The 1153433-nt window shown below is 38.0% G+C and overlaps 3 protein-coding genes and 2 non-coding genes across 6 annotated transcripts; 3 read left to right on the forward strand and 2 right to left on the reverse strand.

The window, feature by feature from the left end:
• Positions 1-6047: 6047 nt before the first annotated feature.
• On the reverse strand, positions 6048-176432 carry COL19A1 (collagen type XIX alpha 1 chain). The gene is made up of 46 exons (XM_070954645.1): positions 176342-176432; positions 161799-161873; positions 161266-161365; positions 128693-128816; positions 127294-127569; positions 121392-121472; positions 120338-120463; positions 118302-118355; positions 106159-106212; positions 103606-103659; positions 99069-99113; positions 92709-92762; positions 91733-91768; positions 83023-83076; positions 75554-75607; positions 61001-61045; positions 60790-60825; positions 59369-59422; positions 57160-57204; positions 50210-50263; positions 49194-49283; positions 47768-47812; positions 47594-47671; positions 46291-46326; positions 46141-46194; positions 45997-46050; positions 43904-43945; positions 37444-37497; positions 36511-36564; positions 34493-34546; positions 32567-32620; positions 31324-31359; positions 30510-30560; positions 30165-30200; positions 27008-27034; positions 26175-26228; positions 23764-23808; positions 22422-22466; positions 22268-22330; positions 19448-19483; positions 19310-19354; positions 17587-17757; positions 16970-17036; positions 15180-15308; positions 6276-6353; positions 6048-6184 (listed from the first exon to the last, which is right to left on the reverse strand). The coding sequence occupies exons 1-46, from the start codon at positions 176430-176432 to the stop codon at positions 6048-6050; spliced, it is 3147 nt and encodes a 1048-aa protein (XP_070810746.1).
• Positions 176433-249228: 72796 nt separating this feature from the next.
• On the forward strand, positions 249229-315557 carry LMBRD1 (LMBR1 domain containing 1). Of its 2 annotated transcripts, XM_070954658.1 has the most exons (16): positions 249229-249337; positions 251051-251227; positions 257604-257664; positions 262412-262509; positions 265388-265455; positions 270750-270838; positions 273982-274055; positions 283069-283194; positions 283751-283903; positions 286786-286850; positions 289149-289251; positions 290224-290328; positions 292512-292661; positions 302017-302095; positions 314035-314126; positions 314285-315557. In XM_070954658.1, the coding sequence occupies exons 1-16, from the start codon at positions 249272-249274 to the stop codon at positions 314402-314404; spliced, it is 1626 nt and encodes a 541-aa protein (XP_070810759.1). In that variant the 5' UTR covers positions 249229-249271; the 3' UTR covers positions 314405-315557. The 2 variants fall into 2 exon arrangements, with proteins under 2 accessions (XP_070810759.1, XP_070810769.1); XM_070954668.1 differs by lacking the exons at positions 249229-249337; positions 262412-262509 and having other exon boundaries at positions 251150-251227.
• On the forward strand, positions 313270-313401 carry LOC139309148 (small Cajal body-specific RNA 15). Its single transcript, XR_011599806.1, has one exon. It is a non-coding gene; the product is annotated as a small Cajal body-specific RNA 15 (non-coding RNA).
• A 73328-nt stretch (positions 315558-388885) lies between the features above and the next one.
• Positions 388886-876725, reverse strand: ADGRB3 (adhesion G protein-coupled receptor B3). Its single transcript, XM_070954680.1, has 30 exons — positions 875972-876725; positions 730347-730457; positions 722179-722340; positions 714555-714719; positions 710393-710557; positions 704374-704538; positions 691466-691567; positions 690871-690977; positions 677273-677467; positions 665025-665093; positions 662829-662937; positions 639217-639363; positions 637409-637484; positions 631436-631538; positions 624832-624875; positions 535571-535697; positions 533904-534007; positions 530327-530429; positions 446733-446883; positions 445150-445219; positions 441759-441825; positions 437868-437953; positions 432962-433060; positions 432439-432610; positions 424418-424513; positions 419529-419568; positions 415799-416442; positions 401274-401309; positions 393113-393217; positions 388886-389322 (listed from the first exon to the last, which is right to left on the reverse strand). The coding sequence occupies exons 1-30, from the start codon at positions 876723-876725 to the stop codon at positions 389131-389133; spliced, it is 4566 nt and encodes a 1521-aa protein (XP_070810781.1). The 3' UTR covers positions 388886-389130.
• Positions 876726-1030112: 153387 nt separating this feature from the next.
• LOC139309200 (U6 spliceosomal RNA) lies at positions 1030113-1030219 on the forward strand. The gene has a single exon (XR_011599847.1). It is a non-coding gene; the product is annotated as a U6 spliceosomal RNA (small nuclear RNA).
• The last annotated feature ends 123214 nt before the right edge of the window (positions 1030220-1153433 follow it).

The raw sequence follows: 1153433 nt of genomic DNA on the forward strand, positions 1-1153433 counted from the left end.
AAAATATCAATTTCCTATGTATTAAAGTGTATGAATTATAAATTGGTGCTGCAATTCAATACTCACATATTTACCTAGGAGTAAATCTGTGGAATTCAATGAATGTTCCTTCTGAGTCAAGATGTTTAAGATTGTGTTATAAATTTGTTAGTAATATTTATGGAGCGAAGTACTCTGATTGCACTGCTATATACACTATTACTCACAAATGCTAATCTATTAAATAATTTGCATAGGATCTGGACAGCATATAAAAAGAAACACAATCTTAAACCTGTGGTTCCATCAGTAAATTTTTATTTTAAACATAGCAGTAACATAAATAAACAACAGAAGAAACTGAAAAGAGAAATTGTTGAATGAAATTTAACACTATAAACCAAGTGGAAATACAAATTCTATCAAAACTTTGAAATTGAATTTTATAAAATTCTGAACCAACTACAAATTAAATGTGGCTGATTTAAAAAATAAATAAATAACCACAAGTTCACTATTATAAATGCATACACACACACACACACACACAAATCTTTCAGGTTCAATTCAATGCCATTCAAAATTAAGACCAAAGCAGATAAGATACCATATGCAAACAAGTGAAGTTTTCACTTGTCGATTTGAAGAAAACAAAAATAGAGATGTAAGGACAATAATAAGGCAATATTATTCAGTAATGAAAAGGCAACAATAAAATATGCCTTCATCAATTGCTATGAGCACATGAGATAAATAAATATTTACATAGAAAAGTTCAGAAAATAATTTAAAAGCATCTGTATTTTATAAAAGAAAACAGCAACAATGAACCAAGATCATAATCTAACAGTAAAGTAAGCCTGCTTAAACTCAAAAGATCAGAGAACTAAGCACCTTTAATTGTTAGACTGTGACATTCATTTTGGTTCCTGTAAAGTTTGTACATCCATTTGGTCTATTTTATTTACCATCTTTCCTTACAGTTTTAAAATTCACTCAAAAACATTTGCAGTTGAAAGCTTACAACCATCATCATAATGACCTGTGTTTTCTTAATGGTTATCAGAGGTATGAAAAACCTGTGCTGTGTCAAACACATTTGCATGGGGTAATAAGGTAAAGATAAAGGTTCCCCTCACACATATATGCTTCCCGACTCTAGGGGGTGGTGCTCATCTCCGTTTCAAAGCTGAAGAGCCAGTGCTGTCCTAAGACATCTCCGTGGTCATGTGGCCGGCATGAGTAAATGCCAAAGGTGCACAGAACGCTGTTACCTTCCCACCAAAGGTGGTCCCTATTTTTCTACTTGCATTTTTTGCATGCTTTAGAACTGCTAGGTTGGCAGAAGCTGGGACAAGTAACGGGAGCTCACCCGGTTACATGGCACTAAGGATTCAAACCGCTGAACTTCTGACCTTTCGATCAACAAGCTCAGCATCTTAGCCACTGAGCCACTGCATCCCCTATGGGATAATAAAGTGTAAACTAAATTAAAGACAAGAAAAGGCAACACCCAGGTTTATATTAGCTAAAACCAAATTGACTTTTTATATAAAAATATTGATATTAAAATTTAACATCTGAGATAGATAGCATAAAGCTTCCACATCGATACCAAGGCATTTTCATTTATGTAAAGATTGAAATACATACTACTCCCATAAAGAAATGTGGAACAAAATGGGGATCCCCAGAAACCCAGTAAGGATTCTGCCCCATTTACACACGCAGATGTGGAAGGGGCAAGATTGTGTCCAAGCCTTTGTTACCCTATTATGTACAAGCTATGTTAAATAAATGGTGATTATATTCAAACTATTCTGGGGTGGAAAAAAATACAGAATGAGGATTATCCAGCCAAAGATAAGCATTATCAAATCCCTTTGATTCAAAGGGGAGATATAAGCATCTGCTTAAGTTATCTCCTGCTGAAAACAATGAGGCTTAAAGAAAAAAAAAACAAATATAACCTTGCCTGAATTGTTCCCTTATTTATACATTAATTCTAAGACCAAAAAAAGAAAAGAAAAACAATGATAAATATATTATCTTGTAAAGACAAAAAAAAAAAAGAAACTTGAACAAGTTTATTTATTATTTAGTGCACAGTTTCCTATTATATATGCATTTATATAATTCAAACTCTATTAAATCATATTCATAAGTTAAAAAGAAAGAGTGCTCCATGCTACAAAATTTTAGTAATTGGCTAAGAGACAGAAAAAGTGTTGGGGGATAAAGAAGAAAAGCAGCTTTTGTGTATCCCGAGAGATATCAGTACAAGATACCATAGGGTAAACTGAGGCATTTTCAATAAAGTTTGCCCTCATTATTCCAGATTCAAGGGCATACTGTGTACCAGTGTAATAGTAATCCTTTCTTTCTGGAAATGGGGGAGGGGAGAGGGAGGGGGAGGGGGAGGGAGGGAGGGAGGGAGGGAGAGAGAGAGAGAGAGAGGGAGAGAGAGAGTGGGAGGGAGAGAATGAATCTGAAAACAGACTCCTAAACTGAGTGTAGTTTTGCTGGAGTCCATTCTTAAATTGAATGTCCCAATTTCCATGCTTACAATTTACTAAGTGGTTGTGTGCTTTGATTCTATCTGCAGAAATAGATTAGCTGTGGATGCTCCAATGCAAGACCTCTATCACTCAGTCACTTAGTCTTATTCACAGACCTTAGATCCAAAGACATCCACTAGTTTTCCAATGGTTCTTGCAGTCTGTTTAAAAGGGTGCATAAATACAAAAATATACTTTTTTTTTTCCTCCACAGAGGTTTGATTTGTAGCATTCTATTTGAATACATCCTCTGTATTTCAATTTATGGTTTCAGTATCACTTAACAGTTTCAGAAATGATTGACTCTATTGATAGAGAAAGAAAATATTTTACTTAAAAAGTAGTTATTAAAGCTGCCTGTTGTGTGGCACACAAAGAATAAAAATATGCACGCCTCAAAATATCATGAACCACAGTTAAAATAGGCTGCTCAGACTAATACCTAAATTATTTTTTAAAATATTAGAATAAACTTTACTATTTAAAAACCATGTGAAAGGCACTAGAAAAACAAAATAGGTTATTTGGGTTTAAAGAGCAATACACTCTTCAAAATGTTAAAACGAACTAAAATTTGACATATATACACACACAAATGTAGATTTTAAGGATAAGAATAGAAATCTTGGTGTGCTGCAATTCATGAACATTTTTAAGCAATCTTTGAGTTTGGCCTGTTTCTTGCACAAAGTTACATAATAGCTTTAAGAGTTGATGATGGAAAGTCATATTGCCAAAATTTCTCAGGAAGGAAACCAAGAGGAAAAAACTTACATTTATCTCAATCACGTAATAAAACCCTGAACAAATGATTTTTCTAATAAATATAATTACCAAACACAGGCAAATAAAAATAAAAGCAATATGAATTGAACATATTTTCCCCAAAATATATAAATATTTTGTTTTTCTGATCAATTCAAGTATTATACTTTTACTTTTATGTAAAATGCTAAATAATTTATCATTTATATTTCACTCAGTGAAAAGTCAAAATATACACAAAGCATCATATTATATATAATCTCGGCTACTCTATATATTTCCAAAATGTGACATTTTACAGAATCTTGCCAAAATATAGCACTTATAGTTATTCTCATAGCAAAGTCTAAATAAAATAAATTTTAAATTAAAAAAAATTGAAAATCTGAATTAAATTGGGGATCACTAGAAAAGTTTAAATAAAACAAGATTAAAATCTCAAAACAAAATCCTGCCAGACATCATAGCTATCCGGCAGTCCATCTTGCAATACTGAAACATAGATGTCCTTTTGCTTCATCAAAACAGGACAATGATGCAACTTCAGAACAAATTTAGAACAAATTATATCACTATCTACTCTACTACAGCTGTAGCTGCCATCAAATTGCCCAGTATGGTTCTCAGCTACTATATGTTGTTTACATGAGATATAAAAGATTTCCCACCAACAAGGAACTACACTTCGATTGAGCCTTACTATTTCTACCTAGGCACTTTCCTTTTTTAAAAAAAATAGCTTTCATATAGATAAATCTATTCGTGAAAGAGCTAAAAAGTGCAGTTAATTTGTTAAAATAGGAATTAAACCAGGGGACAGTCGTCGTTTTCATTAGTCCTAGATGCCAATGCTATTCATTATCTAATGCTACTATATATCTCTGCCAAACAGTTTTATTTCACTTTATACAATCATTTTCTCCTCAAGATAAATGAAATGGGAATCTGCTTCAATCCCTGAATTTTTCAGGTAAAGGTTGTGTGTACCTTTAGGTACCTTTTCAGGTAAAGGTTGTGTGTGCCAACTAGCCTATCTTATATCAATATATATAAGATAAGTGGGATTGCTGATGTTTGACTGCTCTTCTCCTTCCCCGTCCAACAAAAACAAGGAGTCCAACAAATATCGCTGATCAAGATGTAAGATGATAGATACTTCTTTCCAAACTACAGCTACTTGCAGAAATTCTCTGTCGAGTCTGTCAGAATTTTACCCGAGCTAAAGCCCTGATCGTCTTACAATAAACCTTGAAAATTCATTACATTTGTACAATCTTCTATAATCTTTTGTTCTCTAGGTGTATAGTACTGAACAATACTCTATTGTCTACAAAAAGCAGGACACTTGCATGTTGGCTAGAGGCCACAAAACATCCTGAGAAAGAATTTGTAGATGATAAGAAAAATGGCCTTGGTAGAAATATGCAAGAACCATAACTTAAGGAAAGGGGGCTGAAACATTTTTTTTTTTAAAGTTCTGGAAAACAAGATATTTAACAGTGGATTAAGCAGACACCTCCCTGATTTGGTGGGGGTGGGGGGGAAGGGAAGATAGAGCTGAACCAGACCCAAAGATTCTGTTGCTGTAACTAACTTCAACAAAAACTGCTTCTATTTTTTTAAATCCCTTTTAAAAAAATTTATAAAGTTATATAAAAAACAAAGTGAGATTACTTCCAGTCTTCTTGTGCCACTGATTTCCTGGTCTAGTCTACCAAGTGGGGCTGACAGGACTATAGACTATAGATACTGTGATTGGATTTACACAGTATTATAATTGATATAATCATCCTGTAGTAGAGCTGACTTGCAAATGTATATTTTAACTAGGACAAGTTATTACCAGCAATCCTGCTGAAAACTAAATTAGCTTCTAATAATCAGACTCTTTTTCACATATGCAAGGAAAACCCTACAAGCAGTTCCTTATAGGAAGGAAAATTCCAAAAAAACCATGCTTACAACTCGCTTCTATAATGTGAGTATATAACTTAAGCCATAGTTTACTTAGGTGCTGTCTGCATTTACAACATTTTCCCCTGAGTAACAACTAATGGGAGAGAGACTCAGAAGTTAAGAATGCTAGATCTTCTCTGCAATACCTAGACTAGAGCATTGCTAGACTTACGAGTTTTCTGTATCACTTTGCTACTGCCTTTTAGTTGTTCCAAATTTGCAGCCCGAATAGGGTAATATTACTCAAAAGTCTTTTAGGTCATTCAGAAATGTAGACACCATTAAAAAAAGCCTTGCAGATCTTACCATATTGCATTATGGTGACAGAAGCAAGGAAAATGCCAGTCACTACTTAGATTTTTTAACCAAACTTTAAGAAAAACTTCAAAATTCCACCATATTATAAACTATATTTGTCATTGAATAGATGGAACTGCAAAATCCAGCAAAAGAAAACTAAATATGGCTTCTGTGTTAAAGGTAAAAGTAAGAAACTCATTAAAAAAACAACTCATAAATTAAAAAACCATTAAGAAGTCAACAGGCCATCATGATACACATTTTGCTAAAGAAAAATACAGTAAAAGTATAAACATATGGAATGAACTCAAGAAAACAACATCTCAGTTGTTTAATCTGGACATGGTTCCACTGAGATGCTCTGTAAAATATACATAGACAGAAATTCACCAATAGTTTAAAACTTAAATTTCAAAATTTGATAGGGGGATGGGGGGAAGAAGTGAGGAAAAGATAACTGAGGAATTTAAATGTATCCAAAATATGTGTTCATTTCCCAGTTGTTCGGGATTGACTTTGAGAAACTTTGTAATAGCAATCTTCTGGATTGCATCTTCCTGCAGGGCCAGGTAGTCCCTGTACACCTGGTTCTCCTGGAGCTCCATGTGGGCCTTGTATACCAATAACTAAACAAACAAACAAGAAACTGCAATTAGCCTTGTTAATTTTAGTCAGGGATCCAGCAGTATTATCAAGAATAGGAGGAATTGTATTTACCTGAAGGACCAGGTGGGCCCGGATCACCTGGAAGGCCAATTCCAGGCTCACCTCTTTCACCTTTTTGTCCTCTGTAGCCTAGAGAAGATAAATACAAACGGAATAAGAGTGCCCTGAAATGACACTGTTAAAGTTTTGTTAGACTCTTTCCTCAAAGAACATTTTAATTTATTTTCCCATGCAGGAAATTTAAGCAATATTGTACATACTTCCTATACATAGAAAATTCCCAATGGAGAAGAGCAGAGGTTGATATAAAAGGTGATGGCTAGGTATATTTAACCATTTACTGGCATTAATTTTGCCTAATTTGGACTAAAGTGGATTTGAAGACAGGAAGGTGTAGTGAAAGGGAAAACAATGGATTCTTTTTGTTAGTACTTGAAAATAAGTTTAATGGGGAATTGGCAGAGAAGTGAACAACTTTGCGGTAAGTTTAGGATATCATTAAAAGTGCTGAGCACAGGGCGTATTACGATATGACTTGCAACCTGAGATTTCAGCAGCAATGAACTGCCAAAACAAGTACAGGGTAAAATATAGCTTTTGTTTAAACACAGGAAATTTAGGTTCAAGTATCTGTGCTTGGTTTACCAAGGAACGGATAATTACAGAATGATGTAACCATTGCATGCTTTATATGTGAAGGTTGCTGAAAAATTCAAGGTTATTCGGGTATTGTATTGAGTTTGTTCACATACTGCATTAAGTTCACAATATACCATAAAAACATGATGGCTTAGCACAATATAAGAACCTAACCACAGCATGGGCATGGGGATCTGAATTTAAGTTTGCACTAGTATAGAGTCTACCTATATCAGCTTTCCTTGTTCAGCCACCTTTCTGACATAATTTATGTCCACACTGGGTGAAAATTCTGGGAGTGACAATCCCAGCACATCTGGACTGTGCTAAATTGGAAAAGGCTGCTCTACATGATCAGTGGACTATATGGAAAATAGTGAAACATATGGAAATTATTAAAAATAAGAACAGGTGGGGAAGCCGCTTCTTTGAGATATAAATAGCATTTTTTTTCCTTGGGAATATTAGAATTCCATTTTGATAGACATGGAGAACGTTCATAAAGATCCAGTAGGCCTGGGTGGATCTGTGGCCTTCAAAATAGTTGTTTCTGAGGAAAACAAAAAGGCCCTCCTGCTGGTTCCCTAAGACTGAAGTCCAGTTTTGAAGTTATATGAATAGATTTCCCCTTATGAAGTTGTATAAGCAATTCTGGAAAAAAAAAGTTTCAGATGTCTTCAGTGAAATCAAGAGAAAGCTTATAGACAATTGTGCATCTTTATATTCATCCATGTTATAAAACTCTAATCAGATATTTGAAAGAGCTATAATTTGAGACACAAAGTGATTTTGTGAAAAAGCAGGACGTTAAAACAAATTCCATCTTCTACTGCCAGAAAATGGGAAGGCTAATCAATGGTTCTGAAAAACTGTCAGGCATCAAAGGCATCCTCTTCTTGATGGACAAAAGGTTTAAGGGACATTAAGGGAATTAAAGGATGAAGATAGATACAGCAGATAGCTGAGAGAAACCAATTTTGAATTGCTTATTTCCAAATGCAGGGTCAGTTCACATTGTTTAGTCACACAATTTTAGATGGGTTGTCACAACGATACTAAGGAGGAAATATATTGAAATAAATGATAACATGGGTCAGAAATACATATTTGAATGCATAAGCTGTGGATTTGAAAATGCTGAGGTCTGTTTTTACTACTTCTGATTCCTGATTCTGTTTCTGACACTGAAAAAGGTTCAAACTGAAAATTACTTTGAATATAAAGTGTGTGTGTGTGTGTGTGTGTGTGTGTGTGTGTACCCCAAAGGGCTTAATTTAGGAGTGATTTAACTCTTTGTTCACTGTTGTTCAAAGTGATGATCCTGATCAAACAGCATGACCACAATTTGAAAGGAGACAAAGATGTATGTCTCCTTCCAATACATTTCTCTGCTTGCTTCTGAATAAGGAAAACAAATGTCTTTAGCAATACATTCAGAAAACACAGTTTGACTCTAATCGGGAAGCAGCATCCATGTAGGTACAATAGCATGCTGGATACTGACCAATAGAAGCCAGCTGACCCACCTACCCTTCGGCAGAACAGCCATGGTTTGCTTTATCAGTTGATTGAGTAAACAACATATATTTGAATTCATAATCATGCAAAGACATAAATCATGATTCACAAAAGATATAGTTCACAGATTTGCTAAACCAAAACTAAAGAAGCCATATCATGGCTTAGAGGTGCTAGGTGAATCCAGCCTGTGGCTCAAGAAAATGAAGAATTGCATCAGAAACCTGTAGCTGAATGTTTTCTCAGCAAAATGAATGCATGCATGCACGCCAGTGCTAACATGGGATTAATGTTCTAGTGTTGTCAGATGAAGGAAATTAGAACAATACAATTATGGTTAAATGTGATTTCAATTACTGTTACCTCAACAAAACAAACATGTCAGCAAGCATGCACACTGTTTAGAAAATGACATATATTAAAAAACAAACTGACAGTGAAATGTAATATCTTCATAAATTAAAAAGTAATAAGAATCGTTATCTTCATTTATTATCTGGGAAACTATTTTCCTGTTGAATAGAACTCCTAATGTCCTCCAATTACCATGATTAATTTAATAAACACTTTAATCGGAAAGGTACACAATTTATTTTAATCACTACACTTTCTAGCAAGAGCGTCTGTTACGTTTGTTGTTTGTTATATTACCTTCCTTTATTTTACAATAAAAAACATTGCTTCAAACTAACCCTACTGAGCTGTAAGAGGCATCTTCAGGAAGGATGAAAAAAAGTCTAGATTTTGGCTATGGTCTTGTGATTGAAATTCTGCTTCGCTTTTTTTACAAAGGTGAGGTTTTGATTGTGCAGCCATATCTGCCATCTTGATTATTTGGCCACTCTTCTGCCCATGGGCACACCTGGTGCTATACATTTAAAAAGTTTTTTTCCCTTAGATATCCTCATAGTATCCATTACTTGGATATCTACCTTATATGTGTCATGGCTAAATAAAACAAATAAATAAAACAATAATGTGGAACCATAGGTAAACAAGAAATAAGGCAACCCAAAACATCTCCTGACATGAATATAAAAGTCAATTCACAATTTATGACTATGAACTCTAAAAAACAATGATCAGTTACATCCAAATTACATAAAATAGTTTTACATTGTTGAGCAATAACAAAACATTTATGAAACATTTCATCAACAATTTTTAAATTTTAGCTTTATTTTACAGAGTCAAAACAATAAGAAAAACACTTAAATATTGTAAGAGAATCCAAATATTCAAGAGCAATCCAAAACAAATATCTGTCATTAATACAGCAGTTTTAAATATGAGGTATATTTTAATAATTATTAAACTTTCAGAGTTTAACTTCACAGTCTACCTGAGTGACATTTTAAATTTATTGTGAAAACTATGGTGTTATTATAAGGTTTTATTATTTATTATAAGGTGAAAAAGGTATAACTCTAAAATTCTCACAATTAATGTATGATGAAACATAGATAAGTTATTACAGCATATATTTGGCTTGTTAATTATGATTTATTGTAAAGATACAGTAGTAATAATGCAGTAATCAACCACATTGTTAGCTCTGGTAGCATTTGGGAAGTTTAGAGGATAATGCAAAACCTGTTTAGATGAGCAGTACTTCTTTGGATGAGTAGAAGTCCAAGAAGAGACAAACATAGGCTGGAATACTTGAAAAAAAGGAATGCTGACAACAAGACATTGTATCTTTCTCCAATCAATGAATTTTAGGCTGCACATCTGAGTCTTCAGTCCTACTGATAACAAAAGTCCTGCTTCTTTGTAAGATCAGAATCTAGGCTTTCCATTTAGAAGACTTAAAAGGTGCAGAGTTCCTTATTCACCTATAGGTGGGTCAGCAATCTTTTCAGATGCCAGCACTGTGGCACAACTTTGAGTGATGTTGGAGATAAAAGATTTTCCAAGCTTTGTCTATCTTGCAAGATTCTGGACATTAAAATATTATATTTTGGGATGAGTTAGTACCATCTAGGAGGGCTGCAGAGGTTATGGTGCCTATATACTGTACTATAAACCTCTTAACTAGACAAGAAACATTAAAATTTCTAGAAATTTCTAGAAGACCTTCTAATGCTAGGTGTAGGAATTAAAAAGGTCATTAAAAAGACACTTCTCTCTTTGATGTATGCCTGTCTTTTCCTTCTAAATAGAAAAGTTGGCATGTTTTGTCTTTCACTCAAAATCTGCCTTAGCATATATAACATTTTTTTGTGTATATTTTTTATTGAATTGGAAACCTATAGTACATTATAGTTCTCCACACTTGAGAAAATATTCCTCTTGCCCTCCAGTCTGATGACAGGACAATAGATTAAAACTATGAAAATCATTTCTGGGTTATTTATCACTGAACAGGCTATGTTTCTACAGTCCATTGCTCTGCCTTCTACTTAACTTAATAATCGGACAAGATCAAGGTACTTTCTACTGAGAAAATTTCATGTTTGGGATTCAGGTTTCAGAATATCTTTTGAAGAATTTTTCTTTATCTTACAAATGTGGAGATCTTTGAGGAATATTATATATCATATCAGTGCATGGAACTAGTTAAGAACAAGGTTGTTAAAAAAAAAGTCAGCCACTGAGACATGTTTTAGAAATCCATTCAGTTATCTTCTGCATTGAAAAAAAACTTCTGTAGTAATTTTACCCATTATTTTCATTTCAACAAAAGCACATATAAAGTGTCTATGGGTAGTCCTCTGTGACAAATGCAATTGGCTATGGAATTTCCATTGCTAAGGAGTGCAGTAAAATGTGATGCCACATGATAGTGTTGCCTAGCAATAGCAATTCTGGTATTCCTGGTTGACACCAATAAGCAAATTACTGTGAGTTGTTAAGCGAGGATCTGGTCGCCATTTGCGACCTTCCCCATTCACTTTGCTTGCCAGAAGCCAGCAAAGAAGGTTGCAAATGGCTGACTTTGGGATACTTTGATGGATGGAACTTCAAGGACTGGCTGTAAGTACCACACATTCAGCATTGTTGGAAGTCTGAATGGTTACTGAATGAGTGGCTGTTAAATAAGGACCACTTGGACTTGTGAGGAAAATTCTTTATATTTTCTCTACTTGCTCAGTTATATAAAAAACAGGGTCGATGCAATTATAGACTGCCACATGGTTATTATTTTTTTCCAAACAATTCAGGAATTTCAGCTTTAAAATTTATACTTCTTAACTAGACTATTATTTAGTTTTGCAAAACACTTTTTATTCAATGTCTCACTTAATAACTGAAGTTGTACTTTAATGTATCTTAGTGGTTGGTGGCTTGTGTATTGTGGGATAGAGATATCCTGCTTGAATACTGAAGCTAATAAGCAAGAAAATGTTGGGCATACTACAATTTCTGTTTTGGGAAATTAATATTTCCCAATTCTTTCTAGCCTTACCTTCCATACCGACTCCATTGCTCAAATGGTATAACTGAAAATAAGCAATACAACTATAATCCCAAGTGATTTAATTTATTATTCTCATCACATGAGGGAATTCATTCATTCATTTCATTCTTTCTTTCTTTCTCTTTCTTTCTTTCTTTCTTTCTTTCTTTCTTTCTTTCTTTCATTCATTCATTCATTCATTCATTCATTCAGTTTCTATACCTCTCGTCTTACCTAAAAGACTCTTATTAAGAGATGCCCTGAAACATCCTACTGCTCAGCAAATTAGTGACCAAAACTGTTTTATTACTAATTTTAACCTTAAACCAATTGAGGCTTAAGACTTTCCTGTACAATTCAGTGACACTGGTCACCTCCCATCCCTGAGACAGAAACAAAGTCATTCTAATGTGAAATTTACCCCACTTGCAGATCCAGTTTCTGCCTCTATTTTGCATACTCTGAGTCACCACCAAATGGTGCTGTTTCAATTGTACGAGATAAGCAACCAGTCACTTCCTTGGCTTTCCTGCCCTCCATCTTAAGCACATCACTAGCTGGTGGGAAAAGCATCCATCAATCATGCCACTGTTGCAGGAATAGGAAGGGTGATTTCAGGATTCTTTCTATCTTCTCTAGCTTCTTCCTGAGATTTTTCTCCAACTCCCCATTGTACTCTAACAAACCAAAAAGTCATGCATGCTGAGCTGCAAATACCACTTAGATTCAAGATTTCTCCCCCTTCCTTTTCCTTACACAGATAGTTCTCAACTTATAACCGTTTGTTTATCCCAAAGGTGCTTTTTTCAAAAGGCAACTGGACTTTGTTTTTCCTTGAAGGCGTTTAGTTTTTCATCCAAGAAGCTTCTTCAATTCTGAGTTAGAACTGAAGAAGCTTCTTGGATGACAAGCGAAACGTCTTCAAGAAAAAACAAAGTCCAGTTGCCTTTTGAAAAAAGCACCTTTGGGACAACTATGACCAGGATGACCCAGAATCCCCATCAACATTTAACTATTTGGTTAGGGACTGTTCAAAGTTACAGTGGCATTGAAAAAAGTGAGTTATGACTGATTCTCATGCTCATGACCATTGTAGAATTCTCATGGTCATATGATCAAAATTTGGATGCTTGGCAACCAGCATATATTTACAAAGGTTGCCTTGTCCTGAGGTCATGTGATCACCATTTGCCAACTTCCCAGCCAGCTTCTGAAAAGCAAAGTCAATGGGGGAAGCTGGATTCTCTTAACGACAGTGATCTACTTAACAACTTCAGTGATTTGCTTAACAGCCATGGCAAAAAAAGGTCATAAAATCAGGCACAACTCACTTAATAATCACCTTGCTTATCAAGAGAAATTCTGATCCCAATTGTGGTTGTTAAGTTGCAGACTACCTGTATAGACAATATATGTGCAAAAAATGTTCCATATTCTGTTGAGAAGCTATTGGAAAACATATTATACTCATTCAGCCTTGTGAAAAGAGTTGAAGCAATTTCAAAATTGCCAGCCTACTGCTACTGCAAATTTCTGATTGGCCAGAATTGGAATTTACTGGCTTCCAATCACTTTCAATATTCTGTGGAAAATCTAAAAAATGACAACCTCATCTCCCATGTTATGAACTACGGGAAGATGTGTCGAACTCTTTGTAACCATCTGGAATTTGGCAGCTCAAATTGGGTAGTCCTACAGTCGTAACCTTGAGTATCCGAAATGGGAGAGGTGAGCGGAGAAAAATTAGTTGGAAGGTACAGAACATCTCATGAGGTAGTGGAGGATGGATAGCGGGATTAGTGAGTAATAATCTGGTAAATTGGTGCTTTGTAAGAGGTTGTGTGACCTGCAACTACCATCTGGTAAATGGGAATGCCCCTCAGCAGCCATTTTGGAATAGTGTCCATTTAAATGCTCAATATTCCTAATATGCCATTTAGCCCCAAAGGCTGAGGACTCTTGTAGAAGAGTGAATGCAGTATTATGCATTTAAAGAAAGGAACATTGATGGTAGATGTATTTCTCTGAGAAGCAAATCTTACAAGCCAGATCTTTTTGGAAGTAAACGAACCTGACTTAACTGAATTTTCAACTGCAGCATTAGCTCTGAATTACTGAAATGTTTACTATGTGGGGGTACCTAGATATAATTCAAAGTACACATTTTGTTCAACATTTTAAAGCATGGCTGATTTAGGGTTGGTGCATTGGGGTAATAAGCTATACTCAGCGATATTCTGCGATAATCTCTTTATAACTATAACACTGTAAGCAGCTTTTATTATTTCTGTTAGAAACATTGTTTCTAGTCCTTCACATGCCAGTGGGAAATCATTCACATTATATCTTGGCTTGCTGGTTTTCGTTTTTTTTTCTTCTTCAAACATCTTTAGCTATTCACTCTGTGCATCCTAGTTAAACAATCTCAGCAATAGAGATATTCAAGTCGATTATTTACAAGAATTTGCATATTTCGTTGAGGAGCAAGCCATATTCTGAAAAAGCTCTAGTTCTCTGTAACAATGCTTGATCTTTTCATTCTGGTTCTTCTCATTCTGAGCTCTTTCTCAGTTTCTAAGCCATTATTCTTCTCCTTACAGCTTTGTGTTCCGCCCTTCTTCAGCTTTGCTTTCATGTTCTTCATTCCAGTCTGACTTGCTCTGACTCCAGAGCAGACCAAACTAACAAAAAATAATAATTAAAAACTACCTATACTTATAAAGGATTTATATCTACTATCCCAAACATAGTTTTACAATGTGAACTCTAAATATCTTGTTTGTACATCTAAAATGGCAATATAGTCTGTTTTCACTGATTCACTGAAACTAATGAAACATAATACCGAATAACTATAAACATTCCTTTCCCCTCAGTTAATCAATATGCCGCTTTACAGAATTTCTTGCTAAATTTTCTTTAGATACTGCACAAATGTAATTACAAGAATATATGTATGTAGTTAAATTTACTGGAAAAGTAATAAATTGTAACATTTACAGTTTTTCATTTTGGCCCACTTTAATTTGTATATATTTTATAACACATTGGATCCCTAAGATCAGAAACTCAAATAGCTGATTTTGGGAAAATCCTCATATTATTAATATTCAGGTACTAATTATCCTGTTAAAATAATTGTAGATTGATAAAAAGAGTATATCAGTAGCCTGATGTGATCAGTTATTAAGATTATGTGCTATTTAGAAGTGTTTAATATGCAACAAAACAGACTCCTAAACAAATGTTAATATATTGATCTAGTCTAGAAAATGCTAGTATAGATTTAAAAGTTAATTGTTAGAAAGCTACTACCTGTATAGTTTTACTCAGCTCTGAAGATGTTTGAATACTTTAAAAACAAAATATGCATATAGGAATGAGATTGAAAGCCCTACCTGGTGGTCCAGGTTCCCCAGGTGGCCCAGGTAATCCATCTTTTCCTGGAAGACCTGGCTTCCCATGAGTTTGGGAAGCTAGCATAGCAGCAGGCAACTTCAGTTGAGACACAAACTGAGTCATCCTCTCTTCATTTATTAAAAAAGCAACAAGGATAATAAAATAGCATTAAATGTCTTTTCAATACTTGGAAAAATATTTTTATCTATAACTACAATATTACAGTTTATAATTTTTCAAATTATAAGTGGTCATTAAAGTGATCATTTCTTTTTTTCACTTCTCCCTTTCTTCCTAGCCTGCTTTCTGATTTTTCCTGACCTGTGTATTTGAGTTTGGCAATATGTTACCTTTTTAATGTGTTTAATTGCCATGGGTGAAGGACCAACGACAGAAGCTTTATTATTTATAATTTTTAGCCTTTTAAGTAGGCTATTGTTGGGTGGTGATGAAGTCTCCTTGGTCTGAAACTAACTTCTAGAAGCATGAAAGGAAATAGATAAAACTATGTAATTCCAAGGGAGTCTTGTGCACTTCTCCCATATCCCCATTCAGCTTTCTGCCTCATCACTTATTTGACCTCTAAGCTTGTGTGCTTTAATAAAATGATGGGGGAAGTTGGCTAGGATATGAGAAATGCACACAGTCTCTCTCTGCAATTAGCCTAGTCTGAACTGAAACCTATTCCTGTGTCAGATATAGATGGAACAAAACTGGGCCCTGTTATCTTTCAAAATCTTTGGTATGTGGGAATCGTGTGTGCAATAGATATGATTGCATTTTTTAATCATAACATTTGATACAAAATGATGCATGGAAGATATGTATGTTAACTAGCATCATCTCTTCCTAGAAAACAATCATGTATCTTAGTATTCTTTAATTCAAATAACAAAAAGGAATCATTCTTTAGGAAACCTCTGTGAGTGCCTAAGAGTAGGATTATTTTGTTTCATTTTGTTTATTCTGTTATTTTTCTTTGTCTCAGTCAGCAAAGAGAAAAAAAAATGCTGAGAAAAGTTACAGATTGCACAGGCTAGTTACCCCCTGCATAATATTGATTGAAGAGCAGACTGGTATCAAAGACTTGGTGAGGAAGCTGGCAATATAGGTTACTTTTCCTCCACCTTATTAAGTTTGTGTAGTCCAGAAACTGACACTGAATATCCCCTCTATTTCTATGTAGTTTGAACTGCCTCTGGTTTGCATAATTTCACTTTAGAAGAGGAAAGAGAAGAAAGTCATAAGTGGGTCTTCTTTTATTTGATTTTATTGCTTCACTTGACCCTGAGGGTTTTGCACATCAAGAACACTCTAATGTGTTGCATTGTGCAGAGTTGCACAATATTTGGAAAACCAAGATTAAAACAGACCACCATGAGCTTAAAAATCTCAATTTTTACTGTTCATCCAGCACTGCAAGAAAATGTTTTTCAATTAACTTTTCCCTAGATACAATTCATCATATTTTGGAGGATGTAGGATGGATATATAAAGGTGCTATAGGTTTCATTGCTATCTGCCTTCTAACAGGTGAGTATCCTTTGTGATTCCAGTACACATTCAACAAGTAGATTGTTAGTTAAAGATATTTTGAATGTCAAACCATTATTTGTGATAGGTGACTTGGAAGGAACCTGCCTGTCTTAAGCATTTTAAATGTATTTGTATAAATGATGAAATTGTTCAGTGAAATTGTTTCAAATGTTACATATCCAATAGATCTATAATGCACGATTGGAAGCAAGTATTTACAATGAAGATGTGAATACATTTGCCATTTCCTTACCTTCAAAAACTCTAAGAACCTCCTGTCTGACATATTTTTTCATTTCCTCAAATGAAATTGAATCAGCCTGAAGAAATAAAAAAATGAAAGAGATTAAGAATAGACGGCTTGGGCTACAAAATCATCAAAACAAATAAAATTGTCTTCCTGTTTCTATTAAGAGCTCTGCAACAATAAAAGTTACAAATAGAATTCATGTAATGAAAACCTGCTAGCATCATAACCATAACCACCCATCACCATATAAGCAATACTACTGCCTAGAAATACTTGTTTCTCAATGATTCTTTCAGAGTTTTATTTTGAATTAAAAAAAAAAGAAAAGATAGCCAAATCCAAACCAATAGACTGCATGCAGACTTGAAGGCCCAGAACTCCTTCCAACTGCAATTTCTGAATATAAAAATTGGATTTTCTTCTGGTGTAGAAAACATATACAAGCTGTTGTTTAATCTTTAAAATAGGCTTAGAATAGAAACCCATTTCATTATATTTCCTCCTGTTGTGTCCTTCCCATTAAATAATGCAAATTTGCCCACTGTAGCTTTACCCTCTCCAAAATGTTAGGTGTAGCACATAGCCAATGAAGGTTGACCACTCCCTGCCCTTCACCTTACCGGTATTCCTGGAATTCCTGGAACACCTGGAGGGCCCTTTTGACCTGGAGGTCCTGAATTGCCTTTTTGCCCTGCAGATCCAGTAGGTCCTAGAGGCCCTTGGTCTCCTGGTAAGCCAGGTTTCCCCCTTTCACCTTGTGGGCCCCTGTCTCCCGGTATACCTTGATCACCCTGTTGAAACAAAAAAAAGAATGCCGGGTCAAATATTTTGCTTGAGCTTTCATTTATCTTAAATCTCTTGAAAATGAAAATATTAAAGACAATTAGAGGGGAGCAGTTCTTTGTATTTCCAGCCAAAAACATGCCTTAGAGCTTTGCAAGGTGCTTACATAGCACCTTCTGCATCTTCCTAAACATACTTTTTTCCCCTTATGATTGCACAGCCACACTATTTTGGGAAAAGAAGAGTAACCAGCTGTGTGGGCATCCCTGCATGTTTTGAGGCATATTTTTTTTTTTTGCCTTCAAATTCAAAGCACTTTACAGTCCTTCTAAATAATATTTCTTTACACTACAGAATAACATTCTGTTAAAGAACCACATAGAGAAGACCAAGAAAACTGGAACCCATGAACAAAACAACCAGAAAATCCCATAAAGTTCTACTTCCTTATCAGCTGTAATATTTTAGCACTGCAAAAGAAAGAAAATATAAGAATATAGAAGACTGAAGGACATGATGCAAAGAAAGGAAAATCCATAGGAATTTCTATTCTTCTAACTACAGATTTTTTTAAATACACCAAATGTTTAAAAGAGATCTTTCTTATTTAGTTTATCTTCTGAATTTTAGATAAAATAGGATGGGGAATACAGCAAAAAAACCCACAAAACTGCTTTCCTCTTTTATGCAAAGAAGTTTCTCTTGACAACGCCCTTGATGTCTTTATCATAAGGGCTGTAAAGACAATGTTGTCTACAATCCAAAATAAAATGAAATAAGTCTTAGGTGTAATATTAATTATATAAAGTGATCCATCACTCAAATAACTATATAAACCAGCCTTCTCCAAGCTCATGACCACCAAATATACTAGAATTACAAAAATATCAAAAAATATCAAAAATATCCTGTAAACTTTGTATAAAATATACAAAAGAATGAAGGCTATTGCTTAACGCATTGTAAGCCGCCCTGAGTCTCCGGAGAAGGGCGGCATATAAATCAAATTAAAAAAAAAAATATGCTTGCTGCAAATTTTGGGAGCTGAATTCCCAATCCATTTGGAGGACAATGCTTTGACTTTTTGTTTCCTTCTTAGCTTTTTAAACTGCCTTTTTGAATGGTGTATAAGCAGTAAGCTGAAATGAACAGGATGACACTTAATAGGAACAAATATGGGAGCAAATATATGTTGGGGAAGATCTGGTTTGGCAGTAATATATGTGAAAAGGATAGATCACCAGTTGTATTGCAGCTGCTAAAAATCTAATACTATTTGGGGATGCCTTAATAGGAGTATGGTGTTCAGAGCATGGGAAGTAATCGACTCTAAGTCAGACCCCACTTAAAATACTGCATTTAGTTCAGGTCGCAAACTTGGAATGAATTCATTAAGACTTCTAAATAATCTGCCATTTTAATATGTTTGATTTCCACTGTATTAATATTCATTGCAAGCTATAATACTTGAGTTTATATGCATTTATATTTTACAAGTATGCATGTAAATTGCAAATAATAAATTGGATAAATAGTATGACAATTGGCAAAGTAACTTACGCGTTCTCCTTTGGGGCCTCTATCACCAGGTTTACCCATTAAACCCTACAAAAATGGAAAGTATTGCTAAAATATATATTCTTGCTCACAAAGGCCAAAAGCACAATTATATTCTGCATACATAAATAGTTTTCTTACCTGAGGACCAGGCAATCCATCTTTCCCACTTAAACCCTAAGGAAAAAAAACATAATGAGCCTCATATTACCAAATGTATGAATTTTGCTATCTATATCTTAAGACAGAACAGAATATAAGCATAAAGCCCTCAGGATGCAAAATCTCAACTGATAAAGTGATTGAAGACAGTTGGCAGCTGCCCCAAGTCCTACTCATTCAGGTTCCAAAGGGCTCAAGGCATTCTTCAATCAAATAACCACAAAGTGGGTGTTGGACTTAGAGTAGCATTTAATGCCTACAAATTATCAGTAAAACTAACTTCTAAAATAATATAAAATTACTCATTACTATATAGCTAGCTAGGTCAGAGTATGCACTTTTATTATTGCGAGATCAGTTTCCTTTACAGGTATGTTTAATTGCTGAGGAGGGTTTTCCCTCCTAAATAAATGGAAAATCCCAGCAAATTTTAGTGGTTTCATTTTGGGGACTTGCAGAGGAGGAGGAAACAATAATTTTGGTAGAGTAGCTTTGCAGGGACTTCATAATAATAATTAATTATAATTATGAAATTATAATTATTGAAAGAGGCAGTGGTGAGGCCTCTCCTCAAGAAGCCTTCCCTGGACCCGGCAGTATTGGCTAACTATCATCCGGTCTCCAACCTTCGCTTTGCGAAGGTTGTTGAGAGTGTGGTTGCGCGACAGCTCCCCCAGTACCTGGATGAAACGACGTATCTGGATCCGTTCCAGTCGGGCTTCAGGCCTGGGTACAGCACAGAAACGGCATTGGTCGCGTTGGTTGATGATATCTGGAGGGCTCGGGACAGGTCCTGGTCCTGTCCTGGTCCTATTAGACCTCTCAGCGGCTTTTGATACCATCGACCATGGTATCATGCTGCACCGGTTGGAAGAGTTAGGGGTGGGGGGCACTGTATTATGGTGGTTCTCCTCCTTTCTCTCCGACCGGTTGCAGTCTGTGTTGACAGGGGGGCAGAGGTCGACCCCGAGGCCCCTCATATGTGGGGTGCCACAAGGGTCAGTCCTCTCACCCCTTTTGTTCAACATTTATGTAAAGCCGCTGGGCGAGATCATCCGTGGTTTTGGGGTGAAGTACCATCAGTACGCTGATGACACCCAGCTGTACATCTCCACCCCGGACCACCCCAACGATGCCCTTGAAGTGATGTCCCGGTGTCTGGAGGCCGTGCGGATCTGGATGGGGAGGAATAGGCTCAGGCTCAACCCATCCAAGACCGAGTGGCTGTGGTTTCCGACATCCCGATATAGTCAGTTGATGCCATCGCTGACTATTGGGGGCGAATCGCTGGCCCCCACGGAGAGGGCTCGCAACTTGGGTGTCCTCCTGGATTCACGGCTGTCTTTAGAAGAGCACTTGACGGCCGTGACCGGGAGGATTTTTCATCAGGTTCGCCTGATTCGCCAGTTGTGTCCCTTTATGGATCGGGACTCCCTACACACAGTCACTCATGCCCTCATCACTTCCCGCCTGGACTACTGCAACGCTCTCTACATGGGGCTCCCCTTGAGGAGCACCCGGAGGCTCCAACTGGCGCAGAGTGCGGCCGCGCGGGTGGTTATGGGAGCGACATGGCGCTCCCGTGTGACACCTCTCCTGCGCGAGCTGCACTGGCTCCCAGTGGTCTTCCGGGTGCACTTCAAGGTTCTGGTTACCACCTTTAGAGCGCTCCATGGCTTAGAACCTGGTTATTTACGGGACCGCCTACTACCACAAGCAGTCTCCCACTGGCTGGTACACTCTCATAGGCACTCCTCTGGGTGCCGTCAGCTAAACAATGTCGACTGGCGGCCCCCAGGGGGAGGGCCTTCTCTGTGTGGGCACCCACTATCTGGAACGAGCTCCCCCCAGAGATACGGAGGATCCCGGATCTACACACTTTCCGCCGTGCTCTTAAGATTCTCCTATTCCAGCAAGCTGGCCTGGCCTAATTTTCTCCCCTGTTTTAAAATTCTTTTACATTGAAATTTTAATTTGTTTTAAATTTTGGGATTTTTAATTGTTTTGGGCTAAATTATTTAATCTGGTTTTAATTATATCTTTTAACTTTTGTATTTATATATTTTATTTTGTGCCTGTTCACCACCCTGAGTCCTTCGGGAGTAGGGCGGTATATAAATCTAATAAAAGAAAGAAAGAAAGAATTAATCAGATTATGGCATAAATTGTTTATTGTGGTCCCAGGGGTTATTGACACACTGGGTCAGTGGTGGGTTTCAATTTTTTTTACTACCGGTTCTGTGGGCATGGCTTGGTGGGTGTGGCTTGGCTTGGTAGGCGTGGCTTGGTAGGCATGGCAGGGGAAGGATACTGTAAAATCTCCATTCCTTCCCCAATCCAGGGGAAGGTTACTATAAAATCCCCATTTCCTCCTGATCAGCTGGGAATTGGGAGGCAGAGAATAGATGGGGGTGAGGTCAGTCAGAATTTTTACTACCGGTTCTCTGAACTACTCAATATTTTCGCTACCAGTTCTCCAGAACTGGTCAGAACCTGTTGAAACCCACCTCTGCACTGGGTGCCATAGCAAAATATCTTGGATGGCACCTAGAAAAACTGTGCATTAACAAAATTTCCATTTGTCTGATAATGCTGATACATTATAACATCCTAGATTCTTGGGAAGAACTTGATGCATCTAAAGACCAGCACTGGTTAAAGAACTGGCAGCTGTGACTTCACATGATTGTGAACAGATAACAATAACAATCCAATAATTGGCCATTAATTAATTAGTTGGATGAAGAAAAAACGAATCCCTGTCTTAGGTCATACCAGAATCCCTTTTCAATTACTCACGGGTATTCCCGATGGCCCTTCTGGCCCTGGGAAGCCAACATCTCCAACAGGCCCTCTTTCACCCTAAAGGAAAAATAAAGAGTCTTTTATATTAACTGAAAGCAATTAGAATACTAATACTATTATGGGAGTGCTGAAACCTAAGTGCTCTTACAGGTTCTCCAGGGATTCCTGGTGGCCCTGGAGTGCCATGCCTTCCCTGTAAAAATAAATACATAGAAAATCACTTTAAAAAAAATCAATTATTTAGTCTGCTCTGTAATTATAGCTGTTTTAACGTATATTAGGTTACACTATATTACACTGATATTTCCTGAGCAATGAATTCTTCCTTAATTATAAAAGCTTTTGGTTCCATTCTTATATATACTAAAACTATACTAATTTAGGCTATTCACACTAAATTCAATGACACTTACTTCTGAACAGTAAAGCATCTTTTTCTAAAAATTATTAGAAATATCTTGAGATTGTTAAATCCTCTTAGGATACAAATTGACCCTCAAACACTTTTCAGAGGGCATAAATTAAATGAAGCTTTAGTTATAAAAATATATCATAAAAAGAAGAGTCATGACTTAGGGGTTGCATGTTCTTCAACCCCAACATCCCAAAAGAAAGACAAATCCTGAAGCAAAACTGTCACATTTCTGTTTTCTATTCCCCCACACTTAAATCAAAGTGAGAATCAGAGCAGAAAATCCCCGGAAAGTGAATTCTTCCTATTCTTATCCTTACATGTGTATAAACTGGATGAAAATGTATAAAGACTTTGTTATCACTCTTTCAAATGATAACATCACATTAATAGATGCCCCCCACAGCCTCTCAACAAACCAGGAGGTTGATCTATAGCCCAGCCCATCTGAATGTACCCATTGCAGTAATACTATAAAATGGATTACAGATAGAACAAAGAAAAAAATAGAGATCAGATATTTATTCATTCATTCATTCATTCATTCATTCATTCATTCATTCATATCTGTTTTTTCAGATTTGTTAATTCTGAATATAGGTGTGGGCTTGTTTTTTCATTGTCTTATTATTTGTTTTAATTTCTAACATAAAATAAATAAGGAATGATTTTCCTTAAAATGTTGATTTGCTAACTACAGAAAATTTCCTCCAAAATTGAATGCTCAACACATTCTAAATATGAATGGAGATCATTTGTAAGAAGAAAAAGTTAAGGTTAGCTATCAGCAGTGCAAATTGTTTGGGTATAGTCTACTTCCAGATTCTTTTGAAGATTCATAGTAAGAAGGCAAGTAATGTAGGAGGTATTTTATAGTAAGAAATGAGCATATAAGAAAAGATTAATGATTAGGTATGACAATATTGATTCTGAACATCCAGAAGAGTATTTGGCTACAATTTCCCAGTTTGTACACATTGTTATGTAATGCGTGTCTAGCAGACTACCCTTATTCCAGTTATTGTGATTACTATTCACTTCCACAAAATGGAAACATCATTGTTAAGAGTATACTTACAGGTATTCCTGGAACTCCTGGAGGTCCCACTGATCCCTGGTCACCCTAAAAAAGACATACTACATTGCAGTATTTCCAAAGTATATCTCTTGAGAAAATCCAATGTCTGCTAAGAAGGCTTAATGAATTCACTCAGCATTTGAGGAAACAATTCTTCTCATACATTGCATGATCTCTTATTTATATGGGAAACATCTCTTATTTATATTATCTGAAACAGCCTTCATCCTATTAAAATAAAAAGAATCTATTTGGATTTTTCCTTTGCTTCTGTCTCCTGAAATGATCATAAACAATCACAGACATCCAGTTACTTCTGTTGAGCATTAATGATTGTCATCAGTTCTTGTTTCTGGCATAAATTCTAGAGAACAGCTTAGAGAAGGAGGCAAATTCCATACATTACTCAGGAAATGACACTTTACCTTAAATTATCAAAAAAATCTTCAAGACAATGAACTTTTTACATGCAACCTTATGTAAACTGTATGTACCCTGTTTTCCCCAAAATAAGACATCCCCTGATAATAAGCCCAATCAGGTTTTTGAGTGCATGGCAATAAGGCCAAGCGCTTATTTCAGGGATCAAAAAAATATAAGACAGGGTTTTATTTTCGGGGAAACACGGTATGTATGTCACAATTATTTTGCCATATTCAATAGGAAAACAAAGAAATGAAGTTTTCTGAGTGGTGGACTAACAGTATTGGAGGACTGGGAAAACAGGGTAGCTTATAGCCAGGGATAATGACTGTGATTGTGATAACAGTAACAACATGAGAATATTCAAAATCTTTTACCATACAGTTAATTCTGTTATAATCTCTTTTTTGCCATTTATTAACCTCGCTGCATGAATAGCACATTCTCTTTTCCTATATTTTTATTTCTACTACAATTAAGGCAATCTCAATTTCTTGCCAACTTGGTGTTTAGAGAACATAATAGAGGAGCCTATTGAAATGAAGTCAGTTGAATGTAAATTATTCCTGGAATATACCCATTAAGAGTTCACTACAATAGTAATAGAACTTCTACTGTCCTGGCCACTCCTGCCAAATGCACTATAATTATATAATGTAGAGTATATAATACTCTAATAAACCAATTATCTGATTTGTTTCTCACATTCATCTCATATAGATATAGGCTTGTAGCTACAGGCAAAGTGACAACTTACGTGAATATGAGTGTCCTTTATAATACTTATCAGCTTTTCCTAATCTGATATACTGGTTTCTGAAAAGAATGCTCTGGAAGAGCAAATACCCCCATGTATAATTCAAACAGACCACAATGAAGAATCTACCAATTACAATCTCAAGACAGTCAGAGGACAGCAAGGTAGAACATGGTCACTAAGGTTAGGAGAAGACACAATAGCAGCTTTCATTCTTTTCTTTTTTCCTTTCCTTTCCTTTCCTTCTTTCCTTTCCTTTCCTTTCCTTTCCTTTCCTTTCCTTTCCTTTCCTTTCCTTTCCTTTCCTTTCCTTTCCTTTCCTTTCCTTTCCTTTCCTTTCCTTTCCTTTCCTTTCCTTTCCTTCCCTTCCCTTCCCTTCCCTTCCCTTCCCTTCCCTTCCCTTCCCTTCTCCTCTCCTCTCCTCTCCTCTCCTCTCCTCTCCTCTTCTCTTCTTTTCTTTTCTTCTGTTTTCTTTTTTGCCAGGGAAGGAACCATTCTAAATCAAAGCTATTTAATAGCAGGTAGAAAAGAATCTAACAAGTTGCTCAATAACAATCGCAGACAATATGGAAAGATAATTTGGAAAGATTAGGAAAGCAAAATTTATACAGGTTGAATCTGCATCTTGTAATAGATGGATAAGCAATCATATGCTTTGTCTTGGTGTGTTGTACTGTATGATCTTAGCTATGGTGGTTTAGAAACCAAGGTTTATGTTTAGTGCTTTATGAATCCAGCCAATATTTTTCATTAAAAATGGATAACTAAGCCATGACTTAATGCTATATGTAAAACCAAGTATAGTCTTTTCTTCCCCCACTCTAAATTTTATCTGAATTTACAGTACATTCCATTTGGATTCACAGGCCATAGTTGCCAGCCTGGTGCAAAGCAGGTTGCCCAAAAATAATAGCAGTTATTGTCCAAGAATCATCAGCCAATATTTTTGTTGTTGCATAGCAAGTTTTTCTTCTACCTTCAATTTATTCTGTGAAAATGCCCTAGCTAGCACAAACAGCAACATCCAATGTGCTTGGTGCTGTCATAACACTAAGGTGATATCTATTTGCTTAAAATACTCAGTTTTGCTGTAAACTTGTAATTATTTTGTTCTAAATGGAGGATTTCCTATACGATTTAAATATGTAAAGGAGAATTGGAAAAGAATGATTATTGTCAGTAGGTAAATGCAATCAATTTTCCACATGTAATTTTGTGATTAAAATGCTACCTTTTCTCCTGGTAGTCCTTCTAACCCTGGTAGTCCCATTGGGCCCGCTTCACCCTTGGAAAAAAACAAAAAGACAATCATTTCTGATTTCAACACTCTAAGTAAATAAAGCCAGATGTATTTCACAAGCTGCTACTTGGCAATGACCATTTTTGCCCTGCTGAGCATTTTAATGACTTGAAACTAAAAAGTGTTTTCAGATTCAAGATTGTTTTCTGTGTGATGTCTGGCTATACAGTATTTAGGTTACACAGGGGCATAACACTTGTGTTTACATTCTCTTGCACAAGTAATGACTAATGGCCATTTTAGTGTATTTTAAAAGGATCTGAGCCTAGTACTAAATTGGTTTCCATCATCACATCTGATAAGACTTCATTCCATTAAATTGAATTGATTTTAATTGGGTTGTTTTAAATTGTGGCCAAAAATATTTAATTATTTTTTAAACTGTTTTTAAATTTTGTATGTTCTGTTTTATTCTGGCTGTTCACGGCCCTGAGTCCTGCTGGAGAAGGGCGGTATACAAATTAAAAAAACAAATAAATAAATAAATTCCATAATTCAACTATATGTGCATAAAGTGGTTCCTTTTATAAGTAAACCAAATGGTCAATGTTGGCTTCTAGTTCTGAAACTGGACAAAATGAATTCCACAAATCTCCTCTCCATCTTGACATTATATTCTCCAGGGCCATTTGCTTTCTTTCCCCTACTGAGATTAACTATCCAGAGGGATAGAAGAAGGTAAATGGAAACTGGAAATGGAAACTAATGGCCAAACACATCAGGGTACATTTTACAAATAAGGACTCATTTTACCCATTACATACCATGGCTCCAGTCTCCCCCTTTGGGCCCTGTAAGACAATAGGACACAGTACATCATTTATTTATGAGACTGATACCATGAGATTGATCCAATGATTTTATGGTCTTTTATCAGAATCAAGAATCTTCCACTATTGAATGAATTAGCCCATAAAATGTGATTATTTGCTTTTTCCATAAATGTTCTGAGTCTAGGGAAAAAATGGTATTTGAAAAATAATCTGGAGAATGCCTTTATTTTCCATTTGCTATGATACTTTTATTCCTCAATATTTGCCATGAATTATTTTGCAAGAAATAGATCATTACAGCAGATTATTTATTTGTTTTTTTATCATGTTTCTTAACCTCCCACCTCCCTCAAAGATAATTTATCATTTATCCAGAAATAATAAATGAATTCATGTTGATTCTGCTCTATAAATAAAACTCATGCATCCACTGATTGATGGATTGAGCAAGAAACCCTGTATATATATCTATTATTTTTAATAATGACACTTTAACGTAACTATCATATAAAACAAAAATAGATCTTTGCATCTTTATAAAATAAAATGTTTTCTTTGGAAATAAACAATAACCAATTTTAAAAGCTCATTTTAAAATGGAAAGAATGAGGTTGTAGAAATTTGGGCAAAAATTTGGTACTTCAAATGGAATCAAGATTCCAAACTTTTGATATAAATTTCTGTAGTCATTTTCCACATTGATCTAAAATTCAGGGAGGGAATCTGACAGGGAGGGAGGTAATCTTGTTTTAAAAGAATTATCAGAAAAGATATCTATGAATTACTCCTTCTGGGTACTAACAAGTCTGTTTAGCAATGAATAGGCTCCATCTCCAGATAAAAATTTGTATATCATAGCTACATCTGAGAAATCATTTTTAAAATATAATTTCAGAGAAAAAATAAGATACAATTCTTTTTATGTTATTGCTCTCAATAAATTATTTTAAAAGGGAAACATGTTTACATTTGCATATTTCATTTAATATTTCTACCATTCAACTTTCCTAATAAATGACTTTAATATATTGAAGAATACTATGTCAGTTTGCAGTGAAGTATCGAGTGTTCAATTTCTCAAAAATATTAGTTAAATAGCCTAGCTGCACTTTGAAATCACTGATAATAAACTTATATGCCTTTCCTTAGTTAAATATTGATAAAAGCCATTTTTCACTTCAAAAGCATGTGTCAAAATATTTCCCAAAGCAGCCACTCATAGTAAACAATAAGAAAAGCAACTCTTGAGAATAATATTTTCTTGACAGGCCTGGCTTTTATAAAGATCCTAATATTTTTTATTCTTTGTAGAAACATCTCCACTGCCGTACTCAACTATTCTTATCAAATGCTTGCTTATGAAACATTTATTTATGTCATCAAAAAATCTAAATTATTTTATTAAAAATGCATCTTTATTGCTATTCATCATCTGATCTATCTAAATGAAAAATTATGTGTTTATCTTTTCAATTAATTGATCTCATATATATATGTAATTTGTTGGAAAACAATGTCATTAAAGAAATACTTGGAAACTGTTTGCAATCATCTCAGTATGTATCAGAAATTACATTTTCTCCTATAATTGTGTCAATTTTTTACAGGTTGATAAGAAATAAGAGGTGATTCTAGAGGGATATTTTAAAACCAGATTCCAATTTGATTTTTCATTTCATTCCTTTTCTTTTTTTTAGTGATAAAAGTCTGGAGATTTGTTAGTTAAGTTATCACAACTTCTTTTCAGAAGTCATTTTAATTTGTTACAGTTTTTATTTTTAATTGACAGCTTTTTCTGACAAATAATACACTAAAGACTTTCTTCTCTAGAAACTCTTGGGAAATCAAAAGATGCTTAACTTCCATTATACTTTTTGATCTAGACTTATTTTTGTCAGCATTTTAGCATTTTGTTTACCACAAACACACCCTTCTCCATTTTTAGTCAAAACTCTAAAACCACTCTTTAGCTGAGGATAGACCAGAACCTGGCTCTTCCAGTGTGAATTCATCATCTTGAACACAAAACCGCACTGGACTCACACAGGCCTGCACATGCAATACCAGAATGCTGTCATGGAATCAGGACAACTGCCATCCAGTGAGGTTCATTGTGTAGGATTGCACTATTTAATAATATGCTATTTTAATGTTTAAACTCTTTTGATTTTTTTAAAAAGAAACTGAACATGAATTTTATTTCTAATTGTAAACTGCATAGACCAAGATTATGATACTCATTGGACTTGACAGGCTTACCATCTCTAACTATGCTGGTTATAATTTTATATTTTTAAACCTTTTTTTTCTTCCATGGAAAAAAGCCAAAAATCACAATGTTTTTTTAGAAATTTATAATGTCACATTGAAAAATACATCGAAAGACACCAACATGAAGTGGAATCTAGGTACTAGTGAATATTAGTATTATGCAAAATGCTATTCTTCTTCTTATCAGTCCTGTTTCTGGATATAAACAAGAAAGTGTTGTAACTTCTACAAAATTGGATGTACCCGGAGGCTCCAGCTGGTCCAGAACGCGGCCGCGCGGGGGATTATGGGGGCGACGAGGCGCTCCCATGTGACACCTCTCCTGCGCGAGCTGCACTGGCTCCCGGTGGTCTTCCGGGTGCGCTTCAAGGTGTTGGTGACCACCTTTAAAGCGCTCCATGGCTTAGGGCCGGGGTACTTACGAGACCGCCTTCTGCCACCAATAGCCTCCCACCGGCCAGTACGCTCACACAGAGTGGGCCTCCTCAGGGTGCCGTCTGCCAGACAATGTCGGCTGGCGACTCCCAGGGGGAGAGCCTTCTCTGTGGTGGGGCCCACCCTCTGGAACAACCTCCCCCCAGAGATACGTACAATAACAGACCTCCGGATTTTTCGTCGGGCCCTGAAAACCCATTTATTTCAACTAGCTGGGCTGGCTTGAGTTAAATTTTAAATTGATTTTAAATTGGGTTGTTTTAATTTACAGCCAAAATATTTAATTATTTTAAACTGTTTTTAAATTTTGTATGTTCTGTTTTTTACTTTGGCTGTTCACCGCCCTGAGTCCTATTTGGAGAACGGCGCTATAGAAATAGGAACAAACAAACAAATAAATAAATAAATAAATAATATCAAACTATAATAATGCCATACTTACAGGAGGCCCAGGGGGACCAGCATAACTAGAACTTCCCTGCAAAGGAAAAAAGATTTCACATTAAATTAAAATTTAAGTCTTGTAAAGTGACTTATAGTTAACTTAGTGCCATTGGTCTTATTTTTTTAAATTGATCTTTTGTGGATTAAGAGACTTCTGTTTTATGTTATGGAATACTATATGTTTCAGATGTAAAAGGTGTAGATAGTTCTTAGAAGATCTGCATTGATTTTTTAAAAAATGTAAATTATTAAAACTGATTGTTTCCCCATTTTGCTATTTTTAATCAATAAAAACAGGATATACATTCAACAAACAAAAAATGTTTTCCATGCTACAAAATACCTGTAGTTTATATAAGCTGCTCATGCCACTACTTTCACTATATGACATACCCTAAAGAAAAAATAAAAACAATATATTAATTAGAAACCTTAAAACTCAGAATAAGTCCCGATGCCTTCTAAGATATCAGCACTACATATACTTTATCTGAGGCAACAATATGAAAACAGAAATTCTCCTAAACCAAAAAGCAGACTTGGGGAAATTCTGGATCTGCAAGATCAACCTGTAAGTTCCCCCCTGTTCCTAGGCCACCTTCCTCCAATTGTCTGTTTTCTCCAGGGCAGAGTATGAGGGATGATAGGAGGCAGAATGACTCTGCCTTGCACTTAGATGGCCTTCCACTTGACCATGCAAAAAGCAAAGTCTTGAAGCAGTGTAAGATTGATATCTCCCCTGCCAAAGCCTTTTTTCTATGTAGTATCAGATTGGAAAATATAAACCAAATATTATCATTGAATAATATTTCTCCATTTGTTGCTTCATAGAAAAAAGGTCTCCATGAAGAATGAGAGGGGAGAACTTCCCTGCTTTGACTCCATGGATTATCTTTCTCCAGGAAAATATTGTTTCCTCTTACAGAAACAGACCATGTTAAAGCCAGGCACTTTTCTAGGAATAAAGGGACTGACAACATTTGACCTACTGAAGCTGTTAGGAAATTAATTCTAATCCCGGATTATGTTCAGTTCTTCCCTGATACAGACCTTTCCTGATGATGTATTGCCCTAATTTTGGGAATCTATTCCATCAAAATCATACTATGAAATATTTTAGGACTTCAGCCACTTTTAAGAGAATTCAAATTACTTACAGGTGGTCCAGGCTTCCCAGGAGCACCCTCATTTCCCTAAACCAAAAAAAGAATAACACTCTGAAAAGACCTGTTCCAGAGAGAACAGTAAGAGTTTACAGAATATATATAGATAATACTTGCATTTAAAATGTGTAGTACAAAGTAAATAATATTTAGAATTGCTAGTGCTTTTTCACATTAAAATGTTTTTAAATGCTACCTCTTATCTCAGTGGTAATTCCAAAAGTTCTCTGCACTTCAGCTTAATGACTAAGTAATATTCTAATCTAACCATGGGGACAATTACCATGCAATTTAAAAACTTAATTCTATTCTTTTACTTGCAGTTTTTAAAATCTATTCAGAAGAAAATGACCAAAACAACGTTCTTGATGTGTGTGCTGTAACTACTTCACTGTGGGACACAGAATTTGGCAGATAGATTATTAAAGTTAATAAAGTTGAGAAAAATGGAGATATTTTATTGAAGATAAAAATATTTTTCTAAATAACTGCCACCAGTTCCCTGTGACAAATTGTCTCCACAATGTAAAAAACCTTATGACAAATTGTCTCTGCAATATATAAATTCAGAATATAAAAAGAAAGTGCATTGCTCTATCTTAAAAGATGGCATTGATGGTGATTAATCTGTACTATCAAACAAATTGTTGTAGCAGAAGGCACTCATTCTCAAATGAAGAACATTAAACCACAGATGGGTTATGAGAGTGTCGAGAATACTGTTGACATTGAAGCTCTCAGAACACTTCAAAACCAAGTTTTTTTTTAATGAACTCATCTATTCTTAGTACACTTCAAAGAAATTATTTAAACATGTTTAAGAAGTCGGTTTTGGGGTTTACATGTTGATAAATGACCATATTTAGAGTCATAAACTTTCAGCAAAAAGATGAGATCAGAAGTGCTACAATTTCTGCTCTCAGGAACAATCAATGTTTGGGCCCATATTTATTGAGCATCAAGTACAAAGAACTTTTGGAATTACCACTGAGATAAGAGATAGCATTTTAAAATATTTCTATGTGAGAGAGCTCTAATAAATCTAGTTATTACTTTCTTTGTATTGCTATACAAACTATGCAAACCACAAATCTTTGAATTTCTATAAAATGAAAGATTCAATCTCAATAATGTTAAAGAGTGCACCTGGAATTTTTTATTTAACTAAGAAGAAATTAAGTAGAAACAATAAAAATGCTTTTAGAGGGGTATGTGTGTACTGTGAAGAGTAGCAGACCTTCTCGCCTTTTGTTCCTGGTGAACCAGGATGTCCAGGTCTTCCTATGGTGCCCTGTAAAATAAAGAAATTACATAAAACAAAAGAATTCAATGTCATCTCATTCAGGGTTTGAAAGCTCTGCTTTTGGAAACTAGTCTTAAAACAAATGATTTTTGTGCAATTATTTATTTAAACATGTATTTTATTTCATCTGACATGTCAGATATAAACCAAAAACAACATTGTAGAAAAACTCATTTTTCAAGTAAACCTTTTATCTGAAGGAAAGCAAATCCTAACATTATATTAACATCATCAGCACCCGATCTAGGAGTTACAGGGCAGGGGTGAAATCCAGCAGGTTCTGACAGGTTCTGGAGAACCAGTAGCAGAAATTTTGAGTAGTTTGGAGAACCAAAAAATGTCACCTCTGGCTGGCCCCAGATTGGGGTCGGAATGGAAATTTTGCAATATCCTTCCCCCAGGAGAGGGGAGGGAATGGAGATTTTGCAGTATCCTTTCCCTGGAGTGGGGTGAGAATGGAGATTTTGCAGTATCCTTCCCCTGCCATGCCCACCAAGCCATGCCTACCAAGCCACACCACACCACGCCCACCAAGCCACGCCCACAGAACAAGTAGTAAAAATAAATGGATTTCACCACTGTCACAGGGCAACATGTTCCTCAGTATTGGTGTTATTTTTGAGAAGGTCCTATTCAGTCTATGCTACACTGTTACATTATGGGTAGAACACAAAAAAAAATCCTCTCCACCTGATCTGGGGATATGTCTGCTAAGCAGAAAATAGCCCTTCAAGTAATTTTTCCTAAACAAATGTGCAAATAAGTGCAAGTGTTACAGAATAAGCGAAATGTCACCCAAGGATCAGCATGTGCAAACATTTTTGCTACTACTCAGAACTTCCTGAAGTTTCCAAAGTTTCTTCAAGATGATCCTTACTGCACTTCTTAATATAACTAAAGCACACTTTATCCTTATACTTGAGGCAAAGTACTGTACTGCTTCTTATTGATGCTTTATATCTTTGACATATTTTTAAAATAGAATGGCTGAAAGTTGTTTTTCTGATGTCATTCCTTTTCTTTTCCCCAGCTTTGACAAATTATTTGCAATGATTCTATTTTAAAATAATGCATTTTTTAAAAAATATAACAATGCATCGATGGCATTTAGCACCAGAGAGATAGTCAAAAATAGTGGGACTTCTAATCTATGTTGGAAGTATAAACACAAAGAAGGGTGTTTATTATTTTACCAGGTATCTAAGTTAGCTTGAGAGGCTTTAAAAGAGGACTTTCATACTCCTTACTTAATCAATTAACTCTTCTCAGATACAATACCCCAAAGTGACTGTGGTACTCAATGAGTTTTATATGTACAAACAACTGTAGTGGGTAGAGAATAATATAGAGTATTACATATACCTTTTGTAGATAATGCATTACATATATCTTAGTGTAAGATTGACAATTCTACTAAAAGAGAATTAGGGATATGATCACCATTTTATTGCAGTTACTGCAAAGCTTTCCCACATTATTTTCTCCAAAGTTATTGTATTATTTGTTTAAATTTCAATACTGTTAACATGTTTAGGAATTATTAGATGTTCTTTTTATATTACAAAATAACATGGAAATCCTTTGCCCATATCTTCTTTTGAGATGTTATTAAAATTGTTACAGCCACTCTACACTCTTAGGACTTCCTACTGATCTCCACTGAAGTACTAATCAGATCTGACCCTGCTTAGCAGGGAATCAACTAAGATATTTCCTTTTGCTATAACCTATCAAGTACCATTATTTGCACTCAATTTAGCAAATCATCTTTTCAAGTCATATTAAGAAGAACATTGAGCGGCAGCTGTCAAGTTATTAGGCTACAATATTGCATTGGCAAATATAAAAGTAAATACTTACAGAAGATCCTGGTGGTCCTACCACACCAGGTACCCCTGGAATTCCTTGAAGGCCCTGAAATAAATCAAAATATGTGAATGGGAATATGTGAACTATGCTTGTGTGTATTTGATATTTGTTTAAATCATTGCCAAGAATCTTTACCTAAATTTATAGAAAATGCAGTTATATAGCAGTAAACATTTTCTATACACAATTAGTTCAGATAAGTCAAACATTATGCTAATTGGTAAGAAGGTTCCTAAATACATAGGGAAAAAAAGCAAGTACTGATTCAAGTATACAATAAAACTGAATATACAATAGAAGTTAGAGAATATTGAAGTAACATTTAAAAAAAACTGGAAACAGAACATGTTTCTTGATACCATACTTTAATTCTACTTTTCTGCCTAGGAAAAGAACCCATTTCTAGTACATGTATACTCTCTCAAAATTCTCCTGTGAACCAGAAACATTTTCAGACAGGCTTAAAGTACAACCCTGCTTTGCTGATTTTGAAACTATTTCGTTCAGATACAATCTGCTGCCCTGGATGCAGGATTAATTTAGCCACTTGCCGTGCAATAGAATGTGAGAACCACTCAAGAGTGCTAGATTGCCTAAGAAGCTTATCAACTGTGCAGCAGTTTGACTCTTGCTCAGTAACCAAATAAGTCTGAGTGGCACCCTACCGATCTAATAAAAAGATTTGCACTCACTCCGGAGCCTCTTAAAAATCTAATTGCCAATTATAAACCAGCCCTTTTATTTGGATTTGCCTTTTGCTCATGGGTTCTGAAGAGTGAATTATTGTTAAGAAGCGCTTGACGTCAGGTATCTGGATTTTCTGCTATTGCTGCTTCTTTTGCTGCATTGTAAAGGAATCTTTAAAGATATTGCAAGTCACCCAAATAAATAAATAAATAAATAAATAAATAAAATTGCTTGCTTGTGGTGAATTTGGAATAATTCTGCCTATTTTATTGAACAGGTTTCCGATTTAGGCTTCTGCTATATTATTGGTGCTATATTATACAATGCCATATTGCTATCTTATTTTTTTATTTTAACCTTTGCTAATAGACATGAGAACATAAGGCATTCATAGTTGTATACAGATGGAGTTGTATTTAAGCCTCTGCCTATTTTTTTTTTTTAAATCAATAAACACAATGTTTCCCCAAATCAAATGTATTCTGATAAGCTATATGTCAAGGTATACATGATTAGTCCTTGTATGCAGACCCAGATTGTTGGGGGCAATATGTTGACTCTGTAAACTGCTTAGGGAGGGCTGTAAAAGAACTGTGAAGCGGTATATAAGTCTAAATGCTATTGCTATTGCTATTCAGCTACTAAGTGGAGACATGGCCAATTACACAATGTTGCAACATCCACTATCTATGGTATGTTTTCTCTTTTATAGACAGAGGAGAAACAGGTGGCAAACAGGTAGGGAAAAAAAGAGGAAGAAAAGGAAAGAAAGAAAGGGAGAGAATGAAATGAAGAGAAAGACAGGCTGATGGAATAAAGGCAGAAAAAAATGGAAAGAGATTTATGGAGAAGAAAAAAAGTAAGGGATGTTTTATTCAACTGAAAGCAAGAAATAACCTTTCATTTAAATTTCCTAATTTAAAAATATTTCTGGGGGGAAAAACTCCCTCTCATTAAAAATCCCTTTATCCCAAAGATCCTTGGTCATGTGGGAATCCATGAACTGGCAGTCATATTTTTTTAGGCAGAGGAGACTTTTTGCCTTCAGTAATATGAATAAGGAAAATCATTTTTTTGCAGGAGGTGGGGGAAGCATGAAGTAAATTCACTTAGTGAGGAATGAATGGTGGAGAAATGCCTTCTCTATGCCAAAAATATCTTGCTTTCTAGGGCTATAGTGAGAGGGTTAATAGATGTGGCAGTGACAGTAGCGAGGCTTGTTAAATCAAATGCCTGAAAGCCTAGAATGAAGACTTGGAAGATGACAAGGGTAACGCTAATAGGAAAACTATTCTTGTTACAGCAGGAGTAGATCTTCATACCTCATCGCCTTTCTCTCCCAGAAGACCAGGAAATCCACGTTCTCCTTTGCTCCCCTTGGGACAAAGAAAATAGACATTGCCTCGTTAATAAAACACATTTATTAGTTTCAAGTAATGGATGCCAAAATAGCATAGCAGAGAAGGTAACATGCTCCTTGTTCCTTAACTCTAACAACTGCATCATCAGTGATGGCTTAAACGCATATAAACATTTACATTTTGTAATCCAATGCATACTTGGAGTTGAATCCTACTAAATTCAAGAGAACTGTTTAATTTTCATTGAATTGCAGTATTGATGCCGAATGACAGAGTAAGGAGAGATCACTCTGTATATATGAATCAGCTCGTAAAAAATGTTCAAGATAATTTTGTACAGGAATTCTCCTTGGTACTTCATTGTTCCCACATTTTATGTAAAGTGCAACATTAATTAGGAAGTAAATTCAAAAAAATCATTTGTCCATGATAAATCAAGGGACCAGACTGAGGGGTCTAATCATATGAAAATGAGTCCAACAGTAAGCTAGTAGGACTACCACTAATGCAATTCAGAGGACTCGTGTAGCTCAGACATTGTTATTTTGAAATCAGATCAAAGTGTAAAATCTGTGAACTAGCAAAGTCTATTGTCTTGACCAGATTCATTTTCTTATAATGTTTCCTTTATAAATTCTGCTCCTGTGCAGCCATCTCTTTAATTAAAAGTTTCTATGCCATTTCCAGAAGACCTGACCAACTAGGACTGGTCACTTATTCTGAGGGGGACAGTGCAGGAATGCACATGTCTTTTAATCTGCCAAAATGTTGATTATTTCTGGTAGTGATAACAATGTATTTACAACTTAAAAAAGCAACAACCTTGCATGTATAATTAAATAAAACCCACAAATTATCAAACTTCATTTTAAAAAGCTCACATGAGGAACTCACCTTTGACCCTTCTCTTCCTGGGATTCCTGGGGGACCTCTTGGACCAGGATCTCCCTTAATGGCACAAAGACAATGGTAGAGGGATTTTTTTTTTTTTTTAAAGTAGCCTTGGGGAATGTATTCACACAGGACATAATACTGGATATACTTCCTGACTTCAATATCTTGCCTATGATAAGTCTGCAATATTGCATTTTCTCCTCTGAGAAAAATATTCTGATCAAAATATCAAAAGCCTTGGTGACTACCTTCTAATATAAATCTTGACAATGTGAAATAGAGCTTAAGGGAGTGTTGCCTTATTTTGGATTTTTGTTTATGAAGTGATAAATAGAAGAATATTTCAGGGTGTGTAGATTTAATAGCTGTAAACTGATGGAAGGTTGTAAGCAGAGGCAACTGTAAGCTGATGCAATGGGAATGAGGCAACAGTGTTACTGCCACTTTAAGAAGCTGGGTAAAAAGCTGTATATATAAGGGAAGCCATTAGAAGGCGTCTCTCTTCTCCTCATGTTTTCTCTTCTGTATCTCATTGCCCTCCTTGTGTCAGTAGCTGTATAAGGTATTTACCATGTATAAGTCTGTATATATTTAGCAGTAGATAAAACCACTGTTAACTATCTAAAGGGTCTGTGTGCTGTGTTTTGTTCCTGGGTTTATCTAATAATATTAGTCACGCTGCCTAAACTCTGACAGGTTATAGGCCCAGTCCAGAGAGAAAACCATAGTAATTAGTGAGCCTAGAGAAAAGAGAATCCCAGTGTGAGCTTGCACCAGAGTAGGTGGTTTAAATCGTGGTTAGCAGGCAGCATAGCCTCCGTTGGTCTAATGGGAAGAGGTTTCCTGGTGTCTCAGCTGAATGAGACTAATTACCTCTCCTGGAATGTGAAGATGGAATAGCATTAAATGTTAAATTTAAGAACTATTTGTAAACAGGGCCTTCATTACTCAGGGAGCTTCTGTAAAAGTTGCTAAAACAAAACTTTAGATAACAAGACTTTGAAAATGCATGGATGTTATACATGCGGAAAAAAGCATTAGTCATTTTATATGTGTGTAAAAGAAATATGATGTTTCAGTTTGGGGTAGTGGTTAAGGCATCAGGCTAGAAACTGAGAGAATGCGAGGCACAAAGACAGCTAGGTGACTTTGGGCCAGTCACTTTCTCTCAGTCCTAGGAAGGAGGCAATTGCAAAACGCTTCTGAAAAACCTTGCCAAGAAAACTGCAGGGTCAATAAGAATTGGCCATGATTGAATGAAAGGGGAAAAAAAAGAAACAAAGTCATCCTCCAAACAGAAGAGGCACTAAAAACCACAGGTCTTAGATCGTGGACGCAAGAAAGGACAGGACATGCAGTAAACTCCAACACTTTTATTACCTCCGAAAATCGCAATGGCAATCTTAGCCGCGGCAGCTCCTTTTATAGCTAGGAGCTGTCCGCGGCTTCAGCCACTGACGGTCCTATGAATTTCCCGCTCTAGTCCCTGATTGGTCCGTTCAAATCTGCCATTCAATACTCAACACCCCTCCCCTCTAGTTAGCATAACCAATCCTGGAGTCCCTAGGCAATGTAGTCACGCAGGTAGGCGGGTCGTTTCGATTCGCGACTTGACCTGTGCAGTTCAGTCGTTTCGGAGTTCTTGGAGTGAGAGGTTGAGTTCCGTGGCTCTGCTGGCTCCGCCTCTGGAACTCTCTAGAACTTGCCTGCCGGAGTGGAATTATTTTCTTGGGTGTTACTCCCTTCCTCCCCTGGATGACATGGTGGATTATCGCTGACGGTCTGCTCCTTCTCCTAGACTTCAGGTAAGTGTCCACTGCCTCTGCTTGGGTTTGAGTCTCTTCTCATGGTGTTTGGTGCTTGTGCCTGTGGTAGGGAGTGGTTTCTGTCTGGTGGGCCGAGTTCATTCCTTGTCATTCTGCCCCTGAGCTGATCGATGTGACGTTTCCACTGTCATCCGTCCTTGGTCTGCAATCTGTATGACAATGGTCCTGTTATTTGTGTTATTTCTCCCGGTATCCAGAGGGGGTTGCCGCTGAAATTTTTTGCGTAGACTTTGTCCCCCACCTGGAATTTGCGGATCTTGCTCGTGGAGTCCATGGGTTTTTCAGAGCTGTATTGAGGGTGCAATCTGTCTAATGGGGATTGCAGCTTTCTTCCCATCAGCAATTCTGCTGGGCTTCAGTGGGTGGATGCGCTCGGCGTGATGTGCTGGATCGTGAGCAGCTTGTCTATCTTAGCTTGCATGTCCCCTGGCCCCAGCTGCGGCAATGTTTCTTTGGTCGTCCTCACCATTCGTTCGGCAAGCCCATTAGTCGACGGCTTCCCCAGTGCTGATAATGCGTGTCGGACTCCCTGGTTTGCTAGGAACATTTCGAATGCGTTGGCGGTAAATTGAGGCCCATTATCCAATACCAACAAGTCTGGCAACCCGTGTGTTGCAAATAGCCTTCTCAATGTTCGGATGACGGTTTCCGTGGTTGTTGAAGGCATCAGGAATACTTTTAACCATTTTGAAAATGCGTCCACTACGATAAGGAACGTGTTGCCCTAACATGGCCCTGCAAAGTCTATGTGTAGCCTTGCCCAGGGTGTTCTTGGGTTCTCCCAATCATTTGTAGATGCAGTGTGTGGTGCCGGTTGTGATTCTTGGCAGGGTGTGCATTGTTGCTACCCAGGCCTCTATTTCTTTATCCATCCTGGGCCACCATACATAACTTCTCGCCAACGCTTTCATCTTCACTATTCCCGGGTGCCCCTCATGTAATAAGTTCAGAATGTCCTGCCTCTGTCCCTCCACAAAATGCACCCCTTTAGTTCCGGTTTGTCTGGATTTGAATGGTTGAAATTCTGTGTCCACGTTTGCTTCCGGCCAGCCCTTCCAGACCCAATTCAAAACGCGCGCTAGGGTTTTGTCTTTCGCGGTGGGTCTCACAATGTCTGCAGTGGAGATTTGAGCACTTTCCATAGTTTCAATGAGGAGTGTGGTTGATACTGGGGCTGGATCTTCTTCTATTTTCGGGAGCGGGTATCTGCTGAGGGCGTCAGCGTGGCCTATTGTTTTGCCAGCCTTGTATTTCAGCTGGTAGTCGTAGGCTGTTAAAAACTCTATCCAGCGAAGCATTCTTGGCGATAGAATGGGGGGAGTTGGTTTGTCTCCGGCGATGATGCCCAGTAATGGTTTATGGTCGGTGATGAGTTCGAATCTCCGGCCGTACAAATACTCGTGAAATCTTTTTATTCCGGCTACTGCAGCTAATTCCTCTTTATCTAGCTGGCTGTAGTTCCTCTCTGGCTTGGACAACATTCTGGAGTAAAATGCTATGGGGGCCTCTCTTCCGTTTGGCATGCAATGGCTCAGTACAGCTCCGATGCCGAAAGGTGATGCGTCGCACGTCAAACGGATTTGCAGCGTTCCGCTGTACTGAACTAACACCCTGTCCGATGTTAATAGTTTTTTTATTTCTCCGAATGCCGTTTCTTCCTTCTTCCCCCACTTCCATTCCGTTGTCTTATCCAGTAGCTGATGGAGCGGTTCAGCAGTTGTGGCTTTCTGTGGTAGGAAGATATTATAAAAGTTCAGTAATCCTAAGAAAGCTTGCAGTTCTGTTTTGTTTTTTGGTGTGGGTGCCTCTTTAATTGCCCTCAGCTTTCTAGGCATGGGTCTTATTCCTGATTCATCAATTAAGTACCCCAGGAATTCTACTAGCTTTTCTGCCAGGTTGCATTTATTCTTTTTTACTTTGAGACCCACTTCTCAGAATCTAGATAGTACTTCTCTGAGGCGTTGCTTCAACTGGTCTAAATTCCTTGCTGAGATGAGCACGTCATCAAAATATGGGACAACTTCCTCAATCCCTTGTAGTAATCATTCCATCAGGCTTTGGAACAATCCTGGGGCTACACTGACTCCAAATTGTGATCGCTTGCACTTGAAAGCACCCCTGTGCGTTACGATTGTTTGGGCTTCAGCTGTGGTATCGTCTACAGGGAGCTGCTGATATGCCTGTGCTAGATCTAGTTTAGCGAATATTTTTCTGCGGCCCAATGAGTGAAGCAGATATTGCACCATTGGTACTGGGTAAGTGCTCTGTTGCAGGGCCTTATTCATGGTACTTGTGTAGTCACCACAGATGCGCACCGACCCATCTGGCTTAACTGGGGTGATGATGGGTGTTTCCCACTTCGCATGCTCTGTAGGTTCTAATACTCCTTGAGCAACTAGCTTGTCTATTTGCTCATCTATTTTGGGCCTTAGAGCAATTTTAATTTACGGCCAAAATATTTAATTATTTTAAACTGCTTTTAAATTTTGTATGTATTGTTTTTTACTTTGGCTGTTCACCGCCCTGAGTCCTATTTGGAGAAGGGCGGTATAGAAATAAGAACAAACAAACAAACAAACAAACAAACAAACAAACAAACAAATAAATAAATAAATAAATGGGACCCTCCTGGGTTTAATCCGGACAGGGGCAACTTGGGGGTCTAGGTTAAAGGATATTGGGGACCCTGTGTACTTGCCTAATTCGCCATTGAATACTTCCGTGAATTCTGCCATCAGCTCTTCTTCCCAGCCACAGTTGTTGATGTGGTCGATGCCTGTGACTGCCAGTCCTAACGGCTCGAACCACTCCAGACCCAATAGGCTAGGTCTGTCCCTGTCCACGATAGTTAGGGTTAACTTTGCCTTGAAGGTTTTGTATGCAACGTTGAATCTTCCTGTGCCAACTACTGGGATTCGGTTCCCTTGGTAGTCTACGAGAGTCAGCCTTTGCTGCTTGAGTGCGCTGGGTTTGATGACTGGAACCAGCTGTTGTATTGTTCTCCAGGAGACCATGGATAGGCAGGACCCCGAGTCGACTTCCATTTTGCAGGGTCTCCCCTCAATGAGTACGGTCGCTGCCATTGTGTTGGTCTTTCCCGCGCTTGCATGACCCACTAATAATGTTTGGTGGGTCTCGCCTCGTTCTGATCCGGAGTCCTCACTTCTGCGACTTCTTCCAAATGGTTGCTTTTTTCCATTTGGCTTGAATGATCAGTTAGTTGGCAGTGAGCTTGGCGGGTGGTTCGGGCAGCTTCTTCGGGCTGCTGGTTGAGATGCCCTGCAGGCTCTTGCTATCCGGTCGCACCGTTGGCATATGGCATTCCAGAATCTGCACTCTGCCCTGGGATGATTTCCCTCGCAGCCTGCGCACCGGAATTCTATCTTCCCCTTTCCTCGCGGCTTGCCTCTCTGGTCTGTTTGTAGGTGGTAGACCTCATCCTCCTCTTCTTCCTCTGATTTTGTTTCCACGTCCTCGTAGAGGACCCCAGATTCCTCTTTCCCTTGTTCTCTTTGTTCACTTTTTTCATGGCTGCTGCGGATTTCTGGGATGCCTCGGATGCTGTGGCTTCTTCCAGTGCCTCCTTGAAGGTTATTTGGGGTTTGGCTAGCAGTCTGCTTTGCAATGTAATGTCTTTTAGTCCCAATACTAGCCGGTCTCTCATAGCCTCTTCTAAGTTTAAATAATCGCAGGCTGCGGCTATCTCCCTCAAGGTTGCGACAAATTCACTTATTGACTCACTGTCCCTCTGGTCCCTCTGGTAAAACTCATGTCTCCTTACCAGGGAAGAAGCTTGGGGAGCGTAGTGCACCTTGAGGATGTTTTGTAGATCCGTCCAGGACACCGTTCTCAATTCTGTGGAGGCTGCGAGCACTTTTGCCATTTTAAGCACTGCGGCCCACAGTGTATAAGGAATATGGCTCTCTTCCTCTGCTCTGACAGGCTTAAGAGGTCATTCCCTTCCATGTACATATAGAATCTTTCCATGTAAGATTCCCAGTCTTCTCCAGCCGGGTTGAATGGTGTGGGTGGGCTGATTGAAGGCATAGTGGTAGCCGATGATCTGATCGATTCTCGTGACCATTGATCGGGATGGCTGGTGATTGCTGTGGAGGTTCAGTGCTTCGTTCTCTGTCCTAGAATCCCACCTTCGTCGCCAGTGTTAGATCATGAGCGCAAGAAAGGACAGGACACGCAGTAAACTCCAACACTTTTATTAGCGCCGTAAATCGCAATGGCAATCCTAGCCACGGCAGCTCCTTTTATAGCTAGGAGCTGTCCGCGGCTTCAGCCACTGATGGTCCTATTAATTTCCCACTCTAGTCCCTGATTGGTCTGTTCAAATCTGCCATTCAATACTCAACACCAGGCACATGAAACTCTTTACCCTAAATAAGAAACTCTGGGTGCACTTATCATTCATGGTTAATAAAAATTGTGGATGGTGAATTATGAATAATGAGGGCCATTGATGTAGATCTTCCATGGCCTTTAATCATCGTGCCATCTACTGTATATGACTAGGAAACCAGTGCATGCCAAAGACTGATAAGACTAAAAAGGATCCAAAATACCAAGACTACAAAAATGTTTTTTTAAAAAATGGTATGGAGTGGCTACAAAAAGGCAATTACCTTTAATAAAGTACTTATATCACCAAGGAGAGGAAGAGCAACCTGTAATTAAACATACTGTTAGATTGGTGCTTACATGAACCCAAAACACATTATTTTTTTCTTTACTGCATTTGTTTATTCCATCTGTTCAGATAAACAGTGTATGATACTTCCAAGGACAGTTTACTTGTATTAAAATGTAGCACTGCTTTTAAAGTTAATAAGGTATGCAGTTTGTCCCTATTTTTGACATTGGGAGAGATGATCAAAAATTGCATAATGGTAGAATAGTTCAATGTCATGTAGAAATGTATAGTATACAGGGGGGAGAATAGAAGGGCGTTAAAGTATGATAACATATGATTTGGATTTGGATTTCACCTTGGGGAAGTCATGGGAGGAGGGGAGGGTTAGGGAGGGTTAGGGAAGGAAAGGGGGGGGGAATGGGAAAATTTGTATTTGTAAAACTTTTCCAATAAAAAAAAAATTGCATAATGCAATCTGAATTTAACCTGGTGTTATATACATTGTTGTAAGATTTTATTGTTATTTAAATGTATTTTTTTTAATGCTGCTTTTCAGAACTCTGTTGTTGATTTTATGGGCCAAACTGAATAACTTAGAAGTATTTAGGAAAGTAATTCAGTTGCTAGATAATGCTCTTCATAATTAGCTAGAACCATTACATTAGAGTTGGAGTGGTAAAACAGCAGTGTCCCCAAGGAGGCTGGCTTTCAATCATCCACTAAATTCTTATAAAACCTAAAAAATTGTGCCCAAGGGAAAAAAGAAGAAAGAAAAAGAGAAATGAAGGCTAGTTGCTAAGCTCTAGTCTTTGCAATTTGACCTGGATGATTGAGAATCTTTGTAGACTGAAGCCTTATGAATGATGGGATACATAATTCAGTAGGGATGCCTATATTTATTTGTTTTGAAATTTGTTTGAGGGATTGTTGGCCATTCTTGTTTTTCCTTATATTCTCCTTTTCAATTTTTATATCTAAAGGTTTGGCTTTTTTAGTCTAATAAGTGATCCTCTTATTAAAACTATTCCCATGGGCAAGACCACACGGTTACACAGCTTCCCTTTATGCTTCCAACTTGTGAAGCCCAGCATTGCTACTTTTCTTTCTGTTTTATCAGGATTGAGCCTGTGGGACAAGTCCTTGGTGGAAGGAAATAACCTTGCAATTGGACTATCTTAGCAGGAGGCAGTTTATGATAATTAATTTTTTAATAGAGGAAACCTTAGAAGAGATACCTGCAAGGGAGACTTTACATTAGATAACATCCTCAAAAAACTAGGGGTTGCAGAGAGGGTGAGGAAAAAATTTAGTCTGAAATTCTTCAGTTTTTTCAATTTCTCTTTCTAACCCAAACCTGAATTATTCCAAACCCCTCACAGTTCTTTGGGAGGGTTTGAGACAAGGAATTTGACATTCTGCATAGCACTAATTCTTGCAGTTGTTCATATAATATATCCAGGAGACTTTTAAAAGTCAAGTTATGGGGGTTACCTCAGTTTATATCTTTTCTAGCAATGTAGGGATCATTTAAGGAATTGATTCTAAGATAATTTCAACTCTTCAAATGTAAATAATTGATATATATATATATATATATATATATATATATATATATATATATATATTTACAACCACAATTGAGCCCAACTTTCTGCTGCTAAGTGAGACAGTTATTAAGTTAATTTTGCCCCATTTTATGTTCTTTTTTGCCAGTTGTTAAGTGAATCACTGTAGTTATTAAGTTAGTAATGCAGTTGTTAAGTCAATCTGGCTTCCCCATTGACTTTTCTTATCAGAAAGTTACAAAAAGTGATCACAGTTTTGGGACATGGGACATTGCAACTGCAACGGTCATAAAATGAGTCAGTTGCCAAGCAGCTGAATTTTGATCATGTGACCATGGGGTTGTTGCAATGGTTGGAAATGTGAAAAATGGTTATAGGTCACTTTTTTTCAGTGCCATTTTAACTTTGAACAGTCACTAAATGAACTGTTGCAACTAAAGGGCTATCTGTATTCAAATTTTAGTGATTTTAGATAAATTTGCCTTCAGTGTAAGAGAGTCGAATTAGTTTATATACATACTGGGTCACCTGGAGGGCCTGGGATTCCTGGCTTTCCATCTCGACCTGGAATACCCTAAATGTACATAAAAACAGGCAGCGGTTGTTGTTGTTGTATTGCTTTTGTTCAAGAAGATATTACTACCATATATTTATTAGCACTTACATCAAGGCCAGGAGTTCCAGGAGTTCCAGGTAATCCAGGAGGCCCTCTTGGTCCCTGTGGAAGGAACATTTGGAGCATCAGGTATCAAGGAAGACTTACACAATAAGCACAATAAAAGTATTGACCCAGATTTCTTATGAAATAACTTACTTGGAATCCTGGTGTCCCAGGAGGCCCTTTAAGACCCTGAAAAACAAAGCAATGAGTGAATACAATCATTATCATCATCATCATCTTCATTGTCAAAAAAAAGGGGGTTATTATTACTATTGAAAACTCGCTCAAGTAAAAAACCCACCCAGGATATCAAAGAGATAGAGCTGGACCTCATGTCTGGTTATTCATCAGCACAAATGTATCACTTGAGGCTAAGATTCTTCTTCTTAGCCAGATCTGTTGATTTCAGCAGAATATAATATTGGAAATCATGATAGGAAGCTGCTTTCACCAGTCAGATCATTGTTGAGCCTAGTTTAGTACCATCCATCCAGATTGATAGTTGCCCTCAGGGATCTTAGTATGGAGTTTTTCTTGCTCTGCTTAGAGATTCTGCAAATCTTTGCATGAGGCACTCTACTCTGAAGACATGGTTCTTTGTAAGTAGGGGAGGAGTAAATTTTTTAAACATCCATCCATCCACATCCATCCATCTATACATTCCTTTCATATGTCATTCCTATTAACATTTTACTGTTGAGTAAAGCTTCTCAAGATATTGGTCAAAGCCCTCTGTGGGGTTATTAGCAATTTAGAGGATGAATGATTAAACTCCACAGGCAAAGCAGGAGAGCTATCAAAATACCTATAGCTCAGGCCATCTGTCAAAACCCTCTGCTAGCAGTTTTTAAAATTATTATTTACTTAGCTATTATTTATTTATGAGGGAAGGTTACAGAAATTCATCTTTTCTTTTAGGTGGTTCTGGAATTTAAGAACCTTTGCTGAAGAGAGCAGTTTACTATCTGATTTAAGACTTAAATGCAAATGTAAAATATACAAAACATGGCATTCATAACTGTATAAAATAACAGAGAATTTCCCTCCCAAAACTATTCCTTTTCAAATGACATGCTTAGGAGAATAATATGACCCAAAGGCATCTTTATCCCTAAGTAGATATGTGCAGACCTGTGCTTCTGGCTTAGTTGCACCCTGGGAAGAGACAGGAACAATTGCCTTTCTAGGCAGCAATGTATAATTCCTTTCTCTCCATTCCCTTGACAGTCACAAAACCCAAACAGCAACAATTTTATTTAGCCATTCTATTCAGACATGCTAGCAAGTGTAGTAAGACCCATTTTATCATTTCTTTACAGAGGAAAAGAAAAATATACACATGAAATCATATATTACAGGTAGAGTTGCCATCCGTGTTGCATCTATCAAGCAATTACAGAATGACATCCATGTTAATAATAGGGTGAAAGGAGCACAAAACAAAATGTATACTTACAGGTAGTCCTGGGGTTCCATTCCCTGCTGACCCTATCTCTCCTGGAGGACCTTGCACTCCAGGGAGCCCTCTTTCTCCCTAATAAAAGAACAAGCCTTTGTTTTTTAAAAAATCTTTGAATCAAAGCATGACTCCAAACAAATAAAATACAGGATCAGAATAGGCTTTCCCTACCTTAGGCCCTCGTGGACCTATTGTCCCAGGAATGCCAGCTAATCCCTAAAATAGGGGAGAAAAAGATGAAGAGAGAAAGCTTTGCATATTAGGGCAGAATGAGATCACACAAGCAATTCTGGATGTCCCAAGAAGGGTGAATGAAAATTTTTTGCTTCATGAATTTTATTGGTACCAGTTTACTTTTGGGTCCAATTTAAGGAGTTGGTTGTGACCTATAAATCCCTACATGACATAGGGCCAGGCTACTTATGGGAATCGTCTTTTTTCCAATACATCAACCCATCCATCTGGCAGAGAAGGTATGTTACAGATGCTGTCAATTAAATAACTTCAACTGGTGGGGTGTAGGAAGAGAGCTTTCTCTGCCCTTGCCTCTACCATATGGAATATTCACCCCCCGGAACTGAGACATGTCCCCAACTCTTGTGGCCTTCCAGAAAGGAGTTAAAACACGGCTCTGCAGCCTCATTTGGGGAGCTTAGGGGAACACATAGCTGTGGGGTTGGTTGGTGCCCTGAGAGCCCTCCTGTACCTTTTGAACTAGTTTGTAACAGATCTTAATCATCCTTGCCTTTTAAATTCTGAATTTTCTAATTTAAGTTTTATATGCTGTTTTTATATTTTAACACTTATTGTACACTGTTCACAGACCCTCCCCGGAGAAGATGGGCAGTTCAAAAATGTGAAACAAACAAATAAAATATATGTTTGTGTAATTAGGAAATAATAAGAATTCTTAAATTGACAGGAAAAAAATCAATTTAAGACCCAGATGTCCTATTGTGCAAAACCAAATAAGATATCTTATAATGATAATTATTCACTTCTGTTTTAGTTTCACAATAATTGATGAGATAATTATTTATGAGAAGTAACAAAGGGAATTATGGTGGGGGAAGACTAGAAATGTGTAGAACTGAATAACTTACAAAATGGAGTTATCTGCAGCTGTTTGCCCCAGAGAGATGTTTTCAAAAAGCTCATTACTTATGGCTCTGAGTTACACAAGCATATCTTTGAAAATACTCAGTGCTAGGTAAAAGAACAATGGATATTGTGTTTATGGAAATTCTCAATCATCCAGGTTGAGGTTATCCCAAAGGTGCTTTGGGACATCAAAAGGCAATGCATGAAATGTTGTATGGACATGGTGGAAGAAAGGATGATTTTCAAGAATAGAAAGGTAGGAAGAGATATAATAAATAGTGTTGGTAAAAACTAGTTTTAGCTAGGTTTTCTTTTTCTTATGTCATACTTTAGAATTTTTTGACATATTATTTCTTTTTCCTTTCTGTACTCTACATAACATTGCTTGCCCTGAATGAAATAGTATATGCAATGCTGGTAATTCCACTTGTGGTTGGAATTTTTCTTCTGTTAACCTCATAGTCTTTTCTGCAATAGAATACTTAATGGTACTTACTGGTTTTCCTGGAAGACTTAATCCTGGAGGCCCTGTGTCACCTTTAGAACCTGGAGGCCCAGGTGGGCCTATGATTCCACCAGAGTCTCCCTATGTAATATAGATGAAAACAATTTGATAGGAAGTTACAAGAGCCAGATTAATGTATCATATTTAAATTAACTGAATTATTTTATCTCCACATTCTTCCTGTGTTGTCAAACCACTTGCCAATATAGGTAGCCACTTTTTTTAGCTATATTCTCAAGTAGCCTTAGTCAATTAATTTTTATATCATCCTTGTTGTTGGACCTAAACTAGTGGGATTGCTTGTATTAGCAATATTTTTTTTTTAAAAAAAATCCATTCCAACCAGAAACTCTCCAAAAACAAAAGAACAAATCTTTGCTGGAGACGCCTAATGTTGCAATTGTTTTCTGGCTGCTTTTTGGCAAAGGGGGAGGGGAGATGACCATCAGAGGTGGTATTCAGCAGGTTCTGACCAGTTCTGGAGAACCGGTAGCGGACATTTTGATTAGTTTGGAGAACCAGTAAATACCACCTCTGACTGGCCCCACCCCCATCTATTCTCTGCCTCCCAAGTCCCAGCTGATCGGTAGGAAATGGGGATTTTACAGTAACCTTCCCCTGCAGTGGGGAGGGAATGGAGATTTTACAGTAAACTTCCCCTGGAGTGGGGTGGGAATGGAGATTTTACAGTATCCTTCCTCTGCCACGCCCACCAAACCACGCCCACAGAACTGTTAGTAAAAAACATATGGAGAACTGAATGAAGTCAGATATTACTTTTGCTCTCTTCAGTTGATAGGTATTAACTAACCCAAAATTTATCATTCAATTTGAAACATTGCCTCAGTTTAAAAATATTCATTGCAGTCATTTTTTTTTACAACAAATAAGATAGCAAAATATAGAATATTGAACCTATCTGAGGTGGACAAAATAAAACCCATACAGTAACTGCAACAGATACATTGAAAATACATGCAATTATTTGATATTGGTTTAAAAATTACCTTTTCTCCTTTAATCCCTGGTTTTCCAGGTATTCCATGTTCTCCTGGTAAGCCCTAGTAAATTAAAAAGAAAAGTATATTTTCTTGGACTTTATAGGTAATTATCTATTAAAAGAGGAGTAATTCTGGAAAAAATACTTCTAATATATAGTGGACTTCACTAAAATTTTCCTTTCTTGGAATGACAGGCACAATTCAAAGTATACACATTCTATTTAAAACACTTATGCTCTATAAAACAATGGAACAAGAAGAATTATGTCCATTATCCCCATTGTTATTTATTTTAACACTAGAAGTCTTGTTGAACATAATACGGGACTCGAGCACCTTGAAAGGAATAGTGATAAGGCAAGAGGATTACAGAATAAGGGCATTTGCAGATGATCTGGTAGTTACCCTAACACAGCCGATGGAATCATTAATCCAGATGAAAGACATTATAGAACAATATGGTATAGTATCAGGATTTAGATTGAATCAGAAAAAAACTAAGATGATAGTTAAAAACATGACACAAGATCGAAAACAGGAACTTGAAAGCAAGGCAGGTTTTGAGATAGTACCAAAGGTCAAATATCTAGGAGTTCAAGTTGCAGAATCAAATATGAAACTGTTCCAAAATAATTATGAGGTGTTGTGGCGAGATGTACAGAAAGATATGGAGACCTGGAAAAAACTGCAGCTGTCTTTACTTGGAAGAATAGCAGCAGTTAAGATGAATATTTTGCCAAGATTTCTTTTTCTGTTTCAAATGATTCTGGTGCTTAAAAGTGATAAACAACTGAGAGAATGGCAAAAAGGACTGAATAAGTTTGTCTGGAATGAGAAAAAGCCAAGAGTTAAACTGAAAATTATGCAAGATGTTCCAGAAAGGGGAGGCCCTAAACTTCCAAACCTACAATTGTATTATGAAGCAGCAGCCTTGACGCATGCAAGTGATTGGTTTGGAAGGAAAAAGACTGGAATATTGAATATAGAAAGTTTTGATCTTGAATTTGGATGGCATGCTTACTTATTTTATGAGAACAAAGTGGATAAAGTATTTAAAAGCCACATACTTAGAGACTCTTTGATGAGAGTTTGGAAGAAGCACCGACTCAAGTGGGATTACAAAATACCGTTATGGCTGGATCTTGGTCATATCATGTAGAATACAAATATAATGTCACTCGGGGGGGGGGGGGGGTTTATATAAAGAAGTTCTTTTTGCAGATGCGGGCAGATGGCAACTGAAGACATTAGGAATGCTGTTGGAAGAAGGGATTAATTTAACTTGGTTACAGTACAATCAACTCCAATTGAGATGGAAAGAGGACCAAAAAACTGGTATAATGATGCATGAGGAAGAATTGGTTAGACATATAAAAGAGAAAGGTCCAATGCATATTAAAAGGGTATATAATGTTTTGCTAGAAAGGGATTCAGAAACTGAATTGGTTAAAGATTGCATGATAAAGTGGGCACAAAATTTTGCAGAACCAGTGATGTTGGAAACATGGGAAAAAATATGGGTCCAGAATGTTAAATTTACACAGTCGCAGAATTTGAGGGAAAATTTTTATAAAATGTTTTATAGATGGCATTTAGATCCTAAAAAATTGTCGTGTATGTACCCCAATGTTCAACCAAAATGCTGGAGATGTGATTGTCTAGATGCTACATATTATCATGTGTGGTGGATTTGCAAGAAAGTGAAGGCTTTTTGGATAAAAATTTGGTGGGTCATGCAGAATGTTTTGAAGAAAAAAATTCAGTTTTCTCCACAATTGTTTTTACTGGGTATAGTTAAGGGTTTTACATTGGGTGAAACAAAGTTGATATTGTATATGATAACTGCAGCGAGATTACTGATAGGTCAATATTGGAAAAATGAAGCTATGCCTACTATTGATGAATGGACTTTGAAGATGGCCAGCTTTGCAGAGATGGCGAAGATTTCAGCATACTTAAAAGATTGCTCACAAGAGGCTTATGTATGGAAGTGGAAAAAGTGGATAGATTATGTGCAGAATAAATATCAAACTAGGAAATATCAGATAGTTTTTAACTGAGAGTATTATATAGAGATAGAATATTTGAATTTGGTAAAGATGTGAAAAATATAGAGGGGGTGGAGGGGTTCAAGTTTTATAAAAAGGGGATTTTGATTTGGATTATATTCTGTGGAAGTCCGGGGGGAGGGGTGGGTTGGGGGGGCTAGGGAGGGTTAGGGAGGTTAGGGAGGGTTGGGGGGGCGGAAACTGGGGAGAAAATGTAATTGTAAAACTTTTTCAATAAAAAAAAGAAGAATTATGTTTATTTGTGGCTTAGGAAAATGGAAGATTAGCAAGACTGGTTTCCATACATTTATATATTATGCAGCAAGGCAAATATATTTGTCTAGAGTACAGTATTTAAAGAGAAAAAGAATTGACTAAAAGATTGAAACCTGAGACAAGTAAACCATTAACTAATATTTAAGGTATTTTCAGTAATTTTATCTTCTTTTTTCTTTATTTTTTGTATTTTTAAACAACAAATAGTGGAAATTTTGGCACTAAGCTCAAAAATTTAAATTCTTACTTATATTGTTAAAATAATATAATATACTTAAATGTAATTTCTAATCAAAAATATACTGAGTGCTAACTTTACAATCTTGGTAATTCCTTATTATCATATTATAGAAAATTAATATTTTTCTTATTGTTTTCTTTTTGTTTGTTCACTCTTTCTTTTAAAAATGATTAGTACATTTAAAACAGATATAGGGTAAAACATAAGCACTAAATTATCTTTCCTTTTTTATAGATGGTGCTAGATATTACTAAGGCAAATGAATTGTTTAAGAAATTGTAATCTGATCTTGGTCTTATTAAACATGATCATAAAATCAGATTTTGTTTATCTGACATAAATTTGTTTTTTAATTTGCTTTCAAAGCATGAGACAAATTTTTTAACCTTATGTATTTAAAGGCTTTAATGAAGGAAGCAGACATAATTGCATGGCAAAAAGTTTTCCAAGACAACTTTGTCTCAACCACATTGACTTTATTACCTATCCTTATTTTCTTTTTATCTCTGTCCTTAAATAAAGGAACATAAAACATGAAATAAATTAGAATATATCTGAACAAATAGTCCATTTATTAGAGTTCTATTTAGATTTATATTATGTGTGTAAATACTCTAAAATAAATTCTAAAGAAGACAAGCAGAAAACTAAATAGCTTTGATGCTTTACAATTAATTTTATTAAAAGAAAGTAAAGTGTGTCATCTTTATACATTTTTTTAAAAAAATCATTTTATTTGATTTATATACCGCCCTACTCCCGAAGGACTCAGGGCGGTGAACAGGCACAAGATAAAACACATAGAATAAAAAATTTAAGAGCAGAAGTAAAATCAAATTAAATCAATTTAGCCCAAGACAAATTTAAAACCCCAGGTTAAGAACAAATTAAAAATTTACATTAAAATTTACATTAAAAAGAGAATGGGAGAGGTTAGGCCAGACCAGCCTGGTGAAATAAAAAGGTCTTGAGAGCGCGGCGGAAGGTGCGTAGATCCAGGATCCTCCGTATCTCCGGGGGGAGCGCGTTCCAGATAGTAGGTGCCCCCACAGAGAAGGCTCTCCCCCTGGGGGGCGCCAGCTGACATTGTTTGGCCAACGGCACCCAGAGGAGTCCCTCTCTGTGAGAGCGTACCGGCTGGTGGGAGGCCGTTTGCGGCAGCAGGCGGTCCCGTAAATAACCAGGCCCTAAGCCATGGAGCGCTCTAAAGGTGGTAACTAAAACCTTGTAGTGCACCCGGAAGACCACCGGAAGCCAGTGCAGCTCGCGCAGGAGAGGTGTTACATGGGAGCGCCACATCGCTCCCATAACCACCCGTGCGGCCGCACTCTGCGCCAGTTGGAGCATCCGGGTGCTCCTCAAGGGGAACCCCATGTAGAGAGCGTTGTAGTAGTCCAGGAGGGAAGTGACAAGGGCATGAGTGACCGTGTTTAAGGAGTCCCGATCCAGAAAGGGACGCAACTGGCGAATCAGGTGGACCTGATGGAAAATCCTCCCAATTACGGCCATCAAGTGCTCTTCTAAAGACAGCCGTGAGGACGCCCAAGTTGCGAGCCCTCTCCTTGGGGGCCAGCGATTTGCCCCCAATAGTCAGCGATGGCGTCAACTGACTATATCGGGACATCGGAAACCACAGCCACTCGGTCTTGGATGGGTTGAGCCTGAGCCTGTTCCTCCCCATCCAGATCCGCATGGCCTCCAGACACCGGGACATCACTTCAAGGGCATCGTTGGGGTGGTCCGGGGTGGAGATGTACAGCTGGGTGTCATCAGCATACTGATGGTACTTCACCCCAAAACTATGGATGATCTCACCCAGCGGCTTTACATAAATGTTGAACAGAAGGGGCGAGAGGACCGACCCTTGTGGCACTCCACATATGAGGCGCCTCGGGATCGACCTCTGCCCCCCTGCCAACACAGACTGCGACCGGTCGGAGAGAAAGGAGGAGAACCACCGCAACATGGTGCCTCCCACCCCCAACTCTTCCAACCGGTGCAGCATGATACCATGGTTGATGGTATCAAAAGCCGCTGAGAGATCTAATAGGACCAGGACAGAGGAGCAACCCCTGTCCCGAGCCCTCCAGAGATCATCAACCAACGCGACCAATGCCATTTCCATGCTGTAACCAGGCCTGAAGCCCGACTGGAACGGATCCAGGTACGCCGTTTCATCCAGGTACTGGGGGAGCTGTCTCGCAACCACACTCTCAACAACCTTCGCCACAAAGCGAAGGTTGGAGACCGGACGATAATTAGACAACACTGCCAGGTCCAGGGAAGGCTTCTTGAGAAGAGACCTCACCACCGCCTCTTTCAAGGCGGTGGGGAAGTCACCCTCACCCAATGAAGCACTTATAATCCCCTGGAGCCAGCCTCGCGTCACCTCCCGGGAAGCCAGCACTAACCAGGAGGGACACGGGTCCAACAAACATGTGGTCATGTTCAGTCTACCCAGAATCCTGTCCACATCATCAGGAGTCACAGGATCAAACTCATCCCAGATAACATTCTCAAGACCTGAACCTACCCAGTCAGAGTCCAGATCTTCCCGAATCTGAGTGATTTTGTCATGCTTTTGTCTGTTTGTCTGTCTGTCTGTCTGTCTATCTTTTATCTGTCTAATCACTGGAAATAGCAAAATGTGTCGTATGAATTTACCAGAGAAAAAGGAATTATTTCCACTATAGCAAAAACACTTTTATTTCATTTCTGTGTAAGGTGAAACTCACAGACTTTGATTTTTTGTTGATCAAGGAAGTCATTTATATATGCATAGAAATGTTAAAGAAACTAGTTTTGAATTACTATGTTCTGCTCATCATATAGATGAGAAAAAAAAATCTATGTTTCATCCTCTTACATTGAACTATGTGTACCTCACTGTTTTTAAAATTTGTAATAAGTAAACAAGTGTGGTAACATTTCACTTGCCTAAAATTTCTGAATGAATTTCATGAGTATCTGAATTCAACTTTTCTTGGCAGCTACAACCTTATAATCCATTTCTACTGATGGTGAATTAGGAAGTCTAAAAACAAAATGTCTTCCTGAGGTTGAATGCTCTTGGAACTGTAGCTAACATAAATAATGGTGAGACAATTGAGAAGACAGTTATGGCCTTTGGACCCAATTCAAAGGTTGTAACACCTGAGAAGTACCTTAATTAAACGAGTAATGCTTAATTATTCTGAGGCTGAGCTGTGACCGATGTGAATCTTAAATGCGAACTTCATGTAAATATACATGGAAGCACAAATGTATATAAGGAAATAGAGTAGGAATGTGATTCAAGAAAATGAAAGAAAGTCTCTGGCCTTGGAAATGAATGCAACAAAATGGAGCAGGAAAAGGGCTAGATAAAATCATGAGAACAGGTCTAAAGGCCAGATGAACGCAAGATTGAATTTGGCATGTCCATGCTGAATCCAATATCAAAAGAAAGATGCAGGTACATGAATTCAAGGATAGTTATACAATTCAAATAAATAAGACAGAGAGATCAAAAGCTTGAGTGTGGGAAGTGAAAAATCTGGGGGAAAAAGTGAAAAAACATCTTAGCAATGTGACTGCACAGAAAGAACTGAATATTTCAAAGTTATGTATTTAAGAAGCACTATTTCATTTAGCAGATAATGTGTAAAGGGAAAAAATCATGATAAGCGATATCAGAAATATAGAAGTAGGACATTTCAGAATTTGTCTACTGTTCCTGCCAGAAGTAAGAATTGGCGTCATGGCTTATGTTACTGGAGTAGTGAATAGGTAGTAGATGAAAGGAAGTTGACCTGAAAACCAGATAAGTGTTTGCATATACTTGGAGTTATATAAAATCAGTTTTAATTAATCACTAATAGATAGGCATATTGGTTTCCCCATCTGCCAGGCAACAAACTGGGGATCTTAGCAACATTCAAGCCTCTAGCTGCATTCTTCTGAAAAAAATGTTTTTTGAACCAAAGTGCTAATAAAAATATGCCAATCTATATTTATTCTGTAAACTGTTAAAATAATGATTAAGGCTGACCTTCTTAGTAACAGTACAAAGACGCAGAAATAGAATGGCATATTCGTAACTACCCAAAGGTACAGCTATAAAGCTACTGAGGCCTTCTATGGTAGCAATTTTACAGGATCACCTAGCCATTATTGTGGTGATATAAATACTGCCTGCCTTAGTGATTTATTACCACACTTGATGGGATGAGTGAAAGTGTGAAAGCATAAATTGTTATCATGGAGCACCTCAGTATGCCTGGTTCTAAATCTTTGCACATTGATTACTTCTTTCATATACCTTGTAAAAGGAGATCACCAACAGTTTAATATTATTATTTCATTGGTTAATATTTTACTTGAATAATTCTTATGAGCAGTATGATACTTGCCATTTCTCCTGAAGATCCTCTGGGGCCAGGTGGTCCTGGAAATCCCTAAAACATTATGATAAGTATGAAATTTTTAGAAAAGGGAGAGAAAGATAAATAACCCTCCATATATTTATACTATTCTTTTTAATAAAGGGTTATATTTGAAGAAAATACATGAAAATGCTAGCCTCTGAGTAACAGATATAAAATTCTTTACTGTTTAAAGATACAAAAATCAATACACTGAAATTGGCACAAAAATAGTCTAATATTTTGATTTTGCTAATGTCTACATGCAAAAGGGAAAAACACTGTTCTAATTAGAAGACTACCTGATTTCCAGAAGCCACACCACTGCATGCAACAGAAAATGTAATACAGGTAAGTCCTCATTTAGTGAGTGCCTTGTTTAGCAATGATTCAGTTACTATAGTAATTAAAAAGTAACTTCGTAATCAATCCTTGCATTATGATTTTCACAAATCTGTTAAAGAAAGGAACACTCAAGTGAAATCGTAGAATCATGACGTTTCACTTAGCAATGGCTTTGCTTAATGAGTTGCTGGTCACTAAACAAGAACTATCTAGAGCAGAAGTGTCAAACTTGCATTGTCACGGCGTCATCATGGGAAGTATTGTGACTCCCCCCACTTTGCTAAACCAGGCATGGGCGTGGCCAGCGCGTGATACAACCAGCCTGCGGGCTGCGAGTTTGACAGCCCTGTTCAAGACTTAGGTGTTCCTCTATGTCTGAATTCAAGGATCCTTTTGTCAATTGCTGAGTCAAAAAACGAAACTAAATCTCCAGACTGATCTTGGATTAGTTGGGAGATTTCTTTTCAATTTTTAAGAAACATGGGAAATAGGAAGTGATGCTATTTATCCAGTACAGGTAGTCCGCGACATATGACCACAATTGAGCCCAGAATCTATATTGCTAAGGGAGAAATGTGTTTTGCCCTATTTTATGACTTTCCTTACCACATTACTGCAGTTGTTAAATTAATAACCCAGTTGTTAAGTGAATCTGCCTTCCCCATTGATTTTGCTTGTCAGAAGGTCCCAAAAGGTGATCACATGACTCTGGGACACTGTAACCATCATAATTATGAGTCAGTTGCCAAGCTTCTGAATTTTGATCACATGACCATGGGGATGCTATAACAGTCGTAACTCTGAAAAATCGTCATAGGTCACTTTTTTCAGGGCTGCTATAACTCCAAATGGTCATTAAATGAACTGTTGTAAATAGAGGACTACCTGTATTAATTTTCAGAAGCTGTCCTCACACTTCTCCACTTCATGAGAAAAAATGGGTATTAAACAAAAAAGGCTTTTCAGCTGTAGTGTCATTCTTATAAAATGTCCATGGCATGGAGCCATTCCTTCCTCTGAAATTGATGCCTCTCTTCATGTAATCTAGTCATCTCTAATAATATTGCTGACATTGATTTTATTATTTCAACCTGATGTCTTATTTTTCGTGCATCTTTATAAACCTATTTCAGTTTTATTTTAATTGGTGGGTTTTCTGTTGACTACCTGTTACTATGTATGCAAACTGAAGGTTAAAATACACATTATTCTATAAATAGAATGAAATAAAATGCATGTTCTTTATTTTGGGAAGAAGTAGCATTCTAAACTTTAGTTTGGGGTGGAAAATCTGTGGGCCTCCAGATGTTGCTGAAATACATGGCATTATTGGATGGGGTATTTGGTTACTGTAGTTTAGCAGAGCACTTCTCTTGATAAACTTTGAGGACTTCTGGAGGAGTTACGACAATTTAAAAGATTGTAGGAGAATAAAGTTGTCACTATCTTTAAAAAGTCGAATGAGGAAAGCTTGGAAAATATAGGTATCTATATTGAACAACGATCTCAAAGAAATTTCCAACTGTACAATTGTATAAACATATGTTCAATTACAATCAGGTTGGATTTTAAAACTGTTATGGAAGATCATTATGAAATTTTATACATTTTCTATATTATTTCAACTATTATCAGATTTAACTTTCAAAATGCTAGTAGGAATACTATGAACATTTATATATTTTAAATATATTTTGGCATTTCATACAGGTGTAGTTAGGAAACATACAGAGACAGAAACATACAAGAGTTTAATTCATTCAGAGGACAACAGAACTGGCTATCAATGGTGTTCCCATTACTGGATTGTAAGAGAAATTCGTACACTGTTCATTAAATATAATTTACATACCGGAGGTCCTGGATTTCCAATAGACCCTGGAAGACCAGGCTCCCCTACTTCGCCCTAAAACAACATTTTAAGAAAGATAAGTTATATATCTTTAGAGATGAAACTGTAGAGTTGGTAAGTATATATACTAATGACACACTACATTATGTTTCTAATGTCTATAGATCAAGTGAAATCCCTTGCAAGCCAAGTAGTTTAACTCCAGAACCTGTTGGTATAATTTCTTTGCAAAATGTTCCCAATGATGATATACTAGTAGATGACTTCTATTTATATACAGCATTTATCCACTTATTGTAAAAGTGGCCCTTGTGATCCATGGCTTTGCATAAATGTAGATGACAAATCAAGATCAAGACAAACTTATTATCTACGGTAAAGATTTTTGTATATCTCTAGTTTTTGGTTTGTAGTTCTGATTATAAGACAACTTTTGAAGTGTTTTCTATTCGGATGTGCAAATGTTACATGTGTACTTTTGTCATGTGAACTTGCTATCTAAAAGTGGTATCATCACTTAGTCATTATAGTTTCCATATGGCTAAAATTTAACCTTAGCATTTGAGAACTGCTAGAAGCATAGGGAACATGCCCCAGAATAAGGATAAAGCTGACTTTGTATAAAAAAAAACACCACTTAGGGGGGGCCAAAAGCCCTACTAAGCAGGTATATACAAAAGTATGAAGGCTATTACTTAACGCATTGTAAGCCTCCCTGAGAAGGGCGGCATATAAATTGAACCAATAAATAAATAAATAAATAATATTGGATATAATTCATCACTTTCACCGGAAGTAACCATGATCAATGAGTATCATCAGTTCATCAATAATGAAGAAAAGAATCCTTGAGCATTTGCTCAGATCAGTAATTAAGGTACTGTCATCCCTTCACAAATACTTCTGGAGCAAATAAATGCTTTGATCTGTAAATCTGGCAAGATGAAATTAATTTATATTACATGATAATTGAATTACATATAGTAGTGGCAACAAATTCAACTGCCAAATCTGTCAGATGTTCACAACTGGATGTAGCTTTTCCATAAGGCCTATACATTTAAAATCCAAGGCACAGAGTTCCAAAGATGAAAACAATATAATTTCAGAAATATTTGCATAATGGGAATCTAAGCATAGATCCTTATGCAAATGTTTCATCTGAAAAAAAAAAGATATGAAAGAATGCAAGTGCAAACATAGGTAGGTCATGAACTGATTTCTCCAAGTTATGGATCTCTTCCAGAGATAATTGTCCAAACTAGATTACCTTCTATCTTCCTATAACTGCAATTACTTGGGTATGACGATAACACACAAACTTCACATTTTATCTACAAAGAAATTCTAAATGTATTGTTAAGTATTAGAAATACTCACAGGTTCCTGTAAACATAAAGGGAATTTTGAGCTGTACTTACTGAATCCCCCTTTTCTCCTTTTTCAGAATATTCTCCCTGTGACAGAGTACAAGTTAAACTCAATATTTATTAGGACACTTTCACTCAAATCCAGATTTGCTCTCTGTTTCTAAAGGTTTTGGCAAGAATGAAAGCCACTTTTAATTTCCAGAAATCCCATATAAAAAATAAGCTAAACAATCATAACTATCAATAGCAATTGATTACTTACTTTTTCTCCTTTTGCACCTTTTAATCCCTTTTCATCTCGAGGACTCTTTCCCAAAAAAGAAAATAAAGATCAATTCTTTCCAATTTGTTAACAAATTAGAGATCAATTTCCCAAAATCTTCCTCTTCATAATGGTTATCCAATATTCCTTTCATGAGCAATTTACACTATATAATTGCAATATAAATACTGAGGAATCATATTTAGAATAGCAATATATGCATCTCTGCATTTCCGAATGAATGTAGCTGGCATATTTCAAATTACTTCAAATTGAAAAAGTGTTTTAAAAGTCAAGGGTAACATGCCAACAGAGTTCAGTATTGCTTAGTCTCGAAATAAAAATGTATATATGTAAGTAAGTTGTGTAGGAAGGGAAGGGTTGTATGAATAATATATTGGTTCAAAATGTGGTGCCCTGGATTGTGTAACCTACTTTGGCAGAATAACTTCTATATTGACTGCTGATTATCTTTCTTTGTTCAATTCAAACTGGTAATGTTTTTCTATAAGGTACTACAACTATAACTCACTCCTACTTACTTTGGGACTGTCTTGTTTGACTAGAAGCCACCTATCCTGTGTGATCATTCGATAGGGGTTTTTTCAGGATCCTCACCCTATGGGAAATCAAGGAGATCAGGGACCAGAGGCAAACCATCTTTGTGGTGTCACTGACACTATGGAAGAGCTTAGCTTCTCATTCATTTTTGGCATTTGGAAAAATGAACAATCTTATCCTGATTAATAGGCATTTATGAGTTAATGATGATGATAATAATGGTGCCTTTTGTCTGAATTTAAATACTGTTCAGTGTTGTAGCTGTGACAGTTGTATGAGAGATTAAAAGAGGCTGAGGTTTTTGTGTTGTTATATAGTCTATATACTCCTTGCAACTGGGTAGCATACAAATTCATGTAATAAAAATTATGAATATATATATATGTGTGTGTGTATGTATATGTGTGTATAAATAACATAACATAATAACATAACATAACATATTGGCAATTGATTTTAAAGTATGACCTTCATTTAATCTTTCTTCCTGGCATTTTTGCTTTGAGAAGTCTGGTTCTGTATGTATCTGTGTTTTGTGCATATGTGCACTCTCTCCCCCATGTACACAATATATACATGGTTTTCATGCACATATTTGTTAGATTTTTTAAAAAAATCTCCCGAATTGATTTCAGTTAAAACTGATACCTTTAATTGACATGCTAGGTAAACCAGATTACAGTATAAACTATTTTTAAGAATATTAATAACAGTTTTCCTATCTGATCTTCCTATGAATAATAATCATGTGGGTGTAACAGTTTTAAAATTCAAATTTTAAAATAAAATTATTTGTTTCAATGATTTGTTAGTATAAATAAATTTATGGATATTAACAGAGCAAATTGTTCTCAATTAATACTATACTGTTTTTAGCTTAATTTATTCATCTCCGGTCTTGAAAATTTGGGTGACTGTTGCAACCTGAAACCCTGGTTCCAGCAAGTCTAAGTACTTAAAACTGAAGTTTAGACTGGTAAATCATCTTCCTAAATACTAAACTTAGCGCTTCTTTTCTGGAAAGCTGTTTGCTTGAGAATAAATCATTAAATATTTTGCATTGGACAGCTGAAGGAAGGAGTGTATTTGTACACTACATGAGGGTTAAAAGATGATTAATTTCTTGAAGGTGAAACAGCTGGCTCCCATGTTTTGCCAGAAGCTATTAACTGGGAAACATGATAAGGCATAGGAATTTGAAAGGTCTTACAATTGTAAGAAACATGAATCTGGCAGACAGATACATATCATATCCTGAGGACCTCAACTTGGGTTCATGTCACCTGCCACAAACTTAATCTTAAATAGGAATTAAGAGGCTACTAAAATATGCAAAATATACCAAGAATGATTGCAAGAAGTAAGTTATACATAATGAAGAAAAAAATGCTTGGATATAATTAATTTTCTAGGCATAAAAGATTAAGAAATATAAAGCAGCTCTTCAAAAAACTGAAACATGGCAGTTCAATCTATTGCGCAGTTGGTATAAAATACAGCAAAAACTATTGACTTGTATCTACCTACCAACCCAGAAATATAGTGATCTTTGGCAAATTTGTTTGTACACAGCTGATCATAAACTGTTTTTCCACAGACTGAGGAAATGAGCTCATTCATACAAATATATGATAAAATAACTCAATTTTATTTAATACATTTTTTAAAAAAATCTAAGGTCAGTATATTAGTATAATTAGTAAAGCACCATTACTAACAGTGGTGAAAATAGAAAGAGGCAGAAAATTAGAATTTGCCAAAAAGGAATGATGAAAGTACTAGAAAAATAATGAAACAAAGATTGGAAAATTATAGCTATCAAAGTTTATTACAGTTTTGATAGTACTGAATGGATCAGAGGAGCAGAATGGTTAAAATTGCAGTGATTTTAAGAGAAAGATGGAAAAATGCAAAGGGAATAGATAGCTTATTTTGGAATACCCCCTGTCCATATCAAAGGAAGTATCATTCTGCTTGTTACCCATCCTTAGATATTCATGCAGGATATAGTTTATTATTTAGAAACAAGACTTTTGGTCACAAATTTAAGATAGAATAGTCACCTTAGTTTAATAAAATTTTAAGTAATGAGTTACCAAGAATTGTTCTGAGTCAATGATATAAAATCCAAACTGGCAAGCTATTGTTATGGATTTTGTTGCCAAACATTGATAACAAAACTGAATTTGTAATAAGTAAAAATAAAAAGCTTTAGAACTCCAATTAATTTGAGATAATAATACAAAGATGAGTTAGAGGAAAAAGATAAGAAAGTGAAACTGCCAAAGTGTGTAGAACTAGTGGCCCGTGAGCCGAATGTGTCACGTGTTGGCCATGCCCACCCCTGTTTTAGCGAAGGGGAAAAAAGTCACAAAATGTCATGTGACAATAATGTGATGCTGTGAGTTTCACACCCCTGGTGTAGAGTATTTAATTAAGTTTGTCTAAAATGTTCCCGAAAAATTTTAGCACAATGCTCTGGGGTCTCAAATTTACAAGTGAGTGAGTGAGTGAGTGAGTGAGTGAGTGAGTGAGTGAGTGAGCGAGCGAGCGAGCGAGCGAGCAAGCAAGCAAGCAAGCAAGCAAGCAAGCAAGCAAGCAAATTAGCAGGCTAGCTGCTAGATTTAATCTGCAATACTTAACAACATAAACAACTGATCCTCATACAATTCTAGATTCTGAGATAAGGTCAACAACTTTAATATAATCTTTGAATATACTCACTCCTTATTGAATGACCAACTCTAGTTCAACAACCAGGATGTTACACAAAATGGTTGCTAAGTGAACGTATGGGCAAGAGAGAGGGACAGAGGCTGGGAAGATCATTGGTTGGTGCCATCTCATTTAAAGTTTTTACATGCAGCTGCCAGCATTACTCCCACTCCAACATGCATTTTTGTCAGGTGCCTGAAATATGGTCATAAATGTACACAGTGATTGAAATTTATTTTTAATTACTAACACATTTGTGAATGGTCACTAATTGAAATTGTCACTAAATGAGGAATGGGTATATTCACAGCTTTGGAGAACTGAGTTCACAGTATAGCTGAAAAGTTGAATGCATTTGTATGACTTTTACTACAGAATGAAAGATGTTATAAAGCTTCCATGGAAGAGCTTTATTAAAGTGCCAAAGAAAGAATATAGAGGCAGAACGGATTTTTTTTCATAGAAATATGAAAAGATCATATGATCTTTTTTCATTAAAAGCAAGAGAGGTGGTTAAACATGGTGAAAGACAATCCTTTGGTTCTGGAACATGAGAAACAGACTCAGAATCAAGCAAACCCAAGACAATGATTAAAGATGTGTCACATAGTTTATTTAGGTAGGCAAATGAATAGTAAAAGTTTGAATTCACTATGGCAGTAACACATGTTAACCCAAGAGATGACAAGAGAGCTTGTTTTTAAGAAAATCAAAAGGCTGCCAGCTGTTTCAATGAATTAAAGCTAGGTGATTAAACATTACAAAAGCCCTATTTCTGAAAGTCTAATTTAGCTATGCAGATTAAAAGTCATATCCAAACGATGTAACCTGTTCACTTATTTTGTGTTAAAAATACAAAATAATAATTAGATCATGTTTTCCATCAATATTCTAATTTGACCATTTAAAAGGAAATCTTGTGAATTGTCAGGATGAAACAAAATGGTAGTCAGAAAGAAATGAATATTTCATCTGTAATTCCCAATTTTCTCATATTGCAGCAGAACATCTAATTTAATTATCAAAGATGAGCAAATTTCTGACTTGTATAATCTACTGTATAATTATATCTGCTAATATTCCCCCTATTTCTTATTTCTACCTGTATTCTAGCTTCTAGTCAGGCCACCATTACTAATCCTAGTGTTAATACATGTGTTTATATTAAGACATAGTCCTTCATTATTTGGTTATTCAAAGTTTCAGTATGCAATTCTAGTACCAATCATCCTATTATTTAACCATACCTAATAGTACAATCTTTCAACCTCCAATCTTTCCATCTAACTATATAAAGTTTATATAAAGGTGTGTATTCTTATTTCTATCTCTATTCTAGTTTTTAATCAGGCCATCATTATATTAGAAAAAAAGAAAAAAATAACCATTCCTTTCTATCCATCATCTTGTGCCCATTTTAATACTTCAATTCTCATTTGTTTTTTAGCTTGCCTCCCATACTCCTCTCTTGGATCTTTATCAGCATCTGTGACTTCACCATTCAATCTGAATATTTCTCCCATCTCTATCCTCCTAAACTGCCAGGTCTCCGGAGTGTCCACCCAAGCCCCTATCTCCCTTTCAAAAGTGACTTCCATGTTATCCAATTCCATTTTTAAATCTCTTAAGGTATCTTCCCCTTGGTTATTTCATCATTCATAATTATCTTTATCATCGTCTCCTTCTCACCTTCTTGCTTTATTTGTTGGTTTGTCTGTTCTATCTTTTCCTCCATTCTTTCTGCTGTCTCCTCTCTTTCCTGGACTCTTTGATCTTCATTCATTATTAGTTGTAGGATTATTTTCTATTATCCCATTTATGCTTTGCAATAGGTTCTTTATCTCTCTGTGATTCTTTGTCATAGTATCCCTAATGCTTTGAAACATCAACACCATTTCTTTTGAAATCTCACTTATTTCCCCCTGGTGGAGCATCTTGTCTTATTTTAGTAAATCCCGCTCTTACTCAATAGTCCAAAAACAATATATTCAAGTCCAATGTTGCTCCTCAGAAAGTTCAATAATCATAGTTCTTTACATATCAGGATTATTAATCAGTTCCATTTAAGTAGTCTAGGCAGCTTTCCACAAATCAAAAATCACTTTACTTAAGAGACTTCCTTATTCTCACAATAGAGTCTCGAATAATCATAAAGTAGATACAGTAGTTATAGAACAGTAAGTATCACCACAGACCTCCAGATGAATGTTGTTTATTTTTCTTATCAGGAATTTCCCAGGCTTGCGTGGGTATGGTATATTTTCCATTCACCAGTAGATGGCAGCCTCAGCTTAGGTTTCAGCATTGTTTCAAGTCTGATAAATTGATTAATCCAATTTTAATTCAATTTATGGAAACAAAGTTGGCTATTCAAGTAGATAGTTCCAGCATTTTATAATGCCTTTCCAAAACAACGCCTATCCAGTTTAAAAATCCAATTTTCTATGTTTTAAAAGGTCTTTAGCTTTTCTCCCCTTAGTTCCTTTCTTTCAGGTTCTAGGATTTTTCTCTCTATGGTTGTTTGCCGTTTTAAGAAATAGTTCTAAAAGTCTCTTTTCCTGGATTTTCCTCTTTTTTTTCTTTTAAAGTTAGGGTCTAAATAAAAAAGAAATCTTCTCACCCTGCTCCACTCACTGTTGCCCCAGTTTCATGGCAACCATAATGGCTGCCTCTTCTCCTTGTCGTGGATGAGAGGGAAGAAGCCCTGAGTCGAATGGAAGAGTTGTTGCTCTCCATGACCTGCAGGGCACCCCTCTTTTCTTCACCACCCATACAGGGTGGCTTTAGCTCCTTTCAGAACCCTCCAATGGGGACAACTCAGTGCGGGAGTGCGGAGACCTGCTCCTCATGTCCGATCTTGCTGCGACATCAGCTGGAAGTCCCCAAAGATCTATCTTAATAGACCCAAATATATATCCTGTCCACCCTTGGTTTCAGTCACAAAGAAAGACACAAAATAGATGCTCTTTGAAATGCAGGAATGCAATTAATATATCCATGTTAAAGCCTGTTCCTTCTAGTTTCTGCAAAACTTTCATCACATGGATGTTTTCAAATCCATGTTAATCATACTGTGGACTTGGATAAGGTCACTAAAGTGCCAGAATATAAACTGTGTGTATGCAAAAGGTATTGTAGTTATATTCTCAAACATGACTTATTATTTAGAGACAAAACCACTTAACTCATTGGACCTTCCTTCTAACCGACTATTAAAAAATCTAAAGAGAGTGAATTAGACTAAATGCATTTTGTAGCTTCGCTGAATTGATTCAGAGCAGCAGGTTTACTTAATTTTCTATGTTCCTTTTGCCAATGAATTGTTACAGTTGTATATAATCAAACATATTACTACATTAGTTCACCTTCATCTCTATATGCAAGCTAAAAGTCAAAATAATTATCACAAACAACAACAAATAAATTAAGATAGATCTGATTTCAGAAAATAGGATAAAACCTACTTAAAACATATCTAGCTAAACCAAACCTTGTCAGGGAAGGTAGGTGGTATAAAAATTTAATTAATAAATAAATAACTTAATAAATAAAAGGTGTCAATTCAGTCAATTTTAATTAAAAGGGTTAGTATTGATATGAAAACATTAATAAAACAGATTAATTTGCATTTGTATTAAATATGTGAGAGTCAGTAATTATCTTCCAAAGAATTAAATCAGCTAACACTCCCTCTGATAAAACAGGAAAGGAAACCACATATATTTGTACAAATATATAAATATCTAAATGGAGGAATCATTATTTTTAACCAATGAATAGAACTAAAGGTTTGATGAAACAAGACGATTATTAACAATGTTATGAAATGTGTTAAGAGAAGATGACATTTAGGCTGCTGGAAGAACTTTTTCATAATATGGGCCCACCATGGAGAAGGCCTACTAACTTGTCCAAAGTCCAAAAATAGCCCAGAAGAAATGACTCTCAGTAGACTTTCCTGAAACAACCAGACTAAAAAATGAATATTACTCTAGAATAGTTTCTTAAGTAATTGTTTCTATCAATCTTCTTAACCAGTTTTTTTTACTTCAATTTCTTTTTGAAATGCAAATCATTAAGCCCAAAACTAAGTATAATATTGCACAATTAGGAAGATGTTACAGTATGTGATATCTTTGACTTCAGGGCAAGGATCTATTTTTAGTGAGAGCTCCATTATATTTGCATTAAAGGTTGCATAGAACATTTACAACATCTTGAGTTGGAAATACAGTTTTGACTCTTATTGACATGATTTTTTTTTTTCTGGGAGGAAGGGAGGAATGGACTATTAGTTATTTTCAAGCACTCTGAAAGAATTAGAATCTCTCACATCAATTAATCAATGGCTAAAAAACTTAAAGAATGTTTCTTATGAACTTAAATTAAAACAAATTCAACAAAATATTTTTGTTCACATTAACTGGATATTCCAATGAATATTTTAAAAAAGCTGGCTGTAAATGTTATTAAACTTATTCATACAATATAGGTTTGGTGTCCTGTTGTCCTATTTTAATTAGTTAATACCTTTTAGAAAGACCACTGTGGTTTAAAAATGTGAATGTGCATGTGAATTATATATTGAAAACTCAACACTTATCTTGTGATTTATGGTATCTCAAACAGAAAGGCAGGGAAAAAAGAGATAATTCTTCAGTATTGGAAAGACAGGCATAAACCTAGATTTACAATCTTGATTACTGATATATGTTTGCTTTTTTATTTATAAATCATATACATCTATGAATGTAATGAAAAGAGAGATCAATATTATTTTGTGTGGTTAAGATTTAAATGATCTGCATAAAAGATACCTGAATTATTTCTTATAAGCAACATAATTTATCTTCATTCTTTTTGCTGTTTTTTTTAGCGTTTTTCTTTTTTCCTACTTTTTGTACATTAAGATAACAGCATCTAAAAGAGCTCAATAATTACTCAGATATATGTATTTTGAATTAGTACCACTAACTACATTTAAAAAATTACTAGATATTATTAATTTATTATAACATCTGAAAATACACTAGCACTGCTGGAATAAATGGGTTTTGCGCCTGTTTATGAAAAATCGGATCTACATGATGTGCATGTCTATTAAAAAAATCAGATCCATATTTCTAGAGGTAGAAGACACCAGGAAATACTTTCTTGCATACAGCAATAAAATACAAATAGTATTATATCTCTCAAAATAATTTATGTCAGAATCAATAGACAAAATATTTATTAAAAATTAAAACCTTCAACATGCAGAATATTATTTTGGGAAAAAAGGGAGAATAACATCTTTAAGTTGAACTATATTTTCAAACTTGTTGATAAAAAACATTTATATATATTAGCACAACTTAGTGCTCCACACTCTCAAAGTAAATTGGTCCATCTACTTTAAACTGTTTTCACTAACAGTCACTCAAATGATGGGTTGAAGCTAGGCCATTATATATTACAAGATGCTCTGTTATTCAGGAGTGGTCTACACCTTCAAGTGCTAATATGGCTAATACAGCTCATGAAATGTACTTAATGACACCAATTGGGACCTGAAATTCCATTGACATAGTTCTAAGTCAGAAAAAAAACCCATATGGTCATGCCATTTAGTGATAGCAATTGTTGCAGTCCCAGTTGCTGTCATTAAGTGAGGACTAGGCAGGTTGTTAAGCAAGGTCCTCATGTACAGTGGTGGGTTGCCCCCAGTTTGGACCGGTTCGGAAGAACCGGTAGTAAACCTGGCAGGAGGCTCTGCCCACTGACCTGGACATCATCATAGGTGATCTGTGCATGCGCAGAAGAGCGTGGGCACAGGCGCAATGCAAACCAGTAGTAAAGGTAAGTAGAACCCACCCCTGCTCATGTAGCTGTGACTTGCAACTCCCTGCCAGTTTCCCCACTGACTTTGCTTGTTAGAAGCCCACTAGGAAGGTTACAAATGGCAACTATGGGACCTTAGGGACTCTGCGCCAGCCTTAAGTATGAGAACCAGTTGATCACTCGTTGTACAATTAAAGGGTATTATAATAATGCTTCCTTTGAGTGGAACTCAGTATTTAATGACTTCAATTTTATTTCCATGTCCAGATTAGCTCTTGTGTTTTTAATACCTTTGAAACCATATTAATTCTATAACGATATAGCAAAGATTTGCTATTCTTTTTTTCCAGAATGTTTTTGACTTCCCGGTCCAATGTATAACTCTGATACTTTCTAATGGACTCTATTCAAGGGCTGTAATTTCTGGTCTAGAAAAAGAATCCTGCATTTTTGTTTTGTTTTGTGGAATTATCCAGTAGCCTCCCAGCCTTACTCAACTTTTTGAAATCAGCCACCTAGTTTGATTTAAATAGTATATATTTAATATATATTTATGCCCAATTAATCAGAATTAGAGGCACCCAGATCAAGAATTCTACATAGCGGCTTTCCCAATAAATATTATCTATATACATTAGATTGTGTTCAAGTGAGTGATTATATGAATAACACCAGCACATCATTTTTTTTTATTTCTATGGAATGGAGATGAAAGAATTGTTAATTCAAAATTAGTTAAAAATAAGGATTAGTTAAAATTAGTTAAAAACATCCAGTTTTTCGTCAGCTAGCTAATCAGAGGCAATGCTATCGTGATATACTTTGCTACAAATTGCAGATCTCAAAATCTAGATATTTTATTGCTATAGTATTTGAATAGTAGCATGTCGTATGTCTGAAAAAAATATTGAATAAAGCCAAATTTGGTTTAATATGTACTGCAGAGGCTTTAGAATTAAAATGCCAAAGATATTGAAATATAATTTTGAACCTCAATCTTTCTGATTCTTGTTTAGCACTGTAGCCATGTACTGGTTTATTGTATAAATATATAGAAAAACATAGTTACATTATAAAGTGATTTTCAATCATTATCTAAATCATTATTTTAAAAAGAGATACCAAACCAAAATTGAATTGTGTCTCTTTTACTGAGAATGCATATACAGTGAAAAAAATCCCCCCTTGATAAAAACTTGGCAAATTTGTTAAAATAATTAATTACTATAATAACATTTATTCTTTCTTATTTGTGAGATGACTGATGAAGTTCTAAAATAACTTGATAGTCTGTTAATATTAATTTAGCCTTTTAAATTGTCAATGGGTTTTAGTTTGAATGTTTTAAATTTTGGGCCAAAGTCATATAATTCTTTTAAAAATTTTAAATTTTGTATTGGTATGTGTTTTAGTTCTGGCTGTGCACCGCCCTGAGTCCACTAGGAGAAGGGCGGGATACAAATTGAATAAAATAAAATAAAAATAATAATAATAATGAAGAATTTTCAGCACTACATAAGAGTTTGAAGGAGTAAAAATCACTAGAGGGAGCTGCTGTTCCATTCAAAATGAGCTTCTTCAATAGTTTTTCAGCTTAAATGACCCACACATTGAATAGAATAAATTCACAACAATATAATAAAGGGACTAGCTCTAAAACAATATAAGTGACACTAAAATAGATTCCCAAAATGTTGTGCTAGAAAGAAAATAACAAATTATGGTCATAATTTCTCATTCTTATAGGCATTTGAAGAAAAGCATAAAAGTAAACGGGGGAAGTAGTACGGTTTTGAACAAAAACAATTATATTGTTTATTCCTTCTGTGGAACCTAAACTTAGTCCAGTGAGAATTAGAGAACTCTTACAGAATGGTGGATTAAGCAAAGTCACCGGGTCTGCTTATTAAATTATCAGTTTGCTCTCAGCTTGTTAAGAGGGCTAGAAATTAAGTACTTTCCCCCCCCAAATGATGAAATGGTTATAAAACAACTCAGCATTTGTCAGAGCCAGAGTTCTGGGCTCTGAATTTCAATGGGAACAGAATAAGAGTAAACGATGCTCTGGCTTTACTACAAAACATGTCAGACAAACTTCAACATCAGGTAGCTTTCTGATAGCAATAGCAATAGCACTTAGACTTATATACACTTTACACTGCTTTACAGCCCTCTCTAAGCGGTTTACAGAGTCAGCATATTTCCCCCAACAATCTGGGCCCTCATTTTACTGACTTCGGAAGGATGGAAGGCTGAATCAACCTCGAGCCTGGTGAGATTTGAACTGCCAAACTGCAGGCAGTCAGCAGTCAACAGAAGTAGCCTGCAGTAATGCACTCTAACCACCGCGCCACCGTGATGCTGTGAAATTGATGTTTGTTCTGCTATCTATTGTTCTACACAGTCACCTCTGAAACCATGAATTAATTTAGTGCTTGATGAAAATTTCCCATCCTAGTTGGATAATTATGAGGAATAATTACTCCCATAGCCCTAGGTACATCAACCTATACCGAGCTCAGTAAAACGTATTTTTTACTTCCCTTGTAACAACTTACCACCCACCGCTAGCACCTATTCACTGAAGCCTGTGATTGCAGATGGATCTTCCTACTCTGTCAGGAACCAGAAAAGTCTGTTTTTGAAGTGGGAGATAAACATAATGGCAGCTGGGGCAGAGAAACCTTATATGAAATATATTTGTTCACCTTACTTAAAGCTATATCTATCATAATACGTCTTCCATCAAAACAACTATTTATTTAAAACATGTATATTGTATGTAATTATTAATCAGGTTGATGGTACTCAGCTTTTTCAAGATCAGCTCAAGTGGGCTAGGTGTTACCAATTTTTATTCTAGATTGTTCCATCCTGCCTGTGAAATGCTTTATTGCCATGATATAAATGAATACTGTATATTGGCCATACAATCACTGTCACATTGGGTAGGGACACACAATAGGGCAAACAAGAAGCCTATTAGCATCTTCTTTTTCTGCTTTCCTTGTATTTTAATAAAGCCATGTATCAGGATGGAATAGCTCTATTCTTGGAGTGAGAAAACTGTCTCCAATTATTTTCCTGCTTTAATATAAACATATTCACAATCCAATGTTTAAAAAAACAATCAGAAGACAAAGGCAGCATCCATTGTATGGCTTGATACTTAGCTCTGTAAAACCTACTCATGACAGTTTCAACCAAAACCCCATTTAATGCTAAATGCAAATGCCATGTTTACAATGTTCTTAACACACAAAGAAGTCTGGTTACTTCATATATTCCAGTTGTAAAAATTACAGTACAATAAGATAGGCTGCTAGTTAGTTCAAGTTCAAAACACTCCAGAAAGTTTAAGAGGGGTATCTTGTATAAGAAACCTCAGTGGAAGACTATTCTTGTATTTTTAGCTTGAATTTCTATAGATCTAACATTACCATAATTCAACAAAAATATATTGGGTTCTATTGGACACTTCTGTGACGTTAGAATAGGTGACACCTGGCTCAATTGTAGTAACCACAAGAGGGATCTTGGAGTCCTAGTGAACTATTACTTAAATATGAGCCATACAGATACAGATTAACAGAGTTGGAAGGGACCTTGTGGGTCATCTAGTCCAACCCTCTACCCAGTAGACCCTACACCATTTGTGATAGATGGCAGTCCAGTCTCTTCTTGAAAGCTTCCAGTGATGAAGCTTCCACAACTCCTGAAGGCAAGCTGTTCCATTGGTTGATTGTTCTCACTGTCAGAAAATTTCTCCTTATTTCCAGGTTGAATCTCTCCTTGTTCAGTTTCCATCCATTATTCCTTGTCTGGCCTTTGGCTTGACCCCCTCCTCTCTGTGGCAGCCCTTCAAATATTGGAACACTGCTATCATGTCTCCCCTGGTCCTTCTCTTCACTAGACTAGCTATGCCCAGTTCCTGCAACTGTTCATCGTATGTTTTAGCCTCCAGTCCCTAATCATATTGGTTGCTCTTCTCTGCACTCTTTCTAGAGCCTCAACATCTTTTTATAGTGTGGTGACCAAAACTGGATGCAATACCCTAGGTGTGGTCCTACTAAGGCTTTATAGACTGGTATTGATCTTGATTGTATCCCTCTGTTAATGAAACTTAGGATTGCTTTGGCTTTTTTTGCCAGCAGTGTACTGCAGCTGCTAAAAAAGCCAACACAATCCTAGGCTGCATTAACAGAGGGATAGAATCAAGGTCATGTGAAGTGTTAATAACACTTTATAATGCTTTGGTAAGACCATACTTGGAATACTACATCCAGTTTTGGTCATCTTGGTCAAAAGATGTTGAGATTCTAGAAAGAGTCCAAAGAAGAGCAACAAAGATGGTAAGGGTACTGGAGGCTAAAGCATATAAAGAATGGTTGCAGGAATTGGGTATGTCTAGTATAATGAAAAGAAGGACTAGGGGTGACATGATAGTAGTGTTCCAATATTTGAGAGGCTGCAGCAAAGAAGAGGGAGTCAAGCTATTCTCCAAAGCACCTGAAGGCAGAACAAAAAGCAATGGAAAGAAACTAATCAAGGAGAGAAGCAACTAAAACTAAGGAGAAATTTCCTGACAGGTAGAACAATTGATCAGTGGAATGACTTGCCCGAAAAAGCTGTCGGTGCTCCAGCACTGGAAGTTTTTAAGAAGAGATTGGACAACCATTTGTCTGAAATGGTTTTGGGTTTCCTGCTTGAGCGGGCTGGACTAGAGCAGGGCCCCCAACCTCAGGCCACAAAATGGACCATCCCATGGCCTGCCAGGAATCAGGCTGCGCAAGCGAGCGAAGCCCCATCCGTGCATACGCAGGATTCAGTCTGCAAAAAAACCATTTCTATGGAACCAGTACCTGGGACCCAAAAGGATGGGGGATTGCTGCACTAGAAGACCTCCAAAGTCCCTTCCAATTCTGTTATTCTGTTTTAAGAAGAAATGAGTAGGTTCAGTTAATTTCCCGGAGATGAGGCATTCATAATCCAGCATTGATTCATATGATAAATTCATGTGCTGTAAGAAATCTGTTTTGGACAGAAGCATCATTTGCTTGACCATTTTTGAAATCGGGATCGCAAGTACTGTACCTGTTTATTACTACGTAGGAGACACACACTATCATGAACTATTTTTTCTTAAGAACAACAATAAGAATGATGTTCAGAACACTCCTCTATCACAATTTCATTTCATTAATGAATAATATGCCCCAATCTGATAAGGATTCTTCATTCTGAAGGTTTTTCATTTTCAATACAACTATGTCAAACACAACTGTTACATTCTTATCCTATTTTTTTCCTATCACACTTATATCCCACACCTCTCTATATGCCTTATCTTTGTTTCTCTGTAGAGAAAGAAAAAGAATTGTTCACACAACCTCCTCAGGGTATCTGGTATAGATTGTGGCCTAAGCTGAATTTGATGCTATCCTTGTGGATACTCACAGGTGGCCCTGGTGGTCCTGCTTTTCCAGGGAGTCCTGGTTTGCCTCGTCGTCCCTGGATAAACAAAGACATATAAGAGCAAGAATTATTGGGGCAAAGAATTATTTATTTGTTTAAAGAACATGGTTTTGAAAAATATAAAGTCTTTAAGGCAGAACTATCAAGGAAATTTTCCAGAACAACCATTCTAAGAACATTACTAGAAATGTATGGCTTCCCTGCATCCTACACTACACTTTTCTTCTGTAGAAGCAGATTTGAACAAACTGGCTTAGTGCCTTGCACAAATTATTCTGGATAGAATGTTTCAATTTATATGAAAAAAAATCATTTTAAAAAATTGATGTTAAAAACATCATTTTAAAAAATTGTTCCAAATAAAGTTGAGCTTTCAAGCTTTCAGAATTGATTAAAGTCAATATTGAATTCTGGGGGAAAAAATCAGAAAGCTTTACTTTTAATCCTTTCAATGGAAATTCCTAGCAAGGACCTATTTATAGTTTTCCCAGTCTATATCAAAACTCTTTGAAGGCACAATTGTGTACTATATATTTAAAAATTGATACAGCAGTAACAGTGACAGTTGAAAAATTTTCCTGAACCAAAGCTGGAAGCCCCAAAGAATTGGCTATAAAGCAGAAATGATAAATGTCATGAACAATGAAGTAGCTTTAATTATTTTAAGATTTTTTCCCCAAAACAAAAAAGGTTTGCTTCATCAAAAATTTTAATTAGCACTTGTTTTGCAAGTTATGGATCATAGATAAAAGCATTTTCATGTGATATCTATCAAAATACAGCAAACTCAGATGAATTACCATAAAGGAACAGACAGGATTGGCAGTGGAAGAATTACAGTACACTTACCATCCTAAATCTTAAAAATAGGCTGTGCATTAGAGATTTACAGATATCCTGCCTCCATTTTCTCGGCTGATTTTCAATTCTGCTGTAACTGAACTGAATTATGCACTTCTTACTTATTGATCTCCATTATTCAAATCATCTGTCACTGTCAGAGATTCCCTGTCAACTAATCTGGACTTCATAAATTGAGCAGTTCTATGGGTCCAAGATCAGGAAACAGTGGATGACAATGTTTCAGAAGCCATGTGTCTCCTAACATTTTTCATGTGTTTCACATATAGCATCCATATTTAGGTCAATGTGCTTTTTGTTAACCTAACTTTAGCTATAGCTTTTGATGATTTTGGTTTGATGACTTCCACATGCACATTTGTATTTTAGGAGTAAAAATATGTGAGATATGTAAACATTTTTCATCCAGATGTTTATTGCATCCCTTAACTCTAAACACACTGAGTACAACTTCTTATAAAATAGGGTTGTATTATCAATATTAATGTAGTCCTTTGGGGTATTCAAGATGCACAGAATGTCACAACACATATTTGTAAAAAGTATTTGGCTGAAAAGTATTTACTGTGGTTTTTTTTTTTTTTTTACATTGCTTAATATTTCTCTATAATGTAAAAAGCTTCATGTGTCACAGTGTACATGCAATATTAAATTCAGGTGAGTCTTTCAGAGAAAAATGCTTTGCTATATCACTAAAGTGAAGGGATATGCTCTTGTAGGCGGTAGAGTTCCATAGATACTGAGAAAGGTAACCTTTATTCCCATCATCATTAAAGGGAATAGAAAAGCTCTTGCAAGCAATGGAATCTATTGGTATGCATGATCAGCGCTTCTAAATCAGAAGTTTTATTATATGAACCTTGGTTTCCCATCAAAGTTATTAACTAAATGCACCATTTAAAGTACAGAATGAAATGTAAGATTTCCATTCAAAGCAATTTGGATTTGTTAAAAATTTAGAAACTGATGAAAAATCAGATTCTGTTGATTACCTTTCCAGTTCCTGACTGCTTAACATTTTAAGTAAGTACAAAATAAAGAAATATTAAGCACATAGTAGGATTTGACCTGGCATGGACAAATGTAGGTACAGAATGAAGAACTGAATTCTCTGTAACTTATATTTGTAAAAAAGTTTGCTAGTATAATTTACAGAGCATAACATTTTTTTCAGATTGTTTCTATACCAATTACTGTCAGTGCCATTGTCCATTATAGATCCATTGTGGACTTCAATTCCCAGAATTCCTCAGCCAGCCATGCTGGTTGGGGAATTCTGGGACTTCAAATTCATATGTCTTAAAGTTGCCAAATTTGGAGACCTTGATTTATATGAGTACAGCCTGTTCATCACATTTGTCTAACTTTTTATAACTCGTAGAATATAAAAGTAAATCCATTAGTAGTTGATCATACATAGTACATTCACTAGACATTTTGTGAGAACTATCATCAAAAGAATTTGGTATGCATGTCTTGTTCCTTATTAAATAATAAATGGTTGGAAAAATACAAAACCAAATGTAAGGTTTCTCACAAGCCTTGTTCCCTGCATATCAAATACTCTAGCATTATGTTCAGATCACCACTCTAAGTAGAATGCTTAGTCCTCCATTCTTATAAGATTTGTGCTACAGGAAAAATCGATCCACTGAGCTCTATTAATAACAAGAAATGTGAAGGTATTTCTTATTTAGGAGCAACAGAAAGTGCTAGCAGTCCAAGATATTCTCGTGAAGTGATTACATCTCATTTATTTATTTATTTATTTATTTATTTATTTATTTATTTATTTATTTATTTATTTATTTATTTATTTATTTTTATATGCCCCACTTCTCCAGAGACTCAGGGCGGCTTACAATGCGTTAAGCAATAGCCTTCATACTTTTGTATATTTATACAAAGTCAGCTTATTGCCCCCACAATCTGGGTCCTCATTTCACCTACCTTTGAAGGGATGGAAGGCTGAGTCAACCTTGAACCTGGTGAGATTTGAACTTGCAGTAAGTGCAGGCAGCTGGATGTTAAATGCTGCCTTGGTAGGAGGCATTAGCCTCCTACGCCACTCAGGCTCCTTTCTACTTACAGATTATTTGTAACAAAGAAAACAGTGAGGAAAAAAAAGGGAGGGTTGTAAGCTGCAGGTTACTCCTGCAATAATCAGTAAATAAAGGATGATTGAATAATGATAGTATTATCTAGAAATTCCCCAGGTGAAAAAGGTATGGATGGGAAAGCAAAGGCACCAGAGCAGGGCTGTCAAACTCCTGGTCCACAGGCCAGATGTGTCACACACTGGCCATATCCATGCCCAGTTTAGCGAAGGGGATAAAAGTTACGCGATGCCACCGTGACAACGTGAGTTTGACACCTCTGTACTAGAGCATCAAAAACCTCATGCTAGATGGATATTTCTTCTTTGCTATTTTGCTATGTTGAGGATTTGAAAATGGACTGAAACGCTAGTTAATTGGGATAATGAATCATAGGGTCCACGGTAGTTGGGTGGCAAATAATAAAATAAAAATTATATTGTTGTTGTTCAGTCACTAAGATGTGTCTGACTCTTTGCGATCCATGAAATATAGCACACGAGGCCCTCCTGTCCTCCACTGTCTTCCAGAGTTTGGCCAAATTCATATTCATTATGTCAATTACGTCCCCTTCTCCTTTTGCCTTCAATCTTTCCCAACATCAGGGTTCAATGAGTCCTCTGTTCACCAGCAGTCTGCTGGTGGCTCAGCAGACTAAAAAGCATTGTGATTAACACCAGCTGTCTGCAATTACTGTAAATTCGAATCTCACCAGGCTCAAGGTTGACTCAGCCTTCCATCCTTTCTAAGGTAGGTGAAATGAGGACCCAGTTGTGGGGGCAATAAGCTGACTTTGTATAAATATACAAAAGTATGAAGGCTATTGCTTAACACATTGTAAGCTGCCCTGAGTCTCTGGAGAAGGGCGGCATATAAATCAAATTAAAAAGAAAAATTAGGTGGCCAAAATATTTGATCTTCAATTTCATTATCTGTCCTTTCAAAGAACAGATAAGTTTGATTTCCTTTCAGATAGACTGATTTGATTTCCTTGTAATCCAAGGGACTCTCAAGAGTCTTCTCCAACACCACAGTTCAAAAGCATAAGGTGATATTAACATTTTTCAATATCTGCCATAACATTCAATGTTTGCATCGAGATGGTATGTGTGCCTTCCTGAATTCAATTTCTTTTCCATTTATTTCTGCTGTTTTTTTAATAGTAAAATGTTTACATATCGGCAATCTGAAGCTCCATGTGATTTCAGTATGTGCAGTTTCTATATTGAAGTGGAAAATACTCTGTTCTGATTTCTTAGGGTTCTTGTTCCTCTAGAAATGTGTCCTGGGTGTTTTTTTAACCCATGAAAGTCAAGCCAAAGCTTCTCTTTAAAACCATTAAATTTGTGAGATGTGTCTAGTTTGGCTCTTTGAGAAGGAGGAGGAGGAGGAGGAGATGCTAAAGGGAATCAAAACTTTTCCTTTTGGAATTGAGAATGCTCTTGGAAAGCTGTGCTTTATTCACAGAGCCTTGGGACCATGAGTTTTTGTTTTTTTTTGCTTTCACCATGAAGCCAGCCAGCTCTAATGCTCCAGGTCTACCCGGGAGCATGGGAAAAGGGGAATTTTAAGATGCCGTTGCTGAGCAGCTGCCTTTAGCATTTTTCTTCATCTTTGTAAAGGGACAGGCTGGGTGGCCTTGTGGAAGCTAGAAAATGATGAAGATCAGCAGGTGTGGTAGAGTGCAGGGCAGCAAGGGCAATTGCGATGGAGGTTGCTAGGCATTCAGTACTTTATGGGGTGGGGGTGCTTTGTGCTGTGGTGGGCTCTTGGATCTCCCAGGAATTTGGAACTTCCTGTGGGGCAGCTCCTTTGTACTCTGCTGTGGAGGCTTCCCAGGTATTCAGCCCTTTGTGTGAGAAGGTGCAGCTGCTTTGTCTTATGGTATTGAAACTTCCACTGCATTTAAGGGCATAATGGTGGGGTACATAAGCAAGTGGGGGACAGTCATAAGTGCAGGTGGTTGCCAAGCTCCCAGACTTGTATGACATGACTGCAGCAGGGCTGTGACAACCATAACTTCAGGCACAATTTAAAAGTCCCTTTGTACAGTACCATTGTAACTTTCAATGTTCACTACACATATCTTCCCAAATATGACTGGCTTATCATAGGTATCATTGCATCACAATATATACTCAAGCAGTCTAATAAACATTGTGGTGGTGGACATGTGGTAGCACTAAGCAACCATTAGATTCATTTAATAATTGATTCTTGGAAGGATTTGGGGACAGGAGGATTTTTTTTTTTACAAGGAGAGTCCTTTTCATTAACAAAGACCTATTAAATGGATCCAGAAAAGTTCCTCATTTTTCATCAGTACATGTACTAACATCTCTGCTTGATTTCGTCTAGGGTATTGCAAGCTTCATTTCAGCTGTGTCTAAATGAATCTGAATGGAGATAATGCGATTTGAAAGTTCACTGCAATGAAAGTTTCACATGCTTAGAGTTCAGATAAAAGAAATGCTCTTTCATGTGGTTTCCACTAAAACTGCAATTGTTCCATTACTTCTCTAAATCGGTTTCCATGTTCATTTTACTTAGAGTAATTTTAAATGGGGAGACGGGGGGATTCATGGAAATGGCCAAGCAAAATGAAGAATGCTTCAAATAACATCCTGGCTCCACCCTGAAATCCCTGAAAGCTAATTAGGCTTGAAACTACTAACATGTGTATTAATAATCCACATGCAACAATAGAAAGGAGAATATAAGCTATTTCAAAATATCTTGCCAAAAGGTATTATTACTCAGTGTTGCCTCACTTCTGTGCACTGGTTTGCTATTGTTCGCCTACACAAGACTCTCTGAAAAGGCAAAAAATTATGTAGAATTAAATTGTAGCTTCTTGGTATATTCCACATTCTTAGGCAAGGACTGTTACTCTGGCTGGGGATGTAAGAACACTGTGGTTATAAAGCTGGTTTAATTATATATGACCAAGGATAAGACATCTACCTCATGCCAAGGCCTAGCAAAAGACCGTGGGGAAATTGGAGAGCCATTTGACTGGGACTTTACTCTTAAGTATGCTAATTTATTTTACTTAAAAATACTCAAGTTGCATCTTTATTTTCATCTGTCATAATTTTTAAAATTTTTATTGTGAATAAGGGCCTCCAAAGTCTGAATCATTCTACCTTTTCAAATGTAATATTTAAATATATGCCCACTCTTCAAGTAAAAAGCAAATACTAAAACTGTAAACAGCAAGACAGTGTTATTTCTTCTTCCCTTCAGGAGTTTTAATTAGAAGTTGCAGTATTATTTAAACAGAATCTAATCTCTTTATGAATCTGGTGCAGAATGGAAGATGATTACTTTCTTTAACACTATTTTTTTCTCTTCCAAAGTGATAATAATAGTGAAACTGACTTTGGTAAATTCAATTCCCAGGGAAATATTGCTGCTAATATTCATATATGCAAAGTAGTAAGAACAGCAAGCTGAATACTTTTTCAAATCAAATCAAAGACTAAGCATTTAAATGCCTCCTAAGAAAAGATTCCTTATTTTAAACTTCTTGCTAAACTTTAACACATTAGGAAGAACATTTCAGAAAATAATGTTTGACTATTTTTCCTGTTGGCACTGCATTGACCTTTAAATTTGCTTTCATTAAAAATAAATCTTCCCCTTAGCTAGAAACACCAAATTATGTAAACTTTAAACAATGCTTCAGGTGTTTCACATGACAATTATAATATATTTAAAAGGTCCAATCCAAACATATTTTTCATGTTACCAGTTTCATATGTTTCAGTTACCAGCAATTATTGCATACTTTTGCAATATTTTCCTAGGCCACTTTAGCATTACATAGTTTGAACAGCTACTTGCTGATTTATGTTTTTTTAAAAAATACAACCCATTGACTGAGAGAAGTCAATGGGTTGTGCGTGCTTTGAAGGTTACCTGGAAAAAATGCTTTGGGGCCCGTGTAAGTCTGAGGAAAAAGGTGCTATTACTTTAAAAGTTGTATTAATATTGATAAGTGGATTCATTAAAGCAACATCATCGCTTTTTCAGGCTTGCCCAGAAGCCTCAACCGTGTTGAGCCACTTTAAAGAAGAGGGATTCAACCTATTCTCCAAAGCACCTGAAGGCAAGACAAGAAGCAATGGTTGGAAACTAATCAAGGAGGGAAGCAACCCAGAACTAAGTCGAAATTTCCTGACAGTTAGACAATTTCCTGACAGGTGAAATTTCCTGACAGTTAGACAATTAATCAGTGAAACGGCTTTCTTTACAGTTGCGGGTGCTCCGTCACTGTAAGTTTTTAAGAAGAGATTGTCTGAAATTGTATAGGGTCTCTTACTTGAGCATGGGCTTGAACTATGAGGTCCCTTCCAACTTTGTTATTTTGTTATTCTGCAGAGTGCTGTATGTGTTTGTGTTTGAGGTCCAAAGGTTTTTCTAATAAATCAGTTTTGAAGCACAGACAGCATGATAAATTAGTATCTGCCAGTTGCTGCCATATTTACTTACCCGCTGACCTTCTTTTCCAGGTGGGCCTTGAGGACCTTCTATTCCTGGCATACTCTGTAAATACAGACAGTTTTCAAATGTTACTTCCCTCATTAATATAGCTAAAAGTAGCTCTCATATTCCTAAAATAGTAAGCAAACCTTCATAATTAAAGTTTAATTTCAAGAAGTATTCATACAGGTTCTTATGACTCTGGCAAGCAAATGCTAAAGAACATAGAAAGATCACACTTTAATTTGAAAGATGGTTCACAGCTGTAGATTTGAGCAGTTCTTGCTTGATATTTTTTAAATAAATGCTACAGGTTAAGTTTTGAACTGGATAGACTTGATGAAAGAATGTGTGTCTGTTTTATGAATAAATGGTGGCCTCAATATCGGAGGGTTATTTTGTATATTAATTTTTGCACATGGACATTTCTATATACTCTCCACTATGCTGAATGATGAGAGGGCAGTCTTGACTATCCTGATGCCTCAACATGATTGTAACTTTCATCATCTTCAGTCAGCATGACCACTGATCCAGAAACTAGCATGCTTGCTGAGATACACAAAAGCAGAATACAGATAAAAATGATGAAGAAATTGTCTGGAAAGCAGGTTACCTTTATACTTGGGAAAGCATTTGAAAAGATTTCAGGCTTTGTTAACAGGTATTTCAATCCTAAAAAGGAAACTGCAGTCACAGAAAAAGGGAAGGAATGCTATAGCAAACCAAATTCAAATTCAGATTTATTTATTGCAACCTCAGGGCCATATACAAACAAGATATTGAATAAAATAAATATTGAATAAAATATTGAATAAAATAAAATATTCATACACACACACACACACATATACATAAATGTATGTTAAGAGACAGATGTGTGTAAAAGGAAACCAATAAGTATAATAATGGAATCTAAAAATAATGAATATAACTACTAAAATAAAATAGAATAAAATGCTATTTTAAGAAGTTCCAATTCTAAATAATGGTACAGCATATCATAGAAATGATAGCACAGAACTGAGCAATTTAAGAGATTATTTTCAAGTCATTGTCTCAGAGTAGTAGCATTAAATAGAAATCACACTCCCCATTTAAAAATTTCTTTCAGACAGGATATATATAAACAGAAGAATGGGGATCTGTAAGATAGGGTGAATTCCCTCCAAATTTCTGGGATAAAATAAACGTTAGGACAAGTCTATATAATAGGGAAATGCAGAAGAGATATTAAATCAAAAACTGTAATTATAGGAAAAACTGGAAATCAAGACTTCTATAGACAAGGACACAAGAACTATAGAAACCTATACTCTCAATTAGGAGAGCAAAAGCATCATTGTGTGCCTATCTGCCTGTGTAGAAATAAAAGTGTGTGTATAATTTAGACATGATCTTTGTAAGATGGTTCACCTATAGCAGTGATGGCGAACCTTTTCAGCACTGAGTGGCCAAACTGGAATACATGAGCGTATGCGTACACACGCACCAGAGCGCCAAAAACCCAAAGACCAGCTGGCTGGTGCGCATGCGCATGCCGGAAACCAGAAGAGCAGCTGGTGATGGCACACGTCCCACAGAGAGGGCTCTGCGTGCCACCTCTGGCACCCGTACCATAGGTTCGCCATCACAGACCTATAATTTGGCTTCAGTCATTTTCAGTTTTTACCTCGCAATATTTATGAGAGAATATGATCTTTGGGATGAAGAGGTAACTTGGTCTCATAGCACTACATGTTGCCGTGGGTAATTTCAAATCAGTAACTTGAGAAATCTCTAGCTGATTTTAATTAAATTCCATTACTTTGGATGACATGGCTTTGAGTTCATGTCTTTATTTGACTTTGTTTTCAAACTTTAGATCGATACAAAAAAATGCATGACCCAATTTTTCCTTTCTTAAATCAACTTAGTAAGCTACGTGACATATATTTATGAAGCCAACAAAAACGTGACAAGGGAATCTTTTTATTCATAACTACAGAGCTGTTTTCTGTCTTATTCATAGATACATAATCAAACCATTTTTTTTAAAAAAATATTTCTCTACAGCCAAGTAAGTTTTGCATATTTTAAAGTAAAAAAAATTGAGGCCAACTTCAGATGATTTATCACTCATACCAAACAAGGCCAGTTCCTTTATCCCTAGAACAACATTTCTCTTTTATCCAAAAGAGAGGTGTGAATTAGTCCCTAAAAAAGTAGATTCTGGTGGAGATAATAGAATGGAGCATTTAAATAAAATGCATAGGTCATACATGATAACTTTCTTACATTAGCATATCTCAAATTCTCAGCTTGGCTAACTTGATCTCTTAATTTCAGCTTGGCTTGATTTCAAACTGTACTCATACACTCAGTAATGAAAGTGATAGAAAATTGAAATGAGCTTAAAAGATGCTACAAAAATAAAACTGCCAGATGACCTGTCTTAGCTGTATAGTATAGCTAGATTCAATTAATATTGTAAATATTTTAATAAAGATTATTTACTTCATAGAGTTCCTTCTCTCAATTTTATATTTTTCCCTCCCTGACTTACATGCTTAAGAACATTCTTTATGCTTAGTTCATTAACCATAAGCTAGCTACATTATGAAGACATGTAATATGAAATCACAGAATTTAAACTGTCCTCTGGGGTCACACGCTTCCTATCTTCCTATCTCAGATTTGGCTAAGGGGAAACTGACAGTGTCTGCTTCTTTTTTATATCGCTAGAAGTTTAGCCTATTGCCCAAACTGTATGGCACAAAAACTGCAATTCACAATGTCCATTCTTTCCATGTGCTGTTTCTCTAGCTATTGTCTACTTATCTACTCACCCACCATCTCCTTCTTTCCTTCTACACATTCCACCATCTCTCCCCCTGCCAAATTTCCAGATTTCCACATTCATCCCTGCTGAGTTCAATATAGCTGGCCTCATTCACAAATTCCTACTCCATCTTCAGATTCTCTGAATAGCTGCCCCACATTTTTTTTCTCACAATCATAACAATCCTTCACAATCTAGCCACTGGTCTCGCAGAATATTACTGGGCATTTTGGAGCTGCTATTGGGATTCTGTCTCCCTATCTCAGTGTTGTTTTCTGGCTTATCAATGCCAAATATTCCCAAACATGCTAATATTTTGTGTAAATATATTAGATTGTTGAGAGCTCTAAAGAGATTATGGCCAATCTCCACTTCTTAAATTCTCTGGTCATGATAATTAAGCTACTCAATCATTTCAAATTGTGAAATGGGTGGCAAATAAATTTTATAATAATAATTTAAAATGTTAAAAATGACCCAGGACAACAAAATGTTAAGGCTGAAGACTGTATGAATTTAAGACAAGTTTGAAGACTTTACTACTGAGTCTGACTCCTACTGCGACCAGCCAGAAACAGAAGCAACAACTATTTTGAAAGGCAATCATCTGCTGCCTGTGAATTTTGGGAATCAGCTTCAAAGGGGTGAGAGAACTGAATATTTACCAGATTACAACACCCTTCTGAAGATATGCAAAGCAATTTCCATCTGAGTAATTTCCATCTGAGATAACAGTGAATTTCCTATCTGTAATGGTATATTAGAATGAGCTTGGGAGACAGGAGGAAGACATTTATCTAGACAATAGTCCAATAAATGATTGAGTATGAAGGAAGAGAGGTGGAGAAAGCATCTCAGAAGGGACACTCCCTAGTTTTTAGCAGAGCAAAAGTACGGGGTGAGAAGTACTTTTAAATTTGCCAGATTCTCTTAATGTAACCTTACAAATACGATAGCATTAGTACTCAGGGGAAAAGTATCTTATTTAATAAAATAATTATGTTATAATTTGGTAATAAAAGCAACAGACAAACTTTTCTAGATTTCAGCGAATCAATTACTTTATCTTTTAAGCCATGTTCTACTCTTAAAACCCACATTCATATTAGCGGTGCCCTCCCTTATTTACAAAATTTTGTACTCTATCCAGGTGATGTATATCTTAGCAAATAGGAACATGTTATCTGGGCTTGAAGTTAAGCAGGGTCAGGTCTAGTTAGTATTTGAATGGCAGACCTCAAGGGAATACCATTGGCTAGACTTGTGGTAAAAGAACAGTCTGGAAAAGGTACTACTAAACCAGTTACTGTTACCAAGAAAATTCCATGAATCAGTCCATAAAGTCACCGGTAACTGAGTCTGATTAGATTAAGAATTTATTTGTAAATGATCCATTTTCCTTTGTTTCTTTGATCTTTTTCTTCTTTCCAAAAAATCCTTTCAGAAAGGAAAGTCAAGAAAACTGCATAATATGTTTTAATTACTAAATTAGGAAGCACTTGTCTGGAAACACATTACTTTATGTATAATGTAAAGTAATTCTATTTTTTTTTAAAAAAATTGTAAATATACTTAAGAAAAAGAAGGGAGGGAGGGAAGGTGGGTGGAAATTAGATAAGTTTTATAAAACAGAAAAAATGAGGAAAGTTTACTCTTATGCTATAAATTAAATTATAAATTAGAACAAAATATAATCATAAATTAAATAACCACATATCTCTATGGCCCTTTAAAAACTATTAATAGAGTTAAATCAGAGATTACAAAAAACAGGAATAAGAATTATTAGTCAAAATACTGAAGAAATAACAAGAATGTCTAACTAATCTGAAAAAAATTCCATCATTTTAACTTTATGAAAACCAGACAGAATCTGGTGTTTTAAGACCTTATTATAAGAGAAGGTAAACCTGAGATGTGGTAAAAGTCTATGTACAGAATTACAGTCCATAATCCGATATAGCACCTTGTTAAAAATGTAAGAAGATTTATGGCCTACTTTTAAAATTTTAACAAGATTTGATGTAAAGCATTACTTGAATTAACTATAAGCCATTTCATCTGTGAAAATTTAGGGAGTTTACTTAAATTAATATTCAAATAAATGTGATTACATCATAACCATTTTTGAAGCCTGATAAGTGAATAAACCATTCAGACTTTTTTCTTAGAGAAAAAAAAATGTTTAAATTTAATATTATGCAAGATACATTCAATGAGATTAGGTATTATGAGATAAGGTATTATTATTATTATTATTATTATTATTATTATTATTATTATTATTATTATTTATTGGTTAATCTTTAGTGAGATTCACAGCCTTTGAGGCTGGTTAATAGCTCAGCAGCTCGAGTCCTAACCAAGGACCTAGGAACTGTTAAGGTATCGTCGGAGGATGTAAGCTGTTCCGAGTAAGGTGGTTTTTTGTAGAGTCAAAATGTTCAAGTCCGGCAAATTTAGAATTTCTAAATAGCAGGGTAGCCCTTTGGGTATTGCTCCGAGGGCTCCAATTACAATCGGGACAACACACGATTTCTTTTTCCACAGTCGCTCAACTTCAATTTGTAAGTCCCGGTACTTTGTGATTTTTTCTTGCTGCTTATCTTCAATTCGTGCATCATCAGGTATTGCAATGTCAATGAACCATACTTTTTTCTTTTCAACTATTGTTATGTCAGGTGTGTTGTGGACCAAGTGCCTGTCAGTCTGAATCCTAAAGTCCCACAAGATCTTGAGTTTCTCATTCTCTAAAACTTTCTCAACCTGATGTTCCCAGTGGTTTTTGCTGTACTCAAATCCAAACTTCTGGCACAATTTCCAGTGAATGATTTTAGCAACACGGTCATGGCGTTGTAGGTAGTCAGTTTGTGAAATTTTGCTGCACCCACTGATCAGGTGGTCAACTGTCTCTTCTTTTTCATTGCAGAGGTGGCATTTGCTGTTGGTGGTAACATGTTGAATTTTTGCCTTCATACAGTTTGTGGCTAGGGCTTGTTCTTGAGCTGCCAAAATAAAGCTTTCTGTTTCTTTTTTCAGTACTCCTGATCTTAACCAGTTCCAAGTTAGTTTCTGGTCAGCTTTGCATTATTATTATTATTATTATTATTATTATTATTATTATTATTATTATTATTATTATTATTATTATGTGCACTAAGGATATATACTCAATTTATGTTCAACCGTAGAAAGTACAAAACTCATACAAAGGATAAACAGAGAACATAATGAAGAATATTACTTCAATAACATCTAGAGAATTATAAATCCCTTTCTCTAGATTAGACTTTGATTCTTTTCAATCTTTCTAAGCTTTTGGTGCACTGCTTTGCATTAGATCCAATCCTTCCTTTTGGGATGCATCTAGAAATGATGCTGGGAAACTACCGTCCAACCCTACTTTGTTAAGCTATGGTGTTCCACGGGACTTTATTTTGTTTCTATGTTGGTTTACATTACAAAGTTGACCTTTGGGACTGAAGAAAAACCTATTTGGCATGGGTTTGAGTTCCTTCATATAGAGCAGATTTCTTGATCCATAGTGGTTACTGGATTCACAGATGATAGTTGTGGCAAAGGGTGTCTTTGTACAACTATGTCTAGTGAGACAATTGGACCCTTCATGAGCTGGTGAGATATATCAGTTGTTATCTATCGCTTGATCATATTCCATCTAAACCATCGTAAATGCTTTACATGTGTCTGACTCTAAAAAATGTCTAGAAATTGCAGTTGGTGCAAAATGAAGAGGCTAAATTGCTGATGGATAATATAATGCCTGTAGTGAAAGATAATATAATGCCTGTAGTGCCTACTAGTTGCCGTTGTCTACCAGACATAATTTAAGACAAGGTATGGCCTTTCATTCTAAGAACCTGCCCTACTCAGATCAGTAGAAGCAGCACTTTAGAAGAGGCCCTTTTTGCCAGAAACTCATCTATCTGGACCGTCTCTCTCTGATCGCAGATATGGAATATAAAAGATCAACAAATTGCCATTGATCCATGTTATTGTACTATCAGTGATAGGAAGAGGTGTTTGTGATATTCTAGGGCCACATGTGTTAAAATAATTAGGATGCATTTAGATAATCTGCACTTGGCTAGAAGGGTAGGACTAGAGATATCATATACTGCTTGATATCAGGCAACAAAAATATCTTGGGCTAGTTGTGTCTTGAAACTGCATAATGCCACTTGTTAATTGTATTTAATATGTAGCAGTAACCACAGGGCATGTCTTGGTCTGAATGACTAACTTCTTCATTCTGTTTGCTTTGTACCAAATGTGTTATCTGATGCTTCATTTAACCAGGTCTCAAGGAATATGGAACCAGTATTTCAAGTATCTGTTTAGTAAGCACATTTAGGTGCTTTTGCTTGTGACAGACTTAACCCTTGGCTTCTGCTTAAGAATTTGGTGCCATCTGGATGAGTATTTTATAACTCCCCAAAGGGATAGGCCTACAGGAACGTAAAAATGGATGCTCATTTTCCTGGAGAACTAAAAGCTGTGGATCAAATGTCAAGAGGAATAGTTTTCATATACTTTATGAGAGAGATCACCATACCACCTTCCTTCACCTGTCACTCTTGTGACATGACATCCACAGGCTTAAGCTCTGGATACCAGAAAGGAGAGAGAAGCTTAGCCAACTGTGTCATTTCAGAGAAAAGCCCCTTACTCCTTCTGCCAATTCAGCACCTTGACAAAACTGTGAAGATAAAGCTGTCATCCCTGAAGTTCAGTCATTGCATTGCTCTTGCAGGATGTGAAAACAACATCAACTATTTTAGTCCATTATGTTATTTTATTAGTATTATGTTATTTTAATATTAGAGAAACAATCTGCGTTATGTGGGAAATTAATGTTTAAAGTCAAGATGTTATGCATATTAAGTAAGGAATTATACAATCTTACAGCCATGTTCATGTGTCTCTATGATTTTTTTTAGGGCAATTCCAAATACTTTTCTTAGAAAAAAAATGTCCATTGAGACCTTTTTCAATATTTCTCCATGCCCAAATAAAGAATAGACAAAGCCAACTCTTATCACATTTCCAGGACCATTAGTTAAAGTTTAATTGACTTATTAGGATTGCTAAGTGACAATAAAAACAAAGTTTTCTCCCTAACTGCCCAAAATGTAATAGTCACTTCTTATTGGACCTAAGTTTTCAAAACTATGACTTAATGGAGGCAGGTTTCAAGCCCAGTGTTTGAGAAGCAATTCGGGAGTGAATGTAGGTTCCAATAACTAAAATGAAACTTAAATAAGGATATTGCCAGACATCTGATAGCCCTTTGCAATTAGGCTACGATTGAGCAAGGACTGCTAGACTCCAATGTCAGTTTTCCATCTCATATTACATCTGTCATACCCCCAATAATTTTTCTCTACTCCAAAAGCACTGAGAGATACATTTGGCTGCTTAGGGGAAATGCAGCATAGGGGATTGATTTTCTAGATCTTTGCAGGAGTGTCCATTCTCCATGTGACTAATTTTAACGCCATCGGGAAAATGATCATCTACTTCCGCTAAACAAAAGGCAATCCAGTGTCCTTTTGAACACATTACTGCATATGAAAAATGATAAACAGAGTGACATATTCTTTTTACCTTGTTTTGCAAGGCTTTGCATGAACCTATGTCACACAGTGAGATAGTCAGAATATTTTTGAAGAGAATGAAAGTAGACTGTGTTCAGCTGAAAAAAAAATCTAATATTCCTCTCACAAATTGTATAGGTTGCTAAATGTACATTTTGTGCAACTGAGGAAGTATGAATTTACCTAATTTAGATAGGTAAATTATCAATGGAAAAAAATCACCATCATATATACAAGCCAACATTTGGAAGATTCCTTCATTGTTTTCAAATTAAGTACTTACTGCAAGGGCAGCAGGTCCTGGAGGTCCCATATCACCCTATAATATTAGGAGGGAAGCAAAAAGTAACAATTGTATTAGTGCAATTTTTCAAAATGCCACTTCACTTAAAATACTTAACATCTATGGTCCACTCAGCTTCATTTGAACTACTTAATTCAATACATATAGTCCCTATTCAATTTATTTTAGAGAAATATGATGAGAAAATTAAATTGCTGAACAACTCAAGGTCAGCAACCATCGTCTGAGGGAGATTCAGGCTTATCCCTGGGTAGCTCATTTTTCATGATATTTTGGTTAAAAATTCAAGGGTTGGCTTATCTGCAGATAGGTTTATACATGAGTATATGTGATAAGTCTGTTCAGTCCCTTTTCTGCATTAATTTCTGTAACTGTTTCTAAAACGTCTGTCATGAAACTTGGTTTGCATGTCTTCTACAACATTTTTGTACACTTTTTCATCACATCCTTCTATCTGAAGGTATTTCCCCCTAATTTGTACATTTTTTTGCAAGTAAATTTCATAATGCTTTATTGAACCCACTTGGTAAACTGTATGTTTTATACATTGTGTGTGTGTTTGTGTCAGACTACATTTGTAAATTCAGAGAAGTGAGTCTGTCATCAAGGAACAATGCCTCTGCTCAAGGGTACTGCTGGGATACCCCCAAACAAACAAACAAACAAACAAACACCCCGGATGGAGATGAGGGGAGGGGAAGAAGTAGTTGCAGAAGAGCAAAAGAGACAGTTATCCTGCTTAGGTTAAACTCAGCAAATAACATTTTCCAAGGAGTTGTTAATATTCAGACTCATATTCAATGGCATCTACACTAGAGCACTGGATGCAGCCCCTTAGTATTTCTTCTTTGTTCTTTTATTGTCAGCAATTTCTCCTCTTCTTTTCATTACTCAGGTCTTTAATTTTCAGCTATCAATTCAATATATGTGTTCGCATGTGGACATATCTGCATACCTTTTCTCCCTTTGCACCAGTTATTCCACAATCACCAACATCACCTTTTAAGCCCTATGGAAGAAGGAAAAAAAGATAAGAAACCATGTTTAATATGTATTAAATTCTGTAAGTAAGAAGTATAGTGGTTAAGCTCCTAGACTAGAAATTGGGAGACCGTGAGTTCTAGTTTTGCCTTAGGCATGAAGTCAACTAAATTATCTTTGGACAATCCCTCTCTCAGCCCAAAGGAGAAGCAAGGACAAGCCACTTCCAAAAAGTTTAGTTCAGGCAGTTGCCAGGAGTCAACAGTGATGTGAAGGTGCATGCGCACGCGCGCGCGCGCACACACACACACACACACACACACACACACACACACACACACACACAGCCTTTTTCAAATCAATCTCAACTCTTTTTGGCATCATGGATATGTTTTCTTGGCAACAGAGTGGTTTGCTGAAACAAACATTCAGTTCTTAAAAGTAGACTCATTAAATTTGTCATCCATCTAAAGGTTTCCCTAAAATTATTACTTGGTTTTCATGACAAATTTAATTGAGAAAAAATTGATGTTAAGATGATAAGCAACATCTCTCCCACTGCAGGCCAGGAACTTTGAATCAGAAAGTATTCAAACTACTCATAATTGGACAACTTCACTTTTTACAAAAAATAATTAATTCACCATTTAGAAGAAATAGTTACAGTACATTAGCATTTAAGTAGCCATTTCAAATTAAATGATGGATTTTGATAAACTTGATTTCACATTTATAAACAATCAAAGAGTTAAATCTAAAGCAATATTTGTTCTGTCTGAAGAAGACAGACAAGGCAAAGAGAAATGAGTAGGGGAAAAAAATCTGCCTTAATGCCCATGCTTGAATAGCATAAATACAAATTACTCTATTCAGATTTCTGAATGGATTCAGATTTCCAACTTTTTTGTGGACTATAAACAAAAATGGTTATGAGATTTCAGAAAGCAAATGGAATATGTATATAAACATACATATTTATCATGTTATTCCCTTTCAGGATGTGCAGTGTTAGGCAGTGGGCATGAAAGAAGTAAAGAAATAAAAGAAAGTAGTTGAAACTACTTAATACCAGCACCATTCATATAGTTCTCCATACTTTTCTATCTTTGCAAAACATCCTTGCTTTCTCCACATCCTTATGCTTCTTTGTTTTTTACATAGATCATTTCTCTCATTCTGAGGTTCACATCAATTTCATTCCATCACTATTCTTGGACTGCTTCTTTCTCTCAACCTATTCATATTTTCTTCATAGATTTGTTAAGCAATTCATTTGGTATGATTAATTCAATGTTTGTACCCAATCCACATTTACTCCACTCCCATTCCTTCTTGACATGATTTCTTCTTCTTTTACTATACTTCTTTAAAAATATTCCCACCCCATTCATTTTATTTTTGTTTCTTTTGTGTTTCTCCTTACATAAAATCGACTCTCACTTCTATATACACAAATAGACAAAAGTATGCCATTATGCACAGCCAGTTTTACTTCTCTGAACATATTCCTTCTTTGCAAGAAACTATCTACTACCTTTCTACCTACATTTCCTCATCTCAAAATTTCTCCATTCATTCAGAGTATATGACAAACAGTGCTAAATAATCATGGGGGGGGGGGGCAGTCAGCATTGCTTTCGAAGTGCTTAGTATTGTATTGTATTGTATTGTATTGTATTGTATTGTATTGTATTGTATTGTATTGTATTTTTTTACTTCACTTCACTTCACAAATGTATTTATATCCTGCCTTTATTATTTTTACAAATAACTCAAGGCAGTGATCATATCCAATACATCTTCCTCCTATTTTTTCCACAATAAGAACCCTGTGAGTTGAGTTGAGAGAGTGTGACTAGCCCAAGATTATCCAACTGGCTTTCATGGCTAAAGTGGGATTAGAATTCACAATCTCCCACTTTCTAGCCTGGTGCTTTAACCACTAGACCAAGCATTTTATGTAGTTTTTTCTGGGATTACATTTTTTTGGTCTGTGGACATAACAACTTAATGAAAATTCTTTATCTTTAGAACTAGAAAGCAGTTATTTCTTCATTAGGATTTTATGTACAATCATCTTTTACCTTGTGATTATTCACAAAGAAATTAAATAAAACATACATATGCATAGGACCTGGGTATTTGCGGGACCGCCTTCTGCCACCGATAGCCTCCCACTGACCAGTACGCTCCCACAGAGAGGGACTCCTCAGGGTGCCATCAGCCAGGCAATGTCGGCTGGCGACCCCCAGGGGGAGGGCCTTCTCTGTGGCAGCTCCTGCCCTCTGGAACGATTTGCCCCCAGAGATAAGAAGGATATCGGATCTCCGGGTCTTTCACCGTGCCCTGAAAACTTTTCTTTTCCATCAAGCAGGGCTGGTGTGACCCTCCCCCTTTTTAGTTTTTTTTAGCTTTTTAGCTTTTAATCTGTCAATGGGTTTTCGAATTGTTTTAAATTTCGGCCAAAGTATGAAATTCTTTTAATAATTTTAAATTTTGTATTGGTATGTGTTTTAGTTCTGGCTGTGCACCGCCCTGAGTCCACTAGGAGAAGGGCGGTATACAAATTGAATAAAATAAAATAAAATAAATAAATATCAATTTACATTCCTTCCAGCTATGCCATCTATTCCCTTTCCCCCTTTTTCACCCTAAAAGGAAAGCAAGCAAACAAACAAACACCAATTAACATATGTGCTTAGAGAAAATATCTTTCTGTGTAATTCCAGTTTCCCCCCTTTGTCAACATTTTATACAACCCACTAAGTACCAGTTTATGAAAAGGGCAAATTTATAAAACACCAATAGTAGTGATTTCTAAATATTTCAGACTGATGTACCACAAATGTGGAATCCTAGCTTTCATTTTGAACCACCCCATGACTTGTATGTGGGAAAAATCAAAGGAAAATGAGAACAATATGCTAGGGAAAGAAAGAAAATAATTGGGGGGAAAAAATCAGAGAACAACGAAAGAAGAACCGTTAGAAGCTCTATGTGTCCAATAAATATTGTGCATTTTCCTTCCTTTGTTTCATTAATTCTTCAAATAAATCCAGCCTCTCCTTTACTTTTTCTATATATAATTCATAGTTTAAAGATCAAAGTGAAACATCTTTCCATAATTTATTATTGAATTCCTATATTGTTGTGTAGTAAGAAATAACATAAACAATACAGCTTTCTCACAAAAGATTTCTTTTTCCTTCCTATTTCCTATGCTGTACAAGTCACCCCATTTATTAATCACACCAAGAATATGCACTTTTACATTCAATTCTCATATTTCATATCACTTGTAATGCTGGTCTAAGCCACTGAGTCTTCCCAAAGTCTACAAACAGGGAGAAAAAAACACCCGCTGACAACCTGATTATGACTAACAGATGGACTACTTGTCACTTCCAGGACTAAATTCTATTATAAAATTAGCATTTTCAAGATTATCAATTTACAGGTCTGTATTAATTGGAACCACATTACTGTAATACTCAGTATTTCTGTCCAGATGTTTAAATTACTGAGCCGAAGACACAAGCCTTTCAGCTTTTGTTATGGTTTATAGACAGAACTCCAATATGTAGGCATTCCAGCTTGGAGGATTCTTTGGATGGAATTCATGCAATTTGGAAACATGTTCTCCCATTAATAAAATAGAAGTAAACCTTGAAAATAAAATATTAAGATGGACAGTGTTTTCTTTCCGCTTTATATAAGCAAAATACCAGGGAATGGGCAGACATACAGGTCTTTGAAAGTGGATGATACAATCAGTCTCCTAGAGAAAACAAGTTGAAGATGTTCTTATAGGTTCACACCGTAGGGTCAATATTTAATCTTATCTATACTTTGATTTTTTATTTGATTTTTCTCTAGCTGGAAAAGATTGAGACAGAAGAGAACTAGCTCATTCCCTTTTCTTTTTATAGGTAGTGAACAGCCAATTTTTTTTCTGTCAGCAGATGACAAATGGAATTACTTTCGTAGAATGCATTTTTAAGACATCTGTACTTTCTGGTGCTTTAGTAGAGTGATGCTATTTTTTTTTTCTTAAAAGAGGCCAGCATGTACCATGCAGTCAGGGATTACAACCATGTCAACTAGGCGGTAGACTAGAAAGTGCATTCAGTTCAGTTCTAACTTCATAGCTTCAATTTCATTTCATAACAGATTTACTACTACTCTGCCTCTCAGTTCATATTCTTCACTTGAATATTTGTTACATTTTTATCTCAAGCTTGGTCAGGGTGGGGTTGGGGAGCAGTTTTCTCCCAGTGGGAGGAAAGCACATCTTCAGGAATGTGTGGGTGAGTTCTTAGATGTGTAACAACATCTAAGTCCAGTGGTTAGAGAGATAATAAAATACACTGAGGAAATGGCCTTATAGGCAGGTAAATAGTGTTATTCCAAACATTTGTTGAAAGTGCCATAAAGACTGCTGTAAGCATAATTTATTCATCTTTTATTGTCATTTTCCCCCAAAGAAGTAAATTCTTGCAGTTATTTAATGTACTTGCAGTTAGCTAATGTACTGGACTTTTTAAACATTAAAGTCCTATGTTGACACAACTAATAACATTAGGGTTTGTTTCCAAATAAACATGAAATAAGCTTAGCCTATGCTTTTTTCAAACAGAAGTAAAATCTTTTTAATCATTCCTTTTGATTTAAACTGAAACCCCCATAGGCATTTCTGAGAGCAAAGGAGTTTACTATATGCTAGTTTTCTTTCTCTATTTTCTTTCAATTTTTATTTTCTCAAAATTTATGGATCCTGTTATTCAGGAGTGGAAAATCAATAACTCTGCTTTAAGAGTATTGTGCAGGAAGTCATGTTCTTTGCTAGAAGTACAATCATGAATTTCATATAGATTGAATTATTTCTCCAGAATATTTATTTTCCACATCACTCTTATATTCTAGCATTTTAAAATCCATTTTCAGTTCCACAACATCTTTTTCCATTTCACTTTATAATCTAACATTTTAAAAACTCCAAATCCACAATCAGATCAGTCTTTATTTTATCCAATAAAATCTATTGTTCTTCTATATCCTTTGCTATTGTATCACACAAACTTGTAAGTAACTTTTGAGTAAAATTGTTCCCAAGCAGCCTTAATTTCTTTTATAGTTAAATAGTATTGCTCCATTGTATTAATGGGTCTGCTCTCCTTTAAAAATAATCCTTTGTTCTCTCTGCTTCCCTGTAATCAGACTTCAAAGTTTCCTCTTATCATCTGCTTATTTTCCAATCAAAAAAACTTTCCCACAGGAGGATTTTTTTCAGTATCAAATATTTTATATATTGTTTTAGAAATTTTAAACACCCTATAGGAAATATTTTTTTCAAATCCATCCATCCCCTTAATTTTCCTAAATCAACATTCCAGATCCAATTTTGCTGTTTTCCAAACTTTAATATTTTTCTTGTTAAATTTACTTAGAGATTCTAATGGTGGAAGAAAACTCTCCCAGTGTAATGCAGTTTATCTTTTAGAAGGTTCTTAACCCAAAAAAGTCAATAATAAGCAACTTCCTAAAGTAACTAAATGTCAGAAGAGGTTTGGGGCAGTTTGGGAACTTAGTCATGAAGGTGATTCAGACCACAGCCAGACATTATTCTTCTACATAACTAACCTGGTAGGCATTTTCTGAAAGTGAAATAGGGTGGGGATAGGGCAAGGACAGATATAACATCATGAAAGACAGAAAAATGTTAAAATTGTTTTTCAGGGATAGTCTCAAAATAAAGTTAAGAATTGTGTCTCAAAACCCTGGAGCAATGTTTCTCAACTCGGCAACTTGAAAAGTGTGGACTCCAACCCCCAGAATTCCTCAATCAACATGAGGCATGATCTGTATGCATGAGAATATACAATGAACAAGAGAATTAAGCATATGAACAAATAAATGGAATAGAAGAAAAAGCAGACAAAAGCCTAAATAAATAATTTCCTATCTCGTTAATTTAAAAAAAAAAATTCTCGAAGCTGGCCTGAAAGTGAAAAACAATCCATAATTGTTTGAAAAGAGTTACTTGGCTAGTTGCTATATATCCAATTACTATTAGCAAACTCATAACATATGTCTTTTTTGGTAAATCTTAAAATAAAATATGATTGGCTCCCACAACCCAATGAAAATATCAATTATTGCATTTTTAAGCAGTCTTATTATTAGTCACCATATGCCTTGTAATTAAAGTATGTGTCATTCACTCACTCAGGGCTGGAATTTGTATACAAAATAACAAGAGATGGATATCAAATAAAGTTGAAAATTATTACACAACATCAAGCAAAATCAATTTGCAAAAGTCAATATAATTTACCTTTTCTCCCACTTCACCTTTGTTTCCTTTCAAGCCATGTTCACCCTACATTTGAGAGAAATATAAAAAGTCATTATTGTTTTTAAGTTGCTATACAGTATTTAACTGAAAATTCTGCTTAAATATTGTTTTTAAACAATGACCAAATATACTTTTAATTCACAACAAAAGAGATAGACTTCTTTCTATCTCTTATTTTTATCATCTTCATCTGGAAAAATGCTACAATTATACACTTTTTGCATCATTAAAACAGAACATTTCAAAACATAATCACTTTGAACAGAAAAAAAAAATCAGTTTCACAGAAAATTCCCACTATATTTTGACAATAGAAAGTTTTCCCTTAGTAGATTGATTTGTACTTAGCATTTTTCAACATGCAACAAAAATTGTATTATATCTTCAGAACTTCCTACAACATTATATTTTGAGAGAGTCCTTACCAACATATATTTTACTGAGGTACCTGTTGGTGCTAATAATCTTTAGGAGTTCACCACTGCACTGAACATATTATTTTTGTTTTATCAAAATAATTTCATACAAATGGAAAGTATAAAAACATGATTGAACATGATTGATCACTGTTGTGGTATTCATACTGACAACACTATTGCAATAGATAAACATTAAATGCCATTTCTATCAGCATATATTTTATAAGTAACAGAATAGCTGAGTTTTTGGATTTCTACTTTATGCTTGAAATTTGGTAAAGTGTGCATCCAAGTTCTGTTTTCTATAAAAAGCATTCATTATTCCAGATAAAAGAACTGCTTTTCTAAGAACTAATGGCTTACAAAATGAAAGCTGCAGCTAACTGATAAAAGTTAAATAATTATTTAAAAAATTAGTAAGCATTCAATAAAAATGCATACATGTTGTGTAAAGTTTCTTTGAACAACCATTGGTAAAATTATTAATTCTATGAAAACACACATGTTATTTTTAGATCAGCTTTCTACAATTGTTGGGTTATAAATTCTCAACTTTCTAGTAAGAATGTTGGCAATATTGGAATTCTGGAAGTCAAGGTTCAATGTACTGGAAAGCAGCAGACTTGCAAAGAGAATAGCAAAGACTGCTAGCAAAAACTGAGCCTTGGTAGTACAGTGGTTTAATGCACCCTGTTATTAACACAGCTGCCTGCAATTTCTGCAGGTTCGAATCTTACCAGGCTCAAGGTTGACTCAGCCTTCCATCCTTTCTAAGGTAGGTTAAATGAGGACCCAGTTTGTGGGGACAATAAGCTGACTTTGTATAAATATACAAAAGTATGAAGGCTATTGCTTAACGCATTGTAAGCCGCCCTGAGTCTCCGGAGAAGGGCGGCATATAAATCAAATTTAAAAAAAAAAGTTATTTTTATACTCTTCCTCTAACAGATTTATTATAGTAAAAATAAATACTGGGAAAACAAGGATGATTTCCAATGGAAGATTATTCTATTGGGCACTTATATTCTAGGAATAAGATGTAGAAATATCCAAACCAGAAATATACCTTCTAAATTGAAAGAGCTTCTATACTACAGTCCAATAGCATTTCACTATTTTCTTTCTCACTAATTTTTCAGCAGAAAAAGAGAGAAAAGGAGTTATGGAAAAACATACAAGGATTCTCAATGGAAGATGGCAGAACTGTGTCCTCTGTAAAATTCTGTGAGAGAGGCAGAGAGATTTTACAATAAAAATCTCACCTGGAAGGCTATGCTGTCTTACTGATGTTATCACAACAAATAGAAACCTTTCTTTCTCTGGGATCTTAAGATGGATATTTTAACTTGAATGTATACAACTTCTACAAATAACAGAATGAAAAGTTATCTCTTATTGACATTTGGACTACTGTAACTTGTTCATTAATATAAATAATTGCACAATAATTATAAACTTTTACTTGACAAAGCAGCAATATTAAATATGCTTTTACTTTTACAACCGTATTTAAAAGATCAGAGTCAAACAATTAATGCCATATTTTCTATAGAATATGTAATTGGATTACTTATGAGCTTATTTATCTATTTATGATACCTAATCTTTCCATTAAGGAGAGAAGGATGATATAAATGATAGATTTGATAAGATAAAATAAGATAAATAAAAATCTTATTTTACTATTACTATGAATTTTTAATTAGCCTGAAACACAGGGACTTTAGTAAGACAACTGAACAGATTTAATGGCCAATTTCTACTCTGCTTACTCATTTTCTATGTGCTACATAAAAATGTGAAGGAAATGGAAGGAAGAAATAAGAATGGAATCTCTAAAGGCTATAAATTGTCTCCACAGGAACAGTACCTATTGCTTAATGCATTGTAAGCCGCCCTGAGTCTCTGGAGAAGGGCGGCATATAAATCAAATTAAAAAAAAAAAGTACCTTTCCTGATAGCTACATCAATGAGTAGTATTAACACAGCTTGCTCCTATATTATAGCAGATGATGCTATTTAAATAATTTTTTTCCAAATTTTTTTAATAAAACTGTGATATTGAAGATGGTAAAGATTTTGTTCATTGTGGATTATAATAAATCAGGTATTGCCTGATTTATTAAACTTTAATGCTAAAATTTGGCCATTAATATTGGCATGAAATTACAAATTATTGATCCTGTAAAAACTACTTTCATATAGTCAGTGCCAGGCTTGGCTAGTATTAGATTACCAAAAGTCATCTGAGATATACATTCATATAAACTAGAATTGGCAGAGGTGGCTGGAGTTAGAAGAGCCTTTCAGTTTGATGCCATGCAAATTGCTATAGAACATTTTGGCCAAATATGGATTTCCTCCTTTTTTTAATTGGATTAGAATGTGATATTCTAATTGGATTAGAATTTGATATTCTAAACCTTCAGCCAAAGTTAGTAGAAATTAAACGATTGGAACTCATCCAGGATACAATTTATCTTATGTTATATTTAATTTGAATTTGGACCTTTGGTTTATCTTAGCAGGCAATCAGAATAGATTTTGAGCAAAAAATTAGTGGGAATTGAATCACACTTTTTATTACATAGTAACAATGTTACACTATCAAAAATCTGTCTCTCTTTCACATCCAAATAAATCAAGTGATGAGGGTAGATTGTGCACCATCACTTGCATGTTTATTGGAGAGAAGCCTTATCCAGAATATTGATTTCAAAAAGCATTTATGGAACAGGTCACCAATAAATTTTATTCTCTGTTCATAGATAAATTTGTAGCAGTTGAATTTGGCTAGCTACATTTCTGGCATTTAACCAGCAAAAATATAACTATAAAAATCTGCCTGCTATCTGCTTGAAATACACCCCACGTTTGTGCACTTGAAACTATTTTACACCCCATTGCTGGATATAGGTTTCAGTGCTCTCCCCAAAATATAGCATCACAGCAAAATTGAGGACAAAAGCTGCTCTTTTGCCCTGCAGCCTAAAGTGAAAGAAGGGAAGTTCTGGATATTAGAGAACATTTGTTATGTTAAATGTTTGTTCTTCCTTAAGTCCTGTCATGCTGCCTCACTGCAGTGGAGATAGGTGTTCCTGGAAAGGATTACGAAGAACACTGAGCATGGCAACTCCCAGCACAGTTACTCAATATGTGAAGTTCATCCCAGTTGCTCAGTTAAACCAAGCATGCACCTGTATCAGAGGGCAGTGATGGTGAATGAGGATGATCACTTTAGTGACAAAAAACCCCCGATGCCAAAGCATTATTTCATAATGCACGGGAGAAGAGATTAGTAAATCACTCCTGAATTTAACCAAGAAAAGCACATGGGTGGACAGGTATTGGTTCATGATGTAGTACTGAATGATGGGCCCTCTAGCTACAGAGTTGGAATCATGCAGGCAGAGGCTTTTTCTATGATAGTTTATGGAAACAAAATCTGGATTTGGCAGAGTGGAATGGAAGTGATGAGGCTTTTGAACTTTAGTATTGGAAAATATTCCTGAGAATATGATAGACAACCAAGAAAAGAAATAAATCAACTTACAGTTCTCACTTGAAGCACAAATGTTTTTCCCCAGCAATTTTGATTTTCCTTTTTTTAATGATTGTGACATTGTTTTAATTACTGACTGTATGCTGCCCAGAGGCATATTCAATGAAATGGGTAGCCACATAAGTTTGTAGAATGAATGAATGAATGAGCTCATCTTATCATATTTTGGACACATTATGTGAAGAACTCTTGAGGACTGATATTGCTGGGGGAAATAGATGGAAAGGAAAAAAGAGAACAACTAAAAGAAAGGTGAATGGACTTGATTATGTTGTGATGGATGCACTGTTGGACAATCTAAAGTCAGGAAGGAATAGATCATTCTAAAGAAGATTTATCTGTGAGTTACTATGAGTTGACACCAACCTGGTGGTACATAATTATAAAAATCATGAATGTATTTGTATTTTCTTCTTAGTATTTGATAATGTTAAATAGCATATATTTCCTATATAAAAACTTGTGGTAAAAAGGAAAGATGTCTTCTATTCTGACAGCCAAACGCAAACTATGGACCCAAAGGTTATATATGTACCTTTTCACCAGAAGTACCAGGAACACCAGGAACACCAATTAAACCATTTTCTCCCTAAAACAAATTGTAAACTGCATCAACTCTTATTTGTTGGTCATTAAAAGAAGTCTTACATTATGAATAAATACAATAACTGTCACAATAACAAAATGTTACAATTTCTTATTATTATTATGGACTATTAATATTTTTAACTAAGAAAACTGTCATGCTAAGTAAGGTTAATTATCTTCATATTTGCCAAATATATAAAATATTTTATCTATTTATGACAGAATTTGGCCTGTTTTTCAAGACAAGCAATTCTGAATAAGAATTTGATAACTAATACATAATGTAGCATCTGTAACATTCAGTATTTGAATTACTCAGCTTGCATTTCAGGACATTTAACAATGTTTGTCCACTAAGTGAATCACATGTAGAGATGTTGAAAATACAGTGCAGGGCTTGTCATGTGACTTTACAGGTGTCCTGATGAGGATGCCTTCCATTTTTAATTCTCTGGTGTTTTTCCACTGCTTATACTGTCATTTTTCTTACTACAGTATATCTCTTATGGAAGATAAAACAGAATACTTCACAATAACTAGCACTAGCTGCTATTCATAACCCCCTCCTATCTTAACAACTGAGATTTATTTATTTCTATACTCTTCTTTAGGAAACAAAGCCATATGGTGAGGATTAGGAGTTAAACTTCTTCCTGCAGCCTTCCCTGTCCTTTACTTTCCAGCAGAATATCAAAGACACAAGGTACATGGTACCTCCAGGACAGAGAAGAAACATGAACTTCTATCACTATTTGAAGCTTGGAGAATAGTGTAAACATCATAAACCAAATATCATAAATATTGAAACATCAAATAAATGATTTAAATCTTTTGCACACTGTGATGTTTGAAACTGTTTAGAACCACTATCTGTCTAACTTGGGAATAATTTCATATAAAAGAATGATTTACTTCTTGAAGATCAGATGAAGATGCACTCACTGAATTCTAAACAACTTTCATAGGCTTCCATTATTAGGCCAACTGACATCTCATCTAGGATGAAAAAAATCCTCAATTCTGTAGCAATGCATAGAGCAGACTTTTGTAACCTGGATATTTTCCTGTTGTGTGGACTTCAGCTCCTAGATTTTTTAACTCCAGCTGCTTGGAGAGTTCTAGGAATTGATGTCTACATATCAGACAGTTGGAAAGGCTGATATGAACTGCTAATATTGATTCTGAAAGGGAAAATGTTTATCAATTTAAAATTAAAACAGTGACCAGGTCTAACAGAAATCATAAATAAATTGATTTTTCCATCCATAATATTTTTATTCATTGCACCAGTACTGTTTTTCTTGAAAATGAAATGATAGAAATGACTAGAATGCAATTTTGCAATATAACTAAGACGTGGTTATATGAATTTTTTTAGAACTGGCTTGTAGCATTGTTGCGACTGCAGTTACTAGTCACACATAATAAATGTGCTTGTTTGCTGATGATCATACTTGGAAGATTTAAAACTGCCTACTTAAAAATCACTCCAAAACTACTAGACATTTTTCCTGATACCATCAGACCTTTCTAAAAGTAGTGAGGAAAAAAAAGGAGACATATGGCTGGAGAGTGTGTTGCTTGTTATTGATTGATTTAGATTTGTAGGCCACCTAATCAGAAAATTCTAGGCAGCATATATAAATACTTTTCAAAAACATATAAAACATACAGAGAAGTGCAGGATATTGGGTAAGGGTGGGAGATAGGTAATACACTCAAATACCAATCATCCATCCTCTACCAGTCAGGATCACAAATCACTTGGCTTCTGGTCTGCTTGAAAAGCCAGTTTTTAAGAACTTTTCTAAAGGATGGCAAGGTTGGAGTCCAACAAACTTTTGGGAGGATAATATTCTAAAAGGCAGGAGCAATAACAGAGTAGTAATGGCTCTGCATTCTTCAAGGCAGCATTAATTAATTAATGGGAAGTGGAAAATACCCATTCTGTCAGATTTGATTGGCTGGGCAGATCATTTCATAAACAACCTGGCTCTGAACCCTATAGACATAATAGCTGACAATCACCATCTTGAATTGCAGTAGGACATCCATTGACAATCAGTGCAACACAGAGAACAAGAGGTCTTAGATCAAAACATCAAGATGCACCATAACTGCTTGTGAAGCCAAGTTCTGGGGTAGTTTCTGAGTGGTCTTCCAGGGCATTGCATAACAAGAATCCAGATAAAAGGTGACTATGAATGGGATTTTCCAGCCCCACAAAATTATTTTCCAATAATGGAAATATTATATAATTGATACTATTCAAATATTAAACGTAAGCTACATTAACATCTGCCCTGCATTCCCTGTCCAGCCTATTTTTAAAAATATTCAAAATTGTAGAGCCCGTTTGTTTACAGATTGATTGTTCCAAAACTGTACAAATATTCCTTACATTTAAATAAAATCTAAGTAGCTGTAACTTATATTCATTGCTTTTGGTCCTAGTGGTTTTGAAAATAGTCCAAGAGCTTCTTTAAAGTAGGAATCCTACCTTTGTTCCAGGTAAACCAGGAATGCCATTTTCTCCTTTAGCTCCTTCTTCACCCTATATAAATTAAATGTATTTAGGTAAATCCCATTGCTCCAGTTGTAAAATATTTAATAAACAATTTAGCTCTCCAAATGTGGTTCTTCTCCTTGATCCTGGATTGTTATTGATAATAACAATACTACAAGGACAAGAACACAATGAATAATCTGTAATTTTGTATAGTGACTTGAAAAGTGTTATAACTCTGAGAATGTAGATATGCCTTTTCTACTAAATGATATTTTCTAAAGTCATATTTTGTGGAATGTTTTGCAAATTCATAAAACTTAGATTCTGCTCAGTGGAAAAGCTGAGATTTCAATGCACTAACATCTGTTTAGGTAGGTGTCAATTGCTGTAAGACATTTCAGGCAGAGGTTGACCTCCTGATTAACCTTATTCCTTACAATGTCCGGTGACCTCCAATAGAGAAGTCAGAACTGCCTCCTGAGTAAGAAATTTGGAGAATTGATAATCCAATAAGGATGTGTTTCTCTCTTGGTTGTCAGCTAGCAATCAAGAAATGAAGGTGAAATATTAAGAAGGGAAGGTCTTCAGATTTTTCCAAGACTCTTCAGTCTGTCCTGACTGGTTCTTCAATTTTCCATGAAAGGTAGGGGTTCATCAGGAGATGTGTTCAGCTAAGATCTTTTGGACTAGGAGAGCCTCAAAGTCAAAGACTCTATGGTGCTATGTTATACTATTCTTTCTATACTATAGCCATATTTTTCTAACTATGATTTACTTCTTTTCAAAATTTCAAAATTCTGGTTCTAATTCCAATTGGGTCATACTGCAACTTTTATAAAAAAAAATTGCGTCAAAAATGGAAAATAACAGGAAATGTGGGCCAGTTATTTATTTTGGTACTGGAATCAAGATGACTGTATGATCATCCAAGTCTGCTCTTGATTTGCTGTGTAGTAAATTACCAGATAAGTACCTTACCTGTTGTTTGTTCTGGACATGGCTCAACATTTTATACAAATACATTAACTAATTTGTTTCCATTAACAATATGATTAATTGCAGTTTGTCCAGATTCGACAAACGGAGCAAGTGCTGTTAATCATAAATGAAAGCAAACATTTCCTACCTCAATACTGAAATGGAGGAAAAAAGAAGGACATAAGCACAATAGTAAGGATGGTCTGTTTTTTTTATCATGCTAAACTTTAATTTAGGTTTACATCCAAACCAGTGAAATGATTCAAGCATTTCCACAGGAACTTCAGAAAAGACAATTTTTCCTTAATAAATACATCTTTTCATAAATATATTTAAAAGGTAAAGGTTCCCCCGCACTTGTGTGCTAGTCATTTCCGGCTCTAGGGGCAGTGCTCATCTCCATTTCTAAACCGAAGAGCCAGTGCTGTCCAAAGAAGTCTCCATGGTCATGACTAAACACCGAAGGTCACAGAGCTTCCCACCAAAGTGCTTCCCACCAAAGTGGTCCCTATTTTTCTACTTGCATTTTTTACGAGCTTTGGAACTGCTAGGTTGGCAGAAACTGGGACACATGATGGAAGCTCACTCCATTATGGGGCGCTAGGGATTTGAACCACTGAACTGCCAACCTTCTGATCGACAAGCTCAGCGTCTTAACCACTGAGCCACTGCGTCCTCTATACATTTAGGGAATTATTACATTTAGGCCAAATCTAATCTTAACATTTTATAATTCATTAGAAACCAATGTAGCACTTAACTTTTCAGTTAATATTTCTTATTCTGCCATATGCTTCTGTAAGAAAAGTTATTCTTTTAGCATCTGCACTAATAAAGGGATATTTAAAACATTAGCTGTAATACTTTTTTCTACCAGCACTAGCAGTAACAAATTAAATGAGTAAAATCCACAGTCCATGAAAATAAAGACAGAATCTGCAACAAAATCTGAGATAAGCATTTTTTTTTTTTTTTTTGCAAATTTGGAGTTTGGGGCATATTTCCAATCCTTACTATTCCTAAAAGTATGAGCAGGCTATAATTAGTAGAAAGCAATTAGCCAAAGGACAAAGTTCATATTATTTTTAAAAAGGCATTTCTGCAAGTCACTATGTCTTTTATGTACAGTAAATTGCTTCCATAGACAATATCCTGCAGCTTTTATACCTGCCTTCTTAAATCACACTTTTCATTCACAGAAATTCAAAGACCTGCACCTGTAAAATCCAGCTGGCAGCCCTTACTTCTTGGCATGTGAGCAGGGGGTTGAGCAAATCAAGTCACACATGCTGCACTCGCTCCAGAAATTCAAATCCAATGAATCAAAGTAATGATGTTTAGTGCTTTCCATTGAATGGTTTAAATGTAAGCATGTTCAGTTCACTCAGTCTCATCAGCAGGAAAACATTTAAATGATTGTATGCTATTAGCAAGCACTACAGTATTTAAGAAAAAGAGTAACATGGGCAGAAATGACTTGTGTCAGCTTTTTTGCTACCCACAGAATCCGTCTTACATTATGTTCTACTTCCTGTATTGTTTCCAGATATTTTAGCCAGGCTACAAGCCTGTTTGATATCAGTATTGGTACATTCTGGCATCTTCTGAATTTATGTACAACTTTCTGTCTGATACTCATATTTAAAAAATTAGGTTGATTATTGTAATAACCAAAATGATACTAAATATGCACTCAGTTGTTTCATAACTATAATAAATAAATAAACTTTGGCCATTAAATGGCTAGTAAATAAAGGAAAAACCAAAAACCAAAAATGAAGTAATTCATTCTATCTTGCAACTGTGATACTTAAAAGATCAAATTTAACCAGGCATTCAGCTCACCAGCACCTGATCTACGGTAGGATACTAACATTGCCAAAAGGTAGTTTTGTGCCATATTGGTTATTTTCATTATTATTTCATTTTATTACTTCCACCTCATCCTTTTTTGACAGTTATTAATATTGTAGCTTTCATAAATCACAATACAAAGTACAGTAGTTTCCTAAACTTTAAAAATGGTAAAGTACAGCTCTGAATAAAGTGATAGGCTTTATGCTGTATAGTATACCAGCATAGCCAGCAGCCCATTCAGACTTTAAATTAAAAAGTACAAAGTATTTAGAAATGATAAAGCTTGAGTAATGCAATAAAATATGTGCTATTTTTTATTGATCATTGGCATTTTTCAGTCTGCAAATGAATGAAGCTATCAAATTATTTTAAATGAACCAAAGTTAAAAGGGAATATTAAAGTAATAATGGCACCTTAATTGAGTGAAATGTATGCAAGAGTAAAGTGAGGCCCATTGGGTTATGGGATACACACATATCATTTCATGTATATGTTGATTCAATCTGAGTGGGCCGTGAGTAACAGGAATCTTGAGCTAATGGTAGGTAACTTAATGAAAAGACTGAAATGATATGCAAACATTATGAAAAAGGCAAATGGTACATTCAAGGTCAATAAATCGTCTTTAAACAAATCTGCCTACTACACTTGGAATGTTATTTATTTATTTCAATGTATATGACTGTCCATCTCAAATTCATAATGCTGGGCAGTTAATACCTGCTTCAATACTTTAATCGCTATGCTTTTTTTTGACTTGCCTCCCATATTCCTCTCTTGGATCTTTATCTCTATCTGCATCTACTTCTTGGCTGTTCAATCTAGATATTTCTCCCACCTCTATCCTCTTCCCTTGCCTAGCTTCCAAAATTTCTACCCAGGCCCCTATCTCCCTTTCAAGAGTATCTTCCTGTATCTCCAATTCTCTTTTCAACTCTCTTAATATGTTTTACCCCTCATTTAATTCACCAGTCACTGTTATTTTCATTGTTATCTCCTTCTTGTCTTCTTCTTTTTTTCTCTGGTTCTCCACCTCAATCTTTTTCTCCATTTCTTCTGTTGGCTCGTCCCTTTCCTGGGCGTCTTGGTCTTTATTCATCATCCCACATATAATGTTTTCCATTTTTTCCGTAATCTCTTTAAATTCTTTCTTCATGATGTCCTTTGTGTTTTGAAAAAGTAATGCCATCCCCTTCTTCCTTATAAGTTCCACTCATTTCTTCCTTATAAAGCATCTTATTTTGTTTTAAACAATTCAACTTTTGTCCAGCAGTCCAATAACAATTTATTCAGTCCTTAAATTACCCTTCAAGGAGTGCACTAATCACAGCTTTTTATATCTCATAGGTATACAATCAGTTCCATTTAAATAGTCCTAGAGTTTATCAAATGCCTCTTTGTGTCCCCTTTACAGGTTCAATCTTCTAGCATAACATTCAGGGGTCCTTTTAATTAAACAGCTTCCTTATTTTCATATTTTAGTCTCCAGTAGTCATGGAGTAGTTAGGAATAATCCAGTAAATATTTTCACAGTCCTTCATATAGGTATTCCCAGACTTGTAATTTTTCCTTTCGTCAGTAGATGGCACTCTCAACTTAAATTTCAGTATTGCCAATAGTCAATCATCATTTTAATTATAAATCCATTATAAAAGCAGAATAAGTTTTGTAAGTAAATGATTCCAGCATTTTAAAATGCCTTCCCAGTACCACATCTTCCTAGTTTAAGATTCCAATTTTCTGTATATTTCAAAATTTATTATTTTTCTCTCTTGCACCTTTCACTTCCGGTCTGGTATTTTCTCAGAATGCTTAAATGCTGCTTAACAAATAATTCTGAACAAATAGTTCTAAATTATTCCTTGGCATTAAGTTTAAGGCAAAAAAGAATCCTCTCCCCCAGTTCCAGTCACTGTTCATCTACTTCACTCCAGCATCAGTCTTAATTGTTCCTCAGTTGTCCCAGCTTTGTGGCAGCCATCTTTAGGCTTCCTAGTCTCCTGTCCGTGGCTGAGAGGGAAAAGAAACCCTGGGTCAGATAGGAGAGCTGCAACTCTTCACAACCTCACAGGGCACCCCTCTTTGCTTCACTGCCCCTACAAGGCAGCTTTGGCTCCTCTCTGAACCCACAAACAGGGAGATATCAGCACTGGGAACTCGGAGACCAGTTCCCTGTGTCTGATATCGCCAAGACGTCGACCAGAAGTCTATAAGGTCTATTTTTGTAACTTCTTGCAACATATAACAAAGGAGTGACTTTAGAGTTGTTTCTAAACAGTTTAAATCAGTGGGTCTCAACCTTCCTAATGCCGCGACCCTTTAATACAGTTCCTCATGTTGTGGTGACCCCCAACCATAAAATTATTCCTAAAACCATTGAAAATATGGATGGTTTTAGGCGACACCTGTGAAAGGGTCATTCAACCCCCAAAGGGGTCCCGACCCACAGGTTGAGAACCACTGGTTTAAATGTTAAGCCTATGTGAAACTGATTTAAATAAACCTTTTGAAACTATTTGAAAGTTCCTCTTTTATAGAAAAAAAAACCCGTTTTGTTTACATTTCAATGCAAAATAAGATTTTGAAGGTTGATAGCACTTGATTGCTACTTTAAAGGGAATCTTTGATTTCTGGGCTTGTGAAATAACTGGAAGTTTTTTTATTGGAAAAAAATTGTCACCAAAGATGAATATACTCCTTTGAAGACCCACAAAACAGACTTTAACGTGGAGTTGAATTATTATTTAAAAATAAAAAAGATATACAAATAATGTACCTAAAGAGCAATGTGGTCTGTTCTTTTAAACTGTCATATGGGAGTTTTATTGGAGTTCCTTTATGGAAAGTACAAATGCACCTGGATAAAGTTGATAAGAATGTCAAGAGAAGAAGCAAGGACACTAGATGAAAACAGGAAAGAAAATTTTAACCATGGGATTTAAGAAGGGGTGAAATGCTCCCGGTTCGGACCGGATCACCCGATCTGGTAGCGATGGCGGTGGGTGGTTCAGAGAACCGGTAGCAAAAATCACTGCGCCCCCCCCATGCCCAGCTGAGCCACGCGATCATCAGAGGCTGTTTTTTTTTACTTTTAAAAGCATTTTTTCTACAACCTCTTCAGCCGAAAAAATGCTTTTAAAAGTAAAAAAAAAAAAAAGCCTCTGTTGATCGTGTGACTCAGCTGGGATCGTCAGAGGCTTTTCAAAGCATTTTTTTTCTGTAACCTCTTCAGCCAAAGAGGCTGTAGAAAAAAAATGCCTGTAAAAGCCTCTGGCGACCCCAGCTGAGTTGCCTGATCGTCAGAAGCTTCTAAAAGCATTTTTTTCTGCAACCTCTTAAGGTTGTAGAAAAAATGCTTTTAAAAGTAAAAAAAAAAAAGTTGGTCATGCCCACCCAGTCAGATACCCCCCCCCCCCCCAATCCATGCCCACAGAACCGGTAGTAACAAATTTTAGATTTCACCCCTGGATTTAAGGATGCCTGGGAGATAGAAGGGAAAAATAAATATGGCATTGGTTTATTTGACCATGGTTAAATGAGTTGCTTAATTCATTATATAAACTCACTTTGAAATGTAAAAGATTATGAAAGCTAAGTTTAGTCCTTGACATTTAACAGAATTATTACTAAACATTTTTTTAAAAATCCTTTATAGAGTTCCTTTCTAGCTTTCCTTTTCCAGAACGGTGATTGTGATTTCCATAGCTTTGTTCTCTGTAGAGCAGAGAGAAAAAATATAGGACCTTAAACTCATTTTTAGTTTTTCCTCCCATGCAGTTCTAGACACAAACAACTTTTTTTTGCTGAATTCCAGACAACCTCAAGTTAGGGATTAAATATGTTGCATGGATCATTGGGCACAGTTTATTATTCTTGATCAGTGAAAGGTCATTTTAGGCAGTGTGATCCCCAATGGCATAATTGAAAAAGGAGAATGGAAGGTGTTACTGAAATTTGATACATAGAAAATGCTGATGATATTGTGGTATTATAACAGTATTTTGAATACCTGCTAAAGCACCTCCTTACTTCGATTTATATTTAGCACAATCAAGGCAGATTTGTTTTGAATATATTTCTCACAATTTCTACTTTCCCTAGAAGGTTACCTTCGCAACAAAAATTGGATTTAAATTGATCACAGCATTACAAATGGAATGTTGAGAAAGGAAATATCTTGGGTTTTTATGGTATCTTACTATAAGCCTACAAAAATTGAGCTGAAAGTGAGAATAGAATAGAATAACAGAGTTGGAAGGGACTTTAGAGGTCTTCTAATCTGTTTAGGCAGGAAACTCTACACCACTTCAGACAAATGGTTATCTAATATCTTCTTTAAAACTTCCAGTATTGTCACCCTTAGTTCTTTTCATAAGATTAGACATACCTAGTTCCAGCAACCGTTCTTCATATGTTTTATCCTCGAGTCCCCTAATCATCTTTGTTGCTCTTCTCTGCACACTTTCTAGAGTCTCAACATCTTTTTTACATCGTGGTGACCAAAATTGGATGCAGTATTCCAAGTGTGGCTTTACCAAGGCATTATAAAGTAGTATTAACACTTCACATGATTTTGATTCTATCCCTCTGTTTATGCAGCCAAGAACTGTGTTGGCTTTTTTGTCAGCTGCTGCACACTGCTGGATCATATTTAAATGGTTGTCCACTAGGACTCCAAGATCCCTCTCACAGTTATTACTATTTGGCAAGGTACCATATATACTGTACCTGTGCATTTTGTTTTCTTGCCTAAATGTAGAACCTTACTTTTTTCACTGTTGAATTTCATTTTGTTAGATAGTGCATAATTTTCAAGTCTGTCAAGATTCTTCTGTATCTTAAACCTATTTCCAGAGTGTTGGCTATTTCTGCTAGCTTGGTGTCATCTGCAAATTTGATGAGTTCCCCATCTATCTCCTCATCCAAATCATTGATGAATATGTTGAAGAGTACTGAGCATAAAATGAGCCCTGGGGTATCCCACTGCATACCTCCCCCCACGTAGCTGCAGTTCCATTGAGGACTACATGTTGAGTGTGGTTGGTCAGCCAGTTATGAATCCATCTGGTGGTGATGCTGTCTAACCCACATTTTTCTACTTTATCTAGTAGTAGGTTATGGTCTATTTTATCAAATGCCTTACTGAAGTCCAAGTAAATTATACTGACAGCATTCCTCCGGTCTACTAGTTTTGTCACTTTGTCAAAGAATGCAATAAGATTAGTCTGGCATGATCTGTTTTTGACAAACCCATGTTGGCTTTTGGTTATTACTTTGTTTTCTTCTTGGTGTTCACTGATTCGTTCTGTGGTGGGTTTCAAAATTTTTTTACTACTGGTTCTGTGGGTGTGGCTTGGTGGGCATGGCATGGCTTGGTAGGTGTGGCTTCGTGGGCGTGACAGGGGAAGGATACTGCAAGATCCCCATTCCCTCCCCACCCCACTAACCTGTTCTGGGAAGGAATCAAACTCCCCACTCTTCATTTTCTCAAATAAAATATTACTCATAAGAAAAGGCTCCTAGAAAAGCAAGGAAAAATCAAGCTACTAACAAAGGAACCTGCCTGAGGCTCATTCCATATTCTTGCCAGCTGCATAAAGGAAACTTTGTAAGAAGAAAACAGCTACCGGTGCTTAGAGATAATAGAAAGTGGAGGCCGGAAGTTCCACTTTACAAGCAGGCAGAAAGCTCATTCAAGACAGGATATTTCACAATGGAAATTGCCCAAACCTTTTTAGAAACACAAAGCCCATGTTGCCCAAACCCCAAAACTTCAAAAACATAGAACCATATAAAAATCCCTCCTCTTATCTAGTTTGTTGTTCAGCTGACCCAGAAACGAACTGCTGAATGTGACTTCACTTCTGCAAGTAAAAACCTCCTTCCAGCAGCTGCTTCTTGTCAATTTAAAGCGATGGTATCTTGTTTTTTCCCCTCTTCTTTATCAAGTGATCTACCTATTGAAAAGCGAACCCTGATTTTTTCCTTCTAGCCGAGCAGCTGAGAGACTGGGAGGCAGCAAATAGATTGGGGGCAGGGCCAAGCAGAGGTAGTATTTACCGGTTCTCCAAACTACTCAAAATTTCCACTACCGGTTCGCAAGAACCAGTCAGAACTAGCTGAAACCCACCCCTGGATTCGTTGCTTCATTATCTTTTCCAGAATCTTCCCTGGTATTGAAGTTGCATATAATTGTGTCAATAGTTCAATATTTTTTTTAAATGAAAGCCACAAAAATATGTTCATATTTAATGGAGTGATGGGGGGGGGGGAAGAACCCAATATTCTTAGTTGTATTGACAGCCTAAGCATTGGTTTATCAGATATCAAACAAGCAACAAGGCAGACATTGATACCAGTAGGAAATAAAAATAAGAATGAAAAGGTTTTGAAAACACGTGTTTTCCTACTGATAGACTGTAATTCATGACCACCAATTGTTTTGATTGTCAAAGTATTCTTTGTGAGGAAGATGGGTGGTTTGTGAGGGAGATGGGTGGTTCTTAAGTTTGATATGTAAATAAATAAAAACAAATAAAATGTTAATTTAAACTCCAACTATTATTACTCATTTTGTAGATTTTTTTCTTATTTATTTTATTGGTTTTTTAAAAATTAATTCATTTTAATTGAATTACAGTTAAAGAATTTTCATAGCATTGACCGACTCCACGGCTTAATTGCCATACAGTACTTAAAGGTTGTTCTAGGTGATATTATAGAAAAATGTTTGGTTATTTAAATATGATTTCAAACTTTAAAAAATTGAAATACTATTTGTACTGCAACATCCTTAACAGATATGTTGTTGGCTGATTAAAAAGTGTTAAAATAATACTACCAAGAAGTAAAAAGGCCAAGGCTTACGCAGAAATAGGGCAACTTGTTTTGTACCAGAGAAGGGAATGCCAAATATTTGAAAGCTTTCAGAAATAGCAAAACGCTAATCAAAGTCAATGAGGATTGGAAATTGCCTGTTGACAGTCCTCCATGAGGTATGTTACGGAACTCTTTTTTTTTGGAGGGTTGTTCTGTCCAAACACTTTGGCAGTTTCAAACTAGGAATTGTAAGAATGGAGAGTAGGGCTTTTGAAGTGGTCTTCAATAAGGAGCATTGGGATAACATCTAAACATGATACTGTGGCTTTTGTTATGAGGAGAGATATTGCCTTTTTTCTTAACTCATGTATAGTTCTGCTTGAGTGTGGAGAGAGAGAGAGAGAGAGAGAGAGTTATACTAATAGACTATGCAAATATATGTAGACTTTATGCAAATATATTAAAATAAATATATTTTTGCAGGGTGGGAGATATACTGTATAAGTAATTACCACAGATTAATGTATCTGAGCTCAATTGGCACTACATGCAAATAACATACTTCCATTCAACTGATTTTTTTAAATTGTGGTTTTAGAATCAGTGGTTGTTTTGTTTTTAGCCGAATAGTACTTAGCAATTTTTAAAAACTTTATAGAACATGAATCTGACAATTATTTAGAATTAAATTCAAACATGAGATAACAGATTCTGAATTATGATGGCATAGCCAAATTGGAACAATATAAAGTAAGAGTCAACTAGAAGTAGCCCTTGACTTACAACAGTTTGTTTAATGACCATTTGAAGTTACAACAAAACTTATGACTTATGACTGTTTTTCACATTTATGACTGTTGCAGCATCCCCACAGTCACATGATCAAAATTCAGACTCTTGACAACTGATTCATATTTATAACAGTTGCAGTTTCCCAGAATCATGTTTTGCAACTTGCTGACAAGCAAAACCAATGGAGAAGTCAGATACATTTAACAATCACGTTACTAAGTTAACAACCGCAATGATTCATTAAACAACTGTGGAAATGGGGCAAAATTAACTTAACAACAAAAATTTGAGCTCAGTTGTGGTCATAAGTAGAGGGCTACCTGTATTAGCATTCTCAGAAAAATATCACAAAGATACTTAAAATATATTCAGGGAGTGAAAGTAAATATATTCCAGAGAGCTTGTATGGTTTAGTAGTTAAAGTGTTGCATTAGGAACCTAAGTTCTAGTCCTCCCTTTGGCATGAAAGTCAGCTGGCTGAGTTTAGGTAATCACTTCTTTTCATCCTTTAATTAACAAACTCTGAAACAAACCAACTGAAGTATCTATTAAAAATTACAGGTGGTCCTTATTCAGTGACTGTTTGAAGTTACAGCAGCATTGAACCAGGGTCCTTGTAATTATAGCTGTTGCAGCATCCCACAGTCACGTGATTGTCATTTGCTATTTCACTGCTGGCTTCCTACAAGCAAAGTCAATAGGGAAACCATCAGGAACTAACAAATGACGCTCACATGCCCAATGACCATATGGGATAACAAAAGCTACTGGAATTGCTTGAACTGCTGTCATCAGTGGTCATGTGACGTTTTTCAACCGTATAGTTTAGCAACAGAGTTTCCAGTCCCACTGACCACTATTAAATGAACGCTATCGGTTAATATCATTTATTGATAACTTTAATTCAAGAACTTAATAACCAGAATCCAAAAGAATCAGTCTGTAACAAATTATAGGAACATCATATACTAAGGGTGGGAAATGAACACTCTAAAGAAAGCTGAGTGGGCACAGAGAATTTTGAATTTTGGAATAGAGAAAATGGAAAAAATATATGAAGGTCTGATTGAATAGAGAGGATTTGGCAGGGAAAGTTGCTGTTGAAAAATTCTACCTTCTGTTGTTGTTTCACTTGCTATTATTTATTTCCCAACTGTTAATAACAAATTAAAATATGCCTAAGATTCTAACAGAATGGACATCTGCTTACTACAAACTGAAAAAATTACACTTGCCAGTCAGTTAAATAACACTGCATTGAAAGTTAAATTAGAATGTTTTTATTTAAATACACATACACGCTACATTCCTATGTATCTCATTTTGAAGGCATAAAAAAAAAAAATCAAAGCCAGAAACCATGTGGTTAAAAAAGAAAAATCACACCCAGCTTCAAACCAAACAACATTCTTAGAGGATTCTTGCCTGTAAACTGAAATTGCTAAAAACAAAGACAAACAAACAAAAAACCTAATTAAAAAAACTCTTTTTGCTTAAAAAGAGTTACTTAAATAATATTAAGGTCAGTGGCAAGCAAATCTGTCTGGACAGAATTTATCTCCATTGGGACATTATACCAAAAAAAGTTCTCTTCTTAACAAATATGGACATGTAATGTTTTTCCAGTTTCTGAAAAACCAACTGCCCAAACAAAAAGACAGTAGAAATGTTGCCGGTAAAATCTTACCTTTTCTCCTTTCTGGCCTGGCAAACCAGCTACGCCTGGCAATCCTGCTTCTCCCTGTTGAGAATAAAGCTAGGGTATTTATTCTAGAATCCTATGTTTGGGGGGGGGGAAGTAAACAATGCCCTATAAGTAATGACCTTACAGGGTAAGCATAAAGTGTAATTGTATAATATGCCAGAGCTCCATCTAATGGTAGTATTACTGATAGAAAAGGGAAGTACTTTGAGTGATACCTGCAACTGCTACAACAAACCCTATTCTGACTTTGCACTTGTTGCTCAAAGTGTTCAAGAGTTCTAAACTGATGTTTCTGATTGGAATAATATTGGATGATATTAGAAAAACCATTTTCTCTAATGCAGGGAGAAACAGTCTTATACCTTTATCTCCCTGGAGTCAGGAATAAGTGGCTCTGCAAATGCTGCTGAATTACAACTTGCGCTATCCTTCATTTGTAGCTACAATTGTGTGGACTGATAGAGATTATAGTTCAGCAAACTGAGCTGATTATTGTCATCCTTGGTGCACACAACCATACATATGTACAAATATACCCAACATTATGAATTCAACTTTTCTACTTTTTTTTTTATTTTAAAATTAAAATTGCCAGGCTAACAGATATATATTCTGACATAAGAATACTTTAATGAGACAGAAAAAATGAAAATAAGATATATTCTAGTGCAAAATATCTACTGCAGCTTTATGTCTTCTATATTTGTGAAAATTATATGCAAATATCATTATTTTAATTGACAATGCTTTATGAAAATTGCATGGTTCAAGAGCTTAAATGATACTCTTCTAGTAAGGACAGATGCGATTTCTGTGCAATGCATTTGTTATTGATTCGCAAGTGACTGCTGTCACACTGATATACAGACCTGTCCTTGCTCCCTGCTTCTAATGTACTTGAAATGTTTATGGGAAATGCTGCTGTCCAGTGTCCTCATATTGTTTTGTTCATTGTTTTAATGTAGAGGTTGCAACAATTGACCTGGGCTATTAAATGACCCATATTCTTCCATGTTGGTCAGGATACTTAGCCACTAGCTCAAGTTACGGATGGCCCTGCTAATGTTTTGAAGAATGGGTTCATAAATTAACATTTCTATAAACAATCATTCATGCTGTTTGGATATTTCATCATTGCAACATAACTTGCAGAAATATTTTTCTAATCAATTTGAAATGACTGTTATCATCCTTTATTATAGTAGATTTGTAAACTGTTAACTTCCTAGTTGGTGTCATCCTTGTCAAAGGTAAAATCTATGAGTTTTTATAATAAAAAAATTCACAGAAAATACGACTTCAGATAACCTTGTACTATTTTAACTCACACTTTCATTCTCTTTGCAATATTATGCCTCTATAACAGAATAACAGAGTTGGAAGGGATCTTGGAGGTCTTCTAGTCAAACCCTCTGTTCAAGCAGGAGACCGTATATCATTTTGGACAAATGGCTGTCCAATTTTTTCTTAAATTGTTGTTGGAGCACCCACAACTTCTGAAGGTAAGCCATTCCACTGATTAATAGTTCTCCCTGCCAGGAAATTTCTTCTTAGTTCTAGGTTGAATCTCTCCTTGATAAGTTTTCATCTGTTGCTTCTTGTCCTGCCCTCAGGTACTTTGGAGAATAGGTTGTCCCCCTCTTCTTTGTGACAGCCCCTCAAGATTGCTATCATATTACCCCTCGTTCTCCTCTTGCCTCTCATATGCAGAAATCAATTTCTAGAAAAGCTTTTCTCTAACCATATCAAATTATAATTATAATTTCTAGACAACATGGCCATTGATCATGAAGACTTCAGATTATAAGAATTGTGGCCTGACACATCTACTGTAGATGATATAAGGCTGTAATAAAACAAAATGCTGTGCAGCTTTCTTTAATATTCAGTAGCGTATAAAAAAGAACAACAGTACAAAAGTCCAAATAAAAGGTTAAATCTGGTCAAAGAACTATACATTTAAGAATATAGATTCTTATATCTTTATATATAAAGATTATAATAAAAGAGGATTATACCTTATTTTGAGAGCAAAAACATTTTTCTTCAGGATTTTTTTCCATTATTGGAAGAGCTTGTATTTTACCAATGTTACCAACTGATGGTGATGCTGCTGTAGTTTTCAAGCTTTCATCCAAAGGATGCTGAAAGTATGAATACATATTATCTGGACTGAAGTTTAATTCATTAAGATTAAATTATACTATCTATAGCATCTTCTGCATCTTCAGAGACTACATTTCCATGGTTAATTTTTTTTTTAAAAAAACTTGTGTTGACAAGTTCAGCAATCTGAATTGAAAATCTGGCAATCATAATGTAATGGAATTACAGTAAATGCTGTTATTATTATTTTAAATAGGTGTTAGTTTATATTTACTTAATCCATAGGTAGAGTGCACTATGCTACAAGCAAAATGCTTAGAACATATACTGTACTGATAAAGCCTCTGAAACAACAGCAGCTCCAGTGACACTGATGTTCTTCTGTTACAGTGATTTGAACCTGTTATTCTTATTATTTGAATGGTAGATAAATTTCAAGATTTTTTTACTAGAGTTTAGGAAGAAGTGCCATTATTATTCCTCAAGATTTTTAAAATACATTTCTTTTTGCTTGTATTTTTATGTCTAATGTATTTATTTTTTAAATAGATGTTTCACTGTGCACAAGTTCCCAGAACATTAAAGGTCTGGGTAGAACATAGATTTTATTTTTTAACGAATAAAGATTGCCTCATCAAAATAAAGAAAAAAAAATCCTTCAAATGATATTTTCCCCCTCTCTTGTTCAATCATCCCCGTTTTTCAGAAACTACCCTGAGAAGTCCCTGCAGTTTTTTTGGCAAGATTTTTCAGACATGGTTTGCCGTTGCTCCTTCCTAGGGCTGAGAGAAAGTAACTAAACCAAGGTCACTAGCTGAAAACGGGATTAGGTTTTCCAGTTTCTATCATGATGCCTTAAATTCACCAAACTTGCTTTCTTCAAATGATAGGCCATACTAATAATGCCATGCAATTTTGTTACATTTTTTTACAAAAAAATAATACATTTTTATTTTCCAAACTTACCACATGCTCAGATAATTCACAACAGTTCTCCTGAGAAGCAAAGCTTGGATCGCAGTATAAGATCATGCGGCCAAGTTCAATCTATTTAATAAACATGATGATGCTTATCAGTTGAGACGTAACAACACTGAAGCCTCTGTAGCGGAAATCCATCACATTGTTAAATAATTTGACCCCACTGAAATGATGCGTTTAAATATCTCTAGTAGAGTTTGGGATTTTGGCCATGAACTTTGAAAAAACAAAGACATTTTAAAATACTCCATTTGCATTTATTATGTTAGTTATCTGAGCAATACACAGATTCTAGTCCAATCATACCAACTCTAATTTGAACCCAACATAGCATTTCTGTATATCTCGTTATAAAAGGAGCTGGATTTATGACAACAGTTACTGCAGTTTGATGCATTCCTTTGGTCAGCTCTCTGGCCATTTGAAGGCTTTATTTTTACAGATGGAAATTACCTCTCTCCAAACTACTCTACTTAAAGTCAATAAAACTAGAGTTTTATACAAATTCTACTAGCTATGTTATTAATTTATCACTATAAATAATCCTAGGAATAATAAATTAAAACTTGAGTCACAACCCTGCTTTTGGTGGTTGAGGCAATGTCACTGAAGCCAAATAGTGTGGCCTCATGAGATAGCACTATTGCTTATTGCTTTCTTGGCGTGAATAGTCCCACCTAGGAAATACAGCAACTGGTCTTGCTGTTTTTGATAGAAGACCAGTTGAAATCATTGAGCTACAACTATAGAAGCACTGCAGGAAGCAGGACAATAGCAAGGGACAATATTCTTGGAACTTTCGTAAAACTCTATTTGTTAAATTGGGGACTTAGACAAATCTCAGGCCATTTCTCCCTCTCTCTTTCCACATACATCTCCAGAATTAACTGAATAGTGCCACAGAGTTACAAGTTTATTTTAAAATATCTATTTTCTTTGGAAACCTAAAAAATCTTTGAAAAAAACACTCTCTATTAAACTCTCTTTACACCGCTTCTTCCAATTGGTTTTGTTTGTAATTTAGCAAAGCAAGTCTGGTTTACTATATAGATTTGTAGAATCCTCCCATTCACTCCATGACTCTGGTTGGCTGAATTGATTTAATTTTCCTTTCAATGATGCCATCTCATAGACCACTACAATGGGCTACATAGCACTGTTATGAAAAGGACCAACATGAATTGACAGGGACCTTATCATGTTGTCCAACACTTTGCTTACTAACATACTTTATTAAACTATCCCCAACAGATAGCTGCCTAGCCTGTTGGAAGATCTCCTGCAAGCAAAGTGCGCTATTATTCTAACTAGAATAGAACACCACTATTCTAACTATGGTCTTACCATAAGGAAATTTCTCTCAATATTTAGACTGATATTCCTCCTTTAATTTCATCTATCTGGTCCTTGTTCTGCCTTTGGTTTCACTATTTAAATAAGGCTGCTTTCTTTTGTATGAGTCAGCCCTTTGGATAAATATAAATTGGTGTTACATCTTTACCCTTAGTCCTCTCTTTTGAAAGCAAACATACTCATCTCTTTCAATGTACCTTTCAAAGACCCTTTATTATTGTTGTGGTTTTCTTCTATTTGTCTATGGAGATTCTCAGTCATCCAGGTCACAGTTGTCCCAAAGGTGCTTTCTCAAAAGGCAAGTGGGCTTTCTTGTTTTTCTTTGAAGACATTTGCTTCTCATTCAAGAGCTGAAGAAATTTCTTGGATGAGAACCGAAACATCTTGAAAGAAAAACAAGAAAATCCAGTTGCCTCTTGAAAAAGAACCTTTGGGTTCTCCTATATTTCTCTTCTGGCCTCTCCATGTTCCTTTCAAAGTGCAGTGACCAGTACTGGACACAATATGCCAGGTGTGGATGAGCCACCACAGAACACAATGAAATCCTGTGATCTAGATGTACAGTCTTATTTTTGCTAAAGAAGCCTAAGATGTTTTAGTTACTTTCCTGTGTTTGTCTACTAATCCACTAGTCTCCTAGATTTTTTTTTTACATGTCACTAAACCAGGCTGCTCTATTTGTCTTTTCCTACCTACAGTTTCTAATCTGTCTGTCTGTCTGTCTGTCCGTCCATCCATTCATCCATCTATCTACCCATTTAATAGAAGCACTGTTTTAAATCGGAAAACTGAAAAAAGAAAATACCTAACATGCTCTTAATAATATATTAATTTGAATATATTTTAGTCTAGGCCTGTGATGGTGAACCTATGGCATATGTGCCAGAGGTGGCACAGAGCCCCCTCTCTGAAGGCATGCAAGCCGTTGCCCCAGTTCAGTTCTGCTGCACATGCATGCGCACCTCCCGCCAGCCAGCTGGCCTTCAGGTTTCTGACGCACATATGGGGGCGCATAGGGATGTGCATGCATGCGCAGGGAGGCAGGGTGTATGCAGGATGTATGCAGGGGGTCACACGTGCATGCGTGGGAATGTGGGGTGCGTGTGGGGGGGTATGGGCAGGGGTGGGGACATGAACGGGGGTGCATTGCATTTTGGGGGTGCACACGTGTGTGTGTACACTTTGGGCACTCAGTCTGGAAAAGGTTAGCCATCACTGGTCTAGGCTTTATACAGAACCATCTGCACAATACAAGAAAGCTTGAACTTTCTATACCTAAAACTGACCTGGGGGATGGGGTGGAAAGATAATATTTTTAAATTGCTTTCCTTCTAAGAAATAAAGTACTTTTTCCAAGAGAGGTTTTTTCCATACATACTATACCCTATATACTATGTGCATGCTGTAGCAGACTCTTTGTATGCTAACTGTTCTGTGAGACATTTATTTAATCTCTGGAAAAAGAAACCAGATGGAAGAATCTACGATGACCTTTGGAAAAAAAGAAAAGGATTAAGAAATGAAGGAAATGTGACAAAAAACAGAGGCAATGGGCAAGAAGGGTACAATGATGAAAAATGAGGAAAGGATAAATAAATAAATAGGAACATGTTATATTTTTCTTCTCTGTACTCCTACTGTGAAAATTAACTGAATGGACAATATTGGAAAGGTTCATAAGTTGGTTATCAAGTTATAAAAAGAAAAATATTAAATCACTTATCATACATGAAACAATTGAAGTGCTGTAGCTATTTTCTTGTGAAGAAAACACAATTTCCTTAAACATAACTAACAATTTATATGGAAAGCACTTTTATCTATCTCACAGTCACATTAAAAACTTCAGACCACATCAATTAAATCTTTCAGCTTTCTCGTAACATTTTTCTTTATATGTCATATATATTATGTTGTAAAACTATCAGTAGGATTATTTCACATTTATTTTGGACAGTTTTTGTTTGATAACATTGCTTTATAAATTAACTGAAATAATAATATATATAATGGAATAGAGGTTCCATTATATATGATGTTTTAATATTAGATGCCATTTTGTTCAAAGTTTATGAATTTAATATTACCGTTGTTGAACAAGGTTCTAGTCATCATTAATTGATTAAAAAGGTGCCATATTCTTCCAAAGGCCACATCCTTCTGGGAAAAAATATTCAGGCTTTGATGCTGAATAAAACCAAAAGGGTTTACCCATGTAACTACTCAACATTGCTCCAGCAGTAGAATACTCTGGAGGAAAGCTGTTGATTCTTTTGGAGTGATCATAGATTGGAAGAAGGCACAGCTGTTTGGTTAGATTGCAGCAGATGATCCATCTGGAGAAGTGCTGAATAGAAAACCATGGCCTTTAGAATGACCTCGGAAAAAACAAAGTCTCAGAAGAATGCCATATGGTCCAGATAAAAAGCAAGAACATGATGGATAACCAATAAAAGCAGAGATGTTTCAATGCAGCTGAGGAATTAGGACAAAAAGTAAGAAATATTATATCCTAATTCAAGTAAAAAAAAAAATTAGGAAGTTGGACAATAAAAACATTTTGTCTCTAAAAAAATGGATAGTCTTTTCATAAGACACATGGTTCTTCAGCCTGATTAATTGAAGTCATGGCCACTAAAAGCTACTTTTTAAGATAAAAAAAGATAAGTAGGGGAATAGCCATAGGTCCAAAGGGTTTTGATCTTAATTCAGGGAGAATACAGTAGAATATCTTCCTTATTCTAGAAATGGAAGGGAAGCTGGAAGACAGAGATATGTAAGTTCTTTCTTTATCAGTAGGCTGAAAAAAAGAGAAACATCTTTCCTATAAGAAAAATAAAGTAGAGATGGCAATATGATAATCTCTTTAAAATTGAGGAGACAGACAAAATGTCATATATATTACTTTAAGGGATTGAACTGTTACCTGTGAGGAAAGTCCAGAAAATATGTTTTATTTGATTGCATTGGAAGCCCTAATAGTATAGCCTTTATTGTCATTGTATATCATGTATACAACAAAATTGGTTATGAAAAATTAGGAGCTAATGACAAGTTTATAATTCAATATACTTCATTCCAGAGAAATTGCAGAACTAAACTAAACTCTCCAAGTTGGAAAGCAGAGGGAATCGGGCTATGTGGAAACCTGACCCTGATAAATGGAGAGTGGATTGAGGCAGTTCCAAAGGTGGAGATTCTCATGATGTGTGAGGCAAGCCACAATTGTCAAGGTTATCAAAGTGTAACAAAAAAACAGTTGGTCAAGTTCTTTTTGATCTTTTCTAAAACATAAGATGTAACATAAAAATAAACGAACATAAAAATAAGGTCTCTAAGTAAAAAAAAAAAAAGAAGAAGAAGAAGGTATCACAAAAGATTAGAAAAAAATTAATGGTTTTCTGCTGACATCAGGATTGTTTTATGTATTTGCTTATAAACAAGATATGGAATAAAAAGTTATCTGTTTAACCTTATGGTAGTGGTGATGAAAATGTATTAAATGTGTTTATACTTGTGATGAAGGTTGAAAGCCACTTCTTTATATATTTCCTTTTTTCCTTTTTCCTGTGTTTTTTATTCTTCCTTCTCTTTCTCTAAGTTTAGATTGCATTAGTTTTTACCGTAAATAAAATTCTTAATAAAATTATATTAAAAAGAAAATTTCTAAAATTATTTTACTTTTAGTACATTATAGAATGTGTATTAAAACCGATGTGTTTCCTTAAATGTGCCACTGTATCCTCTTTACTGTAACTTAATTCCTACTATATAAGTAGTTTTCAGAATACTTTAAGTTAAACCTGAGGTTGCATTTGATATTTGCAACACAGAAGAGATAACACTCTAGAAATATTTGCTGCTTTTAGGATTCAGACTTCATTTCTAAGGATCTCAGGGCATCAAAATTGCAAAATGTCTGCTTTCTAAACATATATAAAATAGATATGTCTGGATTCAGATATGATATTCTATAGATGCAAGGCTCCTTTCATTCAATGATGTACCGGTAATTATTTTTTCTGGAGAAGCTTCTACTTGAAGAAGAGATGAGGCAATTTTGGTTTATTCCCACTTCTCTCCTTCAGTCTCAATGTCTCCAATTATTTTTGAAGGGTTCCAAGCTTTAGAAAAATGTTTTAGGGAGCAGGAAATTATAGGAACAGGAAAAAATAAGAGATAATTATTTTCCCTTCCTTTTCCAGCAATGTGTCTCATCAACAAAACTGATTTAATTCATAAGCAGAAATAATTCAAGTTTTTCCAGCTCACCAATTTGATGTCATTTATTCGTTCATTCATTCATTCATTCATTCATTCATTCATTCATTCATTCTCTATCTGTCTATCTATCTATCTATCTATCTATCTATCTATCTATCTATCTTCTACCTACCTACCTACCTATCATTTACCCACTTAAAAATTCAGAACAATAAACAAAAATAACATAACAATAAAACCCACAACTTCCTTTTCCATTAAAGCAGCATAAAACCACTTAATTCATTAAAACATGGACATGAACACTTACATCTACAGGTTTACCGTCTAAATAATGAGTAGCAATGAGAATCTTTCCTTGAATGTCAGGACTAGCTTTTTCTTCAGTCATCCTTTGTTCAACTAAGCTGCAGTCCACATAAAGAGAAATCTTCTTTGATTGTACACTGATACCAAGCTTATGCCATTGACGATCAAAGATAGGATAGATTTTGCGGCTTTTAAAGACATAGTGCAGGGAGTTCCGCTGGGTGGATTGCATGACATACTCTATAGCTTTTTTTAAACCATCAACTGAGATGTAAACCTAAACAAAAATATATACACACACAAATTTCAGTGCTTTCAAAATGAAATAAACTGCAAGACAGTGAAGAAGAGAATAAAATCATAGAAGTCAATACATGCTCGTAATGTTTGAAATCACAGGTCACATTCTCTCAGATAGTGAAGCTTTCTCACCTCCTCCTCCTTCCTGATGCAGCCGCTCAGCCCTCTAAAAGCTCCCCAGAAGAGCAGGGGACTCTACAGTAGCAATAGCAATAGCACTTAGATTTATATAATGCCCCATAGTCCTTTACAGCACTCTCTGTGTGATTTACAATATCAGCATATTGCCCCCAACAATCTGGGTCCTCATTTTAACAAATTCAGAAGAATGGAAGACTGAGTCAATTTTGAGCCCTGTCAGGATTGAACTCCAGGCTGTGGGTAGAGTTTGCCTACAATACTGCATTCTAACCATTGTACCACCAGGGCTCCAGTAAGAAATGGGGTGGAATGGGATGTACTAAACTATTAAAAACTTTAAAAAAAATCAATTGGTGGAAGTCCAAACTTTCCCTGACACATCTGGATGCATCTTTTACTTGTTTAAGCTTTCTGAATCTGTCTCTTGCATATTTATCCATGCAACCTTGTTATTAAGCATCAAACCCCAACCTTTCATTTTTATTGTGTTTTTTTTAATTTGTTATATTCTACAGGTTTCAATATTCTTCAAACTAAAAGACAAAATGTTAACATAGAATAGAATAGAATAACAGAGTTGGAAGGGACCTTGCGAGGTGTTTTAGTCCAATTCCCTGCTCAGGCAGGAAACCCTATACCATTTCAGACAAATGGTTGTCTAATCTCTTCTTAAAAGCCTCCAGTGTTGGAGCATCCACAACTTTTGGAGGCACGTTGTTCCACTTCCCAATACATACCATCCCACGACTCCATTACTCATATGTAAATCATCCTCTAATTGCTATTTGAAAAATGACTACTGTTGTATCCAAGCCACATCAATAGTTGCACAATCTGGGGGGGACTATCTAGCAATTCATAAAGTTGTAGGTATCATTTTATTGGAGATGGGAATAGGAAACAAGTGAACAAACACAAATAAAGAAATAACAATATCAAATAACTCAATTTGTTCTAACCTGTGGCAAATTATGCTGATCTAAAATCTGCAGTAAATACCAGCGTTCTCTTTTGCTGTTTCTTCTGACACGGAATGTGGCTGTTAAGAAGTATTCCTCTGGGAACCCATTTGGAAACAATTGCCTAAAAGTTGGGGTGGAGGTGGAAGAAATTATCTTATTAGACCAACTCTGATAATTTTTATAAAACATGGGAGCAAACAGATGTTGAAGTATACAGAAACTAATTTGGGGTTCATAGGTACTTAAGTAACTCTATTGTATTCAAAAGGCTGTTCCATCTCTTGAGGTTACTATCGTCATAATTGTTCAGGTCTAATGCTACCCACAAAACCACACCCTGTTGGAAATCTATTTTTCATCATCTTTATTACGTTTCAAACATATGTTGCTATTAAAATTACAATTAAAAATGAACTCATTCCCAACTTTTTGCCAGAAAAAAACTTCCATCATGAAAGTCAGGAAAACCACTGTCACAGGAAAAAGTAATCCTTCTAAAGCTAACTGAAAATTTACTGCACACTATGTACTATACACATCCCCCATTTGCACTGTTGCACTGTTGCTACAGAATCTTATAGAAAGTATGTGAAAAAAATACCACTATATTTCAGGCTTCATTATTTAAGTTTTAAATCAGACAACATGTTTTAAGCTACATTTTGCTCAACCATGACTTGTTGGCTAACCCAAAACTGGATAGTTTCACAGAACTCACTAAATCTCAACAAACCAATCATATTTTGGTCTAGTATTGAATGGTTAACACGGAAACAAAACATTTCATTTTGATAATTATAGCACACACATTTATTTTTTTTACAAACAAGTTATTTTTAAAACATGCTATTGTGTTTCTCACCAATGAAAGGCAACCTGGCAATGGCACAAATTCAGATCAAGCTTTTATATGTTAAACCTCTACATAGAATAGAATAACAGACTTGGAAGGGACCTTGGAGGTGTTCTAGTCCAACCCCCTGCTTAGGCAGGAAACCCTACACCACTTCAGACAAATGGTTATCCAACATCATCTTAAAAACTTCCAGTGTTGGGGCATTCACAACTTCTGGAGGCAAGTTGTTCCATTGATTAATTGTTCTAACTGTCAGGAAATTTCTCCTTAGTTCTAAATTGCTTCTCTCCCTGATTAATTTCCACCCTTGCTTCTTGTTCTACCCTCAGGTGCTTTGGAGAATAGCTTGACTCTCTCTTCTTTGTGGCAGCCTTTGAGATATTGGAACATTGCTATCATATCTCCCCTAGTCCTTCTTTTCATTAAACTAGACATACCCAGTTCCTGCAACCATTCTTCATAAGTTTTAGCCTCCAGTCCCCTAATCATCTTTGTTGCTATTCTCTGCACTCTTTCTAGAGTCTCAACATCTTTTTTATATTGTGGCGACCAAAACTGAATGCAGTATTCCAAGTATGGTCTTATGAAGGCATTATAAAGTGGTATTAACACTTCACGTGATCTTGATTCTATCCCTCGTGTTTATGTAGCCTAAAACTGTTTTGGCTTTTTTGTCAGCTGCTGCACACTGCTGGATCATATTTAAATGGTTGTCCACTAGGACTCCAAGATCCCTCTCACAGTTACTACTATTGAGCAAGGTATCAATATACTGTACCTGTGCATTTTGTTTTTCTTGCCTAAATGTAGAACCTTACTTTTTTCACCATTTAATTTCATTTTGTTAGATAGCGCCCAATGTTCAAGTCTGTCAAGATCCTTCTGTATCTTAAGCCTATCTTCTGGAGTGTTGGCTATTCTTGCCAGTTTGGTGTCATCTGCAAATTTGATGAGTTCCCCATCTATCCCCTCATCCAAATCATTGATGAAGATGTTGAAGAGCACTGGGCCTAAAACAAGCCCTGGAGTACCTCACTGCATACCTCCCTACATGTTGAGTGCCGTTGGCCAGCCAGTTACGAATCCATCTGGTGGTGATGCTGTCTAACCTACTTTATCTAGTAGTAGGTTATGGTCTACTTTATAAAATACCTTACTGAAGTCCAAGTAAATTATATCGACAGTATTCCTCAGGTCCACTAATTTTGTCACTTTGTCAAAGAATGCAGTCTGGCATTCTTTCTAGTCTGGCATGATCTGTTTTAATAACCAAAAGCTATGTTGGCTTTTGGTTATTACTTTGTTTTCTTCTAGGTGTTCACTGATTCGTTGCTTGATTATCTTTTCCAGAATCTTCCCTGGTACTGAGGTCAGGTTGATAGGTCTGCAGTTTCTTGGATCTATTTTTTTCCCTTTTTTGAAGATGGGAACTACATTTTTTTTTCAGTCAGCTCTTTTTCAGTCCTCTGGCAGTTCCCTGGTGCTCCAGGATCTTTGAAAAATATAATTCAGTGGTTCTGAGATCTCGTCTGCCAGTTTCTTCAGAAACTTGCTGTGTAATCCATCTAGTCTGGTGATTTGAACTCGTCTAGGGTAGACAGGTGTTCACTTACCATTTTCTTCCCTGTTTGGACTGTTTTTTCCCTTTGTATAAAGACAGATGCAAAAAACTAGTTAAGTAGTTCTGCTTTCTCCCTGTTTATCACTTTCTTGCCACTTTCTCCCAGCAATGGACCAATTGTTTCCTTGACTTTTTTCTTGTTTTTAACATACAGGTGAAACTCGAAAAATTAGAATATTGTGCAAAAGTTCATTTATTTCAGTAATGCAACTTAAAAGGTGAAACTAATATATGAGATAGACTCATTACATGCAAAGCGAGATAGTTCAAGCCTTGATTTGTCATAATTTTGATGATTATGGCTTACAGCTCATGAAAACCCCAAATTCACAATCTCAGAAAATTAGAATATTACATGAAATCAATAAAACAAGGATTGTACATAGAACAATATCGGACCTCTGAAAAGTGTAAGCATGCATATTTACTCAGTACTTGGTTTGGGCCCCTTTTGCATCATTTACTGCCTCAATGCGGCATAGCATGGATGCTATCAGCCTGTGGCACTGCTGAGGTGTTATGGATGCTTCAATAGCGGCCTTCAGCTCTTCTGCATTGTTCGGTCTCATGTCTCTCATCTTTCTCTTGGCAATGCCCCATAGATTCTCTATGGGGTTCAGGTCAGGCGAGTTTGCTGGCCAATCAAGCACAGTAATCCCATGGTCATTGAACCAGGTTTTGGTACTTTTGGCAGTGTGGGCAGGTGCCAAGTCCTGCTGGAAAATGAAGTCAGCATCCCCATAAAGCTCATCTGTGAAAGGAAGCATGAAGTGCTCCAAAATCTCCTGGTAGACGGCTGCGTTGACCCTGGACTTAATGAAGCACAGTGGACCATCACCAGCAGATGACATGGTTCCCCAAATCAACACAGACTGTGGAAACTTCACACTGGACTTCAAGCATCTTGCAGTGTGTGCCTCTCCATTTTTCCTCCAGACTCTGGGTCCTTGGTTTCCAAATGAGATGCAAAAGTTGCTCTCATCAGAAAAGAAGACTTTGGACCACTGAGCAACAGACCAGTTCTCTTTTTCTTTAGCCCAGGTAAGACGCTTCTGACATTGTTTGTTGTTCAGGAGCGGCTTGACAAGAGGAATACGACATTTGAAGCCCATGTCCAGGATCCGTCAGTGTGTGGTGGCTCTTGATGCACTGATTCCAGCCTCAGTCCACTCCTTGTGAAAGTCCCCAACACTTTTGAATGGCCTTTTCCTGACAATCCTCTCCAGGCTGCGGTCATCCCTGCTGCTTGTGCACCTTTTTCTTCCACACTTTTCCCTTCCACATAACTTTCTATTAATGTGCTTTGATACAGCACTTTGGGAACATCCAACTTCTTTTGCAATTACCTTTTGAGGCTTTCCCTCCTTATGGAGGGTGTCAATGATGGTTTTCTGCACACCTGTCAGGTCAGCAGTCTTTCCCATGATTGTGATTCCTACTGAACCAGACTGAGAGACCATTTAAAGGCTCAGGAACCCTTTGCAGGTGTTATAGCTTAATTAGCTGATCAGAGTGGGACACTTTGAGCCTAGAATATTGAACCTTTTCACAATATTCTAATTTTTTGAGATTGTGAATTTGGGGTTTTCATGAGCTGTAAGGCATAATCATCAAAAGTATAACAAATCAAGGCTTGAACTATCTCGCTTTGCATGTAATGAGTCTATCTCATATATTAGTTTCACCTTTTAAGTTGTATTACTGAAATAAATGAACTTTTGCACGATATTCTAATTTTTCGAGTTTCACCTGTATTGGAAGAAGCTTTTTTTTTTTTGTTATTTTTTACTTTTGTCACAAGCCTTTGTTTGTTGTGAGCCATAGCTTTCCTCATTTCATCTTTGCAGGCTCAGGCTATTTGCTGATATTCTGTCTTAGTTATATGCCCCTCTTTCAGGGGTGAAATCCTACCAGTTCGGACCACTTCGGGCGAACTGCTAGGGATTATGAGCATCAGTTCGCCGAACCAGTAGTAATTAGCTCTCCTTGGCCCCACCCACACCCAACTGGTCACTGCTCACCTCTTCCGGCTGCTTGATGTTCCACAGAATTCAATGTTAAATGCAGCACAGAGAATGCTAACTTTTCTCTCTCCATTCAGAATGGAGCTGCTGCAGCCTGTCCCTTTTAAGGTAGTCCCCAGGAGGGAGAGGGATGGGGGGGGGGAAGCAGCTGGAATAGAGCCGTTTTTGTGAAAGGCAGGAAAATGGGGAAGCGGATTTCCTGCCTGTCATCCATTCCTCAATCTCAGCACAGACTGAGAGAAGGATGGTAGGCAGGAATAGTCCCCTCCTCATTTTCCTGCCAATCATGACAAAGAATGGCTGGGAGGGGAGGGGCCAGTGAGGAGCCCCTCGATGTGAGTGATGTTGAGTTGGCCATGCCCACCCAGTCACATGACCTCCCCCCAAGAAGCCATGCCCACAGAACCGGTAGGGGAATTTTTAAAATTTGAACCCTACCCTCTTTCCACTTTTTATACTTGTCCTTTTTGCCATTCAATTTGTCAGAGTTCTTTATGGAGTCATGCTGGTTTCTTTTGAGAGCTGTTATTTTTCTTCTTCATTGGTATTGTGCTAGACTGGGCTTTTATAATCTCACTTTTCAAAATTTCCCAAGCTTCTTGAATTGTTTTCTCCTTGAGGATTCTCATCCATGGAATCCTTCCCAAGCTCTATCTAAGTTTATTGAAATTAGCTCTCTTAAAGTCCAAGACACTAGTTTGATTTTGTTCTACTACTTGTGCTTGCATAATGTTGAATTCCAACATTGCATAATTACTTGCCCCCAAGGTTTCTGTAGCTTCAACACCTTCTATCATTTCATGTTGATTCTATTCAGACATACATTTGGGTACAAGGCATGAACTTCCTTTCATATAATCAGGAATTTTAGATGCCCAGAGAGATTAAAAGTAGATCCCTATACTTTTAGGCACTGATCTATAAATACTGATCTTATACCTATAAACTGATCTGAATTGGAGAAATGGAGAATCATGCATAGGGCCAAATTGATAGTGTTTGAGTAGACATATATATGTATATTGGGAAAATGGGAAAACACCACCAGATAAAAGAGGGAGAAATTCTTCCATGTCTGTAGTTTTATGAAAGTTCTGCGTAAGTAAGACATCCATTTTATGACTCTTCCATTAGGATTTTCAATGTACTGTTTGCATTAAGATGGCTAGTCCAGAAGTGCTGAAATTATGCCTGATCTCTGTGTTTAGAGGATTGCTCATGAAATGGTTACTGAAAGCCAAAAACAGGAAGCTCAAATACTCAGTCATGTTTGCTGGCAGCAGTTCCTGTCTGTTGCTTCTTCACCACACCCTACACTGAGGGGTTCTTGTCTTTCATGGGATAAATAATTGGGCAAGGTGCCCATTCATGCAGCACATTTTCCAGAAGATATTCCTGATCAGCCTGGTGCCTGGGCACAAGACTTACATACGACTCTCAAGTGCAATCTGATAGGCAGTTTTTCATTGGCTTTCTGCCTAAACATGAATTTCACCCCAGGTGATCTCTGAATACAAACCAAAAAGCCTCTTATAGCCTCTAATTCAAGTTAAGAAATACATTAGCAGCTAGTCAGATCAATAAGTTACACATACAAGTTAATCATAATTTCTGAGAAAGGCCACACTTTTTTTATGTCATGGCACCTAACTACTATTTAGAAATAAATGCAGATGAACAGAGGGGAACAACATTAATAGACAAGTCTTTAAACACTTCCTTCTCACACTGCTCAAATATGTATCACCATACTTGTATTCATATAAGGAACAACAACAAAAGTTAGTATCTGAAGTAATAAATTCAGGTTGATCATGTGAACAAACCAACTGGACAAACAGAGCTGGATTCAAATATGTAAACAGAATAACAAAATAACAAAATAATAGCGTTGGAAGGAACCTTGGAGGTCTTCTAGTCCAACCCCCTTGCTCAAGAAGGAGACCCTATACAATTTGAGACAAGTGGCTGTCCAGTCTCTTCTTAAAAGCCTCCAGTGATGGCGTATCCACAACTTCTGAACGCAAGCTGTTCCACTAGTCAATTGTTCATTGTTAGGAAAAATCTCCTTAGTTCTAGGTTGCTCCTCTCCTTGATTAGTTTCCATCCACTGTTTCTTGTCCTGCCCTCAGGTACTTTGGAAAATAGCTTGACTCCCTCTTTTTTGTGGCAGCTCCTCAAATATTGGAACACTGATCTAATGTCATCCCTAGTCCTTCTTTTCACTAGATTAGACAAACTCAATTCCTGCAACCATTCTTCATATGTTTTAGCCTCCATCCCCTAATCATTTTTATTGCTCTTTTCTACACTCTTTCCAGAGTCTCAACATCTTTTTTATAATATGGTGACCAAATCTGGATACAGTATACTAAATGTGGACTTACTAAGGCTTTATAAAGCAGTACTAATACCATGTGAATATGCCTCCCCCAACTCAAAGAGTTTTTCTTCAGTCCACAAAAAGATCACTAATCTTGTAGAGATCCAGCTAGAAAAACAAGAGGTTATCCCCACAGATCCCTCTTTACTTGCAGCAACCAGAATTTATTTTATTTATTTATTTGCACATATTTATATGCCGCCCTTCTCCCAAAGGACTCAGGGCGGCGAACACAAGCAAAAACATACAATAAAAAACCGAATTAAAACCAGTTAAAATCAAATAATAATAAATAATAATACCCAAGAATCTGAATCAGCCCATTTGTTGAAATAGTCAAGTCTTCAGGCCCCGACGGAAGCAACGGAGATCAGGCACCGTCCGGAGCTCGGTGGGTAACTCATTCCAGAGGGTAGGGGCGCCCACAGAGAACGCCCTACCCCTGGACATCGCCAGACGACATTGTCTGGTCGACGGTATCCTGAGGAGAGCTGCCCTGTGAGAGCAGACAGGACGGTGGGAGGCAGGCAGGAGATGGTCCTGCAGGTACCCTGGACCTAAGACATGGAGGGCTTTATAGGTAAGTACCAGCACTTTGAAGCGGATCTGGAGGACCACTGGTAACCAGTGCAGCTCACGCAGGAGAGGTGTTACACGGGAGTAACAAGGAGCTCCGATAACAACCCGCGCGGCTGCATTCTGGACCAGCTGGAGCCTCCGGGTGCAACTCAAGGGCAGCCCCATGTAGAGGGAATTGCAACAATCCAAGCGGGAAGAATGCCTTCGTGGATGTTCTGGAGAACTTCTTAACCTTCAGAAGGAGAATGTCAAGGGATGTAGAAGAAAGATGGGTCCCTATCAGTTCTGCCAATGAAAATGTCCTGGAGCAGAATTCTACACAAGAAAAATCCAATGTGCCCTTTGTAATCCTTGACAGGGCATTCGGATTTTGATGTAATTTTAATAAACAGTTTAAAATCAATTTGATTTTAATAGAGCGAACCTAATTTTAGCCAATATAATTGTAAAGACAAAATACAGTTACTGTATGACTGCAAAAATTGGGGGAAAACAAAGGTTATCACGACAAGGGGCTGAGAAAAACTGGCCTAACACTTAATGATGATGAACTTGTATTAAATGTTATGAGAGAATAGTCTGTTGTGCTTATTCTAGTTACCAGGGAATAAAACATTTCAAAAAGTTCAAAACAAAAATTTGAAGTGGTTTTACATTTCCTCATTTTAATTTTCTGGCACTAGAAATAATTATACCCCATCTTTTACCCAAGGCAGGATACATAATGTTCCTGTCTTCTATTTTCCCCACAACAGCCTTGTGAGGCGGATTGAGCAAAGTGTCTGGGCCAGTCACCCAGCTGGCTTTCCTGACTAAGGGAGGATTCAAATCCTCAGTCAGTTGATTTTTAATCCAGCACCTCTCCACCATGCAAAATTGGCTCTTTTAATATTCTGGAACTTTCCTCAAGAAGTTTAATCTTCTGTGGTGGCCATGAAGCTGAAGAAGGGTAGTATATTTATATCATACCCAATTGTTACTCCCAGGCTTAATGAGGTAAGCCTGAACCCTATGTACTGGGTTTTTTGTTTGTTTGTTTTTTTTATAATGATTTTTTAAAATGTATTGTGAGCCGCCCTGAGTCTTCGGAGAGGAGCAGCATATAAATTGAATTAATTAATGGGTTTGCTGATCACGTACCTGGCTCCCTGCCACGTGGCAGCAGCCCTGCCCGAGCTACTCAACGTCATCGCCGCGGTGGCGGTTGATACCCCCAGGCTTATGGTCATGGGGGATTTCAACCTACCGTGCGTGGGCGAGGCGTCTGAGGTGGCTCGGGAGTTCATGGCTTCCATGACAGCTATGGACCTGACCCAGTTAATTCATGGCCCTACTCATACGGGGGGAAACACACTGGATCTGGTTTTTGTCTCTGGACAGTGGTTGAGTGATCTCGAGATAGGGGATATAGTCACCGAGCCCTTGTCATGGTCTGATCACTCTCTCCTTCGTCTCGACCTTCGAACCGCTACACCCCGCCGCAGGGAGGCGGAGCCGGTAAGATGGTTCTGCCCCAGGCGCCTGATGGAACCTGATAGGTTCCAGATGGAGCTTGGGCCATTCCCTGAGGCTCTGGCACACGCCCCGACTGGAGACCTAGTGGCCGCCTGGGATAGGGCGGCCGCTGGAGCTCTGGACCGGGTCGTGCCTTTGCGGCATCTGACCCGGCGCTGATCTCATTTAGCTCCTTGGTTTACCGAGGAGCTGAGGGAGTTGAAGCGCCAGAAAAGACGCCTAGAGAGTAGTTGGAGGGCCAGCCGTTCTGAATCTGACCGGACACTGGTAAGATCTCATATTAGGAATTACCTAGTGGCAATAAAAGCAGCGAAAGGTAGCTATTTTGCTGCTCTTATTGTGTCATCAGATAATTGCCCGGCCGCCCTCTTTAGGGTGACTCGCTCCCTGCTCCACCAGGAAGTGCGGGAGGACCCCTTGGAGGGTAGAGCCGAGGATTTTGTTCAATATCTGTATGACAAAGTCACTCAGATTCGGGAAGATCTGGACTCCGACTGGGTAGTCTCAGGGGGAGGGACTGGGGCAGGTCTTGAGAATGTTATCTGGGATGAGTTTGATCCTGTGACCCCTGAGGACATGGACAGGATTCTGGGTAGACTGAACGCGACCACTTGTTTATTGGACTCGTGTCCCTGGTTAGTGCTGGCTTCTCGGGAGGTGACACGAGGCTGGTTCCAGGGGATTATAAATGCTTTGTTGGGTGAGGGTGTCTTTCCTGCCGCCTTGAAAGAGGCGGTGGTGAGGCCTCTCCTCAAGAAGCCTTCCCTGGACCTGGCAATGTTGGTAAATTATCGTCCGGTCTCCAACCTTCGTTTTGTGGCGAAGGTTGTTGAGAGTGTGGTCGCGAAACAGCTCCCCCAGCACCTGGATGAAACGACGTATCTGGATCCGTTCCAGTCGGGCTTCAGGCCCGGGTACAGCACGGAAACGGCATTGGTCGCGTTGGTTGATGATCTCTGGAGGGCTCGGGAGAGGGGGTGCTCCTCTGTCCTGGTCCTGTTAGATCTCTCAGCGGCTTTTGATACCATCAACCATGGTATCATGCTGCACCGGTTGGAAGAGTTAGGGGTGGGAGGCACTGTGTTGCGGTGGTTCTCCTCCTTTCTCTCTGACCAGTCGCAGTCTGTGTTGACAGGGGGACAGAGGTCGACCCCGAGGCCCCTCATATGTGGGGTGCCGCAAGGGTCGGTCCTCTCGCCTCTCCTGTTCAACATTTATGTGAAGCCGCTGGGTGAGATCATCTGTGGTTTCAGGGTGGAGTACCATCAGTACGCTGACGACACCCAGCTGTACATCTCCACCCCGGATCACCCCAACGATGCCCTTGAAGTGATGTCCCGGTGTCTGGAGGCCGTACGGATCTGGATGGGGAGGAACAGGCTCAGGCTCAACCCATCCAAGACCGAGTGGCTGTGGTTTCCGACGTCCCGATATAGTCAGTTGACGCCATCTCTGACTATTGGGGGCGAATCACTGGCCCCCACGGAGAGGGCTCGCAACTTGGGCGTCCTCCTGGATTCACGGCTGTCTTTAGAAGAACACTTGACGGCCGTGACCGGGAGGATTTTTTATCAGGTTCGCCTGATTCGCCAGTTGCGTCCCTTTCTGGACCGGGACTCATTATGCACGGTCACTCATGCCCTCGTCACCTCCCGCCTGGACTATTGTAATGCTCTCTACATGGGGCTCCCCTTGAGGAGCACCCGGAGGCTCCAACTGGCGCAGAGTGCGGCCGCGCGGGTGGTAATGGGAGCGTCATGGCGCTCCCATGTGACACCTCTCCTGCGCGAGCTGCACTGGCTCCTGGTGGTCTTCCGGGTGCGCTTCAAGGTTTTGGTTACCACCTTTAAAGCGCTCCATGGCTTAGGACCTGGTTATCTACGGGACCACCTACTACCACCAATAGCCTCCCACTGGCCAGTACGCTCTCATAGAGAGGGACTCCTCCGGGTGCTGTCAGCCAAACAATGTCGGCTGGCGACCCCTAGGGGGAGAGCCTTCTCTGTGGGGGCACCAACCATCTGGAATGAGCTCCCCCCAGAGATACGGAGGATCCTGGATCTGCGTACCTTCCGCCGCGCTGTGAAGACTTTTTTATTCCATCAAGCAGGCTTGGCCTAATCTCCTCCCTCTTTTAATATGTAAATTTTAATCTGTTTTTAAATTATTGGGGTGTTTTAATTTGTCTGGGCCAGAATGATTTAATTTGATTTTAACTGGTTTTTAAATTTTTTGTATTTATGTATTTTATTGTTTGGCTGTTCACCGCCCTGAGTCCTTCGGGAGTAGGGCGGTATATAAATCAAATAAACTAACTAAACTAAAACTAAATATATTCTCTTAATTGAAAAAAATATTCCTATTTACCTCAGCTGCAGGAAACTCTCTTTCTACTTTCTGCAAATACTTATATAATCTCCCTGTTCAGAACGCTCATTGCTCTACTAATGTTTTTATTTTTTTACAATTTGTTTTTGTCTTGAATTTGGCAAGCTTTTATCAAATATTGACAGAATGATCTTCAGGGCCATATCACTGGAATCAGCCTGATCACTTTGATCCTTCCTTCCTTCCTTCCTTCCTTCCTTCCTTCCTTCCTTCCTTCCTTCCTTCCTTCCTTCCTCCCCCCCCCCATCCATCACACCAGTGGTGGGTTTCAAACATTTTTACTACCAGTTCTGTGGTCATGGCTTGGTGGGCGTGGTGAGGCTTGGTGGGCATGACTTGGTGGGCATGGCAGGGGAAGGATACTGTAAAATCTCCATTCCCTCTCCAATCCAGGGTAATGTTACTGCAAAATCCCCATTTCCTCCCTATCAGCTAGGATTTAGGAGGCAGAGAATAGATGGGGGCGGGGCCAGTCAGAATTTTTACTACTGGTTCGCCAAACTATTCAAAATTTCCACTACCGGTTCTCCAGAACTGGTCAGAACCTGCTGAAACCCACTTCTGCATCACACCTACAAGGTGACTCTGGGCAGCTTGCCAGGAAAAGCAGTTAGCTGGGTTCCATTTTGGGGAGGTGGCAAAGCCAAGGCCTGAAGATATATTTCTGTCAGTGGTCTGAGCCTCTAAAATGGCCGCCTGCATTTGGCCCCAATGCTGATCGCCTTCCAGAAACTTCTTAAAATTCAGCTTTTCCAGAGAGCGTTGAGGGCCGACACCAGATGCCTCCCGGAGTTTAGGTTTGTCTATTTTGGTTGTCAATTTTTTATGATTTACATTTTCACTGCTAGTGTTGTTTTTCTTTTACGTTATGCGACACTGAGAGAATCTATGTACAGTGGTAATGGGGCCTAAATGTGTCAGCCCTTCAAAGTAGACCAGAGGAAAAATAGAATAGTTTTACTTCAGATTTTTGAACCGCCCATCTCCCTCAAAAAGGGACTTTACAGGTAGTCCTCGCCTTACAACAGTTTGTTTAGTGACCGTTCATAGTTACATCACTGAAGAAAGTGACTTATGGCCGTTTTCACACTTATGACCATTGCAGCATCCCCATAGTCATGTGATCAAAAATCAGACAATTGGCAGCTGACTCACATTTATGATGACTGCAGTGTTTTGTGACTTTCTGACAAGCAAAGCAAAGTCAATAATGAGTAAACCAGATTCACTTAACAACCGTGTGACTAACTTAACAACTGCAAGGATTCACTTAACAATTATGTCAAAAAAAAGTCATAAAATGGGGCAAAACTCGCTTAGCAACATACATTTTGGGCTCAGTTGTGGTCATAAATCAAGGACTACCTGTATTTTCTAATCATTACTTTCTAGATAGGCTGCAGTGACAGATTGCAGGTCTCTGCCTTTTATATCCCAGGGAGTTGGAATATCTGAATCTCTCTGGTCTCACTAGAATTAACATCTGATTTTTCTTCCCCTTGCAAAAGTTGTAAATCATACTGAAATCTCAATAAGGAATGCTCCAAAGCCCTTTTCCTTGCTAGCAGGCGCGATTTTCCATTGTTAGGACTGTAAGCTTGCTAAATGTACATATTTATGGCCCTAACCCTCAGAGCAAAGGAAAAGCTACAGTCAGAATATATCCTAACAGCACAAATATCTGCCTGTTTCAATCTCAGGTATGCAGGATAGTATCTGAAGTGTTCCACAAACCAGAAGCCTGAAGAAATCCTCCATCTTTGGATGACTTAATAATGTACGTTAAGATTGTGATGAGGGGCACTACTAGCAAACGGGGCAAATTAAGCTAGGTCTACATTTAAATTTAGTATCATTACAGTGTTTGTCTCAGTCACATGGTACAAGAACGGAATGCAAGACATGTTGAGAAAAAAATATATATTAGCAAAACACATTCTTAGTGGCTCCCCATCCTGTACTAGAAAAACCTATAAGCCTTGGGTTGAATATGGAAGAAACAGAACAGAGAAGCTGTTAGTAAACAAGTGTAAACCTGTTATATTTTTTATTTTTTATGCTTAATTTAGAACCCAGCTGAACAAGGATGTTCCCTCACAGCTGATTTTGGGTTTCCCAGTTGTTTTTTTCTACCTACTTATTAGCAATGTATGTTGCTGACAGTACATAACAAATGTTAATTTGGAATTTGATAATCACCTGCTTTTACTTAACAAAACTTATTTTCTGGAAGACTGCAGATTTTTCTATTTGTCTTGTTTTTGAGAGCATGAGGCAGATAAAATCAGTGCTCACCTAGCTGATTGTAATTTTATTGACGCAATTCACAATAATAATAGAAAATCACGCTGCAGTTCTGTCTTGAGGATGCTTTGATATACCTTGCTTTGGTTATTCTGACATATCCTTAGAAAATAACGGTTTATATATCAAAAGTTGCTATGACCAATAATCCTTTTTATGCAGTAATTTTCTCTGAGTTGGTCATGGTAAAAATGCCAGTTTTGCAATTAATTATTCCTTACCTGCTGCAGTTAAGCATTCACTTTTTGTCTTAGAAGATCAAATATGAAGCATGTCCTCTGAGACAATTGTAAATGACTTATGTAACTTGACACCAATCATTTGGCTGGAAACTTACTTTTCCTTTGACATATACGCTTTCTTTAGAGACCAAACCGATAATCTACACTATTGGAATCTTTGGCACACAGCAGCTATGCTACAAATTACACACACACACACACACACACACACACACACACACACACACACACACAGCGAGAGAGAGAGAGGGGGGGAGGGAGGGAGGGAGGGAGAGAGAGAGAGAGTAGTTGTTTTGGGAAAATGTGATAAATCAAAAAATTGATTTTTGGTCCTAGGCAATCACTTGTTTTAGAACAACTATGCATTAAACTTTAAAACAGAACAGCAGATGCTGAGTAAGCACCGCAATGTCATTGGTACTTAAAAAAAGCAGATTCTAGGTTGTTTTATAGACGTATTTTAATTTTGTCTCAAAATTTATTGATTTCTTAAGATAGATTTATAAGTCCTCACAGATTACTCATGGACATACTTTTTGTACTAGTCTAAAATTTTAATAAACTGACTGTGACTGAATCCAGTATATTTCTCTTAGGTGTAGTATCAGATTTGTCATCTGTGTACAGGTACCAATAAGAGACAGCACATTCTTTGCTTTAAGCTGAAGCAATTTCAGTTTTCATTATTGAAGCTGCCTGGGATAGCCTCAGAGCTGCTGGGATATGAATATTACATAGAGATAAATGATGCTAATTGTTTTTTGTAAATGCAATACCAACGTTGTAGACTTTGGTTTTAATGCCACCAGAGAAACAATTCTTTAGAATTAAAATCGGTGGCCTAAGTCCATGGACATTAAAACAGTGCACTGAATGTTTCATTTTTATAGGTTTAATATGTTTTGTAAATTGTTTTAACTTCTGATTGAAGCCACCCAGAGTTGGTTATAAGATAGGTAGTTATAGAGATGTTTTAAATAAATAGAGAATAAACAGAGAATATGGCTGGAAGAGGGAAGAACTAGTAGCTCAATGAAGACATGTTCACGGAAATATAGCAAACAGTAGATTACTCTGGCCAGCTTCGGTATCGGGGGTACAGAAAGCACTACACTTTATAGCCACAGTTACTTGAGTTAATAGGTAAGCGAAGTAGGTCCCATGTGAAGGCATGGTACAAATTAAAACAGGCTTCCAATGCTAATTACCTTCCTTTTAGCTTTCCCTAAGTGTTCCAGGCTTTCATGCCTGGCTCTCAATCAACCCAGCAGAGTCATAATTGAAATATAGGCAGACTGAGTGGCAGGACTATTTTTGAGAAGTGGTAGGAAGAAGTACCCCTATCAAATTTAGTAAGGCAATCTTTATTTACCTTTCAGATTTTGCTTTATAAAGCACTGGTGGAAAAAAGCTGCTATTTTTAAATGTTATGAACACTAATTCACCCATGCTGAATGAGACCAAATTAGAGGTTGTGATTAACTTCCGTATTTACATGTATCAATGAGGCCTCTAGGTTGCTGAATGTCTTCCAGGAAAAGAAAGCTGATCCAAGTTACATTTCCTGAGAGTGAAGTGAGAGATGTTTGGCGTTAATGGAAAGACATTTTGTCTTCCAGCTGACACCTACCATCACCTGTCATCTTGCAAATAATTTAACGATCAGTGATTATGAAGCTGCTAGTATGAAAAACCTTTGTTGTAGGATGTGAGATGGTGCATTTAATGCCACGTTAAATCAGAATTTCAGTGGGTTTTGCTTGTTGTATAATCTCTAGCCTCCAACCAAGAAAGGTTACTCAAGGAATGCCAGAGCTCTAAAGCCTCCCAATAATCATTCTTTTGCTAATTTTGTCAGTAGCTTTTATAATAGAAATTTGGAATAAAAATTTGCAAACAAATTGTAAGGTTTAAGGGTTTAAAAAAACAGTTAAAAGGGTTAAAAAAAGAGAGCAGTGAGCAATTAGCAAGCTGCAGCTGCAACTTTTTATCACCGCAGAACACTTCAATGCTTATTCAGTAAGAATCAGGATTAGCGGTTACTCAAAATAAAGTTAGAATCTGGAGAAATCATCATGCAGCTGGTTTAAACACCACTTGATTCATTTTTGTATACTTTAATATTATAATTAACAACTTGATGATCCTTTTATATTGTGTTTTATCAGAATTATCAAGCCACATAATGATTGTATATTTAAGCTGGTGGACAGAATTAGATGAATCATGATATTTCTCCAGATTCAAATTGGTAACAAATGAAAAAAAAAGTATTGGAAATTAATTTATAAGGAGTCACATTATACTGTATATAAAAGAAATGTACTGCTATCCAGTATTGTTCAAAGTTTTTATTTAAGAATTTATGTTTAAAAGTGAAAGGAATTTTAGGAGCACTTGCATATGGAAAAAAATGATTCTGTATTTCTGTGATTGTGTTCTGATTTTGTAATAGTGATTTCAAACTCTAGCAGCTATACTGGATGTTTTAAAATTCAGTGAAGCTCAAATACTGTTTTCTGATTATTTTCAACATTCCATCTTGCTGGTCAAGAAGGCTTTTTTTAATCCTAAATACTAACATACTAAAAATTAAAATAAGGTATGAACTACACTAGTTTAGTCTTTTGAATCTGAAATTGCTTTTTACGTTTCTCTAGTAACTTCAGTCTATAGCTTCTGAATTTCAGTCCAGTTATAGATCCTTCTGCAATGGTTCTAATGGATTTAACTTGCAAGCATAAATCCAGATTTAAACAATTTGAAGAGTTCAAATGTGTGAAACTTCTACCCTCCCTTCCAATGAAACACAGTGAGGGAATCAGATTTCATGCATGCTACTATCCTCCAGAGAGAATGAATTAAATACTTCCTGTCTGATCTAAGAAGCTGATTTGGAAGCCTTTGCACCCACATCTAAAGTTAGGAAACATAAGACAAGGCAAATGAGGAGCAAAAAGACAATACTATTGCTGCTTCCAGTTGCTAGTGTCAAATTTCTTGGAATATATTGTTGATCTGACACCATAAAATAAATATATTTAGTCAATTGCATTCAGACAGGAAGCATGCCAATACATTAAACATCCACTATCTTTTAGCCTTGGAAATAATATTGAATGTAACATTTTAATGAAAAGAAAATTATATTTAAATTAACAGATTAACTCATGAGCAAAGTGAAACATTGTAAAAGATTAATTGGGGAGCGGGAATGATAATTATACATGAATACCAATATACATATATGAACATACATGATTGCAGTGATTTACACCATTTATGTTGTAAATTATATTTATTTGTGTGAAAATCTATAAAGTTACCTGTAAAGGATTATATTTGAAATGGTATGTGGGAGTGACCTTGAGAGACAAGGCAAAGAAATGCAACCAAGGAAACCATCAGATAAAAGGCAGCTCAGCTCACAGCAGAGATGTGGATGGGGGAATGATAAGTATTTAGTTTCGTGCTGAAAATATTGCAAATTCATAAAGACCTTAGATACAAGGTGAGTATTTATCATGGCTACAGTAATTACTAATGTATTGTAATGTGTTGCATTAAACAAAAGGGTTGAATCCATCTCCAGTTAGCACAGTCTGAGAATGGAAAACAAAAAGCAAGCAGGATGGTATTTGTACTTCATGAATATTATTATACAATCATTGCTCTAATTTCAAGAGATCCAAGAATTAAAATTGTAATGATGTATATATTAAAATTGTTAAAAATAATACATTTTATTAATAAATAAACATTTATTTATTTATTAACATAATTAATTATATGCTTTATATATGATTAATCATGACCTTACAAGCCTCAGACTGTATGATAAACAGCTAAATGCAAATGCTGCCAATGAGAATGATTTCCAAACCCTTACAAAAAGCTTTGAATGATGTTTGAGAATGGAAAGACAAAAGGTAACATGAACAAAGGATCCATCTTCTCTCTATATAACTAGTTAGTAGAACTATTAAAGAAGAGGTAGTGTTTACTGCCAGCTGTCCAATAATTAGCATATGAATCCTGATTTGACTTAGGACAGCTGTTTCTGTGTCTTTGCCTAATATGATTCAGATAGAAAAAATATGTTGGAAACATGAATAATGTGTAAATGGCTATTAATAGGCTTTTAGTTGAATCAGTGTTTTTAATTTTGGTTTATTTTTCAAATATGTAAAGTTATATTGAGTCATGACTTATTTTCTCAAAAATTAACAGCCTGAATCACAAGATATTTTTGTTAAATGCTCATAATCAGACTGCATAATACCAGTTAAGGAATAAAAAAAGTCATTTATAGGGGATCCATTTAGTAAGATAATAATTTAGTCCAGTTATCAAAAACACATTGTTGAATTAGATTTGTACTATGTCATGAAAGATGAGATTGAGAGCCATGTTGAGCTGATTTAGTGGAATTTTAGTGAACAAGGCAGCTGAGGTGGCTGCATTCCTAACAGAGTGAGCCCTGATGACTCCCAAGGTAGTAGTAGAATGGAATGGGACAATTCGCCAGGGCTAAATCGTCACGGCTAACTTGCCATGGGTAACTCACCACAGCCAATTCAACACAGACAACTCACTGCAGGACAATTCGCCACAGGCCAATTTAATAATTCAATATAATTATTTAAAATAATTTAAAAATATTTTAACTTTTTTCATTCATATTTTATTTTGTCCCTCTTCTGGCATCCTTTCTTTAATTTATTCCACCATTTCTTTGATATTACTGTAACTATTGTCCTTTGGCAAGTTGTCCCACAGTGAGTTGGCCATGGCATGTTGTCCTGCAGCAAATTGGCTATGATGAGTTGTCCTAGTCCCGTAGTAGAATGGGTTTTGTAGCAGTGGGCCATGTAAGACACCATGATCTAGAAAAGATTTCCTGGAAAGAAGCAAAAATTATCCCAGTCTTGTTGGTTGTCTTCAAGTAAAGTTTCATGTTTGGGGGGATAGCCACTTTGTGATATCTCATAAATTGAGAGGGAACTTCATGTAGACAAAATGTTGTTAGACCTAGAGTTTGTGCATTTGTGAATTAATTTTGGATATGAATGTAGAGCCTGTAGCTAAATTACAGTTTGAGAAGATCACATAATTTCTTCCTGGCCAATATGACTGCCAATTTTGACCCCATATCTGGTTATAGCAACAAAAATCCCAAAGATGCTTTTTCAAGAGGCAACTGGACTTTCTGAGCTGAAGAAGCTTCTTGGATGAGAAGCAAAACATCTTCAAAGAAAAATCAGAAAGTCCAGTTGCCTCTTGAAAAAGTACCTCTGGAACAAACATGACCTGAATGACTGAGAATCTCCATAGTCATATAGCAAGAGTTCTTCCCAGATAAAAATGTCTGCTAAAAATACAGGTGACACACCATGTCTTTGGGATCAATAGAGGTCCCAAAATGGAATTCTATGAATAGGAGATGGCTTCAAGAAAGTAATTTCAAGCAGGAATCTCCATGGAGGATTCATGGACAGCTGCCTTTGTTTGGAGTACCAGGGCTTTGGGGCCAGTTGGAAGCCATCTTCAAGAGTCTGATCAGGAAATTCCTACAACAGTCCAAACAGACTGAGAGAAATCCAAACATTGTCCTTTAAGAAGTGACCTCTGCTGTTTTATAAGCAGCTATTGAAACAGGGGTGGGTTCTACTTACCTTTACTACCGGTTCACAACGGGGCTTGCTCGCTAGCTCTTCTGCTTATGTGCAGAAGCTTCTGCATATGCGCAGAAGCATTTTGATGATGTCGGGTCAGTGGACGGAGCCTCCCGCTGGTTTTACTACCGGTTCTATAGAACCAGTGAGAACCGGGGGCAACCCACCACTGTATTGAAGACAGTCCTTAGGGGAAATGATATGGAAAACTGCTTGGGCAGTCCTCACGCTTCCTGCTAAAGCCATTCCTTAGAACTGTGCTCCAACAGTAGTGTTTGAAAACTCTCTATATGGCCAAGGAGAGTGAAGGAACCATCTGAGGCCATGGTAGTTCACCAGGGGAAAATAGGTACAAGAAAGACAGAAAAAATAGAGAAGAATGGAGAAACAAAAGTAATGGATAAGGTTTAGCTTAGTGATCCTATAGTCAGCTGCTCTCTAGAGCAGTGGTCACCAACTGGTGGTCCATGGACCACTGAGGTCTGCGAGAAAATTTTGGTGGTCCGCAGAAAAATTATTTGCATTTTTTATATTGCACTAAATCAGGGGTCCTCAAATGATGGCTCCTAGGCCAGATACGTGCAATGAACATTTGTGTTGCTGCAGAGAGTCTTCCCCTTTGGGGTTTTCTTGTGTGGGTCAGAGGGGGCCAGAAATTCTGACTTGGGGTCTGCTTCAGCCTCCTGGTGTGGGGCTTTGGGTGAAGGCTGGAGGGAAGTGCCGCTGGTGGCAAAGAGCTGGAGGACCTCGTTCCAGTGGGACTGCATCAAGGCCTGGAACTGGTTGACCATCTCAGCTCATTGAGCCTCCAGACACCTGCCTTGCACTCCCGCAGGTCTTTTCTCTGTTTGGAAAGCCTATGCTCGTAGTCCTCAGTGAGGTGCTTCTGCTAAGCCTCCTTCTCAGTCAGATCCAATTTGAACTGAGCCAGCTGTTTTGCCAACTCTTTCTCATGGTGGCTGCTTAGTTCCAACAACTGCTTCTTGTTGGGGCCCTAAGGAGCCTGGGCGGGCAGGTGAGGAGTGGCTGGGAGGGGAGGGGTGAGTAGAGGCCGGCGAGGCACCCCTTGACATGAGTGACATCAAGTTGGCCACGCCCACCCAGTCACATGACCACCTAGCCATGCCCACCCAGCTGGTCATTAGGCAGATCATATTAGTGGTCCACGGGATTTTAAATTATGAATTTAGTGGTACCTGATGTCCGAAAGGCTGGGGACCTCTGCTCTAGAGTGAGTAGAGCTGAAGCAGTTGCTGGGAAGATGTAGCCTTAAGATTATAGCAGGACATTGTTTGGTCCTGATTGCCAGAGTTGTGGAAGGAACTACCCAACCAAGGATACAGAAAAAAATCTTACTCAGAGTTCCATGTAGGGATCCTAGCCCATGTTGCTTGATGAACAGTTTACATATGTTCAATAGAAAAACAGCTTTAATCCTGTCTTTTAGGGAGACAAACACTTAAAACATATATTTTAAGCAAAGACCATGTGAGAGAGAGAGTAACCAGGTTGAGTATAAAAAAAATAATCACATGTCTGTCATTTAGTTGAAAAAATAGTAAGAAGGGAATTTGCTTTCCTTTAAAGTACAGTAAATGTGAGAGGCAGAATTAGACTTGGGGGAATTGCTGCTTGAGGTAAGAAGGTATTATCACAGTGGGAGGCAGCACTTGATTCCCTACAAGCCAACTTAATCTTTTGAAAATATAAAGAGCTTATGTTTTCTAGCCAACCTTTATCTATGTTGAATCATTTGCCTCATAGCAAATATGTGAAGTGCTGGCTAATAGTAACAACTCAATTACACAATGTAGAATGCAGAAGATTACCAACCAACTAAACTTTTCAGCATCATGTATATACATCAATTTGTTTAGTTATATTTGGAAGTTTAATATTACAGGTACGAATCAACTACTGCAGTAGCTAAGCAGACTTGAAGCTGTCTCAGCCACACCATCCCTTGAGGTTGGATGGTCATCTGGAAACTACAACTAGTACAAAATGCTAGATTGTTGAATGTGATAATTTACCCCCAACATATTATATCTGTTCTGAGGGCACTGAATTCGCTACCAGTTTGCAACCAAGTGAAATTCAAGGTAACCTTTCTGATTTAGGATCTTGATTTCTTAATTTTTATTTATTTATTATTTATTTGATTTGATTTGAGGTACCCCGCATATGAGGGGCCTCGGGGTCGACCTCTGTCCCCCTGTCAACACAGACTGTGACCGGTCAGAGAGAAAGGAGGAGAATCACTACAACACAGTGCCTCCCACCCCTAACTCTTCCAACCGGTGTAGCATGATACCATGGTCGATGGTATCAAAAACCGCTGAGAGATCTAACAGGACCAGGACAGAGGAGCACCCCCTGTCCCGAGCCCTCCAGAGAACATCTACCAACACGACCAATGCTGTTTCTGTGCTGTACCGGGCGGCCGGGCGGCCTGAAGCCCGACTGGAATGGATCCAGTTACGTCGTTTCATCCAGGTGCTGGGGGAGCTGTTGTGCAACCACACTCTCAACAACCTTCGCCACAAAGCGAAGGTTGGAGACCGGACGATAGTTTACCAACATTGCCCGGTCCAGGGAAGGCTTCTTGAGGAGAGGCCTCACCACCGCCTCTTTCAAGGTGGCGGGAAAGTCACCCTCACCCAAGGAAGCATTTATAATCCCCTGGAGCCAGCCTCGTGTCACTTCCTGGGAAGCCAGCACTAACCAGGAAGGACACAGGTCCAATAAACAAGTGGTCGCGTTCAGTCTGCCCAGAATCCTGTCCACGTCCTCAGGGTCACAGGATCAAACTCATCCCAGATAACATTCTCAATACCTGCCCCAGTCTCTCCCCCTGAGACTACCCAGTCGGAGTCCAAATCTTCCCGAATCTGAGTGATTTTGTCATACAGATACTGAACAAATCCTCGGCTCTACCCTCCAAGGGGTCCTCCCGTGCTTCCTGGTGGAGCAGGGAGCGAGTCACACTAAAGAGGGCGGCCGGGCGGTTATCTGATGATGCAATAAGAGCAGCAAAATAGCTACCTTTCGCTGCTTTTATCGCCACTAGGTAATTCCTAATATGGGATCTTACTAGTGTCCGGTCAGATTCAGAAAGACTGGCCCTCCAACTACCCTCTAGGCATCTTTTCCGGCGCTTCAACTCCCTCAGCTCCTCGGTAAACCAAGGAGCTAAATGAGATTGGTGCCGGGTCAGAGGCCGCAAAGGCACGACCCGATCCAGAGCTCCAGCGGCTGCCCTATCCCAGGCGGCCACTAGGTCTCCAGTCGAGGCGTGTGCCAGAGCCTCAGGAAACAGCCCAAGCTCCATCTGGAATCTGTCAGGTTCCATCAGGCGCCTGGGGCAGAACCATCTTAACGGCTCCACCTCCCTTCGGCGGGGTGCAGTGGTTCGAAGGTCGAGATGAAGGAGAGAGTGATCTGACCATGACAAGGGTTCGGTAACTATATCCCCTATCTCAAGATCCCTCAACCACTGTCCAGAGACAAAAACCAGATCCAGCGTGTTTCCCCCCGTGTGGGTAGGGCCATGAATTAACTGGGTCAGGTCCATAGCTGTCATGGAAGCCATGAACTCCTGAGCCACCTCAGACATCTCACCCACAGACGGCAGGTTGAAATCCCCCATGACCATAAGCCTAGGGGTATCAACCGCCACCACGGCGATGACGTTGAGTAGCTCGGGCAGGGCTGTTGCCACGTGGCAGGGAGACAGGTACGTGATCAGCAAACCCATCTGAACCCCATGAGCCTATTTCACAAAAAGGGATTCACAGCCGGCCGTCTGAGGAACGGTGGCCTCCCTCGGTCTCAGACCTTCTTTAATAATAACCGCTACCCCCCCCGCCCCGCCCCTGTGACCTCGGCTGATGGAATGCTTGGAAACCTGACAGGCACATTTCAACGAGTTTTGCCCCAAAACTTTGTGCTATCAGCTAAATAACAGCCATGCCCTCTTGAAAGTGCCACATCTGCCAAGGTTCATTAACAGTTAATCTGAGGAAAAGCATTCTTCATACAAGTGACCCACCTGTGCAGTTCCCTCCTTACTTATGGTTGTTGCAAAGGTGGTTTCAGCAGGTTCTGATCAGTTCTGGAGAACCGGTAGCAGAAATTTTGAGTAGTTCGGAGAACTGGTAGTAAAATTCTGACTGGCCCCGCCCCCATCTATTCTCTGCCTCCCAAGTCCCAGATGATTGGGAGGAAATGGGGATTTTGCAGTAACCTTCCCCTGGAGTGGGGTGGGAATGGAGATTTTACAGTACCCTTCCCCTAGAGTGGGGTGGGAATGGAAATTTTACAGTATCCTTCCCCTGGAGTGGGGTGGGAATGGAGATTTTACAGTATCCTTCCTCTGCCACGCCTACCAAGCCATGCCCACCAAGCCCATGCCATGCCCACCAAGCCACACCCACAGAACCAGTAGTAAAAAAAATTGAAACCCATCAAAATTTTTAGTATTTGGCATCAATGTAAAACAAATCTTCTCCCACAAGCCTTTTGTTAAGCTACTACGTGCCTTTCTAGTCATGTTAGCTACTGTTCTTTTCAATTAATTTAATGTAAATTGTCATTTGAGGATCAAGCTTTTCTTTGACGATATGTGATAAAATGTGTAAATATATTTCAATTGCCTACTCTCTCATTTCTTTTTTCTTCATTGCTTTGATTCTTCCTTTTTTAAAACTTAGGGGCAAAAAATAGGTTCCATTGAACACTGTTCAGAGTTGAATCTACAATAGCAGAATCCATTTACTTTTGTTCCATTTTTTTAAACGTAAGATTTTTTTTAAAAATCCTATTGTTTTTTGTCTTCTAAAAAAAATATTGCCATTATTTAAGCAAGAGCAGATTAAACTTTCATCCAACATTATACCAATGGAGGCAGAGATACTATTCATCACTCTGCTAAACAAATAATTCCCTCAACACTGTCAAACTAGTTACTAAGTCTGCATTATTATTACTCTTCTCATTGTTCCTATCACCCATCTCCTCCAACTTATGACTTTAACCTTGTTGCTGGTATCCTTAAGATTTCTTTTGACGGTTTCCCTATGATTATCATTAAGTGTTGTACCTTATGATTCTTGATGAATGTATCTTTTCTTTTATGTACACCAAGAGCGTATGCACCAAGACAAATTCTTTGTGTGTCCACTTGGCCAATAAAGAATTCTATTCTATTGGTATTAAGAAATATATGCTAAATTTCATTGCCTATAGACTAAGAAAACACCAGTGTCTATGGTCGGAAATTTGACCTTTGAATGGCATGCCAAGAGCTACTCTAAAAAGGAAACAAACAAGCCACAACCCCTCATTAATTCATATTTAAATTTAATGATTGAACACCCCACATTATGTACCTGCATTCTGGATGTTAGGGTAAGAAAACACCAACCTTTCTGCTTATTATGGGTTAAATTTATTAAGATAGCAATAGTCTGTCTGCTATTGTAGCTATTGAAGCAAGCAAATTTGTTTGTGATGACTCAGTTTCTGTTGCCTGTATGTGCACATGTGAATAATAATTTAATTTGCAGGTTTGCACAGAGATCCATGATGTAATTTAATTGACATATACACTCACCAGACTAAACATGCATTATGTGCAGATTTAATTTGTTATGGAAAACTGAGGGAGAAAATTGAAATCTGAAAAATAGGAAGCAATCCGTATAAGTACTTAAAATCATTTTGAAATGTCTTTCTCAAAAGCAAAATGAAAGCAAAAATTTAGTACAGACAGATAGGTGGAATTGGAAATCTCTGATAAACAAGTACCTGTAACCCATGAATTTGCAAAATATTTGTAATTCCTTAATGCTGGTGTTATGAAATATGCCTAGGTATCAAGATTTTTAACAAACTGCATCAGATTGTGCAATGAGTACTCTAAAAACCTAATCATATGAGACTGTAAGATTCCGAGTCCATAAAAGATTCAGGAGCTATTTAAGAGTGCAACATGTGACTAATAGGTATAAAAACAGAAATCTCTCACCAATTGCATAGCATTCTAAATTTTCCTATTAGAATACTTCACTGCTTCCAATTATTTATTTTAAAAGTTAACAAACAGTAATATTTTTAAATGCTGGGTCTGATAGCCACTTTAATGTTTAATTTAATGAAAATAAACAAGATGGCACAAATATTTCCATACATATTCAGAACTCATTGCTCTTCTAGCCTTAGGCCTTAATCTATTCATGACATTAGCAATGTGATTAGCAATCAAATTATTTTAAAATAAAGTGGCTAAGAACATTGGGGAAAGAACTTAAGCCTTTGTTCCCAGCAAAATCACTGCCCCACATCTGAGATTAGCTGTAGGGGAAATCAATTTCAATCTTTTTTCACTAAATGCCAAGTATCATAAAGTAGGGGGTTTTCTTTCAGCTTGCTCATAGGAAAGGAAGCCCCAAAATCTCTTTTGCTAATTAATTGCTAATTATATCACTACATTAATATTATGTATAGTTTAACTGTAAATCTTCACTTGGGAGAGTAGATCAGACATTCTTAATTTAACTGCGGAAGAGAGATGGGAACTTAACTGATCACCTTTCAAGTGTGACAAACACTTGATGACAGAATGAAAACAATTTCAAGCAGCAAATCACAGGCCAAAAGCTTTACTAAATGGCCAGATTTTAATGAATTATTTAAGTGTAGGAGTACTTTTGCTAGTACAAGTTCCATGATGATGTGTTGGAGAATTCACAACTTCTGGAGGCAAGCTGTTCCACTGGTTAATTGTTCTGTCAGGAAATTTCTTCTTAGTTCTAAATTGCTTCTCTCCTTAATTAGTTTCAATCCATTGCTTCTAGTCCTGCCCTCAGGTGCTTTGGAGAATAGCTTGACTCCCACTTCTTTGTGGCAACCCCTGAGATATTGGAACACTGCTATCATGTCACCCCAGTCCTTCTTTTCATTAAATTAGACATATTCAATTCCAGCAACCGTTCTTTATAAGTTTTAGCCTCCAGTCCCCTAATCATCTTTGTTGCTCTTCTCTGCACTCTTTCTAAAGCAGGGCTCAGTGGTGGGTTGCCCCCGGTTTGGACCGGTTCGCAAGAACTGGTAGTAAAACCAGCAGGAGGCTCCGCCCAATGACCCAGACGTCATCAAAGTTGATCTGCGGGCGCAATGCGAACCACTAGTAAAGGTAAGTAGAACCCACCCCTGGCAGGTCTTCACACTCATCACAGCATCGTCACGTGATGTATCGGAACTTTTTCCCCCTTTTGTCCCCTTTGCTAAACCAGACAGGGACGTGGCTAGCATGTAATGCATACAGCCTGTGGGCCGCAAGTTTGACACCCCTGTTCTAGAGTCGCAACATCTTTTTTACATCATGGTAACCAAAACTGGATGTAGTATTCCAAGTGCGGCCTTACTAAGGCATTGTAAAGTGGTATTAACACTTCACGTGATCTTTTACCCCAGGATGATCTATCCTCAAATACAGTGGTGTATTTATAGCCACTATAATCACTACAGCTGGTTGTCTTCCTTTTCCTTCCACATTTGCCAATATTATAGATTTTTTATTTAAGAGAGTTTCCCAAAGGTTTCCAAAATATGATAATTTGAGTCTGATCATTTCTGTCTTGATTGAGAACTGTCTTAATTTGCTCCATGATCCATTATGTTTGTTTTCTTGGCTATGCATGGTATTGTCAGAAGTGTTGCCAAAAGGAAAACCATGGCCTGCATAATTCTTCTTTTTATACACATAAACATGTTGTATATCAGTGATGGCTAACCTTTTTACCATCACATGCCAAAGGCGTGGGGAGCGTGGGGGGTTGTGGGCACATGTGCCCACACCCATAATTCTATGCGCCCCACCCCCGCACATACGTGTGCAACCCCCCCCCCCACGCTTCCCTCGCTTTTGGCACGTGATGGCATGGTGGGCCCACATGCCCATTTTTTGCTCTCCCCAGGCTCCAGAGGCTTTCTAGGAGCCTGGGGAGGGTGAAAATGGTCTTCCACATGCCCCTGGAGGCCCTCTGGAGGCAAACGGGCCATTTCCAGCCTCCAGAGGGCCTCCGGGGGGGGGAGGCCATTTTCGCCCTCTCCAGGCTCCTAGAAAGGCTCTGGAGCATGGGGAGAGCAGAAAATGGGCCTTCTAGTCCCACCAGAAGTTGGCAAACAGGACATTTCTGGCTTCTGGAGGGCCTCCGGGGGGGTGGGGAAGGCCGTTTTCACTCTCCCCAGGCTCCTAGAAAGACTCTGGAGCCTGGGGAGAGCAAGAAACGGGCCTTCCCCACTCCCCTGAGGCCCTCCGGAGGCAGGAAACAGCCTGTTTCCCTACTTCCGGTGGGCCCAGAAGGCCCGAAAATCAGCTGGCCAGCACGCGCATGCGCGGCAGAGCTGAGCTCGAATGCCCACCAATATGGCTCCACATGCCACCTGTGGCACATGTGCCATAGGTTCGCTATCACGGTTGTATATCATAAAACCTGTATATAGTTTCTAACCCTTTACTGCTATTTTACCAAATGCTAGTCTATAACAGATTTCTTGACTGCTAGTTCCTTTATTGTTGATAGTAAAACCTACAAGGTAGACACTATCTACTGCTTCACTGTATCTTCACTGTAAATTTTTGAAACTTTACAGAAAAATCTGATTTTTCCCATTTAAGTTGGTATACTATGCTTCATAATCTAGAAGGCTAAATAAATCCCATCAATTAAAAAAGGTACTTTTTTTTTGACAACTAGAGTTGAAAAGACACTGCAGATATAGAGCTGGGACTCAAGATAGGTCCCTTTGAAATGGACTAATTGAAGGGCATCTCTGGACATCCTAAATTAATTTACTCTGGGTATGAGGTCATTCAGATTGTCTTATATTGCTAAATCAATGGAAAAATAATGCAGGGACCAAGGAAATGCAGAATAGTGATTTAAGTTCCCAATTATATGTGATGGGACTCAGGAAAAGTGCTTCTGCTCAATTCTGAAGTGATTTCTCCTTCCCCTCAGTTTTTCCAGTAATAGTCTATTGTAAGTAGTATAGTAGCCTGCCTACTTAGTACAGTCTTTTATTGTTTGTGTAGAATTGGGAGTGGGTTTATAGGGGCATCATCCTCTATTTCTATCAACTGCATTGTACATCTAAATCTGAATCCGTTGTATTGTTTAAGGAAGAGGTTTTACATAACTATATATTTTAGTTTCCAGGTAGAAATAAATCCCAATGTCCTAGGGCCTCATAAATGAGTTTAAAATTAAAGCCATACATGAATTCCTATCGAATTCACTTACAGAACAATATGCAATTGTTCTGTTAAAATTCAATAGTTATTTGCATTCTAGCATCTCAGAAGAAAATGATGTACTGTATATATATAAAAATGTAGGTCCTCTTTTTTTATTCATATTTACTGGTTTTATGCAGAGTAACTGCAAATTGAAGACCGCTTTTGGATTTTAATTTCAGTGTAATGAACATAGTTTAAATTGCTATTAATCTGTACAATGTGGGAATGGGAAATCATAGTGCTGACAAAAGAAATGGTGAAAATTCCTTCTCAACACCACTTGACAGAAAGCATCCAAACGATTATATAAATGCAAACGTTAACATTAAGGAGAGTCACGTCTGTTAGAATATGTGTTAAAACTCTTCTATGCAAATGATCCTCCTCCTGAAAAATATGTACTTTCAGAAATATTTTAAATGGAGTACATAATAAAATATTTTACAATATTAATACAATATTTTATGTCAGAATATGTGTCTTCCACAAGTCTTTAGTTTCTTATTATTTTGAATTTGGACTGCCAAATTTATACCAGTAGTATCTACATGCTAGATACTATAATTATGCTACTTGTAATTATACAACTATTTGTATAATTAGTAGTAGTATAGTATTGAAATTAGTAGTAATAAAATATTACTTATTAAACCCAAAACATATATCAATGCTAGAATCGTTACTGCCTTCCCTATAGTGACTATTATTTGTAAAAGTTAAAGAATGAGAGATAACAAAGTGGTTCATCCAAGTATGAGACTAGGGTACTGACAAAGCAATTTTCTGTGTTGGATGCTCAAATTATGTCTATTTCTTCCTCTCCTAAAATATGCTGCAAAGCTTTCTTCAGTCTGGATGATTCTCATTTGAAACACACTGAGGGGAACACAACCCAGTGAAGAGTAGAAATTCAAACAAACAATCTAATTTATCTGAATATTATTAGCAATAGAAACAATAGGATATATCCCAAATCATGTATCTCTGCAAATGCAAAGATATATTCCTCTAAATAGATTAATCTGAGGCGTTGAATAGATTCATATATCAAATTAAACCATAAGATATTAGTTATTAGGTTTTGGCTTAGTGCGTTCCACATATCCAGCAAACTATAATTTATTCAAAAGCCATGGTTAAACAAGACAATGTGCAAACATGACAGTATGAGACATTTCTACTCATAGAGGAGGAAAACAAATCTTTACTATTTATATCATGCTACGATTTCATTCTCTGTGTCATTCTGGAGAAATTGCGTAAGTCTTGGGAGAAGAGACCAATGTGCCTAACAGAATAAAAACTGATGAAGTCCAATAGACACTATCTGTACCCAGACATACAAAAAGAGACTCTCCTTACAAAAAAGAAGAAGAAGAAGAAGAAGAAGAAGAAGAAGAAGAAGAAGAAGAAGAAGAAGAAGAAGAAGAAGAAGAAGAAGAAGAAGAAGAAGAAGAAGAAGAAGAAGCAGCAACAACTGGAAAAGCACTGAACTGTTTCATTCTAGCTCAGAATTTTTTTTGATAATCTCATTATTGTATCAGAAATAGCCTAAATCAACCTTTAGTGTTGGAAGGCACATCAAAAGTTACAAATCACGGCATTACTTATGTAACTCCCAGTTTTCTCAGCCAGCTGTAGGCTCTGATTCTCCATCTTACATTAATACAGAGGGACTGTCAGCCATCAGAAAAAAAAATTGGGGGACTATAATTCACCTTGTTTGACTGTAAGATACCTAGAGTTGCCTTGGCAAGATGGGCGGCATAATAATTTAATAATAAATAAAATTTTTAAAAAGTAATTTGGAGATGGAGAAATCTTTAAACCATCATACAAGTGGAGTTCTACTTAGTGTTCTCTAGAACTAGTTCTTTGCTTATGCCATCAATTCTATGCTTATGCAATCACAGTAACACACAATGAAGGTATCAGAAATAGCATCGCCTGTTTTTAAAAAATCCACAATCCATCACTTCCTGCCTTATTGTGGGAAAGAATAACTTTTTACAGAAACATCAATAGTTGTAAGTCCCCACTGAAAAATAAAATGGCATCGCACAACAGAATAAGCCTAGCATAGTTTACAGTCACTCATACTATAGCTGAATGAGTGAAATGTAAGGGGATATTTGCCAAGCTACTTGACACTTTCAAGTCAGCTTAATCAGATACCCTTTCATTTCCTGTAGTAGAGAGACCAGTATTATGCTACTCACTATATACCAGAATCTTTTTACATATTCTAAGAGAAGAGATGAACTCTCAAAGTGTGTCATTAGGTTGCACTTCTGTGTCTTTTAAAATCATATAATTTGTGAAGGAAAAGGAGGACCCCCAAAAAGCAATATGCTATAATTCAGCAAGCAAGATAATATTCTCATTGCAGAACTATAAATTCCTAAATGTTTCTTTATAAGCTCACCTTATTAACTGTGTGGTAGAAGTTTATAAGTATACAGAAACATACAAATTTGAAGCTTTCTTCTTCAAAAGCACTGTACACAGATGATGGATTTAAAAATGGTTTAGGGATATAAGTTAATGCACTGTGTGCAGACTGATGTCAATTTCCTTTTAAATTGTCCTTTCATCAAAAGCCACAAATCATATTTTTTGTTTAGGAACATTTATAGAGTAATCAGATCTTTGAGGAGGAAAGAGAACAAATAAACAATAAAAGCTGCAGAGCAGTTGGTGTTGGGTATGCACACATGCTAAACTGTTGGCTTTATCATGTTCATTTATTCATTTGTGAAGTTGTTCATAAAGAATGGAGAAAAATCAAGCAGCTTTACACATTTTTTTCTTTTTGTAAATGTTCTTTTTTCCAATTTATATTGAGTGAGTGTTGGGGAACAATATATACAAACTACAATTTCACTAGCAGCAGAGGAGAAAAGGTAAAATAAGCTGATAGCCACCATGGAAAGTTCTATTCATATGAAAGAATAATCTGTTCAGCTATATGATCTTCTCTCTAGTTTTTTTTAAATAAACATATTAAAGTTTTCCAAGACCTATATTAAAATTGAAATTGAATTAGACTATTTCACACAGCATATAAAAGCTTTTTATTTCACTATTTGTGAACAAAACTGAAAGAACTGTCACACATGACTATCCATAGTTTACAAACAAATAGCTATTTTGGAATTTGCCTGGCTGAAATTCCAACTAAAAACTGCAGAAAAAGCAATTAATCATTGCAGGAGAATGGAAATTCAAGTTGCAGAAAGCATGGAATAAAGAAACTCAAGGAAAAGTAACAATGAATATGAAAAAGAGAATTATGGAAGAATATAAAAGAACATTTCAGGATCATAGTTATCAATGGCATACCTAGAATGTTTGAAGCAGATCATATTTTAATACCCCCCCACCCTTTCCGTTGCTTCTGTGCCATGCCACCCACAGCCAAACAGCTGATTGGAATGCTGGCAGCAGTGATTTGGCTGCACACCACCAACTCTCCAAATACCTCCTCATTATCCACATTACCAGGCACTGCACCGCCTTATTGTCAGCACCTGTGGCAGACGGTTTCTACTAACCCATCCTTTATTTATATACTTTATTTATTTAAGCCGCCTATCTTCTAACCAACTCTGGATAGCTTTCAATCACCCTTGATATTGCCACTGGTAGTTATCCAAGAATAGGGTATTTGATTACTTACTGAGAATCTTTGATAAGAGGTGCATTCCCCAGTTTAAAACATGGTTTTTCAACTCCACATGAAGTCTGCCTCAAAGAGAAGCTTTCTGCTAAATCAAAACCTGAAAGATGTAATCAAGCTGTATCATCAACTGCCCGCTTAATATAATTTATCAAAACAGAGAAAATGGTTGATATAGGCTATCTGAAATCTTGACCACAACAATATCCAAATCTCAGTTTTCATTGTTAATAGTATACTCGTAGGAAATTCTCCTAGTAGTTGACTTGGCAACCTCTGGGGAATGTACTTGTCATTTCCTTTTGCATATGAATGAGCTTGAAATGCTGCTTTCATTCTTTCATAGTAATTAAAGCGAAGATGAATTAAAAATAAGAAAGTTGATTCTAAACTTATTTGCAACACTCCAGATAAAATGTTCTCCTTTCATTAAAACACATTTTCAAAGATTAAAGGCAAAATTTATTATTAAAATCAAGGTATGCATTGTAATAATGTTGGATAGTATCTTATTTAATATAAAGAAAACTTACCTGGAACCCTTAAGTTTTCTTTGCATAGATGGGTGAAGTGATGTCCTTCTGCTTTCAATATTGGACACTCAGTAGCTAAGAAAAAAGAATATAAAATATTCTAAACTTTAAAAGAAAACTGAAACAGTAGATTCCACTGTCTGCTGCAAAAAGCCTTGGTAGTACAGTGGTCTAAGGCACCCTGTTATTAAGCTGGTTATTAAGACCAGCTGCCTGCAATTACTGCAGGTTCGAATCTCGCCAAGGCTCAAGGTTGACTCAGCCTTCCATCCTTTCTAAGGTAGGTAAATTGAGGACCCAGTTGTGGGGACAATAAGCTGACTTTGTATAAATATACAAAAGAATGAAGGCTATTGCTTAGCGCATTGTAAGCCACCCTGAGTCTCCGGAGAAGGGCGGCATATAAATCAAATAAAAAAAAAAAAATCTAACTTTAATATAAGAAATTATCAGTGGTGTGCAAACTGAAGATACTTGGACTTCCAACCAGCTTCAACAGCTTCTCCAACAATCCTTGTAATTTCTTTGCAGTTGGTATGGTGTATAGAAAAATTTCAAAATAAGCATTAAATGTCCAACTAAATAACAGCATTGAGCCAATTGTGACTGATCTTGAAAAAGCTGAATCAGATCTACAAGTAGTCCTCAGCTATGACTACAATGGAACCTAGATTTTTGGTCATAAATCACTGTGATTTTAAATTGAGGCACCAAGTGACCAGACTCAATTTTACAACCATTTTTATGATGTGATAAAGTCAATTACCACAGTCATTAAGCAAACTACGTGGTCATTAAATGAACCCAGCATATACAATGGGCACTTTTTTCCATTTTCTGCCAGAAAATGGCAAAAAACTCACAAAATTGTGGATACATGCCTGTGGGTTGCTGCAACCAATTGTAATTGCGATCTGGTTCCCAAGCACCCAAAATATAATCACATGTCCCCAGATGTATGTGTTTGTGTCTGAGGCAACATTTCTGCCATCCAAATCTGTAATCTGTACTCACTGCAGCCCACTAAAACAAAAATAAGTGAAGCTCTGATTGCCCATTCCAAAACATTATTAAAGTGCAAGCTTGCTATTTTTTTTTAAATACTAGTAATATCAACATAGAATATGTGGCACTTTACACTGCCCTGAAGTGTTTATTCTACAGCATTTGAAGCTGAAGAGCATGATGATGAAAGAAGTAAATGAGATTCAATTTATATAATTCATTTTAATATACACTTGAAAAAAGCCTGATTTAGGGGAAAGATGGAAAGGGTCTCAAAATGGCGGACGCCATTTCTACGGTTTCATTATCTCGGAGGGCATTATCAGTACTCAGCCTTACCATTTGGCCTTTCTTCCGCCCCTAGGGTCTTTACCAAAATTATGGCGGCTCTTGTCGCCTACATCCGATCTTTCCCCATTAGAATTCAATTTTATTTAGATGATATTCTTATCCAATCCTTCTCCATCCATGAGGCACACCGAGATTTGTTTACCACCATCCATGTGCTACAGAGTCACGTTTTTTCCATAAATTGGGGCAAAAGTCACCTATCTCCCTCCACCAACCTCCAACACTTGGGAGCAGTCATTGATACTGTAGCCTCTACAGTTTTGCTCTTGCTGGACCGCCAATCTAGTCTGTGCTCCCTTGCTCAACGATGCGTCACGAACCATTCTTCCTCAGTCCTAGAGCTTTCCCGCCTCCTAGGCAAGATGGTCTCAACCTTTGGCATTGTCCCTTGGTCTCGCCTCCACAGCAGGGACTTGCAATGGTTCCTCCTACCCCATCAGAAGGCTCATTGCAGCAGGGACCTGCTCAGGGTGCCCTACCCCCTGAGGTGATCGCCTCCCTCCAGCGATCTGGACCTCTTCAGCGATCTCAATGGCCAGCCCCTTCCGAGACCCAACGCAACTGCTGCTCACCATGGACGCCAGCCTCTCGGGCTGGGGGGGGGGCTCATTTAGAACATCATCTAGTGCAAGGTCAGTGGTCGCCCGCGGAGCAACGGCTCAATATCAACCTCTTGGAGTTGAGGGCCATTTGCCTAGCTCTACTCCATTTCCAAGATAGAGTAGAGGCCCACGACATTCTTGTCCTCACGGACAACGTGATGGCTAAAGCCCACATCAACAAGATGGGGGGCACCCATTCGAGGGACCTCGTGCGGGAAGCTTTACTCCTCGGTTTCTGGGCCAAAGCTCATCTCAGATCTTCATGCAGACCATATTTCGGGAGTGGAGAACTCACAGGCGGATGCTCTCAGTCGCCATCAATTGGACCACGCAGAATGGAGCCTTCCTGCCCATCTTTTCCTAGAAATAACATCACGCTTCGGCCGTCCCTCAGTAGACCTCTTTGCATCAGCCACCAACCATCAGGTGCCGAGGTATTTTTCCAGATCCCGGGATCCCAGGGCGGAGGCCAGCGACGCTCTCCGCAGTCCTTGGCTTTTGGGACTCCTATATGCTTTCCCTCCCTTTCCCTTAATTTCCAGGGTCCTCAGGAAGTTCCTAGAGGAGAAGGCCAAACTCATTCTCTTGGCTCCTCGTGGCCCAGGAGGCATTGGTACGTGGACTTGGTGTCCCTTTCTGTGGCGAGGCCCTGGAACATCCCCGACAATCTGATCGCTCTCATGCAGGGGGTTCTGAGTCACCTGGATCCCACTTGGTACCATTTGACCGCCTGGAGATTGACCAGCGCCTCCTAATGGCGGCTCATGTTCCAGCTCAGGTCATTTCAACCATCCAAGCTTCTCGTCGAGCATCTACTAATCGTATCTACAATGCTACCTGGGTCTCTTTTGTGTCCTGGTGCCAAAGGTCAGCGGTACAGCCCCTGTCAGCTTCTATCATGCGCATCTTGCGATTTCTCCAGGATGGTTTCAATTCAAGATTGGCTTCCAACACCCTTCACTGCCAAGTGGCCACCATTTCCTCGGTCTTGAATTGTGGCTCTTCCACGACGATCTCCAAGCATTCCATCATCTGCCACTTCCTGCATGGTGCCTCTACGGCCTTCTACTGTTCACTGTTTCCCAACATGGGATCTCAACAAGGTTCTTTCAGCCCTGATGTCCTCTCCCTTTGAACCTCTTCGCCTTGTGTCATTTTGTTTCCTTTCCTTTAAAGTGGCCTTCCTAATCGCCATCACCTCAGCTTGCCACATTTCGGAGCTGGCTGTCCTGTCGACACGCCACAACCTGTGCATTTTCCATTCAGACAGGGTCGTTCTCCGGTTGGACCCTACCTTCGTCCCAAAGGTTAATTCTCTCTTCCACCACGCTCAGGAGCTGGTCCTCCCTAACTTTTGTCTCAATCCGGTTCACTGTTTGGAATGCTCCTGGCATACTCTAGACGTACGATGAGACCTCAAAATCTACATCAACCCCATCTCCTCCTTCCGTAAGACGGAAGCCTTTCATTCCAACCAACATCTATCAGCGTTAAGGCCACGGGGCCTATGCTGGGCAGATGGATCAGGGCCACTATCACCATGGCTTATCAACGACAGTCGTTGTCAGTTCCCCACAACATTATTGCACACTCCACCAGAAGCGTGGCTACTTCGGCTGCCTGGTCTACCCAGGCCTCGTTAGAGGAAGTTTGTAGGGCTGCCACCTGGACCAGCCTAATGCCGTTTATCCATCACTACAAGATGGACTCCTTTGCCTTGGCAGATGCGGCCTTTGGACGTCGAGTTCTCCAGGCCGTCCACACTGTCTAGGGAAGCAGGGCCTGGTTTTCTTCCCTCCCTGTGGACATTCAGCTTTGGTATGTCCCATGCCTGACTGCCATTTCCTTCCGAGGTGGAGAATGGACATTGGTCTTACCTGATACATCCTTTCTCTATAAGGAGGAAACGGAAGTCAGCCCCACCCTTCTCAGGAGGCCCTGCCTATTGGAGGGGTGGGTGGATTTTTAATTATCTCTCATTGCAGGAAGACACGTCAATCTGCGTCAGCGCCCTCGCCGAAACACTGAAGAAGGCCAAGAGGGCAGAGCAATTAAATTAGCAGACTCAGTTCTATGCAGTACAGACGGAGTTAACCCATGGCTGACTGCCGTTTCCTCCTCATAGAGAAAGGACGTATCAGGTAAGACCAACGTCCATTTGCTTTGAACATACCCTCACAGATACACATGGCTTAATAAAAAGATAGATAAAATACCATACTTTATTACACAGGAGAAAAGTAAGATGATTCTTACACTGGCAAAGGGATTGGGAAAAATTCCAGAAGCCCTGCTCTGGATGCTTTGCCTACCTTGTTTCTTCTACCAGCCAACAACTAAATTGTGTACCTCCTAAGGTCACAATATTCAACAAACATTGGGAGATTTTTGGCTCCTATTGACTGTGTTTTTGATTGCTATTTTTTATAAATTTACAAAAATCCTTTTCTGCATAATTTTAAATTGCCTAAGCACACAGAAACCAACAGCAATAATAATGTAATGTGATTCAATTATCTCTAATTAAAGGAAGCATGCAGAATGCTTTGTAACCCCAAATAATTAAGGGTTGAATTACAGTTGTACAAATAACTTCAGTGGATAGAAATGACTGTATTTATCTGAAAAGAAGACAACTTTGAATTAAAGTGTCATCCTTGGAAAATTAGGGGGAAAACCCTAATCTTTTATTTTAGGATAATAATTGATTCCTCCCATTTTAAATATAAATCATTTAGAACCAAAACTTTGGGTTTTTTCAGGTAAATGCAGTAAATAATATTATAACTTCTATGTTGAAATCACAAGAACTAAAACCTATTGAATTTGGAGTGGATTGTAATCAATATTTAAAGTAATATTCAATTTACTTTATTATGCTTTTACTAAAATAAGATAAACTACATATTTAAAAAAAAATGATACATGCTACATTTATGTAAGAGGAATAAATCTTATAATTGCATTATCAAGGCCAGGACCAACTATTATTTATCAGGAAGAGTACAAGGTTTGTCATAATGCTGAATTAATATTACAGTGGTATTTTGGTATTCAACTGCTTTGAAACTCATTGAATTTGGTACTCAATACCTTTTGACACAGTACATTTTGTTTCGGTACTCATCATTTGTTTGGTGCTCAACACGCAAGTTAGAACTTGGCTGCCTTGTGATTCACTACATTATTCCTTATGGGAAAAATTTGTTTGATACTCATTGCACCTCCCAGAACTGATTAATGATGAGTATTAAGGTACCACTGTATAATAAAACAGCAATACAGTTTTATTATTATAGGGATTGATGTAAACATAATTCCAATATAATCAACACTTGGAATTTTCAAACACAATTTGTTTAATAATTAAGTGCAATATAATATACAACTTGATTTCCAAAATCATACTGTAATAAAAATGTCATTGCCCATGGTCCAATATTATTAACAACCATGCGCTCCAAACTTAGGCAATGGCACCTGGAAAATTGTCCTAATTTTTTAAGGACTTAGATTTTAATCTTGTACTTATTTAAGAGAAAAAGTACCATTAAACAGTCTGATTTGTTCAAATATGCACAAATATATACAATCTTTTACTTTCAATTTCCCTGTTAAGTTTCATGTCACAGTTCATCACTAAACCTAATTTCTCTGCCCCAGCCTTTCTCATCTGGGGATCCATAAGAGATCATAATTGAAAATAAAACACCACCTTTATTTTTTTAATTCTACCTGCCACACACTGGCTGCCATCCTGTCAGATTCCAACCTGACTTTCCCTAACCTATTAATTTCTCAGAGTTTTTTCTCTATGATAATTTTTTAAAATACTGAGATGTTATTAAATGTGGGGGCTCAAGTCAAATTAAAGCAAGATGCAGAATGTCACTATTTGTCATTATAAAACCTATATATGTACAGAATTTGAAAAATAAAAGAATTGCTAAATAAATATAACACGTTCACATCAAATGGTTTACAGAAACATGTACAGAGGGATGTTGCAGAAAAAATAAGAAATTAGCTAGTGTACTATTTGCCATTTCTATTCTATTGCTGTTGTGTTCACAGAAGGGTTATGGATGCAATAACCAAAAGCCATTACCTCTGCAACTATCCATGTTCATTACTCACCAAACAGTTTCCAATGGCTCTGTAAAGTTCTGCCTTTTTGATAAAGACAGGGCTATAATTAAATTTGTGTCTGTTCATATCCTTTGCTCTCTGCTTTTGCCTGCCTTGCATTCAGTTTGTCAGTTAACAGTTTTTAATATTTGATGTTTAATAAATCAACAAAGCAATGTTTTTGCCAGCTATACTGAGTGACATGTGTGCTTGCTCTGATCTGGGCACAGGGACTGACTGGGAGGGTACTGAGAACAAACTGGAATAACTAAACTGATAGTTTTCCAACGCAAATGGCATAGACCAGAAATGTTCTACTACTGCAATACTAATTAAAGCAGTGACCATGTGTTAATTATTAGAGTTCAGCTCTAGCCTTCTCATGTAGTGGTGACTAAATCTGTGCTGAATTTAAAATGGGAAGTTCCTAACAGCAAGGGATTTCCAAACAAGCATTGGGTTAAAAAGAAAAGACAAACTGGTGGTCTGGGAATGCTTTTAAGAAATACAAAATACTCAGAATTAAAAATTGCATGGACTATTTACATGGAGCATTACATTTACATGTAGTTTAAAATTACATGAGCTATTTTAAATGCTCCAGTTCATTATTTATTGTTGCATTTATATGAACTGAATGTTTTCTCTCTGTAGTGCGGGTAATTCTATTCACTTTATTTAAATATATACAAGAGCATCTTATAACAATAATATCACACTAGATCTGAAATCTACATTGGTGAGGACAGGAGACCTCTAGGTGGCACCTTACTTCATTCTCTTCTAATAATATTGCCTAGCAGCGTCCTCCCCATTTAGGATCTAACCATATTGGTCACAGATACCAACTTGCCTGCAGCAGGAGATAAAACAAAGCACACCTGAATTCACCTGTCTCACCCAGAGAGAACAAGAAGTGGCATATGAGATTGTTGGCATTCCATTCATTAAATTCAGTCTTACAAGCAAATTATTTAAACTTAAAATTGACAGGCTATTCAGTTATATTTATGTAGCAATCAATACTGACTGTGAACCATAAATAGGGTATGAGTTGCAACTGAAAGTCCTGAGAACATTAACTTTTCAACGACATTCAGTGTGTAGTATAAGTCAATGTCTTCCCAAACCCCCTGAGTAATTCCAAATGTAAATGGTAGCAGAGTCATGAATAATCCTAATGAATTAACTTGAGGAATGATTCATTGGTGCTATTTTAAGAATGCCAATAGTTTTCAATAATTCAGGGAAATTAAAATAATATAGTATTGTGCCATTTTATCTATATATTGCAAAAAATATTATAATGAGTCAAAATATTACAGTATGGGATATTTTTAAATAAGCAACATTCCTTTTTGCCTGTTGTCTATATTAACAGTCCATTTATTTCTTCATGTCTGTCTTCTTTTTTTTTTTGTCCAGGATGGTCAGGTTTTAAATTTCGCATGTATGAGAGGGAGTTTTGACAGTTGCAGCTTGCCATTTAAAGTAAGTAGCTGTATCTGCTATACTTCTATCATTTTATTTTTATCTTGCAAACTTCTATGCTGTTTCAATCTTAAGACTCTGGATGGTTTACAAATAAAAATAGAACCATAAAACTCTAAAACACAGAAGCAATAATCAAAATTAAAAAATATATACAATAAGTAGACAGAACCAGTGATGGATCTTCAGGGCAAGGGATCAAAATCTACAGAATCTACAGATTTGTGGATTTTCACAAATCATGCAGATTTTGAACCCATTGAGAACTCCAATGCAGAACTAGTAGAACATAGCAGTAGAGCCTCCAGCTCCACCATAAATTACCCAAAAGCCCAGTGAAAGGATTGTTTTCACTTTCCATCCAGAATGCTAGCAGGAAGGAAGCCATCATTACTTTGGAAAGCACACTTGCTATCAAGTAAAAAGAGTGTTTTCTGGTCCCTGCTCTTTTAGTTTCATGGAAACTGGATTAGAAATATTCAGCATGCATTCACAAACAACAGATTCTATAAATCGTAGAACATGTAGCTCGAAAGGCAATCAGGGCTCCCACAAAATACTTTATAGATAATAATCAATATTCTGAACAGTAGGAATCTACAAGCAAACAGGACAGTAACATCAAAAGAAGTGTTACTCTGCTTAAACAATTAATAGATTTCACACATAAGCTGCTACATTTTATAATAAACAGGTTTTGGGATAACCTTTCAAAGCAGCCCAAGTAGAGCATGTTGCAGTCCTAATACACATTAAAATTCACACCTATACAATTTTCATCTACATCTCATATATTACTTATATGAGCAATACCATGTAGCAGAAACCCAGGACATACTTCCTTCAATATTGTCAACTTTTAATTTGTAAAGCCTGAATCAAATTAATCATTGCAGAATGAAATGTATTGATGTGAGAAAAATTGTTGTACATATATTGATTCAGAGAAAGTGTATCATAAAGAGAATAATATGCAATGTTTTGAATGAATGTGGAGAAGGTTGGTTGCTGCATGCAATAAAAGTGGTATATCTTGGAATACATGTGTATAAATGTGTGAGGACAAATGAAATGCTTAACCAATGGCACAACATGGAGCAGAGAACAAAATGGGAATGTATGATGTTCCCTTGATTTTTTAACATATTTATGATAAATACATAAGGAATGCCGATTGTAATATATGTTTATTGGAATGTGACTGTACATATTTTTTGATGGTTGATTCCATGTTTTTGGCTGAGATGTTAAATGATTTTCAGTGACTGTAAGATTCAACAAGGAATATAGGTCTATATCAAATGCCAAGGTGGATGAGTTTAATGGAAAATGGAGTAAACAACTTGCTGGTCATCATATAATTGGAGAAAACCTAGATCAAAAAAATGGGTTAGTAAACATGAGAATGTTTACTAAATGTGAGGCAATGCAGACATTTTAAGATGTGCAAATGCTGGTGGACCGATAGTAGTTAGAATGTGCTGTAGTGTGTGAGGAATGCTGCAATAAGTGAAAATGGCTGAGCATTTGTTCCTGCCTGTTTCATGGAATGAGAGGTGAATATGCTAGGTGAAAAATAAAAGGAAGTTGAATACAGTGGGAATGTGATATTTAAATGTGTATGTTAAAAGGTAAAAACAATGGTAAATAAATGTGAATTGGATACAAATGTGATTCATCAATACATAAAAGTGGTTTGTATTAGAGAATGAATAAAGTTTGAACTACAAAATAAATATATGAAGGACGAATGAATGGAAAGAAAGAAAGAGAAAGGAAGCCAAGAAATCTGTAGATGAGTGGAGTTAATGAGATCTTAAAAAGAAGAGAGCTGAAAAGTTTAAAGAGTAAAAGGCAACATAAGAATCTATGTATGGAGATTATGGAAGCAAGGAGGGTTTGCCAAAGAAAGAAATATGGAGTTAAGTAATAGTGCTGATATAAACAAGGTGCACCCAAATATAACCCAGGTTATATTTTCCTATGCTGACTCTGTAAACCACTTAGAGAGGGTTGTAAAGCACTGTGAAGCCATATATAAGTCTAAGTGCTATTGCTATTGCTATTGCTATTATGCCTTTAATTTCTTTCTTTCATTGTTTTTTTTCTGCAGTTTGTGTAAGGTGACTTATCCTGAAAGGAAATAATTTGTATCTTTATATGCATGTAACCAATTATAGTTAACCAAGGCTAATAACACCATTTGCAAATGGTTACTTAGATGTAGTCCTGTTATTTTCAGCGAGAATTACTCCTGTGTGAATATGCATTTGACTCTTTGTATATGTGCCATAATAAATACTAAGTTTGATTTATGATACTGTTTTGAGGGCATATATAAACCAATTTTCTTAAGACTTAGACTTTTAAAATGACTTATGATAATTACTAAGCAGCTATGCAATCTTTTTAACAATCTACAAAGTAACCTCCAATCCATTGGGTCATCATTTGAGACAAACTGTACTTCCTTACCTAAACAGGTAGGTTAAGAATGAGCACGGGCAGGCAAAAAAGCAATGGGACCAGGAGTGTCTTCTGACTTCCCCATTGACTTTCCTAGTAGAAAGCTGGCAGGGAGCTTTGGAAAGGACAATCACATGTGGCAGCCTGGTGGCACTAAATGGGTCACAACTTTGCCAAATTTCAATCCCACAGGAGTCATAGATCCCAAATTTTGGACATATTCCATAAATTAGCACAGTTGAAGTACTTCAGTTCAAAAATTGTTGCCCTATGAGACACTATCCAACTGAAGGTTGCAAACAATGAGACATGGGAGTGTCAATAGTATATAGATTATAAGAAAGTTAGGATATATGATAATCTTTGTGAATTCAAAATAAATGATTAAATCTAAATTTAAACACAGGGATTAAAATAATTGCAAGAAGCATGTAAGCTGTTGATAACATGAACCTCAATACGGTAGGCCAATCCTTTCTTTTAGTTTTGTTATACTTTATTTTTAGCAGTAATCACTTTTCCCAAATAAGTAGTTGCTATACCAGTGGTTCTGCATCAGTGAAAATAAAGGGAAAATTGCTGTGAGCCAAAAAGCTATTAGCATACCCTAAAAGAAGCTACTGCAAGCCTCATCTGCTATTTCACAATAGCTTCCTTTTTTCCTGCCATGCCGTTTCCTTAATTAATACAATATTAGCTAATTAAATGAAACCATTGCCCAGACTCATCCAGGATACTAAGTAGGAGAGGAACCTTCCTCTTTTATTCATAATAGTACACACATGTTATCTCTCCCATTTTTTTACACAAGTAATTGCCACCATATTCAAAATCCCATTTTAATAATCAAGGTTAATTGGGATCTGTCTCTGAAGGTCCATGTGTTCTTAGAGTCATTTCAACGTGCTTTAGCCACCGTAAGCTATTTGTAAGTATCTCAATCCAAACCAATCTTAGACCCCTAACATACAAAACTTTGCTAAAACAGATCATCTAAGCTTGGAGGGAGCAGTGGGGAAGGGTTAACAGTAGTAAGAAGAAAACAAATCCAAGGCTGAGCATGGCTTAGAAAGTTGAGGCATAAAACTTGGTTAGAAATTTCACAGTCCTTTGAGATGCACACCTCAACCTTTTCTTTTTATATTCATGACTTTGACTTTGCTCACTGTTTTATGCTGAACTAAGGAAAATGCTTTTCCATGCAGCATCCCCTGATGTCTGTCTCTAAAATGTTCAGAAGTAAGACATATGTTACAAAGAATTGTAGAAACTCAAGGATGTCAGTTTTATTTTTATTTTTAATATACTTTATTAAGCTTTTATTACATTAAAAACATAAACAATTATTTCACTCAACAACAGCTATTTGTGGTGTTTTTCTTGTGACGATAATTCATGCATTATTTAGACAAATTAAATTGTGCATATTTACATTCTTATTTTATCTATTACTTATACTTAATAACTATCTATCTTTAATCTATCCCCGTTCTATCCAGTTATGCCACTGTTCCCAAGCATTGTAAAATATCGATGCCTCTTTATCTTTTAGACTTAGCATTAATTTGTCCATTTCTGTGCAATTCATGACCTTTTGTATAACCAGTTTCTCTGCAGGTGTGTATGGCTGTTTCCAACATTGAGCATAGGCAATCCTGGCAGCGGTTGCTAAAAATTAAAGATTGGCTACAGGAAATTACTAATGAACAGTCAGTTTTATTTTAATTGTAAGACTTTTTTTTCCTGGTAAATGGTGACTTTTACCAATGGCAAAATCTCATTTTCTAATGCATGTTTTTGGGGTGGTATTTTCAATTGTATATTCAGCTTTTCAATTAAAGATAAAGTTTGTAATCTCACACCTTCAGCAGGCAAGAAAAGGATAAGGGATATCCAATAGTTTACCTTTCCTTTTTTCAGGAACTGACATCAGCAAGTCTTAGGAAGTCTTTGCTGTCTTAATAGTTTGAGAAAGAATCTGAACTGCAAGATTTGCTAACCCACAGTTCTTACTGTGCTTCAGCACATTATTGATCATCTAATACTGATTGATATTCCACAACTCCCTGATGAACAATCCTCAGGTGGGCTCTTGGTGATCTTAAATTAGTATTTTGATATTTTAGATTTGTATTTTGAATAGGTATAGTATACCGTATTTTTCAGAGTATAAGACACACCTTTCCCCCCCAAAAAAGAGGGTGAAAATCTGGGTGTGTTTTATACTCTGAATGTAGCCCCGCCCAGGCTCCCAAACGGAGATTTCAGAGGCTGACAGAAGCCTCTGAAAGAAGCTTCAGAAAAAAAGCCTCAGGAAGGCTTTTATCTAAAATAATATGGCAAGCAACAAAAGAAGAATCAGTAAACGTTCTAACCAAACTATGCCAACAAATCTGGGGAATGACACAATAACCAAGAGATTGGAAGAGGTTAATCTACATACCAATACTAAAGAAAGGGGATTGAATAGAGTACAGATAGTCTTTCAGAAGAAAAGCCTCTGAAAGAAGCTTAAAAAAAAAAAGCCTCCAAACAGGGCTTCAGAAAAAAAGCCTTTTTTTCTGAAGCTCTGTTTCGGAGGCTTTCAGAGGCAGAAAAAAAGTTTTTTTCTGAAACAGAGTTTCAGAAGTTTGAGGCAGAAAAAAAAAGCAAGGCACAGAGCTCACAACTAACAAATCTGTTGCTAAAATTCACCACTGGGAACAGCTGATTGGGGGTATTCCAGGAGGCCGATCTACCCACCAATCAGCTTTTTTCTTATTTTCCTCCCCAAAAACTAAGGTGCGTCTTATATTCCGATGCGTTTTATATTCCAAAAAATACAGTATATAATATAAAGTCAGTAGCATTTAATTTCTATTCTCAAAAACTCATAATAAGTAAATTCATGATAACCTTTCCACTGACTTCTATTAAACCAATCAATATTGTATAACCTGTTATAGTAATAGCAATAGCACTTACACTTATATACTACTCCACATTGCTTTTACAACACTCTCTGGGCAGTTTACAATGTCAGCATATTGTGCCCAACAATCTGGGTCCTCCTCATTTTATTGATTTTGGAAGGATAGAAGGCTGAGTCAACTTTGAGCCAGTCAGGATCAAACTGCTGACAATGAGCAGAGTTAGCCTGCAGTACTGCTAACCCTAACCCTAACCCTAACCCTAACCCTAACCCTAACCCTAACCCTAACCCTAACCCTAACCATTGTGCCACCACACATAAGTGATATTCCACAGCATATTCCACCTTACACTATAATGATCCCTAGAAACTCTAAAGGGTTTTTTAAAGAGGCCAATACCTTTTTTATTTACATAGTTTATTTCTTTACTGGTACTTTTAGGCAACCCAGTAACAGAACCTGTGGTGGGACGAATGGTAAGTGGCTCAAAATACTGTATGGAGGAGGAGAGATGAAGGAGAGATGTATAAAGGCAGTCCTTTTAGAATAAATATCAAATCTTTATTACCATTATAGACCAGTATAAGGAGGGTGAGATACAAAAAAATTAAAAAGCATAAAAGTATATTAAAGTCTAATTTTTTTAAAAGCTAAAATATTGAAAGCATATAAAAACAAAAGACAAAAAAGAACATAAAGGGAGGATAGGAATATTAAATGGATATAGGGAAACACGAAAGTTAGTACAGTACATGGCAAACTAAATTTATCACAGTACAGAGCACTTTCAAATAATGAACTATAAGTTAAAAGGGAATAAAAAAAAAAGAAATAGCAAAGTGTGGAATGAATTCTACTTGTCTTGCATTTTTAAACATTCAAATATTTTCTTTTTCATTTTAGATAGCTTATAATTTCCAGGGCATTATTTATCCCAATTGTCAGACACATAGGAGCATTCTGCTTCTGGGGAAAATTTTAAGAATTGCACAATTGCTTCTTTCAAGGTCAGCCTTCACTTCAGCTGAATTTACTTTCATGTAAGTGAATTATCACAGCTAAAAGATATATTGGTCCTATTAAAACCAATTGGTTTGATAGTATGTAGTAAATGCTGTTCTGATTGTGGCACAGAGTATGTACAACTAATGGAAGAAGACTCACTTATGAGTCTGCTCAGTTTCCAAGCCCAGGATTGGGTTCTTTTTGGAATTGTAACTTAAGAAAATGAGGAAGTATCAATAACAGCACAACATAACTGTAAATGAGGATATGCACGTTCTAAATGTAGGCTCCTGTGAGTGATGGAAATATTGCTGGTGGATATCTTAGGTGAAAATATATTTCAATGTAATTACATATTCCCTAGATCAGAAATACTGTTTAGCTCACAAAACTCCACCTAACTCTTAAACATATTTGTCACAGTTTAAGTAAACTATAATTCTCCACATAGTATAGCTACATTAGGACTTGAGGGTTTACATAAACATACTCTGTATTTTCCATATAATTGTAACTATCCAACAGGATAAATATCCCAACAAACTTTCTGAATCCCATTAAAAGAAGGAAAATAAGGAAATACCTGGCTTGTCAGTGACTATGGTAGAATGAGACATAGGAAAGAAGAGAACTGCAAACCAAAGCCATCCTATGCAAGATCCAATAGCCTTCATCTCCTCTTGGACACATGTGAACAAATGACCAGAAATCTGAAAAGAAAACCAAACATGATTACAGACTCTCTAACCATGCATATCTGGACATCTGTTATGGATACATAGCTGAATCATATACAACATCAACGGTATAATTATGAATAGCCAAAGGGTTAGGAGTTTCCCTACTTTTTGAGTTATTATCTCATAGCTACTGGTTTTAGGAAGAGAGGAAAGATGATTGGACTAAAATGGGGAACAAATAAGAAGTGTGGATTTTTCAGCTATCTTTTCTGCTGCATGGCCTGCCCAAATGAAATTAATGAGGCAGACAGTGCTGACCATGATTTCAGCTTGATAGTCTATTATTAAATGGAGCATGGTAAAAAGAATAGCTTACTTGGTAACATCCATTCAACCAAACAAGTAAAATTAGTGCCGAATGTTTTCTTTTTTCTTTTCTTTTTTCTTTTTATAAATTAGGTGTTATTAAATTTTTCTAAAGCTAAAGATGTTTTTCTAAAAAAACATCTCAATCAAGGAACTTCTTCCTGTACCCACCCATCTTCATAATTTAAGATACACTGTAGTGAGTGATATAAAACCAGAATAATTATGAACAATCGGAATAAGCTTTTCACACGCACATTTATACAGGCTTTACTCATAAACACATCCAGCAACATATCCTAGAGAAAGAAAAGGTGTGTGTGAGCAATTACAAGATAGAATTCCCTGCTATGTACTAATTATCATAAAGATCTAAAAATGGAGATGAAATGTTTGTATATTAGCCAAGAACATCTTGATGATCAAAAATGTATCTTTTTTCTTAATTGCTAGAGCTAATCCTCAATCATTTTTCTGTGTGTGGAGGAATGGACAATCTCCAGTTTTTGAAAATTATGTTTTTGACTGTAACAGCTGTTCAGAAATCATTTGTTCTCAGCTTTGTAATTACATTATTTAGTTTTTGTTCATAAGGCTACTTTATTTTACTTTCTGGAAGAATTTTTTTAAATTTAGGTATGGAGTTATCAAATGAATATTATCAATGTTTTACATTTTTGTTACATTTTATCTGTTATAATTATAGAGTATTTTGTTAAGTTTGCTTATTGAAGTAACTCATGTCTGATAGCAGTACAGCTGAAATTAGCCTGCACTTTTTTACAGCATTATAAAATATTGTTAAATGGAAACAAAGAAGAATCTATTTTAAACAATCTCTATCATCAGGGTGCCAGTAACACTACAGAAAAAGCAATAATATAGTCATTGAATTTTACAGAGGGAATGATCTTTCTCGATTACTTTTAAAAGACTGATGAGTAATAAGTTTCAGACAGCTGCACAAAGATTACATATTTTGGTCAATAAGCCATTAAATTATTAGAAACAGCAGTTTTACATTTTTATTTCAGAGTTTTTGCCTTTGTTATTTAAATTTAAGCAGAATGCACTCACTATAGTAGAATGCTGAGCTAGTCATCATATTAGACTGGAATGTAGCTCTCCTATATTTAGATTTAAAGGGGTAAAAGAGGAGTAGCACAAACTTTTATTTTTCAAATTCAACAAAATTTAAAATTTGAAAATATTTTACAAATCATATTTGTTCTCTACACATAATTGTGACTTTTGAGAGTGTTATAATGAATAAAAAAACAACCCTGGTAATTAATATATATATATGTTTTTCTTTCTTTTTCGTAGGTTTTATGTGTATGTCTCTTTAGCCAGGTTCTACCTACGTAAACCAAGATGTTGTGCAGCCCTAGTTCAGTGAACTGCCTATATATATATCGCACATTTATACCTATGAATTAAAAGAAATAAATATTTGACCTCTACAGGGAGGAGTCATAAAATATGGGTGTGTCTGGCTGAAGAGGTCCAAGAAGGCCGAAATAGTGCTATCCCAGTCTCCCATAAGTCTCAGAAGAAACAACATAAAATGTCTGTCAGGCCTGAAAGCGATGAATAGAGATTTCATCCCACCATGGCCATTTTAACATCTTTCAACATAGGAAAAAACCCTGATTGCAAAAATATCGCACATTTATACCTATGAATTAAAAGAAATAAATATTTGACCTCTACAGGGAGGAGTCATAAAATATGGGTGTGTCTGGCTGAAGAGGTCCAAGAAGGCCGAAATAGTGCTATCCCAGTCTCCCATAAGTCTCAGAAGAAACAACATAAAATGTCTGTCAGGCCTGAAAGCGATGAATAGAGATTTCATCCCACCATGGCCATTTTAACATCTTTCAACATAGGAAAAAACCCTGATTGCAAAAATATCGCATATATATATATATATATATATATATATATATATATATATATATATATATATACACGTTTTCTCAGGTTTTCGCGGGTGTTTGTATGTAGGTCTTTGGTTATTCAGGTCTTCTCCCACGTAGAATTGGAAGTGTCTTGGCGACGTTTTGACGAAGTCTCATTCGTCATCTTCAGGCTGGTGTTCTCGGCTTCGTGCTTCCAGGAGCAATGTGAGATCTCAGCTGTCTCTTCCTTTTAACTGCTAGTGGGGGTGTGAGCTGATTGGGTGGGGACTTGGCTGTGTTCTGATTGGGTGGAGGTGTGTTCTGATTGGTTAGGGGCTTGGCTGTGCTCTGATTGGATGGGGGGTTGGTTGTGCTCTGATTGGCTGGGGGTGTGTTCTGTTTGGGTGGGGGCTTGGTTGTGCTCATCTTAGTCTGAGTTGCAGGGGGATTTGAGCTGGTGAGTTGCGTTGTTGTTGTTTGGCTTTGTGTTTCTGGCCGTGCGAGCTCTTCATGGTGGGTGTCAGTCTGCTTCATGTATGGATTGGAGGGGTTTAAAGTGGCTAATGATGCAGCTGCGGTCTGGCTTCTGGTCCTTGGTCGTGGCTCATTATCAGTGTGGGTTTGAGTCTGCTTTCTGCGTGGATGTGTGGTGGTGACATCCTGTGTGGCTCTCGTGAGTGTGGGTCTGGTGTCATTTGTCATGTTAGGGACTCGTTTGTCAATAAGGGCGGGTTTCCAAATGGCTGGTAGGCGGGAGGTATCGTCTCATTTGTTCATGCTGTGTGGGCGTTTTTCTATCTCGATGGCTTCTCTGATTATTCTGTTGTTAAAGTGTTCAGTTTTGGCGATAGTTCTGGTCTTTTTAAAGTCAATATCATGTCCTGTGGCTTTAAGGTGTTGGACCAGGGAAGAAGTTGGCTCCTCTTTTCTGACTGAGTTCTTGTGTTCTTCTATGCGTGCACTTATTTGTCTGTTGGTTTGTCCGATGTATGTAGTGGGGCAGGCGGTGCATGGGATTTCATATACTCCTTGATTTTCTAACTCAATTTTGTCTTTGGGGTTCCTTAGGATGGTGGATATTTTTCGGTTTGTGCAGAATGCTGTCTTGATGTTATGTTTGTGGAGGATTTTGCTTATTCTGTCTGTGGTGCTCTCGGCTCGATGGCGAGCTCCGGCAGGACTCGACAGGTGCCTTTTATGTATGGGAAGAGGGCTTTGCCGTTTTCTTGTTCTCTGTCTTGGATTTTAGTGGGGGTTTCTTTTTGGATTAGGTTGGTGATCTTATTTCTTTCGAATCCATTGGATGTTAGTACGTTAGTAAGAGTGTGTAGTTCGGTTTTTAGGTGTTGTTCGTCAGCTAAGCGTTTTGTTCTGGAAATGAGTGTCTTGGCTACAGAGTTGATCTGGGCAGGGTGGTGGTGTGAGAGTGCGTGCAGATAGCGGTTTGTGTGTGTTTTCTTCTGGTAGATGGTGTGTCCTAGGGAGCCATTGGATTTTCTGTAGACTAAGACATCCAGAAAGGGAAGTTGGTTGTTCACTTCTGTTTCCATGGTGAACTGTATTTTGGTGTGTAGGCTGTTGAGGTGTGTGAGGAAGTTGTCCAGTTTTTCTTTCCCATGTGGCCAGATTATGAAGGTGTCGTCCACATATCTGAGCCAGAGTTTGGGTTTGTGATCAGATTTTTCTAGAGCTTGGGTTTCAAAGTATTCCATATAGAGGTTGGCAATGACAGGTGAGAGGGGTGATCCCATGGGTGCTCCTTCTGTTTGTTTGTATTTCTGTCCATTATAGATGAAGTATGTGTTGGATAGGCAGTGGTTGGTCAGATCTAAGATGTGCTTGGGGGGGTTATATTTGTTTTGGATAACTGTCAAGGCTTCTTTGATTGGTACTTGGGTGAAGAGGGATATGACATCAAAGCTCACGAGTAGGTCACTGGGCTGTAAGTTTTGTTGCTTTATGATGTCTATGAACTGGAATGAGTTTTTTACATATGAGGTGATGGATTCTGCATAGGGCTGTAGTTGTTTGGCGAGAAATTTGGCTAGGTTTTGTAGAGGTGAGCCTATGGAGCTGACTATGGGTCTAAGTGGGGTTCCTTCTTTGTGTATCTTGGGGAGACCATAAAGCTTAGGGCATCTGGATGATTTCTCTCTGGGTATGATTCTTTGCTGAATCTCTTCACTGATGGGGGAGGCTTTTATTTTGGATCTGGTGGTTTTTTCCAGGTAGGTGGTGGGGTCTGTGTTTAGGGGTTTGTATATGGAGTCTTGGAGTAGGTTGGTTAATTTGGCCACAAACACGAAGCCAAACAACAACAACGCAGCTCACCAGCTCAAATCCCCCTGCAACTCAGACTAAGCTGAGCACAACCAAGCCCCCACCCAAACAGAACACACCCCCAGCCAATCAGAGCACAACCAACCCCCTATCCAATCAGAGCACAGCCAAGCCCCTAACCAATCAGAACACACCTCCACCCAATCAGCTCACACCCCCACTAGCAGTTAAAAGGAAGAGACAGCTGCGATCTCACATTGCTCCTGGAAGCACGAAGCCGAGAACACCAGCCTGAAGATGACGAATGAGACTTCGTCGAAACGTCGCCAAGACACTTCCAATTTTACGTGGGAGAAGACCCGAATAACCAAAGACATATATATATATATATATATATATATATATATATATATATATATATATATATATTCATTCATTCATTCATTCATTTTATCTTTATGAAGGCAGGATTAATCTGATAATGAAAAACAATTAGCAACAGTAATTCAGAACAGAATACATTTGCTTTAATTTTGGAAACCACATAAACAAAAATTAAAAGCAGTGAAATCCAGAAAAATATCTTTTGTTTAATTTCCAGAGGAATAAACAGAGTTCTATCTATCTTTTTCAATTTATGGGTGCACAACTCACAACAAAATCAGACTCATCTATGTTTGAGAGGCTTGCACACCCCTTAATTTAAGGTGGCCCAGGCCTTGTTTTACAATCTTTTACTTGAATGGCTGCCAAAAGATGGTCTAGACTAGTGCTGATAATATTACTTAGTTTGGAATGAAATGTCTGTAAGAAAACAACCAAAGTTAGAGAGCACCATTTCAACCTTAAACTACAAATATTCTCCTTTATTGTCTTTTGTGTTGGGCATCCTCTTTTGGAGGTGACAAACCATTTTCTCCCTCTCTGGCAATGAAACACATTCATATCTGCCCAGACATCTGTGTATATCATATGCAGACTGGTGTTTCTACTAATCTGAAACTGATTCTCTCTCTTCATTCCTACCACAATTCATCTGCTTACAAGGTTTGCACAGGGAATCATCTGGAGGAAGCTAGCAACATTATTCTTCCCCAAGCTCCTGAAGGGTCTGATTGGAAGTTCTCATCCTCCAAAAAATACCATCCTTCTCCATGCCACAGCACAGTTAATTTATTCATTGCATTCTGATTCTTTATGCCCCAGTAAACTTCATTGTTTCTTTGAGTTTGTGCAAGCTTCTGCTCATGTTATCAGTGAAAGTATCTAGACCCTCAGTGTTTTGTCAGCCGCTTTTTCCATTGCCTACAATTTTTCTATGGAACAGGATCTTTCCCAATGATTCTTATTATTGTATTATGAGTCCAGAGTATGTTAGCTTTTGCTTCATTATTTGAGTATGCATTCAGTTTTATTTCATCTCATACTGAATTATATGTTGTTCTTGGAACCCACAGCATTATCAATATTTTTTTCCAACACCGCATGTCAAAAGAATCAGTGTTTCTTCAACTTTCTGATGGTCCATTTATGGGAAAAACCATAGTGATCAGGGCTGTCAAACTCCTGGCCCATGGGCCGGATGCGTCATGTGCTGCCAAGCCCACGCCCGGTTTAGCAAAGGGGGGAAAGTCCCGATATATCATGTGTGGCTGCCATGACAACATGAGTTTGCACCTCTGATAGTGATGATGGCTACCTCTTGCTTAATAAACAGATTTAGAAGCTTAATACACATCTATGAGAAACAGATGTTCTTTGCTGTGTAGCTACAGAATCCAATTAATCCAGCCTTTTTTCTGCAGATAATTCTTGGTTGTTTTAAATTTAGGGGAAGAACTCAGAAAGAACTCAGAAAGAACTCAGAAAGAACTCAGAAAGAACTAAGAAAGAAAGAAAGAAAGAAAGAAAGAAAGAAAGAAAGAAAGAAAGAGAAAGTAAGTTAGAAAAAGGAAAAGCATTCTTCCATTCCAAATGAAACAGAAACTCTTTGCTTCCAGGGGAAAAAAAAAATTACTTCTGTAGAAATAGATAAATATGTTCTAGCTAGCATTTGCCTTAGACTCTTTCTTTCTGCCAAGTCTCATAGTCCAATGTGTTTATCAGCCTTTTATTCATACTCCACACTCTGCATGAAGATATAGTAACATTTTCAGAATCTTCTTGGAGTCTGTGTATTAACCTGGAATACCTTCCTGGAGTTTACTACAGAAATTCTTGATGTGTAGCAAACCACTAACTTTGTGTAGTCTGCTGTGAGCATTTATGTTTTTTTTAAGCAGGTAGCATTTATTTCTTCCAAGACTGAATGTTTGTTATTTTGGAAACATTTTTTTCAAAGTTTATATTTTCTTTTTTTTAAATAAAGTTTGATTTTGTTTATTTCCTATGGGATCAGCTAATCTTCCACAGGGAAAATGAAAGGCAGTAATTTCTAGCCATGCATAGCCAGGATTTTACACTACTGACCTTATTTCAATTTCTTTGCATTTTTTAGAGTTAATCATTAGAAAGTGGGCACTGATTGTGAAAATTCTCTCTCTTTTGAATACTGGTTTTATGGGAAGTGTACCATGTAAGGTTCCCTCTGAAAAGTAATTGTTGGCAATGGGAAAAAAAATAATTTTTTAAATAGATTATTCAATTGTTGCTAATTGAAATATGGTGGGATGATTTGGTTGAAGCTGCATAGCTGAGAAATAAGAATATTTAATCCAGCCTCATCTTTCATTCTTGATCAAAACTCTCTTTGGAATTTTTCCTTGGAAAGGCAAACAGCAGTTGAGAATAGAACATTGCCAAAATTGCTAATGCTGATGAATGCAGCATTACTACCATAAGACCCATTTCTATTTTTTAAAAAAGCTACTGGAAATTCATTCTTCATGCTTAATATAGCAAGTCTTGAAAATTAGTGCCTATATGAATCTCCAGATTTTAGTTTCCTGTACTATTTTGCATCATATCCACCAGTTTAGGTGTGAGACAAGATGTTTTAAGTCTTCCCTGAATCTGGATCTATGCATGAGAATATTAATATTTATTAATTAGGTGTATGTATGTTGTATTTCCTCTAGAAGTTCAAGATGATGTTCGTGGCATGTCCTTCTTCAATTTTCTTCTATACAATCCTGTGAGGTAGGCTGGATTGGCCCAAAGCCATCCAAGGAGTGCCCATGACTAAGGAGAGGGTTGGTTTTTTTTTGGTTTACTGATACTGGCAGGTCTGAAAAGAATGTTAAATGCATTGAGAAGGCGGAGTTCTATACAAACACCTGCCCTTAGATGTTCCAATGTTCTTTGCAGAACTGAAGGAGAAGAAAACAGGAGATTGGTTTCCACTTAATTCATAAGAAGCATCTCAATCACAATTATGATAAATGTCTCATAGTTTTCCGGGAAAAATTGTCTGCCAAGAGGTTCTTGTTTTAACTGTTTAAAAACAATGAGAATCGTGTTTAATGCATTTTGGTTACACTTTTTTTCCTTGTGCGCCGCTTTATTATTTTTTCTAGCCCAAAACACTTTTACATGTAATAATACAATATTTATACCACAACACAATGAAATTCAATGTTGCAGGAATAACTGAGTGAGAAGTGTAGGCTTAAATTCTTCACTGACCCTAGGGCAAAAGAATCTTGTACAGAACTCCACAAATCTATTAGCCTATGGCCATTTTGACACTTAAACTTCTAAGTGAAAGACATTAGATGAGTCAATACTCATGAGACATTAGATGAGTCAATTAGATGGGCTCAATTGTATGACCACAATTGAACCCAAAATTTCTGTTGCTAAGTGAAACATTTGTTAAGTCAATTTTACCCCATTTTATGAACTTTTTTGCCACAGTTGTTAAGTGAATCACTGCAGTTGTTAAGTTAGTAACATGGTTGGTAAATGAATCTGGTTCCCTCATTGACATCGCTTGACAGAAGGTTACAAAAGGTGATTACATGACTCCAGGACACTGCAACTGTCATAAATATGAGTCAGTTGCCAAGTGGCTGAGTTTTGATCACATGACCATGGGGATGTTGCAATGATTGTTAAGCGTGAAAATGGCCAGTACTATTGTAACTTTGAATGGTCACTAAATGAAGTGTTGTAACTCGAGGACTACCTGCATGGTGGAGAGCCTAGAACAGGTATCACTTAATCTGTGCAAGTGCAAAATGTATTTGCTGGTGACTCTCAAATGAGAGGAAAGCAACTCGATGTAGGCAAAGAGCTCTCCTTTAGCAAAGTTGTCACAATCATTTTTAAGCATTATAACTGCATATTCAGCAGCAACAACAACAACAAAGGCAGCAGAAAAGCAATCACCATGTCTGCAACCTGTTGAATTTCTACTTTAGGAGGTGTTGATCTGTTAAAAACAGGGAAACTTTCACAGAGGAAAAAAGAGTTGGTGATATTAGTTAGTCAATATAACTACTTGCCATGTGTCAGGGTGAAGATCAAGCATAAAAGACAGAATCTAGTGCTATTTGAATGAACTCCTATTTTACATCCATTCCCTTACCTGAGCAAGAATGTTCCGGAACATTCCCTTGACATGGGAATATGTTCCCTTTCCCTTGACATGGATCCCCTTACCAAGCTCCAGTAGTCAAGCTAGTGTTTCGTCTTCTGCCTTTTGCCTTCCTCTCTGAAAGCTCAGGCACCCATGACCAAAGTTGGATTGGAAAAATGGTCCATCGCCCAGCCTCTTGCTCTAGGATTGGCACCTCTCTTGCAGCTGTGTAGAGGTGGGGGAGGGCGCTGCCTATGTGCCTGACTACTTCCCCAAAGTCCCCAGGGAGGTCACACTCAGAAGACTAATAAGGAGATATAAGCAAGCTAGCAGCAGCCAATCCCAGATTGAATCATTTTAGATTGCTTGTGCAAGTGCTTATTTCCCTCGCGCCCTCAACTCATTTCTTGCAATTTAGTTGATCTGTGGAGTTTGGCTGGTCCATCTTCCCATTTAGGCCTGGCTGATACAGGTAGCAGATTAATATAGTAAGGAGGTTGCACAATATTGTGGGGACAGGACACGATGCTATATGGCCCTGATTCAAATGGCAAGGGGAAAGTCATGCATTTTAAAGGTCTTCCATGATTAAAATATTTATTTACAAACCATCAAGAGGATTCCAAAAAGGCAAGTTTCAACTCGCATGTATCACCTTACCACAGCTTTTACTATCTCATTTCATCAGAGGTATTCTGATCAGGCCTTAAACCTTGAAGTAACTCAGTAAAAATCTGCCACTGACGCTTTAGTAGCTGGTACAGTTATCATGCCGTCTTATTCTGATCTTTTTAAAAGCAGGCAGGTATAGAAACTTTTTGGGGAGGGGTTGATACCAGTGCTCATCAAGACAGGAATGTTTTTACCTCTTTAATAAGTACAATATATCTTGTCTTTAGTATTCTTAGAGTCACAAAGTACAGACGCTAAAAAGAAGCCAGCGTGTCTTCTTGTGGCTACTTCCTTACTACCAAAGTGTACAAAGACCTTGATGTTTCTATTTTAAGCCATTCACATCCTGATTAATACCACCCAACATCTTTTCTATTGGGAAACTGCATGCTTTCATCACAGTTCTCGTAAATCCACAATGTGAACATGTGGCCAATTCAGGACAATTCAGAACATGAGGACAATTTCAATTACACTCATATGTCAGAAAAGTGTGAACTCTGGGCTAATTTCAGCCACAGGCTAAGACAGTGGAGCAATTTTACAAGGAACCAATACAAATATGTAGGATAATTCACAGGTTTCTTTCTAGGCATCATGGGAAGCAGACAAAGCACAGCTTCAGGTCTTCATCAACATATGCTATTCTTAGGTAAACTCAGAAGAACTCATCCTTGAAAGAATTCTTTAATATTGAGGCAAAAAACAACTTGCTATAGCTTCTGCCTCAGGAGGCCCTCTCCAAAGCTATGATTAAAATAGTAAGGGTGACTCTATGACTGCAGAAAAGAGCTAGGAGAAAAGAGAAAACTGCTTTCATGGACTTTGTACATTTTTAAAAATAGGTTTGTCCTCTATGAGTGGTAAACCAAGCATGCCATGGAATAGCTGAAGTAGGACTCTTATACCTGACCAAGAGGAGATACGCATCAGACCTACACTTATTGTGGTGTGAGTTGTAGGATGAGAATGACTGGATTATCTTTTCAGCATAGCAAAGTGAAATGAACAGTGGAAGTATAGTAAGGTTGTACTCTGAAATCTGCAAACGTCTTTACATTTTGTTCTTTAGTAATAACAAAGAGAAAAGAAGCACAATCCAAATAAAGGGTAGCCTACTCAGAGCCTTCAGATTAGAATGGGTCATTTAAAATTCTTCCCCTTCATAGGAATGGTACTCTCTAACCTTTGCTGAAAGCAATGCCCTAGATACATTTGTGATTATGTATAACAGCAACACAACACAGCAGAATAGTAAAGACTTCAGAAATAGCATCAGTAAGGAAAGATACAATTTTGACTCAGAATAAAATCACAAGAGAAATGGAATGACTCCTTTAACTGAATACTAGAAATTCATTTACAAATAATGATGCACTTTACCCTCTTTGCTTAGCCTCAGAGAGATCGCTTTTCTTGATCCCAAATCTTCAAAATAGCACAGGAGACCGAGAGAGTTTGACCCAGTAAAAATGCAGAAACATTGTAGTTTCTCATGGGAAACACAACCCGTTAAAATTCCAGCATTCCTTTAAGCTATACCTTTATTCCACTAAGTGTCCTACCTACACAATACACATTTCAATATTGTGGTCCAGCTATGAAAAAGAGCAACAGCCACCTCAACACATATATACACACTTAAGAGCTGTTTACTTTAACATTCTAGAAAGTGAACGAAAACTCTCCATAGAATCCATTCTCGCTCTACCAGTTTGTATACATTAAGCCTTAGTTTTCAACTGTGTCCTGTGTTCTCAGAAACGGCAACGCATTTTCAATCAAGGTTCTTGTGCAAACAAACGCCTGTTCTGCCATCGCAAAACTCGGCAAGCTGCATGACATAATCAGCATCAAAGAAGCAATCTATCTATCAGCAGGCAATATATCACAAAATTCACCGAGAGCTCACTTAAATGCTGACAAAACTCAACAGCAGAGCAGACAGTACTGTGGGCTAGGCTTGGCATAAATCAGCTGGTCATAAAGAAGAGGCTCTTACCTTCAATTTTTATTTATTAAGTTTCCCCCAGAAGCAGAGCCAAGGCCAGTACAGAGCTGCTGAGGAGTTGCTGGAGTCTCTAAAGAAAGGGAGAAGGGGGATGCATCTCTGTCCTTATTAGTCTCACACAATGTGACCCTCCCACTCAGCGGAGACTGAGAATCTAACTGTATGACAGGGCAGCCCTGAACTCCGGCACCAGTTTCTATAAAAGCCTATGCTAATAGCTTGCAAATCTGGTAATAATATTAAAAGAGTTAGGTTTGTGTCACAAACAGCCCTGCCTGGGTATGACTCCTGCCTGAAAGAAAGGGTGTCTGGTTTCACCACGCTGCCTCTGATGTCCCACACTTGATCCGGGCACAACAGCAGGGGAGTCTTCCCCCTCATGTTAAATGTAGCCACATCTTATCAGTTTGTCAGACTTGGTCATACCTTGCACATCAACTGACCAGAGGCAAGCTGCCCTTACTTACGGCACTGATGCGACAGAGAAGCGGGGATGGCTGCTATCTGATTTGCTTTTGGGGAAGCTCATCATTGCAAGGCAGAGAGTTCGTACCCTGCAACATCGCTGACAGGAAGAAAACGGTGTGCTCCCTGTTAATTCCCCCTTGCATGTAGTATGCTAAAGTGTGCTTCCAGAGAATTCTCCTGACAATTTCTAGAATTGCCTTTTCTCATTTAACTAAAAAGATAAAAGGAGAGTGAGAAAAATGAATTGATTGTAACACATACCTAAGGAGAAGGACAGGGTCTCAGCAGATATAATATATAACCATATATGGAATATTTCCCTTAAAAATTCTCCACTTCACTTTTACAATCTTGGCTATTTTATTTCCTGCTGCCCACAAACGTCAGTTATCCTGAGTTACTGATTTTTGTGTGTATGTTTCATTCAGGGCAGAATTACATAATGTAAGTTGCACTACATATATACCTGTGTAATTCGGAACAATTATCTTGTTTTCCTAATATTTATTTGTTTTTGAGTGCTCAGAGACTTTTGCCTACATTAGTTTGTATTCCTTACAATGGCCCCTAGGGCAATGAGGCTGAGAGAGAGGGACTTAGGGATTCATAGCGGAAGGAGTACTTCACAGCTCAGTTGCTTAACCATGACACTCTCTGAATTCTTATGGGCATAATATCTTACTCACAGCTAAAGAAGGAATAAGACCAAACTAGACATGCTGTAAGAACACCATGTGCAAAGAGTTTATATACAGGTAGTCCTCGACTTACGACCACAACTGAGCCCAAAGACAGTTGTTAACTGAGTTTTGCCCTATTTTATGACCTTGTTAAGTGAATCACTGCAGTTATTAAGTTAGTAACATGGTTGTTAAATGAATCTGACTTCCCCGTTGACTTTGCTTGTCAGAAGGTTTTTTTAAAAAGTCACATGACCCTGCGAAACTGCAACCGTCATAAATATGAGTCAGTTGCCAAGAATCTGAATTTTGATCACATGACCATGCGGTATGGAATGTGGCAATGGTCATTAAGTGTGAAAAAGTTGTAAGTCACTTTTTTCAGTGCTATTGTAACTTTGAACTGTCACTAAACGAATCATTGTAAGTCAAAGTCTACCTGTACTTCTGTGTATGTGTATGTACTCCTGACATATATGAAATGGTTTGACTAGGAAGAGGATTCTATTTATATAAACTGTAAACCGCCTTGAGTCTTCAGAAAAAGACGGCATACAAGTTGAACAAATAAATAAAAATAGAATGCAAAGAAAAGAATCAGCTAAGTAGAATGGGAGAACTTCACCCGGAACAGGACCTGAGGATGTCATGGCCCTATATTCTTGTATCTCTGGTTTCTTTCTTTTGTTTTGTTTTCAAGAACTGGCTAGCGGGGTATACAAAAATACCCTTTTTTGCTTGAGATTCTAGCTTTCCCAATCAGATGCTTACTTGCTAATGTAAAATACAGACTAAATTGATGGAACATTGATAAAATCAAAATTAAGCTGAGTTCATTAGGACTGTGATCACGACAGAAGTAGTCTGCCACGAGCACTTCCTGAGACGTTTTTACAATTTCCCAGTGTAATCTACAAACTGGAATTCTTGAATGTCTTCCCACTCTTATTAACCAGGGTCAATCTGGTTTAGTTTCTGAGATCCGCTCAGATGGACTATACGTTGCCACCTGAAGATTTTATTGATTTTTATGTATATTCATTGTTTTTAACAGTCACTTGGTCGACTGTCGTTGTGAGCCACCCTGAGTCCTTGGAGATAGGGCGGCATACAAATTTTATAAAATAAAATAAATATAAATAAATAAATATATGACCCAGAGGTGGGTTTCAGCAGGTTCTGACCAGTTCTGGAGAACTGGTAGCAGAAATTTTGAGTAGTTCGGAGAACTGGTAGTAAAAATTCTGACTGGCCCCACCCCCATCTATTCTCTGCCTCCCGATTCCGTGTTGATCAGGAGGAAATGGGGATTTTGCAGTAACCTTCTCCTGGAGTGGGGTGGGAATGGAGATTTTACAGTATCCTTACCCTGCCACACCCACCAAGCCACACCTACCAAGCCATGCCACACCCATCAAGCCACACCCACAGAACTGGTAGTAAAAAAAAATTGAAACCCACCACTGATATGACCCCCTTATTATTTTTAGTTTGCTCAGAAAGACAGAGTATTTTGGATGAAAGTTTACTGTCAAAATAATAGAACATTCAAACTTACAGGAACATGTGGTCTTTTAGCCTTTTCTTTAAAAATGATTTCAACCTAATGGCTGTTATGGCACACTTTAGAATGGGATTGAAATTGTCCCTAAAAATAGTAACAAAGTATTATTTCCAGCCTGTAAAGACAAAAAAAAAGTTTAAAATATAAATTGCTTAATCGTGTCTCTCTCTAAATCTTGTATGTTCCCTACCAAAAAGAACAGTGAAAACCTCTCACATGCAAGATAAGTAAAGCAATTAAAACAAGAGAATGTAATAACCATGATTATGTGATTTCAAAAATACTAAAATGAAATAGGTACAGATAAATGAACGGAATGAGTTCATGTAGCACTAAATTATAAAACATATCAAATCAATCTTTCAATCTTGACCACCACAGACATATCTAGTTTGACAATAACACCGTAACATTCAGAATATGTGCAAGTAAGATGTTATCCAGTAAATTTGGAGATACAAGAGTAAAGGTTTTTTTTAAATGTCAAGCCAATTTAAAAAGTGTGACCAAAAAGCCTTGAAGATTTATTGAAACTACTTTTACAGGTTAGCAATTAGAGGTACTGAATCTAGATTTATAAATGAAGAGTCATAATTTGTAGCTTGCATAAGAGTTATTTTGGCACGTAAACCATGGTTTAAGACAGAGTGAGCAACTTTCTGGTAGCAGGAGACTGATCTTAACATTTGGGGGGCAGGGACAAGGGAGAAAGCTGATGTTCCATATGAACAGATTTTTCTGATTTAGAAGAGAGATTTGTGTTGCAGGGGTATTCTTTGATCCTCCCCCAACTATATCAAATCTACTTTAAGACTTCCACTACACAATTTTCATGACCTGGCCTATTCTTAGTTAAATGTATTTAAGAGATGAGAGGGAATCTCCCCACCTTCCTCTCCAAAATGTAGTTTAGGTAGAAGTGAGAAGATTTAATCTCATGCATTTTTTAATAAATCTACTTTTTACTTCATAGACACTTCTGGAGGCCCCTAGGATGGCATATGTAACATCACTGTTATGTCAGCTGCATTGGTTGCCAGTTTGCTTCCAGCTCCAATTCAAGGTGTTAGTTTTTGCATTTAAAGCACTTCATGGCTTAAGCCAGTTGTCTGAGGCACCATCTTGCTCCAATGGGATTGGCTTGGCCCATCCTGTTTGCACTGGCAGAAGAGGTGTTCCTCAAACTCCATCAGCTAACAAATTTTGCATAGCAAGGTTAATGAGAAGAGCCTTCTCTGTGAATGCCCCACCCTGTGGAACAACTAGCCTTCTGAGGTGACATCTGCTTCCACCCTTCTGGTTGTCCCAAAGGTGCTTTTTCCAAAAGACAACTGGACTTCCTTGGTTTTTTTTTCCTTTGAGAATGTTTTGCTTCTCATCCAAGAAGCTTCTTCAGTTCAATTGTCAGAACTGTAGAAGCTTCTTGAATGAAAATCAAAATGTTTTCAAAGAAAAAACTAAGAAAGTCCAGATACCTTTTGGAAAAAGCACCTTTGGGACAACCATGATCTGGATGATTGAGAATCTCCATAAACATCTACCCTTCTGGCCTTCTGCAGGAGCCTTAAAACATGGCTCTGTTGATTAGCTTTGGAGTTAGCAATGAGACTGTGCTATGCTGGAGCTGGAATACAAAGACTTTTGAGATACAAAAGTCCACCACCAATACTGTCTGTTCTCTTGGTTTTAACCTTTTGTTATTAATCTTATTTTTACTGCTTTTAATGTGTTTACACCTATTATTTTATACTACTATAAGTTGCCCAGAGTCATTCACGACAGTGAAATGGGCAGCATATAAATTTAATAAACAAATATCACCAATAGCTGAGTTAAGCTCATGCTCTGCCTCCAAGATGACTCTTAAGTATTTTATTCTTATTTTTAATGAGATATTCAGCAGCTAAATTGCTCAGTATTCTTTCAGCAACCTGAATACATCCTCTGACAAGAATTACTGCTGAATTCAAATCAACAGCAGTTGGCTGCTGGTAAACATGGATCAGAGAGGATGTTACATTTTCAGCTATTTGCTTCTCAAATGTCTTTGTAGCATGTTAAATTGTAAATAAAGATTTTCACTTAAGAAGCAGGTAGTAATAGCACTTAGATTTATATACCAGTCCATAGTGCTTTACTGAGCTGTGTACAAAGTCAGCAAATTGCCCCCAACATAACTGAAAACATTTTAAAAAGAAAGAAAAAAGATATTATATCTCAGATGGAGGAAATGACAGAAGGGCTAAAAATATCACCTAGCTGAAATATCATAACAGGATCAAATGGACATCAACATTTAGAGCAAAAGCCCAAGAAGACAAATATAGGGAGAGATTTATCCCCAATTTTTCATCATGAGAACCAGCTGTGCATGGGTCTGATTGGCTAGCATTTCTGAGGTTGCCAATACATTGTTACCCCCAGTCATCAAAGCAGAATTTTAATCAAAAGAACATTTAGATCACAATAACAAAAAGGGTAGCTTAATGGTTTTAAAAATGCAAGCATTGGAAAAACAAAAACAATGGTTGAGCAAAGCCTGAATTTGTTTCAGTTAGGAGACAAGAAGAAGTCCTCAAATTACTGTTTTGTTTTGTTTTTTACTTTATGACTGACTTAAACCCTTATTCTTTGCAAAAATTAAACCAAAAATATTGGAACAGTAATCATACATTGTTCAGGCAGTGGTTCTGAACTTCAGAGCAGAGGTATTTTTTAGTCTGATGACTGTATACAGTGATGGTAATATACCCACCCATACCTTGCCTTGCATTCTCAATGTAGCTAGCTTTGCTGAAAAAGAAAAATTAACACAGCTGGGCCCCTCCCAGTCTACCTATCTTACAACTATTCCTAATTTTCTAGAAGAATCTGTTTCTGCTAGTCCCAGGGATCGTGCAGCCTTTCAGTGGAAAAATCGTAGCACTTAATGCAACTCAGTCATTACTAGTTGATATATTTTCAAGTAATTAAAACCAGACCAAAGGTGATGATCAGTAAGCTGGTTCAGAACAGGTAGTGTGTTGTGAGACACCTTTCACACTTTTCCTTTATTGGCTTTCACAGCCTTAGTTACCAGAAATTTTTCATAAACCAGCTAGGGCTGCCCAGGTAGGAGTGATCATCTCCACACTGCCCTAATCCCTCCCTCCTTTTTCTTTCTCATCTCAGTTATGATTCTGTTAGAGGGGAGAAGTTTACATTCAATGAAGAAAGAAATAGGGATAGAAAAAGGGAAGACTATACTAAAATTGACTAGTCAAGGGGAAAGGAAGACAACTGATGAAATATTTGAGTACCATACCATTCCTGCAGCAGCAATGGTGACGTGAGCGCAAGAAAGAACCCACTGCCCACTGCCAGGAGACAAAGGTGTTAATGTTTAGGCATCCCATTCCCCTCTGTTAACAATCCAAAGACTGATGGTCAGGAACAAAAAAATCCTGGCATTTGCTAAAAATGAGCATGTGGTGCCAATGGTGATCTAGGCACACCAGCAAATCACCCCTACTGTCAAATTGGATATGCTGTGGCCCAAAGGAACCATGATATGGTAGCACTTCAAGTTCACACATCACTATCCATTCAATGCTGTCTGATATCATGGCAAGATAAGGATTAAGGAAGAGAAACACTCCAGAGGGAATGCTAAAGGTAGCATCAAAGGTTTGTGCAGCACATGCATGACTATATTTACATACAGGCGTAATTGCAGGCAGAAGTCTGATCTGCTGCTTAGATGTGCATGTATAATCTATACATGCTCTGGTTTCTTTTGAAGCTAGTGTTCAAGATGACTTTATATATGCAATGTTGTCTTCAAAAGTGCTCCAAAGGCTTTATAGTCAACAGGATAAAACAACAGAGTGCACAAGCACAGCTAAACTCAGCAAGCTATCACTGATATAAATTAGATATCACTTCCCCCCAGCAGTACTATGCTGATTGCTTGTTTTGATTTGGTTGCTTCTTGGAGTTTTTGACTTGGGTGTTATTATTCATGTTCATTCTCTTATATTCTGTGTAATTCATTCCCTTGTGTCTTCTGCTTCATAAACTTTAGATTATACCGTATTTTAAAAATGCAAAAGAACCCCCTAGCCTTAGGAAGGTATAATCTGCACACACCTTTGATTTTTCTTGCTCTTGAGATTCAGGATATTTATTTATTGAATTTGTATCCCACCTTTATTATTTTTACAAATATCTCAAGATGGTGAACATATCTGACACACTTTTCGCCTCCTATTTTCCCCACAACAACTCTGTGAGATGTATTGGGCTGAGAGAGAGTGACTTACTTATGTGTGAGCGTGGCATATCAAAATGAATTCTGAAATTCTGCAGTCCACAGGACAAAGAGCTTACACAATTACACTCTAATTTCAGCAATCTATTATCAGCAGTGTTGTTTTTTTCCCTCTAAACTTCTCTGCTGATGGTTTATATTGGCTTGGAGTCTTTCATTCGATTGTTCCCTTTATTTGTGGAAGAGAGTATTTTTAAAAATGTGTTGTCTTTGCTGATGGGGGGGTGGTACTTGCATGCTATTACTGTTGGTTTTATTTTTACGCCATACATTTGGAAAGATTTGGTCTTTCTAAATAGATGATGGAGTGCAATTCAGAAGCATATACACCCTTTGGACCCAGAGCAGTTTTGGTTTTCAAGGGATCAATTTTAAATTTATGAAACTGTACAAGCACAAAGATCTGTGTTATATATAGATGAAGCCCATGCCACTTTATGCAATCTTTGGTTTGCTCCTTGTCCCCTTTATTTTTAGTTGCTGAAATCAACCAAAGAATATATACTTCACTCCTGAACCAGTTTTTCTTGGGAATACTGACCAGCTTATGTATTTTATTGTTTATTAGTCTTCATTCTCTTGAAAGCTCCCAGGAGTGGCCAAGGATGGTTGATTAGTCTGTTTCCTGTTGAGACCAAGCTGTCAATTTCTTTTGGGCCACGCCCCCGTCCTCCTCCTCTCTGCTCCAGTTTCAGCTTGGTCTTAGCCTGAAGAGATGTTTCAAGTGATTCCTGGCCATTCCTAGGAATTTCAGACAGTGAGATCGTGAGGGGGACAAATTGAGCAGCGGAGCCAAGGAAAGTGTGCATGGCCCCACCTTGCCTCGCCGGAGTGAGAAGGAGTCCCTGCCTAGTCTTGGCTAGGTACACTCAGTGGCTGAAGACCTCAGGAGAGATAGAATCCCTGCCCAGTGGTAACTGGGCATATTCAAAAGCCACAGCCTCACTAGAGGCTTGTTTACTTGGAGTCCCTGCCTTGTTGCAGCTAGGCACACTCATATTTGCCCTGCTAGCCTGGTAAGGCTTCAACTCCCTGCCTAGTCTCAGCTAGGCTTCCTATTTGCATTGGGCTTGCAGGAGATTGAAAGCAGTTGCAGTAAGGGTTGCATTATTCAAATTGCAAAATGGAGGGAAGAGCTCATAGAGCCAAGAAACAACCCTCCTGTAGTGCTTCGCTGGAAAAAAGAAACAGCCCCCATTAAGGAGGCCTCTTCCCAATCTGGGGCCCAGGGGAAGCAGAAGCATTCTAAGGCTTCTGAAAAAAATGCCAGCAGAAGGCATAAAGCTCTGGAGAGATAAATTTGCAGAACTGAGAAGGAACAGTCTCAGCAGGCCATTAATAGGGCTGCAGGAGAAAGTTCCGGCCCTTTCTCTCCTGAGCTGTTGATGACTCAACAGCCTGTAATTACCCAGGCTTGGTCACCAGAGGGAGCAAGCGAACATTTTTTTAACTTGTCTCACCATACTGATAATGTCATGGTCTCAGATTCTACTTTCTGCTCGGCAACAGCTGCTGCAGCGCAGCCTTCCTCTTCCAGAAAGGAGGTTTCTGCAACATTTACACCAACTGCTGCAGGTTTGCGGTAAGGTGAGCACTGCATTTCGGAATTACCTGCTGAGCTTAAACTATTAATAGTACAGACAGTCTCTCAGTCCATAGAGGATAAATTGCAAAATATCCCCAGGCCTGTAGCCCCTCCAGTGGAACTTTCTACCAGTCTACCCCAAGGTCGTGCACTTAACAAGGGACCAGTCCTATTGGCAGGAGTCCCAATCACCCGATGAATCTTCTGATGGAGAGGATTCACTGATGCAAGAAAGGAGTCAAGGAGAGGCAGAATTATTGGAGGATGAGGGGTTAACCCCCGATGTGCCAGCCTTCTCCGGCCTTTTCCCTCCTGCAATCTTCAAATCAATTTTGCATAAGGCACAAGTGACTGCAGGGATGAGATTTGATCCCACTCTAGTCTCAAAGGATCCCAAGAGCCCTAGTGACCATCTCTTTTCTCAGCCAGCTATTGTACAGGAAGATGTTCCTGTCCCATAATTATTTATAGATGTGGTGCAGCAACAATGGGAACAGCCAGGGTTGCTCCTGACTCCAAGCGGCCTTGACCATTGCTTTTACAATCTGGCATCAGAATTGGAGAACCAACTACAATTGCCCAAGGTAGATGCTCCAGTGGCATCACTTGTCTCACCCGCACTAGTCTCTGGCGACATAGCGGAAGGGCTTAAGCCAGACGATAAAAAAGTAGAATTGACATTGCGCAAGGTGCACCAATCTTCAGCCTAGGTGATAAAGGCCACATCAGCAGCCTCATTTTTTAATTGCACATCACTGCTGTGGTTACAGCAGATGAAGCAGAGGGTTCCACACAACAAGACCAGGCTCCACCAGGACCTGAATAAGCTGATTGTTGCCAGGCAATTCTCCATGGATGCAACCTTATCCACAGCTAAGTATGCTTTTAGATCCCTAGCCTCCTCCATAACATCGAGGAGGATGCTTTGGTTCTGCAATTGGCAAGTTTGGATGCCAAGTTCAAATGGCGACTGACCTCATCCTTTTATAGAGCGGGAACCCTCTTTGGGGAGGCTCTGGAACCGGTTCTCAAAGAAAATGAGGACAAGTGAAAGGTCCTTCCATCATCCTTTAAGAAAGATGATCAATCACCACACCATTCTATTGCAGGCCTTCGTATCGGCCTGATTCGAGTCGTTCTTTTCAACAACAATGCTTTTTCCCCAGAGAGCAGAGCGTCAACTGGATAGGGCAGGGTTTCGCAACCAGCCCGGGCAGAACCTCCAGAGCAAGCGGCCCTTTTGAGGGGCAGGAGGTCGCGCCTTTCGTAGACCAAGATGACTACATAACCAAAGCCCCCATAGGAGGCCGATTGGCACTCTTTCACCCCAATGGGAGATGATTACAAGTGACCTCTGGGTCCTCAATACGGTGAGGCTTGGCCTCAGTTTGGACGTTCTCTCCATTCCTCCGAACCACTTTGTTTGCTGCCCCATATCAAGAAGCAGCGAAAGGGAAGGCCTCTTGGACACTGCCATCCAGCATCTGCTGGAGATTCAAGCAATCAAGGTGGTTCCAGAGATCCTAAAGGGACAGGGGTTTTACTCCACCCTTTTCATGGTTCCAAAGTCTTTGGGTGGTGGTGGTGGTGGTGGTGGAGAGCAATTTTAAACCTAAAGAAATTAAATTTGTATCTGGTCAGCAAAAAGTTCAAATGAACTCCCTCACCTCCATCCTAGAGGGAGTTCAGGAGGGTGACTTCCTGGCATCTATAGACCTTCCAGAGGCCATGTGCCAATCCTCCCAGCACATTGTCAATATCTACGCTTCTGCTTCAAACAGACTCATTACCAATACAGGGCATTGCCCTTCAGACTAGCACGGGGGCCCGAGCCTTCACCAAGGTAACCTGGTCAATACCAATTTGTCTACAATGCTACTTAGACGATATTCTTGTGCAAGTGTCCTCCTTCGATGAGGCCATGGAGGCACTGCAGACAACAATCCCCATTTTATGACAGCATGGATTCTCCATCAACCTCCCAAAGAGTCATCTAGTTCCAGCCATGAGGCTCTTGCATTTGGGAATGGAGATCGACACCAGGCTGGGACAGGTTTTCCTCTCCCAGGACCGCAAGGACAATCTGACTTCCCTGATCTGGCAGGTAAGATCAGAACGATGGGTGCAAGTTGCCCTACTAGCTCGGCTGTTGGGGATGTTCATGTCATGCATTTCAGTAGTACCCTGGGCACGACTGCATGCCAGGACCCTTCACTGGTTCCTGCTCCCATACCAACGGTCAGGCAGCAGCAACTCATGCACCAAGGTACTGTAAGTGTTCCCCCAGACGTGTTGCACTCCCTCCACTGGTGGATGTCTCCAGCGCTGGACTAGGGCTGCCTCTTCAAGGAGCCTAGCTGCATCACAATTACACCAGATGCCAGCCTCTTTGGTTGGGGGGCCCATCTTCAAGGCCACATAGCTCAGGGCTGTTGGACTCCAGCGGATCTGACCCATAACATCAATTGGCTGGAGCTTCGGGTGGCACACCTTGCCCTTCGCTCCTTCAGGAACATGCTCCAGCATCAACACTTCCTAATACTCACCGACAACATGACGGCCAAGGCTCACATAAACCGTCAGGGAGGCACCCACTCCAAGGGCCTCATGGCGAGGCACAGCACTTGGGGAGGTGGGCAGAGAAGCACTTGCTCTCCCTCAAAGCGAAGCACATTGTGGGGACCGCAAACACACAGACAGACTGCCTCAGCAGGTCCACAATAGACAATGCGGAATGGAGACTGCATCCCAATCGTTTCCAGCAGTTGACCGTGAGATTCAGTCAGCCAGTGGTGGACCTGTTCGCCTCCCCGCAAAATGCTCAGCTACCTCACTATTTCACCAGATTCCTGTCACAGGGGGTGGAGGGGACCAACGCCCTATGCAGGGGACTACTCTATGCCTTTCCACCTCTTCCCCTCATTCAGGGACTCATATGGAAGGTAATACTAGAGCGGGCGGAAGTCCTACTTGTGGCCCCCCACTAGCCCAGACGCCTGTGGTTTGCGGACCTAATGGGACTTTCAGTTTCACGGCCCTGGAGACTTCCTCAGGAGAGGATCTCCCTCAGCCAGGGGGTCTTGCACCATCCTGAGCCTCAGTGGCTCAACTTGACCATCTGGCACTTGAGAGGAGACTTCTGAGGATGGACAAGTTCTCCTCCAAGGTCATTAGGACCATTCAAGCTTCCCGCAGACCATCTATGAATCGTATTTATGATTTAACATTGGCAGCCTTTACCAATTGGTGTACAGTGAGAACCCTTGACCCCATCTCAGCATCAGTGCCCCATGTCCTCAACTTTTTACAAGATGGTCTGGACAGGGGTCTGTCCCACAACACCCTCCATCGACAGGTAGCAGCACTGTCCATGGTCTTGAGGTGTGGGAATAGGACATCCCTGGCTCACCATCCAGTTCTTAGACAATTCCTCAAAGGGGCGGTTAACCTCAAACCACCGGTAGTCCATAGACACCCCACATGGGACTTATCTAAAGTACTACAGGCCCTGACATTAGCACCCTTCGAACTCTTGAGGACTGTGAGCTTAAGGTTCCTGACCTTTAAAGTCACATTTTTTTGTGGCTATCACATCAGCCAGACACATTTCAGAACTGGCAGCTCTTTCTGGCCAGGAGGATTTGTGTGTATTCCATCCTAACAGGGTAGTCCTCCAGATTGATCCCTCCTTCATTCCCAAGGTGACCTCCTGGTTCCATAGGGCTCAGGAGGTCATCTTGCCAGACTTCTGCCCAGGACCTACCCATGCCCTGGAGTGAAGATGGCATACCTTGGGTGTTAGGAGGGTCCTCAAAATTTATCTCAAGAGGACATCTTACACTCGGAGGACTGAGAAACTATGTATGTCATTCCACCCCTCATCTACAGGTGCCAAGATGACCCATAAACCATAGGCCATTGGCTGCGGGCTTGCATAGTGATGGCCTACCAGGTTCAGGCCTTACCAACACCTCGGGGGGTGACGGCCCATTCCATCCACAGTGCTGCCACCTCTGCGGCGTGGGCAACGCAGGCCTCCATTGAGGACATCTGCAGAGCCGCCACATGGGCTTCCCCTTCACCCTTTATTTGCCATTATAAGATTGATGTGTATGCCTCAGCTGAAGCGTCTTTTGGTGTTACAACGAGTACATGGGGATGCCACAGGTACTGGCCAAGTGGTTTCCCATCCATGACATTGGGTAGTTTTTGGTAAGTCCCATCCTTAGCCACTCCTGGGAGCTTTCAGGAGAATGGGCGTTGGTCCTACCTGACACGCCCTTTCTCTGAGTAGTCCCAAGAGTGGCCAAGCCCCACCCTACAAACCACTTGGCCGATGGTCCAGGAATTAATGCTTGCCTTGTTTGAGTTGTCTTTGCAGCTACATCCTCGCTGAAACTGGGGCAGAGAGGAGGAGGATGGGGGCATGGCACAAAAGAAATTGACAGTTTGGTCTCAACAGGAAACAGACAAATCAACCCTCCTTGGCCACTCCTGGGACTACTCAGAGAAGGGATGTGTCAGGTAGGACCAACACCCATTTCAAAACATTTCCCCAATTTTCACAAAGAAAAAATGTGATTGTGGTATAACTAAGAAAACCAAAAGGCCAGTCTAAGGTTACCATTATCTGTCCCCAAAGTAAATCTCCAAAACAAGGGCTACCTGATCAGAGCTGCAAAAACTAGTTAGCAATACCTCCAGAATGCAATATTGAAGTGGGTTACTTTTTTTCATTAGGTGATTTCTGCATGGATCAGGAGCCTTCATATCTGCTGCCTTTCTAATGCCAGAATCTTTGAGAATAAATGTATGGAAAAATGAGACTTGCAAATTTTGTATCCGATATGGATGACCTTGAATGGGAGATGACATACTCTGCTCAGTTTAGAATTGAGTCAGGTCTCATGCATTTCATCTGAATCAAATGCCTAGATGAAGTATCCCAGATAAAACCCACAATAGTATACAAATAAAAACTATAATATAACAGGAATAAACTATGCCATTTACACAGTGGTGAAATTCAGCCAGTTCTATCCGGCTCGGGCAAATCAGTAGCGCCGGTAGTGGGAGGCTCCACTGACCAGCCTGGACGTCATCATGTCCTGTTTCTGACCCTCTGCGCATGCGCAGAAGGTTCTGCGTATGCCTGGAGGAGGTGTGCGAACTCACATTTGCAAACCGGTAGTGAAGGTAAATGAATTTCACCCCTGCATTACATCATAAAGTACACAATCTACAATATAAAAATAGGAACTATTAAAATACCATTCAAATAAGTATTAAAAAAATTCCTTTCGAGATCTAAAGGAAAGTTTAAAAGTCCTTCTTTCAATGTGATCTTTTTGAGTCATTCCCCGCAGGTGTTTTGAAATTTCTCTGCATATTGCAACAATTGCTGAGCACATTGTAAGCCGCCCTGAGTCTTCGGAGAAGGGCGGCATATAAATCAAATTAAAAAAAAAAAATATTTCTCTTCTAGTCAAATCCAAGTGCAGCACTATTTGACTTCCATTAGCCCTTCCCCTTATGCCTACTGGAGGAGGAGATGGAGTGTCCTAATGCCACTTGAATAACAGGGGGAAAAGATCTTTTCTGCCAGGCTGTCCTATCCATCCATCAAGAAATTATTTCCTGGCTCGATCACATTGCCTTATAGAATGTATTTAATTTACAGGATTTGTACAACATGCTGAACCTTGTGTTTAAACAGAATGTTTCATTAAAGGAGGCTAGATAATTTAGAGAGAAAAGAAGAAAAAAGAGGGTTAGGGTTAGGGTTTTATTTCTTTAAAGCATTTTACCATGTTTTCCTCTAAAAAGATCTCAGGATAAGAAAAAAAAACGTGATCCAACCATCAATTACAAAGCTACAGGTGATCCTCTATTCACAATTTGTAATTTCAGTCATAAGTCATAACAGTCATAAAGGTCACCACGTATCCTTGCTGGATTTTATTACCCTTTTCATGGCAGTCATTAAATGGACCTATTGTTCCCTCTGGGGTGTTTTGTTTTGTTTTTTTGCCGAAAATCAGAAGTAAATGCTGCAAATAGCTGTAAATGCAGGATGGTTGCCAAACATCCAAAATGTGGTCACACAACTGCAGATGGGAGGAGGCAGACATCAAAACTTTGAATCCAGGCTGTAATTGAAATTATGACAGACCCTTTCCTTAACTTCAAACAATTGCTAAGCGAATCATTGTAAATCAAGGATTACCTGTATGTACTTTTTACAAGGCATGCCCACATGGTAATGTTCTCTCTCAAGCTACCCAACAGAATGGCTGTTGTAGATCATTATAGAATGATGAGTCTCATGAATGAGTGCTAATAGAATAAATCTGCCCCACTTCCCCCAAGTGCAGGTCCATCTTGATTTTTGTCAACTCTACTCTTTATGTCCACTGAAGGAGGAGGCTGAGGGTCTTAAACTTGAACAGCAAGAGAAGGGAGCTCTTCTTACAAACAGATTGTAAGTTTATTTAAAGCCACTTATATCCTACTAATTCTCCAATGTATTCCAATCAGGTTGTAGCACATAAATATTTAACTTTTAAAACACCTCTTATAAGGAGATAAGTAGGTTATAAGCAGGTTAAAAGATGATAAACAGGGCTAAACAATAGTGCCTGAAGCTATTAATGTGTTTGGAGTCACCTTGTTTGCTGCCTGCCAACCTTACTATGTAGTTTCATTTTAGAGTCTCTTAATTAAAAATAAATTAAATGGAAAGCTAGCATATTGAAATGCAAAGTGCACACCTCAACATTATTTTGAATAATGCTGCTATGGTCCCATAGGCTTCTTAGGAAATAAATGAAACTAGTACCTGCAACCCAGTATTTTGTTCAGAAGTGTTTCTACCTCATGGGGAATAAAAGATTAAGAAAATTGAGATAGTATTCACATTGCTACAACTAGGAGGGTGGTAAATTTGCCTTAAATAATTTTTTTAATTGACTACACCACTATTTTATAGGCAGGTAGATTGGTTCCATAGTAGCTATTTTCTGAAAACACCAAAAATTCCAGAAATGTAAAAAATGAACGATTTCCAGAGTTTGCCATAGCCACCCATAGAGCCATTTCTATATAAGAAAACATTCTTGCATGCTAAGGGCCAGAGGTTGACCTTAAGTGCATAGTGTCCATCAAATATGAATGGAATGTACCATAAGCATATTTAATATATTTTATGCAAATGATTGTATGGGTCTCACAACACAGTAAGATATGCTGTTTTGCTGTCCTTGCTGTGATATACCATTGCTTTCTTCCTAGGACTCAGAGAGACTGACTGGTCTAAAGTCATCTAGCAGGCTTCATGTCTAATAGAACGAATAGAATTCACAGTGTCATGGTTTCTAGCCTGGTGCATTTAACCACTACTCATTTAACCACTACTGTACCCAAACTATTTCTCACCATATCCATAGCAGAATAGTATTAGAAAGAAAATGCTAATCATGGTAATGGCCAAGGCTCAATTTTTGTATCTCCAAAGCTACAATTTTGCCAAACGTTATAAGGGAAACATTGTACTCGAAGTGGTGGCTGAGAAAATGGCCTTGAGGGACAGGAGGAAGCGCCACTACAAAGACAATAGTTAGATAAAAGAAACTTGAATGCAGAACAGAACTGTAACCTGAAAAAGCATCTCAGATAAAATCCTCCCGAGTTCTTACAAAGATAAGTGGGAGAGTGCATTTAGACTTGCAAGATGTCATTAAGAGTTGAGGTGGACTCAAAGGAGCCTTGACTTTATAAGTGATATTTTTAGAAACTCCAGATGTCTGCTATTTGGGTTACAGCAAATCATAAATAATCTTATATAATAAACAAAATTTGAGGAACAGAGAAGAAGAGAAATGATGCCATGCATATTTGTTAATCAAGCCATTGAACTGTGAATTGAAACAACTGTCCCAAACCAGGAATCTGGGTTCTCCTGGACAAGAAGAATGTTTTTCTGTTTAGGTTAGACCTTACTTAAGGGGTAGTCAACTGCTGTAACATCAAACCACATATACTTGGCTTAGTTTATAGTTCATTGTGACATGGGAACCCAGAAAAATCAAGTTAACTTAGAAAACCATGGTTCAATTAAATATGGGTACACTTGTTATGCAAATATAATCATAGCCTTTCATGTGCATTCTTGTGTGTATGTTTTTGCTTACTCATCAGGCATGACTTGTATCTTTATCCTTTGGTCTTGACAGCTGCTTTGTTCTTGGCTCTAACATCTGGAATCTAGCTTGGTTTTGACTCCTGTTTGCTTCCTGGCTTAACTCCCCACTTTTAATTCCCAGCATCTGACTCACATTTGATGACTGCTTACAGCCAACTCGATTGAAAGGGGAAAAATGAATTAAACACCAATTTCCAGTCTATATTCCAGAACATCTCCACAACTTATAGTGGTGACATTTACTGTTTTCTGTGTAATGTAAGATAACGCTGTCTTTTAGAGCCTAAATTAGGTAAAACTCATCATGACATGTGATTACTTCTGATTGCTCTTCAAAGAGAGAGAGAGGGAGGGAGGGAGGGAGGGAGGGAGGGAGGGAGGGAGAGAGAGAGAGAGAAAAAAAGAAAGAAAGAAAGAAAGAAAGAAAGAAAGAAAGAAAGAAGAAAGAAAGAAAGAAAGAAAGAAAGAAAGAAAGAAAGAAAGAAAGAAAGAAAGAAAGAAAGAAAGAAAGAAAGAAAGAAATCTCTGCAGGAAATTACAATGAAAAGGAACTATATAAAGTAAACTTCTTATTACTTAAAATCTCTTTTTATTTCTTACACACCTAAAACATGAAAATATAAATACTATATAAGTAATCCTCAATTTACAATCAAAACTGGACCCAGAATCTCAGTCGTTGAACAAAGAGATTAAGCAAAATGTAACATAACCAGTTGAGGTTGTTGTGGTTGTTAAACAACTACATGGGTCATTAAATGGATGACTGGAAGAAGGGCCTCTCAGCCTTAGTGTTCATCTATATGTTTTAAGAAAAAGAACTACAACAGTTTATCTAACATGGTTTGAGAACCAATTTGGTTAATAGGTAATCTCCTTTAGCAACTGATTCAGACAAACAACCATATGCTGTTAAACAGTGATGGAAAAATATCTTTGTGACTAATATCTGCATCTACAATGTTCACAGTCTCTCTCAGTCATGTGTTCACCATTATATCCAGTTAGTATGTGTTGTCCAGTGCCTGACTCTTTTTCCCACACCACAGAATGGAGAGATTGCCTAAACAAACTTATCTGTCAACTTCCCAGTGTAGAGGCTCAAGACTGATGGTGAATTTTACCCATCCCACCCCCAAGCTCACCCTGGCCATCTGCTACAGTTATTCTACAATGTCATGAAAAAGGGGATATGTGTTTTACTTAAGACAGGGAAAATATTAGCATATAATAATATAAAAAAAGAGCCGCGGTGGCACAGTGATTAGAGTGCAGTACTGCAGGTTACTTCTGCTAATCACAGGCTGCCAGCAGTTTGGCAGATTGAATCTCACCAGGCTCAAGATTGACTCAGCCTTCCATCCTTCCGAGATGGGTAAAATGAGGATCCAGATTGTTGGGGGCAATATGCTGACTCTGTAAAACCGCTTAGAGGGGATGTAAAGCTCTGTGAAGTGGTATATAAGTCTAAGTGCTATTGCTATTGTGAAATGTAATAATAATATGTTTTAGTAATGGAGGTTGATTATACATGGCTTAAAAATGAATATTTTCATAATCAATAAAATAATTTTAAACAAAAACTAAAATACAACACCAAATAAAAATAATAAAATCCACACTTTTACTGTTGAGTACATGTGTTAATTATAGCATTGTTACTTATTAACTATGGTAATCATCTTGGAATAATTCTGCTGGTAGGAATGCAGAAACTAATTATCTTTTTGCAAGAATTATTCATCCATCGATGGTGTAGCAATTGAAAGGCACAAGGGAAAATAGTTGCTCAAAAAAAGTTCTAAAGGATGTTCCAACAAGTTTGTCAATTCTGTATCATGTTCTCAGAAGTAAAAGAAAGACAATTTAAATATTTACAAAAGTTTCTCTGAGAATCTGTTAAAATGTGAACAGAGAAAGAAAAGGGGAAGGGAGAAAATCACTTTGTATCTCTGCATTTCACATCAACAAGACTGCAAAGTATAATCACAGAGATACATCCATATAATCTAACTCTAAGGTTCTGACTGATGTCCTCCAATCAAAATCCTAACCAACAAAACAAACTTGCTTTGCTTTTTAAAATCAGACAAGGTTGATTAGATGCTGTTGCCTGGTAATTCACTTTCGAAATGGATCCATTAAGTAGATAAAATATAACACGGAACTTGCAAATAAATTCATTTTTATGAACAGGCAATCAAGATAGATCAGTATTAAATATAATAGCTTAATTTTAAATTAAAATGCACAGGACTGGACCATAAAAATGCTATGCTGAATAATCACTATATTTTCATTTTAAAGGTTTGTAACTTTAATAGTCTTCCATCAACGAAATTAGGGAGCATGGACTTCCTCTATTTTGTGCTAACAACTACTCAGTGAAGCAGATGAGGCTGAGTAAGAGACATTCTTCAGGTTATGGCCAAATGATTTTTGACGACCAGAAATGGATTTGAACTCACTGACGATGGAGTTGATGATAATATTTACTGATTTGGCTTGTTTAAAATGATTTATTAATATATCTGGATAGGATATTTTTGAAAGGTAGCCCTTCAGAATACAGTCATGATTATTGTAGCATGCAAATTTAGATTCTTTTGTCCCAAACCATAAAGGGATAGATTGCATGGAAACGACATTAGTAGTTAAGTCTGAAGTGTTTGTCACTGGAAGCAGTCCTTTATATATGGTATCTTTCTGGAATGGCTCTGTGGCTAGGGATTTTGTTGTCCTGGTCCACTTCCTTTCCCTGAGACCATTATCAATCAGTATCAATTGGGAACAATAGATTCAACCCTTGCCTCTGCTTTATGGGGACTTCAAGGGTCAGTATTATCTCCACACCTGTTTGACCTGTTTTACATGATGGCACTGGGGAAGATCATCCGTCACCAAGGGGTGATATATCATCAGTATACTGATACTGATGATAGCCAGTTGTACATTTCTGCCCATAATGATTTAAGCAAATGCCACAACCACCTTCTCTTGGTGCCTGGAAACAGTTGAGGTCTGGATAGGGAGCAATAGGGTGAAACTGAACCCAAGCAAGATGGAGTGACTTTGGGCTCAGAGTCCCTTGGTTCTTGGAAAATTATTGGTATCTCTGGTAGTGGATGGGATTGAACTGCCCCAAACAGATCTCATGTGTAATCTGGGATTCTTCTGGACTTGTGACTCCTGCTCAAGAAGGATGGCAATTGTGGCCAGAAGAGTCTTTGCACAATTTTGAATTGTGTGCCAGTTACAACTATTCCAAGATGAACATGCTTTTCTCACAGTTACCTATGTCCTGGTCACCTCCCATTTGGACTACTGTGATGTGCATTACATTGTGCTGCCCTATAAGAGTATCTGGAAACTTCAGTTGGTTCAAAATACAGCAACACAAACAGTTTTATACAAGCCTAGATTTGTGAATGTGTTATCTCTTTTGTGAGAGCTGCATTAGTTCCCGATCTGTTTCCAGGTGCAATTCAACGTGCTGGTTATCACATTTAAAGCCCTAAATTATTTGGGACCAAGTTATTTGAAGCACACCTCCCCAATTACATCTACCAAGCCCACCTAGATGGGAAGGCAGTGCATGTTGCAGGTCCCATCCATTAGGGAGGTACACCTGATGGGAGCAAGAAAAAGGGTTGTCAGTGATGACTCACTCCTTATGGAATATCATTCCCTGGAGATAAAATTGGTCCACATATTTGTTATATAATTGTTACTTTTCTGGAAGGTCCTGAAAATGTGATTCTGTCACAGGGTCTGGTTGCCCCATGTTGATACAGAGTTGAACAAGTGGCTAGTGTGATTGTATCTCTTGCCATCAAGAAGATGGGGTGAAATGGGGTATGGGTTTTATGCAGTGGTGAAATTCAAATTTTTTTACTACCGGTTCTGTGGCCATGGCTTGGTGGGCGTGGTGTGGCTTGGCGGGCGTGGCTTGGTAGGTGAAGGATACTACAAAATCTCCATTTCCACCCCACTCCAGGGGAAAGATACTGTAAAATCTCCATTCCCACTCCACTCCAGGAGAAGTATACTGCAAAATCACATTCCCACCCCACTCTGGGACCAGCCAGAGGTGGTATTTGCTGGTTCTCCGAACTACTCAAAATTTCTGCTACCGGTTCTCCAGAACCTGCTGGATTTCACCCCTGGTTTTATGCTGTGGATTTTTAATATTGTAAGCTGCCCAGAGTCACCATGTATGAGTTGGGCAGCCATATAAATTTGTTTAATAAATAATTTATGCCTAGATCAAGAAATACATCTAATAAGACAGAGATAAGTTGGGCTGAATTGGGGGAAGCAATGGCTGAGGGAAGGGTCTTCCAATAGTAAATGCATTTTTAAAAGTAAGAAAGAACTGAGAGGTTATTTAATCTATGCTTTGAAAACTTTCTTTTTCTGATTTCTGCAAAAAATAGTTTTTTCCCTTTCCTGCTGGTTCTTTTATTGTTTGATCAATTAGCAATTCTAACTGAATATAATTAATGGTTGTCTTCATACAATGTGCTAAGCTAAGCAAATCTATTTTGTAAAGCATGCTTTGTGGCTGAAAACCAGACAACATTGATTTATTCAGAGAACTGTGATTATATAAATCTTGATTTAGTATGACGTGTTAAGCCAGCCATTGTATAACATCAGGATGCTTTTGAGTGTCAATTATGGTCAGAGATAAAAAATATTATTTTAAACCCAAGGATAGTTTACTTATTTTTTAATTGTATCTGTTCCTTAGAATATCTTATGTGTTTATCTGCCAGTTTCAATCAGTATCTTTCTATTTTTCTATGTTCAGTAGAAAGACAACAACAACAACAAAAGTTCATAGAAGACAATTCCCATCTTTTTTCCCAATAACTTTTGAACATCAGTTGAAATTCATATAAAGTACTGAACTTTAATCCACATGTAAGTTGACAAAAAAACTCAAAAAGGTCTCTTTCATGCAACATTTAAAACCGGTATTTGGTTTTTTGCTTACAAGTTAGAAGTAGCTAGTCATTGTTGACTGGAAACTGTAATATATTGTTAAGGTAATGATTTAATAGCTGGACAGCTGCTGTAAGGCTGTAATACTGAAATGATGCAATGAGAATGAGTTAGCAGGCTTATTTAACTGTTATCACTTTAAATATATAAATATAAATAAATAAATAACTTTATTGTCATTGTACGTGTATACACTGTATACCCATAGAACGAAATTCACTTAACACCCAAAGACCAGGTCCAACACACATAACAATCCCCAAACATACTCCACCCACAATTCCCCACCCCTAAACCATCCAAACATCCACACAACAGACCAAGTAATACTGTCTAACAGTTCACTGATGGTGGCCCTTTAGTTCATTATTGAGTGCAATTATAGCTCTGGGATAAAAACTATTCAGAAAACATGTGATCCGAGTTTTAATTGTTCTGTATCTTCTGCCAGAAGACAACAGCCCAAAAAGATTGTAAGAAGGATAGGAAGAGTCTCTGAGAATGTTATGCAACTTTTAAGAGGCTGTATATATAAGAGATGCCCTGTGAGGGTGTCCTCTCTCTCCGTGTGTGCTTCCGTGCTGTAGTTGATGATTGATTGCCTGACTTTGCCTAGTACGTGTATAATAATAATAATAATAATAATAATAATAATAATAATAATAATAATAATAATAATAAAAAATATAATATAAAATAATATAAAATAATAAATAAAATATAAAAAACCACCTTACTCGGAACAGCTTACATCCTCCGACGATACCTTAACAGTTCCTAGGTCCTTGGTTAGGACTCGAGCTGCTGAGCTATTAATCAGCCTCAAAGGCTGTGAATCTCACTAAAGATTAACCAATAAATAATAATTTTATTTCTATACCGCCCTTCTCCCGAAGGACTCAGGGCGGTGTACAGCCTATTTAAAAACACATACAAAACAGCAATTAAAATTTAAAATAATTAAATAAATTGGCTCAGATTTAAAACCCCAAAAAATTTAAATACCCCAATTTAAAACTATTATGTTGATAGTCCGGCCTGGCGGAACAACAGGGTCTTCAGTGCGCAGCTAAACACCTGGAGGTCGGAGATCTTACGTATTTCCGGGGGCAGTTCGTTCCACAGGGCTGGGGCTCCCACAGAGAAGGCCCTCCCCCTGGATGTCGCCAGCCGACATAACTTGGCCGATGGCACCCGGAGACCCTCTCTGTGGGAGCGAACTGGTCGGTGGGAGGCTATTGGTGGCAGAAGACGGTCTCGGAGGTATCCAGGTCCTATGCCATGGAGCGCTTTAAAGGTGGTAACCAACACCTTGAATCGCACCTGGAAGACCACCGGGAGCCAGTGCAGCTCGCGCAGGAGGGGTGTCACATGGGCACAACGAGTTGCGCCCATAACCACCCGCGCGGCCGCATTCTGGACCAGTTGGAGCCTCTTAGTACTCTTCAAGGGGAGCCCCATGTAGAGAGCATTACTTCCAACCGGGAAGTAACAAGGGCATGAGTGACCGTGCGCAGGGTGTCCCGATCCAGAAAGGGCTGCAACTGGCGAATCAGGCGAACCTGATAAAAGGCCCCCCTGGCCACGGCCGTCATATGCTCTTCCAAAGACAGCCGCACGTCCAGGAGGACACCCAGATTGTGAGCCCTCTCCGTTGGGGGCAAAGATTCACCCCCAATAGTCAGCGATGGCACCTGCTGACTATATCGGGGCGCCAGAAGCCACAGCCACTCGGTCTTGGAGGGGTTGAGTCTGAGCCTGTTCCTCCCCATCCAGACCCGCACGGCCTCCAGGCAGCGAGACATCACATCAAGGGCATCGTTGGGGTGGTCTGGGGTGGAGATGTACAGCTGAGTATCATCAGCGTACAGATGGCACTTCACCCCAAAACCACGGATGATCTCACCCAGCGGTTTCACATAAATGTTGAACAGGAGGGGTGAGAGGACCGACCCTTGCGGCACTCCCCATGCGAGACGCCTCAAGGTCGACCTCTGTCTCCCTGCCAACACGAACTGCGAGCGGTCGGAGAGGAAGGAGAACCACCGCAAAACGGTGCCCCCTATTCCTAACCCCCTCAATCGCTGCAGCATGATACCATGGTTGATGGTATCAAAAGCCGCTGAGAGATCTAATAGGACTAGGACAGAGGAGCAACCCCTGTCCCGAGCCCTCCAGAGATCATCCACCAATGCGACCAATGCCGTTTCTGTGCTGTACCCCTGCCTGAAGCCCGACTGGTATGGGTCTAGATAGATAGCTTCATCCAGGTGCCGGGGCAGTTGTCGTGCCACCACGCTCTCAACAACCTTCGCCACAAAATGAAGGTTGGAGACTGGACGATAGTTGGCTAATTCAGCCGGGTCCAGGGAAGGCTTCTTGAGGAGGGGCCTCACTACTGCCTCTTTCAAGGCGGCAGGAAAGACACCCTCACTCAGAGAAGCACCTATAATTCCCTGGAGCCAGCCTCGTGTAACCTCCCGGGAGGCCAGTACCAACCAGGAGGGACACGGGTCCAATAAACACATGGTGGCACTAATCTTACCCAGAACCCTGTCCACATCCTCGGGAGTCACAGGATCAAACTCCTCCCAGATAACATTCTCAAGACCTGCCCTGGTCTCCTCCCGTGGACTCATCTAATCGGAGTCCAAGCCATCCCGAATCCGAGCGACTTTATCGTGCAGGAATTGCACAAAATCCTCAGCACGACCCTGCAAGGGATCTTCCCGCACTCCCCCCCGAAGAAGGGAGTGGGTCACCCTAAACAGGGCGGCTAGGCGGTTCTCTGCAGATGCGATAAGAGCGGAAAAATGGTTAGATTTTGCCGCTTTTATCGCCACTAGGTAGGTCTTGATATAAGACCTCACCTGTGTCAGGTCGGAATCGGATTGACTAGTCCTCCAAATGCTCTCTAGGCGTCTTTTCCAACGCTTCATCTCTCTCAGCTCCTCAGAGAACCAAGGAGCTAATTGAGATCGGCATCGGGTCAGAGGCCGCAAAGGCACGACGTGGTCCAAAGCTCCAGCGGCCGCCCTTTCCCAGGCGGCCACCAGCTCTTCAGTTGAGTCGTGTGTTAGAGTCTCAGGAAACGGCCCAAGCTCCGTCAGGAACCTTTCGGGATCCATCAGGCGCCTGGGATGGAACCATCTGGTCGGTTCCATCTCCCTGCGGTGGGGGCAGGCAGTAGGAAAGTCTAATTGAAGGAGTGAATGATCTGTCCATGACAAGGGTTTAATATCTAGGTCCCCTCTACCAAGATCATTCAACCACTGACCAGAGATAAAAATCAAGTCCAGAGTGTGTCCCGCTATGTGAGTGGGGCCTTGAACTAACTGGGTCCAAGGCCGTCATGGAAGCCATGAACTCCCGAGCCACCTCTGACGCCTCACCCGCAGATGGGAGGTTGAAATCCCCCATGACAATAAGTCTGGGGGTATCGACCGCCACCCTGGCAATGACGTCGAGTAGCTCGGGCTGGGTCGCTGCCACATGGCAGGGAGCCAGGTACGTAGTCAGCAAACCCATCTGCACCTCACAGCCCCACTTCACACAAAGGGACTCACATCCAGCTATCTGAGGAACAGTGGTCTCCCTCGGACAGAGACTCTCCCTAATGATCACCACCACTCCCCCACCCCTCCCCTGGGCCCTTGGCTGATGAAATGCACGGAAACCTGGCGGGTACATCTCAACGAGGGGGACCCCCCCCTTGGCCCAACCAGGTCTCCATAATACCTGCCAGGTCTGTACCCCCCTCCAAAATAAGATCACAGATGAGGGGGGCTTTATTAACCACCGACCTGGCATTACATAACATCAGCCGCGGACCCTGGGCCTGAGGCTCTACACAGCCCAGGACACGAGTCACGCATTGGGGGCTGGAGTGCGCAATCGCTCGGAGACAGCGCGTGCGCACCCCCGACACTTGATATGACCCCCTGCGCCCGTCATACCTGCCCCTCCCACTCATTATTTCAATTACACAGCCCTTTCTATTGTCCCCCTGCCCCCCGGTTAAATTTCCTTTTGTGACCCCTCTGCTGCAGCTAATCGACCCATCATCCCGCGCAGTCGCTATCTGGATCCCCTCAGGTCCACTTTTACAACCCCCACCTGCCCTCCCGGGTCCCCTTAAAATTTTCCTTAAAAATTTAGCTAAAAAACCCCTCAACCCCCTCTTTGCTGCATGCCATCTCTCAGGGTCCCAAAGCCCGTCATCAAGATATGTATATATTCCTTGTAGATAAACTATTATTTGAAAGACAAACCTCTGTTTACTGTAGTTTGCTCCTGGGTTGTCTCAAAATAGTCACACTGTGGGCACTCTGACATATATAGTTTAGCATACTGTGTTAATCAGTTCAGTAATTATGGTTAAGCTAATCATAGCTTAATGTGATATGTGAACCCATCTCATTCTGGTCACTTTTCCATGAAGTTGCTGGCGGGAAAAAGACCTATCAGGATGATTTTTTTAAAAAAATAAATTTTATTAAGTTTTCCAAGTTAAAATCAACATAAGACAAAAACATTGATTATACATAAAAACAAAAACCATACATTCCCCTCCCTCCCTCCCCCATTCATAACACTAAACATACAGACATGTCTATCCCAGCAGATAATATTCCTGCCCTCATTAATAAATAATTATGCCCACAACACAGAATAAAGTAAATAATCCTCAAATATGGTTTTCATACAATTATCTTTCAATCTAGATAAGTATATCTCTCTTCATATTGACTTAGGCCCTCACTTCATCTCAATCCTTTTATTTAACCACTGATACCAATTGTCCCAACTTTGAAAAAATTCAGAATCCTCTTTTTCTTTCAACCTATACATCATTCTGTCCGCTTCTGCACACTCTAATACTTTATTTATAATTTGGGCACTAGCTGGTATCTCTTTTTCTTTCCACTGTTGGGTGAACACTATTCTAGCTGCGACTAAAATATGTAGAGTGAGATACCATTTTTTCTTACTCAGCCCCTCTGGGCGAATACCTAGTAAATATATCTCAGGTTTCCATTGGAGGTCCACATTAGTAATTTCCTTAATCCAATTCCTAATCCTTCTCCAATACCTCTTTGCCATTATACAAGTCCACCATTGATGGAAATACGTACCTCTGGTTTTCCCACATTTCCAACATAACTCTGATGCACCCGGAAACATTTTAGCAATTCTTGCTGGTGGGAAATGCCACCTATACAACATTTTATATGCATTTTCCTTGAAAGATGTTGCCGTAGTCATTTTAATATATTCCCCCCATATTTGTTGCCATTTTTCTAAAGGAATCAAGAACCCAAAATTCCTCCCCAGGCAATCATAGTGTCTTTTACAACCTCCTCTCCTGTCATTCGCTCAAGCAATTGTGCATACATTTTGGTTATGTATTTATGGTCCTCTCCCATTAATATTTTATCAAAACTCTGTTCCATCATATGTATCCCGTAATTATCTCTATCCTTCCTGTAACGAGATTGAACTGTAGCATAGGTCCACCAATCTAGCCTAATTCCTTTATCAGCCAAATCTTCCCTAGATCTTAATATCCCTTGGGCATCCACAGGCTCTTTATATCTATAAATATTATCCTGTTTAAGAGTTGTTGGATATATCGTCGCTTCTGTTGCTGAGAACCAGGTTGGGATCTTGGTATAAAATTTTCCTCTAATTATGTCCCAGGTTTCCAGCAATATTCACCTTAAATAATGTCTCTTAAAATACTTAATACTGTTGAGCTTTCTCTCTCCATAACAGTGCGTGCCAACCGTGTTGTAGGTCGTGTCCTTCTAAATCTAATAAAGACCTCCTCTATCAGGATGAATTTATTCATATAATGCCATTTTTGGAAGTCATTATAGCTCCTGATTTCCAATATGAGTTGAACTGTAACTCATCACTTAAAAGTCACATCTCTTAAGTTTCCAACTTCAGAAGTTCAGTTAAACTTCGGTATTTCCAATGGGAGCCACTATGAAATAATACCATATTTTTTTGGGTATAAGACACTCCGGACTATAAGACACACCTATCTTTTTTGGGGAGGAAAACAAGAAAAAAAATCTGTCTCTGTCTCCCAGCAATTTGCCTCCTTGCATCAAACAGCAAACAGCCTGCTTTAGTTTCATTTTCAGCACAGCCTGATTAGCACAAGAAAAAAAAAATCTGCCTCCCAGCAATTTGCCTCCTTGCAGCAAGCAGGCAATGGCAATCCCTGCAGCCTGAAACCACTGAGGGTCGGGAGGCTGATCCAACCGACTTGGATCCAATCAGCTGCTTGTGCTAATCAGGCTGTGGTGAAGCTGAAACAGGCTGTTTGCTGCTTGCTGCAAGGAGGCAGAGGCCAAAGGGTGGGGGCTGGCGGGTGGGCAGAGATACATTCGGTGTATAAGACGTACCCAAATTTTCACCTTGTTTTAGGGGGGGAAGTGCATCTTATATTCTGAAAAATATGGCAATTACATTCTGCATAAACTTGCAACTTACCTTTCATCCTTTATAAGAGAAAAATTAGTCTAATTAACAAATTGTATATTATTCATGACATGTAAGATTATACATCTCACTTATACATGCATAATATATATACATAAAGTATTTAAAACATGCATCTTAGAACAGATAATAATTGTAAAACTGGATATATAATACAATTATTTGGGTCATTTGGAGAAAGGAAGAATCATTTCCAGTGGTATTCTTGGCCTTTATTACATAGGAGTTAAAATTTCTACAGGCAAGAAAATCTGAGTTCACTTACTGTAAATTGACCTACTGGCCTACACCCACAGCAGATCAATGCCACAAGTAAGGTTGTTTATATAGCTATTTTGAGGAGCTCAGGAACTAGTATATTAATATACTGTAACATACGCATGTATCGTATGTCAACATTGAGATGAATCTGCTTATTTTCCATATGATTACACAGTAACTTTCTTCAAGTCTGGCTTTATATGAAGATATTTGATCTAGTTTATATGTGACTTTAATTCAAAGTCACATATAAATTAAATGCAATTCAGCTTTGAATCATTCCCTGTAAAATAAATTCAGTATTATTTGGTGACTTGAAACCGAAATAATTCATTTATTAGGCTCTTCCTTTGCTTGAACTTAGGTAGTCTTCTCACCCATATCCAAAATAATTGTACAACAGCAGACTTCAAGTCTCTGTGAGTAAGATGGGTGGTATCCAAATTTGACAAATAAATAAAGGAATAAACCTTGAGGTTTGCAGAATGGGAAAAAATTAACATAAACACACAGACACGCAAAAAAAAAAAAAAAACCCAACCTCTTCCCCACCAAAATATTTTGGGAAATGAAAAATGTAACAGATCCCAATTTTTTTTTTTCCTCTGGCAACTCTGACATTTGCAAAAATGAAATCCCAAGACAGTTTGTTATCCCTGATGGTGTTTTGCTGATGTGCAATAATGAGTCTCAGAGTGGCTGAAGAGATGGCTGTATCATTTGTGTCATGGGAATAGGAGCAGTGTTATGGTTGAAATTACCTATGGATGGAGAGGATGTTTTCACACATTGTCTTGTCATACTGTGATTTTTTTAAAATCAGATTAGTGCATTGTGTGAATCCAGCCAAATGTGATTTCTTCAAATACAGCAGAACATGCTGTAAAAGCCTATTATATGAACACTATAGTCTGTGTAGCAATAACCCTACACTGTTGACCATTATTAAATCTAAAACTTTGATCAAGAGAGCTAACTAGGAATTAGTTGCAGTAATGTCAATAGGTTTTTTTTTATGTAGTCTTCCTAGGATCTACTTATAAAGTCCTCAATATGTTGTTGCATCACATTCTCACATTGTTTTATGTTTATGTGAATGGTCAAAACACTAGTAAAAACAGCAAATAAATGAGCCCTCTACTGGGCAAAATATAAAATACTTCTGCACACACTGTTAGATTTATAATAAAGAATAATCCATATTTCAGGAAGCAGCTTCTCTGTTACTATTACTTTTAAGGTTAATTTGCATTTTCCTGAGCGCTGCTCCCATCATCCATAGCTGGGTTTGTTCCTCAGATCTTGACAACAACTGAGTGAGAGCTGAATTCCATTCTGTGGCTTAGCCACACCCCCAATCCCATGAGACCCCAGTCTTCACTCAGTTGCTGACAAGAACTGTAGTGGTTTTCTGAGCTCTGAGATATTTTCTAGGTTTTCCTCTCCTTTTTTCTTTAAATTCGTTTAGGCTTTGTGTTATTTTTGATAACTTTTTTCTTCGGTGGAGTCAGGAAGATCTCTGTTACGGCGCGAAGGGCGTGCTAGAGGCTCCTGGCCGCCCGCGCGTCAGCTCTCTGCTCCTTCAGCTACCGCTGGTCTCCTTTCCCTTCGGAGCTGGGTCTTTCTATTTCTGGCAGCCACCCGTTGAAGGACCCTCGGGCCTTCATTAGGGGATTTTCTTACATCGCCTATTTCATCTGATCGGCTAGTTGAAGTTCCGCATTCATGGCGGACTCTCCCCTCTCCTCTGATTTGGAGCTTGAGCCGAGCCTGCCTCGCAAGCATGTCAGCAGCTCCAAAAAGGCTTCCGGGCAGTGGTCGGATCACTCCAGCCGCAAGTCCCATAAAGCGAAGGTGACACCGGCCCTAGACAAAGACGCGTTAAGGCAACATGAGGCCCTGGAGCGTCAATGCGCCAAAGCACAGAAGGCAGCAGCATCTACCCTGGGCTTGGACACCGTCCCTGTGCAGTCCGTCTGCCCTACATCAGAGGCTGCCGACTGTAGACCTCTTCCTGTGGTTCCGCCGGTCAAAGAACCTGCTACCTCCAGACACCCATTGTTTCTATCTAAGGGAGTGTCAGTTTCATTGCCCAATGTGTCGGAGGTTGGCTCCCTCACCTCACAACGCCTCCGCGCTCCAGAGGGGTCACTGCCTGTCCCTCAACTGGATCTACAGGCTGTGTTTTCTTCGTCCTTCTCTTCTCTGCTTGCAGCTGGGTTACAGCAGGCTGCACAGATTCCTCTTCAAGCCCTGGCCGGACAAGAGTCGCATGTGCAGTCGTCTCATCTGCCAGCTTCCCACGGGCAAGCGGATTCGTCTGAGGATTCAGATTACGCTGAGGACCACCAGGAGGATCTGGAATTCTCGGAAGACGAGGGCCTCTTACCTGACTCCCCGTCCTTTATGGGGTTGTTCCGCCCTGCCTTATTCAAATCACTCCTTCATAAAGCTCATTTGGTGACCAATATGGGGGTACCAGGTGAAGCATCGCAGGCATCGGTGGGGCCCCACGATGCCCTTTTCAAAGTATCAAAGCCAGATAAGGACTTCATTCCCTGCCCTCAGCTTTTCTCTGATGTGATACAGACTCCCTGGAGCCAGCCTGGCTCCTTGACTACACTCAGCAGCCAGGATAAGAAGCTCTACTGTTCTGCCCCCGAACTAGAGGACCTTCTGGTGCTCCCTTCGGTGGATCAACCTGTTGCTGCTCTGGCTTCCACATCGGTGATCTCCATGGATTCGTTGGATGGCCTCAAGGCAGAGGACAAACGGGCAGAATTGGCCTTACATAAACCGCACCAAGCGGTTGCTTGGGCGATTAGAACAGCAACAGCCACGTCCTTTTTCAATTGGGCGTCCCTCATCTGGCTGAGACAACTGCAAGAGAGGCTTCCTCCTGATGATACCAGGCTGCATCAGGACATAAACAAAATCGTGGCAGCCACCGAATACTCTGCAGATGCCTCTTTGAACTCTGTCAAATTCGCCTCTAGGGCGCTTGCATCCACTGTCACATCCAGGAAGCTGTTCTGGCTTCGCCATTGGAGGGCGAAATGGAAGTTGGCTGCGGCACCGTATAAGGCGCCTTCCCTGTTTGGTGCAGCTTTAGATCCAGCCCTCATTGAGGATAAGAGGAAGGTGCTTCCATCTTCGTACCGTCGCCCGGACCGCCAATACGCTCCATATTCGCAACGGCAGCCCTTTCAGCCCAGCTCAGGACCCAGCAGGTCCTCTTCGCAGCGATCCATGTTTCAGGGAGGTGACCGTTATCACGATAGGCGCCAGTTCCAGGACCGTGGCAGAAACCAACAGGCTGCCAAGAGGCATTTCCGGGGCTCCGGATACAAGCCAGCCCGGAGGGGCAAGTGACTCTTGGACTCTGGGTCCCATCGGGGGGGAGACTCCGTCTTTTCCACCAGCAGTGGGCCCGGTCGACTTCGGACTCGTGGGTGCAGCGCACTATCTCGTTGGGTCTCTCCCTTGAGTTCACTGGACCACCTCCCAGTTGGTTTCTCAGCTGCCCGGTCCCTGCTTCCCCAGAACTCAATCGCCTCATGGAGACGGAGATTTCCCATCTGTTAGAAATCAGGGCCATTGCATGGGTTCCTCTGAACCAGCACCGGACCAGTTTCTATTCGGTACTCTTTCTCGTGCCCAAGACCTCGGGGGGCTGGAGGGGCATCCTGAACTTGAAACACCTGAATCTGTCAGTTCGTTACCGCAGATTCAAGATGCACTCCCTTCATTCGATACTGGCAGGCGTGAGGCGAGGAGATCTACTTCAGTCGGTCGACCTTTGGGAGGCTTACTTACATGTCCCGATCCATCCCGATCACCGGAGGTTCCTGCGGCTCGAGTTTGCGAGTCAGCACTTTCAGTATTGTGCGATGCCCTTCAGGCTCTCGTCAGCGCCCCGCACCTTTACCAAACTGGTGGCGATGGTCGCAGCGACACTTCGGCCCCTTGCAGTCTGAGTTCTATCTTACCTCGACGACATCTTGGTTCTCTCGTCATCTCCGCACCAAGCGACCAGGGACATGGACCTTGTTCGGCAAGCCTTCCAGGCTCACGGCTTCACGATCAACTTTGAGAAAAGCCACCTGATTCCATCCGCCTACCTCCTTCACTTGGGGGCGGTAATAGACTCGGTCAGGGGCCAGGTGTTTTTGTCTCCGGACAGGGTACAGAGCATTGTCGAGTTGATTCATCTGGTCCTGGCACGGGAGAGGGTCCCCCTGTCGCATCTCTCGTGTCTACTTAGGAAGATGGTGTCGTGCTACAACATTGTTCCGTGGGCACGCAGACACTCCCGCTCTCTTCAGTGATTCTTGCTCCCCTTCCAACGTGCGGGCAGATCCAACTTGACCCAAGAGGTATTCCTACTTCCCCAAGTCCACATTTCTCTTCGTTGGTGGACTTCTCCGTCTCTCCTCAAGGGGTGCGATTTCATGGAACTGAACCGGGAAGGGGGGCACACGGTCACGGGTCTTGATGTTCAAAGCAGAAGTGTTGTTCAGTTGGGCAGAGCAGCATCTCCGTTCGATAAAAGCGGATCACATCTTGGGAACAGCCAATGTATGAACAGACTGGCTCAGTCGCGAGACGATAGATCCAGCAGAATGGCAGCTCCATCCCCTTCTGTTTCAGGAGATCATCTCTCATTTCGAGACTCCGGTGATAGATCTGTTTGCGACCCAAGCCAATGCTCAGCTTCCACGCTTTGTTTCCCGTTACCCGACTCCTTTGGCGGAGGATCACGATGCCCTTCGATGCCGTTGGCCCAGTGGCCTTCTGTATGCGTTCCCTCCAATACCGCTCCTGCCCCATCTCGTTCGGAAGTTGCTGGCCAAGAAGGCAGACCTGCTTCTAGTTGCGCCCAACTGGCCTCGACGGCCATGGTATGCCGATCTCGTCGCATTGTCCATATCTGACCCATGGGTTATTCCACCTCACCAAGTATCCCTTTGCCAAGGGGCCGTTTGTCATCCAGAGCCTCAGTAGCTCCAGTTGGCCGTCTGGCATTTGAACGGGTCATCCTGAAGAAGGACAATTTTTCCGAGGGCGTCATCGGTACCATCCAGGCAGCTAGACGCTCTTCTACTTCTCGAATCTACGAAGCTTCGTGGAAAGCATACTGCCTCTGGTGCTCTGGTCACCATGTTGACCCCACTTCCGTGACAGTTCACGATATCCTTGAATTTCTCCATGCTGGTCTTGTCTAAAGTCTAGCCCCTGCAACGTTGCGGCGTCAGACGGCGGCCCTGTCTAGTCTACGATGATTATGTGTGCACCTTACCGCTCCCTCTCTCAACATCCGCGCATCCGGGACTTTCTGCATGGCGCCAAAAATCTGCGCCCAACAGTGGTGCACCATTATCCATAGTGGGATCTGCCCCTGGTTTTGCGAGCCCTGACGTCCTCCCCCTTCAAACCGATGGGGTTGATTGCACTCAAGTACCTCTCCTTGAAGGCCTCCTTCAAGGCTTTCCTCCTGGCTGTCACCTCTGCCAGGAGGGTTTCGGAACTTGCTGCTCTGTCAGTTCGGGAGGACCTTTGCATCTTCAGGGATAGCACGGTGGTTTTGCGCATGGACCCGTCCTTCACCCCTAAGGTGAATTCCCTCTTTCACCGGGCCCAGGAGATCATTCTTCCGGACTTTTGCCCATCACCAAAAGACCACTGGGAGAAACGCTGGCACACTCTTGATGTGCGTCGCGCCCTCTGTCACTACATCAAACGGACCGCTAGCTTTCGCAAGACTGAGGCTCTCCTCGTCTCTTTCAATCCGGTTTCGATGGGCCTGAAGATATCGTCTTCCACGGTGGGTAGGTGGATCAAGGCCTGTATTGCCTTAGCATACGATTTGAACTCCAGGCCACTCCCTGGCAGAATTTTGCCGCACTCCACACATAGTGCGGCCACCACTGCGGCCTGGGCGACTCAGGCATCAGTTGAGGACATTTGCCGGGCAGTGATCTAGTCATCATTGATGCCGTTCATTCAGCACTACAAGATAGACTCGTACACCTCGGCGGAGGCCTCGTTTAGCCGATGAGTTCTACAGAGTGTTTTTATAGACAGGGATGCTGGGGGCAGTCAGCCTCCCACCCTTGTGGTTTAAGCTTGGGTATATCCCAGCTGTGGATGGTGGGAGCAGCGCTCAGGAAAACGGATGTTGGCTTACCTGAACGTCCATTTTCTGGGCGCTGCGACCACCATCCATCCCCTCCCCTTTTGGATCTGGCTTCCTGCCCTGTTTTTCCGTTTGGAGGCTGTGTTGTTGTTAATGACTTTACCGTTGATGTTTCCATTGAATTGCAGGCTTGCCACGCCTTCGTGTCAGATTGGGGCCTCATGGGATTGGGGGCGAGGCTAAGACACAGAGAGGAATTCAGCTCTCACTCAGTTGTTGTCAAGATCTGAGGAACAAACCCAGCTATGGATGGTGGTCACAGCGCCCAGAAAATGGACGTTCAGGTAAGCCAATGTCCGTTCTAGTGCAACCAACAAATCTACACAGCTGTTACAAGTAAAGAGACCGAACTCAAGAAAAATGAAAACTTTATAAATTGGCAGTGTAGAAGAGCACAGTGAGACAGGATTCATTTTTCAGACTGAGAAATAGAGCTAATATGGAAATCTTATTTTTACTTCTGGCTTACACTGGCCCTTTGCATTCACCTGGCTTCTCAGTGTTATGAATATGTGTTCTGTTGGGTTTCAGATGGTACGACCTGCAGTTCTCTATATTTCAGTGGTTGCTATTGCCGAGCCACTGCTCTTATGTTCTGACACTGATTTCTGTTAAAAGCAATTTAACTGCAAGATTGTTTTCATTATATCAGTATTTGTATTATCACTGCATTTCTCAGGGATGTTCAAATATATCTTCCCTCAGAGTTCATAAAAATCTAAAGTTCAGTATGCAGGTCAGATTGTTCCCATGGATATAATAAACTGAAAGATAACACAATAATTTCTCCCAAGAAATCACCTTCAGGTCTGTAACCAGTTATTTTCTGTGAATGAGGATTAGGTCCAAGATGGCAGATTCCCTTGTTCTTTCTTCCACTTCTAACAATGAAATTATCAACAAGACAGGACAAGACAAGTCGGATGTCGGATTCTTGGTAGAGTTAAATTCCCAGCAGCTGTGAAGACAATTGTAATCCATTATCCCTTTGTGTGTCTCTTTGAAACATTAATATATACATATGCATATACAAACAGATTCCTTGTAGATACTTTTTGCTTGCACTCTCCAAGCAAAGAAGAATCTCCACCAAAGTACAGGTAACTTTTTTGGCAGATGTTTTGTCTTATGCTCCTCAGTGTGTTGGTTGAGAGGTGGAGACATGAATGCAGGAAGACCAGAGGGTGGACAGTGTGGCATGGTCCAAGTGCAAGAAGACTAGGGAAACTTATCAGAGTGACCTGCAGCTGTCCCTGCCAGCTTCCTCATTGACTTTGCTTGTAGGAAGTCAGCAGGGAAGATCACAAAAGGTAATCATATTATAAATGCAAGCCAGTTGCCAAGCACCTGTGAACACATGACTAAGGGAGCACTGCAATAGTTGGAACTTCAAGGACTGGTTGTAAGTGCCACGCATTCAGCATCATCACAAGTTTGAACAGTCATTAAGTGAGTGATGAGTAAATGAGGACTATTTGCAGTTAACTCCTGTAATCCCAAGAAGAATTAGAACTGCATACTAGACTTCAGAAGAGCATATTTTGATGAATTCCAAGGGAATGAGAAGAGTCCATGAAGAGTGTAAAACCCACTGAAAGATATCAAACTGCATTGCACCAAATTCCTGTAAAAAGGAAAAAAATTGAAGAACTTTAAAAACACAAGTATGAATACCTGCAGAACTTTACTACTATAAATAAAAGAGGATTATGCATAAGAAATAGAAAGTGGGACATATAATCAAATAATACAAAATGTTTTCCAAAAACTAGGAATTGTGTCAGAAAAGCTAAAGCTCAAAATAACTCGAGGCTTGTAAAACACTCAAAAACAGCAAAAAAAAAATCCCTCTGTTTGAAATAAAAGGAAAACCAACAAGAATGTATGTTTATTGTGAGAAAACAAATCAGTAATGAATTATTGGGAGGAGGCAGGACTTCTTATCTTCTATTTGCATGTCTTTTTTCAAAACAGAAACGGTCATCATTATGTCAGTGTAGCTAAGGTTAGGCAAGAAGAATATCCACAATTAATTGGGTTACATTCTAAGAAATTGAAAGAACTAGTGCAAATTTATCCAAGAACAACTTTGTGTAAGTTTTGAGAATTCTTGCAAGTCCCAGAAAATTGGAAGAGTGTATCTGTTATCCCCCTTTTCAAAAAGGAGAAGGGTAGGAAATTATAGACATATATCTTAAAATCTAAATTGGACAAGATTTTGAAACAGATTCTCAAACAGCAAGTCTGTGATCACATTGCATTTAACAGGGATAGGCAGGTAGGTAGGTAGGTAGGTAGATGATAGGTAGATAGGTAGATAAATAAATCATGCCAGACTAACTTTACCTTATTCTTCGAGTCACTTATCATTATTTGATAGAGTTTAGTAGATCAAAAGAACGCTGTACATATAGTGTGACTGGATCTCATGAAGCCTTCAACAAAAAACTTCGTAACATTCTTAACATGGGCTTGATGATACAATTGTTAGTAGGGCAATTGCACCCAAAGAGTGTTCATTCCCTTCAATTCATTGGAGCCTTAGAGGGAATCATTGAGTGGCATGCTACATTGGTCTTCCCTAAGCCAAATGGCATTTAATGTTTTTAATCAATGACTTAGATAAGGGTGTTAAGGAAATACACGTAGCTTGCAGATGACATAAAACTGGGAGAAATGGCTATTATTTTAGATGAAAGAAAAAGGATTCAAAAAAGTTTGAACAGTGGGCTGAAATTAATACGATGGTGTTTAACAAGGAAATATGTAAAGTTCTAGCTGGGTAAGAGAAATTTAAGGAGCAACTACAGGACAGAGGAAACCTAGCTTGGCAGCAGAATATATCAGAAATGTATCTGTATTCTTGTCAGTCACAAATTAAACATGAGCCAGCAATGGAATGCAGCTGCTGAAAAAAAAAAAAAAAGCAAATGCTACCTTGGGATACATTAGCAGAAACACAAAATCCAGATCATGAGAAGTAATTTGTTCCATTTTCCTCTGCCTTGCTCAGACCTCATTTAGAATACTGCAACCAATTTGTGACACAATTTTAAAAAGAAAGAATTCAGAGGATGGTTTTCAAGATGAAGAGAGGCCTTGAAACTAAGAGACGTCTGTGGGGAGATGGTAGTACCTTTTTAAATATCTAAAAGGTTGTCACTTAGAAGAGGAACTGCAAATATTCTTATGAAAGACCAACAGAGGTGGGGCCATTCTGATCTCCAAGGGAAGAATATTCCAAAGAGCAAGGACTCCTGCAGAAAAGACCTGTCTTTTAGTCCCTCTCAACTACTACTTTTTGGGTGATGGCATCTATAGCATGTCCAATCTGGTAGATTGAATTGGATGGGTAGAGACTCTGGTAACCTAGTGCCAAGTCATGCAGGGCTTTAAAAGTAACAACATGGTAAAACTACTGTTGCTTTATAATTTTCCTCACATAACTCTGAAATTTAGTAACATAAAGATTTACTTTAATGGGAGATAGAGGAATCATCTATTTTTAAAGTATACTTTACAGACATCATTTAGTACAACCAAAAGTACGGGTATTTTATTGGTGTTGTTTTATTTTTATTCTTAAAGCTGCAATCTTCCAAAAGGTTGAAAGTCAGGTCTAAGGTGACTAATAAACCCAGTATTTTCTTTGTCAAGATTAGAAAAACTAGACAAATTCTTGGTTACAGAAATTCTTGGTGCATGGCAGGAAAAAATTAAACACAGAAGTTAGATATAGTATTAAAGTTTTAATCCTTCAATGAATCAATACATAATTTATTTTAATTGGGATAACCTTTTAAAACTAAATTAATAAGCAAAACATTTAATCACAAAAATGTTTCTGAATATGTTCTTAGAAGCACAAAGGTCTATAAATATGCTTGATATAAACAAACAGTAGAGCTATTCCATTAGCTGATAACGGGTTTGCTATTAGAGTCTGAATTCCCCAAAGAATAGAAAGAACATAGGAAGAAATAATTACAAATGTTCATGGATTATGTCTTTTGTGTTTATAGTTTTATTAAACCAGTTTCATTCATTAACATTTAAAAAATGAAAATATACATTATTTTTATTTATTGGAAAAATAGGGTCTGTTGGGAAGTTTTGAGGAAGCTGTGTAAATTTTTCAGTTCTTTGTGGTATGTGGTAACGTTTGGTTTCAGAAAATGCATAATTAATTAGCACAAATGACATCAAGGGGACTATTTTCTCCTGGCCATTTAATCATTATAAATTAATGATGAGAAACGCAAAGTTGCCACAATGATTGTGCATAAAAATAACTATAGTTACTTATTTTTAATAGAAAGAATACATAGAAATATATGCATTATGCAGAATATCAATTTGCTTTTAAAGGAAGGTTTACTACTGAATCCCAAATTTCTATTTTTTAAAGAAACTCGTTCCTTTCCATTGCAGATATGACCTACTAATTTTCTCTTATAACATGCCATTCAATATCAACTCCAAATATATATTTCTTAATCTAGGCAAAACCTATTTGGAAAAAAATATGCACATTCAAACCACATGCCTTTTTGCAGTGAAAGCAGAATAAGTGTACAACCCATTATACAAGTGTACAATCCTGTATCTCTCCACTATACCTATATAATACATCTGCTAAGTGAACCACAATGATTACCATTTGGCTTCCAGCAATTCAACCAGCAATTGAAGGTGCTGATAAAGCTTTACAGGGCAGAGGTCAGGGCTACCAATCTTCCATAATACTTTCATTCTCACAGGACTGGCTTCGTTCAGGCCCCAGCAATTAAGCAATGTCATTTTCTGGAAACCAGGAAGTAGAACCTCTCCATTTCCGCATTTGCCCTTTGGAAATAAATGGTCCCGGAGACACACACATTCCCCACTCTGCTCATCTTTAAGCATTCCATAAAGTTCAGGCTTTCTCCCCTTATTTTGAGTTAAAATAAATGAGTGGGGCCCCACGAGTTGAGGAATATGGATAGTTCCTTTTGTTCCCTTGAATGGTCACTGTTTTATGGATGTCTGTTGTAGGAACTGTTGCTTTTAAATTTGGGGTATTGGCAGGTTGGGAATGTAGAGGTTTGAAGAGCTATCAAGCATGCTGAAAGACGGGAACACTAAGAGAAGTGGAGCAAGTTCAGTGGTCACCGAAAGCTTATTTTTTAATAAATAAATAATTGTTCATTGTGCAAGAACAGAGGTTTCCGAAAAAAAGCTAGTAGTAGTCGGCCTTGAATTCTGAAGAGGAGCATTCCAATGCTGCCTTTTTTTCTTACAAGTTTTTCTTTTTCTTCCTGTTACGGGTTTTTATTTTCTATTTCATCTTTAGCTCTCCCATGTCATGGGTTACACCCATTTACTTGAGAATAAAATGTTGCTTTAAAGCTGTGGTGGTGCAGTGGTAAGAATGCAGAACTGCAGGCTCAACCTTGACTCAGCCTTCCATCCTTCCGAGGTTGGTAAAAGGAGGACCCGGATTATTGGGGGCAATATGCTGACTCTATAAACCCTTAGAGAGGGCTATAAAACAGTGAGAAGCAATATATAAGTCTAAATGCTATTGCTATTGCTATTTTATTTCCAAATAAGATTGCAGACCAAGTGAGGAAAATAAGGGAACAAGTTCTTGTTTTACTATTATTTGGATTGTTATAGACAATTTCTATGATATCTGAACATCATTATAATAAGATATTGGAAAATTCTAGATTCTGGGATATATATATAAACTTCAGGCTTGTCTTGACTGACAGTGAAAACTGTATCTACTAGATACCTGATAAGGCAGTCCTCCATTAGATCAGCAAAAAATCTGTGCAATCTGTTTTCAATCCCTATATTTCATTTGTCTTTATCTATCAAATGGTTGTCCTTGCTATTCTGTTACAACTCCATGTTTTGTTCTGAATACAGAAAGTTGCATTCAATTCCTACCTGTAATTAAATAGACTAAGAAACATGGTTTGAACTTTAGACCTCCTAATGCATATCCAAGTATCTCTGGACCTATTGTGGTGTCTTTAATTCATAGACTATTATTTTTTCCTGCTTAGACAGACAGATACAGATGATGGCACTGAATTTGAAATATATTTGAAATTGTTTTTGTAGTTATTTGGAATAAATAGCTTCATGTCACTCGCACAGGAATTTCCTGTTGGGGTTTTTTATTTAATTAGCAAAGCAAAGTATTCCCATTACTCAGGCAGCTGTTTTTGAATTTCATGAAAGAGTAGGAAACTTGCATATTTCTTATTATTGTGTTGTTTTTGCTTTTGCAGGAGAAGTGAACGTTGGTAGGATTTTATGCCTCTGGTGACAAAATAATTGGATACAGCTTGCAAACTATATACATTGACATAGGGTAAAGGGAACATGTCTCATCTTTCATCTTTTGGCTCCCTCTTGGACCTGACAATTTCTCCCCCTGTTGAATTGTAAAATGGATGGAGAGGAAGAAGAAGAGGAGGCCTCACAGTTTACCATTTTTCTCTATTATTTTTACTAAAGGACAAGTGGCAGGATGCTGTTCTTTCTCTTGGTTAGGCAATCAGGGCAAAGTGGTAGAACTTTTATAAAGCCAACTAGTTTTTTAAAAAAATCAGAACTAGAGAGATAAAGAGAACTGCTTGTATGTGAATTTGTTAAAAAGCCTTGCACTATTCCTCTGGTGAATATGTAAAGAGAATGGCCCTGTAGGGTGGGAATGGAGGGGAAGTTCCTGCCACAGTGCTTGGTAGTTGATCGGAATGGGAGAGTTTGCCTGCAGTAAAATGAAGCAAAACAGGCAAACTAGACAGCTCCACTTGAACAAGTCAGAAAAGATTATTTTTGATGCATAGCAGGAAAAGGCAAGGAGAGTTTTCCTTTCTAGTGGGCTGTTCAGGCCATCTTAATCCAGCCATAGCAAGATAGAAACAACATGATCAACTGAAAAGGAGAATGCAAATGAGTAAGGTATTATTAGAATGTGGAAATGCATCTTCAAAACAAGAATTTTAAAAAGGATAATAAATAACTATGGAAGATAAATGCAGTGATATTTTGGCTCTCAAAAAAAACAAAACAAAAAAACCCTTAGCTCTTCAGGTTTCATCATTGGTCACAAGATGCAAAGGAAATGATATCTTCTTCCCATAACTCAGATACTTTGCTGGAAAGAATAGTACTAGTCAGTTGCAAAAGAGAGAACATAATTTAGCTCCACTTGAAAAGTATCCTGTACTCAAAATAAATAAATAACAAACAAAGGACAAAAGTAGTTAAAATTATTTTTAAAAATTCCAGGTAGATAAGTATCATATTGATTGTTTTGTATTTTTGGAGTCTACATTAAACAAATATATTGGGAGATAACTTCCTGCAGCCTTCAGATTTGTATCACGGGGAAAGAAATTCCAGCAGTGCTTTAAAATTATTATAGTGCTTTGTCATTTCTATTAGAATGTTTAAGTAGAAACTGTTCTTAAACACCTAAAATAGAAACTACAGGTTAAAAATACTCTAAAATATAAGTATAATCCTCTGAACACTACAATTGATTCAGGGAAGTTTGTATTCAAGTAATCCATGCATGGAATCAAGTTAGCAATTTTTTGTATAGGTTCTAATATTTCATCATATCTTCCCCTTTCCACTTTTTGCTATGTGTCGGTCTGGTATTACTCTTCTATTTCTTTGAGTCTGCCAGAGACAAGCACAAAAACTCACAAAGAAGTTAAAAGAAATAAAAGAACAGATGTGTGGGTGGGTGCCTATTGTGCTCTGCAAGCAGAGTTTCTCACTATAGACTGAATGTGCCAGATTGATTGGATTTTGTGTTCCAACTGAAAAAGAGAAATTCCCACACATTAATTCCTTCTTTCTGTTAAAAAAAGTAATTTTATAAACTGTGATAAAGTACAGATTGTTACATTTATGTCATAATTGAATATAGTATTATTACGTTTATGTCATAATTGAACATAGTATTATGAGCCACGCTGGCGCAGTGGTTAGAATGCAGTACTATAGGCTGACTGCCAGCTGACTGCAATCTGGCAGTTCAAATATCACCAGGCTCAAGATTGTCTCAGCCTTCCATCCTTACAAGGTGGGTACCCGTTTTGTCCCCCGTCCTCACACAGACAAATGCAATATCAAACATGCCTGCCAATAATTTATTGTATAAACAGACCAGAATTCCTGGCAGAAGAGCATTTTGGCAGCTAAGTGTAAAACACCTGCCCAGTCCAATTAGTACTCTCAAAAAGCAGGAGAGGCCTTATCTGCAGTCCGTTTCCAGAGCGACAAATTATCCACAAGAGTTTAGTCCCAAATATATCTGAGCCGAAGTGCAGGATTCACGATGTAACTCTTTAGAGTTTAAGTGTTTGTCCGTCACAAAGCCTGCCGAGCAATCACGCCCCCTTTTATCCCTTGTGGGGTGTGGCTCAGTGACTCAGCTCAATCCCTGGCCCTCCCACGCCTCTTCCTTTGCTGCGCACGCTTCTCCCTCCGGCGCTGCCTGGGATCAAGCCAGGATTCATCATTATCACTCTCTATCAATGGGTGCTCCGAAATGCCTTCCTCCTGGCCCATCCCAGGCTGTTCCTCCTGGCCTTTGGATGGAACCTGAGGCATTGCCAGAGAGGAGGGTCCTGGAGAGGGAGGCCTTGTCAGTTCCTCCCCCTCACCTTCTGAGTCCTCTTCCTCCATGAGGACAGGCTTGGGAGTCGGAGTCACAACAGTGGGTAGAATGAGGACCCAAATTATTGAGACCAATATGCTGACTCTATAAACCGCTTAGAGAGAGCTGTAAAGAACTATAAAGCCATATATAAGTCTATATGCTATTGCTAGTATTGTCACAGAAAAGTGGAGGTTTGCAAAGGAAACAAGTTTGGGTTTAGGACAACATGGTATTGCACAATGCTATTGTGTGTATCTGCCTATCTACTTAGCTAATCACCTATCACATGCAACTTCCATTTTTTACCTAAATTCTATATGCTGCTGAGTAAATCTTAACTTTTAGAAGATACCAATCTTAGCACCCTCCCACCAGCTCAGAAGAGCAAAGTAGGCAATTGTTCTCCACGGGCAACTAAATCCTCAGTATTTCTTTGAAATAAATTATGTCATTAACTTCAACACAATTAATTTCACATTATTGTCTAATTTGTGTTAAGCAATACATAGAGTATATTATGAAATGGTGGGAGAAGAGGCTGGAAAAGAATTTGAACATAGTGGCAGATTTTGATGCTCCTCCTCCACCTCCTCCTTCCATCAAACTGCAGTAGAGATATACCTTGCATCAGGAGGCCAGTGCAGTCAGGCTGCCTGGAGTAGGGGCAGTGGCCCAATACTAGGAATCATCTTGGTCCTCCCCAAGAAGAGTCACACTTGAAAGAGAAGGGAGACTAGACAAGAGCACCTCAGTCCTGGTCAGGTCATCTTGGACATTGCTCAAAATCAGTCTAGGACAATTACAGGATCCACTGCAGGAAGTGCAATGGGCACTGAAGGAAAATTTCAGCCCCAAGAGTGAATTCTGGTAGTAAGCCAGCTTTGGAAGCATATGCCTACTTTACAACTGCACATCTGGATCCCACCAGAACACACACTCTTTCTGCTTGGACAAGCTGACGAGATTTGTCCAGGCACAGTGGGAGCCCTGTTTGACCAAGAAACAGTTTTATGAATGGAACTGTAATTCACACAAATTCATTTACACAGACCCTATCCTGAGAAATAAATACATAACCTTCCTTAGCAGACCCTCCATTTACCGTACATCTTAAATATAAAGGGCATAAAGTACATAAAGCTTTAACAGGGCAAAAGAATAATCATGAGTCACACATGCAGTCTTACTTAGCAAAGCAACTGTTCACACTTGAAGTGCTAAAGGAACAGACTGAAGCACTGCGGTGAACAGCTCTCAATCTAACAAAATGCAGATGTGCTTCTGCAGCAAAATGCATCATGAACACAGTTCAAAGCAAACTCAGGAAACAGAATCACCTATGCTTATCAGATCAAGCAGCATAGTCTTCCTGCATATTACACTCTAAGGTCCACACATGAGAATGAGATGCACAAGTATAATCAATACAAAACCCAAAAATCCAGAAAAGCAATCAAATCAAAGGAAATTGTCAACATGAAAATTCTAGGGAAATAAAGATAACTAAACTGCACTGATGAAGGCCTGCTGAATTTTTGGTAGATATGTGTCCTCTGTGCAAGTTTTTTTATATGTGCATTTGTTGAGGATGCAATGGTTTGGGAGATCCATTGTATTAAGAGAAAATGTATTTTTTCAAGTAACTTGATACCAAGATACTGTATATAGGTTACTGTTAAAAAAATATAAATTTTGATCTGCAGCAAATCAGCATCAAGTGCAATTCTTTCAACAATAGTTACTCTGGTACCCTATACTGTGTCTGCTGCTAGACTGTGCATTAGCCCCATCTAGAGTGCTTAACAGTAATAAAATTATGAGTTATGATGTATGGATCACAGTAGCTAAGTTATTCTTGGCAGTATTGGAGATAAATCAGCTTTGGAAACAACTGCCACGAAAATGAATAATTTCCACAGAAATCCTTCATCCCTTTCTCAATAAACACATGAGATTAGCCTAGACTGTTTAAATCTCAAAACCAGTTCTAAACCCAGTGTGAGATGAATGTAGAAAACCAGTTTCTTCAAAGATTGCTTGGAATTCCATTCCCACAAATATCTTTTCTTAGAAGGCTACAGCTGAAAAGTACAATTAGATTATAATTATTCATCTTTTTAGTCCAGTACAGATTTTTTTTTTTCAGGAGAGGCCACTCAACTGTATCTTTAAGGATGACCAACACTGTTCTCTCAGACAGCAACATGTTCGTTATAGTCTGGACTGAACCAATCCATCAGCCATGATGCATATGATTTAAGACAAGAAGTTCACAGCATTAAAGCTATAAACTCATTGTCTGTATTCCCAGGCCACAATAGAGGGCTACAAAACTGAGAGGGATAGCAAATTGAACGCTCCATTCGAACGCACATGAAATCTGGTAACCAACTCAGCATGAAAGCAAGAGATTTAACCTCCAAAATGCTTAGGAAATTTATCATATAATACTATAAGTTCCTGTAACTCAGCCTCCAAAGTTGAATTATACCATACAGTTCTATTGAGGATACAATGGAGAAAGTAAAATGAGCCTTTATTGCAAGCTGCATTGCTGTGTAATATCTATAGGTAGAAGTTGCAGAGTATATTTGGTCATTTTCAGGGCAATTGTCTACTATAAGTACTGTTGTCATTGTCCAGCCTGTTTTGTCATTATTCTGAACTGGAGCCTGCCACAGAATCAATTCTGTTGGTATTCTTAGGGTGTGGGTTATTAAACAGCCTTATATGTTCCAGAAATTCTAAATGAATAACCAAACAGTGCATTAGCTATTATTTGAGAATAATGGTATCAAGGCAACCAAATAATAAAGTCAACAAATTATGAAAATGTAAATAAAAAGAATATTAAAAGTCAGAGAAGAAGCTGTGATAATCTATGCAAAAATAGTATTTTATTCACTTCAGAGGGTAGCACAGTGATTTTGAAGAGAAAGGCAAGGGAGAATAACATACTGGACTCAATTAAATAAAGAAAATTCAGAAAATGGCAGGGGAAATTGGGGAAGATTAAAGAGGTTTTCATTGTATAGTGTTCAGATATAGAAGAAAGCAGAATGAGAAGCATAGAGACTTTTCCTGTAACAAGAAAATCAGAAATTGGGAAGCTTCCTGCCACAACAAAGAGGGAAAGATGCTTATAAGATATATCCAGTTGCCTCAAGAAAAAGCACCTCCATAGAATCTAGAATCATAGAAGAGGTTTTGCTTCTCATCTAAGAAGCTTCTTCAGCTCTAGCTGGATGATGGGGAATGGAAGGATTTACTGTATACTCCTTGCAGACAGTTGGTCATTTGTATTCTTTTTAGAGAGTCATTGAGGCCACCTGGAGGTTTATCTGTGTCATCAGGGTCACCCGAGTAGTGGAAATATTGAGCCTTCTTGGAACTGTTGAAAGGACCGTGTTGTAGACTGGAGATAGATGATGTTGTATCCTTCCCCCTCTGTTGAGAGAGAGCTATTCAATTTTGACATAGCTTCTTGGATGATGAGAAGTGAAATGTCTTCAAAGAAAAACCAGAAAGTCCAGTTGCCTTTTGAAAAAAGCACCTTTGGGACAACCATGACCTGGATGACTGAGAATCTCCATAGATATAATCTATTCTAGGAAAATGGGGAGAAACAAAGGTGAACACCACTAACAAAAAAGGATCAGAAAGAGACAAAACTATGAAACTGGAATTTAATTAATTCTCCTCCTCATCCAGCAAAAGATGCCTAAAAGTTGATGACCCTAAAAATATTTTTAAAAAAACTCCTTGCGCTTCTCAAAGAAGCTTAAAGCAAGAACTAGCGAGTCTATTTGATTCTATTGTTGCAATTAACAATATGAGTTAATGGACCTGCTATAGTTTTACCAAGAACTAGCAATCAACCATGCAAATAAGGAGTTAAAGAGGGATGTTTGTTCAATCTTAGTTTGGAAAGGCCATGCTTGGATACCTTTAATAATATTTTTATTTTTTCTATTAGCACTGTTATGTCAATTATGGATTGCAACTATTAAGAGTACCCCATTTTTCTTCAAACTGGTATGCCTGACTCCTTGGGCATAATGATACCAGTTTTGACTGAAAGATGGAGTTGAGTTGATGCTTGAGATCAATGTGGATTGAATGCAGCATCTAGCTTGCAGAAATCTGAACTGAATTGCCGTGTGCAACTTAGAAGGGGAGACGCAAATAACTCTACTGTGTACTAAGGTGCCAGGTTGGAGAAAGATCACTAAGAAGTGATCTTGTCAGTAGTTCATCTCATCTCTCCAACCAATGCCAGAACAGGATTTCCACAAAGGAGTCCCCAAGAATTTCCACAAAATTTGCTGGAAATCACCAGATTTCAGAAGTCTCCAAAGCAGTTAATATTAACTGATTCATGATCCCATTAGAGAAGAATCTCACAAAGAAATGACCTGACCATGACAATTCAGCCACTTAACACCTCCTATCTTCAGATTATCTTTTTTTGTCCAGGTCCGAATCTTAATTGAGGGTATGTTTTCTCACAGTAAGCAGTTTACAGTAGTTATGTTTTTTTCCCCACTAAATCATTCTGACTGCTGCATTGTAGAAGGACTGAGGAGACTGGTAAAAGTAGAGACAAAAGCAGAAAGGATATAAAGTACCATGGAAGTTTTTTTTACACAAAACGGGTCTTCAGCTCCCCCTCCCCCCAAAAAACCATGAATAGCTAGAAATATGATAGAGGCATATGAAATCATAAAAGCTTTTGAAAACAGCAGAGAACAGCTGCTCACTAGTCTACACAAATATAGAAGAGAGCATCTGATGGAATTAATAAGCAAACAAAATTAATGATAGTATGTATGTGAGTGAAATACATGCAAAAACATGTCAATCTGATACAAAAGAAACTATACATCTGAACATGGCAATGATTAACAATATAGAAATATAAATATGAAAAGCTCACTATAAATTGTCTCTGGCAATAAAAATAAAACCTCAAATAGACAGTATATGATGTCAGAAATCCATTCCCTGAAAACACAAGAGAACATCTGGTGTTCTTTCTTATCAAGAGTTCTATAACAACCATATACTGATTTTGTTTAGTAAGAATGGCTGGAATATGGAGGCCATCAAATATATCTTTTGATCTTTTGAGTCCTGAGGTCCAGAATTCCTGATTTTACTTAGCTGTACCTTTCCAAAATATGAAAATCAATAATAAAAAATATGATAATGATGGGTTGTGGGTGAAGATGCCACAAGAAAGAAAAAAAATATTCTCGGCTTCTCCTCCAGCCTTTTTCTTCCAATGTGGACGATGTGCTGCAATTCGGGGCTTACTTCTTTGTCCACCACCCCTTTTTATTGACTTGTACCACAAAACAAGGTAGAAGAGCACAGCCAATTTAATCTTCCCATTGTATTCAGGGGCGGGTTCCAAATTCCATCGCTACCGGTTTGCTCGTGCATGCTCGCACGCTTCTGTGCATGAGCAGAAGCGTCCGGGCGGGTGGAGCCTCCCGCCGCTGCCACTACCGGTTCACCTGATCCGGTGCGGACCGGTAGCAACCCCCCACTGATTGTATTATAGAGAGGCCCTTCTCAAATCAATGGGCAATGCCTTTTAATGCAGACCAAAAATAACCCTGTTAAAGGTAGAAGAGAGCAGAGGCAGCACTTTTTCTTTCAATACAATAGAGAACCTGGAAACAATTAGCTACCATCTCTTTTATGGGTTGCATCCCAAAATTTGAGGAAAAGCAGACTGATACCTTGTACTCTGAAAATCAGAGAATTATGAGATGACTTTTATGAAGTAAAAAACCAAACCAAAACCAATAAATCCCACTTACCTACTGTTGATAATATGTTGCAAACTTAATTGCTGTGTTATATTTGGCACTGTCACATATTTTTGTAGCCCTGAATTGGTCTGGAAGTAGATGTGAGAGAGTTGCTTCTAGAATGCTCTTTTTTTAAATTTTAAAATTCCCTTTTGTTTTGCTTTTTAATTTTTTAAGAAATTCTTTAGATACGTACTATATAGTTCTTCTTTATTTTTGCTTTACTTGCATGTCTTAATCAATAACATTTTTTTTTAAATTTAACAGTTTTAATTTTTTAGATTATAGCCTTTTCAATAACAATGTTTTGAAATTATTTTGTTATTGGAGGCATAGTGAAATTAACACTTTTATTTTTTACTTTTGCACAAAGAAAATGGATTTAGAATCTAAAGACTTAGTGTTCAGAAAGACAAACCTATGATTTCAAAAAAAATGATGATTATAGGTCAGCGATGGATGTGCGCAATGAATTATGAAATCAATTTATGCATCTTGTATGTTTGTTTCTTCTCTTTAAACCTTTTTTTCCCTTTTATAATTTTGTATATTTTTCTTTGTTTTTTGCATACAGTTAATAATATTTTTTTAAAAAACCAGTTCAGGCTATCATTGGTCATCCAGACTTCCCTAATTTAGTGTGAATTGGTCAGCATTTTTATTGTGAGGTCTCACCACAATGAACAGGTATTACATTCTGCCCCACAAACTAGTTATTAACACAAGACTAGGTTCTTGCATAAACCTACCCTTGCAATTAAGGTTCAATGTGTTGTGTGAATTAAATAATGACATCATTGTTTAGTGCTCAGTACACACATGCTCCCTAAATGTAATAGATTTTCTGTCATTCTGATAATCAAAAAGTCTCTGCTGCACAGAAAAATAGTAAGAAAATAATCACAATATTAATGGTCATGCAACAAATTGTAGTATGTATACCAACAGCTCAAGCAGAAAGTAAAGGGCTATTGCTGAATTCAATTAAAATACTGTGTTTGTCTTGAAATATTTTTTCAAGAGAAATTAGGCAAGTACAGTATGGTGGAACAAGGGCAAGAATCTCTTCAATTCTGCTCACTCACCTTTACTCCACTTTTTCAGTTTAAATTGTGGATATTTCTCCAGACATGTCCCTGCTTTCTTCAGTGGCACTAATTTTTCTATGGTATTTTTCTTGTTAGAAAGATCTTCCAATTCCACCAAACGCATCAACAGGATTTTCTACTTACATTTTTCCAGTGGTGAAATTCAAATTTTTTTACTACCGGTTCTGTGGGTGTGGCTTGGTGGACGTGCCTTGGTGGGCATGGCAGGGGAAGGATACTGCAAAATCTCCATTCCCTCCCCACTCCAGGGGAAGGATACTGCAAAATCTCCATTCCCTCCCCACTCCAGGGGAAGGATACTGCAAAATCCCCATTGCCTCCACACTCCTGGGGGAAAGATATTGCAAAATCTCCATTCCTGCCTCACTCTGGGGCCAACCAGAGGTGGTATTTGCCGATTCTCCAAACTACTCAAAATTTCCGCTACTGGTTGTCCAGAACCTGTCAGAACCTGCTGAATTTCACCCCTGCATTTTTCCCAATATTGAAAAACAGATACAACTTTGAGTAACATTCATTCAGCCAATCAGTTTGCTTTGCTTTTCCTTTGTGAGATCGTGCTTCATAATAGTGCTGACAGGTAGATGAGCTCACAAAGGAGTAGTAAATAAAACTTTTTGGTGGGCTGAATGAAAGCTATTCACTCAGAGATTTGTCTATGTCTGTGTGTGCTGAGTGTACTGCTCTTTACTCATTGAGGATTGGTAGCTTAGATGTGGTTTGTTTTTATTTAATTGCATTTACATAATTAGTTTAGTTTACAGTATTTATTTATATTATTTAATATCACACTTGTTTGTTTAGTTTATTAACACTTTATCATATTTAAGATATTTAGTTTACATTATCTTAGCTTAGTTTAGCTAAATTTAGGACACTGAATTAATGATGGAGACGTTCCTATACTATTCTGTTCCTAACATACTTTGTTTGAGGTAACTTTTATTTATTTATTTACTTGTCAACTTGCATGTGTAACTCTAGGTTTAGTTTAGCATTCAAAGTGGTAACATGACATAAATATTAATAATGAAATAAAACAGGAATCAAGGAGTGTAGGGACAAGCAAAAATTGCTTTAGAAAATTTTTTAGAATAACTTTTGAACCTGAATATTTTAAAACTATCTGTACATTTTCTTTCAGGCCCTTTCTTGATGAATTGTGTTAATATCTTCAATTTAAACATATCTACAGAACAGCCTTCCAGAAAGGCTGGGAAACAAGTCTGCGGCCTTGCTTGGGGCACACAGAGAGGTATGTACTACACAGTTGTGGGACTGGTTGGAGCTCTCAAATCCCTTTTCCTAATTAATTTATAACATTGCATGCCTCTTTTAAATTTTCTATATGGCGCTCATGTTTTTAATATTGCATTTGTACAATACCTAAAGTCCCTCTGTGAGGGAGATGGGCAGTTCTTAAATATGATAAATAAACAAATGTGTGTTCTAGTTTCCCGGTTTGCTAAACTGCATTGGCCATTACTCCTGGTTAAGCACCCAGAAGACACTAAATAGTGAATATTGTTGTTCCATATATCCCGTGTCCCTTTTTAGCATTGGAGAAGATTCAGGGTGACATTATCCCTACTTCAATTCATCAGGTGGATAGCCAAAGTAGTGGGGGAAGGGAGAGGGCCACCCCCATCCCTTCTTATTGTTTTTGGCTGTGACAGATGGAGACAACTGCTGCAATGTATGGATGCTGCCCCACCCACCATATACCTGCTCCCATGACAATTAACCCATTTATTTACATTATTGAATGCTCTCTCTGCACAAACAAAGCACCTGAAAAGAAAAAGCAACTTTCAGAAAGGCAGAATCTTAGTCCCTAACAGTTGACTATGGACCTCCAAAACTACTCCCACCAACACTGACAGGACAAGACATTAGAATATATGCCCCACTCCTTACTAGCACTGATGATGTTACCTAATCTGGGTAATGCAAGAAAACAACAAAGTTCAGAGAGCACTAAGGACCACTCATTTCAATCCTGAGCTACAAATTTTCTCCTCTATTGTCCAAATTATTGTCTTTTCTGCTTAAGCTTGCTTCTAATGTGACTTCAGCAGCAGTGAGGATGTACATGAACAAATAGGATTGGGAGTGATTGTAAGGCCACGTTTCTCATGATGTATCTTTTGTAAACTGGGCTGCTTGTGCAAAATTCATATTTCCTCAGAAATACAGGACAGAAGCAGGATGTGTGCTAGTTCTCCTTGTTTGGTTATACAGGTATAGCCTGTTATGTTCAAATCTGAGACATTTTGTTCAATATAAATGAGGTGTCATGTTGATTTTTAGTCAGTTTGATCTATAAATATGGCAAAGCAAGAAAGCAAAGATGACCAAGTCTTTGAAAACCTAATCCCAGGACATTGATCCCTTAACATGTGGACCCCACCATTTTCATTTGATGCAGCAGTGAAAATCGAAAATATATTCTAAGTTTACTTCTTGCAGTACTATTTTTAATCTATTATGTAGAGATTTAGAAACAATATTCTTAAAAAAATATGGATTCAATCTGACACATTGTGTAGTCAATAGAAATCTGCTACCCTGTTTCCCCTCAAATAAGACATCCCCTGATAATAAGCCCAATTGGGCTTTTGAGCGCATGGCAATAAGGCCAAGTGCTTATTTCAAGGCTCAAAAAAATAAAAGATAGGGTCTTATTTTCGGGAAAACACAGTATTTTTCTCTCAGGCCAACTTCAACAGAGATATGTCCCCCCATAAATGAAAAAAGAAATAAAGTCCCAAGCAATTTTTAGTTCCTATCGTATCAGTCTGATTTAACTTTACAGAAAACAATCTAGTATGTTCTGTTAGCTGCAGAGGCAGAGCAGGTAAAAACAAACCCTTTTTACTAATGTATATCCAAGCGGGGGTTTTGTTGACCTGTGCTATGATTATTTCCAAGCAGCAACATTTCCAGAAATTTATACATATATTTAGAATCCAAATAAAATTTTAATACAGTTCCTTCCAGATCACAGTTTTGAGGTATCATAGAAGAATTATATGGATTATATCAGAGGTGGGTTTCAGCAGGTTCTGACCAGTTCTGGAGAACCAGTAGCAGAAATTTTGAGTAGTTCAGAAAACCGGTAGTAAAAATTCTAACTGGCCTCACCCCCATCTATCCTCTGCCTCCCAAGTCCCAGCTGATCGGGAGGAATTGGGGATTTTGCAGTATCCTTTCCCTGGAGTGGGGTGGGAATGGAGATTTTACAGTATCCTTCCCCTGCCACACCTACCAAAACATGCCCACCAAGCCATGCCACGCCCACCAAACCACACCCACAGAACTGGTAGTAAAAAATTTTGAAACCTACCACTGGATTATATGCAAGGCTAATATTGTTTTTAAAGGTTTATTTAGAGCTACAGATTCCTTACAGATATTTAGAAGTAGAGGAAGGACAGCAAAATAATTATTCTCAGCAGCTTTATCTGTAATCAGCCTGTTTAAGGATTGCAGCTATTCACCATACTTTGTCTCACCTACAAGTATTAACATTTTGCTTAGAGGAGGCATATATAAATTCCATTGAAAACTAGTAAATGAAGATGCTACAATGTAAGATTGATAATCGATTGATGTAGTTACCTTCCTTTCAAAATGTGGCTTATGGTCCAAGCATTTTGCCAGAAGTACTGCAAATGGTCAGAATGTAGCCAAATATGATATGATTCAGCCAGTATAGATTGTATCCACACTATGATTTATAATGCTTAGTAAATTCGCCTCTCCAGTTGGTTTGTCCTCAGGTGTTCAAAATGTTTCTTTTGGCAGATCTGTCTCCAGAAATACAGACATCAACAAAGAGACCAAAACAACTATTTTGTTTGTCTGAGAACCTGTAGCAGGATACAAAGGCAATCCTCCCTCGACACCACACCTGACCCTTCCTATTTAATGACCAGTCTTAAATTTCAGGGTTGTTGGTGGGTTAATATGTAAAGTTTTTTGTGAATATTGTTTAATAGCACAAGTGTTTTTCCATGGAAATACGGGAAAAAAGTGGATGGAAGAAGTAAGAAAGAAGTAAGAAATGAGGCAAGAAAAGAAGCTGGCAGAAAAAGATGCCACCATAAGAGTTTAAGTAATTTGTTTCCTTACAATCTTTTAAGCTCCTCTTTTTGCCTGCTTATTTACATATATTCTATGACTGATGTATGCATCATGTAATTTCTGCATCTTAATTGGAAGAGGAAAATGACCTCACCCAGTGAAAATTGCATGCTTTAATAAAGAAAACAAGGCACTGAAGAACAAACTGAAAGAATATCCCGAAGCAAAGGTACTGTATAAATAAAGAGGCGTGATTAAATTTGTGATTAAGTTAATGGATCGAGGAAATGATGTGGATTTACAGTAGTATACTTAGAGTTCAATAAGGTATTTGACAAAGTAGACCATAGCCTGTATCTTCATAATATAGAACAATGTTGGATAAACAGTACCACCACCAGATGGATTTGCAATAGGTTGATCAATCACAGTCAGCATGCAGCCCTCAATGAAACTACATCTAACTGGAGAGAAGTAATTCACTCTTGGGCCCAGTTCTCTTCAACATCTTCATCAATGAGCTAGATCAGGGGTGTCAAATTCACATCATCACGGCAGTGTCAGGTGACGTATCGGGACTTTTTCCCCCTTTGCTAAACCAGAATGAATACTATAAGTATCTTACATGATAGTAAGAAATTAGAACAACCTCTGTAAGGTTCTACATTTAGGCAAGAAAAACAAAATGCAAATGTACAGTATATGTGGTACCTTGCCCAATAGTAGTAATTGTGAGAGGGATCTTGGAGTCCTAGTGGACAACCATTTAAATATGATCCAGCAATGTGCAGCAGCTGCCAAAAAAGCCAACACAGTTCTAGGCTGCATAAACAGAGGGATAGAATCAAAATCACATGAAGTGATAATACTACTTTATAATGCCTTGGTAAGGCCACACTTGGAATACTGCATTCAGTTTTGATCGCCACAATGTAAAAAAGATGTTGAGACTCTAGAAAGAGTGCAGAGAAGAGCAACAAAGATGATTAGGGGACTGGAGACTAAAACATATGAAGAATGGTGTATGTCTAGTTTAAGGAAAAGAAGTACCAGGGGTGACATGATAGCAGTGTTTCAATATCTCAGGGGCTGCCACAAAGAAGAGGAAGTCAAGCTATTCTCCAAAGCACCTGAGGGCAGGACAAGAAGCAATGGGCTTCAATGGATTAAAGTATGAGGATTTTTTAAAATTTCTTTGCCATTTTAAAATAGTGATTTATTTCGGCATAAGTAGGCCTCATCAGTCATGAGATCAGATTTGCATGTACATGCAAAGATTTTTCCTTGCCGTTTGGGGGACTGGAGGAAAATCTACTGGACTGATAGCTATATTGTATGTTAATGGAAATCTAGTTTCAGAAAGCTTTAAAAATCAAATCAAAGTGTACCACTGAAGTTGATATTTAAAGTCCAATATGATATCTATTGAATTAAATGGGAAAACTTTCAAAACTGTTGCTAAATTACGACTTCATGTTTGAGTGTTTCATGGTTAACTTACATTTTTGTTGGATATCTGCCTTTCTGCTACAACAGCGAAATCTTCCGTGTTCGAGAGGAGAGACAAAGACAAGATCAATTGGATACTATGGATGTTCTCACGGTTTCCAGATATAGTTATTCAAAAATGTTTAGCCAAATATAGACAAAGATGAGATGCCATATTTATTGAACAAATGTGAAATCATACTATGAGGCAGTTGTTATGTAACAGATTTACATAGGAATCATGTAAAAAAAATAAGAAAAAAAATTCTCTCTGAATTTTTCCATGCGTTTTCCTGAGATTTTCAAATTCTGCAGAATTCTATACCAGAGATGCAGAGCTAATGACATCCCATAATTGGGCTAAATAAGAGTTTTTAGACAGAATGCACTCTCTTGCAGCATTAGAAATAGAATTTAGATGGCTTCAGTGGTGGGATTCAGCCGATTCAGGCCGGTTCGGGTGAACTGGTAGTTAAATTGCTGGCTGGCTCCACCCCTACCTGCCCCACTCCTTCCAGGAGTCCCCATGCTCCCCATTTTGGCTCCCAAAAGGCAGGGAGGCCTCCTAGGCCCAAAATGGGGAGCAGGGGTGTGTGTCGCGTCCCCCCGCAGTCTGTTTTTGCTCCCAGGAGGCTTCAGGGAGGCCTCCTAGGCCCAATACTGGGTGTGTGTGTGGGGGGGTGCGGTGCAACTCCCCACGGCCTGTTTTCGCTCCCAGGAGGCTTCAGGGAGGCCTCCTTGGCCCAAAACACCCATGACCCATTTTTGCTCCCAGGAGGGTGCAGGTGGGTGAGTGCCAGCCATGGCCATGGCCACGCCCACCCAGCCAGTCATTACAGCAGAGAACCGGTTTTTAAATTATTTGAATCCCACCACTGGATGCCTTGTCTTGATATGCTAGGCTGAATTGTTCCAAAGATAAATGTGATGAAAAATCTTGCTAATTTCTGCCGAGAAGTTACTCATCAGCTTAAATTATTGTCTCTTTCAAATTGGCTAGTTTTGACAAAAATGCTGTTTGATATATAATTTATACATGGTTTCTCTTCAAATACAGGATTGTAGTAACGTGATTCTATTCTAACTTACTTGCTTTTAATCTATTTCAGTGAATTATATCTCAACTTCAAAGACACCTGTACTCATTTTGGGGACTTTTTAACAATATACTGCAAGGAGATGAAATTGAAGAGTGATTAACATCTGGCAAAACCAGGAAAGTATATCAGGAAGGCCTACTGAGATACACTAAGCTAGTATAATATGAAAGTGTACTGATGCATACAAAGTCAGTAAGCTAACTCTAATAAAAACATTATCTTGACTTAAAATGTATTTTGGTATATATTCCTGCCTTCTATTTTCCCCATAACAGGTCAGTGGATTGGGGTGAGAAAGTGATCCTGTCATGACCATGACCAAAGTCACTCTGCCATAAATTACATGATAACAAAAAGGAGACAAAGCTTTTGCAACTAGGATCTTGACATTTTTTGTTACCTTAGGCTGCAAAATTCCATTGGAGCAGATCTTTACTTTGGATCAAAGCCTTCTTCCTTGAATCCTCTCCTAGAAAAAGTATACCCCCCGTCCCTTTTGCTGAAAACACAATGCTCACATCTTAAAGGATAAAACTGACATAAACCTGTTGTCAGGTCAGACAGAATTAAGGTTATGACAATTTTGAACATCTGCTTCCCAATCTCAAGGCTGTGAAAAAAACAAATATTCATTGATTTGCAAAACAGCAGGAAATGTATTAGAATTGAAATCCTAGAAAATCTGCCCATCTCTCTGATCTTTTTAATTTTTGTGAACTGCAGTAGGCAGAAATTCTGTTCGCACATGTGTACAGGTTTGCATATGTGTACCTCGTTTAGTGACTGACTCGTTTAGCAATCTTTCATGGTTATGACGCTGATGGAAATGTAGCTTTGTGGCCAATCCTTACATTTCCGACCTTTATAGATCTGTAAAACAAGAAAAGCTAAAGTAAGATCATAAGCCCAGTGGAAATTTCATTTAGTGACTGCTTTGTTTAACAACTGAGTTCCCGGTCACAATTGTAGTTGATAAACAAGGTCACCTGTATATAGCTTTATCCTTGTCTGCAATAGAGAAACTAATTCAGAAAAGTTGTGTCAGCCAGCCTTCTTCCAGGTTTGCTTCTGCCACAATGTGGATTTAGTGTCTGGAAAGCTGAGATTTACAGCTGTTCTTTGTGAGGCCTGCCAACTGCCATCTTTTTCTCACTCATGAGAAGTAGTTAATATTCAATATTTGAAACTCTAAAAAACTATTTATTAATATAGGAATATGGATGAGGCAGAATTTTAAAAGATTATAAATAGCATTAGTAAGAAGTGGAAAAATTCATACCTTGTAATTTTCTCAAGATCCTGGCTTGCTTGGCATGGTGTAGTATGGTATGGCTTTGTTTGTCCCCTACTAACTGCTTCCTAACTTTTGCATGTCAATAATACTTTCGGTTCTATTTCTCCCTGTCTCTGTTCACCTTTCCTAGCAGTCTCCTACTGGTTTACCAGTTTCCCTCAGCTTTGGGCTTTCTTATATTTGATTTTCCTGGGTAGATGACACAATTTTGAATTCAGAAATCTTTGAATTCAGAGATTCTATTTTATCTGATCCACCCATCCAGCATTCTGCTTGCACTGTGCTAAAGACAACCTTATCCATTCCTCTAATTCTCACAATAATCACATAAGAGAGACATGCCTAGAAAAATCATTGAACTCACATAGCATAAGATACAGGAAACAAAAGTTTGTCACATAGTGTGTGCTAACTCATAAACCATAGTTTGGAAACCAGAGTGGCTAGATACTCTAAATAATAATGGAGAGGATTTTTTATTTCAATTTACCATGCTGCGTAAAGGCAATTTTGATTGGTCGATGCATGCCTGATTTTCATATTTTCATATAAAATGAATGATGAATGTGTCACTTGCAATCAAGTGCATGTCAGGCTGTAAAGATGACAGATGATAGACAGATATAGAACTTAAGTATATGTGAGAACAATTGGTATTCAGCTGCAAAATTAATGTGATTGATAAAAATCATTTCTAAAATTAAAAATGTACTATAAGTAGTTAACTGCATTTCAGTTCTCTGTTCCAGACAAGTGAAATCCTTGGTTTCCAAACTCAACTGCAATTTTCTCATAGATGACAATGTTTCCTGTTTCTAAGGTCAAGGCAGAACTCCTCTTGTACCTCCTACTTCTCCCAAAGATCTATGTGGCCCCCAGCCACATTTTTGTCTCTATTATGTTGATGAAGACTCTCAATCATCCAGGAAAAGGTGTCTTAACGCTTTAATCTGAACTAATTTTTTTATTGTTAATTTGAGATGTTTGCTGCCCATTCAAGCAGCTTCATCAGTCAGAATAAGCTAATTAGGCAGTTGGAATGTACTAACTCTTGTTACACCAACTTCAGGTCCCAAAATATGTTGCAATGTGTTGATAGATTTTGTCTGAATTATTAGCTTTTAAGCTAATTAACAATGAATCAATTCTTTAAAGAAAACTCTGGGGGTAGTTTCCACCAGAGAGGGAACAGAAAGGAATACTGGCCATGAGAGAAATCCTTGAGCATCAACTTGAGAGGTTGACCGAACAATGAAGTACAAGAACAAGGGGAAAGACAAGAGAAGGAAAAAAAAAAAAAAAGCAAAATAGTGGGAAGATGGGCAGCACTATACTGTAGAGTGGCAGCCATCCTGCTTTTGAATGGTTGAATAGCTTCTGCAATTGGCCAAAATAGCTGACTACAGAAATAAAAAATTGGCCCAGAAAAAAAGTTATTAATGCAGATAAGTGTTCTCGGCCATAGGTATGTAGGAACAAAATAGGACGGGACAAAATTATCAGGCTTGGGATCTAGGACACATAACACCATATGCTTCATTGTCCACCCAGTGTGTCCTGAGTACCCTGTCACAGAACACACCATCTCCAGCATGGGCACCTCAATCTCCTCAGTGTGACGGAGCTGAACCAAGAAGCAATTTACATAAAGTGGCACAGACAAGTGCCTCTGGAAACAGGATGACAAGACTTTTAACAGATTTGCCCACAGAGGATAGCAGTGTTAGAAGACAGTCCTTAGAAGCCAAGATGCTGGACTTAATAGCAGGTTGGTGCATCTTTTAATACTGCTGTGCTGTCAGGTGATTTAGTTTCTTTCTGATTCACTCTAGCAGGAATGGCATGCTACCTACCCATCTTTCAACTCTGTACTTGTAACACTGTGCATATTTACGTGAAGGTGCATATACACACATACGATAACTGAGGCCAGTGATCAGTATTTCAGGAATTGCATTGGAAAGATATCCTGTGGGCATCCTTTCCCAGGAGGATCTGTACAGATAGTCCTTGACTTACAACTGTTCATTTAGTGACCATTCAAAGTTATAATGGGAGCTGAACAAAATGATTTATGACTGTTTTTTAATACTTATGACCTTTGTAGCATTCTCCAGTCACATGATCAAAATTCAGATGCTTAGCAACTGACTCATATTTATGGCGGTTGCAGTGTCTTGGAGTCATGTGATGCCCTTTTGCAACCTTCTGACAAGCAAAGTCAATGGGGGAGCCAGATTCACTTAACAACTGTTACCAACTTAACAGCTGCTGTGATTCACTTAACAACTGTGGTCAAAAAGATGGTAAAATGGGGCAAAGCTCACTTAAACAAAGGTTTCACTTAGCAACAGAACTTGGGCTCAATTGTGGTCGTAAATCGAGGAATACCTATACTCCGACCTTAAATCACGAGCCGTTTGCAATGCCTCCTCCCCCTCCACGAGACTAAATCACGCAGATTTTCCACACCCGAAAGCCTTAGCGCAGCTGACGTATAGGAACCTCGCGGAGCTCGCTTTCCCTCATTGGCTGCTGCTTTATGACATCAGCCAATTGAAACATTCCAAATGCCGTCGGGGCGGTCCGGCGAAAGCGTGGCTTGGAGGTTCCTACAGCAACGGCCTCACCCCCCCCCCCCACCATCCCGCCCGCTCAATTAGCTCCTCCCCTTTCGGCGACGTCTCCGTCGTTGCTGCTCTTCGCGTTTGTGCTGTTGCCGGAAGTGAAGATGGTGGCCTTCACCGCCGAGACGGATCTGGTGACGGGATGGTGTCTCTTCGGCCTTGCTTTACTGGTAGGAGGAATAAAGCAGGACTTCGGCTTTCCGTTTATTTTCCTCCCTGTCTCGTTTCTCTCCTCGCCGCTGACGAAGCTTCTTCCCGCTCTCGGCGCCTCTGGGGAGAAATAGTTTCCGGGGAGGCGGTTGAGTTCACGTTCGGCACCGGCCCGGGGCTTCCTCTCTGGGAGCGAGGCTGCTCTTGCCCAGTCAGGTTTCCTCCTCGGGCAAACTTAGCTGAGACTGAAGCCGTAGCGGTCAAGGTTGTATTGGAAAGTGCGTGTGTTGCGGCAGGAGTTCAACCGGTGCAGCGGTCAGAAGACTCACCGCCTTTGTCGTGGGTGAGCGGGGCGAGCTGCGCAGACCCGAAGCCGACTCGTGTCCCCCCCCCCACACACACTTAGAAAAACGTAATATAAAGTACACAACTTGAGTCAGGCTTCTCTAGCCCTGAACACCTCATTAAATCAGTTAGGGTTATTTTGGTTATGCCCTCCAGAAGTGACCAAGCCTGAAGCAGCCTTGAAAAATCAAAAGCCTCTACTGCTTCTAAAGCAACGCGCATTGTATGAAATTGCAAATCAGTGACACTAGGCCAGTATTTGAGGTATGAAATCATATGTTTCTGTAATATCCCAAGTTTGTGTAGGCTAAGCCAGCATTCAATACATTTTGTTTTACCAAAAAGATTAATCATCTGAACTTCAGGTCAGTAATAGATACAGTCAGGATATTTTTAAAGAAAACGCAGCTAGGAAGTGCTGCTTCTCTTTCTCCTGATTTAATACCTGTAATTCCATTACCTCCATCGTGGACGTTTTGGGACAGTTTTCCTGGTCAGACAGTAGAGGACCATACATGCCTGGGAAAAATCTGCACATAACCATGGTTTGTTAAATATAATTACCAGAAACTACGTAATTTCTTAATATGTTGCATGAAACGGTTTATTTAGTAAACTAATATGCTGCAGCAAACAGTTTAGTGAAAGTTTCCTCTGATGTACTAATTAATAACATTGAACTTTTTATTTTCTTTGTATTTGATTACATTCTCATCCATAGTTAATTGAAAAAAGTAACATTTACTTCAGTTGGAATTTGTCTCCTGCTAGCTTCATTGGCACATCTGTGCGCTTTTTGTAACAAAATTACAGAATTGACCATTGCTGCCTTCCTCTTTTAGTTTTTTAATCTTCCTAGTCTACAGCCCTGGGCTTTTGAGCATCTTCCCTTCAAATACTATTCTCAACCAATCTCATTGTTTATATGTTGTGCACTGACAAGATTTGAAAAAAGAAAAAAAAACTATTCAGGCCTTAACTTTTTAAGATCAGGTCAAGAATTCCTTTGTACTACAAGAGTAGATGCTCTATCATATTGTTGTTATATCAGACATATATCAACATTTTAGAAAAGGAAATATGATGGTACATGTAAAGCAATTAATGTATTATGTTACACTAATGATAATTGACTAAACAGAAGTCAAGTGCGTGAAGAGATGAGGATGCGATCTGCTTCAGAGATGTGACTATTGATAGGTTGAAACTGCACTTCAATAATATTTATGTAATTTTTCTAACATGTAAAGTTAAAATAAATAAGAGAATAAATTTCTCCAAATAAGCATATTTTGAAAGATAGCAAAGTTATTTCAGTATGTATATAAAGAATAAAATTAATGCTGAAATTATTATTTTGTTATAATTATTTGTCTTTTTTTTTTTAGGTCATTTTGGTGTTTTGCTGGGTTTATGTCCGCAAGTACCAGAGTAGGCGTGAAAGTGAAGTAATTTCCACCATAACATCTATTTTTGCTTTGGCAATTGCACTTATTACATCAGCTCTCCTTCCTGTGGATATTTTTCTAGTTTCTTATGTGAAGAACCAGAATGGAACTTTTAAGGTATTTATTCATCCCCCACTTTCAATAATTTTTATAACAAATCTTGTTCCTCTGTTTTTGTTGTTGTTTCTGTTTTGTTTGGGAAAGTAAAAAAGTATTTGAATTGTTTTAAACACTAGAAAGCAAATGCAGTAAGACTGATTTAATTACGAATGATATTGACATGTTTATATTGTAATAATTAGATTGCTGCGTGTTTCTTTTAAAAAAAAACTGAAACATTTGTTCTATTTTAAATCTGATTTTTGTTAAAGCTTTTGATCTGAATGTTTGCCTAGAGTTAAAAGGCAGGATAGAAGCTGGATGAGTGAAGTATATAAGACTACTAAACAAACACTTAGAAAGCCTGGTTTCATTCTGGCAAAGTTGCACTTCGTTTACTTGAGAGATATAAATTAATTTGGTACAATTTATATTAAAAGAAGACTAATCAGAATAGACAGTTCCTGATACCAGGTGCATAATGTTGGCTATAACCTAGTTTTCTAGAAAAATATTTTCAAACATGCTGGTTCCATCTTTTTGTTTTATTCCTGCCATTAAGATTGTAATATTGATTTTTAAATTAAGTGATCAATACTGGTAGCAGAAAAGAGAGATATTTTTAGTGTTAACTCTAGTGGAAGGCATCTGATACCAGATTAAAACCTGGTTTTCTAGAACAATATTTTGAAAAATATTGGTTCTGCATATAATCGCAGGAATAAAACAAAACTTACATTATAATACAGTGACATAAAACCAAAAAGAATACATGAAAGAATACAACTAATTCTTATGGGTGAAAGTTTACTGATTTCTTACAGGGACAACACACACATAATTATTTTTAAACATGTTTTGGAAAATATAATAATTACTGAACAAGTTTTTCTGATGAATTAACTTCATCCCCAAGGACTTAAAGATTCTTAAAATTTGGACCCATTGATTTTCCGAGATTTCCAATATATTATTTTATACATCATATATATAACCATTATTAACCTTCATACACACTTCAGTAGATTAATGGGAAATCTTAAACCTGAGTACTTGGGTGAATAGCTATAACTGAGGATTCTAAATTTTGAGTGGCCTAATGGCTAGCTAGGGAATTTTAAGAACAGTAAATCTTTGATTTAACAGACCTCAAATTACTGGGCTTCAGATGCCACAAACTATACATGTTATGCATGCTTCTGCATATCCATAACATCCTGTTCAGATGATTAAGGATGTGTAAAATAGGCATGCATATTCAGATACAGTATAATGGACATTCTAGTTTAACCATCACCATTTCCCTTTATTAGTTTGTTAAAGCTTTATTTATGTTTTCAAAATACAATACAGTACTGCCCTCCCAATGAGAGGAAAGGGGTGGGTTTCAAGGGGAAAAAAAGTTGGATTTTTTTTGTTCTTGTTCGTTTGGGCTGGGAATTAGATAAATAACTAGCTGAAAAACAATATACTAGACTCACTGGTTATGAAGATATTGACCTAGAAAACCCTAAGGAACAGGAGTAGTAAAATTAAATTGGCAGGAAAAAAGATTTAGTCAAATGAGGTTTGAGCTGTTGTTGTTTACCCCTGTTGGTGCTGTATGCTGGACTTCGTGCAGTTCTCTATCTGAACGACTCCTCTGCTTGCTCAGATAGTTTATTGATTACTGAATGCTGATTTTGAAATGGAGTTCTCAGCATCTTACAGATTCTTATAGATAAATATGAACAAATGTAATTTATTTTATTTTATTTTATTTGTATACCGCCCTACTCCCGAAGGACTCAGGGCGGTGAACAGCCATAGAATAAAACATATAAATACAAAATTTAAAATAGAGTAAAACGAATTAAATAATTTGGCTGAAAATTTAAAACCCCAATAATTTAAAACCAAATTTAAAATTTCCATTTAAAAAGGGGAAAAACTTAATGAGTAATGTTCTTACTCATTTGTTTAATTGGATTCTTTGTATTGAGTTTTAGGACTTGTATGGAGAACTGATCAATTTTAGGTCACATGTACGTAACATTGAAAAATAAGTGTTCACAAACTTTTAAGCACTACTGTAAGGGGGAAATTGGATTCTGCAATTAAAATCTTCTGAGGAAAGAGATTTGATGAACTGCTCCAGTTAGATTCTGGAGTAGGATGGAGCATCTCCCCTTTCAAGAACAGGTGGTTGCCTGTAATTATTTTTCTCTTGGTACTCTTTCATTTGGGGAATAGGCACAGATACTGTCAGGGAATTGTGCAGCAGGTGTCCAAACGAAGTCAGAGACACTGACTTGTAGTTTTATATAAATAGCAATAGCATTTAGACTTATATACTGCTTCACAGTGCTTTACAGCCGTCTCTAAGCGGTTTACAGAGTCAGCATATTGCCCCCAATGATCTGGGTCCTCATTTTACCAACCTCAGAAGGATGGAAGGCTGAGTCAACCTTGAGCCTGGTGAGATTCGAACTGCCAAATTGCAGGCAGCTGGCAGTCAGCAGAAGTAGCCTGCAGTACTACATTCTAACCACGGCTCTTAATATAAAATAAGTAAAATAAATATATTTTACATACACCGAACAAGCTAGTCAGGCAAACAGTATCATCAGGTAAATCATAGAGCACACAGGGCACAGAAGAAAAAGGTGGGGAAAAAAGGAAAACTTCCCCGCCACATCCACAGCAACCAATCACAGCACAGATTGCCTCATGCAGGAGCCAGAACTCTTCAACCAATCAGCTATAACTGTGTTCTGGCTCACTGTACAACCCCCACTTCTCCAACTACTAAATTTAAATATCTTAATAGATACCCTGGAATTCAAGAAAAGGGAGTATGAAAGTAGATGGTTCAAATTCTGGCAGCTGTGTATGTATTGCAGTAAGAATTATGCAACATGCTTCTACTTGGGCATAAAGCATCCTTTGCTTTATTAGTCCTCAAACACCCCTAAATCTCCTTATGAGTGTTTATTTTATCTCTGGAGGAGATTTGGGAGAAGTGTAGAAGAAGAATTTGATTGGCTTGCAGTCTTTAGTGAAATAGCCTTCACAATCGCTACCAAATGAAAATTTTAGATGGTCTTGAAAGGCAGTTTCATGCATAATACATTGCAGTAATGCAGTTAGGATGTTATGTTGTTGTTAATAATTGTGGCTAAATTATCCCTGTTCTGGAAAGGCTGTAGCCGGTAATCAGCAATGTCAGCAAAAGGTCTCTCTGCCACTGAAACTACTTGGACTTGAGTGACAAAGCAAAAGCTAAGGTCCCAAAATTATCAGAGGAAGTGCAGTCTCTTCCTAAATAGATTGAATGCTATTTTTCAAAACTGTATTTGACCCAGGTTCAGCCTATTTTACTATTTTCTTTATAGCTTTTCTCTTTCAGATCTTTAATTCTATTTTTTCTCCAGTTTAATTACTTTTTTATATTCTTCTAAATCTACATCATTCCCATACTAGATTTTGTACGTCCTCTTTCTATATTGTGCAATTCACTATAATTGAAGTTGGGGTTTAGCCTCACAATATAGATTGGTATGACTGGCCCTAATAGATCAATGGTGGACATATGAGTTCCTTTTTAAAACAAATCTGTGTTCGCCCACCAGGGGTGGGTTTTACTTACCTTTACTACCGGTTCGCAATGGGAGTGCGTGCGCTTCTGCGCATGCACAGATTGTCAATTATGATGTTCGGGTGGGTGGGCAGAGCCTCCCGCTGCTTTTACTACCGGTTCTAAAGAACTGGACAGAACCAGGAGCAACCCATCACTGTCTCCCACCCTCTTCCAAACTAAACATAAATGTTTACCAGATATACTATGAAAAAGTGGAGTGGTGGGAAAGAAGGTTATTTGTTGTTCAGAGAGTGTTCAATTTAACTTTTGTGCTTTATAGCAGCAATTCTTGGTACAACCTTTTGTACAACCTTTTTGTATCATAGACTCCTTTGATGGTCTGGTGAAACATAAGGGCATCTTTGCAGAAAAATATATTAAGCACATAAGATACATAGAGTTGAACTATATTACAAAAGAAAGCAGTTGTGCTTAAGCAGGCCATTAAAATATTTTTAAAATCACAAATGTTTGTTATATCAATTTTTCTTTATTCTTTAAATCAATAACAATTCACTTTTAGGGCATTATAACTTTAGATGCTTTGGGAAGATTTATTGAAAGTTTTTTAAAATACTTTTTTAAAAAAATATTAAATCTACTTTAGGGAGAGAAATGTCATCTAGAGTTTCATACAAGCGAGATCTTGTAGTCTTTTTCTAAGTGTGCGTAGCTTGAGAAAAGAAGTATTGAGATGCTGCTGTCTGTATTCTGCAATGCAAATTCTTGCTTTTACTCATCAAGTTGATATGATTTGCATTGGTTGTTAATAAGGGCAACCTGAGTACAATATATTGTTTTTGGTGACATTGTTATTAATAACAATTAATTAGGAAAGTAACTTTTAGCATTAAAAATCATAAAATGTACCCAACATCTTAGTATCTGAATGCTAACCATATCCAGTACGATTTACCTAACAGCCAAGTGCTTCAGAGTTATAGAAAAGATGTTTACCATGTCTTGCAGGTGATCATAGAAAACAATTTGCAATAGTTCAATACATTATTTAGTTATATTTGGGGTTTAGAATCAGAACTATGACAGCTGACAAGTGACTTAGAGATCCGTTGCCAATGCTTGGTGAAGGCAGTACAGAATTTCCTTCAGAATAATACTGTATTGCAGGAAATTCTCATCTAGATTTTTAACCCCCACACAAGTGAAAAGGCTGTCTGTTTTCCTGAATATTTCACAGAGCCTTGTGGATGTATTCAAGTCACTTGGGACCTCTATTTGCTGCAATAGAAAGTGTCATTCTCAGAATTTGTACTCTTAACATTGTCAGTGTAAATGAAAGTAACATTTGAACTTTTTTCCAAATGTGATCTGCTCTTGAGATTTAGGGCTATATGTCAGAACCTGCTGTCTGCAGGCTTTCTAAAATATAAGAAAATACAAGACATTCTGTGATTCCATAGTGATTAATCACAATAACATAAGGATGGGGCAGATTTTTTATATAGAAGCATAATTCTATAAATTCATGTGTCAAGTTTCGAGGTCATCTCAAATAAAATGCATTTCAAACAAAATCTTTGAAGAAAAAACTCCTATTTATTGAGCACGACATCCTAACCTGACTCCAAACGAAGCCAACACTGACTTCCAGCCCCAAAACCCTCCCTTTCCGTTACCCGCTCCCCTGCACTCATTGGCCATCTTCCAAGTCATTCTACCCCTAATCTACTCCAGCTCAAAGGAATTCCCCCCTCCCATCTCATCTCCTCGGAAACATTATCTCCAGGGAAAATAAGTAGGTGAAAAGTCAGCCGTCCCTTTCCAGACGTCTTCGCTTCTCCTTCTTATGTCAGCACTAGAGTAAATGCAGGTTGAAGTGCTGACATCATGGTTGTTACAGAAAGATCTTTTATTCAATCTAGATTATTTTTTATTTTAGGTATTTGTATTCTATAACTTTATGCATCTGTATCCTATTTATTTTTGTGTATCTGTTTGTTTTAATTGATGAAGCTGTCAGTGTTCTGTCTGAGTGTCTTGAAGGTTTTCAGATCTGGATGAGAAGTTACAGGTTTAGGTTCTGTCAACGAGTAACGGGGGTATTTGTCTCCCTAGATCTGGGGACTTTTCATCTTTAGTTTTGGATAGGGTTCAAGAGATTGGAGTTCTCCCAAGGCCTGGTACTAGGGTGAGGGTTGAGTCTCTGTCAGTTTTTTTGTTATGTTGTATAGTTTCCAGACGTACATGGTTCTTTTTTGCTCTGTTTTAAAGGGTGTTATTTTTCTTACTTTTAATTGTAAACTGCCCAGAGTTGTTCGGAACTAGGGAGCATCTAAATTTAATAAAATAACATTAAAATATATAAAATATATAAAATAACATTAAAATATATCACCTACCTATTTATATTAAGATATAATATATCTTAATTAAGATATATTAATAGTGGCTACAAATAATCAAATAGAATAAATATTACCCTGTTTTCCCCAAAATAAAACATCCCCTGATAATAAGCCCAATTGGGCTTTTGAGCGCATGGCAATAAGGCCAAACACTTATTTCAGGGTTCAAAAAAATATAAGACAGGGTCTTATTTTCAGGAAAACATGTTATAGATTTCTTTATATGAAGAATTCTTGAATATTACTTTTAAATGGGCTTCAATATTATTTGTAAAGGTAATTAATTATATATAATTAGACTATATGTTTGCACAGTTGCAGAGATTGATCTTTTTAAAAAATTAACTGGACATTAAAATAGCTGCTTATGTACTCTGACAGTGTTTTCTTCTTCTGTGAACATTTGTAGGACTGGGCTGATGCCAATGTTACAAGACAAATTGAAGACACTGTATTATATGCATATTACAGTAAGTATTGCAAATATTCCTCTATACTGAATTTTTTCATAAACTTAAGAGTAAGGATGGAAAGCTTAGCAATTTCCAGAATCTAGTTAGATTTATTACATAATATTTCTGTGGTGCCATAGTCCAAAGTATTTCTTAACTGATCTCATGGTTATTTCTTTCATCTGATATATACAATTTCAAAAGTTTTATGCTAGTTTTAACATTTAGGATGATGTCCCAAGATTCTGTGACAGTCACTGTATCACATTCCCTGTCCTTTTTTTCATATGTTCTTAGAGAAACATTGTTAATCTTTCAACTATTTTTTTTTTTAAAATCTGCATGCCTACGAAGTTATTTATATAGGAAGGCATGTCTGTTTGGCAAAATGTTCAGTTTTCCATGACAACAAATCATATGTACTTGTAAAAGCATATTTTACCTTTTATTTTTCATTAAATTTATATGCCGCCCACTTGGTGTCAAGCAACTGTGCCACTTATATCATCATAAAAGCAAAAGTACAAAATATTTTAAATATGGTAACATTAAATATTAAAAAGAACAAAGATTTAAAAAGTTAGAAACCTGAATACAGCAGGGTGGAGAAAAGATTTTCTTCCTAATCCACTAACCACTTCCACCATGGAATGCCTCCTTCAAGGCCCCATGTCAACATGTTAGGACAACAAGAGCCATTCATTGCTTTATCTTACCCAACCCAGGAGTATTTATTTCTTGTCTTTATTATTTTTACAAATAACTCAAGCTGGCAAACATCCAACACACTTTCCTCCTCCTATTTTCCCCACAACAATCCTGTGAGGTGAGTTGGGCTGACAGTGATTGGCCCAAAGACATTGAGGTAGCAGAGTGATTACAGAAACCTAAGTAAGGTCTGACTTAACCAGTACTTAGGCAAGATACTATCAAGAAATTCCAAAATGCAAAGACTGCAGACTAGGAAGTTGAAAGACATTCCAGAAGAAGATACAGTGGTAATCCAATCCTGTATTGTTGCAAAAAAATCCACCACGAAGCACGTAGATAGTTATCAAGAGTGGAACTCGACTCAATTGTCCTTATATCTTGTATTTGGATGCAATATATATTTGTCATAAATATGTCTGAGTGTGTTTGATTTATTAAATTAATTGATATATTGACTATTTTTCATTATATAAAAATGCAGCATCTATACATGGTAGCATCAATTGTACCAAGAATATCACTGACATTCAATATGATCGATCAGGATAGTTTGGTTAATAAAATAAACAAGCGGTAAGAAGTCTACATCGAGAGCTTTAGCTTCACTTTGAGAGAGTATTAATTATTGTAATAGTGATCTTAAAAAAAGGATCTTCAATATGTTTGCCCATCTCCTATACTGATAATTATATGTTTACAAATTTTAATCACCATAGTGCAAAATCTGGCACTGTTATACTTGATAAATGGTTTCCTGTCTTAAGAAAATCAATAGGATTTTTTTTTTTTTTTTGGCACATAAAACATGTCAGTAAAGAGAGGATAAAGGTTTGTCAGCTGCTTTGGTAATAGAAACAGTATAAAGGCATAGGTATGATAGTTTCTAAGGTACTTGTGTGACAAGTTCTTTCCTGCACAGGAACCTGGTAAATCTTCATTTAGAACTAAGGAAGACACGATGGAATCTTGTATTTAATAAGAAACAACATATTTCAAAAGTAAATGTTCTCCTTTGTTTTCACAATAATATCTATTTAAGTGTTAGCCTTCTAGTCATTATTGACTCCTAGGGACTGCCTGGACATGTTCCTGCAATTTTCTTGATAGGAATGTTTGCCTTTGCCTTCTTCTTAGGGCTGAGAGTGTGTGACTGGCCCAAGGTCATCCAGTTGGCTTTGTGTCTTAAGCTGGACTAGAACCCAGGTTCTCCTGATTTCTAACTTAGTGCTGACACTGCTACACTAAACTGTCTCTTTGTCTGTCATGGATTACACTTTTATTTGAATCATTGGGATTTTGAAATTATGAAAGAAGAAATACATATTAAGTGGCTGAAACCACTCATGAAAGTTATAAATATTTTCTGTTTTGGAAGAATTGTATTTAGTGCAGTATATAAAACCATGGAAGTTTGACAGAGTATAGGTTTGGTGCTGTTGCATAAACCAGCCTCCAGATGGTGATAATGATTTAACTCTACACAAAATGTCCCTGATTTTTGTTATTCTAAGTAAATCAGATTAATGAGGTACATCTCCATTACTCATTCTATGTTGAACTAAACCATGATTTAATAAAACAGGTATCAAAATAGTTTAATAGCACAATCAAATGTTAATCAGAACTAATGATTGGATTAACTTGGGGCTACATTTTATGGTTTTAAAAAAATCCAGTGTGTCAAGCCATTTCTGATACAGTTTATTGCAGTTAGACGACTGTGAACAGTTTCCTCCTGTGCTTCTGCAATCTCCAAACAAAGAGTCCTAATGTTTAGATTATTCTGAAAGATTCCCACTATTTTCTCTATATTGATATATTTGTCAGCTTTTATATTTTTTGCATCATCTTTAGTTTATGGTTTTCTGTGACTTGTTTTACATATCTAAAAACGTTGGCAAGTCATTTGCAAGTGTAGGTGTGACAGTGTATGTTAAAAAAAACGTGTTGTTCATCTTGTCCAAAGTTGAATGTGTTTGATTGGACATATAGTGCAAGTTTCTTCCGATCTAAGACTAGATGGCAGCAGTGAAAAAGGGCTCTTTCCCAGATGCTGAAGAATCTTTGATATTGTTAATCTTGAGAAAAAATATTTTAACTATTTTATGCAGTGGGGAAATCTAGAGTTATAGCAACTTGCAAATTACACAATTTGATTTTCATTTAAAATAAGTCCTTCTGAAAATGGGCTCTCCATTTTCTAAGGCAAGGATTCTTTATGGGCTATTAAGCTATTAACTCTGCTGGAGTTCAAAGAATATGTGGAAACAGTGGTACACACTTTCAACATTAACCTGTCTGAGAAATGTCTGCTCCTTATTCTAAAATGAATATTTTGACCATCCATTTTTAGCTTTAGTGGAGATTGTGGATGGCAGAGCTTCCAAAGATTCAATGTAGAATGGTGAGACCATGTTTTTACAGCTTAAGTTGCTATTTTTACTGTAAATTCAGCAACTTCTTAATAAAGTGAGTACCAATAAATAAGAAAGGCAGATGTCTTTCATAGAATTTCATAATTTGTCTAAATCCAGATAAAGGATTCAGAATTCAGTAAGGTTGACAAGGTAAATTTAATGGAGTTAGAATTAAATTTGATCACTAGTATAAAAGCCATGAAGAAACTGTGGTAAGCATGAGTGATTTTTTTTTTTTTGTGAATTCTAACTAAAAACAAGTGGGATGATTTCCTAAACAGCTTATTATTTTACTGAGCATTTGATTGAGGAGTTGGAGAAAAGAAAGAATATATTTCACTATCTAGGTTCCATATATATTCAGAATGGACTTGCACCTTATTCAAACCACAATGTAGCTGTTAATTTTTGACTTATTTATTTAAATTCAATCATTATAGTTTGTTAATCATGATTATGATTTTAACATGACATATGAATTCATCTATTGTGACTTATTGAACAAATTGTAATTAAAATAAACAATAACTGTGCATATGAACCAAGACTTGTATGTATTCTTTGTGAGCCTTCAAAGGCTTAACAAAGTTATATAAAAATATTCTGTCAGTTAAGTAACATCTTTCTTTGAGTGGCAGCTGAATCTAATTAATTAAATCTCATTTTATCAAGACAGCTTGACAGTGTGCTTTATATGAAACAAGTATCAATTTTAAAGAATCTTTAACAGATAAACCAAAATAACTGTAGATGAATACATGCTTTGTTCCATCTCTGGATGTACTCATGAGTTGGTGTGTAATTATATAGAGATTTTTTTCACTTACAAATATTTTTGTTAAATTATATATTCATTACAACATTTGAATCCCATCTGAATCCAAGATTTCCTGACAGCTCATATATAAGAAACACTATAAAACTATCAGGTATAAATTCAAGTCTTTATAAACATGAAAACAATGAAACCCATTAAAAATTATATTGAGTATAGGATATAGAAGGTTGGAAGATACCTTGGAGGTCTTCAGTCACCTCCTCAAGCAGGAATCCCTATACCATTTCAGAAAATGATTGTCCAGTCTCTTTTTGAAAGCCTCCAGTGATGGAGCACCCACAACTTCTGAAGGCAAGCTATTCCATTGGTTGATTGCTCTAATCATTAGGAATTTTCTCCTTAGTTCTAGGTTGCTTCTCTCCTTGGTTAGTTTCCATCCATTGTTTCTTGTCCTGCCTTTTTGTGCATTGAGAAATAGTTTGATCCTGTCTTTGTAGGAGTAACATTCTTTGACCCTCTCATTTGATCCTCTCATCTTTAAAATTAGCAACATTCAAAACTCAATTATGGTTGTAAATGGAAGACTACTTGCGCTTATGAAAGTGTTTCCATTCCTGTACTTTATAGAAGAAGTCTTTGTTCTTTGGACAATTTGTGAAGCTTGCATATATTAATGATTTTACAAAAGTGCATTATTTTAGTAGTTTGTACATTGAAGTTAGAGAGACCTACTTCAACAGGATTCTACTTTGCTTGGTATCCCTGCTTTATTCCATTGTAGTAAACATGAATTTAAAGTACTCATTTTGTGAATTATTTTGTTTCAGAATGTCCCTGTTGTCTCATTCTTTCATTCTAGCCCTTTACTCCATCATATTATTCTGTGTATTTTTATGGATCCCATTTGTCTACTTCTACTATGAAGAGAAAGATGAAGATGATGGCAACACATGTTCGGTAAAATGCTTATACTGCTGTCAATTGCTTGGTTGAATATGTAGGGTGAATAAGAAGGGTTTGATTGTTAAAATCCAATTTAAAAAAAGGGGTTGATTTCCTCACTCCAGTGGTAGTTGAAACATTAAAAATTTTATCATGGTGAAAGGAAATAATGTTCTCTTACATAGAGTCAAGCTGGGTTTAACCTGTGGGTCCTTCTCCCTCTGAATATCCTTATGGGAGCACAGTTTAGTTCAGTATAATCTGCTTTGACAAGCAATAGCTCTTCGGGAGAAAAGGGGGTGTAGAATCATACTGGGGCTTTTGCTTTTACTTATCCTTTTAACTGTAATGTCAGGATTATCTGATTCTTTCTCTATGCAAAGCATATGCTATATCGCTGAGGTACATTTTCTTGCCTCTTGCCCACAGCTGTAGGCTTCTTAAATCTGTTCAGAAAATTAAATGAAAATAAAATGCTTCTAAATGTGACATTAATGATCAAAATTGGAAAAAATGCTGGCGTTTGAGCCAGGTTTCATAAGTCATTATCACAGAGTGAAATACATTATGTTTAAAAATGCTCATATATTTATATATTACTAGAATTAACATCATAGCTTTATTACTATATGATACTTATAGCCTCTTAGAATAATTGCTCCTTTTTTCTGTTTGGCAAATGTGCCTGTTAAGGCAGAATTGGAGACAAACTTTACAGTAAACCTTAATCTTAACTAATAAGGGAAGAAGTTTTAATTAAAGCTGAATATTCATTAAGTGGAGAATGAATTCAAGCTACACTTGTACATGAAAATCTGCCCTACTAATTACAGTGAATAACTAATATTTTCTAGACTGAATTTTCAAATAACTTGCTTTGCTTGGGACAAAGTTTGCTTTTGCCTAAAATTTGGAAAAAAAATAACATCCAGCAGATTTTAATCTATTAAATTAAGATCTGTTAAATTGAGGGTTCAATTTATAGCAAACTACTTAACATTTGTCTACTATCACAATTATCAACCCCCCCCTTTTTTTTTTTAATAAATAGAAGCTGTTGCCACTACATTGTGGTTTGATTTTGTTCTTCTTTAGAAATTAGATTTGAAAGCATTTTATTAGTGTGAATGTAAAATAAATGAAAATAATTCCTGGCATTAAATGTTACTTTCCAACCTGACAACAGTAGCCAAGAAAGGGAACCAGAATTTCCCTGCTGATCTAGTGGATTGAAACATTATTTTAAAATAAAAATTGTGCAGAGACTGAACCAAAGAATGAGGCTTAATAGACCTTGAAATAAAATAGATTTTCCATGTAGACAAAAAATATTGAGGCATCTATTGTGAAAACTTATATTTTTCCAATAGAAAGATCAGGGCATTCCATAGAGGACAGATCCTTCCTACATACTCAAGTGATAGGGCTATAAAAATTCTGACATTCTTCCTATGCAAAGAGATGGATACTTTTCTAGTTCTACCGTCAACCAGTGTGCACACCCAACACTTGTCTAGCTTTTCAAAGGCCAGGAGTCCATCCATTTGTCCATCCATCCAACCATTTATTAAATGTATATGCCACCCATTTTGCCATCAGGTGACTGGGGGCTTACAAGAAGATAAAAACCACAAAATAAAACATTAAAATGATAAGTATTAACATTAAAATGAACAAGGAAGGAAGGAAGGAACCAATATACAATGTGGTGGAGCTGGAGTCATCGCTTAATGTACTAACCACCTTGAGTATGAAATGCCACCATCAGAATCCAGGCCAGTTGGCAGAGGCAGGCTTTGAGGTCCTTCCGGGCAGATCTCACTACAAGGGACACAATGTTCCAGAGTGTGGGAGCAATGGCAGAAAAGATTCCTTGATCAACAGTGTCCGCAGCATATCCCTTCTGCTACTGCAAGTGTGGTGGGCCAATCTCATTGGGAGCAACAAAATCCTTTCTTCTTTCTACTCTCTTTAATTTCCTTTTAGACCTCTCTGATAGATGGGGCCAACTTGTGGCTGGTCCCCAATAGCATAACATACAACCTCATCTTCCTGCCATATTCTAGGTATTGGCTGCTGATATCCAAAACACAGAAAGCCATCTGATTTTCCTATGAGAAGAATCACATCACGGAAATAGCTGTGGTATATGTCCTTAAAGAATGTCATCATTTCCCTGTAGGAAAATGATACGTTAGGCTTACTGTGAAAGGTTTTTATGTAGACATGGTGGACTTAACCATGCTTTTTCTATAACAGAGAACCTATCCAAGCTTTAACAGTAAAAGGGAAAATATATGGGAGACCATATCAATATTGGCTACCATTTATACATAATTTGTTCTTCTGTTCTCTTTCTCAAACATTTGTTCTTTGATCCTTTTTCCTTGATCATCTTTCTGAAAACAGCTATCTCTTCCTATAGGAAAAATGTCAGAACTTTTCTAGTAATAATTCCAGAATTTAAGTGAACAAAAATATCCATTATAGAGTATCCTAGGTCCTCTGGAAAAAGTAACTTCATAATATGTCTGTGTTCTGTTTAATGGAAAGTATTCAGAAATTTACTTGACTAATGAATTCTCCTCCATCAATATATTATAGATGTCTGTGGTTTTACAAAATATTTTAGATTCCTGATTCAGATTTAAAAGAGGCCTTAATTTTAATGCGAAAATGGCAGAGATTGCATAGGAAGAAAATTGGGGGCATTTGATAGAGTTAATAAATCAGGTTTAATGAATATTGGATATTTTTCTGTTGAATAGGGTATGGAATGTTATAATCATTGTATAAAATTGACTATGATATATTAAAGAAAATTCTTTAAAAATCATAATTAGCACTAATTGTTACTATTTCTTCATATTGGTTTCTTATTTTATTTTTACAGCAGGTTAAAACTGCAGTCAAGTATACACTAGGATTCCTTCTGGTTTGTTCAGTTCTTCTAATGATTGGGTAAGCACTATGCATATATATATATCTACGCACATAAATATGCATAGATTATAATAGTATGGTTTATTTAACTGCCCTTTTAGTTTCCAAGATAGTTTATATAAGCATCAGCAAGTAGTAATTCTTCAATCCTATTGACAATGTCTTGCATACATAAATACAAATTAAATGATTCTTATTTGAGACTACAAAAGAATGGCAAACACAATGAAAATTGGTATGTTCTCAGTCCCGGCGTTTTTGATGCTTGATGGATTCATACCTCTCATTTTTAAAGTGAAATAAATACTGTAAAAAGTTGGAAATAAAATACAATTTTGGAGGAAGTTTGGAGTTGTGTTATGATGGTGTGGTACAGTTGAACCTTTATACTGTTCTCCAAGAGAAAAGTACTATGTCCTTGAAATAGAACTGAAGGAAAATCTTGAATTCTTCAAGAACTTTTACTGCTTCATAGTTTTTTTTATCAGTGTTTGAAATATACCACATCTTGAATATAGCTGACACTGTTTTTAATCCATTGTTGTTTTAGGTGGTTATTCAGTTTTCACTGAGCTGTTGTATTAGATTTATATGCCTGCTCCTAAGAGTTGAGGAACTCTTCAAAGTAGAGTAATGTATGGCTTGATATAAAGCGAATTAATTTGAATTGGGTATTCATGCTAATGATTTTTTTTTCAGTAACATAAAGTGATCATTAGATTTTTATTTTTGCCCTGGCCAACTATTTAGGAGTTATGTGAAGGTAACATTCTTTATTAAAATGTAAAAGAAGGACAGTTTATCTCCTGTACAGCCTAAAATATGCATATAATTTTTGTGGATTCTAAAATAATAAATCATGTATGAGACTTGAAAGATTATTGTATGAAGCTGCAATCTTTTGCCCAGATTAATTAAATACAGTGCATGCCCCACACAAATGTCACTGTCTCCAATCTCTTCTCTAATATGTATCTTGAATTTGATGAATATTTATTGCTAGCTTGATCTCTACAATCCCTCGTTATTTGACTTTTTAGCTGAGAAAGTTGATATTTAGATAATAAAAATTAAAAGGTAATACATTTTTGCTTGATAAATTTAATGTTTTTTTAAATTTTGAGTTCTATGAGAAACTAATAATTTTGATTAAAGTAGTATACTACAGTAGTTTCATGAAAAGGGTGAGAGATCAACATTTCTCTCTGCCACTAAAAAGTTAGCTTTTAGAAATTGAAGGTTTGAAATTGTTCTATTATTTTTTTAAGATTTAGAAAGGTTACATATGAGCTGTGCTGTGAATCCATTCGAATACTGACAATGATTATAAAACAGTGTCTTCATATTCTTATTAAGGTTATTGTCACATGCTTAGGATATAAGGAAATTCAAATGAGCATAAAGATTTATGCAAGCATAATCTATGTACAAGAATCTGGCCAATGACCATTAGAGAAATGTGCAGGAGATAAGAGAGAGATTCAAGGTGGGCTGGACTAGATCTTTTGCGGGCATGAAGGGACTTATGACATGTTTGACCCTTCCCTCGGGCTCAGCCTGGTCATCTACTACAATTATACATTGAACAAAATTTCTTCTAAAGCAATTATTTAAATTCCCTATAAATGGAATGTTATAGAAATCTATTTTTGTTTTCCATTTGTAACCTTTCTTTCTCAACATTACTTCTGTCTCCTTTCCCCTAAATAACTTGAAGTTGCATTTAGCTGCACAGTCTCTTTTAAATGACAGTACCGGGAATTTTATTTCTAGATGGAAATTCACTATTTTTTACAGGCCTAATTTACTAATTTAAAATAAAATGTAATCTTAAAAGAAATAAGATAAATGGTTTATTGCCATTTTCTTAAAGTGTTTGTTACTTCTCATAATGGTTTACTTCTCCTTAAGCCTGCATACACTGCTACTCAATCATTGGTATAGCATTGTCACTATTACTGCATATTTTCAAGAAATCATATATTGCTGTGTTGAATAGATTGCCCTTTTGCTGTAAAACATTAACTTGAGTCCAATATTATTGGATTTTTATTATTTTATTTTTATTAAAGTGGGGTAGAATGAAGCTCTTATTTTATTATAAACTGTGTGTATATGTTGAAGACACCACTAAAATAGTTCTTTTCAATGTGGTACAAATGCATACCTATTTTTTTGACATAAAATGCCTGCATTATAATGTAGCATATCACTTTTCATTTTCTAATTTTTAAAAGATAGTTGCCTCCAGAAATTTGGGGAAGAAGGTTAAAGACAATTTCTAGTCAACAGTTCCAAGATATACTATAAAAAAAGTAGCAATAAAATGTGTGATATTATTTGCTAAAATTTATTTAATCTCAATACTACTCCAGGTTTATTTTTCATCCTTACTGGAAAAAGCTTGTGTGTGTGTGTGTGTGTGTGTGTGTGTGTGTGTGAATATAAACAGATAGCATCAAAATAAAAAGAAAATAGTCTCCAGTCTCCGTCCAGTCTCCAACCTTCGCTTCGTTGCGAAGGTTGTTGAGAGTGTGGTAGCGCGACAGCTTCCTCAGTACTTGGATGAATCGGCTTATCTAGATCCGTTCCAGTCGGGCTTCAGGCCTGGATACAGCACGGAAACGGCATTGGTCGCATTGGTAGATGATCTCTGGAGGGCCCGGGACAGGGGTTGCTCCTCTATCCTGGTCCTATTAGACCTCTCAGCAGCTTTTGATACCATCGACCATGGTATCATGCTGCACCGGTTGGAAGAGTTAGGGGTGGGGGGCACCGTGTTGCGGTGGTTCTCCTCCTTTCTCTCTGATCGGTCGCAGTCTGTGTTGACGGGGGCAGAGGTCGACCCCGAGGCCCCTTGTATGTGGGGTGCCGCAGGGGTCGGTTCTCTCACCCCTTCTGTTCAACATTTATGTGAAGCCGCTGGGTGAGATCATCCATGGTTTTGGGTGAAGTATCATCAGTATGCTGATGATACTCAGCTATACATCTCCACCCCGGACCACCCCAATGATGCCCTTAAAGTGATGTCCCAGTGCCTGGAGGCTGTACGCATCTGGATGGGGAGGAACAGACTCAGGCTCAACCCATCCAAGACCGAGTGGCTGTGGTTTCCGATGTCCCGATATAGTCAATTGGTGCCATCACTGACTATTGAGGATGAGTCATTGCCCCCCACGGAGAGGGTTCGCAACTTAGGCGTCCTCTTGGACTCACGGCTGTCTTTAGAAGAACACTTGATGGCTGTGGCCGGGAGGTCTTTTTATCAGGTTCGCCTGATTCGCCAGTTGCGTCCCTTTCTGGATCGGGACTCGTTAAAAACGGTCACTCATGCCCTCGTCACTTCACGCCTGGACTACTGTAATGCTCTCTACATGGGGCTCCCCTTGAGGAGCACCCGGAGGCTCCAGCTGGTCCAGAATGCGGCCGCGCGGGTAGTTAATTTTTAATTATTGTTGTGTCTTGTGTTTTAAACTGGCTGTACACCGCCCTGAGTCCTTCGGGAGAAGGGCGGTATAGAAATAAAATTATTATTATTATTATTATTATGGGAGCAGCATGGCGCTCCCATGTGGCTCCCCTCCTGCGCGAGCTGCACTGGCTCCCTGTGGTCTTCCGGGTGCGCTTCAAGGTCTTAGTTACCACCTTTAGAGCGCTCCATGGCTTAGGACCGGGGTACTTACGAGACCGCCTTCTGCCACCAATAGCCTCTCACCGCCCAGTATGCTCCCATAGAGAGGGGCTTCTCAGGGTGCCATCAGCCAAACAATGTCGACTGGCGGCCCCCAGGGGGAGAGCCTTTTCTGTGAGGGCACCCACCATCTGGAACGAGCTCCCCCCAGAGATACAGAAGATTCCGGATCTGCGCACTTTCCGCCGTGCCCTCAAAACATTCCTGTTTCAGCAGGCCGGCCTGGCCTAACTTTCCCTTTATATTGCTTTTTGATTTTATTTTAAACTGGGATGTCTTGAATTATCTAGGACCAGAATGTTTAGTATATTTTAATTGGTTTTTTTTATTATTAACGTTTGTATTACATGTATTTTTATCGTTCGCTGTTCACCGCCCTGAGTCCCTTAGGAATAGGGCGGTATATAAATTTAATAAATAAATAAATAAATAAATAAATAAATAATAAACTAGATGAAATATATTTATTAATTTAAATATTTTAACAAGCCTGGATGACTGAGAATCTCCATAAACAAGCACACACTTATGATTCTTCCCCAATAACCGTTTGATTTGTCGTCTTGTGAGACTGATTAATCACTAATTGTTTGTGAGAATAATGGAGAACACCCCAATTAAAATTTCTTATTTACTGTTGATCCTTTATCGACATTTGGGTTACTTAAAAGGTATGGAGAAGTAGCAATAGCACTTAGCAATAGCACTTAGTGCTATTGCTTTACAGCTCTCTCTAAGTAGTTTATAGAGTCAGCCTATTGCCCCCAACAATCTGGGTCCCGATTTTACCGACCTGGGAAGGATGGAAGGCTGAGTCAACCTCGAGCTGGTGAGACTCGAACTGCCAAACTGCTGGCAGCCAGCAATCAGCAGAAGTAGCCTGCAGTACTTCATTCTAACCACTGCACCACTGCGGCTAACATTCTTACGTGACCCTTGGAGTTTTCTGTGGAAACAAATGCAGTACACATTAGTAAATTTTGAATGAAGACATGCTTAAAGTTATTTTAGAAGCAAATAGTTGTGAGTTCATTTCTCTTTTGCATACTTTTGAATTTAGCATATGTTCATGTTAGGCATGCTTACCAAAATAAAGCGCTTACACATTCTGTATTTGGCTGGTTGTCTCAGCATATGGCAGTGCCTGATTGATCTTATCTAGGTACATAAGCTAAGGAGTGTCAAGCTTGATCAGCATTTAAAAGGGAAGAGTCCAGACATGGAGATCTATAGGCTAGACTAGAGAGTTGAAAAGCATACCAGAAGGTGGCAGTGATAAGCCATTTCTGTGTTATTGCTAAGAAAACCACACAAGCCGGTCCATCAAATCTGTAGGAGTTAAGCTTCACTTGGAACAGTTAGTTTGCCTGCTTTCTTTTCTTGCTTTCTTTATTTTCTTTGAATTTCTGATTTATCACAAAAATCACATGACCCATCCCAAGCTAAAGATAATGCATTAATTTTTTAAAAACATGTTTAAAATCAGAAAATAAATAGCATATGAAGCAAAGAAGTTAGCTATTGGGTTTTTTTTTTAGTCAGGTGCAGTTGCTACAGCATGCCAGTATTATTAGAATAATCAAACAGATTGATTTTATACGTTTCATTTATCCTATTACAGAGCTTTTGTTCCACTGGATATTCCTAGCAAGAAAAATTCAACGGAGTGGGAGAAAATACAACTTTTGTTTGAAGAACTTGGAAGTAGCCGTAAGATGTTTTTTTTCTTGTAAATCAGTTGAATAATTTTGTATTTTCTCACTCTAAATTCCATTGGATTGGGGCAACTTGCATTTCAATGTGTGTAAATTAATGAACTGCTAATCATGGGATAATCTGGGTATTATAGAACTATTACATTAGGTGTAGTTTCAGTATTAAAGACCTAGATACCATTTACCTTTTACTATAGGGTAGTAAAAGGTAGTGGTTGCGCGACAGCTTCCCCAGTACCTGGATGAAACGATGTATCTGGATCCGTTCCAGTCAGGTTTCAGGCCTGGGTACAGCATGGAAACGGCATTGGTCGCGTTGGTTGATGATCTCTGGAGGGCTCGGGACAGGGGTTGCTCCTCTGTCCTGGTCCTGTTAGTTTTCTCAGCGGCTTTTGATACCATCGACCATGGTATCATGCTGCACCGGTTAGAAGAGTTGGGGGTGGGAGGCACGTACTACGGTGGTTCTCCTCCTTGCTCTCCGACCGGTCGCAGTCTGTGTTGACAGGGGAGCAGAGGTCGATCCCGAGGCCCCTCATATGTGGGGTGTCACAAGGATCGGTCCTCTCGCCCCTTTTGTTCAACATTTATGTAAAGCCACTGGGCGTGGTTTCGGGGTGAAATACCACCAGTACACTGATGACACCCAGCTGTACATCTCCACCCCGGACCACCCCAACGATGCCCTTGAAGTGATGTCCCGGTGTCTGGAGGCCGTACGGATCTGGATGGGGAGAAACAGGCTCCGGCTCAACCCATCCAAGATCGAGTGGCTGTGGTTTCCGACGTCCCGATATAGTCAGCTGGTGCCATCGCTGACTATTGGAGGCGAATCATTGGCCCCCACGGAAAGGGCTCGCAAGTTGGGCATCCTCCTGGATTCACGGCTGTCTTTAGAAGAGCGCTTGACGGCCGTGACCGAGAGGATTTTTCATCAGGTTCGCCTGATTCGCCAGTTGCGTCCCTTTCTAGATAGGGACTCCCTACACACGGTCACTTATGCCCTCGTCACCTCCCGTCTGGACTATTGTAACGCTCTCTACATGGGGCTCCCCTTGAGGAGCACTCGGAGGCTCCAACTGGCGCAGAGTGCGGTTGCGCGGGTGGTTATGGGAGCGACGTGGCGTTCCCATGTAACACCTCTCCTGCGCGAGCTGCACTGGTCCCGGTGGTCTTCCGGGTGCGCTTCAAGGTTTTGGTTATCATCTTTAGAGCGCTCCATGGCTTAGGACCTGGCTTAGGACCTGGTTATTTACGGGACCGCCTGCTACCACCAACAGCCTCCCACCGACCAGTACACTCCCATAGAGAGGGGCTCCTCTGGGTGCCGTCGGCCAAACAATGTTGACTGGCGGCCCCTAGGGGGAGACTTTCTCTGTGGGGGCACCTATGATATGGAACGAGCTCTCCCCGGAGATACGGAGGATCCCGGATCTGCGCACCTTCCGTCATGCGCTCAAGATTTTCTTATTTCATCAAGTTGGCCTGGCCTAAATCTTTTCCCCTTTTAAATGTAAATTTTAATTTGCTTTTAAATTATTGGGTATTTTAAATTTGTCTCAGCCAAATTATTTAATTTGTTTTTATTCTATTTTAAATTTTTGTATTTATGTGTTTTATTCTGTGGCTGTTCACCGCCCTGAGTCCTTCGGGAGTAGGGCGGTATATAAATCCAATAAAAACAACAAACAAAAACAACAAAAAAAATATGCAAAGAAATTGTGTTTATGGTAGTTGATTCTGAGTCTTTTGAGGAACTAATATAAATAATATTTATTTATTAAATTTATTTATTTATTGAATTTATATTGCCGCCTATTCCCCCATGGCGACTCAAGGCAGCTTACATAATTTAAAACCACATTAAAAAACAATAAAACTAGTAAAAGAATCAAATAAATTAATATAATAAAATCATCCCCCACCTCCCACTCTAGCGACAGCAGATCGCACGAGCCATTTAATGGGCTCCATTGAGGAGTGAAATTCACTTACCTTCGCTATTGATTCGCAAATGTGAACGCTCACTCCTCCGTGCATGCGCAGAGCCTTTTGCACATGTGCAGAGGGTCAAAAATGGGATGTGATGACGTCCGGGCAGGTGGGCGGATGCTCCCGCCTCTGGCACTATTGGTTCGCCTGAGCTGGATACAACCGGCTGAATTTCACCACTGGCTCCATCCCACTCTGGGTTCCCTAGGCCCGCTGGCAGAACCAGGTCTTCAGCACCTTCCAGAAGAATATTAGAATGAGGGGCATTCTAATCTCTGGGGGAGTGATGATCCAGAGAGAGGGAGCCACCACGGAGAAGGCCCTTCTTCTGGATCCCACCAGGTGTATCTCCCTCAGGGATGGGACTTGCAGCATGGAGAGCTCTAATATGGAGAGCTCTAAAGTTTCGTATAAGGAGCTAATTTAAGAATGCCAGTATTAGGCTCTGTTTTATTTTCATTGCTGAATGTATAACATTCGAACAGAGAGAGCTGGAGATATCATGCAATGATCACGGAGCTGGACTAATTAATGTCCTTGATACCCTCAGATTGTATGGTTCATTTAAAGTACCCTATTTTTTTCTTTGAGGTTGTAGTCCTTCCAGGCAGCCTACTCCCAGTGAAGAAACAATGGATATATTTGAGTGATAAAATTTAGAAATCTTATTGGAAAAAGTACAAACACACTCCAGGATTAACAGAAGTGTTGAATATATGGGCCAATGCTCATAGGAGTTTAAGCCAAAAGTATTATTAGTGACATCATTATTTCTTAAGTTAACAGAGTAATAGAGGATTAGTGACCTTCACAGTTTTGTAGCATTCTAACTCAGCATTACCTAGTATAGCCGCAGATCAAGGATGATGGGTTTTGTAGTCCGGCAAGGCCTGGATAGTCACCAGTTCCTCACTGCTTGAATTAAAGGTTTAAATCAATGCCAACATCAATTTTTAACAAAACGTCAGGTGTTGGGGGAGCGGTTGGTAAATGACTACTGAGATTTGATATTCTATTTTGCCTTTAACAATTATTTACACTACCAATTGTTGATACTTCATTGTTCTCTGTAATACTGGATTGCATTCAATTGATTCTGTTTGGTTGTATACATTTTAGTGAACCATTCTATTTTTTTCCTTGCAGATGGTTTAGCTGCCCTCTCCTTCTCCATAAGTTCTTTGACCCTTATTGGAATGGTGGCAACTATTACCTATACGGTGATCAACTTATTTTTGGTCTTATCTCTGTTGAAGGCTGGCTTCATTTTTCAACATTTTGAACTCTGCCCCTTGTTAATTCAGACTCAAATCCAGTGTTGTTGAGGTTAAGGCATAACAAGTGATTTAAGCTGCAACTGTATAATATTTCCCTAAACTTATTTTGCAATTTCTCAATTTTAGGTTAACAAATAAAGTGAGGTTTAATTGGATGATGTAATTTATTCTTTAAAAGAGAAGATCGAGAATAAGAATGATGCATTTTTAGCTCTTTGGATGTTATTCAACTATTTTTCCCATAACATTTACGCTTTCTGGTGTATATCATATTTTTTGGAGTATAAAACACACTCTCCCCCCCTAAAAGAGGGTGAAAATTTGGGTGTGTCTTATACACCGAATGTAGCCCTGCCCACCTGCTGGCCCCCACCCTTTGGCCTCTGTCTCCCAGCAATTTGCCTCCTTGCAGCAAACAGCCGGTTTCAGTTTCAGCTTCAGCACAGCCTAATTAGCACAAGCAGTTGATTGTCGGTTGGATCGGCCTTGACTATCAGCTGTTTCAGGCTGCAGGGATTGCCATTACTTATTGCCGCCTCCACATCCCATTTCCGGCATCCTCTCGCCCATTTTTGGCCTCTGCGCGAATCAGCTGCTTGTGCTAATCAGGCTGTGCTAAAGCTGAAGCTGAAACTGAAATGGACTGTTTGCTGCAAGGAGGCAAATTGCTGGGAGGCAGAGGCAGATTTTTTTTCTTGTGCTAATCAGGCTGTGCTAAAAATGAAACTGAAACAGGCTGTTTGCTGCAAGGAGGCAAATTGCTGGAAGGCAGAGGCAGATTTTTTTTCTTGTTTTCCTCCCCAAAAAAGGTAGGTGTGTCTTATAGTCTGGAGCATCTTATATCCAAAAAATATGGGTACTTTAAGAATCAAAGATAACATTGAAGAGCCATGGATTTCACACTGCTTCTTGACTCCTATTTATTTTTCTTTATTATTTTTATAATAATTCGAGGCAATGAACATACCTAATGCTCCACCCTTCTTCTGTTTTCCCCACAACAACAACAACCCTGTGAGGTGTGTTAAGCTGAGAGAGAGTGACACCGGCCCAAAGTCACCCAGCTAGCTTTCAGACCTGAAGCGGGACTAGAACTGATAGTCACACAGTTTAACCACTAAACCAAATTCTGTCTCAGGGCTCCAATATGTCTTTAGCAGAGTTAAATATTTTTTTCCTTTTAAAACTCTATTCAGGACTTATAACAATGACAGCTTTTAGTATATAAGCAGAAGCTGTGCAACAAAATTTTCTTACCTACTATCAGGGGGCCAAATTTGTTTAGAAAGTCCTTAATCTGTACAGCAGAGTTTAAGGGTGTGGGGAAGGCTCCAGTGGGGCGAGAAAAGCAGTTACATCATCAGGAAGATTATGCTCATTATGCAAAGGACAATATTATTTAAGGACAGGGAATCCACATGACTGATGCATTGTTGAACCAAATTTTAATATGAAAGTAGTTTGCAATGTTTAAATATCAAACAGTTACTTTTAAAGTTTTAGATAGTAAGGCAGTCCTTGATTTACGAAAGTTCACCCAATAACAGTTCAAATTAACAACAGCTTCTACAAAATTCAATTATGACCTGAATTTGTTGCTATTCTCAGGGTCACATGATCGTAATTGGGCACTGCAACTGGCTCACATTTACAACCAGTTGTAGTGTCCCTCAGTCACATGATCACAATTTGTGATGGGTTTTGCTGGTTTCCAGCAAAAAATGGCAAAAAACAAAAAAATGCCATTGTTTAACGTGGATTTGCTCTTATAACCAATGCAAAAAAGGTCATAAAATCAGATCTGGTTATGTAATGATTTACAACCACAATGTCTTATGGCAGAATTTGGTCCCAGATGTGGTCGTAGGTTTAGGACTACCCGTATGGATTTGTCTAAAAGTATTCATAAATATAGTTAATAGTTGTTTTGAAATGATTATATACTACTATTGCATGTTTTCAAAATTTAGTATCCAGGGAGAGAGAAGGATATTAAAATGAATAGTGTAATTGTGATATATTATCCTGACTTCACAGTACAGTCAGAAAATATTTGTTGCCATTCTAAGTCACTGTGTTAAAGAGGAGGATATGGAGTTGGATTGCTGCTTCGATATATCTTAGCATTGAACTTCTCAGCATGTTGGCTAAAATATTTTCCTAGTTTAAAAGCTTTTGCCTTAAGTCCTCATTTAATGATCACAACTGGGACTAACAACTTGGTTATTAAGTGAAGCGATTGCTAAGGGAAGCCCCACCTGTCCTTATGAGCTTAATTCAATTGTCCTTTGCTATATAGGGCTGTAATAAATGCAAGGATAAAGTTACTTTTTCGTCACAGTTGTAACTGCAAACAGTTTCTAAACAAGGCAATCGCTAAAGGAGGACTTTCTGTAATAGGACATAAAAAGATCATATCCTTTGCCCTTATTGTGGGGTGTCCCACACTGTAAATGGGTAGCATAGTTTTATTTCCCTGGGCACCTGGAGTCCTAGTTATTTTCCTTTGGAATTTATTTGATACATTGTTGTTTTTAGAATCAGGAAATATATGTAAACTGCAGGAGAAGAATGGAATGAAAAGATTTATATGTTTATTTAGTTAGCTAGCTGGAACGGCTCTGGCCTTGAGAATGGGAAAGTGATGAGTGAACTGTTAAGAGTGACTTTCAGAAAAGATTATTCAGTCCTGAGAAGATGAAAGCATAAGAAATAAATTTCAAAGTAACCCCATCTTGATTTTGGTTGGTACAAGATAAGGCAGACAAAACCTCGGAGAGGCTTTCAAGATTCTATCTTGCTATAATAAACAGCAGTCTGAGAATCCCCACTGTCTCTGTTTCTTGATCTTGCTTGCCTCAAAGAATTCACAGCATACATATACAAATTAACAGCATGGATATTGTTAAAAGATCAACCATACAAAGGTACAAATAGTGCTCACTTGATGACTGGTCTCTTAACCATTGTTTGAAGTTACGATGGACTTAAAAAAAGCTACTTATGATCAATCTTCAAAGTTACATCTGTTGCACCCACCCACCCATCCCATGATCATGTGATTGCATTTTAGGCGCTTGGCAACTGGTTCGCGTTTTGACCAGCTGCAGTGTCCCGCAGTCACATGACCATGATTTGCTACCTTTTTGTCATTTTCTGGCAGAAAACAGCAAAGAACACACACTGGATATGCGGGATTTGCTTATTGAGCATCTGATTCACTTTATAACATCAGAAAAAAAGATTGTAAAATTGAGTCTGGTCACAGAGTGATCTGCTTAACAACTGCAACTTGCGTCCAAAATTCCTGGCTCAGTTGTGGTCGTAAATCAAGGACTATTTGTAGAATAAGAATGATCATATAAGAAAAGCAAAAAAGAGAGATGCTTGTAATCACTCTGTGCCCAAAAGCCTCCAAAATTTAATAGTTTGAGGGCTTTCCCAAATTAAGTGAGAGCTAATTGCATCTGCAGGAGTATTCCATAAGATCGTCTAATTCAAACTTTCATTTCTCATTGGAAAGGGTGATTTTCATAGCTTCTAAAGTCTAATGGGCTATAATACTGAATACAGTAGAAACAAAGCCTTATTGTTGTTATTATTTATACAGTGCCCAACTCCCAGCAACTTTGGGCAGTTTACACATTATTTAATAATTTTTTCCCATTATTCTTCATGAAAGTTGCTATCATTCTGTTTCAGGACTTGAAAATTACTAAGATTTTAGTTTTATGGGTTATCTTTATTGATAATATAATTGTTTATCCATTTAAAAGCTTAATCCTCTTTCTATTAAGTACTAAAAATATTTGAGATTTGTAACTTTGAGTAAAACCTGTCAGTGCATTTACAAAAAACTGACAAATTAATTCTGACAAAAAAATCTCCAAATTAAATGTAACTTGAGTTTTATTTTATGAAGAGCGGTGGTGGCGCAGTGGTTAGAACGCAGTACTGCAGGCTAACTCACTCCAGGAGTTCAAGGTTCAAGGTTGACTCAGCCTTTCATCCTTCCGAGGTCTGTAAAATGAGGACCCAGATTGTTGGGGGCAATATGCTGACTCTCTAAACTGCTTAGAGAGGGCTGTAAAGAACCATAGAACGGTATATAAGTGCTATTGCTATTCACAAAAGCTGTATCTATTCCATTTATTACCCACTAGTGGATATTTCTAGTAGCAAGCTTATTTCAAGTATGGTGGTGTCTCTTAGGAGCCCTTTTTAGTCGTCTTATTTGTACCTACAAAAGGCAAGGCACAGGCAGAACAAGAGTCAAGGCTGAGTTTTTTTCCAAAGCCAGGGGAGTGTATACCAAAGCAAACAATAAACAGACAATCTCCCCCAGCTTCTGCTTAAGTCAACCCATGCCAGGTGTTCCTTGTGAAGAAGTGCAGGGTCACCTTCTCCTGAGCAGCTTTGCAGATCTCCTTTGAGTTTGCCTCCACTCTACTCTGTGCCCTTAGATTGAATGGGGGAGGTAGCTGTTCTTCATCAGAGAGGATCTGCTGCCTTTCAGTACCACTGCCTATCTGCAGCTGATCTTCCCGCATGTCTGTCTGGTCAACCACCTCCCACAAGGGTCCCGGGACAGCATCATCCTCAGTTCCTGACCTCTCTAAACATTCCAAGGGATATGTGCTATCCTCATCGGATGGTCCCGGTTCCTATTCCTCCTCTTCCAAACCAGGATCCAATGGGGCCATGACACTGGGCTATAGAAATGGACTCTGAGCTGGGGTCCAGAAAACAGTATGGTGGGAATAGAATATCTTCTAAGGAAACATGCTAACTGTGTATTCCAGAGATGCTTTTAAATTACCTCATTCTTATTTCAAATAAATCGAAAGTTTCTGCAAAGCATTGAGTAAATAGTTACACTAGTGGCTCTTCACGGACGCCCTTTAAACACGTTTTGTGGCCATGGATTATGGCCAAGGACTCCCAAGACTTCAGATTTAAATCATAATATTTATTCAAGCCTTCACAGACTACCTGTGATAACATCGTGGACCCCCACAGGTCTGCAGACCCCCAGATTGAGAACCACTAGTTATAGTATTGTGTATTCCAAAATATTTATAAATTGGATTGTGCTTATTTTAAGGGTTTTTTCTGTTAATATACGTTTAAGGTTTGTTTATTTGTTCTAGGTTTAGGTTTTTTTAGTAACTGCTGCAGGCTTCCCTTCCCCAGTTCTGTTTTTCACTAAGGTGGTGTTTTAGATATCCTTTCTTCTTTGTTTCTGGTGTTTTCTTATAATTTAATTATTAGGCTTTCTGGGCATTTGTCACTTAATCCCAGTCACTTCTGCAGTTTCTATCTTTATCTCTAAATAATCACTTCCTGTGTTTTTATTTTAGAAATGTTACCTCATCTCATGTCTATTTTTATTATATTTTATTGGTGCACCGACTGGCTTGCAGAATTGCTGATAGTTCTCTTTCTTCAATGTTTGTTAATTTCATTAAAGGGTTATCGTCTCTTGGTACTTTTGCCTCCAAAAGCTTTCATTGTGTTAATATGATATTGCATCTTCTGTGTGATAGTGCTTTGGCTGTGGAACAAACTCTCTAAAGAGGATTGCCTGACACTCTGATTACGGAGCTTAACTGCCAAATCAAAATTACATTATTTTCTGAGGCTTTTTGTGAATATTGCTGTTGTGTGCTGTGATTGCTGTTTTTAATCTTCTCTTTTTATTTTGAGGGGCAATATTTTTGTACTACAAGAGATACTTTCAATAATAAGTGTTTGTGTGGGAGAGAGAGAGGGAGAGAGGGAGGGAGATCTAAGATACCTTAGAAGGTATTCTTTACTTACAAGAATCATTAGTACTAGAAGATGAAGTTAGATCAGCACTCCAGTTATTACCAAGTTGAAGACTATAGGAACTGATGGAATACCCATTGAAATATGACAAGCAACAGAGAAGAATCACTCAAGGTTCTAACTAAACTATGCCAGCAAATCTGTCTGAAGAATGACATAGTAGCCAACCAATTGGAATAAGTCAATCTACAGACCAGTATCAAAGGAGATGTAATAAAGTGTGCCAACCATTATACAGTATCCTTAATTTCACATGCTAGCAAAATTATGTTTAGGATTATCCAGCACAGTTTAGAGCCCTATATTGAAAATGGATGTCAGGTGCTCAAGCTGTGTTTAGAAAAGGCTAAGGAACATGAGACATTATTCCCAATGCATGCTGGATAATTGAAAAGCCAAAGAATACCAAAAAGTAGTCAATATATGCTTCACCAATTTTAGAAAATTGGTGTGTCGTGGATTGTGTCATGGAATCATAGAGCTGGAAAGGGCCTTATAGGTCTTCTGGTTAAACCCCTGCTCAAAGCAGGAAACCTTATACCATTCTAGACAAATGATTGCCTAATCTTTTCTTGAAAATCTCCAGTGATGGAATACCCACAATTCTGGGAAACAAGCTGATCCATTGATTAAATGTTCTCATTGTCAGCAATTCCTCTTTAGTTCCAGGTTGGAGTTTATACCCATTGCTTCTTGTCATGCTCTCATGGGCAATGGAGAATAAATCAAGCCCTTCTTTCCTGTGAGAGCCCTTCATGTATTGGAAGATGGCTATCATGTTACCCTGAGCCTTTTCTTTGTTAGATTAAATATACATAGTTCCCTTAGCAGTTCATCATGCGATTTAGCCTCCAACCCTTATCATCTTTGTTACTCTTCTCTGCATTTTTTCTAGAGCCTCAGCATCTTTTTTGTATTGTGACCAGAACTGCAGAATAGAATGGTACTATCACTTCCCGTGATCTTGATGTTGTCCCTCTGTTGATGCAACCTAGGACTGCATTAGCCTTTTTGATAGCTGCAGCACACTGTTGACTCATACCTAAGTCATGATCCATTAGGACACCTAAGTCCCTCTGACAGGCACTACTATTGAGCCAAGTACTGCCTATTCTGTACCTGTGGATTTGGTTTTTTTCCTGCCTAAATGCGAGATCTTTCTTATCTCACTGCTGAACTGCACCTTTCTTATCTCACTACTGAACTGCATGGCAACCAATACTCCAAGTTGTCAAGATCATTCTGAATCTTGAGTGTATCTTCCAAAGTGTAAACAGTTCTCCCCAGCTTGGTGTCAAATTTACAAATTTGATGAGTGCCCCTTCAATCCCTTTGGGTCATTTATGAAGATGTTGAAGAGCACTAGGCTCAATGCAGTACCTTGAGCACTACACTCTGAGTATGGTTGGTCAGCCAACTGCAAATCCATCTGGTGGTGGTACTGTCTATCCCACACTGTTCTATCTTACCAAGAAGTAGGCTGTGGTCTACTTTATCAAATGCCTTATTGAAGTATACTATGTCCACAGCACTTGCTTGATCCACTGATTTAGTCACATTCTCAAAGAAGGCAGTAAGATTTATTTGGCATGACTTACTTCTAACAAACCCATGCAAGTTTCTAGTTACCACCTTGTTCATTTCTAAGTGCTCACAAATCCACTGCTTGATTATCTTTTCCAGCATATTCCCAGGTATTGATGTCAAGATGATTTGTCTGTAGTTTCCGCAATCCACTTTCCCCCTTTTTTGAAGATTGGAACCACATCAGCTCTTTTCCAATTCCCTGGCAGTTTCTCTGTGCTCCAGGAGCTCTGAAAGATTTCATTCAGTGGTTCTGAGAGCACATCTACCAGCTCCTTCAGTACCCTGGGATGTAAATCATCCAGTCCCAGAGATTTGAACTCACCCAAAGTTGATCTGAGTTCTGTTACCAATTCCTTGTCTATTTTTGGTCTGCGTTCCTGTTCTGTCTCCCACAGTACTGCTTTTGATAGGTTGAACTATTTTTCCTTTTGATGGGCTGATGACCTTCCTTGGATAGTGAAAACGTGAAGGATAGACTAGCACTCAGTAGAGCATGCATGAAGACCTTGGAAAAGATATTCAGCCCTGATCTATCTGTATCTACAAAGATGAAAAATGTGCAAGCCATGATATTTCCTGTGACACTCTATCTAAGCAAAAGTTGGATTTTAAAGAAGCAAGATAGGAAGTGTATTGATGCTTTCGAACTTTGGTGTTAGAGAAGACTTCTGAGAATACCATAGACAGTCAAGAAAACAGAGCAATGGATCACTAAATAAATCAACCCAGAATTCTTATTCAAGGCATACATGATTAGGCTCAAATAATCTGGCACATTATGTGAAGACTCAGCTCTCTGGAAAAGTCTCTAATTTTGTGGAAGATGGAAAGAAAGAGGAAAAAAAAGACAACCAGCAGCAAAATGAATGGACTCAATTACAGTGATGATGAGTGCACCTTTGGGAGACCTGAAAGAAGAGGTTAGAGATAGTTCATCTTGGACAAAATCTGTACATGTGATTGTTAGGAGTTGAAGATGACTTGATGACATATAATCAATAAAGATGAAGGTCCGAGGATTATTTTCAAACTTTATTATTTCTTTTCAGATTTGGTAACGTGTGCAGTAAGAACCTGGTATTATATTTTTTTACTTTGTTTCCTTGAATCTTAGGTATAGATTAGTTACAGTTGGGTTCACCTGTGTTTATAGGAACTTTGTTGCTATATTCCATCTTTCATTGGTCTTTAAAGAAACAAGCATGCAATCATAATTAGTGCACAGAAATTCGAAAGAATTGTATTATTGTAGACCATTTAATTTTCTCTCTTCTTATTAGGATTATTTATTTTTTTTACATAACCAAGTTGTTACCAGTATTTTGGGTGAATTCTGTATCCTGTACTTTACTCTTCTTCCTGGTAAAGAGAGATGAGTTCAGAAACTGTCTTTATGCTTTGTGAGTATTTGGTACAAAATGATCATAAAAGAATATGACTGAACATTTTGATAGTAGAACTAAAATATTGATTTTGATCTAATTATGATGATCATTTAGAAACGTTGGTTCAGTTAATGCTCTGTTTCATTTTTTTCCAGGCTTATGGTATGTCTGCTTTGCCTCTAAACCTTATAAAAGGCACAAGAAATGCCAGTTACGAACGCTTGGAAAACACTGAAGATATTGAAGATGTTGAGCAAAATATTCAAAGAATTAAAGCAAAGGTTTGCTGCTACTTTGAAACATTAACTTTTAGGACTTTAGTTCCATGCTTTTTCTAAGATCATTTAACTTTCATTATTAGTTTGGACTTTGGACACCTAAAAAATGCAATGTATGTTAAAGTAGAATTTTATTTCATTATTTCAAAATACAATATGTATTCATTCATTTCATTTGCATTCATTCACAATTTTAGTAGCTCAATAAAGTATCTAATTTGCTGATAACTTCAATAACTATTAAAATTTACTACTCTAGTATATATGGTTCTTTGTATTACTAATTTGTATTCTGCTTATTCCACAAGTTTTTGTTTGTTTAAATGAAGTTTGTATTAAAAGAGATAAAACTCTCAGATTTTGGCATATTTATTTATAGTACTTTTAAATTGGAAAGCCCATCCCTTTAGAAACGAGTTCTTAGTTTTTTAAAAGATTTTTTAAAAATAAATGAAATGAAATTAGAACTAATTTTTCACAAGTAATGATTGGAATTAAACAAAAAGATTGTAATACTAATATACAAATGTGCACTTTTTCTTACGATTCTCCTTACTAGTGCAGAGATGGTCGGCCTTTACCAATTCGAGACAGGCAAATGCTGCAACAACTTGAAGACAAACTAAGAAGCCTTCGCAAAAGAGGATGGCGTCTGGAATATGTTGAGAAAAGCTGCTGGACAAAATTCTGTGGTGCCATGAGACCCCTAAAAGTAAAAACCCTCATTTGTATTATAAGAAAACTTTCTGTTTGTACCAAAAGATATTGCTGTCCTACCAATATCTCATAAAATGTTCATGTTATTTTAGACAGACTCGAGTCAGAAGATCAGAATGGTTTTACTGGTTCCACAACCTGAGAGAAAGCAGAACATTGTTTTTGAGGTTTTTTTGTTTTTTAAACTATTGCTTAGACCTCATGCCCAAACATACTTTGAGTGTGATGTGTCAGCAAGCAATATATTTTTCTACTAAAATGAATCATCAAAATGTTTTGAAAGAAAACTGAGTGTAAAAATAAATGGCTATGCCAAGAATGTAATAATGGTTTGAAAATCCTGCTGGGGAGTTCAGCCCCTTAGGTTTAATCCCAGCTACCATATTTCATAAATGTGAATACTGACTGTTCTGTAAAACATAAATGTTTACATAAACAACTGCAAAAGACATTGGATGCTAGCTGGGCATCTGTGAGAAAGCTGGGCTGGAATGCTTTGCCTCACTCTGAACTGCTGCTTCGAAGCAAGAAGGGAGCCTTGTTCCTTCATGCAAATCCATTCATTGAAATGTTTTGCATAGCCCTGATATAATTCTTTAGAAGACAGATCTAGAGATAGCATCTGCTAATTCAAATTTAGGCAACTGTGTCAAATTTGCAAAATTACAAAAAAAAAACACACAAAAAAAACAACCCAACAACACCCAACTCCTCATTTTTGTAAAATATTCACTTTTTTAAATATAAGGAAATAGAATGAAGTTTGGTGAATTATTATAAGCTAAATTAGGATGTTCAATAATTGTAGTATTTTATAATGAAAAAAGGTCATGCAAAAAAGCATATTGTGTGGAGGAATTCTTTTGAGCTGGCTAAATCAGTACATATACAATATATATAGATAATTTTTTGCTATATTTCCATGTGTAATTTTTAAAATATATCATGGTTCAGAACTGTAGCTATAATCGAGATATGGAGAATGGGATAATTATAATACAGTGTCTTAAATGAGAGCATGCATCAGTTCGATTCTTCTCTTGTTTATTGATTTACTTGGAACTATGGCTCCCATTAAATATGCTGGGAGTAGAGTCTCATAGGGTCACATTCTGTGGTGTAGTGCCATAGGGTCACATTCTATTTAGCAAGCGCACAGACTAACTTTGAAATTGGAGAGAGATTTATGGTTTAAGTTACTATTACAATTGGACAAATAATGGATCAATGTAAAATGGGTAGACAGGAGAAATGTGTGAACAGATTTGCAGGATGAACAAATAACCAACAAATTCAATTTAGTGTTAGAAAACCATCAGGGTATGAATGTGGAAAAAGAAAAGATACCAAGAGAATGAGAAACAAAAAGCTAAAGCACTGGGGATTTTACATTTCCATAAAAAGAATTGCATCCAAATGATGCTGAAAATACACCATTACTTCGTAATAGGCATGTTAGATAGCAAAGTTCACTCTCATATTGGGACTAAATTTCCACCAAAAAAGTCTTATCGTGTCATAAAAATAATTTCTTTGTAGTGTAAGATATAAAGATATGATTTCTTTGTAGTGAAAGTTATATGTAGCTTATAAAGATTACTTCGCAATATGTAGATCAAATGTACATCTTTCCAAAACTTGGAAACTTGTTTAGCACTCAATCAAGTATTTGTAAATAACGGTGCAATGATGTACTAATAGCTAACTAGCGGCAATCTTACAGCTCCAACAGGTTTAATGTAAACAAAGTACAGTATTTAAGTAGGCTTTATATTGTTGTGAACAATGAGAATCCTAAAATTGAGTCTACTTTTAAATAAAAAATTCTAAAACTCAAGCAGGATCATAGTACAGAATAATACATTATTCCAAATTATTTAAATTTATATAATTCTCTCTTGCAGCATATACAAACACATTAAGATTCCAGCCTTGCACTGACTTCTGATCTTACTGCTTTAATTATTTAAAGAAGACTTCCTTTTCTAAAAAAATGAACTCAGTTTGCTAGGCAGCAGTTATGTCTAAAATATTTTTTCTCACTTGTGAAAATGGCACCGCATATGAACATGTATTTATGTGCTTTATCTGTTGTCTAAGACTTTATGGACTAGATGGTTTACACATGCTAGAGTAATCAATAAATATACATAAATATGTGCTTTAGTTGTTTTCTCCACTTTTTAGAAAGAGTTAAACCAGGGGTGTCAAACTCAAGGCCTGGGGGCCGGATCCGGCCCATGGGGTGCTTAGATCTGGCCCATGGGACCATCCAACAATCACAATGGACTAGCCCGTGGTGTCTCTGCCAGCAAAAATGGAGCTCGCGAGCCCGTTTTCACTGGCAGAGTGTTCAGGCCACCACAGGCGCCCCCGACATGAGTGACGTCAAACTGGCCATACACACCCTGGCCCCCCAAGGTCAACCACAACCCTGATGCGTCCCTCAATGAAATCAAGTTTGACAGCCCTGATTTAAACATACATTCTCATTTGAGCAGATCTTTCCCTAAATAATGAGCTGTACAAATTAATTTGTCCTATATTTGGACAAAATTCTTTTTCGGAAAATGAATTGAGGAATTCAGGTTAACTTATGCAACTTGATTTCCAACTGCGGTCTTGAATCTCTATAAAGGTAATGTTTCTAGTTTTCTTGTTCTGTTTTGCATGAGCAAATATGTGTTGCAGAATTCAGAGTAGCTTCTGCTGTTATTAGCAGAGGCTTTGGAAATACTGTAGATGCTGCATTTTTAATTATGAGGAAAAATGTCCCGCTAACAAATTTCTCATATTTATCTCATTAACTAATAGCAGAACAAACTATGTATTATTGAGAATGTGCTAAACTGTTTTTCAAACTTACTTGTGTTTTAGGTTGTATGGGGAATATTTTTTATACTTGTGGCCCTGCTGTTCACTATTTCTCTCTTCCTGTCGAAGTAAGTATATAACATGTGCTTTTCATTTTAAAATGTATCTGCTGAAAATCATTCAGGCAGACTTGGGCCAATAATTGATATGAATGTCCTTATTAGGTATTCACCAGAAACCTGTGAGCTTGAAAGTGAACAGAACATGGGCCATTCTCTTGTTTAGCACAGAAGACTGAAAATACCTTTGGATGTTTATTTGAATGTAAATCATCTGTTTGCATAGCAAAAGATGAATTGATTGCAAGGCTGTACTATTCAAATTTAAGCAAACAATTCTTCAGACCTTTCTGCCTGAGCATGTGAATATTGCAGAAAGTAAAGTGGTTGACCAGTGTGCTCAGCATATTTTAATATTCTCTCAAATCCTTATACATTCCAGTAAACACATGAAGAAAAAGCTTAATGTCCTACCTTGGTGCAAGCTTCTTGAAATACTGAAAGTATTTCTTCCAGATAAGATTCTCTCACACTGCTTTAACAAGATTTCATGAGATGAAAGGGATAGGGATACAGAAATCTCAGCAAATAACTATTTTCAATTTAGAACCAATTTATCTCCCAATATATTATGATGGAGACTTTCTTAGTTTCTTTTTAATGGCTTTCTGATGAACTGCTGGGGAAGTAGCTTTCACAGATAATGGAAAAGTATTCAGATAGCTATTTAGAAACCATATCCTTATCGCTCTGTGAACTGATATTTACAATTATTTTGTTGCTTTTACAACAAACACTATATGGCTTAAACACAGGCCTTGATAGAGATAATATAATCACCATTATTTCTTCATTTGTTGTTGAATATTTGTTGTAGCTCCTATTTAAATCATGGGAATGACACATTCTCATTCTGGACTATTCTGTTTTGGTGGTGTTTTGCCAATTTCTGAAACTAAATGCTGTAGACCATAAATGGCTTGAAATACTCTGGGTTGACCCATCCCCTGCTTCATTTAGAGACATTTCAAACTACTAGAAAATTTATTCTGGATATAGCTGAACAACCCTGAAAAGCTATAGCCAGAAAGAGATTATGAATTGACTGGAGAGAGGTTGGAATACTGTGAAATTCTGTGGAACATTCCATTTTCAAATCTGAATCTTTTGCATAAAAGCCATTTAGGTACAAAACGAGCTGAGTGTCTTTGGGGTCACTCACTCTTACCCTTTAGGGAGAAGGCAAGGACAAAATAATCTTGCCAGGAAAACTGCCTGGACTTCTCCATTTAGTTGTCAGGAGTTGACATTGACTTGAAGACATACTTACAAACAAGTTTGTACGTCCCTATTTCATATATATTAATATGAAAGGATGAGATGAAACTTGAGCAACCTAAAACAAAGGAAGAAACAAAGTCTGTATATGTCTCTCCTGGCTCTAGTGTTTTTAGAGGATTATTCCTGAATTATTGGCACTGTGAACATGCATAAATATATGGATTTTGTTTCAACATGTCCATTTTCATTTTTACATTTTTCTTATGTGGATCTTTCTGGAGTTCCTTTTCAAGTCTCTTATATTCATCCTTTAATATTATAAAATACATGGATTTTAAAAAACAGATTTCTGTGACAAAATGTGCAAAAATATATAGGATGTTAGTGGAGGAGTGTGAATTGTAATACATAATATTTTGAGAGTAGAACAGAGGCTATTAAAAAAGGCATATAATACATAGAATTTAAAAATAAAACCCCAGATATATTTCTGGTTTTGCAAAAGGTTTCCATAAAATTCTGCACTCACAGGGAATTCATTTTATTGCCATTACAGCAGATATGTGTAGTAAGTGGTGATGTTTCATTACCCTACTTAGTAACATCATCAATTCAGGAGTTTTGGAGAGAGGATTTTGGTTGGCAGGGAATCGGCACTTTTCCACAACTCCTGTACAATGATATTTCCTAGTGGGGTAATGAAATGTTATTAACAATTCCAAAATCAAGCCTGGAGAACTTCAACAATACAGCAGTTCATAGTAATGTAAACATGAGGATAATTATCAGATTAATGTCTACTTCATGAGTCTCCTGAATTTTCTATAATAAAATGGTACATTTTCTGAATATATAAGTTGGTTAGAAGATACATACAAGTATCAATCCTGATCTGTGCACAATTTAAAATAGAAAATGCTATGTTCCTAATCATTATCACTATAAAATGTTATAAGATAATTTCTAAAATGTTGATGTCAATGGATATCTTTATTTTTAAGTACTTTATACAGAAAATGTACTGAAAATGTAAATTTTTTAATTAAAAAATCAAGCAATAACAATTTATGCCTTAAATTCTTACAGTTTGGATAAAGCACTTCATTCTACTGGTATAAATTCTGGATTTATAATCCTGGGAACTAATTTGACTAACCCATTGAATATGCTGTTGCCTATTCTACAGACAGTAAGTAAAACCTCACTTCTACTGAATGTTAAGGACTTAAATGCTAATAAAATAAAAGAGTTTTAAAAATAAGCAAATGAAATATTAAATAATGTATATTAATAATATACATGAAATAGTACCGTGTTTCCCTGAAAATAAGACCCTATCTTATATTTTTTTGAACCCTGAAATAAGTGCTTGGCCTTATTGTCGGGCACTTAAAAGCCCGATTGGGCTTATTATCAGGGGATGTCTTATTTTGGGGGAAACAGAGTATGTACATTTTTGACAATGATTGATAGAAAATGAAAACTCTGATTCCAATAAATAACAGTTATCTTTTGAAAACTACTCAAACTATTATTGGTGGAGAATATCACAAATTAAATATAATAAACTAAATTGTTCTAACTGGATTGCATCTTGCCAGTATGGAGGGTTTTTTTATCATGCAAATAGCTTTCAATCTATTTGTGACCTGAAATTAGGTTGCTGTTTATCCATATTTTGGAGCAGGGAATCTCTTGATCCTATAGCATTCACTAAGGGGGGCTGTTAATGCTATCTTTCCATAAACTGAGTATTGAGCACAGAAGAGTTTTTGGAGGACACTTGACCTCTGACTGTTTAATAACCCATTTAAGTTTATTAATTATTTTGATATTAATATTGTCAAAATTTGGATAAAATACTACTTTCTGTCATTTTCTTATTGTTGAATATATTGGATTTAGTAACATTTTATTAACATTTTTAACATTTTTATATTTTATATGTTGTATTTTATATGTTGTGTTTTACCGTGGCTGTTCACCGCCCTGAGTCCTGTTGGAGAATGGCGGTATACAAATTAAATAAATAAATAAATAAAACATATTAATTTATTAATATATTATTAAGTAATTTTATTGCTTGGGTTTTCCTCAAAATTTTATAGCTGAAGAGAGAGAAATTTTCCTGATGTATAAATATAGTGCATTTATCTTCTAGGTGTTTCCCTTAGATTATATTCTTATTACCACGATCATCATGTACTTCATATTTACTTCAATGGCTGGAATTCGCAATATGGGTATATGGTTCTTCTGGATAAGGGTAAACTTTATTGTATCTTTCACTCACTTTCCAAGTAATTTAGTATGCTAGACAAATAAATAAAACATCGCAAATACATATTAGAAAATATGCAGAAAGCTTTGTTTTACATATGATATTAAAATAAATACTTATTTTGACAGCTTTTATATCAGCTCATATAAATCATTTCACTTCTCATCCAGTCAACATATGCAGGAATCATTCTGAAACTTAATGCCTTGGAATTTGTTCACAATAACTAGGTGGCAATTTTGTTATATTTAAATGCTTAATTTTAAAACATATTAGTAGTAGTAATATTTTTAAAAGTATTTTAGCATATTGTATTTCATAATATGCAATTAGTATGGATTCAGTTTTAAAGTGTATACAGGGTATTTTAACTTTTAACATTTTTAATTTTATTAAATATATGTTTTTACTTAAGCAGGGCTGCTTTGAAAATGGACGCTTGTTAGAAATTGAATGTTTATATGCCAATTTTCTTTAAAAGAAACAACTGCTTCATAGACTTATGTACTGCTTCATAATGCTTTACAGCCCTCTCTAAGCAGTTTTCTCTGTCCCTGATCTAAAAGAAATATTTCTTAGCTATTGTCATCAGTTTTGTTTTCAAGTATTTGAAAGTTTAAAACATAGATGAGATAGTACATCTTTTTTTTTTTAGTCCTAGAGCCACTCTAAATCTGTAGTTAATGTCCCCTACGGGGTACAGGAGTCTATGGATAGATTTCACGGAATCCATGAATTTGGATGAGGAAAAAAATATAAATGTATTTTCACATAAACAGGTAGTCCTCAATTTATAACCACAACTGAGCACCAAATTTCTGTTGCTAATTAAGACAGTTGTTAAGTGAATTTTGCTCCATTTTATCACCTTTCTTGCTACAGTTATTAAGTGAACCTGGCTTTCCCATTGACTTTGTTTGTCAGAAGGTCACAAAAGCTGATCACATGACCCCAGGACACTGCAATTTTCATAAGTATGAAGCATCTAAATTTGCCAAGCATCTAAATTTTGATCACATGACCATGGGGATGCTGCAGTGGTCGTAAATGTGAAAAATGGTCAGAAGTCACTTTTTCAGTGCTGTTGTAACTTTGAGCAGTCACTAAATGAATGGTTGTAAGACAAGGACTACCTGTATTACTTATATTATACATTTTATACATACAATCTATATATTTTATTTGTGCATTTAAATACATTTTTCTAGGAAAGGATCCATAGGTTTCACCAGATTCTCAATGGGGTCCATGGCATGAAAAGTTAAGGACCTCTGTTTTAAAACCAGTAACAAGATATGCATATTTCAAGAAATTGGATTATCAGTAAAACTATCTGGTGGGCTGAGTCCCATTGGAACAAATGCTTTAAAACGATGGACACTTATTTTCTAGAAGTGGTTCGTCAAACACTGAATGCTGCAGCAACAGCGTTTTGCAGAAATTGGACTGTTCTTCATTTATTTATACGATTTATAAAGCCACCTATCTCAAATAAGTGACGCTGAGCAGCTTACAAAGATTTAAAAAAACAGAAGAAAAGACTAGATGATTTTAAGTGCCTTTCAAACTATAAGCTCCACAGAAAGGATGAGTAGCATTTAGTTTAATCCCCTTGTGGAATCCACATCACCCAAGCATAAGATTTCAAGCCACATGCCAGATATTCATTTGCTGTAGTTCTCTCTCTTCTTTTCTCTTTCTTCGCTGCTTCTGTTTCCTGTCCTTGTTTGGTCCTTTGCTGTTAAGTACATGGGATAATGTGCAATGTGGAAAAGAATGGGAATATATAACACCAGGGTAGATGTACTCATAGTTTGGTTTGGCATAACCCAGTTTCCTATAGATTGGTATGTTTTAACATGATTGCATATTTAGATAAGTTAAACCAGGTCTCCAAATTTGGCAATTCTAAGACTTGTGGACTTCAACTCCCAGAATTCCTCAGCCACGTTTGCCATGTTGGAGACCCTTGAGTTAAAGCATCCATTCATCTCCAATACTTTGTTTGTATAGAATAGTAAACTCCTGTAATTCTTCAAAATTTGGAGCAGAAATTGCAAATGAAAGGATAGATAGCCTATTTAAAATACACTCTGAGAGCCTTCTTATTTTAATGTGAAAAACTAACTCATAATGTGTTAATATAAAAACGTATTTTAAAATTTTAGCTATACAAGATCAGACGGGGGAGGACACGACCTCAAGCCCTTCTCTTTCTTTGTATGATACTTCTGTTGATTGTTCTTCACACCAGCTATATGATCTACAGTTTAGCTCCTCAATATGTTATGTATGGGAGTCAAAAGTATCTAATTACGGTAAGATTTTGGAACTTTGCAGTCAGCTATCATGCATTTTGAAATAAACACTTTTTTGTGTTTAAAAACAAATGTTATGTTATGTTCTTATGTTCAACTTATGTTGAACATAAGTTCAAGTAATAAATCTAGTGTTCAATTATGTAATAATTTAAGCATTATAGTGGTAATTTCATAATACGAAGGACAGAATATAATTATTTTCTTCTTTTTCCTTTTCATTGGTTTTTTTCAATTCGATCCTTCAATATCATAGCAGTACCTAAAATTTTCCTAACACTGAGGGTGGGGTTGGTCCATATTCCACACTCCCCACCACAGGATATCAGGAGGGGTTGGGTTAGGGGATAGTGACCCGCCCTTTTGGATCATAGTTGCCCCATAGGTGTTCCCATTCTACAGGAAGGGCCCCAAAACAGTTTCATTTCAGTGGCCCTTGGGTCTGATTGCATGTATGTTTTAATGTGTTCCAAGTAGGTTTCATATAGGACTTGTACTTCTTCCTACGGAGTGTATAAGTATATTTATTTTTTGCCCAGGCCTAGCCTTAATGAATTCTTTACTTTTATTCTTGAGGGAGGGTCTTTGGATATGTATTTTATTTTATACTTTTATATTTTCGATGGGTCACAGTATTACAAAGCTTATAAATCTGTTACAAATGTCATGTTATTCAAAATAGACTTATTTTCCTAAGCATTTTCAATCATTCCTTGATGACGTGGTCATTTTTTTTCTATACTCTTTTATCTCATTCCCTTTTATCTTTTCATGTTTTCTAGCAATATCATTTTCCCCCAGATCTCATTCCTTAAGTTCCTTGGTAGGAATTTGACCTTGATAACAGATTGCAGTTATCAGTTTTTCAGCTGATGGAAAATTATCAAAACAGCTCAGATATTGTTAACAAAACTGCTTGCATTTCAAATAGTAAAGGATTTAAATGTAATTTTTCTGCCTTTTATTCAAATACAGTAGTGCTTGACTTACAGCCAAAATTTCTGTTGCTAAGTGAAACATTTGTTAAGTGAGTTTTGCCCCATTTTACGACTTTTCTTGCCACTGTTGTTAAGTGAATCACTGCAGTTGGTAAGTTAGTAATAATTGTTAACTGAAACTGGTTTACCCATTGACTTTATCTGAAGGTCGCAAAAGATCACAAAACATGACCCCCTGGATATTGCAACTGTCATAAATATGAGTAAGTTGCCAAGAATCTGAATTTTGATCAAATGACCATGAGGATGCTGCAGTGGTCATAAGTGTGGAAAATGGTCATAAGTCACTTTTTTCAGTGCTGTTGTAATTTTGAACGGTCATTAAATCAACTGCTGTAAGTTGAGGACTACCTGTATCTCTTTTTAAAGAAAAAAGCCTCATGATTTGATGCTGTGCAATGCCAGGTCCGTGGTCAATAAGGCCTCCCTCATTCACGATCTTATACAAGAGGGAGGAGCGGACCTGGCGGGTATTACAGAGACCTGGTTGGGCCCGGAGGGTGGCATCCCTCTGGTTGAAATGTGCCCACCAGGCTTCAGAGCATTCCATCAACCGAGGGCCCAGGGGAGGGGCGGGGGGGGTGGCGGTTATTATTAACGAGGATCTGGGTCCGAGAGAGACCACTGTGCCTCAGATAGCCGGATGTGAGTCCCTCCTTGTGAGGTGGGGCCGTGGGGTTCAGATGGGCTTGTTGCTTACGTATCTGGCTCCCTGCCGCGTGGCAACAGCCCTACCCGAGCTACTCGACGTGATAGCCACGGTGGCAGTAGATACACCCAGGCTTTTAGTCATGGGTGATTTCAACTTGCCATCCGTTGGTGAAACGTCCGAGGTGGCTCGGGAGTTCATGGCTTCCATGACGGCCATGGACCTGACCCAGTTAGTTCATGGCCCTACTCACAGGGGAGGTCACACTCTGGATTTGATTTTTGTCTCTGGCCAGTGGTTGAGTGGTCTTGTTATAGGGGATATAGACATGGAACCCTTGTCATGGACTGACCACTCACTCCTTCGCCTAGATCTTCAAACCGCGACCCCTCGCCGCAGGGAGGCGGACCCAATTAGATGGATCCGCCCCAGGCGCCTGATGGATCCTGATAGGTTCCAGACGGAGCTTGGGCCATTTCCTGAGGATCTAGCACATGACTCGGCCGAGGACCTGGTAGCCGCCTGGGATTGGGCGGCTGGTGGGGCCTTGGACCGAGTTGTGCCTTTGCGGCCTCTGACCCGATGCCGATCCCGTGCGGCTCCTTGGTTTACTGAGGAGCTGAGGGAAATGAAGCGCCGGAAAAGACGCCTGGAGAGCGGTTGGAGGGCCAGTCTCGCTGAATCTGATCGAACACTGGTAAGGTCACATATTAAGGCCTACCTAGTGGCGATAAAGACGGCAAAGTCTAACTACTTTTCCGCCTCTATTGCGTCATCAGGGAATCGTCCGGCCGCCCTGTTTAGGGTGACCCGCGCCCTGCTCCATCAAGGAGTGCGGGAGGATCCCTTAGAAGGCAGGGCGGAGGATTTCGGACAATACCTGTATGACAAAATCGCTCAGATCCGGGGGGATCTGGACTCTGACTGGGTAGATCAGGGCAGGGTGACGAGGAACAGTCTTGAGAATGTTATCTGGGAAGAGTTTGATGCTGTGACTCCCGTTGATGTGGACAGGATTTTGGGGAGACTTAGTGCGGCCACATGTTTACTGGACCCGTGTCCCTCCTGGTTGGTACTGGCTTCCCGGGAGGTTACACGAGGCTGGCTCCAGGGCGTCATTAATGCTTCGTTGAGTGAGGGTCACTTCCCCGCTGCCCTGAAAGAGGCGGTGGTGAGGCCTCTCCTCAAGAAGCCGTCCCTGGATCCAGCAATATTGGCCAACTATCGTCCTGTTTCCAACCTTCGCTTCATTGCGAAGGTTTTTGAGAGTGTGGTCGCACAACAGTTTCCGCAATTCCTGGAGGAAACATCCTATCTAGATCCGTCCCAGTCGGGTTTCAGGTCTGGGCACAGCACGGAAACGGCATTGGTCGCGTTGGTGGATGATCTCTGGAGGGCTCGGGACAGGGGTTATTCCTCTGTTCTGGTCCTATTAGATCTCTCAGCGGCTTTTGATACCATCGACCATGGTATCATGCTGCACCGGCTGGAAGAGTTGGGGGTGGGAGGCACTGTGTTGCGGTGGTTCTCCTCCTTTCTCTCCGACCGGTCGCAGTTTGTGTTGGCAGGGGGGCAGAGGTCGACCTCGAGGCCTCTCATCTGTGGAGTGCCGCAGGGATCGGTCCTCTCGCCCCTTCTGTTCAACATTTATGTGAAGCCGCTGGGCGAGATCATCCGTGGCTTTGGGGTGAGATACCACCAGTACGCTGATGACACCCAGCTGTACATCTCCACCCCAGGCCACCCCAATGATGCCCTTGAAGTGATGTCCCAGTGCCTGGAGGCTGTGCGGATCTGGATGGGGAGGAACAGGCTCAGGCTCAACCCTTCCAAGACTGAGTGGCTGTGGCTCCCGGCATCCCGATATAGTCAGTTGACTCCATCGCTGACTATTGGGGGCGAGTCTTTGGCCCCCACAGAAAGGGCTCGCAATCTGGGAGTCCTCCTGGATAGGCAGCTGTCTTTGGAGGAACATCTAACGGCTGTTACCAGGGGGACCTTTTATCAGGTTCGCCTGATTCGCCAGTTGCGGCCCTTTCTTGATCGGGATTCCTTGTGCACAGTCACTCACGCCCTCGTCACCTCTTGCCTTGACTACTGCAACGCTCTCTACATGGGGCTCCCCTTGAAGAGCACCCGGAGGCTCCAGCTGGTCCAGAATGCAGCAGCGCGGGTAGTGATGGGGGCAACATGGCGCTCCCATGTAACACCGCTCCTGCGCGAGCTGCACTGGCTCCCGGTGGTCTTCCGGATGCGCTTCAAGGTGTTGGTTATCACCTTTAAAGCGCTCCATGGCATAGGGCCTAGCTATCTGCGAGACCGCCTGCTGCTACCGACGACCTCCCATCGACCCGTGCGCTCCCACAGAGAGGGCCTCCTCAGGGTGCCATCAGCCAAACAATGTAGGCTGGTGGCCCCCAGGGGGAAGGCTTTCTCTGTGGGGGCTCCCACCCTCTGGAATCAGTTGCCCCCGGAGATAAGAAGAATCCATGACCTCTGTTAGGGTGTGTGTAAAAGGTATTTGTTGCTTGTGCAACGAGCAGAGCAGAAACACACAGGGAAGGAGATAAACGTCCAGCTCATGTGAGAAAAATACTTTATAGATAACAAGCAGTCTCGATGTAAGTAAAACAGTCCAAGGTCATAAACAGTAATATCAGTCCAGTAAGTATCTTCCCTTACCAAAGCAAACAGACTTTAGTAACTCTTGGTATACAATACCATATAACAGACTCAGTAAGCAACAGGATACAATCAGGTATCAATCCGGAAGAAGCAGGAAGAAACAGGAACGCTTCTCTGTGCTGCTTATTTATGCACTGTAGCCTAATTACAGGGTTCAGCAAACCCTGATTACGTGGCTCAGTTGTTTCTTAAAGAAACAGATATTGCCTGACCAACAAGTTAGGAGTACGCTGCAAGCTGAACCTAACATTCTCCCCATTGGGCAGGACAATATACACAATAGATACAGAAACAAAAATACACATCCAAATCATACATTGTACAGTGGTATCAGTTACATTTCAGATTCTTAATCCAAATCTTTCACAACAATTGGTGTGTTTAATAGCACCTTGCGCTTTGGTAAAACTATCGGCAATATTGTCCTCTGATGCGCAATATTCCAATGTAATCATGTTATCCTTAACACATTGCCGAACATTCAGATAACGTATATCAGTGTATTTAGTCCTTGTCTTTACAGCAAGATTCGTTGCCATTTTAATGGCTGCCTGGTTATCCTCATAAACCGTAATAGGATAGTCCATTTTGAATCCAATATCTTCCATCAACTGTTTATAATAAATCAGTTCAGTACATGTAAGTGATAGACAAGAAAACTCCGCTTCCATGGTAGACAAACTTATGTGTTTCTGGGGAATTGATTTCCATCCAATCAGGCAGTTATCCAACATGATTGCTATTCCAGACGTAGATTTTCTGGCAAAACTGGCATCAGCATATGCCTTTAATATCATATTGGCATTTGGTTCTAAATACATAGCAAAATGCAATGTTCTTTTAAGATACCTAAGAACACGTTTAGCAGCCTGCCAATGCCTATCAGTAGGCTCTGAACTATATTGTGCTAGTTGATTAACACTAAAAGCTATATCAGGCCGTGTCCAGTTGCTCAAATACGACAAACTGCCTATTAATGATTGATACAGTTCTTTACTGAACTGTGGACTCTGCAAACTATCCTGTTGGAATTCTTGTGCCATAGGAGTCTTGGCAGGTTTACATAATTCCATCCCATATTTTTTCAACAATTTGCAGATCTTATTAGATTGTGATATTTTAAATCCTCTAGATGTTTTCAGGATATCCAGCCCTAGATAATGCCGTATATGTCCTAGATTTCTAAGTTTAAATTTTGTTTGCAACTGACCGATAATCTCTCTGGCCTCAGCGTCAGTTCTGGTAATTATGGCAATGTCGTCTGTAAAGAGTAACAAGAATGAAACACATCCATCCTGTTCTTTTTTAAACAGACATTTATCTGCTACGCCCTCATAGAACCCAATGTTATGTAATTCCTGCACTATACATTGGTTCCACTCGTAACCTGATTGCCTTAAACCATATAGGCTTTTCTGTAGCCTCCAACACTCAGTTCTATCCTGTGTATCATAACCAGGAGGTTTCTTCATATATATTGTATGCCTCAACGGAGCGTTCAAGTAAGCTGTCTCGACATCTAAATGAGTAATAGAGCATTTATTTCTAGCTGCCCAAACAAGCATCGTTCTCAAAGTGCTCGCTCGTAGACTTGGAGCAAAAACCTCATCATAGTCTCTATCTGTCTGTGAGAACCCTTGTGCAACAAGCCGAGCTTTATGGGTTACTAGCCCATCTACACTTTTCTTTACCTTATAGACCCACCTACAGCCTATAAGTTTCTCATTTGGTGGTATTCTTACAACTTCATAGACACCAAGCCTCTTCAAAGAATCAATTTCTCTATCCATTGCCTCTTGCCAGGCTTTTTGCTCCTTTTCTGGATATAATCTTATATCATGATAACTGGATGGTTCGATATCTACTTGGCAAACCACTGTGGCTTTATAGCGATCTGGTGGATGCCGGTCCCTGGAAGATCGTCTAGGCATAACAGGACTAATATCAGGTATATTGGGTTCATCCTCCCCTAACCCTGATTCCTGTTCTTCAACCTTAATAGATGGTTTATCATCCATCTCAGATGAACTATCATCAGGAATATGGTCTACCTTAACATCAATATCTGTAAAACCATAGTCTGCTTTTTCTAACCTGTCCCAGCCTTCATGTTCTAGGAATTTAGCATTAGCGCTACACAAAACTTTTGTTGTTCCTTTTTCCCAGAACCTATAGGACCTATGGTTAGCCTCATAGCCAACAAAAATCATTTTCTTTGCTCTCTGTTGGTCCTTCCTTCTCTGACTAACTGGTATATGCACCCAGGCTGGTGCACCAAAAGTATGTATATAACTTAAATCAGGCTTCCTCCCGTGCCATAAAGTAGAAGGTATTTTTCCTGTAGAGGAGTGCACCACATTATTTAAAATATGATTGGCACATAGTATTGCTTCTCCCCACAATTTATCAGGTAAACAAGCATCAGCCAGCATAGTCCTAGTCATAGCTTGTAGGGTCTGGCCTCTTCGTTCAATATATGCATTATGTTCTGGCCGAAAAGGGGCAGAACGTTTATGCTGTATCCCAGCATCCTTCAAAAACTTAGCCAACTGATGGTTAGTAAACTCAGTTCCATTGTCAGTAACAATGCATTTCACCTTAAACCTCTGCTTCCTTTCTACAAAACGAAGCCAGTTTGTGATACATTGGAACGTATCACTTTTGGACTTCATAAGGTAGCAAAAACCATATCTGGTAAAGTGATCAACTATACTTAAAATATAGCATGCTCCCCCTAAACTGGGTTTCTTTGGCCCTATTAAGTCTAAAAAGACTACCTCCAAAGGTTTAGTTGTTTTAAACCCATTGCAGCGGTTTGCAGGTGTAACTTTACTCTTATGCTGGTTACAAGTATTACAGTTCAGGTATTTGCTGCACGCCCTTACCTTGATGCCTTTAGACTGCTTAACAGTCAAATTCAACAACCTGAAATTCAGATGACCAAGCCTTCTATGTAGTAAATGTAAGCATTCATCATGAGGCTTTACATTTCCAAATTTAGCTTTTGACTGAACTAACAGTAATGACTTATCCCTAATGACAAATAAGTCGTTTTCTAATTCTGCAGTAACTACAGTGCCTTCACATTCCAGCAAACATTTGTTGTTTTTAAAAGTTACTGTAAACCCAGAATGTAGTAATGACTTTACAGATAAAAGGTTATATTTCAAACTAGGGATATAAAGCATGGGTAAAGGGTGCTTACTAATAGAACATTGAACAAGTCCCTCCCCAGCTACAGTCACATTCCAGCCATTAGCTAATTTGACCTTTTTAGTACTTTTCTTCATGTTTAGAAACAGTTTTCTGTTTTTTGTTATTGATTGAGAGGCACCGCTATCAATCACCCACCAATCATCTCTTATATTAATAGATGAACTGGTTGCTAAATTACACCCTTTCCTGGGTTTAGCAGAGTTTCTAGCAAACACTTTCTTATTTTTACAATATTTTGCAATGTGCCCCTTAGCCCCACAAGCATAACAGCGTTTAACAATATTGTCATTCTCATATACAGCTTCCACTTTGGGTTGCTGTTGCATCCTTAACTGGTCTCGTTCTTGCCTACGTTTGGCCTCATCCAGTAACCTACCAGTTATACTGGCCAATGTTAGTTCATCTCTAGACAATACTTCTAATGATGAAACAAAAGAGTCATAACTGTCATCCAACGATGAAAGAATAATATAAACTTGCTGCAGTTCAGTAAACACAAGGTCTTTCTCATGTAGCTCCTGGAAAAGCCCTGTCATGGAGTCCAGGTGAGCCATCATGTCTCCTCCTTTCTGAAGATGTAAGCGAAATAATTTCCGTGTCAGGTAGATATGGACACCCACAGAGTCACGAACGTAGAGCTTCTTTAGCTTTGACCAACACCTCGCAGCAGACTCTTCGCCCCGGAAATGGACAAGTTGCTGGTCTCCCAGTGTCAGGCCAATGATGCATAAAGCACGCTCGTTGTCCCTGTGAAACTTCGCTATCTTTTTGGCATCTTCTTCGTCATCAGCATTCAATACAGTTATGTCCGGTGGATTATTAACCACGTCCCACAGTCCTTCTTTTCGCAAAAGTAGACAGCATTTTGTGGACCAGGTAACATAGTTTGTTCCATCCAACCGGGTTATAGTAGAATAACGTGTACCTTGCTCAAAAGCCATCATCTTGACTACTACACCCACTGCCTGCACTTCTCACTTCCACAAAAACAAATTAAAGAGCCCTGGAACGTTCTGGGCCCATAACCAATGTCAGGGTGTGTGTAAAAGGTATTTGTTGCTTGTGCAACGAGCAGAGCAGAAACACACAGGGAAGGAGATAAACGTCCAGCTCATGTGAGAAAAATACTTTATAGATAACAAGCAGTCTCGATGTAAGTAAAACAGTCCAAGGTCATAAACAGTAATATCAGTCCAGTAAGTATCTTCCCTTACCAAAGCAAACAGACTTTAGTAACTCTTGGTATACAATACCATATAACAGACTCAGTAAGCAACAGGATACAATCAGGTATCAATCCGGAAGAAGCAGGAAGAAACAGGAACGCTTCTCTGTGCTGCTTATTTATGCACTGTAGCCTAATTACAGGGTTCAGCAAACCCTGATTACGTGGCTCAGTTGTTTCTTAAAGAAACAGATATTGCCTGACCAACAAGTTAGGAGTACGCTGCAAGCTGAACCTAACAACCTCAATGCCTTCCGTCGTTCCCTGAAAACCCATCTTTTCTAGCAAGCCGGGTTGGCTTAGAAGAAATTTTTAAATTCTTTTAATTAGTTTGTGATTCTTAACTTTCGGGCCAAAATTTATATATATTTTTAAATGTTTTAATATTTGTATTCTATGTTTTTTATCTTGGCTGTACACCGCCCTGAGTCCTCAGGGAGAAGGGCGGTATATAAATTGGAAATTAAATTAAATTAAATTAAATGATGCTTCTTGTGCCAAGTAAAATGCATGATGTGTAAATGGCATTGGTATCTTACATGTACTATGAAATAACCATCAATTAATGTTTTCTTTGTGTAGAATAATAAAACATTTGAAGGACATTTGAACAATGAAACAACATACGTAGCCAAAGACTGTGATGCAGATGCACCTGAAGGTGAGATAACTTCAAGCCCAATTATAATATACAGTGAAAGATAATTGAGTTTGTAATTAATATATTTTAATGTATTGATTTTTCATGGAAGACACTAAAGCTACTCACCAATCACTATCAGAACTTGCCTTGCAACTGTCATTAATTTGATTCTTAGTCCCCAACTATGGTTGCAGTCTTGATGATATACCTCCTATCTCATAAATTTCTAAGAAATAAAAATATTGTCAAATCTGTTGGTGAACCCTGTTTCTATTTCCACAGTCTATTCTGATGTTATATGAAGGTTTTGAACCTGAGCCATCAAATTCCTTTAAATGTTGCTTGTCAAATGTATGACATTAGAAACTTGCTAATGCTTGGACATAATGTCTTTTCTAAGAAAATAGCCATCCTAAATAGATTGCATCCTAAATAGAGTTCCCTCAACAAAATTCCACATCCATATTGATTTTGCTGTTATTTTCAAAAGAGTAATAGGCTTAAAAATTATCTCTGTATTTCTGTTGCCCATTTTGCAATAACAGGTTTTTTTTTCACTCTTGAGCAGTTTTTAAACAAGCTTAACATTCAGAAGGATGTTCCTTCACAAACAGCTGTTTTTCTATTATCTTCCTCTCAAGTAGTCCAGATGCTCAAGTACTCTCCATTCATTAGGGAGGTAGGCTATTTAAAGGAAGATCATGAGTGAATGAGAAGGTATTTACCACTTCCTCTCTAGAGGTTTATGTTTGTTTGTTTGCTTGCTTGCTTGTTTGTTTGTTTCTGCAGAGAATGTCTGCTAATTACTTGTGTATAATTTCCAGAAGGCTGTTGGGAAAGATGTGTCAGTCTTTTTTTTTTTTTGCCTTTTTTTTGTGTGACTATAGTCTTAGGGATGTTTATTTTCTGTCAGTAGAACTACTTCTAAGTAATGTGTTAATGACTAGACTAACTTGTATTTTGAAGTAAAGATGAGCATTTGGCCACTAACTAGATAATTTATTACTTTCCCCATCAGCTTTTGGGAAGAAAAAAAGTGCTGAGATGGAGGACTTTTTAATAATGAAACTGACACACTAATTCATTTGTAATAAATTGTTGTGGCTGTAACTCCTTGTTCAGCGAGAATGTTCTCTTAAATACGTTCATTGTTCTATAGTGCAGTATATTTTAGCAGTCCAATTTACTTTCTAATTTACATCCTGCTTCCAGTTCTTATGGTTTATATACCGGTATATATTGATTATGAGATTATACTGACAGAAGAGTATTAGAAATAAGAGCATTGTTGATGTGATTGTACATGAATTCTAGTTTCATTGGTAATATTAAAAAGAGGTTGTTATGGCAACTACATTTCTCAAAATATTGCTTCAAATAGAAGAGTAACCTGGCTGAATTAGATCTAAGCGTTTCTATCCCAGCATCCTCTTTCCCACAGTGCTTAACTTGATGCTTGCAGAAATAACTATCTTCCTGTATTTTTCAGCAAATGGTACATTTGAGCATTATGCCACAGATACCTGGAGGTGTTGTTCAGTGATTACAGCTACTCTTTATTTGTATAATGTTCTTTATAGAAACTTACAAGGAACTTGGGTTGTGAGCCATCACGATATCTTGTGGTAATTAAAACTATGTAATTTACTATGTAGGAGAAAAATGCTTTATTTTGAAGGCCCATCACAGAATGACATCACTTTCTTATATTTTAAGAAGGAAATTAATTCCCTGTCTCGCACCATGTATAAATGTGCAAAATACTCTTTTTATTGTGATAATAAGTTTAAAATAATCTGCAAAAAAGAAAATGGTTTTAAACTAGAAAGTTAGCAAGTTGTGAAGCTAACCTCTAGCCCTCAGGGCTACATTTATCTTCAGAAGTTAGTCTGGGTCTTCCCTGTCCTCCAGAGGAACTGTTAGTAAATAGAAAAGGGGGGAATCGGTTCAGAGAAAAAAGACATATTAATTAGGATAATAAAATGTATCCAAAATGTTATAACTATCAAGAATTGGCAAGAAAAGGAATCTCAAGGTTGTGGGTATATATTATAAATGAAAATGTCAGAGGTCTCAAAAGAGTGGTAGTTTTATAAATCAATAAAGTAAACATCTACTGCAGTTGTAAAAGAGGGGAAATCTATTATAAACATAGTAAGGAACAAATTTAAAAATAAATATCACTTCTATAATAATTTTTATTCGGATGTTTAAGGCCATATTTAAATATTAGTATGTTTATCCTTATTTGTCACTTTATACAGTTATTTTCTAAAATTAGAAAGTGGCATTATTTGCACTTTTATAACATAATAATTTTGAACTTACCACAGAAATAGCCATTTTCAATTTTGGAAAAAAAAAACTGCTAATAATGGTTCAGAAGAAAATAATATCACTGTGTTCATAGAACACAAAATTTCTAGTGGAATTTATAGATGGAAGCAATTCTGCCCTGATATAACTTTAGATTCACTTTATGTTGCTGCATTATAAAAGCACATATCTAATTTTGGGTGAATGCCACATAAAAATTACTGTAGGATCATTTCCCTCTTATATCTAAAGCAAGCTATGCTTTAGATATTTATACCTATTAGCATACACTATCTACCTCTTTTTTATTGAAAAAAATGCAGTAACTTGTCTTTTGGCTTCATTTACCTGTTAAATTTTGAAAAAGCTGCAAACGTACTGTTTAAATGTAGGTCAATCCCATGGAGTTCTTCTATTTTCAGCATGGCTTAGCTTTAATTGTGTCCTTTAAGGGCACATTATATTTCTTTAATTATATGTTGTCTTAGATTTTCAGGCACAAGAGAATTGTTAGAAAGTGTACATGAGCTGAGACAATTTTCCCATTCATTGTAGTCTTCATAATGAAGGACAGATCAAGAAGAAATTGATAGTTGTGAAAAGAACTGTCCTTGGGGCCAATGGAGGACAAAATCTTATCTCATCCACCAATATCAACCCAAAGTTTACCAAGCCAGTTTCTCTCAGTAGTTTTAACAGGCAGGCAGTTTTAATAGTAGACATTTTAAATGGATCATAGCCTGGTCTCATTTCTGAACGTGCATGCACCATTTTTATCCAATAGAAGGTGGCAGTTATTTCCTCAAATAATTATCTGGGATTTCAAGTGATAGTTTTAATTTCGCTGGTAAAAATGAAGACAAAGAAACAAAAAATCTGGTGCAAAATGTAGATTCCTTTAAATATTAATGCTGCTTGGACAAGCTGATTATCAGATGAATTTAGTATTTTACCCTTAAACAGGACTTCTTTATTCTCCTTCCTTCCATGCCCAGGTACCTTTTCCTCTTCTCTCAGGTCTATCCAAATTTGTTCTTTCCCTTTCTGTCTTGGAAAGACCAAATGGGTCCAAAAATTGGCTATAATTTGTTTTGTCAGATTACTGTAGAGAGCCATCTGTAGGTCTGTTCATTTTCTTTAATTCAGATAAGCAGCTGGAGGGGGTTGCGTATGGCATGGTATATGCTGCTTTGATTTTCTTGTGTGTTATTTCTTGTCACATAGAGCATAGTAGTTGGCACAGGATAATAAAACTCCTTCATTGCAGAATTAGATCTCAATTTACATTTTGGGCTTTTTCCTACATGTTTTATTTATTTATATGCCACCCTTTTCAGCTTTGAAAGGAGCCTCCAAGGTAGTTTACAAATTTGAAATGTAGTGACAGCCCATTTAAGTTATCTTGAGGGATAGTCTGTATAAATCTGCTTAGTTACTTTAACTAGCAGCATAATCCCCTTAATAGTGCCTCCACTGATGTTCCCACAATGCATTGCTTAAGGAGAGGTGTGTGAGTCCCATTAAGAAATGTATTTTTATATCTCTTTTGTCAAGCTGTAAATTGTTAAGTATTTTAATAGTTAACCTAGTGTGTTGACTTTACAGTCAAATTTAAAAAATTATATTATCTAGTGTATATAATATATCTTGAATGCTTATATAAGCGGAGAGGTAAGTGCTACATTTAATAATAAATAGGAACAGCAAATACAACTCTACATGGAAAAAAAAGTAAAGCAAACTAAAGGGTTTTTGAAATAGAAATATTTGAAAGAGGTCATCTAAATTATTGGAAAAGAGGATTTCACATGGTGTAACTTAATAGTATGAACTAGTTCAATATTTAATCTCAGGCATATCTGGACAATTCTATAGCAAATATTCTTAATTTTTGTTTTTATGAGTATGCTGTGAGGTTTTTTTTTTAATAAAGAGGAAATTTTTGTTTGGACTAGAGGCATTTCCATGTTTGATGTGAGGTCAATTGGCATAAGATATAATTACTGACCTTGGGAAATAGAGTAATGAAGTCTTATAGATGGATGAATTAGAAGCTGATGCCCTTAACGAGTGAAATATATATACAGTGGTAACTTGGTACTCATTCTTAATTGGTTTGATAAGTACCAAAAACAACAAGTTCCAAATAAAATTTTCCCATAAGGAATAATAGTGAGTCCAAAAGCAGCTGACACCGACAAGTTGTAGCTTATGCATTGAATACCAAACAAACACTGAATACCTGGAAAAAATGTTCATGTCAAACTGTGTTGAATACCAAATTCAATGAGTTTCAAAGCAGTTGAGTACCAAGGTACCACTGTATTTTGTTGTAAATATTTGCAACTATAAATAACTTTATTTTTAATTATATAACTGGCCATTTGTTCTTTGAAACATTTCCAGAGAAAGGATTTGGTTGAATACTTAAGAATACCCATTTTTTAAAAATGTCCTTGGATCACTCAAAGGCATTCTATAATTATTACAGGTTGTCCTCATTTAATGTCCATTTGTTCAGCTGTTGATTGTTCGAAGTTACAGTGGCACTAAACGAGGGGTACTTATGTCAGGTTCTTGTAATTGTAGCTGTCGCAGAGTTCCTGCAGTCACATGATCGTGATTCAGGCAACTGGTTCACAATTATAACACTGCAGTGTCCCACATATGATCGTCATTTGCAACCTTCACTCCCAGCTTCCAAGAAGCAAAGTCAATAGGGAAGCTGGCAAAGGATCACAAATGGTTTATCACATGATAGGAGGATACTGGAACTGGGCAGGATTCGCCTAATAACAGCTACTAGAATGGCTGTTGTAATTCAATGGAATCACATGATGTTGCACCTTACAACCTGGCTGCTTAGTAATGGAGTGCTCCATTCAAATTACCATTGATAAGTGAGGACTACCTATACCATATTAATTACTTAATGTTATTTGGTACATAGAAATTCAGATAATACGTTGTGAAATATAAAAATACATTGATATATCTTCATATACTCCATGTTAGTTGGTTTGAAGTTATTACAGTGGTGGGATTCAAATAATTTAACAACCGGTTCTCTGCCCTAATGACTGGTTGGGTAGGCATCGCCAGGTGGTCATGTGACGGTGGGCGTGGCCAACTTGGTGTAACTCATCACACCCAGCCCCACCTCCTGGCCACTCACCTCAAAGGCAAAAGTAGGATTCAGCTGGTTCAGGCTAATCTCACCACTGGCTGGCCCCACCCATTTTTCGGCCCGTTTTGAAGTCCACAAGTCTTAAAGTTGCCAAGGATATCCCTGAGCTAGATGTTCTGATAGATCAGTGTTTTTCAAATTTGGCAACTTTTAAGATGTGTAGACTTCAACTTCCAGAATGCTGTCCGGGCAATTCTGGAAGTCCACACATTTTAGGATTGCAAGTTTGAAAAACCCTGTCAAAAATGGACAATTTTTTAGGGATCTGTCCTTTGGTCTCCTTTTTTTAAAAAAAAACATATTACAGATTATCCTGAGCAGTTTATCTATGAAGGAAGACTCTAATAGAAGCATGCTTTATGCATAAAAATATAGAAAGGCATTTAAGGATCACTATTCTCCCCACCTTCATAGACCATAATTTATGAGAAGTTTGCATTGATCTCAACAGAAGTTTTCCTCGGCTTTGCTTTGCCTGAATATGCATGCTCTGTCATTGAGCTGTGATCATTCTAGCCCTAAAAATAGACACAAAGTTCTCCAAATCATAAAACTGTCCTCCTCTGTCTTTATTTATATTCTGGAATAGTCAGATAATGAGGAAAAGCTGAGCAGGAAAAATACATGGACAGACATTATTATTGATCTGATTTATCCTAGAACTGTTATCATTGGAAAAAAGGGTGGTTTACACTGATACTTAAGATTCCTTCCCTACCCCACCCCATAACTGATGTACGGATATGAGGGAAAGGTCCAAGTGGATGGAGGAATTTTTGACCCTCTTTCAACCTTATTTTCTCAGAATTGGTTCTAAAATTGGACATAAATTTTATTACTACAGAAATTGTAATTGGAGCAAAGAAGGAAGCAGGGGACTTTAGGAAGACAACATTATGGCAATTCAAGTTTTTGATGAAATTTTCTTGCTTTCCTTATTTTCATATCTTGGCTTTAAATCAACCCAAAGACATTACATTTGTTCAAAATAATCTATATATGGGGTATGGGAATTTATGTCAAATTTTTTTTACAAAGTTTTGCTATAATCCAGGTTAGTAGTGCGATTTTATACTATTTCATATGGTTGTCTAATAATCCAAATTCAGAAGGGGGAATATCTTTGGGGTGAAGGCTCACATTGTGTTTGCCAAAATGTTTAAAAGATTTGTGCAGTGGGGCAGGAAAAAGTACAATGGATTGAGAAGTCTGAAGTGTGTGCCCACACAAGCTTCAAATTCCTTTTCCCCTTTCAAATCCAGATTGTTGTACAGCTTCAAGAGAGGTAATTGAAGATTTGAAATCTTCATTTTTCGGCCTGTTTTTCAGGCTGTTTTTTGGGCCGTTTTGGAGGTTCAGTAGTAGTAAATAAATAAAGAGGGAAATTGTACCTTGTTGAGGTTTTTGACTCAATTACCCTCTCTATTTATTTACTACTACTGAACATCCAGAACGGGCCAAAAAACAGGCCAAAAACACCCGAAAAAGGGCTGAAAAAGGGCCTGAAGGGCGGGGCCAGTTCGCCAAACTGGGCAGAATTTTAACAACTGGTTCACCCGAACCAGTCTGAACCGGCTGAATCCCACCTCTGGGTTATTATTAAAGAAAAAATAAAATCATCTATAACTATTATTTGTGTTAATGGTATTTCTGCAGTACATTTACAGCATGCCTCATCACTGAAGTAAAGGAACCAAAAACATATTTGATACAATAGTTTCATGACTTTGGATCAATGTAAGAACTTCCTGTCTTTAAGAATAGTCTTACAAATATCAGCACCTAGCCATCCTTGTTGGGGTTTAAGCAGGATCCAAATTACCTAGAGGTTAACTCCCGTGGGGGATTCAATATTTTTCCCAAGTGATTCCTGAAAGATGTTTGGTACTGAAATTGTTTTGATTTTAAAAGGTTTCCAAAAACAAGGTACATAGCAGCATTCACTTGTGATTCGTTGTAGTTTCATCCCTCGATTTAAAAGAAAATAGTACATAAATAATTAGCCTCTTGAATGTGTTACTTAACTTTAGATTCATTGAGATTATTTTTAAACAAACCTTGCTTGATAAACTATTAATGGCTCTCCAGCTTTTTCTTTGGATCTTGCTGAGATTGCTAATCAAATCCAAGATAGGTTTTCGCTTTCCCCAGATCCACCTTGTCTGGGAAACATCTGCACTTTACTTACTCATTTGAGATATTCTCTTGAGAAATCTGTCATAGAATCTTTTAATACTTTTTTTGCCCTGTCTATGCTGTATATAATCTCTAGCATGTGTTAAAGCCAATTACATGTTTTTTTTAAAATACATCTATCTTGGTGTGAATAAGGAACAGAAGACCTTAGATTATTTTTGTCAAGCTTTACAGGACACACTCCCATTGCATCAGTACTGTGGGTGCGCTATATTCCCATGGCAACAGTTTCTTGCTCCTCTTTTGGCTCTTCATTGTTTAAGTGAAGGTGAAAGATAATCAAGCTGAATTTCTTCTTGGCTAATTGGTAGAAAAAGAAAAAAAATTCTGAAATGGTATTGTACTATGACAGATTTCTTTCTAAAACATGTTGGGTTCTGATCAACATAAGTGTTTAATGTTGTCAGCAACTTAATGTATAAGCTACTTGGTCGTGGGAGTGGATGCTGTAGTTGTTTGTTCTATGGAGGTGGCTTGCAGGTCTGGCAGACAACACAGAAAAGTGAAACAGGCCAGAGAGAAGCAGTTATCAAACTGGAGCCATAGAAGAATGGGTCCAGAAGAGAGCAGCAAAGATTAAGAACCTGAGAGTAAATCTTTGGGAAGTGTTGTTGAGTATGTTTAGCCTGTGGGGATACATAATAGCTTGTCTTCAAGTATCTGAAGTGCTGTCATGTGCAGAAGTGTTCAGAGTTGTTTCAGAAGACAGAGTAAGAAACAATGGCTTTAAATTACAAGGCAGTAGATATTGTTGAAAATCAGAAAATATTCCTATTCGACAAAGGAGCAAATTGCTTTAGGAGTAGCAGTTTGTCCTTCAGCAGAAGTGTTTAAACAGAATTTGAAAGCCATCTGGTGGAGATGCCATGATGGAGATTCTTGCACTGGACAAGGTGTTGGATTTGATGACCTCCAGAGGACTTTCCCACTCTTGCTTTCTTTGATTCTATGAATCACAGCAAGATGTGCAAGACGGAATGGTCACAGGCTAAATTAAAGGAAGTTTCTCTTTCATCTGGCATACGTGTACTGATTTCTATTGTTTTTTTTTAAAAAAGCTTATTTTTATTTCCTGGATGGTACTTGAAAACATAGTTGAGAATTTCTGTGTAATCCATAGAAATCATAAGAGAAGTACATTCCAATTCTCCAATGCAAAACTCTGTTGGTGATCTTAACGCAGTCGTTCTCTCTCAACCTTAGAGCTAATTTGGATTTCTGGGTTATGTTTGTCATTTAACAGAGCATATCGAAGGTTCAGTAGGGTCATGCTTTCTTGCTTTTGTTATGTGCACTCATAACAACACCAATCATCTCCAAAGCAATTTGCTCGTGATTTGCCTTGTTGATACTAAGGCAAACTTTTTTTTCTTTTCCCAGATAGATGATGTATTTTAGAGCATTAAAAAATCAGTTAGTGTTTGCTTGAAAAAAAGGGTACTGAATAAAATAATTCTCATTTAGTGACCACAGTTATAACCAGCAACTTGGTTGCTAAGTGAAGCAATTGCTAAGTGTAATTATGATTGTGCTTATAATCTTAAATTCAACTTTCCTTTGCTTTACAAGTAGTTATCATCTTACAATCATTCTTCAGTGACCATTCGAAGTTAACAATAGCACTGAAAAAAAAGATCTACAACTGGTCCTTGCACTTATAACAATCACAGCATCCCCACCATCACATAATCAGAACTGAGGCACTTAACAACTGGCATGTATTTACAACATTTGAGGTGTCCTGGGGTCATTTGACCACCATTTACCAACCTTCCCAGCCAGTTTCTGATAAGCCAAAGTGAATGGGGGAAGTTGGATTTACTTAATTCTGGTCCCCGTTGTGGCTGCAAGTTGAGAACTACCTGTATAGACCTTTGAAGTTTGTTACTGCAAGAATTGGTTGTAAAGTTATTTTTTCATTACTGTCGTAACTGCAAACACTCGCTAAACAAGGCAGTTGCTAAATGAGGACTGGCTGTACCTGGACTGATCAGCAAGATGCTGTGGAAAAAGCTAAGGCTGCAGCAACTCATTTGTTTTGAGTGGACATTAATTCAGTGAAGATAGTATTAAGGAATAATATGAAAAGATTGTTAACATAATCAGGGGGTTAGACTAGTTGATATCTAAGATATGTTCCAACTCGGTGATTTTATGGAAATAGACTTTAGATGATGCATGTGACTTAATCCAGCATTAATTATGGAGATCTGTATTATGTGGACAGGATTTTGGGGAGACTTAGTGCGGCCACATGTTTACTGGACCCGTGTCCCTCCTGGTTGGTACTGGCTTCCCGGGAGGTTACACGAGGCTGGCTCCAGGGCGTCATTAATGCTTCGTTGAGTGAGGGTCACTTCCCCGCTGCCCTGAAAGAGGCGGCTGGAAGAGTTGGGGGTGGGAGGCACTGTGTTGCGGTGGTTCTCCTCCTTTCTCTCCGACCGGTCGCAGTTTGTGTTGGCAGGGGGGCAGAGGTCGACCTCGAGGCCTCTCATCTGTGGAGTGCCGCAGGGATCGGTCCTCTCGCCCCTTCTGTTCAACATTTATGTGAAGCCGCTGGGCGAGATCATCCGTGGCTTTGGGGTGAAATACCATCAGTACGCTGATGACACCCAGCTGTACATCTCCACCCCAGGCCACCCCAACGATGCCCTTGAAGTGATGTCCCAGTGCCTGGAGGCTGTGCGGATCTGGATGGGGAGGAACAGGCTCAAGCTCAACTCTTCCAAGACTGAATGGCTGTGGCTCCCGGCATCCCGATATAGTCAGTTGACTCCATCACTGACTATTGGGGGCGAGTCTTTGGCCCCCACTGAAAGGGCTCGCAATCTGGGAGTCCTCCTGGATAGGCAGCTGTCTTTGGAGGAACATCTGACGGCTGTTACCAGGGGGACCTTTTATCAGGTTTGCCTGATTCGCCAGTTGCGGCCCTTTCTCGATCGGGATTCCTTGTGCACAGTCACTCAACCCTCTGACAAGAATTGAACTCACAGACCCCAAACCCCACTCCAGAGGTGGTGGAAATCATGTAAAAACTTAAATGCAGGGGCATAATATAATGCAACACATGTATTTATCTGAGATCTTAAGTAAATTTGGATTGTGTGTGTGTATGTATGTATGTATATACATATACACAATTATACAATAAGAAAATTGATATACACAATTATACATACATGTATACACATACATACACACACATCCAAATTGTGTACACACACATATACACACCATTCTGATAGATTCTGTATATCTCTTCCTGCCACACTGTTAAGCACCAGGGCCTGGATAGCTCCTACAGCTAATGCACTGCATATGGTAATGTAAAGTTCAGTAGTCTGTAAGTTCAGTTCCCAGTAGAGGGAATTATAAATTATAAAATTGTATCTTAACTATTAAACTTGTATGATAGATCTGTGTGTTTGAGAACAAATGTATATTTGTGTCCTTATTACTCACTTAGCATGTATAAACTACATTCTAAATTCTTCTGGAGGACTAAGAAAGTAGGGTCAGTGAAGTCAGTTGATTCTACTGATACTATCCTCCTAAATGAAATGGCAGAAGAACAAGGCCTTGCTTGTAGGATGTGGCTAAGCCTTACTGCAATTTGCCAACAATGTCTATTTTTTTCCTTAACACGCACATACGTACACATTCTTCTGAGAATAAAATAATTGTCTATTGTGACGTGCTTTAGTCTGAATCTAGCTTGCTCCACCACTAAAAGACTTTTCCCCTATTTCTCTGTCTTCTATTTTGCTCAAAAAATGTTTTGTATACATTTTAGCCAGAATTTCAGTAAGGCTCCTCACTCAGTCTATAATATTTTTAATCACCTTTGCCTCCCTTTTTATATATGAGGATTATAATGGTGATTTCTTATCTGACTGGGATGCAACCTGTTTTATTTATATGAGACAACAGCTCTGCTAATAATGGGACCCACCAATCAATGTGTGTCTTGAAGATATCAGGCAATTAAAAAAATCTTCTCCAGGTGCCTTATTAAATTTCAGAGATTGAATAATAAATTTGATTTCTGAATGACAAATTATCATGTGTATTTGTGTTTATGAATCCTTTCTCATCCATTCAGATTGAAAAATGAACAATATTTTGTAAGTGTATATATTGGCAGTAATTTCAGTTGTAAAGAGAATCCGTATATATCTGGAAGAATCATGACCCTTTTAAACTCATTTCCTAATATTTAAGAGCTATTCTTAGCTGCTTCTCTTTTTTTCCCCTCCAGATCAATGCACTGTTACTCGGACATATCTGTTTCTACACAAATTTTGGTTCTTCAGTGCTGTATATTACTTTGGCAATTGGGCTTTTATTGGAGTAAGTAATCTTATTTAAAGATTATTATAAATACAATTTAATGTTCTAGGATAACTATACTTACAGTATGTGCATCGGGGCAACATTTCCTTGTATATAAATCTGTTGCATCCTTCATCTAACCTCCAGTAATACAGTGTGTTGATGTAAATTCACAGGTTTTCTTGATTGGATTAATTGTGTCATGCTGCAAAGGAAAAAAATCAGTCATTGAAGGTGAAGTGGATGAAGATGATTCAGATATAAGTGATGATGAGCCATCGCTCTATTATGGCTGACAGCCTGCAGTCCTGAAGGTTAAAGCTTGCAATGTAAAACTGTGAAAATGCCACTTTTGGTTTTGACTTTATTCTTGGAAAAGTTCACTTTTGCCAATATCGAAGGGAGAAGTATTATAAACCAGGATTTGGAATTTCTGCAAATCTGACTGGCTTATAGTTAAATTCATTTGTACATAGGCACAAGAGCTAATTTTATGAAGGAAAAATTAAAGAGAACTATTTTTTGAGTATATAGCTACGAAGTTGTGATGTCATTTAAATGCCGAAAATAATTTTGTAATTAAGTTTGTTTTTGTTAGCCTTGAATTTTAAATTTATTAATGATTTTTGTTTCTTTAGACTTGACAAATCATAATAAACTGACAAATGTATCATACATCTCATGGAAATCTAAAGTTACCAGTGCTTGTTAATATGAAACTAATACCTAAATCACACCTGTTGGTATATGAAGTGATACTTAAAGACAATAGAACTATTATCTGGTCATTAGAGAGAATCCCTGCCATATCAAATGTGAATGCAGTATTATATTCAATAGTTGCAGATGGGGTGCGACTATTATATTCAGTAAAATAGTGAAAGAAATATGTATTCCATTCTCAAGTATTGTTTATTCAGTTTAGTATCTGCCCACATATACTATTTTCAGCCCAGTTGGATAGAGAGCAATAGATCTGGGCAGATCAACAATATAGAATATGCCATGAGCTTTCTAATTCAAAATAACAATGTAAAGAAAGATACTTTTTTCTATATTTTCATACAATTTGTGAGCTTTAATTTCTTCATGGTTTAAACTAAATCCAATATGTACACTTTTAAAAGACATTAAATATTAATCACCTTGCTTGGTTACGGTTTGCTGTTCACTGTCTTGACATAATACAAATATGCTGAACCCTGTTTTAAATACTGAAACAACTATTCAGTATAATTTTGCTTAATTATAATTGATGAAGGGCACAAATGTTTAAAAATCATGCTATTTTGTTTCTTATTTTGTAAAATAAATTAATCAGGATCCTAAATGCATACTATTCTGAAGTATTCTTGTAACTCAAAATCTATTATTTAATCTTAGTCTTTACTGTTCTTAGATTTCTCATACCTTATAATTACATATAAAGAAAATGAGTTTTTGAGTGTATTTTCTGCAGCAACTTCATTGCGCCTTCAAAATATAATATGGAATAATATTTTAGACTTACTATTATTTTTTGATGTTTAAGCTAGCGTTTCTTGCAGGGTTTCCCATGACAGAAATCATGAGAGAAATGATGTCAAAAGAGAGACAAAAAAGGCTTGGTTTAACATGTTTGCTGGAAAAGGCAGGGGGAAGAAAAGAGAAGAATCCTTTTGCTTCATTATGATTTCTTTCTTAAGGAGTTTTCTCCCCCCAGGGGTATACCCAAACATTGTTTTTGTTCCCAACTTCAGAACATGAGTCCCCTTCAAAATAGCAAGAAGGATAAAATAATGTCTTGACTTCACAATTTAATGTAACCTGTGATGTAATGCCCCCCCCCAATATGCACAGTGTACAAATACACACATATGCACACCAAAACTCAGCAAAACAGCTCAGACTATCAGCATAATGCTAGTAATGGCCTTTGCATTTCCAGCTGACAAACTCAGCGGTTAAAAATGTTGAGCTTGTCAGCTGGAAAGCTGACAGCCCCGTTCGAGACCCAAGTGGTGCGCAATGGGGTGAACTCCCATTCCTTCTCCAGCTCCTGCCCACCTAGCAGTTTGAAAGCATACAAATGAGAGTAGATAAGCCTGGTGCCACTTTGGTGGGAAGGTAACAGCGTTCCATGAACCTTGGGTTATAGTCAGTTGACCAAATGACCACAGAAATGTCTTTGGACAACATCGGCTTTCTCGGCCAAGAATCGGAAATGAGCACTGCCCCCAGTTGGACACAACTGGACAGGAGAAACCTTTATCTTTATTAAAACTTAGAATCTCAGCTCACATTGACGACAACAGTACATGCAGCAGGATAGTCCATGAATACTCTTGCATACTACTTTACGTTTATTGTCCTTGTATATTCTTAATTTGCCCTTTTCAGGCAACCTCCCTTTAAAAAGGAACACGATATGAAATACTTGTCCAGGTCCAGAGCCAAATGAAATAGATTCAGTAAAAACCTAGACCAAAAAAGGCTTCTGTTTCATGACCTTAAAGACAAAAGGAAGCAGCTGATGCATGGCTAATAGCATTTACCTAAAACTGGTTCAATTCCATATAAGACAGAAAGATCAGAACTCTGTCTCTGCGATTGCTCCCTGGAATTTACTCAATGCACTTAAAGAATCTTAATTTGAATCTCATTAGAGGTTTAAAATGACAAATGTATCTTTTCTTTTATGTACACTGAAAGCGGACAAATTCCTTGTGTGTCCAATCACACTTGGCCAATAAAGAATTCAATTCTGTTCTGTTCTGTTCTGTTCTGTTCTGTTCTATTCTATTCTATTCTATTCTATTCTATTCTATTCTATTCTATTCTATTCTATTCTATTCTATTCTAAGATGACTTAGATGTTTAGAATGAAACACCTAAGATTTCTCAAATTACTAAGCATGTTATGGCCATCAAAGCCATTCCAGTTCTGAAATCCAGCTAGATCAAGAGTTAATTCAATTTTATTTTCAGGCTCTGAATTTAAAACAGGTTAAAAACATTCCCTTGCACATAATTTTCAAATCTATAGGGGCAGGCACCCAGAAATAGGATATTCTAGTTTTTATTAATTTATTAGAGGATACTGCAACTGCCATAGGTTGGAGAACAGATTATAGATCTACTGTTTCAGCACCATCGTAAGTTTGAATTGCCATTGAATGAAGCAATCGGTAACAGGACTACCTGAGTCTATATCTGTAGGAAACAACAGCAAAAATTTTGCTTCCATCAGTTATGTATACAGGACCCTCTCCTTCAGTTCGGCATCATCTTGGATAGTTGCAGAAGTGCTGATAAATCTGATTACATATCTTTCAAAAATAAGACGTACTTTTGACACCCTATTTGAACTCAGAATGCACTTTCTCTTAGCACTGATGATATTATATAGTTAGGTAATGAAATGTCTGCAAGAAAACTATCAAGCTTCGAGAGCACCAAGGACCTGACAGTTCAACCTTGAGCTACAAATATTCTCTTCTATTGGCACTTTGTCCTCTCCTGGATGTGATAGGGACTTTTTAGAACTGGCATACCCACTTCTTCCAAAGGTGCCATTTCTGTGCTTGGCATTTCTACAGTTGATCCTGACCCCCATGTTAATCAATTGGAAGTTTCAAAGTGCCCCCAGTCCATTACCTTTTTTCGGAGGTCACTTTTAATGTACATTTAGTTGTCCTCTGATGCTGTGTATGTCTTGAAATTCTTTGTTCCGTGACAGTTTGAGGAATAAACTAAAGCCAGAACTTATAAACTTAACACTTAATGTCCTTGGAATTTCAAAGGGCAGAAAGTTCAGACTGGGTAATTATTCCTTAACTAGTAGCTTGGCTCCTATCTAAAGCAGATGAGCCAGGACTGTCATAGTAGCAATTTATATTTTAGACAGAGAAAGAATAAGTAATTCTCAAATAACTCTTTGACCTCTTAAAGTTGGGTTGTAAAATTAGCCATGCAGAGTTATAGACCTGTCACAACTTCTCCCATGCAGTTATTTAAAATTCCCGAATCTCAGAGGAAGATCAAGCATAATAACTAAAGAAAAGCAGATTCCAGATTAAAAATTGATTAAAACTTGTTCTTTTCTGTGCAGGTACTGAACAAATAGCTAGAGAATTGGTGATTCCAGTCTGCAGCATTCTATTTTTTTCATTTATTTGAACTTTTTAGTGCCGCACCCTCCCAAACCAGATCTTTGAAAAGTACAAAATGCCTTTCTGGCCACCGCATCAGTGCCTTAACCATTCAAGAAACAAATGGAAATGATTTCATCGTTTGCTCTGATTGAACATTTTTAAATCAAGACAGAATTTTTGTCAGTCTGATCCTGTCTTATAAGAAAATAGATGATCTAATTGGGAAAAATCAATTAGTATGGAGCTGGTATAGAGATATAAAGCCAGTTTAGTGTAGTGGTTAAAGGCAGCATGTTGTACACCAGGAGATCATAGGTTCTAATCCTGCCCTAGGCACAAAGCCAGCTGGGTGACTTGGGCCAATCGCCCTCTTTCAGCCCTATGAAGAATGCAATGGCAAGAAATCAGAGTTCAGCAAGAATTCAGATATCTTGCCAAGAAAACTGCAGAGATTAATCCAGATAGCTGCCAGGAGTCCTTACTGACTGGAAGCATGCATGCAAGCACACACACACACACACACACACACACACACACACTTTATTCAGCTTGCCATTTTTAACAAACTTCTCTGCAGATGTGACAGCCAGAACCTCTCCTGACAGGAACAAACAGCCTGAAAAACCGGTAACTTGCTTAGCTCCTAAGAGTAACATGCTGACATAATATGCAAGGCTTTCTTGATAATATTTGCATGCTCAGTAAAAATGTCACAAAAAATAGCCTGGATGTTTTGAAGACTTTATGTGTAAAGTGACTTTTTGAACTACTTTGTCCTCATAAGCAAAGCTTGCTATCTGGAGTAAGGAGATATAAAGTTAGCATTAGCCTACAATAGAGCAACTAAGCATGGTATGCCTCTTGCACAAAGACTATTTATAAATGTATAACTATTGTATGCTTCTATCGAGCATCCTTAATTTTAAGAAGCAGCCATTAATACAAGAACAACTCTGATTTCTTTAAAAACATTGGAAGAGAATTAAAACAGATTAACAGATTAACAGAGTTGAAAGGGACTTTATAGGTCATCTAATCCACCACCCCTGGCCAAGCAGGAGACCCGACACCATTTCTGACAAATGACAGTCCAATCTCTTCTTGGAAGCCTCCAGTTATGGAGGCACCAATAACTTCCGAAGGCAAGCTGTTCCATTGGTTGATTGTTCTCACTGTCAGAAAATTTCTCCTTATATCTAGGTTGAATCTCTCCTTGATCAGTTTCCATCCATTATTCCTTGTCTGGCCTTCGGGTGCCTTGGAAAATAGCTTTACCCCTTCCTCTCTGTGGCAGCCCCTCAAATATTGGAACAAATAACTGTTGAATTATTATCAGCTCTCATAGCTACTATTAGGAAAAGAAAAACCAATGACCTTTTGAATATAAATGATGAATAACAGGAAACAAAAGGGAGGGGCCTTGGTTTCATCAATTATTATGGCACAAAATCATTAATGGGACTCTTCTAATGTAGAGCAAGCATTGTGGAAGAGTTATTCAGGTAAAAACAGTGAGATTTGTCTTTCTACATTCACCAGCATACATTTTCAAGTTGCTCAAAGTCCCAAAGGTGCTTTTTTTCAAGAGGCAACTGGACTTTCTGGTTTTTCTTTTTCTTTCAAAGAAAAATCAGAAAGTCCAGTTGCCTCTTGAAAAAAAGCACCTTTGGGACAACTATGACCTGGCTGTCCTATCGCAGCACCATTGAGAGTGTCCTGACATACAGCTTTCTTGCATGGTATGGGAGCAGCTCTGTAGCGGACAAAAATGTTCTACAGAGAATCATTAAAACTGCCCAGAATATCATTGGGCTCCAGCTGCCAGCCATCTTCGAATCTCGCTGGTTGAGGAAGTTGCACAACATTCTCAGAGACTCTTCCCATCCTGCTTACAATCTTTTTGGATTGTTGCCTTCTGGCAGAAGATACAGAACAATTAAAACTCGGATCACACGTTTTCTGAATAGTTTTTATCCCAGAGCTATAATTACACTCAACAATGAACTAAAGGGCCACCATCAGTAAGCTGTTGGACAGCATTGCTTGGTCTGCTGTGTGGATGCTTGGGTGATTTAGGGGTGGGGAATTTGTGGTGGGCGGGGGGGTGTTTGGGGATTGTTATGTGTGTTGGACCTGGTCTTTGGGTGTTAAGTGAATTTCGTTGTATGGGTATACTGTGTATATACGTACAATGACAATAAAGTTATTATGACTGAAAATCTCCATAGACAAGTTGCTCAAATAAAATGTATTTTAGGTAGTGAGTGTTTTAGAATGCTGATGAAGAACTGGGTGGATTCAAAGCTATGCAGATGAGTGGGATATTGCCAGCCTCTTATTCCTCAAATAAAATGCTCTGAAGAGAAGGGAGACATCTCCTGTGGAAGGATGTGTTGGGAAACATAGGTGAAACCTCATGCCCTTTCCATTTGGGAAAGTCTTCTCAGACTTTTCCTGTAACTAAAAAAGGTGCTTTGGTTTACTGATCAGGAATGCCTTTTAACCCAACCCATAATCCCTGGGTGTTAGGAAAGAGCTACTGTCCTACCACAGCAGCACGGCAACAGGCAAAATGTTGGCAGATTAAAATGTTGGCAGTCATGCAGTCTACTTCACCTGTGCCCTTTACACAAGACAATACTGAGGAGTTAATTTTTACAGTGTTGCTTTATATACATATTTTTAAATTTAATCTTAAATTATTCTGTTTTTAATGCTTAATTTTACTGATTAAATTGTACTCCGTCCAGAGCTGCTGTCTGAGGGTGGTGGGCAGTTAAGCAGCATGAAAAATAAAATAATTAAATAAGATAAATAAAATAAACATTTTGGGGCTGTTCATGTTTTGGACCAGTTTGCAAACATCTGTGCACACTTTCTGTGTAAATTAGTTACATGGGTGACATGTTAAATATGAATGACCTGTCTGTTCATCATATTGCTCCTGCATTCTGTGATCCTTGGAGTGAAAGTGTTTGAGTTCAAATCACTATAGAAAACTGAGAGGAACAAGAAGTGACAAGGAAAGCATCAAAGTGGAATCCATTTTTAAAATAATGTGGGCAGCCGCCTTCTGCAGAATGCTGAAGTTCCTGATTTGAAACCAGAAGTAAGCCTGACATGTCAGCTGTTTCAACTCAAGACATAGATAAGGGTACTTAAATCTTGAAGAAAAATGTGGCCTTCCACATACAGCGTTCTGAGAAAGGCCTAAATATATTTCACAAATATTCATCACTTTCCTTGACTGGGTTTCAATATCTGTTGCTTTTGATCTCATATGATCATTGTCAACCATGTGATAAATGAGTTGGATTGTAAGATATGAAGCTACATCATTTAGAGCTGTATCTTTCTTACTGAGCTCATATATGCGTTTGAAAAGGAACATGGAAGAAGCATCCCAGAATGAAGATGAGCTGCCTATCACATCTGTATTCTAACCTTCATGCCAGAAATAAACAGCAATGTTCTTCAGCAGGGGTTCTCCATACTTGGAAACTTTTAGACTTGTGGACTTCAACTCCCAGAATTCCCAAACCAGCCTGGTTGGCTCAGGAATTCTGAGAGTTCAAGTCCACAAGTCTAAAAGTTTCCAAGTATGGAGAACAGGTGATCCTTGACTTACAAACAGTTCATTTACAGCACTGAAAAAAGTGATTTATTACCGTTTTTCACACATGACCATTGCAGCATCCCCGTGGTCATTTGATTAACATTCAGACTTTTGGCAACAGACATGTATTTATGAAGGTTGCACTGTCCTGGGATCATCTCTACATTGATGATCCTCTCGTGACCTTCTGACAAGCAAAGCGAATGGGGAAGCCAGATTCACTTAACCATGTTACTAACTTGACAACTGCAATGATTCACTTAACTGTGGCAAGAAAGGTCATGAAAGGGGGCAAAACTTGCTTAATAACTGTCTCACTTATCAACAGAAATTTTGGGCTCAATTGTGGCTGTAAGTCAAGAATTACCTGTATTGTAGCTTATTTATATTTATTTATTAAATTTTTGCTGTCCATCTTGCCACAAGCTGACTTCTACAAATCCCATGATAAACCCCCAAAGCCCTCATGACAATGGAATCAAAGCTCTAATGAGATGCCCTCTATGAGATCTCTATGCAATATTATAGTCCATTGAAGCCACAACAAGGCCAAAAAGTAAATTTGCTGAGAATTCAGAAAATAAGTGGTAGATGTATGTATTTAAAGCTGGAAAAAAGCCATTAATCCTTAATAGTCTTCCCCAAACTTGGTTGTGCTATCTGTATTCAGGTTATAATTTTTTTCTGATTTTAAAGAGGGATAAAGCACCTTCAGATGTCAAGTGGCCTAACAGATCAAATATTTTTAGATGTATCGTTTCTTATTTTCAGCAGCCATCAGATTCACTCTTTTCCCAGCAGCCATTCATTAGTACAAAAGAACAAGCAGATCACTTGAATTAGTTGCCTACCAGTTCTTGAAAACAAGAGAATAGTATTTCCGCATGAGATCCTGCAACTCCAGACCTCTGTTCACACAATGTCAACATTCCTTAGAAGAATGTAGAGATTATTTTTGGCTCATCCGTGGTATGGTTGAACTGCAAAACTAGTTTTGTTGGGGTAGCTTTGTTTGCCATTAAAAGTAACTCTTGTTTCACCTTCCTCAGCTTTCGGTCGTGGGAAGGAAAAGCTTGTTTTATCCATGATAATGAGTAAGTGGACAATATGATTTCATGTGATCAAGATTCAATTTCTTCTTTAAAAACAGAGTTTGTAGTTATTTGTGTCACAATACTTTTGTGTGGTGCAGAGAAGGAGAAAAAATATTACGTTTTTTTCTTCTGTTATTATTTTTTTTTTTTGCTATAAGTGCCACTCTTTCATACTTGAGGAGCAGACTGTGCATTTTGAGGCTGCATGTTCTGACCTAGGCTTCCTGAGTCAGTAAAACACACGAGTAGTCCCAAAAACCTGTTTTATTTTAACAGCTGTGAATTCATTCACAGATGAGTCCCAAATAGTTATAAAGAGTCCTTTGGGATAAGGCTGATAATCACCCACCTTTATCTCCCTTGGCACGCTGCCAAAGACCTAATTGGCAAAACCACACTGAGTCCAGAATCAAACAGAGCTTCAGACTTTAAACTGCATAGAATTAACAATGCTGCTTTCTGCAAAGGCCCACATATCTTTGATCCCCTTTTAAGTCTTATGGGAGGGGCCAATCATCTCCAAGCCTTACTCCCGAGTCGTCCCTTTTGTTTTAGCTGTTCTTGCTTTCTCGCAGCTCTGTGCATGCACACACTGGGAACAGGCTCCCCCTGTTCCTCTGCTTCGCTGAGGTCCAACTCTGGAAGCTCCGGAGGCAGCATGTACCTCCCAGATGGCCCCACCTCTGCCTCTGACGCAGAGCCCTCATCCGAGCCTTCCCCAGACTCCAGGACTGGCCCATGTTCCTCCCCAGCCTCCTCACTGTCCGACTCTGCTGCCAGCTCCGTAGGCTGCTGGCGGACCACAACACTGCAACAGGTTTTATCACTCTCCCCCTCCCCTCCATCCCTTTTCAGAGGAGCTGTCAGATCCCAAAGTTTGCTTAGTTCTTGTTGGCAGGAAAGGAGCTTAGGAGAAAGAAAGAGAGAGAGTGAAGAAAACTCCCTTTTTACAATCCTGTAGTCCTTATCTGAGGTAAAGTTGAGGTGGCTGAATGGAGCTGAGCCTTCCTGAAGCCTTCGCAGTAGATATTTTTTTTCTTTGTGCTCTAAGAGAAAAACACCTGCTGCTACCTAGGATTAAACTCTCAATTTTCCAAGTACCCTCACCACTAGGCCACCACGCTGCTTTAAAGAAAGAACCATGTGAATTTTGGAGTTGACACTCTAGTCTACTCTATAAGGAATGAAATGTCCAGCTTTTGATTCAGAGCATCCTATAAGAAGGAAGAGATCTCATATCTCTTTCTTGATCTGAGAATGTCCTTTTTTGCAGGTAGACAATGAGATTTACAGTTTTGGGGTCCTGGTATGCTCTCAGGGAAACAACAGACTGTACTCTTTAGTATGGAGCCTCAATCTAATTTTTAGTTCTGCAGCTAATAAAATAACACTGTATCTCAAAAGGGCTACCTTCTGTTACAGCTAAAGCTTTTCTGATTTGGTTGTCCCTTGCCTACTGATACAATTTAAGTGGTCTTTCTATTAATTATTTCTTTCACTGACATAGCATTTAAGTCTATGATAAACCCTTCCTTGATCCTTCAAATATTTAAAGAATTGTGACTTCTGGATTAGACTAGGTGGCTCAGTGGCTAAGACACTGAGCTTTGTCAATCAGAAAGGTCAGCAGTTCAGCGGCTCAAATCCCTGGTACAGGTCTCCTGCTCGAGCAGGAGGTTGGACGAGATGAACTCCCAGGTCCCTTCCAACTCTGTTACTCTGTTACATTACGCTTATCATTCAGGAAAGGGATCCAATTTGTATGTTTACATTAGCGGAAGCAGTGGAAAATAGCATAATTCTGTCTCTTCCATTCAATTCCTTGTCTGTGTTTATATACAGACTAGGCTAAAATGGGATTGGTAGTTCAATTTATTTACTCAATAAATATTTATTAAAGAAATTAAAATGGATTAAAGATATAAATTGATGAAACCATAAAACAGTAGAATAACAACACCACCAGAGGGAAATAAAACTTAAAATGCAAACAATCTAGCGGGTCTAATTTGTCTCAGCCTAGCATTTATTTTGACAATCCAGCTATTACAGGTAGTCCTCAATTTACAACCATTCATTTAATAACCATTCAAAGTTACAACGGCACTGTAAAAAATGACTTAGGACTGATCCTCATTCTTACGACCTTCATAGCATCCCTACAGTCAGACAATCAAAATTCAGGCACTTGGCAACCAGCAAATCTTTGCAATGGTTGCAGCATCGCAGACTCATATAATCATCATTTGCAACCTTTCCAGCCAGCTTCTGGCAAACAAAGTCAATAGGGGAAGCCAGATTCACTTAATGGCCACATGGATCACTTAACAATCGCCATGATTTGCTTAACGAATATGGCAAAAAAAGTTGTAAAATTGGGTGTAACCAGTGGAACAGCTTGCCACCAGAAGTTGTAGGGGCTTCATATACTGGAGGTTTTTAAGAAAAGATTAGACAGCCACCTATCTGAAATGTTATAGAGTCTCGTGCTTGAGCAGGGGGTTAGACTAGAAGACCCCAAGGTCCCTTCCAGCTGTATTCTGATTATCATCTGGTTTAGCAATGGAACTCCTGGTCTCAATTGTGGTCACAAGTCAAGGACCATCTGTACTTGACATGTAAAACCTAGATCCATGATAGTGAACCTATCGCACACGTGCCAGAGGTGGCACGCAGCACCCTCTCTGTGGACCCACGAACCGTCGCCCCAGTTCAGCTCCGCTGTGCATGCATATGCACCTCCTGCTGGCCAGCTGGTCTTTGGGTCTCTGCTGCACATGAATGGAGGGGTGTTTACAGGGGGCCACGCATGCATGCACAGGGCATGTGTGGGGGCCTGTGCATGCATTGCATTTGGAGGGTTCAGGCACACATGTGCGCATTCGCACACATGTGCAGGCTTGGAGCACTCAGTCTGGAAAAGGTTAGCCATCACTGACCTAGATGATTATATTAAGCTAAATGAAGCTAACCTTTTGGTGGCCAAAGGCCAAATATTAAAAATATTTAATATTTTAGACAGGGCTGAAGAATCCCAGAAGTGGAGTACACAAATTTTCATAGTGATAGGCAAAAAGATGCCTCCACTCTTCACAATAATCAAAAGAATAGGGAGTGGCACCACACAAAATCCCTAGGTGACCAAAACATGTAATGCAACAGAAGTAGCAAACAGAAAGTCCAATATTTTAAAGATGGGTCCAATGCCTACCAAAACATTGCTAAAGGCATGGTCTAGCATCCTGTCAAATGATTTGTGTATATGAGGAGGCCTATTGGGGTTTTTTTTGGGTTTGGCTGCATATTTATACAATTTCTGCATTCCTACCCTGACTGTCTCCTGAAACAAATGAAGTCCTAACAACAACCTTTCACATCTATTATTGCATAAAGTGGAAACGCTGCATTTCATGAATTTGGACATGATTAAGTTTTTCCACTGATTTCAATGTCTACCCTATTGTTGCATGCTTTCAACAACAGCATAGGATAGTCTTAACAATACTTTGTGGAAGTACAGTGTGAATTTAATCTGGCGTTTTGGAATCAACAAGGTCCAGTAGCGAAATGGGAATGGGTTTCAGGTCCTAAATTGCTGACTCTTTTCCCTTCAAAGTGAGAGTTCAACTGGCTTGCCACAAACTTTCATTTTGAAGATAAATGTGGTAACTGCTATAAAAGCACTCTCCCGGCTAAAAGAGTGAGATATATAGCAAGTGATGTTTTAATTTAGTTGCTGGTTCTGACAGTTACAAATTTCAGGATCAAAGCTAAGAAATTGCAGCTAACATACTTGTTACACAATTATTGACAAACCTGGACATAGATTGAATATATTTCAGTTGCCAGCTCTCCAGGAAATGTAGACAGCATATAAAAATATAAGAACTGCTTTATTACAACTGGTCATCTGAGGTGACATCTGTTTCAAGCCATTTCTAACCAATGCATTAGGGTCATGATGGGCTATTATGGTATATTTAGATGCAATTTCTCCAGCAAATCAGTGTATGATACCCTTGGAAATCCTGAGTGCCCTTAAGGCATCCTGAGAATCCTGAGTTTCAGTCTACATTAGGCAAGATCCCCTGAGATCAATTATTCCCCAAAATGACACATAATGTTATGTCAGTAGCATTGTAAGAAATTGGTAGCTACTATCAACTATGTGGTGCTGTACAGAGTGCAATACAGGTAGTCCACAATTGAGCCCCAACATTTCTGTTGCTAAGCAAGACAGTTGTTAAGTGAATTTTGCACCATGTCTTGCCACAGATCATAAGTGAAGCACTGCAGTTGCTAACTTAGTAATGTGGTTGCTAAATGAATATGGCTTCCCTGTTGACTTTGCTTATTAGAAGGTTGCAAAAGGTAATTAGAATAACAGAATAACAAAGTTGGAAAGGACCTTAGAGGTCTTCTAGTTCACCCCCCCACCCCCACCCCCTCAAGCAGGAAATCCTATACAATTTTAGACAAATGGTTTTCCAATCTGTTCTTAAAAACCTCCAGTGTTTTTAAGGAAGCACCCGCAACATCTGGAGATAAGTTGTTCCACTGATTGTTTTCATTATCAGGAAATTCTTCCTTAATTCTAGTTTCTTTCTTTCCTTGATTAGTTTTCATCTGTTGCTTCTTGTCTCCCTTAGATATTGGAACACTGCTGTCATGTCACCCCCAGTCCTTCTTTTCATTAAAGTAGACACTCCCAATTCCTGCAACCATTCTTCATATTTTAGTCGCCAGTTCCCTAATCATCTTTGTTGCTCTTCTCTGCACTCTTTCTAATCATCTAGACAACATTTTTTATATTGTAGTAACCAAAACTGGACGCAATCTGTTCTGACCTTGGTTTCCTGAGACACTAAACAGCACACAATTAGTCCCCAAAACCCTCTTTTTATTTCAATGGCTGTAAATTCTGTTCATTCACAGCCCGTGATGAGTCACAAATAGTTTGTAAAGAGTCCGACAGAAGTCTGCCACAGTCCTTTGGGATAAGGCTGATAAGCACCCACATTTATCTCCCTTGACATGCTGCCAAAGACCTAATTGGCAATTAGCTTTGTAAGGCCACACAGAGCACAAAGTCAAAACTGAGTTTCAGAATTTAAACCAATCAGCATGAACAAAGTTGCTTCCTGCAAAGGCTCACGTGCCTTTGCTCATCCTTTATGTTTTATGGGAGGGGCCAATCATCTCCAAGCCTTACTCCTGAGTCGCCCCTTTTGTCTTAACTATTCTTGCCTTCTGGCAACTCTGTGCATGCTCGCACTGGGAACAGGCTCCCCCTGTTCCTCTGCCTTGCTGATGTCCGACTCTAGAGACTCCGAAATCAGCACATAACTCACAGGTGGCCCTGGCCCGATCTCTGCCTCCAATGCAGAGCCCTCGCCCAAGCCTTCCCCAGACTCCTCACTGTCCGACTCTGCTGCCAGCTCCACAGGCTGCTGCCAGCTCCCCAGGCAGCAGACCACAACACAGTATTCCAAATGTAGCCCTACCAAGGCATTATAAAATAGTGCTAACACTTCACATGTTCTTGATTCTATCCCTCTAGGCAACCTAGGACTGCATTGGCTTTTTTGGCTGCTGTAGCACACTGCTGGCTCATATTTAAGTGATTGTCTACTAGGACTCCAAAATCCCTCTTGCAATTACTACTATTGAGCCAGGTACCACCTGTTCTATACCTGTGCATTTATTTTTCTTGCCTAAAAGTAGAACCTCATTTTTCTCACCATTGAATTTCAATTTGTTAGATCGGGCCCAGTGTTAACATCTGTTGAGATTCTTCTGGCTCCTGAGCCTATCTTATGATCACATGATCTCAGGACACTGCAACTGTCATAAATGCATGCCAGTTGCCAAACTTCTGAATTGTGATCACATGACCACAGGGATGTAGCAACGATCATAAGTGTGAAAAACGGCCATAAATCACCTTTTTTCAGTGTCATTGTAACTTCAAATGGTCACTTAAGAAATGGTTGAAAGTCAAGGACTACCTGTAATAGGTCACCATCATAGCAGAGAGCCTTTCAGTTAATGTCTGCCAGGCTCCAAGGTATTCTAAAGTGTACATTCCCAGCTGCCCTCTGCTGTAAGGCTCGTCTCTGGGAGATTAATACTAGGTCAATACTATCCCCACTTCTCTGCATACAGTATATATGTCTAAATAGTAGCCAGATCCCAGCTTAATTAATTCTCTCACACATTTTTACAGGATTTCGCCAAGTTTAATGAAGGCATAGAGTATGTGATAGCTCTGGTCACTAATACATTTGAAAACTTCTCCCTCATTTCTTACAACTCTCCTGGCCCATTCAGAATTTTCTTCCCTTTCACATTCGTTAATTTTTTTACAAATCACATAGGAAGTTGTCAGCAGTTTCTAGCTTCTAGCATTATTTTTAATTTGCAAAAATGCCTCTGAGTCCCACAAATGCCCTTCAAATTTTCCTAGAGAATGGTTAGTAGCTGTGGCTCATTATGTTACATGGAAATGTACTTAATATGCCCAGGGGGAAAAAAAAAGACCAACAATATGGTAAGAAGGAGAGTTAGAAGGCATTGATGGGGTTTCTTGTCAGTGGTTATATAGTAGCTGGCCATGTTTCCTCTCCTTAGCAACAATTTTATCAGAACAACCATATGATATGAAATGCCACATGCATCTCTCTTCCACCCAAAATTGCTTAGCCTTGGTCCAGTGCAGTGGTGGGATTCAGCCGGTTCGGGCCAGTAGTTAAATTGCTGAGTGGCCCCGCCCCTTCCTGCCCTGACCCTTCCAGGGGTCCCCACATGCCCCATTTTGGCTCCCAGGTAAGTGCAGGGAGGCCTCCTAGGCCCAAAACAGGGCACGGGGGGGGATGCAGCTCCCCCCCAGCCCGTTTTCGCTCCCAGGAGGCTGTAGGGAGGCCTACTAGGCCCAAAACGGGGCACAGGCAGGCAGCGTGTCTCCCACCCAGCAGCCCGTTTTTGCTCCCAGGGGAGTGCAGGAGGCCGAGTGCTGCCTGTCACACCCCTGGCCATGCCCACCATGGCCACACCCACCCAGCCGGTCATTAGGGCAGAGAACCTGTTGTTAAGTTATTTGAATCCCACCACTGGTCCAGTGTCACATTCAGAAACGGAGACCAGAGCAGAGACAGCTGAACTCCTTTCTTTGTGCATCTCTCCAGGTCCATGGAAAGAAGCAAAGAAGTTGCAATCTGCGATCTAGTGAAAGCCAACTTGTCATCCACATCTGCCATGGAGTTACTCGCCTTATGGGATACTGTGCTATAATCCAATAAAGGTTTTCTTTATATGGAAGAAGAACTCAGAAATCTGTCTCCTTGCCACCACCAATAACCTCTCCCCATCTGCTAAAATGATGCGTTTCTAATTTTGTCTGATGAAAATAATTATCATTTTTGCTTCTTGCTCCAAAAACAAAAAGAATAAGGATACAATAAATAAACTTTAATGAATAAACACCCCAAAAAATATGTGAACTGCCACAAAACCAATGAGTTATCTCCAACAATGCTTTCGAATTGCATAATATAAACATTTTTTCCCACTTATGGGTGCCAGAAATTATAATTTTCAGACTGCTGCTAATTAATGATCATGGTAAATGCCTATCCTTATGACCAAGAATATGTTTTCATTTTAGAATGAACCTTTCAACCTCAATATGGAGATGTGTATTTATCTCTATATGCAGCTGTAAATTAAAATGCTGCAAGAATGGCTCAATTCAATTTTAGAATGATAAGGTTCTTTAAGAACATATGTACAAATCCAAACTTTAGTCAATCATGTCTTTTTATATCAGAAAGCATACTTCTCCTTGGGAATGTTTTGTTATGTTTAAAATAAATCCTATTTCAATATGGCACTAAAATATATTTTCGGGAGGAGGAGGAGGAGGAGGAGGAGGAGGAGAATGTAAGCATTAGAGATGAGAGATGGCCCTTGTCTTTAATGAAATTACTTCGAAAACAAGCTAAAATGCAACTTATTTAAACAAATAAGTGGTTGGCCACTGTGAGAATAGACTTCTGCTTTATAAGGGCCTGGTGTCCAATCCAGTGGGACATTGGTTATATTTTTATGTAGTTAATCTCTGCATATACCTGAAAAAAGGGAAAGAGATAATTTCACCCCATTTTCTCTTCTTATCAATTGACCAGAGGCTATTGGTATTGCAATTGGACTGAGACAGAGCAGCCTGGGCCAATAGCCATGGCTTCCTAGTTGGAGAGGGCCATATCTAGGGATATAAATCAATTTTAGCAATTGTCATGGCCCAAAATTGCAATTTGGGAATTAGCTCTGTGTGCTGCATATGTTTCCTGACTATTAATACCATATAATCAACAAGATGCAGAGATACACAAGCTACACTGAGTAGCATGTTAAAATTCTAAGTTCCAGGCAGAATATTTAACTACAATATAGTTGCAGACAAAAGACATATAAATATATACTGGGACAATACCTCCAGTCAGGATTTCCAGACTAGAGGAGACACATCTAGACTGAATCTTAAAAATGTGTTTATCTGTTCATCAATAACCGATCCCAATACATTTTTCCACACATGATGACAGAATAGGAACTGATAAAGTGTCATGTCTCTTTGTCACACATGGTTATGTGATTATGCCATGTCAATGCTTACAATGTATTTGAAAATAATCATGGAAACAGAACTTGTTGACTAAAAAAACATGGAGCAATTCTGTTTTTCAGGCAGACAACTGCCAACATTTTATAAGAAAGGAATCTTAGATGCCATTGAGATATTCCAAAGATGGAAGTTAGTATGAAATTACTTAATGAATTACTTTTAACTGATTAAAATGATTTATTTCTTATTTATTGAATACATTTATTTATTTATGGCTGCCAGCTTACGGTGACTCTGGATGGCATATGAATTAAAAAGAACTATAAAACAGTACATATTAAAACAAACTGCTCACCAATATATCCCCAAGCTTCTTAAAGATGGGCTCATTCAACGCTTTGACCAACATCCAAAGTCTAAGGAACCTTACAAAAAGGCTAGCATAATTGGGATCATCTGAATCTTGGGAGCAAGCTGATCCATGACAAAATGCCTTGACAAAGAATAACATGGTATGGTCCTTTATTTGAAATGATCACTTAGATCTTCTAATGAATGTCCTAAGCTTTTGATAGTCTTAAAAGGCCTCTAAACAGAACAGAAGGGAGGAGAACAGGGTGGATAATGGAGGAGGATTTGCTGTTTTAGTCTTTTTGCTCAAAGAACCGGAAAACACTTCACAGTTTATCGAAAAAGGTTTCAGCCAATCAGATGGTTTCCCTGTGAGTTTATTGACATGTTTTAATTCATTTGTTTTTCTGATCGATGGGTAATGTATTGGTAGCTACCCTGAGCACATTTTCAGTAGAAGATAGGGAACAAAGATGTATCAAAGTAGCTGCAAGTATTGAACAATATTTTTTTAAAAAATAGGATTGATTTCTATTGGAGAATTAATAGAAGTTTTAACTTAAATGATACCAAAGTCAACCAAAATGTTTCTGATGCTGTGTTCTCCACACCTTGTGATTTCACATTGACATTGACATGGCAGGTGGGAGCAGGCCAAGGAAGGGGGGAAGGAGGCCAGCTGCTTCAGGCAGATTGTCATCTCAAACATGAAAATATTACAAATGAATGAATATTTGAATCTCATACGGATAAATAGAAGATTACCTTTTCCTTTTGACAACTGAAGCATTGCAGCTCCTTTTTTCAGATCTTAATCCACAGGAAGAGATGCCGCTTCCTTCCCTCCGTCCTCCTCTTTTTGGAGGCAAAATCCAGCCATGCACAAAGTGCCAATTATATCCTATAAGGCTTGTGGCCTTTTCCCAGTATGAAATGTTCACTGAAAGCATTCTTGTTAGCTTTATGCTCAGTGAACTGAGATAGCTGTTCTTGTTTACCATTAACAGAAGTTTGAAGTTGCAGGAGAAGTGGAAATGTTGCTTTTACTTGACTGGAGTTTTATGGAGACTCTCTCTCTCTCTCTCTCTTCCTCCCTCCCTCCCTCTCCTTCTCCCCCCTCTCTCTCTTCCTCTCTCCCTCTCCCTCCCTCTCGCCCCCTGTCCCTGTCCCTGTCCCTGTCCCTGTCTCTGTCTCTGTCTCTGTCTCTCTCCTGGAGGGGTGGGAAATACAGACCATGCAATTGCAAATATTGATTTTATATATATATATATATATATATATATCATTGCTTTTGCCAGATTCATATCTTGTCATTTTCTTCTTTTCATTGAGTTAGATATTTACTGGAAGATAACTATCACACATGACTTATTACAGCTGCTCTTCCAAGGAAAATAAAAAAGAATTATATCCTTTCAGTAATGACACCCTCTGTTTTATTATTTCCTCCCCCTCTTAAAGGAAAGCAAAGCTTTCCGGAGAAATATTGAAGAGGGTACTTCAGAGAGACATTTTGTAGTGACACGAAGCCTCGCACTTGCCCTTCACAGAACAGGCCTGGCTGAGTGATATTTAAACAGCTTTACCTCCATTTCTGTCTTCCACCCCAGTGCAATTACTTTTCTTTCCAAAGGACCTCTAAACAATCTTGTATCAAAGTGCTGAATGCTTTTTTCCTTCCCAAATGCCATTTTTAATCACTTTGTTTACAGTGGTTCCTAAGAGCACACTTTCCTTTCTGTATGGTTGTTCTCAAAAACAGCCATCTTCAAAAGAAAAACCATAATTTTGATTATCCTACAGGAAGATAGTTTACAATACGGAAGAGTGAGAATGCATCACAAACATACTTATTTATAATATACCAAGATTTTTTTTAAAAAATTGACACAATACTTCTATAGATGATCTATTTCAATGTATTCATATTCTCTTCTCCTTGAGGGAGATTACCAAGGGTGGTGTCAGAAAAGGAAAATTTACTCTTGGTGAAGGTCACCATAATGTTGGCTGCCATTATTTGGTTCCCCCTTAGTTGCAGTGTTGCAGTGTCCCCATATTGTCCTGGGACAGGAGCAAAATGGCTGTTGGATGGTTGAGCATCATGATTGCATAGGGTAAACAAGCTTGCTATCTGAGTTGATGGGATATCTAGAAAATAAGGGTTAGCACTATTTGTAGCCCGACTGCTGAGGGAGCAGGAATAGCAAATGAAGATAACTTGCACCAGTGGTGGGATCCTGCTGGTTTAACAACCAGTTCCGTGATTGTGTGCTTTGTGCATGCATGCACAGTTTTACTAAAACTTACCTTCCGCATTACTGCTGAGGAGTAACACAGCTGAGGTGCGGCAATCCACTCTGCCGTGCGAATCAGCTGAGAAGATATAGGTCAATAAAGTGCAGGAGCAGGCGGGGGGGGCAGCTGATTGTTGGAGTGAACTGGTTTGCTCCCAGCTGATCGTCAGAGCAACCAGTTTGCCCAAACCGGTCCAAACCGGTAGAATCCCACCCTTGGCTGGCACTAGGCAAAAAGTAGTCATTGGAGCACACTGTACATGCTGAAACACAAGGTCTCAATAGACACTCTGAGATATCAGTAGTGATCTGGATGGGCCTCCATGTGCAGTAACTCCAGATATGCAGGAGTGGGCAACCTAGTGTCAGCCAGGTATTTTGGTCTACTGCTTTCCTAACTCTTGCCACCGGTTGTGCTGGCTGAGCCTGATGGGGCAAAAATCCAACACATTTGGAGGATACTTGTATCTGCTGACTTAGTATCCTTAAGGAAGAAATCTGTGACACAACTGCAAGAGATAAAACAATATCTATTTCTTTATTTTCAACTGACGAGGCTTATCAGGACTGGGAAAATATTCAAAGGAAAATCTGCCCTGCTTAGAATACATTAACAATTTATTTTGCCTTTTATCATGCTTAGGAGCTCCTTAATTAATTAATATCCTGCCATTCTTCTGGCAGCTGGCCTCCAGACAAGTAAAAATTAATACATAGGAAATATCCCAGCTGAATCCAGAATTCCTGCAAGTGGGGTTGAATTTGTTACACATTCTTGCTGGAGGAAAACAGGAAACAAGTCTAACAATCTCCCTTCTTCTGCAGATTCTTCTGTCCCATACAAGCTTCTCTAGGGAGCTAAAAAGGTTTGGGATTTGCTGTTCTGCCCCAGCTCCAGATTTCTGAGGATATTGACACACACCAACAGTCCTTATCAAATTTATTAAGTAGCAAGAATAAACCAAAGTCCAGCAAAGGTTGGCAACCAGCCCAGAAAACAAAATACGATAAGACTTTTCCAAAAATGCTCTGATGATAATTATAAGTTGTTTCCAGCAAGAAACCACATGTGACTTAAATAGGCTAAGGGAGTGGCCAATTATTCTCAAGCCTTACTCTCGAGGAGACCTCCTCCTCCTGAGTAGCCACTCCTGCCTTTTGGCAGCCCTGCGTGCTCAAGCATTGAGAAGAGGCTCCTCCACTTCCCTCTCTCCACTTGAAGGAGCCTCTGGAAGTTCTGAAGGCCCTGGCTGAGTCTCTGCCTCTGGCACCACATCCTTTCAGCCTCCTCGCTGTCTGACGTGAGCACCGGCTGCGCAGGCTGCTGGCAAGATACCACACCAGCCTCCTTGTCGTCGGGATCAGCCACGATCTGCGCAGGCCGCTGGCGGGCCACAACATTTGCAGAAGGAAAGATAAAGTACTCCTCCCATTCCTATGACATGAAGGAAAGACACTGATGACTCTTCGATCCTTCTGCCAACTAAAGGAGATCCTTTGTCCTGGCAAAGGTCTTCTGAATCCAGTTTTTTTTTTAAAAAAAAAAAAATTGAACACCTTACTATAGAACAGTGGTATACATTCCCCTTGATCATTCAGGTCTCAGGGCAGTAATTTGAAAATTATGCTTTATGAAAATTTACCGCAAACTCCCCATTTTCCCTGCCAGTCAGATCAGGGGTGAAATCCAGCAGGTTCTGACAGATTCTGGAGAGCTGGTAATGGAAATTTTGAGTAGTTCAGAGAACCGGTAGCGGAAATGTTGAGTAGTTTGGAGAACTGGCAAATACCACCTCTGACTGGTCCCAGAGTGGGGAGGGAATGGGGATTTTGTAGTACCCTTCCCCTGGAATGGGGTGGGAATGGAGATTTTGCAGTATCCTTCCCCTGGAGTGGGGTGGGAATGGAGATTTTGCAGTATCCTTCCCCTGCTACGGCCACCAAGCCATGCCCACCAAGCAACACTACACCCACCAAGCCACGCCCACAGAACTGGTAGTAAAAAAAATTGAATTTCCCCACTGAGTCAGATGATTTGTCAGGGGCTGCAAACTGCTTGATTGAAATGTAAAACTAGCAATATCTATATTCTACTAAAACTCTGATGTCTGATTCATTGTTTTTAATCTTCAATTGGGCAAAATGGTGCCTCATAGGGCAACTATTTTGGAACCAACATACCTGAAATGGGCTAACAGGCTCATGTCCATTCTTGGCCATAGGATCTCATTGTGTCACTTTGGACCAGACATTCTCAATTCAGCCTATGCCACAGGGTGGCTGTTGTGGGAATTCTCACAGTTGTGCACTCTTGAAAGAAAGACTATAACAAAAATAAATGTGTCTTGTTTTGGTCAGATCCCTCTTCCTTCAGTAATGAAATACAAAAATAAACTATCAAGGGAAGAACAACTAAAGTTACTCAAAACTAATGCACAATTTTTCTTACACTTGAAAGAGGTCTGGATGAGAGATAGCAAAGGCAGAGCAGATTAAGACCTTGTATTTTTTCTAGCTTGGATGAACAAATCAGAAGCAGATCATCTTATTCCAGCTGTTGTAAGGCAGAATTAGCTACACTTCAAAGGCTAGAGATCAACATTCTTCCCCATTTCAGTTCTTTGGTTTCCAGAACTTCCGCTTTTCACCAACTAGAACCAAAGACTGAAGCCTGAAAATTCCTAATCCAGGAATTTGCTTTGAGTAATGGTATTGAACCGTTTGCAAAATTATTCCAAACAAAAATTCCCCTTTCTGGTAATGTTGTAATGAAATGAGTGAAGAAGAAAGAAGAGAAAAAAGATAGATAAATGTATTAATAGAAAAGCAAGAAATGTGGGAGAAATGTTATAATAAATGAAATGATAATATTACGGTAAGATATGATAAATAGTGGAGGAGTAGGAAGAAGACACAAAAGATGTACTCAGATGATACACTGAATGATTGATTATGTATTGTATGTTTGTTTGTTTATAAAATAAAAAGAACTTTTATATATATATAAAAAAATATTCCCCTTGCCCAACCTTTATTTCAGCGCTATCTCTGAGTTAAGCGCCATTTTATGGTTATTGCTACTGCGGCTGCTCTAGAGAGAGGGTCAAAACAAGCAAGATGGCAGTCATACCAGTACGTTCCAAGCCCTACCCCTTTTCTATATGTGTTACTGTTGAACACCTGCAGAAAGAGGTGGGGATTCAGTTGTGATGCTGCTATATCATTCCACCTGCTTTGATTCTCCCCTTGAAGCCACTGGGATCAGGAAAGCCTTGCTGCCAATCATCCAGAGGAGTACCAATAGATCCCATTCTTAGGCTTTTGTTCAACCCTCTTCTAAAGACAGGGCACTATATGCATGGTTTACCTACTCAATGCTTCATGTGCTGCATTCTAATATGTTCATTGTATTTTTAATATTTTTAATATTATATTTTTAAATTAAGTTGACAGTGCATGAAATAGATCGATGAAGCAATGATTCACCATTGCTTTTAAGAGGGAAAAAAAAAATAATCATCTACAAACCTCTGATCTATGTAGACAGAGGAACTTCTAAAGAATCCTGTGTTACAGATATGATTTCCTGGTCGTTTTTTAAAAAGATAATCCTTTTGAGATAAACATTCTAAGCTATTTTCTCTGTTCTGGGTTAGGTGATCCATTTGTGGGTTTATCCATTTACTCAGCTTTCTTTCCAAACAAAGAAAGGTAATTTCCCAGAGGTTTCAGAAAGAAAGAAAACATGTTTGACATGGCCTCCAGCCTATTAAAAAAAACCCTTTCCTTTATACCTAACATTAAAATTATGCTCTAGGCTGTGGTAGAACCAAAAAGGCACTGAGGAAATGTAGGTTAATGTGTTATTTGTGCACTTCAGTTGATTGAACTGACTGATGCAGTGATGTGGAAGCAATGCAGGAGAGCAACATTCTACATCTTCAGTGGAGTGGGTGGAGAAGCATTGCCAGCCCGCAATGGGAAGCAAGAGGTTGTGACTGTGACTGCACACTTAATGAGATTTACTCGATAGTGTCTTCAAGCCTGCATCCTAAGACCGTCACACGTGCCGTATAAACACTTTTATAGAACCTTATTAATATTCACGATTCAAGCCAAACTCTATATTTTCAATGCCTGCAATACTCTAATGAATTATGTGTTTTAAAACTAGTAAACAACAACAACGACAAAGAGCATTGTTACTGCTGGATCGTCTTTGAATGTTTAGGAGAGCGTTCTGCTGCACCAACAGATTGTTCTCTGAATATTACAAGTTCTCTGATCTAATCCGTCTAGATCAGTGGTGAAATCTAAAACTTGTTACTGTGGGCGTGGCTTGGTGGGGGGGGATAATGTGACTGGGTGGGCGTGGCCAATTTTTTTTACTTTTAAAACCATTTTTACATGTAAAACCATGTAAAAAAATGCTTTCTAAAGGCTCTGACGATCCCAGCTGAGTTGCCTGATCATCAGAGGGTTTTTAAAAAACCCTCTGCCAATCAGGCAACTCAGCTAGGATCGTCAGAGCTTGGATCGTCAGAGCCATTTAAAAGAAAAAACTTTTTTTCTTTTAAATGGCTCTGACGATCCAAGCTGAGTTGCCTGATCGGCAGGCAACTCAGCTGGGATCGTCAGAGCTTGGCTCGTTAGAGGCATTTAAAAGAAAAAAAGCCTCTGATGATCGCGCGGCTCAGCTGGGCATGGGGGGCGGGGGGCAGGGATTTTTGCTACCGGTTCTCCGAACTGCCCACCGACATCGCTACCTACTCGCCCGAACCGGTCCAAACCGGGAGCATTTCACCCCTGGTCTAGATGCATTTGACTAGAATACTCACCTGAAAAATGAAGGAAAACATTTTATCCCCTGGAAAAAAACTCCCCCTCCCTGCCCATCAATTTGGTTACACAGCTGGAATCAGACAAATCTTTAAGAATTATTGATGATGTTTCAAGAATGAACTGGTTCTGTTTCTTATTTATTTATTGATCACATTTTTATGCCAGAAAGAAATTTCACTAAAACAAATTCTAGAAATAATGAAAAAAATGACCCTGCATGTCTGCAGTGTAGTTAAACTTTAATCATATTGTCTTCGGTAGTCGTATCAAACCACGATGATGCCAGAATGATAACACATCTTCATGGTCACTTCATCATGCAAATATTGTACTGCCATTACTTATTTGTGTCCCAACATCCCATACAAGTATGACTTATATAGCAGTGTTTGGAATAGACTCCATAAATTCTACAAACCTTGTGGCCTATAGCTGTGGTTGGATTGCCCTCACAACTCTTGTTTTAGTGTGGAGGAGAGCCTCAAAAATCTAGAGGGATGTGGAACATTCTAGAATACATTTAACATTCTAATCAAGTTAGTATAAAGGTTAAAGACTCCAGCTAGAAACCAGGAGACTGTGAGTTCTCAGCTGTTAACTATGGGCCAGTTACTTTCTCTCAGTTCTAGGAAAGAGGCAATGACAAGCCATTTATAAAATCTTTTCCAGGAAAACTGCAGGGCTAAATCCCTCATTCCCAACAGGCTTAAGGCCAAATTTCTAAAAATTTGGAGAAATACAGGAAATTGAAATGGTGTGTGCGTGTGTGTGTGTGTTTGTGGATTCATTAATTTCATAAATACCTGCCGCCAGGTATTTTTTTTAAATAATTCTGTGTAGTGCTAGGTTTCACATTTTTTTTTTCATTATGATTGACACGTTTGAACTTTGATGTCAGAGAAGACTCCAGAGAATACTGTGGTCAGTCAAGACGCCAAAGCAATAGATCATTAAACAAATCAATCCGGAATTCTCACTCAAGATACAAATGACTAGGATCAAATCATCCTACTTCACCTTGTGATACAATAATGTCCAGAGTATTGTATGTTGGAGGATTTATTTATTTATTTATTTTGTTTGTTTTTACCTAAATTGCAAATTGCAATGCTACTATGATTGGCCATTAAAATTATTTTTTCAAAATTGATTTTGTTTACCCTGTTTCCCTCAAAATAAGACATCCCCTGATAATAAGCCCAATCGGGCTTTTGAGCACATGGCAATAAGGCCAAGCGCTTATTTCAGGGTTCAAAAAAATATGAGACAGGATCTTATTTTCAGGGAAACAAGGTAGCTACCTAAAATTGTTTTAAATTCCAGTGGGTTGGGTGGGCAAGAAAAGAAGGCATAAATTCTCTAGTTTTGTAGTCAGGAGGTGGCTGTTAAAATTACAGGTAGTCCTCGACTTATGACCACAATTCAGCCCAACATTTATTTTGGTAAGTGAGACATTTGTTAAGTGAGTTTTGCCCCATTTTGCCACCTTCCTTGCCACATTTGTTAAATGAATCACTGCAATTACTAATTTAGTAACATGATTGTTAAGTGAATCTGGCTTCCCTGTGGACTTTATTTATCAAAAAATCACAAAAGGTGATCACAGGACCCAGGGACACTGCAACTGTCATATATATGAGTCAGTTGCCAAACATCTGAATTTTGATCCCATGACCATGGGGATGCTGCAACGGTCATAAGTGTGAAAAATGGTTGCAAGTCATTTTCTTCGGTGCCGTTGTAACTTTGAACCATCACTAAATGAACTGTTGTACGTCGAGGACTCTCTCTATTTCAATATGAGGAACAACTTCCCAAATAAAATTATGGCAGCAACAACCCCCAAGCTGCTGCCCCAAAGTGGGAGGTGGAAACAGGGTGACAAAACCTGGAGGGCTTCTGGGAGAAGAGATTTTGAATCTTTGCTTTTTGCTTTGTGGGCCTCAGTCTCACTACACAAGGCAACAAACACCAGGAGACCACTTTTAAAATACAACTGACTCAGTGTGGATGAACGGGAGGATTCATTAAAGCACACCCTACATCCCACTCACCAGATGTTGTTGGCTTGCCTAAAAAAAGATTTCTACCCCAGATTTCCAGTAAGAATTTTTTTTTGTCACTTTCTGTTGGCTTGAAAGCAAGCTTGTGTTACTTAGCAGCTGCAGTTGCTTGGACTAGTCATCTTTTTTACAGAGGCCAGCAAATTGAAGAGGCATACCTCACCCCTCTTTATAGGGAACCGTAAAATCCAGGAGACACTCTGAAGGACATGACATCTACAAGGAGGATCAAAATCTGCAAATTGGTCAATGTGGCCTCACTATCAAAACCTCAGTCCTTTTGCATAGCTGCTCAGTGCCCTCTTTCAGATTTGGTTTCCCTCCTGCACAACTATTGCTCTAGATACAGTTCAGTATCAGATTTTATTAGCTGAAGCTGGTTTTGTTAGTAGAACAGGAAAATCCCATTCTTCCCACGGTAACCTTTGAATCACTCCCAGCAATGCATTTCTATTATATATATATTGGACTGTTTTTCTCTGAGGGTTTAAGGTGATACCTCCTCCTCCTCCTCCTTTTATTCTCACAGCAACTCAGTGAGATCAGTAAGTAAGTAAGTAAGCTTTTTATTGCGGTCAGAGACCAAATTAAAATACACATAGAAGGGGAGTATATTTTACAAATATAGATAGATCATGTGACCATTTACTGCCTCAGATACAATCCGTACTGTCAATACTAGTGATCCTCTGCCATAGGGGTTACCCGTCTCTTCCCTCGTTTTTTTTCAGCCACGTGAAATCAAGTGAGATCAAGAATGAAAATAACAGAATAATAGAGTTGGAAGGGACCTCGGAGGTCTTCTAGTCCAACCCCCTGCTCAGGCAGGAAACCCTATATCATTTCAGACAAATGGTTATCCTATCTCTTCTTAAAAACCTCCAGTGTTGGGCAGAGGGGTGATGTGGGCGGCGCAGCCTCATGGTCCCTGGCTGCCCCCTAGCCCGCTGGCAGCCATGGCAGTCGAGGTGCCTTCTCCCCAGGGCCCCATCCATTTTCCCCCTGACAGCCGGACAAACCTAGGCAAAAAGCCAGCGACACACACGCGTGAACCGGTGCGAACCGGCTGAATCCCACCACTGGTGTTGGGGCACCGAAAGTTGAGAAAATGTGAATGATTCAAAGTCACCCAGCCAATTCTCCTAGACCCTGATCTAGACTTCTTTGGGTTTGGCCATTGGAAACACCCCCTCCAGTTCTACTTGGAAATCCTATCAACAGAAGCTCATCACTGATTTTTTTTTTAAAAAAATACTTCTTCTAAACAAAGAATTAAAAAGTGAACACGCAATCTGTGAAGTAGCAAATATGAAAATTGGCCCATGCTTGTCAGAAATCTACTGTATCTAAATTATGAGATAAGTGTACAATTTAATAATGTTACATTTTGTTGCTCTGTGTAGGCCACAGTAGTCTGAGATGGATTCTGTACCTGTGTTGAACTGTATTCTATTCCATCATCGTCAACTTTCAGTCATGTGCCTGGCGAATTGCTTGAAATGGATTCTTGTGTAGGTTCTATAATGATAAATGTTTTTTTTTTCACCAAAGAATCCAAGAGACTTTACATGATAGACGTTGATTAGGTCATATTCTTGTAAGAAAAAGGGAATAATTTAGATTAGAATAATTTTGTCCCCATTTCTATCAATTCAGTTTGTGTAATTTTAAAGGAACTAGTTCTAGTGCAACAATCCAGAAGTCCGCGGCAAAGACTTCTGGGAATCTCCAACTTTATGCTTCCCTTCCAGATTTTTGTAGATCAAATCTGATAAATCCCGATGGAGTTGACAGAACAGACGTTGGAAGCAGATATTGGATCATTTCTGTTTTCTGAATTTTTAGCACTAGATATTATTATACCTTAATAATTATACCTGGCTTTAGATTTAGACACAAATCAATTTACAATAAACTCTATTATGCTCGACAATGTTTCCTTATTTTTTTGTTCTAAACAGAACTTTAAATATGGATAGACTGCATTCACTCTTCTGAAATTTTGTGAAATCCACCCTTCACACCCATGTTTCCCAGAGTCATGTAATGGGAAGACTGAAACTGTAGCAGCATACATTTTTACTAAAGGAAAAAGTCTCTCTGAACTGGTCAGGTTGACCCCCAAATAAAAGAGCAGAGCTTTGTAGCGTACAGCTCTCAATTGTAGGTTTTTTTGTTTAACTCAACATGATGCCCGAAATTAAAAACAGGGCATTTGGGTTGCTAGGTAAGTAAGTATGGTCTTTTAAATGTAGCACGAGGTTGCAGAGAGTGATTTTTTTTCATTGGAAAATAATAGGACTGCATCAATCCTATTCATTTAGTCATGAATCTGAAACTGCACTTAGTTTCCTGAACTAGTTGAAACTTATATCGAGAAAAGACTTTGAGGGAAAAGTTTATGACTAAAACCCACCTCAGTTAATTGCTACCCAATGAGCTGAATCCAAAGTAGCCTGCAGTCGGCTTTAATAGATGAGAAACCAGGATTAATAAATAATTTAGAAACTAGTAACAAAGGGATATATATATGTATATGTATATGTATATGTGTATGTGTATGTGTATGTGTATGTGTATGTGTATGTGTATGTGTATGTGTATGTGTATGTGTATGTGTATGTATGTATATGTATATGTATATGTATATGTGTATGTATGTATCCTGTTTCTCCGAAAATAAGACATCCCCTGATAATAAGCCCAGTCGGGCTTTTGAGTGCATGCGCTAAAATAAGCCTCCCCCTGAAAATAAGCCCTCCCTAAAATATTTAAACACAGAGCTGGAAATCAGGTAAGATGGCAAGAGGAGCCCCATCTTGCTCCATGTGCCCCAAAATAATAAGACCTCCCCAAAAATAAGGCCAAGCTCTTATTTCGGGGTTCAAAAAAATATAAGACAGGGTCTTATTTTCGGGGAAACACAGATATGTATGTATGTATGTATGTATGTATGTATGTATGTATGCATGCATGCATGTGTCTGTCTGTCTGTCTGTCTGTCTGTCTGTCTATCTATCTATCTATCTATCTATCTATCTATCTATCTATCTATAATTATTTTTGCATTTGGGATTGCGAGAAAAATGTATGGTTTGATGGGACCTCTTTATTATATATTTGCATCAGTCCAATCTATCACAATGATAACAACATGATTTGTAATCTCCTAGCTGATATCCTGAGACATTCTGTGACATCCTGGTGTCCCTGAATCAGTAGGGGTTGATTCAGGGGCACCAGGATGTCACATCGGACTGAACGAAACTGAAACCCCTACTGTCTTAATGCTGTTATGCCTGGGGATGCTTCCTTTTTAGACCAGCAAGCCCTTTCTGATGCTTACATTTTTAATTTTGAAAGCCATCATTGCTGATGATTTCTGTTGTTTGGTCTGTCTGGATTAATATTAGATATTTAGATCTGGATGTACATTGTGTGTTATTCCTATTAATTTGGGTGGTTGTCTGGAAAACAGACACAGTCTAGCAAGGCAAACTTTTGTGGAAACATTGCACTTTCTCAAAATTCCAGATGTCCTCCTAAATCCCAAAACAATGGGGATTGATTCCTGCTGGGTCGTGCATTGCAGTGCTAGGTGTGTTTCTTTCTGAGCATCTTTTCATAGCATTTTGCATAGATTCTCCATCTGAAATGAAACATTTTCAGCAGCATTTGTGTATATAATACAATGCAATATGGTACAATGCAATGCAATACAATACATCTATGTTGCATTAGTGATTTGAATTTGATGTTTTGCAGCTGCTTTATGTTTTAATTTTTTTCTATTGCTTATAATTGTTTTAATTTTATTTTAATTCTGTTTATTGCTCAGTCAGTTTTGAGATGGGTGATCATATATATATAAGTTTGATTTATATGCCGCCCTTCTCCAGAGACTCAGGGCGGCTTACAATGCGTTAAGCAATAGCCTTCATACTTTTGTATATACCTGCTTAGTAGGGCTTTTTGCCCCCCCCCCAAGCGGTGTTCTTTTTTATACAAAGTTAGCTTATTGCCCCCACAATCCGGGTTCTCATTTTACCTACCTCAAAAGGATGGAAGGCTGAGTCAACCTTGAGCCTGGTGAGAATTGAACTCGCAGTAATTGCTGGCAGCTGGCAGCTAAGTGCTGCACCACCAGGCTCTTCACCCTCTTATGTGAAGGGTGGTGTACTTCCTGCATCTGCAAAGGTTGTGGGTCTTGACTCTTCAGAATGCTTGAAGCTAGAGTCTCCTTTCAACATTTTATCATTTGTAGAACAGGATAGAGCTATTGCATTTTTCAGGGATAATGTATGGTTTTATTACTTGCAAATGAATTATATTCACTTTGTGCATAATTATGTTCTATTTTGTGTTCTGTGGTCCTAATAAATGCTGGATTCCCCTTCTCCCTATGAACCAACATGCCTTGCAGATGCGTTGCATCCTTTTACTTTCACTTACTTTCTAAAAATTATCTTAAGACAGAGCTATGACGGTACAGTGGTTAGAACGCAGTATTGCAGGCTAACTCTGCTGACTGCCAGCAGTTCGATCCTGACTGGGTCAAATTGACTCAGCCTTCCATCCTTCCAAGATCGGTAAAATGAGGACCCAGATTGTTGGGGGCAATATGCTAACTCTGTAAAACCACTTAGAGAGGGCTGTAAAGCACTGTGAAGCGATATATAAGTCTAAGTTGTATTGCTATTGCTAAAAATGATAAAAGTCAAATGAGACAAATAACTTGGTGTCCACCAAGAAAGTACCTGTGCATGTTGCTGGGCATGGGTACCGATTGCTAACCTTTGCTTCAGAACATGGCCCATATATATAGCTTAGCTCAGTGGTGGGTTTCAAATTTTTTTACTACCGGTTCTGTGGGTGTGGCTTGGTGGGCGTGGCTTGGTGGGCATGGCAGGGGAAGATTACTGCAAAATCCCCATTTCCTCCCTCATCAGCTGGGACTCGGGAGGCAGAGAATAGATAGGGGCGGGGCCAGTCAGAGGTGATATTTACTGGTTCTCCAAACTACTCAAAATTTCCGCTACCGGTTCTCCAGAACTGGTCAGAACCTGCTGAAACCCACCTCTCGCTTAGCTACAATTCAATTCTTCAGTTCCTTGAAGAACTTCCAGATTTATTTTTCTTCAGATCTTCTTCCCTTAGCCTTCACATTCTCATTAAGAATAACAGCTTATAATCGGAATAAAAATACACACATTTATATAAACCCCCATAAATGATTTGTTCTATTTAAAAACAAAATAGAAAGAGTGGGAGGGAGAGAGAAATATCTCAGGTTTACCCCAACCTCTTTTTGTTCTCTTTTCCAGAATTGGTCTGCTGCAGATCTGCTTCACTGAGCATATTCACTGTGCTTTTAATTAGAACATTAATATTCCCAATCTTGCTCTGGTTTCCCACTAACGCTGGCATTAATTCTTCTCTTTCAGTAACTTGGACAGGAAAAAAATCAGATCAAAATGAAAATCTGTATGCAAAGCATACTTACAGCCTAGATAAAGAGAAGGCGTCCTTGGTGCTCCAGATGTTGGTGAACTATAATGTCAGCATCCCTCACCACTGGCTAGACTGATTGGGCGTTCTTAGAATTGTAGTTCAGCAACATCTGGAAGCCACAGTATGTCTCCTTCTGACTTAGATAATATCTGACATATCATTTTTTCTTATACAAGTACATTATCTTACTCCCTAAGTCTTTTATTTTCTTAACAGCTGTTAACAAAAGCTGTATCACTCCACTTTCATGCTGTAATAACCAAGAGGGAGTACTGGCTTTAAGAAATGTTTTGGTGACCCAAAGGCCAGCTTTTTAAGTGGAAAATTGTAGTACATTGCTATAAAAGGTGGTGCAGTGGTTAGAATGCAGTATTGCAGGCTAATTCTGCCGACTGCCAGGAGTTCGATCCTGATCGGCTCAAGGTTGACTCAGCCTCCCATCCTTCCGAGGTGGGTAAAATGAGGACCCAGATTGTTGGGGGCAATATGCTGACCCTGTCAACCGCTTAGAGAGGGCTGTAAAAGCACTATGAAGCGGTTCATAAGTCTAAGTGCTATTGCTATTTCTGTAAAAGGACTGCACCTTATTTCTATTGCTGCTTTAGTAAATTAATTTTTTTCTAAAACTTATAGATCTTGGTGCCATGTCCAGATTGGTGCTACTCAGATGTTAGAATACAGCATTGTATTCTAACAATCCTTGGATTTTGGGGAGTTATCCAATATAGTACATTTGAAAGCACAAGGTGACAAACCCAAAATGACAACGTTCTTGTCTCCTTCCTCTTCCACTCTCTCTTCCTCTTCCTCTTCTACACCATGGCTTTCTCCACATAGAATAAAAGTTTCAGAATAACTCTTTGTGCTTAACCTGCAGAAATATATGTAGACATCAGCATCCAAAATACTGTAATCAAAGCCTCTATTAACTCTGTAACTCAGCTGGAATTAACTCCTTAAAATGTTTGAATCCTTCAGTGCAATTCTTCTTCTTCTTCTTAGAATTTTCTTCTTTGAAAAATGCTATTTTGGCTGCAACAAAAAAAAAAAAATTCTGACTCTTCTAAACAAAAAATAAAAAGGCAATTCCGCATAGATGAAGAGAGTTGCTTAGCAACTGAGATACTGCCTGTGACAATAGTTTAGGCACATCAGATCAAAGGAGGACTTTAATGTAACTTCATAAAATGGGGTAGAGTGAGCCATTAGAGCTCACCACATATTTAATTCTGGTTTTGCAACCCTTTGGGATGTGATTGGGAAAGGATCCTTCTGCTGGGTCAATGGCTGCATGCATTGGCACAGCGATCCACAGATCCACTTTTGATCCTCAAGTATCAAATTCATTATTGAACGCCAGAAGCAATATCCTTGTGGCAGGGGTGAAATGCTCCCGGTTCGGACCGTATCACCCAATCTGGTAGCAAGGGCAATGGGTGGTCTGGAGAACCGGTAGCAAAAATCCCTCCACCCCCCCATGCCCAGCCATCATCAGAGGCTTTTTTTTTTTAATTTTAAAAAGCATTTTTTCTACAACCTCTTCGGCCGAAAAAATGCTTTTAAAAGTTAAAAAAAAAGCCTCTGATGATTGCGCGGCTCAGCTGGGATCGTCAGAGGCTTTTAAAAGCATTTTTTCTACAACCTCTTCAGCCGAAGAGGTTGTAGAAAAAAATGGTTTTAAAGTAAAAAAAAAAAAAAAGTTGGCCACGCCTACTCAGTCACATTACCCATCACCACTAAGCCATGCCCACAGAACCAGTAGTAACAAATTTTACATTTCACCACTGCCCTGTGGTTATCGTTTCCTTTAGGTAGCAGTTCTATAGCTGGGCTGACTAGAGGGGAGCAAAGAAAGAGTTTTGTTATCATGTGGCTCTTGCCTAATAGTTCAGCAAGCCCTTTTTCTAAACTTACTTTTAGGAGGAAAGGGCACAGGGACAGAAGAAATTTCCTCCCAGAAGAAGCCTTTTCCCTGCACTTCAGTGGTGGTATTCAACTGGTTCTATCCAGTTTGAGCGAACCGGTAGCGTGATGTCATCATGTCCCATTTTTGACACTCTGCACATGCTCACATTTGCAAACCGGTAGTGAAGGTAAGTGTATACTACCTCTGTGGGACTTCCCCTTTTGCTGTAGTTGAGGTGTGGATCTTAAGAATTAAGAAACATAAGTCTTTCATTAAAAAAAAAAAAGTAGTAAAAACCTTGAACCGATCCACACAGCTTCCTTGCCCCAGGAAAGAAAAGAGGCAGTCTGCTTAGTTTTTGTAGAGGGCCTATCCTCACAGGGAAGCATCCTTCTTAGTGCCAGTCCTTGTGGAGCCAAGCTAAAGCTAGATCAAGGTGGAAACGATGACTTCCATGAAAAACGTGGAGAAAATTGCCTATGTGGACATTCTATAGTAGATCACAGGGAGGAGGTGAGTCAAAATGATAGTTGAGAGTGCTGGGCTCTCTGCCTGTAACTCATTTCTTTTTTGGGCTGTGATGGACAGGAGAACCCTGTTTCTGCAGCCACGTCCAACTTTTTTTTAAAAAATTAAACTCTTAGCTCAACTAGTTGTCCTAATAGGTGGCTGTTGCCATGATAGATACCCAGCTCAGGAGTACCTTTCGATTCCATGCTGTGAAACGTGCAGTAGAGAGGTGAAATTGATCAGGCTTTCTTGCTTATGGCGGTTAAGTTGCTCTAGGAAGGACACTAAGCTACTGTTCCTAAGTCCCAATTCACCTGAATCTCTTTCTGAGCAGTGTTTGATTCACCTGAGTGAGCCATGCTGGGATAATAACTCAGGGGCCTGGTTCACATAATCCAAGATATGGATGGATACATTCCAAATACTTCAGCTGGCTATCTCTTTCAATCCCTAAGCAGCACCTGAGCAATGTTTGTACTGGATAGATTCTACCTGGGTTTTACACATTTCCTTGATTCTCAATGGATGTGTTCCTTATTCTTTCGTGCCTCCTCTTCTTCTTTCCACCCAACATTGATGACCCAGGCATAATGGACAATGGTGATGTTGCTGGGCTCCAGTCAGCAATGCGTATGCCGCAGGAGTGGGTTCTACTTATCTTTACTATCGGTTTGCAACGGGATCGCACATGCACAAATTGCCGATGACAACAACCGGGCGTTGGGTGGGGCCTCCCGCCTGTTTTACTACCAGTTCTTGTGAACCGGTCCGAACTGGGGGCAACCCACCACTGGTATGGGGTAAACAAGCTGTGCTGGTTCTGAAACCAGTTACACACCAGGCATTGTGTTTATACATAGCAAAAGAACATGCATAAAGAATATGTGCAGATATTAATTCATCAAGCCACTATAAAGGTGATCCTCAACTTACCACCATTCATCTAACAACAGTCAGAAGTTCTAACGGCCTCCAAAAAAGTCACTTATGATCTAAATTCACACTTACAAATGTTGTAAACTATTGCACTGCCCTTGTAGTCACATGATAACAATTCAGGCAGTTGTAATTGTCTGACATTTATGATCTGTTGCAGTGTCTTCCAGATATGTGAACACAATTCAAAATATTTTTTTTGCCAGTTTAAAACAAAAGGCCATCAGGGAAGCTGAATTTGCTTAATGACTGCATGATTCACTTAACAACCTGGATTATTATTCAATTTACAATTGCTATAAAAATATTTGTTGACTCAAGTCTGATCACGTGGTGACTCAGTTTATGAATGCAACTACCTATAGTGTATTTCTCCTTAAATCTTTTCTATGTTGGTGCTTTGCTTAGCTATAAAATAGTCAAGTTTATATTATATGTTTTATCCTTTGTATTATAATTCAGGTTTTTGATAGTGCAGCTAAAGATGTAATTTTTCTCTCAATATAATCCATTTTTCCTGAAAATATATAACTCTGGGCTATAAACACTGACACCTGTGGTATTCTTACTATTCAAATTGGAAGACATTACTATTTTGAGGAGAAGGACTTGGGTTCAAATTTAATCCCCTCTAGTACAATCCACTGAAAGCTATGTGAATAATTCCTTTAGACTAAGTTAAATCCCATTGATTTCACTGGCTTTACTCTAAAAACAACCAGATTGTGTTACCAGTGTATATTCAAGTCTGTAAGAGATTTCATTGGTAAAAAAAAAGATTGCACTCCAAACTCTATTGTGGGAAAGACAATAAAGAGATGAAGCAAGAAAGATGAACCTTTTGTCTCTCCCCCCCACAGCAGCATTTGCTTCGAGGGATTTATTTGTAAAATAAAAATAACATTTTTATTTGCAGAAATGCAAACAAATTTGCAGCAATGAAAACGATTCTAACATGCCATCTTAGTTTAATATTGCCTCTTCTCCATTGTAAACGTTTTCTTTTCGTTGCTTCTTTTGTGTGAGTAGTTTTCTGCATCTTCGTTAGCTACTGACAATCTCAGACAGAGGGACCCTGGTTGATTTTCATTCATTTTAAGAAAGCACTTTTCTTGAGCTGTAGAAAGCTGTAATGAACTCTTCTGTGGCTCCAAGGGAGAAGGGACCGCTCATGTGTTAAAAGCAGATTTCCAAATGTTTGTAAATGAGAGCAAGAACCCCAGGAAAAAAATAGCTAAATTGCACTGGCAGAAGAGATATCAGCATCAATGCTGGAAACAATAATACAGCACATAGCCTTCTTGCTCTTCTACGGGAAAGGGAAATTTGAGCTCGGATTGCTTTGAGCAAGTGACATGTTTCAGAGAAGAAAGCACCTTGCTTTAGTGTCAAGCTGTCAAGCTGGGCACATCATTTCATGCCCACCCAGTGATTGTTTACGCTATTGCAAAACCAAACCTAAGCAAATGCCAACTTTGTGCTTGGCATTGAAATGATGCTGCCTCTCCTGATCATACTGGAATTCTATTTATAAATGTGCTCTATCCGCAAAGATTTAGATCAGGGCCCGTGGGGTTCCTAGATCTGGCCCGCGAGGCTGCCCTGGAAGTAGCAAAGGACTGGCCCATAGTGCCCCTGTCAGCAAAAACAGAGCTCGGGAGGGCTGCAGCCAGCCCTCCCGAGCTCTGTTTTTGCAGGCAGAGGGTTGCAGGATGCCATCGCAGCCAAAAATGTGGTTCAGGAGCCAGTTTTAGCTGGCAGAGCACTTGGGCCACCACAGGCACCCCCGACATGAGTGACATCGATCTGGCAATGCCTATCCCAGCCACGCCCACGCCCCCCCCCCCAAGGTCAAGCACAACTCTGATGCAGCCCTCAATGAAATTGAGCTTGAAACTCCTGATTTAGATGATCACCAAATCTTAATATACCTGCCCTTAGGATGTTATATACCCTTATTAATCTAAAGAACTTCTTAGCATACCGAGTCAGAGAAGTGATTACATTAGACCTTCATAAACCATTTTCTACAATCTTGACTTGTGCTCCTATTTCTGATTCATTTTTTTATACTTAGAATTGAAAATTCACGACCCATTCTTCTAACATTTCCTCAAAGTTGTCTCTTGGGGATTCCTTAAGAATTTGTCTGCATGACGCAACTTCCTTCTCACCCCAACCCATAAACCAGGTTGATTTACAATCTGGGTTATTTGTTCTTGAACCACCAACATTTAATTATTTTCCTGACTAATAAAACTGAACAACCCTACGTTTATTTAAAAAATAAATCTGATCGTAGCCATTGGATGTTTACTCCTCATTAAAATGTTTTGGATTTGCAGTTTAGAATTCATGGTCAATGAAGTCATGTCTCGAATATTCAATTATTTAACACAGGGAAAGAATTCTCCTGTGTCAAATAAAACTTAATGTAAGTGATTATTATATTTTTATCCTGCCTTTTTTATATTTGGTCAACTCAAATGGAATGTGAGAATGACCTTAGAAGACTAGGGCAGGTGGCAAGGAAGAGATGCTGCCAAGGAAAGATCAATTAAAAGGGGGAGGACTGAGTGATGGGCAGAGAAAGAAACTCAGAAAGAATCTGCCCTAACTTTTCAGACACTAAAAAGAGACAGTGGAAGATTTGTACTTTCAAATTCTATTACATAACTTAGATATAGCTCTCCTTCTGATTTTTCCTGTTTGGTTTACGTGGGAGTCTAACAATGTCACAAATGCCAAATCTTCCTCCTATCTTCCCAACAACAAAAATCCTGTGAGGTGGGTTATGCTGAGAGAGTTTGGTCCAAAGACTTCCAGCTAATGTTTATGCTTACAGGAGCCCTAGTACTCACAGCCTCCTGGTTTCTATGCCAGCATCTTTACTACAACATCATAGGAAAAAAAAAAAAAAACCCACCAGATTATTTTAAGTGATAGAAATGCATTATATACAAGAAGTTCTCTCCAATGCAAGAGTTCTAAACACCGAGAGATTGATATAGGCTGCTTTTTTCCACAATATACAAACCGATAGCAAACCAAACTGTGGTTTACTATATTAGCTCAATTGCTTCCATTTAGACAAACACGCACACACACACACAAATATAAACTCTGAATCATAAACTGACCGTGCTGGTTGGATTAATACCCTGTTTTCCCAAAAATAAGACATCCCCTGATAATAAGCCCAATCGGGCTTTTGAACATATGCGCTAAAATAAGCCTCCCCCCGAAAATAAGCCCTCCCTGAAAATATTTAAACGCAGAGATAGAAATCAGGTAAGACGGCAAGAGGAGTCTCATCTTGCTCCACACGGCCCAAAATAATAAGACCTCCCCGAAAATGAGGCCAAACTCTTATTTCAGGGTTCAAAAAAAATATAAGACAGGGTCTTATTTTGTGGGAAACACAGTACTATAGGCTGTGACACAAACCAGGCAATGACAGTTTAACAGCTTGTGTGAACCCAGCCTTAGTTAAAAATATGACTAATAGGCACATCTTCTATGGTGGAATTAAATATTTAGAAATGGACTCCTATGCCCTAAACATCAATGCTTATGTGGTAGAAAGAGCCCCCCACCCCAAAACAAGTTCGAACAAGGCACTCAGTTCTCAGTTCAAACAAGGCTAATGGATTCTGCCTTCTCATGTGGCTGTGCCTTCTGTAACAACTTTATGCTAGCTTGGGTGCATGATTCATATTACATGTTACTTTCTGATTTTAACCTTCAAACAACCATTAGGAAGGACCTAGAGATCAACCCAGAAGCTTATTCAAATTGTCAGTTGCTAAAACACTGATGCAGGCTTTTAGCTCTATTGAATTTCTCACAGTCAGTTACCTGAGCAATGGTTTGTAATTTAATTAATTACTCTCCAGTCTCCTTTCGCTATCTTTAATTTTATTACGTTTGCGCATTGGGTTTTTTACTTAAAAGCTCAGATACCTTTCTGAAGTAGAAGGGGGTGATTTAATTCACTTGGAATCCTTTTATGGCGAGTCTTTTGATCAGCTTTCAGCAGCAAAGGACACTTCAAGTGTTTTGTTTGTATCTTTGTAAAGGGTTTGTATCTTTCTAAACCCTTTTCCTGCATGAGGTATCTGCATCGTACATAACTTGGGCCTCGGCCAAGCTTTTTGAAAAATGTAGACCTTTCCTTTAATCCTTCCCCCACATATTTCTACTTTTTAAATCTTGACGCAGGAAAATTATTTAGTGTTATTGCTCCATTTTTGTATTAAAGAGGGTGGATGGGTGGGGGGACAATGAAAACATACAAGTTACAATGATAAAATAGTATAGCCACTAGAGGTCACTGGGATTTCACTTGGGCTTCTGCTTCTCTTGCAAAGGATTCCATGTTTGATCTCTGACATTAGAACTAAAGAACATAAAATAACAAGATTGGAAGGGACTTTGGAGGTCTTTTAGTTCAACCCTCTGCTCAAGCAGAGGACTCTATATCATTCTGGACAAATGACTATCCAATCTCTTCTTAAAAAGCCTCCAGTGATGGAGCACCCATAATTTCTGAAGGTAAACCGTTCCACTGATTAATTGTTCTCCCTGTCAGGAAATTTCTCCTTAGTTCTAGATTGGATCCTTCTTTGATAAGCTTCCATCCATTACTTCTTGTTCTGCCTTCAGGTGCTTTGAAGAATAGGTTGACCTCCTCTTCTCTGTGACAGCCTCTCAAGTATTTGAAGATCGCTATCATGTCACTTCTAGTCCTTCTCTTCATTAAACTAGACATACCTAGTTTTCTAAACCATTCATTATATGGCTTAGCTTGCAGACCTCTTATCACATTTGTTGCTTTTCTCTGTATTCTTTCTAAGGTCTCAGCATTATTATTTTTTTTGTATCATGGTGACCTGAACTGGATGCAGTACCGTGTTTCCCCGAAAATAAGACCCTGTCTTATATTTTTTTGAACCCTGAAATAAGCACTTGGTCTTATTGCCATGTGCTCAAAAGCCCGATTAGGCTTATTATCAGGGGATGTCTTATTTTGGGGGAAACAGGGTAGTCCAAGTGTAACCTCATCAATGCAATATAAAGCAGTTCTATCACTTCATGTGATCTTGATACTAACCTTCTGTTGATGCAGCCTAGGACTGCATTGGCTTTTTTGGCAGCTGCAGCATCCTGCTGGCTCATATTTAAGTGGTGGCCTATGAGGACACCTAGATTCCTCTCATAGTTACTACTGTGGAGACAATTATCACCTGTTCTATACTTGTGCATTTGGTTTTTCTTGCCTAAGTGTAGGACCTCACTTTTCTCAGAGGTACCGCTAGCAAAGTCCCCAACGTGGTTCTCCTAGACTGTCATGAGTGGATTGCACAATCACCTGTCTTGAAATGCTACAGAGGTACATTGTTTCAGGACAGTTGGATTATCATTTTCAGTGAAGAAGGGACCAAAGTCTATTTTGGAATTTCTCAACAGATCTTTCTCCCTGCTTCTAATCATTTAACATCTCTTGCGGTTGTATTTTTGAGCTTTCTTTATCATTGGAAATGACTGAGTTGTTATTTTCTTCTACGCACTTTCTGTTTCAGGGAGGACCTTGTGGCTGCCTGAATTTTCTAATCTGAAAAACTTCCATTTATTGATACTGGTGTATCTGTTTCTCTTCTAACCCTCTCAAAAAGACTGAGTGACTGGTCTTCCTTTGGGATTTCACTGGAAATCTGGGAAGCCAGGAAAATTACAAACCCAGTCATCGTACACTGAAAGCCTGGGTATTTATACATTCCCATGGTCTACTCATAACTAAGTAACTAAAAAGTAACTAATCCATGAGATCAACTGAAAACTCCTTTGAAAGAAACATGGGAATGAGAGAAAAATTATGCAAGAAAATCTTTCCATATGTAACTAATTCAGCTGCTTGTTTTAAGAGCTTGACGTTTTAATTACAGTTCTCTTCCAGAGCTTGAAAGGAGAAAGTGCAAAATAAAACCTTTACATGTGCTCTTTTCTTTACAGCAGTAATCCAGTTTGGCTGCTGTTGTCATAAAGGGGTCTCTTTCTTCCTCAGCTAACAACAAGTAATAATGTATTTGCTGCTATGTGTGAGCTATGAGATCCTTCCCCCTCTTGGCTTCTTGGGGTGGAGGATGAATTTGAGTGATGGTACATCTCTGACTAGGAGATGTGGTGGCTCAGTGGCCAAGACGCTGAGCTTGTCGATCAGAAGGTCGGCAGTTCAGCAGTTCGAATCCCTAGTGCCACGTAATGAGGTGAGCTCCTGTTACTTATCCCAGCTTCTGCCAACCTAGCAGTTCGAAAGCACATGAAAAATGCAAGTAGAAAAATAGGGACCACCTTTGGTGGGAAGATAACAGTGCTCCATGTGTCTTTGGCATTGAGTCATGCCAGTCACATGACCACAGAGACATCTTCGGACAGCGCTGGCTCTTCGGTTTAGAAATGGAGATGAGCACTGCCCCTAGAGCCAGAAATGCCTGACTAGCAGGCATATGTGGGGGAACCTTTACCTTTACAACTCTGACTGAAGGAGCAGGGGTATGCCCATGCCTGAAGAAGCCACCTTACATCCAGCCAGGTCAAAACATTTCCTCCCAGACTTTGTGACTGTCTTTTGGGGGGGCAACTATTTGGATAAGGTGAAGAGTATCCTGGATGAAGCAGATTACATGGCATGTAGATCTGTGCAGAGGATCACCTCTTGTAGATGGAGAATGGGACCTGGATCTTGAAGTGGGGACCTGGGCGGAGAGAAAACAGCTCTTTTGGCCGAAAGAGCTCAGGATCACTCAGCAGGATTTGGTACCGTTGACTCTGGTTTAATCTTTCCAGACTGGCTGTGTGGTTTATGGATTGGGACCCTGCTACAGAGGTAGGGGAAGGAATATTCCCCTACCCCAAAAGTTATAAACAGCTCCTGGCTGGTAGTATACTTGAGTCATGTTGACATTTAAAACCAAAAATATATTATTATTCTTATTTTACCAGTTCCTGTATCTGTTGATAATAAATCAGATTCATTCTGATTTGATCATTTATTCCTATTTGGGATCTACATAAAACATACATTTTCACTAAGTGTCTTCTGGCTTCAGTTTTCATCCCCTTCACCATCTTTTAACTGTGCTATGTGAACACAAGTGGATTTGTTAAATCGCATGATATATCTGACCATAAAAACTGTATCCGTGAAATTATGCTCACTTTTAAGGTGATAATAGATTCTTTCTTGGTCTGTTGCAACAACACAATTACCTCTTCAGAATTTATCCTACAGAAATTTCAAGAGTACAGCTGCATAATTACACCTCCTCTTGCTTTTGAACCAAGATAGTCATTCAGAAACTTTGTTTTGGATTTTCAGTTGTGGACATTTTGTTCTCTGAAGGCTATTGTTAAGGAAAAGATTTAAAGCTTGGGATGCACAGCTGCAGAGTGAAAGCAGTTTATTTCTTACCAGAGGGAGGGGAATAAGGTTTATCTCTCTATAACCAAGCTCTACTTAAATAACATAAAGTCCAAAAATGGTCTGTCTATTTATTTATTTTTCTATTTATCTATCTATATCTATATTTATCTCTCTCTCTCACACACACACACACAACTTTACCTATTGCTGTCATCTATTTATCCTCTCTCTCTCATCTATCTATCTATCTATCTATCTATCTATCTATCTATCTATCTATCTATCTGTCTATCTGTCTATCTATCATCTATCTATCTATCTATCTATCTATCATCTATCTATCTATCTATCTATCTATCTATCTATCTAATCTATCGTCTATCATCTATCTATCTATCATCTATCTCTATCTATCTTCTATCCCTGTTAAATGGATACAAGTGAAATGCAGAAACGCCAGCAGAGCAAAAGTGTTGATGAGATTTGGGAGGGAAACTAAAATAGTAGAGAAGGATGGGAATGCCTTCTTCCTCCAATGGCCAGGACAGTAATAGATCTGGAATGCTTGACACTCTTACAATCTTGCAAAGGTTAAGCCTATAGAAAGGTTAAATTAATGAATGCCAGCAGGGTGACATTTTCATGGTGATCAGCAGAGGAAAGTTCAATTATAAACTACATTTTCCTTATAAGGAATTGAGTGGGGAAAAATGATGTTTGCGAAAGAAAATTGGTGCAAAATCAAGATTTTTAGGAAAAGGAAAAAGAAAATATTTGTTTTGTTTAAAGTTCCTACACAGTATGTTTTCATGCTCTTGATTAGCATATGAAAATGTTCTCTGTCTTATTATTTGGTTTTGCTATTTTCCTTCATTTTCCTAAGTACTAACGAACATGTAATATTTGGGGCAATTGTTATTATACATGGCGGCTGTTTCTGCATAAATGCTGCATCTAAATCACACAACAGACTGAGACAATAGCTCCGTTCCTACAACACGCTGAACCACCTCACTCCATGATAGAAAGGATAGGCTTGGTAAAACCAACATTTTCATACTTAGAAATGTCCTCCTACCTGCCCTTAGTTATGCTGTCATATTATTCCAACTGAAGATTTGCAATTAAATGAATTGGTGGGCTTTGAATTGGTTGACTCATCAGTAATGAACAATAATTTTTACATGCATATGCACAGCAGTCATAGGCAGCTAACCATGCTACAGATAAAAACTGTAAGAAAACAACTCTTGATCATTTCTACAGGAGTGATGCTATTACAAATTACTTTACATAAGGGGGGGGGGGAGAGAGAGACAGAGAGACAGAGACAGAGAGACAGAGAGAGAGAGTCAGAGAGGAAAAGAGAGAGAGGGGGGGGGAAATTGCCAAAGTCTCAGGAATCCATTCAGTTTTGCAACTATTTCTGCCTCTACAAACACAGAGCCATATTTTTCCGCTATGAGTTTTAGCACAAAATACTGGGGAGACATGATGATGTAGGCAAATTACTAAATGCTGTGGTGATTTTTGCATGTAAAAGCATGCACCATTCCCCTATGAATGCCCCCATGAAAGACCCATGGCCTTGCTTTTAACAGAATACTAGAATGACAGAGTTGGAAGGGAACTTGGAGGTCTTCCTGCACAAGCAGAAAACTCTATACCATTTCAGGTGGTCATGAATGCAGGGTGGCCCAAATTTTGATCACATGAGCATTGGAATCCTGCAACAGCTGAAACTTCAAGGGCTAGAATAAGTCCATTTTTTTCAGCAGCATCATAACCTTGAACAGTCACTGAACGAATGGGTGTAACTCAAGGACTACCTGTACAATTGTTAATTGATAAGATACTGATCCATCTCTTTTGTAACCTCCATCTGCCAAACCAACCTATTTTCCCCTCCTTACCCTTCTCCTCTCCCCCATCAGTCCATCCACTCAGTGCATCGGATAAAGTGAGCTGCAACTCACATAAATTTATGCCTTTTAATAACATTTGTAGCTGGAAAAGGTGCTACAAGATTATTATTTTTTTGCTGCCATAAAGTAACCCAGCTCTCCGCCTACAATCATTAGTATAAGGAGCTGCTTTGACGTTTTTATATTTCAAGAGATTGTCAGAAGCTTAATTTCTGTTCAATCTCGTGTGGTTGCACCTGATGCCCTGTCAAAACCAAGAATGATTCAAGTCGTACTTATGCCCCCTTTGACAATTTCAGCGGCAGTTTGTTCCTTTATGTCTCTCAGGAAACTGTGGGAGGATGAAACTTTGATTGTTATTGCTGCACCTGAGAGTAAAAGTCCATTTCAAAAGGTTTACTAATCTATTGCTGTCGTGGACAAGGATCAGCCACACAACTTGGACAGTGGTGGCATTCAGCCAGTTCTATCAGGTTCGGGCAAACCGGTAGCGACGGCTGCGGGAGGTTCCGTCCACCCACCTGGATGTCATCATGTCCCGTTTTTGATGTTCTGCGCATGCACGGAAGGTTGTGCGCACTCACATTTGTGAACCGGTAGCGAAGGTAAGTGAATGCCACCCCTGAACTTGGACCATAGGAAGAAAGAGCTGGACGAAGAACAGGCAGGAGAGAAGCGCAAAGCAGATTCTGCATGCAGAAGAAGAAGGAGAACAGGAAACAGGGGAGATGTTGATCTCAAGATCTGGTTCAGCTGCTGCTCATTCAAATGACAGGACTCAAAAGCCATGACATGTTCTTGTCAAAAACGCCAAGGCCATAAATAAGTCAGACTTTTTCAGCAACTTGTTGAGGGCCATTTCAAGAATACACTACAGGAAAGAGTGATTATAAATAGTGCAACACAGCACCTCCCGGAGACATCCTTTCTCAAACCGTGCAGCGGGTTATATTTACTTACAGTGCCAAGAGCTAATACGAAACTATGAATATATTCTAAAGATAATTCACTTTATTAATGGCTCTTTGGAGTGATCATTCTCGTCCCTGTCTAGCTTGCTAAATACGTTGTGTTGATAAATTCTGCTTCAGTAAACGGGGGGCTCCATTTGGATTGAATGTATGCAGCCTTGAAAGGAGATGGATGCGCTCGGTTGCTGGAATTAACGTCAATTAGGAACTACTCAGATATTTGTCATTAAAGTAGCATCCACATCCTGCCCTCGGACTTCTGAACAAGCCTGTCCACATGTAACATAACCAACATCTGTATTTTCTTTTCTTTTCTTGTTTTCCCTTCCGAACTCATTCAAAACAGAGAGGTTTGTTGGGGATACTAATGAGGAGGGACACTTTTAAATGTATATATATAATTTTTGCACATTTCAACTTAAACACAGTGCATTAGAATCTCTGGTGCATTAATCCCCAAAGCAACAATGTGTGAAAAGTTATTTCAGGAGCACAAATTTCCTGACAAGGAAATGGTCAGCTAGTTTGTGTTTATATTTAAAAGTTAACCATCTCGCCCCCTTTTTTAAATTTTAGACATGCAAAAATTACAATATTGCAGGGATCGAGAAGCTGTCAAAATGGTTCAATGGGTGGGGTTACTTCTGGAGCCTTGTTATCGCTGCCTTATGTTAATTCCATCAGTAGGTTTTTTTTTTTATTGCTACTCATTCCACAGGTATTTGTGTGATGATGATTTGCATTTCATAATATCATCATAAATATAGTGCAAATATGCATAAATGAAACTGTGATGGAATGTCGTGGGCCAGAATTCCAGGAAGGAGGGAATGCATTCCAGAGGAGTGGGAGACAACTCAGCTAAGATATCATATGCAAATGAAAGAGGGTGAAGATAGCTCCTCCCGAATAGTTCCTGGAGTGTGTGCTTCATGTGGATAAAAGTCAGCTTTAGTTTGGCAAGAATCTGTCTGTAGGCAGAGAACAATAAGGACATCTGCTTGGAAGAATTGCTATGTGTCTTTCTTGGTTTGGGGGGTTTGACAAAAACTGAGAGTTCCTACTGTCCATGCTTAAGACCTTCTATTATGGAATAATAGGAAATGCCTGGATAGACATTTACAAATGTATGCTTTTTTGATGCCCATATTTATTTATTTATTATTTATTTATTATTTAAATTTTTATACCACCCTTCTCCCAAGGGACTCAATGTGGTGTACAACCAGCAATAAAACACACATATACATAAAATTTAAAAACAATTTAAAATATATTAAATAATTTGGCCCCAATGTTATTAAAAAACTAAGACAACCATTAAAATTCATGTTTAGGCCAGCCCAGCTTGTTGGAACAATAATGTCTTGAGGGCACGGCGAAAGGCGCGTAGGTCAGGGATCATCTGTATCTCCAGGGGCAATTCATTCCAGAGGGCAGGTGCCCCCACAGAGAAGGCTCTCCCCCTGGGGGTCGCCAGTCGACATTGTTTGACCGATGGCACCCTGAGGAGTCCCTCTCTGTGGGACCGTATTGGTCGGTTGGAGGCTATCGGTAGCAGAAGGCGATCTGGCTTCTGGCTTCAAATCTGCAAGAATTCCTCTATGTAGTTGCCAGGAGTCACGACTGACCTGAGGCATTGTGTGTGTGTGTGTGTCCCCTTTGGATCTTCTAACGGTGCATCAATCGTCACTATAATTTAGTCTATCCATTTTGTTAGAACCTTTACTGGTTCTTTTTCTGCTGCTTGCCATATTCCTATAGATAGATAGTACTATTGATTCCTGCAGCCTTCTGGCTTGGTATTGACCAGAATGCTGACCTAACTTCATCTTGTAGCACTAGAGGTTCTTAGTAGACAATATCTTCTAGGATATCTTGGAGGGAACTATATTGTATAAAATTTCCATATATTCCTTCAGTTTTTCTATTTTCCTCTTTTAGTGTCTTTACAGATGTTGTAATACTGCTTATACTGTCTCCTATCAGCTTTCTGAACTTTGTTTTGTTAAGTTCTTTGTCTTTGAAATCTTGAGAGTCCCATCACTGTATTGTCATTTAATTTTTTTTCTATTCATGTGGTTTTCTTGGGAGAACATCTGAGTAGTATGAAATGATGCCTTTGCTGTTGAACTTCCAGCATGGTCCTATATCTCTGTTACCCAATATAGATGCCTGCTTGCTTTATCTGGGCAGCTGGGATGATCTTCATGCCTTGGGAGACCCTGTTGGTAGTATACCTGCATTCTTCTCTCTTCCCTCCCAGAAAACAAACAAACAAACAAACCCTTCCTAACACTCACCCCATGATGAGACAACATAGAGAACTTGAATATTTATCATTTAATGTATATGGATGAGCAACAAAGAAAGACGATTGTTCATTTTTGGGGGGTGCAACAATTGTATGAGATAGATTAAACAGTGTGGAAAAGACAGAGTTGATAAAGTGAAGAACTGAGGTCAGCATTTCTTGATTCTCGGTTAATCCAGTGACCAGACAGCCTCATTGTTGATTGCGTTGTCTTGCACGCTCTTTCTTCCAGGATCTCAGGGTAGCTTCAGTGGAGAATGTCCCTTCAATTTAGCCCTGCATGAGCACACTATGGGTAGGCTTTGCTGGAAGAAAATAGTTAAATTAAAATCACTCAACATGTTTCCATGATTGAGGGTGAACTTGAACTTGGATCTCCCTTTTCATTGCCAAGCAACCTTAACTGCCATTCCACCTCTGCCTTAAATGATCAGGATTTCCCCATCAGTTGAAGTCAGAATGGTCAGGGACCAGGTACTGTACTGTAGCCCAAAATATCTGGAAGCTATCCCATGGCTTCCCTCTTATTCTGAGCCAGTAATGATTACGGATTCTGAAATTATAATAACCAAAAAAATGTTGTTTCAGAAATACCATTCAGCAAATGGAGCTGAAGGACAAGATAGGCAATGATGTGGTAGGAAAATAGCAGGTACTGACACACCTGAAGCTTTTCAGGGCCCAGTTCTTTAAACACAGGAGAATTTAGTGAGATGCGTCAAAGTCTTTCAGGGACCAAAGTTGAAACCAACCCTTTTTGCATAGATAATGACCCATCTCTTTAATTGTCTGTGGAAAAGATAGGCTGAAGGCAAAGGCAGCCATTCATCTGCTCTCAATTCATTTCAGCGCCTAGAAGAACATTAAAGTCTTCTGGCATCTCACCAGAAGGACTTCACGATCTGCTCTCATTTGCATTTGTTTAAAAAGTGCAAATTGAGGTGGAAGGTCCTTCTCCAAGTAGATTTAAAACAGCTTTTCACTGGACATTTCCTTCCTCCTGCCTCCGCCTCCACTTACATTATACCTGCAGATCTTTGTAAAAGCCCCACAAAGGACTAGGATGCATGATTGAATGCATTCTTATTCCACACCGAACAAATTGAAGTTATTTAAATAATCTGGGAGGAGAAGGGATGATAACATTTTCAAAGGTCATTCTTAGTATTGCAATGGAGATTGACGCTCATCATTCTCTCTCGGTCTTTTTGGACTTCATTGATTCAAGGACCCACTAATCAGGATATGTAACATTGCCGCCATGCAGTTCTGAAAGCAACGAATCTTGCTATAATATAGTCAGGGAAAATAAAACAGGGAAAGCAAACGTAGCATCACGCAGCTGGGGTGAAACCTAAGGATGTCCACTAAATGATGTAAAGGTTGAATGGGGCAATTCAGAATTCCCAATTCAATTGAAAGGGCATGGGAAAATACCATGAGCAAAATTCACGGAGTAAATGGGTATTAACTGCAAGATTATTATTTTTTAAATGTGGAGAACCTAGAAGCCTGGCATCCTAGAACACCATGGCTGCAAAGTGCAGCTACTAGCTCTTGGATGGGTACACCAAGGTATATCAGGCACTGCAGCCAATCAAAGCTGGGTCTGCCATTAGGTCAGAAAGAAGTGCTGGAGACCATCTACTCTAAGAGGTTTAAAAGAGCAGATTTGAAAAGAATGTGGAAAACACCTCGTCCCCTTCTTCTTCTTCTTCTTCTTCTTCTTCTTCTTCTTCTTCTTCTTCTTCTTCTTCTTCTTCTTCTTCTTCTTCTTCTTCTTCTTCTTCTTCTTCTTCTCCTCCTCCTCCTCCTCCTCTTCCTCCTCCTCCTCCTCCTCCTCCTCCTCCTCCTCCTCCTCCTTATGGGGACGACATGTCACACCCATGTAACACCTCTCCTGCATGAGCTGCACTGGCTCCCGGTGGTCTTCCAGGTGAAATTCAAGGTGTTGGTCATCACCTTTAAAGTGCTCCATGGCTTAGAACCTGGGTATATACAAAATCGCCTTCTGCCACCGATAGCCTCCCACCGGCCAATACGCTCCCACAGAGAGGGACTCCTCAGGGTGCCGTCGGCCAAACAATGTTGACTGGCGACACCCAGGGGGAGAACCTTCTCTGTGGGGGCACCTGCCCTCTGGAATGAGCTGCCCCTAGAGGTTCGTATGATTCCTGACCTGCGTCCTTCTGCCGTGCCCTTAAGACCCTGTTGTTCCAACAGGCCGGGCTGGCTTAATATGAATTTTAAATTGGGTGTTTGTTAGCTTTTAACCTTGTGGGCCAAATTTTATATATTCGTTTTAAATTGTTTTTAAATTTTGTGAGTTTATATGTGTTTTAATATGGCTGTACACCGTCCTGAGTCCTTTGGGAGAAGGGTGGTGTAGAAGTTTAATCAATTCAATTCAATTCAATTCAATTCAATTCAATTCAATTCAATTCAATTCAATTCAATTCAATTCAATTCCTCCTCCTCCTCCTCCTCCTCCACCTCCTCCTCCAATTTTACAGGCCTGCAAAGGGTTCCGATGATCCTTGGTTTGTTCTAACTGTACTTCTGCAATCACCGTATAAGCTTTTGCATACCTTAATAAGACATTCACTTACTCCTCATTACTGTTTGCCATAGCAATTTCCTATCAACTCTATCCATGGGTTGGATCTTGGCTTTATCTACGTTGGCTTTAATTCACAACTTAAACGCAGATAAATCTTAAGATTAGTGAAATTTGAAAATAAAAAAATAGAGATTATAAGGAGGAAAGGTACACCTGGGTTGAAGAAAAGAACTGGGAGATTTTTAAATACTTGGGTTTCTAGGATATTTTTTCCTCTTCTTATGTCATACCAATGCAAGATTAATGTTGGTGGTATGAAGCATCGGGATGCCATCCCTCACAGCAAACATGCATTATTCTCCCTGATTTAAAAGTTTCAGCCCCTAGTCAGCAAAAACTGGCTGCAGTGAGCCTTTGCATCAGCATCTTGCATGTAGGAAACAACCTTTGTATGCTAGCAGAAGCCCAATGTTTGTTTCTACACACAACTCTGGCATTTGGGAACTCCTTCCTTGTACTTACACTGCTCTACATCGTTCATATCCTTCTGGTGGGAACTTCCAGGGGAGCAGTTAGCTTGGGCTGCTAGTAAGAGTGGTCACTGGAGAAGAGAGGTAATAAATAATAATAATGCTCTTCTCTGTAGCAAACCTATCTTGGCCTGTCGAGATGTCTTTAGCCTCCCGGTGTTCAAAACTATTTGTTATCCTGCATCTCCCACTTCTCTTAGTGTGCTTTTGGTTCAAACTACAGCCTCTTTTTTAGACCAGCAGAAGCAAAGATTGCCTCCTACTACATAGATGAACGAAGGCTTTGTAGCCCTGAGGCTCTTCAAAGGTGGTTGCCATCAAGTCTTTCATCTGTTAAAGTCTTCACCAATAGCCAGATATGCTGTATGATAGAATAGTTGCAATAGTCAGTATCATTTTTCCCTCGGGTGTGCAAGTGGGACCATTAGGAAAATGAAATGGTGGATTTTACTTGATTGGATTGATTGATTGATTGATTGACTGATTATGTGCCATCAGGTTGCTTTTGACTCCTAGAAACCATAGTAATAAGACTTGAGTGGAGTGAAGCCTTTTTGTGGTTAAAACCCAACAGTACCCGACAGTAGAGCCGATAAGCTAATAAAATGGTGTGCCAAATTGAGTTTTATTTCATGATACTTTCCACTTGTCCAACTGGAATCAGAAAAATAATTCTAAATTATTTATTTTCTTGAGAAATAGGATCCCTGGGGGAGGTCACCTAATACTACCTCAGCCTCTTTCCTCAATATCAATATTGAGTAAAAAGGTAGGATTGCAAGCCAAAAATATAGGTGCTTGGCAGGCTAAAGGTTGGTAACAACTTTGTAAAAGAAAAAGCCCTTTTGGTTAAAAACAAGCTAAGTAACCAACTTCCAAGCAGAGATGGAAAGTTGAGAAATGGCAAAGATTTTCAGAGAGCAGGATGGAATGTATGCACCGTATCTATTTATTTTGTCTTCCATCTGAATGGAGTTCAGATGGAGTGATGCAGGTTTAAAGCACAAGAGCTTTAAAAATAAATTACTGCAAGGACATGAAAAGATAGAAAAAGCTATGTATCATCAATCACTAGACTCTGGTTACTGCAACATTACTTTGGGCCACAAGGAATTCCTTATACTATATCTCCTCGGGAGGTGAAATTTGAGGCTCATGCTGAATTAGACTCCTTAATTGGAAATAGACTATTTTCATTAGCATTATGAAGGTTGATCAAAGGATCTATTATAGAATAAATTACTTCTCTCCCTTCTGAATATCAAGCATAAAGATTTCAGTTTCACCTTCAAATATATGTACTACCAGAGTAAGATGGTAGGTAATAACCGAATCACATTCTGTCACTTTGGATTTTGTGTGTGTGTGTGTGCGTGCGTGTGTGTGTGTGCATGACTTTAAAAAAAATGAAATGTTTTCCCAGAAGTAACACATTCATCTCCACTTTCTTCTTTCCACCTTGTATGTTGAAGAAATGAAGCTACGTGGGAGGCAACAGTTCAATGAAACAAAAGATTTGGGAGGGCAGAAGAGAAGGGGGAGGAAAGTTATGAAGGTAGCAATTATATAGTTGGGTGTAGACATATGGTCATAAAAAAGAACTAGAAAAAATAATCACTCGAGTTCTTATGCAATCAGGAAACCCACCATGCCCAGAGAGCAAGGATGGACCAATATGAAGCCCATCATCTGGGAGTGCCAGGGTTGAGTTTATATCTCAATGAGCAAGTTGGCATCCTTACTTTCTTATTGCTGTATTTCCAGTGCCCTTTAAAAAAAAAAAAGCTTAGAAGTAGTTGTGACCATGCTAAAGGTAGCAGTAAAATTGCATTCACTCAGGATGTTCAATTTAGTTCCTCTGTGAAAATACTTTCGGAAGCTAGTAGGATAGTAGTCTTTACTGAGAAAAGAAGTCTCAGTGGTTGGAGATAAACAGCAGTTTCAGCAAATGTGATTTCAATGGAATCACAAAAAGGAAAGAATTACTAGCTCCTTGTTTACTGTCGCTACGTTGAAAACAGCAGCTTTCATTCCTGATGTTAAGCCCTAAAAACAGAATCAAGGGACTTACTAGGTGCTTCCCAAGTCACATAAAACTTTGATCAAAGAGTTCCCAGTTATATTATAATTGCATATATGAAAATGCCTTAGATGTTTGAACAAGTGCCTTTAGTAATGATAAAATCTTTGCCCCAGGCCCTTTGTAGCCTTCTGTTTCATATCTGGAAGTCTGACTCATACAGCACTGCGATCTCATAACCACCCATAATATACCTCTTTATAATTAAGGCTGCAAGCTTAATTGGTTAGTTAATTAACTGTGGTTTTTATTGATTAATCAAAGAGGGCCAATTTTAATTAGCACGAGCAAAGTTTTATTGGAGAGGCCCAGAGCGAGTAGCAGAACTGTTTGGTACAATTTCGCATTTTGAATTTCGGATACTACAATAATAGAATAAAAAGGATGGCTTACAAATGACCTTTATTTCTGGCAATGATTAGCAGCTTTTATTAAAGGTCCCAATTCCGTCAATATTGTCATTCTTTCATCACATGCTGCAATGGAGTCCATATTCTGTAACCTTTCTTGATGTTACTCATAATTAATATTCAGTGTTGTATTTTGATGGTTATTTGTTATTTGAATGACTGGGACCCTAAATGTAATCCAGAATCTTATGCGCATAATGCAGTTTATTTATTTATTAAATCTATATGCTACCCATCTCACAATCAAGAGACTCTGGATGGCATACAGTATCATAAATAACAATATAGACAGTTAGAAGGTTATAAATATTAAAAATTGGACATTAAAAATAAAATATTAAAATTAACAGCAAACTAGATAAAAAGGAATAATGCATAAACAGGGTGGAGGTGGGATCTTGATCTATTAGCCACTCACAATAAATTCACAGAAGATTCAGTATTATGACCAGGTCATAGTTGTTGCAGCATCTAATTGACTCTGAACATTAAAAAAAAGCTAAGCAGGGTTGCACCTGGCAAGAACTTGGATGGGAGACTTCCAGAAAAGCCGAGGGTCATAGGCTTACTTGGGAAAATGAAAGGAGAAAAAAAAAGCAATAGGACACAATGACAATTATGTATTCCAGCTAAGAAAACAACATGAATGTGTCCAGATAATCTTCACAAACCAAATTTGATTCAAGGGACTTTTAGGTTTTAGAGTAGAATGTGAATAAGGTTGAACCAACTTTTCATGCTATGCCTCTGAATTTTGTGATATGAATTAAATGCTATCTGAGCAACCTTTCTACTTTATGTAAGAATGATGATGCTTCTCTGTTTATACTTAGACACCCTAATGTAGCAACATTTTACTGCCGTTGGTGAGGGACAGGATGGGATCCAATGCATTTGTGTTTTCAGGATTGAGAAAGCTGCACATCCTTTTGCCCCTAAAGCATCTGATACTCTTATTATTGCAATGCCTTGTCTTCATTTGATTATCACAGACACCACAGTTTTAAACATCTAGTTTAATTTGTGAGTTTCTCTTTCTTTCCATATTCCCTGGTCTCTGTTTGCTCACAACATTGTGTTTGTTGGATTCTGGATAGCTTGAAAGTTTGTACCCATTTTTTATTAATTCTACCAGTATTGAATAACTGGGCTGGGATTGCTTCCCCCCCTCCCCCATCTATGAAATTTGACCAATATACTGATAACTGTAACAGTTTCTTCTATTCTGGTGTAATGGGCAGAAGCAGTGGTGAAATCCAATTTTTTTTACTACCGTTCTTTGGGCGTGGCTTGGTGGGCGTTGTGTGGTGTGGCTTGGTGGGCGTGGCTTGGTGGGCATGGCAGGGGAAGGATACTGCAAAATCTCTATTCCCACCCCGCTCTGGGGCCAGCAAAAGGTGGTATTTGCCGGTTTGTTTGTTTGTTTGTTTGTTTGTTTGTTTATTTATTTATTTATTTATTTATTTATTTATTTATTTATTTATTTATTATTGCAATTTATATGCCGCCATTCTCCCGATGAACTCAGGGCGGCTTACAAAAACAATATCCAATACAAATCACAATAAAATTAAAATCAACAACCCAATTAAAACAATTTAAAATTATAACAATGTACACCCATAACGGATCAGTTAAGTTGATGAAAAAGCCACGTCTTCAACTCATGACAGAAGGAAAGGAGGTCAGGGGCTGTCCTGAGCTCAGTGGGCAAATCATTCCAGAGGGTCGGGGCTCCCACAAAGAACGCTCTCCTCCTGGGGGCCGTCAGCCGATATTGTTTGGCTGAAGGCATCCTGAGGAGGCCCACTCTGTGAGAGCACACAGGACGGTGGGAGAGCAGCTGGAAATGGTCCTGCAAGTGATGGTTCTCTGAACTGCTCAAAATTTCCTCTACCGGTTCTCCAGAACCTGTCAGAACCTGCTGGATTTCACCCCTGGGCAGAAGGAATAAATTTGAGGGTGGGTGGAAGAACCATAACCAAGACATTGGTGAAGTAAAGGAAATTTAAGTCAGGTCAGATATGTAATTTGAGAAAGTATGTCAGATAAATAAATGGGGGGGGGGAGAAACATATTCAGATTTGCATGATTCTGCTACTCTAAAAACATTTGCATCCATAACTTTGGTTTCCTAGTCTGGTCTATCTTGAAGGGCTGATAACAGCCCTTGCAAGTCTGAACATGCTTTCTTTATCTTTGTGAGTACTAGGAAGAGTCTGAAATGCTTTCTCAAATTACATTTCTGCCCTAGACTCAAGATTTATTTTATCTATTAAGGCAACAGCTGTTCCTCAGGTTTATTCCTTCTGCCCATCACAGCTGAATACATTGGGCAACTTCAGTACATTCTCAAAACTGTACACTTGCAGAGATCATATTTACACATATAGGAAAGATGGGTATTTAGCTAAAATTATTTCTTATGGAAAGTGGCACTGCTCTCATCACAGAGAATAACACCGGAGGAGTGGGATGAAACTCTCCATTTAAGAATTCCGTGCCAAGAAAGTACGCTGAAGTTAGATAATTAAACAAGGATTGATTAATGCATAATGCCATTTCAACATTCTGTGGCACTTGTAATTAAGGCAGTTAATGATGGGCTTTTCTATAACTTCCACCCCATGGTTGACAATGAAGAGAAAATGCTTTCAGCATATAAAATTGTGGGGAACTGTTAATAGAAAGACCAACACGGAGCACAGAGATAGATAATTCTCTGTCACTGCGCTCAATTATTGTCCTTTTCAACGTACAGATGTCAAAGTATGTTGGCTTTGATTATATTTACTTATTTTGGGGGGAAATATGCTGACACTGTAAATTGCTTAGAGAGGGCTGTAAAGCACTGTGAAGCGGTATATAAGTCTAAGTGCTATTGCTATTATAACACACACACACACACACACACACAGAGCTAGGGGGAATTAGGTAAACTATGCAATATAATTGAAAAAGTGATGAAAGATTAGGCATCCAAAGTTAAAGCAATATACAGTAAGTGCACCAAACTACTTAAGGTTAATGCTCAGCATTTCAGTAATTTGGGGGATCCTGAAAAAAGTAGCAACTTTCAATGCATCATTAAAACTCTTTGCATGTGTTCTGATCCCACACAAACCATTTTATAGATGTGGGCTCTGTTCTGCCCTTTTATACAGAGGCCTAGTGACTGAGGCATAATTAGTCTGACTCTCCTTCAAATACACGAAAAGCTGTCATGTTCCTATGGGGTCAAGTATATATGCAGGTAAGTGTTATCTCTGGAGCACTTGTTCTCCTCATAAGACATAGGTGCATAACAGTGGTGGGTTGCAAAAAATTTTAATACCGGTTCTGTGGGTGTGGCTTGGAGGGCGTAGCATGGCTTGATTGGCATGGCTTGGTGGGCGTGGCAGGGGAAGGATACTGTAAAATCTCCATTCCCTCCCCACTCCAGGGGAAGGTTACTGCAAAATCCCCATTCCCTACCAATCAGCTGGGACTTGGGAGGCAGAAAATAGATGGGGGTGGGGCCATTCAGAATTTTTACTACTGGTTCTCTGAACTACTCAAAATTTCTGCTACTGGTTCTCCAGAACTGGTCAGAACCTGCTGAAACCCACCTCTGGTGCTTAACCAATACCGTAGAATATTATAAAAGATCACTGCTTTGTTGTTGAAGAAACCATAATTTGTTTCTTATTTGTCAAAATAATGATGCCTATGATCAGTTTACCTGTTCTTAGTATTTAGTGGTCAGCGGAAGGAGGTGGAACAGATTTTCACAAACAGCCCACTGAGTAATTGTCAGATTTGGCAGAACTTAATAAAATGGACTTGGCCATTTCCCCAGTGCTTCCCAGAATAGAGACAAAAGCCACAGGAAACATACTTTGTGGAGTACTCTGGCCCTTCCACAAATCACCTTGATTTAACACAGTCAAAACCATCATCTTACACAGGTCCAGATCCATCTTCTTTTCTACATTTATATGCACTTCTCTGACCGTGATCCTATCCTACATTTGTTTGCGTGTCTAAATTTAAAAAACAACCGCAGCCTAACGATAGATTTCATAGCCTATAAACTTCTGGGAATCACGTTTAATACACAAATTGTGCAGATAACACACAATTGTTGCACAATTTGAACTCCTACTAATCTGCTAGAACGATACCTAGTCTATCCACAGATTGAATTTGTAGAAAAAAATCCTGACTGGTCCTTGTCATCTCCCACACATGAATGTGTTACCTTTTGTAAGCATGTTATTTAGCAGCAGCACATAATAATGCTTTAAATTGGGGGAAATAATCAGCTGGCAAATAAGTGGTCAAGAAGACCACAAGTTATTTCAGTATTTTGAATGACATTCAAGCCACCCACATTTTGAGAAAAACAAGACAAATACACTGCTCTCATCCCCAATAGAGGCTACTAAATCATGCCATAATTATTCAATCATCATTTGAATGGCCAAATAATAATTCTTCCTCTCTCTTTTGTATTGATAACAAAGTGTTGTTTTGACACACTGCTTGGAGTCCTCCTTTGGATCAGATTACTGTGTGCTGCAAGATTGCTGAAACAAAGTTGTATGGCATTTTGAGATGGGAAATAGAAAAAAGAAAGTACCATCGGCTCTTAAACAGGTATACAGATAGTCCTCAACGTAACAAGAGTTCACTTAGTACAATGGCCCTGAAAAAAGTGACTTATGACCACGTTTCACATTTACGACCGTTGCAGCATCCCCATGGTTATGTGTAGTTACATTTGGATGCTTGACAACCAACTCACATTTATGACGGTTGCAGTGTCCCGGGGTCATGTCATCCCGTTTTGCAACCTTCTGACAAGCAAAGTCAATGTGGAAACCAGATTCAGTTAATAACTGGGTCACTAATTTAACAACTGCAGTGATTCACTTAACAAACGTGGCAAGAAAAGTTGTAAGATGGGGCAAAACTTCACAAATTCCTCACTCAGGAACAGAAATGTTGGGTTCATTGTGGTCGTAAGTTTATTTATTTATTTATTTATTTATTTATTTATTTATTTATTTATTTATTTATTGGTTCGATTTATATGCCACCCTTCTCCGGAGACTCCAGGCGGCTTACAATGCGTTAAGCAATAGCCTTCATACTTTTGTATATACCTGCTTAGTAGGGCTTTTGGCTCCCCCTAAGCAGTGTTCTTTTTTATACAAAGTCAGTTTATTGCCCCCACAATCCGGGTCCTCATTTTACCTACCTCGGAAGGATGGAAGGCTGAGTCAACCTTGAGCCTGGTGAGATTTGAACTCGCAGTAATTGCAGGCAGCTGGTAGCTAAGTGCTATTTAACAGCACTTTAGTCCGCTGCACCACCAAGGCTCTTATTGAGGATTACCTGTCCTGCAGTTAAAAAAAATATCAAGATAACTTTCAACACCTCCTCCCCCAAATCGAGTTCCAGCACTCATGAACCTGCCAACCCTCAGTCACATTCCTCATTTTTTAACCCTTTGGATACTCAATCATTGTCCGCCGTCGCTGTATGGATTGGGGAGAATGTGTTTTTAAATCTCTGTCTGCCTAAGGAATAATAAGAAGAAGCACTGCGTGTTTTTAAGAGCATTAATAAAAACCAGGATTGCATGCAAGTTGAAATGTTAGATTACTACTTCAAGGGATGACTGCCCTTTCGAAACCGAGAGGAGTGGAGTAGGAGACCTTGTCTTCCCTAAGCTGCTATGAGTAATTGCCGGATGAGTTATATTCCCTTTCGTCTCATCTCCGCTTTCAAGCTAAGCAAAACCATTTCAAGACAGCCGTGCTTAAGCATATTAGCTGAACCACGGAGAAGCTTTTTAAGTGGAGGTGATGCAGAAGAAGAGGCATTCAGCTGTAGAATTTGCTACCTCTTCAGTGAGTCTTCTGGCATGTAAGTAATTACGGTCCGATATTAGAACATAGAATCATAGGGGCAGAAGGAACCTTGAAGGTCTTCCAGTCTAACCTCCCTGCTCAAGGTAGAACACTTTAGACCAGTCTGGTCATTTTGGATACTGTGAACACTGTAGGATGACTGTAGAAAGTCTCAGTCATCCCGGTCATGGTTGTCCCAAAGGTCCCAAAAGTGTTCATCCCAATTTTTAGCTATACTATTTGGGATGAACATCCTTGGAATGGTGTGGGAGTAGGAATGGATTTCCAGAGGGCGGTGGGAATGGCAGAGTACAGGAACCATTAGCACTACTCAGGTGACCCTGAGGACACAGATAAACCTCCAAGTGTTTCAACGACCCTCTAAAAGGATGCAAATGACCAACTGTCTGCAAGGAATGTAAATCCCCACTATCCTGTCAGAGCTGAAGAAGCTTCTTCATTTTTTCATTTCATTTTATTAGATTTCTATACCGCCCTACTCCCGAAGGACTCAGGGCGGTGCACAGCCAAACAATAAAAACACATACAATACAAAATTTAAAAAATAGAATAAAATCAAATTAAATAATTTTGGCCCCGACAAATTTAAAACCCCAAACTTTTAAAACCAATTTAAAATTGAATATATAAAATACTAAAAGATATTTAAAATTTTAAAAATCTTTTATAAAAGAGGGGGAAAATTAGGCCAGGCCGGCCTGATGAAATAGTAAGGTCTTTAAGGCGCGGCGGAAGGTGCGCAGATCCGGGATCCTCCATATCTCTGGGGGGAGCTCGTTCCAGATAGTAGGTGCCCCCACAGAGAAGGCTCTCCCCTGGGGGCCGCCAGTCGGCATTGTTTGGCTGACGGCACCCGGAGGAGCCCCTCTCTATGGGAGCGTACCGGCCGGTGGGAGGCTATTGGTGGTAGTAGGCGGTCCCGCAAGTACCCGGGTCCTAAGCCATGGAATGCTTTAAATGTGGTAACCAAAACATTGAAGCGCACCCGGAAGACCACTGGGAGCCAGTGCAGCTCGTGCAGGAGGGATGTTACATGGGAACGCCATGTCGCTCCCATTACCACCCACGCGGCCGCACTCTGCGCCAGTTGGAGCCTCCGGGTGCTCCTCAAGGGGAGCCCCATGTAGAGAGCGTTGCAATAGTCCAGGCGGGAGGTGACAAGGGCATGAGTGACCGTGCGTAACGAGTCCCGATCCAGAAAGGGACGCAACTGGCGAATCAGACGAACCCGATGAAAAATCCTCCCGGTCACGGCCGTCAAGTGCTCTTCTAAAGATAGCCGTGAATCCAGGAGGATGCCCAAGTTGCGAGCCCTCTCCGTGGGGGCCAATGATTCACCCCCAATAGTCAGTGATGGCGTCAACTGACTATATCGGGACGTCGGAAACCACAGCCACTCAGTCTTGGATGGGTTGAGCCTGAGCCTGTTCCTCCCAATCCAGATCCGTACGGCCTCCAGGCACCGGGACATCACTTCAAGGGCATAGTTGGGGTGATCCGGGGTGGAGATGTACAGCTGGGTGTCGTCAGCATACTGATGGTACTCCACCCCGAAACCACGGATGATCTCGCCCAGCGGCTTCACATAAATGTTGAACAGGAGAGGCGAGAGGACCGACCCTTGTGGCACCCCACATATGAGGGGCCTTGGGGTCGACCTCTGTCCCGGTCAGAGAGGAAGGAGGAGAACCACCGCAACACAGTGCCTCCCACCCCCAACTCTTCCAACTGGTGCAGCATGATACCATGGTCGATGGTATCAAAAGCCTCTGAGAGATCTAACAGGACCAGGACAGAGGAGCACCCCCTGTCCCGAGCCCTCCAGAGATCATCAACCAACGCGACCAATGCCGTTTCCGTGCTGTACCCGGGCCTGAAGCCCGACTGGAACGGATCCAGATACGTCGTTTCATCCAGGTGCTGGGGGAGCTGTTGCACGACCACACTCTCAACAACCTTCGCAACAAAGCGAAGGTTGGAGACCGGACGATAATTTACCAACATTGCCGGGTCCAGGGAAGGCTTCTTGAGGAGAGGCCTCACCACCGCCTCTTTCAAGGCGGCGGGAAAGTCACCCTCACTCAGCGAAGCATTTATAATCCCCTGGAGCCAGCCTCGTGTCACTTCCCAGGAAGCCAGTACTAACCAGGAAGGACACGGGTCCAATAAACAAGTGGTCGCATTCAGTCTACCCAGAATCCTGTCCACGTCCTCAGGGCTCACAGGATCAATTCTTGGATGAGAAGCGAAAAGTCTTAAAGGAGAAAAAAACTAGAAAGTCCAGTTGCCTCCTGAAAAAAAGCACCTTTGGGACACTGTAGGGAGAATTAGAAAAATCATATTCTAACTAGACAGGTTGTGGAATCTGGGATTCTTCCAGATGTTCTGGAATTGTATTTTTTTGTTTTGTTTGTTTCATATGGTATATTTGAAAACTTTGTAGCCTGCTTCCAAATTAAAATGATCCCTGTTGGCTGAAGCAGCTGAAAACTATCCCAGGAACTTCAGGCGAGCCATGAGTTCTAATTCACTTTGCCCTTAGCGTGACTTGTCCTTTGTAGCTGAGGACTAGTGACTTGCACAGATGACCAGAGATTGTACTGATAAATTATTAGTTTGAACTGAACCACCTGCTTAAATTCGCAAGGAACAGTAGGATATACGTGTAGTCCTTGAATTATGGCCACAACTGAGCCCAACATTTCTGTTAGTAAGTGAGATATTTGCAAACTGAATTTTGTTGCATTTTATGATCTTTCTTGCCACAGTGGTTAAGGGAATCATTGCAGTTGTTCAATTAGTAACACGGTTGTTAAGTGAATCTGGTTTCCCTGTTGACTTTGCTTGTCAAAAGGTCGCAAAAGGGGATCACATGACCCTGGGACTCTGTAACCTTCATAAATATGACTCAGCTGTCAAGTATCCGAATGTAAATCACGTGACCATGGGGATGTTGCGATGGTTGTAAGTGTGAAAAATGGTCACAATGGCACTTTCTTTAGTACCGTTGTAACCTTAAATGGTCACTAAATGAACTGTTGTAAGCCAAGAACTACTTTTATACCGATGATATAGTAGGTTATTGTGGATCCTTTCTAAAGACCTGATCCACCAATTTTTCATTATTTAAATGCTGCTTAAATTCTCTCCGCTGAGAAAAACCCTTATCATTGTCTATATAACAGAAAACAAATACTGATATATACAATTAGTAATATATTCCATGATTTCCCCTTCCATTCTATGGAAACGTTATTTTCTACTTTATATGTACCTTGTTCCTCTTTAGGATAAGAAGAAGGAATTAATATTAGGGGTGTACAGTGTTTCAGAATGCATGGGAGCAGGAACATTGTACCTATCTAGAGTTGTGGTCGTTTTTTTTAAATTACATCTTTTCTAGCCATCAGGTGATATTAGAAGGACTTGCCATTGCTTTGAAATGGATTGTCAGTCTGTGTTTGGAAGTAAATGATGGTCTATTCACACAATGATGAACACTGTCCTTATCATACTTGCGTGATATATATGGGTATATATTAGAACAATTATTCCAGAATTATACTCTGACAGGACTTGTAATTGTTGCCAGGGTGATTGTGACAGAACCACAATGATAATTTCACAATCATGGCTTGTAAAAATTATGTAAATTGTCAATAAATAAAAGAAAAGGCCCCGGAAGTTGAGCCTTATCACACCACTATTTTCAATTGATAGACCTTTCCAAAAGCACATTTAACATTACTTGCCTTTTCTATATTTGACATGACAGCAGTCTTCAATATTTGAGGGGCTGCCACTGAGAGGAGTGGGAGGACCTATTCTCCAAAGCATCTGAGGGCAGGACAAGATATAACAGATGGAAGCTTATCAAAGACAAATCCAACCTAGAACTAAGGAGAGATTTCCTGACAGTGAGAACAATTAATCAATGGAACAGCTTGCCTCCACCAAGTTGTGGGGTGCTTCATCACTGGAGGTTTTTAAGAAAAGATTGGACAGCTATTTGTCCAGAATGGTGTAGGATTTCCTGCAGGGGATTGCATTAGAAGACCACCAAGATCCTTTCCAACCCTGTTATTCTGTAAACTCATCGTCATCAGATTGCAAACACTTTCAGGAGTTTACTTTTATTAGCTGAGTTAGTGTAAAGTGTGAACTGGAAGGCAGGGAGGATAGTCTTTTGAATTTTTTAAAATATGGAGAAACATACAGAAATGAATCATGGACATGTGGGCAGGTAGGTGGGTAGCAGGGGAGCAGAAAGAAGCAGCAGAAAGAACACAATTTTCTGAAGTAGCTGAAAATAGCCTACTTTGCTTTCTGTAAAACATCATTATCTCCCTCCCTCCCTCTCTCTCTCTCTCTCTCTCTCTCATCTATATATCATCTATCCATCAATCAATCCATCCATCCATCCATCCATCCATCCATCCATCCATCTATCATCTATCATCTATCATCTATCTATCTATCTATCTATCTATCTATCTATCTATCTATCTATCTATCATCTATTTATCATCTATCTATCTATCTATCTATCTATCTATCTATCTATCTATCCATCCATCCATCCATCCATCCATCCATCCATCCATCATCTGTCATCTATCTATCTATCTATCTATCTATCTATCTATCTATCTATCTATCTATCATCTATTTATCATCTATCTATCTATCTATCTATCTATCTATCTATCTATCTATCATCTATTTATCATCTATCCATCCATCCATCTATCATCTATCTATCTATCTATCTATCTGTCTGTCTGTCTGTCTGTCTGTCTGTCTGTCCGTCCGTCCGTCCGTCCGTCCGTCCATCCATCCATCCATCCATCCATCCATCCATCTATCATCTATCATCTATCATCTATCATCTATCATCTATCTATCTATCTATCTATCTATCTATCTATCTATCTATCATCTATCTATCTATGTATTTATCATCTATCTGTCTGTCTGTCTGTCTGTCCGTCCGTCCGTCCGTCCGTCCGTCCGTCCATCCATCCATCCATCCATCCATCCATCCATCTATCTATCTATCTATCTATCTATCTATCTATCTATCTATCTATCTATCTATCTATCTCAGTGGTGGGCTGCTGCCAGTTCAGACTGGTTCTAGCAAACTGGAGTTCCGATCATCAGCTGGCCACGCCCACCCACCCCCCCGCCCTATCCTGTCCTATATTTCCTTCTTTCTGATTCAGCTGATTCACGCAGCACAACTGATTTCCACGCCTCAGCTGTTCTACTTACTGGGGCTGCCTAAGAAGGTAAGCAGCTGAGCTTCAAATTGCTGTATTTTGAACGCTGTGCACATGCACATTAGGTGTGCGCACGTGCAAAACATGCACTCACAGAACTGGTTGTTAAACCAGTTGCAGCCCACCATCCATCCATCCATCCATCTATCATCTCTCTCTCTCTCTCTCTCTCTTTGTCTATCATCTATCTCTATCATCTATCTGTCTACCTCTGTGCAACTGTCAATTTCATTGTCAAAACAATCAAATAACATTAGGAGACTAGCATCTAATTTAGTTAGACAAACTAATAATCAATGTGCTGTGTAGTGGGATCTGCTAATTTATTTATTTAGGCTCTTTTCAGTCCCTGCCCCCCATTCGTATTGTCTCTACATGGAGAGACCCAGCAGACTTAACAGTAAGGAAGGCGGCTGAATCTATTTCTGGTACCATGGTAGCTATCTTTCCCTCAATCCAAGCTAGGATGTGCGATAGCTGATTTGACTCTAAATTTGTTTGTTTGCCTGTTTATTACCGTACATTTTTGCCCACCACAAACAAGAGACTTTGGCAAGGATTTAGCAAAATGCTAACCACAGAAAATGCAAATTTTGCTGCTGTAAAAAAAATGCTGTAAAAGTATCTCTGTGTTGACTTTCTGTCCCTCATTGCACAGACCGGGCCAAGAGATGCTCAACATTCAAGAAAATCTTACATGCTTTGGACTTTTTCCACTTACATTTTTGAAACTACTTGTGTGGTTCTTTACTCCATAACTCCAGACAATGAGCTCTTCAGAGGTCAGGGAATGTATGTATCCCTTTCTGGATAGCTTTAAACAGGGGTGGGCAATTAATTTTTCCAAGGGACCACATGAGAAACTGGGACTGTTTTGGGGAACCCCGAACCAATAGGGCTGTGAAGGTGCAGAGGCCTGCATGCATGAACGAACATATGTAAATTGGAAAAAAAAAAAAAGCAGCTCAAAACAGCTTACATCGTGTGACAATACCTCTAACACCATCAAACATCAATATCTACCTATCCCAAATCCTTTGCTTAGGAAGGATTTGATAAGTGGATAAAATGTCAAATCTAGTCTGAGTATCTCTGGCTAACTGTGCAACAAACCACATAATTCTTACTTTCACCCCACACCATTTAAAAATTTTTAATAGGCATCCTAGATAAACAGTCCAGTTGATGTTAAATTTGACTAATAGGATCAAACTCTTTAACCTCAGAAATATGCTGTTGTCTGACCCTTTTGCTGCTGACATTTCTGAACTCCTTTCCATTTAGGTAGCATTGCAGATGTTTAGCCTGGATAAATGTTTCCTCCAGAAAGAGTGGAAGAACCACAGTGAATAAAATGGTGGTCCCTGTTATTTTTCCCTTTTGAATACTAGCTAGAATAAAGGATAGTTAAGATAAATTAAAGATTTTAACAAGATGAGGCCCTGCAGACTGTAAAGCCTGATCAGTAACCTAATTAACCAGTCCTCCTACAAGGAAGTTCAATTAACAGTTCATATGTGGCCTTCAAATTAGCACAGTTATTAATGAAACATATTTCTGTCCCCAGGACATGTCAGGTATCCCTGACTGTATGACAGTGTTATTCTTCATTATCAAGTTTTCAAGGTTGGCAAATGGTGTTAGATTCTGGGTGCTTCTTTCCATTTGCTCCCGGTCTAAAGAGTAATGAAATATGACTGGGAAGCATCACCACTTATTGAGCTTCTTCATTATAAATGATACTTCGGTAGGCGTTCATTCTTTTTCCTTTTTTTATAAAAAAAGTTAATTTCCTGGACTGGGAATAGTATGATAAATATATTTTAATTGGAACATACATTTCAAAGTGTCTCCCAGATGAAGTGAAATTAGCATTTTAAGAGGGATATCTGCTATCTGTTCTTCCTCTTCACTGTTGGATCCTGTCCTGTATATCCTTTATGCTACTGGTCAAAAATCTGGTAAACAGCTGATCCTGGTAGGGAAGAGTTTGAGACACTAAATTTTGACAGCAGTCTTGGCAATTTCTTCACAAATGCTTCAGTGTTTTAGAGGGGACAATATGGCTACTGTGAAGAGGAGCTGATCTGATATTAACCTGACCGTTTATGCTCCTTTAAAACCAAATGAACGAGAAATCTTCAATTTCTTTTTGAGACAGAGAAGGATCTTTTAAATGATGGAGTAAATTAATTTTCTTATTTTTTTTCCTTGATAAATTTCTTTCCTTCTTTTGAGGGAAGTGACTAAATGCATGAGAAAATCCTATTAGAATCCAACTGCAAATTTACATCTTATAGTTAGTTTGTTGTTTTTTTTTACTATGGACATGTACAGTATTGACCATCAGGTCAAATAAAAGCTAAATAGTTGCCAAATCATGGAAAGTGATACTTCCTTTTTAGGGTTGATTATTTTGAGTATTGCATCCAGTTCCAGACATTGTACTTTTGAGAAACAGGGAGACATTCAAAGAGGGTCTGTAACAGTGGTGGGTTGCTACTGGTTTGCCCTGGATTGGGCAAACTGGTAGCGGCGGTGGCGGGAGGCTCTGCCCACCTGCCCAGACATCTCTGCACATGCGCGGAAGCATCGTGTGTGTGCGCTCACACACGTGCGCCCATGAGCAAACCGGTAGCGTCGGGATTTGAATCCCACTACTGGTCTATAAACTTAGTTTGAAAAGAGAAAACTGAGGCTAGTTAGAATAACACTCCAAATCTATCTAAAGGGAAGCCTTATTGAAGACAAATTTAGTCCTCTCTTAGTCTAGAATGCAAGCCATGGAATAATGGATTTAGGTTGGCATCTGGATGGCAGATTCTTCTTTGAACATTAGGAGAAAAAAGAACTACACTTCCTAACAATAAGAACAATTTGGTAGTAGAATCATTTACCCAGAGTGTTGACCTTTATTGGGTATGTCCAAGGAAACAAGACTGGCATCTGTGGTGGATGGTTGGCCTAAGTAGCTTCTTTGGACTCTATGATTCCCTGTTTCATTCACTTAAATATATATATATCCTAGTTTCCCAATTAAAACAATTAAATATGCATTGGGCTATTTTTTTAATGCATTATTATTTATAAATGTTTAGATCTCTTGATTAATGGAAGGTGGAATGTGGTAATATAACAGATGAAAAGAGCCTCACTACTGATTTTTATAAATCAATCTTCCTCCCACATCAGGAGTACCAAATATTTATTTTTTATTGAAAGATACAGTAAGTAAATGTTATTCACTTGTAAGGTACCCTATGTTGTAACCCAACAACAAACACAAGCATTACTGTAGCTCCTATATTCTGCTGTAGCAGAGCAGTTCTAATACACAGAAAAAGGTTCTTGAAATTCTTACTTTCCTCCATCTACCCAACACAGTCAACCTGTGGAAAACCACAATAGAGAACCGTAGCTTCATGACAAGTTATATTTCCAGACCACATTTGGACAAAAGAATGAACAGAGTGCTCTACAAATTTGCTGCGATGGAAAAAGTAGGATGTGAAGTCAAATTTCTTTGTTCTTCCCCAAATGCAAGATGTGAAACAGAAATATCTAATTTGCTTAATTATTGATATGCATGTTCTGAAAGAGCTCTTAGTCCAGTGTCAGCTGAAATCAGGCCTTGGAAACAGATTTATACTCACATAAAAATATAGAAGAAGCAGTTATAGCTTGCAGGGCTACCTTGACGAGGATGTTGAAATACCTTTGATCTTATTTAAGCATGAAGAAATCAACGTTTATTTATAACTTGCATCAACATTTATTTATAAAGCTCCTTCAACTTGCTCGACTGTTTGCAGCACCCAGTTTTAGCTATGACAATATTCATGAGATTCACAGGCAAGCTTTCAAGAGCACAAAAAATAATGAAGCGTCATGCTGAATTGTCCCTTGGATCTTTCTTATCAAAGACTGAACTTGATTTGGATAACTGCTGATGCCTTTTTGAGACACAGTGGGAAGGAAAATGCATTTTCTTCTCAGAAAATGGAAAAGAGGGATTGAATTGTCCTCAGAAAATATATCCAAAGTGTTGCTTCCAGTGCAGATTGAAATCCAATAATTTTAGGGTATATGCAAAAGATGAAGTAGGACTCTGTTGAAAGTAGGTAGACCTATGTATTTACAGAAAGAGACAGTGCTCCTGCTATTGTTGATGTCCATGAAGACTGCAGTAGAGGAAAATTTTAATAAAGAAACAGATATTTGCTTTTAACTGGAGAAAATGCCTGAGGGAAAGTATTCTTTTGTCAGCATTATTGTTTATAATGACATACATAACTCTGATGTTTCACAATGACCCCTTCATAGTTGGCTTTATTTGATTTCAACATAATGGATGAATGACCATTTTAGAAGACCAAAGACAATTCATTTCATACCAGCATTTTAAAACCACATGACTTTATAGCCCAAAAGTAGACTTGACCTTAGTGGAGTTTATTTCCATTCCCAGATAAGACTACAACCTTTAAGTTATTAATTCTTGCACTTTAAGAGTACCTATATTTGGGTAGATCCTAGCTATGTATTTTTAGAATAAGGCATTCTACAAAGCTAATTGTATAGAATTAATAGTGAGCGGAGCAGAGAAAGACTGTAATCTGTAGTCTGCAAAGACATCCTCAATATGTCTTCCAGACTAAATAAGAATAATAGCCCTGTTCTCCATAATTGCCTGGTTTACGAACAATGATAACTAACCCTGTGACAATGCCTATGCTTAAGCCAAATTGGAGGGCCAGGTGTCCAACTCAGTATTGTTTCAGAGAAGACTATAAATGTTGGCTAGCAGTTCAAACTTCAACATACATATTTTTAAAAATGTTTTCAAAGGTTGATTTGATTTTTTTAAAAAATAAATAAATCTGAGTGAAGTATAATTTTGAATATTCAAGAGAATTAATTATTTTAAAATTCTTTCTCCTCTCTTGAGGAAGGGAAGGGTAGGGAGACCTAGGAGACTGATAGTGAACAATCTCCACCAAATGCCATGACAGACAAATGTGATCAAACAGATCATGAGACAAGCATCTCCCATAAATAGGAGAGCTACAGAGGAGAAACGAAAGGGGTTCCTACTCTCTCATTTAGACAACTGACTATCAATGTACTACTGATAATCAACAATTACTGGTAAGGCTGTCCCAACCATTTTCACCAACTTCTGCTTCTAGCTTTAGAGGAACTCCAACTACTTCTGGCTACTTCCCATCTCTATAGTTTGGGATCCACATGGAAAAATCTGCTTCCGAATTTCTATGTCTCTTAGCAGCATTGGCCCAGTCCTAGCTGACTTAGAATATTGATTGATACATTGTGGTTGGTGAAGACCATATTTATCCTAAGGCTTGATGAAACTTTAGCAGATTTTTTGGAGATTGGGGATTTAGCTATTCTGAGAGATAGGGCTAACATTTCTCATATTTATTATGGTAGAATTTTCCCTTCTCCTTACATTCTTCCTAACTAGTTGTTCAAAAACATGTATAGGATCCCACCCCCCTTACCTGAGTCAACATATTACTCTTCAAGGCAACAATCTACTATATGAAAATCATACCTACATATGGATGGAAGTTAAATCTGCAACTCAATTCTTATGCCCACTATATTCAATTAGAGATCAGAATGTATAAGCCTATTTAAATTTAAAATTTTCCCAAGATGAAAAGACAATTGTTTTTCTTGTAAATGAAAAATGTTTATGAAGGTCAGTGGAGAAATTATTTCCATCTGTAGCATTAGTCTATAGGAATTGACTGGTGCCTCTCTCACAGTTTTGATTTACTTGATTTTATGTTCATATTTTGCCTGCATTTTAATTACTATGTGTGTTGTAGTGCATGAGGCCTTTGTTTGAATCATACAATAAATAAAAAAACATCAGAACATTAATTCTTCGTCATTATATACATAGAACAAGAACACCCTCAATACAGTCCTAATTTATACTAATATTTTTTAAAAAATCAAACAACTCTTTTCATGAACCTGACCATGTCCTTGAACGCAGTCAATTTATTAATTCAGCTAAACAAATAGTTGAATTTTATAATCTATGACATGCTTTTTTAAAAAAATAATATTGACTATATTACAAGTGCATTAATATATTTTAATTATTTTTCAAAGATTAGCCCAGCGAAGATTATTGAAAAAAAGGGTAGCTTGATTTGTTCTCAAGGCAGGAACTACAGCACACAGCTTTGGTGGGTTATTTTCCCCCTGGAAGGCTGCCACAATCCAATCTTACAATAAAGAATTTACAATGCCATATATTTAACAACTGAGAGTTGATAGCATAAGCGGAAGAGCACAAGCTCCGGAGATGGAATGGATAGAAACTTGGTGGGAAAATGTCAGGCTGGCTCAACTCCATAGCCCTGTAGTGATGGTGGAAACACCTACTTTTTGAAAATGGCATTAGTTACACCAATATAATGCAGATATACTAATTCACTGATAACCAAGAGCTTACACCAGGTTCTGAATGGAAGCAATAGTGTGCTCTATATAGGATGACTGCTACATCATTATGTGATCTAAAAAGTTATCGGCCCAATGATACAGACACTTTCTCAGTGATTGTCGTATCAGCTACTGTTCAATCACACAGTTCACAGGTTGTTGCAGCAGTTAAAGATCTAAACCAGAAAGGGCAGTAATCTTAGCTAGTTTGTCATAATGTACAGAATGGTGTTTCAGTTGTTAGAAATTTCTCTTAAATGGCAGAACAGGAGAAACAGTTCTGCCTTTATTCAATGCAGCTGAGCAACAGTATTTTCCTTTAATAGAATCATATTGTGGCATTTAGGTGAAGAGGCATATGCGTTTCCTTGAAAATATATTAATTTTTGCTTCAAAAGACAAATTAGGTCTTATTTTCCGGTTAGGTCTTATTTTCCGGGAAACACGGTACTAAATGCATCTGTCTGGCTGACAATTTTATCTGGGGCTTATTTTGGGGGTAGGGCTTATATTACGTGCATCTGGAAAAATCATGCTAGGGCTTATTTTCCAGTTAAGTCTTATTTTCAGGGAAATAGTGATTGCAAACCAAACCATATTTGGAGGACCACAAACTAGATTGTTTCAAAATCATACATTTGGAACCCTTGGTTTATAGGTTGTTTTGACACTCAAGAGCCAAGGTGGGTATATGAGGAGTTTAACTGTATTTATTTATTTATTTATTTATTTATTTATTTATTTATTTATTATAATATTTATTTATTTATTTATTATAATATTTATTTATTTATTTATTATAATATTTATTTATTTATTATAATATTTATATGCCGCTCTTCTCCCAAAGGACTCGGGGCGGCTCACAGGATAAAAACAACAATAAATATCCAATAAAAATCAGTAAAAACCCTCACAATTAAAATAAAACTCCTAAACAGATCAGGCAATTTGATTAAAAAGCCATGTTTTCAGGTCCTTGCGGAAGGAACGGAGGTCAGGGGCCGTCTGGAGCCCAATGGGTAGCTCGTTCCAGAGGGTCTGCGTGGCCACAGAGAATGCCCTCATTCTGGGCGCCACCAGCCAGCATTGTCTGGTCGATGGCACCCGTAGGAGGGCAATCCTATGTGCACACACCGGGCGGTGGGAGGCCGATAGGAGGTGATCCTGCAAGTACCTCGGGTGGAAGAGAAGAGATTGAGACCTTGTCCACCACGGCCAAATGAGGAATGAGCTCCCTGCTAGAGCTCATTGGGAGGAAACTTCTTGCAATAGGCCCAAGATGGCTGATTCTGAGTGAGATTTCAACAAGGACAAAGATTATTCCTTGCACTGGTGCCTCCATCCAGCTTCACTACTGTTTTTTTTACAGGAAAGTATCTGTTGTATCAAGTTTTGCTTGGACTCTCATAATGCTCAAGTACTCACTGAAAGTGAGTTGGGCGGCCATATAAATTTTCTGAAATGAACAAATAAATTGATAAAATTACAGGAGTCAGTTCCAGAATTTGAAAAGCTGTGATTGTGGTTCTCAAAGTCAAAGGCAGTCATGAGAGAAAAATCCAACCCTTCCTTGTCATTAGGTAAATAAATAGATTCCCCCCCACCCCAATCCAGGGATGCTTTAAAAGTGTGTCTGCAACCATCACAATGACAAATGCTTAAATGATACAACTAGGTGGATGATTCTGCATTTAACTAACATTTGCATTTCAAAATGTCTTTATTGTACCACGCAGGCCAGTTGGATTTCATATATTTATTTAATACTGCCTTCTTTACATATTATAAAATTTAATTCAGCATACAAAATATTGGGTAAAAATATCTTCATTCTGCTTGAGGTTGTGATTTGCTACTATCTTAGAAGATAGACAATGGCTGGTCCTTCAGATGTTCTTGGACTCCAGTTCCCATAATTCCTCATCAATGCTCACAGGGTTAGGGTGCTGGGAGCTGAAGTTAAGAACATCAGGAGCCCCACCCGTTGCCTACTGTATTTAGGTAGTGGTCAATCACACGTGGATTGCTATAGTCTCTAGTCATTCTTCTTCTAGCATAAGCATCATGCTATGTACCCCAGTCCTGAAGGAGATAATACATCTTTGTTGGCTACAGAAAAAAAGGAGAAAGTATCATAAAATGTCATTATAGTAAGATAGCAGTAAATTAAAAAAAAAACATTTTTCTAGTCTCCGTGTTCTGAAACTCGCACAGTGTTTGTCTAGAAATTTTCCTTCTGTGGCAAGATGGAAAAGGACTACGATTCACATATAATAGAATGAATGTAGCAATGCTCTGACAAGTCCAATTTACATTGTATGTTGCCTTCATAGATTAGAAAAAAAAAAAAGAACAGCTCGGCAAACCTATTATTACATTTGAGAAATCATTAGTCCCAAAGGAGTAATAACAGTACACTATTAACATTCTGAGTACATTTTTCGGCTTCAGTGTTGTTAAAAAAACATTATAAATATGCAAATTTCAGATCAACAAATCCAAAATAAAATGCACTGAAAATACTGATATGTAGACAAAAGTTTATTTACACCATACAACATTTTAAATATTTTATACACAGCTGCAGCAGGAAAAGCTATTCCGAGCTTCCCAGAGAAAACTGCAATAATAAAGATGTGAAATATATTATTCATATAAAAGTGAGATTATTACTTTATTGCATTTAAAGCAATGAAGAATGTAGCTCAACAGACATTCATTTAATGACAACAAAACTTTGCTTTCCTCTGCTTCCTCTTCTTCTTCCTCTTCTTCTTTTGCTTCTTCTTCCTTCTCCTCCTCCTCCTCTTCTTTTTTTTTTATATTATAAAGTAAAAAGTGTAGTAATGGCCAAACAGACTGTTATAAACTTTAAAAACTGCATAAATATATACATTGTGCTTCATGGTGAAGTTTTTTGAAAACTAAACCAAATGAAGCTGTTACAACATGAACCGTTGTCTGAGGTTTATCTATAAAGATTGACCTTACAAATCCATTCCACGGGTACTTACAAGACACGATGGTAAGAATTGTACACCTTGGGGCCTCCACTAGGTTGGCTAGTGGAAATCGATTGTGTGACAAGAAAACCCACTGACTTCTGGCCCAGGAAGGTGCTGATATGCCTTAGCCATGGTGTCCAAACAGGCTGGGTCAGGCTTTCCAACGTCTCTGGAACGTCAGTGCAAACAAAATGATTCTAGGATAAGCTTTGAGCCTCAGTTTATTTCACCTGTCATTAAACCTCGGTTTGAAAATCACCTTCTTGTACGTCTAAAGGCAAGTTCAGACATTTTTCCCATTCTGCTGGTCTTAGTTCTAAAGCATCTTTTGCTTCTGAATCTAATACGTTGATGGTGGTATAATGTTGGTAATCGCTTGGGGTTTTGAAACTGTCCCAGGGACTCTTGCTGCTTCCTGCTGGGTTTTCCTGTGAAAATTGGGAGATTTAGGATGAGGGGGCGGGGGGAAGAGAGAGAATGATTAAAAAGAATATAAAAGTAACATTTCCTTTTCTGTTTTAGCTTATTCAAGAAATCACATGGGGAAATCAGTCATCAGAAGATAAGCCGATTTATCTCTGTTTGGCATAAGAGAAGATATTATCGTTGAAGGGAGTCAGCCTGGCCTATATTCAGTGTCCATTCTCTCATCCCTTTCCACGGGGAGGTCACTGATACACTGGAAGGTTTGCCAAGAAAGCTGCCAAATGAATTCCCAGCACTGAGCTGAAAACTGAGCAAATTAAGAGTTCACTGACCATCCCTGGCAGCTGTATGTTCAATTGGCATTTCTTGGAAAAGGAGGCAGTCATGACAGACAAGAAGTGATTGAACGCTTCCAACCAAATGTTATGAAGTTACAGATTTCATGCTTTGCTGTGAACCGAAGTTGATAGTGGTTTCCTATGCTACAGGAAAAAGTAGCATAGCTTCCTTTCTATGGATGGTTATATGTGAAGAATTGGCTTTGGATCATAAGCTTAAGGGAAGCAAATGATGTCTATATTTTTATCACTTTGCACAAATTATCCCTTTAAGAAAATCCCAATACACATACAATCTCATGTGGGAACACATATATAAGGAGAGAGAAACTGAAATTTTCCTACTCCTTTTACACCATGGAATTTTATTTTGTCTTAATTCTTTGGAACACTTCTTTTAAATCTTTTTTTCACATATGGAAAAGGACATTTTTTCCAAACAGGACACCAGTGGCAGGGAATAGTAAGGCAACAAAGATCCCTATTGCATGCACGATGGTTCCAATATAGATGAAATGACCACCCAGTTTGACTAAAAAATGTTGCAACGTAATCTAATTTAATCATTGCTTTTTTTAAACATACAAAACCCCCTCAAGTCACTATAGTCTCGCAGGTCTTAGAGACTCCTATTTTCCTTTACAATTTTGGATACGAAGCAAAAATGCTTGCTTTGTTCATAGTACAAGCGTACCAAAGATGCATGATGATGCTAGATATTCTTGCTAGTTGCCCTAGAGTTATAAAATACAGTTTATTAAAGTCGACTCCTCCTTGATTTATGCTGCTTCTCACTGCCTGGATTGGCCTAATATAGAAGCAGGAAGATCAGGCTGATGAGTAATCCTTTAAAAAAAAATTCTACCAGAGAAATGAGTTTGCCCCCATAAGCTCTCATGGAATTTTTTTAAAAAAATCCTATATTATTTTCTGTTCAGCTTTGTATGTGCTCACACTGTGTATTACTAGATAAACTGCCCGACAGAAGAAAAGATTGACAACCTTCTTTAATGAAGGAACAGTGATGCAAAGCAGGAAAGCTCTTAATGCGGAGAAGGTCTTACGTCAGATAAAAGCAGAAATGGGCCTCTATAATCCTAAGGATTGTTTTAATTAACATGGAATCTGTTTCTAATTTACACCAAAGCTAATAAATCACTTGCTAACAATCTTTTAAGAGAGGCTCAATCTTAAACCACTGGAGTTTCATTTTAACATGGTGCTGAAGGCACTTAGCACCCTAACTCCTCTTAAATTTGCAGCCTTCTGTTCAGAATACAAAAAATGTAGATTTACTTAAAATTGTGTTTATTTCAATTGTACATTATAACAGTAAATTGCTTTATGAATGAAAATTATCAAAAAAAGTTCAATTGTTTTTGCTAATATTATATAAGAACAATACTCATCCTAACTATTAAATTGCAATAACTTATATTGGCGGTATTTTTATTTTATTTATTTTTGCATTTGATTGTCAAAGTTTTAGGCTGTCTTTATATTTGAATTTGCCAAAGTAAGAGGGACAGATCCTTAGGGCATATACAAAGAACCAGTTTCATCTGCTGTCTTCCAGAGGGCACAGACTGTGTTGACATACATTTGCTCTGCCCTCTATAGTTAATCCTAGGCCTGCCTCATTAGTGAATGAGGCATTGTGTCTGGTGTTATCCTAGTAAATGACTGTGGAGGTAGTTAAGGTGCTAAATGGGTCTCCTTGCTGGTGGGCAAAGCATCCATCAATTGTTCTCCCTAATCTTGGGAGCAGAGACAGTGCTGGAAGAAGAATGGTGAGTTTAGTCATCTGACAGAAGTTGATCTCATCTGGAGGAGTAGTCCCAGTAAACCAGAGGAGGTTTTATCGTATGACATGACATGTGATATGACACCAGTGGTGGGATTCAAGTAATTTAACAACCGGTTCTCTGCCCTAATGATTTCTTCTAACAACCAGTTTGCCAAACGGCTCAGAAAGTTAACAACCAGTTCTCCCGAAGTGATGCAAACTGGCTGAATCCCACCACTGTGTGACACCCAGAAAAATACGGCATACTTCACTTAATCCTCCAAGGAAATTAAAGGCAAACAAGGTTCAGGCAGAAGAAGAACATTATGGCTTCAATATCTAAGGGACTGGTTTGGACAAAACTCAGCAGGACTTTTTCGTGCGACTATTGATAAAAATAGGATCACCCATATGATTGCCAACGTTCGATGTCAGATATGGCACAAAAAGAAGATGGCATGTCTCATACATGGACTGGCAATATATACATTAACATTTCACTTTGATTAGTAAAACACAATGAAATATAAATATTAAAAAGATCTACGTTCAAATGCCAATGTTTAGGCCGTAACTTTCTACGCAGGGAATCCCACAGATCCCTGGCATCGTTTGTTGGCATTTATGTCTGTAGGTTGTTCATAAAAATGGCAGTTGCACTAAGTGAAGTGGAAGAAACCTCTGCTTTAGTCAGCATCTCCACTGTGCATCCTGTGTTGCTGTGCCATATTAGGATATATTGGTGTATTGTCATGCTATATTGTGGGAATTAGGAACCTGTGACAAGTATAGTGCCACATGCCACTATACCATAACCTATCATCTCTCTCTCTCTCTCTCTCCCTCCCCCCTCTCTCCCACACAATCTATCCATCATCTATATACCACATTAAATGACAAAAAGCAACGTATCACTAAAAAGTGAATAAGGGTTTTTAAAAATCTGAAAGATTTAAAAGAACTAAGAATGCCACTTCTGAGAAGATTCTATCAATGTATCTCTAAAGCAGGGATACTAAGAAAGTTTCTAAAGATGATAATGTAAAGGATGGTTGATTCTGTATGGAAGAACACTTCTATTTCAATTAATTATGACATATGGAGCTAACTACCAACTATTTGAGTTCTGCTTGGAAATTGACTGGAAGCCAACAAAATCTGTTTATTTTTGGTAAAAGTAGATGGCATATTTAAGCAACAATTTAAGATTAAAATTTAAATTTTAAGCTACCTAAAATTTCCAAACAGTTTTCAAACACCATTATATGTATAGTTCATAATGCTAGATGTCATAATTAATGCTAGATGTCACCAAAGCAAAACTATAAACATTAGAATCTAATATTCGTAGTATTATTCAAGAATTATGAATATTAGAAGAATTGTGGAAAGTGGATATTGGGATATCTCCTTTATAAAAAGTATTTATATGAGTATCTGATAAGCAATGAATTTCAACGATGTTTTCTAAATCTGCCCTTATCACTAGCAGCTGAGCTTTATGAGTAATATTCCACTTCTTGGATACTTTTATTAACTTACATTAAGTAATATACACATTTTTGAATAATTATCTTAAATTTATGGTGTTGTCCCTCATCCCAACAGTTCTAAAAAATATGGCTTTCTTACATAAGTGGAAGTTAAAATTATATATTCCATACTTACCATACTTCCTGATTTTGGTACATCTCTAAATCTGTCTAGTGTCTGAAATTTCTGATTTAATTCTTGAAACAGTTCCATGTGTCTCTTCCTCGTATGCATGACCTTCTGCAAAATGGAATATAATTGCTTAGTATTTATAATGAGCATATATTTTTTTTCAAACAACCATTATTTCCTCCAACATAACAAAGCAAATTGAATTTGGCCAAGATGTGGAAATGAAACAGGCCATGTCATATATTTGATCTGCTGTTGGAATTGGAGGGCTGTTTCTCCCTTGCACATTCTGGAATTCCTGAAAAACAGTGCTGGGTTATTTTGTGTTTCTGAAGATGCATCATCACAAGAAGCTAAGTACCACTACGAATGATCTTCTTTGCTTGACACTTAAAATTAGTTTTAAAGAAATTTTTCTGGAAGAAGGCCCATATTGAGAACTTGGAAAATCCAATAGTTGTAAATGTTCCTGATCAGCAAAATATTGTGAGACCGGTGACAAGGAGAACTATAGGTCACCCTCGACTTACAACAGTTCATTTAGTGACCATTCAAAGTTACAATGGCTCTGAAAAAAGTGACTTCTGACCATTTCTCACATTTATGACCATTGCAGCATCCCCATGGACACCTGATCAAAATTCAAATGCTTGGCAAGGTCACATGATTCCCTCTGGAGACCTTCTGACAAGCAAAGTCAACAGAGAAGCCAGATTCACTCCACGGCCGTGTACCTAACTTAAAAACTGTAGTGATCCACTTAACAATGTTGTCAAGAAAGGCCATCAATTGGGGTAAAAATCACTTAACAACTGGCTCTCTTAGCAGTCGAGCTCAATTGTGGTCGTAAGTTGAGGGCTACCTGTATATTGAACAGGGAGATTTTTAGCTAACAGCAAGGAGCAAATTTTCCATCTGTTATAACAATTCTAACACCATGGAAACCACAAAGGAAACAACTCATCCTACGAATGGATTCCTCCCACTCCTGGCCCTGGTTTCCTAGAAACAAGGCAAGGGGACAGTCTCTCCTGGCTCTCCTACAGCACTAGAGGTTCTGCTTTGAAAGAGAGGGATAGCAGAAAATCTTCATTTTGGACTTACTCTGTAAGGACAGGCAGAACAGCAATGGGATTATTCTCCAGCAATCTCTTTCTCAATAATCACTGGCAACCCCACCCCCACAAATTCTTATTACTCAGAAGTGGGATGCACACAGGGGTAAAATTCACTTAGCTTCCCTACTGGTTCGCAAATGTGTGTGCACTGTCATCTGCGCATGCACAGAGGCTTAAAATGTCACAAAAAGTGACATCATGATGTCCGCGCGGGTGGGCGGTGTCTCCCGCGGCTGCTGCTACCAGTTCACCTGAGCCAGATAGAACCGGTTGAATTTCACTCCTGGATGCACACCTATTACACCTGTATAGGGTATGGCTTACGCATCTGCATTTTGGTAAGGTCATAATCAAATTATGAGCGATGCTTCTGATTCAAATAGCAGAGGAGGAGGGTTATCAGAACAATACATTTCAGCATTATAGTCCTAAATGTTTCATGCTGAAGGAAGTGTCATATTATTTCATGATGCGGGCACGAGGACACAGGAAGCGTTTACGAACCAATTAACCTCACCAGGATTGTGAGATGCTTCTTGAAGGGCAGAATATGTAGCGGAGAAAGCTGACCTAAATTTATGGAGATCTCACTCAAGTGACCTTCTGGAGATTTGCAAAAATAGCCATTTTAAAACTTCTCAGGAGCATTCTCAGCTCTACAGATATGCATGCAGATATATGTGCATGTGCTGTTGTTTTTTAATTTCACTTTCAAAATGATTGTCTGCTAAATATACCTCGTGGTAAGAAATGGCGTTGAAAGAAACTTAGCAAAGGAGTGTAAACACAGATAATAAAATGTGGGACATGTTTTGTCATTTTATACATGCTTCTTAGAATAGAAATGTCACTTACAGCCGCGATAAAGAGGACTAAAATTATGACATCTAAGGTGGCTTCAAGCTTAAAGACATACAAGATGTGGTGATTCCATATGACAACAGTCACTTTTTTTAGAATTAAATTTTGTTTAGTTTGGGATACAATAGGCATCATTGAGAGCATCATGTATGCAATGGTGCCTGAAGGCATCATGTTGACAATCTCTGGTTTATGTGGTGATCCTTATAAGCTTTTGGTCTATTTAAAGGAGACCGACAAGGGAAAGAGTTTTGAATCAAAATACAACAGTATACAAGGAGCTTCTATCCTTAAGATATCTGTGTGCCTGGCTACCTTTAGCACAGAGGTCTTATTTGACCAGATAAGCTTACAATTTGTGATTGGGAACAAATTTGCTACTGAATATTCAGTTCTTAGTACTGCATCTCTAAGACAATTTTAAGTCTACACTTAATTTTACTGAAAAACAATTATTTAGCTACTTAATCAATTGCATTTCATAATTATTTATTATTGATTTTGAAGGAAGCTAAGTGAGTTTGTAAGTGGAGGATATATTTGGCATAAATCAAATGGATTAGGGCTACATTCATATAAACTAAACCATGGTTAAACCATGGGTTAAAATAAACGAGTAGCTTGGGTTTTCAGATTGTGAAGGGAATTGAAAATGTTTAATTGCATTAAATATATTTTAACATTACACCACTATTTCTGAGTATTTCCATATCAAAATGGTGAGAAGCTGTGTCCTCATTTGTTACCAATGGTAGTTAAATGGCAGTTCTAAAGTTTCAAGAAATGCCTCAGGTCCTGCTTTGTTCTTGATTTGTTTACCTCTAGTATATAAGTATTGGGCAAAAGTGTTAGGCAGTTGTGCAAAAAATACTATAAATTAAGAATACTTTCAGAGATAGAAGTGTTAATAGTTTATTTTTTATCAATTAACAAAATGGAAAATAAGTGAACAGAAGAGAAATCCAAATCTGAACTTGCACCTGAACACTCCTTGCCCTTTATGCTGAAGTTACTTCTTAATGACATTGGCTGTATGTTTGGGGCCATTGTCCTGCTGCATAATCAATTTAAGGCCAATCACACACCTCCCTGATGGTATGGTATGATGGACAAGTATCTTCCTGTATTTCTTCCTGTACAGCATTTTGGCACAACTGTCATTTTTGCACAGTACTGTATGTATGCTTGTAAATCATAATGGCAGAATCCCCATCATGCTAAGCCAAATTAGGCATGTTATGTTGTTGTTTAGCACTATATGTGGACTCAAATTACAAATCCAAAATATACAATACTCTCAGATCAGATAGGGTGAGGACACTCCTAGTCCCTTTCCCTAAATATTGTCACCTGACGGTAACTAGGAAGTGTGCCTTTCCTCTGGCAAACTTTGCCCTATGTATCCTTCTGTTCCCCTGAAGTTTCAGCAGGCCTCTACCCTTCTAGCCTTCTGCAAACCTTTCCCTCATGTGCTGGGATAAAATGAGGTCAGTGGTGGGTTTTTACCGGTTTGCCCCAGTTCGGGCGAACCGGTAATGGCAGCGGCGGGAGGCTTTGCCCACCCACCTGGACATCATCACGAATGCTCTGTGCATGCGTAAAAGCGCTGCCCGCGCGCTCACAGTTCCAAACTGGTAGCGAAGGTAAGTGGTACCCACTACTGGATGAGGCTGATGAGGAGGCTTAACAAGGATTTGGAAATTTAACTTCAGCGACAGGTTTTTAACATTTAGGGTTTTAATAGATTTATGTTTGGCGGTTTTTACTGATGTTGTCTTCATTGACTTAACCTGTTGTTATATTTATAATTGTTTAAATATCTCCATGGTTTATTGCATTGTAAGCTGCCTAAAGTCAACTTGAATTGTGAAATGGGCCTCATATAAATTTGGTAAAAGAAATTGTTGATTGGGAGTCTCCCAGAGTTCAATATAAGATGAACACACATGCATACATACATACATATGCATACTGTATGTATGTATATGTATAACTAGTGGTGGGATTTAAATAATTTAACAACCGGTTCTCTGCCCTAATGACCAGCTGGGTAGGCATGGCGCGGTGGTCATGTGACTGTGTGGGTGTGGCCAACTCAACGTCACTCGCGTCGATGGGCACTTCACCTTAGTTGTTACAATGTAATAAGGGTTAACCAAGGAGGCAATTTCTGTAAGCAGGGCAATAAAGATTAGGCTAGAAACAACACCAGAATGTGTCCTTCCTGCCTTCCTTACAGGATTAGCCCTGTAAAGTGGAAAAAAACAAAAGGAGATTTCTTCCAACAACCGGTTCTCCGAACTGCTTAGAAAGTTAAAAATCGGTTCTCCCAAATAGGTGCGAACTGGCTGAATCCCACCACTGTGTGTAACTGATTCTTAAAATGTCGAAAAGGCCACATTTTAAGGTTGTTCCAAGCATGACCAGATGTATTTCGGAGCGAATGGTATTCCAAAGGGCATATGCTGAGATAGAGAAGGCATCTCTCTCTCTTCCTCCCTCTTTCAAAATTCAAAATAATATACAGGGAGTTTCTTGTTTGACAAACTTGGTTATTTGGCCAATTGGTTCTTCTGCTTGACAGAGATACCTGCCTTCATGATGAGCACATGGTAGATGTGGGATTTTGACAGATACTGTATGTGAAATACATGTGATATACGTATGCTCTATATTTAAACACCAAATTCTACAGCAGCAGAAACCGGTAAAACTTGGTGAAATATCCAGACTTTGGCTGAGAAGTAGAATACGGGTGAAAGATAAAGGTGAACAGAATGTTTTTACATGTTTTCAGAAGCAGTGGTGAAATCTGCTCTCTTAGAAGAATGTCTTCAAATCAGTTGCCATAGAGAAAAATGCCAAGAAAGAGAACCACATGGAATATCTGACCTTTTAAATGGCACTGTCTGACTCATAAGGTTTACTTGATTATGTAATTTTTCCTGATATGCTCAGGGGAAAAAAAAACGTTATAATTGCTTTTTTAATACTTGATTTGGTGCTTAATGTCTCATTGTCTTTCTGTTTAGAAAGAAAATCATTTGTGAAGATTGTTAAGTGGATGCCTTCTACTTTGTTTTTCTTTGGGCACAAGAATATATTTTTACAATATATGTAAAAATAGCTTTGTAATTTTTAAATCTTTCAGGTAAAACTTTTCTCCCTCCTTTTTTAAAGATTCGAGTGCATGGATATTGAAGTACGAGTGGGAAGAAGGAGAGGGCTGTTGGATGTGTCTGATTATTATTATATAAGAACACATCAGTACTGGAAATCAGAAAACTGGACCAGCAGATGCAATAACACTTTTATTTTCCTGCTTTCCTTCTCCACTTACATCCCCAGAATGGTTTTCTTTGAACTAGCATTCCCCAGTTATGTTATGAAAACTCCCTTGGGGAGGCTAGTCTTTTAAATGCAGTCTCAAAATATTTCACTTTCTTCTGTGGTAAAGACCAGGAGGGAATCCTCACATCTCTATTTCCTAAAAAACCTTCAGAAGAATGGAGTAATTTATTTATTTCTATTTATTTATTAAATTTATATGCTCGTCAGTGACTCTAATTGTTTTCCTAGTTGTAATGTATGGCTGTGAGAACTGGACCATAAGGAAGGCTGAACACCGAAGAATTGATGCTTTCAAGTTGTGGAGAAGTTGGAGAAGACTCTTGAGAGTCCTTTGGGATGCAAGGAAATCAAGTGAGTCATTCCTAAAGGAAATCAACCCTGACTGTTCTTTGGAAGGGCATACTGAAGCTGAGGCTCAAATACTTTGGCCACCAAATGAGAAGAAAGGACTCATTGGAAAAGACCCTGATGTTGGGAAAGATGGAAGACAAAAGGAGAAGGGTACAGCATAATGTCATCAACACAGTGAATGTGAATTTGGGCAAACTCTAGGAGACAGTGGTGAACGGGAGTTTGGTCTAGTAGTTAAGGTGCCAGGCTAGATACCAGGAGACTGTGAGTTCTAGTTCTTCCTTAGGCATGAAAAATAGCTGGGTGACACTCTCTCTCTCTCAGCGTACCTCACCTCACAGGGTTGTTATGGAGAAAACTGGAGGAGGAAGGAATATTATGTACATTTGCTGCCTTTATTTAGTTATAAAAATAATAAAGGTGGGATAAAATAATCTAAAAATTAATGAACTAATTAAACATTTTACATCTGAACTATTGGTTTTGCATGCCAGAAGATGTTCACACAGAAAGGTGATCCAAGCTAGTTAAAATGTTTGATAGATTTACAGTGCATTTTTAAAAATCACCTAATAAAATGTCTTCCCTTAACTTACTTCTCATGTAAGTTTTTAATAATGCAATTATTAAAATACTATATCTTTTTAATAAAGGTGTGTTTTTTAAAAAATAATACAGTTCATTACGAGATAAATGATAATGATCAACTAAATTATTTTCTCAATTGCAGGAATATTTGTGTGTAGTATTATCGTCTATTATGTACTGCTGTCTGTTTATTCACATTAATATGAATGATTTTTCTGGTCTTAATGAGTATAAATGATGATAAAGTGGTCCTAAGAGTATGTTGAATATGCAAGCTTTCAGTTTCACATAATTAATTATACCAGATTGTTCCGGTTAGCATGAACAGGAAGTGTCAGGCACAAAAAAAGATTCCACACATTCTATATATTTAGATCAACTGAAGAAGAATACTCTGTTCTGAATAAATAAACATGCTTCTCAGTCCTAAATCTTTATCTTAAGACTAACATCTAAAGAAACCAATGGCAATTATTTTTAAGTGACAGAATGAAGTTGTTAGGTGCTAACAACTTCTTTACATTTTGCTGATCAGGTACATCAATCTTTCACAATGAGAAAGTGTGTTTAGGTCTGAAAGATTTGTTCAGCTAAGTTTCAATTCTGCATAAACTAAGCAAAATCAATCATATGCATTTAGAAACATCTAAGGTGAGGGTAAAGGTTCCTCCGCACATGCATGCTAGTCATTCTTGACTCTAAGGGGCAGTGCTCATCTCCGTTTCTAAGCTGAAGAGCCAACGCTGTCCGAAGACATCTCCGTGGTCATGTGGCTGGCATGACTAAATGCCGAAGGCACATGGAGCGCTGTTACCTTCCAAGCAAAGTGGTCCCTATTTTTCTACTTGCATTTTTTACGTGCTTACTAACTGCTAGGTTGGCAGAAGTTGGACAAGTAACGGAAGCTCACTCCGTTTCGATTCGAATTGCTGAACTGCCGACCTTCTAATCGACAAGCTCAACATCTTACCCACTGAGTTTCCCTTAGAAACTTATAGCACTACAATAATTAAAATTGACCTGAGAAATTGAAAACTCCCAAAACTTAAAAATACTAAAAGAGCAACTATATAGAACACCATAACTTAGTGACTCAATATTTAATTGGCCTATAACTGTTTGAGTTTAATAGAGGACACTTGGTTAATGAATAAGACTTTAGGTCCAATCCTAACCATTCCATGAATAATTTCATTTTAGCAATTTCAGAGAATTCTCCTCAAATATATTTGGAGATAGCAGTACTCCATGTACATGCTTCTCACAAGTGCTTCTCTTATACATAGCAACTTTCTGAAACATGGGTGCCTTTTGCATCCTTATATACCTATCATGGGTCAGTGGGAAGGGATTCAGTCTGAATTGTGAAAAATATAGAAATATATGATAATATTTGATCTTTACCCTTTTAAGCGATTGCTTGTAAATTAACTTGACTTCTAATTACATGGAAGGAAAGGAATTATTATATATTTATATTCATATGTTTAAATAGGTGGACCAATTTAAAAGTCCATGGTCCAATCCCTCCCCCAAGGATTTTGTCAATAAGATGGGAGTCCCAAATTAATATATACAAGGAGGCAATCTTTGTAGGAATAAAATGATATGAAATGGGCTAAGGAAGTAGAGTTGTGATAATATCAAAACAAAAGGAAACAAACAGAAGGGTTTTTTTAAAAAAGATCATCATCTAAAAGAATGAATAGCCTAAAAAGAAAGGTTGTACAGATTTTTAAAAAACACACACAACAGAATGTTTTCCCTTATAATTAAAAGCATTGATTATTGTTTGTAAATGCTGAATTAAAATATGTTTAAACAAATATCTCACATTCATCATACTTTGAATCAAATGCATACTGGCTGAATATAAGTAGTATAGAGACACTTACTTCAAAGTCGAGGTCAGAATAACGTGATTTTCTCCTCTGTTAAATGTTGGTTGAAAACAAAACAAACAAAATCACATATTAATTTAACTGAGCATCAATACAATAACAATGCTGCATTTGTTTTGGATAATAGTTATTTATTGACTTACTTAATGGAACTTCTATGCTATTCTAAACGAGCAGGACACTGCCCAGTTTTTGATGGAATATTTGAACTGGATATAGGTTTTTATCATATTTAAGATAGATCTACTAGGCAAGGGAACAATGATTTGCAAATCCTAAAGTGGGTCACCTCTAAATATGGTTAAAGCTCAATCTAATCCAGTATCTGGTGGAATTACTTTAATATCACTTCAACATATTACTTCATAAAACTCTAATTGCCCATTACGCTAACCAACCCCCCCCCTATTTCCTTAATATTACCATTTAAACTTGTGCAAAGGAATTAACTAGGTTTACGTGACAGTTTTTTCCCCTCAACCACCTTTTAGCCTTTATTGTCCCATTAAGATGAAGTTCTTCATAAATCTGAGTTTTTCAAATACTGAAACTTGCTTTCAGCTCATTTTAAAAGAAATAGAATATATGAGAACAATCTAAAACAGACCAGATTGTTTCATAATACCAAAACTTCCTTCTTTCCTTTCAAACTTCATCAGGAGAATGCAATAAATTACTTTCGACCTTCTGATTTTCATTTTGGTTGTTTAGCATCAGAGGTGGGCTGTTACCGGTTCACACCGGTTCTCCCGAATTGAATCTTAATTTTCTGAGCAGTTCCGAGAACTGGTTATTGGAAGAAATATTTTCCCACTTTAGAGGGCTAATCCTGCAAGGGAGGCAGGAAACATTCTGGTATGCCTGTATTTCTAGCCTAATCCTTATCTTAATTGACCTGCTGCTTCAGAAACTGGGTTAAGCTTGTTACATTATAAGCCTTATGCCTAGACTTTCCGTCTGTAGACTGAGCTTCTCCAGAGTCCCCCCCCCCCCCGGAGTTTTTTGTGGTACTTTTATTCCTGGGGCTTGACTTTCTTAAACATTGTTAAAGGGTCGTTTTTAAGCTTTTTGGAGTATACTTCCAACACGTCTGGAACAGCTATTGACACAAGGGTTGGCACAACCATAGAAAAAAATGGCTGAGAGGCGGATGCAAGCTTGGCATTCTGTCTGATTTTTTACCTTTCTGGGGGCATGTGATCTTTCCTTAAATCTGGATGATTACCTAAGGATATCTTGTGAGGTGAGTGAGACCAGCTGGTATCTTTAAATGGTACAAATGGATCTGATGATTGCTTCACCTGGGTGGGAAAGTCTGCTTTGTCAGTTCACTGAGCACAGGAGTCTCTTGTCTATGGGGATTCTTCAGTTATCCAGGTCATGGTTGTCCCAAAGGTGCTTTTTTCAAGGGGCAACTGTACTTTCCTGATTTCCAGAAAGTCCAGTTGCCTCTTGAAAAAGCACCTTTGGGACAGGAATCTTTTGCATTGCTTCAGACTGGGCAAGGCACATGATTGCTCACTGATAATATGTGGATCCTCCTTCCAATTTGTTTTAGTTTTCTCTCATGATAATATGGCATAGTAACATGGCACCAATTGTACAAAGTTAGCACCCACCTATCTCCTAGAACAGTGGTAGGCAAACTTGGCTCTTTCACACCCTGTGGACTTCAACTCCCAGAATTCCTAAGATGGCTGTCTTAGGAATTCTGGGAGTTGAAGTCCACAGGGCGTGAAAGAGCCAAGTTTGCCTACCACTGTCCTAGAAGAATGAAATATTTTGAGAAATATTAAAAAGGAAGAATATATTTCCCTGAATGAGAAATGGAAAAACATGTTTTCTTAGAGGGAAAAAGCAGCCCCCACCTTCCTTAATAACCCACAGAAGATGTTAGCACCTAAGAGATAAATAGATAGATAGCTATATTCATAGGCAAAAATTCCCCTGCAGCAAGGTTTGAACAAAGGCAGAATGGGATTAGCCCTCACTCAAGATGTTAATTTGTTAATTTGTCTCTTTAGCTTGGCATTTTGTAACCCAAATATGACCATTCACTTTCTGGAAAGCTTAAATGACCTCTCTGCTAAAGGGTTTCACTTTATGAGCAAGAGAAACTTGGCTGCTGATAGTTATCCTTGTATTTTAACTATTTTAATTCCTCAATGTGCTCTGGCAACCTGCCTGATTTGTAACTCGGGGTTGCAGATATTGAGGAAAAGGAAGGTATTCAGACCAAATGGTTTAAGTTTCCATGATGGCTGTGACTCATTGATCTTCAGTGTCTATTCCCCCATTTCTAATATAATGACTAGTATTTAGGGCAGCTTTTTGCAAGCAAAGAAGCTTTTTGTATTTTTGTACAGGTAATCCTTGATTTACAACAGTTCTTTTAGTGATCATTCAAAGTTACAAGGGCACTGAAAAAAGTGACTTATGACCGTTTTTCACACTTATGACTGTTGCAGCATCCCCATGGTCATGAGAGGGCGGGCAAGGCCAAGTGCCCCTCGACGTAAGTGACATCGAGTTGGCCATGCCCACCCAGACAGTCATTAGGGCAGAGAACCAGTTGTTAAAAAATTTGCAGCCAACCACTGTTTAGCATGCATCAAAAGAAAAGGTGAAAGATTGGCTGGAGAAAAGAAATAAGATGGCCAACAGCTAATTGAATTTGGTCTTTTAAATCTACAGTGTTGTGCGGCCATAATTGTTGCCTTGATAAGCTTTCACAGAATCAAAAATAGAAGGATGTGATCTGCTAAATGTTGCATTTTGGGCAATCGAGCACAAAGTGGTCCAATTCCATTTTGCATTTTGCCAGCAGGCTCACTTAATAACTAAAGAAACTTCATTTGTATGGCCAGAATAGGGCAATGAAATTTCATTGCCATCTGTGTAAGCTCTGTAGAGTAAAAATACACATTCAGTACTCACTTCATTCAAGTGGCAATATATTTAGATAGAGGGCATAAGTGAGATGGGCCTATGGGGAATGCCATTTTTTTTGGCACTGTGACTTAGGAAAAAAGTCTGTAAATGCATTTCAGATGGAAACCTAACACAACATGACATACATCCATTCAACTCTGCCTTAAACCAAAGATGTGCACATTTACTTTTCTTTTTTCAAAGCTGTACGCTTTGAGTCAAGACTATTCTCCAAAGGATAGGTAAGGAAAAAAACTGAAATTAATACTCAAACATCAATTGCCACAAAATTCTGGATAAATTATTTCTACAACTACTATTATTCTCAACCACCAAATAGTAGTCCAATACATCTGGAAGTCACCTGATTGGATGATGTGGCTTTTATTTGCAAAACCAAATTGGGCAGGCTTTTCCCAGACATATATTTTGTATTGCAAATAAGTTGCTAGCCCTTTGAAGTAGATCATGTCAGAAAAAAAAGAGATTACTGCACTAGGAGTCTTAGAAGGCACTGCAGGAAGGCATTGCAGTTAGACCAGGGGTGTCAAACTGGTGGTCTGCGGGCCGGATGCATCATGCGCAGACCATGCCTAGCCCAGCTCCGTGTCAGGAAAAATGTCCAAAATGTCACATGACGGCAACATGACGCCCCAAGTTTGACACCCATAAGGTAGACTATTATAATAGAATCTTGAAAATCTGTCAATTCCCTCCTCTACTTATGCCCAACAAAATCAAAGTGGTGTGATTTTGAGTTCACACTTCCTACTTTTTCCAGGACACATATTTTTTCTATAATAGTTTGTTATTTCCGTCCTCCTTTTCTGAACCAAATGCACATTCTTTCACACTTGGGGAGAAATAAATCTTGCCTAAAAGCATATAACACTCTTGTGTGTTGAGATGCACACATAAAAAGAGGGTACTGATAAGAAATGGAGGGGAGGGCGAAAGGGAAAAAAATAAATGGCCTCTGATGGAAAGATGTTGCCCTTATGAGGATTGCCAGCATCTCTTTGGTTTTTAACTACAACCAGATTAATGTCATAGGAAGTAAACAAAATTGAACCAAGCTTTAAATACTCCGTCTGTCAAAAGGACAAAGTTGCAACTCATAAAGTTGGCTTCTTTCAACAATGCATTGTTAAAATTAGTCACGAGATGGAATGCTAAACTGTAGTTGACTGACAATAGACATGAAAGTTTCTAACATCTTTGTAACTGGACCAGACAAAGGGAACTGCAGTGAAAGTATACCAAAATGAGGCCTGTTCTGGATACAATGAACTATAATTTACTGTTACATCTGAACAGAGTCAGACAAAGGGAAAATGAGTTTGGTGTAACGGTTAAGGTGCTGACCTAGAAACCAGGAGCCTATGAATTCTAGTGTTGCCTTAGGCATGAAAGCTGGCTGGGTGGATTGGGTTGGTCCTTCTCTTTCACTTCAACCCACCTCACAGGCTACTCCTCACTAGAGGAGGACAATTTACTTTCTCTCTTTCACTTAAAGTGAGACATATACACATCCTTTGTCACAAGGCTCGTGAATTATGATTTATTTGTTATTAAAATTTATTATAGAAAAAGAGAGATCTATCAATACCATTTATGGAATTGCAAGAGACTGATGTTAACTTAAGGGATCTGTTTGAAACCTTGATATCTGAAAAGTTACCTATTAAGAACAATAGGAGGAAATCAGGACAAAAGGATACAGGTTGAATGCCAGAGAGTAAAATTGGCTTTTGTGGAACAGATTAATGTGAGAATATTTAATATCTGGCTATTTGGGATAGAGTCCCAAGAGCAAATGTAATGTATTCCCAGACCCAAACAACTGGAAAAAGAGAAATTGATGATCCTTTTCCATTTCTTTAGTTACCCAGATAGTATAACTGTGATAAAATTTACATTCAGGAAACAGGTTTGGGAAGGAATCTAAAATGTGAGAAAAAGAAGACTTCAGTGCAGTTAATTTTGCATCAATTCAGCTTGGAACTATTCATAGAGCTTTCTTGGTATAATTCTAGAGCAACTTTGAACTCTGCTCACTGAAGGACAAAAATAGAAGAGCAGAGAAGGATTGTTTTCACACCCCAACCTGCATTACACTGTGGGCAGGAGAGATATGTTCCTACCCAATGACTCATGAAACTTCTTTTGGGGTGAAATGGAGGATAAATGCCTCCTGTGTGCTTTCATCTAATCAGCAACCTGATTCATGACACCAGACATTGCTCAAAATACATCAGGCAGTGGAGACCTTAATGGAAGGAATAAATACAACATTTTGGTGAAATGTTTTTTGGCAAAGCTTGCACCTGCATTTTCATTAATATAAATCTCTTTCATCCATGTTTTATAAATCAGTGAGAGATTAAAATTCATATCCAGGGACCCCATTCCAGAGTCAAAAGAGAAGTTGCTTTTCCTTCCACAAAATTAAAGCAGAGGTGAAACATTTGGTCCTTTTGGTATTCTTGAGATAGAAGAATACATAACTTCTTCTGCCTTAAATATTCTTACATATGTCTTCCTCTTTTTTGCAATCCTAGTTAAGAGGGCTGAATGCAAGATTGGCAGATGATTAATCCCTAATTTAGTAGGTGTAGAGGAGTTATTTGGTATGATTAAACATACCACACATGTAGTGGAAATGGCTGCTTCCTAATAGTTTCATTAGATCAGCCTATTATATATTTGAAATATATATGGGAGGGAATCAATGCTAAATTGTATTGCATACCAATGAGGCAGTTTCATTTAATTAGTTTTTCAAACTTTGGCAGCAATGGAAATTTTAAACCCTATATATGTTTGTTGGTATAAAGTTTCCAAACAAAGCATTTGGAGGCAAGTACATCATTTGGCCCTACAATGTAATCTTACTTTGGACCAGACATCACTTGCTGGTATGCAAATTTTTAAAAAATCAAAAGATTTTTTTCCTAAGCCTTCCTAAGGCTGATGGATTTCATTCTTATAATTCTGTGTTACTTTTAAAAAAGAATATGGGAAGTATTTTGAAAGTATAAGCTTTTAAATTCTTTTTTCTCCACTGCTTTGTACAGATAGTCCTCAATTTATGACCACAATCAAACCCAAAATTTCTGCTGCTAAGTGAAACATTTGTTAAGTGAATTTTGCCCCATTTTACGACCTTTTTTACCACAGATATTAAGTGAATCACTGCAGTTGTTAAGTTAGTAACATGGTTGTTAAGTGAATCTGGTTTCCCCATTGATTTTGCTTATCAGAAGGTTGTAGAAGCTGATCACATGGCCCCCAAGGCACTGCAACCGTCATACATATGAGTCTGTTGCCAAACATCTGAATTTTGATCACGAGACCATGGGAATGCTGCAATGGTCATAAGTGTGAACAATGGTCATAAGTCACTTTTTTCCAGTGCCGTTGTAACTTTGAACAGCCACTAAATGAACTGTTGTAAATTGAGGATTACCTGTACTTTATTCCTTTTTTTTGAAATTTAATAAAGTTTTGGAAAAAAAGAGAACAGAACTTGCTCTTAATTTTAGCTAGGAAGTATCCTGAGATAGCATGAGTTATGTGGTGGAACAGATTCTTCTTTCAGAAACATTGGATTCTCTATAGAGGGAAGTGTTCAGGCTGTCTGTCTGTCCGTCTGTTTCTCTCTCTAGAGAGAGAGAGAGGGAGAGAAGCACCTACTTTTAAACAAATGTTCTACAGATCCCCCCCCCAATTCATCTCAGTACTGAACATATTTGGTAAGCCCTGTTGCCTTGAAATAGAAAATTATTTGAAGTAAATATTCCTACTCAAAGCTCTAATGGCTTACACAGTAGTGCAATTTTCCCTGGAAAGTTATTTTGCACGTTTTGAGACAATGAGCTTTTTTCTCTCTTTCAGGATGTCTCTTGGTAAATGCCTCTTCTGAAAAAGTGCGTAGGACAGATCTATGACTGCCGCCATATTTTATGTGTCTTTTTGCTTCATTTAAACAGTGAGAGAGCAAGTGAGAGTGAGCAAGCGAGATTTATTTAATTTGGATTTCTTCTTCCCTAAGTTCCCTTCTCCTTCTGTGTCTGAATCAAAACACCTGGAATTTACTACTCTCCTTCCAGGTAAAAATAAAGTCAATATCTCTGTGGTGACTACATGTTGTTTCCCTGGGGGGGGGAAATATGAAGGTGGCTTCTCTCTCCCTTCTTCTAGGATGCTTTATTTCAATTTTCTGTCTAGTTTACAGATGTGGGATCTCCTATCGAAGGACTCACTAGGCCCACCCTGCTTAATTTTTTGAAAATCGGCCAAAATCAGCTAGTTCCTGCTATAACTTGCTAAACAAGTCCAATTGTCTAATTATACTCATTCAAAGCACTTTCCAGTTTAAAAGCATGCAAATTTGGACTGAAGAGATAGTTCTTCAAGAGGTTTCCTTCGAAACTGCAGAAATCAAGCTAAAAGATTAAAAGTCACCTCTGCAGAGAATTTTGCAACAGCAAAATGTTAATGTAATAATTTTATTTATATATATATATATATATATTGGTAAAGACACTTGAATTAGTGTGGATATGTTGGGATCAGATCAGGATATGGAAGGAATGAGATTCCCTCAATCTCAGATGGTGTCTTTCTGTTAACAACTCACAGGCTGTTGGAGTTAGCTTGGACTGGTTGAGTCAGAGTTTTTGCATCCTTTCAACGATCCAGCTTTTAAAACGTTTGAGATTCAAAACTGCAGCAGTTTCTAAAAGGGAGTGGTGAGAAATGGCTTCATTCCAGTGATGTATCCCAGCTCAAGTAGTCAAAGTTATCAATTCATTTAATTGATTATCTAACTGGGCCTTGGGAAGGAATTACCTTCACAATTCAGAAAAGAAGTGAAGATGAATGTGGTTTTGGCTTCTCTAGAAGTATCTTACAGCAGCCATAGCACTGGGCCCCCTGGGGCCCTGGACAGCTAGTAATGAGGCCCCACAAGATCATAAATTTTTAACATTATGTGATTTATATGCATTGACTATATTATATACTAGCTGGATACCCGTGCTCCGCTACGAAACTATGTGATCGGGCTTGATAAATTGACACAGCTTGAAAATTAATGAGTAGTTATGATCTGCCTCTCCTCTCCCCTTCTCTCCCTCAGGCTTGCCCCACAGAAGCCTCTCCTTTCCTATCCCACTTCTCTCCCTCAGGCTGGCCCCATTGATCCTCTCCTATCCCCTTCTCTCCCTCAGGCTTGCCTCACAGAGGCCTCTCCCATCTTATCCCTTTCAGGTGGGGAGTAGAATGTCTAAACTCCCAGCCCGCAAGCTGGATGAGTCAAGCGCACACCCAAGTGGCAGTTGGAACAGTGTTCTTTTCAGGTGGGGAGGGGAGTAGAATGTCTAACTCCTTAGCATCAAAGCGTGTTAATAATAATATAAGAAATACTAATGCTCTGATGGTCATTTCAAAAAATCCTTTCTTAGTGAGCACCTAGAAGCCAAGAGGTGCCAAATTTAAAGTTTGTAGTTTGTTACGTGCCAAATTTAAAGTTTGTAGGCTTTATGGTTCTGGATATTTCATGATGATGCATGAGTGGCATTTCGCTTTTACATATACTGTATAGATTTCTTTGTAGCCCAAGACAATTCCTCTTCACTCAGTGTAGTACAGTCAAGCCAAAAGGCTGGATAACCATACCTTAGAGGAATATATACAAAATCATCCAGCTGATTTTTGACAACTGGTATTCTGATATCTTTTTTAAAAAATAGTCTAAGGTTTCTTGTGGTATACAGTAGGCTTGAGTGATGAGAGAGTGATCAAGAAGACAAATGAATGTAAGTAGCCAGGCTTGACTAGTAAGTAGGATGGTTGTATGATCGGCTGGAATAGCTCTCTTTCCTAAATATTTATTGGCATCATTATTGCTATGCATAGCAATAAAGTCATGATCAAATTATAACCTACAGCTGATGTTCATCTTTTCCTTTGGATCCTCAAGTGGTTATACATAGGTCACTTTAGCAGTGTGCACTATGTTGTTTAGATTTATTGTTTATTGTTTATTGTTGCGTCATAATAAACGACTGTATTTCTTTTGAAGTTTGGCTCGTGGCTCATGAATTAATTAGGGCATCTTTCGGAAACTTCTCATCATGGTTATTGCATTGCAGTATTTATGCTGTATTTTTATTGTATTGCTTTATTTATGCCACTGTTATAAATAGATGTAGGTTAATAGTGGTGTTTTTTTAAATTTGTGATTCAGATCCTATTTATTACTTGTGTAAATGTGTATGCTTTGCAGTATGTTAGCCCATGCTTGCATATATTTATATTGGTTCCTAGACACACGAAGGAGTCTATAGTAGCATAATTTTTAAATTATTATTTGTAATAGTATCATGATTAATGATAGGCCTCATCGTTTATTGGTATAACTTTGTTGGGAAACATTTGGCACCGATAACAGCTTGGTATAGTTTTACTAACAGTAATATCAATTAATTAGTATTCAATCCCAGTTATTGTACGCATGTAAAGTTTTTTAAAACTTAATTTTAATTTTTAAAATTTTGAAAACAATTATACGCGCACATATCAATATAACACTTTGGAGTCTCCCAGATAAAATTTTGTTAACAGGAATGTTTTCCTAGCAGTCTGTTTCTGCCTGCAAATCTTTCACACAACCATTGCAGCATCCCCATGGTCACAAGATCAAAATTCAGACACTTGGCAACTGACTCATATTTATGGTGGTTGCAATGTCCCGGTTCCAGGGGTGAAATGCTCCCGGTTCGGACCGGATCACCCGATCCGGTAGTGATGGAGGCGGGTGGTTCGGAGAACCGGTAGCAAAAATCCCTGCCCCCCTCCCATTGCCCAGCTGAGTTGCGCAATCATCAGAGGTTCCCTTTTGTGACCTTCTGACAAGCAAAGTCAATGGGGAAGCCAGATTCAGTTAATAACCGTGTTACTAATTTAAAAACTGCAGTGATTCACTTAACAACTGTCACAACAAAGGTCATAAAATGGGGTCTGTGAAGAAGTGCTTAACACATTGTAAGCCGCCCTGAGTCTCCGGAGAAGGGCGGCATATAAATCAAATGAAAAAAAAAATAAAAATAATAAAATAAAATAAAATAAAAAGTGGGCCAGCAAGGCAAGGCAGGTGTTGGGGTGTGCGAGGCCTGGCTGCAACTGTCCGAAGGTAAGTAGTAGGGCAGCTCCATCCCCACCCTAGCTTAATTTTTACCCATGCACCTCACTCCACCCTGTGCACCCTGGAGTGGGTGGGGTCTTAATGATGGCTTTTTTGGGGGCGGGGGTTAGGGCCTATATTGGGTGCATGTGTAAAAATCAAGCTAGGGCTTATTTTCGGGATAGGTTTTATTTTCAGGGAAACATGGCAATTTTTTTTCTGCTAAACCTACATATGTCTAATTCACCAATGTACATTTGATACTTGCAGTAAAAATAAATATTCAAAGATTAGTCACTAAGAACTATTTACTCGTCGTGAATAAATAATAAATCATTTGTTTTCAATGTTCTTCTTTAAGAAGAAAATACTCTGAATGCATCCTGTAAACTCCGAATTTGTTCAGAATTGCTGCTGAAACCAGGAACTGGAATTTCTGTTTGCCTTATTATGGTTTGATAAGTAATTTCCTAGTTAAACAGTTCCCTTGATTTCCTTGGCATTCTTTCCTCACTTTTATTATGCATCTAACAATCATTGGTATTGCATTTTCAGATTTTAAAACGGATGAGTAGAGGCCGCAAATCACACCAGTGCCCTTTACTAACATGACTAATTAATTACGCAGAAGTAATGATAACATGGCAATGTAAATTATGTAAAAAGCTATCAAGATAGTTGGGGTTATGATTACAATGAACATTGAGAAACATGTCATCTGTCTAAATGCACACCCAGTGGCAACATCTAATGTGTCCTCCTTTTGACTAAGGAGGAACACGCCAAAAAACACATTTCTGCAGTTGATGTCAGGTCCAAGCAACTGAGAATGACACTTGGAGTTATTTCTGAATAGTTGCTTTCTGCCTACCAACCGAATCTTGCCAGACTAAAGCAGTTAAGTAAAATAAGTATAGATATTTATATATAGACAAGGAGAGAAGCAACCTAGAACTAAGAAGAAATTTCCTGACAGAACAATTAATCAATGGAACAACTTGCCTCCAAAAGTTGTGAATGCTCCAACACTGGAAGTTTTAAAGAAGATATTAGATAACAATTTGTCTGAAGTGGTGTAGGATTTCCTGCCTGAGCAGGGGGGTGGACTAGAAGACCTCCAAGGTCCCTTCCGACTCTGTTATTCTGTTCTATTATAAGGAAGATCTTAAACAGGGTTTTACCAAATACTCATATTTGGCACAGGATGTGGGATAATATTAGAATATATTATATGAATTGCTAGGGAGGGTCTAGCCTTGTTCTCTTCCCACCCATCAGACATTCCAAGCTCCATTGTCTCTTTGCTCTCTGTGAAAGAGCCCCTCCCTCCTGCAACTGTGAAGACTATATTCCTTCACAGAAGTGGTATATCCATCTATAATATGAATGTCAGCTCAATATGATTGTACTTAAGTCCTTAGTGTGCTACGAAATGAAATAGGTTGATATTTTTTTTAAAAAATAGAATCTGAATATTTTATTTTATTTTATATATTGGTTGGATTATATATTTAACCTTCTGGGTGGAGCAAACCGATAATATAAGAAAATAATGAATGCTAAGATCATTGAAATGTAAAGCAATTCAGAAACAGAGTTGCTTCTAGGCTCATGCTCTGCTCTCTAGATGCACTATTTCTAGTTATCAACATTGCTTTAATAGATTTGCATTCATACATAAGCAGTGGTGGGATTCAAATAATTTAACAACAGGTTCTGTGGACGTGGCTAGGTGGTCATGTGACTGGGTGGGCGTGGCTAGGTGGCATTCGGAACAGTTATTGTTCCCAATGCCAATATGTAAATGACTTAGAATGCTTAACCATCACTTAACATTTGCTGGATCCAACAAGCAGCAACATTAACAGAGAAATTATTGTCGACCTGCATAAGGAGATGCCTCATTGCTACTCTTGCGAACAAAATGAATATACATATAAGATTTCCAACATTGTCAATGATTTTAGAGACATAGTAAAGGAAGAAAAGTATTCCTAAACGCAGATGTTCTGATGGACTTGATCCTGGAAAGTCCACAGCTGGTGCTTATTCTCCTACCACTGCTTCCTGTAACTCTGCCTAGGAAAACCTTACAATGTTGTGGAAGGGCCTGTTACCCCTGCTTTAGGTTTTAACTGCTACACTAGCTCTTCTCGCCTTCTTTCAGGCATCCCATTAGATCTGGCGGCACTTTGTGCTCTCTCTCTCCTCCATTCTTCTGCTTCCTTTATATCCTTGACTTGCTTCTCTTTGCTTCTCTGCCTACAAGGACTTTCTATTTGTAGTCAGGTTTCCCAATCCCTTCCACTCTTCATTGGTACAGACCTCAACAGTCTTGACTTAATTTTGTCTTGCGTAGCCCATAACAATACTTTTTAAAAAGAAAAGTAATTTAAATCTTGAAGTCCCATTCCAAGGTAACTATCTAGTACTTGTTTGAACACTCTCTTGAAGTTAGCTGAGCTATCTTGATAGACAACTATCTAGCTAATTCTATTAGATGCTGAGCCCAATTTGCTGAAGCAGGAGAAACCTGTCTGAAAATCGCTTAGTGCTACAAAGATACCCCAATAGCCCAGTCCAAATTTCCTCAGTCATTCATTGTTTGTAAGAGGCCTCCTTGTAGACCATGAAATAAGTTTCATATACATGTTACTGGCAATGTGTGAAAAATTGACATTGTATAGAGTATCTAGGAAATCTATAGAATGTGTGATGTTTTACGCAAATGTCTGTGTTATTTTAATATGTGACATACTTTTTTTAGTATGTTTTTTTTTAGTTTAGAGGTGGGGAATTGTGGTGGGTGGGAGTGTGTTTGGGGATTATGTGTGTTGGACCTGGTCTTCGGGTGTTAAGTGAATTTCGTTGTATATGTATATTGTGTATACACATACAATGACAATAAAGTTTATTTACTTATTTATTTATTTACTTTCTCTAGGCATTGTATATAATACCTAGGCATTATGCAGAATGACAAGAACGATTTAGGCAAAGCCTGAAAAGAGAGTAATGAAAAGGATTACCCTAACCTGAACTCTAACCCTTTATTGAAAATATATATATGAAAATGAAAAAAGACATGCAAAATAAAGTACAGGACTTTTTTCTGAAAAAAAAAACAAAAAAAAAAACACAAGTGAAAAAGACCCATATTGATCTACTTGTTGCAACAAGGGAGGCTAGAATGACATTTTAGTGGGAGTATTTTATACCTTGGCATTGCCTTTTGGCATTGCTTAAGTTGCCTAGGAAGCATTTCAAAGCATTTCATACTGTGACATTCCCTTTTTGGCATTATACAGATTTCCTAGGCATTCTATAAAATGATTAATTTTACACACTGATGATAACATATATACAGAAACGTGTATTTATGATAAACATACATTAGAACCTCTCTTGACCAGTTCTATTTCTGTTTAACAAGGCCCCTTCAAAATGCTCAAGATGCATACTATGCAAAGCCAGTCAAGTTGTACAAGAGGCAAGGCCTAGCCCCTGAATCACAGAAGCCTCTTCCTGTCATTCAAGCAAAAATACAATAGTTAATTAAACAATGCACATTTTGCCTCATCACACTGACTAATAGTATGACCAGCCTAATAATAAAGAATAAATGAAAAGAAATCAAATTCTATGACATGATTTGAAGTGACTAAAGATCCAGACTCTTAGAGGTAAAAGGAAAGAATATAAAGTTGGTTTATTTGGTCAAGCTTAAAATAGATATTGTTATCTCTGGTAACCCTTAATGTCCTTTTGGTGACACCAGAACTGAAACAATAGCTTTATGGATTTGTTTATATATAGGAAAAAAGACATGGGAAGAAAATCATTTGTTATATTTGAGATAACAAACGTAATATGATACATTACTAAAATCATTTATACCTGTCATCATAAAGGGGGAAGTCATTCCTTTTGTATATTTCTTTTATTTTTCTAATAATTTTTCTGTTCTATTTTTCTATTTTTCCACCTTTTACTTTTTATCGTTTATTGTTTAGTTTGTCTTAGTTCTGTAATTAAAATATTTTATAAGATTACTGTCAAACAAGAAAAGTTCTTCATAAGCCATTAGCACAACAACTGCAGAAACATGCGTTAAGCCCAGAGTGATAGGACTAGAAGGAAGGAAGGGGAACAAATAGCCTTGCAAGGTTCTGATACTATAGCATATTTCAATACAGTATAGTTCTAATCTTTTTGTGAAGTTGGTTTCCTGGCCTACCTTGTAGGGTGTAGGGTTGACATTCCAGCAGCATGAGAAAACAGTTGCATACTGCTTGTTATTGGTGTGTGTGTGTGTATGTGTGTAGGTGAGAAAGTCATCCACATCTGTATTTGACATAACGAAAACAGGATGCATGCACTCCATTTCTACACCACTAACCTCCAAAGAACTCATTGATATGGTTGATCCAGTTTCGCTTCTTGCTAGTCCTGTGCTATCGTCCATCTCGGAAGCTATGAAATTCTTTACAGCTGTGCGAGGTTCAAAAGGCAAGTTCTGCATGTGTTCCTGGGTGGGGAGATGTTGATCTAAACTCATATTGAACTGGTCCATTACATTTGGGTTCATACTAAAATCAGGATTAACTTTGTAGTGCAAAAGCCTTTCATGAGGCAAGGTCTCCATGCCTATATTCAACTTGCTGTCATCCTTCAAAGATGCCTGTGTGTTCACTGAACCTCTGGGCATGACAATGTAGTCACTATCCATCATGCGATCCTGAGGGTGGACTACATCCATGTCTGCACCTCTCAGGTTGTCATCAGTACATAAATAGACAGTTCGCCGTAGCTCAGTGTTGTCTTTTTTAAGACACTGGTTAGCTAATTCACTCATGCTCATGGGCATATGCATGCCTCCCGATTGCTGAATGATCACTTTAGAAATTATATTCCCGGGCAATGTGGAATAGTTCATTCCTTCAGGGTTGACTGTCTTCTCATCTTCATCATCATTTAGGGAGATTCTAGATAGGGTGCCTGTTATCGTAGCTGCTCGGCACGGCCCAATATCCTTATGGAGAACTGTGAATTAAAGAGCAGGAGCACAAATTGATAAAGGCCTCCAAAATTAGAAGTTGGGCACCAGCTGAAAGAATGTCTTTAACTCATATTGGTGCTGGATCAACCTTCTTCAACTTGGCCATAGATGAGTGGAAACTACAATTCCTGAATTTTCATCCTGCTTTCAGCCTGGACAAAGGAGGGGGCCAAATTGAAGGAGGCTGAAATGTTTTAAACAAAGCAATTATGACATTATATATATCAAAGAAAAGGACAATCATTTAGGATTAAATTGTGAGACAAAGGAAAATGATTTATTTTAGGATTTACTCCATTTTCCCCCTTCCCTCTTTTCCTTTTACAGTAGCTGAAATCAAGAGTAGTCTTGATATAATAACATGTATAGTTACTGGGAGTTATACGTGGTGACAAATTATTCTATTAGGAGATGTGTGATTGCTTTTCTATTTTCAATTAAATAAAAAACTATTTGCCTTGAAGCAAGGATATAGATGAGAGGGACTAGACCATTTCAAGTCCCCTTGTAATGTAATTCTTAACGAAAATGGATAAAAATCCATTTGAGAAAATGATCATTAGATTTTTCCTAAGTGCAGATGTCAAATCGCTTCAGCCAGCCACCTTTTATTAAATCTTTCATTTAGAGGGTCAGATTTTAAATCTTTAATTTTTAACGATGAAGCCTGGTCCTATTTGCCATAAAACTGTCTTTTTCAATAGAGTGCTTCTCCCTGTACTTTTTGAGCAGTAATGTTTTGGGAAGTAGTATCACATTTCCTTTGGTTTTAAGGAATTGAAATGAATGACTCTGTTCGAAAATCTAGCTAAAAATCACAGTATCATTAAATTGCCAAGGAAGGGAGATAAAGGCATCATTATGAAGTGCAGATGTAATTAACAAGTGTTTATGTTCAAATGAAACTAGGAAAGCCATTTCAATGTAATGAAACAGTATTAATGTATTGTTTGCAGTGATATATAAGCACATTGATAGGAACAATTTACAGTTTGCCATGTAGTCACTGACACAAGAGAAACTCTTCAAGAAACCATCACTAGACTCAATTATTTTGGGTAACCTGCGTCCAATCTCTAACCTCCCCCCCCCTTTTTAGGAAAAGTTGTTGACAAAGTGATTGTGCAACAGCTTCAAAAGATTCTTGATGAAGCAGATTATCTGTACCTCTTTTGGTTAGGTTTCAGACCTGGGTGGCTTTGGGAGGCAAACAGCACTGATCATGCTTTTGGATGCTCTCTGTTGTGAGTGGGGGTAGTGCATTCATCCTTGGTCTTCTTGACCTCTTGGTAGTCTTTGATACCATTTATCATGGTATCCTTCTGGACTGGCTATGGGGATTGGCACTGCTTGGAACTGTATTGTGCTAAGTGCTGGTTCCTATCGATGTTGATAGGGAGTTCTCCTACTGTTTGGGGTGGGCACAAGGTTGAGAACTCTGCTCCTGTTTGACATCTACATGAAGCTGCTGGTTGAAGTAATTCATCATGGGGTTGTATATCTCTGCCCTTAAGTGAACTAACTGTGGCTGTCCTTTCTTGGTGTTTGGATATGGTGGAGGTCTGGATGGGGAACAACAGTTTTCAGCTCTGAATGGGTTTGGGTTTGGGTTTGGGTTTGGGGGGTTCAATTTTCCAGATCATATTATTGGTGGAGCTGGATCAGGTTGAACTTACCCCACAATTACCTCACAACTCTTGCTTAAAGAGAAGATAGCAGTTATAGCTTAGGAGGAGCCACCAGGAAGATCTCTGTACAGCCTCATGTTGCCAATTGCACCTGTTCCTGGACAATATTTCCCAGTTGATTTACTGCAGCATGGAGCTGCTCTTGAAGAGCATCCAGAAGCTTCACTGGGATAAAATGCTGCAGTGCAGATAGTTATATGTGCTCCAAGTTCTGGTGCATGTTACACCTCTGCTCCACAAGCTGCATTAGTTGCCAGTTTGCTTTCAAGCATAATTCAAGGTGTTGGTAATAAATTATAAAGCCCTAAAGGACATGGGGACATGTTATTTGCAGGACTGCTTCTCCCCTGTTACATCTACCCCCCCCCATTTTATCAGGTCCAGCATGTTACACGTCTTGTTTATAAAGAAATGCCATCTGATGGCATCCAGGATAGCCTTTTCTGCTGCAGTCCCTCCCTTTTGAATGTCATTCCTCCCATTGGCTTAGATTAGTTCCAACTTTGCTTGTCTTTCCCTAAAGGCTCTACAACATGGTTTTGCCAAATATGCCTGGGGTTTATGGTTATTGTGGTTTAGAGCTTGCCAAGTGACTATATTTGAGATTTTTCCTCGCCTGCTTTTTCTGGTTGTACTTTTGATTTTTTTAATCAGATTCTTAACTTGGTTTTAAAAGGGTTATTGTGCTTCACCAATTTTTGTATTTTGATTATTCATTATTTATTTGGTTGTTTTTAATTATGTTGAAAACAGAACCATAAATGTGAGATGGGCAATTGTACAAGTTAAATAAATAAACACATAGAAATAAAATAAATAAAAACTGAAGCTCAGATCTGGCGGATCATCTTCACTCCCTTAGATTTTACTGAAGAACCTGGTGGCCAAGTTTCTATCTTATAGAAAAAGGAACTTTCTACCCATTTACATTCAGTGCCTTGTGACTAATGAAAATTGGCATTTTATTGAGCTATACCATATTTAATCAAGCGCAGCATTAACTGAATATGGGAAAAATATACATATGTATATGTGGGAGTTATATGGGTTTATGTTTATCAATTGAACTTCTGCTCCAATTCTAAGTACTTTTCTTTCCTAATCATTTCATGCTTGCATATGCAGATGTTTTGATGTATACAGGCTCAGATGCGTTCTCAGAGAAGTTGTTTTTAAAACCTTGTAGCACCTGAGTTTTTCCAACCCGCTTTTAAAAAATGTAGGTTTTCTCATACTCAATTTATACTGTAACACTACGTTTATCAAATTTTGAGCACCTCTTTAGATTTGTAGGCACTTGTGTTGTTAAAAAGGAATCAGGTGATTCAGAAGGATAAAGCTACTTTTAATTTTCATTTCATTTGGTGTTTGGACAGCCTTACCTGACCGACAAGCAATGTCCACATCTTTTTCAAAATCTGTCTGTAACAATAAGAAATAGAAGTGAAATGAGACAACTGTTAGCAATCATTAGCTGAAGGTCAAGCTTAATGTGGAACATGACCTAGAGGTGTTACGGAGCTCTCAGACTTCATAACATGTAACACAGTGTGCATCACATCATCGTTACACAGTGTATTGAACTGTCACTCTTCCAGCCAATAATATGAAATGAAATAAGAAGCACAATGATTTATTGAGCTACAACACCATCTTGGGTAAGTAAATATTACCGAAGAACAGAAAAGTGTCTGCTCTTGTGACAAATACCAAGAAGATGCTATTGCATCCAGTTCTGACCTCAGTTATCACATTTCCTTCTAATACCTCCCTCACTAAAGCTAAACTACATATTCCTCCTGCATGACCACAGCTAAAATGAGACAACATTAAGTTAGTTTAGAACAGTATTTCTCAATCTGAAAACTGTCACTCAAATTCTCAGCCATTGTGAGAATTAAGACAAGAATGATTGAATGCTCCAGGAAAATTCCAGATTAGAAAAGACTGATCTTTAGGAAGATTAGTGTCAAAGAACTTTTTTTAAACTACTGAAACCATTGTGCAGGAATTTAAAAGTAGTGGTAAGTAGCTATTGGAAATATGGGTATTATTTTTGCTATTAATTGCAGGCTACAACCGATGCCATGTGGATAGAGTTCTATTCTTGTAATAGAAATTTACCTTGCTTTAATATGCTCCAGAGGTTTCCCCAAATCTCTAGAAATTATCTGAGGAGCATGAAGAAATATTAAGAGTGGAAGGAGAATTCTCATTGCCAGAAGTGTTTATCCCACTCATAGATGGACAGTGTTGGATACAATCTATTGTTTATTAATGATTTCTTTATTTGTAAAACTTTAACCTACTATTTATTTATTTATTTATTTATTTATTTATTTATTTATTTATTTATTTATTTATTTGTTTAAATTTCTATACCGCCCTTCTCCAATTAGGACTCAGGGCGGTGCACAGCCTAAGTAAAAACAAAGCATACAAAATTTAAAAAACAGTATTAAAATAATTAAATATTCTGGCCGTAAATTAAAACAACCCAATTTAAAATCAATTTAAAATTTAGCTCAAGCCAGCCCAGCTAGTTGAAATAAATAGGTTTTCAGGGCCCGGCGAAAAATCCGGAGGTCTGTTATTATACGTAACTCTGGGGGAAGGTTATTCCAGAGGGTGGGCGCCGTCACAGAGAAGGCTCTCCCCCTGGGGGTCGCCAGCCGACATTGTCTGGCGGACGGCACCCTGAGGAGGCCCACTCTGTGCGAGCGTACTGGCCGGTGGGAGGCTATTGGTGGCAGTAGGCGGTCTCGTAAGTACCCCGGCCCTAAGCCATGGAGCGCTTTAAAGGTGGTCACCAACACCTTGAAGCGCACCCGGAAGACCACTGGGAGCCAGTGCAGCTCGCGCAGGAGAGGTGTCACATGGGAGCGCCTCGTCGCCCCCATAATCCCCCGCGTTCTGGACCAGCTGGAGCCTCCAGGTGCACCCCAGGGGGAGCCCCATGTAGACAGCGTTGCAGTAGTCCAGGCGGGAAGTGACTAGTGCCTGAGTGACTGTGTGTAGAGAGTCCCGATCTAGAAAGGGGCGCAACTGGTGTATCAGGCGAACCTGATAAAAAGCCCCCCTGGCCACGGCCGTCAAATGATCTTCTAGAGACAGCCGTGCGTCCAGGAGGACGCCCAAGTTGCGAGCCCTCTCCGTGGGGGCGAGTGATTCACCCCCAATAGCCAGCGATGGCGTCAGCTGGCTATATCGGGACGCTGGAAGCCACAGCCACTCGGTCTTGGAGGGGTTGAGTCGGAGCCTGTTTCTCCCCATCCAGGCCCGCACGGCCTCCAGGCACTGGGACATCACTTCAAGGGCATCATTGGGGTGGCCTGGGGTGGAGATGTACAGCTGGGTGTCATCAGCGTACTGATGGAACTCCACCCCGAAGCCACGGATGATCTCACCCAGCGGCTTTACATAAATGTTGAACAGAAGGGGCGAGAGGACCGACCCTTGTGGCACCCCACAAGCAAGGTGCCTCGGGGTCGACCGCTGCCCCCCCGTCAACACAGATTGCGTTATTACTAAAACCCAAAGCAGGAATAGAACAAATTAAATTAATTTATGATGATGATTATTTTTTACAATTTTAAACCATTAAAAGATCTTCAATGCCACGTAACACATATAAATCTAACATTTGCTTATTATACATCATATATAATTACAGTACAAAATGTAGAACAGAAGTCTTCATGCATGCTTGGGTTTTGGAGGATGCTTAAATTAAAGCTTCGGTATTTGGGATATATTTATGAAACATGTAAGAAGCTTCAATCACAGAGGGATGATTCTTCACACATTCCTGGACTGACACACACAAAAAAAATCTTAACGTGATAACAACTCCATTGGATGCACTATCTGGCACTGGATGACAGAAAGCTTAGGAAATCTGCTAACTAATTCCTTATTTTACATGATGGTATTTATTCAAATTTAATATTGGGGTGTTAATTTACTCATTATTTAACCAATGTGTTCATTTTACTTAATTTTCCTATCTTCTACAACCCATTGAAAGGATGATTCCCATTTATTTCAGATGTAAGAGATGGCAAAGAAACATTTAGCACCAGTACAGAAATTCAGCAGAAGGCATGCTGTGGCTAGGACCATCATAAAAAAAGACTTTCATGTGATGATCCTTTGCAATTCTGTATTTGCGCACACAGAAGAATCACCTTTATTAAATTTTCAGATTTGATACTGATATAGTCTAATTAAATTTTTCCGACATAATAACATTTTATCCACGCATTGCATTTCACCTGCATAGCACTGCAGAAATAAATACACAAACATTTTTAAATCATGGTTTTATTAACCTCTTCAGTGCATGTTTTTTGTTTTTGTTTTTAATGAAAGGTGACTTTTTTCAGTTCTCTTTCACAGTAACTTTTCAACAGGTACTGTAGAAATAGTGAGTTTGTACTGCATGCAGTTTAGTCAATCCAATTTGCCCAATATGGAATACAGAAGAGTACTGGAGATTATAGAAAGACTCATTTGTAAACTTGTCCCTTGCAACGATTATGATACAATTTCTGAAATGCACTTTATGATCACTGCACAATATATATACCTCAGAAATACAATGCTTAACGCGTTGTAAGCCGCCCTGAGTCTCCGGAGATAAATAAAATAAAAAAAGAAAGAAAGAAAAGCTTGAGTTTAAATGAACGGTCACTTTAAAAATCACCTTGTTTTTACCCACAGAAACAGCTACATTTTAGGGAAATGGTCCTCTCTGCCTACTGATTATGTAGTTCTTGTACCATTTTTTGGAGGTAGGAAACAAGTATGGGAAAAATGTTCAATTGAACATTTGGCTAAACTGGTCAATTAGTTTGGTGTATATGAGTTGTTTCTTAACAGGCAAGATCAGGTAGTCCACTAAACAGTTTGTTTAGTGACCGTTCAAAGTTACAACAGCACTGAAAAAAGTGACTTATGACTGTTTTTCACACTTACAACTGTTGCAACCTCCCCATGGCCATGTGATCAAAATTTGGATGCTTACAATTTATGTAAGCATCCAATATTTATGATGGTTACAGTTTCCTAGGATCCTGTGATCTCCTTTGGCGGCCTTCTGACAAGCAAAGTCAATGGGGAAGCCCAATTCACTTAACAACCATGTGGCTAACTTAACATTTGCAGTGATTCACTTAACAACTGTGGCAAGTACGGCCATAAAATGGGGCAAAACTGTCTCACTTAGCAACGGAAAGTTTGGGCTCAACTGTGGTTGTAAGTCAAGGACTACCTGTACCTTAAATATAGCGGAGTATGTGGCATTTCTGTGGTAAGAATAAGCAAATCCTTTCAAGTTATATTAGGAAGTATATGGAATTATTTGTAATTTTACACACACACACACACACACACACACACACACACACACAGACCACTATAGTAATTTTAATGTGAGGGCTAGAAAGTGACCATGAAATCTTTTCTCTCACTCTCATGTACCAGTATTTATTTATTCTTTTTCATTTCAAATTATATGCCACTTTCCCCATCACAAATATATTCAACATAGCTAAAACAAAAATGTAGAACAGTTGACACCCTGTTAAGGAAATCCTGTTAAGGATGCATCTGACATAATAATTAATACAACATAAAGGGTCAGTTTGCAATATGCAGGATTATAATTTGGAGCCATTTTATAATAATAATGCAAACGAAACACACTTAGCACCTTGAATGTACTATGAATATGTTATGCGATCATTATCATCATCACCATTCATGGTCATCATCGTCATTCTTACAAATGACCTAAGGGTTTTCCCTTTGCCTCTTTTGCATGCAGGAAAATACAGTAGATTTGAAATGCATCAGAAAATGAATCATATATTTTTTTTAATATTAGATTTAGAAGGCCACCAAACTCTCCAATAGCTTTGGGTGGCTTATGTAATTAAAATAAAGCAAAAAGTTAAAAAGACAAGAAAATGAATGTCCGGAACTTATAGATTTCTCTAATGCACATCTACGTATGCATTAAGAAATAAAATAAAAGTAATTATATTATATACTGTTTTACTTTCTATTTCAATGCTGTAATTACTGAATATTTTATGATCCTGAATACGGGGCAAGGTGCGAACATTTTCCACCACAAGATGGAAACAAAGAAATAGATCAAATTCTCTTTACTGTCATCTAGTTGTCATCAAGAGTATTGCAACCAGGCATGTTAGCCCCGATGCACACTATGTCTGCAAATAGTAGTCAAGGATAAATATAAACTAACCATGATTTGAGCATGTCCATTAGGAAATGAACTTGATGAATCTGCATTGATTGGATCTTGGCAGTTTCTCAAACGACATCTAAATGCATCTTGAACCTGGCAAGATATAACAGTTATTTAATATATTTAAAAATCATAGACAAATTATTAAAGCTGTAATAAACAAATTCTTGATTCATCATTATTTTCTCATTTGGTTTCAAATGATGTTTGTAGTGACATTATGATAATTGTATGAACGCAGGAAGCAAATTAGAGCAAATATTTAAATTGGACTAGCACAGGCCTGTGAATAACTCTTCAGAAGAATGTCCCAGTGAGACTTATTCCTAGGGAAGTAGGAATTGGACTAAAGTCACAGATCTTTTGTTCAGTATGCCAAAGCTATTTTTATGACTTCCTAGATTAGAACAATAAATGCATCCAGCCTTAATGAGCATAATGGTAAAGGCCACTTAGACAATTAATGGGAAGAAATCCAGCATGTTTCTTTCCATAAATATGGAACTGCATCCTTTACCTGACAACTCTTAAGTACTAACAGTACTGCCAAAACCAACACCAATATAGAAAAACAAATACTATAGCACTGTAGTGCTTTTTTCCTTTTGAGGAAAAAAGCTACGCGAGTGATTCTATCTGAAAAAAATTATTCAGATAAATTCTAAACAATATATTGTGTCTAGGTCTGCGGTGTAACTTATAAAAATATCCCAGCTGTGTTAATTTGTGATACTCATCTGGTCAATCTATACCACAGATTATCAGGGAGCTATGGCAGTAATCTAATCCCAGTGTCTAGAGGCTGCAAGGATCTGAATGGAGAGGAACAGGTTAGGGATAAATCTTAGCATGATGTGTACTTGTGGGTTCAGAAACTGGCTAATTCTGGGACAACACCATCTTTAACAGAGGACAATATTGTGATCCCCCAGAAAGAGCAGGTGTAAAATTTGAGGGTGCTCTTGAACTCATAGCTCCTGCTAGTCTAGCAAGTCGAAACTGTGACTAAAAGATTTTCTGGGTGCAGTTGAGATGCTTCTAATTACCTTTCCATCTTATATTGCTTAGGACCTGGCTATCTGAGAGGCTGCCAGCTCTAAACAGAAGCTGTCCACCTAAGGCATCCTTGTAGAAAGTGCTTGCTGAGAGTGTCTACTCTTCATGAATTACAATGAGAGGCATTCAGAGAGGAGGAATCTCTGCCAAAGAACCCTCTTTTTATGCTGTCCTATCAGACATAAGATCTGCACCCTCACAACATTCGGGTACCGAGGGCTAAATTGGCAGAGGTACCTTGGTGGATGGTTAGTTTTAAGTTCCGAGGATATATGGTGTGATGGTTTGTGATCAGAATATTATGAATATTTAACTTATTAGCAATTATTAAATATTTCCATTTATAAAGCTATGGCTTTATTTTGTTTTATGATGCTGCTGTGAGCCACTTAAGATAATTGAACCAGTGTAAAAGCAACTACGATAATCAAAACAAATAAAGTGTCATTAAAGATGGATTTTGGTTTCCTCGCATTGTATTATTTGCCCACCGAAATTCCTTAGTTATCACATTTCCTCACTTTTTTTTTTACTCCAACAATCTAATCTCCATACTCCATGGCTTTGTTCTGGAGAATTATCTCAGTGGGGTTTATTTTTGCTAATCATGTAACAGATGGAACTACAAGCACTCCAGTTGTGTTTACATCCAAATTCCAGAATTCTCAACATCTCTGGATGAATGGCACCAGTTTGAAGAAAACTCACCAGGACTTAATCCGTCGAAAGCTAAAACATGCAGACTTGTGTCTGTTCCACTGACATTCCAGGAAAATATTCTATTTCTCTAGGCTGGACTACGGCTGAAATGGCTACTGTACAAATCTTTCCTGTCACATTTTAGTGACACACACAAGCAATGTAATTCCATCTCACATGAATTTTGGCAGTAAATTTCAGCTGTAAAATGTCATGGACTAGCAGCATCCGTTGAGATGGCAGAGCAAATTTGCTTTATTTCACTTGCAGGAACAGGATCATTTTTGAGCTGCTTATAACAATAATATATATTCAGCTACAGCCTGATGAAAGAAGGCATTATCTCTGACTAGTCAAATGTGCAGAATGATTATCAGGGCTTTTGTCCACAGCATTGTTTTCATAGACAAGCTCTCCTTCTCACCATCCATTACTAGTGGAGGGAAACAATGATTTTTATCCCCATGCTTGACTAATCTTTTGGAAAGGGGAAAGGGGAAAAAAAAGAAGAAAAGCAGAAAGGGCTCCAAAGATCCTGTATAAAAGCTGCACAAAAAAAAAAATAAAAAAAAAATGATGAGGGCTTTTTGTGGTCCGAAGACCATGCTTTAATGGCTCGTGTACAGTAATATGAATATGAATATTAATAATAATAATCAAATCCATTTTTTTTTCTGGAGAGGTGAGCTAACCAAGACTGGTCAAAGACATTCTAAGCTAATGTGGTTGCTTTTGACTGCAGTGAACAGCCCAGTAACCCCCAAACTGGAAATTAAAATGATGCTGGGGATGGAGTGAGAACATAATTTTGACTGTCTGTCTCTTTATTGGCCTTTTCCCAGATATCAGGATCAAGCCATCTGCCATACTCTGAGTTTTTATAGAAGAATGGAGCATCATCAATTCTGTCTTGAAATTTATCCCACCCACATTGAGTGAAAATGGGCTATTCCATCCTATTTGGCCCTTTTTCTGTCTCCCTTCCTCTCTCCCAAGATGACATGAAGCTGCAAGATTGTCTCAGAGTGAAAGAGAGAGGGAGGAGGGAGGGAAGAGAGAGAGAGAGACAGAGAGAGAGAGAGAGAAAGAGAGAGAGAGAGAGAGAGAGATGTGCTGAACGTGCGGATACCAGGGAAGTGGTTTCCCTGGCAACAGTAACCAATTCAAAGCTCCTCTTAAAAGTTGCATTCTCTCTTCCCATGTCCGTTTGAAAAAAAAAAGTCCATGACATTTAGATACTTAAGGTGTAAGGAGGAGGTGGCACAGTTGGATGCTAAGCATAATTAAAAAAAACAAAACAGCAGACAATAAAGAGCATCTCCCTTTATCACCAAACTTTAGGATACGTCAAGTCAAATTAGGTTTGGGGCATAGTTAGGCATTTGATTTTTCTCTTTCTTTAGCAGACATGTAACACACATGGCCACAGTTTACTCTATATGTATAACTGAAAGAAAATACGTGTGAAGTTTGGAAGTCTAAGGTCCCTCTCGTATCCAGTTAACAAGGAAAAATTCTGGAAAGTTCTTTGTTTATTGTATCAGGTAAATCAGGAATTCTGATTTTAAGAACATTCTCATTAATTTCCAAATATTCAGCCAAACTTCTGAATTGTATTGTGAATGTAAGAAATAATCACATTTAACTATAATTGCTGGTTTATCAGGTATGAACATTCACTTGCATATCATGGTTTAGTTTTGCATAGGAATATAGTCCCCTCCTCAATAAAGAAATATAATAAATTGAATAGAGCTATATAAATTGAGGATTGGTAACTATTTTTCTATTGTGTTTCCTGTCACTATCTTTCTTTCATTCATTCATTATTAAGTCTGGATAATTTTATTATTTAATTAGTGACCATGCTACCCCTTGGGCTATGTCAAGCTACTTTTTGCTAAAACCTATAGTTGCAAATAAAAATTTAAATCTAAATATATAGCTACATTTATATTATAATACTGGGTTCACTTTATATTGGATTAGGTCTTGATTGAAGCTACCTTGGGATGAATTAAATGTAAGCCCCTAATTATTTTAGATCTCCTTTTCTCATCCACATATCATTCAAATGATGGATTACCATCAACTACAGCTATCACATCAATACTGTACAACACTATTGATATATTCAACCCTGTACGAAATGTCTCTTATTTTATCTTATAATAGCAAATGGAAGAACAAGGTAGGTCTCTTTCCATAGTGGGATATAAATAAAATAGGGATGTGTGAATGTCCAGATATTATTGCATGACTCCCACTTACACAGGCAATGATGGAATTAGAGAATTGCAATACAGGAATTAATATTATATGGGCATGCAACTTCATGAAATGTAATTTTTCTCTTAGTTGGGTGTTAGGACTGCTAAGCCAATTATAGAGGGCTCTGAAGAGAAGGAAATAAATAACGGTATAAGATTTTTGGAATGGAGCTTCGGAAGGAAGACAGAACACGCAAAGAACTTCAACTAAGAGACTTTTTGAAAGCTATCAAGTGATCTCAGGGAAGGCGCCATCATATGACAGTATATGAGGGACAAGAAAGGCGAGTGATTTCCCTTGTGAACTTTAGCCAAAGGATTGAGCTGTGCAAAGTTATCACAAATGAAGCAGACATATTTCTTCTCCATATATATAGCTTCAGAAGCAAAGCACTGACATTCTTGGAGACAGCAAGGCAGAGGGTGGGCAGTCTCAATTTGACCTTGCTACCGCTAGGCTATTCTTTGCTGGAGATAAAATTTAGACTGGAAATAGATGATCAATGATGTTTTTGATGCTTTCTATGTGTTATGTTGTGGCAGTGACAGAACAAAACTGCTGTGATTTTTACTCTAAGATTTGACATTATCTATGACAAGTCATTTGATATTCAGATTTATTGTTTTGTCTGCTAGAGGCAGATTCCGTATCTCGCATGGATAAATGACAGGGATGAGATATAGAGTTCATTATCCTTTAATTTAAGTGATTGCTACTTTCCTGTCTAATACACTGCAGAAAGTCAAAATAGGGAACTCGCTGTCTAATCCTGCATCAGTTAACAGTGGTGTTCCCCACTGTTCCCCAAGGCAGCATCTTAGGTCCCAAATTTTCTTGTTCTGTATCAACGATTTATGTGATCAGCTTAAAAGCAATTGCGTCCTTTTTGCTGATGACGTAAAATTATTCAATACTACAGATAATTCTGTTGTTTTGCAAAGTGATCTCGACTTTGTGTCTGAATATTTGGCAACTTCAAATTTTGATCAATAAATGCTCTGTCTTACATATTGGTAAACATAATCAGAATGTCAAGTGTAAGCTAGGTGGCACTGAACTAGTTGATGACCCTCACTTTGTCAAGGACCTAGGTGTACTTATCTCTGACGATCTATGCTCCAAAATTCATTGTAACAGAGTTGCTAAAAAAGCATTAAGAGTTGTAAATTTAATTTTGTGCAGTTTTTTTTTCTGGAAATATTGTTTTGCTAAGTAGAGCTTATAAAATTTATGCTAGACCAATCTTAGAGTATTGTTCAACTGTTTGGAATCCCCACCATATATCTCACATCAGTACAATTGAGCGGGTTCAGAAGTATTTCATGAGAAAAGTCTTGCACTCTTCTGTACACAATAGAATTCCTTATGCTACTAGGCTTGAAATTCTCACTTTGGATAACTTAGAACTGTGTTGCTTGTGGTCAGACCTAGGTAGTGCATACAAAATTAGATGTAGTGATGTTTTACCTGTAAATGACTTTTTTTGTTTTAATCACAATAATATGTGTGCTAACAACTGCTTTAAACTCAATGTAAATTATTCTCAACTTGACTATAAAAAATATGATTTCTGTATCAGAGTTGTCAAAGTCTGGAATGCTCTATCTGATTCAGTTGTTTCAGCTAAAAATTTTCACAGTTTCAGTCACAAATTGACTTCTGTGGACCTTACATCATACTTAAGTGGTCAGTAGAGAGGGGGTATGCATATGTGCACTAATGTGCCTATCGTCCCTGTCATTGTATTTTTATTCTTTTATTCTTGTTCTCGCTTTTGTTTGACAAATTCTAATAAATAAATCCAACAATATAGGCATGTTTTAAAAAACCGAACTATCTAAGTAAAGCATTTTGGAACCGTGTACCTTTTTAGAGGGGAAAGAAGCCTAATTAAAGTCCTGTGTGCACAAAATCAGAAAGCAATACATTGGGGAAAGCAAAAACACTTCCGCACATTATGAATTATTTTCCAGATAGAAAGTTACCTAGTGCCAAAACAGATGGTGTGGTAGACTCTTTAATTCATGTATATAGAAAGGTGCATGTTAAACATGGTTAATATAAGATTAAATATGTTGGATCTTACATTTTTTTTATAGCACCCTTCCATGTGGGCAGGCAAATTGAGAAGCAGTCACTATCATCTGCTTCAGAATATTTGCGTTAAATAGTGGCAACATTCAAGAATTTTGTCAACCAGATGCTTTTCAGCTGTTCTGGACTACAACTCCCATAATCTCTGATGGCTCCCATGCTGGCTGTGGCTGACAGAAGTATAAATAGGGCAGCAACAGTTCTAAACTTATACTCACCCAATGGGGATTGGGTTTGAAACCATACATAGAAATTGAAGTTATTCATCATCCTATTCAAAATTTTGAGCCCACTTGGTTTTCTTTGATACGAATTGAAAATACAATCTTGGTAGGACCAATAGACAAATTATAGGTCTGACAAATCTATTTCCCTTTTTTAAAAAAACAAGAAATTTAAGTTTATTCATCAGACTCAAAATTAAAATGGTAGCAAATGAGATTTTTATATATTTAGAATTCAGATCCTAGGTGCTCCTGGTCATATGCTCAACCTAAGAATTAGTTTCCATCAGGTACAGTTTCTTATACCCGATGGAACCTGATTCATGCATAGGACTGCTTTTTTATAGTCTTTTTTATAATGTATAGTCTTTTTATAGATCTAATACACTGGCAGTGAAAATATTTATTGATAACTTACTGTGAGTTAGAAATACTTGAGTCTCTATTATCAGACTTCAGAAGAACTGCTAACTATCTACCAATCCATCTGCTGTTTATTGAAACCTGAGATTGCCCTACTATTTATTTCCTCAGGACAAAGAAGCCTCCATCTAATAGACAATGCACTGCCATGGCAAGCTGAAGCTGGCCCAAAGGGTTCAAGCATGAATGTAATGACCACAGCCAGTGTGGCTGCCAGAGGTATCTCGATGCCTCCTCTTTTACCACCACTATCTCTCAATGATAGACTATTGACCGTGTGGAAGACTGTTTTTTTTTCCACTCAACCACCTGCAGCCATTTGTCCCTTAATTGTCCCTTAATTCCCAGAATGAAAGGCTATAAATACAGGGCTTCTGTATGACTTGGAGATGAGGTGGGGCAGACCCCATTTTCTTGCCATTCTATCTTGTGGCTGTGTATTTTTTTTTTCTTTCTGTTTATGGAATGGTCTCTCAGTGGGCCAAGAAACAGGAAAACCCCAACTACTGTAGGAGAAGCCACACTGAATTCAAGATAGAATATGCGACTCCTTGAATTGAGAAGCAAAAAAACCCAACAACTCAGTACACTTTTCAAGATTTACTCATGAAAGCAGAAAATGTGATCTAATGTATGCATGGTCAGCTGGAAATGAACAGAGTCTCTGGAGACGGAGCTGCCTGTTCCCAGCAAAAGCTTGGAAGAGGAAAACCAACCCATTTGCAAATAATCTGCACTGCTTTCAGTGAAGACAACAACACTTCGGGCTGCAAGAGGCTGACATGTGTTAGCAGATAAACTACAGGAGGTGTCGCTTTTCTGCTATCATAGTTCTGCTATTGCTCATTGTGGATCAACACTGAGTACAACAAGAGTTTCAGTCTTGACCTCTTATGTGGGACTGAAGCCTTCATTTCAAGGATAGTTAGACTGGTTAATTCAAGTCAGATGTTTAGGAATAGCACTTATATACCGCTTCACAGTGCTTTACAGCCCTCTCTAAGCGGTTTACAGAGTCAGCATAGTGCCCCCCCCAAACAATCTGGCTCCTCATTTTACCGACCTCAGAAAGATGGAAGACTGAGTCAACCTTGAGCCAGTCAGAATCAAACTCCTGGCAGTGAGCAGCGAGTTAGCCTGCAATACTTCATTCTAACCACTGCGCCATGGCTCAGGAAGCATTTTGGGTTGTTGTAAAAATTTCATAGCGATAGAAGATTTGGAAGACAACACCAGGAAGTGGTTTCTTACCTCCCTTCGGAGAATGCAGTGAACCATGACAATGACCAACCCTTGCAATGAATCAAATACAGCAAAGAGTATCTGAAATAAAATGGACCGCTTGTCAGTCATTGCCAAAACTGCAGACATCCAAGTGAGAGCCAGGAGAGGTAGAACAACACAGGAACTCCACAGTGATGCCCTAAACAGGGGCAGAGAGGAAAGAAAACAGTGACAAGAAGATTGTAGGACTATTGAAACAACAAAAACAAGCCAATTTTAGGGAGACAGGCATATCCAAATATATAAATCTTACTTAAGGATGGCAACATTTTTTTTAATGTGAAAACCCATGGCATTATATAATTATAGAAAAGCTGACATTGTAAAATATTACCCAGTTGAATTATAGGGTGAGTTGCCATTTTTCCTTTTTTTAAACAATTAATTATATTCAATATTAGCAGTTTTAATCTTTCATCACTGTAGCATTTTTTTTCCACATGCACTGCATAAGATTTGTAACAAGAAGATGTAAATGATTAGGACTAACATGGCATTACTGGCGGTGGTGGCTGACAAAGCTGTTGTTGAAACTACTCCACACTTGGCACATTTGAGCGTCAAACCGCTATGAGGCTCACTCATCTGACTGCAAACAAACAGAACACCCACAAAAAAGAACAAAATATTGAATTTTTGGTCACTGCTGAAATTTAGTTTTTCAAATATGATGTCATGCAAGAAAAAAAAATAGCAAGTCGACTTATTCAGGATGAAACACTCTGATTGATTTTAAGCCTATATAAAAACCATACATTTAAAAAATTTACACGTCATAAACATGTTAATTCTATTGGGGAAGGGAAAGGCTTCATTTTATCTAAGGTCTAATTCTTCCATTGATAATGTTTGAAGCCTGTCCGGTCCCAATCATCATGGAAAAATGTTCTATTGATCACACTAAAGGAAACATGCATGTGGTAGGTTAAGACAAACAACAAAATAGTCCCTCTAATCAGACCTTTTGGAAGAATAAGAATTTGCTCTTAACAAAGTAATGGAGCAGATTGAGAGGGCAAAAATACATTACACATATATTTACTGAAATTGGAACATGCCCCCTGAATTAGTACAGTTCTGTCAATCTATCATGGGAATGTATGAAACAGTTTCCCCTCTTAAGTTTCCACTGAATTTAAGTCCATGCTGGTCTGAATAGAGTTTGAAATGAATGAAATTTAATGAAAGTGTTAATTCAGGCTAGAAATTTAATAAAACACAGTACACAAGCATTAAAATTAACATATATTTATACAGATACTGATACAGATTCTATATTGCAACACCTAGCAGCTGCTTCTGTCTATTTTCACTGCTTTTATGACAAATTCATTATCTGGCTATTTTCATCCTTCCATTCATCTTAATTTATTTCTATGATGGAAGGTTTTTTTAAAAAAAACAGCTAAAGTAGTTATTATTACATACTGAAGACAAAAGAAGAACATTAAAAAAAAACTTCAACTGACTTGTAAAATAGTGCACTTTCCAATCTCTTTAGTTATAGTAATTTATAGTTTTATTTTAAAGCCGTAGGATGAAAGTATATAAAAAGGTTCTTCTGAAGCAGAAGGTACAATTTTTTTTTTAAAAAAAACAATGCATCGCTTATTCTTAGAACATATCATACAAATAAAGAGAGCACACAAATGAAGTGGAAAATATTCAGATTTTCATTTGTTTTGTACACATAAACATGGTTTGGGAAATGATAATTTTTTACAATGGTAATTTTTATTTTTAGGTTTGTTTTTGTTCAAAGCTACATAAAAGCATATATAAGACAAAAAAATAAAAATTGTCTGTACAGTATATGGAACATGATATTGTAGACTAAACATTCTTGCACTGTGATGTGTTGAAAATTGATAATATCAATGTTAATAATTTCAATAATTTGATATCACTAACTCATACTTCTCAACTTACAAGCGAATGAAACCTATCTGTATACAAATTCTGTTTCTTTACAAAAAAATTCAGTGTGGTTCACAGCTTTAAAATGTGCACAAAACGAGCATGTGTGTGTGTGTGTCTTCTCCCTTAGTGAATATAACAAATTGTACATTAAAAAAAATGCAAACAAAAATAGATTCAAAAAGATTGGGATATTGTTGCATTGTTTTATTCTCTGTTGTAAACCACCTAGAGTCCCTTGGGAGTGGGGCGGCATAGAAATGTGACAAAATAAAAATAATAAATAAATAAGCAAAATATATTCATCCAGAATTTTTGAAATGTTTGCAAAATTTTCAAACTCATATACAATTTTCAAAAGAAATGTATGGCTGGGAAAATAAAAATGGGAGAAGAATTATAATGAACATTTGTTCCCATTCTTACTATTATAGACAACCCTGCTTGCTACAGGAGCATTGATCAAGGGATGCAAAAGAGGAGGTGACTGTATGGAAGCCCAAGAAGGTAGAGCTTGTCAACTTCAGAATATTTTGAAGTTTAACCATTTCCCAGTTTGATGAGAGGGAAATCCCTGTAAAATCCCTCTTCAGTAATTGAAAAATAGAACACGTGAGAATAATATAGAAATGTATTATAGCATTACCACTGTCCTGTTCTCTTTCTTATGCTGATGGTAAAATTCTGAAAGAGAGGTAAAACTCTTTCTAACCAAAAGAGATGAATGTGGAGAGTATATAGCCATGATGGCGAACCTATGGCACGTGTGTCACAGGTGGCACGAAGAGCCCTCTCTGCGGGCATGCGAGTCCTCCACCGCAGCTCAGCACCACCTCAGCTCAGCTCCACCGCACGTGCCTCCCATCAGCCAGCTGCTTTTCAGGTCTCTGCCGTGCATGCGCAGGAGGTGGGGCGCATGTAGGAGTTGTGTATGCATGTGTGGGGATTGCGCACGCATGTGCGGGGGTAATGCATGCATGTGTGTGGGAGTGGGGCAGAGGTGGGTTTCAGTAGGATCTGACCAATTCTGGAGAACCGGTAGTGAAAATTTTGAGTAGTTCGGAGAACCGGTAGTAAAAATTCTGACTGGCCCCACACCCATTTATTCTCTGCCTCCTGAATCCCAGCTGATCAGGAGGAAATGGGGATTTTGCAGTAATCTTCCCCTGGAGTGGGGAGGGAATGGAGATTTTACAGTATCCTTCCCCTGCTATGCCCACCAAGCCATGCCACACCCACCAAGCCATACCCACAGAACCGGTAGTAAAAATTTTTTGAAACCCACCACTGGAGTGTGGGGAGGTTACACAAGCATGCCTGGGGGACGGGGGAGCACAGGGGTGGGGCGCACATGGGGGGGTCATGCACACATTGCATTATGGGTGTGGGCGACTGGCCCAAAGTCACCCAGCTGGTTTTCATTGTTAAGGTAGGACTTGAATTCACAGTCTCCTACTTTTTAGTCTGGTGCCTTAACCACTAGAACAAATCTGACACTTTCCTACTTTGTAATTTGAAATCCTATATTCAGTGCATTCAGGTGGTAACTTCCATAGTTACACCTTGCAGACTTTAACATTAGGCATGTGAGTGTATTTGTGTGTCTGTTTACTTATGGAGAATAAAACCCACTTCTCCAAAACCTTGAACTACTATTCTCATTTGGAAGACCAAAATGCAAACAAATTGTAAAACAATTATCATGTGGCAGTTTTACCGTGTTTCCCCGAAAATAAGACCCTATCTTATATTTTTTTGAACCCTGAAATAAGCGCTTGGCCTTATTTTCGGGGATGTCTTATTGTTTTGGGGCATGTGGAGCAAGACGGGGCTCTTGTCGTCTTACCTGATTTCCAATTCTGTCTCCCTAACCCTAACCAGAGGAAATGGCGGGGACCGGATGCACATGCGTTTAAATATTTCCAGGGAGGGTTTATTTGGGGGGGGGGGCTTATTTTAGCACATGCACTCAAAAGCCCGATTGGGCTTATTATCAGGGGATGTCTTATTTTGGGGGAAACAGGGTATTAGAAGGCTATGAAAGACTGGCTGGATTCACAAAACTATCTTATCAGATTAATAAATATTGACTGCAGCATTGCATTAATGGACTGGTGATACTCAAAAACCTTTCAGATAGAAAAAGTCTAAAGGAAATCACAAAAATGGGACCTAGCATTATAGACTTTTATCAATTACACCAGAGAAAAATCCAAAATCCAAAAGAACAACATGCACATAGTCACACACACAAAGTTTGACATCGATTCAAATTCATCACATCTGAGCTCAGCCCAGTGGGGGGAAAAATAGGTCAACCCATTCTTCTTAATAGGAAAGGAAGGCTGCAATAACTTTCTTGTGAGAAAGCTTTTGAGTAGATATGCCAAAAAAAAAAAAAAACATTATGGGTGGAAATCTTTTTGGTATAGAAAGCCTGACTTGGGTATATTAACCACATCTTCTAGTGATTTGTGTGTAAAGAGAAGCTTTGGCTTAAATGCATAGATTCGAAATTGGTAAATGCAGGTGGGAGAGTCATTTTTCATTACTTCTTTTTGCCCCTGAAGCTTTCTGTCTATTTTGGAACAATAAAAGAATGGGAAGTGGGGTGGTGGTGGAGAAAGCAAATTGATGAAATTTCCTCACTATTATCTCATGTGAATGAAAATCTCTGAAAAACGCAGAGTCATCCTTCCACTTAAGTGCTAAGAGCACAGAATCCCACCGAGGAAGGAAGAGAAGAATGAAACAGAATGAGGGAATGTAGAAATGAGATGACTCAAATTTAGACTAATCATATTTTCCTCATTTCTCTAAGAACAAATACTGGGACTAGAACTAGCACTGATGATACCTAGTTTGGGTAATGAAACATCTGCAAGAAAACAACCAAGCTCAGAGAATACCAAGGACCCCTGAGAATAAATATAAGTTTTTATATTCATATAACAGACTTTTGAATCCCAATGTCACTTGCACCTTGGAGATGCAATATCTGCAGAAAACAAGAGACACTAATACTTAGCTTGCTTGCTTGGTAGCATGTTTAATTCTTCTTGATTCATAACCCATAAGTAATCACACAAATGGCCCAGTTCTAATACTTTTAAATCTTAGAATGCTTCCGGCATTTCTAAAAATGGATTTTCCCCCCCTACTAATCAAAATTATATAATTCTAAATACTCAACTTGTACAGAACTAAGGAAATTTTCAAAATGTGGACATTGATTCACCACCTCCTTTTTTAAAAACTTAATACAACTGTACTTGTGTTTTATTATTTTTCTTACTATTATTCAGTCACATTTCCTCAGGAAAAATAAGGTAACTGCAATTTGGAGATGAACAGAACTGGAAGTTAAATTAAGAGAAAAAGTCTCAATGTGAAATTAAATAAAAATACATGTGGTGAATCTAACAATAGATAGACAGAATTTAGTAATACATCATTGATACACTCCAACTTTTGCTTACCCTGCTCTGTGTTTGAGTTTTTTATCTAGGATTCCATCTCTGGAAACTAGTTTATTAAACACAAGGATGCCAATCACCATGTTGACCTGTTAAATATGAAACAAACAAACAAACAAAAAGGTAATAGTTGCCCCTTTAATGACACTGGATGAAATATGAACCTTAATACATTTGGTATTAATTTAAAGAAATAGGAACAGCAATTTAGATCCTATATCTCAGCATCTGTGACTCTTACAAAGTAAAGGGACTCAAGGATTGCATTCTAGAGAGAACTAGATATTCCAGAAAGATGCCATGCCCTCTAAGTCAGCCAATAAATATGATCCTTGCCTGTAGTATCCAAGATAAACCTGGATATGTATAGTCCTCAGTGGTATTCTCCTATTAGCATTTGATATAAACGGGTACACACATACTATAACACATATACAGAAATATAACTTTAAGACATGGAGCACTGTAGAATTCTGCTTATCTGTTTTGCACTGGTAGGTTCAGACTGGACAACGAACTAGAATTATAATATAATTTTATGGGAACAGGATAGGAAGGATCACAGTTCACATGTTTTACATGCAAAAAGGGGAATGCTCAGTCTTGAATATCTCCAGATTCTAGGAGCAAATGGGATAATAACATTATAATTCTACTGGGAATACAATTTTTGAATAAGATTAAATTCATTAACTCTGCAAACCTATGCACATACAAAGATTACCTGGAAAGTGAATCCTGTTTAATTCTGATTTACTTTTATTTAGACAAATACAGAATCACACTGTTAATTAGCGTTTATCTACTTAGTAAGAGTTTAGAGCATAAATGGAAAATCATAGATCCCAGGGTTTCAAGTGTTTTGCATGCCCTTGAAACCTCTCTTTCTGCAAAAGTCAAAAATTGCTGGCAGTTTCCTGTGATTTAAGGCAAGAAATACATAGAAATTGTAGGCTACATTCTAAAATAAGCTAATATACTTTAAAGAATTCATGCATGTCTCTGAACAAAGGAAAAACAATAAATTCTGGTTCCATATGTGTATCTGACATGATTCTAGCTATTTGGGTCATCAAATCACCCACTGATACTATGTGTCAGTTGCTTGCCCTAATCTAGAGGAATTATAAAGGAAAGATGGATTTATAACAACATTCTTACAATAATTAATTAGGTAAAGCAGAGTTTAGCTCAAGATCTCATCTAATCCATTTCACAGTTAATGGTGATTTGTTAAGAGAACCCTGGCTAATTGAGATATATATTACATTTAAGATGCAAGCTTGATTATCAAGGAGTTCAGAAGTCTAATTTTAATTTTTAAACCAATATAGTTTATTGAGTTACTGAGGGGTTTTTGTTTTGTTTTGTCATCATAGATCAGTAATTCTCATGAACCTTCTTCTGAGTTATATTAAGTTATTCTTCCAAAGATATATTCCAGTACATTTCCAATACATTTCAGCATATCCAAACATCACAATCAATCTGTTTTGGACTGACCATTAAATTTAATACTGTGCAGCTACGTTCTAACTGGACCTTATCTCATAAAAATTTCATTAATTCAGCTGGGATACATAAAGATCTCAATAATTTAGAAATCTAAAATCTTTGAAAATTCATGGGTGCTCATAAAGTTTACAGCTCCTGTTTTGCACAACGTTCTGAGCCAGTTGCAGGACTGAGATGCTGACACTTCACACTCCTTGCCACATTACAGTTTTATACATAGGAGACTGTGTCAATGACAAAAGTAACACCCTTATTTAAGAGTGTGATATTTTTACTTTGGCTTTACATTAAGAGTCTATCCATTTTTTTTGTTTGTATAAGCTTTTGTACAACTGTGAAAGGAAAAAAATTATTTTTAAATTTTTACTGTCTAGTGAAAATAATCTGATGACCATAATAAATGTATAATCATTGGATATCTTGATAACATCATGTAGGATTTAAAACATCAATATAGTCTATATAGTAGGATGTTTGAAATGAAGTCATGTAGTTTGAAAAAGAGAGAGAGAAAGTTAACACATTTACAGGAGTATCCTGTGTAACCCCTTCTCCTTCTAATATTTGTATGGTTCCAATCCTCTACTCACTGCCACTGATCCAATAAATAAGGTAAAATTAAAGAGGATGGTTTAAAGATCAGATAAGATGGTAGAAGACGGATGTGGAAAAATGTGCTTTTATTCTGGACATGTCCATTTTTTGTTTTAGCACACCTACTTTCCCCTTAGCACACCACAGGAAACCTCTTCCACATGCCACAAGGTCCAGCCCTATAGAATGCACAATCTGGCTTTATCATAATCTGGAACTAGATATTACCACTGATTTTAGAGGCAACTATTACTCTCAATAATAATGGGAAGGGAAGAGTCCTAATTTTGGATTTCCCTTAACATCTGTTTGGTCATTTTGAGAACCATAAACTTTATCATGATTAAGATATCTTCAATGTAGCTTCTAATATTCTACAATGTATACACATCTCTATCGAATCTAGACATACTAAATTAAGTTGTGCCAGCAGATAGGGTGTGAGAAAGAGAAGAAAGGGCAATGGATTTAGGACACAACTACAAGAATGGATTTATCTATCTATCTGTCTATCACAGCTATAAATGTGTTATTTGGCATGGCAAGTTCTTACTTTAGGTTCAAGTTGGGCTGCAAATTTAAGCCTCTCTCCTAGAGAGGAAGCCCCATTAAATCCAGTGAGAGGACTTTTGGATAAATATGCTTGAGATGATCTTGCCAAGCTAACATTCTCCTTTTGTTGCCAGCCTAACGTACATAACTGATACCCAAAGAAGTGATAGTTGGGCATCCCATTAAAAACGCTGGCTGCAGAGGGCTTGACTATTACTCTTTTCCTGCATCTCTGCCAAGAGAAGATATAACCTGAACATGGATGAGAGATGTCAAGGAAGCTCCATCTTTAGGTGGAGCCCAGTGATGGAATGTCAGCAGTACTATTTTATCAGCTAAATTCAAACAGCATTTTGACATAATCCTGAAATGACTACGGCGTAAGGTGTACTCACACAAACAGTTACTCACCATTTTGCTCTGTGTACTTGGAGATTTAAGCACATGAAAACTAGGTGATTTTGCTGAGATAGCTGTCACCTTTTCACAGACTGCTATTTGTGCTCAGACTGCTCTTTGCTCAAGAATGGCTGAAACTCTCTCTGCGCATTGAATTGCTCCATAATAAGCCTCTTATTTACAGCTGTATATACGCTAACACAACAGTGTGAAGCAAATGACTATTGTTTGAATAAATTGACCTCTGGCCTCCATTCCAGATGGAATGAGCAAACCTTGTTTGTTTGATTGAATCTGGAGGACAAGAATAGTTTAATAGATTGACTCATTATCAAGTTTTTGTGTCATGAACAAAATAAAATAGAAGTTTTTTTCACTAATTAAAAGTGCAAGGCTCCTATTTAAAAGTGGCTAGTTCAGAGTTCATCTCTCTTATTCCCATGATGACAGAGGATTATGGAATTTCTAGTCTAATAGTTTTGGGGGGCACCTGATTGAAGAAAGACGTTCTGAAAGGTATGGGCAGAAATTTATTAAGGTGGGAATGTTTGTTTTTGTAATTAAAGTCTTTGGTATAAACACAAGGTAGTTTCATAATACAAGAAATAAATCATACTTGTATTCTAAGTATTCTAATATTCTTTATAGATTTTAATCTCATACAGAAAAAATAGTACATAATCCTATTTCACAAATAAAACTGCACACATTAAATATATAAAAAGATGCAAACATTAGAAAGTATGTTACAAATGTATACAGTACATTTTTCTGTTTTTCTTTTTTCTAACTGTTCATCTATTTATGATTATTAAAAATGTCAGAAATATTTACCAGGACAACAGCAGCTGCAGGTCCAACAAAAGCATAGAGAAGTCCACCTTCAAGAGATAGCCAGCAACTGGAAATATTAAAAAAGAACTAATATAAATTAATAAGGTGTAGCATCTGTATGTTTATCCAGTGCAAAGCTTCACTGATTCCCTCTTTGCTAGATTTCAAGGTGCTTTCATCAAATATAGCAAGTATTATTTATTATATTTTCAGGCCAGCACATCTTAAAACAGTAATTTTTTAAAAAAAATAATCCATTTTCACCACTCTTTTTAGAAATACGGAATATACAGAATTTCATTTATAAGAGAGACATACACTGTAGCAAATGATAAGGTGTGGCACAGAAGAGAAAGCTTGCTGAACTGTATATAACCTAAATAAATCTCTGGTTCATAGTATAATTGTTCCAGAATTATGTTTAACATTTTTAAAATTGACTAAAGCAGCAGCAGTCAGGAATATATTCAGTCTTGGAAAAAATGCAATTCACTTACAACTTCAGTCACTTTTGAGATCAGTCTTGGGTTGTCTTGTGAATATAACCATGCAATTTCACAGAAGTAATTTCCCACTGCCTTCTTCCAGGATGTGTTTTCAATTTTCCAACTTTCTTGGTGGGCTCCTTTCCAAGTATTAACGAGATCTGCGTTCAGGTTCAACTAAGCCAGGCTAAATGCTGCCATACAGTTCATCCCAAACAACCATAGAACTTATATTGTTACAAAATACTGTTGGCATGTCTTAAGAAATCTGGGGCATTGTTTTATTTTATGTGGAATAATTATATTTGAAGAAAAAATAACCCATGTCATGGATTTGCACTCATTGTCTTTTTTTTTAATTGCCCTTATTTTTATTAAACAGTTTTTGAGGTATTAACAGTTTGAAGAAAATATTGGTTTTCTTTAAAGAAGCTTTTATAAGCATAGGATGGGCAGGTTTTTAAAAACAGCCTTTAAAATTCCTTTTCTAGTGCTAATCCTCCATATATTAAAATATCTTTTAAGGGTTTCAACTAATGAAGACTTTAAAGCAGTGTTTCTCAACTTTGGCAACTCTAAGATGTACGGACTTCAACTTCCCATGCTGGCTGGGGAATTCTGGGAGTTGAAGTCCACACAACTTAGAATTACCAAGGTTGGGAAACACTGAGGAGAATAACCACAAGGAAAAGGCAGGCCACACAAACTGATCTGGTTCCTTTTTTTTTTTTTTACCCCGCAATCCTTTCCAATCTTTCCCTTGCTCCACTGAAACAAGGATTGTATTGCTGGGAAATTGAAAGATGTAGTTCCAGTGCAAGATTCATTCACTTGTTTGGGATAATTCCCCACCTCTTTTACTGCAGTGCATTTGGAGGAGGGTACAATATTGAGGCCAAAAACAAAGGAAGAGAAAGTTCAATTGTGTTTCATTTCCAAAGAACAAGGGATACAATCTTAAGTACATTTGGTAAGTTAACAGCAAACCTATCCATGTTTGCTCAGAAAGCTCACTGCATTCGCTCAGTTGTTATCCCGGAAACGTATATCTGAAATATAAGGCTGTAGCCTTGAATTTATTCCATATAAATATTTAAATAGCTCTTTGATGATAATTTACAATTCAGAACACTTCCTGACTTAAGACACCAAGGCATTAAATTAAAGTTATTAATGTGATGAAATCAGGCTACTGAGTTCCGCAGAGCGCATGTACAACTCTTCACAAAATAAGGAGCTGTTAATCCCTTTAAACTGAATGGCCTTTAGAGAGATACTGCATCTCCCCCATACTTTAGGAACTGTCATTCTTTCATTTAGTGGATGCAAATGTAGTGAGGATCAAGTCATTTTTCATCTCTGGCAGGAGTGGATGAACTAAGGTCACTTCCCTCCATCTCTCTCTCTCTCTCTCTCTCTCTCTCTCTCTCTCTCTCTCTCTCTCTCTCTCTCTCTCTCTCTCTCTCTTTCTCTCTCTCTCTCCACCCTTCCTTCCTTCCTTCCTTCCTTCCTTCCTTCCTTCCTTCCTTTCCTTCCTTCCTTCCTCCCTCCCTCCCTCCCCTCCCTCCCTCCCTCCCTCTCTCCCTCCCTTCCTTTCGAACAAGTCAACCAACTCTGGTCCAATCTAAAAGCTCAGTATAAAACATAATCTCTAATACACCACTCAATTTCCCACAAAACCACCCCAGACAAACCCAATGTGAAAAAAGCTGTCTAAGCAGTCACTATCCAATTGCAGTACATATCAAGCACCTGTTTTAAAAGAAGTCTACTCATTGCCTTCTGGAATGCTAGGACTATATATAGTTCCCAGCCTAATTTCAAAATCATTTTAGAAAAAGTCAGTTCCAGCCTCTGATAGAAGCTGTTCCTCCCTTCTCTGTAACTTGATCCTTTGAAGAAAGGCAGAGAAAGCTGTCAGAAAGACAGTTAAAAAGAGTTGTTGTGATCCTACTTCTTGCGTTAGCTCTACCCACCCACCTAGCAGATTAGCCCTGAAGAAATGATTCAGCCATCAATTAAAAAATAAAAAAAAATTTTTTGACCAGAATTGATATAAGGTAGAGTCTTGACAAGCTTCTGATCCTTTACCAAAACCCAGAACATGAATAAATATCTAGATAAGTGCTGTTTTCATCCAAGGCTACAGAAGCTGATGTGGATGTTTATTCATCAGTGGCTTCTAATGCTTTCAGTCTTAACTTCATCTATATTTGATAGGATACTGGAATGAGTCCTCTTTCCATATTCACAATTATCTTTGCTCTGAGTGCAAAGGGACCAAAATGTTCCATTTATAGTTTTCATAACAGTCAAGCCTTTTCCCTTCCACCCCAAACCTATAAAACAACAAGACAGGAAGAAACAAATGCTACACCAGTTACACAATGATTTACTCTTGCCTTTTTTGGTCTCTCACATTAGGTTATTTGATGTTGTTCGGTTGGTTTTTGCTTTGATTGTTGTGTAAGTCTACCCATTGGGATTTGAAAATCAAGATGTAATGCTCAAAATGTAATGTCCCAACCAACAATATTTCAAGAAATCATGATTAATCAAGACAATAACTTATTATATGGTGTTGTTTCAGTGCACGTATCTTTTTCTTTATGGTTATTCAAATTGAGCTGCCAGGCAAGGACAGGAATAATGAAAGAAGCAGCTACTCATTCTATGATTTGTTGCCCATGAAGGTAAAAGCATGTCAAATTCTACAGAGAGCAGTTGACTATGTACCATTGTTTCTTCCTCCCTCAGAGAACTGGGGAACCAGGGTCTACTTTTAAAGACCCTCAGTGTCAATCCTAAATCTGGATACAGTCAAATAGCCAAATGCAGGCAATGTGATAAACAGGAATGTAGGAGCTCTCCTTGAAAATAAGATATATTATGATAGAATGACTTACTATTGAGTGGTTCCATAGCCTTTAGTCTTGGTAAAACCTATTGATATGGCCACGACCAATGCTGGTAAACCTGCAAGAAAAACTCCAGTGTTATTTCTCTGTGTACATAATGATCTACACATCTAAAGACTATCCTGCTAGACATCTCATACCCATATGGTGCCCCAAAACCTGCGGTTGGAGGTTTTCATACAATGAAACTTAGGCATACTGTTTCTCTGTTCATATCCCTTTTGTTTCTTATGTTTATTTACCATGTCCCAGAAAAAAAAACATTTCCACCATTTTTTTCTAAGACCATATTGCTCTTGTTTCTGAAAAAGAAAAAAGTGAGCAAAAAAGCCCTAAAATGGGATTCTGAACTATTTCCTAATAAGATATTTTAAATAATATATAAAGAAGAGTATTCAGTATTATGAGTCAGGTGATAGAAAGACTTCGGTATACAGCTAATTTATTGCATCGGGTCATTACAATGCCTATCTATACCCAGAAGACAAGCAACTACATCTTGGGAGACTATGCGATCGATTCTGAAGAAGTGGTTTTTGGAAGTCATGACAATACAAGGGCAGCCTTTCTCAGCTATTACTTAAATAATTAAAATGTCTGGAAACCTTACAGAGCTAGTAATTATTCTCAGCTCATTGATTTGTTCCCTATTTGGTTCCTATCTGTACTCTATTCTGGTGTGCAAATGGTGTTACCTGGGCCAGAAACCTCTTTCTTTGAGCTGTTTGGTTGCCTTAATGTCCATACGGTTTTTGGCTTTCAGGACATAGTTATAATGGGTAAATAATTTCACCACTGTAAGATAAATAAGGTTGGATAAGGTTACCAGGGGTGGGCTAAAAGAACTGAATGCAATGCATTCAAATTGACTCTACCTCTTTGCTGCTATATAATTTTAATCTGGATTTTTGCATCCCTCATCTGGTAGCTCTAAGAATAAGTGACCTCCAACTACAGTTTTACTGTGGCTATGACTAGAATTTCTACAGAAGGGGTTACTCATGAGAATCACAGTGCTTATTGCTTTTCATGCTTGGATGAGAAAAGCATGCTTTATGATATAAATTATATGGAAAGAATATTTTCACCAGCAATAACTCAAGTATATCCTTCACCTACCATTAACTTGTCAACTACTCCTGTTATCCTATCCTGCATTGTGACCAATCCCATCAGTAAATCACCAAAGCATTTGATATAGTATATAACAAAGATACAGCATAAAAATGGATTGATATTAATCACAGGCACAGTTATGCTTTGAAAAGTCTATATATTACCATCTTTACAGAAAATCTTCTAAAGATGTTAAGTTATAGTATGATAAACTACTACTTTAGTAAACTATGGAAAATTCATTACCAGCTAGACCTGGAAGCAAATCAATGGAATTAAATAATATGCTTGCTTGCTATTCTATCAATATACCAGTATTGATATTCAGTATAGGAACAGTACAATCTCCTTCTACCTGCCAAGATTCTTGAAACAAGCATTCATATTCCAAAGGTTATTCATGCAAAAACACTAAGCTGAAAAAGAAAAATCTCAGCTGAATAACAGGAGCTCACCCCATCCAAGGCATAAAAAGCGTTTCCTTATGAGCCGTGTCCTAATTTTTCCAGTGACAGCCATGTATGACTGCCACGCTTCGGTCAAAACCCAACAAAAGGAAGCTAAGAAGAAGAAATGTAAAAATGCAGTGGTCGTGGTACAAATGTTCTGTAGACAAAGAAAAAAGAATTGTAGTGAAGGCTCAGAAAGAATAATTAAAAGTTACATTCCATTAGTCTGGCTTCTGCTTTCTTTAAACCAGAGATAGATAACACATAATACTGAAGGTATTTTCATACAGATCTATAGCCAAAATACTGTATGTGTTTTGGCCTATAGTAGCCATACTCTTACGGTAGGAAAATGAAAATGCAGCAGTTGTTAATGAAGGAACAAAATTAACATGTTTTTAATTCTGATATTTTTCAAATGGGGACTTGGAGAAAGTGATGGAGTGAGAAGAGGATCTCTAAAACTTTAAAAATGGAATATTATGCATAGTCCCAGATTGAATTTCATGGGATAATAAGTTGCCAAATTCCTTCCCCCTGAAACATCATGTCTTAATAAGTGAAAATTGCAAGCAGTGAGAGTTTAGATGGTGGAAGGCCTTAGAAATTTCCCCTCAAAATGGAATGAGGTGCGAGTTAGTTCTGGTAGCAGTGGAATAGATAAGGCACCTGTCAACTGGCTCACGTTTGTCTGGGAACAATAGCACACAACTTTCGTGCCCACTTTTTGACAAATAGTATCCACATTTTGGGTCTGTGTCAGCCAATTAACTTATAGTTATTAGTGTTGACATGATTTTCTGATTGTAACCCTTTAAGGCTCGTAGCCTTAGAACAAATCCCTGCCCTCACTGTGAAATCAAAGTCATAAGTGCCCTTTTTTCTGCAGCTATTAAGACACATGCGACTTCTGCGTTAATTGGAATGCACTCCAGGTTCAACAAATCCTGAATTCCCTGGGACATCAAGACTATCTGCCTGTCTGTCTGTCTTCCCCCTATGTGGAAGAAGTCAATCTCAGATTGAAACGCCCCAATTCCAAGATCCAGGCCCAGGGAAAGAGAGCACATTGCCAACTATCCATCTGGAGCACAAACTTGCAGTGTCACATGACGTTTCACAACTTTTTCCCCTTTGTGGAGCTGGGATAGGTGTGGCCTGCACGTGGCGCATCTGGCCGCAGACCGCCAGTTTGACACTTTTGATCTATTTCCATTGCCCAGAGAATGTGTGGAACAGCTCTGCCTGTTTCAAGATTGCAGCCAAAACAGATGCTGTGTCTCTCTTCCTTTGCTCTTTGAAAGAACACTGCGTTGCCACTTTTATCTGAGAGAAGTATGTTCATGATTGCCTTACGAATAAGCACCTGGCTTTGCATCTTGTAACTATTCAAGGATTTGAGTGGGCCTTGTATGAGCTGAAACTCCCTCTTTTGACTTCAGTTGGCCTAATATTAAGTCATGCAGCAAGTAATGCGACAGAACAGAATGTCAGCTAACAATTCTTTTTATGACAATATATTTCAAGTGTAAACTTTGGGGGAAACATAAACCTTCTTGCTTTAGATTGATTTTGATATACATTTTAAAGAATCTCAAAGCCTAGAGATCTTTTTGGTATTTAGCTATTTTGTCTGTCTGTCTATCTATCTAGTCTAAGCAATGCAAAAAGAAATATTTATGAAATAATGACTCTATGCATGTCAAGTGCTTGTCATTTGACAGCCTTTCAATCAAGAGACAAAAGATTTTCTCAGCTATAATTTTGGCTTAATCAAACTACGGTATGCATAAGTGAGAAGGATCTTTCCACGGAAATAATCCAAGAATATTAAGTGCCAAAATACATTCCCCCCAATTTTTTTTTATTTGTCTGATGTATGGATGGGCTTATTTGTGAGTGTGTACAGTAATATTTTTAAAAGTATCCTTATATCTCATATATACTCATGTATAAGTCCATTTGCAGATAAGCCTCAACGTTTAACCAAAATACCATGAAAATGGAAAATTCATGGATTACCTACAAATAAGTCAATTGTGAAAATTAAAATATATGGAAATTTCAAACATTGTCTTATCTTTCATAGTATTTTGGTTAAAAATGTGCAGGTTGGGTGAATCGGCTTATATATTTCCATACTTAGCACACAGTACAGAATCCCTATGCAGAATCTGTTATAGCATGGGAAGTCTGTTTTATGTTACAACATAGAAATCTGTTATTAGAAATTGATCATGCACTGCTGATCAGAATCAGAATCTGTTAGTAGAATCTGTTCATGTACTGCTTCCAAGGCAAATCAGTTACCTGCAATATGAGGATGCACTTAAAATGGTAAAGATATTCAATTTTTTTTTCGTGGATGCAAAGAGAGAGAGAGAGATGTTTGAATGCCACAATTTAGCATAGGATATTGAAAAGCCAAGGCCTTGTGCATCAACATGCATTTCCTGGCACAGCAAACATTCTCTTTCTGCTTAGAATACTACAGTCAGTGACACCAACTGAATCAAACAAAACTGTGGCTGAATTGCTAAAAACAAACCATATTTATAGAGGTATCTGCAAAAAAATTCAAGATGGTGTCCACAAAGGAGTGATCGAAGCTTGGCCTGTTTCTTATGCATGTAGCACCATCTTCAGTTTTTTGACCATGGTTATGAACACCTTTGTGTGCCCCAATTATGTGTACTATTATGGTTTGCATTATAGAACTATTTATCATTCCAGCAAATTATTGCCAGTATTAGCAACACTGTAATTTGCACAATATATTAAATTAAGGGTCACTGAAATCAAAATAAAATATTTCCAAATTGCTGGCTTCAGTAGGAAAAAGTCAAGGGAACATGTCAATGCAAGACTGGGCACCCATAGTATGGGTGACTTAGATACTCTTGTAGCCTGGCATTGTGCTAGGAGTTTGTTATGCATTCAGAGACAAAACAGTTCTTGACAATTTGTTCATTTTTTTTATTAAAAAAGACAAGCATTTCTCCAATCTTTCATTTTCTGCAGTCCCAAATCAGCTTCAGATCTAATTATATCATGAAGTGCTACTTGACTTCCTAAGCTCAAGTGCAAAAAGTGATGAATCTGCAAACAGCACAGGTGTAAGACCATGCCTTCACGCCATGTACCCAGAAAATCTAGCAATGCATATTAAATATAAAATACTCATAAAAATTACAAATGCATTTTAATATTATTCATACAGACACATTCAGGCACAGGCACACATATTTATTCAAATGATGTAAGAAAGGTTGCAGCAAGGCAATACATAAAAGGAGTCAATTTTAGAATTGTTTAAGAACTAAGCTTTAAAAGAAAACAAATTGTTTTTCTGATGGGATAATGGTGATGATCCTGAAAATCATAAGGAAGTAGCAAAGTAGTTTGGAGTAATGTGTGATGTGTCGTCTCCAAGATGTTAACAGAATAACAGGGATAGAAAGGATCTTGAAGCTCCTGCTCAAGCAGGAAACCCTATACCATTTCAGACAAATGATTGTCCAGTCTCTTCTTAAAAACCTCCAGTGTTGAAGCACCCACTACTTCTGGACTATGATTCATGTTGCTGAACCACAACTCTCAGAATCCTTCACTATCCATGATCCCAAGTGAGGTTGCTGGAAGTTGTAATTCAACAACTTCTGAATGGCCAGATGACCTGATGCAAGAAAAAAAAAGTCCATTGAAAATTCTGTTCTGCAATGCACTAGAACTCACAATCTTCTGGTTTTTAGGCCAGCACCTTAACCACTAAGCCAAACTCACTCACTCTCATAGTCAAAAGCTGACTTATTGACTATGTACAGTATCTTATTACAGAAATTTCCCATGGTGCTTTTTCTCAATTGTGTGTTTCACAATTGAACGAGCATCAGAGATGCTTTTCAATCTTGGCGACTCTAAGAGGGATGGATTTCAACTCCCAGAATTCCTCAGCCAGTATTGCTAACCGGGGAATTCTGGGAGTTGAAGTCCACCCCTCTCAAAGCTGCTAAGGTTGAGAGGCACTGCTGTAAAAAAACCAGAAAAGCTTTGGAGTAAGCATAAGTCATCCTCCCCCCCATACTTCTCCAACCACTCCTTTTATAGTTGAAACACCTACTTTGCTGAAGTCATATTTATTACTGATGCTAGGCAAAAAAAAATCCTAGTATGTTTTTTTCCCTACCAGTCTCATTTAGATAAATGGCAGAAAATCTGGCCTAGTGAATCACTGAAAATAAAGTATTTCAGACAAAATATCATGGAAGTCTTACACTAATTGAGTCACAAGGCAACCGAATGATCTGGGTGTGAGTTTCCTGCTTTTATTATTTGATCATCCCTCTACAATTGCCTCACTTCCATTAATATCAAGCGAAAGATTCTCTCTGGGGACCTTTTCATTAGCAATGTATCAGTCACTGCCAGGAGAACATCCTACTCTTTAAAAATTATCAGATAATATCTCCCTACACTCATTCATACTCAGACAAACACAGACAGAAAGACACACACACACACAAATTCAAGAAATTGTTTATATAGGTTTTCTTGCTCACAAATATAGAAGAAAATTTTGAAAGGCCTTTTGTGCCCAGCTATGATTACAGTGACAGACTAATTTGAGAATTCAGATTGAGGATTTTGCTTAATCTTTAGCATAGTCATTCTTTATACAACAGCTGCATCTTAATCCCCCTGAAATTAGGGACAGAATTCTTACTGAGTTTGACGATTAAGGATTTACGGCCAACCTCTTTCTGTAAACTCTGGGATTCAATGGCAGAGGAAAGGATCTGTTGCCCTCAATTTTCTAAGTGGATTATTTTCATTTACAGGGAGAATCAAGAATAAGAATAATGAAAGAACCAATATAGAGAAGTTATATTTGCATTGATCTTCAGAAATGGCCACTGAGTTATATTTCCCTTTACTGTTGCTAATTTTCAAGTTTAATTATTTTTTCATGGTAGCATATTGTGCTTTTTTTTTGTGCTGTGCAATATAAAAATTTGCCCACATAAAGAAGAGACTTTGAAGAAGAAACAAACAAAAGTATCCATTCAATTATTACAGTTATTAAAGCTGTGAACCAATAAGATCCATTCAGATCAAACCCAGAAGGCAGCTACTTCTGAAAGCATAAAGGTGATGACTTAAAAAAAAGGACTAAATGTGCACATTCTGATTTTATCCCTTGTAAATATATTTGAAATACACTGCTACGTGCAGTTTTGTTATCAGTAATAAAGAAGAAATATTGCTTTTCTTAATGAGTACTCAGTAAGCACGAAAGTTTCATAAATAAAAAAACTCTAAATGTTGCTTATTTAATAAGAACTTCTCTTTCTACACACAAATACACATATGCACACACTGAACTTTTAAAAGTTATTTTCAGTAAGTTTCTTTTGTTCTGCAAACTGATATTATCCTCAAACTGATATTCCCAAAACATTAGAATTCTAAACAATGCCATCTGTTAGCTTTGAACTTTTCCTGTTCACCACACATAGAAAGAACTTTTTTTCTGTAGTCACAACAATGATTGTACTTGTTGTCATCACAGTTTTTTGTGGCTCATGGTTTGGATCTGGATCTTCTTCTCTTTGCCAGGGGAAAAAAAAAAAAGCTTCTAACTCAATCCTGTTTTTTCTCAAAGGAATTTCCAAAACCTTTTGGGGTAGCTTTTCTCCATCAGTCAATGGAGAGTTGACCTAGTCAACCATATGGACTTTCTCCCAAGGAAAGAAATAACTCCTTGTCTAGATTGAATTAAATAAGCAAACACAACAAATCTCCATCTCTCTCTCTCTCTCTCTCACCGTTCCCAAATTGTAAACATGACCTCAGGACAGATAACCTGAATGAATATCTACAATTTGTAATTCGTTCAATAAAGCTGCTGTTTGAATTTCCCTTTACAATTTTATAACAGCTATAGATGCAATTTTCCACATAAATCTAGCAGTAAGTTCCATTAAAATCAGTGGGGTTTAATTTTATTTACACAGATAGAATTGTACTATTTATTTATTTATTTTATTTTATTTTATTTTATTTTATTTTATTTTATTTCTACACCACCCTACTCCCGAAGGACTCAGGGCAGTGCACAGCCAAACAATAAAACACATACATACAAAATTTAAAAGTAGAATTAAAATCAAATTAAATAGTTTTGGCCCAGACAAATTAAAACCCTAAACTATTTAAAACCAATTTTAAAATTTGAATACTATCTTTAGTATAAAATACTACTATACTATCTTTAGTATAAAATACTAAAAGATATTAAAAAATTAAAAATCTTTTATAAAAGAGGGAGAAAATTAGGCCAGGCCTAATTTTATATACTATGTCCAATTTATTTTTTTTCTTTCAACATAAAAGAGTTTTCCAGTAAAGGAACTAAAACACTAAAAAAGAACTATCTCAAAGTGTCTTACTGAAATATCAACAATCCAATCGCTTGGATGATTGAAAGCGTACCGATCATGCTTTGGCTTGTATTTTAATCACCTACAGTATTTGTGCATGTACTACACTTCTGTTAAAATAGAACTGAGTTTTATTCAGACGTGTACATTCTCATAGAAGGAGAGAGAAATGTTGGTTTATTAAGTTACAATATTTTGTATAAACAGAGCACAGAATGCAAATTGCTCCATTATGCTGGTCTGCATTAAAGAGTGAGGCCGCTGGGCTGCAGTTTGCAGAGTAAAAGAATCACAGTGAGTGTTTTCTCAGCACTCTGTAGCAATGGAAGACAATGCTTTTCCTCGCGTAGTCCTTAGGAGGAAGGCAATGAAGAAATACTGTGCCCAATGAGAGTAGAGTAAAATTATTCCTATCAATAGGGGGCCTTGGCTGCCATGCAGCATAGGCAAGGGTAGCATTTAAAGTGGGTTGTATTTCTGTTTGGGGAAGGCAGAGTCCTCCATGAAAGGCAAGAGTCTCAGTGGGGCGCAGATTCTCAGGCTTAAAGTTTCCAGCAGCTTGTTCTGTCAGTTAGACTCTCATAGCAAGAACTGCAAGATCTTTTTTCACGAAATGTATTTTTTTTTCCCCCTTCAAAAACTAGAAGGGCATTGTGTTTTAGCAACAACCGTGCTTTTTAAAAAATGCATGGCATATAAAAGAGAAGCCAGAATAGCTTTAATCATCTTGATTTTCAACCTCAAGATGATTTGGGAAATGCATTCATTATTAGACATTGGCACATCCAAGTGCCATAGACAATTTTCTTCCCTGCTTGATGATTAACTGTAAGCTTTTTCCAAACCCAGAAAAAAGATGAGAGAAGGAAAAGGGCTGCAACTGAGACATCTTCTCGAGTAACTGACCAGTTAAATTTATGTTATGGTGGGACACTATGATACTGGCATCCCCAGGAGAGTAGAAGTTCTGGATTGACAGTGGGGTCAAAAGGCAAACCTTGCAGCAGAAGATACTAGCTACCCATTAGAGTACGCAAAAAATATGAAGCTCCAGAGGGAAGAGTGATTTTTAATTACATTGTAGATTCATTTAATGGCAGCATTTTTTTTTCTTCTGACTGAAGGTAGCTTTCTTTGGAATTGAGAAATGTTAGGGAACGACAATGGTTTGCTTTATTGAGAGTTCAGATGAGTCCAGATTCAGACATTTTTACACTTCAAGGGACAATTGTTTGGCCATGAGACTTACAGCTTTCTGTAACATAACTGAAGTACGGCATTGTTATTCTATGCACATGCTGTAATAATATATGTAGCCTTATCTTCAGAGAGGTTTGAAATGTTGGTGTTGGTGAAAGTAATGTGTATGTGGGAGTGAGAAACAGAAGAATAGAGGGCGAGAGAGTCAAATCAGTTTCTAAATCTCACGCTTCTTCAAATAAAACTTCTCCTCCTCCTCCTCCTCCTCCTCCTCCTCCTCCTTCCAAAATTAGCCTGCTGTAATTTACTATCTTGAAGTAAATGCACTGGAGGATATGCATAAAGGTGCTTAAAATGAAAACATACATTTTCATGAATTGAATCTAAAGGAAATCCCAAACGAATGAATATCCTCATGAAAGTTATCAGAATCAGGCTGAATTTCTTTAACTCGATGATGTCCTGCTAAAATGAACTTGTGATTTATAGCTATGATGGTTAGATAGAAAGAAAGAAAGAAAAGTATTATGATGTAACTTTAGAGAGAGAGGTTAAAATATAATTGCACTTTCCAACTGCTGGGAAGAATATCAGAAGCCACTTCTTTGTTATTTTTGTTTGTTCTTTTTCTTTTCTATTTGTCTTCAGTTCTTCTTTTTTTTTTTTTTAATTTGATTTATATGCCGCCCTTCTCCGAAGACTCAGGGCGGCTTACAATGTGCTCAGCAATAGCCTTCATTCTTTTGTATATTTATACAAAGTCAGCTTATTGCCCCCACAAACTGGGTCCTCATTTCACCTACCTTAGAAAGGATGGAAGGCTGAGTCAACCTTGAGCCTGGTGAGATTCGAACCCTGCAGTAATTGCAGGCAGCTGGTCTTAATAACCAGCTTAATAACAGGGTGCCTTAAACCCCTGTACTACCAAGGCTCTTGCTCTTTGCTTTTTTCTTCAATTCCTTACTTTATGTTAGTTTGTATTAGTTTTAATTTTTTTTAAAAAAGTTCCAATAATATATAAACATTTTCCTAATGAGCACAATTCTTTTGTTGGTGAGTTCATGCAGAGCACCATTGTTGTCCTACCCAGACACTGTTCTTTTACTGAAGATTTTGATTAGCAGTCTTGTTGATCCCTTTGATCCTTCAAAACAATTGTTTTGATCCCTTTAATCTGGATAACTCTAATTTATAAGAACCACAAGGTATAGCGCTCAGGTTAGAAGGATCAAGATTGTAGCCCTGTAAGGCTTAAAGAACACTGTATGTTCAAAACAGTTACAGATTAATTCAGGGATGGAGGCTAAGGATTATGTATATTTGCTGCCTCACGTTACTTATCAAAGTAATAAAGGTAGTATTAAAAACATAATAAATAACATGAATATATAGTGCACCACATCTGGTTGCTAACTAAAGTTTACAGCCCAGCATGTCGTGGAATGTGATCTCAGATTTCAAGAAGACAAAGAATAAGATTAAAGGACTTGATTTGTTTTCTTTCTTACAGTTTTTTGGTCTTTCTTCTAATTTGATCTCTCCTTGTTTTGCTTATGATTCTTCACTAAGCGCTAAGCAATTGCAAAAAAACAAACACACAAACCAACAAACTAACCAAAACCCTGGTGAATTTTTTCTCAATTTTCTCCCTCATCTATTTATTTTTGTATTTATTAAACAAAGCTATATGGCTGCTGAACTCACACACAGGTGACTCTAGTCAGCTTATAACATTAAAACTCCACAATATAAAAATCATACTCCCCCCCCACCCCCGCATGGCAGCAGCAACACAATCAAGCCAACCACTTGATCGATTCCCTCTCCATTTGAAGTCCACAGGCCTGCTGACAAAACCAAATCTTTAGATTTGACAAATATTAGATAAATAAATGGAGAAAAATGTTTCCAAAGTGTAAAACCCACATTTCAACAAAGCTTTTCTCTGAATATGGGCAAATGCTGGTTCTGAATATTTGTCAGTATAAAAACAACCCTCGATTTTCCAGGCCTTCGTTCTGTAGACTGTGGCTCCAACAGACAAATTATTTTATCCCAGACTTTACCTCCAATATTCCATTGTTACCAAAGCAGTTTGGACAATGTGAATAACTTACTTCATTTGCATCCATGTATGTAATTTGTGTATGCAAGCATAGATGTTTTTATGCCATTTCTGTAAATTTGTGTCATTTGTTTTGTAAGCGGCCTAGAATGACAACATGGGAGTGGCTGGATCAAAGGGATTTTAAGATAAAACTAAACGAAAATGAAATAGGATTGGCAGCCACATTGGCTTTCCAGAATTTTACGGGACTCCAGATGTCACCTCTTCTGTCTTCATTTTATAGTTGGGAGCATCTGGTTGATCATGTCCATAGTTGAAGAGGCTTATTCTATTAATCCCCCCCCTCTCTCTTTCATGCATTTGTAGACACACACAAATGTGTAAACGCCCATTTTTTTGAGGCAAATGCCTAAGTAAAATGTATGGCAATCTAAATGAATGGATCAAAAGAGAGAAGGGAATACAAGACTATAACATATTTAGCATGTGCTGGAGACCACATTGAATCTCTACTTAGATGGATAGGGAGAAAAATTTTGCCCAAGATCCTGGACAGCCTTAGGTAATAGTCAGATGAGTACTCAGTGCAAGTAGCATGGTTTAAACTGGTATAGCACTGTAGTCTTGGATGTCAGCTACAAAGGGATCCCCAACCCCCCAAGCCGCGGCCTACTACTGGGCCATGAGCCTGTTTGGAACCAGGCTGTGGAAGTGGTGTATTAGCTCATGCTCACATCCCCATTTGCACAAACAGCGGGCGAGCATGTGCACACAGACTCCATTTGTATAAGTGGCATGCGTGCGTACCTTCCACTCATGTGGAATCCACTGCCCCCCCCCCCCCCCGCCGGTCCGCAAAGCCAGAAAGGTTGGGGAATTTTGGGCTACCATATCAATGGAAAAGAGAAGAATCATCATTAAAAAAGAGTCTAAATTGGTACACGTGGTATAGATAAGCTATAACTATAAAGACAAATTTAGAATTTTTGTAAATGGTGTGTGCTATGCTTCAGATTTCATTTTAAAAGAATCCTTTGGAGCAGGTAGGAATGTGAACCTGGTACCTATCTGCAATTCTTCAAAGCAGCTGCATGTGGCTAATTTAAGCAGTTGCAGCTACTAGAGTCACAATCTCACACGCACCCTTTGCTTGCTCTGAAACAGCTTTTTGGGATCAAATCCACCACCTACCCTAACACTTTATATAATTCAAACAGAAAGACAATTGATTTCCTCATGCTGAGGAAGGCAGCGTTTGCTGGTATACAAGGGCCTAGTGTTACGGGCTCTTTTTGCAAGCGATTCTTGCATTCTTGAAATAGAGAGCGTTCTTTTGTACCAACACATTTCCCCGGTTTAGCCTATTAGAATTTAGGCTACAGAATTCCAAATTTTTACTGCTGAGTTTTAAACAGCATTTACAGGGTGAGGGATTCAATGTGGCCATTGAATATTCTCTTTTACACTGACGATTAGGCAGTATTTACCATCTAGCTTTCAAGAAACTCATGCAAACTCCCTTTGGTCCTTTTGTTCCATTTCTTTTCCATAAGCTCCTTGGATCCTAATCATGCTGCTTCATGTAGGGATATGAAGATTCGGGCTGAATTTTCAATTACCGTGACAAGAATGGCTTCTCATATTCCTGCAGAAGAGCTCTGTAGTTGACCATTGAACGCATAGGAGGGAAATGTATTCCTCAAATACCTACTTAATTATTACTCTGATATGGACCATTTAGTTGATAATAAAGAATGTTTGTTTCTTTAAAAAACTTTCTCCAATCTAGTTATTTTGTGATAGAGGGCTTGCTCAAAGAGGATATCTCTGCTTACATTTGCATTACTGTGATTGAATTTTTAGTGTTATAGTACTGCTTCATGATTGTGTGGGTCCTCTGAGAATGTGTGCTAACCTTACCAGATAGATTCCACCTCAACACAACTGATAATATTGAGAGCCAGAGTAGAGAACACTGGAGTAAGAATTTAGGATAAATGTGGGACGGTTCATGTCCCTACTCAGCTCTGAAACTCACTAAATAATTTTGGACCAGCCATTGCCTTTCAGCCTAACACAGTTGGAGTCAAAAAGAGTGGAATGGTGAATGGATGGAAATAAAATTAGTTGGATATGACATGCTTATGGACCATAGGAAGAAGGTATTTTTTTTTTCTTTTTGACTTGAGTTTAGAACTGCACAGATTTGTGGGCACAGTGAGGCAATCCTATAATCTTCAATCAAATAACTCTTAACATATTCTTAATTAATTTTTTAAAAGTGCCTCCAATTCATCAGGCAACATGCTTTTTAAATATAGTTGGTTATTTTTTTTAATATAAAAACAGAAGGTAATATGTGATTTGCCAGCTTTCTCTAAGAGGGAAAAGAACATCTCACCCCAAAAATGCATTCTCTAAGAGCTCATGTACACAAATTTATGCAAGTTTAATCAATTAAATGTGATTTGATTTCTGTAATACATGGCGGTCCGAGGAGTGCCACAAGTGTTTCCAATTTGTGAAATGTTTGCTGATTCTGCTCTAGAATTTATGGGAAGGCAAATCCCTGTTCCATTTGGATCTTAATCCTGCACAGTCTCTTTCAAGTAGTTTAGGAAATTATAGATTTAAAACAAGGTATTAAAAGCATCTACAACATGGTATCTGGATTCTTTCCACTTTTTAATAATGACTGTGCTCTTGGTCAGAAGGAAGGGAGAGAAGCTTAAGAATGGAACAATTGGCAGCATATTAAGCTAATGCCCATTGCCTCTGCTGTAGGGAGAAAGTGTGGAAAAATTTAATATTTTTTTAATTCATTTCTCCATAGCCCAGGTCAGATCCAGCCCATATTTAAACCTGACAACTCTCCCCCTCAATATCAATCCCCTTGATGCTATTTCTTTCCAAAATGTGTTGGATTGGAAAGAATAAAAATAACATTTTGACTGGAATATTTGGAGGAAGTAATAGTTCAAGGGCAGGAGAATATTGTCACTGGATTGCTTGTCAGACATGAGAGCAGCAAATATTGCAGAATATGTAATCCTCTACTCATAGTCTGAGGTGTGTACAGATGAGAGAAAAAGAGTGAAGGGTTGTAAGGCAGCTGCATTTGAATTCAGTGGAATACAGTGACTCTGAAGCCTGTTCATCTTTGTCCACCTCAAGCTCTACCTTACAATTTCAGGCAAAGACTTAAAATGAAATCATATATGTCTAATCAATCAGAATAGAGCTGGAAGGGACTTTGGAGGTCTTCTAGTCCAATCCCCTGCTGAAGCAGGAGACCCTATACCATTTCAGACAGGTGGCTGTCCAGTCTTTTCTTAAAAATCTCCACAACTTCTGAAGGCAACTTGTTCCACTGGTTAATTATCCTCACTGTTAGGATTCCAGGTTGCTTCTCTCCTTGATTTGTTTCCATCCGTTGTTTCTTCTCTTGCCTTCTGGTGCTTTGGAAAATAAGTTGACCCCCTCTTCTTTGTGGCAGTCCCTCAAATACTGGCATACTGTTATCATGTCACCTAGCCCTTCTAGGTCATGTCACCTCGCCATACTGAGTTCCTGCAACCATCTTATGTTTTAATTTTTATATGTTTTAGTCTCCAGGCCATTAATTATTGTAGTTGCTCTTCTCTGCACTTTCCCCAAATTTCATAGTCCTGTGCTTTGCTTCTAGAAATGAGAGTGTAGTGCTTACTGATGCAGCTTAACACAGACGTTTGCCAAAGTGAGAGGTTCTGCACAGCTTCAAGCACTGCACAGCTTTGGCATAGATTGAATATATATTAAATTTAGTGGACATATGTAGGAGGGTCAAGAACAGATGGTTAAAACATAAGCATTGCCTCTGAGTGCCCACATCTCTGGGTATATCATAAAATTACTTGTGAGAGTTTAGCTGTGAGCAGGCTGGCATTCCAGTTAAAGATAGCTCACGATATTTGCTCCCATTATCTCTGAAATAGCTGGATATAATTGGTTGATTCTTGTTACATTTATTTTATATATCTAACTTCTTTGGAACTTAGCACAGTGTATAAATAGAATTCACAGGTGGTGTCTTATCCAGGTATTGACAGATTTAAAATATGTTCATTTTCAGCAGGATTGAAGTCTTCCTTCTGCTCAGTGAATAATTTCACTTTGGAACAGATACGACAGATTTCAGGTTAACTTTTTCTTTTGTGTTTCTTTGGAAGGAAACAAAGCTAATATAGCTCCAGCATTTCCTTGCATTAACATACTGATTAACATAAGGATATGACTCCTTAGCTCATAGGGAGAATCTAAAATAAAAAGGTATCACAATTAGAAGGTTAGGCATTACTTTAAAAGCAGGATATTTATCTACAGTATCTATCTATCTATCTATCTATCTATCTATCTATCTATCTATCTATCTATCTATCTATCTATCTATCTATCTATCTATCTATCTAATCATCTAGAGGAGTAATTAAAATTCCCATATTGTTAGAGTAGTCCTGGCTGTTAATGCTATACTAGAGAGCTAAGAGAAAAGGAGGGAAGGTTTTAATTGTAGATTACTTCTGATCCTTAAGAACTTAAGTATCTTAAGTTAAGATACTTAGCAAAAAAGGAGTTTTTAAGAACTCCTTTCTTGTTCCCTGGCACCAGTGTTGTAAAATGTATAGGTCAATGGCAAGATAAACCTAAGTGAAAAATATGACTGCAATTCGTTTATAAGCACATTTGGGAACTAAGTTAACTCAATAATCAAAATCTATATGTGAAGTGAATTTCTACAGAGGATAACACAGATGAAAAAGCATGCATGTTGCCTGGCAGAACTTTTCAAAATATAAAATAGATAAATGTGACTGTAAGATGCCCCTGCCTCAGCTTGCTTGCAGACTCTTCCCTCAGCTGAATATAATTACATATTATACCATATTTTTCGGAGTAGAAGACACACCCTTTTCCCCCCAAAAAGAGGGTGAAAATCTGGGTGCATCTTATACTCCGAATGTAGCCCCGCCTAGCCTCTCAAATGGAGGTTTCAGAGGCTGAAAAAAGCCTCAGAAATGAAGCTTCAGAAAAAAAGTCTCCAAACAGAGCTTCAGAAAAAAAAAAAAGGCTCTCAGAGGCTTTTTTTCTGAAGCTCTGCTTTGGAGGCTTTCAGAGACAGAAAAAAGTTTTTTCTGAAACAGAGTTTCAGAAGTTTCAGAGGCTGAAAAAAAAGCAAGGCACGGAGCTCACAACCAACGAACCTGTTGCTAAAATATACCTCTGGGAACAGCTGATTGGGGGCATTCCGGGAGGCCGATCCACCCACCAATCAGCTTTTTTCTTATTTTCCTCCCCAAAAACTAAGGTGTGTCTTATACTCCGGTGCGTCTTACACTCTGTAAAATATGGTACAGTATATTACATTTTATATACTAATATTTATATCAATTGTAAGCCACTCTGGGAAAAGTGTTAAAGTCCTAAAGGTGTAATGGATACTTTTTAAAATGTAATTGTTAGAAATCTATATCCCAGTCCTTGCAGTCAAATATACTGATATGCTATTTTTAGGATACATATTTGTATAAAAATCAAATGTACTTATATGTTACATTTAGAATGAAGTTGACTAATGCCATCAAACAAAGAAGGTATTATTCTCCAGTTAGAAGACTACATGGGGTTCACCATAGAATCCTCTACAAAAAGTGCATTTGATTCCATTCAATTAGACATACTCAAAGGTAGGATCCCCACTAGACAGTTTAGAAGCAGTAAATTTAGAATTTATTTAGAAACTACTGTTGAAAGAATGGTCATAACCATAGGTTTCAGTGATTGGGAAATAGTGTGATTTCCAGAACTCTTATCTTGAATTTCTGTGACCTGAGTGCAGAAAATTGATGGTATTGTTTAAACACTTCCTCAATTCTCTCCCATCAATAACATAAAAAAAAAGAAAAGAAAATCCCTACCATTCACTCATTTTGTATCATACTCCCATCACATTTGTTCTCTTGTTATATTACACAGTTTACAATATTTTTTTTCTTCCAAAATTAATTTTCCTGTAAACAAACAAGTTTTTACCACTGTTCTCAGCCTTCAAATCAAATCAAGCCAGACTTAATCTGTAATCTATATAATGCACAAGAAATTATGGCTTTGGGCACTTCACACACATGGCTCTTTGTTGCTGTCATTAAAACAGCCTCTCTTTAGATCAGTGGCAGGCAATTAATTTTCCCAAGAGGCCACATGAGAAACTGGAACAGTTGTGAATGGCTATTGCTGCCACTGCCCCCATTTCTCCTCCTCACTGCTCCTCACTGTCACCCGACTCCTCCCCCTCTCGGTCTGGACTGGGACAGTCAAAAGGCTAATGTGGCCCACAGGCTGAAAAATGGCCAGGTCTGCTTTAGATGCTGCAGCTTTGCAACTCATTAAGAGTAGTAAGATTCTTAAAGGAACTGCAACTTTTTTTCTTTACATTTACAAAGAAGCCGGGGGGGGGGGGCACTTTAATGAATTACAGAAAGGTGTGCTTGCCCAAAGCTTTTCTTGAAAATCACAATAGAAGTATTCCTCATTTTATATAGGAATGAGACTAATAAATACTGAACTGATTAGTCTACAGAACATCAATTAGTATTTTCCACTGGGAATAGAAAGTTGATAATCACCAGATTGAGGCAGAAGAGAGCTAAAAGTAGTGTGAAAAATAAATAATGAATCAAAATCAGCCTGTAAACACAAATGTTTTCCAACACCATTTGCTTAACGATGATAATGGTCCGTGTAGACAAGGTTTGATTCTACGCTGACCTTTCATGAACAATTTCATTTTCATTTCATTTCATTTATTCGAATTTCTATACCGCCCTTCTCCTTTCGGACTCAGGGCGGTGAACAGCCAGATAAAAACATCTATACAAACATCACAGTTAAAAAATAAAGTTAAAATAATTTATAAATTTGGCCCATAATTTAAAACTTGTCAATTAAAATAAATATTAAAATTTTTAAAACTAACCCTAAAATCAGGACAGACTGGCTAGCTGAAAAAAATAAGTTTTTAGGGCCCGACGAAAAATCCGGAGGTCGGAGATCACTCGTATCTCTGGGGGTAGATTGTTCCATAGGGTAGGTGCCACCACAGAGAAGGCTCTCCTCCTGGGGGTCGTCAGCCGGCATTGTCATTGAATTGCTCATTCAAGCAACTTCATTCAACCTTTAGGCAACTTTGGCCTGGATGATTGAGTCTTTATTCACATATTGCAATGCATTTTGGGGAGAAACCCTTGAAGTTGGTGATTTGGTACCTTCCAATCACTACCTGTGTCTCTCCATAACTAATTTTGCTCTGACTGATGAAGTTGCTTGGATGAGCAACCAAACATCTTGGATCAACAAAGTTTGGTCCAGTTGCCATAACTGAACCTTTAGACACATTTGGCCTGGATGACCGAGTCTTCATTCACATATTTCATGAACAGGCTTCTTCTGTTAGTAGAAGAAATCAAGAGAGTGGATTATACTGATACTATGATAAAGCACTCAGTGCTGCCTAGCTCAAAATCCTGAAGAATGGTCTAATTGTTCAGTTGGGTGCATAGTAGGCAGTGTTAGGGAAGGTACATCAGTGAAAATAATCTTCCATCTTTCCAGCTATCAGGATTGTAGAGTTCTGCTCTTGACGACTCTGGATCCAACTTATTTCTTTTTCTTTTTTTAAAAGAAAAGACATTATCTTGTTAAGACATACAATGGTTAATAAGAAGATAGATCCAAATTTCAGCTTTTACTAATGAACAGATGATCAGTAGGATGCTGGCTTTTAGAATTAATTATCACCCATTGAATTAGATTAAAGAATCACATGTACTTTTAATCATTTTGTGCACATGTAATTCTTTATCCAGCTAGGCATGTGCACGTGGAAACCTCCTCCCACTTACATATATCTTAGAAGTGGTTCAGGCATGAGTCATTGTTCAAAGGATGCCATGTTAACTCTTTTCCCTTTACAATTTAATTTTCAGGAACTTTTGGAAGCAGCCAATACTTTTTTTTTCTTTAATGGTAAAATACTCTAAATAAAATGCTCTTAGCAAGATTAAGGGTTTTTTTTGTAAGCTTCAATATAAAATATTAGAGCTGCAGATGGCTGACAACAGCATATTGGAAATGCATTGCTATTTAGTTTGATTAATTTAACAATAACAACAAAAACCTTCTGCGCTGCAATTTTCATAGGTAAAATAGACACTTATGTCTATTTTAACTCTGAATATTACAGACCAGAAGTCTTTTTGTGAATATTTATTCTTGTACAATTTACATGCAGTGGCAAATTACTACTTTGAACCCAAAATGTGTTTTCTGATGTGCTAAGGAAAGGGATAGCCAAGAAAAAAAGATCTGGTCATTTTGAAAAATAGGAGATTTTGTTCAGTGTATAGCTATAGAATTGAAGAACAGTGCAAGAAAACCATTAAAATTACAAAACACAAAAGATTAGTATATATACTTTATACCAACATTCTAAAGTTCATGTCCTACAAAAATATTTGATCATACTAGTTGGAAATTCTGAAAATCGTACTCTAGTATAGCCAGAAGCACCAGATTGGAGAAAGATCCTCCAGGCAGAAAACATAAAAAAAAAGAAAAGAAAGAAAGAAACTGCAAATTGCAGACTCGGCTGATAAAGAAGAATACTGTGATAGAATAAAACTAACAAAATTATTATTAGCAAGAACCTAAGGAAAGTTATACACATTTCCTCCTAATTCTAGGGAAACAGAATGATTGCTACCCCAACAAGAACAATCAGTTTTCAATTAATGATGAAATTTCAATCATTTCTAAACAGATGGCCAGAAAATTCACACGTTCAAAGAGACCTAAAAATCATTAAAGTTCAAGCTCTCAAATATGACAACCTCTTGGAGGATTGAAGAGAATTATTGCTATTTCTCGTGAAACCAAAATTAGAAGTTTAGAAGAAAAGGAACAATGTAGGACTAAATTCATTATGGATTACAAACTGAATTACTTAATTACTTAATTCTAGGAACAAACTAGTGATAATTTAAAAATAATTAGTTTAGCTTTGAATAAATGCTGAGTAGCAGGAACCTTTTTAATATAAACGAAAGAATGCATTCAGCAAAACATCTCCCTGTCAATTAATTTTAAAGGTGAGATAATGGACACTTGCAGATTAAGAGCAAAAGACAATGTCACAGAGATCTGTTCTTACAATTGTTAATTTCTGAAGTCTATCCTTTACACCCTCAAGAAAACTGAAGTATAGTGGATGTAAAATCATTATTTATCCAGATCTTTTACTATTTTTGTTTAATTTTGTTTAGTTTACTTTAGTTGACTTTATTATCATTGCACCTCATACAACAAAATGAAATGCCATCTTCAGTGTACATTATGATTATAAAAATAAAACACAAACACACATCCTTCACATTCTATACAATTGAAATGAAAACCAATATTGCATTAATATTGCACTATACAGTAGAATTCAATATAGTTACTGCCCTGGGATAGAAGCTGTTTTTCAGCCTATTTGTCCTTGTTTTTATTATCCTGCACTGTCTGCCAGATGGTAATAGTTCCAAAAAAGGGTGCCCAGGATGAGATGGATATTTAAGAATGTTTGGAACTTTCTTAAGGCAGCCGGAGCTATAAAGCTCTTCCAAAGAGGGGAGAGGGCAACCAATAATCCTCTGGGCAATGACGTTAACCGTCTAGAGTGCTGTCCTATCTGCCACTTTGCAATTAGCAAACCATACACAGGTGTGGTAAGTTAAAATACTCTCTATGATGCAGCGGTAGAAGGTCACCAGCAGTTTTTCATTCAGCTGCTGTTTCCTAAGAAATCTCAGGTAGTATAATCTCTGCTGGGCCCTTTTGATCAGTCATGAACATAAACAGTATATAGTAAGGGACTCAACACACAACCCTGTGGTGTACCAGTGTTAAGAATAAGGGCTGAAGATGATTGCCTAATTTGACCCTCTGAGAGCGGCCAGACATGAAATCCATAATCCAAAGGCAGATTGAATGAGAAAGGCCAAGATCCATAAATTTAGACACTAGTCTATGTGGAAGTATTGTGTTAAATGCAAAGCTAAAAATCTACAAAAGGCATCCTCACATAGCCCCCCCTGCTGTTCCAAATGAGTCAGAACAGCCTGAAAAGTGATGGCTCTAGCATTCTCTGTAGATCTATTTCTTCTGTATGAAAACCGGTGTTTGCAGAAATCAGAAATGATGTGCTGGCAGACCAATTTCTTAAAGCACTTCATGATGATAGGAGTGAGTGCCACTGGTCTGTAATCGTTGAGGTTATTGAAGGGAACTTCTTTGGCAGCAGAACAATGGTGGAAGCCTTCAAAGAAGATGGAATAGTGGACTGGGATAAAGATTGATTGAAGATCCTGGTAAAGACTACAGCCAACTGATCAGCACAGCCTCTAAGCACTTGGCCAGGGATACTGTCAGGACCGGCAGCCTTTCTAGGGTCCACAGAACTCAGAATGCTCCTCACTCCTGTTCCTCCACAGTGAGGTGGGGGCTACAATGGTCTGGTAGATGTATTTTAGCTGTCTCTGATATCTCCACTTCAAAGCGAGCAATGAAATGATTCAGCTTCTCTGCCAACAAAGCATTCCCCTCAGCAGGGATGACATTGGTTGGTTGATGGTTGGTAATTTGTTGAATCACTCGCCACACCTGCCTCATGTTATTACTATAAAAATTATCCTTAATCTTCCTCTTATAATCAGTTTTGGTCTTCTCAAAACATTTTTGTGTTTGTGTTCTCAAAACAATCCTGAAGTTGTTGGGAAGCCAAGATTACACTGTCTTTATTATAGCAGAACCCGTCTCCTAAGAGGGATGTATGCTGCTGCTAAAAGCAGTGACATATGGTCTGATTGTCCCAAATGTGGTAATTGTATAGCCTTATAGTCAGGGGTGGGTTCTACTTACCTTTACTACCGGTTTGCAATGGGATCGCGCATGTGCACGCGCAAAACTTCTGCTTCTGTGCAGATCGCCAATGACGACATCTGGGGCAGTGGGCAGGGCTTCCCGCTGGTGTTACTACTGGTTCTTGTGAACCGGTCTGAACCGGGGGCAACCCACCATTGCTTATAGCCATGTTTAATATATACTTTGTATATATTAGTATAATTGTATATATTAGTTAGTATATACTTTGTCCAATATGTTTACTCCTCTAGTAGCACACTTAACATGCTGATAGAATTTAGGGAGCACTGCTTTTAAATCATCCTGATTAAAGTCCCCCACTATAATATACACAGCATCAGGATACTTATTCTGCTGATTACTAACAATGTTGTTCAAGACTCCCAAAGTTATGGTAATATTGGCATCAGGTGGGATATAGACTGCAGTAATCAAAACCACGTTGAACTCCCATGGAAGATATATGAGCCTACATTTAAGAGTCATATACTCCAGATCCATGGAGCAGTGGCTGTCTTTATATATTTATGAAATTATATTTTATGAAGCATTTTAAGAAAAGGAATGCATAATTCATATAATAGGAGAGAAATAAAAAGGGGAAAAGAAGGGGAAAAATGAGAAAAATGAAGTACTTAGGGGATTTAATTAGGTTACCAATTTTTATATTTCATTGTTTTACAAACTACAAATCATTGTCAAAATAAAGAATCAAAGCAATATATGAGTATCAATAGCAATAGTCACCATAGTATAAACTGTAAAATGAGTTTAAGAATTGGAGGAGTGTCCAACTGAGCTATTAAAAACTTTATACTAGAGAAGGATTAGTATCAGTCCACATAAACAATTATACTTTAAAAAATGGTTCTCATGTTGAATTAAATTCTGTGCCAGATTTAATTCTGAAATATGAAGGTCATCAAAGCATAGTCCCAGAGCTTAAGTAGCCATCCTTCTTCAGAAGAAATCCTTTCTAAGAGGAAATATAGAATTACTTTGATGCAGTTACGCCATACAGAACTAATTCAATATACTTTGTGGCAGCATAAGGTTTACTAATATTTTATTAAAACAATAACTATTGAGGAAATGCGACCTTTGAATTTATGTTGTTCTATTATCAATCATTTTCCAAGATTGTTGAGTTTTACAACTTTGCTGCCAAACGTAAAAGAAATTATCCAATTTGATATTTACTGTATATTTCTAATCATTTTCAGAGAACAAATTGTCCTTTTTAGCAATCAATAGTAGAGTAAAATCTACTATTATCAGCAGGAAAATATCTTTTAAAAAACCATCTTTTCTCTAGATACAATATGTGGTATGAATTTAGTATTTTTCTTTCATTAAAATTTCCATTTTAATGGAATTAAACTATTCCATTTATTATATATAATTCTGTCTGCATTTGCTTAATTGTAAAGTCTTTAGCTGATTAAATTTTTGAATCATATTTCATCAACAATTTATAAATAAAGCCCAGCCAATTTCAAATTTATGTTAGAAGGTTTTCAAATTCAGTCAACTCTCTAAGTGTTCCCTCTTCTTTTTCTATTTCTTCTAACATATTTGAAAAACATAGTAGTTCTGCCCATTCTGAAGAGAATAATCACAAAAGGAGTTTATCTTTTGCTTATTGATAAATCAAATTTTTGAGTCTATATATTTTGTTGTCTTTCAACTGAGTGAATTTCTTTGTGCTTTCCTCTTCATAAAAATAAATATTCAATAATGTGAATAGGTTTTGTGTGATTGTTTTCCTATTTTTATCTCACAATTATTAATATTATATGATCTCTTCTAAGGATATTTTCTCTTTATATCAGTAATATGGTATTTGAGCTATGTATCTGGACATTCTGTTCTCTCAATGAAGATAACCAACTATAGGCTGATATAATCCAATCAATAATCCAACTGAAACAATAGCGAGATACAGTTTATGTTTGGAATCACCAGACTATCTCATTATTTCAACCCTACAGCATCCTAAACACAGTCCCTGGCCTTTTATTAGACCATCTAAAATTCATTATTTGTCTTCGGCAACATCTTATTTTAATTTTCCTTGGAGTAATTGAAAGTTGATTCTTGGTTAAGAATTCATTTTAATGGCTGCAATAGGTTCTAAGCAAGAGTTTTTACATTCTCCATCTTAAAAATACCCTGCCATTACATTTTTTCCAAATCTGTGAATAATGATTTACAAATATATTTTTACTGTCTTTGTCAATTAAATTTCCTTGATTTTCAGTAGTAGTATTAAACCCTGTAATTTAGTACAGATTTCACTATTCTTCATTAGAGAAATTCCTGTGAACATTATTGGTGCCTTTGAAAGGACACTAAATTTTTATACTTCATTTTCTAATCATTTGTAAATTGTTTGTTAACTGAATTTCAGATATTAGAAACCTCTGGATCAATAACTTGGACAGCTGTGAGTGAGTTTTTTTCAATGTTTGGTTAAAAAAAAATTAAGTGAAAGTTTAAGAAATTAAAAAACAGTTTTTGAGAATAAATAACAAAAGTCTGATTAAAACTGATTTTAGAAAGTTAGAAATGGTCCAGATAAATTTGAAATAAGATTTTGGAATCAATTACAAAGAATTCTTCCCAGAGGAAAGTGCTTTTATGTTTTATTTAAAAAAACATAATAAAATAATATTTTAAAAATTGGCAAGAGAATCCTAGAAGAAATTAAAGATTACAATTAAAGGAGAAGAACACATAAATTCAAATTACAAATACAGAACGAAGCAAAATATTCTCCTGTTGGACAAACTGAAGGAATAGACTCAGAAGTCAAAGACTGTGTCTAAAAGATGTTATGGAAGAAGAACAAGTTCTTCTAGAGAAGATCAAGACTGAGTTGAAAGTGTACTTATAAATGACAGGCTACTAGAATGATATGGAAAAATGTTACACTGGACATACAAAAGAAATTAGTTGATATCTTAATAATTAAACGGGATATAAAACGATAAACCGATGTGGGTAATTTACTAATTTTCCTATATTGGATTTACAAAAGAGGCTTGTTAAAGTTTTGAAAGATCTTGTGAGAAGAGGCAAAAAAAAAAAAATCAATTTCTACAACATTAGTTGAATGGACTAAAAGATAAGATTGCTAGAAATAGAAGGTAGGTAAATAGAACTGCTTTATTTGATTAAAATAGATACGTTGATAACTGCTCATGGACTTTTATTTACCCCAGGATTGAAATGGTGCTTTATGGATTGATTTATTCATAAGAGCTGGGATATGGTAATAAGAGATCATTTGTTGTATTTTAAGAGAAGATGATAAGTTACAAAAATTGTTTAATTTGTTGTAATGAAGGTGGGAATACACTTTATATATTTCTTTTCTCTTTATTATATTCTTGCTTTTATTTCATATCTATTTTTCCTGTTTTGTTTTTTCTGTCTTTTTGTATCTTTTTTCTTTCTATTCTATTTTTTATAAGTTTAGTTTAGTTTTTTGTTTGCACTTGTATGATTGCAATGATAACCTTTAACAATATTACTATTAAAATTGAATTTATTCTTATCTATGTGGTATCCTGACACTGAACCATATTTTATGAGTGCTAAAATGTCCTTTGTGCTAAAAATTGAAAAAACAAAGGAAATTGAAGTAAGAAATGAAATTGAAATGTTAAATGATGTAAGAAATTGTTGTAAGTAGACCAGCAGATATAGAAATGGTTTATATGTAAAAATATCAGGAAGCAATTGAAATATTAGGAAAAGAGAAAAATAAATATTGAAATGGAAATAAGAGGTGGAAAGTTAATTAAATTGAAAGATTTTAAGGTAGAAATGAAACAAGTTGAAACATAATATTAACAATTTTAAAATATGATGGGAATTTTGAGGAATATATGCAATAAAGGGAGAGTACTGAATTGAAAATGAATATAGCAATAGAGAGAGATAGAAGAAGGAGTAGGGAGATTGAAGGAAGGGAGAAGGAGAGACAGGAACAGAAGAAAGGGAAGAGGAGAGGAAGAAAGGAAAGGGGAATAAGAGTAGGAGGGAAGGTTAGATAGGGGGAGGAAAGGAGGAGGGGGAGAAAGGTCGGGGAAGTAGAGAAGGAATAGGAGAGGAGGGAAGAAGAAGGTAGGGAGAGGAAGAGAAAGAGAAGAAAGATTGCTGAAAAACAAAAAAGATGAAATGGAAGAAAGGCATCCCCGAACACGTTTAAATATATTAAGATAAAGAATGAATTAATAAAAAATAAAATTAAGGAGAATGTATATGATTAAGAATAAAAAAAAATAGAATTTGAGGCTGAAAGAAGATACTGTTTATAAAAATAAGAATAGAAAAATTAAGATTTGATTAATAAATATGGAAAAAGAACACTTTGGCAGAAACTGTAACTAAGTAAAATATATTTGGATATGATGAATTATATATGATATGATATAATATGGTCAATACTCTGTTTCAAAAATATGTGGGTGTGTATTGGGGGAAAACCAATAAAACTTGTAAAAACAAAAAAAGAGAACTTCTTTTTGTTGATCTATAAATTTTGTAAATTGTATTGTATTCTGGTACTCTTCAATCTTATTTGGATCAATGTCTGTACAAACCTAAGTAATCGTTCTTTTGACCTGTTCCTTCTGCAGTTGGTAATACAGTGTTTTGTCTGACATGTTGCCTTTTTCAAGATATCTCTGCCTGACCAAACTCAAATTGTTGTAGGCCGTGCGGGTCTGGATGGGGAGGAACAGGCTCAGACTCAACCCATCCAAGACCAAGTGGCTGTGGCTGCCGGCGTCCCGATATAGTCAGCAGGTGCCATCGCTGACTATTGGGGGTGAATCTTTGCCCCCCACAGAGAGGGCTCGCAATCTGGGTGTCCTCCTGGCTGTCTTTAGAAGAGCATATGACGGCCGTGGCCAGGGGAGCCTTTTATCAGGTTCGCCTGATTCGCCAGTTGCAGCCCTTTCTGGACCGGGACGCCTTGCGCACGGTCACTCATGCCCTTGTCACCTCCCAGCTGGACTATTGTAATGCTCTCTACATGGGGCTCCCCTTGAAGAGCACTCGGAGGCTCCAACTGGTCCAGAATGCGGCCGCGCGGGTGGTTATGGGCGCAACTCGTTGTGCCCACGTGACACCCCTCCTGCGCGAGCTGCACTGGCTCCCATTGGTCTTCCGGGTGCGATTCAAGGTGTTGGTTACCACCTTTAAAGCGCTCCATGGCATAGGACCCGGGTACCTTCGAGACCGTCTTCTGCCACCAATAGCCTCCCACCGACCAGTCCGCTCCCACAGAGAGGGTCTCCTCAGGGTGCCATCAGCCAAGTTATGTCGGCTGGCGACACCCAGGGGGAGGGCCTTCTCTGTGGGAGCTCCAACCTTGTGGAATGAACTGCCTCCGGAAATACGTAAGATCTCTGACCTCCGGGTGTTTCGCTGCGCATTGAAGACCCTGTTGTTCTGCCAGGCCGGGCTATCAACCTAATAATTTTAAATTGGGGTATTTTAAATTTTTGGGGTTTTAAATCGGCCAAATCTATTTAATTATTTTAATTTTTAATCATTGTTGTGTCTTGTGTTTTTAAATTGGCTGTACACCGCCCTGAGTCCTTCGGGAGAAAGGTGGTATAGAAATAAAATAATAATAATAATAATAATAATAATAATAATAATAATAATAATAATAATAATAATTTTCTTCTTTTAAATCTTTGAACTTTGTTCCAAGCCCAGAACCAAGTTTTGCTTGTTTCCTAATTCTAATTCTTTCAGTTCATCCACTGTTTTTGCATAGCTCTTTTTCTATTTGATGCTACAATCCTTTTAGAAATGCTTTGCTAGACTCCCATACCTTGATGGGATTTGATAACTTGATTTGGAAAAAGCTCTTTAATTCCTATTGGTACTTCAACTGGTTACACTATAATTTTGTTAAGTTTCCACCTCTCTGGTCTAGCGGAGTTCCTCTCTTTAATTTCACAATTATTGGGTTATCATCTGCATATGTAGGAGCTATGGTTTCCACATATCTATGATTGGTTAAAAATGAATTAGAAATCCATCATAGCATCTTTCTTTACAAGTGCTTAACAAGAAAAGATTTTGATTTGGCACATACACTGGCAAGACTTAAGAAAATAAAATAATATTTCCTGTATCCAGGGTTCCTCTGCCTGTCCCTCAGAGATGAAGTCAAAAGCCTACCTATTGCTATAGAATTTGAAATGTTCTGTGCTTATCTGATGAATAATAACTACCTTTTTTATTCTCCTTCCTCTTTTCCTTTAATAGCAGTTGCTACTATATATATATATATATTTAGAGCTTATTCTCTTATATCTTTATTCCCAGAATTGGAGGGGTGTTCGTACAGCAACCTAACCCAAACTTTTATTTTTTTTCACAAAATCCAGCACAGTTGGAGTGGGTAAATTATCTTTCTGGTTTAATTTTTTGCACTAGGCTCATTTTTGTGAACTCAGATTCATAATTACTTAAACCCTTTCATCCTCATCAGTTTGGTCCTAAGTAAGCCTTTAACAATGTCTCTAAATGTTGGGACTCTTGTGTTTGACCAAGTGTCTGGCAGTGGCCAGGTGGTAGACAATTGGTTCTTTGAGGAGCACCAGGTGAGAAGATTTTAAGCTTTATTAATAAGTTTAGCAGGCAAATATAAGTGGAAACATAAAAGGATAATATATCAAGCAAGATGCTCTCCATTCAGCTGTTGAGAACCCCAATAAAACAGGAGGGAGACCCTCATTGGCTGTTTTTTGCACAGCACTGAGAGTTTAAGCTGGTGCTGAATCTCAAAGACCAAAGGGCACTAGGGTTTTTTCATTAAGGCTGGCATCAAACTTTGTAGCCCTGCTTCCATGAAACTGCAGGATCTGACCCTAACTGGATGATGCATAACTCTGGGATGGGAACAAGAGTTTTGGAAACTTAAACAGATAAGCCAGTGTTCACCTAAATACAGGTAGTCCTTGAGTTACAACCACATTGAGAAATTTATCTTGCTAAGTGAAATATTTGTTAAGTGAGTTTGCCCCATTTTATGACTTTTCTTGCCATAGTTGTAAAGTGAATCATTGAATTTGTTAAGTTAGTAACATGGTTGTTAAGAAAACCTGGGTTCCCCATTGATTTTGCTTGTCAGAAGGTCACAAAGCTGATCACATGACCCTAGGACACTACAACCGTCATAAATATGAACCACTGGCCAAGTATCTGAATTTATGGGGATGTTGCAAAAATTGTAAGTGTGAAAAACAGTCATGAGTCACTTTTTCCAGTCCTGTTGTAACTTCGAAGGGTCACCAAATGAACTGTTGTAAATTAGGGATTACATGTAACCCTGAGATTTTTTTACACTTGTGGGAACACTTTCCCCACCCCTGCCAAACAATAGTAAAAAAAACAAGCAGGTTTTAAACATAGCTCAGAATGAATCCTAAATTATTAAAATTTTCTTAATATGAAGGGAAAATTAAAACATGTCACTATGCTTTTCAAAATTGTCTTCACAATTGCACTACTGCTATATATCCTGGACTTTCATTTGGTTTACAAAAAGGCATAATACTTATTTAAAATATAAATGGGCTCTTATGTGGTTTTTTCTTTTCTTTGATAATTGATTTTTATGTTTCTTTTATTTTGATAATATATGCATTTTTATTTTTGCATTTCTTCCATTTATTTTTTGTCTATTTTAAAAGCAATAATAGAATATATTATATAGAGTATATTTACTACTATATACAGAAGAATTTGAATATTATCTGAAATTATTAGTTAGCACCACTGGGAATCAGAAAAGAAATAAGGAACGTTAGTCACTTGAAAGAACAAGATAAGATTTTTAAAGCTGGAGTCCATCTATTTTAATCTGGAAGTTATAAAAATTAGATAAGCTTCTGACAATATCCACCTGCTAACTTCTTTTTTGGATATGAAGGCAAATTGATGAATTCAGATCTCCTGTTCTAATTTCAATAGACTCTGAAATAGTCTTTTGATATGGTCCAGAGTGACTTCTGAACTGATTCTCAGAATATATGGGCGTTCGTCATCTTTTATTCGCTGGAGTTTCAAACTGATACCTTTAGCCAGTAGCTAGAATTATTACAAATGGACTTACTTGTCAACTTGTATCATGGAACCCATCTGATTGACTTTTTAAATCTTTAATCTGGTTCTTGAACCTTTTGGCTTCTATTAGAAAATGTCAAGATATTATAGTGATACTTCATATAAATTATTCTTACTTGCTGATGATATTATAGCTATTTTGACATTACACTTATTGAAGTCATACAGCATACAGTTTATATCCTGGTTATACTATTACCTAGAATAAGTCATTTGCTTCCTTTCTGAGCTATTATATCACCCAAAAGATTAGGATTCATAATTTGGACACAATAAATGCATGCGTTTATAGCTTTCTTGAAATATATCAGAATGTTGAATACTTCATGTCTAAATGTATAAATTCAATTTCAATAAGCATAACTTGATGGCTAAAACTTCTAATAAAACCCTGGGGTAAGATTAAAATGATTATTACATTAAGTTAAATGTATATTTTAAGCAGAGTTCCAATGTTAATCCCCACTGGACACTTTATTCTGCTAGAAAATGTTTATGGCTGGCAAATTGAGGTTGCTACATGAACATAGCAGCTGTAACCTACTAGATTTTTGTCTATGTCATTGGGCTTTTATTTTAATATTCTTTTGGAAAAAGATCTTTTATTGATCAGGCATTTTTGCAGGGGTGGGTTCTACTAATCTTCACTACTGCTTCGCAACGGGAGTGCACACACTTCATGACGACGTCTGGGTGGGCGGGAAGAGCCTCCCGCCACTTTACTACCGGTTCACAAGAACCGGACAGAACCGGGAGCAACCCACCACTGATTTTTGGAACTACGTATCATAAGGCCTATCTGGAAATAACTACGTAAGTGAAATCTTGGCAAATGTTAGGGTTTAGTTGTATGGGCTTTTTATTTTTGTTTCCAGCCTTGGAAGTTGATAGGAAGATTTGGTCATTAATAGATAAGTGATTATGTTTTGATTCCAAATCACATGATAAATAGATGTTATGGAATAACACTTATTGAAAACAGAAGGAAGATGTTTATTGGAATGCTCATGCCTAACAAGAGATTGTTAGATTAAATCTAATGGGTATTTCAAAGGTTTGAGTGATTCTATTTTGAATATGATTTACCTACAACGTTTGCATGGTGAAATATTCAACTGAAATGTAACTGAGCTTTATTTGAGTTTCTAATAATTATATATAATAATACAATTTTGGGAAGAAATATTGTTTTAATCAAATTGAAAGGCTGAATGTGTAATGTGCTGATCAATGCAATTCTGTTATTCTGACAGCTTTGGCTCTACCGAATCTGAATCCCCTGGGATATAGTAAAGAGGATACTTTTATATATAGGGAAAGAAAACTATCCCAAGCATTGAAGGAATGTATTCAGTATATAGTCTGTCATCTAGTTATAAAAATCTTTGTGTTCTAAAATGAGATGACAAAAAATCATATGTTACCATATAAACTAGCTTGAATGATTTATGTAATTTTATATTGATAACAATAGATATTATATGAATATTCCTTTTTGTTACTTAATTTCTTCTCTTTTTGTCACTATTACTTTATTTAAATTTATTTTTTCTTAACTTGGAGCTTTTCTTTAAAAAAAAAACACCTCCATAGCCACAATATATTCTTGTTTGTTTGTTTGTTTGTTTGTTTGTTTGTTTACCTTGTAGTTTTCTGCATTTCACTATTAACAAAAAATAAAATCTTTATACTGGATATTTATTTATTTGGATACATGTTTTGCATCATATTTTTGCAATACAGATAGTATCCTCTTTTCTAATTCTAAGGAGCTGCCACACACCCACACTTCAGCTGTTATTTCTGCTGGAAAAGAAAGCCGCCAGATATAGTTGCTTAATAAAGCAGTCGATGTGCACGTGCTTAAAATACATGACTATTTCAGCTGGGTTTAGGTTGCAAAGAATGTATGTGCCCTTGATCATATTTTACAAATATTTGGGGCCATCAGCATTCCTTTTAATTGCCATTCATCTTTCAAGGGCTACTGATTTAATATCTACTCCAGTTTAATATTGGATTTTAGAAGCAGAACTCTCTGCAATTAGAGGGTGTTTCCTTGGAAATCAGCATGATGGCTGGAAAATGGAAAAAAAAAATCAACAGCAATACCATTTCTCCCTAATAGAAATTAAAAGAAATTGAAGCAGCAGCAATATGGATTTATGGCATGGCAGTCCGCCATGTCAGAGAATTAAAATAGTATATTGATTTACATTGTTCACTTACAGTGGTTTCAAAACCCTGTACCTAAAAAGGGAAAAAAGAGGCAATCCTCCATTTGCAATTGGCCATTTTAATGCACTGTGCATATGCATTCACAGGAAGAAAAGGAAGATCAGAAATGTAATGTTAACAACTATCCATAAAGACTGCAAAATGTGTGGTTCACCTAACTTGGTTCCTAAATCTTAGATCTGCTGTTTTCACATTCCTTTCATTCTTTAGAAAGCTGTGTGTTTTCACCAGCAATAGCCTTCAGTAACTAACTAATAGTTCCCAGGCAACCTGGAGGCAGAAGCTAATTCCAAATTTACTGATATGTCTTTGAGTGATTGATAGCAGGTTTGCAAGAATTTCAGATTTTTGTTGTTTTATTTTTTAACTATAACAGGATGAAAGTAGCTAGCTACAAATTTTAGAAGAAATCAGGAGAAGAAGTGGCCTTTTGGGTGAAGAGTTTATAAATTCTTCACTTCTGATATTACCTATGTGCTGACTTAGTACAGCGGAATATGCAAGACTGAGTGTTTTCATCAAAATAATAAAAGCAACATCATATTGTCACAACCTAATCCCTATTCCCTTTTTACCTTTGTACAACATCACAATACATGTTCAAAAGAGGTGAAGCATGCATCATGATGGCCCAACACTGCTTTGTCACTTGATCCCTTGACATTTCCCATGGATGCTTCTACATTGGGTCTCCCCCCACCACCACCAATCATTCTACTTCTATTTGCAAGTCTTTGTATTTTATGGTTTTCTCCAGTTCTTTCTCTTGTAGTCTGAGCTCTTCCACTTCCAATCTTCATTTTGGATAGCATTTTGGATAAAAATGCTATTTAAGCATTTTTATTATTTTTTCTCTATTCACAAAAAATGCGAGGGCACAGCTGCCAGTTCTTTAGCTGGCATTGAGTTTTTCCCAAGAACCTAGGATTTCATAATGTATCATTGTAGTATAAGTGCGGATCACAAGGCAAAATGCACTTTAAAATACATATTGGGATGAGGGTTCATAACTTGAAGATTACCAAAATAGATCTCCAAATATATATGCATGTTTTCCTGGCATAGAAATTTCATTCCTAGGCTGATCTTGGTCTGTTCTTAGACCCCATGGAGCCATGGTGGCACAGTAGTTAGAGTACAGTACTGCAGGCTACTTCTGCTACCTGCTGGCTGCCTGCAATTTGGCAGTTCAGATCTCACCAGGCACAAGGTTGACTCAGCCTTCCATCCTTCTGAGGTGGGTAAAATGAGGACCCAAATTGTTGGGGGCAATATGCTGACTCTGTAAACCGCTTAGAGAGGGCTGTAAAGCATTGTAAAGTAGTATACAAGTCTAAGTTATATTGCTATTGCTACTGATTTTCAAGGGTGTTTGGGGGAGGTTCTCAACTATTTGGTAGGCAGGTCAATAATGTACCCACTCAATCGCCAGAATACAAAGATGGCAAGGATGGTGGATGGGCTTGGCCATGAGTGGCTTATCCTTGTTTATTGCCTCAGGAGTTCTCAAAGATTTACCCAGGATCTCTGAAGATGAAGGGAGAGAATAAACGCCTGGGATAATGCTGATGAAAGTCAACAAACAAATATTATCAGACATGCTCAGTTTTACACTATGGTGGTAGAGGCAGAAAAGTACCAAGACTTCTTTGCCTTTTTAATGTAAACTGACTGCCATTTAGTGACATCGTTTAACATCATTTGGTCCCAGTAGGAGAGCAACAGTTTGGAAGAACTACTTTCCTACTACTGGTAGAGACAGTTTTGCTAGGCACTTTCCACATAAAATCTTTCATGATTGCTCAGATGTATGAGAAAGTTCAGAGTTCAGCGTTGAGATGCCAGGGTTAATACTTTGTAAGATTATCTAGGATTTGTTTTAACCTGTGTACTCTGAGAAACAGGACAGGTTTTTCTGTGAGATTAGCTCCAACATATGGGCTGAATCATTGTCACTCATGTTTTATTAGACCTGCCATGGAAAGACAAGAAGTTCACTTCGGGAGGCACTGAATGCTTCTTTGAGAGAGGGGCTGGTACCACCAGCTTTGTAAAAGTGACAGTGCACCTCCTCCTCAAGAGTTCATTCCTAGATTTGGCCCTCCTGGACAACTTTCATCTCCCAACTTTTCTTACTGTGATTGGGTAAGATTTAACAAAGACACTGAATTGAAGTGGAAGGCCCAAATTCCCCAAGTTCAGGTTGGACATGGGATGCAAACTACATATGTGACTCTTGTGGATGACCTGTACCGGAGCATGATGGAGAAAATGCAATGCTTGTCATCCTGATGAATCTTAGCGAGAATTGATATCAATGAACAAAGTATCCTTCTGGAATATCTGCAAGACTTCGGGGCACTAATTTTCACCCTTCCTAAGTGGTGTTCCATGAGGTAGGGAGGGCAAACCGAAATCAAATCTGAAACTAGAGCTGGTATAATCTGTGCCTACCTGCCTATTAGTGGGTGAGGGCTGTTATTGTAGAATATCACCAATATTGTGTTATATACACAATATATATTATAACATAATATATAAGTTATATATTGTATATATTATATATTTATTTTACGTAAATACTATATTATTTACTATGCACAGATGCACACTCATTCAGTCGTTCACTCACACATATACATATACATACATAGCCAGAGTCCTGGTTACATTTGGGACAATCTACTTCAAATAGAGTCTGCCTGTTGGATATTAGCAGGTTAAGGTGGCATGTTTTTGCAGTATCATAGTTAAGATACTGTTTTATTCTGATATAATGATTTCATGGGTTTTTTTAAAATATAGGGATAATGTCAGATAGAAGATATCTGGGAAGACTACTGAATATTGTTTTAACAGATTTTTTAAAAGACATTTATACTTACTGCTTAAGAAATAAGCAAACAAAATAGCCTCTTGGCTGGTATTAATTTAATTCACTATAATTTTAAGGCTAGAGAGAAATGCCAGGTATTAATCATCCTTGGAGGAATCCCTACTAATAGAGATTGCAAATATACTGTTAGATGGAAAAGCCTGAAGATATTCCTTTGCAAATGATTGCTAATGTGATGTTTCTCTGATGCTGTTTAAGGAATAATCCCAATATAGTCCTTCTTTACAGAAACCTCCTTTCTCCTAACTGTGCATCCTTTTTACTTAAGTGCTAAATTTGTACAATGCTGCTTTGCCTCGTGCATCTTGGTAAAAATGTCCCCACCCCCACTGAGATTGAGGCAAAGAACAAAGGCGAGACAGTTTTCATCATTCAGCTGGTTTTTTTTAAAAAAGCAAAATGATCCACAATTCAAATTCACATGTATTAATGAACAAGGATAATAATAATAAAAAAGCTACATAATAAAATGAATAAAGGGCAATGGCTACAAAAGGCCAAGACTCGGAACCTTCACGCTCCTTTAAAGAGGTGAACGCTATTATGACAGGAAGCCGGGAAGAAAGAAAGAAAATAGAAGACACCATAAACTGAACTCTTCTCACTTTGCGTGCAAAGAACAGCCAGCAACTGTGATTTGCAACGGCCACAGAGAAATGAGGATATCAGTGTCTCGCTATATGCAATCACCAGGATCAGAGACAGCATAGCTCTCCTGGGAAATAACAACGAGAGAAGTTTAGTGTCTACATGTTTTGCCTGGGGGCTATTTGCCTCTCTGGAAATAGGGTTGATGCACGTTCGGATTCAGCAGAGCACTTTGTATGTTTTTAAAACCACTCATTTCAGACACAGCCAACCAAAGCAATGAACAACATGCCAACCGTTGCGATGTACCCTGTTTTGCCCTTGGTGTTCTAATCCTCAGGGAATTATGGTTGTACAATTTTTTTGCCAGTTTGTCTTACCGTCCCATTATAGGTGAGTGAATAGATTCATTCACTCACATTTGGAATGAACAAAGACTCCTCTCCCACACATCCCAATATGTATTTTAAACAGCATTTTGCTTTGCTTGTGAGATGCACATATACTTGATTAGTTTCCACCCAACAATGGTTGGAAACTAATAAAGGAAAGAAGCAACCTGGAATTAAGGAGAAACTTCCTAATAGTGAGGACAATTAACCAATGGAACAAGTTTCCTTCAGTGCTCCATAACTGGAAGTTTTTAAAAGACTGACAGACACCTATCTGAAATGGTACAGGGTCTCCTGCTTGAGCAGAAGTTTGGACTGGAAGAACTCCAAGGTCCCTTAAAGCTCTATTCTGATTGATTGATATGCTGATACATTATGAAATCCTAGGTTCTTGGTAAGAACTCAATGCCACCTAAAGAACTGGCAGCAGTGACCTCACCTTGTTGTGAATAGAGAGTAATAATAGTAGTAGTAGTAGTAGTAGTAATAATAATAATAATAATAATAATAATAATAATAATAATAATAATAATAGCCTATCCCAGGTCCTTGGTAAGGACTCAATAGATAGACAAAAATGCCAAACTCAGTCTGAACATCTGGTTGACTGTGCAATGAATAATAATAATAATAATAATAATAATAATAATAATAATAATAATAATAATAATAAATATAGTGAAGATCTTGTGGGATTTTCGAATACAGACGGATCATCATTTGGAACATAACATGCCAGATATCATGGTTGTTGAGGGCCAAAGCATATAGTTTATTGATATCGCTGTACCAGGAGACGCCAGAGTCGAAAAAAAAAGAACTGGAAAAAAATCACAAAATATCACGACCTGGCCATCGAAACTATACGGCTATGGATGAAACATGTAACAGTGATACCCACTGTCATCGGGGCACTTGGTACCATGTCCAAGAATTTTACAAAACACATCAAGAAATTGCAGCTTCCTGCAATAACACCAGTGGAACTGCAAAAAACTGTGCTACTCGTAACATCATATATTTTAAGAAGATACTTGATTGATACCTAGGACGCTGGCAGCAACCCATATCAACCATTAGCATCAATCAATCGCATTTGTGACACATTTTTAAATGTTCAGTTGACTGAGTTTCATGTTTAATGAATAAAAGAGATGATGATGATGATGATAACAATAACAACAACAACAACAACAACAACAACAACAACAACAACAACAAGCAGTAGCAGCAGCAGCAGAAGAAGTCTGGAGAGTGGATCTTGCAGTACAGGTAGTCCTTGACTTACACCCACAATCGAGCCCAAAATTTCTGTTGCTAAGTGCAACAGTTATTAAATAAATTTTGTCCCATTGTATGACCTTTCTTGCCACAGTTGTTAAGTGAATCACTGCAGTTTTTAAGTTAGTAACATGGTTGCTAAGTAAATCTGGCTTTCTCACTGACTTTGCCTGTAAGAAGAGTGCCGAAGCTGATCACATGACCCCGGGACACTGCAATCGTTATAAATATGAGTCAGTTGCCAAGCATCTTAATTCTGATCACATGACCCTAGGGATGACTGCTTACACTGTCATTAAGTGTAAAAAACTGTCATAAGTCACCTTTTTCAGTGCCATTATAAATTCGAACAGTCATTGCACAAAGTGTGGTCTTCCGGGTGCGATTCAAGGTGTTGGTCACCACCTTTAAAGCGCTCCATGGCACAGGGCCCGGGTACGTTCGAGACCAACTTCTGCCACCAATAGCTTCCCACCGGCCAGTTTGCTCCCACAGAGAGGGTCTCCTTAGGGTGCCATCGGCCAAGTTATGTCGGCTGGCGACACCCAGGGGGAGGGCCTTCTCTGTGGGAGCCCCAGCCCTGTGGAACGAACTGCCCCCGGAAATACGTAAGATCTCCGACCTCCGGGTGTTTCGTTGTGCACTCAAGACCCTGTTGTTCCGCCAGGCTGGTCTATCAACATAACAATTTTAAATTGGGTTTTAAATTTCTGGGGTTTTAAATTGAGCCGAATTCATTTAATAATTTTAAACTATTTTAACTGATGTTGTCTTGTGTTTTAATAGGCTGTACACCGCCCTGAGTCCTTCGGTATAGGTATAGAAATAAAATTATTCTTCTTATTCTTATTCTTGTAAGTCGAGGACTATCTGTACCTGGAGACAGCAGAACAGAACAGGAAGACGTGGAGAAAATTACTAAGGACCTGCAAACAGAAGTAAAATGACTGTGGCAAAAGAAAGTAAAAATGGTATTGATAGTAAGAGGTGCTTTGGTTGCAATCCGAAAACAACTGAACACTATTGGCATTGATCAAGTCACCATCAGTCAATTACGAAAGGCAGCTTAACTTGGAACAGCTTACATCCTGCAATGGTACCTTTAAACACCACCAGACAATAACATGGATAAAAATGCCAAATTCAGTCTAAACATCTGGCTGACTGTGCGATGAACCAAAATAATATTTTTTTTAAAAAAAAACTTGTATATCACTCAATCCTCAATGATTCTGGGTGTTGAAAGAGATGTGACTGCATGAAAGTGCCGATTACAAAAACACATAACGTGAAAGTGTGATTTATAACTTCTAGTCACATGTAAGGTAGCATGTACGAGAAAGAAAAGAGGTTTGGATCTTGCAGTTGGTCTGTCACAATGCTAAATTATCCTATTGTTCTTTACTTAAGAATTTCAAATCACATCTGATTGGCTGCTTCTTACTTAGTCTGCGGTCACCTTGAAGAAGGACCAGAATATCCAGTTACTCTTATATAGCAAAATAATTCAGTGCGTTTGATAGATTTGTGTTCTTCCTTAGAAATGCTATAAATATTGTTATAGTAGCTGCTTAAGTTCAGCATCTTTTTGTTCCATGCAAAAACCAAAACTGAAGGACAATTAAAGTCTGGGTTACAGGACACTCGCTGGCTTAGTTCCTAATGATCTGCTTTATATGTTGCTCAAAACCTACACCAAAGCACTATGCTTGTAGGTTTCTCTCCTGAGGTCTAAAGTGCATTTCTAGATGAGGTCTCAATTTTCCACAGATGCTCACGCTAAAAATCTGTCACTTCCAAATAAATGACTTAATTTATTTTCTAGGAGTCTCTCCTTTATTTTTTATCCCGCCTTTAAATATTCCACTCTCTTTTCTGCTCCATCTTTTCTCCTCTCCTCATTAATATTCTCTTCATGTGTGCATGATAAGCATATCGTTTCAGGAGATAAATTGCTCTCAATCCTTCAAGGTGTTAACATCCTGACAGCTTTATGGTACGTCCTTGTTACTAATCATTTGAGAAGTAGGGCTGCCGCAACATCTGGATGTGGCTGAGATTTTGCCTACCGCTCTTCCATCTTCCCACAATTAATCTTCCCTATTCCTAGCTGCTCACCACAAATCTTGACTCAGAGTTTTGCGTGGTTTCATGTTGCACTGAATTGTTGGCTACATGATTGTTTTCTACCCATGCCATAGTATATTATCATTGGCTGGTTTCACTGTGCATGAATTGATTTTTCACTCTCCTCCCATACTCTTATGCTAATGATACTGCACTCCATTAATCAATTAATCTCTCTAGCCTGCATTGGCAGAACCATTTAAACATGACCCTACAGTCTCCTTGTTCTGACTCACAAATCACTGACATGCAGAATATGAAACCTCTAATTAAGGAAATTCAAGGTTTTGAGCAAATTTGTAGTACTAAAAGATCAAAGGTACTCAGGCAAAGGCATAATGCTGCCTTGTGTGCTGAGATAGCTTTCAGCCACATGTCAATCATAATGGGAAAAATACAAATGAGAGCCCTCAAAGCTCAGCATGTTAAAGTAAGAAAGCAAAAGAATTTGATTTCCATTCTGGATATTAAAAATGCGTTGTTGAGGCCAAAAGCACTCCAGTGTAAGAGACATTGGTAGTGTTAAGCTGAGGCAGGGGATACACTCAGTATCTGAGAAAGTAAGGAACCCAATGGAGTGGCAAGAGGAAAGAATGGAGTGATTGACTTCTCTAGAAGCACATTAAATGTTCTTTCCATGCACAATGTTCTCTACCCCTTGGGATAATCGTTGCATAACTATCCTTTGACACGAAGGAAGGAAAATAGGGATAATTGAAGATTTTGGAAGGAGAGAAGAAACAGAATTTTCCTCAGTATTCACAATTTATAGAATTGGGAGTCAGGGCCTTCCTCAACCATTTTGGTGACACAGTACTAAATTATACTAAATTAAATTGAGTTCCTTTAGATTTCTACAAAACAAACTGTTTTCAGTTTCAGAGCCAACTTTACCTTTTAAAGCAAAATAAAATAGTGCCAGAGGACCCAGAGGAAAAGATAGACTAGGGATAATTCAGCCCTACCCCCTACCCATTGGCTCTCTTCCACATAATTTCTCAGGATAGTCTCTCCTAGCAAGGCTTTGGAGTAGGATGGTAATATTGGAATGTAATGCAGCAACTCAGACTAAATTATTCTTTCTCCCTTTTTCCATCCTATGTATGTTCATCTACACTGAGCCTCTAAAATCCAGATTGCTAATCTGAATTTAAGAATGCTGACTCAATGGATCCTTTCTGTAATTGCAGTTGTTTCAAAGAGGCACCAAGGTTTTAGGTGTTAGGAGACAAATCTGTTAGGCATTATCCCAGCAGAAAAGTCCTGATTTGTCTTGCTGACAAATTTCTCTTTCAGTAGCTAAACAACAGGACAAGAGAATCAGCTATCCTTGGCTCATGGTAATCAATGGATGAGACTTATTTGAAGAACTGCATACAAAGATAAATTACCCAATGGTCAAACTACATTTGAAAAATCCTGGAGAATTGGCAAAGTGTCAGATGATTGGAGAAGGCAAAATGTTGTCCATATTTTCAAAAGAGGAGAAAAGGAGGCTCCAGGAAATTACAAATCAATCAGTCTGACAATAATATCTGGGAATTCTAGAGCAAGCCATAAAAAGATCTGTGTGTAAGTATCTAGACACAGTGCAGTTATTGCCAGAGTCTATAGAAGGAATAGATCAGACATCCAGCTCTTGCTTATCAATGGAGACCAAGTCAAGCAAGTGGCTAGTTTTAAGTTTCTGGGTGTTATCATAAAATAGGACCTGACCTAGGGCACTCACATTGCAGCACTGGTCAAAAGGGCCCAGCAGAGATTAAACTACCATATTTTTCGGTGTATAAGATGCATCGGAGTATAAGACGCACCTTAATTTTGGGGGAGGAAAACAAGGAAAAAAGTATTTTACCTCTGCCTACCAGCATTTAAGGTGGCGCCGCCCTCTTCCTCCTCCTGCAAGCGAGAGGTGCAGGGCCGCTTTCCCCAAAGAGACCCCTCGCATGCTCTGGGGGGAGGGACAGACCACAGCCTGAGGAACAAACCTCTTCAGGATGGTCTGGAGGGGGAATCTGCCCTGCAGCTTCGGGGAACAAGGCGGGTGCCACAATTTGTGGTTGGTCACCCCTCTGGCCGTGCTGACTTCACTCCCCAGCAATGTGAGGAGCTGCTGCCACCGCTCCCTAAGCCCTCTCTGTGCCCAGGAGCCAAGCCGAGCTGAATGGGAGCCTGGAAAGGGAAACATTCCTCCTTTCCAGCCATCGCTGCCTGGATTCCCCAATGCAATTCTCAAGAGTCGCGCTTCAGGTGGTGGCCAGTTCCCCTGCAATGTGTAGCAGGGAACTGGAAAGTGCTTTGGATTCGGGGAGGAGATTGTAGCACTGCCACCTGAAAATGTTTTTCTGCACATTGCAGAGCCGCACGCCCCCGTCCTCCTTCTCAGCAGACTCAACTTCTCTTTCCTCCTGGCCAGATCCGCCGCCTGAAACACGGTACACTTTTTTTTGTCTCTGCACATACCCCATGTTTGGAATTGGGAAAGGGATCGCAGGTGCACGGAATGCACGCAATGCCAAATGTGCACGGAACACTGTTACCTTCCCACCAAAGGTGGTCCCTATTTTTCTACCTGCATTTTTTACGTGCTTTCGAATGGCTAGGTTGGCAGAAGCTGGGACAAGTAACGGGAGCTCACCCCGTTACGCAGCACTAGGGTTTCAAACCGCTGAACTGCCGACATTTCGATTGACAAACTCAGCAACTTAGTCACTGAGCCACCACGTCCTTATACTGTATAGTGCACTATTAATGCAATATTGGTTTTCATTTCAATTGTATAGAGTGTGAAGATGTGTGTTTGTGTTTTATTTTTATAATGTACACTGAAGATGGCATTTAATTTCCTTGTATGAGGTGCAATGACAATAAACTAAACTAAACCATGAATTTGCTAAAAAAACCCTGCAAAAATGACATCCCATTTTTATTACTTTTTGACTCCAACAAAACATTTGATAAAGTACCCCATGAAATTATGTTTAGCAAGCCATTTAAATTGGAGTGGATAGCATGGCAATTAAGTAGAGATATAGCTGGCTAGAGAGTTATAACTCGGACAATGCTCATCAACGGACCCCCGTCAAATTGGACAGAGGTAATAAGGGAGAAAGGGTGTAGCATAATGGTCAGCCATAGTCTTCCCCTTTTCAATGTTTATTAATGACAATAAAGATGTAAAGAAAATGCTTATCAAATTTGCAGATATCTAATACAGTAGAACAGAGTTCTCCAAGCTTTTTGGCTTTGCGGACTGATAGGGGTGGGTGGGAGAGGGGATGGTTCCGCACAAGTGGCAGGCATGTACACAGATCCATTTGCATGAACGGCGGGCACATGTGCTCCCACTCACATAAATAGAACACATGTACGTATGCATATGCTTGCCCACTTGCAGCCTGGCTCAAGGCCCGGAGGTGGGCCAAGGTCTGGGGGTTGGTGACCCCCGCTATAGAAGACAGAAGTACAATTGAGAGTGGGCTGAAATTAAATTTAACAGGGACAAGTGCAAAGTTCACTCATTTAGGAAGAATAATCAAATGCATTGGTATAGTCTGGTGGATATCTGGCTTGGTAATGGTACTTTGAAAGAAATTTCAGCATATCGATTAATTGCAAATTGAATAGGAGCTGGCGGTATCATGTGGCTATAAAAGGGCAACCCAATTTTAGATTGCATCATCAAAAATACAATTTCCAAATCACAGCAAATAATTCTCAAGTTGGGTGAGACTCCCTTCTTCAGGGCTCTGTCTAGTTCTGACCACCACACTTTAGGAAAGATTCAAAGAAATATTTAGATAAGAACAATGAGCTTTTGAATATTTTTGTAAGCCAGAGTTACCTGTGTTCTAGCTGAGATACACTCCAGGGGTGATATTCACTTACCTTTGCTACCGGTTTGCAAATGGGAGCGCTCATGCTCGCAAGCTCACTTCGCTCGCACATGCCACCTCCACACATGCACAGGACCATCTGTATATGTGCAGAGTATCAAAAACAGGATGTGATGACATCTGGGTGGGAGCGCGGAGCCTCCCGCAGCCGCTGCTACCGGTTCACCCGAACTGGTTAGAACCGACTGAATAGCACCACTGCCAAACCAGAGATTGTGTTGCCTGTTAATTTGAGGATCACTTCTTAGATTGAAATGAGGATAATGATTAAAGAACCCTGGTGGTGCTGTGGTTATAATGTAGTATTGCAGACAAACTCTGCCCACAGTCTGGAGTTCGATCTTGATGGGGCTCAAGGTTGATTCAGCCTTCCATCCTCCCCAGGTCAGTAAAATGAGGACCCAAATTTTTAGGAGCAATATGCTAACTCTGTAAACAGCTTAGAGAGAGCTGTAAAGCACTGTGAAGTGGTATATAAATCTAAGTTCTATTGCTATTGTTATGATGCACTGGAATTGGGCACTAGGTCTTATAAAGGGAGATTAAATGGGCTGGGTATGTTTGGACTTGAAAAAGATAACTGAGGTGGAGGAATATGGTAACACCTTTCACATATTTGAAAAATAAGACATAAGCTGCTCTGTTTTGTTTTGCTTTAAGTATTTTAGGGAGAGTGTGTGTGTGTGTTTGTGTTAAGGATCAGTCTTCTGTCATCTGTATTTTTTTTGCTTTGTTATTTTTAATCTTATTTCATTGTAAATTGCCCAAAATAGTTTTGGAGTCGGGCAGCCTAAAATTGCAACAGTAACTTAAAGTAAAGAATTGTTTTCAGTTGTTCCAGAATGACACAAAATAATGAATTAAAGTGAAAAAAGAAAAAGACAGATTTGGATTGAAGATCAAAAAACTAAAATTCCAACCATAAGAGCAGCTTGAAAATGAAACCGATTAGCCAGAGAGGTTTCCATTCACTGCCCATGTTCTCTTTCTATGGCTAGAAAGGCATATGTCTCGGGTGATTTAGTTTGGATTCTGTACTGTATTGAACAGAAGGTTGGATTCAGCACCCTAACTGGCTCCTTCCAACTTTATGATTCAATGATTTAGTGGACTGACCATATTGTGGGCCTGCATCCAATGTAAAATAATTTGTGGATTTATGCAATTGCACACCAAGCTAGATGGGAGCCTGTGTGATGTTACGTAGATAGAACTGGGAAACTGATTCTTGTGGCTCCTTGAAAAGAGGCATTTTTGAATTCAAAATGATTTGAGCTGCCCCCGCCAGCAGCAAGGAGTTAAAAAAATGCTGACACTACTGAACATCACTGCACGAGTTAAATTCTATCTCTGGATCCAAATCCATAATTATATTACTGCATGCAAGTTTCTTCCTAAAAACAGACTCAATATTATGAAACAGGGCTGAGTCAGAGACTGTACGCAACTATTATTTATTTTTATCCGGCCTTTATTACTTTATAAGTAACTCAAGGTGGTGAACATACATAATATTTCTTCCTCCTCCTCCTCTTTTTCCCTATAATAACAACCCTGTGAGGGGGATTGAGCTGAGAGAAAGTGTGATTGGCCCATCGCTAAACAGCTGGCTTTTATGACTAAGGTGAGACTAGAACTCAGAGTCTCTTGGTTTCTAGGCCAGCACCTTAACCACTATGCCAAACTGGTTCTCTACTACAGCAGCCATCAACCTTTTGGACACCAGGAACCGGTTCAGTGGAGAGAGGTTTTTCCGCAGACTGGAGGGGGCGTGGTTTCATATGCTTGCCTGCATCCCGCAGATGAGGCTTTGCTTCTTTGCGTGGACCAGTTTCTGGCATACCACGGCCTGGTGCCGATCCACGGCCTGGGGGTTGGGGACCCCTGTTCTACTGCATCCCCTACTACAGTGGTGGGATTCAAAATTTTTTACTACCGGTTCTGTGGGCGTGGCTTGGCTTGGTGGGCGTGGCTTGGTGGGCATGGCATGGCTTGGTGGGCGTGGCTTGGTGGGCATGGCAGGGGAAGGATACTGCAAAATCCCCATTTCCTCCTGAATAGCTGGGATTTGGGAGGCAGAGAATAGATGGGGGTGGGGCCAGTCAGAGGTGGTATTTACCAGTTCTCCGAACTACTCAAAATTTCCGCTACCAGTTCTCCAGAACTGGTCAGAATCTGCTGAATACCATCTCTGCCCCACTATAAATTCACGCGTGGATTGCCATATTGTACTGAACTATAAGACTGAGAAAACTAAGCTGAAGTCCTTTGTTTGAGGCTATTGCTATTTAAGCAGGACAGGGCCTAAAACAAAGAAAATTGTGTGTGCTCATTTATTCCTATTTGTAAATGCTTACTTGAGGGAACAAGTTACTTCAGTGTCCTTTAACAGTTTGTGCTACATGATTCCTAGTACAGAAACAGTAAACCTGGAATCTTATAATGGCCTCACCTTCACTGAGGTCTGAATTGAACTTTATTCAGTTCCTTAACAGTGAATGGTTCCATAACATTGCCAGTAGCGCTAACTCTTTGGAAAGGCAATAGTATAAATTTAGATGGCTTACTACTTACCATACTTGCTGACATTAGGCAAACAGAATTAAAATGCTAGCTAATCAAACTTAGGAGGCCAAGGGAATCTGGGTTTTCATGCTAAAATAACTGGGATTAGTTGTTTCATTAGTTTGAAGAAAATTAAACTAAATATTGGGGAAGAGGGAATTCTTGGCAATAGAAGTGTCGAAATATACTGGGAATTGCCCTTATTGTAATCTTAATATTAGTTCCTTTAGTAGTTAGTTTATAAGAAAAAGTACAATCAGATATTATAAAGGATGATTGAGATAGTAGGATATCCAAAGAGAAATTTCGAACTTTAATTAATTAAAAAGCCTCTGGTCTCTTGAGTTCAGATCCTCCAAAAAAAAATAAAAAAAAATCTGCTGAGCCAAGCTCAGTTCAATTAATGAACATTTAGTGAAGAATCTTTGGTTTGGACATACAAAAGTTTCCTTTCCGTTACCATTATTTCAATTAAGGAAGTTTTGATCCTTGGAACTCAGAATATTATTGAATCATGTGATATCTATATAGTAAAAAAGCAAATAAGAAGTAGTGGTAAATGTAGACTTTAATGCTATAAAATAAACACTACCAAACCAATCCAGAATACAGGTAGTCCTCAATTTACAACTATTCGTTTAGTGACTGTTTGAAATTACAACGACACTGAAAAAAGTGATTTACGATTGTTTTTCACATTTATGACTGTTGCAGCATTTCCGTGGTCACATGATCAAAATTCAGATGCTTGGCAAATGACTCATACTTATGACGGTTGCAGTGTCTTGGGGTCATAGGATCACCTTTTGCAACCTTCTGACAAGAAAAGTCAATGGGAAAGCCAGATTCACTTAACAACTGTGTTACTAACTTGATGGTTGGATTCACTTAACAACTGTCTTGCTTAACAATGGAAATTTTGAGCTTAATTGTGTCTTAATTATCTTCAAGAGAACCAAACAAGATGTAAGTTGTAACACTGATTAGTATTTGGTAGTTCTTTAGCCTTGGTAATCAACCTTTTTATGTATCTTTGTTACCTATTACACTAAATTTTACTTTATATTATTATTATTCGTTTCTGAACACCAGACTAAATTTAGTATTTTCTTACCTTTGTAGCCTTTACCAAACAAAGTTTTTCTAAAATTCTGAAGTTACACAATTCTTTGTTATCACAGTTGTACTGCCACTTGTTTGGTTTCCTTTGCATTTACTTATTTTCCTCCCTTGCTACTGAATTGATTTGATAGATTAACTAAATAAGCGCTACTTTTCATTTTTAACATAATGATTAAAGTGAATAAAGCAGTCTGAAAGATCTTTTCATTCTTTGTGATCATACTGAAAGCCGAATCTAACTATCCACCTACACGCATCATCTGGTACTTACAGTCATCCTACAAGTGTACGTCTTCTGTACACAGAAGAAATTTCTGTAAATAGCTCCTGATTTTATTTCCTGTATTATGATAGATACATGCATATTCACAAATTAACCCTACCTACATATCTCAGCAAAAGTCCCATATTTCAAACAAAAATTTACAAGACTGTCAAAAAAAACAGAAGATTTATATAGGAAGAAACCAAGAGGAAAAGCCACAATCTTGCAAGATTCAAAAGAAAGAGGTAGATCACTGTTTTCTAATCTTAAATTTACCTATGGTAAAAAGAAACAATAAAACAATACAAAATTTGTTAAAAATCGGGAATATTTTAAAGGCAAGGTTAAGTCTGCTGACATCATTTTTGGCATCATCATCAAATGCTTTTTGCTCTAAGGATTACTACAGAAAGAAAGATTCTACAGCAAGAAAGATTTTAATCACATATGCCAATATTTTTTTTTATCCAGGAAACAGATTAAAGACATTGCTCCATGAAGGAAGGAATCTACCATGGCTGACATATTTGCAAATTACTGGAAAGGTAAAAAGCAATCTTAAAGAATAAGGAGGAACTTTGAGAAGGATGACAGAATTTTGAAATATTTATACAAAAATAAAATAAGATATAAGATTACATCGATAAATTATTACTGAAATACAACCCAAAGACAGATCAATTTTAAAAACTGTATGATAAAATAGATGAAATATTTTAAAGTAGTAATCAAGGTGGAGATCAGCTATGAAAAAAACTTAGTGTTTACTCAAAGGTACAATTTAAGGGAAAATTAGTATGAAATATTTTATAGGTAGTATAAGACTCTGTATCAGCAATTGCTAAGATGGACAAATGTTATAAAAACTAAAGGTGGAAATGCCATAATAAAGAAGGAACATTGTACCATATATAATATAGGGAAAAAAATCAAGTACTAGAAAGAAATGTACCCAAACATGGTACATTTGATACATGTACCAAAAAGTGAAATTTGGTAATAAAATCTGAATTGAAAATGCAAACATTTCTATTAGAATGACCCAGAGAGTATAAATGAAAAAAAAGAAAAGAAACCCACAATAATTTATTGAGATATATGTTGATGGCAGCAAGAATCAATTTGGCACAATATTGGAAAGAGAAATGTTGCTGACAATAAAAGATGGGGAGGCCAAAATTTGAGAATATGCTGCAATGGAGAAGCTGATTGTATATATTTCCAGCACCTGTCTAAACAAAGGAATGGGGAGAGTGTTTGAGGTACCATGTAAATGCATGGAATCAATACAAGCCTTGTATCTCCTAACCCCTTCGCCATGCAAATGGATAAATAAATTCAGTAATAGAGTGCCAGAACATTATGGTCCAACTCAGGGGTGAAATTCAAAATTTTTCCCTACCGGTTCTGTGGGCGTAGCTTGATGGGTGTGGCAGGGGACATTACATTACATTACATTGGCATCCTTCAGTCTCAAGAGACTATGGTATCGTGCTCTGGAAAGAGGTCCTAAAACAGCATCTAGTGTGACTAAAAAGGCCAATTCGAGAGTGACAACCCCTTCCACACTGAGGGCAGATATATTCTGTCACCTGCCCAGCCCCCAGATTTTGCTGGTTCTGGGACTGCCTCTTTGCCTCAGCCTGCCGAACAAGTGTCTCTTCGAATTGGAGAAGGCCATGCTGCGTCTTTAGCCTCCAAGCTGAATGATCAGAGGTTGAGGTTTCCCAGTTGTTAATGTCCATCCCAGGACCTTTAGATCCCTCTTGCAGATATCCTTATATCACAGCTGTGGTTTCCCTCTGAGGCGCTTTCCCTGCACTAATTCTCCATACAGGAGATCTTTCGGAATCCGGGGAATCCAGGCAGGGGAAGGATATTGCAAAATCTCCATTCCCACCCCACTCTGGGGCCAGCCAGAGGTGGTATTTGCCGGTTCTCCAAACTACTCAAAATTTCCGCTACCGGTTCTCCAGAACCTGTTAGAACCTGCTGGATTTCACCCCTGGTCCACCTCTTTTTCTTCAGTTCTTGATCTTAAACACTTAGTAACTTTAACATTGCTAGTAGGTGCAGAAAGGGCAAGAGAGAGGTGAGAGAAATGCCTTAGTGTTTTGATTCCACATGAACCCACCAGGCAAAAGAGGACCAACAATTAATGAATATCCTTCTGCACTGGTGTTTCATGCAGGGAAGTAGCATATTTATCTCCCTTATCAATTCCACCAGTATTTTTCTTAGTATCTCAGTGTACTAATATGAAATGTCATATTCTGACAGTTAATAGAAGTAATTATGCCGAACAAGAATACAAACTATTTATTTGAGCTTATGAATCAACTCAAGTATTTTTAAATATTGCAAACTAAATTTAGCAAATTGTAATAGAAGACAGCATCAATTTCCATTGTGCAGAAACTTTGTCTTATTAACAAAATTTATGCTTAACTGATTAATAAAGGAGGAGGAGTGACAGTTATTCACAGATGAAGACTGTAAGAAAAATGAGTGTAGGATGAAATCCATAAAGGGATAGACTGAAAACAATTCAGCATCAAACTAACCTGACTGATATTTTGGATGATTATAACAATCAATTTTAACCACATAGCTTCTCAAAACAGCTTCCTATACATAGAAAAGAACCATGATCCAGGATTTATTTAATAATATTTTTTTCTGAAATTTAAAAATATGAAGTTAAAAATTAAAACAAGATGTTTGTGTTAGAAAAAAACAGAAGAAAAAGTGGGGGAGGGCAAAATATAAAGGAAAATGGTTTCCTCTTCATCAATACAAGTACAAAAAAAATTCAGTAACTTATTACCTTCTCCAACATTTTGACCAAAAAAATTGTCATTCTACATCTCATCGATTATATATTAGCAAACAAGAAAGCTTCATCATTCGATCTAAATTAGCAAACATCCATTAAGAAATACCAGAAATAAATATACATTTTAACCTTAAAGAAATAAATCAATTTTATATTCCTTTTCTTTATGCAGTAATTTATCATTTCTCTAAGAATACAACAACAAAAATACCTTCTTCCCATGTCTTACATCTATAAACAAATATTTTAAACTTCATTATTCAAACTTAATCAAGAAAAGTTCTGTTAAGAGCTACCAGAAACAACAATATATTGAAAATCTTGATCTTTAAAAATAATGTTCCACAAATTAATTTCTTATAATTTTCTAATCATCTCTTCTCAGAAATTCCTTTGAAGGTATCACACTTTCCTTCAATTTTAATGCCATGGCTTATCACTTTCTCTAAAAATACCCCAGCAACAAAAAATCTTTTGCCCATATCTTGTCTATAAACAAATCTTTAAAGCCTTGTCATTCAGTCCTAGTCAAGAAAATCACATTAAAAGCTACTAGGAAAAAAAATCTGAATCAAATATGCTAACCTCATAAACCTTGTTTTTGCTTTTAAAACTCTTGACATTTATTCCTTTTTAGTAGTGTCCTAAAAGCTGATTTTTCAAATTTTCTCTTCTTCTGTTCTCAATAACTCCTTCCTACATATCATCATTTAATGATCACATAATCCTTTGCGGGGTGGAGTTTGAGCAACTGAATGGAGCCAGCAGGTATTTTTTTTTAAATTTATTTTTATATGCCGCCCTTCTCCGGAGACTCAGGGCAGCTTACAATGCGTTAAGCAATAGCCTTCATACTTTTGTATATTTTATACAAAGTCAGCTTATTGCCCCCACAAACCTGGTCCTCATTTTACCCACCTTAGAAAGGATGGAAGGCTGAGTCGACCTTGAGCCTGGTGAGAATTGAACTTGCAGTAATTGCAGGCAGCTGGATGTTAAACCCTGCCTTAGTAGGAGGCATTAGCCTCCTACGCCACTCAGGCTCCATTTAATGGCTGGATGCCCTTCCTGTCGCCAATGTGTGGAGCGTTGTTCAGCAGATACATTCCCATTGTGTCCAGAGAGAGAAATATCTCTCTCTACCTAGGATCGAACTCACAGCCTCCTGATTGTGAGGTGAGAGCTCCACCTCTAGACCACCTTAACTCCTTCATACATATAATACATCCATAATCCAAGATTAAATAACTAATAATGTATCAAAACCTATTAGCATGTTTGGATGATTTATTATAAATCTGAAAAGGACGCTCCGTTCCATTTTATTGACATGATAACTTGAAACCATGACAGGTCATGTAAACACAATCTTTTTTCAGTTTCTTAGACAATGAGCAATATCTGACTGCTTTTTACAGTAAATTATAAAATATCCTCTCTTCTAATAAGTACCTTTTGTTGGCATAAATAGTGAACTAATGATGACTTCTGAGCACAGATTTATGATGTCAAGTTTGACTGGGTCACTATGACAATCTCAATAAGCTTCATTAGAAGAAATTATGAATGCCCTTTCATCTTTGCTAGAAGGATTTAGGACCTGAAACTACGGCAATGGCATCTAAGAAGAGAATTCAAAGTCTCATTTTAGGTTAAAATATTGATTTGATTTTAACTCCAGAAACAGTGACACCAAATAGATAAAATATAATGACAATGTCTGAATCAAGTTAGGAAACAGATCTGGTACCAATGCTGTATTGTAATAAATACATTAGTATTTATTACAGTACAGCATTGGTACCAGATCTGTTTACATGGCATTCATCATCTATTAATTCCACTTCTCAGTTTCTCATCTAATTATTAGACACAAACATCATCATTGAGTTGGTTGGTATCATTTCATCGAAGGATCAAAGAAATTAAGCCAAGAAAAATGTTAGCATTAGTTGGGGAGAAGAAGATATTTCCTACCATATCGCATATTTACTCAAAACCAAAACCAAAATTTTTGTTTGTGCACACTGTGAAGATATCCATTACAACTGAAGCAAATGCATTTCACATAATCTCAATAGTCCTGGCATGAGTCACACACTTACATTTCATTGCTGAGTATATTTGAATGGTTATTGTCAGCTTTTGAAGAAAATAAATCAATATAGTTAATAAAGCTTTTGTAAATACCCTCCCCAATCAACTGTGCAGGGACGATGATGGTATTCCCCCCACTTTTTTTATCCTTTTTAATTTTTCTTCTTGAATTAGAAAAAAGAATCTGAAATCAACCATTCTCAAGAATTAATTTTAACTAAGGAAAAGCACTGTTGATAGTAGAGGTCTGTGTTCCAATAGAAGAGAATATGTGTAGCTCAGTGTTGATCTGTGGCATCCTTGGTACTCTCTGAGCTTGGTTGTTTGCTTGCAAACATTTCATTACCCAACTAGGTGACCTCATCCGTGCTATCTAGTTTGCTTGCAGATGCTTTATTACCCTGTTAGGTAACATTATCAATGCTACCTTGTTTATTTGCAGATATTTCACCCCCCAACTAAGTAACATCGTCAATGCTACCTAGTTTGCTTGTGGATGTTTCATTATCCAACTTGATAATATCAGTGCTAACTGATCAGGTAATGAAATGTCTGCAAGCAAACATCCAAGTTCAGAGACCACCAAGGATTCCAGAGGTCAATGTGCTTTGGTTGTCAGATTGCTGTGTCACCTCATGGGAAAATGGAAGAGTTCAGTTGTTTCAGATTGCAGATCTTCAAACTGCACCTACGGCTTTGTTGGGAGCTCCAGCTTGCGAACAGGAAAATATCTCAGAGCCTTTGAGGTCCTTCAGAATGTATTAGTCTATCAGCAAGGTTGATTTTAAAATATTCTTTTATCTTTACAGAGTAGTAAAACCATTGCCCGCTTATACCGCAAAAAGTTTTGATTTGACCATAGCGAGAGAATAAATGTAAAGTTCTTGACTGTCTGATCACCATATCCATATCTATTTGAGGAAGCAAACTCTAAAGTATGTTTTCCCACAAATGTCACAAATCCCTCCTCCCCTTCTTCAGGACCTGCTGCTGTTAAGCAGCAAGGTGGCCTTATTAATATGAAAAGAGAGCAGAGGAATTGCTGGGGGAGGGGGATGACACGGGGAAGAGAGACCATTGTTAATGAACATTACCGAACATTAACGTTCCTCATAATACGTAAGTAATTTTAGCAGATTAGAATGTGATCACTGGATAATGGTTTTCATTGTTGGATAAATCCCGATTAGATTTTGCTTTCAGAGCAAAAGACATTTAGCCCTCAATAAAATATCTAATCAAATCAAGTAATATTTATTCTCTAATGACTGATTAGTCAAACACCTTAAAGGGTGATGTGTGCAGGCATGGTACACTTAACGCTTCCCGACTATGCTTCTGATGAGAAGTTATTTTGTTTGCATTGGATGATCCATTCACCACCATTGTTGCTATCACCATAGTTAGGCCTAATCCCTTTGAACACTGGTATAGTAGATAAGGCAGGGAATGTGTTTATTGAAGGAAGCTGTTTTGTGCATTTTAAAGAGATCCCTTCAGTTCAATGAACTTCAAATTCAATCCAGTTAAAAGGATTGAGCTATGGATGATGCGAAAAGATATACCAATGTTTCTGAAGAGCAGGGAAGGCCTATATTGCACTAAGGAATTACTACTAATGCTGCTTCCTATGTTCAAGTGTGGAGGTCATCTTTTGTTGGCTCAGGATGGGTGATTTTTCCTGCCCCTGAGCTGCACTTAAAGAGAAGGGGACACAGGTATGGTTTCTTGATGGAGAGTTTTGAGAGTTTTCTTTATTTTTACGATGAAGTGATACAAAGCAGAAGGCCATCATTTTAAACACATATGCAGATGTTATTTATTCTCAGCTATTGTGATAATGGATTCAGAATTGTGAACATGCTTATAAATATATAAACAAAGTGAAACTGGGCAGAAACAACAGAAGTGAAAATCTTTTATTTGCCAAAACAAAAGCTAACACTTGATCAACACGGATATCCTATATACACATAATGCATATGAAGGTGTGGGAATACACAATGAAAGAATACATTCTGATGAAAGAACATTGTTCCAGCTAAAATGCTGCCTCAAGTCATGTATAAATGTTCCTCATCTACGTACATTCATTATCATGAATGTTTGCACATGCATATATCTTTGAGGGGGAAAAAACATTAGCAATTCCTCCACCATTGCTACAGAATGCTATTTTATTTCTATGGGTGAAGAACCAGCACATGCATAAATGTTCAGCAGAGCTGGGTTTCAGTTATGATGTATCGATAAAAGATGTTTCAGATCAAAAGGGGAAGACAATCAAAATTATGACAAAATGAGGGCAAAGTAAATGTCTGTCATGAAGTTATACTAGGCCATTTAAGTATAACATATATCACAGTTGAATCCTAATGTATTTCTCATCAAACTGTGTAGCCACCTAGTCTGAGAATTGATTCCTATAACCCTGTACTTTCAATTACATATATGGTTTTAGCTAACTGTAAGACAGGAAAACCCCAGAATTAGATATACCCCAGATATACCCCAAAGCTATTTGTATGCTTTCATTACTTATTCATGAAATGAAGTCCTATAGCTTACTGGAATAACAAGACAAATTGTAATCGACAAGCAAAGATCCTCAAATAAAGCTATAACCGCAATTATATGAACACTGATTTTTAGAGTAGCCTACCAAAGCTAACTGCCTCAATTCTGGGGAAATTTGTACAATATTTTACTGCTTATTTTATATCAACATAACCTCGTTTAGTCAAAATAAATGATATTAGAACGCTGCTCTACTGATAAAAATTCTCAGTACGATCCAACCCAATTTGTCAGGTTAAAGAAAAACATTACTTCTTTTTAGCTGAAAGGTAAGAATGACATGGAAAATTAATTCATTTTCATGTATGATAACTTAAAGTTGTAACTATAGAGCTGCAGAGTTCTATCAGGATCATGTTTCATAGCAAATCAATAGAAAATGTCTATTCTAATAATAGATTTCATGCTATGTTCCAGAACGTTAGGAGATCAATTGCTTTGGAAACAGCAAATAATACAATTGCTTTGGGAAGCAAACCTTGTAATCGTTGTGGAATACCCACAATGCCTCAGATGCTTCTTGGCAAAACAACCCCCCTGCTTCAATCCTTAATATTAGAGTCTTATCAATATTGCGACTCTTCAGAGACACATTTAATAAAAAAAGCAATCATCCAGGTGGAGACGACCTCACAACTATTTAGAGAAAAGACATTTTCTTGACCATCTAAGTCCATGCCTCCCAAGGAAGATTTACTGTGCAAATTCAAGTAAAATGAAAGTAATCTGTGACTGAAAATATTTTCTTTTGACATTAATTCAATAGAATATTCTTTTGACTTGGTTGAAAATGAACAAAGATTACAAGGAACATTATTTGAAAATCTATAAAATCTATAAATTTAGGAAGGTTTTTTTAGTCGTCCTTTAAATAAAAGCATGGATACAGAATGAGGTGCTGCTGGATAAACCAATGTAAAAATATTTTATGAGGTTTATTTCTTATTCCAAACACATGATCTAACAGTTAAAAGAGGGACCTAATATATAAAAAAAAAACTTAAAAAGAAAAAATAGCATGCTGAATGCAAAAACTAAACACTTTTTAATGCAGCAAAACTATGAAAAGTACCATTTCTCTACTTTCATGCAGAATTGTTTATGACCTACAAGTGACCAGAGTTGAAACTTGCCTGAAGTATTTAATCATTTTATTACATTTATAAGCTGCCCGACCTGTTAATCAGGGCAGTGTGCAATATGTGCAATTTAAAATAAAAAAAAGCCACACAATACAAAAATAATGTTCAGAGAAAAAACCCCCATCATCGCACAAACAACACTAGAGGTAATCCTTCAGCACAACTGTACCCAACATTTCTGTTGCTAAGCTAAAATTCTCAGTTAGGTGAATTTTGCCCCATTTTATGACCTTTCTTGCCACAGATGTTAAATGAATCACGGCAGTTGTTAAATTAGTAATACAGTTGTTAAATGAATATGGCTTCCCCGTTGACTTTGCTTGTCTTAAATTTGATCACATGACCCCCAGGATAAGTGTCATAAATATGAACCAGTTGTCAAGCATCCGAATTTTGATCACATGTCCATGGGGATGCTACAATGGCCATAAGTGTGAAAAACAGTCACAAGACACTTTTTTTAGGGCTGCCATAACTTTGGGCAGTCACTAAACAAATGATTGTAAATCAAGGACTATCTGTACTCACAAGAGGCCTGCTATCCAATCTAGCCTCTTCTAAATAAAGCTGGTGGCGGGGAATATATTATCTGGGGCCTTGAAGGGTCATTCCAGAGATTGCAACAGAGAAGTCCTGTCCCATCAGGTAGCATGGCATAATCAATTAAATTTGTATTATGCTGACATTTCTGGATTATACAGGACAGACAGGAAATATGGAAGAACAGGTGGTTCCACAAGTAACCAAGCCCTATTCTGTGAATTATTATGCTCTATCTCATTTTTTATTTCTTGCGTCAGAGATGCGTCAATGACACACCGAGTGGGTTAGATGGGGATAAGGACACTGTAGAACCATATAAAACTAAACTTTAATTCAGTTTCAATTAAAATTCAATTAATATTCAATTCAGGGTCAATTAAAATTAAATACTGTTAATATGATTACTCTTTATGCAATTAATACATTTTTAATTTCTATTGCTTTAAGATTTACAAGTCAGAGGCAATTAGTAGGAAAGCCAAATTAAGGCAATTAACTTAATGTTTAAACTGGATTTTCACAGCAAATTACTGTTGCCTTTTGAAGCACAGGAAATATTAGTAAATTCTAGCTTACTACATCTTTCTCAGATCGGTTTTATATCTCTTGGTTTTAGACAATTATAGATTGACCAGGTTGTGTCTGCTAGGATCAGGCAAGGATTTGGGAATCCTTGGGAAATATTAGCTTGCTTTTTAAAATGTAATAGGCTCCTCATATATGTCATAATCTGAAAATCTAATCCAATTCATTTTGGTTAGCATACTTAAAAACAGTGGTGGGATTCAAGTAATTTAACAACCGGCTCTCTGCCCTAATGATTTCCTCCAACAACCAGTTTGCCAAACTGCTCAGAAAGTTAATAACCAGTTCTCCCGAAGTGGTGCGAACTGGCTGAATCCCACCACTGCTTAAAAACATATCATACAATGACTATTTGTCAATGAGATATTATCTTAATTGCCCCTCAAAGGAAAAAGTAACTGCTTCAATTCAGTACTGGGGTCAAATATATTCTAGAAAGAAAGCTACAGAGACAAAATATTTAGCGAAAGTTGCTTAAAAGCATGCCTTTCTTAAACTTTTATTTGTTCCAATAAAGCCTATTGTTGACACAGTGGGAATCAGCAGGGTTCTACAATGCATAGCATAAAAAGACTATATTAAAAGTATGCACAATGTGAAAAATAATACCATTAATAGATATAATCAGGCTCAATCCAAGATCCTTGATTTCCCTTTTGAAGCTGTTTTTCATTCTACCTAATGACCGGGTGGTTCACTCTTCACGTAATAGTTCAACAACAACAACAACAACAAAAATCTCTCAAAGGTTGCAATCATAGCTCATGATTCCTGTGCAGCTTAGATTCCTTCATTCATTTGGAAAGTATCAAAATGCAAAATGAACCTGTTGGCAAGGCACGCTGCTTTCCCTTTCAATATGCCAACCAGAGGCAAGATTTCTTAGCTAACTCCCTCACCAGGGGCTCATTAGTAAAACATATCAATTATTGTACACACCAGGAACACAGTAAATGAGGTGCTACTCCTTCTCCTAAATTTCAAATAGCTATAATCCCCTTTATATATAGCAGCAATGATGTTTTGCAATCACAGTGCATTTGGAACGATAAGCCATTCTTTAGGATTTATATTGCTTTATTGCTGCTTTCCACTGCTTAAAAGTATTGTAACTGCTCATCAGTTGTAACGTTTTTACATGGAAAGCCTATAGGAGAATCCCGCCATTAGGATCAAACTAATTTCAAAGTCTGGTTAGTGATTTTGTACACACGCTAGCTGGCTAGCCTCTGTAGAGTCATAAGAAAGTTTCTAAATAGAAAAAAAAAATCAAATATATCAGAAATTTTTAAATTTTCTAGAGCATAATTGATTCTGGTTATTATTATTTAATTTATAAGGTACCCAGCTTCAATAGACTTTGGATGCTATTCAAAGCTAGAAATTCCCCCGCCCACCATAAAAACAGATGAAAGCATTAAATCAAACAGACATTAAGCCAAACTGAAATAACCTTACAGAAAACAAAAATCAACCAAGACAGGGACCCTGCATAAACAAAAATCATTATCTCAGGCATGATACCAAAACCATGTTTTCAGAGCCTAGGAGAGTGGGCACTGTTCTTATGTCTGTGGGGGCAGAGTGCCCTGTGCCCCCACTCTGCCCTGTGTCTGGGGCAGAGTTTGAGGGCCGTGATACAATTTCTCAGTCCCACAAGATGACACAGATTAAATGAAGGGACCTGGGACATACCAATGCTGGCAGGATGTACTGGGCAAGCAGAAACAATTGGAGATAAGCAGTCTCTCAGATATCCAGGCTCTATGCCATGTGGGGCTTTATAGATAATAACCAACACCTTGAATTGTACTTTGAAGCTGACCAGCAACCAAGGCTGTTTTGTAGCAGTGGTGACAACGGGGACACCTGTTACTGGCTGCACCACTGCATTTTGAACCAGCTGGTTCAAGATGGTCTTAAAGGGCAGCCCTGTGTAAAGTTCATTTGCAATAATTTAATCATGAGATGACTAGTAACTCTCTAAAGAGTTACTCCCAATCAAGGACAGGGCACAACTGGCACACAAGACAAATCTGTGCAAATGCTCTCCTGGCCATAACCGCCAGCTGCTCTTCAAGCAATAAATTACAAGTCCAGAAGGACACCCCCCCCCACCCCAAGTCGTACAACAATCTTGAATGGGAAAGTATAGCCCCATCCAAAACCAAAGATGATGACATCCATGAACCATGGGGTCCAAAGAGCCGCAGCCACTCAATCTCATTAGGATTGAGCCAGAATCTGTTTTACCCCAGCCTGACCCAAACAGCTTCCAAATACTGGATCAATACATGAACAGCATCATCTGCAGGTTAGGATTAAAATGTAGGTCTGGGTATCATCAATATATTATTTGCTGTTGAAAAAAAAAACAAGTTGATATTATGAAAATAAACATTTTTTTAATGTTCTGTGCTATTTTTCACATAACACAGAATAAACTCTGAGTTAATCATCTGTAGACAGAAGAAATAATTAATAACTTTAAAAAGCATTTCAAGGGGTGATTTTGATTCCTAGCACTTCATGAATTTTTCAGTTGACCTCACTACTCAAATAGGGATAAAATTGATCCCAAAAGACAAAAGATAAACAGGTTAATATTTAATTAATTGCAGACAGATCACATCAAATGTATACATCATCGCGCTCGAGAATTACTTTGAAGATGAAATTTTAGAAGACTTAAATAATGATAATGCCAACAATAAATAAAGTGCTGCCCAGTGAGACGCTACCTTGATGTGATGGTGTGGCTTGCATGCTCTGAGGAAGATGAGAGCTAGGCCAGAGGTTCAACCATACTGAAGAGGTCTCATCTGAGGAGCAGATACAGAGAGTCTCTCCCATAAACTATATGGGAAATCTAAAGTATAACAGATTGGTCAACAAGATCTGTTCTAAGTGTTGGAATTCCTGGACATCTGGTGACAAATGTGCTATAGGATTCAGAACTCAGCAGCCAGGGGCATCAGCTACAGGACTACTGGAAGAAAAGCTGCTTATCCATCTCAAATACACAACGACTGAAAACAAAGAAATAACAATTTGCTATTCCAAATCAAGTCCAATGAGATGAGGATATCTGAAAAGATTGCACCAGTTCTGGAAAGAACAACACCCAGAGTCAGAAATCGCAGAACAGAGGTTAGCAGATCAACATCGATTTACAATATGAAACAAAGGATTCACAGAAATAGAATTTGAAGAACCTCAAAGGTCTATTTAAGGCAAAGAAATCAAAGCCTTGCAAGAGGGAGCACAGACAAGCCAGTCTGTAGTAGACATCAGCATCCCTATTGGACAATTTTCATTCGCAAACCAGGCACCCTTTCCTCTACCTTCTCCTCAGAAAGATCAAAGTCCTCTAACTGAAAAACAAGAGTATCTGAATGAAGAATAACTCCACAAATACAACACAAGAAGGTTGCCTATACTGACGCTTGTTACAAAATAAAAGCTAGCACAGATATTAAATGATGCTAATACTGTAATATTAGCAAGAGCCTTGATAGTACAATGGTTTAATGCACCCTGTTATTAACACAGCTGCCTGCAATTTCTGCTGGTTCGAATCTTTCCAAGGCTCAAGGTTGACTCAGCCTTCCATGCTTTCTAAGGTAGGTGAAATGAGGACCCAGTTTGTGGGGGCAATAAGCTGACTTTGTATAAAATATACAAAAGAATGAAGGCTATTGCTTAACGCATTGTAAGCCGCCCTGAGTCTCCGGAGAAGGGCGGCATATAAATCAAATTAAAAAAAAAATATCCAATATAAATAACACCTTACTGCAAGAAGCAAACTAAGTGATGTACAGCACAACAGCAATTATAACTGAAGATTGGCTAACATCTGCAAAACCTACCTGATAATGAAACAACCAACAAAAGGGGCAGTGCCAGGCAATTACAGTTCAATTACTTGCTTACTAACAACCTTCAAATGCTAAAAGGTGTGGTAGCCGATGCAGTCCAACAGGATCTACAAACAACCACAATTGTGACCAGAATCTCAGTCACCGAATAAAGCAATCATTAAGTGAGGCATCATGCGACCACTTCTTTCAACGATTCCCTCTATTTCAGAAAGCTGGCTGCAAATACCCCATGCTGCAAAATGCTCCATGCCAAAATCCTATTTGGATTTTGGGTTGTCTCTAAGTGCTGGCTGCAAATGTCAGCACACCTTGGATTTTGGCATGGACCCTTTTCAACCAACACCCAGAAACCATAGGGAGTCTTCTTGGCAGGCGAGTGGCTCATGATCAAGGACTTTCTGGGGGGCTCATGGACTTTCTGGGGAAGCTGGCAGGGAAGATTGCAAATGGCGATCTCATGATCATGGGGACCAGTTGTAAGTGTGAATCAGTAGCCAAATCCCCAGATGATAATCATATATGACTTCAGGGATACTACAACAGATGTAACTTTGGGCCTGGGTTATCAGTCCTTTTGTTTAGTGCCATCTTAATTTTGAACGGTCACAGAATCAATGGTTTTTAAGTGTAATTGAAAATAACCTTTTTTATCTGAGCAGAAAGGAAACCATCCAAACAGCAGAGGGACAAAAGATCAGTTCCTAACTGGCAACACATAAAAGATGGAAGACCAACTTGAATCTAGGTTTGATTGATTTGAAGAAGGCTTTTGATTCCCTGCCACATGTCTGGAAAATAAAGTGCCTAGAAATAACTGGAGTCAGTAGAAACATCAGAAGCTTTGTGCAAAGATCAATGGCATAATGGAGACACAGTTGCTGGCCAATGATGATAGATTGGGAGAGGTTAACATCAAGAGAGGAATTTTTGAAGGAGACTCACCATCTCCACTACTATTATCTGTGCACCCTCTCCCGTGGAATGCACAACAAATAAAAGTACAACATTTAGAAGTGAATCTATTTTTTTTCCAACCCAAATATAAATTGGTTATCTCTGGCAAGCAATCTAGAGTTATCGATAGAAACAGTTTCCAACATTTTGTGAATGGGTGGCAAGCCAGGATGCATTAAAATATCACAAAATTAAAATGTTTTCACTGAAGAAATTGGGTTTTTAAAAAAGGAGGAGAACAGGTTGGAATATTACACATGGAGGAAGAGGAAACCTTTAGAAATCTTTATGGTGGGAAACTGTGGTTAACGTGAGAAATTAGACTTTTCTAATCCAATATAAAAAACTCTGAACAAGCTTCAAAAACCAAAGACTGTTTGGAGTCAACCAGGGGCAAAATAATGCTATTATTGCAAAATCCATTAAATACAAAGTAAGTAACCATGAAAATCTATAACTTGTCCATTTTTTTATTCTCAATTGAGATTTGCACTGTTCAGAAAATATTGACTAAGGAAATATAGTGTTCTAATAAGGACAGCTTATTTTAACATTCTTTCCAGTTTCTCAAAAGAAGAATATGTTCCTCTATTCATTAGCGGTACAGTTCCCTCCTTCCCCAAGGTACTTTTTCAAAAGGCAATTGGACTTTGTTTTTCCTTGAAGATGTTTTGCTTCTCATCCAAGAAGCTTCTTCAGTTCTGACTGAATGGTGGAGAATGGATGGATTTATATTCCTTGCAATCATCTGGTCATTAGCCGTTCCCCCCCCCCACCTTTTAGTAATAATTATGAGGAGAAAAGTTGATGAGCTAGTGATCATCTAGACTAGATGATCTACTAACATAAAAAGAAAAGATTCATATCACAAAATCTTCTACTAGAATTAAAAGATAAGATTTTAAGAACACCATACAATACCCACTGAGTTCCTTGGACTTTATTTCTAGGAAACTGGCTTTTGAACTGTAGCCTGAATGTTTCTGTTATGTTTCCTAAACTATCTTCCCACGACTTGCCACATTCGCATGTATGGTTGACACTGTTCACCATTTATACTTAGAACCCTTTCAAGTGCTTCAGCCTCCTGTTATAATTTTTAAATTCCAAGTTAACAGCATAAAAATCTTAAATGAACCTTAGAGCTACCTGACAGAGATGCAGGACTCTATTTCATTGGTTAGTCTGTTCTATCTAGCTGTATCTTTTGGGCAGGGGGAAATTTTGAGCAGTTCGGAGAACCAGCATATACCACCTTTGGCTGACCCCAGAGTGGGGTGGGAATGGGGATTTTGCAATATCCTTCCCCCAGAACTGGGGAGAGAATGGGGATTTTGCAGTATCCTTCCCCTGCCACGCCCACCACACCACACCCATCAAGCCACGTCCACAGAACCAGTAGTTTAAAAAAAATTGGATTTCTCCACTGCTTTTGGGTTAGGATCCAAGGGCGAACTAATACCGATTCATAGCACTTTGCAGCCCTCTATAAGCGGTTTACAGAGTCAGCCTATTGCCCCCAACAATCTGAATCCTTATTTTACCGACCTTGGAAGGATGGAAGGTTGAGTCAACCTTGAGCTGATGAGGCTGAGGGCAGAGTTAGCCTGCAATACTGCATTCTAGCCACTGTGCCACCACAGTTCTTTTTATTAAATTAAAAACTAAACTAAACTAAAACACTTAAAATCCATGAATGCATTTTTAAAACTTTTTTTTCTTTTGGTAAAAAATGCTGTATTGTACTGGAAGGATAAGATTCATACACTTGTTAAGAAAAGAAGAAGCAGGTTCTACAAAACTAAAAAATTTTAAACTAAACAAAAAAACTTTTTTTTCTTTGTCTTTAGCCAACAGACTAATGCCAGTTACTTAAGAGACGATTAAATATAATAAGTGGGATTTATAGAAGGCTGATACATGAAAATATAACTGAGGCAAATTACAGACTTATACTATTTTGAGAAGAATAACAGATCTCTGCAGTGCTGTGCTTTTGGGATGTGGAAGATGGCCTTTGATTGAGCGGATTGGAACTTTCTATTTTGGATTCTTTGGAAAATGGATTACGTATATGTTGAGTTATAAGGCAAGAGAACTATGGAATTGGGGCATGCAGAAGATCTGGTTGTTACCCTAACATGGTGGTTGGAATTAATAATCTAGACAAAAGATATTAAGAAGATACTATATGGAATATAAATATAAAGTCACTCGGGTGGTTCTTTATATACAGAAACATTTATTATTGATGGGGGCAGATGGTAATTGAAGATACTGAATATACTGTTGGAAGCAGAACTTGATGTTACCCTAACATGGGCGATGGAATTAATAATCTAGTTGAAAGACATTACAGAAGATACTATATGGATTACAAACTTAAAGTCATTTGAGGATTTTATTTATATATGGAAATATCTTTTAGTGGTGTGGGCAGAAGAACAAAGATATTAAAAATATTATGTATGGTAGACCTGTAGGAAAGTGGGTGGAGATAGATTAGGTTACTGATTGTTTAGTTTAGGAAAAGGGATGTTATGTTTAGATATTAATATACGCAAAAGATTTGAATTAAGAGATATATGTATGGGGGTGGAGGAAATGGGTAGATTATGAGTTGAATAAACGCCAATTTACGATTTATTATATAATTTTACAGCTGAATGTTGCTTTGAAATGTATAGTATAGGGGGGATATAATAATAATGTTAGAAAGAAATGGTTAGCATATGGGGGGTGGTGTAAAAGGATGGTAAAGTACTATATAATGTAATATCAATTTGGATTTTATTTTGGAGAAGCCATGGGGGGAGGGGAGGGGGGAGGGGGGTTAGGGAGGAGGGGGGGAAAAGGGGAAAAATCTGTATTTGAAAAACTTTTTCAATAAAAAAAAAGATTCATACACTTGCAGCAAATTAAGTAGATAGACAGACAGACAGACAGACAGATGAACAAACGTAACTACAAGGAGGGTACAGTTCTTTATGTATACATATATTATAGGTTTATTTTTCTTGTAATATGTGAATAACTGATTTGAAATTCAAAACAACTTTTTCAAGGTCAAACACACTGTTTCAAGCTGATAATATTTTGAATGGGAAAGTTGTGCTTTAACCTACCTTTTTTCATGCACATCAGGGTGATTAAATAAGCAACTCAAAACAGCAAGATATGTTAAAGGGAAGTGAGAAGCAAAGTTTTAACCTATGACTTTCAAGACAAAAACTGTCGATGCCCTGTAAACTCTACTCTCTAAAGATGCATTTTAATACTCCATGGAGCTGTTTTTTATTACAGGGCCTGTTTGGAGCTATCAGAAGAATTTATTCTACCAGCGTAGATGAGTGAAAGGACAAATGACAAGTTTTTGCAAAAGATCTCTATTTCTACCTGCCAATCAACAGGTACTGCATGACCCTTTCTGGTCACCATGTGATAAGTCAGCAGGCAGTCTTTTGTATAGACTGTAATTCTTAGTGAGACTTCTGAAGCAATGAAAAATAATGAAAGGTAAATTTCCAAAATACAATGTATTGTAGATTGAAGGTGCTTTTCTCAACATTCAGTGTGCATACACAATGCTAGCTGTGTTCTGGGAATCGCTGAGGTTACAGTAACTTTCCTATGCCTAAACAGGTTATATGTTCTTTGCTTAAACTAATTTTACAGTGGGATTTGGCTGGCTGTTATTCAACACTGAACTAAGCTGGTTAAAAATGAAGTATTTCAGATTAATTATATCGGGCTAGACCTCAAGCATATTAGCTCACGTGGATTCCTGGATACCTTACATGATAAGAATCCGTTGCAACCTTCTCTTTAAATTAAAGGAACAAATTATCTTGACCGCTCAGCCACACAAGAAATCCATGATTGCAAAGGAAGAGTTCACACCGCAATTTCTTTCCCATGCTGGTGTTATTCCAATTCACAGGAATGGCAACACGAGAATGGGAAAGAGCTGTGAAGTTCATTCCTTCCATATAACCTAAGATTTCCAACTTTCCTGGGAATTACATTGAAAAACTATGACACTAAAAGCAATGGGGGAAAGACTATATACAAGAAGCAATTGAGAAAAGCAGAATTATATGATTGGACGGCATAAAGAGAAACTTCTACTGAAAGTCTTTCCAGTTCTCCCCAAGTTAAAATGACAAGTTGTTCCTGAAGCATTTTCTTGAAAATATTGCTGTTTTTAACCAGTCCCATTTTCAGAATAGTAGAATTCCCTCTTTATTTTTTTTTAAAGTGCATGTTTTATTCATGTATAAGCAATAGAAAAATAGGTTAAAGACTGCTGGCTAACTAATACAGAGTTCAGATATTAATGGAATTAATTTTCATTATGCAATTTTTAAAAGGTAGTTAGAAAATGCTCATGTGGTCACTGAATTATATTAAATATAGTATGAACCTTTTAGCTAAGGACAACTTCAGCAATCGGTTATTTAGTGCTGCACTAAATATTAATGCGCAACCCAAAGCAATCCAAACCAACTAAAAAGCAAACAAAACAGGAGCTTTTTAAACGGTTCTGAAATGTCAAGTCACAAGGAAAATATTTTTTTCTACTTTGCATGGAATAAAAAGGATCCTTTCTTTTTTTTCTTCCAGTGCAACTTTCTTATTTTAGCCTCCGTCAGGAGATTTCAAGTCTTCAGGGAACAGGTAGCAAGTAAGATGAGGTCATGGCACTGGTTAGCCAATCATATTTGGATGAAAGGGAGAATGTGACCAATTTATGGGAGAGTGGAAGAAACAAATATGTTTTCTATTGCACGGTCAACTGGATGATGTCAACACTGTGACCTCAAATTGTATACTCCAAATGTGGGGTATACAAATCAGGACAATTACTAGACAGCAGCAGCGTACTGCATGGGCACTATCGTTTAGCTCCTCTCTGGAGCTTTTCCAGATTTACACGGTCTAAGTTTTATAGCCCACCTTTGAGTGCAATTTCATTATTTGCCCTTGTACGATCTATAAACTGCAGGAGAAGCACAAACCACTTTCTTTGGCAATGAAGGCATCTCTTGTCTGTTGTGTAAAGCTGTGCTACAAGGGCAGGCAACAAGCTCTTCCTTGCAGCATAACCGAAAGAGATAGGGACTCTCATCTGTGTTGCCGTGACAACGAAGCAATGTGTTCCATCTGGCTTTCCCCTCTGCTGTGAAGCAGGCAGTCAGGCTGCCCTCAGAGAAATGATGGATAAACTGCTTGTTGCTCACCTGCAAAATCAACCGGGGCCCTTGAGGTTCTTTGAGGGATTACAAACCTTTGCAAGAAACAAAGGATCTAATTGATATTAGGCCTCCATTATTGTCTCACTGTTCCCCCAAAGGGACACATCTGCATTGGAGAAGAGAAAGAGATCTCCTCTTTAGGCCTATTGACTGTACAAAAACCCAGGCAGTATCCTTTGGCTAAAGGAAGAAAAGCCCATGGAGCTTTCTCTTGCCTGCTAAGCTGTCCTTCCCCGAGATCAAGCCTTTACGGGGGGGGGGGGGGTACCAGCTAGCGAGGGCTTGGTGAGGAACAGAACTTGTGCTTAGAGTAAAACAGCTGGGAATGGGAAAGGTTGCAAGATTGCCTTACCTTTTCTCTTCTCTGAACTGAGATATACTTCTGAATGTGCTCTGGACTGCAAATTTAATTGTGCTTCTCATACTGAGGCTTCCAAAGGGTTTCATGCAGTTTCATATCCAATAGCAATAGCACTTAGATTTATATACTGTACCACGTCACGGTGCTTTTACAGCCCTCTCTAAGCAGTTTACAGAGTCAGCATATTGTCCCCAACAATTTGAGTCCTCATTGTACCGACTTCGGAAGGATGGAAGGCTGAGTCAGTATCCAGCCACAAATTTGGCAGATATGCCTTATTGTGCTGCTTTCTAGAAATTTTACTATTTGGATTATACTTTGCCAAACCCATGGAATCTCATCCCAATTGAGATGGTAACATGAAAACTTTTGCTCTTTATTTTCCAAACCCTTAAGCACCTTTTCAGGCATCCTGTCACAATCCATGTCCCCCCCGCCCCCCCAAAAGGTGTGTTTTGCAAAACTGTCCTCCCACTACTTTGGCTCACCTCTAGTTTTTATGCAAGGCAAAATGAATTTGTTCCATCCAGCATTTCCAACAAGAGTTCAACGCATCAGAAATAAATATCATATATTTTGTCTCCGATCACATTAAAATTTCCTTGATTGTAACTTTTATACATTTTAGAGGGCAACAATAGAAGGCTCGGAAAATCCTAATTCCAAGAGCCTTGGTAGTACAGTGGTCTAAGGCACCCTGTTATTAAGCTGGTTATTAAGATCAGCTGCCTGCAATTACTGCAGGTTCGAATCTCGCCAAGGCTCAAGGTTGACTCAGCCTTCCATCCTTTCTAAGGTAGGTAAATTGAGGACCCAGTTGTGGGGGCAATAAGCTGACTTTGTATACATATACAAAAGGATGAAGGCTATTGCTGAGCACATTGTAAGCCGCCTTGAGTCTCCGGAGAAGGGCGGCATATAAATCAAATTAAAAAAAAAAACACAAAAAAACTGGGACTTCAAGTTGTGCATTTCTTCTGTAGATGCTCTGCAAATCAAACATGCTGGAGAAATATTGTAAATCTCCTGTTTTCTGTTCTAATAAGGACATGTCCTATTGCTGGGATATCTTGGCTCAATGACACAACAGAACTCTTATCTAATTCCAATCATTAACAACAGAAACACAAAGCTTTTTATAGCAGCAATTACTTTGTTAACACTCAAGTTTGAATTTCGATTGACATGACAGCCAAAGCAGAGACTTTGAGAGTCCTGTAATACAAGCTACATGAAATCCCAGTGTAAAGAACAACAAATTAATCCCATCTTAAAACTCAAGATATAACAGCAATGTGCTTTTCTGCTTTATTGGTTCAGCCTTCCTTGAGAGGCCTGAGCTGAAGGTTGCAGAAAGAACAACATTTGGATTATGTGACATCAACTAACCATGAAGAGAGCCTAGGAAAGTTCTTTGAGTTTAATGGGGACTGTAAATTGGGTGATTTAATAATTACAGAGTAGATGAACCGTCCTACTTCAGACAAAATACAACTATTTGTTTCAAAGTCAAATTATGACTATATTTGCTGTCAGTTGGTAATATTGTGCCAAGTTCAATAGCTTTTTCACCCAGCTGCAGGACTTCTCCTGCCAGACACTATTCATTTTTCATCTGAGAAAAGAATTTAAAATGTGTTCTTTATCCTGGCTTTAAAACTCACAAACTTTTACATGGTAGAAATTTATCAGACAAATATTTGAGAAATGAGAGTAACAATGATATTGTTTTCCTTCAGGGTTGTTTTTTTTTTTTTTTACAATCTTGTCTGCTACATTTGTTATAAAGGCCATAATTATTAAGCTATTCCTTCTTAACATTATAGTTTTCTTTACACAATTTTTCTTTGGACAGCTGCACAATGAGAACAATAGACAAAAAGGACATAGCATGATATATCGGGGTACACAATACATGGCTTCCTTAGGTCTCACAAAAGAAGTGATAGATTGAATGCATTATGAGTTAAAAAAAAAGGCACAGGAGCATTGATTGGCCCCAAAGTAATATTTTGGAGTTACAAATTATTCTAACTAGTCTTCCTATAACATAATTAGGTAAGATGGTTTCTTTTTGATCTATGAAGGCAAATATACGTGTCCCAGGATAATGCTGCAGGATCCAATCTGAGTTGGTCACTGGGACCAGAGGTTTTGGCTTCTGAGCTTTCAGACTTGTGCTGGAGCCCATCTTCAGGGAACCTCTGTCTAGCTGCTATAGAAAAGTTCCCTGAAGATGGGCTCCAGTATGAGCCCGAAAACAAGCTACAGAGAAATTCCCTGAAGATGAGCTCCAGCACGAGTCTGAAAGCTTGGAAGACAAAACCAACCCAGATTGGATGCTCCCTTTGAGGTATGTGGGCCCAAGAGTGGGCCAAGAGTTCCTCCAAGAGGAACACAACTACATGTTAGCCAACGGCAAAGAAAGATGAGGGGATTAATATGAGAGGTCCATCATTAATCTGGCACAAACTCCTTGTTCATACAGAAACTCCTTGTTGTCTAATCAACAATAAGACTGATGGGGCTTTTGATTAAAGGGGGGAGGGGTTTCCTTGGTGCTCTCTGAGCTTGGTTGTTTTCTTGCAGACACTCCATTAACAAACTAGGTAACACCATCAATGTTAGCACTGATGACTAGCATTGCTGATATTACCTAATTTGGGTAATGAAATGTCTGCAAGAAAACAACCAAGCTCAGTGAGCATGAAGGACCCCTCATTTCAACCCTGAGTTACAAATATTCTCCTTTATTGGCTTTTGAGTAAGCATGTAGATTGGGCACATGGAGTTATTATCCTAAGAAATTAACACTAGGGCTGAGTCCACCTGACACTGCATGAATGTAGCCAGGATATGAAATTAGAAACTCCAGTTTTAGGCGATCAGACGATTTAAAAGCTAGGCAAGCAAGAAATGTATGTCTTCAGAACTGGGAAGAGACTGCTACTCTGGGTAGTTGCTGACAGAAATGGCATGCTTGCTTAGGACTTCCGTGATCACTCTTGTTATTGAGGGGATAACAACCATTCAGGAGGACTGTAAACTTGGCTGCCCTCTTACCTAATCTTGCCTAACCTAATCTTCAAGGCAGTTTGTGCCCTGTCTTAGCATTGTACTTTGCACCAAAGCACACTACTTCTTTGGGATAGTCTTGCTTGCTTGCTATGTCATTTGAGGCTGGTTGGCCTTCCAGGAGCAGAGGTAGGCAGCAACTTGTCTCTTGTGAGTTTGCGTTTTAATATAGAGAGCATTTTGGCTGATAGAAGTTGGCGTACTGAGCTTTTAAACTTCACAGGATGGAATGAATTTCAGCAGTTAGGGTGGGGGGAAGTCTCATTCTTTTGGATTGGAATTTATGGAATCTATTTTCACCTCCTCTACAACATCCATATATAGCTCTTGGGCTGGGCTGCAGCTGCAGCTTTCTTAGCATGGCTAAGTTAGCAGAACCATCATCCAACATAGTTAGATAACACTGGGTCAGGAAGAAACTACAGTAGCTGAGTGGAGTGATTTATTGGATGGATTCTGAAGAAGCCAATCTTGCCTTGCAGGTTTTAAGACTGCAGCTGCTTTTAAAAAAATGCTTAATTCTGTTTTACTTTTGCAGGAACCTCCAAATCTACACTATCCCCACACCTACTGTATTTTGCACAGACACATGTCCTGTCTGATTGCAGTTATTAATATCCATATGAATCCTAATTCTCCCAGCAGCTTTCTCTTCCACTTCCTTCTTCTCTTCCATCATGTAGGCAGTTATACAAATTCATGTATTTTGAGAACCCTTGATCTTGTTTGCTTCTCAGCACTATTGGAAATTTAAGAGATTTCCAATATGGTAATGGTTTTTGTCAGAGCCTATGTTGATAATCAAGAAGGTATGGTTTGGCTCTCATATTGTAGTACAGTTCTCTAATGAAACGCATAGTAGAATTGTCACCTCTCTGTATGCTCATACCTTATTAAATTCAGTGTCAGCACACTGACTGCTGATGCAATCTTTCAGTATATGAGAGTCAACATCAGATTTGATTAAACTTTAACAAGTTTCATACAGAATATTTTTTTTCTCTCTCTCTCTACTTTCCTACTACTTTCCTGCCACTCTTCAAGAAATTCAGTATGGAATAGATGGAACTTGGAAGCTATTCCATTGGATCTTCAAACAGATGGACGGATCTTCAAACAAGTCTGTTGATTGAATGGTCATTTCAATCAACAGACTCCAGAAAGTCTAGCATCACCGATGAGCTTCATACTGACAGAGCTTGGAATCTTTAGTTCCTATCTATCATTCTTTCTATTATATCACACTAGTCTAGGATAGCACATCATTGTTTATACAGAGGAAGCATGGCTTTGAAGGGAGAAAGACTCACATCTTCGTTTGAAAAGTTCAGGTAATAGAGATGCTTTCTCTGCCTGATAACCAGAGGTATCAGTGATGCCAGGATAGAGTGGACAAATGATGGATCTGCAACTTCATTTCAGAAAGGGGATGCAGAACAATTTCTGCATGGAATGGATAGATGTGTCCAGAAAAGGATGACAGAAAAGAGAAGGGGAGGAAGAAAAGGAGGTGTTCTACACACTTTCTGCTGGCTCTGCTTACTGATATCCTTAAAAGGATCTGTAGTACCTTGTTAAGGGACTCATCTGTCTTTGAGATAATCAGAGCTTTGTTAAAAACAACAACAAATAGTTTGATAATACATGACACTGTGACCATGGAGAGGGGGGTATGACAGGGTAGAGAAGAGCACTGGAGAAAGATGCCCTCACAGTGACTGGGCTCTGGTTGCAGGGGAGAAGGTACCAAGGCCAAGACTGCCAGGGCTGCAGTTGTATCTCCTGTAGGGAGGATAGCTGGAAGAGCTTTTGAGGGAGATCGAAGAGAGAGGGTGTGGGCTCTTGCATCATGGCTTGGCAGCACTAATCCCATTTGTATCCCTCTGCTAACTTGATTCCAGGCAAAAAGCATCGAAGAGCGAAAGCAAGAGAAATAGGATGCTTTTGTTTTTCCAGGCCAAGAGCTATAAACCTCTCTTGTTTCCCTGCCCCTCACCAACTCTGACTGGACAGCCTCTTTCTTAGCAAATTGGAAACACATCCTTGCTGCAACTACTGTTAGCACTGGCCACAAGTGACTTCTTCAACGAGTTAAAGGCATTTTACCGAAAAAGATAACCACCACCCCTGCATAGGCAAAACAGGTACAATTATATAATACTACCAGTATGTTACTACACTTTCCACAAGGATGAAGCTTCACTGCCTTTTCTTAAATGATTAAAAAAATAAGAAATGTGATGCGGAAGACAGCAAGCCAGGGAGAATATGGAATTATTTTTATATCCAAAATGTCTAATTAAATTTAACTTACTGAAGCTAGCCTTGAAACACAAACTGCAACAACAGACAATTTTTCTCGGAACCACTTGCTGCCAATTTTCCTGAAAGCAACTGGCCACTGTTAAGACTTAAAAAATGCCCTAGACTGACCACATATCGTCCTCAGTGTGACATTATCAAGTATTTAGAAATAATGTTCAGCTACTGATCCTATACAAATACAGGCATTAAAATTACTGCAAGTGATATTACAGTCTCTTTGGAGTCCCAAGTGCCTAGCAATGAAATGCCTGAGAATTGCAGCCACTCTGCCATTGATACATAATTGTCAATATGGCTATACTTGGTCCTATGGATATACACTGCTCAAACAACTAAAGGGAACACAAAACTACTGTATGTAACGAACAAAGTATTTAATAAGGCTATTTCATTCATTCAGATCTCGGATGTCTTCTGCTTGTGTTCCCTTTATTTTTGTGAGCAGTGTATATTGAGCACAAAACCTCTCATCTTTAATATTCTTTAATATTCATCTTAAATAGAACTCATCTTTAATATTTAAAATCTGAAATATATAATGGTAGCACAATTCAGGATTCAATCAGTCTGAATATTTAAAAAGGAATCCAAATATTTATTAGAAAGAAGAAATATTATGCCACATAATTAATCTACTAATGTACCCATTATATCGTTAATCATTGACAATGACAAGGTCAGCTGTCTAAGAAAATAATCATAAATCAACCCTGATTTTTTTGTAAACAGTGAAAGATGGACAGACTTGATTTGTTTCATCAGCAATGAAACTCCGTAGATATGTAGGAGCATACAAGTAAGGGCAGTCAGATAGTAAAAATGAAATTCAATCTTACAATGATAAAATTTGCATTTTCTGATATTCAGAGCCAGTCTTCAGAAACTTCATCATAAACATTTCCAGGATTTGGAAAACAGAATTGTTTTAACATGGCTTGGCACCAAGGTCTATTTGAGCATTTATCCAGATTTAGCCAGTCACGTAAGAAATGTTAATTGTTAAAATGTTAAGGGTAAACATTCCCATTTCTTGAAAGGTGCTGAATTTGGATCTCAGTGGCATGCCTTTTATCATTTGGAACACACTGCCTCCTCAGATATGGAATCCCACAAATCTAAAGACAGTATTTACAATATTTTTAGTCTTCAGAGTGTTCGGGTGCAAATTATCCTGGGCTGCCTTTATTCAATAGGCCGTTGATAGCTTTTCATTGTTGCATTTTTACTTTTTATTTTATGTCATTGTAAACTGCTTTCAGTCCTTTTACTCTATCAGCGGTGACCATGGGAGGGGATGAAAAAAGCTAAATGACAGGTATATTTATTGGGGCAACCTAATAAACCCTCTGAAGGAGCTGCTGCTGACTGGGTCCTTCTTTCCCTCTTCTCAGAGGATCAGCCCATTTAGCCCAAACACACAGACACTCCTTGTGGGTTTTGTGAGGCTTTAAGTAAAATAATAGTCCTCTCTAGCCAGAAGTGATGAATCAGCAAACTGCTGCTGGATCAGGAATGCAGCCACTTCTGAGCTCCTCCTTGATTAGGATTGTCTCCTCTTTTTTGGTAGCAGGAATGCCATCCACGGCCCAGAATGTCACAGCAGTTCTCTTTCTCTCAAAACGACACTGATTCTTTCCCCCACTCAGTCCTTTCTTTCCTGCCTTTTTCCAGTCCCTCCTCCAGAGGCTGCCTTTTCCTTTTCCCCGTCTGAGCTGCTGGGCTCTATAATTCTGATCCCCTGCACTTTGATTTCATTGCCTCTGCTGGAGACTACATCTCCCAGAAGTCTCCCCTGCAATCGCCGCCTCCTCCTCCTCCTCCTCCTCCTCCTCCTCCTCCTCCTGTTTTGAGTTCAAGAGGTCAGGTTCCAGCCACAGGGCTACATTGCTATTTGTATCCTACAAGGACTAGCTATAGGGAACCGACAGACAAGTTCTACAGTATGCTTTTTTCTTTTCTTTTTTTTAAGAAAACATATCCTGTGCACTCCAATAAATTGGACTTTGTTACCACAACAATTCTTATGTCTATTAAGACAAATATTGACTGAGTGTGTGCTTCTGTATAAATAAAACTGAACGTATAACACACAACTGAAGCTAGCACAGATTCTGGTTAGCATCAGTTTCCATATTGTCTCATTTCTTCCTTAGTTACCATATCTCCAAAAAGATTAACTGAATAATAACCTGAACTATTTTGTCTTTATTCTATGTAGACTCAAAAGAAGTAGAAAATATTGGATCTAATCTCCTCTGAATATTGGATCTAATCTCCTCTGAATTCTGGACCAACAGGAAGTTGGAGTATGTGGTAATATTGTTAGAATTATGAATTAACTCCTTGAAGAATCCTAATAAGACAGTATAATTCATAGGATTAGAGTTTATGCAGCAGCTTCTCATTTATAGTATCTGTTATTTGAACTGGAATCCAACCAAATATAGAAGTACTGGAGAGTGAGATGGGAGGGAAGAATGGGATGCCAAGAATAATTTTCTTGACTCACCAACAGATTGCTTGAAACTGCTTTAACTGGGCCCTATCATGTTATCGCCTTTCAGTGCTAGGATATGGAGATGATTTTCAGAAGGAAAAAGACATTAAAAACTGGTATCTGAAAATGCACATCAACAAATTCCATTTTCCAAACAGCAAATCTGGATGACATTGAAGTGGCTCAAGCACAACTTCAATCAGTAAAAATCTGAAATTGTTTACTTTCATTACTGAAACACGGTTTTCAAAGACTTTCTTTGGCTCACAACAGGGGAGGCTTCCATGGTAGCTAATATTGGATATCATTTCCTTTAGTTTTGAAATTTAGATCTGAGCACCAGTCCTTACAATGATTATTAGTATTATTTATTAAACATATATGCCACCAAATCATCTAGACCAGGTGTGTCCAACCTGTGGCCGCATGTGGCCCTGGACAGCTAGTAATGCAGCCCCACAATATAATAAAAAATGTAAAAAAATAAAGAAAATTTGCTATTTATATATATTAACTATACTAAAAAATTTATATGTGGCCCAAGACAATTCCTCTTTCCCTCAGTGAGGCCAAAGCAAGCCAAAAGGTTGGACAATCATGATCTAGACTGTGTAGCACTTAAAATTTCAATAAAACATCCTCAGTAAAAAAATTAACATGAACACAACAAAACATTCATGGTAAGAAAACTAAACCACGCCCACAAAAAAAAATCATGAAACAATACTACGTGGGTAACAAATGAGAAGCAAAAACAACAATTAAAATGCACAATAAATAAGCAAAATAGCAAATCTTCAGCACAAAAGAGTAGGCTCAGAAGGGAATCTGGTTTTGTAGCAACATAAGAAGATTAAAAATAAATCCCCAACCACCCACTGAGGAGTGGGCGTGCTCAAAAGCTATAGATTTTCAGGGAGCAATGAAGAGAGAAAATGGAAACCTTCGTGAGAGAGAGAACAGAATAGAGTAGCAATGGGAAGCTGATTGAAAAGGAGAATGTATTCATTTCTTTATGATGATCTTTTTCATGTCTGCCCTTCACTGGAAAGCTATCATTACCAAAACCAAATCAAAATATATGACACTCTATTAAAAGCCATCTTGTTGTGATACGTATGTCCAAACATTGATAAAATGGACAGTTGGAATACCATTGTTTGCATCTTACTAACAAATACTCTCTAGTGGAAGAGTATTTCACAGCTTGAGATGCTTCCGTTGAGAAGCCACTACTATGGATTTTGGGGGCAAGATTTCATTTGATGATAGTAAAAGCAAAGCAAAAGCAAAAAGCAATCAATTCATGATGGAACAATAGATGCCCTACAAGCTAATTTTAGTGGTATACCTTGTTACCCCTTTCCAATTTTCAATATTTGAAACCACATGGTTTTCAAAATGTCTCAAGTGTTTCCAACTATCAGAATATCTTTCTGTGTAAATTCATTGAAAGTATATTTAGTTCTAGATAACTGCAACATACAAGGAATACTTCATAGTCTAGAGAAAAAGCTGAACAAAAACTGCTTCTAAAAGAAGGCATAAAAATTGTTAGGGGGACCCTCTTTCTCCTCTTCACTTATATTTGAGAGCCAAGATCAAATTCTATTATTTGTTTCCAGATGAAGAACAATATTCAGGAAGAAATGCCATTTTCCCTCCACACTCATTTTAATTCAGCTACTATATTCTGAAATTCCTATGAACTTTTGGAAGAACAGACTGACAACCCATATGTGGGACTCAGAAGGAGAAAGAACTCCACATTTCAGCCCACCTATTAGAACACTGGGATTTTCCGATTCAAAATATTTAGTTAAGGAATAAGACATGGATAGGAGAGTCTGTTATAAACTAGAATTTCAAATAACCTTTGGCACTGGTTATGATAGTAGGAGGTATAAGGCATTGCTGTTTAGCCACAGCGAAGGACCACAAATTCTGTTAGGACTAAACAAAGCTTTGAAGGCATGGTTTGGTTCATTCTGATTCATTTTGCCTGGGAAAGCAACAGTGCTGGAAAAGGTTGTACAAAAACTGAAGTCTCTTTCAATTGCTAGAGGTGCTACAAGGGGCCCCAAAATGAGATGCACAGTTGCCCCCATGTAACACATCATGTCAAAGCAAAGCACTGTTGCCTAGCACAGGCCTATTTTCCATAAACTATTTTTTATTACTTAGACAAAATTCAAAAGATCTAACTATGCCACAAAGATAAGAGACTACTGGTCTTACGATTCTTGTTCTGGGTCTGGACATATTGGTAAAGAAGAATTTTATATGTGACATTAAATAGAGTAATATTTAAGAGCAATATCAGTCAAGGCATGATGTACTTGTTGTCTTTCTCATATAATTTGATCCACATTCTCTGAGATAGGAGAAGAGGAATCATCTAATCATACTCTAGTTCTCACTGGTTAGAAACACAAAGCTAATTAATAATAGGAAGTGTTAGTAGGCTGATCAACTAAACTCCATGAAGAGTTATACTGATACAAGTCCTAACTCAGTATCAAGTCACAAGCTTTGCAGGCAGACAATTCCTGTTCAACCCTAGGACTCAAACTAGAATTGGGAAAGACCTTGAAACGAAAATCTGGAGAGCCATTTCTAATTAATATAGATAATACTGAAACAGATGAGCCAACAATCTGACAAGGTAAGGTAATTTTGTTATTCTGGATGTTTACCTGACAGATTAGGTATAGGAAATTGAGAGCAGGAGTTGGTATCTTAAGTTAATCAGATCAGACTTGCATCTCTAAATATATGCTCCACATCCTCCATTGATAAGCATTAGCATTTTAGAAATAATTATTTGGGGACCTTGTTTTAGCCTTCTGACTTTAGCAACCTCTGTAAGAATCAACTGGATGACCCATTTAGCACTTAGTTTCTGTATCTCTTCTCCTTCAGCAGTTTTAATTAGAGTACTACAAAAGTCTCATTATTTAGAGATGTCAACAACATTCTACATGTTTTGTGATGAAGTAGGATTGTACCTCAAAGGATAATGTGTCATGCAAACTCTACTTAACACAAAGACATACCAATTGACTAAAGCTAAGAAATAAGAAAAGATCCTTAGCTACCTTCTGTCTTGATGCTTTTTTGCCATTACTTTAAATAATCTTCTTGCCCTTCAAGAATAACTAGAAATGATGTTTGCTCACTTTGGAGTATTGATAATGGTAATACATACGTTTTCTTATTATTTTCACTAAGTATTCAGGCTGATCCCAATTAGCTTCTTTACATACCTTTTTGATTTTTTTGTGTTTAAAATGAAGTCATGATTTGATGTGCAGTATCTTTCCCACCCACTCATCCACCCCCAAACATGGATGCCAATCACCGACTTTAAGAGGGAAAGGGATGTTCATAATACAGTATGCTAAAATTAGAGCACAACCTAATGGTTTTAAGCTTCAAGTAAGAAAATGGAAAATCTAAAATTCAATTCTTTGTAACACAGTAGGATTCAACAAGCCATCTTGGAAACTGTTACATGACTTTTAAATTATTTTAACCTTATTCTTTTTTTGGTACAAATATCAGGTGCAGCTTCCAATATAGTAGGTGGAGCTGCTCAAAAGCATAGAAGAAATAAATAGAGAGATGAGGCTCTAGTGGAACTATCATAAGCTCATGGCCTGCATATGTTTGCAGCACTGAGCAATAACTTTCGGCAAAGGATAAATAAATCACTGTCAGCCATAATACCATCCAGAATTGCTCAGTTTTGCCATATACTTAGAACCAATAGAGATTTAGGTTGTTGGTTGCCAACCTAAATTTACTTTAATGAATGTAAACTAATTCAGTTCTATCATAAGTTTTTCCTGTATTTAACACTGAATATTGGATTTGGCCTATTGCTAAAGATTTTTGTAAATGAAAATGCCAGGCAGCACCATGCCACCATATGTTTCACAGGTGTTGCGCAAATGCCACCTGTGTTTGTGGAAGGAGGGGATTTTCCCATGCATTTGTGAAAGTACATACAGTTAAGTCTTTTATTGCATTTACTTTCATAGGTTTTGTCCCTAGATAACTTGCCTGAGTCCAGGAAATTTTTCAGAAGCTACAAATATTTCAAACTCCTAAAATTTGCATGGTAGTCTTAGAGAGCAATTTGTGGATTCCAGCAATATCTGAGGCTGAAATTATGTTTCGCTATGGGCACTTCTGGAGATATAACTGTGTTATATTCTGAGGTTTAATAAATAAACAAATAAATGTGTGACTTCCATGGGAAACATTCCTTGTTCCTATCCTTTTCAAAGATATTTCAGCTTTGAAGAAATCAGAAGAGTTCTTTAAGAGCCTGATACATATTCAAGCATAGGCTTCTTCAGTGATATAAAAAAAATCATCCCAATCTATTTTTCATAATTTAGTTAGGGAAAAGTGCAGTCCCTTTAAGTCCTTGAAATTTTATTATACATAATCATAAAGCCCATTAATGAAAAATAATGGTTAATTCTACCGTCACCTATCCCACTATAAAAGTACAGAGTATACCCTATAGTCTTTCTATGTTGACTGCTTTCTCAGAATAAAATTTTAATCTACAAATTTCTCTTGCCTGTTGATTAGTGAACTTAACTTTAAAACAGTTTTTTTAAAAAATATCCTGATTTGTATTCAACATTGGCTAGATAGTATATAAATTACTTGCTATAATGAATTCTAATGCCTGCTGGGATGGACAGCACTGTGTTCTGCCAGTTCATTTCTTTTCTCTGCGGTCAATCCATGTGATGGTGGTTGGCAGAGAGAGATCCTGCCCTCGGTCCCTACTGTGTGGAGTGTTGCAGGGATCTGCACCTATTCAACATCTACATGAGGTGCTGGGTGAGCTCATCAATTGCTATGGGGTGAAGGGGTCATTGGTTCACTGATAGTGCCCAATTACACATCTTTGCCCCTGGTTGATTAAGTTATGCTATGAACATCTTACCCTGTTGCCTGGAAACTACAAGGGTCTGGATAAATAGCAATAGCACTTAGACTTATATATCATCCCACAGTCTTTTACAGCACTCTGAGTGGTTTATACAAATATCAGCATATTGTCCAGCAACAATCTGAATGCTCATTTTATCGACCTCAGAAGGTTGGAAGGTCTGAGTGAACCCTGAGCCATTCATAATCGAACTCCTGATAGACTGGTTACCCTGCAATACTACATTCTAACCACTGTGCCACCATGGCTAAGTCTTGTTGAAGAACAATAGCCTTCAGCTGAAGCCTGGCAAGAATGAATGGCTTTAAATTTTTGGAACCACCTGTTCCAGGACTATGCCATTTTTGGTTCCAGAGGGGGAAACAGGCCCTATGCACAGACTGGAGTGTATGTGTCCTCCTAGACTATAACTTCTGATCAAAGAATAGTGGCAGTCATGGTTAGGAGACCTTTCCACAACTTTGTATTGTATGCCTATTGTCTTTGCTCCTAGATCAAGGATCTAGATTGGACTACTGTAATAGGCTCCACCTGGGACTTTTGTTGAAGAGTATCCAAAAATTTCAACTGAGCAAAATGCAATGCAGTGGGCAGTTATGTGGGTGCCTTCTAGAACAGGTGGCAACTTTAAGACTTGTTGGCTGAGGAACTCTGGGAGTTGAAGTCCACAAGTCTTAAAGTTGCCAAGGGTGGAGACCCCTGTTCTAGAACACATATTACACCTCTACTCTGTGAGCTACATTGGTTACCAGCCTGTTTCTGGAATCAATTCAAGGTGTTTTTATTCTTTAAAGCCCTACAGGGCCTTGAGCTGGGTTATTTGAGTCACATCTACCTGTGTCACCTTTGTCACCATATGTATGCATGCTGTGGTCCTGTCAGCTGGAGAACTACATTTGGTAGGTTCCAGATGATGGTCTTTATTGCCATGGTACTTTATGGAATATCTCCACTCCCCCCCCCACTCCCTCAAGTGAGGCTGGCTCCATCTCTGTTGATTTTCCAAAAGTATCTCAAAACCTGATTTTGCCATCAAACCTGAAAACCTCAGGGGACTGGTGAGATACTGAGGTGGCTCCATGGTTATTAATATCTGCTCTTAGCCTAAATAGCTGTTCTCTCTTAGTATTGAGTTTTTAAAACATTTTTAAAAAGTTTATAAAGGCAATAATAATTATTTTTATACAGTACGTAACTATTTTATCCTTGTTCTACATTGCCCAGAGTCATTTATTTTTGAGATGGGCAGCTATATAAATTTGATGAATAAATTAATGCAATGCAATGAAATGAAGATGAAAACACCTTGAAATAATAAAGCAATATTCAAATTCAGCCAGGTTTGAAACGTAGCTCTTGACATGCTACACAAAGCCTGGCATGACCTCTGAGCCACTAGAAGTTGCATAATTCTGTTCTAAGAGAAGATGTTCTTAAATAAGGCCATCGTTCTTCTTGAATAGGAAAAAATAGAACAAGATGTCTCTTTCCAATACTGCTATTAAAAGAGACACAGGAAAATGTGCAACTCTTCTATTCACTTATGAATAAAAGTACAAAGTCACTTAAACTGTAATCCTGAATAAGGATTTGTTAGTGTAACACACACTCAACTTATATTTGTCTAGATATATTTCTTCTGCAGAAAGCTTAGGAATCAACCTAATTCCAGATCTAAATATTCTGAAGTGCTTAGTCAAATAAACCATGTAGGAGAACTAAGAATGCATATCTAGTTTCAGTTCTGCATTTTGAACGGTTAAACACACACTTATTTTCGTTAGATGGAGTGGTAACCTCTCCCAAAGTTAAATACACAGCTGAATTATGGATATATGTGAAAATCCAGCATAAAATTATGCAGAAAGCATGAAGTTAAGCGGGTACATGAGCTCAGAATTAAACACCACTGATTTAAATTGCATTTTGCTACTAATTAATAAATGAATAAAGACACATGTTAGATAGAATATCTTATTCTACCCTTTAGCCATACAAAATTCTTTCTTAGCAAATTATAAGAGACTGTACAGATCAATAAGTTTAGGAATCAAGGAGAAAAGAAACTTTTTGTGAAGAGAGGAGAGGAGAGGAGGGAAGGGGAGGGGAGAGGATATATAGGGTTGTAAATTTATGTTGGTTTCATTGTTAAGCTTGTGGTGGGTGAATGGGGAAGAAAAGGGGCAAAGAAAATCCACCAAGTATTTAAAATACTTCCTAAAAAGAAATACATTTGACACAACTGTATCCTCCCTCACCCAACTCTCTATCCAGTGACTTTCACACAGGCATGACTATTTCTTTCTGCAAGATAATAGGTGGGAAAGATCCACAGTTGACAGTATATACTGCATATCCAATACAGTATTTATCTTTGCTTTGAAACAACGTGATATGCATAGCAAAGTGACTGGCATGTATATAAAATTGAGCCTGTAGATGAATGAAGGCAGCATCCATCTGAAGACCTGAGTCATGCATTCATATTTCAGAATTCATGGAGATCAACTGATTTAGGCAAACAGTGAAAGTGATCACACTGTGCAGGGACTTTCATAAAATGGGTTAGTTTGGGGACATCCTTCTTTCACAGGTATTATTGCTGGATAGCTGTTTAACTTTCTTCCTTCTACCTTGTACTGTCATTTGCACGTACTTCTTCATGTGCTAATTTAATTAAGAAGCCTATCCTATGATTTGAGATACTGCAATACTAAGGATTGGAATGGTCCAGGTGGAATAATGAACTTTCATTCTACTGCATCCACCAATGCATCTTCAAAACATTATAGGTCTGTGAAACAATTTGATTTTCTTTTCTTGAACAATGTGATAAACCAATGGTGAAATTACCACTGATTATAATAAATTGGGACAGCATCTCATCTGCATATAAACTTGAAAGATATAATGAGATTCATGAAGGTAAATGTTACAAAGAAATACCTAAAATTGTTAATTATTTTGAGAGAAGGAGAGATTGGGATCAACAGTGCAGCTAATGTCAAAACATTTATCTTAGCTCCTCAGCTTTACTTGGAGTGACAGTACAATCCCAAACATTTGTTATGGTTCATGCACTGCAGAACAGGATCTGTGCAACTTGCTTGCTCTAATGATAAGCCCCTCCAATTATGTCTTTGACAATGCAACAGCTCTTAGGAACAGAGTATAAATCACCTTTATTCTTTTTATACAACTAATCTTTAGCTAAGTAGTTTCTCAACAGCTGGAAATAGTAATATGAGCAGTAAATCACAGAATTGACAATTGGAAAGTCATAGATTACAGGGTTCACATACTAGGTCCACAAGAAACCTTAAGTACTAATTTCCTTAAGTCTTTTAAACATTAAAATTGAAGGAATTAGGAAAACACAGTTCTTGAGATTATGTTTGGGTTAAACTCTGAATTTACACAAATGCTACATTTCACACCTGTACAAATTACTATGGTTGACTCAGACTACTTAGAACATCTCTTAGTCTGATACATAAACTAATAGAAAAATAGTTGAAATTAATCTTATGCTTATGTATGAAATGTATGTATTAAAGTAAATATTATTAAAGTCAGCAAAACTATTGTGCATTGAGTTTAGAATCAGAACACCAGTGTTGTCAATGAATTTCCATGTTTCAGGTCAAGAAAACGGAATTTATGCTTGAGAGTCATATCTCATTAAAAAAAAAAATCTTATTTTTTTGGCCAAAACTAAGCAAACACCATTAAGATAAAAGGAAAGAAACTGAACAACGCAGGCAAAGAATATACCAACAATCTCTTTTATGACAGTTAATCTAGTTTTGCTTTAACATTCACCAGATATATATGTACATTCAGATGTTCAAGTACACTTTACTTTCTAAGAATTTATCTGTCTTTATTGAATGCCAGTGTGCTAAGAAAAGACAAAAAAACATTGTAGCACTATTCATTATAGCTACTGTCATGAGGCAGAATATATGATTTTGATGCATCATAACTTTGAACTTTGAAATATACGTATGTTTGCTTTTGAAAGCACCAATTATCCAGAAGGAATTACAGGAAATGGAGGTTTGGAAGGGAAAAACATTTTCAACAAAACATGTTGAATCTTTTTTTCTACTTCCTAATATTTCACAAGATAACTGTCAATTTCTGCAAAGGGTCTTTTTTATTTTTTTGGTGGTGGTGGTTGTTGTTGCCAAAACTGAAAAGAACCCAGCTGTACAAAAAACAGATTGCAAGCAATTAAAATATAAAGGCAGTTTAGTCATACCTTATTATGTGTCTGTGTTTGTCCAACCAAAATGAGAATATTTGATGATATAATAGATAGGCAGAAATTAATTAGGATTATGGACCTCTCAGATCTGATGTACCTGTCCAAGTAAACACACACACATACATACACACGAAAGATTTTTTTAAAAAATGTATTCCATATCAATGTAGTAAATTCTTATTAAAACAAATCATTAATACTGATAATTTTTAAGTATTTAATAACCATTTTAAAGCATAAATATAACTTCAGTAGTTTAAAATTAACTTTTTAAATGAACATCTAAATGAGTATTTAAACATTTTTTAGTTGGCATTGTACCGACTAATAATAATTAATATCAGCATTGGGAACAGAGAAACAAAGAATTTTCAATAACATTAAGAAATTAGCAACACATATGGGTAGATTTTGAAGTTTGCAATCTCGAATTATTTTGATACTGAAATTAGTAGATACTCTAACATCCACTTCAAAAGGAGGCAGCTGTTTGAGTGATTGCAGTCCACTGGGGAATTATTTTTACAGATGCCATAGAGAAATGACTATGAATTGAATTAAGTATGAATGATAAATTTACTCATGTCCTTCCCATTCTCATAAGACATACAGTGGACCTTACTGGAGGATTATGCTCACAAATGCAGTAGGAATATCTGAATGGATATTCATATGATTAACAAAGCTAAATTGATGGTTATATAGAAATGGATTATTCAGATTCAAAATGGAACATTGTTTGCCTAGATTTGTTTCACTAATTAAAGTACTGCTTAATTATGTTTTACAAAGTATATAGACATTAGATGAGATAACTCATTCCATTGCTAAAAAGTTAATCTTGCACAAACTTAATTTTAGTAAATTAATAACATCTCATTTATTTGATGGACAATCATGGCTTTGTCATTCAATTTAAGAGAAAGTTCATAATATTTTGTACATGTTTATAAATATGTTGTAAAAGATACATTTTCATCCCCTCTGATAATTATACGAATAAGTTACAAATCTTGATATGATTTTTTTAAAATGAGGATTGATGTTTCAAGTCACCTCCAAAAACTGAATCTGGAGTAAGCACAGGCTCAAAAATTATAGTAATGGGGTATATTTATAAATAGTTTCACAAACTCCATGTTCTACTGTAGCCACATGCCTCATATCTAACGGTTTGAGGATAATGGATACTCAAAGTTATATTGGGAAGACAGGGAAAGTTTGCACAAGCAAACTTCCATTAATGTATATTTTGATCTAAGATGGGGTGTCAAGCTCGCCGTTGTCACAGTGTTGTCATGGCATTGTCATGTGATGTATCACAATTTTTCCCCTTCATTAAACTGGGTGTGGCCAGTGTATGATACATCTAGGCCACAGGCTGCGAATTTGACAGCCCTAATCTAAGATATTTGCTCCTAAAATGGTGAGTTTCATAGAGAGTAACTAGAAAGTTTAGCAGTACTAAACAATTTAAACTTCTTCAAAATATCATACTTTATAAAATATATTTAGTATGTAAAGATATAATTTATTTTCTTAATTCAGTAAAAATTATTGTAACTACCTGATACTGCACATTGGATATTGTGGTTTATATATATATAAACATATTTGTCCGAATTATGCAAATCCTGTATGAAACTTGATTAATGAAAGACATCATTTTTATGTTGAAAAAATATTTTGGATTATACCAAACTGAGTATATTCTAAAGCTGCTACAAAATTTGTTTTTATCAAGGAACTATACTACTATTTGATTTGCTCAATCAAAATCTTAGATTTACAAGGTTTTTTTTTTTAATATGAATCATTCCCAAACAAGTAATTTTGCTACATGGTTACTGAAGAACATAATGAGTAATTTTACAGAAGTATGAAATAAAATCAATTTATTACAGACATGATGGGCTACCTCTGTATCTTAAAGGGCCCTGGATAATGCTTTTTCAAGTGAACACACGAAGTCTCCTAGTTCTTCCCTCTGGACAGTTTTTTTGCTCCACTGATTTTATTTATTTTATTTTATTTATTTTATTTTTATAACCATCCATCTCACTAAATGATTCTGGGTGGCATTATCTCACTTTCTTCCCTCTGGTCACTCTACTGATGTATCCCTAATCCTAGTTTCACATTACTTTCATTTTAACACAGCCAAAGATATAGTCATAAACATACCTTACAGTATTTATAATTCAACTTTAGAGCCACTTGGACCATAAATACTGTAAAACTCCACAGAAGCCATCCCCGTTGCCCCTGGCCATCACTTCGAAACAATAAGGCACAGGAGGCATGGTGTTTTACCCTTACAGTTTACACAAGCTAAAACTATTATGCTTGCTACGTTCAACTTCTGATAGCATCGTATTTTAGTGTGTTCACCTACACATTTTAATATATGTAGATGTATTCATTTATTTATTTCCTCAGTGTCATGCATGAATATATATTAGTGATTAATAATAAACTAGTTCTGAAGTGTTGTTTCTTCTGAATCAATTGGATGAAGCATCTACTTATTCAGATGTCATGGGAAAGAATAATCTGTAAGCATGCTGTAATTCAGTATCATTTTTCCTTTCAATGGTTACTTCATTTCCCCCCCCTTCTACATTGCAAATGGTCATCTCTCTCAAATTGGGATTTTTTCTTTGCTTCCACTGTGAATGTGATCTAAGGGACAGTACATACAATCAGTTGAATCTCATGTGATAATTGAGGATGCATTCAATTAGTGAAAATCTGTACAAAAAAAAAAAAAAACTTTCAACCCCACAATTACTGTTGGTGTGTGGAAATCATTATGAGGTGTCTCAAATTGTGTCTCTGTACTTGTGTATTCATGGGAGCATTCATTGTATTAAGAAAAAAATTGAATATATGCAGTGGTTTAAAGATAGAACTTAGTGAGGGCCTGTTATGCAATAAGCAATATTGTGCCACTGAATCAACAAGAACTAGGATTACATTAGTGGGAATGCTGAAGTACTAGGAGTACTTGTCACTCAATTGTTTTGTTTACCATAATGAATGATGGTCTCAAATTAGAGCTCCATATGGATCTAGGCTTCTCAACCAAAGGGATAGAGGTACACACATATCTTCATAGAAGTGAAAGGGATATTCTTTGAATATAATGGAAATGTGTGTTGCAACTTCAGCACTCACAAAGATTTTTTGATCACAACTGATGTCCTTAATGTAATTAAAGAAAAAAATAGATATTTAATCATGAGTGTTTTTTTATCAGGGCAACCTGGTCTACCCGAATATGGGATGGAGCATACTACTTCCGCTTTCGCCTTTCAGCCCCAATCCAGGATCCTTTGCAGGAAGTCACTTTCGCAACAAACTATTTTTGTGTTAACTTTATTTCAATTGTCGGTAAATATAAACTTAATCATGAGTAGCACAACCTTAACAACAAAATGTAACATTTTAAACTGAATTATTTGCATATTACAATATCTAATTAGCAACTCTTATAGAAGAGACACAGACTTTTATTTAGAGCAGAAAAGCTTCTTTTGTAGTTTTACAAAGCCACTTATCAATTACATACCTCCATAGTGCTGCATAGACAACTGCTAGGGTGATCAAAGCCAAGCATGAAAGGCCACTGCCTACTATTAGGGTTACTGAGGGAGCACCAGATGATTCCATGATCTGTGGATCATAACAAATATCTATCAGAGGAAACCATATTCTAATAACTGCAGCAAAAAAAAAAAAAAGATGTTGCAAATCTAATTGGTACATAGCTATTTCATGTCAATGGAATTACCAGTAAGCAGCCATTCCTTCCTACTTTAGCGTCAATTTGAGACTGTAATGCTTTTAAGCCCCTGAGATTTCAGAATACCAAGTTAATACCTATTGTGGCCTTGAATAGGATCAAACCCAATTTCACTCACCAAATAAAGAAATAGTTTTGTTTCTTTCCAAGAAGGTTAGTGATATCAACAGTTCCATGGGAGGCCATTATATTTATTGCCATTACAGATTTTTAGCTTTAGAAAAAGAGCAACAGTTTGGAATTACATCTTCCCTTGAAAGCCAAAGTAATGAGCTGAAGAAATAATTTGGCTTATTTTGACAAATTAAATGCAGTTCCTTATCCAATACTTATGACCAAACTTTTTTGACAGTACAATAACTTTGCCTTAAAGCTATACATTTTTTCTTGTGGCTTTAAATGGATAAAAGAAACACGTATGGGAGAAATTAACAAAAACACATAGAATAATTGAAAAATCTGGACCTTTAAAACAAACAGACAAAAATGTCTTCTTCTGTTTAATATTTTCACAGTTGAAGAATAAATGACCTTGAGGAAGAAAAATCTTTTTTAATTCCACCAAATATACCTCATACATATCAGCACTTCTACTTCTTTTATCAGTTTTTTTAACTGCAAAATGTATATGTCATTGGCTAATTAAACCAAGAAGTTTTCAGAGATACCCTGCTTGATTTAGCAATATGCTGCTGAAAAGCCTAAAGACTCCAGTGTAAATTACATTTTATCTAGATATGATGTGTCATCTAGGCAATATAAAATGTATTGCTTAAAATGGATTTTGAGTTTATTTCAGTCAGACACTTCTAGGTTACAGGTAAGATGATTGCTGACTGTACACTTAACACTGTTTCCCAAAGGTTGCCCAGGTACTTGAAAATCTATTTTAATAGTCAGGGCTTTTTTTTAAAAAAAAAATCCATACATAGTTATTTTTAGTTATTTTACATTTTTGTTCTCATTTTATGCATATAGAATTGTCTCTCATAAATGTCAACAAATAATATATATTCCCTGTACTGAAAACGCACAACTGCAATCTGTTTAACAAGAGTGGCTAGGTCCCCTATTCTACTGGCACTAATGATCAGAAATATCTCACCCATTCCTATTTCATTAATTTATTCTTAAATGTAATCTATTACAGCTGCTAAATTTCCTCTTTACAAATAGGACCTGCTCGACATCTGAAACTGATAGTAGCTGTTTATGTGGCAAAAATCGGTAATTCATTTCCATAAACTGTAAGCTACGAGGGAGAAGATCCAATCTCTTTCTGACCCGCAGCAGTGATATAATTCCTGAATACAGGTTACTGAAATATCTCTGGAGTTAATCCGGAATGCATTAAAACATTCTCCCAGCCTTTCCATTAAACTCAGGGATTTTTTTTTTTTTTTTTAGTTTCCCTCCCCTCCTTTGTTACTTACTATTTCTCTAGGTTGCTGAGCCAAAATGGCGAAGGTAGAGAGACGATCACATAAGCATTTTGTATGGGATGCATCGGTAAGCACAGTTTTACATCCCTGGGTGGACCAGGTTCCCAAAGAGTCGTTCCTGCAAGAAGAGAGAGAGAGAGAGAGGGAGAGAGAGAGAGAAGAGGGAGGGAGGATGAGAGGCAGAGGGGGAGGAGGAGGAGGAAGAGAAAGAGAGAGAGAGAGAGGGAAAAAAAAAACCGGGATAATTACGGCGGGCGGTCAATTCCGTGAAAAGAAAAGGCAGTTTAATTGAGAGCAGAATCTAGTGTGGGTTCCCGGACAGAAGAGATCTACTTGTTGTTGAATAGGACTTAATTTAGATGCATCTCCAGCTGTACAGTAATGCGGGGGGGGGGGGGAGGAATAGAGGCGGCGTGGAGAGGTGGGGGGGATAGAAGGCAAGCAGGCAGCTCTGCCGAACGCAGTGAGCTGTCCAAAGCTCTTGGTGCTGAAACCACATCCAGCTTCAGAGTTTTTTCTGCCAGCCAGAGAAGCGGAAGCTTTTCTCCGCCGTCCGCCGCTTCCCTTAAACTGCTCGGAGCACTGCAAAAACTCATCGTGGGGGGAATAAAACAAAAGCCTCTTGTGGCGTTCCCTCTCTCTCCCCCCCCCCCACGCCACCCGCCAGTGCATACCATCGCTGCCTGGGTCTGGCTTCACACGTATGTGAGGCTACAACCTTTCTCTCTTTCTCTCTCTCTCTCTCTCTCGTGGACGCGTGTGCAATTTAAATGCGGATGGCCGTGAGATATCTGCCTGATTAAGACTGATTTGAGATTGGCCGATTCTTAGGTCTTCCTCTGCTGCTCGGCTACGCTCGTTGCTGCTGCTGTTAAGGTAGAGATTCTCCTCCGGTTGGGTTTTTAACGTTCAAGCCTGAGGATTTCACCCTGGAAACCGGCAACAGCATTCCTCCTCCAACTCTTCCTTCCTTCCTTTCTTTTTCTTTCTTTCTTTCTTTCTTTTTTTTTTTTGCCGCGCCTCTAGCAGTGGGGTGGATTTCAGCAGGGCACCACATCTTCAAAGGGACACCTGGTCGCCCTCCAGACTTCCCCCTGTCCAACTCGATTTCATCCTTTCCCTTCCCTCCCCTCTCAGTTCCAGGGGTATTCGGGAGTGGGGGGGGAGAATGGTGGTTGGGAGTATTAAGGGATCTCTCTCCCCCAACGCCAGCCCCCACCGGCAACCTTTTGGTTTTGCTTTTTAAAAACAATCACCTATCCCTGATTAGATTAGCCCTTTAAAAAGACAAAAGCTCCTGCTCAAATCTTCCCAGCAGAACAATAAAATGGTACCAACCCACGTTTTCCTTGTGCGGAGAAAAAGAACGAGGCAGGAGTGGGGGTGGGGTAGCAGAGAGAGAGAGAGAGAGAGAGAGAGAGCGCAAGATATTAATCTTGCCTTCGTGTGAATTAAAGGCATTTGGGGAGTGGGGGGCTTTGAAAGAACTCAAAACTGCTATCACTGATTGTATGTATTGCATATTAAAATGGGATATTTTCCTTTTCCCTTGCATCCCTCTGCATAAATAATCTCTCTAGCCCACCTCAGGTTCATTGCCAAGCTTCGTATGCAGCTATTCACATATTGCCTAAGCTTCTGCTTATGCACTAGTGGGAGGACTCTGCCAGGAACAGCAAACTCTCTTACTTTCCCTCCCCAAGGTCCTTAAAATAAAGAGAAGCTGGAGTGGAGGAGTGAAAGCTTTCGCCTTCAAATACCACCCCCTTCTCTCTGCCTTTGAACCACCTGCTTTGGATTTCCCTCTTATTTCACGGGCATTATTGTAAACAGCAATCCTTACACACTAGTCCTTTTTTCTTTGAAAGGTATATCATCCCAACCCACTGTGCACCACCTTATTCTTCAATGCCCTGCAGGTTCATCCTTTGGCATTATAAATACTTTCAAGACCAGCCTGTAAAATAATGCTTAGCCCTAGATGTCATTTAACTATAAAGCAGAAGACTATTTATTAAAAACGTGGAAACTACCACTACTAAATGTATCTGCCACAGATGAACCGCACATATTTGTTGTATTTGTCCTCCTGAATATTGTTTTACTTTGTCTTGTGCTGTTCAAGCACAAATGAAATACATTTATCAGAGATGATTAAATATTCAAGAAGATGCTAGTTTAAGGGAAACTGATATGGCTTAACACATAAAAATAATGTTCAGTTTTCAATTCAGTTCAATTCAGAGGGGTGCTTAACAGGGCTGGACTAAACATGGAAAGTACTGGGCCGCAGCCTAATATTTGGTTGAAGGCTACTGTTTTCAGAATATGATGGTTGGAGCTGGGAGAGCTTGTTTGATTGCCATCATATTTAAAATGCAAACTCAATCCACTGTGAATTAGACCATAAACCTCAACCAATAGGGAAGAAGGAAGAAAATACAAGGTTTGTTTTACTTAAAACCATATTGTCTATAATGCACACTCATGTCCATCTTATTAAGCTTAGATAATTTCTAGATCATCCGCTTGATGGCTAAAGTCTGCATAGAAACTAGAAACTAAGAATTCAAGTCTTCCTGTAGGGGAAAAAAAACCTAACTTGGATGAATAGATAGAAATCTAAAAAAATTATTTAATATCATCAGCCATAATTCATGACACTTCTTAGGAGATGTACAAAGTTCTGTTTATATAACCTGGATTTTTGTGGTCTTGTTGTCTACATTGTACTGCTTTGGACACCAATTCACCACTATATCCAGTGATAGTAATGGTTTGTTTGGTAACCAAGGGAAAACAGGAAGAGAAGGAGCCCTGACTGCAGAATCTAATAAAGTCTATTGGTTAAATGGTTATTGGGCTTCCAAATTAGCAAAAGGCCTAATTTTTATGTTGTTTTTGTGACATGGCTTTCTCTTCCAAAACCATTTTTGCTATAGTTGGTTCACATCTATCTCTCATAATGTATAGGGTGCCAATAATACATGCAGATACTTCCTATATAAATTTCAAGGGCCTTGAGAAAGACATGAAAATGCAATCAAAGCAGTCAATTTGTTGTATGACTTTGATGCCTTAATGATGAAACTTGGAAGCCAACCATGTCGTTCCATTTATTTAAATGGTCTTCCTCTATTTAAGTGGAATGATACACTTAGTACTATATACGAAGCGTTATAGCATTGCTTCTCTATAAGATAGGCTTGCCTAAGATCATCCATTAAGACTATAAGCAAACCGTGAAATGATCCAGAATAATGTTTGCTCCTGATTTGACCACTGCATTGTACATGTGGAGGATGAGAGAGATTAGGATACCTCAAAAAATGTATTACAAAAACAGGACAAGACTAAAAGTTGTGCATAACAATGACTATAATTTCAATAGATTAACACAGGATTGAAAAAAAAAAACTTTTATTTTCAAGTCAAAGTTTTTTCCTTATATAATTTGATTAAACATTCACCTTAGCTGTGCATGACTGCTTTTCCCCTAAGTGTTACTCCCCTAAATAAAATTTGCTTAGAATGCACAACAGCGGCAGCAGCAGCTCCTGGAAAATTGTGCCACCTATTGTTGCCTGAATCCATCTGTATTTTTGATAAACTATCTTCTTCTTTCCAAAAAGCTAATACTGAAAAGGATTATTTCTAAGGTTTAAGTCATATTTCCACACAAGACACTTTCATCTGATGATGGGAAGCATCCAATATATCAAGGAACTATAAGAACAAGAAAAACAACCACAATTCAATTAGAAAATGAAGGACGGTGCTATCCTTTGCATTTACACTTTGATCTTTCTCCATTAGTTTCACCACCTAATTTTGGGAATAGTTATCAGAAGGGACAAGTAGAAAAGTCTTCTTAATTGAGTGGAATAAATCTTGCTTTACTGTGGCTCCAGTCTAAGGCCCATTCAATAACTGAAGGTCTATAAAGGAATATACAAGTGCAAAGGGAGTAAGGGCACACAACCTATACTTGGAAGTATAGATACTTTCAACTATTCATATAAATACATTTGAAGAAATCACAGATTTGGAGAAGTGTATGAAAACTTTACCTCTTACACACACACTCAAGCAAAACCATTGCAAAGCCTAGAATACTCATAAAATAAGAATCCAGCGCCTTACTGAACTGGAGAGATCATCCCCAGCAAAGCTATGATTTGAATGCTGCCCTTGTCATGATTGGAGGGAGCAATAATTGTCAGATCTTTGCTCCCTCTACAACCTTCATTCTTCTTTCAACATTGCTCTGAAGAGTCCTTCAACCTTCCCAATTATATGTTCAATGTCAGAACACAAATAGGGGACTATAGAGGTTGGGAAACAATGAAGATTGCTTTCTTCCTCGTCCCATTAGCAGAAAAGTTCTACTGGCTTAAATTTTTTTTGTGGATGGAAGAAACATTCCTGTTCACAGAAGACTGACTCTGGAGCCAAGCCAAAGAGAATAATTAAGTTTGCATAATAACATGACTAGTTAAATTTATCACGCAATTTCAGTGTTCACAAAATATATTTTTGAGTATGTACTCAGAACAACTTTTTAATTATCCTCCTTAAATTCTATATATTTTCCAAATGATCTGTCTACAATTATAAATAGACTAAATAATGTATAATTTTTTTAAAAAAATGAAAACAAATCTGGAGTAAATGGGATATATGTGATTCATTTAGCCCAAGTGCATCTTGTTACTTCTATAGGATCCTGTATCTATGGCTTTTCGGTTCCTTATATTAGTGGCTATTTTGGTTTCACCAAACTTACGCTATTTTAAAAAATATTGTAAGCCAATCTTTCTCTACCTAATGCTCTCCAGATTTATTGGGATTGGAACTCCCAGAATTCCAAAGCAATGGCCACAATGGGCTAGTAATTCTGGGAATTGTATAATGAGCCCTTTTGGAAGACAAAAGATATGCTAAAAGTTAGCAGCATCTGGAAGGGCACATCAAAAACAGAAGATAACAGAAGCAGCATGATCGCTTAGGGTCTGCCTCTTTTATATAGGCACTGGCCATACAGTACATGTGTGTATGAAGGGAGCTTGCATGGTGATTCCATGTTTTGCCATTTTTGACACACATATGCACAAATACTCTTGTTGCTATGGCTGCTGATGAAACAGTTGTATTTTGGAATAGCTGGATAGATACTTAAAAGTCAGCCTGTATATATGTTCCACTCAGGTCTTTGGTGAGGAAGCAGGAAGCCCCTCACTTCATTGCTCTTGTCAGTTTTTGTCTTTTATTTTTTTAGGATGTTATTGTAATTTCTTTTATCGTTGCAAGCTGCGCAAGGCTGTTGAGAATTGGACAACTTACAAGAAACCTTACATATTGTGAAAATATTTACATACCCCTCGCATCCTGGACAGAAAATGTTTCAACTCCTACCCTCAAAACTATGATATAGAGCACTGCACACCAGAACAACTAGACACAAGAACATTTTTTTCCCGAACACCATCACCTTGCTAAACAAATAATTCCTTCAACACTGTCAAACTATTCACTAAGTCTGCATTACTATTAATATTCTCATCATTCCTATCACCCATCTCCTCCCACTTATGACTGTATGACTGTAATTTTGTTGCTTGTATCCTTACAATTTATATTGACTGTTTCTCTATGACTATCATCAAGTGTTGTACCTTATGATTCTTGACAAATTCATCTTTTCTTTTATGTTTCACCGAGAGCGTATGCATCAAGACAAATTCCTTGTGTGTCCGATCACATTTGGCCAATAAAGAATTCTGTTCTGTTCTGTTCTGTTCTATTCTATTCTATTCTATTCTATTCTATTCTATTCTATTCTATTCTATTCTATTCTATTCTATTCTATTCTATTCTATTCTATTCTATTCTATTCTATTCTATTCTATTCTATTCTATACAAGTTACGCGTGAAATTCTTCCAAAAGAATCTTGGGAAATATAATTTCTAAGAGTGAAAAATAATTTACAGAACTGTCTATGAGAGAAGCTATATAAAGCAGAATGCTACAATTAATGCTTTGTGATATCATTTCACCAGATCTCCACAAGTCCTAATTGATCTAAGAAAGGTGCAATTTATTTCTTAGCTTGTATAGAAATCTCATTCTAAGCTTTCGAGATATTAGATGGTTCTAACTCAGTGGCAGTGGCTCTTCTTTAATGCTCTCAGCCGATGCTCACAACTGCTACAAGAAAGGAAGTGCTGTTGCCCATTATATGCTTACATGGAGCCCAGTCGCCTTTATAATTTTGCATCTCACAGGATGACAAAGTATTGATTGTCTAATTAGTTGCTTTCCAGAGATGTAACACAATACAAATTGTGTATTGAATAGAAGCACATGTTTTCTCTTTGTACACAGCGAAGCTTTTGTTTATCTGGAATGTGGGAGTTAACTCTGGAAATAATATTTAATTGCTAAAGCAAAAGCGGGGAAATACAATGAAGAAATGATGAGTTATTTACCTGTTAGCTTTATTATGTAATGCAGCCTTCACAACATGATAGTCTCAACATCTCTTAGGTTATATGTCTTCTATCATCCTAGGCCAATATGGGGGAATACTTAGCTGATGTAAGGCAATTCTAAAATCATGTAAGATGGATGTAATTCTAAAATCATGTAATTGGAGGAGGCTGCTTTAGGAGTCTTTTTCCCAGTGCTGCTGCTTCCTGGGAAGTCTTTTTCCCAGCGCTGTTAAGATTATATTGATTTTAAAAGTCACTCACATCTATTGATATTAAATGCTGGGCTTCTACCCAGATTTTTTGTTTTGTTTTGTTTTAAAGCACAGATGGTTCAGCGGAATTTATTTGGCCAGTTTCAGAATAGTGGCTCAAATTCACAACCCAGATAAATTTGTTTGGATTCTCTTCTGCTCTAGGATAAAGTTCATATAGCTCAACGCCATTGGAAACTGCCCTATTACTGTGACTAAGAATGAACTTTAGTGAGTATCAAAAAAGCCAGAATATGGATTCTGAAAAATAATCAAAGTGCCCTGTTTTGTCACTTTACTTTTGGATAGAATAGACTTACAGCTTTATACATACTGTAACTGTAGTTATGTATCCTAATTTCCATAATAATACAGTGTGTATATTTGAAACTTACCCCATAATCAAGAACTGTGATCTTCGGATCATCTTTTAGATATTTCATATTTAGATCTTCACAGAATCATAAAATATGACGATTGGAAGGCGTTTCAAGATCATCTAGTCTAACTCCCTTTCCAATTCAAGAATCCGTGACTATAGCATCCTCTGCAAATAGTCATTCAGCCTCTGATGAAACACCTCCATTGAAGGAGACCTCCCTCCCTCCCAACATTTCCTGCCAAGGCTGCCTGTTCCATGGCTAAATTGCTGCTACTAACAAAATGTTTCCTGATGTTCAACCAACAACATGTATTTCCTTGCCTTTTAAACCCATCGTTTCTTGTTCTGTCTTTGAAATAGCTGAAAAATTCTTCCTAGTATTATTCATCTCACTCCTTTGGATATTTGAATGCAGCTGTCATGTCTCCCTGCAATCTTCTCTTCTCCAGGCCAAACCCTCAGAAGTTTTCAACCATTCTCTGTTTTTCTTTCCAGGACCTCAGTTTTATTGAATTTATTTCTTTTGAGATTAATGCAGGTCCCCGCTATTAGATGGGGAACCAATATTGTGGACCTGAACATATGCTATACCCTCTGCAGGCTGCTCATCCTAATCCTACTTCTAGTCAATTGTTTAGCAATTTGACAGTACATCTTGCCATGTGCCAATAATAATATGGTAGCATCCATAATAAAGCCAATAATATAATATAGTATATAACAGTATACATGTATTAATATATATATTATACAAATTGATAATATATTAATGTATAGTCTAGTAATAATGCAATCTGATATGAATCTATTAAGAAAAACTTTCCATAGAAATGTGCTCCTTCCTTGTTGCTGTGACTATAGCATGAACCTATACAAGTAGCCATCTATTTCGTGTAATTATAATTGCTTGGGGCTTCAGTGGTATTAAAAACGCCTTCAATTTTGTGAATGCTGAACTTTTATTTAAAATGCGATGGTTTATATCCTCAGTGTCTGTGTATTCCCTCGCTACAAAATTCCAATACTGAAGAGTCATTCAGCCTCACCCTTTCATCAACTGTTACATTTGTTTTAATTTATTTAGTTCACCTGCTGGCTATGTTCTCCCCTGTTGTGCTAAGACTGCGATTGGAACAATCATTCAACTCCATTTGGTGCGGCCATTTTAGATTGCGGTGAGACCTGGTGCATTAAATATCACTTCTGAGTATTTATATCGGAGGAATCATGCAGAAGAGATAGTAGTGCCAAAGCAGATCACAGAATCATGGTCCAACCACTCAAGATGCACTGGCAGCAACATTTCTCCAACTTTACATCATATAATATTGTGAGAAATAACAGGGCAGAGCACATCCATCCATGATTCTTAGCTCCTGTTGAAATATATGACACTCACGACATCCTAACAGCAGCAAAAAATAATGATTACTAAGAATGTGCCAGATATACTGCAAAAACTATTCATGTAGCAATGAACTTATCACATAATATACACTAATTGCTGCATTATTCTTCTCTGATGAAACCTGCGCCAATATGGGGGTGTACGGGTGTGAGATTTATTTGTTGTTGAGTTGATTTGTTATACTCTTACTCTAAACACTCCTGGTTCCAGTATCTAATTATCTGAGTAATAACACCCCAGGGTGTTTAGAAGATAAAGTCCATTCTTACATGTACCATGGGCTTATTTTAAACAATGCAGCTTGTAGATAGATACTCTTCCTTACAGTGTGGATGCTTGTGAACAGAAGACCGACAATGAAATATTTACATGGATTCCATATTTAAAGAAACAACAGTGTTGCATTGGCTTTTCACATCAAAAACTGTCATATCTCTTATGAGACTGTCCAGTTTAGCTGACCACATATTGGACATAGTATACCTTGGCTTCACCATAGCATTTGACAGCATGAGATCATAGTTGAGATGATGGTAAATTGTACCCTACACTATGTTGTCATCAGATGATACAATACTAGTTAATAAAAAGTACCCCATGAGTGCATATCAATGGCCCCATATCAAGCTGAAAGGAAGTGTGAAATAACTCTCCCAGTGTGTATGTCTATGTGTGATAGATAGATAGATAGATAGATAGATAGATAGATAGATAGATAGATAGACAGACACATTAAATGAGTATATTTCCAGTGGTGGGATGTTGCAGGTTTAACAACTGGTTCGGTGAGCACGCGCTTCACATTTAGAAGCTCAGCTGCTTACCTTCCAAGTCAGCAACGATAAGTAGAACAGCGGGGGGGGGGGGGAATCAGTTGTGCTGCGCGATTGAGATGAGCTACAAAGCAGGAAATAAAGGATAGATCGGGGGCGGGTGGGCGGGGCCAACTGATCATCGGAGCTACCAGTTCACCTAAACCGAGCTGGCTGAATACCATCTCCGTATACTTCCCTCTCTGGATTTCCCCATCTCCACTCTATTCTCTTGTGGAGAGTTAGTCTATGCTTTCTATTCTTTACTATAAGGCCTGTTTTTCAACATTTTAATCTACCCACATTAATCTTTCTCCATTCCATATCTGTCTTTCACTGAAATCTTCCAGTTGGCAACCATTTCTTAATTACTATTCTTGTATTATTTCAGCTTTTACATCTACTTTGGAGGGGAACTTAAAAATATCCATGCTCAGATTGAGGGGAACTTGTGGTTTAAATAACCAGGAAATCCCTATTAAAAAAAATAGTTGTCACAAGTTTGTAAATGTATATCAAGAAAAACTGGCATTCAACGCCTATCAAATTAAATTATAATGCTTCCTGTAGTCTCTAAACATTATTTGCTAAATGATGATGAGATGGTTTCTTTTCAACATATATGTTTTACCTAGGGCAGTGTTTACTAAAGTGAGGGTCCCATAAGACTGTTAGGAGTCTGCAAAATCAAAATTATTTCCCAGATATTGAAGATATTGCAAAAATTTAAAAGAATGACAGTCTTTTCATTATTACTTTTTATATGGTAAAAACATAGACATGTATGAAAAAAAACATTTATGTTAATATCTAATGGGTTTAATATTTCCATTTTTATTTGATTCAATAAATTTTCGATGAATGTATCATTTCCAATTTTTAATAAATAAATATAGATAAATATAACTCACACAAAGACAAGTTATTTTGAGGTCCTTCATAATTTTAAAAAGTGGGAAGAGTTCCTGAAAGCAAAAAGGTTAGGAGACTAATCTAGGATACTTTCAATTGTCCATAAATTGTTATTTCCTGTTTCCAAAATTACTAGTCATTAAACATTAGATTTATGTATAACTTCTTCCAATATATAGGGTATCCAAAACCAGCTTTATTGTTAATGGCTATTTTTGGGAGTATCTCTTGTAAACATGACACAAATGTTAAGTGATCAAATTTTAGGGGTGATCCAAATAAAAATGACAACCATCTGGAAATCAGCTACTAATCTCCAATGACAAATTGATAGGGATATATATTTAGCTCTCTTTGAAAAGTTAACTCCTTGTTTAATGGAATTAGAGTCCAGATTATAATGGTACATTTTATTTATTTATTAGATTCAGTACTTGTGCATATTTACTTTATTAATTGCTCCATCACTGAACATCTGGAGACCCCCTCCCCGTTTTTTTTTTGAAAGACTTCTTCTAAATGGCTTTGGTATGTAGTTTATGTCAAACTGATTTATTTTTGTATAGTTCCTTTTTTAAATTAAATTAATGAAAAAGGAACTAGGGAATCTTCACTGAAAGCCAAATGAAGCAGAAGTAAAATTTAAAAAGCATGTTGACTAGCAATGTAATGTGTGTGTGTGTGTGTGTGTGTGTGTGTATGTGAATATACACACACCCCAACCAAAAGTGTGATGTCAGACTATCTTAAGAATTGCCATTGAAATGTCCCCTCTGGAATGTCTTGTGCCTGGCTCAAAGCGTCCATGAGCAGCCTACAGAGGTTGCATTTCTGGTTCTTGGGGCCAACAAAGCAGTGTCATCTAGAATCCACATCAAGGCCAGGCCTCAGGCAAAAATATCTCTAGCTTACTCTGAGAAGTCAGATGACAAGAAAAATCAAGGAAATCCTTGTCTATTCCAGTATTCTAGGTTCATGTAAAGTCAGCATTTCTGATTTCTGGATGAATTAAAACCTTTAACAATGTCTTGTTTAAACACCCTTTTTTCTTAATTAGGCCCCGCGTGCCTAAAAGTGCAATCCATCTTGGTGAAAGAAGGGCACGATATTTATATTTCCTCAATCTGGTAATATTGATTAAAACCCTTACTTTGTTCAGAATACATTTTGAAAGAGCAGGAAAAAAAAAATCCCAACATCCAATCATACTGATTTGGGCTTGAAGCCAAACTTTTCAGTTCATGCATTTCTACATAATTAAAAAGAAAAAGAAAAAGAAGACCGTGCTTCTAAAAAGAGCCCTCGGTAAAGGAGGATTCCCTCTTGAAGCACAGCTCTCCTGTCACAAACAAAACTTTTCCATTCTTGGAGCAGAAGGTTAGGATTCAAATTTATATTAGTCCAGAGACAATCGTCCCAAAGGAGGCAACTGGACTTTCTTGTTTTTTCTTTGAAGACGTTTTGCTTCTCATCCAAGAAGCTTCTTCTGCTCTGACTGGATAGTGCGGAATGGAAGGATTTATATTCCTTGCAGATTACAAACATCTTTAAAGAAAAAAACAAGAAAGTCCAGTTGCCTCCTGAAAAAGCATCTTTGGGACAACAATGACCTGGATGACTGAGAATCTCTATAGACTTTAAGTCCAGAGACGAGTTACCTACAAGAAGCTAAGAGTGATACATTGTAGTCATACTGCAATTGTCGGATGAAATTTTAAGGAATGTGGTCAGTCACCTCTTCACAGCAATTAGTTTAAAAACAAAAACAAAAACAAAAAAAAAAACTTCCATTGACCTTTGCAGGAAAGTCAAGAAGAGTTTTTTAATCACCAAGCAGTGGACTATTTAAACAGAAGAGGTTTCTATTTTTCCTGTGGGAATAAGAAATGGGAATGAAAGACCAGAGAGGGGAAGAGAAGAGCTTTCAGGAGATCTAGTCAAGGCTCCCTAAACCTCTAGTGTGCCCATGGATTGGAGTTTCCATGCTGCCTGCTTACTGCTGACATTCCTCTCGAGTCAAAAAGTGGACTGTGAAAATATCTACAGACCCCTCACATCCTGAACATAAATTGTTTCAACTTCTACCCTCAAAACGACGCTATAGAGCACTGCACACCAGAACAACTAGACACAAGGACAGTTTTTTTCCTGAATGCCATCACTCTGTTTAACAATTAACTCCCACAACACTGTCAAATAATTTATTAAGACTGTATTACTATTATTCTTCTCTTCCTTACTAGTGTCTATCTCTTCTACTTATTACTATAACCGGGTTTCTTGTATCTTTACAATTTATATTGTTTTATTTGTTTCCTAGTACAATTTGGTTGCTTATTAGTAACCATCACTAAGTGTTGTATTTTATGATTCTTAATGAATGTATTTTATTTTTTTCTTTATGTACACTGACAGCATATGCACCAAAGACAAATTCCTTGTGTGTCCAATCACACTTGGCCAAAATAGAATTCTATTCTATTCTATGCTCTCAAAACAACTAGCCCTTAATTATATGTATTGTAATCCAAAACAAATGAATGTAAATTCCAAGTGAATTGAGTTAGATACGTACAGTGTAGGATAGAACTGTATGATTCTCAAACCAAAGGACTCCTATTGCATTGCTTATCAATGCTGATGAACATGTGTTAATAAAAAAAATGTTTATTTATTGGGTTTGGTGTGCCTCCTGACTCTGGGTGGTTAGATCTCAAAAAACTGAAAGAAAAAAGACACGTACAGTACATCTGGAACAAACAACCTGATGCATTAAAAAAAATGATCAGAGGCTTGATAGCTACCTGAACCCCAAACCTGGGAGCAGAGCACAAAGACATGCAGATCAGCTGCAGAATGGGAGTGTTAGGGATCTCTGGGATAGGAAAGGCAACATAGACTTATATACTGCTTCATAGTGCTTTACAGTCCTCTCTAAGCAGTTTACAGAGTCAGCATATTGCCCCCAACAATCTGGGTCTTCATTTTACCGACCTTGGAAGGATGGAAGGTTGAGTCAACCTTGAACCAGTCAGGATCAAACTGCTGGCAGTCGGCAGAATTAGCCTGCAATATTGCATTCTAACCACTGTGCCACTGCAGCACCGTTAGGGGTGATGAGGGGATGCCATTCCAGAAGCAGTCACTGCGACAGAGAAGGTGCACAGTCTAGGTCCTATTCTGTACATTACTTTATTGAAAGGACTTGAAGAGTGTCTACTTTGCCCAATCTTACTATATCGGCACAAACTATTGGGGACAAGCAGTCCCTCCATTAACCAGGCTCTGCGCTATGAAGATCTTTATAAATGCCAAACAGCACCTGAATTGCACCTGGAAATGAAGTGGCAATGAGTGCTGTTTGTGAAGCAGCAATGGCACATGGGCATAACAAGGTGTCCTTGTCATTGCCCATACCACTATATTTTGACTAGCTGCTAGGTCTTCAAGGGCAGCCCCAAGTACAGTCCATGAGGTGACTAGGGCCCAAGTCACTATCTAAAGAGATTCTAGAAACAAGCTCAAAGTTTTTCCTGGCCACAGTTGCCACTTGTTCTTTGAATAGGAGCTGTGAGTGCATCAATCTCAATTGGACAGGTGTATTCAAACCTATAAGCATCTAAACATTATCTTCTTTATATTTAACTTTTGAATTTGGAAACAGTTCAGTTCTGAGTTGTTTTAACTATTTATTTATTTTGTTATCAATCTATATATTTTGGCCATCATCTGTCATAATGTCTAATCATAGGCTGCTTTATTAAAAAGCTTATTATCAGAGATTAAAATAGAAACATCAACAGTCTGTCTGGAAATTAAAACTTGTTTCTTTATCAACGATGAATAAAAAACTGCTGCTGTTGTCAATCTGACCTCACCACATAAAATGATGTATAAAAATCCTAATATGGATGACTATAAAACTTTCCAGAGTCAATAAATGATTAATTTGTGTTTCTAGTATAGTATAGATGGGGATAAATTTTAAGTACATACAAAATTCCCTGAGGAGAATACATTTTGTTTTCTCATCTTACCTCATGGAGCTTTTATAGGCAGAATCTAAAAAATCTAGGGCCTGTAGGTCGTATTATTTATGCAAACTAAAGAATTTGTGTTGGTGCTGCTATATATGGATTTCCTCATTTTTCTTGGTAAAAAAGAATGTTCTCCAACTGCAAATAAGAGGCAGTCTTTGATATATATAGAGAGACTAACAATTTTTCTCTTCTTCCCATCCAATTGAAGGACTCTAACATATTCCTGCAACTTCCTTGTCATCAGTTGCAGTTCTTTATACTATACACACTACTATAGCTTGAGTAGGAAATTAAACTGACAATACATTGATTGAAGAGAACAGTGACAGACAGAATTGGATGTCAATTGTTAAAAAGACATCTAACCTAGAAGTAAGGAGAAATTTTCTGTCAGTGAGAACAATTAATCAATGAAATAGCTTGCCTCCTGGGGTTGTGGTTGCCACTCCATCACTAGAGGTTTCAAAAATAGATTTGACAACTATTTGACCAGGGTGGTCTGAGCAGGGGGATGGACTCGAAGACCTCTGAGGTCTCTTCCAGCCCTATGCTTCTAATATTATACTGCATTCCTAAGCCTTCTAAGATGTATACTATTTTATAAATGTTAGGAGATTTTTAAAAAATATTGCAAATTGTTATTATTTTGTTTGAAACATCCATCAGCGTATTGCACTAAATGTTCTGCAAGAGAAGAATCCACTCCACTGTTAAATTGCTTTATTTTTAATATTTGCAAAGTTATAATTGCGTAATATATTCTAATATATTTCCAAGAATGGAGTTAATGCCAGGTCTTGTTTTATTTATAGCCTCAAAGAGAGGCATCAGGGAAGATCCATTATGTATTTTCTCCCTTTTATTTCAAGTCAAAATTGGAATGCTTACAAAAACAGGGGGCAGATAATCCTTCTTTCTCAACATTATATCACTAGAGTTTTTCCTCCTACACTGCTACTTAGTCATAACTAGGAAAGTAAAGCCTCTTTCTTTTAAAAATAACTCAGATGACCCACAAATCAATGGGGGGATTCAAGTTTTTTTTACTCCCAGTTCTGTGGGCGTGGCTTGGTGGGCATGGCATGGCATGGCATGGCTTGGTGGGCGTGGCAGGGGAAGGATACTGTAAAATCTCCATTCCCACCCCACTCCAGGGGAAAAGATACTGTAAAAACTCCATTCCCTTCCCACTCCAGGAGGAGGTTATTGCAAAATCCCCATTTTTGGGGAGGCAGGGCCAGTCAGAGGTGGTATTTACCAGTTCTCTGAACTACTCAAAATTTCCACTACCGGTTCTCCAGAACTGGTCAGAACCTGCTGAATACCACCTCTGCCACAAATGATTGTGAAGAATAAACGAATGTTTATTTCATTTTCATTTTTCCCCACTATATTTTAATAAGGTTTCAAAGGTGTGTTCTCTTGTATGTTCTTGACACTTGCTCTTGTTCTTTGATATAGAAATAAGTGTTAATGTTCCAGGAACATTCAATATTATGTTGAAAAAAACTTTATCAAAATTCCATTTGTCTTTGGTAATTAGCACTTTTAGCTTATCTTGATCTGTGGGTTGTCTCTTTTTCACCTGTCTGCTGAGCTGCAGTGCCTAAGAATACTTAAACCAAAGAAACTGCAGGGCGGAACAAAATTAATGCTTTCCTTCAGTGCATTAGATTCCTATCAAATTAGCAGTCTCTTCAGACTGCTGCGGAGAAAACAAATTAAAAAGTTCAGAATCGGATGCCTAGAAACACAACTGATTCTCTTCTTAATTCCTCTCAATTTAGTGAAAGTTAATTTCATGAAACCCAGGTACTTAAGACACGTTCTGGGAGAACAATAGCAGACTGAAGACAATTCTGGGAGAGCAGAGCAGGCAATCCAGGCAAAAGGAGGAGCTGGCGAGTGGATTGATTCCCTGGAATTCCTTTCTGGATTACGGAAAAGATTAGGATTACTTACAAGTTTGGTCTGTTGCTTTGCTCATGGAAAAAGATTACAAAGCAGTGATCTCCAGCAGGCTTGAGAGGTCTGTGAATGGCGAGAAAACATGCTGCCTAAGCCCCAATTCCTTGTCTTCAAAAGGACACTGTTTGTCTACAGCAGGGGTGTCAACTCGATTTCACTGAGGGCCACATCAGGGTTGTGTTTGACCTCGGATGGCTGTGGCCAGGGTGGGCATGGCCAGATCGATGTCACTCATCAAGGCTCCAATTTCGGCCACGTTGGCCTCCTGCAGCCCTCTACCAGCAAAAATGGAGCTCGGGGAGGCTGCGCGTGGAACGTCTGGGCTCCGTTTCTGCTGGCAGGAAACGGAGGCTGCAGGAGGCTGTCGCGGCTGAAAACAGATTCCAGATGGGCTGTGCATGGCCCTCCCGAGCTGTTTTCACTGGCAGAGGCACTGCGGGCCAATCCTTCACTGTTTCCAGAGTGGGCCCCCGGGCCAGATCTCAGCACCCCATGGGCTGGTTCCGGCTCCTGGGACTTGAGTGTGATACCCCTGGTCTACAGCCTTTCTTAATTACTTTAGGAGACTGCTTGCTCATGAGTTTCCAGATGTTTAAGATGCTTCTGAAAGGCAAGCTGTCAAAAACCAGATCTTCCTTCTACCATGGATGAAAGAAGCTTTAAGTAAGTTTAAGTATTAACAAGAAAAGTTTTAAATTTTGGAAAACAACAAAAGGGGGACTAAAATGTTGGGTTTGGAAAGTTAACGGACTAGACAGAATTGAGAAAATATTTCCTATGTGGCGTTTAAAAATTTATAAAAGAAAATACAAAATCTTTGAAATTAATTGTAAGAAATCCTCCCTTGGGAAAGTTTGGCTGATTGGAAAATAAAGAGATGCAAAGAGGGAGGCAGGAGCAAAAAAATACTTTTAAAAGAAAACAGACCCATTCATACAATGGAGCAACATATTTGCCTATAGAAGAAATTAAGGCAGTTTTAAGGGAACAATATAGACAGAAGTTACTTACAGAGGATAAAGAAGAACAACCCAATTTGTTACTCAATAAAATAGAGACTGAGATTGATTTGGATGTGGATTTGGAATTTAAAAAGTGCTGGATTATATTCAAAAAGTAACAATGGAAAAAGGTGCTGTGAATCTGAAAATGGATTTAAACATTCCAGAGAATAAGTGTGATATGGAAAATGATGCCAATATGGATTTATAAATGAAACAAGTCGATATTTTAATAATTACAGGGGACATAATAAATAATAATAAATAATAAATTTATTTATTAAATAATAAATAATAAATCAGAAGAGCGACTTTAAAAACCCTCTCATCTTGGATTTACAAAAAGAAGATGTTAAATGAATCAAACTGTTCCTGAAAGGAAACAAAGGAACATTATTCAAGCTATTCCTGAAAAGGAGACAAATTAGAAAACGATAAGATGTCAATTTGTGAGACATTATTTGATGGGATTATTTGATTTCTGTTGCTAAGTGAGACATATGTTAAGTGAGTTTTTCCTCCATTTTACCACCTTTCTTGGCACACTTGTTAAGTGAATCACTGCAGAACTTAAGTTAGTAATACAGTTAATTGAATCTGGTTTATAAAAAGATCATGCTTTTCACAAGAGAATACAAAGTTTATACTGCAAATTTATCTGATCAGGGATGCAGTATATCTTTTGTGGTTCCTGGTAAATATTAATGGGATTGATCAGGATTGAATGATGATACTTTAGGTAATACTTCATAAATGGGGAGAGTATTTTTCTGTTTTAGTTTTAGATTACAAAACAGATTACTTTGATTAAGACTACATATGTATGTTACTATTCCTGATAGCGCTTAATATATTTTTGCTGGTTAGGACTGATTTTTTAAAATAATTTGATTACTGATAAGGGATGAGATATGAATTTTTTTAAAAAAATTCTTATTACTATTGAAATATTAGAGATGGTGTTCAGTTATTAAAATTGCTTATGCTTGTCTGGAGGGAAGGTGGAGTCATGCTTCTCTCAATTTTTCTTCTATTTTTCATATCTTCTGTACAGGTAGTCTTCAATTTACAGCAGTTCATTCAGTAATTGTTCAAAGTTACAATGCCACTGAAAGAATGTGAACTATGATCATTTTTCACACTTAACGACTGTTGTGCATCCCCATTTTGGTCATGTGATCAAAATTCAGAACATTTGGCAACTGATTCATATTTATGACCGTTGCAGTCAGGGGTGGGTTCTACTTACCTTTACTACCGGTTCACAGCAGGGCCATGCGTGCGCTTCCCTCACGCACACGCTCTTCTGCGCAAGCGCAGAAGTTTCTGTGCATGCGCAGAAGCATTTTGATGACATCAGGGTCAGTGGGCGGAGCCTCCCACTGGTTTTACTACTGGTTCTATAGAACCGGTGCGAACTGGGGGCAACCCACCACTGGTTGCAGTGTCCCAGGGTCATGTAATCAATCACCTTTTACCACCTTCTGACAAGGAAAGTCAGTGGGAAAGCCAGATTCACTTAACAACCATATTAGTAACTTAATAACAGCAGTGATTCACTTAACAACTGTGGCAAGAAAGGTGGTAAAATTGGGGCAAAACTCACTTAACAAATGTCTCATTTAGCAGCAGAAATGTTCGGTTCGCTTGTGATCATAAGTCAAGGACTACCTGTGGTTTGTATTAGTTTTCTATCTTTACATTTGTAAACTTTAATAAAAATTACCCAAAAAAAAGAAAAGAAAAGAAAGAAAGATAAGTACTTAGAATGCAGAGGAAAATAGTTCACTAGGGAACCAGCTCCAAACAGAAATAACCTACAAGCAGTTCCTGACTTACAATCATAATTGGAACTGGAATTTCAATTGTAAGTCATGATGGTTGTAAGTCAAAGAAACCATATGACCAGTCCTGATTTTATGATGTTTTAATATGTGGTTGTTAAGCAAATCGCGTGGTCATAAGTGTGAATCCATTCTCCTGAATGGGAGTTTTTTTGCTGGAATCTGGCAAAAAAGGTAATAATAGCAATAGCACTTAGACTTATATACCACTTCACAGTGTTTTACAGCCCCCTCTAAGTGGTTTACAGAGTCAGCATATTGCCCCCAACAATCTGGGTCCTGATTTTACCAACTTCGGAAGGATGGAAAGCTGAGACAAGCTTGATAATAATAATAATAAGTTACAGTCATGTGATTGTAGGTTGCTGCAATCACTTGCAAATGTAAGCCGGCTGTCAGGTGCTCAAAATGGGCCTGGTGGCTCAGCAGAAAGGCCTTCACAAGGCAAAGCATTGTGATTAACACCAGCTGTCTGCAATTACTGTAAGTTCGAATCTCACCAGGCTCAAGGTTGACTCAGCCTTCCATCCTTTCTAAGGTAGGTAAATTGAGGACCCAGTTTGTGGGGGGAATAAGCTGACTTTTGTAAATATACAAAAGTATGAAGACTATTACTTAATGCATTGTAAGCCGCCCTGAGTCTCCGGAGAAGGGCGGCATATAAATCAAATTAAAAAATAAATGTGGTCATTGTAATTCTGAATGGCTCTTAAACAACCGGACATAAGTCAAGGACTACCTGTAATTGTCTCTATTTTTATTATGCAAGTAATTGGCATTTGGCTGTGTTCTTGCAATGCATGACACTTTGTCAGAGCGAAGACAAAATGAGAAATGTGATTAATTTATATTATTTTTTTTTACTGAATCATATTTAAATTACTTAATGTATCAAGTTTATTATCCTAAATAAATTTTCTAGGAAACTCAATTTGAATGAATAAAAAATGATTCTTGATAAAAGTCTGATGGCAATCATTATCCTCTGAACAACCAATCACCCCAACATAATCATTAGATTGTATTATCATGAAAATCAACTTCTCTTTGGGAGAAGTTCTCTATTACCCCAGACAAGAACCAAGAAAACAATAATTAACAACAGAAGCCTTTTAAAATATACCCTAATTGATCAAATACTGGTCAAACGATGACAAATTTGTTATTCAGAGTAAAAAAAAAAAGGAAGAAATACTTCCCCAAGTATCTTCAATACATTCCCATTACTCTTATAATCCAGGAAGACAGTGGCAAGAAGGGAATAATAAATATCCAGCCAAATTTATCCAGAGGAGAAAAACACTGAAATGTGATGGAATGCTTTATGAATGTTTGTGTTGACATCATGGTCAGTACCCTATCATCTATCACAGTATAATTATTTACTCTCTGAAATATGTGCTTCTAAACACATTGCTTTTTTATGTAAGTCCAAAGGATACAGAAATTCAATTCTATGGTGACAGATTTTAAAAAATGGACATGAATGGAAATAATATTGTCCTAAATCAGAAGTACATGTACAGTAGGAAATATATACAGTAGCTATCCCAGTGAGATGGAAGAATTGAAATGTGTAGGAATGCTTCTGATAGAAGAATCCTATTTTTCCGAGGATCGGAAAGCTAACTTTGGATCAATTCTTTGTAAAGAGTTTGTAAAACTGTCCACATAATCTCCTTTGTCTGTGCCCAAAATTCATAACATACTTGGAACATCTATCCTGAAATGGGTGGACAGTGCAAATTGCATCTATCTTACTGACTACATCAATAGGATAGTATTCAAGTCAAATGAGAGCTATGAAATATTTTTTAAAAATAGATACAGTAAGTACCTACATTCATAACATCTATTAAATTATGGTGCCTCTAATTTGCAGAATTGTTTAAGCAACTCTTTTCAAATTTCAAATTTTCAAATTCTTTGAAGTATATATTTTTGATGCAAATGTGTATTTTTCCAAGAACATTTTAAAAAATACAACTATCCCTGGTTTAGTACAATTATGGACAGTCTATCTTCTTTCCATCCCCCCCCCTTTTTTTTTGCAGTGCTTTGGTCAGGGAAAGTTTAATGCTAGCAAGATTTTGCTTGATACCAACATCTGTGCTAATGCAAAGTACTACGGAAGCAAACTGTACACATTAGCTCCTAAGTGACTTTGTGGCAACATATTTTTACCTTCTTAACATCTTGTGATTATTATATTATCTGGATTATCTGGACACTTTTCAGTTAGATTTCTTAGATGGCTTAAAACTGAAATGATATGTATCACAATTGTGAATGACCTGAGGTAAAAGTATGATGGAGTTACGGGTCTCCTTGATCTCTTGGTGGCTTTCATTATTATTGATCATAGTGTCCTTCTGGACCAGTTCCAGGGATTAGGAGTGGGATGTACAGTCAGTAGTCAATGCTCTCCCCGCTCCTATTTAATATCTACATGAAAACACTGGGCGAGATTATCCAACAATACGGAGTAAGGCATCATAAGTTTATTGAAGATACACAGCTCTAAAGTTTTGGCTAAGCAAGTGATACCATTCTCACTTAGTGTCTGGAGGCTGTGGGGTTTGGCTGGAGAAGAACAGGCTTCAGTTCAACCCTGCAAGACTGTGAATGTGGGATTATCCTGCCTGCCCTCTAATTTTCACCTTTGGTTTTGGATGGGGTTGGAGAACAGAACCAGTGCACAATCTGGGCATCCTTCTGGACTCATGCTCCTGTTTGAAGAGCAGGTGGCAGTCAGGAGCAGGAGGGCTTCTGTACAACTTTGTTTTGTACGTCAAAAACTAGGGAGGCGCTGTCCACTCAAGTACTCATGCCTTAGTTACTTCCTGAGTGGATTTATTAGGGATTGTCCATGAAGATCATCCAGAAACCGCAACTGGTCCAAAATGTGGTAGTGTAGGTAGTTATGGGCTCACTTCAGTATCTCATGTTACACTTCTGCTCTGTAATCCACATTGGCTGCCACATTGTGCTTTCAGGTAGAATTCAAGGTGCTGGCTGCCATCTATAAAACCCTACATGGCATGGCCCACAGTTATTTATAGAACTGCCTCTCCATGGTTGTTTCTATCCATCCCACTCGGTCTAACAGAAATGGCATGCTCTGACTACCTTATAAGTTAATAAATGTCAAGTAATGGGACACAGGAAAAGAGTCTTTTCTTGTTGCAGTACCCTCTTGAACATCATACTCTCCAAGATTAGATTGGCCCCAACCCTGTCAGCTTGTCACAAAACACTTAGGACATGGATATGCTACAGGGCAAGGGAGTCAGGAGGTTGGATGGCTGTTGAGATAAGATATTACATTGTTGAGTGCCTATTGGGTTTGACAAAAGCATAAAAAATGCTTTTTTATTTATTTGTTTATTTATTTATTTATTTATTTATTTATTTATTTATTTATTTATTTATTTATTTATTTATTTATTTTTATATGCCGCCCTTCTCCAGAGACTCAGGGCGGCTTACAATGCGTTAAGCAATAGCCTTCATACTTTTGTATATTTATACAAAGTCAGCTTATTGCCCCCACAAACTGGGTCCTCATTTTACCTACCTTAGAAAGGATGGAAGGCTGAGTCAACCTTGAGCCTGGTGAAAATTGAACTCGCAGTTGATGTTTTTAACATTGTTTTTATGTGTTCTTAGCCACCCCGAGTTTATATCTTTGAGATATAAATCAAATAAATCAAGAAAATATTCAAGCTGATAGGCATTTGGGCTACTCCTGTTTGGAATTCCTGTGAATTCTACAGTAAGAAACGATGGCTATGGTACCCATGCCTTCTATATTAAGGAGGAATGGCCTTCTATTTAAATGCAGCCTCTGTTTAAAGTGTCCCAGTCAAAATCCAATTATTTTAAAGAGGAAGAGAAGCAGCCTCACAGTCATTTATCACTATCTATCACCTGTCCCCACAAAAGAGGGATGGCATATTTTATAGTTCTATGTAAATTACAGTCATTATTTGTACATTTGCGTAGGTACATACACGGGAGATAATAATGTTTGGCAAGCCCATGTCTTTTTTGTCTTGTTCAGGGGCAGGCTGTTGAAACCAGAATAAGCTTTATAATATTTTTTTTAAAATTTGATTTATATGCCGCCCTTCTCCGGAGACTCAGGGCGGCTTACAACGCGTTAAGCAATAGCCTTCATACTTTTGTATATTTATACAAAGTCAGCTTATTGCTCCCACAAACTGGGTCCTCATTTAACCTACCTTAGAAAGGATGGAAGGCTGAGTCAACCTTGAGCCGGGTAAGATTCGAACCTGCAGTAATTGCAGGCAGCTGTGTTAATAACAGGGTGCTTTAGCCCACTGTACTACCAAGGCCCTTTTTTTGATAGTGTCATAAACAATTTGTGGAGAAGCTGATTGGTTCCGAAGGAAAGTAGGACAGAAGCAGCCTCAGACTTCTCACTTGGTCTAGTCCCATGTCAAATAACTTAAATAGGTGGAGACAAGTTGTGTCATCTTAGAAACATTTCAACTTGTTTGGCTGAAAGAGGGAAAGAGTTAGGGTTAGGGTTAGCCTGCCTGGGGGGTGGGAGGTACTTTGTGGTACCCTCCTTCCCCAGGTGCCCTGAATACATGCTTATTTTGCTTAATGGTTAATCCAGGCAAGGGGATTGTTAGTTAACAAATCAATGTCTTATTGATTTTGTGAATTTTAAATTAACCAGAATAACAATTCTTTTCAGTAACTTTATGTTAATACTTTCAAACAAATAAGGCTGAATTGCTTGTATTCGCAAACTGCTTCTTGTTGAACACATTTTATCCAAAATGAAAACATGTTTGCTGATTTACAGCGATGTGCTTACATTGAACAGCAGAAGCAGAACAAGGCTAGTCATATTAAGAAATTATCTACAGAGTGATAAAGTCTATGAATTTATGTGCAGCTTATTGGCTAAGCAAGGTCTACGTTATGGTTTATCTTTACTTTGCATCCTGCCTATCGAGACTGAAAGCGTGTGAAATTAGGCATTTTCTGTTTTTATAAAGAACATATGAAATCTTTCCTGCCTGCCTCTTCCCAATAAATGTCTTGAAGGGTGAAAGCAATTTTATGTTAAGCGTGTATTTTAAACCAAATCTTCGGAATCGTGCCTCCAAGAAAGCTGAAATGGACAAGTTTGCTGCCTGGGTTGGCCATCCTTCCCTCTCCTGAAAATGTTTAGTGCTTTAACAATCTGTATCTAATAGTCTGGCAATGGCTGAAGAACCAATTTTTAAAATTAGAAACCTTGAGAAACTGTAGCTTTCAACTATGCATAACACTCTTCCATTTTAAAAGAAGTTGTATACAGAATGATTGATTTATATTTCTGTAGAAGAAGCTGTTACATCCTTTTTGTGTTGTTTATATTTTTCTTTACTGCCCTCTGAGAACTGTGTCCCAGAGTTTTTGATTCCTAGAAAACTTAAAAGTTTGAAGAATCTGCCAGAGAGTTCATAGCTCACATACACCAGTACAGTTCTACAGTACTGTGATTAGCAGGCCATCCTGTTTTTTATAACCTAAATAGCTCTGGGTATCTGAGGCATTAGACCAGCTTGGCTTTAGAGATGATTGGAAGATGCTTTTGTGGTCATGTTAATTTTAGCAGAAATACATCTGGTGAAGACATAGAGGAGCAGCTTCTCCATAGTGAATTCCATACAAATAATCTCCCCTTGGAGAGTGGTTATCTATGATGCAGGTGACTTTCTGGCTAGAAAAGTATCTTATTTAAATAAATGTGTACTGTAAATTGGTATCATCAGGAATACACAATTTCTGGATAGCAATAGACTCTATGCAACATTTTGGAGAACAAATCCAAAAGTATATCAAGCTACTTTAATAACCCATCTTATTATAATATTTTATTGCTTTTTTAAAATTTATTACTTGGGATTTTATTATTTCCACTTAAAAGTTTAACTTTTACGAGTGTATGTTACAATAGCATCTTTTTAAGCTGCAGCTTCTTTTCTTCATCAGTATGGGGTGCTGTGGCACTGAGATCCTTTCGTAGTCTTCCCTACCTAGGAAGAAAACCACTGCATTTTGGTAGGAGTAGATTCTTCTTCCATATGCTCCAGAAGAAGGAAAAAGGGGGGCAGCCTTTTGTCATTACTGGAAGAGGGGATGAAACATAAACCATGATGCCCTATATTGAAGGAATGAAAAATGCCACGGCTTTTCCATGTCAAGCAATGGTAAGAAAAGCTTATAAGTTTAATAAATAAATAAGTGAAGAAGTCAAGGGAACGGGGGTGGGGGGGGGTGGGGGGAGATTGGGTATGTGAAGGGATGAGGAAACTGGCTTTTTGTATTCCTGGATTACATATTGATTTTTTTAATGCACAGATTTCATTTCCAGGCCAAAACATTCATTGTACAAAAGAGCATGATACAAACTCACAATATAGTATCATCCCAAGTCTTAAAATAAAAAAATCTCTAAAAGTCTATTTGTTGAAGCTTAACCACATTCAGGAGCCAGTTCAGAAACTATTTGTGTGATGCAATTCTACAGATGCCATTTCTCATCTTATAGTTGTTGGCTTTCAGAAATGCTATGATTCTCTTATGCGTATGTGTGTCTATGTGTTACGCATGCATGTACCATATTTTTGCACTATAAGATGCACCAGACCATAAGATGCACATTATAGCTTTAGAGGAGGAAAACAGGAAAAAAAATCTGCCTCTGCCTTCCAGCATCCATCTGGTATTCATCTGGCTAGCGTCCTTGCAGCAAACAACAAACAGCCTGGTCAGCTTCAGCATGTTATCGCAGCCCCAGCATGTGGCTCATCAGGGCTCCGCTCCATTGGGCCTAGTCAACTGAGCTGAGCTGCTGCCGCCACCGGGGAACACTGGAGCCTTTGCTGTCAAGCAGCTGATTAGCGGTTGCATTGGCTTCCCGGAATACCGTCGATCAGCTATTCTAGGTGGTAGGATCGCCAGCACCACCTATCGCTGCCACCGCCGACAGGTGCTGCTGTTCACCACTGCCGTTCACTGCCACCATTTGGTGGTGGCAATTGGTGGTGGCAGCGAACAGCAAACAACGGCAGAGATATCTGCTGCCTAGAACAGCTGATCAGTGATATTCTGGGAGGCCAATCCAACCGCCGATCAGCTGCTCAGCAACAAAGGCTCCAGCATTCCTTGGCACTGGCGAATGGTGGCAGCACTGACAGGTGGTGGTGGCAAATGCCGCCGCTGCACCAACCCCCTCCCCCTGCCGCAATATTCACTCTGTAAGATGCACAGACATTTCCACCCACTTTTTTGGGGGGGAAAGTGCATCTTATAGTGTGAAAAATACAGTATATATGTATGTTACCACAAAAATGAGCTAATCCAGAAGGCCATTGTTTCTGCTGTTGTGGTTCTAATCCATAACTTTGCATTTTCCTTTAACAGCACAGCTTTTTAGTGCCGTTTTAGGGATCCAAATCATACATTTGTGAACTTAGCTGCCAATTATTTCCAACATTTTCTCACTTCCCTGTTTTGTCTTTGTCATTTCAATAGATGCAGCATAGTTTAAGTGGTGATAAATTGGTTTTTGATGATTTGTATCTCACATAGGTCCAGCTGGAATAGTTTCTTATCTCTGGAGTCATGAATAGATTTGCACTTTTCCGAAGTTTATTTTTATTACATGAACTTTAGAATTTGAATTACCTTGTACATGTTGCAGAGCAGCTTGGTAAAATAGGATTTAGAGGACTGGAGATGACCTTTGGCCTTCATGTAAACACATACATATCAAAACCAATATAGACAATCATAAATTATTCTTCATATCATGACTGCATAAAAGAAGCCCAGAACCTAAAAAAGATGGAAACTGAAGTTTCCATGAGAACCCCCCAACAATAGACAGAGATTAGCTACTTAGTATTCAAAAGGTGAAACACACTTCTGCTTTTGCATGTGGATATGTTAGTGCTATGTCCCACAGGACAATTGTCCTATTTATGGTAAATGAGAATGAGAGATTGAATGCAAGAAGAAATTCATAGCAAATGAGATTTAAATAGGAGAATTTGCAACTCGCATTATATGCACATTAGCTGTGAAGTAGGCTAAAAGAATTATAAAGTAATTCCTTGGGAGTGATTAGCAAGAAAGTTTATTTAAAATTTCAAGGATATAATCTTATATATATTTTCTCCAATAAATCATTTCTGAGTAAACACACACACACACACACACACACACACACACACACCCTACCTACTTATCTACCTGAATTGTATAAACTTTGTAAGTCATATGGATTTTCTATTTTCCATAATTCAATTTGAATTATAGTTTGTAATGACTATTCACAAGATAGCCAAAAAAGCAAACCAGCAACCCAATGAGAAGGGTTCAGCCTGAAATAGGGATTTGAAGAATCTTGGGTAATATGATTAAATTCTTCAACCCTTGACTTCTTCATTTGGGATGGATATAAATTTCACTAGATAAAGTTAAATAATACATAATTGACAAATGACCAAGTCATCTGAGTTGAAAAATGTATCTTGTATAACTCTCTCACACACATTTTCTTACACACAGACACACACACAGGGAATATTTTTTTTGTAGGGTTTGGTGGGGAAAAGGTTTAATCTTGTCATCCTGCCTCTAATTCTGATGAAGAATATTTCATTCATTCATTCATTCATTCATTCATTCATTCATTCATTCATTCATTTATTTATTTATTTATTTATTTATTTATTTATTTATTTATTTATTTATTTATTTATTTATTTATTTATTTATTGGTTTGATTTATATGCCACCCTTCTCCGGAGACTCAGGGCGGTTTACAGTGCGTTAAGCAATAGCCTTCATGCTTTTGTATATACCTGCTTAGTAGGGCTTTCAGGAGCCCCTAAGCGGTGTTCTTTTTTATACAAAGTCAGTTTATTGCCCCCACAATCTGGGTCCTCAGTACGTATATACAGTACATTAGCTATATTCTCTGGATACATTTCTTTTTCCAAACACAATGACATTCCAGCTCATCCACCAAATTATTTTTTGTGGAGTATCAGGAATATGTCAAGATTTGCTCATCACTAGAGTTGATTATCTCATTGATAAAATAACACAAGGATAACTGCAGAATCCCAAGGCTGAATCTACGTCACAAGTTCATTAATATATGAAAATGTTGTGTTAGGCTCAGCTGATGTTCAAGAAAGTCATCATTGTCTATGAACAATTCTATATATGATTAAATAACTGAGAGAACCTAGCCAATAACATGGAGCTTGAAGAGATAGGCATGGTTCAATGGAGAAATAAGCAGTGTACAATCTGTTTAGTACTTGGACCAAAGACCACCATGAAATACTAAAGCTGTAGATTAAAACATCCTACAAAAAGATAAGTACAAACGGCCTCTGCATTGTTTCCAAGAAGACTGTATTAATGTATCCATGAAATCATTGTCCAGCTCAGCTCATAGGCTTTATCTTATATTTTAAGCTGATTGAGTAACTGTACAATTTTTTTTCACATGCACATAAGTAGCTAGATCCTGTGACCTACTAGATCTTCATATAGTATGATAAGTATCATATAGTATTATATGATTATTAATATACATGATATTCTATTTCACTATACAGTGAATGACAGCATAACCCTTTTGATCAGCACTACCTGTTATTTCTTCCCCTACTGTTTTCTTGAAGGGCAAAGTCAACAGTGAACACATTACAAAATTTGCATAGGAAGAGATGCTAATGTTGTTTATATAGTCGCTAAATTTACAGAGGAATATAAGCTTATTTGTAATCTTACACACCACAAACAATGAATACTCATTAAAAACAAATTTGAAAGGAATTCCATTACTGGAAAGGATATTTTATGTTGACATACTTGATCATTTTAAAACCACAAGTGATATTTTATATAAAAAACATCCCTTTTATAATCTGAATTCAAGCACATTTCTTTGCCAATTAATGCCACTTAATCCTGAGACTTGCCTCTCTTGCTTGCCATGAGTTGTATCATCAAATTGGACAATATTTTCCCTCACCAAAGAACCTCTGAAGTTATTTTGTTGTCATAGAAAATGTAATGATAAGTGAAGTTTCCTAAGAACATGTACAATGTTTTTTTAATAAGAGATCTTTCATTATCCTAAGGGTAGAATAGGAAGATCTAAGAGTGAAGAAGTTTCCATTATAAATCCAAGAAAAGAGATTATTTCATGTCTTGTTCTTATTTCACTCTGTATTTCCAGCTTCTTGTTAATGAACTGCAGAATGCTTTGTTGAGCAAAATTGTGGCACCAAATGAATTTTAGGGGAACTTTATTGAGACTAGTTAATACCAATATCTGTGATTTATTTTTTCCTTAGCATATAGTTTTTTATTAAAGTAAACGACAATGAAAAAAAATTGGTCTGCATATTTCTTCAAATGCATTTTAAGGGGGTACAAAAATCTTGACCACCTTTAACCAAACAGACTGTACTGGGTTTAATCAGAAAACTCTAAATCCAGCTATCTTCCTTCCAATTTTTGCAATATACAGTTAACCTAGTAAGAAATTACCGAGGGCAAGCTGGTATATACATACATAGACATGTGCATATGCTAGCATGGGATGCCATTTCAAGCTTCTTTCCAGATTTCATAAAATTTTACTTTGCATCCCTGGCAGATGGAGAATGAGATTTCTTATTGGAATTCAGTTATATTATAGTTTGGGAGCATACGTTTATGTTCTATGCTTCATATAAGATGCTGCAGATCAAGGCATGAAACAATAAACAGGCACAAAATGATTTTCAGAGTGGGCAAACATGGAAATTGTTCTTTTTTTCCCCTCAGTGCTAATTAGCTGAAAGCCTGAAGAGGCTATGGATCAGATTGTAAGAAGATCAACTGACAGAGGCTATAGTTTGGTCTGTTGATATAGAGCGAGTTACAAACTTTATAAAAAAACAGATAAATAACTTCTGCTTAGAGATGCTCCAAAGTCTGTCCCTGAATATATCATGGGTGCTTTCCAGTTCAGTGCTGCCTACTCTGAGCTGCCTTTTTATCCAAAGGTTTATGGGATCGAACAGTTTCCCAGGATTTTTCCTCCTAAAGTGAAAAACCGCTGGAGGCGATTGATTTTGTTAGAAATAGAGACAGAGGAGAAAAGATCATCTACTCTGTTGGGGGTGGGAAGAGGAGCTTATATCTGAAGCTCATCGTCAAACAAAAATGAAGGCATTATAGAGAATAGAGAGAAGCAACCTAGAACTAAGAAGAAATTTCCTGATGCTTAAAACAATTTATCAGTGGAACAACTTGGCTCCAAAAGTTGTGAGTGCTCCAACCCTGGAAGTTTTTAAGAAGAGATTGGACAATATTTTGTTGGAAATGGTATAGGATTTCCTGTCTAAGCAGGGGGTTGGACTAGAAGACCTCCAAGGTCCCTTCCAACTCTGTTATTCTATTCTATATTTTTAAAAGTATGGTCACTGTTGTATGGAAGGAAAGCAAAATTGGACTGGAGCTTTTAGATTTAAGTATCTGTGTGGGGTTTTTTTCTTTAAATCCTCTATTTTGGGTGGGGATGGGAATGGGGAAATGGATTACGCCTCTCCATCTGCACTGTGACTTAGATGCATTTAACTTTTCTCCTGACAACACAGAAACAAACAAACAGCTGAATCAGCTGGAGTTGATGAAACTATGGCATCATTTGATTATCTACACATCTGCAGAGTGTCTTTTCTTCACCAGTTTGAAGCATGGATTTCACCCCAGACGTTCAGCATTATGAGGTAGAACAGGTTTTTGGTTAGTGAAAACTCAAGGCATTGTTTCTAATCTAATAACCTCAGCTTCTCTAAATTAAGCCCAGGTTTGTTTGTTTTTTCCATATGAAGCAACTTTTGCAAGGTGTCATACTGCTTCTTAATTTTTGCATGTTTTCCTTTGGTATCCTAGTTTATTAACACACTCAAGCAATTATGTTAATATACTTGGAACATAGTCCAAGAGTTTGCTCATAATTTTCTTTCTGTCACATATGTAACATGTACTTCCCAACCTAATGAGGTCTGGATGCTTTAAAAATGTCGTCTTAATTATTATATGAAAGATTGGCAATATTGGAGACTGGAAGTTCTCTCCTGTTTTATGGTTTTTAAAGAAACTACTTTGGAGTGCACATAAGTACTTAAGACTAAATTCCACATTAGGAATTTTTGGTCACAGCATGCAAGGGGTTAAATGTGACTATCAGGATTCTTAATTCCCATTCCTGTCATTTGGATTCTGTTATGGCTGTTCTCAGTAATTGAGTATGTCTTTGAGAAGATAAATAGGTCTTAAATGTTAGCAAAATTTATTTCTGGTGAATCTGTAATGACTTGGGCATTCACTCTTCCTATCACTCTTGCTCTCATTGCATTGATCTACCTTCACACAGAGCTTTTTGCTCAGGGAGAATAGTCTGTAGCAAAGAGTTATGCTAAAACTGCATTGGTGACCTGAAGCAGAAAGCATTTAAACCAAATTTAAATCTGTATATACTTGAAACTATTAATCAAAAGTAGTAAATAATATCCATCATGCAGCCTTTGTTGGTAGATATTCTTAATAAGCAGAACCTACTTGGTGTTAGGCACAAGCAACTAGATCCGCACATGTAGAATTCAAACTAGCTACTTTGTTGTATTCTGCCTATAATGCAGGAATCTCCCTAGATTGCTTGTCTTCCCTAGGGAACAGACAGAGATTCCATGTGGATTAGACAGGTCAGTACTGGGTCTCTTCTGGCTGTGCAACGATTCAAGGCTAACTCACTGCTTGAGTCCTTCTGCCAGGCTGGCTGGGTGTTTCCCAACATCTGCAGAATTACAATCCAAAATAATCATGTTAGACAAAATGAAGGTGAAAGGAGAGAATGGACAATAAGTTAATTTTTAAAAAAGAAATACTTCCAAAGAGATACATCATGGGGGCAGGTGTGGCCAGCCATCAAAGAAGAGGGTGTGCTGAGCTCACTGCTCTCCAAAGCCACCTTTATCACCAAAGCTTGCCATTTACTATGAACCCAAAGGTGCTTTTTCAAAAGGCATCTGGACTTTGTTTTTTTTCCCCTTGAAGACATTTTGCTTCTCATCCAAGCAGTTTCTTCAGTTTTGACTGAATGATGGAAGATGGATGGAAGGATTTATATTCCTTGCTGTCATCTGGTCATTAGCACTCATTCTGAAAGTCGTTGAGGGCACTTGGAGGTTCATCTGTGCCCTCAGGGTCATCTGAATAGTGCAAATGGGTGTGGAGCCTTCTTGGAACTGTTGAAAGGACCGTGTTGTAAACAGAGATTGGTAGTGTCATATTCCTCACCCTCTATTCAGTCTTAATGTACATTAGGACAGCCATGACCTGGATGACTGAGAATCTCCATGGACATTTTCTCTGAACTAACAGTCAGCTAATTGGTAAATTGGTAAGAAAAGTCTTAAGAAGGGCCATTCTTGAAATAGCAGAGGAATTAAGGCTTATATGGAAGATTTGATTTTATGTACTCCATATGGAGATGTCCATGCATTCAGGTTGTTTGATGAAAGTGTTAGCTATGAAGAAATTTTTGGAATGGTAGAAATTGGTAAGTTGTTCTCCTGCTTTGTTTAAATTTCCTACATCATGCATTCCAATTACATTTTCCTCCTTCCTTAATATTTACAACTTGGGCATTCCAATCTCCACTCACAAGCAGCATATCTTGCTTTCATGTTCTGTCAATTTAAAATTGAATTTGATCATAAAATTAATCTGCCTCCTTTTCTTCTGCATCAGTGGTTGGAGTATAAATGTTCATCTTAAAGAGTTATCCACAAAATCTAATTGATATTATTTGGTCATTTATTGCATTGTAGCCATTTATTGCATTGTAGCCAAACTATACTCTTCCTAAACATAAAATATTGTTTCTTCTTTGATTATGTTCGATGTCGTGAGGAATAAATAGTGTGATATCCTGACTAAAAAATGTCAAATCAATCCGGATAATTTTACTGATGCCTAAGATGTCAAGACACAGTCATTTCTTTTCATACCCTGAGTTGAGCTTTCCCATGTTCGTACATTGTACATACCAAGTTCGCAATGTAACTTTATCTTTGTAACTTCAGGTGTCTTGATTTTCCATCAGGAATTAGATATCTCAAAAGCTTTAATCTAACAATGTTATAAATACCATTAGTACTCTGAAAAATGATCAGCTCTTTCTTAGTGGCATGTTGAGTGCCATCTGACCTGTGGGGTTCATCATCTGGCACTATATTATCAAAACTTTGTTTTTTATTTATGGGGTTTTCTAGGTAAAAAAAAACCATGAATGGTTTATCATTCTCTTCTACCCCTTGCAATATGAATTATGTCTCCAACATTGTCACTTTGCTGTTTCTAATTATTCTAACTATGATTAGCTTTCAGTATTCCCAATGTAGGAGTTTGGTATTGAGTGTGGCATCCTACAGTACTTCCTTTCTTAGTATTTGCAACACATTATTTTTTTTGCAGTAGACGCATTTCTTAATTTATAACAGTTCGTTTATTTATTTATTTATTTATTTATTTATTTATTTATTTATTTATTCAATTTATATACCGCCCTTCTCCTAGTGGACTCAGGGCGGTGCACAGCCAAAATTAAAATACATAACAATACAAAATTTAAAATTAATTAAAAGAATTATATACTTTGGCCCGAATTAAAACAGTGAGAATTAAAACCCATTAACAAATTAAAACTACACAATTAATAACCATTAAAAACTAAAAAAGGGGGCGGGGTTCACGCCAGCCCTGCTTGCTGGAAAAGAAGAGTTTTCAGGGCACGGCGAAAGACCCGAAGATCCGATATCCTTCTTATCTCTGGGGGCAAATCGTTCCAGAGGGCAGGGGCTGCCACAGAGAAGGCCCTCCCCCTGGGGATCGCCAGCTGACATTGCCTGGCTGACGGCACCCTGAGGAGTCCCTCTCTGTGGGAGCGTACTGGTCGGTGGGAGGCTATCGGCGGCAGAAGGCGGTCCCGCAAATACCCAGGTCCTATGCCATGGAGCGCTTTAAAGATGGTAACCAACACCTTGAAGCGCACCCGGAAGACCACTGGAAGCCAATGCAGCTCACGCAGGAGAGGTGTCACATGGGAGCGACCCCTCGCTCCCATAATCCCCCGCGCGGCCGCATTCTGCACCAGTTGGAGCCTCCGGGTACTCCTCAAGGGGAGAAGGACTGTTCAAGGTTACAACGGCACTGAAAACAGTGACTTATGAATATTTTTCACAGTTTGTTTGTTTATTTATTTATTTATTTATTTATTTATTTATTTATTTATTTATTATATTTCTATACCGCCTTTCTCCCATAGGACTCAAGGCGGTGTACAGTCAAGAAAAATATAGACACACAAACATCATAAAATTGCTAATTAAAATTATTACTTAGTTTGGTCAATTAAATAAAACCCAGAATTAGATAACATTTAAAAAATCATTCACATGTTTGTATGTTTAGCCCCACCTGTTGGAACATCAGGGTCTTGAGGGCATGGCGGAAAGCACGGAGATCAGGGATATTCTGTATCTCCGGGGGCAGTTCATTCCAAAGGGTTGGAGCCCCCACAGAGAAGGCCCTCCCCCTGGGAGTCGCCAGTCGACATAATTTGACTGACGGTACCCTGAGTAGTCCCTCCCTGTGAGAACAAACTGGTCGGTGGGAGGCTATTGGTGGCAAAAGACGGTCTCGTAGGTACCCAGGTCCTAAGCCATGGAGCGCTTTAAAGGTGATAACTAACACCTTGAATCGCACCCGGAAGACCACCGGGAGCCAGTGCAGCTCGCGTAGGAGAGGTGTTACATGGGCGTAACGAGCTGCGCCCATAATCACCCGCGCGGCTACGTTCTGGACCAGTTGGAGCCTCCGGGTGCTTTTCAAGGGGAGCCCCATGTAGAGAGCATTACAGTAGTCCATACGGGAGATAACTAGGGCATGAGTGACCGTGTGCAAGGCATCCCGATCCAGAAAGGGACGCAACTGGCGGATCAGGCGAACCTGATAAAAGGCACCCCTGGCCACGGCCGTCAAATGATCTTCTAAAGATAACCGTGAATCCAGGAGGACACCCAAGTTGCGGGCCCTCTCTGTGGGGAGCAAGATCTCATCCCCTATTGTCAGTGATGGTACCAGCTGACTATACCGGGACGCCGGAAGCCACAGCCACTCGGTCTTGGAGGGGTTGAGTCTGAGCTTGTTTCTCCCCATCCAGATCCGCACGGCCTCCAGGCAACGGGACATCACAGCAAGGGCATCATTGGGGTGGTCTGGGGTGGAGATGTATAGCTGTGTGTCATCAGCATACTGATGAACACTCACCCCAAAACCACGGATGATCTCGCCTAGCAGTTTTACATAAATGTTGAACAGAAGGGGTGAGAGGACTGACCCTTGCGGCACCCCACAAATAAGGTGCCTCGAGGTCGACCTCTGCCCCCCTGCCAACACAAACTGTGAACGGTCAGAAAGGAAGGAGAACCACCGAAGCACGGTGCCCCCTATTCCTAACCCCTCCAGCCGGTGCAGTAAGATACCATGGTCGATGGTATCAAAAGCCGCTGAGAGATCTAATAGGACCAGGATAGAGGAGCAACCTCTGTCCCGAGCCCTCCAGAGATCATCCACCAATGCGACCAATGCTGTTTCCGTGCTGTATCGTGACCTGAAGCCTGACTGGAACGGATCCAGATAGACAACTTCATCCAGGTATCGGGGTAGTTGTCGCGCCACCACACTCTCAACAACTTTCGCAACAAAGCGAAGATTGGAGACTGGACGATAATTTGATAATATAGCTGGGTCCAGGGAAGGCTTCTTGAGGAGGGGCTTCACAACCGCCTCTTTCAAGATGGCGGGAAAGACACCCTCACTCAGAGAAGCATTTATAATCCCCTGGAGCCAGCCTCGTGTAACCTCCCGGAAGGCCAGTACCAACCAGGAGGGACACGGGTCCAATAAACATGTGGCAGCGTTAAGCTTGCCCAGAATCATGTCCACGTCCTCAGGAGCCACAGAGTCAAACTCTTCCCAGATAACGCTCTCAAGACCTGCCCCCGTCTCCTCCCCTGGATCTCCCAATCGGAGTCCAGGCCTTCCCGAATCTGAGCGACTTTATCATGCAGGAATTGTACAAAATCCTCAGCTCGACCCTTTAAGTTATGACCTTTGCAGCATCCCCATGATCACGTGATCAAAATTCAGATCATTGGCAACTGGTTCATATTTATGACTGCTGCTGTGTCCCAAGGTCATGTGATCAACCTTTTGCAACCTTCTGACAAGCAAAGACAATGAGGAAGCCAGATTCACTTAACTGGGTTACTAACATCAACTGCCGTGATTCACTTAACAACTGTGGCAAGAAAGTTGTAAAATGGGGCAAAACTCACTTAACAAATGTCTCACTTAACAACAGAAATTCTGGGCTAAATTGTGGTCGTAAGTCAAAGACTGCCTGTATTTATGGCTTTATCAACTATTTCTCTTATGACTATGGAGATTCTCAGTCATCCAAGTCATGGTTGTCCCAAAGGTGCTTTTTAAAGAGACAACTGGACTTTCTGATTTTTCTTTGAAGACGTTTCACTTCTCATCCAAGAAGTTTCTTCAGCTCTTATATTTTCTCTTATATTCTCTTACGTTTCACTTATATTTTGTTCATGCCGTGTTTGGATGTGGACTGCAATATGATCCCCTTCTCCAGAATTCCAAGTCAATGTAAGATAAATAGCCTGAATGAATTGAAGTAGCCCTTCCTTACACTGTAGTTTTAAACATTCAATTACTGTTTAGCCATTCATCTCACCTGCTAATTAATTTGTCCTACATTTGTTTTCATTCTAATTTTAGTTAATTTATGCTGCTTTGCCTATTGTGACTCACATTCCAATAACCTAGCCTTGATTCCACCTTGTTTCTAGACTTTATTTCCCAACTTTGATCTCCCTTAGATGTCCTCATAATTTGGTCTGTGAAATGATGTCTTATTAACTTGACATGAAAAATGTAACATAAATATGAAAGTGCAGAATACATTATTTGAGGCTGATCTGATTTAAGTAATATAATCTATATGAATTAAACTACATGAATGGTAGTAATAAATAAATGCATACTTCCAAATATTTTAGGGACAGACAGGTGGTGCTTTTGCACCATCTGGCATCCCAAAACACAATTTCTGATTCAAATCTAAGTACTGCACAGCCCAAAGTTTTATAGTGTTGTTTGAAAATAATACTTTTTTTAAAAAAAGTATCTGTATTTAATTAAGCCACAGTATGGAACTTGGTTTTGGAATAATAAATAAATAAGAGCCTTGGTAGTACAAGGGTTTAAGGCACCCTGTTATTAAGCTGCTTAAGACCAGCTGCCTGCAATTACTGCAGGGTTCGAATCTCGCCAAGGCTCAAGGTTGACTCAGCCTTCCATCCTTTCTAAGGTAGGTGAAATGAGGACCCAGTTTGTGGGGGCAATAAGCTGACTTTGTATAAATATACAAAAGGATGAAGGATATTGCTGAGCACATTGTAAGCCGCCCTGAGTCTTCGGAGAAGGGCGGCATATAAATCAAATTAAAAAAATAATAATAATAAGTAATTATAAATATAAGTAGAATTATGGGCATGCATTTTCTTGATTTTTATTAGAGGTTGAGAACATTTCAATAGTTCAAAATGGCATAGTTTTTTCATTTCTTTTTCACCACTTAAATATAGTCAAAACTCTACATGGGAATGTTCAAATGATCATACTCTCAAAATTCCGCAATGCTAGCAATGGGGAAATTCTATATGTTTGGAATGACTAAAGCTGCAATCATTACATTTTAGGGCATATTTATGAAATTTAAAATAAAATGTGCACTGTAGATGTGAATATATGTTTCAAAATGCAGACAAAAATGTGACGAGTAATGGGATTTGACACTGAATGTATAAATTAATATGCAAAGACTGTGTTTGCATATTGCCTTCCTGTCTATACTGTTTCTATGTCCCAGAGTACAAACAAATATTCTGTACAAGAATCTCTTTTCTCCAGGAAACATCTAGTATTCTATTAGCCTTTGTACCAGAAGCCTATTAGTAGGACTTCATTCTCTGACTCGACTCTTCTAGACTAACCAAGCAAGAGTCAAAAGGTGTTAGTTTACCATCACAATCAAGAAGTGTGTTTGTGAATTATGTTCTTTGTCTCTATGTCCTGGCAGTGAGTTCTGTAACAGGAAAGTCTTTTCTTTCCAGTTCTTGGATACGCTAGACGACTTGATATCCAAATGAGTCAATTAGCTTGGTTTAAATATTTCTCTAACATAACTAGTTTAACTTTAGTTCTGCTTCTCAATAAATTACCCCACTGGAATTTAGCTGAGCGAGTTAGCGAGACCCCTTTTAAAATACATTAATTCACCCCTGCATGAAACCAGCTGAATATGCTTTTGAAATGAACACAGATCTTTTATCTCCAACATCACTCAAAGTTGTGTCACAGTGCTGGCATCTGAAAAGGTTGCTGACCCACCTGTAACGGAATAGGGAACCCTGCACATTTTTAAGTCTTCTAAATGGGAAACCTAGATTCTGATCTTAGAAAGAAGCAGGACTTTTGTTGTCAGTGGGACTGAAGATTTAGATGTCCCACTTAAAATTCATCAATAATTGGAGAATGATACAGTGTCTTATTGCCAGTGTCCCTTTTTTTTAAGCATTCCTACCTATGCTTGTCTCTGTTTGGGCTTCTACTCATCCAAAGAAGTACTGCTTATCTAAAGTACTGCTTGACACATGCAATTTTGAAACCAGTTTGGAATCATAGTTCACAATCAATCAAAGATTTACAGTGCAATCTTATGTATGATCCTTTAGAACAGAGGAGCATCACCAGAGTCCCAAGTACCACATGAAGCTTTCCAAAGTCTTGAATGTTACCCATCTATCCATCAAATTGTAATTATGATGGGAAATTATATTAATAAATATATGGAGACTATTCCTATTAAACAATAAGTTCAGCTCAGATCGATGCTGCTTTTCTCTAAAATCCACCCCTCTGAGGATATGTAGCTTCAGCAAACATCACCTGTGATCCCCTAGAATTACACATGGAGTTACCTGAGCCTGATCGTTTGCTTACAGACCTTCTATTACCCAACTAAGTAACCTTGTTGAACATGTAAGGAACATCTACAAGCAAACAGCTAGGTTTACAGAGTACCAAGAACTCCACAATGCAACCCTGAGCTACATATATTGTATTCTCGTCTTTTGGACAGTTACACATTTTTTGTCTTACAAGCACTGAGGAGTGCATATAGGATTGCTCCTTAGTTCAATAGCAGTTGGCTGTGGCTTTGTGAGCTTGGCACTAAAATGTAGATATTTGAAGATATGGCTTATAGCTAATATGAGTGAGAAGAGATGTGACTCATACATTTTCAGGATAATTATAATTATAATAGGTGTTTAATTAGTTTCCAGAAAGTCTAGTAAATTTGTTGACAGACCTTCTTTGACAGAACAGCAAAAATAATTAAAATAGAGAATTCCTGGAAGCCTGCAACTCAAATAAATTGACTATCAACAGGCACATAGACATAAGCAACATGTATATATCATTCAAAAGAGGTGATCAAAAAGCCAAAAAGGAAACAAACACTTCCTCACCAGCAATCAACACCCAGATGAGCAGAGATTAATGCCAAGATTAACACTAGGCCAACAAATCAGTAAGCAAACAATACCCCAATCAAGGAACTACCAACTCAGACAAACAGAGCTAATAGTAAACCTCAGTCAATCAAGGAACCATGAAGGCCACTCCCATCAATACTGACAGGGCAAGCCACTAGTATATAAATTGAGACCAAACCCATTCCTTACTAGCCTTGATGATGTTACGTAATTTGGTAATGAAACATCTGCAAGAAAACAACCACGCTCAGAGAGCACCAAGGACTTCATAATTAAAATAGTTAATTAATAAACATTAGCTGTTTATTAGACTTAGTTATTAGTGATAATATTTCTTACGCTAAAATTACACATTCCTTCACTCTAGCCTTGAATCTTTAGAAGCCTGGAATTAGTTTTCTGATCCCTACCATGATATACATTCCATCTGTAGTTATTATAAAATGAAGTGGAAGGCAATTGTGAGATTATTTCTCCATTATTCTTTTAGAGGAAGGATTCCAAGAAGTGCTAACAAGTTGAGGTAAATGTCAGCAAAAATCGATAACCTTGAGGTGAGAATATCTATGGACTGAATCAACCTTTGCAGAAGAAACAAGGTGGCCAGAGGAGATGGAGTCTACTTACAAAGATATGTGGCCTCCTCTGGGACTTAAATTGCATTCTGCAGTGAGGATAAAATGTCATAGGTCAGGAAGATTAGAAATTAGCCCATTATGCTATATTATCCAACTCTTTTAATTGCAGTGCAAAACTTTACTTCTAGATAGGAAGCACAATAAAACTAGCACACAGTTTCCAAAAAAACATCAACTATAAAATCTGAGGGTACAGTGACTATGGCTTGAAAACACATAGTGCTAAAGGATATTGTCATGTCCTTACTCCAACCTTTTAAAGTCCATTGGTTACATTGGAATTTAAAGTGCCTTGTAATGCAGAGACTTTTAACCATTAGAGGCCCAGAACAATGAACTTTGCTTTCCTTATCTCTTCTTCATAATTGCAATCTTCTACACTATCAAAACCTATTCCAAAGTATGAAAAGAGAGAGAGATCCAAAAGATCATATTTGCTCCAGGCAGCATAAGTAACAGACCTGGACTTTGATGTGCTTTAACATATCTGTATGCATCTACAGTATGTCATCCTCACAATATATGGAGTCTACAGTTTCCAGAATTCCCAGACAAATGAAGGTGAATATACATGTCCCAGGATAATGTTGCAGAATCCAGTTTAGGTCAGTCACCAGAACTAGAAGTTTTGTCTTCCGAGCTTTCAGATTTGAATCCGAAAGTTTGGAAGACCAAACCTCTGGTCCCGGTGATCGACCCAGATTGGATCCTGCAGAATTCCCAGAGACCATAATTACTAGTGTCCGAGGGAAAGATCTATGTAGAGCCCTGTAAATTCCCTGTGGCTCTTTTTATTGATTTACTTGACTTTTATTGATTTAATTAAATTGATGTATGTATGCTATTGCTATTTTTGGGTTGTAGTTGTTACATTTATTTCTCCTCAACTAGAAAAAATAAAATTTTGACTTGCTCTATTTAATGAAATAGAAGCTTGGTCTAAAAGTTCATGGCACAATAAATATTTTTGCTTTTAAGTGGCACAACAGTTGATAAGAAAGAAGTTAAACTCTGAAGGTAAGAGTATACCCCAGAAGCATTACCACACTATGATAGTTTCCTTAAAGACAAAGTTTGCAACCCACCAACAATACATATGCAGAGAGAACGTAAGGCTTACTACCTAGCAACAGTTCCCATGCCAAAGTAGAGTTTTACAAGAGAGAAAAATATGCTCTTAGGGAAAAAGTACATTAAAAATAGCAAAATATTTCATGAATTCTTTGGTATTTCAATTAAGTGATGTGCAGAAAACATATTATCATTTGCTACAAGCTCCAAAGTATAGTTAAAGTCACTTTGCATCCTCGCTAATTTGCTACTCTGCCTGATGCAGCTATAACATGAACAAATGGGGAGTAGGTGGCATCCACCCATTTCTCCATATATAAAATACAGGTATAAGTTGACATTGCTCGGTTCTGTTGTCCACAGAGGCAATCTGGACTTGGAAGCGAAGAAGAACTAATAGTAGAGAGAGGGGTGGGAGGGAAGCCACCTATGCAAGACATCAGCCAGATTTCCATATATTGTTTCTCATTTATTTAGTTATAATTTCTACCCAGCTGATTTCCAAGAACTCAACATGGCTCATAATTTGATAAAAGGAAAACATGAATAGCTAGCAAATGGGAACACATTAAAAAAAACCAGACCAATTCCAAAGTAATTCATTTTTTAAAAAAGCAGCAACTACTTTTTCTGGTTCATAAAAGTCTTCCTAAGTAAAAGCCAATATAAAACATTACAAATGGTGGTAGTCTAACCTTCTGTTTCCCTACAGACTTGGCCTCAGATAAGTCTCTTTCCAAAAGGGAGCTACATACTTGTGAGACATTTTAATGCTGAGTTGTAACTCAATGCTGATTTGTTAATTTTAACTAAGGGCAATTCTTATTGTTTTTAAAATTTCTTATGAGAAGAATTTAAAGGTGTGCAGGATTAAAGCAGGGGCGGGATTCAGCTGGTTTGGACCGATTCGGGTGAACCAAATATTGATTTTAATCTGGTTCGCCAAATTGGTAGTTGCAAGGACTGGCTGACCCCGCCCACCCTGCCCTGCCCCTCCCAGGAGTCTCCACATGGTCTGTTTTGGATGGCAGGTAAGTGCAGGGCCCACGCGGAGGCTCTGGGAGGGTGAAAAATAGGCCTACTGGAAGTACCATAAGTCTGGAAATGGACCCGTTTCTGACCTCTGGAGGGCCTCTGGAGCTCAGGGGTGGCCGTTTTTGCCGTCCTGGAGGCCCAAGGCCAGCGGAGAGGCCGAAAAACGGGCCTACCAGAAATACTGTAAATCTGGAAACGGACCAGTTTCTGGCCTCTGGAGGGCCTCCGGAGCCTGGGGGAGGCCGTTTTTGCCCACCCAGAGACTCAAGGAAAGCCTCTGGAGCATGGGGGGGACAAAAATACCCCCCCCCTGCCATGGTGCAAGAACCTGACTAGGCCATGCCCCATGGCCACACCCACCCAGCAACTAAAATTTTTCAGTTCGACCCCTGGATTAAAGCCACTTGAAGATTTAAATGGAATGAAATTTAGTTCGATTTAATGGTGCAAGTCACTATTTTGGGAGTGCAGCCTCCAGCATGTGACTCAAAGGCAGAAGACTTAGCTCAGAAAAAGCCGAAGATAATTAATTAATCTGTCCCAAATCTTCTCTCATTTGAAGTTGAATGAACCTTCCTGCAATACACAGTGAAGTACAGTAGCCATGTTTTATTCTAGGAATGTGGAAAAAGAAAGATGTGGTTGCTTTAATAGGTTGCAGACAAGTTTTAAGTTTACTCTTCTGCTCATTATAAGTACCTCTTACCAATTATATGGGAGGTAGTGCACAGACCTTATTCGTAATGCATGAACTGGGAGAGAGATATCCTCCCACCAACCAGTCCGTTCCCACAGAGAGGGTCTCCTCAGGGTGCCATCAGCCAAGTTATGTCGGCTGGCGACACCCAGGGGGAGGGCCTTCTCTGTGGGAGCCCCAACCCTGTGGAATGAACTGCCCCCGGAAATACGTAAGATCTCCGACCTCCGGGTGTTCCGCTGCACACTGAAGACCCTGTTGTTCCGCCAGGCAGGGCTGTCAATATAATAATTTTAAATTGGGGTATTTTAATTTTTGGGGTTTTAAATCGGCCAAATCTATTTAATTATTTTAATTTTTAATTATTGTTGTGTCTTGTGTTTTTAAATTGGCTGTACACCGCCCTGAGTCCTTCGGGAGAAGGGCGGTATAGAAATAAAATTATTATTATTATTATTATTATTATTATTATTATTATTATTATTATTATTATTATTATTATTATTATCCTATTCTTCCAAATTTGAGGAATAAGTTTGATATGATTTTGACTCAAGACTAAGGGATGGAGTGTCTTCTCCACTCCTGAAATCCTAGGTGAAGTTCAAAACACACACCTGGAGGCTTAACAATGCGTTTTAAGTCTACTAAGATTGAATATTACTTGAAAGGTCAACTTGGGATGGCAGCAGAGAAGGCAGCCTGTAAGAAGGAAATGCAATGCCGTTCTTCTGCTTCATATAAACGAAGTGTGGAACTCCACTGAGCCCTTTCAAAAGAGAATGGGAATGAATACATTTGCTTTCTGAATAGAATGTGGCCCTTCTCTCAGGCTTTGGAGCTGGGATGCTAGTTACTGGAGTTCTGGCTTGGGTATACTGTATCTGATAAATGGGAGCTGAAATTTTATTGAGACCTCAATTTAGTTTCCTTTTGATCTTAATGGAATGTTGTACTTTTATTTGCCATTCAAGATTTCTTAGACAGATGTATGGACGTATACAAGGGATTATGAAAGAAAGACAAGAAAGAAAGAAAGAAAGAAAGAAAGAAAGAAAGAGGAAAGGGTGGAAGGAATGGGTGGAAGGAAAGAAAGAAAAAGAAAGGAAGGAAGGAAGAAAGAAAGAAAAAGAAAGAAAGAAGAAAGGGAGGGAAGGAATGAAGGAAAGAAAGAAAAAGAAAGAAAGAAAGAAAGAAAGAAGAAAGGGAGGGAATGAACGAAGGAAGGAAAAGAAACAAAAGGGAAGAAAGAAAGAAAGAAAGAAAGAAAGAAAGAGAAGTATAATGTGATTAGCAGTTTTAATAGTACAAAAATAAGTTTTGTCTGTGAATTAGCCTTCAAACCATACCAGGTTGATCCTTTCAAAGCAGACATTTCCTTTTCTGAAAACATGTAGAATTCTTGCACAAAAATCCTTACTCCCTCGTTTTTCTTTTTTTGGGAAGCAAACTATGGATGATCCTGACAAGAGTGACCTACTTCTAAAAGCATTTGGGGCACATATCAGCAGTCATGGCCTGACAACAAACTGACAAGGTGCAGCCTTTTCCTTCAGACCGCACTCTCCACCGAACTCAGAGTGATTTCATTAGTGCTGGGTGACCTCACAGCAAAAGATTTCTTTGCTTCGGCTACCCTGATCTGCAGTAGGAAATAACTCACATTTTGTCTTGATTTTCCCACGTAGCATTTTTGTCATGATAGATGCATCTGAACACAGAATATTTCCAAGAGGAACACCCAGGTTTTATTAATAGATAACAAATATCTCTGAGCAAGGCTTGGGTATCCACCCATTTAATGCAGCCTGTCAAAGTACTATCCAAGCATTGACCTACATCATGTTGATAGAAAGCAACAGCATAGCATACATGCTAGTACAGCAAAGGTTGTGTTACAACGGTGAACATATGGTAGGTGGTTAGATTCTAATCACTTGCTATCCGGGAGCTAAAATGTTACTCAATTCAACAAAAAGGGTAACATACGGGTAGTCCTCGACTTATGACCACAACTGAGCCCATCAATTTTGTTGTTAAGTGAGACATTTGTTAAGTGAGTTTTGCCTCGTTTTACAACCTTTCTTGCTACAGTTGTTAAGTGAATCCCTGCGACTGATATATTAATAACCTGGTTGTTAAGTCAATCTGGCCTCCCCATGGATTTTGCTCTCCAGAAGGTCACAAAAGGGAATCGCATGACCCCGTCATAAATATGAACCAGTTGCCAAGCATCTGAATTTTAATCACATGACCATGGGGATGCTGCAATGGTTGTTAAGTGTGAAAAAAGGTCATAAGTCACTGTTTTCAGAGCCTGTTGTAATTTTGAATGATTACTAAAGGAACAGTTGTATACTGAGGATTACATGTACTGATCAAGCACAGAAACAGGCAAGAAATGGCTTATCAGTGTTAATGTGTATTATTTTCTTTTCCTTTAATCTTTTATTTTTATATTTGTCTGTAGCACTAACATATACAGCATGAGAAATTGTTTGACAAATTTCATTTATAAGCACAGGTGGGTTTTTTTTTATTTTGTAAATGAAATCTCTCTGAATGTTTTATTGACACTTAACATTAAGACCTTAGCATCTTAGATAGCATGGATTAAGTTAAGGAGAGAGAAATAAAATAAAGGTCTTTAGCAAATTAAGCCTGTAAATGTACTAATGATTTAATAAGGTGCCAAAATGACGGTAGTCATGCAGACTTCCTATTGATATACAACAGTTTCTGGTAAAATAATTGCTGGATTTAATCACTTACTCAGGGAATGTATTGCTAAAAAGGAACATTATTAACAAGAAAAGTGTGTTTGGAGGGAAAAGACCATCTGGCACCTAAGAAGAAACAGATTCTTCTTACGTGACAAGGGAACTTACAGGGACAAACCAGATTCAGCGGAAAGGGAGGAGATAAAAGAATAAGACAAGAGAGTGAGAATTGATCTTGTACTCTTCTCTCCTCTCTTTAAATATTAATAAGATAATATGGACCCAAATTTAGAACTAAGATGTTGGGTTTAAATGGGTACATGAGATGGAAACAATTTGGCTGTAAAACATCCGGAACATAAATTTGTAGGGAAACAAACAAACAAACAAACAAACAAACAAACAAACAAACAAACAAGTGTCCATCTGAAAGTAAGGAAGTATCTCTCAGCTGTGGGAGAACCCATATTTCATTTATTCAGGGGTTTTTTTCTCCGAGAAATGAAAGTTTTCCTTTAAAAAAAAAAAAAGGTCCTAAAAACAATCAGAAGTAAATTCAACTGGCTTTGAATCTATTGATTCTTCTTCTCAAGTTCACATAGTTTGATATTTTTAGACAATATTTTTTTAAAAAGAAACACCTGATTAAATCAATAGGAGATGAATTTTTATTTTTATTTTTACAAGAAAGTTGGACATGGCTGGGGTTTTGCCAGTCCTCTCCTTTTTACGCCACCTTTACATTCCTCCTCCCCCAAATACAGTTCTGGAACAGTGTGGCAAATAGCACTGGAAAATGATAAAGTTTCCTTTACCTCTTTTGCTGAATCAAATACCTTTTATGGACACAAAGATCCTTTCTGTTCATGAACACTATCACCTGATTTCAAAGCTTTATTACTAGAATTTCACATAATTTATTGCTAGTGGGGAAAGGAAGAAGGAAATAATTCTGTGTGAGGGAGTACACCTATAGGAAGCCCTATAAATAATACTGCATGAGAGAACACATCTATAGAAAATCCCTATGGGTGGACCTCAACACCCAGAACTCCACAGCCAGCTTTGATAGCTGAGGAATTCTGGGAGTTGAAGTCCACATATCTTCAACTTGCCAAGATTGAAAAATGGTGGAAACTTCACATTTTTCCTGTGGACTGATCAAAGTCACCTTACAGGGGAAATGGGCAATATATAAATTTAATAAATAAGTAAGTAAGTAAATAAGTCAGCAAGTAAGCAAGTAACAAACAAATAAATGAACAAATAGTGACTAGTGCATAAGACCTTTCTGCCAACATCAAGTCTAGAAAGCTGGTAAATATTTTTGTGAGAAATGTTTAAAGTATTTCTTTGAAAAATCTACCTGCCACTCCCATTCCTATCTGACTTTACTGAACAGAACATTTGTTGGCATTTGCTTGAAAGCCCAATCCCTATAATCAGGAAAAGCTGGTGCCACATCAAGACAGTTGTCCCACTTTCACAAACTGGCAACAAGAGCATTCCACCTGTCAGATTTATAAGGTCATTTTCTATGTGAATCTTCGAAGTGGCATGGTTGCCTAGTGCCTAGGTGAAGACACTTGCCTCCCTCTAGGAAGGTTGAGAGTTCAATCCTAGGTAGCTGCAGATGTTTCTCTCTGCTAGGGTGCAAAGAGAAAATATTTGCTGTGAACTTTGCATAGGCATCAGGAAGGCCAGTAAATGCTCAGCTCCATCCAGTCGCCCCGACTCTACTCCGAATTAAGGGATTACACAGTCGTACCAAGGGAGTATTGTTATTTTCTATTTGAACTTTTAACAGATTTCAGACAAAAGTATATACTAGTATATAACCTCAGTTTGGGTAAGCAATGAGTGCATTGTCCAAAAATATTACCAGGTATGATATGAGCATGAGAAGTCTGTGTACCATTGCTGTAGATATTAGGTATTCATAAGAATGATAATGAATACTATAGGACTCAGTTGCCTACTACCAAATGTGTGTGTGTGTATGTGTGTGTGTGTGTGTGTGTGTGTGTGTGTGTGTGTGTGTTTTGGCTGATTCTGCTAAATGCTGATATATTGCCATAAATATTGCTATATTTACTATACCTTGCCTGCTCTGGGAAACTGAACTTAAATCCAAACTGAATTAATAACTGGATGGCAGAATATCAGGCTCAACCAGGAAGGTGAAAAACATTCCGAAAGAAAGTAATGGTAAGTTAGTATCATAATGTTTCTACCAGGGGTGAAATCTAAAATTTTTTGCTACCGGTTCTGTGGGCGTGACTTAATTAGTGGGCGGGGCTTGGCGGTAAGGTGACTGGGTGGGCGTGGCCAAGTCAATGTCACTTCTTTGCCCTTTTTTAGCCTACAAAACACAACACAACACAACAGGCTCACCCACAATGTAAAAGCAGCTGTGCTAGACTCAAAATGGCCCCGCAACAAGCAGGAACCTCACACAGCCACAAAAAGCCCAAAAAAACAACTTTCACACTTTACACGCACACAACACAACACAACTGGCTCACCCACAATGTAAAAGCAGCCCCTGCAACAAGCAGGAACCTCACACAGCCACAAAAAACCCAAAAAACTAACTTTCACACTTTACACACACAAAATTCCACATACAGCTTTGTGAGATTTTGTGTGTTTGTGTAGTTAGAGTGAAACACTACAGAAACACACTAAATCTCAGTTAGCTGCACAAATATTATATTATATTATATTATTTTTATTTTTATATAAAAGCAGCTAAATTTAAAACTTCCTAAACTTTAAATGGCTAGGTCTAAAAAAAGAACAACTAAAAAAAACCCAATTAACTATTTTCTTTAAAGCTCCCAAAGGGGAAAAAAACTTACCCAATAGAACAGGGGTCTCCAACCTTGGCAACTTTAAGACTTGTGGACTTCAACTCCCAGAATTCCTCAGCCAGCTTTGCTGGGAGTTGAAGTCCACAAGTCTAGGCAGGAAGGCAGGCAGGCAGAAAGAGCTGCTCACCGATGAGCTTGATTGCAGGCAGGGAGATTCAGTTGCTTGCTGATGCATGGATTGCGATCGTCATGCGATCAGCAGCTAAGGTAAGCAAGCTGGAGGCTGGGAAAGGGGGGGGGGGGGAGAAAAAAATAAACTTTTTTTCTTTTACATGGCTCTGGCAATCCAAGCTGAGTTGCCTGATTAGCAGGCAACTCAGCTGGGATGTCAGAGCTTGGCTGGTCAGAGCCATTTAAAAGGAAAAAAAGGGTCTGATGATCGCGGGGCTCAGCTGGGCATGGGGGGAGGGGGCAGGGATTTTTGCTACCGGTTCTCCGAACTGCCCGCCGCCATCGCTACCTACTCACCTGAGCCGGTCCGAACTGGGAGCATTTCACCCCTGGTTTCTACCAAATTGATGGTTGTGTCTATGTAATCACTAGGGATCAAGCTTAACTCAAGGACATCATTATTGTTATTTAATTGCCTTAAAGTTTCTAAAAAAGGGACGCATAGCTCCATAAAAAATATATATCTACTTATGCTTCATTGACTATGCTAAAGCCTTTGATTGTGTGGATCACAACAAATTGTGGCAAGTTCTTAAAGAGATGGGAGAACCAGACCATCTTATTTGTCTCTTGAGAAACCTATATGCAGGTCAAGAAGCAACAGTGAGAACTGGACACGGAACTACTGATTGGTTCAAAATTGGGAAAGAAGTCCAGCAAGGCTGCATACTGTCACCCTGCCTATTTAACTTATATGCAGAGCACCTCATGAGAAAGGCGGGGCTAGATGAATCAAAAATTGGAATTAAGATTGCCGGGAGAAATATCAACAACCTCAGATATGCATATGATACCACTCCAGGGGTGAAATGCTCCCGGTTCGGACTGGATCACCCGATCCAGTAGCGATGGCGGCGGGTGGTTCGGAGAACCGGTAGCAAAAATCTCTGTGCCCCCCCTCCACCGTGCCCAGTTGAGCCGTACGATCATCAGAGGCTTTTTTTTTACTTTTAAAAGCATTTTTTCTACAACCTCTTCTGAAGAAAAAATGTTTTTAAAAGTAAAAAAAAAAAGCCTCTGATGATCGCGCTGCTGGCCAAAGAGGTGGTAAAAAAAATGCTTTGAAAAGTCTCTGATGATCCCAGCTGAGTTGCCTGATCGGCAGAGAGGTATTTTTTAAAATGCCTCTCTGACGATTCAAGCTGAGTTGCCTGATTGGCAGAGGCTTTTCAAAGCATTAGAAAAAATGCTTTGAAAAGTTAAAAAAAAAAAAAGTTGGCCACGCCCACCCAGTCACATTAACACCCCCCACCAAGCCACACCCACAGAACCGGTAGTAACAAATTTTACATTTCACCCCTGTATCACTCTAATGGCAGAAACTGAAGAGGAACTAAAGAGCCTCTTGAGGCGGGTAAAGAAGGAGAGTGCAAAGGTTGGCTTAAAACTCAAAATTAAGAAAACTAAGATCATGACATCCGGCCCTCTCAATTCCTGGCAAATAGATGGAGAAGAAATGGAGGTAGTGACAGATTTTATTTTCCTGGGCCCCATGATCACCGCAGATGGGGACTGCAGCCAAGAAATTAAAAGACACTTGCTCCTGGGAAGAAAGCTATGACAAATCTAGATAGCATATTAAAAAGCAGAGACATCATCCTGTCAACAAAAATGTGTATAGTCAAGGTTATAGTTTTCCCAGTTGCAATGTATGGCTGTGAAAGTTGGACCATAAGAAAGGCTGAGGGCCAAAGAATTCAGGCTTTTGAACTATGGTGCTGGAGAAGACTCCTGCAAGTCCCTTGGACTGCAAGGTGATCAAACCGGTCAGTCCTAGAGGAGATCAACCCTGATTGCTCTTTAGAAGGCCAGATCCTGAAGAGGAAACTCAAATACTTTGGCCACCTAATGAGAAGGAAGGACTCACTAGAGAAGAGCCTAATGCTGGGAAAGACTGAAGGTAAAAAAAGAAAGGGACAACAGAGAATGAGGTGGCTGGATGGAGTCACTGAAGCAGTAGGTGTGAGCTTAAATGGACTTCAGAGGATGGTAGAGGACAGGAAGGCCTGGAGGAACATTGTCCATGGGGTTGCAATGGGTCGGACACGACTTTGCAACTAACAAAACAACAAGCTCCACAAAACAATTAGCAATAGACAATGTGGTTATATTAGAAACTTTAAGGGACATAGCTTCATTTTATGCAATGGATTCTGTTGCATCAATTGTTTCTTAGCACCTACTACATTCATTTTCTTTGGGATTGTAATGTCCTCTCAAAGTCTCTAGCCATCCTCAATTATTCTCCTTCCATGGAACATACAAGGAAAAAAAATAACAATGGGACTAAGGCACAAGAGCCCTATCTATGTTGTACATTGTATTGACTGTTCCCCCTTAACACTTCTGTTTCGGGATCTGATGGAGATTTTCCAGTTCAGGCATCATACTACCGTAGCATGCAAATATTCTGGGGGCAGTATTTTCCTTGTGAGGTTTTGTACATGGGGCTTCTTTCTCTTTTTGTCTCTCTTTGGACCCATTTACCCAGAAAAACAAAAGTAACTAACTCAGAATGCAAAGAGCTATGCAAAACAATATTGACGGAAGTGCAGCTGTATGTAAATCTTTATAAGGATAGTTATTTTTATTCCAGTGCCTCTTACTCAAGAATGCAAGATTGAGAGGAGACCCTGTTCCCCTCTTTAATTTAACATCCACACTAGTTTCACTTACTATGCTGCTTTGAGATCTAGATAATAGAAGATAAAAAGACAGTTATGCTTCTCTCTGTTCCCTGCTGTAACAGTGAGGAGCGGGCCTAGGGATATCTAAAAATGTATAAAGAGGTTGAGAGCCACTTATTGTTAAAAAAAAGTGTGAATATTAGCTTTGTCTGAAATAGAGACTGACAACTACAAAGGGATCCAGGCCATGTAGGAATAATTTATCATCTTGATTATAAAATGCTGCATTGCTAGCTGGGTGTCTCTAGGCATACTCTAGGTCCTAAATACATATTATTGGGTATACATTTACCATTAAATTTATTTTATTTTACCATTTATTTATTTTATAGCTTCTAAGCCTGTGTGATGGAACACATTTATATATTTCTGTAAATATATAAACCAAGTATTGGTGGGATTCAGCCAGTTCGCACCACTTCGGGAGAACCGATTGTTAACTTTCTGAGCAGTTTGGCAAACTGGCTGTTGGAAGAAATCATTAGGACAGAGAACTGGTTGTTAAATTACTTGAATCCCACCCACTGAAACCAAGGCTGATAATTCTAGGATGAATTTAAGGTTCTATAGTTTGGGAATATACTATACAATTATGAATTATATTTTGGGACTATACAGTAACGAATTTGGTAGATGTATATCAAAATAAAAAAAAAAACTTTTATGCAAATAACATTAATTATTAAGGTTATTTAAAAATTATGCAAACATAAATGTTATCCAGTTCACCAAGCTTTTTCAAACCAAATTAAGATGGCTGTAGCCCAGAAAAAGTGGAAGAACCTAGAGGATATTTCACCCATCTATCATTATGCATACCAGTTTTATTTGTACTTTTAAGTTTTTTTTTTTAAAAAAAATATTTTATATAGTTTCTTTTTTCTGTCATGTTATGCTATGTCTGATTTTGGACCCTTTCAAAATAGCATTCTGAATTTTTTTAAAGTTGGGAGCATTTATTGACTATAATTGATAAATGTCCTTATTTATTATTTATTTCCCATAATAAATTTTGAGAGAGCCCATAGTAACTACATTTAAGCACAAATCAAGTACAAAATCAAATCAACACAAAAACAGTAACAGAAAATTAAACCCGCAGTTACTTCAAAATTAAAACACATATTTTTTCACTGAAAAGTTAAAACAATATTTTTCATTTAAAAAGGAGCTGTTCTGAGAAGGCTATTTTATAACCATGATGCCACTATCAAATTGGGCCCTTCCCTGAACAAATAAATTAGCTTCGCAGTAAATGGATTCTGAGAAGACAAAGTAAAAATGCTGTACAATCTGCATTTCATAGTACAATATTTCATTTATTTATTACAAATATTTCTATGCAGTTGTAATCAAAATGACTTGGTAGCTCAAGTAATAAAATACAAGATAAAACAACTTAGCAAGATCATACTGAGGATTTACTGCAAGGACTAGCAAATAGTTCTTAAATATATAATGCATATTTCAAAATTCTTGCATTTTATCAGCAAAGACAAAAGAGTAACTTTGAAATATCACTAAATTTGAGTTTTGCCTTATCTTTTTTTATATAAAGTTTTAAACAATTCCAATCCATTCAGTCTTCAACAAGTTGGTTTATTGCCCATATGTCAGCTGAGCCACCACCATCAATTCTTCCTAGTGGTGAACGTGAGGACGTTTGGAAAAGTCTATGGCAAGGTCTTAATGAGGAAAGGCTAAGTACATACATAAGCTCTGTCACTAGTGCCAAGCAAAATATCAAACAGAATTGACAGAATTCACCAAGAAGCTTAAAAAAAAAGTTTAACAAGCTAACAGAACTCCATGCATTTAACGCTCAAAGAGGAGAACGTACTTGACAGGTTTGTTCCCATACAATAATCAATTTACAATGAAAAGAAAATGATGAAATAATCAACTGTAACAACTCATATAAACAGCACAGACAAAAAGTAGCATTGTAAAGTGTTGGGAGATGCTACACGAGAGGTCTCTTGAAAGCTCTCAAGAAAAATAATACCATTATACTACACTACAGCCAAATGAAAGGAAATTGAAAAACAATGCCAGCACTTTCTCTCTTTCTCTCAAAAGTAACAGTTCCAAATTTTACTATTCACAGGGACACTCAATGGAATCAAAAAATTGAAAGAGATGTACCCTAGCAAAGTCAGATGAAGCCCCAGGATGAAAGTCAACAATCTGAAAAGTTCTCAAGTGGTGGAACACTGCCAAGTTTTTCACTGACTGCTTAGATATAGGAGATATTCTTGAATAATGGGAAATTTCAAAAACCATCTTGTATCTCAAAAAAGAGGCACCCAAACCTTACAAACTATGGTCTGATATGCCTACTTTCTTCAGTCTACAAATTCTTCATGTGTGCAACAGTCAACATCTGGATGAGTACCGGTCTTGAGAGCAAGCTGGCATTCACAAAAACTCTTCAACCATTGACTACTCATGTATGATCACCTGGCTCATGGAGTGAGTATGAGCAGTCTTCATGCCTTTGTGGCTCATGTTCACTAACTATGAAAAAGCATTTGATAATATAGAATGAAAAAGCATTTGACAATATACAATCAAAATCCACTAGTAAATGTCTTAAAAATCAAATCCTTGATGAAAAATACATGCGTGTTCCAAAGTCCTCAAACTTTGAATGGAGTTTGAGCATAATGAAGTTCCAGCTTTCTGCTGGAGGCAGAAGGCATAACAATTATTTTGTGCTATACCTTTCTCTCAGCACAACTTCCTGCCTGTAGTATTTGAAAAAAAACCTAAGAAAAATCACAGCCCTATAGGAAACTTTATCATGGCCTCAGTTTCCTCCTGTGAACAGGAAGGGACCATTCTATTTGTGGAGGTACAAGATGGGCTTCAATCCCATGCTTTAGCTTATGCAACTCAAGATCAGGCTCAAGGTATTAATATTCAGCAGCATTTTAGCAGCATACTAAACATCCTTCCTTGTATATTACTTAGGGAAAAATATTGTTTATGCCATAATAGTTATTGGCTACAACAGAATTAAATGTCAGAAAGTACATCCACTGTTGGTTGAAATTTATTGTTAAATGTTTTTTGTGCTAATTAATTTTGTGTGCTTATTGACCATGTGGGATTTGCTTAACAATGGCAACTGGAACTGCAGCAAGTGCTCCTGTACTTTGCCATGGTCATACGATGTTGTGCTTTACAGCTGTGTTGCTTAGCAATAGAGTTGCTGGTCCCAATTACTGCTGTTAAGTGAAGACTACCTGTAATTGATTAATTAAACATGCTTGTGGTTTTGGATTGTTACATGATTCACTTGGCTCGCCCTTATATATTGTCATTCCGGCAGATGCTCTTGGTTTATTTATTTATTTGATTCAATTTAGACATCATCCGACTCTTCTAGAAGTTTCAGTAAAGCAAATAGCAGAAAAGCCCTCCATTTCCAAAAGAGGAGACAGGGCAGAGTGCCTAATGACACTGGTCCCCCCATTAATCTTTAAAGAACTAGTCAAATATAATGCAAGAACAAATACAGTGTGATTCATAAGTGCCAACAAACAAGAGTTCACTGCAGTGTATATTGCTGAACTTAAATGCTGCCTGAATGGGCTAAATGATGCGTTGAAAGATTAACTAGTCAACAGAATTCTGAAACAAAACATTCAAAAAGAGCTTTTATCAAAGGCCTATTTAACATTTAAAAGAACAGTTGAAATCACCATTTCCATGGAAACTGCTGCTAGATATACTATAAAGCTACAATCAGAAGCACAAATGTAAATAAGCTTCATTGGCACACAAACAGATAGTAACGTGTCAAAATGAATTGCACTATCATTGTGGCAGAGATTCAAATACACCATTCAATGCAGATTTAAAGACAAAACTGAAGAAACTGCAGTATACTGGGACATGTTCAGTGAGCTGTCACCAGGAAAAGCAAATTATTTGTCATGGTGCCTTCCCTCCAGAGTCAATGTATCCCTTTAATCTGGGTGGCTTCCATCCTGATAATGTTGCAGAGGGCTTTGAAGAACTGCCTGTTCTCACAGGTTTTGGGCTATGGTGCTTGGAGCCCCTTATGAGTTCTTGCTTCTTTGATCTTGTCCAGCATGTAATTTTCCTCTTGTGGTTATAAGTCGAGTCCTCATGTGACCAGACTTCATTTTACAATGCTTCTTAAATGAATTATTGATTTTTAAGCAAATTTTGTGGTTGCAAGTCTGAATCAGTTTATCCAATGGACATTTTTTGCTTGTTGTTTTTGCTGGAAAATCCCCCCCCCCCCATCACAAAATGCCATCATAAGATCACAGGATACTGCAACTAATCATAAAAGTGAGCCAGTTGCCAAGCAGTGAAAATGTGATCATGTTGCCGCAGGGTTTGTGTGGCAGTGGTAACTTTAAGGATGGGTCATTAAGTGATTTTTTTTTAGTCCATCGTAAGTTCAAATAGTCGTTAGGTGACTGGTTGTAAATCAAGGATTACCTGTATTTTTAAAGCTGGGCCAGAATAAATATAAAATAATGGAAACTATAATAGGAATTTATAGTGACTTCATTAAGACAGACTCTTGAAAGATCTGTGAAATAGCAATTGCTTCACAGTGCTTTACAGCTGTCTCTAAGCGGTTTACAGAGTCAGCATATTGCCCCCCAAAATCTCAGAAGGATTGAAGGCTGAGTCAACCTGGAGCCGGTGAGACTCGAACAATGCAATACTGCATTCTAACCACTGAACCATCATGGCTCAAACTTCTCAACTTTCTTCCCTCTAGACTAAGTTTCTGAGACAAATAATCAGCCCTCAGTTTCTTGTTTATGTCCACTTTCCCTTCATTCATTTCCGAGCCTTCCCACAATCTTTTGCACAAATACATAGTATATCAAAGTGTCGTATTGCTATGACAAGATTCTGCATTACTGCTTTGATCGAGACTCATGGGCCAAATGTTTACAAGGCTATCAGATGCCTGTGGCTATTTAGATAATAGCATTGTTAGCAGACCAAACAATGAAGTGCATATGCAAAAACTGTAGGTAACATTTCAGAGCTTGGTGGGCTAAGGAAATGGAGCAGATATAACAAAAATGGATTCTTTTAACCTAGTATTTCATATTATCCAAGGTCTAGGCACATATATGGAGTGTTAAAATTCACGAAGCAAGAATGCCCTTAAGGACATCAGTTTGTGGCACAGATATGATTTTTATAGGATCTGTTAATTATAATAAAATCTACCCAAAGATAGCCACCGTGCTCCGTCCTTTGAATGCTTTACTACAAATGGGGAGGGCATGTCAGTGAACCAAACAAACATTTACAGAAGCAAAGAAAATGGTGCCATCAAATGAAGTGCTCACACTTCATATCCCCAAATTGCTTTTGATGCCTGGTTTCATTGGTGTGGTTTTATCACATGCCATTAAAGAGAGCCGTGAATGCTCAATAGGTTTTGCAGCATTCTTCCTCATAACCGCAGAAAACAATTATGCACAAATAGACAGGAAATGCTGAATTCGGTTTGGGGATTTAAATGGTTCAGTACAGTAGTACTTGTGCAGATGGACATTTACTCTCATCCCTGATCATTAGCAACTAATGTCAATCTTCAATCCATAATTATTACCCTTGGTTTACAGCAGCTGCTCAAATGAAGTGCTGGGCTTTATTTCATGGAGGACACAAAATATAAAATAAAAATAAAAAATACACACAGCAATGCAATGCAAAGCAAAAAAATTTGTCCTCTTCAAACAAAAACTCACACCAGATGAGGATTCCTTTGATATTCTATTACAAAGGTTAGATTTGAACTTGGGTCTTGGGTCTTCCCAGTACTAGTTTAACATCTACAATACCACACTGTACCATATGTGTGGGTCTTCCTGGAGAAGTAGAGATGAGGGCATAAGATAATAGATTTACTGAATGGACAGAAATAGACCAACAAACAACCAAGATGCTGGAACCAGCTGCTACTTCACCTTGGGACTGATTTCCCTTTCCCTGACAAAGAATTCATGGAGACATTGCAAGACCATGTATAGGCACTGTCATTTTAGTTGTGATGAATGCATATTGAACTTGGCCACAAGTGTTTCCAATGATTTCAACAACAGCCTTGCATACTACAGATGCATTGCAAGAACCCAGTGTGAGAACGGATATCCTAGTATAAATAGTGAATCATAATGGGCACCAATTTGTAGCTGAATAGTTTCAGAAGTTCCTGAAACAACGAGACATCTGAACAATGAAAATGGAATTGTATATAATATTAGCACCATATCATCCAGCAGCAAACCGACTGGGTAAAAGTTTATCCAGAGCTTCAAGAATACATTGTGAGTGGTATCTGGAGAAAAAAAAAATTGTACCAAATGAAAAGCTTACAAATAACACAACAATAACTCCAATACCAATAGAGTTATAGTTCATTTTCAAAACCAGATCTTCTCAAATTTAATATGAGAAGAAGTGTTCAGGATAAATAGTCTGTTCACACTGAGACAAAACACTAATTAAAGAGAACAGAAATACAGAAAGAAGTGGTTCAACCTAACTCCTTAGTAACTACCAAAAGTCAGAAGATGTCTGCTAATATTGTTACTTGTATCCTTACAATTTATATTGATATTGATTGTTTCCTAGTAGGATTTGATTGCTTATTTGTACCCTATGACTATCATTAAGTGTTGTACCTTATGATTCTTGACGAATGTCTTTTTATGTACACTGAGAGCATATGCACCAAAGACAAATTCCTGGTGTGTCCAATCACACTTGGCCAATAAAGAATTCTATTCTATTCTATTCTATTCTATTCTATTCTATTCTATTCTATTCTATTCTATTCTATTCTATTCTATTCTATTCCCTTTCCCATACTTGATATAAAACAATAGTTTCTTTGGAGTACCCAGCATGATTAGACACACACACACACAGCATTTCTGATAGTGATAAAGATGTTATCCCATTTGTATCTGAAAGCCATTATGTTGTCTAGATTTGTAAATATAATATGAGTTTGTATCTGGCCAATTTTTGAAGGTATCATCCCCATTCAGTAAATCATTCCTTTAATGGTGCAGAATAGAGGCACTCCCTTGATATCTGCTTTCCATCTCTATTCTGACGCTGTGATGTACAAAAGAGGAAGGCTCGAATAATCAAGTACCACCCCTTTTGGAATTGTCCTTGCTAAATAATGCTGTCACTGCATCACTGTTAGTTCTTGTCTTGCAACGGTTCCTTTAGTGACTGTTCAAAGTTACAGTGGCACTGACTTATGACCATTTTTCACACATGCGACCTTTGTAGCAGCCCCATAATCATGTGATCAAAATTCAGATGCTTGGCAACTGGCTCATGCTTATGACTGTTGCTGTGTGTCCCAAGGTCCCGTGATCACCTTTTTGCGACATTTTGACAAGCAAAATCAATGGGAAAGCTAGATGCACTTAACAACCATATTACTAACTTATCAACTGCAGTGGTTCACTTAACAACTGTGGTGAGAAAGGTTGTAAAATGGGGCAAAACTCACTGAACAAATGTCTCACTTAACAACAGAATTTTTGGGCTCAATTATGGTCGTAAATCGACGGCTACCTGTATTTTCAGTGGCTCTGAAATATCTATCCTTTTAACAGAAATAAATGATATAAAGTCTTCTATGAGGTTCATGTCTTTCTCTCTCTCTCTGCTTTTGTCATGCTTTTTTCTTCATTTGGTCAGCTAACTTTTTTTTAATGTTTGCTGGTGTGTAATAAATAAATATCCAGATGTATTTTTTTACATCTAGGTGAACTAGGTCAGGGGTCTGCAACCTTAAACACTCAAAGAGCCATTTCCCACAGAAAAGAAAACATCGGGAGCCACAAAACCCTTCCTGTGCCTGACTATTTCTTGAGCGGCCACAAAACTAGCATATGTAGTTGAATTAAACGTTCTGTTTTCTTCTGAAACTTTTCTTTTCTTGGATTTATCCATGGTTGGCCTACCGGGGGTTGAAAAGCTCAATAAATCGCATGCTGGCGGGTGTCGCACATTGGCGGTTGTGACACATATTTTGAGTGACAGGGAGCCGCAGCAGAGAGGTGAAAGAGCCACATGTGGCTCCAGAGCCGCAGGTTGCTGACTCCTGAAGTAGGTGAACTAAATAGTGCATGCTTGCTCTGATTTGGATATAGGGATTGATTGGGAATGTAGTGGGCCCAAAGTGAACTGGAAATGGCCCACAATAATTTTCTATCAAAAAGGTTATAGGCCCAGCAAGGAGCTAGTACCAAACATTGAATACCCAGAGAATACCCATGCAAGGCATTAAAAAATATGTATTATTTCCAGGTACTTCATCAATCATATAGTTGATGTTAGAGTCCAGACACGGTAGATACTCATTAGAATTCAGAGCATTCTTGTTAAGGAGTGGTTTTCTTGACATCTACAAAGCTAGCATAATTTTCTTGAAAATGACATTGAAAATGACCTTGGAAAATCTCCTGCTTGAACTTGGGAAAGAATTCAGCATCTGGTTCATAAAGATAAAGGCACTATTTGAAATGCTGGACCTCTTAGAGGCCTTGAAGCTACAATACAATGTCCAGAAGACTCTCAAGCCATAACAGCTGGGAATTAAAAAAAAAGATGGATTACTTAAGATTGAAAAAATTCTGAGGCTGAATTTAGCCAAGTGTAAATTGATTCGGAATTAGGCTTCAGGAAAAGAAATCTGGAACACACTAAGACAGATGTAGGCACGCCACGAATGGGCAATAACACTTTACACTGTTCTCCTAAGCCTGAAATGATAAAGGAATGGAACATATGTCAAAGTATCTCCTTATTCAGAAGACAATAAAACAGAATAATGTAGACCTTTCTGATGATTGAATCAAGGAATGGTTATTAAGATTGTTATCTGAAAGCTATAAATGTAATATAGAGTTAATCAAACTTGGTGATGAAATTTCCCTTGATGTTTGCGGATGCTTAATAAATAAACAACAACTTATGTTTTTATAGCTAAATGGAGTGTCTGCTTGCTATGATCTGAATATAGGGAAGGCTTGGAAGTGAGCTGGGTGTGAACTAACCTGGCAATTACCCGCAGTAATTTTCTAACACCAGGGAGAGGTATAGTGAATTGAATTATTGTTAGCATTAATTAAACATGCTTTTGTTCCTTTACTGTTACTTGATTAACTTGATTTCTTGGAATGTACTATATTACTTGCAGACTCACTAGAGGTAATTCTTCTAGAAGTTCAATAAAGTAAGCAACCTGAAAAAAATTTACCCCGATGCTAGAATACCTTGCTCACAGGAAAAACAAGTCACAACAGGTAGGTTAGATCCAAATAGAATAGTTGAAAGAGTTCTTAATTTCTAAACTCCTTCCTTTATCATTGGCAACTAAGAAAACAAAAATGAAATGATGGGAATAAAGTTCCTTTTTTTTAGCTACTACTGTATATATTAATATCTTCCCTAGCACTGCAATATATTAGCGGCATGGCTCTTACAGAATACATTCCTCTCTCCTATTAAAAATGACATTTCATAAAAGCTCATTTGATTTAGATGCCTGTCATTCCACGCCTGGAAACAAATGGTCTCTGGAGATAAACATTGGTGGATTCATGAATGAACATATGGAAGCCTCTCTGAAGCCATCCCTGCTGTGTTTATGTGCTCAAAGTCTTTTTCTGCACACAAGTTCCCTTCATGCTCTCCATTCTCTCTCAGTCATTGCACTCAAGTACCCTTTCAGGCCACTCAGGCACTATACGCATGTACACCCATACGCTTTTCTAATGGATGGCCTAATGATAGATCATTACTTTTGGAGTGCTATGCCATTTCCCATTAAAAGCGCATACCTTGTTTGTCCCTGAATCTAATTCCATTTCAGGCTGCAGGCAAAACCTTATTATGAGCTACAGTCAGAAGGCCTGGAGGTGAAGCATACTGGCAGTAACGTACCTCCCTCATTCCCCCATTTTTAAAACTGTAAACAAAGGCTGCCGGCACCAACTCAAATCACTCTTCTGCCATTTTCTTTAAGTAAAAGAAAGGCATCCCTTTATAATGTGTAGGGACAGCTGGAATAAAAACTGGGATGTATCATGGTTTGCCTCTTTCCATTGATCCTAGATTGCTCAAGGGATGTCCCAGACTTTGCTTCATCTGGGGCACTTTTGTTCATTCATAGACAGACAAACAGACAGACAGACAGACAGACAGACAGAAGATCCATCCACTAAACTACACACATAAAAATGGGCAGAGCTTCAATCATGCCACTGTAGCTGCCATCTTGATCTTGTTCCTCAACGTCTGCAGATGTCTCCGACTAAAATCCTGAGAATTTTCTGCTTCTTATTTGATATATCATCTGCTCCATTCTAAAAGAGCAAAGCCACTGGAGCTTTATACAATCTACAAATATTGGAGTTTTATACTTTTTCTTGCCACTGGATTGGAACACCAGGGGGAGAAAGAACGATAACCAATGTTCCAACTACATTGATTATACTGAGTGCCATGCTATGTAAATATTATCTTTGCTGTATTAGATTTACGGCGGGGGGGGGGGAATGAAGTAAAAACTATATGATTGAGAACATGAAATTGAAGCTTGCTGACTCATAACCAATGAAATACAGCTATGTGAGCGGTGCAAAACCACTCCCAAGGTATCTTCTGGATTCAAGGTATCTTCTGGATTCAAATCAAAATGCTGGTGTTGATTGCTTTTTAAAGTCCTAAATAGATTGAATCTTGCCTCTTTATAAATTTATCCAGGAACTAAGCGCTGTAGGAAATAATCTTTGGGAGACTCCACCATTTATAAAGAACCATTAGTCTGACCTTGATGAATGCACTCCCTTCAGTACTATAGTTCCTGTTTTTAAGATTTTGGAAAAGCTCTGACCTGATGTAACAAATGTAGAAGAAAGCCTATATATCTAATCCAGCCTCTACCCTCTATCAGTGGGTCCCCAATGTTGAACACCATGGAGGTAGTAGGATGCATCTGGAATATGATTGAAACAGACCAGCAGTTGCAACTATGTATTCTTCTTACTTCTGTCAATATATTTATGGTGAGTGCAGGTGACATCCCCCTCCCCAAATGGGGGCAAGGTGAAAACAAAAAATAATAGAGAATAGAAATTTAATCTATTCAGGGAAGAGAAAATTAGTCTTGGGAGATGGTTTGCTTAGAGTTGAGGGTATTAGTACCCCCATTACTATAAATCAAAGGTTCCTAAACTTTTTGCTCTCATACCTCTTTTTAGTGCAATCTTGTAATGTGCGCACCTCCCTTAAAAATCCAAACACCAAAATGAACACAACCAAATAACAAAAACAATACAATGAAAATTTGGAAAGGGGAATTTATTGTAACTGTGGAAAGGTTCTTCACGCCTCCTCTGGACTCTGTCTGTGCTCCCCTGATGAAGGTGCACTTCATAATTTGGGAACCCCTTCTACGAAGGATGGTGAGGATGAGCAGGCTGCTTAGAAAAATCACAGGCACTTGTGATTTTTCCCCTGTTTGATCCTTTCCCCCATTGTCAGCAGAGCAGAGCTGCCAATAAGGCTGCCATCTTGAAACAGGTGGGGGAGGAGATGAGTTTTTGGAAGTTCTGCCACCAGCAAACAGAGAAAAGCAGCGAAAAAGGGAATGGATGGTCCAGAGGAAAAAAAAGGAAGAGTAGAGATTCAGAAAAGGAAAGGACAACTTGCTAGATTTTCACATTTCATTCTCCTACTGCAATTCTGTCTTTGGGGCCTCTGCTTTTCTTTTCCTGTTGTTAGCAACATCAGTAACTAAAGATAAAGGTTTCCTCTGTCGTGTCTGACTCATCTCCGTTTCTTGGCCAAGGGAGCCTGTGTTATGTGAAAACATTTTCCGTGGTCATTTGGCCAGCATGGCTGTACACCAAAGATGCACGGAATGCTGTTACCTTCCCACCAAAATGGTATCTATTCGCATTTGCATATGTTTGAACTGCTAGGTGGACAGGAGCTGAGGCAAGTATTGGGAGCTCACCCCCATTGTGCAGTGCTTGGGCCTCGAACCTGGACTGTCAGCTGTCCAGTTGACAAGCTCAAGATCTTTAATTGCTGAGCCATCATGCCCCTGCCATCTGTAACTAGAAATTCCGACATCTAGCAGCATTGTTAGTACTGCAAAAGATCCTCAGGATTTTTTTTTCATATTGAGTGCATCTGAAGAACCCATCATCCAGTGCTATACTGTCAATCATTTTATCTTTTCTAATCATGAAGGGATTTTTTTTGTTTTTAGTAAATACAGGAGTGGTCTGCTGTATTGCCTTGTCCTGAATGAAATGATGTCTTTCTCTTGTCATTAAAGTGACCTTTTACCTCCAGCATCTTCCTACCTCTCTGCTGCCCAATATAGATTTCCATTTGCTTTAGCTGGGCAGTGGGGATGACCTTCACCAGGTGGTCTTGGTGGGATTATATACTCTTGGTATAGGCTCCCAACATTTTTCACTTTACTCAATCCTCTCAGGAAATGTTCCCCAACTTTCCATGATGAGGCAGCATATCAGGACTAGGACAGGGTGGGGAGACAATTAATATAATAACTTCTTTTATAAAGTGATGATAAAGTGTTATCAAAGTCTTTTTTTATGACCAAAGACCATTTCTAATTTCTGTAATCAAATTAACATATAATTGTCAGACAACAGAAACAAACAAACAACTACCAAATTCTCCATGGAACTATTTCCTGTGTTTATATATATATATATATGCAAAAAATTAAAATCTCGGGTGTTTTCCCGCATCATTGTAAATATATATAAATATATAGTATATATATATATATATATATATATATATATATATATATATATATATATATATATACTGTGTATATATATATATATATATATATATATATATATATATATATATATATATATATATATATATACTGTATATATATGTGTACAGTTAATATTTCGGGTTTCTTCCCGTGTAATTGTGAACATATCCCTAAAAGGGTAGAAGCGACATTTCGACAGAATCTCATCTGCCATCATCAGGCTTATGTGAGGGGTCTTTTGCTGTAACTGTATATATATATATATATATATATATGTATATGTATATGTATATGTATATGTGTGTGTGTGTATATATACCCGAGATTTTAATTTTTTGCATTTATATCTATCTATCTATCTATCTATCTATCTATCTATCTATCTATCTATCTCCAGATGGCTGACATTGTTGAGAATGATATTGGCTTCAAGGGCAATGTTGATTGTTTTCACAGTATAATAACAATCAATGTTCCAAATCTTTAATAGGAAAATCTTTTGGCCAGCATGCCATTTGTAAAAGGAGAAAAGTGTATGCCAGAATATATATAAATATCAGAATGCTTTGACCTCATGTGGTTCTTTGGCTTAGTTACTGACTTGATATATAATATTCAGTCAGGAATTAATTATAGTTCGTTTGAATATCTTTACCCATTTCAACCCAAAAATAATGCTATATTTGGATGAAATAAACTTCAATCTCAAAGCATGTTTTATAAATGGCTTATAAATCCTATAATGTCTCTATTATACTTTGTAGTCTTTGAACCAACAATTCTGGCTGCTATATACTTCATGTTTCTGCTTTCCTGATACAATACAAGATATGCAAATAAAAGCAGGAAAAATGTGGGGAAAAAATAACTAGCAACTGATCAAACCAACTGCATTGGTAATGTGAATGTCTGACTCACATTCCAGCTTATTTCTCAAGCCAATTTTATAAAAAATCCTGGTTTAAAGTTGTACAGCTTCTCAGTTTCAATCTTCCCTATTTTATGAGGGTTTTTTGGGGGGGAGGAAGCTAAAATAATGCTTTAAATTCATCAAAACCAAGTGGGAAACTCTGAAAGGCTTTCAAGAGTCTGCAATTATGCCCTATAACAATAATGTTGTTATTATAGTAGTCCTTATGGCTTAGTCCTTTGAGATAGTATGGATAAGAAGCCCAACCATGGGTGTGGTAAAATTAAATTGTGTAAGTCTGAATGTATTTCTCCCTCCTTTTCTTTTACTCTCTGGAAAACTAGGGAGGGTTCCTTCTGAAATATATCCCACTCTCCTCTCTTTTTCAGTGGGCCATGCTGTTTTACATGCAGGTTGTCCAGACTGCCTAGTGTCTTCCAAGGTCATTACTACATACCATTATATTGTGTTGTCTGTTCCCTGATTTGTCTACCCCAAAGGGCTGACATCAAGGAACTTTTAACAATGGATTTTTGTTTCTGTTGTCAGCATTCTATCTTTGATGTTGGTGGAAAAGCTGTAAAAAAATTCTATAGTCTCTGCAGAGAGTAAATAGGATGACCTTGACAGAGAAAGGGAAGATTCATTACCAAGGCAACAAGTAGATAAATACTTCAGAAGCCTAGATGAGGGGGAGGGACCTGAAAATATCTCAGACAACTCCCTGAATTCACATGAAGATTAAAGAGATGAGGAAAAGCACATTCAGATTTGCAAGATTTTGTTGTAAGGTTTTGTTAAAATAGCCATATAATGATAGGTTCCTCCCCCACATCTGTTTCTTGGTCTAGTCTACTTATGGGAGCTGATAGTCCCTGTCTTCAGCCTTAATCTAGTTTTTAAGGTTTTCCATATTATTTAATTTTAATGAAAATTGTTCTTAAATTGACTTGATGGTGTTTTGAAATTAAAGGTGGGAAATAAATCTCACTATCATCCTTCCATAGGTAGACACTTTAGACAATAGGTTTTCTTCTTGCTGTCTTAATATTCTCCTAACAAGTGATTCAATGCACTTTTCATTCTGCCTCCCTCCTACCCCACACGCTTCTAAAATACTTCTGAACAGGTGAAAATAAGACCTAACCAGAAAATACTGCTGAAACAGCAGTAGCATGGAGACTTCTGCCTATGGGCCTTTTATTTCTAATTCCTCTTCAATTAAACTAAATGCTTTATAGATTGTGCTCTAAAGAATAATCTTTGGACTTCTAAAATAAATTTTGAAAAATATCTTCATTAATGATCACCTCCCCCCACAAAATAATTCCTGGCACACATGAGACATAAATGTAGTTTTTGAGATTTACAAGAATATTTATGGAATCTATTATGCCATCATAACATGAAAAATCTAAACTAATACTATATCATGTTTTCCTGAAAATAAGACTGGGTCTTATATTAATTTTTGCTCCAAAAGATGCATTAGGGCTTATTTTCTGGTTAGGTCTTATTTTGGGGAAAATACAGTACTAAATGCATCCATCTGGCTGACAATATTAACTGGGGCTTATTTTTTTGGTGGCGGGGAAGGTCTTATATTATGAGCATCCTGAAAAATCATGCTAGGACTTATTTTCCAGTTGGGTCTTATTTTCAGGGAAACAGAGTATTGAGAAATGAAACTTGAATAAAACAATCCTTTGTGCGCACTCTCTCTCTCCCCCTTCTCTCTCTTGTTCTCCTCTCTCTCAAATCTGTGTCATTTTTTTTGGACAATACAATTTTTGATTTTCGTTGAAAACTTCATAGAAGAACAGCAGGCTGAACCTGAATTGTTCCCCTAGCCACAACAAAGTTATCAGAACATCTATTTGTACAGCCAACCTCAAAGCCAGATGTTCTTGCTGCTGTAAGGCCAAAGCCTTAAGTTTGGGTCTTGAAGTGGCAATCAAGGCATTATATGGCCTTGCATACTAATCCTTTCCTTGCAAGAAGCAGAACTCACAATTACAAAATAAAATATAAGCAGCAGGAGAAGCTTCTGGATCAGGCAAAGTTGTCCTCCTTTATTCATTTTTGAATTATAACACTAGAAAGGTATATTATTGAAGATCCTGTATACTGGCAAACTGAAGAGGACAAACGAAGAAGGAGAAAAAGGAGTAAAGGATAAAATTTAACTGTAGGAAAATGGCATGCATAGAGAGACTAACAAATTTACCTTATAGCTTCATTCTATAAGAAATGGAATAATGTAGAAAAAACCAAAAAGTTAAGTTTTGCTCATTTTTTTCTGCTGCAGTTCTTCCTATCCCACATAAATATTCTGATTCATGTGCATAACACATGCATTTTAAAGTATGTTTCTATACTTTCCTGTAGGTGGTTTTCTCTAATAATATGTTGCTTTATATATAGTTTTCTCAATTTTACAAATTTTGCATGCACTTCTCTAAGCTGTTTGATGAATTATGGAAAAAAACAGCTTTCATTATAAATTGAGAAACTGTGAATTAGAATAATTCCATTAAAAGATGGCTGAATAATTTTCTACATCTTTCCTAGAAGTTCTATCTAAATATTTAAGTATTTCCACTGATTGCATCTCCATCACTACATTGTAACCTGAGGCATTTTATACATGGTTATGATTGTACAATCTGAGTTTGGTGCTGTTACCTTTCCACACGTACCATTGATGCCAGGGACTTACAAGCAGTTTTGAAAACTGAGTCTATTATTTATCAGTTCCAATTCAGAAGCACTGTAAATATTATTGGTAGCCTAGGAATAATAGGAGAACGGTGGCTCACAAGCTTAGAATATGGGCTGAGAATGGGCAGTCTTGTGTTTGAGACCTGTTGCTGCTGCAGGATGGGGTGAGCATGACACATGCTCCAGCTCCTGCCAACCCAGCAGTTTGAAAACGAGTGATCCCAAGTAGATAAAATGGGTACCACTTCGGTGGGCAATTCACAGGGACCTGAAAGGAGCCCCCAACTGGGTGTTCCCTGGGCAACAGTGATGCCAGCAGAAAATCCTTTCACCATGGGAGTAGCAGTAGTAGTAGTAGTATACATAATTACTCCTGAGAAGGACCCCTGTTTTCAATACTAGGATTTCCTACTTTGTCACCAGCCAGTCTAAGGAGTGGATTTGCTGCTTTTCTTGTATACTGACCAAGTTGCTTGTGCTTTAATATTTTCCCCTTGTCATTTCAGTAAACAAGCAGAGCAAGTAAAAAGATGCTCCCTTCCATTAGCCAGCTGGAGGATGTCCTGTCCTGCAACATGGGTGGATAGTGTTCCAGCAGTAAGAATATTTGACCCTGTCATGAATCTACAGAACAAATGTAAAATACAGCAACCTAAACAGTAAAACAACAAGCACGACTAAAGCATAAATGGAGGCCCATTGAACTAGATTTAATTAATTAATACCCATGAATTCTTTGTCAGTACTAAAACAAGTATTTCTCTCCTTAAGACAACAGCCGGTGCCTTATTAGTTGACTGTAAATAACGAATCTGTCACTTGGACTGCCAATTTGGAGGGGAGGGTGATAAGTATTTGGTTTCCTGGGAGGAATCATCTTAAATTAGTGGGTTGTTTTTCTAATCTAGAGTGAAGCCCATGAAATACAGACAGCAAAGTTTCAATTAAATCCAGAATGAGTTAATTTTTTTGTAAACATTCTAGAGATGTTTGGAAAAATGATCATTAGACACCGAGTTAAATAGAATAGAATTTCATACAAAATGGGTGAGTAAATGGTATGTCTTGAAAGACCCAGCCTCACGTGATACAACTACAGATGAAAATTTGTTCTATACAGTATGTGATATCTTTTTTTCATCATCATTTCATTTTCGGTGATGATCCTCAAATTTTTCTGAACAGAAATGCTTTAATCAGTTTCATTTTTTCCAACATTTGAATTTCTTGCTGTCTTGTTTATGAAAAAATACCAATAAAGGTAAGGATTTAAAAAACAAACAAACCCTACATTGCCAAAACTCAATATAGCAACTTCTATCATATTTTATTTGCCTCTCATAAAACTGTTAAAGTTGTAAGGAAAAAATACAGCATCTCATATATATATAAATACATGGAGATTTATACCCAGACCTTTAAGATTGAAGAACTAAAACTCCTATGTCTGGATGGATAAATCTGTCAGAATTTCTTTCTTCTTTTCTTTCTTAAATTCCTTCTGTCCAGCATATGGAAAAGGATGAGTAATGTTCATTTATTCATCTCTATTCTATATCTGTGATTGATAAAACCTTTATAGGTTAAGTTATAATATATAAATTAATAGTTATGCCATGAAAGAAACATACGGGGATAGTAGAACATGTGGCTGTTTTGACCACAGCAGTAAAATAAAATTGTCATTTATTTTCCTTCCGGCAAATGGATAAGTCACTGATTTCTATGGTCAGAAAGAATTTAATCCAAGAAAAAGTTCCAAAGGTCTTGTACCCCACCTTCATAAAAGCATTATGAAGAAAGCTCTCATCTTCAGATAGCTCTTCTAACATATAATTTACTTCTTTCAGAAACAGATAAACAAGAAAGCTACTTGCTTTCTGATTCAGTTTAACTCAGAATGTATCTCCTTTCTTATCCTCAGAAATGCTCTTGTAGCAACGAATGTCTTGGTTGCAGTTATCTAGAAAAATACATGTATTGATTTTCCTTATTGCAAAGATCATAAACACGAATCTCTTGAATCAATTTACAAATTATTGAAATAATTATAGCATGAAACAACCCCAGAATAATATATTGTACTTCTGCTATGTTTCATTGTGGAATTTGGCTACCAGTTATCGTACTATTGTATAATAGCATTTTCAGTGAGATCTGACCAGTTCATAATTTTGGTTGATTATATGAGGATAGATATCTAAGAATATCTTGACAATTATGAAATCCCTTTATGAGCAAACTGGTTATCAGCTTGCTTTGTAACATGTTAAAGCAGGATATTTCCATACAATCAATTTTCTTTTGTTCTGTGCAATCCACTGGTTTTACAATGACTATTGTCTGTGCTCAGAAACACCATATACTAGCAATTATTCATGTCTGAGGGTCACAATGCTGTGCTTAAAATTCTTAATACTAAAGAAAGGAACTTTGGTTAAGACAATCTATTGATTTAGGACTGTACAGCAGCATCGCCAATTCAGTAAATAGCTTCCTCCATCCTCTTGCTTTTGCTCCATTTTAGTTTACTGCATATTGACAAAAGTGTAATTTGTCAATTCATGGGAACAGCTGCTTTCTTAAGATTCTAGGTTATATCAGTTTCACCCATGTGAATGAAATGTCATGTCTAATTTATGAAAATTTTTTACATTATGAATATATTTTGTGGAACGGAATATAGGTCAAAACAGATTCGGCCACTCACAGATTTATCTGCAAGCTGAATGACTTGGTCTACAAGTTGGTCTGCTACAAGCACTTCCAGTATTTGGCATATTAGTCAGGTGGTTCAGCAAGGACTGCTGTCTGTTAGTTTTTCAACGATGCCAAGAAATGGCAGAACATTAATTACTTCGGCAGTCTCTTTCAAAGCCTGCTATAATTCATAGCTTTGTCGATCAATTAAGCACTTCTAGTAGAAATGTGCAAAACATTCTGTGCAGAGAACTGCTGATTTCAGGAGATCTGTGTCCAAACCAAAATACATGAATTTCAGATGCTTTGATTAAAAATAAGGCTGTGTTATTCTGGAAATGAAGTTCTAGGAATAAGGGGTGTGTGTGTGTGTGTGTGAGAGAGAGAGAGAGGGAGGGAGGGAGGGAGGGAGAGAGGGAGAGGGAGAGGGAGAGGGAGAGGGAGAGGGAGAGAGAACAAGCCACACAAACTACTGTGCCTCAGCAACTCCTGAGGGAGATTGGAGGGAAGGAAGATTCTGGAAACATCAGAAGACATGCTGTTGGGATATGCTGTCCTGGGACATCAGCAATAGATGAGTGAGGGAAGGGAAGATGGTCAAGAAGCCAGCAGGCTAGTATGCTATCTGGTAATGGCAGTAACAGTGGCTTAAAGGAGAATGGAAAGTTCTAGAAAGAACAGGGACAAATCAGCTACTGGATTATGCCATGCTGGCAGTTCCTGTGAGTGTCATCCTTCCAATTAATGAACTCAAGGAAATTCCAACCCCATGAATGGCAACCAAGAAATGAAGTAGGAGTGAGTGTGAGAGATAATGACTTCAGATGAAGTTGTTTTACAGGTTGACGTGTGTTTATGTGTCTGTGTGTGTGTGAAAAGGATGGTGCACTGGCCTTGCCCTACTTGTCCCATAAATTATTGGGGAATCCATCTAGATTTTGTTTCATCTAAAACTTGGAACAACCAAAATACAGTTGATTTTCGACCACAACTGAGCCCAAAATTTCTGTTGCTAAGCGACACAGCTGTTAAGTGAGTTTTGCCCCATTTTATGACCTTTCTTGCCACAGTTGTTATGTGAATCACTGCAGTTGCTAAATTAGAAGCCCAGCTGTTAAGTGAATTTGGCTTCCCCATTGACTTCCCTTGTCAGAAGGTTGCAAAAGGTGATCACGTGACCTTGGGAACACTGTAACCATTATAAACATGAAGCAGTTGCCAAGCATCTGAATTTTGATCACATGGCCATGGGGATGCTGCAGTGGTGGGATTCAAAATTTTTTACTACTGGTTCTGTGGGCGTGGCTTGGTGGGTGTGGCAGGGGAAGGGTACTGTAAAATCTCTATTCCTACCCCACTCTATGGGAAGGTTACTGCAAAATCCCCATTTCTTCCCGATCAGCCGGGACTCGGGAGGCAGAGAATAGATGGGGGCGGGGCCAGTCAGAGGTGGTATTTACCAGTTCTCTGAACTACTCAAGATTTCTGCTACCAGTTCTCCAGAACTGGCCAGAACCTGCTGAAACCCACCTCTGGGACGCTTGTTGTAAGTGTGAAAAGTCACTTTTTTCAATGTCTTTGTAACACTGAACGGTGACTAAATAAATGATTGTAAGTTGAGGACTACCTGTATTTTGAAGGGGGGGGGGGGTTGTGTGTCTTTAGGCAGAAATTCTGGAAAACAGTGATTCATTCCATATTTTTAAACAAAATATATTTTCCATTTCATGAAGATCCCTAGGTTTGGCTTCTGCAAAACACAATGAATTACACTTTGGTTGAAAGTAGGAACTAACTTATACACTGCTTGTAAAAAGCAAACCCCAGAGGACTCCTCTCTCTACCAGCCTAGTAGATGCAACTGTTGCCTTCAGTTCTGTTGCCTAGGCTCTTCCTTCAATGTGGTTCAGAAAGTTGTATTCTTCTTTTTTTTTCTGGTTCTTGACATTGTTTGATTTCTGACAGGCTGAAACCAAGTAACTGACCTGTACTGATCAAAAACGATACTGAATGGTGGCCCCCAATTGTAGCTTTATTTTTACATATATTAATTGCTGATTATTCTATTCTATTGTATTGTTTTATTATACTAATATATTAACCCAAATATATGCTCCCCATATTCCAAATCGTTGACGACTGGGAGTATTATTCTAAATTTTTAAGAATGGCAACTAAGGCCACATGCCAGTGGTGGGCTGCTACCGATTCTACCCAGATCGGTGAACTGGTAGCTGCAGTGGCGGGAGGCTCTGCCCACCCATGCCGGATGCTTCTGCGCATGCTCAGAAGCTTCTGCACATGCACAGAAGCATTGTGCGTGCATGCGTGCGTGTGCACACCACGGGTGGGTTCTACTTATCTTTACTACCGGTTTGCAACGTGATCACGCTTCTGTGCATGTGCAGATCGTTGATGATGACATCCGGGGTGGTGGGTGGGGCCTCCCCTCAGTTTTACTACCGGTTCTTGCGAACCAGTCTGAACCGGGAGGCAACCCACCACTGGCACACACACAAGCGAACCGATAGCGATGGGTTTTGCAACCCACTACTGCCACATTCCAATTATCTTTCTATCAATTTATAATAATACAATCTATAGTGACATCTATACTGGAAATTGAGGCATTGGTTGGATTCAGAAAACATCCTAGCAAAGGAACACTTATTAGAGTGGGTGGACAATATATTCCCCAGTAACTGCTCTATATGTAGCAAGTACTTTTGTAAGTAAGACTTAGGTCCCATTTCTATATATCAATGAGCTTTGTCATCTACTCTTGAATTTTGAGGAAGACCTTTTCCATGCCTAACATAAAATAGGAAGCAAAGAGATACAAAATATATATTTTCAATGTCATAATAATTGTTGCCATCTTCTCTTTTTACGAGTACTCTGACTTCATTAGTTTAACAGGTGTTTTTGTGCTTAATTCACCATAGAATCTGGGGATGGATGTAGATTTTAAGAGTTACAGATGCCCATTTTGTAATTGTGCTGCTTTGCTTCATGAAACAGAAAATGAGAACTGTGATGGACATTAAAACTATCCAGTGAGAACTGAATATATTGTTTTTCCTCCAAAAATAACCAGTTCTCTTTTACTGAAGACACATTTTAAAACAAAGATATCAAGAAAAAAAAGAAGCAATCGAAACATTTCCAATGCTCCAAGCTTGTACTTGTCCTGCTCATTTTCTTCCTTGATTAAAGGCAGATAGTTCTTCTCAAGAGATATGCTGACTGCAACTAGGCTCATAGGGAGCTCTCAAATTGGCAGCAGAAATGCCACTTCTGCAGAAACAACACTTCATATCTCTATAGCAACAGATTTATAGCATCTTTCTCCCAACAACAAGGCTGGATTCAGGGTTACTTCTACTTTAGGTAAATTAATTGAAATTAATAATAGCTTAAATCCTGTTGGTTTCAATGGAACAACTTTAAAACGGATTAAATCTAGAGTCAACTCAATATGTCCTATTACCTTGGTCTGTAGGAAAGGATACTGTCTATTCCAGAGGTGGGTTTCAGCAGGTTCTGACCAATTCTGGAGAACCGGTAGTGGAAATTTTTAGTAGTTTGGAGAACCGGTAAATACCACCTCTGACTGGCCCCACCCCCATCTATTCTCTGCCTCCCGAGTCCCAGCTGATCGGGAGGAAATGGGGATTTTGCAGTAACCTTCCCCTGGAGTAGGGTGGGAATGGAGATTTTACAGTATCCTTCCCTGCCATGGCCACCAAGCCATGCCCAGCAAGCCACGCCATGGCCACCAAGCCACGCCCACAGAACTGGTAGTAAAAAATTTTGAAACCCACCACTGTCTATTCCTTGTATCATACATTTCCTCTGTTTCCTTGATCTGGTTTATTTGCCTCTGATAAATACTTTAGTGAGAAAGTCATTAAATAAGGATTCTGTTTTTTTAAATACCTCGAAGATAACATATATATGCTGAGGTTTGGAGAGCAACACCAAAGGATGATAAGTTTGTAAATGTACGCACACTTCTTGGGTAGTAAATGTTCGTGTTCATCTTGGTTGAGCAAAATACCTGAAGAGCTTTTAGGGAATCATGTCAGTTGCTGGTCCCAATTGTAGTCTCTAAACAAGGACTACCTATTTACATATACACACACACATGCAGCAAACCAAAGTTATTTCTTTGGCCAAATGATGATCTATAAAAATATTTTAGATTGAGTGCATTGTACTGTTGAACAGCTTGGATTCAGGGGTTATGGACAACTGCAATCCAGGTTTTAAATTTCCCTTCCTAGGGAAGTATGCTTGAGATAAAGATAGTGGAAACATGGAATACCTAAAATACTGTGGTGGTACCAAGGCAGTAAAACTTGGGAGGAAACAGGACCATCACAGAAAAGGTTCTTGAGTCTAGAGAAAGGGGGGAACATGAGACAATGATTCTTGGTAGTACAGAGCCTTGGTACTACCAAGAGCCTTGGTAGTACAGTGGTCTAAGGCACCCTGTTATTAAGCTGGTTATTAAGACCAGCTGCCTGCAATTACTGCAGGTTCGAATCTTGCCAAGGCTCAAGGTTGACTCAGCCTTCCATCCTTTCTAAGGTAGGTAAATTGAGGACCCAGTTGTGGGGGCAATAAGCTGACTTTGTATAAATATACAAAAGGATGAAGGCTATTGCTGAGCACATTGTAAGCCGCCCTGAGTCTCTGGAGAAGGGCGGCATATAAATCAAATTTTTTTAAAAAATGATTCATTCACATTAATTACCCCAGAAATAAATTGTGCCGGGGAATTATTTAAAGAACATTCAAGATTAATGTCAAGCCCTATAGGGATGGCAAACTTAAGAAACATGAACTAAGATTGCCAGGAAGATTTGTTATTGCTGGTAGAATAATATTACAGAATTGTACATTATCCTACCCAGGTTCACAATTCTGAGATCCTTCTAGACCAGACTGAATGCATCATGTGCAGATCTCACCCACCCCAGCTCCTTGATGGGGAAAACATCGTGAAACATCAAGTGTCGAAACATCAAGGCAGCGTGACATGTTCTAGACTCACAGTTCCTTCTAGAATAGTAGGCAGAATCTGTATCTAGAGGAGGCACTTTGCCAGTTGCACTCGGTACATCAGCTGCAAATCTACAGTACTTGGTACAGAAGGATCTGCCTACATCATGCTGTCCTGGACCCAGAATATTTACAGGGTGCGCTGCTCTAAGCTTCAAGGAATAAAAATGTTTTCAAGGAACAAACCACATGTAACATTTCAGGTGCTTAGCAACTGGCTTGCAGATATTTGAAGTAGTCCTCAGTCACATGACCATGATTTACATTTTTGTCAAAACGCAGCATTTATTTCTGGTTTTCAGCAAACTCCTCCCCCCCCCATTGCAAACAGTTGTTTCACTTAATGTCTGCAGAGACATTCATGACCACGGATTAATTTAATGATCCCTCTTAGTTGCTTAATAACCACCACAAAAATAAATTGGTAAAATCTAATCAATCATGTGATGACCTGCTTGATGACTGTGTGACTTATGATCATAATGGGCAGTCTCCATTACAGTCATAAATGGAGGACTACTTGTAAACATATAAATGATTAAATATAATAAACAAACATAGATGCACAGAGTAGAAACTCTTAGTTTACAGTCATTTTTAGACCCTAAAAGGAATGTTTAAAAGGAATGCTCTGAACATATTACGCAGTTTTAGCAGTGAGATAAAAATGCTGAGGCCAGGAAGAATGTTCTTTTCGATTCTACTCCAGGGTTTATCACTACTTCACAAAGCTTCTTACATTTTCTATTGATTTCTTGTGACCACACTGAAAATTTAGATATTGCAATAATCCTCAGAGGAAATAAAACACTGCATTCTTAAACAAGTACAACAAAATGAAAGAAAGGAAGTGTTTGCCAGAAAGGAATAGTCAGCAGTACAAAAGAAAACCTTTGATTTAATTAATTAATCGTATAATAGTATTGTAAGGTGCATTTCAAAAAGCAAATATTAGGATCCTTCATGTTAAAGATGTTTAGACTTATCTACTGTGATAAGGACCATGTTTCAATAAATCAAACAGCATAGCACACAAATAGAAAACTGCATCAAATTATTTAACAGTGCTCAGCATTGCCACAGGGTCTAAATAAATCTTTAACATCTTTTTTAAAAATTAATTTTCCAACTGAACAGAATTCAGCATATGTGTATTTTACTCCTGAGCTCTCCGTTTATTTTCTGTTGACAGCATCAGCTGTTTTTGAGTAATAAAATTCTATGCAATTTGTGATACATCCTTTTCTTTCAACAAATCTGCATCCACATAGAAACAGGTTTTTCAAATAGGTAGTTTTTCCAAAAAATTATGAACTAGACCCAATAGAAATTAAGGATGCAGATGTTTTCATAATAAGAGCTGTTTCTACACAAACCCTTTATGAATCCAATCTGTGATTTCAAAATATTATGTTCATTATATGTATGGTATATATACTGCTGAATCCCCACAATTTAGCTGTTCATTGTCACAGTTTGTCAAATATCAATTCAGAAAAAATATTGAAGCAAAAGTCCACTTTAGACCAGAGATCCCCTTTACTGGGGAGATTTTTTTATATATATACAGTGGTATGCAACTGTTTCAAAACATGTCAAATTTGGTACTCGGTGCATTTTATGTGAAAATGTTGTCCCCATACGCGTTGTTTGTTTGCTACTTGACCCACTGCAATAGGAAGAGGGGAGACAGCTGTGGCAAATGGACAGGAAATCAGCCATGGTAGGAAGATGGCTGCAAAAAGAAATGGGGGATGGCCACAGAGAGTAGACAGGAAGTCAGCCATATTGGGAAAGTCACTGACATAGAAAAAAGGACAGGCAGGAAGTCCTTCCCAGCCAAAATAAAGGGTCACATGATAAGTCCTATGGTTTGTTAGGTACTCATCATTTTTAGTACTTATCATGCCTCCCGGAATTAACAATGAGTACTGAGGTACCACTGTGTTTTAGAGTATAGACTAATCTTACTTACAGTGAATTATTATAATTTGTTGTATTCATTAAAAATAAAAAATAAATAAAGTACCTTCCAGAAAATTAACTCCCTGTACCTCACAGAGACTTGCTCTGTTCTCTCTAATATTGCAATATCGCAAAGAGCCAATTTTATCATGCAGAAATATAGCTTTGCATACCCTAGTCTCCCATAAAAGCATTTTGAAATCAAGCTTAAGACCAACTTAATTTGTTTCCAATACAAAATATAATTTGTTGTTACATACAAAATGGTTAAATATGATTTGAAGTAATCTAATAAACCTAAATAACAAACTATACCTAATTATCAATTCTGCTTTGATAACCATGATGTGCCTGTCTATATTTTGCTGGGATGGGAAGGCAAAATCAAGATCTTTTATTTGGACAGGACTTCCGGTCTGGAGCCGTGGCGCCACAGTCGGGGAATTAGCGGGCTCTAACGAGGCTGCGGAAACCCCAACTGACAAACCGTTGTCCGACCGGTCTTCAGACCGACCCCCATTTTGTAGGGATGGGGGGGTGAAGAGGAGCGCCTTGGAGGGCCAAGAGGAACAGGCAAGTTCCTCGGAGGCCAGAGAGAATCCTCAGAGTCGGCAGCGGGGGTAGGCAGCCATGGCGGCTGCCACAAAGCCGCGGCAGACTGGGACACAAGATCGTGCAGGAAGAAGAAGAAAGAATGAGCGTTTCGAAGCTGGGTGAGTGACACCAACCCATGAAAACAACGGGATTACTTGGAGTATTTTTTAAAACAAGACCCCAACCTTAAACAGCGGCTACAGATCCATGGGGCTTGAAGATTTAAAAGAAAGGGGGGAAAAATGGAGACCCAAGACAAACTTTGCATTAATTAATTTGGCTTAGAAGAATTTGTTTTTAATAATTTGGAAAATTGGACTCTTTTTTTGTTTTTTGTTTTGGAGTGGATTGAAGAAATGTTTCTTTGGGAATCTAAACTTGTGAAAGTTAACGAAGTTAATGAAGATTGACAGATGGATGGCTACAAAATTGCCATGAAGTCTGCGGTGACTAAGCAGGAGAGTGGATTGAAGAGATTTTACTTTCTGCTTGGAAAAGAAACATCCTAAATGGCTCTCTACTTTGTATTATTGTGATTACTTTGGAATTAACATTAGACTAATGGATTTTGGAAATTATTATCCTGTTCTGGGTGATTTTAAGAAGAAAGAAGAAAGATCTTGGACCTTTTCTATAATGGAAATTTACAGATTTAGCAAAAAGAAGGTGTGGCACACAAACACAAGACAGGAAGTGGATACATCACGCTTGAAGCAGACATTATATGAGCATTAAAGTGATACATAGAACTTTTAATTTGAATAGATGAACTTTGAAGTGGAACATGTGGACAGACAGGAAAAAGAAGAAACAAAATAGATTTAAACTAAATGTAATTAAATTGAAATGTAATGCTTAAAAGCCTAAAGGTATAAAAGGTTTTTTTTTTTTTTGGATTAAAACAGGAAGGTTTTTGGAATAATAAAGAAAGAAAATAACAAATGGCAATCAAAATAGGGATTTATATACAAGTGGTTAAAAATTACAATGAGAAGTGTATAATAATGTCAGATAACCTTAAGAAAACTTATTATTTGTTGTAATATGCTTCAACTATATTCAGCAAACAAAGTTAGACTGGTGACTATGATTGATTAACATATTATTGAATGAAACTAAGAAATACACAGATGATAGAGAGAAATTGTGATTTAATTCAACAAATACTGGAAATGATGATTACTATGAAATATAATGAGAATTAATTTTGATGAAAATGCTGAGACATAGAGATCAAATAGATAACTATGCTGTAAGGGAAAACTAAAATAATGTGGTGAAGGATACTAACTAGATAAGAGTTAGAGACTCGGAGGGAGTAAGTGGGAAAATAATTAACATGCTGGAAATCAGCCAAACAATGGCAGGAGAGTTGGAGGACACTATGCTGTAAATCAGCCAAACATAAAATGCTGGAAATCAGCCAAGCAATAGGAGGAGAGTTGGAGGAAAATATGTTGGAAATCAGCCAAACAATGGAAGGAGTTCTGGAGGAGATTATGCTAGAAATTAGCCAAATACAATATGCTGGAAGTCAGCCAAACAATGGAGGGAGTCTGGGAGAAGTTTATGCTAGAAACTAGCCAAATACAATATGCTGGAAATCAGCCAATAACGTTGGGAGATAGGGAGGAGATAATATTGGGAATAATCTCAAAAGAGTTGATAGCTTGGAGAAGAATAAGTAATATGTTCTTGTGATAAAACTGTGTAATATGTGGGATATCAAATTGGAAATATATTTTGATTTAATAAAAAGAGTCAAATAATTAAGATGTTGATAAAATTGTGTTTTATAAATTTTAACAAAATGGAGTTGTATTGAAATTGAACTTGATAATTCTGGTGATAAAATTGTAAGGTATATAATTAGAATAAGAGACTAGAATATTGTTAATAACTATTTGGATATTGATGAGATATAGATACAGAGATAATGAGTTAAAATTTAATTTGAAGCTTAAACTGTATTGATATATTAGATTTGCTTAGATGAAAGTGGTAGAATTTTATGTTTAAATTTGTTTTTTTTTTCTGTTTTAAATTTTTAAAAGATGTACTGGAAAAGTGGAATAGAGCGTGTTAAAAGAATGTAAGCATGTTAACCATCTATGACCGGATTGAAACTCTGTTCTTGAAAGTTATATTTTATGTTTATGTTTAGGAAAAAATAAAAAATATTTACAAAAAAAAAAAGATCTTTTATTTGGACATGTTGATGTTAATCCTATGTTAAACCAGGGATGAAATCCTACAGGTTCTGGAGAACTGGTAACGGAAATTTTGAGCAGTTCGGAGAACCAGTAGTGGAAATTTTGAGTAGTTCAGAGAACCAGCAAATACCATGTCTGGCTGGCCCCAGAATGGGGCGGGAATGGAGATTTTGCAATATCCTTCCCCCAGGAGTGGGGAGAGAATGGGGATTTTGTAGTATCCTTCCCCTGGAGTGGGGTGGGAATGTAGATTTTGCAGTATCCTTCTCCTACCATGCCCACCAAGCCATGCCCACCAAGGCACACCACACCTACCAAGCCACACCCACAGAACGGTAGTTAAAAAAAAAATTGGATTTCACCATTGTGTTAAACATATTTGTTACTGAAAAGTGATACTTTGTGATTAGATCAGACCACATGGGAGATTAATTATAATTCCAATGAACAAACTATATGTTTCAATTAGTGTTTTCTTCTTGGATTAACTGAATATTAGGGATAATTGTGTGCAGGGACAAGTGAGTGAATCCTTCCTTCCCAAAATCAGTCTCTCTTAGCCTCTGAGTAACTTCACTGTAGGAGATAACCAGGCTAAGCACAAGGGGGGTGGGGGGCATACATGTCATCAGTCCTGAATCCCTTTGCACCCACAAGAGATCTAAGTCCAGCCCACCTTGAATTCCTTTGAGTCTTATCTACTGCCAATTTGCTTTGAGTGTTAGTTGTTCAGATTCTTGAAAAGAGCTTAAGCTCGCAATAAATATTTATGTCCATTCGAACTGCCTGGATCTTCTGAATTCCCTGGCGCTTGACATTCACAGAGTTAATACTAATCAAAGCAGTATGAACACTGTTGAAATATGGCATTATAAAAGTAAACAATTATTGCTGAAGATGGCAATTGTCTAAGTATTGATTGGTTGTATTCTATTTATACATAATTTAGTTTACACAAAATAAACCTTTTCCAATTTTCATTCATATTTCGTATTAAGATTGTGCCAAGTAACAACGAAACTGGTTCTACTTACTAATTGTAAGGTAATATGATTCTGCTTTCAGGAGATAATAGCTGAGTTTTTAAGCTTCTTCTTCTTCTTCTCCTCCTTTTTCTGAATGCTCTGCAGGCTCATCAAAAACTGTTTAGAATGATTCTGTCAGCAGTATGCTGACAGAGACAAAACTGCCTTGGACCAGAAGGTGCAATATGCTAAACGAAACTTACACTGCTCCAGCTATTAAGAAGGAAAAAAACATCAACCAAACGCAATAGTCTTTTCCTTAGAAATTTGATTCTGAGAGAATACAAAGATATACTCTTTTTTTCCTCTCTCTCTCTTCCTATACATTTCTTCCTAATGTTTTCAGATCAATTCAGTATTGATCCGCTGGTTGAGATAGGATTTGACCCACTGACCCAGAGTCTTTCAGGCCAGCTTTCATGCCTAAAATAGGATTAGAATTCACAATCTCTCAGTTTCTAGTCTGGTGCTTTTAACCACTAAATGAAACTGGCTCTTGTGTTCCCAAATATATATTTCTGCTAAAAGTTAGAATCCACTCTCAGGATAAATAACGCATTAGCCAAATGTTCAGGGCAGAACTAGCATGTGATGGTTGACATAGGATTAACAAAAGATTTTTTTGGGGGGGACACCTTTGCTGTCCCAAAGATGCTTTTCAAAAGGCAACTGGACTTTTTTGGTTTCTTCTTTGAAAATATTTCACTTCTCATCCAAGAAGCTTCTTCAGTTCTGCTTCTTGGATGAGAAGAAAGAAAGTCCAGTTGTATTTTGAAAAGCACCTTTGGGACAATCATGACATGGATTATTGAGAATCTCCATAGACAAGAGTCTTGCTGGTCAAGCTAATGGCCCTTTTAATCCAGTCTTCTATGTTCTACAAAGACCAAAGATATGTTCAGAAAGTAACAAACATAGAAGACTGAAGAATCTTGCAGTGGTGACATTCAATTTTTTCCCCTACCGGTTCTGTGGGTGTGGCTTGGTGGGGGGGGGTGTCCTGTGACTGAGTGGGCATGGCCAACTCAATGTCACTCACACCCATTCAGTCACATGACCTCCCACACCAAGTCACGCCCACAGAACCCGGTAGGAAAAAATGCGTGTATGAACACGAGAAGACCTCATAGTGAATGCTGTGGCAGAGAGAAGCCGAACTTTTCTCCCTCCATTCACAGCGGAGATGCTGTTCCCTTTATGGTCCCACCGGCCCACTCCCTCCTGGGGACTACCTTAAAGGGACAGGCTGCAGCAGCTCTGCTGTGAATGGAGGGATAAAAGTTCGGATTCTCTCTGCTGCATTTAACATTGAATTCTGTGGCAGAGAGAAGCCAAACTTTTATCCCTCCATTCACAGCAGAGCTCCTGCTCCCTTTATGGTCCCCATGGTCCCCTCCCTCCCGGAGACTACCTTAAAGGGACAGGCTGCAGCGGCCGGAAGAGGTGAGTGGTGAGCGGGCGGGCCCAACCAGGGGTGATTTTTACTGGTTCAGCGAACTGATTTAAATCATCCCTACCGGTTTGCCTGAGCTGATCTGATCCGGTTGAATTTCACCCCTGATGTCTTGCTCTCTAGCATTTAGTATTTAAAGGAAGCTGTCCATTATTTAATGATAGGAGACTATCTAGGCCCCTTGTCAAGCTGTCATTAGATGGCATATTGAAAAGTTCACTATTTTCCCCTTGTTTAAAGTAGTTCCTTTAATTGATCCAAAATTTCCCTGTTTTTATTTTCAGCAAATGATTCCATGTCCTAACACTGTGATGAAGGTTGAAAAATTCTAGGACAGCTTTTCCCATAACTGGCATCATGGGAAACAGGATATGTTTATTATAAATTTCATTTCCAGAACTTCTCTCAAGTTTTTTTTTTATTGCATTTATTTGCCACCTTTTTCCTGGGAAATCAAGATGGTGTACAAGGCAGTCTTTTTAATTTGCTTTCCATAGCATAATTTTGAAGTTAGTCATCCTGAGTGCAAAAGATAAGCTTTAATATTAAGTAATTAATTGGTCTATGTCAGAAAGTCAAATATTTTAATTGCTACACTATACTGGCTCCCAAATTATAATTTTTAATGCCATAGAAAAAGAAAATTATTAAAGACAGAGGAAATAATCATATTAACTATTTTTTATTGACAGACAATTTTGGCAAAATTATATCCATTGGGTTGTGAAGACTTAAAAGTGACTAACCTAGTAACATAACAACAACACGCTGAAATAAAATCAAATTTATGTTACCCATTTTGAAGGGTAAAATTGACATCAGCATGCTACTAAAAATCCACACGATGGCCCAAAATTGTGCATTCCAAATCTGCATTAAAAAGTAAGACAGATCTAGTGAAATGCTATAATCCAAACAGCAGGAAAGTACATGCCGTGTGCATGCCATTCTTATAGGTACCAATTGGTGTTGTTGCATAACTGTTCGGGTCACATGTCAATTTTTTTTTCTTGGTGATTCCGTTTTTTATTTATGGGTTGAAAAATTATCTCTCTCTCTTTTTTAACACCATAGTCAGAGGCACAAAGTACAGGGACACAACCCGCACCAGAGGTGGGTTTCAGCAGGTTCCAACCAGTTCTGGAGAACCAGTAGTAAAACTGGCGGGAGGCTCCACCCACCGACCCCGATGTCATCAGAATGCTTCTGCGCATGCGCAAAAGCTTCTGCGCTTGCGCAGAAGAGCGTGTGCGCGTGTGAGCAAAGCGTGCAGTTCCATTGCGAACCGGTAGTAAAGGTAAGTAGAACCCACCCCAGATGGCAAGGACAGTGTATGGGCCACTATAACTAAAATAGCGGAAACATAATGATGGCATGGTGGCAAAGATGAAAATGAGAGCAGAAGAAAAGGTAATGATTCCCACTATAAAAGAACTGAAGTTATGGTTGTATGTGTACTGTACGGCTCAAAAGGCAATCAGCAACAGCTGTAGAAACTGCTTCATAAGCAGCAAACTGCTGTTCATTTTTGTTTCTTTGCATGTTACTACAGCATTGTGAATGTAAGATAGGGAATACTGTTTAGTTCTAACATCTAATTCACTAAGAGCTAGAATCTGACTGGCCACAGGGCAAGCCTACTTCATGCTTTCAGATCTTTTTTATTTTAATTCCGTTCTGGTTTAAATTATGCAGATTTTGTCAGTGAAGATGCCAAGTTCACAGGGACTCTGACTACTTTATCCTCAAAATGTCTTGCAAAGTTGTCACTGCGAGCCTCTAGTGGTTCTAATGTATTCTGAGACTGAGATGTGATTGTTCCTCCATTGATCTGAAGTTTTACTGAATGTCTTCCTGGAGATGTAATGAGGATAGAAAAACATGGTAACTTTACTGCTGTCACTGTCTTAGAAAAATAATAAGGACAATCTTCTTCCAGTTATTCTTTACTCTGATTGTTGTGCGATTTATAACAATGCACAGTCTTTCAATGTGATATGATGTAAATATGGCTGTTCAGCTATATTACAAACTCTTTAGGTTACAGCTGTTTAATTCAGGAACTTCTATACAAGAAACAATTTATACTTTCTGCAGTTTTTGGAGAGAGCAATGAGTAAGCAAGAACTCTTACTAATAATATATTAGATCTATCTGCATTTGTACCAAATAGCTGGCCAGAACAAGTTGTAATATAACCAAATCAAAATGTCTTTGTTTTCAAGGACATAAACATAGGCCAGGCTTATATAATTCTAAAGAATGGTTCGTGATTTCAGTCTGCCATATATGGAAAAGTGTGATGCTGTATATAATAGAATTTAAATTTATCTATAGGTGATGGAATCCATGAAAAATACATCAATAGCACAATGTTGCACATTATATTTCAATATGTGTATGTGTATTTAAAATTTTAGTTTTTATACAATGTATATAATGTTTTATTGTACACTGCCCAGAATCCTTCTCTGAGGGAGATGGGTGGTTCAAAAATATGTCATCTGCCACCTTTTGCTTGCTTGTGCTTCACTGCTATGCCATGACAGATTGCCGTCAACTGTGGGGAGGGGGAATGAAAGGTGGGATGCTTGGGAATATGAAAGTAAGTGCTGTATCTCCTTGAGGCACTGCCTCAAGGTCACCCAGCTGGGAAGAAGGAGGGAGCAGCATGCTAAACTGTGCTTGGACTGACCGTTATGAAAGCATCTTGCATGAACATGACTGGTTACACTGGGGTGGACAATGGGAGATAGAGAAGGGAAGGAAAAGTAGAATTTAGGGGTTTGGCGCACGATTCTCAGTTCTGGCTTTGCAATACTGCAATGCACTTGACCTTTAATAAACTATACCTTTCTCAACAAATGGAGCCAAGGATAATTTCTATTTAGTGGTTTAAGTTGTGGCAGGTCCGACAATGTGGAATATAAATAAATGAAAATAAAATAGATATCCTCCCATTCCCGTACATTGGAACTTTTACTATAATTTAAGTCCTGCAGTCTTAGAATACAAATTCTGTAAGATAATCAAATAGAATAAAATACTCATTCATGAGATCACTGCAGAGGAAAAATGGTAAAGAAATATAAAACAAATTTTGCTAAGATTATTTCCCTACATTCACAAATTTAGTGAAAAAGCAATAGCAAGATGTGATGCAAGAAAAAGGATCCTTTTCTGACCTCTTGTACGTGATCTGCTTAACTCCAAGGCAGTAGAAGAAAACAAACTGTTTCAGCAACCTGCAGTGGTAGTCATGTTGTAAATTACAGAAGCATAACAAATGGTAGCATCCATCTTTTCGGATCCCACATACTGTAGTCTCTGATGACTAATGCCTCTCCCATTGGGTTGTTTCTATTATTGGAAATCTTTAAGCAGCTTTAGGAACAGCCATTTAAAAACTACCATTGAAATATTTCACTGTACCTGAGATCTGAAGTGCTTTCGTGCCCTAAGTCATTTTTGAGGATTCCTAAAAATGCATTACTGAAAAATTGTCTGCAATATGACAGACAAAGGATGAAAAATGAAAAGGAGCAAGGTGCAACGGCACTGACATAAACAGCATACTTACAACAGAGACCTACCTCGATTAACACAATCTTTCTGTTACACTAGGATGGATCTATACCAGTGATGGCATGCGGAAATGTCGCGTGCATGCTCTCTTGTCGGGGCCACACTTCGGAAAAGCCAAACTCCCAGGTTCTAGGGCGCATGCGCGCCTGACGATCAGCTGACTGGCACACATGCATAGGCTGGTTTTTGGCACTGCTGTGTGTGCGAAAGGATCACGCTCCAGAAAAGCCGAACTTCCAGGTTCTAGTGCGCATGCATGACCAATGATCAGCTGGCCGGCGCACATGCACAGGACAGTTTTCGGCATTGCCACATGCACAAAGTGATCACGCTCCAGAAAAGCTGAACTTCTGGATTCTGGTGCACATGCGCACCCAACAATCAACTAGCCAGCGTGCATGCACACACCAGTTTTTGGTCCTGCAGCGTGCGCTTTGGGCACGCATGCCGTAGGTTCTTCATCATGGATCTATACAGTGAACTCTAATCATATTCTATGCCTTGGGAAGCACTGATGTTGCCTTAATACTGATGAGTGCTGTGGAACAATTACAGTAATCATTATAAAACATGTGCAAAAAGATTCAAATGTTTCTTCAATGTTCACAGCTTTTAGCACAATTAAACTGGCGGGATACAATCATTTCTGACACAGAAATGTTTACCTGCACAAAGGAAAATAACAGTGCATAAATGCTATTTTTGTTCAATCTCATTCTTTCTCTTAAAATCTACATCACATTGATTCTTTTACACTTGTAGGTTTGTCACTGGAGTACAGAGAAGCCATATTTTGAATACCTGATAATGGGGAAAGAGAAGTCTCTAAAATACAAGCATAATTATGTACAGTCCCATATGTCAGAAAGACCTTTAAAATGCTTACAAATAATTCATTGTACAATGTGATGAATAAACATGTGTTTCATTGTACTTTGTAAAAAAAAAAAAAAACTTCAGAAAGTGCCTGAAGAAGCTAAAAATCCTTCTTTATTTCATTTTAAGTGTTGTTTTTGACCAAAACTATCTCCCAAAAAGAGGCTTGCAAGAATAATGATTTTAGGGTTTGGAGTTTTTTTGTACACTGCAGAATCACTTGTGAGATGGGCGGCTATTTACACTAAATTAGATAGGTAGGTGGACAGGTAGATAAATTGATAGGTAGGTGGTAGATAAATAAGTAGATAGATGACAGATAGATAGATAGATAGATAGATAGATAGATAGACAGACAGACAGACAGACAGACAGACAGACAGACGGAAAATATAGAGATAGATAGACAGACAGACAGACAGATGGAAGATAGATAGATAGATAGATAGATAGATAGATAGATAGATAGATAGATAGATAGATATGGTTCAACTCTAATAAAGCAATAGGAAGACTAAGGGTACCTAGAATTGTCAAGGGATACAGTCACATAATCTTTGCTCACAGCACAGTTAATTAAAATGTATCCCCGAATGTTAATCTTCTTATAGCACAAACTTGCATGTGCCTGACTGAAAACAACTGCTTTAATGGAGAATATTTTCAAAACAGTATGCATAATACAGTCTATGCTTAGTCAAAAGTATAGCCTACTATGTTCACTTGGACTACTCTATAGTAAATGCACTTAGAAATGTAGCCAAATAGACCTTATGAGAAAAACATTGTCCAATTGACTATATTTAATCATGGCTGATGGCAACCATGAATAGATGACATGATTTAAATACACATACATTTACTTTATCGTATCAGTGCAATTTCTTATCAACATAAATTCCTTTGAGGTTTTTTTTTAACAGTGACACAGCTATCTTTGCTACAATATTAGCTTTGAAATGAGTAACTGGCTCCATTTCATCAAACATAATAAATAATACACAAACATATACACACACTTTGTATGTACGCACGCACACATATACATCCTTTGTTGCCCAAAAATTTGACAATGTATTCAGAATATGTTGCCTAGTAGCATGATCTCTTGCAATAATAGCACAAACAAGCATTTAATCCTAGGAGTCATGTTGGAATCATAAGTTTCTGTAAAGATTTCCGTGCATACCAAAGACCCTTGACAATAATAAATTATTAACTAATCAATGTCAGAACAAAGGTGGGTGAGTTGGTTATATATCCTATTTTCCAGTGCCAATATATAATGTAAAAACATGGTCTTGAAATTGGCACAGCACTATATCGGCATAATTATATACTTAAGTTCATGTTTAGCACAGATTTCTGCATATCATAATCATGCCTTTTAATCTCTCCCTAGATATTGATGTGATTTGGAAATATAAATCCCAAATAAGAGCAATAAACATCTGTTACTTACATTCTGGAGTCATCCCATAATGCGCAATAGGGATTCAACGTGCCCTGAAAAAAGTGGGAGAATATCCATTAAAATGTATTCTTTACTCAGAGATGTAATAAATACACACGCACACACACAATTCAGTTCTGAATAAAAATGAAAAGTGTAATTGTATGAAATATACATAAACATGGTATTCTACATCAGACATGGGCAGACATTAAGCCTTCTGATACTTGCTTGATTTTTGTATTAGAACTTCATAATATAAATACATACATACACACATATATTATATCAAATAATTCTGAACTTTGAGATTTGAATGACCATAAGAACTGGATTAAATTCCTAGCTCTGTGAATCCATTCACAGTTATTCCAAGCTTCTCTTCATTCCAGAAGTTTAATTTGCACATGTTCACCTACAATATAGTTTTGTTTTACTTTGTCTGAATAGTTAGGATCATAAATCCTTGCTGAATCACTGCCATTCATCTTGAGTTCTATGAGGTTATCCTGATTTATCTTCTGCACATTTCTTCATAATTTGCAAATGATCTTCTGACCAGTTGTCATGTTTCAACTGGGTTGCCATTTGAAGACTGTTTTCTTTTGTCTCCTTTGACTTTATTGCTTCATTTATTGTACTACAAACACATAATACTCCATGAAAAATCAGCTTCCGCTTCCTGCTTTAAATGTTAAAGATAGTGTTCATGGTCCTAAGGGATGTCCATTCTGGTTGTCATAGAAGAAGGCCTCCAGGATGGTCTTCATCTGGATAGATAGAAGCCACTTACTTTGTCACTATGAAGAAATCAGCAAAAAAAAATAAAAAAAAAAATCTCTCCGGAAGCTATGTATAAACAGTTTTATAGAATGCTCTGTTTATGGCTGCAGTCCAGGTCAGTCTGATCTAGATTGCTGAAAACAAATATGAAAACACTTTGCCACTCTTTATGCCCAATATAAGTTGTTGAGACTTTTTTCCCCCCTATGCTTGGTCTGGAAAAGCTACTCTGACCAATCAGCATACACACAAAAAACAACCAGACTAACATTTTAAACAAATTTTTCATTAGCTTATACAAAAGCAAGATATGAACCCAAGCAGGTCATTCTGACAATAGATAAACAGAGAGTAAGACAATTAGGGGTCTAAACTAGAAATGTGCCTAACTAAATCTGACAGTGTAGTATAATTTTCCCTTCTTTCACATTGAGAACTTTAAATATTAGCCTGCACTATGGAGATAAGATTGTTCTTTAAAAACCTAAACTGGAAAAAGAAATAATTTCCTTGCTGAGTTGGATCCAGGAAGATCCAATTACATATTGTCCATTTTAAAGAATGTATATAGTTAAAATGCTATATTATTATTCAGTCAATCACCTCCATTGTGCTGTTTCCCAGAGCCAGGTTTTTAGGTCCTTATGAAAACAGGAGGGTTGGAGCCAACCTCACATCGGAGGGTGGGAGGTTTGAGATGTTCCAGAGGGCAAGAGCAACACCAGAGAAGGCCCTCCTCCTCCCACCAGCCATAATAAGCAGGCTAACGAGACCGCAGAATGCCCCCTTTGCCAGAATGAGTGGTACAGGCCAATCCCAGTGGGTTGAGATGGTCCCTCAAGTAACTTGGACCCATGCCATGAAGGGCTTAAAAGATGATCACCAACACCTTGAATTTTAGCCAGAAGCATACTGGTAACCAATGCAGCTCATGGAGCTGTGGTGTTACAGGGGCCATTCTTGAGCCCTCCAAAAATGATATTGGATGTTCAGAGAAAATATGAAAAATTGGTTTTTTTTTTCTGAAATAAAAACAATGCATATTTTTTTAAAAAATCTGGCTGATAGTTTGAAGCATTGTACTGTGAGCTGTTGCTAGAAATATGAAATTATATTGCAGCATGATTAACTTTCAATTTTGATTTCAAGTCCAACTTTGGTCAAACTAGAAATTGTCATGGGCATCCTATTAATAAGTGCAAAAATCAATCACCAGTGAACTATAAAATTTTCTAAAACAGTTAACATTCTTCACTTTGGTTTCTTCTTTTTGGAGGAATAGGTGTGTCAAAATTGTTGAGCCATCCTGAAAGGTAGGAGTTCTTCAAAGAACGCCCACTGGTTTAATATTCACACTAGGACACTAGGACATGCACAGGGGTGGGCTTCAAAAATTTTAGCAAGGGGTTCTCTGCCCGGTTGCTGGGTGGGCGTAGCCATGGTGGGCATGGCCTAGTCGGCCTCCTGCACCATGGCAGGGGGGGTGTTTTTGCCCTCCCTGGGATCTGGAGGTCCTCTGGAGGCTGGAAACGGGCCCGTTTCTGGCCTTCCCGAACTTCTGGTAGGCCTTTTTTTGCCCTCCCCGAGCCTCCGCGCGTGCCCTGCACTTACCTGCATCCAAAACAGGATGCGTGGGGACTCCTGGGAGGAGTGGGGCAGAATGGGTGGGGGCAGCCAGAATTGGGATTTGGGGGTTCTCCGAACTGCACAGAATCTTAGCCAGAGGTTCTCCCGAACCACTGTGAACCCCCAGCAGCCCACCCCTGGATACACAACCTTGCACACAGGTATCCGTTGCCTCAGGTCTTTGCTTTTTCCACTTAAACAAAATTCTCGCTAAAACAATGACTTTTAAAATATCTTAAGCCCCTGATATTTATCTTATCATAACCATCACATTAAATCACATATAACATATTTAAATCACATGTGGGATAGAGCACAGTTATTAGCACAATATGAGAAAAGAATATTTGAATAAAAGTTCAGGATTTTACTTCTTTGGTTGGAGAATTAATTAAATAATTAAATGATTAAATTGGTAACATTAACTTCTGTGCTTTCTGTGAGTCATTAGTGTACAACATTCAAGGTCTGCAGCTGAAGCAAAATTGTCTTCACCTGATTAAAATTAACTACAGGGTTCAAAGATAAAGCTGTTTTAATTACAACAATTACTATCTTGTCTTAAATTTAGGTGAATTATTGTAGAGGAAAAATAAAAAAAGAAACCATTAAATTAGCACATTGAAAAAAAAAGATACTGATTAATTGGCAGTGCTACTTTCGATATATACATTGAAAGTAGCACTGCCAATGTGTGAGTGTATACACATACATACATACATACATACATACATACACACACACACACACACACATATGTACACATTTTAACAATTCTATTAAATCAGGGCTGTTAAACTCCTGGCTCGTGGGCCGGATGCATCTCGTGCTGGCCACGCCCACGCCTGGTTTAGCGAAGGGGAAAAAAGTCTGATACTTCACATGATGCTGCCGTGACAATGTGAGTTTGACACTGCTGTATTAAACCCTTTTACATGAACATGTAAAATCTAAATCCAAACAACTACACAGTCTGTTTTTAATGGAATGCTAGCACTATCCTCAATATACTTTCCTTTTTATATTGGTGGATCTTTGGAGTGCTTCTGGAGTTCTTTGCCTAAATAAACTCTCTTCCCTTTCATATTTCAAATCTCAGGTTACCAGATCTAAAACCAGCCAAAAGAAAACAACACTTCCTCTAAGATATTATTGATAAGGTTGCTACTGGCGTTTTGTCTTGTCAGCACTTCCAGTCCTTCGGCTAACATGATAGTTATTAATATTGTAGAAAAGTAGACGAAGTCAAGCGTCAATTAATGCCTTTCATCTTGTGCTGCCAGAATGAAACTGACAAACATTTTCAAGGTGTGACAAAAAGCTATACGCTTTGTCACTATATGTCTGAAAAATGCAATAAAAGGGGGAAAAAGGGAAAAGGCCTGTTAGAGGTCATAGTCAAGTTCATTTAACTCTCCCCTGGCCTTGGTAAAACTGTGCCATTGTTCTACAAATTGTTATTGGTCCCAGTAATGATATATGTTACTTTAGTGACAATATTTGAATTGCTTATTGTATTCCAGTTTGAGGACCAAAACACACGTAGTCCTTGGCTTATGATCACAATTGAGTCCAACATTTCTGTGGCTAACTAGACAGTTGTTAAAGAAAGTTTCGTCCCAGTTTACAACCTTTTTTTTTTTTTGCCACAGTTGTAAATGATTAAGTAAATCACTGCGGTTGTTAAATTAGTAACACAGTTGTTAAGTACTGTAAATCTGGCTTCCCCATCGACTTTGCTTGTCAGAAAGTTGCAATGGGTAATCACATGACCCGGGACACTGCAGCTATCATAAATATGAGTTAATTGCCAAGCAGCTGACTTTTGATCATGTGACCATGGGAATGCTGCAATGGCCATAAGTGTGAAAAATAGTCATAAGTCATTAGGAGCCAGGGTGGCGCAGTGGTCAGAATGCAGTATTGCAAACAAACTCTGCCTATATCTTGAAGTTCGATCTTGACTGACTCATGGTTGACTCAGCCTTCCATCCTCACAAGGTAGGTAAAATGAGAACCCAGATTTTGGGGGGGCAATATGCTGACTCTGTAAACCACTCAGAGAGTGATGTAAAGCACTACCGAGCGGTATATAAATCTAAGTGCTATTGCTGTAAATCACTTTTTCTCAGTGCCATTATAATTTTGAATGGTCACTAAAAAAATTGTAAGTTGACGACTACCTGTAATTACAGCGTCCACTCCTATTTATTGATTTTTCAAGTGACTATTTTGGCCCTTCAAGTTATGCATTATGCAATCTCAAGAGACAAAAAAAAAAAAACAGCAAAAATTCCAAAATTTTCTTTAGTGTTGTAAGAGAGAATAACAGAATCTTGAAGGCCTGTCAGAATTTCTGACATAATTAAGATAGGCTTATTTTGAGTTTCCTTTTTCATGACATCCACTTTTCTCAGAACTGAATAGTCTTTTCTCCTTCACCAGTCCTTTTTCCAAGGCAAGATCTACATTTTTTCACTCTTTATATTGATCTGTTCATATTTTAGGATACGGCCCAATGAAAAGTTAATTTTATGAACCATTTATTTCAGTGGGGCAGTTGGCCATGTATTGAAATTCCACCCATTCCAATTAATCAACCCTAAAACACCCTAAAGCACCTGCCATATAACATCCCAGACTTAACAACTGTCAGTAAGAAAGACGAAAAGTCTGTATAGTGAATGTGGCAGTACCTGGAGGCAGCAGAAGAGAAAGAACTGGAGAAAATTACAAAATACAAAGACATGAAAATACAAGCAGAATGACTGTGGCAAAAGAAAGAAAAGATAGTATCAATACTAATAGGTGCCATGGTGCAATCACAAAATATCTGGAGCCCCACCTGAATATTAAATGGCATTGATAAAATCACCATCAGTCAATTGCAAAAGGCAGCTTTACTTGGAATAGTTTACATCCAATGACACAACCTTTTATGCTATCAAATAACAACATTTGCCTATCCCAGGTCTTTGGGAAGAACTTGATAAGTAGATAAAAAGTGCCAAATCCAATCTAAACATCTGCTGGCTCTTGTTGAAGTACAGGTAGTCCTCAACTTACAACCTCAATTGAGACCAAAATTTGTGTTGCTAAGCGAAACAGTTGATAAGTGTATCTTGCCCCATTTTACGATCTTTCTTGCCACAGTTGTTAAGTGAATTGCAATTTATTTATTTATTTATTTATTTATTTATTTGTTTGTTTGTTTGTTTGTTTGTTTGTTTGATTTATATGCCACCCTTCTCCAGAGACTCAGGGTGGCTTACAATGGTTTTAAGCAATAGCCTTCATACTTTTGTATATACCTGCTTAGTAGGGCTTTTTGGGCGCCCCTAAGCAGTGTTCTATTTTATACAAAGTCAGCTTATTGCCCCCACAAACCAGGTCCTCATTTTACCTACCTCGGAAGGATGGAAGGCTGAGTCAGCCTTGAGCCTGGTGAGAATTGAATTCACAGTAATTGCAGGCAGCTGGCAGCTAAATACTACTTTAACAGTAGTTTAGTCCACTACGCCACCAGGCTCTTAATAAGTTAATAAGTTAGTAACATGGTTGTTAAATGAATCTGGTTCCCCATTGACTTTGCTTGTTAGAAGGTCTCAAAAGGTGATCCCGGGACACTATAACCATCATAAAAAGGAGTCAGTTGCCAATCATCTGAATTTTGATCATGTGACCAGAGGGATACTGCAACGGTCATTAGTGTGAAAAATGGTCATAAATTACTTTTTTCAGTGCTGTTGTAACTTTGAACAGTCACTTAATAAACTTAATAAAAGACTGTAGTATATTTAACTCTACCTGTAGTATGTTTAATTCTATACCACAGAGCTTCGGGCATTGGGTAGTTTAAAGATTTTAGTAAATGAAATAAAAATTAAATAAATACACCATATTGGAGATTTCCTAGAGTTTATAAAGAGCAGTTTAACAATGCATGGGAACTACTTAGGCATTCAGTGCTATGGAAATCGTCATGCTTTTGCATCTAAAATAAGTTGAATTTATCATTTTAGTGAGTCCTTTCTGTTCATACTGTATACACATTGCTTCTAATTACAAAAAAGTACCCACAAACTACAAAATCAGTGGGGAAAAAAATAAAACATGTGAGCTAAAATTGACCGGGGTTAAAATAATTCTTTATGTTATTTGTTTAAAATCTTCAGCCAATTGGAAAATAAGCTGAAATACTTACGTTTGCCAGGTGAGCTAACTCTATCTCTAGAAAGGAATCTGATGTTCTGGGCTCAGGCCGTATGGTGACCACAATGATTTTGGAGTTAATAACTGTATAATTTCTGGAAAAAGAACAATTAAAAACACAACAATCACTAAAACTACAACTTGATGTAATTAAGCAAAGAGAAGCTGTGGTTTTTAAACATGGCTAGCTAGAAGGGAATTTAAATCAATTTTCCTTCACAGAATTTATAAAAATGCTGTCAAATGTATTCAGGAATAAGGACACTCTTCCTGCTGATCCAAGTGCCTTTTACTAAGCACAATTTATTGATTAAAAAAAATAGATTCACAACATAAATATTCACAGGCCTATAAACTCATTAATCTTCTGGTAAACCTGAGTTTTGTTCTAGACAAAGCACTTTTTTTGTAAAGCTCTGATATGGCCATTTTGCTGAAGATCTATTGAAAAACAATCATAAGAATGACAGCAATGAGAGTTTCCTCAAAATCAACTCTGTTTTTCTCATCAAAAACATGAGGGATTGAGATGTAATTTTGTGCCATTTATGACCTACATCGGTATTAAAAAAAAATAGTAGTGAATTCACACTACACTTGTGATCTCAGCATTACTGTCTAAGATTCCTAAGTTGTAAGGTCAGGACTTGACCTAATGGTCATCAGACTCACTAGGAGACATATGAGATTTTGGCTTTGGATCAGTGGTGGGTTTCTACTGGTTCACCCCAGTTCGGACAAACTGGTAGTGGCGAGAGGCTCCGCCCATCTGCCCGGACATCATCACGGACGCTCTGCGCATGTGCATAAGGTTCTGCGCATGTGCAGAAGCCCCACACGCAACCGAAGTAAATGCACACATACTCACGCTCACAGTTCCGAGCTGGTAGCGAAGGTAAGTGAAACCCATTGTTGCTTTGGACCTAGGTGTTAGTTGCCAAGCCCTTCACTTTTAAAGGAGTTTTAAAGGTGAATAGTCTTGATGAATTAGGTCATCTGAGTTAGTTTGCCCTCTGGCCATTATATTACTTTGCTTGGATGCTTAGAGATAGGCATTACTAAAGGCCACCTTTGCCACAAAAGAGAGAAGAAAAATGAGACTTCAGTACAAAGGAGGCAATATTTAAGTGTCCATTCTTCAATATTCCTAAATGGGGGTATGTTGAGAGGTTTCTCTCTATTCTTAGTGACCATTATTGGCATTTTTATTCCACTGTTTTCTTTTTATTCTTTTAATGAGTTGTTAGCCACCAAAAGTCACCTTTGCAAGATGGGAAGCCATGTAAATTGATTAAATAAATACATTTCTAAAACCAGAATCAAGGCATATGATTCCAATATGGATTAAAAATGAATGTACTGAGCATGAGGACTGGAGTAAAAAAAATTCAGGATGTCTTTTATAAAACCTCACCTCCTCTGCCAAATTCCTAACTGAAGGATTGATGTTTTCTTCTCTGTTGCAGCTAGGCTATTCAATAAATTATCAGTGTGCATCTTATGAAATTGAACTACATTATGATAAAGCCAATGGGTAATTTTCATATCACAATACAATCTTTAGAAGCTACATTCTTTTTAATAGCTGTCATTGTACAGCTGAAGTGGGCAATTTCTTTTCAGCTGGCAAAATGCAGTTCAGGTTCCTGAGCTTCCAGAAAGCTACAAGTTGTCAGTTAATGCAGTGTTTTCATGAGGAAAAGCAAGATGAACTTTTTTGGGGGGGTATATATTTCAACTTAAATGTGGAGCTTGGATAATTAAGAACGAACATTTTGCCTCACGGAAGGTTTGTGTTTCCATTGCTAAACTTAACAGCATCTGAGAACCCTACTGTGAAATGAAATTCACCTACTGAAGTGTTTCTATAGCCTTCTAAGTATTAATCAAGGTCCAATCTTGCCTAGTTGTTTTTTTTTTTTTTTTTTTTTTAGATGACCTAAGGTCGGCTAGGTGCTGCCATCTGCTGGTTTTTTTTTTATTTTATTTTTATGAAGTACTAAACCTGTATCTTTTTCTACAGTGTGGAAATTATCTTACAATGTACCTCAGAGGCACACAATAAATATCCAATAGCATATTGAAATCCTGTGCATACAGATTTCTTATTGTGCATCATGCAAGATGTAAAACTGTCCAATTAAAGTTAAAGTTAAATATCACATTTGTTCCAATTCAGTAAATGAACAAATTGTGCATTGATGTATTATATCAAGTCTTATAACTAAATAATCACAACCTCTTTGGATTTAATATCCATTCAGATATAATTTTAATATATAAAAATTAGTATTGTCTGCTTTTAAACAAATTTTGTTTTTTGTTTTTTTTTCTGGAAGAGATTTTGTTTAATTAGCCTCCATTTATTGGGTTTGTGAAATGTCTCAAAACACTTCTGGCATGAAAGGGCATCAAACAGGAAACAAAACTAGAGTGACTGAGAAAACAAAATCTAGGAGAGCAATAATGTGTTGGTAACAACATTTATGCTATGCCACACTCTGATAAATTAGTCTTATTGACAAAATCACACAGAGGTGTGATGAAGGACTCTTTGCTGCCCAAACAAGACACTTTTTAAGAAGGAAGAATATTGTGATTATTTATGCAGGAAAATAATTAAACTCAGTGTGTCTTTATCTAAAGGGAAATGAAGGGCATAGGTTATATTTAGGTAAGGAATACATTAAGACATATACTGTGTGCTGTTTATTTTTTTTCTTGAAATACTAAAAAATGCAATTCATTTATCAGGTGTTTATTAAAACAAAACCCACATTTAAAAAAAAATAAACATTGATGGAATACAAATGAAGACAGATCAAAATGTATGATCAGAAGATGAATATATTTATTTAAAAAAATACAAAGACATCCAGGTAAGAATGTTTTTGTATGACACTAATCAGGGAGGATTCTACTTACCTTTACTACCAGTTTGCAATGGGAGCGTGCACACGTGCTCACTTTGCTTGCGCGCGTGTGCTTCTGCACATGTGCAGAAGTTTCTGCACATGCGTAGATCGTACCTTATGACATCCGGGCGGGTAGGCGGAGCCTACCTCCACTTTTACAACTGGTTCTCAAGAACCGGACAGAACCGGGAGTAACCACCACTGACCCTAATATGACAATAATAATGACAACAATAGAAGAGCATATTTGTATCTCAGGGTTGAATTGAGAGGTCCTTGGTGCTCTCTGAGGTTGGCTGTTTTTTTTGTTTCGTTATCAAAGTAGGTAACATCATCTGCAATAAAACAATCAAGCTCAGGGAGCACCAAGGACCCCACAAGATGACAATCAGACAAATCTGATTATCTAGATAGGTTGCAACTTCTAAAACAAAACCTTTTCTTCTTGCTGTAACCAGCTTCACCTTAGAGATGGATGGTATTTGCAGAACAACACCAGCCAAAGTTCTTAACACGCACAGGAAAGCAATGGAAGAATATCTTTCTTTAAGCGTCTAGTTTCTACATTAGCACAGTATAATATCTTTCCCTGTTTGATGAGGGTACACCTCATCTTTCTTTGTGGCACTAAAATCAGTGTATTAAATGCATGTGTAATGAAGAGAGTTGGTACCTGATCCTATGCTGCCAACAATTGTATGTGTAGAAAAGCTTTTCCAGAGGGAAACTGTTGTCATGGTATTGCAATTTGATCAAGCTGCCATTGGCTTCTCAAAGTATGTTATTAGTCACACAATTATACTGAAAATCCTACAAACTGAGAATAAGTGTTATGAACATCTGACTTTCTCTGCATAAAAGAATTAAGCGATAAACACAGTGGGATGAAGAACTGCTTTTATCTTTATCAAAACTAACATATTAAAAAAGTTAATTTTTCAGAACCAAATATATTTTGATAGACAAAAAGAGACAGCCTTTTGACAAAATTTATTTGGTATATGGTTCTGAAAATGTAACAGATATAACTAATTAACTAAAAACTTGTTATGTACCCGATATCTAATTATTATTAATTAAATGAACATTTAACAAGGTCTTATTTGGAAGGCAAAGCATGCATCAAGCCAACTTCGGATTGTAAGATCTAGAGAGTGAATCTGAGAAAATACTCTCATTTATACAAAATGTTCAAATGCTCCTGGAATCATGGAGTAAACTTTAGGTTTTAAACAATTATTATTTTTTTTACATTTTATTTTATTACATTTGCATCTTGTGGATGGAACATAGTCAAAATAGGAAGTGCTCTATCAAATCCTGTACCTGTTAACAGTGGTGTCCCCCAAGGCAGCCAAACCCCCAAAACTTTAACCTTAGACTGTCTACTGTTGACCTCAACCCATTCCTAAGAGGTCTGTAAGGAGCGTGCATAAGCGTACCGGCATGCCTTCTGTCCGTGTCCTAATGTCCCTTTTTATTCGTATCCATTTCATGTATTCATAATCATATTTATACTTTTATCTGTTAGCTTATATATGCTTGACAAATAAATAAACTTAAATAAATAAAAAAAACATTGTTTCGTGGTCCTAAGAGACTTTTGACAGCTGGGGAAGAGTGAAACATTCTTCTACTGTCTACCAATTTTCCCCACTAGTGTTTTTCTCACTCTGCATATGTGGTATCTTGTCCCATACAAAGCTGTTGATGTGAAGACTTCATCAGAGGAAGGAGAAAGAGAAGATACAAAGCTGCTATTAAGTACCCTCTCTTACTTCCCTCTTTGTATAGGGGCTTCCTGGATATCGCCTTGTTTTTCATTCTTCTCTGATTTCATTTATGTTTGTGCTTGACAGTTGAAACACTGTAATACAGACTAAGCAAAAACTGCCCTGTCAGTCTCTGAACAAATCTCCTTTTGATTTCTATGGAACATTTTTTTGATGAATGTCTAATAGCCAATGGTTGCAATTTTTCTCAATCAAGGTAAAAGGCTGAATTTTTCAGTTATACTTATTCAGCTGTGCCTAAATCTTGACATAACTTATTGTGCCTAATTACATGATAATGTACCAAGGAAGAGGGACTGCTATTACTCACTGAGAGTAGATTTCCCCCCCACATATGCTTAGGTCATCCAGTAGCTTTTGTATTAAATAAATGTGTGGAATTAAAATATATCTATATCTTATCTAACAATGGTATTTTCTGTTTTTTTTATTTTTGCCTTTAGATTATTATCTAGTAATTATTGAAGCACTTATTTTACACAGATAAAAACATGTTTGCATTTATAAATATTTACACCCATCTACACTTAGGACAATATGCCTTAACACTTATGCTTTAATTCCAGCTGACAGATTGAAAGTGAGCTGTTCTACAGTTCTTCCTTTCTCTCTCTGTCCTACATAGAGACACATTCTCTCTTTCCTCCTAATTCTTAACCTTTCCTCTTTTCATTAGATAAAGCCCTGATCACCTTTGTCTCTTTCCCCATTACTTGTACTGAGCTAAAGAAAGTCATTTGGTTCACCCATGAGGAATATCTCCTTTTCCTATTACAAGCTTCTGCCTTCTCCCATTGCTGTTTTATCTCTGGCTGACTCCTCCAGATAGATCAGCAGACAATCTTGTGACATCCAAGTGATTTGGACCTCAAATACCAAAAATCCTTGCAAATCTGGCTAATGATAAGGGATTGCAGAAATTAAAGACATACAAAAAATACCAAATTGCCTGATTCTGTTCTAGATATCAAATGCTATTGCCTCTCTCTGTTTCTTCTGCCCACCCTGTTGCTAGACCTAGGAATGATGTTGCTAAACAAAACTTGAGATTTTTTTCTTCAGTTCTGCTATTGAAGGTTAATGGCAAAATCAAGAAAAGCAAATGACACACTCGATGTAGAACCCAAATCAGGTTAGTTGTTCCTTCTTTAGACAAAAATAAGAAATTAAGTCTTATGTTCCATTCCTGCCTGCTTTCTACAGAACACATCTTAGAGACACACTCCATTGGAACTGTCTCTCAGAGTCATTACTTACCTTAAGGTAGGCAAAATGAGCTCTAAATTTTTGTACAATACTGCTCCAAGTACAAACACGGTGGATTCATCTAGTTCTAAAAATCAAAGGAAGAAAGAAGTCAATATGTAGATTAAATCTGATACCTTTCCAAGCATCTCCAACTTTGTCATAACTGATAAAGTACAACAGTATTTTAAAGTACAACAGCATTTTATCATTATAGAAAAATTTGTTTAAAGAAAACCAAGATTGCAATTGTAATATATTCTAGTGAATTGTTTTATAATAATGTAATAAGAGTTTACATTTAGGGTTGAAAAAAGTCTCTAGACTTGAACAACTCACATGGCTAGGAGTATTCTGAAATCTTATTATTTGTGAAATTCATTACTTGCTGCTAAACTGATATTTTGTGTTAGAATCTTAATTATTATAATTAATAGCCTAATCTAATAACCCAATTATTTCATTGGCCTCAGAAAAGTTACTGGAATGGTCACTGGTCTTTAAATATCGCCACCACCTCCAAAAGTTAAATAAACCAATTTGCCACAAAGAACTTATAGTGAACCATGGTCAATTTTAGCTAATAATGTCCTATATAAGCCTATATTTGTAGAAAACACATCAAATCAATCTTGTGCAACAAAGGCAAGCATAGGCCATTCCCATACAGAAATGTAATTATCTCATAATTATGAGAACTCTCTTCCTTCTCCACTCCAGATTCAAGCACAACTGAGTACTTATGTTTGCTTGTTTTGTAACAGGATACTAACTTGGTAGTGAGAAGCCCATCACTTCCTTTCCCATAGATGAGAGTTATAGATAATGAACATGATTATTCACACACAGATAGGGAAGCAGGGAAGAGGAAGAACCAGATAAATGTGTACTATGTCAGTCCCCTTTTCACATAAGGAACTGAAATGGCTATTCCTATAATGTGTAAAGGGACACAAAGATTACAATAGCCATTTGGGTGCACTCTGAAGCAGGCAAATGGTTTTCAGCTGGTCTCCATTATTATGATTATTATTTTAAATTTATTATGACCACCACTCCGATAGTGACTCTTTCCCTTAGATTTTTCTACTGATTCTTTGCTGTTGCCATATTATTTCCAACTTCAACTGGGTTCCCATAGAAATAGAAACAGGTTCAAGGTGCATTATTATAGGGAGGCACCATCAGCTATGAACTAATGAGCCTTGGTAGTACAGTGGTCTAAAACACCCTGTTATTAAGACCAGCTGCCTGCAATTCCTGCAGGTTCGAATCTCGCCAGGCTCAAGGTTGACTCAGCCTTTTCTAAGGTAGGTAAATTGAGGACCCAGTTGTGGGGGCAATAAGCTGACTTGTATAAAATGTACAAAAGAATGAAGGCTATTGCTTAGCGCATTGTAAGCCGCCCTGAGTCTCCGAAGAAGGGCGGCATATAAATCAAATAAAAAAACAAAAAATGAGAAGCCCAAAAGAGAAATCCAGGAATTAGCTTTCATGTTCACAGACTCAAGAACTTCGACTTATACGAAGAATAAGCTTGACATTCTTTCCGCTATATATTTTCCTTGCTTTATGGAGAACTGCCATGTTATAACAATAGAGGTTTTGTTGTAAATGCTAATCATTAAGATTCAATCACCATCTTTTGCACTAGACATTTTTACAGAAGGAACAAGTCTAAAATTCGACTGTAATGCTAATCTTCAAATAGCTGATCCAAAATACTGATGAAACAAGCCCACAAATGCATGAGTTAGCAAGTTAGCTTTCTTCACGGAGCTTTCATGAAACAGAAAATTAAAGCGCTGCTGAGTTTTTACCTGTTGACATGGGGGTGAAGATACTTTTGGGAATGACAACCCTATCTTCTGAGTTTCGGGCCCAGTCAACCATTCCTTTCCTTCCTCTCATGGGGAAATTGATGTCTGTTAGAACAGATGCTGCAGGAAGCTTCTGAATGCTGGCCACTATTGAGAAAAAGAAAAGAAAAATCAAGCAGTGTTCTTGTTTTAGTAGTCAAAAGTATTTTATTATGGATCGATTAAGAAGAGCACATGTATTTCAGAATTCTGACTCTGAAAAGAAGAGTTTTATAGAAACATATTTCAAATTAAAAAAGAACAAAAACTGCAATCCTACGTTGGTGGACTCAGAGGTCGGCTCATTGAGTACATAGAATTATTTCCTTGTATGCATAAAAACCAGAAAGATGACAAGCTTAGGCATGACTAATAGACTGTGAGTGCAACACTGTGATTTTTATTCTCTCACTTGTCAGCTAGATTCAGAATCTTAGTACGGACTCTTCATTCTGTTATTCCATGACATGAGATTCACATGGAAGGAGATAGTATAGCTATATCTTCAAACCAGATTCTGAACTGATTAAAAATGACAGAATTAGGAAGAAAATATTATAAACTGCTTGAGGATGTATAATTTCTAGAACCAGACTAATGAAGCAGTAACAACTCTTATATCCATTGCACAGAAGCCCCATTAAATAGATTGACATATTAGCAGCCTGCAGCTTCCTTTTGGACAAAGTAGAAAAGCAGAAATCTGGTATCGTACAAGTCATTTTTGATTATTTTTCAATGTGAAAAATAATCATTACTATTGCTTCTGATTAGCACCTTTAGAGAGCAAAATACAATTGCACCTCACTTCATTTACCTTCACATTGACCATTCAGAGTAGCTGAATGATATTTTATTTGACATATAAGGAAAGAACATGCAAATAGTCTGAATAGCTTAAGGAGATTTTTCTCTAAGTTATTTATTACTTGTAGTGTGCCCTCAGTGTACAAAGCTTCCTTATTCAGCAGAGTACAACACTTCATTTAGCGACTGTTCAAAGTTACAATGGCACTGAAAAAGTGAGTTATGACTGTTTTTCACAGATACAACCTTTGCAGTATCCCCATGACCATGGGATTAAAATTCAGGCACTTGGCAACTGACTCATATTTATGACTGTTGCTGTGCCCCAAGGTCATGTGATCCCCTTTTGTGACCTTCTGACAAGCAAAGTCAATGGGGAAACCAGATTCACTTAACAACTGTGTAATCAACTTATTCACTGCAGTGATTCATTTAACAAATGAGGCAAGGAACATCATAAAATGGGGCAAAACTCACTTAACAAATGTCTCACTTAACAACAGAAATTTTGGGCTCAATTGTGGTCATAAATCAAGGACACTACCTGTACTTTACACAAGCCTTTCAGTACATTTATGATATATATTCCAATTAAAAAAAACAGCACTTAGCACTTAGACTTATATACCGCTTCACAGTGCTTTACAGTCCTCTCTAAGTGGTTTACAGAGTCAGCCTATTGCCCCCAACAATCTGGGTCTTCATTTTACCAACCTCAGAAGGATGAAAGGCTGAGTCAACCTTGAGCTTGGTGAGATTTGAACAGCCAAGGTAGCCGGCAGTCAGCAGAAGTAGCCTGCAGTATTGCATTCTAACCACTGCGCCATCATGGCTCAAAACAAGTCACTTTGATGATGCAAATGAGCATTAATCTCTCCTAAAAATATTTTGCCCAACAGTTTCTCGTTTACATAGCTTTTTGCATATTTGGTAAGAATCAAGATGTATTTGTCCTGTTTGAATTCAACCTTAGCTCCCATTCATTCAGAGACTATTCATCCACCTGGGTTGCCTCATTCAACAAAGATCCCCTTCCCTTTTATTTTTTTCAAACAGTGTGTATTTCCCTGAAAATAAGAGCCAATTGGAAAATAACCCCTAGCATGGTTTTTCAGGATGCTCGTAGTATAAGCCCTATCCAAAAATAAGCCCCAGTTAAGATCGTCAGCCAGCCAGACACATTTAGTACCGTATTTTCCCCAAAATAAAACCTAACTGAAAAATAAATCCTAATACATCTTTTGGAGCAAAAATTAATATAGGATCCGGTCTTATTTTCAAGGAAACACTGGTAACAATATAACCAGTGAGCTAGTAGAACAGATACTGTATGCAGATTTATCTGTCAAGTTATTGGAATAGCTCAATAAGAACACCAGTTAATCTTTAATGTATTTCATGAATAGTTCTGGTTGAATGCCCTTGTAGGGTTTTTTTTTATATGACCACCATCTCAACAAAATCTGGTTGCTGTGAAGTTGAGTGAAGAAAACTTAATCCTGGGTAAGGATGTGGGTAGAAAAAGGCATTTTGCAAAGCAAAACCTTAGCGAGGAAGAAAAACTCTGCAAACATGCTAAAGAGCTTGATGTGAAAACAGTTACCATCAGGCCAAACGGCTGTTTATGGTTTTAGCTTATTGGCCCAAATAAATCATGCTAAGCCCACGGTTGGGAAGAACCACTGAAATTCCAATGCTAAAGGCAGAAAATAAATCATTTAGGGAAAGCTTGAAGGACAACATGTAAACATGAAGAAAAAAAAATGAACAGAATTAAGCAATTAGGAATTATGCAAACTATTATTTAATGATGAGCATAACTGAGCCAAGCCACCTCTCCAAAACAGGGTTTTTTGTCCCTAGAAACAATGTTTAGTTTGCACTACAAAGCAATAGAACAACTGAATACAGTAGGCCCCCCTCCCCCCCCAAACAAGCATATATTGAATTGTGCTATTAATTTACAAAACCCAGAAACCCATTACGGTCAGTTTTAAGTGAGTTGTATGAAAATACATACTGACAGTTCATAGCTCTGAATGCAAATATGGGATATTATTTTTTTTTAACCAAAATGCCTGCCCATTTGTGTGTTATAATTGGTACAAGAATGGGGAAAACATAGGCAGGCTAAAAAATCTGTTTATCCATCTCACCCTATACATAATGCAGTGGTTATCTAGAGATCACTTGCATCCTGATTCAAGCACACTGAGTAGGACTCCATGGTAACATTGTCAGTTGGAAATAAGATTCACACTAGTTCTAAGCATTCGGCAGGCTGGCACATACTCACATTAGCAGGGAGAATAAACAATCCATTTTCTAAATAATCATAGAAAGAAGGTAATAGAGTCGATGTTATTTTCACACTGCATCTATTGACAATGATACACATGACTAATTTACAGCAAATGCCCCAGAGAGGGGTAAAAAGAGAAAGACAACAGGAAGATCTGTAAAAGCAGTTATAACAAAATAACAGCAGAAAACGATTTAGACTCTCCTAAGTGGTTTTCATTTTAAAGGAAAGTGTAATTCAAACCAAGAGACAAGGAAAATTAAGGTAATAATTATATTAGATTTCCAGAATATATTGCTTGACAGCTAGCTCTTTAACAAAGTTGAATTTAAGGCTGTTACATGCATGTGTACACAAATGCTCACAATTCTGAAATGGTTTATTTCAGTAGTTCAGATTTCTCTGTATCACACAACATTTATTTATTTATTTATTTGTTTAAATTTCTATACCGCCCTTCTCCAATGTAGGACTCAGGGCGGTGAACATAATCACCCCCCAGGATCACCGGGATCACAGGCAAGTCGCCATCTTGCGCATGCGCAGAAGTTTTGCAGTATCCTTCCCCAGGAGTCATCCAGCCACTGCACTCTGAAATTGTGTGCTTGTAAAGGGAGCATTGAATAGAGGCAGTCCTTCAGAGATTCATTTGCAGATAGACCTCAGTTAAAGAACTTTTCTTCAGAGACTGAAGTTATGGCAGTGCTGATCAGATGGCACTTATGCCTGGTCCAGGGGTGAAATCCAGCAGGTTCTAATGGGTTCTGGAGAACTGGTAGCAAAAATTTTTGAGCAGTTTGGAGAACCGATAGTGGAAATTTTGACTAGTTCGGAGAACTGGCAAATACCACCTCTGGCTGACCCCCGAGTGGGGTGGGAACAGAGATTTTGCAGTATCCTTCCCCTGGAGTGGGGTGGGAATGGAGATTTTGCAATATCCTTCCCCTGGAGTGGGATGGAATGGAGATTTTGCAATATCCTTCCCCCAGGAGTGGAGAGGAAATGGGGATTTGGCAGTATCCTTCCCCTGGAGTGGGCTGGGAATGGAGATTTTGCAGCATCCTTCCCCTGCCATGCCCACCAAGCCATACCACACCCACCAAGCTATGCCCACAGAACTGGTAGTAAAATAATTTCACCAGTGGCCTAGTCCCCATATTTATGGCTATTGCAGTGCCCCCATGGTCATATGATCAAAATTTGGGTGATTAGCAACCTGCCTGCACTTAAAACCAACCTCCCCCTCCATCTCTAGGCTTTAGGCTGCCCTGCTCAGCAGCAGTGGCAGTAATGCTGGGCTGAAGTAGCGCCTTCACCATTCTCAATCACCTTCTACCTTACCCAACACTGCCAGCACCACCATCACTGCGAAGGGCTACCTCATTCCTTGCGCCATGGCCAGCCACCCCATTGCACCACAGCACAAAGCCATAGCCACCCCTGCTGCCTTGCACTCTACCAATGCTGCTGGACCCAAAAGTCTTTGGCTGTTTTTTCATCCTGCAGCTGATGAGGTGAGCTCTCTGTGGTCTTATGTGAGGCAGCCGAGGCCATGTGAAGCTTTCTCCAAATTACACATGGCCTCTCACAAGGCTTAGGAGCCTTCTGAAACCTTCATTGAAAGCTGTGCATGATTCATAAAAGCACACGGGCGACTTGGAGAAAGATGTGCACAGCCTTGGAGAAGAGAGAGAGAGAGAGAGAGAGAGGGAGGGAGGGAGGGAGGGAGGGAGGGAGGGAGGGAGAGAGAGAGAGAGAGAGAGAGAGAGAATTCCACACTTGTTTCTGTATACTGTATATAGTACTTGAAAAGCCTATTTTTTCCTCCCTGGATTGTAAATCTGCATTCTTCTCTACTACTGTACATATGTGAAATAATAAACAGGAATCAGCTATGCTAGAATGAAAAAAATATGGATATACCATCTTTCCCCAAAAATAAGATCCTGTCTTATATTTTTTTGCCATCAAAAAAGGCACCAGGTCTTATTTTTTGGGGAGATGTCATCCACTGACTCACAGCACTTGCGTGTGTCACCTTCTTTTTGCTGTTAGAGGCCTTCAGGAATTTCTTTTTCTGCAACTGGCAAGCCCGGCAAGGCTTTTCTGAAGGCCTCTGCAGCCAATAACAAAGCTCTGGATCGATGAAGGCTGCAGAAGTCTCCAAGAAAGACTTGCAAGCTGCAGAAGAAATGGGCCAGCAAGGCAGGTGTCGGGGTGTGCGAGGCCTGGCTGCAACTGTCTGAAGGTAAGTAGTAAGGCAGATCCACTCCACCCCTTTTCACTCTGAAGTGGGTGTGGGTCTTAATTAGGGTTTATTTTGGGGGTAGGGCTTATTTTGGGCACACATGTAAAAATCAAGCTAGGACTTTCTTTCAGGGTAGGTTGTATTTTCAGGGAAACACAGTACTTTCTGCCTTCTCAGTGTGAAACATTTTTGTAATACTCATCAAGGCCTTCATCGAAGATGAAGGAAAAGTGGCCCACATAAATTTTTCCTTAGCATATATTTTTGTCAATAAAATATCTTTAGCCTCTGCGTAGATTAGATTTCATAGAAAACAAATTAAATCATTTAGTAAAATGCACATACATGGATGGTATATTATTGTAAACAACATTGGCTAAAATGCCATTTGTTCTGCTTTTATAGTGCATGTTTGTATTTGCAGAACATGTTTGAACAGAATAAAGTGCATGGTTCATAGAAGATAAATTCCTAATTTTGTACAATATCAATGGGGATAAGTTTTATAAAAAGATTTAACTAATTTTCATTAGAACAAAAATAATGTGTTTGCTCTGTATACACAAACACAAAGCAGAAAATCACTCTGGGTTAAGTGTTCACATAAGGAATTATGCAAAAAACATTTAAATGAGAAGCATAAAAGATCTTTAATTAAAACTATAAAACTATCTTTAATTAAAACATTAGTTATTTCAGATTTGCTGTAAGCTTTAACATTTTTTACTGTGTATTTTCAGCATAAAATAAAATAGTCCGATATTTTGTGCAAAGGCCCCTTGTATATTGTTTAATTTATCAGATGGTGGTGATTTTCTCTGAAAATGTTTGGAGTTTTTTTGGTATTTTGGTTTTTTTGGTATTTTATACTGTGTGAATTTTTTTTAATGTATATTACATGCTACTCAGCATTATAATGGAGTTGAGAAGCTAACTGTCTTCCTCTTTCTGCCTCTATATGCATGCATGAATGGGGAAAAAAATAGGTTACCAGAAGCTTCATTTCATTTGGAACAATGAAACATACTTAGTTCAAATGCAGATGGGATGTTCTTGAATCATATTGAATCAGCAAATGTGGTCAGGAATTATATCCTTACTACCAGAATGCAGGTAGTCCTTGACTTATAGCCATTCATTTAGTGACCATTCCAAGTTACAACGGCACTGAAAAAAATGACTTATGATCATTTTTTACACTTATGACCATTGCAGCATCTACATGGTCACGTGATCAAAATTCAGATCCTTGGCATCTAGTTCATATTTACGATAGTCGCAATCACGTGATCATATTTTGCAACCTTGTCACAAGCAAAATCAATGGGGAAGACAGATTCACTTAACAAATTGTGTTACTTAGCAACCTTGCAATGATTCACTTAACAACCTTAAGAGCCTTGGTAGTACAGTGGTCTAAGGCACCCTGTTATTAAGGTGGTTATTAAGACCAGCTGTCTGCAATTACTGCAGGTTCGAATCTCGCCAAGGCTCAAGGTTGACTCAGCCTTCCATCCTTTCTAAGGTAGGTAAATTGAGGACCCAGTTGTGCGGGCAATAAACTGACTTTGTATAAATATACAAAAGGATGAAGGCTATTGCTGAGCACATTGTAAGCCGCCCTGAGTCTCCGGAGAAGGGCGGCATATAAATCAAATTAAAAAAAAAAATGTGGCAAGAAACGTTGTAAAATAGAGCAAGATTCACTTAACAACTGTCTTGCTTAGCAACAGAAATGTTTGGCTCAATTGTAGTCATACGTTGAGGGATATCTGTAGTCTTTAAACAGTTATAACTGTTACCTTGAAAACAACTTCTGTATTTAGATACTGCCTTTTGCTCAAGGTAGTGTACAAAATGCTCCTTCCTCTTGTTTGTCCCCATAACAGCAGGGGTGCAATCTAAAATTTTTCCCTACCGGTTCTGTGGGTGTGGCTTGGTGGGGGGGGTGTCCTGTGACTGAGTGGGCGTGGCCAACTCAAAGTCACTCACAGCCATGCCCACTCAGTCACAAGACCCCCTCCCACCAAGCCACGGCCACAGAACCCGGTAGGAAAACTTTTTAAATTTCTATTCTGCTGGCGTGTCCTTACCTTTCTCCCATGGCTCTGCCTACCCGCCCCATTCCCCGGAGTCGGGGAATGCACCATTCCCCGACTCCTACTGCCCACCTTTCTCCTGCAGCTGTCTGTCAGGGAAGGCAAGTGCCCAAAAGGTATCAGAGTCGCTCACTCTCCTTCTTGAATGAGCCGCTCTGGTCCACGCACTGGCTCACAAGTGCACACTGTTTGTTTAATTCAGTGGCAGGTTGGATGTGTGCTTGCGCCGCCGGCGCGTGGACCAGAGCGGCTCATTCAAGAAGGAGAGTGAGCGAGTCCAGTACCTTTCGGGCACTTGACTTCCCTGACAGCCAGCTGCGAGAGAAAGGTGAGCAGTAGGAGCCGGGGAATGGGGTGGGTGGGCAGGTGGGCAGAGCCTCCAGCTTCCATTGCTACCGGTTCTCCGAACCACCGGCCATCATCACTACCTACTCGCCCGAGCCGGTCCGAACCAGGAGCATTTCACCCCTGCATAACAGGGGTGAGACAGAGCAACTGGCTGAAAATCATCCATTGAGTTTCCATGAGTTTAAAACTTGATCAAGAATCTGGTTCTTCCCACTCCTAGTCCAACATTTTAGCCAGTTTGGGATTAACACATTTTGTATGGCAACATCTTCATGGATGAAATTTTATCATTAAGCTGGTGAATATCACGTGGGTGCAGCATGGTAGAGAAATTCTTATCATTAAGAGTCCTAAAGAAGCTATTGCAAAGTTTTCCCAAAGATGCTTTATCAAAAGACAACTGGATTATGTTGGTTTTTTTTTCCTTTGAAGATGTTTTGTTTCTTACCCGAGAAGCATCTTCTGTTCTAACTGAATGAATGGTGGAGAATGGAAGGATGTATATTCCTTGCAGTCATCTAAGGGCAAAGATAGTGGTCTCAACAATTCTCAGTAGAGTGATAATAATGACCACATGGCTGCAACGATATACATCCTTCCATCCTTCCCTTAATGACCATCACATTTGTATAAAGATTGCTACAAAAAAGTCATAAGTCAGGCATGGTCATGTGACAACCTCTTTTTATGACCATCACAATTTATGACCAAAATTGTGGTTGTGCGTCAAGGATTTGGAGGAATATGAGGCAGATTTTGACAATGACCACCAGAGGGAGGTACGGTAGAAGGACTGGGCTGCTTTGTTACCAGAGAAAAAGAATGGGTAATTTGGTATAAAATCTCCATTTCTAAGTAGAATCTTTTCCTAGGTTCATAGGCATCTGTACATAATCAGAATGACTCTAAAATATGAGGAAAACTGCATCATGCTATCACAATGCGAGCTTTTCACTTTACAGTATATCTACACTACAACATCACACACATATACATAAAGTGCATGGTCATTCAATTTGTATCATTTGCCTTTTTTTCCCCTTCCCCCAATAAATGCCCATATCTAGGCTTCTTATCAGTGGACATTTTGGCCTCTACCTAGTGGTGGGATTCAAATAATTTAACAACCAGTTCTCTGCCCTAATAACCAGCTGGGTAGGTGTGGCTCGGTGGTCATGTGACCGTGTTGGCGTGGCCAACTCAAAGTCACTCACTGTTACAATGTAATAAGGGTTAACCAGAGAGGCAGTTTCTGTAAGCAGGGCAATAAAGATTAGGCTAGAAATAACACCAGAATGTTTCCTTCCTGCCTTCCTTACAGGATTAGCCCTGTAAAGCGGAAAAAAACAAAAGGAGATGTCTTCCAACAATGGGATCTCCGAACTGCTTAGAAAGTTAACAACCAGTTCTCCTGAATAGGTGCAAATTGGCTGAATCCCACCACTGCCTCTACCAGTTTTTTTAAACCCAAGTCTATTTATAACAGCAATAGCAATAGCTTTTATATACCACTTCATAGTGCTTTACAGTCCTCTCTAAGTGGTTTATAGAGTCAGCATATTGCCCCCCCCCAACAATCTGAGTCCTCATTTTTAGATAATGGTCCCCCTTGATTGGGTTCTGGGAAGGAAGCTATACTTTTAACCAAGCTTCTCAAACTCATGTTGGGGCTAGTGTTGGACTCACTTAGATTATTAGTATCAAATGTCTTCAACATCAGAGTTGCCTGAAGGCAAGGTGGCTAGCATATTAACTATCTAACTAACCAACCAACCAACCAACCAACCAACCAACCAACCAACCAACCAACTAACCAACCAAACAAAAATCCCTACCCTTGGGAGGAATGACTCACTACTTCTAATTGCAGTTATGGCCATATCTCTACTGATACTGGTATTGATCCCTGTACGGTAGGTGTGTAGTTGTTGGATCTAATTTTCATCTCATAGCAGAGAGTGAACTGAAAATAAAGACCTTTGTCATGGTCAAAGCTTGGTCAGCTGCAAATGAATTCTGGACTAATTAAGATGAATCTGCTTGGATTCTAATAGTTACTATTACTTTAGTCCTGTTCCCAGTCAGCCAAATCTGGGGAGAAGGAAGAGGCTCAAAAGGTGGTAAATGCTTCCTTGGCAGAAGGTTGTTACATAATTTTTGATATATAATTCAGCATCATGTTGGCATCTTAAAATCCCATTCCTTTTTCAGTCTCAGCCATTACAAGGAATGAGAGGGCTTCTTCCCTTCTGTTCGTTTTCATATTCTGTTGTTATCCAGTCCTTCTAAAGAGTGTTCTGGGACCAGACATCCCAGATGGCATTGGTTCAATTTTTGGCCCTACACTATTTGAAACTCACTTTCCCTCTCTCCTATTACCAATACACATACAGACATTCATAAAGCAGCACGTACATCACAAAAGAGCAAAAATCTTGCTGTGGTATTATACTGTATATGTCTGCATCAAAATTCTTCATACAGAGGCCTGTGCAAAGGCAAATGAAAAGAATTTTGATGCATTCATAGAAACATTCAAAGCACAGTTGCCTTTTGCATGCTATTTTAACACCTGTGAGTAAGAGAAAAGTGGAATGAGAATGGAGGCCATGAAAGAAACAATTTTTTTAAAGTGACAATTTGGAGGCTTTGCAGGGCCAGGCTAAAAGCCTCTAACTCAAATACATCTTCCCAGGATAAACAAAGCAAGGGCTTAGCTATGTGATACTAGATCACATAGCTACCCTATTTTTTTTTTCCAGGAAAATTAACATCAACTTAGCCACAGAAGACTGAGGATTGCTAATAAGCTTGGAAAAGATATTGAGAGGGGAGCAGAGCTCTGGGAAAGCAAAAGCAAGTAACACTCTAGAACAGGGGTGTCAAACTCAAGGCCTGTGGGTCACATCCAGCTCGCAGGGTGCTTAAATCTGGCCCATGGGGCCGACCTGGAAATAGCAAAGAAGCGGCCTGCGGTGCCTCTGGCAGCTAAAATGGAGTCCGGGGGGTAGCACGTAGCTCCTCTGTGCCCCATTTTGGCTGGCAAACTGCTGCAGGCCGTCCAGACAGAAAACGGGGCATGGGGAGCCCCCCTGTACCCCACTTTGGCCAGCAGGGTGCTGCAGAAGCATCTGCCCCATCTTACACTCACAGCCAGCCCACGGAGGAGAACTGCCTGGCTGCTATATGCAAACAGATGCATATGCTTATTTGCATACTTCTATAAAGAGGGATGATAACTCCATCTCTTCTGGGACATGGATTGGACTCTATGCTGTCAATAAATCAATTTATGTTTCAATGTAAGGTTTGCGCTTATGCGCTTATCCAAGATGCACCACAGGAGGTGAACTAGCTCCACACCTTTTAATAATAAATTAAAATGAACAATGATAATCCATATGAAATTCTGTAAAGATAAAGGTGTCAGCATTCTGATGCTGCCGTAAACCTAACAAGAGGTTTCTTAATCCACACTCAAGAAATTTCTGGTGAACTTCCTTTCTCAGTTCTAATGCAGAATGAGATACTTTTAATTCAACTGATACAATGGCTGCTTTGACAGCTCAGTCATAGAGACCCATCATACAGAGATTCCTGCAATCCTTCCTGGTGACACAAATGTATATTCACACAGTCTTTTTTTTTTTTTTTTAATCTCTCTATCCCCCCTTCCGGCGTCTCACCCCATCCCTTGAACAATTAGGCTTTGCAATGCCAGCATGTTCATGGGGTGGGGGGGAGATTTGATAAAGACTAAACTGAAAGCAGAGAACTTCATTTGTAGAACACACATTTAATTTTAATTATATTGCTTTACCTACTGGTGAGAGAATAATGCGGCTATTTCCTCCGAAGGCTTTTTAAAACAAGCATTGGGCTAATGACGGACTCTTTAAAATGAACTTTTAATTGCATGAGGCCAAGTTGTCTTCAAATTTCAATATGCTAAAGGAATTCACAAAGGCAGCAAATCCTAAATATACTTTCAAGAAGTATTCTGCATTCAGTACAGAAGTCTGTGGACATTCTCAATCATCCAGGTCATAGTTGTCTCAAAGATGCTTTTTTTTCTTCAAAAGGCAACTGGACTGTTTTTCTTTTCCTTGAGGAGTTTTGCTTCTCATCCAAGAAGCTTCATCAGTTCTGATGGCTTCCTTCCATCCCGCCCACCCCGCCCACCACCATCAGAACTGATGAAAGCAGTTCAGTTCAGCAGTTCCAATTCAATTCAATTCAGTTTAAACCTTTATTGTCAGAGTACAACATGTGTACAATGAGATTGGCTGAGTCTCTCTTCGTGCACCCCCCACAACACAATACAACTCACAGTGAACGGGAAAAAAAAAAATCCCTAGCCGAGTGAATCCTACTAACAAACACTCAATCCTATTGCACCATGTGAATTTATTGCACGTTCAGCCGAATAGGTTATAAAAAAATGCTTTTAAAAGTAAAAAAAAAGAGGCTCTGACGATCGCGCAGCTCAGCTGTGATAGTCAGAGCCTTTTTTAAAATCTTTTAAAAGCATTTTTAAAAGAAGTGGCAAGCGGGTGACTGGGTGATTGGGTAGGTGGGGGCCCAGGGATTTTTAGGACTGGTTCTCCGAACCACCCGCCGCCATTGCTACCGGATCAGCTGATCCGGTCCGAACTGGGAGCATTTCACCCATGCTTCTATAGTAGACTTATTTATAATCACATACCACGACAACCACAACCTTGTATCTGTGGTAAATGTTTAGTTCTCTTTGGGGCCACTGTATATTTTTGAAGATTAGTTGTAAAAAAATCTTATTGGAAATCATTCTGTTTCTTGTATATTTTTCATAATTTATTTCTATATATCCAAGAAGCTGGATCCTTCAAACCAATCAATATTTAACAAATTGGTGCTTTTAGCTATCTATAGCAAGCACATTTATCTGTCTGTTCTTCTGATTCATAGTCAATTGATTTGCCAGCTAAATGATGCTCAGACAGCCAAGAGCCAAATAAGACATCATTCACATCTCCATCTAATTTTTCCTGAGCTTTAAAAAGTCAAAATGCTAAAAGAGACTCAGAGAAAATGAAGGAAGTGCTGCTTGACCTGTTCCTCAAGAATTCCTCTTTTCTATCTGTTCACTTTACCGACATCTACAGATTGTCAGGATCAGAAGTCTGAACAACAGCCAGGATTTAAGACAGAAAAGTTGTTGGTTTCCATAGTTTCATCTGATTTTCAAAATTATAACTAAGAGGATAAAATATAGGCATTACTTTGTAAAATAGAATGTAACAATAAAGTGATAAAATTTGATCTGAAGACTTCTCCAGGCATTCTGCTGTTCAACGATCTATGTTTAGAATCATAGAATTGGAAGAGGCCATTTAGACCCCTGAGCCCAACCTGAATAGGCATGGAAATGAATTTGAACTGTGCTGCATATAAGATCAGATATGGAGCCTCCTCTTCTTTCATTTTGAAGACAAGAATATTTGCTCTTCTCCAATTTTTTTAATATTTTCCAATCTTCTTCAGGCTTTTAAGAAGAGGCTGGACAGCCACTTGTCTAGAATGGTATAGGGCCATGATGGCGAACCTCTGGCACGTGTGTCACAGTCACAATAAAATTGATTAAAATAGAAACCAAAATTAAAAGGCTAAAATAAAGACTGTAAGAAGTATTATTTTGCTCTAAGAGCATGGATTTCAAATCCCAGAATTCCCCAGGCAGGAACCATATTTTCACTGTTTTTGGAAAGTTATGAGACTGGGGAATAACCCTTCATGCTAGATCTCCTGGTAGGGCTGGGCCCTTAATCGGCATTCTTTAGCTGTCTGGTCAGGATAATAGGGATTGCTGGGAAAAGAAATACTTTCATTGCATATATTCCAAGCAAACCGCAAAAGTGATGGTTAATGGGGATCCGACTGTGAACTTTAACATAAGAAAAGGCACAAGACAAGGATGTTCGCTGTCCCCCCTACTATTTATATTAACATTGAAAGTACTAAATAGAAATATTAGACAAGATTCAGAAATAAAAGGAATGGAAATAAAAACAGAAGAATATAAGCTACAGGCATTTGCATAATACCATAAATACCTGGTATTTATTTTAGAAGAACCACAAGAATCTGGACCCAAGTTAATAAAAATAATAGCAGAGTACGGTGAAGTTGCAGGACTGAAAATGAATAAAGAGAAAACTAAAATACTAGTTAAAAATGTCACAGAGAAACAAACAAACAAAAACAAAAGAGTTGGTGGAAAAGATCGATATTCAGATAGTTAAGAAAGTTAAATACTTAGGAGTTCAGTTAACAGCAAGATGTGCAACTATAAAAGAAGATAATTATATAAAACTGCTACAACAAATCAAATTAGACTTGGAAAAATGGAAAAACCTGCAGCTATTGTTGATAGGAAGGATAGCTACAATAAAAATGAACATTTTGCTGAGACTGTTATTCTTATTTCAAACAATTCTGATAAAATTAGGAAAAAAAAATATTTGAAGATTTTTGAACATTTCAAACTGAAGGCAAATATCAAAGTGGGATATGGAGGCAACAGAGGTAGCTATACAGTACATTCACTATAGTGGTGGGTTGTTCCCAGTTCTGTCCAGTTCTTGCAAACCGGTAGTAAAAGCGGCGGGAGGCTCCACCTACCCGCCCGGACGTTATAATGGACGATATATGCATGTGCTGAAGTTTCTGTGCATGTGCAGAAACGCCGCATGCACGCTCCCATTGCGAACCGGTAGTAAAAGTAAGTAGAACCCACCCCTCATTCACTAAGTTCAAATTCTATAACCAACCTTAATTCAAAGATCCAAGAAACATTCAATCATTGTTTGTTTTATAAGCAGACAGGAAAATATTCAGGGCCTGAACTTGCTTCTGAATTCTGATATCTTTATAACTTAATTTTATCATCATTATAGCATCAATCACTTTGTCAAGCGGAAAACAGTCTTTCTTTAACAGAACTGAGCGATTACTATATAATAATAACCATATTTGAATTTTAATGAAAGTAACTTGGCCAAAGATAGCTTTAACTTTGAAATATTACTGGCAACACAGTGATGGTTTTTCTTAGTTCCCTTGCTAAAAAGTCTCTTCAGATTATAGCACATGCCTTTAATTGTATCATCAGAAAATCAAGGAGAAAAAATTGAAAATATCTTTGTCTTCATTTTGCTTTTTTTTTTTGTGCTGAGCACATTAACTCTTCCTCAAGCAAGGAGAAAGGCAGTTGTTATTCTTTTCCACCTCGTTAAATTGTCAGAGTAAGAGAAGCTGACTGATATATAACTGTTTATCACAAAGATCAATTTGTGAAGTTTGAGGAACACAGTGACCTGCTGTGTTTTAAAGAAAATCTCTTGGAGTGATTCTAAGAAGTGTAATAGGAAATATCAAGCATTAGAGGGCCAAATAGTAAAAGCTACTCTCAATTCCTGTATGACACAACTGAAAAGATGAAGGGAACATATAAGAGCTTTATCTGTAAAACTTTTTCTTATGTATAAAGATGTGGATTGAATGATTTAATGATTTTATTGGAAGTGTTCTGAGGTTGCTCTGAAGTTTCTTGTATTGAACTAGGAAATGAATTTGGAGATGCTATTCTTCAACTGTTTTTTTTTTCCTGCCAGATAAAATTGTCTGTAGCCTTCATTTTTCTTCTTAATTTGGAATTGTCAATCTATTTAGCATACTTTCTTCAGTTATGTTATACTAGGGCTGTCAAACTTGTGGCCCACGGGCTGGATGCATCACGTGCTGGCCACGCCCACGCCTAGTTTAGCAAAGGGGGGAAAGTCCCGATACATCACGTGACACTGCCATGATGACACGAGTTTGACACCCCTGTATCTGTACATTATAAAATATTTTCTTGGTTGTGCACCATAAGGGATAGGATGAAAAGTGTCAGTTCCTTTTCAATAGTCCTTGTTTGTCCAGATATTTAGATTTAGAACTTGTTATACCTAGAGCTTCAATGTGTTTAAGATGGGAGTTATTCAATAATCTGTTTTACTATTGGACAGTACAGTTACATAATTCAACAAGCTATTTCTCCCTCTTTTAAAATTTAATACTAATTTCACATCTGTTCTGCCCCAGCTACGGACCCCAAAGAACGCAGCACACACAAAGTCTGTACAAACCTTAGTTTACTAAATTAAATCAGTCTTTTTCAAACAAAGGCTGTTAATTAACTTTCTTAACAGCCTACAAGAATCCAAAGAATAAATAATTCTAATCTTACTATGGTTGGCAGAAAGCCCAGAAGCAATTTGCAGGAAACTGATAAGAGAACTAAGATCCAGATGCGAAGGAGAGTGAACAAAGTTGTTCCCTGCAAATTGCCTCAGTCGTCGTCCTTCCTTAAATAAGCTAAGGGAATGGCCAATTAGCCCCAAGCCTTACTCCCGAGGAGACCTCCTCCTGAGGAGCCATTCCTGCCTTTTGGCAGCTCTGCGCGCCCGTGCATCGAGAAGAGGCTCCTCCTCTTCTTCCTCTTCACTTATAGGAGCTTCTGGAGGTTCTGAAGGCCCTGGCTGAATCCCTGCCTCTGGCACCACATCTTCTCCAGCCTCCTCATTGTCCGATTCGAGTGCCAGCTGCACAAGCTGCTGGCGCAGCACCACACTAGCCTCCTCACTGTCGGAATCAGCTACTAGCTGCACAGGCTGCTGACGGGCCACAACATCTTCTTCTTCTTCCTAATGTATTCCTGCAAGTGCAGGGTCCACTTTTTGGATCACTGAATGCTACTTTGCACGGTCAGCTGCGTCTCCAGGGTGCAGGCCTGCGGCTTGCATATCTTTGTTGATAGTGTCTTGTAGAATTGTAGAATTCACATATGCACAACTATTTGGAGAATATTTCATTGAGCTCACTCAGCTTGTCTGAGAATCCTATTAGCATATTGTAAAAGTATTTTAATCAGCTTTGGTGAAAGGCTGATTTAAAAAACTCTCATATATGATAGTCAGGAGACTTTGAACTGGAATATTAATTTATAAAACTGGAACATAGTGATTGATTAAGGATGCTTCATCATGGTACATATGTCTTTTGGTTTAAATCTACTCTTTTTGTTTTTGCTTTTTTCATCTTGTTGAATATTTCCAGAGATTCACAACTAAGGCAGTCTCCAATTATTGCAAATGAAAAATATAATACATACAATTTATTAATCATAGCATTTATGAATTGTGAATAATTAAGTCTCTGATGCAAAAATTTTCCACCTTTCAAATCTAATACCTGCATGGCTTAGTTAGGCTTATTTTGGAAACTGTAGAAAACAAATACAAAAAGGCATTCTAGAGTTTTCAAATGCATAATAATTACAACTGATAGATGCCACTTTTCAAGAAAAACAAGGCAAAACATTCCCACTGCAACAAGGCAATCTAAATGCAAAAAGGCATTTCCTCATCTTTTTCCAGCACATTTTGATTAAAATAATATAACTTAATAGATATTTCAGCAGTTGAAACACAGGGCTGATCTTGTCTGACCTTGGCACTTAAAGAGTAAGGTCTAATTGTACTTCAATGGGAGATTCAAAGAGAATTCCAAAATTGTAGGCTTAACTGAGAAGTTGAAAAACAAACAAAAACCCCGAAAAAAGCAAGTCAACAACTCACTTTTGTAATGCTTCTAAGGAAAATAATTGACATGTCCATGAAGTCACTAGAAGTGACTCAAACAAATGAAGCAGCTGTTATTAAGTAGAAGAAAAAGGGAAGGAGGAGGGAAATTTATTTAACGCAGGGGTACCCAAACTCAACTTTTTGACTACCAAACCTTCATTAAAGGAAAACAATTTAATAAATACTGCTCTAATAGTACTACAAATAATCATTGTCGTCGTCATCATCATCATCATCATCATCATCATCATCATCATCATGCCCTTGAATAGTTTCATTGATCTTTAGGAGTCATTTTGGGAAACCCTGATCTAAGAAAAGATATTAATGATGAAATTAAGGACAAGAAATCATATACTGTATGACTACACACAAGACCCATGGTGGCACAGTGGTTAGAGTGCAGTACTGCAGGGCTAACTCACTGCTCACTCCAGGGGTTCAATTCTGAGTGGCTGAAGGTTGACTCAGCCTTCTATCCTTCTGAGGTCAGTAAAACGAGGACCCAGATGATTGGGGACAATATGCTGATCCAGCAAACCACTTAGAGATGGCTCTAAAGCACTGTGAAGCGGTATATAAGTCTAAGTGCTATTGCTACATGGCTTTGGCAGGCCCTCAATTATACTAGAGGAAAGTATTATAGAACGGCTTCTAATCTAAAGGACTTGCTTCTTCCAACAATGTATTACTATCATCTACTTTCCTTCCCAGCTTCTATTATAGATATGTGAATTTACCATTTAAGCTGCTCTCCTATACTCATTCCAGTTTAGTATTAATTACTTTTTTTAAAAAAAATCTTGTCCCAACAAAGACACTTTTGCAACAGTTTGCAAGGTTTCAGTCCATCCAGACTGCAAGCCAACATATTCTTCCATTGAATAATTCCTTTCTGCTGTATGTCCTGCTACTTTTCCCTTCCAGGAGATCTAATGCCATCCTGTCTCTTGTGGGACGGTTTTCTTGGACACATATATTTTTATACATGTGAGTGTTCATTTGCATATATATATATATATATATATAGATTCACAAAGTTAAATGTATACACTCAAGGTTAAAGCATCATACAGCGCATATAGAATGGTACAACAAGCAGCTTAAAAAAATCCCTTTCTTTTCCAGAATGTCCTCTAGTAACTTTTCTTTTTCTTCCTATCTTTCTGATGTGTTCAACAGAATACATGTCTTGACTATTTGGCAAGCAAATTCTGTCTCCTACCATAGTCACAGGCCATATGTGCATAATCTTTTTTTTTTTTTTTTTTTACATTTGAAATGGTAGGGGATCTGCTATTTTGAGTTACAACTCTATGCAGATTTATTTAAGAGGAAGCATACATCGGCATCTGTAGTAGAGGGCATGGTGAGGAGTAACCTCTAATCCTTACGTACTTGTATATAAGTATGGTGGTTGTATCATGCCATCATTTTGTCATCATCATGGTTAAGAAAACATGCCTGTAACATACACAACTATGTTTTTGAAGAGCATATGATACTCTTTATGAAAACATAATCATAATAGTGAAAAAGTAGTTCAAATAGATTTTGATAATAATAGTAATTTTTAACATGCCTGTTTTATATGCCTGTTTGGAACTGTAAGTAACAATTTGTAAGTGATAGCTCAGTTAGTTTGTGCTAAGTATTAAGATGTTTTGTGAATTCACAGTCTTTTCCTGCAGGCAATTGTTGTGATTATGCTTGTTAAATATATCGCTGTTTTAGTCAAGCTGTTTACATAAACAATATCACTTCTTTCCTCTCTCCCTCTCCCTCCCTTCCTCCTTCTATCTCTCTCTACAGCAGCAGATTCTTTTTGTTTCTCTGTTAATCAGTCTTTTCGGAAATGTCTTTGGCTCAGAATTGATTTTACTGACATAAAAATTATGAACAGTGTTGTATGTCAGTGCCAATGCCAATTTTGCTCTTGATTGTTAGATATAAGAGAGGAGCCTCCAGCTTTTTCAACACGACAGAAACATGTTGTATGATTGCTAAATCCAGTATATTTAATAGCTGCTTCCCTTTACTCTTTCAGATTCTATACTAACACTTATTAATTCTATTAACCTGAGATGTCTATTTAAGGCTATTCAAGAACTTATTTAGTAACATTCACATGTGCAGAACTGCCACAGCATTAGGAGAGGTTATGTCCCTCAACATCTTCTTCACTACTTAATTATGGCAAAAGCTATTTCTGCCTCTTTTATTGCATGAAATGAGAGCAAGCCACCTTAAATACATAAAATAAATACAGCACCCACTAAATGTCATCCTTCAAAACACCTCCAAATCCATCAAGCCAGTAAAAAAATATCTCTATTCAGCACATCAAGCATCATTTTTTTCCTATTGCTTTGTCTTGTGAAAGCAAGGTTTCTGTGATTTTGTGATTTTTGTGAAATTGGCACTTCAATATAATATTTAAAGAAGATTTTTTTCTGATGGGAGATTTAAAAAATAGACCTAGATTACAAATCACCAATAGGGATTACTATATTTATGATGGCTAAGAAGTCCACTATGTCTATAACTAAAGTAAATAGTCTTTTTGAGATGGTGAAAACATTTTAAGACGTTGTGGTGATTGTCCTCATAAAACAGCTATAGTGGGGTAGGGTGGTGATTCACAAAACATTTGACATGGCGAGTATGAACATTTGTCAGAAAGTAAACTTCTACCTGCTACCAAATTTTAGCCTTCAGGATATTCTCTATCCAGGGGTGAAATCCAGCAGGTTCTGACAGGTTCTGGAGAACCAGTAGCGGAGATTTTGAGTAGTTCAGAGAACCGGTATCGGAAATTTTGAGCAGTTCAGAGAACTGGTAAATACCACCTCTGTCTGGCCCCAGAGTGGGGTGGGAATGAAGATTTTGCAATATCCTTCCCCTGGAGTGGGGAGGGAATGGAGTTTCTGCAATATCCTTCCCCTGCCATGCCCACCAAGCCATGCCCACCAAGCCACACCATGCCATGCCCACAGAACTGGTAGTAAAAATATTTGGATTTCACCACTGTCTCTATCAGACTAATTCAATTACTGATGGTAATTATGTCCCATCAAGTCAATGCTGACTCTTAGCAACCACATAGACAGATTTTCAACAGTAGTACCTATCCCTAATCTGGTCCTTCAAGTATTCAAATGGTGCAATCATTGCCATTATAGTTGAGGCCATCCAACTTACTGGTGGTTATTCTCTTCTACCCCTCTCAGCATTATAGATTTCTCAATAGAGGTAGGTAGAATATACACAATATATTCAGAATATTACTTGAACCTGGTCATGTGTGCCTTAAGTGAGAACACTGGACTGATCTGTTCAATAATCCATTTGGTTTTTCTTCTTGGACTATATCCAAATCCAATATCAAAGTTTCCAAACATCAACACTCTTCTAATTCTGATTTTTCAAAGTTTAAAACTTTCTATTGCCTGCATGATTCTGCATGTGACATTTTTCTTGAGTGCTTCACTGTTGATAGTCAATACTAAAAGGCAGAAGCTATCCGTCACTTCTGTATTTTCTTTGACAGTTCTAAGGGTGGTTGCTATACCTGTTAGTCTTCTTTATATTAATTTGTTCTTATTTACCTTTAATCCTACTCCCTCCTTTTTATGTGCATCTTGATTTTCATTCTTAGTTTACCAAATATTTTCATTTCCAGATACCAAAGTAATGTTATTAACAGGTTACTAGTGTTTTCTTCCTCCAATTTTAAAACTACATTCATCTTTTTCACTTTCCCTCAATATATATTTGGCCTTATCTCTTTGCTGACTTGGAGCCAGTCTGCTCTGCTGTGTTCTATCTGGGTTGTTGTTGTTGTTGTTATCATTATCTTTATTCATTAAATATGAAACTCAGTCAACTGAACATTCAAAAATGCATCACAAATACCACTGACGGGCGATAATGGTTGATACGGGTTTCTGCCAGCGTCCTAGGTATCAACCAAGTATCTTCTTAAGATGTACAATGTTCCAAGTAGCACAGTTTTTTGCAGTTCCACTGGTGTTATGGCAGGAAGCTGCAATTTGCTGATGTATGTTATAAAATTCTTGGACATGGTACCAACTGCCCTGATGACAATGGGTATCACTGTTACATGTTTCATCCATAGCCGTGTAGTTTCGATGGCCAGGTTGCGATATTTCATGATTATTATTATTATTATTTAATTAAATTTGTATGTCACACATCTTGTTGTTCGAGGTGACTCTGGGTGGTCTATAGCATCCTCTAGATATAAGTTTCACATGAGGACAGTAAAATATTCTGGGATTCCTATTTTCATAAAGACATGCTACAGCTTGATATAGTCAATCTAACTGAAGGCCTTTCTGTAAGCAATAAACACATATTGATTTTTTTTTTAATTCCATGGCTTTCTTGATTATCTACTATGTATCAGCTATAATGTCCCTTATTCCTTGACCTTTCCATAACTCATAAAGAAGGATGCACATTTGGAATTTGAATGTTAATGAAGATATGGATGCAAAAGAATTAACTATGCTACATGTTTAAAATTAAAACAGAGTTTCTACCTAATACTTGTATTTAATTTGATATAAAGTCATCTTTGAATCAAATTCAACTCCTGATGACTTACATAGAGATAACAATGCAGTTGCCTTCATGTAATGTGAAAATGATTTGCTATTGCCTTTCTTCCAGGATATATTTTAACTCCCTAATTATAACAGATCGTTGTCCCAAAGCTGTTTTTTCAGGAGGCAACTGGACTTTGTTTTTTTCTTTGAAGACATTTCACTTCTCATTCAAGAAGCTTCTTCAGCTCTGACAGGATGGGGGGAATGGAAGGACTTGTATTCCTTGCAGACAGCTGGTCATTTGCATCCTTTTATAGCAGGAGTGTCAAACTGGCAGCTTGGGGGCCGGATGCATCATGCACAAACCATGCCCACCCCAGCTCTGCAAAGGGAAAACCATCGTAAAACATCACATGACGGCAATGTGATGCTGTGAGTTTGACACCCATGTTTTAGAGGATTGTTGAAACACTTAGAGGTTTATATGTGTCCTCAGGGTCACCTAAGTAGGATACAGATAAACCTCCAAGTGCTTCAATGACCCTCTAAAAGGATGCAAATGACCAACTGTCTGCAAGGAATACAAATCCTTCCATTCCCCACTATCCTGTCAGAGCTGAAGAAGCTTCTTGGATGAGAAGCGAAATGTCTTCAAAGAAAAAACAAGAAAGTCCATTTGCCGCCTGAAAAAGCACCTTGGGGACACCCATGACCTGAATGACTGAGAATCTCTACAGACTTATAACAGACCATTGCTTCTTGGAGAAACTTTTGTTTCATTTTCATTTTCATTTTATTAAATTTGTATACCGCCCTACTCCCGAAGGACTCAGGGCGGTGAACAGCCATAAAATAAAACATATAAATACAAAATTTAAAATAGAGATAAAACAAATTAAATAAATTTGGCTGAACCATATTTAAAACCCCAATAATTTAAAACCAAATTTAAAATTCCCATTTAAAAGAGGAGAAATTTAGGTCAGTCCGGCTTGCTGGAATAGGAACGTCTTAAGCGTGCGACGGAAGGTACGCAGATCCGGAATCCTCCGTATCTCGGGGGGGAGCTCGTTCCAGATAGTAGGTGCCCCCACAGAGAAGGCTCTCCCCCTGGGGGCCGCCAGTCGACATTGTTTATGAAGTCCATTTGATTTACTCACAAGGGTTTCCATTAAAGTGCCTTATATTTTAGTTTCAGAGGAAGAAATAACATAGCCCTTTTTGTGTAACATTACATATAACAGAATTGAAACTTCATTAGAAAAGCTGCAAAAGTAATTTCAGAGTAGGTTTATTTGCTCCTATGATATCTGCAATATCAGATTAGAAAAAAATATTTTACTTCATAATCACACTGACTTTCAAAATGTCGATCAAAAGGGAACATAATATACATGCTTTGATGACCAATACAAAAAAAAATAAATATTTGGAACAGAGGATGAATCTCAATCTTATTTATCACATAAATAATATTTACATGATATGACTTTTTAAGATATGTATGTGGTAAAAGACATTCCTATTTCTTACCTACATTTCCAGTCATTAAGTACGAATTCTGAAAGTCCATCATCCCCATTCCAACAATGTGTATAAAATCTTCAATCACCTGCATTAGTTCTATGGAGCCTTGGTAGATCTTTAGGAAGAAAATAAAATGTTGCAAGCTCAGTAACTGCAGGATCCCAATTTGTACAATAATCACCAGCAGCATAATAAAATAAATGAATGCTAGAACAGTGGGGTTGTTCCATGGGTGCCTTTTCAGCAATAGTACATGCTCTCATGGATCAAGCTTGTTTTCCCCAAAAACATCTAAAATGGATTGGCATATGGTAGGGGATCTTTTGGGATATAAAGGTAAAGGTTCCCCTCGCACATACGTGCTAGTTGTTCCTGACTCTAGAGGGCAGTGCTCATCTCTGTTTCAAAGCCAAAGAGCCAGCACTGTCCGAAGATGTCTTCATGGTCATGTGACCGGCATGACTAAACGCCAAATGCATTTAACCCTAACCCTAACACTGTTACCTTCCCACCAAAGGTGGTCCCTATTTTTCTACTTGCATTTTTTCATTTTTTACATGCTTTCGAACTGTTAGGTTGGCAGAAGCTGGGACAAGTAACGGGAGCTCACCCTGTTACATGGCACTAGGGATTTGAACCTCTGAACTGCAGACCTTTTGATAGACAAGCTCAGTGTCTTAGTCATTGAGCCACTGCGTGGTTCATATAATATAATGAGGATATAATGAGGGTTAAATGAGAACCTCCTGGGAGAAATAGAAGGGACTTGCTTGAGTTTCCTGATGATTTAGCACACTGTTATTTTTTGATTCAGTGTATACATTTACAGTCATTACAATGCAGGTAATTTTGCATTGCAAGTTCTTTTAATAAGAAATCAAAAGGAAAATGTGTTCACTTTATGATAAAAAGAGTACAATTTTGACTATTCCATTCCTGGAGAGCAGTTATGCAAAGTCAATTAAGTATGTGGAAAAATAGATGATAAATGGATATCAGCAAAAATTGATTTGTAAATTCTTAAAATCAAAAGATGAAGAAGCAATTGAATTAATTGTGCATTATTTCTGATTTGGCTTTTACATGCTAACTTTACACATATAATTTGCATATGTATGTTTTCAGATATTTTACTTTTGGACAAAGGTGGAGAACTGCTTTAAATAATTATTTTGCAACATTATTGGATGCATGTCACTCACTCAATGCAAACTGTCTTAAAATATAACTTTAAAAGCTCATTATGGTAAATCTAAAATCCTACCAAATGATTTTTGAAAGTCTTCCTGCCAAACATATCATCTCATAAGTTATAAAATATGCATATATGGTTTATAGCAAACAATGAATATTTAATCTAATGATATCTTGTGGAAAACCAGTCATTTCTTTCCTGACAACCTATCTTGTTATGTTATCTTTTAAGTATTCTGAATTATATATGTGCAAATATACTAAGACTGGGACAAACAAGGAAACTTCTGTCAATAGCAAAGTTTATATCATGAAGTAAAGAAAGGTAAAGGTTTCCCCACTCCAGCTGTGTCCGACTCTAGGGAGTGGTGTTCATCTGTGAGTCATCTGTATTTCTCAGCCAAGAGAACCAGTGTTGTCTGAAGACATTTCTGTGGTCATGTGGTCAGGATGACTATATGCTGAAGCACAAGGAACATTGTCACCTTCCCACCAAAGTGGTACCTATTTATCTACTTGCATTTACATGTTTTTGAATTGCTAGGTGGACAGGATCTAGGATAAGGACACATGGCACCTTGTCACGTGGCATCCAGGTCTTGAACCTGAACTGTCAGTTTTCCAACTGAGAAGCTCAGTGTCTTTAACCACTGAGCCATCATACCCCCTTAATGTCCATATAAGTATATAAAAAGAGCACTGATGGAGCAGGCCAAATATCTGTTTTGTGTACCAGCAATTAAATACAAGTAGAACATACAGTCTTAATTCTCTCTGATTCTTTTTCTTCAATAAAGTTGCCCTTCATCCTATAACTTCATGAGAACTAGCAATTATTCATAGCCTTGCAACCTATATATTTGACAATCCAAGAGATGAAAATATGCAGTCACTAGACACACAATTCTTGGGGGCCAGGTCAACTAGGATGATCTTTGACTGATGAATCAATAACAATCCTTTTGAAGGAGAAAACAGGGATGTGTCAACAGCACATGGGATATTTACCTGCTGTGCGTCTTCCCATTTTTCTTTGTTTTCTTCATCCAGAAGGTTGCTAACTATTTGAAAGAAGTTCTGAAAATTCAAGGAGACAATTACTTTTTATAAAAAAAATGATGCATCAAAACAATAAACTATTTTTGAAATACACGATGAAGTCCTACATAAGCTTTGTAGGTAAATCTGATCATAAGCCATTTTCTTAAGTCAGAAGTAGTCAATTTGGAACCCTTCAAACATTAGGGATATAGATCGCATGCTTATTTGACTCTGACTCTGTAGCATGGGGCTGAAGAAAGAGAAGTCCAAAATATGTGAAATGCCCTGATTTCCTTCCCTAAGTCAAGAAAAGCCATGGTTTGTTGTTAAGGTATGCTTTTATGTGATAAACAGTAATGATGCTTACAACACTAGAATATTTGTCATGATAACCAGATGTATTAACTACTGAGTTTTGGGATCATTATTATTTAGCATTGAGTTCTGTTGCCATTACAGTTATTCATTAGCCTTTATGTGAGCTAGATATTTTAAGAAATATCAGATCCATCTGTTATGGCACTGGCCCAATAGAGCATTTCACCATGAGATCCAAAGGCTCCCAACTTTCCTGGTCTTTTGGAAAATTGTGATGAACTGGTTCTTCCCCCAAAGATTGGGTCAGGTTTTTAGTTGAACTCTATATAATATGCAGCTGCTTTGTGAGTTCCATATGCTGCTTAGATGATTGTATTATGCTTATTTTTAATTTTGTATGTGGTATGATTGTAATTCTATGTAGGTATCTATATAGTGTATTGTATACTTATAAAGTAGATTGTTCTTAGCTGCTTATATATTTAACATGGGTGGATCTATAAATTCTCTAAATAAATATTTAAAAAAAAACGTGTTTCAGGCTGCACATTTGAGAAAGATATGCTTGCCATATCTGTGTTATTCTCTGGCAATTATTGTGTAAAAGTGAAAAACACATAATTGCTATAGCAACAGGTAGCAACAGGATGTATGATTACAGTCCTCTCTCTTTGTAAATAAATCAGTCCCAGAGGGTGTAGAAAAAAACTTTATTTAAAGAAAAGGTAAAATTGTAGATAAACTCATTTTAACTTTAAATATTAAAATGTAGATGATCAGTGTTGTATAAGATGAAAGTACAGTGTTGTTGTGATCTAGGAAATCAGCAACTGCAAATTAAAAGGGTAAAAAATGAAATAGGAAATATAAAAGTAAATTGAACAAGCGAGCATACAGTAAGATGGTGTTGACCCACTGCCAGTAAGGAAAAGCTATATTTTAGGGGATCAATAGCACAGATACCCTGAAGGTTTATTTCAAATTGATAGACAATGCGGTACCTTTACAATGAGCCAAATCATCAGTGCTTTGATAATCAAATTGAGTTCCACCCACTCAGCAATATCTATTTCCATTCAATAATCCCAGATAAAGATAATGGGAACTGGGAAACATATTTATTTATTAATCAAATTTATATAGCTTTAACTTCTTGTTTCTTATGTACAGTGGTATTTATTGCCATATTACTCTGTTTAGAATTATGTTATGCAGAATATCTTCTGAATATTTGCTTGAGTTCAATGAAGCTTAAATTTTAGTACACAATTTTCCGTATAATCCTAAATAATTTCGTTCATTTATTTTAGCAAGCTTAGAAACATCTCACGTAGCCCAGTGGTTCTCAACCTGTGGTCCTTAAACCCCGGAGGGGAGGGTGGATGCAATGTTGACACAGAGAGTCTGCAAAGGCTTGAAGAATGTTATGATTTAAATCGAGTTAAGTCTTGGTGGTCCATGGCCACAAAAGGTATTTAAAGGCAGTTCATGGTGAAGAAAAGGTTGAGAACCACCGACATAGCTCATAGTTTTGTTTTCTTCTAATATAGATGTAACTAGATCCATTCATCATTGGGATACAAAGCCAACAAAGAAATGAAAACAAATCAGACCCAAGATAATTTATTGTTTACAAAGGCCTAAAATGGCAATACACCATTCTATAGCATCAAGTTATGAGGTAGCATTTTCAGTTTCTGCTTCTAGCTATGGTGTTTGCACTGGACAGCCTTTCTATTGTCAAACTAACAACATTTCCCTGGACTCAGAACAAAGACATCCTTAATCCTATCCATGTAGTTTATGTTTATGTAGTTCCCCTACATAAAAAACAACTACAGAATAACTAAGCATTGCTTTTTCTGTGCATAAATTGTATAAATTCTGCCAATGTACCACACATACGCACAATGTATGAGGTTGCTATGGTATATAATATTCTGAGACATCCCAAATTCTTGTCCCAGTTCAGAATCCAGGTCAAAATGTAAATTAATTGATTCTACCAGATGTTACTTGGGACAGAATTGGGTGATGATATTTATTTCTAATTACTTTATTACCAAGATTTGAAACTTCATCATACTTGAACAGGAGAGCTAGAAGAAATGTAGACTTGATAAATGCTGTGCAATATGAATAGGAGGAAGAACAAAATCCCCCGCATTTCTATGATGCATTGAAAGAGAGGTACAATGTGAACAATACTCTATCTGAACTTTTGTATATTTTGCATACAGAATCATTCAAAGTTAATCATTGAACTACCGTTTCATTAAAATAATATCCAATAATACCTTGAAAGTACTCTAAAGTATTCTGCCACTCTACTGTCATCACCCACCCACTCACACCTTCAAAGCTCCAACATACTCCAAAAAGAATAGAGCAGATGGTGCAGAAGGAAGCAGGCAATAGCAAAAGCATCCAGCAGCAGCATCTCACAGCAGCCCACCTCTCAGCCTGATCTTAGCATCCATCAGAAATCCAGTCCTCCAAAAATATAACGTCAAAGTCAACACACCACCCAAAACCAGTCCAAAGAACCACTACCAAAACTGTAACAAGAATAGTGCAGCTACCAACATGCTGTCAAATGCTATAACACAATTAATGATGTATTTCCCATCAATAGCTATCTTTCAGCTTGCTGCATTCTGGTCCAGTCCAGCCCACTCCTGAACCTCAAATCCAAAATGTCTAAGCTGCCAGAAACAGTCTAGTTTATACATACATACATACATACATACATACATACATACATACATACATACTTACATACATCCACTAGGGAAATTTATTCATAAAAAAATTGCACAAACACACCATGTAACAATGAGGCTAGCCCAAATGTGTCTCCTTCCCTCTTCACTATCTTTTATTCCATTCATATTCCTTTTTAATGTATTTAGTCCTAATACGAATACTTCTCTGAAAAAAAATCCTGAACATATTTTCATGCACAGTACATACTTTTACTGGAAGATTTGAAGCAGCAGGAAAAAAAAAATCTGCATCTATTCATCTGTAGCCATTTTAGTTTGGTTTAAGACTGGGTTTCAGCATGGAGACAGCATATGTCGGCTGATGATTTTGGCACAGCTGTGTGTGTATGTGTGTGTGTGTGTGTGTGCGTGCATCACTTGCTTCTGGTTTCCTCGGTGGCTTTCAAGATAGCTTATCATGGTATCCTTCTAGACTAGCTGAGGATTTTGGGAGCTGAGGGCACCATGTTATAGTAGTTCTCCTCCTTTCTTGATAGTTTGTGCTGGTGTTGGCAGTGGTTACATTTTTGGGTTCTCATCTGTAGTGTGCCTTAAAGCTCAGTGCCGTAGCTCCTCCTACGGCGAGCCTATGGCACGCGTGCCTGAAGTAGCATGTGAAGCCATGTTGCCTGGTACGCGCGGCAGCACCCGTCCCTCTTCTGGGTTTCTAGTGCACAAGCATGCCGACGATTAGCTGGCCTTTGTTCATGCGACAGTGGAAACTGGAAGAGCTGGCTTTTGTTTTCCTGTGTGAGCATGCGTGCCAGACAGGTGATCATTGCTTGTGCATGCGTGCGAGAAACACAGAAGAAACCAGAAGTTCATTTTCGGGTGCATGCTTTTCCGGGAAGCTCTTTTTCCGGGTTGCGGCCCAGACGAATGCCGAAAAGATTCACCAGCATTGTCCTATAACATCTATAAAATATATTAAAAAAATGTCTGCGGGAGATCATGCTCCACTTCAGGGTTTGTTATTTGCAATCTATAGGTATATTCAGTTACAGATCAAAATTCCAGATCAACCAAATGATGCTGTCAATGTTCTACCCTAGTAACTGGAAGCTGTAGATCTAGATAAGGAGGAACAGACTCAAGCTCAAAACCTATTGGCTGTTGATTTTTGATTCTACTTAGAGCTAAGGACTTTCCAGCCTTAGTCTTTGATGGGGCTCCACTCCCGTGCTCTAGGCTTGTGCACAACCTGGGGGACATCTTGAACTCAAAGCTCTTACTTGGATCAGTGAAAATACAAGCAGTCTTTGCCTAGCTCCAACTGGTTTGCCAGTTGTACCCAATTTGCATTGGGAGCAATTAAATCTTCCCATAAGATTTAAATCGTCCCATAATTGGACTATCACAATGCACTCTACAAGGTACTGCCTTGAAGACCATTTGGAAGCTACATTAATGTAAGCTTTAAAGAGTTATTCTGGAATAAAGCAACTTCTAACTTTCATTAAAAAAGATAACTCAGGATACTTCATGGTCCTTCACAATTTCCAAGTTATCTGTTGGGCAAAACTCTGTTAAGTAAGGTCCTTCCAGGAAATTTAGACAGAACATGATAATTTTTTCTTCAGAAATCAGTGAAAGCACAAAGGATCCTTGATTTGAGCCAAATCTTGACCTGATCCTAACTTTAAAAATGATAATATGATGTTGGAAGAGAACGTAATGCAGACTCATCCTTTCACATACAGTCATAAATATAATTCCATGCCAAAAGAAATTGATGAGAAAAGAAACACAAGATGGAAAAAATACTTAAAAATGAAGATACTCAAAGGTCAATAATTCTAATAAGGAAAAAAAATGCAGGGCATTAGAAAAAGCCAATGTGGATAGAGTATTGAATTAAGACCATTGGGATAAATTATGGGAGAAAAACTATAAATTAATGATGTCAGCTGCCTACAAGGAGAACCTTTAGAAAATGTTCTACCTTTGGCATTTATCAGATTGGCCAAGATGGCCATGATGTTTTCAAATTGTTCACCTGATTGTTGGAGATGTGGCTATAAACAGGGAACTTTCTACCATATGTGGTGGACTTGTCCCAAGGCCGGGGAATATTGGCATAAGATAAGAAAATGTTTGGAAGAAATAACTGAACAAAAATCAAATTGAAGCCAGAATTATTTCTTTTGGGCATTTTAGATTGGAAAATGAGTAAAAAATTTCAATACATAATATTACACATATTAATGGCAACCAGAATCATTTTTTGCACAGAATTGGAAACAGGCTGATATTCCTTCAGAACCAATGATAATAATATATGAGTGTGCAGAAAAGTATATGAGTGTGCAGAAATGGATAGGCTGTCTATGAAATTGAAAGAGAGAGAATCTGAGTACTATCACATTTGGAACAGATGGTATACCTGGCTTGAGAATAGGAGTAAAATTAATGTATAAGATGTATAAAGTGTAATATATAAACTATATAATATTGATCATAATATGATTGTAGATATTATTATAAGTTAAATGATGATATAAGATAGTGAACCATAGAAATAGAATTTATGTAAATATGAATATTATGGATGATATTAATACTGATATGGAAATGCTGTAATGAGCATAAATTTGTGTTTTGTGTTTTAAATGTTGGAAAAATTTAATAAATATATTTTTTAAAAAAAGAAAGAAAGAAAGAAAGAAAAAGCCAATGTGTTTGAAGAAAAAAGTTTTAGTTAAAAAAAAAATCCCAAAGCCAAGATGCAATGATGTGGTATAAGGAGGAACAAATCACCAAAGATGAGCTCATACAAGTAGCAGATTTATAGAGATGAAATCAAAAAAGCAAACAGTGAGTTGAGATTAGCAAAGGATGCTGAAAACATTAAAAAGGTTCTTCAAATACTACAGAGTAAAAATAAAAGGAAGACAAAGAGTACACCAACTACTCTGTGAAGATAGCAAAAGAAACCCAAAGGTGCTTTTTTCAAGAGGCAACTGGACTTCCTTGTTTTTCTTTGAAGATGCTTCACTTCTCCTCCAAGAAGCTTCTTAAGAGCTGAAGAAGCTTCTTGGATGAGAAGCGAAACGTCTTCAAAGAGAAACAAGAAAGTCCAGTTGCCTCTTGAAAAAAGCACCTTTGGGACAACCGTGACCTGGATGACTGTGAATCTCCATAGACATATAGCAAGGAAGCACATCAAGGAGAAGGCTAAGCTATTATTCTGACTCATTTTTTTCCCTTGTGAAAATGATATATGTTCTAGTAGACTGTTTGTGAAGAACTAGTTCAAGTGGTAGGATCCCACTGAAGCTCCATACAATATGGCAGGAAATACATAATGACTTTAATGAGTTCAAATCTCTAGGGCTAAGTGGACTGTATCCTAGGATGTTAAAGGATCTCACCAATTGGTTGACCCAAAATCTAGCTGTTATATTTGAGAAATCCCGAGTAATATTTAATCAAAATTCAGGCATTTAATTTCACATCAATACCAGGGAAAATTCTATAAATGAGTGCTTTGTAAATAACTTGGATGCAATGACTGATTCCTGGAAATCCACATATATTTGCAAATAAAAAAGATTAAGCTCATTTTATATCTTGAAGGTGTAACTTCAAAGCCAAGCCAAAGCCAAAACCATACAATTCATTGTGTCTTCAGAAAAAAACATTTATCAAAGTACCCATCTTTTGATTACAGACCTAAAGAAGAGGCTGAATATATTATTTTGCAAAATGAAAACTAGGTCAATTTGTATCAAAATAAAAGAAACCCTACATTCTTCAGCATTCACAGCTTTGTAATGGACTTCCTTTTATTGCCAATTGAAAAATATCACATGCATATAGAAGGAGTAAAAATCAGATAATCACTTTCTCTGAAATCATTTATTTCATGGAGAAAATCTTTCCCTTTTATGTCTGTGGATGCTTAATCAAATATGCGCCCTGTCGTTTAGTCCTGATGGAATGTGCATTCATGCCCAATTGCATTATAGACCTACTGATAAAACTAACCTGAAGTTGTTTGATGCATGGCCCACATTTTATTCTTCAAAGAGAAATGAAACTGCATAGAATGTGAATGGAAGTAGATCTGGGGTAATTAGAATGCAGATCTATTTTTTTCTGATAAGTAGAGTTAAAGCCTAAGAATCAGGCACAAAAAAAAATTGACTGCATTCTTTTGTATTTTTAAAACCAGTTAGCTCAATTTCCAATTATAAAAATGATTTCAGTGTTTTATAGGAGATTCTAATAAATGAGATTGTCTGAATTATTATTGCCCTTTTTATGTATCTATTATCTGGGCTCCATGATAGGACTGCTTTGAGGACTTTTAATATAAGCTATTTCCACCATATTATAGTCCCCTATTTGTATATTGGTATATGCTGGATTTGCAAATTTCCTTACATATACATAAAAGGTCATGCTGGATTACAATTAAAGTACCATTATAGATTGGTCACAGAACAATTTATGAATGGTAATTTATAATTTCATTTTCAAAAGAATGCACACTTAAAAAAAAAACACCTGAATTTTATGATAAAAATTAGTTACCAATAAGTCGTCTGAGATTCCTGCCAGGATTTTATTTTAATGTACTTTATGTTCTGCCTTGCCTAGAATGCAAAATAATAATAATAATAATAATAATAATAATAATAATAATAATAATAATAATAATAATAATAATAATTGGAGCCCTTGGGGCAATACCCAAAGGGCTACCCCGCTATTTAGAAATTCTAAATTTGCCGGACTTGAACATTTTGACTCTACAAAAAACCACCTTACTCGGAACAGCTTACATCCTCCGACGATACCTTAACAGTTCCTAGGTCCTTGGTTAGGACTCGAGCTGCTGAGCTATTAACCAGCCTCAAAGGCTGTGAATCTCACTAAAGATTAACCAATAATAATAATAATAATAAAATAATAATAATAATAATAGGTAGACATATTCCAGTTCTGGTTTTGCTTTAAGTCTCCTTTGAAAAATTACAAAGTATAACCATTTTTTTCTTCAAAATTTAGGTATCATTTTCTTGAATAAATCCTAATACAAGTTTATTCAAGGGCAATTTTGTATGCCATATAACAATCAATTAGTAATTAAAATGATTTAATCCAAGTAACTAATTAAGAAAAATATTTCACCTACATGTGTAAGCAGCAGCACAAAGTTCTCCCTTACTAGTGTTCCAAAATGGTACTACCAGAGAGCATCAATAGTTATGGTGTTCTGTAGGATAGCAGATTACAAAAATGAATCAGCCACATTTCAACACTTATTATTTTGGCTGATCCTAATCAATTGAATTCCAGGCTGTGTAGCATTTAGGGATGTTCATTTATTTCACTGTATTTGTATGTGATTTTATCTCACTTTTCATCCACACTGAATACTCAAGACCATTCTGAATATTCAAGGCCACTAACAATAATTAGAATATAAAATACAAATCAAACATGAATTTGTGTTCATCATTGTTAAAATTATTAACAAATCAAAGCCTGTTGGAAAAACTGTCCCTTGGCTAAAGACAGAGACAGTGAAAACACAAAGTGGTACAAAGTTGTTGCCATGGGGTGGGGGTGAGAGTTTATTGGGTTTTGCAATTGGGGTTTTACTACCTGGAGTCACTGTAAATTGGGTGGTCATATAAATTTCATCAACAGAAAAGAATATTAGTAGCACAGGATTCAATGGTGGGGTCCTTGCTGCTCTCTGAGCTTGGTTGGTTTTTTTTGCAGATGTTTCATTACACTGATGATGTTACCTAGTTGGGCAATAAAAGGTCTTCAAGAAAACAACCAAGCTTAAAGGACACCAAGGATCCCAAATATATATTTTTTCTTAATAAATAAATAAGTGCATTCCACAGTAAGACCACTTTCTTCAAAAGAAGATTGCTTTTCTTGCAAATGAATGGGTCTCTGTAATTTGGAGTTAAATTGGAGTTCAGAAGAGCCTCTCCTCCTGATCTTACTGTCTGTCTAGGTTTGCAACCAGAGACAGTCAGACTTTAGGATATTCAAGTCTCAACATCTTAAATTAAGGCTGTGAGAAGATGGCAGTTGGTATAGATCACGGGTGTCAAACTTGCGGCGTCACATTGCTGTCAATGTGCATATCACAACATTTTTTCCCTTTGCAGAGCTGGGATGGTGGGGCCTGCGTGTGACACATCCGGCCTTCAGGCCACCAGTTTGACACTCCTGGTATAGATTATCATGTATGGATAGCTAGTTATTCTGGAACATACTGAGTAGTCTACCTGCCAATTTTTCAATCATTTGAAGTTTCTACACACTTTTCAGGACTTACTAGACAAAAATAGAGTGCTATATTCAAGATGGGATCAAACCAAATCATAAACAGCCAAATCCCATCAACTCAGGAGTAAATGGCATGGACACAATTGGAAAAATTGTGCAGTGATAAAGCTGACAATGTCCTGATAAGATTCTGATATCTAAGGACCAAGAAGCTATTAACAGAGTTGCTTGCATTTTGTATTGTCCTTACAATGATGAGCTAAGGGGATGGAGGACTGCTATAATGAACTGCTGCATATTAAAATTTATCACTACAGTTCTAATACTGAGCATTGCATGAATACTCTTAGCACTTTGAAATATTGACCAGACAGAGGCTAAACAAAGCACTATCACATTTATAGGTTGCAGAGGAAGCATTGCAGCTGTTATTTTTATATTGGTATGCTGTAGCAAGGGAATGTTTTAAGAAAAAATGGTTTTAATTAGCATTTGCAACAAACCAATTAACCAACCAGAAATGTTCCATTCCTTGCTCACAAAGCCAGATACGCAAACGGTTGCATGATTAATTCTTAGAATAAAATATTGGTCTACTAAACAGATGCCCATGTTCTTCGTGCACAGAAATGTAGCAATATTCCATAACAATTCTAAGCCTGAGGTCATTTGACAAAATTAGCATTCAAGGAACATCTAGGAAAATCTTATCACTTTGAAATGCTTTATTAATATATTTACTGGGTATGACAAAATCTGATCTGAATGGTTATAGAAATTTGGAAACAATTTATGGCTAATATGTTTTTTAATCTCCAACTTTGGTGGCTATTTATTTATTTATTGAATTTATATTGCTGCCTATTCACCTATGGCGACTCAAGGTGGCTTACAAAATAAAAGACCACATTTAAAACAATAAATGTGCTATTGCTTGTTATATGACTCTATCATCAAAAATGAACAACGTTTGGTAGAACAAGTATCCAAAACCAAGCCTCTTTTTAGTAGACTAGGATGCTCTAGAATGGATAAGACCTTAAGCTGAATGGAGACACATAGTTTACTTGAGATATTAAGAAAAGAAATCTGAGAATTTGTCATTGGTGCCTGTGTCATTCTCTGTAGCTGATGACAGAAATGATATGCCTTATGTAATTATTTTGTATGTCCGTATTCAAGCAACCGTGAAATATGATCACTGTTTTACAGAGGTTGTTAAGTCTATGAGTTTTGCTGTTGTATTTTAAGACACTGGTCAGTTGAGCCATACTTAGTAACTTCCTCCAGTCTTTTCAGCTTCTTTGGTGAAAAAAGCATTAATTTTTATATTGTAATACTGTTGACAATAACTTAAACAAGCTAGACAAGGCTTAGATTTGATATACTATATAATAACGTCGACTGTACATACATCGTTTTTATAGCAATTTTGATTGTACGTAATCCTAAAAGGTCATAATACTCAGATGTGGAATAGTGCTACACTACTACAAGTTTCACATTCTAATGCAAATCCCGTCCCTGCCATGATTATATGACATCTCCCAAGTTTGAAAGAAATAACAGTTGCAAAGCTGTACCACTATAGTTAAAATGTAGTAACTATTTTTTTCACTGTAACATATGTGAACAATGTCTAAGATGCTGGCAGCAGGGGGAGTATTTAGAACATAATGATTTCATTAATATGAAAAACAGGAATGCACTTCTGCAAATGTAATAATTTTGTGACAACAAAAAAAAGAAATCTGAACAGGGAGTTCAAACATAATGATAAAAAAAGAGTCTGTGTTCCAATCTGCAGCATGCAAAGCAATTTTGGGAGCATTTTGATGGCAATATGATGATACCCTCACAGAGTCATCATCATGCCACAATTATGTACTTGCATCCCAACCATGTCATCATAGCTTACATTGACACACATTTTTGTTTATTTCTTCCCAACTCAACTTCTCTGAGTATTTGTTTTTTTTAAATAGCAATTTATTATTGTCTTTCAAACCTAAAAAGGAAACTGTAGTTGAAATAGATTTATAAATCTGATTTAGAGAACAAATGCAAAACTTGATTAGACATTCAGAAGCAATGTTGAACATTGGCTTTCTTGAAACTGGAAATTAAAGAGAGTTTTGACATATTTAATGAGAAAGGACGATTTAAACTCAAGACTTCATCCTGAAATAGGCTTTCACCATTGTAACTGAAATGACTTTTACTGTAGTGTTTGCATACACAGGTGAGTACTGGCACAGGATGATATTGTATTGTTCTATGCATATCATGTCATAGGAATTTCTGGCCAAGGGAATTAATGGGTGCATGAGTGAGCCAGTGAGATTTTTTAAAAAATCTGTGCTTGTTAGGACTTTCGTAGTTCAACACTGAGCAATTTGTGTTGCTGACAGCAATAAGTAACATTGTTAAAACAATCTATCATTTATTATGATGAGTGAACTCAACCAACATCTACACTGGATGACAAGAGTTCTCCAAAATCTTATGAGCCATTCTGTTCCTTTATTATTTTTTTAACTGGAGATGTTAGGAACCAAATCTTAGTCAGCCTACATGTAAACCTTTTTACAAGTCAGTTTAGTCTAGTTAAGGCTAGAAACCAGGAGATTCTAGAAACTCTAGGATGTTCTAATCCTGCCATAGGTATGAAAGATGGCTGGGTGACCTTGAGCCAGTCACTCTCTTGCAGCCCAACTCACCTCACACAATTGTTGTGGGAAAAATAGGAGGAAGAATGAATATTCAATATGTTTTCCACTTTAAGTTGTTTATAAAGGCAGGATATAAAAATATGATAGTAATAATAAATACATTGTTTTTTTCATATTGTTTCACAACTATGGTTTCACATACCTGAACACCATCTGATGCAGGGATATAACTTGCTCTCTTGAATGTATCTGTAACATTTCTGAGAATTTCCACAGAAACTAAAAGATCCCCTGCGTAAAAATTCTTCCTCTGAGTTAAATCCAAGAGAGTCTTCGTCACCTGAGACATTCCTTCACCAGCCAGTGTCCTCTGTCCTTTCGCAAGATGTTCTTTAATCTATAAATAATAAAGGAAAATAAAAACATTAGAATCTATTCTACTACATATTTTTAAAATGCTACAAAATTATTTTGGAAAGGGTGAGAGGGGTGTATAAAGCTGTGGCCTTAGTTTCACTTTGTGATTGCTTGTTTTGAGACCTTCACACAGTTAGAACCTTTCCCGAAGTTTCATTGCATTATTTTCATTGTTCAACTGTGTTCATTTTGGTGTTTGGATTTTTAAGGATAGTGTACTGTATGTACATTAAAATTACACTAAAGGGAGATACGATGGAACAAATGTTAGGAACTCCTGCTATAAACATTTCCAAATTCAAAAACTCTACTGTATAAATTGCTGGGTAAATGCTTCAAGTCAAAACATTTATACTGCCCATACAGATCTTTGTGTATTTACTATGACACTTAGGAGCATGGAAATGATCAAAAACAGACGCATCTGCATGCCCGCAGCTCCCTCCTAGTTTTAGCTCTATGCTTACAAGTCCTAGGTTTATAACATTACTGACATAATTTGCAGAAATTATGTAAAGTGTGTGTGTGTGTGTGTGTGTGTGTGTGTGTGTGTGTGTATGTGTATGTGTGTGTGTGTGTGTGTGTATTAGGGGGCTGGAAAAATCACACAAAAAGCTGGTGCAGATCTAATGAACTGGAGAATCTGGAGGAACATTATTTAAAAAAAAACCAGCTGTAGCTTTATATGGAGCTTTCATACATATTTTCTATGAAAACCAGACATCACTGCACAAATAACCACTTTATGATAGCAAATAACCACTTTATGATAGCAATCTACATTCTATTCAAGACACTGGCAGAGCATTGATTTATAGGTTCTTTTATATTATGTATGTCATAGAGATAAGTGTGAAAAGAATAGCACAGTAGAATCTGACTGACTCAGGCTTGCTGTAGTTTTGAGTAATTTATCCCTAAGATGAGTGACTGATGGGATCAAAACATGCTGGAATTTATTTTGGCACAGCATAATAAGTTCTATTTTACCCAGCTGATTTCTTAAGAAGCAAAATCCAACTCTATGCAATTGCCAGGTGACACTCTTCTTTTTTTCTATCTCCCTTGATGTTTCTTTTGAATTTAAATGGACGATGTGATCTAAACCACATAGAATCACTCTATGAGGCAGGTGGGCTGTTTCTAAGTGTGATTTACAAACAAACACTTTTAAGAGGAATAGATGGAAAAATCCTCTTTTTGTCTATGTAACTGGACTTGATGTTTGAAGTTACTATAGAACTTATCCAAACAGTCACTGTTGCACATGGAAATGGTGATATGTCCTTGTTAAAAGAGAAGAACTATATATTGCCATTCACATATATATGGGAGCTTTTTATTGCATATTTTCTGCTCTGTTGCCCCCATCTTACATATCTTATTTGGAAAAGGACCAACAACAGGACCAGCAGAATAAAAGATAAACAGGGGAAAATCCAGTGGCTTCAAAGGGGGAAAAAAATAAACCAACAAATTGAGTAATTATGACATAAGTCAAGGGATGATGATAAAATATACCTTCTTAGGAGGAAAAAGACAACCTTGAAGTAAACAACAAAGGGACTCAGAATTGTATGTAAAAGAGCAGAGTCTATTCTATCCAAAATTGTTCACTGAGTAGGTAGCAAGGTTTATACTACTCTTTTCTACATAATTATTGTTCTACATAACAATCTAGTAAGTAAAGTATATTTTATCTCCTTGATTGTTTTTTTTAATAATAACAGAAAATGTCTTTGCAGTCCAATAAAATAAGTGGTTCCTTCACTTGGTATTAGATATTTTGAATGCAAAATATATAGAGATGAAAACACTTTTGTGGCTTTGACTATGAAATATTTCCAAATTATGCACAAAAACATTAGATACTCTTTTGGAAGAGATTATTTTGTCATCAATAAATCAGTAGATTAAAGATACTGTCAAGATATTTTGGCAAGAGCAATCCAGATTCAGTTAACCATGCTATCTTCTCTTTTGTTCATGTGGCAAAGGTGCATTGGGTTTTTAGTTACAATCAAACTATTGCTTTATTAATAATTTAATTGAGATCTTTTAAGATAGAGAATTTAAGGACAAATTATACAAGTCCCTAAGTCTATGAGTAGAACTCCAACTGGCTCAAGTACAATAATAACATTCCTCATGAGTTAAATTTAATCACAGTGTGAAACAGTTGTTTTATTGTAGGTATTTCTACTTACAAATATTATTTGCCATTTTGATTCTATCACATGGGGCTGCTTATATTTTATGACTCTGTAAGGAACTTCCTTCTTCTCTTCCCTTTTCTTGCTCAGTAAAAGCTGGCAGTCAAGCAGGGAGGGATTTTTAAAAATATAGACTTTACAAGATGGGCTACTCTCTTGAGCAATAGCCCGCCTTCCTTCCTTCCTTCCTTCCTTCCTTCCTTCCTTCCTTCCTTCCTTCCTTCCTTCCTTCCTTCCTTCCTATAAACAATTCTTTTGTCACTATAATTTTCTGCAAGGTATGTTAGGCTGAAAGAAACTGAAGATTTAATAACTCTTGAACTTCAAAGTTCACCAATTATATTTATATAGAGCCCATGCACCTGTGATTTCTGCAGGGCTGGTTCTTGCCTTTGCCTCATTTCCAACTGTTCTGTGACTAACTACAAAATGTTGCCCTTCCAATTCAAGGTGCCTACAATACAATTCAATTTAATACAAGGTAGGATGTTGTTAAAGGCAAGTTATATCAAATGATACTTATTTTGGATAAAATGTATTTTTTTTAATTTGATTTATATGCCGTCCTTCTCCTTCTTCTGTTATGTTTATGCTTTTGTAGTTCCAATCTTAATATGTAATTTGAATTATTTACTTTTAAGTATATATTCATGTGATGTTTTGATTATAATATCAATGTGAATAGTTTGGTTACTTTTTGTAACTGTTAATGAAGAATTTTGAAATGTGCTAATTATCTTCATCTTTGAATTCCTCCAAGCAATTGAAAATACTACTTAAAACAAACATGCGATTGTATAGTTGCTAAATTGTATAAAATAATTATCATTGTTTTCCCTTTATATCTAGACAAGGTAATAGATAGTCAGACAATTTTGTTTAATTTTCCAAACAAAGCTATTTTGTTTGGAAAATAAAATAGAAGTTTGCTTATGTTATAAAATAAGTGTTTTTGATTCCCCCCTCCCTATTTTGTATCATATTGAGCATGGATAACCATGGGTAAAAAAGCATAAACAGAAGAATCAAGTTCCTGTAATATTAACCCAACATGAAATGGTCAACGGAAATTGATAAGGAAAGGCCAAATGAGTAGCAGTAATGAGCCACATGAAACAAAGTTGAATGGAAATAAAGACTGAAAGGGTACGAGTAGAAATAGGAGAAGAATTTAGGATAATCCTCCTCTATTCATTTGGCCATTCTTACGATTGAAATTCTTTTTCCTATACAAGCCTCAATATTTAAATACATTACCTCAACCCTTTTAAAAACCATTAGCCCTTGCCAAGATATTGCCATTGCCAAGTCCTTGTTCTTCGATTCAGTATTGACCAAAACCGACAGATTCCCATAATTTCAATAATTTTACGTAAGAAAAATATTGCTGTGTTGGCTTAGCAAGTTGTATCTGCCAATTTTATAGGGACAGCAGTCTTGCCTTCTGTGGCATATGTTTACCCTGTATGAGGTTTTATGTCCAAAATAACAGATGGCATGATGCTGATTTTTATAGCTAGATGGCTCCATCAGTTTTCCCACAAATATAGTTATTAAAAAAACCTAGACAATGCCTACACAAAATTCTTAAAACAGTTTAGAAAATTTTGTATATATTTTTTTATGTGAAGCAATATTACATTATGTTTGGAACCTATCTACCAATATTATAGGGACAGCAGTCCAGAAATCTGTTATGGAACCAGTTTTATGGAACACCATTAAAAATGAACAATGTTATGTCCTTGTTGGTCTATTATTCAGCAAGTATAAATTACACAGATGCATCTACTCCAAAAGCTCAAGTTCCCTCTTGAACTCAGAGCCTGTGGAATGTCTTTAACTTCACTGTTTGTGAAATGTCTGTGTTATCCATTTTTATTTGGACTGTAAGCAAATAATTGTTTTCAATCCTATCTCTTAATATTGCAATTATCTAATATTAATCCTGTTGACACTGAAATGCTGTGTGAAGAATTTGCCTTCTAATTATGTTTAATCAAGGAGAACGTCTTTAAGAGTTTGTCTTTTTTATCTATATAATACGAGTTGACAGAGGAAGAATCAAGGAGGAGGAAGCTGAATTTCAAAAATCTAGGTTGAATGGTTACTTTTAAAAATAGTATGTTGACAGATAAAACTTGGGGCCAAATGATATGGTTCTTCTTATTTTAGGAAACGAAGGCTTGGGGTGATATATTGTGACTGTATTTTAAATACACTCAGGCTGTTAATCTATGCCATGGTTCTTTGGGTTTATATTAAGATTAATTACAGTCACTTGGGTGGGTATGCAGATAGAGACATAGGGAAAAATAGTTAATCTGTGAACTGTATCTGCTACACTGAACGCCTTTCGGAAATTGGTGGAGGAACTGTTAATAGTTAATTGTCCAATACCCTGGATACCGTTTAACACTGTCATTGCCACACTATTGATTTTTCTGGCTTTTTACCTTAGCTAGCTGATTTTCTCTTCCTCTTAGTTCCTGCATCCACATAGGAAATTCTGTGAAACCATCCAATTGTGATTTATTCATTGTACTATAGTTATACAATTTAGTGTAGTGTGCAAACCCAGTATATCTTGATATTTATCTGTTTATTTAAATGGATTATATGACTGTTTATCTTGCTATTGGAGAAAGAGTAAAGAAGGCCAGGAGTATATACTCCATAAAGGATCACCCAAGCCATGTAGGTCATCCTAGCCCCCCAACTTAAGCAAGCAGGCTCCTTTGTAGGAGAGCAGTGATATAGGAAGGTACTGGAGGCAGATAATAGAAGATCAGGTCCACGCATAAGGTCCAATTAAACTGATTTATTGTTACTCATGCCTATGCACAGGACTCTTTTCATTTAATGGTAAGCATCTGCTTGGAATTACATAAGGGTCAATGGAATTCACTTGTGGATACATTAGGATTCTAAGCTGATCCCTCTTTTAACTCCACCCCCAGGAACTGCCACACCTATACTTTCTTGAAAACAGCAAAGGCATCAATTCACATTGCACAGGAGAAGGCAATAATAAACTATTCCTGTAATTTACCAATAAACTTCATGTATAACAACTTAAAGTGATTAATAATAAAATGCTGGATAATGGGCCCCTCTGTCCAAATGGCACTCAACATGCTACTGAGATACCTGGGGATCCTTTAGCATACCAATGGTCTTACATTATGACTAGCTGAAAATTTTGGGGAATGTCTGGTTTCTGATGTTGCCTTCAGGGAAAAAAAAATAAAAGCTGCAAAGGCAGATCTACATAGGAACATGAAATGTAAAAGTAAAAGCATGGAGAAACACAACATGATTAAAACTAATTAATTGATTACACACAGTTATCTTAGACACCAAATGATTGAAATGGACTAGAATTAGACACTTTCAGGCATAAAATTAAACTGTTTGCTACTCAGGGCTTGAAAAACAATGAAGGGATGGCATAGCTTGCAGAGTTAGGAAGGACATAGCAAACACAGCTGGGTATAATGCAGTGACTGAATAATATCAATTAGACTTCATGGACAACAGTTTAATATGATGATTATCCAAGTGAATACTCCAACCACCAATGCAGAAGAGAAGATAACAAATTTTATAATCAAGTTCAATCTGAAATTGACAGAACATGCAAGAAACATGTGCTGTTTGTGCCTAGAGACTAGAATGTCAAAGTTCAAAATACTAAGGAGGAAAATATAGTTGAACTACATGGTCTAGGAAACAGAAATGAAGCAGAAGAATAACTTTTTTTGTTAATCCATTGATTTTGTCATTCCTAACCTAGTATTGAAACAACCAAAATAATGTTATATACAAGGACATCTTCATGCAGAGCTCCCAAAAATCAAACTGAGTAAAGTATTGGCACAAAGAAGTAAAATACTCAATTATGTGGAATGGAATCAAAGCCCTTGTTAAGGATAAATGTGAGAAGAGACTGCCAAAGATGAAGAAACAGAAGAAGGAAAACTGGATGGCAGAACAAATTGTGCAAATTGCAAAGAAGAGAACCCCTGGCCAAAAAGACAAAGATTTCAGGAAGGCATTTAACAAAGAATTCCAGAGAGCTGTTAGACGAGAAAGAGTACTACAGTGACATATCTAAAGATACTGAAGATGGAAACAGACACAGAAAAATAAAGAAAATATTTTAAAAGATGTCCAAACTCAGAAGAAAGTACCAACTTCAAATTAGTACACCAAAGGATATCAATGGGTACCAGACTGGGAGGTTAGAGGATTTCATAATATATCTGCAGATATAGCAAGCGACAGAAGAATCAGTAAAATATCTAGCGAAACTATGATAGCAAGTCTGGAGAATGACATAGTATGCAACAATTGAAAAGAGACCAGTCTACGTATGAACAGTAAGAAACAAGTCTAAACAGAGTGTGCAAAAATACATTGCATAATATTCTTACTTTCACAGGTTAGCAATCTAACCCAGATTAGAGCTTAATCTAATTTCTGGAAAGGAAGATACAGATATCCAAGCTGGTTTTAGAAAAGATCTAGAAAAAAGAGATGTTATTGCTGATGTACAGCCAAGTAATTGAGAACTACAGAATACAAAGAAGTCAGTACAGTGGTATCCTGGTACTCGATTGCTTTGAAACTCATTGAATTTGGCACTCAACATATTTTGACAGGAAAATTTTGCCCTAGTACTCATGGTTTATTTTGTATTCAATGCACAAGCTAGAACTTGCTGGTGTCGTCTGCTTTGTAACTCCTACGTTATTTGTTTGGTACTCATCATTTTTGGTACTCATTGCACCTCCTGGAAACAATTAATGATGAATATCAAGGTAACACTGTATGTGTGTTGTTGATTATAGAAAGGCATTTAATTGAATTGACCATATCAAGGAATGATTTTAAGGAAATGGGAATCTGAAAACATTTAAATGTCCTCACATAAAATTTAAACATAGTTTATTTAACATGTCACAGTCCAGAGGGAACATGGCAGCAATATTGCCATCACTATAGCAATGATTCTTCCTACAACACAGACAAAAATAAACAATCACAGTGCTCAACATATTGTCTTATACAAAGTGACATAGCCACAAACATACATAAAGAATCATTTGTTATATTTAACTTTCATAGCAAATATGATTGCCAGGTAAAAGAATCACTTAAAAAGGTATCTCATGTTTTGTTCTTCATCAAACTATCATCATTTAGTGATTTAGTAACAAACTATTTCTCTTTTACACAGAAGTAAACTTAGGCATGTTATGGCAAGTATTACATCTCCAGGCATTTTTATACTTAAAATATGTACATAGGCCTGTTCATGTTATTAGAGAAATAAAGCAGGGAGAAGGGCTTATTATTTTTCTGGCACAATTTCCAAACTGAAATTTTCTCCAGAGGGAATAATTAATATGAGTATATATGTATGCTCTGTTCATCCATGCAAGACTAATAGCAGCAGCTGCTGTTGCTTCCTGTTATGCTGTGGCATTGATATATCAAAAAAAAAAGGAAAAACCACAAAATTTGGGAATAATTTTCCTACATCACTACCACATTTGGCCTCCATTTATGGCCTCCTTCTGACCAAATACCACTTTTAAAAATTTGCCCCAGTTTGAGTATTTCCCGTGAACATTGTATTAAGCCAATCAAATCGTGCTGGTCATCTCATTGAAATTACTACATCAAGTGATTTCTCTTAGAACAGTATCTTCTTTGTATATGTGGGGTGGGGCATCTTATTTGCTGGCATGCTTTGTTTGAGCAGCACTTTCTTCAAATACTCAGCATGCTTTGTAAAGGCACTGAATACATGCTAAAAAACAGCTGTTGGCACCATAAAGGACAGCAATCAGGTCAAATATACGAATATATATGGATATATTTTTACTTGTTTACTGTTGCTACTGTTGAGAATCAGTTAACCTAAAGTAATGTCTTGTATACAAATGTTCGTGCCACAAATATGGTTAGTCTTAATGTGCCAGTAGGTCTGCTTAAGGTGTTTTAAATGAAATTTAATTTGACAAGATAGTAATTTCTGATAATTGCCTGCTTTTTATTAATGCAGAAGTGATGCAGAATATGGATATTATAGCACAAATTATGATTTTAATCAAGAGGTTGTTTGACCATAAAGACCATTAGTTTGACATTAGATACTGACGAAGAATGGACTTTCCCTTGTAAATCCATCATGTTTTATCATGGTTTCTCCCAACATTTTCTTTTCTACAAAGGTACTCCATCAAAGAGGAATCATGGAATAATTCCACAGAATCTTTTAGTTGGTAGAACTGATGTTCGCCATTGAGAAATTTGCCATTGAGATGAATTGACCATCATGGTAATCAGGGGTGGGTTTCACATTTTGTTGCTACCGGTTCGCCGCATGTGTGCACCTTCTGCGCATGCACCCGGCCTCAAAACTCTATCTAAAGAACAGCATAGAGCCAGGGTGGGCGGGCAGGCAGGCCCACCCATGATCTCTGCTACTGGTTTGCCCAAACCGGTATGAACCGGCTGAATACCACCTTTGATGGTAATTATGGAATTATACACATGACTTCATTCTGGATGGAACAGGGTCTATAACTGCAATATGAAGGCCCCATGGAACCCAGTTCAATCAAGTACTGAAGAAACTCCAGTATAAACATTTCTGTACTTGCTTTTCAGCCAGACATCTTGCTTAGATTGTAAAACTCTGATAGGAGAAGGAGGAGGGGGGAGAAGGAGGAAGGAGAAGGAGAAGGAGAAGGAGAAGGAGAAGGAGAAGGAGAAGGAGAAGGAGAAGGAGAAGGAGAAGATATAAATAGGAGACAACTAGCTGGGCCTGAAAATAACAGACTACCTTGATTTTCAATGCTCTGTCAGGGGCCCAGACCATGGGATATTAAAAACAGTCTTGCAACTCTTCTTAGTGATTCCTTTCTGATATTATAAATTATTATCAGGAAGGAAAACAGATTTAACCTCTCTGCCTTCGTACTGATATGCACCAGCAAATCAGTGACCTCCAAAGAAGAACTTTTATATCCTGGTTCTGGGAATGACAAAAGAAAAGTTGACAATTTGATTGTTGTTTGGTCTGGTTTTGATGCTCAGAGAACCCAGGTAAGGCAAGAATCAGACTAGGGCAGATCTCTGTTGCACCAGAGAAGAATTAAAACTGTGATGAGAGAAAGAAAGAAAGAGGGAGGCAGGGAGGAAGAGATATTTTTAAAATAAGTATTTCAATATAAGATGGTCCTTATCAATAAATATAGGGGTGAAGTGGAAAAGAAAGGATTTTGAGAGAAAAGAGCAGTGGCAAAAATAGAAAGCCTTGTGGGAATAAGAATCCTGTAATACCAATTTCATATCTACTTGGAGTCAAAAATTCTACCTGACTCCTATAATGAACCGTCTAGGGAAATAAATGAATTGGATAGAAGAAAGCCTTCAATTCCCAGTGTTAGAGCAAGGAAATTTCATCAAGGAAAAAAAGGACTGAATATATATGAATTTTGTAATATTATTTGGAACGAAAAAATTGAAATCAGCTCTAATGAACTGCAATAGAAGCAAATAATTATTCACCTCACAGCTCTTTTATTCAAGTTCCATTTTATTGTAGCAGCTGCAATAATATGAGGGGAAAAAAAAAAACCACTTTTGTGGCCTAAATTTGTAAAAAGAATAGAGGTATATTTTACAGGGCACATGCTATTTTTGGTAACTATTTGTTCTCTCTCTGATTTCCAACATATTAGAATGGGAAATGCTTTTCAGAGATTAGCTTTTTATGACCCAGAAATGTGTAATCTAATTCATTTTTAGAATTCACAGGTACATTTCATTTCATATCTAATGTGACAGAATAGTTGGGTTCCACTGTAACTTTTCCATTTAAGAAATGACTGCTCATTAAGTTGGGAGTGTGCCATGGGCTCATTTAAAAGGACCATCTCTTCATTTGGAGGTAACAGGAATGTAGTTCAAGAGAACAAGATTGTAATGCTGATGGGAGGGGCAAAATCAAGAACAATACAGTGAATCAATCACTATAGCCTAGTTTAAGAAAGAAAAATCATTCCTCAAACACCTAATAAGATTTGTGTTCTTGTTTTAAAAGATCAAAGAAGAACAACAACAACTTTTGTCAGAGCTTCTATCAGGAGATGCAAATAAAACCTGTATCTAAGGATGTGATTTTAGCATTCATGCATATGCATGTGTGTATGTGCTCGTGAGTGTATGCATGTATGCACACAAAGAGAGAATCACCCCATAATTGCCTTGCAATACTTTCTGAATGACCAAACAGGGACAGGAAAGTATAACATTTTGAGTGCTGGTCTAAGTGCTTGATGCCAGCTGGTCATCACATGTAGATGAATCAGTTACTGAATTGACAGAACACTGATGAATATGTTCCTCATTTCCTTCTTAGAGAAAGGTCTCTGAGCATATTGTTTGTGCAATCAGTATTTTCTTTGCCAAAGACACTTGAATGTGGTCAAATGATCAGCATGTATATCTTTATGTGTATTTTCTCATACATCACCTACAATTCTTTAATTGCAAGATTGTGCTTGCTACTATATCGAACAATAGAAACAATGGAATCGAATTAACTGAAATGCAGAAAACAAACAAAACAATATTTTTTGTTTCAAGACAACGATTAATGTCCACCGAGCATGTATATATTCTTCTAGACTGCATGGAACGTAGAAATGGCACCAGAAGTTGTGTTATATGAATTAAGTTTTAAAGGGGGAAGGGAACCAAGAGAATTGTTAGACAACATTGGAAAGCCAAATCTATGCCTGATTTTTCATATTAGATAATGCACATATGTCAAACTGATTCTTTATATATATAGCATGGGAGAGGATTTCTGACAAATTGGTAATTGGAATTTTGTAATCAATGACTATTTTTTATATTTTAATGCATTTTTAAATTTTAATTTCTTTTTTTAAGAATAGTAAGTTGGTATATTTATATACAACTCTATTAATTTAAATAACACTTTAAGGTTATTTGGAAAAATTGATGCAAGTGGTTCTCATTTAGTGACCACAATCAGGGCTCCTCACAGCAACTCCACTGTGAAGCAAAGTGGTTGCTAAGTGAAAACCACAACTATGGTTATTTATTATTAATTATTAGTTATTATTAGAATTAGAATTAGTTACAAAGTTACTTAGTAATTACTGCTGTAAGTGCAAATGGTTGCCTGATGAGGCAATCATTAAATGAGGATAATCTCTATTGTACTTTTGTTTTCATCTCCCCCACACCTCAAAAAAACAAATATATGAAAAGAGAAAATTCACAGCTGAAGGTTATTGTATTCACAATGAGTTGTTAGGTTCAGTATGAGCTCCATCAGTGGCAGCTGCTCCAGTGGTAGAATTCAATTATTTTTATTACCGGTTCTGTGGGTGTGGCTTGGTGAGCGTGGTGTGGCTTGGTGGGCGTGGCATGGTGGGCATGGCAGGGGAAGGATACTGTAAAATCTCCATTCCCGCCCCGCCCCAGGGGAAGGATACCACAAAATCCCCATTCCCTCCTCACTCCTGGGGGAAGGATATTGCAAAATTCCCATTCCCATCCCACTCTGGGGCCAGCCAGAGGTGGTATTTGCCGGTTCTCCAAACGACTCAAAATTTCTGCTACCAGTTCTCCAGAACCTGCTGAATAGCACCTCTGAGCTGCTCAGAAGGAAGAGTGACACTGCTTTTTTCTAGGTCACACTTCCTCTGATTGGGGAAGAAGTGAGGAAGAACAGCAGGTCTACTTTGAAGTTCCCAAGGAGATGTGTGCATGCTCTTCCACTGGCCACAGAGGAGGAGGAATAGGGCAACAGCAGGAATAGCATTTCTAACTGGTATGTGCTTGATATGCATTTATAGAAAGCTATGTACTCCTATGCAATCTAAATTATATAGAAACAAAAGCACCTTAGGACTGGTTGTTTTTGCCCTAATAAGTACTATTAAGATTATTTGTTTTAATCCTGAGAACGAATTTGGGGAGCCAGTCAGAGTCAGTTGATTGGAGCAGCCTATAAATTGTGTAGATGATGATGATGATGATGATGATGATGATGATGATGATGATGATGATGATACTTGGTTAATAACTAGGATGTTGGCAGCAACCCGTATCAACCATTAGCGCCAGTCAATGGTTTTTGTGATACATTTTTAAATGTTCAGTTGACTGAGTTTCATGTTTAATGAATAAAGTAAATAATAATAATAATAATAATAATAATAATAATAATAATAATAATAATAATAATGTACTTGGTTGATGCCTAGGATGCTGGCAGCAACCCGTATTAACCATTAGTGCCTGTCAATGGTATTTGTGATACATTTTTAAATGTTCAGTTGACTGAGTTTCATGTTTAATGAATAAAAGAGATAATAGTAATTGAAGATACTTGATACCTAGGATGCTGGCAGCAACCCATATCAACCATCAGTGCCAGTCAATGATATTTGTGATAGGTTTTTAAATGTTCAGTTGACTGAGTTTCATGTTTAATGAATAATAATAATAATAATAATAATAATAATATCATTGCAAGTTAAACAATATTTAGAATGGAAGCAAATGAACTTCCGTACGTTCATATTATCTGGAAAAGAAAGATCTTTGGTTCACTTTTCAAAAGCAATCTGCACTTCTATCATTTTTCTTTGGTTATCCGTCGTGCTTGTTCTCAGCTTAAGTAGAACTGAGAAAAAAATGTATCCCTGCCACTGATTTATGGCGTACCATTAAAGTGCTGAATGAGTTATAAAATGTTCTGTAGCTTCAGGAAATTTAATATATTCACAATCAGGATTCCCAGTAAACTTAAAAAAGTTTGTTGCTTCCACTGCCTATAAACATTTTATAAGAGAAAGAATAGAAAGGCTAGAAACCATGCATTATTTTATAATTACATGAACTCTGAGAAAAGTAAAATAAATAAATAAAATGGAATAAAATAATAAAATAAAAGATGAAAACAAATGGCATTCATATTCCCCCCACCTCTAGCAATGTTTATTTTTCTTTAATATCCGATGATCTGACTGAATAGCAAAACAGTTTATTCCCTTAATGCTGTTGTTTAGCAATGAATAAATAGAGCAAGTACTAAAGCTGGCTTTGCACCTACTGAATGCTGCAAGTGTTTGTACTCATTTGATATGCATCTAGCAAAGCTCGGCTGTTCCCAGAAGGCCACTCCGTGAAGGCTGAGAGAGCAGCGCCTGCTAGTGGTACCTGTGAGTCATAAAGAACAAGGAGAAGGAGGAACAAGGGGAGAGGGGGGAAAAGTGCAATGGAAACACAAGTCAAAATCAACAAAAGAAGCCCATTCAGAGGAATTCTGTATACTTGTTCAGAGCATGCACACACAAATATTACATTATAATAGAAAGCATTAGCTTTTCCTTAGGAAAAACAGCTCAACAATACTGGATCAGTGTAAAATATAGTAATATTATGAATTTTATTGAATTTTATGTTGAGCATGCCTTATTTCCAGTGAACTAGTTGAAGAATAATTCAGTAATTGCTTACTACAGGAACTACAGGGAGGCTAGGTGGGAAACATATAGATTTTAAAAAGTAATGTATACATTATTTAGGATCGGAAGAGTTCAGTTTAAAGAATACTATAATGGTATAAAATTATAAAGGGGAAATATGTTTTCTGATTTATAATAATACAGATTGGATTTACAAAAAAAAAAAACTAGTAACAATACCTGTAGCATTAAGAGGGCATCGATTAAATGCCATATCCCCTGCTGGCGTCCTTTTCCAAACCATTGATATCAAATAATCCTCCGGACATATTTCATAAGGTGCTGCAATTTAAAAACACTGAATATGAATTGTGGACTTGGCAGGTACACACAGTGAGAGTCATTAATTAATTGAATAGCTTGCCTCAGGGGTGAAATCCAGCAGGTTCTGACAGGTTCTGGAGAACTGGTAGCAGAAATTTTGAGCAGTTCGGAGAACTGGCAAATACCACCTCTGGCTGGCCCCAGAGTGGAGTGGGAATGGGGATTTTGCAGTATCCTTACCCTGGAGTGGGGAGGGAATGGGGATTTTGCGGTATCCTTCCCTTGCCACGCCCACCAAGACACACCCACAAAACCTATAGTAAAAAAAATTGGATTTCACCACTGGCTTACCTCCAGGAGTCGTGGGTCCTGGAGGTTTTCAAAAATAGACTGGACAATCATTTGACTGGAATGGTATAAGGCTCCTGCCTCAATCAGGGGCTTGGACTGGAAGACCTCTGAGATCTCTTCTAGTCCTATGTGTCTATGTTCTAAGTATAACACCATGTGATACCACCTTGCAAGTTGCAGGACTCTGTAAGTTTCCATGCAAAATGTACAGGGTTTACATAGATGACCCTGACTTTGCTCATCTTCTCTAAATTTCTGGAAAGCTGGTGTCTCCCACCCCCCCAACCAGGGAATGGGCAAGCATATGGGATGAGCATCCAAACTGAAAGGAATATAAAATGGTTTAGGGCCTATTAGAATATTTCCCTGAGGGTAAGGTAGACATTCAGTTGAAGCCTTGGTCACAAAATGGAATGGGCTGCGAATAAAGCCTTAGATTGCATTGTCTCTATACAGCATCTCTCTGTCCACTGATCCTAGTTTTAGTTTTATAAACAGCTCTGGGAAATGAAGCACCAGACGAGATGCCTGGAGCATCATTAGAGGAAGAGAAAATTTGACCAAACCTGATCAAGAGCCCATATTTGGGGTTATAATGTGATGGTAATGGTGGCAAAATGTCATTTCACTACCTTTATGCATCCATAGATAGATATTCAATGACCCTGATCAGGATCGCTCATTCTTTGCTGAGTAGGGATGAGTCACAGGAACCTGGGCTGCTGAAAGAATATTATAGTGATCTCAGAGATAAATAATTTAGATTTGCTGAGAGTTGGACTCCAACTAGGCAAGTGCAGTTGACTTGCTTGTGGGTTTCCCTGTGTTGGGCTTCAGTCTGTAGCTCCAGATGAAGTGGACAGGTTCCTTCAAACTGTGAACCCAGTCACCTGTTTCTTAGATCCAAACCTTTCCTGGGTATTTAAAGCTGTTTGGGAGTGATTCATCCAGCTTTTCCCAGAAAGTGGGTGGTTCCTTTGACCCTCCTTAAAAAAAACATTGCTGGATTCAATAATCCTGGACAATTTCTTTATAGTCTCCAAGAAGGAAGGTTTTAAGGAGGTAGGTTCCAAAATATCATGGAGGATCCAGTAAGATTTCAGGCACAAATATAGTACAAAAACAACATTGGTCATGCTTGTTAATGTTTTTTGATGGTCATTAACAGGATGGCGCATTCATCCTTGTGCTCCTTGATCTCTCAGCCACTTGTGATAAAACACTTTAACTGAAGCAACATTCAGTATGGCTGAGCTTCATATATTACATGAAACCCAGAGGCTACCTCTGCCCTTAATTAAGGAAACACAACCTATCAGCACCAAAACTCATTGTGTTTATCAATTTGTAATTGTGGAGACGATTACATTGGCAGAACTGATGGGTGTTTGGCTTTCAGAATAAAGGAGCATCTTCTGAAATGTTTCCAAACAAATATGCGAACTATGCATTTTTAAAGAATTATACCCAGTTCACGCAATGTTCAATGGAGATGAAAAGTATTATAAATAAAATAAATAAAACATGGGGAAAAAATGAAATGGGTCCAAACAGCCTTGAGTAGTCCAACAACAACAGCAAATCATGGCCATAAAATGCCTTCTTCGGCCATCGAGATACACTATCTACGGGTCACTAAGTGGATCAAAACTCTGCATTTAAAGTTCTACTGTGCCCCAGGAACTCTTGTTTCCTGCGTTTTGCTGAGGCAGTTAAGCGTTTGAAGCCCACCTTGTGTGTGCAGAAATGGTTTTATGTCAATCTACACCTGCGTGTAGGTGGGTGTAAGGCTTGCCATTGGTTGCTTTCCTGCATACATTATATGCTTAATTAATGCTCTTGCTAGATCTTATATCTGAGGCTGATTTTAACCATGTTATTGTAATGTAGGTACTGATGAGTCAATATAAAATGCTTGCATCTACCTCTGTTCATCTTTTGGCTGTATTGTTTAAATTATTAAAAGGGACTAGTTGTTTTAAATTGTGACAGTGTCAATAATGGTATCGCTTTCAGCAGAGTTTGGGAGTGGAAAGCACCATATTATGGTGATTCTCCTCCTTTCTCTATGGTCTGTTTCAATCACTGTTGATGAGGAAAAGATTAGATTCAGGCAGCTTCAGCCTTCCTGAGAAACATCCATATGAAACAGTGGGTGAGATAAACTGTTGTAGTGCCTACTCTCTGGAAGAGTATTTCCCTAGAAATATGTATGGCTACCACCCTGATGGTGTTCCAAAAGGCACTGAAAAGCTCAGCAATTCTCCCAGGCCTTGGGACAGAGTGGTTGGGAAATCTGGTTTTGTTCTACACATAGTCCTCAAATTACAACAGTTCAGGGGTGAAATCTAAAATTTGTTACTACCGGTTCTGTGGGCGTGGCTTGGTGGTGGTGGTGTAATGTGACTGGGTGGGCGTGGCCATTTTTTTTTTTAGCTTTTAAAAGTATTTTTTCTACAACCTTAAGAGGTTGCAGAAAAAAATGCTTTTAGAAGCCTCTGATGATCAGGCAACTCAGCTGGGATCGTCAGAGGCTTTTAAAGGCATTTTTTTTTCTACAACCTCTTCGGCCAAAGAGGTTGCAGAAAAAATGCTTTTAAAAGCCTCTGACGATCCCAGCTGAGCCTCGCGATCATCAGCTTATTGCCTCCACAATCCGGGTCCTCATTTTACCTACCTCGGAAGAATGGAAGGCTGAGTCAACCTTGAGCCTGGTGAGAATTGAACTCGCAGTAATTGCAGGCAGCTGGCAGCTAAGTGCTACTTTAATAGCAGTTTAGTCCGTTGCGCCACCAAGGCTCCTTATTCAAATCCTTTTTCAATGATTTCTTCAAATGGATCACCATGCTAGCAGTCTTGGTTCTAAAATATGGTTTCCATTTTATCATCCACTTGCTATTTGACATACTATCATATTCTGTTTATTAATTTTATTAATGAACAACACATTTATATCTTTGAAATTATTTAAAATGTATAAACTGGTTTGGAGCTTATTTAAAAGAAGAAGTAATACTAGAAGTAATAAATGAACACAATTTGCTTCTAGGAAGAAGTAGCATTTTTATTTTGCCTATTGCCATATTATGCTTGTCCGTAGTTTTGTTTTTGTTAGTCATGCTGTGCAATAATGTTAGTCACATTAGGCGTGTTGATTGGCAAGGAAAAAAGAAAATTTCAAAGAAAGAAGGATTTTCCAGACAAATCTTGCTTCATCCTAGCCTACTGGATGGATCGAAAAAGTATAGAGATCCATGAACTCTATACTGGTGATCTCAATTAACACAACTCTCAACATTTCTCTCTCTCTCTCTTCCCTCTCCCTCCCTTTTATATATTTATAAAACAGGTTTTTAAATTGCATAAAAGCCAACAACAACTTGTATTGCATTGGGGTTTATTTGTTTTTTTTTTTTTAATCTTGGGCAAGCTTATATGCTCCCTACTATACCTTGCATGACCTCTGTAGATGCCATACGCTAAATAAATGAATGGCTTTTATGTTGTTGTTTGTTGTCAGATATAGGTATAAATCTAACAAATAAACAAGAATGCTTGTGCACACAATTTTCAGATTTATGGTTATCACTAGCATATGTCAGCATTTTTTTTCTTTTTAGAAACCCACTTTTTCTGTTACTTGAGCTTTTACTCTTAAAATGACACTTTTTTTTTCCACAATGAAATCACTGCTCTACTTTTACAAAAGTGAAGATGAACTTTTAACTTTGGTTCAATATCTAAGCCATAGTTGTCCAACCTTTGGGCTTGCCTAAACCACATTGAGAGAAGAGGAATTGTCTTGGGCTGCCTATAAAATATATAACATAGTTAACATACAGTGTATAAATCACATAATAAAGTTAAAAGTTTTCGATTTTGTGGGGCTGCAGTATTAGCTGCCCAGGGCCACATGCAGCCTGTGGACCATAGCTTGGACACACCTTATTTAAGCAATTTAATCATCACACAATTATCAAATCACAAACATTTCTGTTTTATTAGTGAAAATGATAACTATGTAGTATGATATCTTGCCCTTTCCTTGACCTAAAGTTGTTTTTAATCAAAATTAGATTAGAACTAAATATTTTTTTAAAATCCCCATAAAATTAATAGAATATTTTGACTGCACCAGAAATATCATTAATTTATATTATTATTATTATTATTGTATGGAGGTATGGAGGTAAAAACTTTAGGCTGTTGTATGTGATTTGTCCTTATTTTTACAGCATTTAGAAAACCTTTTTCCAAGTCTTATTCAGCTTAGCCTTACAACAGACAAATTATCCATTTTCAGTTTTTCCCTTTTGCTCACAGAAGGAGCTGTTCCACGTGGTGACAAACAATTCTGTCAAATTAATTTGAGCAATTGTTTAGCTGACTCCAGAGCCTAGCAGTCTATTTCTTAAGTCAATGCAAGGGCATAGCTCTTCTAGAGCTTATATCCTGGGGATACACAGTCACTTCTGTCCCCGACAAATTGTAGAAGGAATTGCCATTTTGCATGCCAAGCATTCATGTTTTCATCAGGGCTTTTATGCCTGAAAGAATCCTCTGAATCGGCACAGTGTAATCTTAGATTATTTTCCTTCAATTATTCTCCTTCACCAGCTATCAAAACAGCAATGATTATATGTTACTGGCCTTATGCACAAAGCTGATAAGCATGACAAAATTTCTTGTAAGATCAAAGAGATTTAACTATATGATAATTATAAATCATGACATGCTGGTCACAATTGCCAACAAATGTACATCTCTAAGGCGGATAGATATTTAATTTATGCTCATTTCAAATGTTGCTAGTCTGTAAGATCACAGGAGATGTTGTACCAGTAGCATCACACCTGACTATAAGAGAAGTGTGCTTCTACTTGAATTAGGAGATGGAATTAATATATCAGTAAATAAGCCCTGACAGTCATCTATTATTTTAAATTAGGGGTAATGAGATACTGAAAGGGACTTTCTACCAAAAAAATGTCAAGAAATAAAACAGGAGGGCCATTGATTAACAGATTGCCTACCAGTAGGCAGTGACACCTAGCAAATTTGGCTCTTCTTGAAGACAACATATGGAAATTCAATCCTGATTAGTGCTTGGATAAGAGATCACCAAAAAAACCTCCCCAGAAATACAGTTTTTGTAATTCCTAAAGAAAACCAGGATACAGAACTTCATTAGGATTGCCAATAAAATTATAGGGCTTTGTTTCTATAATCAAAAGTCATACTTGATTTGAGACATGTTTTATATGTGCAATACTCTTTCAAGAATTATATGCAAAATAGCTATGAACTAAAATGACTATATTCAGTCTGGAATTATGTTGGACCCTTATTTTTTCTGATTTTCTTCACATGGGGTCATGCTATCTGGGGATGACAGCAGATATATTTCAGAAGTTCTAGAATGTATCCACTTCTGGAGCAAAGAGAAAGTTGGAAAAAAAATTGAATTTTCAGGAATATAGCTAAACCACAGGAAAAGGAATCCTACTGTTTCGTTGGAATGCCCTTGTCAGTTTCTGAATCATAGGGCAAAAGTACGAAGAAAAAATGTTTTATTAGGTGGTTTAATTCAGGAAGGAATAAATTCAGAAAAGTTATTGAAATAATATAAAGTTACTTAGGACAGCCAGAATGCCTCAGTGCTACAAAGATTTAAGATTTAGTGAATTATCACTGTCTGTCCATAACCTCAGATCAGCCACAAGATCAGAGTGTGCTCAGCACAGACTTCCAACTTCAAGGCTGGAAAAGAGGGAGGAGAGGCAATCCAATGTCTAATTTAACTTTCTGAATTTGGGGGCATCCCTCTGGCTTCCAGAGAGTGAATTTGTTCATACCTTACTTCTCTGTTCCAGGCATGACATGCACCATAAGCATAGATAATACAGTAGAGTGTATATCTGATATACAGTATATTGATTATACCAATATTGAGTATACAGATTATTGATATTTAAAATGACCAAACTGGCAATAAAATATTATTTAAAAATATGTGCAATTCAGCATTCATAACACATTGCCATTAGTATATAAGTAATTATATACTACAGGTAGTAATTATACTACATACAGGTAGTATTATAGAGCAGAGCAAAGAATTAGGTCTTCTTGGGTTCATATTGTGAACTCACACTTGGGGATGGGTAGGGCTTCATTGCACATTTCTCCCAAATGCAGCACTTGGCATAAAAGAGACTCTTTCAAAATATAAATAAGAATTTGAGGACTTTAGAAGCCTTAGAACAATTTTGCCCTGTCACTTCCAAAACTATGCACCCAATACCAAATTCCACTCCAAGGATCTAATGTGCCAGGAAAGAGCAAGGAGGAAGTGAAGACAAAAGAGCAGTACAAACCAAAACTGACACAAACCAACAAACCAAAACTGATACAACTGTCTTCACTATGCCTTTCACTTACACTTTCTCATATATAAATATGGTGGCTTCTTCTTCTTCTTTTATTGCTATAAAATCTTTTCCTTGGTAGTCTATAGCCCCCAAACAGGGAACAAACTGCAGTCACCACCTACATCCATCTCATCTCTGCTCCAAACGTTCATAAATACTTTCCAGTTGCAAGTTTTATGCATGGAGAGCAACAAGCTGTCAGCATTGCAAAGAATCTGCTGCAGACTCCAAGGGCTACTCATCACCAGTGGGAAATATGCCTGGAGCACAGAAGTCAGGGAAGTCTGTCTACAGAAGACTCTTCTACAGAAGCCTCTTGTTCTTAATCAAGAGTTGCATGCTCTGACCTTGTCAACCCTTTTCTATTATGTTTCTTGTAGCTTAGCATGAGGGCAAGAGTGAACTAGTGTGTTTTCAATGATATAAAGCTGGCTGAAAACCTAGGGCAGAGGGTAACCTCAGAATGCATCTTCTAAGAACAAAATGAGCAAAAATTAAAGCATGGGGGATGCTTTGCAGAAACATTGGGTTCCAGTACATGCAGTATTTCCTGAACTGGACAGATTTCCAAGACCAGAAAGAAAACTGGCTTTAATAAACATAAAGAAGCAAGGAGACCAAACCTTGAAAAAGAGCAAAAATTATCTATATCTTCCTAAGCTTTGGATCTTCTTCTAAGCTTTGGATGCAACCTGCCAGACCCTTCAAATAATAATTTTTGATGGAACAATGTATCAAAATAATAGAGGATAAAACATTTAATTAATTTTAATAAATATACTTAAATGCAATTAAAATTAAATCAGATTCAGATTATGTTTTTGCTCAAGCCATTGTGGGTAGGGTACAGGTTTCTTCTTCACTCCAAAGGTGGTTGCTTTTAGGAAAAGGATGTGTACTCCTGTTCTAAAACTCCAGGATTAGGGAATATATCTCCTATATATCATTGCTAATTCTTTGCTCTCTCTGCAAGACTTCATTTCTCAGTTAAATAAACAATGGAAGAGTCTTATCCCATGATTAGAAGTTTACCTTTCCCCCATGGGTGATGATCCAGACTTGATCAAATGTTTGCTTATTTGTTATATTGGTTTAGATAGCCTTATGGTATTTGGGTTTCCTAACATTCTCATCCAAGGTGAGCCACCTCATATTAAGCAACCTCTTATGCCCTGGCATGCAGACAAGGACCAGGTATTAACTACATGGAAGTGGAGCTATAGGGGGTAGCGGTTCTTCTCCGTCACAACTGTGTCTCAATCACAAGAGACCTGTGCTTGACTGACCAAACATGTCAAAATTTGCTCTGTTTTGGATATTGTGCAGTAAATCACTTACCATCCAAATGTGCTATTATTTATTACCTAGGCAAAAAAATGCAATCTAAGGCTTCAACCATATGTTGCAGTATGATTTTTATAATTCCCAACCAGTTAGTTAGATATAATATCCTAAAATAACTGAAGGACGTCAGATTGCTTATTTCTGAGTTAGAGATTGATTTGCAAATGGAAGAGCTCTATTCCTAGCCTGAGGGCTGGGAATCACAATTAAGCTATAGTCACCTACAGTATTAGTACCTGAACTAAGAAAAAGGCTTTCCAATATCCTTCAGCATGCTTTCTTGTTGCCACCAACCTTGAGCAATGAGATGGAGTAAAGAGGAGGCAACATAGAAATGGGCAGCTGAGGACAGTAGTTCTCTGATAATAAACTTCGGGGGGGGGAGGGGACTCCTCCTTCATTCTTGAAGGAATGGTATATTCCAGTTTACACTAAGAGTTCTTGCTGTGTTTTTAGTTTATTTATAGAATCTGAGCGAACCATATCTGCATATGTAATTACATTTTTATTGCTGTAATTATCTCTGACATAAAAGGCATTTAAAGGAGAAGCTGGAAGTACAATTGTTGGAGATATTTGGATGGATTTTGGATGTTTTACTGTTGACTGTTTCATACAATGCTGTGGGTTTGCATTGATTTGCTAGAGTGTAGGGTAAATGTGTGTGTGTGTGTGTGTGTGTGTGTGTGTGTGTGTGTGTGTAGGTCTTTGGTTATTCAGGTTTTCTCCCGCGTAAAAGTGGAAGTGGCTTGGCGACGTTTCGACGAAATCTCATTCGTCATCTTCAGGCTGGTGTTTTTGGCTTTTAATGTGCTTCTAGAACATTGCTCCTAGAAGCACAAAGCTGAAAACACCAGCCTGTAAGATGACGAATGAGACTTCGTTGAAACGTCGCCAAGCCGCTTCCAATTTTACGCAGGAGAAAACCCGAATAACCAAAGACCTACATACAAACACCTGCGAAAACCTCAGAAAACACACACACACACACACACACACACACACACACACACATATAGTATGTTCTATATATATATTCTGGACTATATATATATAGTCCAGAAGTGGTCTAATCAACAGTTGATAGATGTTGGATCCCCAATTCTATTGGAACAGCCATGTCTCAGGGACCACATATATCTTTTGCATTCCCATAATGTTGACTTCGTATGGAGAAGATTGTACTATGAAAGAGCAGAGTGAGATTAGGCTCTTTCTCCCATTTCACTTTGCAGCTCTGATCTCTATCATGGCTGATTATCCCACTAACTTATATATTGTTCAAAGCAAGCTTTATAGTGACAGATAGTAAACTAGAAATAAGAGATCGTGAACATGCAGCTGCAGGGTCCACTGGACAATTAAACTGTGGAATAATTCTGACCGTGCAAGTTTCTTATTAGGTTTTCCAAAGGCTTTTAGCACCTTTTGTAATTATGCTGATTTTAGATTGTTGGTTGCTTAATGTCTAGCACAGGCTTCCCAGGACTTCATGTGATTTCACCAAGTGAAGGAGAAAGGTTAAAAAGGGAGGAGAAATATACAGATCTAACCTATTTCACTACTTGGATAGCATTAGATATGTATCTATGTCAGAGGTGGGTTTCAGCAGGTTCTGACCAATTCTGGAGAACCAGTAGTGGAAATTTTGAGTAGTTCGGAGAACCAGTAATAAAAATTCTGACTGGCCCCGCCCCCATCTATTCTCTGCCTCCCAAGTCCCAGCTGACTGGGAGAAAATGGGGATTTTGCACTAACCTTCCCCGGATTGTGGAGGAAATGGAGATTTTACAGTATACTTCCCCTGCCATGCCCACCAAGCCATGCCCACAGAACCAGTAGTAAAAATTTTTGAAATCCACCACTGATCTATGAACAGGAACAGAGAATAAAGCACTATCCAGTCCTGACTCTGTGCTTGCCTCGGGGGAAAAAAAATTGATCCCAGTGAAATTACCTTAGATATTCACAAATATCTTGAAATTACATACTAAGTCATCCATAATGGCCTTTTCTTTGTTAGTTTGCTGTCATATTTGTGTTTGTATAATTAAGGAGGATTTATCATCTATTGTCATAATGAAATATATTTTATGTATTTAATGAAGATACTAAAATACATAAAATGAAATAGCATTTACAATATCAAGCTAAAATACATAACAATTACATAACTGAACTAATTTGCTCTATGCAAAAAAAAAAAAAAACACTAACAGGAATAGAAAGATATCAATTAATTTTGTCCAATTATTATTTCAGATGATTGAATGAACATTTGTCCTTCCTCTGTTTGCAAAGGGAAAGATTCTGTAATTACCTTGGAGTACAGAGAATGGACTGTACTCAAGTTAAGTACATTTTACACATTTTCATTTATTACGATCAAAGCTATAGACTGCAATCCTACACAAAGTTTCCTAAGACTAAATTTTGTTAAATGGCCTTAGTCCTTAGTAGACACACATAGGATTAATGTAGTAATAATAATGTAGTAGTAATAATGTAGTAATATTACATAGTAATAAGCAGCATATATTTAAGTTCTAATAAGGCAAATGAGATTTCAATGTAATTTTATGAACCAGTTTTAACTTACATTAAGATTTTTCTTCCACAGTTTTCATTATTTAACTTTGAATGAAAAGGATGGGATATAATTCAATAACAGAGCATCTGATTGATCTGCCAGAAGGCCAAATCTGGATCCAAGCATTATCAGAAAGGAGGATGAAATAGCAGGTCATTATTCATACCCTGAAGAGGTATTGTGAGATCAGCAGAATCTGATATGCCGGTTCCCTACATTTTGCAAAACCCGTTGAGTGATTGCCTTTCACACTGAAATGTTTCTAATTCTTAATGAAAACTCAAGTCCTTATCCAGTTTGCTGTTTCTACTTATGATGATTATATGAATTTAAGAGTAGAATTTAAAGTAACAACTTTGTAACAAATGATTTTAACAAAAACAAATCTGATTTTCAGCATTTCAAATTTCATCTATTTTTAATACTTGTGTCGAGTATTAAAAAGTCATCATGTATCAAACTGAAATAATTTATGAGGGACACAGTTAGTGAAGAAGTAGGAATGGCTTACAACATTATTTGTAGCCAATTATCAAACTTAAAAGAGTCGCAGTGGCGAAGTGGTTAGAATGCAGTACTGCAAGCTACTTCTGCTGCCTGTCAGCTGCCTGAAATTTGGCAATTCAAATCTCACCGGCTCAAGGGTGACTCAGCCTTCCATCCTTCCAAGGTGGGTAAAATGAGGACCCAGATTGTTGGGGGCAATAGGCTGACTCTGTAAACCACTTAGAGCGGGCTGTAAAGCACTGTAAAGTGGTATATAAGTCTAAATACTATTGCTATTGATAAATCATTATCCATTATTCCAACCACAGTTCCCACAACACCACCAACATCTTCCTCTTCAGAGAAATCAGTCCATTTTTCTTCAAAGCATGATAATAAATAATGATCAAGCTTTTACCTGATGGCAATTTACAAATATAGTTTGCTAGTTGTTTTAGGAGTTTGACATTTTAATTGTTTCTTTATGATGAAATGTGCAGGTGGAGAAGGACTTGGGAGGCATCTCAGCAATTGCACCATGACTGTCAGGTGCAAAGAATCAGGAGCATTTGTGTAGATTGCAGCATAAATGATTTATTGAAGCCTATACACAAAAATCTGGTCAACTAATTACCAGCACTAAATTAGTGCTAGATAAGGGTCAATGGAATTCAAAGAGGGTTGTTTTGGGGTTTCTTGTGGCAATGCAAGTATTCTAAACTAATGACATGTTTTAGTCCACCCTCAGTTCTGCCTGCTCTTTTCCTAAGGTGGCTTCCCAAGGAAGAGACAGCAGAAGTCCAAAATAAGAGACCGTACAGTCCTGAACTGTATGGGGAAAGGAATAAAAAATTTATAGAAGCCCATATCTATTTGAATTAGATGATTATAGTTTTAATCAGGTAAGATTTTTGTCTATTAGATGTATACAAAAAAAGAACAGGGCTCAATTTAATTTCAATGTGTCGTCTTGTTGTGGTCTGCCGGCAGTCCTGGAGTCTGGGGAAGGCTCAGATGAGGGCTCTGCATCAGAGGCAGAGAAAGGGCCATCTGGGAGGTACGTGCTGCCTCCAGAGCCTCCAGAGTCGGACCTCAGTGAGGCAGAGGAACAGGGGGAGCCTGTTCCCAGTGTGTGTATGCACAGAGCAGCCAGAAGACAAGAACAGTTAGAACAAAAGGGATAACTCGGGAGTAGGACTTGGAGATGATTGGCCCCTCCCATAAGACTTAAAAGAGGAGCAAAGGCATGTGGGCCCTTGAAGGAAGCAACATTGTTAATTCTGTTCAGTTTAAAGTCTGAAGCTCTGTTTGATACTGGACTCCGTGTGGCTTTGCCAATTAGGTCTTTGGCAGCATGTCAAGGGAGATAAAGGTGGGTTCTTATCCCAAAGAACTCTTTACAACTATTTGGGACTCATCTGTAAATGAACAGAATTCACTGCTGTTGCAATAAAAGAGGTTTTTAGGACTACTCGTGTGTTTTACTGACTCAGGAAGCCTAGGTCAGAACACGTCTTTGGGCTTAGGCCTGATATGTTTCATCTTTATTTTAAATCCTAGATGTGATTATGTTAAACCTGAAAGCCATATTGGACCACACTCTACACATACCTGCTACTTACCTGGGCATCGCTGTTCACTACACCGTCTAACCTCATCTCCGCTTCCTTCACACTGTTGCCCAGTAGTAGCTGCACCTTGGCATATCCTTATTCTCTTCTCCCAGCCACCATCACAAGACTTGGAACACCCACTCCAGTGGCCCCAGTGATTCCACTGACCATTAGCTGAAGAGAAAAAGATATATAATAGTTAGATACCACAACAGTAGCTATTACAAACAAACCCACCGAAATGGGTAAAGCAGCCATTTAAAAAAGACAGAACGAAGTTACTTGAGAAAGTATCCAGAATGGTCAGAAGCTAGCCAACGTTAAGCATATATTTCAGTTCAGTGGGAGAGAGAGAGCAATTTGCTTGAATCTAGCTGGTAAATAAACTTACATACAATATAGTGTTGTCCATATTGCCAGATCCATGAATCTGCCATTCTTCAGGGGAAGTTGGGGAGATCCTTGGCTACTTTAATACTTTATTGTTTTCTCTCTTATATATCCCATTTCCTGTAGTCTATTGATTTATAACCTTTAGCCTGGCGCCTAATGTCCTGGAATCTTCTCACCTTTTGAGGAATGTAAGGGGTGGGAGGGGCATGTGGGTTGTATCGTTCGAAAGCTGGCAGAGCATGACCTTGAGAAAGTTTTCTTATCACTTTCTCAGAGCAGCTGGTACAATAACATCTTCACACCTGCGGATTGGCTGAATACACAAAAGGAATTAGAGGGGTTTCTAATTCCTTTATTCTAATTATATTGCCTGAGGGCCCTCAAAGCCTGCTTTGATTTCGTCCTGCTATCACTCCTGTTCAATAAAAGGTTCCTTTTGAAATGCCAAGTTTCATGAGTTTTTACTTTCTTGAATAAGGAGGAAAGGCTGGACCTTACACATTGTAAGAGCAAAGAGAGGTGGCTATGGTTGAAAAAATACAGTAACTGGGAACAAATCCCACTGAATTCAGTAGAAATTGTTCCTAAATAGGCATGAATTGGATTGCACTGTAAACATATATTGATGGCAGCCTCATTTTCACAGCATTATTGTAACATATAAATATGTAATATTTTAAATAATTGCCAGTTTTCATTTTTTAAAAATTTGATTTATATGCCGCAGCTATTGTAACGTAGTATAATACAAACCATTTATTTTTTTATATCCATCAATATCTCTTGTGTTCATCTGCTGTAAATTTCTTGATATATTTTTTATTAATACTACCAAATCAAATAAAAAAAGACTAGGAAAGAATCTTTAGACTTTAATGATAGAAAAAAGGATTCTCATTTGCCACTTTGGCTTCAGTTTACAGAACAATTCTTATCAATTTAACTTTTCAAGTATCACCCAAGGAATTCTCCCATTAAAAAAAAAGCTTCATTAATAAAAAGTTTCTAATCCTAGGAAGAATTATGACTTTGCAGTAAAAAGCTATTCTTGAAATGTGTCATATGGTGGGTTTGTTTTTTTTTAAATATCCTCAGTAGGAGGCAGTTTCCATAGATTTTTGCCCTTCCTTTCAGTTCAGTTCTGAATAGCAGCTGCCCTTAATTGATAAATACTGAAATTATAAAATAAAATAATAAAATAAAATGTTAGCAAATCAATGGCACATTAAACTCCCCTAAAAGCAAGGGAAGCAACATTAAAAGTACTACTATTCGGAAGGCATTTAGCAATGCAATCTTAATCCCTGGAAATTGATAGGGGGCCAATTAAGATGATGTTGTGCTGCCCTCTACCTGCCATTGCTAGCAGAAAAAATTGGTTTCTATATGGGGAAGGGGAGGTGCTGCTTGCAGTGATTGCCACCATGGCACCCAGACGTTTCCAGCAGTTTTTGCCGAGATGTCTTATTGCTGAACAATGGGAAAATGTCATTTTTGAGAAATGCCTGCTGCAGGCACGTCAATCAGCTAAAGACTCCCTTTCATCCACTGCTGGCATTATAACATTATAATGGAGCTGTCAATTGAAGGTTTCAGTCAGTTGAAGGTGTCCCCACCCAACTGAAGGTGACTGAGGAGGAGGAGCTTTGTCCTGGCATTCTTCACAACCTCACATAGGATTTTGTTCCGGTGCAGTTTTATGCTATTTACTTTAAAGCCATTATTTTCATATAAATGTCTGCATAACTGCAGCTGATAAAAAAGGTGATCCAGCTTATACCGATAAGATAACGAAGCTGACAGAAAGCAAGGGATGTTTTCTTTTCTGTGTCAAGGATGCCACACACTGCTGTAGTTCACCATCACCTCAGGACATCATGAAGCGTCGAAAGCAGAGGGCCAAATTCTTCGCAGGCCCTTATAAATTCCACATCAGCGAATTCAAAATTATCCCCATCGATAGAGTGGCTTTTTCAGTTCGCTCCACCTCTTTTTGCAGTTTGAGCACATGGGTGATTTGCTTTTCAAGCCACTCTCTGCTTTCAAAGGAACCAACACCCATCCAAAGATCCCTTTTCACGTTGCTTAGGTCAACATATATTATTCAGAGCAGCACATAAACAAGACTGTGAGGACCGACGCTAGAGAATTTTGTTCTGCCTGCATTTTTAAGCAAACTGACATGATCTCAGACTAATGTTTTTCCTTTGGATTAAGCATCTTTGTTATGAACTACAGCTCTCACAGTGAATGTTTCAAATCTGGGTATTTGGGGAGGAAATATAGATAAAAATAGATATTATTGGGTAGAATACTTAAAAAAATATGTTTAGAATAACAATCATTATAAAACCATCATTTAAATAGCAATAGCACTTAGACTTATATATTGCTCCATAAAGCCCTCTCTAAGTGGTTGACAGAGTCAGCATATTGCCCCCAACAATCTGGGTCTTCATTTTACCGACCTTGGAAGAATGGAAAGCTGAGTCAACTTTGAGCCTGATGAGAATTGAACTCCTGGCAGTTGGCAGAGTTAGCCTGCAATACTGCATTCTAACCACTGTGCTACCACAGCTCTTAAATGTAAATTATTATTAAATTAAAGGAAATGTAAGTTCTTATGCAGTTTCATATAAAAATCTTGCAGATTATCACATAATTAAGGTGCATCAGTTGCTTGAACTTGCACTATCTGACATAGTTCCAAATTAACCTTCTCTGTCCTTGGTAGTGACAATTGGAAAACAGGCTTAAAAGGAAGCTGCTGCTACTGCCTTTGCTGCTCTGCCCATCTTCAGTTTTTAAGTGTGATCATAACCTGACAAGTTACTATGAGCTGACATGAATACATTTATAACTAGACTGGAAAAACAAGCCTGTAAAAGCAATAGTTGTAATCCCCAGATGTTTCCTCTATCCAGTCTTTTGTACTGATCCTTCTCCTAGTGCTAGTGAGAGAGAGGAAAAATTCAACTCAGACTTGCCAAAAAGCACATAAATAAGAGAAGACAGTGAAAGAAAAGGAGAGAGCTGGCATAGATCCCTCTCCTTTGGGGATTTCATATATTGCATTCCTCAAATCCCCCTTCTTTCCTCCTTACATATTATGGAGTGATCCAAATGTGCTTAATTCCCTCTGCTCCAACCAGGCTGCTCCTTCTATACTTCCTTTAATAAACTGACAATCCTAAAATCTCAAACAAAAGGATTTACTACAAATAAAAGCATCGGAATAAAAGCAACTGGCAAAATGCTTCCTTTCCTTATAGGTAAGATTCTGGAAGCCTAGCTTTGTGCTGAAGTTAAATCTGCAGCAAGGAAATTCAGGTCAGGTATATGTGCAATTTTGAAAGTAAAAAAAAAAAGTAAAAAAACTATGTAGAAAGTGGTGGAGGAAGAGGGAGAGAGATAGTAAGTGCTAGTAAAATATAAATGTATTGCTATAACATGTCTCAAATTAACTAATCTAGCCAAGAATTCTTTATCTACTAAACTTATTATAAATTGTTCAGCAAAGATATTTTGGAATTAAATGTTTTTTACCTCAGCCAAAACCAGAAATCACATAATCAAAATGGAATTTATTAACTTGATTGGCATAAGACTTGTTGCAAATTTAAAGTAAAAGAAACTGAACTGGAGCTACATGAAGTTATTCATAATGCAAACAAGTTAATTAAAAAAGATAGATTACATGTAAATTGTATGGAGAATATGAAGTATTTGAAGCAGATGAATTTTAAAAATAAAACAAAGGGAAACAAACAGAAATCTTAACTAACTAGGTTGCTAGAATTAGGAGAAGGAAAATTATTTTGACAATATTGGAAATATTTAGCACAGTGCGACTATTAAAATTTTTAAATTATGGTAATTTAAAATTTGCATTTCTTATCTCCTTTGCTTATTATGCAATAATTCTTTTAAAGACTAATTAAAAGCTGCCAGTCTCCAGGATTAAGAGACATTCCAGAAAGAACATTTAAAGTTTCTGAAATTTGTAATACTGAGCCATTCTTCAGTAATATACTGTCATTACAAAATGATTCCCTTAACAGATTAAACTTCAGCCCACATTTCTTCTTGGGCAAGTATGATTGCATGTAACAAGGGTTGCTTAAATATACCTTTCATTTTTTCATATTCTTTTTTCTTTTTATAAAAGTCTGCTCTATAAATATATAGGAGTAGCCTTCAATAACCCAAGAAGTGGTAAATAGAATTTCTTCCTATACATTTTTTTTAAATCAGTCTTTATCTCATGCAGAAGATGATTTTGAAGCTGCTATAAACAACATTAAACTGTAAAGAAGCAATAACAAAAAGGATGCAGCTTATATATGGGAAAAGGGAAAAAGGGAAATCTCCCTTAAATTTAACCTGGTGACAACAAGGACATATCCATATTGTTGGGTTGGCAACAATATGGAGGAGGTTTACTCTGTGTTCCTCTTGGATTTCTTTTCTTCCCCAAATTCTCAGTCTGGTCTACAGTCCTAGGGTGATAGCCTCCCATTCAAAACCTTAATCAAGTCAGACCTTGACCTTCCTCATGGTTAGCCAAGGCCAGCTTGGTGCTGCTCCCTGCTATAAATTAGTCTTAATAAATCACTTAGAGCTTTAGAAGACCAGAGTTTTTCAAGTATGCCCAAAGGAGGACGAAGAGCCAATACAACCACTTTAACTTTGATGATATATATGTTTTCAGCACTGCAGAGTTAGCCAGCCTAATCATTGTTGGGAGTTGTACAGTAGTAATTTTTTGATTGCATTTTTTAAATTTCTTCAAAGTAAACTAAACAAGATATTAACAATATATTAACTAGTTTAAAGTAATCTAAACAAGATGTCATCTGACGGATAACTATACCAAGATATCTCTGTCCACAAGGTTTTGCAGCAGATGCATATTTGATATCTCAAACTGCAGTCTATTCAAAATGAGGCATTGCATTATTATGGATCTTGTTGAAGCATTCTTAAATTCAGGCCCTATAACTTGTCATTCCCCCTTCCATTATTTTAACACTGCTATTCATTCATTCATTCATTCATTCATTCATTCATTCATTCATTCATTCATTTACTCATTCATTCATTCATTCATTCATTCATTCATTCATTCATTCATTCATTTCTGTCCCACCTTTATTATTCTTACAAATAACTCAAGCTGGTGAACACATCCAACATAGCTTCTTCTTCCTATTTGCCCCACAACAATAACCCTGTGAGGTGAGTTGGGCTGAGAAAGAATAATTTTATGTTTACTATTTCCCCTCCCCCGGTATTCTAAAAATGAATGCAAATGAGCAGAAGGGAAAAAAAATGATGTTGCCATGTATTAAATATGAAGCAACTTTTTTAGCCAAGGACGGTAAGAATGGTATATTAGACTACAGGAACAGAAGACCAAGTTCAATTTCCTAGAAGATCACAGGTTAGAAATTGCTCAAAAGCATACTAGATAATCTTGTTCCCCCCACTCCCAAGAAGATCTCTTGTACCCATACCCCCCCCCCCAACAATATCTCTCAGCCTCTTTGGCATCCCAGACTGTTAAGAGAATAAAGAAGAATAGCCAATCTTTTCCCACCACCATATAAGAAGGGACTGAGAGAATGTAATGTACCTGTACATTCAGAGTTGTAACATTCCCTGCTTTCTGCCCATGGACCTCTGCACTCAGAGCCTCCGTGTGCTGCTGCTGTACATTGTCGACTTCTCTGCTGCGTGCCATTGGAGCAAGTCACCGAGCACTGACTCCAAGTACTCCACTCTTGCCACTGTCCATCAACTATTGCAACAGAGCAAAATAGAAATGAAATCCATTTGCCTTATAGGGCCCAGAGATTTTTCTTCTTTGAGTATAACTTGTTCATTTTAGATTTACATTTGGAATTGAGCACAGAAGGGCTTTTTTGTATTGTGAGTTTAATGTTTATTCATATTTATTGTTGATAATGATAACTTTGTTCTAGATCAGGGATCCCCAACCCCTGGTCCATGGACTGGCACCATTCCGCAGCATGCCAGCAAATGAACAAGCAAAGCTCCATCCGCAGGATGCAGGCAGCATGTGAAACCACGTATCCTCTGGTCCGCAGAAAAACTTCTCCCCATAGAATCAGTCCCTGGTGCCAAAAAGGTTGGGGGCCGCTGTTCTAGATAATTTAATTCATAACCTGTAAAGTGTACAGATAATCTCCAGGGTTTAGAATGCCCTGTTTACCGATTGCCCATAATTAAGAACGGAACTTATCATAGCAAAATTCGAGTTAAATACACAATACTTCAGGCTAAATACACAATGGTTCGAGTTCATTACACAATACTACTTGTATAGTACTATGCAATAATATTGTCCCAGTTTCCCTACAAATGCAATTTAAGAGCAGACCCTGGGACTGGAACTCATTCCTAAACTGGCACTACATACAATCACTTAACATTTTCCAGTCTCTACTTCATTTAGATGCTACTTTTGGTTTCTGATAATTGTGGTGTCCTATAGGTGTAGGAGTCCTTTCTTATTCACTTCTTGTCAGAAGCGATAGCCAAGTATCTCTTCAGAGGGATGGTCTATGTTTTAGATTTAATTCAGAAGACAAGCTTTACAAAGTCCAGGATTGTGAATACAGCATCTATTTGAGACTTATTAAAGACATCATATCTGTTTTCACAGGCAGTTGCTTTGTTCATGCTCCCTCTTGTTCTATAGTATCTCTTCTGAACCTAAACTGAAACATTGCACAGCACTTGTGCCTTGCAATTTATAACTTCCCCTTCAACAATTATATTCCAGATTGACAAGTAAATGGGATGCTCTGTGTGAAGCAGACTACACTACCCAACACCAATGAAAGAGCCAGCAGAGGCATCAAGAGTATATTTTAAATATGACAAGCAAACAATTGCTTGTTCCCCAGCTCCCTATATGAAGAGCCTCTGTCACAACGAGCTACACATCTACTTAAGCATAGGGTAGGTACTGTCTCATACCAAAGATTTGATTTATGGCAAGGGGCCAAAATAGATTTACTCAGGGATTTAATCAGTGGCACTTGATGTTGCCACTGATTAAATCCCTAAGTAAGTCTATTTTGGCTCCTTGCCATAAATCAAGTCTTTGGTATGAAGCATATAGCTTAAGGAGTACCTCTAAGCAGTTCTGGAGCATTTTAAATTTTTTGTTCCAAATGAAGTATGTATGAAGCATGTCACTGATCCCCTATTGGACAAAAGTAAGATGCTCTTTCAGGTGCAATAAGGCAAAATATGATTAGATGGCCTGAAGGTATATTTGTACTACAATTTCAAATGCCATTTCCATTAAGAAATATGACATGGGAACAAGTTAAAATGTGGTATTTACTCAAAGATATAAAATGTTTGCACTTTATCCAAATACTAAGCTCCTTCCTCATTTATGTTAATAATGGAGGCTTAAGTGGTTGGACATAATAACTCTGGATAAGTGGAAAGGCTCAGGCAGTTTACACAGTATTATTCTGAAAAGAAAACTATGAGAAACACAGACAGACCATATAGTGATAAGATAAGTCCCAATCTCTGGTTTGTGCATTTTCATTATAAAATTATAGAAATCAATAGTAACTATGTGAATGCAGGCTTCTATTTTCAATTAAGAAAGTCTCCCAAATAACCAAGACTGTAGACATTTATGGTGATGTAAGTACTACTTTCACTGACTAGAAAACTAAAAAGAAAACCTGTCTAAATGGATGTATCTATTAAGTCTATTTTGCAGCTTTATACAAAGGTGACATCTTATAAACATCAGCTGTCATTTATTCCTAGTTCAATGCCATTGCGGAATGATATTACAAGAAAGGTGACAAGCTAAGTAATGAACTCAGAACATAACATTATTTATGAGATATGATTATACTTTGAGAAATCGGTTGAAATGAATAATTAATGGGCCACCCAACATTTCTTGATACTGTAGGCTTGTACTACATTGTTCTCTTTATACTTTATTTGTGTCTCCTTATGTTATGTCTGTTAAATGGTTATGGCAGTGCTCTATCACATGATATTTTGAAGCTAAAGGGATTGTTGCTACCAATGCTTAATAGTATTAACTACTTAAAATACATTGTTTCAAGAGCACTCTTATAAATATCTCCTTTACTTTGTTTTGCTCTGTTTTCCTTCAGGGAAAATCACTGGAGCAGTAAAACACAGAGATGAGATTTTCTCCCTAATAGCTCATGCCAAAAACTCATACCATACTGCAATGCATATATGGATATAACTAACCATCTTACTCATCAGTACATCAGTATTCAGAATTGTCATAGATTTCACTTAAATAATCATTTAATTTGAATCCCTTCAGAAGGTTTATCTGCTTCCATTTCAGTAACATGCCTCACATCCAAACACATTGAACGCTGCAACTGAATAATATTTAATGCACACTAAATGGATTAACATATAGATTATTGATAATATCTGATACAAATAGACTAATGCAGATTTTTAAAATAATGTTACTATGAAAAGTATGCCTGGAGAATACACTGGGTAGTATGAAAGAAGAGATGTTCCTTACCATTTCTAAAATGGTCGTTATTGGTATTAGATTCAGCATCATCTACTTAATCTTACTTTTTGCCCCAAAAGCAACCACAATGTTTCTGTTATAAATAGCAATAGCAATAGCACTTAGACTTATATACCGCTTTACAGTGCTTTACAGCCCTCTCTAAGCATTGTACAGAGTCAGCATATTGCCCCCTACAATTTGGGTCCTCATTTTATCCACCTTGGAAGGATGGAAGGCGGAGTCAACCTTGAGACTGGTGAGATTTGTACCTCCAAATTGCAGGCAGCCAGCAATCAGTGGAAGTAGCCTGCAGTACTGCACTCTAACCAGTGCACTCTAATCTAATTAATTTATTAATAAATCTATATATTATTAATTAATCTAAGATCCAAGAGGGACTTTGTGCAAAACTATAGGCATTTCTGGCTTCGATGGAAATTCTGTTATATGTTATTTTATAAATTGCTCAAAAGTATTTCTGCCATTCCACTACCCAACAGTCCTCCCCATGCATACACTAGCTGCATTCACAATACGTGGTTAGCTGAACCATGGCTTACTGAAGGCACCAAACTGAGCAGGTTTACTAAACAAATTAGCTATTCACATTTTAGTCTTTCTATTCAGGGAAGCAGAGGAGTCACTGGAAGACCTGGAAAGAGCTGCCTTTCTGACAATAGCATCTTTTTACACAGGGGATTGTTACTGGATTAAAAAGCCATTCTTGTTCCGAGTTTTCATTTTTCATTCATATACCATGGATCCCTTTAGTCTTTTTGGAGAGCATTTAATGCCTAGCTATCTTCCTTCCCCAAGGATGGATTTGTATTGATTTGGGACAAGGGATATGGTGGAAGCTGATAAAAGCCTTGACATTTGTGTCCTTGGAGTCTCAATTTGAGTTCTTGCTGTGCCTTCCCAAGGATTGCTGAGCATGTGATTTTAAGGTCTAAGAAGCAGAAATGGTTTTCAGGACAAAGATAAGGTTGCTTGCCCAATTCTAACCATACGTATTAATTAATTCTTCAGTTTACTCCAGTAATGAAGCCTTAATGCAGTTTTTAGGGTGTTAAGTGTAGAAAATGACAAAAGCAGGCCACAGGGGAAGGGAGAGAGAGGGAGGGAGGGAGGGAGGGAGGGAGGGAGGGAGAGAGAGAGAGAGGGAGAGAGAGGTGAGAGACCCCTTATAAGCAAAAACAGTCTTTCTATGCATGCTCACCAGGGCATAGGGCAATATTGCAAGGCTTATGCTGTGTCTCAGGTCCATCACACGATCTTCCCCCATACTGAGGAGGTATACATGACCTTGTCCTAGTTCTTTGGCCTCGACCACATGTGAATGAGCACAAACTCCAAGGTGACCATTCCTCCCAAACTCCATGTACTGTAATAAAGCAAAGAGGCTTTAAGAAGGAAAGAACACCAGTAACAAAATGATTCAAAACAAACAGAGGAAATGATAAGAGGCATTACATGGCCAACGTCAAAGAGAGAAAGAATAGCAATCCCACTGTTTACAAATAGTGATTAATGGATTTTAGAGAGCATGCTAGTACTGGATAGAAGAAAGCTCTCTTGAACACTGATCGTTAAGCCAACTCAGGACTCCAGAGTTAATGTTATCCAAAGGAAATCTAATTTAATATACTTTGGAATGTATAGGTTTGAAATATGGACAGAGTCATAGCCTCTGGATCTAGTCTAGAGAGCTATGAGAATCCTAGAAAATCAACAACTTCTTCATAAATGCTATTAACTTTAATAAATTTCAATGAAGACAGCAGATCTACACGCTAAAGTAATTCTAGACACATAATCGAGTTTTCCTCTAGAAAGGAATGTATCAATATTATCATTAAACAGCTTCAAGGATGTGGTGTTTCACCTTATGTTTGAAATAGATTAATGACACATAACTTCTACTAATGACTAGGAATAAATAAATGGTAATATTCATATATAAGTACTCTTAGAACAATAACACTTAGTAACACAGGCTTCTTTAATATAGCCTTAATAGTCATCTCATATTATAAAACCATAATGACATAATGTGTATTTGGTAACAGTATGTTGAACAGTACAGCAAATCATCAGGTAGATGGATGAGCCTGAAATTTACCCCATCAAGTGTTTCATCTTAATATAAATGTGAACTAATTGATCTTTGACTAGGCTATGCAAAATGGAAGGAATGCTTATTTATTTATTTATTTATTTATTAATGTATGATACTTTTCAATACTGGGTTTTTCCAGCCAAAATAAAATGCTTCAAAAACGCAGATGACAATACAATTAATGTTCTTTCTTTATTTTGTAAAAGTTCAAAGCATGACCAAGGTGTGCCATAAAATAGTCCTAAACTGGTTCTACTCTAAGGTATTACTTTATGATAAAAAGGTCATCTATTTATCAAGCTTAAATTATAAATTATATTCTTATTTCCAGCTTCAACACTAAATTTCATTTGCTTGTGTTCATATACAAATGGCACATTTATTCCTCGATTGCTGATATTTCTATTTTGCTCCAAATAGTTCTGAGAATTTGTATTATGAAACCAATTAACATAGCCAAAAGAAGTCACCAGTAAGTCCAATTATAATGGGACAAATATCAGGTCTCAGCAAGAAATAGATATATACCTGGTTTGCACTCTTTCAAAATGCAGGGAAAAGCTCAAGAGTGAATGCCACAACAAAAATGTTGTTCAGATGTTGAAAGTATTTTTCTCTCCAACTTACCAGTTTTCTAAATCCACGAGTTTTAGTCAATAGGCAGGAGTGTCCTATATTGTAAAGCTTCATGTACATGCTTTTGATTGATTGATTGATTGATTATGTTATACTATACTATAATACTGATTTATCATATTCTGCTAAAAAGGAACAAAAAGTTTGATTAAAATGTCAGCTACCCATTTAGCGTTATGCTTTCTTTTTATTGTAGTTAAACTATAAATGAAACAGAAGTTCTGAGTTCTATTTGGAGCCAATCAAGAGAAGCACGACAAAGGTGCTTGAAGCTAGTTGTTCAAACTTCAACAGAAGTATAGGCTAATGCAATTTAGGTGGAACAACAAGATCTTTTTTGCTAGCCCTGGACCTGTCAGGCAGTCTTTGTCTATTAGCAATAAAGTATAACTGATAGCTTTCCAGATAAAGTTCAGGATGCCCGCAGCTGATCAATAGGAACATCAGCCGAAAAATATATGTGTGGGAATAAACCAACATAATGTTAGTAGTTATTGAGTTTATTTTCCTACTCAATAAATGGAGTTGAGTTACCTCCAGCCATAAATTCTGGAGACTTTAGTATTTTATTATTGTTTTCTCTGAATTATACCTTGAAAAACATGGTGCTCATGTCACTAGACATATGTAAATGAGCAGAGAATGTAAAATACTACCCTATTGTATACTTTCATGGGCGTGCTTTTCAGTTCTAAGTTCAGATGTCTCAATATCTCCAGACAAAATCTTTCTTCTTTTAACCTAGTGCATTTATTCTCTCCATAACTGGTTTCATTCACTCTGAGGAAAATAAGGAATTTATTGTTGTTCTAATAAGCTCAATAAACATAATCAGGTTTGAACATGAATGAAGCTGGTTTGCCATTAAGTGTACTAATCTCATTAATTAATACTTTTTTTTTTTTCAAAGGCATGATTACAGTATTTGGCTTTCAAATAATGATTTAGATACTCAGTAAATGAAATAATGAACTTCATAATTATCTCTCCAGCCATTTGAAATCCTTTAGTCTCTATAAAATATGTTGGCATTTATTTTAAGTATTCAGTTCTAAAAACTATTGCATCAGCTCTGCCAAGGATTCCATTTTCCTGAATGAAAAGCAGCAATTCAGCCTTTCTTTTTTTAAAAAAAAAATATTGCAGCTATAAAAGTTGGTCTAACTCAATTCTACAATCAGACAAGATACAGAATTTTTTTTAGCAAAGTGGAGCTCCAATTTCAAGCAAAGAGGGCACAAAGTTTCTGCTGAAAATATGTTATGCAATAGGAGGAGGAAATACCAAATTTATATCCCTCTTCTGATTGGATTATCTCAAGCATTTTAACAATAATTGCAAAGTTAAAACTGCTATAACTCATAAGATTAAAAAGTGGCTAGGAGGGATTAACAATTGAAGAGCCAAAAGGATATGGGATACTTCCTACTGCAAGGATTCATCATTTCTTGTGATGCTTTTAAATGATATTGTGAAAGATCTATTTGTCCCAGAGTCACTGTAAATCAACAATATCTTCCTTTTTAATTGATTTTCATTTCAATTTACCAATGTATGCTCAACTGCATGGACAGTTTTTCCTATATGGAGAAAAGCCATTTAGAGACTGTGACAAATCTAAGAGCATGGAAGCTCTCTTTCCAACCTCATGTATGAAGTCCCTCCATCGCGGTAACTTCAAGCAATACATTTGATTTAATCTGGAGATTAATGTTATAAAGAAATTTCAGGTTTTTATTGCATACCAAACCCCTATTTAATTAGCATTAGCCATTATTGAGTTTGGTGTGACATAAACCATGGTTAACTGAGAGGTTGAAATTTGTAGAAGTTTGTAATAATTAGCTATAATTCACTTAATTAAACATCTACATTAGTCCCATTTCTCATATGCATTTTTTTTCCTTTCTCATAAACAATAGGAAACTCAGCAGAAACAGCAGATGAAAATCTGGATTCCTTCAGATTTCTTCCCCAATATTCTATGCAAACATGCAGGACCATAGGCAATTTTAAAAAATCAATTTATGTCACTCACTTCTATATCAGAATGCAACCTCTTCAAGTAGTTTTCACTTAATTTAATCATACTTACTTTGGAATTAACATGTATAGGATTGCACAAGAGGTATGTATACAAAGCAGCTCAGACTCCAAATGGCTCAAGTCTGAGGTATGTGAATTTTAGGTTTTATGTGCCCCAGTTTGCTTGGAGCACAAAACAAAATGCAAGTGTTTCAACTCTACCATGCTGTTTCAAGCAAAGTCACTGGAAGATGTCTTGCCTGCAGTGGTCTATTGGAGAGATATCTTTTGAACTGTTTTTCCTGGACCAGGGGTGATCATTCCACTCTTGCAATTTGCTTAAAATGAGGGGAGTGAGCTGAGAGTGAAGCTTTGCAGGGAAACCGCAGGCACCCCGAAGAATGAACTCATGAGCACCATGCTTTGTGAATCCACCTATTTCTCCTCTTGTAATACCTTGACTGCCTAGCTACAAAGTAAGCACTGTTTTCTTGGGGGTGGGGAGTCGCAGAGTACATTGCTATATGGATGTTGGGAGTCTTGTGTATGTGTGGTCTTAAAAACAAAACAGGAAGAACATACAGGAACATACAAAACAGAAAGAAAATACTAACGCTGGACAGCATTGTTTTGATTAGTCTCCTGGGCTGAAGAATGTGAATAGTGTGTGTGCACACACACTCTTCATGTTGACTTTTGTTGATTTTGAAATTTAAGATGCCTTTCTTACAATGCAGTGAATCTTCTTCTTCAAAAGCACAGTTCATCTTCGAATAACAGGTGAAAAACTTCTGAAAACTCCACCACAAGACAAAACAATATGCAGAGAGTGCGCTTACATACCTAAGCTTAGGGATGTTTTGGTAGGCTGTTAAACACTGGCTTTTTGTGTGTGTGTGTTTCTAATTTTGAAACATTTGAAAAAGTTTTTTTTTAAAAAAAGGAGCAATTCTAGCTGGCTGATTTGCTGAATTTTTAGGATCCATCATTGCACTATGCTACATTTTCGGCCTTTCGATTGTAGAGACCTTAAAATGTAAGGTTTTAAAATGCAAAGGACCGTTGATTCGGTGCCTCAGCTAATGTGGGGAATATACTCCATCCATGTCTTATGGATTATTTTGCAAAGGCATGGCTGAGCTTGTTGCTTTGACTCATGTAAGGACTCTTTCTTCTGACCCTTTAGCACTTCAAGGGTAAAAAGAAGAGCTATTTTGTCACCAAGTTTTGTGCATGACTCATGGTTATTCTTTGATTCTCTTTGATTCCTGATTACTGAAGGTGTAAATGTAATTTGCAATTATGAAGTAAAAGCTGGCAGTTGGGCAGGGAGGGATTTTTTAAAATATATTTTACAGGATGGGCTACACTCTTGAGCAATAGTCCTTCCTTCCTTCCTTCCTTCCTTCCTTCTTCCTTCCTTCCTTCCTCCCTCCCTCCCTCCCTCCCTCCCTCCCTCCCTCCCTCCCTCCCTCTTCTTCATGAATAGGAATGAATGTTTGCCATTCCTATCAAGTGAGACATGTAAAATAGGATTAGAATTTTAAAAGGATTATTTTAAAACTTTTTTTAAAAAAAGAAACTGTGTGAATATGGTTAGATTGTTTTGTTTTGTTTCTTCCTGAATTAAATGGGTTTTAAATTGAGAAGAAGGTAAAATATTTGCCATATCAGTATGGCAAATATGAATTATATGTCATTTCAGATAACTATGTTAAAGAATGGAATTAAGTTTAAAAAGTATGTTAAAATGGGAAAAACTTCATCATTGCTCAGGGGAATTTCCTCTCATAAAAATGGAAGTTTTGTCTAGAATGATGTTTTTGTTTCAGGCAATATGTGTTTTGATAAGTGATGCACCATTTAAACAGTGGCAAAAGAATGTATCTAAATGTATGTGGCAGGAGAAAAAAAGCATGAGTTAAATATAAAGTATTACAAGATGCAAAGAAAAGGAGAAGACTAGATTTATCTGATTTAAAATAGTATTTTGTAGCTTGCTATTTGGTTTGGATGAAACAGTGGGTATAGCTAAGAAATAGAAGACTTTGGAGTTAGAAAGACATGGCCCAATATTTGGCTGGCATGGACATTTCTGACACAACAAAGTCAAGGTTAATATGGATTTTAAAAATGATTATGTTAGGTGTTCCATATGGAGAATATGGAATAGACACAAATCTAGTTTGTGCCCGAAAACACCTCTGTGGCTCTCAGCATAAGGAGCATTTTAAAGACCAGAAAAAATAGGAATATATGCCTAACATTGTGAGAATTTTGTCAAAGGGAATATCAAATAAAATCAAGAGAAGAACTGATGGCAGAGGGATATAGTTGCCAATGGTTCTTTTATTTATAATTATTAGAAAGATTTAAAGTAGACAATGAATTCATGGTTTCAACACTGTAAGATTGAGTTTGAGATAAAGTTGCATATAAATGATGGACATGTAACTGCTAAAATATATAATTTTTTGTAGAAACTGAAATAGAAAAACAAGTAAAATATGTATGATAAAGTAGGTTAAAATTTTGAGTACAAAAAACAGATAGAACAATGGGAAAATATAGGATTGAAATTTATATTATGTTATAATTTAAAGATAATTTTTATAAAATGATGTACTGTTGTTTAAAATATAAAAAGGCATTTAAAATTTAAATTGGAAATGTGAGCAACAAGAAGTAACATTTTATCTTGTTTGATGGATATGTTAAAAGCGAGAAAATTCTGGATGTAAATACATACACTGATTCAGAGGATTTTAAAGATTAACATACAGCTAAAAACAAATGTTTTTCTTTTGGAATTGTTGGATAAACAATTGGAAAAAAACGTGGAACTTTGTTTTTGTACAAAGATGCAGCAAGATTATTGTATGCACAAAGAAGGAAAGATTCAGCACTACCCACAATGAAAGCATGGTTGGTGAAGATGGTGGAACTTGCTGAAATGCCTAAATTGATTTCTTTTCAGAAAAAAAAAGAAAATATCTACATTTTTTTGGCTAATAAGAAATCTTATAGAGTTTTTACATGAAACATTAAAAATGAAAATGAGTTAGAAGTCAGAAGCTACTTCTTTGCATCTTTCTTTTTATTTTATTTTTATTCTTTCTTACACTTTTAGATTTTGCTTGGATTTCTTTACTTTTTCTTTTCTTTTGTTACTTTTTATTAGTTTGTATTACTTTTATATTCTTTTAAAAATATTATGTATGTATCTTTCTTTCTATCTATCTCTATCATCTATCTATCTATCTATCTATCTATCTATCTATCTATCTATCTATCATCTACCTATCTATCTATCATCTATCTATCTATGTGTGAGCAGGGCTATGGAAATTTGGGGCCCCATTTTTTATAATTATCCAAAGTTGTTTAGACATTGTGAATTGACATTTCTTTCTCTTAACCAAACACTTGCCTATTCATCTCAGAACCCACAATGCCCTTCAAATGAAAAGTTATGATGGAGAACTTTGAATTCCATACAGTTTAGGATGTTGATTTTAAAAGATTCTCTCTTCAATTGACTTCCAGAAATGTTCTACATGAGGAAGGTAGCATGAGAGGCTGGAGCGAGAAGTCTAGTCCCCTTTCTAGATATATTGAAGGCTAGAAGAGGGTTTAAGTTGCACAAACATAAGAAGATACTTAAAGATAAAAAAGCTGTTTTTATTTTTAAGTAATCTCAAATTATGATTTTGAGTTGCCACAACAGAGAACAACCAAATGGCCTCAGTTAGTTTAAATCATTTCAGCTTCAGATTAACTTTGTAATCATGTAAGACAATTAGGGAGTAAAACATGTCCAATTGTGTCTGTAATTGTTGAGCTATTTTCCAAAGTAAATACTATAAGAATGCTTTAAAATGTTGGAATGCAGAATATCCCCAAATAATGCATTGCTAGTTCCAAAAGAAAGTAATTTGAACAATGACTAATAATTTAAATCACTACATAACCACCAGCCATGTATAAAGAGTAGTGTTTCAAGTGGTTAGCATTCAACAGTTTAAAAATATCCACAAATTCATTTATTGGCTGCTAACACTACCTGGACAGAGGGCAGTGTTATTGCAAACCCTTGATTCTCTTAAAGGGCCGCTGCAGTGTGTCCCGTAAGGTGATACACAAGTTCTGGTTCGCACCTGCGACCCTTGACCACAAGTAACTGAACATGTACTCCACTGGGCCCACTCTTCAGCACCAGATTCACCTGTATTCAAGACAATAAGCAAACATGAATACAATCATGAGTACAGAGCTAGAGCTATACTTAAAAAAACCAAAACAAGCAAAGAATAGTTAAGAAACAAATTTTTAAAAATGGATAACATATTTTTAAAATAAAAGCTCACCTAACTAAAGCATTTTTGGAAAAAAGTATACAATGAGTTAGAAAGTAAGTATATTTCCAAGGTAAAAGGAAAACCAGGTGACGAGTGGCATTAAGGAAAAAGCAAACCTAATCTTGTATGTTAATTTATTTTTATAATATTTGTTGTGTTTCCCAAATTGTAATGAAACAAAATGAAAGTGGAATCTTAGAGTTCTTCATCTCTTTGTCAAAGAAACTGAGTGAGGCGATTTCTCCCAAAATTTTGTGAGATGGGAAAGTATGACTTTTATTGCCAATTGTGAGTGACAGCAGGAACAGTTGTTTTACTTTCTTGGGATGAGAAAGAATAACTTTCTCTCCCTGTTAGGACTAATATTAGCAAAATGATGACTGCCCACCATTTTGTATCAACCAATTGCCAAAGGCTTAGCATCATTCTGACAGGGTCAGGCACATCTTGGAGAAATTTCCAAGAATAGTCTGCAGAGCAGTTTTCCCCAATGGGGTAGTGAGAAAAAGGGGGGAGGGAAATCTATTTTTCCCATAAAAGCTTGCTTACTTACATAGAAATCTTATTTCTATAGCTTTCCATCTCACAAGCAAGTAACTCTAGGTGGCATTGAATAAGTTTGAGAAATGTTGGCTTACGCATGAATGACTAAATGTGTCAGCCATGTTCAAGCGTAAAACTATTAGATACAAAAGAATGACTAAATTATAACTTGTTCCTTCAGTGTGAAGGTGCGGTGTTAACAGAAAGAGACTTTTCTTAAATTTAACGTATTCAATATGTGCTTTACTTTCAGACATACTTACTTTTTTCTATTAAAAAGTCCCTACTCCAAACTTTATAATGCGGGAAGGGCAAGGCTATTGAATGGTAACAGCAAGAGAAGGCCGAGATGTTACGAGTGTGCTGCTGTGCTTCAGATTCAATTCTGAAAAGGTCCTTTAGTTTGCATGGGGATGGAAATGTAGTACCTACCATAGCAGTTACATCATTTCTGGGGTTCATGTGGCAGCTATGCGATCCCAGGGAACAATGTGACTGCATTAAAGGGTGGTAGGCAGATAAAGCACTTTTTTTCTGAACTGTTTCTGAAGCTGTGCACATCCATTGTTCTTTTCCTCTACTATGCTTCTGAATCCTGCCCAGTTTCAAATAAATACAAACCATTCTACTCTTGTGCCCTAAAAAAGACCACGCAACACTTTTTTTTAGACCAGGGGTTAAGCTAAACCAAGGGCTAAGCTCTAAGTTTTTGAATGGCATGTAATGAGCCACATTCCAAAAAATGGGCAGGCCAAAGCAAAGGAGTAGATATATTCAGAACAAAACTTAATATGATGAAATATAAATCCACCTTAAATTAAATTAAAGTATGATAATGTTCCATATATTGAACATTGTCTTCTTTTGTCACCTTAAAAATAAAACTCAGTAATGGTATTTGAAGGGGGGGGGGCTTGCTTTCCTGGATAATTACAAAGATACAGATAGTCACTGCTCTTATCAAGTTTCTGACTTTCCACAGAAACAAAAAAAAATGTAAATAATGTCTTTCTTTTATGCTTTTACAGAAGAAGACATTCAGTTCATCCATATTATCCTAAAATCAATTTAAGGATAAAATCTAGCAGCCCTATTCATTTCATTAAGAAGTGGAGTGAGAATAATGTGAATCACTTGTGTTTATTTATTTTTTGGCTTTGGCTTGATATATGACATCTTATATGATTATGCTTAGCCTACTTCTTAACTTTTCAAACAGTAAATAGCCTAGTTCTTAATTTTTCAAACAGGAAATAATGTTGAAACCATTGAAGAGTTCCTAGGGTTTTCCCAAGCAAGAAATATATAGTATTTTTCTCTTTCTCTTTCTCTTTGCCTTTTCCCTTCCTTCCTTCCTTCCTTCCTTCCTTCCTTCCTTCCTTCCTTCCTTCCTTCCTTCTTCCTGCCTTCCTCTTCCTCAAGAATAGGAATGAATGTTTTCCATTCCTATCAAGTGAGACATGTAAAATAGTCTCTGTAGTTAAAACATTGAGATGGAAACAAAACTTTACACTATCTATAACATGATATACTCTGAAATATATTAACCAACATTCTAGTAAGACATCTCTAGGTTCAACATGTCTATCTGCACAGAAATCCTAGTGCTAAATATGTTATTTTTTTTTTTAAAGTTTCACATCTAGGGAATGAGACTTTGGCAATGTGGTTTCCGAAATATAACATGACTCAAGGATTTTCACTTACTGCATTGGTTGTGACAAGTGTTGATGAATAGATTGATTGACAAAATGAAATGTATCTAACTAGAAGAAATCAGCCATTATCATAGATATGACTGACATTAGGTTAAAAAGCAGGGAGATGGATAAGGCATCTCAAATATGGAATGTCTATGGAGATTCTCAGTCATCCAGGTCATGGTGGTCCCAAAGATGCTTTTTTCAAGAGGCAACTGGACTTTCTTGTTTTTCTTTGAAGACGCTTTGCTTGAAGACGATCCAAGAAGCTTCTTCAGCTTCAGAAGCGAAACGTCTTCAAAGAAAAACAAGAAAGTCCAGTTGCCTCTTGAAAAAGCACATTTGGGTCAAATATGGAATGGGATTTTAAATGTTTGCACAGATTCATTCCTATCTCATTGTCTGCTTCAGACATGTAAATAAGCGACAAGAGCCTTCAAGAGGGGCATATATATCTCCCCTGAACAGCCTTCAGGAGCACATATATCTCTCTGTGCCCCTCTACATTCAAAGCTGGGAGCAGGAAAGGAGGGTACTATGGCTGTGTAATGTGACTATGTAATATGATGTAGTGAGGGAAAGTAGGAAGCCTGCTCATCTGCTTCACAAAGATTACGAACTGTTAACAAAACAGTGAAAAAATTGTTAAAGATTTTTCTTATTCAAGATTAGTAGAACGAGCTAACAGTGCTCTGTTGTGGGTAAAAAAAAAACATTTAAGGTGTGGTAAATGCTGAGAGTGTTAGGCTATAAACAGTATGTAACTTTAGGAGGGATTTGAATTTTGACACATGCAACTGACTTATGAACTACTCTGCTGCCTGTGGAAGTTTTTCTAGGTCTGCCTTCAAATACTTCACTGATGGTTGTGAGACCATATTGAACGATATAAGCTGAGATGCAGAAGCCTGATTGGAAAGGAAAATTTGGATAATTGAGGGCATCACTCCATTTTGGAGTTTTCCCCATCCTTCTCTGACCTTGGTCCAGGGGTGGGCTTCAAACATTTTAGCAGGGGGTTCTCTGCCCGGTTGCTGTGTGGGTGTGGCCATGATGGGTGTGGCCTAGTCAGTCTCCTGCACCATAGCGGGGATGGTGGGGGTGGTTTGCACCGGAGGTTTTCCTTGAGCCTCTGGGAGGGAGAAAACGGCCTCCCCAAGCTTTGGAGCCAGAAACGGGGCCATTTCTGGCCTTCCCGAACTTCTATTAGGCTTATTTTTCACCCTCCCCGAGCCTCTGCATGTGCCCTGCACTTACCTACATCCAAAACGGGCTGTGTGGGGACTCCTGGGAGGGGCGGGGTGGGCGGGGCCAGCAAGGAGTGGGATTTTGGGGTTCTCCGCACTGCACAGAATCTTAGCTAGAGGTTTTCCCGAACCTCTGCAAACCCCCAGCAGCCCACCCCTGCCTTGGTCCCATAGCTTAACGATTCAATGGAGTCTCTATCTATGGCTTTGTGTACTGGGATAAAATCTGCTAGAAAAGGATAGCACGGGAAGTTCACATCTACCAGTTACATTTGTACCTTAAATCAGGAAGCAATCTGTTGGTTTGTTATTGAACAATTCTAGGATTCATTAGATAGTGGAATAGGTTTTTGTCTGTGGCAAGTCAGAGGGGAACAAGCATATGACTGCACTATTCATGTCTCAGGAGACAGCTTTCCACATTGCATACACCCCAGTACTGAGCTTCGTGCACTCCATTGAATTAATTAGTCCTTACTGTCAACTGGGATTTAACTTTCACTCATGACTTGCTCATGGTAATGGGACTGAAGATTAAGAAAGGGCCCTCTTCTCTGTGTCTAATTAAAAGTTATATTAGAAGTATTTTCTTGACTGCACCAAGCCTATATAACTAAGACATGAAGAGATGGCAGCTATGGAATACATACATATTATTTTTATAATACATGCCAGAATTCTAGAAGCATATGCTGCCATTAGTCGTGCCTGAGCAAGTCCCACACATTTTATTGAATGTACTCAAACCTTTTTAAAAAGAGGTACATGTAGCACATAACCCACTGAGTTAATTATATCTTTCCCCCAAGGGTTTGAATAGATGCTGGACATTTAGGAGGGCCCTGTGGAATCAGATCGTCATACAATGATTTGCATTAAAACATCAGAAGGTTTAATTTTTGCTTACATTCAGCATGAATTTATTTTGTCTGGAGCAGATTCCTAAGGTCTTGCTACCATCCTAAACACTAAGAGTGATCTGAACTATAAACAAATGCAAAAGTACATTTAAAAAGTAGCCAAAGTAAAATTGAGTAAAATGGCCCACAAATCTATATCACACTTACCTGGATGATAATTTTAAATTCTTAATACCTAAAGAGAGGATAATATGGAGGAAAGCATAACTCATGGTTGGAGAATATATACAGTCATGCTGCAGACATGTGCTGTTAGGGCCAATGAACACTTGTGGACTTTTTTTTTTTTTTTTGAAACATGGTGATGATCAAATTCTTCCTCCAATGAACATCTAGCACTTTCATTTAATATATTCCCCACCCACCCTCCCCTCTTCACTGAAACTAAAATAAAAAAAGATATATGATAGGGATACTTCATTATGAACCCACATCAGTTCATGTCAGTGCAGGAAAAGGGTCTTTTCTTGTTTTGAAGGGTATACATTTATTTGAGAATAAAAATCCTACAGCTTCTTCATCTACAAAGGCTTCTCAGTTCCCTTCAATGGAAAAGGCAGGACACATATGGGAAAAACTAGTCTTCCATTCTCCACTGAAGTGAAAGTGTAGCTGCCTGAAAGCAGAAAAACTGTGCATTCACTAGAGAAAAGCACAAAATGTATTCTGGATGGAGGTGTTTCAATGTCAGCAGTGCAGAGTAACCAGACACATGAATGCAGCATAAAAATAAGGGATTTTTTCCCCTTAAAATATCTCTTACATCAACATTTGACTTTTCCCCCATTTTTAATTATTTTTTGTTTAAAACAGAGAAATGAGTTTATAGATATCACAGCAAATCCATTCTGAACAATTTTAACTGCTACTCATAAATAAATATACGATATGACAAATAATCAGAGTTTATCACCTAGGCTTTTTTAAAAAAAAATACATAAAGGAAAATAAACAAGGAATAACTTCAAGTCACAGAAACAAATGAATGCCGTTTCTAATTCCGCTTATCAATCTTATTAATTTCCGAGCAAGTACAGATAAATGTAGATGCATGTTAGGAGAGTCTAATAATGCTACTGAAGGCAATACAACATTAATTTTATCACAAGAAAAGAAAAGGTTCACAGTGAATCACATATGCAATGATCAGTACTAAAAGAAAATCAGAATGGAAAAAGGAAGAGATGGACTAGATATTAGTAACTGTGTTGAAAAACAAGAGCATAATATTTTGCAAAATGAATTAACCTACAATATGCAAGCTACAAGTGGCTTTGCTCTATGTTAGACAAGTGGTTTTTGTTTGAAAAGGCTGATATAAGATACTTGATTATCAAATCAGGATTTTGGAAAATGCTTTGGGGAGTGGATTTAAATATTCATTTTCTTTGAATCATAAGAACATTTACTCAGAAGGGCAGATGTATTTATAGTGTTGTTCTCTATGGATCACTGTAAGTGTGTTGAAGTACGTGCTTGAGCATTATTTCATCTACAGGCTACTATACTGTAGCAGACAATCGCACCAGTGATGGGTTTCAATTTTTTTTTACTACCGGTTTTGTGAGCGTGGCGTGGCTTTGTGAGCGTGGCATTGTGGGTGTGGCAGAGGAAGGATACTATAAAATCTCCATCCCCACCCCACTCCAGGGGTAAGCTACTATAAAATCTCCATTCCCTTCCCACTCCAGGGGAAGGTTACTGAAAAATCCCCATTTCCTCCCGATCAGCTGGGACTCAGGAGGCAGAGAATAGATGGGGGTGGGGCCAGTCAGAGGTGGTATTTACCGGTTCTCCGAACTAATCAAAATTTCTGCTACTGGTTCTCCAGAACTGGTCAGAACCTGCTGAAACCCACCTCTGAATCACACCATTTTATGGTAATTCTGTGAAAATACAAATCAGACTGAGAAAACTTGGGTCATAAGAAGCTGGCGCTATATGGCTGCTTGAATGTCCAGAAAGGCCAAGTCCTGTTGTGATTGCAAAAGAGAGATGTGATTAATGTTCTTTTAAAAAAAATCAAGATAGTACATTTTCAGTGATGTATGGAACCTCAATTGGATCAAAGCTAAACACTTTAAAAATAATCGCATAACGTTTTTAACTATAATAAAAGCAATGGGAGTTAAATTGAATTGGACTGGATCATATCAATATCTTCCAACTCAGATTATCAGCTTTTCAGGTCTTAAATTATAGTTCAAAGAACCTGTTTTCTATTTTATGAGATTAAGAGATTATCAAAAATTATTTATATCAGAAGTTTATTTGATAGAATCATGACTGTCTACACACAGAGCCTCTACAGCATAGAAAACATTTCACACTGAAATGTACTGTAGGACACATGGAAGAATATTACACAGATGTGTGTAGAGGGCAGATCACATGATTCCTTCCTCCAATATCAGAACATCAATATGGAGAAAATTTATCTCAATGGCCTTTTATTTGCTGTTGCTTTATTTGTGTCCATGGCCTCACTGCACAAAACTCAATCATACTGGAGAAATAACTGTGTGCAGAAGAAGCTCTATATTGGCCAGATTACCAGTTATTTTGTGCTTGATGTTTGAGTGACCTGATGATATGTATTGGGCCATAAAATATGTCTGCATTTAGGAAAATCAAATGGCTAGATAAAATGAAAACTGCCTTGTATTAGGTTTCATCATTGTCCACCTAATTTAATGATTGGTAGGGAGTAGCTTGAGGGTAAATAAATTTCCAGCACTGTTTGGAAATGCTGAGGGTTAAACTGGATATACTGCTGCTTGTGAAGGAGGTGCTCTGTCACTTGAGCACAGCTTGTAATTTTTAATCATACCTCATTTCCTAATATGAATTTATAGTCACTGTGCTTAAGAAATGCGGTATTCATTCTTGTTGAATTGTTAATCATAGGGAAAGGCAGGCTAAAATCTTTTGCACATTTTTCTCTATGTCCCATTAGTAAAAACGGGGTTGATTTCTAAATAGACATGGGTACACCATAATACAAAATCTAAGTAGAGTATTGAGACACTTACTTGTGCTATTTATTGAACGTAATTTGTCACCCAGTAATCTGAATCTGAAGCTGTGAAACCTCTGCCATTCACTCTACATATTTAGATCTTCTTTTTTAAACACACACACTTCTTTTTTATACACACTAAATTATATACTTTTTTCTGAATGTGTGATTAACTATGGTTTTTAAACTTAATACAACTTTCATATTAAAATAAATATGTTTTAAAAGCTTCATATTGATTGCATGTGTATTGGACACTTGTCTAAGTCTTAGATCTTTTATTTTATGAGTTTTAACTGGTGGTTAAAAAAAATAAGAATAAATGGCTTTTTAAAAGTATCAGCTTAGAAAACTGACAAATATGCAGCAAAAGATTATGGAGACATGCAGTGGCATTGCTAAAATTAAACACAGTAAGGAGATAAAAGGTAATTAATGTATTACCAGTTTGTGCCATAAATTTAGCAGCATCAGCTTGTTCCTGAGGGACCCTTTTTTCATGAACAGATCGAGGTCGCTGACTTTTAATTGTATGATCTCCCATCATTCCAAATTCTAAAGACAGAATAAAGGTTTATGAAAGCTTGTGCGTAGACATTTCTCAAAAGGTCACATACTATCTCATGCAGTTGTTTGACAAAAATACCTGAAGAGGGCATTAGTAGAACATCAGTTTACAAGGCCTGTTTTTGCTTTGTTTTATATTGTTTTAAATGCCTCAACCTGTGTTTGGAAAGAGGTTTTAATCTAAAACTTGTTTAAAGTTATTTTTTTTTAAAAAAATATATATATATAAATATTTCAGAATTGTGATACATTAAAAAAAACAGCCGTTGTACAAAATCAGTTATTTAGGCTACATACATTATATTAAGAAATAATATTTAAATCAGTGCAAACCACACCAGAAAACTACCACCAATGCATTAAGTGGTGTCATTCTGCAATAAAGCTTGGTGCTTCTTGCTGAGATCAATGGTTTTCCTGCTTAAGCCACCCAACCAGTGGAATGGCAAACAAAACTTTCTCGAAAGCAGTACAAATGTATTGTAATGACGGGGCCAAAATGCCTTGTGTAATCTGGATGCAAAAGCAGCTGTGTTTTACTTTCATTGCTTCAGAAAACTCTCTGCTACAAAAGACATGGAAGTCCCTGGGCTTTTTCCTCCCTGCTGTTCATTCTAAAACAGAATCACTCTTTGATTTTAATAGGGGGGAAAAGCCCATCTTAAAATCTTCTGCATGGAAATCATGAAATGCTATTTAAAACACAAGACAGCACTGCTAATTTTTCTCAGTGCCTTTGGCAAATCACTTAATCTCCAGCAGTTTAAACCTAATTTTTTTTTATTGCTCATAACTATGTGCCCCAACACCTTTAAAGTGCAGCATCACAACATATGGCATTATTTTAGAAATAGAAACAACTGTTCTGGCAGAATTAGCATCAGTGTGACAGGCTCTACTGTTCATTGCCACAAGTAGCATGCACAGATTTCATAACCCAGAAACAGGCAGGCCTACACCAGTAATTGCGCTAAACCAAATTTCCTTGTTCTTTTTCTTAATCTTCTTTTATGAACCAGGTAACCAGGAGCCTCAATAGTGCAGTGGTTAGAATGCAGTATAGCAGTCTGACTCTGCCCATTGCCAGCAGTTCGATTCTGACCGGCTTAAGGTTGACTCAGCCTTCCATCCTTCCAAGGTTGGTAAAATGAGGACACAGATTGCTGAAGGCAATATGCTGGCTCTGTAAACCACTTAGAGAGGGCTTTAAAGCACTATGGAGCAGTATATAAGTGCTATTGCTATTTATATCAAGTGAGCAAGTTTGGTTAAGACATCAGGCCAGTAATCAGAAGACTATGGGTTCTAGTTTAGCTTTAGGAATGACTGACCAGATGAGTGACCTTAGACCAGTCCCTCTCTCTTAGTCCTAGGCAAACAACTTCCAAAATTTTTCCAAGAAAACTGCAGGGATTTGCCAAGACAATAGCTAAGTCAAATATTGACTAGAAGGCACAATCCTGCCCCTTCCCCCCATATATTTATAATTGCTTTCATGCTAAAGTCTAGGAGTATGAAAGAATACACATCTAGACACATATATACATACACAGGGAATTCCACTTGAATGTATATTACTTTTCAAAATTTAGTAAGAATGAACTGTGATGATAGCAGCAACTGTATCGTCATTGCAGCTACTGTACATGGAATTCTCATTTTAAGATACCTGTTCTTGTGAAAACTATAATGCCTCCTGTTAGTAGAGGACAGTTATGAAATTCATGTTGCCTGGGAATTTTCTTCTCTTCTTATATAGGCAGTCCTCAACTTAGGATCCCAATTGGAGCTGGAACTTCCATCGCTAAGCAAAGTGGTCACTAAATGTGTTGCACCCAAGCTATATGACCTTTTAGCCATAGTTATTTAAGCCAATCATGCAGTCGTTAAGCAAATCCAGCTTCCCCCATTGACTTTGCTTGTCGGAAGACTCCTGGGAATGTTGTAATTGGCAATCACATGACACTGGGAAGATGCAGTCAGTGTAAATGCATGGTAGTTCCCAAGCATCCAAATTTTGATTACGCAATCTTGAGGATGCTGGAATGGCTGTATGTGCAAGGACCAGTTATAACTCACTCTTTTCTGCGCTGTTGTCATTTTGAATGGTTGGAAGACAAACACAACCTGCATTGACGTAATTTTCTTGTCAAATATTAGGATAATTTCTTAAAATTGTTTAATTGTTCAATTTCATTCTTTAAAATAGAACGATAATAAAGAGAGCATTGCAAAGAGAGCATATTTGAAGAAATATAACATACATTTAGTCAGGGCATGATTTATTTTAGAAACAATGATTATGTAAAAATGTATTATTTAAAAGATGTTTGATATTTGAGTAACTTGTGAAATTAGAATTAGTCAAAAGTTATTTGAGTCGAAAATGACTCAAATAACAAATAACAATAACAGAGTTGGAAGGGACCTTGGAGGTCTTCTAGTCCAACCCCCTGCTTAGGCAGGAAACCCTGCACCACTTCAGACAAATGGTTATCCAATCTCTTCTTAAAAACTTCCAGTGCTGGAGCATTCACAACTTCTAGAGGCAAGTTGTTTCACTGATTAATTGTTCTAATTGTCAGGAAATTTTTCCATGGTTCTAGGTTGCTTCTCTCCTTGATTAGTTTCCACCCATTGCTTCTTGTCCTACCTTCAGGTGCTTTGGAGAATAGCTTGACTCCATCTTCTTTGTGGCAGCCCCTGAGATATTGGAACACTGCTATCATGTCTCCCCTAGTCCTTCTTTTCATTAAAATAGACATACCCAGTTCCTACAACTGTTCTTCATATGTTTTAACCTCCAGTCCACTAATCACCTTTGTTGCTCTTCTCTGTACTCTTTCCAGAATCTCTACATCTTTTTTACATGGTGGTGACCAAAACTGGATGCAGTATTCCAAGTGTGGCCTTACTAAGGCATTATACAGTGGTATTAACACTTCACGTGATCTTGATTCTATCCCTCTGTTTATGCAGCCCAGAACTGTGTTGGCTTTTTTGGCAGCTGCTGCACACTGCTGGCTCATATCTAAATGGTTGTCCACTAGGATTCCAAGATCCCTCTTACAGTTACTACTATTGAGCGAGGTACCACATATACTGTACCTGTGCATTTTGTTTTTCTTGTCTAAATGTAAAACCTTACTTTTTTCACCATTGAATTTCATTTTGTTAGATAGCGGCTAATGTTCAAATCCTCTGTATCTTAAGCCTATCTTCCGGAGTGCTGGCTATTCCTGCTAGCTTGGTGTTGTCTGCAAATTTTATGAGTTCCCCATCTATCCCCTCGTCCAAATCATTGATGAAGATGTTGAAGAGTACTAGGCCTAAAACAGAGCCTTGGGGTACCCCACTGCATACCTCCCTCCAGTAGTGGGTTTCAAGTTCAGTCACTACTGGTTCACTCGTGGGCGCATGCACACACTCATGTAACACTTCTGCACATGCACAGAGACGTCTGGGCGGTGGGTGGAGCTGCCACTACTGGTTCGCCCACCACTGCTTCCCTCCATGTAGATGCAGTTCCATTGAGGACTACATTCCATTCCAACTCATTCCAATCATCTGTGTCTAAACCCATAAATAATAATAATCTGCCAAGGGTTAGTACTACTCTGCAATTGGTTTCAAGTTCTGGTAGTCAATCAACCCAATCTCCAGCTGCAAAATATGGTGACCGCACTATATTAGAATAGTCTATTAGAATAGTTTCCATTTTTGTCACTATCGTTTCTTGCTTTCTGACAGTTCCTCTGCGCACAGAGAATGAGCAGTCAGTAGTTACTTTTTCATCAAGTGGAAAAAGCAGCAAAAAAGGAACAGGCCATACCTCTCACCCTATTGGTTCTGTCTGAAGTAACCACCAGCACCAGCACCACCATCACCAACAACAACAACAACAACAAGGCAGTTGATAAGAGTTTATGATAATAACTTTATTGTTGTCGATACTGAATCTTTCCTAAACTGGACCCTTAGAGGAAATCTCAATCCCATTCAAGACTCTTAAAATCCTGAGATAGGAGTAAGGGTCTTTTCTGATTACCTGAACTCCCAGCTAGTTCTTGAATTGTCCTTCCTGTTTCTCTTGGTAGAAGTAAAAATAGCAAGCCAGTGCTTTGCTAGCTTATCTAAGACCATTTGAGAGGCACAAGCAAGTCAATGTTGTTCCAGGAAAGGCAGAGTTTCTAATTACTGTTTAAATTTCCAGTTCTGAGTAAGGAACAATAACTTTCTTGAGGTTCCATGTGCCAATGAACCTAGCCACAACTTTAAGCCTTTCAAAAACTGGACAATTTACAGCAATATATGCAAACCTCATGCAAAAGAGTGCAGGCTTAATGGAAAGAAAGCAAACGTTCAGTTGATCAGAGAGCAACTAGAATGATTGGGTGGGAGTAGAAATTTCTTGAATTTCACCTGTTTTCACTGGGCAACAGCAATATTTTCAGAGCCAATGTTTGCAACAATGATATGGCTTTTCTGCAGGAAGAGCTTCCAGAAGCCTTGAGGAAAACACCATGTGGAATCATTCCTGATGAGAATAGGCCTTTATATAACCGCACAATCTTTTGTTAGGGTGCCACAAGACTATGCTTGTAGATACCAAACCTATCTGCAAATCATCTGATATGTTGCCGTTGGCACATGTTGCTGTCCTTTTATTGTTAAGTTTCATTTCACCATAAAGGCACCTGATGCTCTTTTTGACCCATATCCTTTCTTCTGCAGTTTTCTAATTCATTTCGGTCATACAACGTGAAAGTGCATAAAATGGCTAGAATCATTTGCAGCTTCTTCTCATTTCATCTCAACGTTTCATCTCAAGTGTTCTCTCATCTCTGTATTTTGCTGGTAGAATTTTGTTTTCATCACTAGATGGCAGGAGATGCCTTAACTTGAACTGCAAATGAGCTGCAGTAAAATCAGAATCTAACTACTCTCCCTCCCCACCTGCCTTTCTCTATCTCTCCTTCTTTCCCTGTTCCAGAAAATCAAATCCAAAAAATTAGCAGCAGAATATTCTCTTGAGGAGAGCTTGAATAAAAACAGAATCCTAAGATTAAAAACCTAATAAAGGATGAGAAAACTAAGGCAATTCTGAGAGTTTTCTGCCATCCAGAAAATGCCTTGCTAAATTAACTGGATTGACATGACTGAAGTGTTGGAACAGATCACAACTGTACTCTTTCCTAGTTATGATGTGCCACATTTAGAAGCATAATATTGAAGTCTTGGTTTACATATCCCCACATGCAGTTGTCCCTAATAAAGTCTATCTGGAAGAAATGTGAAATAATCCATAGCATGAAGGCAAAGATCTAAATAAAACACAACAATCAGACATTGTCAATAATTATTTCATGCCAACCTGGACATTGGAGTATGATTTGGGGGCATAAGAATGTTAATTAGAATAAAATAATAATAATAATAATAATAATAATAATAATAATAATAATAATAATAATAATAATGGTGTATGTCAGTGACAAAAAGTATGATTGAAGAACCAGGAGCCCCTGGTTCAAATCTCATAACAGTCACAGTTTCAGGAAAATGTCTGAGATGAATCTGTTTCTTGTGTTCCCCTCTCTCCTTTCTACTATCAGGTTAGCAGAAATAATACTGACTTGGCAAAGTTGTTGTCATTATTGTTGAACTGATACATAGCTATGATTTAAATACTAGACAGCCATACATAAATAAATGTGCCAAGTATGACTACAAATATGGCTACAGTTCCTCTGCTTCACAGCATAATAAATTCAGCTGGAAGTATGAAAAATTTCCTCTTAATTTACAGGACAGCTAAATTGTGCATCTTATTCCTATACATGCAAACCTAAGGCAAGTGTTGGCTGTTTATTTTATGGGAAGATGGAATCAATTTCTTTGAATTATTCAGAATGTGTTGTTAATTTTGGCTGGCTGCCTCAACACACGGACATTAATGCAAAGGGTTTCCCACTCCTCTTCCTAGTTGGGAGGGATTTTCACAATAGCTGGTGGAAGAAGACTTAACTCTCCCGCCCCCTGCAGTTTAGGGCAATTTCAGTTTAAATTCCTTCCTGTCCCATCTTTCCATGATTAAAGAAACACATTAAAACTAAGCTGATGTGGCTAAATATTAACATAGTTTAAGCCTCTTAAACTTAGGTTAATAGGTTAAATCTCTCTCACTTTCAAGTCTGTTGCCTATTGGGGTCTTTCTCTCTTTGTTTGTGTATGTTATATGTGTGTGTGAAGAGAGAAAGAGGGAGGGAGGGAGGGAGGGGGGGGACAAGAAGATGTACTATTCCTGAAAATGGGCAGCTAAGACCTAAAACAAAATTCCTAAAACTGTTTTAATATAATTTGAAAACCAAGAAAGGGCAGAAATTGCACAAGATAGCTAAATCTCACTTGATTACATGATAGGTTATGGTCATTTTCTTAACAGCAGGGTTTTTAAAAAAAATTTAAAAAACATTTTTTTTGTACAACCTAGTTGTCTTAGTCATCACAAAGGTTCTCCAGTAAAATCACATGGTAGCGCTCACTGTCATAAAAGATTGCCAGCACAAGGACTAAGGCCATTTCATTAATTCAAGACCTTTAATTTCAATAATCATCACAATTGCTAGATGAGAAAATATAACAGCTTGTGAATGTGGTCATTTGAACTAATCACAGTGGTTTCTCACTTTAAAAGAAATAAGTTGTTTGTTGGGTAGATTTAGGTCTCTTATTCTAGCTTTGTTAGCGGTATTGTCTAATGGTGTAGACTAGGAGTGTCAAACTCGCGTTATCATGGCGGCGTCACGTGATGTATCGTGACTTTTTTCCCATTTGCCAAACCAGGAATGGGTGTGGCCAGCGTGTGACGCATCCGGCCTGCAGGCCCTGAGTTTGACAGCCCTGGTGTAGACTATCAATGTAGTATAGACACAAGGAAAAAGTCCTTATATCTGATAACAACCTTAGCATCAGTCATGCATGTTCTGTTCATAATCTTACACATTGTCCTTATTTTCCAATTTTGTTAAATACTCCCAGAGTCAGGGTGGATAAAAAATCATTTTTTTTTATTTAAATCGGATTTTTTTGATTTTTATCGAATTTATTTTAATAAAAAACTTTTGGGGTAAAAATCTATCGTAAGATAGTTTTCTATTTAAGATACATAAATAATTTAGTTTATTCAGCATGAAATGGAGTTTAGTTATGTAGCATGAGGCTGTATATTCTGCAACACTGGGACTATCGAGTCAACAGTGAGTCAAAGGAGTAACAGAGACAGTTGCTCTTTAAAAATTATGATTTAAATCGAGTTGATTTAAATCAAGCCTTTTTACTAGTGATTTAAATCATGATTTAAATTGTGATTTAAATCAACTCGATTTAAATCAAATCCACCCTGCCCAGAGTATTAAAATTTCAACTCCCTGATATTATATACAGCATGCTGGCTGTTTCATTTTGGAATTGCAGCCTTAACACATTTAGAGAGGATCAAATTGGGAGCTGCAGTTCTACATTAGTGTTTCTCATCAAAGGCTGGAGTTCTGGGATTTATAATTCAGAAATATTTGAGGGCTTCCTCATCCTTTATTGAGAATTAAAGGACATAATGAATTTAATGGGGCTTACTTTTGAGCAAACAGAATGAGAATTGCATTTAAAATATCCTTAATTCTTGCCTGAAAACAAATGTGTTATGTTCTAAATTATGTCATTTCATCTCTTCTTTTTTTAATCTGAAGTAACCTTGAGCAACTGTTTACATATAACATGTAAATTGCATTTTATATTTTCCATTTTTGACGATAATATATTACATATTCAATCTTCTACTGAATGTGTGTGTGTGTGTGTGTGTGTGTGTGTGTCATCCTGTTAATACCTTTAGATGTTTCAATTACTATTCATCTTCCTAGTTTATAATGCTAGGAAATGTGGAAGAAACGAGAAGACATTCAGCAATAAACTAGGCTAACTCAATTACAGTAAAAACTGATACACCAATGGAAGACTTGAAGAACAAGAACAAGGGGGTCCATCTACACGGTCACTAGGATTGAACACTGACTTGATCTCACATAATCAACAACAATCAACCTACTACAGAAATGTCTGACCTCCAGACTGTCAAGGAAAATGAAATTAAACAAAAAAATGTGTGATATTCACAGCATTAGAATACTGTATTAATATTCACGATAAATAATATGCTAACCATTGCAGATACAACTAGATTGTATCTGGTGTGTTGTTAGCTAAATGGAACAGAGACAATTGTTTCAAGGGATTTCTACTTCATTTTACTTCTAGCAAGCTGTACACTGTCTAGGCAGACAGCAGAACTGAGTTAATACCCTAGTTGTTTAGTATTTGGTTAAGAAATAATTTAGAAAACATGGACATTAGGGAAATAATCAAGTCTAAAAAGTACATAAAATGAACTTAGTGTATTCTGTGCCAGTAACTATAGAACAAGATGAAGCACTCTAATTATAGTAGCAACTTAAAACTAAAGCACCTTAGAATAAAATGGTGTTTAGAGCTTCCTGACTCTTTAAAGGAAGTATTTCCTTACAGACCTTGCATTGTAATCCTAATTTATTCTTCTCAATTTTTTTTTTGTTAAATAGAGTACAGCCATATATGCTGTATAAAGAAGATGACATAAATTATGTATTACTTTCATTAACCATAATAAAAAATATTGGTTCCCCCCCCCCATATATTAAATTTTGCTGCAGTTGTCTTCGAAACCCCTTATCACCTTACCATCCAAGGACTACAATTCTTGCTCGGTTGATTTGAAAAATGGCCATGCCTCACTTCCCAGATTTATTTACTGCAATATAAATTCAATCCAGTTCATTTGCTGATCATCAGTAAGCATGCTAGCCAAGACTGTCATTATTGCTTTATATATTATTAATGCAAAATACATGCTTCATAGCAACAGCAACTCCATAGCACAAAAATTAGTTGGCCAATATTTTGCCTATATAGGCCAGGAAGGATGGTCCATGGTCAGCCATGTGCTAGGGCAATTTAGCTTAGGGTCTACAGACCACTCTCCATCCTGACCTGAATGAAAAACTGAATGCTAGAAAGCAAAGTTTCCAGCCTCATTTTCATTTATACAAATGTCTTTGGAATACATATGGAACTTTATATGTAGACAATCTTTAAAAATAAAACTTAGTAAATGGCTGCAGTCCAGTACTTTATCAAGAAATGAATTTGCCTGCTCTCTGTTCCAAAAAGATAAAGTCAAAATAAACTGGATTGAAACACAGTGTATTAAACTGATCTGCAACTATATTTCATGACATATTTCCCCGAGAGTATGTTTTATCTCTTTGAACTCATCCAGAGTTACTGTACTTCTGAAAAGAATTGGGCATAGAACTATACAATCGGAATCAAATTTATTGTGTTGAAATGGGATTTAGTCTTAGGTTAAATGTATTTAGGACTTCAGGGCACAACTGTCAACCTAAATATATTCAAAATACATTGCAAATGTATTTCACGAGGTTGGATTCTTATATAACTCTACTTAGAACAGACATATAAGAGCCAACAGAATTTGTCATTACTAATTTAAACTTCATTCCTTTTGGTGATCCTACTCTAAGCAAGAGCATCTAAAATTCATCTGGTTTTACCTGTAAGATATTTTTGGACTATTCTCTAGATCAGTGTTTCTTAATTTTTTTGCTTTGATGACCCTTCCTTTTGTAAAAATTATGGCACATCAAAAAAACCTCTTGTTTTTTTAATTATATTTCTCAATATTATCATATTAAATAGCAATAGAAAAGATATTCCATATTAATATTAATAAAATATTTTCCTGAAAAAAATCCTGTACTTTTTAATAATAAAAATTGTTAAACAATTTAACAATTGTTAAATAAAGAATAATGAGAACAGTGTCATCATTTTAAATCTTTGCCGATATCTTTAATATTTGGCAAATAATTTTGATTTTATGAACCCTTGAGAAGAGAATTGAAATTTAGCACATTCTTTCTCTCAATGTTCCTTTTAAAATTAAAATGCTTACAGAGTATTAAAATATTTGAATCCCCCTGTATAAGTTCCCTATATTTTACATATGTACCAAATAATTTATTTTCAGTTTGGCTAGAAGATCAAAATTATTTGTTCATGTTGTTCTACTTTACTTAAAATGGGATGCGGTGGCTCATTGACAAAGACGCTGAGCTTGTCGATCAAAAGGTCGGCAGTTCAGCAATTCGAATCCCTAGTGCCGCGTAAAGAGATGAGCTCCTGTTACTTGTCCCAGCTTCTGCCAACCTGGCAGTTTGAAAGCACGTAAAAATGCAAGTAGAAAAATAGGAACCACCTTTGGTGGGAAGGTAACAGCGTTCCGTGTGCCTTTGGCATTTAGTCATGCCGGCTACATGACCACAGAGACGTCTTCGGACAGCCCTGGCTCTTTGGTTTTGAAATGGAGATGAGCACTGCCCCCTAGAGTTGGCAACGACTAGCACATATGTGCAAGGGGAATCTTTACTTTATTTAAATACAACCAGTCCTAGCTCTTGGCTGTAGAAAATGTCCTTAACCTGCATTTCACAGACTAGGAAGATGAAAATCAAAATACTATATTTAAAAATGATAAGTTGGTCTGGTAATCAGATGTTTACTATTGTTTAAGAAACATCTGAAAAAAGTATCATTTTGAATTTTGAATTTAAATGTCCATCTTCCTTGGCACCCTGACAAAATTGGCTGAGGGATACCCAGGTCATATAGTGGCCAGTGACTCACTCACTCACACACTAGGTGGCTCAGCAGCTAAAACGCTGAGCTTGTCAATCAGAAAGGTCAGCAGTTTGGCAGTTCAAATCCCTGGTATAGGTCTCCTACGTGAGCAGGGGTTGGACTAGATGACCTCCAAGCTCCCTTCCAACTCTGTTACTGTTGTTGTTGTTGTTGTTGTTGTTGTTGTTGTTATAAGAATAAAATAAAGGGAGACCTGTGTCTAAGGCATTTTAGAATTGGAGAGTAAAGGCAGGATATAACAATATTTATTACAACTAGCTAAATAAATAATGCAGCTGTCTAAATAAATAAGTGCAATATAATGGTTTTATCCTTGATAATCCTTGGTAAGGATTGTTTTTGGCAAGTGCTAGAATATATTGCATGTTTGCAGAAGTTTACCCTTTATTACATCCAGTGACCAGAATTCCACCTAAAGAGGATTAAAATCAAAGCATGCAAAATAAAAAGATAAAAATAAAGGAAGGAAGTTTCCAGAACTATTCAAAGACATGTATGTAACTAATTTAACTAATGTCTCTTGTGTATTTCTTGAGAAGGAAAAGCATTGGATATTTTGATGGAGCTAATTCAAGCCTTGGAAAGAAAAAGATCACTCATGGAAGTATGAGATGGCCTGGGAGCAGTGAGTGTTCTAGGTATGAATAGAATTACCTTGGAATTCATCAGTAGGAAGAAGTTACTATGTGAACATATGAATTTAAAGAAGAAATTGTAATGGCATTTATTTGAAAGCAAGTCCCCAGAAACTCAATTGTCCTTATTAATCAGTAGATGTGCTTAGGATTGTAGGGTGTGTTAATTAAAAAGTTCCAAAGAGTTTACTGAATTTATAGAGTAGAGCAAGAACATTATATCCCAAGTAAGCATTTGTGAGATGTGACTGCAAGGCTAACTTCTAATTAGCATTAAATTCTTTCTTAAATGGAAGTTCGTTTAATATTCATATAAAGATGAAAAAGAAGATAGAAGACAAAACTGATTCACAGCTTGGCAAAAGGAAGGCATTGTTCATTCACAGGCAGGATTTTTGTCCTACCCCAAATTAAAATCAGTATGTATATTTTGGAAATTGAAGTTGGCAAGAATGGGAAAAAAAAATAACAGATCCAGAGTTAGCACTTGATAGCATTTAATAGCAATAGCACTTAGGTTTATATACCACTTCATAGTGCTTTTATAGCCCTCTCTAAGCGGTTTACAGAGTCAGCCTGTTGCCCCTAACAATCTAGGTCCTCATTTTACCCACCTTGGAAGCATGGAAGGCTGAGTCAACCTTGAGCCTGTGAGATTCAATCTGCTGAACTGCAGCTAGCAGTCCGCTGAAGTAGCCTGCAGTACTGCATTCTAACCACTGCGCTACCTCAGCTCTTTAAAGTATAAGAAATAATGCCACACGGGATAATTAAATTTCCTTGTTAATAAGACTGTTTCCTGTTAAAACATGTCAAATGATTGCACTGTTTCCAAAATTATTGGATCCTTATGGTCCAGTATATTGATCTCAAAACCAGCCACTTCTGTTTTTTTTTTAATGTATTGACACTACCTTTGGAATAATTTATCAGTATGCAGTACAAAGAAGTATATCCAACCTTTTAAGATAGAATCTTATTGTAATATAGATAGTTTAAATAAAGGTTAATATATCTGAAACATCTTGCATCATGTTTTTATTTATTGTGGGAACTTTTGCTAATATCTGATGTTTACACTATATTCATAAATGTTGGGAGCATCACATCTACATGTATTGTTGACTTGCTGAGCAAAGGTTGGTTTCATGGAGGTGTGAGGCTGTTCTGCTTTGTGCCTAAAAAATTCTGATTAGCTCTTGACACTTGCTGTTTCTCACAGCCTTTCTCCATCAGAACAAAGAATCAGCAGCTGATACTGGTACCTTCACAAAATGCTAACGGATCTATCTACTGCTGTTTCAAACTGCTAGACTGAATAAATGATTTTTGAATGCTGTTCTAATACCCATCTCTCTGGGATTTCCTAATTGGAAAAAAAGCAAATATGCTTTATAACATGATCAAAATAATTACCTTGTAAATACTGTAAATCAGTGGAATGAAAGATCAAAATACTTTCTAACTGCAGCATATGCTGTTCTTTGTCAGATGTGTAAACCAAAAATGCTTATTCCCCCCACCCCCATGGAAGTGTATAAAATTGCTTTTGATTTGCCTAGCTAGAAGAGTGGTCTAGGAACACAGTTCTTCTTCATCTAAATAGACGAAATATATAATAAAGTATATAAAGAAATGAGAGAGAGAGAGAGAGAGAGAGAGAGAGAGAATCTTGAAAGAAAGATTGAAGGCATATTATTTGTGTCAAATAATATTACCATCACACTGTTGAAATGCATGTCAGGTTCTTTTTTAAATACTCTATTTAAAAAAGCATATGATAATTGACAGATTCATGCATTCAAAATTCATGTCCTCTCTCTTTACAAGTGATGGAATATGGGAGAATAAGCATGCTGGCTTTGTCTCTTCTACTTCATATTGCCCTCCAGTATAGTGAATTAATGTCTATAGGGACAAGTGCTTCTGTCTGTGAAGATTCTGCAGGATTTAGAATTGTATTTTTTTTCAGGATTCTAAATTGTACAGTGTATCTCTACGGAGAGAAAAGGTTCTCTGATCTATCCTGACATTTGCTACCTTCAGAGATAATCAAGACCCTGAAAGCGGAAGAGTGGCAGACTAGTGTGTCATGGAATTGGGTCCCTATAAATTTAAATAAGCAAATAAATAAATGCTTGTCTTTGTGCCCATTTTTCATGTATAACTTTAAAACGCTTTGAAGCTATGAGAAGGACTTCTTTTCTAGATTTTTTGCCATCTTTTGAATACTCCAAGATTCATTCTGGCATTATATGCTCATGCGCATGATATTGATTTGGGGAAGACACAATAGTTATATGGAAGCTGTGAATACTCAACTGTCCAAACTTAAGAGATCCAAAGCAAATCTTACCTCTATACCATTATACTATATACAGTATTGTGTGTGCGTGTGTGTATGTGTGTGTGTTTTTGCATTTCATATTTATAGGCTGCATTAATGCATTTGCATGCTTTATTGGTGCAGTCCTTTTCTCATGCTAGTGTCATTAAAATATCTGACTGTGTGGGCTGTTCCCAGAAAAATCAGAACTCATAAAATCAGTGATGTAATGCTGGCTTGTGACATGTTTCTCCTTTTAAAATCACATTTAATAAATATGAAATTGGGGAGAAGGTTGTGCAGATAGTCTCATATCTAGCAGCGAGCAGTAAGCATTAGAATTCAGTTCACAAGGGGATCTCAGGAGTTTACTTTCTCTTTTGTATCCCATTGGGAATACTCTGATAATCACTGTGATAGAAGTATTGTATTATTCTTGCCTCAGTTTGTACAGTTTTGCAGATGTATAGACCTAGGCTTGCTCTCCTTCATAATATTATAAATGTAAGCACCTATTCTCCAAAGCACCTGAAGGCAGGACAAAAAGCAATGGATGGAAACTAATCAAGGAGAGAAGCAACCTACAACTAAGGAAAAATTTCCTCACAGAACAATTAATCAGTGGAACAGCTTGCCTCCAGAAGTTGTGGGTGCTCCAACACTGGAAGTTTTAAAGAAGAGATTGGATAACCATTTGTCTGAAATGGTATAGGGCTTCCTGCCTGAACTGGGGGTTAGACTAGAAGACCTCCAATGTTCCTTCCAACTCTGTTATTCTGTACTATCTGTCTATCTGCCAACATTTACCAGTATTGTAAATCTTTGTAGGGCATTCATTTCTGGATATTGAACAAAAAACAAGTATATTATTGTATTCATAGCTTAAAATTTCTTAACTCACAGATTCTACAAAATCACCTGACAACAGAAACAAATAGGCTCAAACAAAAGCTTGATTTGATCATTTCTGTCGACAGTTGCAAATAATATCCACTTAATTTCTTAAAGATACAAAAGCTGTGTACAATACTCAACACTCAGCAGACTAATAATTATGCCAAAGGCATAAGAAGCAGAGGCAAAACAAACAGGTTTATTTAAGTCAAAAAATAAAGTGGCTAAAGAAAAATGTTAGTCTCAGTGAAGATGTTCCAAGCACTGCCTTCTAATAATCCTGGTAACTATGAAATGTCTTCAGTTACTATAAGCAGTACAGACCTAATATTGTTTTAAGAGGAGTTGGGATGATCGCGTGAAATTAAAATAGCATTTTATAATATAACACTGGGAGCTGCATCATTCCAGTGATGATGGTTTGGACAAATGCTATTTTTAAGTATGAGGAGATGTAATTTTGCCTAATCTACCTTCTGGAAAATGCTCGTATTTATTTTTGAAAGTTTTGCCACCACAAATTTTTGGCAGATCTAGGGAGACAGGAAGATACTGATGGGTTTTAAACATGTTGGCAGTGAGGATATGAGCATCACCACCTTCATAATTGTACACCTATCATGTACTGGCATTATAAAATGGTGGTCATAATTTCAATTTGGGGCAACTTGTTAAGGTAAGGGCTGTATTTTCCAGCTACCCTCTAATATAATAACTGCAGGGACTAGTCTAGGCAGTTGCCCGGAATCAACAATAACTCAAAGGCATACACATGCACACTAATATACAATATGCCTTTCTGCAAATAAGATAAGAGTTGCTAGACTTTATTTGAAGCATTGATGCAATCAGGAGACAATAGACGAAATTTATCCCATTGTAAATATTATATTCCTTAATGAGCTCCTCAGTTCTTATTAAGGTTTGTGGCCTACTGTGTTGGCAGTAGAAAACAATCTTTCTTGTTTTGCACCATCATACCTGCTCTATTCACACATGAAGAATGAGTAAACCAAGACACCCATGTGTAACAAGGGTTTTTCCTGGAATGAATAACTCTGATCAATACTGAAACAATAAAGTCGAATGAAAAATAGCTTGCAGAAGACCCAGAGCGACCTTTTCCAAATCGACTGCAGTAATTTAGATAAATGCAGGTTAGTGGCCATTACCAGTTACTGACAACAGTCTCAGCTGGCTAGGAAAAAAAAATCATACACAAACATGCATACATAAATACACTTCTTCTTTCAACATCATAACATTTATGAATTGGGTTTTTAATTTATTTTAGTAAATTTTGGATGTATCTTATTGTGACTGAAGAAAACTATTCAAGGTTTTAAATACTTTCTTCCCACAAATAATTAAAAGTAGTATAACTCTTTTTTTAAAAAAAATCATAAAACTATTCCTCATAGGTAACTGCATGCCTGTGTAATTTCAGAGGATATTTTACTCTTCTAAAATATATCATTCAGGATATATAGATAAAATTTATGGAAGCATTTAGCAACAATTCTCTGCAGGTATAGTGTATGTAACTAATACCCTGTCACAAAAGTATTTAATATTTAGGATCTGTATTATGCATTATCTCGATCTGCATGTGCTTATGTATGTATGAATGTGTGTATCTATCTGTAAGCAGGCACAGTCTTCCTATGCATATAGAAGTATACATAACTTTACACATATTCATGGAGAAAGAAAATCACTCAACCCTTCATTGAGTATGAAGATGTTGAGGAACATCCTCATTAAAGGCTGAAATTAAATGCATGTACATTTTACAATATCTTAAATCATCTATTTCAAGGCTAATGTATCCAAGTCCTAAAGCATGAGAGTGACTTTTCTGTCCTCTATTTCAGTGTAGTATCAAAACAGTGATAAATTAAATGTAAATTTGCAAGAGTGGCAAATAAATGTAAATTATAACTCACAAGCCAATGCATTATAAAATGATCCACCAACTCACTGTAAAAAAGTAGAGATGATTGATAGGACTGCATGAAACCAAGACATTGTATGTGTGTGTGCATGTGTGTATCTGTTCAAGTGTATAATACACAATGATGTAAATTGTTCAGTTCTCTGTGATCTAAGAAATTTGGTTCACACATATATTCAGAAACAAAATTATTATTAGAAGACATTATGAGTACCGAAAGTTGGGCAGCTAATAAATTCAAATGAGAAATAACTAACTAAATAAATAGTTCTCTTATTTCCCAGGGCATCTATTTGAAGAACAACAGGAGAAAATTGGACTCTCAAAAGTGAAATTGTTATATTCATAAATCAGAGGACGCCAAGTAGTATCTTTTCAGACTAACATTTCATTAAAAGATACAGACTTTTACTCTATCTCACATGTAGCTTGCTTCATCAGTTGCATGGAATGTCTAAACTGATGTAGGATTTAAGTCGGAATGAGCTGGAGTTTGGAGAGGGAAGGGAAGTCAGGTTGGTTGTATAAAAGCAAGTTACATGTGAGATAGATTATACAGTAAGTATCTTATCAATTAACAATTGCAACGTGTGCAGCAATCTCTTACTCAATTCTGCTGGTAAAGTACCTTCTTTTCCAAAATAGCTATTCTAAGATCTGTGGTGGAGTGTCCTTGAAGTTTGAAATGGTCTGTAGTTATTTTGTCCTCGTTTTGAGACTTGATGTTATATAAGGGAGGATACATGGGATGAAGGTGTGGCTAACCGATGAGGGCTTATAAATCCGAAATAGATTTATCTTAGTCTCTTTAGTCTCCCAATGAGCAGCAGGGAGCTTGTTGGCTGCTGGAAAAAAAGCCTAGAAACTAGTGGATTGGGATTTCACTGAACTAGGGCTGCATAAAAATCTTGGTTTACGTAGGAAGAACCTGGCTAAAGAGAAATACACACACACACACACACACACACACACACACACACACACACACACACACATTACATACATACATACATACATACATACATACATACATACTAATCCTTTTGTGCAAAACTTGGTGTGCAGGTCCATCAATTCTCTTCTTTCAAGTCTAACTCTCGTTTCCATATAATGCCATAGGGAATCCCATGATCTGCAGTATTCTGATCTTCATAGATATAGACAGATCACAGCATTTGATCATCTGCTGTACTAAATGCCAGAACGCTTCATAGCGGACCTCAGCTTTAAAATAGCAGGCCTTTCACTTCACCATGTTCACAATTAAAGGAAAAAAATGTTGAACTCACATACATGAAAAGGTTTTAGGATATTTCAGAAGGTCTCGACAAGCACAATAGTTTTTTAGCATATGGGTAGTCCTTGGCTTATGTCCATTCATTCAATGATCAAAGTGCTGAAAACAGTGAACGTACAACTGACCCTCAAAGTTCTGGACATCACAATATCTCTGCAGTCACTTGATTGAGCTTTGTGAACTCAGGTGTTCATTGTAATTAAAACATTGCAGGGAGTCGTGTTCAGGTGATCTTCATGTGTGACCTTCCCTGCCAACTGAAAGGGAAAGTTGTTCCAGCAAGTCCCGCTAGCTTTTCTGCATTCACCCTGCACCACTCAGCACACCTTTACTGTGCTTGTGTGATGCTTCAACACTCCCATCCCTGGCCTTCCCTGACTAATGCACACTTGCCAGGCCTTCCCAGTCTCTCCCATCCACCCTGAAGTATCACTGCACACCTTATCTACAGCTTCTGACACTTTCCACTTAACAACCCATGGGACTTGGAATTACAACGGAAACTGGGACTGCTGGGAAAGTTGTTGCTAAGAAATGTGGTCCATTTTAGACACACTAATTGCTTAGTGCTGTCAATCCCAGTACCACTAACCATTTTAACCTGAGAAATAGCTTTATTATAATTTTTAAATTGATAAAGAACTTGTCTCACATGTAACTTGCATCTGCCTAACCACCCTGATTTCCCCATCTCCATCTCATCCTAATTTAAAGCCTACATCAGTTTAGTCACTTGATGGATCTGATGAAGTGAGCTTAGCTGATGAAAGCTTATCCATTTTAATTGAATTTATTATTCTTAAAAAACGCTACCAAACTCTGGATTTTTTGCTATCACAGACTCTCTTTATACAATATCTGAATTCATAAATCACAGTGATAATCCCTTATCCTCTGTTGGATGCCTGGTGCATTGGGGATGTTTAATAACATGCCTTTACTTAAAATGCTCAGCTAAATGATAAGAAGTAAGTAACTTGGCTCATTAAGAAGAACAACAACTAAGTAAAATACTTGTTGTGGTCCGCCAGCAGCCTGCGGAGCTGGCAGCGGAGTCAGACAGCAATGAGGCTGAGGAAGAACATGGGCCAGTCCTGGAGGCTGGGGAAGGCCTGGATAAGGGCTCTGTGTCAGAGGCAGAGATGGGGCCAGGGCCTCGGGGAATGAGGTGCGGACTCCAGAGCTTCCAGAGACTGATAGGAGTGAGGCAGAGGAACAGGAGGAGCCTGTTTCTAATGCACGCATGAGAAGAGCTGCCAGAAGGCAAGAGCAAGTCAAGCAAAGAGGACAACTCGGGAGTAGGGCCAAGAGATGATTGGCCCCTCCCATAAGGCTTGAAACAGACCAGCAACGGCATTTGGGCTTTGCCGAAAAACAATGTTGGTAGCTCTGTCTTCTTCTTCGTCTATGTCTTGTATTTATTTTTGTATCTGTGACTTCTGAATGTTTGCCAAGAAAGGCCTTTGGCAGTTTGCCTAATTGGACCAAGGTTTGCGATAGGACTGAGGAATTTGTGTTGGGAGGAATTTGCTTTAATTTAGTTGAATGACACTGGGAATGAAGTAATTCTCAGCTGATTGAATAAAGTTTGTTTGTTTTTTCACTGACTGATTTTCCTACTACTTACTTGGGCCTGGGTCACAACAATACTAAGTAAACTTAGTATTTTATACTAAGGTTGAAGGCCCCCAGGTCATAGCAATACTTAGACCAGGAAATATAAAAAAGAAATTCTTGAAAAAAAAGCAGTAAGAAACCATTTCTATATCCACTGCTACCACCTCACCTCCACAACAGAGACAGAGACAGAGACAGAGACAGAGACAGAGACAGAGACAGAGACAGAGACAGAGAGGGAGGGAAGGAGGGAGGGAGAGAGAGAGATGCAATCAACAAGAAGGATTTTTTTTCTTTCAAATAAATAGAAATAGCATCTGTAGAAATACTGAAGTCATCTATCATCCACTCTCCGGGGCTACAGAGGTTTAATTTTATGAAGCTTAATGCATCATACACTTCTAATCCATGGTATATTCTGTTAGATCGGGCGATGGAAGAGACAGGTCATGGTTCCAACAGTAACAACAGCTCTTTAATAGTAGATTGGTGTAACCCAGCAGCCGGCTCATCCGACAGCTTGCCCATTTATAGGGAGCTGTCAGATGGGTCAGCCAATGAGGTTTGAATATTTTCCCGCCGGTTTGGCGGACCTGAGTGAAGCCTATGCTCACTCCTATTCAATATGTAACACCTCTCCTCTCCTGGACAAAACATAGTCCAATCAAAAAATATGTTTACAAAAGTAGTCACGTAGGTAGGCGGGGCTTTGTCGAGCCCTAGATGACCTGCACAGCTCAGTTGGTTCCTGGGCATCAGCCTGAGCAGTTGGATTTGTTGTTGGTTCAGTACTTGCCAATGGAATCTTCAGGATTTTGTCGTGATGCGTGGTCAGAGTCTCTAGGCCCAACCCCTCTGAAAGTTTGAACTGGAGTCTTGGTTCCTCAGGTAGGTGTTCCCGCTGTACAATTGGATTTGAGTCATTGTTAGACATTTATTTATTTTGTTGGCTAGTGTCTGCAGGGCTCAGCCTCTTGTCAGATTGAACTGTTTCTGGTGGTCGCAGCGGTTAGCTTTCAAGACGGCCTCGGAGTTGGTCCAAGTGCCATCACCACAATCTACCATCCTCTAGCTCTACCTTGTATGAGCGAGGACCAGATATTTCTACTACAGTGGCTGGAATCCAGAGGGCACCTCTGGCATAGACCATATACTCAGGTCCCAATGTTAAATGACTGGAATTTCCCTGTAGAGTCAGCAGGTGTCTCAGCTATATAATTTGGGTGTAATTGGTTTAGTTGTGAACAGATTCTCCTTCCCATGAGGAGTTCCAAAGGGCTCCTGTTAGTTGTTGCACTTGGGGTAATATGTGTCGAGCGCCAGCCGGGTCTCGCCACTCACGGGATTGGAGGGGAGGAGGTTACCAGCTGTTCAAAAGGTCCACATGAAAGGCGGCTTGTCACACAGTCTCGGGGCGTCTCAACACAGCACAGAGGACGGTGTGGAGCAGAGACCGAGGGCGCGGCACTCTCCTATGACATCAGGGAAGCACTGCTGTTGGGAGGGGTTTTGCCTTTAACTGCCGGATGGTGGTTAGAGTGGGGAAATATGTATAAATAGCGCCACACAGTGGCTGCGTGTAGCGCTGACTTTACATTTATGATCCAGCTTGTTCTTTTACTGGCTGGATGAAAGGGGGCAACAAGGTCATGTCTGATCCCATGCTCTGCCAGGAATAGTTTAAATGCGAGCCCGTTATCCGATACCAAAACATTGGGAGGGGAGCGTGCATGGCGAATAGTCACCGGAGCACCCAGATGACTGCTTCGGCTGTGGTTGTAGACATCAGGAATATCTCCAGCCATTTAGAAAATATATCGACTACAATTAGAAAGGTTTGGCCCTTCACTGGTCCCACAAAGTCAATATGCATTCAGGACCATGGTGCATTAGGGGTTTCCCATTCCCTAGCTGGGGTAGAGGGGGGTGCAGGTCTGGATTCCTGACACAGTGAACAGGTGGCGACCCATTCCGTTATTTCACAATCCATATTTGGCCACCAGACATAGCTCCGAGCCAGGGCTTTCATCCTGACTATTCTAGGATGTCCCACATGTAAGACTTCCAGCACAGCATGTCTTAATCGGGGGGGGGGGGGGTATGACAACCCTCTCCCCCCACAACAGACATCCCTTCAACACGGATAATTCAACACAGCACATAATATGGTTGTACAGTACCCTGAAGTGGGCTACCTGGCCACCCCTGCCATACATAATTCATTATTTGCATTAATGAATTAATGCATTAATTCATTAGTAATGAATTAATGCATTAATTCAATGCATTATTTGCATCTTTATCTTTAGCCGAGTATCTTGCAATTTCGGCTGCAGTAATTGCCCTGGTGTCAATGTCCTTGATAAGAAGAACCAGGCAAATGGGGGCAGGGTCTTCAACCAGGGTAGGCAGCGGGCAGTGGCTGAGAGCATCTGCGCGGCCCAGGGACTTCCCCGACCAGTGAATCAGCTGGTAGCTGTAAGCTGCCAGAAAAATAGTCCACCTGGTTATTCTGGGGGAAAGATCGTTGGTGTGGGGTGGTCTCCAACCAATAAACCCAGAAGGGATTTATGATCAGTGACAAGCACAAAGTCTCTCCTGTACAGGTAGTCGTGGAACCTCCGGACCCAGCGACTACAGCCAGAGCTTTCCTGTCTAGCTGGCTGTAGTTCTGCTCGGTGAAAGACAGGGTCCTAGAGCAATAGGCAATGGGCACTGCCATTAGGCAGACGGTGGCTAAGGACAGCCCTGACCCCAAATGGGAAGGAGTCACACGTTAGCACCAATGGTAGAGTCTCGCTATAGTGGACTAGCACACTGTCTGATGACAAAAGTCTTTTTACTGCTTCAAACACGGTAGATTTAGCATGACCCCAGATTCAGGAAGATCCGAGGTTTTTGACAGGGCCAAGGCATTCGTCGCACTGGCAGCTGTGTAAATGGTACCCTGAGCAAATCTCTAGAACACACTGCAAGCATACTACGCTCCAGTTCAATCCAAGTTCATTCAATGGCACAAATTCCATAGCAGAGTGCAGGAGGAAGGCAAATCTGTCAACCATTACGTGGCTGAACTGAGAAAGGTCGCAGCCTATTACGAGTTTAGAGAATTGGAGGACGTATTGCTGGAGCAGCTCATCAGTGGAGTGAGGGATATTAACTTACAAAGGCAGCTGTCAGCAAAGCCTAACCTCACTCTATAGATATAACTAGGGGTGGGCTTCTGGGGGTTCACAGGGGTTCGGGAAAACCTCTAGCTAAGATTCTGTGCAGTTCGGAGAACCCCCAAATCCCACTCCTGGCTGGCCCCAGCCACCCCGTCCCTCCCAGGAGTCCCCACATGGCTCATTTTGGATGCAAGTAAGTGCAGGGGGTACATGGAGGCTCGGAGAGGGCGAAAAACAGGCCTACTGAAAGTTCAGGAAGGGCGGAAACGGGCCTGTTTCTAGACTCCAGAGGGCCTCCGGAGCCTGGGGACGGTGTTTTTGCCATCCCAGAGACTCAAGGAAAGCCTCCAGAGCCTGGGGAGGGCAAAAACGCCCCCCACCATGTTGCAGGAGGCCGACTAGGCCACCCCCACTATGGCCACACTCACCCAGCAGAGAACTCCTTGCTTAAAATTTTGAAGCCCACCCCTGAATATAATCCAGAAGAACTATCTCTGAATGATGAAGCATGGCACTCTGATGTAGAAAGAAGGCGAGGCAGCAAATGAATCTGCTGAAAACGTAGTTTGATATACTTTCAAATACTTGTGGAAGATTTATTGATGCAAATAACAATTACTGGGAATAATAAATTACTGGGAACTGATACACTTAACAAAATGACCTACATGCAACTCTTTCCTATGGATTTTTGAATGGAAAGCAAGACATTTCTCAGGCAACACCTGAGAAATCTTTCATTTTTTTAAGCAACTGTATATACTTTGGATTGCTTAAAACAGTATAACTATAAATAATAAATTAAGCCAAGTTTTAATGCAATTCTGTGAACTTCAATGGATGTAGCGCTGAGGGCTAAATCAGGCCAAATCTATATTTATGCTCCAAGCTAGAATTTATATATTCTGTACACACACGGGATACATAATTTAAGCAAATAAGTGTCATCACTGTTATTTTCAATACTGAAAAACACAGAAAGATCTCAAAATTTTATGAGTGAGACAGTCATATATATTTAATGGTAAATCTGTTTTCGCAACAGGAAAGCAAAGAAAGATGTTTTTATATTGTTCTAAGAAGTGTGAAATGGGGGGAGGGCTGACAAAGTTACACGTACATTCCCTTGCATTTAATTACGGAACCATTGCAAACATGTCTGGTTTTGTTTTAAAAAAAGTAATATGCCTGCAAAGTTTAATTTTTTCTTGAATCTTTCAACGTGAATCTATTGTGTAAATGTTTGTTGAGTTGGGCTCCTATAGTCTTGCCATTGTCAGTATTTTTTTTCCAAGATGGAAGCTATACCCTCATGAAATGTATAAGTATTCCCAAACATTGATTCCTGTAGTTAAAAGGAATACTGCATGAAAATTAATAGGGAAAGTCGAAACTTTCACTTAGTATGAGATGATAACTTTGCAATCAGTCCTTGTGGAGTCCAGTGACGTAGAAGAGCAATAAATGATTTTGGTTACTTCTAATAAATTTTCTTTCAAATCAAGCTTAAATCATGTTTTCATGGATATGTCTATGCTGTCCATGGATGTCTTCATGGATATGTCTATGTACCGGCCTTGTTAACCATAGAATTGTTATTGTCTTCTTTTAGAATGTTTTCTCAACTTCCTAGTCTAATTTACAGCCTTTTAATTTCCTGGAACTGTCTCATTCAAGTATTGATCAAGTTTGCCTTAACAGGTGCCGCTATCTGCTAAACCATCCAATAAGTACCTAAACAATTATTCCAAGTATATTTTCCAAGTGTGTGTTTCAAGATAAATAAAATCCATATTACAATAAATTCCAAACAACAAGCACCAGTTTCTTCTACGCATACATGACAAAGATAGGATAAAATGTTGTACCATGCATTTTTGACAATATTTTCTGCACTTTGGAAATGCAATATTTCTTTGGGATAGACTATGTACCATATAAAAGCTGAAGATTGACCTCTTTACAGTAAATAAAGGAAAAGGCCTTTCTATCCAACAAATTGTGGAAAAGACATTTCTAACCAATAAATGATAGAAAAGTCTGAAGACATAATATTATTATACAGGGACCAACAGACTAACTTGGCAAGAAACAGTCATTATATGTTTTCTGCATTTTCTGGGAATAAACAGCATGAAATATGTGATCACCAATAAAATGAAAGCACACTTTGTTGGCATATTCATTATTTTTATGCTTGATCATTTTATTGTATTTATTTTATTTTACTCAATTTTTGTAGGAGCTCAAGCAGCTTTCATGGAAGGCTCCCTCATTATTATTCCCACAAAACTTATCTCATGAGGTTGATTGGACATCAATTGGTTGATTGAGTAGCCAAGGAGGTTTCATATTTGAAGAAGGACTTGGACTTGGATATCTCCAGTCCTAGGTCAACAACTTTACCACTATATTATAACGATGGTGAATTGTCTCTCTTACACCCAACACCTGAGAAAGAGTGCGCATAGCAGCAACATCTGTGTATCTTAATGTCTTTTAAGAACTCTTTTGCATCATGCACTCTGTAAGTGTAGGCTTCAACATTGTACAGAATTCTTGCAAATAAGTCCTCAGCTAACAGAACAAAATAAGAATATGTAGTGGGTTTTTTGAAAAGAAAAATATGCTTGAAATCAAGTAATAATTTTCTGTCCCATTAACTAATAAAATTGTAGTGCCTGGATGCTTGTATGCTTTGGAATACTGGTATCAGTACATGAATAGATATTAACATATCATAGCATATTGCTATTTTCTTACCAACCATAGTATTCTACCACCACCACACACACACAAAAAAACTCAGTGATGACGCAAGTGGTTAGAATGCAGTATTGCAGGCTAATTCTGTCCACTGACAGGAGTTCAACACTGACAGGGCTTGAGGTTGACTCAGCCTTCCATCCTTCCGAGGTTGGTAAAATGAGGACTCAGATTGTTGGGGGCAATATGCTGATATTTGTAAACCACTCAGAAACTGCTGTATAGCACTATAGAGCAGTATATAAATATAAGTGCTATTGCTACAATAACAAAAAAAGTGATTCAGTGTTGGATGGAACATAATATTATTCTAAAAATCAAATTCACGTTAGTATATTTAATAAAATATATTTTTTTTAAATTTTCTCTCACCATGAAGCTTCTAAGGTTGCTCACACTGGGATAATTCAAAGCAATCAATAACACTATAAAAATATGAAATTCAAGGGGAAAAACAAGCAAAATGTAGGGTTGAAGCTTATTTCTAGATAGGCTTCAAAATAGCAATAGAGTGACAGTAAATGAGTAAATTATCTGCTTGTTAAGCAAATCTGATTTCCCTCATTGACTTGGCTTGTCAGAAACAACAAGGGAAATGGCAAATGGCAATTACATGACCCTGGTATGCTGAAACCATCATAAATACACACCATCTGCCAAGCGCCTGAATTTCGATCATATGACAGTGGGGATGCCACAATAGTCATTTGACTAGAAGACCTCCAAGGTCCCTTCCAACTCTTTTATTCTAAGCTCTAAGTTTATATCATAAGTCACTTTTCTCGGTGCCCTTATAACTTTGAATGATCTCTAAACAAATATGTTAAGGATTCCCTATAGAGGATACCATAATTTTGGACATTTAGAATTGTGACTTTTTTTATCATCAACATTTCCTTATTGATAAATGATAGATATATTACCCCAACATGAATCTCACCTCTTTGTAAATAATTCATAATTTTGAAAACATGGATTTTCTACCACTATTTATTTTATGCCATACTTTCTTTTATGCTTTCTTATCACGTCTAAGATATTTTTTTTAAAAAAACACCATAGAAAATGTGTGCAAAAGCAGAGTAAATTGCTTTTCGAGTGTAGCTGAAAGTTTTTATTCATGTGACATGCCATATTTACTCAGCCCTTTCCCCATGAAGGAGATTAAAACTGCTTAACTCAAAAATTGTAACTTGCAGTTGGTTAATTGAAATGGAAATATTTTAATAGGCTGAAAGGCATCTTTCAGTGCATCAAGAAATAAACATGACTTCTTCCCAGGCCAAATCTAGCAATCATTAATTTATTTAGTCCTGTTTCAATCTGATAATATTTTTAGAAAACCTTACCACAACCACATTAGCATACACTATCAGCTCAGGAAAAAGAAAAGGAAACCATCCTCAAGCAATGCACTGGTTACCAAATTTAAGGGAAGCAAACCTGTTCAGAACAATGAACATTGATGCACATAAGTAGTGTCTGCTGTCTAACTACATATTTGTCTCATCACAAGGGCTGGCACTAGTTCATTACAGCTTTGCCCTGGGGTGCCCGTTATAAAGCAATGAAAAGTGACTGCTCAGAGGATACCAAATGATGAGGTCAAATAGGGAAACATGTCAGATAAAGCATAGATAAAGAGACAGAGCAGAGAATTGCCTGGGAGAAAACTATTATTACTAATGATTGGATTGCTAGTTGATATATGAAGCAGCTCCCTATGATTAAAACTTTAACTACCTAAAGCCTCAACTAGCAAAATGTGCAACTTCTCTGACTGGCACATTTTATTCAAGGCATAAACTCTTGTGAGCTGCAGTCTAGTTCATCAGACGTATATGATCAGTGAGCTACAGCTCGCAGAAGCTAACGCCTTTTAATAAAACATGTTAGTCAGAAAAGGTGCTCTCAGACTCCTCCTGATTTTTTATTTTTATTTTAACCACCGTAGACTAACACTCTGCCTAAAAAATATGTTTCCAGGTTTTCATGAAGACCCAGAGCAAAGAGTGTTAGGATGATGGCAATCTTCTGTATGAAAATGTTTCTATGCTCCTCAACCAAATTTTCGTGTGAAAATTTGATTTGTGCATTTAATATCCGCAAAATATTTTATGCCTCAACAATTTATTTTTAAATATTTGATGTCCTATTTAAATATACATAAAATATTTAAAAATCTTGTTTTAAAGTTTTCTGGACAGGCTTCACTCAGTACCTCACTAATATCAGAGGCATGGAGAATGAGTGTGGTGAGAAAGGCATGGGACCAAGTTACCTGAGGAACTGGCTCATCCCAATTATATTATCCCATCTGACTCAAATGAGCCAGGGAAGGTATGTTGCAGATCCCATCAGTTAAAGAAGAATCCAAGAAGGGAGCCTTCACTGTCATTGCCCCCACCTTTGGAACATCTTATCGCCAGAGTTGAGATGATCATCACTCTTCTGGCCTGCTGAGAGAGTGTTAAGACATGGCTCTGCCAATTGGGGTCAAAGAGGGATATGAGACCCTCGGGGGTGGGTGATCATGTGCGGGTCACTCTCCCTCCCTTTTTATTTTTTTTAATATTTCAATTTTAATTGTAACTTTATTCTTCATTCTGTTTTATCTCTGATTTTTATTGATGTTTTGAACTACTTTTCATGTTTTATTGTAAACCTAGAGTCACATTTATTGTAAGCATAGAGTCACTTAGATGAGATGAGTGATGTAGAAATAAGAGATCTTGGGTATTTTTACAATTAAAAAAAACCAACCATATAGCTATAGGTAAATACTAATTTCAGACCAGCTATAATATGTTATAATGTTTTCATTTCCAGAGCCGCAAAATAAAAAAGGAGCTACTGTACCATAACCTCCTCCTAGCTTTCACGGGCTACATCCAAATTCCTTTAAAATATACACAACACAGATACACACTCTGGAATACTGGAAACAGTCCTGAACTGTTTGTTGTGTTGTACATCACTCCATCTTTGCAGAACTAGTATAACGTTATGTTATAGCTTTCGCCTCATTTATTGCAATGCACATAAAATAATGATGTTTTTCAGCATTACCTGCCCATCTGCCTTGCTTCAAAAATCACCACTCTGGTAAGAAGTTTGAATATTAGAAATTCCTACCCTGAAATACATACACTACACGTAAATCTAAAAAGCCTGAACGATGATGGTGATGAGTTTGCTTTCCTTATCCACAGCTTCTTTTGCCAATCAGCGTATGTATGATGTATTCCTGTGATGGTTTATTCATTATTTTAGAAAATAATGAATGGCACAATACAAGTGGCATTTCCTACAAAACAAATGGGCAGAATGGTTTTTCTTTTTATCTTGGTTTAATAAAAGAAGTCTGGGATTCTGTCTCAGCAGAACAAGGCATATTGTTCCCTTTTCCTAGGGTTCAAGCCAATGAGTGAACATTATGTCTTCTATTTATCAGCTTTAGAAACAGCATTTTTTCTTTGCATCTGTTATTTGTAGTTTATTATTCTTATCACTAGTAGATCTTTGTCTTATCAGGAAAATATCTCGCTACCTAATTCATTTAATCAGGGTTTTTATTCATCTCCCTTTTTCTTGCTCTCAATAAAGCTTCTGGGGAGACTTCAACAACTCAGCAGTATAGAATAGAGCATGGCATCTAGAGCTGCAAAAGGAAGGAAAAAATCTGAGGAACCATTTTGTGAATGTGCTTTCTTCTAAGCCAGAGGTACACAGTTGCAGCTCTCCCAAATGTGAAGGATCATCTTCAAAGCCCTGCAAAGTTGTCATTCAATTTTATTTGATACAAAGGTGGACCTTAACCACATAAAGAGTAATCATGTTAATTGCATTTAATTAATTCATTTAGTAATGAAATAATATTTAGATTATGATTTGCTTCTGCTCACTTGTATTTTGAGGGTGGGAAAAAGAGATTGGGCCCCAGTATAACATTTAAACCCTAAATTTAGCTACAACTTTAAAATATTGTACATCCTATATTAAGGTATTGTTGCCTCTATTTATAAGTTTTTGGCCCTCACGATACCTGATAAAATAGGAGAGTTCATGGATCGTAGGAATTCCATGGCGGAGGTAAATTTAACCTCACAAACTTAATTAAACTAACCTCCACTCAGTCAATTGTATTGTGAGAATACCTAACTCACTGAGTAGACCTATTACTGGAGAAGAGAAACAGCATTCCATTACTGACCCAAAGGTACTTTTTTTCAAGAGGCAACTGAACTTTCTGGTTTTCCTTTGAAGACATTTCGCTTCTCATCTAAGAAGCTTCTTCAGCTCTGATTGATAGTGGGGAATGGAAGAAGTTTATTGGATGAGAAGTGAAACATCTTCAAAGGAAAACCAGAAAGTCCAATAGCCTCTTGAAAAAAGCACCTTTGGGACAACCATGACCTGGATGACTGAGAATCTCCATAGACATTCCATTACTGAATACACCTCCTAAGCATTGATTGAAGCATTTAAGAGTTACAGATTCCCAAAATGTCTCTGTTCAGTGTGGTGCACTCTTATAGGCATATGGATGGTTGAATAATGGATTAGTTGCAAGGAACTGGGAATGTCTTTGAGGACTCTACAAAGGTGCAGCTAGTCCAGAAAATTCTGGTAGAAAGGATTTATAGATAAACATTCAATTTAAAACCATGCCTCTTTTTTGTTGGGATTAATTGACAGTCAATTACAAAAGAGTCATGTATTTTTAAGTGTGATTAATGTGGCAAGAGTAATATATGCACAAAAATTGAAATGAATATCCACAATGGAAGAATGGTTGGAGAAAACGACAGAGCTAGCAGAGATGGCCAAATTGTTTGATTAGAAAAAGATCAACAGCAACATTTATTAGTGATTGGAAGCCTCTTATAGACTTTTTGCTGAAAAAGCCAAAAATGAGCCTGTGATTTATGAGCTTGAAGATTCGAAAGGGTAGCTTATGGAAAAAAGGAAATTATGATGTAATGAAAGTGAGAGAGAGGAGAAGGGAGGGGAAGAGAGAGAAGAATAAAATATAAATGTATTTATATAATTGTAATCAAAAGGCCTGGTAACCACTTTTTAAATAATATTTTCTTTTCTATTTGTATTTCTCTTAGATTCTGTTCCCGAATCTGAGCAATTTTGTCATACAGATATTGTACAAATCCTCAGCTCTACCCTCCAAGGGGTCCTCCCGCGCCCCCTGATGGAGCAGGGAGCGGGTCACCCTAAACAGGGCGGCTGGGCGATTATCTGATGACGCAATAAGAGCAGAAAAGTAGTTACTCTTCTCTACTCTTATCGCCACTAGGTAATTCTTAATATGAGATCTTACCAGTGTCCGGTCGGATTCAGAATGACTAGCCCTCGAACTGCTCTCTAGGCGTCTTTTCCGGCGTTTCATCTCCCTCAGCTCCTCAGTATACCAAGGAGCCAGGTGAGACTGGCACCGGGTCAGAGGCTGCAAAGGCACGACTCGGTCCAAAGCCCCAGAAGCCACCCTAACCCAGGCGGCTACTAAGTCCTCAGCCGAGTCGTGTGCCAGAACCTCAGGAAATGGCCCAAGCTCCATCTGGAACCTATCAGGATCCATCAGGCGCCTGGGGCGGAACCACCTGGTCGGTTCCGCCTCCCTGCGGCGGGGTGTGGCGGTTCGAAGGTCCAGGCGAAGGAGGGAGTGATCTGACCATGACAAGGGTTCAATCGCTATATCCCCTATCTCAAGATCACTCACCACTGTCCAGAGACAAAAAACAGGTCCAGTGTGTGTCCCCCCATGTGAGTAGGGCCATAAATTAACTGGGTCAGGTCCATGGCCATCATGGAAGCCATGAACTCCTGAGCCGCCTCAGACGTCTCGCCGACTGATGGCAGGTTAAAATCCCCCATGACCATAAGCCTGGGAGTGTCAACCGCCACTGCGGCTATAACGTCGAGCAGCTCAGGCAGGGCTGCTGCCACGTGGCAGGGAGCCAGGTACGTGACTAGCAAGCCCAACTGCACCCTATGACCCCACTTCACAAGGAGGGACTCACATCCAGCCGTCTGAGGACAGTGGCCTCCCTCGGTCCAAGACCCTCGTTAATGACAACCGCCACCCCCCCTGCCCCTCCCCTGTGACCTTGGCTGATGGAATGCATGGAAACCGGGTGGGCACATATCAACAAGGGGGACTCCCCCCTCCTGGCCCAACCAGGTCTCCGTAATACCCACCAGGTCCGCACCCCCCTCCTAAATTTGCAACTAATTAAATTTTTCAAAATGGTGTTCTTTTATTTTTATACTTACAGATACCTATTTTCTTTCAGTTTTTTTCTTTTTCTCTCTCTTAGTTTTTATTGTATTGTTTTATTCAAACCCTTAGTAAAATTATTTGAAAAAGGAGTTTTAAAATGGTGACAGTAGCTTTCTTAAAGACTTAGGGAAATGGTGTGTCCATGAATGCATTATGTCTTTGGAAAACAGATCTTGCAAAACAACACTTGATATATCAAGAAGAAATGTTGCATTTATAAAAGTTCCAAGACTTCCAAAAACCTAAAAGCAGAAGCAAAAGCAAAACTAGACCTGGTAATCTGATTAAATTAACATTAGCATGAAATTCAGAGATATCGAAGGAAGCCATGATTTTGTCTGTGGAAGTGCTCCCTTGTTACATTTGCAGACAGTTGGGGACAATCTTTGTAACAGCTATACTGATCCTGTTTCACCATTTTGGGGAAGGGTGCATTTGCACAGCCCAAAAGGGATTATGCATGCATGTATGTGTTTTGTTTGTATATTTATTATAAAAGAGAGAGAAAACAATAGTGATGCAAATTTTCTATTTTATTATGTGACAAGGATTTTTTTTGTGATGAAGGTTGGAAGTTGTTTCTTTACATACTTCTTTTCTCTTTATTATAGTCTTACTTTTCTCCTTTCTCTTGTATTTTCTACTCCTTTAATTTGTATTAAACATTATTACTATAACGAAAATTCTTAACAAAAATTATATACAAAAAAGATTATAAAGTGTTTAGAGTGATGATGAGTGTTCAATGAAACAAAATCAAAGTTGAATACAGAAAAAGAAAGTAGACTCCTTTCTTTTGCTTTTGCTGCAAGCCTAAAGCATCACCTCATTTGCAGTATTTATGAATTAAATTCTCCATTAGCTTTTGCTATGCAAATGTCAATTACTTTTTTCTTCACTGCTGTACAGTTCTCTGTTCATCATACATTAAACTTTTAAATCTAGCTTTTGAAGTTTCTGAACCAATGTTTAATACATTTTCATGGCAGAAATCCTATCAGTTTTCACTGTTCGTTTCAGTTGTTTAGTTATAGATGTTCTGAAATACAGTTGAAAGTCCTTTCTGCAAATCAAACAGAAACAAACAGCATCTTTGTAATGTATACAATAGTTTTGCATATTTGATCAAATACTCAAAATCTACCAAGCAAATTCAATTTAGTATTCATTTGTAGAATACTACAACCCTTTACTGTCAGCATTTAGGATCATTCTTTTGTGGAAAATCAGAGGGAAGGTTTTAAGGAGCCTTCCTCTTTGAAATACAATCCCTAGTCACATCTACTCAGTAACAGTCTTCAGGAAAGTAAGCAGAAAAGGAACTTTGGTTATGTGCCATCAAGTTGATGCCAACTCTTAGCAATAATCTGCCCTTATCTTGATCCTTCTATCCACATTGCTGCTGGTCTTTCCCTTCTTCTCTTTCCCAACTAAAGAGCCTTCTCCAGAGAGTTAAACCTTCATGTAATATTTCGAAGTATGATCATTTGAGCCTGGTCATTTGTGCCTTGGGTGAGAATTCTTGATCATTCTGTTTGTTTTCTTGACTGTCATGATATATTCAGATGTTTTCTCTAAACCAAAGTTCAAAAGCATCAATTCTCTTCCTATCCAGCTTCTTCGAAGTCCAAATTTTGTTTCAATAAAGTGTCAAAAGAAAAAACATTGCCTGAATGATTTTGACCTTTGTAGCTATAGATATATCTGAATATCTTTCCCAAGGCCTTGAAAAAATAATGTATTGTCTTCCTCAGATATTTCTGGCACCTCCTTTTCCACATAAAGGTCTAATTTGTGTTGGGGGGTCCTAGCTACAGCAACTTTAATCTTAAAAAACAATAATAAGATTATCACTATATAAAACAACTAGAGAAATAAAACATTTTTTTCAGATTTACTTTCTATGAAGACCCCTGGGGAGTATAACTTGTGATTTGATGTATTCAACCTTTTCAGCTCAGAAAATAAGACTTGTTGTTAAACTTTGCGCATGAACAACTATATATATTAACTTGTCCCAAAGGCTCTAGTACAAGCATTCAGTCTCAAATCCAGGGTTCTATATACCTTATCTGTCACACAAGGCAAAGAAGGATAACTGGTTACAGATTCTACATGCTTCAGTCAATGTAATTCAAAATCAGCAGTACCCATAATATCTCCCCCCACCACCAAAAAAAGCTGTTGTAGTGATATGTATAATGCTGTCCATATCTAGAATTGCTATTCATATGACTGTCTTTATTTAACAGGTCATAGCTTCCTTCATCATTCCCTTGGAGAAATTGCAGGGAGATGTGTGTGTGTGTGTGTGTGTGTGTACATATACATATACATATAGATACACACACACACACACACACACACGCGCATAGGCATAGGCATAGGCAAAAGAACATCTGAACATTTGTCACTAGACTATGCCCAATTTAAATTATGTTTAAGATTGTAGATCTTGAAGATGTACTGTATCTTTTCTTCCTTTTGCTTCAAAAAGTGGGGTTGCACTGACATCTTCAATCACAATATTATGTTACATCACTAAAAGGAATCCCACAAAAGATAAAAGCTGATAATACCCTACCAAATAGCCAGAGATTTGCAGAGTTGCGCTGCATCTGGTGTTCTGAGCTGTTAACGTTTGCAACCTCACCAAGACAAGTGTGGCCAAGTGTGTGTCCAATCACACTTGGCCAATAAAGAATTCTATTCTATTCTATTCTATTCTATTCTATTTTATTCTATTCTATTCTATTCTATTCTATTCTATTCTATTCTATTCTATTCATGATAAATTCAAAAAAACCTCATGACTTTACCTCTTTTGGTTATAGGATTCATTCTGCCATTCATTCTGCCATTCATTTGGATGTTCTGCATATTTCTTTCTAAAGATAATGTGTAGACTTAAAGGTATACAAATCTACAGAATTTTACTAGCTATAAGTTTTATCTGAAGGTAGTAAAATCACCTTACTATTGTAGGGGATAATTTTATAGTAAACAAGAGGGGTTTTGATCTTGTGCTTATTCAAACTTAGTAGTTTGTTGTTTCTTTATCAAAAAAAATGTATATACCATCTTAATCAATAATGCTTAGCATTAGCAATAAGTTATTTTCTGCCAGGTGACATAAAAATTAACAAAGACTAAAAGAAAGTAAATTCACAAAAATTCAGTATTATTATGGCCTAATAACAAAAGTATAATTATTATTATTATTAGCAACAGGTGATAACATAAAAACATTGCAAATAAAGCATTCGAAAATCTTCTCATTCTTAAAAAACCCTGATATCTTGGCAGCACCTACAGTAAAGCTAAGAAAAATTCCAGTGATTTATAAAGAGGTCAAAAAGGCTGGGTGAGATCTTAGGTGGTCTCAAGAGATGGAGTTCAAAACCCCAAAACATCCAGTTTGGGATAGCATTTGTTTTTTTTTTGGCAAACAATCCAAAAAGAATTAAACTGTCTATATTGTTTCTTTTTCTTAAAGAAGAAGAAAACAAGTTTGGTTGCTTGTATTCCAAACACAAATTGCAAATAACCTGAAATAGCTTGTGATATTTATAATTCCTCTGACCTTGAATTTCTTTTACATATATGCTTTCCAGAAACATTTGCAATCAAATATACCAGAAGAAACAAGCTGTTTTATTTTAAAATGCATGGCCTGGATCTTCAGAGCTTCCCCCAGTCATTTTCTTTCATGTATTCATTGTAGTTAAAAATGAATACCTGTGGCAGTGCTACAGTCTTTTCAAACAATCCCTTCAGTGCTTAGGATACCAACTATCCAGAGGACTTTTAAGAACTGGAAGGATTGAAAGGCAGTCAAAGCATTGCAACAAGATTCAGTATTTTTTGTAGCAAAACTCAGTACAATGCTCAGATTTATAAAGTAAAAACAGCAGTATTTTGCTAAGTAAATACACAAATAAAGCAGTATGAATTAGACTAAACTGTTCTGTGTACTATACGGTAGAGCTGTGCCAAGCTTCCAAAGATATGTTTTGATTTGGCAAACATTAGATCAAATCACACCATCAGCATAGGTGTGAAACTAATGTGGATCTTGTTTTATGTAGCAGCGTAAATTAGGTTTCTAAACCAATATGATGGTTTTTCTGCTGCTTCTAGGGTTATTCCTGGAATTATTGTTGTAACTGTGCTAAAACATATGGAGAATGTTGGGGATTGAGTGGTGATGGGTTTTGTCATGAATAGCTGGCTTATAAATGTATTCTATTTGCTCCCTCAAATAGTAGTAATAATAATAATTTTGAAAGACTTATATGACCATCCATTTTATGTATCAGAACTCTCACATTTTCCTACCAGTGCTATACTGTGGTACTCGAATTAATGACACTTCTTTCATTTGTTAGCATCTTGGGATATGGTGAACCATAATTTTTTCTCTCCTTTGAGCTAAGGAAGTGTTTTGCTTCTCTGCTGGTCTTGCTAATGCAGCCCAGAGATCAACTTGGCTCTCAGGATTCAAGGCTGATCAATACAATGTGTCCTGTGGGACAAGTTGTACTTTTAATTCTGCAAGATTGGGGCAAGTTTACATCTAATGACAATGAGTGAATGGATGCCAAATTAACAGAAGCGCTGACCCAAACAATATATGTAGCCTTGCCACCTTTTATTCTTCTTCTAAGAATAAAAGGTAGCAAGGCTACAAATGTTGTTTTCAATGAGTGAGAATGGTGTCTGTATCACACTATACCAGTATCTTTCTACTGCCTGGATTAATAACTGAGTTCTAGTCAAAGGAGGCTAAACTTTGCTGTGTGCCTCTCCTGGCTGACATCCCAATGAAGCCACAGATCAGGAGGGAGGGGGAGAGCTTGCCAACCAACTACAGTAATTTTTTGGGTAACCCCCAATCCTCACTAATCTGAGGCAGGAAAGCTCTGACAGATATCTGACTACATACAAAAAAGTAAAGGCACCCCTGTAACCTTGATACCCCAAACATATGAAATTAGGCAGGGGAATAAGACAGTTCATTTCTGGTATGTGTAGATAAGATTAAATATAATTTCCAAGATATGCAAGCTTGTATGAAATCATTTACACATTTAATATAAAATGAAATATATTTAATAAGGTGTCAAAGCATGGCCACCTTGTCATAGGATTGATGCTGGATTTCAAGATAAGAATCCAAGTAGTTAACTTAATACAGGACACCCAGAATGATATTTTGACATGATGAAAATAGGATAAAAAGGTTCAAATTAAATATTCTTTTCATTTATGCTGCTTTTCTTAAGCCTATTATTCCTCTTCAACAAGCCTCAATGTTTTGTTCATTATTTAAATGGGATTTGTCTCTCACAATGCTTTCTTTAAAAGATTTATTTTACTTACTTTCCTAACTGTATTAGAAAACACTGCATTTATTAAAGGCATTCTGGTAAGCCCCTCCTATACACCGTGTAATTAATTGGTGATTCTTCTCTGTTTTTGTGGGGAAAAAAAATGTAAATACTGATTGTGCCATATTTTATCTTACAAAGAGCATGTTCAGATCAACAGAGTCATGATACACATCTAAGATGTACTACTATGTTTGCATGAAAATGCCTGCCTCAGCCCTCTCTGATTTTCTTTCCCATGTGATGTGAGACCAACTGTTTTTAGTTCGGTAGACTGCTATAGTGCATTTATACAGTATATACTTATTGGCTTAAAACTAAATAAAGTTCCCCATGAGGATTCTCCACAGTACAAATTCCACTGAGGTAAATAAAAATCCACAATAGAGGTAATTGGCGTCAAACTACATCTGTTAGGAATCATAATGAAACTGTGCTACCTCATTGAGAATCATGCCTGTGTATTACCGTCATATGCAGTCTTTAGAAGATCTGGGAGAGAACTTCTATTCTCTGTGTTTTGTTTTGTTTTATTGTTGTGACTGAACTCACCTGTTGTGACATGGTTTCACCTAGTTCTTTTTTTTAAAGCTATTTTATAGATTTATTCATCCAAAATGTTTTGCAACACTGTATGCTTGGAGCATTGAATTGGCAAACGTATTCAAACAGGATCCCTCTACAAACAAGATTGCATTATTTAAAAAAAAAAAATTAAAGGGAGTAAACTCTGTGGATAATAAGCAAAATCCCACATTTCAAATAAGGCAATCAACACATAGAAAAAAACTCAGGAGTGTGATGGCTTTCAATACAATGTTTCAAAAGAGAAATAATACTACATGTAAGCTTATTTTGAATAAAGGTCTACTAAACTGTGTTAAAAGGGAAGTTACTTGCAGGTGACTAAAATGAAATAGAAGCAACAATGAGAAAAATATTAATAGTCATGCAGTGTTTCAGATCTAATCGCCAAAGGAATGCTTTACAATGCGTGGGAAATGCGTGGGAAAGCAAACATGGTATCTGTCTGCAACACTATAAAGCAGATGCATTGTTTAGTTTGAATGAAGACAAATATACTTGTTCCAGGATAATGTTGTAGGATCCAATCTGGGTCAGTCACCAGGACCAGAGGTTTTGTCTTCTGAGCTTTCAGGCTCGTGCTGGAGCCTGAGGATGACCCTGAGAAATCTACTGACCGACCCAGATTGGATCCTGAATTGTTTAGTTTATTTGCATGGCCATCCTCTGCAACATCTGTGCAATCATGCCAAAAACATGGTTGTTTAAGATGCTACAGATCTCTCTACCCTTGTGTTTCCCTATGTACTATACTAGGGGCTGAAACTGAAGCCATGCTACCTTGTAATAATAACCAGAAAGCCATATTTCCATCTTATGGAATAAAAAATATGAGCGACCAAATGTAGCAATCAGGATGCTAATAACTTCAATATTAGATGTTACATGTTTCAGGTATTTTTAAAGAGACAGTTTTAACACTGAAAGCAAGCTTTAATATTGCTTGAATTCAGACATTTTCTAATTACTAAAATGAGAGATAAAGATGAAGGTAGGGGAAAAAAAGCATAGGCACAAACTTGAGGATGTTATTCTCCTAAGCCTTGCTATTTTCTTTATGCAACCATCTGTTTCCTGTTCTTAAAATGTTCTTATAATACTAGCTATAAAAATTCTGTATCAGACTGTTTGAAGTCATCACCCCACTTTTAAGAGTGCTCCAGGCCGTCACACCTCCGTCATATAGCTTTGGGCCCTCAAAACATCTGCATTGAGATTTTGGAAGCATGCAATGTCTACACAGCCTTAACAGATATATTCAAAAAAGAAAAGAAGAAGAAAAAAATGTCATTACACTTCTGGCTAAATATAATATATTTTCATTTCATGAAAACTGAAGTGGAAATTTTTTTATTCAACATGTTCATGAGGCCAAGGTCATTTGTTGGCCTGGAGTCTGGAGTCTGTAGTTGACAATACCTAACTTTACATCTTGATCTTTGGCCATATAAGAAATATTACCTTATGCCCAAATCCTGTTAGGTTTCTGCAAAACTATAAAGATCTGGTTCTTTCAACAGGATTTGGGGTAGGGTGAAGTGATCTGCTTTCTGATGGTTGCTTCTGGGTAACATGCTTGTGCTATCTATCCTCCATATATGCATCATGTATTGTTTACGATTTTCTGTTTTGTTAGCTTTAATTATTTTTACTTGATGTAACCAAGGCGGCATATGAATTGAGAACTAAATATTTTTTTAAAAAAAACAATATGGAAAAAGCCACATTCTCAGCTTGCATTCTTAGTATATTTTCCTGTTTTCTTCTTAGGAACACCAGTTAACAAGCAATTTACAAATGTGATTAGAAAAGGAAATATGCCAGATCAGTGTCTGGCACTTAAACGTGTTGAGCACAGTTCAAGCAAGATGATATTCCATTGTCTCCCGGTGCTCAAAACATTCTGGAGACCACACTCTTATGGTCCCTTCATGAGGAGCAACTGTGTGGAGCACTTTTTGGTGATTTCAAATCCTTTCCTTGTCTAAAGAAGTATGAAGGCCCAGTTACTTTCTGGCTCTTTTTTCTGCCACAGTCAGCTTTTTGTAGAGCCATCTTCAGCCCACCATCTTCAGCGCACCATCTCTTCCCTGGAAGTCATGCGAGTGTGCTTTGATGTCCAGAATACAAGAACCCCGTCATACATCAAAAACATTTCAGAAGCTGTACAACGCATTGGATTTTAAAAATAAAATAGGGTATAGAATTCAGTCATTCCTAAACTTTAAGTTAATGTATGAATTTATGCTACATCCAAAATTTAGATTTTTTTCTATATATAGACAGTATTTTAACTTAATGAGCTATTTAGTTTGTTTGTTTTCAGATTAATTTTTTTGTCTCCTCTATAAATTCTCTTTTTATGAGCTATTTAAATTTCAGTGGTAATGATTTCATTTATTATAACTTCTAATTTCAGTAAATAATGTATTCTTAGCTTGAAGCTTAATGGTGACTTTATTTTATGATTCATAAGTAATTATGATATATTAGAAAGTTATAATCATTACATCCTAGAGCACTTGTTGGCTTATTTCAATTTTACTATTTGTGTGTTATTCTGTTATTCATTTTTATCGTTTATCACTTTCTATTCATATTCCTCTAAAAAGAATAATAATAACAACAACAACACATCAAGTAATTGTGGCTTCCTGCAATAACACCAGCGTAACTGCTAGTAACAAAAATATGAGCCCCCCTACTACCGAAAGTGAGTGGCTTATCTAAAGGATGGTGTTGTAAGTTTCCACAGACCAAGAAAAAGCTTACTTCAAAGTACCGTACAGGAAAGAACAGTTTCAAGATCCCGCTTCTTCACACCAGCAAAAACTGCTTCTCCATCATGAGATGAACTTGAGACTCTATACTTAGGAACACAACTTTATATATACTGTAGCACAAAGCTTCTGAGGTCATGGTGGCCCCAAAGCATCCCTACCAAAGACCTAATAATTTTTCTTTTGCTCTAAATGTATTTCTCAGAACTGTGCTGTTCAGCTAGGAGTCTGTGATTCCTTGCCACCTTTGATGCCCTAATAAAATATGCCAGTGAACTGCAAAAACCTGCGCTACACAGAACATCATATATTTTAAAAAGATACTTGGTTGATACCTAGGATGCTGGCAGCAACCCGTATCAGCCATTAGCACCAGTCAATCGTATTTGTGACACATTTTTAAATGTTCAGTTTAATGAATAAAAGAGATGATAAACCTCATTTGATATTATAAAGGTCTGAAATAACTCCTGGAGCTTAATTTTAACAATTTAATTCCTAGAAAGATTGCTAACATTTTTGCCTTACTTAGGGTCCTTGAAGTATAAGACAATTCTAAGCTCTATCTATTCAATGCAAATGCGGTTAAGACCTACATGAAATGAGTATTTAATGCATGTAAATTATGTGCTGTGTAGCAGGGGTGGGTTCCACTTACCTTTACTACCGGTTCACAGAGGGAGCGCATGTGCAGATCACCCATGATAACGTCGTGGTGGGTGGAAGGAGCCTCCCGCCAGTTTTACTACCTATTCTATAGAACCGGACCGAACTGGGAGCAACCCACCACTGCTGTGTAGGTATTTATATGATGCAATGCAATGTAGGGAGGTGGATTTCCTGGAGGGAGAGGCTGCATTCCAGAAGAGTAAAAGGCAACTCAATCCAGATCTTACAGTATGTGTGAATGAAAGAGGATAAAGACAGGCCCTCCCTTAGAGTTCACAGAGTATATTATAAATGCAAATAGTAGAGCGCTCAGATTTGGGTATAGGTGTGAAATAATAAAGAACTCTGCTTGGAAGAATCACATAAAACATAAAAACTTGGGGGAGGAAATAAAAAGTTAAGGATTCCTATCCAGGATTTGTCATTCCAATTTGACCTAAAAAGATTTTCCATAAATATTCTAAGATACCATTCAACAATTCATTTTAGGCAGAAACAATAGCCAAATATTCTGCATGTACTAATATTTTAACCCCTTTAAACATCCTTAAGAAAGCAAAATTAAAAGTCCATTATGTCTAATTCTAAAACTTTATTGCATTTTTGTCCATAAAGGAGAAGTCAATGATGCTAGGAATGGTTAGTGGAGTCAGAAGAAGGGGCAAGCTTTTCTTGATGCCATCAAAGCTGGTACAAAGATGAACATCCAACAACTAAAGAAGCTGTGCTTGACCGGGTAGCATGGACAGCACTTGCCTACAAAGTTGCCAAGGGTCGGACAGTTAAAACTAAAATTAAAACTATTTATATATACAGATTTTAATGACCACAGCTAAGGAAGGACAAATTAAACTCTCCCTCTCTACATGTAAATGAAAATTATTTTGTCTACTATTAAAAAGAAAAACAATAAGATTTTGGATTTAGAGTCTAATAATGTATTTGCATGTAGCTTAGCTCATATTCTTAAAAAAATAGTAGCATTTATTTTTATGAACAAATAACACCCACTTCTGGAGTTTAGTTCCCCATTTAGTTAATTGGAATTTAATAAGTCCGATTACAAAATATAAGAGGAAATTTATGAATGACAAGCTTTGACTATATATACACCCTTGAAAATAACCTACATTAGGGAATATCTGCAATACATCCATATGTTGTCCCTATCCTATGCTCATGCCAGCTTAATTCTAAGCCATTTTAAGAAAATCTCTTTTGGACTCAGGTGTTTCAGCAACAGTTTACAAGGTTATATAATCTGCATAGTAGGCTGCTACATTCTCCCATTGGGCCCTTCTCTTCTTGCTGTCCCTCCCACCTTTCTCTCCCAGGAAAGCAATGACCAATCATTTTCCTTCTTGTGATCATGTCTCTTATGACATTTATGGATTTTTTGCATGTGCATGTACACATACATACACAAATGCATGCACGTACACAATATAATGTATATATTCCAAGTTAAAATATCAAACGAGTATACATACAAGCATCATCTAGCTTTAAAATAAAATTTCTTTTTTTAAAGTTTCATTATCTGCAATGTCTCCTAGAGCTACCAGAAAGGCTCTTATAGCATAACCATGGTTAATACTTGCCTTGTAAATAGAAGCTTGCTGGTTTGAAACCGGATAGGAGTTTTTCTTCTTTTTAATAGCTACTTTATTTTTCTTTTCATGAGCTAGTCTCTTTCCTCTGCCTTTTTTTTTTTTTTTGGGTAGTAAGTCCAGTGTGTAAATTAAAGGCAGAGGAAAAACATTGACTCAATTGAAGGGGTGTTTCTATCTCTGCAAATTAGTCAGTGGCATGCTATAGTTAGCCTATAATGAAGTAAAGCATACCAAGCCAAAATGGACAGAAGTACTTGACACAATATAAGGAAAGAGAAAAGTTCTTTAAAACTGCAGCAGGAAAATATGCCTGGAGGTTACATCTGTGACAAGAGCGCGTGGTAAACACGGTGTCATGTCATCTATTCCTACCCTCCAAAAATAGCTGTTGGCAACTAGGCAGTGTGGATAAGATTTTAGTTGGTGGTTTGGTAACAATAGCTTAGCAGCAGGAGCAATCAATTCCATTTTATTTTTATTCAAACAATAATGTCCATGAGAAAAGAAAATCCTGCTAAACTTTACAAATTTATTCAAATTCAGATGGCACTGCCAAACTGAGAGTATGTTAGAAGAACTGTCACAGACTTCCTACTACATTCTTTTAAGAAATAAAATACCACTTTTCCACAGAACAATGTAGTGGGTATAATCAGTAAGGATGCCAAAGCATTCTGGTTGCAAGTTAAGTATTCTCATTTAAGCAACCACGTCTTCTGGGAAATTTGTTTAGATGTTTCAGAGCCTTTCTCATATGTCTGTGCATTTACATGCCTGTACAACTGTTTAATTTCATGACACTCCAAGGAATAATGCTGTTTAATGTTACTGATACACATACTGATGCAACCAGCCAGAAAAGCCTACAAAGCAGCCATGAAGACATGAGGTTGCACACTATCCCATTTAAATGCACTGCACACCTCTGTAGCAGGAGTGAAATCCAGCAGGTTCTGACAGGTTCTGCAGAACCGGTAGCGGAAATTTTGAGTTGTTCGGAGAACCGGCAAATACCACCTCTGGCTGGCCCCAGAGTGGGGTGGGAATGGAGATTTTGCAATATCCTTCCCCTGCCATGCCCACCAAGCCACACCATGCCCACCAAGCCACGCCCACAGAACCGGTAGTAAAAAAATTTGGATTTCACCACTGCTCTGTAGTCCATCATATATGTAACTTGAAATCCCAATTGCATTGCTGACCTTGAATTTATCAAGTGGTAGCTTTAACCCAGTAAAAAGTGAAGTCTTCCAGGTTTTTTTTTTTTTTTTTTTTGTCATCCAAACATAACACCCCATTTTAACAAACTCCAGAGAATACTGGAATCTTCCAAAATATAATGGGCCATGGCATGGAAGCCCAAAGTAAATAATGGGAGGCAGTTAGAAGGCGGCAGCGGGGTGGGGGGGGAGGGGCAGGGGACACTTCCTTTAGGTCAATGTCTCCATTAGATAATATCTAAAACATTTTGGCTTGTGGGTGCCTGAAGAATTACACTATAAGAGAAATGTAAATTGATTTTTGAAATGCAGTTCTTAGCTTTCTTTAACATTAGCTGTTGGAATTTCTGCACCATCCCATTCATATTCTATACACTGAAAGCTAATATAATTTACTCCGGACAAAATTCTAATAGAATTAATGTCAGAACGAGAAGGTATTAATTATTTTCACTTGCATATTGATTATCTAGTTCTTGATAGCTCACATTGTTCTATGGCATAGTCTTCAATAGAATGACATTTTAGAATGGAGAGAATGGATTTGTTTTCATAATAAACATAAACAGGAGGTCAACACAAGAGCTAATCTTTAACAGAATGGCAACACTGACTTTTTAATAAAATGCTAAAATAAAAGAGTTTTATTCAGCTTTTTTTTTTAAAAAAATCGATACTATTCAGTTTCATTGCATTTGTATGATACCAACTACATAAAATTATTAATAAAGATTGTGGAAATCTTCTGATGTGTTTCATGCTTTAGCTTTATCCAGAATAAATACATTTGGTTTACTAAAATGTGTACAAGTGATTTTAATGTTCTTTTCCCAAATATACCTTGATAAACATTTTGAATCTGTCCCTTCAAATGTGATTAATTATACCCACTTTTCACATGTTGAAAATTTATAGATGTTTTTGTTAAATAATTTTAGTCACACACATACAAACACACGTATATGTACATGTGTATCTATGTATATGTGTCTGTGGGTATATGTGTGTGTATATACATTTGGTGTATATGTAGTTCTTATTAGCTTCACCACTAAAAAAAATTCCACAGCACTGAGAATTGAATTATCAAACTGGATGTTAATAAGATAAGGTGTGGTTCAGGCAATACTAAGTACTTACTAAAGAAAACATTATTGACATGCTTTAACAAAAAAATGGTAAATAAATAAATAAAAATAATTTACTAAAAGTAAAGTACTACAGCAGATTAATAGTCCTGAAAAATTTTGAAAACACAAAAGTATTAACGAACATAATCTTTATTCAGGTATTATGCTTTAGGATGCTTGTAAAATTCAAGTTTTATTGAGGTTTTTTTTAAGTGTTAGGAACTTGATGCAGCTCGGGAATAAGGTATCTGATTTATGATGACTAAATGTTTATATTCAATAAAAACTATTTTTTTTTAAAAAAAAAAAAGCAGAACAAAGAATGTTCTTTCTGCGCCAACTCAAGAAGTTCAAACTGCCCAAGGAGCTGCTGATACAGTTCTACAGAGGAATTATTGAGTCTGTCATTTGTACCTCTATAACTGTCTGGTTTGATTCTGTAACCCAACAAGACAGACACAGACTTCAGAGAATAATTAGAACTGCAGAAAAAACAATTACTACCAACCTGCCTTCCATTGAGGACCTGTATACTGCACGAGTCAAAAAGAGAGCTGTGAAAATATTTACAGACCCCTTGCTTCCTGGACATAAATTGTTTCAACTCCTACCCTCAAAATGACACTATAGAGCACTGTACTCCAGAACAACTAGACACAAGAACAGTTTTTTCCATCACTCTGCACTATTAATCTTCTCATCATTCCTATCACTCATCTCCTCCCGCTTATGAGTCTATGACTGTAACTTTGTTGCTTGTATTCTTATGATTTATATTAGTTGTTTCCTAGTATGATTTAATTGCTTATTTATTTATTTTTAATTTGATTTATATGCTGCCCTTCTCCGGAGACTCAGGGCGGCTTACAATGTGCTAAGCAATAGCCTTCATCCTTTTTGTATATTTATACAAAGTCAGCTTATTGCCCCCACAACTGGGTCCTCAATTTACCTACCTTAGAAAGGATGGAAGGCTGAGTCAACCTTGAGCCTGGCAAGATTCGAACCTGCAGTAATTGCAGGCAGCTGTTCTTAATAACAGGGTGCTTTAGACCACTGTACTACCAAGGTACCATTTGTACCCTATGACTATCATTTAGTGTTGTATCTTATGATTCTTGACGAATGTATCTTTTCTTTTTATGTACACTGACAGCATATGCACCAAAGACAAATTCCTTGTGTGTCCAATTACACTTGGCCAATAAAGAATTATATTCTGTAAAGAATTCTAAAATTCAAGTTTTATTGAGTTTTTTTTTTAAATGTTAGGAACTTGATGCAGCTCAGGAATAAGGTATCTGACTTATGGAATTACATAGTATCTCAAAATATTTCAGCAGCGGTTCTATGCATATTTATTAGAATCAATAAGAACTACCCAGAAGTAAATATAAAAATGGTCAAGCTAATGAAGCAAAACATGGACACTAACCTCACAATCAATACAAAAGCTACGAGTGGCGCAGAGAACCATGGAAAAATACATGCTCAGCATCACAAGACAAGATAGAAAGACCTGCGCATGGATTAGAGAACAAATGAAAATATACAACACCATCAAGAGAATAAAAGAATTGAAATGGTCACATAGCAAGAAGAACTGATGGCAGGTGGATCAACGCAGTCATAGAAAGGATCCCACTTGATAAAAAGAGTCAATGAAAGAGACCTTAAAGAAGATGGAGCAACAACATCAGCAAATATTGTGAGCCCAGTTGGCAAAAGAAAACTCAGGACCGTATTGGTTGGAAACATGCAGAAGAGGCCTTCATCCTAGAGTGGATAAAGGTAAAGGTTCCCTTTGCACATATGTGCTAGTCGTTCCCTACTCTAGGGGGCAGTGCTCATCTCCATTTCAAAGCCATTAGAGAGGAATAATTTATATCATATAAAATGGGACTTTTGCTCTTCTCAGTGTTACATATTTAAAATGTTAATGGTTAGATGAGTTGCATAACTGAATGTTACACTGAATTTCTTAGAAACATAAGCAAAGAGAAGAGAACAAGAGAAGAATGAATGGTGTTAAGGACAGAGGGAAAAGTCAGTATTTATTAATATTAAATCACAAAACTATATTGCAGCTATATGGTTATGTATGTTTAATCATAGGGTCATTGTTGACAAATCTGATTTCTTCAAGGAAATGAAGATAGAGATATATAAATATCTCAAGATTTGCAGTGTTGTGCTAAACCTGCAGAATATATTTGTCCAAGAAACTGTCCTATAGCGGTTAAAGGATTATATAGGTTAATGATGCAAAATGTAAAAGAAACCACTTTTCAATTGTAACAATAAAATGTCTAGCTTTTGTAATTCAGAAATAAATGTAGAAATCTGGTAGGATAACATATTTTAAGCTAGTGGCACATGTGAAAGATATGAATACCACATGAATTTATTGAGGGATACTATTAAAACAGTATCTTTACAATTATTTAGCTATGCGAAATTAGCTACACGTATTCACTGTCATCCTCCACAGATCCATTTCAATACTAAGCCCAATTAAGTTTATGGAATACACACCCAGTTAGGCATGTGCTGTTAACCAAGCAGTTTGGGGTGTTATTTCTCTCTAATGCAAACTCCGAAATCTATTCTATTCCGCAGGATAGGAAGAAATGGTTGTGAACGTTTTCTATAACTCTAGTTCTAGAACACCATAATATCATTTTATTAGTTTTTATTTTTCAGTAAGGAGAGAGGTTCCACATACTTTATATTAACATTATTGGGCAATTCTTATCCAGTTTCCAAGTTTCCCTTCCTGGGTAAGGTTGTAGAGAAGGTGGCCATGCTCGCGGCTCCAGAGAATCCTTGGAAGAAATGCATTATCTGGAATTTTTTGGGTCAGGATTCAGATCTGGTTATGGGATTCAAATGGCACTTATTATACTTGTGGACGATGGGAGTGGGACAGGGATGGTGCATCTATCCTTGATCTTCTTGACTTTGTGGTGGCTTTAAATACTATTGATTATGGCATCTTTTTCTAAATTGGCTCCAGAAAGTGCGTAGTAATGTATTGTATTGTACTGGCTGTTTCCTTTCTCTGCAGCCAGTTCCAATTGGTGCTGATAGGGGAGCAGAGGCTCAGTCCATAGACACTGCTCCGTAGGGTCCCACAAGGCTAGGTTCTCTCTCTTTTCCTGCTTAACTTCTATATGAAACTACTGAGTAAGGTTATCTAATGGGATGGGGGTGAGGTCTGATCCATACACTGATGGTACCCAGTTTTAAATTGCCAGCCATCTGATGCCATGAAGGTTTTTTGTCAGTATATGGAGGCTGTTGAAATCTGGATAGACAAGAGGCTTCAGTTCAAGTTTATCAAGGTTTAGTGGCTTAGAGTATTAGGGTCCCCTAGTTCCAGGGATTTTTAATCTTTATTTCTGGATGGAGTTGCATTTCTCAAACAGAGCCAGCTCTAATTTGTGGTTTTCCTACACTTATGACTCTTTTTCAAGGAACAGGTGGCAACCACAGTTAGGAGGGTGTTTGCACAGCTTTGTGTTGTGCTTTAGTTGTGCCCTTTCCTGGACCAAAGGCCTTGCTTATGGTCACTCATATTTTAGGCACCTCCTGAATGGACTGCTACAATGTAGCACACACTACACCTCTTCTCCACAAACTGCACTGTTTGGCAATTTATTCCTGGGTGTACCATTCATGGTGCTGATTCTAATCTATAAAGCTCTTCAAGGCTGGGGAGCAGGTTATTTGGGGACCGCCCCTCCCTGTTTATGTGTACCTGTCCTACTAGATTCAGCAGAAGAGGCATGCTCTGTTTGCTAAGGAGTGCCATCTGTCAGGGCTCAGGAAGAGAGCCTTTTCTATTACGGCACCCACTTTTTTGAATATCATCCCCCTAGAAATCAAATTGGCTTCAAACCCATTGGCCTTTCATAAGGCCTTAAGATCTCAGTTCTGTCACTGGCCTGGAGGTCAGACGATAGGATGGAGCCTGTGTTTTCTAAAATCCTTGTATTGTTGAGTAATTTAGAATTCATAGGGCAGAAGCAGGAGGACATTACAAGAAGTGCCCGGACTGTTAAATAAACAGTATCGTGCTTATTTAAATTGTCCCCATAAATTACAGCACCAGGGGCCCTTTCTTCATCTGCCATGATGAGCCTAAGTGGCAAAGTTGGTCTCTGGAATTTGACTCAGAAAAGGGTTGCTATTGTTGGACAATTTTAATAGCCCTGCAACCTCTATTTCCCCTTCAATCCCTACACTTCCTCAGTTTAGGTATAATGAGCAAAGAAAGATTAGATATTAATGAGGATATAAGATTGGGGTAGAGCTGGAAGTTTGATATGTCACAGCTTACAAAAGTAAATAGGAAGAGCTAGCTTGTCTAAGAAGTCTTTGTTCTAGGAGTTAATTGAAAAAAATCACGTCAGTCATGGGACAGCCTGTACACTGTTTTAATTTGAGGTGATGGGTATGTGTGTGTGTATGTTGTTGTTTTACTCTGGCTGCTGTTTTAGATGTCTTTTTTTTTAAATGCTTTTATATTTTTAACAGCATTAGCTGCTTACAGTCATGAACTTGATATGGCCAGCTATATAAACTAAATAAAAAAAGAAATATGATGGTGGCTGAGATGATATTTTTACCTATTAAACTTGAACTTTTGGTTTGGCTGTGTTCTTAAATGCCTGGTGTATTTCTGAGTCTCTGTAATTTAAAAAAACAACAAAGAATTTCAGAGGGAAAGAAGAATCTGCTGTGATCTCCATGGATAAATGTACTTGAGATTGGGAGAGTATTTATTATTAATAGGGCAACACATAGGGCTGAATCAATATTGGCTCTGCATTTGCTTCTAAAAAAAGATTTTCGATACCAATCTAGATCTGTCACAGAGGCAAAACAGAGAGACAGCAGGGTAAAGCACAAAGCTGTTTAGAAGAGGGAGAAAGAGATGTGTTTTTGAAAATTCTACAGATGCAAGCAAAAGCATGTTCAAAGCCAAAATAATTAATTCCAAATATGTCAACAGTTGTCAACGAATAAGATAAACAACCATCATCAGCATCTAGTAAAATAATAACACAATTGGTTTACACCTTAAAATATATCTTTCCATGTGGTATGTGAAAGAGATCTTTCTGTATATAGACTTTAATTTCATATGTGCGGCTATTATACTTCGTAAGAAAAACTGTATAAATGAAGATTCATATTAGGACCCTGCTTGCAAAGTTACTCTTAAGAAAGCAATTTTCACCATACTCCATTTTAAATAATTAATAAATTCTTGTAGAACCTATATAAACAGAAGCATTAAAATAAGATTATATTGGGAACACTATGTCTTTAAAGTTCCCCATACACAGCCTTATAGAAACACTGCAGATGGATTCTTAGCCTTCCGTAAAGCTCTGAAGATCTGGCTTTTCGCCAAGTGCTGTTATAAGTTTGGAAAACTACATATTAGAAGATGGATTTGGTGCCAGATCTTTGTTGTTTTCCATGTTTTAATCTGTTTTGTTTTATAGTTTTAATATGATTAATATGTTGTTTTAACTTTTGATTGGGAGTCGCCCAATGTTGGTTAGAAGGTTGGGCAGTTATATAATTTTAAATAAATAAATAAATAATAAATTCTAGCAACATGTACTATGTACTAAAAACATCAGAACCTGAACTAAAATCAAAGCTTTTACCTAGAAGAAACATATTGGATGCAAAACCACCACACAAGAAAATCCTGCTTAGGGAATGACTCCACCATGACTAACATGGACCTGTGTTAGCCTATTTGTAGACCAGCTCATCAAAATTATTTGGCAATCCAAAACAAGAGACAGAGATGGAATAAGCAGCCATAGCCTCTTTGCGTTCATATTGTCAATTTGTAAATACATTGTCCTCACTTTTCTGCCCTGTCATAAGGCATGAGAAGTCTGGACCTTTGCCAAGTTGAAATGAATCCCTGATGGTGGAACAGGAGCTCTTTCCTATTAGTTTTAAATACATTCTGTCAAAGAGCATTTGTCCCTTGGAGAACCAGCCTTGTCATGCAGGCAAAAAAGTCTTGGAAGACAGGGAGCCCTGGCTAAATGTTGGGCAGATCTGTGCGTTATACACAACCTGTAGCTTAAACTAATCAGAGAACTGTTTATTTATATTATTTATTTGTATCCCACCTTTATTATTTTTACAAACAACTCGAGGCAACAAACATATCTGACACACTTTCCTCCTCCTATTTTCCTTACAATATGAGCCATGGTGGCGGAGTGGTTAGAGTGCAGTACTGCAGGCTACTTCTGCTGACTGCCGGCTGCAATTCGGTAGTTCAATTCTCACTGGTTTATGGTTGACTCAGCCTTCCATTCTTCCGAGGTCAGTAAAATGAGGAGCCAGATTGTTGGGGACGATATGCTGACTCTGTAAACCGCTTAGAGAGGGCTGTAAAAGCACTATGAAGTGGTATATAAGTCTAGTTCTAATGCTATTGCTACAACAACCCTATGAGGTGGTTTGGGCTGAGAGTCTGGGCTGACAGGTGCAAAGCCACCCAGCTGGCTTTTATGGTTAAGGTGGGACTTGAACTGACAGTCTACCACTTCCTAGCCTGATGCCTTAACCACTAGACCAAACTGGCTCTTCAATAATTTTCTAACATGTTAAACATTCAATTGCAGTCTGGATCAGATTGTACCATTTGTTCTTTGTTCCTGGTGCCAATGTCTTGGCCCAGTCCTGGGCAGCATATAATGTGGTCAACCCACTTTAGGATAGAGATTTTCCTATCAAATAGATGCATGAAAGAGTTAAATGAAACACATTATGAATCAAATGCCACACTTTTCTACAGCACATTTTTTTTCAAAAAGCGTTAAGGAAGATTTATGCCTAAAAAGCATGAAACTTTGGGTGAGAAGGACAAATAATCTAACCTTCTTTTAAGGAACCATGTTCTTTGTATTTCCAGTAAAGATTCCAGGAAGAAGAATAGCAATTACCTATTGTCTTATTTTAATGACCCCATAATCTCTTGTTGGGTGGAGTCTGGGCAACTGAATGAAGCTAGCAGAGTGTTTTAATGGCCGGATGCCCTTCCTGTCGTCAATGAAGAATTTTGTTCAGCAGATATATTCTTAGTGTGCCCAGAGAGAGAAATATGTGCCTCCACCTAGGATCGAACTCACAGCCTCCAGATTGTGAGGCCAGAGCTCCACCTCTAGGCTACTGCATCACTCCAAAAATAGTAACTACCTATGAATTAAGAAATCCATTCTTAAGAATTCTGCTACTGTTTTCTATTTTATTTATTTATTTATTTATTTATTTATTTATTTATTTATTTATTTGTTTATTTGTTTATTTGTTTATTGGTTCGATTTATATGCCGCCCTTCTCCGGAGACTCAGGGCGGCTTACAATGCGTTAAGCAATAGCCTTCATACTTTTGTATATACCAGCTTAGTAGGGCTTTTGCCCCCCCCCCCACAAGCGGTGTTCTTTTTTATACAAAGTCAGCTTATTGCCCCCACAAACCGGGTCCTCATTTTACCTACCTCGAAAGGATGGAAGGCTGAGTCAACCTTGAGCCTGGTGAGATTTGAACTTGCAGTAATTGCAGGCAGCTGGTGTTACTTAACAGTGCTTTAGTCTGCTGCGTTACCAAGGCTCATTTGTTGCCAATGTCCTTAAGAGGGAGCTAGAAACATGGCTTGTTCTCTTTGGTGTTCTTGCTCTCTGATATCTCTATCTGACTTACTGTATTACTGTTTGCAATTTGCCATCCAGGATCTGCTGATGACGGTATTCAAAATAAAAATTACAAACTTGTGTTTCACATGACTTCCACTTAGACAATCCTGTCACAAATCTTTCTTGCCTCCTGTGTTTGATTACGGTGCTCAACAGAAATTTAGCTTCCATCAATCATAGTAGATGATAATCTGAATTTTCTCATTTGATCTCCAACAGGTCTCAATGATAATCTTTTTTCTTTACTGTGGAGAGAAATCAAAGATCTCTCCACTGATGCCTACAATAGCCTCTTATTAAGTGAGCTATAAACGCTGAAGAATGTGCTCGAGCTACATCTGCACAGCAGACAACATAACCAGGAAAAAGAAGTTAGCTTATGTCAATAATGTGGAGTGACTGAGGTTGGGTAAAATAAATCACGGCAGGCTTCCATCTGTAATTTAATTTTGACTCACAGCAACTCGATTTTTACAAAATGCTTGTTATATTGTATGTAAGGAACTATACCTAACGCTGCAATTTACATATGTGTGCTATCAAAATAAAGCTACGTAAGACATATACAATAATATAATACAATTATATAATTAAATACTGTATCCAAAAATCCAAAATGGTTTTGGTATAGAGCAGGTATGTCAAAATCATTTGACGTATCAGGACTTTTTTCCCCTTCGCTAAACTGGGTGTGGGCCTGGCCAGCACATGACGCATCCGGCCCATGGGTGAGTTTGAAGGTCATCCCCAAAGGTCATCCATTCCAGATTGTGGCCTCCACAATGCTCAAATAAGTGAGTTCTACTCAGATAATTGTTCAGCAGAGGACTCAGCAATACACCCAACCTTGACAACTGCTTCCACTTTTGATAAACAAGACTTTTAACTCAGTTTGTTTATTATCCAATTTCTTAACCCCTCTTAAAGGGACTCTGGGCAATGTGCAATCCAGACAGCTGGTCTGGCTATAACAAACAAATCATTCCTTGCTTATTCTTGCATCAACTTTCATTCTGTATACCTGGAGTTTATTAAGAAATCATATTGGAACTATGAAATGGTAATGTATTTAGTAGTTCAAATGATAATCAAATGGAAATGCTACAATAAAATAAACCTAAGATTTAAATATGTATGTATCTAGACTTCCTTATTTATGTTGATGTTTTCTCCTTTAATATTGCACAAATGGCAAGGATTCTCTTCTATTTTGTTTAATCAGTTAAGATCACAAAAAGTTATAGAAGGAATAAATGCTTCTCTCCCAGAGAAGAATATTTTTAGCAAATCATGGCATTCATATGAAATTAAGCATGAGCTCAGCTCAGAGAAGGTTAATTTCACAGATCTTATTTAAATCAATACATAATTAAATTTCAACTTGCTCAAGTTCTGTGTACTTTAGAAAAATGATTTGAAGGCAGAGATAATTATAAAAAAAACAAATAAAACAAGAATTTAAACCTTAGCTTGGTTTACTCAAGCTTTATTTTTAGCAAGATTTAAAAAAAAATCAGGGGATGGATAAAAAAACCCATCTGACTAAAAGAGATTTAGCCTCTTAACCCTTTAATTTGACATGCAATCATAACGTACCTCAGACTGTGCAGTTTTGCATTGCTTGTTAATGTAGCAGCAACCAAGTTCTCTTTGTCAACAAAAGTGACCCAAAACATTTCTATGCATCATTCATCAGATAATTCCTACACTCTAGCAATTTTAAACTATTGCTAAAAGTTAGAATAGAATAGAATAGAATAGAATAGAATAGAATAGAATAGAATAGAATAGAATAGAATAGAATAGAATAGAATAGAATAGAATAGAATAGAATTCTTTATTGGTCAAGTGTGATTGGACACACAAGAAATTTGTCTTGGTGCATACTTTCTCGGTGTACATAAAAGAAAAGATACATTCATAGATAGATAGATAGATAGATAGATAGATAGATAGATAGATAGATAGACAGACAGACAGACAGACAGACAGACAGTGGGCAAATGCTATGGGTCACTGAGCTGCTAGCATATAGTCTCTGAAATGCTTCCTCATTGCCAATTTGCCCTTCCATCTTTTGTAAGTAGAGTGTCTCTTAAGTCAGGGGTCCCCAATCAGCAGTCCATGGACTGGCCTTGTTCCACGGCATGCCAGAAACTGGGCCACACAAACAAGTGAAGCCCCATCCATGGGATGCAGGCAGCATGTGAAATCACACCCCCTCTGGTCTGCAGAATAACCTCTTTCCACGGAACTGGTCCCTAAAAGGTTTGGGGCCACTGTCTTAAGTCATACTTAAGTCCTAGTGAATACATGGTGTTTTCTCAGCGACAATATAGGAAACTGTTGCCAATGTGATCTTTTAGGATGATTAACTTTCCATGTATCTTTGGGATTTCCAGTGCTCTTCTGTGGAAGTATGAATCATGCTTAGCTTTTCCAAAATCAGTCAAGTTTGGCTAGAGGCTGCTACCAACCACTACTGCTATTACCCATAAATTAGATCTAAGCAATGACTGTACATACTTGCACAGAAATTCCTGCTTGAAACAGATGGGAAGAGCATTTGATTCACTTGAGATAATAATACTGTTAGTTTTGAGCCAGGGTTAAGCACCAGACTGTGCCTAATCACATGACGCCCCAGAATGACCGGTCCAACCTTTAGCCTGCAATCCTATTAGACTAACTAAAAGAATAGAGTAACCACAAAAAGGAAGCATTGTAATGAGATAAGAAGCCACAAGCACTCCATCCCCAGTTAAAGAGAGGCACATGATTGTCCTAATGTTTCATTCCTCTTAATAATGGAATTCTCCAGCAATGCTGCTACCTAACAAAAATCACCCGTTTATATCAGTAGTGGGTTTCAAAATATTTTACTACTGGTTCTGCTTGGTGGGTGTGGCATGGTTTGATTGGCATGGCTTGGTGAGCGTGGCAGGGGAAGGATACTGTAAAATCTCCATTCCCTTCCCACTCCAGGGGAAGGTTACTGCAAAATCCCCATTTCCTCCCAATCAGCTGGGACTTGGGAGGCAGAGAATAGATGGGAGCAGGGCCAGTCAGAATTTTTACTACCAGTTCTCCGAACTACTCAAAATTTCCATTACGGGTTCTCCAGAACTTGTCAGAACCTGCTGAAACCCACCTCTGGTTTACATATATAGAACCCTGCCCAACTCCTCCAAAATCTGTTAATAAACCCAATCCCCTGAATTTCCCACGTTAAATATGACTTTTGCTTCTCAATTATGATCAGACCTATAAGTTGCTAGTCTTGCTTTTTATTTCTGTGATGTTTATAAGCAACTTTCACAGGTAATATCAACAATTATTTAATTATTTCACTTCAGTGCCATAACTAGATCAGGATTACGTCATATGAGAAAGAAAGCCTACACTTAGGACTACTCATGCATGCACTTGAGCGACACCAAAACAGAAAAGCAAATTCAATGGAAATTATGTTTGACCTCCATAACTGTATTTGGAAGATCGATTTTTAAACAATAACAGATCCTGTGAATTATTAGGCCACTCCCTTCCTAATGTGGTGATCCTAATTTGTGTCAAGCTCTCATGTACTAGGGGAAAATACAACGAGAATGTGATACTTCTTTTACATATTGTGTAATTTTGTCCTGGGAATGAAGCACAAAGAAGAGATGACCTGATACACTTTATAAAAACTTACTTGCCCCGTAATTCAGGGGATTTCTTGTGCACTACACATATTATTTTTTTTACCTAGTGTACTGCTTGCATCACAATTTACTTAATATAAAGAGCAAATTTTAAATGAAAGGCCATGTCACATTTTTGTTTTAATTTTTGGAGTTTTCCCTGTGATACATTTGTCCTCAGGCTAATGCAGTATCATGTTCTAGTGATTAGTAATGTTCTCTCCTCTTTCTATTTCTTTCTGCCTTTTTCTCAGGATCTCACTGAATAAAGTTAATTTATATAGGAGTGAATATTTACAACTTTGTCCTCTGGATTCAAAAAGAAAATCAGTAATGAGATATTACTCTGAACTTAGCATATTTTATCATAATCATATAGTTTCATATATCAAATATTTAAAGGATGCACATGCATTATATCCTTCAAAAATGTGCTCTTAAATATTGTACTTTTTCTACCTTTTAGAAATGCTGTACTGTACAGAATGCAAGCATAGAGAGATTTGCAGTTCCTGTGATGCACATACTATGGGGCAATCTCTTTCCTTTCCTTTCCTTTCCTTTCCTTTCCTTTCCTTTCCTTTCCTTTCCTTTCCTTTCCTTTCCTTTCCTTTCCTTTCCTTTCCTTTCCTTTCCTTTCCTTTCCTTCCCTTCCCTTCCCTTCCCTTCCCTTCCCTTCCCTTCCCTTCCCTTCCTTTCCCTTCATATGAAATGATCATTTGTTAAATGAGTTAACAAGGAACATTTTCTCTATCATTACTTTGTCTTTTCTATGGCGGACTTAGGGAAATACACAAAGTAACTACAGAGTTAAAGCAAGCACATTCTTCAGATTTTCAACAGATAGATAATCATCTTTCCAGAGCAAATTTGATAATGGGCAGGAGAAGCTGGCTGTGTTTTGTATTGATTGGATCATGACTTGTGATATCATTAACCCGCCCTAAAGCTGTTTCTAAGCTTTTACAAATGTTTAGCTTGAGTTTGCCAAAACAATCATAAGAAAATGTTAAATACAGGACGAGCCTGTAGTACAGTGGACTAAAGCACTGTAATTAACATCTGCTGCTTGCAATTACTGCAAGTTCAAATCTCACCAGGCTCAAGGTTGACTCAGCCTTCCATCCTTTCAAAGGTAGGTAAAATGAGGACCCAGATTGTGGGGGCAATAAGCCGACTTTGTATAAATATACAAAAGTATGAAGGCTATTGCTTATCGCATTGTAAACCGCCCTGAGTCTCCGGAGAAGGGCGGCATATAAATTAAAGCAAAAAATAAATAAATTGTCTTTTAATTGTATATATGCACAAATAAATATATATTCATTGGAAAGGCAGAATGTTCATGTTTTAAATGAAACATTGGTTAAGACAAAACTGAAGAATTAAATCAGAACTCAAAGCATAGATTATGATGTTTATTGCATAAGAAGGGAAACAATGATATTCCCATGATATTGAAAGAAAAATCTATAAGCTTTGTTCGTCAGACATTCCTATAAGAGCATTAAATACAAGCCTATTCTTGGTGATGCAGCGGCTTGGGACGCTGTGGCTCAGTGGCTAAGATGCTGAACTTGTCGATCAAAAGGTCGACAGTTCAGCGGTTCGAATCCCTAGTGCCGTGTAATGGGGGTGAGCTCCTGTTACTTGTCCCAGCTTCTGTCAACCTAGCAGTTCGAAAGCATGTAAAAAATGCAAGTAGAAAATTAGGGGCCACCTTTGGTGGGAAGGTAACAGCATTCTGTGCACCTTTGGCATTTAGTCATGCTGGCCACAGGACCACGGAGAAATCTTTGGACAGCACTAGCTCTTTGGCTTAGAAACGCAGATGAGCACCACCCCCTAGAGTCAGGAACGACTAGCACATATGTGCGAGGGGACCCTTTATCTTTACCTTATTCCTGGTGAATGGAGGTTTTCTGGCAAGTGTGTACAGAATGGCTCTTATAAACATTTCAGCCTCAAAGACCCTTAACTACAAAATGCTACACATTGTTTAAAATGAAAAAAAAAAAAAAAAGACTCAATTTCTAGCTTCCAGTATCAGAAAAGCAAGCCAGATCTTTGGGATACATATGAGAATATCCATATACTGCTTTAAAAAAAAAAAGTAGACCAACTATATTGCATTTATAAAGACTAGAAAAAATAAAAACTTATTTGAGTTGTGTGAGTTTGTACCTATTTTCTCCTTAACATGTCTTAGCAGTTGGCAGAATCTGGCTGACCTTGTCAGGGCTTTGAAGCTAAATAGGGTTGGCACTGATGAGTAGATGGAAGGAGACTGCCAGAGAATTTTTAAAGCTGTAAGCTAGAAAATAAAGTTTTTTTTAAAGCCACTTCTGCATTTTTTCCCCAAGAAAACGATGATATATCCATATAGTCGATACTTGATTCATTAGATTTAAATCCTTCTTTTCACCCAGAACCCATGGCACTCTGTCATCAATTTCTGTGTGAGGTAGATTGGGTGACCAAGAGGTGATGAGTGACCAAGAATCACCTATTGGGCTTCTATAACTGAGAAGAGACTCAACACAATGGTAGCTTTTTTACCTTTCTTCTTAACTTGTGTTTTCTTATGCATGTTTCTTAGCACACAGCCTGTAGAGCAGGGGTGTCAAACTGGATTTCTTTGAGGGCATTGTAGTTCTCCGCAGGCCGGCCGGAGGTGGGAGACGGGACAGACACCTCCTGCAGCACCCTGCTGGCCAAAATGGACAAAGTGGGGTGCTTAAATCTGGCCCGCAGGGCCGGCCTAGAAATAGCAAAGGACCGGCCCATGGTGCCTGTGGCAGCTAAAATGGGGTGCGATAGGGCCACGCACGCCCCCTCCACACTGTTTTGGCTGGCAGAGTGCTGCAGGAGGCTGTCCAGGCTGAAAACTGGGCATGGGGGGGCCACATGCAGTCCCTTTGTGCCCCATTTTGGCTGCCAGAGGCACCATGGACCAGTCCTATTTCCAGGCCAGCCCTGTGGACCAGATTTAAGCACCTTGGCCCGCAGGCATTGAGTTTGACACCCATGCTGTAGAGTCACAGGAGAGAGGGGCTCTTTTAAAGAGAGCAAAACTACAGCTTGGAGTTTGGAATCTTTGGTATACAGGAAAAAGATGAAGGAGGACCCACCCTAGCAATTTACAGAGTATATCTAATAATTGGTTTAACCTGACAAGATTTCTGTTTATAGCTGAACAACAATAAAGAAACTACTCAGAAGTAGCTCTTTATGTCATTCTCGGTTTCTTGGGCCTGACAACAGCCAGGATTAGTCCAAGATACATTAATGCCTACAAACAAAGTCCAGTTGATGTCCTCTTTTCATTCCATGTACAGAAGCCAATTGGTCTGCGGTTAAAGCTTATATAGCCCATGTTTAATTAGTGGCTTTCCGTAGTCCAAGAACTGGGTTTCTCCAAAAAAGCAAAAAAAAATATCATTTTTTTTTTAAAAAATAACCTTTGCTGCAGTGCACCAGTTTTATCATTTTAATGAAAACAATTTCCAAAACCTCTTTCTTGGGAAATCTAACTAAAAATAGATAGAATGAATAGAATGGAATCTAAGCAAAAATAAACAACATAATGACAATCTCCTGAACAGAATGTATTTACTGTTAATATTATTAATAGGAACAAAATTATTAAAATAGCTTTATGAGAAACTGGAAAACCTGTTCCTTCCAATTTCTTTTATGCTGATTAAAAATTCCTGTGTCTCAAAAGCAGCTTTAGGGTAGCCTGCACACCCAAAAGTGTGCAGGCTACCCATCTTCTTGAACGTACACTCTCTGTCCCATGCCCTCATCTTTCAAATCACTCCCTTTCCAGATCTGCTTCTGAAACTGGCATTTTACTGAAGGCTTGCTAAAATTGGAGTCCATATTACAGTTGTCCATATTCAATTTTTGAGTGAGACTATTTGTTTTTCACAATGAAAATAGCTTCCCAAACATTGAAGGATAGATTATCAATCTATCTGTTAGCAAATCCTGCTGACAAACTGACATCACCACATAGGCTGACACGCCCCCTCCACCCTGATTTCTACATACAACACATCCTCTGTGTTACAAACTTTTCTGTGGATAGGATTTCATGGACAAATAAAACATGATATAATTTAAGAAGAAATCCAGAGTGACCTAGGCAGGTGGTCTTCACCACCAACCCCATCTCTAAGACAAAGGTGCATAATGATACCAACCACATTTTAACTTTTTGATATCACAGTAGAGATTTTGGTTTTGCAGCTTTTAGTTTCCCATCTTTAAATTGATAGTCAGCACCTTTACAGTTTTTAGAATAGGGAAACATCCATATTTTAGTTCAAGTTGCTCATGCACTATACCCAAGATCAATTCTAAGCTGAATTAAGAACAATATATCCAGACTAAAGCATTTGCAAAAGCTTGCAAGATAGACTATAGGCTATTTTATCCTCCCAACAGATAATTATCCTGCTGCTGTGTCCTTCTATCTTACTATTCCAGGAAACCAATGACCAATGCTCTCCTGTGGACATATCTTCCTGGACATGCTGTATATACTCATAAATAAATCAAGAATTTGGGATGCCAAAATGCCCCCCAAATTGGGTTCATCTTATACACAAGGTAATACTTTTGTACAAATACACAGCATTTGTATATCCTATGTATAATGTACAATCCCCTACTTAAATAATCCTCAAAAATGTTAACCCAAATTTCATGAAAAATGAATAATTGAAAGATTACCCATGGATAAGCCAAATGTGAAAGTTAAAACAAACAAACATTTTGAAGTTTGGCTTATCTGCACATTTTTCATGGTATTTGGGTTAAAAATTTGAGGATCAGCTATACAGTCATCTAGTCTTTATATTCTAAAATATACGATGCATATTTCTGAAATATATTACACATACACAATGTGTGTGCATGTGTAACATTATTTAATATACACTATTTAAAGTATCAAAATGTACATATATGCAAGCACACATCGCTACCATTGTTAAACATGCCTTTCTTGTTAGCCCTTTTGCATTCTAATAGCTTGTGATCTTCCTTTTAACATTAGCATTATTTCATAGTATTTTTAAAACTTTTCCTTTTATCTCAAGTGACTGGACAAATGAGGAGACACTGGAACCCTGGACTTATTATTTGTTTACAAAGAAAAAAAAAAGCAAGTCTTAGAAGCTCATACACTGTATTTGGAAAACCCAGTTAAGCAGGTCCCTTCATCTATGAAATAGCCAACAACATGCTAAATAGGGTTAATATAAAAGGAAGTAAGGCACTCCAGTTGAAAATGAAAAAGAACTCTGAAAGTGGAATAAGAGAAACACCTTTAAACTGCAATACTCCTGAAGATTTGCAATAAGATGGTACAGTAAAGGATGAGATAATCTGATATTTTTTCTCAAAAGCGATTGCCATCCCATTCCAGGCAAAGGAAAACCAAATAGAGCAAATAAGCCTATAGGGCTTTTTATGTTAAAATTATTAATCTCACCACCCGTTTTTAATTTATGCTGAGAAAAGAAATGTATTAAAATAGACTGATCTCTCCTTCTGTGTGGATCCTCCAAATAAACTCTTTTTCCACTTTATGATCTGCATCTCCTTGATTTGACTAGTCATGGAGCCTGTTCTGTCCCATCCTGATTGCTCATCTTATCTTCTCTGTGCCACTGTGCTAGACATTGCTCTCACTGGCACTCTCTGTTATCTGCCTTCTTCCTTTTTTCTGTCTTCTACCAAATAAAATTCCTGCTTCCTTGTGCTGTCGAGTTTTCCTCTCTATTGTGTAGGAAGAAGCCCTGCTGCGTATATGGTCTCTTTGGGATTGCCATACAAATAAGAATCTCTGCTTCCTTTCTTATTCTTGAATTTTCCTCAAGTTCCCTTTCCCCTTCATACTTTTCCACTAAAATCTCTTCCCCCCCACCCCATTTCTTCTTTGCTTGACTCCCTTTTGCTTACCTGGCTCTGCCTATTCTGTGTGCTTGCCTCACGCTCTGCTATTTTTGTTGTTGTTGTTGTTGTTGTTGTTGTTGTAATAGAATAGAATAACAGAGTTGGAAGGGACCTTGGAGGTCTTCTAGTCCAACCCCCTGCTTAGGCAGGAAACCCTACACCACTTCAGACAAATGGTTATCCAATATCTTCTTTAAAATTTCCAGTGTTGGGGCATTCACAACTTCTGCAGGCAAGTTGTTCCACTGATTAATTATTCTAACTGTCAGGAAATTTCTCCTTAGTTCTAAATTGCTTCTCTCCTTGATTAGTTTCCACCCATTGCTTCTTGTCCTACCCTCAGGTGCTTTGAAGAATACTTTGACTCCCTCTTCTTTGTGGCAATCCCTGAGATATTGGAATACTTGCTATCATGTCTCCTCCTCCTCCTGTTATTCATCTCTATTCTGTTTATCTCCTTCAGGCTTTCCACACTGGATCACCTGTACTTTTTTTTCCCTTTTGCTCCTCCATCTGTCTCCTTATTGCATTAACATAGTGTTTCTTCCTCTGATCGATTGCCTCCCAGTTATACCGTCCTTCTGTAGGACCTGGTTTCCTCTTATTTCTTCAATTAGTTCATCTTCTTGCCACCTCTTAACTAGAGGTGGTAATGAGATAGTACCTTCTACCTGCATTTGAAACAGGAGCATCTTCATTGACTCACTGGGAGCCTTTGTAACTTACACAGCTTTTTACTTGAACCAGTGGAAGATTCAGGGAGAAAAGCAGTACATATCCACTATTGCCCACCAGAAACTGCTCCCAGAAGTGGTCATCACACTCTGTGAATGTTTTGTGTGTCTGTGTGTGTTGTAACTGTTCTCTTAACTTCATTCTGTTGAGGTGATGATGGTGAAGGACAAGGTCTTCCAAGGTCTGTAATGCAAAGTTTTGTCATGAAAATGTCAAAAGTAATAACTCAATCTCAGTGAATTACAGATTTGACCCAGCATTCTCAATTGTCAATTCTAAAAACCGGTTTGCTGTTTTTCGTTTTTTTTAAAAAAAGTAATGCTGGCCCTGATTCATATAAAAATAAAAGATTTCATTGTAATTAAATTTTTGTCTGCTTCTCTTGTTTTGTAGGACAAGTTTCAGATACTTTAAACATAGCTGCTATGGATGATATGTAAGCAACTATAGGGTTGCCTTCTTTATTTTTATCTGATCCAATTATGTAAAAAACTGATTGAGAAAATGGCACATCTATGAAGCTATTAAGGTAAGCTTTATCTCACAAAGAAAAAAAATCAGTTCTTGAATTGTTAATGATTTTTCAGAAAAACGCTGATTTCCTCCTTTTATCCTCTGACTCTCGCATGTATAAAAGTACCTTGATTGTTCTCTATTCAAACTAATTTAAATAATGCATGTTATTTGCAGCAAATATGATTCCGCATATTAAGCCATGCTTTACAGACCCTCGATTCCTTTCAATGAACACTGATGTGATGAGTCATAACACCAACGCCTAGCAGAAGAACATCTTTCTAAAAATATCCATTACAGATTTTTACACTTCATAGGAGTTTAACCCCATATCAGAATAAAGATATTTTATGTTGGTGATCTTCTCCACTCCCACTAGGGAAATAACTTTTCCTGCCTTGCCTTCTTCCACATCATTTCTCCTCTTCAATATTCACCCCTCCATTAAAGATATATTTGAACCAGCTGTTGTCCCATATGTTGCAATCCAGTTCTGGAAAATAACAACTCGGCATGTTTACACCATTAAAATGTTTATATTACCATTTTGTTTTACTCATAAGAGACTTATAACACATTTTAAGACATATTAATACCAGGACAATAAGATATAAAATAAAAAGCTAGGTTAACAGAGATATAATTAGGGGATTCACATAAAAGTGCGTAACTCCAACAGCTTCCAACTTTTCGAAACACCTATTACCCAATGTATTAGTCAATATTACTAAAAATTTTATATCACAGAACACAGGAGAGCCAGTGCAGCTCTCCTGCGCGAGCTGCACTGGCTTCCTGTGGTCTTCCGGGTGCGCTTCAAGGTGTTGGTGACCACCTTTAAAGCGCTCCATGGCTTAGGGCCGGGGTATTTGTGAGACCGCCTTCTGCCGCCGATAGCCTCCCACAGACCGGTTCGTTCACACAGAGAGGGCCTCCTCAAGGTGCCGTCGGCCAGGCAGTGCTGGCTGGCGACCCCCAGGGGGAGAGCCTTCTCTGTGGCAGCGCCTGCCCTCTGGAATGATCTGCCCCCTGAGATACGCATGATATCAGACCTCCGGACTTTTCGTCGGGCCCTGAAGACACACTTGTTCCATCTAGCTGGGCTGGCTTGATCCCATCCTCTTAGTTTTTAATCGAATTTCGGTTTTAATTGGGTTGTTTTAAATTCGGGCCAATATTATTTAATTGTTTTTTTAAATGTTTTTAAATTTTATATGCTATGTTTTATCCTGGCTGTACACTGCCCTGAGTCCCGCAGGAGAAGGACGGTATAGAAATATAATAAAATAAATAAATAAATAAATAAATAACAAATAACTATTCCTCTCTAAAAGAACAAAATGGATGTGTAGAAAGTGCCTAAGAATCTCTTGTTAACATAATGCCCAACTGTTGCATTATATCAGCAAAGGGAATAGTCAGACATTTGTGTTCAGTGCAATCTAGCAGTAATTAAGATGGTATAAAATTATACCAGGAAAAAAAGTACTACCTTGAAGGCTGAGTGTGCTTGCCCACCTTTCCATTTCAGTTTGCTTAATTTCTCTTTGAAATGAACAGATCTTGCCAACAAATAAAACTGCTACCAGTTCTCATTAAAATGTGGTGGGGCAACACTTGGCAAGGGTAGCTGGGTGCTTTGAACAACTGGCTTAACCACTGTCAAGTTGCAGTTATAGATGCAGAATGTTCAATAAATGTGACTAGTCAGTGGGTTATTTCTAATCATGGGTTTACTGCTTTTTCAAAAAAGTTTTAGATACAAATAAAAACTCTCTCCCCCTTCATGCCATGGTCTTCTTGTATGCCTGCAACCTATCAACTGAGCGAATTGTCTTTAGCAATCTTAGTTGTAGACCCATTTTCCAACATAGCCAAATAGGCCAACAGGCATGGAAAAAGGATTGTGAAGAACATCAGGAAGGCTCTCACTTGCTTTATCCCACTAAAGTATCATCCTCCACGCTTCTGACTCATCAGTCAAGGTTGCAGGAACAGAGGAGGAGTGTGGAGTGAAATGCCAGAAAATTATCAATAATGCACAAGCTCTGTCTTCATCTAATGTTGGAAAGGAACAGCAGTATTGACAGCAAGATTTCATAGCCAGGAACATCTGGAAGTAGCCAATGCAGTAGAAAAGGGGCACATCTGCCCATAAACAAAGTAAAAAAACAGTAAAAAGCATGGATTTAATAGAGAGCACTAGGTTTGTTTTAAAACAGAAGTCTAGCACTTTTTTAAAAAGAGTAAACCAATGAAAATAAGAACCCCATGTAAAACTTAGCAAATCCTTCAGAAATCACCTTAACCTATTGTGCAGGCCAATTGTCCTATTGTGCAGGCCTATTGTCCCTTTGGAAGGCAAATATCAAGAATCCAAGTCAAAATGGACCGGGTCATAGAGAGCAAAGTCCAATGATCAGAGGAAATCAACCATGCCAACAACAGTCTAAAGCAGGGGTCTCCAACCTTGGCAACTTTAAGATTTGTGGACTTCAACTCCCAGAATTCCTCAGCCAGCAAAGCAAAGCTGAAGTCCACAAATCTTAAAGTTGCCAAGGTTGGAGACCCCTGGTTTAAAGTGCCCAATAGGAACCTGGGATCTTCAATTCCATTATTCAGGAAATATGATAGGTTGTGTCCATGGAACAGAGAACATTGAAGATATTACTTTAAGAAATGGAACTGCTAAAGGCTTTGGTTATGGACTGGGGATAAACAGAAAGCAAGGTTTAGAGGATATGGCTTATAAAGATGGTTTCAGCACACAGGTGTGCCCAATATCAGGGGCGATATCCAAAGTTAGCAGTTGGGGGTGATAAAGAATAGTAAAGACCCATGGGCAACCATTTTACATTATCTATTACACCTCCCTATTGTATGAGGGGAAAACAAACCAGTGATTATATGCTGCAAACCTTTGCTTCCCCATCACTCCTTGAAAATCTGTGTGTTTTTTTTTTCTCTCTCTCTCTCCTGTGATTCTACTATAGATAAAACCAACTTTCGTGTGACGGTTACCGGACAGTAACCGTCACACCGCCTGATATATCCTTCGGGTCTCTCTTAGATGTATTGCTTCACTTTGTAATTTACAAAGATATGTGTGTAAATTTAACTCCGAAGCAGTAACTGCTGATTGGCCACCTTAGGTTAAGCAATTACTGGCTGAAGATGTTTCTCATAAACTTAATATTATGGCAAATATATGTGGCATCTGGGGAGAGTGAGGGAAAAATGGGGTCCCCTTAACATTTAAATTACCAGGCACTTCTCTTTCTTCCCGAGCAACATTTCTGAAGATCATTTCTTTTTATGGTTGCTGCATATGCCTTCTCCAAGCAGAGGAAGTGCATCAGAGAAAAAGGGCAATATAGTATAAATTTGCATAAAATTTGCATAGTATTAATGTTTATTTTGAGAGGCAAATCTTAGAAATAATGAGTAATGTAAGATATGCAACCACTCTTTGGAGCTCTAAAAATCCTGGCACTTCCAACCTTGAGAAGGCAATTTTAGCATACAGAAAATGGTAAATCAAGCTTCTTTTATAATTAGCTTAGTCATAATACATATAACACCTCTATGCTGGTTCCAGTGCCTTTTACCAACTGCCATTACTAATCTCTAATTTTTAAATAACTGGTAGAGGTCTTTTGTAATAAGATTTAGTAACTTGACTTGGAAATATTCCTGCAAGGATGTTAGCTTTTGTCCTTATAAATGTCCATGTCAAATTCACTTTTTAAAATGATAAGCTCTCTTGGATGTTTTCACATATTTGGGGTGGGGGATTAATATTGAGAAAGGCATATTAGGAAATGTTCCCGACTTAATAACAGCTGTAGCTTCTGCTCTGAACAGTAAAAGGCCTTTCATGATTACGTTTTTAAAATGAATAGTGTTTTGTGTTTAAAAAATGCTTTAAGATTTTGCAAGAAAATGAAAAGGGCTAAGTAACTAAATACTGTCATTGACTGATAATGAGGAAGAATTACTTATATATATATATATATATTTTCCTGAGCAGAAAGCATGGAGTTCATCATTGTGCACAATCAGTCCATTCTAGCTGCCCATCTCATTAAACAATTTCCAAGATGTTATGCCACACCAACTACGAATGATGAGAATTTTACTCCAACGCTAATTTAAAATGTCAGACTATAGAAGACTGGGTGAGGAGAGGACACTATTGTTGTGGTCCACTGGTGGCCTATGGAGCTGGCAGCAGAGTTGGACAGTCAGGAGTCTGCAGAGGAACATGGGCCAATCCTGGAGTCTGGAGAAGGCTCAGACGAGGGCTCTAGATCGGAGGCAGAGATGGGGACAGGGCCATCTGGGAGTTATGTGCGGGCTCCGGACAGTGGTGGGATTCAATTTTTTTAACAACTGGTTCTGTGGGCGTGGCTTAGTTGGGGGCGTGACTAGCTGGTCATGTGACTGGGTGGGCGTGGCTAGCTGGTCATGTGACTGGTGGGCGTGGCTATCTGCATAGGGACTACAGAGGGCTGAAAAAAGTCATTTCTGACTGGTCCTCGCACTTTTGACCGGTCCTCGCACTTATGACCATCCTCACATTTATGACGGTTGCGGCATTCTTAACAACCATGTTACTCATTTCACAACTGCTTCTCTTCATCATGGTGACAAGATAGGGCAAAAACGTAAAATGTGAGGACAGTCGTAAGTTCGAGGACTGGTCAAAAGTGTGAGGACCAGTCAAAAATAACTTTTTCAGCCCTCTGAGTAGTCCATATGCATAAAAGGATACAGCAATAGAGAGGGATGAAAGAAGGGAAGGAAAATTAGAGTAGGAGTGAGGGTAAGAGAGGGAGGAAGAGAGGAGGAGAAGGAGAAAGGAAGAGGAAGTAGGGAGAAGAAAAAGAGGAGGAAGAGAAAGTAAGAAGGAAAGAAAAGAGAGAGGTGGTAGGTTTGAGGAGAAAGATTGCTGTACAATAAAAAAGATGAAAGGGAAGAAAGCCAACCCCAAACAAATATAAATATATTAAGATAAAGAATGAATTGTTAAACTTTAAAGAATAAAAGAGAATAAATATGAATAAATAACAATAATTAGAAACACACATACAAACATACAATGTATTTTCTTTGAACAGAGTATTTGGCCGGTTCACAAATTTAAACAGTGTTTAGTCATTTCAATTAAATTTACAATTTTTATATTTCCTTTTTGCCATATTTATTCCTCATGTATTTTTGTAAAAAACCAATATTACCCTTCATCTTCATCTCTAATCTTAATCAAATTCAATTTTTCCCTTCTATTCTATATTGTACCCCTTCCCATTGTCATATATTTTTATATCCATCCTCACATTGGTTAATTATGTAATATTACAGTTGTTTAATATAAATTCAACATTTTAATATAAATCAATTATTTATTTATTTATTTATTTATTAAATTTATATACCGCCCTACTCCCGAAGGACTCAGGGCGGTGAACAGCCATAAAAATAAAACATGGAAATACAAAATTTAAAATAGAGATAAAACAAATTAAATAAATTTGGCTGAACCATATTTAAAACCCCAATAATTTAAAACCAAATTTAAAATTCCCATTTAAAAGCGGAGAAGTTTAGGTCAGGCCGGCTTGCTGGAATAGGAACGTCTTAAGCGTGCGACGGAAGGTACGCAGATCCGGAATCCTCCGTATCTCGGGGGGGAGCTCGTTCCAGATAGTAGGTGCCCCCACAGAGAAGGCTCTCCCCCTGGGGGCCGCCAGTCGACATTGTTTGGCCGACGGCACCCGGAGGAGCCCCTCTCTATGGGAGCGTACTGGTCGGTGGGAGGCTATTGGTGGTAGCAGGCGGTCCCGTAGATAACCAGGTCCTAAGCCATGGAGCGCTCTAAAGGTGATAACCAAAACCTTGAAGCGCACTCGGAAGACCACCGGGAGCCAGTGCAGCTCGCGCAGGAGGGGCGTTACATGGGAGCGCCACGTCGCTCCCATCACCACCCGCGCAGCTGCACTCTGCGCCAGTTGGAGCCTCCGAGTGCTCCTCAAGGGGAGCCCCATGTAGAGAGCGTTACAGTAGTCCAGACGGGAGGTGACGAGGGCATGAGTGACCGTGCATAACGAGTCCCGATCCAGAAAGGGACGCAACTGGCGGATCAGGCGAACCTGATGAAAAATCCTCCCGGTCACGGCCGTCAAATGCTCTTCTAAAGACAGCCGTGAATCCAGGAGGACACCCAAGTTGCGAGCCCTCTCCGTGGGGGCCAATGCTTCGCCCCCAATAGTCAGCGATGGCACCAGCTGACTATATCGGGACGTCGGAAACCACAGCCACTCGGTCTTGGATGGGTTGAGTCTGAGCCTGTTTCTCCCCATCCAGATCCGTACGGCCTCCAGGCACCGGGACATTACTTCAAGGGCATCGTTGGGGTGGTCTGGGGTGGAGATGTACAGCTGGGTGTCGTCAGCGTACTGATGGTACTCCACCCCGAAACCACGGATGATCTCGCCCAGCGGCTTCACATAAATGTTGAACAAAAGGGGCGAGAGGACCGATCCTTGTGGCACCCCACATATAAGGGGCCTCGGGGTCGACCTCTGCCCCCCTGTCAACACAGACAATTAGTTATAGAACTACCTTTTTTGTATATTAATCAGTATGAACTTGAATATTCCAATTATTTCCATGCAATCCAATTTCTTACAAATCAATTAATTATATTTACCAATAATAATAAACCAAATAATTTCCCCCATATATTCCTCCAAACCACAACTTAACCATTTCTGCTTTCAACACAATATACAATTAATAGTATCTCAATTTTTACAATTCCCTAGTTAAATAGAGCTTTTTTTCTTTTATGTTTTAAAATCTTGAACTCTTCTATTTTCCCCTAAATTTCCCATTGTTTGCACCTACCTTTTTTGGTGAGGAAAAAGAAAAAGAAATCTCTCTCTGCCTCATTTTGCCACGTTGCAACAACAGCAAAGCCAACAGCCTGCTTTACTTTCTGTTTCGTTTTTCAGCATAGATAGGGGGGAAAAAATCTGCACTCTTTGCAAGCAAGCAGCAGAGCCGTGAGCAAAACAGCTGAGAGCAAATCAGCTGCGAGTCGGGAGCCGATCTAAGCAAGGGCTAATTAGCCTATGCTGAAGCTCCGCGGGCCAATAAAATTTCCAAAAACACCGAACCCTTTGTTAAATTGCTGGTTCGCCCGCCCCTCGCCTACCACTATTTATTGGCAATAAATAGTGGTGCGGGGCAAGGGGTGGGGCGAGCCAGCAATTTAACAAAGGGTTCGGTCGAACCCCCTAGAACCGGCAGAATCCCACCACTGGCTCCGGAGCCTCCAGAATCGGACATCCGTGAGGCAGAAGAACGGGGGAACCTGTTCCCAGTGCACACATGCGCAGAGCTGCCAGAAGGCAAGAACAGTTAAAACAAAAGGGTCAACTCAGGAGTAGGGCTTGGAGATGATTGGCCCTTCCCATAAGACATAAAGGATGAAGCAACTGCTGTTCGTGCTGGCCAGTTACAAGACTGCAGCTCTGTGTTGACTCTGTGTTCCGTGTGGTCTTGCGTGTCAAGGGAGATAAAGGTGGGTGCTTATCAGCCTTATCCTGAAGAACTGTGGCAGACTTCTGTTGGACTCTTTACAATTATTTGGGTCTCAACTGTGAATGAACAGATTGAGAATGAACAGGCTCTGAATGAGCAGAATTCACAGCCGTTGAAATAAAAAGAGGGTTTTTGGGACTCATTGTATGCTTTTACTGTATCAGGAAGCCTAGGTCAGAACAACTATGATTCTCTAGGCACTGATATTGCTCAACTAGAAAACCTATCATCAATGATTAGCTGGGATGATAGGCCATAAATTCTTTATATCTGCATGAAAATACAGGATCAGTTATAATACAATACAATACAATACAATACAATACAATACAATACAATACTATACTATACTATACTACACTACACTACACTACACTACACTACACTACACTACACTACACTACACTACACTACACTACACTACACTATACTATACTATACTATACTATAATCCTTGAACATTTTGGGAACAAGATTGGTTTTTGACCCCTTTTCCTAAATCCCAGAAGAACAAATGGAGCCAGGCAGGTGAAGGGTTTTTCCTGTATTATTCAACAATTTGGCTTTGGGTATAAGGGGCATCTTCAGAAAGGCCTTTCCTGATTATCTAAGTAATCAGAATGGTTCAGTTTTGACTTCCTAGCCCACATCTGTGGAAAAACAACAACACTTTTTGCATTCTGCTTATACACAGGCATATGCTTCCCATAAAGGAAAGGAAAAAGGTAACATTAGAAATAGCAACCATAAGCCAACTTGAACAAAATGTAAAACTGTATTTATTGCAGAGTAAAACATAACAAAATCAAAATATTCCTGAGACCTTCCTTCACCTTTGATTACCATTTTTTACTCCATCAATCGAGTAGTTTCCAGTATTATATGCTATATTCCATTATAACAGCTAGCCATGTTTATTTAGTTAGTTTAATATAATACTATAGTGTCTTGGGGAGGGAGGGAAGGAAGGAAGGAAGATTTTGATGCTCGCTACCAGTTTCCTACAAGGAAACTCAATGGGAAACCAACAGGAAGTTGCTCCTGCTCCCACTGATTTTTTGACTTCCCATGACCATTCTGTTTCTCTGTTTAGGTAAGGAAGTATATCTGAAACAATGGCCCAGTGGGTCCTGGATTATCTAATGTATTCTAAAGAGGAAATGGAAGAAATAAAAACAAAATTCATTTGTGACAGAATATCTTATTATTTTGATCCAAGGTAGTAATTTGACATCATCTCCTATACAAGTATATTACACCTGGTTATTGCATAACACTTACAGATACAATGATTGATGAGAAAAACTCAAATCCGCTTAAGAGTTCTGTAAATGTGACATTTCTGAAAAGGTGAAAACGATATAAATACCAACCAAGTGCCTTGCACCATTTAACTGAAATAGTCTTTAGACTGAAAAATCAATCTTCCAGCAGCCTTTTGAAAACTTGTCTCCCTCACTTCTCATTCAGGCTGTAAAACAAGGAAGTTTGTACTTTATGTTATAGATTACCGGTAGAAGATAGCAGTGGATTGTAATTACCTAGATCGTAACAATATTACCTAGAAATATATTGTAATAAACCCTTTCTAACAAATCTTTCCTGGCAGAAAAGAAATAATGAAGTGTCATCTACCAATAGCAATAGCAACAGCACTTAGACTTATATATTGTTTCACAGTGCTTTTACAGCCCTCTCTAACAATCTGGCTCCTCATTTTACCCACCTCAGAAGGCTGGAAGGCTGAGTCAACCTTCAGCCTGGTGAGAATTGAACTGCCAAATTGCAGGCAGCCAGCAGTCAGCAGAAGAAGCCTGAAGTACTGCATTCTAACCACTGCACCATCACAGCTCTTGATTCCTCAACAATAATAAAGTAATGACAGTAACTTAGTGAACCACTTTTGAATTAAAGGGTCTTTCTTTCACATTGTCACATAAATTACTACAAACTTCCACAAATTCGCTGTATTTTTTAAAAAGACTGATTGTATTGTCATATTGTTGTCATATTTGCATCTTTAATTATGGAGAGGGCTAATGTATACAGGATATGATGTTGGGCCCATGCTGATTCATGGAAGAAGTCTAGGAACTCTCCTTCCACAAACTCGCTGCACATTCCCAAAAGAGACAACTAAACATGCTGTCATTAGCTACTTTTACACTAGCTACTTAAATCTTCTCTGACACTGTTGTACCAAAGAGAAGGCAAGTGGCATGAGGAGGCATGCACTCTTCATGTGCATGACTTTGTGAGAAAGCTTATACTAAAAACTAGACTTCTTTTCCAGAATTAGCACCACCGGTTAATATAGAATTTATTTTTCTCTTGAATAGAACAAGATCAAAGCTTAAAAGAAAGTGGTTGGTTGGTTGGTTGGTTGGTTGGTTGTTGGTAGGTAGGTAGGTAGGTAGGTAAGTAGGAAGGAAGGAAGGAAGGAAGGAAGGAAGGAAGGAAGGAAGGAAGGAAGGAAGGAAGGAAGGAAGGAATGAATTAGAATTAATTAGAATTAGAATTAGAATTAATTAGAATTAGAATTAGAATTAGAATTAAAATTAGAATTACAGAGTTGGAAGGGACCTTGGAGGTCTTATAGTCCAAACCCCTGCTTAGGCAGGAAACCCTTCACCACTTCAGACAAATGATTATCCAATCTCTTCTTAAAAATTTCCAGTGTTGGAGCATTCACAACTTCTGGAGGCAAGTTGCTGATTAATTGTTCTAACTGTCAGGAAATTTCTCCTTAGTTCTAAGTTGCTTCTCTCCTTGATTAGTTTCTATCCACTGTTTCTTGTCCTGCCCTCAGGTGTTTTAGAGAATAGATTGACTCCCTTTTCTTTGGGGCAGCCTCTGAGATATCGGAACACTGCTATCATGTCACCCCTAGTCCTTCTTTTCATAAGACTAGACATATCCATTCCCAGCAACCATTCTTTATATGTTTTAGCCTCCAGTCCCCTAATCATCTTTGTTGCTCTTCTCTGCACTCTTTCTAGAGTCTCAACATCTTTTTTACATCGTGGCGACAAAGGATCTGGCAGTGGTGGAATGGGATGGAAAGAAAAAGAGAAGGCAGGGAGGCAGGAAGGAAGAAAGGAAGGAAGGAAGGAAGGAAGGAAGCAAGGAAGGAAGGAAGGAAGGAAGGAAGGAAGGAAAAGAAGGGAAGAAGAAGGGATTTCTGAAGAGGTTGAGCTCAGGTATGTCAGCTCAAGGACTGACACTTCCCTCATATATAAACATGCATAGATATCAGTTCAAGCCTCACTCTAAAATAAACCAAAATCTATATCACACTTATCTTCATTCATCTGAGCTTGCTGCCTGTATTTTCTAAGGAAAAAAAGCAAATAAATTCTCAAAAATAAACAAAAAATGGAATCTGCATCCTTTTTTAAAACAAAAAACACCTGAGAGAAGAAACCAACTGATTCCTCAGAATTCAATTTTTCTGTGCTCTGTTGTCTACACCAATTACTTGGATAAAATGATCAGCTAAATTTCCTTCAGTCCTTTCAGGAACTGGATTTCTTAAAATAGAATTTCTCCACATCTTCACAATATCTCAAAAAGCTTATGTGGTTTCACATTTAATCCTCAAACTCCATGGAATAGGCCAAGAAGGGTTTTCAAAGCTGAACAGAAACATAATCCCTCTCTACTTTAAATCAACATATATTCATTTTACTACATTGTCTCTTTCTTGGGACAAAATAATTTTTTATGTAATTAGTTCTTCTCTTAAGCCAATATAACTTGTAGAGTATGGATTTCTTCACAGTACACAACACAACAACTAATTGTCCTAGTTTCTTATTCATTCTTGAACTTTCTTCCTGATTTATTTCACCTTGTCTGACAAAAGTGGAATTACAATGCCCTCTGTTATCACATCCACATTTTACAAGCATGTGAAATTAATAATTGTCAATTATGTGCACCAACTGGTATAGTCTGTTAATTCATTTTTGTCTTATGCTTGATGAGCAATAACAGGAATTTACTTGTCACAGTTGTCAAAACTGTACTTTGGAGATGTGCTACCGTGCGATGTAAGGGAACAAATTATTAAGGGCATTGCTTAGCTTTCTTTAAACAAGGATTTCTTTTCAATCATTGGATGTACATTATCATTGCTAAAATTTAGGATCTCTTCAGACAATTATAACAATGAATAGAGGGTTCAAGATGATACTTTAAAATGACTATGATATAATAAAGTATATTTTATATTGATCAAGTTGTCTAACAAATTTGGCTGTGGTTATGGTAGTTACTGTAGATAGAGATTGCAAACCTCAGAACTTGACAAGTAAGCCTTTTAGTCTGAAATAACCCAACTGAGAAATGGTTAATGTTAATGATATTGGGAAGCAGTAAAAGTGGCTGAATTTAACGTAAGGTTCAGGAAGAGTCCTGATTAAATGGACTAAAAGAAGTGAAATACATCTATTATACTTATGTAATGCCACAGAGGATTTCATACCTAGAGAAGAACATCTTAAATAATAATGAAAATAAACAAATACTTATCAACAAATATTATTGGGTTTGTCTTTGTTTTTACATAAGTATAAAGAAAATAGAAGGTGTTTATAATAGGGAAGGGATGGAAGGACCCTTTTTAAAAATTTTGTAACTAATTCAGTAAGCATTATTCCTGCAGTCCTAAAGCTTTCATTACAAACCAAATTCATTTAATTAGATGTTAACATCTGCATTTCCTAATGATACTTAACAGTGTTGTTAACAGATTCGATACACTGAGAATCACACAGTGCCAGTCCTTTGTTTTGAACAGCCATAAGAATCTTGATTTAAGTATAATACAGTGTTAGTAAGGGAGAATTAATTGGACTTTATTATTAAAATTAAACTGTCCCCAAAGTATTTCTGAGTATAATGAAGGTGATGGTTTTAGAGTATTACAGAGGGTTAAATTATTCAGAAGAGTATCATTAGAAAATTTACAGTTGTATTATTTGAATATGGACCTATTTATATTTTATGATAAAGGCAATTAATTATAATTGGTTGTTACTAATATTAATGTAACTTCATAGTACTAAAAATTAGTATGAAATCAAACAGCTCTCCTTTGCTATCTATTAAATCTAGTGAAAGAAAGAATCTCACATGAAATCATGAGTGCCATACCTTTAGAATGTTGACGCACAATTTACATTACAGTTGCAGAGTCAGTAGTGTTTGTTGTCAAGAAGTGGCTAATCATAAAAAGTCGGGATTAGTATTTAGAGTATTAGAGAGAAAAAGAAGGCTTCGCACAAACAATCAGAAATAATCAGGGAGAAACACTTTGTTCTGTCTGATTTCTGCAGACAAAAGTAAATTGCTAGTTATTGGTCTAGAAAATAATTCTATTTATCAGTTTTTCCCTCAAGTGCCTATGGGGTAGATCAGTGTTGGTGAAACTTTTTGGCACCAAGTGCCAAAATGGGAGCGCGCATGAGTGGGGGAGCACCACAAACCGGAAGAGCAGCTCCCTGGCCTGCATGTGCACGCCGGTAAGCTGAACTTCCAGCTTCCGGCATGCGCGCTGGTCACCTGTTTTTCCGATTTCTGGCATACATGCACACAAAGACCAGCTGGCTGGCGTGCATGTGCGTACTGGAACCCGGAAGAGCAATGGGAAATGGCTGGCGTGCCCAGAGAGATGGCTCTGTGTGCCACTTCTGGCCCACGTGCCATACATTCGCCATCACGGGGGTAGACCTTCAAAGCACTGTGCCAAATACTCATCAATTTTATTAAATATGCATGATAATATCACATTCTAACAATTGACTCACAGACATATCACATTTGAAATCTGTGCCCTGTAATGATTAGCTATATAAACAACTGTGGATTTTTAAAAAATGATTTGGTTTACTCTTGCTATAAGATTTTATCAATAAAATGTTGGATTATGTTCCCAGAGCCCTAAAATGTACTTTGTCAGTCTTCTTTGACATCTGAATGACACCTCATTTCCTCTTTCATAGTTATATAATACAAAAATTACTCATCTCTTGTATAAATCCTTCGGGAGAAGGGCAGTATAAAAATTTAATAAAACTAAACTAAACTAACTAAACTAAACTAAATTGTATAAAATACCAGCAAGACAAAAAAGATGGTGTTGGACTTTTGGAAGCAGAGAGTGGGGAACTCTCTGCTTGATGTAGAGTGGGGAACCTGCCCCACTCTACATCAAGGGGGTGCTATGTGGAGAAGGTCTCCTCCTTCAAATTCCTGGGAGTGCACCTTAGCTAAGATCTCACCTGGAAAAAATAACACATCCCAGGTGGTTAAAAAGGCTCAACAGAGACTCCATTTTCTCAGGTTCTTGAAGAAAAATCAGGTGGAACAATGGCTGTTGACTTCCTTCCACGATAGAAAGAGCCCTCACATATTGTGTCACGGAATGGTACGCTGGCTTAACAGCCAGCAGACAGGAAGACATTACAGAGGTGATGAGCACAGCACAAAAAATCATGGGCTGCCCCCTAATCCTACTGGATGAAATCACCAGTTACCGCTGTCTCAGCAGAGTAAGGAAAATCCTCAGGGATGATTCACACCCTGGACAGGGTGTGAATCTTTATTCTCCTACCATCAGGCAGGAGATATAGAAGCATAGCCAGCCAAATAAATAGGCTGAAAAATAGCTTTTATCCATGGGCTGTCAGATTTTTAAATGCATCATACATAACACCACAATCAGGCTAATGTGATACACTTGCAGTGCCAGAGTAATGTGCAACATCTATATACCGATTTAATATAATAGTATATATTTATGTATGAGGATATGTGTATTAGTTTATTACTTATTGGGTTTAGGGATTTCTTTTTACTTACTGATTTATTGAGATGTATTCTGTGTTCTTGGGTGGGCTGCACCAAGGGAGGCTCATTCAATTTCATTGTACACATGTTGTGCATTGACAATAAAGGTTTGATTTGAAATTAGTAATCACAATTTTTGCAATCTTCCTTATTACACGAAAAATTCTTTATGATTCAGGTGACATTTTAAAAGGTGGGATTCTAAAGTTAGATACTTTAATCTATATTTAAATACTGAGCTAAGCCAGAGGTTTTTAAATAGTTCCTCTTGACTTGCAGTGCCAAGCGAGATTAATGCATTTTTAGATTCTGACAAAATTTGAATTTCCAGTAGTATTTCTTCCAGATCAGTTCCTGAAATAAACAGGAACTTTGGGATGTAGAGTCTGAAATATGTAGTTGTTTGTACCATTTATCATTTCAAAGAATTAATACTTTTTGGCAGATCAAAAACCAAGTTGTATATTGCAACAAAAACATTAGCATTGTCATTTTGCCATTGCTCAAAGAGGTGATTGATTCAAAAAGTAGAAAGCAGATGACTTAAATTACAGATGTATTTCCAAACTTCGATTTAAAGAGGGGCATTGCATCAGATGCTACGTAAGAGATTAGTAACACAGGAGGCATTTTGGAAGGAGGAGGAGGAGGAGGAGGAGGAGGAGGAGGAGGAGGAGGAGGAGGAGGAGGAGGAAGGGGAAGGGGAAGGGGAAGAAGAGGAAGAAGAAGAAGAAGAAGAAGAAGAAGAAGAAGAAGAAGAAGAAGAAGAAGAAGAAGAAGAAGAAGAAGAAGAAGAAGAAGAAGAAGAAGAAGCCTACAAAAGTTATTGTGTAGTTACTTTGAATTTAAAAAGAAAATAGAACAAATACAGCAGAAGATGATGAATGGAAAACAACATCTAGCTTGGTTGTCAGAGAATAACACTGTCATTTTGAAAGACAATATTAATTGGGAGTGAAGCAGTGCTTGCCACTGCAGGAACGGTTTTCCGTTCAAAACAAAACAAAAAACAAAACCGACTATCATCAATTATTGAATGAAACTGACTGAAGCAGACCTTGTCACTGCCTATTGCCCTTAAACTCTCCTGATGTCAGGCATAAGAAACCAGAGCAACGCCATGAACTGGTCAGAGTTGTTTCTTTATTGTTGCTTGCCTATTTATAAAAATCTTGTCAGACTGACTGCATTCTCTTAACAAGAGCCAGATAAGGGTTACAGGGATTCATAGGGTGTGTATGTGTGTATCACTTCTCGCTAAGCAAAGACTCTAAGCTAGCCACTCTCTTAGCAATAGCAATAGCACTTAGACTTATATACTGCTTCACAGTGCTTTACAGCCCTCTCTAAGCGGTTTACAGAGTCAGCATATTACCCCCAACAATCTGGGTCCTCATTTTACCCACCTCAGAAGGAAAGAAGGCTGAATCAACCTTGAACCTGGTGAGATTCGAACTGCCAAATTTCAGGCAGCCAGCCAGCAGTCAGCAGAAGTAGCCTGCACCACAACATTCTAACCACTGCGCCACCACGGCTCTTCATACCTCTCCCCACTCTAACTGGAGATTTCACTACAAAGCAGCATCTTCCTTTCTATAGAAGAGTCTATAAATAACATCAAATATCTTGCTTTATGAATTAATCAGTTCAGACCAATCAGCAACTAATACACTGAAGTGGCCTGGTAAAGCTTGGATGTAAGCCATGGTTCCTCAGCACATCTCTGCTAGACTGTGTGATGGTATGTGGGATTGACCTTGGGAGACCTGAGGAAGACCTGCAGCCTAGACAATGGTCTGATAAGAAGTAGCTCAGTCCACAAGTGGGAGAAAACCATGGGAAGCATTTCAGATGTGAACCTCCCTACTTTTCCTAAGACTAAAAAGAGAGGAGGGGAGAAATGATTTCAGTGTTTCAAGATTCTGTTCAATGTAACTCACAATAAAGACAGTGTTGGTGCTTTCTGGTCATGCTTCTTGTCTGGACTACCTTGAAGGGCTAACAGCACCCAGGTCCTAGCATGAGCTGTTCCTTATCAACATTGGGGGCAAGAGTTGCCCCGTTGTAGTAGACACAACCTTAGGTCCAGGTTCTCTTGATTGTACCACATGTCCAACAAAATCCAAAAGAATTGCAGAACACTTGTTTTAAATCTGTTCCAGGAAGCCACCAAGGATAATTAACCAGAATATTCTGTTAAAAGAATATAATATTTTCTGGGTAATTGTGTCCTTGGTGGCTTCCTGGAACAGATTTAAAACAAATGCTCTACAACAAAACTTTCCAGGGCTCAAATGATCCTTCCAAAGTTTTCTATGATTTTTTATAATAAAACCTGTCACACTTAACACAAAAATTTTGCATGCTATAAATGCCCTTACTTCTAAAATAATTAGCTATGCACTACTGAACCTGTATATCACTTTCGATTGAAAGACAAAAGATTTTTTGAATGCTTAACTATAACCTGTCTGCAATTCCTTAAAGCAACTGCTTCATTTGCTGCAGTTTAATGACTGCCCTCTTCAGCTGTTTCATGATCCTAATCAACAATCAAAAAAGCTTTTTAAGACAACTATCTCTTCACCTGTTTCTAGAAATCCAACAGTATCAGAGTGTGTCTACCTTCTAGGGCAGGGTTGTCAAACTAGTGGCGTCACGTTGTCATCATGTGACGTATCACTACTTTTTCCCCCTTCACTAAAGTGGAGGTGGGCGTGGCCAGCATGTGATGCATCTGGACCACGGGCTGCAAGTTTGACACCCCTGTTCTAGGGGAATGTTAACCATACCCTAATTCTAACCCTCTATCCTTCGTATTTTTTACTTTGAATTCATGTAGGCAATGAAGATACAATTATTTATGAGATAGGGTGGTTTTAGATGTTTGTTATTTTCTATTTTTTAGTTATTTCTGTTGTTTTCAGTAACTGGATTTATCATACTGTTTTATGTAAATGCCATCACGCTAGTCACACTCAGGGTAGATAATTCATGAAAAGCACAGAAAAGAATAGTAAATAGTAATTAAATTACAGTGAGATATAAAATTAGAAAATAAAAAGGAAACTTAGCTAAAAGTGATTTATAGCAACATTTTTCCATAATTCTCCATGCATTTCTATCCTTGTAAACCATCCTTGTTTATACCATATCTATTCAAACATACACTGGCTGTTATTCTTTAAACTTTTAACCTCCTTTTCAGAACCTCAAAAAGTTCAACTATGATTTTCTCATTCCTCCCCCTTTTCATAACCCATTTTGTTCATTGTTTGTATGCTTATTTTATCATTTGACTCTGATTCCTTCCCTCTACATAACCAAATTACCTTGATACATTTATTTTATTTTGGTTGCACATATTGATTGCACCAATCCATTCATTAATTTTGGGAACTATTTCTTGTTTTACAACAGATATTTCTTAAAGTAAGATATTATTCTCACTACATTCAAATAACTTTAATATTTCTCCAGGCATGCTAACTTCTATAAAATAAAGGAGAAAATGCTTATATACTTTCTTTCAACAAACATGTTTCTTCAAATATTATTAACAATCTTGATAGATACAATCTCTATATTTTTATTAAAATTTACTCATATATGTTCATATAATAAATTGCCGCATACCACAGCAATCTGGTCTAGTGATTAAGGCACTGCTAGAAAGCAGGAAATCATGAGTCCTGCCTTACCTATGAAAGCCAGCAGGGTGACCCTGGGCCAGTCATTCTTTCTCAGTTCAAGCTACCTCATAGGGTTGTTATTGTTGTAGGGAAAATTGGAGGAGGAAGGTGAATGTGTTCATCTCCTAGAGTTATTTATAAAAGTAATAAGAGTGAGATATAATAGCAATAACATTTAGACTTATATACATAAGTGATTTACAGAGTCAGCATATTGTCCCCAAATGAGGACCCAATCTGGGTCCTCATTTTACCGACCTCAGAAGGATGAGTCAACCTTGAGCCAGTGAGAGTCGAACTGCTGAATTGCTGGTAACCAACAGTCAACAGAAGTAGCCTGCAGTACTGCCTTCTAATCACTGGGCCACCACGGCTCTTAAATAAATAAAACATCTAATATAGAATCCTGTATGTTTCCATTCACTGGACTCATCAAATGTATATTTATGGTTAAAATGTATATGATCAAGGAATGGGATAAAAAAGAGACCAAGCCATACGTTTTTTTTTTTCCCTTTTCCAAACTCCTAACGGAATTTTTAAATATGAATTTGAAATAAGAGCCAGGTCAAAATATGCTTGCTATAACTGAATTGGAGCTTACTTCTAATCCAGTGTAAATACTTCAGTTTACTTTTTTTAAAAAAATCAAAATCATATTTAAAATTTGGCATACATATGCCAAATTTGTTTTTGTTTACACAATATAGTTTGTCTTATCATAGTTAATAAATAATACTGAATAATTATGTATAAATAAAGCAAATATTCTTTGCCTCAGGTGATATTTGCATTCTTTTTCCTATTTCTTTTTAATGGAAAAGTTAAAATTGATTGATTGATTGATTGATTGATTGATTGATTGATTGAATGAATGAATAGGAAATCAAATAGTACATAATACAGTTGAAAATATTTGGGCAGAAAATCTTAGAGAAATTAATCCTTTTAATTGCTGTTATCTTGCCAAACATTGATAATGAAGTATATTGCCCATATCTAAATTCAATTTTAGTGTTGTGCAAACAGGATGGCAATTCTGGTGTGTGTCTGTGTGTTTTTAATTTAAAGTGCTGCCATGTTTTCTGTAATATTTACTTGTGATTATCTAAAACAATATTAGTTAATATTAAGTCCAAAACATTTTTGAAACTGTTTTTTGTGATTCATTATCAATGTTAATTAGCCTAGCAAATAACTTTTTATATTGTCATTTTTAGAAAGTTATACGTTTTCAACAATTGAGGCATATATCTGCTTTGGTGCCTAACAAATAACCAAGTTGTTTGCAAGCAGATTAATTACATGAGATTCTTTTTTAAATGAAGATACTGAATATATTTGCTCTTCTTAATATTATTTATTATAGCTTTAATCATGACACTAAACAAAACAAATCAGTCCGGCAGAATCTTGTTAAGTACTCGTATTTATCAGAAAACATTCTGTATTTGTTCAATCAATGTCAATTAATTTAGTTTTAGTTGAAATAGAATTAATTATGGAAATGAAGTTCCTCTAAATCGCATTTCAAAGAAAATATTTTTTGAGAAATTTACTTTTCTGTCAAATGTTTTTAATGTTTAAAATAAATTACATCTGATTATCTATTAGTAGAGTCTGATATATTTATTTTAGGAACAAGCCAAGATTGATGTGGAAAGCTATAACTACTTAAAATGTTTATTTATTTTTTTTAAATCAATACTGCAAGATATTTATATCTGTATACAAATGCAACATCTCTTGAAAGACTTTATCTGATTATCAAGCTTGTGTCAGGTTTAAAATTATTACTGACAGAGACATAAAGTAAAATTATTACTGACATAGACATAATATTCTTCTAAAACAATTTTATGGTCTGTCCACATCAAAATCTTAAACCCCAACATTTAAAAACATTTGTTATAAAGCTACTTATTTCATTCTTTGTAATGGTTTAAGATATTTTTTATGTTCCTTAATCAATTTTGTAATTATAGAATATATATGCCCTCAAATGTGGGATGTATAAATTAAGAAATAATGAAAAGTATGAGGATTTTGACCATTGTACTGCTAATTGTATTCCTATTTTTTTCCCAGCAACACTGACCTCCCCGGCATGATGTTTTGTCCTGGTCTGTTTTCTCGCACCAACACATGCTGTGTTACAGCTCTCATTTTTGCTGTCTCCTGCTGGTGGTGCTGACACCAGGCATGTTTTAGCATATTAAACACTTGTGTCAAACTCTTTGACAGCTGCCTAAGTCAAAAGTGATTCTTCTTCAAGCATGATTCTCACAAAGTTGTTTGCATCAAGATTTACTAAAATGAATGGGACAGGATTAAAGGTATTCCACCAACTAAACTATGTTCCATTTAGTATCAATAATACCCCAATTATATTATGATGGATTCCCTTTTTAAAATGAACCAAAGAGGAAGTATATATCTTCACTAATATTGATGAAAATTGCAGTTGGTTGTTTATTTAATGGTTTCATGAATCTCTGATATTCAGGGATCCAACTTTCAGCCCAGTCAGTGTTTCCAGTTAGTAGAAAACAAAAATGTCATTGCACGATGGAGTAATGTAATCTTACTGATATGTAGATGGCAATGAGTGCAGGAGATTGATAAGCATTTTTCAAATTTGTAATGTGCATATTTCATACAAACTGTGTTTGTTAACCAGTTGTAGTAATTTCTTGAAAACCAGTTTGATGTGATTCTTAAATATCATTCTAGTCTTGCCTTAGGCTGGTTGATCTTGGCCTGGTAACTCTCTCTCTCAGCTCTAGGGAAATGACAAGGCCAAACTACTTCCTAAACCTTGCTGAGAAAACTGTGTGGAAAATGATTCAAAGGCATAAAACAATAATAATAATTATTTAGTCTTTTAGTAAATTTAAGATTTCAAAAACTGCAGAATTTTGGTTTTTTATGTTACTTCTGATTTGTCTAAACTCCATAACTTTATTTTTAATCTTTGCTGCTTTTTGCCATATTTTTTTTAAAAAATCCCTTGATATCCATAGATTATTAACTTGAAACTCATTTTGAAATTATTTTGAAACATTCCCTTTGATTCAAATGTTGCATAGTAACCATTCAGTCTGCATTTAAAAGAAGGAGATGAAATTATCAGATTGTAATAATTCTACTAAAGCTGGGACATAATGAGAAATCGTAATGTTCCTATTGTAAATAAACTGATAATCAGCTGATAGCCAGGTGGTAGAATACCATCTATTAATGTTTATTACAATGGCTCAAATATATTATTCTGTTGCAATGTTCACACTTTTATTAGAAACCGAGAAGCATGGCAAAGTAGGTAGGTACATGGCTGTGCACAAATAGCAATAGCACTGGCACTTAGACTTATATATCGCTTTACAGTGCTTTACAGTCCTCTCTAAGCAGTTTACAGAGTCAGCATATTGCCCACAAAAATTTGAGTCCTCATTTTACCAACCTTGGAAGGATGGAAGGCTGAATCAACCTTGAACTGGGTGAGATTCGATCTGCCAAGCTACAGGCAGCTGGCCATCAGCAGAAGTAGCCTGCACTCTAACCAGTGTGCCTAGCTGTCTGTATGTGCTCTTGTATACCCAGTTTCCTTGCTGAATCCCCCAGCAGAAAACAACAGGTAGCCAGAGACATTTAAAACAGCAAAGTAAGTCATGGAAAGGAGACATTTAAAACAGCAAAGTAAGTCATGCAAAGGATGTAGCTAATTTAGATGCTTTGCAAAAGATTTCTTTCAAATGCTTTTCACACTCCTAGTACATCAATCAGAACAGTGCTGGAAGGGAATTTGGAGGCCTTCTAGTCCAATCCCCTGCTCAAACAGGAGACCCTATACAATTTGGGACAAGTGGCTGTTCAGTCTCTTCTTAAAAACCTCCAGTGATGAAGCACCTCTAACTGCTGAAGGCAAGCTGTTCCACTGTTTGATTGTTTTCACTGTTAGGAAGTCTCTCCTTAATTCCAGGTTGCTTCTCTCAATTAGTTTTCAATCATTGATTCTTGTTTTGCCTTTTGGTGCTTTAGACAATAAGTTGACCCCCCTCTTCTTTGTGGCAGCCCCTCAAATACTGGAATACTACTATCATGTCACCCCTAGTCCTTATTTTCTCTAAATTAGCCATACCTAGATCTTGCAACCGTTATAGATAGCTATAGATAGATGTGACCAAAGTGTTTTGCTTAAATATTTTCATTATATCCATAGCCTGCATCTCCTGCATCATGCACAGCAAATAATGTGGCATCACATCTTACCTTAGGATACAAAATAAAGCATAAAGCAAAGTATAATTGGCTAAATTAATTTCCAATGGTAGATAGGAATCTTTCAAGATATGAATCCAGAAAGTAGATGCTTGCATGTAAATATTGCCAAACCTAATTTGTCTAAATGTAGCAGTTACGTATGTGTGGTAGGCAAGATAAACTAAGAGCCACATTTTCCACAAAGAAATTAGGTTGTATTGACTTTCTGGAACATTTCCTTTAATAAAAGAAATTTAAATGGTTACAAACCCTATTAGCTTACCAGCCCATGGGCCTATTAAAGTTGCCTTAATTTGATCTCTTCACATAGTTCTTCCATCTGATATACATCTGTAGTCACAGAGGAGACCAGAATAATTTCTCTGATTAGAATTTTTAACTCACACTTGGGCACACATAGAAACAATTTCATCAATATACCTTAAAAGATCTTGTACCAAACTAAGCAGGCAGAAATGGGGACAATTTTTATTCTGATTGTGGTTAATGAATTTATAGTTAGATTCCTGTCTTAGTCTTTTGAATTACTTTTTTTTTTTTTTAGTTCAATAAGCAAGCTTTATATTAAGCTGCCATTAAGGGGCAAATTTAACATTCAGAAATCAATTAAGAGTATTTTATTTCAGTGGATTGTTAATAGTCAATTCACGCATTCCAAAGAAGATTGGGTAGCTCACAGAGGATAGAAAAACATGGCCACATACCGGTGGTAGTAGTAGTAGTAGCTTTCTCTGCAACAAACAAAAAGAAAAACAATAGCCACAGGAGTATGCAGTCCCATAACCACAAGAAAGTGCCTATAAGGTGTAATAATATAAAAATTGTGCAAGTATTATATTAACTCAAAAGAAGATGACCCTAGTTTAAACTGATCCTCTCAAAACAGAGCATTAGATATAAAAAATGGTTTTACACACAAATCAAAGACCTCAAAACTGTCTGGATTTCCTACCTCATCAGCTAAGATTTCCAATTCTTACTGAAACCAATCCTTGTGAATTTTTTTCCAAATAAAAACATTCATATGTCAGTTACAACCAATCCACTGTAATAATTATGTCTTTAGGAACTCAAACGGCACTTAAAATCTCAGGCAGGAAAATCAATAAATAGCTTGAGTATTTATTTATCTTTTTGTAGTTTCTAAAATGTCTTATAACAATAAGAATCTAGTTGTTCTTTTTTAAATGTGAATGTGTGTCTGTTTCCCAAATTTTAAATTCTAAGTTTATTTTTCTCCTGCACTTTAATCACAACAGTTCACAAGTCATTTCTCAGCCTGGGTTATTGGTAGCACCTGCATTGTGTTTATTTGCACAATGCTTTTCTCTTATCCAATGTGCTGTTTCCATTTCTCCACCCAGTTATCACTCCATGTAGGCCATCTGTATATTGAGAAGGCACTATGAGAATATTGTAATAAATATTTATATAATAAGGCTCTCAATAATCTAAAAGTGCTTTGGATATTGTATGAGCACTGCACCTTTCTACAATCATTAAAGGAGTTGGATATTTTTCAAGCTTTCCACTTGAACCTGGAAAATATGCCATAACATGAGCTATGCACCTCACATAATGACCATTAATGTGATTTGCCACTTCTCCCTATATTTTCTGACTTTCTTTTATCATGTCCATGTTACACTTCAGTATTTATACTTGTTACATGCATTTTTTCAGAACCCTAGTCCTATGCAAAATGGAATAACCCCATAATAAAATTATGATTTCTACATACTTGGAAGAATCCCTGATTACAGGTATTACTTCAATAAATTAAACACACATATTACAGCTCAGAAAGCCTGCTTGGTCAGTGATTACTAGAACTTTACACCATTAAGGAGAAATTATATATAGGCAGCAATGTCCCCACTAGTGATTTACAGTGTCATCCAACCATCACTGTAATGGGATAAAATCTGTCCCTATTATTTATTTATTGTACCAGCAATGGCTAGATATTGTGATAAATTGCTCTCATGAAAATACAGAAAGTTGATGTAGCATGACTAAGCAAGAGAGTTACTGTGCTTGAACTTATAACAGACTAGATTTAATTCAGGAGCAGGGTATACAGACTTCAATTTGGCTGGACATAGGAACTCCAAACCCACCAGTTGCAAAGACATTCAGAGACAACTATTCCCATTGCCACTAGCATACTATCATCCACAGTTTAATGTCACCCTATTAAGAACCCCATTGCTGTGTTTGAGCTTTCTGTAAGGCTATATTAAATTAAGTTCCTTTATGAGTTCTCTTTGTCTTCCTTTAACTAGAAGCATTGCTACACAAAAATCTTTAAAGCAACTGTATATAGTTTCTAATGATGTCCAGAAAGCTGGAGCTCCTGAATTTAATTGTGACTAACCATATATCAATCTTGTTGCGGTAAAATAAATGTGTGTATATGTGTGTGTTCATACACACACACACACACATATAAGTATATACATATACATGTATATAGCTCCTGGAAGCACGAAGCCGAGAACACCAGCCTGAAGATGACGAATGAGACTTCGTCGAAACGTCGCCAAGAAGCCTTCAATTTTACGTGGGAGAAGACCCGAATAACCAAAGACCTACATACAAACACCCGCGAAAACCTGAGAAAACAAATACATATATACATATATATATATATACAACGTACAAACATACATACATACACTGAGTAATTCACACCAGTTAAAAAATTATTTGCTTAAACTTAAAATATAATTTTATTATTAACTTCTTGATTGACTGAATTTTCCTTGCATAGCTTCCAACCATAGATATGAGCCTTTTTGGTTTGAAAATCCAAACCCATGATGCTCAGAGCTGGACTTCAGAAATCTAACAGGAAAGGTATTCAGGCATTTTCCTTCTGTGCTATTACTGTGCTCTGTTAAACAGAAAATGTGTTCTAACTAGAATGGTAACCCAATTTGAGTGATGCATGAAATAATCCATCTCTGCAGTTTGCAAAATGCTTAGGGCTCCTTTGGGATAAAAAGTACTGTACATTATAAGACAACATTTTTCTTATGTGTTTAAATTGTCAAGTAGTTACTTTTGCTTGATTCAAACAGCTACCTTAGAATAATATATTCTGTGAACCACTTTTACTGTTAATGCTTTTGAATGGAAAAATGTCCCATTGCTTTTTATACAACTTATTCTGTAGTCTCTATTTATCACTTTGATAAGAAGTACATGAAACTTCCTCTTTCTCTCTCTAGTGACATTCTGGCCTTGGATGCCTGAATATTTCATTTTATTATTTATGATTATATGTGTATTCAGAAAGTGACTAGATGCATTCTAGAACTGAGCTGAAGGGGATTTTTTGATTCTGTTTTGCTTATGGTTTAATTACTAAGTCTTTTCCCCCCACCATTTTTCAGAACCTGTTGAACTAGTTATATGAAGTTTTTGATACACATAACATTCTTGAGATAATTAAACATTAGTGCAGACTCAATGCAAAATCATCCACATAATGTAAAATCTGACTTGGGTTTACCTGATAATATACCTTATAACATGTTAGATATGGGAACGGATTGGTTAATTATGTGCCATCAAGTCTATCAATTTTTAGAGAGTAGATATAGATATGTAGAGACTACATATATACATACAAACCACATTTCCATATATAGTGATATATCAATATTGTGATATATGTAACTGTATTAACAATGATATGAGGATATGCTGGAGGCAGAAGATCATCTTAATGATGATGTCAAAGGCATCATTTAATTTTGTACAAAAGAAGGCAATGATAAACTTCTCCTGTATTTTACCAAGAAAAGCGCATAAAGAGAATATAAAATAGGAACTGAATCCATAAATTGTTTTGTTTTATTGTTTTTAAAAAACACGAAATTTTCTGAATCAAATGAAATGTCCAAATAATAGCATATCTTGTGGAGTTCTTTAAATAGATATAGCCCATTTTTCAACACACATTCAGTAGGTTTACTAAAACGGACAAAATCTTAATTTTTATACAGCAGCCACCCCACAAGACCCCAGATCAGCTGCATAAGAACTCACAACAATAGAGTGAGTCACTCACCAACACTTAAAAAAACCAGAACTTAACTACTTCCAAAATATATTCAAAAAAACAATTATCCCTCCCTCCCCTTCCACTTAAAAGTGGAATGCGCTAATAAACAACACAAACTGAAAGACACCCCAAGAATAATACTCCTATAGATTTAAAAAAATTACATTGGAGCACAGCAGCAGATTACCAGGGATCAAAGTGGCCCACAAACTTACAAAAACACTACAAAGACTTCTGTGAAAACCTGAACATCGCCAGATTGCAATCAGCATTGCGTAAGACTAAACAGTGGACTAAAGCACTGTTATTAACAACTGCTGCTTGCAATTACTGCAAGTTCAAATCTCACCAGGCTTAAGGTTGCTGGTGGCTCAGCAGACTAAAAGCATTGTGATTAACACCAGCTGTCTGCAATTACTGTAAGTTCGAATCTCAACAGGCTCAAGGTCAACTCAGCCTTCCATCCTTTCTAAGGTAGGTAAATTGAGGACCCAGTTTGTGGGGGCAACAAGCTGACTTTGTATAAATATACAAAAGTATGAAGGCTATTGCTTAACGCATTGTAAGCCGCCCTGAGTCTCCAGAGAAGGGCGGCATATAAATCAAATTAAAAAAAAAAAAAGGTTGACTCAGCCTTCCATCCTTTCAAAGGTAGGTGAAATGAGGACCCAGATTGTGGGGTCAATAAGCTGACTTTGTATAAATATACAAAAGTATGAAGGCTATTGCTTAACGCATTGTAAGCCGCCCTGAGTCTCCGGAGAAGAGCGGCATATAAATTAAAGCAAAAAAACCCCAAAAGACAAATAAGGTACCAGCTGAATAAAAGAAAAAGAAACATAACTGCAATTAAGGAGCAAGATAGATACATAACAGCTGCCCATGCCCTCAATACATATCACAAATTTGACTGAGACAATATGGGAAAAAAAGATCACACAAACAGCAGGTGGACTATGCAAGAGACAGACAACGCCATTCCCAACAACAATTTAATAATAATAATAATAATAATAATAATAATAATAATAATAATAATAATAATAATATCATCATCATCATCATCACAGGAAACCAAATATATATACCAAATACTGTATATATATATTTGGTATAGGTAGCAGCAGATATTACTTTCTCTGGGCACATTGAGAAAATGTCTGCTGTGAACTCTGCATTGGCGACAGGAAGAGCATTAAATATATAAATATATATATTTATATATTTAATGACCCCATAATCCCTTGCATCGGGGTGGAGTCGAGGCAACTGAATGGAGCTGAGTGTTTACTGGCTGGATGCTCTTCCTGTCGCCAATGCAGAGTTCACAGCAGACATTTTCTCAATGTGCCCAGAGAGAGAAATATCTGCCACTACCTAGGATTGAACTCACAGCCTCCTGATTGTGAGGCAAGAGGTCCACCGCTCATGTGGTGAGGCCATTGCACCACTCATTTACAAATAAACAAGTACCCTATTTTTGGTGTATAAGACGCACTTCCCCTCCCAAAAGTGGGTGGAAATGTCTGTGTATCTTATAGAATGAATGTTGCTGAAGCCCCACCTATCTGCCAGCCCCCACCCTTTGGCCTTTGCTTCCCAGCAATTTGCCTCCTTGCAGCAAACAGCAAGGTCAGCTTCAGCACAGCCTGATTTAGCAAGAACAGCTGATTGGCAGTTGGATTGGCTTCCTGGAATACAGCCTATCAGCTGTTCCAGGCTCCAGGGATCGCTGCCGCTGTTGCTGCTGATCGCCGCCACCACATGTTGCAGCCTCTGCATGCCCCATTTTCAGCTTCTGTGCATCCCATTTTCAGCCCATTCCACGCGGCGGGGATCACCGCTGCCATCTATCCCCACCACCTGGAATGGGCCAAAAATGGGGTTCATGGAGGCCAAAAACAGGGCGCGTGGAAGCCACAAATGGGATGCGTGAAGGCCGAAAATGGGGCCTGCCAAGGTGGCAATAGGTTGCTGCAGTGATGGGTGTCGATGGCATCAGTGATCCCTGCAGCCTGGAGCAACTGATAGGCACTATTCCAGGAGGAAGATCCAAACGCCAATCAGCTGCTCTTGCTAAATCAGGCTGTGCTGAAGCTGACCAGGCTATTTGCTGCAAGGAGGCAAATTGTTGGTAGACAGAGGCAAAGGCAGATTTTTTTTCTTGTTTTCCTCCCCAAATCTAGGTGCATTTTATAATCCGGAGCATTTTATAGTCCAAAAAATACGGTAATTGTGATAAATTCTCCCCAAATCCGGAAATCCAACTATTAAGTATGTACAATACCGTGTTTCCCACAGGGACCAACTAGATGCCTTTTGGAAACCGATAAAAGCTTCATAGATACTGATTTCTCCTCTTACATCCCAGCAATTGGTATACAGAGATCACTTCCCTTTGATGCAGGAAGTAATATCTAGCTTGTATTAAATGAACAGCAGTAGGATTAATACCCATAGAGTTGCCTGAGGGCATTTTTTCACATACTATTTATTGAAATGATTTATAGTGTCACTCATTTTCCTGAGTGACTGTAAGCCTCATATAAGGATAAAACTACCCTAATATTATAACTGTTATGTTGTTCCTGCTAAAAAGGAATCCCCAAAACAAAAAGGCACATCACCGAAAGAGCTCACATTAGCTCCTGACCCAAATACTTGAGGGATCAGCCAGGTCTCCAGAGTCATGGAAAAGATTAGCAGGTTTGGGGCTAATGGGGCTACATGGATCACCGGATGATGTTCCACAGGGCAGGTGCAGCCATAGAGCTGTTCCTATTCTGGGTTGACTCTTAAGAAAGCCACTTTGAGTCAGTTTGCCAACAGCTTCTATGGTATTCAGTCTGGACAGCCGATTATCACTTCTTCCCATGGGAAAATAGTTTTGCTGCTCTGTCTTGTCATCTTTCTGCTCCTGGAAAGCAGCTGCCAATTGCTTTTGTTTTTGTGATCCAGTCTTCCTGGACACGTACACCTGTATATGTGTGAGTATATGTGTGTGTTTGTTTGAGTGAGTGAGAAAGAAGGAGAAAGTGTCAATGTACAGTTACATGTAGGTAAAATTACAAGCTGAAGAAGAAAAAAAAATCCTTTTCTTGTTCTGTCTAATATCCTTTACAGCTGTAAAGGATATTAGAAACAACAAGAGAAGGATTTTTTTTCTTCAGCTGGTAATTGTTCTTTCATTGAGTTGTAATTGTTATAAATAAAAAGTTGCCCATTCTAAACCCATCAGAATCTTCATCTGTTCTTAATATTTCTTTTCTTGAGCTTATTACTTTTCTCTGTGTTAAAAAATGTCCAGTGGTTCACCCCTTCATCCTCTTTAATTGTCTAAGGCAGGGGTGTCAAACTCAAGGCCCGCAGGCTGGATCCGGCCCGCGGGGTCCTTAAATCTGGCTCGCGGAGCCGGCCTGGAAATAGCAAAGGACTGGCTCATGGAGCTTCTGCTGGCCAAAATGCTGCATGCAACCCCCCGCACCCTGTTTTGGCTGGCACGGTGCTGCAGGAGGCGTCCATCCTGTCTCTGCCCCCTCACCCCCAGCCGGCCCACGGAAAACTACAATTCTGATCCGGCCCTGGAAGAAATCCAGTTTGACAGCCCTGGTCTAAGGTATACAGATTTCAATTAGAACTCCCAAATAATCCTGGTTTATTCATTATTTTAATGTTTTCTAAACATTAGTTTATATTTTCTAATATTTGCTATTTCTTATTTATATAATCATTGTATATTCACAAATCAATGGCATCCTTAGGAAAAACCTGGATTTTAGTAGGTTACTATAGGAGAATCATATCAGTGTTGGGATGGTTATATATTCCTCTCCCCCAATGTTTTTAAACAAAGTTGAATGACTATTTGGGAATATCCTCATATGTATAAATGAAAATATGGGGGATGAAAAGTAAGCAGCCTTTGTATTATTAGGATTTTTTATTTTAGGTGTAATGCTTTATTGGATTAGAAGAAATTATTTAACTGTATCATTTACTTTATTATTAGAGAACTAAATCCTGAAATCATTTGTGATATTGTGATTTGTTTATGGAAGTTATAATCTGAGATCCAGCTACTGTACATAGGGAAATGGCTGGTGGGTTGTTTGTATATTTCTCCCCAAATAATGATTATTGTGCAGACATATTATATTTTTATTTATTGTATGCACGTAATTATACATTAAATTAGAAACAAATATTAAGTATGTCCACTGTGGAAATCTTTGCTACTATTTGTACAGGAGAAAGACATAGTTAACTAGTTTAACAAATGAACAGTCTGAAGTCAGTTGAAATGGTGGCTCTTCATTGGATATAAAGCAGAGCTCAGAGGAAAGAAAGGCTTGAAGTCTGAGAAAACTTTGTTGGGAGAAGACTTGGCTCTTGAGAAAAAGAGAAAATACTGTAAAAGTAGTGAGGCATTATAGTAAATAGCAAAGTAAGTGCTACAGGACTCCCAGAAATGTAAAATGTAAAACAGTCCTATAGAAGTCTTTGGGTCAATTTCCTACATGTTCACATAGACAGATTTTTCTGTAAGAAACATTATAATTGATTTATGGTGAATACAGTTTTTATTTATCTTTTAAGTTTATTTGTGAAAGGCTACATCCCGCGACATCACCAAACAACCAGCATTTAATTTCAACTGAGTTAAAGGCTTGTATTCTATTTCCTCTCTGTGTACAGATTTAAACTAGATGCTCAATGTAACTTAAAAATATTTTGGGATGTATTATTTCTCTTTACTTTTGTTCATTCACAACCCTCTGATACTTTATAAATTACTTATCTTCCATTAATAATGCTTAACATGGGATATTAACCTCCTATACATTTCTAATTAGTTTTTAATGAATTTTAGTTTGCTTGTAAGAAAAAAAAAAGCTAGCTGACTAACTACCACAATTTTAATCTCCATTATTGAAGCACAAGACAATCACCCTTGGGAATTCATGTCCTTGAAATGTTCATGTTAAACTAGCATGACTCAAATGAAAAAGCACCTATGCTTATCCCATTAGCTTTTATCCTGTAATGGGTTCTGAATAATATACATATAACTTCTAATGCCAATATACTACCTCAGCATTACTATGTAACTAAACCTTTGCATTATTCCAAATGCAACTAACAATAGTCTAGATATCAACTTCCTCGTAATAGAGAAAAACTTCAAAAGAATATAAATATCTGAAAATATTAAAATGTGAAATCTCCAAGTTGTGTTATTATATGTAACAATTTCTTTCTCAAGTAGAATATATTTAAATAAAGCATTAATTTCACTGGATCTGCAACTATATAAATACTATGAAGTCATTTTTAAAATATTATTTCTTGCTGAAAAAGTTCTAGTCTAAAAATCTATTGAAACGTTTACATTTTTTTCACTTCATTTTGGTTAACTAAAACAAGGAAAAGAAAAAGCAAAAAGAGAAAGAGAAAAGATACACAAACACACATACACACATACACACAAGTAGTATTTTGGAAAAAAACTTAAAAAGCAAAACAAAAAATGATTTAAAAAAATTATAAAAGGGGCATTCCGGTAGTCCCCTTCACTTTGCCTATCCTTTTTTTCCTACTAATTACTATTTGAATATTTTTACCCTTATTTTGGACATTATTACTCATTTCTGTTTAGATCACTGTATACATAACAATGTAAAATCACAGCTGCCAGTTCTCTAGCTGTTCTTGGCCTCCATATGCAGCATGTTTTTCTCAAGAATATAAGATGCTGTAATTTATTGGTGTAGTATATGTAGGTATGGCCTTTTGTAATAGGCAGTTGGACATTTACAACTTACAACCACATTTTAACCCAAAATTTCTGTTGCTAAGCAAGACAGTTGTTAACTGGATTTTGCCCCATTTTATGGACCTTTCTTGCCAGAGTTGTTAATTCAAAATTTTGAACAGATTTTCCCTTACAACGTGTCTCTTCAGATTCTTGTCTCTCTTTGTTTCCTTATACCATAAATATCTGTGAAGTCCATCGGTTAAGACTGCTACTTCTTTAGCTGATATTCTATTACTAGGAAGTATTATCTATTCTGTTATAGACAGTCTGCTTTATAATTCCAATCAAATATTTATAGTCTGAGACTTGGGAAAACTAATCCACTACTTTTATGTCTTGCAAAATTTTGAATTTCACTGTACCTTTTTCCCGTTTGATATAAATATATAAATTGCTATTTACCGATTCTGCAATTTTTTTCTTTGGTATACAATTTGGCGCCCTTTGAAAGAAGAAATTCATTTTGAATAATACATTCATTTTTATTGCCACTATAAGTCCTAGCCAGGGAAATGTTAAGGTTGTCCATATGCCAATGTCTTATTTCTTTCCATAAATTAATGTAATTGTTTTGTATTTTGTTTTTATTGCATCCTGCCAAGTCCTAAATATTTCATTGTACATTTTGTTGTCTCAATCAATTTTCTTTATTCACAAAATTTCTTTCTCAGAGGTTAAGTGCCTTGCTGTTATGTTTATTCGTTTCCTGGATTTTGCATCCAAAAAAGCAATCAAAAACTTTTCATTATTTTTATCAACTACTGTATGGACCTTTGTGGTTTAATAATTATTAATACTATCATCATCAGCATAACATTTAATTTTTCCCTTGAATTTTGATTCCAATCATATATATATATACATTTCAGTTCTTATTGGACAAGATTTCCAGAATGATTACAAATTGTAAAGGGGAGAATGGACATCATTGTCATGTGCTTTCGCTAATTGAAAATCTTGTGGGAGTTCCATTCATAATTGAAATAATCTTTTTTCTTTTCATTAAAGTTAAAGAGATATAACTGTAACCACATTTCTCTGGATTGAGATTTTTTTGCTTCAGCTACATGAAGGAGCATACAAATAAGTGGTAATAGGAATGACGTATAAATTAAAATAATTATGTAGCCTTGTTGGACCAATTTCAACATCGGTATAGCTGTTCCTGTGCCAATGTCAGAACTTGGTTTAAAATATGTAAATAATATCCTGTCATGTTTTGAGTTGCCTCTGATTATCATTATAATTAAAATGTGCACAATTAATTTACCATACTATGTATACTTTAGCAGATAAGAGTTTCACTTTTATTGAAGGCAATGTTCTCCTGGATTTTTTCATTTCTTCAAAAAATGAGACTCAAATAATAGTAATAGCGGTAGCAGACTTATATACCACTCCATAGTGCTTTAAAGCCCTCTCTAAGCGGTTTACAGAGTCAGCATATTGCCCCCAACAATCTGGGTCCTCATTTTACTGAACTCAGAAGGATAGAAGCCCAAGTCAACCATGAGCCAGTGAGAATTGAACTGCCGAACTGCATCCGGCAGTCAGCAGAAGTGGTCTGCAGTACTACATTCTAACCACTGCGCCACCATAGCTAAGGATCCTATATAACCTAGAAGCTTAGTGCAGTTTCAGATCTTTTATCCATTGCATTAAATATGCACACTATGTAAATTATAACATCCATACATAACATATGATGTATAAAGATGAAAACAATATCTTTTAAACTCCTGTGTTTTGCATCTGGGTGAGCTTAATAAGAACTCTGGTCAGTCTAGAGGCAACAGGCTATGGAAAGCTTTTTTACATTTGTATGCATGACAATATTTCAATGATAACAACAGAAAGATAGTATCTTTTTCTTTGCACTGCTCTTCTAGAAATAATTGGATTCAGTTCTTTCATATAAGCAGTGCAGCAACAGTATAATTACAAAAACTATTGAGAAGATTAACTGAATATGAAAATATTTTATAATATAATGTAAGATGTTTTACTCATTGGTATACCACTCTAGTCTTGCTTGACAAAATAAATAATTCTTCTTCTAAAAATTGTTGGAAAGGTACAAGTAGGTTGGATTATTCTTTCCTAAGCAGTGGTAATAATGTTAAACCAAACAACATTGGAAAATGATTTAATGCAGGATGGAACAAATTTTGAAAGTTGCAAACCTGTTTCAACTGGAGATATTTCTATTAAATTTTACCAAATCATATATCCATTCAAAATACACCAGAGTAACACTGTAAATGAGAACGCTGATTCAAGTCCTTTCTTGAATCAGTCAAATACGAAGCTTTTCCAGTTATGCCTTGGCCAATAATTTGTTCTCAGCTCACCTATTTAACAAAAAGATTGTTATGACAATGAAATGAGGAAAGACCACCATGAACATCTGGAAGAAATTTAATATATAAATCTCACAATAAATGAATGGACATATGGAATATTGACCAGACTTTGTGGACTGATTCATGTGTTCCTGCTTCTACTCAAATATCTTTAAAACAAACTTCTAGAGAATAAATTTGGGCAACGGATAAAGAAAAAGATAGAAAGATGGTTTACACTGTTAAACATGATAGATACAGTATGAGTGAGGACACCACTGGATCTTTTTCACGCATCCTTTCAGTAGTACTGTCCCAGTATATTTAAGAAAGTCATTCTTTTTTAGCTTTAAAATTTGCTTTCGTTGGTGGCAATCCCAGTGATAGTGATTTATCTGCATTCATATTCAGAACACTAGAATGGGTCTCTGAGCAGTTGTCCAAGCTTTCAAGAGATGCCACTGTCATTTTACAAAGTGCCCTTTTGTGACTGATATTGTAGAATCTTCAGATGTTTAATAGGAATGCTAGAAATCAAATATTTACCATCTATTCACAGAATTGCAGAAAAAAATATAATTTGTTGAGTGGGTGAGGAATCAATCTGGCATAAAAATCATATACTATAATATCTTTTCAATGCTATAGAGGAGAAGAAAAAAAAAATCTCTTCCGTCTCAGAAAAATACTTTATCTACCATCAATGTCCTTCATTAGCTTCTCCTGGTATCTTTCTACAAAGTAAATGTCCTATAGTACTTTAACATGATGATTGATTGAATCTCATTCTGGAAGCCTACTGATTAGGAAGTATGAAGGAAACATTGTTAATAATCCCATCATAATTTAATTTAAAAAAATAAAATTGTGCCATGAATTTCTAATATAGAAAGAAGCTGCAAAAATAGAGTTGTGTTTTAACAAGATGTATAATTACTATAGGAATGCAATTAAGTTGCCAGAAGGACAACTTAGATTCCCCATTACAAGCATTTCTCAAGCTGGTAGTGCCATGAGGATATCTTCACATGTCACTACTCATTAGGAGATGTATATAGTTGCAATACCAGCCATTAAGTGATATCTGAAACAAGTCAGCAGTTCTACATTCAGGATGCTCTTTTATTGCAATAAAATATGTTGAATTATTGTTTAGTTTGATATTATTTCCGACATGATTATTTTTATTACCCACAGCTTGTAGCTCTCTATATAAGTTTTAATACATTTTTAATATACTTGCACAATCCTCAGTAGATGCTACTGCAGAATCTTAACTATCCTATTTTTTTAAGCTTGCAATGTCAGTGAAATTGCCATTTCCACAAAAGACTCTGTAACTTACTGTAGTGATTAAAGTACAATGATTTATCATTCATTTTGCTATACTACTTTTCCCCTGACTGTTGCAGTTGTATTAGCAAAATTCATATTATTACAAAACCATATTATGATGCAGTCATTTTAAACCACTTCCATTCAGCACTAAAGTATTTCACTAATGTAGCTATAACAGTGGCCAATAAAATTTAAATACTGAGAACAGTTGAGTTTGCCAAGTGGAAGAATAATGCTGGAACACAATGTGTTACCAACACATACTTTTCATCAGCTAGTCTACGGTGCCTTCATATTTTTGAGAATCTGACATAACTTAGATTTTATGTAGCAATTCATTTCTATAAATCTAAATGTGTACTCTAATTAAAGAACATATTTAGATTTATAAAATGAATAGCTAAAGTTAATAAAGTTGAAACTTTAATATTCAACCCCCTTTTTTTAAAAAAAAGAAAGTAACGTTGAAAATTAGCAAGAACGAAGGGTGACTAGAATGCATCACTGAGCATGTACTATTGGATTAATCCTATTTCATTATAAATTTCAGAAAATCATTTAGAAATATATAATGTCAATTCTTCAAATAGCGCACATGACATTTTTGATTATATCTAAAAATAAAATAGGATTTTCCCCACATTATTTACGGTAAGATCCACTAGTGTGTTAAGACAGCATTTATTTCTAGTGACCCTGGTAATATTTCCTTTGTGGTTTAATAGGGCAAAATTGTAGTCTGCTGGGTGTGATAAAAAGAGAATTCTCAATCTTACATTTCATTGCTTTAGGCAGTAATGGAGAATGCTGCAGCCCATTTAATGCAGACACTTTTGCTATCCTACATAAGAACTAGATGTGGGTTACTGTTATGGAGAAATTATAGAAGAGACCACTATATATATCACCTTGAACTTTTGAACAAAGGGGACAATGGTATGCTGTATAACATGTATAACATGTAGCTCTGCTGGCTGCATTGCTACCGCCACGCAACACTACTTGCTACCAAATAGGTGATCAATATAAGAATTGTTTCTCACAGACTGCTATGAGCTGGCCTAACACACCCCTGGATATGAATCAAATACATAAACAAATATGTGCCCTTGTTTCACTTTAGTTATGGCAAAATTACAATTACAAGATGTACTACACCTACAAAGGCTTATGTGAATTGAAGCTGGAGCTACTGATTTTTTGTCATCAAATGCCACATTATTATTTTGGGGTAAGAATGGGAGAAGGAAACAATGTGTTTAAATCACTGCAAGTAAACAAGCTATTTGAACCATCTAATTTGCAATGAACTGTTTCCACAGTGTCATTCTTGTCTGCAGTGAAGTTTCTCATCTAGCTGAGCCATCAATTTAGATGTCTACCAAGTCCAGCTGAGGAACTGGACTAAGTTATAAGGTGTCAGGAGATCTGTGATTTATCACTGAATCCAGGTCAGGGAAGCCAAAAATGTTAGAAAACATTGGCTTGCATCATATATGTAAGATGCAGAAGGGATCATGTAAGCAGAAGGAAACACGTGCTTTAGTTATGAGATTTACTTATCACTTTACTCCAGACAGACCGTAAAAAATTATGGCTATGCTATGATAAAAATAGTAATGCAATAAAAAAAGTAAGCAATAATTAAACAAACAACAGCAATATTTTTCCTGCATCAGTGACTCTACTATATATATATATATATATATCCCATCGGCTTTCTGGAAAAGTCAAATTTTATAAACTTCCAGAAGTCTGTGACAATGGGGACCTCTTTTATCTTAGAAGGTCAACTTTTCCAAAAGATGGATGTTTCCAAAAATAAAATGCCCATTATCAAGAGCCTTGGTAGCGCAGCAGACTAAAGCACTGTTAAGTAACACCAGCTGCCTGCAATTACTGCAAGTTCAAATCTCACCAGGCTCAAGGATGACTCAGCCTTCCATCCTTTCGAGGTAGATAAAATGAGGACCCGGTTTGTGGGGGCAATAAGCTGACTAAAAAAAAAAAAGAACACCACTTAAGGGGGAGCCGAAAGCCCTACTAAGCAGTTATATACAAAAGTATGAAGGATATTGCTTAATGCATTGTAAGCCGCCCTGAGTCTCCGGAAAAGGGCGGCATATAAATCAAACCAATAAATAAATAAATAAATTATCAAGTCCCCTTCCATTCTACCAAGTTAAATAGGACATTGTTCCTATTGGATGGCTAGATTCTTATCTGTGAAAGGTACTCTCTTAGATAAACAGACCCTGAGCCTTTTAGGGTTCTATAGGAATAACCAGTAATCAGTAATTACTATCAGTGAAATGGTAGTAATGAACTAACCAATAAACACATAGACTGCTGCATTTTGTACCAGCTGAAGTTTTGAGGTGGTATTCAAAGGCAGCTGTTATATGGTAATTTTCCCACAATAGGTGCTTTTTCAAGAAACAGGACTTCGTTGTTTTTCTTTGAAGACATTTCGTTTCTCATCCAAGAAACTTCTTCAGTTCTGACTGGATGGTGTGGAATGGAAGGATTTATACTCCTTGCGGAGAACTGATCATTTGCATTCTTTTAGAGAGTCATTGAGGCTGTCTGGAGATTTATCTGTGTCATCCAAGTCTCCTGAGTAGTGCAAATGGGTGTGGAGCAGGGGTGGGTTCTAAATTTTTTTACTACTGGTTCTGTGGGCGTGGCTTATTTTTTGGGTGTGGCTTGGAGGTCATGTGACTAGGTGGGCATGGCTAGCTGGTCAGAGTCATTTCTGGAAGGTCCTTGCACTTACGACCAGTCCTCGCACTTACGACCCGACTCATTTGTTTGCTTTTAACACTATCAGCTGTAGGACGGACCTTTGAAGCCCCGCAGCAAGAGTTTAAACAGTTTTTTTCCCTCTAGTCATCAGTTGGGACTCAGGAGGCAGCAATAGATTGGGGGTGGGACCAAATAAAAGGTAAGAATAACGTGGGGGTGGGGGGGTGGGAGGGAGAACCGGTTCGGTGACATCATATTGTCACCGCTACCGGCTCGGCCGAACCGGACCTAACCGGGAGGAACCCACCACTGGTGTGGAGCCTTCTTGGAATTGTTGAAAGTTTGAAGAAGGCAGTTCCAAGAAGGCTCCATACCCATTTGCACTACTCAAGTGACCCTGATAAACCTCCAGGTGGCCTCAACAACTCTCTAAAAGAATGCAAATGTCCAGCTGTCTGCAAGAAGCATAAACCCTTCCATTCCCCACCATCCAGTCAGAGCTGAAGAAGCTTCTTGGATAAGAAGTGAACTGTCTTCAAAGAAAAACAAGGAAGTCCAGCTACCTCTTGAAAAAGCACCTTTGGGGCAACTATGACTTTGATGACCGAGAATCTCCATAGACATGTATTATAGTAGTCCATACCAAAGATGGTAGAGCATGAATGACCACCTTTAGAACATTTTGCTCCATGTAAAGCCACAGTTGGTTTATCAACAAAGGTTCTCCTGTTATTTCCCTCTGATTTCCTTTTTACTATTTCCTTTTTACTTTATGTGTGCTGCTTCCCTCTACCTCATTTTTCTGGCTGTACATTAACTAGAATCTGGTCCACATATTCAATATTTATGTGATTACTGATACACAGGAAATATTGTTTGGAAAGCAGGGACTTCAAGATAAAGGAAAGTGCAGAGAATATCTATATAAACATCTTTTGAAAATAAAAGCACAGAAGATTTATTTTTTATGAGAAATTCATTTCATACTGTTCAGTTTACTGATATTCCTGTAGCTAAAGAAAGACTCCTTGGTTTGTTACCAGGGAGAAATTTAGAAATAGATTTATCTGTGACCTATTCCATAGTCTGATTTTCCAATTCATATCATGATCTGATAAATCCATAAATAATAGGTCAAAATATATATTGAGGTAACTGAATTGGACCTGGTTATGGACTGCAATCACAGATTATCATTCATTACTGCTCATTAATACACACACATAGACATATACTATTTTTGTATTTAGAGTTGTTACTGAGAAAATGGAGCACAGCATGAAGTAAATTAGTAGGATATCACTTACAATGCAGGGAAAACCTGGCGCTCTAGGCTAGAGAAAATTGGAAAAAAAAATATCAGAAAAAGAAAACTGCATGAAAGTTAACTAGGAGTCAAAGTCAGTTCAAAGGAGATTTTACCATTAATATGAATATATGAATTAAAGCAACCAGATATGCATGCAATTCTGGAATAACAGCAAATGCCATTTAATAGCTATGAAATTGGCATTAAAAAGTCTTATTCTTCAATTCAATCCCCAATGAGCAAATCAGCAGAAAAGATTCAAAGTCCCAGGAGAGAATGAGGGTAAAAAAACTGGCTTTCTTTCTCCTCAGAAATACTTTCCCCCAATCTGGGAGTACTTATTATGATATGCCTGTCATTAATATTAATATTAAAATTAAAAATACCTGCTGACCTTAAATAATCAATTATTTCAGATATCAAAAGCAAAGTAATAAATATACATGTATGTGTTTGTAAAATGGCTGAATATATGCTTGAATATATCCCACTGCATTCTTAAATTGATCTAGAACTTTACAGAAACCGTGACTAGCATACAAAACCGATTTTTTTTCCAGTTTATATGGTATAGTTTATAAGATATATATCCTATACAACTATTTGCCAGATTCTTAAAACCATGAATAAAGATGGAAGCATATACTGGTAATATTGCTATCTTGCATCAGGGGTTTCTGTATGGAATAAACACTAATACTCTTGACAAGTAGTATATGGCAAAAGTCCATCATTCTAGGAAATGTCAATACATATACTTACTTCCCACTTTGAAGCACAACTCTTCAAAATTCATAAACATAAATTTGGTATTATTAATTTACAGTGGTAAATTAATGGTTGAAAGTTAATTAGTGGTTAAAAGTTTATGAAGCCTCTTGAATTTTCAAACTTTATGCATAAACATATATTTAAATATAACCTAAAATGCAATCTGTGTTCTATACTTCTAAAACTATATAAAGGGAACTTAATTAAATAAATGAGTAAAAATGTTATACTTGTTCATTGATTTATTGAAGAAAATTTGAAGGGAAAATTAAATGTTTTATTCAACTGGATAAAGTATGAATGTGGCAAGTCCTTCCTTATTTAAAGAACAGAAATCTGGGTATTCACTATCAAGGTTTGATCTTCACAACACAGGTATGTAGAAGTGTGTCATGACTTGAAAAAGGGGACCTCCACAATCCAAGAGTGGACAATGAAAGTTACAAACCTAGCGGAAATGGCAAAAATTTCGGCGTACTTGAAGGATCATTCAAATGAAAGATATTTAAGAGACTGGAGAAGATGGATAGATTATATTCAAAATAAATACCGGAATAAGAAATTGCAGATAGGTTATGAATGATTATATAGATATTTGGTGTGTCTTTAAGTAATAAAGCTAGGCGGGTAATTAGGGAATTGAAGGAACAAGAGATGTGGAATGTCATAATTATTTAGACTAGGATTGATTATGATTGTTGAAGGTTATACCCTGTAATTTGTTCTGGGAAGAGGAGGGGGAGGGGGGAGGTTGAGGTAGGGAAGGGGGGGTGAAATATGTAAACTTTTTGTAAAACTTTTCAAAAAAAAGGGGGGGGGACCTCCAAGGAACTCCCACAAAGTTGGAAAAAATTCAAAACTATTTCCAAAGAGTTTAGAATCCACCAGTCAACTGTCAGGCAAATCATATACAAATGGAATCAATCCAACATCATTGTTCCCCTCCCCAGGATTTGTTCGTCATTCAAAATCACACCAAGAGCAAGGTGTGTATGAGAGAAGCCCAGGGTAATGTCTAAGGAACTAAAGGCCTCTCTTGCATTGGCCAATATCAGTGTTCATGAGACCATAATCAAGAGAATTCTGAACAATGATGTGCATGATAGAATTGCTAAGGAGAAAGCTGCTACTTTTCAAACAGAACATTTCAGTACGTGTACAATTTGTGAAAGACCACATGCATACAATAAGCTGGAAGGCTATTGAAATAAGGTTCTATGGATGGATGGTACCAAAATAGAACCCTAATCCTAAAATACTTTTTTTCTAAATAAATTATACTATATATAATAATCAAATGGAAAATATACTGTAACATTTTTAAATGGGCTACTTAATTATTTAGTAGTTAATAGTTTCTTTTGGTGCCCTTGAATAAATCTTGATTCTTGTTGACTGCTGGACAAATCCTTTCAGTTTTCTTGGCAACATTTTTCAGAAGTGGTTCGCCATTACCTTCTTCCTAGGGCTAAGAGAAACCATAAGACCAAAGTCACCTTACTGTCTTTATACCTCAAGTGAAATTGGAACTCATGGTTTTCCATTTAGCATAGCACCTTTAGCCACTGTACCAAAGTGGCTATCTTTATTTAGTTTTACATTTAATTTCAACCATTTTAAGTCTGTGTCTTTTCCATTTCTATTTATTATAAACAATTTCAGAATGGAATGAATTTGTATTATCTCTGACTACAAACTTTGTCATTTCAAAAGAGTTAAGTCAATGTAAATTAAAATTATAATTCTTTTATTAAATTTATATATTGACACCTCACTGTTTAGGGTGAAATCTTTTTGAGTGTTTCTAGTATAAATATTATGATGCATTACTTAGTAAGATGATTGTTTTAAAATGTTTGATTAGCCACTGTTACTTGGAAAGGATTCACTAGGTCTTTATACTGAAGTGTGTGGAATTTGTCTGCCACTTGCTATGTTTGGATATAAAAGGTCAGTCAATTGATGTTTGCCAATGTATTTATCTATCCCTTCCACACATTTCACGAGGATTCAAAGTCACTCCTGATATGAGGGGATGGTATTATTGTACAAAATATTTATTTCAACATGTAGGAAATTTTCCGATTGTTTATATTTGCTACAGAACAGAATTTTGGGAATGTTATCATAACATACACAGTAAGCATGTAACTGTATTTAAACACAAAGGACCGCCCTGAGTCCTTCGGGAGTAGGGCGGTATACAAATCAAATAAAACATAAAACATAAACATAAGTATTTGTTCATGTGTTGTATACACTAACACATATTCTGTTCATTGCAGTTCACATTTTTAAAATGCATATTCTTAAATGATATTTATTCAGTAAAGGTATAAAGGTATGCTTTTATTCAGATATGCTTTCATGTAAAAATAAGCTGCAGTAAAGTAATAGATCTGGCATTAGGCGTTTAAAATGGATTTGAATAAATTTAACTTTTTAGTCTATTTAAAAGTGGACACGATTTTAAAGCTTATAATTAAATTTAATTCATGGCTGAAATATCAACATTCTATGATAATGGATTAGAGAAATTGGCCTTAATTGATGCTGAAAATCTAAATATAATATTCATTTATAATGGATTATAGTTTCTTAAGACTTCTAAATGCTTATACGACTTTCACACTTCGAATTAATGCTTACTTAAACCTCAATTCAAAAAGTTCAAAAGTTCAAAAAGAAGTGAAAACTTTCAAATAACTTGGATTTTATTGTTTCATCAGCACCAGAATTCCACATAGGTACATCTATCAATTACATACAGAAAACTTATATATAACAATTGGTGGTTTCAATCATTGGTAATTTCATTAGCAGGTTAATTTGAATGTGTAAATACCGTTCAACTTGTATCAGTTTCATTTTTTAGTCCTTCAAGGTAGGCCAAGAAACTGACAGCTCAATGACGTTGGAACTCTATTTTATTGTTATAGAGTATAGTAACTGAATCTTGACAGCCTTTTAGAGTTTCTCTCTGCCCTTTCTTATAGCATACAAAAATAAAGTGGGCTGTTTTGAGTCTATTTCTTATGTTTATCATTCTTCCATGGTTGAGATTTTTATTGTTTCTTATCTGTTTATCTACTGTTCACATTCTTTCACTCCCTCCCTCTACGTATTCTTTGTGAGGAACTCTGTTCCAAGGGAACACTTGATGCACAAAGGCAAGCCCAAGGGAAACCAAATGGAAATCTGATTTGGGACCTGGAAACTCACAACATTAGGCCAAATCAAGCTTCAGTTCCTCAGACATGTGTTTATTTATTTATCAAATTTATTTGCCACCCATCTCGCAGGTTAGGCAATTCCAAATGGCTTACATTAGGATAGCAATTTATAACAATGATTACAAATATAAAAGTGAGTTAAAATTACAAAAATTAAAATAAGATTAAAAAGGGGGGTTTAGAGGGAAGAGGTAGGGTTCCTCCTCTATTATATCAACCACCTCCAGCCACCAGGTTCTCCTTTAGGACCCCATGCCAGCTGGTTTTAAGGTTTTAAGGACTTCCTTGAAAGCTAAAAGAGAAGGGGCAGATCTTACTTCCTGTGGCAAAATGTTCCAGAGGTCAGGAGCCAAAACAGAAAAGGCTCTTCAGATGGATCCCACCAGCCAAAATTCCTTGAGTTGCAGTATGTTTAGTCCTATTTATTTCAGTAAAATTATTTTTACTTAGGATTGCCATAGGTCTCTGTCAGCAGAATGATAACTGTTGGAATAGCATGTTACCTTATATCCCCAATCTGCTTAAGAAAATTCAGGAAACTTCTGGATCCTATTTCGGATGCAGAGAATCTTTCAGCCACAAAAAGAATAGAAGAAGATACTGCCTAAATAATTCTTGTTTAATATTGGATGCTGTCCAGTCATGATTAAACTACTCATAACGAATGCATAAATCCCACTGATTTCAATAAGTATACTCTGATTAAATCTGCTTCCACCACAACATATTAAAACACAATATAATCAGAGTCCACCAAAAGGAACATAAAGTGAAAATGTACAAAAGCTGTTAGAGAATACAGATAAATTGCAAGATCTTCTAGTTTGTAATCTCTTTATTGTTTTAAAATAAGGCTTCACATCATTCCTCATTGTCAAGCTTCAAGACATTCTTCATCACTCAGTTCTTTAATGAGTTAGACCTCATTCACAGACTGTCACTAAATTCCTTCCTACTTATGGCTTTTTTTCTCAGTTCATTAATTTTCATGGGCTGCTTCTTTCTACCAGAGTAGGGAGATCAAATGCTACAGACTGAGTGTGGGAAGCAATTTATTTGCTTGAGCTGTGCTGGATGGTTCCAAGACTCCCCCTCACAGCATGTCTTTGCTTTTGTTTTTCATTTCTCATAATTAGCCAGAAATCTTCTGTCTGGTGATGAGTACGTGTTCACTGTTTGATTTTGTTTTTTAGGAACCTCTCCCTTCATATCTATATCTAATAGCTTTATAGCTCTAATACCTTCATAATTATAGTTTGTTCCTGTATGCTTTAAATCCAGATTTAATTTAAATATTATGACACTAGAGAGACAGTTTATTGTAGCAGCTAGGTGAGAAACTGAGAAAAAGTGAGTTCTAATCCCACTTTAGCACAAAGGTGACCCTTGGCCAGTCAGTCTCTCTCTCTCTCAGCCCTGGGCAGGAGGCAAGACAAACCACTTCTGAAATTTTGTCAAAAAAACAGCAGGGACAGGAACAACAATGGTACAGAAAATAAAAATGAAATGAAATGAAAAATAACTAACACTAACCAATCCTAAAGGGGAAAAAAAAGGGGGGGGGGAACAGAAAGGAGAAGAATATCCAGGAATTCTTTAAAGGTTTTTCATGGATTTTTATATTTTTGATTTCATTTGTTGTTTTTAATTCTGATTATTGTGCACTGTCCAGAGTTACTTTTGGTGAGATATGTGGCCATGTCAATTTGATAAATAAATAATGTTGATTTAGTATATTAACTTCTACTGTTCTACTAATCTACTGTTCTACTAAATGCTTGAAGTATTTAACGACAAAAATCAAAATGAAAATAGGAATTAAAATTAAAAGGAACTGCAAATCAACTAAAAATGCACTAACAACAACTCACAAAGAAAGGCCATTTACATATCAGAATTCTGCACTAGTATAAAGGCAGCTTCAGCTTTCATATCCCCAAAATGTCACCATGGTTGGAAAAAATTGCAAGTAGTCCTTGCTAAACAACCATCCATTCAGCAACTGTTTGCATTTATGACAGTGCTGAACAAAGGGAGTTACAACCCATGCCTAAACATTGCAGCACCCCTGGGGACACATGATAAAAATTTCGGCACTTGGCAATGCGCCTCCCACATATGACTATGGGTTGCTACAACTCCCCAATACCGCCCTATCACCCTTTGAATGTAGACCGCCTTGGGTAGTAGCAGTCAGACATAGTATCTGGCCTGGCCTGAAATAGAGGCCCAGGCCTTTGTCAGTCTCAGCCCTAGCACCATTGCTGCCACTCAGAAATGCCAACTTGTTCCATTTCCCCAGGAATGAGAGCTTTGGGAAGTGGAATGATGGCTACTGTTGTACCTGGGGATCTACCATGCCCTACTTACCTTCAGATCAGTGGTGAAACTCAATTTTTTTTTACTACCGGTTCTGTGGACATGGCTTGGTGGGCATGGTGATCTTGGTGGGTGTGGCAGGGAAAGGATACTGCAAAATCTCCATTCCCACCCCACTCCAGGGGAAGAGTACTGCAAAATCCCCATTCCCTCCACACTCCTGGGGGAAGGATATTGCAAAATCTCCATTCCCACCCCACTCTGGGGCTAGCCAGAGGTGGTATTTGCCGGTTCTCTGAACTACTCAAAATTTCCGCTACTGGTTCTCCAGAATCTGTTAGAACCTGCTGAATTTCACCCCTGCTTCAGATGTTTTTATTCTGCTCTTGAGCTTCCAATTGCACAAGGCCTTTTTCCCTGAAGCTGCCTCAGGGCCAGTTCTTGGGAAGTGCTGAGCTGGAGGAACCATAACACACCACCTGTCTGCAGGCATTTTTTTGCTGCTGTTAAGTGGTCTGTGCAGCTTATCCAAAGTTCTGGAAGGTTTCCAAATCCCTGCTAGAACTGGCTCCAAGGCAGCTTCATTAAAGGATGGCTGGTGTGACCAGAAGCTGTATCAGGTCAGCCACTCAACAACAAGAGTAACAACACTTGAGAGAAAGCAATGTGCAACAGATAATTGGGAGTGCCAAGTGATGGGGCAGTTACACTATTCCCCAAAGCCCATACATATCAGTTTTGAGTGGCACTTGTGGTGCTAGAGATGGTGTTAAAGAGTTGGATAGTGGAGTTGGATGAGACTCCTGAAAGCTCTGGTCCTCCACTGTGGCCAAGTGTCACTGTGCAGAGTGGCCTACATCAGGGGAGAAGTAGGCACACACAGAGTTGGGTGGCAGTCTTCAGTTGCAGCAGTAGTACTAGGGTTGATGTAAAGGCCTGGGGTGGTAGCAGCTGGCTAAAACTACAGAAGCTCCAGGTCTCTACTTCAGGCCTAGGCCCAGGGCTTCTTCCAATGAGTGCCACATCGCAGTGTCAGTTGAGAGAGATGCTACTTTGCACTACAATGCAACCTACCCAGCTTGTGTGTGGCCTGTGCTGGGCCGCCCAGAGTCTCCTCCATCTCTAGAGGCACCACATACTCTGTTTAATAACCTGTGCAATCACTTAATGAGAGCAACTGTAAGTGCCAGGTTTGTGAGGAAAGTGGTCATGGCTTCTTGTTTAATGACTGCAATGACTGACAACTGAAATTCTGGTCTCAATCATGATTGTAAATGATTACCATCTATTTATTTTTTGTTACATTGCAGTGTAGCTGAAATTGCTATAAAGATGGGTGTATGCATAGCCTGTAAGATATTAGAGGGAACTCTTGTGTCATCCATCCTCTGGGTCTCTAAATATCAGGACCTGAAAAGAGAAATGCTAGTCCAAACTAAATAAGCAAGGGTGAATAGTCAAGAATACTATCAGTTTTACCCTTCTCTTTAGAACTGGAGCTGGTATGGAAAACTCCAGAACACATGATTTCATGATGAAGGATGCAAGACCTGCAGCCATTCAGTGAGTCATTTTTTTAACTCCTTTTTCTCAGTCCTTTAAATTGGCAAATAGGTGGACAATCATAGATCACCTTCAACTGGTCACCATACTACCATACTACAAGAAAGATGTTGAGACTTTGGAAAAAGTTCAGAGAAGAACAACTAAGATGATCAAAGGCCTGGAGACTAAACCATATGAAGAACGGCTGCAGGTTTTGGGTCTGGCTAGTCTAAAGAAAAGAAGAATTAGAAGTGACATGGTAGTAGTATTCCAGTATTTGAGGGGCTCCCACAAAAAAGAGGTGGTCAAATTATTTTCCAAAACACCAGAGGGCAGGACAAGAAACAATGTTTGGAAGCTAATCAAAGAGAGAGGCAACCTGGAATTAAGGAGAAACTTCCCAACAAAAAGGACAATTAACCAGTGGAACAGCTTGACTTCAGAAATCATGGGCGCTCCATCACTGGAGATTTTTAAGAAGAGACTAGACAATCACTTATCTGAAATGGTATAGGTTTTCCTGCTTCAGTAGGGGGCTGGACTAGAAGACCTCCAAATTCCCTTCCTGCTCTTTTCTATTCTAAATGCTAGTTCCATAAAGTTAGTGCAGTAGTTTTATGGAGGTGCCCCAAAACCATTGAGGATTCATTAAACTAAAAAGCAAGTCTGTCTGAGTATATATATTTGCAGGGGGCGGGGGGACACTACCAGTAGAACAACAATAATGGGACTAACCTGGAACCACCATGATAGTTATACTCACAAGCAGAGTTAGTTGTTTGTGCCAGACAACATATTCAGCATAGAGGTCAGAAGGTGGTAGTAAGTTATTTGAGAGCAAAACTTTGGGTCATGTCCTTTATCATTTTGCTCGTCTATTATCTCAAACATAGTACAAGTGGAAGATATTCTGTTGCCAAAATAAATATCTTCCTCCTTTCTTGTCATCAGAATGAATAGAGGATGCCATTTTGCCTTAAGCAGCAAAGTGACTTGGGTTAGTCTTGCACATTATTCAAATAGCTGGCAGATTTATCACCTATGGAGGTAGGGCTCTGAAGAAAAATATACCCATGCATTCTAAATTTGAACCTAGAAACAGACAAGGGCTAAACCATAATTCTTCAATTCTTGATAAGAAGTGTGGCCATCATCTGACCTCAGTTGTTATCATATAGTGTGGGTTGATCAAGTATATTTCTTTAGCGCTCAATTTCCTCCACAGGAAAGTAAATTTTAAATGGTGGGTGGAAGGAAAAGCAGCTTCAGTACATTTTTGTCTGTCATACATCATTATGAATGTGTGCATATGTGTATTTAGACACTGAGCACTGAGTGCCATTTTCCTTGTCCTCCCCAAAATTAGAAAAGCCTCCGATGACACCACAGCATCATTACCATGCCTTCTGTGACTTCATCACATAAAGTTTGCACCTAAAAGTACTTGTAATGAATAATACTGTTTCTCTTGTTAATTACCATGCTTTACTGAACAAAGTGATCACATTATATATTATTATGTACTGTATTTTTCGGAGTATAAGATGCACTTTTTTCTCTCCTAAAAGAGGGTGAGAATTTGGGTGCGCCTTATACACCGAATGTAGTCCCGCCCACCCACTGTCCCCCACCCTTTAGCCTCTGCCTCCCAGCAATTTACCTCTTTGCAGCAAACAGCAAACAGCTCGTTTCAGCTTCAGCACAGCCTGATTAGCACAAGCAGCTGATTGTCGGTTGGATTGGCTTCCCGACCCTCAGCGGTTTCAGGCTGCAGGGGTTGCCATTGCCTATTGCCGTGCAGGCCTCCACCGTTTGCTGCAAGGAGGCAAACTGCTTGGAGGCAGATTTTTTTTCTTGTGCTAATTAGGCTGTGCTGAAAATGAAACTAAAGCAGGCTGTTTCCTGTTTGCTGCAAGGAGGCAAATTGCTGGAAGGCAGAGGCAGATTTTTTTTTCTTGTGCTAATCAGGCTGTGCTGATTATGAAAATGAAACTAAAGCAGGCTGTTTGCTGTTTGCTGCAAGGAGGCAAATTGCTGGGAGGCAGAGGCAGATTTTTTCTCTTGTTTTCCTCCCCAAAAAGGTAGGTGTGTTTTATAGTCCAGAGCATCTTATACTCCAAAAAATACGGTATGTATTTTATTTATGTATTGTCAAATTTAGATCACTCTCAAAGTAACTCACGCAGTTTACAGATAAATTACAAATTACATTTCTTTGCTTATAAGGTAAAGAAGATCTCTCTCCAGTTGTTGGAACTATTGCAAAACTCAACCTATTCTTTTTCCCGTGAATGTAAAAGCCACTTAAAAAAATCAATAAAAGCAAGAATAGTCTTTTGTCATTAAGTTCTACACCATATTACACCTCTATTACAGGTCTTCTGAGCAACATTTTTTATTGTTTAATTTTACTAATTAAAAAGGAAAAAAATCAATCTCACTCCTAAATGAATCTATGATTTTTTTTTCTCATATTGCAGAATTTGCAGATATTCAAGCAGTAAACAATACCCCAATCAAGGAAGTCAGACAAACAAGCTAACAGTAAACAACAGCCTAATCAAGAACCAAGAACACTCCCACCAGCATTGACAGAGCAAGCTACTAGGAAACAAAATGAGAGCAAACCCCATTCTCTTTTAGCACTGATGATATTACCTAGTTGGGTAATGAAACATTTGCAAGCTCAGAGAGCGTCAAGGATCCCACCGTTTCTTATGTTTAGGGTGATGCATTATCCTTGACTGTATTTTTTGGGATTGTATAATCAAAGGAATACAAAAACAGATTTGAAAAACCACATTCTTCCATATTGTCTTTTATGAAGTTTAATATGATAGGGAAAGCCTTCTGGGAATATAAAACAATAAGTAAGAGAAGGTTAGAGTACATCCTTCTCTTCTTGTTCTTCTCTTGGCGGGCAGGCTAACTTTTATTTCATATGATGGTGTTGTCATTTCTCTTTAATTGTACCTCCTTAGGGGATGGGACCTACAACATTCCTTGCCTCCCCACTCTAGTGGGTCAGGTAGATGTAACCGGCAAGAGACAGTACCTCAAATAATCCAGTCCCAAGCCATGAAGGGCTTTAAAGGTGACAACCAGTGCTTTGAAATACACCCAGAAGCAAATCAGCAGCCAAGGATGTGATGGCCTCTTTTCTCCTGCATCTCGAATCATGTCAAGTGAGCTAAGAAGTGGTTTCAATTTGCCCCAAGATAAGAATGAATTGGACACAACTGAATAGACTGGAAAGTTATTTGTACTAATACTGCAGTGCATGTGTGCTGAAATAACTTAATTATGAGATTTCACAAGCTTTATACTATACTAATATAGGCTAGACAAAGTTCACATCAGTATTTTTAGTGATACTTTGAACACTGTGCTTTAAAGTTGAACATTAGTCTGTGTTATACAGAGTTCAGAATTAATCTCAAAATCCTTATGAAATTCTTGTATGGAAATGTAAAGAGAAGATTTAATACAAATTATTCTTTATTCTACACCAAGAAGAAACAGAACATTTCCTAAAACATAATATGATTTTTTTTCCTAGAGTTTAGTATGGATTTGAATGTATTCAAAAACAGAAAGGAAGATACGCATAATATAAAACATGACAGGCCTGCAAGCAGTTTTAGCTTGCATGGTTGATTCTTACACTGAATAACATTCTGAGTCAGGTTGACCTTGGCAGTTTTATGGAGATCATATTAGTACAGATTTGAAATGTTCTTGAGCAATTTCAGAAATGTATTTGAACTAAAGCTAAAAGACTTAAGAATTTGTAGATGTGCACTTTTCTTGTCAAGGGTCCCATCCACCAAGTAAGTTTTAGGTGCATTAAGAAAATATCTGGCATTTTAAAGATTGCATTAAGCCTTTCTTTTTCAGCTTGTTGAGGCAAAAATTAATAGGGCCGTGAACATTTTTAAAATGACTTGGAGTGATTTAGAATAAGTGCTTCAAACCTTGCATGAGGACATTTCTTTCTTAACTATTTAAAAAGTTTGTCTTCTGGCAAGCTTCTGGGCAAGACTGAAAGAAAAAGAAAAAAAGAAAAAAGAAAAAGAAAAAGAAAGAAAAAGATGAAGCAGCTTTAAAGAGAATTAACTTTTAAAACACTAACCTATGTTTTTTTTCAGGTTTGCCGGGAACCCTGACAAAATTGAGACAGCCTACTTTAATAAATAACAAACAGGTGCTATGCTGACAGAAGGTGTGAAACACTTCTTTCCAAATAATTTTCAAAGAGTGCCTTTCCCTAAAAAGTAATCAGCTAGATTTGAACATGTATCAGCATTACACATCCTGACAATAAACATAAACTTTATTTTAAAAGAGGTTTAAAGTGAATATTCCTGGTCTTGGCTTTTGATTATCCCTGCATCCTCCTTTCTCTCATACCTGGAAGATACCCAGAGCAGGAAGCCTAACTTAATAGACTCCTAGAAGCAAAGTGATGACAATGAACGGCTTCTGTTCACTGCCCATTGATTAAATCTGTGGTGTTTGGGTTGAAGATAATTTAAATGGAATATTTCCTGTCATCCATGCTATTCTTCAAAATGAGCAAGCAAAAAACCAAAATATCCACACCACTTTCTACACCCAAAAAACCCCTAATTTCTGGCAGGAAAGCATTTATGTCGTTTCCGACTGTCTTATGATTGACAGACAAAAGCATTTATCAGATACATGCAGGCGAGGGTACAGAAGGAAACAGCTATTTTGTAAATGAGATAACACTTCTAGCTAGAAGAACAACTTATCACCAACAAAACAAACAAAACAAAGAGAAGATAGAGGGAGGAAGGGAGGGAGGGAGGGATAGAGAGAGAGGGAAAGAGTGAGGGAGAGAGAGAAGTAGATGCAATTTATCATGTCTAATGCTGCCAGGATATGAAAATCAGCATTTGACAAAATCTGCTTTTCTGTGCAATTTTTAAAGATCTACTAGCTTTCTCATATCATTAAATCTTTTATAGCCAAAGACCAGCACAAGGAGGGAGGGTACAGTCAATTAAAAGGCATAGAAAATAATTGAAGTCTTATAATTAAAAAAGCTAAAAGTTATAAAACAAAAGTGTACTGTATATAACAACAAGAGTCTAAAAGCATTAAATGGATATAGGGGAGCATCAAAGTTAGTATGTGGCAGACTAAATCTATCACAATATAGAGCACTGTAGAATGACAAACTAGATATGCATTAAAACTAGTTTATGGTACAGGATTTTAAGTGCTGCTGTGCAGAACCTGGCAACATTTATATGCTGCAGCAGGGTTAGCATCTGAAAACAGCAGGGAGACGTAGCGTTGTCCTGTGCACCTTGGGTATTCATGCAATAATGGTGAGATGAGCGTAGTGCGAATATCTCAGGCACTGGAGCAGTGCATGCTTTGTTATTTCTGTGTGGCCAGAGTCACAGGGACACTGTCTCTCCAGATTAAAAAAAATCTTATATTGGCTTTCAAGGGCGGTTGAGGGCACACTTTGTCAGAGTAAAGGCCCTCCAATAGTTAAGTACTTTGAGATGAGTTGAGTATACCATAGGGCAGGCAGACTACTCATTGGATTCACTGGAAATAAAGATTGGGGTCCTAACTAAATCCAGTCGGTGCTCTATGTTTGCTACAGTCTGTTTAATGAGTACTGTGGCCTGATCATGTCCCATATTGAGTAGAAGACCTGGAAGGAAGCCCAAGGGTGAGATTTTAGTTGCCACTGCTTTTCTCATGTGGACTGGAAATTATCCCTCATAGTTATAGTTAAGGGGGGAGAAATACTAGTTTGAGCCAATAGTTGAGTATGGTCACCCACACTCTAGCCTCCATTTTCATGAGGCCCGTCTCTAGTCTCAGAGTGGCATTGAAGACACATGTTGTAGCGTGACAGCTCCCTCAGAACCTGGATGAATCAGCTTATCTGGATCCGTTCCAGTCGGGCTTCAGGCCTGGGTACAGCACGGAAACAGCATTGGTTGCATTGGTTGATGATCTCTGGAGGGCTCGGGACAGGGGTTGCTCCTCTGTCCTGGTCCTATTAGACCTCTCAGCGGCTTTTGATACCATCGACCATGGTATCATGCTGCACCGGCTGGAAGAGTTAGGGGTGGGGGGCACCGTGTTGCAGTGGTTCTCCTCCTTTCTTTCCAACCGGTCACAGTCTGTGTTGGCAGGGGGGCAGAGGTCGACCCAGAGGTCCCTTGTATGTGGGGTGCCACAGGGTCGGTCCTCTCGCCCCTTCTGTTCAACATTTATGTGAAGCTGCTGGGTGAGATCATCCGTGGTTTTGGGGTGAAGTACCATCAGTATGCTGATGACACTCAGCTGTACATCTCCACCCCGGATCACCCCAATGATGCCCTTGAAGTGATGTCCTGGTGCCTGGAGGCTGTACGGATCTGGATGGGGAGAAACAGACTCAGGCTCAACCCATCCAAGACCGAGTAGCTGTGGTTTCCGACGTCCCGATATAGTCAGTTGGTGCCATCACTGACTATTGGGGGCGAGTCGTTGGCCCCCACGGAGAGGGCTCGCAACTTGGGTGTCCTCCTGGACTCACAGATGTCTTTAGAAGAGCACTTGATGGCTGTGGCCGGAAAGACTTTTTATCAGGTTCGCCTGATTCGCCAGTTGCATCCCTTTCTGGATAGGGATCGTTAAGTATGGTCACTCATGTCCTCATCACTTCCCGCCTGGACTACTGCAATGCTCTTTACATGGGGCTCTCCTTGAGGAGCACCCGGAGGCTCCAGCTGGTCCAGAATGCAGCTACGCGGGTGGCTATGGGAGCGACGTGGCTTAGGACCGGAGTATCTACGAGACCGCCTTCTGCCACCAGTAGCCTCTCACCGACCAGTACGCTCCCATAGAGGGGCTTCTCAGGGTGCCGTCGGTCAAACAGTGTCGACTGGCGGCCCCCAGGGGGAGAGCCTTCTCTGTGGGGGCACCTGCCATCTGGAACGAGCTCCCCCCGGAGATTCGGAGGATCCCGGATCTGTGTGCTTTCCGCCGTGCTTCAAAACATTCCTTTTCCAGCAGGCTGGCCTGGCTTAACTTCTTTTTTAAATTGCTTTTAAATTTTAAATTTGTCTTATAAATTCGGGTGTTTTAAATTTGTTTTCTGGGCCAAAGTATTTAATATGTTTTTAATGGTTTTTTAACATTTGTATTATGTGTATTTTATTTTTTGGCTGTTCACTGCCCTGAATCCTTCGGGAGTAGGGAGGTATATAAATTTAAATAATAATAATAATAATAATAATAATAATAATAATAATAATAATAATAATAATAATAATAATAATAATAATAATAATAAAAAACAACAAACAACAACAACAACAACAACAACAACAACAACAACAATAATAATAATAATAATAATAATAATAATAATAATAATAATAATAATAATAATAATAATATAATGTTGGAACTTGAAGGGCTGATCTTAGAAATTTGGACAGAACAAGTTCTAATGATGCAAAATTGAAGAAGGGACCTAGCTGGCACCATAAAATTGTGCTATTAGCTTGATCTCAAATAATTTGAGTGCTGCAGGTATATAGTGCAGGTATATACATCTTGTCCTGAAGACAATATATTTCATCAGTTCAAAAGGAAACACTTTTTAAATGTCTTTTCTTGTTGCAGCACCTGTCCCATGAAATACTGTCTTCCAAGAGATCCAACTTTTGTAAGTTCCAACTTTTCCAGACTTTTGTAAGACTTAACAGATCTAAATGTTCTCCCAGGTCTTTGACTGGGAGATTAAACCTGACTGCTGATAAGATTTGTTTGGTATATATGGATTAATAATAGGATTAATGGATTAATGTTTTTAAGACTGGGCATATGCATCATCATCATCATCATCATCATCATCATCATCATCATTATTATTATTATTATTATTATTATTATTATTATTATTATTATTATTATTGGTATATTGTATTATAGTCACTTCAATAAGATGGCAGGCAATATAACGTTTAAATAAAAATGGCTATTAATATGTATCAATTAGACAAGATATCCAGTAGACAAGAAGAACCATCTCTGGACTGCACAATAGAGATGACCACTAGGTGGCAGCAGGGTGTGAGATATTTCTATCTTTATTTTTTCCAGGCTAGATCTGGTAGGCTATAAATATTATTTTAGATTTGGTGGCTCAGATTCAAATACCTACTCAACCATGAAGCTCACTGGGTGGCTCTGTTGTGAGAATAGAGTAGAAAGGATATGGAAAACTGTGACACTTGCAGGAAGAAAAATGAGATATTTACAACAACATTACATGTATAAAATATGTGCATGTATATGTTCGTATGTAATTACAAATATTAGCAAAGTAAAACATCAGGATGGTTACACACAAGGCCAAATATATTTAATAGTATATTCTCAGTTTGAATTTATCTTTATTAATTAGTTGACAGTCACTGAAAAAACACCAAGAGTAATTTTGGATTATGGTGGGACATAAATGAAATTAAACAAATTCCTTGGACAAAGATCTATAGACACTGAATAAGTTATATGTGTTCCAGGTATATCTTTAAACAGTTCAATGACTCAACTAAAAATAGGACTATCAGATCCAAGCTGCAAAATATTTCATAACCACCAGATGGCATAAAGTTTTCTACCTATTCTTGCTGCCTTATAGTGATTATAAGTATTTTTGCATCCCAGTTCTTCTGGGCCTAAGTCAATAGCTAGACCAGTTACGGCTCCAAGGAAGAGCCACTAGATGTCTCTCTTCCTTTCCTTTACCACCACCAATAAAAACGTGTACCATTTTTTAAATTCCACTTTTATTGTATTTATAAGTAACTCTAGGTGGAAAACATACCTAATACATTTTCCTCCTCCTATTTTCCCAACAATCCTATGAGGTAAATGAGGTTGAGACAGAATGAGTTGGTCAAAGTCATCCAGTTTCATGCCTAAGGAAGGAGCAGGATTAGATCTCACAGTCTCCTGATTTCTAGCCTAGTGCCTTAATCACTAAATCAAACTGATTTCCGAAGTATCTGATTTACTTTGTCTTATTTATTTTTTTTGTTTGGAACATCTTTTTTTTTTTTAATTTGATTTATATGCTGCCCTTCAACGGAGACTCAGGGCGGCTTATAGTGCGTTAAGCAATAGCCTTCATACTTTTGTATATTTATACAAAGTCAGCTTATTGCCCCCACAAACTGGGTCCTCAATTTACCTACCTTAGAAAGGATGGAAGGCTGAGTCAACCTTGAGCCTGGCGAGATTCGATCTTACTTTAATTGCAGACAGCTGGTGTTAAATTACAGTGCTCTGTCTGTTGAGCTATCCAGTCTCCTGGATATCTTACTTTTTCAGCAACTTTTCTTCCCACTTTTTGTACAGTTCGGATCTGTATTCCAAAGCACTTGAGGCAGGTCAATAGCCTTTTTCACTTAGAACTATTATTTTGCTCAGTTTGACCCATAGATTAGGTCTTATTTGCTTCAGTTCTCAACAGCCTAATGTCACATAGGCATTCCATGTCTCTGAATTAATCCCAAATTAATCCCCAAATTGTTTACCCTTCCAGCTCTGCTGTCAGAGATATTTCTTCAGTCTTTGACTCAGTCTAGATTAGCATGTCTAATATATGTATATTTAATTAAAATCTCTGCTCATATTTTCCATCACCCTTTCAAAGCTGCATGAAGTACAGAATGGAGTATTACAGTCTGGCACTTTCTTATTTCAGAATCCATATCAATTTTTTAATTTTATTTTATAAAGAAATATAAGCAATAAACCAGTAAAAATCTTAACAGAGATTTCAAATTTCTCAGCAAATCACAAGCCTGCAGCAATTACTTCAGAGTCAAACAATGATTTTTTTTCCCTATTTTTACATGTGCATTTTATTTTTTTCCCAATCTGAGAAAATATGAGTGATTTTAATTTCTGTTTTATATACTCATAGATATTACTACCCTGAAAAATAATAAAAATATTTAAGAGAGTTCTGAGTCACTTTAAAGAATGATAGGACAATATTTTCTCAAAGTTAACTAATTAAGAATTATGAAGAACGAATAAATGGTTGGTTATTTAAAAAGTATGGTATATCTATTGCAGTTTGAATAGACATATTTTTCTATTATTGAGTAATGGAAGTAGCAAAAAAAATACACTTCATTGTTATAGGAAACATTTTAAAGTTGAATTCTACAAGTATATAAGCAGACATATGTGAATGAATTTTCTCCTCCTACATTGTAGACCCATATCCTCAAACTCTTGAGAATAAATTTAAGAAGACTGCAGATTGCCTGCTTCCAATCTGGTAATGGTGCAGTGGTTAAGTTTCTGGCCTAGGTTAGCAAGAGACTGTGAGTTCTAGGCCTCCCTTAGATATTTTATTTTTATTTATTTGTTTCGTGTCCAGATCAAACCTTAAACTGAGGCTTAAGCTTTGAGCTCAAAATGAGGCTACCTTGGCCAGAAACAAATCACTTTCAATATATTCTACTGATAGTAATCAACAGAGCAACAAATGGGCCAGGCTCTGTGTCTCCCCACATTCGTACTTCAGGTTTTTATCCGCCAGCAACTCCCACTTGAACATATTGGTCTTACACTTAGGCACTCCCACTCTCAACCCATTCAATGTCCTCCAAGTAACACACAGGAGATCAGATCCCTCAGCCATATTCACTTCTAGGATTATTTCTTGTTTCATAAATTCTCTCTTCCATCTTCTGATTCAGTTTTGCTCCTGCGTGCCTTCAAAAATATTTGTTCTTGCCATAAAACTCTTCCTAGATCTAAGTCGATCATATCATATGATAAGTATCATAGATATATCTATGACATCACACATAATATATCATACATGATATAATATATATCATAGATCATAACCCTTAGATATGAAAGTTGGATGGCTAACTTTTGGCAAGTCACTCTCAGCCAATTCATCTTACAGAGTTTGTATTTTGGGGGAAAATAGGAGGTAAGGGTATCAAATACGTTCCCTGCCTTGAGTTATATAAAAAAAGGTGGGATAAAATATCATCTCCAAAATGGAAGATCATCTAGGAAAATAAGATCAGCATGTTAAGATCAGAGGGAAGCAAGCTAGAACAGATGAAAAAAACAAAAAAACAAAAAACAACCTGAAGTACAAGAAGACAAAAGAATATCTGATCAAGAAATAGCACCTAAAGACAAGAAAGATCAAGGAAGCAATGGAAATTTTAAAAAAGCAGTAGACAACAGCCATAAACAAGACAATCAGCAGATTCTAAACTGGAATTACATATTACAGTCATATTACAGTCAGGATCTCCCATTTCAGTCGAATCAGAGATGTTTCTATCAATCCATCAACAGAAAAACTGTAATGATTCAGCCAAAACTTGACAAAGAAGAAACAGTGCACTTCTGGGTGGGACAATTCAGAAAAATACAAAAAGATTGCAGCTTGGACAAAGGAGGTGGAAAAGTGGGGAGCAGACTCTGAAATAAAAGGATTTGTAATAGCAACAAAAATTGTAGAGAAAAAGGCAAAAGAGATCAAGAATTAGGAAGAGATGAATTGCATGGGTTTTGATTGAAACACCTGATTGGTCTACACTCATGATGGAGAACCTCTGGTATGGAAGTGGAACACAGACCCATCTCTCCAGGCACACCAGCCATGGCCCGTTACTCTCTCGGGTTCCAATGCACATATGCACTCTGGCCAGCTGGTCTTCGCGCGCACAGGAGCACCAAAAACCGGAAGAGCAACTCCCTGGCCTGCATGCGCATGCCAGGAAGCTGAGCTTCTGGTTTCCGGCATGCATCTGGAAGACCAGGTGACCACTGTGCATGCACATGCCGGAAACCGGAAGCTCAGCTTCCCGCCGCGCACATGCATGCTGGGAAGCTGCTCTTCTGGTTTCCAGCGCTCCCTCATATGTGCACGCTCCCATTTCTGCACTCAGTGCCAAAAAGGTTTGCCAACACTGTTCTACACCAGTGGTTCCCAGTGTGGGGCACATGCCCCACAGGGGGGCAATTTGATTTTTAATGGGAGCAATTGGAACCTTGTTTAAACCAAGTTAATGGCCTTTTAGGCTTCCTCCGTGTGAGTAGGAGGTCACTTTTTGAATAGTAAGAATTATATGTCACGGTGGGGGGGCATCAGGATTTTAGAGATACTTAGGTGAGGCATGGTCAAAAAAAGGTTGGGAACCACTGGTCTGCACCCACTCGTTGCAGGCATTTTAATAACATATTGCAAGGATATGAAATTGAAGATTGGTTAACTTCTGATAAAACCTATTTGATAATGAAAGATCCAGCAAAAGGGGCAGCATCCAACAACTACAGGCCAGTTACCTGCTTACTGACAACTTTCAAATTGTTAACCATTCCAGAATTGTTTTCTGGCCTCAGTTTTTCTGCTTTGTGACAGACTACGTTTCCTATTTACTAAAAATACAGATACAAAATACTTCACCCAACTTCATCACCTGACTTGTATAACACAACTTAAAAATTGTTTCAGATATTAGGAGGATGCAATGCAAAGGTTGCTCACATATTGCTTGAATCCTTCACATAATAGTGCCATCAAAAACCTATATCAGAGTAACAGGATAGGTGTTTCTTGGTTTACTCTTGATTTCTTCAAGAGAAAGCAGAAAGAAATCTGAGCAGAAGACAAACTACCAAAGCTACATAAATTACTGGCATATACAGAAGATGGTGGAGCGTGATGTCTCATGTGGTTAGGATGCTGGTCTGACGATCAACAGGCTCATGTTTGAGACCATGAGATGGGATGAGTTCCCATCACTCAGTCCAACTCCTGCTGACCCCACTGTTTGAAAGTGGGCAACAGTGAATAGATAGATGGGTACCATTTTGGTGGGCAGCTTAATGGGGACATGAAAGAAGCCTCCAAATGGGTGTCCCCTGGGCAACGGTGATGTCACCAGCTAATCCTTTCAACCTGGAAGAGCTACTGCGCTCCCAACATGACTGTAGTAATACAGAAGTGGGAGGGAGGAAGAGAGGAGTTTCTATAGAATACTGCAGATTATATATGAGTTTCCACTATTAAATAATGGTACTGGCTTGACATATGCCAATAAAAGCATTAAAAGACAGAATAAAAAATATAATTAAAGCAAACGTCTATATATCTAAACAAACAAATAATACATAAAAACAAGAGCAATAATTAATATATTTTATGACACATTTTGGATGAGTCCACATTTTGGATATTTTGTGGCTGTGGATGCCGAGAGATAGCTGTTTGGTCTGATCTGTATTAACAGACTGGAGCAGATACTTGTCTAAATAAGACTATGAAAGGCCCATAAGCTTACTGGAAGTGTTTTCTTCTAATTTTGCAAAATGTTAAGCCCTTTCTTACTTCTTACATAACTTATTTCTCCCTGAGATATACAATAGTGGTTTCTGTTCATATTTTAAAGGATGTTATTCTCTAATGACTGACATCATTACATCAGCATGTGACCCTGCAGTCCCTTTACTAATGGGGTTGAAGCATGAGTGCTATAGTGCTTCTTTTGTAAGTACACAGGGGAACATTGAAACATTGCCCCATAGAGGCCTGTGCTCCCATATTTTGTCCAAAGGACAGAAGTCAAAAGTCCTTGGCACTGAAAGGAAAATATGTACATATTATCTGATGAATGCTTTCCCTGAGCTGTGAATTGTGTCCGTATGGTAGGACATTAAATTGGCTGCAGAAATTCTGTGACTATGACCAAAGATATTTGGGTATAATATAAAATTACTCAATTACCATTAAAACTAAATTAATCAATGATTATTTTATTGCTGCATAGCATAACTAACATGTTTATGATGTGCACAGAATTATCACATCTGTAATATGAATTTGACTTCTACATCCTTGGCTATGTCATAAACTTTTAACTTGTATTTAATCTGTGCTGTGTATATTTGATTTACGCCATCTGCAATAGTAAGTGGTGTGCTCAAATTTCCACTGAAGAAGCACCTACCTGGTATGACTTAATTTGCTTCAAAACATCTGTCTCAGTTAATCTCCTTTAGCTCAAATGGCAAAATGATTATTGTTAGTGCAACTGCACAACTTGTGCTCCGGTACTTATGGATAATTAAGAAGGAATCTTAATGTCAAGATGCAAGGCAGTTGATTCTAATAAAAAGCACCCACAGTTTTCAAATAGTTCAAAATAGCAACCTTAACTAAGCCAATCCAATACTATTAATGTGGGATCTTCTTTAGAATCCTCTTATCATGAGCAGCACAAAATATCACAGAGAGCTACTTGATCTGATCTTCTTTTTCAGCCAGGATATACAAGCCTTCAGGAATGATATGATGCCACTATCATATGCAGATCATTTGCCAGAGGTGATTGAGATACATAAGAGTAGAAATACAGGACACCAAACTGCCAATTATTCCTCAGGACAACTTGTTCCCCCAACTAGCTAGAAGGCTGAAAAGGATGTTCCTGGGAAGATGCTACTAGATATGTTATTTATTTTCTGTTTTGAACAGATTGAAGAATGGGGGAGGGGAGACCCTAGCACTAAGCTTTTGAGTCAAAATCATCTCATTTCTAACCATAAAAACGGCCTGAATTATATGACTGAAATTTGGTAAAATAGCCACGTTTCAGCAATGTACAATGTTGACACATTTTGACTTTGCTTGTCAGAAGATCACAAAAGGGGATCAATGAGCCCGGTACCATTGCAACCGTCATAAATATGAGTCAGTTGGCAAGCGTCTGAATTTTGACCATATGACCTTGGGGATGCTACAATGGTCGTAAGTGTGAAAAACGGTCATAAGTCACTTATTTCAGTGCCATTGTAACTTTGAATGGTCACTAAATGGAGTATGGTAAGTTGAGGACTACCTGTATTATAACCAGTTTTCTAAATACTTTCTAAACATTTTGAAGATAAAATTGCTTATAATCGAAGAGTTTTTTTCTGTCAGCCAGTCACATTTGATGAACCCATTTCATAAATTCAGTTCATAGTAGGAAGAAATCAGTGCATTCAGGCCTACCGCCTCTTTCCTTGATTGCCTTCCATGGCTTCTGCAATCTGCTTTAATGTTTGTTTGGTTTATAAGAGAAAGAAAAGAGAGGAGAGTATGTGGGAGAGAGGTATGATTTTTGACAGTTTAAAGCGAGCTAGATAATTTAGTCCTTCTGGGAAACAAATCATCTTGAAACAGGCAGAAGGAAACAACTGCTTGGCTGTTTTAAAAAAACTGCCATTTTGTGAGCAAGGTAATCCAACAGCTCTGTATGGGCTTGAAGAAGACATTTTCTGAACCCCTTCTGAACAGGACAGGATTTAGGGACTTGGTTGCAACAATATAATGCTAAAATTGAACAAATATACTCTAAAGTTTTGTATTTTTTTTTTCATCTAGAATTTTCATTAGCATGTATTTCTATCAGCCACTGAATCTTTTTGGAAAAAATATGACAGATAGCAACATTTCCACACCTATTTAATGTCAGATATGTGGTTACTGGTTCCAATCATGGGATTTAAGATTTGTAACACAGCAATGTTCCTTAAATAAGTTTATGAGTGGAAGGAGACTAATTATTAAAATTTTAACAAGAAGTAAACCGGATACTTTTTAAGATGGAGAGATATTCATTTACCTTATTCTGAATGTAATACGTTGAGATGTTTCTGGACCAACTATGTTCCTGGATGCGACTAGACTAGACTAGACTAGACTAGACTAGACTAGACTAGACTAGACTAGAATTCTTTATTGGCCAAGTATGATTGGTTACACAAGGAATTTGTCTTGGTGCATATGCTCTCAGTGTACATAAAAGAAAAGATACATTCGTCAAGAATCATAAGGTACAACACTTAATGATTGTCATAGGGAACAAATAAGCAAATTATCTTTCAGAAATAGTCATGGCTACCTTTCAGCAGCTTGTAAGGACAGGGTCTAAGGCAGTGGTGAAATCTAAAATTTGTTACTACTGGTTCTGTGGCGTGGCTTGGTGGGGAGGGGGTAATGTGACTGGGTGGGCGTGGCCAATTTTTTTTTTTTACTTTTAAAACCATTTTTTACATGTAAAACCATGTAAAAATGCTTTCAAAAGGCTCTGACAATCCCAGCTGAGTTGCCTGATCATCAGAGAGTTTTTTAAAAACCCTCTGTCAATCAGGCAACTCAGCTGGGATCGTCAGAGCTTGGATCATCAGAGCCATTTAAAAGAAAAAACTTTCTTTTAAATGGCTCTGACGATCCCAACTGAGTTGCCTGATTGGCAGGCAACTCAGCTGGGATCATCAGAGCTTGGCTTGTCAAAGCTTGGCTTGTCAGAGGCATGTAAAAGAAAAAAAGCCTCTGATGATCGTGCGGCTCAGCTGGGCTTGGGGGGGCGGGGGCAGGGATTTTTGCTACCAGTTCTCCAAATTGCCCGCCGCCATTGCTACCTACTCACTCGAGCCGGTCCAAACCAGGAACATTTCACCTCTGGTCTAAGGTTAAAGCCACAGGACTGTCAAAATTGTGCAGAATATAAGATGGGAGATCTTAAGAAACTCTTCTGTGTCATAATTTTAGCTCACTGGGTAAGGCATTGTTTCATCTCGTCTTTTATGGTGGATGAATCTTCTTTTTAATGAAACATATGACATTTTCTGTTGTTTTCTGGCAACTAATCATGATGGGCTCTGTCCATCCACATATATATATATATATAAATATAAATATAAATATATATATATATATATATATATATATATATATATATGTGTGTGTGTGTGTGTATATATATATATATATATATATATTACTAGCTAATGGAAATTAGTATTTAGTTCTTTCAACTGGAATTTTGCAGATAGGTCTTTTTAAATACTATCTGGTTTGAATTGTTTTAAATCTGACGTTTTATTATTGATACTTTTTTATTGTATCATCATGCTATATGAACTTGAAAGAAAGTAAAACTACTTGACTGAGTAACAACATTGTAGTTTAGCCTCCAATGATAATTAAGGCAGTTAAATCCTTTGTAGATAAAACCAGATTTTCTCTTATATCATTCCCATTGGATATATTGATATATAGCTCATTCAGTGACTTGAAAAAGCAATAGATAAATGGCAAAATGTTGTAGTAAAAACATACTTTTACTAAGCAATTTTATTACATGCCTTATGAAGCCTCTGCATTCAATCACCAAGAGCTTATTTTAAGATGGAAGCAAGCCAGCCCTTTTGTCTTCCGCAAATAGCTTTGCTGAACTCAGAACCAATTCGTTTTAAAATATTAATTCCAGCTTAAATTTCATTTATGGACCAAAGCCAGCTTTGCTTGTTTACAGATGATAAAACAAAAGTCAACTTAACTGTCAAGTCAAAGACAAAACAGTACATAAAGATTAGGTCTTTATGAGCTCAGTAAAAACAAAAAATAAATCTGTCATTACAAAACTTAATGGACTTTCCTAAATAATAGAGAAAAGCATAGGCTTTGAATGTACTAGGTAATTTATTGAATTCTTGGCAATTCTCATTAATGGATTTTAAACAGCAATACTAAAGGAGCTTTAATCTGAAATTAAATAGAGTCATTTGTGATTACAGGAGATATTACCAGTAGTTGCTTAGGCAGACATGAGATGGCTACTGTTCGGTATATTAATAAAGTCTCCAAATTATTTTTGGTTTCTGGTGACCTCCTGAGCATTCTACCTTAGCTTTTTCCAGAAAGTTTTTACCATTTTACAGGTTAGTTTACAGTCCTAGTAGATCTTCCATCCAAATTCTAACCAGGCATGATCCTGCTTACCTTTCTGGCACAAAGTCACCCAGGTGCTACACCTGTGGAAACAAAATAGGTCTCTTGATTCAAACTTGACTCCTGGTAAGTTCATGGAGATTTCCATGGAGTTTGCCAGGCAAGAGTATAGAAATGATTTGCGATTATCTTCTTCCAGGATGTTGTTTTCCATAGCTTTCCAGTTTAGTCTTTATCACCTTTGATTAATAATTATAGAAATTGTGGGAATTAACCTGTATGTCTGATAATTCTGATCATGTCTTGTTCCGTTCCAGAAGCTTAATATGTGTGAGAGAGAGATGTATGTATGTTTCTCTCTCTCCTTCTCCCCCCCCCTTTCTCACCAGATATTTGGGCCAAATTCATAACAGATCATTCTATAATTTTTTTCACTGGCTACAGGATTTATTTTTATATTTGAAGCTGTTTCGTTAACTGGCATCCAGAGAGACATCAAAATGTTAAAATTTTCCATGTGTTTTTAAGTGTAACATAATATACAGGTAGTCCTCAATTTATGACTGGTTGCTTAGTACTAGGGGTGAAATGCTACCGGTTCGGACCAGTTTGGGCTAACCGGTAGTAATAAAAGCTACCGGTTCAGGTGAAAAAAAATGTGAAGATCAGCTGTGCCGCGCAATTTATATTTGCTAGAAAGCAGGATTTCCTAAAAATCTAAACTGCGCAGCACAGCTGTTCCCCCCCCCAATCGTTCTACTTACCTTAGAAAAGGGTTTTTAAGCCTCCTTTTTCAGCGCTGCATGGTAGTGCCTGTGCTGCACATGCGCACAAAGCGCACGCCACGCACGTAGCAAACTGGTAGCGAAGCAAACCGGTAGCAGACCTCGGAGCATTTCACCACTGCTTAGTGCCCATTTGAACTTACAGTGACCTAGTCTGCTGCTATTTATGAACCTGGATTCAAAGTTCCAATGGTCACTCTCTTGTGGTCAATGGACCAAATTTCAGGTGCTCAACAACCAGGCCGCATTTACAGCTGTTTGCAGTGTCCCACAATCATGTGGTTGCAATTTACAATGGGTTAGCAGAAAACTGGCAATTACTTTCAGGTTTTGGCAAAACTGCGCCCATAGTGAACTACTGGTTGACTTAATGACCATGGCATTCACTAAAAGACAATGGTGAAAGACAGCTTTATGACTGTGGCATCCCTGCAAAAAAGGTTGCAAAATCAGGTCGGTCACATACCTAATCTGTTTTATAACTGCCACAATTTATGACCATAAAGGGAAGGCTCCATTATGGTCAGAAATCAAAGACTATCTGTAATAAGTTTTATTTGCTTGATATTCTCAGTAAATGCATTTTGTTGATATTAGTTGTTTAGTTTAGTTTTTGTTAGAATTAATCCTTCCTTTTTTCCAGAGCATAAAATACCACATGTATAAGATAAATAAGGCTGAGAATATGCCTAGTTCATATTTACTTAGGAGCTCTAATTCACAATCCAACACTTTAAACACCACAACACCTTAGAGTTCTTCATAAGCATCAATGAATTAATAATTATTGTCGTCATTTCTATTTCTCTTTTACAAACCAAAAAGCATACTAAAATTATTTAACTGGGATGATTAAAAAAATTAAACAGTCTAAAAAAAGCCAAAAGAAATTAGACCATCAATGTTTGTAATTTCAGATTAATTACAGATAATTTAATGTTGGTAAATAAATTATATAATGAGTAAACAATTTCAAAAGTCTGGTTTAGAGAATTTTAAAACAGGATGGCAAACAATTTTTTAACAATTTAAGATGTAGATTGTATTATATTTCAGGTAGAACAATTAATTAAAAGTAAACTTAAAGTGAAGTTTTAAACAATAGTTTACTTTTAAATAAAATAACTTCCAAATCTAATGGGTACAAGCAATGAGAAAAATACAGTAAAATAAATGAGTTAATAGATGAAAAACCAGTGTTTAATTATTATGTTCTTGGAAATCATTCTCCTAAAAACCAAGTATTTTTATTCCATGACACGTTTGAAGTTCAGTTTACTTATGTCCCTAAAAGCGGACAAACCCAAATCCAAACCTGAATTTATTTTTTTTAAAATAGACAGGGCACTTCAATGCTGTAAAGACTATGTTTAAAATGTTTGAAGCAAGCAGCCCTAAGATTGTAGTGACTTCTCCCAAATCAAGAAGCATTAATAATCTACCATTCTTTACATGTTACTCACAATAACATATTTTGTTAATCTACAATTTCCATTAACAAGATAAAAGGTGTTCATAATTAAATAGAGCATTTCAATTAAGATTATAGTTTAGCAATGTTGATTATCTGAAAGAAGGGAGCCTGAGAACTATCATATAAAGCTCTAAACTCTAAAAAGTCACCTGGAAAAGTCTTAAGAGGTCTTCTGATGTCAGCAAGATAAAGATAGCAGGAAGCTGTTTTATTTATCACCAATGGATCTATCTTCCCATTTAGTCTCCTGCCTTAAATGTAAGAGCACAGACGAGAGAGAGAGAGAGAGAGAGAGAGAGAGAGAGAGAGAGAGAGAGAGAGAGAGAGGGAGGGAGGGAGGGAGGGAGGGAGAGGGAGCACACTTTGGAGGGTGCTTTACCGTTTAATCTGCATTTTTTCCAACCTTACTCTTTTTCTCATAGGAACAAAAAAAATTAATTATTTAAAGGAAAAGACGACATCTGAGACAATTTTATGGATGGAATACAAGGTTTTTTGCATTTACTTTGGTGAATGTAAGCATCCTGCAATTTGGCAGTTCGAATCTCACCAAGCTCAAGGTTGATTCAGCCTTCCATCCTTCCGAGGTGAGTAAAATGAGGACCCAGATTGTTGGGGGCAATATGCTGACTCTGCAAACTGTTTAGAGAGGGCTGTAAAAGCACTGTGAAGCCGTATATAAGACTAAGTGCTATTGCTATCCTATCATGAGTCATCTCTCTAGCAATCTGCATCCTCCCTAATTTCCCAGGCCTCAATTTAATAGGAAGGAAAGACTCAGCAAGGAACTCCTTGCACAAGGCTTTTTCAAATCAGTAAGCGCAGGCGGCAAAGTGGGGGTGGGATGCTACAAAGAAACTAATGGTCAAGTAGCAAAAAAATGATTAGTACCTTGCCACTGAAAGAACTCAGATTGTTGAAAGTGAAACAGAACTAATGTCAGGAAAGCTTCAGGGGAATATTGGTATAAATGGTATATTGAAATATACCATTTGGCACTTATTTGGTATGGTAGATGGTTTCCAATGCAGGTGGTCCTCAACTTACAACCACAATTGAGCCCAAACATTTTGTTGCTATGTGAGATATTTGTTAAGTGAGTTTGCCACATTTTACGATTTTTCTTGCCACAGTTGTTAAGTGAATCACTGCAGCTAAGTTAGTAGCCCAGTTGTTAAGTGAATCTGGCTTCCCCATTGACTTTGCTTGTCAGAAGGTCACAAAAGGGGATCACATGACCGTGGACACCGCAACGGTCATAAGTATGCCAAGCATCTGAATTTTGATCACATGATCATGGGGATGCTACAAAGATTGCAAATGTGAAAAATGGTCATGTCACTTTTTTCAGTGCCGTTGTAACTCTGAACAGCCACTAAACTTTGTAAGTCAAGGACTACCTGTATCTCATTTCTGCTACTACTACAGATTGTAACTCAACTGGCTCTAAAATAAGGCTTCAACAGCCTTTATTTTACAGGTAGTCCTCAATATACAAGAGCCTTGGTAGTACAGTGGTCTAAAGCACCCTGTTATTAAGACCAGCTGCCTGCAATTACTGCAGGTTCGAATCTCACCAAGGCTCAAGGTTGACTCAGCCTTCCATTCTTTCTAAGGTAGGTAAATTGAGGACCCAGTTGTGGGGGCAATAAGCTGACTTTGTATAAATATACAAAAGAATGAAGGCTATTGCTTAGCGCATTGTAAGCCGCCCTGAGTCTCCGGAGAAGGGCGGCATATAAATCAAATTATATATATATATATATATATATATATATATATATATATATATATATATATATATATATATATATCCACAATTGAGCCCAAAATTTACATTGCTAAGTGAGAAATTTGTTAAGTGAGTTTTGCCCCATTTTATGCCTTTTCTTGCCATATTTGTTAAGTGAATCATTGCAGTTGTTAAATCAGTAACCCAGCTGTTAAGTGAATCTGGTTTCCCCATTGACTTGTGCTAGTCAGAAGGTCGCAAAGGGAATCGCATGACCCAGGGACACTGCAACCGTCATAAATGTGAATGCAGTTGTTTAAGCATCCAAATGTAGATCACGTGACCATGGGAATGCTGCAATGGTCATAAGTCTGAAAAATGGTCACAAGTCACTTTTTTCAGTGCTGTTGTAACTTTGAAACAGTCACCAAGTGAACTGTTGTAAGTCAAGGACTATCTGTATTTGTTTAAAAAATCTATATAAAGTGCCCATCTTCTAATCAACTCTGGGCAGCTCCCAATCAAAAGTTAAATCAACATATAAAACTAAACACGTTAAAGACAACAAAAACCAATTGCCAAATCAAATGTGCAGTTATCCAATCTTGTCCCAGTGCTTTGGGGAAAAGTTGAGTCTTCAAAGCTTTTCAGTTGTTGGGGTGGTCAAAATCTGATGGACTTCAGGGGACAAGAATGATACTTAGGGCAGAGTTTGCCACAGAAGAGGCACAGTCCCTAGTTCCCATAAAAACATTCAGGGGAAGGGTCTAGGAGTACGCCCAGCCTATTTGACCTGGAAGGGATGGTAGATGTCTTTTAGGAAAGGCAGAATGGCCCCCCCTGGGCAGAATGGTCCACCCTGGGCCATATAGGGCTTTAAAGATGAAGACCTGCATCTTGAATTGTACCTGTAAAGAAATTGGAAACAGTGCAGTTCGCACAACAAAGGTGATACATGGCCAAACTTAGGGGCTTTGCTTAGAATGCCTAAATTTGCAGATTGCTTTAATGTTTTTCCTATTTTGTTATATTTTTCCAAAATGTAATTGCCTTCCAGCATGTTTATTTGTGATTTTTATTAAATGCCATGTATTTGCACTTAATTGAATAATGGTTAGAGAGCAACTTTCCCCCCCCATAAATGAACAGCCCTAAAAAAAAAAAAAGCTACAGTTATAGTTAATTAAGGTATTTGGCAAAGGCAAGATCAAGTTTAATTTCAAGTTTACTAGAAAGCTGTTATTGTAAAAAAAAAAAAGTCTTTTACTTACATTATTCTTTCAAAATACATGTTTTAATTTTTATCTTTTCGTTTTGGCAGCATGCTTTTAAAAATATGATTGGCAATGCAGCAGAAATGTGTAAGAAATTATGCACATATAGAGAAAAGTAACATTTTTATATATTTATATTTATATAGCACAATGAAATCAGAGCATTAAAATTATATAACGGCAATGTTGTATTTATAGTCCAAACCATTTACCTGGAAAACTAAGTATTTTTAAAGTATAAATGTTTTTGGTGACAAAACACTTAATACGATATGGCAGAATTTCATATGATAAAATACAAAAAAAAAATAAAAATGGGAGAATCATCTCTGAAGACATCCGGCAATGAAGGGTTCTGACATTATTTGGTTTTTAATATTGTGTTTTCTACAGCAAAAAGTGAATCCAGATTATTCATTTCAGGGGCAACCCTGGAAGCAGAAAAATAAATGGGTAAACAATAAAATTAATTCTTCATCCTTCCTTCTGCTGGATACAAATACAACTCTCTCTCCCCTCCTACCCCCCACTCCCACCATTTCTATAGAAGATTTGGTACCTATGATCTGACATAATATGGACAGATACAAGATTACCATCTCTGTAACAAAATTATAAATAGAAGGCAAAAAAATCTATGTTATGCATTAGGGTTTTTTTGCAATCTAGATGTAAGCAAATTTTTTTAATGGCTGAAATTTATACATACTAGCCTTCTATTATTTTCACTCGAATCTTATATAATCCTTTTATCTCCTGAAAAGACTTTTTGTGCAACATTTATTGAATTTGTTATTTTACAGTTGAGTCACATGTTTTCAGAGAAAATTAAATTGCATGAGAAGACCTCATGCCATGAATTTTTATTCAGAGTACTTTATAATTTACAAATTATATAAATATAAATCTGTAAATTATATCTATATATATTTAATAATATATAATATTATTAAATATATTAATCTGATAATTAAATATGATAATCTGTTATATATATAAAAAGTCAATTGGGGGAAGGTGTATAATCCTATAGTATACATTAAAAGGAACAACTCTAAATGCATGATCTGTAATTATAACTGAGCCAAACTTTGCTTTTTGGCATGCACATTTGGCTCTCACAGAAACAGAGAAAGTCATCTATGATTATTCAAGATATCTCTGATGTTTGTTTAATACACTTAACATTGTTGAAGCAAAAAGGGCACGAAAGAAGTAATTTGGAATAATAAAAAATCAAAAACTGTTCCTTCCTATCCTGAAGACAATTGCATTTCCAAGAAATGTTCGGGTTTTTTTAGGGCACATGAGCACATCATTATATTGCCATAAAACCTCTGGCAATTTTTTTCCTAGTGAGGGGCACACAGTTTTGACTGATGAAAACCTAATAGCCCAATGTCATGATTGGTTGTTCAAGAAAACAAGGTTTGAAATAATGTGCAATGATTCCTCTGTCAGCAAAGTGGACATGGTCCAAAGCAAACTTAGAAAATCAATGGATTCTAGCTTGCCTCCTTCTGTATGGAATCAAAGCCAATGTCATTACCTGGGCATTCTCCAAAAGCTGCACTTATACAGAAATAGGAATTTGTTCTACAAATAGCCTCCACCCTGTGAATGTAAATTATGAATGTAAATGAATGTAAATTATACAAAATTCATGTGTAGGATAGACCTCTGTATGTTTAGGACTTCTAATAATAAACTAAAGAAGTTCAAATTGAAACCATTACAGAAGACAGATTTCTTTTGTCCAAAAACCATTCCCATTCTAAAGTATATTATAACTTTCACTCCCATCTTCCAACTCTTACTACCACATCACTTAGGTGCCTCACTTTGTAGAAGTTGATTTGGATCCATTTATTTCAATGAACTCTTTTAACATGCAACTTGTCTCTTTGACTTAGGAACTTGGGGAGGAACTGGAGGGAGTGGCTAGCCTGCAACTCTGTGTTCTGATTCTAGGGCAGTTTTTTCTCCTGCTTCATTATCCTAGCTGCAGCCTGACTGCGTGTTAAAGGCCCAGCTTTCTCTGGTTCTATATATATATAGAAATTTTTGAAGAGCTACAGATTATTGGATAATCTCAAATGATAATTCATTGGATCTAGACATTCAACAATTTATGACATTATTTAATAAAGCTGTTTCTTAGGTGATTTTTTCATTATATTGTTACCAAAAATTTTATTGGCATATTGTAAGAGTAGACAATAAAACAAACTCTGAAATTATATAGCCCAAAACCCATATAGACCACACACCATATAGCACCTTATTCATTATTCAACTATTGCCTGCATACACTGAGAAATTCTAAGAATTGCAGTTTCAAATAACTCCTTCACTAAAAGTAATCAAATTCGGGAGGGGGGGAATTATTCGTCTCAATGATTGAACAGTAGAGTTTTAACAATAAAAAAGTCAAGGAAAGCAATAACGATTTCTTTCAGCAATCTTTCCTTGATTCACTTTATGTTCAGAAAGAAATTTGATTAAGGAATGGAACACAGAAAGTTCAAAGTTTTTTTTCTTTATTTTAGCTACTCTCCTATTGCTCTTCTCTAGAAGATGCTGTAGGATCAAGAAATTTTTCTAAAGAGCAATCACCCATTATTTTACCTGCACCCCACTGTACCATCTACTCTCTAAAAATGAAGTACTATTCCATATTTATTGCATTACACTTTGAATTGGTACTTGCATCTCTCACCTTCATTAACTCTTGTACTTGCTTAAGCAAGGAAATGAGGAAAAATTTAGTACATAATTGTATTTATAGGTTCCAATCAATGTTGGGATGTTGCCTGTAAACAGAACCTTGCATCAAACTATGCATATATCTCTATATCTGCACCAATAATGATCAACATGTTATCATTTTATCGTGAATAAAATAAGAATTAACAAGATACAGAGCACGGCTTCTGGAACTCTTTCCAAAGCCTTTACCAGCATGGATTGGGATGCATTTGGATAGGCTGCTTTGAGTCACATGACCAGGGGGGGGAAAGGCAGGGCTATTAGAAAGGAGCATCTGCTGATATTCTGAGCAACTGCTTATCCAATTGGGAAGCACTGAAGGGATTTTTCAGGATGCTTTTCCCCCCAGAGTATTTTTCACTTTCTTAATTCACTGCTTCTTTTGCTAGCTTCTTCTGCCACCTGTTTAATTCTGTTTTGTTTTTGTTTTTTTTCAAATGTAACATTTATGGATAATGGATTGTGGTGAAAAAGCACAAATTGTGTCATCTGTCTGCATAGCCTTCAAATGACCCTGACATTTTGGAGGCATCTGGCAGCAGATAAAATATTTCCTACTTAGTTTATTAAATATTTAAGTACACACAAACCCCAGTTTTGTTTTTTATTGCTTTGATCCCAAAGATTATCTCTCTCATGAGGAAGAGAAATTCCTTGGGGATGGGCTTCAGCATGAGTCCGAAAGCTCAGAAGGCTAAACTCTGGTCCCAGTGAATGACCCAGATTGGATCCTACATTATTCCTCTCAGGCATTACCACATTTTCTCTCCACCACATCCTTTTTTTGAATGCAATCATAACCATGACAAACATATCCAGTAGCATCACCCAGACATCTTGGAAAATATAAACAAGCTTAGGTCTTCTTAGCACCAGAATGGGGACGCACCACGAGATCCCTGGGCTAGGAAGTTAAAAAAAATCTTGGAAGAAGGCATTACAGATAATCCTGGATTTACGAACAGAACTGGGCCCAAAATTTATGTTAAGTGAGACATTTGTTAAATGAGTTTTGCCCCCATTTTATGACCTTTCTTGCCATACCCATTGACTTTACTTGTCAGAAAGTCAGAACCCCGGAACACAGCAACAGACATAAATATGAACCAGTTGCCAAGCATCTGAATTCTGATCATATGGCCATGGGGATGCTGCAAAGGTCATAACTGTGAAAAATGGTCACATTTTAGTGCCGTTATAACTTTGAATTACCACTAAACAAGTGTTGTAAATCGAGGACTACCTGTATTTTAAAGAAAACAACCTGGGCACATTATGGGATCACCAAGGTCAAGCCTGAATGCCACATAACTTCAAAAATGATGAAACTCTCCTCCAAGTTACCATGAATGAAACCAAGACAAGATCTTTACCATTTACTCCCAACAGCCACTAAAATATAAAAGATATCACATTACAATACAGAGTGTCCTGGGCCATGAATGCATATGCACAATAATTTATTTGGTGATACAAGATTCTTCATTCTTTAAGCGTTGTTGTATATCAACTGATTGTCTATGCAATTGTTTACATCTGTACATTGCCCAGAGTCCATCCAGATTAAAACTGTAGATAAATCTTATGAATGAATGAAACATCTAATAAATAGCTACAAATATTTTTTCTCTTGTTCCATGAGAAGATTGTAGCTGAAAAATGATTACCTTGTGATAAGAGCTCCAACTCTATCATACTGAAGTACAATTACCTTATTTTTCAGACTATAAGACACTCTGGACTATAAGATGCACATTAGCTTTAGAGGAGGAAAAAAAGAAAAAAAAATCTGCCTCTGCCTCCCAGCCTCCATTCATCTGGCTAGTGTCCTTGCAGCAAACAGCAAACAAGCCTGGTCAGCTTCAGCACGTTATTGCCACCATGGCCCGTTCACCATGGCCCATTTGCTGCTGCCGCAGCCCATTTACTACAACCCGTTTGCTGTCACGGCCCTTTTGCTGCCATCTGTTTGCCGCCAATCACCACGATTGATGGCAAATGGGCGATGGCAAACGAGCAGCAACAGCAGTGATAGGCATGGCAGCGGCAATCCCCGCTGCCTAGAACAGCTGATCAGCGCCCCTCCCCCCACCGCAATATTCACTGTATAAGACGCACGGACATTTCCACCCATTTTTTTTTGGGGGGGGGAGTGCATCTTATAGTCAGAAAAATACAGTAATTAAAATTAAATTAAAAGTATCACATTGACATGTAATAGAGTCATTTATATTTATCCTATATTGTGCCTTAAAAAAATTTCTACTCTACATGGAATAAACACTATAAATCATAAATATAATCATGATATAAAAGCTTATATCATAAAGAAAATATTCTTGCATGTTATGCATATTGTATTTATCATAAAAAGTATAAATTGGAAACAAAGATTGATAGAATACACTATCTCGTACTGTTTTCTTGCCATTTTTGTTTTGATTTTAAATTTTTTTGTTTTTAATACTTTACTCTTACGATGATGCCACTCAGTTGCTAGGTGAGTTGGGAAGTTACATAAATGTGATTAAATACATATCTACAAATTAAAAATTAATTGTAAATATATTTCTAATGTATATCAGTGATGTACATTACTAATGAATTGCAGTATACTGCAATATATATGCAGTGATGCATGCTTTGTAAATCTGCAGTATCCCTATTGTACATTCCACTCTCTACGTCTTGCTTTAAATTTTATATTGAATAAATAATGCCCAGTAGAATACTATGACCTTTATTTTATTGCAATTAATATAGAGGAACAGTTAAACTTCAATTTGAGATTTAAAGAGCCACAACAACTTAGAATTTGGGTACTTTGATTGAGCACATGGAATATGACTGAATAATATTAATAAAAATTAATTCCCCTGGAAGAAAGAACTCTTCCCTGAATAAATTACTTTTGCTATATTGAAATGTTAAACAGATCATTCTGGTACAAATTAATACTGAACACTGAGCATTGCAATGCTGATATTTTCAGCTGATAATATTAAAAATAACACAGGAGAATAAAGAAGTAATTCAAAAATTCAATATTTTTTTTAAAAAAGATTACTGTATTGTCATTTAATATGTGCAATTGCCTTAGGAATTCAATGCCAATTTTTTCTGTATGTTATAAAACTGGGAACTGAATAAAGCCAGTATTTTCTTGTTTAGTTTTTGCAACATTTTTGCATTCTCTCAAGGAATTAACTTTAGATTTATGCACCATGTAAAATAATGTGTCCTAAATTACTCTACAGTTAATACCTCTAGTCAGCCAAAGAAAGTATTCATCCTGGGTGTTGTTGTTGTTTTTAGTGTAGACAAAATGTAAGAGTTACAGAAGCAAAAACCAGAAGTCTTCAACCAAGCTCATATGAAAACAGTATAAAGAATATGAACATTTCAATGATGGTACCAGCATTATGGAACTTTTTAATCACCTGAGACACATAAGGCTCATGCTTCCGAACCCCAAGACACCTATTGATTTAAATAGGGCTACTTGATAGACTGATTAAATGCATGTTTGAGCTAATTGTATTTAGTTGGTTACAGTCCTACTGTCTGAATTTTATTAGTTATTGTTTATTGGGTGTTAATGCTCTATAATTTATGTTATTTGATTTATACCTCTTTTTTCTTTTCATGTGAATACTCAAAACAGCTGTAATTTTTTTATGAATTGGTAAGCATCTTTGCAGATTTCCTCTTAAAGATACCCTTAAATAAACAAACACAGGCACTAAAGAAAAGCATGTTATTGAACATGTTATTGAAAAGAACAATCATTTCCTAAGTTTTGTCACCCAAAGCCTACATACCAGAATTCTTATAAAGTTAGCTCCTTAGTACATGGTTTAATTTTAAAAACTCAACTCACTGATAAAAATGAATGATTAAAACATTCATGAACTGCATTTCAGACAACTTTTCAGGCAAAACAGTTAATCCAGTGAATATTTCACCTGAACAGATAAGAATCAAAATCGTATCTAATCAACATTGTATCTCCATTGAGACCAGATGCTGATGGGAAGTAAGTAAGCAGGACTTGTGCAAGAGAAACCCTACTCACTACTACTCAGTTCCCTGACAGTTGGCCTTGAGAGTAGAACAACCACTGTCATCCTTCATCTCCATCAAGATACTAATCTCTTTTTAAAATGATTCAGGTTGGTGCCCATTCTGTCTACATGTTTTGAAAACCAAGTCATAGTTTAGCTATATACTGAATCAATTATTATAACTATTTAAGCACATGAAGCACAGAATACTGAATCACTTTACTTTCATCTGTTCCATCAATTCAGGAGAAGAAAACAAAAAAATTGCTTAATTCTCTTCATCGTTCCTAGTTACATACACCAGTTACTCATCTGCTTTTGTATTTTTTTGCTGAACTACAATGGAAGCTTTCGTTATCATGGGAGTTTTCTTTTAGAGCTTCATCATTTGGTCTTTCTTCTTTTGCATCCTTTTTAAATGGAATAATTTCTTCATAAGGTATCTAAGCTCACTGAGGAATATAATGACCAGCTCTTACAAGAAAGTTTCATGTTTTGAGCATTTTATCAGTGAATCAATAATCAGTAGTACTATCCATTTAAATCTTTTTATAAATAGAATATCTGATCAGAAAAATGAAGAATGAACAATCTGATCATCCCTGCAAACCTCCAATATCTGGAGCTTTGTGGGACTTTCTGGCAGTTTTCGAAATACACAGCATGATTGCAAAGGGGAATATTTCATTTCCAGAGTAAAGGTTACCTATATATACTTTCACAAATCTAATCCTATGTCAGTATTATTATTTCTAAGCAAAAATATCATTTTATAGTTTTCTTATTCCATTGAAAACTTTATGCAATAAATGGTATATAATGAATGTTCATGACATTACATTTTTTATTAGTTAAAATATTTAATTTTACATGTATTACAGTGGTATTGATAAACTATTCAAGCATACGAAGCACAGAATTATGAAAATCTGCTTTTTATTTTACTTGTACTATCTAAAATGACATCTAACCTTTACCGGGTTAGAGAAAAAATATAATAGAAACATACATTTGGCAAAATTACATATACATCTTCATTTCTTAAGTATTGTTACTTAATATGCTGAGAGAAGTATATTCAAAAGAGGGGATTCTGCTCAATTAAAATTTAATTCTTCCACAAATTGAACAGTCAAAAAGGCACATACATAATCTTGTTGTGTGGCCTTCACAGTTAAGGAATGATTCCTCTACATAAAGCTCTCTGGGAGAAATAAAATGCAATTTGCCAAAATGTAATAGCGATCAGTCTAATCTAAAACACTTTCTATGGAAACACCAAGTCAACTATTTTCTGTATACAAATATTTAGATTGCCACACGCATTATTTTGAAACCTATTTTACTTTGAAGGAAACCCTACGGCCTCATTCTCAAACCTAAAAGTTCAATCATTTACCATGGATATATTCACAATATGCAAAACAGATATCAGACTGTTGATGTGACTTTAGAACATTTGAAACCACAACATGAAAGGTGCAGTCCTTAGGTCTATCTCTATTGGGTGAGATTCCCGGTTCCAGTTCACCCTTTTTTAGTATTTGGGTGTTTCTTACAATCAGGGTAACATTCTTAATGCTTCAATTGTGACTATTTCCAAATAAGACCAATTATTTCCAAATAAGACCAATTACTTCCAAATAAGACCAATTACTTCCAAATAAAACCAATTATTTCCAAATAAAACCAATCAAAGGAGTCTATTAATCACAATCTCCATCAAACATAGAACTAACTTATCCATCTATCACAAGCATAATCAGAAACTAACTATAAATCCATCCATTCCTCCATCTATCCACCCACCCAGTTTTGGTAAACAGGCAATTGGTTTGCCAGCTGCTGCTATTCTATTTAAAAAAAAAAAAAAAAAACCTGGTCTTTGGGGATTGAAGCGGGTAAAAAGAAGACTGCTTTTCCTGTTGCCATCAGGAATGGGTTAAATCCCACAACTGTTCCCCAAAACAATTAAAGCCTTCAGATGGCAATATATTCTCACATTTCACTTTCTGTGGTTTAATTGTCTTAAAAGTTATCTTCAAGCTTCACAATATGGGACATACTTTTTCCTATTCTAAGGGAGGTTAATTAATGTTGAATGGTGTTAAATATCATCCCTGCCCTTAAAAGGGCTTCCAAAGGGTCTTTAGAGAAAAATAAATACATGAATAATTTAAATTCACATTCTAGTCTCTTCCCCCCTGCTCTAGACTATATAAAATATTGACCTTTTTCTCATTGATAAATTGACTCTCTGAACCCATTTTGTTCCTTTCCCATTATTTGAAGCCATCAACCTGCATTGTCCTTTAGCTTGACTATAACCAAGTTACTCTCCCACTGTGCCCAACCCAAAAAGTATTTTTGGCACCTCTGCAGTTTGAGCAGCTTCACTTTTTTTTCTCCCACACCACTCAGCCTTGGCTGCCCTTAAAGAAAATCCTCACAGAACAACGTGTCAATTTTGCATTCCTTTACAAAGGCAACTTCTATTACAGAGACCAGTAGCTTGGCTCTGCTTCCCCACAGACAGAGAGCTTTGTGACCATGTAGAAACCAGGGGAAAGGAAAACATTTTCTGCATGAAAATGCAACCTTCTTTAGCACAGGGAGCTAGGGCTGGATAAGGAAGAAAATTCTCCCTCTCTTCCCCGCCTTCCTCAATCTCTTATTTTTCCTCTCTTTCCTTGGTTCCAGGCACCCATGTATTCTTTCACCAGAAAAATTCATTTGTTCAATAAATCTCTATTCATAATCCCATGTACTCAGTCATTTAGAATGGTAATGTTATTGACATCACTAATCTCGGCACATTTCCACATTTAAGAGCTTCCACTGGACATCCCTAACATTTCACTTTCATTTCTCTTGAGAAATTTCCCACATCTTCTTTGTACCTGTTCATGAGTAGCCAGGAAGGCATGTTAAAGGAGAAATGTGATCGAATGAATGGATAGCATCTAGAAAGCTTTATTATTATTATTGTTATTATCCCCAAAGCTTCCACCAGCCACTTTATTAAACAAGTAGGCTATGATCTAAGTTACTAGACAGTCTCCATTTTGCCATATACTTTGCCATATTGAGAACATAATGTTTCTTCTGGAACTTTTCCTGTCTGGGATAGGAGCAAACGAGCTTCCGGTTTTATACACTAGATTCTAGAAGATGTTAAATATGTTTGAATGTGGTCACTAGCCAAGATAACCTAGGATTACCTGATATTTATACAGTACCATTACAGGCCTTTAATAGATGCTTCCTAATCTCAATGAACAAGGGAGGTCTCAGAAGTCATCCCCTTTTAACACCTTTTGGCACAGGGATACTAAACTTAGGTCAATGATGGCTAACAAATTGGGAGTCAAGATTACCCATTCCCTCAACCTCTACGATCCTAGTCTATTTGGATTTTTTAACTTTCAATAGTATTTATTATTAAGATTGCCCATATGTTTCGAAATACCTTCCTTGCAAAGCCATAGCAAAGGTCACAGGTGAATAACCACATGCAGAAATACTCTTGCAATAAGAGAGACAACTAACTTGATAACCAACCTGTCAGCATAGTTCTATGTTTACTGGAGAATAAAATCATAAGTCCTAATTTAATAGAAAAGGAAAGCCTTAGCTAGATTGGTTTTTCTTTTTTTTTAAAAAAAAAATATTTACATATTACATTAAATGAACAAAATTAGATCCTCCCTCTTGGAAGGAATCCAGAGAATGACCAACTGCAGACCTTCAGAAATCCTTTTATGCAGCAACTGGTGTGGAGTGCAACTCAAGTTTGACTTACAGATCATTTAAATTTATTACACGAAGGGGCAGTGGGACAACGGAGCCCTTTTGAAGAGCACCTACCTTCCTTTTGTGGCCGCCTGGCTTCTCGTGTGAGATTGCAGACCTGGGTGGTCTGCAGTTCCTGGGTGAGACAACCTTCTGTCTGCTCATTCAGTGGCAATACGACATTATTGAGCAACACCATGGAATGGTCATTTCCCCCTTCTTCTCCTAAATGCTGAGGGCAGGTGCATTTTGTATACATGATCCCACAGGACTCGGTTCTCCCATTCTCAGATTTCAAGCAGCTCTCCAGCCAAGTGCATAATACATGGCAACCAAACTGGCTTGGGCTCACCTTGTTCAAAACCAAAAATTCAAAGAAAGACTTTTTATCATCTTCCTTTTTGTATAATCCTATGAAATCAAAAGGGTAGACCCGACGTATCTGAATGAAATTCTTATCATATTGCAGAAATACAAAAGCATTCTTGGAATCACACAGCTGCATTATAGAATGATTATTCTTTAAGAGATCCTTAATTTTTTCATGAGAAAAATGATCAAACTGATAAGCCAGCAAGGAAAAATTAGAGCAAGTGAAGTCCTTTTTGGAAAATTTCAGGTAAATGCTATATTTGGTTGGATCTGGGTTTTCCAGCGTCCATGTGCAGTTGGTAAAGTTTTTGGGAAACATTTCACTTAGAGAATACGATCCATAAATGACCCCCTTCACCAGCGTTGAACACCAGAAGTCTTGGGCAGCATTAAATCCAAACATAACCAGGAGATAGGTGGAAAATATATAAATCAGCAAATTACGAACAGCCTTCATCCTATGTCATTTGGCCTGCAGAAGAGGAGAGGAAATCAAGAATGCAGGTCAAATGCTTCATGAAACTCAAATGTCTTCTAAAATTGCAGCCAGATATTTTCAGGATTCCATTTAGAATATATATGTAATTTCTCCCTTAAAAATAGTTTTAAATATATTATTTTAATTCAAGAAATTGTTGGATGCTGTGTGAATAGTGCCACCATGTGGTCAATTTGGCTGACTAATTTGATTTTCCAGATTTTTAAAAATAACGTTATTAACACAAATGTGTCTTTTTGTTTTGCACATGTTCAGGTTGGCAGGTTCTGATTATTATAATTACAAATTGTATCCGACAGATTACAATAGAAACTATTTTTATATAGATCTTCTATACAGTATTTTCATGCAATAAGGAGAAAAATTGAGAGCAACTATTGTTATTCAGCATCTTTTCTACTGTTATTGTCACTTTGAACAATTATTATGAATCACTGTCATAATTTTTAAAATGCACAATTTACTCTTTCCTATACTTTGAGCATTATCTTCTATATGATTGTCACTGGAATAGTAGATTAAGTACCGGTATATTAATATTTTTTTAAAAAATCTGAATAAATCATTTAATTCTGGGAAAAACTTTCTTCCATCAGTAGGAGCAAGTTACAATACTTTAAATACTGAAATATCTCTGAAATTCATTCCATGTGGAATACATGGATGGAATTTCCAATAGAAACTAAAGGGGCAACTTGCTTTCTTGAGATACAACTTCCCTCTTAAATAGACCCACATTGATGCTTTTTTTCAAATATGCATGTTGGATAATAATGCCATCTCTTCTCTTATTCATTCTATCCTAGAAATAGCACATGCATTTTAATCCTCACAGTAGCTGCAATTTCTATGTATCTCTTTCTAAAGAAAGTGAATTGCAAATATATTTACTTACAGAACATTTAAGAAAAATCGTGTGTTTGAGAAGATATTTCCAGTAGTCATATTTGTGAAGTTGCTTATTTCTTTAGTTAATGGTGACCAGTTCTCTGTGATGTCAAATTAATACTTTTAAATGAATTAGTTAGCATTTTTTTATTATTTATGTAGTGACAACATACATACAGTTTATGAATGTTTTATATTAATTCCTCTTATTCTTTCCAGCTTTTTTATCTCCACTCTGAATGACCAGGCTAGCATCTCCCTCCCCCAATTGCGTAATGCTGAACAAATCAAGAGATTTTGAGCTTTCCAGATTATAAACCACAAACTCTAAACATGAACAGGAGGAAGCAAACAGCTTAGTTTTCTTTAAATCTGTAAGTTCCCGAAGAAAAATAATAGGGTAGGGAGCAGTGCATTGGAAAAAATATTTCCCCAAGAAATGACAATCCTTTTTCTCTTTGCTGAGCATTATAAGCAACAAATGGCTTCTTTGCAAAATGAGGCTGAAAGGATGAGAAGGAACTTGCTTATGAGCAAACCCTAGATATGAGCCTCTACTCTATAAATGTTGCCGGAACAATTTGTGAACACTGCAGCCCTATTATTATTTGCAAAGGTTTTGGCACTGAAAGACAATGTGGGATTAAAAGCATAATCTTGGGAAATTCATTAGTAAAGCACATCTATTTCAGAATGTGTAGTAAGTGTGTTGGTCTTATTTAGACATTTTATAAAAATCTGAGGAACTGCAGGAAGAGACTTCAGGAAAATGATTTCTTAAAAACAGTCAGAGCTTCCACTGGCTGGCTTGTATTCTGTTAAGACTCTTATAATCCAATGGATATCATTTTGGCTTTCCTGTTTGATCAGGAAAAAGACCATTCTCCATCACTTACACAGGGGCAATCTTTTAAATACACCAAATACAGCAAAACATAATATTTGGGGAACTGATGCAGCAAACGCCAGTCATTTCAGAAGCAAGAATTTCATATGATTCAGATCATGAAATGGGGAAAGAGAAAGCTGTTTTAAAACCCCTGATTCTGGAGGACCTAAGATCCATGGGAACTCAGTTTCTTCCACTGAAAGACAATCTGCTTCTCTCTCTCTCTCTTGCCCCCACCCCAGGTGATACTAGTTTAATCAAACCTAGACGGCGCCATCACTCCACAGATTGGCTCCACCAAGGAAGAGCCACAGACCTCCCTGAAACTTCCCATTAACCTAAGCAATCCCGTTCTTCCTCTTCTTTCCCTGAAATCACCATGTCCGTTCACATCCATGGAGGCAAGATTCCTCTTGCAGCTGGGCTATCAATCCCGATTACTTGTCCACTCGCCAAGGAGAGTTTTTCTAACTTTTAATAGCCTGGATGAAGAGGTTTTTGCAGGTTAAGGTTTGAGTGTCAAGTCCTATTACCTCACCTCCCCTTGCTTCCCAAACAAACAAACAAACAAAAAAACCCTCCAAAAAAACAGGCTAAGCTTCCCACCCCACCACCCTAGCCTAACTGCCCCTACCACGTTCCCATTTTCCCGCACGACCCTTACCTTCCACTCCGAAAGCAGGCAGCTATGTCTCTAAGAAGATCTTAGCACCACCAGCACATGTCCCAAAAAGAGGCACGGAGACATTCCCCTTCTGGCGGAAGCATCGTTGCCCATTTTCCTCAGCTGGCATTCAAAATCAAAAGCAGAAGAGAGAGGTGGGGGCGGGATAAAAATTAAAATGCTGGGATTTTTTTTGGAGGGGGAGGGGGGTTAGAGGCACTCGGTTCCGGCCAAAGCGTTTCTTCCAGATCTATAAAATCGAACCAAAGATAAAGTGAGGGAGGGAGGGAGGGGAAATTAAAAAAAAAACCCAAACCGGATTAAGATGGGGGACGGACACTGCAGGGGGAAAAAAGGGAAAGGGATAAAACGGACTTGTTTTTTTTTTTTTTAACAGCAGCTCACTTGTTTTCTTTTACTTGAAAACAGTCTAAACCCTACAGCAGAGAAACCAGGCGAAAGGGGCGAACCAGAAGGCAAACTCAAAAGAGATCCACTTGCCCTACTGCAGATTTGTTGGCGGGCTTTGGCTCTTGGCTATGGTAAGACCGCTTACTCCCTTTCCTCTCTTCGACTCCCTTCTCTCTCTTCTTCTTCTTTTTCTCCTTCTCCTTCCTTCCTCCTCCGGCTCTCAAATACCTGAGCGAAGAGCCGCAACTGAGGAATGGGGGAAATGAATCTCTCGCCCGCTCTTTCTTTTTTTTCTCCTTGGCCAAGGATGGCGAATAGCTGTTTCGAAGGGAAGAAGCAGGACTCCGTCGAAAGAAAAGAAGAGAGTGACGAAGGTCTGGGTGAAGCGCGGGAAGAGAGAGAGAGAGAGAGAGAGTTACTGTATCTCTATGCGTGCGGGTGAGTGCATGCGCGCCCGAGTTTGTATGTGAGTGCGTGCGGGTCAGTATGTGTGTGTGTGTGTGTGTGTGTGTGTGTGTTTGTGTGCGCTCGCGTGCGTGAGAGAAAATAGAACTGCTGGGAATGTGTGAGTGCGCTTTAGCGTGCGCCCGGGCGCTCGGCTTCCTCTCCAGTGGCTCTTCGTGAATGTGTGTGTCTGGGTCTGTGTGCGTGTGTGTGTGTGTGTGTGTGTGTGTGCACGCGCGCGCTCGCTCCTTTCTTCGCTCTCTTCCCAATGGAGTGAGTGAGCCCCGCGTTCTCCAGAACGCTGGCGCGCCTTTGCGCGCTCCCCAGGAATCTCTGCCAAACCTTCCTCTCACCACCACCCCTCCCCACCCACGGCTCTCCCGTTACAGCAGGGTTTTAAGCGCAACAACCCCCCCCCCCCGTGCTCGCGGGCGCTCTCTCTCTCTCCCTTCGGGGCTTCTCTCCCGCGCCTTTCGGCCAGGCGCGCGCGCGCGCAGGAGGCGAGGGAGGGGGTGTCTGCTTTCGCGCGCGCCTCGCTTCTCCCTCTCAGGCTCCGGCAAGTGGAGCCCGCCGCGGTGCGATTTTACACGTCACAGCTACTCAACCCTAAGCACGTTTTCCTTCCCTCCCCACAGCAAACCTCTCTCTCTCTCTCTCTCTCTCTCTCTCTCTCTCTCTCTCTCTCTCTCTCTCTCCCTCTTCCCCACCCCCCCGCGTCTGGGAGGTTTTTCCAGAATCAGTTCCCACACCGCTGTGTGGCCGGGTGCGACCGAACCTCAGAGGCTGGGCAAGAGAAGGGGAGAGCGCGCGCGGAGGAGAGGGGGGTGAGGGGGGTGAGTGGTGGTGGGGAAACGAGGAGGCAGCGCAGGCATCGATCTCTCAATTTTTTTCCCACCTTCCCTTCCTCCTCCCAAACGCTCCCCCCCCCAAAAAAAAATACATAGTGGGGGAGGAAATCCTCCAGCCCTTGGTCTTGGCTCTTTTGAGTACTGCCCTCTCTGTCGCAGCCCCGAGAGCGATCGGTTCGCCACCGCGAAGCAGGTTTCGGTGATCTGGCGCTCCGTGGAGAAGGGAAAAACAAAACAAAACACCATCACCAACACATCGCTTTCAAAGTGCCGCCTTTTCTCAAACGGGAACAATGGCCATTTTCTCCGTCTGGCTGTAAATTAAACACTTTGTGCTTTGCCCCAAATCTAGGGTTTAAAATCGGGGTTTACGGCCAAGGAGAGATGCGATCAGCCTGCAACAAGCAAGCGCTTTTGGACTCCAGCGATTCCGGCTTCCTTTCCTCTTTTTAGCCTACCTGTCTCTCACTTTCTCTCTTTCCCTTAACATTTAACGTCTGTGGGAAGGCAGCGAGGGACGGGAAGGGACGGGTATTTTATTTCTTTATTTGTCGCGTTGATTTCGTCGATTTCTTCGCGGAGATAGAAGCTTGCCTGCTTTCGTCTCTTTGTCGCGATAGGGGAATGCCTGATGGCGTAAAGATGTAGCCAGATGTTCGATTTGTCTGGCTGCTTTTTTTTTTTTTTAACATCTACTATTCTTCCTCCCTCCCCCACCTACCCGCCCCACTGGGATATTTTAACACCGATGACAGAAAACTGAATGGCCATTTGAAAGTAAGATTAGCCTGTCCGGTATAATTCTTGAAAGCAAGAGAGACGCAGCTGAATGACAATAGGCACAAACGGACTTTCTAAAAAAAAATCAAAAAAAATCGGAACTGCACTGCAGAAGAAAGGGAAGGCAGGTCAGCGGTGTTATTGAACCTTGAGATTTGTTGATTGAATTCAAGGAACCCATAGGAGTGCCAAATAGAGTCTGAGTCTCTCTCTCTCTCTCTCTCTCTCTCTCTCTCTCTCTCTCTCTCTCTCTCTCTCTCTCTCTCTCTCTCCCCTCCCTCCCTCTCCCTCTCTGCCTGCATAACCAGAGAAATGGATAAATAGCATTTATTCAAAGAATAAATACCAAGGATTTTATTCCAAGGATGGGGATGGTGTAGTCAGAAGAATGTGATGGGGATATCCAGAATACAGCTGTTAGTATCCATATCAAATTTTTTTGATCTGAAATGGAGCCCATTGAAAGGTAAAATGATAGGCTCACAGCGAGTAAGGCTTTGGGAGGAGTGGCAAATGAATGATGAAAACACTTGATGGTAAGAAGGGATCTTGTCCAGAATGGAGTGTCAATGTGATGACAAAGTAGCAAGCTACTGGAAAAGAATGGGCAGTAATTTGACAGTGAAATAATAGTATTTAGATTACAGTGATAGGTGCTGTAGTCCAATGTGACACAACAAAATGGTTATTCCAAATGGGAGGTGACAATAGGCATACTTTGTGGCCATGAGACAGCTGGGACTGGGCAGACCACTGCCAATGGAATGACAGTCACCATCATGGCTTAATAAAGTTTTGGACCCAGAGCAGAGTACAGTGCTATGACTGCTGAGCAAACTGGTGGAAGAATAAGGCTAAATGGTAACGGGCTGGTATGGAATTAACACACCACAATTATTCAGAGGCAGCTCTAGGAAAAAGGGTGAATGATTCCAAGCATTCAACTCACTAAGGTGAGTTGAAAGAGAAAATGGAGGTTACTGACAGCACCAAATGACAAAAGGAAGAGAATGCACTTAATGTCAAGGAATCCCTTGAAAAGCTGGGAAGAGATGGATTGATACTGATAAAATAATAGCAATTGGCAGTAAGAATTGGGATGAATGATAGGATGGAGGAGATCACCGAACATATGTCACCTAGGTTGGCCTTTGAGGAAGAAATTTAGAAATTGGAGGAGTTGATTAAAATGCCTGAGGAACAAATTAATGGGATAATCTTATAAATGCATCATGGAGTTAAAGGGGTCTTCTTCCAAATGTTACTGGGAATGAATGAAATACTATGGGGTGCTATAAAAACCAATCATCATTTTAATGACTAACGGGAAATGTAAGTCTTTTGGAAAGCATTGATGTCAAGGACATGGTAGAATGAGAAAACGAACTATAAGGAATTGATAGAATTATTCAATGGATTTATAAAGACATGACAAGGTAATAAAAATATCTTGGGCATAAATTGGTAGACTGATGAGAAGATAACATTTGACAGAAAAGATAGATCTCACTGGAGGAGACAAAATGAAACTCATGGGAAATGTGCATATGTGTGTGAGAGAGATGTGTGCCTAAGAGGAGGTAGAATTGATGGATATTTTGTAAAAAGAAATGTACAAGGAAATTGTATATGTCATATTGAGCTACAAAAGGGATAAATTAATAAGCCATTATGATTACCACTGATAATCAATGTAGATTTCATGAAAGATAAAAGACAGGTTCTTCCTTTTTGGTACTTCCCAGATACATTGGGACAATTCTAAGAATTTCCTTCATGTGTTCCAATTGAAATTGTTTCAACATCTCTGATGGGAGGTACATTGGAAAGTCATATAAAAGGAATGCAGCCTAAATACACTTACCACAGATTGGTGAACAAAAGTTAATACACAAGTCAGCATTAGTACTATCTGGCATAAACGGTACAACATTTGCTCATGTTCATCTGACAAAAAAATCTGTTATTATACTAACAAAACTTCTAAACATCATCTAGAGAATAAAGAAGAACATGAAAATAGGAAACAAAATCTGATTTACAAAAACATAAATTCTTTATTAAAGTACTGAAGTTTATTAATTTTAATGAACATTTTCCCCTTCCTCCAGAATTTCAGGACATATCATAATATTCTCCTTAATATGTTATCATCCTAATACCGTGTTTCCCTGAAAATAAGACCTCCCCAGATAATAAGCCCAATCGGACTTTTGAGCACATGTGCTGAAATAATCCCCCCCCAAAAAAATAAGCCCTCCCCGAAAATATTTGAATGCATGTGCAGCCGGTCTGGTTAGGGTTAAGGAGACAGCTGGAAATCAGGTAAGACAGCAAGAGGAGCCCCATCTTGCTCCATGCGCCCCAAAATAATAAGATCTACCTGAAAATAAAGCCAAGCGCTTATTTCGGGGTTCAAAAAAATATAAGACAGGGTCTTATTTTTGGGAAAACACGGTAGTTCAGTGAGATATTTTGGCCAAGAGATAATGAATGTTTCATGTGCTTCAGTCTAAATTTGTATCTATTATTTTATTTAGGAATCTGTTGCTGTGTAAACAAATGCACGTTATAAATAAATGAGAAGATGTTATAAATCCCTAGTTGTTTTTCTTTTATTTTTCCATTATTTTTTACACAAGGCATTTGTTCTTTGGGAAGCAACATTTCATGTTCTTCATAGAGACCACTTTTAATGGAGACATAACTTCATGCAATTTTGTCTGAATTGATACATAATGCTAATCCAGAATTTAATTGAAAGAGTCAAAGCGTAGTCTTAATTGTGAATCAAGTGTCTGCATCATTCCATTATTTTCCATGTTTGGCTTTCTACCTGGCAGAGCATTTTTCTACCAGCCTTCCCATTTGAATAGACCACTAGGATAGGACCATTGGGTTCTTTTAAATCAGGTCCCCAACCCCTGGGCCACGGCCAGTGGTGAAATCCAATTTTTTTACTACAGTTCTGTGGGCGTGGCTTGATGGGCATGGTGTAGCTTGGTGGGCATGGCTTGGTGGGCATGGTAGGGGAAGGATACTGCAAAATCTCCATTTCCACCCGTCTCCAAGGGAAGGGCACTGCAAAATCTCCATTTCCATCCCACTCCAGGGGAAGGATACTGCAATATCCCCATTCCCTCCCCACTCCTGGGGGAAGGATATTGCAAAATCTCCATTCCCACTGCACTCTGGGGCCAGCCAGAGGTGGTATTTGCCAGTTCTCCGAACTGCTCCAAATTTCCACTACCGGTTCTCCAGAACCTGTCAGAATCTACTGGATTTCACCCTTGGCCACGGCCCAGTACCAGGCTGTCAGCTGTTAAAACCAAGCCCGCCCAAAGCATCAGGCAAGCACATGTGCATCCCCCTGGCACAAGCAGTGGCAAGCATGTGCACATGTGCTCCATTTACACGCACTTGCCTGCTGCTTGCACAGAACCATCTCCTCTCCTTCCTCGCACCAGTTCGCAAAGCCAAAAAGGTTGGGGAACTGTTTTAACTCATGGCATTTAACTGCCACTCACGCTTTTTTTTTCTGTTCTTGCTTGTTTTCAATGATTATGCAGATATATAAATTATTATAAGTGGGCATTTGGCCATCTATAATTTGTTTAGAATCTCCCTTTTACAGCCTTCCTATTTAATTCAGGTTGGCTGAAGTTAAGCAACGGAAGAAAACAATGTAGGCTGGAGTGAGGGAAAGGAAGTAATAACTGTGAGCATGGACATATTAGATTTCTTGAAAATCAGCCTATAGGTGTTTCACTTCTTCTTCTTTCTTGTTATTTCTCCATTAGGTGCCATGTGTTGAAATGTTCATCAGTAACTTCTTTTTTGGAGAAGTTAAAAAGTCACTTAGAATAAGAGTTGTTTTGTTGCTTGTTACTTGTTCTTTTTGTTAAATTTACACAGATAACCTAATATTTAAAGGGGGCTTTGCTAAATCTAGGAGTGCCACCACTTTAAATTTAATTGGCTAGCTGCAAGATGCACTTTATTGGGGTGGGGGGAGGGATCAGGAAAAACTACATTAATATACTGGAGAATGTACAAGCCAATTATTTTAGAAACCATGGGATTCTATTATATATTATCTATTATACATTTTTAAGGATATTGTTGCAGTTACACATGCTGAGTAATTACTTTTCACATAGGGTACCAAAGAGGATAATATCTTCACTGTTCCTCAGTAGATATAATTTTAAAGATGTAAAAGTAGACGGCATCTGCTGATGTAAGTGAACAATAAGATCTGCTCACTAGGAATTCCACTGACTTTCACTGATGAACAAATTCCATACAAAGTGTTACTTATGTGTAACATATAATTTATTGTATGGACACTTGGCAGAGTCACATTTACTATATCTCTGATCAGCTGCCACAAAATTCTTTTGTCTTTAGAATTCTCGTTTCCCCCAAAATTTTTAAAACAATATACTATTATTGGCAATATTTAGGTTGTCCAATGCATTGCATTGAGGAAATTTGCATTGCCGGCTTGCATAGTAGTAGAATAACTATACAATGCATTTTTTAATTTGTTATCATCATCACTTTTATATTGCACTTTTCCACTAAAACTGAAGATAAAGGGTGCTGGGGTTCTCACTTGATCTTCACAATAGAGGTTGGCCTCAGAAGTAATCACTATTTCCAAATCATCTAATACCTCCATAATTGAAGTGGACTAAAACTAGGATGGGAGTGTACCAGCAGTGAAATTCTCTGAAATCTGCTACCGGTTGTATGAGTCTGCTACCAAGTGAGTGCTTTGCGTGCACATGAGCACCTGAGGTGCGCCCACACAGCACTAGAAAAGGAACATTTTGAAGCCTTCCGAGTCTGCAAAGGTAAGTAGAACAGCGAGGGGGGGGGAACCTGCTGTGTCACGCAATTTAAATTAGCTAGAAAGCAGGAAATCTGATGATTCTACCTAATATAAATCATGTGTCACAGCTGATCGTCGCCCAGCTGATCGTCGGAAATACTGGTTCTCCCGAACCGGTAGCATTTTTTACTACCAGTTCAGGAGAACCGATCTGAACCGGTAGCATTTCACCCCTGGAGTACACCATCATAGCTGTTATTAAATCACATGAGTAACCTATATGGTGTAATGATGAAGATATAAGAATAGGAGTGTGAAATTCACCTTAACCATGGAAACTCATTGGGGGACTCTTGATCAATCACTCTTTCTTTCAGCCCAACTTATCTCACAGAGATAGTCTTGTGGGGAAAAATAGGAGGACAGAGCAGTATGTATGGCACCTTGACACCCTGTTAAAAAAGTCAGGATATAATCAAACACATGAATATTGAGTTATGAACAAGGCATTTAATAATGTCTTCCTCAGCCATCATAACTTACTGTGACACCATAATACAGTTGATGATATTACATTAGTTTTTATTTTAAAACATGCCATCAGACACATTGCTGTGATTAGGGGTACTCATAGCATTGCTTTTATTTTACATGAATGGACAACTTCTCTATCCATCCTTTCACTGCAACTTTTTAAGAACTGCTGGAAAAATGAATGCACTGTATATATAGTGAAATCTTAGATAAAGTAACACCGAGAAGAATGTCTCTTTGAATGCTGAGCAAGAAATAATGATCTTGGGATAAATACTTCAGATGATAAATATTGCAAAGAATATGTACAAATTGAAACCTTAATATGAAAGAAACCTTAATAGTAAACTATGAAAGATGAAAACATTTAAACATTTTATGTATGCTTCATTTTAGCAACTCTTTAAAGGCTATTACATTAACAAATGTAGGTGTTTCATATTAGCTCCCCCGCTTTTTTTTTTTTTAATATAATGGTAGCTAAGTAGCCCTGTACATAGTTTGAATCAACTACCATGTTTCTTAGTAATCTGCTACTGGTTTGTGACAGGTTAATTTGCCACAATTTTAAATTAATTACAAGGTCTAGGGTTTTTTTCTTCATTCTAGATAAATTTTGTATCAGTGAAATATGATAAGTTGTATCTGAAATGACCTATTTAATTCAGCCTACAAAACCAGTAACAACCTAGAGCCGTCCTTCGCAATTGCAGCTCCTGGCAATATATATAAACTATATTACAACCTTGTAACTTTCATTAAGAGGTTGGCTTTGAAAGCTTCTCTGCATTTCTAAGGGGCTCTTCAGCAGAAATCAATTAATGATTAATGATTAAACGGCAGAGCCTGATGATGATGATAATGATGATGATGATGGGAGTCTGCAACAAAATGTCATAACATCTCTAGCATATTATAAGCTATAAGAAGATCAAGCAGGGCATTTCCTCTCTTGCCAATGAATTTTCGGTTTTCTTCTCCCACTGACATTTTGTGATGGTTATGTGGAACGACCTTGGCAGATTGGATAAAGCGCTACAGCCAGGGGAATAGTCAGATAAGAGGCTTTTAGCCTGCAGCAGGGATGAGGGCATTGTTTATATCTCAGGAGGGACCCTCCCCATTTTCCTGGGCTGCAAAAGGCGAAGGGGGAGAAATGTATTTTCAGACTTGCAAGATTCTGTTAATGTAACTTTATAATAAAATAAAATTAGTTCATCAGGGTGTGCTTCCTGTCTGTCTGTCTATCTCACAAGGCTGATATGTCTTGCCCCAGAAGCAGAAACCGAGACTGAGACCAAGGGGGCAGTAAGAGAAAAGGATGGGGCGGAGGGCCAACCCTTGTTAGCCACTTTCCTGATTTCCCTCTTGAAAGTTGCTGCATTTTATGCCTTGCTTCAGGGAAACTGGTACTCTTTCTATGGGGAGAAATGCATTTTCCTATTGATTTTCAAAAATATTTCCAAAAAAATTGGTGGTCCTCAAGTTATGACCCTCAATTAGGACCATCATTTCCATTGCTAAGCAAAGCAATTGTTAAGTGAGTCATGCCAAACTTTACTATCTAATAAATAGGTGACATGATAGCAGTCTTCCAATATCTAACAGGCTGCCACAAAGAAGAAGGGGTCAACTTATTCTCCAAAGCACCTGAGGGCAGGACAAGAAGCAATGGATAGAAACTAATTAGGGAGAGAAGCAACCTAGAACTAAGGGGAAATTTCCTGAGAGTGAGAACAATCAATCAGTGGAACGACTTGCCTTTAGAAGTTGTGGGTGGTCCATCACTGAGGTTTTTAAGAAGAGATTGGTTACTCATTTGTCCAGAACAGTACAAGTCCCCTGCTTGAGCAGGAAGTTGGACAAAGACTTTGAGGTCCATTCCAACTCTTATTGTTTTAATATAGCATTCTGGATGGGAAAGTGGGAAAGGATCATCCATAGATGCTTTTTTATTTAAAGCTGTGTTAAGCTCCGATTTTCCTGGGGACGTAGGTTTGTTCTGTGTTTATTTTTATTGCCTCAATTTTAGCCCCAGTCCTGTAAGCCTCTCCACTAGAGGCCATTTCTTCATAAGCAATTTATTATATCTTCTGGCACAACTCGGCCATCCCTATGGAAATATAAAGTTGGCTCTCATGACCACTACTACAGCACAATAGTTGGATGAAGCTAGAAGGCTCTCTAAAGTGAGATTGCTGTTACAGAGAGTAAATAATTATCTACTTTTTTAAAAAAAAAAATCATACATAGAGGAGCTTTTATCAGGACAACCACTTCCACATAAGGATTTTATGACAGTTAAAATCCATCTCTGAACATCTGTGTTCCAACAATGTTATAAAGCAGGGGTCTCCAACCTTGGCAACTTTAAGCCTGGAGGAGTTGAAGTCCTCCAGGCTTAAAGCTGCCAAGGTTGGAACCCCTGTTATAAAGGCAAGTAATATCTCTGACTCAGCCGCAAGATATTTAAAAGCCAGAAAACCTACATTTTCTTTATAGCAATGGAACTCCAAGTTTATAAGTATACTGTTTTCCCATTTGTAGAAATATTTATTTCAATCCTGCTTTCTGGACTTCAGAAGACTTAAATATTTCATAGGAAAGGGGGTTTGACAGCTTTGCAGTTCCACCCTCCCTCCCCAAAGGATCTGTTAAGATTTTGAAATGGATCATTTTAAGAGATTGGGGAATAAAAGAGTTTGAGAGATTGGAGAATAAAAAAAAAATGGCAATACAGAAATACCCCCCCCCCAGTCCCATGATTATTACACAGATGTTCTTGCTTTGAAATCATTGCATTTTAAAATAAATTTTGACTGGACTGCTGCAGCACTAAATTTCTGGATCCATCCCTGCATGTATATGGTACCAACATTTGAAATTTGTATGAAATGTATATGTATGATGAATGTATATGTATATGAATGTATGAATGTATATGAAATGTATTTGTATGAAATGTATATGGTACCAACATTTGAAATCATGTATATGGTACCAACATTTGAAATTTGGTATTTATTATTTCCATATGAAATGAAATGGGTGGTTTTCATACAACTGCCAAAAATGGATGGTGGAAAACCCAGTTTTGAGTCATAAGATATATAAATTTGAAATATAAGTGATTAGGGTGCTTTCTAGGGCTGTACAAAGAATTCTAAAAAGCGTAACATTCAAGAGTGAAAACAAAGCAAATTATTTTTCAATCATTAAAGTAGCCATTTCTTTGCAAGATTTCTGGGTTGCATTTAAAGTTATTTTGGCCTGTTTGTTCTGTTTTCTTTCCCAGGTAAGGAAAGTGCTCCATACTAAGCTTTTCTGGATGTTTTACATACTTGTAATGCTTCTTGCCTTGGCAACTTTGCTTTTCTACAGAAACAGTACCATTTCATTAAGCAACCACACATTGCTCTGCTGTTACAGTATTTAGGTTTGCACTTCCAGAAAAGTGTGAGTGTAAGACACTGCTAAATAGATATCTAAGAAGATGCTAAATAGAGAACTAAGAAGAATCTTATTACCCCTAGGCTTTGATAAAACATCAGCACAAAGCAATGCACATAATCTACTTAAAGTTACACAATTTTAAATACAAATGAGTACCCATTGACTAGAAGGAACTTTGGGTGGCACGTTCCTCAAATCTCCCTAGGGAGAGTCAAGTAGCATTCTTTCACTCATTGAAGGATAAGTGAAATAGGGAGGGAATAATTCTGCTCACTGCAGCCATGTGCACTATCTACATCTATTACAGAGAATTTAATCAACCTTGTGGGAAGAAAGCTGGTCATTACAGTGCCGTACTTGGATGTCTTACAAATACCCTTTTGTTGGTAGCTGAAATCAATCCTAGATTTCAGGTAACAGAGCAGAAAAGAATAACAGAAGGGACCTTGCGAGGTCTTCTAGTCCAACCACCTGCTCAAGCAGCAGACCATTCCAGACAAGTGGCTCTCCAGTCTCCAGTGATGGAGCAACTTGGTATGTGCTCATCTAGAACAGTAAAATCAATAGAAATCAGGTTGCCAGCCTCCGCTTTTATATTACTTGCTTGCTATGGCTGCCATTGAAACGGGAGGGGGGATAGTTGGGAGGGGGGAAGTGAGCTGGTGGAGTAAATTGGAGAAAGTTTTCCTCAGCGTTTCTCTGCAGCTGGGAGACGCGCTGATAACCAGTCAAGGTCAACCGTCCTGGCATACCAGAAGGATGGAGCCATCAGAAGCTTCACCCAACATGATCCCTTGGGGTGATGTCCAGTCAGGATAATCCTGACTGGACCCTTGGGGGGGGGGGTTTAAGGATGCTTTCTATATGCCTCAGACCTTGCTTTTCTTTGGTTGCATTCAGTTCATACTCAGTAAAAGTACCTTTCTCTATGAAAATGGAGTCAGGGTTTTTCTTTCTTGAGTAGTGAAAGGAGGCATACCTGACACAGGTAGGGATAGTGATTATAACACCAGGCTAGAAATCAAAAGACTGAGAGTTCTTGTGCTGCCTTTAATGTACAGTCACTCACTCTCAACCCTAAGAAGCAGGCAGGGGCAAAATACTTCCAAAACTCTTGTGAAGAAAACTTCAGGAACTTTTCCATAGAGTCACCAGACGTCAATACTAGCTTGAACACTCTCTCTCTCTCTCTCTCTCTCTCTCTCTCTCTCTCTCTCTCTCTCTCTCTCTCTTTCCCTCTCTCCCTCCCTCCCCCTCCTTCTCCCTCTCCCTCTCTCACAGATATCATATTGCACACACACACACACATATTGAGCTGAGAGTTAAAACGGTTCAAGTAAGTCTGAATGATTTAACGGGCCTTAATTCTGAGTTGCATAGAATCGGATTTATCCAATATGTTGTATTGCAGGAAGAGAACTGGGAGCTCTTCTGGTTCTGCTGAATCACAACTTTTAGCAGTCACTGCCACCATAGACAATGATGAGGAATGCTGGGAGTTATAATTCAGCAATTTATTAGAAGCCCATACTTCTGGTGGTGGGGGTAACTTTTGGAATTAAAATCAGGAGGGAAGAGTCATCAGGCTCACTAGATTATCATTCAGCCTATGTGATTTCCAAGGCTGCTCCAAGAATCATACTGAATAATCATGAACCCCATCCTGACCTTTTAGGAAGAAAGGTAGGATACAAACAAATAAAATGCAAATAAAATCTGAGCTTTAAGACATAGATTTTCTTTCTGCTATATTCTGGAACCCAATCCCTGCAACCGAACATACAGAAGTAATGATTTAATTGGACTACTCAGGATAAAGGGGCTTTTAACTGCCCATACAGTATGTTGGGAGCAACATCACAGTCCATAGAAAGAATGTGTGAATATAGTGATTTTACAATTCCATTGCCATATGGTAGATCTTTCTTCCCTGCAAAAGGCATGCATTCAAAGGGAATTGAAGGCAAGTCTCAAAATCTTGAGTAGGAACTGATAGTAAGCCTGACCTCTACAAAATAAATGTGTGTGTGTGTGTGTGTGTGTGTGTGTGTGTGTGTGTGTGTGTGTGATTAGATGGGAATAGGAAAGAGGAAAAGAGGAACTAAGTAAGCATTTCTGATATAGAGCTGGTTTGGTGTAGTGATTATGGCAGGAACCAGGTGGCACGAAACTTAGGCACGAAACTAGTTTGGTGACCTTTAGGCAAATCACTTTCTCTTGGCCCTATGAAGGAGGCAATGCAAACCACTTCTGAAAAACCTTGCCAAGAAAACTGCAGGAACTTATCCAGGCAGTCTCTGAGATTTGAACATAATGGAACAGAGGAAAAATACTGTATATATTTTCTAGTTCAATGTAGAAAACACCATTGAATGCTAAATATTTAGCTACTATAGGCCCTGTTTTGGGAAGAATGGGACAAGAGCTTCAAGCAGCTCTTGTGGGGTTATGAAAAAACATCATTTAAAAATAAAAGTGAATTTACTTATATTTTTAATAACCAGAGAAAGTCAGATATTTTTAAGGTTTTCTTATCAGGTAGCAAAATAATTTCGCTGACCTTAGGTTCAGGCTCTTTGACTTGAGGGAAATGTCTCATCTGCTGCTTTGCTTCAGGCAGAAAAATATCTTGGACCAGATCTTGCAATATTCACACTAAAAGTAGCCATTCATTTTTTGGAGTGATCAGAATGAGCTGGCAGCATCTCTTCTTGCTACATAGTATTTGTGTTTATTGTGCCCAATACAGTATTTATGTTCTGAGACATTATGAGCGTTCTCTACTGAACATTCTTTTGGTGTGATGTTTCTTGGAGAAATTCACTGAAGGGCAATCATCCCAAGCCAAGTGACATTATTTCACATTACAATCTTGATTTATCTTGGTTGTCAAGAACAGGAAAAAGGACTGGAATCAGTATACAAATGATACTCCAAGAAGAATTTTTTAGGTTTAAAATGTTTTCAGTGAAAGAAAACTTAATGTATTTTTCTTTCATATTGAAAGGGATAAGAAATACTGAAAAGCTTTAAAATATTTTTTAAAAATGTTCTTGCTATTAAATGGAAAACTAAATATTTCACCCTCATTTTTAAGAAAAATAAGCCTTGTTGATTTTGTTGCAGTAATGAGTACTAACATACTGGGAAATTAAATCATTAAAAACTTCCTTAGCTTTTTAAGCCTGGAAAAGTTTCATGTTGCACTTATCTTCATGCTTCAAAAATCTGATTTATGCTCTTTCCTCCTCTTCCTCCTCCCCCGCCTCCTGCCTTCTAAAACTCAAGCACAGCATTTTTACATTTATTTCACTACAAATGTTGCAATTATTGAATCTATAAATTTTATGAGAATTAATAACTGAATTATAATGAGATTGCTTCCTTTTTATAACACGTTTCATCCTTGAAAATTTTTCAGCGATGTCTTATTTAGCCTCCCTGCCCTAGCAGCATACATTTCTAAGTTGAGTGTGCAGCCAATGACCAGATATATAAATGTCTGAAAATGGAAAAAAAGGACCAAAGGGGGGAAAAATGGTATTTGTCATTTGAGTTCATCACTAATATCGGATTTTGAAATGCTATAAAATTTAATACGATGTTGCATTCAATGATTTAGGTACATATGACAATAAAACTAAAATGACTTATAAAATGACTTGTTGAGATTTAAATTCCTCAACTGGCCATTGAGAAACAGTCTTTATTAATGGCCATTTCAAAATTTCTAGACTGGAATTTTTTGCCATGGATTTTGTCATTTAAGCTACTGTAATTGTTGCTGAAGCAGATTTTAATATGGGACTGATATAATTTTATTTGATGTTTCAATTGTGACTTTGTCTGTATTTGTTATTGTATTTTTGTGGCTTTGTCCATATTTGTTATTAAGACCCACTGATGTCTTGGTGGAAAGAAGGAAAAAAATCATGCAATAAATAAAACAATTAGGAATTTGTATTTAAACGTGACTAAGGATTTACAGGAATTACTTCCATGTATAGCTTTTATGTTAACACCTATTTCGATATTTCATATTTTTTTATTTAGTTCTGATCTTCATTAAACAAAACTGAGGTTGAGTGATGAAAATGAATACATAGAAACAGGGCACTATACAATACTATAATACTACTTGCAGTAACACTATGTAGTACACATAACATAGTTTAAATACTTTCTAATATTGCTATATTTTGACTTTTTTCTAGATGAGAGAATAATACTCTTTAAATAAGTTTCAAAATTCAGTGTTGAAATAGATTAGGATGTTTAAAGGAAATGCAGAATAATTGTTTCTTTATTTTCTTCTTTCAAGTGACTTTTGCTTTCTTTGGACACTGGGGTTATATTGTTGAACATGTTTTGTTTGGAGGTTGTTCAGTAACATCAACTAGTCAATGAATGAAATGCAATTATATTACCTATTCCACAATCAATCATTTCTAGCACTCAAGGTGCATTTTCAGAATAACTTCCTTCCTTCCTTCCTTCCTTCCTTCCTTCCTTCCTTCCTTCCTTCCTTCCTTCCTTCCTTCCTTCCTTCCTGGGATGAAATTCAGCAGGTTCTAACAGGTTCTGTAGAACCGGTAGCAGAAATTTTGAGTAGTTTGGAGAACCAGCAAGTACCACCTCTGGCTGGCCCAGAGTGGTATGGGAATGGAGATTTTGCAATATCCTTCCCCCAGGAGTGGGGAGGGAATGGAGATTTTGCAGTATCCTCCCCCTGCCACGCCCACCAAGCCATTCCCACAGAACCAGTAGGGAAAATTTTTGAATTTCACCCGTGCTTGCTTGCTTGCTTGCTTCCTTGCTTCCTTCTTTCCTGACCTATTGTATTAAGATGCCAGGAAATAAATTCTCATCCCATTCAATACAATACGTTATATAGAAAACTCAGTCTCCTTCTCTCAGTTCAGCTGCTATCAGAAGCTGGAAATAAATAGTTTACACTCAGTAGATGGATGACATGGCCTTAAATCTGTCCCTTATTGACTAAAGAACAGTTCTACAGAGAAGAATAACATAAAATGGAGGGCACTGTTTTCCTGTTCATTTTCTAAATGCACCCAAATCTTCTTTATATTAAGATTTTTTTTAAAAAAAACCCCACCTTTTCCTCTGATATTATTCATATTCTGTAAAATGTTGACTGGTCATTAATCAACCTGAAGTATAATGAATAAAATCTCTCCCTAAAACTCTCCTCTGTGAGTTTGGCTCACTTCTACAAAACCTGAGAAAAATACTGAATCCTTCTTATTTCTTTCTTCATGAACTGTATAGGTTCAGGAAGTGATGTTAGTCTACTGATAGAATTTTTGTAATCCCAAGACATAAATATATTAGAAGAGATGGAAAAGAAAAGGAAAAAAAAAACTTTTTCTATAATTAAAATCATCTGATTCTAAAATTCACATTACATAATATGAATATGAGACTTAATGAGCACTGCCTGAGGACAGCAATGAGCAACTTTCATTGGCACAAATTTGCATAGATTGGCAGCTACCAAAGGAATAGAAGTAGTCCTCATTTAGTGACCGCAATTGGGACTGGCAATTTATTCATTAAATGAAGCAGTAGCTAAGTGACACTGCTCCTGTCTTATGATCCTACTCCAGCTGTCTTTTGCTTTACAGACCTGCAAAGGTCGGAAATGCAACAATTAGTTGTAGTTAACTTTTTCATCCTCATCATAACTGCACATGACAGCTGAACAGGGCAGTGTTTAAGCAAAGACTACCTGTTTCTTTCATTGCCCTTGAATTGCATACTACTCCTTTTCCTCTTCTCTCTTCCTTTACAATAATACCCTGGTTTGACACCATCCTGATCAGTGGTGGGATTCAAAATTTTTTACTACTGGTTCTGTGGGTGTGGCTTGTTAGGCGTGGCAGGGGAAGGATACTGTAAAATCTCCATTCCCACCCCACTCCAGGGGAAGAATACTGCAAAATATCCACTCCCACCACACTCCAGGAGAAGGTTGCTGTAAAATCCCCATTTCCTCCTGATCAGCTGGGACTTGGGAGGCAGAGAATAGAGGGGGGTGGGGCAAGTCAGAGGTGGCATTACTGGTTCTCCGAACTACTCAAAATTTCTGCTACCGGTTCTCCAGAACTGGTCAGAACCTGCTGAAACCCACCTCTGATCCTGATGATCTCAAGCAACATTGCGATTACATCTAAAATGGAAAAATGATTGTTTTATTGTCGCTTTACTAATCAGGTTTAAGGTAGCTAGGGTTGGAGTGTTTATGAAAGGAAGGATAAGAGAGAACAGGGTTGTTCCATATTAATATTCTAATGCAGTGCTTTGAATTAGCATTGTATCAAATGTTGATTAGGACAATATGTTGGCTTATAGATCAATCATGCTTTGCAGCAATGTACTCCTAAATACGTAGAAAAATTGGAAAATTGACATGAGATCAAATTTGTAACCCAGTCTTCATGTGCCAAGTCACCTGTGTAATTCATTTCAAGCTTTTCCTGCAATCTATTAATGTATAAAGAACAGAAATACTAATATATTGGCTATCAGACACCAGGGAAAACAGCAAGTTCTTCATTGTCTCCTGTCCCTGATTATTGTTTCACTTTCCATTTTACAAGAATATCCATCTTCCATAAAATGATAAATATTATTTTGGGTGGATAATGGTGTCATATGTGCCTGTATGTATTTTTCTAGAAATTTATCTCTCCCCAGAAGCAATTATTTTAGCATTACTCGTGTCAAAGCTGTTTAAACAGACTGATTCTTTAAAAGTTGGCAACACTTGTTTGAGTTCTCATGCAAATGAAATCACACTGAATTTTAAATGGGATCACCATAATGATGCACTTTCTGTTCTTCCCACTTTTGTCTTTCAGCATGTACCTTTAGAATTTGCCATTGCATTTAAAAACTTTTTTATTTCAGAAAGATTGCAGAACCCAAGTGTTACTAGTTTTAGGCATTTTAAATGTCTTTGTTTTCAAAGATTTGCAGTTATTGTGGATTCATCTGTACAGAGATGATGACAGTTTTGATGAGTAAATTTAAAATGACCAACATTTCATTACTTATCATATCATACATATATCTCATCACAATCACATATAGGATTGTTGGTAGCTCAAAAAACAATAGCAAAACCAACAGTCAAAAATGAGCACACCTCCATTCCAAGAGCAAGTGAAAGAGACCAAACCTGATGAAGAGTAGCCCAAATTTTCCCAACCGATTCAGATGTTTTAGAGTTCCCAGAAGTTTAGTTTAGTTTAGTTTACTTGATTTGTATACCACCCTACTCCTGAAGGACTCAGGGCGGTGAACAGCCAAACAATAAAATACATAGATACAAAAAATTTAAAAACCAGATAAAATCAAATTAAATCATTTTGGCCCAGACAGATTAAAACACCCCAATAATTTAAAAACAGATTAAAATTTACATATTAAAAAGAGGGAAGAGATTAGGCCAAGCCCACCTGATGGAATAAAAAGGTCTTCACAGCGCGGCGGAAGGTGCGCAGATCCGGGATCCTCCGTATCTCCGGGGGGAGCTCATTCCAGACAGTAGGTGCCCCCACAGAGAAGGCTCTCCCCCTAGGGGCCGCCAGTCAACACTGTTTGGCTGACGGCACCCGGAGGAGTCCCTGTCTATGAGTTGGAATGAATATGGTGCTAGGAATTCTGGGAACAGAAATCCAGAATATCAAGAACCCAGAAAAAGAGGCAACTACAATAACATTATGGGAACATGAGATCTTAGAATGGGGCTGGCTATTTGTTCTGTTCACCAGAGCTGTTCTGTGGTTCAAATTTTTTCTCTTCCAAACTTTTGCTCTTTTTGCCTTTTGTCTTCATCTGGTGTTTTTTTGCAGATCAATCCAGGTCCAGTCCTTTCAATTCTTCACCCACACTGCTTCTTGCTTCCTTAATTTTTAACCTTTCCACCTGGAACTTCTGCTTCTTAAAATTTGCTTTTATACTTTGACTACATGACTTTTTCAAACTGAGCCCTGACAGACCCTTTTTGTCAGCTACATGGACTTTTCATTTTAAGCTGCACAAAATGGACTACTGTGGACATTTTGTTCTTGATGATTTCTCTTAGCATTTAGAAAGTGCATAAACATTCACCTTCATCATCATATCTCTGTTCCTGATCTCTATTCCTTCCGTCGAGGCCTGAAGACTTGGCTATTTCAACAAATGGGCTGATTCAGGCTCTTGGGTTTTATTATTTATTATTATTTGATTTTAACTGGTTTTAATTCAGATTTTTATTGTATATTTTTGCTTGTGTTCGCCGCCCTGAGTCCTTTGGGAGAAGGGCAGCATATAAATGCATGTAAATAAATAAATAAATAAATAAATAAATAAATAAATAAATAAATAAATAAATAAATAAATAAATAAATATCAGTGTAATGTGTGTCAGTTTTTTCCCCCTTGTAACATTGCTAAAAATATTATTTATATAATACAAATATAAGAATGATTACAGAGACAAGGACCAAAGATTGAAGAGCTATCATGATAAATAAGAATGCTGTACTTGTACATTTCCCATATGGATTTAGTTGACTATTGTTGGAAACCGAATTCCAAACTAGATTAATTTTGGATTTTAGATAGCAGTCCTCTTATTACCCCAAAAAGAATGAAATGTAGACATAAAAAGTATGTTAATGAAAGGTACTAAATACTGATGTAATGATGCCTATCAGAGAAAATCTTGTAGCTGTTACAGAGCATATCCCTCACATATTCAAGTCACTGTTTATTATCTGGCAGGACCCCATGAGCAACCTCACTCACGAAGCTTTTATTTCTCCTATATTTCATACATAGTGGGGGTGAAATCTAAAAATTTTCACTACCGGTTCTGTGGGTGTGGCTTAATTAATGGGCGGGGCTTGGTGATCAGGTGACTGGGTGGGCATGGCTTGTTGGTGAGGTGGATGTGGCCAAGTCGACATCACTTCTTTGCCCTTTGTTAACCTACAAAACACAACATGCTCACAACTGGCTCACCCACAATGTAAAAGCAGCTGTGATAGACTCAAAATGGCCCCTGCAACAAGCAGGAACCTCACACAGCCACAAAAAGCCCAAAAAAACAACTTTCACACTTTACACACATACAACACAACACAATGCAACTGGCTCATCCACAATGTAAAAGCAGCTGTGCTAGACCCAAAATGGCCCCTGCAACAAGCAGGAACCTTACACAGCCACAAAAAGTCAAAAAAACCAACTTTCACACTTTACACACACAAAATTCCACATACAGTTTTGTGAGATTTTGTGTGTTTGTGCAGTTAGAGTGAAACACTACAGAAACACACAAAATCTCAGAAAACTGCACAAATTTTATTTTATTTTATTTTATTTTATTATTTTATTTTATTTTATTTTATTTTATTTTATTTTATTTTATTTTATTTTATTTTATTTTATTTTATTTTATTTTATTTTATTTTATTTTATTTTATTTTATTTTATTTTATTTTATTTTAATATAAAAGCAGCTAAATTTAAAACTTCCTAAACTTTAAATGGCTAGGTCTAAAAAAAGAACAACTAAAAAAAACCCTAATTAACTATTTTTTAAAAGCTCCCATAGGGGAAAAAAAACTTACTCAATTGAAGGGACAAGGCAGGCAGGCAGGCAGGCAGGCAGGCAGAAAGAGCTGCTCACTGATGAGCTTGATTGCGACAGGGAGATTCAGTTGCTTGCTGATGCAATGATTTACAGGGATTACAGCAAGCGAAGCAAGGCAGGTGTTTCAACAAGCGGCTCAGGATTCAGTCTGAAGAGCGAAGGTAAGCAAGCTGGAGGCTGGGGGGCGGGAGAAGGATTTTTGCTACTGGTTCTCCGAACTGCCCACCACCATCGCTACCTACTTGCCCGAGCCGGTCCGAGCCGGAAGCATTTCACCCCTGATACACAGGCTTGCTTGCCAGCCATGCTCTTCCCTTGGTTTGTGTTCTTATCACAAAGCAACATGTGGGGATACCCCAGTCTAACATTGGTGCATAGGACCCCTTCTCTTCTCGGGAGTGTGTCAAAACAGCCAAAGTCTATCCCCAATCTTCAGCATGTCCCACATGGTCACTGTGAGCCACCACAACTAATTTTTAAGACTGTGCTTCAGTTGATAATGTAATTTCTACTTAGTGTTATGGATCACACACAACATTTTAATTAAGGGTTCATACTAGGTGGTTCATATCCTTTCCCCAGTGATGAAATCCAAATTATTTTACTACCAGTTCTGTGGGTATGGCTTGGTGGGTGTGGTGTTGCTTGGTGGGCATGGCTTGGCGGGCATGGCAGGGGAAGGATACTGCAAAATCTGAATTCCCTCCCCACTCCTGGGGGAAGGATACTGCAAAATCGCCATCCCCTCTCCACTCCAGGAGAAGGATACTGCAAAATCTCCATTCCCACCCCACTCTGGGGCCAGCCAGAGATGGTATTTGCCGGTTCTCTGAACTGCTCAAAATTTCCACTACCGGTTCTCCAAAACCTGCTGGATTTCACCCCTGCCTTTCCCCCATTTATTCTGTATTTTTACTTTGGAGATAAATTAAAAAAAATATTGCAAATTTGGTCAAGACCTTCTGAGTTTGCTTTTCTGAATTTGGCAGAAATACATTAAAGCGATGTCCCAGTATGCAGTACTTAAAATTATTTTGTCTTCAAAATTGTGCTATGTATATTCAATAAATATGAGATGGAACTTCTCCTCTTTCTTCTAAAAAATAATTTAGAACGCATCTATCATGTGGTTTCAGGTTTTCCACCCTGTTGTAGTAGCTTTTAATATTATTTGTCATGATATGCTATTAAACATCAGTCAGGATTAATTTTGGGGACAATGCAGTGTAATATCTGCTTGCTTCAGGTAGTAATTCTGACAGGACTGTCTTTTGGCAGTCCTTATGACAGTCCTTAGACACTTCCTTAGGGGATGGGAGGCTAAAACATATAAAGAACAGTTGCTGGAATTGGGTATGTCTACTTTAATGAAAAGAAGAACTAGGGCTAACATGATAGCAATGTACCAATATCTAAGGGGTTGCCACAAAGAAGAGGTAGCCAACCTCTTCTCCAAAGCACCTGAGGGCAGAACAAGAAGCAATGGATGGAGACTTATCAAGGAAAGAAGAAACCTAGAACTAAGGAGAAATTTCCTGACAGTTAGAACAATTAATCACTGGAACAACTTGCCTCCAGAATTTGTGAATGCTGTAAGTTTTTAAGAAGAGTTTGGGCAATCATTTATTTGAAATGGTATAGAGCTTCCTGCCTGAGCAGGGGGATGGACTAGAAGACCTCCAAGGTTCCTTCCAACTCTATTATTCTGTTATTCTGCATCTATATTATTCATTCCCCACACACACACACTCTTTTCACCTATGTTACTAGAAGTAACTTTAAGCTGCAGTGAGAGATCATCTTTAGCTTGGGAATAAAGTGTATTTTATCTAATGGCACTTTATTAGTATTAGTGTTATTATTTATTATTATTGAAGAGCCGTGGTGGCATGGTGGTTAGAATGCAGTACTGCAGGCTACTTCTGCTGATTGCCAGTTGCCAGCAGTTCGGCAGTTCGATTCTCACCAAGCTCAAGATTGACTCAGCCTTCCATCCTTCCGAGGTGGGTAAAATGAGGACCCAGATTGTTGGGGGCAATATGCTGACTCTGTAAACCACTTAGAGAGGGCTGTAAAGCAATGTGAAGCAGTATATAAGTCTAAGTGCTATTGCTATTGTTATTTTTGTCATCTGATACTTCTATTTGATATTGATGATGGAGCTGTGAGAAATGATAGGCACAATGAAGACATTATTGACCACTACAAAGTTTGGATGGAGGCCTGGTATTTGCACAATACTGAAAGATATACAATATCCACGACTTTTGTTAGAGTGCTTTGCACAGTTACAGTTAGCATTTCCTGAGCTGGCAACAAATAACCATCATAGCGTTACATTACATTAGTCTGGTGTGATGCTCTATGGAAACTTTAAGAGGAGCAGAATGCTGTTAATAAGTTGTTAAATGGTAGATGGTCTCAGAATTATGTGACTCTCAAACTTAAATCTTACTCTGCTTTCTATTTGTTTTTCCACACTCAGTTCATATAATGGTTTTAACTTTTTATTTATTTTTTATTAAGCACATAAACAAAAATACACAAAATTATAAAAAAGCTGAAAAAAGGCAACAAAATCCTAGAAGATGTATATTTACACCCATGGTTCCATAAATTGAAGCCTTGATTCATTACAATAAACTTAATCTATATTAATTAATTCAGCAGAACACTGAATAATTGTAGCCTTATGTTTTTGTTTCTGATGCCAGACAGTAAGTCTTTTCATGGTATGTAAATCCAATTTCTTTGGAAGTCAGCTTCCTTATGATAGAAGTAGGATATAAATATCTGAAAATATTAAATCTCTAAATTAAATTAATGCATATATATAATTAAAGTGTTAGTTTCACTGCATAATTTCACTGAGGTTATTTCTAAATATTTCTCACTGAAAAGAATGTAAGAGATGCAAAATCTTTTGAAAGTTCATTCCTGCTTGAATCTAGTTAGACTTCTGCTATGAATGTATATATAAAATCAGTTTTTCCATTTCCACACTGATTATGCTATATTGCCATGATGGCGAACCTATGGCATGTGTGCCAGAGGTGGCACACAACAACCTCTCTGTGGGCACGTGAGCTGTAGCCCCGATTCAGCTCTACTGTGCATGTGTGTGCACCTCCCGCTGGCCAGCTGGTCTTTGGGTCTCTGCTGTGCATGCATTTATTTATTTTATTTATTAGTTCAATTTATATGCCACCCTTCTCCGAAGGCTCAGGGCGGCTTACAATGCACTTATAGCAATAGCCTTCATTCTTTTGTATATACCTGCTTATTAGGGCTTTTGGCCCCCCATAAGTGGTGTTTCTTCAAAGTCAGCTTATTGCCCCCACAGTCCGGGTCCTCAATTTACCTACCTCGGAAGGATGGAAGGCTGAGTCAACCTTGAGCCTGGTGAGTTTTGAATTTGCACTAATTTCAGGCAGCTGGCAGCTAAGTGCTACAGAACAGCACTTAGTCCACTGTACCACCAAGGCTCTGCATGGGGGCGGGGAGCATGCGGGAGGAGCTCACATGCATGCATGGGGTATGGGACACATGCAGGTTATCTATCAATGCTATATTGGAATGAATAAAACTATGCATGGAGGAAAATGCAAAAACAATAATAATCAAAGAAGCCAGTTTCCCAGAATTATTCAGAATTTGTTTGGAGTAACAGTGTCTTATCGTAAGTCAGGAAGCCCTTTCATCCAGGACAATCCTGTTGAAAGCCATTTTCATAAAATATTCAACTAAACCATTCTTCACACTGCAATATTCATCTATCATTTATAGGCATTGGTTGTTTGCTTATAATTATTACTTAAGGGATCAATAGGTTAGAAAAAAATCTGAAGCATGTTATATATTTTTTTCATTGCAAAAAAGAGAAATTTGCATTACCTAGAGTCTGCCTATTTAAAAGAAATGGGCAGAAGCCAATTTGTGGGGTTTGTTCAGCAAGGCAACTGACCTTCAAAGAACACAAATATATAAGCTTTAAAAAAAGAGGTTGTTTTTAAGATTTTGTTTGCCAAAAAAGACATTTATGTTGCATAAAATGGGATACACACACACAGGAAGATCTTCTAACATATTGGGAATATAAAAAATGTGGAGAAATTAACTGATGTATATGATACTTACACAACATATTTTTTGCCAAACTGGAACTGTCCTATTGACTTGGATTTTCAGAATTCAAAATATTGATTTTGATTTCCAGAATTGGCCATGCTGATGCATGTTCCAAGCTGCACCAGGGCAACGAAACCTGGGCTCTCATCATACTTCTGGAAAATTTGTTAGCTATGGGACTGGTGATAGGGATATAGCTGTAGTTGTATAATTGGAATAGTACTGGCTACAAATTTCAAAACTATAAGAATAAAACTTTGCTCCAACTTTGTCTCTTAAATGAATATTAGCACAATTACTAAATGATATTATCAGTGCAGCCTTGGTTTCTGATTTTGGCCAAGATTTGGACGTGCAACCCTATTTGTTTTATATCCAGCTATATGGTGGACAGAGAAACATATGAGTTAAGAGACTGAGAATAACATAGTACATAAAATAGATCTAGAAAGCAGTTTCTACCAAAGAAAAAATGAACTGGGATATTACGCTATCCTACTGAGGTCATCCTACGCTATCCTACTGCAATCAAAAATGTCAAATAGCCATTCCCAGACACTCTAGCAAATTAACAAGCTCTTGTATTTTGTTTGTTTGTTTTTGATGATTCCTGCTGTGTCTAAGGTGCAGCAATAGAAAATAGTAAGTTGGCAGCCTTTTGCAGCGAGGTCTCCCAAAGGAGAGATTCGGCAGAGGTGCAGAATCAATAGTGAGGCATATTTATACACTGATCACTTTTATTATCCAGAAAAAAAGTTATTTAAGTTGTCTATATTGGTATCCCCATTAAAAAATTCTCTCTTTTACAATGTATATATTAGGAAAAGTTTGATGTGATCCTTAAAGGAAAGGGTAGTGGCCACAATCGTAACAAACTATAGCAAACAGGTATCAATTTGAATATGTACTTTTTCAGTATGAATTGTGAAATCCTGGCAATTGGACTGTGTCAAATATAATTCCCCAGTTATAAGTAACATCCTGCAATATAAGAGAGAGGTATTATCTATGATGGAAATAGCAATAGCATTTAGATTTATATACTGCTCTGTAGTTCTTTACAGCATTCTTTGGGTAGTTTACAATGTAGAAGCATTATCTTCATATTGTCCCAAACAATCCAGGTCCTCATTTTACCAATCTTGGAGGGATGGAAGGCTGAGTTAACTTGAGCCAGTCAGAATTAAACTTCAGGCTTTGAGCAGAGTTTACCTGCAATGTTACACTTTAACCACTATGCTGCCAGGACTCAAATCCAGGGGTGGGCTGCTGGGGGTTCGCAGGGGTTCAGATTCAAATTCCACTCCTGGATGGCCCTGCCCACTCCATCCTGCCCCTCCCAGAAGTCCCCACGTGGCCCATTTTGGATGCAGGTAAGTACAAGGTGCGCACAGAGCTCGGGGAGGGTGAAAAACGGGCCTATGGGAAGTTTAGGAAGGCTGGAAATGGGCCTGTTTCCGGCCTCCAGAGGACCTCCAGAGCCTGGAGAGGCCATTTTCACCCTCCTGGAGGCTCGAGAAAAGCCTCTGGAGCCGGGGGAGGTCAAAAACGCCCTCCCCCCGCTGTGGTGCACTAGGCCACGCCCACCATGGCCACGCCCACCCAGCCTCTTGCTAAAATTTTTGAAGCCCACCCCTGCTCAAATCACCTGTAAAAATGTCTAATGTCCTTTTATATCTTTCTTACAGTAATGTAACTGCAAGTCACATTCTAGCCAACAAAGAAGTAAAGGCCAGACCAATGGAACAGGTGATAAAATGATTCTTTTACTACCCAGTCATGGTGTCAGAATATCTGAAATGCCATTAATGTTAAAAACCGTCATTACCATGCCTCATAGATCATACTAAACCCCACCTTTCATTTCATTTCATGGCAGAGTTCATGTTCGCTCCTGAATGTGGATTTGGGAAGCCTTTCTTTAACTCATGTTTCATGTCCATAATTCCTCTCTATCCGAAAATTTAAGGTCTAGAAACTATGCCAAAAAAAGTTGGCAGCAATCCTGATTACAATCTTCTTAGTTAAAACCCACACTCTGCTTTCCTTTTTTTAGATTTTTGTTTTTGTGATTTACTTTCAATCATCATCTGTTAATATTAATCTGCATCACAGGGAACAAATAAAAATCAGTTAAAAGCCTAAGAAAAGGCATTCATATCAATCGATCTTTCAACAAAACAGTACAATTTAAAATAGTTTCAGTATGAAAATGAAAGCTTTAATCAGAAAACTACAGCAAATGTTCACTCTTGGAGCAACATAATGTAATAGTGAGATTGTGACATGGCTTTTATTTCACTGCTCATAGCCTAATTCAGACTGAATTGTATGTCTTATATATGTGATGAAGCAAATATGCTGTCTTGATTTGAAATCTTGAATTTATTATATATTTACAGCAATAATGCTACTATCCCACTATTGCTTCGATAAGATTACAAAATTCATGCACATTAATAATGAAACGTACTGTTATATAGATTAATGACATGCTTCTAATCTTGTGGGTAATGGGTCTTACTGCAGATTGCAGGGAAATTGCCATAGAATTTCCTCTACTGATACAGTATAGTAACATAAGGTCAAAGGTAATTTCTTTTTCAAAAGATGAAAGAACATTGTCCTGATTGAGAATAAATAACTCAGATGACCCAGTCTTCTAGGGTGGATTACAACACCATTATCCACTACTCTGATATCAGTTTGCCCACTAAAACTTTCCGTCTCTTTTAGTCGTATGATCACTGAGGACAATTCACCCCAGTCTCTTAGCAAAATATCACAAATCTTTGATGTTAGAATATGCTCCATGTTTTCCTGCACATGAATAAAATTTAACATTTTTAAAAATAACAGGTCTTGTGCTTTTAGAACAGTGTATTTCATGCAAACCAGCACTGCAGATTTTCTCAGCAATGTCTCCCCATAATGAAAGAAAATGTATTTGCGGGATTTCTGTCTGCTAGGCAGTAACTGCAGATACTGGAAAGAAAAAAAAGAAAAGAAAAAGATGATAATCCATCTGGAACACTTTCAATGTAGCAGATCACATATTGAAACAGGACATTGGATTATATAATGCTACGATGCTATTGCTGTGCAGTAGAACATATAGCAACTGTTTTTAAAATAATCAAAATAATGCAAGCAAATCTGTGTTCAGAAAGATATGTAGATGGCTTTCAACATACAGTTTTGAGAGAATGCCATCCCTTAAGCAGCTTTTCTAAAAAGTACAGTAAATGCAATATTTAAGTGGGATTGAATAAATCCAAACATCTACATACATGAATCATTAAAGATTAATCACAGTTCGTAGCCTGACATCCCTGCTTCCTCTCACTAACATAAATATAGTGGTGAACAGAATGCAATAGGAAAAGAGATAGAAAGAACCTGAACAGACCACATATTCAAAGCATCTAATAACCATGAGACCAACTGCAATGGCTGCAGATTTATTTGTTTGTTTATCCTTCCTTCCTTCCTTCCTTCCTTCCTTCCTTCCTTCCTTCCTTCCTTCCTTCCTTCCTTCCTTCCTCAATCAGATTTCTAAAGCTGTCCATCTCACAAGAAGTGACCAAATTTATTTCTGGGCCCATTTTAATGTGCTCATAATTAGCTTTGAAGTAGTAAGTGGTAAAAATGGTAACACTGGTGGGCAGCGCAGATACAGACTTGACAGTTTTAGTCCTTTAAATGGCCTATATATTGAACAGTGCATAAAGTCATCCTGAGTGTAATCCATCCTCAACTTCTGAAGGTAGCCATTATGGACCAATCATTTGTTCTTAGCCTAACTTACTGCACAGAGTTGTCATTGTGGAAAAATGTTGGAAGAGGAAGTGTTTGAGCTTTTAGAGAAAAAGTGAATATACATGTAATAGATGAATAATTTGCAGAATGTTCTCATGTATGTATGTGTATGTGTATGTGTATGTACATGTACATGTACATGTACACACATAAACACACATTCACTGTACATACTGTTTTATTGTCTTCAAACATATTTGTTTCCAATTTTTTCTATCAGTATCTGCAGTGACTATTATTTACACCTCTTTAATTTGAGGTGTGTTTTTATTGACTTATTGATTGGGGACAACAAAATAGTGAATTTTGCTGTATAATAGTTTTATATTTTTTATTTTAATTTCTTCCGGTAATGCTTTTTTCTGTTTTCCTTAGAAGGCATCATAACAAAATCTGAAATAAGTAAAACCAGCCCAGCAAAATAAATAGCATCTTCTAAAATATGTTAAAATGTTTCACAGAGCACATCTATCGAAAGGTATTATAGGGCTTCCTGTCCAAAGGTATTGGTTGTTTGTTTAACAATATTTATAGGCTGCTTCAATCTACTAAGGTTTCACAGGGAACAGCAAGGCAGGAATGTAACCAGCAAACAGCTGTATTAAACAGAAAATTACAATGATTATGGCCAATCGAGCCTTGGTAGTACAGTGGTCTAAAGCACCCTGTTATTAAGAACAGCTGCCTGCAATTACTGCAGGTTCGAATCTCGCCAAGGCTCAAGGTTGACTCAGCCTTCCATCCTTTCTAAGGTAGGTAAATTGAGGACCCAGTTGTGGGGGCAATAAGCTGACTTTGTATAAATATACAAAAGAATGAAGGCTATTGCTTAGTGCATTGTAAGCTGCCCTCAGTCTCCGGAGAAGGGTGGCATATAAATCAAATTAAAAAAAAAAAAACTTTGATCAACAGCATAACAGAATAATACTGTTTTAATGGCGTCATGAAAAGCATGGAGAAAGTGAGGCCTAACATAACTAAGGGAAGCATGTTACAAGGGTTATGTCTGAAGTCTTGGCAGGATTAGTTTGAGATCCATTTCCTGACTCATGAGGAGTTGCCTCCAGCTGCGTCTGTGAGGTATTTCCGGTTCCTGTCATATATAAATATATACCTGCAATGATGGTTTGTTAAGGGCTTTTTACTGACGATTAAATCTATCTGAAACAGCATATTCCAAAGTATATGGATTAGTTCTGGAAAGGCCTGTGTCCAGCCAACCTGTACCTTTCAAGGTCCACAAGCAGCTCCTCTCTAAAATGGATGGACAGATTTGACTTTGACACAGTAATTCCTATGTAACCTAGTAACAGAGTTTAGTAGGAAATGTAATTAAAATTGGTCTGGTAGTCTATGGTCAACCACTACAGTGATCATAAATAGGTTGCTACCCTGCAATTAAATGGTTATAAAGAGCCGTAGTGGTGCAGTGGCTGGAATGCAGTATTGCAGGCTGATTCTGCCAGCAATTCGATCGTGACTGGCTCAAGATTGACTCAGCCTTCTATCCTTCCGAGGTTAGTAAAAGGAGGACCCAGATTGTTGGGGGCAATATGCTGACTTTGTAAACTGCTTAGAGAGGGTTGTAAAGCACCATGAAGTGGTATGTAAGTCTAAGTGCTACTGCTATTACTATTTTGCAGTTAGCTCATGGGTTCTCTACCAGGTGCAGCTCCTGAATTATTTCCAAACGTAATACCATGTAAAATGTCTTACAGTAGTCCAATCAAGTTAAGATATGAATTACAGCCATGGAATACTGGTCTAAGTTAAGTTACAACTGGTGCAACAACTGGAACTGGTGAAGGTCTCTAACTTGCAGATTATCCCTGTTTCAGAATATGTGAATCCAGGATCCCCAAGTTACAAACTACCTCTTCTGGAGGAAGATAGGCCTTTTCAGATTAACTGAAAAGACTAATAGTTTGACCAGTGTTTACTAACAAATAACAAATCTTTACATGATTTAATCTGACTCTGCTTCATGCCATCTACTCCCCTACAATATTTGGACAATATCAGGATTGTCATGGTATCTCCATATTAGCTAAGTGATATATACAGATGATACCATACTACACCCCATTCTGATATACAATCTCTCCCCAAAGTTTCATATAACTTATAACATAGAGAACTCAGAGCTCTGTTTGAGTAACCTAGGCTTTGAACACTACCCTGCCTCCCAATAACTATTAACTGGACCACACCACTCAGGTAGAAACAGGACAACTGTAACATAGTACTCCCAACTCATCTTTGCAAGCAATCCAGAAAAATACCATGGTTTTTCAAATACTGATTGCATTCAATGCTGCCAAGAGGTCAGGTATTAACTGATGGGACAGACTGTCTCCATCAAAGTCCCAAGAGAGTTCATATACTAGCAACAATGCCATTTTCATCCTATGGACCTGAAGCTTAATTGAACAGCATCCTTTTAATTTGCTTCCTTTAGGATCCTTTATAGCTGATTCTTCACCTTCACCTTTTCTATTGTAGGGTAGGAAATAAAGAATGTGATTTGGTGGATTAAGTTATATACTCTACTTTCAGTGTTCTTTTTATGTCTCTCTCTGTCTCTCTCTGTTTCTCTGTCTCTCTTTGTCTCTCTCTCTCTGTGTCTGTCTGTCTCTTTGTCTCTGTCTCTCTGTCTTTGTCTCTCTCAAAAAGGTAATGGAACTATATGGCTTCATAATTACTTGTAATTACAATAGATGGAAGGGGGGTTAACTTCTTTCTTCTCCATGTCACAAAATTAGAGATGTTGATGTGGAAATTACACCAAGAAAACCCTATGTATCTATGTACCAGCCTACCTATAAACCTACCTACCTGACTATCTACCTGCTCTCTTCTTTCTCTTGTGAACCTTCAGTTGAGGTCTTTCTTCAAGATGCCTTATGGAAATAGACTTTTCCTAGATCATACCTTATCCACATTTATTTTGACAGGCTTTTAATTGTTCAGTAACATGGATGTTTATTCTATTGTTAATAGTAATGTGTTTTTACCAATTTATATTCTGTTAGAGTTTGCAGCAATCCAACCAACCACAAGTAAATAATTCAGCAGGATTCATGTATAAAAGAAATTTCTTTATATACACAGTGGTGGGTTCTACCGATTCGCCCCAGTTCAGGTGAACCAGTAGTGGCGCATACACAGAAGTGCGCATGCACAGAAGTGCCTCACGTGAGTGAAGTGAGCGTGCACATGAGTGAAGTGAGCACGCATGCGAGTGAAGTGAGTGCGCATGTGCGCTCACAGTTCTGAACCTATAGCGAAGGTAAGTGGAACTCACTACTGTATATACAGTAATATAAAGCATGATGCATGTATACAATACCCATGCAGCAGAAGCCAGAACCAGAAATCACAGAAGCCAGAAGTACAGAATCTATATAAACACAGAAGCAATAATGCAAGGACAAACCAACTCTTTTATACGTAACGATCAAGCTAAGCCATGCCCAGGCTCCAAACTATCTGAGTCACCAAACAGTCCCCATTGGCTGACTTGTTGCCATGTCTATTCCAATTCATTACCTCTTATACACTGACATATTCTACTGCATTTTGTTTTAAACTTTGTTAGCAATGTGACAGTATGAATCAATAAATACTTTTAATGTTTTATTTAATGTAATAATCAATTTGTCTTTTATTTAAAGTACTTTTCCACTTTTAATATAAAATGAATTTCTAAGGAACTTAGAAATGCATATATTATGACATGGGTATTAAAAGAAAAGTAACCAAGCCATAAAAGTCATTAAAATCATGGAGGAATAAGATTATTTTTTTTTTTTCCATCTGGCATTTCATGGTTTCCAAGCTCAACATGGAAGGAATAATTCTGCCACAGCCTCCAATCTCTTCCCAAATACCTAGGCCAATATCAGAACCCAATAATCACCTAATAAATTGTTATAGTAGGGATTGACAAAATTAAAGTATAATGGATTTACTTGGTTTTTTATTTGTTTTTTTATTTAATAAGGGATTGCCAGATGGTGGGCTTGGATTCTTCAAGGTCCCAAGCAGCTTAGAAGAAAATCAGTTTTTTTCTTAAAAACATTGCCTCAGACATGATAGCCATGCACTAACCTTACAGATCAGTTTTTACCAGCTTCCTTTCCTTAGCAGACACATAAAAGTACTACGAATTTTTAAAAAATTGTAGTAATTAAAGAATTTTGTAACAAAATACTATTTTGAAATGAACCTTTTCATGCTCTGTTTTACAGACTTCCGATGTTTATGCTCGACATAGAAAAAAATGAAAGAATTATAGTTTGAAGATTTTATAATTGTGTCTGTTATAATATTGGCTTGTAATTAATTATAGGCCATGTAAAAAGTTGAGGTTATTACTATATTAATATTTTACTATGTTGGAAAGTGTTGGAAGTCAAACCTTTTGTTCTTTTCTTTTCCTTTTCCCAAAATCTTGCACTCCCTCTTTTTTTCTTGATTTTTACTTTCATTGTGTTTTATGTTATAATACATTGTAATAAACAGTTAAAAAAACATTGCCTCAGACATGATAGTCAGGCTTTGAAATGAGCCTTTTTATACTCTATTTTTTATAGGATGGCTACTCTTATCTCTTGAAATTTGTTATTGTGTCAAAAACATCAATATGATTTTATAATTTGCTTTGACTAAAGAATAATTTATTTCATGAATGTGAGGTTTTTTACACATCTGACTTGGAAAAACTCTAATTTCTGCGGACAGTAACAAGTGATATGAAAAACTATTATCACATATTCGTGACCCTGACATAACCACAGATAGTTTGGCTCAGCTTTCCTTGGAAATGTTAGTTTGCTCTAACTTCCATAAAGTAGTGTGCAGCAGTATATTCAGATTCTTTAGAGAATATATATATAGAATTTCAGTAATTTTAACCATATAAAATAATGTTTAATCTTATAAAATGGAAACATTTTTATGGATGGTAAGGACAAAATGAAAAACTATTAATCTGCTAGCAGGGCAAATAAAAATAATCATAAATCAAGAAAATGTAACATAATATAGACTCATAGAGTAGGATCTTGGAAATCTTCTAATCCAATCCAATGTATATCTTTGATTTGACAAGTATTTTTGTGATTGCAAAAAAAAAAAGTACTTGGTGTGTTATTTATTTATTTTACAAGACTGTTAAATATATAAAGCTAGGCAAACAAAAACAAAACTGGAAACAAATCATGAAAAATGTAAGGTTCTCTCATTGTTTTATTCAATACATTGCTTAAAAAGTATTTTTAAAAATGGCGTCACTGAATTGGAATTTTGCTTTATTTACCAGAATACTTTAGTAAAACTTCCATTTTTATGAAATTCATAATTCCAGAGGATCCATCAAAATCCAGTTTCCTGATCAATTAACTCCCAGGAAAATACTGTATATGAACACATCCTAGTCTGAAGAATCAAGATCAATAAATGTTCCCAGGATAATGTTGCAGGATCAAATCTGGGTCGGTCACTGGGACCAGAAGTTTAATCATCTGAGCTTTTGGACTTAAGCTGGAGCCCATCCTTAGGGAACTTCTCTGTCACACACTCTGCTAGAGAGAAGTTCCCTGAGGATGGACTCCATCATATGTCCAAAAATTCAGATGACTAAACCTCTGGTCCCAGTGACCGACCCAGATTGGATCCTGCAATGCCAATTTGTCAAAATTTTATTTAGTGATGTCAACAGATGTCATTATTTTTGTTCCCAGGTTTAATAAAATATTCAAACAGGTTTCTAAATAGCTTCAACTTGGCAAGATACAAGCTGTGATCTCACTGAAGCATTATATTTAAATGAACTACTTCAGGTATAATTACCTGCAGACACAGAACCTATAGATAAGCTAAGGCGTTAATATATATGCTCTGTTCTTGGTAGTTCCATCTGTTCCTTCTATTTTGTGCATTCTTAGTAGGAGAAGTTTAATTAGCTCCACCACAATAACATATGAAAAACCATTTTCATATCTTTCATTTTCATATATTAAAACAGCACATTTAAGGCCATGATACTTGTTGGTTTCAAGCCCTCTCTGATAATTACAAAATGAAATATATTTTGTGAGAACTTCTTATTTTTTAAGGCAGGATCCTTCCCCCCCCCCCTCTTCCCCAAATATTAGAAATTCTGCTGGAAATTCTGCGGATCAAAGGAAAACCTGCCCAATTATTTTCCTGCTAAATTTTAAAAAACAGATGGTCTGCTATAGTTCGGTTCAAGTGAATGTAGCTCTCTAGCACAATAGCAGCACCCGATCTTTGTTGTCAACAAAATTGAATTGTTAACAAAACCATGACCGGACAATGGTGATTATGCAAAACATTTTAATTATAAAGGACTCACTTACTGCAAGCATTTGAAGAAATCTCCCAGCATCTGATCCCTCTTTGCATTAGTATTCCACTGAGAATCTTAGATTTAACTAAAAACGAAACAGCACAATCTAAATTAAATAATTTAACAATTACAACAGTGCTGAGTTCTAGTTTAAAACGAACAGTTTCTCCAAAATGTCCTATCACCTTTATGCATGACAGAAACAGATAACTAATAATTAGGATTTATCTGTTTCCAGTTTCCTAGAGGCAGAAACATTATTCTCATTTTCAGCAATCTCCTATGCATCTGGATCTACTGTTTTTTACAGGGGGAAAAAATGAATTCTCATATCTGTGTAGAACTAATAAAAATACATGGCAGAATTCTAGATGCATAGATTACCCAGCATATCTGAACAATAGTCTAAAACTATCAAGAATTGGGTTCTTTAAGCCCAACAAGAAGAGATGAAATGTTTATTTATTCTTGTTTCTTGGTGCTGAGAGTATTTTATGGATTTCACAAATTAGAGCAAAGCAAATATTCAAATTAAGGTTATTGTTTAATCCATGTCCTTAAAAAAAGTACCAACAGAAATATTTACAAAAACTGCAGATAATGAGCAGCAATTTTTTTTTTAGTTTCTCTCATATATGAAGGAATAGCTCTTCTAAGAAACTGCCTACAGGTAGTCCTTGACATATGACCACAATTGACCCTGAAATTTCTGTTGCTAAGTGAGATAGTTGTTAAGTATGTTTTGCCCCAGTTCTTGCCCCAGTTTCTTGCCACAGTTGTTAAGTGAATCATTGTAGTTGATAAGTTAGTACCATGGTTGTTGAGTGAATCTGGCTTCCCTACTGACTTTGCTTGTCAAGAGGTCACAAAGGTAGCCCTGGGGACACTGCAACTGTCGTAAATATGAATCAGTTGCCAACTGTCTCCATTTTGATCATGTGACCACAGGGATGCTGAAACAGTCATAAGTGTGAAAACCGGTCATAGGTCACTTTTTTCAGTGCTGTTGTATCTTTGAACGGTCACTAAATGAACTGTTGTAAGTCGAGAACCATCTGTATTATGACTGGGGATCTATCTTCTAACACAGGGTTGTTAAACTGGATTTCTTCGAGGGCCGGATCAGCATTGTACTTCTCCTCCGCAGGCCGGTGGGAGCAGAGGGGAGACAGGACAGACGCCTCCTGCAGCATCCTGCTGGTCAAAATGAGGCATGGGGAGCCACACACGCCCCCCCCAGGGTCCTGTTTTCACCCTGGATGGTCTCCTTCAGTACCCTGCTGGCCAAAATGGTGCGGGGGAACCACGTGTGCCTTGTTTTCGGCCTTCATGGCCTCCTGCAGTGCTCTCCTGGCCGAAAACGTGGCCCATTTTGGCTGGCAGAGGCACCACGGGCTGGTCCTTTGATATTTCCAGGCCCCGCAAGCCAGATTTAAGCAGCCCATGGGTCTTGAGTTTGACACCCCTGTTCTAACACATATCTGAAGAAGCCAAGAATCACATATGGACTTTTCTCTATGACCTCCTTGCCACCTTCAGCAGGTTAGGCCACTTCTGTTCCAATCCCATCTGGATTGTCTTTGACTCCATCGTGTCCTGAATCTGAGCATTCTATCAGTAGCATATGTGGTCCCTACAGATGCATCTTGAAAGAATATGATTTTTAATGAAATACGAAATAGTAGGATGCTGTGCATCATTATGCTCTTCTTTTAGAAATCTCTGTCAATCTCCACTAGGTAGGCTCTGAAACATAATAAGGAAGAATTTTCACATAACAAGTGTTAAATTCAAATTTCACTTGCTTACTCATTCAGGCGTACTTATGTAACAAATTATTATTTTTTCACAAGCAATAGGAGGATACAACAGAACATGAACTACCAAAGTCATGGTGTTAAGAAAACCATCACATTTCAAATTAAAAAAAAAAAAAATTAAAAAGTCATCTAATTTGCTGGTACAAGATTTTAAAAATTTTCCTTGAAATTAATTGCTACTTACAGAGCTTCAAGCCAGGAATAATGGCATTTCAACTGGTTTGGTAAAAGATAATCACAAAATGTGTGGAATAAAACTACGGGAGCCCATTTTCTGGCTCCCAATGCAGCAGAGGTGTAGAACAGGGGTGGTTTCTACTTACCTTTATTACCGGTTCACAGCAGGAGCACTCATACACTTCTGTGCATGAGCAGATCACCCATGATGACGTCATGGCAGGTGGGTGGAGCCTCCTGCCAGTTTTACTACCGGTTCTATAGAACCGGACAGAACCAGGAGCAACCCATCACTGGTGTAGAATCATTTCACCCTGAATGAAATTGAAAGGGATTTGAATTCCAGTTTTCATTTGTTCCCGAATAAATGCACATAAGTTGGAATGATTCATAGTGTTCAGAGAATTGCTGGACCAGGATTTTGTATACTGAATTTCCAGGACAATTTCCATTATTTGTGTCAATTGATCTAATTTGCATAATGATACCACACAAGTGATATTAAATGAGGCAAATGACATGATTTAAATATCTCACATAATGACACGATCCACCCACTTGATATATTGTCTGATTTGGTGAACAGTTAAGAATGATGGAATTTTTTCTTGCTTCAATCGATCTATTCAATCAAGGTTTTCAGAGTCCTTCCATGAATACCTCTCCCTGCTCTTTAGAGATGTATTGATGATTTCTGACAGCTGAAGAACTGAAGAGGTAAGGATATAATTAGATAAAATGTCCTTTGATTTCAGGTTGGTTCCTGGTGATGACCTGTCCATTTTGTCTTATTGGCAACAGGAGGAACTGGTTTGCAAGTGTGGCCTTCTGGGTTCTTTGTCCTCTCACTGATTCTCAGTTTAGTGAATAGACATGGGGTTTACTGTTATCCTTCATCCAAACTGCAACTAGGGCCATCTTGTGTGTGTTTATTTCAGTGTTTGTGTGTGTGTTTGTGATTGTGATTGTCAAAATCAGCTATGTGCTGAACTTTCTCTGTTGGGGACGGTATAACAGTAGTCCAAATCATCCTAGTAGAAAAGAAAAATAGGAGAACGAATCTGTGGATAATGAAATCAACACACTTTTAATAAACTAGTAATGCAATACATGTGATAGGTTTGAAAAAGAACGATCTGTATATCTAAATACAGCCATTCCCTTAAACAGTATCCATCATAGGGGCTGATATTTCTGAATACACATTTGTGCCAGCTCATTTGCACACACACACACACACACACACACACACACACACACACACACACCAGTGGTGGGTTGTCCCCAGTTTGCACCAGTTCTATAGAACCAGTAGTAAAACTGGTGGGAGGCTCCGCCCACCGACCCCGACGTCATCAGAATGCTTCTGTGCATGCGTAGAAGAGCGTGTGTGCGAGTGCGAAGCAAGCGCACGCGCATGGCCCCGTTGCGAACCAGTGGTAAAGTAGTAAAGTAAGTAGAACCCACCACACACACACACACACACACACACACACACACACACAAAAACCTTTCGGATGGTTGTTATAACGGCCTCCAATTCAGTTGCCAGATGCTACCATGCATAAAATTTGCTTTTGCTTTTCTGTTTTCAGAATTGTCACAATCGTCTCTTTTTGAGATATAATTTTATGGAATATTTTCCGCTGAGATACTATCCAAGGATGACTTTTTTTTTTTCATCCTGATGTGCTCATCATTATCATGTTCACACACAAAAATATGAAAAATAGTAATTCTTCCATCTAATAGAACCTCAGTAATGCATTAATTAAATATGATACAGTGTAAAGGATAGTAAAAGTGTACCTTTCATAGATGAGCATATTATATACATGGTTCAATGAAATTCATTCACTAGTTTATGATTATAAATTCCTTCAGGCACTGTGTCAAATCCATCTAAAGTCCCTTAGTGATATATTTTAAATTTTGTAGATGTGTTAAAAATATTTCCCGTGTAGTTCCCTGTGGCTAGACATCTGAGAATCTCAGAAGCACAATGTTATTTCAGCTAAAGTTGGCAGTAATTTACACTCAATGAATTGGTTCCACATTTGCTTGTTTCAAATCATTTTTAAAAAAAGAAACAAAACTTTCAGCTGAATGCATTCACCTTTGGACAAATTACACTTTTTAAAATAGATTACCTTCATTACTAGTTTCTTTGTACAAGGAGTCCCCAATCCCTGGGGGGGGGGGCAGCCCATTATTGGGCTGCGGTCTGTTTGAAACTGGACCATGGGAGAAATGGGCAAGAGCATGCGCATGAAGCTCCACTTGTGCAAATGGCAGGCAAATGCGCATGCACACGCACGAAGCTCCATTTGTGCGAGCAGAGGGCACTTGCACTCATGAACAAAACTCCACTTGCACAAGTGGAGAGTGCTTGCACTTGGGCACGAAGCTCCATTTACACATATGGAGCTTCGTGCTCAGGTGCCCTCCAATCGCATGATTGATTGATTGATGATATTTATATAGCCACCCATCTCACAAACTTGACTCTGGGAAGTATAATATAAAACTGTATGGTTATACATGTAGTAAACATTTGTGCAATGTGATCATCATACTGAAGGGTTTTCTCTCTCTCTCTCTCCCCTTCTCTCTTCTTTTTTGATCAGAAAAAAGAAGTATAACTCCCTTTTTACAATCCCGTCATCCTTTAATTTGGGGTAGAGTCAGGGCGACTGGATGGAGCTGAGCGTTTACTAGACGGATACCCTTCCTGATACCACACAGAGTTCACAGTAGATATTTTTTTTCTTTTTGTGTTCTAGGAGATAAACATCGCCACTACCTAGGATTGAACTCTCAACCTTCCAAGTGAGAGATGAGTGTCTTCACTACTAGGCCACCACACCGCTCACTATAGTTCAGAACCATTCAGATTTTCAAAGCATATATTTTCCAGGGTTTAGAAATAATTGAACATTTAAGCATTTATTTTCAAGTATTTGGACATGTTTAGAGACAATTTACATGAACCTAGATATCCTTGAGCTGCAATATGTATGACCTATTTTATATGTGTTGCTCTGTTTTACCATTAATATGCTTAATTATAATTGTTAGTTTGGTCTGTAACAATAAAAGTGCACTTAATCTTGAAAATCAGCTCACACAAGAAACAAACCTTTGAAATCTATATTAAAAATAGCCATCATTGTAAGATGTATACAAAACCATGGGGGAAAAGAGTGTCTATTATTGTTTAAACTGATACATATTTTATTCTTCACTTTTGTTTGTTCTACTTGTATTGCTTGCTCAATTTACACAGATTGCTCTGGAAGCAATCACTGCATCTGACAACATGATGGGAAAAACAGAATCCGGAACAATGCATTGAAAAATCTTCTCATTTTCTAGTACAAATCTATAATTTAAGGGGCGCTTTCCAGTGTGAACAATCAAAATATGCATTCCATGGAGCAGTACACGTATACAGAACTATTCTGTTAAAATGAAATTGTATCATTCAGTTTTTTTTTTCCTGTTAAAAGAGTCACTTTATAGGGGAGACGGGCAAAACAAACAAACAAACAAACAAACAAACAAACAAACAAATAAACAAACAGTACTATCTTACCCAAGGAGAAATCATAGGTTTCCTGGCTGTACAGCAAATACTTGCTACTTGCTCTTGAATAGAATTGCTGCTCAAACCCCATAATTTAGTGATTTTGGGGGTACTCGAACCCTCACTATCTTCTTTGGTAAGTATCATTGGTACTAGTTGTTCTGGCTAGCTGTAAATTTGCGGTGGCAAAGCCATGCAGTACAATACTCTACATCAGCTCGGCTGGCTGAGGAACTCTGGGAGTTGAAGTCCACAAGTCTTAAAGTTGCCAAGGTTGGAGACCCCTTCTCTATATTACCCTTTGCAGTTATAAACATATATGTATACATATATGTATGTACTACATCTCTTATTAGTTAGAAGGCAGGCTGGTTCCCATTTACATAGGAGATCACTAGGGAAAGCTGCAGGTAAAATGTCAAGTAGGACCTGTTCACCCAATTATCATACTTTGACAAAAAGCAAGGGTTCTACACAGGGTTTGTTTGGGGGGGAGGGGAGAGGGGTGTGCATAGTGTCTTGGTTGTACCTCCACTCCTGTGAAACAGTCTTCCCCAGCTTTATAGTGCTCTTCCTGTTGACCTCCAGGAAAGTGATTAAGACCAAGCTCCCTAGTACATTTTTCAGTCTACAACACTGCTTGGAAAAAAGCACCCTAAAGAATTATTCTTTTTGTATTGATGGACTTTGATTTTCTGATATTTTAATTGTGTTTGCTTTTCATTTTAACTGGAGTAGTCTTTCTGGTCTACAAGTATGAAAGCAAACGAACATGGTTTATTTAAAAAGCAAAATAATAATCCCCCAAAAGGAATGGCAAATCATGTCTCAGTTTTTGCCAATAAAATAATATGGGAATGTCCATAAAGCTACCAGGTGTTGAGACTGACCTAAAAGAGTCTTTCATTTTATCCCCCCAGGAATAGACAAATAATAGAATAAAAAAGCAGGCAGTTTAGGACACGGAGGCAATAACTTCCCAACAATCTTAGCTACATCAAGATTGCTTTGTTAGGAAGAATGCTTCAATTTTTCCTCTACGGCTATCTTGATGCAACTAAAAACTCCGAGGGAATGATTGGCTCTGTTTGTGTATGTGTAAGAAAGAGTCTAGGTATGTATTGCAATGAAATTTGGCAGACTTTTTTAGCCAGATGTCTCAGTTCAATCATTTTTTCTGATATTTATGTGTGACAGCGGGTGGACTATAATGATGTGATGACACATGTATAATGGTTACATAAGCACAATTACATAATGATATCATTGGGAAGGAACACACATTTCTAAATGATAATCATTAGTGGATCTTGCAGTACCTGGACAGGGCAAAAGAGAAGAGAAAGAACTGGGGGGTGGGGGGGAATCACGGAATATTAAAAAAAACCTGCAAATAGTATTAGAATGACTGTGGCAAAAGGAAGCAAAGATAATACCAATAATAATAGGTGAAGACACATCTGTGACACTACTTGAACATCATCAGCATTGACAAAATCACCATCAATCATTGCAAAAGGCAGCTTTACTCAGAACTGCTTACATCCTGCCACAATACCTTTAACACAGGGGTGAAATCCAGCAGATTCTGACAGGTTCTGGAGAACTGGTAGCAGAAATTTTGAGTAGTTCGGGGAACCGACAAATACCACCTCTGGCTGGCCCCAGAGTGGGGTGGGAATGGAGATTTTGCAGTATCCTTCCCCTGCCATGCCCACCAAGCCACGCCCACAGAACCGGTAGTAAAAAAAAATAGGATTGCACCACTGCTTTAACACCATAAAATAACAACACCTGCCTATCTCAGATCCTTAGGAAGGACTCAATAGGTGTATAAAAATGCTAAATCCAGTCTTAAGTGCTGGCTAATTGTGTGACCAACTGTAATATTTTTATTCTGTCTTTTTGTATATAACTCAAGGCAGCAAACTTACCTACTATCCCACCCGCCTACTTTCCTCACCTCAACAACCCTGGAAGTTGGATTGGACGGAGAGAGAGTGAGTGGCCCAAAGGCACTCAGACAGCTTTCATGCCTAAAACAGGCCTAGAACTTGAACTCATAGTCTCCTGGTTTCTAGGCCAGCACTTTAATCTTGCTCCTTCTGTCCAGTTCCTGAACTTAACTACTATTCTGCAATCCTGTTTTAGCTACGAAGGGCCTAGAATCCTTCAAAATGGGTTGTTCAATTGGTTAACCAGGGTGAAGCCTACAAATTAACTAGTCAAGCCCCATTTAACACAAGCAATTGAAAGTCTGTTTGAAAGGACTAGAGCCTCATACTTTGGTAAAATATGTAGCAGGGGAATTCCCTTCCAAAAGCAACTGCTGTTGTAGAAGACCTAGTACCTCACTCACATGTCCACTCCATGGTAGAATGCAATCTGGTATGAATGCGGATAGTACCTACAACCAGTGGTGGGTTCTAATCAATTTTACCACCGGTTCGCATCGCGCACACGCTTTGCCTGTGATTGCCACGTGTATGCACATTTTGCTCGCATGCGTGCCAAACTTGCGCTTCATGCAAGCGCATTGAGAAAAAAACAGCTGAAGCATGGCAATCCCCTCTGCCGCACCTTACAGCTGACCAAAAAACAAACGAAATAAAGGTAGGTATAGCACAGGGGCGGGGAGGGAGGGCCCAACTGACATTCAGAGCGAACCAGTTCGCTCTCCTATGTAGATTTCCACTACCAGCTCTCCCTAACCAGGAAGAACTGGTAGCAACCCAGCACTGCATACAACCCAGAGGTGGGTTCTACTTACCTTTACTACCAGTTCACAATGGGATCTGCGCATGGCAGATTGCCAATGACAACATCTGGGGTGGTGGGTGGGGCCTCCCGCCAGTTTTACTACTGGTTCTTGCAAACCGGTCCAAACTGGGGGCAACCCACCACTGATGCAACCACTGTGACAAGCTCTCCTACCTCTTTGAACAACCAGAGTTGAATGAATGCTGAGATTTGATGGCAGCCGCCAATGATTTCTCAAGCTCCAACACTTCAGCAACGCATGTCCGAGCAATTGCAACTTAGTCCCACAAATATGCAACATTGCTAGATGGGAACCAATAGGTCAGAAAGCATTGGGTGGAAATTATGTGTTACTCAAGGTTCCAGAGGTGACCCCATCTCTTACACAGCAAATTCACCTTTCTTGTATTCTGGCTCTAAGAACATGCATGCTCTATTTGCATCTTGGCTGAACAACTTCACAGTGACTTCAGTTAAGAAAAACAAACACTTTCCTGTCATCATGTGATTGTTAGGTTAGTAAATCAACATATCTTTTGCTGAGGGGAATTGTATAAAATTCTCAATCTTAGAAGCCTCACCCTGGCATACATTCTGCGTGATTAAGGTATTTTCTCCACAATTAGTGGTTTATGGCCAGGGAAAATTCTCCATCCACTGCTATACAGTGTTACGAGGAGTAGCTGTACAGAGAGCGTCACAACAACACCTCGTTCCAGATGTGTTTTAAGTGCATGCTGTGAGGAGAGCAAAATTTATGCTGCCATTATCTCCTTTGAGCTCTGAGCCAAGAGGAAAGCATAATAAAGCATCTATGTGGATAAGCTTATAGTCTTAACTCACCCATTTTATCCGATTGCCTGTCAAATGCCAACATTAAAATGGCCAACAGTTATTTTGACTTTTGTCTAATGAAGAATCTCAGTGACACAAAATTAAGGGGTAGGAAGGGCTGCCAGGTACCTGTGAACGTGCTCAGGTGTATGTGTCCAAATGCATATGAACAGACATCTGTTGAGGGCTGAAATATTTGCTCAGTTCGGTCTTAAAAGGTAATGACATTGTCTCTGCTTCAGCAATCTAGCCTGAACAGAGATAATAGTCAGACCTTGATTTTTATTGCAGTGTATAATATTTCAGTATCTCCAGGAAATGCAATTTTAGTGACAAACTCCTATTCTTCTGGAAAATAACGGTTTAAAAATAAATATGCAGAAACTGACAGTTTTTATTTGGAAAATGTCTCATGTATCAAATATTTAGACACATTATTTACAACAAAGCAAAACTTTCAGCCCACTGCTGCTTAATTTTTTGTTCATAATTATCCATGCTTTTAAAATGTGGGGTCTTTTAAAAGCTAAAGAGGAAAACAAACATACATAGTGGGGAAATAAGTAACCAACTTGCATTAATCAGTTTTAAAATTAAGGTGCTTAGCCAATCGCAAAAGGTAAGGTAGTCCATTTTTTCCTTGGGATGATAGTTATAGATTTACTATATCCTTCTTATCTATGACAGAGTGTGCTTATGTAGTTGACAGCAGTGGTGACATTTTTTTTAACTTCCGGTTCTGTGGGCGTGGCTTGGTAGGCATGGTGTGGCTTGAGTGTGGCTTGGTGGGCATGGCAGGAGAAGGATACTACAAAATCTTCATTCCCTCCCCACTCCTTCCCAGGGGAAGGATACTACAAAATTCCCATTCCCTCCCCACTCCTGGGGAAAGGATATTGCAAAATCTCCATTCCTACCCCACTCTGGGGCCAGCCAGAGGTGGTATTTGCCGGTTCTCCAAACTAGTCAAAATTTCCGCTACTGGTTCTCCAGAACCTGTCAGAACCTGCTGAATTTCATTCCTGAGTTGAAGATACCTACAAATCCAGGACTAAAATACCATAACTATCTTTCAAGCAAGGTTTAGAAAAGTTTTACACCATTACCTTAAAGAGTTATAAGTCTACAACATGGCCATTAGAGTACTTACCAAAGACAAATTAAAGAGTTAGATCATGCCTATAATAGATAACTCTATACAAATTTCCAGAGGGTAAATGAGTAAAAAATTCTATTGATTTTGGTCTTGAACTTGTCTTGTGAAAGACAAAATGCTTCTTCAGCACCATCTTTATTTTCAATATCTTTCGGCTCTACTGACCCCAGAAACATTATTTTAACAACAACAACAGTAGTAATGGTAAGTGGCAATAGCTCCTATTTTGATGTTCACTGTTCCCAATCTCTGCATTCCTGAAAATAAACAATACAAATAAGAGGGAGTAATTCTGAAAACCTAGGAATAGTGATGTTGCTGCCCAGCTGGACACTTGGTTTTCCTCAAAAGAACACGAGGGAGAATCAGGTACGTCAGGGCACAGGAACCAAGCCCCTATTAGCTATGGAAGGGAGATGCATTTATAATGCTCTGCTACCTGTGACTGGTGCTGAGGATTCAAACCTGAGATTATAGCTAAAGAAAGACAATGGCCTCATTTTGACACGTCAGAAGAATACCACCTACGGTACGTAGAATTAATCTGTATTGAGAGGCCTGATTAGATGGAATTCCTCTTGTTCTGCAGATGAACCCTTCCCATAATCCTGTTGTTACAAAGGGAGAAATGATGAATTGATTGTTCCATCAGGGTTCCTTGGGAAGGCTTATTTAGTCCAGGAGTATTTTTCTGATCCAGACATCAATGTTGGGGCCCAAAACCCAACTGTGCATTCTAGGTTTCCCTTAGCCATGAAAGCCACCTTGATGACTTTGGGCCAATCCCTCTCTATCTCAGCCCAACGTACCTCACCTGTGGTTGTAGGGAAAAACAGGAGGCAGGAGTATTAAGTGTGTTTACTGCCTTGAGTAGATGTAAAATAAGGTGGGAAATAATAATAACATCAAAAGGTAGATACAATTGCCTATCCCAGGTCATTGGGAAGGATTGGATAAATGGATAAAAATATCAAATTAACAACTGGCTGATTGTGTGACCAATAATAATAATTATAATAATTGTCCTTGCCGAACAAAGCAACAATCAACCTCCCCAATGAGACGGGGTTTTACTTTCTACTGATCATAACACCGAGAGTAAGTATTCAGAAGAAGGCAATGAGAAGAAAAGAAGAATAAGTCAAGAATGGAAAACTAGAAACATAAAGCCCAAAGAACTCTTTCTAACCATCCTCCTACTCAGTATGTGCTAAAACTCAAAAAATGTAGTCAAGGAAACTAACCTGAATCCAATAAGTAATTAACTAGGCTGACCATATTGCTTCAATCTGGAATTATCTGAGTCTGACTGTTTCCAGACAATCTCATTGTTGTATATTCCTTATTTTTCCCCGTCCCCCCAATCACCACCTGTTTATATTGGTAGATTTGGCTTCGTTGATTTTAAAAGATATTTTCTCATTAAAACCTTTTCTGTATTATGTAACTACCACTTATGTTTTAGGACAGGCATAAGCTTTGTCAAGTTCTGTATTTCTGGTTTTTGAGTAGGCAGTTTCAACACGTTCCTTTTTTTGTTTTGCTAGTCATAAGTTAAAAGAAATCCTAAGTAGAACTAAGAATCTCCTACTGGGTAGAGTAGAAAATTCAACTGATTCTTATTACAGTGGTACCTTGATACTCGGCTTCTTCAAAACTCGATGAATTTGATACTCGATAATTTTGACATGAAAATATTCCAATACTCAGTCTTTATTTAGTACTCAACACACTGCTTTAGGAAGAGGGGATGGCTGTGGGAAATGGATAGGAAGTCAGCCATGCTGGGAAGGTTGTTGCAAAAGGAAGGAGACAGTCACAGAGGGCAGACAGAAAGTTGGCCATGCAGGGAAGGTTGCTGACATAGGAAAAGAGGCAGACAGAAAGTTCTTCCCAGCCAAAACAAAGGGTTACATAGAAAGTCCCATAGTTTGTTTGGGATTCATCTTTTTTAATACCCAACATACCTTCCAGAACCAATTAACACTGAGTATCAAAGTACCACTGTACTTTATATGGGAAACAGGCAATGGATAAGAGAGTCAGGGGCTACCATAGTAAAGGAGTGAACACCTAATGGGCAAGGCTTCTGATGAGAACTGAAACCTTAGAATTTAGAGCCTAACTAAATGAAAACTATAGAGCTTTTATTTGTATCTGAGTGGGGAATAAAGAACACTGAATAATTTAAAATTATTCAGAAGTCTGATGCTGTGTTGGGATAATTTTGGTTGTGGCATATTGGTTAAATTTTGCCATAATTGACCAACAGTGGCTTTACTGTTAAACGGAATATTGTATGGGGTACAAGGATGACCAAGGATAGTTACTTAGTTTGCATTTTCTGAATCTCAGTAAAAAAAAGTTTTTGATTAATGGGCAGTGGAAGTCAATATTTGTGATGACTATGACAGGAGGAAAATTATGACTTGTAATATAATAGGTGGCAAAAAGTATGGATTAATAAATAAAACTAATGAAAAAAATAGATACGTTCTATGACAAAAAAAGGAAGGCTATAATAAATCTGAATGAAGATGGTCAGAAAATTCAGAATTAGACGATACACACAGAGAAGTGAAGATATATGTTTAATAATGAATGAAAGAGGTAAAATATATTTCAGAAAATATAGTATTATCTTATTGCTGACACATATAAATGTAAAAATCCATAGGTTGGTCATAGCTGCATCTATCCTACGCTAGTAATAGAAGAACCAAAAATTAATTGAGGGGAAAAATTAGGCAATATTTGGTATGAATGTCCTTTGGGGTAGATATAGAAATCAATTAGGTGACAGAGCAGGGTAGATTGGAACAAAATAAAAGAGGTGTCAGACCTGGAAACCATCTTTTATGTTTAGGCCTTCAGGCCTGCTACATCTTCTTCTGTGGGAAAATGGGAGGGGGGATTGCATAGAGTGTAGATGATATGTAGTCAAAATAACATTCCTTTCTCAGAGAGTCAAGGATGCCCTGCCCTGGCACCTGGAGTAGGATGACTGGGAGGTGTCTTCAGTTTGGACAGTGAATGTTTGGACCATGTGATGGACATGAGTGTGATGGGCAGGGACTTGAACTTTCACTTGGGTGGGGAAAACCTGGAAACTTTCAGATTCAGGTTTTCCCAGATGTTTCCAATATGACATCTCTAATAAAAAGTAACTTTGAGGAAATCCAAGCCTTGGAGTTTTCTTTCGTTGGGGGTGTTACTTGGAACCCTGACAAGAAGTGATAGCAGGACTCAATAATGAATAAGAATGATGACTGTTTCATGAGTACATATCTTCCAAAAGCGCTACTTTTTTAAACACATAAGAATGAAGATAAATCTAAATGCGGGATTGTGTATTATGGAAGATTGTGAGAATTAATGAAGCATAGGAGATGAGGGATTCTGTTGGTGAGACGAGCCATTTTTGGTAGTGTCAGAAGTGGATCTTTGGAAGAAGGGAACATAAAAGAAAAGGAAGAAGTCAACAAATACAGAGTAGAATTAAATTATTTATTTATCATATGGCACAGCATACATGGATTATGGAATATAAATTAATATTTCAACTAGATTAGTAGAGCCCAATGAAATATAAATGTCAAAAAGATCTATATTCAAATACCAATGTCTAGGCCATCTAACCATTCAAGCTCAGCATTGTTTATATTTTAAAAAATCAGATACTGGACCAGTATGTGCCCTCAGTTTATAGCAGGTCACAATGTGATCTACAGTTTGACATGGGACTCCACAGTCACACTGAGGGGATGATACTATGCTCCATTTATACTGAGAGTTCTGGCAGATGCCATGTGAGGTGACAATCCTATTCAGGATTTTCCATTGCTGATGTGGTCATTCAAAGCCTGGCACCATTTTTGTGAGGTCCTTTATATGTTGAATTAGAATGGCTGCAGGAAGAGAAAGTATGAGTTCTGAATGAAAAAAAAAGTACAGTGTAAGAAACTTAATCTCCCAATAGAATGAATGGAAAATGGACCTAAGGAAATAAGATATGGAAGCTACTTGGAGCTGTGTGAAAAAATGTTACATGGTGTCACAGAATTGTGTGGAGTTAACACTAATGAGAAATGTGAAAAAAGCTGTTTGATGGAATAATGAAGCGGCTGGGATGAGGGAAAATCTATATAAGAGAATGATTGCTGCAAAAAAAAAAATGAGACGAAAAAGATATTCTATAGCAGCTTCAAAGAATATAGTAAAAAAAAAAAAAGCAAATAATGATTAGGATTGATAGAGGCAGAAAAAAAATGAAGGATGATTCTGATGTACATATAAAATTACCTTGGAAATAGTGAAAGAAGCCCCTAGCAGTGAATTTGAGAATAAAAATGATCGAATAATTAGAGTGAAACTGAAATGGGATCTACTGAAAGGAATATTCTAGAAATTAATAAGGGATATATAGTGATATGTAAGGGATATATAGATATAGATAGAATGTCAAAGAATGGAATCAAAATAAATGTTTTAAATATTAGTAACCATTAAAAAAAATAAATGTGAAAATAAAATAAAAACTCACTTCTTAACATTTCTTAATCCATTTCCCCATCTTTAGCAAATATCCACTTGAATGTTAATCTCTGAAATATAATCTTCATTTGTTAATTCTATTTTCCCTAGAAAGCATAGAATCAAGTATAGAATAGTAGAATGTTATATTTGCATAATAAACTAAGAGGAGAAATATAAAATATAAAAGTCATTTTATATTTAAAATATAAAAGTCACTTGCTTACGGAGTGGCTGCACAACTTGCTTGGTGTATATGTAAAGAACACAATTGGAGGCATGTGATTATTAGACCCCTATACAAATGGAATAGTAGCAACAATAAATGCAAAAAACCCACATTTAATTTTTTCAGTCTGTCTGGGAAATCTGGCAAGAAGGATGCTAGAACGAAATTTGAGACATACAGTGAACTTTAATGCTACTATAATATTGCTGTCCCGCAAGTGTTTGGAAAAGGTTTCAATGTGAGAAAAAGATGTACTATACATTTATTAACTAATATAAACCAAATAGCTTTGAATTATAATTTACAGATAGTCCTCGATTTATGATCACAATTGAGCCCAAAGTTTCTATTGCTAAGCAAATCAGTCGTTAAGTGACTTTTGCTCCATTTTATGACATTTCTTACCAGAATTGTTAAGTGAATCACTACAGTTATTAAGTTAGTAACATGGTTGTTAAGTCAATCTGGCTTCCCCATTGACTTTGTTGGTCAGAAGGTCACAAAATCTGATGATATGACCCCGGGACACTGCAACTGTCATGACATGTTCCAGTTGCCAAGTGTCTGAATTTTGATCGCATGATCATGGGAATGTTACTATGGTCCTAAGTGTTAAAAACAGACATAAGTCACTTTTCTCAGTGTTGTAACTTCAAATGGTCTAAATGAATGGTTGTAAAATGAGGACAATCTGTACACAAATGTGCAGTTGTAGATTGGTTGCTGAAAGCAGTAAGAATGGAAAAAATGTTGTCCTCATCTTACAATCATTCATTTAGACCATTCGAAGTCCATTCTTGTTTCCTTGCTTTTCCATATGTTAGAATGAATACAATGTTTGATGAACTGTGTAGTCAGCAAGACAAGGATATTTTCTTGGTTGCTTAATGTGTACAGGTAGTCCTTGAATTACAACAGTTTGATTAGTTCAAACTTTGACTGTTCAAAGTTGCAACGGCACTGAAAAAAGTGAATTATGACCATTTTTCACAGTTATGACCATTGCAGCATCCCCATGATCATATGGTCAAAATTCAGATGCTTGGCAACTGGTTCATATTTATGACCGTTGCTGTGTCCCAAAATTCTCTTTTGTGACCTTCTGGCAAGCAGATTCCCTTAACAACTAATTAGCAGATTACTAATTTATCAACTGAGGCAAGAAAGTTTGTAAAATGGGGCAAAACTCACTTAAAAAATGTCTCACGTAACAACAGAAAGTTTGGACTCAATTGTGGTTGTAAGTCGAGGACTATCTGTATATGGAAAACTTGTGATGGCAGAAGTGTTTTAATTAGGGAACTCAGTGAATGTTATTTTTGTATGCAGATGATACTATGTTGTTAGCTGAGCATTTGAATTATTTGTAGAAATAATAGAATACATGATGAAAGGAAGAATAATATATCAGAGATCAAGGCAAATGGTATCCTGATAGGGAAATTGGAGTGGACATTCGAAGGTTATATATCAGAATTGAACATTCAGGTGGATGTTTGCTAAAGAAGATGGAGAAATGTTAAAATGTGCAAATGCTGGTAGAAAAGGAATGGGTAATGAGTGAAAACAATTTTTGTATGAATATTTGTCAAAAGAAGTGAAAATGGTTGTGTAAAAGAGTGTACTTTTGTCCACTTTGTTACATGGAAGAGTTTGTCAGGATAAATAGAAAAGTGAGTTCAACATAGAAGGGATGGATTATTTATGACGTGTGTAAAACAAGACATGAGTTTATGAATAAGTAGAGGCTGAATAGATATTAATGTAATTGACTACAACAGTGAATGATCAAAACTAAAGAAGTATATTGAAGTGGATTATTCATATAGGATGAACGAATGAGGATCAAACTGCAAAACAAATTTGTGAAGGAAAAGTGAATGGGTCTTGAAGACCAGAAAAGTCATAGCTGGATAGCATAGATAAGATTGTCGAATAGAAAAAGGTAATAATTTTAAAGTACAAAGAATAGAGTAGAGTAGAGTAGAGTAGAGTAGAGTAGAGTAGAGTAGAATAGAATAGAATAGAATAGAATAGAATAGAATAGAATAGAATAGAATTCTTTATTGGCCAAGTGTGACTGGACACACAAGGAATTTGTCTTTGGTGTAAGGAGAATAAAATACATTAACCAAGAATAAAAAGATATAACAGTGATAGTCAAGGTTACTAATAAGCTATCAAATCATACTAGGAAACAAATAAAAACAATATAATTGAAAGATACAAGCAACATGGTTATAGTAATAAGTGGGAAGAGTTAGATATTAGTAAGGAAGAGAAGAATAATAGTAATACAGTCTTAATAAATTATTTGACAGTGTTGTGGGAATTAGGTGTTAAGCAGAGTGATGGCATTCGGGGAAAAACTGTCCTTGTGTCTAGTTGTTTTGGTGTGCAGTGCCCTATAGTGTCTTTTTGAGGATAGAAGTTGAAACAATTTATGTCCAGGATGTGAGGAGGTTGTAGATAAAGGAAATTTGCAAGGTTGATAGTGAATGCACACTTCCACATCTCCACAATTTAATCCAAGAAACAATTTCAAGTAGATCTATCAGTGTTGTCACCATCATGACCCCAGTGCTTGCTATGACCAGGGATGTAATAAAACATCAAAATTCTCTTTCCCATGGTCCATTAAAACCAGAATTACTAGAGAGGCACTTGCTCACTGAAATGGAGATGAGCACCACACCCTAAAGTCGGCTAAGAACCATGCTGGCGAGGTGGTTAGAATGCAGTACTGCAGGGTACTTCTGCTGATCACTGGCTGCTAGCAGTTTGGCAGTTCAGGTCTCACCGGCTCAAGGTTGACTCAGCCTTCCATCCTTCCAAAGTGAGTAAAATGAGGACTCAGATTGTTGGGGGCAGTATGCTGACTCTGTAAACTGCTTAGAGAGGGCTGTAAAGTACTGTGAAGCAGTATATAAGTCTAAGTGCTATTGTATTGCTATAACTAGTGGAGTAAAATATACAGGGACATCTCTATCTTTACTTGCTCACTGAAAAGGAGGCAATGAACCAGAACAGGCATGAAAAAAAAATAGTTCCCATCCATGGGAGCTAGAAGCAAATCGACAGAATGATTGTATACATAGAGTACAATCCTTGCTGGAGACAGGGTGGATCCATTACCAAGGCAATGAATAGTTCAACACTGAAGAAACCCAGGCTAGGTATGAGTGGCCTTTAAACATCTCAAGCAGAAACTCCCATGAATTCACACACACAAAGATAAAACAGAAAAGAGGAGAAGCACATCCTGACTTGCAAGGTTCTGTTACAACAGCCAATCTTAGTAAAAGTAGTTTTGGGCACAGCTGGCATCTGTTTCTGGGTCTGGTCTACCTTGTGGGTCTGACAATTGCCCAAGGCAGCTATCATATCAAAGTACTGGGCTGCTCACTGATTTAGCTGTGGTGCTAAAGCCCCGTGAAAGTGCTTTCAGTGTAATTGAATTAAAGACTTAAGCCAAAAATGCTCCTCCTTTTCATATGTCATGAGAAGTGGTATCATCACCTATCACATCAATCAGCAACTGTTTTTATTGGATGACAAATATATTGTGTGCTCATGAGATAAAATGTTCCCATTTATCATCATATCTCTATTGATTCTTCACATGATAGTGGGTGACTTAATTTTCATTGAAGAATTGGGGAGGGGTTTTTTTCCCCTAGGGTCACAATATTACCAAACTCTAGGCGTAGAGGCTCAAAAGGTCTAGACCAGGGATCTTCAACCTTGGCAATTTTAAGACTTGTGGACTTCAACTCCCAGAATTGCTCAGCCAGCTTTCTGGGAGTTGAAGTCCACAAGTCTTAAAGTTGCCAAGGTTGGAGACCCATGGTCTAGACTACTCTTTGCCTTATTTCTCATTTTATGATTCTACTTAAATGTCTGACTTAACTACCCTCTTCACTGTTGTTTTTAAGTGTGTAAAAATAACATAAAAGGTAGGATTTTCTGTAAAGTGAATTTTGCCACCTGCTGTTAATTACTTGCAATCAATGAATCCTTTTCCCTCCTCCTTGTGAAATTATTAGCGTTACTTAAGATGGTAAATTTACTACAATATTTTTTTCTAATGTTCTCTTCTTTTGAATTAAACACATGCTTCTGAGACTCTAATGTGAGCATACTTAATTATACAGCTGGTGAATAATCATATATAGTACAACCTCTGGTCACGACCATAATTCATTCCATAACTTTGGTCGCAAACCGATTTGGTCGTGACCTGAACCTAATTTTGGAAATTTGGGGCTTACAAAAAAAAAAAAAGGCACGGAAGGGGAAATCGGCCGCACAAAAAGAAGTGAATTTGTTGGTTGGAACCTGATTTGGTCGTGGTCAGAAGCATTTGTGACCAGAGGTTCTACTGTACTAATAATCAATACCCTCATACATGACATTGGTAGACCTAAGAACTGCAAGTTATGTATTAATACAAGGGGGGGGGGAAGAGCAGTTTGAATGCCCAGGAGGACTTTCATTAGTTTCTTCAGATAATACCCTTTCTTAGTGTGGCATCATTTGTATCTGTTACTACTGAAGCAATAATGGTGACTTTCAGTATGTTCCATTAGCTGCTACCTGAAAGAGGAATTACTCCTGTCTTCATCCAGGGTTACATCTAGTTCTCTTGTCTTTATATAAACATCCCTTGTCTGTCTGTGTTAACCTGTTTTAATGTCCCTGTTAGAATAGCAGTAAAGGAAGCAAGAAGAATTGTTGGCCTGGCCCACAAGAGAATTTTTTTCTCTTGCAGACAAGATAAAAAATATGACCAGGTTGTTCAGGAACCAGCATCTTACTCTGCCTCTACATGTAAGACTATATAAGCATGAGGAAGATTTCTTATGAGTAGCATTCAGATTAAGAGAGTTGGAAAGTACCTTGTAGGTCATCCAGTCCAACTCCCCGCCCGAGCAGGAGACCTTACATCATTTCTGACAAATGGCAAGCCAGCTTTCACTGGAAAGCTTCCAGCGATGAAGCTCCCACAACTTCCAAAGGCAAGCTGTTCCATTGGTTGATTGTTCTTACTGTCAGAAAATTTCTCCTTATTTCTAGGTTGAATCTCTCCTTGATCAGTTTCCATCCATTATTCCTTGTCTGGCTTTTGGGTGTATTGGAAAATAGCTTGATCCCCTCCTCTCTGTGGCAGCCCCTCAAAAATTGGAACATCGCTATCATGTCGCCCCTAGTCCTTCTCTTCATTAGACTAGCCATGCTGAGTACTTGCAATCATTCATTGTATGTTTTAGCCTCCAGTCCCCTAATCATATTGGTTGCTCTTCTCTGCACTTCTTCTAGAGTCTCAACATCTTTTTTATAGTTTGGTGACCAAAACTGGATGAAGTACTCTAGGTGTGGTCTTACTAAGGCTTTGTAGAGTGGTATTAGTACCTCACTTGATCTTGATTGAATCTCTCTGTTAATGCAATTTAGGATTGCATTGGCTTTTTTGGCTTCCGCCGCACACTGTTGGCTCATATTTAATTGGTTGTCCACTAAGACTTCAAGATCTCTCTCACAGGTACAGCTATTAAGAATGGTTTTACCCAGTCTATATGCGTACTTTTGGTTTTTCTTGCCCAAGTGTAAGACTTTACTTTTCTCTACATTGAATTCAATTTTGTTAGATAGGGCCCAGTGCTCAAGTCTGTACTTGTACATTCAGTACTGCTTCAAGATTTCTTTTAAACATTCTGCTGAATAATCTCATTTTCCCAGGTACCTTCTCTCTAACAGGGTTCCCATCATCAGGTAATCCATTGTCCATGTGGGAAATTATAAGCAAGCTGTAGGTAGGAATTATGTAAATACAGAATATAACCCAATAATTATCTTCACCCTGCCACTTAATATGTTTTCATTGCACTATACTAGAATATCTTCTGCAGCAAAGACATATCACTTTTCCCCACTGCTGATTGGTTTCCATTGACCCATTTAAGAGTGAAAGCCTAAGTGACTCAGTTGCTTTTTCAAGTCCACAGTGCTGAGAAAGCAAGCCAAATCCTTCAGGTTTTGTGCATATTTAATAAACTATGATATGTTCCAGGGTTTTAGTAATCTGTATTTTATAAATTAAAAATATTCTTAGGGGACATTCTTAAGTGCGGAGAAAAACATTATGGAATGCAGCCTATTTTTGATTTGTACAAGTTGTGTTGTATTAACAGAAGACCAATGCTTTGTGCAGACACGAAGAATTAATGAAAACACATTTCTTATCTCACAGCAAAGGAAACACCAGTATGAGAACATTTGCAAATTGTGACTATTGTCACTCTGCAATGATAAAATATGAATCATTGCCTCAAAACAGGCCTAGTCAATTAACCAGATAGATAAATAAGTAAATAAATCAATTAAGCAAATAACAAAAGAGAACATTTTATTTTACACAGATGCAACAAACTATAATTATTATTTATCCTCCTGTGTTTTCTCTTACAATGAAATGGACTGAGAGCGAGCAACTCAATTGTACAAAGCCCGTCCCTTAAGAAATGTGCCATTTAAGGAAGGAAGATGTAGAAGTAAAGAAATTTACTTACATATATTTATTTTACAATATCTTTAAACTGCCCCAATCAAAAAGACTCTGAGGACAGATCTTTTTGCGGTTCGCCAGCAGCCTGCGGAGCTGGCAGCAGAGTCGGACAGTGAAAAGGCTGGGGAGGAACATGGGCCAGTCCTGGATTCTGGGGACAAAGGCTCTGCCTCGGAGGCAGAGATGGGGCTAGGGCCATCTGGGAGTTACATGAGGACTCTGGAGCCTCCAGAGTCAGACATCAGAGAGGCAGAGAAACAGGGGGAGCCTGTTCCTAGTGTGTGCATGCACAGAGCTGCCAGAAGGCAAGAACAGTTAAAACAAAAGGGATGACTTGGGAGTAAGGCTTGGAGATGATTGGCCCCTCCCATAAGACATAAAGGAAAAGCTAAAGCACGTGGGCCTTTGCAGGAAGCAACATTGTGGATGGTGTCGGTTTGTCCTTTGAAACTCCGTTTTTGACTCTGTGTTTTCGTGTGGCCTTGCCAAGATAATTGCCAATTAGGTCTTTGGCAGCATGTCAAAGAAGATAAAGGAAGCCTAGGTCAGAACAGATCTATTGTTTCTTGGTCCATTACTATAAGGCCATTTGCCCTTCCAAAGTGCAAAAAAGGTGACATTGTCCACCTCCCACTCCAAGCCCATGACACACATACCCCTCACCCATGTTTTCCAGCCTGCAATTGGAAAAATTCTGCTTTTCCAACCTGAGTATTCTCAAGCCTTCAAAACAGATTTTTTTCCCAGTGCTTTGTGGGAAGAAATATCCATCTGGTTCTTCCAAGCCAGGAGAATAGCACTCAAGACAAAATGGAGGATGGAGGCTGATTGGATGATCGGTTTAATGATGAAGCAGAACCACTAAGCACATGTTTCTGGTGCAGCTGAGCACATGGAGTTGAGAGTGGGTGGCTTTTATACTTTCTCTTGGGCTTTGTTCCTGTGCAAGAACATTTATTCTATTGGCTGTTGTCAGACTCCCATGGGGCCATGTAGGGGTTATGTCGGGGTCATAGCTGGCTCTGTAGGTTGTCTGAACTCCCAGGTTTGGTTGAAGTTTCAGAGGGTGATGCAATGAAGGGGCGTTGGACAATTCCTATTGTATCTGACGGCTAATCCTATCTTTGTTGGATCTTGGGTGAGGGTATTTGCTTATGAATAGAGGTATCTATCTCTTTATCTCTTAAGTGCTGACAACTGCTGAGGGCTATTAAGAAAGGTGGGGGCTGCTTTTTGTCTCCAAGAGCATATTTCTCCCTTAAGGGAAATATAATATTCTGCCTTTTAAATATTTCCTAAAATGTTTCATTCTTCTAGGAGAGGGGTTGGGTGGTACTTTGTAAAGCTTCATTCCATTCCTAGTAGCACCCCAGCTCTGATTAGTTGAAGATGTCTACCATAACCATCCCTTCCAGCAGCTGCTCGCTGCTATGGACAGCTGTTTTATCTGGAGTATGTACTTTCCTATTTAGCAGTTGCTTTAAAAAAACAAGCCAACCTTGAGACTGATCTAACAATGGTTACTAAGCCATTGCGTTATCCTCATCCCTTGAAATTCATGCTCCATCCAATGCTTCCATTTCCCCATGGACACACTTTTGGGTTTTGTCACGTGTGGGGGAGGCATGTTCCCCTTGCTTTCTTGGTCAACCGTATTGCAAAGTTTCCTTCCTCTTCCTTTTCTTTTTGTAAATCGTTAAATTGCATGCTGGCATACTGCTGCTTTGTTTCTGTGAAGCTGAACTGTCAAATTCCCCTGGACCTATGGAAGGGAAGATTGTACAAATGAAATAACAACCTGTACTCTGTTGCTTTGTTTGCTGCAGGATTGTATAACGCTGATAGTATTAGAGAAATGGTGGTGAATGAAGAGAATGAAGAGAAAAAAGCGAAACTGTCTACATTTAGTGTCAAAGGGGATAATGTGGGAAGGGTATGTGAATGCTTTGATGCATGCAAAAACCTGGGAGATAAGGAGAAAGGAAAGGAAAAGAAAGGCAAGGCAAGGCAAGGCAAGGCAAGGCAAGGCAAGGCAAGGCAAGGCAAGGCAAGGCAAGGCAAGGCAAGGCAAGGCAAGGAAAGGAAAGGAAAGGAAAGGAAAGGAAAGGAAAGGAAAGGAAAGGAAAATCACTTGGTTGGTGATAAGAGAACAATTCTCAAAGGGAAAAGGCAGGAATGATTCTTAGCAGAACCACCTAGTACAGTTTTATCTCTGCATGGATAAGAAGGGTAGGCAGCCAGAGGAGTGTTACCAGATTTTGCAGGGTCCCTGGTCCGTACCAAGAACCAGCACTAGCCTTACCCAGGAAAAAATTCCTGGAAGGCTTTTCGTGTCATACAAAATTATGAAACTAGAGCTAGCCACCCTCTGAAGTCTAGAAAGGGTTAACATCTTTTGGATCTTGCTTGTGGATACTGAATTCTCTTTTGATTGCATGACCCTTAATTCACCTTAAGTCGCAAATGCACTAGCTTGTCTCTTCAAGGAAAAACGCAAGGCTCTGCTTGCATTTGGGGAACACTATTTGCTATCAAAAGATTCTTCAGCTGCAATAATCATAATGGTGATGTTCATGTACAGGTCTCAGTTTTGCTTTTCAGAGCCCAGTCCTTTCATTTCAGGGCTGTTTCTCCCTCCTAGGTTTTTTTTTTTTTTTTTGCTTTTAATTTATATGCCACCCTTCTCCAGAGACTCAGGGTGTCTTACAATGCGTTAAGCAATAGCCTTCATACTTTTGTATATTTATACAAAGTCAGCTTATTGCCCTCACAATCTGGGTCCTCATTTCACCTACCTTTGAAAGGATGGAAGGCTGAGTCAACCTTGAGCCTGGTGAGATTTGAACTTGCAGTAATTGCAAGCAAAAGATGTTAATAACAGTGCTTTAGTCCACTGTACTACACGCTCTTGAAATGGATGGAAAGCAGAGCAAACCTGAACAGTTAGTAAGAATATGGTTTTGGTCAATTGAAACATCTGTAACCCTTTTTTTTTTAAAGTGGCAGTTTTATCAAACATTAGAAGACAATGCTTGTCTTCAATGGAGGGGGAGAGGGAGAGAGAGGGGGGAGGGAGGGATGGAGGGAGAGAGAGGCTCCCGAATTCACAATTTAGGGTGAATTAAGAGTCATGCAATTAAAAAAGAATTCTTCAGTACACACACACACACACACACACACACAGAGAGAGAGAGAGAGAGAGAGAGAGAGAGACAGACAGACAGAGACAGAGACAGAGAGGCAGAGAGATAGAGACAGAGAGACAGAGAGACAAAGAGACAAAGAGACAGAGAAGCAGACGGACAGCCATCAAATACGTTCTTAGATTATTTAATGCTTCATCCTAAAATAGAAAAGATACAGATTACTATGGTAGTAGGAATCTGTGAACTAGCACCCATAAATGGGAACATGATTCATTGCTGGCTTGTTTTGTCTTCTCCAACCTGTGGAAGAAACTCACTCAGGCCTGTGATTGTGATACGTGTTGCTGTTATCACCCTACAAAATAAACAATTGTTTAAGGAAATGGGTGATGATAGCTGTACTCTGTGCTCTCTCTGACTCAGCCATGCACGACTAATTTCCTGGCTGTGTCTGAATGCTTATAAAGCTGCTCTCTAACTACTGCTGACAATGAACTAGTGACTGGAAATAGGAATCTTAAACACAGTCACATCTCCTGACTGTTGAATCTTTTTCAGAAAGCGTGTTGATCTAATGGGCTGTAGTATGGTCTTTTCTCTCTCTCTTTCTGCTTTTGCACACACATAGAGTGTTGGAGAGAGACAGAGACACACAGAGAGAGACACGATGTGGTAGTAGGAAAAACAAAGTTTTAATACTTGTTCTTCATACAGCAGTTACTAGGAAACCAAAGGCTCTTTAAATAGATCTTCATTACCAGCCTTGCATTATTGATTCTCCCCCCCCACCCTGTTTTTCCAACACCTTCCTCTTCCCCCCCACCCCCAAACCCGGAATGGCTGTACATTCTAGATATTAAAAGTGTATAATTTTGCAAGCTATCACCGATGGAACAATTTTCTCCATAAAAGGGATATCTCAGCATACCACTGCCCTCTCTGACCATTTTTGCATCGGTGGCTCTGTGAACTGTGAAGCAGGAGATGCAAAGGATCTGTTTGGCTCAAGCAAGAAACAAGCCTTCCTCACTTGCCTCTTTAATTAGCAGCCTGCTGAGATAAGAACCTTGTGAAGTGTGCAAAACTTTAAGCAAGCCCATTCGCACCCCCCACTTTTCGCTCCCTTGCCCCTGAACGAGTGAAATCGGTTCTCTTCATCCGTAAAATACAGAAAGGAAGGAAGCGTGGGAAGAGCAAGCAAATATATGTACACAGTCCTGACTGCCTTTAATACTATTCATAGATTAAGTGCAACGTTTATAAATGCTGACAAGAAGGAATAGAAGTGAAAGCTCTAAATTCACTGAGATCAAAGTTTATCATCGAGATAAAATGAAATGCTCCAGAGAACTCAGTTCAGCTGTATCCACAAACAAGTATGCTATGCTAAGCTTCATACAGAGATGCAAATGAAGACTTGGGCACTGTCCGAGCAGTGAAGCAGATAGTTTTCAGAAAATGGTGATCTTTGGGGAAAAAAAAAAGCTGGCAGGAGAATAGACAAGTTAAATCAGCCATATGAAACACAAGAAACCCATACTGATTGTCCTCTGAACAATTCTAAGTAACTATTCAGGAAGTCCATTCCTACCTATATGTGGAAAATAATGGAAATATGGAAAATGTCTTTTCTTTGCTATGGACAAGGCCACACTGGAATAGGCAATATTATCTATCAGTTTTTAATATTGGGCTGTATGGTTGTGAGTTGTGATAAAGCAGGGGTGTCAAACATGCAGCCCGTGGGCCGGATGCGTCAAGCGCTGGCCACGCCCAGCCTGTTTTAGTGATGGGGGAAAGTTGCAATACGTCACGTGATGACAATGTGACACCGCGAGTTTGACACCTCTGTGATAGAGGAATTTAATCCCCCAGTTTTACTTCTATCTTTGGCCCCTGGGTTTAAATATTTACCTCAGGAAGGATAACAACAGTAAACAGAAATATCAGCTTGCCATTATTGCTATCCACTGTGTTCCAAATTAAATGCACATTTTTGTGCTGTTAAATATTTGTTAGCCCTGGAGGCCATCTTTTTCTTTGGATCTTCAGGGCTGCCACACTTAGTGCTGTGGGAAAGTGTGAGGAACCCTAACAATATTATTTTTTTAAAAAAATAGAGACTTTTGTTTTGTTTTTAAGCGACAAATAAGCACTATATTGCCTATTGCAACTATAACTTGAGGCACTGAAAAGGATCCATAATTCCTTCTGAATATGCCACAGCTCTGAGTACACACTTGGGCAAATGACATTTGAGTAAAAATATTACAGACCAGGGAGCATTAAAATAGAACATGACATAGATATCACAATATTTGCACATGAATTCCATTTTCCAGACCAAGGAAGAAGAAACCGTGTATCTCTTAGATGCTGCTGAATTATAAATTTCCAGTATCTATTACCATTGACCATACTTGTTGGCATTGTTGAAATTTTTTTAGTTGCGATTTTCTCATCCCTGCGCATGAGAATCCTGCATGCTGAGGGATTTTTATTCACTTAAATGTAAGTATATAGGATTGCATCCCTGGGCTTTCCCAAAAAGAAAGCAATATCAATAAAGCAATACCAATATTAAGTGGACCAGATTATGATCACGGGCAAGGAAATACCTCTTCCCCAACACACCAAGGGATGTCTCAACTTGCTTCAAGGTGCAAAGAAAACAAAGGAGGCTATTATCAAGATACACACTATTTGGCAAATACCAATCATGAGGAACTGAAGTGTGAAAATATTAGTTATGTCAGTAAGAAGTTATATGCTGACGTGTTTGGATTTGCTTGTTAGTGGGAAAGGGCCAATATAGCAAGTCAATTGTGTTTTGAAAATTGGATATGAAAAGAACTTTTTAGTGTTTAAATTCCTGATTAAAGTGAAATTTCCATTCTAGGGACGTTGTCAGTCACTACTGAATGACTGAGCACTGCAGAAAACAGATGAACAAATAAAGAAAAAGCAATTCCATGAAATTTCTTTTGTATTAAATCACTATTCCTGTTTCACAGCATCCTGGATCCTTTTGCATTATTCTTGTGTTGCTGTTTGTCTTTCAAAATGACAGAAATAATTGAGAAATGTAATGGAGCCATTATATCATACTTTTGCAATTGACATCTTTCAGCTACTGTCTGGCACAAACTGATTGGGCTGGAAGGAGTTCTAGATACATAATTGGAATAAACCTGTTTCAACTAAAGTATCAAAGTAGTCATATTAAATAATATGATCGCTCTGACCAGTGATTAGTTGAAGTTGATTTTGGTGGCCACAGATATGAATGATGAGTTGAGAAAGTGACTTGTGTGTTTCTCACATTACCTTTATGAATTTGGGAGCACTTCTCAATACTCTATTGCTGCTATTCTTGGGAAAGTTTGTTATGAACAGACAATTATTAAATGTACAGTGAGTCATTCAAATATATTGGAGTACTTTATGAAAACATTTTTTAAACTAACCATTGAAAAATATCCCGTTTACATATACAGAATGCTGTCATGACAAATCTCTTTCCTGATGGGAATTCTACTAAAATATTCTATTTTTTCTCTAGAATTCAGATTGTCCATTTTTCTTAGATTTTTCATTTGTTGAACGTAACAGGAGAAAACTAATGTTATGTCTTCGTTTCACACCAAATCATTATTTATCATTTAAATGTCAGTAGTACAGATTGTATAGTGTGAATTTCGGTAAGCACAGGCTATGCCTTTAATGTAAAACAAGATTACTTTTGGATGCTTTTTAAAGATACATTGTAGATTAAGGTTTATTAATCGGATAAGAGGACTTTTTATCCAGTTTAATAACTACGGCAATATCATTCACACAAATTGAAGGAGATTTTTGAAAGTAAAAGGTGGTCAGTGTCAATTCCTTTGTATTTTCTAAAATGTATTCACACATACTATATTGGCTGCATTGATATAGTCAGTGAATCAAATGGGGCATTTGGAAGTCAGAGGAAGTGAATATTGTAAAGTATTGTATTTTACCTATGAACACATAGGATCACTCTTGCTTGACTCCTTTTGTCAGCAACAGTGGTTAACAAAACAGAGCAGTTTATTTCACCGTTTCTTAGGTAATCTATGGTTTGTCCATAGACATAGTCTGTTTTTGACTTAATCTTAAGAACGTTTGCTAGAATCAGAATAATAACCAAGTTGAATTTTGAGATAAAGAACCCAAGTAGAATGATCTTGCTTATATACAAGTCAACTTCAATTTTTTTTAAAAAAAAACAAATAATATTTTACTAGAGTTTCCAAATATAATTACAGGCATCTATCTAATAGCATAACCATAGAAATGTTTAATCTCTTACAACTGTTTTCTATTTCTATTCTTTGAATACTAGCCTTCTTTAGAATTCATTTCAAATGTTCTCAAAATCTATGATGCTCTGAACCCTTAAAATGAATTGCCTTGACTTCCCATGAACAAAACTATGTTACTGTCCTTGGATAGGGTTCCCATTGTCAGATAGGTTTCCCACTCTACCAGCAGAAACCAGCAGCTGAGCCACAGAAACCCTGTGGCTCAGAGCACAGCGGGACAGTTTTTTTTCCTGGAGAGCTCATGCAAATTCATTTATTACTGGGTGCGTAGAAGTGAAAATATATCTCCTTCTTTATCTCTTTCTAGGGGAGGCATTTTAATGCCTTTCTATGCCTAGTAATCCCTTTGGGCACTCTATACTAGTTGGACAAGTTTCTCCTATGGGATTGCAATTAGTTCCCATGTAGGTGTGTCTGCCAGGCTATCTAAAAGCAGGTTTAGCACCTGACCTTCCATAGGTAGCCTGGTGATCCTTGTGTAAGTACATAAATGGCCCTGCTGAGACAATGCAGAGCCCCAATGCAGGACAATTCTGCCCAGGCAGCCCCATCTCTTGACCTTGGCAGAAGGAGATGCAGAGCTGATGGTAGCTGCTGCTAAAAGTATTAGTCGACACTGTCAACCAGCCCAGGCATCAAAGTCCAATTTGTCATAGGTTTCACTTGGAACCCTAGTCTGGCCTCACCCACATCATAAAACTGTTCTCAACTCTCAAAATGACTTTGGCTGAAGCCATATTCTTTTTATTTCGTGTCTTAGTTGCCATACATATGGGGGGAGGGGGAACTGCAGGGTCTGAGATAATTTTCTCCCAGGTGCCAGACATAACTGTGGGAATCAAGGTCATCTCAACAAGAGCTCGTAACGGCCGGAGATAGTAGCTGAGCAGCCTGCCATCTACCTGGTTGGTTAACATGACCAGTGACACTAGGGGTGTGTTTGATATCTATTTCTTTTACTATACTGAAAGCGCGGGAGATATTTAGAGTTGGTTTCACATTTGAATGTGCTGATATGATGTACCCAATAAAATGGATCTTTGAGAAAAGCCACAGCCTCAGAGTCCTAAATTGATTGGGCCATTACTCAGAACCATGACAGCTGTTGTAAGGGATATATGTCAGCTGCAAGGAACCAGAAGCAGACCATGAGATGATTAAAGTTACCAGTTCATTGTTGCACACCTATTTGCAAGAACCTTTGCCAGATTGACTGCCTTCTCTTAGGAATTTATTCTCCTAGGAATTTAGGAATTTATTCTCTTAGGAACAGTCAGATAGGGCTTCAGGGATTCTGGAGCAGGTAAGGCTTGGACCAGTTTCTGCTGTGCAAGAAAGTGCCCCCCTCTTCACACCTCCTCCCACTCTTGCTGGAGATTCCACCACATGAAACCATCTAGAGTAGCCTAAGAAGTAAACTGGGATAATTTCCTTTGGGTGTCATGTCATGTGTATGTGTCTCTGTGTCTCTCTCCGTGTGTAATGTAACAACAAGAAAGGAGAAGTCACTGCTATGCTGGGCTCTCCACTCAGTTACAGATTCTGGGCAATGGGTGAGGAAGAGTTCTGGAAGGTGTGCTTTCTGGAGAACACCTATTTTTGCTGAGACATGCCCCCATTGTTGCTTCCCTCAGCCTCTGTACCAAAATGACCATTATTTTGCACTCAGCCACGGAGATTTAGGAGGCCCTGAATTATCCCCCTTTTTAGGTAGGGAGGACAAATATAAGAGACCCAGGAGCCTACAGCCAGCAAATGGCAGGCAAACTAAGAGAGGCCAGATTAAGCAATGTATGAATTCTGCCGCATGTGGTTGGCTGGCAGGCCTCAAATAGAAGTCTCCAGAGCTGTGCATAGCAAATCTTGAAAAAAATGAGTTCTAACAGGGATCCAGCTTTTGGGTGCATAAACCTGGTTTGTAAACACACAGCTGAACTGCTGCCAGAGCGTTCTCCTGCTCTGCCCATACAAGTTGATAGCCAGTCTTCTCCAGGTAGAGCAAGTATGACCCACCTCAAATTTGCTCGTGACTGTCTCTCCATATTTTCAAAACTGCAGGCATGCTGGCATATTGCAGTGGAATTTGTTTTTAACTCAATAAATACTAACAAATACTAGACAAGCTACCCAGTGCTTTCTGAAATATTGCTGTACATATATGTAATCTCATAGAATTCGATGACTACACAGCCAATGTCACCCATTATGATTCATATTGCAATTTCCGCCTCCTGCAACGTTTCTGCAAAATCTGCAGCAAAAATGAACATGACCAAAGAAGGGGAGTTGTGAATATTTCAAGATGCATAAAGCAACAGCCGTAAGATGCATGAATGCTCAGTGAACAGTAGGAAATCTATCACTAAATAGCAATCAGAAGTGACATATTTAAACAGAATTGGAATTCATTTCAAGCATAAACAGTTTTTTTTTAAAAAAAGAACTTTATGCAAGATTAAATAGGAGTGCTTAAAAAGAGACGTCTGGATAAAAGCACTAGACAGCAGTCTAAAGTCTTCTAAAAATAGGATGACTATTTTCAACAACCTACATGATTTAGTATTTGTTTTTTAATCTGGAAAAAAAAATAAACCTGACTCTAGATATATTCTTCTATGCTACTATCACACTTCCTTCAAAAACGTGTTTAAAAACATCCATCTGTGAGAACTGAAAGCAGGTTATGCAGTGGCAACACAGAATTACTAAATATAATGTGCAAATACTTATATCTGGTCAGCAGCTTCAGGTGCTGCAAATGGCAGCAGCAGTGTGTGATACAAGGATGTTAGTTGTGTCATTTCCATGATGAATTCTTCCTAGCATCCTTTGGTCTATGCTCTGCTTCTGTGATTAGCCATCTGCCTGTTATCTGGGCTTCATAGGGAGTTGCTATCTCATCAGGCAAGATAATTACAGCTAGCTCCTCCCTTCGATCAATCCATCTCTTTCTAGTAATCTTTTTTTGTGTACTAATTCAAAGATCATTTTTATTACATCAGGCTTTCAACCATAGCTAAGTTTTATTGGAGTCTATCTTGATGGAGAGTTGATTTATTGATTTACTCTTGATTTATTGCAGTTATTTTTTTTATAATTTTGATTTATTTTATTGTTGCATTAATAATTTCAGCTTTTTATAACACCCTCTCCCAATCTTTTAAGTTGGACACCATAGAAAGTGGAAGATAAACAAATTACAAACAGAGACCCAAGAAAATCCCGAGAGATATTTTACTTGTACAGCGCCCAAAGTCTCTCCATGAAAGAGAAGGGGAGTTTCTAAATTTGTTATATAAATAAATAAATTGTCAACTCTTGCAAGATTTCATTGACTTAGTGTGAAATCTCATTAGACTTCCTTGAACTCTTATGAAGGATAAAGTTCTTTTAAAAGCTAGGCACAAAAAAAAGGTAACCCAGGACAAAGAAGCATTGCAATTTTTTTTAAAAAAATAATAATTAACTTGAATATTTTATCCTATAGCTATCTGTCAGGTATGAACTCGGTCAGAATCTCCAACCTAAACAAATGGTTGATGGATTTCTGAATATTGATACATTCAAAGATGATAGATAGATAGATAGATAGATAGATAGATAGATAGATAGATAGAGACACAGATAGACAGACAGACAGACAGACAAGTTGGTGTTGATGCTTAGTGACCACATGGATAGATTTTGTCCATGAAAACCTGTTCCTGGACTGATTGTTTAGATTTTCTCACCAATATAAAAATATTGATCAAACTATACTGATTATCAATAGCAAAGGAATCTGGCTGCAAACAAGCTCACATTTCATTTCTGACAACTATTGTAAACATTCTCTGCCTGATCTGATAATTTGAGGCTTCTTCTTTCAGCTCTCTCCCTCCACCTCTCTCTCTTACACAGTCTAAACATCTCGTATCATTTTCTGCAGCCGTTTTTTTCAGAAGTTCTTAATATTATTCCCTAGTTTGCATTTCATGTCTGCCAACACTGAAGCACACTCTCAAAATTTGTCAAGAAGATGTCAACATCATCTCATCCTTGTATGCTCGGCAAACTTGTTTGTTTCTATGGAAGATGTTGAAATGGGCAGTAGACTCAAATTTTATTTTGTATCTTGGCCATCTCAGCTTGTGGGCAAACTGTATTCTCTTCTCCAGCTGTGGCCTCTCAGTCTCTCACTTCATCTGACTTCTCATGCTTACTGTTCTATCTTTTGTTCCATTGGGTTTTCTTGTTCTTGTCCTGCTTGGAATGTGTCCCTCTTCAATTTCAAAGAACTTAATTCAGTTTGGAGCTCAAAGTTATTTATCGTGGGAAACTGACCCTGTGTCCCCATCCAGTTACTGACTGGCATCCTGACTGGCTGATTCTATCTGTCCTCTTTCTCCCATTCCCATTTAATTTCCCAGTCATCCTCTACAGCTTTGGTGCTCTGAGTCATTTTTTACTTCTCTCAGGAACAGTTGTTATACAGGTGGTCCTTGACTTACAACAGTTCACTTATGACTGTTCGAAGTTACAAAGGCACTGAAAAAAAAGTGACTTAGGACCATTTTTCACACATATGACCATGATGGCCTCCCCATGGTCATATGGTTTACATTCAGATGCTTGACAACTGACATACATTTATGATAGTTGCAATGTCCCGGGGTCATATATTATCTCCTTTTGCAATCTTCTGACAAGCAAAGTCAATGGGGAAACCAGATTCACTTAACAACTGTGTTACTAATTTAACATTCTGCAATTATTCATTTCATAAATGTGGCAAGGAAAGTTGTAAAATGGAGCAAAACTCATTTCTCACTTAGCAATAGAAATGTTGGACTCAGCTAAGTTGAGGACTACCTGTATGAGGGACTGCTCCCCAGATGGACGGGTGTGAGTCCCTACTCATGAGATGGGGTCGTCGAGGGCAGTGGGGCCTGTTGATTGCATACCTATCTCCAAGCTGTGTATCAACGGCCCTGCCCAGGCTGCTGGACACCCTATCGGGGCTGGTGGTTGAGTTTCCCAGACTTATTGTTCTGGGGGACTTTAACCTGCCTTCCCTGGGTGGGCGTCAGGGGCGGCCCGGGAGTTCATGGCTTTCATGGCAGCCATGGACCTGACCCAGATAATTCAGGGCCTGACTCATGTGGGGGGATACACATCTGATCTCATTTTTATCTCGGAGCAGTGGCGTAGTGAGTTTGGTACAATTATGTACCAATTATGTACCCCTTGTCATGGACCGATCATTATCTCCTTCGGCTGGACTTCCACTATGCTGCCCCCTGCCACTGGGATGTGGGACCGACCACCTGGTTCCGCCCCAGGTGCCTGATGGACCCTGAGCGATTCCAGATGGAGCTTGGGACTATACCTGTCTCTCTTTCCTACGCTCCAGTCGAGACTCTGGTGGATGCCTGGGAAAAGGCGGTCATCGGGGCTCTTGACCGGGTCGTGCCTTTGCGGCCTCTGACCTGACGCAGATCCCGGTTGGCCCCTTGGTTTACTGAGGAGCTCCGAGAGATGAAGCGGCGGAGGAGAGGCCTAGAGAGCTGTTGGAGATCCAGCCGTTCCGAGTCTGACTGAGCACAGTTAAGATCCTTTATGCGATCTTATCTAGTGGAGATGGAGGCGGCAAAGCATCTTTACTTCTCTGCCCTTATCGCGTCCGCAGATAATCGCCCGGCCACCCTGTTTAGGGTATCCCGCTCCCTTTTGAATCAGGGAGTGGGGGATGACCCTATGCAAGGGAGGGCCGAGGAGTATAGCCAACATCTGCTGGACAAGATCGCTCAGATTCGGGACGGGCTGGACTTTGACTGGGCAGGGTCGGTTGAGGGGGTGATGACAGGTCTGGTTATCTGGGACAAGTTCGATCCTATTACTCCCGAGGAAGTGGACAGGATCATGGGGAAGCTGAGTACCACCACTTGTTTGTTGGACCCGTGTCCCTCCTGGCTTGTTTATTTGGCTTGGGAGGTTACATGTGACTGGAGCCAGGCAGTGATTACTGCTTCCTTGGGTGAGGGGAGCTTCCCTGCCACCTTGAAGGAGGCGATGGTGAGACCCCTTCTCAAGAAACCTGCCTTGGATCCAGCTATATTGAACAACTTTCGTCCTGTCTCCAACCTTCACTTTATTGCGAAGGTTGTTGAGAGCGTGGTGGCACATCAGCTCCCATTGGCCCTGGAGGAAGCAGTATACCTGAACCCGTACCAGTCGGGTTTCAGGCCTGGGTACAGCATGGAGATGACATAGGTCATGCTGGTTGATGATCTCTGGAGGGCTTGGGACAGGGGACATTCCTCTGTCCTGGTCCTGTTAAATCTCTCGGTGGCTTTTGATACCATTGACCATGGTATCCTACTGCGACGCCTCGAGGGGTTAGGGGCGGGAGGCACTGTTTTACGGTGGTTCTCATTCTATCTCACGGGGCATTCGCAAGTGGTGTTGGCGGGGGGACAGAGGTCGGCCCCGAGGCCCCTTACGTGTGGGGTGCCCCAGGGGTCGGTCCTCTCTCCCCTTTTATTCAACATCTATATGAAGCCACTGGGGGAGATCATCCGTGGTTTTGGGGTGGGGTATCATCAGTATGCTGATACCCAATTTTTTCTTTCCACCCCAAATCAGCCCAGCAATGCCCTCGATGTGATGCCCCGGTGCCTGGAAGTGGTGCGGCTCTGGATGGGGAGGAACAGGCTTCGGCTCAACCCTGCCAAGACGGAGTGGCTGTGGGTACCGGCATCTCGGTTCCATGGGGATGTTCCACCATTGGTTATAGGGGGTGAGGTGTTGCCCCCTGTTAACAGGGCACACAACTTAGGCGTCCTCCTGGATTCACGGTTGTCTCTGGAAGATCATGTTACGACCATGACCAGGGGGGGGCATTTGCCCAGATTCATCTGGTGCACCAGTTGCGCCCCTACCTGGACCGAGATGCCCTATGCATGGTCACTCATGCGCTGGTCACCTCCCGGATTGACTACTGCAACGCTCTCTACATGGGGCCACCCCTGAAGACCACTCGGAGGCTTCAGCTGGTGCAGAATGGGGCCGCGCGGGTAGTGATGGGAGTGTCCCGACGCTCTCATGTTACACCCCTCATACGTGACCTGCATTGGTTACCGGTTGCCCTCCATCTGAGATTCAAGGTGCTGGTGATTACCTATAAAGCCCTACATGGCTTAGGACCAGGGTATTTGGCGGACGTTCTGTGGCCAGCAACAGTTCCCCATCGCCCGGTGCGTTCCCACAGAGAGGGCCTACTCGGGGTGCCATCGGCCAGACAGTGTCGGCTGGCGACCCCTAGGGAGTGGGCCTTCTCTGTGGGCGCACCTACCCTCTGGAATCAGCTCCCCCTGGAGCTCCGGATGGCCCCCACCCTTTGCTCTTTCTTGTGAACTAAAAACGTGGCTATTTCGCCTGGCCGGCCTGGACTGATAGGGGTTTTTAAAATGGATTTTAATTGATTTTAGAGATTTTATGTATAGCTTTTAACCTGGAGTTTTTGTTTTATTTTTCTGTTTTATTGTTGTGAGCCTGAGTCCTCTCGGAGAAAGGGTGGCATATAAGTCTAAACAAATAAATAAATAAAATCTTCCCTGACTAAACTATCATTCCTGAGAGCTAATCATCAGAATTAAGACAATAAACAATAAGGTAAAGGTAAAGGTTCCCTGCACATGAATGCTAGTCGTTTCCGGCTCTAGGGGCGGTGCTCATCTCTGTTTCTAAGACAAAGAGCCAGTGCTGTCCAAAGATTTCTCCATGGTCATGTGGCTGGTATGACTAAATGCCGAAGGTGCACAGAGCGGTGTTACCTTTCCCACCAAAGGTGGTCCTATTTTTCTACTAGCATTTTTTACATGCTTTTGAACTGCTAGGTTTGCAGAAGCTGAGACAAGTAACAGGAGCTCAACTCATTACACGGTGCTAGGGATTCGAAGTGCTGAACTGCCAACCTTCTGATCGACAAGCTCAGCATCTTAGCCAGTGAGCCACTGCGTCCCTTCAATAAACAATAGCCTTACCTAATTGGCCTTGTTTCCTTTGTTGTTTTTTTTCCTTTAAAGATCAAAAAGCAAAAGGGAAAAAAATTATAAATGTGTTGTTTCCAGCATTGGAAGATTCCATCTTGCTGCCCCCCATGTTAGGATCTTAGCTGGCAATGTGCCTACCCCATCCAACCAGAACAGCCTGGATTGATGTGTAAGTTATTTCAGTCTGCATGGTTTTGTGCCTTCCCTTTTCCTCCCCTCAACCAGTGATTTAGCAGCAAGGACAACAGAAGGAAACGGCCTCCCTCTTTCTTTTAATTGAAAAATACAAGGGCACATAGTCAATCTGCAGAGCTCTTAGTATCAAAATGTTTGTTTTAAATTGTATTTACTTTTTTTTAGAAACACAAAGCAATAAGGGAAACACAGATGCATGTTAGATTTTGAGGAAAAAAGGATTAGGATTCAAAGAACAAGTGTAAAAAAAAAAGCAAGTTGGGCCTTCAAAAATGGAAATTGAGCCTCAAGGAAAACAGCTTTGTAAGGAATGGGACAAAGCCTTTGAGCACATTTAAAATAAAATAAAGAAAGCAAGCTGATGCACTATATCCAATTGCTTACTTCATCGAGAAGTCTTGGTACATTGGGTTTTCTTTCTGAAATCTGGAAGTGGACTCAAGTGGACTCAGCCAGCTGTTCCTTTTCTAGGTAGAGCCTAAGAAGAAAAGCCCAAGGTAACTCCTCCTTGGCCATTTAACACAAAGGAGGAGATTCTTGTTAGCTTATGAATGATGACACCTGAGTTTCTATTTGAGGATAGAAAAGATTTGGCTATAAGCAGTGGTGGGATTCTGCCGATTCTAGGCAGTTCAGCCAAACCGTTTGTTAAATTGCTGGCTCGCCCTGCCCCTTGCCCCGCCCCTCCACACCACTGGGCAAGGGGTGGACGAGCCAGCAATTTAACAAATGGTTCAGTGTTTTTTTTATAATTTTATTGGCCTCGCAGCTGCCACGGGGCTTCAAAGGGCTGCCCTACAGCTGATCAGTGTTAAAAGAAAACAAATGAGTAGACCGACGCCTACAAAAATAAATGGGTAGACCCAGTGGTGGGATTCTACTTCGGTAGAACCGGTTGTTAAGTAGTTAAGTAGTTAAGCCAGTGGTTGCCAAAGTGGGCAGAACCCCCCCCTGGGGGGCGATGGAATGCCTTAGGGGGCAGTAAGAGGCAAGGGAGGCGGCAGGAGAGGCTAAGTGGCAAGGAGGGTGGCCCCCACCCTTTGGCCTGTGCCTCGCAACACTTATCTCCTTGCAAGCAAACAGCAAGAAAAAACAGCCCCTTCAGTTTCAGCATGGCTAATTAGCACAAGTTGATTAGATCGGCTTCCTGACTCTCAGCTGATTTGCTCTCAGCTGTTTTGCCAGGGCTCTGTTGCTATCTGCAAAGAGTGCTGGAGCAGATTTTTTTCCCCCTAGCTATGCTGAAAAAGTGAAACTGAAAGTAAAGCAGGGTCTTTGCTGCAACATGACAAAATGAGGCAGGGAGAGATTTCTTTTTCTTTTTCCTCACCAAAAATGGTAGGTGCAAAACTGCAAACACTGGGAAATTTAGGGCAAAAGAGGAGAGTTCAAGATTTTAAAACACAAAAGAAAAAAAGCTCTATTTAACTAGGGAATTGTAATAATTGAGATACTATTAATTGTATATTGTATTGAAAGCAGAAATGGTTAAGTTGTGGTTTGGAGGAATATATGGGGGAAATTATTTGGTTTATTATTATTGGTAAATATAATTGATTTGTAAGAAATTGGATTGCATAGAAATAATTGGAATATTCATGTTCATATTGATTAATATACAAAAAAGATAGTTATATAACTAATTGATTTATATTAAAATGTTGAATTTGTATTGTAAGGTCCCAAAATATACTTGAGTCACCAGAATGCCAAAGAGCGAGACTCAAGACGAGGCTTGCAAAAAAGCAGATTTTATTTATGGTCAAAAACAAAATACTGGGTGGAACTATATCCAGAACATACAGATACAATGCATGCGAGGAAATAGCCACACCTTGGGGAAGGTATGGCGTCCTTTTATATCCTCAGAGAGGTCAGTTTAGTACCCAATTCTGGCCTCCTAGTTTAGGTTTGTGTATTCCTTGTTGCCCTGCAAGGGGGAATAGAAACTTCCCCAATTAGTATTATCTTAAGCATTTCTTTGTTTACTCAATTGGCCACTTAGCCCCCTGGCTCTGGAAGACAGGAGTTTATCCAGATCAAACATAAATTAGGCTGAGGTGTAAATTATCCCTTTGTTGATGGCTGTAGTTTCAACTGAGATACCTACCATGCTTTTAGATGGCACAAGAAAAACAGGAAGAAGATTGATATGGGTTCAGGTCAAATGGCAGGGACATATGTTTGACAAATACCAGATACATTGCAGAGGCTAATAACAGAATATGTTTGTTACAGGAGATACAAATATAAAGACATAATATATGTGATATGTGTATTACAGGAACCTAATGGTTACAGAATCCAGTATACCAGTATATCATATTCTAGTATTATTTATTATATCCTTATTATTGTTTCCCTTTCAGTATTAAACAACTGTAATATTACATAATTAACCAATGTGAGGATGGATATAAAAATAGATGACAATGGGAAGGGGTATAATATAGAATAGAAGGGAAAAATTGAATTTGATTAAGATTAGAGATGAGGATGAAGGGTAATATTGGTTTTTTAAAAAAATAGATGGGGAATAAATATGGCAAAAAGGAAATATAGAAATTGTAAATTTAATTGAAATGATTAAACACTGTTTAAATTTGTGAACTGGCCAAATACTCTGTTCAAAGAAAATACATTGTATGTTTGTATGTATGTTTCTAATTATTGCTATTTATTCATATTTGTTCTCTTTTATTCTTTAAAATTTAACAATTCATTCTTTATCTTAATATCTTTATATTTGTTTGGGGTTGGCTTTCTTCCCTTTCATCTTTTTTATTGTACAGCAATCTTTTTCCTCAAACCTACCACCGCTCTCTTTTCTTTCCTTCTTACTTTCTCTTCCCCCCCTTCTTCTCCTCCCTACTTCCTCTTCCTTTCTCCTTCTCCTCCTCTCTTCCTCCCTCTCTTACCCTCACTCCTACTCTAATTTCCCTTCTCTTCCTTCAACCCTCTCTATTGCTGTATCCTTTTATGCATATGGACTACTCAGAGTTATTTTTGACTGGTCCTCGCACTTTTGACCAGTCCTCGAACTTACGACTGTCCTCACATTTTATGTTTTTGCCCTATCTTGTCACCATGATGAAGAGAAGCAGTTGTGAAATGAGTGACACGGTTGTTAAGAATTCCGCAACGGGCATAAATATGAGGATGGTCATAAGTGCGAGGACCGGTCAAAAGTGCGAGGACCAGTCAGAAATGACTTTTTTGAGTAGTCCCTATGCAGATAGCCACGCCCACCTGGTCACATGACCAGCTAGCCACGCCCACCGGTCACATGACCAGCTAGCCATGCCCACCCAGTCACATGAACACCAAGCCACACCCCCAACTAAGCCACACCCACAGAACCGGTTGTTAAAAAAATTGAATCCCACCACTGGCTATAAGACAATTTTGTGTTGTGTTCTGATTTTATGGGGATCTATAAAAGCTCATTTTAACAGGGGTTACTCTGAAATTACAAGTTAATTGAAAGTATTAATAGAGAATGAGATGATGGTGAATACAATAAAAACATCCTACTTGCATGAATTGCAGATAGCTTGCATATTTTGCTAACATTTATAAAGAACTAAAATACAAATCTAAAGGATAAACAGGGATTGAAATGACAGTAGAAAGAATGAAGGGGCAAAGTTGGAACCCAAACACAACCAGGTTATGTGAACAATCTTCTCCACAAATACATGTTGACTCTGATCAGAAAAGCCTGTGTATCTTAACTGCCTCAGGCTTCTAAGCAACCATCCACAAGGGCACAGCAAATCAAACTTTTACAGATTCCTAAATCTAAACCAAAACATCCAAAAAGAAAAAGAATCATTGGACATATGTAAAAGGTTGGAAGTCCACACTGTTTCAGGAAAGCAAAAGGCAAAAAACAAGGATCAAAGAATAAACAAGAATAAAAAGAGGCATTAAAAGAACCTAATACAATTGGAAGGGTATTAGGCTGAGAATCAGGCCCCAGTTATAAAGCAAGATTCCAGTTTGACCTGTCACAGAGTCACTGAGAGATTGAGTAAGTTTAGATAAACGGAGAGAGATCAGAGTTAAGGCAAACATAGAATGGTAGTCCTGCTCATCAGAAAGCATACTATAAATCAGATACACACACCCAAAGACCAGGCCGCCAATATTTTATTTTCAATGGGAAATTTAGACAGTGAAAGATGCAAAACACATTGTGTACTGAAGCCAGTCTGCTTATGACTTTGAGTTTTTAAATAATTATTCTAAACTAGATCTCAACTATATAGCAGCCTTTGTGAGAGCCCTCCAATCAAGAAACTATTATTGAGTAGATGTAACTCAGTAGTACAAGACATGCTACTGGTAAAACAGAGGCAGCGTGTCGAAAAAAAGGATAAATTATTGTGAAGTGTAGCTGAATGCCCTTTAGAATCCCTCAAAGCCTTCATTCAAGTAAAATTTGATACCATTTTATTTGTTGCTTTTATTTATGTAAGCTGCCCTGAGTTGCATGTGGATTGGATGGATTTAATAAATAAGTAATTTTTATCTTTTACGCCCCAATGTTTCCGCTCGATATATCTCTAGAAACCAAAGAACTAATCTACCCAGTAGAATTGGGACATCATTAAACTCACCCCAGTGATTTTACTATCCACATATACCATAAATGGGAGGGGGAAAAATCCTCCCTTCATAAGAGTTTCAGTGATCAGAACCGTGCTGACAATATGGCCTTAATTTTCTTCGGATTAGCTTTGCAAAGACCAAGAAAGTTCCACATTCCCACTTGGCTTCTAATCGTAATCCGATCACCTCATAATAAAAAAAGCAACATAGAATGCTGACATATTTAATCAATAAGATAGAATTTCCTCCATCTATCCCTAAGATGAAAATATCAGTGAAGATCAGAAATGCAGAAATGAAGGTTTAGACAGTTTCCAGATGGATTTTAGATTACAGTTGTTGGTTGGCTCCTTAGATTGCCTTCCCTTTCTCAGGTTTATGGCGACAGAGAACACTGGGCAACCAGCTTGTAGCAATAATATTATAGTGCTAGTGAGTTTTAAAAATTCATTACTCTTTTATGCCTTGTTGGGGGGGGGGGGGAGAAAGGTCTTTTCTGCTTCACTTTAATGTATTATGAAGAACTTCACATGTCTTATCTTGTTTTCACAAATATACTTTTGGAATATTAGACAACAAAATAGCTCACAAAAACCATTCTTTGTATAGTTTCAATAGAAACCAGGAAGGGGAGGGCTAATAGCCACCCTGCTGTCTCTGAGAGTATATGCAGAAATTATGACAACCACTGCAATGACTCTGCACTGATGAGACAGATACATATTAAAAAGCTGAGATTTTTTTCTTCTTCTAATTCATCAGGAACCAAATCTCCTTTTGCCTCTAGAATCCTTTTGCACTTTATAAAAGAATATATCCCTCTTCCTCACCGGATGTTTTTTTCCAGATGCTTTCAATGAGAATTTCCAGTATTCTGGGGATTATAATCCAACATTTCTAATAGGCACTTCTGGATGGCTGGCGAGTTTGGAAATGTAAGTCATTATTATAAGGTCCCCCAGGTTTCTAGCTGGGTATTATTAGCTCAAGACCACACAGTAAATCGGATTAATTGATTTGATTTCATTATGTGCCATCAAGTCAGTGTTGTCTCTTAACAACCAAATAGATAGACCTACCCCAGGACAATCTTACATTGACCTGTCATGTCTTCCAATGGCACATTCATTGTCTTGAGTCCATCCACCTTGCTTCTGGTTGGTGTCTTTCCCTCCCTCCCTTCTCTTCCATCAGTGCACTTCTCCAATGTCAAAGCTCAAAGGTATCAATACTGCTTTTTCAAAGTCTAACTTTCACTTTTGTACAGTGTCAGTGCTGGAATGAACAAGCATTTATTTACTTGATGAACTTCCATGATCTGACAATAATCATAGTGAGTCTGTGGACCACCCTTCTCAGTTGACCATGCTGACTACTGAGAACTCTAATTCAGCAACATCTGGAAGCCACAAGTTGCCTATCCTTGTTTTTCAATTTTCAGTGAGTAGAGATCCAGGCAGAAGAAGAACATAATAGCTTCAAAATCTAAGGGACTGGTTTGGACAAAACTCAGCAGCACTTTTTTGTGCGGCTGTTGATAAAAACAGGATTGCCAACATGATTGCCAACATCTGATGACGGATATGGCACAACAACAAGAAGAAGACTATATATTTAAAAACTTTAAGTCATACTTATAATGTGGGGTACTGTGAACTTAATGGCAGAGTTTTACATCCCTACTGGATTTTGCTGCTGAATAAGAGCCATTCCTAACAAAATAGATATCTTTGTCTTTCATGCCAGCCTTCCAAAGCTGAATTAAGTAATCAAACCTGGATTATGGATTATGGCTTTCGGCAGCCTAACGTTTCTACAACAAATACTCATTTAGAATGACCAGTCAACATTCAAGTGAAATAAAATTATATTTACAATATCAGCCACTGAAGAGAAGAAATGTTTAATGCCATATTGCTTGCATTAAATTGTCAGTTTTAATAACTCTTTTTAATATTTCCTTTTATCCTGAAGCTTGCACTTTATAATCCTCTTATGAGACAGACAGGAGAGTACTTGGCACCTAAATACTGCAGAAGGTAAGTTTCTTTGCTTTTAGGTGAGCAGAATAGACTTTTTTCATCTTTTAAAAAAGAACTTCAGTTCTTGATTAAGCTACTTTGTTGGTTTTTTTTTTTAAAGTGTCATGTTTTTTTCTCTGATCACCATAAAAAAGGTTGATATAGATATTGCTAGATATAGATAGCCCTATTTCATGTCTGAATTTTAATTTTAATAGCCATATTTGCACTGCTCCTTTGGCAATTATATGCCTACAAAAGAGGACGTCTATCAAAATGTTAACAAGAATGGTGTTTAATCCATCTGATTTATTGAAACCAAATACTTTTACAAGTTCTATCATAAATCCTGGTCAAGTACTGAGAACACGGCCTTATTTCCCATAAACCAGTCATTTTATTACAAGCAAAAGTGGCAGACTGAAGAAGAATTCCATCTCATCCGATTTCCATGCATAAATAGAATGGTGAAATTGTATTGTTCAAGGTCTGATTTTATATGTGTCTGCTAAATGTTCAGACTATTTTATTAAAACCTGTAAATCAAATCAAAGATAGGAAAATCAGAACTGAGTATGGCATATGAGAAATTTAATGTCAATAAGAAAAGCACGATATAGATGTGTTGGAATTTTTACACATTGGGTGGCTATTAATGGAATCTGATCTCTAGATGGGAAGTGGGGAATCTCCAGTTCTCCTCATATTTATGAACTACAACTCTACAGCTCAAATCAATGTGGCCAATGCTAAAGGATGTTGGAGACTGTATTCCAGCATTCATTTGAGAATTAATTTTACAGGTAGTCCTTGACTTACAACCATTTATTTAGGGATCATACAAAGTTACAATGGCACTGAAAAAAGTGGCTTCTGACCATTTTTCACACTTGGAACCGTTGTAGCATCCCCGTGATCATGTGATCAAAATTTGGACGCTTGGCAACTGACATGTATTTATAATGGTTGCTGTGTCCTGGGGTCACGTGATCACCTTGTGTGAGCTTCTGTCAAGGAAAGTCAATGGGGAAGCCAGATTCATTTTACAACCAGGTTAGAAAAAAATTAATAACTGCAGTGATTCACTCAACAACTGTGCAAGAAAGGTAGTAAAATGGGAGAAATTCACTTAACAACTGTTTGGCTTATCAGTGGAAATTTTAGGCTCAATTACGGTCATAAGTCGAGGACTACCAGAATGTCCCTCCAATTAGCATGACTCGGAGTGGTGTATATTCCATAATTTAGTTAACAGCTTTAAAATAATAAGACAAATTTAGATGGCCACAAGTTCCTGACTGATGCTTGCTCTGTCCCAGAGATATTTGGATTGGCATGTGATTGGAAAGAAGTGACTTCTTAAAATGTTTGTGGTGACTGGGTTTGGACAATCCAGACATGTTTCCAAGTCAAATAGAGCATCATCCATCTCTACTCCAGTGCTTAGATGCATGCTAACAATCTCAAAGCCATCCCTAATACTCTCACAGCTGAAGATATTATCTCCCCGGAGATATTCTTCTCCGATTAAGAGCAAGAAGAAGGTGCATTAGGCAAAAGAAATGAAAATATTCTTCCTCTTCTACTCTTTTCTTCTTCCTTTCCAAAGCAAGCACCAGCCTCTAACATCATCTTATCTTCAGTAATGTCTTCAGGCCCAAAGAAGATGCCACTGGGATAGTAGAGAGAGCACCCTATTGGCTAGTTTGCCTTGCAGGAATTATGGTTGCTCTCTATAGTCACAATCCTGTGGGCTCTGCCCCACTATGGCAGCCATTTTGTAAAACTGGCCTTTCTCCCAAACTACCCCAGTTTGTAAATAAGTTCACAAAATGCTCTTCAAATTCAAAATGTGCCTCTTGCCTCACAAGGTTTCTTAAACCTGCTATAGGGCCTTTCCTCATGGAAACTAACTTTCAAAGAATCAGCTTTTCATTTTCATTTTTTTCCAGCACTCAGAAGAAATAAAAATGCATTCTGCTATGTTTTGGGACTATCTTCTCCTGCCCAAGTAAGCTTTGGAGCAGAGGTGAGGCTTGGGCAGTGATTCACAACACCAAAAACATCCTGATTTTGCTTGCAAGCTTTTAAGAAAAGTGTTCCTCACCTCTACACAAATGCCACAGGGATACTTGCAACCTTAACCTAGGCTTTTCTGTAATAACTGATAAGTGTCTAAATAGAAACACTATGTTGATTGAATCTCAGCAAACTTTCAATAAAATTAGGGTTTTCTCCTAATAAAATAACCCACGCATGCTGATTTTTTCAGTTCATTTTAATTCCCAGGTCCAAGTTTCCAGTAGACTTTATACTTCATCATCTTACAAGTCAGCAAATGAGGGAAGGAAAGCTAATTAGATATTTTTAGGGGTCAATATATTAAGATTCAGCTTTCTGTTTAGTGCCGATAATATATATTCAGCTATTGTTAGCTATTAAGCAAACCGTGGCAATGTTCTAACTCTAATGGCTCAATTGAGTACAAACTTAAATCATGGATTTGAATCACTTTCAATTAAACCCTAGAGCTAATCATTAACATTTCCTAAAATTAACAAAAAAGAAAAAGTGCTGTGATGTGTCAGATCACATTTGAGGACTCACACTTCAAACAATGTTATCTGCATTAGGGATAGTCTAAACTGAACTTCCACAGCAAATTAAATGATTGGGCAAAATTCCATGTAGGATGAAATATTCCAAAAATGGCAATTATTTCTTGTATAACTGCCCAGATTATAGCAGGGCAATGTGTTGTGAGGAATACTCTTCCTGCTGGTCCTGCTTATGTGACTTATGCATCTTTTAAATAAAAAACAAAACAAAAGAGAAATATCTCCTTCCTAGGATGTGTCCTGCTATTCTATAGTTTTTTCTCTCCTTCTAGTGAAAGCATTTGGCTATGTCCAGCTATCATTTTTAGAAGGATGCAGAGAGAGATTTATCAGTAAAGATGATCTTAGAGGCAGTCATTCCACTTTGCAGGATGCCAGTTTCTAGCTTAAATTTTTGAAATAAAAATAGATAATATCAAGGTAAAGTAAGCCAGGGAGCCTGACAGATTGAATCATATTAACTCCCTTTTTATGACACTGTAATCCCTTAAATAGGGGTAGAGTTGGGATCACTGGATGGAGCTGAAGGCTGGATGCCCTTCCTGACACCTATGTGGCTTTCACAGGTGTTTTTTCTTTGCATCCTAAGAGAGAAGCATCTGCTGCTACCGAGGATTGAACTTCAACCTTCTGAGTGGGAGTCGAGTGTCTTCACCACTAGGCCACCATGCTGTTTTAGATTGAACCATATTAACAATCTTGGAAATTGTTCATGTCGAATTGTCTGAAAACACTGACTAGACAACGAGTAGAATTATCACCAATTCTGATATGTGGAACAAGGATATATGGGTAATGATCTTGCTTTATTTCTGAAATTAGTTGTGTTTCTGGGATCCATAAAACTATGATTTGGACACCACATTCTAAGCATTTAGCCTACAGAAGAAAAAATAATTAAATTATATATTGATATGGCTAAAAGTTCTCAATTTCAAAAATCAGGATGATACCAGCAAAGCATTCGAGTTTTCTAAGTCTCTTTGCTGCCATCAAGTAGTTGTCCTAATTTTGGTAGCTCAAATCTAGCAGCTCTATACATTAATTCACATTCACACTTCTTCTACGGTGTTAAACACTAGTATGAATAAAAATATATCAAATAAAACATGCTTTTATTTTCAAGCTATGGTGGTTCATTCTGACTGTATTTATAATTCAGAGCTTCCATTATGCTTCTGAACTGCTGAAAGGTGTACAGAGAAAATATGATTTAGTTAGTATTATGCCATTTGTTGATTTTCTTCTGAGTATATCACCTTCATTAATGGAGAGTTTATTCAAAGTATTGTTTTCAGAATGACTTGTGTGATTACTACTTAACTTGTCAGGCTCCTAAGAGACTATTTTATAAACACAAGTAACACAATTTCTAGCAAATCTTGTTCCATTTGTAGCCAATTCCACCTATCCTGTATAATTCCAAAGAAATATTTCAGTTTCAGAGGCAGCAAAGGTCTTCTATTTCTGGAAGAAAAGTTAGGGCAATAACTCAAACATTTGTTTGTAACTGTAATCCTTTAAGGGTTTCATTGTGGACTTTCTTGTTATATTACAGGTGATGGTACGTTGTTCTGAAATCACAAATGGGATGAATATATAACAAAGCACCGTGTTTTTCCATGTATAAGACAATACTTTTCCTTAAAAATATTTACCTAAAAATGGAGGAGTAAATAAATTAGAATTAGAATAACATTAGAATAAACTCTACACCACTTCAGGGGCACATAACCTGAAGTGGTGTAGGGTAAATATAAACAGAAGACATAAATATCTTCTGTTTAATGTTTAAAATATTGCTTTCTGAATTTCGGGTAAAAAAAAGTGTGTGTGTGTGTGGGACATCCTATGCATGGGGACGTCTTATAGATGGAAAAATACAGTATTTTCAGGAGATAATTTATTTCAAGAAAAGAGAAGAAAAATGGGATCCCTCTTACAATTGCCCTATCCCTACATCCCCCAAAATTCAGAATAAAATTGAAATGATTGTCTCAATTGTCGTCTTAACCAAATATAAAAATACATAATAGAATAGAATAGAATAGAATAGAATAGAATAGAATAGAATAGAATAGAATAGAATAGAATAGAATAGAATAGAATAGAATTTTTATTGGCCAAGAGTGATTGGACACACAAGGAATTTGTCTTGGTGCATATGTTCTCAGTGTACATAAAAGAAAAGATATGTTCATCAAGAATTATAAGGTAGAACACTTAATGATAGTCATAGGTTACAAATACATGGTCATAAACTCTTAAGAGAGGCATTGCTGAATTGTTGCTTACAGTGTGGCATCAACAAAAATTACCTGCATTGCAACAAATGCAGGTAATTCCCCCTTAACTATCACTAGTTAAGGGGGGAAAACCTCCTCTGCCATATTGCCTGTTTTAATCTGTTAAAGCTTGAACTATAAAAACCTATTGTTAAATGGTTTATGAAGCAAACAATGCTGGATACACACACACACACACACACACACACACACACACACACACATTTCCTTTTGGGATAAACAATATTATGGAAAACATAGAAAGGTCATGACAAGTAGTAAGCCAAAGGGATTAAAGACATGAGATAAAAAGGGGAAAAGAAACATGGCTTAAGTAGTTTACATCAACCAATTTATTATACTCTGTATACCTTTCTAACTCTGCAAACCATCCTTGTTTCAATTTACATGCCTGCACCTTTTCCAACACTGTATCTTGTTCTTTAAATTAAATATTTCATCCATTTCCTTTAAAGGATCATATAAATCCCACCCAACCTTGACTTTTGGTCTTTCCCTTGCTCCCAACCCATGCAGTTTTCCTTCAAATATTTATTTTGCAATTCAATCCTCATTCATTCTCTATGACCAAACCAACTATATTATACCGGTCATTCATTTTTGCATTTAATCCATATTCATTCAGCACTTCTTTATTCTTGACCCTATCTCTTTTTGTTTAACCATCACACACTTCTTAAATAATCCATTTCTCCTGCATTCAGAGTTTCTCTTGGGCTCTCATTTCCCTGTAACAAAGTGGCGCATCCTATACATAGCAATTTTTCATTCCTTTTGCCCAAGAGTCACTCCTTGCAACAGGCAACGCATTATTCACTATCTTGCTACCATTAGTTGTATGTTTTAAAAATTACTTTCCATCCATATCTCACTTTAGCACTATATTATATTACTAATTTTATTTTATTACTATATATTTATTTTACAAAGATACACCAATTCATCTTCTTGCCGTAGTTCTTTAATTTTTATAATCACTTATACAACCCATCTTTATGTATTCTTTAGAAGTAATCCAACAGCTATTCCCCAAATATGATTACCTCATTCATTGTTGGTTCTCCAAATGCAATGGTGAGAAACTAATAATGTGATCCATGTTTTTCTTCTACACATGTAAGATAGACACTGTAACACCTTGTGGCAAATTGTGTGTAAAATAGCAAGCTTTGTATTCTAAATGCCTCTGCATATGCACTTAGCAATTAGTGCAAATTAGCAAGCTTTGTGGATTTTAATATTACTCTTGCCTCTGAGATTTTTATTTATATTGTTACGTATACTAGTTAAAGTGGACAACATGAGTTCTCTAATCTAATACCTGCTTTTTTTCTCCAGGGGTGGGCAGTGGTCATCTGAGTTCACAAGATGTGTCATCAGATCATGGCCAGGTGTAGAGATGATGCTTTATTTAAAATATCTCTCCAGCTGTCTGAAGTTGTGAGGAAATCTCTGATAAGACATGCTGTCAAGCCATCTCCAGATGTTATTGTTTAAAAAAAAGTGTAAAAAAGTTGCAAAGGTACTTTGAAGTTCAAGGTAGACTAAAGACCTGGAAAGAAAAAGTGATGCATAATTGCCAGCTTAAGGGGATCTGACCACTGACATTTCTTTGGTGTCCCTAGCAAACTGAGTTGTTCCTAGTGTTCCTTGGTGTTTCTAGCAAACTGAAGGGACATGGATTGGTACTGTATATTTCTTCTTTCCCTTCAGTTCTCTTTATATTTGTTCAATGAAATCCATTTAGGATCTTCACTTTGATTTATGCCTTTTGTCTCTAGATCCTAAGGATCTAGAGCTGATCTCTATTGGTGATCAGCTGACACATTGATCATTGTATGATTTATCCCCAAATTCATTTCTGTTTCTTCTATTATCACCATTTTATTCATCATTCACAGCTATCTCTAACCTATGGTTTCCTGTTTAATATACAACTGCAATTTAGATAGCATTGCTTCAAATGTTTTGACATGCGCGTTATTATTTTTATTCATAATTAAACTCGCATCTTTAGTTTCTTGCATACATTAATGGCTCCATGAAGAACAAATCATCTTAATTTAGATTTACAACATCCTTCCCCTTTCTCTTATTCTAAATCCATGCTGCTGTTCTATTCTTGTTTCATTTAGTTTCGTTTCATTTAGTTTCATTTCTGCTTTTAAGAATATACTCTTTTGACCAAAGTTGGAATCTTCCACACCCATAGAGTTTGTGGTATCAGCCCCCAGATATTCATCTCCACAGCCAATCGTAACTTTGGTTCATCCAGGCTTTTTTTTTTTACATATTGCTTTTTCATAAGAGGAATAAGCTATAGATTGACTACTTTTGTTGAACCTGTGCCACAGGTAGCATGAATGGCAAAGGACAGTGTATTTATCAGATTTACCATATGTTGGAGAGTTTATCACAAGTGCAATCAAACTGCACTTTTACCTCAAGTATATTCACATTCTTTGATGCAATACAGAACTTCTGATCTAGAGACTATTTTGCAAGCCAATGTACTGTTGCTCCATGACACCAGCTTGGAAGTCCATGCAGTGTACATACACACAGTGTACTGACACAATCAACCATAAAACCCAAATAAACTGTTCGTTATCAGCATAAAGATAAAATATATCTCCAATATAAACAAGTTTAGAAGGTTAATACATAGGTAAATAAACAAAATAAAATGTTCCTCTTCAACCGTAAAGATGAAATTGCTTCAATATGCAGTTCATAGATTGTGGTTTTTAATATCCAAGATATTCCTTCCCAGCACAGTAAATTTCTTCCTGTACTAACCTATTTTTCTTTTCATACCAGTTTATCTAGCACTTTCTCCCACTCTTTCTCCTATTTTTACAGCTAGGATGATTCAGATATTTCGGAGTTTATCCATTGATTTGCATTCAGTAGAATGTTTTTTGACACTTTTTGGTACTGGTCTCTGTTTTATGTTTCCTATGGCTTTCTGTTCTCCTTAAGCATCAGTTCTGGTCAGCTACTAATTCTGCTCTTCAAGAATTAACAGAATTAGAACAGTATAACAAGAGTTGGAAGGGACTGTGGAGGTCATCTTGCCCAACTCCATTCCAGACAAATGATTGTCCAATTGCTTCCTAAAAACCTCCAGTGATGGAGCACCAACAACTTTGAAATGCAAGACATTTCAATGATTACCGTATTTTTCAGAGTATAAGATGCACCTTTCCCCCCCAAGAAAGAGGGTGAAAATCTGGGTGCTTCTTATACTCCGAATGAAGCCCCGCCCAGCTTCTCAAATGGAGGTTTCAGAGGCTGAAAAAAGCATCAGAAATGAAGCTTCAGAAAAGAAGCCCCCAAACAGAGCTTCAGAGACTTTTTTTCTGAAGCTCTGTTTCGGAGGCTTTCAGAGGCAGGAAAAAAAAGTTTTTTCTGAAATGGAGTTTCAAGAGTTTCAGAGACAGAAAAAAAAGCAAAAAAAAAAACAAAACAAGGCACAGAGCTCACAACCAAGGAACCTGTTGCTAAAATTCACCTCTGGGAACAGCTGATTGGGGGTATTCCGGGAGGCTGCCAATCAGTTTTTTTCTTATTTTCCTCCCTAAAAACTAAGGTGTGTCTTATACTCGGCATCTTATATGCCGAAAAATACGGTAATTGTTCTCACAAATTTCTCCTTAGTTCTAGGTTGTTTCTCTCCTTGGTAAATTTTAATCCACTGCTTCTTGTTCTGGTGCTTTGAAGAATAGATTGATACCCCCCCTCCCCTTCTCTTCTTTCTGTTCCTCAAATATTGGAACACTGCTATTGTGTCACCTCTAGTCTTTCTCCCCAAAGGGCTTCATTTCCAAACTTGCTCATTCCACAGCTCTAAGCTCTGTTCTTCCTTCAGCTGATAGGCAGCTATCAATTGGCCTTCCTATTCAATTTCTCATACTGTCAATTTGAATCCCCTCAAACAGTCATACTCGAGGCAGCCATAACTGGCTTAAGCCCAGGACACCATTTCAAAGTCAGGCTTCCAGCTAATTTGATTTCATTACAGTCCCACAGAGAATTCATGTACACATTACAACAAAACAAATAAACAAATATAACATTCCAATTTAGCATTTCATCTCCGCATGATTTCTTTATATACAAGTGTCTAAAGTGTAAGTTTCAATTGAGCTGAGTTAACTTGTTACATGTTACTTTTCTCATTAGATTTATTTTAGGAAACTTCAGGAGCATCACATCCCCAGGCTGATAACTGCATGATGGAAAATACATATGGGAAAAAGCTGAAATTAGCAACTCTAAGATATCCAGTACTAAGGAAAAACAAATGGGAATAAAGCTTGTCTCAACGAAGGACTTTTATTTAAAGAAAGAGGTACTGAAGAATTGAGATTGCAGAAAATAAATGTGGCTTGGTGTTGGAATATTCAATTGTAGGAATTCTCTGAGCATGTTTTTTTTTCATTTGCTAACCTCTTGTTATAAGGAGCTGTGGTGGCACAGTGATTAGAATGCAGTACTATAGGCTAGTTCTGCTAACTGCTGGCTGCCAGAAGTTCAGCAGTTCGAGTCTTACCTGCTCAGCCTTCCGTCCTTCTGAGGTGGGTAAAATGAGGACCCGGATTATTGGGGGCAATAGGCTAACTCTGTAAACCGCTTAGAGAGGGCTGTAAAGCACTGTGAAGCGGTATATAAGTCTGAGTCCTATTGCTATTGTTATGTCTGTACTTAGCATTTTCAGTGATGAGATCTTGAATAAAATGTATTGAAGGGAGTCATAGTCCAGGTGAAACATGGCTAAACAGTTTGACTCCAGGGCAATAAAGGAGTAAGACCAGGATGTATGTTAACTAAAGGAATTGGGTGGGGGGGGAAACACATCTTTGAATATTATAGTAATAGTGGAAGGAGGAAAAAAATAAATAAAATAGAAATAGAAACAAGAGGGGAAATAATATAGACTATATAGATATAGAAATAAAGGGAGACTAGTATAGATCTATTTCAAGCTATTTATCTCTCATCAGCTAGCCATACCCTTACTTGGATTTGAACTTTGGCTGCCTGCATGTTAGGCAGTTGTATTAACCTCTGAGCTAAATAGCTTGAAATAGATCTATACTAGTCTCCCTTTATTTCTTTATCAGCGAAATATAAATTTGGTATAAAATGGTTTGTCGTGAATGCGACTGCTTGAGGGCTCCTGGATTGGAGCTGAAAGGCGAAAGGGACGCAGTATGCTCCTTCCCACATGCTAGGGTAGACCAGGTGTCTCGCTAGAAAAATACTTTATATGTGTGTGTGTATGTATATGAAGTAATGAAAATGAAATGTAATAACTAGAAGTAATAACATTATGTTTATGTACTGAAATGTATGATACCCAAATATCACACTATTCACGCATTACTATGTATAAACAATATAAAATAAAAAAAACTTGAATAAAAAAAAGTTACAATGGCACTGAAAAAAGTGACTTATGACCATTTTTCAGAGTTATGACCATTGCAGCATCCCCATGATCATGTGATCAAAGTTCAGATGCTTGGCAACTGATTTATATTTATGACTGTTGCTGGGTCCCAAGGTCATGTGATCATCTTTGTCGACCTTCTGATAAGTGGGGAACCTAGGTTCACTTAACAACCTGATTACTAATTTATCAACTGCATAAACTGATAAGTCAACTGATTCACTTAACAACTGAGGCAAGAAAGGTTGTAAAATGGGGCAAAAGTCACTTAACAAGTATCCTTTGCCCTTAGCAGCAAATGCCAGAGAGTTCCAGAATAGAATAGAATAGAATAGAATAGAATAGAATAGAATAGAATAGAATAGAATAGAATAGAATAACTTTATTACCCCTATGAATGTACACTAATCGGCATACATTAAAATGAAATTTCTTTGCATACAGCTCTCAAAGGGTCACCATCTCCAATATGCACTACATAACCATGACAGAATAAATAAATAAATACAAAACTATTCATATACCCACATATATTATATGACATGGAGAAACAACACAGTCTAGTTCAGATGTATACATGTACAAGGGGAGAAAAACGAATCTTATGAATTTACCATACAATAACATAGGGAACAAAGCTGTTACAGAATCTGGTAGTCCTGCTAGAAATACTTTGAAACCTCCTCCCAAAGGGCAACAACAGAAACAGACTGTGTGTGGGGGGGTCTCTAACAATGCTTTGAGCTCTAAACACATAGCACTTATAAGCAGTATCCTAAATAACAGGAAGTGAACTTCCTATAATCTTCTCTGCTGTCCTTACCACTCTCTGAATGAACTTTCTATCTGAGGCACTGCTGCCACCAAACCAAACTGTTAGATACTGACAGACTGAGGGGTTTTTTTCTCAGGTCCGTTGTTTGAGTGGGAAGAATACTCAAACATGATTGTTTGAACTCCCAGACAGCTCCCTATAGCTGTCATAGAGGTAAGTTTCTGGATTGTACATAGTTATTGAATAAAGAGCTGTTGTCTGAAGCCTGTTTCCAGTCTCTTCACTCACCCAATTTAACACAAACAGTGATGCAGTTTGTTAAAGTGCTCTCAATCATGCCTCTGTAAAAAGTGGCCAGGACAGAAGGAGAAAGATGTGCTCTCCTCATCTGATGCAGGAAATGCAGACACTGGTTTGCATGCTTCACAATTACAATGATATGTGGAGAGACCAGAGGTGGTATTCAGCAGGTTCTGACCAGTTCTGGAGAACCGGTAGCAGAAATTTTGACTAGTTCGGAGAACCGGTAAATACCACCTCTGACTGGCTCCACCCCCATCTATTCTCTGCCTCCAAAGTCCCAGCTGATCAGGAGGGAATGGAGACTTTACAGTATCCTTCCCCTGGAGTGGGGTGGGAATGGAGATTTTACAGTATCCTTCCCCTGCCATGTCCATCAAGCCACGCCCACCAAGCCATGCCATGCCATGCCACGCCCACCAAGCCATGCCCACAGAACCGGTAGTAAAAAAATTTGAATCCCACCACTGGGAGAGACCAATTCAGATTGTTAATTATCTGCACCCCTAAGATAGTTAATACTGTTGACCACCTGTACAGCTGCATCCTTGATACCGAATGGAGTATGACTATGCTGGCTCTTTCTAAAATCTACAATGATCTCCTTTGTTCTATCAACATCTAGAACCAGGTTACTTTTATTGCACCAGTCCACCAGAGCCTTCACCTCTTCCCTATCAGGATTGGGGAATTCTGTCAAATACTGAATCTTCCCTTAAAACTTTTTATATTTAAATGTTTTAGGTTTTAGGTGTGAAGGGTTTCATGCTCCTTTGTTTCTAATCCATGGACTAGAAACTCATTTTTGTCTTCTTCACCAAAGCAGATTAGGGAGGGAGCAAACAGGAGAGCAGAAGAAGCATGCTGTAAATATTATCTCTTCTGTTTAGTCAATGGAAAGTAATTTCTGTCTCTAGGAATTTTTTGTTGGTTGCTACTTCTGGATAAATTCATAGATAGGTTCATGTTGCTGTTCTGAAGTATTTTCTTGATAGAATTATAACTCGCAGCCATCATATTTCTGAACATTCTGAAAGATGGATTGAGGTCTGTAATTTAGTGGATGGGTAGTGTATTTCTTCTCTAAATAGGGAAGATTATTATTTGAATGACACTTCAAATTCACATTTAAATGTAATGACACTATTCATAGTTACATTGATGACTGTTGAAGAATGCACAATCTGGCACATAACATTTTAGGAGTTCATGCTTTGTTGGCATGGGGACAGGCCGCAGCAGGAGATTTAATAGCTGGATAATCTTTTGCTACAGAGTGCAGAGCGCAGGACAGAGTTTGTAACAACTTGCAAAAATTACAAGAGGACAAGCTCTTCCTACCGTGTCATGGAATACCCCCGACAGATGAAGAATTCCTTTAGATGAAATCTTGAAGGTGGCTTTCATGATTACTAAATATGGTAAAACCAGGTTTCCAGGAATGTCATACAAAGTAAAATTTCAGTGATAGTACAAATCTTAACCATTAATTCAAGGCCACTTTCATGTCAGATTGAAGTCTGGTGTGGCGTGCCGTACTAATGAGAGTGTAATGAAGATCCAACTAATTAAATTCTGAAAGCTGAAATGCACTATTATAGTCACACACCGAAAGGAAGCAAACAACCCAGTCGGTCAGCCAGCCAGCCAGCCAGCTCAAGGATTCATCTAGTACTGAGAATGTGAAGAAAAATGACTGACCTGAGAATAACAAACTGAGAAGTCAATTAAATGCACTTGAAGCATCAAATATTTGAAAGCATCAAATAAAGGAAAGGCAGTATTTGTAAAATAAGCTTTGAATAATCAGAATGTATTGTGAAAGGAGGGGGGGAGTCACCTGTTCCTTTTCAGAACTTTTCGTAACAGTTCTTCTTTAATAATAATAAAAAAGAGGCAAAGTTTAGAGGACACATTTATGATCTGTGTAAATGTTAAAAAAAAAAAAAGAACCTGCTTAGATTGCTTAGTTTTGTCACATAAGGTGGGCTGTTTATTTATTTATTTAAAGATTTGTATGGCCACACATTTTAAAACAGCTCTGAGCGGCTCACAAAAGCAATAAAAACCAGTAACTATAAAACAGAATCATAAAACAATAGAAACTAAAACAATCAAACAAAAACATAAACTCTGGGCCTGAATCACTCTCTTAGGATGTTCCACAGCAAGCTCACATTAATTCCATTTCATCCCATCCCAACACCTAGGTCAAAAGCCAGGTTTTGATAACCTTTTGAGAGGCCAAAAGGGGAGAGTCCTGCCAAATCACTGAGGGGAGGGTTTACCATAGGAAAGGGAAGTCATTTCCAACAACTCAATGGGCAGCAGCATTTCAGAGAAGGGATTTGAAGTATGCCTATCCTATCCAATCAAGTGAGATGGCCAAAATTACTTAGGGAGAACTGTGGTCCCACAAATAACTAACCCCACGCCATGTGAAGCTTTAAAGGGGATCACCAGCACCTTGAAATGTATCTGGAAGGAAACTGGGAGTTGTGGTCTGCCAGCAGCCTGCAGAGCTGGTAGCAGAGTTGGACAGTGAGGAGGCTGGAGAGGAACATGGCCAGTCCTGGAGTCTGGGGAAGGCTTGGATGAGTGCTCTGCGTCAGAGGCAGAGATGGGGCCAGGGCCATCTGGGAGTTATGTGCAGACTCCAGAGCTTCCAGAGTTGGATATCAGAGAGGCAGAGGAACAGAAGGAACCTGTTCCTAGTGCACGCATGCGCAGAGCTGCCAGAAGGGAAGAACAGTTAAAACTAAAGGGACGACTCAGGAGTAAAGCCTGGAGGTGATTGGCCCCTCCCATAAGGCTTAAAAGAGGAGCAAAGGCACGTGGGCTCTTTGCAGGAAAGCAACGTTGTTAATTCTGTTCCCAGTCGGCATCTTGTTTGATTCTGGATTCTGTGGAGCTTTGCCAAGTAGGTCTTTGGCAGAGTGTCAAGGGAGATAAAGGTTGGTGATTATCCCAAAGGACTTCTCCCGAAGGACGTTTTGCAACTAAATGGGACTCAGCTGTGAATGAACGTAATTCACAGCTGTTGTAATAAAAGAGGTTTTGGGGACTACTTGTGTGTTTTAATGACTCAGGAAGCCTAGGCGACAACAGGAGTCAGTGCAGCTTGCGTAATAGAGTTCTAACATGAGTGAATCTGTGAACACCCAATACTGTGCAGCAGTTTAAAGGAAGAAGCCCTGGATAGAAAGGTTATAGAAAGAACTTCCCCAGCTGAGAAAACTAAGGGGTCATTCTCATGTTCCCCTAAATCAGGCATGTCCAATCTGTGGCCCAGGGGCTGCATGCAGCTCTGGACAAGTATTAATGTGGCCACACAAGATCATGAACTTTTAACATTATCAAGTGATTTACATACATTACCTATATTATATATTTTATATGCGACCCAAGATAATTCCTCTTCACTCAATGAGGCCCAGGTAAGCCATTTAGAACCCTTGTTCTAAATGAAGCACAAACATACACCAATAACATGCTTTTAAAGCCATGTCTTCATAACATGGCCTTTTTCTCTTCCCCTGCTTACAGCTAAGTTAGTTTAAAGCCATCTTTGACTGTTCCAGTTTTTGGTGGCCTAGCATGCTTTCATGGAGAATGTGGATGACACCACATTCACGGGCTATGATTTGTCCAGCTCTGATCAACAATTTTTGGCTTCTTTGTTTCTGATTATTTTGGTCTGGGCTACTGAAGAAATAGGACTTTTGGCAGCTTTTGCAGAGTCATCTGCCACACCCTCCAGGTCTTAAGCAATCTCTTTTTATAAATGGATTTAATGCCCCCCCCCTTTTTTTTTAAAAAAAAAGAAACTTTAGCATTATTGGAAAAGTGTTAGTCCTGTGTTGCTGGTTGGGTGGTTTTAGGTATTCTGCAAGCAAAGCATTTTTCATGGCTATACTTTTTCACATTGTTGTTTCAATTGCGTGTGCGGGACAGGCACCATGTTGTCTACTCTGTAGGCTACTTCCAAGAGCAGTTACTCATGGATTCTCACTGCCACCATTGCTCTTCACTTGCAAAACTGGTCAAGGAGGAGAATCCTTTCATCAGTTGTTGTCTCCTGGCTCCTCTTGAGCTACTGTGCCTTCCACCAATTCCTATAAACTCAGCCAGACTATTAGCACTGTTTTGGAAAAACTTTAGGCCTCTACTCAGAAATAGGCTAGATCAGGGGTGTCAAAGTTGCTGCCCATGGGCCGATGGATGCACTGGCCATGCCCAACCCCTGGTTTAGCGAAGGGGGGAAAAGTTGTGATATGTCACATGATGACAATGTAACATCGCAAGTTTGACATCCCTGGCCTAGATGATAGGCAATGGGCCTCAAGCCACCTCCCTGCCTGCAGTCTGTTAGCAGAGCAGCGCCCGGTGGCTCTAACTCAGTCAGAATAGAGTACAGAATAACAGCTTTGGAAGAGATCTTAGAGGTCTTCTACTCTAACTTCCTGCTCAAAGCAGGAGACCCTATACCTATGTATCCACCAGATCTTTCTGTCCTCATCCCTTCATACCAGTGGTGGGTTCCAACCAGTGTTACCACCAGTTCTTTTCACACACACGCTTTGCGCGCGATCGCCGCGCAAGCATTTTTTAATTTATTTATATGCCACCCTTCTCTGGAGACTCAGGGCGGCTTATAAGGCATTAAGGCATTAACCTTGAGCCTGGTGAGAATTGAACTCGCAGTAATTGCAGGCAGCTGGAAGCTAAATACTACCTTTAACAGTAGCATTAGTCTGCTGCGCCACTCAGGCTCAGCATATTAGGTTTCTGCCCAGCTGAGGTGCAGCAATCCACTCTGCCGTGCCTATCAGCTGGGCTAAAACACAAGAAATAAAGGTAGGAATAAAGCGGGAGCAAGCGGGAGCGGGCGGGAGGGCCCAGCTCCCAGTAAAAGAGAACTGGTTCGGTGATGTCATATCGTCACCACTACCGGCTTGGCAGAACCGGACGGAACCGGGAGCAACCCACCACTGCTCCATACATTCTGGAGAAGTTGTTTTTCTTGCCAGAAGATGACTCTTAGTGGAAGGGAAAACAAAGGTACAATCACCTTTTAAAACTTGTTCCTCATTAAAACAGGAAGAACAATGGTAACTGCCAAGCTTGTTACTGAGGCAAAACAGGGAATGAAAATGAGAGCAACATAATTATGCTGGCATACTTTTCTGCCAGCTCACAGGATGGAGGAAAACACTTTAACATCTGGCTGTGCATTGGTGGGGGAGGGGGAAAAGTGTTAGCAAGTTCAGCTGGATTGGTAGCAGCCTCTTGTAATTATCTTAACTGAGGGGAACCCTTAGGAAAGGCATGCTATTACCCCCATCTCAGTTTGTAACATCTTTTTTTTTAAATATTATTTTGGAGAGATAGGTAGCTAATAGTATAAACTGAGAATAAATTAGATCCCCCCCCCAAATGAAGTGTTTAATATCATTGCTGCTTTCCTGGGGTGGGAGCCTAAAAATTCATTTACATTTTGACAGTAAATAGAAACATTTCTAGCATTTAGCATCAATGATAGCTGCAGGTCATAAGTAATAAGGAGCAACATACAAAATACAGAAAGAGAAGCTAACAGTAGCCAAATTATTTCTATAAACAAAGGTGTATAACACATGTAACTTAATCTTTATTACTTTTGAGCCAAATAAGCAGAAGAAAAATATATTAGGGTTTTCATTTTGTTTTGCAAATGGTTACCTGCCTAATGCCGAGTGCTATTCTCCTCGGGAAAAGCGGAATGCAATAAATGAAAGTAAATGAAATTGTGGCAGGGTGAAAAATAAACACATCTGGTACATTATAATAATTCAAATATTTTAAAGGTACCCTTCTGTGTTGTGGAATAATGTAGGTCAAAGAAGTTTTAAAACACAGTTAATATATTTATCCTGACAATATGAGTGGGCAAAAATACTGCTATTTCTTTTCTCAATATAATTCCTAGCATAAGACAATTCTTAATATAATAGAAATGACTTACAAATGAAAGTGCTTGATAGGCTGTTTTATCACTATAGTTAGTGGTAGTTAGTTAGGAATGATGCCAGCAGGGAGACTTGGGGATTGATTCAGTTGATCATTCTGGAGACCATTCCTGCAGCTGGCTGCAGCTGAGAGAACTGAGAGGCCATCCGTTGAATCATTCATCCTGTAGAGTTTCCATCTAGTCTTCAACTTCCCCTTCCTAAGCAAGTTGGTGAAGAGGCTGGTTTGAGCTTCAGGTCTGGAGGATCCTGAAGGAAATAGATTATATGACTTCAGCAACCGCCTGGAAAGCTCTACCTGACTCCGTTGTTACATCCTCAAACCCCCACAGCTTCAACCTTAAAATGTCTACATTCTTAAGAGGTCTGTAAAGGGGGTGTGCATAAGCACACCATTGTGCCTATTGTCCCTGTCCTCCTGTCCCCATTTACTTGTACTCATTCCTTGTTCATGTCCATGTTTATACCTATACCTGTTAGTTATCTTGTACATGTTCAACAAATAAAATAAAATAAAATAAAATAAAATAAAATAAAATAAAATAAAATAAAATAAAATAAAATAAAATAAAATAAATAAATAAATAAATATCAGTCAGGTTTCAAAACAGGGTTCAGTACAGGAATACTAGCAATTGTACTTATCAGTGTCCTGCTTTGAGTCAATATGAAGGAGCTACATCCATCTTGGGCCTGGTGGCTCAGCAGACTAAAAGCATTGTGATTAACACCAGCTGTCTGCAATTACTGTAAGTTTGAATCTCACCAGGCTCAAGGTTGACTCAGCCTTCCATCCTTTCTAAGGTAGGTTAAATGAGGACCCAGTTTGTGGGGGCAATAAGCTGACTTTATATAAATATACGAAAAGTATGAAGGCTATTGCATAACGCATTGTAAACCACCCTGAGTCTCCGGAGAAGGGCGGCATATAAATCAAATTTAAAAAATAAATAAATCTTGGCACTCCTTGATCTCTCTGTGCCTTTCGATATCTTTAGCCATGATATCCTTTCAAATGAACTTTGGGGGTTGGGAGTCAGAGGTACTGTTTTATGGTTATTTTTCTCCTTTCTCTGGGGCTGGTTTCAACTGGTGTTGGGGTGAGGGACAGTTTGTGCCTATCGACCCTTGCTTGTGACAGATTTCATTTTCCTGGGCTCCAAGATCACTGCAGATGGGGACTGTAGCCAAAAAATTAAAAGACGCTTGTTCCTGGGGAGGAAAGCTATGGCAAATCTAGAATGCTTACTAAAAGCAGAGACATCACCCCACCAACAACAGTGCGTATAGTCAAGGCTATGCTTTTCCCAGTTGCAATGTACGACTGTGAAAGTTGGATCATAAGAAAGGCTGAACACCAAAGAATTTAAGCTTTTGAACTATGGTGCTGGAAAGACTCCTGCAAGTCCCTTGGACTGCAAGGCGATCAAACCGGTCAGTCTTAGAGGAGATCAACCCTGAATGCTTTGGCCACCTAATGAGAAAGAAAGAAAGACTCACTGGAGAAGGGCCTAATGCTGGGAAAGATTGAGGACAAAAGAAGAAAGGTAAGACAGAGAACGAGGTGGCTGGATGGAGTCACTGAAGCAATAGGTGTGAGCTTAAATGGTCTCCAGAGGACGGTAGAGGACAGAAGGCCTGGAGGAACATGGTCCATGGGGTTGCGATGGGTCGGACACGACTTCGCAACTAACAACAAACAACAACATCCTTGCTTGTGGGGTGATTCAGCACTTTATACTCTTTCCCCTCTTGCTTAACATCTACATCAGGGGTGTCAAATGTGACCATATCGCAGGACATATTGTGACTTATCGGGATTGTTTTTGCCCTTGTGGGGCCGGGGTGGGCATGGCCTGCACAGGCCATATTCAGCCCATGGGCCACATGTTTGACATGCCTGATCTACATAAAACTGCTGGGTGGGATCATCCATTTGAAGTCAGGTATCATCAAAATGTCAGTGATACAGTTGACCATTGATATAACCATGTCAAAGTCTTAGCCTAGTGCCTGGAGGCTATGTGGGTCTGGATAAAGAGGAACAGACTCAAAATCAATAATCCTGACAAGATCCCATGACTTTGTTTGGTTCTCCCAGTTCTAGAAATATTTCAGCTTTAGCCTTGAGGGCTTACACTTCCCCATGTGAAACTGGTATGTAATCTGGAAGTCAAAAAGCAGGTGACAGCTATGGCCAAGGGTGCTTTTCCATATGTTCAGCTGGTGCACCGGTTTTGCCCATTCCTGAACCAGGAGGCTCTTCAGACAATCACTTGGGCCTTGATCACCTCAAATGGGCTTATTGTATTGCACACAACATGTGACTGCCCTTGAAGCGACATCCAGTTCAGAACACAGTGGTGTATGTGGTGATGCAATGGGCATTTGTCCCCACTGTTTTGCAAGTTAATTACCAGTTGGCTTCCAGGTGCAATTCAAGATGTGCTGGCTATTACTTATATAGCTTGCTTGTCTTCATATATTTCTCGCCATTCAGTGAGGTGAGGCATAGTGGGGACACTTCAGGTTCCATCAATCAAACATATCTTTTTATGAGACCCAAGGATCATGCTTCCTTGGTGGCAGCCTTTGGTGTCTGGAATAATATCCCTTCAGTATCCGCTCATACTGTTCCCATTGTATTGACTTTCTGTAATCTGTTAGAAACATAATTGGTTTTCTAGACCAAGTTGGTAGTTTGTATGTTTATGCATGATATAAAGTGTATCTTCCAGTTAACTGAATGTTTTTCTTCATATACATACATATATATATATATGCATATTCTTTCTAGCCAGGTTTTACCTACGTAAACTAAGTTGTTCTACAGCCCTGGTTCTGTGAAATCTCATTCACAAGTTTCTGGGCCTTTTTTCTGCTGACAAACTGCAACTCTGTGTTGCTCTCTGGGAGACTCAGATAGCTATATATAGACATATATATATGTATATGTACATATATATATATATATGTCTCAAATCTCAAAATATCTTGTTCAATCCCGCCTAGAATGGCATGAAATATACACAGTTTATTTGGGGCTGCCAATAAGTGTGGATTTTGCCCAATGCTTCCAAAATCTTCCAAAAACTAGTCCTAGATATTTATTTTTTGCTGTAAGAACAATCATAGCCGCAAAAGTAAGTATGCTCTGCCTTGAAAAGACTGGAGGATAACATCTGAAATTGTGCAATGCAGACAGATAATTTTTCCTTCCTTTCCAATTGCCTTAACATGTTAGCGATCAGCATATTGTTACTGATGCATTGATACCACTGGGAATTTCTACTAAGCTCACAATCAAAGCTAGAAGAAAATGGTTCCACTAGGAAGGATCTCATTATGAATGTAGAGATTGGTTGCTTGTTTACTTAGGAGGACTCAGATGGTTACTACCCTTGTCTATATATAATGCATATATTTATGCTCCAAAATTCAGCATTTTTGAGAACATAGCAAGGCACATTCAACTAAGAATATTTGTATCGTATTTCATTATGCATGCAGTATGAAAAAAAGTGCTGCATGAAGAACTACAAACAACAAAATCTCCTCCCTTTCCTTCCTTATTTATTCAACTGAATAGCACTACCAATCTATTTCATTCTTAGAATATATGCTTGTCTTTATTGCTCAACTTTCCTCCTGAGGCAACGCAATCCAGGATTTTGGCATAAGAAACCATAAACCAAACTCAGCCCAACAGCATGTTGACAATCAGCTATGCTGTGCGATCCTCAGAACCTTTTCTTTTTTTACCTTTTGAAAGCATTTTTTACTACTGTTTCGCCCAAACGAACAGGTAGCATTTCACCCCTGATTCTGGTGCTAATCATTTTACGTGGATCACAGCCACATTGGAACTAGTAGGTCACAAATAGATCTCCATCATCCCAAATTGGACTAGATGGGAGAATGTTGAAAAAAACCAAAACTAATGTAAATTGCATGGAATGAAGATTATTTAGAATAACCCTACTATTATAGCGATATAAGATTTGTAATCTGTGATGAATGACTTTCTAGAACAGTGGTTCTCAACCTTCCTAATGCCGCGACCCATTAATACAGTTCCTCATGTTATGGTGACCCCCAACCGGGGGTGGGTTCTAAATTTTTTTACTATCGGTTCTGTGGGCGTGGCTTATTTTGTGGGCGTGGCTTGGAGGTCATGTGACTGGGTGGGCGTGGCTAGCTGGTCATGTGACCGGGTGGCCATGGCTATGTGTATAGGGACTACTCAGAGGGTTGAAAAAAGTCATTTCTGACAGATCCTCACACTTTTGACTGGTCCTCACACTTATGACCATCCTCATATTTATGCCCGTGCAGCATTCTTAACAACCATGTCACTCATTTCACAACTTCTTCTCTTCACCATGGTGATAAGATAGGGCAAAAAACGTAAAATGTGAGGACAGTTGTAAATTCGAGGATTGGTCAAAAGTGCGAGGACCTGTCAAAAATAACTTTTTCAGCCCTCTGAATAGTCCATGTGCACAAAAGGACTATCCAGAGGGCTGAAAAAAGTGATTTCTGACAGGTCCTCGCACTTTTAACCAGTCATCATTTATGCCATCATTTATCTTCTAGTCCAGAGATCTCCAACCTTGGCAACTTTAAGCCTGGCAGACTTCAACTCCCAGAATTCCCCAGCCAGCTATGCTGGCTAGAGAATTCTGGGAGTTGAAGTCCACAAGTCTTAACGCTGCCAAGTTTGAAGACCTCTGAGCTAGGGCTTTGGGACCAGCCTTTTGGGGAGGGGGTCCCATTCGGAGAGACCCCCTGCCTCTCAGGAAGCATCAAGTCCAGGCAAAGAAAGTTGCTAAGGTTGGAGATCTCTGGACTAGAAACCTCCAAAGGTCCCTTCCAACTCTGTAATTCTGGTATTGACAAGCAAGCACAGTTAAGCTACTTAAATCCTCCAGAGCAGGGGTCCCCAACCTTTTGGACCTCAGGGACCACCAAGTTCATAATTTTAAATTTCGCAGACCACTAATACGAATCCAGTGCGCCACTTGCTGAAGCATTTGGACTCCCAGTGATGGAATAGGGTCCTTCAGGCACTCTCCCCCCCCTCTTTCTCTCTCTCTCCCCCCTCTCTCATTCTCTCTTTCTCTCCCCCCTTTCTCCCTCTCTCCCCCACTCTCTCTCTCTCATTCTCTTTCTCTCCCCTTCTTTCTCTCTCTCCCCCTCTCTCTCTCTCTTTCTCTCTCTCCCCCTTCTCTCTCTCCCCTACTCTCTCATTCTTTCTCTCCCCCTTCTCTCTCTCCCCCACTTTCTCATTCTTTCTCTTCCCCTTCTCTCTCTCCCCCACTCTTTTTATCTCTTTCTCTCTCCCCCTCTTTCTCTTTCCCTCTCTCTCCCCCACTCTCCCCCACTTTCTCTCTCTCATTCTCTTGCAGGGGGCCGATCTGGTGTCTGCAATGGAGAGCAAAATCCAACTTCTTCTCTCTGCTGTAAGTGCAGCATCAGGATTCCGCCTTGGTATATTTGCGGTGCAAGGCAGCCCTCGTTTCCTGCCGACTCGGAGCGGTAAACAGCGTCTGGTTCGGGGAGCAGCTGGATTTTGCTCTCCATTGCTCTCTTGGCCCCCTGCAAACTCTCATCTCTCGAGAAGCCCAACCAAAGTTTCCCGCCCCACTTCAGGGAGCGCTCCTCGAGAGACGAGAGCTTGCAGGGGGCTGAGAGAGCAATGGAGAGCAAAATCCGCTGATCCCCAAACCGGACGCTGTTTACCGCTCCAAGTCCCAAGCTGCAAGAGAGGAGGGCTGCCTTGTGCTGCAAATATACCAAGGTGGAATCCTCATGCCGCACTTACAGCGGAGAGAAGAAGCCGGATTTTGCTCTCCATTGCAGACACCAGATCGTATTGCACCACCTGCAAAAATGCAAAAATTTCCAAATGTAGCCGTGCCCTCTAACAGCCCTCCTGATATTCAACTGTTGTCTCTCAAGGAGGATACTTACTTGGCCATCTTCATGCTTGAAAGGATTCTACAGTGTAACAGCAGATGTCTCCCACCTTGGCAGCTTTAAAACTTGTGGACTTCAACTCCCAGAATTCTCCACAATTCCCCAGAATGGGCTAGGCGGGAGTTGAAGTCCACAGGTTGAAAAAGAGCCACAATTGCCCAGCCCTGGGCTAGGGTAGGCTGATGCCGCGCGGGTGGGAGGCGAGGGGCGGATGAGCCCTCAATTTAACAAACAGTTCGGTGTCCTGCGAGGCCAATAAATTGCAAAAAAACACTGAACCGTTTGTTAAATTACTGGCTCGCCCACCCCTCGCCCTGCCCCACCCCCACTATTTATTGGCAAGGGGCGGGCGAGCCAGCAATTTAACAAATGGTTTGGCCAAACCACCTAGAACCGGCAGAATCCCACCACTGGTTTGTTTCCCTCTAGCCATCAGCTGGGACTCCGGAGGCAGCAATAGATTGGGAGTGGGCGGGGTAAGCGAATGGCGACCGGCGATCCAACAGAGGCAGAGGGTGAGTGTGAGTGAAGGTGTGGGGGGGGGCGAGAGAGGGCTTTGGCGACCCCTGTGAAATGGCCGTTCGACCCCCAAAGGGGTCGCGACCCCCAGGTTGAGAACCGCTGTTCTAGAAGGAAATTACAACTGATAGGCAAGGCAAATTCTCATACAATATCTGAAAATTGTGAATCAGAATCTTATTATTTATTTATTTATTTATTTATTTATTTATTTATTTATTTAATTTTTATACCGCCCTTCTCCCGAAGGACTCAGGGAGGTGAACAGTTAAAATAACATACATATAAAATGTGAATATAAGATGATTAAGCCAATTTGGTTCATCGATTAAGAATCTTCAGCATAAAGATTTAGAACAATTAGAAGAGATTTATGCCAGCCCGGCTTGGTGAAATAAAAAGGTCTTAAGTACACGACGGAAAGTACAAAGATCTGGGATCATTCGTATCCCTGGGGGTAACCTATTCCAAAGGGTAGGTGCCCCCACAGAAAAGGCTATTTCTCTGGGAACCACCAGTTGACATTGCTTTAGTGATGGCACCCTGAGGAGGCCCACCCTGTGGGAGCGTGCTGGTTGGTGGAAGGTTATTGGTTGCAGAAGGTGGTCTCATAGATACCCAGGTCCTAAGCCATGGAGCACTTTAAAGGTAAGAACCAACACCTTGAAGCGTACTTGGAAGACCACCAGGAGCTAGTGCAGCTCGCATAGGAGAGGTGTTACATGTGAGCGTCATGTCGCTCCCAATATCACCCGTGCAGCTGCATTCTGGACCAGTTGGAGCCTCCACGTGCACCTCAAGGGGAGCCCCATGTAGAGAGCATTACAGTAGTCCAGACGGGAAGTGATGAGGGCATGAGTGACTGTGTGTAAGGAGTCCCGATCTAGAAAAGGTCACAACTGGCGAATCAGGTGAACCTGATAGAAAGCTCCCTAAAGAAATGCTCCCTATAGAAATGCTCTTCTAAAAACAGCCACGTGTCCAGGAGGACACCTAAGTTGCGAGCCCTTTTAATCTTTTTTCAGACCCCTGGGTTCAAAAGAAATATTGTATTCCCCCCCCACCTCTCTGGTTCCCATTTTGCAAAATTGAACATCACCTGTCTTTAAGAAAGGAGATGCAGAAATAGTATCAGGGCTGGCCTAAGATGAGTTGTTGCTCAAACAGAGAAGCATCTGGAGCTGTTTGTGGATTCCTATAGTACAGACCCCGCCCCCAAATTCTTCAGCTCATTGACTCCTTCATGAAGTTTCAGATTGTTCATTGACCCTCAAATATTAATCATATGAAAATAATTTAATAGATACTTTTTAACAAATAGTACTATACTAATACTAATACTAATACTAATACTAATACTAATACTAATACTAATACTAATACTAATACTAATACTAATACTAATACTAATACTAATACTAATACTAATATAATAATGGATTCCTGGAGGTCAATATTGACTACTTTGGAGAACCCTGCTATAATATGACTAGATAAATTAAGGCCATGTATACATTTCTATGTATACATTTCTAATGAAAGTTAGAATATTTTGGACATGTGATACGACACCTGGAAAAATACGGCATACTTCACTTAATCCTCCAGGGAAAGATTGAAAGCAAATGAGGTCCAGGCAGAAGAGGAACATCATGGCTTCAAAATCTAAGGGACTGATTTGGACAAAACTCAGCAGCACTTTTTCGTGTGGCTGTTGATAAAAATAGGATCGCCAACATGATCGCCAACATCCGATGATGGATATGGCACAACAACAACAAGAAGATACAATTCTAATATTCAATCCATGGAAAGAAAATAAAAAGGACCGTTTCCCACAGGGTCTGATAAATATTAAGACAATACAATAAGCATGAAGAACAAATTGTTTCCATATTTGTGGCTGTTCACTGTGCCTTGTTGTATTCTTAGTAATTATTTACAACATTCAAATGATTATTCCTGTATTACAATGAGGGAAACACAACATAGCTTCAAAACTACCTAAGGTTGTACTTCATGGTTGAGAGGCAATCTGAACTAAGGGCTTCACAAGTAACCTGTATTGGCAGATTATGCTGAGCCATTCCTTACGTCTAAATAATGTCCATATTCTTAGGTACTTTTGTACTTTCAGAATAACAGAAGCTGAGCCACTAAAGGGAGGAATCTCCTCTAAATTTAACTTGTAACAGCAAAGAATATCAGTGCTAGATGCCTCATCTAAGCTGGAGCTTGGGTGGCATTATACTGCCTTATTTCTATTATATTGTATTCTTCATATCAGTGTTGATTGTTATGTATTACAAACAATTACAGTCTTTTGTAATCCTGCCATTTTGTGGGATTGAGGAAGCATGCTTTCTCTGTTATGCCCCCCACCATTTGGACAAGCCACCCTAGATTCAGACAGCATCTGCTCCTCTGGGATTCTGGGAAGCTCTTAAATCCTGTCTTTGTTTCCAGGACTGGAGTTATGTGGGTGTGATATATTGGTTGAGCCTGAAGTATTTTCATACTAGCTTTTGTACTAGCTACACGGTTTGTTACTCTATTTCTTTTAATCTAGGCTATCTGTTTTTGTGGCTTTGGTTTTAATTGTTTTACTCTTTTTTTAAAATAGGTTTTTGTAAGCCACCCAGTGTCTTTTTGGAGTGGGTGGCTAAATTAAATTAAAGTAAATCAAACTAAATCAAATCAAATCACAGTAAAGATGACTGAAAAATAATAATTCTGAATACTGCTGTCCAAGAGACATAGACAGAAATGGAAGATAAATCATGGAAAGTAAATATTTATTGGGCACTTCAGATATCAAATCAAGATCAGGAAAGCAGAGTGGATTATTTAGGACAGGTAATAGGGAAAGGAAGCTAGAAAACATGAACCAAAAGGCAAAGTGCCATTTAAAATTTGCAATAATTGTGCAACTGCATAATTTTATATAATTCCAAGCATTCTCATGGAACTGCAAATATCATTAAAGCACAAACATGAATTGTATGTATTACCATATACATATTCATAGTTTAGTTTTTATAGACTTCTTTTTTAAAAAGAAAAGTTTTACTTATTTGTGACAGAATTGTAGAAAGATGATGAATTCTGTCTCATTAGAATTAGATATTGAAGTGTATGTTGCTCAGGAAATCATTTGGAAAAGCATACTTATGACCCAAGAGATTATTTAGTTTTGAAATATTGATATTTTCTGCTTAAACAAGTGACATTTTTCTAGGAAACTACATTAAGAGGCTTATTCATCAATATTTGACTCAATTGCCTGCATTATTATTTCTATGGGTACTTGATATGGATGGATAGGTGAGTTTGTACTAATGCAAAGTTATACTTGGAATGCCAGAAAATTTACTGCAGTACTGTAAGGGAAGAATAAGTGATTTAGGGGTTCTTAATGAATAAATGCTGTGATGCCTATCCAATTACAAAATATATTATTGGATTGTAGGAAAGTTCAGGATTGGCTCCCTAAGAGATAGACCTACCACATGCATTCTTGTAAAATATTTCACAACTGGAGGATTCTTCTGGTTGACTGGCTAACTCACAATTTTCTATGTGCCAGCAATGGAGTAAAGAGAGGAGACTTTAATAGGTTAAGACAAAATGGTCACAGTTGAGGCTGAATAAAAAGTAGAACATCTCTTTAGGTTTCCCTAATCCTACCAATTCTATTTTTTGCTTATTGCTCCAGAAGATAGCATGTAAAAAATGTATGGAAACAGAACTATAATTCAATAGACAGCATCTGTTCTTTTTTGCTGGATGAGTTTCCTCCATATACCATAATCTTCAATAGATCTATTAGGCTAATTTAATTTAATTTAATTTAATTTAATTTAATTTAATTTAATTAATTAAATTTATATGCTGCCCTTCTCCAAAGACTCAGGGCGGCTAGAACTGCTGTGTCTTTGAACCCTCATTTCTTTGAATCCTTTTCTCCAAGAACCCCTTCCTCTAGTTTTGTATTTATGACCTTGCTTCCTTTTTGATTTCCAAAACAACCCCCAGCTAGTCTTGACCTTCATTTGTTCTTTTTCTATTCTCAGTGTATCTCCTCACCATCTTCTCTCTAATTATTTGCTTTTAGAAAACCTAAGACATTTTCTATTCATGTTTAGTTAACCATCAACTTCCCCATCCCACTGGCAATTGCATATCTAGACCATAAGCAGCTTGAGCGTGGTGGCCATAAAAATGGCCACAAAAGAGACATCTTGACTGAGAAGTATTACAACCAGTCCCTTCTACCTTTCACAGTGATGGTTAGCAACTGTAGAGGATGCTGGAACTGAATTGCATACAATATTCAACTGTTAAACCCTTAGATAAAGTTATGAATCTAAATGTATATATTTTGCCTTCATCACAGATGTGAAGGCAACTTATAATGCAATCACTTCATTTAACTATTATGCTATAGAGATTACTGGGGTTGATGTAAACATAAATGCAAATGCAGCCTTGGAACCTAAAGTTCTGTTTACTTCAAGAGAAGGAATTCCTTCAGATAAAACCAGTATTATTAGAGAAGGCTTTGTTCTCTGACTGAAGGACTCTATTGATGTAGACCAGTACTGTTTTGAGATTGCAAATTTACAGATTACACCAGGGACTGCACTTCAGAAAATACGAGTGCTAGGGAAAAACCAAATTTAATTTACATTTAAATTGAGTTCAAATTATATTACAACAATGATATGCAATTAATATGATTATTCATCACAATTGCTGAAAATGATTCAATAATTTTCTGTAATTCATCACAGCAGATGGCACCACTTAGCTGACCTTGGCTGATCCTCAAAACAGCTAACAAAGGTGAGACCTTGTTAGTGGTTGGATGGGAAGTTGTAGAGCAGGCTAGAACAAGCAGTTAAAAGAAAAGAAGGCAGCAAGAGTGAAACTATCTTTGTATTGTTCCCAAGAAAAGTACATGAAACATGCCTATATAACTTTCAGGATTTGACATAAAAATTAGTCTTTAATTTTATTGTCAGTTTCAAATTTATAATTTGGTTACAGTTTCCGAGAACCCAACAGCAGTGTCCATCTAATTTCAAATTTATCACTTCACTCAACCATCTAAACTATGAAAGAAATGTCTTTGAGTATATTCCATCCCACATAGGGTTTTAATATAAAATTTCAATTTAACACCTGATGATTCCCTGGACACTTTTGTCCTGTTTTCTACGCAACACTACAAACTATTGACCACTTCTGATCCTAAGTTATTCTCCAGAACTAGGATATTTCATGTACTAATCATTTCTGATACAATGCTAGCTTATTTTAAGTTATGTTTAGCTGCATAGGTAAGAAATGTCTCTTAACAATCTTATGCCGTTATTGGAAAGCTTAAAAGAGCTTTCTTCCCCTGCCCCAAGGGACAGCATTTATGTTTTTCATGATATTATCTTTTCACTTTTTCAAACTATTCACTATTGCTGATATTTTCCCCCAATGCATAGCAGTACTCAGCATGTTGCTATGGAATAAACTGCATTAACATTAGTGGGAAACAGTGATACATATCAACATTCGGGTGTTAAATTTTGTTACAACTTCTACATTTCATCCAAAGCATGCAATGAAAAGATAATTATGGACTTTTTGCTCCACCCAACCTGGTGGGGGAAGGGATTGAAGGTTTTTACCTATTGGCAAAACTTTTACTATGGTAATTAAATTATATATGTGTATGCTTCATGTGATATTTTTCATTAAATTCATATACTTTGTAAATCCATAAACTTAGTGAGAGCTTCAACAGTAAAATAATTGTTTGGGGCCTTTCAGAACAACATTCTTTTAATTTAGTTCTACTTTCCTTTTTTCTTTTTAATAGCAGGAATGGTGATTAGTTTGCAATGTTTCAGCAGATCATATTTTAAAATGTCAAGTAAAATATTCCCATATGATAGTTTGTAAATAATATATCCAAATGCATTTTTGGCCTAGATTCTTCCTATTAAATTTTAATGACTTTTAAAATGACTTTTCATAACAAAGCACAGTAATAAAAATTATATTGATCGAGAAAAAAAAGTTTGAAATTCGGCAATACTTTTCTCTTATTCTTGTTGAAACACACACCATAAATTAAATACTTCATACTTTCTAATATATGTATATATAATGTAAGGGTGTTTTTGTACAGTCATAAATATGGAGGAAAAACAATGTCCTTACACTTCCCAACATTTTTTTGGTAAATCAAACAACACTAATTTTGGACAGAATTATACTAATATTGACAAATATAAAAGTTTTGAAGGCTGTAGTAAAATGTTCACACATTCTGTAAAGTCCTTATAAGGTTTAGTTATAGCTTTGTGAAGAATGATGGAGAATGATCCATGAATAAAGCCAACTGTGGCATACTCAGAAAACCATGCTTTAAAAACATTACTCTGCACAATTGGGGAGGAAATTAAATAACTAAAGTATATATTCTAGCTTGCAACATTGCTGCAAAGCATGTGCTTTTTTTAAATGAATAGTTTATCCTCCTTTTCATCAGCCACATGCAGACTATGACTCATGTACAGATTCTGAGTTCTGAGAAAAAACATTGGAAATATCACTTTGGATTGTTTCTGTTTGAAAATTCTCTCCATTGGGCCTGTCCTCATGATCTTGCTAAATATCTGCAATACTAAAGCATCAAACTGGGCAGAAATGGCACAGAAGTGAATAATCTGCAGGGAAGAAGTTTTCTTGTTCCATTTTTGCATTTAAAACTGTAAATGAGGCATTTTGTGAATCTGATCCATCTGTATAATAATGCCCCAAATTGTTTTCTCTCCATTCATCTATTTACTTTACTAGTTCTATCTGTGGAGATAAAGGTTTCTTGGTGACAGGATGTGAAAGGAATTATCTCTGAGAAAATGATACATAGTCAGACATACATTCTCCCTCTTCAAATAAATAATGCAAAGTTTAACTGATAAACCAATGAGTTGTTGTTCTTTTTATGTTCCCTCCTATTTTGAATTCTAAAATAATGTGAGGTAATAATCAAGAACAAGGAAGGGGAGATGAAAATATGTACAATATTAAGACATGTTCTAATATATATACTCATACATTTTAAAATATTGTACTTTCTATTAAGTTGGAAATTTATGTCTGTAGCACATCAGTTTTGAATATAATGCTAAACTAAGTACAGTCTACTCATACTCGGATGTGAAGAATTCCTGTTATTTGAACCATCAATATAAATACATTTGCAGTTCTTTTTAAACCTATCAGTCACAGAGTTTAGATATCCCTTAGTTTGCAAGAATATAATGAAAAGAACTATTCCTTAACAAATGCATTTATGTAGTGTCCATTTCACTGTTTTCTCACAATGGCTTTGTTTTCTAACCAAATGTAACATTTAGAAGTTCATTTTACTTTCTCTAATATCTTTGTAATAGCCAATGTAAATATGAAAGTAGCAAATTAATTGATTCTCATCCATTGTTTAGAAAACATACATGCCATACTCCTTAACTGTAGTTATGGAGATTGGATGTAAACTATTTAAGTATTTAAAAACTTTGTAGCTCTACTAATTTTTAGACTCTCCAGCAGCATATTTGTGAAGTGGTATTGCCAAGAGAATAAGAACAAATGACACAAATTCTTTCTGACAAATGCAGCTAGTACATATGAGTTTATCCATATTTATGTCGACAGGGTCTGGGCTATGTGGATTAATCTGCCACTGTAAACTCCATATACTGTTACCATCTCCCCTCAATGAATCTCGACAGAAGTTACCTATGAGAAATTCTATATGCAAGGAGGGTCCCTGGACAACTAAGGTACCTAATTAAGGGATTAGAAATTGAGTTGGGATACCTGATTAAGCATGACATATTTTCATATGTTGGAACATGGCAATAATGCACACGATTCCATTAATCAGAGATAGGCCACACCATATACCACTGTATATTAATTTAATATGTAGATGGATTTGTATGTAACTCCATAAAGTTGGAATCTTGATTAGAACTCACTTTTTAATAGCAATAGCACATAGGCTTATATACTGCTTTACAGTGTTTTACAGCCCCCTCTAAGAGGTTTACAGGATCAACATACTGCCCCCCACAATCTGGCTCCTCACCGACCTCGGAAGGATGGACAGCTGAGTCAACCTTGAGCCAGTGAGATTTGAACTCCTGGTAGGGGACAGAGTTATCCTGCAATACTGCATTCTGACCACCACAGCTCTTCTTAATATTATGAGTAAAGAGTAGGAAACAACAGTAGGATCTGCTGAGATCTGGATCAAATGAATCTTGATTCAAATTCATGCTTTATGCATGCTCTGAGCAAAACTAGGTATAATTGGAGAACTGAGGCCTGCCAGGATCTTAATAAACTGTAGGTCAAATTAAGCAGAAATTCTTGTTTTGAAGAATTATAGCCTGACCAAACAGAAACCATGGCTAAGCCAAAAACTGTTTTAAGAAGACATATGCCAGGGTTCCAAGTAACACCCCCAATGAAAGAAGACTCTGAAGCTTTAAGTTCCTCAAAGTTCCATTTTATTAGAGATGTCATATTGGCACATCTGGGAAAACCCGAATCTGAAAGCTTCCAGGTTTTCCCCACCCATAGAAAAGTCCATGTCTCTGCCCAGCACCCACATGTCCATCACATGGTCCAATCAATGCACCATCCCAACTGGAGATGCCTCCCAGTTACACCCCTCCAGATGCAGGGCAAGATGTCCTTGACTCTCAGCGAAAGGAATGTTATTATGACAATATATCTCCCCTGCTCCATACATCCCCCCTTCCGGTTTCCCACAGCACTAAATGTGGCAGACCTGAAGATCCAATGCAAAGATGGCTTCCAGGCCTGACAACATAAGGAGTTTCTATCTTGGTGAAAAATGCAGATTTGTGAAAATGAGACTGGAATGTTTCAGTGAACACTAGAAGAAGTTTGAATTTCCAAGTTCTATCTTAAACAAAGAATCTGAGTTCTGGATGAAAAATATGTTTTGATTAAACCATTTTATACCAAGAAGGAAAACATTATTAGGAATTGACACTTATTTGGTGGAACTGTCAAGGTCTTAGGCTAAAAATTTCCTTTATGGATTTGTAACTTTTCATCTAATCCTAAAAGTTATCTATTTTTTTAAAAAAAAGTGGAGCAATAGATAGAAGCCTTTCTTTATGTTTAAATATTATTTATCACATTATTTGTATAATTTATATATGCTTTCCATCCTAATAGGGCTGTAATGAATATATAGCAGTAAGTAAAACAACAAAGATAAAGCAATATCAATATAATGAAAATAGTGATCAGTTAATATATTGTCACATCCTCCAAGAGTCCTTCAGAAAAACAAAAAAGTTTTAACAAGTTCCTGGAAACCCTGAAAGCAAAAGCCACTTAAATCTCTAGAGTACAAAGGGGAGAGAGACAAGTAGAATGTTAATTTTCCTATGGATGGAGGTAGCAATTAATATATTTTTTATTGATTAAATATGCCTCTTACCATTGATAATTCTTGGATTAGTTCTTATTTATTTTTGTATTAATAATTTTATGCTATAACTGATTTATTGGGGATCAAACAGATTTCACATTTTTATTGTTTCAGTGATCTGACACCATGTTGCATATTATTCAGATAAACTGCAAGCAGAATTTCCTTTACATCATGCCATTGATTTAGTAGTCTCTTTCTATAAAACCACCAGTGCAACCCAGCATAAAGCAAATAAAAGACCCCAGGTTTCGCTAATAAAGCTCTAAATGACATTTTATCATTTATCATTTATTTTCTGGCAAACCACATTCAAAATTTTTGGATTCTAGTTTTTAAGGCTATGCTTTTTCTGAGTAATATGTTTGAAGGAGACTATTAACAATGAATCACCTATTTTTATACCATTTGACTATAAATTCAAATGAATTGTTCAAAGGGCAGCAGCTCCCAAACAGCTTAAAAATAGCTTGTTTTATTGTTATACTCACCTTGCGAGAATATCTTGGAAGCCTGCAGCTGGCAGTGCCATTTTGAGGTCAATAGGAACTAAATGACAATGTGATAAGCTTTCTAATTTAAGTGATACAATCTATCATTTGCTACTTTCTGCAGGATTTTTTAATTGTGATTTGTTATATCTGATCTTTATTGGGAAACATAGCTATTTTAATAAGTTTCTGTAATTTTTTTTTAAAAAATTGATACTATAGTGATTTGGAATTGGTAAGCCTCAGTAATCAAAGCAAATATGTTTTTTGGTTGAAAAATTGCTCTGACATGGCTAAAGTCTGGACAAAGAAGTTTGGATTTATCTTAATCAACACATTAACCAGACAGTATACAAAGCAGGGGTGAAATCCAGCAGGTTATAACAGGTTCTGGAGAACCGGTAGCGGAATTTTTGAGTAGTTCGGAGAACCGGCAAATACCACCTCTGGCTGGCTCGAGAGTGGGGTGGGAATGGAGATTTTGCAATATCCTTCCCCCCAGAAGTGGGGAGGTAATGGGGATTTTGCAGTATCCTTCCCCGGAGTGGGGTGGGAATGGAGATTTTGCAATATCCTTCCCCTGCCACACCCACTAAGCCACACCCACAGAACTGGTAGGGAAAAAATTGGATTTCACCCTGATACAAAGGACTATTGTTATGTACTCTGGTCTTTCAGATGTAGAAGAAGTTTGCATATCAGATATTCTTCAGTTTTGGGGGCAATTGCGATATCAATTGTATTGACTTTTTAGTACCATGCAAGGAACCTACCATGTGCTGCAGGGGGTTATATGAATTTTCTCTGTTTGGTCTTTATTTTTCCTATAACTGCTCTTTGTTTAGATATAACTAATCCCAGGGACTTCCTTCCTGTCTTTGACTTCCTTCCTGTCTTTCCTTCCAAGTACATTCTGCCTGATACAACTGGCTAACTAGGTGCTTTTTCTGCCTCCTTCATGAATTTCTTATAATAAATCTTTGTGTCAGAGCTCTGCCACTGATCTGTTCAGAATAAATTTCCACTCTTCTGGAATGTCTAGATTGTTTTCCTCAGCAATTCTGCCTTGTGTCTTAGGCAAAAGAATAGTATGGCTGATAAGATGGAGTGGCTTTGGGTATGGAGAGCCTTGGGAGCTTATCATCTTTATTTCTAGGTAGGGTTGCACTACCCCAGAAAGACCCAATATGCATCCAAAGGTGCTTTTTTCAAGAGGCAACTGGACTTTCTTGTTTTTCTTTGAAAACATTTTGCTTCTTATCCAACAAGCTTCTTCAGCTCTGATTGGATGGTGGTCCCAATCAGAGCTGAAGAAGCTTGTTGGATGAGAAGCAAAACATTTTCAAAGAAAAACAAGAAAGTCCAGTTGCTTCTTGAAAAAAAGCATCTTTGGGACGACCATGACTTCGATGACTGAGAATCTCTAATGTGCAATTTAGGGTTTTCCTAGTCTCATGAATCCTGTTTAAAGAATAGATGGCAGTCATGGCTACCAGAGCAGGGGTGAAATGCTCCCGGTTCGGACAGGATCGCCTGATCTGGTAGTGATGGCAGCAGGTGGTTCGGAGAACTGGTAGCAAAAATCCCTGCCCTCCCCCAATGTCCAGCTGAGCCACGTGATCATCAGAGGCTTTATTTTTTTTTACTTTTAAAAGCATTTTTTCTATAACTTCTTCGGCTGAAGAGGTTGTAGGGAAAAAAAATGCTTTTAAAATCCTCTGACGATCCCAGGCAACTCTAAGCTGAGTTGCCTGATCATCAGAGGCTTTTAAAAGCATTTTTTAACAACCTCTTCTGCCGAAGAGGTTGTAGAAAAAATGCTTTTAAAAGTAAAAAAAAAAAGAAAAGTTGGCCACACCCACCCAGTCACATTACCCCTCCACCAAGCCACGCCCACAGAATGGGTAGTAACAAATTTTACATTTCACTCCTGTACCAGAGCCTTTGGACAGCTTCATGTTGTGCACCAATTTTGGAGGCCCCTAAGGGTGCACCTTTAATACCACTGATGCAGAGACTGAGAAGACACCTTGGCTGCTCTGCTCCAAACATGTGACCTTTGATCTTTTGTAAATCTTGACCTTTGATCTTTTGTAAATTTTAATCTGTTTAAACAGATTTTAATCTGTTTTTACATTTATAATTGTTTTTATATATCTCTTTTTTTACAATATTGTAAGCCACCCAGAGTCACCTTGAACCTCAAGATGGGCAGCATATAAATTTAATAATTAAATGAAAAAAAAAACAGAAAACTATTGAAATGCTTGTTTTGCAATAATGGTCCACATGGGAACTTGTGAATTTGTATGTTAGAGATGGATATTGATCTTTTTCATGTTTTGCTGAAATAATAATATTGAAACAATAATGTTACAACATAAATTAGTGGGAGCGGCGCTGTGTCGGGGGGCGCCCGCCGCGCGGCAAGTTTTGAAGCCCGGGGGGGTTGCCCGAAGTGCTATACGATGTGTCGGGCACCCCCTGAAGATCTCTGGGACGTTGCCAGGCTCTTTGGGGGCTGGCAACGATGGCGTGGTGGTGGCGGCGATGGCGGTTGCTGTGGAGGCTAGCTGGCGGTCAGACGGCGCTGGGGACCCCCCCCTTTTGGAGTAGGAGCCGGGGGGGCAACAAACCAACAGGTCTGGGAGACCTGCAACCACGGTTGGGCGGAAAAGACCCGGAGCAATTTTCTGGGCCTCGGGAGGCCTCAATTTGTGGTTGTGCAGGGGGCGGGGGGGCTTGAGAAAGCCGCCCCATTTGTGCCCCATTTCTCTCCCTTCCAGCGTTCCTTTTTAGAACTGGGCCCACCTGGACCAACTGTCAGCCTGTGGGACTCATTGGCGCTATGCCCTATTATTATTACCATTCTGAATCCCCCTGACTTTGGAGAGGGCTATTTCCATCTGAACGGGAGACCGGTACATGGCTGCATCCCGTCGGCTAAGGGGGCTAGACATTTGCCTGACCACCGTGAGAGGGTGGCCAGGTGTCGGAGCCCCTGGGGGCTGAACCGGGACGCTTTCTACATATATGCACTTTACCAGCTTTCTACACATATGCACTTTATCAGCGAGGGGACTTTACCAGCAAGGGGACTTTACCATCGGTCTTTACCACCGGACAAAACGCCGTGAGAGGGCGATTTTTGGACCTGACCCCTGGACGCTGTCTATATGCATCGGTTCATTGCTGCCACCCCACCACAAGAGGGGGTTGTCCAGCTGACCTAACCACCATGAGAGGGTGGTTAGATCTATTTCCCCCTTGGAACTGTGGTCGTCCTGGCTTTGGACTATGTCCTCTGTTGTGAGGGGACAGGGGACTTGGTCCTGCAAATATGTCTTTGAGATCCCCCATTCCTTTGTCTTCTCCTCGGTCCTTTTTTATACACCCTCAGGATATGGTCGTGTTACCCATTATGATTAATGTACTCAGCAGCGGAGCTTCTTGGTCTGTGAGACTCCCCCCTCTCGCAGGCTTGGCCCTCCATTCTATCGAGGGCCTACCTCGATGACGGGCTCTGGAGTCCCGAGAGGTGGCATGCCGCAAAGAGGGGGTTGCGGGGTTTTTTAAAATTGTCCTTGTTTAAACTTTTAAGGGGTTCTGGGAGGGGGGAGGGGGTGGGATTGGAATTAGGATTGTGGGTTTGGGGGATAACCCACTAGGGGGAGAGTCGGGCTTGGCCAGGACGTTCGGCGGGGGTGGTGGGGGATCCGGAGGGGGTCGAGCTGGTCCAGACTATGCTTTCACCATCGGTACTGTGTGTGGGAGGGGTAGATATGGCGGGAGCAGGGGGCCATATCATGTTAAGGGAGCACGCACCCGCTGTCTTCAAGCGGTAGAGTGCTCCGGCCCCCAAGGCTCCACCCGTTCTCCAGGTAGTACAGACCTTCAGGGCCCGGGCCTTCGTCTGATGTTGTGCAACGCCAGGTCTGTAGTAAATAAAGCCCCCCTCATCTGTGATCTTGTTTACGAGGGGGGAGCGGACCTGGCGGGTATTACGGAGACCTGGTTGGGCCCAGAGGGAGGGGTCCCTCTGGTAGAAATGTGCCCACCAGGTTTCCACGCATTCCATCAGCCAAGGTCACAGGGGAGGGGCGGGGGAGTAGCGGTTATTATTAAAGAAGGTCTTAGGCCGAGGGAGACCACTGTACCTCAGACAGCTGGTTGTGAGTCCCTCCTTGTGAAGTGGGGCCACGGGGTTCAGATGGGTTTGATGATCACGTACCTGGCTCCCTGCCACGTGGCGGCAGCCCTGCCCGAGCTACTCAACGTTATTGCCGCGGTGGCGGTTGATACCCCCAGACTTATGGTCATGGGGGATTTCAACCTGCCATCCGTGGGTGAGGCGTCTGAGGTGGCTCGGGAGTTCATGGCTTCCATGACGGCCATGGACCTGACCCAACTAATTCATGGCCCTACGCACACTGGGGGAAACACACTGGACTTGGTTTTTGTCTCTGGACAGTGGTTGAGTGATCTCGAGATAGGGGATATAGTCATCGAGCCCTTGTCATGGTCAGATCACTCGCTCCTTCGCCTTGACCTTCGAACCGCAGCACCCCGCCGCAGGGAGGCGGAACCGGTAAGATGGTACCGCCCCAGGCGCCTGATGGAACCTGATAGGTTCCAGATGGAGCTTGGGCCAATCCCGGAGGTTCTGGCTCATGCCTCATCTGGGGACCTAGTGGCCGCCTGGGATAGGGCGGCGGCTGGAGCCCTGGATCGAGTCGTGCCTTTGCGGCCTCTGACCCGGCGCCGATCTCGTCTGGCTCCTTGGTTCACCGAGGAGCTGAGGGAGATGAAGTGCCGGAAAAGATGCCTAGAGAGCTGTTGGAGGGCTAGTCTTTCTGAATCTGACCGAACACTGGTAAGGTCTCATATTAGGAGTTACCTAGTGGCGATAAAAGCAGCAAAATGTACTCATTTTACTGCTCTTATTGCGTCATCAGATAATCGCCCGGCCACCCTGTTTAGGGTGACCCGCTCCCTGCTCCACCAGGAAGCGTGGGAGGACCCCTTGGAGGGAAGAGCCGAGGATTTTGTTCAGTATCTGTATGACAAAATCACTCAGATTCGGGCAGGTCTGGACTCTGACGGGATAGATCCAGCGAGGGTGACGGAGACAGGTCTTGAGACTGTTATCTGGGATGAGTTTGATCCTGTGACCCCAGATGACGTGGACAGGATTCTGGGTAGATTGAACGCGACCACATGTTTGTTGGACCCGTGTCCCTCCTGGTTAGTGCTGGCTTCCCGGGAGGTGACGCGAGGCTGGCTCCAGGGGATTATAAATGCTTCATTGGGTGAGGGTGTCTTTCCCGCCGCCTTGAAAGAGGCGGTGGTAAGGCCTCTCCTCAAGAAGCCTTCCCTGGACCCGGCAGTATTGGCTAATTATCGTCCAGTCTCCAACCTTTGCTTCGTTGCGAAGGTTGTTGAGAGTGTGGTTGCGCGACAGCTACCCCAGTACCTGGATGAAGCGTCGTATCTAGATCCGTTCCAGTCGGGCTTCAGGCCTGGGTACAGCATGGAAACGGCATTGGTCGCGTTGGTTGATGATCTCTGGAGGGCTCGGGACAGGGGTTGTTCCTCTGTCCTGGTCCTGTTAGACCTCTCAGCGGCTTTTGATACGATCGACCATGGTATCATGCTGCACCGGCTGGAAGGGTTGGGGGTGGGAGGCACCATTTTACGGTGGTTCTCCTCCTTTCTCTCTGACCAGTCGCAGTCTGTGTTGACAGGGGGGCAGAGATCGACCCCGAGGCCCCTTATATGTGGGGTGCCGCAGGGATCGGTTCTCTCGCCCCTTCTGTTCAACATTTATGTAAAGCCGCTGGGCGAGATCATCCGTGGTTTCGGGGTGAAGTACCATCTGTACGCTGATGACACCCAGCTGTACATCTCCACCCCGGACCAACCCAACGATGCCCTTGAAGTGATGTCCCAGTGCCTGGAGGCCGTACGGATCTGGATGGGGAGAAACGGGCTCAGGCTCAACCCATCCAAGACCGAGTGGCTGTGGTTTCCGACGTCCCGATATAGTCAGCCGGCGCCATCGCTGGCTATTGGGGGCGAATCATTGGCCCCCACGGAAAGGGTTCGTAACTTGGGCGTCCTCCTGGACTCACGGCTGTCTTTAGAAGAGCACTTGACGGCCGTGACCGGGAGGATTTTTCATCAGGTTCGCCTGATTCGCCAGTTGCGTCCCTTTCTAGATCGGGACTCGTTACGCACAGTCACTCATGCCCTCGTCACCTCTCGTCTGGACTATTGTAATGCTCTCTACATGGGGCTCCCCTTGAGGTGCACCCGGAGGCTCCAACTGGCGCAGAGTGCGGCCGCGCGGGTGGTTATGGGAGCATCATGGAGCTCCCATGTAACACCTCTCCTGCGCGAGCTGCACTGGCTCCCGGTGGTCTTCCGGGTGCGCTTCAAGGTTCTGGTTACCACCTTTAAAGCGCTCCATGGCTTGGGACCTGGTTACTTACGGGACTGCCTACTACCATCATCAGCCTCCCACCGACCAGTACGCTCCCACAGAGAGGGGCTCCTCCAGGTGCCGTCGGCCAAACAATGTCGGCTGTCGGCCCCTAGGGGGAGAGCCTTCTCTGTGGGGGCACCGACGATCTGGAATGAGCTCCCCCCAGAGATACGGAGGATTCCGGATCTGCGCACCTTCCGCCGCGAGTTGAAGACGCTTTTATTTCATCAAGCTGGCCTCGCCTAAATCTTCTCCCTTTTAAGTGTAAATTCTAAATTTTAATGGATTTTAAAATATGGGCATTTTAAATTATGGGTATTAATTCAGCCAAATTTATTTAATCCATTTTATTCGATTTTAAATTTTGTATATCTATGTGTTTTATTTCATGGCTGTGCACCGCCCTGAGTCCTTCGGGAGTAGGGCGGTATAGAAATTCAATAATAAATAAATAAATAAAAATAAATAAATCTAGAGTATACTATGTATTTAGATCCCCAACAATTGTTAATAAATACCCCTCCAATAGAATAACATTACTTTAATGTAATGTAATGTAATGTAATATACTGAATTCCATACTTTTGGAAATATTTGGAGTTGATATGTTCTTCATTCTTTTTTCTTCTTCTCTGCTGCCAAACAGGAATATTTTGGGGATCACAGAAGTCTCAATTTGAACTGGGAGTGGTGCAAGTACTGGCTTGCATCATAGAGCACATTAACTCAGATTTACCTGCTGTTGACTTAATATGATATATGGATCCTGCCATTGTGGTTTTTAATTTATGAAATGTTAAACTAAATTGGATCCACTCACCTGCTGTATTTGAATCAATGTTCATGTTCATGAAACCACCATTTGTACTGCAATTACAAACAATCTTTATAAAATTGTAAGTAATGTTAGTTGTCCTTGAGAAAGGAAATAGATGCTGCTGGCCCAGGATGTCCTTTACAAGATGTCTTGTAAAGAAAAGCACTAGTGTGCAAGGCTGGCATAACAATGATTAAATATGGTAGAATTTATATAGAAGCATCTAACATGATTTCATTGCAGATAGTTACAAAAATAAATCAATATAAAATAAAGATACATGTTTTTGTAAGCAATGAATTATTATTATTATACTGGAGTTGTGATAGCTTGTGGTGCAAAGTTATTTCCATTAATTGTTCTCAGTATTTCTAGCATGGCAGAAGTGAAGAAAACAATTGCAGCTAGGAGAGAGGAAGGGAGAGGGAGGGAGGGAGAGAGAGAGAGAGAAAAAAAGAGGGAGGGAGAGAGGGAGAGAGAGAGAGAAAGAGAGAGAGAGAGAACCAATGTGATCTCTCTCCTCAGAGAGTTGGAAGATTCTGAGTATTATGAGTATCAAAATATTCAGCTGAGAGCACATTTTTCTTTGAAAGTATATTGAACTTACTGGAACCAGCATGGTCTTTTCAAAAACTACACACAGACTTCCCTTGCTTCCAAGCATCAGAATATTAATTCGATCCTACAGTCTGAATTGTGTATCATGATAAGCCTTGATTTGACAATAGTTTAGTCAATAAACCACCATTTGATGAGTTCACATTTCACATGAAAAACATAAGCCATAAGCCAACATAAGCAATCTTGTTCATTGTGATTTATAAATCACAATGAACAAGATTGTAATCCGAACAAATAAGCAAGTGCATTAGAATGAAATGTGATTCATCCTTCTAGAATGCCAGAATTTCACTTTCATGTGATCACACTGTGGTATCCTCAGTGAGAAGATGGGAAACTTTTTCACATTATGGAATAAGCTGTGAAAAAAACACAGAGTTCATTGTCTAGAAATAACAATACTTAAAGCAATGTTATGTTCTATATCTGATTACTGGGTCCTTTCAAGGTATTAGAACTTCTCCAGTATCATGATAATCAGTTATGATTATGATGGAATGAAAAAATGAAGAAATAATTCTTAGTGAAGAAAAGTTGCTATTTGTTGAAAGTGTAAAAATAAAGAAGGGACTTTTTACCATCAATGGTGGACATGTGATAAAGCAAAAAAAATAAAAATAAAAAAAAATTGGAGTATGATTCACATTTTAATATAGAAAATTCTGAAAATGGAAATAAAAATGAAACTTCCTTTTGGGTCTAATGGAAAAAGAACTGGAGAAAAAAATTGGAACTTTGTTATTATATATGTATGTTGACAGCAGCAAGACTACTGTATGCACAAAAATGGAAGGACACTTCAATGCCTACCATGGAAGAACGGTTGCAGAAGTTGATGGAGTTGGCTGAAATGGCAAAATTGACTTACCTTGATTACTAAAAAGAACACAAGCACTTTTGTTCCCACATGGAAACCACTTCTGAACTTCATGCTTGATGTGGAAAAGAATGAAATTTTGACTTTGGGTTTTACCAATTAGACTGATAGATCTTTATAGAAATGACTTGTTCATATTATTATGGAAAAGCAAAAAGCTGTGATTTGATGCTCCTGCCTTATTCTACTGCAACAGAGAGAGTTGGAAGTCAATGCTTCTTTTTCTTTCCTTTTTCCTACCTTTCCTCACTTTTCTTTCCCTTTTCCCCTCCCCCCTCACTGCTCTTTTACTTACTTTTGTATTTTGCATTTTGTAACTTTATAACTTAATAAAAAAAATGTTTGAAAAGAAAAGTTGCTATCTGCTTCTCAGATTGGAAGTGGACTAGGTGCTGAAAAAAAGTGGTTGTTAATATATGCAAATAGCATTATGCCTAAATGTGACATTGAATATGAACAAATCAAAGGGGAAAAAAGTGACTAGCATAAACAAAATGGACAGGAAGCAATTTAATTTAGTTAAATTAAAGCAAATTAAAGTACCCTTGGAGAATCTTTTCCTTAATTCCTTGCCCGTATCCTCTCCCCCCACCTTTTTTTTTAGTGTCCCTTGCAGTTCTTTCTTGGTAAATCCTTTTTTCATGAATGATTGATCTTTTTATCTAAATTACAACCTTAATCAATCATCATCTAATGAGAAACATGACTATGTCTGGCGACATAGTGGGCCCGCTCAGTCTCCAGCCCCCATGACATGGAAATGTTAAAGAGAAACCTTTGATCCCAATAGAGTAATGCAGGTACCAGAATTATGGACTCTTCTGAGGTGTCTTGGAGAAGAGCCAAGATGTTTCTCTGCACTCTCACCTTACCTTAATCCAGTGCATCATCTTCCTTTTTTACTGCAGCAGATGCCAAAGCACAGAAAGAGATGATGACGCTCAGATTGCCCACAGCAGACATTCTAAGGAGAAGAGACTCTGGAGGCTGCTTTGCCAATATGTTAATACAACCCAAAGTAGCACAGCATGTTCTTAGTTGTAGACTAAAGTGTAGGCAATGTGATGTCTTCAGGCACCGAGACGCTCCCTTGATGCCCACTTGACTTTTGAAAAAGATCTTTTCTTTTCCTATTAATTCTTTTTAAAAAATACAAAACAAAACGGTAACCTCTAATATCCCATTTGTTTACAGGATTGCTTTTGGGGATTAGAAAGGCTCCCTGTGATCTTAGTAGGCTTTGATGTTGTAATTCTGATTGCCATGCTTGCTGGAGTAGGCATTTTATCCATAGGCAAATCTCCCATGTTGTAGATCGGGGTCCTCAACCCCTGGGATGTGTCCCACTACCAGGCCATGGCCCATTCAGAACTGAGCCATAGGAGTGACTGGTGGACACTCATGTGTGCCCACGCACAGCTCAAATTGTGTGAGGAGTGGATCAGCACACATATCCCTGATCATTGCTTGCATGGTCCAGTTCCATTCTCCCACCTTGGGCTGCCAAACTGTAAAGGTTGGGGACCACTGTTGTAGATCCTTCCATCCTCTGATATTGAAATGCCAAATGTGCATTTAGTCTAAATAGGTTATCTAAGAGCCCTGGATGTAGCCTCCCAGTTGCACTAAAAGACCAAGCAAGCCTTAAGAACAAATGCACACAAGGCCAGGATTGAGAAGATAGCAATAGAGAGCAAGTTCCACCTATGCAAAGAAGCTGATGAAGAAGTGGACCACATAGTTACTGTGTTTCCCTGAAAATAAGACCCTATCTTATATTTTTTTTGAACCCTGAAATAAGCGCTTGGCCTTATTGCCATGCACTCAAAAGCCCGATTGGGATTATTATCAGGGGATGTCTTATTTGGGGGGAAACAGGGTAGCTGCTATCAGACAATCACAGACTGACTACAAACAACAGCATGACAAAGTAGCAACAATGGTCCACTGGAATGCAAGGAATATCATTTGCTTGTAAGCAAGAATTGATGGGAAAAAATAGAAAAACGTAAGAGAAAATGAAGAATCTAAGATGCCTGGTGCATCTGCCACACAACACTCCAGACTTAATAATTGTTGACAAGAAAGTAAAAAAATCTGGATAATGGCCTTTGCAATACCTGGAGACAGCAAAACAGAAGAGGAAGAACTGGAAAAAAGTAACAAAATATAAAGAATTGCAAATAGAAGTAGAACAATAGTGTAGAAAAGACAGGAAAGGTAGTATCAATAGTAACAGGTGCCTTGGATGCAATTCCAAAATATTTGAGCACTACTTGAATACCATTGACAAAATCTCCATTGCTCAGTTACAAAGAGAGTTTTACTTGGAACAGTTTACATTCTGCAATGTTTTTAATATTAAAAAAAGTGATCTACCTATCCTAGGTACTTGGAAAGGACTCAATAGGGGGACAAGAATGCCAAATCTAGTCTAAACAACTGGCTTACTTTATGATCATCATCATCTAGAACAGTAATAATATACCATCAGTCAATTGCAGAAGGTGGCTTTACTTGGAACAGCTTCCATCCTGCGACAGTATCTGTAACACTATATCTGCCTATCCCAGGTCCTTGGTAGGTAGACAAAAATGCCAAACCCAATCTGAACATCTCGCTGACTGTGCGATGATTAATGATGATGATGATGATGATGATGATGATTTTGTTTATACCTAATTATTTAATTAGTTGATACTTAGGATGCTGGCAGCAACCCGTATCAACCATCAGCGCCAGTCAATGATATGTGCGATATATTTTTAAATGTTCAGTTGACTGAGTTTCATGTTTAATGAATAAAAGACATAACAACAACAACAACAACAACAACAACAATAATAAATAATAATAATACCCATATACTCAGATGTTACCTTAACAGCTCTTAGGTCCTTGGTTAGGACTTCAACTGTTAAGTTTTTACCAGTCCCAGACTGTGAATCGAATTGAAGACTAAATCATAATAATTCAAAAATAGAAATTATCAGATTTGGGCTGAAAATAATTGGATAACAACCAGATAACAACAAATAATTAATTTTCTGTATCTCTTTGCTATCGTCTAGTGGTCATCTAGAGTTTTGTTATCTCACATTTGCTAGCTCCACATAAAAAAGGCTTAAAGTTAAACATTTTAATTTGATTTATGGAATCTATTAAACTGACCTCAGTGGGACTTAGTTTGGCATCTGTATAAAAGTTATTCATAGTTTAACTTAAATCACACTGATTTCAGTGCCTATTAAATTCTATCCACTCTGGATTCAATTCATACAGCAAGTGCAAGAAATGAAAAGAAACTGATTTTAAAATCAAATGCATTAAGGAAATTTAAAATAAAAGATGCTTTTTTAAATACAAAAAATAACAATTGATTTTCTTTCTATATTTATATTTCCAAAGTGTTTTTATAATGATGCAAATCATTTTAACCTTTTCCCATATGTTGTGGTCATAGAGATGGGGAGAAAGATCGGCCTGAAACATCCCACTCAAGAATATTATTTATTAATTATTTATCTAGCATATTTATATATAGCGACCCATATTACAAATAAAATGACCCTGAGCAGTGTATGACACAACAGTTAAAAACTCTGCAACAATCTAAAAACAATAATAAATAAAATAAACATATTAAGTATACATATAAAATAAACAAATAAAACTCAAAAAAGCAGAAGAAAAAATATAACAGTAAGGTCTTGCCTCTCCAATCTTCCCAAGAAAGCAGGACTCTTGAAACTGCAGTGGTTCCAAAAGGAGCTTTTATTGGAAGGTTTGTGAGAACAAGAGATCTAGGCAAGAACTGAAGCTTCTCATTTAAAACCAGCTATTTAAAGCAATGCTAACCAAACCCCTCCCACACTAACAGAAACAGAGACTTAATAGAATAGAATAGAATAGAATAGAATAGAATAGAATAGAATAGAATAGAATAGAATAGAGAGATTAACACAGTAACCAGAAAGAACCAGAAACAGAAACTTCATATAAAGATTAGCACAGAAATGCAGGAAACAGAAACAGAAACTGGAAACAGAAACTTCATATACAGACCATTCCATTCCACCCCACTTTCTCCCACCAAAATGCCACGGTCCTTGTAGAAATATCTGGGACCTGACAATAACTTAATCTTCTACCCGCCACTTTGAGAAAGCCATGTTTTAAAGGACTTCTAGAGGGTTAACAGATGTGGAGCTAACCTCATTTCAGATTCCCAAGGTTGGTGAGAAAGCCACATTTTAAAGGCCTTCTAGAGAGCTATCAAATATGGGGCTAACATCAACTCAGGGGGAAAGATATTCTAGAGAGTGGGGTCACATCAGAAAAGGCATATTGCCTAGGTCCGTGATGGCGAACCTATGGCACGTGTGCCACAGGTGGCACACAGAGCCTTATCGGTGGGCACGTGAGCATTGCCCTAGCTGAACTCCAGCACGCTTGAACTCCTAGAAAACCTCTGGAGCCTGGGGAGGGCGAAAAATGGGCCTTCTGGTCCCACCAGAAGTTGAGAAACTGGCCATTTTCACCCTCCCCAGGCTCCAAGAAAGTCTCTGGAGCCTGGGGAGGGTGAGAAACAGGCCTACCATGCCATTGCATGCCAAAAGCAGGGGGAGCGCCGGGGGGGTGTCGCATATGCGGGGGGTGGGGCGCATTGAATTATGGATGTGGGCACGCAAGCACGCAACCCCCCCATGTGACCCCACTTTTGGCACGCGATGGCAAAATGGTTAGCCATCACTGGCCTAGGTCCAACCAAATGGAGTTCCTTTGGAAATGGGAACTGCAGCATACCTGTGGTGAAATGTAATCTGGATTTACAGGAGAAAAGTACTCTTTTTCAGAGGGCAAAGACACAGCAGAGCTTGGAAAGTCTGGTAGGCAGGAAGAGAGCAAGTTTGGAGCCTCCCTAACAACTCACAGAGTACATCTATAGTTAATGCAGAAAATTGCTTCAGTCTGGCAAGATTCTGTTTATTGGTGAACAGCAGTAAAGGAACTATTCAGAAGTAACTCCACATGTCATTCTTTGGTTCTTTGGCCTGACAATACCTCCCCTGCTTGACCTGGTGGGATGAGTAGATATATTGCCATTCTGCTGCTGAGTGCAGTGGGAGTACTTACAAAAATAGCATGGAATTTAACAACAAGTGAGAAAGTGAGGAAATCAAATGGTACTCCATTTGTATTCTATCTGATGGAAGTAATATGGCTATAATAACACCTACCAGAAAAACAAAGGTTTTTAAAACAAGGCCTGCAGGTCTATTTTTAAAATTTATATAATTCTGTTTCTGGACTCTCTAAAACAGGCTAGCTGGTATAAATCCTGGTTGCTCACAACCTACAAAGTTTTTACCAGACTAAATATACATGGGCAGGAAAAAAAATTGTTACATGTATCCAACAACCGCATGGGTTTCCAATGTAATGAATCACAACATAACTGACAATAACTGATATTGTCACAAGAAATTGTAATGGACGAAGTTTTGATTCAATTTGATTGATATCTGAGCCATGGTGGCGCAGTGGTTAGAATGCAGTACTGCAGGCTACTTCTGCTGCCTGCCGGCTCAAATCTCACCAGGCTCAAGGTTGACTCAGCCTTCCATCCTTCCAAGGTCAGTCAAATAAGGACACCGATTGTTGGGGGCAATATGCTGACTCTGTAAACCGCTTAGAGAGGGCTGTAAAGCAGTGGCGGGATTCAACCGGTGTAACAACGGGTTTGCTGAGCAGGCGCTTTGCACACACAGGCTCACTTCACACACGCAGGCTCGCATGCACGCCAATCACATGCTGTGCGCACACACACAATCCATTTCAAAACACCATTAAAAGTTACCTTCTACCAGCCCCAGTGAGTGAAACAGCTGAGGCGCAACAATCTGCTCTGCTTTACCGATCAGTTGGGCTTCAAATGAAAAAATATAGGTAGGTATAGCACAGAGGTGGGCGGGCAAGCCCAAATGACAGTCGGAGCAACCGAATCTCCCGAACTGGACCGAATAGGCTGAATCCCACTCCTGCTGTAAAGCACTATAAAGTGGTATATAAGTCTGTACTATTGCTATAATTAATTCTCATCCAGTTAATTTATCATTGACATGACAACATTTGATCTACACATCTTCCTTGGAAGTAATTTTTCTTAATCATATTGCTTTCTGATGCATCAATGAAACTCATAAATAGTGATCACAGAACCAGATTTAATTTTAGAGCTGCAGTTAATTTAGTTTGGTGAAGCAGCTTTTCTTTCTGTTTTGAGAACCAAAATGGAGGCAAGTTATGAAGTTATTTCTCCTAACACATTACCAGTAGCGGAACTCTAATCATTGCTTATTGAGGGAAGGGAATCCTGTCAGATCCATACCAATTTAGAAAGGAGAAAAATCAACTATTGTTATACAAAGTACAGAAGTCTGGATAGTAATAGTTCATGTTATTTTCTTTAAAGCAAGAGCATGTTATTCATGTTATTTAGGTACACATTTTTAAAAAGAGAGATCCAATATAAAGATTTTTTTTGTTTGACAAAACAAGTTCTCCAAATAACATGGCTGTGTCCAAATATTCATCTACCAATAACTACAAAATTGTTAGTAACACAAGCATCATTAAATTCTGCAACTGTGCAACATTACGCATGAATAACCAGTTGCTACATGTTATTTATTCAGGTTTCAAAAACTACCTCTTTCTGGATTTCTAACTATATTTCCATTAGATGATATAATTGGTTTTAAAAAAATCCAGATCCATTTCTCTGGCATCAATAACAACATTTATTTTGTTTCTCACACTTACAATACAGACTTTTTTCTAAAAGGAACAGTTCAGTTTCCTTTACTGTCTTTAGGGTCTTATATTAAATCCCATCTTCTCTTTCTCACTTTCGTTTTATCATTATATTTCTCCAAATAGTCTTGATATCCAAAACAACAACTTCAACAGATATTTATATATTTTATTCAGTCTATCACTATGGTGTTTTAGTTGGGTTTGAAATTTTTCCTTAATCCTTCTCTTTATAAGAGACGCTTTATGCTTCTTTTGGAACTCACATATAATTTGTATAGAAGAATGGCTAATTAAGTTGTGGGAGTATGGATTGATGTAAAAAAATGTATCTACAAACAAATCTGATACAGAACTCAATTTAACTTTTACTAGATTATATTGTTACATATAAAACTTGTACTCTATCCAAACTTACTTTTAACATAAGGCTTTAACACTTTTTCTGATTATCTTAATTGGAATAGAACTCTTAAAATGAGACAGACATGATTATAATCTCTTGTTTTGATATATAATTCATATCATACAATTTTTCATTGTTAATCATTGTATACTGACTTGATTTTAATAATGAAGTTCTAAACTGACACAAGGTGTTCTAATATGCAGGACTATACTAGAATTACTAGAATTGAAATTATTTCTTAATTTAAGAATTAATATAATGATTGTAAATCACTCTCTTAGTAATAGTTTTGCTTTTCTTTTTGCTTTTTGATCATCTTTTAAAATATCGAACAGAATTAATTTTAGAGAACAAAATGAAAAGAAGATATGGAAATCTCTACAGTTGGATTGCTTTCACTTTCCAAAGCCAGTTTATCTCATAGATTACTATGGGTAGAAGTTTCTCAAACTCTTAATCAAGGCTTCTGTGGGGTGGACCAATTGTTCTTTTGAATGGTAAGAGGAATGCTAGCCACCCAAAATGGAGATTTCTCTCCAGCTCTGAGCATTCATTCCATTACAGCATTAATTTTGCCGTTGTCTTAGTGGCATGTTATTCGGTGTTCTCATTGATTCTTTCAATTGTGTAAAACTGCTTAAATATAGAGCTTTATTCTTTGACAACAGGAATCTCTCTGTTAACCTGTCTGTTAACAGCACATCAGCCCTTTTGCTTTAGTCATCTACTGATAGGTTTCATCAAATTGTTGCAAAAATCCACATATGACACCTAAGTAACCCATTAGAGTAAGACAATTACAATCACTACATCTAATTTTGTTTGACATGGAACACCTAAATGAGGAGTCTGAAAGCGAATATTTTCAAGTCTGTGTAATTACATAGATGACTTCCTACATGCCTGAATGATGTCAGTATTAGATTGCATTTCTCCAGAATAGGCTGGCAGTGTAAACTGGCAATAATGTAAGTCACAGCTAGAGAATGTCTACATTTAGCCTTTAGGCTGCTCTGACTTGTACTTATGTTGTTTTGGCTATCCATGTAATATTTTATATTTGTATAAAACTTTAAAATATAAAAAAATGTTTATATCTAATGCTTGTAATTTTAATTGTCCTTATATTTATACTTGGTTTTATAGTTCTATTTTTATTACATTGTAAGCCACCCAGAGTCACTTTGGATTTAATAAAATTTAATTTAATAAATTTAATTATTAATTTAATAAAAATTAAACAAACAAACAAATAAATAAATATAGGTAGTCCTTGACTTATGAGCACAATTGACCCCAAAACTTCTGTTATTAAATGAAACATTTGTTAAATGAATTTTGCCCCATTTTACAACCTTTCTTGCCACAGTTGTTAAGTGAATCACTGCAGTTGATAAGTTAGTAACCCAGTAGTTACAGTAGTAGCAAAAATTGTGGAAACCTTTTGGGAAAAGTATATTTTCTAAAACTAGCTAATAACACCACCTTTTTTTTTTTGGAGTAGTACCATATACATCAATGGAAAGATAATTTAATCAAGAATGTAATGAAATAACTTTTATGAAGGCTTTGCTATTAGAATAGCAGTTACAGTATAAAAAAGAAAAGTGAAACACATAGAAAAAATGAGATATACAAAAATTATCACCATAGAAAAAATGAGATATACAAAAATTATCAGATGTTAATACTTAGTTGGGTAACCTTTAGCATGAATTATGGCCTTACAATGTCTTCCCATGGAGTAAATCAAGTCTTTTAGTCCTGTAGCTGTTATAATGTGAAAGCAAGATTGAATGATTGCTTCTATTAACTGGGTTTTATTGCTGGGTCACTTCTGACTAACAAGTTTCTTTAGTCGGCTCCATAGATTTTCAATTGGGTTAAGGTCTGGGCTATTCCCAGGCCATTCCAGCAGTGGAATATCATTATCTTGAAACTCCAAAAAACGGTGGTGTTATTAGCCATCAAACCTCAAAAAAACACTTTTCCCAAAAGGTATTCCATAATTTTGGCCACTACTGTAAGTGAATCTGGCTTCTCCATTGACTTTGCTTGTCATAACAGGTGATCACATGACTTTGGGACACAGCAAAGGTCATAAATATGAACCAGTTGCTAAGCATCTGAATTTTGATCACATGATGATGGTGACGCTGCAAAGGTCATAACTGTGAAAAACAGTCATGTCACTTTTTTTTTGGTGCCGTTGTAACTTTCAACAATCACTAAACGAATGGATGTAAGTCAAGGACTGTCTGTAATACAAAGTCATCAAAGGACACATATATGCAGATCAGCAAGCAGTTTTTATTTTAAAATCCTTTCTTACTTTCCTGTTGGGTATCAATGTCTTTTATATGGTGTTTTCCCCCCCCCATGTTTGGGCTACTTGGAAGTTGGGCTTGCAAACTTCTATTTGAGGTCATTGGAAAAATGGCGACAGGGTTCACCTCTGTATTTATTTAAATATGCATTGATGAGGAGATATTTGAATCAAATGCCAGCTGCCCAAAGAAGAAAATGAGACGAACGGGTAATGAGTAAGGATCTTCTTTTGCCTTTATCTTAGAGCTAAAGGAAAAGAGCTGGTGAGTTCTTCCTTAAGCAAGATGAATGGGAGGCTAATGGGAAATTAAAATACATTCCTTCCATTTAGTGATAATGTGAGCCCACGGGGAAAATTGTTCTACTAGATCCATTTCTAAACTTGGGGCATCACTCCTGCATTTAAAATGGTTTCTACTTCACAGATAATTTTAAATTGGTAAAAACGAAACAGCGTGTGCCACCTATCTTCTGATGTAATAGCTAGGTAATAATTTTATCCCCTCCTGTGCTCAGGTTCTTAGAGGCAGTGTTTTTGCCCAGTTCCGAAACGCTTTCTAGCACTGCGCTCCATATTTCTTTCTAATTTTAAGTGCTTTTCAAGTGTGGTACAATTATAACTTATTTTGCTGTGTGATTAAAATGTTGAGTATTCAAACTGGCATCCATTCAAACATCACAGTTCATTAAATTACTCTGGAGACTCTTGGGCTGCAGTCGGAAAAGCCCATGTGGTAAAATGAAATGTTATATTCATCAAATTGTACCCCGCTGTGCTATTCATTTGGTAATAAAAACTTTCTTTTCTCCACTTGTGTCCTTTCTTATTCATGAGATAAAAAGCGTAGTCAGGTAGCTGATTTGTGTGAATACATGAATAATTGAATAATCAATCACTGACATGCAATATATAGGGGAAAAGGCCATAGAAGTAAGAAAAGCTAGAAAGCTAGGGAACATGTGTGCAGGATCAATATTTAATTTCTCAGGTCTGTACAGTTGTCAGAAAGACTGTAAGTTCGTATGAAGGAGAGAGAAGGATGAAAACATATATATTTCTCCCCCACATCCTGCTGTACAGCTGGAGACTGTGAGTTCAATCCTAGGTAGAGGCAGATATTTCTCTCTCTGGGCACAATGAGAATAAATCTGCTGAACAAATCTCTGCATTAGCCTCAAGAAGGGCATCCGGCCAGTAAACACTCTGCTAGCTCCATTCCGTTGCCCAGACTCCACCCCGTAAGGCATTATGGGGTCATTAAACGATGATGATGATCCTGCTGTACAGCCAAATTGTGTTTATGGTGGGTGTTCCTGAGACAATGGGCAAAAAAACCCACAAAAGGATATACAGGTAGTCCTTGATTTACCACAGTTTGTTTAGTGACCTTTCAAAGTTACAGCAGCACTGAAAAAAGTGATTCACGACTGTTTTTCACACTTATGACCTTTACAGCATCCCCATGGTCATGTGATCAAAACTCAGAGGTTGGAAACTGACTCATAGTTATGATGTCCCAGGGTCATGCGATCCCTTCTGTGACCTTCTCACAAGCAAAGTCAACGGGGAAGTCAGATTCACTTAAAGAACCGTGTCACTAGCTTAACAACTGCAGTGATTCACTTAACAACTGTGGCAAGAAAGTTCGTAAAATGGGGCAAAATTCACTTAACAAATGCCTCACTTAACAAGAGTAATTTTGGGCTCAATTGTGGTCATAAGTCGAGGACTACCTGTATCAAGAATATATATTCCCAACAGAGACACACTGTGTATTAAGGTTATCCCAGCTTCCCAGTTAAAGCAAGCAAATACCTATACTGTATAGCAGTGATAGAAGAAGATGTTGGAGAGAGAAGATTATTTTAGCGACAACAGTCGAGGCAACCTTTCGTACCATGTGGGAGAGAGCAATGGCAAGCCATTCTTTTATTTTTCCAAAAAAAACCACATGGATAGAAAATAAATGTGTTGATGATGTGATGCTGGTTGATGGGCCTCTCAGGCCCAGGGTAACATGCAACATGCTACTAAGGAAGAGCTGAAAGTCTTTCAGAATACTAATGTTATTTAAGACATAGCTGCATTAAAGCCTTTGGGGTGGCTGGTTTCTGATGTTGCCATTATCAGATATATATTGATGGTCGTGCTCATTTGGTTTTATGAGGAAGTTATTTGATCAATACAGCTTCAGGTTCAAAAGGTTATTTTTATTATTTACAAATATATACATGCAAAAGATAATGAACAGGGTGTCCTGTTATATTTTTACCCTAACTGTATGACTCAGATGTTGAGAGGAGAGAGAAGTTCACGTGTTGTCTCGCTGAGAGATAGATGAGAGAGAGAGAAAAAAGGGGAAGATATCCAAGTGGTTTCTAGGTAAGAGTCCAATAAGAGAGTTCATTGGCTGATATAGTCACATGTGATGTCTGTAAAGACTTAACCCCTTCTAGTCTGTGGTGCATCATATGCAGGCAATATCTGACAGCCATGCAGGGGGGGGGGAAATATCCAGAGCTGCGAAGAACAGAATTATTGTGGGAACATGGAATTTCGAAAGAACCATGAACAAAGGAAAGTTCAACTTAGAGAAAGCTGAAATGAACTGATAACATATTGATATTTCAGACAACTACAAATTGCAATGGATCGGAATTGGACTATTTCAGTCAGGAGATCACATTCTTTACTGTTTAAAATACGAAAAACACAGAATGGCATTGCTTTCATAGATAGAAAGAGTATCACAAAAATAATACTTGGCTACAATGCAATCAATGACTGCATATTATCGGTTAGACTATGTGTACAACTATTTAATATGATGTTTATTTATGTTCCAGGTCATTGATGAATTTTAGGATAAAGTTCAATTTGGAATCAAGCAAAGATGGAGATTGAATGCCAATATCAGAAATATTAAGGAGGTAAAGTGTAGTTGGGCTCAATGATCTAGAAAACCACAAGGAAGGAGAATGACAACTTAATAATGTCTGCCAGTCATATTATTTCTTCATCACTAAAGAAACATCACTATTTCTCAAATGACAAAAATGAAACCTATATTACATGGGCATCACCATATGGAGTACATAGGAAACCAATTGATTGTATTATTGGTAGAAGGAGATGGAAGAGCTCAGTTCTAACAGGAAAGGCGTGTTTGGGATCTGTTTGTAGAACAGTACAGTAACTGCTCATGTGCAATTCTAAATTAAGTTAAAATGTAAGAACAAACTTAACCAATTCCACAATATGGTCTTTTGCATTTTCAAGAAGAACATCAGGAATTGGCCTGACATCCTGAACTTCATGCATAGGTAACCAGAGGAACTGTGGAACGTACGTAAAGAAGTTGTTAAGGATTAGCGTGAAAAGAGACTGCCAAAGATCAAAAAAACAGAAGAAAGCAAACTGGATGTTAGAACAAACAGTGGACACTGCCAAGAAGAGAAAAGAAGCCAAAACCAAGAAAGATGAAGATTTCAGGAACTTAAAAATAAAAATATAGAGCTTTTAGAAAAACACAAGAAGCTGTTATTCCAACAGCATCTTTAAAGACATTGACATCTTTTGCATAACAGGAGAATGATTTAAAAAAAGAGCTGCCCAAAGAATTAAGGATATAGAAACACAATTTTTTTTTTACCTATCCTTAGTAAGATGGGTAACGTGAAATGACTGAGCAAATACAAACATACTTTTCAAATAGACAGCTATTTGAAGTTACAACTGCCAAAACATCTAAGGGAGATATTTACGTGAGTGAGATTCAAACAGCTCGACACAATGATCAGATATGGGAGATTCCATTCTATACCCTATAATGAACGTCTCTGCATTTGTAGAGCGGCAGAGGTAGAAGACCTGATTCACATCCTATTTGTTGCCTGTACAACAGGTACCTCAGTCTACATACCAAATGAATGATCCATTGGGCTCCCCATATCAAAACAACTTACTTTAGGTGCGGCCAGAATCTGAAAATAACAGTTAACACAGCACAGTACTTAACCAAAATGGTTCAACTGAGATCTGCATAGGTGAAATTGATTGGGGTAGATTGTCGGGGTGACACCGAAATATAATTTTATCATATTTTACCTATATCTTAAATTATTGAATTCTATTCCAATTTCATTTTAAATCATATTTTATTCCAATTTCATTTCAAATTGTATTTTATCCAATTCCATTTTAAATTGCTTTTATCAAATTTTAGTAATAATTTGTTTCTGGAACTTTGCACTTTGATACGGCCCAAGGGCTAATTAATAAAGACTCATTGTCATTGTCATTGAAAAGGAAACATGTGGACTACTGAGTGCTGAGACAACTTTGACCAAACAAGTTTGATTGAACCTCATTTTAAAGGCAGTCACATTCAACTTTTGTTGGCTGATGGACCAACTAGGTCTTGAAGGGATCCACTCCAAAAATAGATGCTAGGCAGAGGACAATTACTTATTATCTCTACATAGCTCTACCTATTTTGACTGTCCTCCTTTCAGAATAAGCCCTATAACAGTGATGGCAAACGTTTTCCAGACCGAGTGCCCAAAGTGCATGTGCATGCGTGTGAATGTGAACGTGTGCACTCGATCCCCAAAATGCAATGCACACATGGGCCTTGTGCATGCACATGCGGTCCCCCTGCATGTGCCTAACCCCTGTGCATGTACCCCACCCCCTGCACATGTTCATGTGCCCCGCTCCCTGCATACTCGCTTTCCCCCGCATGCACCCTGCCCCCCCACATGCGCAGCAGAGACCCAACAACCAGCTGGCGGTGGGAGGCATGTGCGAATGCACGGAGGAGCTGAACTGGGACGACGGCTCATGTGCCCACACAGAGGGTGCTGCGTGCCACCTGTGGCATACGTTACATAGGTTCGCCATCACAGCCCTATAACATGGTCCCATATTACTTTTTAAAAATAGATCCATTGAAATCCCCTGGTTTTTACTAAGCCAGCCCAAGTATTTTTTATGTCTTTGTTATTTGCTGCCTACCTTGCCATAGTGTTACTCTAGATGGCTTATAGTAATAAAAAAGAAAAAATATATATATGAAAAGGTATGTAAACAGAAGTAAAATAATAGAACAATAACATAAACAATGACAAAGGAACACAAAGAGAATAAATACATCAATATTATAACCAAAAAGACGGATGGATGAAGAGCAGAGAACAAGGGGTGGGTGGAAGGTTGGGCAGCCACTTCCAAGTGTGGAACTCCCACATTTGGTCCCCAGGCGAACAAGTAGAGCCAGGTCTTCAGGCTCTTGCAGAAGTTTGGGAGGGTGGAGAAATTGTCATCTTAGTGGGAGAATCTATCTTAACCATCACATAGTTTAATAGCAGGGACATAATGGGAAAATAGTCCAAAGGTGTTTGGACAATCCAGTCTGCCTGGCCTTTCTTATATGATTGTTCTATCCTCAATGGATGAACATCTATTAGTATGGACAATTGCCATGGCTCACCTCTCCTAGGTAAATATAGGGCACTAATCCATAACCTTGCAATCATTTTGGTCACACTGGCATCTGTTCATTCTTTCTTTAAAATCCAATCTGTGACAGCCTCAATACAGGGTCAATAAGAAAACAAACATCACCTGCTGTCATTGGTCTGTACCGCTTTGACATTGGCCTTGTTTATCTGAAGCCACAACAAAACCAGTCTTTCCTGTTACAGTATATCACTACAGTTTTGTGGATATCATGGGTGGTCTGTTTTCTCATTTCTCAGTTTCAGGAACTCTTTTGCCTTGTTTCCCAGATCTTGAGCTTGTTGGTCTCTTGCTGTCTTTTCCACAGAATTTCTGTGCCCTGTCCTTATCTTGGTTTCTTCTTATGTGCATTGTTTAGGACCCTTTTCCTACCTCCAGGTAAATATGCTTGATTGCAAAATGGCTGGCATGTTCTTATGTCTTCTTCATGGAGCTTTATGGAGCTTTATAATGCAACAGAAGAAGGGTAGCAAAGTAGCTAGGAAGACATAGGAGGATGTGAATGGGTTTGTTTCTTAGTTTGCTTTAAAGCCAGCCTTTCCTCTCCTAGCCTCCCATCTTCTCAGACTCTATTTTGCTAGCCATCAGACAAATGCAGACAAAAATATTTTTTCTTTTCCTTCTGTTCAGTCATGTTTGATTCTTGGAAACTAGAGTCCCTGCAGTTTCTCAGAGACTGCCTGGAAAAGTTCCTATGGTTTTATTGGCAGGTTTTTCAGAAGTGGTTTGCCATTGTCTTCTTCTTAGGGTTGAGAGAAAGTGACTGGCTCAAGGTCACCCAGCTACTTTTGTGCCTAAAATGGGACTAGAACTCACAATCTCTCCATTTCTAGCCCGGTAATTTAACTATCACATCAAACTAGCTCCCTTATAAAAGAATACTGAAAAGCAAAGTGACTGAGATGGTTGGAGGTAATAACTACTAGTGAGTAAATCCAGTGTGTGTATCAGTACACTGGATCCTAGTGACCTCTGTAATTCGAGGTCATCAGAATGCAAATGTGGGTCAGTCTCAAGCTATGTTATGAGAGTAAGGGGAAATTACCATTGATGTAAGAATATTCTCAGTTTCACGAGATTTTGCTGACAGCATTTAGCTGAAATAATAAGAGTTACTCAGGCTTGATGATATCTGCCTTTCTGTTGTGGACAACATGGTCTTGGACATACAAATTAGTGCCTGGGTTTTGATTCAGGATTCCTTCTCAGGACAAGCCTAAGAAGCCCTTCTCCCTGACTTAAAATAAAAATTCCATAAAAATTCAAGTCATTGGCATGATTGATACTAACATGAACGAGGTATGGTGCACCTTGATTAAAGAAATATTAAAATAGGAATAAAATTTATTTTATTTTTATTTTATTTTATATTGGATTTCTATACCGCCCTTCTCCCTGAGGACTCAGGGCGGTGTACAGCCAGATTAAAAAACATGCAGAACAAATATTAAAAACAATTAAAAGATATATAAATTTGGCCCAATTAAAACTCATTTACCAATTAAAAACGTTTAAAACATTTAAAAAACAGTTAAAAATTTCATCTTAAGCCAGCCCGGCTTGTTTAAATAAATGGGTTTTAAGGGCGCGACGGAAGGCACTGAGGTCTTGGATTCTCCTTATCTCTGGGGGGAGCTGATTCCAGAGGGTAGGTGCCCCCACAGAGAAGGCTCTCCCCCTGGGGGTCACCAGCCTACACTGTCTGGCTGATGGCACCCCGAGGAGGCCCTCTCTGTGGGAGCGCACGGGTCGATGGGAGGTCGTTGGTAGCAGCAGGCGGTCTCGAAGATAGCTAGGCCCTATGCCATGGAGCGCTTTAAAGGTGATAACCAACACCTTGAAGCGCACCCGGAAGACAACTGGGAGCCAGTGCAGCTCGCGCAGGAGCGGTGTTACATGGGAGCGCCATGCTGCTCCCGTCACTACCCGCGCTGCTGCGTTCTGGACCAGCTGGAGCCTCCGGGTGCTCCTCAAGGGGAGCCCCATGTAGAGAGCGTTGCAATAGTCAAGGCGAGAGGTGACGAGGGCGTGAGTGACTGTGCACAGGGAATCCCGATCAAGAAAGGGCCACAACTGGCGAATCAGGCGAACCTGACAAAAGGTCCCCCTGGTTACAGCCGTCAGATGTTCAAATTGCAAATTACATTCCAAGTAACCCATACAATGACAACAACACTTGTTATGAAATTTCAGAGAAGTGCAGCAATCCAGGATGAAAAATGAACCTTCATAAAATCTGATAATAAATATAAACTTTTTCCATTAGAAATGTGCAAAGGGCTGAAACAAAATGAAATGGAATAATTTTAATATAATATTTGAGCATCGCAATAAGGAAAGTTATACATATTCCATGGTTAAAAATAAAGACTCTGTATAGCAACATTTTTATAAGGAGGAAGAGGAGAAGTATACATCATCCTTAAACCATAACTTTATCTGCTCTGATTTGAAGTTAAATCAATACTCTGTATTCTGACCTGTGCCGAGAGCTTTTATATAACAAAGTTCATCTTTATGTTTTAGTCAAGGCCTCAGGATCAGCAAGATGGAACGGGGCAACTTGTCACAGCCAAGTCACCCTGGCCAAATTTGCAGGACAAATCATCAGGGCCAACTTGTTGTGGGACAACTTGCCGCAGGACAATCTAACAATTGCCCTATGCGAGTTAGTTTTGACGAGCTGGCCAGCACTGAGTTGGCCATGGCAAATTGGCCATGGTGAGTTGGCTGTGGTGAGTTGACCATGGCAAATTATAATAGACCCTGTGAAAAAGAACACAGATGAATAAAGATGCCCCTTTAAAAAGCCACTTCTTTGAGATGAGGAACCAGGTTGTGAAAATAGCTATCTCAGAGAATTCTTAAAGAATCTATCTGGAACAAATTTAATCACAATCACACCTTATTGATTTAAATGCTCTTGTATTTCAGAAAGCAGCATAACTGTTTCTTCAGAATAAAGCGAGCACTGACAACAATAAATCAAACCAAGGGATGTCTTTCAAACTTCCTTCAACTGAAGCCATAGTTAGCCCTACCTGGTCGCCAACTCTAATTCATATCCTTTTATTGCCAACTAATCTCAATGATCTCAAGCAAGCTTCCCATTGCTCAGAGCCTGCCTGGAACAGATGGCACAGATAGTCTTAAGCTGCCTGCCAGAGGGAAGTGAGTTGACTGGAGTTGCTTGCAGGAATAATAAACAATAAAAGTGCAGCAGGCTATTCCAGCATCTTCAACAGCCAAAGAGAAGCAGGGACTGCCAATGGGGGTAGGGGAAGGAAACAGTTGGGGAAGGCGAATGGTATCTGGCACTATTCAAGAAGAGAAACAAACTATTAGATCTTTCCCTCTTCAATTAATGGCTTGTGAGGAAAGAAGGAAGGAGGGAGGGAGGGAGGGAAGGAAGGAAGGAAGAAGAGAGGGAGGGAGGGAGGAAAGAAAGAAGGAAGGCGTGAGGGAGGGAGGGAGGGAGGGAGGGAGAAAAGAAGGAAGGAAGGAGGGAGGGAGGAAAGAAGGAAGTAAGGGAGGGAGGGAGGGAGGGAGGAGGGAGGAAGGATCTTTTGCAATTAGTGTTGCTAATAATTCTGATTTATTTTTTTTAAACCACACAATGGAGGGCAACTTTTCATCTCATTGATTTCTGGAAAATTTCTGTAGAAACTAACAGTTGTTATTCAGTTAAGTCTCTGTGCAGAGCACTCCCCCCCACACACACATAACCTGTACATTTTCACATTTGCACAAAGGGATTTAGTTAATAATTCTTTTTAACCCACTCAGGCTTCTGCTGGCTAATACAAATTGTGTCTCAAATTGAATATCAATAAGAAGAGATAAAAGTAATAAGCCTTGAACATTTTCACCTTTCTATGATGACCACTTCTGAAATTATTATTTTGATCATTCTTGAAATTAATATACAAGCATGTGAAATTAATCTTAATAGTAATTAAATGCATAAAGACTGAATTTAATATTTTTCTTTCAAAACATGTATAACTTAATACCTCAATGTATTAGCGCTAGGCTTACTTAAAGTGTAAGTCTATTTATTCTTTCTTGGAAGCAAATCCTTGGGTTCATTGGAGTGTATTTAGGATGCCAAAATTACTTTATCATATTATTTATAATTTATGATATGTTTTCACTTGTAAAGGCATATAGAAGAGGTAACTGAGTTTTGCTTTAAATAAACTAGCATTATATCTGTTGTTGGGGGAAAATATTGTTGAGAATAGAGTTCCCTATTCAATTCAACTGGTCCAGAATGCAGCCGCGCGGGTGATTATGGGAGCCACAGGGCCTGCAAGAGCTGCACTGGCTCCCAGTGGTCTTCCGGGTGCGCTTCAAGGTGTTGGTTCTCACCTTTAAAGCGCTCCATGGCATAGGGCCGGGATACCTGCGAGACCGCCTGCTGCTACCGATAACCTCCCACCGGCCAGTACGCTCGCACAGAGAGGCCTCCTCAGGGTGCCATCGGCCAAGCAATGTCGGCTGGTGGCCCCCAGGGGGAGAGTCTTCTCTGTGGGGGCACCCAACCTGTGGAATGAGCTACCTCCTGGAATACGACTGATCCCAGACCTCCGCGCTTTCCGAAAGGCCCTGAAGACTTATTTATTCCAACAAGCTGGCCTAGCTTAAATGGTTTTAATGGGGTTTTTAAATTTTTGATTTTATTGATTCTGGGTTTTAAATTGGGAACTTTTTGATTTTGCAGATCTGGGATTTTAAATTGGAATTGCCGATGATTTAATTTTAGTTTTTTCTTAACTTTTGTACTATATGTGTTTTAAGTTTGGCTGTCCACCGCCCTGAGTTCCCCTGGGGAGAAGGGCGGTATATAAGTTGAATAAATAAATAAATAAATAAATAAATAAATAAATAAATAATCCAGCATTTGATACTATCATCATTACATCACACTTCTTTTTTCTCAGCCAGATGTGGAAAACTATCTTTCTATACCACAGGTGTCAAACTCGAATGTGTCATGCGATGTATCATGATGTTTTTTGCCTTTGCAGAGCTGGGGTGGGTGTTGTTCTGACCTAGGCTCCCTTAGAAAGCAGGAGGCAGGAACTGGTCCCGGAAAAACCTCTTTTATTTACACAACTGTGAATTACGTTCATTCACAGTCAGCAAGGTTTGTCCAAACAGTTTTGTTATCTCAACACACCTTATCTCGTTTGGCAAGCTGCCACGTAACTTGTTTCCAACCGCAGTACAAGGCAAAACCCAGCACAGAGTGTCTCAGAGTCATGGAATGAACAAATTGTTTCCTGCAAAAGCTCACTCCCTGTTCACTCCTCTTTTATTTCCTATGGAAGGGGCCAATCACCTTCAAGGTGTGCCTTTACTCCTGAGTCGACCCTGCTTTCTGAGTTGTTCTTGTCTTCTGGCAGCTCTGCGCATGCACACACTGGGAATGGGCTCCAGCTGTTCCTCTGCCTCGCTGCTGTCTAACTCCCTCTCTGCCTCCAACGCAGAGCCCTCATCCAGGCTTTCCCCAGCCCCCAGGACTGGCCCAAGTTCCTCCCCAATCTCCTCACTGTCTGACTCTGCTGGCTGCTGGCGGGCCACAACAGGTGTGACCTGTGCGTGACACATCCGGCCCATGGGCTGCCAGTTTGACACCCTTGTTCTATACTGATCAGCCAACTCAGATTATTTTTTCTCACAAAATACAAAACATTACTAATGTGGCATAACTTTGAACTGTGTTCCGCTAAAAATGGGGGAATTCTGCTCCACCCTCAGCCTCAGAAGTTGACTTTGGGTCACACACTCTCTCTCAGCCCAAATTACATGACAGAGTTCTTCTGATGAGGAAAACAGAAAGAGACAATAGTATGCTGTTTTGAATGCCCGCACAAATGTCTTTTTCAGCTTCATTTGGTTCTTGTGTATCCATGGATCACCGTTGTATTTGTGTGCTTTGATTGGAATTTCATCGTAATAATAGATTCATTCACTGATTTCTATCCAATCAATGCCAGGATGACCAAAAAGAATATTTTCTCATTCTAAAAATATTCTTATTTTTAATTTTTATATCATTTATTTCTTGCTTGTGTGATGTTGGAATGAATCGTAGGCCTTTTTAGAACCCTGTTGCTCTTGAGCTCTTAAGTAGATATAATATTACTTCACTTTTCCTTCTCAACCATTTCTCATTTCCAGCGGCCAAATCAATGGATTAAAACCAGCCCTCACCACATAACTTTTCCTGCTACTGTTTGTTTCTTCATGATGCAACTAAAATGCTAGTTTAATGTTAGTTTGCTGGAGTAGGATGACTTTCTCCTACCTGAATTTAAGAGCTGGGAGCTTTTTTGTGGTGTTTATATCTGCAAGATATTCAATGGCAACAAGCGATCATGCCAATTTGTCCAGGATTGATTCTGCTGTGTCTTAACAAATGTGTGAATTCTGTAAAAGTGCTGCTTTCAAAGCAACCACTCACTGCTCTTTTTCTTCTCTGGGCTATCAAATTGTCAGTTCTCATGAGACTTATCCGGAGAGCAATTTTCATCTCGAGAAAACAGGTCAGAGTCAGTGGAACCTACTTGGAAAATTCTGAGGTCTTCTTTTGAATGTAGCAGATTGTCTATTCCTGATGACAAATTCAATTAATGTACTTTTCAGAACATAATCGATAAAGCCTTTTCTTTATACACATCAGTGTCAGGGGTCAATTCACATATTGTACCTATTTTCCACAGAAGAAACTTTTAACTAGAAAGAACAAAGTGTGTGTGTGTGTGTGTGTGTGTGTGTGTATTGGCAGAAAGGACACCCATGCGTTGTCTCTCATGTAATGAGAATAAGGAAGAACCTAAACTGAACAAGGAAGAATATAAATGTGATTCTCAGTCATCCATGTCATGGTTGTCCCACAGGTGCTTTTTCAGGTACTTTCTGGTTTTTTCTTTGAAGACATTTCACTTCTCATCCAAGAAGCTTCTTTGGAGCTGAAGAAGCTTCTTGAATGAGCAGTGAATCATCTTCAAAGAAAAACCAGAAAGTCCAGTTGCCTCTTGAAAAAGCACCTTTAGGAAGAGTATAAACCATTTAACCTTAACATGCTTTTGTGGCATACTATATTAATTAAATTAAATTAAATTAAATTAAATTAAATTAAATTAAATTAAATTAAATTAAATTAAATTAAATTAATCACATTTTTATGCCGCCCAACTCCCAAGGGACTCTCCCAAAGTATTAAAAATACTTTGTATGAAGTTGGCTCCAAAATTCATATGGTCTAATAATGAAAATAGATCAAACACATGAATTTTATTGAAGTCTTTTTTTAATGTCTAACCAAATATTTATTTTTTAGATTTTGTTTTACTGGAATCTCACCGTAGTAATAAATTCATTCACTGATTTCTATCCAATCAATGCCAGGATGACCAAATGAATTGATTTGTGATAGTCTATGTTGGTTCCAATATATAACTAAATCTAATGAAATAAAAGTGTTAAGGAAAGTGTTGTTTGATCTTTCTTAATATATTCAGTAGCGTGTTTGTCAATCTATTTACTAAAATACTTGTAATAATTTTATATACATGATTGATTTGAGAAATGGGCCTATCCCTTGCTTCTGGGTTTTTGGTTTGAGTGACAAGCCTATTTGCATTTATTTCCATGATTATTTATCTATTTATTTATTTAGCACATTAATTGATATGACTGCCCATCCCTCAAATGTGACTCTGGGTGGCTAAAGACATGCTAAAAAGGAATATGAATCACTCCCCAGATTTGCTTGTCAACCATGGTACTCCATCCTAGGTGGAGATCTTTCAAATATAATTAAAAAGTTAAAGAGAATGTTGAGCTACAATATCATAAGATGTTTTGTAGAATTCTCCAGGAAACTTGTTGACACCTGAAGATTTCCCAGATTTCAGTAGGACTTCATTATATTTGTTTAAACTAATTAAGGTGTTGAAAGAACCCATACAGTCCCATTGGACTCAACCCATATTGAGTAATACCAGTTAAAAGAAAATTCCTTAAAATGAGTATTGCTTACTTGCCAAGTATCAATGAAACAATTATTTTTCATCAGTTTTTGAAACTTAAAATATTGCTGTGTTTTGAAATCAGACGTATAACTGGAAGAATCCATGTTTATTCTTGGAAAGAAACATTAAAATCTACTTGTGATAAGTTTACCTTCAGAGAAGGAATTTAAAGAATGTAATGTTGTTTGTAGGAATTCTAATTGGCTAGAATTTAGGCAATAGACTGAACCCAATGTAGTAGTGATTTCCTGGTTTTTTATATAGATTTTTATCCTACCATTATTATTTTTATAAATAACTCAAGGTGGCAAAAATCCCTCCTCCTATTTTCCCATAACAACAATCTGTGAGATGAGTTGGGCTGAGAGAGAGAGTGACTGGCCTAAAGTCACCCAGCTGGTTTTCATACCTAAGGTAGGACTAGAACTCACCTTTTCCCCAGTTTCTAGCCTGGTGCCTTAACGTAACTTTCAATTTTCTTGGACCTTGTACCAGGGGTGAAATCTAAAAATTTTCGCTACTGGTTCTGTGGGCATGGCTTAATTAGTGGGTGGGGCTTGGTGGTCAGGTGACTGGATGGGCATGGCTTGTTGGTCAGGTGGGCGTGGCCAAGTCAACATCACTTCGTTGCCCTTTTTTAACCTACAAAACACAACACAACACAACTGGGTCACCCACAATGTAAAAGCAGCTGTGCTAGACCCAAAATGGACCCTGCAACAAGCAGGAATCTCACACAGCCACAAAAATCCCCAAAAAACAACTTTCACACTTTACACACACACAACACAACACAACACAACACAACACAACTGGCTCACCCACAATGTAAAAGCAGCTGTGCTAGACCCAAAATGGGCCCTATAACAAGCCACAAAAAGTCCAAAAAAAAACCACTTTCACACTTTACACACACAAAATTCCACATACAGCTTTGTGAGATTTTGTCTGTTTGTGTAGTTAGAGTGAAACACTACAGAAACACACAAAATCTCAGAAAGCTGCACAAATATTATTTTATTTTATTTTATTTTATTTTATTTTATTTTATTTTATTTTATTTTATTTTATTTTATTTTATTTTATTTTATTTTATTTTATTTTATTTTATTTTATTTTATTTTTATTTTTATTTTTATTTTTATATAAAAGCAGCTAAATTTAAAACTTCCTAAACTTTAAATGGCTAGGTCTAAAAAAAGAACAACTAAAAAAAAACCCAATTAACTATTTTTTTTAAAGCTCCCAAAGGGGAAAAAAACTTACAGGCAGGCAGGCAGGCAGAAAGAGCTGCTCACCAATGAGCTTGATTGCAGGCAGGGAGATTCATTTGCTTGTTGATGCAGGGATTACAGCAAGCGAAACAAGGAAGGCGTGCGAAGGTAAGCAAGCTGGAGGCTGGGGGGGGGGAAGGGATTTTTGCTACCGGTTCTCCGAACTGCCCGCCGCCATCGCTACCTACTCACCCGAGCCGGTCCGAACCCGGAGCATTTCACCCCTGCCTTGTACCCATTTCCCAGAGTTTATAAAACAAGGTTGGTCTAATTTCAATTCTTCACCATTCTGTTACGTATTACCACTTAACAGAATTTAACCTGTTAGCATCCCATAAACATGTTTTAGCATCTTAAATATCAAACAAACCAACAATTGCATTGTTCTAATTGTCCATGGTACCAATAATTTTATTCTCATTAAGTTATTCAGAACATTTCCTTTCTTTATTCCTTCCCAAACCCTTCCCCCTAATTTGAAATATATTTATCCTAAAATATGCTCGTAATGTGTTTTACTTTATTTTAATGTGCCCAACATTGTATAAAAATCCCTTTTATAACCCTGTAATCCTTTAATTCTGGGTAGAGTCAGGATGATAGGATGGAGCTGAGCATTTACTGGTCAGATGCCCTTCCCGACTCCACATGATGTTCTCAGCAGATATTTTTTTCTTTCCGCCCTAGGAGAGAAATATATGCCGCTTCAACCTTCCAAGTAGGAGACGAGCATTTTCACCACTAGGCTACCATGCCACTCAAGGACCCTAAATTGTAGACTGCCTTATATTTTATATTTAGGATTTCAACATGTTTTCCCTGTTTCAATATTATCGAAGTGCATTATTCTGTGTTGTAATCTACTTTTAACTAGAGAGCTGATAAAAAGTTTATAGTGCTAAAATACAGGCATGCTTAAGCATCTATGTTGTTATATATTGCCATGGCACATACCTTTAATAAACCAAACAGAATAATCTTGAAATTAAGCAAAGGTGATCATATAGAAGTTTTCAAACAAAAAGCCAGTCAGACAGAATCACTGATCACGTGATTCACTGACAACACTAAGATGGTTTATTGAACCTACATATATTGGATAAATTAAGTTACGTGGCACCAACAAATCTGAGTAGGTGACGTTAATTAACCTCTTATTTTGCACGCAACTGGAAAGAACAGAATGACTAGAGTCACAACTCAGGCAGGAAAGGAAGGCCAATGTATAACAGGATCAGCTCTTATGGCAAATAAACCATGGAGCCCAAACACCTCCAATATTAATAGCCACTTCACTTGAATGGCAAACCAAAACTATTTCATTGCAAGAACATATGGCATCATGCAAATGACTGAAATTGAATGACTAAACAGGCAGAGGGGACATTTAAATGCAAAGCACAGAGCCTGTAGCCTTTTCAAAATCAGAGACGAACACTCATTCTAAAAGCTAATGAAATCAGAAGGAAGCTCCCCTCCCGCCCTCTGAAATGAACAGAGAGAACTTCAGGATCCTGAATATGCCCTGATTACTTCAATTAGTTCTAATGTCTGTACATTTTTAGTTCTTCCAAACCAAGATAGGAAATTATTAGCAAAACAATTTAGCTGACTGGAGCATATGAGGAGGGATACATGTGAAAAAAGGAGGAAGAAAAGTTTATTTTTAGGAAGAAGTTCAACTATTGGAAGGATCATGTATTCCTTGCCCAATACAGTGTCTGTAATCTTCACTAACTTCAATATCTTCCCTGCTGCAAGGCCATACATTATGTCCAGTGGTGGGATCCTGCCAGTTTAACAACCGGTTCGGTGATCGCGCACTTTGCGCACATGCACAGTTTTACGAAAACTTACCTTCCGTGTTACTGCTGGGGAGTAACACAACTGGGGAGCGGCAATCTGCTCTGCCGCGTGAATCAGTTGAGAAGATATAGGTCCGTAAAGCACAGGAGCGGGCGGGTGGGGCCACCTGATCATTGGAGTGAACTGGTTCGCTCCCAGCTGTTGGTTCGCCTGAACCGGTCTGAACCGATAGAATCCCACCCCTGAAATTTATGTCAAATAATGTTAGGGGAAGTTATGTCAAATAATGTTAGGAAAACCCAATAAAATGGGTTTTATTTATTGAGGAGAAAGAGGAGAAAACTGACCAAGAAATTATTATAATTACTTATACCAGAGTAGAAAGACTTCAGTTTCAGGTTTTCATAGGGGATGGAAAATGATTACTATTCAGGTAATCCTCGACATACAACCATTTGTTCAGGGACCGTTCAAAGTTACAATGATACTGAAAAAAGTGACCTATGACCTTTTTTCAAACTTACAATCATTGCAGCATCCCTGTCATGTGATCAAACTCTGGATGCTTGGCAACTGGCAAGAATTTATGACAGTTGCAGTGTCCCGGGGTCATGTGATCAGCTTTTGAGACCTTCTGACAAGTAAGGTCAATGGGGAAGCCAGATTCATTTAACAACCATGTTACTAACATAATAACTGTAATGATTCACTTAACAACGATGGCAAGAAAGGTAGTAAAAAATGGACCAAAATTCACTTGAAATGTGTCTTGCTTAGCAATGGAAATTCTGGGCTCAATTGTGGTCATACGTCAAGGATTACATGTATACAAGTTACTCTCTATAATCTGAGTAATTTATTTTTTATGGTATAATAGTTTTTATTATTAAAGTCTACAGTAAAATACAAATAAAAATGGAAATGGAAAAAAATGGGAAAGGGCAAAAGGAAAAGGGGAAGTATAGAGTGAAGAGAGGAAAAAGCATTAATTTCCGATTTTTTTCAGCCCAGTAGAATGAAGATAATAACATCAATTTTTCACTTTGCGTAATATATACTATTATATACTATATATAAATATATACTATATATAAACAAAATTAGACATATTCTTCTTTTTGAGTAAATCATTTATTTGTGTTCCATTATCTTCTCCAACCATTCTTCCATTGAGAGAATTAATATATCTTCCCATTTTTGCTCATAAAATATTCTTGCTGCTGTCAACATGCATAATAACAAATTCCATTTTTTTTTCAAGTTCTTCATCCATCAAACCTAAAGGAAAAGTATCTAGTTTAATTTGTCTATTTGTTTAGGAATCTTCTGTATTAAAATATGAATCTCCCCCCAATATTTCTTTGTGTTGATATAATTCCACCAAAGATAGTAGAACGTTCCTTCCTTACATTTACATTTCCGACATACATTTAAAGTATCTCTGACAATTTGCTGAGTGTTAAATACCAACAGTACATCATTTTATAAAACCTTTCTTTTAGATTATAATTCAATGTAAATTTTAGATCCCTTGTCCAACGTTCCCATTGTTCAAACATTATATTATACTCAAAATTCTTGGCCCATTGAATCATACATTGCTTCACATACTCATTCTCCAAATTCAATTTCAATAACAGTTTATAAATCTTGGCAGTAACAGGTTCATCATTACCACACAATACAGTTTCAAATTTATTGATTCATTGATTTTCAAATTCATAATTTAAAAGTACTGGTAGGTTCACCTTGAATGAAAATTATTATTTGGCCACAAGTCTACCAATCTGGGCTCACCTTCCTGGGGTGACACCCAAAGAGATACCTTTATAGAGAATATTGCTTTATATTTATTCCAAACCCTTAGGATGGTACATCCAACAAAATGATTCTTAAAATCATCATCCATCTTAACCTTGTCATTCCATAAGTAAGTGTGCCATCCACATCTTAATTCATGGCACTTTAATTTGAATAATCTCTTACTTTGCAGAATCACCCACTCTTTCATCCAAAGCAAGCAGCAAGCAGCAAAGTTTAGTTTCAAATCTGGTAACCTTCTTCCAATACTTGAGGGGCTGCCATGAGGAGGGGGTCAATCTGTTTTCCAAAGCACCTGAAGGCCAGACAAGGAATAATGGATGGAAACTGACCAAAGAGAGATTCAATTTAGAAACGAGGAGGACCTTTCTGACATAATCAACCAATGGAACAGCTTGCCTTCGAAAGTTGTGGGAGCTTCATGACTTGAGACTTTCAAGAAAAGATTGGACTGCCATTTGTCAGAAATGGTGTAGGGCCTCCTGCTTGAGCAGGGGGTTGGACTAGATGACCTATAAGGTCCCTTCCAACTCTGTTAATCTGTTAAATCTGTTAAACCTAACCCTTCTCTTTCTTTGGTACCTTGCAGTAATTTCTATCTTAATTCTCATCTTTTTTCCTCTTGCTAAATTAATTTTGAAATATTCCTTTGCCATTGTTTAAATCGGGTGTCAGTTGTCAATACTGGTAAAGCCTGAAATTAAAACAACATTTTTGATAAGAAATTCATCTTAATTACAGAGATTCTATCTAATAGTGATAATTATAAATTATCCCATCTTAATTTGTGCTCACTTTGGCAGCACATATACTAACGTTGGAACGATACAGAGAAGATTAGCATGGCCCCTGTGCAAAGATGACATGCAAATTCATGAAGTGTTCCATATTTTTGGGGGGATCTTGGAGTCCTAATGGACAATCACTTAAATATGAGCCAGCAGTGTGCTGCAGCTGCCAAAAAAGCCAACACAGTTCTAGGCTGCATAAACAGAGGGATAGAATCAAGATCACGTGAAGTGTTAATACCACTTTATAATGCCTTCGTAAAGTCACACTTGGAATACTGCATTCAGTTTTGATCACCACGATGTAAAAAAGATGTTTAGACTCTAGAAAGGGTACAGAGAAGAACAACAAATATGATTAAGGGATTGGAGGCTAAAACGTATAAAGAACGGTTGCTGAAACTGGGTATGTCTAGTCTTATGAAAAGAAGGAATAGGGGTGACATGATAGCAGTGTTCTGATATCTCAGGGGCTGCCACAAAGAAGAGAGAGTCAAGCTATTCTTCAAAGCACCTGAGGGTAGGACAAGAAGCAATGGGTGGAAACTAATCAAGGAGAGAAGCAATTTAGAACTAAGGAGAAATTTCCTGACAGTTAGATCAATTAATCAGTGGAACACCTTCCCTGCAGAAGTTGCAAATGCTCCAACACTGGAAATTTTTAAGAAGATGTTGGATAACCATTTGTCTGAAGTGGTGTAGAGTCTCCTGCCTGGCAGGGGGTTGGACTAGAAGACCTGCAAGGTCCCTTTCAACTCTGTTATTCTGTTCTGTTCTGTTCTGTTCTGTTCCGTCTTTTCTAATGTCATTCCATACAGCTACAAAATTGTTTTACAACAGTTTGGAGTTTGTATTTGTCAATGTAACCCCAAAGTATTTTAACCTTTTTCTCCACCTTAAAACTCAACTTTCTTGTCAACGTTTCATAATCTTGAGAAGCCATTTTCTTAGCAAGCATTTTTTTTTTTTTTTTTTAATTTGATTTATATGCCGCCCTTCTCCGGAGACTCAGGGCGGCTTACAGTGCGTTAAGCAATAGCCTTCATACTTTTGTATATTTATACAAAGTCAGCTTATTGCCCCCACAAACTGGGTCCTCATTTAACCTACCTTAGAAAGGATGGAAGGCTGAGTCAACCTTGAGCCTTGGAGAGATTCGAACCAGCAGTAAATTGCAGGCAGCTGTGTTAATAACAGGGTGCTTTAAACCACTGTAGTACCAAGGCTCATTTTTGTTTCTCTTTATTTATTTTAAACTCTCTAAAGCTCCAAAGTCATTTAGCTTTTTCATCAAGTGTTCTATACCTGTTTTTGAATGTGCAGGAATATAACTAAGTCATCAGCGAAAGCTCTCAATTTATAAACTTCTTGTTTTAATTGTTATGCCTCTTATCTTCTCATTTTCTTCGATATCTCTACTCAAAACTTCCAGCCTTAATATAAACAACAGGGGAGATAGAGGACATCCTTGGCTTGTACCCTTTTGAATTTCATATGTTTTGGTTAAATCTTAATTAATGATAATGTTTGCTTGCTGTGACAAATATATTTCTTTAAACCCTTGGATAAATTTCTCTCCAATAGAATCTCGTAATTTAGAGCAAAATTTTATGTAAGATAAAATATGTGAAGTCTTGTATTCTGAAAATACAATCCAACTTGATTGTCAAAATATCTCTCAAATAAAGAACAGGAAGCTAGAAACAAAAGATATCCATGGGGGACTATGATACTGCTACGAACTCTGATAGACATGGCAATAATACCTATTTTCTTATGATGGCTTCTAAAGTAGTGAATTCAAGAGTTCAACTTTGTGCAAGTTTAGACATATGTGTCAACTCAACCTGCAATGGATGATTCTATTGTCTCTTAGGCAACTTAGGATAGCTGCATTCCTGTCAAACAGGCAACAAGTGGTCAAAATAGGAGTGCCCTATCAAACCCTGCACCTGTTAATAGCGGTGTCCCCCAAGGCAGCATTCTAGGACCAACACTCTTTATACTTTACATAAATGACCTTTGTGATCATATCAAAAGCAACTGTGTTCTCTTCGCTGATAATGTAAAACTATTCAACACCATCAACTATGCTGCTACCCTTCAAAAAGACTTTGACTATGTGTCAGAATGATCAAACAAGTGGCAACTTCAAATCTCAACTTCTCTGTCTTATATATTGGTAAAAAAATAAGAACATAAAATACAAGCTGGATGGACATGACCTTATAGACGACCCTCATTCTGTCAAAGACCTTGGAGTACTCATCTCTACCTATCTAAGTGCCAGAGCCCACTGTAACAACATTGGCAAAAAGGCATTAAGAGTTGTTAACCTAATCTTACGTAGCTTCTTCTCTGGTAATATTGTAATACAAAACATTTGCTAGACCAATTCTCAAATACAGCTCATCTTTCTTGAACCCACACTGCATATTGGGCATTAATATAATTGAGAGAGTCCAGAGATATTTCACGAGAAGAGTCCTCCACTCCTCTGCTCGCAACAGAATACTTTATGACACCAGACTTGAAAATTTGGGTTTAGACAACTTAGAACTACACCACCTTCGGTCTGACCTAAGCATAGTACATAAAATTATCCACTACAATGTCCTACCTGTCAATGACTACTTCAATTTCAACCACAACAATACACGAGCACACAATAGATACAAACTTAAAGTAAACCACACCAAACTTGATTGCAGGAAATACGACTTCAGCAACAGAGTGGTCAATGCCTGGAATGCACTACCTGACTCAGTGGTTTCTTCCCCAAACCCCCAAAACTTTAACCTTAGACTATCTACTGTTGACCTCACCCCATTCCTAAGAGGTCTGTAAGGGCACAAACGTGCCTACCGTCCTTGTCCTAATGTCCCCTTTTATTTCATGTATTAATAACCATATTTATATCTATATTTGTTATGTAATACGTGCTTGACAAAATAAATAGAATAAAAAATAAAACCTTTCCTTCTGAGGCATGCTAAGGTAAAGGTTCCCCTCTCACATATGTGCTAGACGTTCCTGACCCTAGTGGGAAGTGCTTATCTCTGTTTCAAAGCCAAAAAGTCAGTGCTGTCCGAAGATGTCTCTGTGATCATGTGGCCAGCATGACTAAATGCCAAAGGCGCACGGAACGCTGTTACCTTCCCAAAAAGGTGGTCCCTATTTGTCTATTTGCATTTTTAATGTGCTTTCAAACTGCTAGTTTGGCAGAAGCTGGGACAACTAATGGGAGCTCACCCCATTATGCGGCACTAGGGGTTCGAACCATTGAACTGCCGACTTTTCAATTGACAATCTTAGCCACTGAGCCACCGCCTCCCCAATGAGGCATGCTAGTGCTTTTTAATTTAATAATTCATGGAGGTTCATGAACAAAGCAATCAAATCCCTTTTGATCCTGGCACTCTATTCAACTTCTCCCACCTAGTTTGCTTTCTCCAGAATAAAACAAACCATAGATCTTGAGTGATGTTAGACAAAACAAAAGGCATCAAAGTTTAGGGAACCAGCACATCTACATTTTGTATACCAGTATAGTGATAACATCAAGCTCTGATTCTTGGTATCAGGTGATACTGAGAGTACAACATACCATTATCTCAATTCATTTAGGCTAGATGAGCCTTGACTCTAGCTAGATATATTTAGTTATTAATACATAAGTAGTTACACTTTGACCCAAAATTACATAAAAAATTGATGCTGTGGAATAATTTAAATTTGAAGATAGTATGGAATAAATTTTATTGGAAGTGTGGACTAAACAAGTTGATTTATAAAGGTGGTTTAAAGTTTTTTGATATTCTATCAACACTATTCTGATAATGTCAAAACACAAACTCTAATGGAGAAAGTCAAAGATATAAAAAGATGGGATTATGAATAAATGTAAAGAAAAACCAGCCTAATGACAACAGACACCAACTTCAGAACTGACAATGAAAACTTCCACCTTTTAAGATTGGTTAACAGCAGTTAAAGAATGAATAGTCAATATGCTGCAGCCTGGTATTTGGTTATGTAGGAAGGAAAAGATTGCTTGAAAAAGATATTCAAATGCTGTGAAGGATCTATATCTACAAAGAGCAGACTTGTGTAGGCAAAGATTTTCCCTGTGACAATTTATAGTGTCAGGGTTGGGCCTTCAGGCCTGCCATATAGATTGTCAATGTTAAACTCTGAAAAAGCAAGATAGAAAGAATATTGACACTTTTGAACTTTGGTGTTTTAGAAGGTGCTTAATAATGAATGCTATGGATAGCCAAGAAAACAAACAAATGGATTATAGAACAAAATAATCCAGTGTTCTCACTTGAGGCACGAATGAACAGTTCAAAGCATCACATTTTGGGCATGGTATAAGAAGACTCAGCTCCCTTAAGAAATCTGGGAAAGGTGAAGGGGCTGGGAAAGGAAAAGGGAAAGGTAACAAGAAGATGACTAACAACAAGGGTGATGAACACTATTACAGTAGTGATGAATGTACTATTGGGAGTGAAGAATGAGGTTGGTGATAGATAGTGAATATCTGGCTATGTGGTTGCTAAGAGTTGACATTGACCTGTTGGCACAAAATCAATGACTTATCTATAATTTCATCTTAACAATATATACAATAAAAACATGTACTGACAAAGAGATGTTCCAACAATTAGCAGCTTCAAAGTATCACATTTCCTAGGATTGCTAGAATTCTTAAGAAATTGTGCACTTGAAGTGAAACCAAGAATTCAATTTTACATTGAGCTAAAAATAGAATGAACGTTAGCTTTAGTTATATGTCTGAAATGTGAAGAAAAGGATACTGCATCCGATTTTGATATTTGGAAAACCAATGGGTCCAACTGTCAACAAATATAAACTATGCTTCTTATGATTTAAGAATTAATTTAATCAGAAAATAGGGGTTCATGCCTATTGGAATTCCAAAAGAATGTTTGAAAAGATTGTACATCAGATTATTATTTTTAATAGATAAGAATACATGTAGCTCATGGTTAAATTGTGGAGTCTTTGCTGATCTCTGAGCTTGGTTATTTGCATGGAGACATCTCTTTATTCATTTCATTAGCCTCCAGAGAATCAAAGTTCTAAAAATAGAACAAGTTGAAATTATGGCTTCAACTGATGTCACAGCACCATTTCCATCCATAGAACCAGAACTAATAGAAGACTCTATTTTCACAACACACCCAACCTAGCCAAATTGATTGAACTATCCAGAATTATGGATCTCATCAACCTATGCCTCACTACCTACTTTCAGTTTGATGGACAAATATACCAAAATCAGAGGAGCACCCATGGGAATCACCACTCTTAGGATTCATAGCAAACTGTTCAGATGTACAGTGCACTGTAGCAAACCCAAGGACCAGGAAAAGGAAAAAGACCACTTAAATAATATATTCCAACAAAATTGTTACCCACACAATTTTTTCAAAAAGTACCTGACCACTCAACCCATTACAGCACAACCAACAAAAGCTATGAAAAGGATAACACTACTATATATCAAAAACATCTCAAAAACAACCATCAGACTACTCCCATCTTTTAAATTTTTTAATTTTTTTAATTTGTGATTTTATAAATTGGGTGTTTTAATCTGTGTTTCGGCCAAAATATTTAATAATTTTAAGGGATTTTTTAAATATTTGTATTATCTGTATTTTATCTTGGCTGTTCACCGCCCTGAGTCCTTCGGGAGTAGGGCGGTATAGAAATTTGATTAATAAATAAATAAATAAATAAATAAATAAATAAATAAATAAATAAATAAATATTAAAAGCATATGGCCTCATCATAGCACATCAACCAACTACAGCCCTTCAAAATATTTTAAGTAAACCAAAAGACCCAATAGCCCAAGAAGAAAAAACAGGAGTTACCTACAACATATATTGTAAGGACTGTAATGGCCACTGTGGCAGCAAGCGGAAGGACAGACAAGCAGAAAACTAACTGAACACATCCCGAACACCCAACTAGCAGTCAAAAGACATGATGAAAATTCCTTAATTTTATAATACATAGACAGAAATTTACCAGTTTCAACTAGGAAACCATGAGCCTCCTAAACCAAGCTAAATCCAAAATGCTAAAGAATTCCTCGAAGCTTGGCATTCAGACAAATCAGCCATCAATAGATATATAGACATAAACTACATTTACTCACCATTTCAAAGAGACAATAAAAAAGCTAAGAAGAAAGGAAGGAAGAAGAAAACAGAAAGATCAGAATCCATCCTCTCCAGCAGCCTATGTCCAGATATGCAGGGATTAATACCAGACAAGCAATCAAATAGAAAACAATACCCTTATCAAAACAACATATTAATTACAAACTACCAAGGCGAAAACCACATCCCCACCATCACTGGCAGGGCACGTTACTGTATATAAACAGTATAACCAGTGGTGGGATTCAAATAATTTAACAACTGGTTCTCTGCCCTAATGATTTCTTCCAACAACCAGTTCACCAAACTACTCAGAAAGTTAACAACCGGTTCTCCCGAAGTGGTGCAAAGATTTTTGGGTTCTTTTAGAATTGTTGTTGTGGGTAACTTTAATTCATATTGTCTGTTATATATAGAATTACAGTATAAGAGTATTCTCTCTCTCTCTCTCCCCCCCCCCACTCTCTGTCCCTCCCTCCCTCTGTCCCCTCCTTAAAGAAATATCTGATACTCACAGGATTCCCAGTAGCCTTGAATAGCCATAAATAGCCCTATTTGCTATCAATTACAGCATACGTTAGTACAATTTTAATAGTAACTGTTAAATATATGTAGATACTGTATGATTTATTTCTAAGATATGGAATCTATCATTTTATTTTATTTTTTCTAACTTCTATTTTATTTTTGTATTTAATTTATTCAAATGTGGTATGTAAGATTGTTTGTTATATCTTACCCTTAACATTTTAGAACATTTTTTTAAAAAAACAATGGGTTGAATGAGGCCAAGTGAAGGTTATTTCAAGTAAAATGAAATGCCATCTGACAAGTTTTTTCTTCAAGAGGTTTCCTTAAATTTTAAATTTAAATTTTAAACTTTATTGTCATTGTATGTGTATACACAGTATACACATACAACAAAATTTACTTGACACCCAAAGACCAGGTCCCACACACATAATCCCCAAACACACTCCCACCCACCACAATTCCTCACCCCTAAACCACCCAAACATCCACACAACAGACCAAGTAATACTGTCCAACAGCTCACTGATGGTGGCCCTTTAGTTCATTGTTGAGTGCAATTATAACTCTGGGATAAAAACTATTCAGAAAACGTGTGGTCCGAGTTTTAATTGTTCTGTATCTTCTGCCAGAAGGCAACAGTCCCAAAAGATTGTAAGCAAGATGGGAAGAGTCTCTGAGAATGTTATGCAACTTCCTCAAACAGCGAGATTCGAAGATGTTGTCCAGGGCTAGTAGCTGGAGTCTTAATGATTCTCTGTAGAGCTTTTTTGTCCACTACAGAGCTGCTCCCATACCATGCAAGAATGCCGTATGTCAGGACACTCTCAATGGTGCTGCAATAGTAGGACAGAAGTAGATCCTGAGATAGATTTATCTTCCTGAAGATAGATTTATCTTCCTTAAGGGACATTTATACAATACAGAGTTCTTAAATCCAATACATCCAGACTTAATAACCCAGAGCATAATTTACCAGCTGATCTAACTTTTCCTAGATAAAAAAACAACAACAATTCCAATAAGAGTCATCAACACAGATGTATGGTTGTAATAAATTATGTACAAGATTGAATTTAAAGATTATTCAAAAACCACAACTAGTATCAGCTTTACAGCTATAAAGCCGATTGTGCCCTTGGACAAAGCATTGAATGATCCTAGAATCATAGCTAGTCCAAAATTCTGTTCTAAATGTTATCACTGAATTTAGTTTTAAGTGGTGAATAATTCAATATACATGAAGGAGTCACGCTAATTGTATATGAATCATCAAATGAAAATCCAATTCATTTAAATCTATGTTATTGTTAGTCCTGTTCCTGCTCACCTTTTTGCCAAGAAAACTATGTTTTATTTTGAGAGCAAAATATGGATCTCAGCTCAGAAAAAAACTGTGCACTTTTTGTACTCTAAGACACTCATGTTGGCTACTTCTTCACTACTGTGTATTGTTAAAGATGCTGATATTTGGTTTTAAGCCCTAAATGGTTTGAGACTCTGATCCTTGAAAAAGGATCATGGTGCCCATAATATATTCTGCCACTCTGTTGTAATGATAAAGTAGTAAGATAATAGTCATAGAACTAATAGTAAGGTATATTGCACAAGTGACCACGACAATATCTTCACAATTTTTACTTATTTCTTCTCTCTCCCCTCCAAAAAAATAAAGTGCAACATTAAAACAGCATATGGTATATAACAAAATGTTCTGGTCTTTACCTAAATGATTTTCTTCATCCTGTCTAACACAAATTTTTATTCAACCTTAAGCAAAAGGCAATCAATATTCTCTTCCTTAATCCTATCAACATTTATGAAGACATCTGTCAATACATTTCTGAGCATGAGATGTTTAACATTATTTTAACTTTGAACAACTTAAAATCAGGCGTAGGCTTCACATAATTTAACAACTGGTTTGCCTAGTGTGGAACCAAAAATGTGTGCGTACACAAATGTGCACGCCCTTCGTGGCGGGGCGAGCAAGCAAGAGAGTGAGATATATAGGATAGGATAGTGCCGGGGCAGATAGGCAGGTCGAGCCAGTGGTTAGAATTACTGGTTTGCCCGAACCAGTCTGAACCGGTAGCAACCCACCTCTGCTTAAAATGCAAGGATAATTCCTGTACATAATTGCTCTATGTGAAGAACTGCGTGTGCATATTTATTTTATTTATTTATTTTATTTAATTAAATTTCTATACCGCCCTTCTACAATAGGACTCAGGGCGGTGCACAGCCTAAGTAAAAACAAAGCATACAAAATTTAAGAACAGTATTAAAATAATTAAATATTTTGGCCGTAATTAAAACAACCCAATTTAAAATCAATTTAAAATTTAGCTCAAGCCAGCCCAGCTAGTTGAAATAAATAAGTTTTCAGAGCCCGACGAAAAATCCGGAGGTCTGTTATTATCCGTAACTCTGGGGGAAGGTTGTTCCAGAGGGTGGGCGCCGTCACAGAGAAGGCTCTCCCCCTGGGGGTCGCCAGCCGACATTGTCTGGCGGACGGCACCCTGAGGAGGCCCACTCTGTGCGAGCGTACTGGCCGGAGGGAGGCTATTGGTGGCAGAAGGCGGTCTCGTAAATACCCTGGCCCTAAGCCATGGAGCGCTTTAAAGGTGGTCACCAACACCTTGAAGCGCACCCGGAAGACCACCGGGAGCCAGTGCAGCTCGCGCAGGAGAGGTGTCACATGGGAGCGCCTCGTCGCCCCCTTAATCCCCCGCGCGGCCGCGTTCTGGACCAGCTGGAGCCTCTGGGTGCACCCCAGGGGGAGCCCCATGTAGAGAGCATTGCAGTAGTCCAGGCGGGAAGTGACTAGTGCCTGAGTGACTGTGCGTAGAGAGTCCCGATCTAGAAAGGGGCGCAACTGGCGTATCAGGCGAACCTGATAAAAAGCCCCCCTGGCCACGGCCGTCAAATGATCTTCTAGAGACAGCCGTGCATCCAGGAGGATGCCCAAGTTGCGAGCCCTGTCCGTGGGGGCGAGTAATTCGCCCCCAATAGCCAGCGATGGCGTCAGCTGGCTATATCGGGACACTGGAAGCCACAGCCACTCGGTCTTGGAGGGGTTGAGTCGGAGCCTGTTTCTCCCCATCCAGGCCCGCATGGCCTCCAGGCACTGGGACATCACTTCAAGGGCATCATTGGGGTGGCCTGGGGTGGAGATGTACAGCTGGGTGTCATCAGCATACTGATGGAACTCCACCCTGAAGCCATGGATGATCTCACCCAGCGGCTTTACATTTGAGGACACAGCTGTTAAAACAGAGGGGGAAAAGAAAGTACTTGATAAGTTGGGGATTCTTGTGGTCCACCAGCAGCCTGTGGAGCTGGCAGCAGAGTCGGACAGTGAGGAGGCTGGGGAGGAACATGGGCCACTCCTGGGTTTGAGGAAGGCTCGGATGAGGGCTCTGCATTGGAGGCAGAGATTGGGCCAGGGCCATCTGGGAATTATATGCGGACTCCGGAGCCTCCAGAGTCGGATATCAGAGAGGTAGAGGAACAGGAGGAGCCTGTTCCTAGTGCATGCATGCGCAGAGCTGCCAGAAGGCAAGAACAGTTAAAACTAAAGGGACGACTCGGAAGTAAGGCCTGGAGATGATAAGGCTTAAAAGAAGAGCAAAGGCACATGGGCCCTTTGCAGGAAAGCAACTTTGCTAATTCTGTTCCCAGTTGGCATCTCTGTTTGATTCTGGACTCCATGTGGCTTTGCCAAGTAGGTCTTTGGCAGAGTGTCAAGGGAGATAAAGGTTGGTGATTATCCCGAAGGACTTCTCCTGAAGGACTTTTTGCAACTAATTGGGATTCAGCTGGGAATGAACGTAATTCACAGCTGTTGCAATAAAAGAGGTTTTTGGGACTACTCGTGTGTTTTAATGACTCAGGAAGCCTAGGTCACAACAGTGATAAATCAGCACTCCTGTTGACTGACAAGGGGCCCGTTTCCCAGGCTTCAATCACTTCCCTGGCTGTTTTTGTGCCTGCTCTCCCAACAACCTTATTAGCTGCAAAATAGAATGTATACCCTTTGTTCATTGCAGTGTGAGGCCACCAATGAGTTTGGGACTCCTCATCTGACCACTCACTTGGGTTCTTGCAGACTGGTGGTTAGTTTCTTCCCCGTCTGTCCTACATAGTCACTGACCTGTATACCTCAAGGATTATGGTGTACTCATAGGACAGACCAGGTCATCTTTTCTGCTTTAGTAGGTGATGATTATTGGGAAAGGACCATTTGCATTTGTCTGTTTCCCCAGATGGATTAGGCTTCTATTCTTTCTGTTCTGATCTTCTTGCTCATGTATCTGATGTATATTGAGGTTTTCTTAATACTATTTTGTAAAAAAGGTGAAGAACAGAGCTATTCACGGGACAGAACAAGGTCAGTCTTTGGCTGTGCCTCTCATGGATGATGATGTAACTCCTTTACAGGTCACTGTTCTGATGTCTAGAAGAATACTTTATGGTAAGATATTTCCAATTATAGGGAAGGGGCCCTTTTAAAAAAAAAACACATATAAAACCAAGCTTTCTTGAAGCATGAATGAAAGATGAAAATGGAATTGGATGAAGTACATGTGTTAAAACAGGCATGACTTCAGAGCAAGTTTATGGTGCTTGTGCAAAGTACAGCCCAAACCCTGCACCAGTGGTGGGTTGCCCCTGGTTCAGACCACTTTGCAAGAACCGGTAGTAAAATCGGTGGGAGGCTCCGCCCACTGACCCGGACATCATCAGGAAGCTTCTGCACATGCACACGTGGCCCCGTTGAGAACCGGTAGTAAAGGTAAGTAGAACCCACCCCTGCCCTGCACCATAACTCTAACCCGTTTACCACCACACAGCTTGTAATGTCAGTACTCTGTACACTTGTAGTTTAAGAAGAGCATTTGCCGCAGAACAGCAACAGACTTAATTTTTTTTAAAAAATGGAGGGTTTTTTTAAATGTCTGCAGGTGACTTCTATCAACTTTTCTAGATTGTTTTTGCCTGGCAAAGTGGATTTCCTTTTCAGTTCCTGATCATGCCCCCAGTGATAAGGCAGCCTGTGTTGTTACAGGTGTTCCTTTTGCTTGAACCTAACCATTGTCGAGGTGTCATCTTTTCTCACTCAGTAAAAAAAGTGCCATCAGCAGCATGTTAACACATGCTAATTAAACTGCACCAAATTAATCAGCAGCAACTCAGACAGATTTTTTTTTTTTAAAAAAAAGCAAAACAAAACAGGTAGAAAGCACTAATTATCCATCCGTGGCATATTTCGAAGTCTAATGGGGAAAGTATGCATTACTGAACTTGAATTGCCTCACCTTAGAGTAGTTGCTGTTTCGGGAGGTGAGACAAATCTCATCACCGGTATAAGAAGAAAGGAAAAAAAAAATCCTGCAAATTGCAATTACTCCAAAGCTTTTCATTTTTTTGCAGGGAAATGAAATAAGTAAATTAAGGAGCTATTTGCATTCATCTTTGTCTTGCCTGCTCCTTTGTTTTAGTCTAGAGGGTAGGGTAATCTGTGTTCCTCAGAGAACTGAAGGTACCGCTGTTGGCTTTGGTTTCAAAAGCTTATAAATTACAGCAGATTGACTTAGACCTTCATATTTCATGGCTAGAGAAACATCTTCATCTACCTCTGGAGGAATCAAAGTTTACGAAGGAGTATATAAAATAAGAACATTGATTAAGATTTAAGCAACTTTGATACCTTACATGAATTCTACAGTAGGATTGTGGAACTAATGATAATAAAAAGCCATCCTCATCACTGACCATAATCACTATATAACTGGTGGAAATCATTGCTCAGCAGCATCTAGAAAGTCACAGTATTCAGAAATTCTCTTGGGAAAGATAAGAAATCCCTTTCAGTCAAGTCAAGCTCAACTCTGGTAGCTTCATGGAGAGGTCCATGTAACTTTCTTGATAATGTTCTAGATCTGGTTTGCTACAAATGAAGGTAAATATATGTGTCTCAGGATAATGTTGCAGGATCCAATCTGAGTTGATCACCGGGTCCAAAGATTTAGTCTTTTGAGCTTTTGGATTCATGCTGGAGCTCATCCTCAGGGAACTTCTCACACATAGAAAGAGATGTTCCTTTCTCTTTCTCACACATAGAAAGAGATGGTTTGAAAGCTTGGAAGACTAAATCTCTCATCCCAGTGACCCATTCAGATTGGATCAGTGGTGGGTTGCCCCCAGTTTGCACCCGTTCTATAGAACTGGTAGTAAAACCAGCAGGAGGCTCTGCCCACTGTCCCCGATGTCATCAAAACGCTTCTGCGCATGCGCAGAAGCTTCTGCGCAAGCGAAGTGAGCGCATGTGTGTGGCCCCGCTGCAAACCGGTAGTAAAGGTAAGTAGAACCCACCCCTGGATTGGATCCTGCATCTGGGTTGCTGATGGCTTCTTCCGGGAGAACTTTTCAACTTTCCATTCTAGCCTGCTGGAGATTTGAAATTCTTTCATCTAAGGACTAACTAGGCCTCGACCTGTTTTGCTTCTGAGGCCAGACAAAATAAGCCAGGAGTTACCATCTGCTAAGACCCACTAAGTTACAAAGCCAAATACTTGAGAAAAGACCCTAAAAACTTGTATGTAGTTAATGGTTCTTTTTTCAAGTTAAGTCAGTCAGGTAGCAAATAACAATGAAGCCCTTTATTTTAGCAAATTGCTTCCAAGGCTTCAATTTCCAAGTTCTCATTCTCAGTGACCCTCTTCCTCTGTCTCTGTACTATTATGTCGAACCGCTCTACTAAATGCTACAATTTGTGCTTTCCCTCAGCTTTGCCAAATTATACTTCTTGCCTGCTACCTGAATTGGCCTTTCTAGAACTACAGGTCTTGGTTCAGCATCTTGCTTATGTGTACTCTTTCTATAGTGTTAGTAATATAAATTAATTTTGTACAGTACTGTAGTAATTTTTCTTTGACTCTTCATGGCTTTTCAGGGAATTGAATTTTGAAAGCAAATTGCATGAAAGGTGCTGAACCAAATACACTTTTGAAAGTTTTGAAAATCTCACGAACTTTTAAAACAATTATTAAATTCAAATGATAATATGCTATAGTATATATTACAGGAAACAGCGGTTAAGCTGCTGATTGCCCAGTAAATCTAAACAGCCTTAGACTTACCTATGTTTCATATAGATACGATTTTCATGATTTTAACATATTTTGTTCTGGAAGGACACATGCAGGCTTTGGAAGGTTTGGATGTAGTCTCCAAAAGCTTCCAAAATGTATTAGCAACTCATGTATATACTACTAAAAGTTTTGCTGTCATGACTGTAAACTGGGCAAAATGGTGCCTTATATGGCAACAATTTTTGAACCAAGGTACCTCAAATGGCTAATTGATAGAATGTATCTAAAATTCAGGATCCATGACCCCTGAGAGAATTAAATTTGGGGATGTTGTGGCTGTTTCAGTATTCTAACTATTGCTGCATTGCTGGGTTGCTTATGCAATCACATGATGTTCATTTTCTTGTTCCATGACAATTTCCCAGCCAGTCTTGCAACCCATTGTTCTCTCCCCCACCCAACAGCAGTCACTTGCCTTCCTGCTATGAAGGGAAGGGAATGGGGGAGGAGGGAGGAAGAAAGGCTGGGAGGGAGGGAGGGAGGGAGGGAGGGAGACAGGAGGGGAGGGAGAAAGAATAGAATAGAATAGAATTTTTATTGGCCAAGTGTGATTGGGCACACAAGGAATTTGTCTTGGTGCAAATGCTCTCAGTGTACATAAAAGAAAAGACACGTTCATCAAGATTCATAAGGTACAACACTTAATGATAGTCATAGGTACAAATAAGCAATCAGGAAACAATATCAATATAAATCGTAAGGATACAAGCAACAAAGTTACAGTCATACAGTCATAAATGAAAGGAGATGGGTGGTGGGAACGATGAGAAGATTAATATTTATTTATTTATTTATTTATTTATTTATTTATTTATTTATTTATTTATTTATTTATTTGTTGGGACTTGTATGCCGCCCTATCTCCACAGGATTCAGAGTGGCTCATAACAATTAAAACAGAACAGACAAACCATTAAAAACAAAATAATATAGTGCAGACTTAGTATCCTGGGATTTCCTTCCCAGCTAATGCTACCCACATATACTCCCCTAACCTGTGCCGTCCTCTTGCATGACTTCCATGAGTCATTAACCCCCTCCCACACACCTATTGAACCCATGCAGAACCTTTTGGGCACCCCACTCACCTTTCCTGATCTGCACTGTCCCCCGATATATCATTCTTGACCTGCACGGCACTTCTTGCACACCTCTGAGCAGTGGTGGGATTCAGCCAGTTCGCACCAGTCCGGGAGAACCGGTTGTTAACTTTCTGAGCAGTTTGGTGAACTGGTTGTTGGAAGAAATCATTAGGGCAGGGAACCGGTTGTTAAATCATTTGAATCCCACCACTGCCCATGAGCACTCTTCCCAACCTATGCTACCCACCTCACCAATCGACACATATAAATTCTTCCTAATCCATATGGCACCTCTTATGCACACCCTTCCTGATCTGCACCACTGCACATCTCATAATTCCCTTTCCCATCTGCTATTTACTGGCCTTGGACTTGCAACATCCTGCTAAAATTCCTGACGGCTTCCCCATTTACTTTGCTTATGGCAAGCTTGCAGGGACAAAGTCAGGAGGGAAGTTGTCAGGAATTTTAGGGAGGGAGAGAGGGAGGAAGGAAGGAAGATTTCTGATGCTTCCTGCCAGTTTCCTTCAAGAAAAAATAATTGGGAAACTGGTAGGAAGTCGGAAGTCATTCTTCCTACTGTTTTTTTTTTTTTTTTTTTTTTTGCTCATCTGTGATCATTCTGTTATTCTGTTTAGATAAGGAAATATCTCTGAAATGATAACCCATTGGGTTATCCATTGGGACACAAGTTGCCTGGTAAATGTTAATATTTTATTATATGCATCACTGGAAAATAATTGTATTATTTGTATTATTTAATTTTGTTTATGTATGCATGCATGTATTTAATGACATAAAACCCCATGTACACTCATAGTAAAATGCATGTAAATGATAGGAATTCTAATTCAGTTTTGTGTCTGGGAATTAAAAATGAGGTGGGAGAAAAGTTAAAGATGATAATAACTTGATGGGGCAGAAGGCAAAAGGATGGAAGGCACAATTCTATGTTTTTGTTTTGTTTTGTTTTCAATTTTTTTCTGTGTCTTTGTTTCTTTTTTTCTATCTTTGTTCTTATTTCTTTTGTACATTTTACTATATTGAAAAAATACTGTATATAAAAAAACAAATTATTTCTCTTTTTTGGGTTAAGCACTCAGTGGTGGAATCTGATCCTTCCATAATTTATTCCAATGGGAACCGGACACAAACCAAGATATTTCAGACTTCCTTGCCCAGAAGGAAAAAGAGCCTTTCTCAGAGCCAAATCTGAAGTTTTACCCTTCATAGTTCTTAATGGGAGATTTACTAAATTTCTCATGTAGATGAGAACCTATCCATATAGCACAAATGTTACTAAGGCTATCATAAATGTAATTTATGCTGCCCCTATTACCAATGTAGTCCAGAAGCTTTTGTTCTTCCCTTATTGGCACACCTTATAGATCATCATGAAAGCTTTCTACTTGATTTTCTCCCTTCAGATCAGGAAAAATTTATTACCTTAAACACGACTAAATTTTGCCTAGCAGCAATTAAAATTAACTGTAGGAGAGGACCAGGCTGAGCCTGAGGGAGGGGGAGTCAAACATGTCATAAATCATGAGTCCCTGTGCGCCCGCAAGAGATTTAAGCCCAGCCTATGTTGAATGCCTTTCTTATCTCTCGCTCATTTCCCTTGACCGTTAGTTGGTCAGATTCTTGTAGACAGCTTAAGCTTGCAATAAATCTTTATACTTGTTTGAACTACCTGACTCTTCTGATTTTCCAGGTGCTTGACATTTACAGACAGATAATTAAGAGTACTGGCTAAGGGTAAATTTACTGAGATTATCTCTTTAATGATTGTTTATTTTTAAACCTGATTTAATATCCTTTTGGGGGCCATCAGAGTCCCTCCTCCCTTATTTTTGTCCTTAGTCTTTATGTTAATATTGAGACTAGCATTCAGCCAGGTTATTGACGGACCACCTGTCTCCTATAGTATTTACCTGGCTGATCTTATCTGGCAGGGTTGGTTGGCTCCAGGTTGCTTCAGTTCAACAATACCATCAATCAAAAGCCGAGAAGTATGCCTTCTCTGTAGCAGCACCTGCCTGTGGAATGAGGTTCTCCTCTGATTCAATCCTATTGTTGTTTAAAAGGGCCCTGAAGACTTGACTCTTCACCCAGGTCTTTGGCGAGGGAGAGTGAAAAGCCTTTGCTTGGTTTTTGTCCAATCTGTCTAAATGCCATTTATTGGCTTCTTTGTTTGTTTTTAATAGGCTATTATTGAACGTTCTGTGTTTCAGTTGTTGGGAGCCAGGGGGATACAAATTTGATTAACAAATAGATAAAAGACTTTTATAGAGATGTTTTAGAATTTCAATGTTATTGTGAGCGTTCTGAGTAATCACTCATTGAAAGTAGAACTCTGAGGCAGGTAGATTTCTCTAAGAACATGTTTATTGGATACATCATATTGGCACAGCCAGTGAAAACCAACTCTGAAGGTTCCCGCGGTTTTCATCTAATTAAAAGAATAATACTTCCCCTCTCCCCAGTGTCATCAATTACATTGTCCAATGAATATGGTTGGCAGGCTCCTCTCCTCCTTCACCAGCCACCTGTTACAATGACCTTGGTTCCCACAGGAAAACTTTTTATTTTGACTGCAAAATAAATGGGCTATCCTCTTCCTCCCCCCCCTTCTTTCTCAGGCTTCGTGGCAACTGTGAGGCAGGACAAGATGGCTTCAGCCAGGTTTGCGTCAGAGTTGACAGTTATACTGTAGAGTTGCATTACAAATATCTTAACTTTTAGTTATTTTTTATCTTTTATCAGTGATAGTGTTGTTAATGAAATGGGTATGATTTTTCCAGATTGCGTTATATGTTGATCTATGTTCTGAGCAAGCCTTCATGAGCCCCACTCAACAGCCTACTCATGATGAGAAACCAGTGGTGAAATGCAGCTGGTTCTATCCAGCTTGGGCGAACTGGTAGCGCTGGTGACGGAAGGCTCCACCCACCAGCCAGGATGTTATCACATCCCGTTTTTGATGCTCTGCGCATGCGCAGAAGGTCCTGCACATGCACAGGGGTATCACACGTGAGTGAAGTAAGCGTGCGTGCATGAGTTCCCATTTGTGAACTGGTAGTGAAGGTAAGTGAATTTCACCCCTGCGAGAAATCCCTGAATGAAACAGAGGTTTACCTTTATCACAGATATAAATATTTAAATTTTCCTCTGGCCTCGACTGTACTATTTTATTTTAAAATAGGGGAACCACTGGTGATTTGAAAATTTACAAGTTACGTCCCAATTTTCCTTTTCTTCTGAAACAGAACTTTTCAGAATTTCAGCTATTAAAAGGAGCTGCTCTATGAGCATTGTATGCTCCCACCCACAAGTGTACCTTGATAATGTGATTGCAGAAAATTCTATTCTCCCCACCCACAATACTCATTTACGCCTTATATTTTTTTCTGAACTATGCTGTATATGTAAATATACTTCTTATGACTTCTGACCACCTTGAAATCTACAAAGAAGAAGGCACTTCTCAGCACTTGCAATGGGAAAGTCATGGTAGATGGAAACAAGTAGGTGGCATTTGGCATTGTGCCAATACATTTTAGAATACATTCTCCAATTACATAAACTAAGTCAAGTGTTATTATTGCCAAGCAAGAGCTGTGCTTTCTTTCACTTCCCCAAATAGAGAACTTTAATTAGAGAACAAAGTAGTCAATGATTAAAGTCATGGCAACTTTCATTGTAGCAGGAGCTGAAATTCAAAAGGAACCGGGACAACTTCATTTGTTATATACATCATCCTAATTGTTGTTTTTAGGTTGCATTTAATTTTTTAAGTATACATTGTGCACTGATACATCATGAGTCATTCTAACTCAAGACTAGGAATAAGTAGATAAAGGTCACCCATTTATTAAACTTACCATATTTCTGTTAAAGTAGGTAGAACCATTAAATCAAACAATTAGGTCTTCTCAATGGAATTTCCACAAGAATTCCCCTCCCCCAACTACATATATGGTAGATCAGATGGCCAACAAATGAAAAATGGTAGTCCATGTTTCATAGTGTTCTACTATAAATATCAGAAAATGTAAATATGACTGGTAGCAGCTGAAGGATCTCATTGTCAGTTTCCCAAAGCAAGTTCTGTTTCTCGAAAAGGGTAGAGTCTTGTGTCATGATTCTGCAATGCTGCATTTTTCAGTCTGATTCATCCGGTCTCTCTCATGGATATACCTCAATAGAGTTCATGCTGTTCATGTTCTATTTCAATACACCTATCCAATAGAAGTGCAAATTTATTTATTTACATTTTTTTAATATCAAGGGGCACAACCGCTCAGTAGTTAAAGATGCTAAGCTTGTCAGTTGGAAAGCTGGCAGCCTGGGTTCAAGCACCGCATGATGGGTAAGCTGCCATTACTTGCTCCAGCTCCTGCCATCTAGCAGTTTGAAACCATGCAAATGTGAGTAGATAAATAGGTACCACTTGGGTGGGAAGGTATTCTATGCACCTTGGAATACTTGGTCATATTGCCAGCATTTAGTCATGCTGGCCACATGACCACATGAAGTGTCTTTGGATAACATGGACTCCCTCAGCTAAGAAACAAAGATGAGCACCACCTCCTAAAGTCAGACACAACTAGATAGAGAAAACCTTTACTTTTATTTTTGATGCCATTTTGATCAATCAATTTTAGACAGTCAGCAAAGGGGGGAAAATATGAACATTAACAATCCAGTTATGAAACTACCCCTCCTATCATCACAACCAGTATAATGGCTCCATTCCTGAGGTGGCCATTTTCATCTGCGCTGTCCTGTAGTTTCTATGTTCACTTTTATGATATTTAGCAATTGGGATTTGTTTTTTTTTACATTGTATATTTTTGTTTTCATTTATTTTTATTGATTATTGATCACCATCCCGAGTGGTGAAATGGGCAGCTATATAAATTTGATTGAAGTAATGGTATGCCATAACATAACATCATAACCTAACGTAATCAATTTATCCCACTGAATGTAGGAGAACTCTATTATTTTAAATTAGTTCTAGAATGCTATCTATTGAGAAACTATTGCAACAATTCAAGTCAGTTCAGTCATGGGGAATATAGTGAGGATTTTCAAATAAACTCCTGACAAAATATTTCTGGATGCCTAAATTCCTCCAAAGATCTTCACAGGTTGTTGCTAAGGTTTGCGGTGGGATTGTAAATGCATTCAGCTGACTATAGTTAGCAGTAGTGGTAAAGTCAAATTCAACTCTTGGTCATGACTGTAATAAAAATAGTAATGAAAGGAAGATTCAAAATAATTAAGAGCTCTGCTTTATTTTTTAAGGGAATGCTTGTTAGAATCTTCAGCAGAATACACTACTAATTCTTCTGCAGACCACAATTTTCCTTGTGACTTATAAAAAAGGTCTTTTTTAGATTCTAAAATCTGTTTATTCTCTCTCTTTTTGCCCCATATACTTGTATCTGAAACCCTGTTCAAGGGCTACAATCATCAATACACTCCAACAGTCTTCTCGCTCATTCTCTCTATCTCTGTATATGTGTGTGTGTGTGTATATATATGTCTTTTTCTTTTTCGTAGGCTTTTATGTGCATATTCTTTCTAGCCAGGTTTTACCTACGTAAACTAAGTTATTTTGCAGCTCTGGTTGTGTGAAATCTCATTCACAAGCTTCAGGGCTTTTTTTCTGTTGACAAACTGCAACTCTGTGTTGCTCTCTGGGAGACTCAGATAGCTATTTCTGCCTTATAAGGCTTCGTCGGTGAGCCACACCCACTTCTCAGATATTCCTCCTGTAAAGGTACAATGTGTCTTTTTCTTTTTCGTAGGCTTTTATGTGCATATTCTTTCTAGCCAGGTTTTACCTACGTAAACTAAGTTATTTTGCAGCTCTGGTTGTGTGAAATCTCATTCACAAGCTTCAGGGCTTTTTTTCTGTTGACAAACTGCAACTCTGTGTTGCTCTCTGGGAGACTCAGATAGCTATTTCTGCCTTATAAGGCTTCGTCGGTGAGCCACACCCACTTCTCAGATATTCCTCCTGTAAAGGTACAATGTGTCTTTTTCTTTTTCGTAGGCTTTTATGTGCATATTCTTTCTAGCCAGGTTTTACCTACGTAAACTAAGTTATTTTGCAGCTCTGGTTGTGTGAAATCTCATTCACAAGCTTCAGGGCTTTTTTTCTGTTGACTTCGTCGAAACGTTGCCAAGACACTTCCAATTTTACGTGGGAGAAGACCCGAATAACCAAAGACCTACATACAAACACCCGTGAAAACCTGAGAAAACATATATATACATATATATATATATATATATATATATATATATCACCCTTGATTGTTAGTTGAGATCTCAGGTTCCACGAAAATAGAATTAGAACTATAATCCAGCAAGGGACAGTAGGACAGAGCAAAACCCAAGAAGAAGAACAGAATATGGGAACTGCCATCCTGCCCTATATAAAAGGGACCACCGATAAAATTAGTAAGATATTACGGAAACAAAAAATAAAAACAGTGTTCCGTACAGATAGAAAAATATCGATGATGGTGAGAAACCCTAAGGATAAAATTGAGTTGGAAAACCAGGGGATATACGAAGTGCCATGTGCCTCCTGTCAGTCATCTTATATTGGACAGACAAATAGACGAATAGGTGTGCGTTTAGAAGAACATAAAAATGCAGTGAGGAAAGAAGAGCAAACTTCTTCTTTGGTACAACACATGAAAGCCACGGGACACAATATTGATTTTAATAAAACCAGAACAGTGGCGAAAAGGAACATCTCAACAAAAGAATAATCAGGGAGGCCATCGAAATTGAAAAGAGGCCGCAGAATATGAACAGACGAGACGACGCCTCTAGGTTATCAAGTATTTGGGGACCTGCACTGAGAGAAACTCGAGTGTTAACATCAGAAGAGAGGCAGAGATTCCAACAAGCAACCAGTGGTGTTGTAAGGCCTGCCAGAATTCTTCCTTCTTTGCAGAGGGTGGCTAGCAATAGGGAGGGAGAGAGGATCGAGCCAGAAGATAGGCTGAGATCTCAACTAACAATCAAGGGTGCTGATCCTTTCCCCTCTACAGCAGACAGATAATAATAGAGAATCTGAGAAAGCTGAGCCTGTAACACGAAGCCAAGCAGCTAGGAGGAGGAAGCAGGAAGAAAAACTGTTGTCCTCCAATCAGAACACAGAGTTGCAGGCTATCCAACATACGTCAGCAGCAGCAAATATAGATAAGCAACAGCTCCGGCCCTCAACAGAGAACCCATAGCTTCTACATGAAACAGAGCCTGAAGATGACAGGGTGTGAGCCTGTCGAAACACTGCTTTAAGAAAAACTTTTAAAGTCACTGGTAGGATTTTAGCTGAGGTTTTAAAGGACCTTGCAGAGTGCTCTGTAGGGAATTTTAGAAGATTTTAAGGTGGATTTTAACTAGGATTTTAAATATTTTAACCAACTTATTTATAATGATGCGGGAAAACACCCGAGATTTTAATTTTTTGCATATATATATATATATTATATATATATATATGTGTGTATGTGTGTGTGTGTGTGTGTGTGTGTGTGTGTGTGTGTGTATGTGTATATGTATATGTATATGTATATGTATATCATCTATTATCTCTATCATCCATCCATCTCTCTCACTTTCTCATCTATCTATCTATCTGTCTGTCTGTCTGTCTGTCTATCGTCTGTCTGTCTGTCTGTCTGTCTGTCTGTTTCTCTATTCCCTCTCATCCATCTATCTATCTATCTATTTATCTATCTATCTATCTATCATCTCTGATGTAAACATTATTCAACTCTATTGATTAGAGGAAATCTGTTTTAATTTCTCTTCATGTATTCTCTTCATTTTATTTTCATTAACTAGTTTTTCTTTTTAAAAAAATCATATGTCATCAGAAAAGGTAATGTACAATAATCTGTGTATTTTTTTAACTAACAATAATCTTTTTTGGATTCCTGTAACCTGGGGCACCTGCATTTTGTTAATTTTCTATTTACCTCCTCTACTGTTCCAGAGGGATTCATCCCTAAGGAACAGCCAATTGTTATTGCCTGCTAGTGCAGAGCCACTGTGAGATGAAAGTCTGTGTTTTGGGTTGCTCACGAAGAATGCATTTTTAAATAAAGAATAAGGAATAGAGCTTAAATAAGCAACTGACTATTAAATAAGAGGCCTTCTCACTTTAAATTCTCTTGTGGAACTAACAGAAGGCATTATGTATGATCAGATACAACCATTAATTTACTGTAATTAAAATATTTACTGCTCAGCCACTACCCAGAGGATCTTCTTGTGGATTACAATCCATCCATACAAAATAAAACTATAAAGCCAAGTAAAATAAAATAAAATGAAATAAAAATCTAAAACATTGAATTTAAAAGAAGTAATAAAACATAATTAACCAGCAGTCTAGGGACAACAGGCAAGTGAGCATGGATGAATAACCCTTTTGATTAACAGAAAAAGTATTCTAAGCAAACACCCCTTTTCTTAATACAATTTTGAATGAATAAATAAATAAATGAATAGGATCAGAGTATTGAACTCATTTCACCTTAGAATTTCTTAGCTATTAAATCTGCATGCCTTTTGTCCTCCTTTAATTTTATTCTTCTCCTGGTTACGAAGTTCTTGCTCAGAGCCATGATAGACTTCAAACACTTCACTTAGAGCTGATTTAACTATACACATATTTAATTGGATCTAAAGCTTGGGAGGTTTCAGTTATTTTAAACTTGTCTCTGAAAAGTGGCAGCAATATTGTTGAGAAATGCCTATTTTTCATTAGTCAATACATTTTATGGGTGAATGACTGATTGTCATTCAAATTGATCATTTCACTTAGAATGTTAAACAGCTGAAAGGTATTTCTTTCACGTATCTCCAATTCAAGTCTCAGAGAGGCCTGTTATGGGAACGCTATTAAGTGTGGGGAGAAAGAAATGGAAAAGACATTGTTATATGGGAGAAATTGCTAGCTTTTGTAAAAAGGGAAGTTTTAAAGTTTGGTTAAGTGTTTTTACTTTTTCTTCTACTTCATGTGAATTATCTTTGCACGATCTGGATCTCAGGCATAAAACTAAAGGAAAGACAATAATTTCCAAAGGCACTTAATGCTGTTAATTTTGAGATAGGTGTTAAAAGAAAGCCCAGAGATGATGTATAATTGAAGGGTGCAATCTAATCATAGATACTTGATTCCCATTAGAGGCATAACTCATAGCGAGTCACGAAGATGACAGAATGGTGAAACATATGTTCACAATAGAAGCTCCACCTTTTTTGTATTTCTCTGTGACATCCATATTTATTTAAAAGCAGAGTTTGCACTGCAAAGTTGCAAGGCACAGTTTGTCGTTTGCCTTCCATTCTATGGATGCTCATTGATCCTAGTAACTCTCGAGGGTGATTCCCAGGATTTCCTGAGCACCTACACCAGAGGTGGGTTTCAGCAGGTTCTGACCAGTTCCGGAGAACTGGTAGTGGAAATATTGAGTAGTTCGGGGAACCGGTAGTAAAAATTCTGACTGGCCCCACCCCCATCTATTCTCTGCCTCCCAAGCCCCAGCTGATTGGGAGGGAATGGAGATTTTACAGTATCCTTCCCCTGGAGTGGGGTGAGAATGGAGATTTTACAGTATCCTTCCCCTGCCATGCACACAAAGCCACATCCACAGAACCGGTAGTAAAAAATTTTGAAACCCACCACTGACCTACAATCTCTTTTGTCAATAATATTGAAACTATTCACTATTGCCGTATTCTAGGATGTTTCTACACTTCAGAGACTTCCTGGTGGTTCCCCTTCAGTGGTGGGTTCCTCCCGGTTTGGCCCGGTTCGGCCGAGCTGGTAGCGGTGACGATATGATGTCACTGAACTGGTTCTCTTTGTTTGGGAGCTGGCCCCTCCCTCCCACCTCTGTCCCCCGTGTTATTCTTACCTTTTATTTGGCCCCACCCCCAATCTATTGCTGCTTCCCAAGTCCCAGCTGATCGGCTAGAAGGAAAAAAACTGTTTAAACTCTTGCTGCGGGGCTTCAAAGGGTCGCCCTACAGCTGATCAGTGTTAAAAGGCAGTGTGGTGGTAGACCGGTGCCTCCAAAAACAAATGAGTAGACCGGTGCCTCCAAAAACAAATTAGTAGACCGGTGCCTCCAAAAACAAATGGGTAGACTGGTACAGCTCTGCAAGCAGTTAAAAGCCTGGTAGACCAGTACCTCTGCTAAATCCTAAAGAATTGTCACATGATCATCAAGCCACACCCACAAATTAAGCCACACCCACAGAACCGGTAGTAAAAATATTTAGAACGCACCCGTTTCCCTTTCTAGCGCTAGCCAGGTCTAGACTTGTTTAGCTCCTTGAGATGAACCAGAGAGGGTTAGAGATCCCATCCAGCACAAATTACAGGCAATCCTCATCTTACTACCACAATTGAGCCCAAATTTTCTGCTGCTAAATGAGAAATTTGTTAAGTGAGTTTTGCCCCAATTTTACGCTCTTGCTTGCCACAGTTGTTAAATGAATGACTGCAGTGAAGTTAGTAACATGGTTGTTAAGTGAATTTGGCTTCCCTATTGACTTTCCTTGTCAGAAGTTCACAAAAGGTGATCCCATGACCCTCGGACACTGCAACCGTCATAAATATGAGTCAGCTACCAAGCATCTGATTTTTGATCATGTGACTATGGGGATGCTATGATGGTCCTAAGTGTGAAAAACAATCATAAGTCTCCTTTTTCAGTGCCATTGTAACTTTGAGCAGTCACTAAAGGAACTGTTGTAAATCAAGGACTATCTGTATTGGATTAACATTCTCCCCAAGTGATTCTTATACATATTCGATTTGTTAAATGCTTGTCATTTGCACATGTCCATTTACATACCTGATTCTTGCTTGACATCATTCAAGGGTTTTGCCCTGGAGCTTTTACTCTGCATTTTGATGTGAATGACAGCAGTTTCTTTTGAGAAAAGGCTGGATAAAGTCATTGGAACAATCGTCTTGTATGGAACATTTGGCTGCCATCTTTCCCTAAACCCACTGCACACATCACGTAAAAGAAAAAGTTGACAAGCAGGGAGGAAAAAATAGTAAATCTTAAAAGATGAAGGAGGGGGTCAGAAAGGAGCACTAGATGAAGGATACCATTATGGCAGATGCCAAGGAATACAAGCCAGATTTCAAATCTAATGAGAGAATGTAGGTAGAATGAGGTCAGATTGGCCAGCATAAGGATAGCAATAGCAATAGCACTTAGACTTATATACCACTCTATAGTTCTTTACAGCTCTCTCTATTACAGAGTCAGCATATTGCCCCCAACAATCTGGGTCCTCATTTTACCGACCTCAGAAGGATGAGTCAACCTTGAGCCGCTCAAGATCAAACTCTTGGAGTGAACAGTGAGTTAGCTTGCAGTACTATATTATAACCATTGTGCCACCACGACTGCTTCCATATTAAGAATGATGCTACAATCCGGGACTCAGATGCATGCGGTACATATTTTTACCATTTGGTTTTTGCAAATGTATAGTATATAGGGCAGTCTTATGAGCTGTGATTCAGAATCTGTAGGTATATCACCCCTATTTTCTTGATAAATAAGTCCACCAAAACTCATCTGATCTGAAACTCAAACCTTTCTTAAGACTAAAATAATTTCATTTTTCTTTGCTGTGTTAGCTCTAGTGCTGTTTAATTTTAAGAGTCATTTCTGGTTAATTGATACCTGACCTGCTTTTCAGTCCTGGAATGTGTAAAATCTTATTTTCTAATTGCTTTAGAGTATTGGGCTGTCTGCACGTCCGGGAAAGGGGGGGGGGTTCTATTGTTGTACTGCTATTAGATTAAGAACATAATGTTTACCATTTTTGTCTTTTCTGTTACCAGACTTCTTTTTAAATAAGTTTTCTTTTGTTAGAAAAAACAAAGATTAAAAGATTAAGATTAAAAGATAGATACAGCTGAGGAAGATAAGGCTCTACTTAAGCAAAATATTTTATTTATTTATTAAATCTCATGCAAAACATATGAGGTATTAGATTATTGTTGCTATTGTTACTTTTTTGATTGATTAAGCATGTCTGTAATCCATGTTGTTCCATCACCTTGGGCTGCCTGGCTCTTTGGGAGTTCTGGAGTCATAGTAGCGCTTTGATTAGAGTGTAGTATTGCAGGCTGACTCTGCCCACTGCCAGGAGTTCAATCCTGACTTGCTCAAGATTAACTCATCCTTTCATCCAGGGCACCATCTGCTTTTTTGATTAACCCCAAAGTTAGTCAGAGGTACATTTCTAGATTTGATCTAGAAGCAAATCCAACCACTTCCCAAAGTTTTTCAAATAATAAGCCTAGGAAGCAGAAACTCTTATACTCTTTGTGATATCCTGGGGCATCAAGAATTGATTTAAAAATCTAATCAGAAACAGGAATTGGTAGATGAGCTAGTAATATGAACCTTCCCCTTATGTTCCATCTGAATATATTTCTAAGTAAATTATACATCATAGATAAAAGTGTCCAGTGATGTTCCTCCAGAAAATCTGAACTTCGGATGGCAACCTCTCTTTAAAGCTTTCATTATTTAAAACTAAGAAAGCAGATGGTACCCTGGCTTGTCTCCTTCTCGACTCTGCTGCGGCTTCCTTAAAGAAAATGGCAAAATGAGAGTTTTTCACACGTGCTCTGCTTTAGTGATATTTGAATATCATTTTGGGGGACAGTATTGTTTCCAGTTCAGCAGAGCCAATGATTGCTCTCAGATTCTGAATTTTCTGAAAACAGCATGAGATAGCACTTACGGCAAGAAAGTGCTTAACCAAACCGAAGATCAAAGTACGAAAACGGGAGGAGGCATCTGTGATTTATAAGACATTATCAATGTTTTATCACGCATCACATTGCAATGGTGCATTAACCCTGTTATATTTTGCATCTCAAAATGTTCTAACAATTAGTCAGAGATTTCTCATTTATGTATTCCAGATATGACTAGACTACTGTACATCTGGAGGTTGAATTTTTCAATTAAAACTGAATTTAAGCAAACCCTCTCACCCCAGATATGTTTTAAATAAAGTAATCATGAATACATAGTAAGAATCTCATTTCTGAGCAATAAGGATTTATGTTATATTTAAAGGAATCTAATATCTTCAGATTACAATTGAGCTTAATTGTGATGCGGGTTCTTTATTTTTTACTTTAAACCAGGTCACATTTCAAGGGCTTTCAGGATAAAATTTAATTATATTTTTTAGTTTAAATTATATATTATCATTTTACTATGTCCAGAACTAAAATAAAGGTTTTAATAAGAGCTAACAATTAGCACATTTCTGGAAATATGTAAGATTTAATATAAATCCAAAAATACCTCTGGAAGAAAAGAAAAAATAAATAAACATTTTTCAGCAGCCAATCATGGAAAAAAATGTAGATAAAACAGAAAAAGTTAAATAATCTTCTGTAGACAGTGAAGTCATGCTTTCATTTTGTTTTTACATTCAGCATACGTAGGACGTAGTGGATTATATGAACATGATATTTTTTAAAAAATATTAAAAACTATTTTTTTAACAAAAAAAAACTGTGATAAGGCATCAGCAATAACAAAAAATTAATCCACATTCATAGTGTATCATACAACCAAGTTAAGTAAATGTATATTTACATTACAAAGATAGTGTCAAGTAGTTATTTAATTCTTTAATTGAAATAAGGTGGGTTAAATATTTTTAGGTTTGGTTTTTGGATGTGCAGTATATATGGCCTATCAATATGTCACTTAGGCTTTCTAAAAAGTGACATGCAAATATAAACATTGCTCACTTCCTATATTATTTACTAAGACAAATTGAGACATGCATAGTATATTGCTTTTTCTGACTGAAAGGCATCGTCTATTGCTGGCAATAAACTCCCAGAGAACATAATAGGGATCATCTTCTATCTGGAAAAAAATGATGCCTTTTTAAAATATTAAAAAGGCTTAAAGAAACTGTAATCAAGGCATTTCTCACTGCTTTATTGGGTGCTCATACGTAAAGGAGTGAAGAACAGATGCTCCCCATTTCAAATATCTGTTTATCAGATGGTCATTTTAAGACTGCTCTGTTTATGTTGTAAATTCAAGATTTATAGATACCCATTGAAGGCTAAATATATTAATGAACGTTGATTTGTCTGACATAATATTGTGTTTGATGCTAGATTTCATGAACTAGTTAATTTGGGCAAAGTCCAACCAATTAATTCTTTCCCCCCCTGATTTTGCTGATTGATTTAGGTTTTCACGTAAGATACATATATTTTTACAGTGCATGAAAGTTTTAAATGTGTGGGTGCTTTGATTATGTCTTCCACATTTCTCTTTATTTTTAGACTTTGCATTGCACCCAATATTGTATCACAGCAGCTGAATTATCTACAGCTCTGAAGAAATCTTTTGTTAACCTCTATAAACATCTAGAGTGAAGAATTTTGTCTCATTGCAGAACATCTGTAGCAGTAAATTTTATTTGAAGGGACAAATTTTATAACACAGATTTAACACACTAAACTTAGGAAAGAGTCAGTCCTGTTTCAGCTTAGGCATTTACAAAAGAAAGACCCTCGACTCCATTTGTAGCAAAAGGTATAGTTTTACTAAAGCCAAGTGGTTACAGCATAAGCAAAGCCAGATGTGAATATTCTTGCGGAAACCCAGTGTTTTTCCCTTTTCCTGGGTCATCTTGTTAATGCTCAATGGTATTCAAACTAGCTGTTTTGGTAACAGTCCTAAAGTTTGGTGCCTCTTTGGTGGTTGTTTGCCTTCTATTTTCATGCCTATGTCCTTGGATCTTTCAACTGTTGTCTCTGGTGGGCACTTCTGGTTCCTGCCATCTCACCTCCTTATATTCCCCCAGCCCCCTTCCCCCTTTTTATGGCAGGATGCCATCAAAATGAAGTAAGGCTGAAGCAGTGTGATGGCAGATCTTCCGCTTGGTCAAAAGCAGCCCTGAAAATGGAACTGCTCATAATAATGGATAAACTAATGTCTATGGAGATTCTCAGTCATCCAGGTCATGGTTGTCCCAAAGATCCTTACCCCCCCCCCCCAAGAGGCAACTTGATTTTCTGGTTTTTCTCTGAAGACATTTTGCTTCTCATCCAAGAACCTTCTTCAGCTCAGAAGAAACTTCTTGGGTGAGAAGCAAAACATCTTTAAAGAAAAACCAGAAAGTCCAGTTTGCCTCTTGGGGGGAAAAAAAGCACCTTTGGGACCTCCTAATTATGGTTAGCAAAGAAGTAAAGTCCTTATGACAAGAATTGGCAAGAATCGGCAAGACATGGCCTGCAGAATCTCCTTTGGTGACCATCAGATTGGATTTATTTATTTATTTATTTTGGCCTAGGAAAGGGGCATACTTCAGGGACGAAAGCCATATTAAAAATGCAAAAGTACATGGGGCTTCTGAATGGCCTTGCCACCTCTTCATACCTTCTTTAAATTTTTCATATACATAACTGGATACAAACCAATCAACAAGCTAAAGCTAAAAGCAAAATCGCAGAGCTCAAATTTGTGAGATCAACCTTATCCACCTGAACGTGTCTCTGGGAGCTTGATGCGCAACAGAATGCAGAAAGGAAGCTGCTCCACCCTAGAAATGTCTTTAGAAACATTTTGTTATGCTCTATTTCCCTCCTCCATTCTTTTTTTCCCCCATTCACCTCCCTTAGATAATGACACTAAGCTTTGCAATCATTTACAAAACTTCAGATACTCATTTTTATAATTTCCTACTCGGCCAAATAAAGAAAGCATTTAAGTGCGACACTTGGTTTGGTTCTTAAACAGAGTTTACTAAAGGAGCATTAGAGGTATAGTTTGCTGTTCTGAGAAGGACAGGGAAGTATGTGTGGCATACGTAGCCACGCCTCTGCCCAGCAACACGGAAGTGTTGCCTATTGGCTGTGAAGTGACAGCTCGGCCGGCGGGAGAAATGAGTGCATGTGATTGGCCACCTGTTTGACAGCTGCTGTATAAACAGCAGCCTTGACAGAAATTGTTGCCTGGTTCATTCGTTCCTACTGTAATGGGTGTTTGCTGTTGTTATGGCCTGAGGCCTTGCCTAATAAAGGACATTGTTATTTAACACTGTCTCGCCTCTTCTCACCTCTCTTCAAACAAAACAATATGAGTAAGACCTACAAGTCTTTACAGTTTCCATTGACAAAGGTGATGTTGCTAGCACTGATAACATTCCCAGTTCGGTGATGAAATGTCTGCAAGAAAACCACCAACCTCAGAGAGCACCAAGAACCCCATAATGTTGTTGCAATATCCAGAGAACAGACATAGTGGAGATATCCATGAACTAGTGCAGGACATCTTGGGGCTAATGTAATAGAATTAATTCTCATAAACTCTTGAACCAGATTTTAACAAGGAAGTCTATGTTTATGCCTTTATAATGGAATTCCAGGTTTTGAATGGTTAATTGAATTTTAACATGGATTCACTAAATGTTGTGTAGAAGAAAAGCCTTATGAGTCAATCCTGGCATCAAAATTGGGCATAATACTATATTATTTTATTTACAAGAATGTCTTTGCATCCATACAGGCCCCATAGCTATTGTTAGAAGTTTTCCCAGAATTCCCCAGCTGGCAAGGGAATTCAAAAAGCTGACATTCACACATCTTCAAGCTGCCAAGGTTGAGAACACTGTTCTAAATGTTCAGAAGGCTCAGGGTTTTTTTTTAGAAAAAGGTCAAGAAAAGTGAAGAACTAGAAAACACGCTGAGGGCATAATTAGAATGTTAAAGACTGTTTTGCAACATGCCACATCAAGAAGCAGCCATTTTGTGAATGGGCAACACCCTTGGGCAGCCATTTTGTAACCTATGATGTACTCTCAAAAGTTCAAACTTCCTTACCAACACCCCACATATACTTTGCATTAAGTGTTTGGATTTATTTTTGTCCATAGAAACATTCAAATTTTTTGTTCTGCACTTAACCCCTAATTTTTTGTTTACAGTTGATAAAAAAGTGTACGGATCCTTGAATGTTGGGCATAATTCAGCATTCAGCTGAACATATCCCCTGCAAGATTCAACCCCTGAAATATTCAGGTTTTTTAAAAAAGAGAATTTAAGATGTCAGAGCCGGCAATGATCCTTGCCTTCAAATCCACTACTTTGAACAGATTACACTAGATTACCACTAGATATGTGGCAGCCCTTTTCCTGTAATGTTTAGATTTATTTCTTCTTCTAAAAATACAAATATTTCACAGATATTATCCAACATAAAACACTGAATACATAATTCAGACTTGCAGCTTTTGAGATTTATAAAAGAATTTATAAAAGAAGAACTATAAAAGAATGCCAACATACTTGCAAATAATTACAGGATTGCTTTCTATCTCTGGTTTAACAGATGCAGCAATGTCTGATTTCTCACTCCTGCATACAGTATTTGCCTCCCCCAGACTCAAGTATATTGGATCCAGAATTAAAATATCAGTTCTGTTCTTCACTACCTAACAGTACATTTAAATCTGAATGGATGTCTTTTTCTTTGCAAATCGTAACTGCAGAATCTATTCAGGGCTTAATGAGTTTCATAGATTCAATTGTAATTGAATCGTCAAGCCTTTCTGAATTGGCCAGCATATTCACAAGAGCTGGAGTTACCAGAAGGTGCTCTATTAGAAGAAGAAACAGTTGGATATTTAACAAGAGTCAGAGGTCATAGGGATGGAGTACAGTTGTCCAATATTGGTGCTATTTCTTTGCCAAAGCTGTGTGCTTACTGTTGAGTATTGAATGGCAGATTTGAACGGACCAATCAGGGACAAGAGCGGGAAATTCATAGGACCGTCAGTGACTGAAGCCACGGACAGCTCCTAGCTATAAAAGGAGCTGCTGCGGCTAGCATTGCCATTGCAATTTATGGAGCTAATAAAAGTGTTAGATTCTACTGCATGTCCTGTCCTTTTCGTGCGCCCATGACTTAACACTGGCAACGAAGGTGGGATTCTAGGACAGAGAACGAAACACTAAACCTCCACAGCAATCACCAGCCAACCCGATCAATGGCCATGAGAATCGGTCAGATCATCGGCTACCACTATGCCTTCAATCAGCCCACCCAACCATTCAACCTGGCTGGAGAAGACTGGGAATCTTATATGGAAAGATTCCATATGTACATGGAAGGGAATGACCTCTTAAGCCTGTTGGAGCAGAGGAAGAGAGCCATATTCCTCACAAACTGTGGAACCGCAGTGTTCAAAATGGCAAAAGCGCTCGCAGCCCCTACAGAATTGAGAACAATGTCCTGGACAGATCTACAAAACATCCTTAAGGTGCACTACACTCCCCAAGCCTCTTCCCAACCCTCTGGTAAGGAGACACAAGTTTTACCAGAGGGACCAGAGGGAAGGTGAGTCAATCAGTGAATTCATCACAACCTTGAGGGAGATAGCTGCAGCCTGCGATTTTTTAAACTTGGAAGAGGCTATGAGGGACTGGCTAGTATTGGGACTAAAAGACCTTACATTGCAAAGCAGACTGCTAGCCAAACCTCAGATAACCTTCAAGGAGGCACTGGAAGAAGCCACAGCATCAGAGGCATCTCAGAAATCCGTGGCAGCCATGAAAAACTGAACAAAGGGTCACAAGGGAAAGAGGAATCCGGGGTCCACTGTGAGGACGTACAAACAGAATCAGAAGAAGAGGAAGAGGATGAGGTCCACCACCTACAAACGGGCCGGAGAGACAAGCTGCAAGGAAAAGGGAGGCTAGAATTCCATTGCGCAGGCTGCAAGGGAAATCACCCCAAGGCAGAATGCAGGTTCCGTGATGCCGTATGCCAATGGTGTGATCAAAAAGGGCATATAGCGAGAGCCTGCAGGGCGTCTCAACCAGCAGCCCGAAGAAAAAGCCCGAACCATTTGCCAAGCTCACCGCCACCCAACCGGTCATTCAAACCAAGCGGAAAAAAGCAACTGTTTGGAAGAAGTCGCAGAAGCGAGGACTCCAGATCGGAGCAAGGCGAGACACACCAAACGTTAACAGTGGGTCATGCGAGTGCGGGAAAGTCCAACAAGATGGCAGCGACCGTACTCATCGAGGGGAGACCCTGCAAAATGGAGGTCGACTCAGGGTCCTGCCTATCCATGGTTTCCTGGACAACGATACAACAGCTGGTTCCAGACATCAAATCCAGCGCACTCAAGCAACAAAGATTGACTCTCGTAGACTACCAAGGGAACTGAATCCCAGTAGTTGGCACAGGAAGATTCAACGTTGCCTACAAAACCTTCAAGGTAAAGTTACCCCTCACCATCGTGACCGGGACAGACCTAGTCTATTTGGTCTGGAGTGCTTCGAGCCGTTAGGACTGGCAGTAACAGGCATCAACCACATCAACAACTGCGGCTGGGAAGAAGAACTGATGACAGAATTCACGGAAGTATTCAACGGCAAATTAGGCAAATACACGGGGTCCCCAATATCCTTTAACGTAGACCCCCAAGTTTCCCCTGTCTGGATTAAACTCAGGAGGGTCCCTTTTGCTCTAAGGCCCAAAATAGATGAGCAAATAAACAAGCTAGTTGCTCAAGGAGTATTAGACCATGCGAAGTGGGAGACACCCATCATCACCCCAGTTAAGCCAGATGGGTCGGTGCGCATCTGTGGTGACTACAAAAGTACAGTAAATAAGGCCCTACAACAGAGCGCTTACCCGGTACCAGTGATGCAACATCTGCTTCACTCGTTGGGCCACGGAAAGATATTTGCTAAAGTAGATCTGGCACAGACATATTAGCAACTGCCTGTAGATGATGCCACAGCCAAAGCCCAAACAATCATAACGCATAGAGGTGCCTTCAAGTGCAAGCGATTACAATTTGGAGTCAGTGTAGCCCCAGGATTGTTCCAAAGTCTGATGGAACGATTACTACAAGGGATTGAGGGAGTTGTCCCATATTTCGACGACGTACTCATCTCAGCAAGGAATTTAGACCAACTGAAGCAACACCTAAGAGAAGTGCTATCTAGATTCCTAGAGGTGGGGCTCAAAGTGACAAAGAATAAATGCAATTTGGCAGAAAAGCAAGTAGAATTCCTGGGGTACTTAATTGATGAATCAGGAATAAGACCCACTCCTGGAAGGCTGAGGGCAATTAAAGAAGCACCCACACCAAAAAACAAAATGGAGCTGCAAGCTTTTTTAGGATTACTGAACTTTTATAATATCTTCCTACCACAGAAAGCTACAACTGCTGAACCACTCCACCGGCTACTGGATAAGACAACAGAATGGAAGTGGGGGAAGAAGGAAGGAACAGCATTCAAAGAAATAAAAAAACTACTAACATCGGACAGAGTATTAGTCCAGTACAGCGGAACGCTGCCGATCTATTTGACTTGAGATGCATCGCTTTTCGGCATCGAAGCTGTACTGAGCCATTGCATGCCAAACGGAAGAGAGGCCCCCATAACATTTTACTCCAGAATGTTGTCCAAGCCAGAGAGGAACTACAGCCAACTAGATAAAGAGGCATTGGCTCCAGTAGCCGGAATAAAAAGATTCCATGAGTATTTGTACGGCCGGAGATTCGAACTCGTCACCGACCATAAGCCATTACTGGGCATCATCACCAGACACAAACCCACACCCCCATTCTATCACCAAGAACGCTTCACTGGATAGAGTTTTTAACAGCCTACAACTACCAGCTGAAATACAAGCCTGGCAAAACAATTGACCATGCTGATGCCCTCAGCAGATGCCCGCTTCCGGTAATAGAAGAAGATCCAGCCCCAGTATCAACCACACTGCTCATTGAGACTATGGAAAGTGCTCAAATCTCCGCTGCAGACATCACAAGAGCCACCGTGAAAGACAAAACCCTGGCGCGCATTTTAAGTTGGGTCTGGAAGGGCTGGCCGGAAGCGAACGTGGACACAGAATTTCAACCATTCAAATCCAGACAAACCGAACTGTCGGACTCAAGGGGTGCATTTTGTGGGGGGACAGAGTCATAATTCCTGAGGTGCTGAGGCAGGACATTCTAAACTTATTACATGAGGGGTACCCGGGGATAGTGAAGATGAAGGCATTGGCAAGAAGCTATGTATGGTGGCCCAGAATGGATAAAGAAATAGAGGCCTGGGTAGCAACATGCACATCCTGCCAAGAATCATGACCGGCACCACACACTGCACCCACACACAATTGGGAGAACCCGGGAACACCCTGGGCGAGGATACACATAGACTTTGTAGGGCTATGCCAGGGCAACATATTCCTAATCATAATGGACACATTTTCAAAATGGTTAGAAGTATTCCTGATGCCTTCAACAACCACAGAAGCCGTTATCCGAACATTAAGAAGACTGTTTGCAATACACGGGTTGCTGGACTTGCTGGTATCGGATAATGGGCCCCAATTTACCGCTAACGCATTTGAGATGTTCCTAGCCAACTAGGGAGTCCAACACGCATTATCAGCGCCGGGAAAGCCATCCACTAATGGGCTTGTCGAACGAATGGTGAGAACAACCAAAGAAATGTTGGCACGGCTGGGGCCCGGGGACATGCAAGCCAAAATAGACAAGCTGCTCACGATCCAGCACATCACTCCGAGCGCATCCACTCACCGAAGCCCAGCGGGATTGCTGATGTGAAGAAAGCTGTGATCCCCATTAGATAGATTGCACCCTCAGTACAGCACCGAGAAACCCACGGACTCCATGAGCAAGATCCGTAAATTCCAAATGGGGGACAAAGTTTATGCTAAAAATTTCAGCAGCAACACCCTCTGGATACCAGGAGAAATAACCCAAATCACAGGATCACTGTTGTACAGGTTGCAGACTGAGGACGGCCGACAGTGGAAACGCCACATCGACCAGCTCAGGGGCAGAGTGACAAGGAACAAACTCGGCCCACCAGACAGAGACCAGACCCTACCACAGGCACAAGCACCAAACACCATGAGAAGAGACTCAACCCCGAATAGAGGCAGCAGACACTTACCTGAAGTCCAGGAAAAGGAACTGAATGTCAGCGACAATCTACCATGTCGTCCAGGGGAGGAAGGGAGTAACACCCAAGAAAATAATTCTACTCTGGTGAACGAGTTCGAGAGAGTTCCAGAGGCGGAGCCGGCAGAGCCACGGAACTAGACCTCTCACTCCAAGAACACCGAAACGACTGAACTGCGCAGGTCAAGTCGCGAATCGAAACGTCCGGCCTACCTGCATGATTACGTTGCCTAGGGACTTCAGGATTGGTTATGCTAACTAGAGGGGAGAGGTGTTGAGTATTGAATGGCAGATTTGAATGGACCAATCAGGGACAAGAGCGGGAAATTCATAGGACCGTCAGTGGCTGAAGCCGCGGACAGCTCCTAGCTATAAAAGGAGCTGCCGGGGCTAGCATTGCCATTGCAATTTACGGAGCTAATAAAAGTGTTAGATTCTACTGCATGTCCTGTCCTTTCCTTGCGCCCATGACTTAACACTTACATCTTGAATAGGTAGTTGCAAGTAATTTATAAACTTGATCCATGTGACTATCTCATGCCCAATGCATATATACATACCCAACTTGTTAGAAAAGGAAATGAGATGAAGCAAATCTAGTTTATATTAATACCATTCCTGATGCATGCCCATATCTATCTATCTATCATTTCAAGGTATCCTTGCTTCCATCATATAGCAACAGCACTTAGACTTACACATCGCTTCATAGTGCTTTACAGCACTCTCTAAGCTGTTAGAGTCAGCATATTGCCCCCAACAATCTGGGTCCTCATTTTACCGACCTTGGAAGGATGGAAGCCTGAGTCAACTTTGAGCCAGTCAGCATCAAACTCCTGGCAGTAGAATGCAGAGTTAACCTGCAATATGCATTCAAACCACTGTGCCGCCATGGCTGTCATATTCATATTCCACTTCATACATTGATTTTATTAAACTTCTCATCTCTTTCTTTCTAAACATCTCCTTAGCTTCTTCCAATTATAACTCTTCCACTCCACCCATTCACTCATCCTTTGTGTATTTATCTTGCAGTTAGATTCTCATTCATTCGCTCTCTAATAACAAGCCACTTCAATGTACTTTTGTTCTGATCACTCACTTTTGTATTCAGTTCACCCATTCACTTATTCAGCATCTATTCATTCTGAAGCTATGTTTTTTTTGTGTGTGCATACCTATTCACAATTCTGTTGTTTAACATGTCACAAACATTCCCATACACATCTCTTAAATAATCATTTTGGAGTCATTCTATTTTCATTCTAATTTCTTTCACTTTTCACTTTCCTTGCATGTACATTTTGTTTTTAAGGATTACTCCCAATACTGTCAATTAATGATCTGTCCAAAATCAGAACATCTCATATTCTTCTCTGTATCTCATTCTGTCACTAAAAATAAAACAAAAAACTGTTCCATGCATCCATCCATTCATATCATTCATAGAATATATTGTTTTTCACTCACTCACTCTGCACTAAATTTTCCTCAAAATTCATTTGTTTCCTCTATTAACACCTAACTGTCATCATCCTATGGATTTTTAGTATAGTTATTTAGTTTTAAATACATCCACAAAAACCATAGGCGACTCCAGCTCATTCTTTCTAAAATAAATGTTAGCATATAGCAATAGCACTTAGACTTATATACTGCTTCACAGTGCTTTACAGCCCTATCTAACTGGTTTACAGAATCAGCATATTTCTCCAACAAACTGAGTCCTCATTTTACCAACCTCAGAAGGATGGAAGGCTGAGTCAACCTTGAGCCTGGTAAGATTTGAACTGCCAAATTTCAGTCAGCCGGCAGTCAGCAGAAGTAGCTTGCAGTATTGCATTCTAACCACTGCACCGCCATTATTATGCATTCATAATTAAACTTTCATTCAAAAATAAACTTTCATTTTTTTGCATGTGCTCATCCACTTCAGAAGACCAATCCACTACATTCAGATCTGTTACTTCATTGTTCATTTACCTGCATGCTTTTATTTTGAATATGTTATCCCTTAAATCATGATATTTACCCATTTGCTTGTACTTTTCAAGTCACAATCTTCCATATGTTATGGAAATTCCTATATGTGCCCATAAATACTGACTACTGCTCTATCTATCTTCCTCAAAAGAAGGAAGGATAGGGTGAGGTTGGAGTCCAGAGATTGTTCCGTGTCTTTTAAATGGTGGTTGAGGCACCAATTAGTCATTATCATGATTATCTATACAAAACTCTGACATCTCAGTTTTTTAACTAGCATTGGCCTTCATATAGCAATAGCACTTAGAGTTATATACCACTTCACAGTGCTTTACAGCCCTCTCTAAGCGGTTTACAGAATCAACATATTGCCCCCAATAATCTAGGTCCTCATTTTACTGACCTCGGAAGGATGGAAGATTGAGTCAACCTTGAGCCATCAAATTCTTCCCAAAAATCTCAGATGTCTTAATGAATCAATGTGGAATATCAGTGAATTCAAGCAGTGTGGTTTGTTGTAATCGACAGATGGAAATTTTATCAATGTATACATGTTATTATTTATTATTATACTGGTGCAGCCCAAGATTTTCGGTATAGCACCCAGCATGCCGAAAAGCACTGGGACCACGATGGCTTATTTATTCATAATCATTCAATTGTAGTTTTCATTTCTTGATAGGTTGTGAAAAGTGGGAAAGTGAGTTTTTATTAGCACTCTTTGCTGTTTGGTAGGCAAGGTCACTGAAAGTCAAAACATAGCAATAATAAATAATAAAGGTGATAATGAACCATTATTAATAAGAATTGTAGCTTGTCACACACTCATCCAGATTTGGCATTTTTGCCTATCATGTCCTGGAACAGGCAGATGTTGTTAAAGATATCATCACAGGATATAAGCTGATCCAGATAAAGCTGCCTTTTGCAATTGACTTACAATTACTATTGGTTTTTTTTCTTCTTTTGTCAGAGACATTCAACTTCTATTTGTAGATCTTTGTATTTTGTAATTCCCCCCACCTCCCAATTCTTCTATTTTGCTATCTCTGGGTATTGCAGTGTCCACTCTCCAGACTTTTTTTTTTTTTTTGTCTTTCTTATCAACAATTGTTAAGTCTGGGGTGTTATGTGGCAGGTGCTTGTTTGAATTCTGAAGTCCCAAAATACTTTAGCTACTTTATTTTCTATTACTTTTGTCTGTTTTGTGATCCCACCAGTTCTTGCTTGCAGGTAAATAGTATTTCTTGCAGATATTCCAATGCACTCTTGTTGCTATTTGTCATGTCGTTGTTTGTGGTCATTCTATGTGATCCTCTTGCAGCATATAAAAAACTGTTTCTTCGGCTACTTTGTAGAGGCAGCATTTTCTGTTTGTTGTTATTATTGTTTGTTATTATTTTCTGTTTGTTGTTATATTCTGTAATATATATATTATTATTATTATCTGCTCTGAGTTGTGTTTCTGGTCCTTTGAGGTAGAGAAGGGGGTTAAGTGATAAATCACCTAACCTCCTTCTCTGCCCCAAAAGACTAGAAATATCGTCTCCACTCATTCCAATGATATCATAATACTCTCTTACAGGGCAGCATTTTTTTAGAAGAGGATTTTAGCCTCTGGCTTTAAAAATCTTACTCACCTTTGTATTAAAATAACTCACTAGATGCTTAGACATTTTACCTAGAAAATTACTTCGAAGTATTTTGTAATGAACCCATGAATGAATCAACAACGTAATAAAATAAACTATCAAGTCCTGTGATTTTGGTAAACTTAATAAAACTAAATTATGAGAGGGATTATATTTTTATATCTGGATGCTATCTAAGTGGGTAAAAATAGTAACTCTATATCTTTGCCATTATATATACTTGCCATTTTGTTATAAATAATTACTTATTAATGAATACAGTATATGCCATATTGACTAACATATGTCAAGTTCTATTAGATGCATTCAAGGTTACTCTATTACCAGGGACCATAGGATTCTAGTCCCAATTGAGCTGAAGAATAAACTAATCAAAGTTTATTTAATTCAGGTAAACATGGTTCCTTCAAAGTAAGAACCAGAAATTTCAGTATGACTTTCACTGAAGGAAATAAGTCTAGGGTTGGATTCTCAATGTTTTGTGATAACAAAAGAATTCTCAAGACCTCTTCTCAAAAGCAAAATAGGTTCCAGAAGAAGTCACTTAAGAAAATAAAGCGTGAGACACCGAGCATTATTAGGTTAGGAAGATTTACCTATACATTAAATACTTATGGGGTAACTAATATTGTTAGTTTTCTTGACTTATTAATGCAATTGAGTATACTTGTGATGAGAAGAACATGACTTTACCACTTTCTTCAGATCAAGATATGTTGACAATTACTTTTCCAGGATCACACTAAGCCCCTGGCTCAGTCTTTGCCATGCAGTTTTTCAGAAACAAACAGAACAGTTTCCTACTGATGTTTTTGCCACAGCCTCTCTGGATCTATCTGCTTTTAAGGGAGGCATTTCCCCCGCTCCTTCTAAAGATCTGCAATTGTCAGTAATTGCTTGCTTGACTGTTTCAGAGTTATTTTAGAAGAAAATAGGATGAGTTCCTCTGTAAGCCAAAGAAAGAAACCGAATAACATTTTGAATTAAAGTAAGCTTTCTGCTCCGTTTTTGCAAACTAGCTTTTTCTTCTTGTGAGGGATCATTGAGTGGGAAAGTTGGGGCTTGACAAAGGAGGCAGTACCAGGTCAGCTGAAATCTGCAGATGAAACCATTGGATGTGACATCTACACGAGGGGTGCAGTGTTATTATTTGTGTTATTATGTCTTTGTCTAAACGAATGTTATGATATTTGCATCTGTTGGATCATGTGCGACTAACAGAAGCTGCATGAGTCCTGTCATTTGTGTGATGGTATTGTGGTTTCTAATGGATACCTATGTGACAAATGTCAGCTCTTATATTTACCTGATTTGACTGACTTGTCCCCAATAGAACATAGAATAACAAGAGTTGAAAGGGACCTTGGAGGTCTTCTAGTTCAACCCCCTGCTCAAGCAGGAGACCTTGTACCATTTCAGACAAATGGCTGTCCAGTCTCTTCTTAAAAACCTCCAGAAATGGAGCTTTTAATAGATGATAATGACTTCAGTGCAATACCCAGTCAACACTGATATTAAAACCTGTGCTCATAACTATTTTATTGGACTTAAGGACATTTGGGTCCAAATAATTGATTTGGATAGTGGCAGAATAAAATGTGACAAACAAACAGACAAATAAAATATGCTAGAAGATGTTATACATTGCTAGTGGAAAGGGATCACAGCTACTTTAAAAAACAAGTCTTTTAAAAAACAATTCTAACTATGGGAACACAATATTCTATTATTATATTGTGTGATGTACTACGGGGATGTTCAGTCAGTTGGATGCAGAAGCAAAAAGAAGAACAGATATTCTATACAGTGGGGTCTTTTGGTGCTCTCTGAGCTTCGTGATTTTATTGCAGACGTTTCATTACCAAACTAGGGTTGCCAGGTGTCCACTATTTGAGCGGACAGTCTGCTTTTTTCACATTATGTTCACTATTTTTTTTTCACAAAATAGTGGACATTTTTTTTATTCAAAAGCTTTATGATGAAATGGTACATAATCTAAAGCTGTGCAGTTTAAGAGAATAAGGATAGGAGAATCGCGTTTTGTCTTTTTTTTCATAAGTTAGAATGAGACAAAGATTGAATATCCATTGAACTCGATTCTCCGAAAAAATTAATGATGAGATTAAAATAAAAATATATTATAAAATTATGTACAGTTCACATTTTTAAAATGTATTGTAGCTTGTGTCAACTGACCTAAAATGATGTGTTAAAATGTTTGTAAGAAAATATATAATTTAATTGTAATTTTTTTTTAATTTTTTTACTACTTAACCCCCCCCCCCCCCGATTGTCCGCTATTTTTTGGAAGCAGACCTGGCAACCCTATCATCAGTACTAAAAGGGAGTGGGGTTTGGTCTTATTTTTATATTTTTACTATCACATTTTATAATTCCTTCCTGCTCTTAGTATTTTTCAGCAGAGAAGAGAGGAAGCAAAAGGGAAACATTTTAACTGCAAGTAAAAATGGTCTCTCTTTTTGTCCCAATAGGTTTCTTCAGAGAAACTAAGCAGGCATCAGATTGGCTTTGTAGCTTGGTTTCCAGTTGATATTCTCTTTAACCAAACTAATACCAAAAGCACGATTTAGAATTCAGTCCTTGTCATTCAAGAGGATCCTCAGCTTTATTGTTGGTCCCTCGACTCCCTCCTCCTTTCCCCCCCCCCCAAAATGAACAAGGAAGCCAATCCAGTTTGTATTCAAATCAATGGTCATATTTATTTATTTGATTTTTATTCCGCCTTTATTACTACATAAGTAATTCAAGGCAGTGAACGTACTTAATACTCCTGCAGCCTCCAATTTTCTCCACAGCAACAACTTTGGGTGGTAGCAGTTTGAATCAGGAAAAGGGGGAGCATGGTGTTGACATAATTCAGTGAAGCATGTGTAATTTTTGACTTCTGCAAAATGGCTCTTAGTAATTTTTTCCCCAGGTTTGGGGCAAAAAGGTTGCATAGGCATAGCTTTAATATGTTAGCTGATATAGCAGATTACATGGAAATATGTAATATGCTATATCAAGGTTGACTCAGCCTTCCATCCTTTCTAAGGTAGGTAAATTGAGGACCCAGTTTGTGGGGGCAATAAGCTGACTTTGCATAAATATACAAAAGGATGAAGGCTATTGCTTAACGCATTGTAAGCCGCCCTGAGTCTCCGGAGAAGGGTGCCATATAAATCAAATTTATTTTGTGTGTGTGTGTGTGTGTGTTTTTTTTTTTTTCCTCTAGCCAGGTTTTCCTACGTAACCAAGGTTTTTCTGCAGCCCTAGCTCAGTAGAATCACATCCACTCGATTCTGGGCTTTTTTTTATTATTTATTAAATAAATTATAATTTATTATTATATATATATATAATTCTGAGTGCAAAGGGATATTTGAATCCATCTCTTTATGTTAGTTCTGTAAATACAAATACTATATTTAATTAAACACAACTAACAGAGAAAGCTTTTGTGTTTACTGCAGCACCATCCTCAGGCTCACATTAATTTTATTAGCTTTTGAAAGCCCTTCCTTAGGATGTACAGGCAAGTTCACAACCCATATAGAAAAGGGACAGGGCTTGTGTTGTTGCAATTACACAATACTGTGTTACTCAGACCTCTCCTGTTCCCTTCTATCCTTTCCTGTTATTGGGGATGCCAATGCTTTGCTGACTTCATAAGGTAAAGTCTGTCCAATTCCATCTGAAATTTGGAATATGAACAAAAAACTCTTTTATATTAAAAAAACAACAACATTCAAACCTTTTTTTTTAAAGTTTCAAGCCTTTAAAAAGAGCACAGGGCATTGAAAACCGAGAGGGTGCATCAGTATTACATGAAAAACACTGGCAAAGTTTTATATCATTCTCATAACAACCATGACTCTATCCAAAAGTTTCTCTTCAGGAGAGCCCTTGGATTCAGCGTAGAAACTATAACAGCTGGATGGGGGAAATCAACAAGGAAGGGAAGGGAATCCAATGGAATTACTGCTTTTAAAACACATTTTTGGTCGGGGAAACCATATTTGCAGTTTTACTGCAGGAAAGGAATCAGTTTAAGAATATGAGATACTCAGAAAGTGGTTACATCAGCCAATATTGCATGATTACACATTTTTCCCTCCCTCCCTCCCTCCCTTTCCTTCCTTCTTTCCTTTTCAGACATATCCATATCACCTGCATGTTCAGTTTAAATACATTTTTACTCATCTTCTGAGCAAACCAAAATAATTCCCATTGTAAGCATTCAGCAAGAACAGAAGCTACTAAAATGAGAAATACAGGGAGACCATAGAAGGAAGAAATGCCCAGCATGTTCCAAAGTGCTTTGGTGCTAATATCTATCAACTGGAGTTTGCTGCTAACATCTGGCCTCGTATGGAAACAACCCTGCTCTTCCTACCTGTGGCTCTTTCCTGGCCCATCAGAAGCCAATCATTTGTCTTGGCAATGAAAGCTAATTTTCATGGGCCTAATGGCAGTAGCACAGTGAGCTCCAAGATACAATTACAGAGAGCAGGCAGAGTAAATCTAGATTCAGTTTACAACAATTACAGCAGTTTATGGGATTCCTTGCTGAGCCAATCCAAATGAACTTATAATGAAAGTTTGCACGGTTTGCAAGGACTTCCAGGATCTGATTTTGGAACAGTTGCTCTGTTTACCAGTTTCTGAAGGGAAAACAGAACACCTATTTAGCACCACGAGTGTACCGAAACATGAAATAAAATGTAAGAAGGTTTTATATATACAGTATTTTTTAAAAAATTGTATTATGGACTGCAATGCATCCAATCTGCCTCAATAAGGTACATAGCCTTGCAGAAATCTATCACTTTGTCTCAATGCAGTGAAACAGCTGGTTGGGGTTAGAATGCCTCAACTGACTGCTTTGTCATCAGCTACTTTTTATGAGTGGAATAAAGTAATGCAGCTGCTTCCTTCTGCCTCTCAAAAGTGGGGGTGTTCCAGGGCTTTCCAGTAAAGCATTAAAGCAAACCACTGCTCAAATCTTTGTTGCAGCCAATGATTCCTCCAAAATCTGCTTAACCTCATTAAATTTTTACAAAAAGTCTTTCTTCAAGCCTTTCTGCCAATTATTTGTATCCGAAATTTCCTGTGGAGTAATTATATTCTACAGAAGGTCACTTGGTTTGTCATTTGTGGGCATTAGAGCTAGCAAAGGCAACTGCAAACCCGCTTTAGACGATTGTCATTTGAACAGGAATATCTAAAGGTCTCTGTGTCAATCACAGCCAAACTCAGAAACCCTGCCTAAGTATCCCAATGTGCTTCGTGACCTTCAAAGACGATGGCACATCTTCTTAAATTTCCATTGATGCTGATCAGCTTCCCCATCCTCAATTTTTGATTCTGTAGTATCGTGACGATTATGACATATTGAGATTGTAGCGTAAAAGCTAACCATGGTAGGTATCTCCTAGTCCACGGGTGTCAAACTCACTGGGTCATGTTGCCATCATGTGACGTTGGGTAACATTCTCCCTTCATGGACCTGGAGTGGGTGTGGCCTGTGTATGACGCATCTGGCCCGTGGGCCGTCAGTTTGACACCCCTGTCCTAGTCCAAGACCCCATTATTGTAAAGGGGATATAATTAACTGACTGGTATTCTTCCACTGAAAACCCATTGGAAGTAATGAGAGTAGTGAAAATAACCGAGAGATTAAAATAAATGCTAGCCACAAAGTACTGTAAGTATGGAGCGGATTATGAAAGCAAATGGAGTGGGTCGCAGAGATGATGATGATGATGATGATGATGATGATGATGATGATTAATATTTCTATGCCGCCCACTCTCCGAGGACTCTGGGCAGCTTACAACAATTGACAGTATACTAATAGCATATTTCCCCCAACAATCTGGGTCCTCATTTTACCTACCTCGGAAGGATGGAAGGCTGAATCAACCTTGAGCCGGTGAGATTTGATCCGCTGATCTGCTGAACTAGCAGTCAGCTGAAGTAGCTTCAGTACAGCACTCTAACCACTGCACCACCTCGGCTCTCTGATAAAACACATGGAGACAAAATCCTTCCCATCCCCTCCAAAAATGAAAATTCATAATAAAGAATATTGAAAGTGTGAGATGATAACTTTTAGGTATTTTTTCCAGTTCATGAACAAAATAAAATAAGTGCATTTCAGTTACAATAAAAATACAGGTAGTCCTCAGTTTAGAACAATTTATTTAGTGACCATTCAAAGTTACAACAGCACTGAAAAAAAGTTACTTATTACCATTTTTTCACACTTATGATCATTGTTCCAGCCCCATGGTTCTCGTGATCAAAATTCAGATGCTTGGCAGCTGATTTGTATTTTTGACGATTGCAGTGTCCCGGGGTCATGTGATCCCCTTTTGTGAACTTCTGACCACCAAAGTCAATGGGGAAGCCAGATTCACTTAACAGCTGTGTGACTAACCTAACAACTGCAATGACTCTTTTAACAACTGTCAAAAAAAGGTCATAAAATGGGGCAAAACTCACCTAACAAATGTCTCACTTAGCAACATAAATTTTGGGCTCAATTGTGGGTCGTTGGTCGAGGACTACCTGTAATATGTTCACAAGCATTTTTACTTGAAAACAAGTCCTATTTCCAATCTACCTTCTGTAAACCCACCATGCTTAAAAATTTGTATCTGCTTCTCTGAAATCATTGACTTGTGCTTTATTTCTATTCAGAAACATTTGTCAACATTTCAGACATATTCATTGTCAGGGTTCCAAGTAACACTCCCAACGAAAGAAGACTCCAAGGCTAGAAATTCCTCAAAGTTCCATTTTATTAGAGATGTCATATTGGCATATTTGGGAAAACCCAAATCTGAAAGCTTCCAGGTTCTCCACACCCAAAGAAAGTCAAAGTCCCTGCCCAGCACCCAAATGTCCATCACATGGCCCAATCAATGCACTGTCCCAACTGGAGATGCCTCCCAGTCACACTAGTCCAGGTGCAGGGCAAGATGTCCTTGACTCTCAGAGAAAGGAATGTTATTATGACTATATATTTCCCCTGCTCCATACAATCCCCCCTCCCAGTTTCTCACAGCACTAAATGTGGCAGACCTGAAGATCCAATGTAAAAGATGGCTTCCAGGCCTGACATCCATATCATCTGCATTAGCCATAGTGGTGCAGTGGCGTAGTGGTGCAGTGGTTGCAGACAGCTGATTGCAGCTGTCTGCAATTTGGTAGTTTCAGTCTCACCAGTTCAAGATTGACTCAGCCTTTAATCCATCCTTTGCAGCAGTCTTCTCAGGCCTATTTAGGAGTGCACCATTAGTATCATGAGCCATGGTGGTGCAGTTGTTAGAATGCAGTACTGCAGACTACTTCTGCTGACTGCTGGCTGCAGTTCAGCAGTTCGAATCTCAAGGCCAGGGTATTTGCGAGACCGCCTGCTGCTACCGATAACCTCCCACCGGCCAATACGCTCTCACAGAGAGGGCCTCCTCGGGGTGCCGTCGGTCAGGCAATGTCGGCTGGCGGCCCCCAGGGGGCGAGCCTTCTCTGTGGGGGCACCCGCCCTGTGGAATGAGCTGCCTCCTGGAATACGATTGATCCCGGACCTCCAGACCTTCCGTAAAGCCCTGAAGACGTTTTTATTTCATCAAGCCGGCCTAGCCTAAATGGTTTTTTAATTGGGATTTTAAATTTTATGGATTTGGGGTTTTAAATTTGGGTAGCCAATGATTTAATTCTTTTAATTATCTTAACTTTTGCATTTGTATGTTTTTTAATTTTGGCTGTTCACCGCCCTGAGTCCCTTCTGGGAGAAGGGCGGTATACAAATTAAATTAATAAATAAATAAATTAATAAATAAATAAGGTTGACTCAGCCTTCAATCCTTCTGAGTTTGGTAAAATGAGGACCCAGATTGTTGGTGGAACCATATGCTGACTCTATAAACCATTTAGAGGGGGCTGTAAAGCACTATAGAGCTGTATATAAGTTTAAGTACTATTGCTATTTTCTTTTAAGTGTGCTATCACCATCCATTGTAAATGCACTCACATTAAAAAAAAAAAACCCAGAAAAAAACCCAAGAGTGAGATAGCTGAAATAATTTAGCTATAAACATGTATTTATATGTTTTGCTTTATATTACAAGTGCTAATGATATGAACCTCGGGATCTCGGAATAATGAAATAAGAACCAAACTCACAGTTGTACCAAAATGACGTTAATGTACAGTGATGTACCATGGAGAAAATGCAGTCTGAATTAGCAGTGGAAAAAAAAAATAAAATCAAATATAACTGCCAAGAAACAAACTAGCTAATGTATAGCATGGCGACAGTTATAACTGTATATCTGGGATTCACAGTCAACAAGGAAGAGGGGGGAAAAGGCAAGAGTGCATCCCCCAAATGGAAAATCAGCATTTGCTTGGAGAAGTAGGATACATTTCAAAATAAAAAGCTTCTCATGAACATTCCAACTTTTTGAAACGATGTTAGGCAACTGATAATCATTCTGTTAGATTGAGATGTTGCACACCACGATCTCTCTTAATTTTAACTAATAACAACAACCTTGCTAGGTTGGCTATGGTAGAGTGATTGGCTCAAAGCCACTCACCAAGTTTCTACAGCTGAGAGTATTTCAGTCCTCCAAACATATGAAAACATTCACAATTTAGAATTCTGCCTAATTCTTCATTTTGATTTGTAGCTTGTTGGATCCCAAAAGCTGATGTTAGGTTCCCGCAATATAAAAACAAACAGCAACAATCACTGCTTTCTTAGGATCTGGAATCTAAAAACTAAAGGTTATCAAATATATTTCTGTATAGTTTGCATTCTCCAAATAGTATTTTCAATAAAATCCAATTTAAGAGATGGTAGAGGCTACAGTTCCAAAGAATGTAAAACAAGAGAACCATCCCAAAGTTTTGATGTTAAGGACAATATAATAAATAATGGCTCTTCTCTAGGACAACTATATCATGGTTGCAAAAAATGATGACAATTAATAGGTAAAAGAAACTCAATGTTTGATTTTCACCTAGGAGTAACCCAGATTTTTATAGCCCAGATATGCAGTTCTGTCCTTCTACAGGTCCTTCCCCAAGTCATATTGTATAAGACCCAAGTAATTATTTTGGCTATCTATGACAGGACACTATACAGCTTTGTCCTCCCTTCTATTGGAGTAAAACAAGAACAATCCTATCAATAGCTAACCATGAGAAATGGGTTAAGTTAGAAGGAAGGATTGGCCCAAAATCATTCAGCAAGAGCTATCACTGAGATACAATACGATACAATATTCTTTATTGGCCAAGTATGATTGGACACACAAGGAATTTCATGAATGAAAGCAAATATGCATGTCCCAAGATAATGTAGCAGGATCCAATCTGGATCAGTCACCGGAACCAGAGATTTAGTCTTCTGAGCTTTTGGACTTATGCTGGAGCCCATCCCATTTCTCTCTACTGGAAAGTGTGCAGGAAACAACAACCAATAGCTGGCCAGCAACATACTAATCAACCAATAGGAAGATGCCACATAAATACGACACATAGGATATCCCAAAGGTGCTTCTTTTTTTTTTATCTAAGTGGCAACTGGACTTTTTCTTTGAAGAAGTTTTGCTTCTCATCCAGAGCTGAAGAAGCTTCTTGGATGAGAAGCAAAACGTCTCCAAAGAAAAACCAGAAAGTCCAGTTGCCTCTTGAAAAAAAGGCACCTTTGGGACAACCATGGAAAATCCACAACTATGGAGAATCTCCATAGACACATGAAATGGCCCGAAGCACACATTCTGGTAGAGAGAAGTTCCCTGGGGATGGGCTCCAGCAAGAGTCCAAAAGCTTGGAAGACTAAACCTCTGGTCCCCGTGATTGACCCAGATTGGATCCTACACAAGGAATTTGTCTGCAGTGCATAATCTCTCAGTGTACTGATGGAACTAGAATTTGGCTCATCCTGGTCCAACCTTATACTACTTTGGTTCTTGTTATTGTTGGTTCTTGTGTTCCACAGTGCCATAAAAAGTATCTGAGAGTTAGAAAAAATGCCCTATTACTGAATCAAACTCTTGTTCCCTCCAGCTTCCTGACCATCAGCAGCTCCATCAAATCTATATTGGCACTGACATACAAATTCAGGTCTGTTTAATCTAAACTACTAAAACATAGTCCATTGCATTGTAGATATACCTCTACCTAATCAGCCCCTTATACAATAATGAATGCAACAGTTAAATATACCTCAATGCCTCTTTCATCTGACTAGATAATACTACAGATCAATTACTGTAGCTAACTGCAAATTGTTAACAGTTAATGGAACGACAGAGCATTTTCCTTTGGGCAATAATTCCTGGAATTTTAAAGCCTTCACATCTTAACACTTGAACCGTTTGACATCTTCCTTTAAGCAAGATTTTAGTAACCGGGCAAATATAGGTACAGTGGCATATTGAAGTAAACATATTAAAATTAACTGATTATAAAAGAAACACATGCATTTGGCCAATTATATGCAAGGTGATAGATCTTTCCCTCAGGCAGGCTCATTCTCATTTTGTTCATTTTATTTGCATTCCATTCTTTTACTTTTCCTTCAGGTTGCTCAGGATAGACTTTCTGATCCTTGTAATAACCTCTAAGTTTGATTGAAAGTGAGTCACTTATTTGAAATGACTCAGATGCATGGCAAAATTGGAATTTATGAATCCTGGTATCTCTGAATCCCAGCCAGCCTTGTGCTTTTCCTGATAGGGGAAGGGAAGAAAAAAGTTGCAAATAGCTGAGGGCTATTGCAGGAGAAAAATCAATGGGCAGTGAAGATTTGCAGCAATTTCTCTGCCCTCAGAATTCCAGCAAATGACTTATTCCTGGGTATTTTCCTAGGATCATAGAACCATTCTGATCCGAGCATAGAAAAACCCCATCTTGAAATGTGGAGGGGAACAATGGAAGATCCTAGGACTCTTTGTGTCTCCCCAAAACCCCCCAAAAGTGTTTCCATTTCTTCCCAAGGCAGCTGTTAGCCCCAAATCTGAGCTTTTAAATTTTTTTGCAAGAATATCACCTTGATATTTGGGGTTTTAAATATATAGTAACCAGGAAGGGAAGCAGTGGGGAGGGAGCAGGGGTGCTATTCAGCAGGTTCTGAAGAACCGGTAGCAGAAATTTTGAGTAGTTTAGAGCAGTGGTCCCCAACCTTTTTATCGCCGCGGACCAATCAGCCTTTGATAATTTTACCGTGGCCCGCTGAGCACGTGCAGGGGTGGGGGCTTTGGGCCACACGTGCGTACCTGCGCGGGGCTCTCTTCCCTGGAGCCTTTGCGCACGGCCCAGGACCTTTTGCGCACGGCCCAGGAGCTTTTGCGCACGGCCCAGGAGCCTTTGCGCTGCAGCGTTCATGTCCCCCGGCCGCTGCGTGGCCCGGTGCCAGGTACTCCACGGCCCGGCACCGGTCCGCGGACCGGGGGTTGGGGACCACTGGTTTAGAGAACTGGAAAATACCACCTCTGGCTGGCCCCAGAGTGGGGAGGGAATGGAGATTTTGCAATATCCTCCTCCCAGGAGCGGGCAGGGAATGGGGATTTTGCAGTATCCTTCCCCTGGAGTGGGGTGAGAATGGAGATTTTGCAGTATCCTTCCCCTGCCACGTCCACCAAGCCATGCCCACCAAGCCACACCACACCACGCCCACTAAGCCATGCCCACAGAACCGGTAGTAAAAAAATTTGAATTCCACCACAGGGAGAGAAGGAGGGAGAGAGGGAGAGAGAGAGGGAGAGAGGGAGAGAGAGAGGGAGAGAGGGAGAGAGAGAGAGAGGGAGAGAGAGGTATTTATTTCTAAAATATAGTAAAGGATCCTTTAAAATAGAGCCATCATTTTCTTTCGGAAAGCATGTGCTCTCCCTGAGGAAGAGACCTGTTTTCACTCATCAGAGAAACACCCCCTCCATGTTCTCCTCCTCTTCTGCATCCCAATGATGAGAGGGGACAGGCCGAGCATTACAATTTCCATCCCTCCACACTCTGCAGCACTCTTGTCCCAGGAGGGACCACGATTAATGAAATAATTTGGGGCCTTGCTGGCTGCTCTGTCAACTCTCTTTCTAAAGCCTGACCAGTAAAATGACTCATTAAACAGTGTGGAGGTTCACCTCACATTCAATTACATGTGCCTGAGGCAGTGTGTGTAGGAATCCAAAGGGGGGAGAGGAGAGGAAGGAAACGAGCCCCCAATAAATTTACACTCTACCTTCACTTTTGCCCTCTCTGCTGCTTATAATGCCAACTAGGCTGAGAAGGCAGGGAAATGGTAGGTCAGCAGGACATCAGAATAACAGAATGACAGTTGGAAGGGACCTTGGAGGTCTTCTAGTCCAAACCCTGCACAGGCAGGAGACCCTGTATAATTTCGGACAAATGGCTGTCCAACCTCTTCTTAAAAGCCTCCAGCTGAGCACTCACAGCTTCTGAAGGCAAGCCATTCCACTGGTTAATTGTTCTCATTGTTAGGAAATTTCTCCTTAGTTCTAGGTTACATCATTCTGCTGCTCTGAGAAAATGTGAGCATCCCGGAGTCTCGATGAAAGATAGAACTAAAATAAAGGACACCAATCCCTAAAGTGCATGGAGGAAACATCTGCGAAAGCTTGCAAACAGAAGAAGTAGAAAGTTCTGTCCTGGACCCTCTATCAATAAAGTTCTCTAGATCTTCAGAGGACACAGCATAATTTGTCTTCAGATCCACTCCAAAATAGAAAATTAAAGTGACTTTTCTTCATCACTCCCCATATTAGGTAGGTAGGAGGATTGGAAGAAAAGTGGTAGCAGCCCAGAGGTTTTTTTTTTTTTTAATGTGCCCATGTTTACAATGGGTTTATCAGCAAGTTCCTTTCTAAGTCAAGAAAGCAAATTACTGGTTCATGTGCATGGAACTCATTAGGACTAAGGCAGTAACAGTAATAGAGTTGGAAGGGACCTCGGAGGTCATCTGGTCCAACCCCCCTGCTCACACAGGAGACCTATACGAGGGATTCAAACCACCAACCTTTCTGATCGACAAGCTCAGCATCTTAACCACTGAGCCACTTAGGGAGCCACCATGGAACATGCATGGGGAGAAAACATGCCAACAACATAATCTTAAACCAAATATAGATTTATGTCTGTGTGTGTGTGTGTGTGTGTGAGAGAGAGAGAGAGATAGAGTGAGAGAGAGAGTGGGGGAGAGGGAGAGAGAGGGAGAGAGAGAGAGGGAGAGGGAGAGAGAGGGGGGGGGGAGAGAGAATTTTAGTTGAATCAAATTTATCAGCCATGGCTGGTTGGGTGGCAAGATATAATGGTGGCAAGACAGGTGAGAAGATATAATCTTTCCATCGCTTTTAAAGCAATCATGAACTCACTGTCTCAGAGCTATCTCATACACCCGCTTCGCCTCCTACACACCTAGCAACTGCCTTTTTGCATTGTGTGATTCACTGCCTGGAAGCTAAAGTTCTGCTAAATAAATAAATAAGCACGTAAAATAAGTGGTTGCCATAGGAATTAGAACACTGTTTAAAATGATGGCTCTTGGTGACTGCTGCTGCTGATGCTGCCGTACAGAAGGAGGCATTTATATTATTGGGGTGGGGGGGAGGAAATGAAGTTTGAAGAGACCAAGTTAGATGCTGGAAATCCTGCACCGTTCTCTCCAGAGGCCGGCACAAAACTGTGAATGAATGGGTTTGGGCCCATGCTGTTTGCTAAAGCTCAGGCAGTCCCCACATGAAATGCCCGCTAAATGGCTCCCGTGCAGCAGAGGGAGCCAGTGGCGGTGAACAAGCCTCTCAGTGACTGGCATCAGAGCATCTTTCCTCCTGAGGGAATTGTAGCCTGAATAGTTTCTTTACACCATGATGTCTCTGTGGATTTAATCAATCAGCCAGATGTCTTTCCTAGGACAGAATCTCAGGCTGCTATTGATGCTGCTGCGGCTCTCATCTGGGAGAGACTTCAAAACATTCGGGCACAACAGAAACAGCAGAAAGAAATGCTTTAGGACAATGAATAAGCTACCTTTTCCACGGTCACCTTTCAGCTGCTCTGTGAAACTTCTTGCATCAGTCCTACAAGCAATTCAACTCAGTCGACTGAGAGTCAATAAAAGCTAATTTGGGCGGACCTCAAGATCCTAAGAAAGCAGAATATTGTAGAGAATATTTGGGTTGAAACGAGGGGTCCTGGGTGTTCTCTGAGCTGGGTTGTTTTCTTGCAGATGTTTCATTACCTGAACTAGGTAAGATCATCATTGCTGGTCAGTTGGAGTAATGAAACATCTGCAAGAAAAGAACCAAGCTAGAGACGATCCAGGACGACTCAGATCTCAAGCTTGTGGGATCAACTTTTCTTTTTAATAGAATCCAATTAGACGTGGACCGGGGTGTGGTGGGGATGCTTCATGCATTGTTGAATTATTGAATTGCAATACTGCTGCAGCCAAAGGCTTGCAACATTTGTGTGCATGACATGAAGCCAAGGTGGCACAGTGGTTAGAGTGCAGTACTGCAGCTACTTCAGCTGACTGTTAGTTCAGCAGATCAGCGGACCAAATCTCACCGGCTCAAGGTTGACTCAGCCTTCCATCCTTCCGAGGTGGGTAAAATGAGGACCCAGATTGTTGGGGGGCAATATGCTATTTAGTATACTGTCTTTGGTGTAAGCTGCCCAGAGTCCTCGGAGAGTGGGCGGCATAGAAATATGAATAATAAAATAAATAAATAAAATAAATAAATGAAGAGATTGTTTTGATGCCATTGCCCTTTGTACTGGATGTCTATGCAAACATGCAAAGCACAACTCATTTAATTGATTGATTGATAGGCTGCCTTTCTGCTCAAAATAAACTGGAGCAACAAAACTTTCTCATTCCCACTTCTTGCCAAAAGGGAATAAAATGAAACCAAACAACATGCTAGCAATCCCTCTCTGTTTTTGACGGAATATAGGCTGTGCTTTTTTTACTGATTTTCTGAGCACTCTCTCTCTCTCTCTCTCTATAAGCAGATGCTATACATGGATGGTCATGAAGCTACTAACAGTATGTCTCAGTTGCATTTAAAAGCCTCTCGCTAGCTGTGATAGTAAAACAACATGCATCTTGGCAATTTTCAACTAGATACTAGGGAAAATTGAGAAATACATGCAGGGAAATGAAAGTTTAAGTTTAATTCTGAATAAAAGGATAAAAATGTCAGAAAGTATGAATTCATGTCATTTATTGACATGGCAAAAAAAAAAAAAGGAATCAGTAAGTCGGTGATAGTTGTTATGTTATGCTGCAGTACAGAATACTAATAACTGAAGACCAGAATTTAGCTTTTGGAAAAATTGTGCACTACTGTGAATAAATGTGATTCAGTAAGAGGGGGGGAAAATCTATTATGTCATGTGACTGATGAATGGGAATGGTAGAAGGATGTACAGATAAAGTGACTGGGCCATTTGGAATTCTAAGAGACAATAAGAATAGTGATTTCTGGTGAATATCTCCTTAGAAAATACGTTTGCTAAATATAAGTTTCTTTATTCCTAAACATGGCAATGGAATACATAGAAATGCAAAAACATTATTAATATTTTTATAATGAAATACTGATAGAATTAGTGGAACATATGACAATGATAAAAGTTTCTGATTATGAAGAAAACATTATTTGATATTATTAAAAGTGGATCTTGGGAGAAATGAGAAAGGGAATGGTGAAAGAAATGAGAATAAAAGTAAAACGACAAGGTAAAAAAGGAAAAAAGAAAGCATGAATTCTGAATGAAAAACAATTAGAAAGTCCCATCAAAATTAATGAAAAGAGAATATAAAGGGGATGTGGGAGCTGCTTGGAACATAGCAGAAAGAGCTATATTACGGCAATTTGCAGAGTAAGCTAATGGGGGAATATGAAAAAAGAATGCTTGGTAAAATGCTGAAAGAGGCTGCAAGTGAAAAAAAATAATACAAGGCAACGATTACTGTAACAATGCAGATGAGAGAAAGATTCTGAAGTTTGTATAGAAGGTAGCTACAGTGGATATTCTCAAAGAAAGTAAGGGATGGTAAAGATTAAAACAGGATAAAATAGAGAGTGCTGTTGGTGACATTCATTTTGGAAGTGGGTGAAACAGGCTAAACAAGGAATCTTCAGCAGAATGAATAATATTAAAAATAAAAGAAGTTAAATTATTTGAATGACACTGGAGAGAAAGCATTTTAGAGACATTTGCAATGTCTCAATGAACACCTAGTTATAGAAGGACATATAAAAGACCCTACAAAAAAGATGCCAGGCTTTGAGCTACCGGACCAGCAGTGGACAATCCTGAATAGAATTCTTACCTTACATGGCATCTGCTGGGACTCACTCAGTGGTGGGATTCAAGTAATTTAACAACTGGTTCTCTGCCCTAATGATTTCTTCCAACAACCAATTTGCCAAATTGCTCAGAAAGTTAACAATCGGTTCTCCCGAAGTGGTGCAAATTGGCTGAATCCCACCACTGGACTCACTGTATAAATGGGGCATAGTATCCTCCCCTCAGTGTGACTGCAGGTTCCCATCTCAAACTGTAGATCATATTGTGACCAGCTATAAGCTGCGGGCATATATCGGTTCAGTATCTGACCCCCTCCATATAATTGATGCTGTGCTTCAGTGGTTAGATGGCCTAGACCGTGATGACGAACCTATGGCATGTGTGCCCAAAGTGGCACATGGAGCCATGTCGCCTGGGACTCACGGAATCACCCTCTTCTGGGTTTCTGGCACACATGTGCATGTGATGATCAGCTGGCCTTTTTGCATGCAGCAGTGCCAGAAACTGGAAGAGCTGGTCTTCCATTTTCCTGTGTGAGCATGCGCGCCAGCCAGCTGATCGTTGTGTGTGCATGAATGCCAGAAACCCAGAAGACTAGCTTGCCGGTGCGCATGAGGGCACCGGAAACCAGAAGTTCATTTTCGGCACAAGCATGCACCCTGGGCAGCTCCTCTTCTGGGTTATGGCTCAGACGCACGCATGCACGTACTCCCTTTTCAGCACTTGGGGCCGAAAAGGTTCACCAACACTGGCCTAGACATTGGTATTTGAAAATGGATCTTTTAAACATTTATATTGGTTATGTTTTATTAATCTAGATGAAATATTAATATAGATATATTTCTAGTCTATGTATGATATGCCATACACCAAGTAAGTCAATAAGTAAGTAAGTAAGTAAGTAAGTAAGTAAATAATAAACGAATGAATAAATGAATAAATAGAGACATATACAGCATGTGTATGGTAATAAAAATGTTTAAGAGTGAACCGAAAGAAATGATGTAAAAGTTAGTGCCCCAGACAAAAAGAAGTGAAAAAGTACAAGATGTTGAAAAAGAGAAAGCTACTGATGTAGATGGTCTAACTGGAGAGATGTGAAAATATAGATGTGTTCTGCTTATGACCAGCAGCTGCTGAATGTGTGCCTGAGCTTACTGTTCACTACACCAAGAAAAGGACGCAAGAATGAATATTGTAACTGCTAATAAGGATTGACTTTTTAAGTGTGCCTGAAAAGGTATTTGGCAGGATTGAAAGGGTATAAGAGGTAATAATAAGCCAAATTGGAAAGTGCAGTGCAGTTATACGCAAACAAAATGTGCCCAGACCAAATAATCGCTCTTTGGTAAAGCACTGAGAAATGAGTCAATGTGAGAAGAGAAATGTGCTGTAGGATTGTCCCTGTGACTATGTAGGACAGATGAGGAGGAAACTAACCACCAGATTGCAAGGACACAAGTGAGCGGTCAGACAAGGAGATCCAAACTCATTGGTAGCCTCACATTGCAATAAACAAGGCCATAGATTCAATTTTGCAGCTACTAAGGTTTTTGGACAAGCAGGCACAAAAACAGCCAGGGAAGTGATTGAAGCCTAGGAAACAGGAGCTGCTCATCAATCAACAGGAGTGCTAATTTAACCTCAGCTTATCAAGTACTTAGGAGGCGAGGGCTTGGCACCACAAGGAAACAACAGCCAATGATTTAATAGCCAGCCATCAACACCCCAATCTACTTCTAAAAAGCTACACAATAGGCATCACAGCCCAAAGCACATAGAGAAGTTTCTTCAGGATGGCCTCCAGCACGAGTCCAAAAGCTTGGCAGGCAAAACCTCTAGTCTCAGTGACTGACCCAGATTGGATCCTGCAATGTGTTGTACATTTGTTGATTTACAGAAAGCATACTGTAAAGCGATTAGGCTAGTATTATGGAATGCTTTGCAGAACTGTAGTGTCGAACCTGTTTGCTGATTGTGATAACTATAGGACGAAAGTAACAGTTATATGACAGACTAAATGGAATGCTTAGCACATGGTTCAAAACTGAGCAGGGAGTAACACAAGGCCACAAGTCTTGACAAATGTTTGTCTTAGACTGTTGAGTGGGGACATAAACGTGCACACGTTTTGGTGTGCAGATGATGTCATGTCATTTGTTGGCTGAGAACCTGAAATTACTCACTGGTAAATGATGGAAGGTTGGTCACCACCGAAATGAGATGTTTGAAGAAAGCTGCCAAAGTGATCAGAAGGGATAAAGTCAAAAATAAGATCATAAGGGAAAGAATTGGCATAGAACCAATCTTAAACTACATATAAAGACAGCAACTTAAGCGGTTTGCTCACCTGCAGAGAATGTTTGTGGATTCTACACCATACAAGGTATATACAAAAAGAGGAGACAGCCAAAGAACACAAGGCAGATCCAGAAGAAGATGGAGAGACAACATAAAAGACACAATACAACAACATCAATTAACAATGGTTGAGGCTGCCAGAAGTGCAAGGATCAGAATGTTGTATATCTCTCTTTACTTTACCTGAAATAGTAAAAGAGGAGGAAGAAGAAATTATGGAATAGCAATACACTTAGACTTATATACCACTTCACAGTGCTTTTACAGCCCTCTCTAAGCGGTTTACAGAGTTAGCATGTTGCCTCCAACAATCTGGATCCTCATTTTACCCACCTCGGAAGGATGGAAGGCTGAGTCAACTTTGAGCCTGATGAGATTCGATCTGCCAAATTGAAGGCAGCCGGCAATGAGCAGAAATATCCTGCACTACTGTATTCTAACCACTGCGCCACCGCAGAAGGAAGAATATGGAACTAAGAATGATTGTATCAAAGATCAAGCTAATTGAATTGGAAAATGGAGTCAATCATAGCAAGTTTTATATAAATAAATGGTGATAAACGAGAGAAAAAAGTAAATGGATTTAAAGTTTATTAAAAGTAAAAAAAAAGAATGTTTACTGAAGAAGCGTAAATGTTAAGAACTACAAAGAGAGTAGGGAGCATGTGGGCCATTGTGAAGAATGAAAACATGGAAAACATGGAAATGGAAAACAGCGTGCCTCTACCGACTTTTTATATTAAAGGTGAGAGTTGGGTACATTAGGGTAAACATAAAAGTTGAGTGCAGTGAGAATGTAATTCTTACTATGTATGGTAAGTGACAAAGAGAATGAATGGATGCTGAAGGAATAGTGAATACAAATGTCAGCCATCAGTATGAAAGAAGCATGGTGAGATCATTTGGCCTATAGAAAGAATGAATTGAATAGATGTTGTTATTTCCTCTTTTTTCTCACTTTTAATTTATTGGGCTTACAGTTTCTCATTCTTTTTCTCTCTTCTGCAAATCATTGTTTCTCTTAAAAGGGAACAGCATGCTGGCTATTTACGTAAGCGTGCTTATGGTACTGCATGGTTGCATATTGTTGCGGTGTGTAGAATGGAGGCCAGGCGAAGGTAATTCTAAACAAGGTCTCCTGAACATCATTGTGAGCACATTCAGTTGCTGGGTTGTGGGCGCAGAGGGGGTGTGGAACGGAAGAAGAAGAAAAAAAAATCACTAACCTCCCACTCGACGTAAAAGTGGAAGAAAAGAAAGCATTCGCACCTCTTTTTTAACCTGGGGTGGAAAAAAAAGCATCCTGACATTTTGCACATGCCTTTACTTTTTGAAAAAGAATAGAGAACGCAATTCTGTCTTAATTCTGAAGCAATGCAAAGACTCTGAAGAAATGCAATAACCTGGATGACCACCAAATTGTAGTGAGGGATACGGAAAACTCTAGGTGGCTCAGGGGCTAAGACACTGAGCTTGTCAATCAGAAAGGTCGGCAGTTCGGCGGTTTGAATCCCTAGTACAGGTCTCCTGCATGCGCAGGGGGTTGGACTAAATGACCTCCAGGGTCCCTTCCAACTCTGTTACTGTTATTAAAACTTGCCTCTTTTCTTCGATTCCCATTTTTGTAGGCCAAGTCTGGTTTCCATAGAATAGAACACCCTGGAGATTTTTCTCCACAAACAATGGCCATTTTAATCACAGAGACAGACTTAGTAGAGTTCTAATGGCTGGACTGAAGTAAGTAGCCTTTAGAGCTCTGGAAAAAGCATTGGAGGCTCCCTTGTCAATAATCCACAAGTAAGAAGGCTTACTCAGTTTACAGCAATTCATTTTTGCCATCTTTAGAAACAAAATCATTTCAACAACACCTTCCCAAACCAAAGCTCATATTTCGTAATCCGTCACCATGGTACATGCACTGAACCAGAATTTAATAAACAGATTTCTCCTCTCCCCAAATTGACATGGTTACCAGGGGTGAAATGCTGGTTTGGACCGGATCGCTCGATCTGGTAGCGATGGTGGTAGGTGGTTCGGAGAACCAGTAGCAGAAATCCCTGCCCCCACCCCCCATGCCCAGCTGAGCCGCACGATCATCAGAGGCTTTTTTTTCAACTTTTAAAAGCACTTTTTCTACAAATGCTTTTAAAAGTAAAAAAAAAAAAAGCTTCTGATGATCGCGCGGCTCAGCTGGGATCATCAGAGCCTTTTAAAAGCATTTTTTCTACAACCTCTTCGGCCAAAGTAAAAGTAAAAAAAAAAAAAAGGTTAGCCACGCCCACCCATCAAGCCACGCCCACCACATTACCACCCACCAAGCCACATCCATAGAACCGGTAGTAACAAATTTTACATTTCACCACTGGTGGTTACTATTGGTTCCCATCTTTACTTGAAGATACACAGACTGTCACTTCCTCTGTGTGCCTCTGGTTCAGTCTGTGGGATCAGCTGCAAGATCTTTTTGCCATGAATTCCTTCCTATTGAACAGTCGATAGAAAATCCCATTTATAGAAAGCACACTGGCCTTCACAATGCGTCCACTAGGCTGTGTCAACAGCAACTGGCAAAGAGATAGAGGTGGCATTGTCTAGACCAGGGGTCCCCAACCCCTGGGCCGTGGCCCACTACCAGACCATGGCCTATTCAGAATGGGGCCGCACGAGCAGTAGTCTGGCACACATCGCGAGCATGCAGCTTGAATTGCATGAGTGGCAGGTGGCGCACATACATACCTGTTGTAGCTCAACTTGTGCAAGTCGAGTTGTGTGCATTGCATGTGTGTGAACGCTAGCCTTCCACTCACGTGGTTGGTGGTCTGGTTCCCCTCTCCTGGCCTGGTTTGGTGGTCTTGTTCCCCTCTCCTCCTCCCCCAGCCAGGCTGCCAAGCCACAAAGGTTGGGAACCGCTGGTCTAGATGTATCATCTACAAATGGTAAGTGGAAGGTCTTTGCAGTACTTCACACAGGTCCTGGCCATATTTCAAATACAGGTAGTTCTCAACTTACAACAGTTCGTTTAGTGACTGTTCAAAGTTACGACGGCACTGAAAAAAATGACTTATGACCATTTTTTACACTTATGACCGTTGCAACATTCCCATGGTCATGTGATCAAAATTCATAGGTTTGGCAACTGACTCATATTTATAACAGTTGCAATATCCCGGGGTCATGTGATCACCTTTTGTGACCTTCTGATAAGCAAAGTCAATGGGGAAGCCAGATTCACTTACCAACTTAACAACAGCTGTGATTCACTCAATAAATATGGCAAGAAAGGTCATAAAATGGGGCAAAATTCACTTTACAATTATCTCACTTAGCGACATAAATTTTGGCCTCAATTGTAGTTGTAAGTTGAGGAATACCTGCATTGTGATTTTTTTTTAATAGCCCATTCATGCAAAATAGGGTAGGATAGATAGATGGATGAATACATGCAAAAGCATTCGTGTTTGTATTTGACATGGATTGTAAATAGGGAGGTTTGCTCATTACTACATGATAATTATGTTAATAGATGTTTAACTGCCAATAAAAGGGTGTTCCTGATGTAGATAGATACATCCGCAGACCGATAATGTACTGAAATGAGTGAACTAAAGGAAACAGCACATACAAAATCAATGCTACTTTGATGATAAAGCTGAGTAGACCTTTGAAAACCCTCCTAACTGCTCAACAGATGCTGCTAAGTGTTAAGAAAGAGCTAGTAAACATTACAGCAGCAGGAACTGCAGTCTGTTGTTCGGTAGCACAAAACAAATTCAACTCCTTGGAACTTAAATGACTTTAATATTCTGACTTTCTCCTTGTTTTAGGTGAAATTAATGTGTCATGGAGCCATAAAAACCACCATTTAGACTTAGATTGTTGTACAGTTTTCACAAAGCAGGACAAATCACCTCTATTCAATGCTGTACAAATTTTTGAATACCTACAAGGAGTATTTCCCTAAAATTCCTATAGCAACAGACAGGGACAAGATCATTTTTGTTAGACTATACACCAGGGCAACAGGGAGCATTTTATGGCAAGGCCCACAGACATGAGGGGAAACTCTGTCCTGATTACCCACAATGAAACACCTGGAAGCTGCACTTATTTTGCACTAGAGCTGTATTTAATACTCACTCTTTTAAGGAACAAAATTGAGAGCTTCTTCTGGAGTTGGGAATTATTACAGTCTACCCATAATCCTTTAATCCATTTTGGGGGATGGAGGTTAATTGGTTAATTGCTCGTATCTTAGTAATAGGTTGATTGTAATACAAATGCCTAAAGAATAGAAAAGTGTATAAGTAAGTAAGTAAGTAAACAATTAATTAATTAAATAATTAATTTTGGGTATGGGATGGAAGGTGTTATGTCTTTAAGATGACTTTATGTAAAGTGATAGGATATATATATATATATATATATATATATATATATATATATATATATATGCATATTCTTTCTAGCCAGGTTTTACCTACGTAAACTTAGTTGTTCTACAGCCCTAGGTTCTGTGAAATCTCATTCACAAGTTTCTGGGCCTTTTTTCTGCTGACAAACTGCAACTCTGTGTTGCTCTCTGGGAGACTCAGATAGCTATTTCTGCCTTTTAAGGCATATATATACACATACTATTTTTGACCCATGGGTCCTAAAGTAACTTACCTATAAAACTATTGGTAAAAGAGGATGACCAATGTCATATATCAGCTGAACATAGAACAAGCAATTCTCTGAACAAAGAATTAATAGTTCTTAATTGTTCTTAAGCTTGAAACATATTTTTCTGTTTTAAAAGTATGCCTATGCAACATTAATTTCTTATTTTAAATATTTATTTTATCCCAAAGATGTCAATTGTCATAGTAGCCTACCCAGGCAACCCATCTTGCCATTTTACATTGCCAACAAATTAATAATAGAGTTCTTGATAAGAAAGACAAAAAAAAAAATCTGGTGACAGCAGAATGGAAGAAAATGAACTGGGGAAAAAAAATCATAAAACCTAAAGACCTGCAAATAGAAGTAGAACAACTGTGGCAAAAGAAAACAAAGATAGTATCAATAGTATTAGGCACCTGGGGTGAAGTTCCAAGAATTCTGTAGCACCATTTGGACACCATTGGTATTGAGAAAATAACCATCAGTCAATTGCAAAAAGGCAGCTTTATTTGGAATAACTTACATCCTACAACAATACCTTTAATATTATTAAAGAACAACACCATCTGAGCTCCTTGGGAAGAACTCAATAGGTGGACAAAAATGCCAAATTCAATCTAAAAGTCTGGCTGTGTAATCAACCATTATAATAAAAGTAAACTTGAAATGAAAAGTTGGAAGCCTTACAACAATGAGAGACTGGATATTAGATTTCTATCCTTAGTTACTAGTAAAAGGAGGCTCCTTGAGAAGGAAAATCCATCCTTCTGAAGTTGACATATAGGAGATGGGAGGTCTGGCTTAATAAGATCATATGGCTGGTACCTCTGGAAGGTAAGTGGCTGTGTAGGAATGATAATATAAGGGGTGGTTGAGTACTTTTGTTTTATGAGTAGTTGGTTGGGAATTTTGAAGATGTGAATGTGTACTATGGGTGATGATTTTGTTACATACATGTGCTTGGGAGAATTTGATTATGAAGATTGCATTCTTGGTGGATAAAGGCAGAATTATCCTGGTGGTGTTGGTCAAGGAGAGTGGGAATCATGCTGGGTGATGTGTTCCAGGGGATAAGAAATCAACAAGATGATGTTGGTCTTCCCCTTCATGTTCAGAGACCTTTATCTTGGTTCTGGAACTTGGATTGCTGGTAATTTTTACTTTAATTTGCTATTAGTAAACTCAAAATCCATTCATAATAATAATAATACCACTTTCAGTCAAAATTTAACTGGAGATGAGTGGGTGGACCTAGCTTGCCAGCTTGGGCAAGATGTCTGTCAAGCTCCAAGAACCTGGAGATGCACATGGAATTACTACTGAGCAGTTTCCTTTATTGTTCCATAGCTATGGACAGAAATCTTGCACTATTTCCATCACTATAAATACACTGTGAGAATTTCTAGGGAGAAGACTTCTTTACTCTCATTCTCCTGTCTATGTTTCACTGCCTTATTGCTCTGTGGAATTCACTTCCTGGAAATCCAGACTACATTCCACTACTGGAATGTAATGTGTCCATAAAGTATATTGCAGCTGGAAAGACGGTGGGAAGTTAGGTGTTGATTTTATGGCACAATTTCTTTGCTATCAAGGTTCATGCTGTTGACGTGGTGGGGTGTAATTCAAATCAGCTAGGCCGTAATGACAAGCAGAGTGGATCTTTCTCCTGGCTGCTTGATCTGATCTCTGGACTCATATTGGAGACCCTCAACAAATAGAATTGGATAACTTCAGTCCCTATGCCCAGTGAACCATATCAGAAAAATGCAAAGGGTCTATGACTTCCACAGTGACCAGGAGGTTTGTCCCAGTAAATCTATGGCTGATTTTCTAGATTGCAAATTAGGTTGGAGGAGGGCAGTGGTGGGTTTCAATTTTTTTTTACTACCAGTTCTGTGGATGTGGCTTGGTGGGCATGGCAGGGGAAGGATACTATAAAATCTCCATTCCCACCCCACTCCAGGGGAAGGTTACTGCAAAATCTTCATTTCCTCCTGATCAGCTGGGACTCGGGAGGCAGAGAATAGATGGGGGTGGGGCCAGTCAGAATTTCTACTACCAGTTCTCCAAACTACTCAAAATTTCTGCTACCGGTTCTCCAGAACTGGTCAGAACCTGCTGAAACCCACCTCTGGAGGAGGGTTAAAATAGTGAAGTTGGTGATTATGACTGTGTAGTTGAATACCTATTACTTTTTTTTATGTATGTTGTATACAGGAGACAATAAAAGAGATGGAATGTTGATCAGGTGGTCATTTCTGCCATTTTATTTTATTTTATTTTTCTACCTGTAGACACCTCTGCTCTGGAGAAAATCTTATTCTCTGTAAACTTTACTGGTGGATATCACTATAAACCAACTTTCTAAATATGGAGCTGCTTCTGAAAAGGCATGCTTTGGGATTAGCAATAGGAAGAGAACCAGCAAGAATCCCAGGATGTGGCAGTATATAAACTTAACAAATAAATATGATGCCAATAATCAGGGCTTATTTCTTTTGGAAACATTGTATAGCATATGCAAAGCTGGACAAATATTATTGATGAATTATATGTATGCCTAATGTAATAATGTCACTGATTTATTACAATCCAAAATTATCCTATTGCTGAAATGACTTTAAAAAATTAGCTGTTCTTAAGTGAACAAATAAGGCTGGACTAAAACTATTGACCTGGCTTGAAAATATTTATTGATTTAAAACTTACATATACTGACCTTTATTATTAGACATTCTAGGATGGTATATTAGCCTACCTAAGCAACCTATCTAGCCATTATACTTTGTCAACAAATTAATAAAGAGATGATTTATTCCATAATGTAAAAACCAATCAATAGCATCCCCAAGGAAACGTGTCATAGCTGGAATGGTTTACCTATTTATTTATTTATTGTATTTATAATTTACTCAATAATCAAAGTTCCCTGTGTAGATTACATTAAAGAAAAAAAAAGTGATGAGCTTGCTACAGATCAGATTTGGGCAAGCTAAAAAGGCACTTTCCCAGAAATGCAGTTAGTGTTGCAAATTGATTGCTTCAATATCAGTCTGGATGGGTGCTTCACTTCAATAAAGCTTCTGACAAAATTCTTGGTCAAGACTGTTTTGTGCAATGAATTATCCCATTTTGAATAACACTGAAACAAAATTTATTTATTTTATTTATTTTATTTGATTTCTATACCGCCCTACTCCCGAAGGACTCAGGGCGGTGCACAGCCAAACAATAAAATACATACATACAAAATTTAAAAGTGGAATTAAATAGTTTTGGCCCAAACAAATTAAAACCCCAATCAATTTAAAACCAATTTTAAAATTTGAATATATAAAATACTAAAAAATATTAAAAATTTAAAAATCTTTTATAAAAGAGGGAGAAAATTAGGCCAGGCTCGCCTGGTGAAATAAAAAGGTCTTTAAGGCACGGCGAAAGTTGCGCGGATCTGGGATCCTCCGTATCTCCAGGGGGAGCTCATTCCAGATAGTAGGTGCCCCCACAGAGAAGGCTCTCCCTCTGGGGGCCACCAGTCGGCATTGTTTGGCCGACGGCACCCGGAGGAGCCCATCTCTGTGGGAGCGTACCGGCCAGTGGGAGGCTATTGGTGGTATTAGGAGGTCCCGCAAGTACCCAGGTCCTGAGCCATGGAGCGCTTTAAAGGTGGTAACCAAAACCTTGAAGCGCACCCGGAAGACCACCGGGAGCCAGTGCAGCTCGCGCAGGAGGGGTGTTACATGGGAATGCCATGTCACTCCCATTACCACCCACGCGGCCGCACTCTGTGCCAGTTGGAGCCTCCGGGTGCTCCTCAAGGGGAGCCCCATGTAGAGAGCGTTACAATAGTCCAGGCAGGAGGTGACGAGGGCATGAGTGACTGTGCGTAACGAGTCCCGATCCAGAAAGGGACGCAACTGGCGGATCAGGCGAACCTGATGAAAAATCCTCCCGGTCACGGCTGTCAAGTGCTCTTCTAATGACAGCCGTGAATCCAGGAGGACGCCCAAGTTGCGAGCCGTCTCCGTGGGGGCCAGCGATTCGCCCCCAATAGTCAGCGATGGCGTCAACTGACTATATCGGGATGTCGGAAACCACAGCCACTCGGTCTTGGATGGGTTGAGCCTGAGCCTGTTTCTCCCCATCCAGATCCGCACGGCCTCCAGGCACAGGGACATCACTTCAAGGGCATTGTTGGGGTGGTCCGGGGTGGAGATGTACAGCTGGGTGTCATCAGTGTACTGGTGGTACTTCACCCCAAAACCACGGATGATCTCGCCCAGCGGCTTCACATAAATGTTGAACAGGAGGGGCGAGAGGAAGGACCCTTGCAGCACCCCACATATGAGGGGCCTCGGGGTCGACCTCTGCCCCCCTGTCAACACAGACTGCAACCGGTCAGAAAGAAAGGAGGAGAACCACTGCAACACAGTGCCTCCCACCCCTAACTCTTCCAACCGGTGCAGCATGATACCATGGTCGATGGTATCAAAAGCCGCTGAGAGATCTAACAGGACCAGGACAGAGGAGCAATCCCTGTCCCGAGCCCTCCAGAGATCATCTACCAACGCGACCAATGCCGTTTCCGTGCTGTACCCAGGCCTGAAGCCTAACTGGAACGGATCCAGATACGACGTTTCATCCAGGTGCTGGGGGAACTGATGCACAACCACACTCTCAACAACCTTCGCCACAAAGCGAAGGTTGGAAACCGGACGATAGTTTACCAAGATTGCCGGGTCCAGGGAAGGCTTCTTAAGGAGAGGCCTCACCACCGCCTCTTTCAAGGTGGCGGGAAAGTCACCCGCACCCAACGAAGCATTTATAATCCCCTGGAGCCAGCCTTGTGTCACTTCCCGGGAAGCCAGCACTAACTAGGAAGGACATGGGTCCAATAAACAAGTGGTCGCGTTCAGTCTGCCCAGAATCCTGTTCACGTCCTCAGGGGTCACAGGATCAAACTCATCCCAGATAACATTCTCAAGACCTGCCCAAGTCTCTCCCCCTGAGACTACCCAGTCGGAGTCCAGATCTTCCCGAATCTGAGTGATTTTGTCATACAGATACTGAACAAAATCCTTGGCTCTACCCTCCAAGGGGTCCTCCCGCGCTTCCTGGTGGAGCAGGGAGCGGGTCACCCTAAAGAGGGCGGCCGGGCGGTTATCTGATGATGCAATAAGAGCAGCAAAATAGCTACATTTCGCTGCTTTTATCGCCACTAAGTAATTCCTAATATGGGATTTTACTAGTGTCCGGTCAGATTCAGAAAGACTGGCCCTCCAACTACTCTCTAGGTGTCTTTTCCAGCGCTTCAACTCCCTCAGCTCCTCAGTAAACCAATTGAGATCGGCGCCGGGTCAGAGGCCGCAAAGGCATGACCCGATCCAGAGCTCCAGCGGCCGCCCTATCCCAGGCGGCCACTAGGTCTCCAGTCAAGGCGTGTGCCAGAGCCTCAGAAAATGGCCCAAGCTCCATCTGGAATCTGTCAGGTTCCATCAGGCGCCTGGGGCGGAACCATCTTACCGGCTCCGCCTCCCTGCGGCGGGGTGCAGCGGTTCGAAGGTCAAGACGAAGGAGAGAGTGATCTGACCATGACAAGGGTTCTATATCCCCTATCTCAAGATCCCTCAACCACTGTCCAGAGACAAAAACCAGATCCAGCGTGTTTCCCCCCGTGTGGGTAGGGCCATGAATTAACTGGGTCAGGTCCATAGCTGTCATGGAAGCCATGAACTCCCGAGCCACCTCAGACGCCTCACCCACGGACGGCAGGTTGAAATCCCCCATGACCATAAGCCTAGGGGTATCAACTGCCACCGCGGTGATGATGTTGAGTAGCTCGGTCAGGGCTGTTGCCATGTGGCAGGGAGCCAGGTATGTTATCAGCAAACCCATCTGAACCCCATGACCCCATCTGAACCCCATGACCCCATTTCACAAAAGGGGATTCACAGCCGGCCGTCTGAGGAACGGTGGCCTCCCTCAGTCTTAGACCTTCTTTAATAATAACCGCTGCCCCCCTGCCCCTCCCCTGTGACCTCAGCTGATGGAATGCTTGGAAACCTGGCAGGCACATTTCAATGAGGGGAACCCCCCCTCCTGGCCCAACCAGGTCTCCGTAACACCTGCCAGGTCCGCACCCCCCTCCTGAACAAGATCACAAATGAGGGGGGCTTTGTTTACTACAGACCTGGCATTGCACAGCATCAGCCGGAGGCCTGGGTCCTGAGAGTCTATGCAACCTGAGGAGCGAGTAGAGCCTTGGGGGCCAGAGCACACCACCGCTTGTAAACAGCGAGTGCGCACTCCCCTAACACGATATGGCCCCCGGCTCCCGCCATATCTACCCCTCCCACTTACAGTACTGATGTTCAGAAAACTGTCTGGACAAGCTCTAACCCCCCCCCCCTCGACCCTGGGTCCCCCACCCCCAACGCCACGCTTCACTGCCAGACCCAACCCTCCCCCTTGTGGGTTATCCCCCATACCCACAGCCCAAATTCCAATCTGACCTTCCCCCTCCCTGGGACCCCTTAAAAATTTGACTAAAAAATTCAATAGAAAACCCCTCAATCCCCTAGTTTGCACATGCCACCTCTCTGGGTCCCAAAACCCATCCTTGAGGTGGGTCCTCGATAGTGAGGAAGGCCACATCTGCAAGAGGGGGGAATCTCGCAGCGCAAGAAGATCCGCTGTCGTGTACATCTCCAAGATACAGCGATGGAGGCACGGAGCTCAAACAGGGGACTTCACAAAAGATGTAACACAGCCATTTGTTCATTGATGTACTATTGGTATCTCTACTGTCCTCCCATGACAGTAGGAGGGTCCTGATTATCTCATCCAATGGGAACGGCCTCCGGCCCGCCCTCTCACGGCAGGGCCCCCAGGGGGCCGTAGAACTTCTCCGACAGACAAGACTCATGATGTAATAGAGGACCCCTCAACAGTTGCATCAATTGGCTGACCCATGGTCAGAGGAAGAGTTTATCAGTCTATCAGTCAGTCAGTGAGTCACTTCAGGGGCAAAGATGGAAAATCCTTGGCATAGTCTTATACTCAAGATCACATCCGAGTAAGTCCCAATGAAAAAAAAGGGGGGAGGGAAGAAAGGAGGGGGAAGAAGGGAAAAGGGAAGAGGGGGGGAGAGAGGGGACTCACTCAGGGCAAATAATGAGCCCATTTAGGTGGACACAGTACCTGGGGGGGGGGAGGAAAAAGGGCTGGTATCCATACGAGGGAAAACCCTCTGTCACCCACCAGCCCTATTTTCCTCAGTTCTTCCAGACCCCAGCCTCCATTAAATGTGACAGGAGGCCTCCAGGTCCTCTGCAGCCACCAGGATATTCCGAGGGGGGGGGTCTCTCTTCTCCAATCCCAAGACCCATTTATACTCCTCTCAGTTTCTGAGTGGCTTAGGTGGAAATTCAACGGGCTGCCACCACTTGCTGCCCCAAAGCCATTCTTCCTCCTTCATCTTCTCTGCCAATGCCTCTGGGCTTATCCAGGGGCAAAGGAGGTCTTAAAAAACCCTTGCCCCGAGCTCCACTGACTGAGCCCGCCACTGCGATGATAAGCCACCATATCTCCACTCTCTGCGCTGCTCTGCTTTCTTTTCTCACCCTTCTCCACTCCAGCAGCGCTTCCATTCTCAGTTCTCCTCTCTCAGTTCTCGCCCGATAAGCCACCATGCCTCAGCTTTCAGCTCCGCTCTTCGCTCCCCTCCAGCAGGGCCTCCGCTCTCGGCTCTCAGCTCTCGGCTCTCTCAGCAGCATCAGCAGCGTCGGAGCGGCACAATTTCCACTCTCCCTTGCCGCTTCCGACTCCGGGAACGTCCAGGGGTGAGGAAGGTCTCAAAACCCTCGCCCCGGACCCATCTGACTGAACCAGGGGTTGCTGATGGTCGAGCTCCCCTGTAGTACCCCCTAAGGCCCCGAAAAGTCCTCCATCTCACCGCAGCGCTTCACCAAGCGACCGCCATCTTGCGCATGCTTAGTTAATTTATTGGCCAAAATGGCCAACATTTTGGCTTCTTTGGCTTCTGTCTTGACATTTTCCCAAAAATTTCCTACCACATGGGTAAGAAGGAGTCTCAGTACGGGACACTCCCAGACTGGATGGTGGGAGAAGCAGAAAAAGGATTTAAAACAATTAATCCCTTTTAATAATTTAAACAATACAGACAAAAGACGAACAGAGGTAGATGCAAGCATTTTGTATTGACTCATCAGTACATACATTACAATAACATGGTTAAAATCAGCCTCAAATATAAGATCTAGCAAGAGCATTAATTAAGCCTGTAATGTATGCAGGAAAGCAACCAATAGCAAGCCTTAGCCCACAGAAGGTGTAGATTGACATAAACCCATTTCTACACGCACATGGGAAGCTTCAAGTGGTTAATGGCAACCATCTCAGCAAACCGCAGGAAACAAGAGTTACTGTGGCACAGTAAAACTTTAAATGCAGAGTTTGGATCCACCTGGTGGCCCATAGATAGTAAGTTTCTCGCAATGGCCAAAGAAGGCGTTTTATGGCCATGATTTGCTGCTGTTGTTGGATTATTCAGTGATTTGCCTTGACTTCAACTGCCCAGGACTCTTCATGAAGTCCATGGAGTCTTCACAGCAACCAGAAAGAAGTCATACATGAGATCTTCACCCAATTCCATTGTCCAGTCTTGGAGCCCCCTTAGCCTTGGTACTGGACCTTGGTGTGTATCAGACATTTTATGGTGTTGCCTACTTTGGTAATGAAATGTCTGCAGGATAACAACCAACCTCAGAGTTGGATCTGTAAGGATCTGTAAGGATCTCACAGTTCAACTCTGAGCTACAAATATTTTCTTCTACTGGTGCTCTGTCCATGGAGATCCTGTTGCTCAATCCTGTTCCTGTTGCATCAATCCCCTGCTTTAGCATTTGCTAAGAAGGTTTCAGACTACTTTGATATACTGTCAGGTAACAAGATAGCATTCTTTATATACTACTCCATTAAGGTGTATTGCCTCATAGGATCCAAGAAGCATGCTTTCTTTGCCAACCTACTTTCTGGAGCATGACACCTCTCCTATCTGGCCCTCATATTGACTGTGTTCAGAGATACAGATTCAATCAGTAAAAAATCCATGGAAGATTATTTTAATATATGTTTACTGTGGCAAGATTACTATATGGAATATACGCAATATACGAGATGGAAAATTGGATAGTACCCATTATGGAAGAATGGTGGTTTAGTTGACAGATTTTGCTGAAATAGATAAATTGACTTCTTTGATTAGAGAAAAGGCCCTGTCTACATTTATTGATGGCTGGAAGCCTCTTATGTAGTTTTTGTGTAAAAATGAAAAAAAGAAATGAACTTGTGAGATATAGTTTTGATGATTAGATTAGACAGATTATAGAAAGAAGAATAATATGATCTAACTTTAGAGAGAGAGGCTCAAATATATTTGTACACATAACTGTCATGAATAATATCAGAAGGCACTTTATATATTTTTTCTTTCTTTTCTATTTTCCCATTTTTTTCTTGTGCTTTTTTCTTTTTCTTTGATTTCCACCTTTCTTTATATTACTCTGCATTTTGGTTTAAAAGTTTTATTAAAAAATATATTAAAAAAACATATGATATTCAAGAAAAGTTCTGAAACCTGGACTCTTTCCCAACTTTCCAGTTATCATAGAAGGAGGGGGCAGGGAGGGCATACTGCCTGTGGGTCTATCTTTTAATAGTTGTTTTTCTTTCAGTGTTTGGGAGGTTTTTTTTTTAAAAGATCTATTATGATTTATAGGGAGTGCAATGACTTAGCGGTTAAAGATGCTGAGCTTGTCAGCTGGAAAGATTTGAGACCCGAGCACCGCATGATCGGGTAAGCTCCCATTACTTGCCTCAGCTCCTGCCCACCAATGGTTTGAAAGCATGCAAATGAGAGTAGATAAATAAGTACCATTTCAATGGGAAGATAACAGTGTTTCATGCATCTCAGCATATAGTCATGATGGCCACATGATCACAGAAATTTCATTGGATAATACTGGCTCCCTCTGCTAAAAAACAGAGATGAGCACTGCCTCCTAGATCAAAGTTGTCTGGACATGGGAAACCTTTACCTTTTTATTCTATTAATGTTTTACATTATGCTACCAGACTTGCTGTAGAATTGGGTATCCATTTCTAAAACCAACAAGTAGGTAAATGTGAATCAATCTGATCAAGTAGAGATAACGTCTGGCATCCCCTAGTTAAGGAGTCAAAAATCAAAGATGGTGCAGATGTCAGAGAAAATGTGTCTCAAAATCAATGGCTAAAAGACCCCACAAGGAGTCATACTGGAATTTACCAACTAAAGATAGCAGCTGGGAAATGTCTTTTTCACCATTATGATCAAGTATTCCCAGTGTCTCTGATTGCTATCATGTCAAAAAGCTTTTGGCTCAGTCTTATAACAAGCAAGGATATCCCATCAGAAAGGTTCCTGATCATTTAACAACAGGGGGTCTGCTCAAATGCTAAAAGAATCCTCAAGCAATTTGTGCAACATTTATCCACAGGATTACAAAAAGGGCTTAATCTTTAATACTTGTCTTTAATACTTAATCTTAGTGTCTTACTTATTGGAGTTCTGAAACCATCTTCCCACCCTTTCACGGATAAGAGTTAGAATGGCAAACAGAGACGTTTGAACTAGCAACCATTTGTCTTTTATCTTTCTTTGTTCCAGAGTTTTCTTCAGATTTCTCCTCTTCCTTTGAATTTTCTTGGTTATATTTGGTAGAAAAGTAGAACATTTCAGAAAAGAAAGATAACCCTTTCCCCTTTTGTGGAAAATCAATATCTCAGATGGTGTTTTAGCTTACGTGGACTTTGTCAGATGTTTAACCTACCCCAGAAAGCCCTTCTGGTGTTCATCAATTATCGTTTTTACTTCGAGCGAATAAGAAATAAATATTCTTTTTTACTTGACAAATGATGAAAGAAATCAGAGGCATTTTATTATGGTGCACTTAAGACATGAATGCTCCTAGGCTAGGTGGCAAAGAGGAGATTTGTCAGCATTTTTGTAAAATATTGTGTGTTGTGCAGATTTGATGTCCTTTTGGAAGCAGACAATAGGGGAAAAAAAACCAATATTGATTTCTCAACGACGCAATACTGTGTTTCCAGAGTAAAAACCTCTATAGTGAGGTGACATTTCATTTAGAGCACCATTTAGTGGGTAAATAATTTTTCATCGTTCTAAGACAGCAAGACTACATACATTTCCTAGAGGAAAAAGTCATGCTGAATTTCCTGGGTTTTATGTGCAGTACAATCCTAAACTGTCTATTCAGATTAAACATTTAATTGCAAAATATCAGGCTGTTGCATACTAAATGCATGCGGGAGCCCACGAAGGAGAAAAGGTCAAACCCCATTGACATTGGAGGTTTTCAAGAAGAGACTGGACAGCCATTTGTCCAGAATGCTATAGGGTCTCCTCCTTGACCAGGGGTTTGGACTAAAAGACCTTCAAAGTCCCTTCCAACTCTTATACTATGTTCAATGTTCTAATGGAATTGAATAGGAAGTGGAATATTTCCAGAGCAGAAAGGGTGACAAACCCATTTGGCATGCATTGAAACTGCCTCACGGGAATGTACAGAGAAACTCTTTGTCCAAAAGGCAAACCTCTGTAATGCAGCCCCTCCCTCCTGGGAATCCAGATTATATTCCACCCCAGTTAAATAATGAAGGGCCACTTCAAGGAAGCAAATGGTCCGAGGTTGCATTCAGAAGCCATTCTCAGGAATGGAAAAGGGCTGGCAGATGGAATCACTGGAAGGGAAACCAGATTCGAGCTGCAAAAAGTTAGGGTTGCCCTAATCAAGTATGCACTGGGACTATCTGTCTGCTGTCTGCATTCAAAGCTAACCGAAGGATGCTTCCGGGTTGAAACTATTTGATTGTGCAATACAGCTGCCCAATTGCCAAAAGTAATGAAATCTTCAGGGAGGATTTCCTATGATTGCATTCCCACCCCTTCTGCTGTCCAAGGCAAGGGCTTAAATTCCTCTTTGGACACCTGCCAGCCAGATAGTAAAGCATGCTAATTTGTCTGTTTATAAAGACAGAAGAGTGGATGGGCCTTTCCGTACCTGTGGGCCCTAAGATAGCTATCAATCTTGCTTCTATTATAATTGTTATGTCTGCACTATATTTACTGCAGCTACTTTCTGTATAATGTATTTAATAAAAAGAAAATCATCTTATGGATAATAACCTGCTCGACCTAACAGCTTTCATTTTTTTTTATTTCCAAAAATGATGTGTGTGAGATCCCTTTATGAAGGATTCAAGCAGGATTTCTTCAAGGAGGAGGAGGAGTTTGTGCTAAATAATTCGCTTCCCAGCAGTATTTCCTAAATAGCTCTGAAAAAGCTTCTGAATTTCTGAAGCAGCTTTTCAAGGTTGCATAAAGGAGTTAAAGGTAGAGTAATCAGTTAGGGATGGTCAAGCTTACATTATGTTTCTAATGGGAATCCCCGACTGGAAATCAGGATCTGAAGATGTGTCCATGGACTTTAATGAACATCTCAATGAACAGGGGAGAAACAGCAGGAGAGGGATTTGGTGGCGAAGTACATGTTATTGCATCCATATGGAACTCTTACTTAAATATTCAGCAACTCTGACTAACAATTTTCACCTGGGAGGTTCCTGTCTGAGACTTTGTGGAACAACTGTTCTTGATAATGAAACTAGCAGACTAGAGGTCTATGGAGATCCAGGCAGGGGTGGAATTTGACTGGTTCAGACCGGTTTGGGCAAACTGGTAGGGACAATTTGAAGTGGTTCGCCGAACTGGTAAAAACCACCCCTGGTTGGCCCAGCCCATCCCGTCGCTACTCATCCCTTCTGATGCTCGCTTGCCCCTTCCAGCTGCTCGCCCCACCCATCCACCCACCCCACCCTATATATGTTGCCTTCGCCATGAAGCCCAGCTAATCACCTTGCCAGTAGCCTTGCCCGCTCGCCAAAGGTTAGCAATGCATGCCACCCGCTCGCCCTTCCCCTTGGGTCGGGGATGCCATTCCCTGAGGCCCCAGAGCCACTGCCCACCTTGACCAGGTTGGGGAATGCCCCATTCCCTGGCTCCAGCCTTGTCCCAGAGCCGCCGTCCATTTGCCGCTTGCTCTCCCTTCGCCACTCAATGCATCCTTACCTTCCTCCCATGGCTGGCTGCCGGAGAAGGCAAACCAGGGCTGAGCCATCACCGCTGGGCTCCCCGCCAGCCCGCATTTTGCCTCCCCTTGTCGTGAGATGCCTGCAACCATTTCCTCTTTTTTTCGGTGTGGCTGGATGCTTCTTGCACTGAAAAAGAGACGGCGGCTGCAGGCTTCTTGCAGCTAAAATTACTTGAGCCACTCTGCTTCTTGAACATGCCACTGCTGCCCTGTTCCATGCAACTGTGCATACCGTTGCCTGCTCTGCTTGGACTTGCCCGGGCAAGTCCCTCTGGCCCAGTGGCAGTAGGCAATGATGTATGCATGCACAGCTGGCACATGGAACAGGGCGGTGGTGGTGCATTCAAGAAGCAGAGTGGCTCTGGTAATTTTCACTGCAAGAAGCCTGCAGCTGCCATCTCTTTTTCAGCGCAAGAAGCGTCCAGCTGCACCGAAAAAAAGAGGCGGTGGTTGCAGGCATCTCATGACAAGGGAGGCAAGATGAGGGCTGGTGGGAGCCCAGCAGTGACAGGTAAGCCCAAAGAAAAAGGTGGTCATGGAGAGGAAGCGGGTCTAGAACCGGGGCCTCTGAAGGAGGGGAAATGGAACTGGAGAAGGGAGAGTTGGAGGCCTTTGACAGATTAGACCAGGCCTGGGCAGAAAGTAGGTAGAATAGAAATTCAATTTTTTTTCCTACCGGGTTCTGTGGGTGTGGCTTGGTGGGTGGGGACATGTGACTGAGTGGGAGTGGCCATGAGTGATGTTGGGTTGGCCACACCCACTCAGCCACAGGACCCCCCCCACCAAGCCACGCCCACAGAACCAGTAGGGAAAAATTTTGAATTTCACCCCTGTATCCAGATATGGTTTCCCAAAGGTGCTTTTTCAAGAGGCAACTGGACTTTTTAAAAAAATTTCTTTGAAGATGTTTCGCTTTTTATCCAAGAAGCTTCTTCAGTTTCTGAAGAGCTGAAGCTTCTTGGATGAGACATGAAACATCTCCCAAGACAAACCAGTAAGTCCAGTTGCCTCTTGAAAAAGCACCTTTGGGATAACAGACTAGAGAGAGACAGAATATAATTTAACCCCATAGAACCAAAACTTGATTCAGCAGAAGTGAAACCTAATTTTATGAATCAGCATAAGAGGGCTGAAACAGGAATCAAAAGAAATTAATGGCAAGACCCCAAATTTCTGCTTTTACAACTAATGTCTTGAAAATAGACATGGAAAGCAGCTAATCTACATACATATCTCTGCCTTAATCCTATGTATGACATAAAAGAGGAGGCATATCCCTGATGACTCAGAAACGTGATATTTTCTCCTGCGACTCAAAATAAATGTGAGTTCAACTCCAGGGGTTTTTTTTGCTTGGTCTACTTTTAATGAGCACTTTTCAACTATATTGAACTTTAGCCTACTATATTCTATGCAAAACACCTGAGAGCTAATGAATACAGAACCAGAAATAGTAACTTAAGACTGAAAGAATAGTAGGGATATATAATATTTCCTTTTTTTTTTCTATTTAGGGAAGCCAGTTAGACACAGACCCATACAGACATAGACACATAGACCCACACATATTAAAACTCAATGTTTCAGCTGAGTTTTACCCAAAAACTGAGCCTCGGTTAGCTAAACAGTTATAAAGGAGAAATGTGCTTGCTTATAGTGCCCATATTATATATATATATATATATATATATATATATATGTATGTATGTATGTATGTATGTATGTATGTATGTATGTATTTGGGACTATATAAAATGTATGCTTGCAGACTTAACTAAGAATATATCTCAAAGTTTAAACATTTTATTAGGTTATAAGATAACATACAAAATACAAAAGTAAATATGAAAGCAGTGAGGTGAAGGGGGGGGAGAAGAGAGAAGTTAGGAAGGGTTGGAAAAAAGAATTAAAAGCGTTGATTTCTGACTCCCTCTACTGCAGTAAAATAAGGCATTAACATCAAACCACAACTTTTTGCTTTTTCATAGTAATATAAACTAGCCATTTCTATAAGCATCTATCAATCTAATCAGTAAAACCCAAAATCAGAGATTCCTTTTTTTCCACCTCAAGCACAAAGTTCAGAAGTGGTCTCCATGTGGAAACAAAGGTACTTATATTCTTTTCTTTAATCAAAATAGTCAATTTAGCCATTTCTGCCAACTCCATCAGCTTCGGCAACCATTTGTCCATGCTGGAAATTGAAGTGTCCTTCTATTTTTGTGCGTACAATAGTCTTGCTGCTGTCAACATATATAGGGTCAAAAAAAAATAAAAATAAAACAAAACCTAAAAATATATCTCATTGAGTTAAATGAGATTTGCAACTGAATAGCCACTCAAGAAACTTTTCATTGGGTAGACACATGCAGTCAACCCAAAAGAAATCCCACTAAATTCATCCATAAGTTATGAATAACCTAAGACTGTAATCTTACATATGAATTGAGGACTACAGAACTCAGGGAAGCTTACTTCTGAGTAAACTAGCATGAGGATTGTCCTCTCAGAGATACCATTTCACTTTACTGTCCTTTGAATTTTATCAGCTTTGTTAAAAAAATAACAACCCACCATTGTGACTGCATTTGATTGATGGCGGAAAATAACTGGGGAATGACACACAATAGTGTGTTCAACTCCACTCAGACAGAATACTTTGGAACCCATAAAGACACAGCATGGATTTATTTATATATGTATGAGTTAACAATGATTTATATCCTGGCTTTCAAGATATTAATCCTCCCAAAACAGCATGTAAGCAATATAAACAGTTTATAAAAATGCAATAAATATTATGTAAAACCAAACCAAGAAGGAAACTTTTCGGATCTTTCTCAAGCCTGTTGATGGAAACAGCCCACAAGAAGTGATGGAATTAGCACATCAAAACAGAACTCAGTTTGTTATTAGTTATTTTAAGAGGCATGCGTTTCAAAGCATAAATGCTGATCAAGAATAATTCCCCACACATGAAATTGAAGACCATGGACTAGATTAAAATCAAATATAATTTTTCCAATAAGGAATTTGTTGAAATTTATTTGTCCACTTGGATCACAGTCAGAGTCCAAACATATAAACTTTCACACACATTAAGTAACATCTAGTCCAGCTCTATAGCCTTCTCTTTCATAAATTGTCCAAATGAATGAAGAACCTGGTGCTCAGGAACTCAGAACCTGCTTTCCATACAGAATGTTCCAGATTCATGTACTACCATTGGTGGCCATGCTACATACTATAAATCAGTTCACCTACCTCCTTGTATATTAGAGAGAAAGTAAGGGAAAATATTTCTCTGATAAGTTTTCTTTGAGGCACAGTTGCTCTAATAAAATAAACATTCCTTTTCAAAAATATCTGTGGTCTACAAATTACAGCACAGATAATTAATTGCAGTGCATTGTATTATAAACAGTCCTTTCTAATAATCTTCAAAATTTATTTATAGAATTAATGTTGCCACTGTGTTCAGATCTCCTGAAAAACGCTTTTACGCAGAGAATTGCCAGGCATTCAACTTAAATTTAATGTGCTGGTAAATGGATAACATGACATTCCCCCCTCTCCTCTTTTTTAATATCATCTCATTCCTCTCAAATTATATGCATATTGGTTCAGTCTCATTTGTAAGGAATGGATATTGTAAATAATATTCCTTCCTAGTGCTGTCTCTGAGAAATGATTGCTTGCCTGCACTCATTATAAGAAACCCCTTGTTGTAAATATGCCGGGTGAGCCTGGAATGTGCTTTATATATTTGGTGAAATGGTCTCTATTATATAAATCATTCTCCATATTCACTAAGACATGATTCTTCACCTTTAATATCAAAAGCATTTGCAATTTCCTCTTTGCATTCTGTGGGCTTTTCTGCTCCCCAGCTTTCAGCTGCTTGTCTCCCGTACGGACAATGGCTAGAAATGTCCTTAGTCTAAGAAACCCCTTTCCTGATTTCAGCTTCTTCCTCCATTTTGACCACAAAGAAGATCAGATTTTTTTAAAAAAAACTACTCTGCATTGATCACAGTTCTTGATTGGTGGATTCCCCTGCTTTTTTAGTTTAACCTGGAGTGGTAAAACAAAACAAAACAAGACCTCAATGTTATTATTTGTCTTGTCCTGTGTGCTAGAAGGAGAAAGTGGAAGAGTCATTGTCAAGTTGCTCACCTGGTTAAAAATACAAGAAGAAGATGCATAGTAGAATATTTTGGATGCATAGCAGAAAAAAAAATTGATGGAGTCCGCCATCCTGGTGCACTGATGCAGTCCTAACTTCAAGAAATGATCAGTGGTCTGCCCTGTCCTTGGCTGAGACTGATCCTGTGGATCAACCCTTGGTAAAATTTTGTGATCTGACTTCGGCCTTCTCAGTTATTAAGTATTGTAACTTCTTCCCTGAATTTCCATTTTAGTACTGGGCAGTACTGATGTCCGTACAACCAAGGCATAACTTAAACCACATTAGTAATGTGCAATTAAGTGAACAATGTACTTATTTAAATTATCCCTGTCTTGTATTATTTTGGCATCTTTGATGAGTTAACATCTCTTACTTCTAAAATCTTACCTCTAAAAATCCAAAAAAGAAATGGATCGAGGAGAGCGAGTCTCAGATCATTGTCACAGATTAAGAAAGATGAGGAATGTATGCTCCCATTTATTGGAATTTCAGCTCTGTTTTCCTTCTCTTTCTATGTCTTTCATCTTTTTGGGCTCTGAGAATGATTTGGAGATTCTGCAGGTCCTTCACCTGCCTTGTTTCCAAGCAGCCAGAACTAGCAGAAACAGCTTTAGAGTTGCCAGAAATGACCATCCCTCCTCACAGAATGATTGCACCAGAAAATTTCAGGATTCACGTCCGGTGACTTTTCTCTAAAGCTGCTCAGGGTTTATTGTTATTTCTTCAAGGTAGTCTGGACGGGCACAACAATACATGCTAACTATCTTTATTGTAGGGTTACGTTAACAGAATCTTGCAGTATTTCTCTCCTTCTTTCCTTTTATACTCCAGAAAACTAAGGAGGGTTCCTTCTGAAATGCTTCCCATATCTCCTCTCCTTCTATGAGCTGAAACGTCTTTCATGTGATGGTTGTCTAGTCTGCAGCTCTTCCTTTTGTCCCTCAAGATCATTCCCACAAACCATTATAGTTTCAAAGCCAAGATGATGATGATGATGATGATGGTGCTATCCTAACAGGTCATTAGTCCAACCCATACTTATAATTAAGTTTTCTCTTCTGACCTGCAGTCATATTGCCCCCCCCAAGTACAGGCAACAGTAATTCTGAGAAGGCCAAGAAATCTTTGCAGAGTACCAGACTTCCTACTCTGTACTAAGGGCCCGCTTTATACTAAGAGGTTCCCTGGCTATACTGAAAACTTACATACAAATGAAATGCTCACCTAGATGCAAGCATCCAGCTTTTCTTCTTATGGATAAATGGGATATGTATTTGTAACTGAATTGTAAATGGGAAGGAGAATATATTTCTCACTGCTGTTTCAATATTGCACAAGGTTAGAATTGAATAATGACCATTTACCTGTTTATTTGCAGACATAGGCAACCTGGGAGAGATTCAATATTGTGCCTTCTCAGTGAACTAACAACTGATATGAACAGTTATGATATTAGTACTCAAGTGAACATAGCTGAATTTTTCAGTCATTTTTGAGGGTGGTGAAAGTGTTTCCCAAGGAAGCTATAAAGAACAAAATGGGAAACATAAGTATTATGGAATCCATTTGCCTCTTAAATCTACAAAGAAATTGACACTCTGAGGAATGAAATGGTGTCATGGCGTCCTTAACCTAATATTTGACCTATCTTAGATAAATCAAAGTTTATCTGTTTTGTGAAGGCTCTGTGGGACCAGAAAAAGTTTGTTAAAGGCTCCATGAAGCCTATGGAAAAATGCACTCTCCTTGTTTATTCAGAATTTTTTTCCTAAAACACTATTAAAAAATTATTTAAAAATAATTGACAATGAACATGGCTTGCTTATCTTAATTTCATCTGACTGTTTCTCAGAATATTCAAGATCAGCAGAGAGTGGGAAAAGTATCAATAAGAAGGCGGTTGCTTACATTTTTTAAAAAAGAAAAGTCTGTAAACAACATTTTTCTTTAATTCTACTATCAATATTTATTTATTATTATACCCTCCACTCTATTTTGCATCTTTACTGTTCAAGAAGCCATGTTTCATTTTGATCAATTTAAGTTCTAGATCATGCCATTTATCTTTTATTGAAGCATATAGCATGGTTATAAAAATGTGAAGGCTTGTGTTGAAACTGTAGTCCAATTACAAATTTAGGAAGTGGAATATTAGGTGTAAATGTTCAAACAACATTTGTTTTGTTAAATTGAATACTCTCAGACCAATGTGGAATTTTTAAGCATTCTTTCATATACTCTAATCTTCCCCCCACCCCCACCCCCCCTCTCTCTCTTCTGTGAATGTCTATGACAAATTTTGGAAATTCAACTCTACATTTAGCATTCAAAAATCAAATACAAGTTTGATTTGATTTCTTCCGATCCTTACAAAATTTCCAGACTGAATTACTTTTATTTATAGTGTTTGTTGTAGTTCTGCTAGAGCTATAAAATTCTTTGATAACTGAACCATTCATCTCAAATGAACAAACAGAAGGAATCTGACTTTGCTGCTTTTTAACATCTCCAAGGAGAAGTAAGTCTTTACTAAATTGACCATTGCCGGTGAGGTGGGTGGAGAAACTGCCAAGTAAGCTTATTTCTGACATTTCCGAGGCATTCAAGAAAAACAGTAGAAGAAAAAGCCATCAGAGACAAATCCTTACCTAAAATAGCACATAGGAGCTCATTGCAGAAATGGTTGCAACACAATTTTGGAAAATCTGCATTCATTGCTCTTTATAGCTTTACCTAATAGAGCATTTTATATGCAGCTGTCCCTAACATACAGAATTTTATACCCAGCTCCCATATCTACAGCTTTTTAAAAATGCAAGTTTGTGACACTCTTTTGTCGGCAACCTTCTCAGAGACACCTTCAGTTAGAACTAAAGAAGCTTCTTGGACAAGAAGTGAAACATGTTCAAAGGGGGGAAAAACCCCAAGGAAGTCCAGTTACCTTTTGGGAAAAAAGCACCTTTGGGACTTTGTGAGATGTTTCATGAATATTAATAGTTAGATCACCACCTTGTTCTTTGTTTTTTCTTGCTCTTGTTTTTCTTGTTATTTGTTTCATTTTTTATTATTTGTCCTGTATTGTTATTTTGTGTGTCACCCAGAGTTGAAAGGAATCAGATGGCACCTAAATTGAAGAAATTAAATTAAATGCACTCTGCTATATACCCAGCGTGGCAAATAATTTTGAACAGGAAACTAAAGATTACACTATATATCAGAAGTGGAAGGAGGTTGTGATAATAGTGGACAAAGCCAAAAGTTTTTATTATTTTTTTATTTTTATTATTTTATTATTCAACAAATGAATATATATATATATATATATATATATATATATATATATATATATGAATGAATATATATATATATATTCATTCATTCAGTCATTCATTCAGTCATTCATTTATTCATTTTATTTAATTATACTTAATATAATTATAATATAATATACACCCACACAAACATGTGTGGAATGATGGAATATTGTGGTGCTGCTTTTTAACAACAACAACAACAGGATAGAATTAAATGCAAATAAGGAAGCAAATGAAGACAGATTTATATGCAATCACACCTTTTGACACATGAAAAGAGGCCTATTATAAATTGCATCCACCACAATGACTTTGCTAACTCTCCCCAAGGATGCCCCTGGTTTTAAAATGGGTAAATGGGTTGTTACTCACTCCTGCTCATTCACTAATAGGAAGAATATTTAAGTTGGTATTTTCAGTAGCTTAAAAGGTAACTTTCGGTAGGTTTATTTATAACTGCAATCCCCTAGTTATAGTTAGGAGATTGTAAGAAGGTTAATTTGTAGAAGAAATAAAGGAAATGGGACTCTGGAGATAGGTCACGATAATTAGGATGAAAATGATCAGAGGAAAAGATAGACTGTTGCTGCAATATGGAGAAAGAGAGAGAAAAAAAACAAGGAAGAGATAAAAAGAAGGGTGTGGTTAGGATTAGGACTATATAGCCAGTCCAAAATAAATAAATAAATAAAAATAAAATTGGAACCATAGCAAAGAAAGGGGATGGAGATTTAGGGAAACAAGAGTTGGGGGAAAAAACGGAGCTTGAAAAAGGAGAAATTATTTCCACAGCGATGAGGAATCCAGAGGATACAATTAGTTGGGATTCCTCTCTCTGCAGCCATGTAAGAGCACAAAGAACCAGATGTTCTGGTTGGCAGAGAAGAGTTAACCAAGGGAAGAATTGGCAAGGCATCTAGAAGCGGGGAGGGGAATCCCTTGAAGAATAGTTAGCTAGGTCTGGTGCTAGAGAAGCCAAGGCATGTAGGAAGAATAGGAAAACAAAAAGCAGAGTTCATGTGGGCCAGCATTCCCAATCCAGCATTCAATCCAGCATTCTGAATTCAGAAGTCTAGGAAGTGATGATCAAACCCAAACCAGAGAGACAAGAGAAGTTAGGTTGATCAACCTGTTGGTCATGCCCTTTTGCTTTAAAGCAGAAGCCTCCATTGAAAGGCCGGCTCCAAAAGGATCAGGGTCAAGGAGGTGACTTGAAGGATATATGAGTATCCATTGAATGGGTGCCCAGGGAAGCTAGTTGATGATGTTACCTAGTCTAGTGATGAAACATCTGCAAGCAAATAGCCAAGCTCAGAGCATCAAGAGCCCAACATTGCTTTCCCTACTTTATATTAACACATATAAACAGATCTATAAATGCTCATATTTTGGAGCCCTGAGAGGAAAAAAATCAATAAAAATATATCTACCTCATCCATCTCTTAGTTGACAGTCTCCAAACCAGCCCTGGAACTGGTTTGGAATGGATATGAATAATCAGCCCTACCTAGCATTTAGTTCTGAAGCCAGTACGGATGTCTTCATCTGAGCAAAGAGTAACATATTAACCATCTGATAGCAATCATCCACAATAATTAAATCTAAATTCTGTTTCTTCAATTAATTTAATCTCTAAGCATAATTAATTTAATTTCTAAACATAATTTCCAAATTATGTTTCTTCCTGAGCCAGTTTGGTCTAATGGTTAAGACATCAGGCTAGAAATCAGGAGACTGTGAGTTCTAGTATCTTCTTAGGCATGGCAACCAGCTGGACCACTCATACTCGCTCAGCCCACCTCAACTCAACAACTCACAGGGTTGTTGTTATGGAGAAAATAGGAGGAGGAGGGAGTATTAGGTAAGTTCACTGCCTTAAGTTATTTATAAAACTAATCAAGGTGGGATAAAATCTAATTAAATAATAATAATAAAAAGGGATCGCCATCTTTTGTCTCAATACAGTAAGGACTGCAGTTTTCCTCAGAAGCAATTAGCAATTCTACAGTATATCTTAAAATTAACCTTGATTGATTTCAAGAGCTAGATTTTGAAAGATGAAGAAAGCATACAACACAGCTTTCAAGCAGTTTCTCCTTGTGCAATCAAGCAAAACCTATATTCTACTGTGTTTCCCTGAAAATAAGATCCTGTCTTATATTTTTTTGAACCCTGAAATAAGCGCTTGGCCTTATTGTCATGTGCTCAAAAGCCCGATTGAGCTTATTATCAGGGGATGTCTTATTTTGGCGGAAACAGGATAGTTCAAGCACATGGTACATTTTGTCAGAATATAGCATCTAGTGTGTGTGTGTGTGTGTGTGTGTGTGTGTGTGTGTGTGTGTGTGTGTAATCTTACAAGTTTATGATGATCTTTGTATACTTAGTAAGCCAACTGTTAAGCAATTACAGAATGCTTCAGTTTTTAAAATAGTTTGCTCTCAGTCAAGCATTATTCCTTTTAAATTCATTATTTAATAGATAATCTACATTGCTGGGTATATGCATTATTTAATGAAGCATTGTTCTAAGTTACAGTAACTAGAATAACTATGGATTTTTTTTTAACATAAGGGAAAAATGCTGCTTGTACAATAGGTTTTCAGTATAATATCACCACTGTTCCCTGAAATAGCTATGGCCTAGCATTTACTGTATATAAAAAGGAGTTTTACTGCTTCAGTATATTTTGTAGGAACAGGAAATGCCAGACACAGAAGCTGCAATACATATATTCTGCAGGGTCATGAAATGTTAGCAATAAAAATCTTCCATCTCTGATTTTGGCCTGCCACAGAGATACACATCTGGCAGAGCAGTCGGTGAAGCAGATAAGCATTCAGCCAGAGAAGCTGGATGGAACAAGAGGGCAATGGAATCAGGAAACCAAAGTAGGTAGTTTGGATCTGGGACTTAGTCTGGCATGATAAGCTTTCTAGTTAAGATTGGATGACGGAGTTCGTTTCTGTTGATCTTTCTGTTTGCTATCCTCTGGAGGTTAGTATTCAGTGTTGCCTTAATGTTGGAGACAGAGGTTCAGAATAATTGGCTTTAATTTCCTGGCCCTGCATGATCTCATTCATTGGTTTTAGAGAACTCCCAGAAATATGCCCAACAAATGCTTCAACGATTCTGAGGCATGCAAGCTCTCCTTATTGGGAAAGAAAGCATTTCACTCTGGCAGAGAATACCTTTTGGTGTGGGTGGTTTTGTGTGTGTGTGTTTGTATGTGTGTGTGTGTGTGTGCATCAGGGGTGGGTTCTACTTACCTTCACCGGTTCGTAACGGGATCGTGTGCACGTGCAGATCGCTGATGACAACATCCGGAGCAGTGGGTGGGGCCTCCCACTGGTTTTACTACCGGTTCTTGGGAACCAGTCCGAACCGGGGGCAACCCACCACTGGTGTGCATGTGTTTGTGTACACACATCTATCTGAGTATCTGAGTATCATCTTTTGCCTCATACCCAAAAAAGGAACCCTCCTGAAAAAAAAGTGAGGGTTAAATATTTATCCTGGATGCCACAAGATAGTTCCATTCTCAGACAACTGTATGAAAACATTTATTATAGGAATTATCCGAAATAAGCAAAACAATTGTGTGTTTGTGCGTATAGGATATTTTAGGCAACAGCTAGCATATACAACATTCTCTGCCTTATAGAGAAAAATGTTTTCACACTTCAGTGAGCACAACAACAAGTGACATGTTCATCATAATGTAAATGATACTTTTTTTTATATTTGTGTCAAATAGGACAAGGCAAGTATACAACTACATTATTTTTGTGATGACGTTATAACACATATGCCATCCTTTGGATGTCAGGGTGGCTCGCTACAGACATCTGTGCCCGCTAATGTAATTTTGAGATTTGGGTGCACCAGTAATGATGGTTACTGTTGAGGGGGCTGATTGCAACTGCCATTGCCAGATGGTGCCTGGCTGGAGACAATGGAAGTGACAGCTCTCATAGCGGCTATAGTGGATGCCGTTGTTGGAGATGCCATCAACATTGCAGGGCTGAATGCTAGTGGAGAGTGCAGCATCGGTGGAGCAATAGCAATGGTGGAGCTGGACTGGCTGTAAAGTAGAGGAGCGAGGTGATCATTGCCCTCAGGTGCTGGTGGGCTGGACACCAATGGCAGCGGTGGTAGAAAGTGGCAGCTGTTATGGTGGTCATGACAGAGAGAAGTTGGGCCTGCAGTCTTTGTGTAGCTTAGAAATCATCTGCACAGGACAAGTTACAGCAGGGGTGTCAAACTCGCATTGTCATGGTGTCATCACGTGACATATCATGACTTCCCCCTCCCTTTGCTAAACTGGGTGTGGGCATGGCCAGCGCATGATGCATCTGGCCCGTGAGCCATGAGTTTGACAGCCCTGAGCTACAGGGTCTTGAGAGGGATGGCAGGAGCACTACCATGGTGAGAGTATCCTGCTACAGTGACTCATGATTTTGCCAGAGGCATAGCGTGCTTCTCAGTGGACATGTTTGTCCTTTGGAATGGCTTAGAAATCAGGTTGACTTTCCCTTTAATTGCTTTCTGGAGTTGCTTTAATACAGAGGGTTTTTTTTACAGAACATTTGGATTGTGATGTCATCTTGGCTAAGGTTCATAGATAGGTTCTTAGTGAGGTTGCTTATGTTTACATATTTATATAGCTTATGCTTCATTGTTAATCAGACGGTGTTAAGTTTTCACTACAATTGCACAGCATATCTTTGTGAACTGTGGATGGATGCTTCAAAGTACAAAAGTGATAAATGAATGAATATTGATTTCTTCACAATATTGAAGTCTTCGCCGGGCACCTCTTGCTTCCTCATCTGCATGTGTGTGTGTGTGTGTGTTCTGTAAGTGCTGAAGAAAATCTGGCCCACAAAATGGGGATTAAAGTGGATCAGCCTGGATTACTTGACAAATCCCTGATTGGTTCCGCTTAATTTTTTTAAGTGAGGAAAACTTAACAACTCTAAAATAGGGCACGATGCTTGGCAGTAAATGATCAATATAGAAGAAAAACAAGAACTGGTTGTGAGATAAATATTTTAGCTCTTTCTAAAGGTGAACTTAGTTTACCAACTTGTTAATAACTTTTATAAAGAAATTTGGAAGATTCTATACAGAAACAATAGCCTCTGAGAAACTTGACCTACTAAAATTTTGAAAGCATTCAATCCCTTTTATTTATTTATGGCACACATTTTTATGTCATTGCCATCAAAATGATTCTCAGCAGCTGAGGAAATTTGCTATGGCCATCTGTATTCCTGACAACCAGCGCAATTGCTAAACTTTGGCCTACCATGTCATGTTGCCTGCTATGCTTCAAAACATCCTTTTAAGTGGACTTCCGTGAGGACGCATGACAAAATAGTCATCTGCAAGGGAACAGAGATCCCACTGTGGCAAGATCAGTGAGCAGATGGCATTTTTCTAGCCAGCCAAATCTCTCTTGATAAAGGAAAGATTGTGAGATCACCTAATTGCACTCCAAACAGCTGCTCCTCATGAGTAGACTGCAGGAACTGAGTTTCTTGTGGTCAGCTAGTGAGTCAAGTGGCTGGGAATTGAGGGATCTCACAAACACAAAATAGCTTTATAGACACAAAGTTTTGCTGAGCCTAATTTCTTACTCACTTTTGGAAATTGCTTATTAATTTCATTTAAACCATTAAGAACCTTCCCATCAGCGTGTTTGGTAAGATACACTGGGTAGATTTGCTTTAATCCTTGATGAAAGAAGTTTTAAAGATAAGTTTAAGAATATTTTTAAAAAATCTTTTTTTGAAATAAGCAGAGTGATTAAAACACATTGATTTTGGAAAATTATAAATGGATGAGGGATACAGATGGATTTGGAATAAGACGTTGAAATTGATTGTGGGAATCCTTCTCATGGGAAAATGCTGTTGTTTTGAAATCTTCAACATGATAGAATTGAAACATGATAAGATGGGAGTTTGAATTCTGGATACCTAAGGAAGCCAGAGGGAATTAAAGATTACAAGCAAAGGAGAAGAACATTTAAATTTGACTTGCTAATGGAGCAAAATACTTTAATACTGGATGTATTCAAGGATCTTTGTGAGCAATGGATCCAGAAGTTAATTTTAAAAGTTTCTGCCTTTATAATGCCATTTGTTTTGACAAAACATCTGAAGCTTCTAATGATCAGATCAAGAACATTATAACATTCATTAAAAACAAATATAACACATTAAAGGTCCGATCCAAATTAAAGGGAAGAAAAATTGAACTGACCAACAAGGGCTCCCGCAATGTTGGTCATAGACTTCAAAATGGGAGATACAAACAAAATATTGAAACTCTGTCTTTTTTTAATGCATGTCATGTACATACCAACCATTCTGAACTTTAGTGACTATGACTGTGGATACTCCTAATCCAATGACACTTACTTTCCTAACTGAGCCCTGCCTAAGGGCCATCTCTCAGAAAAGATGGTTCCTGTAGGAATAGGTATCTCCAACCATTTGGTGCAGATCAGGAGTGGCATTCACTTACCTTCTGGTTTGCAAATGTGAGTCCGTGCACCACCTCCACGCATGTGCAGAGCCTTCTGTGCATGTGGAGAGGGTCAAAAATGGGACATGATGACATCTGGGTAGGTGGATGGAGCCTCCTGCCACCGGTGCTACCGGATCGTGTGATCCGGATAGAACTGGTTGAATTTCACCACTGGTGCAAATACATTTTCTGAAGCTCCTTTGCTTCTAACCTTTCTGTCCCCCCCCCTTTTTTTTTTCATTTTTATTAAACTTGTCCCCTGCAACAACAACAACAAAAAAAAAAAGGAAAAATCCACAGGAGCATCTTTTTTTATCTCCTACAATTTATCATCTCAGGGAATTACTCAATGACTTCAATAACGCTTAGACTGCTGCTGATAAGAACATCAGCTCCTGGTAGAATTAACCTTGTGGATAAGGTCAGGAGGGGAGAAATGAAGTTAGGAGCAATCCACAATGTAAAGGGAATGTGGCTTTGTACATGTGAGAAAAAGCCAGTTCACCTAGGAGGGGGGAAAAAAAGCCCAAAATCCAAAATCAAACCAGGAAGAATGCAGTAGCAAAAGATTTCTCTGTTGTTGTCAAGGAAACTATATGGACATGGCGACAACATTTAGATGAGTGTGGGTGCCAGATGATGAAGCTCCCTAGTCAGCAAGTACTCTGGTTACTTGTGAAGCATATTGAATTTTAATGAGTCACTCTGGAAGAGGTGATGTGGCCATCCCAACTCCATAACAGAGTCTGAAAGAGGGGCCCCTTGTTTTACAAGGACACATTCAAGGTCAACATGGAACATGTTGCAAATCAAGGAAAGCATGAAATGGACAACATTACATTAAGTTTTAATAGGATTGAATATTTTAGGAATACATTGTTGTGGCCAAAGCTTAGCTCGCCTTAAGCAACCAAACCACTTTGAAGATACAACATACATTTATTTAGCATGCAAGCAACTTACACTGATCATCCATCAAAGGGTCCTGAGCAAAAACAGAACCACAACTTATATGTCATTGGCTGACTACATTGCAAAGTCAAGTCCAAGGAAAAGGCAGAGTGTAAAATTACAGCATGATTTTGGAATGTTGTTGATCAACTCATTTGGGGGACTTCTTATTATTTAGCCCTTCCTAAGAGGTCACCATATCAGCTGTTACTATCTGAGAGTGATGGTCAGTGAATATAAACAATTTGGTTTGTGGCTGATTCTTGCCCCTGTTGCCACTCAGGATCAATTCAGCTTGCTGTGAATGTTGACTTACAAGGTTAATTTAAGATGTTGACATGTTGGGTTGGGTTGGGTTGGATGATCTCATAGATTTGCTCATGAATGCAGCTCGTGTGTGTGTGTGTGTGTGTGTGTGTGTGTGTGTAACTTTTACAACTACATTGCCCCATTTCTTCCCCTTCAGATGTGCAAATTTATGGAGGGCTTAAAGCAGCTGAAAGGGATACTGTGATCTGTGATAGCAATGACTACATTGCGTGGAAAAGAAAGAATAACACAATTTACAGCAACAGGAGACATGCATATGCAATAATTCCTAAATTAAGAAACACAAGATAAATTAGACAACTCCTTATGCTCTAAACCAGCTTCAATACTTTCTACCATACTGTGTTTATATACTATAGCATTGTCAATTTTGATCATTCAAGGGGCATACTTTAATTAGGTGTTTTTCTTGATTTCAATTAGTGTCAGTGAGATCATGAAAAGCAATTCTACATATAGACATTTACAAATTCTTTCTGCAAGTTATAAGCAATAGTATTCTCAGAACAAGAGCCTTGGTAGTACAGTGGTCTAAAGCACCCTATTAAGACCAGCTGCCTGCAATTACTGTAGGTTCGAATCTCGCCAGGCTCAAGGTTGACTCAGTCTTCCATCCTTTCTAAGGTAGGTAAATTGAGGACCCAGTTGTGGGGGCAATAAGCTGACTTTGTATAAATATACAAAAGGATGAAGGCTATTGGTTAGCGCATTGTAAGCCGCCCTGAGAAAGGCGCTCAGGAGAAGGGCGGCATATAAATCAAATTAAAAAAAAATGTATTCCTTTGCTATAATTCAAGCAAGGGCTTTCTAAGAAATCAAAGATAAGGAGGACTGTTACAAAATACAGTTAAGCACACAAACCAATCCTGGCTGTGACCCAGTAGTCTATCTGGGGTCTTCAACATGGACACATATAAAGTATAAGCATGCAGAAAAACCATATAAATGGAAGTAAAGTGAAGCAACCTGCACATCACTTATTTCTCTAGACAACACATAAAAATATACAGAGACAAATACTTACAAACAGGACAGATACTGATTAATATACTCACAAAGACTTATAAACTGTTTGTGTTTGTGCCCTTCATGGGGTCAATCAGCAGAAACCACCTGTGTTGTATATTGGTGTATATGTGTGTGTGTACCTTTTACCACCACAAAGTGAATTTACACACCATTTTAAATTGCAATATTTACATGATAGTCTATTCAGAGAATGAGGCCATACAAAAAATGAAGGATCTTAATCAAGATCAACAAAAAGAGAAAATTAACAGAAATATGAGTTTGAATGTTATAAAGTTATAAAGGGACTAACGATCTGATAAAATTTGAACATATGAAGTTTTACAATAAAAGGAATTGGCTTGTGCCTGAGCTTGTGTTATGGTCTGAGACAGAGTGACTGGCCCAAGTCACCCAGCTGGCTTTCATGCTTAAGATAGGACTAGAACTCACAATCTCCTGGTTTCTAGTCTGGTACTTTGGCCACTAAAATCAGCAATGGCTAACCTTTTTGCCGTCACATGTCAAAAACATGGGGAGCATGGGGGAGGGTGTCACATGCTTATGTGTCCACATCCATAATTCAATACACCCTGCCTCCCATGCATGTGCGCACAACGCCCCTGCCCTCCCCCCGCTTTTGGCATGCGATGGCACAGTGGGACCGGAAGGCCCATTTTTTGCCTCCCCAGGCTCCAGAGGCTTTCTTGGAGTCTGGGGAGGGCAAACACAGCCTTCCCCACTCCACCAAAGGCCCTTCGTAGGCATTTCCGGCCTCTGGACGGCCTCCAGGGGTGTGTGGGGAAGGCTGTTTTCACCCTCCCCAGGCTCCTAGAAAGGCTCTGGAGCCTGGGTAGAGTGAAAAACGAGCCTTCCAGTCCTACCCGAAGCAAGCAAATGAGCTCTTTCCAGCCTCCGAAGGACCTCCGGGGGGGGAGGCCATTTTCACCCTCCCCAGGCTCCTAGAAAGCCTCTGGAGCCTGCGGAGAGCAAACATAAGGCCTTCCTCACCCACCCAGAGGTCCTCCGGAGGCCGGAAACAGTTTGTTTCCCAACTTCTGGTGGACCCGGAAGGCCTGAAAATCAGGTGGCCAGCGCGCCAGAGTTGAGCTAGGGCAACACTCATGTGCCCAGTTATATGGCTCCGTGTGCCACCTGTGGCACACATGCCATAGGTTTGCCATCATGGCACTAGATCAAACTGGCTCTGAAACTAAATATTAAGACTGTTAGAAGTAAAAGGAAGGAATATAATGTTGATTTATTTTATCAAGATTAAGTAACAAGCTATGTTGTTATTCTGGCAACCTTTTACTGAAAAGATGATGTTTCATGGATTTGTTTATAGGTAAGAGATGAGATGCTGAATATAGAGAAGTTTATAATCTTAGGGGGGAAAGGCTGTTTAGTCTATGGTTTTATTCATGTATTTATATTTCTATTTATTCTTATGCCTTTATGATGATGTTGTAAAGTAGAGTCGTGTAGGTGAAATTCAATAGATAAATAAGTATGGATAATCAAACTGATTTTTTAAAAAAAATTAAGATTAAAATATATATGTTAATATTTCTAGTAACTCTTTATAGAAATAGCATTAGCACTTAGACTTATGTACTGTTTCACAGCACATTACAGCCCTCTTTAAGCAGTTTACAGAGTCAGCATATTGCCCCCAACAATCTGGACCCTCATTTTATCGACCTTGAAAGGATGGAAAGCTGAGTCAACCTTGAGCCGTTGAGAACCGAACTGCTGAACTGTCAGCAGTCAGCAGAAGTAGCCTGCAATATATTGCATTCCAATCACTTGTGGCACCATGGCTCTTAATAGATGTTTGCTGATTAGGACTGAATGATGTGGTTTTTGCAATTTGATAATCGATAAGGGATGAGATATGGGAAGAAAGTTGTTTTTTTTTAAATTAAGTTTTTTAAAAAAATTATTTATACTTGTCTCAGGGGGAAAGATTTATCTTTTATGTGTCTTCTTTTTCTTTTTTTCTACTTCTTTTCAATTTTCTTTTTTTAACTTTTTGCATTTTTTAATCTTTGTTATTTGTAAACTTTAATAAAATTATTGAAAAAAATAAACCTGACATAACTGCATCAATCCAAAGGGTATCACAGAAGTTCATGGTTGCTGTTTTCACATATACAGTACTAGACTAGACTAGACTAGACTAGACTAGACTAGACTAGACTAGACTAGACTAGAATAGAATAGAATAGACTAGAATAGAATAGAATAGAAGAGAAGAGAATAATAGAGTAGAAGAGAAGAGAAGAGAAGAGAAGAGAAGAGAAGAGAAGAACAGAACAGAACAGAACAGAACAGAACAGAACAGAATAATAGAGTTGGAAGGGACTTTGGAGGTTTTCTAGTCCACCCCCCTGCTTAGGCCGGAAGCCCTACATTACTTCAGACAAATGGTTATCCAACATCTTCTTAAAATCTTCCAGTGTTGGAGCATTCGCAACTTCTGGAGGCAAATTGTTCCACTGATTAATTGTCCAACTGTCAGGAAATTTCTCCTTAGTTCTAAGTTGCTTCTCTCCTTGATTAGTTTCCATCCACTGTTTCTTGTCCTGCCCTCAGATGCTTTGGAGAATAGCTTGACTCCCTCTTCTTTGTAGCAATCCTTGAGATATTGGAACACTGCTATCATGACCTTCTTTTTATTAAACTAGACATACCCAATTCCAGCAACTGTTCTTCATATGTTTTAGCCTCCAGTCACCTAATCATCTTTGTTGCTCTTCTCGGCACTCTTGTCTAGAGTCTCAACATCTTTTTTACATCATGGCAACCAAAATTCCAAGTGTGGCCTTACCAAGGCATTATAAAGTGGTATTAACACTTCACGTGATCTTGATTCTATCCCTCTGTTTATACCTGTGTGGATCAGTCCCAAATAAGCAACCCCTACTCTCTAAAGCTGTCCTTTGCTCTTATCAGAAACATAATTTCCCCCAAGGTATTCTTTTATAGCTTTCAATTTAGCTTCTAAAAGCCACATCATTGGAATACAGCAAGTGTCCCAACCATACAGGATTCGAACAGCGGTCTTCTTTTTAATAGCATTCGTTACCTTGGGACAACATGCTTGCAGATTAAATATTCCAGCCTCCCCCCCCCACTTCTTCCAGTTTGAAAAACCAACAGATTACATTGCAAACAGTAGCTGCTCACTCACTCACTCACTCATATATTTGTATAAGATATTGCACTTAAGATCACACATAGCGATTCGGTTTTCTCAACTTGAAGCTCCTATAACAGTACTTGAAAAGATTGCCTTCTTATCTTTGTGTATGTGAGAGCGGGGATTTAAATAAAGTAGTTGATCTGACATCCTATCAGATGGATAGCCTGTAAAATTAAATTGATCTGCACTACATGAAATCCCAATGTTGTTTGCAAACCTTTGGAATGTAGAGTTCTGTCAAAGCGGCTGCCTGGCCTCCATCAGGCATTCTTTATATTTATAGATCCTGATAAGCAAGATCAGTTTTATTTCAGTCTTTTATAACTGCCCGCAGAATGCTTCACACATAGACGAGGATCCAGCGTAGGTCTTTCTGAATCATTCAAAGGGGGCTTAATTTTAGCAGCCTGACATTTACCAGCAGCACGGTGGAGATAAAGCAAGTAGGAGAGGTTGAGCCCACATCATTCAATGGGAAATAAGGCTCAAAAGACATTCTGATCCTTTATTGCATCATCCACCACTATTGTCTCTCTCCTTTATCACCTGCATCAAATACATCTTCCCTGATGTTATAACAATTCAGGGAAAAAACCAAAAGCTTCTTTTCTGTCTTCAGTCCCATTTTAAAGGCTGCAGTGATATGACCATAACCTATCACACAATCCCCAACCAGTATCATTTTGGTGGATTACAGGCTACCTTCTGGCATGAGGGAAGAACCTTAACACTCACTTTTTCTGTCCTATTTTTTTAATTTATTCGATTTGTATCCCACCCTTATGAATTTATAAGCAATTCAAGGCAGCGGACATACCTAATATTCCTTGCTCCTCTTATTTTCCCCACAACAACTCTATCAGATGAGTTGGGATGAGAAAGAATAATTGGCCCAAAGTCAACCAGCTGGCTTTCATGCCTAAGGCAGGACTAGAACATACGATTTCTAGTCTGGGGCCTTAATCCCTAGAACCAAATTTTCACATTTCCTCCCCCTATTTTTAATAGTTGATAAGAAATTCTCAAAGAAGGGAATGTCAATAATCCCTTATTTTTTGGAAAGATTATTCCAAGTGGTATATTAAGTGCTGGGGGATTTTTTGCCTGAATAGTATAGCATAGATTTCTTCAACTTAGTGTTCATCACAAATCCCCACTTCAAGTATGAGACACGGTGGTGCAGTGGTTAGAGTGCAGTACTGCAGGCTACCTCTGTTGACTGCTGACTGCCTGCAATTTGGCAGTTCAAATTTCACCAGGCTCAAGGTTGACTCAGCCTTCCATCCTTCTGAGGTCAGTAAAATGAGGACCCAAATTGTTGGGGGCAATAGGCTGACTCTGTAAACCACTTAGACAGGGCTGTAAAGCACTGTGAAGTGGTATATACAGTAAGTCTAAGTGTTATTGCTATTTTGGCACATTATTGACTCTGCACAATGTAATGTAGCCATGGATTTCTCAATGGACTTGAGATAATAATAAAATTATTATTAATATTTAATAAAAGAATTACAGTTGGTAGGCAAAGACCAATTAGAAAACTGTATATGAAGGCTCAGGGTAAGTAAATGAACCAAAAATGAGGCAATTGGAATGAAGTAGAAAGGTCTTACAGATTTTGACAAAATGAAAAATGGCCTGATGAGCTTCATAGCTGAAAGTTTCTTTAGGACGTGAAAGCTAAAACTAAGAAGATTGCTGTATTATTTACAGATGGAGGATTGAATAGACTTGCATCTACAAAGTCTTTTCTGCTGGTCAGCAAAGCTCCTTGCTTAAAAAACAAAACCAAAAAAAAAAAAACACCCAACTCTCATGCATGTCACAAAAATTAAGAATATATAAATCCCAGATGCCTCCTCTCTGACAATCTTGTGTGAGAATGATACTGAGTGAAATTAGAAGGTAATGACTGCTGATTAGATGTTGGCAATTATTTTTGACTGGACAGATAATAATTTGCAGTGGCACTAATATGCTGTCACATTACACTTTTTGTCTAGGGATGGCTTTGTCTTCAGAGGGGCCATAGAGTTTTCATTCTCTCATTAATTGCCAATGCCTTGGGATCGAGATATATTACATTATGCACACATTACAAAGGTAACATTTCCAATCAAGTGGCATCCTTTGTTATTATGTCATTACCTTAGATAAACTCGATGACTTCACAAGTTTTACCAGTAGACCTATGAGGTTTTACTGAAAACCCGTAGATCTTTCAGAGCTGCTTCAAACAAACATTTCGTTAAGATTCTAAAATAATCAGGTGTGAATCAGGTAGGCAGACTCTCAGGATAAACATAATAAAATGATAATGAGCTAAAAGGGAATTTTAGTAATTTAAATAATATGTTCTAAATATGCCTCTCTGGGTCTGTGAAAATAACAGATGCAATTATATTAACAACTCCATAATAAGATATTAATAGATAAAATCAATAGATTTGGAAGCGATTATTATGAGTAGTTTAATTCACACAACCAAATACACATTATTGAGTTGAAGGAAAGAATACAAGAAAGGAAACAAAGAAAGTGGTTAGCATCCATCCATTACATAATTGGAAGGTTTCCCCAAATTCTTTTACTCAAATCTCAAAACTTTTCAATAAACAACAAATAGCTTTAACATCAAAAGGTCCACAACTTTTCACATTATATTTGTGTGACAACATTAACTCAATCAGCTTGCTCTGAAAACTTCATGAAAAATAGTGGTTTTTCTTCGTTTAGGTCATCTTTCTATGAATTTTTTTTGGTCATTTTATAACTTAAGAACCCAAGACTGCAATATTTCTTAAAAGCGTTGAAAATGTCACCAATTCCTTCCAAAAAGTTTTTACCTAGATGATTTTCTTCTATTGGATTAAAAAAACAAACAAACATTAAAGCCTTGAAGAAAGCTGGGCAATGGGACACAAAAGAAATGAAATTAAATCCTAATGCAACATTTTAATGAACTAAAGATTAAGACTTTTCTTTTTTCCTTCCTAGTGTTTTCTCACAAGGGCAGAGTCTGCTTTTATTCGATCAGATGAATGCTGATCCATTGGTTGTGACAAGGATTGACAAACTGGCTTGTCGCCTGTGCTTGGCATTTTGAGCTGAGAGAGAATGACTGGCTCAAAGTCACCCAGACGGCTTTCATGCCTAAGGCAGGACCAGAACTCACAATTTCCTGGTTTCTAGCCTGATGCTTGTGTTTCTTACCAATTTTGAATTGTTAACATGACAGAATGAAAAAAAAAAGTACTATGTATAACTCTTTTAGTATTATAAATATAAATGAATCAAGCTTAGTTTTTCTCCTATCCTTCATCAGCTCACATCCAAACCTGGCCCTTGATTTACCCACCTCAAACCATGCACATCCCTGCCTTATGAATATGCCCAATGAAGGCTATGAAATGATACACTGAATTTGTCTCTGTAAAGGTTCCAGAGCTCACAATTGGCTGAGAGATGGGTCTATTGGCACTCTTCCTCTTTTGTTTGCTGCTCTCCACAGCTGTATGGCCCAGAAATGCAGCAAGATTTCCCCCTCAATCCCTTGCCAGAACAATGGCAAAAGAGTTTCAAACACTGCTTACTGCAGCTGAAGATGATTCCAGCCAGCATCTTTGTGAAACTAAATTAAAGCCCTGGAAACCCATTGTCAGAGCAATAGAGTTAGGTCATCCAGAACATGAGACTGTGGTGCTTCTGAGCCCCCTGAGATCTGTGGCTGGAAATAATACTGCCTGGCATTCGCTTCCTTGCCTTCCTTTCAGTCAACACTCGCCTCTAATCCAACTCTTGCAGGAATTCAAGCACAGATTAAGAGAGTAAGGAGGTAGACACCAGAGCAGCCCCGCGTGCACAAATAAAAGAGCTAAAACTTAATGGAGTTGATAAAACTAATCAGTGCATTTCTGCTCAAATAGCTCAGTAAATCAGGTGACAATAGGTAATTTGGCTGACTATTATCAGGAGGAAAAGAGATGCCAAGCCAATCTGTTTGTGTATTTAAATATGCCCCTTTTCAAGAATCGTGACGGCAGCTCAACCCCCTCTCCCAAATGGAGATATAAAACCATCAAAGAAGCACTACAGGAAAACTAAAACATTCAAACACATAGACACAGTCAGTAGAAATCAAATCTAACTAGCCACTTCTTTCTTCAAAAGCTGCATTACATACACACCCATACCGCACAAAACAAGCCAAAGATCCTTCTCGGACCTTGTCTACTGAAAATCTTATTAAGTTTGCATTTCATTCTTTTGAAGACAATGGCTTAGAACCTGACTGAGACCATAATCTGAAGCTCACCTATTGGCAAACAAATCCTATCTTCTCAGCAGTGAATGGCTTCTAAACTGATATGTATAGGCTGTATAGCAAGGAGGTTGCATCTGGGTTCTTCTGAAATCCCTGTAACCAATTCTGGGTCCAACCACACACCTTCCAGGTGGCTTAAAGTAGGCCTTACATTCCAGCTGATTCATGCTATAAAATGTGTGTCAAAAATTCCACTGCAGAAAAATGTTCAGTGGGGAAATCTATTTAAAGCCTTTTCCCCACCTATCAAAAGCAGGCAATGACCTAATCATATATTCTCTAATCCCCCTTGGAACCAATGCTACAATCTGAGTGATGCAAATCAAAAGCTTCTATCCTCATGCACATCTACTATATATCTGCAGGGGTAGGAACAAAAGGATCAACATTTTTAAGCAGGTGTGTTTGGCCAATGTATCCTTGAGATACTATCACCAAGACAGTTTAGATCATTAATGATCCAATCCTTTGCATGCACTCAATTTAAAAGAAACTGGTAAACAATGAAGTTAATACACATGCTACTATAAGACTTGCCATTTTACTTATTCCCTCAGAGAAAATCTATGAAGTTGCTAGGAGCTGAAAATTAGTTGATGGCACATAATCATGATCAGGACTACAGCTCTTGGACTTCTCAGCTAATACTGATAAAGGAGCAATGGCTGAAAATTTGGGGAGCTGTATTTTCCAACTATTAGGAAATCATAGGTGGAAGAGAGCTGGAGAAAGGATAATACAAGAAAAAAACCCTATAACTTTAATTACAATTATGAATGTATCCAGAAGGCTCGTAAAATATAATCCTTACCATTATGGAAGAGTGTAACCACATCTAGAAGCAGCCATTATCTTTTCTTTGGCCAAATTTATTTTTTCCTTCTCTTTATCTAGTTCATTTAATTTAATTTAATTTAATTTAATTTAATTTAATTTAATTTAATTAATTTAATTTATTGCATTTCTATGCCGCCCAACTCCCAAGGGACTCTGGGCGGCTTACAGCAAAAATAATGCGAACAATGAACATAGAAAAATTATTAAAAAACATTATAAAGACATTTTAAAAACATTAAAAGCCCATGCACACCATTCATGGCCGGATCTCGCAAGATTGCAACAGTGAGATCAACAGCCCCAGGCCTGCCGGAAAAGCCAGGTCTTCACCGCCTTCCAGAAGGCCAATAGGGTGGAAGTAGTCCGGATCTCAGGAGGTGACTGGTTCCAGAGAGCTGGAGCAGTCACAGAGAAGGCCTGATTCTAGATAACTGCCTGATTCTAGATAACTATTCTAGATAACTGTTCAATAGCACTCTGAGTTTATTTCATTTGGGTGAAATAAAAAGGAGATGACAATTGAGTTTTCATCAGTATAGCAATTGCACAACTTCTTGACTATCCCAACAACACTTTCTGCTTGTAGCACTTTCTGCGGTGCTGAAATATGAAAACTTCATTGGTCAAAGGATATATTTGATATTTGGGCGATGGGCATTTTTGGGAGGGAGGGAGAGAAGGGGGGAGAGAGAGAGAGAGAGAGAGAGAGAGAGAGAGAGAGAGAGAGAGAGAGAGAGATGAGGAACACAAGGCAAAGGGTAAGAGTAGATAGACCCATGACAACAAAACTTAATATTTATTTATTTGTATCCCACCTTTATTATTTTTACAAATAACTCAGTGAACATATCCAACACATATTTGTCTTCCTCCTATATTCTTCCTCAAACAATATATCCATCTTCTTCCTATTTTCCCCACAATAATAACCCTGTGAGGTGGCTGAGAGTGACTGACCCAAAGTGACCCAGCTGGCATTCATGGCAGAGGCAGGACTAGAACTCACTGTCTCCCAGTTTCTATCCTGGTGCCTTAACTACCCTGTTAAGACCTCCCCAGATAATAAGCCCAATTGGGTTTTGAGCGCGTGCACTAAAATAAATATTAATAAATATTTATTTCCAGTAGAGCTGGAAATCAGGTAAGATGGCAAGAGGAGACTCATCCTGCTCCATGTGCCCCAAAATAATAAGACCTCCTCGAAAATAAGGCCAAATGGGGTTCAAAAAAATATAAGACAGGGTCTTTTTTTTCAGGAAAAAACAAACTAGCCCTTTTAATGTTAATTAACATGGCATTACATTACCTGTATTGAGCCATGGTAGTACAGTGGTAAGAATGCAGCATTGCAGGCAAACTCTGCCCACTGCCAGGGGTTCAATCCACACTGGCTCAAGGTTGACTCAGCCTTCCATCCTTCTGAGGTCGATAAAATGAGGACCCAGATTGTTGGGGGCAATATGTTGACTCTGTAAACTGCTTAGAGAGGGCTGTAAAGCACTGTCAAGAAGTATCTAAGTCTAAGTGCTATTGCTATTTAAAACCCAGCTATTGCAAATATCTTATGGCATTCTGGGGCCTTAAGTTGATGAGCCCTAACATATGCAGTTTATTTCCATCAACTCTTTCACATCGTTTCATTTTAAAGTAGAAAAAACCTAAATACAAATATTGTGCAGTAATGAGTTGATTTCATCAGACTAAAATGAAAGAACTCAGTCTGGCCTGCCCTACTGACTTGAAAGCAGCAGTTCAAGGTTTTATACCAGTGGGATGAATAATATAATTTGCCAGGATCATATCAATTTGCTGTTGAAGTCACAGCTACATACTGGCAACTACAATTAGCAAGAATGGTGATGGGCTGTGTATTCTCAGATTAATTAATCTGCATACTAATAAAGGTGCTTGCTTTCAATCTTGCTCTGATCTCACCCAGAGGTCTATAGATGAATTACGGCTGAGCGAAAAGTGGTCTGTAGATGTTAGAAATTAGAGACGATATTGAGAAAGAGAAGAAAAAACAGGAAATAAAGAGGATTGCAAAAAGAGAAAGTAAAAAAAATAGAAAAAGAATATACTGTTGAATTTCTTTGGTACTGATACAAAAGAAAAAAAATATCAATCTCTTACTCTAAGATTAATGTTAGTCTACATCATTTTTAACTTTGTTTTGAAACATCAATACAGTTAAATAAAATAGAGACAACATGGCTGAGGCTAAATACAAGATTCACAATGAGGTAGTGAAGGAACTGGAGCAACATATACAAAACTATTTGTTAAGGCTGCTGACAAAAACTATGGCTAACAGTTCTAGCAGCAATAGGCCAAAAGTTATTATCCCTAAAATACATAACCTGTAATTGTTAGAATGTTATGGGTAGCAATTGATAAATATTTTTGAGAAATATAGAACACAAACTAATTGTAAAAAGCAATTATTATGTAAAAACAATAGAAAAATATTCTTCTGCAGGTAGCATGAGAGCCATTCTTCGGCCGAAGAGGTTGTAGAAAAAAATGCTTTTAAAAGCCTCTGACGATCCCAGCTGAGCCGCACGATCATCAGAGGCTTTTTTTTTAACTTTTAAAAGCATTTTTTTCTGCTGAAGAGGTTGTAGAAAAAATGCTTTTAAAAGTTAAAAAAAAAAAAGCCTCTGATGAGGTGGATGGGATAAGTGAGCGGTGACCGGGCCGGGGACCAGTTTGGGGGCATGGCCAGCCAATGTTATTACAGGTTCTCCGAACTACTACAAATTTTTACTACCAGTTCTTGCGAACCGGTGCGAACTGGAAGCAACCCACCACTGAACATATTCCCATAATTGTAACCATTATATTTCTATCAATCCTACCCAATTCGGTTTTAATATGATAAGAGAAGGTAAGAAATCTACTTGTATGATGCTGGTCAAGCTACTTAGTCTTTTTTTTTTCTTTTACATGAACACCTGAATCACAATGTATTCAAATTTATAACATGAATGAAGGTGAATATACATGTCCCAGGATAATGTTGCAGGATCCAATCTGGGTTGGTCGCTAGGCTGAGAGGTTTTGTTATCCAAGCTTTCAGGCTCATGCTGGAGCCCATCTTCAGGGAACTTCTTTCTAGCAGAGTGTGTGCTGTTCTGTATAGTATTTATAATGCCTGTTGTAAGTGGCTTTTTAGATGTTGATTGGGGTGTGTTGATGGCTGGCTTTTAAATCATTGGCTGTCATTTGGTTGTGCAGCCCAGCCCTTGCCTTCTAATTACTCGATAGCACTCCTGTTGACTGACGAGGAGCCTGTTTCCCAGGCTTCAATCACTTCCCTGGCTGTTTTTGTACCTGCTTGTCCAACGATCTTAGTTGCTGCAAAGTTGAATGTTCATTGAAATGTGAGGCTACTAATGAGTTCGGGTCTCCTAGTGGTGTTCTTGCAATCTGGTGATTACCTTTCTCCGCATCTGTCCTACATAGTCACAGGGCAATCTATGTAAAGGATTTGGTAGATTACATTGGAAGAATCTCTCACCTCCAAATGATCTTTGCAATGCATAATTTGTCCTTGTATGGTAGCCTCTGGCTGATGTGCGTTTACTACTTGCAGATCTCGGAAGCTGCATTCTACAGCTTCCAAAATGTTTTTGATGTATGGCAGGGTATACCTGCCATGTGATTTGTCTTGTACCTTGTTTCTTCCTTTCGCTTCCCACTGGGTCGTACAGACATCTTGTGAGGTCCCATTCTGCTTGAATTGTTCACATACTGTAGGTACAGTACCTGCTCTCCAGGTGTTTGGCTTGCTGGGTACTATAGTGGGTTCTCCCCTTGCCATTTAGTGTTCTGATGCAACTCTTTTTGTGTGACAGTGGATGGTTGCTGTTGAAATTCAGAATGTGTGGAGTGCATTGGTGGCCTTGCACTCTGCTTTCTAGGCTTTCATCCTCTTGTCTGTTGACAAGTACATCTAAAAATGGCAATGGCCTAGCTGCTTCTTCTTCCATTATGAACTGTATGTCAGAGAAGATGGAGTTCAGTATGGTATGAAAGTCTTTAAGTGCATTTCTCTTGATGATGATCAATGTGTCATCCACGTAGTGGCACCAGAATTTAGGTGTGTAATTCTGAAATGCGTGGTATTCTAATTCATACAGGACTGTTTCTGCGATGACTCCTGATACTGGAGATCCCATGGTGGGATCCCCTTTTTTTGTTCATACATTTTGCTTTTGAATGTGAAGGAAATGTGCTGATTGGATTGAAGTAACTTCATGATTTGTGTCCTGGTTAGGTTGTTCTGATCTGTGTTGTACTCTTCTTCTAGTTTTCTATCTGTTACTTCATATGCTAAGTGGGGAGGGAGGGATGTAAATAGGAATACTACATCAAAGGAGACCATGATCTCATCCAGGAGCCACATTTAAGCCTTGTAGTTTTGTCAGAAATTGTGTGGATAATGTGCTGTTCGAGGATTGGGTCAGGAAGCTTAAGTGTTGTCATACCCATTTAGCCAGGGCCAGGTTATACATAGGAATGTCTTGTCAATAGGTCTGAGGGGGACTCCTGTTTTGTGCAACTTAATAATAAAGGCCTGGTGGCTCAGCAGACTGATAGCATTGTGATTAACACCAGCTGTCTGCAATTACTGTAAGTTCGAATCTCGCCAAGCTCAAGGTTGACTCAGCCTTCCATCCTTTCTAAGGTAGGTAAATTGAGGACTCAGTTTGTGGGGGCAATAAGCTGACTTTGTATAAATATACAAAAGTATGAAGGCTATTGCTTAACACATTGTAAGCCGCCCTGAGTCTCTGGAGAAGGGCGGCATATAAATCAAATTAAAAACAAAAACAAAAACTTGAGGAGTTGATAGAATCTCATTGGGGCTGTATCTGTTGCTCTCATTTTCCACCATTCCTTCTCTGTTATACAGTTGTTTTGTTTGAGTTGGCTGAGATAAGCATTCGGTTGGGTGACCATTGTTCTCATCTCTGATGTCTTTAAATTTATAAGCATGATGCCATTCAAATTAAAAAAAGGAACAATGCTTTTGAAGAATCTTCAAAAGTATCAGTCTAAAATGGAGTGGATTGTTAGTGCCTTTGGAGAACTTGTTTACATTGGAAATGAATCAGTATCCTAAATAGGTAATTTCAACAGATCCTGTTGAAGTGCATTGGTTTGGCACAGTGCAAAATATTTAAAAATGGCAGCTGATTAAATACAGATGGTGACTGCATTTTATTTTCCCATATAATGAAAGCTCTACATAAACAATAAATTGGTAAATAGAATTTGGAAAACCAAATTGAATTAGCACATGGTACAAATTTATTTTGCACCACACAACCTTTTGCTCCTGAGGATAGCATTTGGGTTGCATCAATGTATTTTTCCGAGTCACATTTTTCCAGCTGCCTAATTTTCTTGCCTGTCTTCTTTTCAATCAAATGCAACTTAAAAAAAAAAAGATGGTAGAGTAAACAGTAAAAGTAAAGAGAGCGAAGGGAACTGACAGAAAAACAGTAAGTTAGGTAATTCCAGCATTGCTTTTCTTTGAAAGTAGAGATAGGATTGTTAAATTTCTCTTTTCCCTTCCCGAACAGAAAACACAGTATCAACTGAGGTTGTAGCACATGCTGCACTAACCTTAAAACAAAATTAAATTAAATTAAACTAGTTGAATTTCTGGGTGATCAGTAGATGGTAGCAAAGAGAGCCAATTGTGGGGGAAGGGGTTTACCTATGTTTTTGTAGCCAAGAAAAACAGACCTCTCCAATATGTTGTGTGAGCCTTGGCTTCATCTATAGTAGTGGCCAAACTTGTGGAAACCTTTTGGGAAAAGTGTTTTTTCTAAAACTAGCTAATAACACCACTTTTTTTTTGGAGTAGTACCATAAAATTATATATCAATGGAAAGATAATTTAATCAAGAATGTAATGCAATAACTTTTATGAAGGATTTGCTATTAGAATAGCAGTTACAGTATAAAGAAGAAAAGTGAAACACGTAGAAAAAACGAGATATACAAAAATTATCATGTCAGTTAATACTTAGTTGGGTAACCTTCAGCATGAATTACGGCCGTACAACATCTTCCCATGAAGTGAACCAAGTCTTTTAAATTCTGCACCTGTTATAATGTGAAACCAAGATTGAATGATTGCTTCTATTAACTGGGTTTTATTGCTGGGTCGCTTCTGACTAACAAGTTTCTTTAGTTGGCTCCATAGATTTTCAATTGGGTTAAGGTCTGGGCTATTCCCAAGCCATTCCAGCAATGGAATATGATTATCTGGAAACTCCCCCCAAAAGTGGTGTTGTTAGCCATCAAACCTCAAAAATACACTTAACCAAAAGGTTTCCACAATTTTGGCCACTACTGTATATGCTTCCCCCAATTGACTCTGCCCTAACACAAATCTCCAATTATGGTATAACTGCCTTCTGTTAGCACTTCTTCTTCCATGAGCTACAGCTTTTTGTTTTTTGGAAATAAAGAACAGGTTCCTAATTATATTAAGGAAAGAATTCACCTTTATGAATAGCCATACTTCTCTCAATTGCTGAGCTGCAGTTCAGAGGCAGTCCATCGACTTTGTGCCTTTCTAGTTTCACAGAAAGTCATTCATATGGAAAGTGGGCTTTTGAACTATGCAACCAACATTTGGATTCTAGGCAATAGAGTTGCACAGAATATTTGAAAGATGCTTCACTTGGTCTTTCCTCTCAGACTGCTGGTGACAGTTCCAACAGCTGGCAGGAGCAAATGGGCAGAAGCCTCTTTCACCTGTTGAAACTACTGGTTGGTTCCATCCTAACCACCACATTACATGTAGTGGTGGGATTCAGCCAGTTCGCACCACTTTGGGAGAACCGGTTGTTAACTTTCTGAGCAGTTTGGCAAACTGGTTGTTGGAAGAAATCATTAGGGCAGAGAGCCAGTTGTTAAATTACTTGAAGCCCACCACTGATCACACACCCTAGCAATTCTTTTCCTACCATGTCCCCATGATGTCCATCTCATTCTTGGCTCATGACTGCTTGAGGGTTAAACATAATTTTGCAGTGTAAATAGAGAAAATGTCCAAGAAAAGGAAGAAAAAATTGTGCAGGGCTGAAAATCGCAGGTGTAAATCTCAAAAACCTGAAGAAGAAGGAAAAAGGAACAAGAGGGTGCCTTTTTGAAATTCCTAACAAAATCAGAAGATGAGCCACACGATAGGGGTATGTGTGTCAGAATATGACTTTGCCTAAGGCACTGAAATGTCTAGAGCTGGCCCTGAACAGGAGGAAACACACAGAAAGGATGCTAGAGATGATAGATAATCAGACCAACCCCGTTCTGGTTACAGTGCCCTGACTGGCAGATGATTTTACTACCAGATGATTATGTGCTCATAAGACAGAGCAGCAAAACCTGAGGATTCAACCAATTCCTTTGCCTAGCAAGCCCTGAATCTGCTTAATCAGAACAGCAATATTTAGGGCTGACTCGCCACAGATACCCTGGCAAAGGAAGCAAAACATTTCATGCAGGTATCACTTGTTGCCGAACAAAGGGAAAATGGATAGCATTTGAATTCAGCAGCGGGAAAGGGCTCAAGGAGACATCATGAAGCATTTTGTCAAGATAAATTACATCACCTCAGCAAGGAGAATTGAGCTGTCCCTGTCCCTGATGCGCAAAGCGCTGTGTGCCTTATAAAGGCCTACTGGGTATCAGTATTCTCAAGACAGTAACACTCCATTCACTTGTACTTAATTCCTATAGATAAATATAAGCAGGACTGTGTGGATTTAATAGAAGTAAATAGAACAAAAATATGGTAATTATTACAAAATAATTTTTCCATGCCTCATATAGGAAGAATCCCTGAGGAGGGAGGGAGGGAGGGAGGCAAGACCAACATTGTCATAGAAGCCTGCATAATTGGTTACTATTTTCCCCCTCGCTGGTCATTGCTGTCAATTGCTCTATGGTAGTGATGGCTAATCTTTTGGTGGCGAGTGCCCAAAGTGTGTGCACGTGCACGAATGCACGAGTGTCCAAAGCACACTCATGCAACCCCAAAATACAATGCGAGTGTCCCCTGTGCATGTGCCTGCCCCCCCGTGCATGCACCCCCAGCACATGCACACGCATCCTTGGTGCATGTGCCCCAGTCTGCCTTACCCATTTTTGGCTTCCAGATTGGTGCAGGAGGCTTTTCAGGCCCAAAATGGAGCATGAGGGGGGGGCTCGCGCGGCACCCCTACGCCATGTTTTGGCTTCCAGGTTGGTGCAGAAGGCCTCCTAGACCTAAAACAGGGTGTGGGGGGGGCATGCACATGCACACAACCCCCCAAAATGCAATGCAAGTGCCCCTCGCACATGTGTCCCACCCATCACACATCCCCCAGGGGCCCACATATGCATGGCAGAGACACAAAAACCAGCTGGCCAGTGGGAGGCGCGCGCACGTGCATGTTGGAGCTGGGCTGGGGCGATGGCTGGCATGCCCCCAGAGAGGACTCTGTGTGCCCACTGTGGCATGCTCTATGGGAAGGTTCAGAAGAGGTTCTTTACCTAACAGTTGCTGTACCTTTATTTGCAAATATTTACATGACCTGTAAACACCTTGCGGAGGTGTTTTGTTTTCCTGAAAGTCTGGTTAGAAATAATGGTAACAAATGAATACAGGGAGCAAGGTCAAGATAGGGATGATATATTTGGAATTTCAGGTTGCTTCTCTGTCTGTAAAGGTAAGGATTTGGGAAGGGAGAGAGAGGGAAAGGGAGAATCCAAGACATAGTTATGCATTTTTGTTTAAATTGTGAAGGTGATTAAAAGTATTGTAGGAAGTTAGCACCCACCCCTTTCCTGGAGGAATGAAATATTTTAGGAAATATTAAAAAGGCAGAATATTATATTTCCCTGGATGAGAAATGGAGAAACATGTTTTAAAGACAAAGCAGCTTCCTGCCTCCCCCCCCCACACACACACCTTTGTTAATGGCCAGAGGCAGAAACTCAATCCTTTGTCAAAGGACCATCATTTGCAACAGAATAGGACCCATCTAGGACAGAAACTCACCACATGGCACCTGGGAAGATTACATCAGCCAGTAAGGCTAGCTAAGACCCCCACCCCCTGGGAGTCTGACAACCAATCAGGATACTCTTTTGGGGCCCCAGGAAGTTCAAAGCCAGAGAGAGCATAAAACCCGGTGACTCGCTTTTTCTGTTCAGGAACTCAAGCCATGTGATCCTGTCCACCATTAAACCATCTTTCCAAGCAGTCTCCACGTTTCCGGTGTCTTTTTCCCCACTTGGAGCTGAACCCAGAAGGATATTTCTTCCTACAGTATCAACAACTGGTCGCGTCATGTCCTGTCAAAACTCAATGTGGGCATCTTTGGAACAGCCTGTTCTACACTCCTACCATGGGGCAAAAATGACTACTTACATGTGACCTGCTTCAGCCTCTTGCTATTTTATATTATTTTTTTAATTTTCTGAGTTTATTTTTCTTTTTATGAAGAAAGAAAGAGATAACCTTGATGAAGATGTACAGGAACTGAGAAACGAGGAAAGGGCAACTCAGCCACGGGAAAGGTAACAGTGTGAGAAAGAAACTCAAAATAACCTCACTTTGATAGTGTTTGGCAGATGTGGCCAGATAGAAGCTCTGACTAGCTTTCAAGATTCTGTTATTGTACCTTACAACAACAAAAAAGAAAACACAAGATTTCGGAAAAAAAATAATAATCTTCACTTCATTTTGTTTAATACAAGATAGGACAGAGAGAAAACCCGAGACACTTTCAAAATTCTGTTATTCTATCCTACAACAATAAAGTAGCATTACTGAAGTTCTTGCAGGTCTGTTTCCTTATTTGGCCTTCCTCAGAAGGTTGACAGCTTTGCAGTGAACTAACTTCCTGTTATCATGTACTTAGAAGAACTTAAGGGTATAAAGCAACAAAATCAGGTGATTGGCATGCATGTCAGTTCAGAACAAGTAGTAGAAAGACTGAGAAACTGTTCGTCTGGTAAGCTTTGCTCCTCAGCCAATTGCTCTGAAAACAGCTTCTCAGAATGAATAATTTTTGCAGGAGGAGTTTGGAACTTGGAGGACTAACTGGATTGATCATTTAAAAACCTGACCTGGGGTAAGAACAATAACTGATATTTCCACATTATTTTTTAAAAAATGTTTTAGGAATGCACACAAGCCAAACAAGCTAAAGGATTACCAGACATATTGCTCCAAGATGAACCTAAAGAAGGATCATAATATTCACATGAAATATTTCCATCACTGAATTCTTCTTGTCTTGGATTAAATTTTATTAAGCACTAAATAGAAAGGAGAAGGAGTTTCTCTTCCTGCTTCTGTGTAACTTGCCATGATACGAATATTAAAAACTAAGTTTCCAGAAGCTGACACTAAATTACAGTAGCACATGCAGGAGGCACCCAGAGCCAAAGGTTCACTCTCTTTGAAGGTCCATCAACTCCTCCAAAGTTCCCTGAAGCAACTTTGACTTCTTCTTAGCAATAAAGACAGTGATATATTGAGGGGCTTTAAATCATGTAAATTGCCATCTGCAGGTCAAAAGAGGTAACTCCTGCCACCTTCCAGTAAAATTAACCCCAGACATTCTGTCTGGCCAAATGTGGATCAGAAACAAAGGCTTTAATGTCAAGAAAGTCCATTCTGAACCCAGAAGTATTCAGGTGACATCCAGGAAGTATTCAACTGTCACTTGAATACTTCCTGGATGCTTACTCCCAAGGCTGACATTGTATAGTTTTCTTTTTTAAAAAAACAATTGCTTTTAATTATAACAAATATTAACAGACGGGCAGAAATATGTCTCATTGTGGCAGAAAGAAATCACTGTTTTGGAACATCATTAATGCTAATAAAACCAGTTGAATGTAAAGTAGGCTTTTAAAGTAAGGAAAACAAAAAAGAGGGGAAAAAAATCCTTGGCAATTAGCTCGACTTTTAACTCCAGTGTTTTAGTGTAGATTGTTAGCTAATCAAGTTGGGAAATTGGGTAAAAAAAAAAAGGTGTACAAAAATGGTTGATTATTAATATTGCAAGAAGGGATTGTGAACTGTACCTGCTTTAGTGCTATAATAATATAAATAGTGAAATCAGCATTGCATTTATTGAGGTGTAATTGTACAAATTGCTAGCTAATCAGATGGAGAAAATTGAACCAGATCTTAGCAGAACAATGTTATATGTGCTATTAACTTTATGCATTTAGCTAAGTATTTAATGAACTTTTGAGATAACACCGCAGAATGGTGTTTGTGCATTTTTAAAAAGATGGATCCCTGCCTCAGATTAAAAGGAAGGATTCAATATTGTTTTCAGTTAAGCAATGTAAACCAAGAATAATGCAATCAAACTCTGTGGAATTAAAGCAATGTAAAAAATTGGCTTAAGCCAAGGATGAATCAAGTCCATAGCTTTTACAGCTGAGCCATAGGCATTTCATTAAAAATGTAAAACTGGACAAATACATAAAATCCACTGAAATAAATAGCTCAGTTTATCAAGCCAGCTGTCGTTAGCAGCTTAATGTATTTTGACATCCTCAACACAGCAGGGACTTAATGAGAATGGTGGAAACTGGGCTCAATGAAAAAGCTGGGTAATTCATAAGACTGAGAAGGTTTGGCTTGCTCTGTCACTCCGGCAAATTTTGTTTTATTAAAAGATTTGCATGCTGTAGTACGGTGTGATCAGGTGTGAACTATCTAACTCCAAAGACTGATGGATTTGGAGGTTTTTAAGGGGGAAAAAAAAAACAAGTTTTCACCTAAGATGCAAGTTGAGTTACTGGATTCACAAAAATACACTGTTTTAGAATTTTCAGTAGCTGTAGCCAAGAATGAATTTGATACTTAAAAATGTATACATGCACACACAAACACACATACAAACACACACACACAGAGACACAAATTTTATCTGTTTTTCCTGTTAACTATTTTGCTATTGATATAGTATATAGATGGCAGACTAACAATATGTTTCAGTTTCAATTTCAGTTTATTTAGATTTATATACCGCCGTACTCCCGAAGGACTCAGGGCGGTGAACAGCCAAGATAAAACACATACAATATAAAATACAATATAAAATGTAAACAGATTCAGTGGCTAAGTAGTTTAAAATTTGTTGGTCTCTTTTGTAAGGGGTGGGAGATTAATATTGTTGTATTATATTTATCAGCATTAACTAGGGAGGTGGTTGTGTGTATATGTGTTAATTTTTAAGGCACTTTTTAAATGTGTCTTTTCCTTTTCCTTTTTTGTTTGTTTTCAATATTTTGGAGTTTTGTATTTTAACTTTTCTTGAAGAAATTAAATATTATATTTTTTAAAAAAGTACAAAACCTACACTGAAGGGTTGAGAGGAAGGATTCATTCTTGAGACTTTCAAGATAGGGATAAATAGTAGCAGTGGTGAGTTCCTCCCGGTTCGGTCTGGTTCCGCCGAGCCGGTAGCGGTGACGATATGATGTCTGCCGGTTCTGCCCCGGCAGAAGGGAAAAAAACTGTTTAAACTCTTGCCGCGGGGCTTCAAAGGGCCGTCCTACAGCTGTTAAAAGAAAACAAATTACCTGTGCCTGCAAAAATAAATGGGTAGACCAGTGCCTACAAAAATACATGAGTAGACCAGTGCCTGCAAAAATAAATGGGTAGATCGGTACAGCTCTGCAAGCAGTTAAAAGCCTGGTAGACCAGTACCTCTGCTAAATTCTAAATAATTGTCACATGACCATCAAGACACATCCACAAAATAAGCCACGCCTGCAGAACCGGTAGTAAAAATTTTAGAACCCACCCCTGAATAGTAGCTTTCCACAAAGCAAACATGATCTGCCTTGGTCCTCTGATATAAAGGTTGCAGCTGATTATGTCTTTCTCAGCATTCAGAATGCAGCATCAGAAGTTGTGTGTTCCACCTTACAACAATGCCTCCCTAGCATTAAGGTTCTGCATCAATTGGTTGTTTCCTCTCAAGGCATCTAAAAGACCAGTGAAGATCAAACTGAAGAAAGCTTGAATGAAATTGCCATTTTAAGGATTAATTAGCATATATTAAACAAATTTATTCAGCTGCCCAACACACACACACAGCGACTCTGGGTGGTGTATAGCATGAAAAATCCACAGTTAAAAATCCACAATTTTAAAACCACCCACCTAGCCTGTAGTGGCAAAAAGAGAATCAAACAAGCTATTTTATCGGCTCTGAATGGGTGCCCAGGCCTGCTGATAAAATCATGGATTCAAGGCCTTGCGGAAAAGCAAGAAAGGGAGGGCCAATCTTATCTCTAGGGGAATGATATTCCAAAGGGAGGGAGCTACGACAGAGAAGGCCCTTTTCCTAAGTCCTATCAGATGTACTCCCTTAATAGTTGGGACACACAACACGCCCTGCTCTCCAGCTCCATTAGGCCAGGTGGATGTAATTGGGGAGAGATCAAAATCTAAATATTTCAAGTGAACATAAAGAGCTGTGTTTCATAGCAGAAGCAAACATGGTTTCCAAACTTGATACAAGACAAGTGTTATTGTCAGTTGCATTGAGCATTATGTTTGGTAGTAAGGTGGAATAGTCATTCTCCCAATAGCTCTGTCATAAATTTGTTAATATGAATTATGTCTTCTGTGAGATTATGACATTTAATTCATATTTCTTCTTCTATATTTCTCTGTACAAGGTAGTAGATAGCCATCTACACATCTATGCCAAATCCATCATTCAAGTTATTTTCCATTTTATTTTTAATCTTATTTTTGTATGATGCGTAAGCAATAATTTTACCTCAAATGTAAGATTTATAGGCTTTTTATTCAAACATTCAGGCAGTTGATGTTTTTGATTTTAAATCAAAGTATTGCAAAGTCTGTACCTGCATTTGTTGTATAATTTTTATCATATGATAAGGAGACATTGAAATACCAATTTGTCAATACCTTGACTGGTTTTTCAAACACACAATTCAAAATAATTGCATTATTATTGGTCTGATGGATCAATATCACATTCTTGAATTTAATGATATAGAGTCAATAATATTAAAAAAATAATCAAGTCTAAAAAAAATCCTGGCACACACTTAAATAGACTGAATATTGCCTTTTAGTTGGATACCTCAAACAGTAAGGGTCTATCAATTTCAGTTCTTCCATATGTACAGTATCTTGATTGTTTCCCTCAGTAACTTTTTGTTGGTTTTGTACCAGTATATTTCTGTCCAAGTCATGATCCAATATTTCATTAAAATCTCCTCCTGTTACTACTTTATCATAAATGCACTCATTCAAGGGTTGAAAACATGAACAGAAAATATGGACTATCAAATGAGATTTTGGTAAGAAAGGATTCATTAGAGAGGCGAACTAGTTTGCACAATTGAATTTGCACAGGACAACTTGGGTTTAGTGAAGATTGAATCCAGGTTGGATTAAAAAACAAACAAACAGGCAGGCATTGAGTAAAGCAAGATACATGGTATTGTGCTGAAGCTGAGTACAGGAAAATGAATCAAATTCTCATTCGTACTACCCGTTTTTAACTTTGAAAAAAAATAAGGTGAAAGAAAAAAAGAAGGTACCTTCCCTTATATTCATTTCATTTGCTGATAAGTCTAAAAATATGTCAGCAAAAACATTCATAAAATCATAGATGTAATCATAGATGTAATCCACTCTTTTTGAAGATCTGCAGAAAACAAGTCACCATATCATTTTACAGCTGTTCTGTTGGTTGACTGTTCATGAGGTCAGGAAGTTTCTGAAGTCTAGCCTGAAACTCCTTTGTAATTTTAATTCATTGATTCCGGTGATGCCTTCTGAGGCAAATGAGTCCAATCCCTCTTTTAAGTGACAATCTTTCAGATATTTGAAAACTGCTATCATGATTCCACAGTTACCATATCGATAAGTTAAACATCTTTTAACCATTCCTTGTAGCTCATGGAATCCAGACCCTTCATTAACTTGGTAGCCCTCCCCTCATATTGCTCTTGGTCACGGTCTTTTTGAACAGTTGCGCCAAAAATTGGACAAAGACTCCTAAATGAGGTCTAACCAGGACAGAATAGAGTGGAACAATTATTTCAGGTACTCTGGATTCTATAATCCTGTCAATACAGATTTGTGCATTGTGGAATTCACATACCAATTAACCATTTCTCTTTGCCTTGTTTTTATCTGTATCATGCTACTGATTCATGTTTAACTTTTGAGGGGACATCCAGATCTCCTTAACATTTACTACTGCCAAGCCTTGTCTGCCCATCCTACACTTGGTCTTTCATTTTTCCTATTCAGATGAAGCATATTATATTGATTTCCTAAAAATTCCCCCCTCTCTCTCCTGTGATTGGATTAAAGATTTTCTGATGGACCATCCAAAAACAGTGAGGGCTGGGTCTTTCACACCTTCCTCCCTGAAGCTCAGCTCTGGCTCTCCTCAGGGCTGTGTGCTTAGTCCCTACCTGTACTTGTTGTATACACACAATTGCATGTCTTCTGATCCATCTAATCTGATAATAACGTTTGCAGATGATACCACCATACTGGTATGGTTACAGGAGGAGATCATTATTACAGGAGGAGACGAATCAGCATTCAGGGAAGAAGTCCAGAAGTTATTTACATGGTGCTCAGAAAACAATTTGCATCTAAACACCAGCAAGACAAAGGAGATGGTGCTGGACTTTTGGAAGCAGAGAGAGGAACCTGCCCCATTCTACATCAAGGGGGGCTGTGTGGGGAAGGTCTCCTCTTTCAAATTCCTGGGAGTGCACCTTAGCCAAGATCTAATCTGGAAAAATAACACATCCCAGGTGGTCAGGAAGGCTCAACAGAGACTCCATTTCCTTAGGGTCTTGTGGAAAAATCAGGTGGAACAACGACTGATGACTTCCTTTTACCAGACTACGATAGAAAGCATCCTTACATATTGTATTACAATATGGTATGCTGGCTTGACAGCCACCGACAGAAAGGCAAGGGGGTGATGAGCGCAGCACAAAAAAATCATGGGCTGCATGAAATTGCCAGGACCCGCTGCCTTAGCAGAATGAGGAAAATCCTCAGGGATGATTCACACCCTGGTCAGCACTTCTTTTACTCTCCTACCGTTGGGCAGGAGATATAGAAGCATAGCCAACCGAATGAACAGGCTGAAAAAATAGCTTTTATCCGTGGAGTTTTGAATGCAACCTAACACCACAATCAGGTTTAATATGATAGGCTTGCAGGGCCAGTGCAACATACAACATGTTTATATCGGTGTAATATAATGTTCCCATATATGTATATGGGAATATGTGCTAGTTATTACTTATTTGGATTTAGTTATTTCTTTTTTTTTAATTTATCAAGTTATTGAGATGTATTCTGTGTTTTCGGGGAGGGGGGCTGCACCAAGGGAGGCTCATTCAATTTCATTGTACACATGTTGTGCATTGACAGTAAAGGTTTGAATTCATCCTGCTAATTTCAACCTACTGCTTAAACTTATCTAGATGTTTTGAATAGCTTGGCTCTTTTCCTAATTTCAGCCATTTCTCCCAGCTTTTTTGTTCCATGACAAAAGTTGACGTATATATGGCAATATTTCATTTATCCCCTCAGTCATGTTTGTTTTCTGTGGAGTTAACATACCCAGATCCTTTAACCATTCCTCTTAAGGCTTAGATATCAGAATGCTTAATATCTTGATTACCAATCTCTGAACGACCTCCAAATTACAATACAAGAGTTGGCTCACTGATTTCCCTTCTTTCTCTTTGTTAAAGCAATACACTATCCAGTCACAATTAAGCCTGTTCAAAATCTATTGATTTCAGTGAGAGTTTAAACAGGCACTGATGGGTAAGCTTAGCAGTTGTAATGTCTTTGCAAGCAGAAAATTAGAAAATGTCTGCTTGTTCCTTTTCATCATGTTTTTCTTGCAGTGTGTGAACTATTAAGTAGAGTTCATGTCAATATTGTATTTGTGCGTGTGTATGTGTAACTCTCTCTCTCTCTCTCTATCAATCAATCTCTCTCTCTCTCTCTCCATCCGTCTATCTATCTATCTATCTATCTATCTATCTATCTATCATCTATCTATCTATCTATCTATCTATCTATCTATCTATCTATCTATCTCTGTCATCACTGCACATTAAAAAAGTAGGGCTTTTTGTGCAGTATTAGATGATGTCTTGTTATTTTTGAAAGCTGCCCCCAATAGACAGTTCTGTCTTTTTCTCCCTCCCTCCCTCTCTTTCTTTCTTCCATCCATTGTTTTAAATCAAAATGTATATGTATTTAAATATAAATAAATAAATAATGTATTATATCGCTTTTTAAAAAATTTGAATCTTGGAGGTGGATTTTCTGACCATGACCGAGTGCGGTCCTTTTATCTTAAAGACCTGGAAATCCAAGAATGTCACCTTCTCATTCCGTGCTCATTATCATTTGGTTGTGCCCCAGTTATTGTGGAAGGTAATTAAATTGTTTAATCCTCAAGCCAGGTTGTTTTAGCCATTGTTTCCATCTATCAATACTGAATGATACTTAATTCCCATGAGAGTAATTGAAAGTGAAAGTTTATCTTGCCTTTGCATAAAGAATGAGCCCAGCCGCATTCTAATGAGTAAATAAACCATTCAACACTTTAATCATTGTTGTTGTACACCTTGAAACTGCTATGTAAACTCTATAAACACCTCTATGCTCTGCTACATATGTCACTTTCATTTTCTAGTAGATTGGCAGCTGAGAAACAAAACTTTTTTTTTAAAAAAAAGGAAAAAAAATCACATTTTCTTTCAGGTGGCAGAAACATACTGATAAATATTCTCCATTAGCAGTGGTGGGTTTCAAAATTCTTTACTTCCGGTTCTGTGTGTGTGGCTCGGTGGGCGTGGTATGACTTAGTGGGCATGGCTTGGTGGACATGGCAAGGGAAGGATATTGTAAAATCTTCATTCCCTCCCCACTCCAGGGGAAGGTTACTGCAAAATCCCCATTTCCTCCTGATCAGCTGGAACTCCGGAGGCAGAGAATAGATGGGGGCGGGGCCAGCCAGAGGTGGGATTTACTGGTTCTCCGAACTACTCAAAATTTCTGCTACCGGTTCTCCAGAACTGGCCAGAACCTGCTGAAACCCACCTCTGTCCATTAGTACTAAAAAGCTTGCACGGTTAAGGCAGGTCCTATAAAAGGCAATTGGAGGGCAGGATTCCAACATCAACATGATTATTATGGGGAACTCTGGGAGCTGCTGGTAGAGTACTGCAGCTTTATAACATTGTCAGTTGGAGTAATGTATATCTATACAGCTCTATCTCTGTAAAATCCAGGGCATTTTATTACTTCCGTTTAGTGGCCATATGTGATTTTATTTCTGCATCCTCAAGCCAAAGCAGATTAATGGCTTTCTAAAGGTGTGTTATTAACTGAAGAGTAGAGATAAAACACACAGTAAAATACCACTAATTACTGTTCATTAGGAAGCTACAATGATGGACCAAACACATAATAGCTAAGATAAAAACAAAATACATATACAAGGTGTCACTTCTTGATTAACAGTGACAATGCCAAAGGTTAAGTAATCGCATGTTTATTTGATAGTTGTCTTTATTTTTACCCAGATAGTATTACCTGGGAGAAAAATAAAAAGTGAAACCTTGCAAATTAAATAGCTCTATTCATTCTGCACCTCTGAAATACAATTTGTTGTATTTTAACTATCCCAGCCTGTCAGGCACCACGCACACTGCTGAGGAACCGTCAAAACGATAATAACACTTCTGTGGCTCAGTTAAATGAAGCACTGTATAAAATGACAGATAGAAAGTTCACATCTCTAATTTCGAAAACTATATTTTTTAAAAAAAAAAAAAAACCCAAAACTGATTTTTCTTACAGAAGGATGTCCTTGCCCAAGGATTTTAGATAGAGGTAGTCCTTGATTTACAACCACAACTGGGCCCAACGTTTCTGTTTGTTAAGCGAGACATTTGTTAAGAGAGTTTTGCCCCATGTTACGACTTTTCTGGCCACACATTTTAACTGATTCACTGCAGTTGATAAGCTAGTAACCTGGTTTTTAAATGGATCTGGCTTCCCCGTTGACTTCCCTGGTCAGAAGGTTGCAAAAGGTGATCCCATGACCCTGGGACACAGCGAAGGTCATAAATAGGAACCAATTTCCAAGCATCCGAATTTTGATCACATGATCAAGGGGATGCCATAATAGTCGTAACTGTGAAAAACGGTCGTTAAGTCACATTTTTCAATGGTGTCATAACTTTGAACGATCACTAAATGATCTGTTGTAAATCGAGGCGTCCTAAGCTTATTTCCTTTCCACTGCACTCTTATAATACATGAGTGAAAGCATTAATACCTTCAACAGAATTTTGTCAGGCTTCAAGTCCCACTGAATTTGGTGGCATTTACTTCTGAATATTCACAGAACTGCAGAGCAATCGACTGATGGTGCAGTCCTACCAAATGATGCCCATTTAGAGCAGTTCTTTTGATGTGGGACATGATCATCTGCTTAACCTCCTCCCATTAAAATCACAGGAGCTGTTGTGTTCATTTTTCAAATCCCACAAGTTGGGTATCTGTGTTAATTCCACTCCCTCCCCATTTCTGCTAATAGTGACATCGTATAAGATGAATTTATCAGACATGGGAAATTGTTACTCTAATACCAGGTAGTCCTCGACTTACAACAATTCATTTAGTGATCATTTAAAGTCACAGCAGCACTGAACTAAGTGACTTGTGACCGTTTTTCACACTTCGCAGCATTCCCATGGTCACATGATCAGGATTCAGACACTTGGCAACCGGCAGGTACTTATGATGGCTGCAGTGTCCTAGGGTCAGGTGATCAACTTTTGCGATCTTCTGACAAGCAAAATCATTAGGGAAGCCAGATTCACTTAGCAACCATGTAACTAACAACTGCTGTGATTCACTTAACAACTGTGACAAAAAAGATCGTAAAATGGAGCAAAACTCACTGAACAACTTTCTCACTTAGCAATGAAAATTTTGGGTTTCTTTGTGATCATAAATTGAGGACTACCTATAATTTATTCTGCCCTGCTATTTGCTAAAATAAACTGGCACGATAGAACAGATAGGTAGAGTCCTGCTAACTTTGTGTGGTATACATCTGGGAGCCTAAAATTAATGGTAGTTGGTCATAGTGGACATAATCTGACATGAAACTGTGAGGACTGATATGAGGAAGACTGAAAGCATAGGCTCTGAGAACAGACAAGATCATTATCAAAATTCAGTCTCTTCCACTTATGGAACTGAGAACTGAGCAGCAGGAAATCACTTATTACATAAGGGGAGGAAGAAGGCAAACAAGATTGAACCAAAGGATTGTTATGAATACATGAGCCATGGGAAGAGAATCTTGCCTTGATAGTCTTTGTTATTAGGCCTTCTTCTATCTTTGTTATTAGGCCTTCTTCTATCTTTGTTATTAGGCCTTCTTCTATCTGCAACCCAAGCAACTGAGCCGACTCCCTAAATCTTTGCTGTTCTCTCTGTTCACAGCAGAATTCAAATACTGTGAATTTGAATTCCTAGAGACAAGTTTATTGTCATGCTTTACCTCAGGAGTGTCAAACTGGCGGGCTGAGAGCTGGATGTGTCATCATATGTAGGCCACGCCCACCCCAGCTCCATGAAGGCAAAAAACATCACAATATGTCTCAATATATCACGTGACACGATCAAGTTTGATACCCATGCTTTAGCTGAAGTTCTGACAGGACCAAGGTGATGAAACTTTCTCTCTGATCTTTCCTGTTAGCATTTAAAAGTAACCTGGGGGGAAAGGGGGTTTTCATACAGGAAGTTGGGGTATGGTTTGACACTGTGCTTTCAATCCAGATGATATGAGAAACACATAATTGTTGTGGTCCCAAAGATGTTTTTTCGAGAGGCAACTGGACTTTCTGGTTTTCTCTGAAGATGTTTCGCTTGTCATCCAAGAAACTTCTTCAGCTCTGAAAGTCCAGTTGCCTCTTAAAAAAGCACCTTTGGGACAACCATGACCTGGATGACTGAGAATCTCTGTAGATAATTGTTGTGGGTTTTCTTCTGAAATGGGATACAATCAAAATGACCAAACCGCCAAATAGGCAATTTTTCAAGCAAGTCCATTGTGCTCCCAATTTTCCCTGTGTTATAACCAATAATAATTATTTTTATACCTCATTTGTTTACATTAGCACATGCTCTTATTCATTTATTAGTATGTATGTATGTATGTATGTATGT

This window comes from Pituophis catenifer, unplaced genomic scaffold (genome assembly GCF_029215685.1).
Source record: "Pituophis catenifer annectens isolate HBS135680 unplaced genomic scaffold, rPitCat1.0.hap2 SCAF_1, whole genome shotgun sequence".
Lineage (NCBI taxonomy): Eukaryota > Metazoa > Chordata > Lepidosauria > Squamata > Colubridae > Pituophis > Pituophis catenifer.

Bases quoted from the DNA above. Each gene is read 5' to 3' on its own strand.
- COL19A1 (XM_070954645.1), bottom strand. From the start codon at position 176,432: ATGAAGGCTATTGGATCTTGCATAGGATGGCTTTGGTTTGCAGTTCTC. The intron at 128,817-161,265 runs GTAAGTAATCAA...CCCAACTTTTAG, and splicing joins CCTCTTATCAAAGATTCTCA to GCAATTGTTTCCAAATGGGT. The intron at 61,046-75,553 runs GTGAGTATCCAC...TTTTTGGGAAAG, and splicing joins CAGGACCACCAGGGCCACCT to AGTCCTCGAGATGAAAAGGG.
- LMBRD1 (XM_070954658.1), top strand. From the start codon at position 249,272: ATGGTGGCCTTCACCGCCGAGACGGATCTGGTGACGGGATGGTGTCTC. The intron at 257,665-262,411 runs GTAAGTATTGCA...CTTTCATTCTAG, and splicing joins TGTATTATATGCATATTACA to CCCTTTACTCCATCATATTA. The intron at 274,056-283,068 runs GTGATCAACTTA...ATTTTTTTCCAG, and splicing joins TGGCAACTATTACCTATACG to GCTTATGGTATGTCTGCTTT.
- ADGRB3 (XM_070954680.1), bottom strand. From the start codon at position 876,725: ATGAAGGCTGTTCGTAATTTGCTGATTTATATATTTTCCACCTATCTC. The intron at 534,008-535,570 runs GTAAGTAACAAA...TATGATCCACAG, and splicing joins CTCAGCAACCTAGAGAAATA to ATCATGGAATCATCTGGTGC. The intron at 432,611-432,961 runs GTTAGTCCTAAT...GCCCCTGTTTAG, and splicing joins ACCACCGCCAGTAATGCCAT to GGCATCACTGTGGAGTTCCT.